At 42.7% G+C, this 1,153,433-nt stretch overlaps 4 protein-coding genes, 1 non-coding gene and 1 pseudogene across 6 annotated transcripts; 2 read left to right on the top strand and 4 right to left on the bottom strand.

Annotated features, from left to right (window-relative positions):
* Positions 1-134,407: 134,407 nt before the first annotated feature.
* MAGI2 (membrane associated guanylate kinase, WW and PDZ domain containing 2) lies at positions 134,408-857,555 on the top strand. 2 transcript variants are annotated; one of them, XM_056845940.1, is made up of 25 exons: positions 134,416-134,708; positions 216,040-216,093; positions 318,542-318,658; positions 550,582-550,701; positions 596,583-596,798; positions 615,077-615,287; positions 626,043-626,122; positions 689,263-689,320; positions 704,410-704,531; positions 705,625-705,753; positions 706,492-706,674; positions 728,700-729,335; positions 749,930-749,961; positions 753,038-753,227; positions 773,790-773,881; positions 776,401-776,593; positions 777,887-777,973; positions 783,983-784,231; positions 797,670-797,855; positions 801,865-802,039; positions 809,464-809,704; positions 813,167-813,310; positions 830,739-830,877; positions 856,002-857,485; positions 857,537-857,555. In XM_056845940.1, exons 4-24 carry the CDS (start codon positions 550,653-550,655, stop codon positions 856,802-856,804), a joined length of 4,215 nt encoding a protein of 1,404 aa, XP_056701918.1. In that variant the 5' UTR covers positions 134,416-134,708; positions 216,040-216,093; positions 318,542-318,658; positions 550,582-550,652; the 3' UTR covers positions 856,805-857,485; positions 857,537-857,555. The 2 variants fall into 2 exon arrangements, with proteins under 2 accessions (XP_056701919.1, XP_056701918.1); XM_056845941.1 differs by lacking the exons at positions 216,040-216,093; positions 705,625-705,753; positions 857,537-857,555 and adding an exon at positions 835,547-835,635 and having other exon boundaries at positions 134,408-134,708; positions 856,002-856,191.
* Positions 139,311-139,385, top strand: TRNAR-GCG (transfer RNA arginine (anticodon GCG)). The gene has a single exon. It is a non-coding gene; the product is annotated as a tRNA-Arg (tRNA).
* Positions 857,556-862,114: 4,559 nt separating the features above from the next.
* Positions 862,115-862,206, bottom strand: LOC130475877 (U2 spliceosomal RNA; annotated as a pseudogene).
* A 29,689-nt stretch (positions 862,207-891,895) lies between these two features.
* PHTF2 (putative homeodomain transcription factor 2) lies at positions 891,896-1,000,524 on the bottom strand. Its single transcript, XM_056845948.1, has 18 exons — positions 1,000,502-1,000,524; positions 973,355-973,434; positions 948,491-948,547; positions 931,007-931,076; positions 928,091-928,249; positions 926,816-926,981; positions 926,049-926,213; positions 920,595-920,796; positions 907,491-907,649; positions 906,014-906,232; positions 905,706-905,834; positions 903,380-903,652; positions 902,981-903,112; positions 899,372-899,458; positions 898,213-898,368; positions 895,248-895,343; positions 894,191-894,316; positions 891,896-892,008 (listed from the first exon to the last, which is right to left on the bottom strand). The coding sequence occupies exons 2-18, from the start codon at positions 973,397-973,399 to the stop codon at positions 891,988-891,990; spliced, it is 2,262 nt and encodes a 753-aa protein (XP_056701926.1). The 5' UTR covers positions 973,400-973,434; positions 1,000,502-1,000,524; the 3' UTR covers positions 891,896-891,987.
* A 16,988-nt stretch (positions 1,000,525-1,017,512) lies between these two features.
* On the bottom strand, positions 1,017,513-1,058,956 carry RSBN1L (round spermatid basic protein 1 like). Its single transcript, XM_056846711.1, has 8 exons — positions 1,058,281-1,058,956; positions 1,044,345-1,044,464; positions 1,037,497-1,038,140; positions 1,022,002-1,022,139; positions 1,021,281-1,021,423; positions 1,020,281-1,020,448; positions 1,018,863-1,018,971; positions 1,017,513-1,018,775 (listed from the first exon to the last, which is right to left on the bottom strand). The coding sequence occupies exons 1-8, from the start codon at positions 1,058,897-1,058,899 to the stop codon at positions 1,018,143-1,018,145; spliced, it is 2,574 nt and encodes an 857-aa protein (XP_056702689.1). The 5' UTR covers positions 1,058,900-1,058,956; the 3' UTR covers positions 1,017,513-1,018,142.
* A 7,679-nt stretch (positions 1,058,957-1,066,635) lies between these two features.
* PTPN12 (protein tyrosine phosphatase non-receptor type 12) lies at positions 1,066,636-1,124,591 on the bottom strand. Its single transcript, XM_056846291.1, has 18 exons — positions 1,124,390-1,124,591; positions 1,096,319-1,096,427; positions 1,092,900-1,092,976; positions 1,091,658-1,091,753; positions 1,090,344-1,090,382; positions 1,088,714-1,088,785; positions 1,086,515-1,086,574; positions 1,084,276-1,084,418; positions 1,082,626-1,082,692; positions 1,082,221-1,082,298; positions 1,082,008-1,082,106; positions 1,076,048-1,076,136; positions 1,071,972-1,072,951; positions 1,070,835-1,070,912; positions 1,070,036-1,070,127; positions 1,069,054-1,069,084; positions 1,067,966-1,068,082; positions 1,066,636-1,067,256 (listed from the first exon to the last, which is right to left on the bottom strand). Exons 1-18 carry the CDS (start codon positions 1,124,486-1,124,488, stop codon positions 1,067,195-1,067,197), a joined length of 2,388 nt encoding a protein of 795 aa, XP_056702269.1. The 5' UTR covers positions 1,124,489-1,124,591; the 3' UTR covers positions 1,066,636-1,067,194.
* Between the last annotated feature and the right edge of the window lie 28,842 nt (positions 1,124,592-1,153,433).

A 1,153,433-nucleotide genomic window follows, 5' to 3' on the forward strand; every position in this document is an offset into this window, starting at 1 on the left:
GTCAATGCTGTACTTGAATGTTATTTGCGTTGTTATGTTAACTACCACCAGGATAACTGGGTGGAACTGTTGCCTTTAGCAGAATATGCCTACAATAATGCCATGCATCAATCCACAGGTTTTAGCCCGTTTTTTGCTGTGTATGGACAAGATTTCAGTCCCATCGCTCCTCCAGATGATATAGAGGGGGAGGGGAACCCCGACATTGCCTCCTGGGCACACGCCCTCCGTACCACTTGGCCCTGGCTCGTTAGCAACCTCGACCGGGCCAAACGTAAATACAAAGCGCAAGCTGACAAACATCGCTCCCCCGGGGGTGATCTGCAAGTAGGCGCTTTGGTTTACCTTTCCACCAAAAATCTCCGTTCAACCCAACCGTGCCATAAGCTCAGCGCCAAATTCATTGGCCCTTTCCCCATTACTCGGGTCATAAACCCTGTCACAGTGGAACTGGCTCTCCCCAAATCCTTGAGGCGTGTGCATCCTGTTTTCCACATAAGCCTCCTCAAACCCCATGTTGCTTCTCCACGGTGGCATCCGGACCCACCGCCTGCGCAACCCATCATGGTGGGGGGGGAAGAACACTTCGAAGTCTCCAAGATTCTTGACTCCCGTATTCACCATGGCAATCTGCAATATCTAATTCGTTGGAAACATTTCCCCCCTGCCTATGACGAATGGGTGCGCGCACGGGATGTCTCCGCCCCCGACCTCGTCGATGCCTTTCACATTGCTTACCCGGACAGGCCAGCCCCCTTGCGGACTGGGAGGGGGCCTTGAGGGGAGCAGAATGTCAGGCTGCTATCTCGGTTTCGTTATTGCCTCTGTCTCTGTGCTGTATTGTCTGCTCCCCAAGGCCACATACCTAGGCCTGGGAATTCAGCTCCTGGGAAACTGTATTCATGCGTGTAATCTCCCGCCTTTCCTGCCTTATAATATCTCCCAGCTAGTGAGCCTTTCATAGCTGTCATTTTATTCGTTTGCGCTGTATGCCTATTTGATCAGTAAAAGCCATCTGTTTGGACTCTATATGACTTTGTGGTGATTTCTGGTTCTGTGGGCCAAGGGCTGACATTATGTCTGTATTACCCAATTATCTCCCACACTCCCCTCCCCAGGCTGACGAAGCCTTCCAGCGAAACGTGATTATAATCTAGAGAACACATTCCATTCATCTTGCTCTCCATACCGAGGCATCAATTCGAATTTCCAGACAGCTATCAAGTTATTATCATCAATTAAAAAGCTGCGCTACTCCTATTTCCGGCTAACTTGTCCACTGCGCATGTCCATTTTTTCCAGCTTCCTTTTGCCTTCAATCGTGCAACTGCGCATGACCAACTTTACCTAGGCAACCATCGTTCTGTGCATTTCCATCAGCTTCCATTTTTTATTTTTCCCAGCAGGATCAACCATCGCACTTACCAACTTTGGGGATGAACTTTACAGCTTACTTACCTTGTTTAATTCCTTTTATTTAGCTGTACTTATGCATTGTTTTTGCCTGTATGCCTTCGGTATAGTTTTCATTTTGTGTTTATGGTACTGTGTTGTATTATACTCATTGCCTTTGAATATAGCATTTGTCTTTTGCTAATTATTGAGCTTGCGCTGTTTTTTTGGAATTGACTAGTACCTGGAGTTTGGCAACCCTAGGGTGGCTCCTACCTCTATCATACTACTCCACTGAGCAAAATTTGACTCCTTCCTCCAAAATGTCACTAGTTGGAGGAAAGCTCCTTTGTAGGGTTGCCAATTCCAATGTGAGAAATTCTTGGAGATTTAGGGGCAGGGCCAAGTATGTGGAAAGAAGGAAGCTCAGCAGAAATATGATTGCATAGATACTACACTCCAGGCTGGCATTTCCTCCAGGAGAACTGATCTCTGAAGTCTGTACATGAGTTGTAATTCTGGGGCCCTTCCAGACCCCACCTGGAGGATGACAACCTTACTGTTTGTGCTGGGGGATGGCTCCTTGGGGGGTGTTCAGATCCCCCCCCCCACTGTTTATTTTTAGGATACATTCATGGAGAAAAATTAACTAGAAGTTGCTAGGTTTGAAATTAATTAACAAACCCTTTCAAGTATGCAGCCTTAAAAAAAAAGCATACTGGCAATACTGAATATGCAAAGTTATTACTAGCCAGTGTATAACCACTCTGATGTACAACATCATTAAAATGTCAACAAAAGTCCACATCTGCCACAAGAGTACAACCCCCCATGCTATCAAATTATATTATTTGGGGGGGACCTCTATTTACTGCAGTTGAAAAGAAATGCAGGCTATTTTCTAAATAGCGTTTGAAGCACCATTAGCTTTGCTGTTAGCTAACAAATGCTTCTTGTTGTTATAAAGCAGCCTTTCACATCTGAATTAAATTCAGGGCCATCTCTATGCTGGTTTCAGAAAATATTTGGGAACGGTGCACACGCACTGCGGCTGCTTTGGTTTGCTGTGTTGGAACATTAGCCTATCCCACTGGGAGATATCCTGGGTAGCCACAGTAGCAATATAGGATTTTTATTCTACTTTTCACATATTGTGTTGGTTGCTGGTTATTGGCGTAATTTATTGTGAATGTGATTCTAAACTGCTCTTTAAATATAATTGGAAATGTATTCCAAAGATTATAAAAACCGTCTCCATGCAAATATGAAATTACCTGCCCAACAACCATGTTTTTCTAGAAATTCCCTGAGATGTCCCTCTACATGTGCTTAGGACTGAGAGGGAGATTTAAGACTAGATTCATGCCATTTTCACCCTGAAGAGACTCAGTATCTGAACCCTGAGCAGTTCTGTAGCACCTTAGAGTCTAAAGATTCATAGAGGTGAGAATTTTGGTAGGCTTTCATACATACACTAGCTTACAAAAAGCAATGCCTCTTTGTTCATGCCTGGAATAGAATGCAGAATCTGTTCAGGAGGGCATTTTTTATACAGGGAAGAGGGTTGTAGTCTAATGTCTGTGAACATTTTAAGTAGTTTGATTGCATCATCTATTGTATTCTACTGTTTTCTTGCATTGTTTTCCATTTTGTAATCTGCCTTGAGTATCAGCAAGAGAGGTGAACTACAAATGAAATAAATAAGTAAATGAATAAACAGAATTACAACTTTGGAACTACTACTTTCTGTATCCCATTCATCTGAATGGTCTGGGGGAACATCTAGGATGTATAAGAATTATCTGTTCAGAAAAACAAGTATACCCCTCAGGAGCTTTCCAGTAGCAGATTCCTGGGAAAGGGTATTACTGATATAATGACATCATTTCCAGGTGAAAATCCAAAAATGACATCAAACTCACCCCACAATACTCTAGGAATCCCTCAGTTCTCTATGGTAAGGACCATAGATATCTTAGACTGTTGCAGAAGCCAGTGACATCACTTCCTGGGTTTCACCCGGAAAACATGCCATGACATTAGTGATATAATTTTTTCCCATCTTGCCATTGAATTGACTGGGTGCAGTGGTAGGGGATTGCCCATCACCTAGAAGCTGGCAAGCCTAGCCCCTTTACATAGGGAACCTCTGCAGGCATCAGTCTGTTGCGTTGATAGGAATGCAATGCCCCGAGACTGCATTCTTCCTAGATACTAACAGTGCCATCCTAAGCAGAGTTGATGCTTCTAAGAGTGTAACTGTACTTAGGATGGCATTGTGTGCAATATATCATAATTGTCAACTATCTTGCTACTAGATAGTGTCACTGACTACTCCACTAGTTTGACATATGTACACCTGGTACTAGGAAGAGAAACCCCAGAGACAGCATTTAGTTTTGCATCACTAATATTCTAGAAAGTGGAGGGGAAAGCCTATGCCTCCTGCTGTCATACCATTGACAAGAAGAGTTGGTTTTTATATACCAACTTTTTCTACCACTTAAGGAAGATTCAAACTAGCTTACAATCACCTTCGCCTCCCCACAACAGACACCCTCTGAGGTAGGTGGGGCTGAGAGAGCTCTAAGAGCTGTGACTAGCCCAAGGTTACCCAGCAAGCTTCAAGTGTAGGAGTGGGAAAACCAACCCGGTTCACCAGATTAGCATCTGCCGCCACTCATGTGGAGGAGTGGGGAATCAAGCCTGGTTCTCCAGATTAGAGTCCACTGCTCCAAACCACCACTCTTAACCACTACACCATGCTGGCTCTCCATGACAACAGTAGGCTGAAGCAGGGCAGCATATTTCTCATGCGCTTGGCATCTTTCTACCAGAAGACTTGCATCTGGTAATAATCCCAGTCCCATACAACAAATTATTCACTAAAGTGCTCGTTAAAAAAAATGCAGTAGATTTTGTGGAACGACCTAATTATGGGCTCATAATCAAGTATATCTAGCTGTAAAAAAACCTTTTATTTAAGAGTTGTCATGTATCTTTCACAGATAAAATTTACTTAATAGAACTATTACAGATGCTTGAACGGTTTCTGGATCAGTTCACGTTTTGTCCACGGGTCACAAGCAGGGAGCTCATTTTTTGTCAAACAGTTCAACTGTTTGCAAATTTTTTAACATATCCAAACAATACAGTACAGTACAATCAACTGTGTTCTGACACAGTCCAATGTCAGTTCTAGTTTCCCCTTCTCCACACACCTGTCATTGTTACTGTGTGCCACTGATCAGCCAATCGTATAAATAAATAGTGGTCAATCAGTGATGATAAATAAACAGCCATCTGTTAGGAATGCTCTAGCTTTGGATTTGCTGCACTGATCAGGGGATTCAGTAGATGGTCCATAAGGTCCTTTCCAACTCTGTGACTCTATCGTATATTGCACCTTCTTTCTCAGGGTCTTTCAAAGTACATTTCCACCAAACCATTAGGATGAAAGAAAATCACATGCAAACATCCCATTGTGTCTCATGAAGATACACAATAATCCTTTTCAATCCAACTTTACCAGTGTGTGTGTGTGTGTACATCACTCTTCTTACTGTGGATATATGATGCTATTCCTGTCATCATGGTGAGGTTTTCCAATGTAAATGTGATATACATTTCTTGAATGCATAATCTTGGTGCACTGTAATAATGTGTCTTTTTAAAAAAAAAAAAAAAGGTAATATATCCTTTGGGCCGAATAGCTGTCACTGAAGTCAATGAGAACTGCAATCATCTTTGGTGGAATTAGAATGCATCCCCTAGAGCCAGATTTTTAGATTAGCTCTGCTTCTGTACAAGTACTAAACAAAGTGCTAGAGTCCATATAGTTTATTCAGCAATAAACTATGTGCTATATTGGCTTTAAACTGAGGCTGCTGATTTAGAGCAGGTTTTTGTGAACGGCATGAAAACAGTGTTGTATTTAGTGATGTAGCTGTGGTATGAAACAGGAACTGACTCTTTCAGAGTCAGATGAATTCCACCTAAAGCAAACTTTGAGTTGGATCTAAAAGCATTAGTGCCCTGCTCTTCTTTAATTGTCCTGAAATAAAATAACTCTAATTCACTGGTTCCCAACCGGGGGTCCATGGACCCCCAGGGGTCTGCGAGAACTAAATTAAGGTCCACGAAACAAAGTTATAAACCCATAATAAATTAATATTTTTAATTAAAAGTTCTCTATTATAAAAACACATATTCAAATATTATTCTAAGTTTAATGTTTAACTAACAGTTATGATTAAAGTTTATTTTCAAATTCTCTGAATTTTTATTTTGAACCTTGGGGTCCCTGCACCGAACCAAAAAGTCCTAGTGGTCCCTGGTCAAAAAAAGGTTGGGAACCACTGCTCTAATTAAACAACACCAGCAATCAAAAAGAAAAATAATTAAAAATATTTTTTTGCCGCCTGTGTGGGAGGTGAAACATGGGGCTGTCATTGGGCTGGTGGTTGGTAGTTTCACATCCCAACAAACAGCTTCTCTGCAGGAGCAACTAATGATATTCTCGTCAGAAAGGGTTGGCGGAGTTGTTTGAACTCTGCTGTTTCAGTAACACACAACAATTAAAGCATAACAGCCTGTGTGAGAGTGCTACATTTTGTCAATGCAGTGTTGCTAAGGGGGGGGGGGGGACAAAATCAATACAATAACTGATGCTGTTTTCCAGGAGTCAAAGGACGTCATTTGGCTGTTATATCTAGGATGTCAAATAATTGCACAAAGGAACGGCAATGAGGGAGAGAGAAAAGGGACTTTCTGAAAAGGATTTCATTCATCTCTCCCCTACTGGTTACACAATTATAGTCACCCCACAATCCACAGAACACTCTGCTTCATTGATTTAAGCTATTTTGTCACTAGTTATGGTATGGTGGTGGTTCCAGTTATTCAACATAACACCTTTTTAAAAATTGGGATGGGAAGCTCTTGATCTTCTGAATATGCTTGACCAGCTAATGACAGTGGTAATAATCTTCTTACATAGACATCCCATTTCTGTGCAGCAAACTGCTTCTGAAACTGAGGGGAGAAATTCCAAAATGGGGGATGATGCTGCAGCTGCTTCTGTAAGGTCAAATTTCAGAAGAAGAAGGAACTACCTAGGGGCTGAAGTGGTAGATCCCAGAGAAAACTTTTCCACTGGATTCTGCTCGATGGGTCTTAAAGCCCAGAAGAATATGATGTCTGCATAGTGCATGCTTGTTCAAAATGCCTTATTCTTACATGATGTCAGCCATAAATAAAGAGAAATCAGGGAAATGGAGACCGCAGTGTACAGAGTGTTCATATGGCAGAACTCTGCAGGGGAGAGGTGTTTTGATTGTGAAAACCTCCTAAAAACCTTAAAGCTAATCTGTTATATCACTAATAAGGATAAATTCTTCCTCAATTACTACATGTTCTAAACATGAGGAAACAGCAGAGGAGTTAAAGCAAGTTACAGATTACCTAACCCACATTAAACAATCTTGAGACAGTCAATGAATGCGTGTGAAGGATATGAGCTATGCTGCAGGTGCGATTCCCTTAACTGACCTTGATGGGTTTATTAGTCCCATCAACAACTCACCACTTGGAAAGTGGAGGGTCTTTGGTTGTGTGCATGGGAATCCATGTGCAGTTAGCTGTAGGCTCATGGGATCCATAGAAACTGACCCTTGAATTCATGGCGCTCAGAATCAAGAACCCAGAGCATCTTCAAAGAATTCAGGGAATCTTACATGGTTCTCCCCTCATGTTTTTCTCCCTCTCCTTACAGTATGTCAGTGAGGTAGATTAGGCTGAGAGAGTGTGGCTGGCCTAAGCTTACCATGGGAGCTTCACAGCAGGGTAGTGGTTTGGACCCAAGCCAGGAGTTCCAGCCCTAGTCCAACACCCTTTCCAGTACACCACATGGGTTTCATTTGTGCTCACATGAATTCCTGAACATGTTATGTCTAAAAAATTTAGAACGAGTTCTTCGTTAGAGTTAGTGACTTTGAGTTGTGCCACCACTATGCTTTGTTGAGTGTGGTGGTAGGATACAAGCCCCATCCTCATGACTGAGGAGCCTCTTGCATCAAGATGGTTCACCTCATTCTGACAGAATGCACCATCCTTAAATGAGGGGAGTGAACACATGAACACATGAAGCTGCCTTATACTGAATCAGACCCTTAGTCCATCAAAGTCAGTATTGTCTTCTCAGACTGGCAGTGACTCTCCAGGGTCTCAGGTAGGGGTCTTTCACATCACCTACTTTCCTAGTCCCTTTAACTGGAGATGGTGGGGATTGAACCTGGGACCTTCTGCATGCCAAGCAGACTACCACTGAACCACAGCTCCGCCCCCTCCCCAGATAGGACCCAGGGCATTATACCAAATGTATCTGAAATGTTAAGCGTGATCTTCTAAGCAACCTTTAGAATATACTGGATTCCTTAGAAATCCAAGGCATTGTCCAATTCCTTCCACCGTCCTCCTGTGGGAAAGGATCTCTTCCAGATGTCTACTGATCCTTTTATCTTTCTCCCTACTGCCTTTTCCCAGACAGTCACTGTGTTGGATGCCCTAGGGGCAGTCCTTCTTAGATACTGGTGCTTTTTCTGAAGAATCCCTTGTGCACAGGGCCCTGGAAAGGAGAGGCATCAAGGTACCTCTGATGATGCACAGAAAGGCTGTTCCATTCAGAGTAATGGTGACATTCCAGAGAAATGTGTTCTTGGCTTAGGATGAAGGGAGAAGGGTAAAGGCTCAGCTCATATGTCCAGTTGGGATGCTTTTTCCAGTGTTCCAATAAAGCTTTTTTGTTGTGATTGCAGACTGTAGATGAAGAGATAGGTCATATGGAGGGCCTTCTTTCCTTCTTGTCTCTTCTTTTTCATAGGTTTTACTGAACATTTGGGTTGTGTGAGCCTGTCAAGGTTAATGGGTAGTGATATTTCAGAGGTTTCCAATCTTCCATTCCTGAAAACATAAATAATGCATTATTTGAACCCTCTCTGTCTTTGTGGAGCAATCTCTGTCTTTGTGGAGTCTTTAATTATAGCACGATCTCCACTATAATGCAGGGGCAGACCACTCTTTGGCGAGTGCTTTCAATGGGGCTGTCATAAAGTTCAATTTCCAAGCCAGAGAAAATGCTGGGAATCCATTTATTTTGTTCACTGGAAAGAAATCCCCCAGGGTTTAATTAAAGAGTGGTAATTAGATGAAGTATATGTTTGTGTCTTGAATTCTGATCACAGCAATATGCTTTCTCCTAGTGTGTTTGATCTCTCCCTTCTCTGTTCTCAGCAAGATTTACTAATTTACCCAAGGAGAGGGGGAAAGTCTTTTTCTCCAGTGATTTAATGCACAATTTCCAAATTATGTAGGGAGGCTGAGTCAAATCAAGGGAAAGCAATAAAGGAAGGGGGGAAAGTTAAGAGATTTACCTATCCACTTGCTGAATGGCCTGGGTAAATCAGATCATTCTTTTTGGTTGAGTTTAGTCGTAAGCATTATGATTCTCACAGAGTTCTTTCAGTCCAGAAATGTGTCTGGTAACAGGAAAGAATGAATGATGAGATGGAGCATTGAAAGTCTTTCTGTAGTTCTTCAGATATGTTATCTCAGCAGTCCTAACAATTACACTATAAAGTAAGTCAGTATTATCTCCATATTTCAGATGTAACCCAGGGGTCCCCAGCCTATCTGAGCCTGTGGACACCTTTGGAATTCTCATACAAACACTGAGCTTTCAGGACAACTCTTCCTCATTTTCCAGGCCTTTCAAATAGGGATGCTCAAGCATCCACCGGCTTGGTTCACTCCCTGCTCATCAATCAAGAAGAGCCCAAGATTGTTCATCAGACCACTCCTCACATGTAGTAAGGGTTCTCCATCTTGCCCTGCACCATACCATGCAACATAGGACAAGTAACCCCACAGTGCCCCAACCATCTTAGCTGTTAGTGAAAAAGGAAGCAGTGGTCCTCTTGGATTATCAAAAAGGCTATTCCGGAGGTCCTGAGAATTGCATGGACAAAAGCCATCTGAGATGGGCAAGTTTGCATTAAAAAGTTGACTGGATCCAACCCAACACTTGTCCCTCCCCATTTTTTGTGGGAGGGACTATGAATCATTTAGGATTTTCTGCTCATCAGAGGACTTCTCTTCCATGTGCAAGAGCCCACATTCCACACACTCAGCTACACTTTTCTAAATTGAGGCAGTGATAATAGCATGGTGTGTTCATGCAGGGCCGTAGCTGGGTGGGGGGAGAGCAGCCGCCACCCCTGTGGCATGCAGAGAGGGTGGCATACCTGCCTCTCCTACAAGAGGAGTGGGCTGGGTAGGAGAGGCAGTTCTGCCACCCTCTCTGCATGCCACAGGGGCAGCGGTTGCCCTCCTCCCACCCCCCTAGTTATGGCCCTGTGTTCATGTGGTGCATAATTAGCACTGGTTACATTACTTGTTTCCCCCTCTGAATGTTTGAGAGCTAAAGATAATTGCAACACACCTGGCTCTGTTATTGCTGTAGTATCTTTTCCTCCAAGATCCTATTGTGCATAAATCCAGTTAAACTCAAATTGTGCTGTGAAAACAACAACTGGAAATTGTGCTCTTAAAGAAAATGACCATAGTCCTCCAGCAGACCAATCAATGGACTTACTGTGATGGAAGCCACTTCCTGTGAATGTTCTGTATTGACGAAAGTGGGTACATGCTTGGATTCTAAGGGGTTGTACTGCTTGCTGGTCAGTGTTGGGTAAGCCATTGATGTCTGAAACAGCACAGTCACTTGATTTTGCATCCTAGAAGAAAGCTGTGTTTGTGCAACCAGTAGCAGGAGGGCCACTTATGAACCAACCATCCAAGCACAATGATTGCTATGCTCTATGACATGATCATACCACATTAGCACTTGTGGAATGCTACCACTTGCACAAGCGATTCCTCTAATGCAAGGCAGTGTGCTGAAATTTGGGGAGGGGCTGTGGCTCAGTGGTAGAGCATCTGCTTGGCATGCAGAAGGTCCCAGGTTCAATCCCCAGCATCTCCAGTTAAAGGGACTAGGCAAGTAGGTGATGTGAAAGACCCCTGCCTGAGACCCTGGAGAGCTGCTGCCAGTCTGAGTAGACAATACTAACTTTGTTGGCCAAGGGTCTGATTCAGTATAAGGTAGCTTCATGTGTGTTCATGAGTTCAGCTCCAGAAATGGTCCACACAGACTGCATAAGATCCAAGAGGGAGGCTAGAGGAATCTAATTTCCCCCCATGATGTCAATATGTAGCCAGTCTTATTCTTCTAAATGGATAACAGGTGTTAATTGCAAAGATGAACAACATTTAATTCTGTATCAGCTTTCGTGAGTCAGAGCTCAATTCCTCAGGTGCCACTGGATTTTTGTTTCATTTAACAGGTGTAAACCCACAATATGTGGCAAGCAATAGACGGATTTAGATTCAAGTACTATTTAAAAGATGATTGCTGAGCAATACAATACATTACTTGTCCATCATGTAATCACAACAAACTATTACCTATTAATGAATTACTCTCAAAGCAGAAGTTAAATTCCTGTTAGCCAGGGGGCAGCCCCACAGGTCCCAAGTGGTAGCCAGGTGCTCCAGCATGCCGCCTGATGACATTCCTTTTATGGTCCCGTAGGAAAGTACTGCTTTGTGCAACACACAAATTATGGAACACAAATTATGGTATGAGAGCTACCAGAGTAGAATGCTTTTAAAAGGATTAGAGAGGTTGGCTCTGGCCATTAGCTATGTCTGCTAGGGTGAACTTCCACGCTCAGAGGTAGTATAGCTCTGAGTACCATTTTTGAGGATCAACAATGGGAAAGTTGTTTTTGAAGCTCTGGAGTGTTTTAAGACATTTTTCTGGCTGTTGTTGGACAAGGAAATGGACCTTGATCTGATGTAGAAAGGCAGTTCTTGGATTTTTAGTACTAGTGATGCTCCTTTATACATTCCATGTCACAATGACCCATCTGTCTTTGGCAATCAAACATATACCACTGTATCATATGATACTTCTGTCCAAGTGTTACATAACTCAACCCACCCACCGTTTGGCTGATGACATGTTTGGAAAACAACCTCTTCATTCCATCTTTACAGCTGGTACGAAATTTCTATGAAATGTTGGCAGATGATAACAGATTGTACTTAGAATTCCCAAAGTTTTCCATGTGTCTTTGAATCTGATGTTTAGTAAACACAGAGCTTTCAGAGAATACTCCTGAGTGGTTGTTCTATTTGCAATGTCATCGGAAAATTGTATGGGAGAGCCCAGATATTAGGACCCACATCTGCATGGTGTATTCATTTTAAAAGGTCTCAGGAAGCACAAGGAAAAGACTCTGCCTGGGACCTGCAAGATTTGCAGCCATCAAAGCTGATGACGCTGGACAGATAGTCTGATTCTGTACGTGGCTGCTTCAGAAAATCATCAGAGTTAGCATTGCTCAACATTTTGACAGACAATTATCAAAGAAGGTTCATCCATCATGAAATGCTACACATTTTTATTTCTAATGCTCATTGCTTCTCTTTTCCAGCAAGCTCTCAGAAGCAATGAATGCAAAATCCTGAATGCCATTCACATAATGTGAATTGAATAGACTTTGATTCTGATGAATAACTTACAAGAGGAAACCCACGCAAGCTTCCAGGATCTGCAAATGCTTTCTCAAGCACTTTGTGATATCCTTTCCCAGCTATCCAACAGCAAATTAGGCTCAATCAAGAATCACAGTGCACCAAACACCCTTCCTTTATTTGCCAACAGTCAGTGTGAATCATCCCTAATCACTTGCTTTGGCAGAACACAAAGAACCAAACTCCTAAGACAACATGCAAGCCCATATTAAGGAGACATAACTCATTACTTAGTAGTGCCAAACTGAAGTGTCTTTTCCCGGTTCCACACCTGCCCTCCCTTATGGTCAGTTGTTGGACTCGAGAAGGGCTTTAGTCAGAGCAAAACAGTAAAGTAGGACATGTCACATGTGGAAGATACTGGTCCACTGAATCTGGCAAAGGCAGAAGACTAAGGGAGTACTCCTAAGCAGGTCTACTTGGAAGCAAGTCCAAGTCTATTCAATGGGGCTTACTTGCAGGAAAGTGCTCTTAAGATTGCAGTCTCCACTGCTCATACTTATAGCAGGCTTGACCAATTCAGAGATTTCTCAGTGCCTGCCAAGCACAGTTGTCAATGTTCAACTTGTTCCCTTCTGTGCCTGAAGAGGACTCTAAGCCCAGAGCATACATGCGTCTAAAACAGGCCTGACCACAATCATCGATCTCTATCCTTCTGCAAAAAAAGTAAATTGCACAGACACACAGCTGTGATTCAGATCAGGGTTATGCAGGAAAGGGGGAAGAGATTGAACCCTTCAGCCCCACTCAGTCTGGCTAACAAAAACATGACTGCATGTGCTTTATTACCATTTAATGGGGAAAACATGGTCATTTAAAGAACTTTAAAAAAAATTAAATTTAAAGAAGCCTGATTTCAATGAAGAACAACAGATATTCCTTAAGATTCATGGTAGTTCTATTTTTAAAAAATCTTTATTAACAGAAACGAACAATGAAAGGAAATATAAAATACAAATATACATAAAATACATTACCATCCCTTTCCCAGAGCCCCAACCTCTAGGTTTTTCCCTTTGGTCAATATGCATTGTTTATTTGGACAAACCCTGGTTCCCCTACAGTTCCACAGAGAAAGAAGTGCTAGGATCAAGTAGTAACTTAGCAGTGTTTGCACAGAGTCTCCTGATTAACAGGCCATGTGTGTCTTCCACTCACATGAAGAACAGAGCCTGTAACCCCTCACTTGACTGTGCATGCATTTGATCAGGGCAGATAAAATGGCCCACATGCCACTGGATTAACTTTGTTTCTTAAGTGGGCACTATCATGCATAGAGTCAAATATATACTCAACAGCCAAAGAACAGTGCGCTGATTCCATATGGCCTCTATGATTGTGGGCTGGTTCACCCGTGTACGTTTATGATGTGATGACAGTACAACCCAATGGTGACTTGAATTTCTGAATCCATTTGTTACATATTTATTGCTCCTTTCCTCAGAGGCCCTCAGAAATGTGACGGTTGTTGACACTCCTTCCAGCTTCCTTACTTTAGGTTCTAGAGACAATGATTTACCTACGAGCTAGTTCCCCACTGGACACCCCACTTTGCAAGGTAAGAGCAGAGGAGCTCCCACAACACTGAGGTAACTTCAGGAGGAGCCTTGAAATATGGCTGCCTCACACAGTGCTTCATTAACCTCCAAGCAGCAGCCTCTTCTCCTTCCCTCGCAACATCTGCCGCAGTTCTGCCTAAGTACATGAATTAAACTCTTGTGATTGCTCTAATTGCCAAAACGCAACCGTGTGTTTACTCAGCAGTGTCACTAATGTGGCAAGAATAGCATTTCTTTCTTGCAACATATGCTGCAACTGCTAATATTTACAAGCTTATCAGGGGTGGAGGGAGGAATCCATTTTTGTTGCTGTTGTTGCTGAGTGGATTCTTCATTGCCTGAAGAAAATGTCACCGTGATGTTCTCCACCAGCACCTGATTAGGCTGACTGGGCTGGCTGCCAACTCCCATGCGCATCGCGTTTATCAATAATGGATAAGTAAGTCAAATGCTGCTGGTCTCCCTGATTTGTACACATCTGAACCAGGGGCAGAGTTACGAACCTGATTATTCATGCAGCAGAGTGCAGCAAGACAGAAACAAGAAAGCATCGTGAAACTCCCTGACAAGAACAACAAGGTGCTAATAAATTAGTTGAGTCTTGTCTGAATCGTAATTGTTTCAGCGGTGGCGTTCCTGAAGCGTTCAGATCTCGTTGATACTCTAGCAATGCAGTCTGCTCTTCTTCTCAATGCCTGCAAATTAAAGTATTCTCTGCCTGACCTTGTCAGACAGTAAAGACCTGCCTTTCATTGTTTTCTGTGGCTATTCACTTTTAATTTGCCCTGCATGCTCCGGGATAACTGCTCTGCATCTGAAATTGAAGGAGGATGATCTAACCAAAGGTACACACATTTAAGGACCATTGAATCTCTGGATAGATCATGCCCGGGGTGACTCCACCCAATTGTTTTCTGGCCTCATTCTTCTCCATGTGTTGTTCCTCATCACATAGAAAATTGCATGGTAGAATCAATTAACCCACCTATTTATAGTCAAATATATACACGCCAGCAAAAAAACAGTGCCCTGATTCCATATGGCCTCTATGATTGTGGGCTGGGCTGATTCACACATGTACGTTTATCATGTGATGACAGTACAACCAAATGGTGACTTGAATTTCTTAATTTATTTGTTACATATTTATAGCTCCTTTCCTCAAAGGCCCTCAGAAATGTGGCAGTTGTTAACACTCCTTCCAGCCTCCTTACTTTAGCTTCTAGAGACAACTATTTCCCGATGACCTAGTTCCCCACTGGACACACTGTCTGACATGATGGAGAAGCTTTTGGACTTAGGAGACACCCAGATCAATTGTTTGGGGTGATTTCAACATTTATGCTGATGGAACTTGTCTGGGTGGTTTAGGATTTTGTAGCCTCACTGGGCCCTGTGGGTCTTTCTCTGGTCATGACAGGCCCCGTGCATACCAAAGGACATCACTTAGCTTTAACTTGTTTGCAATGAATCTCCGAGGGAAGGCCTGGTTTGGGGACCATCACCTTGCCTTTAACCCACTTTCTGCATTATAGTATGTCATGCCTTAGGCAGGTTTTTCTTTGTGCTTGTGTGTTTATCTGCACTGTTTCCAGTTTTTCAATCCTAGTCCTACCACATTATTAATTGGATGTTGTACGCGGTCTGATTTAATGGTTTTTTAAAAAATCTTTCTTGAGGGCTCTTTTGCATGTATTATTTTTGCTGGAAATATTGCCATGTAAGCTTGCACCTTTTTTCATTTTCTGCTTGTGCTTGGGTCCATCCCGAACCTAGATTGGGCTCTATTTGTGATTTCCAAGGTTCTTCCTCAAGCGCTTAAATTGCAATCTTTCCTTTTAAAGTGGAACCTAATTGGTTTGATTCTCTGTGTCAAATACCTTTCCTGAATTTTTTGTCAGTCGAAATTCACACACCCCTGCTATCCGCCATTTAAGAAGAAGAAGAAGAGTTGGTTTTTATATGCAGACTTTCTCTGCCACTTAAGGAAGAATCAAACGAGTTTACAATCACCTTCCCTTCCCCTCCCCACAACAGACACCCTGTGAGGTAGGTGGGGCTGAGAGAGCTTTAACAGAGCTGTAACTTGCCAAAGGTCACCCAGCTGGCTTTGTGTGCAGGAGTGGGGAAACCAAGCCGGTTCACCAGATTAGCATCCGCTGCTCATGTGGAGTGGGGAATCAAACCCGGTTCCCCAGATTAGAGTCCACTGCTCCAAACCACCCCCCTTAACCACTATTCTGCATGTACCCTCCCCCTGTACCCTCCTCCCCTTCCTCCTCCCCTCTTTTTGATCAGTGGTTTTGGGGTTTTTTGCCTTCTACATAATGCACTAGCATTGGTCTGAGCATAGATGACATGTGATCAGTTCTTGCAATCATGACAGTCACATGGCTCGTGCCTGCACAGTTGGCAGCACAAAGCAGGCAAGGCATCCACAGTCATTTAAAAGAGGCACTCAGCTATGACGATGCAGCGAGAGGCCAACCGTATGTGATTCTGAGCTTGACAAATAGGTCATTTTAATGACATGATGATGACCCTGGGGGATACATGCCTCTTCTTGGGTGTTTGAGAAGATTTTGTTTTCAGCTTGGACAAGGACCATAGCCACCTCGAGCTGCAATACAAGAGCAAGTTATTTACCATGACCAGGCATTCAAACATCAAACATCAAACATCAATACTGAGGTGATCTGGCAAGGGGACTGACTCTTTTAAACTAGGGATTTGATCAAGGTACATCTGACTGATTTTCACTTTGGCACTGACGTTCTCGGCATCCCTTATCATCAACAGCAACCACTCTGGAAAATATCTATTCTCTTCGATTACAGGGTCATATGTATACTGCCAAATGTACATGTCTTCTAGAACAATCTGTGTTTTCATACAGCTTTCATACAAACATACCAGCTAGTCAGACCAAGAGTAAGGAAAGGTCTCTGGTTGGAATGGATTCTCAAGAATCAATTTACTCAAAAGATCTAATTTTATTGCAGAACACCATTTCTGTTTTTTTTTTTATTGCTGTGTATAATATATCGTTGGAAGATATAGGTACAGCCCATTCCTGAGGGGGAGGGGTGAAGCTCCATAGGAACTGGCATGACCCTGTGCCGGCGTAAGTACCCACTTAACCTGGAATAATGGGCACTTACATCATCCCGGGTGGCACACAAGCTGGGGCCTGGGGCAACCCGGAGCAGTGTGGGCCTCTGCCACCACACCAGGACCTACATCCCAGAAGTGGCAGGCAAGAGAGGGCGTTCCCAGGGCATTCCAAGGGGCAGAGCTGACGTTAGCTTTCTAACCCCTTTTGCTCTTGGAATGTCCCCTTGAGCTGCGGCGTGGCTGCGCTACCTTTTCCAGTGGGGCAGCCTTGCTGTTTGGAATGGGGCATTTCCCCCTTTTATTCTTTTTATTATTTCTAAAACAGCTTTCCCCGCCCCCCTCTGCAGTGGCTAGGGAGCCTCTGAGGAGGCGGCGTGGCTGCACCACTCCCGGCTGCTGCAGATCTAACCCCGTCCCCTCAGGAATGGGCTGCCTGTGTTTTCTTTCAACAGCCTAAATCCTAGAAAAAAAATAAGCAGATGTTTATAATGTAAACTGTTACCTCTCTTCCTCCCAGAATCCCTTTCTCTTAGCCGAGTTTGAAGCCCAAATAACAAGAATAAAATACAAAGAAGAATATTAATTCCCTATGTCGCATTCTGGAAGGACGTTGAAATACCAGATCTTATCTTGCAGTTCTTCCTGCTGCGAAATCTTCATACTGTTTTCAGTTGTTTCTCGATTGGTTGTTTCTTCCTGGGGGGAAGAAATTAATCTGCAAAGATTGCTTTTGTTTTGCAATGTAAATTTAAAACAATGATAAATACACAATCAACCATGTAATGCTAGTCTGTTTCCGCTTGGGAGTCTCAGTGCATTATGAATTACATTTGACATTGCTCTTTAACTGCTGACTAAAAGCTCCAGATCTGCTGTCCCTTGCATTTTTGCTATTGCTTGGTTCCATTTCTTATTTAGACAAGAGTGTGAATATTTCAAAGGGGCTGCTAAATATTACAATATTTTAATTTTTGCAGGACTATTATAGTATTGGACTTCCATAAGTATGTTCCTATTAATGCTGCATATCAATTGCTGCAGAGAGCTGTTGCATTCATTGCCTGCTTGTAGACTTCCCAGAAATATCTACCTGGCCAATGTGGGAAAAGAGTAAGCTGGGCTAGATAAACCTTGATGCTCCAGCATGACCTAAATGGATGATGTACAGGGGCAAACAGGGAGGCCAAAACAGCCTTGGAAAGGTTAAATTGGAAATAATGGTTTTAAATTATATGTTTTAATCAGTTATTTATATTGTAATTTATTACTGTTGGAAGCTGCCCTGAACCTGGCTTGGCTGGGAAAGGGTGGGATATACATGGAATAAAATAAAATAAATGATATCTGATGATAAAAACAGCATTCTGTTTGACCCCATGTGTTCTAGGACATCCACAACTCCTTGCTAAGGAATGTTGATCTTAAACTACATTTCCCTTCTGCTTTTCATCGCAATTATCACTGCAGAAAAAAAATTGGGGTTTTTTTTTTACACAGATTTTCCTAAGGATATGAAAAGCACAGATGATAGCCCAAAAGAAAAGGGGGGGCACTGTATTGTGGGTCAATATTCCAAAGGACTTTTTTTCTTCTTTGAAAAATTAACATTGACAGCAATTTGACTACAGAGGCAAATAAGTCAAATAAGCAACATAGAAAATCCAAGTTATGTTTATACTTTGTTTTGGCAGACTATAGAAATCAAGGAGTGGCTGGAATTGTACATTCAAAAAAATAATACCTCTGGAAAACCTTGATTTTGGTACATTTACAGAATGTTGCATCATCCAAAAAAAGATGGTAAATGAGATCAAGTCTAAACAGTTTTCAAAGAAAGGATGAAGGATCACTGCAAAACACATGGTACATAGCCTATACACACTGCCTATGTGTATATGCGTTGTATGTGGATAGATTCGATTTAGAATTTCTGATATGTAGTAGTTGGTGCCGGGAACACTGGGTGCAATCCAGCCACTTATCTTTATACAATAATTTTCCAGAGATACACTGACTGATTGGGAGAGCATCTTGGCCATCTTCTGGGCATGGAGTAGGGGCTACTGGTGGTGTGTGGGGGGAGGTAGTTGTGAATTTCCTGCATTGTGCAGGGGGCTGGACTAGATGACCCTGGTGGTCCCTTCCAACTCTATGATTCTATGTCATTGTGGCAGTGCTTTATCCAGCTCCAGAAAGACACCTTCTGAGTTGATATAGCTGTGGCGTAATTTAAAAGTGTGTAAAAATTGTCACCCTGCCTGCAGCTGTGGATCCCAACAGAGCGGTGGTCTTCAAAGCCACCTTCAAGTGGTCTGCAGAGCACAATGTGATATGTCACCAGCCTCTGTAGGGCTGCCATTTTGAGGAGGTTGTTTTTTTTCTGCGAAGGGTACAATGCTAGTGCACATGCACAGAGAGAGAAAGGACAGTGTGCCTCCTGCCTGTATTTGCATGAGAGGAACAGGAGAAGGGCAAAATGAGGTCACTCACAGATGAAGAGCAATCCGTTTTAAGTTTCAGAGATCTCCCTCGTTGCAAAAGCTTTTGTCCTCTTTTACCCCCACCCCTCTCCAGACAGCTTCCCCCCTCCACAATTGTTCCTCCAGTGTTCTGAACACCAAGCATGCACCTTCTGAGTGCTCAGAAGCTTTTCTCTGTCCCCAGCACCTGACACTCAGAGATACACTCTCTTCCTACATGGATATCCATGCTGACAACTGTTGACAGACACATCATCTCTGCATTTGAGATCTATGTATTCCTCTCCCATCTCTCTTTTCTGCTAGACTGAATGCTCTCTCTCGCTCTCTCATACACACACACACACACACATTCTGGTGCTGGAGAACAGAAACCTGCCACATCAGCCAACAGCTGCAAATGTGCTGCTACTGCAGATTGCTGTACACATTTATAGTGTCCTACAAGAATAAGGCTGACTCTTCTAAAAGACTTCCACTTTTTAAAAAAGTATAGATTTCTTTAGCAATAATTTGCAATTTGTTCATCAAGGAGCCGTTTTCATTGTACACTATATATATAGGAGCCCCGTGGCGCAGAGTGATAAAGCTGCAGTACTGCAGTCGAAGCTCTGCTCACAACCTGAGTTCGATCCCAACGGAAGTTGGTTTCAGGTAGCCGGCTCAAGGTTGACTCAGCCTTCCATCCTTCCGAGGTCGGTGAAATGAGTACCCAGCTTGCTGGGAGTAAAGGGAAGATGACTGGGGAAGGCACTGGCAAACCACCCCGCAAACAAAGTCTGCCTTGGAAACGTCGGGATGTGATGTCACCCCATGGGTCAGGAATGACCCGGTGCTTGCACAGGGGACCTTTACCTTTATATATACCTTTATATTAACAAGGTAATATCATAATTCACTGATGCATTTGTGCATGTGGCTGTTAATTGCTGGTATAGTTTTTTATATATATCTATATATAATATATATCTCTATATAACAAATGCATCAGTGAATTATGATATTACCTTGTTAATTTACAAGATAGGTTTAAATGAAAATAGACAGGATCTTGGAGTCCATCTTGTCTTTCTGTTTTAAAATACTGCATAAGGGAGTTGTTTTTTACTTACATTCAGGTGACTTTTCCTGAAACTGTGGTTTCTGTAGTCCTTTTGAGGCCAAATGCACAATGATACCTAATGTATAACTTAGTAATGAATCTCAGCATTTGTCATAATCTCCATCTTAATTAAAGGCCGTCCAAAATTAGACTGAGAAACAGATTTCTGAGTCAAAGCTGCCCTAATATGTCCTGAAAAACTGGACTCAACTGCCAGAACTCCCTTGTTCCTTATTAGTCTCTTGAGGCTGCTGTTGGCAAATGTTTGAACATTACATTTAAAAAAAACCTTTGCAAAGAAAATCCATGCATAAAAGCAGTCCTCAGAGCTTTGACATCTCTATTGCCAATGTAAAAGTCTCAACTCTTTTTAAAGACTTTGGTACCCCCTTTGGTAACATTTGCAAATTTCTTAATAAAATCAGTGGTCCTGGTTTGGGGTCAATTCCATTTACTTTGGTCAATGTACTTACAAGGTAGAAAATTGCACCTCTAATGAACAGAAGTTTTTCTTTTTAAAAACTGCTGGCGACACAGACACCCAGAAATTCAGTGATAACCCACCTTCCATAATATATTCAAATTCACTCCCTGATTTATTCTTTGGGGAGTAAGGCAGCTAGCTATTGCTAATATTTTGAGCTAGTCTGATTCCAGCTGGCATTAACTCACTGTAAGCAGTAAATTGAATCTTTCAGAACCAAAATCAGAATCTAGCCTTACAGGTATCTGAGTCAAGAGCTCGATTATAACAGCACTACTTTTCGTGCTCGTCGCGTCTGTTCATCTCAGTTCTTCGGAATACCCCCTCCACGTGGTCTGCCTGCCTATACATATTATCTGACAACTCCTCGTCTCTGTAGAGCTTTTTGCTTGGCTAGATTGAATGCTAACCCTTCTATGGTAATGCAGGGCAGAATTCTGAATATACCATACTCAGACAGGATCTGCCCTTGCTCTTCTGGCTCTATTGACTCATTAGCCCCTGCCCTTTTGGAATGCCGCTTTTACGACGAACTTCGATCGCACTATATTTCCCCCCTTTTAATATACAAATCCAATGCCTCTGTGACTGACATAATGCCTTTTTTACTAAGCGATAGGGACCCCAAGGCTACATTGTCATTGGCAAGATTTGTTTTAATCCTTATATCCCTCCAACACTAGATATATGATGCTCAAGATCAATTGATCAAGGAGCTTCTAAGGGATAAAAGGAAAGGAAAGGTATCTGAGTCATTTTACTGTGGTTCATGATACACACAGGGGAAAGTATGATTTTACACAGTTTCACTTAAACATTTTTGTAGGGTAGGGTTTATAGTGATAGTGCATATATGGAAGGATATCTCTCCCGCCCTTCCCTCTCAGTGACTAACCTTGTTATAATGTTGGGTAGTTATGTAGTATAGCAGAAAGCGCTAAAGCAGGATTACAGCTGAACATCAAGAAAAGTAATGACTAATGGGGAATTACAGAACTTCAAGGTTGATGATGAAGAAATTGAAATTGTTCAGCATTGTCTATTCCTTGGCTCAATCATCAACCAAAAGGGAGACTGCAACCAGGAAATCAGAAGGAGGCTGAGACTGGGAAGGGCAGCCATGAAGGAGCTAGAACAGATTCTTAAGTGTAAGGATGTGTCACAGGCAACCAAGATCAAGATACTTCATACCATAATGTTGCCTATTACTATGTATGGGTGTGAGAGTTGGACAATGAAGAAAGCTGACAGGAAGAAAGTTGATTCCTTTGAAATGTGGTGCTGGAGGAGAGTTTTATGAATACCATAGACCACCAGAAAGACAAATAAGTGGGCTCTAGATCAAATCAAGCATGAACACTCACTAGAAGCGAAAATGACTAAACTGAGTCTATTGTACTTTGGGCACATTATGAGAAGACAAGAGTCACTGGAAAAGATAATAATGCTAGGAAAATTTGAGGACAGCGGGAAAAGATAAAGCTCCAACATGAGATGGATTGATTCAGTCAAAGAAGCCACAGCCCTCGGTCTGCAAGACCTGAGCTAAGCTGTTAACGATAGGACATTTTGGAGATCAGAGATTCACAGGGTTGTCATAAGTAAAAAGTGATTTGATGGTACTTAATATGCACACACACAGAGTATATATCATCCGTGTTGCCCAACGGAGTGCCCAAACTCCCAGACTGGTCATGGCAACCATAGGTATACATGCACACGCTGTTACAAGCCGAGCGCCTAGCCCCAAACGCTACAGGGAAAGGCTCACACGCGCCAGCCCATATGCATCCCACGGAGCCGGCAGCTGAGAAACAGAGGCCAGGTCAACCTCTCCAGTGAACCAGAGAGACTCCATTTCCTGTGTGCCTCCGTTCCAGCAGAAGCCATGTTGCAGCAAGCGGGCAAGCACGTAGCCTTCACCAACACCCCCCTCCCATTGCTTCATCAGCAGCAATTAATGGGCCATCAGCAGACATCCTGATATCAGCGATGAGTCGTCCCTCCAGCAATGCGAAGTGACGATCCCTGGATGGAGCAAGATTGCGCCTATTGTTTTAGATCATTAATCCAATCTGCAGAGACTCCTGGTTTCTCCTGGTGTTGCACAAGTCACTGGAATTGTCATCACCCCACCCGGCAGCCGATCGTTAGAGTCTTTTGTCACCTTTTGTTTTAGCTTGGGAACCCCGAGGGTAATCCAATCACCCCACCTCCAGAAAATAGTATATCTGAGGTCTCCTGAAAGTCCTCACCTCACCTTAGGTCTTCCCCTTCATACTGACTGTCTCTCTGTCAGTGTGGGCACCCATGCTTGAACATGCAGGGGACCCCCCCTGCCCCCTGTTTATTCCCCCTCCCCTGCCCCCTTTTTTATTCCTCTTAGCCTACTGGAACTCAGGACTACTTCTCTACAGGAAAGGTATCGTATAACCTGTCAATGAATTCCTGCCCACAGTGGCAATTGTCTCTCTACTCCTCTCTTTGATTCCTAGATTCTCTGTATGTTTGTGTTGCACCATTTGAATGCTTGAAAAACATAAACTCTCTTAATTCGGAATCCCTTGCCTCTGTCGTTATTCTAAGGTCACAGTTACGGGCTCTGGTATAGTTGGTTGTATCCCTCTTTATAAATATTATAGTTACCATATGCGCAGCTAATTTCCCCATTTAAAGCGCATTTCGGCTAACATCCGTCACCTTTCTTGATCAAATCTGTAACTATCAGGCACTGCTAATCATCTGTGAAGGTATATGAGATATGGTAGCCCCTAGTCAAACTTTTTCTCACACCTGGCCCAAATGTACCTGGGGATCTCCACAAGATACCACAAGATACCTGGGGATCTCCACAAGATACCACAAGATACCCAGTATCACCTCATGGTAAGGGTACCTGGGGATCTCCACAATATACCCAGGCACAAAACATGGGGAAGCCCCAAGAATGACTCACGTACCATAAACAAGAGCTAAGCCAATTAATTGCCCTTTGAGTTATTAAGTGCCTAGGAGAGAGATAGTTCTCAGGCCAAATCAGGCCTCCTGAAAGATTTTGCCTCCTCCTGGCAGCTAGTCAGAAGTAAAATAAGCCCCAGGAGTCACCAGGGTCATGAGATGATTTGCTTGCAGGCTTACCTAGTTGCAACCATAGATTGAAAAGTGGGAGCCCTAAAGATGTGTGGAAAATTAACAAAACTTTATTTTCAGTCTTTCATACCATCATACTCATATGTTCCTCAACCTTAATGAGGTCAGTTACCATGTGGTATTTCATGCCCCCTCCCATTTGTAACTGTTTGCAGATTGCAGTGTATAAACCAATGGTGTCGGAGTCATTTCTACTCCAGCTTGTTATAAATGGGAAAGAGAAATGAACCTCTAGAGTGAAATTATATTTTCTTAATTTTCTTATATTTTCCCACTGGTCTCTTTGTTGCTGTTGTGTCCCTGTTCTGCCAAAGAGAAATATTTAATCAAGTTTGTTGGTTTGTTTTCTTCTGTGCAGTTGACCTCATGCTCGATGAAACCCCAAAGGCTTTTTACTGTATATTACAGTATTCCTTTGGGGTCTATTCAATCCCAGTACAAGATTAATAAAGCCCTTTTTTGCACAGGCAAGGGACTTGAGAGCAAGCTCAGAAAGAGAGTGGTCAGATGCGGTAAAGATGCTGTAAAGCATCCAATGCACCCGAACAAGGTGAAAACAGACTGTAGCACTACAGATTACATATATTTTGCACTTGATAAAGCAAATTTACATGTGGGGTGTTTTTTTTAAAGGGGGGCTCGCGCCATGACACTGAAAACCCTGTAATTTTGCCTTGCTGGTGTCCTTATTATTCCATTCTGTGTGATGAGTCACAGATACTTCAAAAACGGGCAGTCCTTTGTCCATATAAAAAGGGTGCACATATAAGAACATGAATTCATCTTGGAAAAATGACAGTGAGCCCTCACCTCATGGTAAGGGTCCTCTGCAACAAATAAACATATTTTAACCTGACAAGTCCTGGTATGTAGAGGCGCGTACCAAGTACATTCTCCCTTTGTTGAAGAGCCCTAGGGAGCCCTCAGAATCAGAAATATTGCAGACTCTTCTGGAGGGGGGGAAAGAACAGGTTACCTTAGCCACCACTAGGTTCTGCACAATAGTACTTAAAGTTCACCTCTCAAAGGTTTCCTCATAGATAGGTTTAATTTTAACTTAGGGGGATAAGTAAAACCTAATCTGATGGATTTGCATTTTGTATTTTAAATTAATGTATAAACGTGAACTGTGGATAGTTTTATTAAGTATAATGTATTTTTAGAATGGCAACACCATAATAAAAATCATTTTAACCTGACAAGTCTGGCTTCTTTTTTGCACTGATATCCAACTCCTGGGTTAATTTAATACTTGCTTACCTGGATGGACACATAGAAACCACAAAAAGTTCCCACAAATCTCACATTAACAGTGCTGTCTCGTGGGTGCTGTACCACCATTATATCTGGTTTAGGGCAGACACTGGAAGATATATGATTGACGCATACCATTATCAAACCATCAATAACTAGACTCGTTACTTCCAAATGCTACGCATGTTTATTTGAAGTATGCCCACTGAATTCAGTGGCACTTACTCCCCAGTAAATTTAGGATTGCAGCTTTGCAGTGCAATCCTAAACAGCGCCACCCTCTTTTGAGCACTGTTCATCTTGTTGCCACTGTAATATGAGCAAGCCGACCCCTGGAAGCTCATTGCTTATCTTAAGGAATTATGAAATTGTTGATCATAGGGGTTTGGTCTATGTACCCTTTGCAAAATGACAGGGCAATAATGAATGTTCCTTTTAATCATAATGGTGTCTGCCACTGTCTCTCTGGCCACTTTCCCAGGGCAAGGTCAAGAATTTGATCTGAACTTTCTGAGTTTCTACGAACACTGAAATGCCTTTGATATTATCATCATCTCTCAAAGTAATAATTATAATTAGGTCTTTCTAATGGCCACTTTTAGTTTTAGTACAATGAAGGCTATTTAAGATAGCCTTGAACTCCATCCAGAGAGCTATTGGGAACCCCTTTGGTCTTTCTAAATAAGATCATTTCATTTTCTTTTTTTAATATGCATTTAAAAAGAGGACTGAATTCAAAGAGCTTTTTATGATCTTCTTCTGAGGTGTTAGAACTTTGTTGCCATGAAACAACCTTAACTGAGGTTAAAAGAAAAGTACTACTGATGCTTGCCGCAACTTTGAGTGCTACAGTTGGGAAATGTAAAATGCCACATGAGTGGATGTCATGGGCCCTGCCTTCGGAGCTGAGGACCCAGAGGACTCTGAAGCTGAAGTGGAGGAACAGGTTGCCTCTGGGCCTTCAGTACCTCCATTGCAGTCAGTAGTACAGGAGCCTGAAACAACTCAGCAGGAACCACAGCTAGGCAGAGAGATGGAACAACGGCAGACAGAAGCTACTCATCCCCCAACTCCTGCAGTGGAAGCTGAGAATGGCAGCCCTCCAAGCTCACCTGAACCTGATAGGCATATCAGGACTCGCCAGCGTATAGTTTTGCAGGGTAGGCGAAGGAGTGCTCGCCTGGAAAGCCTAAGCAGACAGAGAACTGGTGCTGAGTCGTTGCAGGATGAAGCCTAGCTTGGAAGTGTACTGACTGATAAAGGCAGTGCAGGCACACTTTCACTTTGCGGAAGCAACCGTGCAATTTCCCTGTCTTCTTGCTACTGCTATGATTGATCTTTCCGGCCGTTGACTCCTGCCTGTTTTGACGACGCCTCTGAATACTAACCTTGAGAGATAACAGAATCTTTGTTGCCTGCTCCGAAAGGGGCTAGATACCCCCCCGCACGTCTGAGGACTGCGGGCACCGCCCAGCCCTTGGCCTACGCCGGCACAGTGGACTTCTTTTTCAGCACTCAATCGCTTGTTGAAGATAAGAGTGTGAAACGACCTTGTACAGAGTCAGCTGCTAGTCCATCTAGCTCAGTATGGTCTACTTCGGACTAGCAGTAGCTTTCCTGAGTAAGAAACAGAGGAAGCTCCCAATATATGTTGCAAGACCTCCATTTAGCTGGATACACCAGAAATTAAAATGAGACCTTCTTCATGCAAAGCATGGATTCCGCTATAAAACCATGGCCCTTTTTCAAGTGGTGGTGGAAAGTGCCGTCAAATTGCGGCTGACTTAACCCCGTAGGGGTTTCAAGGCGAGATGAACAGTGGTGGTTTGCTATTGCCTGCCTCTGTGGTGCAACCCTGGACTTGCTGGTCTCTCATTCAAACACTAACCAGAGCTGACCCTCCTTAGCTTCCAAGATCTAACAAGATTGGGCTAGCCAGGTCAGGGCTCACAATTATCATGTGCAGTCTAAAAATTCAGGATCTCAATGTAGTGGTGTAAATTTGAAATTGATTGATATAATCAGCTCAGATTTGTCTTTCTTACCAGTCTGCTGATGAACAATTTTACTCGGAGTAAGCACCATTTTCCTGGGAGTAAGCACCATTGAATAAATCTTAGTAGGGGTCTAAGTAGACTGGTTGAGGATTGCTTTCTTAGTGACTTGGCAAGGTCCATACATTTGTATCCCTCTTTCTTTATCCTTTAGTGTGTTTATCCTTACTGTGTTTTATAACAGTTAAAAACACCCTGTTTCTTTTAAGAGGTTTCCGAATTACGGGAGGTTTTAAAATTATTAAAATTGTTATGCTTGCAAAAACTGTAATATTTGACATTTTTAACTTTGAAGGGGAAAAAATAAAACACACCTAACTGAATAACTGGAAGAAGAGTAGAAAAAGTGAGGAAAAAAAGAAGGAACTTCTGCATGATTTCTTCCCATTTGTTAATTTCTGCTCAAAGTTCCATGTGGCTTCACTCGTAACTGGTACAGGCTTCCTACTCAGGTCAGTTAAGTCATATGTTAAACATCTATGGTCCATTCCTGTGCTATGTCTCCAGTATCATTAGGACATCAGGAAGGCATGGGTTATATGCAGACAAATCCAGCTTCAGTGAGGAACTTTCCGTAACTAAACATCCCAACCCACAACCAGCCAACTGAGCTCTGTTCAGTGGGTATCAGTCCATTGTGCTCCCAAATACAGTGCCTGGGGATGTTTAAGAGCATGGGCAGTGCAGTTATATGGAGAGGAAGGATCTTGGACTGTCTACTGAGAAAGCTGAAGCATAGACAGTTTGAATACTCACCTCGCTGGCCCACTGTCCTCCATTCCTGACCCAAACGCCAAGATGAATACTGAGCATTCAGAAAATTACAATCGCCAGGCAATTATAAGCATCTTTGATTACATGCAACACACGCTCCCGAATGGATTGCCTCAATAGCTGGGATGGTGCAAATTTGGCTACAAATGTTCAAATTTATCAGTCAGAAGTGAGGTGATGACCTAACCTGTTCAGTGTGTGCCCAACTGCCACAAATACCTACCAAACAGGTTTGCACTGATGTTTTGCAAAACTCAGAGTGCTCAAAGACGCTGCTAATTCAGATTGATCAGCAGCAGCCATTAGTGTCAACTTAGACTAACACCAAAGGGTAGGATTCTATTAAACACAACATTTATTTATGACTGATTTATTTGATTTCTGTCTGATTTCATTGTCTATTTAACAATTGCCTCCTGAGTAGTGTAATTGCACAGCAAGGACAGGGGGTAGTATAAACCAGTTGGGCTGAGTGAGAACACACATGTGCAAAAAGCCAATTGTGCTGATCTGCACAGTTAGGAAGGAACACAGCAGAACAACCTGCCAAATAGCCATGAATGGGTCAATGAACAGTCAAACTGATTAGTTTACTGTTCATTACCAGCAAACAGGATGCGAACCAAACAGGCAGGTGTTTGAATATCCCTATGCAATGGTTTTTGTCAACCTTCATCTTGATTACCTTGCTGAGCAGCTTTGTGCTTGCACAGTAGCCATTTGTGCTAAAGACTGGAGTAACTCTGCATAGGATTGCACAGGTAATCTTCTCAATTAACAGACTAGAGGCATGTATCTCTTGGGGTCATGGTCAGGTCAGTAAAATGACCTACTTGTCAAGCATCGAATCTCTTGCAGTTAGTCCCCCCTTTGCTCCTGCAAAGTTGAATTCATACTTTACATGATTGCTATTGGATACATTGTATTGCTTTCTTTTTTGTGCCTCAGTCATTAGTAGCATTTGCTGGTGAGGTAATGGAAAGAACTGATTGCAAGATTAGCTAAATTATTGGGCACCAAAAGCACACAGAGGCATCTAGGTAATAAATCTCAACTCAAAAATAGCAAATCCCTTTCAACTATATGCCTTTTACCAGTTGGAGGCAAAGGTGGTAGACAGAAGAGAAGCTGCTACACAGCCATGTAACAATACTACAAAGCAATCTTATCATACAGACAGATACAACTGATTTTATTCCAGTGCATACATACAAACACCTCAGTGAGCGATGAGTTCCCTGATAGCAAGCAGTGTGTAAGACATGAGCTGAATTGGCAAACTGTTCCAGCACAAATGAAATTGCTTCTCTTGTGTTCAGTAACAATTGGTTCCCAGCATTCTAATCCCCAAATGTTCCCGGCATTCTAATCCCCCAAATTTTAAAATTACTTTTAAAATTATTCCAGAAGGGGCATTTTTGGAGGTAGAGTCCCCAAATTTTCAAGGTAGCTTCAAGGGACTCTCCTTACATGGGCCCCAAAGTTTGGTAAAGTTTGGGACAGGGGGCCCAATTGTATGGGGGTCTTGAAGGGGTCGACACCCTCCTCCATAGAGAAGCATTGTAAAGTTTGGGAACTCTGAGCAGAAAGCCCACGGGGTTTCCCTGAGCACAAAGCCCATGGAGTTAAACAAAACGAGAAATGAACTTTTATCTATGGTATGAACATAACACTGAAGAAAGTAAGGTAGAAGTTACAATGTTTCACTTCCATGAAAACTTTTGAACTGTTCTCCTGTTCCTTCAATTGGGATCCTTTGTTACAAACTGACTCTTTTCAGCCAGCTCTAAGCAGCTGGGTAAACTTAGGCCAGTCACAGATCTCTCAGAACTATCTCAGCCCCACCTACCTCACACGGTGCCTGTTGGGGGGGGGGGAAGGCGATTGTAAGCCGCTTTGAGACTCCTTACAGTAGGGAAAAGCAGGGAATAAAAACCAACTCTTCTTCTTTTAGAGGGTGGTAGGCACTCTGTATGAGTGGAAAGAGCATCACATACCTCATCACAGAGATGTTCCCAGAACAATTACCTTCCTACATGGTGTGATCAGAGTAGAGTATATAATCAAGTAAGAGTTTGGGAGTTTGTTAAGATAACGTCTTTGCAGTGCTAAATTATTTATATGGCCAGTACATTGAAATAAGATGTAAGGGGAAATTAATTCCAGTGGAAATTTTCTATTATTCTCCAGACTGTAACCAGTCATCCTTGGTGTGAGTCAACTGCCAAATTACATCTGAAATCCTGCTCTGCTAATTAAGTCCTTTAGTCAAGCTAATTTCACAGTTAAACTTAATAGTTTTTAATTTTACCGGTTTTATTACTAGGCCTGAAGTCTACAGCCAGTGCATACTTTACTATTTTGTTTGAATCCCCCAACCGCAAGCTTTGTAACTATGAAAGGTTGTGCACCTTATACACAAGGCTTGCATATAATGGAATAAAAAGTGGTTACAATTCAGGTATTGCTAAATTGTGCATGTGCAAAAACCCTCCCAATCCAAACAAACTGGCAGCCATTACTCTTCCTAAGGAATACAGAAAAAAAGAGAGCAAATGGTAGGATTTTTAAGGAGGAAGTATTGATTTTCCCACAACTTATTACCTTGGTGATTAAATTAATTCTGTGTTTTAGCTGCGGTGTGATGTAGTCCACAGCCATGATTAAAAAGTTGAGGAAGAGAGCTCTCTCAGCCTGTGAAACAATGTGCATGCATGGAAATCAATCATGCTGGGGAAGGTTGGGGAAGGAGTACAGCAACTTTTCCAACAGCCATGAATGGGCCACATGCAGTTGAACAGATCACTGAAAAACTAGCTGCCTAAATATGACCAGTGATCTGGTGGACCTGGTGTTTGCGCATCGCTAATCAGGTCTGCACACTCTTCTAAGAATCAATCATGAATTACAGTGATATCGATTTAGTATTGGCACAACACAATATCATGGCTGGAGTGGAGGGATTTGTGAGAGATTCCGTTCCTAAGGACCAACAGAAGAATCTGTAAATGATCAGTGTGAGAATTATTACGCATGAATACAATCATGCCTGGGTTTTTTGAGTCAGGCAGAGAGGCAAAATGAACAAGGCTAGAGAGGTAAACCACAGCAGCTTACTCTACCTTCGCCCCAGGGTAGGGTTGCCAGGATCCTCTTCGCAACTGGCGGGAGGTTTTTGGGGAGGAGCCTGAGGAGGGTGAGGTTTGGGGAGGGGAGGGACTTCAATGCCATAGAGTCCAATTGCCAAAGCGGCCATTTTCTCTGGGTGAACTGATCTCTATTGGCTGGAGATCACTCGTAATAGCAGATCTCCAGCTAGTACCTGGAGGTTGGCAACCCTACCCCAGGGGGATTGTGAGACAACCAAGGAAATCACCTCTGGAAATTATTATTTTTCTGCCAAGAGTATTGGGCAAATGAATGGAAAGGAAAAGGGAGCAGCCATGGAAGAGAAGGGCCAGAACATGCATACACAAAGTATTTATTTCATTTACCATACATACACACAGAGGAATCCCAACTACAGGGGATGAAAGGTGTAATTTAAAAAAAATATATCCCGAGAGAGTAGAGTGTGTGAGAGAATAAAACCAACACCATGGTGGCAGCTGCTGCCAAAGCAACACGATTTTAATTTGCACAGCCAATCAGATCTCCAATGGCCAATCAGAAGCCCTAAACACACACAAAGATGATAGGTGGGTGGTGAGGGAAACAGTGTGAGACTGAAAATGCTGGAAGAATTTGTGAATGTCTGTGGGGAGGAAATGAACATTATTTTTAGCATTTGAGTACACTGCTAGCAGTTTCGCAGTCCGAACAAAAGGGTGATCAAACGTCTCTCCAACAAACAACTCCAAGGATTCAGTCAGGGAAGCCACAATAATTAAACTGGAGTTAACTAATTGAACTTTGTAATATGATGTTGATGTACCTTAATAGTCTGCAGAATTCTATGGCTATCTTACATCTTCATACCTATTGGAGACAGTTTGAGGGACCTGAAGAACATGTAAACATAAGAACTTAGCTCTGTATCTCTGAATGACCTTGTCAGAGGAGGAGATCACAGATGTGTGCAGACTTGGTGCTTATATTCCCCTGGTATATCCTGCAAATGTAAAGAAATTGCAGCAAAAATGTATGTATTTGTAAAAGAATCATGTTTTTCCAGTTAAGATAATCATTGCTTAGCAACAAAAGAAAAGCCTTGCGTATATGGGAGCACCAATGAGAACAAGGAGAATTCTATCAGGTTTTTGTCTTTTTTTTAAAGACTGTTTGTTTGGTCCTGGTGACATATTTCTTTGTGTAACATTTCCACTGCAATGGTCTCCATTGCTCTTCAAGAAGAAAAGATAAATGTTCTCCTATCAACAGCTATGAAAATGACTACTATAATAGGACTTACCCCACCAAATCTGGTGATTTGTAGTGCTAGCTATTTGCATGCATTTCCTTTAATTTATTTGCATTTGATTTTAATGGAATAATTTAAAAACAAATAATCTAGTAAAAATATAATTCCACATGAACAGGGGGAAAAGAACAGAAAAGTATCAATACAACCCCCACCCAAGCAAATAAACACAGCAAACGCTCAGTATTAAACATGAAGACATTTTTCAAATTGTAGCAGTAAAAATGACCAGTACATCTGCATCCTTATTTAGCTTACCCTCGCACAATCACAACTTACTTCATATACCAAATATAAACAGTATTTGCTCTTTGTATGTTCTATTCTAAGCAAAGGGTTTTAACTAATCATCCATCCATCCATCCTTCCATCCGAAGGTTTTACCTCACCTTTCTACCCTCACAGGCTAACAAATTGCAAATTAAAATCTCATTTTAAAAGCCATTAAAACCAACACACAAATAATTCATTAAAACAAGTTAAAACCAGAGCTAGATGTAACCAGGGCATGCAGAACAGTGGCCAGATCGTTCCCACCCAGGAAAGGCTGAAGCTGGCTAACCAACTGATGCCGGCCAAAGTTACCACTTGTTTATTCAGTTTATTCTGGGTCCAAGAGCACCCCCAGAATATGGAACTATTCTTTCAAGGAGAGTGCATGTGAGGGCCATGTGTCTCTGACTCCCCTTCCCCTTTGTTGCTTCCTCTATCTCTGTTCCTTTGAACTCGTAAAAGCAGTTCACACCTCCCTTGCCTGGACCCCGGCGCCTCATCTGTCCTTCCCAGGTGCCGCTCTTGCCCTCCCCTGCTGCGCTTCCTGCATGCACTCCCTCGGGCCGAATATGGCCTTGGGGATCTGATAGTCCTAACAGTCTCTCTGGGACCTGTTTGATGTTTTGTATTGCACCAATCTATCTTGTAGCTTCCCACGACTAAAGAGCCTTGTAGTAGATATATACTGTAACCCCGATAAGCTAGCTCACTTGCAACTTCAAACCCGTGTCTGTCTTGTACTATCTGAAGTCTTCAATAAATCCTTTGTTTCTGCATCCAAGTCTGAGCAAGTGATTTTGTGAAGTTAGCACAGCTAGGTTGAGACTCTCACAGTGCAGCTCCATCTAGGATGAGTGATACCATAAATCCTGGGTCAGACCTTCTGCTCACCAGTAGCAGAATCTTGTGATTCAGCTTCAGTTTATTAGCTTCAGTTTATTAGCTCACCTGCACTCCTAAACTGCCTCTAGGCACCGGTTCAGGATCTGAGTGTCTTCTGCATCTTGGTGACTACCCAGTCCAAATCTCTGGGTGACCTCACCCAGTGGTTTCATGTATATGTTAAAACGCATAGGGGATAAGGTGGTACCTTGCGGGACACACAGGTTAGAGGTCAAGGGGTTGAACAGCAGTCCCTCAGCATGGTTTCAGCTAGATTCAAGTCCACTAGAACATTAGAGACCAACAAGATTTTGGGGGCATACGCTTTTGAGAGTCAAAGATCCATTTGTCAGATACCTTTTTGTGAGGTTGACTGATTTCCACTCCATACAGCTGAATGTGGTGCCTTCCATGAAGATAGTTTCAGAGGATAGCCATGTTGGTCTTCAGTAGAACAGCTAGATTGGTGTCCAGTAGCATCTTCAAGACTATCTGATGAAGGATTCTCAAAGCTTATACCTCCAAAATGTTGATGGTATCTAAGGTGCTACTACCCTGACCTGGATAGCCCAGGCTAGCCCAATCTCATCAGAACTTGGAAGCTAAGCAGGGTCAGCCCTGGCTAGTATTTGGAAGGGAGTACCAGGGTTATGACGTGGAGGTAGGCAATGACAAACCACCTCTGAACATCTCTTGCCTTGAAAACCATATTGGGTCTCCATAAGTCCGCTGTAATATAAGTCAGCTCCATAAATCAGCTGTATGGAGACCGTACAGGGTCTCCATAAGTCGGCTGCACTCCCCCTGAAAGAACAGTTCCATAGTCTGGGGGTGCTCTTAGGCCCAAGCCTACTGCTGGATCAGCAAGTGGTAGCTTTAGCCAGGAGTGCCGTTTACCAGCTTCAATTGGTTAGCCAGCTTGACAACAACAACAAAAATAGCTATTGGGTTCAAATCTAGCTGTTCTACTGTAGACCAATACAGCTACCCTCTGAAACTATCTTGCATGATTTCAGTCACACATTACAGATGTTGTCCTCTGACACTGTACAAAATAATCCAGGAAGGCAACCTTCCATTTGCTCCTGGCCACCAGCAGGCCACTAGGAACTTCCTAAGTCCATTTCAGTTAGGGAATCACATACACCTCTAAATTGGGTTTCCTGCCCCCTTCACTGATGGGATTTCTATAATGCTTCATTTGCTGCTTGTGTGTGTGTTAAGTGCCGTCAAGTCGCTTCCGACTCATGGTGACCCTATGAATGAAAGTCCTCCAAAATGTCCTATCTTTGACAGCCTTGTTCAGATCTTGCAAATTGAAGGCTGTGGCTTCCTTTATTGAGTCAATCCATCTCTTGTTGGGTCTTCCTCTTTTCCTGCTGTCTCAACGTTTCCTAGCATGACTGTCTTTTCCAGTGACTCTTGTCGTCTCATGATGTGACTAAAATACGATAACCTCAGTTTAGTCATTTTAGCTTCTAGGGTCAAATCAGGCTGCTTAGATTGCTGATATTGGGAGGGGACCTGAAAATCTATGTGTATAGAAATGATGACAGCTTTGAAATGTTTAAGCAAGGTCCAAATCAGCATGCTCCAAAGAGGAGGGGAATCAATAAATACTGTATCATACTGTTAGCACAGCTGATCTATGAGCAATCCTTGCATCTGCTATGTGGGATAACTAATATAGTCTGTGTGAGCCCTCAGAGGTCCTCTTTAAATACTGTTCCAGGGTGCTTTCACACAGGCCGAATAATGCACTTTCAATCCACTTTCAGCGCACTTTAATGATGGTTTGCAAGTGGATTTTGCCATTTCACACAGTAAAATCCGGCTACGAAGTGCATTGAAAGTGGATCGAAAGTGCATTATTTGGCATGTGGGAAAGAACCCCCAGTCTTTCTTAAACTGAGTGTTCCCAAAGATTTCTATTTGTCATAATTCAGAGATTAGGGAGCCTGGTGGATTGAGACCATCTTCAGCCACCACTCAGTGGGGAAGTCACAGGAAGAACTGGATACCTCCGGGGCCAATAATGAACTTTGTGCCACTAATTAGCACCCTAATGAGCCACGATGCTAATGCTGCTAAGAATTGTTTTGCCTACAAAGGGTAAAGGGTTACTCACAAATGGTGAGTTCTTTTCAGTGAGTCATCCAGAGTATAAAATAGGGGTATGCCTGTTCAAATTAGCAATGAACTGTAAGAAGTCGAACAAAGCAAAACACAGAACCGGGTGGTGATTAAATTAGACGATGTCATTTTTCTCTCAGTATTGTAGCCTGACTGAGCGATAATCATTCCATCTTTGTTCTTCAAGAAAAGGGACAAACTGTGTTGCCTTTGCAAAAAAGAGTGAATTAGAGATCAATTTACAGTTGCTGAAGTCAAGAAAGCACTAGGCATACTTCCATGGAAACCTGTTCCTGCCCAGTACATAGGGTTATCAGGCCATCCCTGGCAACTGGTGGGAGGTTTGGGGGCAAGGACATGGGAGGCCTCAATGTCCTGTGCACTGCTGCTTTGTCACTTCCAGTAGTTCTAGGAATTGCCAGAAACTTTTTAGTAAAACTAGTGTTTCCAGCAATTCCTAGAGCTACTCTACGTCATCCCCAGATTTTAACCAGAAGTGATGTAGTGGAACACAAAACACTGCCTTTAAAAAAAATTATTATCCTGCCACTACTCAGAGTGGTACCGGGCAATGGGAACAAGGAGCAGAGGATCCCCCTGTCCTCACAAGGGGAATGGTAAGCCTACCAGTATGACAGTAAATAAAGCGATGCAACAAATAATCAGCGCATAACTTGAGTTATCCCATGCTTGAATATGAGCTCTTGAAGAGGCCATTACTAGAATCAAATCAAATAAATGCAAAATAAAAGATATTTTGAAAGTTGGCATGGGTTGCATAATTTGTATAGATTGCAGAATTTGACTCAGCATATGAACACACGAAGCTGCCTTGTACTGAATCAGACCCTTGGTCCATCAAGGTCAGTATTGTCTACTCAGACTGGCAGCAGCTCTTCGGGGTCTCAGGCCAGGTCTTTCACATCACCTACTTGCCTAGTCCCTTTAACTGGAGATGCCAGGGATCAAACCTGGGACCTTCTGCATGCAAAGCAGAGGCTCTTCCTCTGAGCCACAGCCCCGTTCTTTTGTTCAGAACCTGGATTGCCTTTGTAACTAATTCCGAATTTTGTGTACATACATGTATCCATGTGCAGAATTGTTAAGAGCCAAACCCAGAGAGGAATGAGGAATTCAGTGGAGAATTCTTCCATTGGCCTCATTGCAAGTAATATGACACTGCAATAATGCAAACCGTGATCAACAGGATCAGGATGCCCAAGTATCCCTTAGATATTTAATACAGTTAATGCCACATAAAAGGCATTATTTTACCTTTGAGACTATGGTATAATCACTACAATTACGATTCCTATCAAACCAGTATTCAAGCGCAGTACTGAATTTTAAGGGAATCCAGGCCCCTACTGGCTTACATTAGAAACACATGTCAATGCCTTTTACATCTAATAGACTGCCATTATGTGAATTGAATTCTAAGGGAAAATACCATTTCTATCCCTCCAGCCTGAGGGTTATGAAAAGGAAATGTGCTTTGTGTATGACCCAGAAGATTAACATCGTGCCATTATCACCGGAGGTTGCAACTTAGAAAAGAGCTGGGTAAATGTTTCAAATGGGAAAGTCATGTCAAACCAACACTACAGGCTTTGAGCAAATACAACCTTCTTGTTAACAAAATGCATGTAATAGTATTCCAAAGGTTAACTGATAAAACAGTACCACTCTAAAACTCACGAGGAAAGATAATCTCTCTGGGGAGAAGGTGACCTTTTCCAAAGGAAGGACTATCAAAGCTGATAAAAATCAGTCACCCCCCCCCCCAAAAAAAAATTATCTGGCGAATTAGTAAGTGGACTGATAAGCAGAGCCATCAAGAGTCGCGGTGTCAGTTCTTTGTTATGTTCACACTCGTGTTATTTTTCATGGCGGTACTTTAGTGAAGCAGAAGGGTCTTGACAGTGGAGATTTCCTTCTGAAGATGTTCATTTTTCCTAAAATACACAGACTATTGAATTGTTGTCTAATGTACAAAGTACAATCAAAACAATATCTCAAAAATGCTAGAGACGATCCTTAAAGGTAATGTAATGATCATTAAAGAACATGACACTCAACCAAATTACACAAACACAGTACTTTATATGAAGGTAAATTACAATAAAGATCCCCGTGGCGCAGAGTGGTAAACTGCAGTACTGCAGTCCAAGCTCTGCTCACGACATGAGTTCGATCTCAACGGAAGTTGGTTGCAGGTAGCCGGCTCAAGGTTGACTCAGCCTTCCATCCTTCCGAGGTCAGTAAAATGAGTACCCAGCTTGCTGGGGGAAAAGGGAAGATGACTGGGGAAGGCACTGGCAAATCACCCTGTAAACAAAGTCTGCCTAGTAAACATCGGGATGTGACGTCACCCCGTGGGTCAGGAATGACCCGGTGTTTGCACAGGGGACCTTTACCTTTAAATTACAATAACAACTGGCTATGATGAATAATAATATAAAATAGAAAGAGGTGTGATAACTGGGAGAGGCAGTGGGGAAGCTTGCCATCCCTGGAGCACAATGGCTCGAAATTGTGAAGTTGCGACAGAAGTCTCCATGCTAGCGTGTAGGAGCAAAGTGGGAGGGGTGACAACTAGGCAGATCAGCAGTGCAGGTCCAGAGTGCAACTCCATCTAGCAGATGCCATTGGGATTATCCCTGTGACTGGTGATGCTATACATAACAACTCTGGCATGGCACCAAATGGCAACAGCCATTGCACTGATAAAGCAACAATTCTGCCAGCCTTTTACCCTTCACACCCTTTTCACCACAATATTTTGCCACAGCAATTACATTTCTGGTAGTAATTTCCCATGCACTTCCTGTAGCTCCATGTACATACCATTACCCACTAACTGAATGGCCATATTAAAGTATAAGTGTATTGTGCAAATGCCTAATAAAGGTTTTTTTTTTCCAATTTGATTTGAAAGTGCATTGTGTGGAAATCTTTCAGGCAGTTTTACTGGTCACATTAAACAATTACAGTGCAATCCTAAGGAAAGTTACTCCGGTGTAAGCTCATTCATTTCAGTGAGGTTAGACTGGAGTAACTCTGTATAGGATCGCACTGTTAGCAGTATCAGCTGTTAAAAATCTTTCTGAACTGTTACCACTGACTGCATAGTAAAATTACTTTTGAAACATCGACCTGGTTTGATCATGAATGTTTAACTCAAAAAAGGAATTTGCGATCGGTTTTTGGGAAATCTAGGAAATTAGGCCAAACAATCGATATGGAGCAATATTTATCGTCCAAAAAAGCTTATCAGGAATTAGTGGTTAATAAAAAGAAAGCCTATTATCAAAAAAGATGGGACCAGCTCTTTTTATCTCTGAAATCAAGTGACAGTAAAATCTTTTGGAGAACAATTTCTTGTCTATTAAACAACAAACCCTCTCCTGACTCAGGTATTATGCCTCAAGTATGGGTTGATTATTTTTCTAACGTCTTTGGCCATGCTGTGGTCCCTCCATTTGATAATGACGAAATTATTCCCGCAAATATCCCTCCATGGCATGCAGTAAGTAGGGAAGAAATTATGACCCTAATTTCTAAACTAAAAAGCGGTCGAGCACCAGGTCCTGATGGGCTCCCTGTCGAACTTTTTAAGAAATATGCTGACTGGTGGGCTCCACTACTAGCCAGTCTTTTTACATCAATTGATCATTATGGTATCCTTCCTGATTCATGGCTGAACTCAATATTAATGCCAATCTATAAAAAGGGAGACCCCAATCTACCGGGAAATTATCGTCCTATTAGCTTGCTATCAGTACTGGGCAAGTTATATGCTAGACACCTTGAGACCCGCCTTTCGGAGTGGTCTCAAGCTAAATCCATTATTGGCCCAGAGCAAATAGGATTCACTAAGAACAAATCATCTTTAGATCACTGTATCGTTTTATCCTTTCTTGTGGAAAAATACATGAAGATAGGTGGGGGGAAATTGTTTGCAGCTTTCATAGACCTAAAAAGTGCTTTTGACTCTATTCCTAGAGAGAAACTGTGGGACAAATTGTCAAATCTAGGAATTGACCCCAGGCTGCTAATACTTTTAAAGAAATTACACTTAAATACCACCTGCCAAGTTAAATACTCACCTAATGGTGGACTGACTAAGAAAATCTTAATTCAAAGAGGCGTTAAACAAGGGTGTGTTTTAGCTCCCCTACTTTTTAATATTTTTCTTTCTGATCTAGCGCAGTCATTGGGTTCAGTTAATGGTCATCCACCTAAATTAGGGTCCCAGTCTTTACCTCTACTTCTTTATGCGAACGACACCGTCATTCTTTCTTTCACTAAAGTAGGCCTCCAACGATATTTAGATGCTTTTAATATTTATTGCCATTTTAATTTACTTTCTATTAACTCCTCCAAATCAAAAGTAGTGGTATTTTCCAAAAAATGGTCCTCATACAAATGGCACATTGGGAAGGATTCAATTGAACAAGTTAAAAGCTATAAGTATTTGGGAATTACTTATAACTATAATCTCAATTGGTCTATACATCGACAAAATACTATTAAAGCCACCAGGATTTCCCTAAATCAACTCAAGCAGTTTTTCTACGCGAAGGGGAATCAGTGTGTTCCTGCAGTGATAAAAATCCTGAATTTAAAAATATTCCCCCAACTTCTGTTTGGAGTTCCCTTATGGCTTGGAACTCTTAATCAAGAAGTGGAGAACATCCAAGCCATATTTCTTAGACAAATATTGGGGATTCCTAAATGTGTCTCATATTTCACAATTTGTTATGAAACTGGGCAAAACTTGATTGCCACCAAAGCCTGGATTCAAACAATAAGATATTGGCTCAAATTATATTTTCAAACTGAGCCAAGTTCCCTTTTATATTTCTTGAAAAGTGAACTTCATTATTTCTCATGGGACATATTGATTAGATCTAGACTCTGTCAAATTGGAATTGATTTAGATAATCTTGCTCTGGCCAATGAATCTTACATCTTTAAAAGAATCAAGCAACGTCTCCTTGATGTAGAATTGCAGAATTTTAACCCAGCTCTTCCCCCCATCTGCTCTCCGGCGGCCCTAGGCCTTAATAATGGATCGGGTAAAATGGCTAGGTATCTAGATAACCTAGAGCCGTGTTGGCGAACCTATGGCACGCGTGCCACTTCCGGCACGCGTCGCACTTTCCGCCGGCACGCCCGGCTTGCCGCTGCTCAGCTGTTCCTCACCCCTCCCTCTCAGCTTCCTCCCAGTCGCTGGCCTTTCCGGCTTTGCCCCGCCCACCTCCCGGGTGCCTCGTGGTTCCCAGCAGTCCGAGGCAGGAGCTGCCTGCCTGCCTGCTGCCCCCAGAGGCCCTCCCACGCCCGGCAGCAGCAGCTCGGCTGAACTTTCAACTGGGCGCTCACCGGCTCTCTCTCCAACCCCGGCTTCTACTGCAGCTTCGTGGAGTGCTGCCCCGGCGAGCAGGACCGGCCCAACTGAACAGGTAGTGCTTCGAGGGAGCTTGCTTCCTTGTTTGCTGGGGGCAGGGGGCAGGGAGGGGGGGGGCAGGGGGCAGGGAGGGGGGGCGCAGAGGCAACTTCCCAGTTGTGCCCGGCTGCTCGTGCAGCCAGTTTCTTGCTTGCTTGCTTCCCTGCTTGCTTCCTTGTTTGCTGGGGGCAGGGGGCAGGGAGGGGGGGGGCGCAGAGGCAACTTCCCAGTTGTGCCCGGCTGCTCGTGCAGCCGGTTTCTTGCTTGCTTGCTTCCCCTGCTTGCTTCCTTGTTTGCTGGGGGCAGGGGGCAGGGAGGGGGGGGCGCAGAGGCAACTTCCCAGTTGTGCCCGGCTGCTCGTGCAGCCAGTTTCTTGCTTGCTTGCTTCCCCTGCTTGCTTCCTTGTTTGCTGGGGGCAGGGGGCAGGGAGGGGGGGGGCGCAGAGGCAACTTCCCAGTTGTGCCCGGCTGCTCGTGCAGCCGGTTTCTTGCTTGCTTGCTTCCCCTGCTTGCTTCCTTGTTTGCTGGGGGCAGGGGGCAGGGAGGGGGGGGCGCAGAGGCAACTTCCCAGTTGTGCCCGGCTGCTCGTGCAGCCAGTTTCTTGCTTGCTTGCTTCCCTGCTTGCTTCCTTGTTTGCTGGGGGCAGGGAGGGGGGCCCCCCGCAGAGGCGACTTCCCAGTTGTGCCCGGCTGCTCGTGCAGCCGGATTCTTGCTTGCTTCCTTGCTTGCTGGGGTGGGGGAGAAGCTGTGGAGGCGACTTCCCAGTCGCTCCTGGTTGCTAGTTCAGCCAGGTGCTTGCTTGCTAGGAGGGGCAGGGGAGAAGCTACGGAGGTTTCTCCCCATTGTGCTTGCATGAGTGAGTGTGTGTGTGTGTGGGGGAGACGCTGGGGAGGTTTGCACATGTGTGTGAGGGGGAGAAGCTGGGAACCCCTCTCTTTCATTCCTTCCTTTCCCTCGTCCCTCCCCTTCCTTCTACACAGCCTCTGCTAGGGTTGCCAACCTCCAGGTGGTGGCTGGAGACCTGGCAACCCTAGCCTCCCCCCCCCACAGGAGATCTATGCCTGGTATGGCCCTCGAATAATGTTATAAGTATACAAATGGCCCTTGGCAGGAAAAAGGTTCCCCACCCCTGAGTTAAAGGGACCATGCTGGCTGCTTGGGGGCAGCGGACGGAGGAGCGGTGGGGGGAAGGAGGATGAAGTCGGCTCCCTACTCGTGAGTCGCCTGCCCCCGTGGAGCGTGCATGCATCTCCCCAGCCCTCCCACCAGGGTGTCCGCCCACCGCGCACGCGAGAGCTGCCAGGTTGGTGGGCGAGTGGAGAGCAGCGGCTCAAGTTTCAGTAGTAAAGCTCAAATGGCTTGTGGGGGGGGGGAATCAGCCTCCATTTACAGAGTCTGGATTTTTTTTGGGGGGGGTGTCGTTTGCCAGTGGAGTTTGCAGGTGGGAGAGGGAAGGGGTTGGGGTGGGGAGCAGGCGTCGCTAGGGTGGGAGCTGCCCCCTGGGGCAGGGGGTCGGGTGAAGTGGTTGGATTTTGGTCCCCCTCCTTGCTGTCCTGGAAATAGGGAGCAAGGGGGAGGGGTGGGTTCAGAAGGTACAGGGAGAATTGTATTGGAAGTAGCAAGAAGGGCAGGAGGTCCTGCGGGGGTTAGCCATGTTCTGGGCGTGGAGCGGGGGTCACTGGGGGGGGGGGGCTTACCATTTGTTACATTGGAGCTCCGTATTATAGTTATTGGCCTGGGGAGGGGCCGTGGTAGAGCATCTGCTTGGCATGCAGAAGGTCCCAGGTTCAATCCCAGCATCTCTGGCTAAAGGGACTAGGCAAGGAGGTGAAAGACCCCTGCCTGAGACCCTGGAGAGCCGCTGCCAGTCTGAGTAGAGTAGACAATTCTGACTTGGATGGACCAAGGGTCTGGTTCAGTATAAGGCAGCTTCATGTGCTTTAAGCCTCTTATTTATGCAAATTCCCCAAGAAGGGAATATCAATGTCTTTAGTGTTAACTAATAAATGTTTGCTATTTTTAGAGATAGATTTGTATTGGGTGCTTCATTTTTTTTTTTTAAATGTCTTTTTGTAGACTTCAAGTCTTGGACACCCAAAAATGAGTACTGCAAAAAAAGCAAAAACAGATAGTGGAAGATTATTCCAAGAGGCCTGGACAGAGTCATTTGGAGTGATTGAACGCAGTGGGAAAGCGTTATGTATTCTGTGTAATGAAAGAGTTGTGTGTCGCACATCAAGTGTCAGACGGCACTTTGACACCAACCACAAAAGTGTTGCTGAACTTGGTGAAGCTGAAAGAAAAGAGTTTCTTGAGGGAAAATTGAGGAATTATCATTCCCAGTCTCTCAGTTTTTCAAACTACCTTTCTAGAACAAATCATCTGACAGCTGCCAGTTTTCAAATTTCACTGTGCATAGCAAAACATGGTAAGCCCCTCTCTGATGGGGATATGATCAAAACAGCCATGTTGACTGGGAGTAATTCCCTTTTTCAAGATTTCCCAAACAAGGATAAAATTATTCAACGCATCTCTGAGATGCCACTTAGCAGAAATACTGTTAAAGATCGAGTCCAGCGCATGGCAAATGATGTTAGTCAGCAGCTCACCACTGACTTACAAAAGGCAGCCTGTTACTCCATGTGCTTGGATGAAAGCACAGATATAAATAATCATGCAAGGCTAGCAGTAATTTTGCGTTATGCTGTTGGTGACATCATGAGAGAAGAGCTGGTGAAATTGGTGTCTTTGCCTACAAGAACACAAGGGATAGATATCTTCAATGCTGTGAAGGAGGCTTTTTTGTCCCAAGACATAAGACTAGAAAAAGTGGTTTCAATAACTAGTGATGGGGCACCTTCTATGGTGGGGGCAACCTCTGGTTTCATACAATTCTTTGTTAAAGAAACAAAACATCAAGTCATTCAGTTCCACTGTATTATACATCAAGAAGCTCTTTGTGCCAGGGACAGCAGCAAAAAATTGGACAATGTCCTCAAAGATGTCACAAAAATGGTGAATTACATCACGGCTCGAGCTCTGAATTGTCGACAGTTTCAAGCACTTCTTGAGGAGGTTCAGGCACAGTATAATTGTCTACTTATGTACAATAATGTCCGGTGGCTGAGCAGAGGACGAGTCCTGGAGAGATTTGTAGCCTGCTTGGATGAAATTAGGCTGTTTATGAATGAAAAAGGGCAGGAATATCCACAGCTCACTGATATGGCCTGGCTTACCAACCTCATGTTTTTTACAGATTTTACACAACACTTCAATGTATTGAACAAACAACTACAAGGCGTAGGGAAAACAGCAGAAAGGATGTTTTGTGATATCAAAGCATTTGAGAGAAAACTGCAGGTTTTTGAAAGAGACCTTGAAAGTGGGCAGCTGAAATATTTTCCAAAACTAAAAATGCATTTAGAAAATTCTACAACATTTGCAGACAATCCTACAAGCCATCAGGAAATCTACAAGGAATTTTCTAGCATTGTAGCAGCTGCACAGGTGAATTTTAGCAACAGATTTTTACAGTTCCGTAAGATGGAGACAACCCTGTGTTTTCTTACTTCTCCAGATAAAGCCAAATTTGAAGAGCTTGATCTTTCCTGCCTACACTGGTTAGATTTAGAAAATCTGGAAATGGAGCTAATAGAATTTCAAGAAAGCTCTATCTGGAAAAATAAATTCTGTGACCTGCGTGAAACACTTGAGAAGATAGAAGGGATGCCAAAGGATAGCACAGTTAGTTCTGAAAACGAAATCCTTAAAGTGTGGAATTCTCTGCCAAATAATTTTAAGTCAATGAAAGCACTTGGGATTGCTTTCCTTACTTTGTTTGGATCGTCTTATGCTTGTGAGCAGCTGTTTTCAGCTTTGAATTATATCAAATCTGACACCAGAAACAGACTAACAGATGACCTGAGTGCTGCATGTGTTGCTCTCAAACTTACAAAGTATGAGCCAAGGGTGGACAAATTATCAGCAAGCACACAACAGCAAAAATCACATTAATTGTTCAAAAGCATGCCAAATGCAAACTTTTACCTTTCAATAAAAAGTTGTTTGTATCATTGAAAGCTCTGTTATTGTGTTTTTCTTTTAAGGCAAAAGATGTTAATAATGTATGTGTTGTTTTTTCTAAACTAAAACCTCAGTATTCAGATTAAATTTCCGCATTGGCACTCGGCGATAAATAAGTGGGTTTTGGGTTGCAGTTTGGGCACTCGGTCTCTAAAAGGTTCGCCATCACTGACCTAGAGATACCTTCTCAACGCTGCGCTTTTCCATTAGCTAGGGTTAATGCATTCCCATCTAGGATGCTCTTAGGCCGATACCTCCAGATCCCTAGACATGAACGCCTATGCACATGCGGTTTAAACTTGTTAGATACAATTGACCACATCCTTTTAGATTGCCCCTTCTATGTGACTCTGCGGGATAAACTGCTATCTACTTTGCTCCAGTACAAGACATACAGGAGTAATGAAGTGAAATGCAAATTTCTTTTGAGTGACCATGATCCCAAAATTACTGCTACCGTGGCTGAATTTCTTACAGGAGTTCTTAAAGAACAAGAAAAGTTTTATTAACCCGACTGTAACTTATATGTATTGCCCTTTGGAGGTATTTTGTTGTTGTTTTTTCTATCTCTGTCTTTGGTATGCCAATAAAGGTTAATGAAATGAAAATGAAATGACTGCATAGCAGATACATTTGTTCAAAAGTATTTCCATCTTGTTCTTCCACAGTACAGGGTGTCAGGCAAGTAATATAAACATCTAAGATACCATTCAGCTACAAAATTAAAATATATTAAACTATGTTCAGCCTACCATTTTCCCTGAAATGCTATTTTTCTACATGCAGGGAGATTAGTTGGTGTGATAATAATCAAGTATGCTCTCTGAAAATGACTTCATATAATTTTATATGTGTTTAAATCGAAGTTTCAGCTTTTTCAGATGTATATTCATTTATTTATTGTGTATATTTATAATGAATACTGAGTTCTGTTACCTGAAGTTATAAAACAAGAGTTTATTGGTTAGAAAAGAACTGGGTTGTAATTGGTTAAATAGGTATGTCTGCAGCCAAGTAGGGAGACCTCATTTAAAATGTAGGGGAGGAGAAGTAGAAGAAACAGTTAATGCAGTGATCCTAGGGTTGCCAACTCCAGGTTGAGAAATTCCCGGACGTTTGTGGGGTGAAGCTTGGGGAGGGCAGGTTTTAGGGAGAGGACCAGTGCATAATACCATAGAGCCCACCCTCCAAAGAGACCATTTATCCAGAGAACTGACCTCTGGAGATCCGTTGTAATTTTAGGAGCTCTCCAGGCTCCACCTGGAGGTTGGCAACCCTAAGTGATCCCCAGTGTGGTGCAAATGAGCAACAAAGTGACTTCTAATGTGTTTCCTAGCACCTACTTCTTCATCAAAGCAAAGATCAAATCCTGGCTATCCTCTACATCATTGGAGTATGGTGTGCATTGGAAGATGCTAGGAGGCACCACCTTTGGTCTGTGTGGAACACTCCTTCAGAAACAGCTACTCCCATCATAGGAGGATGCTTGCCGAAAAAAACTGTTTCCCCATGGCAGCCGTTTGTGATTGGTGTCATGTTCCATTCTGTGTCGGCGACTATTATCCTTCCTCAAAGTTCCAAAAAGCACCCACAGGCCTAACAAGGATTTGATAGCTAAAGAATTTCATTTGGGAAAATGGCTAGAAAGAATGTGTATGGGCCAAGGCTAAAGAGTATAAAGTTATGAAGTCTAGGGAGAGAAAGAAATTTGCTGTTAAAATATAGTACAGGGCAGAAAAGGTTACAGTTAGTAATTTAGATTAAAATTTTCTTGCTAATCTCTTGTGCCTATTACCCAAGTGCCAAGGAACTGTGCATAAAGTGATTTGTTCTTAAACTGGGGCTTCAAATAAACTTACGTAAAGTGGATACTGCATACTAAGAAGTGCAGTTTCAAGGAAAGTCTTGAGTGGTGGCAGCAGAAGCAGAGGTTGGTGGTCAGGGCCAATGAAGTGTTCTACCTGGAGCCTCTACCTGGGCAAAGAGGGCAGGAGCACGGTGATGTGCAGCCGGTCTCTTTCACCACACATGCAACCCACCCTTAATGCCTGAGGAAATTTAGGAAAAGCTTTGCCATTCAAGTCTAATAATTGTTTAACTGGTTCCCAAAATACAGGTAATTCCAAATTTCTCATCTCTTCATTCTTGACCTGAAAATCTCAATTCTCTTGAGCAAGTTAAACATGTGTTCCCTTACTTTCATGCTGTTTTCTTCTTCCTCTCCTTTAATTTCTCCCATAAACATGCATGCATTATTCAACACAATGAAAGAATCCAAGCATGCAAGCAGAAGCATGGCAGCCCACCATTTCCTCATCATGCTGCTGTTAAAGCCCCCCCCCCCCATCTTCCAGGAACAGCATTTCAGGGGGCATTTTGGGCTGCAGAGGGAGGGGAGAGGCAGGGAAGCTCTACTTCCATGCACTGAGGTCCTAGGTGGGATCCAACCCCATGCATAAATAGATCAGCCTAATACATATATGAGTACCCAGCTTGCTGGGGGTAAGGGGAAGATGACTGGGGAAGGCACTGGCAAACCACCCCATAAACAAAGTCTGCCTAGTAAACGTTGGGATGTGACATCACCCCATGGGTCAGGAATGACCTGGTGCTTGCACAGGGGACCTTTACCTTTTTAATACAAATATGTGTTAAATGATATTCATTGCATGTATAAATACAATTTTAATTTACTTTTGATAACCATACGACATGTTTACCCAATACAAATATAGAAAACCAACAGTATAAAACAGATAACCAAAGGAGCCAGCAAAAATATAAATGAATATAAAAAGAAGCAAAATTGGCACCATTTGCTCCTCCCTATCAGTGGAATTGTAGTGCTATTTCTAACTCAGACAGAAATACTTTTGCTTAAAGACAAGAAATCCTGATGGGATGACAGACAGCCAATATTAGGGGCAGTTTAAAATTAATTGCACATAAGCAACAAAATAATAAATTAAAAAACCAGCAACAACTCTCCATTGCTGAATTGTGAATTCACACAGAAATGAGCTGATAGATGGGTAACAGACAGCAAGCATTTCCAATAATAGCATGAGAATCCAACTAGATCTGAATTCAAAACAGAAGCTGAGAATTAAAAGCCAAATCTGTTGAATAAACTGTTTATTAGGAGTTATGCTCTCTCCTTTAAATGGCCATCTGTAACGTACCAGACTTGTGCTGTTCTCTCCCCTCTGTTGTCAAGTACGTCGGCGAAATCTGAGCAAATGACAACAAGGAATTTCTAGGAGCAAATCAGCAAAATGATAGTGCAAACATTACTTGGATTTGATAATGAATTCCAAATTGGCTTTATACATGGGAAGGGAAATGAAAGCAATTATTTAGCTCACTTTTATTGGGACAATTCTGCAAAATTAGCTGGGAAGTATTGCTCAATGGACATGGGATTTTGCCATTTTTTAAAATATTTCATATGAATCTTGTAGTGTTGTATAGAACAAGCATTGAGTGGGAAAGTTTGTATTTACTGAGATCTGACTAAGTATGCTTATTTTACTAAGACATTTTCTTGAGTATGTTTTACTTGTCATCACAAAAACAAACCAATTTGAATTTGAATCTTTTAATGTGCAGTACCCAAAATATTTAAGACGTAGATTATCATTTGTGGCTTTCTTATCTTTGTAGTACCATCAATGGTTTATTGACAGAGAAACGGACGGACAGATACATAGATAGAATGCCATTTATACACATGCACATGGTATAGAAGACAAATTTATATATGACCATGAAAGGCCCTTGACCAACCCAGGAAGAGCCTTCAGGAAGGGGAAGAAAAGAACTGGAGCAGTATATTTCTGACGTATTGAATCAGGGCTTAGTTAGAGGAAAATCTGGAACTCCACATTGGTAGGCAATTATGTCTGTGCATTTTTCTTATGTATGCACACATGCCTTGTTGCTTAGAGTCATTTTCCACCATGGCATTTAGAAGCCTGCATGGAATGGGGAGAAAGCTGCAGAACTGGGAAGCGTACAGCACTAAGCATACATGCAAGTGTTATGCAAAAGGCATTGTGAACTCCAACAAAGATTTATTTGGGGTGAGGGACCAAAGAAAAACCAAGAATGAAAGGGATACAACCCAGCAAGTGCAATATACCCAGCTTGCAGGACTCAGCTCACATCTTTGTTCATATACAGATTGTACCTGAGCCTGCTAGAACAACCAGGAAGCCAGTTCTTAAAGAACCCATAGCAAGGCTTCTGAAGAGGACCAAATTTGATGGATAGATTTGGATGGGAGAAGGCAGTCCTTGAGGTATGCTACCCCAAATCTGTATAAAGCTTTAAAGGTCAATACTAGCACCTTGAATTAGGCCTAGAAGCTATTTGGGAGCCAGTGTAGATGGGCCAAGACTAGAGAGATATGGTCACTATGACCCACACCAGTCAACGTTCTGACTGCAGCATTCTGTACCAATTGCTGTTTCTGGACAGTCTTCGAGGGCAGCTTCACATAGAGTGCACTGCAATGATCTTGCAGCGCCAAGATCTTACCCACTCTGGAAGGGGCGCAGCTGGCTGAGCAGCTGGAGCTGATCAAAGATGTACCTGGCCACCGCTGACTCCTGTTTATCCAACAGGAGGCCCGGGTCCAGTAGTACCCCCAAGTTATGGACCTGCTCCTTTTGAGGGAGTGCAACCCCATCCAGAACAGGATATATCGCCATTCCTGCAGCTTTCTGCAGCCTCACTCTGCTGGAGTAATTATCCAAATGGGACATCAGGCTTTGCTTTGTTTCCTTTCTAGAAGGTCATGGAAAATACTCTCCCAGCCTAAAGGAGAGTGAAGGGACTGTTTCTTGGAATTGCACAGCTGGCCTGTGGTTGCACATTCTTAAAAAGCCCTCTCATTGCATCCCCACCCCACCCCTAGGCACACACACACACAAAAACTCTCCTGCCTAAAGCCAGTTCTTGAAGGGAGATAGGGCATTGTCCAGCACGTTGCTCCCCTTCTCTAAGATCTAGCATGACAGTGCTAGGTTGTAACAATGAGATCCGATGTTAGGAATGTACCTTAATTGCTATAAAAACATAAGAACATAAGAAAAGCCATGCTGGATCAGACTAACGCCCATCAAGTCCAGCAGTCTGTTCACACAGTGGCCAACCGGTATGAAGCATCCAGTCTCACTGAAGAAGGGACAAAATGCCACTGTCACAATTCTGATGACAAGAAGAACATTAGGAAGCAGAGTATTGATCCCAGAGTAGTATTAGGGGAAAGGCTTGAAAACCGTCAGGGATGATGCATCTAGAGATGCGAATGTTTGTCGAACAAGAGTGATCTGTGGTGTGTGTGTGGCAGGAGATAACCTGCTGCTGGAAAGAGGACTCTGTGTTCAGTTCAGGGGCTGTGGGTTTTTACCACCAAGATGAAGGTGAGTAATTAGAGCCACTGATGTGTCTCCTGCTGCTCGTTGGCTCTCTTTGATATGCTCTGCAAGCACTTGTGGCAAACATCCAATTAAGATACTTTTGCTGCGTCCAACAAGTTTTTAATAAGTCTCCCATGGAATTTCCCTACATGGGATGAAGAACGCAAGACACAAATTAAGAGGACAACTCAATAAGCAGTGTTGATTTTGCAGCTGAAAAATGCAGCCCACTTTATTAGGTGTCAGTTTAAAATGGTGTGTACCTCCAGACCTCTTTTTTCATGTTCCTGGGTTTTCTGAGACACAGAGAATTTAATTTCAAGTTATTCAAGAATTGTTTCTGGTTCTACCGGCAACTTTTCAGTTATTTACATAGTACTTCATACATAAGAGACTTGTATTAGAGACTGGACAAGGACTTTTAGAAAGGCGTGGCCTGAAATGGGGCTACTGTTTACAAACTTCTTTGCTCACTGCAAAAAATTCCTGACTCTTTCTAGGGATTTCTTCAGGTGGGGGCTAAAAAACAAGAACAACAGCAGAATGCATCCTTCCTCTACACCTTTCAGAGTAAAGCCAATGTCATGCAGAGAACTTTGCCCTCACTCTGAACTGACAATGAAACTATTTTTTTTTATTTATTTCATTTATACCCCACCTTTATCTCCAATAGGGACCAAAAGCCACTTACATCATTTTCTGCCTTTCCATTTTATTCACCACAACACTGTGAGGTAGGTTAGGCTGAGTGTGTGACTAGCCCTGCAGCACCCCAGATGCCTATATGGTGTCCTCATTTTGGTCACATGCCGGCTGACATCACATAGCCAGCAAGAAGTTGCTGTTTGAAAAAAAACTGTGGCAGAGAAGTTGGTAAGATGAGCTAGGAACTGGCATGGACAAGGGTAGCCAAGGTAAGCTTTTGAAGAATTTAGCAAAACACTTAAACCCTCTTTTCAAACAGAAAATATTTGATCATAAAGATTCATCCTGAGTGGATTTGATCATAAAGATTCATCCTGAGTGGATGCTGCACCTCTTCCAGGGCTCTTCCCAAATTGTTCATTTTTGATGTGAGTTATCTAGTCATCTCCCATGTTCAGTTTTGAAGTGGTACAGTCCAGCACATGCTGCATCGCTTGAGGCTCCCGACTGAGTGTGGAGCTTCTCCCAAAATCAAATATTCCAACCATTACTACCACGTTTTAAGAATAAAAGTAATCTGTGCTGGAAACAGGGGGTGTGGAATGCCATGCTATAGCCTGATCTTGTCCGATCTTGGAAGCTAAGCAGGGTCGGTACTTGGATTAGGGGCCACTAAGGAAGATTCTGCAGTGGAAGCCAATGGTAAACCACCTCTGCTTCTCACTTGCCTTTAAAACCCCTTGCAGGGGGTCACTGTAAGTCGGTTGTGACTTGATGGCACACACATACATATATACATACATACATACATACATACATACATACATATGCAGGAAGTGATATGCTGTCAAAATGGATGGGTTCTGAAAGACATTATAGCAACAAACATCATTAACAATTGTCAGAATCAGTAATTCATGTGCAATCAGTGTACATTTGTATTGACACTAAATGCTCATGTATACAACACAGGTTTTTTTAAAATTTGGAAACAACCTGAAATATTTTACGTAAAGTCTGGGCATGACTAGATTTCTGTGTCTGTTTCAACAGTATAAGATTTATCATTTGAAATTCTAATTCTGCACTCTCATCTACATTTTCAAAGACATCTGTCCTAGTGCAATGTAAATTAGACGCTATGCCTTCTTGATCAGTGGGTGGAGCAGCTTAGTCAGAAAAGCCAAATACAAATGGCATTTCCTCAGGGCCACTAGTCAGACTGGAGTAGGGTTGCCCCACCTCTAAGTGGGGCCTGGGGTTCTAATGGAACTACATCAGACATCAGTTTCCATGGAGGAAATAACAGCTTTGGAGGGTGAAGACTATGGCAACGTATCTCCAATCAGCTCCCACCTCTTCCCAAACTCCACCCTCCCCAGGCACCACCCCCAAAACTTCAGGAATTTCCCCAGCAAGAGTTGGCAACTATTGACTGAAAAATCTTGCCAGGAAGCTCTCAGGGGTCCATATTTTAGCCCTGAAGAACATTTGAAAGTGACAGTTCAAGTAACAAATAATTGTCAAGTTGCACAACTGATTACTGCTCTGTCTACAAACAAAATGCTCTTTAATGATAATAGTGCTGAAATACATCCCTCAAGTGTTGAAACAAAACACTTGTGAGAAGGTACCTTCAAGTGCTTGGCAATGCCACCAGGTCTTTGGTAAAAGTTCAGGAAGGCCAGGCAAGTGTTTTAGTTTTCTTCCTTCTCTATGTTTTCAGGAAAATGGCATAAAGCTGAATATGCCTTACAAAAGCCGTTCTTCCACAAGCTTGAGACAAGAAACCAGAAAAGACAACTTTGAGAGCCAACACAGAGAAGTGATGGCATCAGAAACCAAGATTTCTTTTTTTTTAATAATTTTTTTATTATTTTTCTTCAATTAATACAAAAGGGAAAAAGCAAAACAAAAAGATAATAATAATCATGACTTCCCCTCACTTCTCTTCCATCCAGTAACTAATTGTATATACTTTTGATTACATATTTTAATCCCTAAATTATATTGAATAATATAAAATTATCTTATCTTGGCTATAGATAACATTACTAAAATCTCAATAAAACCAGTCTACCAAATCAATAATAGGGATTAAATCAAAGAATATTCTTTAAATGATCCCATTGAAAAATAATTTTCACAATAGCTTCTCCACGCCTCCCATTCCCCCCAAAATTGCACATTATCAGTCTGATTTATCAAAGCTGTAAGTTTCGCCATCTCTGCCAGTTCCATCATCTTGTTTATCCAATAATTTATTGTCGGTAACTCGTCAGTCTTCCATTTAGCTGCATATATCACACATGCAGCTGTGGTGGCATATATCAGGAAAGTTCGATGAGTAAAAACAGTATCTGGAATCATACTTAATAGCATCATTTCAGGTGTTTTAGAAATATTTTGTTGTAAAATCCTTCGTTATAAATCATATCCCAAAACTTCTTTGCTTTTTCACAGGTCCACCAAACATGATGAAAAGAACCTATATCTTTGTTGCACTTTCAACAGTTTGGTGACATTGAAGGGGACGATTTTGCAAGTTTTTTCGGTGTTAAATACCATTTGTACATCATTTTATATACATTTTCTTTCAATATATGCGAAGATATAAGTTTCAAATCTTTTGTCCATAACCTTTCCCAATTCCGCAGCATTATATCATGTCCCAGCATTTGCGCCCAACTAATCATAGTAGGTTTTATCCATTCTTGTTCACAATAAAGTTCCAACAGTAGTTTATATATTTTAGAAATGAGATGGTCATTTGTATCCAGTAAAAGTTTTTGTAAAGATGATTTTGTTCTAAGAAATCCAGTTTTCAAATCCTATAAATAAACTGAATGTATTTGATAATACTGGAACCAAGATAATAAGTCTTTAACTTCATCATAATCTTTAAGTGAACATATTGTACCGTCCCATTTCAAAAGATCCTGTGTTGAAATCCAAAGTGGTGTTTTTACTTCTAAGAATTGTTTATATCTGATCCATATCCTGTAAAGAGATGATTTAACCATATGTTGCTGAAACGATGCATGCATTTTAACTTTGTTATACCACAAATAACCATACCATCCACTTCTATAGTCATATCCTTCTAAATCCAATAAACGAGTATTTTTTAAGTCCATCCAGTCTTTCAGCCATACTAAAGCAGCCGCTTCAGCATATAATTTAAAATTTGGAAGTGCAAGTCCGCCTCTCTCTTTTGAGTCAATCAAGTACTTATATGCAATCCTTGGTTTCTTGCCTTGCCAGATAAAATTCAGTAAGTCCTTTCTCCATGTGTCAAAGTACTTAACTTGGGATATAATAGGAAGATTTTGAAATAAAAACAGTAGTCTTGGCAATATATTCATCTGTACAGTCGAAATACGTCCTAATAAAGATAAATTCTTATTAGTCCAAATCGTCATGACTTTTTATTTCTCCCCACAGTTTAGTATAATTGTTAAACAACATATCCACATTTTTAGTAGAGATCCATATTCCCAAGTATTTCACTTTAATTGCTTTCTGCCAATTTGTCAAAGTAGTAAAATGTTGTTGTTCTGAACCAGAAACATTCTTAAAAATTGTCTGTGTTTTCTCCTGATTAACTTTAAAACCTAAAACTTTACTGTAAAAATCCAATATCTCTTTCAATTTAATTGCAGAACGATTAGGGTCATCCAAAATCAATAGTAGGTCATCAGCAAACGCTCTCAATTTATACTCCTGTTTACTTATTTTCAGCCCATTTATATCTTTAGAGTCTCGAATCATACAACAAAGAGACTCCAAAACCAAAATAAACAATAAAGGTGAAAGTGGACACCCTTGTCTCGTCCCTTTTTGTATTATACAATATCCTGACATTGATTCATTAACCAATATTTTCGCTTGCTGTTTAGTATATATGGCATCAATAGCTCTTCTAAATTTTCCTCCAAAGTTCATTGTTTCCAAGGTCTTTTTCATATAGTCCCAAGATACCATATCAAAAGCTTTCTCCGCATCTAGGAAGACAAAAGCTGCTTTCTGTTGAGGATTCTGTTCATAATACTCCAAAGCATCTAAAAGTATCCTTACATTGTCCTTGATTTGTCTTCCTGGAACAAAACCTGCTTGGTCCTCATGTATCAATTCCTTAATCATTTTTTTGATTCTGGATGATAAAACTGAAGCATAAATTTGTAATCCACATTGAGTAACGAAATAGGTCTATAATTGGTTACTTTTTCAGGATCTCTACCAGACTTGTGAATTAATGAAATGAAAGCTTGTGACCATGTTTCTGGTGCTATTCCCGTCTCCATTATTGTATTGCATAACATCAAAAACGGATTCAGTAGTTGATGCTTAAAAGTACGATAAAATAAAGCAGTTATACCATCTGGTCCTGGGGATTTATCTGTTTTTTGTTTGTTAAAAGCATCTTCTAATTCCTCTAAGGAGATTGGTTCGTCAAGGTGATTCTTTTGGGCTAATTATAATTTTTTAATATTTGTAGAATTTAATTTTTTTCCATCTTTTTTGTTGATATTTCATCTTTTTGATATAGCTTAGTTTAAAATGAAACAAATTATTTTTGAATGTCCGTAGTGGTGCACACCGGTCCATGTGCTGATTGTATTTTAGCTATTATCCTTTTTTGAAAAGAGTCTCGAAGTTGAGTTGCCAGAAGTTTGCCAGGTTTATTAGCCTGTCTTCTGTCACTGCATCCATTTTTTGAGTCATAGTCTGAGCCAAAGTGTTCATCATGGTAGTCAGGTGGTCCATTTGTTTGGATATCTGCTCCTGTTATTGTTTCAATAGCTGTTCATGCTGTTTAGCGATAGTCTCATTTTGTTTAGTAAACATGTCTTGTATTTTTTTATCCATAATTGCTTCTTGAAGAGATTCTTTAGTTTTAGATAGTGCAGGTGATACTTTATGTAAAGATCCAGACCTTTGGCGAGTTGATGACATCTAAGATAGCTGGTATATTATATACCAATTTCGGCAAATCCACTAATTGTGGGTAGAGTATTAGGGAATATCAACCAAATTCGCTGAAGAGTTTTCCAAAAAAACTTTTAAAAATAAGTAGAAATTGAGATTTAAAAATTTAAATACCAATGAGTTTTTTTGGACGCTCTAGGTCGGCAAGTAGCAGGAAGTAGGAAGTTGACCGGATGTAGTTAAGCCGTGGACCGTCTGTCGTCCTCTTTTTGTAGTTCGTATCTATTTAGATGGTACACAGGGACTCACTTCCAGCCCTACGGACTTCTGGTCTTCCTTTCTCCCGTCGGCAGCGAGCTCAGTCCTAGAGGTCTTCCGGAGCTCCAAAAGTAATTTTAACAGATGTAGCCGGCGGACCTTTCCAAGCCCGGAAGAGGTATGTGACCAAGGGGGAGGAGGGTTTTATTTCTCCTTTCCCCCTCAAACGTCACGGTATCTCATTGGTACTTGAAGTGTCCATCTGCAAGCCCGATGTTGTGTCTACCCACAGATCAATTTGATAAGGTCCTTGCCGTTTTATCTGATGGGTTATCTTAACTATGAAGTTTTCATTCAATGGGGGGGGGGAGCGGCGAGGTTCCCAGTTATTTTCAATCAGCCAGGTTAAGCTTAGTGCCCAGTAAAATCAAAAGCATTCTCGTTACTCACAGAGACTTTGGAGAGTAAGGTACTTCTTATTAAATAGTTCTTAAAGTGGTGATAGGTAAAGGAGGTCCAGGCTGGTAGTCAAAGAGGCGCTCATGGCGCTGCTTTCTCCCCTCAAAAAGACGAGCGGGACAGCATCCACACCTCCTGGGGACTTAAAAAAGCTCCCTCGGATAGTCACACCACTATCTTCAGGCAGCAGAGGAATTACTGCATCCCAATCCACTGATTAGGATCAGGTTGGAGTGTTTTTGACACCCCAAAAAGAGCAGATCTTGGATTCCCTTTGGGAGCTCTCCCAAGGGACTTGTGCCGGGACCAACTCAATCACCGGAAGTCACAGAAACCAAGATTTCTAATCCTGGTGATGATGAGCCAGCAGAAGTTCTGCAATCAAGGTGGGCTAACCAGTCTTGTTCTGCATTTACAATACATATTAGATCTGCTCCACTCAAATAGTGAGTGGTGAGCTGGATGAAGGAGAGGTTAAGAGATGAAAGAGATAAGTGGATGTGTCAAAACTCCAGAAACCAGTTCTAGAAAACACAAGTCGGGCTGTACTTGGTAGCATCAAGCATCGAGGCCAGACTTCAGTGGTGAAGGGGCCACAGTTCAATGGTAGTGCATTTGCTTTGCATGCATTAGGTTACAGTTTCAGTTCAATCCCCCAGCATCTTGAGGTGAAAAGGGATCGGGGAGTAGGTGATATGAAAGACCACGACCCGAGACGCCGGTGAGCCACTGCCAGTCTGAAAAGACGAATAGTTTGATTCGGTATAAAGCAGCTTCATGTGTGTTCATGTCTTCCTCATCCTCGGGTTCTTTCCCCCCACCTTTGTTCTTAGATTTTCAAATATTACAAGCAATTAAGAAAAAAGCCAATGTAAAAAAAATTAATAGCACTCTCGGTTTATTAATATCTTAAACTAAATTGGCTGGGAAATAGAATATGAAAGAAAAACTCAAGATCATGTTTAAAAATAGACCCTTCCCTTCCCCATTTTCTTTACATGTGAAAAGGAGAGATTGCCTGATTTACAATGCTATCCTCTGCAGAGTTAGGCCAGTTTATAGCAATTGTGTGTAAGGGGTTTGCTGGATTGGTATTTACATGCCATTACAGACATTGAGAGCTCTCCAGTCCGAAGTCAGGCATTCTCTTACACATAGAGAGGGAATATGATCCTTCTACATCTTGTCCTGTTTGGTCTGTGTGTGCTTGTACTGTCAAAGGAGTGAAGCCTTAGCCCCTGCCTCTAAAAAAAATGTCCCGAACTTTGTTGACTATTTAGCCATGCAATTTTAAACTGAGTTATACCCTTCTAAATCCATTGGAGTCAGTGAGGTTTAGAACTCTGTTTAGGATTTAAGATTGCAACCCTATGCACATTTTCCTGGAAGTAGGCTCAGTTGAATACAATGGAACTTAAGTCTGAGTAAACATGCATAGGATTGTGTTGCAAATGCCCTAAATAAATAACACACCCATGTCTGTCTTCAGGGCAGGGAGTTTGCCATCACTGGGGAAGGAGATAATATGGGTGTCTTCTATTCTCCTGTTTTCCTAACCCTCCTAAAAAAAAAAAAATCTCAAAAAGACATTGCAGAGCTGGGGAAAGTGGAGAAGAAGGCAACCAGTATGATTAATGGGTTGGACTACCTTCCCTATATTGAAAGGCTAAATAGTTTGGGCCATTTTAGTTTTTTTTAAAAGATGACTAAAGGGGGTACATGACAGAATTTTATAACATTATATATGGGGTGGAGAAAATGGATAGAGAGAGCATTTTCTTCCTCTCCCATAGTACTAGAATTTGGGAGAACTCAATAAATTCTGGAGAGAGGTTCTATTTTACTAACCAAGTAATTGAATTATAGGATTTAGTGCCAGTGGACAAAGTGATAGCCATGAGCGTAGAAGGGGATCAGATAGTTCCATGGAGGAGAGGCCCATCACTGGCTACCAGCCATGGTGACCTAGGGGATCTTCCAAACCTCTGAATACCAGCAATAAAAGGTGAAAACCTTGTCCTCTGTGATTTGCTTGTTGGCCCTCCAAGGCAAATGGTTGGTGGACCACTGTGTGAAACAGGATACTAGACTAAATGTACTACTAGTCTAATCCAACAGTGCTGTTCTTATATTCTCAGTTCGGGAAGTGGCCAAGTCTTCTAATGGAAGAAAAAAGGAGGGGAATAAAACCCAACCTAAAAACAAAAGTTGGGTACCCAAGGTTGGGTGAAAGGAAAATATATATAAGTCTATGTATAATACTAAAGTTATAATTTATTAGAAGCACTATATAAAAGTTAAAATTATTTAAAAGCATTAAAATAGCATAATGGCATTTCCTGAGGTTGATAACTATAACCACATACCAAACGCATTTCGGCCTATGGGGCCTTCATCAGTGGTTAATTAAACCCCTTTGTAAACCTGCACACATTTACAGAAATACATTAATGAATACAAATACTCTCTCAAATACTATGTGTGCGGGTATCAACCTAGTAAAGCAGTAGCATTTGAGAGACTTCTACTAACCAGTATTACAACAATAACCTATTATACCAGATGTGTGTGAGTAATTGAGAATAGAATTTACAACATATACACATGCCTGGTTGGGTTTGAACTGTTTGTATTTGTATTTGTATTCATTAATGTATTTCTGTAAATGTATGCAGGTTTACAAAGGGTTTTAATTAACCACTGATGAAGGCCCCATAGGCCAAAACGCGTTTAGTATGTGGTTATAGTTATCAACCTCAGGAAATGCCATTGTGCTATTTTAATGCTTTTAAATAATTTTAACTTTTATATAGTGCTTCTAATAAATTATACTTTCAGTATTATACATAGACATATATATTTTCCTTTCACCCAACCTTGGGTACCCAACCAAGTCTTCTAATGGTCCATGAGTCATCTTCTGGGCCTGATTCTATGGAAAGCTACAAGTGACCCTTTACTCAAAATGGAATGTGCCAGCACAAGCATCAGGGTGGCTGCAGCCGCCCCTGGAGCCAGTTCCATGGAGCTAAGATCAGGAACAGCCCCTGGAATTAAGCCCAGGAAACTGAGGCCAGAGAAAACTGGTCCCTTCCTTGCTTGAGCAGAGAGGCTACTGAGGTTTCAGTTGCCCCTACAGCCAGATCCATTGAACCAGCAGTGGTGGCCTGCAGCAGCCCATCTATGGCACTATCCTATTCCCAATTATGGTTTCTGACGCTGAGAAGATTTTGTGTGACCCTTGGGTGAACTGGTTCCTTCCCTCTTTGGTCCTGTAGTCAGTGCAGAGCCTTGTCTTGGCTGGGCTCTAGGCATTATGAAGCATCCCTAGGCTTCCCCACTGCCCAAGTCCAGCAAGAAATTTCCCTGCCCCCAGCCCCAATCGCCCACCTTCAAGAAATTGAGGAATGGAGGGAAAGGGTCTCCATAGTAATACTCGGGGAATTTCCCTTTGTCTCAATGGTCTTTACCATAGATGCTAAGTGCCTCCTTATTCCTAGAGTGCCCCCTTGAAGTGACACCAGGGTTTTATGCATGGCTGTTTCACTCACTGTCACCCCTCCAATGACTTTGGGTCTTTGTTTGGATTATGCATGCCATATCCAATCATCAGAGGTCGCCTCGCTCTCCTCTTTTATTTCCTTGTGTTTTGCCCATGTTTTGCCTGTGTTTTGAGGGACCTGCTTTATCTCAAATTTGAAAACACGGGCAAAACGTAGGGGAATGCAGGGGGGGGGGAGTGAGGCGACCTGTGACGATCAGAACCGGCATGCATAATCAACACAAAGACCTGAAGTCATTGGAGGGGTGAATGAAATGGCCATGCATAAAAGGCCAGTATATCTTCAAATGCCATCCTCAGGTCTCCTAGTATTTGCTTAGGCAGTGTTGGGAACTCTAAACATCCCATAAGCTCAAGGATGTCAATCACCAGCAGTAGAATTTCAGCCCAAGAGATTGTTGGCATTCTCTTTAGCCCCCGAAGACATTATGGGGGCATGTGCTAAGTTGACAGTGTTGTGACCCAAAATAAGGGGAGGAATTTGGCCTCTAAGTTCATGGGCTCTGAAGCAAACTCCCTACTCACCCCTAAACGCTTGCGTAAGTGGTAAGAGCTCCTTCCCTGGAGGTTTTTAAGCAGAGGCTGGATGGCCATCTGTCAGCAATGCTGATTCTATGACCTTAGACAGATCATGAGAGGGAGGGCACCTTGGCCATCTCTTGGGCATGTAGGGGTCACTGGGGTGTGTGTGTGGGGGGAGGTAGTTGTGAATTTCCTGCATTGTGCAGGGGGTTGGACTAGATGACCCTGGCGGTCCCTTCCAACTCTATGATTCTATGAAGTGCACTGTTCTCTGCTACCCGTGATCACTTGTTTTGCACATATATATCTCTGCATAGGGCTGGTTGCTACCCCATTCGATTCAAAGGCATAACTGATGCTGTTAATGAAACATTCATCCTGTTACACTCTAGTAAGCTGGCATGTGGCAGCCATATCAAGAATTTTACACAGTGGCTATTAGTATCAATTACTGCTCAGTCTCAACCCCATAAAACACAAACTGTGAATTTTGCGCAAATATCAAGTGAAGTCTGTTACTTAAGCTACCATGCCTCTTTTTTCTTAAATTAAACTTCTCTGCCAAAGACATAATCATACTGTTAAGTGATCAAAGCTATATTATTAGCCAAGTGCCTTCAATTCCATGGGCATTCAACAACAAATACGAGAAATCTTTTTTCCCCCAGTGATGTTAGTGAGATCTTGTGAATCTCCGGCCGTGACCCCAGGCTGAGGACAAGAACAATTGCTGCCAGTGAATAATAATTCTTCCCTCTCGGCATTTCCGCAGTGCAAATGTAAACCCCTTACCAAAAAGCTTTCCCTGGGTGTGAACTGCTTATTGATTGATTTAAGCATTTATACTCCACCTGTCTTCAAAAAGATGCCCAAAGTGGCTTATAACAAATAAAAGACCTAAATAAACAAGAGTACAACACACACAACAGAAAAGCGGAACAAGGGCATCTTCAGTCTGATCCCGGACTCAGTGGCTGGCTTGACTGAAGACTGCAAGCCGCAGACTTCAGACTCCAAGGGCTCGTGCCCCTGGCCATGCCGAACTCTGTAAGTTTCGTGCCCAAGACAGAAAGAAACTAGGATGTTGAACAGTTAATCTCATTAACTCTGTTCAGAGCTTGCTACTGCAATTTTTTTAAAATCATTTTGCCATTATTTGGAACCAACGAAATTACAAACAAAATACTATGCATGATAAACGGAGTGGGGGGTCATGAAAATCAGGCACTTGGAAATGGCTCCAGTAATGTCTGAGCAAAACAGAGCTCAGCTGCAGTGGCAAACAGGTTAAGCTCACGCAAACACTTACATAAAAAAACAGAATCGGAGCTGCTACATGGGCTGCTTGCCTTATTGGCCAATTTGCATAATTTGATTTACATAATTAAACTTCATTATTCTTTGCCATCTGTATATCTTGGATTCGATCAGGAGAGTTTACGGGTTGTTTTTTTTTTTTTTTAAACACAATCTTTCTAAAACACAATATTCTGCAAATATGTCTGCACAGAGCAACCAAGATCTAACAGTTAGGAATAAATAGTAAGGGATTTGTATGGCAAATAATAGTCAGTGGGGGGGCCTGGCTACCTCCATTTCTTATTTCAGCACTGAGATGCAGGGAGCACATTCAATACCGCTATGATTGCTTTGTGCCTCTCTAGTCTTTTCTGTTTTATTTCCACAAGGGTGTGTTGGGGGCTATGAGCAGGTACCAAAAATGCCAAGCCAAAAACGTCTACCAAGATGGCTGTGATTGCTGAATTTATTATCAAATAACAGACTAAGATACAATGGGGAGGGGCCGTGGCTCAGTAGTAGAGCAACTGCTTGGCATGCAGAAGGTCCCAGGTTCAGTCCCCTGCATCTCCAGTTAAAGGGACTAGGCAAGTAGGTGATGTGAAAGACCTCTACCTGAGACCCTGGAGAGCCGCTGCCAGTCTGAGTAGACAATGCTGACTTTGATGGACCCAAGGGTCTGATTCAGTATAAGGCAGCTTCATATGTTCATGTGTTCAATGGGGGGGGGGGAATGCTACTGTGGCTGCAGACTTGGGGGAGGCATGCCACACATTATGTGTCAGTGGGTTACCCATATGCTTGAGAAGGAGCAGCAATTAAAAAGGAATCTCTGCAGAATCTCTAGGTCACACATGGATTTCCTAACACATATCCGATTAAAAAAATAGTGTGTAAAATGACCTTGCATGTTCATTTTTCCCATGTTTTTCAATTGAATGTATACCTGCATACAGTCAGGACTGGCTCCAGGTTATTGGGGTGGGTCCGGGCAAGACAGCGCTCTGATCCCACAAAGAGCAGGACTATTGCCTCATTTACCTGCACTTCCCCTTCTCTTTCTTTCTCAGACATCTCCTACCTACCTACCACTTTAGGGTCCGGCAGGACTAAAGGGAGTCAGGGAGAGATGCTGCTCTGCTCCCTCTAGCATCTCTCAGACCAGGAAACAGGAGATTGCTCCAGAGGCCACTAAGACAAAGGTCATTTATGCAGGGGAAGTTTGTGTTTGGTTTGCTGCAGTTTTCTGATCCGAATTTTCAAATATCATATGCCTGAGGGCTCCCCACCCCCAGAAATTCCAGGAGTACCTTGAGATTAATTATGCATCCCCAGTGAATCATGGAGCTTCTGAGTTCCTAACCTTGAAAACGCTGCCTTGTTGCAATTTACTGGGAGGGGGCGAGTCAGCTCTTAAAGGGGCTGCTCCCAGTCTGTGCATGTGCTTTTGCAAAGCTGGGTATTATTCCCCTCCTTTCGTCAACAGCTCCCTGTTAGGAGCTGCCTTCCAGCCTCTCTTCAGTTGATGTCTTCCTGCACATTTCATGAAGGTTTCCCTCTTTCTTTTGGGCTTCGCTTTGAGGGAAGGGGTTGGATGGGAGGGACAGGCATAGGCATGTGGAGAAGCCAGAAGGGGCATGGGGAGAGAAACCCGAAGTCAGGACTTTGCATGGAAATGGCAAGGATTTGCCTCCCTCTTGCCTCAAAGCAGAATTTAAATTCGTTATAAAACAGCATCCTAGAACTGCAGGAGAAAACGAGGTGGGAAGGAAGTGACTTCTAAAGGTTGGTAAAATCATGAATAATGCAAAGGATACATTGAAGCAGTCCAGCAGGAATCCTGAGCTAAATACCCTTGCATAAATGGCCCTAGATGTCCACTTCTAGGTGTGTTTCCAGATGTACCCTGGAGGAGGGGAGACACAGTGGCTACCTTTTCTCTTGACAGAACTTCCACTTTCTACCTTATTCAGGTTTAACAGCCCATAAGCCATACACCAAGAAAATGTTTAAGAATTAAAAACAGCAGCAATGAAACATGTTGCCACATCAGCCATACATGCTTTATAAAAGCCACTCAGAAACAATCTTAATTTATGGGTATCAGAAGTGGCCGAATGTTTTAACAGCCATTTTGCAGGAAATTTCTCCCTGGCAACAGTGTGTTTGGAACAATAAAAGAAAACATGCAATAACCACACAAATAACATGATGTCCTGCTTGACATTCTGTTTTAATGCTGAAAACCACTTGCATCACCTGCTGCATAGAACAGTGTCATTCATACCACATGGATGATCATAAAACTCTATTTTAATTGATTAATTCATTCTCCCCTTTCATTCAAATAGCCATCTTGCAACAATAAAACCCACTGAGGCCTTTTCTGTACAGATACTGGTATGCAAATTCTCTCATCAATGCAGTTCAATTTCACTTTTTCCTTTTTCCTTCATCACAATGGATTTCTTTTTTTTCCAGTCTCATAAACACTGTCCTACAGTAACAAAGCTACAGAGAGCATTTCATGTGTAGCTCCAGCTACACATTACAAAGTCCTCATTTTTGTTGGGGAACAACACAAGGACTTAGTATCCCACAGGCAATGGGAGTTTTGTGGGTCCCAGACAAACACCATCTCTTTTCTGTTTGTGACCAAAGGAGGTCAGGATCAAGTGGCTTTATCCTCCCACTCCCCCATTTTCGCATTGATTCCATTGTGAAACTTACATCTAACCATGCAGGTAAAATGATTTTTACAAGGGATCCAATAGAGGCTGTGTAGATCTCTATGAGGACACCAAAATGGTGGTGGGGGAGGGGCCTGCTGAAGCTGCTTCTCCCTGCCTGATGTGGCTGTAAACAGAAAAGAACCAGTGTGCGTTTGGGAGGCACAAAACCCCCATGTGTGATGAAAAATCCTCGTGTTGTTCCCTAGCAAACATGGAGATTTGTAATATGTACATGGAGCCTAAGAAAAGATTCTGGCACTTAGAGAGCCCTTTCTCTGGGCCATAATCCCATCCTAGAGTGACATTCTGGATAAAACTCTATTTTGGCATGGAGCCAAACTTTCTAAGCACTCTGGGAGCAGACCTCTGGGCTCTTGCCGTTTGCAGGACCTTGACAATACAGGGACATTGGCACAAGAGAAGAGAGATATAATAGTTGCATATTATCAGCAACATTGTGATGTCTTATTGCATGTTGGATCATGGCATTTCCAAAGGTCAGTATCTATACAGTGATTCAAAAGTCTCAAGTATGTCTGGGTTCACAAGCAAGCATCCATCATCACCAGCTGAGTCCAGATTTGTAGGCATAATTGTCCAGTGACTCTTGTCACACGGGCAGCATCTCTCAGCAGTCCAAGGAACTGCTGTAAGGTCCAGGCTCAGCAACTGTCTTCTTGTCAAATGTCTTTGGCAGGCAATTTATAACCCTGTAGGGAGTCCACTCTTTAGGAAAGTCGCAGTCCAGACTGGATCCCCTGGAATTACAGCTCATCTCCAGACTGCAGAGATCAGTTCCCCTGGAGAAAACGGATGCTTTGGAAGGATGGGCTCTATGGCATTGTACCCCACTGAGGTCTCTGTCCTACCCAAGTTCCACTCCCAAACCTCCAGCAGTTTCCCAACCTGGAGATAGCAACCCTACCCCCCCCCCACACACACACACACTGATGGCCGAGGGGACCTAGCAACCCTAACTGGAATTTCCTTCATATTGTACAATTTCAAATACTACTGTGTTAGTTCTCTCACACAGCAGTGTTTTGCATGCCTGGCTTCTTCAAATGGTAAGAAGTTCCAGGAGGTGTTGTGAGGCCTGGGGGTTTGAGATTTTTAAAAATCTGTCTAATTATAAACACACAAGCTGAGCAGGAAGACACAGTGACAGGGATAGTCAAGGCAAGATCTGGAAAGCTGCTTCTGCCAGACAAAAACTACTTAGCAATTTTTTTCCTATTTGAGTTTCAAATTCAGACTGATTTTTCTTTCTTCTGCCCACATTCAGATTATAGTCTTCAGGCAGGCTCGATGCAAGATGTTCATAATCAAACCAGATGAATGAAAGATAAGCCTTCCCAACAAAGTATGGTTTTAGTATAATACCGTTGATACAAACCAAACAACATGGGGTGAGGCTTATCAGAAGCTGATAAGGTTCAGCTTGAGGGGAGGGGAGGAGAGAAAGAAAGCAACTAAGCCACAAATAAGTCCAGGGACAAAATATTACAGACTGGTATATACAAATTACTAGAAGAGTAAGATCTGAGTCTAGTAGCACCATAACGACCAACATGATTTCCAGAATATAAGTCAGGGATGGGGAACGTCCGGCCCGGGGGCCGTATGCGGCCCCCAAGGACATTTTCAGTGGCCCTCGGGAGCTCCAGGGCCCAGCCGCAGAGGCGCAGCACGGCGCGGCCCTCCCCGAGGGTGTTCCTGGGGCCGTGGCGCCCTTTGGACCTCCTCTCGTCGACTGTTGGTCAGCGAGAGGAGGAGGAGGAGGAGGAGGGACTCTTCCCCCAGGGCTGCCCCCTACAGTCACAGCATGCAGAAACACCGCAGCACACTGTAAGCCCCTCTCGCCGCCTATCAAGAGGCGAGGGGGGGGAGAGGCCGGTGGCTCCCAGGGGCGGAACATGTGCACAGGAGCTGATCGGGCTTGGAGGGCCTTTTGTGGACTCGGGTGGGGGAGTGGGAGAGCATGGAGGCTGGGGCCTGGTCGCACGGGGCTGCGTGTGATTCCGTGTGTGTGTTGGGGGAGGTGGGGAGCCTGGGGCCCAGTTGCGTGGGGCCAGCATGTGCGGGTGTGTGTGTGTGGGGGGAAGGCTTTTCTCCCTTCCTCTTTTTCTGTCACTCTTTCTCCTTTCTCCCCCTTTCTCCCTCGCCTCTTTCTTTGTCTGTCTCCTTCCATCCTTTTCTCCCCCTCCATTTCTCTGTTTTCCTTCCTTCCTCCCTTCCTTCCCTGAGGATCGGCTGCGGGCTGTGCCCCCCTGGTGCCTTGTTTGCTCAGGGCCCATCGCTGGCTGCCCTCCCTCCTAGCAGGGGGGAGGGAGGGGGAGTGGGGGTGCCATCCAGGCCTTCTCTGTGTGGCCTCCCCTGTGGTTGCCAACCTCCAGGTGGTCCTGGAGAGAATAAAGGCTCAGTGCTGTATAGATAATGGAAAAGATCCAAACAGCACTACAAAATAATTTTAACCAGAAATAAGTTTATCTAAGTGCAGAAGTGCAAAAAAGTGAAACTATATACAAAGGAAACACAAACAACAATATCTATACAGTATGCAAAACAGTCCAGCAAAATATGCAATATGACAGAAAATGTGTTCAATGAGTCATTTAGGAACAATGTCACTGTCCATGGGAGACTTTCCTGTGCTTCAAAGTAGCTGGACACGAGATGTCAAAAAGAGGACCACAACAAGGAGGTGCCAAGAGGAGGTGTCCGGACGTGTTGTCTAGATCCTACACACGTTTCACACGTGGCTTCATCAGCTAAGCATATCTGCATATCATAATATATAAGAAATACCCTGCTAGTACAAAAAACTTTTTCCAATGAATAACAATGTAATAATATTATTAAAAATTAAGCACTTATTTCACAATAATTCTTTATATTAAAACAACTATACCATCAAGAATATAAATATATAATGATATAAAATATCTTACCAGAAAGATTTGTAATAATCATATCAATTTCAAAAAGGACCGAAGGAATTTCTATCAAGGTCTCCAAAGCTTGTAATGAAACTTGCCAAATTGCAGGTTAAAATAGGAAACAACATGAGGAAATGAACTGCAGCTGTTAGAACAGTCAGAAATACTTAAAGGAGAAAACTCCTTTAAAAAACAAGAGTAATCTAGTTCATTATTTAAGCCATTAGCGGATAAGGATCCCATGAAAAAAATGAGTTTCGTTTCCATTTGTTGTAAAATTCTTATCCCATGACTCCACCTTATTCATCAAACCGTTTACCAAGCCGTCGTCCAGGCATGCGGGGCTAGATTTTTCTTCCTGTCATCCGCCCCACCTTCTTAAGAATCTTCCCTATAGTCATTTTTTGCGTTTAAAACGGAATTCTAGCCTTGACAGTGATTATCAACAATCTGCCCGCGAGTTGCAGATAGCATTGCGGAACAAGGGTTATCCTGACCACGTCTTACATTCTGCCAGAATGAGAGCCGATTCTCTAGACAGAAGGGCACTTCTTACCCCCAAGCAAACTCGCACTTCTCACACTGGGATCACTTGGTCTCTACAATTTAGTTCTAAGTCCAACATGATTAATAAAATAGTCAAGAAACATTGGCACCTCATACAGAGCTTACCGGGTTGCCTAACTCCGCCTTTGTGTGGACTTCGTCGTCCTCGGACTATTCGTGATCTCCTAGTGCATACAGACACCTCTTTACATGAGCCTTCTCCAACACTTCATTTTTTACCACCTGTCTTGGGTCATTACCCGTGTGGCTCCTGCTCAGTGTGCGATTTGTGTCTCACCGTGAAAGAAGTTATCTCCCCGGTTACTGGTTTTAGGTTTACTTTGAGACAGTTTTTTAACTGTTCCTCAAAACAGGTCGTTTACTATATTTTATGTAAATGTGGATTTTCTTATATTGGCAGTACAATTAGACCTATTAGGACAAGAATCTCTGAGCATCGGTCACGGATCCGTTCTGGTAATCTTGAGGCTCCACTCACCCCGCACTTTATTGATAAAGGACACCGAGATACTGACATGTCCTTCTGCGTTTTGTGGCAGTATCAAGGTCGCCCCTACGATTCCCAAAATGTACAAATTTTTTTACATCAAATGGAAACGAAACTCATTTTTTTCATGGGATCCTTATCCGCTAATGGCTTAAATAATGAACTAGATTACTCTTGTTTTTTATAAGGAGTTTTCTCCTTTAAGTATTTCTGACTGTTCTAACAGCTGCAGTTCATTTCCTCATGTTGTTTCCTATTTTAACCTGCAATTTGGCAAGTTTCATTACAAGCTTTGGAGACCTTGATAGAAATTCCTTCGGTCCTTTTTGAAATTGATATGATTATTACAAATCTTTCTGGTAAGATATTTTATATAATTATATATTTATATTCTTGATGGTATAGTTGTTTTAATATAAAGAATTATTGTGAAATAAGTGCTTAATTTTTAATAATATTATTACATTGTTATTCATTGGAAAAAGTTTTTTGTACTAGCAGGGTATTTCTTATATATTATGATATGCAGATATGCTTAGCTGATGAAGCCACGTGCGAAACGTGTGTAGGATCTAGACAACACGTCCGGACACCTCCTCTTGGCACCTCCTTGTTGTGGTCCTCTTTTTGACATCTCGTGTCCAGCTACTTTGAAGCACAGGAAAGTCTCCCATGGACAGTGACATTGTTCCTAAATGACTCATTGAACACATTTTCTGTCATATTGCATATTTTGCTGGACTGTTTTGCATACTGTATAGATATTGTTGTTTGTGTTTCCTTTGTATATAGTTTCACTTTTTTGCACTTCTGCACTTAGATAAACTTATTTCTGGTTAAAATTATTTTGTAGTGCTGTTTGGATCTTTTCCAACCTCCAGGTGGTGGCTGGAGACCTGGCAACCCTAGCCTCTCCCCCACACACACCGGGAGATCTACACCTGGTTATGGTCCCCGAATGATGTTATAAATGAGCAAATGGCCCTTGGCAGGAAAATGTTCCCCACCCCTGATATAAGTGTTTGGGGGTCAAAGGTATCTGACAAAGAGGGCTTTAACTGTAGAAAACTTATACCCTGGAAATCATGTTGGTCTTTAAGGTGCTACTGGACTCAAATCTTGCTCTTCTACTGCAGACCAACACAAATACCCACCTGAAACTAGAAAATGTGAAATGGATCTCTAAACAAGGAGGGCCTGTGGCTCAGTGGTAGAGTATCTGCTTGGCATGCAGAAGGTCCCAGGTTCAATCCCCAGCATCTCCAGTTAAAGGGACTAGGCAAGTAGGTGATGTGAAAGACCTCCACCTGAGACCCTGGAGAGCCACTGCCCGTCTGAGTGGACAATACTGATTTTGATGGACCAAGGATCTGATTCAGTATAAGGCAACTTCATGTGTTCATGTGTACAGGGTTTGATATAATCCAGTGGCTAGCCCACACCCACAGAGCTTGCCCACAGAGAACCAGTGTGGTGTAGTGGTTAGGAGCGGTGGACTCTAATCTGGAGAACCAGGTTTGATTCCCCACTCCTGCACATGAAACCTGCTGGGTGACCTTGGGCCAGTCTCAGAACTTTCTCAGCCCACGCAGAGGCAGGCAATGGCAAACCACCTCAGAGCGTCTCTTGCCTTGAAAACCCTTCAGGGTTGCCATGTCAGCTGTGACTTGACGGAAAAATTACACAGACACACACTGCCCGCACAAATAAAATATATTAATACATTAACCAACACTACTGAATGCATGGGAAACTACCAAAAGCACTTGTGTGTGCGTTATGTGCCATCAAGGTGCTTCCAACTTATGGCAACCCTATGAATTAATGACCTCCAGAAAGTCCTATCATTAACAACCTTGCTCAGGTCTTGCAAAATGAAGGCCATGGCTTTTTTTATTGAGTCAAGCCATCACATGTTGGGTCTTCCTGTTTTCCTGCAGCCTTACACACTTTGAAAGAAGGTTGCATTTTCCATGACAAACCATGTTTCCAGTGGTGTATAATATTAAAATTTCCTCTTCATTTATCGTTATCTTCCTGATGCACCATCCATCAAGTAACATATCAGACTGGTAGAAGGAGCTCAAAAGCAAGCTGTCTATAGTTCATTTTCACAGTGGGTAGCCGTGTTAGTCTGTTTGCAGTAGTCAAAAAGGGCAAGAGTCCAGTAGCACCTTAAAGACTAACAAAAATATTTTCTGGTAGGGTATGAGCTTTCGTGAGCCACAGCTCACTTCTTCAGATACAGCTAGAATGTGAATCCATCGGTCTTTAAGTAGAGGAACAGTATGTAAATGTGAATAGCAGGCTTGATGGGATTAGGTGTGATATGCAGAAGAGTCCAGGGGAGAGATGGGTGTGGAGAAATCAGCATTGGTAATGGGCCATGAATGCAAGGTCTTTATTCAGCCCAGGTAAATGCATTGACTTTAGTTTGAATATCAACTGTAATTCAGCAGTTTCTCTTTCCAATCTCCCTCTTCTGCATATCACACCTAATCCCATCAAGCCTGCTATTCACATTTACATACTGTTCCTCTACTTAAAGACCGATGGATTCACATTCTAGCTGTATCTGAAGAAGTGAGCTGTGGCTCACGAAAGCTCATACCCTACCAGAAAATATTTTTGTTAGTCTTTAAGGTGCTACTGGACTCTTGCCCTTTTTGACTATAGTTCATTTTGTTAATTTTCCCACTGTAACTGGGTTTTAACATTAGCTGATTTTCTCTGTTATGTGGGTCAATCTGATATGGATTTTTAGATGAGGTGGATTTGGACAGTGTAAAGCACTGTACTGTGTTATATTTAAGATCCCCTCTTGCCTCTATAATTCACTTTCTATTTTATTCTATTCGCTATAGCTTGGTCTGTACCATACATGGTTCATATGTCCTGATTTACTACTGATGAACATGAGATTTGAAAGGTCACTTTTAAATTGCCAAAAGGGAAAGTAATGTAGAATGCAATCCTAACCACAGTTACACCTTTGTAAGTCCATTAACTTCAATAGACTTAGAAGGTTGAAAGTCTGCTTAGGATGCACAATTAGAAAGTTTGATATGAATTAAGGCACATATGAAGTTTTATGCATTCTTGTAAATACAGGAGCACCCTAAATAATAAAAGGTGGTGCTCAGATGTAAGGTGTGTCTCTCTTTCTCCCAGAAGAAGCAGACGGCCAGAAGACCCTTTTTTCCCACAGTATGGTAGGCATATGGTGGCAACCTAGTTCCTGGTAATAAAAGCCACATAGGGGCTGCCAAAGTGACCATTTCACAGGGAGAAATCATTCATTGGAATGAACCCCATGCTTTCACAACCTGATGAATCTATTGATAATCATTTCAAATCTACACAGTGCACAAGCCTTTAAATGCTAAGGCTATAGGCTAGTTGGGATTGTATGTGTGTATTTATGTATATGGTATGGGAACGCTGCTCAAAGTCATTCAGCATTGGAGTCTTCTTCAAAGTGATTTTTGTTAAGTTCTCTTCTCACCTCAGACTTCTTATAATGTAATTTCCTCAACAGAATTCACAAAAATGCTAATATCACCCATGAATGTCATTCATAGTATTTATTATTCCTTTTGTTCTGACTCCATCAATGCATGTTTTTGCAACAGATCCCATCTTTGACTCTGACATTTCATCCCACCCACCTTGGTCCATTCATTATTATCCTTTACTTTAGAAGTTCTGTGCTCAATTTCTAATCCATGAATAAAACCCAAAATATATTGAAATAACATATTCTGAATGTAAACCTGCTCCCATCACTCAATGGCAAAAGTAATATCAAACACATCATTCCAATTACAAATATTCTCCAATACTTGAGGGCAAAAGGTACCATTACAATATTAATCCAGTCCTCCTGCATTAATGTTGTGTGAATTTATTACATCTATTGTTTCTCCTTCAGCAAGGAATTCAGTTATATGGTTTTCTGCAAGCTTCATAAATTCACAATGCTTGTAGTCATGTTTGCAATATTAAGATTATGATCTTGAGGGCTTATGTGATAACCATCAATCTGCTTACCATTGCAGACTTCACAATTTAAGATTTTACCTTCTTTTCTATTACATCTGTAACAAATTTATATTATTGTATTAATTTCTTGGAATAAAATGGGATCATTTTTCATTATTTATGTATTTATTCATTGATTCGCTTTGTATTCCATGTTTTTGCCCATTTGGGAGCTCCAAGCATATCACAAAGGAACATCACAAATGTTAAAATGATTACAGCAATTTAAAACTATATATAGTTTTAAACTATACATATATGTAACTATATATATATAGTTAAAATTAAAATAGAGCTCATTAATAATAATGCTGCAGAAGAAGAATCCACCCTATGCTAAAGGAACATAGAGGACTTACAGTGCAATTCTAAACAGACATCTGAAGACAATGGGTCTAGTACAGGGGTCTCAAAACTGCGGCTCCAGAGCCGCATGCGGCTCTTTGGCCCGTTGAGTGCGGCTCTCCGAACTTGGTTCAGAGCCCCTGCTCTTGCGCCCGCTTGTGCCGGCAGCCGGGTTGCAGAGCCGGCGCGCCTGAGAGAGCGAGAGCAGGCGCGCTGTCTTACCCCCCACCACCACCATGGAGAATGGCCGGGTCCCCCTTTCCCTTGCCCTCAATGGTTGGGAGGCTAAAGCCTCCCCTCCCCTCTAGCGGCGCGATTGCTGGGCGGGCAGCTCGGCGGTTCCTGCCCCCCGCCTATCAGCTGTTGGGCGGGGTGGGCTTCCTTTGGTAGACCTGGCCTCCAGCTGAGTCCCATTGGGAGGCCATGTCTACCCACTGGCTTTCTTGGCAGTAGACCTGGACTCCGAGGAGGGGAAAAAGTTCCCCTTCAGAGGCCAGGTCTACCAATTGGCTTCTAAAGGCCTCCGGAGGCCAGGTCTACTGCCAAGAAAGCCAATGGGTAGACCTGGCCTCCCAATGGGACTCAGCCGGAGGCCAGGTCTACCAATAGGCTTTTATGGCGGTAGGCCAGGCCTCCAGACGAGGACTCCAGACGGGGAGGGGGAAATGGCAGGGACTTACAATTTAATTTTTATCAATAAATAAGATCACTATTAAGTATGATATCAAGTTTTATTCAGTGTACCTATAGTTTAATTAAGACTTAAAACTTTAATTAAAGTTTATTAAGTTAATAAACAGTGTACCTACCTATATAGTTTAAGTTTAAGAAATTTGGCTCTCAAAAAAAATCTCAATCGTTGTACTGTTGATATTTGGCTCTTTTGACTAATGAGTTTGCCGACCCCTGGTCTAGTAGGATGTAACTGCTTAGGATGGCACTGTGGGCTGGGTAGACATCCCCAGGGAGATGATTAAGAGCAATTCCATAGCAAAGCACTACTCTGTTTAACCCAGATTCTGGTTCTGTGGTGGTGCACTTACTTTGGCATTTTCCATAGGCACCTTCCCCTGACAACTTTGTCTCCATATTCAGAAGCTAAGCGAAGTCGGTCCTTCTGATTTTAATGGTGTTATAGCAGAACTCAGGAGCTGGATTTTAGAGTTCAAGACACAAAGACTTTTCTTAGGAAAAACAAGGTTTATTTAGCAATTGCTAGTCCCAGCTTTCGCTCTCTGAGTGATAAAAAAAGAAAGCTTGGCCCTGAACAGAGGCATTCAAGACCCTTTATAATCTTTGGTTAGTTCATTATAATATTCTATCTATGCATATTACATAACAACTTTTCATTGGCTCAGAGTTCTAGGGGATGATTCATTGGTTTATAATAAAAATCAGAATAATCCTATTGGGTTACAACATACGGAAAAATCATAGGTTTACAGAAATACAGCAATATTTTCATTGGTCTAGATCAGTGGTTCCCAACCTTTTTTTGACCAGGGACCACTAGGACTTTTTTGTTCGGTTCAGGGACCCCAAGGTTCAAAATAAAAATTCAGAGAATTTGAAAATAAACTTTAATCGTAACTGTTAGTTAAACATTAAACTTAGAATAATATTTGAATATATTTTTTATAATAGAGAACTTTTAATTGTAAATCAATGTGATTTTTGAGCTTGCATCCTTTTTACAAGCTGGGCAATTCTGGGGCTAATACTGTTGCTCAGAGCTACACGAATATCATCACTTGCTTCCAATCGATTTCTTGTCGTGTTCTTAATTATAAGCAAAGCAGAAAACCCTTGTTCTCATAAATAAGTTGTGGAGAAGAGCATAAGATATCGCAAGGCGAATCCCCGAACTGTAGGATATGAAATTGCTTTTTTTACACCAGAACTCTTCAAGAGAAACTGATTCAAACGCATCCTTACAGTGCCTATCATTTTGGAATTCAATGAGCTCTTCCTGGATTTCTTCTGAAACCTCTTCAACAGCAATACCAAAAGGATTGTGAATCAGTTTTGGGTATCTTTTGATTCTGTCTGGTTATATTCCGAGAAGTAACGGTGGAATTCCTTGACCAGCATTTGCAGATGACTTCTGATGTTGTCTTGTATATTTGCGGTGATCATGTCATCTTTACTATCATCCACCAGTGCTTTTAATGTCACATACGCAGAATAATTGTTTTTGCCTACCCATAATTGAAGTCTGCAAATAAAGGCACACAGTTTATCTTCAAACATAAAAATGTTTCCCACACCTGCTAAATTTATGTTTCCAGAACCTTGCAACTGTAAGTTTAGTTTATTCAAATGTGAGATACTTTAATTTTATAGTGTTTTTCTATCATATATTTGTTCTTATGGTTGTATTCTTCTTGCATTTTCTATTTTGTGAGCATCTTCACGTCAAAGGGTATAAAAACTCTAAATCAGTGATCTCTAATGTGGCATTTGTGGAAGGTATGGCACCTGCCCATGTGTTTCCTGGTGCCCAGGTCCTCCTTTTCTAAAGCAAAGAGCCAATCCTGGCTTTCCTCCTCTTTCTTTGAACATGACTTACTTCAAAAGAGCCCAGGAAGCACCACCTTTGTCTCTGCAGGAAACACCCATTTGGAAACAGCAGACTCCATCATAGGATGATGCTTGGCTTGGACCTTCCCAACATTTTGTGATTGGGTTGTACTCACATGGCAACCATTATATTGTGGGTCATGCCTCACCATAACAGGCAGTTTTTGATGGTGCTCTCAAAATTCCAAAAGCACCCATAGGCTCAACAAAGTTGGGGACTCCTGCTGTTAATAAATAAATACATCAGGATTGTTTCTTATTTTTTTTAAAGGCATTGGTATCTAGAAGTGTCATTCATTGTATAATACAATACAATAAAGTGCATCTGGGAGCAGAGCATCAAAGTACAGAATGCATGTTATGTGTAAAAAGGAGAGTTTTTGTCTCATTAATTAGGAAAACGAACTGGGAATTTGATTGTAGCCTAAATAAAAATGTATTTTATACAGCTTCAAAGTTTCTCAAGAGAATTCAAGCTGCATTGCTATAGAGAGAATTTTAAATGAAAGTCAAAATTTATCACACGGACATGAGAAAATTTCTCCAATTGAAGTGCCAGAGACTGGCTGCCAAAGTTCTGCCCACACACCATGCTTTGTTGGTAGCTTGTGTCTGTACCCTCCCCCACAAGGACCTTTGAGATTGTGTGGAGCGTGAGGAAGATTTATAAGATATTTAGACTGTATCTGGATTGGAGATTTGCCATCAAAAGAGCTGGGGGAACAAGCAACACTAACACTGGATATAACTACCTCACCAGTCCTGTCCATGTGACCTCCGTATTCCAAATATCACCATCAATGGCACTAGAACAAAGGCAGATAACATGAAGTAGTCTTATACCAAGTCATATCAATGGTTCCTCCAGCTCAGTATTGTCTGATTTGATTGTCAACAACTAACTTTAATTTTTATTCAGAGCTGATATTGTATCGAAATAAAACTTGATTGATTGTCAACAGTTCTCCGGCCTTCCAACCTGCTAGGTGATATACTTGAACTTGGAGATGCCAGGGACTGAACCTTGAAACTTCTACATCTAAAGCAGGTGCTCTGTCTCTGAACACACCCATTCCCTGTACTCTCTTACTCCATATGTACAAAGTTCAAAAACTTCCTTTTTGTCAGTGAATTACTGATGCTTTGCTTCAGTGGACAGACCAGCCACACGGAGAGATGGTTTCTTTCTTTGTTATTCATTCTTCCTAGCTAGTGTGTTTAACTACCGGTACAACCCAGTCCTACCTATATTTACTTGGAAATTAGTATTACTTCCAAGTAAATTTGAGACTCTAGCCTTGTAGCCAATTCTATGCTTGTTTACTCAGAAGCAAGTCTCACAGGGACTTACACCAAATAAGCGTGCATAAGACTGTAGCCTAATTTTTTTTAAAAAAAATCAGAGACTGGTTCCATTGGAGTAATTCACAAAACATTCATTGTGTACTCTACATGAATTATAACATGCATTAATAAGGTAGCACAGGATGTCAGCTCCAGCTGATTCTGGATCCAGATTCTGTTTTTAATGACTACATTATGTGCCTGAGAATGTAAACTAACTCCCACTTGCTGTAAGCCAAGATGTGCCTCCAATTTGATTACTTAATACTACTAAACAGTGATGAGATTCTAAAAGCAGGGCAGCTACTTTTCAGTACTAATATTTCTGGAAGTACGATCAACTGTATGTCAAACCTTCGCAAGGATAAGAATGGCACTACCAAATATCGCTTCATACCACTAGGCTGCCTGTTAACAGCAACAAAGGTGATGCTGGGACTTGCGTGAACAAAAGCCATCTGGAATGGGGACTGCAGAAGAGAGGAGAGCTGTGTGAGACTGAGAGGGGGAAACTGGCTGGATCTAACCCAACGTGTAATTGGAAAGACTGGATGAGGCAGAGTTTGTTTTTTAACATGGCCTTCCACTGGCAGAAAGCATCTCCACTAGCAGAATGTATCTTCACTTGATTCAATTATTAATGCTACAAAGGATTAATGTTTCTTAAATCAACCAAATATCTTAATAAAGATGAGAAATCTATACTGCCATCCAGAAATAATTATAATACTAACCCTTAGAACGATAACTTCATAAGTTCAAAGGACTTATGAACTTTATTTCAGTTGTTCAGTTATGTACTTTATTTCAGTACTATTATCACCTATTGGAGATGGAGGTCTGACTAAGGACTAGTGGCTTGCCTAAAGCAACCTACCAGATTGTGGCCAAGAAGAAATCTGAAGTACTTCATATCCTGGTTTTCTGCTCATTTTCACTATCTTATAAAACTTCCCTATTCAGATATGTGGCAGTTTCCCCCCAAACTACTGATCAAGTGAGCAATTTACATGAATTAGTGTGATTTAAGCAGCTTGATTAGCCATAAATTCATTGGAGCTCAGAAGCGAAAGAGAGTCAGCCCTGGTTAGTACTTGGATGGGAGGCCACTAAGGAAGACCAGGGTTGCTATGGAAAGGAAAGCAATGGCCAACCACCTCTGTACATCTGTTGTCTTAAAAACCCCATAGAGGTTGCCACAAGTCAGTTGCAACTTGAGGGCACTTAATTGTAACAGTGTGATTTATGTCCAAGATAATCACTGAGATGAATGATATGAGCTGAAATCCATATCCTATCTAAATGGTGCCAATGAATCAGTGTAAACTTACACCTGGTTGGATAGAAATGTGATCAAGAGATCCTAAGCCCCACAAAGGGAGCAGAGTTTGGGGAAAGAATCTTTGCAGCTTCCCACGGTGCCCCCCTCCAGCCCCTTCCCCAAGCTGCTGCTTCTTCCTGGGGAGAACAGCACAGGCAACTGCAGTGGGAAGTGGAAATGGGCAGAAATCAATCCTCCTTCCCCCCCCCACACACAAACACATACATCGAGACATTTGCACAAGCCCTTGCTCCCTTCACAGATAAGTAGTAGCTCAGGAGTGATGGGGGGTGATTTCTACTGACTCTTCCTTCTTACTACAACCTCCTCCTGCTCCTCGCTATGTCCCACATTCTTTCCGAGTCCAATAAACCTTTAATGGCATATCCATTATTACAAAGAGGGGGAAAAACAGTATAAATACAACTATCAGCTAAAAAAGCTAAAACAAACATAAAATCATAACACAGAGTTTCCCAAATTTTTCATTGTTAACACATCGACTAAGAAATTGGCCACTGCCACAGTGATCCTTACTGCTGTATCATTCAATAAAATTTGACATTTTATTTTATTAGGAAGATAATATTTAGAATGTATCCAAGTAGTTAACCATTTCTTCCTAGCGGACGCGTATAGTGAGCAATCTAGCAATATGTACTCGATTGAGTCCAAAGAGTTAGAGCCACATTCACATTTCCGTTCATGTTGAGGAATATTTTGAAACCTTCCATATAACAACTTCGATGGGAAGGCATTTACTCGCGCAAGAGAAAAAACTCTGCGATGGCTAGAACTATCAAGATTGTATAGATAATGGGGGATACATCCCGCAACATTCTTAAGTTTTAGTATGGCTGATGAACAGACAGGGGGTTGAGACGGCTGTATTTTTTGAAGTTCAATATCTAAAAGCCTCTGTTTAATCTTCTTAAAAATATAAACTTCCGAAGAGAAAGTTAACTCCTCCAGGGAAATGCCAATGGATCTTATTTTAGATCAAATTTTATGATCCCAAGAGTTATTATAAATTTCCTTTAATAAAAAAAACAGAAGCGAGCCATCATCAGTATTAAAATACAGCTTAAGCCTATAACGAATAATTAACACCAATGCCTTAGTTTCAATTAAATTTAATCCTAATTCAGAACACAATGCATAATAAGAAACACAGTTTGGGAAGCCCATAATTTGTCTAAAAAAGGATGCTTGAATCGCCTCCACTTCACGATTAAAAGCGTTAAACCATATAGGAACCCCATAAAGAACCTGAGGTAAAATTTTACAGTTAAAAACTTTAACAGCGGCAGGAACAAATTGATTTCCTTTGGAAAAAAAGAAGGCTTTTAATTGATTGGAAGACAATTTCCCCAAATTAATAGACCTTCTCCTATGAGTTGCCCGTTGAAGGTTAAAATTAAATGTAACACCCAAATATTTATAACACTTAACTTGTTGGATCTTATTCTTACCAATATGCCATCTATAGGAGACCCATTTTCTATTAAAAACCATAACATTGGACTTGGAATAATTAATTTTGAGCTCATTAAGATTGCAGTATTTCTCAAAGGCCATCAAATAACGCTGAAGGCCAACTTTGGTAAAAGATAGAATTGCCGTATCATCTGCGTATAGGAGGCAAGGCATTGCTCTGCCACCTAATCTGGGAGGATAGGCGTCCACAGACTCCAACACTCCAGGCAGATCAGAAAGAAATAAATTAAAAAGAAGGGGGGAAAGAACACACCCTTGTTCTTCCCGAGTCTTGAACCCGCTAGAAACAGCTTGGAACAAAGGGGTCAGCTATGGAAAGGAGGATATGGCAAAGATCTCTTCACTGAACGGAGTTTAGGACATCTCCACTTCCACCCCGACTATTGAAAGACTTGGCCTGGTCATTTTAGTAAAGCATCCCCTAGCAATAGTAGAAGTGACTGAAGAGTTAATGAAGATCCTTATTTCAGTGCATGGCCTCAGTCCATTTTCAAAGGATGCGGGTTTTGGAGTATGGGAAACACAAACCATCACTTTAATTCAGTTAATAAAATTAAAGAGCCACCATAAATTATATGCATATAAATCTGTGGTGTGGTTTTCTCTAATAGCAAAATGCTATAAAATCTGGGTTACGTGTATCAAAGGCTGACATTGCTTTGTCTGGTGTGTGATTTATTACAAGTTACACTTTCTCCCCTTTCACTGAGCATGTTGTAGACAAAGTTCGGGCTTTAACCCAACACATAACAAATGCACTTGAGGACCATCTGAAAGACTTCCAGCAATATAATGCAAGTAGTCAAATGCCTTTCTGGATCTATAGTCCTGGAAGCTTCTGTAAACAAGCTTGAGGTTGGGGGGGAAGGGGAGGGAAACAGGACTATAAATCATTCTGTTCAAGGAAGAAAAGCCATGAAGAGAATCTATTAAGGAATGCAAAGACAGAGTAAAACCATTACATGGATCACAGAATTGTAGAGCTTGTGACAGTTTTTTTTTTTTTTAAATCCCCTTATCAATTATCTTCTAATGTTGGTGCCTCTTCATGATTTGGAAAAAAAGTTCCATGGTTAAAAAACAAACACGTAGAAGAAGGTGACCCCGGACCTCGATAGCACAGGCTAGCCCAATCTCATCAGATCTCGGAGGCTAAGCAGGGTCTGCTCCCACAAGTATTTGGATGGGAAACCTCCAAGGAGTACCAGTGGGCATGACGTGGAAGCCGGCAATGGCGTACCACCTCTGAACGTCTCTTGCCTTGAAAACCCTACAGGGTTGCCATAAATCAGCTGTGACTTGATGGTAGGGCTGTCGATTCGGTTCCATCCAACAAGAAAAACAGCTGAATTTTCCCAGATTTGGCGGTTTCTACTTCAGATAGAACTGAAGTTTAAAAAGGCAGGAAAACGACAAACCAAACTCGGCGAGTTCAGGCGGACGCTGGATAAATTCGTACAAGTTCGGCGCCCCCAAAGCAGCATTCTCCCGCAGCCAATCGTTGGCTAAGCTGGGTCTTCTTCTGGCCAATCAGTCATGGATGAGTGCGTGACCCCGGCCGCTGTGCGGCCCGGGGAGAGAAAGAGAGACTGGGAGTGTCTGTTTGTGTGAGAGAGAGATCCCTGTGGGTGGGTGGGGGTTCGTGTGCACATTTGCGGCTTTCCACGGCTCTGGGGGGGGCATTTTTGGAGATAGAGGTCCCAAACTTTCAGTGTAACTTTAGGGGACCTTTCTTGCGAGAACCCCCAAGTTTTGTAAAGATTGGGTTGGGGGGTCCCGAGATATGGGGCCCAGAATGGGTCCCCCCCAAAATCGCTCATTGTAATAATGCCATGAAAAACACATTTGCGGCTTTCCATGGCTCCCGGGGGGGGCATTTTTGGAGGTAGAGGTCCCAAACTTTCAGTGTAGCTTGAGGGGACCCTTCTTGCAAGAACTCCCAAGTTTTGTAAAGATTGGGTCAGGGGGTCCCGAGATATGGGGCCCGGAAGGGGTCCCCCCAAAATCACCCATTGTAATAAAGCCATGAAACACACATTTGCCGCTTTCCACGGCTCTGGGGGGGGGGGCATTTGTGGAAGTAGAGGTCCCAAACTTTCAGTGTTGCTTGAGAGGACCCTTCTTCTGAGAATTCCCACGTTTTGTAAAGATTGGGTCAGGGGGTCCCGAGATATGGGGCCCGGAAGGGGTCCCCCCCAAAATCGCCCATTGTAATAAAGCCATGAAAAACACATTTGTGGCTTTCCATGGCTCGGGGGGGGGGGCATTTTTGGAGGTAGAGGTCCCAAACTTTCACTGTAGCTTGAGGGGACTTTTCTTGCGAGAAATCCCAAGTTTTATAAAGATTGGGTCAGGGGGTCCCGATATATGGGGCCGGGAAGGGGTCCCCCCCAAAATTGCCCATTGTAATAAAGCCATGAAAAACACATTTGTGGCTTTCCACGGCTCAGGGGGGGCATTTTTGGAGGTAGAGGTCCCAAACTTTCAGTGTAGCTTGAGGGGACCCTTCTTGCAAGAACCCTCAAGTTTTGTGAAGTTTGGGTCAGGGGGTCCTGAGTTATGCGCCCCCCCCATCTGCCCATTGGAATGAATGGGAGCAGGCGATCCTTAATGTGCATCTAGAGAGCGGCAAATCCAAGGCAAAACCTCCCGTGCATAAATGGCCAGAGAGAATCTCTGTGTGTGAGTCTGCTAGAATCGTATTGGATTACTCCTGAGTCCTGACTCCCAGTCCCTGCTTCTGATGGAAGAGAAGAAGACATCCACAGTATGACCCATTTTGGGGCTTTTCTCTATAACTTTTTCCTGTGTGTGTGTATGTGGGGGGGGGATTCTGTATGTGTGTGTGGGGGGGGGAAGCCAAAGGGGGTGGGTTTACCTGTTCTGCTGGGTGGTGGGCTTGATTGCCTCTGTGTGGGACTGTGCTTTCTGCTGTTGTCACCGGTTGCCAACTTTGTCTGGAGTAAACTGTGGGTTAACAGAGTCTCTCTCTGGCTGGCTCCTATTGTTTCCAATGGGCTGTGCAGCCGCTCCTGTTGTTTATAATGGGCTAGCCTGTCATTCATTTTAGTACATCCCATGTCAGTGAGTCTGTCTCTCTCTGTCTGGCCCGTTCTTCTCCTTCGTTTGGAATTTGCATCTTCTGGTTTGGGGGGGGGGCTGTTCTGCTTGGGGGGCTTGATTGCATCTGTGGAGTCTGATTTGGGGGGGTTACCTATCCTGGGGGGGCTTGATCTCTTTGCAAGTGTGATTGTTGCTGTGGAAGATTTGAATCCAGCAGCATGAAATCTATCAATACTGAAGATACGCAATATGAGCAGGTCGCACTTACGCAAGTAGCGTTATAAGATGCACTTTGGCTGTGTTGAAATGAAAAGATATGTATGTTACCCATGATACTTACGCTGTTTACTTATGCTTTGAGCGGGATGCACTTTCAGCGTAGTTACATCGGCTCTTAGAAGCCACGGACTGGCTTCTATTGTGTGTGTGTGTGGGGGGAAGCCAAAGGGGGGGTGACCTGTCCTGGTGGGGAGAGCTTGATCTCTTTGCGAGTGTGATTGTTGCTGTTTTCACTGGTTGCCACCTTCACCTGGAGGTCAGTGTGGGTCAGTGGTGAGTCTCTCTCTGGCTGCCCCAGAAACAATGGGAGGTTTTGCCTTGGATTTGCTGCTCTCTAGATGCACATTACGGTAGGGCTGTTGAATTAAAAAAAATTCGGTGTAGTTCGGATTCGGCTGAATTCAGCCAGTTTAGATTCGGGATATGCCGAAGTCCGAACTCCCCCGCTTTGGGTCCGTGCAATTTGGCGGGAATTCAAAGTTCGGGAAAAAAATTCGGCCGAATAAAGGCATTAAAAACACAACCGTGCCTTTCCGCGGCTCTGGGGGGGCATTTTTGGGGGTAGAGGTCCCAAACTTTCAGAGGAGCTTCAAAGGACCCTTCTTGCCAGACCCCCCAGGTTTTGTAAAGATTGGGTCGGGGGGGGGCTGAGATATGGGCCCCGAAAGGGGTCCCCCCAACCCTTAATGTGCATCTCTGGGCAGAGCTTGCCGCCCACGCACAAAGCTCCCAGCCCCGACAAAATTTCTCCTTTTGCATTGTACTTGGGACCAGGCAGATGAATTCTTTAAGTCACCATTTGAAAACCAGTTTTGAGCAAGCATCAAAATAACCTAACTAATCTTATGAATGAGGGAAAACCTGAAGACATAAAAATGAATTCCCCCCCCCTCATACCAGGGAGAGAGAGACTGGAGGGGGAACAAACACCCCAGGCAGAACCGGCAAAAGCCCCCTTTGGCTTCCCCCCCCACCCACAGAAACTGCTCCCTCCCCACACACACACAGACTCTGCTTTCCCCCCCACACACACACACAGAAAAGAAAAATTACAGATTAAAGCCCCCAAAGGGGTCTTACTGTGGCTGTCTTCTGTTCCATCAGGAGGGGCTGGGAGGCTGGGTAATCCAATATGATTTTATTTGTATCCAATATGAGATCCATATGTATGCATCTCTCGAGGGTGATCCATTCATCCCAATAGGGAAAAGGGGAAAGCCCATATCTCGGGGGGCCCTGACCCAATGTTTACAAAACTTGGGTGGTCTCTTAAGAAGCCTTGTCTGAAGCTCCGCTGAAAGTTTGGGGTCGGCACACCCAAAAATGCGCCCCCTGTAGCCACGGAAAGAGAAAAGGGGGGAGCCGATATTTCTGCCCCCACTGAACCCATCTTTACAAAACATGGGTGGTCTCTTAAGAATGATTGTCTGAAGCTATGATAAAAGTTTGGGGGCTGCACCCCCAAAAAAGTGCCCCCTGCAGCCACGGAAATGTAAAAGGGGGAGAGGAAAAAGGGGTGGAGCCCATATCTCGGGACCCCCTTGGGGGGTCTCTTAAGAACTTGGGGGGTCTCTTAAGAAGCCTTGTCTGATGCTCCGCTGAAAGTTTGGGGTCGGCACACCCAAAAATGCGCCCCCTGCAGCCATGGAAAGAAAAAAGGGGGGAGCCCATATCTCGGGACCCCCTGACCCAATGTTTACAAAACTTGGGTGGTCTCTTAAGAAGGCTTGTCTGAATATCCCCTGAAAGTTTGGGGTTTGTACCCCAAAAAATGCGCTCCCTGCAGCCACGGAAAGGAGCGAATGTGCACAAGCACCCCCGCACACACACACAAGGATTTCCCTCTCTCTCTCTCTCTCTCCGGCAAGGCCGCACATCAGCTGATTCCTCCAGTACTCAATCCTGACTGATTGGCTAGAAGAAGACCCAGCTTGGCCACCGATTGGCTGGGGGAGGAGAATGCTGCTTACTGAAGGTTATGCTGCTTACTGACGGTCCCGAATTGGCTGGATTTATTCGTGAACTCCCGAACTCGCTGAATTCGGCCCCCCCTTTTCCTGCCATTTTTGAGTTCGGTTCGTCCCGAACTAAAAACCACCGAATCAAGGGAAATTCGGCTGATTTTCAGTTCGGGCCGAACCGAATCAACAGCCCTACATTACGGATCGCCTGCTCCCATTCATTCCAATGGGCAGATGGGGGGGACCGCATATCTCGGGACCCCCTGACCCAATCTTCACAAAACTTGGGGGTTCTTGCAGGAAGGGTCCCCTCAAGCTACACTGAAAGTTTGGGACCTCTACCTCCAAACATGCCCCCCCAGAGTTGCGGAACGGCGCAAATGTGTTTTTAATGGCTTTAAATGGCCGAATTTATTCACGAACTCCGAATTGCATGCCGAATTCCATGGATCCGAATCAGGGGAGTTTGGACTTTGGCATTTCCTGAATAAAAACGGGCCAAATTTTGCTGGATCCGAATTTTTCTGAATTTTTTTTCCCAACAGCCCTGCTTGATGTCACTTTCTGTCACCAGAAGAAGGTGACATCAGTCTTCAGTAGGCTTTCTGGCTTTGTTGGTAATTTCTACATCCTAGCAAAAAAAGAAAAGAACAGCAGTTGTACATCCAAGAACATACTACTGCCCAGACTGCATCACAGCAATTAATACACTTGTGCTGCCATCCTAAGACCTTTGTACGTCCACTGAAATCAATGGACTTAGAAGAATGTAACTTTGCTTAGGATTGTTCTGTTGGACAACATGACTTGGACCCTGGAGAAAATCTCTGCTGATGGAAGAGATTTCCATCAGTGGAGAAAGACTTCCTCACATCCCCCTCTTTCTGGTGCCCAAAATACCCCCTGAAATGCTGTTACAGGAGGACAGGGAACCCATGAAACAGCATGGGGAGGGGGTCCTCAGCAGGAGGGTGGACCTGGCAAAAATCCCCTCTCTGTGTCAGCAGAAAATGTATGCTGGATTCAACTATACACACACACACATCTGTTTCTGTACAATTTTGATATACTAACCTATACTACTCAATGAAGAGCCAAAGTCTCAAATTATCCATAATGGTATCTCACATCCATGTACATAAATGCAAGCGACATATCAAAGGCAGGGACTGTGAAGACACGCTTGTTTGCTCAGCTGCTGTGGAAAAGATGGACTCGGCTGGCAAGAGCTGGCGAAAGGTTTGTTCGCTGGGGCACGACACCATAAGAAATTAAATTTGATGTTTTGATTGGAGTACAAATATTCTCTTCCACTCCCTTTCTGGTGATCAGTTGCAAAATCATATTATATGCTTGATTTAAGGAGTAATTCAGTATGTGATTTGGGTGGTGCTGAGATACGACTGAAAAGATCCAGGCTGACAGAAACTGATCCTCTTTATTTATTTTTTATTTTATTTCAAACATTTATTACCCGCCTTCCTCCCCTTGTGGAACTTAAGGGAGCTCCTGTGCAGAACTCAAGATGACTACTTAAAAGTCTTAAGAAAACTCCAGAGTCATCAATGCAATTCATGAGCACTTGGGCTTAAAATATTGATTGAAGTTTAACTGCAGCTGATGAAGTTGTATTTCTTTGATTAAGATTTAATGGCGGATTTCTGTCTGGGTAATCCTGGTTGATGCTTTTATTTAAAAGGAAGTGATGGCAGAAGAAATGTCTGGAAGAAGAGAGCTTTTGTATCATTGTGGGAAGACTAAACCACATTCATAAATGGGATTTGTATATGGAATTTGTATGCATTTCAAATTTGTAATTGACTTTTGCTTCCCCCCCACAATTCTAATCAAAGCCAGCTGTTGCTATGACTTCAGTAGAATCATACTTGGTATGTTGTTTTCAGGGAGATGTGGAATGTTATAGTATAGCCCAATCTCATCAGAAGCTAAGCTGGGTCTGTACTTGGATGGGAGACAACCAAACTTTGCTAGAGGAAGGCAATGGCAAACCACTTCAGGTGAATGGTCCAAAAGGTTTCTGCTGGGAGACAGCTCACCAATCACCACCCAGGTCGCAAAATACTGTGCAGTAGCAATGAAGCTACGTCACCTTAATGTACTTCCTTAATCTGTGGAAATGTAAAATTGGGTGATTCCTAATAATGTTGGCCTTGGTTGTAAATATCTACTCTGTATGGTCAGTTTCTGTTTTACCTGTTTTATCTGGCATACTAGCCGCAAATAAAATTTATTTATTATTATTCACCTCTGCTAGAGGAAGGCAATGGCAAACCACTCGCCTTAAAAATCCTATGGAGCTGCCATTAGTCACTTTATACATACACACGTAGTTTTCAAATCCAAATGCCTGCCAAAATAGGGTCATGAGTAATAACAAGTGAGTCTTGTTAATAAAAAGCATCTAAAGATGAGCTGAAAAATAAGCCCAAAATGTATCTCCATATACTTTTTAAAAGAAAGATACTGCCAAGAAAATGGCCTTTAAAAAACGCAGCATCAGCAAATGGCATGAATAACCCACGTGCCCCCATGTGGTGAAATCAAGATGTAACCATGGGAAATTCAATGTTATGTTTCAATGGTTGTATTTTCCATGCTTGATTTCAATGGACTTAGAGAGGTATAACTCTGCTTAGGATTTTACTGCAAAATGGCCTCTGTGCTGCTGCAAGCAGATGCCATCTCATGGATACGTGAGTCTGCTGAAGTAGAGTTCACAGCCACTTTGAGGATCTCTCAGTGGAAAGGTGGTCTAAAATATGCTAAATAAATGAACACCTATACCATCGCAAGTGCTGTGCCACCACAAAGCACCCAAAATAGATTAAATGGTTGTGTGATCATGAGAACTGGAGCACTAAAGCATCAAGCTATGCTGAAGGGAAAGCACCCCGAAAGTGCCTTGGGGAAAGCATGCACGGTGCTTTGAGGGAAGACGCATACAGTGTCTTGAGTTCCCGAGATCAATCTGAATTGCCCCAGTGATCTCTCAGTTTTATTAAGGAATATTACAATGGAATAGCAAAGGTCAGTCAGTGATTACACAATGGAACTAAAACAAGGCATACCACGATTAATGATTAACAAGATCAAGGCATAGAGAAGACAATGACACATTCCTTTGAGCAAACATACATAGAATGATGAGATTAAAAGAAGCTAACCCTTTAAGGCTGCTACACTGAGGTCATTAGGACACTATACAGTCAGTAGACTTTGGCCAGGAGCATCTCAGAGACCTAGAGCTTGTTGTGAACCAATATTTCAAGAATCAGGGTTCAGTGGAACCAATATTAAAATGGCGAGGGTGTGGAAAACGGTTTTATGCAATGCCTTTTGTGCCAAGGGCCTGCCCTGCTGGTCACGCAAAATACTATGCTCAAGGATTAAGGAAAGAGGAGAACTGCCATCGTGAAAAGGATTCACCATTGGGAGAAGATACTGTATTGACCAGCCTTTAATCTCATAGGTAGATGATATGCGGAAATTGTTTTGACTTGAAACTGTGCAATCAAAACTGCTGATGGGTCTAAATGAGTAATTTCCAATCTGTGTGCTGGGATATATAACAGCATGATAGGATATGCAAGCTACATGTGTGTGTAAAGTGCCATCAAGTTGCAGCTTACTTATGGAGACCCTGTAGGGTTTTCAAGGCAAGAAAGGAACAGAGGTGGTGTGCCATTGCCTTCGTCTGCAAAGCAACCAAGCACTGCCTTTGTGGTCTTCCATCTCACTACTAACCAGCGTCGACCCCACTTAGCTTCCAAGATCTGACAAGATTCAGGCCAGCTGGGGCATCTACGTGAAGGCATGCAAGATATATATGGTTTAAAAGTTCCTGTGAACTCAAAGCACTCCTTCCCATCCACAGAGGAGAATGCCCATTGTTCTTTCCCCCTGTGATTCACTGTTCTGGCCTTACCTTTTTTCCAATCACTTCTCATGGTCTGGGTCATTCAATCACCCTTAATGCAGAGAAGCTGCAGACTTATATGCTCTTTGGGAAAGTTATGTTTTCTCTCATTGATTTGCACTTGCTTCTCTCCAGTCCAAATCCATGCCCAGATCAGAACGCTTTCCAAGTTTCTAGGCTCTCTGATGCAAAGGTCATGCTAAAAATAAAATATTTTGGGGTGTAAATGTGTGTAAATGAGTCCCCCTATTTTATTTTTTTAATGAAACCCAGGTATTGGAAGTCTACAAAGCACTTATCTAAAGGGGATAGTCCTTTAGTAGGAACCTTGATGTTAAACACTGCAACTGATGATGATATAATCCTTAGATATTCACTTTTGATTTGTATAATATAATCTTTTCTTTGTGGTGATTTGATTAATATTACATTTTAATATCAAAATCTTTATTACATTTTAATCACAAAAATGCATACTATCTTTTTAGTTGATTCTAATTGTTACTTTTTGTTTAGTGATATATGGTTCATAAGATTTTTTTTCTCTTGGTTGTAGACGTTGTGGGGGCAACTTGTGCTGTTACATTAAGAAAAATTGCTGAATCTATTGAAAGAAACACCAAGTGAAATTATCATGGGAATCAGACGCTGTAAAGTTATTTGCTCATTGCTGGTATGAACTGAGTGATTATATTTGTTGGGATTAAGATCAAACTCCTTTAGGTAATGCCCACATTGATGCTTTTCCATAGTGGAGTTATGGCAGGCATTGGTTAAAAGCACACAAGACAGATACAAATTTTAAAAGATATGTTTACAAGCTAGTTTTTATGTGTATTTTCATCCCATGATGACTGTAACATTAACTGGTGGAATGTTAAAAAGGGTCACCACTTCCATATCATGTCACACCCAACACTGTTAATACACTGAGTCCCTCCCTTCACACATTCAGTGGACTATCATCATGTACAGTCAGAGCTGGCATTGGCATTCACTGAGATGGGACAGCTGCCAGGGCCCAGGGTTTCTGGGAGGGCCCATTGATACTGACTTCCCCCCCCCCCACTCACTTCCTTAGCACTCTACCACCCATGGTCAAGGCTGAACACACTTCCCAGTGCCACCAAGGGTAGAGTTGCAGGCGGGGCAGGTGGCTGTGAGCATGGGTGGTGGAAGGTCTCACAAGCAGGCAGGAGAAGGACACACAGGCACGTGGGAGACATGAGGACAGGTGGGAGCGAATGAGAGTGTAAGCAGCGCTGCTGGTGGGCAGAGGATGGGAGGAGGGCCCTGGGAACACTCTGCCTGGGGATTTCCAAACTCTGGAACCAGCCCTTTGTAGTCAAGTATAGAGAAATTAATACGGCAATTCTAAGCATAGCCACACCCTTCTAAATCCATTAGCTTCACTGGATTTAGAAAGGTGTTACTCTGCTTAGGATGGCACTGTAAATGATGTAAGTGCATATGTGAACCAGCTCTAAGTGTTTGCCACCATTTAGGCCTGTATATTGGAAACTAACTTCAAAAGACTTTCATAATCTCAGTTGGTCAGGCCATCATTGAAAGCTTGCCAAGACTGAAAGCCAGATACTTCCAAAACAGAAATAAGAGCCATACTTAGGGTTGCCAGGTCCCTCTTTGCCACCTGCGAGACGTTTTTGGGGCGGAGCCTGAGGAGGGCGGGGTTTGGGGAGGGGAGGAACTTCAATGCCATAGAGTCCAATTGCCAAAGCCGCCATTTTCTCCTGGTGATCTGATCTCTATCGGCTGGAGATCAGTTGTAATAGCAGGAGATCTCCAGCTAGTACCTGGTGTTTAACCGAAACTAGGACTAGTGCCCAAAAAGTGGCTATTGGAATTCTCAGGCACTTATGGCAAAGAATGCAAACACATAAATATACTGCTAACAATATATTGTACCGAGGCACAACACAAACAAATATAGGAATACAAATGATGCACTAACATGCTAATACATGTGTAAGCTACATCTGAGCCTGCATCAATCGTCCGTATAACTTTAAGTCCTGGAAGCTTGATAATACAAGTCAAACTTAAAGTCCTTGAAGCCGTGTGTTGGAAGCCAAAATAAGTCTCCGGTAAGTTCCTTATTTCGCATTAGCTTCTTCCAGTTGGCAATCCACGCTTACAATATCCTCAGAGCTTATGTTCTGTAAAAGTGTACAAGTGCTCGTGTATCAATAAAAGATTTTAACAAATAGGAGTGCAAAGCATACATCAATAAATATAAAAGTTATAATCATGTATACATACCCAAATGGATAAGCTCATAGCTCCCTCGTAATGGTGGATGACGAATCTGCATCATCTAACCTATTACTACATGTGTTCTGAATATAAAGAGAGTATTTCTAATTGCAAACAGGTGATGCTGACTTGCCAATTAGGAACAAGCACAACCACATGATTATAACTTTTATATTTATTGATGTATTGTACATTGGATATTGTAAGCGTGGATTGCCAACTGGAAGAAGCTAATGCGAAATAAGGAACTTACCGGAGACTTATTTTGGCTTCCAACACACGGCTTCAAGGACTTTAAGTTTGACTTGTATTATCAAGCTTCCAGGACTTAAAGTTATACGGACGATTGATGCAGGCTCAGATGTAGCTTACACATGTATTAGCATGTTAGTGCATCATTTGTATTCCTATATTTGTTTTTGTTGTGCCTCGGTACAATATATTGTTAGCAGCATATTTATGTGTTTGCATTCTTTGCCATAAGTGCCTGAGAATTCCAATAGTACCTGGTGTTTGGCAACCCTAGCCATACTGCTCCACTATGGAGACAGATCACGATAGGGAGCCGTGTTAGTCTGTCACTAGCAATAGAAAAGAGCAAGAGTCCAGTAGCACCTTAAAGACTAACAAAATTTTTGGCAGGGTAGGAGCTTTCGTGAGCCACAGCTCACTCCTTCTAGCTGTCGGAAGAAGTGTGCTGTGGCTCATGAAAGCTCATATACCCTGCCAGAAATTTTGTTAGTCTTTAAGGTGCTACTGGACTCTTGCTCTTTTCTATTGCTCCACTATTCTCTGACTCCAGGTTCAGGAACCACAACTGCTTTCAGCTACAAAGAGATCACCTGATCGGAATGGAAAGCATGTCTGAGTTACGGAGGCAAGTATCTGTCACTCAACTAGTAGTATAAAACATATGTGTACACACTAGCTTGTTCATAAGCTATAATTACTTGAAGAACCTCTTTGACATGTTGTCCTCCTATCTACCTCATCCTCAGCAAACCTAGAAAGATTCTTATGTAAACAGGCTTGGATTTGAACTTGCATATCTTCTCCTGCAATGTATTTGCTATTGTCTTCCATTTTACATTTTATTTGGGCCAATTTTAGCCATTATCCTAAAACAGGTTGCATGGTGGGTATAGCAAACTTGCAATATTTCACAAACAGCAAACCCATTAAGTAAACTCTGGGTATAGTGTATGGTACTCACCAATTTAGAATGTGGAATTGGCAGGATGTGAGCTGTACACAGCAATAGCAGGCTGCTTTCTTTCTTATTCAAGGTCCTTTCTTATTCAAAAGAAGCAAATAGCTTATGGATGTCAGCTAAACACTCACATGAAAATCAATGCACTTGAATCTGAGGATAGATTTCTTCAAAAGCTGAAATGTTGTAGCTTTAATCCATAATTCCCTTTTATACATTTCTTCTAAACAACAGCATCCAAGAAGCTCTGCGACTCCAGCCACAATCCTGAATGCCATCTATCTAGCTGAATTTCAATAATGAAACTCAAGACAATGATATAGTCGAAGGCTTTCACGGTCAGAGTTCATTGGTTCTTGTAGGTTATCTGGGCTGTGTGACCGGATAAAAAAAATACCAAGACCACGGTCACACAGCCCGGATAACCTACAAGAATCAAGACAATGAATTCTCCTGGGTTAAACAGAGATGTGGGATTCCTGTCTCATTACCAATGCTAATTTCTCCACGCCTACTACCCTCTCCATATCACACCTAATCCAATTATGCCTGCTAATGTTATTTACTTGCTTTGTGTGTCTAATTCACTCTTCTACACTTTAGGATAGATGGACTCACATTCTAGCTGTATCTGAAAAAGTGAGCTGCGGCTCACGAAAGCCCATACCCCGCCAGAAATTTTGTTAGTCTTTAAGGTGCTACTGCTGCTCTTTTCTACTGCTGTTGACAGACTAACAGGGCTACCAATCGTCATCTATTCACCATGTCTATTTAACAGTTACAGTGGATCACACTCACTTCTTGTAAGAAGGAGCTAGAGCACATGTTAGAAGATGCCTTCGGATTGGGGAGAGCGGGGTAGAAATGTAATAAATAATAATGCCCCCAAAACCCCTCAGGTGAATAATTCATCTCTAACCTTTAGGATGTATTTATCACACAGATGGCCACCGGTTTTCCACACCCCCTCACTGTTGTGAGGAATGTGGCTCAGTACAGTAGAGATTCTCCACATGATGGTGGTCTTCTGCACAGGAACCCAAAAAAACTCCACCCTAACCCAGAAGAACTGCAAGGGGCAATGCCAACAAGGCACAGAGTTATTTGGTAGAAAATTCCAAGTTCCCAATAGATTTCATTGATCTTCTTCAGGGGGGTATCTAAAATATATAAGACAAAGTTATATTGTCATATGTGAGACAGTTTTGAGTGAGTATGGAGTTTTATGCACTTTTGTTATTACCATTATCGTGCCACTAAAGGTGACTGAAACTGAAACTATAAGACAAAAACTGAGAATAGATCTTCTTTATCTGAACTAAAAGTGAGTTTCTTCTTTGGCTTAAAATACAAAAAAACAAAAAAGGTCTTTGTCCTGTGGCAATTAGACCTGGTAAAGAAGATAAATAGAAAACTCATCATTTCCCCATTGAGATAAGGGTTGTTGGGGGGGGGGTGTAATGGCAAAATGTTAATGCTCTCCATTCCCCAACACTACAGCTCTGATCCAAATCAGCCCCTCACCCCAAGTGACCATATTAAAAAGAATAAACTGGGATATCCACTGGAATGGACCCTATGGCAAATCTCCACTGATGAAAGTGATTTCTATGGCCTTTTATGCATGGCTGTTATCCTCGTGGTCACCCCTCCAACAACTTCAGGTCTTTGTTTTGATTCTGCATGCCATTTCCAACCATCAGAGGTCACCTTACTCTCCCCCTGCATTTCCCTGCATTTTGCCCAGGTTTTTAAATTTGCCCTGAAAACCTGGGCAAAATGTGCGGAAATACAGGGGGAAAGCGAGGCAACCTCTGATGGTCAGAATCAGCACACATAAGTCATTGGAGGGGTGACCGCGAGGTAAACAGCCATGCATAAAAGGAAGGGGACTTCCTGGTACAGCCCAAAATGATGCCAGAAAGTTGCCTTTGGGAACAGGGGACCTCCAGGACCAGCAAGAGGGGATCTACAAAAAACCCATTAGCAGAAATGTTCTGTGGGATCCAACCCTCAGATTTTTGGTATCTCATTTAGATACAAAAGTCTCACAGTCCAAGTGCTGTCTTGCCGGAGAAGAAGACACCCACCCACACACACACACTTGCCACTTCCTCCCCAGTTCAAGATAGCTCCGCTTGCAACTGGGCTATTGGAGCCAGGGAGGCAGGAGAGGAAGGAGTGGGTACCCCCAATCTCCAGCACCAACAGGGACCCTGCATCCTGCCTTGGATCCATCACATCATGCCCTCTACCAGCTTGGTGCCCCTTAGTAACTGCCTGGGTCTCTTGGATGGTCCCTTCTCTCTTCTGTACACCTATTATTGCTGCTACTGTAATTCTGGCTGCAATGGGTGCCCTTTCCCCCTTCAAATCTGGCTTTTCCTTAACACCAGAAAAAAATTAAATTATTTTCCCTGACTCTCCCTATGGTCTTTGTATAATTGCAGCCACTTCAGAGTTCTGTCACACAGCAGGGAGATTTTTTTCCCTTCTGAACATGAAAAAAATAGTTCGCAGGCAGGGGTTCTTCTTGTCTTTCATGACACACTTGATATACAATAAGAACTAACATCCAGCCCTCCAGGATTCATAGAGGCCATGAGCCAAGTTGCAATTTTTCTTTAAGGAAGTGCTAGTCATTCCCATGACATTCACAAAAGCAATCCCACAACTAAAAAGTCATAGCTGAGATAGTTGCTTCATTACATTAACTTACATGTGACATTCACAAGGTAACTCCGCCTGCCGACCTGGACTATGAAGCTGCTTTTAACAAGATATCTTGTACTAGTAAGGATATGCTAATGCAGAATATGTATATCATCATCACAAGAGACTCACAAGGGAGAGACAGCCAGGGTGACAGAGTAAAGGATGGAAGTAGGACTAGGACCTTGGATGACCCTGGACAAATCACCTTTGTTCAGCCTCATCTACCTCACAGGAGGATAAAATGGAGAAGCCCTCCCACAACAACCCTGTGAGAGTGACTGGCCAGAAATCAGCCCACTGAGTTTCATGACACGTGGGGATTTGAACCGGGGTCTCCCAGATCTTAATCTGATTCCCTAACTACTGCACCACAATGACAAGACTGTATGGTTGAGTGTCCAAAATGAACAAAAGAAGAAAATATTCTGCTTGCAGTAGAGTATACAATAAAAATCCAGACATTTTAGGTCCTGCATATTTTGCTATCTTCCTTAGTATTCTTACTATATCTGTAGTAGTATTTTTCTGCTACAGTAGTGGAAGACTATAGAAATTCTACCCCTGATGAAGAGCTCTGTGGCTTTTGTCATTCTGTGCCACAGTTAAGTGTCCACCATTTCAAAAATGCACCCAAATGCCTGGCCCTAGTTCTTCCAAAAAGAGATACTTGGCTTCAAAAGAGATAACACGGTTTTCAACAGCTTGTAGTCCTCTACTCAAGAGGGAATCCAGCAGCCTTAACTTCCTCTGTTTCACATACCAATAGACTGAGCAGATGTTTTTTCTTTCATGTCTGTCTTCCCACTGCCAATAAACGGGTGCCTCCAGGTGACTCCTTGCTTGCCAAAAATTTCTCGTTTGTTTGCAGTAATATCCTTCCTTGCATTCCTGCACTGAGATGCACACACACATATCAACTGGGTAAACAAGTAAACTGTCTACTTGGCACTTTCTAAAACATCTTGCAGCCCTCCAAAGAGGAGACTCCTCTGCATCTTTCCTCCTTATGAGCCTCTAAAAAATGTGTGGTGTTGGCTTTTCTGACCTTAGCAACCGAGATGTTAAAAATCAGATGTAGAAAAAGGAGTTGGTGAGGAACAAAGTTGCCATCTTTGTCAGAAACTCTGGACCTTTATCAGCTGTAAATGAGGTAGAACTGCAACAGATATAATTTTCTCCTGTCTCCCTGGCAAGAGAAACTGGCTTGTTGAATTAATGTCTGTTAACACAGTTAAAATCTCAGAATGTCTGTCAAGAGAAAAGTAGAGTATAGAAAGAAACCGACTAGATTACTTTCTGGATTCTTCCAATTATACAGATGTTTATTCACAGTGGGTAGCCGTCTTAGTCTGTCTTCAGTAGTAGAAAAGGGCAAGAGTCATACCCTACCAGAAAGCTCATACCCTACCAGAAAATATTTTTGTTAGTCTTTATGGTGCTACTGGACTCTTGCCCTTTTCTACTACTACAGATGTTTATAAAAGATTTGTTTTAGCAATCTTCATGATCTTCAGGGAACCTCTAGAGTATGTATAGAAACAAGAAGATGATGTGCATGTAAGTTTGGGAATAAAGCTTTCTCGGATCTGTGGGGTACCATTCTCGTGTTGCACATAGCAGTTTCTTTTCTATATTGCTGTTCCTGTTTAAATTTTGATTTTGTTACATCTCATATATGTGAGGAAGAATGCATAAACAGTGGGGTCCCAGGTCTGTTGGGTAGGGACTGAGCCAGTAAGGTCAGCAGAAAAAGGTGACCCCCCCAAAAAAAAATACCTTTGAACTCTGCCCTTCTAATACAAGGGCTCTATTAATGTTAAATTGCTTGAACCCCACAGAGTTGCTGTGCATTTTGGGATGCCTGCTGTAGTTTAATAGGTAAAAGTCTGTACTGTACAAGTTGGACCTATCCTTTTGTATTTAACTTCTGAAAAACTAGGATTAGGATCAGTGTGGTACTGAATAGGATCTAAAGCCAACTACTAATGTACTGGAATTAGAGTACTTTCCAGAAAGTTGGAGACTCAAAAGAGGAGTTATATTTGAAGTCCAATCTTTATGGCCATATGGCTGAAAGCAATGACTCCTCACATACAAAGTAATTGATCTGGGGCTGGGAAGATTACAACAAAAGATTACTGAATTTGAATTCATTCATAAATTCAGAACAATGGGCCCCCCAGAGCTGAATAACGACATAGGATTCTTATGTGCTAAGAATGTGCTAAGAATCTCACTACATGTGCTAATTTTCTGTCCCTAAGCTTTCCTCTCTGCTCTACCCAAGCTGATTACAATGTGTGTAGTACCTTTGCATCCTGGGTTCCTTCTCTGAAACACCCTTCCAACCTTTTGAGTGGGATATAAGGACTCAGAGATCTCCATTCCTACTTGTATTCGATGAAGGGAGTTTCAACACTCAAAAGCTCTACCTGAGAATCTCGTTGACCTCTAAGGTGTTAGCAGACTCAAATCTAGCCATTTCCTGAACTGGCAGTGATAATAATGGGTGGTTAGTTTCCAGCGATTAGAGCACATCCTTATAAGACGGGGGGATAACATCTAGATATAAATTGCAAGGATTCTTAAATTAGAAATATTGTTTTTTGGGGGAAATAAAGCATCCATTCAGAAAAGCAAATTAAGCACACTGAAATCTAAATCCACTTTAGTCAATTGACGTAGAAAAGTGTACCTCTGCTTAGGATGGTGCTGCAAATTTCTTCTGTGGCTTGTATATTGAAGGGACCCTAGAAAGGATATTGACAGCAATCATAAGCAGGTCTCAGAATCCTACTAAGATCTGTTCAGGGGGGCTTACTCTCAGGAAAGGGTTCTTAGGATTGCAGTCAGGAATCTTATACACATAGTTCACACAGAGAGACATTATGCCACTCTAAATGGGATTCTTGCCAGTGAGGGCTGCATCATTTTGTGTTAAGAACGAAGGGCCATTTTTCCTACTTTATTTTATTTACTTCATTTATACCCTCCCTTTCTCACCAAAGGGGATCCACAGCAGCTGACATTATTCTCCTCTCCTCCATTTTATCCTTACAACAACCCTATGAGGTAGGTTAGGCCAAGACAGTGTGACTGGCCCAAGGTCACCCATAGGATTGCCAACCTCCAGGTACTAGCTGGAGATCTCCTGCTATTACAACTGATCTCCAGTTGATAAAGATCAGTTCCCCTGGAGAAAATGGCCACTATGGACATTGGACTCTATGGCATTGAAGTCCCTCCCCTCCCCAAACCCCGCCCTCCTCAGGCTCTGCCCCCAAAACCTCCCGCTGGTGGCGAAGAGGGACCTGCCAACCCTAGTCACCCAGCAAGCTTCTGTAACAGAATTAGGATTAAAACCTGGGTCTCCCAGATCCTAATCCAACTCTGTAACCACTACGATCCTGACCTTTTGGTTCATAATGCAGGTCCTACATATGATGGAACACCAGAGAAAGCAGCAAGCTTGCCTGATCTACCCAGCTTTGCAGAAAGACTTCAATATGAACTTGGGCCTACCTACCCATTAAGCACCTATGCAGGAAGGCACAGCTCATGACAGGCCTTTTAAGCCCAAGATCATATGTCCTACTTTGCACTGATGGTTCCATGCATGGCAGTAAGAAGATAGCTTTGCCAACTGCCTGGGGACAGAACGTCCTGTCCTTTTAATATGGAACTGGAATGTGTGGCTTAATGTGTAGCCTTAATGTGTAGAAATGAGCAGCTTAAAGCTCTTCCTGGCATGGAGGTCAATAACATCATCTGGTAAACAACATTCCATCAGGCCTCTGTTCTAGAGACCAGAGATTTTTTTCTCTCTAGGCTGTTGGCAACCCTATCCTATAATTTAGAGGCCCTAAGATTATAACAAGGTTTAGGGACTTCTGTACAAACTGTTTTAGCTGCTGTAAAGTTGTTTTAAGCCATATCTCATTCTGTGGACCCAAAAATATCAGTGAACAATGAGCTGATCTACACACAAGGACCATCGAACAAATGGAATCAGAGGGGGTATTTATATGGAAAATCTACACCCCACCAAAGAGATTCTGAGGACATCTCTTTGCAAAAAGAAAAAGAAAAAAAGAACACTTCCATTCTGGTTCTCTATCCAGAAGCTTCACCTAGCCCACTTTCTCCCACACTCTTTCAAGAAAGTGCCCTCACAATCCAGGTAAGTTTGACTCAGACTTATTCCTGTTCTTGCAGAATAATGTTTGAGGGCAGCAATGCCAGACAATAAATTATTTGATGTTCTCTTAAATCTTTCTAGTTTACTTATCTCTGTTCTTTGCAAACCTGAAGGACCGCCTACTCTCTTATGAACATACCCGACCACTACAGTCATCTTTGAGGCCCTGCTGCGGGTGCTCCCACCTTCTGAGATAAGGCAGATAGCAACTGGGAAGAGAGCCTTCTTGGTAATGGCACCAAACTTCTGGAACTTTCTTCCCAGGGAGATTCATCTATCCTGGGGTTGCAGGCTTCCTAGAGGCACCTGGTTGGCCACTGTGTGAACAGACTGCTGGACTTGATGGACCTTGGTCTGATCCAGCATGGCCTTTCTTATGTTCTAACCTCCAGGTGGTAGCTGGAGATCTCCTGCTATTACAACTGATCTCCAGGCTACAGAGATCAGTTCCCCTGGAGAAAATGGCCCCTTTGGCAATTGAACACTATGGCACTGAAGTCCCCCCCTCTCCAAACCATGCCTTTCTCAGGCTCCACCCCAAAATATCGAGGTATTTCCCAACCTAGAGCTGGCAACCCTAATCTATCCCCATCTGTTGTCATCTTCCGCCACTGGGTAAAGACGTCTTTGGTTTCATCTGGTGTTTCCTCAGTGATCCCTCCTTCCTGCCCAATGTTTTTAATTGTTGTTTTTGTTTTGTATGTGTTTTAACTGTGGTTTTAACTGTTTTAATGATGGTTTTCTTGGGTGATTTAATGATGGCCCTAGTGAGGGCAGAAAGATGGGATATGAAATAAACACACATGCACACCCTTGCACTTTTGTCTTTGGTCTTTGCTTGACCAGGCATAAGTGCGTACCCCCTCTTTTGCCCTATATTCCCAAATAAGACAAGGTATCCTCATTCCAGTCTAAATCTAATATGTTCCTTTTGTACAGAATCTACAAGACGAAGCAATTTAATCATCTTTTGTCTATGGATTTCACATTTAAAGAACGCTGAAAAACTTTGTTTTAAATAGAGGTCTATAGGGTTCACACAAGCATCTGGGAGTCCCTTATCAGCAGAATAATGTCTTTGGTGACGATTACAAAATGTGCATTTCATAAATGATGCCCGGGGATTCTTGCATCATTGTTTCAGTAGAAGGCAAAGAATAAGAAAAGCTTAGAAGAGCTAACGTGCCCTTCTTAATGCATATATTTTCTTCTTTTCCTGAAGTATAAAAAAATACTAAAGTACACTTTAAGAAACTGAAATATATCATCTGGCCTGTTTTTCTATCACTTTGCTTATTACTTTCAAAGCAACAAGGTGACTTCTCTTTGCTTTGAAGTAAACAAAAATGCTTTCTTCAGAAAAAAATTGAAAGTATTTTAATATCATGCATTAAAACCCAATAGAACAGCTGCCCTTCATATCTTGCTGCAGACTGCACATGCCTTGAATTAAAAAGCTGATTATCCTCCGATGATTCAATTTCTTAATTAATATTCTAGAGGTTCTGCAAAGGTAAGAGTCAGATGATAGTAAGGTGCAATAAATGTACACTTTGGGAATGGGGCAGGATTTTCCAAAATGCTCACAAATGGCTCCTCTCTGAATTGAAACTATTCACATCCCTATCTCTATTTCAAAGGGATGAAAAGGTTTGGAAAGTCTACCCCTTTCAACAGTATCATCTTCTACAAGGTTAGCACAACTGTAACAAGCTCGTATCTCCCCTGTATTTAACATTTAACCTTCCATAGCGAAAAGAGCTACTCTTCTACCATTACTTTTCCACTGCAAGCTTCTAGCACCTGACAGTTTCTTTTTATAGCCCTGACAGAGATGCTGCTAACAAGACCCCTCTATTTAAACCCGAACGCCAGTACAATGCATCCACCGAATTTTCCTGCAAAATCTTTTCCTGTAATGGTTGCTTGGGATTCTTGGAGACACATTAATCTAGCATTAAAAAACCAACAAAGGGGGAAAAAAAGAAAAGAATACTTTCAATTCAGCTATCAAGTCTTGCCAACCTATCAACAAAGCAACCTTTAAATGTCATGCAGATCAAAAGAATCGAAGGCTACCCATGCCAACATGGCATGGCTAGTTGGCATCCTATGGCCATTACAGAGACTGGAACAAACACACCTCACCAAGACTGAGAGTGCACAGTGATCACACCAGAGCCCATAGCATCTGCTAAAATCCACCAATCACGGAGCAGCATATTAGCCAAATTGCCCTTTAACTTGGGGAATTAGCAAGCAAGATGGCAAACTACAATATATGTATTTATAGCGGTATCGCAACCTTTGTATACCAGAGCCGGTAACTGTGACCTTTAAATAAAGACAGAAGCAATGGATTCCAAATTAAAAGAGTTTATGTCGTTTTCAATCAAATCAGTGTTGCATACACACATACAGAGAAATCTAAGAAATTCAAAGAGAGGAGTACAAGCACAGATGCCAACATGGCAGGGATCGTTGATGGGGTGATATTTACCTTCTTTGAAGAGGTGTTGTCCAAGTTCAGGTAGACTAAGACAGAAGAAATTAATAGCAACGGTGGGGGCAAGGGGTTCCCGTAGACTTGGCCAGCAAGGCGGGAAGGAGCGTGGTCAGGCTGCGCAAAACCCAAACCAACAGAGTAACGGCAAAGGTGCCAGGAAAGACCTAAGGTGAAGTTATGGGATGGGGGCACCCCAGCTATACTGTTTTTCTGGGGGCGGGGAGAGGGGGTTTATCCCTCCTAGGTTCCCAGGTGACAAAAGGATTAATCTGTGGTTACTGGGGTGGGGACGGTGAGAATTTGGAAATCTATTCTGATTCCAATGGCTTTTGCACCCCGGGAGGAACCGGGAGATCTCTGCTGAAGTTATTAATGTTCTGGAACAATGGGTGCGTTCTTTGCTAACGTCTGGGGATCGCTGCTGCATAACTGGAAGAATGACTCATCGCTGATATCAGGATTGCTACTGATTGCCCATTAAGCTGCTGATGTTGCAATGGGAAAGGGGGGTGTTGGCACTGACTATGTGACTGACTGCTTTCCACGACATGGCTGCGGCTGGAACAGAGTCTGCACAGGAACATGGAGTCTCTCAGGTTCGCTGGAGGTTGCCCTTGCTTCTGTTTCCTGGCTGCTGGCTGCACGGAGCTCGCAGAAGCGGCCGTGTCAGTTTCAACGGAGCACGCAGCGGCCGTCCAGTAGCGTTTGGGGCGGGCACGCGGCTGGAACAGTAGTCGTGTGCATGCATATCGGGTTGCCAGGTCCAGTCCGGGAGTTTAGGCTGCCCGTATGCTTTCAAGCATGAGACCAACGCTCCTGCAACTCAGCGGTTCATTACTAGTGTTATTGGAGAGAGAAAATTCTTTTTTCCAGAGTTCATTTATTTAAGATATAGTAATTGATTCCTCTCCCCCCGCCCCATTTTTACCTTTTAAAAGAGGGATTTCTCCTTCATATCTCTTTAAAGAGCAACCAATACACCCTTCTGTAAATTCAGCACTTGTAGTTGTTTTATGTTACCCACCACAGGGTGGTGGTCTAGCAGGAGAACAGAAGGTTAGGGAAGACATTGCCTGCCTCTGAGCATCTACGGAGTGAAATTCTGACATTTTGCAGAACCTCCATTCCTGCCCCCTCCTCTCTTCAAATTTCTCTTGGATCAAAACAGAACTGATTCAAAACTGACTCCAAATTCCTAAAAAGAGGGGAAGAGACAGGTTGTTGGGTAAAAATGAGAATTTCTCTTGACAACTCTACTCATTACTGCTACCTGCTCCATCCATCCCTGGCCTCTTATGCAAGACACATTGCTTATCAGACATCACCAGTGATATGGAGGATTGTGTGGGCTAGAGACTTCCCCCCTCCTTCTTGCAAGAGCAGCCTCTGTGCCCCGAGAGGGAGGCTGGAACGAGAGAGCAGGCAATCCTACCACATAGCAGTGCTGCAGGCATTGTCAATGCTGTAAGCTTGGCAGACAGCTGGCATCATACTAGGAATGCAGTTCTTCCTGGCCCCTGGCCCAGTTGGATGGCTTCCTGCACAGAGTCCAAACAGACACAAGGATCATAGTGGGTAATATTCCACACTGACACCAGTTTTCCCCTCTGCCTTGGAGAAGGTAACTGCCCAGTTGGGGAATGTAGGGTAACTGACATATCTTGTGCCATAGTATACTCATCTCTTTTAAGAAGTTGCTGTAGAGTTATTTCTGCAGTCTTTGCTGGGGTTGCGTCATAGTGCTATGGTCCTGCAAGGCAGTAGATATCATAGATGTTTGTTCAGTAGTAGTGCAGATTAAGGTGGACTGGAACAAAAGCCCCAGCTTTAAGTACATGCTGATGGAATCTGAACTTGCTATGATTGAGAGAGAAAGAGACCTTGGGGTCCTAATGGATAGCGCAATGAAAATGTCAATCGAGTGTGCTGCAGCAGTGAAAAGGCAAATTCTGTGCTGGGGTTTATCAGGAAAGGGACTGAAAATAACAACCACCAGTATTATAATGCTCCTGTGTTGTTCTATGGTGTGGCCTTATTTGGAATAGTGCATGCAGTTCTAGTCATCTGATCTCAAAAAGGACATTGCAGATCTGGAAGACGTAGCAAAGAGGGCAATCAAGATGATTATGGGGTTGGAGCACCCTGCCTATGGGGAAAGGGTGAAGAGTCTGAGACTTTTTAGTTTAGAAAAGAGATGACTGAGGGGGCATGATTTAGGTTTATAAAGTTATGCAGGCCCAGAGAGTGTGGTCAAAGATCATTTTTTCGCCCTCGCCCAAAATACTAGAATTTGAGTGTGTCCAATGAAGTTGCTGGGCAGTAGATTCATGTTGGACAAAAGGAAACACTTCTTTATATGATGAATAATTAAAATGTGGAATTCTCTGCCAGAGGATGTAGTGATGGCCACAGGCACAGACAGCTTTAAAAGGGGATTAGACAGATTCATGGAGGATAGAACTATCAGTGGCTACTAGCCATGGGGAATAAAGAGCTCCACGTTCAGAGGCACTAAACCTCTGAATACCAGTGCCACAGGGCAATCTCAGGGGAACATCTTGCCCTCTATGCCCTGTTGTTGACTGTCAAAAGTAACTGGTTGTCCATTGTGTGAGACAGGATACTAGACCAGATGGACCTCTGGTTTGATCCAGCAGGCTCTTTTTATATTTGTATAAATGACTTGCCATTAGGGTTGCCAACCTCCAGGTACTAGCTGGAGATCTCCTGGGATTAAAACTGATATCCAGCTGATAGAGATCAGTTCCCCTGGAGAAAATGGCCGCTTTGGCAACTGGACTCTAGGGCATTGAAATCCCTCCCCTCCCCAAACCACACCATCCTCAGGTTCCACCCCAAAAAGCTCCTGCTGATGGTGAAGAGGGACCTGGCAACCCTAGGGTCACCTGGGGCCAGTCACTCTCTCTCAGCCTAACCTACCTCATGGGGTTGCTGTTATGTACGGTTGCCAGCTCCCAGCTGGGAAATACCTTGAGATTTTGGGGGTGGAGTCTGAGGAGGGTGGGGATTGAGGAGGGGAGGGACTTCAATGGGGTATAATGCCACAGAGTCTACTTTCCAAAGTGGCTGTTTTCTCCAGGTGAACGGATCTCTGTCACTTGGAGATCAGTTGTAATGGCAGGAGATCTCTAGCTACTCCCTGGAGGTTGGCAACTGTATTGTTATGAGAATAAAATAGAGGAGGGGAGAACAATAGTGTTAAGTCACTTTGCATCCCCATTGGAGAGAAAAGCACCTACATAAGCAAATAAATAAAGTGCATGTCTCCGTGCTCTAAATGCATGATGTGTGTCAGAGACATATCGCCTTGTGTCCTGTCATCTGAGCACTGTATGTCTTGGCTGTAGTTTATATACTACCTGGCAGGACTGTGGTTGGCTGCTACCAGGGGTGGTGGTGGGGGGTGCCTAGTTGTAGACTTAGCATCCTATGCTAGATTCTCTTGGAGGTGGGGGGGAGCGTCTCCTCCCCAATACATGGACCTGCAGGGACGTTTTTGAGTAGCTCCAGGACTTCTGGCAGTGTAACATTGCACCCACATCTGAGAAGTATCTGGTGCTGGAGGGGCTTGAAAGCTAAGAGAGCAGTCCTAATCGGGTCTACTCAGATTTTACTCTGGTCTATTCAATGAGGCTTACTCACAAGAAAGTGTTTTTAGGATTGCACTGTAAATCCTGCTCTGCCCATGGCATGCCCTGATGATGCCCAACTCACCAGCACAGTGGTGACATCGGCACAGTGTAAGAGGGTTGCCAGGTCTCTCTTTGCCACCGGCAGGAGGTTTTAGGTAACATTCTTCATCTAAGCAGTAGGTTTACAAAGATTTTTCAAACAGGAAATGATTTCTGTATTATTTACACCAAAACAAATTCCTGGCCACATTAAATATATTCAAAATAGCAATACTATTGAGACATTTGCATATTCTGTCTCAATCCATGTCATCAATCTGGACTTTGGAAAGCCGAAGGGACGAGTTTCGGCGCAGTCCCTATTCTCACCCCTCTGAGCCGCCCCCCCCCCAGTTGCTGAATCGGGGCCAGGAGAGGTCCTATCGCAAGGTGGGACACTCCCCTCTCCACTGGAGAGCCTGGTTTGCTGGCAGCTGTGGCCAAAACCAAGCCCGGCGAGGCGTTTCAGCTCGGAGGACTGCGGATCGCTCCATCAAGACCTGCCTCCACCATCTTGGATGAATGTGTGAGTGAATGGGTGAGTTAGCTAACTTAGCCTACCTCACAGGGTTGTTGTGCGGATAAAATGGAAGTGAGAGGGGACAACAAAGTAAGCTGTTTTGGGCCCCCATTAGGGAGAAAGGCAAGGCATACATGGATTACATACATACATCAATAACATGTTAGACAAAAAGTAGAAACAAAACATGAGTCATTTGTGCTTGGTGTTTTGCTGCTGCTTAAACTCTTTGAACCAACTCTGGAAGTGCCCATACAGTCAAAGGAAACATACTACCTCAACTTACTCCATATCATATACATAACATATACTGGATCCAGTATTATTGCTGGAGGAGCAAGTTAATGCAGCTGCTAAAAAACACTTTGTTCCAACTTAGTTTAGGCTGGATGATGACCCCTATATTCACATGCCTCATCTCCTGGATCCACGTCATGGTAACTTTAGACTAAACTATTATTATGCACTCAACATGGGTCTGTCCTTGAAGTCAACTCAGAGATTCCAGTTGGTGCAGAATGCGGCAGGTCAGTTATTAGAAGGCATCTATATTATACCCATTGTACATTCACTAGGCTGCCCATCAGTTACCAGGTTCAATTCAAGGTACACTTTATCACTTACAAAGACCTTCATGGCCTACAACCCTAATATCTACAGGACCACCACTCCTGCTATGCTCCATCACAGTGAAGGAGACTGAAGTCAGCTATGCAAAGTTGTTGTTTTTTTCCCACCACCAAATTTTCCCTCGGGACCTTAATGCTGGGAGCCCAAGTGGGCCCACCTTTCCTGCCCTTCTATTGATCTGCCAACTCCTCCACCGGCAGTGAAAGTGACTTTCATTATCTAGATGCTACGTTCCTGTATGGTGCCAAACGAATCAGACCCAGCAGACAGGAATTTGACAACTCTCAGGATCCTTCAGGGCTACCCGTTATCATTGTGTTCATGGGTAAAAGAGAAGGCTGTATATTACTGCTATTAGAAGAAACTGCAGGAGCCCAGACACAGCTGTATTAACAAATTATATTGTTTTTCCTTGAAACCATGCCATAGATCTTGTTAAGCCATTCAGGGGATATTTACAAAAGCCCCCAGTGTGTTTGCTTAGGCAGTCTATGCCTTTGTGTTTGTATCTCTATTGCCAGCCAGCACTGGATGGTGATATAATATTCAACACTTTTTTGAATTAGACATGGCTAGTCCTTCTTTTGTTTCCAGCTATTGTATAACAAGGCAATGATAAAGCCACTTTCCCCACATTTGTATGTATATATTTATTCCTTGCAAACCCCAAACACAATTCTATGTTGAAATCCATTCCTCAGTGATAAATCTCCAAGAAATAGACACTAGAGCCCCTGTTGTTGAAACAAGACCTACTTTAATAAAGTATCCATCCTGGGTGGGCATGTAGTCAGGATTTACTGTTCAGGGGGAAACAGGTCAATAATTGGTCCATAGTTACTTCTTCAGAATATTCTTCCTCACAGAGAGAAACAAGTAGATGTCCACAAATGGGAGTCACACGTCACAATTGGATACATAGATTAGCTTAAAATATCAACAGTTTTGCAATACTTAGAATTTCAGAAATAACACATACATGTTGTACAACTTGGTGATTTGAAATGAGAGTTGTTCCTTACATTGGACAGAAGAGTGGTCTCCTTTTTGTTAGCTGATATTTGCCAGAGAACTACAACATCAGTATCTAAATGTATGTCTGCAGCAATATCTTTAAAGTGGTCTCATGCTCAGAATTAAGAAACAATGCTAGCTTTTGCTATTATGTTTTTCATTTTGATATTTTTAGAATGGTTTATTAACACTGTGTAATTAATTTTAATGCTATTGTATGGCTCAAGATCTCAGGTCGAAGGAGTTTTGTTAATAAAAGTAAAAGTAAAGGTCCAGAAGACTACACCTGAAATTAACAGTGTGCAATCCTAAACAGAGTTTACGTTCTGTTGAAGTCAATGGGTTTAGAAGGGCGTGACTCTGTTTAGGATGGCACTGAAAATGTGATGCTTAAGAAAAACAATGTGCTATTAATTCTTGGATTAATTTAAACTGCACCAAACCAGATGTGGCACTATGACTGAATCTTTCCAACATTTTTAAAAGGCAAATTGCAGCCGCAGGGAGGGGATTGATTAGGATCAGGGAGTGTCCTAGAAAAAAGAGGGCTTAACACTTCTCATGCAGTCTTGCAGATCAAAACCACACAAGCACCAGGCGATCATCATCCATGGAAGGGGAAAAGCAAAGACATTCTCTCTTTGCAATTTTTTCTTACTTCCAGGGCTGAAAACAGACTGATGGGCGAGTTCTGACTGGCAAAACCATGCTAGTGGGGAGAAATTAAAATCTCTTCTCCCCACATCGCAGTCTGGATTCAATTAACCCTTTCCCCTGCAGATTCAATATAGTAAATGCTGGATAGATCCAGTTGTGGATCTTTCAGCAATTCAAATGCCCCTTACTTCTTTTTGACTAACAATAGCTGCATTTATTTCAAGGTTTTCCATGAAAAACAAGAGGAAAATCTGAGATGTCAAATGGGCAACAAAACCTGGTGCATATGCAGAGCACAAGGTCATGTGATTATTGCTGCACCAACAATGGGCATGGTTAGGGTTGCCAGGTCCCTCTTCACAACTGCGAGAGGTTTTTGGGGTAGAGCTTGAGGAGGGCCGGGCTTGGGAAGGGGAGGGACTTCAATGCCATAGAGTCCAATTGCCAAAGGCAGCCATTTTCTCCAGGTGAACTGATCTCTATCGGTTGGAGATTAGTTGTAATAGCAGGAGATCTCCTGCTACTACCTGGAGGTTGTCAAAAGTCTGACTCAGTAACAACTCCAATAGTTATCAAAATATAAACTTAACACTTTTCCAATAAATTTAACTTTTTCTTTTCTTTTCCAGGTCTGGATCATAGGTGAGTACTTTCCTTTTTAATCAGCCAAAGCTTTTCTGAATAGAAGAAGGAGACGGCCGTTTCACATGTCTTTCATCAGTCCCTCTTCACAGCCTGCTCGTGCTGCTTGTTTCTTATCCATAATGCCATAATTCATGCATCTTGCAAAGGTTCCCTCCAGGATACAGTGATGTGTTACACTGTGTTTTGTACTTGACTTCTTGCACAATATATGTTAAGTTTATATTTTGATAACTATTGGAGTTGTTACTGTGTCAGACTTTTGACAACCTGAACTTGTACACAGTGGTGTTCTTTTGTTAACTACCTGGAGGTTGGCAACCCTAGGCATGGTGCTTCATGGAGTAACATCAGCAAAAAATAAAAATGTCTGTGCCCAGAGGCACTCATAATCTGATAGAGAGGAAAGAAGATTTACCATGGCTCTCCATTCCCCTGTTGTATCCTCACAACAGCCCTGTGAGTTGGGCTCAACTGAGGAAGAATGCTTGATCCCAGGTCACATTCAGTTTCACGATGGGCAGGGATTTGAACGAGACTAGCTCAACATGCTAACTACTACACCATGCTGGGCTGGGACCACCACACTGACTGAAAGGATTAAGCACAAGCTCAGTCATATGAATTAGGTTTAGTTTCAGTAGGGCTCAGGAGTTAACAGGTTTCCTATTCTAAACTGTGCACCTCCTTCAAGGAAACAGGAAGGTAGAAAGACTGTTGCATCTGATAAAATGAGCTGAGACTCAAGACATTTATGCTGTATAAATGTTGTTAGTCTGTAAACTGTCTGCTGGATCCAGGAAAAATAATTGGAGCAAATCCCCAACAGCCAAATACAATACCATTGAAAGTCTTCAAAGCACCACGTGAAAAATGAGTTAACTCTTAACTATAATTTGCTCCCCAAATGGAAATGCACATAGATCTTCAGCAAAGCCTTACTGTGAATTCCTCGTTCTGAAATTGTGAGAACCAAACCAGATTGATTGCATGGTCATCCAATTATATCGCTTTCTGATATGACAACCAGCATAGTGTTGCTATGGGCTTTGGTTGTTGTTGATGATGGAGATCATTTGTGGGGTGGGGGAGAGCTTTTGTTTAGTCAATTGTACCATTTGAAAACAGTAACTTGCTTGACTGTAGTTCACAGAATACCATTCTGTGTACGAAGCTCAGCCTGCACAACAGTGCAATTGAACCCTCTTGAATGCTTAATTTATTGTTTCATTGCCACAAATGAGCATATCACATGTTTCAGAGCATGTGAGTGCAAAGCAAACAATGCACAGACACCGGGATAAATGGTACCAATCAGCTGAGCTTACAAGAGCAGTCACTGAAGATGTTGGTCTCCTGGTTCTTGAGGTCATATGAATGGCGGTGGTGCTAGTGAAACAAAACTAGGAACATAAAAGACGTCTTTGCAGTGCACAGTTCAATCGAAGCTTAAGGGAATGAATGACTTTACACCCCCATTATGTCCCATACTGGCAGGCAACATCAACACAAGGGGGGAGCCAGCTGAAAGAGAGGTTTAAAACTTCATGCCCTTCATTGGGTAATAACCATCACATCTCAAAGTTCCAGAGAATGGCAGAAGTGGAGTTTCAAGCTGCTATGAGTCCAGTTGATTCAGCAACGAGATGGAGTAATGAAAGGAATTGTAGGAGCCAGTGAGAAGGGACTTGTGCAGGAACTGAGCAGATGGATGAAACCACACAGGGGAGATGTAAGAATTAGGATTCTTGATTTGGGATCAGAGTGGGTAGAGGGCAGAGAAACCTGAGAGAGCAGAGCTAACTGCGAATACATGAACACACATAGAATCATAGAGTTGGAAGGGACCATCAGGTTCATCTAGTCCACCCCCCTGTATAATGCAGGAAATTCCGAACTACCTCCCCCCCCACACACACACAGTGACCCCTACTCCATGCCCAGATGGCAATGGTGCCCTCCCTCTCATGATCTGCCCAAGGTAATAGAAGCAGCATTGCTGACAGATGGCCATCTAACCTCTTCTTAAAAAGAGGCAACATGAAGTTGCCTTATACTGAATTGGACCATCGGTCCACCAGTGTATGGCAGAAGACTTTCACATTACCTCCTACCTAAGTCTTTTAAATGGAGATGCTCGAATCTTTCTGCATGCAAACAGATGCTCTACAACTGAGCTATGATCCCTCCCCCTAACCTTGATATGGATTCAAACCATTGATTAATGATAATAAACTGTAAAGTTTTGAGGTAAATGCATGGTGATTTTACTTCTGTAAAGGAAGCAAAGCTACAAAGGAAGTAAGCCTCTGGGGCAGCCTACCAGATAGCAGTGACTAGTCATTATTGCCAAGGGAGTGGTTTTCTCTTCAAGGTTTTCAGTGAGTCCCTCTCATATTTGTATGACACAGGTTTCAGTATGCATAACTTCTGATTGGTCTGTTACTGGGTGACTTGACCACTTTTATTGGCCTTCAGTTTACAATCAACAAGGACATGGGACATAGTAAACTTTCAATAGTTGAAAGGTCTGGTGGGAGAGAATAAAAATAAGCCTCAACCAGATTAAGGGTGGTGGGTAGCAATCTCTGGTAGAGGCATGAAAATCATGGAAGAAGAGGACAGTAAAAGAAGAGCAGCATGAAGGAAAACACCAGTTCTCTGGAAGTGGGAACTGAGGAGAACATGGATGCTGGAGACAGCAAAACCTGACACTGTAAGGTGAAATTCTTCCAGGTGTGGTTTCTAGGTGTTGTTATTGCAGTGTCTTCATTAAGTAGCCATAACCAGGAGGAAATCACTAGCATTATGTGAGCAAGCTAGGGCAGAGCTTGAGTGGAAAGGAGACTGGAGCAATACAAGGAAGACTTTGTGAATTGCTAGCTTGAGGTGGAGGCTAAATAAAAGGGCACGTGCTATTTTGACTGTATTATGAGGAAGAATTAGCAAAGGGATTGTCGCCTTCCTTAGTAACGTTAAAGAAAACAATAAGGCATATCTAAACAACAACTACCTAGTCATGCCATCCTTTTACAGACTTTAGTAAGTATCACACATGGTTCTTCTTACTCGTTGCTCATGCCATCCTTTTAAATACTTTAGTAAGTATTTTCACACTGGGTTCTCCTTACTCCTTGCTCTCAATGTCTGTCCTATGCCTAGTAGGTGGGCCTGGCCCTCTCACTCTTGATCTTTAGGAAGCAACTGAAGACAGCTTCATTCATGGTGGCATTTCATTCATTTCCGTTCTTCTGCCTTTTTAAATTATTTATTTTAAACTAGTGGTTTTCTGTATTTTATTGTGTTTTTATTGTTTACATTGCAAGCTGCCTTGAGTTCCTGTAAGGTAGAAAGGTGGCTAATAAATGTTTTAAATAAATAGTATAAACCTAGCTACCCAAGTTATAAAGGGTTTTTACCTTTAAGTGTAAGTACTGGCAGTGGAAAACATGTCAATATATAGAAATATATAATCCCCCATTCTCCTTATATTGGTGGAATACCCAAGGGGTAGGACTAGCAAAACTAAAGAAATCTGGGGGTTATCTATTTGTAATGTTTATTTATATCATGCTTGTAATAATGGTGCAAAACATTTATTACTTGTATTCTGCATCAAAATGCAGCTGTCCCCAAAGTTCAAAACTCAAAAGATAAAAATCTATACAAATATAGTACTGGAAAGGAAATTGGTTGAGGTTGGCAAAGGACACTCATGGCGTGAAAGCACTTGTTAAACTGATTGTCCTAAATTATCCTAAAACATTTCAATCTGATCTTATTTGTCTCGGGAAAAGCAAACAAAATTCACTGCCAAGTTAATAACAATATAAATTTAAAAGTAGATTTAGCAGAAATTACAATACCCTGTTGCTGGAAATTTTTTTTTTAATCAAAGGTATATTAATATTTGTTAATCTGAACAGCAACCACACAATTCTGTCACTTTCCCAAGAATATGTTGGGGACTGGTTGATAACTTGTTCTTTTTGGAACCAAGCATAGATGGGGGTGGTGCTGCAGTGCTTATGACTCAGTGGCAGAGTACAAACCTGACTGGCACACATAAGAACCCAGCTTCAATCTCCAGCATTTCCACTTAAAGAAATTTGGATGATAAGTTTTGAAAAAGCTCTTATTTGCATGAGCCCTTGGACAGCAATTGATGGAAGAGGCAATGCTAAGAATAGAAGGGCCAATGTTTCTGTGTTGGCTGCTTCACATGAAGAGCCAGGATTGTGCTATTGTTAGAATGTGGTTCTAGGATCTGGGAGTCCCATGTTTGAATCCCCACTCTTCCATGAAGGCTTGCCGGGTGACCTTAGGCCAGTCACACACACAGCCAAACCTACCGGGGCCCCAGGGAGAAAGGCAAGATATAAATCAAGTAAGTACCTAAATGTGCTTATCCACCTTTTTAAATAGGAGGTCTCATTACTGTCTTCTGGCCCAAAGAGGCGCTTACAGCTACATTCCAATACAACAGTGTCTCTTCTCCTAACACTACTTCATACCTGAAAAAGGTCCTGAACGAGGGTCGCCAGGTCCCTCATCGCTAAGGAGGGCAGGGTTTGGGGAGGGACTCCAATGCCATAGAGTCCAATTACCAAAGCGGGCATTTTCTCCAGGGGAAATGATCTCTATTGGCTGGAGACCAGTTGGAATAGCAGATCTCCAGCTAGTACCTGGAGGTTGGCAACCCTATCCTGACCATAGGGGGTTGCATGAACCACTTTAAGCAACCAATCCATACCATTGGACAAGAGGAGGAGAAGGCTGCTTCTGCCTGGGAATCTGTTATTTAACTATGATACACAAGACAGACCAAGAGTAAGCTACTTTATTTGTCAGGCACCAAAGCAAACAGGTTACCCAAGGTCGCAAAGCATCCATGTGCAAGCAAGGGTATGAAAAGCCTTTGCAACAACCAGCAACAGCCAGCTCTTGCTCAAATAAAAATAGCTACAGCCCGGCCTCCTTTGACGTTAGTTAATTTAATTCTGCATAAAATTAGTCTAATACGTGTAATCTTACATGTAAATTGATGGAATCCATTTCCTTCGTGCATTTTTATCCCACCCTTCCTCCAGTGAGCTCAGGGCACTGGATATGATTTTCCCCTCCTCCATTTTTTCCTCACAGTAACCTTGTGAGTTAGGTTAGGGTGAGAGAGAATGACTGGCCCAAAGTCACCCAGCAAGCAGTGATTGGAACCTAGGTCCCCTTCTATCCCAGCCCTCTAAACCAGGGGTGTCGAACTCATTTGTTACAAAGGCCGGATATGACATAAATATCACTTCATTGGGTCAGGCCATGTGCACCATATAATTTGATGCCAGGTACTGGAGATACAAACTTTATAGAAGTCATAGGCAAAGCCGATTAATGATATTATTATTTTTTACTTGAAATACAAACATACTTAACATAACAACACTCCTACAGCTTTTTAAAATTTTTTAACAGGCTTTGATCATTGACATGTCGGGACTTTTTTAAAAAAAATTTTTATTTTCTACTTAAATCACATTCAGTTCCATCATTCAATTTAACATAATTGTACAACATAAACAATATTTATCTAAACAATATAAATTCTAACTTGTTGACTTCCCCTCTCCCCTCTTCTATCTATTTGATATCTCTGTTCTCCCCTTTGTATTTAAATTCTAATTCATTATAGCATTTCATTTGTAAATTTAATTACATATCTTTTTGACTTAAAGTCTGAATTTTAACATTAATATTATTTCTAGTTTAATCAGTTGAATTAGATCAAAACATAACCTTTTATATTTCCCAAGTTAAATTCATTTACACAGTATGTTGTCCATGCCTCCCATTCTCCCACAAATTCCATATTTTCCTTTTGATTTACTAATGCAGTAAGTTTAGCCATTTCTGCTAGTTCCAACATTTTATTAATCCAGTCCGTCTTATCCGGTGTCTCAGACATTTTCCATTTTGCTGCATAAACCAATCTTGCAGCTGTGGTGGCATATATCAAAAAATATCTCTGAGTCAGTATAGATTCCGTTATGATACTTAACAACATTTCCCGAGTTTTAGGGATGTTTTGTTGTATTATCAGTCTTAATTCATTATAAATCATATCCCAAAAGGTCTTGGCTTTTTCACATAACCACCATACATGATGAAAAGAACCAACCTCATCTTGACATTTCCAACAATTTGGTGACATTGTTCTATACATTTTAGCTAATTTTTTTTGGTGTCAAATACCACCTGTCATCTTGTAAATATTCTCTCTTAACGATTGTGAAAGTATATATTTCATATCTCTTGACCAAAGTCTTTCCCATCTATTCAAAGGAATGTTATAACCCAGTGTCTGTGCCCAAGTTATCATCATAGGTTTGATTTGATCTTGTTCTGTATATATTATCAACATCTTGTACATCTTCGAAATTAGATGATCTTTATTATCCAATAACATTTGTTGTAAAGTTGATTTATCTTTAGGAAAACCTATTTTCATATCCTGTATATATACAGATTTTATCTGATGATATTGAAACCAAGTCAGATGTTCTTTTAGGTCTTCATGATCCTTTAGGGCACATTTATTGCTCTCCCATAACAATAGGTCCTGGTACGTTACAAATTGAGATGGTCTCAGTGGTCGTAATGTTAACATTTCTTGTGTAGAGATCCATAAAGGTGTTCTGGTTTCTAAAAGATGTTTATATCTTAACCAAGTTTTTATTACGGAAGATTTTACAATATGATGTTGAAAAGCCGTATGGTTTTTAAGTTTATCATACCATAAGTAACCACGCCACCCAAATCTGTTGTCAAAACCTTCTAAATCCAATAACGGTGTATTTTTAAATTATATCCAGTCCTTTAGCCATACCAAAGCCGATGCTTCCGCATATAATTTAAATTTGGAAGAGCAAATCCTCCTCTTTCTTTAGAGTCGACCAAGTATTTATAGGCAATTCTAGATTTTTTTCCTTGCCAAAGAAAATTCAGCAAGTCCTTCCTCCACACATCAAAGTATTTTGTTTGTGTAATTATTGGCAAATTCTGAAACAAAAACAACAGTTTGGTAAAATATTCATTTGTATTACTGAAATACGACCCAAGAAAGAAATATTTTTATTGGACCACGATATCATGTCTTTTTTAACTAATTCCCATAGTTTAACATAGTTGTTAACTATTAAGTCTTTACTTTTGTTTGTAATCCAAATGCCTAAATACTTTACTTTGTTTGTTTTCTCCCATCTTGAAGTATTTATAAGGTCTTTTTGTTCTTCTTTTGAGAGATTCTTAAACAATATCTGAGTCTTATCTTGGTTGATCCTAAATCCAGAGACTTCACCATATTGCTTCAGTACATCCAACAAATTGTTTATAGATTGATTCAGGTCACTCAGGGTGAGTAGTAAGTCATCTGCAAAAGCTTTCATTTTGAATTTTTGTTTGTTTACTTTAAGACCATGGATTGCATCTGTATCACGTATCTTACAACATAATGTTTCCAAAGTCAAAATAAAAAGCAGAGGAGAAAGAGGACATCCTTGTCTAGTTCCTTTTTGTATTTCACAATTATCTGATATGGATTCATTCACTACTATTTTGGCTTTTTGCATATTGTAAATAACATCAATCCCCATGCGAAATCTTATACCAAAATTCATTTTTTCCAAAACCTTTTTCATATATTCCCATGAAACCATGTCAAAGGCCTTCTCAGCATCCAAAAAAATAAAAGCAGCTTTAAGTTGATTATTTTGTTCATAATATTTCATTGCATCTAATAAAATTCTCAGATTGTCTTTTATCGGTCTTCCAGGGACAAAGCCCGCTTGGTCTTCATAAATCAAGGTTGTAATAAATTGTTTTAGGCGATTCGATAATATAGAAGCATATATTTTGTAATCCACATTTAATAGAGAGATTGGTCTATAATTAGTTACTCTTTCCGGGTCTTTTCCAGCTTTATGGATTAACGATATAAAAGCATGAGACCATGTCTCAGGAGAAAGTCCTGTATCTAATATCGTGTTACATACCTTTAAAAACGGATTCTTCAGATCATCTTTAAACAACTTAAAAACAAAGCTGTAATTCCATCTGGGCCAGGTGTTTTGTCTATCTTCTGTTTAGATATTGCTTCTTCTATTTCTGTTGTTGTAATTGGAGCATCCATAGCTTTATGTTGTTTGGAGGATAACTTGTTGACATTTACTGTTCTCAAATATTTATCCATTTTTTTCTGAAATAAGATCTTTTTGGTATAGTCTGGTATAAAATGATACAATTTTTTTCTGTACATCAGTTGTAGTGTAAACCGGTCCCTTTTCAGTCTGTGTTTTACTAATTATCTTCTTCTGCATAGAGTCTCTTAATTGACTGGCCAAACGTTTGCCTGGACGGTTTGCATGTTCAAAGTATCTTTGCTTCGCATACTTCATATTTTTATTCATTTCTTCCATAACCACCAGATTGAGTTGATGTTTGACAACCTTAATCTTTAACAGAATATTTTTCCTCTGGTCTTCTTTAGATTCCATTATAAGTTGTTGTTCTAAATTTTGTAATTCCCAGAGTATATCATTTGTTTGTTGCAGTTGTTTTTTCCTCCATGCAGTGTTCTTCTGAATCATAAATCCTCTCAACACAGCTTTAAAGGCATCCCAAATTATATTTAAACTGGTTTCTCCATTCATATTGATCTCAAACAAATCCTTAATAAGAGTATGTATTTCTTTTCTTATTTGTCCTCTTGTAAAAGTCTATCATTCAACCTCCATCTGAATGCTTGTCTATTATTCCATTCGAAAGAAACAGGATTATAGTCTGAAAAGTTCTAGGTATTACTTGTACCTTACGTAATTGCGTAAATATAGATTTACTTGCCCATATCATGTCGATACGGGAGTGTGAGTCATGTCTTTAGGAATAGAAGATGTATTCTTTCGATGTCATATTCATTGTTCTCCAAATGTCTTGTATTTTAAATTCCTCAATAAGTTGGAAAAAAGTCTTAGGAAGGCAGCCTTCCTTATCATCCTTGGCCTTTGATTTTTTATCAATTGCACAATCTATAACTCCATTGAAGTCACCCATTAACAGTATTTGTTCTTCAGCATGTTGCAATAGAATGTCGTGAAGCTGCTTATAGAATTGTGCTTTACCCTCATTAGGTGCATAGATCCCTACCACCAACGTTTTTTGGCCTAATATCTTGGCTTTGATTATAAGTATTCTGCCCTCTTCATCTTTATATACTAGTTCTGGAGCAAATGAGCCATGTGCATAGATAACTACTCCTTTAGTTTTTGTATCTGATGAAGAGATGAAGACTTGCCCCAAAGAGTTTCTTACTAGGTACTTTTTGTCTTTCCTAGAAATGTGAGTTTCCTGCAAACATATTAAAGAGTATTTTTGTTTTTGTAAAAATTTGAAAATCCGTCCTTTTTTCACCTTTTCATTTAGACCATTTACATTCCACGAAATAACTTTAGCCATATTGTCAGAGTGTTAATATATAGATTTTATAGTCCACCCACTGCTCCTTTCGCTATGTCATCATCTTCTTCTTGACTAGAATCTTGCTTCTGGGCTGGTGTAAGGCCTGTGAGTTCCTTTCTGTATTTTCTCAAAAATTTCCCAACATCTTCCATTGTAGTGATAGTGTATTTCACTTCTTTGTAAGTAAATATTAGTCCTTGTGGTAACAACCATCTGTATCTTATTCCACTTTTCCTCAGAGTTGCTGTGAAGTCTTTAAAAATATTCATTTTTGTCATCAGATGTCTTGGTATATCCTTAAGGAGTATTAATGCATTACCTTCCAGGACTATTGGGTATTTGTAGTGCTGTTGCATTATTATATCTTTCATCCTGACATCATAGAAAGATATCATAACATCTCTTGCCTTTGCTCTCTTCAATTTAGGGGGCAAAGGCATCCTGAAGATTTTATTTATTGCATGGTCTAATTCTTGTTCTTCTATGTGGAATAAGGCAGCCAATGTTTTCACCAGTGATTCTCTTGTACCACCACAGTCTTCAGGTAGATTTCTCAGGCATAGATTATATTCTCTGACTTTCAAGTCCATCATAGCAAGTTGATCATTCGTGGTTTCCTCTTGTGTTTGTAGTTTTTCCAGTTGTTTTTCATGGCCTTCCACTTTCCTCACTTCTTTGTGTTCTTTAGTCATTTTCTTGACAGAGGCATCCATTGTCTTCATATCAGATTGCAGTGAAGTAACCTGAGTCTTCACCTCCATCACTTCTTTTGTTACAGTGTCCAGTTTAGACATTTGTTCCATTTGTTTGGTAAAAATATCAGTTTGTTTGGCTAAAAGGTCTTGCATCTTTTTGTCTTGTTTCTCCATTGTTATATCTGTAGAAGGTTTAACTATTGCAGGGCTATGCAGTGATCCAGAACATTGCCATGGAGCAGACATATAATCTAGCTGCAATCTCAATATAAAGGCAGGTCTCCAATCTTTTAGTCCTGAGGTATACTGATTCTAGTATAGCCTCCCAGCTAATTCGCCGTAATTTCTTGTAATTTGGCCTCCAAATCAAAGTAAAAATCAAATTTAAAATATCAAGGCACCATAGAGTATGAGGACGCTCTAGGTCGGCTTCTTGGACAGGAAATAGGAAGTGCCGTGGACCTTCTGTCATTTCCTTTCTATGATCAGAGAGGTAGGATGAGTTTACCTGTTGCACAGGAAACGCACTTCCGGTCCTACGATGTCGCTTTGCAGCCAGTTTTCTCTGCCCGCACCGAATACAGGGTGCCTCTATCTTGCAACGTGGCCGAGGATCTCTACCGTGGAGGCCATTAACTGGAGGAGGGACTTCTTAAACTTCCTCCTTCTCTCCCAGATATCCCTGTTGGCATATGCAAGGCTGTCATATTAGCTGTGACAGGCAGAGTTAGATGGAAGGGATCCGTCAACCATGGGCTGATGTAATGGCCTGGAAAGCCCCTAGGAGGCCTGATTATACTGGCCAGATCCAGTTGAGGCCAGAGGCTAAGGTATTGTGCTGCACCTGGATGGTGACTCAGCGTGTACTACTAATTGATGCCTGGTGGTGGCATTATGTATATAAGTGTAAGACTCCGTGAGTCTGTGTCGGGAGTTATGGTGGAGAGTGTGTGTTTAGCTCTGTAAATAAACAACTGCATTTCTATAAGCTCTAGTGGTTCTGGTGGTCATTCCTGGACGTTGGCAAAATCCGCCAGCTCTCGCGTCAGGGTTATGGGCCCAGTCTGCTACACCCCATGGGACTAGTGGGAGTAGCCCAGCAGCATCCAGGATTCCAGAAGCCATAGAAGCTAAGGAAGCAGTGGGAGGTTGAGTGGAGAGATGGCTCAGTCTCAGATACCCGTGGAGAAGCTGACCTCAGACAACTATGCTACATGGTCGTGAGATTGGAACATTATCTCAAGTGGGAGGCTCAGTGGGCAGCTGTAGAGTGGGTGCCTGTAACTGCGGTAGAGCGGGAATGGGACAGCAAGGCTCTAGCACTGTTTATGAATCGGGGGGCGCAGGGGCATCCCTATTTTAGACATTTCTTGGTTCTACGCCGGGAGCTCCCGGGAAGACACAGTGCTTCGGTCAGCAACCCTACCGGAAGTTATTGACACGTCGGGACTGAGGGAGGGTAGCTGCTTCAGCTGGCGATGCTGTAGCGAGCTCGCCAGCACACATCAGGAGTGGGGTGGGGGTGGCTGCCTCGTGGGCCAGATAAGAGCTCTCAAGGGGCCAAATCTGCCCCCCAGGCCTTATATTTGACACCCCTGCTCTAAACACTACAGTACAATTGCTCGATAGAAACCAACATGAATTTTCAAAAGGTATAGTAGTCAGAGTGTCCAATGAGGATTAGGGCAACCCATGTTCAAATCCCTGCTTTGTAGGGTTGCCAGGTCCCTCTTTGCCACCAGCGGGAAGGTTTTAAGGCGGAGCCTGAGGAGGGTGGGGTTTGGGGAGGGGAGGGACTTCAATGCCATAGAGCCCAATTGCCAAAGTGGCCATTTTCTCCAGGTGAACTGATCTCTATTGGCTGGAGATCAGTTGTAATAGCAGGAGATCGCCAACCCTATTTGCCATGGAAGCTTGCTGGGTGTGCTTGGGCCAGTAGTACACTCTCCACCTAACCTACCCCACAGGAGTACTGTGGGGACAAAATGGAGGAGAGGAGAATGATGCAAGCTGCTTTGGGCTCCCAACGCAGAGAAAGGTGGGGTATAAATGAAGTAAAATAAAATAACAGCACCGATGAAAAGTCTGCTTAATTTAGTCATACTTTCCTAGTGTTCTACAGGGCAAAGAAAGCCAAAAATTTTCGCTGGAGAGGAGAAATTTGTATAAATTGGGCTATTTTTTATTTACTAGGGTTATAACAATGCAGACAATTAGTTAAATGCTTTAGGAACAAACTATACAAAGTGCTAAGTAACTTGAATACTTTTCCCCTGAGGGCTGTACCCAAGTGTGTGCACAAGTATAAAACGTGTGTATAGCAAAATATAGCTGCAAAATCTACAATGTGTCTAAGACCTGTTTTAGGGGGAGAGGAGAAAGTAGAGTTTTAACCCATTCCATTCTGGCAATTTTTTAACTGAAATGTCCTCCCACCCCCAAGTGTTTTTCCCCTTTGCGATTCACCATCACACACAATTTAGCTTTTCTTGTCAAGTGTGTAGGAATTCCAGTTCCAGACATCATGCACTAGGCGGGGCCTAAGTGCCTTCCCTCAGCCTCAGACAGGGAGTGGTGGGGGGTACCACCTAATCCACCTCCTCTTTTATTTTTATTTATTTATATTTTGATTTATAAACTGCCTTCAATCCCCAGCCAAGGTTGGGCTCAGGGCGGCTAACATCATCGATAGTATACAATATAATATAACCATACATAACTTTAAAATGTGTTAGAACTAATTATAATATTAATCCATTTGATAATTAAAATTATAGGACAAGTAAAACCGATGGAGCCCATGATAAAGCAGTAAGCCATAGTGGCTTGAGGAAGCAGTCAGGGGCCCCAAATATAAATTAATAACAGCATAAAAGATGGGGGGTAGGGAGGTCAGTTCTGATGATAAACCGTTGCTGTCCTCAACTATAGCCCTGGTAGAATATCTCCATTTTACAGACCCTGCGGAAATCTTTAAGATCCCGTAGGGCCTGGTCTTTGTAGAAAGGGAGTTCCACCAAGCCGGAGCCAGGGCAGAGAAAGCCCTGGCCCTAGCCGAGGACGGCCAGACACTCTTTGGGCCAGGAACCCAAAATTCAACTGCTGAACACTCTGTGGTCTAGATGTAGACTATGCGTTAAATAAGGCTGATGAAGCTATGCTTTGGCGAAAACGTGGAACCTAAAACTGGAAGGTGCGTTTCCGGTTTTGCCCTTCTTTTTCGTCTGCCAGAAGATATATCGGCTGCGCTGTACTTGAAAGCTCTTGAACTCTGCGAAAGAACGTTGGTTTATATGTACAGCTGTCTATTAAATGGGCTATCTATTGCTAGTTCACTCTCATGTCTTGCATCATTGCAGGAATGGCGTGTTATTATAGAAATTTGTATGTACATTAGATAAGATATTGTTATATTGTATTGTATTGCTTTGCCATATAACAGTTAAATGATTAAGAGATTAAGTATTGAGCTTTCGTGCTGTTTTTATTACACTCGCCATTGCGATTTACAGCCTAGGTTTCTGTTTGATTAGGCCTAGTTGAGGTGAGCCAGACACTCTTTGGGCCAGGAACCACTAGCACGTTATTAGAGGAGCATAAAGCTCTCTGGGGGGAGTATCAGGAGAGACGGTCCTGCAGATATGATGGTCCCGGACCATGTAAGGCATTAAAGGTTAAAACCAGCACCTTGAACCTGAGCCGGTATTCCACCTGGAGCCAATGCAATTAGTGGAGCACTAGCTAAATATGAGCCCTCAGTGGGGTCCCCTTGAGGACCCTCACCATGGCATTTTGTACCAGTTGGAAGCCACCAGACCAGTCTCGAGGGCAGCTCTATGTAGAGCGAGTTACAGTAGTCTTCCCTTCCTCTACTCCCTTCTGAGCTGGGAACAAGATTAGGTCTGGTCTGTCTGCCCGTCCCAGTCACTGCCTCCTCCCTCAAGTCTTTTGGAGGCCCTAGATAGGCTTGGGGGCATGCCCAGTGGCTTCCCTCTATCCAGAAGCTTTATGGGGGTGTGGCCAAACCTGTGAGGAACCAATAGCACTTCCTGAGCAATTTCTGCCACTTTATTTTCCTTCGTTATTTCCCCAGGGTGGAGCTTCCCAACAGCTGATTGCCAGACAGCCGGCTGTCAAAGGTCCAGCTGTCAGTGGGTACCTGACTCTTAAAGGGCCAGCTGCCTTTGGTCAGCTGCTGTTTATAAGGTGCATCTATCACTTCACTGGGCCTGGTGGATGCTGGGCGGTGGACCCTGTGCGGGGCCAAGAAGGTGTTGTCTCCAACGACATTGACCATGTGGAAATGTGTGCATAGGCTATTGTTCCATGAACAGCTTTCTCTTTACACCCTTTTTTTCCAATTCAAAATACCACGTTTGAAATAAGCAAACCAAAGTCACCTTTGCTCAACAACTCAGTCCTAGGAGACAGCACGCAAGCGAGCAGATGAGGAAAATCACAGATGGGTAAATTGCATGTTACACGGCAGCTGCGCGTTACCAGGTCCCAAAGGCCCTTGCAAGGCACCCTCAGGAGGGGGCAGCTTAGAGCAGAGGAAATTCATTTCTCTCTTGGAGTGCTCCCTCCCCTTCTGTGCTTACCCCTGTGGAGTTCCAGAACAATGTTTGCGAGGTAATTGTGAGTCCAGAACATTGCCATGTATAAAAGCAGTGAGTGGGGAGGAAAGTGATTGGCAAGATCTTCCCTTCCCTTCTATCTTCATTCCAAATTGTCCCTTCCTGTAGGGGCTTTGAAAGGGAAAAGGGGAAGTTGGGGCTTTGTGACATGAGTGCAGTGTAATGTGCAGGTATTACTTCTCTCAAATAGTTCCTCTGAACTCTTGAAAATACCAAGATTTGACCCTGCTGTGCCCAGTGCTGCCTATTCCATACTTCCTGCAAGAGGCACAGAGACCTTGTCTCTCTGTTCCATGTTTCTCCTTAGAGGTTTATTTTAAACTGCTTCCTAACAATCCAGCTCCAATGAAGCTGTGCTGCAAAGGTGGTGAAAGGTCTGGTCTGGGGTCTGTCTTCAAAGCAGGTACCCATATTGACAGATGGAGGCTCCAGAACGATGACACAGTTCTCTATTGCCTTCCCGTTTTCCCCTAAGGAACCTGTTGTGCAGGTGTAGTGCCCAGTTATAAGGGCTGGTATAAAACAGTATGTACTCATATGCACACACACATAGATATGTTTGGGAACGTTGACATCCACAACTGTAAGTTGCCAACAGCTTATACTTGCTTACCTGGTACTGCCTCACACCGGTAAAGAGAAAGCTATCTCTGAATTACCTCTATCCTTAGGAATGTGTTTTCTACTTCCTAACTCACGAGATCAAGCATTCGCTCAGTGAACACCTTTGGGCAATAACTATAGGCTATGCTAATTAACGTGGAGTAGACACCTAACGTGTATTGGTGCTTTTGTGTATCAATCTGCTTGTCAGCAGCTATGGGCCTGCCCCATTCGAATGCATAAATGATACTGAGTTTTCTTTGTTCGTTGGTGAGTAACCCTGCATCTTATCTGTGGTTATTTCACCCCAGGTCTGTGTTTAGCTAAATAAAGAACTGTTGCTTTTAACTTAACCTCCTCCTTGTTGTCTATCATTGGACTCTATAAGACAACCAGGCACTTCACAGGGATGATGAAGATATTCTTTAGGGGAATTTAATCATCTTGCAAAATTTTCTATTAGGATAGAAAACCAGGCCAGTCTCACTCCAGAACTGTCTTTCCTAGCCAAAAAGAAGCGAAAGGATCCTAGATCAGTATCAGGGCTTAATCTCAGACTCATAAACAGCAACTGCCAAAATTCAGGACAAGTCTGTCGAAATTCTAGCTGTATCATAAATGGTTAGCAAAAGGGGGAGAGGTTTGACAAGATATGAGGTAAACTGATCAGGGAGGGATGCTTACAAATAGCCTTTCCACATTTTTATTAGTAATATATTACCCATACTTCCGTGAAAGGAAGACAACTCTGAATGTAAGGTATGGTAATGATCCCCTGTGCAAGCACCAGGTCATTCCTGACCCATGGGGTGACATCACACCCCGAAGGTTCCTAGGCAGACTTTGTTTATGGGGTGGTTTGCCAGTGCCTTCCCCAGTCATCTTCCCTTTACCCCCAGCAAGCTGGGTACTCATTTTACTGACCTCGGAAGGATGGAAGGCTGAGTCAACCTTGAGCCGGCTACCTGCAATCGATTTCCGTTGGGATCGAACTCAGGTCGTGAGCAGAGCTTTTGACTGCAGTACTGCAGCTTACCACTCTGCGCCACGGGGCTCTTAGACTGAATGTAAGACAACCCCCTTAATGTTATACACAAAATATTTTATTATGGGACATAACTGTAACTTGTATGCTGTAAGGCAGCCTTTTCTTTTTCTTTGATATAAAAATGCCAGTCTTGCTTTTGAGTAAATACTGTAGTTATGTAAGGTGTTGTTTACCATTACCATGGAGACAGGTTCATGTTAGGGTATATCTACCCTACACACTTGTATCTTTTTTATATCAAGGCTTCTCTCAAATAATCCTGGGAATTGCAAAGTGGGGAGGGTGTTGAAAAAAAGTTTGAGATTAGTAGCAGCCCTTGCAGGATTGATTTTTCTAGTTATTCCTGGGAGGAAAGAATTAGTTAAGCCAGCAGTATATATTGATTCAGTATTATGATATAGACAAAACTGGGGCTGCATCCTCACCCACATCACTGGATACTGCACTATTGTTGTACTAGAGCAATAATTTGCTTTGTCTCCACAGGAAAATCCAGTAGCAAATTATTACTGTAGCTCAATTACTGATATTGCAATGTACAATGGCATGTGGATTGCAAGCCCAGGTATGACCCTGGTTTGGGGTGCAAAATATAATTTCTCAATTTGAATGTAATGACGAACTATGGTTTGTGCTTAAGTGAGTCATCCATTGACTCCTGTGGCCCAATTCACACATTAAAGACCTCATGTCCCCCCGTATGCTGTCAGACATAAGCTCGGAGTATTGTGTTCACAGCTAGGAATTAAGTTCTGTTCAGGCTTGATTTGGATCAGGACCATGCTTTCCCCTGAGAAGGGGCTTACACGTATTAGCTGGAGATCTCCTGCTATTACAACTGATCTCCAGCCGATAGAGATCAGGTCACCTGGAGAAAATGGCTGCTTTGGCAATTGGACTCTATGGCATTGAAGTCCCTCCCCTCCCCAAACCCCACCCTCCCCAGGCTCCACCCCAAAAACCTCCCACTGGTGGCAAAGAAGGACCTGGCAACCCTACTTTTTACCCATGCAATTTTCCAAACCCGAAACAGCCTTGGGGAGCTGCTATTTGCCCTTTTGTGGAAACTGATATGTACTGATAGATTACTGAATGGGACAAATAGCGGCTCCCCAATGTCATTTCAGGTTAGGAAAGGGGCTTGGTTTTTAGACATATGCTCCCAAGCCCCCTCCCCACAGGCTATTGTCTGAACCTGAATCATAGCCTGGAATACTTGGGAATTATATTCCAAGAATGGAACTTTGAGTCCATGTCTGTTGACCAGATGCATGTGGGATACAAGGACTTTGTAATGTGTGAACTGGCCTAGACCCAATTGCATGACACAAGGAAGCAAGGACCATGCGAAGGGATTGTTCATATCGTGATGAGCCATGGTTTGGTATCATGTCTGATCCATGCAAATATCAAAGGTTTCATTATTTGACAAAGAAAGCTAAGGTGGAGGTCCCTCAATTGAAGTTCTCTTCCACTATTATAACATTGCCCTTCTGAACTAATCTTTAAAAAGAAAGGCTATAGGAGCCAGCTTTTGAACACATGAAGCTGCCTTACTCATACTGAATCAAATCACTGGCCTATCAAAGTCATTCTGGTCCACTCAGATTGGCAGAAGCTCTCTAGGGTCTCAGGCTGAGGACTTTCCCATTAACCAGTGATGCCAGGAACTGAACCTGGGAACCTACCACAGCTTCTAATGCATGGTCTTTGAACCAAAATAGATGTGGCAATCAGATCTTCACTGGTTTTCAAAAAGTAAATTGTGCAGCATACAACCACAATTAAGATTGGGCCAGATGAGAAGGGGAGAGGATATTGTAGGATCCCAGGCCCCACCTGTCATGCCCCAGGACCTGATTTGGCTGAAGCCCCTTCCCTTTGTCTCAGAGGGACAGGAGCTGAGTGCCACTCTATTTTTCCTTTCCCTTCTGAGATGTGAACTAGAGTTGGTCTGCCCTCCCTGGACTCTTCCCTCAAGCCTTTTAAAGGCCCTAGCCAGGCCTGAAGCATACCCAGCGGCCTCCCACTACCCATTAGCCCTATGGGGGCATGGCCACTCTGTGAGGGACCAATAGTACCTTCTGAGCAATTTTTGCCTCATCACTCCCCTTTCTAGGGTTGCCAACCTCCAGGTGGTGGCTGGAGATCTCCCGCTATTATAATTGATTCCCAGGCAACAGAGATCAGCTCACCTGGAGAAAATGGTCACTTTGGAAGGTGGACTCTATGGCATTATGCCCCATTGAAGCCCCTCCCCATCCTCAAACCCCACCCTCCTCAGGCTCTATCCCCAAAATCTCCAGGTATTTCCCAACCCAGCGCTGGCAGCCCTACCCCTTCCCCAACCGCAGAGTGGACCCCCTGTCAGTGGCTGCCTTACTCTTGAAGGGCCAACTGCCGTTGATCATTTGGCTGGTGAAACAGAGCTTAGGCTGAAAGATTAACTCTCCTTTCCCAGTGCAGCTCCAGTCTGAATGGGGCCAATCTCTCACACACAATTTACCTTTAGCAGAAGGATTTATTGAGATGAAAGACATTTAAACAGCAATATTGTTTGGTGTTGTTTCTACCTGAACTTTCTCTCTGAGAAAAGTCCTGCCTGGATTATGGAGTAGGAGCATGCCTATCTCTTTGTGTGGATCATGGCCCTGATGTACATGTACAATTTTCCTCCATTCTGTGAAGCTATTATTTTTCAATGATCCTACCCAGTGTAATAGTTACATATCCAACACTCATTTGACAATGGTATCAAAGAACTGTAATTATCTTGAACACTGTACCTATTACAAATTAATATCTTAAGCAGGCTCATACAGTAAGTGATAGGTTTCAAAATGGAAACACTTTAAGCAGCAGAGATGTTGAAGTGGGAGTGTGTGTACCATTTAAGAGACAGGATATTGAGCATAATAGCTTCCTATAATCAGCAGCAGTCAAATTTTAACAAACCTCAAAAGATCCTGATGAACTGAGGTTCCTTAAGGTGATATGAAGCTTATACTGCAGGGAAATAAAAGGAAGGCATCCTCTTCTTAGTATTAAAGTGATTCATAAAACAGAAAACATGCAATTTTCCCCCGGTGAGTGTTTTTTCCCCATAAGCTGACATAGAGGTCGGGTCTCATAGGAATTTTTTGTATGGGGGAGAAGCCAAATTATCTGTTTAATTCTTTAATTAATTGGCTTGATCAATGGACAATATACGTGGTGCTTTGTGGAAGAGATGGGTTTTTAGGAGGTATTGAGAGAGATGCCCTGACCTAGATAGCCCGTGCTAGCACAATCTTGTCAGATCGTGGAAGCAAAGCAGGGTCAGCCCTGACTAGCATTTGGATGGGAGACCACCAAGGAATACCAAGGTTGCTACGCAGATCCAGGTAATGGCAAACCACCTTTGAATGTCTCTTGCCTTGAAAACCCTACAGGGTTGCCATAAGTCAACTGCAACTCAATAGCAAAAAACATTTTTTAAAGAGAGATGGAATTATATATACATGTTGTGGTATGGAAAGGGAGGATAGTTTCAGACATGGTGGGGGAAAGAGAGTGGACCTGCTGAAATATATACTGTTGGATAGCTACTGGTGGTAAGCTGGCACAGAAAAGAACTGGAGTAGGATCCCATTTATCTACTTTGCTAGTGGAGGTATTGTCCTCTGGAGGAAGGAGTTTGCTCCTGACATATGAAGCTTTTGACTCAGAAAATGCCTTCATTAGTAGAATAGACCTGGGGGATCCAAGCCCACAGACAGAAGATGGAGTAAAACCATGGAATGCATTAAAGAAGAACATCTGTACCTATAAGGTGCACAAGTTCATGTACTGAAGATGGAAGAACACTTTCTGAGACTGAGAGAGTTGACATCTTGAAGTGATGCAGGGGATAGACTTGCCATGGAGAAAGGCGACGTTGATTTCCCCTCTTTCCCCTCACTATTTGCAGCAGATGTGATTAGATGTGAGAACAGAGCATCTGTGTTTTTGAGTATTGGTTTTGCCAAACAGGTGTAAAACAGGGGAGGGACAATTTCAGCTGGATATGCAGTCCATGGGAGGATAATGCAAGACCTGCTACTTTTTCTCTTCCACATATGCCAAGCAAAACCACCACCACCCACAATGGAAACTGTGTAAGGAAATAAGCTCATCTAAGAAGAAAATAAAACTGGAGTAGAGATTGTAGGAGATGGAAATGCAGGGTGGAGGAGGAGTCCAGCACCCAACTCCTGCCCTCTGTTTGAAATAAACTGCATGATCCATGCTTTATGGCAGCATTGGAATGCTGCTGTCATAGCTAGTTCTACCATTAACGCTGGCTACGGGGGGGGGGGGAGGAATGATCTAAGATAGCATTAAAATTTCTCCCCATGGTTAGTGGGATGCTTGGAATCACTCCTGCTTTGTAGCTTTCAACTACCTACATTTGAAGCCAGAGGTCTGCCACTGTCACTTCTTGTTCCACCTTAAGAAAGGAATAGATTCCACACCGGACATTAATTAAGTGCTTACATCAACTGTACTGCAGAAAGGAATTTGGCAAATACTGCCAGTCCTATCACTCCACACTGCAATGTGACAAACAGCACTCAGGGGAATTTCTCCCCATCAGAGAACAATTTTTTGGATGCAATATTTGATGCAGACGAAAGAGGATAAACTCACCAGTCTTTCACATCTTTCTCATCCTGAATTTTGTTATTTGCCATTTTCACTCTTTTGTTCCGCTCTTCCAATAGCCTGTCAATATGATGAACAAATTGAACTTTGGAATCTTCACTTCAGATGAGGGGATGGGAATGTGAGAGGAGAGATCACAAAGGGCAGGGAACAGGGTTGGCTCCCCCACATCAAATGTGACTCCAAGCTCCTAGCTTTTCAGAGGGTCAGGAACACGCCGCATTATTTTGGCCCATATAAATGAATGGCTGCCATTAGCTCATTTGGGGGAGTAATTCGCTACACTTGTGGATGTTATCATGGTGAGGGCATTTTGTTCCCCACAGGAGCTGATTCCCGACCTTATGTTTCACTCACATCAATGTGACTAAGAAACACAACCCAGAATAGGTCAACAGAGATAATAGAACAACACATTTTATCACCAGGATTCTCTATGGAGAAACAGACATGTACGCAAGTGCTGCCAAGTCACAACTGACTTACAGCAACCCCGGCAAGGAACACTCCCCCATCAAACGTGAGTGGCTTTTCTCTAATAGCAGAGCTTTTCAACATCTTCCTTATTCAGGAGATGCATAGTCTTCCCATGTGACAAGCTTTTGCCCACGTCCCAGTAGGAAAAAATGTGAATTTTCTTATCAGACATCCAGCATTGTGTAGTGGGTAGAGTGTCACTAAGAACTGGGAGACCCGACTTTGAATCTCCACTCTGCAGTGGAAGCTTGTTGGGTGACATAATTGGCCCAGACACTCAGCCTACTCTACCTCATAAGGTTGCTGAGAAATTAAAATGAAAAGGAGGAGAATGAAGAGAAGCCAGTTTGGGTCCCGGTTGTGGGAAAAGGTAGAGTGTAAATGAAGGAAATAAACAAATATCAGCTGCTGCTTTAAGTGAATTTAACATGGAAGCAAGATATAAAATAAATAAACAAATTTCCTGCTTCCAGTTATTTGATGTGTATCTTTCATAAAATTATACAACTGAAAGGGCTTTTCTGTGTAATAGTGTTAATTATATATAAACAGATAATGAATGATGACTACCCAGTAGAAAAATTATGTATTATGACTGATAAAACAAATGGTATAACATAACAATAAGATAGCACAATATAACAAGAAGACAAATGTATGTTATGTAGAATTAAGGGTAAGGGAGTTAACTACAATTCTTAACTGTAGTGGATTGGGAAATTGAATACAATTAGTAATGTTAGTGAACTAATGGGTGAATGCTTTACTTAAGAAAAGGGTCAATGTTTTATTCAAGAAAAGGAAGAGGGTAGCGGTTGTGCTGGACGAGGATTAAGATGTGATGTATATTTTCCTATTCTTTCCCCCCTTTCCCTTTTCCCCCCCTTTTTGTACCCTGGAAAATTTAATAATTTTTTTAAAGGGCTTTTCTGTGTAATTCTATAGGACTAGCCTACACAGAACCTATGGGTGAGCAGTGTAGAGAAGCCAGAGGTTTGCTCCTGCAATCCACTGCAATGTACATTGTACATACTAGAAGCCCTGCATGATCTGGCCATTACATGAAAGTAAATTACATTGGAATAAATGGGTTTACAGAATGCACCCCCAGCAAACATGGTTGTGGCCCCCATCTCTCTCCCCCCCTTGCACCTACAAAACAGATCATTAATTTCCCATTATGGATTGAGAGGGAATCCTTGCTGCAAACAAGGACAGAGAATACACAAAGGAAGGGTATTAAGCAGGGTGAAGTTCAAATGGAGTGCTGAAAACTGTTCAGTGAGGCTCTGCAATGTTATTTTTGAATTATCACTTGAATTTCAAATTATGGCTTGTGTTTTGATTGCATTCCCAGAAAGTTGTAGAAATGAGTAAGATGGGTGTGTTTGTAGAGGGGGAAAATAATGATGGAGATAACTAGAGAACAAAGATTGTGCAGAATGTCGTATGTAGGTAGGATTGGAATCTACTTGTGTGAATTTGCTTGCAAATTCGGGGCTGGGGGCAAGCGAACACAAATAGAAAAAAACTGCAGAAATGATCAAGAGGATGGAGAAGTGGATCGGATGAAGGGATAACCACAGAGAGGACAAAACAGGAATATTTAATTTCCACTGGCTTCAACCGCACACAGATTAATTCAAACTAATTGGACCAGCAGGAACACGCCTCTACCCCTTCTCCGGGGAGAAGGTACCCGATGGCGTTTACCCGGCAAGAGCATCACTTCTGAAGGTACGTTAATGAAACCAGGATGAGATCTCCATGACCGACTGACAGCTGCGTTGTAAAGGATGAAAATGCTGCGTCATCAAGAGTTCAGCACCCTGGCGCAAGACTATTTAAAGTCGCCCCTGCGTTTTTCTTCCACACGTGCACGCCAACAGAGGGGAGAAAAAGAATAAAGCCGCCAAGGGGCACGTGCGAATTGGTTCCAAGCGATCAGGCAGGCGCTTCAAAGGACGACCTCCCCGCGTGTTTTCGCCTGCGTTCCAACCAGGGTTGCCAACCTCCGGGCGCTAGCTGGAGAGCTCCTGCTATTCCAACAGATCTCCAGCTGATAGAGAGCAGTTCCTCTGGAGAAAACGGCGGCTTTGGCCATTGGACTCGAAGGCATTGAAGTGCCCCCAAACCCCGCCCCCCTCAGGCTCCGCCCCTAAAACCTCCCGCCGGTGGCGAAGAGGGACCTGGCAACCCTAGTTCCGACAGCCCCGATCTTGGGAGCCGCCCGCCGAGCCGGCCTCTTCCCCTACCCCTGCCTCTTCGCCCCTGCTCCGCAGCGCCCCCTGCAGGACTTCTCCAGGCGTGTTTTTGAACAGCGGGAGCTGGGGGAATCCGCGAGGCCAGCGTAGGGTTGCCCGCTCCCCGTCCACAACCGGCGGGAGGCTTTGGGGGCGGAGCCTGAGGGGGGCGGGACTTCAGTGCCCGAGAGAACCCAACGGCCAAAGCGGCCACGGTCTCCAGGTGAACCGACCTCTATCGGCGGGAGATCAGTCATCAGAGCAGGAGATCTCCCGCGACTACCTGGAGGTTATGTGAAAAAATAGTATTCAGCTCACGCTAATTATGCAAAAGTGCGATCGCACTTTTGCATAATTAGCGTGAGCTGAATACTATTTTTTTCACATCGCTAGTCTGTTTGGTATTAGGAGCTTCTTTTTGCTAAACTACCTGGAGGTTGGCAACCCTAGGCGAGCCCCTGGGTGGGTGGGGGGGAAGGACACCAGAGCGGCCAGCCAGGGCGAGGCCACGCGGCCCCCCAGCGCGGGAGAGCCCGAGGGGGGCAACAAACCGGAGGCGGCCGGCGGGGCGGCGCGCCCTTCCCCTCCCCCCACCCCCCGCCGCCGCCGCCGCCGCCGCCGTTTCCAGCCTCTCTCTCGGTCTTCACTACCGGGTCAGGCTCTGAGGGAAGCGAGTGTGTGCGCGAGGCAGCCAGCCAGCCAGCCAGCCCCGCTCCCCGCCTCCCACAGCCCCCGCCCGCCCTTCTCCCTCTCCCCTCCCCTCCCCTACTGTACAACTAGTACCCAGAGGCACACAGACACACACGCCGCGCGCTCCCGGCCTCCTGGCGGCTGCCGCAGCTGCCCCGGCCAACGGCTCCCGTGAGGGGAAAGCGGGCGCCTCCCCCTCCCCTCCCCTCAGACGACCGGGAAGGGAAGAGGCGAGGCGGCCGTCCCCCCTCCCTCCGCCCGCGGCGGCCAAGTGCAAGGACAGCCCGAGGCGGCGGGCCGGGCCCCCCCGCGCCCACGGCGATGTCCAAGGGCTTGAAGAAGAAAAGCCACTGGACGAGCCGGGTCCACGAGTGCGCCGTAGCCCGCGACGCCGAGGGCCAGCTGGGCTTCGAGCTCCAGGGGGGAGCCGAGAACGGGCAGTTCCCCTACCTGGGCGAGGTGCGGGCCGGCCAGGTGCTCTACGAGGGCGGCGGCAGGCTGGCGGCCGACGAGCTGCTGCTGGAGGTGAACGAGACCCCCGTGGCCGGCCTCACCATCCGCGACGTGCTGGCCGTCATCAAGCACTGCAAGGACCCCGTCCGGCTCAAGTGCGTCAAGCAAGGTAAGCGGGGGGGGGGGGGGCGGCGGCGGGAGAGGCGGCCAACTTTCCGCCCCTGCCCGCCCGCTCGGCTCGGCCCTCCTGCCCCTCTCGGGGAGGGGGACGGCGGCGCCGCATCCTCGCCCCGGCCTCCCGGGCCAGGGGGATGGCCCTGCCGAGGGGAGCGCCGGAAACTGCGGCGGGGCCCTGCTGGGACGGCTCGCTGATGGGGACCGGGCAGGGCTTCAGTCCGGGTCTCCCCCCCCCCCCCAGAAGCCCGGGTTGCCCCGGGCCGTTGACGCACGGGACGTTTTGCCTTGGGTTGACTGCTCTCCGGATGCGCCTTTCCCCCATCCGAATTCGAAACTCGGCACGGGGGCTTCTTTTGGGCTATTTATTCATGGGTGGCTTTGCCTGGGATTTGCCACTCTCTAAAAGTGCATTTCCTCCCATCCAAATGATCAAAACTCAAAAATAACACCACCCCCCCGCAGAGTTTTGAGATTTCGGATGGGGGAAATGTGCATCTATTGAGCTGCAAATCCAAGGCGAAACCTCCCATGCGTGAATGGCCCTGGTGGAGGTGAAGCAATAGGGAAAGTAGCCTGCCTCTTCACATCTACCCTCTCGCTCTGCCGGCAACTGCAGGTTCCTCGCTGGATCTAAGATTGAGGCTGCAGCCCCTGTGCTTACTTAGGATCATAGAGTTGGAAGGGACCACCAGGGTTATCTAGTCCAACCGCCTGTGCAATGCGGGAAATTTACAACTACCTCCCCACACACACACCCAGTGACCCCTACTCCATGCCCAGAAGATGGCCAAGATGCCCTCCCCTCTCATCATCTGCTTAAGGTCATAGAATCAGCATTTCTGGCCGATGGTCATCTAGCCTCTGCTTAAAAACCTCCAGTGAAGGAGAGTTTACCACCTCCTGAGGAAACCTGTTCCACTGAGGAACCGCTCTGTTAGAATTTTAAATGGGGGTAAACCAGCATGGCTACATAAGCAGACTCCCACAACCCTGATTCCTGAGAGAAAGTGCCAGTTGCTCACAACCAACGTACATGGGATTATGGCTGTTTGCCTGCAGTCCCATTCCCAGATTACCACCAAGTAAATCTCTTTGAGTTCAAGAGGACTTGCTTGGGGAGGCATTCATGCCTAGAATCAAGCTGCATGAATTCCAGGGCAGATGGCAGGCTTGATCCTGGTGCCAGCGTGATTCTTTTATTTGGAAACCGAGCCCTGGATGTGGAGGTGGTGGTGGGGATACAGTTCCAACCAGGAAAGCGGTGGCTCAAACGCATGGCTCGCAAAGGAAGGAAGTAGGGAGAAGTGTGGTTAAATATTATGCTTCAGCTCAAATAAATAGTGTTCCCTGGAAAGCATCATCAGTGACTAACTCTCCAGAGTAGTAGTTGTAGGTATGGCAGGGACCAGCCACTGCTGAGAACCTGCACCATGCACCAGAGAGCTCTTTCCAATCACTTGGAACAACCATAATGGCTGTGAGTTGGATCATCAGCCTTTGGGGAGGTGGGGTGAGGGTGAGAGGGGCAGTATTGAATTTAGGAGATGGGTTTTCCCCTGGATCTGCATGACAGGCTGACTGCCTTGTGGTGAAGGCATTGGTTTCTAGGCGATGCAGAGCTCCTTCCTAAGGTAAGGAGGATTTGCAGCATACTTGAAAGACTAACAGACTTATTTAAAGCATAAGCTTTCATGGGCTGGGGGCCACTTCATCAGATGCATGAAGTGAGGCCTCTGTCAGCAGATATATCAGTAGGAGAGGATGGTGAATAGGGTGTTTAAAAGGCTATGAAATGCAATCTGAGACACTGCAGTGCAAAAGGATACGAGATAAGTATAGTGACCATTCACAGTGGCTGTAAATGGTGTCTATGAATGCTAATCTTAAAGGTGCTACAAGAGTTATTGTTGTTTCTCCAATGCAGTAATACCTGAATTTGTTCCTGCCCTAAGAATCAGTGGAGATTCCTCCTCCCCCCCCCACCTTTGACTGAAAATAACTCTCTTAACTTATTGAAACAGGATCATTTGCAGGAGTGCTAGAAAGTCCTGTTTAATCATAAGGAGAAATTGGTTCTTGTAGGTTATCTGGGCTGTGTGACCGTGGTCTTGGTATTTTCTTTCCTGACGTTTCGCCAGAAGCTGTGGCAGGCATCTTCAGAGGAGTAACACTGAAGGACAGTGTCTCTCAGTGTCAAGTGTGTAGGAAGAGTAATATATAGTCAGAAAGGGGTTGGGTTTGAGCTGAATCATTGTCCTGCAAAAAGTATCAAAGGTAATGTGCTAATCATTGTCCTGTAAGTATCAAGATCATGTGCTAATGAGGGTGTGGTATGTTAATATGCACATTATCATTAGCACATGATCTTGATACTTACAGGACAATGATTAGCACATTACCTTTGATACTTTTTGCAGGACAATGATTCAGCTCAAACCCAACCCCTTTCTGACTATATGTTACTCTTCCTACACACTTGACACTGAGAGACACTGTCCTTCAGTGTTACTCCTCTGAAGATGCCTGCCACAGCTGCTGGCGAAACGTCAGGAAAGAAAATACCAAGACCACGGTCACACAGCCCGGATAACCTACAAGAACCAATGAACTCTGACTGTGAAAGCCTTCGACAATATAAGGAGAAATGTTGGTGAATTTTTGTTTTGTAAATGTTTGTGAATGTTTGTTTTGTTTGTACTTTTGTGTTCTTATCTGCAAGGGATAAGTGAAAGTAATGTTGCCATTGAAGGTTTGCAGTGGAAGTTTCTCTTACTCAGCAAAGCTCATTTGAGGAATCCAGCTGCTTCAAGGGAGGTTGTTAAGAACTGAAAATCAATATATCTCTGGTGTATAATTGGAAAACTGGCCTCAGGCCTTGGAGCCTAGACAAAGAGCAAATAGAAACTAATAAAAGTTCTTGTGTATTGGAACAAGCGTATACAGTGATAAAACTGTAAAGTCTGACAGTTGTTGAATGGAGACCTTAAGCACATGTCTGCACTATAAGCATAACTAGTCTGTATCCTGATGGACTTGATGACTTTATCTGTAGATCCCTGGTACCTGTAGTGTTGTGAGGTTGCTGAGAAGCCTCTTAAAGAGATCCTAATTGCCTGGGATCATGGTGAGGTTAATTATAATCTGTAAGAATTTATTTTCATGCTGTGTGGATACTTGCCACCAAGACGGAGCGGTAAAGAAACACCTTACCTGAGAAGCAGAATGTGAACAAGTTCTCTAATCTAGCCCCTCTCATTCAACTTCAAGTTAGATTCACTTTTGTTGTTGTGTTCTCTTGTAGATATTTCTGTGTTGTTATTTTGCATGCCTGAAAGGATGGATGTGTTCCAAAATTTGAACTAGGCATATAAGTACCTAATTTTGTCTTATAGTAGAGTTGTGTCTTTAAAACTTTCTTTGTTTTGACTGTTTTGAGTAAACTGGCGCCTGAGTATGTGGCAGAGAATATGTGTCAGACTTCTGTACAAGGTTAAGGTAGTCCCCTGTGCTACTGGTAGAAAAGCAATGGTGCATGAATAATTCTCAATGGGAGATCATTGGAAACCGCTGATTTTGTTGAACTAAGAATATGGGAACTTGGATCTGTCATGCCTTACTGCTGTTCTGCGTGTTATTCCTGACTTTGGTTGGATTTATGTGTGTCTGATTCTACGCAGCATAAATGGAAGCTATTATCTTAGCTTTTCGTAATAAATTTCAATGAATTTAAATGACAGATGACAGCCTTAGAAAATAAGACGTCTGTTGCTGCTATTCTTTTTGTCTTTGCATAAAAAACAAAAGTGTACAACTTACTTTGATGCTTTGTTGTAAACATACTTTAAATATGTATGTACACCATAGTCAATGTCTTCCATTGGATCACCTGTTCCCCGTGGTAACTGATGCTGTTATATCCTGCCATTTGGCGGGATGAATGACATGACTCAGTTTCCTTGTGGGGGAAAAGGCAAGTCCAGTTCATTTACATTGTATTCTGCTTCATTCCTGCTCTCATTAATGTTTATGTATTTTGGAGTTGCAGTACTTTTTAGCAATTCATTACCATCTGTAACATTATAAAAATGCATGCGTCAGTGACATTGCATGGGGCTTGTTGACATCACTTGCAGTTTTTCTCATTGCTCATGTGGCTGAAGAATACTAGGATTGATGTAAACTACAACCACAAGGAATTTCAATGCAAATGCACATTTTTCTTCATCTGAGTCAGAAAGTCAAAAAAGCTAATCACCTGCCTTTTGATGTTTCGGTCATTGGCAGATACCCTTCAGTTAGAGCAGTGGCCCCAATCACCCACGGATTGCGACCGTCGGGTGAGTCACAGGGCTGCCAGACTTATTTATTTATTTATTTTGCTGCTGTTTGGAAAGGGCCTGCTGCTAACATGCATAAATAGGAGCAAAATACCGCCTGTCTCTGTTGGCACACATGTTAAGAAGAACAGCAGTGGTCACTCAGCAGTGGAAAGGACGTGTGCTTATCATAGGCGCTTCCAAAGATTGCCATCCATGCAAAACCGATTCCTTGTCTGTCCACTTTCCTATCAGTCAGTCCTTCAGAGTTCTGCCCTGGAGAGGCTGTGGCTCAGTGGTAGAGCATCTGCTTGCGGTGCAGAAGGTCCCAGGTTCAATCCCTGGCATCTCCAGTTAAAGGGACTAAGCAAGTAGGCGATGGGAAAGACCTCTGCCTAAGACCCTGGAGAGCCGCTGCCTGTCTGAGTAGACAATACTGACTTTGATGAACCAAGGGTCTGAGTCAGTATAAGGCAGCTTCATGTGTACTCACGTGCTTGCAGTGTGGGGAGTGCTTTGTACCATAAATGCAGCCAGGGAGCATTGGCCATTTTGGGTGGGTGGGCAGGCCAGGCAAGGAGGGGGAGGCCTCTGCATTAGCTTGTTCCTTGCTAAAGTCCACCTCTGATTGTATTTCCTTTTCCTGGTTCTTTTGGTCCGCTGGCCTTGACACTGATGAGGTCATAACTTTGCCATTTTTTCTTCCTGTCACATGACACTGGAGTAAGTTATTACAGATCAGTGGGCCTCATGTTGCTGGCGGGGTGGGGGGTAAATGTTGAAAGGTTTAAGGTTCTGGAGAGGTTGAAGAACAATGCATTATAGCCTATATTTCCCACGATATCTGGCTCTGTTCTGTTCTGTCCATTAGCTGGTGACTCCCCCAAAGGGAGTGAGTTTCAGGACTCTGCTCCCGGACTTGCATGGTTTATATATGGTCAAATCAGCCTTTCAAAAATGCAATCCAATTTAGCCTTTATACTCCTCCTTATTTAGCATATGCAAGCTTTCTATGTAAAGTTTGTTTCCAGTTGAAAATTATTTTTCTAAGCAGTGTGCCTCACAAAGAAGGGTAGTCAATAAAGTTCTCTGTTTTTGTAGCTTTGTTATTGTGTTTTTTTTTAAGTTTAAGACATGCTTGGTCAAGGTTAATATAGTCACAATAATTTCTTCATAAATTTATCAGTGATCTTCTTTCACTGCACATAGTTAATTAAAGCCGCATGACCTTGAATTAGCCATGTGACTATTTTGGCTGGTCTTATGGAGTTAAGTGCTATCAGAGGGTTGTTACAGATGTGCAGGTAGAACATTGCCATTTATAATGTGGTTATTAAAGATCTTTTAATGTTCTTGATTAAATCATCAAGTTCACTATTGAAATTACTCTTGTGTTTTCATTCTGTTTCTTAGGGACTTGAACCCTTTCTGAAGTACCATGAAGAAAATCAAAATGTTTTAATAATTATTCTTCAGCAGATGCAGCTTTGGAAATAATAAAAAGTTTGCCTATTCACAAAATGTTCGTGCTTTGTAATTAATTAAATCTTGTGTCTTATGCAAGAACTGATCTTCTTGCTGCACAGTGCTGTGAATGTCATCCCTTGTTGCACTATATGGACATTTACTTGTATTCAGTTCAGTCTTCCCCAAATTTGCTTCTTTTTGATCTTCTGGGGAAACGGAGTTCAAACATGTTATCAGGCAGTCTGGATTGGAAGGTGCCCATTATCCAAAGTCCCACCCATACCAGTGTAATTTTCCTTGTAGTGCTTTTCAAGGGCTATTTTCAGGCTTAAAACAACAATAGTCATTGCTAGATTACTATAGTATTAAAATGGTGTACTGACAATCTACTAGTTCCTCTAAATTCCAAGCTTTCATTAAAAAATAGAGCAATCCTAGTCAGGTCTGCTCAGAAGATTGGCCATTTTATTCTGTGGTTCTTATGCCCGTAAAAGCATCACAACCTAGGTATCTAGCTCTTCCCATTACTGAGGGATACATTTCCCTTTATATCTCTGCAATGAAAAGGACTGGAGATGTCCTTTTCTTAGAAACTGAAAGCTAGAAGTTAGTAGATTGTGACAATGGATAGTTTTAATGCTATATATCTGCCTTTTTAAAAAAAAAAAAAGGAAAAAGCCTTCTGGCAGCACAGGGAAATGACTGCCATAAGAAAGATGCGGCAAAACTGTTGTGTGGAGGCTCTCTTGCTACAGTGAATTCCTCTGTTTTCAAAGCAGCAATGAGACTACATGGAGAATCATCATGTGAAAGCAATTGTGATCCATGCACACATTTGTTAGTATTTCTACATGTTCTTGAACTCTTTATTGCCAGTGGATTCTTAGAGAGTTTATAGCCTGCTCTGCAGAGCATTGCCTTTGCCAGATAGTTTTGCGAGAATTTGTGTGTTGCTGTGATGGGACATTTTTATTTATTTACTTAATTTATACCCCACCTTTCTCCCCAATGGGGATCCAGATTTCCTTACATCGTTCTCCTCTACCTCATAGCAATCCTGTGAGGTAGGATATGCCAAGAGGGTGTGGCTGGCCCAAGGTCACCCAACAAGCTTCCATGGCAGGGGGGGGGAATTCAAACTTGAGTATCCCAGATCCTAGTCCAGCACTCTAACCACTGCACCTGACTGACATACATAAGAAGAAGAAGAGTTGGTTTTTATATCCTGCTTTTCTCTACGTTAAGGAATCTCAAAGTGGCTTACAATCGCAATCCCTTCCTTTCCCCACAACAGGCACCTTGTGAGGCAGGTGGGACTGAAAGGGTTCTGAGGGAACTGTGAGTGGCCCAAGGTCACCCAGCAGGCTTCTTGTGGAGGTGTGGGGAATCAAACCCATTTCTGCAGATTAGAGTCCGCCCCCTCACTGGCGGTCTTTAAGTAGTGGTTGGACAAACCCATGTCAAGGATGGTTAGTGCTGATCCAGGATTGGGCAGGGGGTTGTACTAGATGGCCTTTATGGTCCCTTCCAACTCTGATTCTTAAAAGCTACTCCACACAGTTACGATCTTCTCTTAAAGTGTGTTTTGATGGCCTGTTTCTCGCTTCCATAACATGTTGGCAACTGAGTTCTGAACATGTCTGCTACTTCTGCGAATACTTATTTTAATTGTAAAGAAGCTTCCTTCAACTTTAAACATACTTTTTCATTAGTAATAAATATGTTTGCCTTATTTTGCCAATGCCCACTGAAGTAGCTTTTCATTCACAGAGGTAAAATCCAAAAATTCTTTGTGTGAATTGTAGCACCAGCAAATGGGAAGGACTTGCCTTTTCATAAAAAATTGGGGGGGGGCAACTACATGTGTACTCTCCCCCCTCCATGCATATGTGTTGCTGCTCTTGACAGTGCCCTGAATAGGAAAGGCCTTTTTGAGTGGCAGCTCTGTCAGGGTGCTCACATGCTCTGAACTGGCTGGTAATTTTCTTCTTAGAGACTGACAGTCTGAGCCTTGGAATCCACACTATAGATAGGAAGTTAAGTTTTTCATGGGAAAGACAGGTTTGATGTAAGGATTTTTTTTTCATTGTCCACTGGAATTAAATGCATTTGGATTTTACACCTACAGTTTCTTGCTGTTGGTAATTTGGTTTGTTTGAGATAGTTACAGGTGTTAAGCTGTTTGATGGGGTAGCTTTTTTCATTATGTCAGTTTCCTGTATGCCCCCTTCAAAAGCTTTGAGGTTATCAACAGTTTTTTTTAATTCGTGGGCATAAAATATTTAAACCAAACTTTGAACAGAACATATATTAGAAGGTTTCCACTGTACTGTACTGGCATCAGTCTGGCCACCAGAGCCAAACCAAACAAAGATGTTAAAGCATTTTCAAAAGATACTGAAGCTTGTTCTTTGGCAAATCTCCAGGAAAAGGAAATCCACAACTGAAAGCCAGTCACCATTCATACTTCATGCACTGTTGTAGAGAGACGTGTCACTGAGTAAATGTTCTTGATATGATCTCATCTCAAACCACATGTAGGCACACAGTTGTAACCCACTCATTCTGGCATGTGCATTTCAACAAAGATTAAAATTATATCTGATGTTAATCCATAGTACAGAAGAGTCATTTAGCCTGTTCTTGAAATCTGTTGGGGATAAATGGCTCTTAAAAATTATATAAGACTGGATTGGCAGTTGCACATGGGCTTACAGGATGGCATGAAGTAAAACTGACAAACTAGCACAGACATGGGCCTGCAGGATGTCATAGAGGTAAAACTGAGAAAGTAGCATTTTGGGGCATCTCTTTATTGCACAGTGACATTCAGATCTTTATGACCAGTTTAGGAATTATAAGGGATGTGATGGTGCCTCTGTTCCCTGGCGATGTATTATCTCTTTCTAATGCAAACAGCGTAAAGTGAGACATCATTATTATTTGCATCTCCCAGCCTTGCCACATTCAGTTGCCAAGCGGGTAAGAAAGAAAGATGCACACCACAATGACATCACATCATGTGTTGTTCGCATTAGGTGTTATAAGAAAGAAGAGGATAGAGAAGAAAATATAGCAGGGGCAGCTTTGTGACTTTTATAGTGTCTTATCTTGTGAGGTATCATGGTTCATATCTTGAGACAGACAAAAAATAGTGGAGAGTTCTGTTTTGTTCCAGCAGTCGTAAACACTGATTTGAGACTTATGGTTATTTCTAGTTCTTCTTAAAGTTCCAAGTGAGGTCAAGTTCATCTCCTTTTTTCAAACTATAATCAGACAAATGGGGATCCGCAACAAAATGTTGTGGGATCTTTTATGGTTTTCTGCCCCCTACCCATCACTCTTTCTTTCTCTTTCTGCCTCCCTAAACCCATGACTCTCTCTTTCTCCATCCTACCACTGCTTCTCTTAATCTTGCTGCTCCCCACCTCATTCCATCTTCCCCCCATCCCCCTCTTCCCCATCACATTCCATCTTCCCCCATCTTCCCATCTTCCTCCCCACCACATCCCATCTTCCCAACCCCTCATCCTAGCTTCCCTCCCAAAGCCCAATGCAATTCACTTTAGACCCTGGCTGCAGCAATGGCAGTGTCTGGGAGCTGCAGCAGGCTGGAGCGGCTCTTAGCGACATGTGACGTCTTCTGGGCTCTACCACGGTTGTGGCCAGACCTGGCATGAATCCCAGCAACGGCTGCCGCTCTGGCCAGGCTTGCAGCGTTTTCCGGGCTCCACTGCACCTGCAGCCGGGCCCAGAGCAGCTCCCAGCGACTGCTGCTGCCGCCAGTGTCCAGGGCTCTGCTGCAGCAGCAGCCACAACCCTCTCCAGCTTCACAAATAGTAAGTGCATTGTCTTTGCATGCGCAGGCAACACTTTTTTAAAATATTGAGGGAATTTAACCCCCGTTGTTTGTTTTTATTTTTACTTTTCAGTTTTTTTCTGCAGACCTAGGTGGTCCTCCAAGTCTGCAGAAACATCTGTTTGGGGTAAATGTGCCCACAGTCCGCAGATTCAGGTAACCGCAGATAGGGGCAGACTTGGGAATTAGATATATAGATGCTCTTATGTGGACAGTTAAAGCTGAAGGTTTGGGGAGGGTACAATCCACAAGCTATTTTCTGTGGACCACATCTTGGAGACTGCCAGGATTCTCATAAAGAATGCTGGACTAGCTGATGGTTGGTTAGAGTCTTTGAGTTGGAAGGAGCTTTAGAGGCCATCTAATCCAACCCCATGCTTTTAATGCAAGAAATCCAAAGCTTGAGCATTCCCTACAGATGGTGTCCAGCTCTTGTTGAGGAGTCCACATCCTTCCTCCCGGTAATTGGTTCCACTACTGAACCTCTCTCACCATTAGAAAGTTTCTTCTATTAATGACCAATGTCTGTCCAGGTACAACTGAATTAGATGTAGTGTTCCCTTCTGGATGTGACAGCCTTTCAGATATTTGAAAATCATAATCATGTCTTCCTCAGTCTTCTTTTCTCCAAGCTTAAGTATGCCCAGTTCCTCCAACCTTTCTTTAAAGGACTTGTTTTCCAGATCTCTGGTCATTTCCATTGCCTTTCTTGAAGTGGTTCCAAATTGTCTGCGTCATTCTTAAAATGGAGTACTCAGAACTGGGCACAGTACTCCCACTGAGGTTTAGCTAGTATACAGTAGAGTTAAATTGTTTAATACTATGCCTTTCTAAATGCAGCCTTAAGATTGTGTTGGCCTATTTTGGCCCTTAAAATGTATGCTGCCTGGAGTTCAACTTGTGATTAGCTGCAAGTTTTGAAGTCCTTTTCACAAGTAATTTGTCCTCTACTCTGTGCCTGTACATTTGATTCTTTTTGCCTGCAAATATATTTGTGAGGTATCATGGCTCATATCTTAAGCTAGAGAGCATAATTGGGATCACTTAAGTCAGACTAATTATGCCTTCATTGACATACATTTTAAGGGCCAAAATGCACAGACACAAATGGTCCATTATTAGGAAAGTAAATAGTTTCATACACACACAAAAATTAGCCCCAGATAGAATTTAAATCTTTCCTTCCAAGGTTCTACCTCCATTTAAATAACCCTACTAGGCTGCAAGTGGCTCCATGTGGGGAGGGGGGAAAGGAAGTTTAACCTGTAATTAGCTTTGTGGATGGGAAATGGCAGTGCTTGAACCTATCTTTTCCATCAACAGAGGTATTTGTCGCTTTGGAGGAGCTATTTAAGTCATGGGCGAAGCATGGATGAAAGAGTTAAACACTCTTTTCCTCAACAACTGTTTCTGGATCTTCAACCCCTCTGCCTGAAGCTGCTAATTAAACTTTAAAAAATGTTGAAGAACCTACTGATGGATCTTTTCCATTTCTTCTCTTTGGCCCCTAATTTTGTAAACGTAAAATGTACTGGTGGACCATGGGAATTCTAATAAAAACAAAAAAAGAAAGTAAATTATGCATGACTGAAGGCAGCCCACCCATTTTTTTTAGGGATTCTTTTTCTTTAAAGAGGTTAGCAAACATAACGTTGCAGATGTTAGACATTTAGTGATAATTATGGTGCAAATATAATATAATGGAATTCAGTGAGTTCCTATGTATCTGCAAGTTATTTTCCATATGAATATAGTAATTATATAAAAATGCATATGTAATGATAACTTTCCTTTAAAATTAGAGGGAAGGTCCCAGAATAATAATAATAATTACTGGTGTGCTTTTATATTACAAAACACTGTTTTAAGCAGGAGTGGTTTTATGGCTTTATTAAAGCAAACTTCCTTATAAAAATAGGTTGCAAATGCTTGACAATATGGGAGGGCTGTTGGAGAATAACGATAGTCCTAGGGTTGCCTGCTCTGGGTTAGGAAATTCCTGTAGATCTTGGGGGTGGAGCCTGGGGAGGGTAGGAGGAGGGGCCTCAGCAGGATTTAATTACACACACTCCACCTTCCAAAGCAGCCATTCCTCCAGGGAAATTGATCACCGTCATCTAGAGATCAGCTGTATCTCCAGGCCCCACCTGTAGGTTGGCAAACATAGGTAGTCACTAGGAGATATAAACTGGATATTATTGGTAAGCCAGAGAAGCCATATTTGATTTCTAGAAGAAAGGAAATGTTATGCATTACCAGAATGCTAACATCGTGTTAGGATCTTCATGTATAGACATCTCTGTCTGACATTTTAATAAAACTGTTTTCTGTATCTGGTAAGTGTGCATTCTGCATGCGTAGATATTTCTGTGTGTGTTGTGTTAAGTGCCGTCAAGTCGCTTCCGACTCATGGCGACCCTATGAATGAAAGTCCTCCAAAATGTCCTATCTTTGACAGCCTTGCTCAGATCTTGCAAATTGAAGGCTGTGGCTTCCTTTATTGAGTCAATCCATCTCTTGTTGGGTCTTCCTCTTTTCCTGCTGCCCTCAACTTTTCCTATCATGACGGTCTTTTCCAGTGACTCTTGTCGTCTCATGACGTGACCAAAATACGACAGCCTCAGTTTAGTCATTTTAGCTTCTAGGGTCAGTTCAAGCTTGATTTGATCTATAACCCACTGATTTGTTTTTTTGGCAGTCCACGGAATCTGCAACACTCTCCTCCAACACCACATTTCAAAGGAATCTATTTTTTTCCTATCAGCTTTCTTCATTGTCCAGCTTTCACACCCATACATAGTAATAGGGAATATGATGGCATGAATTAATCTAGTCTTGGTGGCCAGAGTCACATCCTTACACTTCAAAATCTTTTCTAGCTCCTTCATGGCTGCCCTTCCCAGTCTCAATCTCCTTCTAATTTCTTGGCTGCAGTCTCCCTTTTGGTTGATGGTGGAGCCAAGGAATAGAAAGTCTTGAACAATTTCAATTTCCTCATTGTCAACCTTAAAGTTGTGTAATTCTCCTGTAGTCATTACTTTTGTTTTCTTGATGTTCAGCTGCAGTCCTGCTTTGGCACTTTCTCTTTTAACTTTCAGCAGTAGTTGTTTCAAATCTTCACTATTTTCTGCCAATAATGTAGTGTCATCAGCATATCTCAAATTATTAATGTTCCTCCCTCCAATTTTCACTCCACCTTCATCTAAATCTAATCCTGCTTTCCTAAAAATTCTAGATGCCGCTAAAGAGGCCCTTCCCCATACTGAAGCTTGAATTGGGATCCCTTTCATAGAAGGACTCCCCCCCCCTTGTGCTGGAGCATTGGGCTGTGCAGACTGGTTGTGAACTTCTTGAACAATTGCAAGCCTAAGAGCTAGTATTAAATCTACATACTAGAACACTTTGTGAACACTTATACATACTAGTGGCTCTTTCCCTTCCAGTTAAGGATTTTTTGGATCGAAGTTGTTGGGATCTTTGGAGAAGTTAACAGGGTTTATGTATTTTTTTAGGCATGGCTTATTGATGTATTTATCATAGATTCCTTTTTTGAGAGTATGTTCCAGAAGAGTTGCAAAAAATAATGCACCCAGTAACCACTGGCTACTAAAAATTGGGCCTGGCACCTGGATTGATGACAGCAAGAAATAAGTTGTTCCTCCTCCCATGCATGGCTGACCAGTGCTGCTACTTAGTCCTGACTTAACAGTAGGGCATGATTTTCTTTCATTGCTAGGGTTGCCAGCTCTGGGTTGGAAAATGCCTGGAGATTTTTGGGGTGAATCCTGAGGAGAGTGGGGTTTGAAAAGGGGAGGGACTTAAGTGGAGTACAATGCCATAGAGTCCACCGAGCAGCCATTTTTTCTAGGTGAACTGATATATGTTGCCTGGAGATCAGTTGTAATCCCTGGAGATCTCCAGCCAGCACCTGGAGCTTGGCAACCCTGTTCATTGCATCTGAGGAAGTGAACTCTAACTCATGAAAGCTCATACTAGAATAAATGCTGTTAGTCTTTAAGGTGCCACTATACTTCTCTCCCTCTCCCTCTCTTTTTGGATATCCTCTCTACTAACTCAGCTAATCTCTCCATCATCCATTAGCAGTTTGTGGTAGCCCAGGGGCTGGATGAGGACAGCACTGCATTTTATTCAAGTTTCCTCTTTCCATTCAGTTTACCACTCAATATTTTCCCATAGTTCTCCACCCTAGAATCATAGGGTTGGAAGGTACAACCAGGGTCATCTAGTCCAACCCCCTGCACAATGCAGGAAATTCTAAACTACCTCCCCCTTACACCCCCAGTGACCCATACTTCATGCCCAGAAGATGCCCAAGATGTCCTCCCTTTCATCATCTGTCTAAGGTCATAGAATCAGCATTGCTGACAGATGGCCATCTAGCCTCTGCTTAAAAACCTCAAGGGAAGGAGAGCTTACCACCTCCCAAGGAAGCCTGTTCCACTGAGGAACCGCTGTAACTGTTAGAAAATTCTTCCTAATGTCTAGACAGAAACTCTTTTGATTTAACTTCAACCCGTTGGTTCTGGTCCGACCTTCTGGAACAACATTACCATTCTTTGTCTCCACAGGATTTTGGGTCTTTCTTTCATATGCCCTTCCTTCACAGACCCGAGTTTCTCTTTCCCTGCATTATTTTATACACTCAGTGTTCATTCCTTCCTTTTTGGGGGTTCATCTTCTCAGACATGTTCTCTTTATATTTGCCCTTTTCCTCCAATAGCTGGAAGAGCTTAACTTGAGCTGGGGATTTCCACAGTACAAGTCCAGGCTTTGAGTGGCAGGGCTCGGCTTTGGAAGATATGGAGAAAATTGTAGTAAGAGAAGTTGATATGAGTTTGCCCCTCACTGCTGAGTAATTGCAACTAGCAGCCAGTCATTGACACCAGAGTTCTCAAGTCAAGGAAAACTACATGTTGTGTGAGGCTTTTTTACCTCTGCATTTTTATAAAGCCAAAAGTAGCCTTGACAGGCTGCAAACAGAAGCAGGTGGAAAGGTATCTAGTGGCTCCAAAAGGGTTTAGACAAATTCATGGCAGATAGGTCCATTAATGGCTATTTTATCAATGAATATTAGCCATGATGGTTATATGGGAAGAAACCACAGAATTTTGTGTGAGATGTACCGTAGTTGGAACCTCAAATTCTAGGTAGGATAGATCCCTAACACTTCATTAAACAAAAGGGAGTGCCGGGATTTGGAGTAGCTGCGGTCTGGCCTTGAGAAAAAAACTGTTGCACCTCTAGTCCGTAACATCCTACGGTACTTTGTTTCTAGTGTGTAGGATCATGCTGGCAAAACTGGCTTAGTACCAGCTGAAGTTGTATAGTTGTAATTTTTCTTATGCTTCTGTGGCCCCTTCCTACCTATCTGTGCTATGTAAATGCTGTGCCTTTTAGCTAGCCAGGTTGTCAGACATTAACTTATTATTGACCATAACCATTTTAACAACACAACGCCAGAAGTAACACACAGTCACTGTGCATAAAGCCCACAATGTTACACAGTTACGGTATGTAATAGCAGCAAATTAGATAAAGGTCCTAATCAAATCAGCCTACCGCTGATACTGGCATGATGTTGTGGGTCTGCCTGCTAATGCCTCCTTGGATGAAGAAGAGACAGAGGAAGCTGGCCTCAGCCCTTGGGTGCAGCAGGAAGACCCGCTGGACAAGATAGAGACTCCATCAGGAACAGATGGTGAGTCTCAGGCCGAAGTCAGAGCACCACACCCTCAGTCTCCCAGCGCGAGAGTCGAAACTGAAATAGAAGTGCTGCAGCCACCAGTCTCACCCCCGAGGTTGCCAGAGCCCTTGCAATGCTTGAGAAGGGGGAGTATACCTCTTGGTAGAAAATTCCTCTCCAGCCACACGATAAGGAAGCAATCACCAATTTACATTTTATATCACACACAGTGTGGTATGATATTGGAGCATATTCTGAGGGTAATACCAAGCTAATCATGTTGTCTAAGAGCATGTCTGCTTGAGAATTGCCTATTACCTTCTTAGGTTGTATGTCTAATCTGTGAGCTGCAGTTTTTCCCAGTGACCTTCTGTGTGTACTTCAAAATATTCATGAAAAGCATGGTGCGCACAGGGTTCTTCCTATAAGTCTGCCAAGTATTTACTCTGAACAATGTGTAAATGAATCACAAGCTCATTCATTCTAAAATATAACTTAATAAAGGGTAAAGGCAGTTTTGGATCTAAGCAGACATCTTAGAGAAAGTGTATTGCCAAAATAGCACTTCATTATAGTAATTTATTCATGTGTACTTTTTTTGATAACATGAGGTGAAAAATAATTTGCAATCAGCTTTTTGGAATCAAATACATATTCCTCTGCTTTTTTGTATCAGCAGTAGAACATATCAATAGAACGTACGTTGAATGTAGAACAGATCAGTGGGCAGTTGTCAGGAAATTCCCAGGGTCACTGGTTCCACAGTGATCTCTGGTTACCTGCAATGATAAATTAATACATTGCTTACAGAGCCCCAGCACCTAAGGGTTGCACAAAAAGAATTTTAAGACAGCCTTACCTGTGGACTCATGTTAGTAGCATGGAACTGCCCAGCCACCAAATGATGGCTTGGCAGTCAGGAATGCCCAGTGATTCACAGGCTGTGTTAAAAAAAATGTATCTACCTGGTAAAGGTGAATAGTTGCTCAGGAGCAGGGGCACTGTTGTTGAGGTAATAGCACTGGCAAAAGAGTTTTTAAAAACAGTATTATATCTTACATCCAACCATCTTTCCACTGACTCCTTTTAGCCTTTTGTAAAATTGTGGGAGATTCTGATCATGGATCTCTGGAGTCATGATGCTTTGGGCCTGGAGTGGTATCAGTTGATTCTTTGAAGAAAGAAAGAAAGAAAGACAGACAGACAGACCTGGATGGACAAAAGGAAACAAAACCGATGTTCATACAAAACTGTATTTATAAGGACTAGATACCTCTGTTAGTCTCTTGCCTTGAAAACCCCATAAGGGGTCGCCATAAGTCGCTTGCGACTTGACGTCACTTTACACATGCACACACACACACACATATGTTGAGGCTGACAGTGCAATCTTGCACTTTTCTAAACCCATGATTTAGGATCAGGATTGCTCTGTTAGATTCTAATCCCTGGAAGGAAAGTCAAATTCCATAAGGTCTCTTAAGGCACCCTTAGGCCTGACTTAAAGGTGATGCTGAGGAAGCAAAGAGCTTTCCTGTGTGGCTTTGCATAGTTTCAGGGTCTCCTTTAAACTATGCTGCTACCTGTGCAAAGCACCTAACTTGCTTAGTTTGCATGCCAGAGATCCGTAGCAGTTGCAAGTGCTATGCTGGGGTGCTAACTTTGCACACACAGCAGCTCAGTTTAACAAGACACTGTGCAAGGTCAAACTCCCATTGGGCAGTGCTTTTTCCCTCAGCCAGCGTCATGTTTAAATCAAGCCTTAGTGTCTTAGTTTGGAGGACTGTAGCTCCCAAGTCCATGGTTTTCTTAACCACAGATGTATGCACCTTCTGGAAATGTAGGATAATAATAAAATTAATAAAGGAAAGGAAGGGTCCAGGCTAATGAGAACACCACATGGGGAGGAGATGAAGCCACCAACAACTGCTCACGTGTCAAAGCAGCACATATAACCAAAAGTAGCAGTTCTTAAAAGAGATATCCCATGGTGACCTTGGCATACTTATCAAGCATGTGTGATCAGCAGCTACTGGCCAGCTGCTTTACCAAATGTAGCTGCTGCACAGATGCAAAACTGCTTGCAAGACTGCTTGATTTGAATTGTGAACAAATAATCAAGGCTATTAAATGAGAGGTAGACCCTGGGAAAAAAATGAGTCTCGTACAAGGATAGTGGAAGTGTTGATTACCTGGATTTTAGGGTTTGTTTCTGAATTACCTTTCTAAGCGTAGGGAAAGCATCAACAGTCATGCACAGAATACAACTGCCCTGGTCAACGGGGTGTTTTAAATTTGCTCCTTATTACTGCAGTTATGCACCATCTTGCCACAAAGATCAATTGATTTCTACCCCCATGCCTTTCTGGTCCCCCCCATCAAGTTAGGCAAGCATTAGCATAGGGCAGATTTATCAGTGTAGTGAACTGGAGGCAGCATCTGACACTTAGTTCTCCAAGTATATTTTCTATTTGGCCAAGTGGAAATGTAACATCCCTAATTTCTATGCCATAGGCTCCCCTTCATTTCTCCTACCTCTCACATGAAATTAATATCGGAACCAAAGTTTGCACTAACTATGGATAAATTTAAACTAGGTTTCAAACCCACTTTTAAATATGCTTTCAAAATTTGGTTTGAATCTAACTTGTATCATTAACATTGTATAGCATTAACTGGGGACACTGAGAACTTTTCATTGAGCATACCATTTTTGACAGCTGTGGCCACTCATACACTGATCCCAGACATATTTGCTTTGCCCAGTCTGACTGGACAGCATGTCAAACAGCTTTGGGAACTGCATAGTAACTGTGGTGGTGGAGTTTCATTTCCTTTTGCCTTATTTCTGTTTTTTACTTCTCCCCTATCATTACAGATAGTTAACTGAGGTTATTAAATGACTTGGTGTGTGTACAGGGAAATATGACTCCCATAAGGCTGTGTGAAAATGCACACACATGAAATAATGCCAGAAACAGACTTACACAAAAACCAAATAGTGAATCTTAAAATAACAGAACAAAACAACAACAGGGTTTTGTAAAATAAATAACTGACTGATTTGTCAACTCTAATTGTCTGCAGAGTCGCAGGCAGTAATGACAGGTCTGTTGTGGGAGAGGGTACCAGGTCTTCAGTCAGGCTGTGTGAGAACATGCATTAGTGAAATAATGTCAATTGAACTGTATGTCTATAATAGGAAGTAACCTGCTGGAAAGTAACTGCAGGTTTGCAAACAACCAAACTACTTGATGAAAAATTCCTACATGCTTGAATCACTGAGTTCTTTTGCATCCCTAATATTAGCACTGGTGCTGATATGATTTTGTACTCTGGTTAACTCTAAAAAGGCAAGGGTGGTGGAAATTGTAAATGATGGAGTGTGTGTGTGTGTGTAACGTGTGTTTGTAAAATGTTGTGACTTAGGGGACAGCAAACGCTGTGTCTGCTGCAGACTTCTGTCTGGTAGGTTCTCCTGTATACTATGATCATTATAGAATGCTTTCGTAGAGGAAAGGTGCCTCACAATAAGGAATAAGTTGTATTTATTCTGACATTATTATTTAGGGCTAAGTACCTAATGTATAATACAGTAATTGTGTTTTTGGAGAGATTTTATTTCTTTTTCATGTCAAGCCACTCTGGGTGGTTTTGCTGTGGGTGAACAGAAGACCAGTGGAGAGGAGAGAATGTTTAGTCTCTCCTTCCCAGTTGTGTTTCAAATAATTCCGAACTAGTTTTCTTCCCAAGATGTTAAACATACGAAGACCTGTTTCTTTTACACTTTGGGGGAAAGAATGTTAGGGAAATGTGAGGTGGACAGACATCTGTGCAGGAGAGTTGAGTAACCCAATTCACCTCCCACATCTGAAGTAACCTGCACCTACTCTTGATAAAAGAAAACTGATAGTGCATTCCTAAGATGAGTTACTCCAGTCTAAGCCCATCCATTTCAATGGACATAGACCGGAGTAACTGTCCTTAGGAATGCACTATGTCCATTGAAATGGATGGGCTTAGACTGGAGTAACTCATCTTAGGAATGCACTGTGAGTGTTAGGGGAATCACAGAACTACATGCCCCATATTATTCATCGGGGAAAGAATGTCAGCAGTCCATGAACGCCTAATGAATAATTCTCATCGATAGGAAGATCTTCAGTACTTCTTGTTTCATAGTAATTGCATGTTACAAGTGTAGTTTCTTGAGCAAAATCTTACACCTGGGTGCCACCTAAGAGTGCAGTTATTTCTAGAGAAGAAATACACAGCAGCTGCTTAACAGTACATAGCCGAGCAACCTAAAAGTTCAGGACCAAGAAGCAAAGAACACCCTTTCCATTTAAAACTACCAGGGGATTTGGGGTAGGCAGAGTGTAATTATCCAGCTAATTATCTGCAAAGCCACTACATTAGCCCTCCTTAAATCCTCCTTTAAATTCATCTCTGCTGTGTCCTGCCTAGTTAACAGCTTGTCAGATGAGGTGCTGTGACTTCTGCAGCATTAAGCAGAATTACATCACTGTTTCCTCTTCTGCCATGTAACCCACAGCTATTTTGCTTACCTGTTGTGGGTCATAATATATGAGATTTTAAAGTGTTATTAAACTAAACTGAAAGTGGCTGTTCAACCGCAAATGGCAATCCAAGTACACTGCAGCTTGCTTTATGCTGGCCAGAGTGGTTGCCAGCTCTATGTTGGGAAATACCTGGAGATTTTTGGGGCGGAGCCTGAGGAGGGCAGGGTCTGGGGAGGGGAGGGACTTCAATGCCATAGAACCCAATTGCCAAAGTGGCCATTTTCTCCAGGTGAACTGATCTCTGTCAGCTAGAAATCAGTTGTAATAGCAGGAGATCTCCAGCTAGTACCTGGAGGTTGGCAACCCTATCCTATAGAAAGAATGCACGATCCTGTGAGACGGAGATTTTCCTCCAGGCCTATAATTGGGGACAGCAATGGTTCCATCAAAGCTGGCCTCCCTAAACGCCCCCCCCCATTTCCCCTTTAGATTCTATGAAATTGAATTAGGGGCCCTGACTATATTGCTGGACTTGGTGCAGCCCTCTTTCTCTTATATTGCACCACTTGTTTTCCTTTGGAATTGTTTATCTGTATGAGAATGTAATTTTAATGATAGATGTTATGGTTTTATTGCGATATGGATTACGTTTGATGATGTAAGTTGCCCTGAGTTTAGCTTCAGCCGGGGATGGAGGGCAGGGTAGAAATTAAAAAAGAAGAAATTATCTTGGATTGCTGTGTTCTGGCTGTAATCATATCACTGTGCTCTCAGAAGAAAAAATTATGATTTCTTGAAAGCCTAGTATTGGGGTAGAAATAGGTAATCATGTACTGCATGATTGCTGCTTTTAAAAAAAATCCAGCGTGGTCCAGGTCCTGTGGAGTGCTTTGGTGAGTTGAAAATAAGCCTGTCATTTTATCATCTCCACACACAGAAGTGTGAGAGTTGCTTCCTGTCTTGGGCTACTGGGGAGTATATGTAGATCAAGAAATCATGTGGGCAGGGTGAATCAGATGGGTGTTTTTTTCTCACCAGGTTGGCACTCTGTACCTCAATGGGGGAGCTGATCAGAAGGGAAAGATTCATAGGATTATCTTTTTCCCACTAGTGGTGAAATTCACACCATGCCGTGCATAGCACCGAAGGCTCTCCCTAGAACAGGGGTGGGGAACCTTTTTTCTGCCAAGGGCCATTTGCATATTTATAACATCGGGGGCCATACCGGGCGTAGATCTCCTAGTGGGTGGGGGAGAAGCTAGGGTTGCCAGGTCCTCTTCACCACTGGCGGGAGGTTTTGGGGGTGAAGCCTGAGGAGGGTGGCATAGCCATAGACCCCAGTGGCCAAAGTGGCCATTTTCTCCAGGGGAACTGATCTCTATTGGCTGGAGATCAGTTGTAATAGCAGGAGATCTCCAGCCACCACCTGGAGGTTGGCAACCCTAGGGGAGGCTATGCAGAGAAGGCTTGGAGGGTGCCTCTGCTCCCCCAGGTCTTCCCCCTCCTCCCAGGTGGGAGGGCAGCTAGCTGTGGGCCCAGGCAACCGAGGTGCCAGGGGGGCGCAGCTTGCGGTCTGAGGTCGATCTGCAAGGAAGGAAGGAAAGACGGAAGGAAGGAAGCAGGGAGAAGGAAGGAAAGAAAGAAAGAGAAAGAAAGAAAGAAAGGAAAGGGAGGGAGAAAAAATAGAGAAGGGGGGAGAAAGAAAGAGATAGAAAAAGAGGAGAGAAAGAATAGGAGAGAGAGTGACAGAAAAAGGAAGAAAAGAGAGAAAAGCCTTCACACACACACAGCTGGCTCCATGCGACCGGGCTTCAGCCTTCCCACCTCCCGCACTCCCCGGCCACAAAAATCCTCCACCTGATTGGCTCCCACGCGCATGCTCCGCCACCGGGAGCGCCTTCAGCCTTCCCACCTCCCCCACTCCCCGGCCACAAAAGTCCTCTACCTGATAGGCTCCCACGCGCATGCTCCGCCACCAGGAGCGGCTGGCTTTTTCCTCTTCTTCCCCCCTCCCTCAGCGGCAAGAGAGGTTGTTGTGCCGTGGCGTGCAGGAACACTTCGCCTTCCCTTGGGGGAAGCATCTTTCTCCCTCCTCCTCCTTTCGCTGATTAACAGCTGACAGTCGGCGAGAGGGGGTTTAAAGGGACCATAGCATTCCTGCACGCTGAGGCTTCAGGGAAGGTCATGCTGCGCTGTGTTTCTCTGGCAGGGCCCTGGAGCTCCCGAGGGCCACCAAAAATGGCCTCGGGGGCCGTAAATGGCCCGGGGGCCGGACGTTCCCCATCCCTGCCCTTGAAGATGTGTATGCCACCTTAGCAATATAGGAAGGAGGGGTGGTGGTGGGAAGTGCCATTAGGTTACAGCTGATTTATGGTGACCCTGTAGGGTTTTCAAAGCAAGAGATGAACAGAGGTGGTTTGCCATTGCCTGCCTGTGTGTACCTACCCTGGATTCCTTAATGTTTTCCTGTCCAAGTACTAACCAGGGCTGATACTGCTTAGCTTCTGAGATCTGACAAGATCGAGCTAGCATGGGCCATTCAGGTCAGGTCAGTAGGAGTGCTGAAGTATGCCTTGTACTATATCATTCACATACATAAATGCAGGATGGGACAAAGTCGAGTTGATTTAGTGCAAGGGCATTTGTGATGACTTTCTTGAGTTTCTGCTTAAGCCACTTCTCTTGTACAAGCGGAACTGTTATGTGGGATCCAACCCTTTGTTTTTAAATCAAATACTGTGAGTGGAATATCACCGTGCTTTGAAAAACCATTTTTCCTGGAACATTTCTGACCAATGATACTACAGTACTGTGTTCCTTTCCACATAGTTTCTGTCTGCTGTTTGCTGACCTGCATCCATGGCTACCGCTCTAAAGATAGTAGTGTAGCTTTACCTTGTTTTAGAAATTCCCGTTCCATGTTGTAACATTTATGCGGTATATATTTCCTGAAGAATTTTGTTTTAATCCATTGCTCTTTTCCCTCCTTGCTTACTTATGGAAAACCTTTTCCCACCCCCTTCTCTTGTTAACCATATGTGAGTTCTTCTAATAAGCAAGTGCAAACAGGCACTTTATTGGAACCATGTTTAAGTACCATTTGTCTGGTACTGAAATTTTTTAAGACATCTCTCGGGTGGAGTGGAATTAGGGTTACCAACTTTCAGGTGGCATCTGGAGTTCTTCCAGAATTACAGCTGATGTCCAGTCTACAGAGATAGTTCCCCTGGAGGAAATGACAGTTTCAGAGGGCAGACTCTATGGTTATGCCATAGATTCTAGGTGAAATCTCTCTCCAAATTCTGCCCACCACAGGCACCACCCCCAAATCTTCAAAAATTTCCCAGGGTTGATATCCCAAGGTGGCTCCCTTTTTTATTTTTGGCCGTCAAGCCACAGCTGACTTATTGCAACCCCATAGAGTTTTCAAGGCAAGAGAAGTTTGGAGGTGGTTTGCCATTTCCTGCATCCGTGACATGACCCTGGTTTTCCTTGGAAGTCTCCCCCCTAAATACTAGCCAGAATCAGAGCTGAGAGTGTGTGACTGGGCCAAGGTCACGCAGCAAGCTTCCATGGTGCCAGTAGGGATTTCAACCTAGGTTTGCCGAGTCCTAGTCCGACACCTTAACCACCTTAACCATGGTGTAGTTATTACAAATGGCAGACTCTAATCTGGAGAATTGGTTTTTTTCCCCCACTTCTCCACATTGGAGCCTGCTGGGTGATCTTGGGCTAGTCACAGTTCTCTCAGAACTCTCTCAGCCCCACCTACCTCATAAGGTAGGTGTCTGTTGTAGGGAGAGGAAGGGAAGACAGTTGTAAGCCTCTTTAAGACTCCTTAAAGGGAGATAAAAGCGGGGTATAAAAACCAATTCTTTTCCTCCACCACCACCATCACCCCATCATCATCATCATCACCACCACCCTCTTCTCTGGGGTTTACAAAGACTTTATCACAGTATATAGTTTCTTATAGCATCAGGCCTCAGAAAAAAATTATTGTTGTTGTAGGTTGCCTTCTAGGAATTAGACCTCAGTGGTACAACACATGCATCCCAGGTTCGGTCCCAGATATATGTGTACATATATGCCATCAAGTCGCAACCAACGTATGGCAACCCCAGCAAGGGACTTCCAAGGCAAGTGAGAAGCAGAGGTGATTTGCCATTGCATTTCTCTGCAGAGTCTTCCTTGGTGGTCTCCCATCCAGGTACCAGCCCTCCTGGTGAGATTTCTGGTGAGAAATCAGTCTCAAATATCTTCAGTTAAGAGGCTCTTGGGGACTAGGGAGGACCTTTTCCTGAAAATTTGGAGAGGAGCTGTCCATCATAGTACTGAGCTAATGAACAGTGGTATAAGGCTGCTGCTTCCTATGTACTAGTTATTTTGACATAGACTTTTAGTAGTATATTGTTGGCGTATGCTTCTTAGCTAAGAAAACAGGACGGGCAGTGTTTGAAGAAAACCAGTAGTAGAAAAGCAGTAGCATTGGAGCAAAGCAGCCAACATGCATTGCTGTGCATTATGTATGTGGCAGGGCTGCTATGAGAACCCTGTAATTGCTGAATTTTTTTTTTTTAATGGTATGATTGAGAAATGTTTTGTTACCTGCTGCATCACTGGATTTGGTATTTAGCTGTTGCAAAAGTAAAGTACTCATTAGAAACAGCACATATTAATATGCTAATATAGCATGCCCAAATTGCATGTTGATAATTTACATACCAATATATACTTTGCATAATATGCAAACTATGCTGATTAGTTTTATGACACTTAAACAACTAATGGATTTATTATTGCGGCATAAAATTTTATGAGCCAGAGCTTACTTCATCAGATGCAGAGGAGTTGGGCTAGAATTTAAGTCTCTGAGCATTATTTAGATTTTCCTTCTTCAGTCTAGTTATGTTTAGAAGTTTAAGGAAAGCATAGGGCTAGCTTTGAGCAACTTGCTGTTCTAGGCCCCCTGAGCAGATGTGTTCTGACCTTCTTATCTTGTAAGGCCTGGTGGATCCCAGGACCCACACATGATTTCTCTGTGTCAAAGTTTGCGGCACGTTTACTAGGGACTTGCATTTGACAAGTCAGGCATGTTGGTAGGAACACATGTTAAGAAAAACAAGAAGATGAGATTGTATTACTTAGGAGAGCAGTGATTTTATTACATATATTTTCTACAATTTAGAAAAAAAGATCCTTGATAATTTAAATATTGAATAATTATTGAAACTAAATATTTCTATGGACAGAGTAACGGCATATCTTTTGCAGAGGAGGACCATAGTCAGATCAAATTTATGCACACAGTTAAAAATACAGTAATGTCTCTTACTCATTATGGGAATGCATAATAAAGGTTGAGTAGCCCTTTTTCAGAATTCTTGGGACCAAAAGTGTTTTGGTTTTTGGATTTTTTCAGGTTTTGGAATATTTGCATATACACAATGAGATATCTTAGGAATGGGACCCAAGTATAAACACAAAATTCATTTATGTTTTATATACACCTTATACACATAGCCTGAAGGTAATTTTATACAATATCTTTACTAATTTTGTGCATGAAACAGAGTTTGTGTGCATTGAACCATCAGAAAGCAAAGGTGTTACTATCTCAGCCACCCATGTGGACAGTCTGTAGTTTGGCATCATCATCATTCCTGACTCTGAATTTATATGCTACTGAAAGGCAATTTTCCCTTGGGAACACTGAATAAACTGTCTGTTGTTCACCTGAGTTTTAACTGCAACCCATCACATGAGGTCAGGTGGCGTCATGTAAGCATCATGTCGGTGCTTAAAAAGTTTTAGATTTTGGATCATTTCAGATTTCCGGATAAGGGATTCTCAACCTGTATAAAGTCATAAACCTGCTTATTTCCATATTGTTTGATGCAGTCTTACTTCACCAAATGGATGTAGTGATGGCCACAAGCTTTAGACAGATTCCTTCAGGATAGGTCCATCAATGGCTACTAGCCATGATGACTATTCGGAGCCTCCACATTCAGAGGCACTAAACCTCTGAAAACCAGTGCTGGGAGGCAACATTAGGGGAAAGTCTTGGCCTTTGGTGTCCTGTTTGTGGCGATCCAGAGCAACTGGTTGGCCACTGTGTGGAACAGCATTCTGGACTTGATGGTCTGATCAAGCGGGACACCTATGAAGTTCTTTGTGGTCTCATGACCTCAGTGGTGAAAGTATAATTTCAGCTGTTAACTGTGAGAGGATTTCCTTCTAATAGCCGTTGCAACTTATATTTTAAATGCCATGCCTTGAGTCTCAATGATACAGGTGGACTATATTGAAAGTAAATAAGTATGATATATCATATTAACATAATAATTTTACAATGTCAGTGTTCTATCAGTGGAGATTTAAGTTCTGCATTTGATCACTGTGTGATTAATATGTACATTTTCAGTGTGAAGGATACTTCATAAGCTTCTTCATCCTCACACCAGTCTGAAATTTGTAACTTCTAGACTAAAAACAGAAGCTTAGAGAGAACAATTTTCTCAGAGGCTGCACTGGTTTCCTTTAGGCTCAAGTTTAACATCGTAACAGACTGGATTTCAGAACTGAGATTGGCTTAGTCTACTATTTTTTTTTTAGTATTGATAGCTGGGCAGCTGAAATCCCCATGATTTAGCAAAGTCTTGGCAAAATGTGCTAATTATAAAACCAGGCTCAATTAGCAAGAGAAGGTGGTAGAAAAAGAGGGGGAGGAAAACATAGAACTGAGTGTGAAACAGGTTTGAATAATTTCTTCCCGTTGCCAGAGGGATATATTACATTTACCAGTAGATCTTAGTGATATGTTGCTGTAGTAGTGTTACTATATCAGTGCTTAAACCTTATTTATTTTCAAGCCTCACATCCTCAAACCTTGTGAAAAGCTGTTGGTTGCTATGCATCACATTCAAGAAGAACTGCACTGGAAATAAATCTGGAAGGTGCTCCAAGAGCATTACATGTATCTCCCAGTTTTTATTAACCTGAAGAAGCGATAGTGTGAAGTCACAATTGCATTGAGGTATTTGATTTAAGCAGGACATAAAAAACCTGAAGTGTACAGATGTTCTCCTCTGAGGCTCCAGGCGTCTTGAGCAATGGGTTATTTTCCTTGATCCATCCGGGGAAGGCAGGACTAAAATCAAACTTCCTGTCTTCCTGGTGGGAAAATAGCCTGGAGCAACCCATTTCCTCCTGCCTTCGTAAAGTAGGGGAAAGTAGGTTTCTGACGCAGCTCTGTGCTTAGTCAGTGTAGGTTAGTTTTAGCTCCTTTCCTTCCTGTCCTAAAATTTCTAATTCTATCCTATCTAGGTCCCCTGTGTTTCTTTACCCTCCCAACCTTCCCCGTGTGTGTCACTGGGTGTTTTTTCTGTTAGTTGAGGGGATCGGGAGGACGATCCAAGATGGCGGACACCATTAATTCTCAGGAGGACGATTTGCTATCGGTCAAAGATTACCAGTTAGGACTGGTACAATCGACCAAAAACCTCCCCGATTCTCCTAACAGCCGCAATAGCAAGCCCTTAGGGAACGAAATAGAGGACGCGCTGGAAAGCGCGGAGGCTGAGCCGCAGCAGTCAGCGCCAAAAAAGGCGCGAAAGACCGCATCGGTAAGACATGGAACCGGGAGGAAGAAGCGCGGTTCCAAGTCTGCAGGCAGTTCAAAAGTGACCGGCCATAAAGTGAAAGGGGGAAAAAAGCCTCATACTTCCTCTGCAACCGCAGCTGAAAGAGCACCCGCGACTAGTCAAGCGGCTGTCTCCCCGTTTCCAGTGGACGCTTTTTCCCGGCCTGGAGTTGGTAACGTACCCCCCTCTCTTGAAGAGGCGGGAATCCACCATTTTACTCAACAGGAGACCGATGACATGATAAACTATGCACTGCAAAGACAAGGGCAAGCCTTCCATGCTTACCAATGCAGGGTCCCCCCACTTTCCGTGGGCGGGTCCCCCTCTCCTCCCCCCATTGGCTCCCCTTCCAATTCATTTTCTCAATGTTCTAGAGACAATTCAGGGGGAGAACCCGGCCCGAGTCAAATGAATCTGGTCCAGGTACAGCCTCAGGCCCCTGCTCCAACACAATGGCCCACCAAGGCCGAGTTAAAATCCAAGGGCATTGAAACCCATTCTAGACAATTGGAATCTTCCTTATCCATTGAGTCAGATCCAGAACCTAGAGGAGGGCGAATTTGACTCCGACGATGAGTCCTCGCAATCAGATGAACAACCCAATAGGCTCTTTAATGGGGAAGACTACCAGGCTTTATTAGCCAAAGCAATCCTGGCCTTAGAATTAAATGAAGAGGACCTTCCCTCTGAGGAAAATGTTTCTAAACTAAAACAAGGGGTTAAGGAATGCTTCCCACGAAAGAAAGCCTCAAACAATCTAGTCCCTTTTCCCGACCTGTTTTCCAGAACGGTCAGGGAGGAATGGGATAACCCTGCAGGCGCAAAACAAGTGCCTCCGGCAATTAAAAAGCTATACTCGTTGGCACCGCATGCCATGTCATTGCTTAAAGTACCGCTCGTGGACGCTCCGGTAGCTGATTTACAAAATCCAGGTTTAGTACCAGAGGATGGTATGGGTACGCTGAGGGACCAGCTTGACAGAAAGTCTGACTCCCTAGCCAGAAAAGCCCATGAGGCTGCTGCCTTATCCATTCAGGCAAACACTACCATGTCTATATTTGCGAGGGCCTCCTTCCTATGGGTCAGGAAATTAATCCAATTGGTTCCAGATGACAATATCAGGGTTATTGGTGGCCTAGAGAGAGTACTAAGCGCAGTCAGTCTAATGGCTGATGCCTCATTAGACTCTATTTTTTTCACGGCTCACTCTATGGCCTCAGTTACTTCTCTCAGACGGGCCCTCTGGTTAAGAGCGTGGCCAGCGGATTTTAGGGCCAAAACCACCCTTATGGCATATCCTATTCAAGGAGAAAAGCTCTTCGGAGAAAAGTTAGAAAAAATCCTAATCGAGACAAAAGATAAAAAGCACATCATGCCTAGGCAGTTATGTAAGGAACAGAGGTCCTTTAATTACCAGCCCTTTCGTTCCTTTCGCCCCTCTAATAGGGGCGGACCAGAATACAGGAGAGGATCATGGAACACTAACTTTCGATCCTTCCACAGAGGCTGCAGGTTCCAAAGACCTCAAAGCAATAACAGAGCCGACAAAGGAGACAAGTTCTCCAAAACCAACACCCAGTGACGCCCAGATTACGGGCATAGGGGGGAGGCTTCAATTCTTCAAGAATGTGTGGTTGGTCTCCAACCCCGACAACTGGGTTTCCAGAATAATAACGAAGGGTTACCTTCTGGAATTTACAACCAAACCACGAGACCGATTCATCACCTCCCCAATCTCCTTCACGAGGGAGAAACGAGACAGAACATTCAGGGCCATACAGCACCTTCAACATATCAGGGCCATAGAGTAAGTACCCATGCAGGAGAGACATCAAGGGGTCTACTCCATATTTTTCACCGTCCTGAAAAAAAACGGGGACTGGAGAGCCATTTTGGATCTCAAGTATGTAAACAGGAGAATCATATGCAAACATTTCAGAATGGAGACGCTTTGCTCTATAGTGGAATCCCTATGCCCAAACACCTTTATGAAAGCAGTAGATTTAACAGAAGCGTACCTGCATGTACCAATCCATCCACAACACAGGCACTTTCTCAGGTTTGCAATTGACCATCTCCATTTACAATTCAGAGCCCTCCCATTTGGTTTGGCTTCCGCCCCGAGGGTCTTTACGAAGATCCTCGTCACCGTTGTAGCGGCCATCAGACAGGAGGGAATCCAGGTACATCCGTACCTGGACGACATCCTGATCTGTGCCCAATCCAGACCTCAGTCTCTCCAACATACATCCATGGTAGTACAATCGCTCCAACAGCATGGATACTTGATCAATTTCAAAAAGAGCTCTCTCACACCCTCTCGCTCTCTGATTCACTTAGGGGTCCGAATAGACTCTCAGGCAAATACCTTATCCTATCCCCCAGAGCGAATTTCCAAGATCATCACCTTGACATCAACAGTCATAAAAGCACAGTCAGCCCGCCTAATGCGGCTGGCGAGATTCCTGGGGCTAATGATCTCCTGTATAGCAGTGGTCCCATGGGCACGATTTCATTCAAGACCTCTGCAATGGCTTCTGAGACCCTTCCAGAAAGACATAGCCAGGAAAAGGGACAAGCTTGTCCCTCTTACCCAGAAAACAAAACAGGGATTACGATGGTGGACACACAAGTCAAACCTACAGAGAGCCAGTCGATACATTCACGATGAGCCATTACAGGTATTCACAGACGCCAGTCTGGAGGGATGGGGTGCCACCCTCAACAGACACATAGCCCAGGGGCGCTGGTCACCACACGAGACAAAACTCATCAATATTCTGGAGTTGAGAGCAGTCAGATTGGCCCTGATGGAATTCTCCGATACCCTCTGAGGTCATCATGTCCTCGTGAGGACCGACAACACCACTACAAAGGCACACATCAACAAACAGGGAGGGACCAGATCATCCTCCCTGCATCTGGAAGCAGTGGCACTCTTCACCTATGGCACAAATAATAGTGGTGACCTTTCGCCCGAAAGTAAACTCTTCCTTCCACTCCTCTCAAGAAATCAATTTGCCTTCCTTTTGTCCAAAGCCCTCCTGCACCAAGGAACGCGCCTGGCATTCCCTAGATCTTAGGAGAACGCTTAGAATATCCGTAGGACAGCAGAATTCAGGGAATCGGACTATTTGTTCATAGGCATTTCCAACTCCACTAGAGATAAACGCATGTCAGCAGCGGCAATCAGCTACACTCTCAGACACTGCATCGTTGAGGCCTATAGGCCATTGGCACACCTGTTCCAGAGGGCATAACCGCTCACTCCCTTCGTAGCGCGGCAACCACAGCCACCTTTAACAAACAGGCTCCACTAGAAGAGATTTGTAGGGCAGCAACCTGGTCCACGGTCTCTACCTTTATTAAGCATTACAAGATCAATACATGGTCTTCCGCACAAGCATCCTTCGGCCGAAGGGTGTTACAACAGGTTGGCTAGGAAGTTTCTTATCCCACCCTTTTGGGAGCTCCTGAAGGTCCCATTGCTCAAGACGCCTGGAGCCTCAGAGGAGAACAGAGCCTTGGATACTTACTGTGAAGGCTCCTTCTCTCCTGAGGCGAAGGGCGTCTTGCCCACCCGTAGAACTAAAAGGACATTAAGGGAAACTTCACTCAACATAGGGTACATGCCTAAAGAAGTAACAGTAATACCTATACTAACTAGGATTGTTAGGCTTATATATCCTCCTCGTAGGATGGCGGGTCTCTTCGCCTTTCTATCCCTCATATACTGTTGGCGTTATCAGTACGTTCTGTTCAGGTTGATTGTGTTATCAGTTTTCAGTTATACATTATTGTATACATTATTGAAACAATTAAAACGGACTTAAAAAACAAAGATGACAGTGGTGGTTGGGTAACTTTGTAAGGGAGTAGGTGGTCCTTCAGGTATGTTTGTCCCAAGCCAAATAAGGAAGGTCATCAGCAGCACCTTGAATTGTGTGTGGAAGCAAATTGGTAGCCAGTATAGACAGGCCAATACTGGAGCGATATGGTCCCTATGATCCACTCCAGTGAACATCCTGGCTGCAGCATTCTGTGCCAATTGAAGTTTCTGAACACTTTTCAAGAGCATCCCCACATAGAGTGCATTATAATAATCTAATTTAGATGTAACCACATTGACCAGATGTTTTCTGCCCAGGAAAGGCTGTAACTGGCTAACCAGTCGAAGCTGGTAAAAGGCACTCTTGGCCACAGCTGCCATCTCCTTATCCAGCAGTAGGACTAGGTCCAAGAGCACTTACAGACTATGGGCCTGTTTCTTCAAGGGGCTGCCACCCCATCCAAAACAGGTAACACCTTAAGTCTCGGGTCAGACCTGCCCTCTAGTAGCACTTACATTTCGTTGGGATTAAGCTTCAGTTCACATCTACTCCAAAACTGCCTCCAGGCACTGGTTCAGGGTTTCTTCATTGCAAGAACGGGTCGACGTGCAAGATAGAGTTGAGTGTCATCTGCATATTACAGATACCTAGCCCAAGTCTCTAGATGACCTCACCCAGACGTTTCATGTAGACATTAAAGAGTATAGGCGACAGGTGGAACCTTGCTAGACCCCATCAGTCAAAGGGTTGAGCAGCAGTCCCCCAGCACTACTTTCTGAAACCTACTCTCCAGGTAAAACCAGAACCACTGCAGAACAGTGCCTCCCAGTCCCAGTCCAGATTGGTGGTCCAGAAGGATACAATGATCAATCAAAAGATGCTGAGAGGTTCAGGAGAATCAACAGAGTTGCACTCCCTCTGACCATCTCCTGGCACAAGTCATCCACCAGGGGGATCAAGGCTGTTTCAGTTTAGCTACGCCTAAACCCAGACTAGAAGGGGTCTAAGCAATTTCCCTCATCCAGGAAAGCTTGGAGTTGTCCAGCCACCACCTGTTCAATCATCCTGCTCAAGAATGGAACATTTGAGACTGTTCTACAGTTATTGAGATCTCCTGAGTCCAGGGTAAGTTTGTTTAGAAGTGGCTTCACCACAGCCTGTTTCAAGGCTAGGGCAACCATCCCCTCTCTCAAGGAAGCATTAACTATCTCTCAGACCAAGTCGGCTTGCCCCCCCTAACATATTTAAATGACCAGGAAGAGCAAGGGTCATGCAAGCAGATGATAGGCCTCAAATTTCCAAAGATCCTTTCCACACCCTCAGACTGAATAAACTGAAAAGTATCTCAAACAATTGGACAAGAAGAAGAAGAGTTGGTTTTTATATGCTGACTTTCTCTACCACTTAAGGCAGAATCAAACTGGCTTACAATTGCCTTCCCTTCCCCTCCCCACAACAGACACCCTGTGAGGTAGGTGAGGCTGAGAGAGTGTGACTAGCCCAAGGTCACCCAGCTGGCTTCATGTGTAGCAGTAGGGAAACAAATCCAGTTCACCAGATTAGCCTCCCTAGCTTATGTGGAGGAGTGGGGAATCAAATCCCATTCTCCAGATTAGAGTCCACCGCTCCAAACCACCGCTGTTAACCACTACACCATGCTGATGGTGTAGTCAGCACCCTTGCATCATCTTGACCTTGTTGGTACCTCATATTTCCCCCTACTCCACAAACTATGAATTGTGGCACCCTCTCTCACTGCATTCCATCCCCCCAAGCACTACTCTCCCACCAACAGGCAAAGACACCAATAAGCAGCAAAAATAAAGACACATCCACACTTAATATTAACTATACAAAAGTACAGAACCATTTCTCCTGGGTCTTAGAAAACATAAAACAGATACAAGTCCAGACCCATTTTTACCTGAATCTGAATAAAATACACACAAAACCCAGCTCTCCCCTGGTTACAAATAATCACCCCCTCAAAGTGGCATACCCTCACCCTCCTTCCTCCCAGAACAACAAGCCAGAGATCCCAGTAATCTCTTTGGGTAGCTCTCCCTGCCTTTGTACATCAGATGGGGGCCAAGTTGGTGCTGCTTCAGTGCTTCTTCTTGTAAACATCCAAGGTTCTGGATCCTCCAGACAGCTGAGCCACAGACTGCTAGACCAGCAGGGTAAGAGCCTCATGCCAAGAGCCCTTTGGCTTTTGCCCTTCAGCTCATGCCAAGGGCTCATACCCCAGGCACCAGCCCCAGTCTAAACAGAGTACCTGCCCAGTGACTCAAGAGTAATGGTTGGTGAGCAGCAGGTGTCTTCACTCTGGCTAACAAGTTCCAAGGCTGCTCCATGCTGGCAGCCAGTCCTTCTCTCCTTTCACTCAGTCTTGCCCAACTCCCCTCCTTCTTTCAACACATCTCACGTGGCTTTTGTCCCATGATCACCTTTATAGGTGGTCAGAAGGGACCCTTCCTCCCTTTTTCATCAGTAGACAGCTGGTTAGGTCCACCCAGTATATACAATTAAGTAAGTAAATAAATTATTGATGGATAGTTTTACCAGATGGATAAAACAGTATACCTTCCATTTCAACAGGAATTATTTTAAGAGGCAGCAGGGAATGGTTGCAGATCATGTAGGGCTCATCATAGAATTCCCTCACCATATCAATGGTGATTTGAAATATTATTTCCTTGCTTAAAAAGACTATTGTCCATCAATTGTTTGTTTCAAACAGTAGCAAATGAGATATTCCTCGTTGTTCACAAGGAGAGCATGAAAATGGACGCTTTCTTTTCTTCTAGATGTCACTAGCATCAGTATTCAAAATAATATTTCCTCTGTACATGGAGGTTCCATTAAGCTATCATGGCGTTGTTTTTCTTTTGCTATTGTATTTCTATTTCTGTTTGAGTTCTAAGTACATACTCATTGCTCAGTATGTGTATGTATCTGTACTTCTGTTTGTGCTGTCTTTTTGTGAACTTTAGTATACGTTTATCTACGTATTCTTTGAGAATTCTAGAGTGGAAGTGGAATTGTCCTTGAATGTAATTATGAAAATGGGAGTGAGGTTCTGGCTCCCTGGACTAAGATAATCTAAATTTTACCCAGGTCTTTGTTGGTGAAAGCATTTGGGTACCTTCCTCAATTCTGAAACAGATTAAGTAGTCATTTTATTTTCATCCCACTTGACTTGTAGAAATGGAAATGATGCCAGAGGCAAAGTCAGGGATGTTGGAAATATAAGTAGATAAGTTATGACACTTGACTAAATGTTTCTTTTATGTGTTGTCAAAATAAGTTGTGTTTCTTAAATAGGAATTTATAATATTGGTTTTTCTCTTTAACTTTGAAAGGTTTTTTCCCCTCTCTGTGTTTGTGATTCCTTTGTTCAATATTTTTAACTCAGTATAACTTGTATGATAATTTTCTAGATTCCAATTTTGTATGTAGTTTAATATTAATAGTAAAATCAGTGAAAATAAACAGCCACCACTTTTTAAAAGTCACTAATTTTATTTTTACATGCAAGCTGCAGGAAAAAAAATGCGTCATCTCAGATTGTGAGCTATACCAGGGTCAGAATAACAAGTGCAGAACTATTTTTTAAAGGATCTCATATTAATAGGCATAGCTGTGTTCTTTTTGAAAGGGGTACTGTCAAACAGTTGCCTCCAGATTACAAGTATATACTAGCAGTTGTAATAAACGATTGTTCATGGAACTCTTAGCCTAAGGCTGATGGTTTTTTTAATAATGTGCTCTGGGAACAAGACAGTGTAATTATTTAGCTTTCCAAACAAAATAAAGTCTGCACTCGCTTCCTAGTTTCTTTAAACAACCTTTGTCTGTTGAGGTACTACTTCTGTTGGAGTGAAGGCTTTGTGCATAATGGATTTGCCAGTTATGAGCAAGTTGGCTTGTTTGTTTTATCTACTGAACAAATGCAAGGGCTAACCCACATGATCTGCAGTGTTCAGACGAATTCAGCTAGGTAGAAATTCTAACTTCCAGTATGGAAATGCATCTCTGCAGTTCAGTTTTGACCCAGTTTACCAAAGGCATTGTCATTATACATACCTTCCACATTTCACAAATAAATGGATATTCTGGGTTGGTAGAGGGGGGTTCAGATGTAATGCAAAAGCATGGGTTAATGAAACTAACCATAGTTAACTGATAATCTGAATACAAGCCATTCTGCTGTGGTTAATTAGGGACTTTAAGGCTAGGATCTGAAGCTGTTCGACTAACCACTGTTAGTCTTAACCATGGTTTTGCATTATGTATGTACATGGTATCCTGGTTTTTTTCCCCCTGGCTTGTTTTGACTGCTGATGCAACATGCCTGCTTTGCCTACAGAATCGCCTGGCAAGAGTGGCTCAGAAGTGAACCAGTTCTTGCTCACAGCCACCTCTGCCTAGCAGGCTGCCTCTCTGTACCCTTGGCTCTTTGTGTAATGATATGCTCCTTTCTTCACCCCCACCTTTGCCCTCTCAAAGACCCCACAATGTAACAGGCTCCTTCTATGCCTAGCTAGGATAAAAAAGTGAAACCATTGGATCTCTGGCAATCTTAACCGCCTGTGCTCCAGCAAGAAAGTGATTTACACAGACAACCTGTATATACTTACTGTGCTGATAAAGTGAACTGAGGTGGAGGTATAGCAAACAAGCTGCTTCTCTGCATTCACCCCCTCTCAATACCTCCTACTGGAATTGAGCTCTATTGTATCTGTGCTCGCATGACCTCTGTTGGAAGTGAAGGACTGTGCAATGTCTCCTTGCACCAAGCACAACAATAACCAGAGGGAGGGGGCAATAGAGCTAGTAAGGTGGACAAGTCTGATTCCTCTGTGTCCTTCCTCTCTTTTGTTCTGCTGCTGTCTCTTAAACAGGATAGCTTTAGTTGGGTTTTAATTCTGATGTCTCAAGCTTTGAATACAGAGTGAGTTACAACAATAATGTTGTGATTTACACATATCCACACACTTGGATGGTAATAGGAAAGTTTTCTGAAAATTCTGAAGGAATGGGGAAGTAAGAGGGAAATGCTAAGGATGAAATTTTGAGGTATGGAAAGAGCAGAGGCCAGATAAAGTCTTTAGAGAGTAAAAGAGGGCAAACCCTGGGTGGTTAATACCTGGGAAAGGGAATTGAAGCTTAAAAGTACTTAAGGGCTGTAGATTCTTAACTGCTAATTCACACAGAAAACAAGATAACTTCCCCAACACGATCCTAAGAATGGTAAACTTTTTTGCTGGTTTTTTTCTACACTATAGCAGAGAGACATGGTCACATGTGGAATCCTTTTGGGAGTGCTTCCTATGTAACTGTGGCTCTTACCATGCAAGTGGAAGATGGTGTGAGGATGAGTAAAGGTCCTTTAGTATATATTGTATGTTAGTTTTCTAGCATATTTTCCCCATTATCTTTGAATACAAGTTAGTTAAAGTGAGTGCTATAAATAAATTGATCTGATACTAGCATGTAACTGCCCAGTAGGGTTGTTCATATGTATGTACCCGAACTGAAAATAAACCAGAAATTAGTCGTTCTCGCTCTAGGTAAGAAGGGCGTCTTCAATCTGGGTTATTTTCCTTTATTTGCTAGGGAAGGCAGGATTCAACAAAAATGTAGGCCTTCCGGTTCTCCGAGGGAAATGACCCCCTCCCATCGGAATGCCTCAGTTTTGTTTCCTGCCTTTGTCAGGGAAGGAGGTTTGTGGCGGTGCTCCGCCATTTTTTCGATTGAATTCTTTATAATTAGAGCAGTAGATTATACCCCCCTTTTCTCCCCCCATCCGGTTACCCTTTCTAATTACCTCTGTATTGTTTGCCTTTGTTCCCCTGTCGCGTCTGGTGTTTGGGGCCCGGAGGGTTGGAGTCCTTTCCCGCCTAAAAAAGATGGCGGCGTCCCACCAGGACGAGTTTATCTCCCCAGGGGATTTAGACCCAGGTCTCCTTGTCGCGGCAGCGCCAAGCCGCGGGGATTCCTCGGACCCCTCTAAGGGGGACAATCCTAAAAGGAAAAGGAAGCGAGACCCTCAAGAAGAGGGAAAAAGAAAAATTCACCCCCCGGGGAAGAAGAAGGAGGGGGCAGGCGCGGCTGCTGGCCGGACGCCTTCTACACCCGCCGCTACGTCTGTGGCGGAGCGGGTGAAGTTAGGAGCGGCCGCTGGGCGGACGCCGGGCGCGGCTTCTAGCCGGACGCCAAAAGACCTGGAGGCTGGCGCGGCTGCGGGCCGGGCGCCGGGCGCGGCTGCTAGCCGGACGCCAGAAGATTTAGAGGCCTCAGAATGCTCAGCGGGCTCATTGGAAGCGGCGGGGCCTCTCGCGGCCGCCGAAGCCGCTAGCCAAGTCCCACAAACGCCAACGCTGCTTCCCTCAGACCGATGACGGCTCACGGTAAGGTACCAACGCTCGCGGGGGCTTCGGATGGCGGGGGACTGGCGGCCTTAAGAGCAGAGCTTACCGAGCTCATTAGGAGCGTTTTCGTGGACGGCCTGCAGGCGGCCCAAGCTTCTCCTACTCCCTCAATTAGAGGCTCAGAGGAGTATCAGGACCCCCTAGAGGGTCCCAGCACTCTCCATAGACACAAGGGGCCGGGGAGTGAAAAGGTTATTGTTGGCCAGTCCTCTGGACAGTCTAGAAGGTCAATTGTCGTGCAGTCCCAATCCTCCCCAGGTCCTTCTGAGGACGAGGAGGAGGAGGAGGAGGACTCCTCCACTGAGGAGGATCTTCCAAAACCAGAGGAGAAACAGCTTAGACTTTTTCCTCAAGAAGATTTCCCTTCCCTCCTGGCTAAGACCCTAGAGGGTTTGGACTTGTCTGAGTCACAGGAACCCCAAGCCTCTGACAAACTCAAGGGCTCAAAAGAATTCTTCCACAGACATACTAACCCTTCTAGAGCCATCCCAGTCCCGGACTATTTTACGTCATTGATTACAGCTGAATGGGAAAAACCGTTGGCAGGTAGACAGGTACCGGCTATAGCTAAAAAATTCTATGACTTAACTCCTGCTTCGGCTCAGTTGCTTCAACCCCCAGTGGTAGAAGCTCCTGTCTGTGCATTACATTCTAACGATGTAGTGGCAAGGGATGGCACGGGATCTATTAGAGATCCTCTAGACAGGAAGGCGGATGTCACCCTCAAACGGGCCCATGAAGCCTCCGCCTTAGCTATCAGTGCCTCTATTACATCGGCATTGGTGTCAAGGGCTGCCATAGTCTGGACACGTAAGCTACGTCAACTTATTCCTGATAAGAATAAGAAAGCCCAGGAGGGAGTGTCTAGAATCCTAAGGGCGGTCACCTTTTTGGCCGACTCTTCTTTAGATTCCCTTTCCTTTTCAGCCAGAGCCATCGCCACTCAACTGGCTTCGAGGAGGGCTCTTTGGATTAGACCTTGGCAAGTGGACCACCATTCTAAGGCAGATCTAATGGGATTTCCATACCAAGGAAGGAAACTCTTCGGCGATCATCTTGACCCTATCTTAGTTGAGACTAGGGACAAGAAAAAGGCGCTTCCAAAGAGCTACAAGCGGGATCAGAAATCCTATTCGCGTCCCATTCGCTCATCCCACACTCTCCAGAGATTTCGTGGCGACCAGCGGAGAGGTTCTTGGAACACCTTCAAGGGTTCCTTTCGAAGAGGAGGCCGTTATTCAAGACCCCCACGTTCCAACCAGCCCTCGGACAGAGCTGGTTATGGACCTCAACAGTTCAAGCAATGACGCCTCCATAGGCCCAGTGGGGGGCTGTCTCTCCCGCTTCGCGGCAGCGTGGCAGTTATCCCAGACGGATCACTGGGTGTCCTCCATCATCGATCGGGGATACCTGATAGAATTTCGAAAAACCCCACCTTCAAGATTCATCTCCAAAACACAACCTCTAGGCAAAGAAAAGTTACTCCGCACTCAAGAGGCTATACGACATCTTCTAGACATACAAGCCATAGAGCCCGTCGAGTTCTCAGAGCGATGCTTGGGAGTGTATTCCGTGTTTTTCACGGTCCCAAAGAAAAACGGGGACTGGAGAGCCATCCTGAACCTCAAGTGGGTGAACAAATTTGTCATCTACAAAAGGTTCAGGATGGAGACCCTGAAGTCCATCTCAGAATCATTAACACCTCAAGCCTTCCTGACCTCGGTGGACCTCACCGAGGCGTATCTCCATGTCCCCATCCACCGGAGTCACAGGAGGTTCCTGCGATTTGCATTTCAGAACGAACATTATCAGTTCCGGGCCCTGCCATTCGGCTTGACATCTGCGCCGAGGGTCTTCACCAAGATTCTAGTGACCCTCATGGTAGAGGCCCGCAAGCAAGGGGTCCAGATACACCCGTACCTGGACGACATCCTCATATGTTCTCCCACACAGGAACTCAGCCGGATTCACACCAACATCGTGCTCAAAATTTTGCAGGATCATGGCTTCATGATAAATTGGAGCAAAAGTCAACTGACACCTTCACAGAGACTGACTCATCTGGGTGTAGTCATCGACACCACGACCAACTCCCTCATTCTCACATCGGAGAAGGTGGAATCTATATCCTCTCTCGCCAAACAGGCAGCATCCGTTCCAACTTTCCACCTTATGGCATTGGCCAAGCTCCAGGGACACATGATCTCGTGCATCCCGTCGGTGCCATGGGCTCGTTTTCGGGCAAGGCCATTACAATGGTTCCTCCGCCCATTCCAGAAGGACATTGCCAAGAAACGACACAGACTCCTCAGCCTATCAGCCTCTGCCCGAGTGAGCCTATCCTGGTGGACGGTTCACGAGAATCTAGCTCGGGGACTACAATACATTCACGAGGCGCCGGTCCAATTATTCAGAGACGCCAGCCTGGCGGGATGGGGTGCGACCTTATTCGATCAACCAGCTCAAGGTCTCTGGGAACCCGAACATCTCAAGAAAAGCATCAACTTCCTAGAGATTACTGCCATATGGAATGCCCTCCTGCATTTTGGTCCTCAGTTGGTGGGGATGCACCTTCTCATCAGGACGGACAACATATCCGCGAAGGCTCACATAAACAAGCAGGGGGGCTCCAAGTCGTCCTCACTGCACAAGCAGGCCTCCAAGATCTTAGAGTGGGCGGAGACCCACTTAGCTTCGATTTCTGCCGAGGACATCCAGGGAGTTCAGAATATTCAGGCCGACTGGCTCAGCAGACAACACCTCGACGAGGCCGAGTGGTCCCTGCACCCGGAGGTCTTCCATCAAATCACCATCAGGTTCGGGACTCCTCAGGTGGACTTGTTTGCCACGCCGGCCAACTCCCAACTCAACAGGTTCTACTCCAGGTATCACCAAGCCGGAGCGGAAAGAACAGATGCCCTCTTGTCCCCGTGGCCGAACGGCCTGCTATACGCGTTTCCTCCTCTACCTCTTATTCCCAGGGTGATCAGACGGATACGGACTCTCCAAGCCACGGTGCTGCTGGTAGCTCCGGATTGGCCAAGACGGCCTTGGTATCCGGCCTTACAACAGATGTCCGTACAACCTCCCTGGTGACTTCCATCCAGACAAGACCTCTTAATTCAAGGACCGATTTGCCACCCGGACCCCGGGTGGTATCGGCTAACCGTATGGCACTTGAGAGGAGAGACTTATTAGATCAGGGATACGATGCTGGCATTGTCGATACCATCTTGGCCTCTAGAAAACCAGCCACTCAACGTATATACGGGGCTACTTGGAAGGTTTTTGCCACATGGTGTCACCGTAACTCCAAAAATCCCCTGAAACCAAGGGTTGCGGATATTTTAGCCTTTCTTCAAGAGGGAAGAAAGCTTGGCCTTAAAGTTTCCACCATGAGACGTCAATTGGCCGCTATAGCCACCTTGGTACCTCGAGTAGCCAAGTACCCCTTGTCAAAACACCCTCACATCAAGGCATTTCTTAGAGGGGTTAAACTGTCATCGCCAGCAGTGGTTCATAGATTTCCCTCCTGGAATTTGCGCACTGTATTACTAGCCTTGACAAAGTCACCATTCGAGCCTCTCAGAACGGTCGACCTCAAGTGGGTCCGCATGAAGGCTCTTTTCCTCACCGCGGTTACCTCAGCCAGGAGGGTGTCAGAGCTAGGAGCTCTCTCAGTTAGACCGGAGCTTTGCGTCTTTCATAAAAACAGAGTGGTTCTTCGGACAGATCCCTCTTTTATTCCAAAGGTCCACACACGTTTTCACCTTGAACAAGAGATCATTCTCCCTACCTTTTTTCCACACCCTTCCAACCAAAGGGAAAGGGATTGGCACTCGCTAGATGTTAAAAGAGCACTACGCATGTACATCAGAAGGACACAGCAGATTAGGAAATCAGAGCGACTCTTTATTTCTTTGACAGCCCCCAACAAGGGTGGGGCTATGTCACGGGCGGCTATTAGCAATGCCATAAAGACCTGCATTTCCCTAGCCTATAAAAATTCTGGCATAGGGATTCCGTCCAGCATTACGGCACATTCTGTGAGGAGTGCAGCCACTACTGCGGCCTTTAAACATAGAGTGTCACTGGAACAGATTTGTAATGCCGCTACTTGGTCTTCCTTGTCGACCTTTACTAGACATTACAAGATGGATACTTTCTCCAGAGATTCCTCTGCATTTGGCCTGGGAGTGCTTCAGGCAGTGCATGAGGACTAGCTCCCCACCCTAATTCATTAGCAGCTCTGGTAAGTCCCAGATTGAAGACGCCCTTCTTACCTAGAGCGAGAAAGAGCCTTGGTTCACTTACCGTGAAGGCTTCTTCTGCTCGTAGGTAAGAAGGGCGTCTTCCCCTCCCTAGTTCCTGCCAGAAGCACACACACACACAAAAAAAAAAAAAAAAAAAAGGGAGGGTGTTTTTCACATGAAGTTGTTCCTGTTATCTTCATGGTGTTTTTAATACCATTTGTTTGTCCCTTTGTTGCCTTTTCTATCAAGGGGAAAAAAGTTCTGTTTTCAAATTTAAATTATAAGAGTTTTTTCTACAAATAATATCTAAGCTTTTCAACTACTGAGGCATTCCGATGGGAGGGGGTCATTTCCCCCGGAGAACCGGAAGGCCTACATTTTTGTTGAATCCTGCCTTCCCTAGCAAATAAAGGAAAATAACCCAGATTGAAGACGCCCTTCTTACCTACGAGCAGAAGAAGCCTTCACGGTAAGTGAACCAAGGCTCTTTTCGGCAATATTCAGGTAGACCAAATACCAAAACCTGGGAATCTGCCTGAAGCCAAATGGGCAATTCCTGAAAAAGCATATTCGGCTTTTTCGGGTTCGGCTATTCGTCTTTACTCAGATGCACAGCTCTATGCTTTCTCCCATTTTTCTATCTTTGACTAGTTTTGTTAGGGCCCCATAGTTGGGGCCCTTTTGAGGTAGGGATCATGTAATCGGAGTCAGCTTGGTCAGACCAAACTAGTCTGGAAGGGTCATTTGAAAAGATGGGGCTCAGCTGGTCCCCTCCAGAGGGATATGCCCTCCAACTAAAAAATGGCTTCTTCTACAGCTACTTATTGGGCTTTTGAAGAAGACTCCTCACCCACACGGACGAGCAATCTCCTTCACAAGAGCTGCCTTGGTCATTTCACATATACATAAAATACCTCTGATGCACTAAATATAATGGTTTGTGTGGTTTCTTGCATAGATTGTTGCAACTTATATAAATTATTTTGTTGCATAACTTGAATCATTTGTTGGAAATCATGATTTCAAAACCACACAAACCATTATATTTAGTGCATCAGTGGTACTTTATGTATATATGTGTTCCAGGTACCACTCCCCTTCTGGTATTGTGTACTTGGTCATGACTTCAGCTGGCTCTGATATCACCATCACCACCCTGAAAACCTGCTCTCAAACTGAAGGTCACCCTGAGTGGAGGCTTTGTTTCCCTGCACCGTGACCATCTCTTGAAGGCTTTTGACGACTACATTAAAGGACTGTTCACAGGATGTCATTTGCCACCAAAAGAAATATTTTCCGTGCCTTATTTTTCTTGCATTTAAGCCTTTTTCCTCAGTTTGGAAGCTAATTTGCATGGGCATCATGCTATGCACCCCAGATACGAAGGGAGCCCCCAGACTTTGAAGCACCAGTCTGCCAATAGGCTCTTTCTGCCAGTCCTTGGCAACGCTGAACTTCTGAACCTGAAAACCGATGGACAGCTCAGCTTGCAAATGCCTGGAGGATGGGGTGGCTCCTTTGCTGGCCCATAAAATTGGACCCCCTGTCCCAAAGTTCACCAACCTTCAGTGATCATCTAAGTTGAGTTCCTTGCAGCCACGCTGAAAATTTGGGGACTTTTCCTCCAAAAATGCCCCCACAGGAGCTTGGAAAAAAATCCCTATATGTTATAATGGGCCCATATTTTTTGGTAAGCCCTGAAATAAAGCCGAAATACCCCTTTACTGGTATGGATATTCAGCTTATTCCGGGTTTACCAAAAAAATCGGGCCCAATAAACCCAAACCCAAATTTACTGAATATTGTCAAAACGGCTAATTTTGGGTATTTTCAGTTCGGGTATATATGCACAACCCTAGCAGACAATACTAACCTTGGTAGACCAATGGCCTGATCCAGTATAAGGCTGCTTCATGTGTTCATGTACATGAGTTTAAGATGGCCCTGAGGTTGGTAAGATGTTTACAAGAATTGTGTTAAGAGTGCATTTGGAGTGTCCTCTTCATTTTGCAATTTCCTGTATATTGTTGGTATGAAGAGATTTTAGATTGATAGATAGGCCTGTTTGTGAATAATAAGATTTTGGAAACAAAAACAGGGAAGCAAATGGAAATATAATAATTTTTCAAAAACCAATAAAATACATTGGCACTGTTGTCTACCATATGAAAAAATAATAGTGTTTTTATTTGAGCACAAGTTATAGGGAGTTTGTGATTTACTATCTGCCTGGCTCTTTTGTGTCTGCAGTTGTGTCTGTAAACTAGTTGACCAAATGCTTGATTTGTGGATATGATTCAAGCTTTTGATGCTCATGCAACACGAAGAAAAAGAACAGACAACTTTGACTCCCATCTTCTTGAATACTTGATTTTCTTGTATGGTACTTCAATGGGACATAATTTGTGCCCCAGGACTAAATAGGGTTCTTTTTCTTCTCCATGTTTTGATATCAGATAGTGACATATTTTTCAAGAATTAAAATTCACTTTAAAAAATTTAAAAGGCAAAAAGCAAGGGAAGAAAGTAAATGTATCTTGTTAAGTATATTAAAGAAATAGCGGGGCGATAGCATTCTAGAATAATATAGGAAAATAATTCAAAGACTCTGCAAGTTCCTGCATTATAAACTCCATTAAAACAATTCAGCTTCAGGCTAAAATTTCATCTTCCATGTTTCTGCTCAGGAGAATTCGGTTTAAGTGGTTTGGTTAGATTAAAAATACATGAGTTTAAAATAAAATCCTAGACATGCTGGTTGCAGATAGTTTTGTGTTTGTACTAAAGAAAATTGTAGTTCAGAGGTAGTTTAGAGGTATGGATAACTTTGATAGGGTACCTGGTACCACTGTAGTCAGTCTGATCACCAGGAAGAAGTCTGCAAGAAGATTTCCCAGTGTACATGCCTGGTGTTCTGTCTCCAAATCAGAGGACTCACTCAGCCAGCAAGTCCAACATTTTCAGAGTCAGTGATAACCTTTAACTACAACTTGAAATGTGGGACCTCTCGTTCATTAGCCATATATGTTCATCTTCCTGCTGTTGTCTCTAGAGTGACTAAATGTAATTACCAGGAAGAGAGCATTTTGAAAGATGCAGTTTCTTATTGTGAGTTGTATTTATTTCTGTGATACAAATCACTGCCATTGATATCTAATGCATTGTTTGTTCTACATGTCAGCCAGTAACTCTTGCATATATGTCAGTAAACAAAGATAATGCCTTGGACCTACTTGACAACGATGGCTATGGTCTTGTTACTGATGTTTGTTCAGTGGGGATTTGAAGATATATCGTTAGAAGATTTATCTCTTTTCTCTTCAGGTTGATTAAAATTATTTTCATGGTTGGGATTAAGTAGCAGATTTGTGCTCCATACACAGTGTGTTACAATGTTTTCTCTTCATATTTATTTACAAAGTAAGAAAGTACCTTAATTTAAAAAAAAAACCTGATACCCAGCACATCTCATCATTCAGTATTTCTGTAAGAACTAATGTGGAACCAAATTTAGATTCCTGAAATCAAATATTAGGTAAGGCGACACCTCTAGGAAAAGATATTCTATTTTGTGGTTTACATCTTTTTCATAGTTTATTTTGCTGGAATGTCTTCTAAAGTTTCCATGTTAGGCTATGACTGTTTTGATATTTGAGGCTGAGTTAGGATGTGCTTAGTAATGTTAAAAGGTGAAACAGCTGCACACAATACAACTCTAAGTCCTTGCCCTTTGTTTTCTCCTCCAGTATCAGAGGAGCTGAGCCCCGTGGCGCAGAGTGGTAAGCTGCAGTACTGCAGTCAAAAGCTCTGCTCACAACCTGAGTTCGATCCCGACGGAAGCCGGCTCAAGGTTGACTCAGCCTTCCATCCTTCCGAGGTCGGTAAAATGAGTACCCAGCTTGCTGGGGGTAAAGGGAAGATGACTGGGGAAGGTACTGGCAAACCACCCCGCGAACAAAGTCTGCCTAGAAAATGTCGGGATGTGACATCACCCCATGGGTCAGGAATGACCCGGTGCTTGCACAGGGGACCTTTACCTTTTTATCAGAAGAGCATGCCTATTATATTAGGTGCTATGGAACACAGGCAGGATGGTGCTGCTGCAGTTGTCTTGTTTGTGGCTTCCTAGAGACACCTGGTTGGCCACTGTGTGAACAGACTGCTGGACTTGATGGGCCTTGGTCTGCTCCAGTAGGGCCTTTCTTATGTTCTTAAGGTCAGCGCTAAAAATGTGCATGGACAAACTTTATATTTAAAAAAAATATATTACAACAGAGGCTAAAGAGTCTTTTGGTAAGCGAGGTTGCTGTGTAATTAGGGTGAATGTTTTGTATGTTGCTTCTCATTTCCATTATTATTATTATCATCATCATTATTATCATTATTATTATTGTGGCAAGAACAATACCTTTTGGGCACCTTATTTATTTATTTTCTACACAGAATTGTGCTGAGGTTCACCAACATCCCCTCCCATGTACTGTACACTGCTGCCCAGCACCAACTGAGTGCCCACCCCATGCTCCTTGCAGCCACACCAGCCAATAAATGACAGGGGTAAATGCATCAAGATCTTTGCCATGTTTTCTTGCCCATATCATTCATTCATTCATTCATTCATTCATTCATTCATCAGTTTTTCAAGGTTTTTTAAAAAGTAAACAAGCTTTTTCTTATTTATTTATTTTCAAATAAACAATTCTAACTCTGGTGTGAACTGTTGACAAAATTATATCCTGACATGCATTATTTGTATGAAAAATACTAATGAGGTTGATTAAATTCTTTATATTTACTCTTGAAAACAGTTGTGCATTTTGCTGTTGACATGAGAACTGCCCCAGTTATTTCCAGAGTGAAATGACAGAATAGTAAATGGCTTCATGGCCATTGTGAAGCTAATGCATGATCTAAGATCACACCTGCAGTTTCTATTGCAGTGTGCTCTGTAGTTTTAAGCAAGCATAAAATTAGCATTGGGAGGAAAACATGCTGCTCTTTCACAATCCTCAGATCATCTTCGTATCTAATTCCCACATCTGCCCCCTGCCTGCAGACACTTAAGTTGGCAGATAGGGGGCACATGTACCCCAAACAAATGTTTCTGCAGATTTGGGGTCCCGTTGAGTCTGCAGAAAATTCTGACATTTTAAAAAATACCCCCCCCCCCAAGAGGGAGGGTATAGGGGGAAGGCTTGGCATGCCTGCTCAGATTACTCCAGGCAAGCTGTCGACGGTGGGGGAAGAGAGAAATTGAGTGCATGAGACTCGGCAAGCTGTTCAGAGAGAGAGAGAACCTTGGTGTATTGTTGAGAGAGGGAGAGAGAGGGAAAAGGAAGCCTGGTGTACCACTGATGTGGATGGAGGGAGGGTGTGGGGGGAGCCTCTGCTATCACCGCACATTTCTTGCAGGTCTCCACTTGTATATCATAAACCTGTTTCCTAAGCTGGAGACAAATGATGGTTTGGAGTTTTTTAAAGATAAGAACACACATTAAGCTGCTTTATACTGAATCAGACCATTGGCCCATCAAATCAGTACTGTCTATTCAGTTGGGCAATGGCTCTCCCAGGTCTCAGTCAGAGGTACATCACCCACTATTTGATTCTTTTAACTGAAGATGCCATGGATTGAACCTTCTGTTTGCCAGGCATATGCTGATTCGCTGAGCTATGGTCCCTCTCCACAGATCAGTGTATGCAATTTATGGGCTTTAAAAATAATGGTAATAAAAATGATATGATACAGGTATTAATAATTATATGATTGTTCCTCTAAAAGCATTCATTGTATTTTTGCACAGTTTTCTCAGCATGTCATGCTTATGTAAATAATTAAGTTATGGATGGTAGTTGAGATTTTGCTCTACGAATTTAATTACTGTTAATGAAGCAAAATTATTCCCAAGTAGAAGAAAAGTGTGGGCTATGATGAGCCTTTGGGAAGGATCTCCTTCTCCATAACAGTGGGTTTTGCCACACACAGTGGGTTTTCTATGTGCCTTAGAAATTACTGTGTCACATTAACAGAATTTGAGTTCTGTAAGAAACGGAAGTAGTCATAAATTTTCTTTGATATTAGATTTTTTTTGTTAGAATAAACAATTCTTCAAAAATATCTAAGTATGATGTCCATAGTGTTGATATTTTTTTCAATGAGTCATGAATGGAGATTTCAATATTGTATGTCGTATATCTGCTTGCAAGTGAAGGCTATGTTTTGCTCAGTAATAGGATTGGATTAAGAGAATTTATTATTTTATTTAGTGAATTTTATCTACTGTCTATTTAGAGGCCTGTTCAGTTCATAGCACTGATGATTATGCCAAGGGTGATAGAAACTGAATGACAGAAAAAGGCTTTATTCTACATTTCTGTCATTGATACTTGTTAGCATTTGGCATGGGTAGACTGGTACAGGTATAATGCGGAACACCTCAAGGTCTGCATCCTGATTGGTAAGAATAACTACAATAAACAGTTGGCCCATGTAGCAGCTGTACATGTGCTTCTATCTTTGAATGCATCAGAGTAATGCCAGGAAAGCATTTTCTTATACCAAAGTAGACAGAGAGTCTTCATATACTGTGTGCCTGCAGTGTTTGTCCTGGGAGGAGGTGTAAGTTCTGACATGAGACATATCCATTGTGTTCTACAGAATGGAGAAGCTCTGGAAGGAGGAACAAGGCTTTTATTTCTCAGCAAATCTGTGCATGTTCTTTTAAACATCAAACCCTCAAAGCATTAACAAAATCTTTCAAAAGTGTAACTCACAGGTTTATTTTCCTTTAAAAAAAACCAACCCTCTACAACCAACATTGTGGAATTTATTTTGGGGGGGTTGAGTTTCACATTTTAACACCTCCTGTAGTGTTCTTGCTTTACATTACTTTGAGAAATATTATTTTAAAACATTTAAAATCTCCAGTCCATTGAGGATACATTGTGTGATAGAAAATGCAAATAAACCCTCAAATCAGTACAAATGCTTATGACTTGACCTCGTTGCTTCTTCCTCTTACATCACTGGATTTAGCATTTTACTCTTCTGTCTTATGCATCTCTCATTTTTGCAAGAGGCCCAGCTTTGTCATGTGTTCTGACTGCTTTAACATTCTATTGGCTTCAGATACTGAGCATAGGAGGCTCAGTGCTTCTTAGGGTCAGGCAGCGGATATTGAGGTCAGTCTGCAGTGATTTGAGCCATATGTACTGCTGTATTTGTAGCACAGGGAACAGCTAGGAATGCTGATTCTGGGAAACTATAGTGAAGAATGCCCTAGAAATATCCTAATGCAGAGGGAGTGTTAATATATGCTGCTGGGTATATTGCGTGGGATTAACTTTAAAGTCCCTGTGGTATTTAATTGCTGTGGAACTGATCAACATAGCAAAATGTGTTTGTTTTCAGCTGTGTTCCCAAATGGGGAAAAACAACTCCTAAATTAGTTACCCCAAGACAGGATGGGCAAACATTTTGGCACACTGGATCACTTTTCTTCCTGCATTCAGTTTATGGGATGATACTGTCATGGTTTGTGCACCCACGGTGAACTCCATACTTTGTATGATTCAGTAACATGCTATGACTGAGTCATGCAAGATAGGAGAATGTTTGAATGGTAAAAGACCAGAGTGCCAAAGAAGTGAGATTGGTAAGGGCAAACAAGGTAGGCTACATATACTATGTTTGTACAATCTTCTACCCCAAAGCCCCCAAAACACAATTGGCAGGTGACAAAAAGTGCTATCGTATGCCCACTTTGTGCTAGAAATCAGGCATGTCCCTCAATTCCTGGTTTGCTAGTATTGCTAACCCAGACTGACAACTGTCAGGCATAGGTTCTTACAGAGTCAGGCGTACAGGTTTAGATCAAAGACACTGAGTTATGCTGCGTTGGTTACATGGTACTTGGGAGATTAATTGTTAGGGTTGCCAGCTCTGGGTTAGGAAATACCTGGAGATTTTTGGGACGGAGCCTGAGGAGGGCAGGGTTTGGGGAGGGGAGGGACTTCAATGCCATAGAATCCAATTGCCAAAGCGGCCATTTTCTCCAGGTGAACTGATCTCTATCAGCTGGAGATCAGTTGTAATAGCGGGAGATCTCCAGCTACTACCTGGAGGTTGGCAACCCTATTAATTGCACCACTATGGAATGTTGGACTAGGACCTGGGAGGATCAAGTTTGATTCCCTAATAAGCTATCTCTTCAGCCGTTTGGTGGAGAAAATCAGAACAACTGTAGTAGTGTTAAGGAAATTGCTGTGCAGCACCTTTCCACCCCACTCTCAGTGAAAATGATGCCCATTTAGATTTGTACTTCCAATGATTGTTCAGTCAGCAGCTGGAAGTTGTAGGATGCCAAAACAGAAAGCAAATTATCTTTTCAAGGAATATTTCAGTTTGTAAATGTATGTGCATTGTTTAGACATTTTTAGTAGACATTAATTAGATGACAAAAGAAATGCTTTTGAAAACATTTGCCACTATCATTATGTGCAGTACAGTTTGGAAAGACTGGAAGTTATTAGTTCTTAGCTGGTTGAATCCAGTGCATATTTACTGTGAGAAAGTCCCATTATCTGTGTGGGCCTCATGTATATGCATGCATGTTTTTCTGTAAATAATGTTCAAAGACGCTTGTCTTTACCTCTAAATAATCATTCCTTCAATTGGGCCATTGGTTTCTCTCTTTGAATGGATCATTTCTTTGCCCATAGGCTTGTAATTGTCTTTGTCCATATGCAATAAACATTTACTACAACTATTTGAACGTAGGCAAATGTGGAAATATGGTAAGATGAGCAGTGTATTACTGAGTGTGTCATCATGGTTGCATCCATACATGATTGGATACCACACTGTCATTGCACCATACTACTCAATTGTACCTGGGCCAGTTGTGAATGATTATTATAGGGCCACGAGAGCCCAGTATCCAATAATGTTTGGCTGCAACTGTTTAACCATATTTTTTAAAAATGCTGTGGAATGGAAATTGTGTAAATCCATAGAGATCTTGACACATCAGTAAAACAGAGCAATTAGATATGAATCCTATTTAAAATGACAACTCTGTGCATTACAGATTTTGCTCAGAATACGTTCTAGAAATGGGTACAAATCTGTATCTGCTTTTACAGTTAGGTTCTGTTTTGACATTCTTGATTTGACACCTGATGGTTGAGTTGCTAAAATAAAGATTTGTTAAAAAATATGGCAGGGTGTTTTGTTTGGCAAGGAGCACTATCATGGGAAGAATGGAGATACTGAGAAACTGGAGACCGTGGAGAAAGGGCATCAACGTTTTCAACTGTATTCAACGTTTCACAGCATTGACAATGATAAATTCTACATATATCAGGTCCACTCTTAAGTTATATTCCAAAAGAACAGAATACTTGGTTTACTTAAAAAAACCAACTTTTCCATCTCCGCCGGGCTAGGCAGCTGGTGCCTTATCTCTCCTGCCCTGACCTAGCCATGGTGTTCCATGCGACGGTCACCTCTAGGCTGGATTACTGTAACTTGCTCTATGTAGGGCTGCCCTCAAGACTGATCTGGAGGCTCCAGCTGGTACAGAATGCCGCAGCGAGGCTTCTTACACGGACCCTGCCGTGGGAACATATACAGCCAGTGCTCCATCAACTACACTGGCTCCAGCTGGAATATCAGATCAGGTTCAAGGTGCTGGTTTTGACCTTTAATGCCTTACACAGTCTGTGCCATCTGTTGTATTAATATTACTGTATATTTTAAAAGTTTAATGGTTAAATTATTAAATGTTTTAAAAGTTTTAATGGTTAAATTATGATTTTATTGTATTATCATAATAGATAGTTCATCTGCGTGGCTTCTATGCAGTCCCACATTGGGACTGCGCAGGCACAGGCCAGCCACGGATAAGATTTGTCAGCTTCTAGCAAAATCTAAAAGAGAGTGCTCCCCCTCCCCTTGGGGCATGCAATCTCCCTGCCCACGGTCACATGACCCAAGGAGGAGGGAGCACTCTTCCCTCCAGTTCTCTTTCTGCCGCCACGGAGAGAGAACGTGTCAGCACCTCTCTCTAGCCATGGAGCCCAAAAAAGCTCCACTTTTCAAGAAATGCACTGTGTGTGGTACTAAAATGGCGAAGAATGATACCCACACTGAATGCCTCCTTTGTCTGGGGGAAGGCCACATTCCGGCAGCTTGTAAAAGTTGTTCCAAACTCACCAGCAAGGCCTTGAGGGTTCGGTCGACTCGGTTACTTTCTCATCTTTACAAAGAGTCGCTTCGACCACGAGGTCGTTCTGCTGAACCGGGTACTTCTACCGGTAAGTCCCAACTCGATGTGGGACCCACTACAAAAAAGTCCCAAAAAAGTTGGCCCTTCTAAGAAGCCTTCCTCCATCGTTATTCGGCCAGCAAAGTTTATTGCTCCGGTTTCGCAAGATGGCCGCAGATCATCGCACCATGCTTCCCGCTCCACATCGCCTCAGCTTCGATCACCTTCGAGGTCGCTGAAGTCCCTTCGACATCGATCGCCTTCGGCATCCCCTCGACGCCGATCCCAAGCCAAGTCGCCTCGCTCGCCTCGTCTGTCTGGGTCGTGAGCTCCCGACGAAGCTGCACAGCAGCCCATTACTATTGAGGATTTGCCTCCTCATTCCCTGGCTACCCCCTCAGTACCGTGTCCGAGCAGGGCCCAGGAAGACTCGGCTGAGTTCAAACAGCACCTCCTTCACCTCTATAAAGTTGTGCCTCCGGTGCTTAACAAGTCCCCATGGCCTGATGATAAAGGGCCTCGGGCAGAACCTTCAGAGCTCCAGGTCGGTGCCGATCAACCACCCCCTCCTGTGAGTGCTCATCAAGACTCCCAACGTTCGGTTGAAAGGAACCAAGCGGAGTCTCTGAAGGGTTTGTCCCATCTCAAGCCCGGCCAACGGCCTCAGCGTCGATCGACTTCTCAACGCCAGTCTCGATCCCCGGCTTCATCCGGATCCACTTGGCGTCGGTCAAACTCGCGCTATCGCCGATCTACCCGTCGGAGTCAATCTTCTTCTTGACATCGAGCCGATCGTCGGAGTCAATCTGCTTCCTGCAGACGCCGGTCATCTTCTCGTCAGAGTCGATCCCATCGTCAGAGTCGATCCCGTCGTCAGAGCCGTTTGTCCCGTCGGAGCCGTCAGGGCCGATCCAGTCGTCGGCGCCGATCCATTGCTCGCCGCTCCTACTCTCATCGGTCTTCATCTAGACAGTCTTCTTCTGGTCATAGCCATTCATCCCGCTCATGTACCCCAGCCGTTCAACAACACCAGTCATCATCTAAACAGTCAGTTACCGGATATTGCTGTTCACTTCATCCACTTGGTACAGATGTTCAACCTCGCCGTTCTTCAGCCAAACAGCCAAACAACAGACATAGCCGTTCACTTCGTTCATGCAGTCCGATCAGTCAGAGGCTCCGCTACTCCTCTAGGAGCAGGTCTCCCTCTTGTCGGCATCGAGAGGCTTCTCGAGGCCGATATCCTACTCTTTCCATCTATTTGGGCTCTTCGGTCGACCGTCGTCGTCGTCAACAACGCTCCCGGTCACGCTTTCCTTCTGCAGGCTCTCGTCAGCATCAACACACGCCGTCTCGTCATCCTGATGATCTTTCCAAGGATTCCATTCGTCCAAGGCAAGAGTCGCTTCGCAAGCCTCCCCTCTCCAGGTCTCCTTCTATGTCAAGGGACACTGATCCATCCGAGTATGACGCCTCCTACTCCCCTGATGAGGATGAGGAATCCCGCACTTCAGCTCCCTCACCCGAGGACACTGTTGGGGACTCTAAGCCGCTCTCTCCTATGGGAGATGTCCGTTTATATGCGGAGCAGCTCATTCGCATGGCGAAAGCTCTCAAAATTGAGTTTAAGCCGGAGGACTTCGGCCCTATAAATGATATTATGGATATCCTCCATAACCCTGACGTAGGCCCCGTGGCCCTTTTTATGATAAAGAGCATTCTGGAGGTGATCCGTAATAACTGGGCTAAGCCTGCTTCGGTCCCTTCTTCCACCAAACGAGTAGAGAATCTCTACAAGATTCGCAGGGAAGGTGGAGAATTTCTTTACCAGCATCCCCCTCCTAATTCCGTAATAGTGGAGGCTTTTCCTGGTAAATATAGGTCTGGAGCACACTCCTCCCCACACGATAAGGAAGGCCGTAAACTAGATACCCTTGCCAGAAAAATTTACACTTCCTCTGTGGTGGGCCTCCGCATTTCCAATTTCCTTGCCATCATGGCCAGGTACCAATACTCCCTCTGGGATCGTATATCCCCTCAAATCTCCATCCTGCCTGACAATCAACGTTCCTCGGCAGTAGCCATTCAGTCCGAAGGCATGTCCCTCGCAAGGCAACAGCTTACAGCTGCACGCCTCATGGCGGATTCCTCTAGTAAAGCCATTGCTTCTACCATTGTCATTCATAGGCATGCCTGGCTGCGCCATTCTGCTCTCCCCTATGACACTTGAGCCCGTATTGAGGACCTTCCTTTTGAAGGGGCGTCCTTGTTCAGTGACCAAACTGATACTTTCCTGGATCACTTGAAAAAGAACAAAATGAATGCCAAATCCCTAGGGATTGCTCCCCAAGATCCCGACTTTAAGCGGCGTTATTTTGGCCGTCAAGCCAACCAATCTTCCCGCCCATATCGTTTTCAGGGTTCCTTCCAACAGCCCTCCTTCCGTCCGTCCTTTCCCCACCCGCAGCAGGACAGTAAGTTCCCACCCAAACCAAGGGTCCGTAAAGGCCCCAGAGGGTCTCCTGGTCATTTCAACAAACCGAAGCAGGCACGACTAGACGTGTCTGCTAGTTTTTCTGATCGCCTGTCGGCTTTCTACCATTCATGGTCTGCTATTACCACTGATGTTTGGGTTCTCAAAATAATAAGTGTTGGTTACTTCATAGAATTTGATATGTTACCTCCATACAGGCCCACGGGCCGCTCCTTTTCACCGGCCCCAGACCTACTCGTACCGGAGGTCGCCACTCTTCTGTCTAAGGGAGCCATTTCAGAGGTTGCTCCTGCAGACCAAAGTCGCAGGTTTTACTCCCGCTTTTTTCTTGTGGATAAAAAGGGGGGAGCGCCCTATCCGGGATCTCCAGGACCTTAACGCCTTTATTAGGACCAGGAAGTTCCGTATGCTCACGCTCCCAGAAGTGCTTCCCCTCCTGGATAAACATATGTGGTTCGTGGTGCTAGATCTCCACGATGCTTATTTCCACATCGCAATTCATACTGAGTGTCGCCAGTACCTAAGGTTTGAATGCAATGGAAAATGTTACCAAAACAATGTGTTGCCCTTCGGGTTGTCCACAGCCCCCAGGACATTTACAAAGTGCCTTGCAATGGTGGTAGCCCACCTTGCTCTGAAGGGTTGCGTAATGTTTCCCTACCTTGATGATTGGTTGGTAGTGGGTCCTTCACAATCGGAATTGGCCACACAGGTGGACTTAATCCTCTCGGTCCTTAACAATCTGGGTCTTTTGGCTAATTTTTCCAAGTCTAAGCTCGTACCTGCGCAAATACAAACCTTCATTGGGGCACAGTTGGATGCTGTCCAAGCCAGAGCCTTCCTCCCTGTACAGAGGGCTCGCGCCATCCAAAAGATGATGGCTAAATTCACAAAAAAACAGTTTCAAACGGCCCATCATATACAGAAATTGTTAGGCCTCATGGCCTCTACTACGGCCGTGGTGGAGTTTGCGAGGCTCCGTAAGCGCCCGCTCCAAAACTGGTTCCTCCGGGTGTTCAGGCTCAATGTTGATCCCCAATACAAACACCTTTCCATCCCTAGATATGCTGTTTCTTCCTTGCAATGGTGGGCACACGATGCCAACATCCTCTCAGGTGTCGCCCTTCTCCTCAGAGGTACCTGTTCACAGACACTTCCCTGTCAGGCTGGGGAGCTCATTGTGGTGACCTTACAGCCCGGGGTACTTGGTCTTCCCTAGAATCCCGGTTGCACATCAATTTGTTGGAGCTGCGTGCTATCCATCTTGCTCTGTCTTCATTCACAGGGCACCTGGACGGACAGCACATTCAGATCGCCGCAGACAGCTCCACTACCCAGTTCTATATAAACAAGCAGGGCGGCACAGGGTCTGTTTCGCTCTCCAAGGAAGCTAGCGACATCTGGGAATGGGCTCACCGCACTACTCTCGTAGCGATTCACATTGCGGGCAAGAGCAATACACTAGCAGACACTCTAAGTCACCTTCCCAATCAAGCGCACGAGCTCACCCTGAGCAGTGATTGTCTCCACCAAATATTCTGCCATTGGGGTTATCCGCAAATAGACCTTTTTGCCACACACCTCAACTCAGTGTGTCCCAGGTTCTATTCGAGGGTGGGAGCCAGCCCGGGCTCAATGGGAGATGTCTTTCAGGCAGTTTGGAATGGGGCTCTGTTTTATCTCTTTCCCCCATTCCCTCTACTTCACAAGGCCCTAGCCAAGGTGAACCACTGCAAGACAGATGCCATCATTGTCACTCCGTTTTGGCCCAGGAGGTCGTGGTTCGTAGTGCTCATGTCACTTGCACAAGGGAATTACATTCTTCCGAGGAATCCCTCCCACTCCCCCCCGGACCTGCAGCTTGCGGCCTGGAGGGTGCTACCCCGGGGCAGTGGTCCGACAGGGTAGCTAAGATTCTGCTGCATTTGTTAAAGTCTTCCACACAGCGGTCCTACGACGCTAAATGGAGACATTTTTCTGATTGGGCTAAGGTTATAAATGTTTTACCAATCAATTGCCCACTGTCTGTTGTGTTTGATTACCTTCTATCTCTCAAAGATTATGGTTTATCTAATTCTTCAATTAAAGTTTATTTAGCCGCAATATCGGCTTTTCACCCGGACATTGACTCCTCAGTTTTTTCTCACCCCCTTTCCAAAAAGTTTTTGAAGGGTCTCAATAACTTGTACCCTCCTGTCACTCCACCAGTTCCCCAGTGGAGGCTCTCCTTAGTCCTTTCACAGCTCATGAGACCTCCGTTTGAGCCGTTAGCCACTTGTGAGTTAGCCCTATTATCCTTCAAGGCGTCCTTTTTAGTCGCCATTACCTCGGCAAGGAGGGTGAGCGACATCTCAGCACTGTCACATTCCCCTCCTTATACTAAGTTCCACTCGGATAGAGTAGTATTGAAGCCTAAGATTTCCTTTTTACCTAAGGTCGTTTCAGCCTTCCACCTTACACAGGACATTGTCCTTCCCGTTTTTTCCCCTCACCCATCCTTCGATGCTGATAGGGCATTACATTCCCTAGATGTCCGCAGAGCTCTCTTTTTTACATTAAAAAGTCTCAAAACTTCCATAAAGATGACAACCTTTTAGTTTGCTTCGGTGGGCATCGCAAAGGTCGTCGTGCTTCTCCTCAGACCCTCTCGAGGTGGATCACGTCAACCATCAAGATGGCATATGAGTTTGCTCACCAGGAGTGCCCTCCTATGATCAAAGCGCATTCTATCAGAGCATATGCGGCTTCCATCGCCTTCTCCTCTACGATAGATCTCCGGGACATCTGTAAGGCTGCTACCTGGTCCACACCCTCTACGTTTATGAAACACTGCGCTATGGATGTGGACTCGGCAAGAGATGCAGCCGTGGGACGTGCCGTATTGCAGTCTTTATTTTGGTGACTGTCCCACACCCACCGTCCTGGTAAGCGAGCTCGCTACTCTCCCAATGTGGGACTGCATAGAAGCCACGCAGATGAAAAACAGGGTTTCACTTACCTGTAACTGTTGTTCATCTGGTGGATCTTCTATGCAGGCACACATCCCTCCCTCCTTCCCCACTGTGGGACCTCTCCGCTAGACCAGTGGTTCGTTCCGTGGCGGCAGGTTGGAGAACTGGAGAGAAGAGTGCTCCCTCCTCCTTGGGTCATGTGACCGTGGGCGGGGAGATTGCATGCTTCAAGGGGAGGGGGAGCACTCTCTTTTAGATTTTGCTAGAAGCTGACAAATCTTATCCGTGGCTGGCCTGCGCAGTCCCATATGTGTGCCTGCATAGAAGATCCACCAGATGAACAACAGTTTCAGGTAAGTGAAACTCTGTTTTTGTCACCCACCCTGAGCCCGGCCTTGGCCAGGGATTGAGGGTGGGATAGAAATCTCAATAAATAAATAATAAATATTTGTCTAGTATTTAAAGTTTTTTAAAAAGTTTTTAACAATAGAAACTTTTCTTTATTCTCCTTCCTTGAAATTTTATAGTCTCTGTATCTATGTGACAAATGTTTCCTACCACTGTTTTATTCATATCCTGCCTTTCTTCCATCATGGAATGCAAAGCAGCATACAGAAGGATCCCCAGAAAAATATTTATTTTCATGCAAGGCATAGCTTGTCCCATCTTCTCCCTTCCACAGAAATAGTTATATTTGTTCCTGCCTAAAATTTTAAAAAACAGTGATTAGATGAGAAACCTTTTGAAGTAGATAAAAATATATGCATTGATTTCATTCAAGCCCCTTTGAAACAGTATGTGTGGGTCTGGTCTGAGGCAATTTAGAGCCTGAAGTTGATGTCAAAAAATCAGCCTGCCTTTGGGGAGGAACTTGATAGCCATATTTACCCAATAAACTAGCTCTGGTGCCTGTGGCAAACAGACTCCTCAGGCATCCTTTTTTTACTATGGGAAATGAGGGATTTACTTCGATATCCCAGAGCTCAATCTGCTGATGGCCCTAACTGAGGGTGTCACCTCTTCATTGTATTGTAAACATTCCCTTGTAGGAATAGGATTTACTCTCTTTTGCTACCAGCAGGTCAGTTGAGGTATTTCTGTTTAGTGTCCTGCAGCCAGCCTCACTTTTCCAGATCAAAATTCTCCTCTACTCCCTGTCCAGCCTGGGAGCAAGGAAACATTCAGAATCTCACAACTGAGATATTATCAGAGCTGAGCAGGCTTTCCTTGCCTGCTATTTGAACCATTGAAAGTGTGTGCCAAGTTTAGCCTTTGTATGCAGTTGCAAAGACCAAATGACTCTCATTTCAAAAAAAGAAAATTTTGTCTTTAGTTGTGTAAACAATAATTGAATATGGAAAATAAAAGCATACAGCTGAACAACATTGTATTGCAAAAGAAAGTCAAACATGCATACCGTTGTTCTAAATATATGATAAAATGTATATGACTTGGGACCAACCTACCTTAAGGACAGCCTACCCCCATATGAACCTAGCTGATCACTGTGGTCATCTTCAGGGGGCCCTTCTTTGGGTATCCTTGCTGTCTGAAGTGATGTGCTCCAAAATTGTCCATAGAGTCCAATGAAAGACAATTAAGAGGAGGTTGGATGATTACAGCTTGCTTTATTGGCCAAGAAGTCATAACCGGGTGAGTCAGGATACAGACGAACAGCTCTGCAATCCTGTCACACTGAGGGAGGGGTAATGCAAGAGGTTTTATAGACATTTGACATTCCAATAACATCCGATGTTAGCTTGTCAATGCAACGTCATTAGTTTCTACAGCGCCTGCGTGAGCAATGCTACATGAATGAATACAGCCTATCTTATTCAGCAGTTCAGAGTGTTCTGAAGTGAAAGTTACTTTTCTAGCCCTTGGAATGTGTGTGTGCCTAGTGCTATGCAAGAGAAAGGAAAGGAGGGGCCATTGGGAAGCTGCTTCTTTGGCTTTTCTTGGAAGCAGTTAATGCGTGTAGCTTGCGTGTCTGAATGTGATTACTCAGGCACAACAGAAGCTAGATAAGTAGTAACCAAGAAAGGAGCTTCTTGGTTGTGGAATTCCCCAAGGAGATTAGTCTCCCTCAATCATTCTCTTACACCAGCAGGTGAAAATGTATCTGTTTAATTTGGCATTCCACCACTGTCACTCCTTCCTGTTTATGTGTTTTGTTTTGCTTAATTGCTGTTTTAAATTGTTTTTCTAACATGTATTTTTTAAAGCATGCTTTAATAGTTTTGATTGTCCATTGCCTTGTGTACTCCATCTGCTCAAAGGACAAACCTCCTTTTTGTTTCCCCAAAAAGCTCCCTAGTCCCTGCCTTCCAGGGACAAAAGGGGGAAAACCCATACCTTCCTGGGCTGCATCCATTAACATAAAATGGATATTCTGCCAATCCCGGTATCTTGGAATTTAGAAGGAACCAAGAAAGGTGGGAAAACTCTGGTTCTTCAACCTTTTAACCAAACTATTTGCCCCTACAGTTTTAGCTGAACTCCTAAGCATTCACTGAGTGACTCAAACATTCACACTGCAAAGTGGAAATTGTGTACACAGATATTTTGGATGAAATGTCATATCTCCACAGGACCTAACAGCATAACTGCCTCATCTCTGATGGCCTGTTGTGAGCACATCTCAGTCTGAAGTGGTACAGCCCACCTCTGAACTCTGTTGGTTTATTCTCTCACATGTGCACACCTGTCTTGAAAAACTTCTTACAATCCATGAAAAGACCTCAGTATAATTGGCCTCAATTGATATAAAAGGACTTGGGAAAGAGTTAAGTTTTTATATTTTGCCAGCACTATGGAGCAACACCACCTCTGATTTTATTTATTTAAAACACTTCTGCTCTACCTTTCAATTCCAAAATGTCAAAGTACCATCCAATAATAATACAAAAATATCTTTCTTGGAATATAGATTTGTTTAATGAAGATATTGTTTAAAACATTCAAAATTATGTTATTTTTTTAAAATATTAGCCTTATTTAAGTTTAAGAATGAATAAGGCTTGTCTTCCTGTCTCGAAAACCTCCAGACTAACAAAGACTACAGTCAACAATAGCCATGCAGATTAGCTTTGGATTTCACACATTAACAGATCACTTCAGGATACAATGGTTCCATATTAACATACCACAACCTCATTAGCACATTATCTTGATATTTACAGGACAATGGTTAGCACATTACCTTTGTTACTTTTTGCAGGACAATGATTCAGCTCAAACCCAACCCCTTTCTGACTATATGTTACTCTTCCTACACACTTGACACTGAGAGACACTGTCCTTCAGTGTTACTCCTCTGAAGATGCCGGCCACAGCTGCTGGCGAAACGTCAGAAAAGAAAATACCAAGACCACGGTTACACAGCCCGGATAACCTACGAGAACCAGTAGAAAAAGACTTTCAAGTCCATAGATTTTCTATCCAAGTTTTCCCTCAGATCTTCCTTTAGTAATGAATAAGATACTAACATATGTAGAACAAAGGGACCATCTTGAACTATGTGGTGATGCCAAAAGGAAATGCACACCCTCCTTCTGGGGACAGAGCACCCCATCTTTTTCCAGTGCTCCCAGATTATCTTGATTTTTAACCATTCCATCCTTTTGAAGAGTTTTCTTCTTGCCTTACCCTTCAATGAATTATTTGGCAGATTCCTAGATAGCCCAATCGAACAGAGAGTCTGCCTGTGTGGAAAGGCAAAGACAGAAACACCCATTTTTTATTCAGTTGTTATTTATATTCTTCTATAAGATCTTCTTTTATTACTCCATTGATTTCACACTTTCCTGCCACACTTTTCCTACCACTTAATCTATCTACTGTCTGGTAAAGATAAGGCTGTTACTCTATCTGTAGTTATTATTTAATGGCTGCTTTGAAGATACGCCGAATGTTATAATCAAGTTACACCTAAATGCTTATTTGCATACAGGTGCTCTTTTTGCACTGGAACTGGCTTTCTAGTTCATCATCAATTGTGTGTGTGTGTGTGTGGGGGGGGGGGGTTAAATAAAAAGAAATCCCACAGTTCAAAGAGGATATTTTCAATGCAGTATTTAATACCTGCTGATTAACGTTTATAAAGTTACCCACAGGGTAAAGAGAGTGGACACTTTCTCTCCCCTTTAAAAAAATATTAGAACAGACTTCCTCTAGGGCAGCGGAGTGGAGCAGTCGCCTCCCCGGAGCTCCGGGAAGGGGAACCAACGACGTCGTAAATAAGGGAGCTATCGTGCCCCCCCATTCCTAAACAGTGGAACAGGTGTCAGGAAATCTCCTGCAGCCTCGTTGAGCGGTTAACTCCTGGAATCTCTGAGATTTACGACTTGGAGAACCAGTAGCAGTGTCGCCCGCTAAGGAGTACTACATCGCCGAAGACGCTTCTTGGAATTTTGATTGGCTTCACTCCCCCCTACCTATCTACATCTGGCAACTATATAAGTAATTATACCTGCTCTTCTGACATCTGAGTAAGTTTGAAAGACCTCTTTTGTTCTACCTGGATCTGGAAGTCCCAGGAAATTCTTAAGCTTTTCTGTTGAATCTGTCTCTCCCCACTCAACCTTTAAATGACTTTTTAAAACCAAGAAAGCATCAATAACTTGCCAGGAGCTTTATCAACTTGATCAGTGGGAAGACATAACAGCTAAGATTTTTGAAAGACGCTTTAATTGTCAATCAGGAACTATTGCGTATTAAGGGGAGGGAGGAGTGGAGATCCCCCCCAACTCAAGGGCAGTCTTTTTAATTAATTAAATAAATTTTATTTTAAAAAATATATTAGAACATAGGGGCATCCATTGAATTTTAGGGCAGTAGATTCAGGATGGACAAAAGAAAATGCTTCTTTACACAAGCAATTAAAATGTGGAATTTGTTGTCAGGATGTAGTGACAGCTACAGCTATAGATCGCTTTAAAAGGGGATTATGCAGATTCATGGAGGTAAGTCTGTCAGTGGCTACTAGTCTGGTGACTAAAGGGAATCTCTGCATTCAGAGGCAATAAAACTCTGAATACTAGTGCCAGGAGGGCAATATCAGGAGAAGTCCTTGGCCTATGTTGTTGGCTCTCCAGAGTAACTAGTTGGCCAGTGTGTGAGACAGGATGCTGGACTAGATGGACCACTAGTCTGATCCAGCAGGGATCTTCTTCTTTTGTTAAACATCTACACAAATAGCTCCTGCAAAGCCAGCACATCATGTATTTGATACTGCATTGGAATAAGCCAGGTACATCCAAGTTTTTTAGTAGTGGGCCACATCATCTATGACTCGCTGCATTGTGTGTCCCTCCTCAATCTTAACCACTCAGTAACTCTGATGTGGCAACATCATAACTGAATGTCAAAGTCTAAGGTCCACACTTAGCCTACGAGTATTGGACGTGAGTTAAATGCATTAGAGGCTTTATTCATACCTATTTTCCTTTTGTCAGTAATTCTTTATTATACTTCAGTTTCATGATGTAATTGTAGTGGAATTAAATCTGAACATCTCAAAAATGTTTTGCTATGATTCTGAGACGGGCCACTCCCTGGGGGTTGTATTTGGCCCATGTGCTAGATGTTGGAGGCATGTGGCATAGATATCCAGCCATCCTAAGTACTAGCATGGTACCACAGCAAGCCATAGCATTAGATCATGAGCATGGTGAGCACATTTATATTTTACAGAATATACATAGATGGGCATAATGTTTTCCATTGTTGCATTTCATTTTTTAAAGTAATCTTTACGTCTAATTTGTCTTTACAAGAAAATTTATACTTTGCATTACATTTGCCGTGTTGTTTATTTGTGGAGCACTGAATGTCATGTTGTGATAAGTCTACACCTAGTTAAATGTCAGTTGTTTCTAGAAGATGAGATTCTAACCAAACACCCAAAGTCAACATTACTTAAGGTTGCATTGACATTGTTGTTGCTTGTCCCATTAGCATTGTGATTGAGGATAAGGGAAGGACCTGCTGGAGGGTTTTCAAAAAGTCTTGTACTTGTAGTTCATTATTCATTATTCACTTAGACAGTTTTTCTTGAATAATCGAGTCTGATTGTAAGTTTCTGTGTGTGTTGCCTAGGCTTCTGTTTGGTATCTCAACAGACTGCTGCCACCACTCAAGGACTCTTCTTCATTTACCCAATGTATCATCAGCTGTACTTGACACGTCTATTATTTGATAGTAAATTTAATGGCAACATGAACCATGTGGCAATATTTTCCTTTATTTGTTATGTAGACTAGTTTTATAAGGCTTAAATAAATTTGAACTGGAAAAATAAGAAACATTATCAGTAAGTAAAAAATAAACTCTTGGCAACCACTGTCAGGTTGCTTTTAGAACTATCGTACCTCTGATTATTTTTGTATCTGTCCCACAAATATTATACCTGGCTGCCTTACTCAGCTAGGCCTAAGCTTCAGCTGTCTTAAACTATTCCTGTCTGAATGGGTGTGGTCTAGGTGTGGTTGGCATAAGACATTGACTTCAGTTGCCACTAATTTCCTACTCTTATTGCTGTCATCTTTCAAGCTTTGAAGGCTGTGCTGGTGTTTACTAGTGTTATAGATTGATCCTATGAAAAGAGGTTCCAGGGGGACCCAGGAAAGTACAGGACAGTTAGCTTAACATCTGTTCCAGGTAAATTGATGGAAAGCATTATTAAAGATAGAATTGTGAAGCGTATAGAAGGGCAAGCCCTGCTGAGCAAAACTCAACATGGCTTCTGAAAAGGTAGATCCTGTCTCACTAACCTTTTAGAGTTTTTTGAAAGTGTCGGTAAGCATGTGGACAGAAATGAGCCTGTGGACATTGTGTGTTTGGATTTCCAAAAGGCTTCTGACAAAGTCCTCCACCAAAATCTTCTAAGCAAACTTCATACTCATGGGATAGGAGGACAAGTTCTCTTATGGACTGAGGGCTGGCTGAAAAATAGGAAGCGAAGAGTAGGAATAAATGGTCAGCTGTCACAATGGAGTGAGGTGAGCAGCGGGGTCCCTCAGGGATAGGGTTGCCAGGTACCTGCTGGTGGTGGGCAAAACCCCGGTAATGCGCCCCTCTGCCCGCCAACCAGCTGAGGGCTGGCATGCAATTGTGCACATGTGCGCTGATGCAGCACTTCCGGTTTACAACCAGAAGTGCCGCCTTGCGAGGACCTTTAGAGTTTGAGTGGTAAAGGGTCGCTGCGGGGATCTGTGTTGGGACCAGTGCTTTTCAACCTGTACATCAATGACCTGGAGTTGGGGGTGAACAGCGAGGTGGCCAAGTTTGCAGATGACACCAAATTATTTAGAGTGGTTAAAACAAAATTGGACTGTGAAGAGCTCCAAAAGGATCTCTTCAAACTGGAGGAATGGACATTAAAATGGCAAATGAGATTCAGTGTGAGCAAGTGTAAAGTGATGCATATTGGGGCAAAAAATCCCAACTTCACATGTCCTCTGATGGAATCGGTGCTGGCAGCGACAGACCTAGAAAGGGATCTTGGGGTGGTAGTGGATCATGGGGCTATAGCAACTGCCCTAAGAGAAGCGGTTAAAGCACTTAAGGCTGTTTAGCTTCCTAGAGGTACCTAGTTGGCCATTGTGTGAACACACTGCTGGACTTGATGGGCCTTGGTCTGATCTAGCATGGCTTTTCTTATGTTCTTATGAAGTTTGGTGAGACCTGCTCTCAAATAAATGTGTAGGATTGTAGCTACAGACCATTTTCAAACATGATACTAAAAAGCACTAAAAAGTGAATGTGTATGTGTGAATTTGGAAAATAACAGGGTACATACAGATACACAGACCACATAGTGAGCACAGGTTTACAGTTCAAGAAGGGGTTGCATTATTTTAATCCCACTGATAGCAGTGGCCTTAGAAGGGTGTAACTTTGCTTAAGATTTCCTAAATCTAGCTCTTAACATTCTATCCACTCCCCATTGACCAACATTTAATTTTAATATCTCTTGCAGTGTCTCTGTACAATTTCAAGGTAGATATAGTTGGTGACAAAACTGACATTTTTCACTATTGGACAGAATATAGGAAGAGGGAATATATACACCTACCTTTAAAGGACCTTCTCTGCCACCATGAGCTTCCATCTTCTGGCTGTTTTTCTGTCCAAGCCAATGAGACCAGCCATACCCTTCCCAGAGGCTTTCCTGACAATGGCACGATCCCTATGGAACAGCTTTCCAGAGGACGTTAGGTAGTCCATCTTGGTAGTTTTCAGGAAGGACTGCAATGCAGTTCTGTTTAAGACAGCTTTTGATGAAGTCCTTACTTTAGAGGTTTGTGTGTGTAGTGCTGTCAAGTCGCAGCCAACTTCTAGCGACCCCAGCAGGAGGCAAGTGCAAAGCAGTGGTGGTTTACCATTGCCTTCCTCTGCAGAGTCTTCCTTGGAGGTCTCCCTTCCAAGTACTGACCCTGCTTTGCTCCCGAGATCTGGCGAAATGGGGTTATACTATGCTGCCTTCCCTCCTTGACAGGCAGGATAGAAACATTTAAATAAATAGACTTTAGAAGCAGGTGGCTATGTTAAAGCAAGTGATCCCCACATGCCAGCTTATTTTGCTATTATTATATAAAACTTTAGATATTTCTTGGAAATAACATAAGGGGAAATGTAGTGGGAAAGGATTTTAGAAATACAAAACATTTCAATACAATTTAAAAATGCAAAGCAAAATATTTCTTAAAACAAAAATGATGGTGCACATGCAGTCTTCTCAAGCATTTACATGGGAAGAAAGTGGAGTGTCAGCTGCCAGAAGGTGGTGTGTAGCTTGACTTCATTTACAGTGCAGTCCTAAGAACACTTTTCAAGAAGTAAGCCCCATTGGCTAGATTTGAATAGGATTGTGAGTAGACAGGTTTAGGATTGCTCTCTTGGTCTTTCATCTATCCTTACTTTGATTTACTTGTAAAAACAATAAAAAAAACATTTTGGGACCTCTAGCAGTGAGTAGAGAATTGTACATATTGGGCCTGATTAATCATGAGTGTAAACTAGTTGAATTTAGCAGAATTTGGCCATGAATCACTTTGATGCACATTGTAATTAGTTATTCGTAAAGATGTCTCCTTTGATAGAAGGCAGAAAAGATACACTCGAAAGATATTGTCTTCAGAGGCTTGGCGTAATAATTCTGCTGGTTTTCAAAATGTATTTTGACATTGGTAGCATAACTACAACCGTGAAACTGCTGTCTCAGTGAGCAAAACTCTGGCTCTTTGGTGTCACTTTGAAGATAAAATAGTCTCTCTCAGGATGTACTGTCAAAAGTCTGTAGCTTTGACTGTTTCCATCTTTGTGCTTTGACTTCATAGTCCTTTGGGTTATACTTTATTAATCTAGGAAAAACCATATCTTCAGGCTACTTTACGGTGTTTGAATCGTTAAGCTAGCTTGACTCCTCAAGTTTCCAATTCCAAAGATGTACTTTGAATAGCACAAATGACCACAGGTGCTATTTTTATTGCCCAATAATATCCTTTGCATTTAAATGTGTTATGCATGGTTTGCTGGAACTTCTGGTGGAAACTTCCAAACGTTGTCTTACATCTCAGTGTGCCTAGTTCCCATTTGATCTATTAATTTTTTTAAAAAGAAATTGCTGTGGTCAAATTTCTGTTCCCTTCTTAAGTCCATGATTGATCTCGGGCAACCATATATAAGGTGGAAAAGTCATCACAAGGCAGACATTCTTTTCTATCTTTCAGGACATGTGGTAATTTGTACATTGCCCAGAAACATTCGTGCGGAAGCAATTTTACCATGAAGGTACTTTCAAATCACTGCTACACTGCAAGAATGTTGATGGGAGAAAAGTGACCCAGAGTTTTCATAAACGACATAACTGGCCATAAAGAGATTGTACATGAATCTGGCCCATAATTCTTGGCCATAATTATGTGTTGTGTCCCGTACAGATGTTGACAAGGGTGGACAATGAAGCAATTGATGACTTATCCTATGGAGTGCAGAAAGCTGCTGTAGAAACTGCCCCATCATTCTAGCACAGTGATATTGGTGTTTTTCAACCAGGAATGGACTAGTGTGGTTTCCTATTGCATATGCTGATATAGCGCAGTAGCAGTGAAGCTTCCACATGATAGGTTTGCACCTGGGGGTAGCCTCAACAACCCTGTACTTACTAGAGATGAAGAGGAGAGGACCAGCAGAAGTAGCCTGCCTGGCTATGGCCCACATACAGCAGAATTCGACCCTATCAGTCGACACAGCAGGGCAGTCTGTCCTCCAGGTGGTAGGCTGTTGAAGCCACGCCTGCCCAGGAGGCCAATGGCACACCCAACCCAGAAGGATCAAGTGATGGAGGAACAGCTACTGTGTGGGGTAACAGTGTGCCTTAATGTACCAGCACTAGCTGGATGGGGGGAGGCAGCACAGCCATATAAAAGAAGTGGAGAGTGAAGCTGGAGGCCGGCCTGGCCCAGTCACACCCAATTAGCAATAGTTCCTGCCAATCAACCCAGGAGGATGGGGCAGCCTGAGGGAGACAGGGAGAGGAAGGGGCAGGCATACCACAGGGAGTTTCCTTCATAAGGGCCAGAGACTCAGGTGTGGGAGGACAGGTTAGCCTTCCTCCCAGCTTACTGGCTACAAGGAAGGGCAGTTGAAAAAGTGGAGGAAGACTTGGGTGCTGTGAACCCCGTCTTCTCTCTACTCTGAGGCCTGTTGAGGCCTCCAAAAGAGACTTTGAAGTGCGTGTTGGCTCCCCAACCCTGACAATGCAGCAGACACTCATAGTTTCCCTGAGGTTCCGCTGCCCCAGTCCCCTGAGATTTCCATCCGCCTCAAGCCACCGAGGAGTTTCCCCTTTTCTATTGGCAACTAATATATCATAGTGTTATAACATTATAAAAATGTATCTGGTCCTCTGAATTCCAAGTTTTCGTTTTTTTCAAAATTAAGAGTCTAGGCTCTTCTGTTGCAGAGTTATAAGGGTTATAAGTTGTTGTTGTTCTTATTATTATTTCAAAAATGGAAGCTGCCAAAAAAAGCCTTCTTTCCAATAGTATCCAAGCTGGGGCAAACTCACTGTATGTAATTGACTGTTATCATGCAGCTATTCAGAACTGGCTGGGTAGTAACTCTGAGGGTAACATGAGCTAATTCAGAGTGAGGGCAGTGTCTGTGCAGGAAGTATTTATTGCCCTTACTCTGGTCTAGCTTCAGTTGCCCACAGTAATGTTAAAGGTGAGTCCCCTGTGCAAGCACCAGGTCATTACTGACCCATGGAGTGCCGCCACATCACAAAGTTTACTAGGCAGACTATGTTTACAGGGTGGTTTGCCATTGCCTTCCCCAGTCGTCTACACTTTACCCTAAGCAAGCTGGGTACTCATTTTACCCACCTTGGAAGGATGGAAGGCTGAGTCAACCTTGAGCCGGCTACCTGAAACTGAGTTCTGTCAGGATCAAACTCAGGTTGTGAGCAGAGCTTTGACTGCAATACTGCAGCTTACCATTCTGCTCCACGTGCTCTTCCTTACTTAGACGAATATGATTGGCTGTAAGATAACATCTAACTCGGAATTGCTTCCATTAAGGGGACCTGTTTCTTTAAGTGCATGCAAGAATTTATTACTTTAAGCACTTTTAAAGCCCCAAAGCAAATGTTCAAAGCAAATCGCAGGCTTGTGATTTGAATAGATTTGACTCTGAAAACTATTTGCAGTCTTTAATCTATTTTTATTGTAATGTTGAAATTGTACTGAGAAACTTTCCTATGATAATGGCTTCCCTAGAAAAAAGATGTTTCTCCTGGTTGTCTTCATTAGTGATGACTGCTTATATAGATTTTTGGGAAGGATAAGAGATCTGTGATGCTCTTCCAGTATGAGAATCTGACATAAAATCATTCCGATGCAACAATTATTTTATATTCTAAATAAAATGAGTTTGGTGCTTCAAAATCTAACTTGTTTGCCATATATTCTAAAATTGTACAAATCTATTATTTTAGCAATTTTCTTATTGGGTTTTATACCTCTACCCTACAATCTACGTTTATTTCTTCTTTATTTTTGCCCCCTCTTCTTTCGTACCAGTGGGGAGGGAACATGTGCCTCTCTTCCCATGATATTCCAAGACAGGTGACAGATGGACTCTGTAGCATGCCTCGTCAGGGCCATCTTAACCCATGGGCATGCTAGGCAGTTGCTCGGGGCCCCCATGAGCATAGGGCCCGCATGCTAATCTATGTATGTTGTGACTTGCTGTCAATGAATAAATAAATACTATACCAAACTATAAATATTAGTTATTGGAAAATGCATATTTAGCATGTGTTTTACTAAAGATAATGAGCAATATTAATGTTAATTTGGGTTTGGATTAAGAATAAATTCTGAAGTATAATGTACAAACGGACTTGTTCATTATGGAAGCACCAATAAATATATCTTTAATTTTATCGATCATTTAAATTTTTATTCCTGTGTGTGGTTGTGTAGGTAGGGGCCCCAGTGCACTGCTTTGCCCGGGGGCCTATAATGCTGTTAAGACCAGTCGGGGTGGCCAGATGGCACTGCCTGCCAATTTGGAGCACAAAACAACTTCTTGAGTCACTTGGGTAGAGAATTAGCCCTGGAGTGAATCCACACAGATAGCCAAACTAACCCAAGATAAACTGTCTCATTTCAGGGTAGTTTGGTTCTCTATTATCTTATGAACTGCTAAGAAAACAAACTTCCGTTGCTATTTATTTACCTCTTTTCCTATTCCTCTCCCTCCTTTTTTGATTTTATATTGAAAATCCAGCCTGAAGAAAAACAATTATGAAGAACTTGAAAGCTTGCTTACTACTTTGAGATATTTTTAATTGATCCAGTTTTGCTGCATTAGTAATGTGTAGGGACTCTTTTACATGATAAAAGTGAATACTGCAAGAAATTGAGAGAGAGGCTTCATTTTCCCACTTGGTTTTCCTTGTGTCTATTGATTACACGGGATAAATTAAACGGCTGAGCAAATTTATTTAACTAAATTTAATTACAAGTTTCTAGTCTTATTTGCTAGATGAGAGTATAATTCCATGTTGATGTAGATGGACAAAAGATTACGTTAGTATTGACAGTTCAAGAGTTTTTTCTGAAAGGCTGCAGAATTCATAACGAAGTGAAATTGACTTTAGCCAGAACCTTTACAACGCTTACTTACAACTCAAAAGTGATTCAGCTCCATATGAGACGTGTGTGTGTGTAACATAAACGGCATGGGTAACTGGAAGTGGGTGACAAATAAGGTTGCCAGATCCCTCTTTGCCACCGGCAGGAGGTTTTTGGGGAGGAGGCTGAGGTAGGCAGGATTTGGGGAGGGGAAGGACTTCAGTGCCATAAAGTCGAGTTGCCAAAGTGGCCATTTTCTCCAGGTGAACTGATCTCTATCGGCTGGAGATTAGTTGTATTAGCAGAAGATCTCCAGCTAATACCTGGAAGTTGCCAACCCTAGTGACAAAGGAGCATAGTGAGCATATGAGCAGAGCAGCAAGACAGGCTTGTGTGCATGTTGGCTTGATGTGACATTTGAATGTAATGTTACTTATCAAGAAGTTCCACTGAACTCAGCAGGATTTGCTTCCAAATAAAGGCTAGGATAACAACAGTCCTCTGTGTGTTCTGAGGACAAGTTACATTCATTTTCATTTCAAATATTTATTATTTAATTTATGTTTCAAAATGTATATCCTACCTTTGAATTTTACCCTGCTTGGGATATTTTGATATTGCAATACTTGGCAACCTTACCCTAAGGGGATTGTGCAACATGGATGATAACATAGGAATTTATGAGACTTCTGTTATGAAGGACTGATGAAGATTTGAATTTTGAGACTTCGAAACGATCGTATCCTCTTGATGAACTTGTGTCCATTGACATCCTTTCGTCCATACAAACCTGCTCCTGTGGAAAAAGAAACATAGAAAGATTATTGACTGAAGTGTACTCACCCTATTTATTACCCACCTTTTGTGTCTGATGCATGTTGCGTTTTGTATGTTGATGGTCAACGCGACTATTTTTGTAATATATATGTGTGTAGTCACAATAAGAATTTGTTGATTTCCAATAATATTCGCTCCTGTACTGATTTTCTTATCCCCCGGATATTTGTACAGAGGTGTCTTTTTTCCTCCTCCAATGGAGGTTGGCAACCCTAGTGACAAAGGAGCATAGTGAGCATATGAGCAGAGCAGCAAGACAGCTTGTGTGCATGTTGCCTTGATGTGACATTTGAATGTAATGTTACTTATCAATAAGTTCCACTGAACTCAGCAAGATTTACTTCCAAATAAAGGCTAGGATAACAACAGTCCTCTGTGTGTTCTGAGGACAAGTTACATTCATTTTCATTTCAAATATTTATTATTTAATTTATGTTTCAAAATGTATATCCTACCTTTCTGTCCTTACAAGGGCCACCAAGGTGTCTAAATTAAAATGTACATAATAAAATCACATTTTAAAACCACTAAAACCCACCATTATAGCACTATTATTACTTTAATTAAACCAGATTGTGAGCTTCTGAGAAAGCCTAGAAGGGAGCTGATGTAGCTGTTTGCCTGATCCACAAATCCATTAAATTGCAATGGAAGGATATATGTGGATTTATATCCTCTATATTGAAACAATTGAAGTCAAAGGGATTTCTATAAGCCACAAATATTTCTGATTCAGTGTCTTGCCAATTGGTCTTTCCTTAAAAAAAAAAAAAGTCAGTTACTTGTTCAGGTTTGTGATATTATAGTAAGGACAATCTTGGATAAGATAGCACACACTTTTCCAGAAATATTTTCTTGTCCAGGAGTAGAAATTCACCAAGGAATTAAGTTTTGTCTTAATTTATGATTTCCAAGCTTTTTGGAGCCCAGGTTAAGTAAGTGGCTTAACTCTTTCTTAAAATCAATATTTTTTTAATGCTAGAATTTGATCCTACCCTTTCTGTATGCTATTTATGAGCCTGGAAATATAAACTTTGAAACTTAGAAGTTTCCCCAAAGTTTAATATGAGATATCTTGGGGCAGCTTAGCACATTCATTTTGTATGCATTGCTGTTCGCCTTTCTGTGCAATGAACGCACCATACAGACAAAATTAGCACAAAAGTAAAAGTGTAGACCAGCTTTAGTGCTGGCTACATGAAATATTCATTTTGGACAGAGCTATGGATACAGAAATGTATTTCCCCAAGAGAGTAGAGAAGACTTTATTCTACATCAAGAAAGAACTCATTATTCATGTTATATTGGCCATTTTTATTGTATCTTTGGATCACAATAGAGTCTACATCCAAGAAACTTGGCAGCCATTCTAAGCCACATTTCTATTTAAGAATAACCTTTATTCTTGTAAAGATCAAGAGGCTATAATTTTATTCTCCCTAGTTCTTCTTGGTACTGTGAGCTCTTCATTCATATTGTAGAATACTTCGGATGTGTACAGGATATGCTGTAGAGTATGACTTTTTCACCTGTAAAAATAATTATACAAATTGAGCAGGAAACATTTGTATTCTCAGCAATGCTAAGGGGGGGTGGGTTCCCCTGCTCAGGTAATAAGAGATACCACCCAATCCAAAAATAACACAGAAGAATTCTGGCTTGTGACACTTATCAGTATTGTGCACATATGTGGGAGATGGAGTAGTGTAGTGGTTAGAGTGTTGGACTAGGATCCAGGAAACCCAGATTTGAATCCCCACACACACACTCCGCCTAACCTGCCTTACAGGGTTGCTGTGAGGATAAAATGGAGGAGAGGAGAATGATGTAAGAGGCTTTGGGTTCCCACTGGGGAGAAAGGCAGGGTATAAATGAAGTAATAAATCACTGAATTCTATTTAGCTTGCTGCCTTTCAGGAAAAATATGTGAAGGCCTAGAGGGGGAACAAACGGGGGGAAATGCTTCTTAAGACAAGCTTTTTCTCACTCAAAACAAATAGCATGAAGAAGTCTGAGAACTCTTCATTTTTTTCTAAAACTGAGAAATAAAAATTAAATAACAGAGGAGTGAGGATACATCCTGGCTTCACTCCTTTGTTCAGTACAATAGCTCTAGTGAGTTGGACCACATCTTACTTGAGCTGTAGACCAATCATATTAAATCAAAAATAGGAGACTCTAGTCAATAGATGATTTCTTCAGTTTATACCATAATCTCTGCCTAGGCACTGAGTTAAAGGCAGCTCTAAGGTCCATAAAGGCTACAGCCAACTTGCCATCCTTTGAGCTGATATATATATCTATAATAAACTCAAGAGTATGGAAGTGATCAAATGTACTAACACCTCTATGAAATCCAGCTTCCTTTCGTCCCAAATAATTTTGTCCTCTACCCATGATAATAATTTCTTATAAAGCTGGGAAGCTGTTTATGGCTTTTGTTGCAAAAACAATAATTAGGAAGAAGAAAACAGGGTGATAGTTGGCAGTACTGGAAAAAAAACCAAGTATTTTTTTCCTTTTGGAATGCATGAAAGGCAAGGTTTTAGCTAAGATGTATTATGAATTTTTTTTTATATAAAACAATCCACAGCTTTGTCTGTGTTAAGTACCATCAAGTCGCTTCTGATGTACGGAATGAATGACCTCCAAAACGTCCTATAATTAGCAACTTTGCTAAGGTCTTGCAAACTGAGGGTCATGACTTCCTTGACTGAGTCAATCCATCTCATCTTGGAGCTTACTCTTTTCCTGCTGCATTCAACTTTTCCTAATAGTATTGGCTTTTCCAGTGAATCTTGTCTTCTCATAATGTGCCAATAGCCTCAGCTTAGTCATTTTAGCTTCTAGGAAGAGTTCAGGCTTGATTTGATCTAGAACCCATTTATGTGTCTTTTTTGGCAGTCCATGATATCCATAAAACTCTCCTTCAACACCACATTCCTGTCAGCCTTCTTCATTGTCCAACTTCCACATACGTAAATAGTAATGGGGAATACCATGGTATGAATTGACTTGATCTTGGTTGCCAGTGACACATCCTTACGCTTAACAGAACAAAAATCTTCACTGTGTGACTGAAAGTGATCTGTGTGTATGCAAGATAATATTTTAAAACAATATGTTCAATTAAAAGTCATCTTGTTAATCAGAGTTTCTGCCTAAAATGCTGAAGAGTAGCTATTGGAGTTAACTTGATCTCAGTCCCCGGTGACCCATCCTTACACTTTTCTAACTTTTTTAAGGTTACCCTTCCCAGTCTCACAGTGCATTCCCGAGGTGTCGGGGCTGAAAGTTCTCTGGAGGTGGCGTAAAACCACCGCCAGCGTAAGTGGCTTCTTATCATGGAATATTTGTTGGCATATTCTTGTTAGGATTTTGATGGACTCCATTTCTGTGGCTTGGAATAGCTCTGTTGATATCCCATTTACTCCTGGTGATGTGTTTCTCCCAGTTGCTCTCAGTGCAGCTTTCACTTCACTTGCTAAAACTGCAGGTTCCTCTTCAAAATATTCTTCTTGGAAGTAATCTGTCATCCTTTCATCTCTTCTGTATAATTCTTCAGTGTATTTGTTCCACCTTTTCTTTAGTTTGTCCTGTTCAGTTAATATATTTCCATATTGAGCTTTCAGCATGCCTAACAGCGCTTTAAATTTCCCTTTTGATTTCTTGGATCTTGTGGAACAGATCTCTTGTTCTTCCTTTTTTGTTGTTCTCTTCTGTTTCTTTACACTGGTTATTATAATAGTTATCTTTGTCTCTATGTGTGAGTCACTAGAATGCTGCATTTAGACTTTTGATTATGTTTCTGTCACCTTTTACTTTCGCTTCTCGTCTATCTTTAGCAATTGAAAGAGTTTCCTCAGTCTTCCAGGGAGGCTTTTCATTTCTTTTGGCTACAGGAATGGTCTTTGCGCATTCTTCCTTGATAATATCTCTAGTTTCAACCCATAGTTCCTATGGTTTACATTCCATTGAATTTAGTAATGCAAATCTGTTCTTTACATAGTCTTTAAATTTTTCAGGAATGTTGCTTAGATTGTATTTTGGCACAATTAATATTCTGGTGTTTTTCTTCAGCTTTATTCTAATTTTCCATGTTAACAATTCAGGGAATGTATTAGAGTTATAAAATTAATAAGAAAAAGATGAATACAATTATACTTTTTTTTATCAAGACAAAAAGAAGCTGTCAGATAAATTACAGGATGCACAGTGACTAAGGATACTGTCAGATATTTGGGATTAAAAATAATAGGACAGAATAAAACCCTATTTAAAAATAACTATAAAGTAATGTGGGAAAAACTGAAAAAGATTTAAAATATTTATTGAGATGGTCAAAATTAAAGATCTCATGGCTTGGAAGAATTTCAACGATAAAAATGAACGTGTTACCCAAACTTTTTATTTCAGATGCTTCCAGTTTATCTCAAGAACAAGACCTTGAAAAGTTGGTAACAACAGATAAATCAATTTGTATGGAATGGCAAGAAACCAAGAAATAGATTCAGAGTATTACAAGACAAGAAGAAAAGAAGATTGGCACTGCCGAATATAAAACCATGCTATCAAGTGGCTGGATTAGTCTGGATAGCAGATTGGATTAAAAATCCTGAATCAAGTTTAATGAAATTAGAGAAATTAGACATGGAAGAAGGAGTACACAACCATTTTGGATTAAAAAAAGCATTGGGGATGAAAACGTGACAAAACGTGGGTCATATAATTAGAGTGGCTTACTCAATCGAAGAAGAGTAATTCCGATGCCCTCACCATTAATGTCTCCCATAGAAGCATACTATGACAGATTTGCAGTGAAATACAGTGACTATATAATATATCAGGAGATGATCAATTCTCAAGGAGAAGTCAAAACATGTCAAGAGATGAAGGAGAGGGGAAAAACTTGCAATGGCTCTTATATTTTCAATTATGCTCAAGACTAAGGAAAGATTGCCAATTTTCGAATGAAGGGTTAAGAGACTTAACTGATTTTGAAATTTTGATTATTCAATCATTCATTGGGAATAATTTATTTATTGAGAAAAATCTGATAATATAATCATTTATTGGGGGGAAATTTACAAACTATTATTGAAATATGACACAGAAACTTAACAAGTTAAGCTGTGTATAGTGAAATGGATGCAAAACCTAGGAGAAGAAATTCCAATCAACAATTGGTATGAGATGTTTTATCAGTGATATATAACTCCTAAAGATATTCAGAAAATGAACAGGAAGTGTAAAGGACGATGCTGGAAATGCAAGGAGAATGAAGGGACTTTTTATCATATGTAGGGGTCCTGCAAAAGAATAAAGAAGTATTGGATAGAAATACATGCGGAAATGCAGAGAAAAGATTCAAGTTTCCAGTGAAATCAAAAAACATGTTGCAGGGAATCATATAACAGGCATCACTAAAACTCTAAAAGAGCTGTTTTCCTAGAGTCACAGTAGCAGCAAAATGGAAATCAGACGAATGCTTAGATATAGAGGAGAGGAAGAGTAAATAAACAGACTATGAGGTGATGGCAAAACTGACAAACTTCAGCCCATTCCTGAGCCTTTTGGCAGCCAGGGATGGCATGGCCAAGGTGCCACCACAGCACCTCCAAAAAGGTTCCCTGGCCATCAAAAGGCTTTAAAAAGCCTTTTTAAATTTTAAAACTAAAAAATGGGGCATTTCCCCCCATTGAGAACAGCGAGGCTTCTCCAGGAAAAACCTGGTGCACCAGTGCTTTGCAGGAGGGGGCATTCTCAGCCTCAAAAGTGTCAGGAAGTTGCCTACTGGCAGCTCTGCCCCCAAACGCCCCCCTGGGATGACAGCACGGGGACTTGTGCTGGCAGGACGCTGGCAGGAAGCCGAGCTGGCATCCCAGGGTTGCTTTACCACGCCAGCACAGGGAGGCCAGCCTGAGTGCGCCAACACTGGCTTCCGTGCCACTCTCGGCGGTGCAAGTGACCTGGGCCCAAATGCCAGCATGGCCACTTGTGTGCCTCCTGAGCTCTTTCGGCCTCAGAACTCAGGAATGGGCTGTTTGTGAACAGAAAACCAATTAAAGAACTTCAGGATAAATGGAAACTATACTATATATATTCTTCTCAAGAGTTGAGAGAGAAGATGAGATTTGAGAAATGTGTGATCTGAGAGATAAAATTTCTAGATTAAGTAAGATTTTTTTGTATGATGTTAAGATATTATAAATAAGAAAATTAAATAAGAGGCGGTTTGTTATTATATAGTAGGCATAAACTAATAATAAATTTGTGTAGCAATAGTTTATTAAGAAATTAACAGATAATAATGGGTTTATTAATGACGCTAAAGATGGTAACAAGTATTTTGATTTAAATGTGAGATCAATTTAAGGGTAGTAGTAATCTCATTGTAATTCACTTTATTTGACTCTTTTCCTATATTCTGTATTTTATATTCTTGTTGTATTCATGATTTTGTATTTGGTGTGTTTTTTGTACCTTTTTTATTGACTATTATATTATAAAATTAAAAAAGAAGTTTGCTTACTGGACAATTTTTATTTTATCTCTCAGAAGGCCAAAATTAACATACATGTGGTAAGGTAGCAAAGAGTGCAGCATTTTGCAATTATCTGTCACATAAGGGGTACATTTGCAAACTTTGCAATTTTTCTTATAGAAAAATAAAACATTTCTACTTTTATATTTCATAAATATGCCAAATATTACAATTTTATATGCTAGCTACGTAATAAATGATGCAGTTTGTGTTGTTAAATCAATACAATAAATTTGGGCTTTATAAGAAAGTGGTGTATATTATATCCCCCCCCCCCAACATTTCTGGGTATTTTATACAAAAAACTGATACCCCTACGCCGGCGTCCGTGCCACTTGTGCCAAGCAAACTGGCACAGATGCTGGCGTGGTGCCACTTACACCGCCCCCCCTGGATCGTGGTGGCAGTGTGGCCCTTGGATGCTGGCTCAGCCTTCTGCTGGCATCCTCACTGCGCCAACGTTCCGGGAGGTGTTCCCAGGGTGTTCCAGGGGGCAGAGCTGCCCTTAGGCAGCTTCCAAACCCCTTTTGGCCTGGGAATGCCCCCTGAAGCAAAGGTGGTGCCGCACCACCTTTTTGTTGGTGCACCATCGCTGTTTTCAATGGGGCTTTCTCCCCCTTTTTTATTTTTTATTTTTAAAATACCCTTTCCCTTGCTGCAGCGGCCAAACCTCTTTGGAGGCGGTGCCTCAGCCATGCTGTCCCTGGCCGCTGCAGCTCTCAGGAATGGGCCGTGTGTCATCAATTCAGCCTCAATACAGCTGTTCAGCTGTGGCCATGTGGTGCTTCATTTTGTCTGGGCAGTTGTCCTGGGAAAGGCTATTAACATAGTTAGTGTCTTGGCTGTTCACAGGTATCCCTCAGTTTGAGCAAAGCATTTTCTTTTAAAACTGAAGTTGCATATGAGGCTACAGTGTGTGTGTTTTGCATTAATTTTTGGACAAACTTCACATTTGTGAATATTCTTACACAAAACCAGAGGCCAGAATTGGGCCGGTGGACCAGAATGTAGCAATAAGGACAGTTGACAGTAGATAAATAGAGCCATCGCTGGCCATGTGTACAATCCTCATAAATCAGGGATGATAGTGGGTCTGAGCAACAGCTCTATAAAAACACAGAAGGTGGTTTTGGATGGACTTTGGCTGGTTTGTTTATTTCACTTTATTTCACTGAAATTACAAAGAAGGGAAGCTGACTGAGGAAAACTTCCCAGACAACATGATTTAATCCTTCACTGCAGCAGTAAAGTTAATCTGACAGCCTGCTGCTGTCTCACCAAGGAAGCCAGCAAGATCATACCTTTACACTGTGCCTGAGAGAGCTGGTTTCCTGTCTACGCTTCTGTATTTTCAAATTGCGTAACAACTAGACTGACGAAGAGCCCTAATGGGCTCAAATGCTTGTACAATGTTTTTGTGCTTGTTTGCTTAATCCAGTAAAACGTATTACTACATGAATTTTGTTCTGTTCTCTCTCAGGCTGTGTTCCACGTTGCTTATAATTCAGGTGTTGGCATTTCTCAAAACCATCATTTTTTGTGCTTCAAATTACCATATTTGGGGGGGGGGGGTTTACACGCATGATGTAAACAAAGTTAAATACTTTTAAATCTCTCCCACTGCGCTCAGTAGACCCAAGAAGAGCTTAATTTGGCTTGTATTGTGCCATGTATATTCTCCAATATGTTATCCACCTATTCCAGAAGTTTGGCAGATATCTTTCTCTCTGTGGACTGAGAAAGTTACTTGAGATTCTGAATTCTCATTACTTGGAACATCAGAAAGATGCCCTAATGAAGTGGGAGGATGCCACATCAACATCACCACCACCACCACCATAATTTTAGATTTCTACCCTGCTCTCTTCCTAGCCAAAGCTGGGCTCAGAGCAGCTAACAATCATTGGAGAAAATCCAATGTCACAGCATAGAAATTCAATATTATACAAGACAGATTAAAATCATTACAATTTGAACAATAAACCAATAAGGCCTAATAAAACCATGAGTCGGGGAAAATCAATCAGGACCCCAGCAAGGAATCAATTAGATGGAACAGAAATGTTAAAAAAAAACACCCAGAAATAGTGGTAGGCAGGGAGGCCAGCTATGATATTATATCAACCGTTGGTGTCCTCAACAGTAGTCCTGGTGGAACTGCTCTGTCTGCATTAGGTCCCGCAGGGCCCTGGTCTCATTGGACAGAGAGTTCCACCAGGCCGAGGCCGAAAAGGCCCCAGCCCTAGTTAAGGAAGCCGGACACTCTTTGGGCCAGGGACCATCAGTAAATTGTTGCTTGGGGAGTGTAGCGCTCTCTTGGGGGGGGGGGTCCTACCAATGGCCTTGTTTCACTGAAATGTATTATTAAGATATCACAAAGGAGTTTTCTTTTTGAATGTTTGCTCGGCATGTTTGTTAATTAAAGAAAAATGGAAGTAACCACAGATATAACTAGAGACAGTGGAATCATATGGTCTTTCTTGATTTAACCTACCAAATGAATTGCATATCATGCTTATTAGATCCAGTGATCACTGGTTGCTTGAGTAACATTATTTTGAGTCTGTAAGGGTCTTTAGAGAGAAAAGCCACATTTGCCCTTATTGTTTTTGGTGAGAATTAAAAATAACATTTAAATTAATCACAATTATCTCCTTTCATGGGTTTCATTTGGACCTAGTAACAAATTGAGCTCTATCAGAGCCATTATTTATCTCTTTGGGAAACTAATGAATGCTTAAGTCTCAGAACAAGCCTAAATACTTATCCCATGATTTCTGCTTTCCATAATTGTATCTTTCCAAAATCCTGGTGAAATTTCCTTTGAAGTCCTAAAGTTTTAATTATAATACATGCAGAGAGAGACTTACGGCACCGCAAGTTTTAGCAAACTTTGCCTTGGGCTGTATATGAGCAGTCCTGTATTGATTACCATCCTGGGTGGCTGGTTTGGGTCTCTGTTGGCCTTCTAGCCACTTAAGTAGGTTCATAGACTTGTGGGCATTGGTCCTTTCCAATATTTTTTTTCCCAGTCTTGTCTGTATTTTTCCAGGTGGAAAGCCCAGGATAGCTGCATTCTTCCAGCCCTGGGGAGCCGTGAGCAGTGGTAAGGCCCTGTGGCATAGCTCTCTGATTATGTATTTGTCTCGAATGAGTCAGCTGAGTATAGAATGTTGGGGAAGAATGGCTGATGCTGAAAAGAAGTGAATGAAACTCTGAGCATGCTAAGGGAAATGATGTGGTATAGTAGCCACTTGGTGTGTGACAGAAGTAAGTTATCCACTTGTGTGGAAGCAGTGCTCTGAAAGTCATATCATGGTTTCACAGAACTCCTTGGCCAGCTCATCTCATTTTTAGCTGGTTCATCACTGAACTGATATCAAAACTGCAGTCAGTATTGGTGCTGAAATAGAGCAATCATTTCTTCTACTTATGTCCAAGAGGGGAAGAAGAAACTTTTGTCAGAGATTTTAAAAAAAGCTCAACTAACTACAGTGCCTTTAGATGGCTTAGGACATATTTCTCAAACAGCAGCCCCACCACCTTTGCATAGCAAACCTCTGTTGAAACAGAGGAGATGCTCAAAAACAGTTTTTGATAGGGCATAAAGGAATTTGCTGGGTTTTTAAAAAGTAAACATATCCCACTGGGAATGAGTGTACCTGAAGTAGCATTTTGGATCCTGGTCCCTAAAAATGCAAATAAAAGTAGGATTCATGTGTTTGAACCCAAGAGACATTTGCAGCGTTTAGATGCATTTTAAATTGTGGAAGAGGCTTGGCAGAAAAGAATTAAACACCCCCACCCCACCTGGTACTGTTATCTGTACGTCTAAGCATCTGGAGCTGCAAATTAACATTATGAAACAAACAAGCAGGATAACATGGGTCTTCTGTGTCAAGTCTTGTTTGCCCCTGAGTGTGTAGCACAGGTAGAGTGGGGGGGATGTTTTTTCCACCCTCTGGCCTGTCAGTTGAGCAAGAATCAGAACTGCATGCTTCAGCATTGAAGTGAAGTGTACTTTGTATCTTTTTAAACCATAACAACAAACTACAGATGAACAACTTACAGTCTTGATAGGTAGTGTATAACTTCAAAGGTAATATGGTCTTTTTACTCTACCTGTTTTCGACATCTGAAACAGCTGGTTATGGCTTTGATCCTTAAACTGCAACAGAAACAAAACAGAATAAATATTTGCAGGTGACACCTCTGGGTCTAACATAGAGATACCTATTAATCTACTTAGCTTTTCTATAGGCACTTAAATTAATAATAGTAACAACAACAATAACCACCATTCTGTAGAATAGGATACCGTATATACTCATGTATAAGCCGAGTTTTTCAGCCCCCCAAAAAGGCTGAAAAATCCCAACTCGGCTTATACACGGGTCAATACGGTAATTGGGCGGTTTCTCCTTCGGAGCCGCCTGAATCGCGCTCCCGCCGGCCAGCTGATTCCCCCCACCCCCCAGCACGCTCCCCCGGGCCAGCTGATTCCCCCCACCCCCCCAGCGCGCTCCCCCCGGGCAGCTGATTCCCCCCCAGCGCGCTCCCCCCCGGCCAGCTGATGGCGGCCGCCATTTTAGAGTGCCGATTTGCCGCCTCTCCCGGTGAGTAGGGGGTTCAGGGGCTCTTCCCCCTCCCCCCCTTGGATGGCACTGGGGTTGGGGTGGGTCGGGAGGGCCCGGGAGGCCGGCGGGAGGGCAACCTGGGTCAAGGGCAAGATCATCCCTGCGCTCTAAAATGGCAGCCGCCATTTTAGAGCGCAGCATTACCGGTAAAGGGAATTTCTTATTGACCCTCAGCTTATACGCGGGTCAATAAGAAATTCCCTTTTCCTACCTCAAATTTGGGGGGGCGGCTTATACTCGGCTCGGCTTATACCCGAGTATATACGGTAATTATATCTAGGGAAATGTGTATGTTTATTAAAAGTTATTACATGTATTAAAACATTTATGTCCCACTTTTTCTTGTAGTTCAAGGCAGCTAACAACAACACACATTTCTTATGAGTAAATGCAAATTTCCTTTGTCTGTAAATTCTGTTTTTTCTCCATTTATGTGTGATATAATAGAAGTGTGCAAAAATGACTTTCCTATATTGCATGAGAAAAATAGAGGTAATTTTATTAGGCTGAAAGGGAGTTGTAGAATTGCTGCATAGCAGAAGATGTCTCTGCGAAGAATAGTGCCTGTATTTCTGTGTAAGTTTCTATAGCTTATTCAGGGCCAAAATAAATGCTGTGACATGAGTTTCATCAGGGATTCCCACCTCATTCCAGGCCATGTGGAGCCTGAGGAAGGAACAAATGACCATTTCCAGTGGTAAAAACAGTGTGGAAGCCTGAAGCCCTTCCTTTCTCCTTGCAGAGTTTGGTGCTGCACGGAGTGACAAAGAGGGTTTTAAAAATTAGTCCGCACATAATCACATATAGTGTATATTTTAGCACTCTGTTGTCAGCTTAAACAATAGAGGCGAAACTTATATGACAGGAATGATTGGTCCTGCACTTAGTCCCACTCAAGGAGTTGTTCCCAAATGATAAATTAATAATGTGATGAGCTTTGCTCCATGGGTGGGTATAGTGTGTCATGACAACTGAATCAGTAATGCTTCAGTTATCACTAGGTAGCTTCAGTTATATAAGTTGTCTTTTACATTGCAACACATGGTGGCAAGACCATAGAGGCTACAACTGAGTGGTACAGCACATACATTTGTGCGCACAAGACTCTAGTCTTAACTTAAAAAAATTAACCTATTAAACCTATTAACCTATTAAAAATTCTTGAATGGCAAGGTCCAAGATCAGGGAGAGCTTCTGCCTATTGGAGCGAGATGGGTTTGATTCAAGTTAATGCAGATCCTTTTACCTTACACATTTCTTCAACCCTCCCCAAGAGCATAGATGTTATTGTATTTTAGCTCTGGACATACAGAAGTCATGGTGCAGAATCTGCAAATCAGGTGTAATGGTTAAGAGCGGTGGTTTGGAGCAGTGGACTCTGATCTGGAATATTGGGTTCGAGTGGCAGAGGCTAATCTGGTGAACCGGGTTGGTTTCCCCACTCCTACACATGAAGCCAGCTGGGTGACCCTGGGCTAGTCACAGTTCTCTTAGAGCTCTCTCAGCCCCACCTACCTCACAGGGTGTCTGTTGTGGGGAGGGGAAGGGAAGGAGATTGGTTATCCCTTAAGTGGATATCCCTTAAGTGGTCAGCATATAAAAACCAACTCTTCTTCTTCCTTCTTGTAGAAAAGTGGAGGTACAGACACAACCTATCTCTTAGGAAGAATTTGGTTTCTTTTTTGCCTTTTGCTTACATACATCATCTTCTAAATTAACAGAATCTGAGTCTTTTTCCCCATAGCATTCCCACAATTGCATCCTGCATAACTAGCTGTGGCAGTAGCGTATCTCATCTCCATTTCTAGTGATAGCAACAAATGCTGAAGTCATAGAGTATGTGTCCAGAAGCATGTTTTCAGATATATATTTTTCTTTCTTTGTATGTTTATATTTAATGGCTGAGCTGGAGGGCATAACCGGACATCTATTGTAATGGGATATTTTTGTGCCTCTGAAGTGTGGAGATACAGAGACTGAATTTCTTAAGTTAAACAAGAAGAGGCAGCGTAACTAGTACGTTAAGCCCCAGGATATCCAACTTGAGTCCCAGTATTTTGGATAGCAGAAGATAAAGTGCCTTTGAAGATACAACATAAAAGTACAGAATAGCATAACATTCATAAGGAACTCACTGGATTTCCTTAGACGGCACTGATACAGGATACAATCACAGGCACTGGAGAAACCTGACCAGGTAGTGGACCCCCCAAACCAGGTTGGAGGAGGATGGGGAGGCCAGCAATGTTAGTAATGGAGATGAACTTGTGGCTGCACTCAGTTGTAGGCCTGGCGAAACAGCTCCATTTTACAGGCCCTGCGGAACTCATGTAGGTCCCACAGGGCCCTGATGTTACTTGGGAGACTGTTCCACCAGGCCAGGGCCGAAAAAGCTCTGGCCCTAGTCAAAGACACAGCCGCACACTCTGTGGGCCGTGGACCACCAGTAAGTTGTTCATTGAGCATAAAGCTCTCTGGGGGGTGTAATGAGGGAACCCACTTAATTCCAAGCGAATATTCTGGGGAGGAAATCTCTTAACATTCTTGGAATGCTAAAATGATGCATATTGTTCCTTGCATATTTAGATAATGAAAGAATGAATCCTCATTGAAAAAGCTGTAGCCTTGTGGAGAAATAAAGTGGTTAAGAGAACGGGTTCATATCCTGGGTCCCTTTCACCACCTTTAGTCTTCTATGCACAAATTCTCACTCTCAGAACTATCCATGGTGCTGCTTGACATTAATGCTAACTACAGACTTGGCAATTTATAGTTAAACTAACTAGGGCAGTGGTCGGCAAACTCATTAGTCAAGAGAGCCAAATATCAACAGTACAATGATTGAGATTTATTTTGAGAGCCAAATTCCTTAAACTTAAACTATATAGGTAGGTACACTGTTTATTAACTTAATAAACTTTAATTAAAGTTTTAAGTCTTAATTAAACTATAGGTACACTGAATAAAACTTGATATCATACTTAATAATGATCTTATTTATTGATAAAAATTAAATTGTAAGTAAGGTATCCATAAAATTAAATCATGACAATGGCTGACAAACAATGTGAACAATGGCCTTGCATCTCCTTGGAAAGTTTGGGTAAATCAGGTTTGTATGTTGTTGTTTTTAATTTTAGGCATGATTCCAGGTTCTCATCAATAAGACGACTTCTTAATTTACTCTTGATAAGGTTCATGCTTGAAAAAGATTGTTTGCATGAATATGTAGAACCGAAAAGGGAAAGAACAGCAAACGCTAGTAGAGGAAGGGAGGGGGGAGGAATGGAAAAAGGAAGGAAGGAACTGGGAAAGGAAAGAAGGAAGAAAGAAAGGGGGGAGGGATGGAGAAAGAAGAAGGAAGGAAGGAACTGGGAAAGGAAAGAGAAGGAAGGAACTGGGGAAGAAAGGATGAAAGGGAGGAAGGATGGATGGAAGGAAGAGTGGGGGAGGGACAGAAAGAAAGGAAGGAACTGGGAAAGGAAAGAGAAGGAAGGAACTGGGGAACAAAGGATGAAAGGGAGGAAGGATTGAAGGAAGGAAGGAAGGAAGAGTGGGGGGAGGGACAGAGAGAAAGAAAGAGGAAGGAAGGAACTGGGAAAGGAAAGAAGAAAGGAACTGGGGAAGAAAGGGAGGAAGGATGGAAGGAAGGAAGAGTGGGGGAGGGACAGAAAGAAAAGAAGAACTGGGAAAGGAAAGAGAAGGAAGGAACTGGGGAAGAAAGGCAGCCTGGAGCTGGACTTTTGGGAGCCGCCTGAGGGGGACGAGGAAGAGGAAGGCAGCGAGGAGGAGAGTTTACCCCTTCCAAGTGGGCCGGTGATTAAGGCGCGAAATCCGCCCCCTGCCCTGGAAGTTCCCCCGCAAGATCCCGGCCGGGCAAGACACGGCCTGCACGGGGGGGTGGGAAGGCGATGCGCTGGACCTGCTCCAAACTCTCAGTCTGAGGCGCGGGGAGGGCAAAGCGAGCTCGGTCCTGGCCCAGGAAGCATCGTCGCCTTCTCCGCCCGGGGCCAGGCGGAGCCAACAGGAGGAGGAGGAGATGGGGGGATGAGAGGTCACCCAACTCCGGTCGCCCATAGAGACAGAGGAGGGAAGGCGGCGGCCGAAACGAGGACCAGACAGCCATGCCTCACTCCTCACGGTGGAGAGAAGGAAGGGAGGAGGGAGGGAGGAGCCCCCTCTCTGCCAAACCAAGGCGCGCAGCCTGGCGGCAAGAAAAGACGGGGAGGTGGCAGCTGAGGGGCTCTTGTCGTTCTCCGGCCGCCGCCGCCATGGTGGGAGGCGGGGATGGCTCTGGGGCTAGAAGGAGGAAGGGCCACTCCTTCCTCTCTCGGAGACCCTCCCGCTGCTTCGGCCGGCCTAGGGCGCTGCTTCCGCATGTGGGAAGAGCCGCACTCAGGGGCCCAAAGAGCCACTTGTGGCTCGGGAGCCGCACTTTGGCGACCCCTGAACTAGGGTAAGTATTTATATCAGCGCAGAAATAACCATGCAAATTATTATATCTAAAAATGGTACCTATTTGAGGCAAGAGGCAGGAGGGAAAATGTATGTCCATAGCTCATTCCCCACTTTGAGTCATGGTTAATTATGTCTGTCGTATGCCTTAAATTAATATGAAATTCCATGCATCCTCCATTAAAAAAAAACTATGTTGAATGTATGTGACATAAGTTCATCACTACTTCAGATTTAACTAGATTACTTTTCCGCATCAACCCTGTGGAAGTAGGTTGATTGACATGGCTCAGTGTGATCCTTGGAGATGAGAGCCAGTATGGTGTAGTGGTTAAGAGTAGAGGACAAGTATCTGGGAGACCTGGGTTTGAATCTCCAGTTGTGCCATTGAAGCTTTCTGGGTGACCTTGGGTCAGTCACACACTCTCAGCCTATTCTACCTCACAAGGCAGGGCACAAATTATATATATTTACCTGTAATCAAACTTGTCAAGTATGTAAATGAAAAGCTCTCTTTCTGTAATTGCTTTTCAAGCTTGGGGAAGGAGTCAGCTGAACTGGAATTGTTGAGGTTTCTCTTACTCTCTTGCTCTCCAGTGGCTTGAACCCTGGACTTATGTTTTCTCACTCACTATAGGTGTTAACTACCTTAACAAAGCCTAGACCTTCCTAATAATTACAGGTGTTAACTAGCTTCCCATAACCAGTCTTTGCATTTTTCTTTACCAGATCTATGTTTTACATAATGACATTTCACCCTGGACTTCTTCCAATTTATGGCTCCTCATGTTGTTGTTTTTTAAACCTCCTACTTTGATGGCAGGAGCTCTGTGGCGCAGAATGGTAAGCTGCAGTACTGCAGTCCAAGCTCTGCTCACGACTTGAGTTCGATCCCGACAGAAGTTGGTTTCAGGTAGCTGGCTCAAGGTTGACTCAGGCTTCCATCCTTCTGAGGTTGTTAAAATGAGTACCGAGCTTGCTGGGGGTAAAGGGAAGATGACTGGGGAAGGCACTGGCAAACCACCCCGTAAACACAGTCTGCCTAGTAAACGACGGGATGTGACGTCACTCCATGGGTCAGGAATGACCTTTTGCTTGCACAGGGGACCTTTACCTTTTTTACATCAATGGCATAATAAGGATCCACTCACAGAATCTGAAATCATCTACAAAAGCTTCTGTTATAATTCATTTTTGTTAGTATTAAAGGAACCACAAGATTCCTTTTATACTTTTATATCTCTCCAGTGTATGAAATTAGGCCTGTGTTTTCAAGGTGTTATAGGTCAGAGATGTTACATTACATCACATATATCTCACATAGGAAAGTATTTTTAAAAACTATTTTTAAAAAAACTTATTTAAAAAAATTCTTTAGCTCATTTAAGGACACTGTACTTCATTTTTCTTTTGTATTTTTAGGTACTGTCCAAGCTCCACATGCAAATTCTAGTGGGGCAGGGAAGCTGTTCTTTGCCACTTAAGGATTACTTTAGCGAAGACATAAAGGCTGGCACATACTTGGACAATTTTCTGTTCTGAGAGTAAAACTCTTTTACAGGGCAAATATTAAGGAATCTTGGACACATTTAAACAGACCTGATGTTGCCTTTCTTTCCTCATACATTACTCTGGTAATAAATATGGTCTTTCTGGCAATACATAGACATAGGGCTGTTGAATTAAAAAAAATTCGGTATAGTCCGGATTCGGCTGAATTCAGCCCGTTTAGATTCGGGATATGCCGAAGTCTGAACTCCCCCACTTCGGGTCCGTGCAATTCGGCGGGAATTCAAAGTTCGGGAAATAAATTTGGCCGAATAAAGCCATTAAAAACACAACCGCGCCTTTCCGCGGCTCTGGGGGGCATTTTTGGGGGTAGAGGTTCCAAACTTTCAGCAGAGCTTCAAAGGACCCTTCTTGCCAGACCCCCCAAGTTTTGTAAAGATTGGGTCGGGGGGGTGACATATGGGCCCCGGAAGTGGTCCCCCCACCCTTAATGTGCATCTCTGAGCAGAGCTTGCCGCCCACGCACAAAGCTCCCAGCCCCGACAAACAGCTGTTGAGAGCAAGGGTGGGGCAGGTGCAAAGAAGTTTGCAAAGCAACACAACTGCAAAGCAACACTGCAAAGCAACACAATTGCAAAGCAACACCTTTGCAAACATGCAAAGCAACACCTGACACCTGGGAGTTTGCAAACCATGGAAAAGAACAGAGGCAGCTAGCTATGCATAATGAGCAGGAGGGGGTAGAATTTCCCCTTTTGCATGGGACTCGGGACCAGGCAAATGCATTCTTTAAGTCACCATTTGAAAACCAGTTTTAGCAAGCATCAAAATAGACCTAACCGTCGTATGAATGAGAGAAAACCTGAGGACATACAACTGAAGCCCCCCCTCAAACCAGGGAGAGAGAGACTCGAGGGGGCACACCCTCCCAGGCAGAATGGGCGAAAGCCCCCTTTGGCTTCCCCCCCCCACATAAACTGCTTTCCCCCCACACACACACACACAGGAGAAAAAGTATAGATTAAAGCCCCCAAAGGGGTCTTACTGTGGCTATCTTCTGTTTCATCAAGAGGGGCTGGGAGGAGGACTGGGTAATCCAAGACGATTCCATTTAAGCACTGGACGTTTTGCTCTGTAGATGCATAGAGGATCGGGTGATCCATTCATCCCAATAGGGAAAAGAGGAAAGCCCATATCTCGGGGTCCCCTGACCCAATGTTTACAAAACTTGGGGGTCTCTTAAGAAGGCTTGTCTGAAGCTCCACTGAAAGTTTGGGGTCTGTACCCCCAAAAATGCGCCCCCTGCAGCCACGGAAAGAGAAAAGGGGGGGAGCCGATATTTCTGCCCCCACTGAACCCATCTTTACAAATCTTGGGGGGTCTCTTAAGAAGGCTTGTCTGAAGATATCCTGAAGGTTTGGGGGCTGCACCCCCAAAAAAGCGCCCCCTGCAGCCACGGAAATGGAAAAGGGAGGGAAAAGGGGTGGAGCCCATATCTCGGGACCCCCTGACCCAAAGTCTACAAAACTTGGGGGGTCTCTTAACAAGGCTCGTCTAAAGCTCCGCTGAAAGTTTGGGGTCTGTACCCCCAAAAATGCGCCCCCTGCAGCCACGGAAAGAGAAAAGGGGGAGCCCATATCTCGGGACCCCCTGACCCAATGTTTACAAAACTTCGGGGGTCTCTTAAGAAGGCTTGTCTGAAGCTCCACTGAAAGTCGGGTCTGTACCCCCAAAATGCGCCCCCTGCTGCCACGGAAAGGAGCAAATGTGCACAAGCACCCCCCACACACACACACACACAAGGATTTCTCTCACTCTCTCTCCCGGGGCCAGCCGCGCAGCAGTTGATTCCTCCAGTACTCAATCCTGACTGATTGGCCAGAAGAAGACCCAGCTTGGCCACCGATTGTCCGGGGGAGGAGAATGCTGCTTACTGACGCCCCAAATTTGCCGGATTTATTTGTGAACTCCCAAACTCGCTGAATTGGGCTACCCCGGTTTCACGCCATTTTTGAGTTCGGTTTGTCCCGAACTAAAAACTGCTGAATCAGGGGAAATTCGGCTGTTTTTCAGTTCGGGCCGAACCGAATCGACAGCCCTACATAGACAAATACCAAATTTGAAATATCTGAACTAGTCCTCCCTTGCTGATTGAAAAATGTTTGTTACCAAAAGTCCACATGGTGGTTTAGCACATTCTCACAAAGGAAGTAGATACGATTCCAGTTCTCTTTGTGCAGATCAGTGGTTTTGTATACATAAATTGGCTTTTTAGATTATGACACCAGCAATCCTTCCCTTCCCTTCCCTTTCTTTTGTGTGGCAGATTTCTACCTGAGAATAGCAATGCAAAACTTGTTCAGTGTGTGTATTAATTGGGGATGGCTGATCTGGGTGTGTTTTTTTTTTTTTTTTTTTTTTGGTGCAGTCAAGTGACAGCTGACTTATGGGGACCCTGTCAGGTTTTCAAGGCAAGAGACATTCAGAGGTAGTTTGCCATTGCCTGTCTCCGCGTGGTGACTCTGGTATTCCTTGGAGATTGCCCATTCAAATACTAACCAGGGCCAACCCAGTTTAGCTTCTGAGATCTGATGGGATCAGGCAACCTTGGGCTATCCAGGTCAGGACGCATCTGAAGTGGGTCAGTGCGTTTCAGATGACTATACTCTTAGAATCGACCACTTCCTGAGAAGTATGTTATCTTATTCAGTTAGTCACCCACTAAGCAGAACTCAACTACTTTACTCACATAAAAATGAGTCTTTTTATCGATGTGCTCCAATGAAATTATTTGTATATATGTGTATATGCAAGTATTACAAAGTCTTACAATTCAGTAAGAATGTATACTATAAAGCAAGTAAGTTCTACCGTATATACTCACGTATAAGCAGACCCGCGTATAAGCCAAGGTGCCTAATTTCACCCCCAAAATGAGGAAAAATTAGGCACCCGCGTATAAGCCGAGGGTCGACTTATACAACCCCGGGTCGCCCTCCCGCCCGGCCTCCTTGGCCCTCCAGACCCACCCCGACCCCAGCGCCACCCTAGGGGGGAGGGGGAAGAGCCCCTGAACCCCCTACTTACCGGGAGAGGCGGTGATCAGCTGGCTGTGGCGGCGGCCCCCCCCCCGGCGCGCAGGAGGCTGCGCAGGCCACTCCTGGCCCGGGAAAAGGCGCGCTGGAGGCGGCGGCGGTGGGGGCCCCCGGCGCGCAGGAGGCTGCGCAGGCCGCTCCTGGCCCTGGGGAAGGCGCGCTGGAGGCGGCGGGGGGGCCCCCCGGCGCGCAAGAGGCCCAGCAGGCTGCTCCTGGCCCTGGGGAAGGCGCACTGGAGGCGGCGGCGGGGGGCCCCCGGCGTGCAGGAGGCTCAGCAGGCTGCTCCTGGCCCGGGGGAAGGCGTGCTAGAGGCTGCGACGGCGGTAAGTTTCCCCCCTCCCTCCACCTACCGTATTGACCTGCGTATAGGCCGAGTTGGGATTTTTCAGCCCTTTTTTTGGGCTTAAAAACTCGGCCTATACGCGAGTATATACGGTACATACTATTCAGTTTTAAAATCCCAAACTTATAATATAACAGTTAAAAGTCTGATTTAGTTCAAAAATTCTGATTCACAATATCTAGAATAATATATTTAAATCCATACATACCCAATAGCCAATGTTCTGATACCCTCTGAGAGAGGTCTGATATTCTAGCACTTCTGTGCCTTTATTTATACTGCTTAAGTCACCTTCAATGGGCTTGAACCTTGAGCTCAAGCAGGATACAGTTGTACTGCACATGCTCTGTGGCTTCCCTTTAGACTACCATATAGGGACTTCCTCTTCCACCAGGCTATTTTGCTAAACTTTAAGCAGTCAGTTTTGAGTCATGTTATCTCTCTATATTTTTAATTTTACCGTCATTTTCATCTCTTGGATAATACGAATAAAATGAACCTACCTATTTATAAGTTTCTACCTTCATTTTATCATATTAAAACCCAATATAATGTTACAGTACATTAGTCAGCAAAATACAAGGTTGTAGGACAGATGTTTGTGAAGGAGATGGATGTCCTTTTAGTACAGGAATACAAGTGGAATTCCTGCATGACACTTCAAGGATCGAACGCTAACAGTATTCTAGGTCCTTCAAGGGTAAAGGACAAGCATTGATCTTGGTGACATTTAAGTCTTTCGAGGATAAAGTACAAGCATAGTTCTGGCTTGTCACATTTGTCCTTGGTCAAGAATGCTCAGGCTTGTATCTTTTAAATGGGCTGTTATGAGCTGTTAGGGTTTTACATTGAACAATTCTGCACATGTACAACATTAATACAGTAGTTTATATGCCCTAATATGTCAAAGCCTGTAACACATCTTTCCTAGGCACGTAAAAAGCAAGACCATGTTGACTTTTTGTGACATTAATGAATGTTCAATTAGCTGTGTATATTCAGTTCATTTAAATATTAATTATATTGCTCTTTATGCCCATGTAGCAACTTTTTATTTTAAAATCTATCATTTTGTTTTAATATTACGTCTTATTCTTATTCCAAGCTCTGCTCACAACCTGAGTTCGATCCCAACGGAAGTTGGTTTCAAGTAGCCGGCTCAAGGTTAATTCAGCCTTCCATCCTTCCGAGGTTGGTAAAATGAGTACCCAGCTTGCTGGGGGTAAAGGGAAGATGACTGGGGAAGGCACTGGCAAACCACCCCGTAAACAAAGTCTGCCTAGTAAGTGTCAGAATGTGACGTCACCCCATGGGTCAGGAATGACCCGGTGCGTGCACAGGGGACCTTTACCTTTTACTTATTCTGTAGTTTTGCACTGGGTTGTATTTTATTGTGGTAGGGGTTTCCTTGGTCAACTTTTGTTTAATATTAAATAGCATTATGGCTTCTGGCCAAATAGTAAATTATGACAGGTTGACTGCTGTTGTTCCACCTGCTATGTTTGCATAGTATAAAGGCACTTTTCCAGCCTGCATGTTAGCCTCCATGGAATGCTGGACTGTGGCCAATATTTGTGCGGAGGGGGGGTGGGGGCTTGAACATATGAATAAATATTGCTTTACAAACATTCTTCAATTTTCTCTTCTTCCAGAGGACAGCCGTTTTAGTTTACACTAAAGAAGCAAAACTATTTCAACAGGTCAAATTATTGAATGTGAACTGTTGTAACAGAAAATTAGAAATTTAGAAAACAAATCTGCTAAACAGGATTGAATTCGTTGTAGAAAAGATGTACTTCAGAGAGTGCTTGGGATGGCTGGCATCCCATGTGTTGAAACTGTGTGATGGCACAAGGGTGCCCTCCTTTATGGACATCTAAATGCCTCTCAGTCTAAAGGCACTGATTGATGTGGTCTCATCTCAGGTCTTCCCAGTCTTCCTTGTCTTCATAGAATCACAGAGTTGGAAGGGACCACCAGGGTCATCTAGTCCAACCCCCTGCACAATGCAGGAAATTAACAACTACCTCCCCCCCACATCCCCAGTGACCCTAACCCTCCCCCCGCCATGCAGGATCCCACAATCAAAGCACTCCCGACAGATGGCCATGCAGCCTCTGCTTAAAGACCTCCAAAGACGGGGACTTCATCACCCTCCGAGGCAGCACATTCCACTGTCGAACAGCCCTCACCATCCGAAAGTTCTTCCTAATGTTCAGGTGGAATCGCTTTTCTATTAGTTTAAATCCATTACTCCGTGTCCTAGTCTCTGGAGCAACAGAGAACAAGCTAGTTCCCTCATCAACATGACATCCCTTCAAATATTTAAACATGCCTATCATGTCTCCCCTCAACCTTCTCTTCTCCAAACTAAACAAACCTATCTCCCTAAGTCTCTCTTCATAGGGCATGGATTCCAGACCTTTGACCATTCTGGTCGCCCTCTGGAGATGCTCCAACTTGTCAACAACCTTCTTAAATTGTGGAGCCCAAAACTGGACACAGTATTCCGAGTATCGCGAGTTCAGCAGATTTAATCAGATGTTCCAAGAAACTTCACCAGACGGTTGCTTCTACAAAAGTGCTAGTTTATTCACAGTGCAGTTCAAATGCTCTATATACAATTTTAGCATAGCCCCTGGCTTAGTCAGTATATCCAGCCCAACACTAAACCCTAGAGGCTGTGCTCTTATATACATATCTCATGCATAGTTAATTATCTGGCCACCTGGTGTATTGCATCATACCACCGGTTCCATCCAGTTCTCTCCAGTCCACTCTGCTGGGGCAAGTCATTACTACACCTTGCATCAGCAAGATTAAGTGGATCTATTCTCTTACTGACAGCTCCTTCTCAGCTGTCCTGTCACAATAATACAGCATGCTTGTATATTCTTGACAGTGAGGTCTGACCAATGCAGAATACAGTGGTAGTATTACTTCCCTTGATCTAGACCCAATACTTTTTTTGATGCAGCCCAGAATTGCATTGGCCTTCTTAGTCACCATATCACACTGTTGACTCATGTTCAGTTTGTGGTCCACTAAGACTCCCAGATCTCTTTCCCATGTACTGTTGTCAAGCCAACTATCTCCCATCCTGTACCTGTGCCTTATGTTGTTTCTGACTAGGTGAGGTACTTTACACTTCTCCCTATTGAAATCAGACTGTTCTTGTGATAGTTAAGAGTAGGGCTGTTGATTCGGTTCGGCCTGAACTGAAAAACAGCCGAATTTCCCCTGATTCGGCGGTTTTTAGTTCGGGACGAACCGAACTCAAAAATGGCGGGAAACCGGGGTAGCCCAATTCAGCGAGTTCAGGAGTTCACGAATAAATCCGGCAAATTCGGGGCCGTCAGTAAGCAGCATTCTCCTCCCCCGGACAATCGGTGGCGAAGCTGGGTCTTCTTCTGGCCAATCAGTCAGGATTGAGTACTGGAGGAATCAGCTGCTGCACGGCCGGGCCAGGGGGAGAGAAAGAGAGAGTGAGAGAAATCCTCGTGTGTGTGTGTGGGGGGGTGCTTGTGTACATTCGCTCCTTTCCGTGGCTGCAGGGGGCACATTTTTGGGGGTACAGACCCCAAACTTTCAGTGGAGCTTCAGACAAGCCTTCTTAGAGACCCCCGAAGTTTTGTAAACATTGGGTCAGGGGGTCCCGAGATATGGGCTCCCCCTTTTCTTTTTCTGTGGCTGCAGGGGGTGCATTTTTGGGGGTACAGACCCCAAACTTTCAGTGGAGCTTTAGAAGAGCCTTGTTAAGAGACCCCCCAAGTGTTGTAGACTTTGGGTCAGGGGGTCCCAAGATATGGGCTCCACCCCTTTTCCCTCCCCCCCTTTTCCATTTCCATGGCTGCAGGGGGTGCTTTTTTGGGGGTGCAGCCCCCAAACCTTCAGGATATCTTCAGATGAGCCTTCTTAAGAGACCCCCCAAGTTTTGTAAAGATGGGTTCAGTGAGGGCAGAAATATCGGCTCCCCCTTTTTCTCCTTCCATGGCTGCAGGGGGCGCATTTTTGGGGGTACAGACCCCAAACCTTCAGCGGAGCTTCAGACAAGCCTTCTTAAGAGACCCCCCAAGTTTTGTAAACATTGGGTCAGGGGACCCCGAGATATGGGCTTTCCCCTTTTCCCTTTTCCCTATTGGGATGAATGGATCACCCAATCCTGTATGCATCTCCAGAGCAAAACGTCCCGTGCTTAAATGGAATCGTCTTGGATTACCCGGTCCTCCTCCCAGCCCCTCTTGATGGAACAGAAGACAGCCACAGTAAGACCCCTTTGGGGGCTTTAATCTATACTTTTTCTCCTGTGTGTGTGTGTGGGGGGAAGCAGAGTGTGTGTGTGTGTGGGGAGGGAGCAGTTTCTGTGGGTGGGGGGGAAGCCAAAGGGGGCTTCGCCCGTTCTGCCTTGGGGGGGTGTGCCCCCTCGAGTCTCTCTCTCCCTGGTTTGAAGGGGGGCTTCAGTTGTATGTCCTCAGGTTTTCCCTCATTCATACGACGGTTAGGTCTATTTTTGACGCGGAAGCCAAGCGGATTAGCAGTCTTGTCCAGGATACCCATCAGAAAGTCCACGGCCACATAGAAAAAGTGTAGTTTATTTTACAGTGCAGAAATATATACAGATACTCCTTTCACACTCTCCGCTCATAACATCCCGCATAGAACTGCGGTTTCACTTCAAAATATACACCTGGTGTTTGCAGCCACCAATCACAGTAGATATCCAATTATCATGGCATTGCTACTGCATTGCATCAGCCACCTGGCTCTAGCTGGATCAGTCCAGCTTTCTCTAGCTCCCCAGGTACTTTCCAGGCTGATTACATCATCCTTAGATCTCACTGATCTATCCTGCCCTGTCAAACTAACTGACAGACTTGTAATCTTGACACTCCTTCTCAAGGATTACAGATTAGTTTGATTAGTTTCATGAATCTATTACATTCCACAATTTTTGTAAATAGATCTGCCACATTACCAGCACTGGCACACTTTACAATACATACCAAGCCTTTGTTCACAGCTTCAATTACATTGACATATCTGATTCTTATATGCTTACTTCTGCCTTTAAAGTTTTGCTAGGTCGCAAGTTGTAGCGCTGATTGACTGTCAGTATACACCTTTACTGGTAATTGTACAGACACATTGAGTTCCTTCATGAGATAGACAAACCATTCCACCTGGTTTATACATTCACTCACAGCACTATATTCTGCTTCACATGAACTCATGGCTACAAATGACTGTTTTACAGATTTCTGTTTGAGACAAGTAAAAAACACCTTTACTGTCTCTGTTTATTTTTACCCCTGGAATCACATCCAGGTGCAGCCAATTTACAAACTGCCACCTGTTAGATTAGAGTGAGAAACCTTGAGCTATTGGCATTCTTCCATTTCAGCCTTCCTTGCTCTGAACCACAATAGCTTTTCTCTTTCATTGTCAGCTACTATTCTTTCATAGCTGTCAGGTTCACCATCATCCATACTGTAAACATGATCACAATCTTCAAAACCATATCTTTGTGGAGGTACTCCTTTATTACTTCTGTCTGATCGTCTGACCACCGTGCCACTAGATTCCCCTCCTTCTGGAGTCTCAACCTTTACTGTTTCCCTGCTTGCAACAACTTCAGGAAAAACACTTTCATCTGCCTCTGGCTGTCCATTAGCCGGCAATAAAACTTCTTCAGAAACCTTCTTAGTGCCATGTAATCTTGGCCAATTAAAAGATTCTCCGAAGTTCGCAGATTTGCTAAAAGACAGCTGGTTCTGATCATTAGCAAAGCGATAAGATTTTGCTGCATTCTGATATCCCAGAAAAATCAGCGGTTTGGATTTCTTGCCACCTGCTCTGTGGTTCTTTAAAGGTATATTCACCCAAGCCTTTGTACCAAACACTCTTAAATGCTTTAAAGAGGGTTTTCTATTGTACAATGCCTTGTAGGGAATATTGTTAATGCTGGAGGTCCAAAGTCTATTAATCAAATAACAAGCCACCTTGATGCCTTCCCCCCAGAACCTGGGTTTTAGATTAGCATCCTCTATCAAAGCTTGCAACATTGACTTTAGATAACCAATCCTCCTCTCAGCCACACCATTCTCCTGAGGAACACAGGGATTAGCCAATCTGTGCTCAATTCCCTTGCTTTCTAACCACTGGGTAAATGCACTAGAGACAAATTCTCCGCCTCTGTCAGATTGTATACTAGATACCTTGAGGTCTAGCTGCCTTTCCACCCTTTTAATCCAATACTTGATGGTTTGACATGCCTCACTTTTCTGCTTCAGCAGATACACCCAGCCATAATGAGTAAAATCATCCACAACGCATAAAGCGTACCGGTTCTTAGACACACTCTCAGGAAATGGACCACAGAGATCTAAATGAGCAATTTCCAGTGGTCTGGTTGCCACCCTTTGGCTTACCTTAGCCACTGGACTACGTCTGCTTTTAACAGATTTGCAGACAGTGCAATCTAGGAAAGAATTACACCCATTCAACTTAATGTCATCCTTCCCTAACACATTCAGGGTCTTCTTTAGAATGGAAAAGGAGGCGTGCCCAAAGCGCCTATGTAGAAGGTGTATGCACTCATTAAGTGGATTTTTATTCACAGACTCCACTACCATAGAAGTTTCTCCTGTTCTTCTATGCACCACATAGACATCCTTTTGCAAGTGCCCTTCTAACATTACAACCTCCCCTTGGCTTCTCTGGCAGGTGTTTCCTTCAAACTGCACCTTAAAGCCAGTCTTAGCCAGCACAGAAACACTTAGCAAACTATGCTGTAACTCAGGCACACAAAGTACATTTTGAATCTTATGATTTAACTCTGGGAAAAACACCTCCCCTTCAGAGTGTACCTTTAAGTGTCTCCCTTCTGCCAGACTTATATTAGACTTAGCAGACTGCTTTTGGTTAACCAACATGGAAGCTTTGTTAACAAAACCTTTACTTGCCCCACTGTCCAAGAGCCAAATGTCCTCTTTGCTCCCAGTCTCTGCCAACACAACAGCAGTGTAAGATCCATTCACTGACTGTCTCTTTGGTTGCTTTTTCCTGGCCAACTGGGGACAATTTCTTTTCAAATGTTGTGAGGACCCACAGAGAAAACACTTTCTGACAAACATCACGCATTCCTCCTCTTGTAGCTCTTACTCTTCCGGTCTCCCTCACGTGCTGGCGTCTGAGCCATCTGCGCAGAGTAGAACGCTGCCCTTCTTCCTGGGTTGTATCCCTCCTGGTGGGCTGATGTCATCGGTGTTGACTGTGAATTGCCTCTCTGCCTGGGTTGATTTATACCGAACTGCATGGCACTTGACTCCCGTGACGACTCCGACGTTCCTCTCGGGTGAACTATAAACTCCTGGGCTGCAGTCATCTGCTTACGTCCTTCCTCCCGTCGTTCCTCATCCTCCAGAATCCATCCCGTCATGTATTCATAGGATAGTTGCCCTGCTGCCAGGCTCTCCAGCTAGGTTACTAAAACATCAAAGCTCGCATCCAGAGAACTCAAAAGCAAATGCACCCGGTCCTCCGCAGATATAGCCTTTCCCCTCAACTCCAGCTGTCTAAACAACTCTGCCAGAGTCTTCAAGTGGGCTGCGGCCGGCGTGTGCAGTGATTTATGGCATCTATAAAGCCACCTCATTAGCGCTAGCAGCGTGCCTGCTGAGTCCCGGAGATACACTGCTCGCAAACTATCCCATGCCAACTTTGCATGCTCTTTGCCTACAACAAAGATAAACTGGTCATCTCCCACCGTCAAGGTGATATTGGCAAGGGCTTTTATGTCCTTGGCAATCTCGGCTGCTGTAGTAGGGAGTCTTTCCACCGCGTCCCATAAATCTTCCCTTTTCAGATATTGCTCCAACCTCACAGACCAAACATGGTAATTCTCTGAGGTGAGTTTATCCACCAGGATAAAAGATTGTTGTGCCATTACACAGCCGTCACTTCTCTAGTAGCTTCTGAAAAATCCTGGACTCTGCTTAACTACCACCACACATAAACCTGCGCAGTGTAGCAGAAACACTCCTGTAACGTAGAGGAGCTGGGCCCAGAGCCCTGACGTGGAAGCCAAGCGGATTAGCAGTCTTGTCCAGGATACCCATCAGAAAGTCCACGGCCACATAGAAAAAGTGTAGTTTATTTTACAGTGCAGAAATATACACAGATACTCCTTTCACACTCTCCGCTCATAACATCCCGCATAGAACTGCGGTTTCACTTCAAAATATACACCTGGTGTTTGCAGCCACCAATCACAGTAGATATCCAATTATCCTGGCATTGCTACTGCATTGCATCAGCCACCTGGCTCTAGCTGGATCAGGCCAGCTTTCTCTAGCTCCCCAGGTACTTTCCAGGCTGATTACATCATCCTTAGATCTCACTGATCTATCCTGCCCTGTCAAACTAACTGACAGACTTGTAATCTTGACAATTTTGATGCTTGCTAAAACTGGTTTTCAAATGGTGACTTAAAGAATGCATTTGCCTGGTTCCGAGTCCCATGCAAAAGGGGAAATTCCACCCCCTCCTGCTCATTATGCATAGCTAGCTGCCTCTGTCCCTTTCCATCGTTTGCAAACTCCCAGGTGTCAGGTGTTGCTTTGCATGTTTGCAAAGGTGTAGCTTTGCAATTGTGTTGCTTTGCAGTGTTGCTTTGCAAACTTCTTAGCACCTGCCCCGCCCTTTGCATGTTTGCAAAGGTGTTGCTTTGCAGTTATGTTGCTTTGCAGTGTTGCTTTGCAGTTGTGTTGCTTTGCAAACTTCTTAGCACCTTGTGTTGCTTTGCAGTGTTGCTTTGCAGTTGTGTTGCTTTGCAAACTTCTTTGCACCTGCCCCGCCCTTGCTCTCATCAGCTGTTTGTCGGGGCTGGGAGCTTTGTGCGTGGGTGGCAAGCTCTGCTCAGAGATGCACATTAAGGGTGGGGGGACCCCTTTCGGGGCCCATATCTCAGCCCCCCCGACCCAATCTTTACAAAACTTGGGGGGTCTGGCAAGAAGCGTCCTTTGAAGCTCCGCTGAAAGTTTGGGACTTCTACCCCAAAAAATGACCCCCCAGAGCCGCGGAAAGGCGCGGTTGTGTTTTTAATGGCTTTATTCAGCCGAATTTATTTCCCGAACTTTGAATTCCCGCCGAATTGCACGGACCCGAAGTGGGGGAGTTCGGACTTCAGCATATCCCGAATCTAAACGGGCCGAATTCAGCCGAATCCGAACTATACCGAATTTTTTTTAATTCAACAGCCCTAGTTAAGAGTCCTGGCCCATGATGCGTGTGCAACTTCTTTTTGTATAGGTCCTGTGGAGTCAAGGGCACTGCTTGAGGTAAGGGTGCCAACCTCCAGGTGGGGCCTGGAGTTCTGGAATTATCTCCAGACTGCAGAGATTAGTTTCTCTAGAGGAAATGGCAGCTTTATGGGATGGACATCACATCCATGCTGAGTTTCTTCCTGTCCCAGCACTCTAACCTCCCCAAGGCAATGCCCCCAAATCTCCAGGAATTTCTAATTGCTCTTCATTGTTGAAACTATGTGAATTGGAGAACAGCTATGGAACACTAAGTGGTCTCTACATTCTCAAAGGCATTGTTATGTGCTCGTTACCTGAGGCAATACATGGTGGTTCTTGGCTAGCTGTCTGAAGACTGTTTTAAAGGACTGGTAAAGAGTTTTGAGAAAATGGAGTCTCCACTTTATTTAGGAACTAGAGCATGATTAAAGTATATGAATTTGGAACTCTCATGATAAGAAAAGCTGAGTACAGGTTTTCTTAAAACAAAAATCCCTTGAGCAACACTTTAAAACTACCACATGAACTGATGTATGCTGTCTGGTTTTTGTAGTGTACTTCTTGGAATAGAAAAAAGTGTAAGCTGTTACTTTGCAAGTGATGGTTATTTGGTACAAAGGCATTAATAGTGAAAAATTTCAAGTGAGGGGGGGTCTTCCTGTCTATATTTACAAATGTGATAACCAAAGAATAGTCCATGACAAAGTCTGAATTTGTATTTGCTCAGTAGGAAGCTGTTAAATATTCTGTAAATGTTTTGATCTAGAAGAAAATGTATGCCAGCAATGAAATGGTGGGAAATCATGCCTTGTACCAAGCTCAGCCATCTGTGTTTCATTGAAAACACCCAAAGAAACCAAAGGATTGAGTATTGCTGTACATTAGATGGTTTTTATGACCTATTATTTAGTCATAATCGTGACAGCATCCAACCATTTTTGTCTCAATTCCTAAATGTTTTGGTGTCACAAGGATGAGAAGGACATGTATAGCTGATCTGTTACTAAGTTCAAAGAGCTTCCCTCTCCTCTGGTGAAGATACATATATTCTAAGCATGACAAAAGTGGTTTGAACATTTGCAGGATTATAAGGCACTTGCTTCCATAACAAACACTACATGTTTAGTCGACTTTCCTCATACTTTTAGGCAAGAGTTTTAGCTTCCATTGGATACTTACCACAGTTAGAAATCAGACCAGTCCTTGAGGTCTGAGTAGCCAAAGGGGATTTCCCACACATACAGAGCAACATAGATGCAAAGGTGTGTTCCAGCCCTTTCCTTATCCCCTGCCTCTCAGAAAACAATAGGTCCTACTGTCTTCCCATTCCCCTTTCACAAGGGTAACCCCAAGGCTTTGGGGGGAGGGCTCATATGCACAATTTGCTCCTCCTCTTTCCCTTCTCATACTGAGAAACATGGTTAATTTCTAAATCCAGTCATCCTTGATATATGAATGCAGGTGTGCAGGTTTACTGGTGTTAACCCCCCCTGCTCACTTAGGATCCCCCTCATTTAGGATCCCATTTTGTTGGGGGGGGGGGGAGACACCGTAATTCTGGTTAATCCAAGCACCTTTATTTTTTGTGCCACAAACAACCAGAATGAGTGGTTAACCATGATTCTTGACATGAGATAGGTGGGAAGGGCAAGAAAAGCTGGGTTTGTGTGTGGGTTCCTTAACTGTGGTTATACATGGTGTCTGAATGTAGCCAATGAGACCTCCTGCTCCTAATCCATTTCTGCTTTCTATTGCTGCTTTGCTATTCACTTGGGGGGGGGGCTTTTCCCATCACAACATAATACCATTCAATCCCGCACATTCATGGAATGTCATTCACTTGTAACCGATACCCCTGTACCATCTTTTTCAAACCTATATTTCCCCATTTCATACCCTTAAAGACCAATACAAATCACAAACTGCAGTCCCCAATATCTCAAACAACAATTGAAATGGCTAGTATCTTTATGGCATTGTAATTGTTATATAACCATCTCTACCAGTGAGTGATGTTGGTTCTGGATTAGTTCTAGTCATTGTTCTGTGTTCTGAGTTGACTGTGTTCTGAGTTGACTGTTTTAACTCTTTGAGATCTGTGCTGGAAATCACTTGGAAACATTTTATTAAAGCTGGTTCCTTAAACAAGTGTGTTAGAGTATCCTTACTAATATCATACCTTCTATTGTTATGCATTAAGTTTAAGAATAACTTTGGCTAGAGATGGTTTCTGGAGCCTGGCTGGGACATCCTAAGGAGAATTATGTCATTCTCAGTCTAATGCAGAGGTTCTCAAACTTTTTGAGTCATGGAGAACTTTTGAGGAGAAAAATTCTTCATGGAATACTAATTTTCACCTAGCACCTGTATACTAAACCGAATTACAGTAGTATTTTTCATTCTAATCTCTTCACGAAGCACTAGGAGATGTTTCACGGAGCACCAAGTGCTCCTCGGAGCACAGTTTGGGAACCTCTGGTCTAATGAAATCACTGGGCTTAGAAGATGGTAACGAAGCTTAGCATGACATTGTGAAGTTACCTTTATGTGATAATTCAGGAGTGGTTCCAATTGCTGAATATCCAAACATTTTCTGTAGTAGAATGGAGCATACTAGAATTTTCCTTCCTCTTATGCTAGTTCTCTATATTTAGATTATATGTGCCAACATTAAATGTAATATGATTCAGGCAGTAGGAAGTCTCAGTTGGTAAATCTGGAACAGACTGTACCATGTGTACTTCTTCACAACATAAAGTCTAGCTCTTGTATAGCTTTGAAGAGTATTAGCCAAATGAAGGAAGTGGTGATAACTAAATGGAGCCTCCATGTTCTTCTCAGTGGTGATAACTAAATGGAGCCTCCATGTTCAGATGCAAGGTACTTCAGAAAAGCAAAGCTAAGGACCATCTGGCGGGGCGCACAAAGCCGCCCCGACGGCCAGCTGGGAGGTGGGCGGGGCGCACAGAGCCGGCTGGGCGTGTGTGCCAGCTCGCTCTGTGCGGGCCCGCCCGCCTCCCAGCTGGCCGTCAGGGCGGGGAACTCTGGCTCACGCCGTCCCAACGAGCACGCGCCCAGCCGGCATTCGCTCCATAAGACACACAGACATTTCCCCTCACTTTTGAGGAGGAAAAAAGTGTGTCTTATGGAGCGAAAAATACGGTATTTTTCATAATTAATAAAGTGTTAGCAAACTGAGACTTTAATTGCATCTGACTCCTATTACATAGATGTGTGGGTTTTTATACCCCATAAAGAGATAAAGAAATAAATATTTGCTTTTGAAAAGCTCATCATGTGCTTTGTTCTTAAACTTTGAAGGGTGAAAAACCAGCTGGCCTCTTACTTTCCTGAAGCATTGGTTCGGGTTTAGATGGGAGTAACTGCATTGCAGTGTGAATAAGTGAGAGGAAGGAGTGGCATCTTGTGGGCAGACTCCCCTAGCCAATGTGCATTCACTGAACATTGTGTGTATCCGTTTATGTAAAGGAGCCTCTCTGTCTGATCAGGAACCCTGGTCTCACTAGAAAGGGAGTTCCAGGCCAATAGTTGAGCCAGTGTGGTGTAGTGCTTAAGAGCGGTGTAGTGGTTAAGAGCAATGGTTTGGAGCGGCGGAGTCTGATCTGGAGAACCGGGTTTGATTCCCCAGTCCTCCACATGAGCGGCGGAGGCTAATCTGGTGAACTGGATTTGTTTCCCCATTCCTACACACGAAGCCAGCTGGGTGACCTTGGGCAAGTCACAGCTCTGTTAGTGCTGTCTCAGCCCCACCTACCTCACAGGCTGTCTGTTATGGGGAGGGGAAGGGAAGGTGATTGTAAGCAGGTTTGAATCTCCCTTAAGGGGTAGAGAAAGTCAGCATATAAAAACCAACTCTTCTACTTCTTCTTCTGCTTCTTCCTCCTCTTCCTCCTCCTCCACCCCACCCTCTCTGTCTATGTTTGCCATCAGTTCACATTGGGGGCCCCTGACTGTTTCTTCAGGCCACTATAGCTTTAGACATTTATGATGAGCGACACTTGTTTTTAATTGTTTAATTGATTAGATATTGGGAACTGTTTTTAACTATTTTAAAGTTATATTTATGGTTTTATTATTGTATGCTTTGTTGATGTTAGCTGCCATGGGCCCGGCCTCGGCTGGGGATTGAGGGTGGGGTATGAATTGAAATATAACTATAAATAAATAAATGATTGTTGTGAAAGCTCCAAATTAGCATGTATGAAAGTTACCACGCTGAAGCCTTAAATATGTTATCTCTTTATGGTGAAACTGAGTTTTGAGCTAAGATGTAAACCATGTTCGCTCCTCGAGGAGTGCAAGTGCTGTTTCATCTTTGGCAACCGGCTGTCGCCAGCTAAATCTAGTCATTGCTATTAAGTAAGTGCAAATTCAAGGAAGTAATTAAGGATTAAAGCAGAAAATCTTTATTGTGGCATTAAATCAATCTATAGTTCTGAAAAGTATTATCCCAAGCACCTTAGTAATTAAAGGACACTTAAATGAAACATATGCTGATAAATTAAATGATTTTCACAAGCTGATTTTGGAAATGGTGTCTTATTAAAATACTCATAAAATACCTTGTATAAAATTATAGTCTGGATTTTTAAAGTATTATAATGGAACAAATACAGTTGCAATTAAAGATGGGGAACTGTAGCAAAATATGATTTATAAGTTTTGGGTTTTTTAATTGTTAGCATATTGTACGTTACTAAACACATTTAAGCATAATCCAAATACCTATGTAGCAAATCTCAAGGCTTCAATCTGCGTAATCGGTAAATGAATCACATAAAAGCTTAGTTGATTCATTCATAAAAGTAGATTTTAATTACAGAGATTGAGAATTAAGGCTACAATTTTGTGGGTGCTACAAATATTTGGGCCCTGGCAATTCTGGAAAACTGGAAAGTTTACTCATTTGGAGCAAATTTACAAACATACTCATCTCCATAAGCAGTATTTCATGAAAGGGATGGCTCTGTTTGATGGGTTTGCAGACTTTAATTGGTAGATCACAGTAAGTTTCAGCTAGTACACAGTGCCAAATTTAATCAAGAAAGATGTAAGTTAAGGGCAGATTTGGTTTTTTTGGGGTGGGGAGGCTCTTTTGATTCTAGTTTGTTCTGGTAATAGGGAATAGAAAATGTTGGATGATTCTTCATTTGAACAACGTGCTAGGTTTTGTTTATTAAAGTACAAGTCATTTCACACTATCTCACAAAAACCCAGTCTTTTTTGAGTGGTTTAAGATAGCCAGATTGTTTAAGCAAGTGATAAGCTGAAAGGAAAATGATCACCTAGTGCAGGGGTCTCAAAACTGCGGCTCTAGAGCCGCATGCGGCTCTTTGGCCCACTGAGTGCGGCTCTCCGAACTTAGTTCAGAGCCCCTGCTCTTGCGCCCGCATTCATGGGGCGGTTCTGGGGGTGGAGCTACTGTACGGCAGCTTCCTAGCCCCTTTCAGGCCGGGAACACCCCCTTTGCCCTTACTGTGGTTCCACGGAGCTTGCAAGTAAGCATTCTGTCTTCATTGGAGGAGCTGGATCCTGCTGTGGAGGCAGCATGGCAGTGCTGCCCCTGACTGCCGCCTAACCACCCCCCCCAAAATGGGCTGATTGTCTCCTAAGTAGCCACCGTGAGGGACGAAAGGCCAGATATAAATTTTGTAAAATAAATAAAAATAAAATCTCCATTACTAAAAACATTACAGGAGACAGACTTCAAAGTGGACGCCATATTCCTATTCTTAGGCATCTTAAATGCTGAACAACATGCAAAAGAATGCAAGCCATAAAAGTGTTAATAAATAGCAAGAAATGTGATGTTGTACAGGGGGTTACTGTATTAACCTGCTTACATTGATTATCTGAGCAAAAAAAAATTAACTTAGTCATGACCTTCAGCCACTTTCATAGCTATATACCACCAACATATCTATAGAATGTGGGTCATAAGTAGTGAAATACTGAATCACTTCCAAATGATAAAGATGATGGGCTCAGATTTAAAAAAATTTTTTAATAAAGGTTTCATTAATTTTTTTATAGTCCGTGATGATAAAATTTCATGTAATATTACTCATAGTTTTCCTGTTGCATTAATGGGACTGATTTCATCTTTTATTTCAGTTTCTTGCCCACCCCTGAAACAGGACAGGTGCTTAAATAAAAATTACAATGAAAATAGACCTATACGTCAGAATGTAAAATAATCTTGTTTTTTGTCGAAGACTTTCACGGTCAGAGTTCATTGGTTCTCGTTGGTTATCTGGGCTGTGTAACCGTGGTCTTGGTATTTCCTGACATTTCGCCAGCAGCTGTGGCCGGCATCTTCAGAGGAGTAACACTGAAGGACAGTGTCTCTCAGTGTCAAGTGTGTAGGCATCTTAAGTACACACTTGACACTGAGAGACACTGTCCTTCAGTGTTACTCCTCTGAAGATGCCGGCCACAGCTGCTGGCGAAATGTCAGGAAAGAAAATACCAAGACCACGGTTACACAGCCCGGATAACCTACGAGAACCAATCTTGTGTTTGTCTGACTTTTGAATGATAATTCAGACAGGGAAAATCATATGGCTGTTCTGGAAAGTAGTGTGTTATTTTATGCAAAGAGGAGAAATGGCTTGACTTCCTATTGGCCATTCCTTGAAAGAGGAGAACAGAGGCTGGTGGGAAGTTAGCAGAACGGGGTGTGTGCAGTGCAGAGAGCTTGTTAATAGAAAGCAGAATGCACTCTTTTGGGCTGAACTTGGCACTTAGGATTAAACAGGTATTCTGGCATTGTTGTTACTGGTACTGTGCTTATTCCTATACTCTTATAATGGCCGTTTTGTTTAGTAAGTAATTACAAAGATGTTTTAAAGTTGTATTGAAATACTGCCTGAATCTTTCATCTGATTTTGGATTTATAGTTTCAACAAACCTGAAATGGAACCTAAATCTCCCTGGCCTTGTGTGTAGCACTCTACATCTGCTATCATAGCCATAAACATATGTAAAGGACAAACATTTGGCATACCAAACCCTACATAATTTTAAAAGGTTAGTTAGTATGTGTCACTTTCCTCAGTGTTTCTAGTTTTACAGGATTTCTTTCAAAGATGTTTGGAATGCTAGATGAATTCCTGTTGAAATTTACAGTGGAAATTTAAGAACTTATCACATTGCTTTCTAGGTCTATAAAATAACTCAGGCTCTTAATAGGAAGCTCTGAAAATCTCTTAATAGAAAATCAGCACATTTGGATCGATGTCTTCACTTTACGTCCCAGTCAACTATAACTAGTCAAGGTTCCATCCTCTGCTTGGCTAATAAACCCAAGCCATTATTACGAAGAGCTTTCTTAACCCAACATTTTACAGGCCCCTAAATCTCTGAACTGTGGAGATTTTTTAAACCAAATTTAAGTCATGTTACCTTTTTAATGCTCGTGATCTGTGCACAGTATTATGCACCCACTTAATAATCTTGCTTCTTGCTGAAGACAGCCATTAGTTTGTCTGGATTAGATTTTGTTAGTAGACTTGAAGGTCAGATATATGCAGCACTTTTAGTGTAAGAGGGAACATATTGGCATACCTTGAATGAGTTCAGGAAGCAATCAATCATTTGACCATTAAGGAAGAAAAGTCATCTCTCTGGTTAACATTCGTGATCAAATTCTGCTCCTTCATTCATACAGGAGCCACAGACAAATCAATGAGTGAAACCCTTTACAGGGCAGATTCTTGACCCATAAATAATACCTTGCTAAATAATTTTCATCTATTATTGAAAATACTCCTTAGCTGCTGACAAAGAATAATGTAAATTTGTAAACTTACAAAGTACTTCAACTAATTTTAGTAACTCAGTGCGTGTTTCACTTTGGTGTGCTTTCCATATGCCCACTCCCTGACAGTTTTTTTCCTGAGCTTCTCTCCAAGATTAACTCTTTGTTTATCACACATGGCTACACTTTGATTAGATGATATGTTAAATGTGAGTTGGGTGAGGCAGCAGGAGTAGCTTTCTCATTTCTTCCCTCCTACCCTGTGCACTTTTGCTAGCAGAAGAGACTTTTTGGGTAGGCTGTTTGTTTTACTGTCATTTCCATTTGGAACCCATTCCAACTCACGTTTAATGTATTGTCCAATCTGACCCCTATTCTGATTGTGTCTTTTACTCTGGCAGCAAAGCTAACCTATTCTGATTGTGACTGTTACTCTTGTGGCAGCAAAGCTAATTCCATAAGTTAACCAAGCACTATATGAAGAAGTACTTTATTTTGTATATCCGGAATCTCCTACCAGTGAATTTCATTGGATGACCCTGACTTCTAGTGTTAGGAGAATCTACTTTCTCCAACCAATGTATAATTTTATAAAGCTCTGTCACATCCCCTTTTAGTAATGGTATTTTCTTAACTTCCTTGTGTTCCTTATCATTCTGATTTTCCTTTTCTGCACCTTTTCCATCTTTTTGATATCCATTTTAGAGTGTAGCAACCAGAATGGTAAAAACTGCCACACCATAGATTTTTTTTAATGAAAGCATTATGATATCAGCAGCTTTATTTCCATTCTCTGGATTTCAGGGTGTTGCTTTGCTTAATTTTGTTTTTCTTGACAAAGAAGACTCTCTGCTCTCTTTGTAATTACCTAGGAGACAGTCAGTCAGCCAGTGTGTTGCAGAGGACACAACTGCTGAGGTCACACCTATGCCATACAAAAATATTCTAAGAAATGTACATAGGGGTTCAGCTATGAGTTTGGTGCCTGATCCACTGTAACCAGTGTAGCAAGAAAAAAAAATCCTTCTTTCTCCAGCAGGTCTTGCAACAGACTGCTTGAAATTACATTGTATAGCTTTTGTGTGTGTGTGCTTTGTCTGGGCTGTTTTGCCAAAGTAATCTTAGATCTGATGGTTATCTGCTTAGAATGTATATCTTCATTTCCCCAAGGCATTATCTTCCTCTGTGTGTGTGTGTTTGTCCATGCTGCTAAATCACCAACAGCACTTTTAGGTGCTGTATTTAGGGGATCACATTCGTTTCTAGAGCACATGGAGAGATTTTTTTTCCCTAATCTAATTTTAATAATGGGAGGAAGATTTTGAAAAGTACTATAAGAGGTTCAGTACATAAAATTTTATTTTTAACATGTAGAGCACACACTGTTAGAATAATTTCATTCATGCTCATCTATCTAGATAAGGAGTTGTTTTCTAGCCTACTGCTCAGAAAGCATTATCACTTAAGGATTTAGAAGTGCTCTAAACATTCTGCGGTGTTTACATTTATGTCACAATATGGTCATTACTCTTAATATTTCTCAAAAGCCATGGGAAATGTAGCCCTTTAATCTAGTATATTCGTAGATATTTTGTGTGTAAAGTTATATATCCTCTTCATTTAAATATGTAGCAGAAATACTGATACCCACAAAATACAGTTGCTATCAGCCTAGAATCATTCTAGCCCCTCAAAATTAGGGGCTAATCAACAGTTATTCTTGATTTCACCCATGACATCAGAAGTCTGTGCCACCCCTATCTCTACTCCACCACTTTGGCTGGTTTGCGCATAATGCCAAACCACATTTAACATGACAGAAACTGAGGTTTGTGCACTGAACATACCAGGATAGGATTCAGAATAGACCTGATTAAGATGGTACTGTCTGCTCCATCTGATTTCAATCTTTTCCTTTGGATGTTTGATTATAAGTTGATCTGTATATCATATATTCCATTAAAATAATTTTGCTTATTTTAACTTCCACAAATTGTGCATTTAAAAGAGAGGGAATCATGTTGTGTTGTTATATCACCATCCCTGGGGTGGGGCACTGATAATCTTCCCTTCTTCCAGGGAACTGAAGGTGACATGCATGCTTTGATACATAATTATAGGTTTGGATGAATACGAATAACATTTATATAAAAGTGTAAATATATTTGGGATTACACAAGAGGGTATAGTGGTAATTCATAAAAAGTAGAGTAGCATAACCAGGTGGATTATTTTCAGATTTAAGATGAAGGAAAGGTTAAACATTCAACATACCACTCCTGGATATAATCAAGGTTAAACTGCAAAAGACAGTAGTTAATTATAACAGTATTTGTTCTGGCTTTTATACATCTCACAATAGATACAGGAGTATTATCATGACAGGACAGACACATGTTTCTATTGAAGCAAAGGTATTTGTGCAGTTGGTGTGCATACCTGGACTATAATTTAGTAGGAGAGTTCATACTTTGCATATATAAAAATTTCAGTTTAATTCTTGGTATCTCCAGTTCTAGAGACACAAGACAGATGGAAAGACCTCTGTCTGAAGCTTTGAAGAGCCACAAACAGTCAAAACAAACAATGCTGTACCAGATGGATCAGTGGGCTGATCCAAATGTGTGTAAAGTGCTGTAAAATCGCAGCCGATTTATGGTGACCCCAGCATGTGGTTTTCAAGGCCAGCGAGAAGCATTGCCTTACTCAGCAGAGTTTTCTTTGGTGGTCCTCCATCCATGTACTGACTCTGCTTGGCTTCTGAGATCTGACGAATTCAGGCTAACCATGCCACCTTAGTCTCGTTAGACTCGAGGAAGGCTTCAAACCAGAGCCAAAAGGAAAAGGGGGTATAAATATTTTAATTTTAAAAAATTAACTTTGCTGAATGGGGTGGTAGGATGCAGGTAGGAACCCTACCTCACATCTAGCCCTGAGATCCTATATGCACTATGGCCATCTAGATTGATTACTGTTATTTTGGATACAGGCTTTTTTGGATTGGTGGCACTTTGGATATGTGCATGCAACTGTTATTGTTGCTGGGTAAACATTAATTCTACAGCTTTCTTTTAAATGGAACTTGAAATTATCCTTTTTACAACATACTTCACTAATTATCAATAGATGGCAGTTTATATTATACAGTGAAATAGTATATCTAGGTTTTTCAAACCAAGACCTCTAAAGAGTTATTGAAGGTGCTGGCAATATATAGTGATTATATTCTTGATAATTACTATATATGTGTATGTACTTTTAAGAAACATGCCATCTTTTAGAGACCAATAAAGAAGACATGTTTGGGCTATATGATTTTTATATATGTATCTCCTTACTTTGGTCTATAGGATATTTCATGTGCTTAACTTATATATGTCTTATGTATTCATTAAAGCAGAATTGTAATAGATCTATTCCTCAACCTTTTTTGGATCATAATTTTGTTAGTGCAACTATTCAATGCTGTAATTGCTGTGGCTGCAGCTGCTTTTATTCTGTGTCTCTTGCATCAATATGGTGTTTTTTAAAGTTTGGAGAATTCGTTGATTCTTTTAAAACTGTGCATCATAGCATCGGGAACCCTCTTGGGCCTAGTTCTGATTAGGCGTCTCAGAATCATCAGGATTGTATTGAACCCAGCTCATGTGGAAGCATTAAAAATGTGAGAAAATTACTGTTAAAATTCTGCCATACACTAATAAATTATTTAGATGCAGTAACCTACATAAAGAAACAATGGTCTGCTGTTCACCACACATTTAAGCCAGAGTAGATATACTAACTAGGACCTATTAAAGTCAATGGTTTACTGTAGAATCAGTGGCTTAAAGATTGCAGTATATGCCATAGACAAGTAGGGCTCATGATTTAATACCTACAATCAATTTCCCTGCCTGCATCATTCCTTCCTTCCTTTTATTTTTCATCAAGAGGGACCAAATCAATTATTTTGCCCTTGATGTTTCCCAACAGATATATTTTCCTGTCATGTATCATTTATTTCATTAGAGAGGGTATACAAATCAGCACAGAGTTCCAAAACTGAGACCTGGAAGTATACAAGAAATAGAAAAACGAGCACGAATTCTGAATCCCAATGCCCGCCTTAGGTTTGCTCAGTTCATTTGCAGTTTTATTTGTTGCAGTCTTTGTCCTCTGCAAAGTCATTCTTATTTTATATAAGGTAGGTCTTGAGACTTGCTCAAGACTATGGGAGACTTTCAAAGTAGGATAGGGGACAGAACTCAGGAATTCAATTTCTAAACATGGTACCATATTAATAGGACCTTACTTATGCATGGTCTGTCTTTTCATTCAGTTTGGCTTGTTTTCCCATAACTGCAACACATCAATATTGTGCCTGGACACTGTATGGACAAATGTGTAGGTCTCTGCCCCCACAGAGTCCCATTTAGGGGGCAAAGAAATGGTGAAACGGCTTAGAGGCAAGCTTTGGAAATATGTAAGTGCATGTAAAGAATACACTGATAATTATTTAAATATTCATGTGTGTTCTTTTCTCCCAAAAGAAGAAAACAAAAAAGTGTGCTCTCCAAAAATGTTTTCAGGCTTCGACCATACCATGTATATAACAGTCACTAGCCCAGGCTAGCCTGATCTTACTAGATCTCAGAAGCTAAGCTGGGTCTGTCCTGGTTAGTACTTGGATGGGAGACCACCAAGGAAGTCTAGGGTTGCTCCACAGAGGCATGCAATGGCAACCTCTGAACATCTCATGATTTGAAAACCCCATAGAGTAACCATAAATCAGATGAGGCTTGACAGCCAAAAAGAAAAGAAAAAGGCAAAGTATTATATCATTGAAACAAAGTTCAATTAATTGTTTGGTATTCACAAAACTAATCTAAAAACATCATGGATAGCAATGTTCAACTCCTGCTGGTCTTTGCATTTGACTTCTTTTTACACATTTATGTGGGCACTGAATAATCTATATTTGCAAAGTAACAAGCAGAGTACCCCGTAGCAATTCTCTACGAGCAGCAGGATTAAAAGGCTTCCTTAAGGATATCTCAACTCAGAGATTCATTACTGCTTTTGCCTTTAGATTTAAATTCTTGTAAACCATTATGATAGATCTGATGAGGAGATAGGACTTTATAATCACTTGAGCAGACTTTCAAGAGATAGTAATCAGTGTAGCGGAAACATAGAGTCTTGAGCTGATCTTAGTTTAGAGTGTACCTCTAGAACAATCTGACTGTATCGCTGCATATTTTAAAGTAGATCTGAAAGCTTTATTGACAGTGTTCATGGATGGATTTCTGTGTGCCAAACTGTATAAAATGTACCTGCCCTGGCATCTACTATAACATGTGTCAACAGAGGCCATCTCCTTGAACCAAGCCCCCACAGATGTTTTTACATTCTTTTTTTAATTCATGCCTCCAGGAGATTTTGAACACATTTTACATTTTCCTTACAGTCAGACATGTGTTTGCAGTTTCTATGCTGGGGACTTTAATCCCAAGCATGCATGGGCCAGTTTGGGTACTGATGCCTGCTCCCTGACCCTGGTCCTGACCTGAAACTGATGTCCTTATAGGCTGCATGTATAGGGATGCCAACCTTCAGGTGGTGGCTGGAGATCTCCTGGGATTACAACTGATCACCAGGTGACAGATTAATTCACCTGGAGAAATGGCTGCTTTGGAAGGTGGACTATGGCATTGTACTCCACTGAAGTCCTTCCTTCCCCAAACCCTGTCCTCCACAGGCTACACCTCCAAAATCTCCAGGTATTTCCCAACCTGGAGCTGGCAACCCTATGCATGTAAGTTTTCCCAAAAGACCAAATACAGGTTGAGTATCCCTTATCCAGACATCCAATATCCAGACTGATCCAAAAACTAGACTTTTTGAGCCAGCATGCACACATTATTCCCAGGCCCTCAGCAGCACGCCAGTGTGCTTTCTGATGGTTCAGAGTACATGAAATTATTAAAAATATTGTTTAAATTATATTCAGACTATGTGTATAAAGTGTATATAAAACATAAATGAATTTCATGTTTTAGACTTGGGTCCCATCCCCAAGATATCTCATTATGTATATGCAAATATTCCAAAATACAGAAAGATCCGAAATATGCACCACTTCTGGTCCCAAGCAGTCCAGATAAGGGATACCCAACCTGTAGCAGCACCCTGGGGCCAGTTCAGGTTGGGAAAACAAATAGAAAATTAACTTCTGGTCAGACTGATCCACCAACATCAGTATTGTCTACTCTGACTGGCAGCAGCTCTCCAGGGTCTGAGGTCGAGGTGTTTCATATTATCTACTACCTGATCTTTTAAACTAGGGATGTCATGGATTGAACCTGGGACCTCCTTCATGCAAAGCAGATGCTCTATTACTGAGCCCTGGATCCTCCCTCTCCCCCTTTGAAACTGAAAGGAAAGAAACTAAAGGATCCGAAATTTGGGACCATTACAAGGAAACTGTCTGGGTTTGTGTAGATGTAACTCTGTACTAAAAACAATAACCTTTAATAAAAAATGGTCGCATTATTGTATTAGTCGTTTTCAAATACATTTTTAACAAAGATAACTTAATTCTTTTTCTTCTTATTTACTGCCGGGATATTAGAAATGAACAACACTGTTGATTTTAATGTATGTTATATTGTATTGGTTTATAACTGTATTGTTGTGATTTTGGTTAAGCTGCAAGATCATCCAATGAGCTCCATAATGAATGGGAATTTCAACTCAGGTCTCCCTGTTCCAAGTTTAGTGTTCTAACCACTGTGCCACATTGGGTTTTACAAGCACAGTAGAGTTAAATTTACAAGGCTGCTGTATCCAAAGGTTGTGTGTCACAAATAGAACTATGATCCAAATGAACTACTTGCATAGTAACTTGAGCAAGTGGTTATCTATGAAAAGCGATTTTTGACATATTGGAATATAACAAGAACTTTTTGGGAAATAATATATAACTATTAATAATCCAGCCCTGACCTGGATAACCCAGGCTAGACTGATCTCGTCAGATCTAAGGCTGTTGAAAAAACAATTCGGTAAAATTCGGATTCGGCAAAATTTGGCCCGTTTTGATTCAGGAAATGCCAAAGTCTGAACTCCCCTGATTCGGATCAAAGTTCAGGGAAAAATTCAGCTGAATAAAGCCATTAAAAACACATTTGCGCCTTTCTGCGGCTCCGGGGGGCATGTTTGGAGGTAGAGGTCCCAAACTTTCAGCGTAGCTTCAGGGGGTCCTTCTTGCAAGAACCCCCATGTTTTGTGACGATTGGGTCAGGGGCCCCGAGATATGGGGCCCGGAAGGGGTCCCCCCATGATCTGCCCATTGCAATAACGCCATTACAAACACATTTGTGGCTTTCTGCGGCTCCGGGGGGGGGGCATTTTTGGAGGCAGAGCTCCCAAACCTTCAGCGTAGCTTGAGGGGACCCTTCTTGCAAGAACCCCCAGGTTTGGTGATGATTGGGGCAGGGGCCCCCGAGTTATGGGGCCCGGAAGGGGTTCCCCCCTCTGCCCATTGGAATGGATAGAATAAATAGACCATTTAGACTCGGAGTTTGCAAAACCATGCAAAGCAACATGTGATGCGACCTTGGGAGTTTGCAAACCATGGAAAGGGACAGAGGCGTGTTAGCTATGCATAAGGAGCAGGTGTGGGTTGAATTTCCCCTTTTGCATCGAACTCGGGAGTGGAGTCTCGGCATTGGGCAAATGCATTGTTTAAGTCACAATTTGAAAACCAGTTTTGAGCGAGCATCAAAATAGACCTAACCGATCTTATGAATGAGGGAAAACCTGAGGACACACATCTGAAACCCCCCACCTTCAAACCAGGGAGAGAGCGACACGAGCGGGCACACACACTCCCAGGCAGAACTGGCGACACCCCCCCTCTCAAACCAGTACAGCGCGGCTCAACCCCAAACAGGAAAAAAACCAAGGAGGAGAAGGCGCAGCCCGTGTGCCGAGCGGAGAGAGACTCGCTAGCCACCGCACAGACTCAGCTTTGCACTTTAAAACGTTAAAAACAGAGCACACACTCCCGCAGAGGCGAGCGGACACACACCCCTCAGCAGAATGGGCGAAAGCCCCCTTTGGCTCCCCCCCACAGAAACTGCTCCCACACACACACACACACACTCAGACTCTGCTCCCCCCCCCCACACACACACACAGGAAAAAAGGTATAGAGAAAAAACTCCAAAATCAAACTAAAGTAAATCTTTAGGCACACCCCCCTCGGCAGAATGGACGAAAGCCCCCTTTGGTTCCCCACCCACCCACAGAAACTGCTCCCCCCCACACACAGAGAGACTCTGCTTCCCCCCTCCCACAGACACACACACAGGAAAAAAATTATAGAGAAAAGCCCCAAAATGGGTCTTACTGTGAATGCCTTCTCAGGAGTAATCCAATACGATTCCATTTATGCACGGGAGGTTTTGCCTTGGAATTGCCGCTCTCTAGATGCACAGGATTGCACCTGCTCGCAATCATTCCAGTGGGTGGATGGGGGGGACCACATATCTCGGGGGGCCCTGACCCAATCTTAACAAAAATTGGGGGTTCTTGCAAGAAGGGTCTCCTCAAGCTACACTGAAATTTTGGGACCTCTACCTCCAAATATGCCCCCCCCGAGCTGTGGAAAGCCTCGAGTGTGCTGTAAATGGAATAAAAATGCACATTAAGGAGGGGGGACCCCTTCCGGGCCCCATATCTCGGGGGGCCCTGACCCAATCATCACAAAACTTGGGGGTTCTTGCAAGAAGGGTCACCTAAAGCTACACTGAAATTGTGGGACCTCTACCTCCAAAAATGCCCCTTGTAGCTGTGGAAAGCCGTGAATGTGTTCTTAATTGCTTTATTCCAATGGGCAGATTGGGGGTACCCCTTCCGGGCCCCATATCTCGGGGGGCCCTGACTCAATCATCACAAAACTTGGGGGTTCTTGCAAGAAGGGCCCCCTGAAGCTACACTTAAATTTTGGGACCTCTACCTCCAAACAGGCCCCCCCCAGAGCCACGGAAAGGCGCAAATGTGCACACGCAACCCCCCCCCCCACGGGGATCTCTCTCTCACACACAAACTCGTTCTCTCCCCGGGCCACGCAACAGCTGGGCTCACACACTCAACCGCAACTGATTGGCCAGGAGAAGACCCAGCTTGGCCACCATTGGCCGCAGGAGAATGCTGCTTACTAACTGACAATTATGCTGCTGCTTCGGAGCCCCCGAATTTGCCGAATTTATTTGGCGATTGCCCCAAACTCGCTGAATTTGGCTCGTCATTTTCCCGCCTTTTTTTGAATTCGCTTCCATCCGAACTGAAAACCATCGAATCGGGGGAAATTTGGCTGTTTTTCAGTTCAGGACAAACCGAATCGACAGCCCTAGTCAGATCTCAGAAACTAAGCAGGGTCGGCCCTGGCTAGTATTTGGATGGGAGACCACCAAGGAATACCAGGTTGTCGTGGTCAGCAGGACCAGGACACTGAACAGACAGAGCTCCCGGATATGTTGGCAGCAGAGGCAGAGGCTGGGCTCTCTACCTCCTCGGAAGTTAGCAAATGTTCTCTATCAAAGGCTGAAGCCCCCGCTCCTAGCATGAGTAATGAGGAGGAGAGACAGCTGCAGCTGGTAGAATCACCCGCCTGTAGCTAGGCTGAGGGAAAGAGTACGCAAAGATTTAGACACCCGCTGCAGGAATGCACGGGAGTATAGGCGAACACAATGCCCTGAATACTGACAGGAGCCAGGCTAGGTAATTAGTGGGGCAAAGGAGTGCACCACCAGAGAACCATATATTCCAGGTTGTTGGGAGGTTTCTCTGTGGAAGCAACGATTCAGTTTCCGGACTTCTTCGCATCCACTTCGGCTCCTGACCCTTTCTCTGACCGGCTTGAATTCCTGGAACTCCGACCCTCGGCTTGATTCACGACTCTTCTTCTGGACACGTTTGGACTCCTGTTTTGATCTCCACTCACTTGACCTTGGACCGCACGACTACCCAGCCTCCTAGCCCCACCCGGGACCTGACACAGGGTTGCTGTGCAGAGGAAGGCACTGGCAAACCACCTCTGTTAGTCTCTTGCCATGAAAACCCTAAAAGGGGTCGCCATAAGTCGGCTGCGACTTGACGGCACTTTACACGCACATATTAATAATCCAAGAGATCTTAAAATAGTCTACATAGACAATCTCACCTGGTTTATTGTACTAGGCTGCTGTCTGTTCAGCTCCTTTTTCTTTCCCCCTCCCCTTTTGTAATTTTCTGTAAAAATGAGGGAAATTATTTTCTTTCTTCACTCTGTATCTGAGGTAGTGAGCTCTGACTCTTAAAGTTCATACTGGAATAAATGTAAGATGCCACTGGACTTCTCCTTTGAATTAATATTTGCCCAGATAATTTCTAATGACCTTTGCCATTGTGTATAACTGACAAAGGAGCCCCGTGGCACAGAGAGGTAAGCTGCAGTCCAAGCTCTGCTCATGACCTGAGTTTCGATCCCAATGGAAGTTGGTTTCAGGTAGTCGGTTCAAGGTTGACTCAGTCTTCCATTCTTCCGAAGTCGGTAAAATCAGCACCCAGCTTGCTTGGGGGTAAAGGGAAGATGACTGGGGAAGGCACGGGCAAACCACCCCGTAAACAAATTCTGCCTAGTAAACGTCGGGATGTGACGTCACCCTATGGGTCAGGAATGACCTGGTGCTTGCACAGGGGACCTTTACCTTTTTACCTTTATAACTGGAATAGCCCTGCTGTACTGGACTGTGATGGAATCTCCTTGTGCAGTGTTCTTAAATGCTATGCCTTAGATACAAAGGACTACATTCTTTCAGATTTTGCCTCCATCTATTATTAAGGTTGTGTATTAACTAAGTAATGGCCTCTGTTGACCACAGGCATTAACAGTGAAATTAATAAATAATAGAGGTGGAAATGGTGCACAATCTATACAAAGGATTTCCTTTGGTATTTGTCTTCTGAAATAACTTACATACAATTGTCTCATCTCCTTGACAGCCTTTTAAGCTGTATGGACAAATTAATTAATTTCACTCACAAAGATATATACTAACCATCTGCTGGATGAGTGCATGGGGAATTTTCTTATTATGCTTGCACAAAGTAGAATAACTCTAGTATTTTTTTAAAGCTAGGCACTGAAAAAGCTATGTAAATACACACTGTAGGTATCTTGTGCCTCAGTCTTTCTTTTTCCTGGCAGGCTTTTAAAAAATAAAAATCTATTGATCCACTAATTAAGTCCTTTTTATGCTCAGCCAAGAAACCCAGAGTTCTCATGGTTTGAAAAATTCTGTATTCCATCTTGCCTTATGTTTTCTAATTCTATAATCCTCTGTTGTATCTCTTGGGTTATCTCTTTTTGCCTCTTACAGATAGCCAAAGAAATTTAGCCTCTTAGGGAAAAATTAGCATTTTATGCTTGCTTTGTGCTAGCTTTGTGACACATCCTGGCTCCTCTCCATTAATAATTCCCTGTAAGTGGAAAACTAGCTCAATGTGCAAAGGTCTAGGCCAGAACTTTTCTCTCCTGTGTGCTAGCTTGTATTTACAGGAAGTATTAAAAATGGGTAACATATTAAAAAAAAACTGACTTCATCTACAGAACAAAGTGATACAGCCCACTTTATCTTTTCGTTCCTCCTCATGTGTAGACAAGGTTTTAGTTCATAGCAGTACTGATCTATAGTTCCATATGTGCTGATGTAGCTGAGAGTTCCTTGTGGAATGTCATGGGTGTATTCCTAAGAAGGTGTTTTACTCACTTTTCATTGGAGAACTGTGTTATAGTTGGAATCAGTAGCAGATATGAAAGAAACTCTGAGGCAGCAGCAAGAGGAAAATAAAATAGAAGAAGCCTGAGCGGTGCAATTCAGCAGCCAAAAAATGGTTCATGCTTTTGTAACATCTGGAACATAAGAAATGTCTTGTTGGATCAGACCCCAAGAACAGCCAAGCAGAATCCTATAGGCAGGGCATGGAGTTAGTCTCCCCCTACCTACTATTTGCATCAGAGGCAGACTGCCTAAATATAGCTCTTCTCCCCCCGCCACAATTCATTAGCCTTTCTATTATATGGAACATGTTCTAGCCCTTTTTAATTTTCCTGTTCTGTATCATTTTTAGCTCGAAGACACAGTTTTTGAGATTTATATAACAGCAATACGATACTGGCAGTTACTTTTTCAGTCCTTAATAATTCTACTAAGGAATTTTTTTGTTCACCGTGCTACTGACAGAGGTGATATTTTCAGTGAGTTATCCACCTTGACTCCAAGATCTCTTTCCTGTGTAGTCTGTTCAGACCCCATAGTATATATGTGAATTCAGGACTTAAGGAAAGGTAGTTTTGCTGAATCTGAAAGCTGACCTTTATACTCTAAGGTAGGTACCATATTTGCATGAAAGTAAAAAATTATCTGAGGAGGAATATAAAGTGGATGCATTTTTTATATTATGTTCAGTTAGGATTTAAATATTAATAATCCAAGTAATTGTGCAAGCAAATACTGAGTAAATGTTTGATCAGCAGCAGTGTGACAGAGTAGTAGTTGAAGCAGTAACAACTGGGTCATTTTCAAATACAGCTATCAACTACTGATGGTATTTTCCTGATAGATAATAATAACTTCAAGTGTATAGTATTTATAGCTTCAAGGTGCAGAGTACCAATTGAAATCGATTTTTATAATCTATATTTTCTGCCTCTAATTAAATTACCAGTTTAATTGTAGGAATCAATTGACCTATCTTAAATATATTTTTTGATTGCAAGTGGGAAATATACCATTACTGGCTAAAAAAAAACCCCTCTCACATTTTGTAAAGAACTTTAGAAATGGAAAACAAAGCAAACAATCACTGCAACCATCTGCAAAAGCCTGTTTAAATTCCACAGTAAGACCTAGGATACATGAACTAGAAATTTTACATTGTTCCCCATCAGGAAAAACAGAGGGACTCTAAGTACACACAGACATTTTGTGTCTCTGTGTGTGTTTTTTAAAAGGAAGCAACTTAAATTCCATGGCAGGTTTTTCTTCTTCTGGACCATCAGTGTAGGCATTATCATCTGGGAACTCAGTACAGACAGATGCTGTAGTTTTTGTAGAAAGCCTCAGCAGATGTTGCAATGGCAGGGAGGCTAACAGCTGCTGTATCAGCACTGTGTTTTCTCCCTCGCCTCCTGATGGGAGCCCAGCCTTGGAAGAGCTATTGCTCTCGCCATTGCTTCTTATTATAGCAGTTGATCAATCCCTAATTGCCACAGCATTTCCTCATAGCCGGCAGTATTTGGGGTAGTAGAATATGAAATCTCTGTACAGCTCAGCATTCTGTATGTGCATAATTGCAGTCACAAGTGATCACTACAGATGTACCTGTGGGTATTTTTTTAATACTACTGTTATTACTTAATCTGCAATTATAGAGAAGCCCCACAATTATATGAATTAAACCTCATAGTCAAGACAGCAGGCTGAATTTGCCGGAATGCAGAACCTGCCTGTTGTTTCTGGGCCGCAGTATATTTTTGGAATGCAAGGATGCAGTGAACGATCTGAGAGGCGCACAATGCTGCACAGAATGCTGGGTTTTTACAACTGTCACATTGTCTATAACCATGTGCAATCCAAGAATTGTATCCTGGGATACACCCAGGGTACACCTCTGCAAGTGTGCACAGGGAGGTATTTGGAGCAACAGATTGTCTTGGGAATAGCCCTTCAGAAATGGTCTGGAACTACCGGTACTAGGGAGTATTAACTTATATAGGTCCTGAACGCACTTGGATGGCTGTAAAAGTAGTTGTGAAAAGTCTGTACACCTAATATTTGATAGTAAGAGTGAGATGGCAGTACATGTTCAGCACAGTGAAAGAGAGCATTGGTGCTTGGTGTGCATTCTTACGTGTGCAGCCACACATGTCTCTGGGCCATGGCACCCACACTGAGGACCTCTTAGGACCTCTAATGTCTTACAGACACAGATAATGTTGGCAACAAATTTAATATTTACATTGTTGCTTCTGAGTATTGGAAGTATTTAATGTACATGATCTTTATAGTCCTTATAACTACCCTTTCCAGTAGGTCTTACACAGAGTTCCTCCAGAGCATTGAAATCAATGGACTTAGAATGGGGTAACTCTTTATAGGATTGCACTGCTATAGATGGGAGGCTGAGAGATGGTGGCTTGTTCCTGGTAGAGGTGAGAATTGTACTCAAGACAGTGTCATGGACAGCTCAGCCATGGTGGTATAGTGGTTAGGGTGTTAAAGTTCAAGTCCCCATTCTACTATGAAGCTCACAAGGTGGTTAACACACAGGATCAATTAAAAGAAAAGAATAATATTATTTAACAGTAAAAAAAAAAGCCCTTTAAAAAGTTTCCTTTCATTTTGGAAAAAAGCAACACACTAGGAGTTTGATTGTTTGATGGAGGTTGCCTACAAACTCTGAAGTGTAAATTGCAAAGCATTGAGTAGAAAGAAATAATAATGGTGTTCAAATGGTTTAAAAATAGATGGATAGAGGTTGCTCACAATCTGATAAATGCATTGAAAAATTGTTACTCTTCTCAGCTACTGAAAGTCTTCATATTGCTAGACCTACTTCAGAAGATTAATTTCTTTAAATCAGATTCTGTCACTAGATAATTAAAATTGCCCAATGCTTTAAAGTCCCCCCTTATTTTAAGTTTTGATACTGACTTATGTCCTTAGTATTATATTTTATATGAATGACTTAGCAATACTTCAATATGCTGGTGATAATCTGTTCTAATTATTCATTTTTTTGCTTGTTTTAATATTTAACAAACACACACATTCACAAGCCAAAATTATAGCCTACAATGAGCCTGCTGTACTGTGGCTATTGGGATTTAGTGTAAGAATCTAAACAGTAAGGGAACATTTCAGCTTCGGAGATGTACTAGGAGTGGGCATGACCTTGTGCAGAAGCTTTATTTGAAAACGCTGCACTCACATTTACTCCTTAACCATCACACTGCTCCTGTTGGGCAAGACGGATTCTTTCATAGCTCCTTGGGTACCACTGTGGAAACGGCTAAAAACAAGGGAGGAGACAGAAGACTCCCTATGCATAGCATCTCTGTTTCGCTATGCAGAATGATCAAAGAATACCTGATCCTACAGCGCTGGTGAAGGTAGGAATTAGGTCTCATCAGTGCCTCAATGGGGCAACAACCCTCTGGGAGGTTCACGTGAACCATTCGGAGGTTTCTAAATGAAAAATGGAATCAAAGTATAATTCATGAATAAACTACACTCCCAACAGCTTTGGCTAATTCCTAATGCATATATTTACTTTCTACAGCTCTAACATGTAGTTAATTACTAAAACATTGCATTCTGTTAAACCCGTCTATTTGACTAGTAGTCCCCCTTCCACAACATAATCAGAATTTGTTTACTTTGTGAACTTTAAAACAAGTCCTTTTGAAAATTCCTTATGTCAGTGGTACAAAAAGATATTATTCTGTGAAGGCCAAAAAAGCCTTCTGCCCTACTTCTTTGTTTCAACGAAAATGTCATGGAAAATGCAGAGTCTCCGTAATGATTCAGGACCACATGAAATGCATAAAAGATGACTGCTGGGGAAATAGGGAGTAGAGGAGGACGTAACTGAACTGATTTACATCTCGTGTCATGTATTATATTGTATCAACAGATGTTTAAGAGAAAAACAATTGATAACAGGTAGATTACAATTATATATGACCCTTTTTTTAATACTCGGAAATTATTTTTAGATATCTTTGTTTAGATTTATTGTAATATTTACCACCACTTAATGGTTTCTTTTGTGAGGGAAATGGTGCTCAGCATGGCAAAAACAGGACACATGATGAGGGAGGTGAGTTGCGGTTTAGGATTGGCATAGGGGTAGTATATGAACACCTACTTTCTTTAAATGAAACAAAGTCCTCAGGGCCAGATGAATTTCATCTCAGGGTACTAAAAGAATATGCAGATGTAATTTCTGAGGCTCTGTCCATTATTTTTGAGAATTCCTGGAGAACAGATGAGGTGCCAGAAGATTGGAGGCAGGCAAATGTTGTCCCCATCTTCGAGAAGGGAAAAAGGAGGGTCCAGGTAACTACTGACCCATCAGCTTGGCATCTATACCTGGAAAAGTCTTAGAACATATCATCAAACAGCCAGTCCTTGAGCATTTAAAAAGGATGGATCTGATTACTAAGAGCCAGCATGGGTTTTTCAAGAACAAGTCATGTCAGACTAATCTTATCTCCTTTTATGAGAAAGTTACTACCTTGCTTGATCAGTAGAATGCTGTAGACATAGTTTATCTTGATTTCAGTAAGGCTTTTGAAAAGGTTCCACATAATATTCTTGTTGACAAATCGGGAAAATGTGGTTTAGATCTTATTACTGTTAGGTGGATCTGTAATTGGTTGACAGATCTCACCCAAAGAGTGCTTGTTAATGGTTCCTCATCCACTTGGAGAGAAGTGACTAGTGGAGTGCCTCAGGGATCTGTCCTGGGCCCTGTATTGTTCAACACTTTTATAAATGATTTGGATGAAGGAATAAAGGGCATGCTTATTAAATTTGCAGATGATACTAAATTGGAAGGGGTAGCAAATACGGTAGAAGACAGAGCCAGGATACAGGATGATCCTGACAGGCTGGAGAATTGGGCTAAAACTAATAAAATGAATTTCAACAGAGATAAATGTTAAGTTCTGCATTTAGGTAGGAAAAATCAAATGCATAATTATAGAACGGGGGAGACATGTCTGAGCAGTAGTGTGTGCGAAAAGGATCTAGGGGTCTTAGTAGACCAAACACGGAACATGAGCCAGCAGTGTGATGTGGTAGCTAAAAAGGCAAATGCAATCTTGGACTGCATCAACAGAAGTATAGTGTCCAGATCATGCGAAGTGATGGTATCACTTTACTCTGCTCTGGTTAGACCTCACCTAGAGTATTGTGTTCAGTTTTGGGCACCGCAATTTAAGAAGGATGTAGACAAGCTGGAATGTATCCAGAGGAGGGCAATGAAGATGGTGAGGGGACTGGAGACCAATCCCTATGAGGAAAGGTTGGAGCTGGGTATGCTTAGCTTGGTGAGGAGACAACTGAGAGGTGATATGATAACCATCTTCAAGTATTTGAAGGGTTATCATATAGAGGATGGTGCTGAATTGTTTTCTGTTGCCCCAGAAGGTTGGACCAGAACCAACCAGTTAAAATTTAATCAAAAGAGTTTCCGGCTAACATTAGGAAGAACTTTCTGACAGAGCAGTTCCTCAGAGGAACAGGCTTCCTCAGGAAGTGGTGGGCTCTCCCTCCCTGGAGGTTTTTAAGCAGGTTTGGAGAGAGAGAGTCATTGGTCCTGAGTCACCCATAGAGCTACCACGGCAGAGTGGGTGTTTGAACATGGGTCTCCAGATCCTAGTCTATCACTCTAACAAGTACACAATGTTGGCTGGCTTCCTAATATCTACCTTTCTATATGCAAGGACTTGTTTTAATCCTTTGTTTTCCTCTGTGTGATGAATTGCATCTGCCTGGAGACAATTTAAATAAGCATGTTGATCTAGAAACACAGGAGAATATACATACACCTTCTCAACATCATTCATTTTCTGATCTGATTTTGGGGGCAGTCCCCTTTTGGTAGTGTACCATAGATAAACATTCACTTATTGAGAACTAGACCTCAGTCCAAGCTGAACACTTTTTTTTTGGCAAGTCTAATTATGTCACCATGAGTCGCCATGAGTCGGAAGCGACTTGACGGCACTTAACACACACAATAATGTCATAATAGCCCGATGTCAAAAGGATAGCTTCATAATACGTCCCCACTCCCAGCATTTGTGTTCTATTGCTGTGGACAGGAGACACACAAAAGAGAACATTTCAGAAGTTAGTGGTTGTACCTTGTGGAACAAAAATAGGAGTCTTGTAGCATCTAACTTATGCCACAAGACTGCTGTTTTTATGGAATCTTTGATGATTACAGTGGGCTGATTCAGGAAGGTAACACTGGTTTAATGTATTGAGATAACTTTATTCAAATTAGGAGTGCTTTAATCAGTATAATTTTATGTGACTACAGTAAAAGTAAAACAGATGAATCTGAAGTGAAAGGTTAAGCCATTCTTGTCTTCAGCTTTTAGAGAAAAGTCTTGTAAAGTTGACTCTGTTAAAGTTTTCGACCTGCTATTTATCAACATAGACTGCCATGATTATAATAATTATGTGCTTCACAGTTTTGAATCTCAAGATTTATGAATGATCACCTAAGAGCTTTGTTTAACACATTTAACACCCCCAGAACCAAGAATGCTGTTATTTTCATGTTTTATTCATTCACATGCTCCTTTTTGCATCATTTATTCACTTGCCCCTTTTTTCATCCTTTTCCATCTTTTACAGAACTCATGGGAAGAGGCTTCTGTGCCACAAAATTCAGTGAATATGTGAAAGAGTCCATAATGGCTTGCCCAAAGACATCTGCCGAGTTCTGTGGTTAAACAGAATTTTGTCCCTTGGTCTCTGTTATCAAAAGCATATGTTCCCTGATTGTACATGCTATAGAACAGCTAAAGAAACATGCAAAGTTATTGCACTACTAGTTTGAACAGAATTTTAACGTGAAATTCTAAACAGAGTTAAACCCTCGTACGTCTGTTGAAATTTGAATAGGATTGCACTGTGAGTGAGTTGCCAACCTCCAGGTGGTGGCTAGAGATCTCCTACTATTACAACTGATCTCCATGCGATAGAAATCAGTTCCCCTGGAGAAAATGGCTGCTTTGGCCATTGCACTCTATGGCATTTAAGTCCCTCCCCTCTCCAAACCTCGCCCTTTTCAGACTCCACCCCCAAAGTCTCCAGGTATTTCCCAACCTGGAACTGACAACCATAACTGTGAGTTATGAGTATGTTGGTGTATTTTATGTATTGGTAAGAGGTTTATAAGGTTTGGGCTCAACCAAGTACAAGTCTACACACAAAAAGTGGCAAAACTGCTCATGTACATATTGAATGCTAGCTGTACTATAACTGAGCCCAAAGTCTGCCTTTTAAAATAATAAGAATGCTTTGTTGTCAGAACATGTGTGCATAAAGAGGATGCCTTTTCTGTAAGGAAAAGCAAGATTTTTGTTGCATTCTTAGATCTCAAAGGGGCATTTGATTCTGTTTCGAGAACTCTACTATGGAAGAAACTTGATCAGTTGATCCTGGATAAGAGATTAATATTTCTTATAAAGAGCTAATATTCAGATACATCTTGTCAGGTCAGATACTCTTCCTCTCAAAGACTTATCCCAATGATTCCAACCATTAAAGGAGTTAAACAGGGATGTATATTGGCGCCTTTTCTGTAGTGCTATCAGAAATCTTAAGCTAAGCATTAATTTTATATTTGCAGGTCATTCTGAGTTTACCATTATCATGTAACTAAATTAAAGCCAGGAGTTAGGTGTGTGATCAGAGTTCTTTCTTAAACGTGCAAGACCTGCTCTGTGCCAGCGGGTGGTAAATTAGTTTTTGGCAGTTTTGCCTGTTGATATTATAATTACATCTATCTGGATTTTTTATATACCTTTAAATGGTATTTCTGCCCTGACCTGGATGGCCCAGGCTAGCCTGATCTCATCAGATCTCAGAAGCTAAGCAGGGTCAGCCCTGGTTAGTATTTGGATGGGAGACCACCAAGGAAGACCAGGGTTGCTGTGCAGAGGAAGGCACTGGCAAACCACCTCTGTTAGTCTCTTGCCATGAAAACCCCAAAAAGGGGTCGCCATAAGTCGGCTGCGACTTGACGGCACTTTACACACACACAAATGGTATTTCTAATTGTCAGCTTTTCTCCTAATTATGCTTTCCCCTTCCATATAGCTTCTTTGTATTAAGTCGGAATGTATTAAACTGGTATTAACAGCTGAAGCAAACAAAAAGATGGAGGGAGTAAAATTTCAACCCAGAACAAAATGGGTAACACAAGAGGTTAAAAAAAGAAAAGAAAAACCTTATGTATGTAAATATCAAGGTCAGTTCAAAAAGGGCTAAACATATATTAAATCACAGACTCTTTAATCAGATTGTAAATATTAAAAACTGTGCATCAAAATCCATCAACTTTGGTTACATATATAGGTACCTTCTAGGATTGTCAGGTACCCCATGGCAACTAGCAGGGGGGATCTTTCCATCAGTAAACTCAGGCCTAGGCCTCTGCTGCTGGTGAGGTGTTGACGTCACATCCAGCACGCACCAGTAGTGATGTAATCATGTCACTGGTGATGTGGGATTGCTCTGGTATTTGGGCAAAAGCTCTATGGCAGAAGCTGTTTTTACCATATAATTTTTGCCCAAATACACTTGCATGCACACACATGTAAAGATTCATGTTTTGTCTATTCAAAATACAGCCTTGAGTGAAGATTGATTTAAAGCTTAGAATAATTTTTGCAATCATTTTTATATCACACAAAATGAACCGAGAACCCTGTAAAAATTGCTATTGAATAGGTGAACTGTTTCTGTTGCTAAAGCATTTAAGAAGTTCTATCTAGCTCATTTGATTTGGTATGGCTATTTTGACAAATGCACGGCCATCAAGTGATGAATGTGCATGTTTAAACTCAAGGGTACTTCCATCACCATATGGCATACCGACCAGATACAAAGGCTTTCTAGAAAATGTGTTTCCAGGGTTCTACACATGAAGCTGTTAAAAATCTTATAGCAGCAGATAGGCTTTGAAAGCTAATGTAATGTTGAAAGAGAACCAGAAAACACATCAACCACAATCCTTTCACATGGAGATAAAATATTTTCCTAAAGTAGCAAAGAGGTTTGCTCGAGTATTTATAATTTATGGAATGTATTCTGTGCGCAAGAGCAAATTCTCTGCTTGCTGTAAATTTCAGAACTCTCTTTGCTTGTGAATGAATGTCTGTGTCCTTGCTCTGTTATGCAAAATAGGCTGTACTTAAATCTTTTTCAAAAAGCTGGAGAAGGTCTTGTGGGTATAAAATGAAAAAAAGCAGTTTGGAAGGTAGAAAGGCAGGAGGAAGTATGACAAGAGCTGGGACTCTGTTCAAGGTAGATGGCAGTAGGAAACAGGGCCCTGGCAAGCGGGGAGGAGGGAGAACTCTTAGAAGTCAATCAAGGAGGAGGCATAGGATTGTAAATGGATTACTAACTTTCAGGTAGGGCCTGGAGTACTCCTGAAATTACAATTTATCTCTAGACTATCTATTTCCCTGGAAGAAAAGGCCACCCCCCAAAGCTTGCAAATCATCCCACCCCAATTCTACTCTATGCTGACGATGCAGTTCTCCTGTCCCGCACAAGAATTGGTTTGAAAAGGTCTTTGCAAACTTTCTGAGTACTGCTCTAGGGAAGGTCTTAAAATAAACCATCATAAATCTAAGATTATGATCTTCGCTAAGAGGGGAAAAATGCCTCTTTTTCGCTGGGTATTAGATGGCTTTGAGGTTGACCAAGTCAAGGAGTTTGTTTACCTTGGCATTCTGTTTTCCCATAACCTAAATCGGAATGCCCATCAAAAAGCAGTGTCCAACAAAATTAAACCTGGGGTTGGTGCTATTGTCAACTTTTTTCACACCAAAGGTGGCAAATATATTCCAGGGGCTATTCAGGTTTTTAACCTGAAAATTACCCCAATTATCCTCTTTGGTGTTGCCATCTGGATAACAGTCATCAATGAATCTATAGATCATCCACTGCTTCAGTTCTTATGAAAACTCCTAAATGCCCCTTGATGTGCTGCTGGCGTTACTCTTCGTTCTGAGTTTGACCAAATGTCACTTGAAGCTAGGGCGTGGTTGGCTGCCTTTAAACTACACCTTAAACTGTGCTTTAGCACTGAGGGATTCCTAGCTTCTCTGAAGCATGACCCTTTTAAATCCTCATGGCAAAAAATCTTAGATGAGAAACTGCCGTTGTTGGGCTTCTCGCAGGATATGTTATTAGATCTTGGGAAAACTGTAGCTTTTACCAAAATTAAAAAGCGCATTAAAGAGCTCGATTATAACAGCACTACTTTTCGTGCTCGTCATGTCTGTTCATCCCAGTTCTTCGGAATACCCCCTCCACGTGGTCTGCCTGCCTATACATATTATCTGACAACTCCTCGTCTCTGTAGAGCTTTTTGCTTGGCTAGATTGAATGCTAACCCTTCTATGGTAATGCAGGGCAGAATTCTGAATATACCATACTCGGACAGGATCTGCCCTTGCTCTTCTGGCTCTATTGACTCATTAGCCCGTGCCCTTTTGGAATGCCGCTTTTACGAGGAACTTCAATCGCACTATATTTCCCCCCTTTTAACATACAAATCCAATGCCTCTGTGACTGACATAATGCCTTTTTTACTAAGCGATAGGGACCCCAAGGCTACATTGTCAGTAGCAAGATTTGTTTCAATCCTTATATCCCTCCAACACTAGATATATGCTGCTCAAGATCAATTGATCAAGGAGCTTCTAAGGGATAAAAGGAAAAAGAAAGAAAAGGCAGCTTTGGTGGGTGGACTCTGACACTGCATCCCAATAGGGCTCTCCTCTCCCCAAACTCTTCCTTCTCAGTGCACCACCCCCATTTCCAGGAATTTCCAAGCCAAAGTTGGCAACCCTAATGGCGAATGAGATTTTTGTTTTGCTGTCAAGTTCCACCCAACTTAGGACGACCCTGTAGGGCAGGGGTGTCCAAACATTTTTCAAAGAGGGCCAGATTTGATGAAGTGAACATGCGTGAGGGCCGACCATTTTGCCTGACATTCTTTGAACCATTAAAATTAAATGCAAATTAACTATTTTATGCAAAGTTTATTGCAAACGGCATACTTTTCTTTCGTCACATGGATGACAAATCTAAACAGGTGTTAAATCACTCTGCCTTTCATATCTGAAGGCCAGATGAAAAAAAAATTCAGGAAGCTGAAATATATGTCAGGAAAATTGTAAAGTACATTACATATTATTGGTAATAAAGGTTGTCTGTCAACTTTTAAGTTCAAAAAATATGACCAGGAGCATAACACCAGGTATACATGTTGTGTCCAAATATATTTATACCTGATTTAGACCAACTGACATTAACTGAGATTTTACAATGTATTCATCTCAATTGAAAAAAAAAACTTGCCTGCGCTAATATGAAGGGTGAAACTGAGATCTGGACTGCAGCACATAGGCTAGGTCTGGTTCAAAGGCAGTAGTTTTGATTTGCAAAATGTCACGCAGGTGAGAGTCACTTAGTCTTGTCCTTACGCGGTTCTTGTTAAAGTTCATAGCAGAGAATGTCTTCTCACACAAATACGTTGAGCCAAACAAGCTCAGCATTTTCTTAGCCAATGGGTAGGGTCACAAACTATTGGAGTAGCACACCCATGTGCCCCTGCTCCCCCCACCGGGTGTAGCCTCCTCCATAGCCAGAAGAGTGCATCTGCACACAGGCAGGAAGATCCACTCCCAGCTTACCCCCCTCCGTCCCCTTGCCCGTGGCCCAGCTGCCAGCGACCCACCCCCGGCTCCTGCCTCCCACATTCTTCTCTTCGCCGCCTTCCTGCCCTCGGAGCATCTTTCCTCGCTGAGGCATCTTCCTACCTCGCTCGCCTTGTCACTCCAGGCTTTTTTCTCCCAACAGAAAACGGACCTCCACAAATCCAATGGTGGAAAAGACGCGGGAACCCTCTTCGTGCTCGACAACCACAGCAAGGAATTGACTGGGGGTGCATCACAGAGGTGCCGGAGAGAACGGCTTCCTACTGGAAACTGGAGTAAGGCGAGGGCCCGGCTCCTAAAATAGTGAAGGAGTGCTGGGGGCCCGTGGGCGGTGGCGGGGAGGGGCCTCCAGCCCTCCCGCCCACCAGCTGGCTGGCGGCGTCCCAGCCTTCTGCCGGGGCGGCCTGGCTCTGCGCCCTGCTGCTGCTGCGCTGGGTGGCTGGGAGGGGCCTCCCGCCCACAGCTGGCTGTGGAGATAGTTCTTCTTTTGACACTGAATCCAGGAAGGGTGTTCAATTGCTGTTCCTGATAGCTCCAGTGAGTGACAAGACAGGCATTCTGGCAGACTGGGGGTTTCTCCTCTTAAAGTGAATCAATATCTGGTCATTTTTATTTGCTTAAGGAGTCCATAATAGTTGTTCTGGACTGGCCAAGAAGGAGACTGTACTATATCAGTGCTTTTTAGGTCTCAAAGATCTAGCCTTGGGCCTATACTGCCTGAATTAATGTGGCGCTTCTGTACTGTCTGCACTTCCATCTCAATGGGGAGTAAAATTCAGCAGTTTCTTTTTGTTTTTTCCCCCCATAGCTTAGAAGAAAAGCAGTGGCCACCCAGTATTATCACTACAAAGAAAGTAAGGCAGCAAGGCTGAGGTTTTTTTGCAATGCACTTTCTAACCAATGATTTCCACCTGGTCACATTCCACTTGTAAATAATCAGCCCAAGACAACAGCAATAAAATAATGTTTGTAAAGTGCGAACCTTATAGTGGTAAGAGCAAATCCATCAGTAAATTAGAAAATGCTCATACAAACTGACCGGGGTGGGGGGAAGAGACCTTCTTAAGGAGACACATTACAGGATTAAATGGGTTGATCCTGCCAATTGTTGTTTCTTGTACGGATGTCTTTTTTACTTCCTTAACAGGTCATTTTGCATCAGCTAGTCATTGGCTGTTAAAGATGACAATAAATGACACATGAAGGAAGCAGTTAATTGTTTTTAAAAGCTGTGCTGTCAAAAATACATCGTAGATCTCTGCAGTCATTCTCATTTATGCCAAGGTCACTCATGCTCCTTGGATTCCTGTGTAATAATTGTAGAAGGAATATGTAGCTTGAAACTGAAATTCTCAACAACTGGTTGTGATTTTAAAAAAAGCATTGATGTCCATAGCAGTGTAGCTCAGCACTTGATTTAGGAAATTATTTTCATACAATTGAAGATCATACTTTGCATCTTTGAAGACTCAATCCATCCTTTGGTAATATTATCACTGGGACTCATTTTTCCATTCAATTCAAATTTGGGAATTGGCCCGGGATTTAGCTGCCTTCCTTATCTGCTCATATCCTACAATGGAGAGTTACCAGATTGGGAAGTTTTTTTGTTTTGGTTTTGATTCAAATCTGAGGAAGGTCCAAAACAAGTACATAATTAGTTGTGTCATTATGTTTTACTATCTTTCTGTAGATGGTATTTGGGGAGGGAAGACGGCATGGTATAGCCTGATCTCATCAGATCTTGGAAGCTAAGCAGGGTCAGTACTTGGATGGGAGACCACCAAGGAAGACTCTGCAGAGAAAGGCAATGGCAAACCACCTCTGCTTCTCACTTGCCTTGAAAGCCCTTTGCTGGAGACATCAGAAGTCAGCTGTGACTTGATGGCACTTTACACACACAGAGAGAGATGTTATTCACCAAATAAATTTATATCTCCCTGCAGTATATGTCTGTATCTTTCCTTGGTCCTTTTTTTTTTGTCTCTGTCATGTGACCAATATCACACGATCATCTACTCTGACTAGCAGCAGCTCTCCAGGAGGTCTTTCATGTCATTAGCTATCTCATCCCTTGAACTGAATTTACTGGAATTTGAACCTGGGACCTTCTATATGCAAAGCTAGTGCTCTACTACTGAGCGATGGCCTCTCCCCTCAACAGTTCACCATGTTCCATGGATTTTATGGTGACCTCCATTGTTGTATTGCTCCCCTGCTGGGTGTAATGACCTTTAGTGGTTTGGCATGGGTCGCAAATGATTATTTTAATCTGTTGGCCTTTTTAATGTGAGTCTGTATTTATTGTGTTTCAAGTACTGCATTTTCTAAAACAAAAATTGGAAGTTGTCTTGATAGCATCCATTGATGAGGCAAGATATTCATTTTTCAATAAAGTAAATAGAGAATAATTGTTGGCTGGGTCTGGGGGCGTTAGGATTTGACATCTGTACGAAGCTGGGAAATAGAAGATACCTGCAAAAAAGCCTTGAGAGTTTTAACAATTGACAGTTTTCAAATATATCCATAGAGGGCAGCAAAGAGCTTCTTTTGCAAAAACTGGAATAAAGTAATGTGCCATTATTGCTTTTGCTTTCCTGACACCATTTATGTTTTATCAGAAAATTGAACCATTGTAAAATCACACAAAGACCTTTGTGGATTCTTCAGTGTTACACAGGCAAGGAATATTGTTTGCTTTGTGTAGGCTGGGGTTCCAGATAGAGCAACAGGAATTAAACCTGACCTTAGGCAAAGAATGGTAACAAATCAATATAGAGACCTTTCTGATAGTGAGGAGTCAAACATGGTCCACCGCTCTTCTTGCTTCCGGGCAGTTTAAGATATTAGAAAGCAGGGTTTTAATAGACCTTCAGAGGCTGACTGAAGCATCCCAGGCAGAGACTGAGATTCTAAACTCAAGATAGAGAACAGGGTCTGCTATACATGGTCTCTGTTAAAAAAAGAAAGAAATATACTTCCGACCTTTAGCATGAATAGACCCTCCTGTTTAATGGCTTGCAAGCAAATAAAATTGTTTGCTAAAAATGTATGGCAATGCCATGAAGTCAATGGACTTAGGAGGGCGTCGTTCTGCTTAGGATGGCACTGTAAGATATGAAGTGTCATCAGTATACTTAATAGTCAACATGATTCCATCATAGGATGCATGCATTGGGAACATGTATGGACTAGGAACACTTTTCTACAAATTTGGGGGGGGGCAAGATGTACAGAAAACTCAGAAACCTGAGGGGAAATATCTTCCTTTTATTTCAAGCTCATCTGACCAAAGATCTTGAGCGCAACATACATAAGATACAAACAAAATTTTCAACATTATAGAATGTTAAAATATTATAAACAATATAGCTTTAAAATCTTAGGATTCGTAAATCATTTTAAAATTACAAATATAATAATAAATAAATAGCTTTATTTATAATAAATAAATAGATAGATAGATAGATAGATAGATAGATAGATAGATAGATAGATAGATAGATAGATAGATAGATAGATAGATAGATAGATAGTGGTATTGAGGGAAAATATAGGTGTGTGGGTGAAATAATCCAGAGTAGAGGAGTGCAGACGATTAATCTCTGTCAGAGTCTGCCTTATGGTGGAGCGGACAGCATTACAGGTGGGTTGGGGAAGGAGGAGTGGCCAGCAGAGCGGTCAGGAGGGTGGATGGGCTGATGGGCAGAGCAGCCGGGATGGGGTGGGAGGAGGAGCTGCCACCACTGCTGTCCTTCCGACATATGAGCTGGGTGGGTGGGAAGAGAAGCTGCCACCCGCTCACCTCTTGAAGTGGGTGGGAGGGGGGGAGCCTCTGCGTTCCTATCAGCATGTGAACTAGCTACATAGCAGTCCATGTTGATTCCTGACGAAGATCCACTGGAATTGAAACAGGAGAATACCAGATCCCTGTCTCAGTTAAAGGGCTCACAGGAACCACAATGTCCAAGCGGAAGGACAGTACACCTCATATGTTGGGCTTTGCACTGTCTGTTTGTACTCCAGGGAGACCAATATAGACTTTATTATCACGATCTCAAGGAGTTTTGGCATAGTGAACTCTGAACTTGGACTTTTGTCTCATTTTGATATTTTGGCTACTCTGTTGCATGAAGGTTGTTTAACTATCCATTTAATCCACCTATTGATTGTATACAGCACCTTGAATGAAGTTTATCTGAGCAGTGGTTCCCAACCTTTTTCGAGTCGCGACCCCCTTTTACAATTGCCAAGTAACCTGCGACCCCCGCCACATTTGCATAAAGCCATAAAATGACATTTTCAATAGGATAAAGAAAACACATTAAAAATAGATTTTTCAGAATATGATTAGGCAGTTCATGAGAGGGAGGGCATCGTGGCCCTCTTCTGGGCATGGAGTAGGGGTCATTGGGTATGTGTGGGGGGGAGGTAGTTGTGAATTTCCTGCATTGTGCAGGGGGTTGGACTAGATGACCCTGATGGTACCTTCCAACTCTGTGATTCTATGAAAGGCTGCAGGTAAACAAACGACAAACAGATAAATGGGATGGATAAAGAAAGGAAGGGGATTGCAAACCAGGCAGGGGCTGCCACCTGTTGTTGGTCCTCTGCACAATCCCTGAGTGCATGGGGGGGCAGCTGGAGTCTCCAGATGGGGACTACACCAGTTTCTCCCAGATGTTATACTTACTTGGTGTAGGGGATGGGGTGGCTGCGGGAGGGGGCGCGCTGGCGGCGGTGCCCTTACCTACCTCTGGAGGTAGCTGTAGGGCTGGCGTCGCTGGAAGTCGGCGCGGGCCTCCTGGCTGGCGGGATGCAGGGAGTCGGGGCCGAGGCGGGCGCGGCGTCGGCAGGCACACAGGCAGCGCGCCCGGTGGAGGATGGCGGCGAAGGGCAGGTCCCCAGGGGGGGGCCCTCCCGCCGGCAGCGCCACTCGCACTCCAGGCGCACCTCCCGCAGGCAGAGTCCCCCCACCCGTGCGCCTCCACGCCGGCCGCGTAGAGCGCGTTGAAGGGCTGCTGGGGGCCTGAGGGGCAGGACGCCCCCTCCCCGCCCTCTCCTGACACCCCCAGCAGCTGCAGCAGCAGCAGACCGCCCAGGCCCGGCAAGGGGAGCATTCTCGGGGCAGGACGGGACGGGGGGCGCAGGTGGCCCCGGGCGGGGGGAGGAAGCGGCCCTGGCTTTTTCTCACGTGGAGAAAAATGGCCACTTTGGCAATTGGACTCTATGGCATTGAAGTCCTTCTCCTCCCCAAACCCTCCCTCCTCAGGCTCCGCCCCTAAAACCTCCCGCTGGTAGCAAAGAGGGACCTGGCAACCCTAAGTAGCACTGCCAGTGGGCAGGCTGCATGGCAGAAAGAACACCCCCCCCCAATCTCACGGGTCCCTGCTTGTTTTGTTATAATTGTTAATTTTGTGGTATTTCTAACAGGTACTATTTTTGTAGTTCTTGTTCAGACTCTGGGACAAGCTCAAAGCCTCAAATGTAGATAAAAAGCTCCTGTTCTTGCTGCGAGCCCTACATGAACGGACAGCACTGAGAGTTAGGTGCAATAGAAGAGGACATCTTACCGTCCCCATAAACACCTATAGAGGAGTTAGGCAGGGCTGTTTACTCGCCCCCCCTGCTATTTGCCTATTATATAAATAACATAGTTCCTTGAACGCACCAGATTTACATCCACCTAAACTAGCTGACAGGCATATTCATATTCTGCTCTATGCCGATGACGCGGTACTTCTTTCAAGAACCCCAGTTGGCCTAAGGAGGGCACTAGTGAGAGTGGGAACGTTCTGTGAGAAGGAACGCCTGACTATTAATTATGACAAAACAAAAGTAATGACTCTTGTTATATGGAACACAACTTGACTCTCCACCCTCTTGTCTTATTCCCATGGAACGAGTGCAATCCAAGTTTCTTAGAGCTGCCCTGCAATTGCCAAGATGTGTTTCAAATGATATGATCCGTTTAGAAACTGGCATGATGAAGGGGGAGGCAAGGGTTGTCTTGTCCTCGCTTTATCTCTGGCTGAAAATTAATTTCAACCCCAAGGGTCTTCTTTCACTGATTCTTTGTGATACATTTAGGTCAAAGTGGATAATAGCCATTGAAAACAAACTAAATAACTTGGGTTTTACCCCCCCCCCAGCACTACTTCAGTTAGGGTGAGATCAAGCTAAGTCAACTATAAACCAAAGGGTTAAAGATATCGAGCGACAAGTAGATTTAGCAAGAGTGCCCCTATTTGTGGCTCCCCCCCCCCACTCCAAATTTATCCTTGCACCGGCAGCCTATCTCCGTTACTTAGAGATAAACAAATATAGGAGGGCTTTTACCTTGGCTAGGTGCGCAGCCTTACCTTCTGCTATGTTAGAGGGGAAATTCAAGAAGATACCCAGGGCAGAGAGACTATGCCCCTGCAAATCCGGGGATTTAGAAACCACTGAACATGTTCTCCTGAACTGTAATTTTTACACTATACCCCTTTCTAAGTTTATTGAGTCCCTCATACTGAGAATGGGACCCAACAGGGAACGAGAAAAGGTAGAAAACCTCCTACAAGGAGATAATCCCTCAGTCACCTCTCAGGTAGCAAACCTTTGTACGGCTGCAATGAAAATTCATTGCCACAGAGTAGTCTCTTAGTCCAAATGGCAGGTGTAACTTGGATGTTATTTATTTTATTTTTTTTATTTTTTTTAAGTGACTTAAGACTCGGACTGTAAACCTTTGTCGGTAAGACCATTTTAGTCCATGTATCTTGTTTTATCTGGCCAAAGGCCACAAATAAACTATCTATCTTGTAGTTCTTGTAACGAGCTCCAGATAATGCACTTTAAAATCATTTCTGAGATATAGTCGTCGTATGCCATGTTCTTGACCTTATTTGAAGGACTGTCGTCTTCCATATGTCCCTGTGTGCCAACTACCCTACCTAGGGTGCCTGTCTGGCATCGACCAGAGCCCCTTTCCATGGTGGCTCTCGCTCTGTGAAATGAGCTCCCTGAAGAGGCAAGGAGGTGCCGCAAGGCCTGCCTGTTTGCCAAAGCTTTTTTTTTTTTTGAAAATTTTTATTGGTTTTTATAATATAAATTTTCCATGTTGACAAACAACAATAAAAGTAATATAAGAAACTAGATCATAAGTAATGTTGTTATAACTATTTAAGTACTTAATAAAATAAAAAATAAAGGAAAATTTGTTGACTTCCCCATCACCTCCGTCCGCCTCTTAATAAAGTATTCTATCCCATCGTGATATGATCTGATCTTAATTATTCTTATATCTCAGTTAAATTTCAATCACAATATTCTATTAATATAATTAATTACACGTCTTTATGTTAGCAATATCATGTAGATCAGATTAAAAGATCCTGTTTGCCAAAGCCTTTGAGGGAATCTGAATAGGCAGGCATCTTTTAAGGGGGGAGGGGGAGAGATTTGGGGTTGTTTTATTTTTGCTTTTAAACTGAAAATATTTAAACTATTATTGTAAGCAGCCTTGAATCAAGAGGAAAGGCAGGATATAAATGTTTTGATAAATAAGTATAAATAAATAAGCTGACCATTTCTCAACAAGTGACTGTAGCCTGGTGTTCCTTTAAAAAAAAAAAATCCAAGCCTACATTTAATACCTTGTGCAATGTCTGTGCGAGGGTACTCTCATGGCAATTGTTAATGCTTGCAGCTTTTTTTAACTGTTCTTTGTTATACCCTTGAACAACCCTGTGGGGTTATTTCATACCCTAGTTGTACTGTTTTTTGTAGAATTCAGCAAAAAGGACTTTGTCGCCTATAGAATAGTAAGCGACGACCCTGAAGTACAGCCACTTACCACTTAACAGTTTACTTCCTTACGGGGAAAAAAGCCTTTAGGTAGAAAATGAACCCCAGTTAATTTACACATTGGGGTATTTTTTATACCATGGAGTACTAAAAATGCAGTGGATTTTTTTCCTCTCCCATGAGTTTATTAAGAAAGTGGTGATCCGTTTTTAAGTGCTCTGGAGAGATACATCCCTTCAAGTCAACCACGAACAAACACAAACCTTTGTGGGACATTTTCACCCTTAGAAACGTGGAATTTGCTTTGGGGTAGACATATACTCCAAATGGACAATATGTACATTTTTTTCAGAGGATGGCTTGAGGGCTAAAACGCCCCTGCTACCTGGTGTTACAGCAGCAGAAGCAGCATGGGCAATCAGGACAGATCACTAAAGCAGAAGCCCAATCGGTAGCAAAGATCAGGCTTAAAGTCCGCATAATTGCACCCAGGTTTGCAGCCCAAGTGCATAACGGATCCATTTCCAAAGGGGGAAGGAGCTGAACTCTAAAGATACCAATGAAATTTCAAATGAGTGTGTAAGGCAGAGAGGAGGCAGCCTTCAAAGCTTTTGTAATGACTAATATTGTGTAAATGATGTCATGGTGGTGTAGGATTTATTTTTAATTATCGGAGCAGCCTGGGGAAATACTGTCAGAGTTCAATGATAGCCTGTCCATTGCTTATTTGAGCAGAACGCAGAAATAACAAAGGGCTTTGCTTGGAGCTAGTTAGAGTGCAGAAAAAAGCATTGTTTGAGCTTTTCCTCTTTCTTTTTTTTTGGCCTTTTGACTGCTCAAACAGCAGAAACATAATTGAGTGCTGCAATGAAACAGGATGTTAGGACAGCTCTCTGTGTTGCAGCAAATAATTTAAAGACAAATTTCTCAAATTAATCATGAGCTACTGAAAAATTTCCTCTCTGTGTTTTTCTTTTTTTATGAAGTTTGTTTTTATTGTGAGGTAGAGAGTATGATTCAAGATAAGCTTGAACTTGTAAAACACTTAGACGTTTCAATCCTGTGGGGTAGAGAGTATGTGGGGTAGAGAGTAGGTGAATTACTTGAGTGTGTGTGTGTGTTTAATGCCAACATGCAGTATTTGGAGTCATAGTCTCTCACTGTGCTAATCTCCCATTTATCATAGTATTATACTGGATCTATTCATGGCATTAATCTTGATTCACTACTGCATGAGTCACATCAGATTAACAAGGATCTTTGTGTGTGATACACATTTTTTTTTCATTTTTAAAAAAATCATCCTGTGGCTGCACTGAGTAATGCTGGCAATTTAGCACCTCCATTCTTTCATGAAGATGCATCAGTAACCCCACCCCATCCCATTTCCACGGTCACCAGGCAGTTCCTATGGTTAAAAGAATGAGGCCCCTCACTTCCTCAATTGCTGCTCCATTAAACGTACTCATATAAGACTGTTTCTAAGCAAACATCTGCCCAGTGCATCACTGGGTTTGTTTATTAGAATTTTGAAAGAACAAAATCTCACCAGCAAGGAAAAAGAGAATATGGCACGCTACAAATGAGGCGTATCGATCAAGGAAGCAAAATCTCTGAATTAATATTAATTTATTAAATGACAGTTATAAGCATGGCTTATTTACAGAACACCACCACAGATTTTGCTTTAACTAGAATTCAGTCTCTTTAATGCTGCTATCTATCTAGTCATACATTGTGGTTATCCCCTTGACTTGAAAACCTATAAAATTTCTTAATCTGAACAGTTTATCATCTGGGACATGAACATATAAATTTTGACCTGCATGACATATTATTTATTTAAATAGGCAACTCCTTATTAACTGCTCAGGACCCATGGGTCATGGGAGCTTGAAAAGGAAAGGAAAGGATTTAAATAGGCATACCCACCAATAACTACTTTTTAGCTTGTGGTAGTGTTAAGATCACATCTTTTGATATGTTTTAATTTAAATATCAAGTCTGTGGCATAGGCGTTTATTTTTTCCTTTTTATTCATTGAAAGTGCTGCACAAATTATCCACTGTATTAAAGTTCTGAAATATCATAAAACATATGTCAGGAATTTAGGAAGTATGCGTTTCCGTAGTATAAAAGTCAGCAACAGACTCTTAGGCCAAATCCAGACTCCTGGCAACTGAGGGGGAAGAGAAAATTGTGTCTACTAAATGCTGGCCATGAGATTTCTTGCATTCGTACCATTACAGTTTCAGATAGGATTGCCAGGACCCCTGCTATGGCAACCCAACATTACTGGCATTGTGTGCAGCATAACATCACTTCCAGGGAAATCCCAGAAGTGACGTCACATCTCTGGAAGAGACATCATACCATGTGCGATGCTGGTGTCCCCAAATCTCTGCTCCCCCCGTCTCCTGCCAGTTGCCAGTCATCAGTTTCAGATAAAATCTGTTCCAAGTTGGTAAATTATTTGCTGAGAACTGTCAAAATGTTCCGAGGGGGGCTACCTTTCCCAGAGTATACACGAGCTCAAAGCACCTGATCAGAAAGAGATCAAGGAGCTCTAATTAGCCTTTTCTTGCCTAGTTCAGAGGTGAAAATCCACTGGGTGAACTGGGTACCCTCCAAATATCCTTATCCTTTAACTGCCTTATTTTGTTCTCAATCAAGTTACAGTAAGCATTTTTCAATCTGTAGCACATGCTTATGGAAGACTACGGGATTCCAGTCTGATTCAGTGGATAAAAGTGAAGCACAGAGAAAAGATGATGCTGAATTAATTAATCTATATAAATAAAAATGTAAATGTTCGTTCGTTCAAAATCTTAAATCTCCGAAAGTTCTTCAGCGATTGCTTTGAAATTGTGACACAACGTTGCATTCGAATACGCACGTGTTTTTATATACCTGTGACAGGTAAAAACCTGCTTATTTTACCTGTGACAGGTAAAAACATGCTTTTTTGAAAAACAGCGCCATCTGTTAGCCGTTAAAGCAACACACACTATACTAAATAGCCTCCCCTTTTGGTGTACTCATCTTCCTTTACCATAACATTCCTGGCTACAGGCCTGCATCTCCATAATATAATTAAATAGCAGAAATATATTGGAAGAATTCAATGTTGTTTCATCCATCATACACAGGATCAAGGCTGGAGATGGGCAAGCTCCCTGTCTCTCCTTGGATTCAAGTCAGCCTCATGCAGATCATGAATCTAAGAGCCAAATTATGAATGTCCTTTCCTCCCAGTTCAATGGTGCTCACTCTCTGAAGAACATTCACTGGTTTTGCACTTTCACTTACTTTTATATTTAGGAGAAACTAAGGCAGATCAAGGAAGGGGAAACATTTGGGTTTCCTATCAAAGTCAAGCCTTGATTATATTTTCCTCCATATTCCTCCCTTGCCCATATTACAACAGGATCTCTCTACTATTCATGCATTAAAGGGCAAGCAAAGGAAAGGGAGGCTATCAGATTTCTTGCCAGAAAGAAAAGCTCCCATCTCCTGTGCATAATGTGCACACATGAAAAGGACTGCTTTAGCGTTATTTATCAGAAGAGCTCTTAAGTAAGTGTTAGCTGTCCTTGTAATACTCGTGTGTGGCACAGCTGAGTTTCAGGCTAGAATGTCATATGATCAGTGGCATCTCTATTTGTTGGACCTGCATATAAAATTCGCTGCCATGAACCTGTATTTAATTATTTGATTCTAATACACTCCATCTCACCATGAGCTTTCATGGACTTCAGAAAAACAGTTTGCAGAATCACAGAGTTGGAAGGTACCACAAGGGTCATCGTCCAACCCCCTGCACAATGCAGGAAATTCACAACTACCTCCCCCCCCCCCCGCATCCCCAGTGACCCCTACTCCAAGCCCAGAAGATGGCAACAAATAGAAATCAGCTTCTTAACTTTTCATATCAGTTCTTAGTGCTATTACTTTTCTTCACTTTATGTAGAAATCTGAGGCAAGCAAAAGGAGTGGTTCAAAAGAGGTTGTGTACAAAGGTCTTGCCATCTTGTTGCGGGGGCAAATGTGGTTGGGATGCTCTCAGACGGGACCAAAAATCCACAAACATTATGCTTGACATCAAGTCCTAGCTAGCTAGCTAGATTTTATTCCTCGGTTTACTTGCATGAGACCAGAGAAGTGGCAAACTGCAACTAGGAAATCTTGACAGGACCTTTCAAAGGTGAAGATGTCCTCATTCCTCGCATTCCTATGATTCCAACGGATATGCCATTTCAATTTAAGAGATTGCAATTCCCAGTTCAATTGGCGTTTGCAATCACCATCAACAAAGCTCAGAGCCAATCTTTAGAATTGTGTGGTTTAGATCTAGACACGGATTGCTTCTCACATGGATAATTATATGTTGCGTGTTCTAGAGTCGACAAACCAGACAATCTCTATATCTGCACAGACAATGGAACCACAAAAAATATTGTATACCCACAAGCATTGTGAAATTAAACATATTAGAAACGTGCACTTTCTCTTTTCTTTCTTTTCCATTTAACCAGACTGGGCCACAGCAATGCGTGGCCGGGTACAGCTAGGTAAAAGGTAAAGGTCCCCTGTGCAAGCACCGGGTCATTCCTGACCCATGGGGTGACGTCACATCCCGACGTTTCCAAGGCAGACTTTGTTTGCGGGGTGGTTTGCCAGTGCCTTCCCCAGTCATCTTCCCTTTACCCCCAGCAAGCTGGGTACTCATTTCACCGACCTCGGAAGGATGGAAGGCTGAGTCAACCTTGAGCCGGCTACCTGAAACCAACTTCCGTTGGGATCGAACTCAGGTCGTGAGCAGAGCTTTTGACTGCAGTACTGCAGCTTAACACTCTGCGCCACGGGGCTCCTTCGGGTACAGCTAGTATTGAATAAATAATAATGTTTGTGGTGAGTGTATGAGGTGTCCTTTAGTTCATGGTTTTTAAAAGACCAATGACTAACATTTCAATCCTATCAAGAGTTACTCCAGTCTAATCCCATTGATTTCAATAGATTTTTAAAAAAAGGTAAAGGTCCCCTGTGCAAGCACCGGGTCATTCCTGACCCATGGGGTGATGTCACATCCCGATGTTTACTAGGCAGACTTTGTTTACGGGGTGGTTTGCCAGTGCCTTCCCCAGTCATCTTCCCTTTACCCCCAGCAAGCTGGGTACTCATGTTATCGACCTCAGAAGGATGGAAGGCACTCCATGTCTGCTCACGACCTGAGTTCGATCCCAACGGAAGTACTCATGTTTCGACCTCGGAAGGATGGAAGGCAGAGTCAACCTTGAGCCGGCTACCTGAAATCGACTTCTGTCGGGATCGAACTGAGGTCGTGAGCAGAGCTTTTGACTGCAATACTGCAGCTTACTCTGCATAGGGGATTCAGTTATATCCCACTTTTCTCCCCAATGGAGACCCACAGTGGTTTAGAACATTCTCCGCCTTTCCATTTTATCCTCAAGACAACTTTGCAAAGTAGTTTAGGATGAGATGGTATGTCTGCCCCAAGGTCACTCCTTAAGTTTCCATGGCAGAGTGAGGATTCGACCTGGGTCTCCCAAATTGTAATCTGACACTTAACCACTACATCACGCTGGCTGAACTGCAACTCTGTTTTTAGGTTGTCTGAGATACTGATATTTAGGGAATATATAAATAATGGGAGTGTAAAAAATCATTATCCTTCTATGGCTCAGCACCTGTTACTGCAGTGTAATTATTTCATTTTCCAACCCAGCTCTGGTGTGTTCCAAATTGTGCTTTTTGGAAACTGTAAGGATTGTTTGAGAAACAAGAGCTAGTAATAATAAGAGTGGAAAATATTTCTACATTAACATGAAACCCGATGTTAATGAAAAACTGAAAGATCAAAACAAGTAATTAGGTTTATGAGAATATGCAAATTATTCCCCAAGAGTCAAGATTGTCTTGCATATAATCAGTTTCACAAGAGCAAATCTTAAAATTGACATAAAAATGTCAGGCATCAAGTTAATGCCACAGGTCTTCAAGGTGTTTTTTTTTTGGGTAGGTATAAGTTTATAGATAGGAAATTACACTGCTGTGAATACCTGCAGGACCAGTCATCATACCCTGAGGTGGGGCAGCTGCCGGGGCCCAAGGTTTCTCACAGGGCCCACAACTCCCAGTACCCCATGCCCACTCACTTGTTACCATTCCGCCACCCGTGCTCCCTGCTGCATGTACTGCAGTGCCCAGTGCCACTGGGGGAAAGGTCTGCAGGCAGCTGTGAGCATGGGCAGTGGAAATGCTTGTGAGGAGACAAGGGAAGGACACACAAGCAAGTGGGTGGGATGGAAGGAGGGCATGAATTCCTGGTAGTGGGCAGAGGAGGGGAGTGGGGCACTGGGCTCTGCCTGCCCTCCCCCCAAAAAAAACCTGGAACTGGCCTGGAATACCTATGTACCTTTTTAACAAGCAATGATGTTTTGAAACCATAAAGCAAAAGCGTGCTTTCGATTAGCCTATAAAACAAAGGGTCAAGTCCTCTTGACGTTCAAACCTGCTCTGCCCACCTTTTCTTTCTTAGTGATTGTTGAGTTGAGACTGTCTGTCCAGAAGGAATGCAGTGGTATAAACTGAGGATGCATGTGCTTTCTGATTTCACTTTAAAACCTCAAGTGGGTTAGTGAGCAGCTGGACACAGATTCATTATTACCATCTTGTGAGGGGCAATTGCTACGTTATCTGGTTGGAAGTGGAGGAAGAGTCACTCAAGTCTTCAAATGTTGCTCAGTAGGATGGTAGGATGGGGGAGGATCAGCCCTAGTAAATAAAGTATTGCCTAATAAGTGGCATAAAGAGCACCATGGTGCAGAGTGGTAAGCTGCAGTACTGCAGTCCAAGCTCTGCTCACGACCTGAGTTCGATCCCAACTGAAGTTGGTTTCAGGTAGCCGGCTCAAAGTTGACTCAGCCTTCCATAGTTCCAAGGTCGGTCAAATGAGTACCCAGCTTGCTGGGGGTAAAGGGAAGATGACTGGGGAAGGCACTGGCAAACCACCCCGTAAACACAGTCTGCCTAGGAAACATTGGGATGTGACGTCACCCCATGGGTCAGGAATGACCCGGTGCTTGCACAGGGGACCTTTACCTTTACTTAATAAGTGGCATGCTCCTAAATATAGGAAAAGAAAGATTTGATCTGCTGAATAAACAGAAAATATAAATATAGGCACCTAAGAAACCTGCCAGTTTCCTAATCGTTGGCCTCTGCACAGACCAATTCCAAGGCTGGATGGCCATATTTCCTAAAATGAGTGTGGTTAGCCAAATCAATGTGTCATTTGAAATGTTTTCTGGTTACTTTTTTGATTTTTAGGATTTGCCAATATGAGATTGCATTTTGCTGCTGTATCATTGAAACTGTTAAGAAAGGGGGAGAAAAACCTCATGTCATAAATTTTGGGTTTTCTATATAAAATCCTCTAATTTTTGCCTAAGATTGATTGGAATGTCATTTTAGGTGAGATTCAGTGAGTAGAACCCCCTTGAGAAGCGAAAAGATTTCTTTTGCTGCCTTTAAAATGTCTCAAATAATTAACTAGTTCAAACTGAAGATAACTTACATCTAATATACAGAAGTTGATTGTTCATTGTCAGAAGGAAAATGCATCTTGATTTTTTTGATTTTATGTCGATACTGAAGATTTCTGCCTTTACTTGCACCCTCACAATTTCTGATTGGCCTGCTTGACAACTAAAACTTTTGATTGGTCAATATATCTGTTAAATCTTGCAGGTATATCTCATATACTTACTTGTGATTTGCTCTTCAATGAGGAGCTAATTCTGGCAGTGTCAATGTGCTGTACAGCACGCATATCAGGGAAATGTCCATTTCCCAAAATTGCCGTTTTCCGTACGTTTGTAGCTTTGACTAGTCAAGTTGAGCTGGCTGGAATAGCTAGAGTTGCACAGAAAGAAACCCAAGACAGCAACTAAAGCCTGGCTGCATCAGAACTGTTGTGTGTGAACCAATTCTTCTGAATTCTGAATGGGACTTTCATGAAGTCTACCATGCATACTAGTGGGGAGCAAGAGAGTTGAGCAAAATACTGCCAAAGGAGGGACTGGATATTGGTTAAAATGTAGGCCGCAGCATAGTCTTAGAGTCCCTGAGGCTGAATGTTTTTTTAAAAAAATTTAAAATCATTTCTTACTTATATCCTACTTTTCTTTCCAATCTGGTCCCAAAGTAACTTACCACATTGTTCTCCCCTCTCCACCCTATCCTCACAATAGCTACCCTATGAGTTAGGTTAGGCTGTGTGAGTGTAACAGGTCCAAGGTTACCCAGTGAGTTTCCATGGCAGAGAGGAGATTTGAATGCAGTTGTTCCAGGCCCTGATCTGACACTCTTCTATACCACACTGAGTCTCAAGTCTAGCTCATAGTCTAACCTCCTGATCAGTGTAGGAAATCTAAAGCTAAAACAGTTCCGGTGGATGGTGTACCAGCCATTGCTTGAAGACCTCCAGGGAGGGAAAAGCTCGCCCCACCCTTCCTGTAACTTAACCACATTAGATCTATCCACACATTGATTTCTATATCACCACTCTCTCCACCTACTTGACACTCTACAAACAGAGGATGTAGTGGTAGCAAAACAACAATTTCAGGCATAACTTTTTTTTTTGCCATCAAGTTGCAGCTGAAAAACCATAGGGTTTTCGAGGCAAGAGACATTCAGAGGTGGTTGGCCATTGTCTACCTCTGCATAGCAACCCTGAACTTCCTTGATGGTTTCCCATCCAAATACTAACTAGGGACAACTCTGCTTAGCTTCCTAGGTCTGACAAGATCAGGCTAGCCTTGGGTTATCAAGGTCAGGTTAAAGATAACATTAACCATGGATAACTTAGGCTATCTTTTGCAACTTTACTTCATATGCTGATTTGTGGCCAATCTTTAACTGTATTCAAAAGCAGCTCTTCATCATATTTAAGGAAACACTCAAGCAACATTTAATCTTTATACTTTCATAAGGTATTTGTCTAAGGCTTTATCACCCTTTCCACCTCTGGCAAAATATTAAACTTATAATTTTGAAATATAAATGTCTAGCTACAGTAAGGCACTTGTCATTCATTACTAAGGGAAGCAAGGTCACTGTCCCTAAAAATAAGAGAAGCCAAGATCTCAATTTCACGTATTGTGCTTCTCTTATATGGGTGTGTGTGAATAAGAAGGAAAGTCAATCATGAAAGTGGTATAGCTGCAATGCTGAGGCTATTCTCTTGCATATCATGTTGGAAGAGTACTGGGAGTGATTTTATTAAAGCAAGAAGTGGTATAATGCTATTAATGCCAAGTACCATTTAAAACGAAATGTCTATTTTGGTATAAGGGTTTTTGAGACAAGGATGTACTTCAAGATGGGAGTAGGTTTCAGCCATAAAAAAATGTACCACTCTATTTCAGAGAGAAAAGAATGGCAAGCTATTAATGCAAAAAAAAAAATGTCAGAAATAAAGGCAGAAAAGAAGATTCACTGAAGCATAAATGGTTCCACTGTGGAATCAGCTCTTCTGTGAAATCAAATGATCACAATAAAGGTTTGTTAAAATAACCTTCATTCTTCCCTCACTTGCTTAATAGATTTTTTTTTTCCAAAGAAGGGGAAAGAAGGTAATGTAGAGCAAAATGAAAATCCCTTTCCATAGCTCTTGTTTTTCTTACATACAGTTCAGTCTGGTAAAGAGTTTCTCTACTTGGTTTTTTTTTTTTAAACTGTTTACTAATATTCCCAAAGTTATGAAGCCATTAAAGAATGTTTCCCTGGAGCAGTTCAAGGGGTATCTGTCTACGTTAATCTGTCTCTTTGGCATAAAAGCGATTCTTTAATGAATGACCTGAAAGCTTTCCTGTCTTTGGACAGAGGGGAGACTGAGACTGCACCACCGTTCCCACCATTCTGTACATATCACTTCCATTCACTGTGCATTCTCTCATCTAACCTGGGGAGCAACCTGTGCAGCTATCCCAGGCCCCGCTGGAGGCCAGCATCCAACCACTTTACAGCCCTTCCATCCCTCACTGTCTTTGCTTCTGGAGTTGCAACAGTGGCAGTGTCATTCAGCAGCCAGCTACTGCCCTGAAGCCGCCACCACTGCTACTCCAGAGATGATGACAATATCACTCAGGCAGCTGACGGAAATTTGCTGTAGGGCGGTTGAGGGGAGCTGCCTGCCCTACAGCTGATTGCTGGCTGCTTCCTGGAAGCTGCCACTGTTGCAACTCTAGATGTGACAATAGCAAGGGACGAAGCCTCTGTCTCTCATCATTGTTGCCTTCTGGAGTCATGACAATGGCAGCAGTGCTTAGGCAGCTGCTGGCAATCAGCTGTAGGGCAGTCACCCCTCCAAGCACCCTGCAGCTGACTGCTGACTGCTGCCCTGAATGATGGCGAGGGATATCTTGGCAGCGTCACTGAGGCAGTGGCCTTCAGTCTGCTGTATAGTGGTCAGTGGGCCCTGCCCTGATTGCCATCCCACCTGCTTCACCCAGTGATTCTGGGGTACCATCCTCGATTTTTGCCCAGGACCCCAGAGTCACTAAGACTGCTCCTGAAATCTGTTTTTCCAATATACTCATACAGTTTCCACTTGGAAACAATGGACACTACGCGCATATTTGATTAAGGCATCAAAGGTAGATGTGTAGAAGGATCAGGACCAACTTCTGCAATTGCAGTTCCTGCCACCTTCTGGCATACAGTGATAGGCTGCTTTACAGTGCAATCCTAAGGCTTTCCTGCGCTGCAGCAGCCACCTGCCAGTGTAACTGTAGAACAGCTAGTCTGCTCCCTGAAGGGTTTGGTTAGTGAGTGGACAGCAGGAAAAAGAATTCGCAGCTGGGTTTTTGAGGCCGCAGCCACGTCAACATCCCCAACAATCGTGCTGTAGCTTCCTAACCAGGTGTTGTGTTGCACTGTGATGGACAGGGCAGGCAGAACCAATCAGAGGTCATCAGGGCTGGGGGTCTGCCCCTGCTCTCATCACAGGTGAGGAATGGAAGGGGCACGGACAGGGATGCTGGCTGTGTGTTTGGGGCACACACGTCCCTTAAAAGGGCCAAGCCCTGTCACAAGTTCCTGAGCAGTGGACAGAGTTGGCAAGGGTCCCAACAATCCCCCTCCTGCGGAGGCCCCAAGCAGGCCCTCAGCCCATACTGCAATGGGTGCCTCACCTTGGAAGGGGCATGAGGACATATTGAGGAGAGTCTGTGCAGTCGTGGGTATCCTCCACTCAACAGTAGCCCTGCCGGTGGCACCTGCAAACCATTCACAGCCACCCAAGAGCCCTCCCTCTTGGACATGTCATCAGGAGCCCTCAGGGGAAGTCACAGATGGGGTGGGGAGGGAGTGGGGCAGGGAAGGGCGTGGAGCTCCTGTCATGCTCACCCAGTAGAGCTAAGTGCCCTTTCTGTGCTTTTCCCACCACCAAAGTGCCTCACCGCTTGCTATAATTCTGCATGGCAGGGAGCTCTGAGTCCCTTGCTGTGCGCCCTATCTTGTGAGTTGTAGATCGTCCTAGCTTGGGGTTTTGTAGGGCTGGGGGTGCACGATTGGGTGTTGGGGAGGAGGATTGGCTGCCACAGGGGATGGAGACAATTGGTCCTTCCCGTCGTTGACATCCTGAACTGCTTCGAGCCACATGGCCGTGGCTGCAGCAGTGGGTGGGGCTTGATTTTCGAATATAATGGGCGCCTATTGGCTACAACATGTTTTTTGTTGGTGTATCTTTCCCCCATTGATGGGGCATTCCCAGGCTGAAAGGGATTAGGGAGCCAAGTAACTATCCATGCCCCCAGAACCGCCCACAACCATGCCGGTGCAGGAGCTTATGCTTCGGTTGCACTGATGGGCAGCAGCTACAGGGCTGTGCTGGTGCCTGAGAGCAGCAGAGCGGCATTGAGGGCCTGCGCTGGTGTAACGGGTTCTGACACCAACCTATCTCAGAGATATGCCCACTTAAAGGTCATTAGGCTCCCTGAGCACATTCATCCCCCACCCTCACCCCAGGATTTCATCGTTAGACAGAAGGTGTACACAAAATGCTTCTCTGTTGCTGTCCATTTTGTAGTTTGTTGTCCTTCTCTTCATCGTGACTTGTCTTGAGCTGCATATTTATGAAGGTTGCCATGCAAATTTACCTTCTTTCCATTTTCAAAAGTAAATTTAAACAAATAAGCAGATATAGTCCTGAAGCATCCGTGATGCATTACACACATCAGTAAGACTGTATGGTATGCTAAACCGAAGAACATTTCTGGATTTCAAACTGAAATCTTCCACCTTCACGAAGGAACACTGAATCATTGCCATTACGTTTTCTACAAACACGTCCTTGTGGCAGATAATATATATGATGAGGTAATCTATTAGAGAGTGTGTTGTGTATAGAGAGTGGAATGTGTGATTGTGTCTGGCAAATGCTGCAGACAATCGCCTTTTGCAGCCTCCTCTGCAGAATTTGATGAACCACTCAGTCTCTGTGTGTGTGTGTGTTTTTTAATCTGCCCATACTGTACAATTCTGTGCAGAGATACTCCAGGCCATACCTGTTGACATCAAATGAGGTTAGACTGGAGTAACTCTTCACAGGGTTGCACAGATTGTTTGCGAAATGTGGTTTGCAGCATATGATTTTTTTTAATGGAGGTTCCCTTCCCCCTTTCATTCTCTCTTCCTTTTGTATAATTGTAATGTTTCACTTTATATTCTGTTTAGATGCTGTTAATTAATCATGGTGATGTATTTTATGCATGACAGATAATTAGAATTTTTAAGCAATTGGTGGTCCCAAGCTTGGTGAGAAATACTCCCAAGAGAGATGAAACCTGCTCTATGGGTGATTATATATAAGACAAATTAATTTGATTCCAGAAGAAGTATACCAAAGAACAACAGGGAATCAGTTCTTATATCCTAGGTCTTTTATATATATATATATATATATATATATATATATATATATATATATATATATATAATCCTTATATTTTTAAAAATCTGTATGCAGAATGGTTTATAGTCTTCTACTCTGTTATACTGCAAATGCAAGCTTTCATTTTTTTGGGGGGGGGGGAAACCTGTGATCTGAGCACACTCCCAAGTCCTACTATACCAGTTCTCCATCACAACCCCTGTGTAACTTTGCCAAGTTGAATAAAGTGGTACGTGTGTGTCGGTACAAAGAAGGAGACTTACAGTGCAGTCCTATACATGGTCAGACCCTTCTAAGATCGTTGATTTTAGGGAATGTAAAAGTGTGTAACTGTTCAGGATTGTACTGTTAGTGGCAATTGGTGACTTTTTTCTGTCAAAGGCCTGCTGAAGATGAATGGCTTCCCTGTGCCAGCACGTTATTATACTTGGGGGAGGGAGGGAAGTAATATGGAGCATTCAAAAGTTTGTAAAGACAAACAAAGCAGAGTTCCAGGGGACATTATTATTATTTATTTATAATGTTTTATTTAAATTTAAGCCTCCAGGGGGAGAGATTGCTAGCTCCTGCCAAGGACCAAGAGGGGCTATAAAGTTGCTAAATTGCATAAGTGCTTGGAGAGGTTTGGGGCTCTGGTGGTGAGACAGAAGAAAAGGGAAGCTGGAGAAGGATGATGCTATGGGATGATGTTTGCAGAGATCTGGTAGGAGGCTCTTGGGCTGGATGCAACAGCAGAGAAAGGTGGGAGAGTGCAGGGAAAGAGAGATATCATACTTGGATCCTATTGTCCCTGTGCTGAGGGAAGGCGGCATGATACAGCCTTATCTCGTCAGATCTCAGAAGCTAAGTAGGGTCAGTACTTGGAAGGGAGACCTCCAAGGAAGACTCTGCAGAGGAAGGCAATGGCCAACCACCTCTGCTTCTCACTTGCCTTAAAAGCCCCTTGCTGGGGTCCCCATAAGTCAACTGCAACTTTGCGGTACTTTATAAACATACATTGTCTCTGTACTAGAGTGGCATCTTGGCCATCTTCTGGGCATGGAGTAGAGGTCACTGGGGTGGGGGGGAGGTAGTTGTGAATTTCCTGCATTGTGCAGGGGGTTGGACTAGATGACCCTGGTGGTCCCTTCCAACTCTATGATTCTATGAAGTGATAACATTGATATGCCAGCTTCAGCATAAACCTTGCACATGGCTCATTTTAAAAATAAATTAATAAATGAATGAATAACTGGGAGGCTCTTCCCATACAGGCCAGTTGTCTGTGCTTCTGCCGTTGTGACACCTTGTTATGGAGAGTCCTATCCCACCTCAAAATGGGTTGAGGAGGGGTTTCAGGCACCTGGGTCCTTCCTCTCCCTGGCTGGCCTGCGCCTGAAGAAGGAGCATCCCAGCTCATTTCCCCCCTGGCCAGTGGGTGAATCTCTCTTTTAAAGGGCTGTGATCCCTCCCCATCTCCCCCCCCCCCGTGTGCCTCCAGGCTTCTCAACATCCTTCTTCCCTGGGACTGGCCAGCTACCCAGCCATCTCAGGGAAGCGTCTTTGTGGGCAGAGCCCTTCCCAGGTGTCCCACCTCTGACTGGGGTAAGCCTGCCCTTGGGCCAGCTACTCCAGCCACTACCATAACCACCGGCCATGCCTTCCACTAGAGTGGAGGCAGCGGTAGTTGCACCCCCAGAGACACCCGAAATTGACTGGCTGGTGTCTCCATCTGGATGAGAACTTGAAGGGTCAGTCTCTACTTCCCCTGGCCCTCTCCTGCTGCTGCAGGGGTTCTCGCACAGGTGCGGCTGTTTCCCCAGCCCTCACGAACAACGTCTCTCCAAGTGGAGGCCACCCTGATTGGTGGCAACGCTCCTTAGCCACCGCCTGAGTAAGTTCCTGCCCTGCTCTCCTTGTGGGCCGGCGTCTCCTTGTCTGTCTTATGCACATCAGTGAGGGGTGGGATGGACACCAAAGAGTCCAGGGCTAGCTGGGCCTGTACAATAACAAAGGCAGGAAGCAGCACCACACAAATGAGCTATGTAAAACATGCTTTGAGCCTTTGTGCATTTTTTGTTCTGGGCTGGATTATTGTCTCTTTCATGAGAGGCACCATCCTAAAAGCAGAAAGCTCTCTTGGCAGGTTATGAATCGAGCTGCTACATAACTGTCTGTGAATGTCATCCCCAGACTGGACAACTTTGAGCTCAAAATTCTATTCCTGTTTGGCCCACGTGTGTGAAGCTTCTAGATAATTTATCTTTTGCATAAATCCTTGTCTTGCAATAACTGACATGAAGACATTAACAACCATGGAATAATAAACAGGAGTTTGAATTCATTTAGGCTTTTTAAAAAAGATGCTGGCTGCTAATTTACTCATAACAGCATGCTGAGATTAAGTTCGTTTTTGCTAAAGAGGAACAAAAGACACCCACAGAATTAGAAGTTCTCTCACTCTCTCTTCAAAAGCTTACCATTTCTCACCGATTATACTTAATAGGCTCTTGTATTTTCTCTCCTGATAAGTACTGAGGTCTTTCTCATAATTCCAAGCCAGTCTCTGCAAGACACTTCCTAGCTGCAGAGTAAAATATGTTGATTGGTGATTGAATCTCACTATTGAAACCATTGTAAATTGACTATGCTGCCCTGAATGGCATTTTGACATATAGCGGCAATTTAGCCTGCACTAAAAATATACACCTGGCATTTGCAAGGCAACGTGTCCTATGTTACATGGTTTTATGAAGTCGCAAGGCAGTCGATTGATTTTGCACAATTAAGGACTGTGTTATAGAATTGTAGGATGCTGAATATAACCCATGACCACACTTGGACAAGTAATTCTTATTCTTTTGTGAAATTTGAAATGGCTGATCCCTCCCTATTGCACTTGAGCAGCTACCAGCTTGGTCAGCTGGGAGGGGGGAGACTTGCGCAACTTTCAGAAGCATCTTTGGAATCACATTCTTAATTGGCTTATACGGGCCACAGTATCAATGTTCTAGTTTATTATAAAGTAGTCTATGAACATTTGAAAGGGAGGGAGAGTAACCATGTGTGACCCTTGATATGACCATGAACAGCAATGGGTCTGATACCATCTTGTAGCACCTGCTGCTTCACTCAGGCTGATCTGCTTGCCTCCATGTATGCAAGTGTGCATTAGGAAGTGAGATTTTGTTATTTTAATGTACTTACTCACTTGTCTTATGTTTATGCCTGAACCTTCTTATAATCCTTTTAATTAAGCCTAGTGCTTTTATTGGTGTTGTCTGCTGCATGTGTAAGAGTCCAAACCCGGCCTCGGTCAAGCTACCAGAAGAGGATTTATTCCAGGTTCCCAGGTCCTGGACATTATATCACCCAGGTGGGTTGGAAAACCCAGTTTCTTTACACAAGGTCTACCACATGGTTTTGTAATATCTCATAATGTATGAGTTGGCCCTGAGGAGCCTGCATTCAGACATGATGGCAAACTGGAGCTGAGTTAAACTGGGAAGTGTTAAATCAAGCTCCATGGTGCTGGAGGAGTGGTGGAAATACGCAAGAACAGCACACCAGGCATTGTGCTTACTGTTGATAAATCTCTTTTTAATTTTTAGGGATGTATGAATGTAGCCTTACGGTGCCATCCTAAGCAGCGCTATTAAAGTCAGTGGGCTTAGAAGGTTGTAACTCTGCTTAGGACAGCACTGTTAGTGTCCTTATGTGCATTGCAGTGTCTTCCTCTACTGTATGTACGAACTGCAGCCCATCTATTGAAGTGGCAAAAATAATTTCAGCTTCAAAAACAATTTGCATAAAAGAAACATACATCACAACATTTGCTATCTCTCCTTTGAACTGAATGGCACACTTAGCTGTCTTCACTTGCAATTATCCCATTCATAATAGGTTTTACATTAGTGATTGCGCAGAAGCACTCTTTTTCTTTCTCTAACCTAATGTACATACTGTCAGCCTTGATTTTTGTGAGATGCCAAGTTAAATATCAGGTGTGCACAGCTACATTTAACGATGAAATGGGGTGTCATTATATCCTTCATATTTGAGAGAACTCTAGTCTGCACAATAGCACCTGAAGCACAGACTATTCAAGACCCCCAAAAGAGTCTTATTGGCCTGTGGTTTGTCTTTGCAATAACCTTCTCACATGAACATACATGAAGCTGCCTTATACTGAATCAGACCCTCGTTCCATCCAGGTCAGTACTGTCCACTCAGACCGGCAGCGGCTCTCCAGGGTCTCAGGCAGAGGTCTTTCACATCACCTACTTGCCTAGTCCCTTTAACTGGAGGTGCCAGGGATTGACCTGGGACCTTCTGCATGCCAAGCAGATGCTCTACCACTGAGCCACGGACCCTTTCTGAACAGAATCTTTCAGATACCACCATAGCTAAACATCAGGGTATATTTAAGAAGAAAATTCAGAGATGACTAATTTTAATATGATTGTTCATCAAAGATCCTCTTCTTTTGTCATTATGATCAAAAGTGGGACACCCCTGTTTTTCCCCTCTTTCATTTTATGAGTACTCTGCCAATTGCTTTAAACTCTATAAAGTGTATTGCCAGTGAGTAGATCAGTTGGTCTATTGATCTGTTTATTGATCTGGGTGAGCCTGAAGTAAATTCCTGTGACCACTGTACAAAGATACTTTGCATGGCATAAGAAAGCTCTTAAGATCCATTGGAGACATTGTTCTTTGAAAAGAGAAATGCTTTATTATTGTGTTTCAATAGGCAGTATACTGAGAACAATCTCACAGGGGTTGGGGGGACTCTGTCAGAAGAAGCTAACATAGTCAAGAAATTCCAGGAACTAAAAGTAGCATCTTTTTTTAAAAAAAATGTAAGTAAAGCAAAGGGCTTACCCAGTCTCTGGTCTTTATCAAACTGTTTCAGCAGCATATGCTTTCATCATATGGGGAGGGGCCATGGTTCAGTGGTAGAGTATCTGCTTGGCATGCAGAAGGTCCCAGGTTCAATCCCCAGCATCTCCAGTTAAAAGGAACAGGCAAGTAGGTGATGTAAAAGGGTCTGCCTGAGACCCTGGAGGGTTTGCGTGGGACCCTGGAAAGCTGCTGCTGGTCTGAGTAGACAATACTGACATTGATGTACCAAGGGTCTGATTCAGTATAAGGCAGCTTCATGTGTTCATCACAAAAAGATATAGCGTTCTGTGTGGAGGTAGCATTTGCTCGTGCCTCTGTGATGCAACTAAGTGGACTCTCAGTCCAAGTACTGGAACAGATTGCTGATGATTTCTTAGTATGGTAAGTGAAGGATGAAAGGGTTCAGCTGTGATGAAGTTCTCTATTATCATAACCCTTGCAAGACAGGTTGAATGGGTGTCTCTGGGCTAATCCTCTGTAAAATCTGATTTTCTCATTTCCTATGATTTCTATAATTAAAATAATGTTCCAAATTACATCTAATCTTAACAGAGTTTGTAGTTGTTTTCATACACACACACACACACACACACACACACTAAACTAATTTCGTGTGTTTTTAGATTGTGATTTTAGCTGTGTTGGAAAATCCCCAATGGGTGACTAACAGATGTGGTTATTCATAACAATAACGACATTTTCCCATTTCACCTGCCTCTCCTCTATCATACTGTCATGACAGTCACTTGTACCCTTTTTTTCCAAGTGTCCTCCCCACACACACCCCTTGCTGGTCAGTGCACCTTTATTTGAATTCCAGAAACTTTTAAAATGCTTTTTATTAAGTGATATTTACTTCTGCAGTCAAGGTTTCTCTGGTGCTGAGCTGAACCAAGCCGACTTTGCCACCCTGGTCACAGGATGTGAAAGGGAGGGAGTATTAGGTGACATTTTGTGAGGGCTGAAAACAGGGTGAAATGTGGCTTTTGTAAGACTGACTAATGCAGCATCAGACAGGGTAATGACTGCTGCTGTCAGAAAGAAGGTGAATGGGGTATAGGGCTTTATAAAAACTTTTGTGCTCCCAGTCCACCCACATTTAGAGTTCAAAAGTTTAACAAGGAATATTTGATTCTGCCCTATTACATATCTGTGATGTGGCCACCTTTCCATAGCAAACAGTTCTGTATTAACTGACAAGCCTGCATGTTTCTGCACTTTTATGTCTGTCACCATCTGAAGATCATTTACCAGCCCACAAACAGGACACATTGCTGTCATGGTAAACTTTAGTGAGGGAAAGTGTTGTCAACTCACAGCTGACTTACGGTGACCACATGGAGTTTTCAAGGTAAGAGATGGACAGAGGTGGTTTGCCATTGCCTGCCTAGCAATGCTGGACTTCCTTGGTCCTCTCCCATCCAAGTACTAATCCAGCCCAACCCTGCTTAGCTTCCAGTATCTGATGAAATAGGGCTACCCTGGGCCATCCAGGTCAGGGGGCAGTAAACTTTACTAACTAACTTTTCTGATTCCTAAAGGTAAAGGTAAGTCCCCTGTGCAAGCGCTAGGTCATTACTGACCCATGGGGTGACATCACAACGTGTACTAGGCAGACTATGTTTACAGGGAGTTTGTAATTGCTTTCCCCAGTCATCAACACTTCACCCCCAGCAAGATGGGTACTCATTTTATTGACCTTGGAAGGATGGAAGGGTGAGTCAACCTTGAGCCGGCTACCTGAAACCAACTTCCGTCGGGATTGAAAGGTTGTGAGCAGAGCTTTGACTGCAGTACTGCAGCTTAGCACTCTGTGTCACAGGCTCTCTTTTCCAATTCCTAATTTTGTATTAATAGCCAGCCAGAAACCACATTCTCACTGGCTATTACACAAATAGAGGAATTGGAAAAAGCTACTCGCTGACTACCCACAGAAATCTCTTTTCGGGAAACTTACGTATTATTGTGTCTTACAGATGGAAATGACAGCTATGAGAGAGAGTGTGCTCACTGTTGTAATTAAAAGACTAAGATATAGTAGATCACACACACTGATGTTTTCAAAGTACAAATCACAGTCTTCATAGAAGCAATCAATTTAAGACTGCCAAAACAATTCCGTTTCTTTCTCGTTTAGGAAAAAAGAAGGCAGGATAATTGATTACGCGTCTGCAGTTTCATGGAATTTTGTTGTGTGGGTTGGATAATAGCCAGTAATGGAAAATATCATCATTAACAGAAAGGGCTGAACTAGGAAACAGACTAATGAGATGAATCACATGGCATGATGTTCCTATTAGTACAATATGACTGTAAATATTGATGTAGGGATTGACTTGGACAAAGCTCTTCCTTTTAATTAACCTCTGTATAACATAAAACGTTTGGCTGCTGCAAACTGTTTTTATTGTGGAAATAAATAGCAACTGTAAAGGATCAGTCAGGAGTCTCATTGGAGACATTGGGGGGGTTATATATTGAAATGCAAGGTGTGAAATAAATCCAAGTAGCCAGAGTTGTGTGGATTTGTGCAGAAAACAGAGCTGTGCTTTTCCTCCCTCCAAATGTTTTTTTTTAAGTTGAGATTTGTGAGTCCCATTTTTTTCATTGGGGGAACTGAGGCAGGTTGGATTAAATACAAAGCACACCTGGGAGCTGACTATTGTGCTTTCCCATTTTTGCTGAGCCACCATTTTGTGACTGGTAGCTGCTAAGTCTCTGGGGGGGAAATAAGTTGCTCCCAGAAACATAAAGTCTGTATTGCCCTGGTGATAGGTTGCCATTTGCACATTTCTGGTTGGAGATCCCCCACTAGTGCTCCCTTCTGCTGGTGTAAAGTGGGTGCAAGGGGAAAATAGGGGGAGAAATGATGTTGTGCATCATCATTACATTATTTCTGGCAAGAAAACCTGAAATAACATCACCATGCTGCATGATGTTCTAGGAATCCTCCCAATCTCTTTGGTTAAAACCATAGAGATTGGGGGGATTCCTAGAGAATCATATGATGTGGGAACAGCACATCCCATTTTTGGGTCAGAAATGATATTTCACATTGCCATTCCCACATGTTCCCCTTCCCCCTCTCCAACCCTCTTGCCAATTGCTAGTCAAGGGCTAGAAATGCTACTTAGTGTAGAGAGGAGGGAATGGATAACAGAAGGAAAGGAATTGGCAAATGAGCAAAAGTGTTAGATCTTATGGCCTCGTCCTGGAGGATAATCTGCCCTCACTGAAATTTCCTCTTCTGTACGATTATTTAAATGACAGGACCCATCCTATTTTTCACGAGGCCATCTTGTTGGTGTAGGTAGGCAGTTAAGTTCCACAGACACTATAATCACACACCCCGGCTTTTTATTTCAGGTCACAGGAAGTGTTGTTTGTAAAACAACATTGCTGAGCTACTTTTCTGTTTGTTAATAGTTTCTATACTGCTTCTCTATGTGCAAAGTATTTTATGATTCTTACTTGAATTGATGAGACTCAGAAACAGCTAGATTGGCTCCTCCCCTGCAGATTTTCAGAATCCCTGCAGGCTCAAACAAACAGAAGAGGTCAAAGCTGTGACTCCCAAATAACTGGAAAAGGCAAAGCTATCAAGAGCAGGTGTTTTTTTCTTTCTTTTTTGGATTCCAGCTATAAAGCTTCCACTTAACTTTCTGTTTGTCTTTTGTCTCAAGTGCAAGACAATTTCTTATGATCTCTTTCTCCAAAGTCTTCAGCTTGTTGAGTTCAACAAGAGCTTAAAAACTGACATTAGTGGTATAAAGAACAAAGCTGCCAATTGATTTGTAAGCTCCAAGAGCCAAAGGCAAAGTTCTTGACAACACTCAAGCGCTGAGCCAAAGGGTTCTGCATCTGAAATGCTGTCGTAGATCATTTCCATTTGTAGTGCAAAACATATAGGACTAATGCAGATCTGTGTGAGTGCCTTACTTACAATCCCTGCAGCGCAAATACATTAAAGTCTTTTATACTTCTTTGGAGAAGCATAATCCAAGGAAAACGTCCTAACGGGAATTAATCATTAACTGTACCATAGCAGGAATGTATATGTCAGTTTAATGCTTCAGCAAACACAGCATATGAAAGAAAGAGCAGCTGCCGAGCATGTATGCCACTGGTTTGTCATAAGGTAAACTAGAATGGTTTGGTTCTGAAGGTTTTTGCAACCTGCTCTTCCTCTATGGACCTACAGTTTGAGCTCAATTTAGGCTGAGAAAGAGGATTTGCTGAAGGCTCTACAGCTGGGCAGAGATTTGAACCCAAGGTTTCTTATCTCCAAGTCCAGAGTAATTGCAGTATCACATAAGCTGTCTAAGGGTGGATTCATGTTCACCCTGCAGTAATGTAGGAGCTGCTTTTCTATGGTCTGTGATCCTGTCCTACCCCAGGAACACGTGCATGAATGAACCATGCGTACAGTATCAGTGAGATAACTTCCTACCAGTGAATGTCACCTTGCTGGGAAGAAGACAGTTCTTGCATAGGAAGGAACTGACTGCATTAATGGTCCTGTCCACATGATTGCTTTCTACATAGATGGAGGTTTCTCAAAGAAAAAAGTGCCACGCCTAGCTACTTTCCCATTAAATGACTGTTTGGGGCTTCATCCAGATATTCAAAAAGAGAAAAGAAGAAAAACAAAGTAGTGAGAAATAGACTGAAGAGATCTGGAGATAAGTAATTTCACTTGCTCAAATGGTGTGCAGAGTGCTTTATTACTGACGGGATGGGAAAGCTCTCACAAGCCCGAGTTGCAATTACAGCTGATTTAGAGTCATGCATTACTTTCCTTTTGCGCATTAAAATAATGACAAGTAAATAGATACAAGAGAACAAAGTATTATCAGCTTAACCTTATCTTTAATGCAGGTGGTTCAAGTAGGGCTGTTGAAAAAAAATCGGTAAAATTCGGATTCGGCAAAATTCGGACCGTTTTAATTTGGGAAATGCCGAAGTCCGAACTCCCCTGATTCAGATCCGTGGAATTCGGCATCAAGTTCCGAGTTCGGGGGAAAATTCGGCCGAATAAAGCCATTAAAAACGCATTCTTGCCTTTCCACGGCTCCAGGGGGGCATTTTTTGGGGTAGAGGCCCCAAACTTTCAGGGTAGCTTGAGGGGACCCTTGAGGGGTCCCGAGATATGGGGCCCCCCAAATCGCCTACAGGAATAAAGCCACTTAAAGCACATTGGCGCCATTCCGCGGCTCTGGGGGGCATTTTTGGGGGTAGAGGTCCCAAACTTTCAGGGTAGCTTGAGGGGACCCTTCTTGCAAGAATCCTCAAGTTTTGTGAAGATTGGATCTGAGGGTCCTGATATATGGGGTCCCCCCAACTGCCCATTGGGATGGACCCTTGCAAGAAGGGTCCCCTCAAGCTACCCTGAAAGTTTGGGACCTCTACCCCCAAAAATGCCCACCCGGAGCCGCAGAATGCCACCAATGTGCTTTAAGTGGCTTTATTCCTCTGGGCGATTGGGGGGGCGACCCCTTCCGGGCCCCATATCTCGGGACCCCCTGACCCAATCTTTACACACACGGGGATCTCTCTCACACACAAACAGACGCTCTCTCTTTCTCTCCCTGGGCCTGCACAGCAGCTGGGCTCATACACTCAACCGCGACTGATTGGCCAGAAGAAGACCCAGCTTGGCCACCGATTGGCAGCGGGAGAATGCTGCTAGTTGCTTACTAACTGACGGTTATGCTGCTGATTCGGAGACCCCAAATTTGCTGAATTTATTCGGTGATCGCCCCGAAGTCGCCGAATTCGGTGCGTCGTTTTCCCGCCTTTTTTGAGTTCAGTACCACCCGAACTGAAAACTGCTGAATCGGGGGAAATTCGGCTGTTTATTCAGTTCGGACGAACCGAATCGACAGCCCTAGGTTCAAGTACAGAATTATTCAAGAATATGGCAGTCCAGTAAGTCAGTTATATCACCAAAAGATTCATTAATCTTTAAATATGAGATTGTTTGCTCTGTATTCCATTATGGATTATTTCGTGCTTTTCATGTACTACATCTGAGAAGTGCTTTACCAAGCAATGAATTATTTTTTTGCTATACCTGCTGAATGCAAGCTAAAACTTGCAGGCAAAACAGTTGCACGCTAAAGAGTTATTTCTTAAACTAGCAGGCTGTGGCCCTCCACCTGCTTGTGATTATAGAAAAGGATTAGCCATGCATAAGGCTGATGTTTGTTTTCTTTAATGGTATCTCCAGTGAGCATGAGCTGAACAGTAATATGAACAGACAGAAGACTGATCCTGGTAGTGAGAGATTGAGAAGGTGTTTGCTATGCCAGTGGAATAGCTTGTGAGAAGTTCAGAAGGGTAGAAGAAAAGATTAGCCTTGTTTGTGTTTCATGATGATGTTGGGTTATAGCCCTTTTAAATTAGAGGTTTGATTAAATGATTCTCTCTGTTTTGGCAGCCTCTTTTCCCCTATTTCTCATTTATTGGGAACTGGAATGACTGCTAGCACATGGAACTGAAGCCTTGGCGAATTGAGTTGTATTTCTAATAACCATGGTTCCTTTTTTATCATGTAAATGCCATTTCATTTTTCTAGATTTCACTGCTTCATTGCACCATGTAAAATACAGCAGTATATGGAAGAGAAGCTTTGCAGTATTTCACAGCACAGCCTCCTTCTTTGTTTCCAGCACGGACTGAAAGTCTCACGTGGCTTAAATAAAGGAAATTCAAAAGGCCTTTGGATTGCGGGGACCTAGATATGTGATATGTTTCTTGAGGATGACTGATTTGTTTGTTTTAGGAAACAAAGTGTATTTATCAACCAAATTTTTAGTGGACAGCTATAACTTATATGTGAATGAAAGACGACCCCTGCCTTTTTCCAGGCATACCTAGTCTTGCATTGGAGTAAATGCTGTATTTGTGAACAAAATCGTTTCTACTTTCCTCCTCTTCTTTTGCTGTTTTCTTGATTTGGTACTCACTGCAACATAAAGACCATTTAACTGTGTTTAAAAAAATCTTACATAAATTGCAGAACAGTATTTCCTGAAAAATATGCAGATATTGAAAAGAGGATGTACAGATTGGAGAGAGCCCTCCCCCCCTAAAGAGCATATCCTTCCTGGTTCACGGGGCCTGTCTGCAGCTGCCGGGGGTGGGGGGTGTCTCTCATGGCCCACTTTCCCTGGCCTGCCATTCCACCAGATCTGTCCCAGCTTTCTGGCCAGGGCACCTCTGGACCATCCGTTCACCCCCATCTCAACCCTGTCTACCCAGCTCCCTCACCAGGGCCTTCACCAGCCTCTTGTGGCACAGCAGTGGGAGAAGGTTGCCTGGTGTCAGCAACAGCCACAAATGACCACCGGGCTTTTATAGCACTTGCAGGAGGCCACTTGACAATGAGGCCACTGTGTAGGGTTGCCAACCTCCAGGTGGTGGCTGGAGATCTCCTGCTGATAGACATCAGTTCCCCTGGAGAAAATGGCCGCTTTGGCCATTGGACTCTATGGCATTGAAGTCCTTCTGCTCTCCAAACCCTGCCTTCCTCAGTCTCCACCCCCAAAATTTCCCAGTAATTCCCAACCCAGAGCTGGCAACCCTACCACTGTGGCTGGCTCTGTGAGACCTGCCAGAGTGGGGAAGGACAGAGAAGCAGTGACTTTGCCCCTAGACTGCCCGGTCATCACTTTCTAATAAGGGCTCATATCTAAAAGACTAAATCTCTTGTTAAATTCAAGGTCATGTGACTGGAGGGGGGTTGATTTGAAAATAATTTTTTCTTAAAGCCTCAAACACAGCAGGCAACTTGCCTTCAAGTCTCTGATCAATTGTTAAAGAGCTGATATTTACAATGAAATTATTGTAGGGCAGAGCAAGAGAGAAGCTGTATATTGGTTGTGATGGCACTTTTTATTGTATCTTGTAGGCCTGTACATCTTTTTGTGCAGAGTGAAAAATCTATGCTTGGAACAGTGCTAGTGTTGTAAATTATAAGCTCAGAATTTAAAAAGTATTAGAATGGAACACTTTTATTTTTCTGTAGATGGTGCAGTTTAAAATAGTAGCTACAGATTTTTAAAATTTCTCCATCTCCATTAATTTTTTTTAAAAAAGTGGTTGCTCTTTACATCTTTGCCTCACATAAAATCTAGACATATCTAGACATATTGAGTTATGAAAAAGCAGGAAATAGCGTTGTCTAGGGTGCATACTTTATAAGAGAGATGCAGAATAGGGAGCCCAAGAGAAATAAAAATGGGAGCCTTCCTTTTACTGAGTCTTCCAGCGGTGCTGCAGGATTATAAATAATAGGAATTAAGAATATTGTAAAGAAGCATCCTTAAATCTTAAAGCAGTGCTTTGAGGAAGATGAGTCAGTTGTTCGGTTTATGCAGTATTACTGCAGAAAATAGAATGTGTTTACATCAAAGGAAGCATTAATTATTCCTTTCCTAAGGGCTTGTTGTCATGTTCCTTTTCGATTTATGGTTATCTGCAACATAGCATGAACCATCAGTGTTTCATCTTGGGAAAATAAGTTGTTTCTCTTGCAAAGACCCCAAAGTAATATTAAAATGCACAGAATAATCTTGAGATTCTCTTAAAAACAATGAAAAAAAAGTAATTTCCATCTATGCAATTAGTGTTTGAAGGCAGTAGGAAAAGAGGACCCACATGAGATGGATTAACTCAATAAAGGAAGCCACAGACTTCAGTTTGCAAGACCTGTTAATGAAAGGACATTTGGGAGGTCATTAATTCATAGGGTCACCACAAGTCAGAAGCAACTATTAGAGGTATTTTTATAGCTAAAAAGGAAAGCAATAAAACTAATATCAATATGCAATGACATTAATGTGAATACTTCCTCTCTGACATAGTTAACATAGTAGGCAGATGTAGCCTACAATCTGGAGGAACAATTCCAGTAATACACATATGCTATCCCCCCCCCCCCCCCATCATGCAGTTTCTCTTTCATCAGCTCTCATCTAACCATCCCCACCTTTTAAAGAAAGACTGTTCAAATGGTCTCTGGGAGTAGTTTATAATAGACGTCTATAAAATTATGCATGGTTTGGAGAGAGTGACAGGGAGAGGTTTTTCTCCCTCTCCCATAATACTAGAACACGGGGTCATCTGCTAAAGCTGGAAGGCGAGAGATAAAAGTATTTTTTCACACAACACATAGTTAAATTGTGGAACTCCCTGCCCCAGGATGTGGTGATGGCTGCCAGCTTGGAGGACTTTAAGAGGGGAGTGGACATATTCATGGAGGAGAGCGGTATTCATGGCTATTAGTTAGAATGGATACTAGTCATGCTGCATCTCTCTAGTATCAGAGGAGCATGCCTATTATTTTGGGTGCGGTGGAACACAGGCAGGATGGTGCTGCTGCAGTTGTCTTGTTTGTGGCTTCCTACAGGCACCAGGGCCATGTCCGCACTGTGCGTTTGCGGCTCTGAATTCTGCGGGCTTTCCTTGCGTGTTCCCACTTCAACTTACCCAAAGGATTCCGAGGACGTCTCCAGAGCGCAATTTTGCCGCGTTAAGCGCATCTGCTTATACGGCGAATTAAAAAAATAACACGTCCTCCACACCCGGTGCCTGAAAGTGGGAACATGCAATGCGTGTTCGATCCACTTCCTGCTGCCAGCCAACCCCCGCACTCCCCCCACCTCCCTTACTAACGCTGGACCAATCGCCGTCCTTGCTTGGAGCGCCGACTGGGCATGCGTGGGGGCGTGCCGGTCTGGGCTTTTCAAATGCAGCGGAGAAAGGCAGCGCAGTGGGAACAGAAATTTAAAGTCGTATTGGATTCTTTTGTACTGGACGCGTGTAAATCGCGAGGTAAGTTTCTAGTGCGTTCACAGGGCTGGTTGGCCACTGTGTGAACTGACTGCTGGACTTGATGGGCCTTGGTCTGATCCAGCAGGGCCTTTCTTATGTTCTTAATAGGAGGACATTCAAAACATTCTGGCATATATGCAGTGGAGGAGAGAAAAATAGATGTTACATAAAATGTGCAGCTTCCACTAAAATGGCATTTTTAGTGGAATGATATGCATTTCAGTGGAACGATGTGTATTTTCATAGCTTTTAAAAAGGATTTACCGATCTTGTGAAATCAGTGTTCTGCATTTCCCACTTTGCTACTGAGATGGGTATGTTGTAATAGTTATTACAGAAAGGTTTGAGAACTGAGATGCTTGGAAGTTGTTTTTGGTGGCAGCCACGTGTTCAGTGTAGTTTGATCCTGGGTCACAGCCAGTGTTTGTCAGATTTCAGGATGTCCTGGATACCTTGGTTGGTAAGGGAAGCTCTTTTGTCACTCGACTATTCGAGTCGAATAGGCTTGACTATTCATTATTATCTTGTAACATCTGTTAATCCTCATTTGTATTCAAATCAGGATGCCTCAAAATTCTGTGCATATTTGTGGAGACTGGATTCCCCATTCCTGTCTATTCTGACTAAAAACCAAGCAATTATGTTTGTGATCAATGAACAAGTCTAAAGGAGTCTGGTCTTGTCAAATGGTGTTGGGAATTGGTCAGCACAGAATTCCCCGCAATCCAGTTTACTTTGTGGAGCAAACTAACGCAGCATCTTTGGCAAGGGCTGTTATCACAGGTTACTTCTAATACATGCAGACCATTTTCCTCAAGCTATGTACTTGCAGGACTCAAATTGTGATTGATTCACTGTGTTTCCATGAGATAGGATTCACTCCCGTACTGACATTGTAACCAATACAAAAATGCTGTAGCGCATACAGCGTGAACTCACTTGCTGGCGTAGTACAGTTTCAGTGTCATTCCAAGGATGTACTGCATCATCCCTGATCAACCTTAATCTGTGTCACACCATTTAGACAAGTCGCTGCTTATATGATTTCTGCAAAGCAAGCCCAGTTCAAGAGTATAAATCATTTTCCTTTGGGTGTTAAATAATCCAACAGCAGTACTGATGTTGCATGGAAAAATTAAAAACAGTTCTGTAGGTATTTTCCTACCTTTTTAATGTTTAGTGTTAATAACCTGTGCTTAATATTGGGGTTTTGTACAGGGTGGCATATGGAAAAAACACAGCGTTTTTTAGTTCAGTTTTGATTGCTCATCTTGTTGTGTGTTCAGATCCAGTCATCTTTGAATTCTCGGAGGCATCCATAGCCCTAAGAGAGCCAGCGTGGTGTAGTGGTTAAAAGCCGTGGTTTGGAGCGGTGGAGTCTGATCTGGAGAACTGGGTTTGAATCCCCACTCCTCCACATGAGCTGCGGAGGCTAATCTGGTGAACTGGATTTGTTTCCCCACTCCTACACATGAAACCAGCTGGGTGATCTTGGGCTAGTCATACTCTCTCAGCCCCACCTACCTCACAGGGTGTCTGTCATGGGGAGGGGAAAGGAAGGTGATTGTAAGCCGGTTTGATTCTCCCTTAAGTGGTAGAGAAAGTCGTCATATAAAAACCAACTCTTCTTCGTCTTCTAAGTGCCTTTATTATGCATTGGATTTTTTTGGAATTATTGTGCATTGGAATTTTTTCATATATTTTATGTATTTTAATTGAAGTAATATTGGGCAAAAAAGAAAAAAATCACCAATCCAGAGATGGCACCTGGAGATGTTTCACATCCTGTAGCAGCACACTGATCATAGATGCTGGTACCCATCAGTATTTGATTTTGCAAGACTGTTACACACTGAAACATCCAGACGAAGGAATGGGAATAATTCTGCCTTTGCGTTTTAAGGTTTTTGACTTTTCACATGCGGAAAAAAATGTGTTTTATGGCAGTTAAAGCAAAACCAATTTGGCAACATCTATGACAAGTTTTGGCCCTGGACCAGAGCGAATTGCATGTCTGGAGGTTTTCTGAGCAGCTGCTGTGGCTGCAGTAATTATATACTTGGATATAACAATGATTTCCTCACCGTGTGCCAGAAAGAAGACAATCTAAATAGGTCTGTCAAACCTGTAATGGCTGTTTCAGAGCTCCAATGGCTTATTCTTTATGCACCTTCCATTGGTATACAATCATGTCTTGTTAACTGAATGTTTAAAAACTCCTGGCTTTCATTGCAGCAGGAAAGGTGTGTTTCACTTACATGCATACAAGAACAGCTTTCACTGCTAGCAGCTTTCTGAATGGATCAACTTCTCTAAAAAATAAGCGTGCAGGGTGGGGTGCAATGCAGCTGATCATCCAAAATTGCCCTGGTGACAACTTTACAATTATCAGCATGATGCTTTGTTTATTTTGTAGCTGGTGTGCACTTTTGCTAAGTAGACAGTAGGATTTTGTAGGATGACTCCTTTACAACTCGCTAGAACAGGGGTCGGCAAACTCATTAGTCAAAAGAGCCAAATATCAACAGTACAACAATTGAGATTTCTTTTGAGAGCCAAATTTCTTAAACTTAAACTATATAGGTAGGTACACTGTTTATTAACTTAATAAACTTTAATTAAAGTTTTAAATCTTAATTAAACTATAGGTACACTGAATAAAACTTGATATCATACTTAATAGTGATCTTATTTATTGATAAAAATTAAATTGTAAGTCCCTGCCATTTCCCCCTCCCCGTCCGGAGTCCTTGTCCGGAGGCCTGGTCTACCGCCATAAAAGCCTATTGGTAGACCTGGCCTCCGGCTGAGTCCCATTGGGAGGCCAGGTTTACCCATTGGCTTTCTTGGCAGTAGTCCTGGCCTCCAGAGGCCCATAGAAGCCAATTGGTAGACCTGGCCTCTGAAGGGGGACTTTTTCCCCTCCTCGGAGTCCAGGTCTACCGCCAAGAAAGCCGGTGGGTAGACATGGCCTCTGAGGAGAGAAAAAAGTAAGTAAGGTATCCATAAAATTAAATCATGACAATGACTGACAAACAATGTGAACAATGTGAGCAAACTTTTCTCTAGATTCACAGATGCAGTAAACACATGAGAACATAAGAAAGGCCGTGCTGGATCAGCCCAAGGCCCTTCAAGTCCAGCAGTCTGTTCCCACAGTGGCCAACCAGGTGCCTCCAGGAAGCCCACAAATAAGACCACTGCAGCATCATTGTCCTGCCTGCGTTCCATAGCACCTGATATAATAGGCCTGCTCCTCTGATCCTGGAGAGAATAGGCATGCATCATGACTAGTATCCATTTTGATTAGTAGCCATGGATAGCCCTCTCCTCCATGAACAGGTCCACTCCCTTCTTAAAGCCCTCCAAGTTGGCAGCCATCACCACCTCCTGGGGCAGGGAGTCCCACCATTTAACCATGCGTTGTGTGAAGAAATACTTCCTTTTATCAGTTTTGAATCTCCCACCCTCCAGCTTCAGCAGACGACCCCGAGTTGTACCATTACGTGTGTCCCGGGTCGGGGGCCCCACCCTGCACCCTGGGGCTTTCCCGCCACCCTCCACTTACCAGACAAGCCCCTGCTGGCTCCACAGTTGGCGCCGCAGAAGACGGGGCGCCGCGGCCCAGCGCCGCTGCCAGGGACGCACCGCCAAAGGAAGCCCGCCCCACCCAACAGCTGATAGGCAGGCGGGGCGGGCCAGGAACCGCCGAGCCGCCCGCCCAGCAATCCTGCGGCTAGAGGGAAGGGGAGGCTTTAGCCTCCCAACCATTGAGGGCAATGGAAAGGGGGACCCGGCCATTCTCCACGGCGGGGGGGAGACAGCGCGCCCGCTCGCCTGCTCCCGCTCTCTCTCTCTCTCAGGGGCGCTGGCTCTGCAGCCCGGCTGCCTGCGTGAGCAGCCGTGAGAGCAGGGGCTCCGAACCAAGCTTGGAGAGCCGCACTCAACGGGCCAAAGAGCCGCATGTGGCTCACGAGCCGCAGTTTGCCGACCCCTGCGCAAGAAGAATGAAACTACATGTTTTGAATGTCCTCCAAAAAAGAATTATTTCACAAATCACAAATCTGCCATGAAATTTGCTGTGTGACCTTGGACCAGTTACACACTCTCATCCTCACCTTTCTCACAGGGTTGTGAGACTCAGACAGAAGAAGGGAGGGCCATGTATGATCCCCTGGAGGAAGAGCAGGATAAACATTCACAAAATAGTTGTTCAAGCCTTTTTGACGAAGTAAAAGCAACATGCAGTGCAATCCTAAGGGCTGCGCTTGCCACATTGGCCGGGTGCCAGTCTAATAATGGAACTGCTAGTCTGCTCCCTAAAGGTTCTGGAGACTTGGAGACAGGCAAAAGACCACGAAGCAGGGTCTCAGAGGCTGCAACCATGTCAGCATACCCAACAAACACATCTTCGCATCGCTGTGACCATATACACTGCTCTGTGACTGGATTGACAGTCCCCAGATCACTGATTCCAGTCCTATGGCCCTTCATTCCACTCTGGGGATGGTCATTCCAATTGCAGAACACTCATTCTACTCCAAGGGGGCTATCCTTCTACTTTGCAGGCCATAATTCCAATCCCAGAACAGTCTCTTAGACCAGAGACCTTCATTCGAAATCCATTCCACATTTTCTTTCCAACTTGTTTGTGCTGTAATGTATTGCAACGGGCCAATGCAAGTCAACTGACACTCCTGGCTCCCATTATATCCCATGGGCCTTCAAGCCAGACCCATTGTTTCCTGTGGGCTATCCCGTCCTTTGTACATCCAATGTATTTCCAATGGACCTTCAAGCCTGTCCCATTGTTTCCTGTGAGTAATCCTGTCCTTTGTACATCCAGTCACAGAGTGGGTGGTGAGGGAGTGGGGCAGGGATGGGTATGGAGCTCCTGTCATGCAGTTGGAACCAAGCAGACGGAGACACATTTGTGGCAAAACTTGGACTTTAGTGAACTGCAAGTCAGGGGAAGTCTGATGACTCCCATTGCCACCTTGCTAGGGCCATGGGGAGACAGACTGAGACTTCCCTGGCATGGCATGCGTCTAAGTGGGGCAGAGTCACAGGTGGAAGAGCTTGCTGGGTGCAACACTCCACTTCAGGAAGTAGGCTGGAACAGCAGACAGAGCAGAGTGAAGGTAGGGGGGAAAGGTACTGGTTACACCTGTTGAATCATCACCTGTAGGAAAGCAAAACAGAGACATGTGCAGTGATGGCAACCAGGCAGAAGCTCCATGCTGGCCTTAGTCATGGATGTGGCACCCCAGCAGTGATGTGATGACATCACTTCCGGTGCACACCAGAAATAATGTTGTTGTGTTCTGATGCCAGAAGCTACGGCCTAAGTTTACTGCTGGTGAGTTCCCCACTGGCTGGCAGAATAGCACTGGGAGGGGGGCAGGGCACCAAAGTGGGGAATCCCTTCTTGCCAGCGGGAGTCTGGCAACCCTACTCCTGCCCCCCCTGCACTTTCAAAGACTGCAGGCTTGGTAGAGCTGGGGAAGGACAGGGCATTTCCTTCCATGCTTTGACCCTCCAACCAGCCTCCTCCAGGTCTCTGACCTGGCAACCAGTTTATCACCCGTTGGGCCATGCCTGCCTCCTGCTGACTCCCATTTGCCTCCACGTCCTTCCCCCCAGGTGTGTCTCTCGCTATCCTCATGCTGGGCGGCTGGGATTTGGGTTGTGCCTGCATTGGTGTTGGCTGTGGTGCCTTCTTGCACTGCAGCTCTGGCCTGCCTGTTCTCCTTTCCTCTCCAGCATCTACTTGCTCCTCCTCACCTTCCCATTCTGCAGCTGCTCGCTAGAGTCGGTAGCTGGGGAAAGGACTGTTGTGTTGTCCTCCAGCCTTGGTAAGGGGGGAGCAGAGCTACCCCTGGACAGTATGTATGTGCTATCAAATCATAACCAACTTATCGCAATCTCAGCAAGGGGCTTTCAAGGCAAGTGAGAAGGTTCTCACGAGCTTCCTTGGTGGTCTCCCATCCGAGTACTGACCCTGCTTAGCTTCCGAGGTCTGTTTGGGCTATACCATACCATTCTACATCCCACTTGTGGGAATATCAAAATATTTTTATGTTTTCATGAGTTAAAGTCTGAATACATGCACTTTGGTTATAGTCATTTACTGCTAACAGTGCTAATTAGATGAACACTAGGAACATAACATAATCAGAACACACTTTTTTAAAAACATTAAGCATCTGGTTCAGAACCACGTGAGTCTGCAAGATGTGATTTCTGACTGAGTTGCTGTGTGCTACATTTTTATTATGGCTAGGTAAAAGTCACCCCTCAGCAGCACATAGAGTGAAGCGTTTGGGATAGATAACAGTGCTTAGATGATTAATAGATAAAGAAAGCTCAGTTTGGGTTGGTTTTTTGTTTGTTTGTTTGTTTTTGCATCCAGACCATTGTCAGTACTTTTTGGGAGTTTTAAATGTGTGTTCATTTTTACTTCTTGACCCTCCACTGGATAGAAATCTACCTAATATTTTGTTTTGCAAGTTAAGTTGTTACAAGAGTTAGGGCTGTCGATTCGGTTTGTCCTGAACCGAAAAACAGCTGAATTTCCCCTGATTTGGCGGTTTTTAGTTCAGGATGAACCGAACTCAAAAATGGCGGGACACCGGGGGAGCCGAATTCAGCGAGTTTGGGAGTTCACGAATAAATTCGGCAAATTCGGGGCATCAGTAAGCAGCATAACCGTCAGTAAGCAGCATTCTCCTCCCCCGGCCAATCGGTGGCCAAGCTGGGTCTTCTTCTGGCCAATCAGTCAGGATTGAGTACTGGAGGAATCAGCTGCTGCGCGGCCCGGCCGGGGAGAGAGAGAGAGAAATCCTTGTGGGGGGTGCTTGTGCACATTCGCTCCTTTCCGTGGCTGCAGGGGGTGCATTTTTGGGGGTAGAGACCCCAAACTTTCAGCGGAGCTTCAGACAAGCCTTCTTAAGAGACCCTCCAAGTTTTGTAAACATTGGGTCAGGGGGTCCCGAGATATGGGCTCCCCCCCTTTTCCCTCCCCCCTTTCCCATTTCCATGGCTGCTGGGGGTACCTTTTGGGGGTGCAGCCCCCAAACTTTCAGCATAGCTTCAGACGAGCCTTCTTAAGAAACCCCCCAAGTTTTGTAAAGATGGGTTCAGTGGGGGCAGAAATATGGGCTCCCCCCTTTTCTCTTTCCGCGGCCGCAGGGGGTGCATTTTTGGGGGTGCAGCCACCAAACATTCAGCATAGCTTCAGATGAGCCTTCGTAAGAGACCCCCCAAGTTTTGTAAATATTGGGTCAGGGGGTCCCGAGATATGGGCTTTCCCCTTTTCCCTATTGGGATGAATGGATCACCCGATACTGTATGCATCTCCAGAGCGGCAAATCCTTCCGTGCTTAAATAGAATCGTATTGGATTACATAGTCCTCCTCCCAGCCCCTCCTGATGGAACAGAAGTCAGCCACAGTAAGACCCCTTTGGGGGCTTTAATCTATAATTTTTCTCCTGTGTGTGGGGGGGGGAAGCAGAGTCTGTGTGTGTGTGGGGAGGGAGCAATTTCTGTGGGTGGGGGGAAGCCAAAGGGGGCTTTTGCCGGTTCTGCCTGGGGGTGTGTTCCCCCTCGAGTCTCTCTCTCCCTGGTTTGAGGGGGGGGTTTCAGTTGTGTGTCTTCAGGTTTTCCCTCATTCATAAGAGCGGTTAGTTCTATTTGGATGCTTGCTCAAAACTGGTTTTCAAATGGTGACTTAAAGAATGCATTTGGAGTCCCATGCAAAAGGGGAAATTCCACCCCTCCTGCTCATTATGCATAGCTAGCTACCTCTGTCCCTTTCCATGGTTTGCAAACTCCCAGGTGTCAGGTGTTGCTTTGCATGGTTGCAAAGGTGTTACTTTGCAGTTGTGGGTGTTGCTTTGCAGTTGTGTTGCTTTGCAGTGTTGCTTTGCAGTTGTGTTGCTTTGCAAACTTGTTAGCACCTGCCCCGCACTTGCTCTCAGCTGTTTGTCGGGGCTGGGAGCTTTGTGCGTGGCGGCAAGCTCTGCTCAGAGATGCACATTAAGGGTGGGGGGACCACTTTCCGGGCCCATATCTCAGCCCCCCCTGACCCAATCTTTACAAAACTTGGGGGGTCTGGCAAGAAGGGTCCTTTGAAGCTCCGCTGAAAGTTTGGGACCTCTACCCCCAAAAATGCCCCCCCCCGGAGCCGCAGAAAGGCGCGGTTTTGTTTTTAATGGCTTTATTCGACCGAATTTTTTTCCCAAACTTTGAATTCGCGCCGAATTGCACGGACCCCAAGTGGGGGAGTTCAGACATCGGCATATCCCGAATCCAAACGGGCCGAATTCGGCCGAATCTGAACTATACCGATTTTTTTTTTCAACAGCCCTAACAAGAGTGCTATGGTAGTGGCAAGTGCCATCAAACTGCAGCTGACTTATGGCAATCCTCTTGGCAAGAGACAAACAGAGGTGGTTTTCTATTGCTTGCCTTTGTGTAGCAGCCCTGAACAGGTGGTGGTCTCCCATCCAAGTACTAACCAGTACTTAGCTTCCAAGATCTGTGAGATCAGGCTAGCCTGGGCCACCCAAGTCAGGGCACAAGGCTATACAACAAATCAATAAAAATATTATGCATGAACATGGTGTAATATTAGATTGGTGTACTCAGATTGACTTAGGTATAAATACAGCTGTGTATGTGATGACTGGATTATCCCCAAAGGTTCTGCTTTCTTGTTGCTTAGTTACTTTTTCAAGTCTTTTACCTTACCAATTAGATTTAACTCCAGTAGCACCTTAGAGACCAACAAGAGTTTCGGCATATTAGCTTTCAAGAGTCAAAGCTCCCTTGTCAGACACAGGTAGAAATGGAAACCTCTGAGTCCTTTAATGTTATGGGAGAGATATTGTAAAGAATGCTTGCAAAGGATGCAAAGGTACCATGCCTATTGTAATCAGTTTGATTGGAGCAGAGAGGAAATGCTTGGGGGAAGAAAATTAGCATCTGCAGTGAGATAAGAATCCTATGTCCCTATTCAGCCCTGGGGGGGAGATGTCCATTGTTCTAAACTTGTGAATTTCCTGTTTGAGGACTGCCACTCTTAGGTCAGTGACCTGGAAGATTAAAGTGTTCTCCCTCAGTTTTTTGAGTATTGCATTTTTTAATGTCAGATTCATGTCCATTTATTCTTTCTCACTGTTTGTCCAATGTAGAGAGTGGAAGGGCATTGCTGACATTTGATGGTATATATAACATTGGAAGACATGTTCATTTTCATCTTTGTGGCTTCTGTGCAGTCCCTAATTTGACTGCATAATCCATGAGCAAGCTGGGTGAATGGTAAAACTACAATGTTTATGGAAATTCCTAGAGTGACGTGACATCACTTCTGGTTTTTTTCAGAAGTGATGTCATGGCACATGGAATACTGGCACTCCTGATGGCCCCACTTCCAAAGCATGGCCAGACAACCCTAGGTTGGAGGAGCTATGTTTAGTTAGCCATGTTCTGCAGCTCAAAATGAGGTTTTTGCATGATAGATTCATCTTTGCGGCTACTGTTCACGTGGTACTGAACTTCTGGCCTGTCACCATTTTACAGAATCATCTTTGCAAAAGTATATATGCTATTGCAAAATTATATATGCTAAGTGAGTTATCATGACCACAAGAATCTACATTAAGGAAATGAAAGTGTTGTGAGGCATATAGCTTGAGTTACTGAACTCATGATTTGTGTTTACAAAGAGGATTTTTAGAGCCTCATTGCAAAAGTAATGGTTTTATTTCTAATCTTGGGATCTCCAAGGCCAATTTTTCATGTCTGAGGTATTGTGTTAAAGTAAAAATAACAGGTACTCTACCAAGTTCTGTTCACAGAACAGATATGATGTAAGATGTATAAGTAGAAATGCATGTTCTTAAATATATTTTATATGGAAACAAAATTGTTTCTGTGCTAAGAAATATTTCAGTTACAGTGTGAGAATAGCAATAGAAAGAGAAATGCTTGTTTTATAACCATCCCTGCAATAAGAAATAAAACTCAGTGATAATGCTTCATCTGTATCATCTGTGGGTTGCAAAAGTCTACTTTTATAACATCCTGGACTGGAGAAAATTACAAACCTCCTTATGTTTATCTTTGTCATTTTTTTCCAGAAATGAAAATTATCCTCTCTAGGTTTGGATCTTTTAATGAGTTGCGGATTGTTCAATGTCCTTCATGCTTGGCTTTTATTGTATATCTCAGCAATTGATATTGTCAGTAGCTTTGGAGAAGGGGACAAAGCTGGAGGATATTTTTTAAAATACTATAGACTAATATACATTATTGCTAAATACAAAGCTGAAACATGCAAAGTGGAGTTCTGACTATGTCCAAGTGTACCTAGTCTGTGGAATTGCCCTCAACCATAGTTAAGAGTCTGCCATCATTGCTGGTTGCCCTACTTAAAACAGGCATGCATTATGGACAAGAATATTATGGGAACCACTTAATTCACACTCTCCATAACCTTGCTAAGAAGGCCCACACTTATGAAATAAAACTGAAATGCAGCAGTGGCCCTACACCAGTCTTCACAAGACTCTTATCCTGTAGCTAATGCAAAGATACTCAACAGCAAATTGCCCAACCCTGGGGGCTGGACTCACCCATGCGAAGATGGCTGGGAGAAGAAGGCTGCCGGGAGCCAGGCAGAGAGGGTTGTAGTCAGAAGGCAAGACCAAGCCCGAACTTGAGGAAGGCCAGGATAGGAGAAGCTAAGAGGGAACCCCGAGTAGCCGGGGAAGGAGCAGGACACAGAGGCAGGCAGCAGGGGGGAAAGGCAGGGAAGGCTTCCCTTTCCTTTTATAGCCTCCCAGATGGAGCAAGTGGAAGGTGACTGGATACAGGCCAGGTGTGGGGAGGGCCAGGGAATCCCATAAAAGGGAAGATACCATGCCCAGGGAGGGACTGAGCTCGTAGAACCAGCATGGTGTAGTGGTTAAGAGTGGTGGTTTGGAGCAGTGAACTCTGATCTGGAGAACTGAGTTTGATTCCCCACTCCTCTACATGTATGACGGGGCCTGATAGTGTGCAGAAGCCCCATAAACTGGCTGCCCAGGAGCCTCATAAACCTTGGACCAGTGCTGATTGTGGTAAAATGAGAGATCTTCCTGCCTATCCTTAAAGGCCTGGTGATCTCCGCTCTGCCCAACCTCACCATACGTCTATTTACTCCATCCTTAGCTGGCTGTTTTCTTCTGTGTGTTAAATGATAGCAAAAACAAAAAACCACGGACATAAGACTGATAAATAGTGCAGTCCTATTTATATATTTAAAATATGCCACTCTTCAGAGCCCTGCTTGAGGTTACAATTAAAAACACAGGCAGCATAAAAACACAGGCAGCATAAAACAATCCATAAAACAGAAGCAGACCATTGAAAAGTTGATAAGCTAAAACCCTAATTAAAAGCCTAGGTAAAAAGATGTAAAGTAAAAAAAAACCCAGTAAAGTAGGTGCTAGGCTAGCCTTAAGGGGGAAGGTGTACCAAGGGCATGGTGACACCACCTAAGATGCCCTGTATTCACCCCCCTCACCTCTGAAAGCAGAGGCACAGAGAACAGTGCTTCAGGCAGAGTGGATAGTACAGGAGGAGATCCCTGTTTAGGGCCTTAAAGGTAAGAACCAGCACTTTGAATTGTGCCCAGAATCAGATGGATAGCCAGTGCAGATCTTTCAGATCCCTGCAACCAACCCCTGACAGTAGCCTGGCTGCCACACTTTTAATCAGTTGAAGTTTCTGAACCGTTTTCAAAGTTGCTCTGGTCTGATTTCAGTGGGCTTAGACAGTAGTAATACTGCATAGGAGTGCCCTGTAATGGTATATATTTCTTTGAGACAACCCATGGTGCAGTGCAAGTGTGTGCTAAGCACATAGTGTGCAAATATCTGAGCCTTTAACTGAAGTCAGCAACACCAATATATTCAGCGTATGTAGGGAATGTATTTGTAAATAGCACTGGCCAAATTTGAAAAAATGTTGATGGATATTCTGTTTCCTCGGGGTTAGGAAAGCAGGGTTTAAAATTTACTGCCAAGTATTAAATATAACATGCTTAGTCATGTCCTTTCTACAAGGTGAATGGTACATGTTTATTATTCCAAACTACATATAACAGGCATTTTTCAATGTCTGGAGGCATCCGTATCACTCTGCATATTTTTGTGTTGCGAGGAGTCACAAGACTTTTACTCTTTTCAGCCAGTCAGAAAGGAAGGACTGCTAATTGCTGAGCATTTTCCTGCCGTTGTCTCTCAAGTTAATTTATCTGTAATAAATGAGCAATCACAGAAGTGCTGGGTTTATGAAGTCCTGAAGTTGGTGGGGGGGAGTCACAAGGTCTGGTTGGAGGAACTTGGTTTGGATATTTGTGGTTGCCGCAGGAGGTGGAGCCAACCACAAAATGTCAGGCAGTGAGGTCATGCATAATTCTGATAGTAACTCTTAAGCATGCCTTCCAGAATTATTATATTGTTTTTTTAAAAATGTCTTGCATACAAACAACTTACCTTCAGTCACACAGTGGAGATCTTTATCCTATGGTGGCAGCTGCTGCTGAAGAATTTTTTAAAAATCTGCACAGCCAATCAGAAGCCCTGCTGGGCAACTCCACCTGACCCTGCCCACTTTCTGAAAACCCTTGGTGGGCACCGGGAAAAGTCTTGGTGGGCACTATGGTGCCCATGGGCTCCATGTTGGGGACCCCTGATCTAGATTGTATTGGCAATGGAACTGTGTACATAAAACCCACTTGCATTTGCAGCTGATCATTGTTCACTCAGGTTTGGAATGTCTTTAGGTATGGAATGTCCTTAACTACATGAAGGTTCTGTATACATGATACCTATTCCAATCAAGGTGCTGGAGTTGTACCTGCACAACCATGTTAGAAAAATGGGAGTGGGCTAGACTCGTTCACCTTAATTTTCCCATCACTATCAAGCATAGGGTTGCCAACCTCCAGGTACTCCCTGCAAATATAAAGGCTCAGTGCTGTAAGGATGATGGAGTTTCCATGGGGCGGCATGCGCTCCCTCCATAGCTAATATCTTTATGATTCATTTTGAAAACCGGTTCATTTTCCATAATAATCCCTTTTTGAATGATATTTTGATTTACAGGTGTTTTGTTTTATTTTTTAATTTTTAGACAATCACTGTTTATAAACAGTTCTTAGAATGGATTAACACTTGTCACACCCATTTAGCCTTCACTGGCTTATATAGTGATACTTCCATTCCCTTTTTAGATCTGGAGGTTTTCTTGACTACAGAGTCAACTTTAGCTGTTAAATCTTATGCCAAACCCCTATCAAAGCATGCCGGTCTGGACTTTTCTTCTTTTCATCCCCCGCATTTAATTAAAAATCTACCCTACAGTCATTTTTTAAGGACAAAGCGGAACTCCACGTTTCATTCAGATTATTCACGTACAGCTACTAATTTGAGTAATGCCTTGGTGGCTAAAGGATATCCTGCCCAGGTTTTACAGTCAGCTCGAGTTAGAGCCGACCTGACAGATAGGAAAGTTTTACTGGAATCAAAACAATCCCCTATATCCACCAATATTACCTGGTCTTTACAGTTTAGCCCTAAATCTTTCATGATTAATAACATAGTCAAAAAGCATTGGCATCTAGTACAAACGTTAGCTGGTTGCCAAGGTCCACCTGTGTGTGGCTTACGTCGTCCGCGATCCATACGAGACTTCCTGATCCACACAGATACTTCTATTCAGCCATCTTCTTCCACTTCTTTACTTTTGCCTCCAGCCACAGGTCACCACCGTTGTGGCAATTGTTCGGTATGTAATTTATGTCATTTAGTAAAGGAACTTTCATCTACCACCACTGGGTTTCGATTTTTTCTTAGACATGTTTTAAATTGTGCCTCAAAAAACGTGGTATATTGCGTAATATGCAAATGTGGTTTGAAATATATTGGTAGCACTATTCAACCAGCGAGGACTAGAATTGCTGAATGTTGTTCTAGAATTCGTTTGAAAAATTTAGAAGCGCCCCTCACTGCGCACTTTCTAGAGAAAGGACATAGCGACAGAGATTTATCATTTTGCGTTTTATGGCAATTTCGCGGCAGACTTCATGATACGCAAAATATACAAAAAATATTGCATCAAATGGAGACCAAATTGATTTTTCTCATGGGCACATTATCCCCAGATGGATTAAACAACGAAGTTGATTATTCTTGCTTTTTAGGCTAAGTTCCCTTTAAGAGCTTTCTTTCATCATGCTCAGTCTTGCAGCTGCAATTGATTTACCACGAACCTCCTTACCTTTAACTGCCATGGTTTCTTTCTTACATTCACTCTGTCCTTTTGAGACCCATATACAACTATTGGTGGTCCTCTTGAAACGTTATCTATTAGGGTTTTAATACTTTTATTACTGGTAAGATTCTTTATATTCTTTTTAATGTTGGCATAGTCATAAATTATTGCATTTTTGTGAGTAGCTCTGATGTTTTTGTATATTGTTTGCTGTGATACACAGATACAGGTCACTGATGAAGCCATAGGCGAAACGTGGTCCTGATCTAGACGACACGTCTGGCATCTTCCCTTTGTGGCTTTCTTCCATTTTCTTGCATATAGTTGCTTGACAACTGGACTTAATTACTGCATTAATCAGAGACTTCTTATCAAAAGACACCTAAGTGGGTCGTATATTGTGACTTACCTGTTTAATTAGGATCCGTGATATCCTTGCTATAGTCTTTTTTGGATTGCTTATTGTACATTTGTATCTTGTTGTATCTTTATTTGTATATAATTGTATATATTTTGCACTTTTTCACTATAAAATAAACTTTTTGCATAAGAAATTTGTTTATAGTGCTGTCTTGGGTTGCTCCTAACCTCCAGGTACTAGCTGTAGATCTCCAGCTATTACAACTCTAGCCGATAGAGAACAGTTCACCTGGAGAAAATGGCCGCTTTGGCAATTGGACTTTATGGCATTGAAGTCCCTCCCCTCCCCAAACCCTTCCCTCCTCAGGCTTCTCCCCAAAAACCTCCTGCCATTGGCAAAGAGGGACCTGGCAACCCTAATCAAGCAGCTGATCAGTGGCTTATTGTCTTTAACAAGGCTAGACAATTGATGATTATTTGCACACTCAGTGAAATTGTGGCCTACTTTGGAGGGTTGTGTTGGGTTGGGAAAGTCTCTTTTCTGGTAGTACAAAGCCATGTGAGGTTGTAGAGCTTGGGAGTTACTAATTTATGCAATTATAAATAAAGACAGAAATTTAATTTTAAGAGGAAATTATGCATTGGTTCCTCTTTTCCTGCTGACCAATATGTACTTTGTGGCTTTACCAGGAGGCGTTGTGGATAAGGATCTTCGTCACTACCTCAATTTACGGTTCCAGAAGGGCTCAGTGGACCACGAGCTGCAGCAGATCATCCGAGACAACCTCTACCTCCGAACCGTGCCATGTGAGTTTGAGAAATGTCACTCATGTGTGATGTGTTATATGGCTCATCAGACTATTAATACTTAGCAAAGCAGCAATGCTATGGTGCTAGCAGAATCCTTTGAAAACTGTGGTCTCCATTCAGATTGATAGAGTATTGAATTATTTTGACTTGACTGGAAACCATCCTACAAGACTAATATGTGTTTTGTGTTAAACCTTGTTTCAAGCTGCTGCTTCAGAGAATAGTATTTCCAAGTTCAACTTGCTTTTTTCAGTTTTGAGAGCCAGTGTTTTTGCAAACGTTAGGAAGCACGAAGGCAAGGAAAAGGGTACATGGAAAGACATTTGATTTAGTGTAAGCTTCCTTAAGTTTTGATAGCAAGATGTTAACTCTGTTGGAGCTTGAAGCTTCCTTGAAACTTTTGCCCATAAACATTTGTTTGGCTTTTTGTATTACAGTACTGAGCACTGAGAAAAAGAGGTAATATAAGAAATGACACCCAGAAAGCATGCACTGTTTTCAATGTCTTTCCTTAGCAAATACAAATGAGGCTTGGTACTCTTAAAGCAGCACTGGAAATGAGTTCTCTGTCAGAGATGTTGGTTTTACATTAAAGGAAGATGGATTAAAATGTGTGACTGCTACTGCTCATCCATTTTGAAATCTGCAGTATTGTCAGTTTTCCTCCAGGAACTTCTATGTCCTGTAAAAAAATATCGATGCTTGACAGTGTGTTTGTCTAAAATGAAAATATATATAAGACTTACGGTTGCCAGGTGCCTTCTGGCAACCAACAGGGTGGACGGGGACTTACTGGCAGCAGGAGGAGGCCTAGGCCAGCATTATGGCAACATCACTTCTGGTGCATTGCTTGTGACATGGGGATGCTCTGGTATTTAGGCAAAAGCTCTATGATAGAAGCCATGTGTACCACAAAGATTTCGCCCAAATACCAGAACGTCCTGCATTGCCAGTGACATGATGATAACACTTCTAGTGTGCTCCAGAAGTGACATCGGCATGTTCCCAGCAGCATCGCTGCGATGCCAACTGAAGCTTCCCCCCACTGCTGGTAAATCTCCCAGCTGCCCAGCTGATTGGTATGTGGGGGGCAGGACCCGGGTGTACAGGAGTTCCCAGTCCTTGGTGGAGGCCTGTCAACTGTCATAAGACTGGCATGTAAGGTATACTGTTTTGTCTGTGTATTATCAGGACATGTTGTCTGAATGATCAGAAATATTATTTGTTGGATGTTTTCTAGCCCATTGTTCTATTTTGGATAAGTACTTGGCTTTCCAATGTTGTGATTTTTATTTATTTATCTATTGCTGGTAGGGCTGCTCTAGCATCCATTTTTCCCTTGCCATTTGGAAAGTTCCCACATATCTGGAATGTAGCCTAGGGTTAAACTATTAAAGGTAAATTGCTGTATCATAATATCAAATGGCACAGGAAAGTACTTCGTTTTTACACAATTCTTTCTTTAAAATGAAATGTGTGCCCCCCAAAAGGGACTGGTTTATCAGTTGAGTTCTTGCAGAGAAACTCTGTAAAAGAAGTAAGTACATTAATTATCAAGCAAGCTCACACTTTAGATGGCATTTAAATTGAGTAGAAATGTGCTTCTGTAAAGAAGGGAAAGGGCTGAAGAACAAATCTTGAAAAGATGTTGTAGACCTACTTGGATAGGCTAGGAAGGCTGACCAGGAAATGGTTTGCCAGCCTAGTGGCTAGTTGCATCGGGCGCTCCCTGGGCCAGACCTGGCCCCGTTGCCCAGCGGCACCGCCGCCTCCCAACAACCCATGCAAAGAAGTTTGGATGGAAATGGCCACAACTTTATTGATTGCAGCACTAAGGCATTGACATGGCATGGGGGCATTATCCTTCCATCGACCTGCCACCTCTGCAGGCCGATGCACAACTCCCAGCACCCCTGCTGGGACCAGTTTGAGATGGTAGTTCCTGGGACTCACGAGGAAGGCAGCCAGCTGTGTGGTCCCCTGCCACTTGGAGGGAGGCCATCCTGACAGCCCCGAGCTGGGATTGTCCCTGGCAGGCCCCCGTCTTGACATCTCCCCCTCCGGGCTCCCCCAAAATCCCTTAATGGGATCCTCCATGCAGGGAAAAGGGGCATGCAGGCCAGCTTTCCCCCCAAACTGGATCTGGCCCTGATGCCAAACTGCCAAAGTTGTGACAAACATAACGCCCAACAAACCAAACATTTTATAGAGGTGGGCAGGTGGGTCAAACGGAAGCCGAATGAGGGCAGAAGCAGGCGAGGCCTCCGTGTGTGCAGGGAAGCCAGCACTGAGTGGAACACCCAGGTCCGGCTTCCAGGAGGCCCGCCCCCTGGGAGCCTCGAGCCTGATTGGCTCATTCAAAGCGAGGCTCCCAGCACCTGGGTGAACACGCTGCAAAGCACATGGCATCAGGCTGAGACGCCACCCTTGCTTCAATGCCAGCCGCTCGAACAGACATGGGAGAGCCCATCTCTGGCCGTCAGCCCTTGGCTCCCCACGCTCCAGCGGCCACCAGCCTCCCCACAAACTCCGGCTTGCTCTCGCCCTCCCCAGCACCGGCAGGCAAACTGGGGCTCTGCAAGGTTAGTTGGAGCCGCGCTTATACTGATAAGGAAACTTTGCAAAGCCTATAGCATCGATCATATTTGATTAGGAGCCCCATGGCGCAGAGTGGTAAGCTGCAGTACTGCAGTCAAAAGCTCTGCTCACGACCTGAGTTCGATCCCGACGGAAGTCGGTTTCAGGTAGCCTGCTCAAAATTGACTCAGCCTTCCATCCTTCCGAGGTCGGTGAAATGAAGTGCCCAGCTTGCTGGGGGTAAAGGGAAGATGACTGGGGAAGGCACTGGCAAACCACCCCGTAAACAAAGTCTGCCTTGGAAACGTCGGGATGTGACGTCACCCCATGCTTGCACAGGGGACCTTTACCTTTTTTTAAAAATTGTAGTGACTGCACAGGGAGAGGCATATACTCCTAGGGTGTTTTGTAACCGAGGGGTAAATTTTAGTATGTAGCACCCCAAGGAAACCTGCACTGAACTGATAATGTCACTTTTTCTTTATACAGAGTATACTCTTGTGATTATACATGTCCTACTTGTATAATTGGCCAAGAAAAGTGGGACCTGGTGTAATCTGCCTGTTCAATATCTGCTTTAAACATTAAGGTGAAACAATAACACTTGGTGTGCATAGCCATAAAGTATATTTATGTTTTGTTGGGAAACTAACCTGATACACTCATCTGATTTTGCATGTGTGTACAACTTCAAGATGTTTTGACCATTGATCAACATTTTGTGTAGCATGCACTAAAGCTGTGCATGCCTAGAAGATCCTGTTTCTTTCTTTGAATGAAATGGTGACCACACATATTAGGAACATCATGCTTACACATGCTCCTGGTACATGTGGATCAAATGTCTGAAAAGGGCTAAGATGCCTTATTTATGCCGTATTTATGTGATACTTCAGTCTCTTGTAGAGTAGGAAGATCATAGCTACACTGAAACTTAAGCCATGTAAAGATGGGAGAAGCTGTGGCTCAGGAGTAGAGCATCTGCTTTGTATGCAAAAGTTCCCACATTCAATCCCTGGCATCTCCAGTTTTTTAAAAAAATATCAAGGAGTAGGAAGTCTGAAAGACCTCAGCCTGAAACCTTGGAGAGCTGCTGTCAGGCTGAGTAGACAGTACTTACTTTGATAGACCAATTGTCAGTATAAATCATCTTCATGTGATGTATCAACCTTTGTGGTTCTATGCAGATTATGCCCAGGTATCAGCTCTCCAGTTCAGTCCCTATAACAAGATGGCAACTGATCCACATTCAATAATCAAGGGTTGCAAAACACACACATCTTTTGTTTTGTTGTTTTGTTTTGTTTGGCTAACACGTCTATATAAAACTATTAACATTGTACTTATTGTACTGTGACTAATTAGACTTCCATCTGTGTCAGTTAGTCAAAATACTAACCAATAGTGCAACAGGATTTTAGAATTAATATTTACATTAACCTCTCATTCATAAGATGGTGGGGACAAGAGAACTGAAAACTTCCATCTGACTTCTCTCAGATCATGAAGCAGTGAGGAGAAGGTAGAAATGGATCAGAACTTTTTCACTTATGTGCAAAAGCTTATAACAGAAATTTAGTAACGCAAATCCAAATCAACAAGGTCAAACCTTCTGGAACACGAGAGAGAAAGTGGCCTGAGGGTGGGAGATTTAGGAAAAACATAAGATGTGGCAAAGGTGACTGCATCTGAATTGGGAAATCCGCAGAAACCCTTTGCACAAGCCTAAGACATTTCTCATTGTGCATGTGCATTTTTGGATCCAACCCACTGTCTGTGTTTTTACAGCATCATGTTGCATTATTGAAAAAGCAGAGTTTTGTAATATATTAGTTTCTTATGCACACTAAACAGCGAATAACCAATCACTGATTTGCCTTTTGTTAAATTTGATGGCAAAATTAATTTAGGATATTTTTTCTGCCCAATTTTTTAAACATTTATAATATGATGTAGAAGTTTGCCCTGTTTGGAATGTTTGTTTATGAACATCTGAGAGAAAGTGGTAATTTAAGCCTAAATGTGTTAAATTCTCTCCATTTTGCCCTGCAGCTTTAGTAATTCGCAGAAGTGGCTTTTAAAGTCAGGACAGCGAGGATTTTAAAGGAACTTTGATGAGGTTGCTAATGTTATCGATTACTTGAAATTCAGTCCAGAGATGCTGAAGACAGGTAACACAGAACTCTAATAAGGTTCCTGCATTTGACAAGATGAGAAACAACATTGAGAGCAGCACACAAATAGCTTATTAAACTGGCTAGACAGAAATGTACACTCTCATGTAAGAATTCATTGTGTTAGTTTCAAGATATAAATCCCCAAGTGGTATGGATTTTACCCTTTCCATGGCCTCCTGCCAAAGATGATGTGAATAATTTTGATTCAGTGTGATCAACATTGGTGAAGAGGAAGAAATTAGCCTCATCCTATCCTGAGAGGAGGACAGATGAGGACAGCTTCACATAAAAGGTTTCTCTGAAAGTGACCTCATCAATGTCTTGCCTTTGTTTTTGTTTTGAAAGAAAGCAATACTGTTGATGGTCAGTCTGCTCCTTACTTGACAGATCCAGAATTTGGTATGTCAGATACCAATGCAGGGAGGCTGTTCAGATAAAGTAGAGATGTCCAAGTCAGGTCAGAGTTAAGATGAAGCAAGGATCGGAGGCAGATGACAGGTCGGTAGGGTAGCAATGCTGGGTCAGGCCAGAAGTCAGGATCTGTGAGGCAGACTGGGATTAAGCAGAAGTATGCACAGGACCAAGAAATGAATCAGAACTAGTAAGGCAATCAGAGAAGAAGGTGAAATGTGAGGTCAAACATAGGCAGAGGTCAAATTCCCAGAGATAGTGTAGTCTTTATTCTACCAGAATGTTGGTCAGATGGAAGTGCCTGGAATCAGGCTAGATCTTGTTGGATCCTTCAGCTGATTTGCTTTGTGTCACAACCCCCATTAGAGCTCCTGACAACAGTTGGGGTTGCAAATTTTACCTGGGATGCCTCTATCTGACTTCACTGACCATGAGCTCCTGAATATCTTTGCATGACCTCTAGAAATAATCATACTTGGGGAAAAATAGAGGAAAACGTACTCTCTTCCATAGATGCTTTAAGTACACAGAACAAAATTAAGTCCTATCCTTGTGAAGGAGTCATACAGAAGCACCCAACTCTTTTCCAGATGAGAGCCACCAGTTACTGGAATGCATAATAAGCAGACTTTTATTTATCTATTTTCTAAAGTGAATACTGCCTTTCCAAAAAATGTTTTTTCGGGTTTTCCGGTTTGGCATATCCGAATACAAACCCCTAGTTGTTATTGGAGACGCGGAGTCATATTCTGCGACCTATTATGTCTTGTGCCAGTTGGGTTCAGTACTGTCGCTGATGCTATTTAATATATGTGTGTGAAGCTGCTGGATGAGATTATCCATGGTTTTCGGTTAGCTCATCCAGCTCTGTATTTCATTATCTGAACAGCATGACTTTCTCGGTTACAAATCAGTGTCCAGACATGGTAGTCATATGGAAGAAGCTGTACAACTGAGTTCATCTTTGGTCTTCTGTGAAGTCCCACATTGAGCAGGCCTGCTGTGGATTCTTTTCCTAGCTTAAAAGCTATACATATTGCTGGTGTGCTCAATGTGCAAGCTGACTTAATCATGTCAAAAATCGTGATTACATGTCAAAAATCGTGAGTGGTGTTTGAAGGCCCAATACTTAGACTATATTTTTCACACATGGGGTTTTCTGGAGATAGACCTATTTGCAACCAAAGGCAATCCCAAAGCACCCAGTTTTGTTCAATAGCTGGCAGGGACCCCTTTTCTCTGGAGAATGGATCTTAGATGAAATAGAGAGAGATGCACTCTTTCATGCATTTCCCCCAGTCCCATTAACGGGGAAAACCTTGGCCAAGATAATGCACAAAGGTACAGATTGCATCTTGATTACCCTTTTCTGGCCCTACAAGTTTTGGTTTCCCATCGTCATGGCTCTATCAGTCGAGGGAAAGACCTTTGTCATCTCTCGACTTCCGGACTCCTGGACCCATCTGACAGAGCACCAGATGTGGATGGGGTAGGGGAATAGATAGAATAGTAGAGGTGGAATAGTAGCAGGAATATGGAGAACACAGAATGGGATAGGGGGAAAATCTGATGGCAAGATAAGGTAAGGCTAGGATGATTCTAGCACTAGCAGCCTGAATAGCCCAGACTAGCCCACTCTCATCCAAGCTTGGAAGCTAAGCAGAGTCGGCCATGTTTAGTAATTGGATAGGAAACCACCAAGAAAGATAGGGACTGCTATGCAGAGGAAGGCAGTGAATACATGAAGCTGCCTTATACTGAATCAGACCCTTGGTCCATCCAAGTCAGTATTGTTTACTCAGACCGGCAGAGGCTCTCCAGGGTCTCAGTCAGGGTTCTTTCACATCACCTACTTGCCTAGTCTCTTTAACTGGAGATGCCAGGGATTGAACCTAGGACCTTCTGCATGCCAAGCAGATGCTCTACCACTGAGCCACAGCCCCTCCCCCAAACCATCTTTGCTCATTTCTTGCCTTGAACGCCCCGTTTCCTAGGGTTGCCATGAGTACATTGCAACTTGATGGCAACACAACTATTATTAGGATGATTCTGTAAATGCTTTGCTAATGCAGCAGGTTTTGAGGGCTTAAAGGGGATAAAGGAAGTGGCTTTGCAAATAGCTGAGACAGGAATCCCTGTAAAGATCCAGCATCCTATCTATTAGATTATTGTGGCTGAAAGAAAAACTGAAAAGGAGCTGTGTGCCATACATAATGGCTTATGTAATGCACTGTAAGCCAGTTTAGCCTCTTCCAATTATTTTAAGGCTTTTGGCAAAGGTTTAGAGTTGCATTAATTGCACTCTTGTTGATTGTGCTAGGGCAGTGAATGAGCACGTTTATCTTTTTAATTTTTATTAAACAGGGCACCTACATGTTATCAACAGCCATACCCAATAATTCTTGCTTTCTTACTAGGAATAACTGAAAAGGATTTAAAGGTTAGTTACCTTTCCCTTTATTAATTTTAGCTCACAGTTTTATTGTGCATAAGTACATGGCTTCTAATTACCGGTTTCTGTTTTGTACTGTGAAAAAATGTATATAGAGGGAATTTTCTTTCCAAAATATCATAGAATCATAAAGTTGGAAGGGGCCATAGAGACCATCTACTTCAACTCAGTCTACTCATCTACTACTGCTCAGTGCAGGATCAGCCTAAAGCATCCCTGACAAGTGTTTGTCCAGCCGCTGCTTGACGACTGCCAGTGAGGGGGAGCTCAACACCTCCCTAGGCAGCTGATTCCAATGCTGAACACAGGCCCCAGGCCCTATCCCCAGGCTAAGAGCCAAAGGCCAAGAGCCCTTTGGTTCTCACCCTTTGGCTCACACCTCTGAGGAGGAGGAATCTATAGAGTTCAAAGGTTCACAGACCCTGCCTCTCAACAGCAACAAAAGACGGCGGGGCCAGCAATTAACCGGAGTCAAACAGCAACAACCAGTAACAAACCAGACAAAAGAAACAGAATCAAATAGAAACAACTCTCCAGCGGGCTGCAAGCACCCACTCACCCTCAAACACTGTTCTTTCACATAGCAGCCTCAGTTGATTCTCCCCAGCAGTCTGGGAAAGGCAAAAAAACACTCCTTCCCCCACCCCAGCTGACTCAGTTCTGTTTATGTTTCAGCTTGGAGCAACAAAGGGGATCCTAATTAAAGAAAATTATCAGACTGTGCAATTATGGCTGGGAAATTACCGTTAGATATTAATAATGGGCTGAAAATTGTAAGATTAAGTTAGCACATAGTAAATGTGGCCAACTTTGGTAGGATATGATTATGCAGAAACTGACAGCATTGATGCAGTTATTAACATTGGTCCCTTGGCTAGGTCTCCAGGTCTGCAAAACCACATTCATTGTACCAGGGGTGCAAAACTCGAAGTACCTGAAGGTCCCCAGCAAGTGAAATGTTGTGCCTAATGACAGTTGTCTTCTATGTTGCCAGAAGCAAGCTTCTTTCTGTGAGACTTTTTCTTACTTCCTTTTACCATTTGAACCAGGGCTTCTTGTAACACAGTACCAGAAGTTCTTTCTTGGCTAAGAGCAAGTTCTTTTGATAAACTATACAAGCAACTGGTTGGGGGAGGGACAAGGACAAAGGGCTTTTGTGCATTCTCAGTTTCCTCACATCTAACTTCCTGTTTCTTGGGGAGGGGCAGAGGTTTCAGTTCTGCACATGTTTTGTTCCCTCTGATGGTCAATTTGACACCACACAGCTCTAAATTAAGTGTTTCTCCCTGCAGTTTAAATGAGCAGCTTTTTGCACTTGATAAAAATTGGTGTTGTATCAAATTGACCACTAGAGGTGCAGAACTGAACCCCCCCCCCCCGAAACAACAGGAAGTTAGATGCGAGGAAACTGAGAATGGGTAAAACCCCATAGGTGTCAATGCACTGCAGAGGATGAGCTTGCTCCTGGCCATTAGCAGCCTGGGAGGTAGCTGGCATCCCTTCCTGGGCCCATACTTGTGTTGGTTGGACAAGTGGGCAGCGTGGACCCAGAAGGTAATGGGTATACTTTAATGGGTATACTTTGTCTGAGGTGACAAAATTCCTTGACCCAGATCATCTATGCAGCATGGTCAGCTTTTGGTATATCCCTTCAGGCTATGCCCTGCAAAAAATAATCAGTTTTCTAGGGGTTGCCAAAAGGTTTTGCCTCCACATTGTTCAACATATTTGTATCATGCTTTTAAGCTATGGCTTTCAAGACAAATTATGAATTTGAATGCCTCCACTGGGCAATTGGCAAGCCTAATAATATCCTTCAAGATTTCACTGATGAACAGTGCTGCCAAGAGCCACCATTGGTTCCCAGACAAAGATTCCACCTGCCTCCCCATATGACCCTGATCCAAACCATGTGTCTAGTTTTGTAATTTTATATTTGTGCACACATATATGTGTGCACCAATATAGGATACATGTCTTAGATCTGATGAAGTGGGCTCTAGTTCACAAAAAACTTTATGTCACAATAAATCTTTAGTAAATATATCATTAAGAAATCTATTTCCGTTTTACCCTCGTACCTCTACCTTGCACAATAACGAAAGCAAATTGATTATGTAGTTGTTCTGGAGGAGAAGTACTGCGATCATTGAGATGATTATGCTGAAATACTTCTAAAACGATGATGTCATTTGTCATATAACATGGAGCTTAATATCTACAGGAGCAAAGTAGCATATTAGATGTCCCACCAATACAATAATAACAACAACTCACTGCCTGAGTAGTGCTTTAAATGTAATTACATCTAATTAAGGGGGAAGAAGCTCTAACTTCTGTTCCACATGTGTAACCACTAAGACAGATCAACATCCTATTACCATGCATGTAAATGGTGGAAGCAGGGGCATCCTGTTACTACTTTGCTAGAACATAGGGAAGTATTTACTCCCCAATTCTGTTCATAATATTAACAAGGGTTTGCTGCTATACTACTATTAAGGTGATAACCAGAGTAGGGATGAAACAAGACTGACAAAGGGGGGAATTAGAAGGAGGAGAGAAATGAAAGTAGATCATGAACGAAAATAGCAAAACAGAGGAGAAAAGTGTGGAAAAGACGAAGAGAGGTTAAGAAAAGAGAAAATGTTGTTTTATTTTCTACAACACATTAACAGGGCTACCCCTTTGCAAGATCTGGCTGAGCAGACAAAACTATGGAGTTGGGTGGAGGGAAAGGAAGAGGTAAACAGAGTGCTGGAAAAAGCAACTTAGTTAAGAGGTTTTATCTTGGCAATGGCTGTAGCAACCATGAGCTGTGCTGGCTGGTCTTGCCTTGCTCCACTGCTGGCTTGGTTGGTGGGCTTGGCGGGATGTGCAAGTTTTTGCCTCCTTGTAATAAACTGTGCAGAAAGGCACAGGGAGCAGGTAGTCACAGCTACTGATTTTTACTGTGCTCTGCCTTCCCTGTGCTCCCAGTGGATGCAGTGCAGGATTGCATTAGAAATAAAATAAATGGAGGTGCATTTGATGAATGCAGCATGATACTGGCTTCAGGAGCCCGCCAGCTGACTTGGGCACCAGAAATTTTGTTTTCCCGCCCCCCTGGCAGCCCTGCTGATGAAAGTTGGGATGCTTCTGTGGATGAGTATCTGGTGAGGGCCAGGATATATACTGGGCCAGTTCTAAGGCTAATACATATTAAGGATGAGCAGATCCCTCTCAAGGTAAGGCAGATCCTCTTGGACCTTCTGACCTTGGCCAAGAACGCCCCATCCCTTCCCCCAATGCCTGATCCCCAACAGCGCCAACATACCATTTTATCAATGCAAACTTTAACAGAACCCCAGGAGTAGAACTTCCTCTCCACTTGTCAGGCTCTGTCAGCGCCGGTACAGAGTCTCGGGCAGTAGCACCCTCCAATGTTTCCTTTTAATGGTTCTTACCCCAGGAAGACCTTCAGAATAGGTTGAAGACGGGGGGTTTTGCCTTCACACTGATACCTCTCTTTAATTGTAAAAGGTTGTAGTCTCCTGCTGTAGACACTGGGGGAAAGTCTGATCCCGGTACTTGGAGGTGGGTCTGAATCATGAATGCTTTATTCTGACATACATGAAGTCATGCTTGGTGCAGCTACTTATCCTTTTCAGTAAAATAAATTTTCTACTCTTGCAACCAGGTCTTTCAAAACCTTTCCTCTAATATTCAGGGCATCGCAGAACACCACACTAATCATGTTTCTCCATTTTGTACCCTAGTACATGGGCATCTTGAGTTTTATCATCTATAATTATTACCCAAAAGTAGCAGATGGTGAAATTAATGTGATGTTTTTTGCTCCTGTTGGATTTGGTTAAAGTAATGTACCAACCTTTTTAGTGCCCCCTGGACACTGTTGTAATGTTTGTAACATCCTAATTTCTTTTCACTGTGTAAATTCCTTATGGTGCTTTTAAGGATGTGCTGTCTACAGAAGCAGTGATACTTCAAAGATGAAACGGCCACAGATCAATTTAGTCAGGTCAGTAAAAAAAGAGAACGCAAAGAGCTCGGAGCTGCCGGCCAAGAGATTAATAAAAATACAATATTGTACTGAAGAGGAAGCACGAATAATTTTTTAGAAAATGACTCCTAGCCTTCATGATTCAAGAAGCTAATTTTCAGAGCCCTGTTGGTTTTGATTTTATCCTCCTGAATTGCTGATCTCATTGCTCTGAAATGGATGTTCTGCCATTTACTTAACTTAAGGGTTGACCCTGACTTTTGATTGCTTACAATACATATTCACTTGGAGAATAATTGTGGCTTGCTTTGGATATGGTGAGCCCAGTTCAAATACCCAGTTTTTAAGTCCACTTGGCTTTAGAAAACTAACAATCTGTCAAGTCTGCTTGGAGGACACTTTGGAGAACTAGATTCTACCCATTGTCCCATTACAAGGATCACAAGAGAGAATTTATTGTATAGTTTTATTTGCCTAAATTCTTTTTTTTGTTTTTTGTTTTTTTTTTTTTTTGTGCTCCTTTGTAAGCAACTTTAGAGTTCTCGTCTGGGATCAAAGCAAATTAGAAATACTCAAATAAATAAATTATTATGAATTTATTCATACCTGTAAATTTTATGGGGGCTATGAGAACACAAATGGAGAACCAGAGTTGCCAGGTCCCATCATTGCAAAACATGAGATTAATTGGATGCGGCCTGATGATGTCACTCTGAAGAACAGTATTGACAATAATACTTCCGCCCACCACTAGATAAGAACAATGTGGTATCTGTGTATATTCACAATCATGTTGGTTTGAAGAAATAGGCTGTTTGCCAGAATTAAAAGATAATCATACCATGGAAATCAAGTGTGGGCTAAATGCAAAATGCTGTTGTGCTAATTACTGTCCCTTGTTTCCAATTTACTTGTGCAGTAGTTATCCCAAGTAAGCGTGTGTAGAGGAAGCCATATGTCTGTGATATGCCGCTTCATGAGCTATCAAGGAAAAAGAGATTTGCTTATGATCTTGTTATGATTCTTGGTTGATTAACCTGCATTCTACTCTCAAGAGATGTTCCTGGTCATATAAGACAGTGGAATAGGATTCAAAACCATGTTGGAAAAGCGGAGATGATGGTGGGGGGGGTGTCACTTCTTTAATATGAATGGGAGGTTCCTAAGTCACACTTCCTGTGCAATCTCTTCCTCCCACTAAAATTTATTCCCTAATACCAGGTAGATGGATCTGGATGGTTACTGTACAGAGTGTTTGTACTCTTAGCAGTCAATGGCTTTTTCCGCATGCTCAATTTACTCCTGATTTTTTTGGCAGTCAATCGCAAGCATGGAAATTGGTTTGGGCACAGTTCTTCTGCATGTCTGCCCTCCCTCTGCATTCTCACAGTTGTGGAGTCTATTTATTTTCTTCCGCATATGCCTTCAATAATGAGAATTGCTAATGAAATACTTCATTAGTCAAACGAGTCACATTCCAAACATGTTTTAACACAAACATGTTTTTGGTTATAAAATAGTTTGCCAGCCATAGCCTCTACTGACGTCATGACATGTTTTCTTACTGCTATCTCCATAGTAGGCAAATATGTTTTTTTCTGAGTAGGGTTTGCTCTAGAAAATTAATTTTGGGACAAAGATACTATGCAGTATGTCTACTATAATTGCTGTTCAGGGAGAAATAACTCTACCCAAGGTCAGTGCTGTGTCACTTGCTTATTTTCAAAATCTTACAGCTAGAAAATGCTGTAATCAGGTACTTATGAGTCCGTGATACATTTTGCTCCATGTTTGAGCAGTATGTTTGAGAAGCTTTTAATAACATTTATGTTAGTATTTTAATCTTTTTTACTTTCTTCTGGTGTAATTCTTTTAAAAAATCTTTAAAACAATTCTTTAATTTTAAAAAAATATGTAGCCCTGGCCAGTGTATGTACAATCAGCACTTCCCATTGTATCTTTATCATTGGTCAGGAATTTGTCAATAGAAGTCTGCAATATGAAGTCAGTATCCAGAAAATTTGTGATTATTCAGTGCAAGAAAACAGGCTGACTTATAATTCAAAATTTTTCCACGTGAGTGAACTTGTCCTCATGTAGCTGCCACACATTCTATCACCATGTTTTGCCACACGGGCAGCAGATGTTTGTTAAAAATTTTGCATACTATGTGAGCTGTATTAACTTTGTGCTCAACAAATAGGATATTGCCCAAGGGGGCATAGTTTTTCAGGACAGAACTTGTTAATGTCTTGATTGCTATGGTATTAATTTGTTCTTCATTGCAATTGCAATTTCTCCAATTGACACAATGTGTTCGTTTTACCTTAGGGGTGTGCTTGGAGTGCGTCTGATGGCTGGTTAAGAGTCCATGTAGAATCCTACAAATCTACAGTGAAGCACCTTCAGATGCCTCAGATTGCCCCCCCTTCTAGCGAGGCAAAAATGGTTAGGAAATGTACTCCTTTGAAGAACATTGCTTTACAAGCCCATAAATATCCTTTGCTCTATAAAAGCCCTATTGAACAGATGGTAACAAAGGTGAACTCCTCAAGCTCTTCAGGAGATTACTTCCATCTGGCACACAGACCCACATTTCTCTATAAAAGCATTGCTTCATTTCATTTTTATAGCAAGTCTTTAAGTCAAGGTATAATGCTCCTGATTGTCCATCATCCAGATCGGTGGTGTCACTCATTTTAAAATCCAGGGATGGAAAGTCACCTTTCCACATATAGTATAATGTACATAGCTTTAGGCTGGTCTAGTGCATTGGCCACTCTAACTGTGGTTTGGTTTTTTTTTCTTTTAATGCAGCAAAGCAGTGATTAGGGATCAATGTTAATTTGGTTCCACAATCCATCCATGAGGTGGCTACCATCTTCTCAAGATTACATACATAACAAACTATGTTAACTATAATGTCTGAAATTGTGATTGGGGCCCTTGATTGCACTGTAAATGTGTACAGTGACTCAGCTGTGCTATATTGATACAGCAGTTAAGACCAGGAAAGGTTATTTTTCCAGTGTGTGTGTTTTTTTTTTAATTTGGAGAACAGGTGCTTCCAAGACCCCATATGGAAATTAACAAAAGTCCTTAGAGATCCCACATACCATCTCTGTAGTTTTATCTCTGTATTATCAACATTACTCCCTGATTTAAAAAAACACACATGTTTATATTACTTTGAACCATTTTCACATATATTTTTATTTGAATTGTGATTTTAATTTGGGTGTCAGCTACTGCCCCATATCAGATTGGTTAGGTGGCTTTACTCAGCAGCATGCTGGGAAGGAGGGTGAAAGTTTTACTTGCATAAAGGCATTATGGGAAGGAGGAAGTGTGTGCTAGGAAAGAGCTAGCAGAGAACTAAAAATATATGGATAAAAAGAGGGCTTTTCGAGAGAGCGAAGCTACCATATGTTTGAAGCTGTTCCAGTTCCACTTAAAGTTGCAGAAGATGCTTTCAGGTTAGATTCTGATGGTGCTGTGCCTGTTAACGAAGAATAAAGGGGATGCAGTGAAGGAACTGGCAGAATCCCAGTTCTGTGGCTGGGTGTCTGAACGAGGCGGTGTTTCTGCTGCAGTGCTGTTCAACAGAAGGCAGGCAAGACACCTTGATGTAGGGCTGAAAGAGAAATCAATGTTACTTCATGGAATGCCTGACTAGTTATTTGCCCTGAGGCAGACAATTACACAGTGCTAGTGCACAGAAAATATTTTCTGGTCTGTTCTGTGTTGGAAGAGTAGGAACCATTTGGAGCCAGCTGAAGCTTTAATTTTGTTACCTTTTCTCCTGTTACACATTTCATTTTTTCTCATATGCATGTAATAGAAATCACATAGCAAAGTGCTTCCTATGGCTTAATTTTCTTTTCTAACCACAGCACCCTTGGAAAGCATTCCCTGTGTTCATCCAATCCACAAAGCTTTAAATATCATGGAGTATTATGTATTCCCCATAGATGAAAGGCGAAACCCATATCTATCGAAGAATTTCATCAATTTTATATAGTTAGATCAGGGAATTATTATTTTACTGTATTCATAATATTAGACAGCTTTAACACATTTTTTTGTTATTGTATTAGATTCTGCTGGTCTTTCACTGTAAATAAATTTGAATTTGAAATTTTATATATATATAATTTCAATTTCAAATTTATTTACAGTGAAAGACCAGCAGAATCTGATACAATAACAAAAAATGTGCTAAAACTGTCTAATATTATGAATACAGTAAAATTATTAATACAGAATATATGTACCAGGCACAATACCGTTTAATAATCACTCTTCCAGTTTTGCAGTAATTGTGCATGGAACATAAGAACCTAAAAGCAGCAGTTCTGGATCAGACCAGTGGTCCATCAGTATCCTATTTCACAAAGAATCCAACAAGACACCCCTGGAAGGCTACAAGCAGAATATCAATGCCCATGTCCTCTTGTTGTTGTTCCTCAGTATGGAAAGGGTTGCTGTTTCTGAACATAAAGATTACATTTGGATATGCATACAGATTACATTTGGATACCATGGATGGATCATGCATGCCTCCTGCTTATGCCTGTTGCAGGATCTTCTCCTCGCCTGGAAATGTAAGCCACTCCTGCGAAACCAATCCACAGCTTGAGAACCGCTGAATTAACATACTCTTTGTTCTTAACAAGGGAAATTGGAACTAATTAATTGAATGCACATTTTGACAATAATTGAGGGGCATAATCTCCAATTAATGCATCAGTGTATTTCAGACTACAATAATTTTTGCAATATGTCATAATACCTTTTTTCTCAGATAGTTACACATTAATTCTAAACATTAACAGAGCCATCCATAACTCTGCATAGGGTGGCAGTGTAGGTCTCTTGAATACCCGGCTTTGATACTTTGTTTCCTTGAATAATTAATATCATCAACTGATACCTGCCTTAATATTGGCTTGTTTGTTAGAATCGCACGTGGTAACAATTTCCTGTTGTCTACTAAAAAAGTTCTTTCTGTGTTCGTATGTATAAGGCTCTACGGCTACTAAGAAATTTGGGAGGTGGACAGCAGCTGGATGCTACCTGTGGACATGGGGCCCAGATCAAGTTCCCTGTTCTGTTATGGCAGGGCAGTCTTGGCTGTTTAGAAAGCATTGCTTATAACACTTCATTGGAAGTGGAGTCATTAAAATTACTGCTTGTCATCAAGAATATTGATTGGGAGATTGCAGCCTTCAGGTGCAGTGACAGTTTGACTTACTCAAACCTGTAAAGCTGTCAGGAGACAAGCCAAGAAGTAGGCCGAGGAAGCTAATGGGAAACAGGGAAGGAATAGGTAAGGCAGGAGTAAGGACAGAGCAAGCTGTGATAGGAGCTGTTGACCATCCTGTCAGCAGCTTCTCCCTGTGTCCTTTATCAAGGGCTGTTGGCAGACTGGAGGCAATGAAAGCAGGAAAGCTTGACTGGTCCTGGGTAAGTTTGATTCCGAGGCAGGCAGGAGGAGTGATTCTTGACACAAAGCCTAAGCAGAGGCCAACTGGAAGCCTGCTGACCATGTGCAGCGAAAGCACACTGTCCCCCATGATGCACCTAATAGGAGTGATGGCCATACCAATCAGCAACATGTGGCGTTTCCATTAGGGTTGCCAACCTCCAGGTGGTAGCTGGAGATCTCCAGCTATTACAACTGATCTCCAGGCGATAGAGATCAGTTCCCCTGGAGAAAATGGTCACTTTGACTATGGTATTGAAGTTCCTCCCCTCTCCAAACCCTGCCCTCCTCAGGCTCCACCCCCAAAATCTCTGGTAATTCCCAACCCAGAGCTGGCAACCCTAGTTTCCATCTGCATACGCCTCCATACATGCAGTAGAAAAGTGTCCAATAGCACCTTAAATGCTAACAATATTTCTGGCAGGGCATGAGCTTTCCACACTTGCAAATCTGCAATCTTACATATTGGGTGGATCACAGGGACCGTGCATGCCTGATCGTGGCTGGTTGATCCCAATTCTCATGAAAGTAATGTCTGCAGAGGTCAAGAGACATGACTGAATGAAGGAATCTGGTTGTGCCCCTCCAAGTGAGAGAGGTCTATTAAAAAAATTCTCAACAGCAATGATAATAGTCAGTGCTTATTTCTCATTATCTGTTCCATTAGCATTTTTTTATTTAACACTTGGCTATATAAATATGTAACAGTAACGTTTAACAGGTCAGGTGGTAACATGAGAGCTCAAATATTTCTGTCATTTAAAAGGTTAAAAATTTAGAGTGGATTATTTTTTAAAAATATTTTCCACCTTAATAGTAGTATACACTGCTTGTGAAGATCACAATAACATTGTCAAGGAATGCATATTTTATTATTATAGGAGACTGAAACATTAGAAAACAGTATTTGTAGTGTAACAATATGCCCTGAGAAATTCCATAATTAAATGTTCTGTCACCTTCTTGGCAAAGGATTTTAGCAGTGTAGAAAAGTGTAGCATTGTTGCTGTTCAGAATACAATTTCATGTACAATACAAGGCCACAGGGATCAAATATTGTGTTGTGTCATATTTACTACTTTGGCCTTGAAAGTACTACAAGCTTGGGGGGGGAAACAGTGTGAGGTTCTTGAGGCAGTACCATTAAGTTCTTGTTTTGATGCTTGCTCACTTGTTCCCCTGAGAATTAATAGTCTTTGGAAAATAAGCTAAAGGTTCTATACAATGGAACCCAGAGAAAGGTTTCAGAAGGAATTACATTTTACTACCCTGATGAAACAAAGCTAAAACATTCCAATGATTTTAAAAATATATATAATCTGAAAGTTTACAAAACCTTGTATTGTATAGTATACCTATGTGAGCTTGTAAATGAGAAACATTTTTCATCTTGAGAGAGCATTCTGAGGTTTTCCAATGACAAGTTCAGGCTGGGGTTCAAGGGAAAGTACTTCTGTATAACATAATTGTGCATAATAACAGTCGGGGTGGGGTGGGGATGCTTTTTCTGCCTTATGTGTGAAATCCAGTCCTGATGCCTGGTTCTCCCGGCATCTCAGAAGCTGCCTATCTTAACTTGGTTGGCAAAGTTCATATTCCAGGTGACAAACCAATTTCTGGACTCATTCAGCTTAATCCACAGATTCTCCCAAAGCCATTGAAACAATCTCCCAAAAAAAAGATAAAAATTCAGCAATCCATTCTTCTCACTCTATAGTATCGTGTACAGTTGAAGACAATTGAGGTCCTCTTGTAGGGGGGACCTCTGTTGTAAAACTCCATTTGGACAAGCTTTAGGCAAGTTGCCGCCCCCTAATGAAAGTTTTCTCTCAGTACTGTGAGATGCGGTTTGATGTTCTTCATGGAATGCACAACAATCACGTGATGCTGTATTGTTGTAGTCTCAGCAAAAGTCACAATTTCTGATGGCAAAGTACAGAGAGTCAGGATCTGAAATCTATTATGTTCAAAGATGGAGGCTGTAACTGGGCCAGTCCAGGGTCAAAAAAGTCCTGGAAGTCAGCAAAGAGACACTTCAGGTGCTATGTAAAGTCTTTCCCAGGCACAACCCCCCAAATTAGTCACATTGTTGTTCAAGGAAAACAACTGAAGAAAAAAGAAGAAAATATCTTTAGCTATCTGTGGAAAGCATTTATATGGTTTTAGAAGTGAATTGTTTGTTTTGCAGTTGCTTAGAGTGCTTCACGACTTGCATTTGAATTAAACATTTGATTGTTTCAGTCTCGCCAGTTACATCTTTAAAAAGTCCTGCTACTTGTCACAAGCAAAATGTCTCTGCCAATTGTCTCAGTTTTTCAATGAATTTATAGTCAAATTGATTGGTTTGTTCCAGCAAGCCCCTTTTTGTATCACTGCATGCTTTACCACCTGGTTATTGGCCATGATGTGAGTCATGGATCAAGAACTCCAAGAGAAGAACTATGGAGAGAGCTAAAGAGAGTGCACAGAACTGAGATCAGGTATTGCCGGCAGCCCAGACCAAACCAGTTGGTGAGCACCATTAGGAGCACTTTTTTTCCCTGCACTTGCAACAAACTAATGCTGCCTGATACCAAAATCAGGAAGTCATTTCTGAAAATGGGGCGCAAAAGAGAGAAAGAGAGAAATCCTTGAAAGCAGTTGCCATGGCAAAGAAGTCTGTTGAGGATACATTTAGCACAGGAATGTTTACATTTTTAAAAGAAAATAAGTTGGAGTCTGTTGGAGTTCGTGTTCAAACTAAGTTGCAGCCTGTGGTTCTTAACTTGCCTTGGTGTTTGGTCACATGATTTCTCCCAAGAATATCCAACAGTAGTTTTTGTTTTTCCCCCTAGAAGACAGGTATAACACACTACACGAGATCAAAAATCCAGCAATCCATGCTTCTCCTCACCACATAATATCATGTAGAGTCGAACACAATTGAAGGCCTCTTGTGGAGGGGTCCTCTGATGTAATAATCCATTTGGACAAGCTGTAGACAAGTTGCCCCCTCTCTTAACTAAAGTTTTCTCTCAGTATTGAGAGGGTTTCATTCCCCAGCACCCATGAAAAACAAGGGGATCAATTTATTGCAACCTTCTAGGACTACATAATGCATAGTTTGGAGCCTGAGTGTAGCAGATATTTTCTGTTCTACACATATATTTTAAATAAAGAAATGGAGAATATTAGGCATGACCATAGTGTGGCACAGCTCTTTATGTCACTGATAGTGCCATCCTAACCAAAGTTATATCCTTTTAGTCCATTGAAGTCAGTGGGCTTAGAAACGCTGCTTAGGACAGCTCTGTGAATGTCCACTATATGCTGTTGATTTGCCAGATCACAGATTCAGCTGGTCCCAAGTTGATCGACTTGTGTACTAAAAATAAAAAACCCTTCAATTTATGGATTAATTTCAGGATATGTACCTGTCTCTCTGTTTGGGAGGCAAACAGGTTGACAGGATGCAGGTAAGTTCAACCACATCTGCTGCCTCCACTGAAAAGAATGGGGAATATCTCTGGAAGTGATAGTCCAAGGCTGAGGAACAATTTCAAGAAATGACAAAGTGCTGTTTAATAACAGAAAGGATAAGAGGCCAAGAAATAACAGACCAGGGAAGTGATTCATAGACAGAATTCATTGACATACCGTATGTACTCGCGTATAAGCCGAGTTTTTCAGCCCAAAAAAAGGGCTGAAAAAGCCCAACTCGGCTTATACACGGGTCAATACAATAGGAGGAGTATAGGGAGGGGGGAGGGGGGAAACTTGCCGCCGCCAGCCTGCACGCGCGCCTTCTCTTCAGGCCAGGAACGGCCCGCGCGGCCTCCTGGGCGCAGGGAGGGGGCCGCCACCCCCTGCCCGCGCGCCTTCTCTGTGGGTCAGGAGCGGCCCACGCGGCCTCCTGGGCGCAGGGAGGGGGCCGCCGCCTGCTCGCGCGCCTTCTCTGCTGGCCAGGAGTGGCCCGCGCGGCCTCCTGGGCACAGGGAGGGGGCCGCCGCCGCCTGCCCGCGTGTCTTCTCTGCGGGCCAGGAGGGGGCCGCCGCCGCCAGCCTACCCGCGTGCCTTCCCTGGCGGCGGCCCCCTCCCTGCGCGCAGGAGGCCCGGCAGGCCGCTCCTGGCCCGCAGGGAAGGCGTGCGGGCAGGCGGCAGCGGCAAACCCCCCCCCCTGCGCGCAGGAGGCCCCGTGGGCCGCTCCTAATCCACTTGCTTCCACATCAGAGCCCACATATAGGTCAGGGGTGGGGGGGACTTACGAGGAGCAAAGAGAAGCCTAGGCTGGGCATGCGGTGATGTCACTTCTGGTGCACACTGGAGATGACATCATCATGTCGCTGGCAGTACAGGGACACTCTGTTATTTGGGCAAAAACCCTATGGTAGAAGTCATTTTTACCATAATTGTTGCCCAAATACCAGAGCATCCCTGCATTGCCAGCGATGTAACGATGTTACTACTTACTACTCCAATATGTCCTGGAAGTGATGTTACTGTGTTGCCGGCAGGGCAGACCTAGACCTTCTTTTGTGGCCTGTGGGGTGGCGCCTGGGGAAGGTGGGATTTGGGCAGGGACCTCAGAAGGGTATAATGCCATTATAAGTCCGCTCTCCAAAGCAGCAGTTTTCTACAGGGGAACCGATCTTGGTCATCTGGAGATCAAATGTAATAGTGGGAGATGTCCTGATGTCACCTTGAGGCATGCATGTAAGTTTCCTGACCTGGAGGGACTGATCTCAAGAGATCTCGGAAGCTAAGCAGGGTCAGCCTTGGTAAGTTGTTGGATAGGTGGTCACCAAGGAAGTACCACCAAGGAAGTACGCAGTTGCTATGTAGAGGAACCTGTTTGTCTCTTGCCTTGTAAACCCTACAGGGTTGCCACAGGTTGGCTGTAACAGCACTTTCCTCCTGGCAGTGAGCTTAATTGCCTTAAATTGGTCGTGGTTCTGGGTGAGCGTACCAAAGCCAAGTTAGAGAGTTCACACATGAAAGGGCATGTTTAAAGTTATTTTATAGCTCAGTAACACCTTATGTCTACATTCCCACATTACCCCTGGGTCAGCAAGCAGTGTTTGCTACCAAAGATGGAGATATGGCTCCATAAACTGAGGTTCATGGTTAAGATCCTGACCCTGAAACAATAATGTTCTAAGAAGATATATACACAGAATTTGTTTGTCCAGTGGTGGTCTCTTTTTGTGGAATATTGGAACAGGAATTATCAAGAGATTACAAGGAAAGAAGTTTTGAATTGGATATAAGAAGAGATAATTTTGAATTTTATAATTTTACTTCATTAAGGTGAGTTGTTTCCTGATGTATCTGTGTCCATATTTGAGTTGTGTGCTGTTATTTATGTATTTGTGTGTTTTTCCTGTTATATAAAAATACAATTAAAATATACCATGGGCCTGTTGGTGCAAGTTTTTATTTTTAAAAACTTTTTTTTTTTAAATGATGGAGCAATGCATGCCTTGTTGTTTTTGTAGTCTTTCAGAAATCCTTCTATCTTCTTGATTCCTACAGGCTCCTGTATGCAAGCTCTAAGAACTGCATTATTTCACAGTTCAGGAAAACAGGAAGTGGGGGAGAAAGTTTCTTAGTACACAGGAATGATTCAAAAGGTCTAATGTGTGCTGGTGACTCAGCCCCTGGATCACAGATCAGCCAGGCTACTGACACTGTATGGTAGAGAGTAATCAAAAGAGCCAGCTTAATTAGAAAGACACTGTGAAGCCGCCACAACGCAGTTACTGTAAAAAGGGCACAAGTCTTTGTGGTGTGCGTTGATGAAAGACTCTTTAAAAAAATTCTGAAGGAATAGAAGTTGGGACGCTTTGTCAAAATGTTTTTTCAACTATTCTTTTTGGGCCTGAGCTGCAATCTATGCTTAAAAAGGGCAACTCTTCCAAATCTGTCAAAACATATCATACAGAAACTTGAAAGAATCAGAATATTTACTTTAGAGCAAATGGCCTCCAGAACAGATATTAATTTTGATTAATTGTTTGCATAGCTGATTTTTTCCCCCAGCTGGGTTTCTGTTGTAGCTTCCTCCTGGTATGTTGCTTCCCTATAACAGAGGTTTTTCTGAAGCGCTCTCCTTATGTAATTCTAGAGAGGTTTGCCGGCAATGCTCACTTAGATACCTGATCAAAACATACTGTATTAAAAGTAGGACTACAGTGGAGGGGGGTGTTGTGGTTAGATAGACGAGGGCCTGGAAGATCCATGTTCAAATCTCCACTCTGCCATGAAACTGATTGAGTGACTTTGGGCCAGTCGCTCTCTCTCAGCCTACACCAAGTTATTGTGGGGGTAGAATGAAGAAAGGAGAATCTTGTACACTACCCTGCTCTAATTTTCTAAATGGGGGAACCTGCTTTTCAAGTAACTGGAGCTCGAGGCTCCACTGGTCTCCTGCAGTTAGCTTCACAATCCTTTGGATTTCTGTTATTATACATTACTTTGTTTCATGTGAAGAATGGAGTATTTTTAACCTCAGATTTTCTGCTCATAGCTGGGGAAATGAAAGGATAATACTTATTATCTTGTCTTTCACAAAATAGTCTTGCCTACACTTAAGGGCTTGAAATCACATGTCATTATAATTATAACCTCAGAAATGTATCATGGAATATACCTGCCCTTGTGAGGAGTGTAAAATATTTAAATTTAGTAGGCTTTAATGTTAGTAATATTTCTGCAAATCACTGGCTTTCAAACTATGCTGTGGAAACACCTACCACACTTTCCTCCAGTGAGAATTTTTGTAACAGCAGACCATTTCTTGTGCCTGACAGCTTTGTTACTGTTGGATCTTTCCCTGCAGAGGTCAACAGCAGGGAAGTTCTCAGAGTCTTCTTAGGAGTATGCTTGGTTCACATGAGGCCATGGTGAGATTCAAGAAGATAGTACCTGTCAAGAGAGAAGCCATCTGAAATGAATGATCCAGCTTACCTTATATACTCACGTATAAGCCGAGTTTTTCAGCCCAAAAAAAGGGCTGAAAAATCCGGCCTTGGCTTATACGTGGGTCAATATGGGAGGGGAGGGGAGGGGGGAGGAGGGAGGGGGAAACTTACCGCCACTGCCATCGCCGCCGCCACCGCTGCCGGGCCCATGCGGCTTCCCCTGGCCAGGAGCGCCCTGTGAGGGCCTCCTGCGGCCGCTGCTGCTGGGCGCGCCTGGCTCCTCCCACCCTGGAAGGGCCGGGGGAAGCCTGTTGCCGGGCGCGCCTGGCTCCCCCCGCCCTGGAAGGGCTGGGGGAAGCCTGCTGCGGCCGCTGCAAGGCCGCGTCTGGCTCCCCCCGCCCTAGAAGGGCCGGGGGAAGCCTGCTGCCGGGCGCGCCTGGCTCCCCCCGCCCTGGAAGCCTCCTGCGGGGGGCCCGCCGCCGCCACCACCGCCTTCGCCGGGAGCCCTGTCAGGTAAGCCTGCGGGGGGGGGGGTTATAAGCCGACCCTCGGCTTATACTCGGGTGCCTAATTTTTCCCCTTTTTTGGGGAGAAATTAGGCACCTCGGCTTATACGCGGGTCGGCTTATACATGGGTATATACGGTAGTTCACTGTTTCCTGACTTTGTGCAGCTGTTAGCCACATCCACATTGGCGGCTACTTCCCAAGGGCATCTTCTCAGGCCTGTTAATTAGCTCACACGATTCAGGTCAATGCCAGGTGCAAACCTCACACAATAGGAAAGATATTACCTTCTTTGCATTTGTGTTCATGCTCTCATTGCAATAGATATGCTAATCACACCAGAGTTCGAGGTCAATCAGACTTCCTTAAGGCTCCCGGAACCTTCATCCTCAAGGCCGGAGGGCTGGGTAATATTAGAACTTGGAAGTCAACAAGTCCATGACTCACCCTCTGTCTTTCCTGGGGACAGGTCTCAGAATAGCTTTCTCCATCTAAAACTCTATGGCAGATACTTAACCACACATAATCATAACCATCATACTTAACCATAACCACTAGGGTATTGCTGCACAGCTTCCCCCCTCTCCTGTCTTTTCTTACTCAAATGACTAATCCAATCAAGAAGCGATCAGCCTTTGTCCACTCCCGATGACCACCATTGCCGGTGTAGTTGCCCTGCTCCAGGGCAGACATTTGATATAAATGTAGCCACGATTTGCTATGGCTCCTTGTACTTCATTTTGGATCCAAACGTTGTGCTCTGTACAAAGGATTCTTTGTAATATCAGCAGATAACTTAATGTGGACAGAGTTTCCTGAAGACAGAAGTTTAAAAACCATTCTTGGAAATGGTTCCTTACTTTGTAACATCACAGCAGTTCTCCAGAAAAGAAGTCTTTCCCTTTCCCTAGATGGCAGCATGCCTAAATCTGTCATAAGAACATAAGAAGAGCCATGCTGGATCAGACTGAGGCCCAGAAAGTCCAGCAGTCTGTTCATACAGTGGCCAACTAGGTGCCTCTAGGAAGCCCACAAACAAGATGACTGAAGCAGCATCCTGCCTGTGTTCCACAGCACCTAATATAATAGGCATGCTTCTCTGATACTAGAGAGAGTAGGTGTGCATAATGAGTAGTATTCCTTTTGACTAATAGCCATGGATAGCCCTATTCTCCATGAACATGTCCACTCCCCTCTTAAAGCCTTCCAAGTTGGCAGCCATCACATGTCCTGGGGCAGGGAGTTCCACAATTTAACACTGCGTTGTGTGAAAATATACTTTATTTTCCTCAGTTTTGAATCTCTCACCCTCCAGCTTCAGCAGATGACCCCACTTTCTAGCATTATGAGAGAGGAAGAAAAGTTTCTCCCTGTCCACTCTCTTCATACCATGCATAATTTTATACACCTCTATCATGTCTCCCCTTAGCCTTCTTTCCAAGCTAAACACCCCTAAGCATTTTAACCACTCCTCATAGGGCACTTGCTCTAGCCCCCTGATCATTTTGGTTGCTCTTTTCTGCTCTTTTGTAAAAAGGTTTACATTTTACAGCCCGTTAAACACCTTGACTAAATTTACAATGTATGTAATTCAGCTTATTGTGTTCTTTGTACTTTCCCATTTCTGGATTGCATGGAGGTTTACTAGAGAGTCCGCTAAGCTACACATTATGTAATTAGACTTCTTGTTTGCTATATTTCTGCTGTATAAACCAGACATTGTACGGGTTTAATCTGAGGAACATCCTCTTCACCTTTGATTGGACGTCACAGGATGGTCACTGACCTTAACCCCTCAATTTCAGTATTGAAGCAGTTTAAGTAACTTGGTTTCCTTATTCTGAGAAATATTTGCTTCCTAGTTCAGGTTAGCATGAAAAAGTATCAGCTTAGATCAGCTTTCTGACAATCATTATAGCTGGGTTTCTTGCCAGTGAGTCTCTGGGGCAAAATTAATACTCTTATGATGAATGTGGTGCCATGCAGTATTGATATCTTCAGAGGACTGTCATTTTATTTTTTTTCATAAAGGAGATACTTTATTTAGACAATTTATACAGGTTTTTGACACATAAGTCCTGAATTGCTTATAAACACCTTTGACCAGAGGTAGAACAGGGGACTGGACTTTAATTTTCTGAACATGTATCCGAATAATTTTGCCTTCCTTCTCTTTAATGTCAGGCATTGATGTTTCAGTCCTGTTCAAGAAACTCTTGGGTGGGCGTCTTTGGAAATGAGTCAGCAGTGGCTATTCTAAAAATGGGCAGGCTCAGGAGCTGTGTTCTGAGGTGAGAAAAGGTCATATGTGGGTTGCGTGTGTTAGAGATTGAGAGCCAACCCAGCTCTAAGCTAACAGCTTTACGCTAACTAAAGTTTAGCCATTTTGCCTTGCTAAGTCTTTCTTTGTTGTTCATAGAGCTTCTGTAGCTTCTGTAGCTAAGACCAGGCACTGATGGGAGTTTACCAGAAGCCCACGGATGGCTGTTTATGGGAAAGAGCCATGTTATAGAATCCTTACGTGCAGGTAGTTTTTGCTGATATGGACATACTCAAGACCATGAGGCCTAGATAATGAGACAGGAACATGAAGTTTGATAAACAACCAGATGTGCATCACCCAGCTGTACCCAGCTAATAGATAACGTCAAGTGAAAGTGGGGCCCAGGTTGACATATGCTAGGCAAGCAGGGAGGACACGGGCCCCTCAGGAACTCTCAGGGCATGGTGTCACCCCTACTGATGGGGAGCTCAAACCAATAATCAATTAGGAGGATAGCCAAAATTCAGGGGTGTAAAACTTAGTGTACAAAGATGAATGGGAGATTTGGCAGATCTGCAGCCAATATTGATACCTGCACAAGCTTAAGCCATCAGCAGGGTGAGGCGGGTGTGGCCGAAAACGCACGGGCACTTACTCCAGTTTCTTCCCAGTGTCCTCCCCGTTCCAGCCAGGATCAGTTCAAACCGGGCGGGGGGACAATCTGTGCGCAGAACCTCTCTTGATCCGTGGCGAGTCAGCGTGCTGATCTGCCCGTCAAAACAGAAAACGCCGGAGACACGCACTTCCTGGCCGTTCAGCAAAGCATGCTCCCGGTGGTGATTGACTGACTCACTGACCAATGACAGCCCTGCGCTCCCACTTTTCAAAAAATTTGGAAACGAAAGGGGGTGAGGTTGCGCAGGGAGGGGTTTGGAGGCATGCAGGATGTTGTGACGCCGGAAGAATAGGCTCCTGTTAATCTGAGGCAAGCCAGGGTTAACGGTTGGGGTCTTCATTCGCAAAGCCGGCTTCATTTTCGGTCAAGACAACGCTTAGCCAGCAGCATCTGAGGTGTCGTTCGTTTGCGAGAATTTGGTCCTGGTTGGAACTGGAAATAAAATGGGTGGAGACTAAGCGGAGACCGAAGTAAGTGCCCGTGTGTTTTCGGCCTGTGTCTGTTAAATGTCAGTATGATTGAGCTCCACAGTAAAGTGATGGAGGCTGGGTTGAATGACCTGTGTGCATCTATTTCTTACTCTAAGTTATGGACTCAATAAATCTTACTCGTGGTGGAACCTCTGGATGTGCTCAGTTCATCTGCATGTGGCAAAAGAAGGAATAAGATCCATGCTACCTCTGTAGTGTTGCAGGGTCTGGCCAACCTTGCAGGGCTAACTCAGAGGGTATTAAATAAACCCCCAAAGCCAGGTGTCCTTTAACATCCCAAACCTTGATCTAAAAATCTTTTTTAGCTAACACGTGTTACTTGGGATAGTCATTATATCACCATGGTGTAGTGATTAGAGCATTAGACTAGGATTTGGGAGCTCCAAGTTCAAATCCCCACTCTGCCACAGAAGCTCACTAGGTCAGTTACACTCTGTCATTCCATATTACCTCATAGGGTTGTTGTGAGGATAAAATGGAGGAGCGGAGAGCAATGTAAGCTGCTTTGGATCCTCATTGGAGAGAAAGGCAGGATGTCAATGAAGTAAATAAATAAATAAACACGGATTTTCCTGGCCTGTCACATTTATATGGCAAGACTTTTTCTGTCATTTTTAACAGCTGTTCCATGTGTCACTTGTGTGGTGCCACACTTCACTTTCATCTGTCTGTTGTACCCCTTTTTCCTTTTTCTTCTTTTTGTCTGTATTAAGCATGTACTTCTTTCTTACTACATCCAACTGCTTGTTTATAAAGCCTAATACCTTTTTAGTGGGAGGGCGTGTTGGTCATCTCTACTTTGAGTTGCTTGTTTCTTTTTTCCCCCCTTTCTTTTTTTAATTAGGCCCATAAAATTTTTGCAGCAGCTCAACCAGTAGAGGGAACCGTAACACAAGGCACAACAAGAAGGTCTGCCATTTCAAGAATGGGAAGCAGAGTCAAGGCATGCAGTGAGATCAAAACAGATAAGCCTAAATGGATTGTTTTTCCAAATGTTTTTTTTTTCCCCAAACCACCCAATATGAGTCTTGTTTTGGCAGAAGAATCTCCTCTTTTGACTAATTGTGCAATATGCTTGCCTCAATTTTTTATCTGGCTTTATTTAATAAAACAATTATTTGATCCTGCCATTGGTAAGGTTGCATTGGTCTGTTGCTAGGGTTGCCAACCTCCAGGTGCTAGCTAGAGATCTCCAGCTGATAGAGATCAGTTCCCCTGGAGAAAACGGCTGCTTTGCTCATTGGACTCTATGGCATTGAAGTCCCTCCCTTCCCCAAACCCTGCCCTCCTCAGGGTCCATCTCAAAAAACCTCCCACCGGTGGCAAAGAGGGACCTGGCCACCCTATCTGTTGCCCATAATTTGACATGATAAATTTAGTGTGATGAAATTCTGTAATTGCAAGAGGAAGTAAGTCAGTGCTCATTGGTGTTCATCAGGACAGGAGAGAAGTTCTAGCCCTCAGGATTCTAAACAGCAGTTTAATCCAGGCTTAGAAACCTTGTTTGTGAGGGGGAAATCTAACCCCAGTTAGCCCAGGCACCTGCATTGGTATGTCACAGGTAACTGGTGTTTATTGTAATGGCAAGGATTGGAGAGGAGGTAGTGGAGGTGCACATATGTCTTGCAGGATACAAGTTGTTGGTTGAAGGTAGGGTTCACGTGACATCTGAATGCATCATTATTGTCAATTGAAACTGTTTTGAATATTGGCAAAGGGTGAAGTTGTTAGGGAAGCAAAAACATTTAGGCAACAAGTAGTGTGGTAGCAAAACATTTATGTCTTGAACAAATTATTGTTACTGTTATCAACAACAACAATATATCCCACCTTTCTGGCCTTAAAAGGGCTGACAAGGCAGCTTGCACTTTAAAACATACAAGATAAAATTACATTATAAAACCGTTAAAATCAACCCTTCTCCCAAACACATATCATTAAACAGTGTTTAAAAAAGTTAAAAAATAGAGTTAATATGCAATATGAGAGGGAGGGCATCTTGGCCATCTTTTGGGCATGGAGTAGGGGTCACTGGGGGTGTGGAGGGGGGAGGTAGTTGTGAGTTTCCTGCGTTGTGCAGAGGGTTGGACTAGATGACCCAGCAGGTTAGGTTGTCCATTAGGCAACTTCCAACTTCATTCTTTTGGGTTCTAGGATTAATTGTTGTTTGCCCTGGAAATTTCCCACCTTAGTCCCCTCCCCATCCACCCTCTTTTTTGAGTGTGTGTTCTGTTAAATTAAGTACTTTTAGAAGACAGTGAAAAGGGTGAAGAAAGCCAGTCTATCAAGGCAATTGAATCACTGTTTTAAATAATTCAAATCATGGGAAAATATTTAAATCTAAGTTTTCTATTGTAATTCATATGGTTCTTGTACAAATGTGAATATTAATTTGTTATCATAAAGCACATTGGTATGAAATGTAGGTCAGAACATTTTATTATACATTCCACATGTCATGTACACTACAGAATTATATCTAGTTAGAGGAGAGGACAGGCAATTGTGAAATTTGAATATTTCTTTTGCACTCTCTGTACAGACTGTAAGGAAAATTGCTCCTTTGAAAACTAAATGCACAGAATATTCCAGAATCTAAAATGGTGCTTAAAAAGGTAAAGGTCCCCTGTGCAAGCACCGGGTCATTCCTGACCCATAGGGTGATGTCACATCCCGACGTTTCCTAGGCAGACTTTGTTTGCGGGGTTGTTTGCCAGTGCCTTCACTAGGCAAAATACTTCATGAGTGAAAGTAAATATCTGTGTTTGGTTGGAAGAGTCAGAAATATTTAGAGTTTGAGAACTGAACATACTGCAGAGTTCAGATTAGCTCAGTAGATCATCCTGCTGAGATCCTCCATCTCATAGATCTTAATAACTATGATTGTTGGCAGTCTCTGATTCAAGAAGGAACCCCACAATAATCAGTTTTTTTTTTTAGGCATTTATACCCTGTTTTACTCCCCAGTAAGGACCCTCACATTATGAGACAATAAGACTCGCTGGAAAAGACAATAATGCTAGGAATAGCTTAAGGCAGCAGGAGAAGAGGAAGACCCAACTTGAGGTAGATTGACTCAATCAAGGAAGCCATGGCCCTCAGCTTGCAAAACCTGAGCAAGGCTGTTAATGATAAGACATTTTAGAAGTCAATAATTCATAAGGTTTCCATAAGTTGGAAGCAACTTGTTGGCACTTAACACACACACACAAAGACCCCAAATGGCTTGTATCAACATTAATCATTTTATCCTCAGAGCAACCACATTGTGAAGTAGGTTAAACTAAGGGTGAGTGACCAGGTCAAGTTCATCCAGCATGCCTTCGTAACTAGGGTTGCCAGCCCCAAGTTGGGAAATACCTAGAGATTTTGGGAGCAGAGCCTGAGGAAGGCGGGATTTGGGGAGGGGAGGGACTTCAATGCCATAGAGTCCAATTGCCAAAGCGGCCATTTTCTCCAGGTGAACTATATCAGCTAGAGTTGTAATAGCAGGAGGTTGGCAACCATATTAATAACAAAGTGAGGATTCCGAACCTGAGTCTACCAGATCCCAGACTGACACTCTAACCACTATACACTGGTTCTGCAATATTCAATACAATACATGACACCTTATCTATAGTGCTTGAACTCACCAGTTCATAGTTAGGATTGCCAGGCCTGCAAGTGGGGCCTGAGAATTCCTGGAATCACAATTGATCTCTGGATTACAAATATCCATTCCCCTGGATAAAAGGGCTGCTTTGGAGGGTGGGCTGTATGGCATTATACCCTACTGACATCCTTCCCTGCCTGCCCTCCACCCCCAAATCTCCAAGAATTTCCCAACCTGGAGTTGACAAGCCTATATGGTTCACTCATGTTCCTATACAGGTTCATAGACTAATTTTACAAGGCTTTACTAGTCTGTATTAAATTTAGATTTCATTTTAAATCTTATTTACTGTAACTGAAATATCAAAATATTTTAATATCCAACATTTTAAAAAATCATTTCTAATTTTTGTTTTGTTTTTTATTTTAATTGATTTTTATTCACTATGAGTGCATGCAGAGACATTTCTGTGAACCCCACAGCTATGAACTGCCACTACCAGCCAAGTATTTTTATATATAATTTAGTATATTAGCAGCTGCCCTGACCTGGATGTCCCAGGCTAGCCTGATCTCATCAGATCTCAGAAGCTAAGCAGGGTCAGCTTTGGTTAGTATTTGGATGGGAGACCACCAAGGAATACTAGGGTTGCTGTGCAGAGGCAGGCAATGGCAAACCACCTCTGTTAGTCTCTTGCCTTGAAAACCCTACTGGGTTGCCTTAACTTGGCTGAGATTTGACGGCACTTTACACACGTATTAGCAGCTGATTGGAGATTTTGCTCTTGTTTGATATAAATCATGAAGTGCTTGATGATTAACTTTGGGTTGATGTAAACATAGCATGCCATGCAATATTAAAGTAGATGAGTGAAGTTTTTCATGCACAAAACATGAAGCCATAATTTGATATATGTTAAATTATTCATGGATCATTTCTATTTAAACATGAATGAATGATAAGTAGCCAGAATTGATCAATAGGTTCCCATTAAAGACTTGGTAGAGCTGCTTACTGTATAGCGTGCTTGAAGGTTCCATAATGATCTGTACAGAGAAAACCTCTTACTTTAGATGTGTCAGAGAAAGCGGGTTTGCTTGTGTCAGTTAGTGTGATCCAACATTTCCCAACAGGAGTATATTTGCCTAGTAAGCTATTGCCAGGGATTCACACCCTCCCAGCATTATAGCCACAGATTCCAGGCAAAAGTTCCTATAATGGTTTTTGAGAATCACCAAAAAAAGTCTGTTGAAGAGTTACGGCTCATGTATCTCCAGGGACAGTCAGGACATAGCTCTTGAAGAGACAATGTAGTTCCATACTATAACATTAAATCTGTATGATAACACATTATTGTTTACTCAGCATATCCATCAGTTTATTGGGTGGAGGTGATCAGGACTAAGAGTTATTCTTTGTAATATGACCTGTTGTGGAAGTTGTTTACGGAAGTTGCATTGATGGTCTCCATCATCTAACAATTGTCATGTTGTGAACCATTCGTTTGTCTTGTGCAAGGCAGTTTGCCATAAACATGTTTATGCTTTTAGCCAACTGTCTGGTTAGGTGGGCTCCACATGGTGACTGTAACGTGTAGAACAATCCTACCCAGTATTATTGAAAGCCATTGAAACAAAATAAAAGTTGACTGTGATTACAAGAGTTAACATTGTAGGCTAATATCCATGGTAAACTTGTGCAAATGTTCAGGTGAAGCATTCCCTTTGAAACAGATTGGTTCAATCCATTGTTTCCCTTCCATCAAGTGAAGAACCTGTTGGAGGAAGGCTTGTTCTGTTGCAGAGCCAGTATGATGTAGTGGTTAAGAGCGGTGGTTTGGAGCGGTGGACTCTAATCTGGAGAACCGGGTTTGATTCCCCACTCCTCCACATGAGTGGCGGGCGCTAATCTAGTGAACTGGATTTGTTTCCCCACTCCTACACATGAAGCCAGCTGGGTGACCTTGGGCTAGTCACAGCTCTCTCAGCCCCACCTACCTCACAGGGTGTCTGTTGCGGGGAGGGGAAAGGGAGGTGATTGTAAGCCGTTTTGATTCTTCCTTAAGTGATAAAGTCAGCATATAAAAACCAACTCTTCTTCTTCTTTCCATTGGAGGAAAGACTCTTTTCTGCGAAGGAAGAAGATTCCTCACTTAGAGAAGGGGAACTACTGGATCTAACCCACTGTGTTTAAAAAGAACTGCTTTGTTTGGACAGATATTTTATAAAAAGAATTATGTGAAATTTTAAGGGAAAATGAACTTGCATTATAACCTTTCTAACTATATAAATAAATCCTCAAGGATTTCTTTATCAGACAAATTGAGAGACACTGTCCTTCAGTGTTACTCCTCTGAAGATGCCTGCCACAGCTGCTGGCGAAACGTCAGGAAAGAAAATACCAAGACCACGGTCACACAACCCGGATAACCTACCAGAACCAAATCCTCAAGGATTTCTTTTGAATTATTTATTCTACATCCAATAAGTTTTTCTCTATGAACTTGATTCTGAATTGAAGTATGGGGCTGACATGGTCTCATTGTGAGAGTCTTACAATAAATGTGGAATTAATGTGCTTGGTTGATGATACTAAAAGTGGCAAAATTATGGCTGGTATTATTGATTGAAAAGAATGAGAGCTGATGCATAGCCTGTGTTCAGACTTTACAAACAAACCATGGCTTGTCTGTGATGAGAATGAGACAGAAAGACCTCAGGCACGTGAACTGTCTCCCCTCTCCCTTACTCACTTGCAATCCTGACTGAGACTGAACGACTAACCAGTTTGCAACAAACTTTACTTTGTTGTGACAACTGATCAGATTGGGTGCTTCAACAAATTGCAACTTTTTCAGACTTCTAAACTGTAGTTTAATCCTGGTTTAGAATCCTGGCTGGTATACCAGAAAGAAACCCCACTTTGCTAAAGCACTAGATTCAGATGTCACAATAAATTGTGGATCTATTTTGGTGCAGTGCAGGGGGAGACGGCCGGTACCAATCAGAGGAGTTCTGAAGCTTGTTCTTTGACCAAACAAATCATGGTTTGTTTGCTTGTCACTGAAATTGTGCAAGCAGACACAAAGGCCAGAATTTAAAGAATGATAGGACTACTTGCATGCCTGTATCCAAAATACATCTGAGTTTGTTTGGGGTTGTTCGGACAGAATACTTCATTGTCACCCACCCAAACATGAGGGTCTGTTGGAGCATCACAATTCCATTGGGCCTCCCAGTAGTTCTGTGGATCCCAGCTAAATTATTTGTTTGTGTGAAGAAGGCACACCAATAATTGTGTTAGTGGTGAAGGTGATAATTAAGAAACAGTCACTGAGAATAAGTTCAAGAAATTAATTCCCAAACAAAAACACATTAATGTAAAATTGATGTGCCTTATAAATTGAACCCCTTATTTTACCATTACCATTATTTGATGTGAGCATCATTGGAAGGGTCAATAGCTACTATCACACAAAAATATCTTTCCAGTAATAAAGATGGTTGATGGTATTGGTTCAGAGGTCAGCAGGAATAATTGAGTTTAATTTGCAACTCAAATGTACAAATTTATGAAATATAGAGGTTGGTTACCTTCTGTATGAATATGGCATGCAGTATGTTTCTTTGTTGTTACAGTGAGTGTGAATTCAGTTGTGTGTGGTTTACCACAAATATGATCAAAACTTAAGTAAAAAAAAGAAAATTACAAGTTCAAGATTCCCAAAGGTAAGATGTTCAGTGGCTAAGCATTATTTATTTCCCCCCCTGATGATTTCATTGGGAAACTCCTCTTTGAGCAAGTAGGCAGCTCTCTTGGTTCTGTCAGCCAGAATTGTAACATATACTATTATATTTATAAAGCAGAAAAAATACCCCTTGCTGCCAGGTGAATGGAATGAGTGACACTACAGACACAATCCTGTCTGGAGCAGGTAAGTATCAAAAGCATCAAGCTGAGCTGGCCATAAAATCATTTCACTGTAACAACTGAGCTAAACAAAAGCTGGTCTGATTGGTTTTCTGGTTAAATGGAGTTGAAAAAGAGAAAGTGAAAGGATGTATTAAAATACTACCTGAGAGAATTTTTTGGGAGATTCCAGCCCTTCTGTGTTCCTTACATTGAAACTGTCACATCAGATCAGTGGGAAATACTGTTTCTGGCTCAATGCGGCTACAGGTTTCTGTGTCTAAAACCAGAAGTCTAAAAATGGACACATTAAATGATGCAAAATTACATAGGAGGATCCTAGTTTAAGCAAGAAACTGGGGGGAGGGGTCTCTGTCACACATGCCAGGTCCACTTTATGCACAGCAAGTTAATCCTGCAGCATTGAGGTCTTATTATTTATAGACCTGACATTGAACAACATCAATGTCAGAGAAGGGCTATTTCTAACCTTAACCTTCATGCCTTGGGATTAGAAGGAGATTGAGCATATCCGTATCTCGCTTCCCTTCCCTTATGCAGCCTTCTCCCTCTGCCATAACTCCCAAATCCCCCCAGTCACTGGGATCCCTGACCTTTTATTGACCTCCCATAAAGAAGCTGGACCCGACTCCATCCTGCCCTGCATATCTCCAGTCCTTATCCAATAATGAAGTGTAGCAAGGTTTTCCCTTCCAAAACTTCAACATGATTTTAAGCAGAAGGTGCCTATGATCCTGGCTGTTGCTCTGGGATGGCGCCTTTTGGTGAGAGCAACATTAAATTTCATTCCTTGGTTTTTAAATGTATCCACTGTCTTTCCTGTAAGTGCTAATAATTCCACAGTGAGCTATGAAACACACATGCCTTTCTAAAGGCTAGGGTTGCCAATGTCCAGGTGGTGGCTGGAGATCTCCCGCTATTACAACTGATCTCCAGCCAATAGAAATCAATTCCCCTGCAGAAAATGGCCATTTTGGAAATTGGACTCTATGGCATTGAAGTCCTTCCCCTCTCCAAACCCCGCCCTCCTCAGACTCCACCCCCAAAATCTCCAGATATTTTTCAACCCGGAGCTGGCAACCCTACTAAAGGCCTAGAAAATAAACATAGGCCTAGATGTACTTGTTTTGAGAAGTACTTCCAGACCAGCAGCACTACCACTAAAAAGGCCTAAATTGTAATCAGATTAACTTGTGAATAGGTGGAATCAAGAAATGTAGAAAACAGCTGAGAAAAATGGGTTATAAAATACCTAAATAAATAACAAATATAGCTAAGTTGGTTTCATTTATTTATATGTGGATTTATGAAATTTGAGTTACAGTATCTTCTTCACCAGTGTAGCCTAGAAGAAGAAGAAGAGTTGGTTTTTATATGCCGACTTTTATATGCCTACAGTGTAGCCTACACTTTATACTCCCTACAACTCTGGGAAATTGGGAATGCTGAGAAAAAGTGAGCTAACCAAACCCACCCAGTAGTAAGCAGAGGTTTGAACATGAGTTTCCACTGTAGAAGCTCATCTCTTTATCCTTGACATTTCATAGGAAATTTTTATGTCTGGGGCAATTTTATTCCAGGGTGGTTATGTTCAAATTATTACTAGTTTTTAAAAAAATCAAATTGCCCCTTCTTCCCTTGTAGAGCTATTGGTCACAATGTATCCATTGTCAGTGTATGTACATAAGTGCTGTCAAATAGCAACCGACCTGTGGCATCCACAACAAGGGGCTTTCAAGGCAAGTGAGAAACAGGTGATTTGCCATTGCTTTCCTCTGCAGAGTCTTCCTTGGTGGTCTCCCATCCAAGTACTGTCCAAGTATCCAGGTGCTTAGCTTCCGCGATCTGGTGAGATTGAGCTATTCCATGCTGCCTTCCCTACTGATTGTCAGTATAGCTCTGTATAACAAACTAACAGATTCCAGTAGATTACCCATTAGATACTTAGTACTCTAATGTGGTTAGTACTGTGTATTCAGAACTAGGGTAAGGATCTTTTCCTCATGATGCTTGCTTTCTAGAAAGTTTCTTATTGTTGTGTTGACATTTGTGAAACTTTAACAAATGCCTTGGGGAAAGGTTACCTTGCAGAGAGACATTTTCTTCCTCCTAGAAACTTCTATAGGACAGTGAATGAAGGTTTGTGTGATGACTCTATTCTGATTATATATTTTTTCTTCTGGAAGATGTTTTGGAATGACTGTGTTTCATCATTATTTTAACGGAATGGCTATAGTAGTTCTTCAGAGATGAACGTATTCCAAAGGATTAATACCGACTTCTTCATTAGAGTTGTTAGTATTAATACTGAATGTGGCCTTTAAGTCTCCCAGTGCAGCAGAAGACCAAGCAGCCCTGCCGTCCCCTGTCCTTTCCTCCCGTCTTGTGGCATACCCCCTACTTCATTTCAGGTCAAGCAAATGTCCAGGTGCACTTCATATCATGTGAGGGAGGAGGTGGGTGACAAGAACAGGGAACAAAGTAATGGGAGAATCTGGCTTCTTACCCTTCTGCTGCACTGGAGATTTAAAAGTCTCTGTCCAGTTGTCTCATGCACATCACATTTTCCAGAAGACTTTTAACAAATCTATATTATTTGAAAATGTTTAACTATGATATTCTGATATGAGAGGCTGTATCCTACCACTCTGTTCATCAACGCTGGGGTCATTCCACCAGCCTATGGAGCAATCCTCCAACTTCAAGAGGCTGTTCTGCCAGCAGAGGACTACTACTTCCATCAGAGGAAAGCTTCACATTTGCCAGAGCTGGGTGGGTAGGATGACAATGAGCCCATAAAAAGATCTATAAACACAAGAGTGCCTAATCAACAGTTAGCCAGTAGATAGATTGGCAAACAACACAGCATCAGCAGCAACCTGTTCAACATAAAAAAAATATGGAACTCCAAAAGCACACGAGAAAAGCACAATTTCCCCCTAACACCAGAGATAAAATAATCCAAGCAAGCTTCCTTCAGTTAATTCATAAACCCTGTCCTGTTAGTTTCACTTGTGGAATCACATCCAGCTGTCTCTTGAATCACCAGTAGCTGATCCTGTTCTCCCATGGAGTCCTCCAGCTAACAAAACGTGTTGTGTACTTGGCAAGCAAAGGGAGGGGCTGTGGCTCAGTGGTAGAGCATCTGCTTGGCATGCAGAAGGTCCCAGGTTCAATCCCCGGCATCTCCAGTTAAAGGGACTAGGCAAGTAGGTGATGTGAAAGACCTCAGCCTGAGACACTGGAGAGCTGCTGCTGTTATGAGTAGACAATACTAACTTGGATGGACCAAGGGTCTGATTCAGTATAAGGCAGCTTCATGTGTTCATGTGTTCAAGCACTAAGAAGTTACTGGGGAGCAGTGGTGGTAGGTAGCCTTACCTCCTTCCTTTCAGATGACCCAGCTGCCACCTCTTCTGCTTCTTTGCATGTACCCATTGCAGCCTCAGGAGAAATATCTGTTCACTCTGAAGTGGCTGATGAACAACAGCCCAGCAGTTTAATGGCAGGAGTTCAAGAAGAGGTTCCTGTAATCATCAGAGGCAACATTGCCAAGAGTGGCTGTGGAACTCTCTTCCTAATAGTGGTTGGCTAAGAGCAGCTACTGACGGCCAGTTCTGTTAAGCAATCCTTCTGCCAGTTTTCTAGGTGTGAGCCAATGGGGTGTAGTGGTTAGCATGTTGGATTAGGATCTGGGATTCAAATCAGCACTCTGCTATGTGGTTCACTGGGTGGCCTTGAACCCGTTGCTCTCTTTCTGCCTAATGCTCCTTACAAGGTAGTTGTGAACTTAAAACAGGGGAGGGAGAACCATGTATGCAGCTCTGAGCTCCTCGGAAGAAGGAAGGGATAAAATGTGCTAGACTGATGTATAAGTGACTGCTGCCGCCTCCTCTACTGTAGGACTACCGAAGCTTCAGAATCAGAATTGGTCTCTAGTAAGCAAGAACCACTGGAGTGCAAGACTTCATTGCCCACACATGCAGATAACAACATGGAAGACGGGTCTTAGCCAGTGACTGCACTGGATGTTCCTGGTGTGTCTTCTCATTTGTCAGAGCTAGTCTCCTCAGCTCTGAGTGGGGAAAATGTGGAGAAGGGAAGAAGATGACAAAATCTCTTGCTACTTGCTTCTTCTGTTGCATTAGAAATTCAAGTTGGCACTGGAGGTAGAGCACTGACGAGCACTACCTCTGAATGGAGAGGTTCCAGGGGTTCCGTGCTTAACTATTATTTCCTATTGATGAATTTGTATACTGCCTTTAAAGACAGGCGAGCTTAGATACTCATAGCTAAACCTTGTGGCAATTGATTCTACAAGTTAACGATCTGTTGCAGTAGTACCTTTTCTGTTTACTTTGTCTGGAATCCTTCAGCAAATCAATTTCATTTGATGACTGAGTTCCAGTAGCTATTGCAGGCCTGAGGGTATTGGTTGGTGGGAGCTGTGACCTTTGTTTTGTTTTATAGGTTTTAATGTTGTTATTTTACTGTGAATATTTAATGTTTATTGCCTCTTGGCCTTCTGAAATAGGCAGGATAAAATTAAACATATAGTGTTGAATGATTTCACCACATAGTTCAGCATTTAAATTAACCTTTATCCCTGGTCAACTTTTTCATAAATTAAAAAAAAAAACTTCATGGTTTTTTTTTTAAGTAGAAGATACTGTTCTGCCCTGATTATTCTAGTTGCCCTTTCTTGGTTCTGAATATTTGCAGTGTCAGTTTTCCCAAGGGGCCAAAATCACATGAGCCCTTCTGGATCAGAACTTCATCATTGGTGGTCTTGTTCAAAGGTAGAAAGGTTCTGGGGTAGGTTCAGAAAAAAATAACAACTTATGAAATACCAAATTCTACAACTGCAATAATCTTGAGACGTAGAGGTGACCCTTGTATTTCAAAACCTGAAAGGAATTATTATCTTCCTACCTTTAGCTGCAAAAATGCAAACTGCTAAATCTTACAAAAGCAAATATACACCTGCCATTACTACTTGGCATAATAGAATGTGGGAAATTTTAAAAGCTGATAAAATAACAGCACAAATTAAAGATGTGCAAAATTCCTCTTTTATCAATAATCTTATATAAAAATGGATTCCCTGGCTATCATTTGTTGACTATAAAGATTTGCCACATGCCCAGAGAGATTGAATTTTCATAAATATACATACAGTAAGTAAAAGTTTGTAGTGCAGAACTACCCACTGTATTTACTGTAATGACTGGAAATCCTTTTTCTAGTTGGTTGTGGTCGATAAAACAGAATCCATCAGTGGTGCTGAGATTATTATTTTTTGTAACACTCTGCGCTTAGATTTAAATCTCCAGTATATTACTTTCATAGGAACTTTAGAAGCCATAGAATTGGAGAATCTAGGTCTTTTAAAATGAAAGAATATCAAGAAATATCCATCTTTCAAAAAATACAGCAACATAGAATGCTCACACAAAATGCTTCCTTGTCTCAGACTTTAAAAACCCCACGCAGAGAGAAGTAACATTGAGATTGCGATACTATGCCTAACTCATTACAAACTGTCAGATTACCTGAGCACCACTAGAAAAAGATAATATGGTAGGAAAACAGCTGTTTGTGTGACTTAAACTGCTGAAGTCAAATAAACCAAATAAGGAAATGGCACAATGAGTGGAGAGACATCTAAATGACATTATTTATTCCAACATTATATCCTCTGCTAAGAGAGAGATGTAATTAGACATCCAGGGTGAATGTAATGTATGAAGAAGAGGCCTTAAGCAACTTGCTCCATTTCTTAGAAGTCAGCATTTGTTTGAATGTTCTGAGCCCCCGCCCCCAATTGCAATTGATGGAGGAACAAAGAGTAATTGTCTTCTCTGAGTTTGAAGCACAAATAGGCAAATCGACACCTACAGACTCAGCAAAAAGAGTCAGAAAGAGGCTTTGGGAATAATTTGCTCTTGAGTGTCACAGGAACCCTTCAAACACATGTTGACATAAATTGTACATCATGTTTGATCTTGGTATAGACTCCATAACTTCCCTTGCTTCTGCCTCCAAACCAGCCACTCCCTTACCTGCTCTACAAAAGACTTTTTTTTTAGTTATTGCTGTTGCTAAGTCAGCTTCACAGCACATCCAGAGCCTGCCCACACTTGATTTCCTCACTAAAAATTTAATTTTACCATAATTATGTATCTTGCTAGGAGGGACTGACATCTAAATGAAAGCCTGGATTGGGGGGTGGGGGCGTGCATAAGGAAGCGTCCTCTGGTGAATGGGTTAAACTGCCGCTGTGTGCTTCAGTATAATCAGCAGCGCTGTAACACAAAGAATTGCTCTGTCAGGAAATGTCACTGTCATTAAGCATCGTTTCCAGTCTGCATTCAATTTCCTGCCTGGCTCAGAAAAATTTAATCACTGGTCACAATCCCCATGTAAAATTTCAACCAACGCGCATTTTTAAAGACATCCACACTCTCAACTTAAATGGCAATTTTCCTTGCAGTATGAGTTGTATTATTCATTAGTGCTAAACACGATGTATTATTTCACCCCCATCTTTTCTCTGCTCCATCAAAACCTTTCAAGGTGATTTTTTTAGTACTGTCATATTCATGGGGGCTGGGAAGGAGAAGAGTTGCTGTGTTCATTCTGGGCAGTGTTAGCCACACATCTAATAGTTGGGGCTCTGGAAATGGGTAATTCTGCTACATCTTTACATCAAGAGAGACTGAATGACTCACAGTGCAATCCTAAACAGAGTTACACTCTTCTAAACTCACCTACTTCAGTGAATGCAGAAGGGTAATCTCTGTTTGGGATTGTACTGTCAATCATGTCCAAGGCAGAGATTCAGTTGAATTATATTTTTTCAATGCAGACTGGTTGGGAAAAAGCAAAGCCAATGTTATGAATCATGCAGAGACACACTGGGCACAGCTTCATCTACTGGGCTACTTCAGGCCCATGCCTGTATTTATTTTATTGATGTTTATCCCAGGATGTTAGTGGCATGCTGGCAAACTTGGCATTCTGGGTAATTAATTCCCCATCTTGTGTTTAACGTGTCCTCCCTAATGTTGTTACTCCTCTCCATTTCACAGTGGTAAAGTTTTCCAGCTGTGGAAGTCAGAGGGATGAGCAGGGAGACTAGTTAGTGGTCAGGAGGTAGAAGGGAGCCTGATTTCAAGTGAGGCTCAGATTAAAAGTGACTGACCCTGATTCAAAAGGAGGTGAGGATTTTTAAAACTTTGTTAGGATCACTGATAATTACAAGCATACCTTGGAGATACTGCGGGTTCGGTTCCAGACTGCTTCAATAAAGCGAATATCACAATAAAGCGCTACAAACATGACTGGGATTTCATTTGTTATTCCATCATGAATGACTCACAGGGTGTTCCTATCCCAGGTTTTACCATGCGGGATTGGGTATTCAGTTGCGATGCCGCATCTGACGGCCAGATGATCTCCCAGTCTAAATTTTCACCCCAGTTTAAACTGTTTAATAGGATCCATGAAAGAGCCCCCTACCTATCCAATATTTCTGCATTCAAGCTCAGAGCTGCTTTTACGTCAGTAAGATTACAGACCATGCCAACAGCCATGTTAGCTGGACGCTATGTCCAAATCCTGATGGCCTCTCACATATGTATTTGTGGATCCTCAGAACTCGAGGACCTCTCCCATTACGTGTTGTATTGTTCTTTGTACCATGAACCCAGATCTAAATTTCTTGTCTCCTTTTTATCCAAGATTAGCTGTTTTAGTGACCAGGAGAAGCTTTCTTTTCTCCTGTCCGATACTGACTCTGCTGTTACTTACAATATGTCTCTTTTTGCCCTAGCGGCTAGGAAAATTTGAGCCAGCATTGGCGTTAAACCGGACAACACTTGTATTTGACTTAAATTTATTTTTTTACTTGATTTTAACTGTTTTCTTGTTGATTCTGATCTGATTGTGTCTACCTGATTGTAATGGTTTTTGGCTAAATACAATAAATCTGTACCTACCTACAATAAAGCGAGTTACACAAACTTTTTTTGGTTTACAGTGCATAGAAAAGGTATCTTTATACTATATTGTAGTCTATTAAGTGTGCAATAGCATTATGTCTAAAGAAATGTATTGTAATAATAATGAAAAAGTTTGAAATATTGTGAGAATTACCAAAATGTGACACAGAGACACAAAGTGAGCACATCCTGTTGGAAAAATGGCACTGATAGACTTGCTTGGAAACGCAATATCTGAGAAGTGCAATAAAGCGAATCGCAATAAAATGAGGTATACCTGTATAGGTCTGTTGCAAAATGATGCAATTCACATAACATTTATTTATTTAACACATCTGTAAACCCACCTTTCTTCAAGATAGGACTCGAGGTGGGTAACATCAGTAAAAGCAGTATAAAAATACAGTTCTTAAAAACAACAAAACAACAATAGCCATCAGGGAGGGGAAAAATCTTGTCCAATTCCCTCTGTATTTCAGCCTGAGTCCCAGTCCCACAAGGCTTTGATCCCTTGAACCTCAGCATAGCCATTCTGATTGGTCAAAAGGAACTCTTCTTTTGCTCTTTCACCAGCAGAAAAACTGGTTGGATCCAACCTTATGTTTTCTCCTAGCTAGCACCATATGAGTCAGGGACATTGTATATGAAAAGCAATATTCTTATTCCCCTGTAGACTTTATCTATTGTAGGTATACAAAATAGCTAAGGCTGATTTATAAACAGACTTGCTAACTTGCAAAAGCCTTATGACATTAATGTCACTGCAGCATATTGAAAACTGTGAAGTGTGATAGAAGTGCTAAATATTATGCAAACATCTACCTATTCCAGTCAAATGCCCTCACCCATACGTGCAAAGTCATTCCCGGGCTTTACCAATGTCATCCTGGAGAAAAACAAAGTCTGCATTTTTAAAATTGAGTGATATTTCTTTTCCAGTGACTTTTCCAGTGATTCTTGACTTTTCATAAGTCAATAAGAAATAATTGCTAGGAAAAGTTAAAGGCAGCAGGAAAAGAGGAAGACCCAACATGACATGGATTGACTCCATCAAGGAATCCATTGCCCTCAGTTTACAAGACCTGAGCAAGGCTGTTTTTATTAAAACATTAAAAAATACCAAAGTAGTATTACATTCAGCATTGCTGCTGGTGTGATTGACATATCTAAATTCAGTTAGGGGGGATTTTTTTTTAAAGTCTGGATAGTGGCTTGTCCTAGTATACAGCTAATGCCCCAGCAAGTCTCCCAGAGACAGGATTGGGTATATCTTTTCTTTGGTGGGAGGTACTGTTAATAATTGTAAAAATTGAAAATGATTGGAAAGAAAGAAAGAAAGAAAGAAAGAAAGAAAGAAAGAAAGAAAGAAAAAGAAAGAAAGAAAGAAAGAAAAGGAACTGGAAGCATAAAGATGGTTCACTCCCTCCCCCTACTAATGTACAACTGGAAAATTAAGATTTGCGGTGGTAACATTTACCAAAAAATGTTCTGGTGCCAATCTTCCATCAATATATTGCTGTAAGCATTACGTTTTTTAAAAAGTACTGTCTGGTGCAGATCTTCCATCATCATCACTATAAGGGTTAAGTTTAAAAGGGGAGGAGAGAATAGAGGGAGGGTGTAGTTGCCAATAGGTAGACCAAAAAAACCTGACTGAAGCATTATGCACGAGGAATAAAGACCCAAAGTGGTGCCAAAAAATCTGGGGGGGAAATATGCAGAAAAATTGAACTGAGTGCTATAGGCATCTGAACATGTGTGGAAGTCAACTAAAAACATGTATGGGGCCAGAGCTGATAAAAATCACACACGTGGAAACAGAGAAAATTACGGTCAGTCTCATCTGATCTGTCTAGGCTTGCCAGTCATGAATGGCATCCAGTGGAGGATGAAGTGGAACTGGACTGGCATCTAGCAGAGGAGGAGGTGGGGACGTAAGTCCCTGGCATCATCCCCAGCATGATGATATCATTTCCAGCACAACCAAGATGTGACATCATCATACAGGAGGAGGTGATGCTTTAGCATTTGTCCAAAACTCTATGGTTTAGTCATTGAGTTTGGGGTGAATGCTAGAGAACTGCCTGATGCAATGATGTCACATTACTCAAGTGACATCATTCTGTCAGGCAACACCAATTGCCCCCTCCCATTTTGCCCAGAATTTCCCCCCGCTGGCCAGCTGAGTGGGAAGAGGCAGTGGGGGCAGGGAGGGAAGTCTCCTGCCAAAGTGGGAGACCAAATAATCTTGACCAACGTCACCTACTACCTGATCCTTTTAATGAAAGGGGGTGTTGAAGTTGAGGCCTTTGGCATACAAAATAGATACTCTACTATTGAGCCACAGCCCCACAGGTAGAAGAGCTACTTAAGTGGAAGCTTTTATACTTATGTCAGCAGGCTCAAGCTGCCAGAGAGGCTACGGGTAAAGAGGCTGTAAGTAAAAAAATTTGAACATGTTTTAAATGAGACATTAAACCACTTCCATTTGAATGAGCGGGGGATGAATCACATTGTTCAATCTGTATATTTTGTCTCTAGTTGCAAACATGCCTAATATGGTCTGGCATTGTATGGTAATTCCTTGCTTGACAATTGAAACCATGCCGATCAATTCCATACAAATGCAAACCCCACACGCCAGTGGAAGAGAAAAATAGAAATATGATTGCCTTAAACTCCTACATGCAGCCCCCACCTGGGACCAGAAGACATATGAGGAGTCAATGAAACACATGTATCAACAGACTGCCCAAAGCAATTTTCCTGCCTGCCCTCCCTTCCCTTAGGGCATATTTTAACTTCACCTTCACTATGTAAATAACATGATTTCCATAGAAATGAGAAGTGACAGGAGCTAAATAATTAGGAAGGCTCTAGCCTGGTGCACATTTTAGACTGCAATTCTGGAATAAATAAGGCAGTCCCCTTCCTCATTTTCTTCTTAATTAGAAAGCTCAATTAATTCACTTTTTAATAATTTCAGTGTATACTTTCCATTGGAAAGGGGAAAATTGGAATTGTAAAGGGGGGAAAATTACATAATCATTCCTTGGCACATGGCTGCTCAGCCTCACCTCTGTTCAACTTTTTTATCATCAGCTGTTAGGCAGTGATAGAAGATGATGTGTTCCAATAAAGACTTGGTATTTTCAAGGTCCGCCTACATTTAACACGTTTGTACTGGGAAAACCAACTGAGCAACAGCCCAAAAGCGCACACTGCACATATACAAAGTCAGGGCCAGCAAAATGTTATAGTGGTCCAGAAAAATGGACTCCCCGACTGCATCACTTAGGGAGTAACAAAACTAAAAACAAACAAACAAAAAACAAGAGAGTTCTGTGAAACATATTTTCTACATGTAACCAGCTGAGAGCAGTTTTGATCATAGAACCTAAAAGTGGGGGCCCGCGAACCTCGCAGGAGGGAATCCCTACCCCCATTGCTGAGCCCATTGAGGCCGCCTCCCCACAGTCCCGATCTTGACTGGTAAGCCTGTTGCGGGCTCACCAGCCAAGGCAGCAACATTGCCTTGCTGGCAGCTGCCAATATTAGGTGTGTTCTCTGTGCATGAGAATGCTTTCTTTTGTTTTGGGGGGACTGATCCAGGTTTTTTAAAATTTCAGATTTTTCTGCAGATCCAGGGGGTCCCCTGAGTCTGCAGAAAAACCTGTTGGGGGTCATTCTGCCCCCATATGAGGTTTTCAGAATCCACAGGCAGAAGACAGACTCAGGAATTAGATATACAGATTACTGAGGAGGTGGGGCTGCTTCTTGATTGAGGTCTTCAAGCAGAGGTTGGACAGGCACCTGTCAATGACGCTCTAGCTCTGGATTTCCTGCACCGAGCAGGGGGTTGAACAAGATGGCTTCTAAGGCTCCTTTCAACTTTAGGATTATTACTCTATTTTTAGCATTGTGATGGGCAGGAACCTTTTAGGGGAGCCTTGCTAACTGATTTTCATGAATTCACACCAGGCTGCTTTAGCACCCTATATATACCAAGAATGACAAATTATGTTTGTAGACTAGGTACTCAATGAACCCCTTCACATGGACCGATTCTACAGGGCATTCCAACTATCACTCTGTAATCAGAAGAAGATGGTTGCTGCACCGGTGGGACTTCTGAGAAGACATTTTTCAGGATTGGGCTATTGATAAAGTTTATTTCTGCCCATTAAAGAACCAAAAATTGGAATCTAAGTGAATTTAGAGGGTGAGAGAACAGGATATGATAAAAGGCTGTGGATTCTTGTTCAGAACAACAAAAAGCTGAGTGGAATGCAGATGCTTAACTTTTAAAATTTTATTTTACTATAAAAGGATGCCATCGACATGATCTCCTCTGCTTCCTAACGGAACAGAAAACAGCTGGGATTCTGAACAGGCAGGCTTTTTCAGTTAGCACTGAATTTAGCAGCTATGTTTATCATGTTCTTATACTCCCCACAACTGTTTGCAAAGAGCTGCCTTCTACAAAAGCTGAAATGGCTCATAGTAAAAGGGCTTTAGAAGCAGCTTAAGTTAATAAGTAGTCTAAGGGAAGGTGGATTTATTTTGCATCTCTGAAGAAGCATTTCTATACATTAACCCCAAGGCCTGCATCTCAGAATTCAGTTGACAGTTTACCAGTCCTGAAAATAAATGCAAAATTTCAATGAAGGATGAAGGCAGAACCTTCACAGCTCTGCAAAGAAAAACACGTTTCCTTGATTGAGCTTATGCTAAAGGGAAGTAGACCTCAAAAATCCGTTTTTGCCTGGCACTTTTTTGGGGGCCATCAAATCACATCTGGCTTATGGTAACCCTTTAGGGTTTTCAAGGCAAGAGATGTTCAGAGGTGGTTTGCCATTGCCTGCCTCCACATCACGACCCTGGTATTCCTAGGAGGTTGACCATCCAAATACTAGCCAGGACTGATTCCACTTACGTAGCTTCTGAGATCTGGCTAGCCTGGGGCACTATTGGTGTAAAAATCTGTGCGGATGTCTGCCCAAGACATGGCATCTGATGGGCAAGACATACATACTATCAGAAGGAAATTGGAACAAAGCATTATTTTCTTAAATTTGGGGAAAGGAGTGTGCATCTTATATAGCCTTACCAAACATTCAATGGCACAAAAATGCATGATGCTCATGTGCATATACACACACATGCCTGTAAGCAAATACACTGTGCCATCATTGTGATTTATCATTTATTTATACCTCACTTTCTCCTCAGTGGGGACCCACAGCAGTTTACGTCATTCTCCACTCCTCCATTTTATCTTCACAATTACCCTATGAGATAGGTTAGGCTGTACAACTGGCTCAAGGTCACCCAGCAAGCTTCCATGGCCTAGTGGGGATTTGAACCTGGGTCTTTCAGATCCTCATTTGACTTTCTAAGCACTATACCACACTAGCTGTCTAGATTACATGATATTAGTGATTACTTGATATTATCATACTTAATTTTCTTCGTAATCAGAAAGCATATACTTTAGCAAAACAGAACTGGACTGAGAAGCAAATTTTTTGAAAGATTCACAATCAGCACCTAACAGATCATTCATGAAAGGGGTGACAGTCGGTGTTTCTGTCTTTATTAGAGAAATAGGACAAAAGAGTGCAGTACTAAAATAGCTTTAGTTTCCAATTGCTTTTCAGAAATCTCTAGTGAGGAAAACTGCAGGGACAAGGGATTTAGCTTAAGCTGCCCTTTGACATTGGTTTTCTTTGTGCAATAAGTTGGAGAAAGGAGGGGCAGAGCTCTCAGCCGTTTGAAGTTTTACAGTCCTGAGAGGGTGTTGCCCTTGGAATTTTTCAGAACATGGCTGTTAGCTTTTAAGGACTTTAAAAAAAAAAAAAAAAACACCCTTCTGATAAGCAAACTATGACAGAACTAGAGGAGTATATTTTAGCTCTAGCAAAATATTACTGCCCCGACCTTGATGGTTCAGGTTAGCCCAATCTCACCCAATCGCATCAGATCTCTCAGAAGCTAAGCATGGTCAGCCCTGGTTAGTACTTGGACAGCAAACCATCAAGAAAATCCAATGTTGCAACACGGAGGCAGGCAATGCCTTGAAAACCCCACGGTGCCACAAGTCAGCTGCGACTTGATAGCACTTTCCACCAAAAGAATGCCAACACACAGAAGCATGTGTTTCTGAAACCAATGTATGCAATTGGAGGTTTAAGTACCATGATAATTTATCTTACACCCATTCACATTGTTCTGTAAAAAAGATAAAAAAGGAATGCGCATATTACAACCCTGTTGCCAATCTGACTAGAATCATTTAGGAAAGGAGAAGAAACTCCTATACATTATCTTAAAGTCTGCCAGAAATCTTGTACATGCACTGAGGGCAACAGAAAAATAAGTGCTTGGAGGAAGTACCGAATTTCTATCACTAACATTGGTTATAGAAGTGAGGGCAGAGGCACTTGGCTATTTGGTGAGTCAAGCGTTTCCAACCTCACTGTAAGTGATCAGACTGAATAACTCTGCTGGTTCCTTTCAGCCTTGTTTCTGTGATTCTTCTGTGATCATGTTAAAATGCAATCCAGCAAAATTACCTACTTCGAATCATAATATGCAAATCTGTTTCAGAAGAGAGCCGTTAATGAATAACAGAGCTGAAAGGCCATTATGTCCTTGGGCTGAATAACCTGTCTGGACATTATTTCCCCCCCCCCTTTATTTGGTGCTCCCCTTTGGAGAGACTCGGACTCTGGAAATCATAGGTGACCATCCCTTGAGCATTCCAGTTCACAGCCATATTTGAACTCTCGTCTCAGCCACTTTCATCCAACACGTGACATGAATAAAAGTGGGTTTCATGTACATTACAACAAATGTATGTCGTGCTGTTTCTGGAGATGCCCTTGTGTCTGACAATTAGTCAAAGTAGGTCAGCAAAACCTAAAATAAACACTGGCTTCCTTTGATGCCTTCTGTCACTTCACAGAGCCAAAGAAAATGTTCATAATTTGGGGAAAAAAATAAAACTGGCAATATGAAAACACCACTATCTAAAATAAGGGAGGTTATTGGAAACAGAAAACAGCTGGGATTCTGAACAGGCAGGCTTTTTCAGTTAGCACTGAATTTAGCAGCTATGTTTATCATGTTCTTATACTCCCCACAACTGTTTGCAAAGAGCTGCCTTCTACAAAAGCTGAAATGGCTCATAGTAAAAGGGCTTTAGAAGCAGCTTAAGTTAATAAGTAGTCTAAGGGAAGGTGGATTTATTTTGCATCTCTGAAGAAGCATTTCTATACATTAACCCCAAGGCCTGCATCTCAGAATTCAGTTGACAGTTTACCAGTCCTGAAAATAAATGCAAAATTTCAATGAAGGATGAAGGCAGAACCTTCACAGCTCTGCAAAGAAAAACACGTTTCCTTGATTGAGCTTATGCTAAAGGGAAGTAGACCTCAAAAATCCGTTTTTGCCTGGCACTTTTTTGGGGGCCATCAAATCACATCTGGCTTATGGTAACCCTTTAGGGTTTTCAAGGCAAGAGATGTTCAGAGGTGGTTTGCCATTGCCTGCCTCCACATCACGACCCTGGTATTCCTAGGAGGTTGACCATCCAAATACTAGCCAGGACTGATTCCACTTACGTAGCTTCTGAGATCTGGCTAGCCTGGGGCATATTGGTGTAAAAATCTGTGCGGATGTCTGCCCAAGACATGGCATCTGATGGGCAAGACATACATACTATCAGAAGGAAATTGGAACAAAGCATTATTTTCTTAAATTTGGGGAAAGGAGTGTGCATCTATATAGCCTTACCAAAAGATCTCTCAGAAGCTAAGCATGGTCAGCCCTGGTTAGTACTTGGACAGCAAACCATCAAGAAAATCCAATGTTGCAACACGGAGGCAGGCAATGCCTTGAAAACCCCACGGTGCCACAAGTCAGCTGCGACTTGATAGCACTTTCCACCAAAAGAATGCCAACACACAGAAGCATGTGTTTCTGAAACCAATGTATGCAATTGGAGGTTTAAGTACCATGATAATTTATCTTACACCCATTCACATTGTTCTGTAAAAAAGATAAAAAAGGAATGCGCATATTACAACCCTGTTGCCAATCTGACTAGAATCATTTATATAGGAAAGGAGAAGAAACTCCTTTACAAATGCTTTGGACTCTTGTTTATTTATTTTTGGCTAAAATGTTCTCTGCTCATCCTTATCAATGCTTGTTGGTTCTCCTGCATCACAAGAAAGGTCCCTAAACATTCAACATATTTATAACTTCTTTTCTCTTTCGTATCAGCTGTTTTTAAAGGCAGCTGGACCTTGTATGTGTGTGTGGGGGGGTCTTAATAGGTCCATATGCTATTCACTACAGGAGGATGCTATATTTTGACTTAGATAAAACCTAAATAACTAAAAAACTAATAATCACCGAGAATGGTATGTGGGGTAAACTAGTATGGAAGACGCAGCTGGGAAGCGATTGGTTCTCCATACCCTTTGCTAAGAAGAGAGTCGGTCTAAATGCACAAAGACCAGACTGCATAATTCTCTTGCCTGCCCAGGGCTGCAGAGATGGGGGGTGGGGGGCGGTTGTCCTCCTCCTGTCTAGCCATAATTCACAGCCAGATACAGCTGCATCGAACATAAAGTGGCAAAACTGTACGTCTGATGAATGCATTCTGAGGTTTACACAAAATGCATGCGTTTTAAACTGGGTTATTTGTGTCCAAGCACAAAATGTAAAGTCAGCTGGTGGCATAGAGGGGTGGTGGCTCAAATAATAATGGTGGAAACAGCCAGTGCAGCTTGCAAATGAACATCAAAGCTTTGTTCAAGAACCGAGGCCAAGAGTCATAAGTGTGTTCAGATATTTCCTTCCTCCCTCAAAGGAAAGAAGCTGTATAATAATACAGTTTTACTGCATAGCAGTACATCTGTTCAGTTGTTTTGAAAGATGTTTTGCATGCAGAACAGTGCAGAAGGCAGCTGCTCATCTGTTATACAATCTCTGTAATCCAACCATATGGTCTTTACAGGGACCAGTGCCTGAAGCAGCTTCCCAATTCATTTCAGTGGAGGCCTCACATCTCCAGGGTCATTGCTTTGTCTTAGGCACCACATTGGGCTCTAGACCGAGGTGAATGGACTTTAAATAAAACTTATACAGAGCTCTTGCATTAGCCACTCTAGGCTCTTCCTTGATTATAGGATACATTTGACCAGTTTTGGAGGTTGTAGGAATGAGCCATAGATTTCAAATCAGAATTCTTCAAGACAATCTTTTTTTGAAAAGTAGTAACACATTATCTTTAGGAATATTTGCAAAATGTTATAATTGCTTTTTTCCCTTTAATCCAACATACTCATTATGTTGCTAGACTGTGTCTGTGATTATGCTTTTCGAATTGCAGAAAAAACATAGATTCATTTCTTAGGAGTACAACTCCAAAACATTATGGACACCAAAACATTATATAAATATGCAGTGAATATAAATAACTGTGCTGTTGGCAGCCATCTTGTCCAACCACAGGTGTGAGAGAAACAGAGTACAATTTTTTCCAGCGTCTTTTCTGCCATCACCAACATCAACAACTTCCAAACCAAATTTTCTCACAAGTTGTCAATTCAGTTGAGACTGGGGCTGAGTTTACAACAGATTGTACCAAAAGAACTTGCCATCAACTGCGTATGTCATTATGAATATCAGCCTAAAACATAACTTTTTTTTTTTGCAATGATTTCAATATAATGGCTAAAAAAAGGTTAGCTTGGAAACGCACCAGAGTTCCCAGAGGCAAAAGGCCATCATGTAATCCAGTGAACCTTTAGACCATAAAAAGATTTTGTGTGTAAGATTAATTTCTGGTAAACTTGATATTGCTTACAGCTGACTGAACAACAGATGGAACTTCAACTGTCAGATGTACATGTCAAAATGATTACAGAAAACTACCAGTGGAGACATAGCTAAACTGTATTTTAGTATGCTGAATCTCAATTGGACAATCTTTTGTACATTGCACAGAACAGCACTATTTTTGTTAAAACAAATTTATTGAAATCATCCGTCGCTGGTTTGTCCTTCTCTTTCTTGGGTTCTGGTAGCAATATATTGAGTATGACAATTTAGTGGGGTTCCCTTTACCTCAGGAAGTGGTCGATAGAAAATTTAAAAAGATTGCAAATGAGAAGGAGTTAAGGTAAGCAAACAAATGTTTGTACTTGTTCTTATTTAGGTATTCAGAAAGTAAGTTAACTGATATTTTTTACTGGGGGTAAACAGTAAACCCCCCACTCACCCACCCACAAAAGCTCAGAATGGGATCCAGCTTCTGTGTTTCTGTCAGGACTTCCAATAGAGATATTTTTCACAATGAACATCTTGAATTATTAAAATATCTGCTGGGTAAATTGTTCAAACATGTATCAAAGAGAGTTATTCTAAACCACTGAGGCCCTATTGATGGGAGAAGACCACTGGAGTGGACATTTTGAAGTAACAACTATAATTCACAAAAAATCTCTTCATGTCATAGCGCCTATCTATTCACGTGGTAAATGGCAGTTGCCACTTGATGTCTTGTATCTGAAAAGCTCTTGTCAAAGCATCAGCACCCTTTGAACTGTACAGATCATTCCTATTATGTTCTAGCCAGCCTTTCTTAGCAGAGTGATGAGCAGATCTTGAGGGGGGGAAGCACAGTTCAAGACTCAGAAAGGGGGATGTATCTTTCATACCAATCAAGGAATGTGATAATTGAAATTTTAGCTCATTGTGTCAAGCCTTGAAGCATAGAAAACTGCACATGATGTCATGTAAACTGAATTAGCCTTGAGTTACACTATATACTGAATGGGAACGTGTACACAATCAGGAAGGTTCACGGAGGTCACCATGAAGTAATTGCAGTATACAACTGGTCCAAAACAACATTTAAAAAAACCAAAAACTCATCATATTTCATATTTATGTTTCAGTGTTTTAAGTGTTCAAGGACTTCATTGTCTCATTAAATTTTTCAACAATCCTAATATTATAGATAGGAGAACTGAGGCTGAGAACTGGAAGAAGCTTGTGTAAGGTCCACCAGGGAGATTGGGGCAGAAGTGAATTGAAGCCGGGCTTTTCCAGTTCCTATAATAAGTAAGACGTTTCCATGTATATATTAAACATATGCATGCAGAGCCTCTTGTTGACTTTTCAAATGTAGGTTTCCTTACATTTTGTACTTCTTCCAAAATTCTAAGGGAATTTAAAAATATATATAAACGAGGCATAGAAATGTGTAGCAAGAGCAAGCATGGTATAGTATTGGAGACCCAGGACTGAATCCACACACTGCCACAGGAGCTTGCTGGGTGCCCTAGTGCCAGTCACTCTCCCTCAGCCTAATTTACCTCTCCCAGTTGTTGGTAGGATATAGCTGAGGATAAACCCCACTCCGCACCTATCCATTCTCCTGTTAAATCATTCTTGCCTCCCATCAACCAATCATATTTTTCTCAGCTAGGTTTTCTTCCAGCTTCAGAGCTTGACTGGATTAAAAAACATTAAAACTGGCCCTGAGCCAAACCTGACCTATAAACTTCCCCGCCTTCTTTTCAGGATGTAAGTTGGATCCCTTGACATCTCCATTTGTTGATGCTTTGGAGAGCTTTCCCATTGCATAGGGGCTCTGACTTCCAGTGCTCAGTACCAGATTACTGGACTACCTGGTTGCTAGGTAACTGGAGTGTTAAGATACATTTGGAATCCAGAGAGGGGATGCTTTGCACCCCGCTTCTACCCTCCATTTCTCCCTGAATGGTCTGTTGGAGAATATTTCAGTTAAATAAAATGGTCTTACAGCAGAAGAGAATTGGTGAGCGTGGTGGCAAAGCATCCCTTCTCACCAAGCTGTTTTCCCTTGTCCCCAGACTCGACATTTACTTTGTGAAGAAAATGTAGGATGGAGAAACTACAGGTTTTCCACAGGTCCTTGTGGGATACTTGAAGCCTTCAGAATAAGGAATATTGTTCTGGAAAAAGTAAATAGTCTTCTTCTTTTCCAGTTTGTAAAACAAGCCTCTAGATTTTGGCCCTTGTAGTTATAGAAACCCCACTATGCAGATACTAAAACTGGATTGGATCAGTTATCAATGAATGAACTCAGAATTTCTTGGGCAGCTTTTAAATGGATTTGGGGTCTACGGTATTTGTATTTTTAGAAGTGGCAGACACTGTATTTTTTGTGTGTGATTTCCATATCTTAGAATCCAACACTTTTGTTACTCGTTGGGTAAAATTATATCAGCAATACCAACAGAAAAGAAAAAGAGACGTTTCTTTTACTGTGAGCAAGGAATATGTGTTTATTAACAAAATATATGTTCTTACTGCTTAAAATTAATGATCTCTTTCTTGCTACAGTTTAAAAAGCACTACATTTTCCAAGCAGAGAATTAGTGCTAGATTAAAATTTACTAACACAATAGAAAGTTGATAAAAAATTAACTTCTCATTATCATGCTAATTAATGAACTCATGGAGACTGGCCCTTTTGCCAGTATGGGAGCCACTGAGGAAAACATTACAGATTTCCCTTACATTATATATGACAGGCATCAACATGTTACAATTTTTAAAAATTTAAAGTAGTTTGGAAATGGATCCGTCCATTTTTGGCATCCTTTTTATGGCAAAATGCTACAATCCAAAATTATGAAAGAACTTTCAAGATTAATGTTGTAGATATGTTCCTGGAAACAAATGCTGCATAATAGCACTAAAGAAAGTATTTATATCACTTTTAATGAAGACACGTTCACAGTACTGCTTTTTCTTCTCTCTGGCTGCTCATAGAGTCAGTTGAGGAGTCCTACTTGGCCTTGGGCCATGAGGGCTTATATACCCTGTCCCACCAAGTCCCACTCCTTTCATGGAAGTTTACTGAGGCTGCTCCATTCTCTGTTGCCCTGCCAGCCATCCTGACCCAACTGGCTCTTTCCAGATCTTTGTCTGCTGTTGGGGCAGTGTTGAGGGAAACCACCACAAACAAATATGAACAGCTGTTAGGTGCCACCTTTCCAAGCCTCCACATGCTTCATCTCAGCACACCCAACGAGTGCTGGGAGATTTTGGAAGTTGTGTGTGTGTGTAGTTTCAGATGATGTGACCTCATCTTCTCCTTGACTACTTGGGAAGTCACTACTGTTGCTTCTTTTGTCTTTTCCCCAGCTGCACCCATGCATAGATATGCACATGCATCAACTTTCTGGACACTTGAACATATGAACCCACTTTATGACAGACTATTGTTCTATCTAGCCAGTGACTGTTTCCTTGGACTAGCAGTAGCTCTCTCCCAGTCTTGTTAAGCAGGCATGCTGGTGCATGAGTTGTGAATGCGCATATGAAGCATGTACTTTACTTCTAAAATGTGGTCCTTACCCAAGTTCTTTTCCACCCCTTTAAGCAAAGTGAGCTGTAACCCAGAAAGGTTCATGCCACAGCAGATTTCAAATATTTAAAAGAGCCAATGACGGATAGAAAGAATAGAAATGGGGAGACCTGGGTTCAAATCATCAACCATAAAGTTCACTGGTTGACCTTTGGCTCACTGCTGCTCTTAGCCTAGCCATACCATGCAGGGTTGTAGTGAAGATGAAATGGAGGAGGGAAGAATAATCTGTTTTCCCAGCCTTCTTGGAGGAAGGGCAGAATAAAAATGCTACAGATTTAAGGTGCAAATATTTTAATGATTTCGGGTATAATGTAGCATAACCAACAAATATCTAGTGGTGCAAAAAGTGCCTAAATGGGGAGTTTTGTGCATCACAGGGATTACAGAGGGATTCTTCATACAAGTAGAATGATATCACATAAAAATAAAAGCTTCGTAGTACATTAGTTCCTGTCCTCACCTCTCTGGAAATCTGGGATTTAGAGTCAAGGACTTGAAGAGGCATAATGGGCAAGCAGGTTTAAACACCCAAACCCTCTAATTAAAAAAAAAAAGGAAGTACTTCACTGCAGAAAGTCAAAGGGGCATAATATCCAGGCACACAAGCCCCACCACCTCTCAAGACAGAAAAAGTAAGGTCTTTGTGAGGATCTAAATAATAATTATTTTCCCTGCACATTGCAAAGAAGTGTTGTTGTTTGGTTGTTTATAGCCCGTCTTTATCACTGAGACTCAAAGCGGATTAGATAGTGTAAATCATGTTTAATCAGCAGGGTGAGGCATCCAGTGAACAGTACAATTGGGTTTGGACTACAGAAATCTGAAAACAGAAATCTCGTAAAGCTGGAACAAAAGCTGGAACAGTACAATTGGGTTTGGACTACAGAAATCGGAAAACAGAAATCTCAAAAAGCTGGAACAAAATATGATACTTTTTAAGTGGTGCGGAACTATCTAGTTTGGAGCATACTTACAGTGATAAATAACAATTCAGTAGTATAGGCCACAGTCCTTATCCCTTTACCTATGCAACATTTTGACCGTTTCATTACCATACCATCCTATTTAACCTGTGTAAAAAGTCATCTTGAATAATTCCATTTTGCGTTGTTTGCAGGAAGGCAGGAGAGTGACAACCTTCCTAATATTGTCAGGTTGGCCATTCCATTGGGAGGACACAACAGAAAATGCATGAGAACAGGCTGCTATCAACTTTGCTCATTTGCAGGATAGTATCTGCAGTAAGGCCCTGCTGGGATGAGTGAAACTGTAGGATGCATGTGTCTAATAGGTTTCACAGAATGTTTCTACCACAATTTTCCCCCCATTGATGGACCCCCAGGAAATAATTTGAAAACCACTGAGTTATAATTTACCTAACGATCCAGCCCTGGATGATATTAGTTGTTCAGGCTTTGGGGGAAATAAACCACTGAAATGATACAGCAATCTGCTTTTTAAGTTTATTTGTAGATACTCTTAACACTGATTAATTAAGGATGATTAAGGCATTGTTTATGTCCACTAGATTGACAGTAAAGATAAAAAATAGACCTAATTGTCTTTCAGAAGCTGCTTTCTTATGTGAACACAGTAATTAAGTCATCTTAGCAAAACATCAATGGTATCATTTTGATTGCATGGCAACAGTTTCTTTAGGTTTTGTTCTTTAAGGCAAGTCCTTCTGCTAGTTTAGCTTTCCTCATTGCACAGTCCCTCTGGTTTTCCCATCTACGGACTATGTCTTTGGGCCCAACTGCGTGGGTTTCCTTCATAGGTTTTGCCTTGTTTCCATTCACTTTCTTCACTTAGGGCCAGTTCAGACATTACCTGATAGAGCTAGTCTGCTTCTTATGCTGTCCCAATGACACATAATAGAAGAGCACATGGGTAGAGGACATTGTGAGTTTCTTTGCTGTGCTGTCACTTCTGCATGGCCCTCTGTTCGATCATTCCATTCATATGTTACTGGAGAAGTGTGGGAAGCAGCCATGAAGCCACTATACTACTTAAGTAACTTGAGAACTGGTCCTCAGGTTTTGGCACTCTCACTGCCCTGTAGCTGTGTATAAGGCAGAGCAACAGCTCAGTGGTGGAGAATCTCCTTTTCATGCAGACAACCTGTAGCTACTCATGTCAAAGTGAGCATGTGCAGCTTGTGACCTACCATGCTGGAACATCGCCACCAACCCTACATGGCATCCACTAAGGGCTGGGTAGAAACCATTATTTTTGCTGCCTGCCTGGAACTGTGAAAACAGACACATTTCTGGGCCACAAGGTAAGCCGTGTTCAGTATTCCAGCCCTGGTCTCTTGCTTTTCACACCCACCCTTTCTCCTAAGCCTCTATAGCTTCCCTTCCCATGTGTGTGTGTTAAGTGCTTAACCCTTTTTAGTTATTATGATTTTGGTGCTTCTACCTTGTGTACCAGGAAAGAACACCGTGCGTGATCCTGTCAATAATGTGCATTCGCCATTTTCTGTGACTAGGCAACACATGCATTTTCTAGCATCAATACATGCAAATATGTACCCTAAGAAATCTGGGTTTCCAACCAAACATACCAAAGCTGGAAGATGTGGGCATTGCCTTTTTTCACACAAAAGGGCAAACATGCATAGAGTGTTTTGGGACGCAAAGCAGGAACACCAAAACTTTAAGAACTGAAAAGAGGTTTGCATTATTTTTTTAAAACTGCAGCCTTCTACCTTCATTGGTGTATTTGCATCCATGGCTTTCTACTTCCTTCTCAAATGCTAATTCCTTTCCTTACCTCACTGGTTTATGTGTGTATGGAGGATTAAAGCAACAAAAAAGCATATGAGATTTCTGCTGAGAGGTTACCCAGCAAGCCTGCTTCTGGCTCAGCCTGTGAGCACGTAAGTTTTTACCTTCTTCCCTCTCAGTCTTTTCTAATGCTGTTTCAAACTAGCCTCACCTGTTGAGTGCAATTTTGTGCTTTTCTGAAACTGCCAGCAATTTTTGTGTGCCTTTCCATCACGGTTCTGAAACGTTCAGCTCTCTAGGGTTAGCATTCCCTTAATGCATCCTGGTGTTATTTCCCCCACATGATGTGCATTGAATGTAATGGCTTCTACAGTCCATCCAACTGAGGCAAGCAGCAGCAGAAACCCTTTGAAATTCCAGAACCAAGCCAGGGAAAGAGAAAGTGCTCGACCCTTCAGTTCGTCATATGTATCATGCTGAACTACTCTGATGGACCTTCCAAAGTGCTGATGAATCAGCTGACAATGTTTGCTATCTCTGTAGGTCATACATTTGACTCTAAATTGAAAGTACAATGTGACTCTAAAGCAGAAACTGAAATAATATTTTGAAGAAGCTGGAGGTTCTTTAATAAAGAGGATTTAATGTTTTATTGCTATGTCTTATTTGATAATACTGGAGCAGCAACATTCACAAGTTCCGGAACTAGAATGCTACTAAAACAGAAGGGAATTGTACAGCTTACCAATTCACAAGCAAATATATAATGCGGAACCTGATTTTTGTTTAACTGTGAGGTTTCTTATAAAAGCATTAATAACTGATCCTCACAGTGCCAGGTTTGTGAATGGTGTGTGTGTAGGGTTGCCAGGCTGGAGGTTTTTGGGGCGGAGCCTAAGGAGGGCGGGGTTTGGGGACAGGATGAATTTCAATGCCATAGAGTCCAATTGCCAAAGCAGCCATTTTCTCCAGGTGAACTGATCTCTGTCAGCTGGAGATCAGTTGTAATAGCAGGAGATCTCCAGCTAGTACCTGGAGGTTGGCTACCTATGTGTGTGAGAGCAAGAGAGAGAGAATGAAATGGCAATACTTCCTTACCAAAATTACATCTCTACATAAGGCTGATTCTGTTCCTTGTAGCACAAAATGTTATGTAAATTGAGAAATTGAGACAGCCAAACATTGCAGGGTGATGCATTTTATTTAGGTTATCTGTGGTTTTTTGTTCTAACTAGCTTAACAACAGTTTCTCAAAAAAGCTCTTAGGCCAATAACACTTTTTGGGGGGATTTATAGATTAACAGTAGTCTGTCTATTGCAAAAATGCCTTTCTTCTGTTCCGGGAAATTTCATTCAAGCCAGGTTGAAATGTACAGTGTTAAGAAATTTCCTTTCATGAAGCAAACCCAGAATAATCCATAAAACATTATGAGACTGGAAAAGATGAGAAAGATGGTAACAATTAATGGGGAGAGGCAAGGAGATATCTCATTAATCTTAAATTATGGCAAAATCAGTTGCAAATCCAAACTCATACACATAGGATGGAGCTACAGTTGCAAAAGCGAAAAACATTTTGTGACATTGGATCTTTTCAACATTCCCCTTCCCTTATCTATGAGCTCCAAAAAGATAATTCTGGCCTCTTCCGCATGTTCAGTTTACTCCTGATATTCTCAGCTGTCGATGCACAAGTATCAATTCAGCTTTGTCGAATCATTCCATATATTTGCATGTTCTCTGTATTATTTCTGCTGTATAGTCAGTTTCTTTGTTCCACATATGGCCAAATAATCGGGTTTCCTGGGAGGTTGCTCACCATCAATTATGTTGTAGTCAGTGGTGTCACAGCACCATCCCACCCACTCACTTTTTTTTTTTTGCACATGGACCATAGTGATACTGCTCTAAAACGCTAAAAAGACAGTCCTCCATTCCCTCCTGCAAGCAATGACTGGTGACTTTAGTGACATCAGTGAACTAATTTTTTACAGAATTTTCTTTGGGCACGCCTGCACTGTAGTGAAGCATTCCCGTTAGCTTCCTATCACTAGGCTCAATGCCTAATTTTTTTAAAAAAAATTTGGTGGTGTGGGATGGATGGGGGTCAGAAAGGGGAGAAGTGGGAAGATGGGGGGGAAACAGGCGATGTGTCCCCATTAGCGTTCTATCACTAGGCTCATTCCCTAAAAATAAAAAAGGAGATAGCGCAGGGTAGAGGGGGATCAGAAGGGGGAGGGGGGAAGTAGTTGGCAGAAGGTTGTCTGTGGGCATGGGCATTGAGGGGCAGCAGTGGGCAGGGGGGGAAACGAAGGGTGCATTTCGCACGAGGAGTTACATCGACTCAAAATCGACTTGGGAAAAAATATTGGCATAAAGGTGCTGTCAAAAAACTGGAAAAAGGCAACAAGAAATTGAAGTGACCCCTAAAGGGAGGAAAACGTGTGGAAAGGGAAAAAAACAACAATGCAGTTGGAGGCTGGAACTGACAAAAACGACACATGCAGAAGAAGCCTCTCTCTGTTGGGGGACCTGGGAGGAGTGGGTGGACAAATATGCCTCTCTTCCTTCTCACACCAGTGGAGCCTCTTCTACTAGCACAAGGACCAAAGATATAGGATAAGCCTCACTGAACACAGGCTAGATCAGAACTACCCAACGTCTTACCTGGCAAGCTGAATGCAGCCCACCAGCTATGTATTGTGGCTTCTTAGGTGCCCCTTTCACACATACAGAACAAGCAGGAAGATAGCAAATCTTGGAGGTTTTCCCTGGGGACTGTATTTGGCTTGGAAGGCCACAGTTTAAGCAATTCTAATTGAGGGCAATTTGAATCTACACGAACATATAAAACTACCTTATGCAAAGTCAGACCATTTGCCTATCTAACTCACTGTTGTCTATTCTAACTTAAATTATCTCACCAAGCTATTAGAGAGAGGGTTCCCCCACCCCCCACTGAACTGCTACCAAAGCTCTCCTAGATAGGCTTGAGCCTGGAGCCTTCTGCATGTAGAAGTCCACAACTGAGCCACAGCCCCTCCCAAGTTATCCATATGTAATTACCATTGACCATGGGGGTGGGGAATGTAGAACCAGTGTAGTCCACAACTGAGTATTAGAAGGGGAGGTGGTTCAACAAGTTGTCCCTAACGTACTTGGGTCTTCAAACTAATAGAGTGTGATGTATGGAAGAAGTTGATCCAGGCACAGTCACTATTCTGTCACCTGGAGCCAGCTGGCACTGGTCAAAACAGAACTTCAGGAGACAAATATATGAAAGGGTGGCCTGCATGCTTGCCCACATCAATAAGACCCCACATGTGGAAAGTTAGCACATCAGGAAATCCTAGAAATAGTATAACATAGAATAATAGTATAAAGCCTAGATCCTAGAAATTGTATAACATTTTGGGGTGGGAGTTTACATTTAATTGGCTCTCAATTGACCTAGCTTTTAAGAGATAAATGCATCAGAAAGGAATACATGCTTTTTGAACCAGGGTATTTTTGCTGCCATTATTTATCAATTAATTACACAGTGGGAAGCAGTAAAGAAGAGGCAACCAGTAAATCAGAGAGATGAGAATGGGGCAGAGAAAATATGCATTCCCATTATCTGGATAACAGTGGGGCTTAGGGTTGCCAACCTCTAGGTGGTGGCTGGAGATATTCCACAATCATAACTGATCTCCAGGCGACAGAGATCAGTTCACTCGGAGAAAAATGGCTGCTTGGCAATAGGATTCTATGACATTTAAGTCCCTCCCCTCTCCAAACCCAGCCCTCCTCAGGCTCCACCCCCAAAATCTCCAGGTGTTTCCCAACCCAGAGCTGGCAACCCTAGTGGGGCTCCATTGTTTGAAGATGGAGGGAAGAGAAAGGGAGAAAGAGAGAAAAGGTGTTCTCCCAGTTACGTTCCTCTATAGCTCCATGCAGGAGGGGGGGAAGGTGTGTTGGTGAAGGAGGCGGGGGAGGTGTGTTCCATGATTCCCAGCAACACATTTACTGATTACATTTATGATTGACTTTACACAAATTCAACCATCAGATGCTGAAACCTTTAGCTGCTTCAATTCTATTTATAAATGGGGAGAATGAAGAGCTAATGAATCAAGTTGGCATAGTCACTCATTCTCTTAAATTTTGAGTACACAGCAATTTATCTTGCAGTGCAATTCAAGTTCCTGGCAAATAAAATTACGGCTGTAATAAAAGAAAATCATCCCAGTGTACAAAGTTAATGATATCTCTAGTAATTAAGATACCCACCAGTCTGATCACTGCTGTTTCTCATGTACAGTGTAAGTGCTGGATGCTTTTGTCTCTTCTCTTTTTTCCCCTTTGTGATTGAACAGATAATGGCATCATGATTTAAACTGCAAAATAAACTGGATTACAACATTAAGTTCTTAATTATTTGACCATTTAGAGTACAATTAAACGTCTCTTTAAAAGTGGTTGTTAGGTTAGCTAGCGTTCCCAAGTTTTAAATGAAAATCCAAATGATCTTTTAAAAGTAATTTGCCTGCATTCTTTGTGGCAGTGTTGCAAATACCGAAAAACCATGTCCTAGAATGGGGTTGTTTACAAATTGGAAAAAGCCAGCTGGTGTCCACTGCTGATTTTAGTCTATTGCTAGAGCATTTGTTGGGCGTTGTGATACACTAATGTAGACTGTTGTTTATCGTATCCAGTAACGTTCTGGAGATAATTGAATGGCAAAGGTAGCTTGATTTTTACCAAAAGTACAATTAGTTTTTTGTAAGTACCTAATTGCATGGGAATACGGTTAATTCTCTTGCTGTTGAGTAGTCCTACAGAAATTCTGTTTGATCATTTTTGAATTGAAGTCTTTAAAATTGGCACATTTTACAGCCTGATCTTATGCTTGGAATGAAGTCCCACAGTGTTCACTTGTTCAATGGAACGCCCTTCCAGTGGCTGCATTAGCAGCAGATCCAGATAGACAGAAAGAAGCCCTCCCATTTGATGTAGCCAGCTAGACAGGAACACCTGAGTGACAGGACTCTTCAGAGGTGGGACTACAGCAGGACTTTCACAGAAGTGCTTTGAGTCAGAAAAGTGGTATGTAAATATTTTAAATAAACAGATCAAACAGACTGTTCAAATGCATCTCTATACTTGGTTGAGAGAGAGAGAACCACCCAAAGAGCTTCTGGCGCCTCAGTGGAGCTTTTAAGCTAGCCAGAGCCCTGATCGTGGAAGGCCTGTGGAAGGGCGTTGCATTTCATTTATGTACTGCTGCATAACCATGATTTTAGGAACTTCTTAATGCACAGATCTTTAGATACTGGAAGTCAGTTGTCATGTTCCTCAGCAAAGCTGTGGCCATTTAATCCCAGTTTTGACCTACCATTCCCTTTAGTATACAGTATCAACCCAAACAATAAGAAGGGAAGATTCTGTTATTAACTCATTCAGAAGTTCCTGTGTTCTGGGGAATCTGCCCAATGCCTATGTTTATTTTAGGGCTCAGTCCTCCCATTATGGCAGGAGGCCTCCTGCTGGCAGCTCTGGTTGGCTGTAGCCAGTTGGAATTGTGGCAGGAGAATTTAAAAAAAAAGAATGTCGGCAGCATCTACACTGCAACATTACTTCCAGGGAAAATCTGGAAGTGATGCTGGGCAGCTCTAAGAATTCCTACAGCTCCACAGTGCTACTTCTGGGTTTTCCTGTAAGTGATGTCATGGCTCAGATGACGCTGTGCCCCCATGTCCCTTCCCCCAAAACTTCCACCTGTTGCTAACCCTAGTTTATTTGGTAGTGCATCATTAAAATTGACACTAATTGTATTGCAGTGCCAAATCATTAATGAACATGTCAGAAAGATGGGGACTAGGCTTGAAATCATATAACTCACAGGAGGAAGGAGATTAGCTGCACAATCCTTATCCACAATTTGTTCAGACTTTGGCAGAATGCAAAGATAATCCTCATCTCCAGAGTCTAAGACGAATGGTGCCATTCCACACTTTGTATCACTTTCCTGGGAATGCTCACAGATGCCCACAAATGAAAATATGGTTGGTAAGCACGGAAGACCAAGCCTATAAAATTGTAATAGATTTTAGGCTTGCATTCTTATTCTTTAAGTGTGCATGTTACCTTGAAGTTTTAAAAAAGTTGGCCTGAATATTTTATAAAAACTCAAAAAGTATTTACTCAGATGTACTAAACAATTCAGGCAGAACAGATTTTACAAACTTGTAATGCTACAGGAGCTACAGACATAGTTTGGTTTAGACAGTTAAAGAAACACTATTATTTTCTCAATAATTTTGGGAGAACCTGGTGGTTGTAAAAGTGAAAGGAAGATCTAGATATCCTATTAACAGACCCTGGGTTGGATCCTGACTAAATCTGCAATTTTCACCCATTCCCTCTTGCTGCTGTAGACACCCTTCATATCATTTCTCATGCCCCCCCCCCGAGCAACATTTCATACAGATTAGTGCACTCCAGTGGGAGTGGAGAGACAAGACAGTTCCATTTTGCCATTGGAAAATATGGAGCTTTTTCACATTCTCTTTTACCTCATCACCAAGTTCCTGTTTTGTCGGTGTTTTCTTAAAGTTCTGAATGTGTTTTTCTCCCTTTAGGGGTCGATTCAATATCACACACAATTTTATCACGAGTAAAAAGCTGCTCCTTAAATCAGCAGGGAAATAAACTTGATTTAATCTTCTGCTATATCGACTCGACCAACAGAGGGAGTAAAATGTGTTCATAACTTTTAAAAAAACACCAAAGAAATAAGAACTTCAAGATGAGGAAAAAGAGAATGTGGAAAAGGCCGTAGACTGGAGGCAATGTTTTGCCTCAACATGATTAGTCCGGCTGCTTTGGGTGTGGAGTTTCATTCTCTTGGAAAGACACAGTTTCAATTGACTTTTGAGAATGTGTCTTATGTTCAGGCAAGTATGCTTGAAGTCTGTTCTTGTCTCATAGACCAGGGATCTGACAAAAAGGTTTTTTTTGTTTTTTTTTTAATCCGCCTCCCATGCAAAAAACTGGGGAATGTAGTTCTCAGACACTAAGACAGAAGAAACAAAATCAAAGCAGTGTGGTAGCAATGCCCTCTTCAAGAACAGAAGCTCTGCAAGCTCCCCCCATCCAGTCTTCAAAATTTTCGGGATGTAAATAACACCTCAGATCTACTTTATTCCACAGTATAGCAGTCATGTGGGAGCTGTTGATAAACTTTCATGTGTGTCTATATGCAGAGTGTCTGGGCCGGGAGGGATCTGAATCCAGATCTGGCCTGTGTGTTCCCTGACCTGGAGTGCCCGAATTCAGTTGTTGGAAGCTGAGTGAGGCAGGCACTGCTCTGATCTGGCAAGTTAAAAGAGTATTCCCAAGTATTCATCCCAAGGCTGGACAATAAAAGCTTCCTGCTGCTGGCAGTCACAGGAGACTATGTTACACATGTCTGTTGTCTCCTGTGCTTAAAGAGGGCCATGAGGTTTGAACATGCCTGGTCCCAGGTAGTTCACTAGATAAGTACTGGCCCCAAGCATTCTGTTTCCTGACTGGCTGGTTGGTTTTCATGATTTATATACCACATTTCTACCATTTAAGTTTTCAAGACGGTTTGCAAATAGGGTTGAACGGATAAGAATAAACCAGAAGACTTGCCCTCCTTCTTCACCAGTGGTTGTGGCTTTCTTTACCCAGTATCTGTGTTTGGGGGCTCAGAGCTGCTCCTGCCACACAGCTCTTCTTGAGAAATTTGGTTTGATGGTTCAAACATCAGAGTTACTGACACAAAGCCTGTAGGGTCTGAAATATTACTCAGCAAGGCTGCACTCAGATGTTACCACAAATCAACATTAAGCCAGCGTGTGTCTGATCCTGATTTGCTGGGCATGTGTCTCTCTTCTCTGCTGTTTTCTTATGTGGAATATCCCCATTAGAAACTATCTCTGCCGGCATGGCTCATTAATGGCACCCTGCCTGTTTGTCAAGCTGGGCTTTGGGAGCAGCCAGCTCTGGAAGGTGAGCTGCCTTTAACCACCACTGGCTGCCTGGCATTCTTCCCACCCCATGCATTCAGAGCTCAAGCCTGGAGGGTAACAGTGCCATGACTTAGAATTGGTGGGTGCAACCAAAGCCTGCTGAGTATGCATGTAGATCCTGTAGAGTGCGGGAGAAGGGCTTCCGACCCTGGACAGCTTTTAGATTTACTTTCAAACAATACATACCATACATTATGTTTTGTAGGAGAGGCAACTAGAATTGTTTCAGAAGTCAGGCTGTTGCCTCCATTTTTAAAGTTTGGATAGCTTACAGTGCATTCCTAAGGAGAGTTACTCCAGTCTAAGCTTATTCATTTCAGTATGCTTAGACTGGAGTAACTCTCCTTAGGAATTCACTGTTAGTTTTCCTAATTGGGAGTCAATTTTCGGTTTCATTGCAGTATGTTTCAGCTCTGCCTTAACCCACTCTGTCTCTGTTCATACCAATTAAATCATCATATTTAGGGCATCATCCCAACTCAACCAATTAGAGGACAATCATCTAAGTGCTAAAGTCTTGTCTGCTCCCAGTAAGGCCACAGGAATTGACAGGTAACCTTTGAGAAAGATTACATTACATTTAAAGTGCTATGATAAACTAAAAATTCTAATTACTCACATATAGAAAGAAGTCTAGCAAAAATTACAGGTTGTCTCTTATTTATTAATTTAAGAAGAGAGCCACATCCTTCCATAAGCACTAAAGAATTCCCTGCCCTTGGTAAAAAAGAAAGAAAGAAAAACATAGCAGGAAGAAGCAGGTGGGGGGTCCTCTTATACATCCTCTTAAACATCCTTATATATCCTTTTTACATTAAATGGCACTTGACCATATATCATACTCTTTTTTTCTGTCACTCATATGGAGGAGCTGGAAATCAAACCCAGTTCTCCAGTTTAGAGTCCGCCGTTCATGTGGAGGAGCGGGGAATCAAACCCTGTTCCTCAGATTAGAGTCTGCCACTCATGTGGAGGAGTGGGGAATCAAACCTGGTTCTCTAGGTTAAAAGTCTGCCTCTCTTAACCACAGCACCTTGCAGGCTCTCAGGCAGCAGGTTGGCAGCTGTGTGGAACTTGACACTGGCCTAAAAAGAGCCCTGGTGGCCATAGTTCTGAGAGAAATTCAGACTTGGTGCAACTTACTTGACAAAATAACTCATCCCTGCAGAAAGTAAATATGAAGCTCCAGTGCACATTTGAGGAGGTTAAACAGGCTTCAGATAACTGTAATAGATGTTTCTTCATGTTTAGCTGTATGTTGCTTGAACATTATCCAGTACGCAAAGAAATCAAATGCAAATAGTATTGTTTTGTAGAAGATGGAAAGAGTGAATATTGTTACCCTTATATAAAGAAGGGCATAGTAGCACAATGGGCATAGCTGAATTTTTTTTTCTTTTGAACAGCATTGCTGCTTGAAAAATATAATCATCCATCATGTTTTCCCTGTTTTATTATCAAACAAACTAGGAATAAGTTGATTTTTCATGAGTTATAGCATTCATTTCAGAAATAAGAATGCAGGAAATACATTTCTCTATGGGAAAAGATAAAAAATCATTAGGGAAATATGTAGGCCATTCAATCAAAATGATTATATTATATGAAGGGAAAACAAGCTTTGACAGAAAGCCATTTTGATTTATGGTTTAAATGTGCTTGATAAATAAACGCAGTTACGTATGTATGTTAAAACTACTATTTTGTAGGTGGAAAAAAGCATAACAACAAACTTCTATAAGGAAGCCAATAATTACTCGTTTTGAATTTCAACGGGGAAAAGGAGATATGTTTATTGAAATTTTAAATAGAATTTGTGGAAATGGTTGGATCAATAAAACATATCGAACACCAGTTTGACTCTGCTGAGCTCAATGGTGAATTAACCATTACTGTAAAAGAACCAAGAATGTACTCACCATGAGTCTTACTACATAGGATGATCCGGCATGCAGGTTAAATGTAAGTAGGTGATTGTTGAGAAGCATAAATATATGCAGACTTATGCACAAGATAGCAATAAACTGTGTGCAATTCTGGTCACCATATCTCAAAAAGCTGGACAAAGTACAGAAAAGGGTAACCAAGAATGCTGGGGGTTGGAACACCTTGCCTATGAGGAAAGGCTGAAGACTCTGGGGATTTTCAGTTTAGAAAAGAGATGACTAAGGGGAAGACATGATAGAGGTCATCTGGTAAAGATTTGAGCCTGAGTCTCCCAGCTCCTAGTCCAGCACTTTAACTACTACATCTCGTTGGTTCGCTTCATCTTCATCCTCTCTGTAGATGACACTGTTCTAGGAAAAGGGTTCACAGCTGCTGAACATACAATGTACATTGACTCCATGATCAGTGTACCTGATTAATACACATGCAATACTAAGAACACTATCCTGTAGTAAGGCTCATTGAATAAATTGCTACTTACTTATGAGTCGACCTACTTTAGGATTGTTCCCATGTTTGTCTGTACACACTTCACAGTTTGTAGTGTACACTTCAAACATCTTAGATGTACACTTGTAAATATCATGGCCCTTAATCATCCCCCCCAATTCCTGCTTTTTTTGTGTGAATGTGACAGTGGGGAGCTATCACTCGCCAGCCTCCACTCCCCTTTCCACAGCTGAGGGCCTCAGACCTTCTCCAGCCTAGCAGGTCACATATCATACTTGACTTTTCTGACTGAAGCAGCCCTTGTACTCGTTGTATTGTAAGTGTTTGGTGGCATGATAAGACCAAAATGTGCCACAGGAAACAGCTGCATCTGCAGCCAGAGAATGGTGCGTCTGGATTGTCATCATAGGATATAGTGACACATATAGTAGGAAAGCTAAAGCCTTTGAAGTATTAAGGAGGTAACTGGTAGTGAGATCATTCAAGATCATTCCAAATCCCTGGCTGACATTTCCTAATTCATTTATGAAAATGATGGGAAATGCAGAAAGGGCTTACCTGTGAACAACATTACTCTGGTGGTTAACCCAATGAATACCTGTCTGTGCTTTTTTAAACTATTGCAGAACAAAATTTGATAAAAATAAATCAGGAGTTGGGTATTAATAGTCGAAAAAGTGATTCTTGGAAGGAATGAGGATAACAAAAGTATAATATGTTTAAGATATAGAAGATCCTGGCTAATTAAAGGTCAAGGGTAGGTGTTTTTGTCAGTTTGGTTTGAGCTTAATAGCTACCCTTTGTTTCTAGCAAATTAATTAGCTAATTAAACAACCAGAGCTAATGCTGTAGAGGTCTGAGCGTATGTATACATGTATTGCTTATCTTGACTGCATATTATTAATAGCAGGGAATATATTTTTATTTTATTTCCTGGGTAGGCCTTACACAGCATCACTGGCTGCAAAAGGCACAATTTTTCCTCCATCCAGCTTCAAATTCAAATCTCATCCAGTCTTGGTACTTAAAAAGAAAACATTTAATAATTAGCTTTGTAAAGAGTAAGCACTGTGCCTCTGTATCAGACAACTTTCATGGAATCTTTTTTAAAAAATGCCGCTGATTTTCTGTAGCACTGTACCCCCCCATAGGATGGAATAATACTTAAATACAATTAAATCAGCATAAATAAGACCAGAATAAAAACAAGTACACTTTAACCACAGTTCTACTCAGAACTGCACACAGCAAAATACTTGAAGACAGAGCAGTTGATAATATCCATGACAATTGACAAAATCTCCACTGCTTTTAATGTAGTTGCTTTTGCACCTTGGACTTTAATGCTCATGTTCTGCTCTATTTTGGCCTTTACACACACACACACACACACACACATACCCAAATTCATCTGCTTTACACTAGGACAGTTTGTCATTGGAAAGCTGATCTTTGCCAAATCTATCAATAGATCACTTAAGCACAATATTAGTGGTGTCTGGCCTTATGTTACTTTTAACATTTAGAAGCATAAATAAACAAAACCATCATAAGAAGGTCATTTTTAAAAAAATCCCCAATACCAATGTGATTTTTCTCTTGACTTCAAGAATAGAGCACCTTGCCTCAGGTTTGCCTCAGGTTCATCTGACACAAACTTCTTGAAGTGCAACAGAACTCATTAGACTAACAGCTGGATCACGAAACCTGAAGCCAACTGATGCAGTTGAGGAGTCTCTCCCTTGATGCAGGTAACAAGAAATAGTTCTCTTGCACTGCAGAAGTGGCATCCGTCACTGTTGTTGTCCAGCACACTTGGGAAGCTCCTGTATGGCTCATGGTTTTTCAGGGCAGAGAGAAGGCGGGGAAGTGCCTGGAGTCCCCTCCACTGATACCTTGGGGAAACATCCTGTCCTTGTGTGTATGAACTCCAGAAAGTTGCTGGCAAAAAGTTTTAGAAGCCAGTGGAAGCCAAATGCTCATTTGGGACAGGATGCTGCTTTATCTGTCGTAAGCCTCATCATGCACAGCAGCAGCTGAAGCCGAGGATATCACCGGTCTATAAAATCCTAAACAAACATCTCTCTGAATATCTCCAGTGGAGGACAGCTGATGAAAGCAGTTGGCTACTTTACAGGTACCCGGAATCTCTCTTCCATAAACTCCATTTGAGGAGTAGCAGCACAGAGCAACCCTGGGAAGAATCATTCCAGTTTAAGCCACTGAAATCAGTGAGCTTACCCTAGAGTAACTTTGCACAGGGTCGCACCGCCAGTTGTTTCTGAGTGCAAGCCCATATATTCAGATTATTTTATGTTGACAATGTGCAGCCAAAATCTAGAGTTCTGAGCATGGGACCCAAATAAGTGAAATCCAGGGCAAGAAAGAAAAGATGTTCCAGTTCGACCCATGTAATGCTGGTCTTTTAAAGAGGAAATGACATCATATTTATAAGTATAGCTCTATTCTTGTTAGTATGGTGTTTTAGGCAGCCTTTCCAAGCTCAATTTTGGCAGGTGTAAATAAAGACAGAATGAAAATGAAGTGCGATTTTGCCATCTCGTGTTTGCTGTTCTTGCTGGGATAAACTACGTGCATTACTCATATGTGAAATGTTTAAGTGTTATTAATGCTTTGCTGAGAGCTTCTGCAGGACATTAATCACAGAAGGGAGGCAGAATGTGACTTCTTCGTCCTCCCAGGTCTCATAGACACAACCAGCAATTTATTTCACTGAGCAACATTGCTACTTTTGAAGTGTGTCTGCCTCTGGATCCTTGGCAAGTGGAGGTTTTCCTGACCTGTGTTTCCTGTTTGGAGTTTCATATCATTGCTGTTGCTTCCTGTAGCTTCTCTGTGAGTATCTAGCACAGTGTGTTCTTCTTCACAGTCATTCCCTGTCCTAATCACAGCATTATCACTGGCATCTGTCTGAAGGGATAGCCTGTAAGGAGATGGATAGGAAGTTAGGGAAAAGATCAGCACTTAGAGTGCTGGGAGTGTCCCTTGGAACAGGACTTTTTAAAGGAAAATTTGGTACAGTGGCATGGTATAAAAGTTGGTACAGTGGTATGGAATTGTGCTTCATGTGTATAGCATGCACCACTACAGCATACCTATGCATATTCCATGTGTGTGAGTGTGTCTGTTTGTGTGTATAGCATTACAAATATATACTTTTTAATAAGGTGCACATATAGATTAAAAGCATAAAACTCTTAGTACAGACAAAAACTTACACATTCAATAAATACAAACATGAACAACTGCGATGTACATTCTTTCATTGACCAGCAATGGAATGTTCTTGTAACACCCCCCCCCCCACACACACACACACACCTTCTGACCTGATGGATTTCCATTCTTGTTTGTATCTGACAAAGTGAGCTTTAACTCATGAAAGTTTATACCCTGGAAAATGTTGTTGGTCTTTAAGGTGCCTCTGGATTCGAATGTTGGTCTTCAGCATAACTAGCAAAGTTTTTTTTTTTTTGAGAAATTTGGAGGCCATTTGATTTGTGTCCTGTAGAAATTCACAAATGGTGTTTTCTTTTTGTCCCTCTTTTCCCCTCACTTAATAACATCTACTAGAATCTTTTGGCCTTATCTGTCAAAGTGTGGACAAATTTAGCAGTTTGTTCTCTTTCTTCTCTTTCATTTTATACCTGTAACTTACATATGATTCAGTTTGAACTTTTTTCCTTGACAAGGCCTTCACACATGACTGAAATATCTAGAACAGTGAGAATTATTTCCAGTGTGTCTCTGTCAGTCTCTGGATTTTAAATGTGGACCATTCGCTAAATGCGAAGGTGGAATATTACGTCTGCAAGTGAACTTCAGAGAAGTCGCAAATGATCAAAAAGACTCTCTCAATTTCCAGTTGCTTTACAGAAACTGTGGTATATTTGCAAAATCACCAAATGACATAGATTTTGTTTTGGAGACATATATTGAGGCCAGCTATAGTAGTGTGGGTGTCCCAGAAAGGCAAGCAGGAGAACTCCCCCCCCCCACTCCCATTAAGTACTTACACAATGCTTTGTAGCATTATTTTAACTCTCAGGGCTGGAGGAAGTGGTTTTAGGGTAATAATCCCGACTCTTCTGGCATGTCCCTAGTATTGTCCCTTTCTGGCCCCTAGATTAGCACAGCCATACTAGTAAGTGGTTTGTGGCAATGCAATGTTGTCACTGTAGCAGCCCTAATATATCCCAGACTAACCTGATCTTGTCAGGGCTCAGAAACTAAGCAGGGTGGGTACCTGGATGGGAGACCACCAAGGAAAACTGGGGCTGCTATGCCAAGGAAGGCAATGGAAAACCACCTCTGCTCATCTCTTGGTGGACCTTCATAGGGTTGCCATGAGTCAGTTGTGACTCAGTGGCACACTTGATTGACTTAAAAATGTTGTCAAGATGCTGCACCAGCATATCTCCAACTTGTGCCATCACAGGGATCTCGTTTCTGTCCCTAAGCAGGTAACAGCTTCTAAACCTGTCCAACATTGGCTGACCTTTAATTTATGAATGACTTCATTCTGTTGCTAAATGAAAGTAATGTATTTTTATGAAGACCAGCAAGATGTTCTTTCATTGGTTGAAACAGTTTATCCTGCTTCCCAAGAAGATGACTTTCTCGAATTGTACATTCTTATGTGTTATTTAAGCAAGAGAAATGAGGAAAAAGGGAAATGTCCATCCTACACTACAAAAAGGGTGATTTTCTGTGTTCTCTATATCTTAATTACTACAAAGGAATACTGTCTTATCCATTATTCTTTCTATAATGGCTCTTGAAACGGATGCTTTGTGCTCATTTTCTGCCAGGACTCATTTTCCTTCTCAGACATCCATCTGTACATCATTTGTATTCTTGAAGGAGACACATATATATTTGCATTTCAATTCAATTTAGCAATTTGCTAAAATAAAGTATTTCACAACCTTCCATTAAAAATTTCTTCAGATAAATTCAGATACTTAAATTTCTTTTTAAGCCCCCTCCCCCCGGTTCCCTGATTGAATTGTTTCCTAGTCGTAAGCATATTTTGAGTACATAAATACATATTGAATTTTTTTTTGTAAACTTAATAACAAGGTCTGACAGCAGTGTCCTTCCAAACAAGAAAATTCGAGATAGTACACCCTCTGCATCCAATTTGGAAATTATCCATTATATTTAATGTTGTGGATGCTTGCCAAAAGAGAGAATTGATCCATTTTTTACAAATAGATCTTTATCAAATTGTCAAAGCTTCCAAGTTCTCTCATGTCCATGACATCATCCAGAGTAGGCTAATGTCTAGAAACCTCTAACCTTGTTCCAACCCATCCCCCCAACATGAACATCTCCCTACTGTTTTCCGCACAGATAGGTGAGTGGTGTGGAGGGTGAAAATCTAATATATGAGGACTATAGCAATCTCTGAGCCCTATAGCGGGCTTGCCAAGCATGCCAGGAGTCCGAAAGGCCTAGACATTTTCAGCCCTTTAGGTATAATTGTTTATTTTATTTCATAGAAGGACAATTCCATGAGTTTACTGCATTAGTGTATAAAAGTGGGAACCCACAAGACTTGCGGGAGGCATCTCATTTCTCCCTCCCCCACTATTTCATCTTTCCCTTTCCTGAAAGCCCTCATAGCTTCTCCCCTTTTCCTGCTTCCTTTTCTTCTTATAGGTTTGCCAACCACCAGGTGGGGCCTGGGGATCTCCTGGAATCACAAGAGATCTCCCAACTACAGAGATCAGTTCCCTCTTATGGTTGCCAGATCCAGATTAGAAAATGTCTGGAGATTTGGGGGTGAAGCCTTGAGAGGGTGAGCTTTGGGGAGCAGAACAGCCTCAGCATGGTATAATGCCATAGAGGCCATCCTCCACAGCAGCCATTTTCTCCAGGGGAACTGATCTCTGTCATCTGGAGAGCAGTTGTAATTCCAGGTGATCTCCAGCCCCCACCTGGAGGTTACAACCTAGAAAATAAACCAAATTGCTGTAATACAGTAGTTAGAAAACAAACAGCAGACAAGCTCAAATTTTTACAAACAAATCACTTATCTTTTATAAAGTGAATTCCTATAATGTAATACACACTTTCTATACTTTATACACAAATTTTACAAACATCAAATGAAGCTATTGGGGATGTTCATGAAATAGAAGAGACCACAAAGATCACAAAAATCAATTCCCAAGGTGAGTTGGTAAGTATGAGTTCAAGCAGGACGCTGAGGTGCAAGAGCGATCACATCAGTGAAGATTTCAGCGGCGTCCCGAGAGTGCTCTAAGGCTATCCAAGAAGTCTTCACCTCTGGAGCGGAGGCGAGACCGAGAGACCGGGAGGTCCGGGCGCGGCTGTGGGGAGCCGCAGTCCAAAGGTAAACAAGGGTACGTTCTATCCGGAAACGCTTTCGCCAAACGGCTTCATCAGCCAAGCTTTCCAATAAACAATGGAAATTCATAATGCTACCAAACAGAATAAATAAGTACTAATAAATTAATAAATTTCATAGCTATGTACATACCATCAATGTCACTTTCAGTAGACCTATAATTAGGTTTCTATAGCAGGATTCACGAAGAATTCTCCAGCATACAAAACAGAACTTACATGAGCCACTTAAATTACCAATAAGAACAGGTGAAACGAATACGGGCAAACGCCTCCTCTCTTAAAGAGATATAGACCTATATAGTGTCTTATTCCAAGGTGCATGAATCCATTCCAGATTACAAGGCCTGTGCCCCAGCGATAGCAAATCTTTTCATGATACAATTTGAGCCTTAGAGCACTCTCGGGACGCCGCTGAAATCTTCACTGACGTGATCGCTCTTGCACCTCGGCGTCCTGCTTGAACTCATACTTACCAACTCGCCTTGGGAATTGATTTTTGTGATCTTTGTGGTCTCTTCTATTTCATGAACATCCCCAATAGCTTCATTTGATGTTTGTAAAATTTGTGTATAAAGTATAGAAAGTATTTATTACATTATAGGAATTCACTTTATAAAAGATAAGTGATTTGTTTGTAAAAATTTGAGCTTGTCTGCTGTTTGTTTTCTAACCCACCTGGAGGTTGGCAACCCTAGTTCCCATGGAGGAAATGGCTGCTGTGGAGTGTATGGCATTATACCCTTCTGAGGTCCCTCCCTTCCTCAATCCGACCCTCCCCAGCCTCTACCCCCCAATTATCCAGGTATTTCCTAACCTGGAGTTGGCAACCCATTCTCCTTCCTACCCAACAACCAACCTAACTTTATTTGCCCCTGTGCCTTCAGCTTTCCCTCTCCCCACCCCCCTCCAGCAGCACTACCTAGGAAAACTCTGGTCTAGCTGTATGGTGCTGGCTGATGGGCCAGGCCCACTTTCATGGAAGGGAACCCTCAAGGTTGGTCAAAGGCTAGAATGCAATCCCTGTATGCTAGTGGCCCCCAGCATTGTGCCCATAGGTGCCATGGCATCTGCTGACACCTTTCCTGATACTTACCAAGTGTTCTTAGATAGTGGTCAGGACAAGGTAGGGCTTTTGTCCAGTGAGGCTTTTGATTGGCTATTGGAGATTTGATTCACTGTGTAGATTTTTAAAAATGTTTCTTTGGCATCACATGGCTCCACCTCCTATAAAAGCCATTTTGTGGCAGCCATTTTGTGACTGTGCCCACCACACTGTGTCTGAATTCCGAGGGTGCCCTCAGGCTCAAAAAAGTTGGGGACCCCTGCTATATGCAAAGATCATGTACTCCATAATGCCACTGGCTTGGGGTTCATAGTAGGTGCAGCTGCGCCCTTTGTGCAGTGTTTGTTGGTTTCTCATAAACATCTGATTGGCTGCTGTAGAAATTGAATGATGAACTAGATCGGAGCCAAGTTTGCCCAAGGTGCCAAAAACCTCGGAGCGGCCATGGATGAGTCACCATGCCAAGTAAATTTGGACGTGTGTCACCATAGCAAAAATGTTGGGAAGAATTGCTCTAGTCCATCCTAGTAACATATTGGCTGAAGCCTTAACCATTAAGCCCCATTTATCTGAACCTTGACAGCCTTTCAAAATCTTAATCAAGGAACAATTAAACATTTGCTCACAAGCTTCACTCTTAAGGAAAAGAAAATAATGTTTCGAGTTGTGAGAACTAGAAAATATTCCCTGCTCTCTGATTTGTGCATATGTAAATATACATATTCATATATACCGGTAATGCTATTCCTGAGCATTGCCAAAATTTTACAGCTACATGGTGCCCACTTATAAAAATAAAGCATTTATTGTACTTATGTTGTTACATGGGTCTCTTGGTTTTCTCCCATTGGATCAATTCTACACCAACTTAAGGAGCAATACTGCAGGATCAGGTGCTCCCAACATAGTAGACATTGTCAACATGCTAACTGTTCACCAAGGGGATTCTTTAGCAAAATAAACCTCTGGGTTCTTAACTCAATCATGAGCGGAAGAAGGGAGACAGGCTGTTTGGAAGCCACTGGCTAATGTCCAGTGGTTGTTGAGATGCTTGCAAAGAATGCTGTTCCAGAAGGACGTTGGTCAGATACAACAAAGTATGTCTTATGCTCTGAAGCAAGAGTTCAGACTCAGGAATCAGATGCCTGGACTCAAATACCTATGTCTTAACCAGGAAGAGCCCCTGAACATGTTCTGCAAATCTAACACATGTTGGAGGATAACAGGAATTCTATTAAATAAATAGTGAAGCCAGTCCATCCCTGCTATATGCTTCAACAATTTAAGTAATAATGCAAATGTTACGATGAATGACTTCTGACAAAACTGAAACAAGTACATCATAGTATCTCATGTCTTTTTTTGTACTTATGATCAGCTTTGTGGTTTGTAGTAGTCTGACACATGGGCATCAATTTAACCTTTTCTGCTTGGGAACATATCCTTGACTTTTTGCCAGCCAAACTGTCTAGCCATACCAAATGTCCTTAAGCAAACTACACTTGATTACCTTGGAGAGACTACCGCTGTTAAATTTACACGGACGTTTACTACAAAACTCTTACAGACTGATATCCTCCTGTGTTCTACATCAACTCTCCTCTTTTGTTTTCTCTTATTGAATTGAAAACACTTGAGATCTGTGGAGGAAACAAGTAGATTTTTACAGGGCAGGGTTATGAAATAGACGTACAAAGGTCATTTATGTTCATTTAATGAGCATAGGAGCTTGGAAATCCTTGATGTCATGGTTTGAACTGGGCACTAATATATATTTTGGCGGGAAACATCCCCACTCAGTAGAATGCCCCTGTCCTCTTGATTGTCGCATGTATTGGTATCAGTGGAGCACTGCTGCCCACACCACGCTTCCCTGTCACACTGCCAAGCACTGCTGTGAAAGAGGCCAAAGAAATATTTATTTACTGGGCTGCCAGTGCTTGGCACTATTTACTGTTAGCCACTCTGAGGTAAACTGTGATGGTGTTCCTGAGGTATGTTGTCCCCCTGCCTTGGTAAAGGCTGGTTATAAATGGTTATAATGTTGTCTGCCCTTAATGCTAAGGAGCAGGACAGATATTTAATACAACGATAAAAAGGGTTGTTTTAGTGAGGGGAAAGTAAACTGTGGATGTTCAGAACCAGCTTAGTACTAATGTAACCATTGCCAGACTACTTTGTTTACGTTCTTCCACGGGTTTCCTAACGTCTAAATTTTTCACTTAAGACTTTTTAAACCACAGACCCATAGCTTCCAAATAAACCTGAAAGACTATGAATTAGAACCATCGACCAGTGCAGGCCCCACTAGGCCACAACACTGAACAGTCCACTTCCAGCTAAAGTGACTGGAGACTGGAGATCCTTATCCTGCCCATGGAACCTCTAAACCCTATCTCACCCATACTGAATAATCCACTTTCAATGAACGTTAGCAATAATTTTCAAATGGATTTTGCCATTCCACACAGTAAAATCCAGTTGCAAAGTGCATTGAAAGTGCATTGAAAGTGCATTGAAAGAGCACTATTCAGCATGTGTGAAAGTGCCTTAAGTCCTCTGTTAAGTGACTTTTTCTCTCTGCTCCTCCCCCTCCCTTCTCCTTCCAAATGTTCTGTGGGCTCTGATTGGTTGTTGCCCGCTTTCTCTACCAGACCGCCCGGGTACAAAGGGAATTAGCAGGTACTGGAAGAGGGGACGGACTTGGCTATGTCCGTCATACTTAGCTATGGCTGTTTATGTTTTTATTGATTTGTATTTTAACTTTTAATGTGTTCAAGCCATCAACCTCAAAGTATTTTGTAAATAACAACAGTGTCCTCTTGGCATATGGCATATTTACATTCGGGGAAATTGGCACCCCAGTTGAATAGATTATAAATAGTTTTGAAGGAATGCACAGCAGCATTCCCTGACCCTAGCTACTGCCAATTATGTTTGCTAAGGCTGGCGAAGTTCTGGTTTCTGCTAGCGGCAATCCAATTATGAAAAGTTACTGCCTAGTACTGAGTGCACAGAAACACGGATCTGGTGCTGGGGAAATTCACTGCTTCACAGTATGGCTGGGTAGGATAGGAGGACATCCACTAAAAATGCTGATCCTTGTAGTGAAATTAATGCCAACACCTTATTTCTATTCTATTTCTATTGGAAAAATCAGCTCATATGTATGCAGTGGGTGGGTCCTTCTCATCAAGTATATGCTGGGGGGGGGGGGGTGATGAAAAGTGCCAGAGGCCTGGAGAAAATCTCTGGGCTTCCGGATAGCCACCCTGATTAGATGGTGTGCAATTAATTTCCTATCACAATTATGCACACTTTTATGATGCTGTAATTCATGTTGGCAGTTTATTACTGGTAAAGTACCTGAAATGCTATCAGCAGAGAGTTTCAGATGGGTAGCCACATTGGTCTGCAGTAGAACAGCAAGATTCAAGACCAGTAGTACCTTAAAGAGCAACAAGATTTCCAGGGTATCTTGGATACCCTGGGAATCCTGTTGCTCTTTAGGGTGCTACTGGACTCCAATCTCAGTCTACCAGTAGAGAGTTTTGCATTGCTCATTCAAATTACTGCTCACATATTTATCTAGAAGACTCCCAAGGATTTGTTCCATTACAGATGGATTTTTGCACACTTCTGTAGTACATAAGTGCATGACCTTCGTACTCTAATTTTTAACGTCACTTTCCTGATGATTTGTTTTGTGAGTGACATTCTTCAAATCAAATTTATTTAATCCAGTGTTTGAGTCTGCGAACAGGAAACTGGTTCAGTGAACATGAATTTATATAACAAAAGAAAGTGCTCGCTTAGGGACTACTCATAATTCTTTGCTCCTAAAAAAAATGCTAACCTCCAGACTTCCCCCCCCCCCCCAATGCTTTGGTGTTTCAGTTTGGATTTATCTGCAGATGAAAGACTCTGAAAAACTAATGCACCAATCTTTATTTGCAGAAGCACGGGGTTCATGGTGCCTCAAAGTTTGCTCTGTTTGTTGTGATTTTTATTACTTCCTTTAGTTCTAACTGTTGAAAATAATAACGCTGAGACGGTAATTATTAATCAAAGTAACAAACTTGAAATTCCTGATAAAATAATAAACTCCTAAACTCTACATAGTCAGCTTACTAAAACATTAGGTTACATACCAACAACCAATTAGGCATGGCCGGCAAGTGGCTATACGACTGATTTACAAATTAGCCATTTTACTAAAATCTCTACAGGTGTCAGGCTGCTATCTCGGTTTCGTTATTGCCTCTGTCTCTGCGTTGTACTGTCTGGCCCTCAAGGTCGCATACCTAGGCCTGGGAACTCAGCTCCTGGGAAACTGTATTCAGCCTATGCTTGTAATCTCCCGCCTTTTCTGCCTTATATTATCTCCCAGCTAGTGAGTCTCTCATAGCTGTCATTTTATTCGTTTGCACTGTATGCCTATTTGACCAGTAAAAGCCATCTGTTTGGACTCTATATGACTTTGTGGTGATTTCTGGTTCTGTGGGCCAAGGGCTGACATTATGACAGCTATCTCTTCACCATTCTACTAGCCAGGCTGGAGCCCAGGGGGGTTCGCCTGCCACTTGGGTGGGAGCTGTGCAGCTCTCCAGGTGATCTACTACCCTGGAGCCCTTCTCTGAGGATCCTACTCTGTTACAAGACTTAATCGCTGAACTTTTCCGGACTACCCGAGAGGTTTGCCGCTTGAGGGGACTGGTACAGGAACAGTGGCAATCTCTTAAAGGAACTCTCTGGATGTTGACTTCGGAGGATACTGATACTCGTTTAGATCTTCAAGACTTGGATCAATTACTGGACGATGCCCGGTTGGCAACTGAGGATTTACAAATATTAACTGGACTTTTGGATAATCTTATTTCTCGAGAAACTCTTTCTACCATGGCGGGAGCCCCGCCGGAGGGTTTTTCCCTGATCCCGGACGCAGCCAGCTGTCAGGCTGAGGCCAAGCGAGTCGCTATTAGCACCGCTCTTCTCCTTGTGGAATGTACAAAGGACACCCCGGTAGCCACCTTGGCTCAAGTTTTGACCTCGACTTTTGGAGCCGAGGCACCCGCACTGGCGGTTCGAGTACAACCTCTGCTGGGCGGGGAACCCGACCCCATACTCTCACTCCTGGAGACAGAACTTTTGCCGCGCATTACGGCAGAGGCTGCCCTAAGACTTGAGAACGCCAAAGTTCTTGCGGATCAGCAAGCCGCCGAAGCGGCTAAGGTCGCAAGAGAGAGAGAAGCTGCGGAAGCAGCCAGGGCGGCTGCAGCAAGGATTAGGGATCGGGCGAACGTGGACACGCGCCCCAAGGACAATGTACAAGGGCTATCAGGTCTGTCTTTTTCCCCGGCATTTGTCCCGTCGCGCGCGACCCAACGCGCACGCCGTTTGGCTGACCGACGTCGAGACTCAGGAGAGTCTGAAGACGAGGATCTATATGGGGATAGCTCTCAATGGGCCACAAGCTTCCGGACCAGTAAACCTCATCTTACTGGTGGCCCAAGTGAGGAGGTTCATCTCTTACGAGCCCAGAATCGGGAGCTCTCCGACCGTGTTGATCAACTCCAGGAACTAATGGAACGTATGCTTCAGGAGAACAGGCAATTACAACAAACCCTGATAGCTCAGAGACAGCCCGTTCCGATACCGGGTCAGGGGGTACCCGTACAGCCACCCCAACCACCCGCTAATGTGCCTGCTCCACCCTTGCCTCCTGGAGCTCCTGTTGTTCCTCCACCCGGACCACCCGTGCAACCGGGCCAACCTGCGCCCGGCCCTTGGAAGCAACTCAAATTGAGGACTACGTACGACGGATCTCTCGAGACTTTGCCTTGTTTCTTGCATCAAGTGGACAGTTATATGCGAGAACAAGGACAACTTTTCCCCACGGAAGATAGCCGGGTGCATTACGTAGCTTCCCTTCTGACAGGTAAAGCGGCTGACTGGATGGTCCTCCAGTTTGACACCCGCTCTCGTGCTATTCGTTCCCTCAACAACTTCATGACTGCCCTGAGAAGGAGGTTTGAGGACCCCTTCCTGGGGGAAAGAGCCAAAACGGAACTCTTACAATTAAAACAAGGCTCTGCTACAGTTCGAGAATTTGCCGATGAATTTCAACGACTGGCAAGTAAAATTGTAGGTTGGCCCGAGACCACCCTGATCCATCATTTCAGGGAAGCCTTGCATCCTGACATTCTGAACTGGTCTTACATGCGGGGCGATCCCGATACCCTCGAAGACTGGATCCTATTAGCCGAGGAAGTGGAAAGCCGCCGACGCTTTATTTCTCTCGTCCGTCAAAAGCACAAGGAAAAAGGCACCCAAAAGCCTCAACCCAAGGCACCACTGCTCGTCCCACGAAATCCCCCACGTCCGCCCCAGGAACGTGAAGCCCGATTTCAGAGGGGTGCCTGTCTTACTTGCGGAGAAATGGGCCACTTTGCAGCCGTTTGCCCGCGCCGCCAGGAATTATTTCGTCCCAGCACGACAACCCGCGCCCGAGGTCGTCCACCACGCAGAGGCACCGCGGCCACCCGCAGCGCAGCTCCGGGAAGACCCACACCCTCTGCACTCCATGCCGGGGACCCAGCCTCCCTGCCTACTACCAACGACCCCGCCGGGTCTCGGATTACAAGTGCCCCATTGGGGGACAACTTTCCCTCTTCGGATGAGGAAAATCCTTGGATTTCTCCAGCCTTAAACCTGGAATCTCCCCTCGACTTGTCAAAAAACGGCTCCGGTCTGTGGTGAATGGAGCGTCTCCACAGACCTCTCAGGATCTTCCTATCAAACCGAATGCTCCTACCAAAATCAAAGAAGTGGACTCCACCGTCTACGTGGATGCAGTTTTACAACACCTTAACGGTGGCCCACAACTCCCCGTCAAAGCACTAATTGACTCCGGTTGCTGTCGCACTCTCATAAGCGAAGCCACTTTTGCTGCACTCAGAGCCGACTCTGAGGCTTTACCAGCCCCCGTCCAATTTGCCCAAATGGACGGAAGCCATTTCCAGGGAGGTCCAGTTGATCACCGCACCATAGGGGTGGCAATGGGAATTGGTTCCCACTGGGAACAAATAGACTTCACTATAGCCCCTATCCGATTTGAAGTGGTCTTGGGAATTAACTGGATTAAAGGACATAGTCCCAGTATTGATTGGGAAACAAACACTATCTCCTTCGCTAGTCCCACCTGCGACCAGCATCGGCAGAACTTTGCTCTGCTATATCCGCCCGTTCCAGCATTAACCTCTACTGCCCCAGCACCACCGGTTCTACCTGCTGTATACCGGGACTTTGAAGATGTCTTCGACCTTAGGGAATGTGATGCCTTACCCCCCCCCCACCGGGCCTCAGACTGTGCGATTGAAGTGGTAAAGGACTGCACATTAACCAAGAGTAAGATTTACCCTATGAGCGCTTCCGAGCGCACTGTCCTCCGGGACTTTTTGGACAAAAACCTCGCCAGAGGGTTCATTCGCCCTTCGAATGCCCCAAACTCGGCCCCCGCGTTTTTCGTCCGGAAAAAAGAGGGCGACCTTCGCCTGTGCATTGACTTCAGAAAGCTCAATGCGGTTACCCAGACCAACGCCTATCCTATCCCATTAATATCGGATATTTTGGGACAATTACAGGAAGGCCGTGTGTTCTCTAAATTAGACTTGGTGGAAGCTTACTACCGAGTCCGTATCCGCGAAGGGGATGAGCACCTCACTGCCTTCTCTAGCTGTTTCGGAATGTATGAATTCCTTGTGATGCCGTTCGGATTAAAAGGGGCCCCGGGGGTCTTCATGCAACTCATCAATGAAATCCTACATGACCTTCTATATCGTGGGGTGGTGGTCTATTTAGATGACATTCTCATTTATTCGAAAACTATGAACGAGCATGTGGCTCTGGTCCGGGAAGTTCTGCAACGCCTGCGTGACCATCAACTTTTCGCAAAACTAGCTAAATGCGAATTTCATCAAAGCAAACTCACGTTTTTGGGATACATCATCTCCCACCAAGGTCTTCGCATGGACCCCGCCAAAGTCCAAGCCGTCCTCGATTGGACTCCCCCCACCAACCGTAAGCAAGTACAACAATTTCTGGGATTTGCAAACTTCTATCGGGGATTCATCCCTAACTTCGCCCAGGTGGCTCTACCCATTACGGACCTACTGAAAACTAAGGGAAAAGTAAGCTCGGCTGCCTTGCCCTCCGCAAAAATCCTATGGACTGAGCAATGCCAAGCCGCTTTTCTGGCCCTCAAACGCCTCTTCACTTCGGAGCCGGTGCTACGGCACCCAGACCCAAATCAAATGTTCATTGTGCAAGTCGATGCTTCCGATGTAGCCATGGGAGGGGCTCTCCTCCAGCAAGGACCGGATGGTCTTCTTCACCCTTGCGCTTACTTTTCAAAAAAATTTGCGCACGCTCAATTAAACTGGCCCATCTGGGAGAAAGAGGCCTCAGCAGTTCATCATGCACTGACTCTATGGCGACAATTCTTGGAAGGGTCTAAAGTCCCCTTTGAGGTTTGGACCGATCACAAAAATCTAGCTGCCCTCACGGGGTCCCATAAGCTATCGGCGAAACAACAACGGTGGGCGGAGTTCTTTGCTCAGTTCCGTTTCACCCTGAAGCACGTCCCTGGGAAGCAGAACGTTCTCGCGGATGTCCTCTCCCGTTTACCACAATATCCGGTAAAACTCGAGAGACCCACCAACTCTCTGTTCACCCCTATGCAACGTGGGGCCCTACCTATGCTGGCTGTGCAAACTCGATCCCAGCATCAGCACGCCTTACCCAACTTACAAGCTCCGCCAGCCCAACCGGCTGCCCAGCCGCCACCGCAACAGACCGGCGTTCCCGCCCTTCCTACCCCTCCGGCCGCCCAGCCGCCTGCAGTCTGCGCGCCGCCGCACGTAAGCACTAGCCCCATAACTGTTTCTAAGATCTCCATGGCCGACGGGGGGGGCCCCCTCCAAAATCCCCATCTCCGAGTCCTTTTTAAATGTCCTTCGGGACCAGTGCCTTTTAGAACGCTCCGCTCATACCCTACCTCCTGGTGTTTTGGAACAGGGAGGGTCCTGGTACAAGGACTCGAAATTGTATGTACCCAAAGCTCTCCGGAAGGACGTTTTACATTTAGCTCATGGAGCCAAAACAGCTGGGCACTTTGGGTTTCTGAAAACCCTTCACTTATTGCGCAGACAGTTCTGGTGGGGGGGAATGCGTTCCGACATTGACTCCTTCATCCGCAGCTGTCCCGTTTGTGCCGCTGCGAAACGATCGCAGGGCAAACCCCCGGGACTGCTACAACCTCTTGAAACGCCCAGCAAACCTTGGGAAGTGATTGCTATGGACTTTATGACTGATCTCCCTCTCAGTGGGGGTAAAACTGTGTTGTGGGTTGTTACTGATTTGTTTTCTAAACAAATACATTTGATTCCATGCGCAGGGATCCCCTCTGCTCAGAAACTGGCCCGCCTCTTCGTGACGCATATCTTTCGTTTACATTCGTTTCCGCGTAAGATAATTTGTGACCGCGGAAGTGGTTTCGTTTCTAAGTTTTGGAAAGCTTTCCTCAAGTTGGTGGGAGTGGAACAAGGGTTGTCTAGTGCATACCATCCTCAAACTGATGGTCAAACTGAACGTGTCAATGCTGTACTTGAATGTTATTTACGCTGTTATGTTAACTACCACCAGGATGACTGGGTGGAACTGTTACCTTTAGCAGAATATGCCTACAATAATGCCATGCATCAATCCACAGGTTTTAGCCCATTTTTTGCTGTGTATGGACAAGATTTCAGTCCTATTGCTCCTGCAGATGATGTAGAGGGGGAGGGGAACCCCGACATTGCCTCCTGGGCACACGCCCTCCGTACCACTTGGCCCTGGCTCGTTAGCAACCTCGACCGGGCCAAGCGTAAATACAAAGCGCAAGCTGACAAACATCGCTCCCCCGGGGGTGATCTGCAAGTGGGTGCTTTGGTTTACCTTTCCACCAAAAATCTCCGTTCCACCCGTCCGTGCCATAAGCTCAGTGCTAAATTCATTGGCCCTTTCCCCATCACCCGGGTCATAAACCCTGTCACGGTGGAACTGGCTCTCCCCAAATCCTTGAGGCGTGTGCACCCTGTTTTCCACATTAGCCTCCTCAAACCCCATGTTGCTTCTCCACAGTGGCATCCGGATCCACCTCCTGCGCAACCCATCATGGTGGGGGGGGAGGAACACTTCGAAGTCTCCAAGATCCTTGACTCCCGTGTTCACCATGGCAACCTGCAGTATTTAGTCCGTTGGAAACATTTCCCCCCTGCCTATGACGAATGGGTGCGCGCACGGGATGTCTCCGCCCCCGACCTCGTCAACGCCTTTCACATTGCTTACCCGGATAAGCCAGCCCCCTTGCGAACTGGGAGGGGGCCTTGAGGGGAGCAGAATGTCAGGCTGCTATCTCGGTTTCGTTATTGCCTCTGTCTCTGCGTTGTACTGTCTGGCCCTCAAGGTCGCATACCTAGGCCTGGGAACTCAGCTCCTGGGAAACTGTATTCAGCCTATGCTTGTAATCTCCCGCCTTTTCTGCCTTATATTATCTCCCAGCTAGTGAGTCTCTCATAGCTGTCATTTTATTCGTTTGCACTGTATGCCTATTTGACCAGTAAAAGCCATCTGTTTGGACTCTATATGACTTTGTGGTGATTTCTGGTTCTGTGGGCCAAGGGCTGACAACAGGAAACCAATTGAGCTTGTTAACCAACTCAAACAATGACGTAATTCAAATTGGCAAATCAGTTTGTCAAACACACCAAATAATACATAGGATTGGCTAAAAGCCAGATTATACTTCGAGGTCAGGTCTATGATGTTGCTAAACAAATACATTAACTCCATAATGACTAAATTTAGATCTTGACTATTGCAACACTAACTGCAGCATTACTCATAGGTACGCTGCATTTAATTTTATTGTCTGTTCCATCATTCTTAAATGATTAGTAGTACTTATTTAATATTTACTGTGTAATGAAAACTATGATCCCCGTGGCACAGAGTGGTAAGCTGCAGTACTGCAGTCCAAACTCTGCTCACGACCTCAGTTCGATCCCAACGGAAGTTGGTTTCAGGTAGCCGGCTCAAGGTTGTCTCAGCCTTCCATCCTTCCGAGGTCGGTAAAATGAGTACCCAGCTTGCTGGGGGTAAAGGGAAGATGACTGGGGAAGACACTGGCAAACCACCCCGTAAACAAAGTCTGCCTAGGAAACGTTGGGATGTGACATTACCCCATGGTTCAGGAATGACCCGGTGCTTGCACAGGGGACCTTTACCTTTAAAAAAAAAAATGAAAACTGTACATGGAAGCTATCTTTTCAGTTTAAGAATTTCAAGCATATGCCCAATCTCTACACATTTTCTCATAATGTTAATACTACCATATGGCTGAGTGTTTAGCTTCTCCAAAATTTTATCTATCTATCTGTCTGTCTGTCTGTCTGTCTGTCTGTCTTGCCAGCCAGCCAGCCAGCCATATCACTGACACTCAAGGGAGGTTACATAGTATAGTACATTATTCTGAAATGTGTAATATGAGATATTCTGAAATCTGAATATGCAGTAATCCTTCTGTGTCTACTTTTAATTACTTCGTTTTTTCTCAAAATCTACTATTCACCATATTCCACCTTTCATCTGTTGACCAGTGCGGAAACTACTAAGACATTCTTTTCTGCCTAATCAGAGGCTGCATCCAACATCATTTATATTGGTGGGAGGGCATTCGTGGTTATTTTCATGGATTAACAAGGAGCTGAATTAGGGGGGCTTTCTTAGACTCAATCAACCTGACTGCGCTAATCCAAGCTTTTGTAACCTCAAAGTTAGACTACTGTAATATTCTCTGTATTAGACTGCCCTTGAAGACAACCTGAAAATTCAACTGGTTCAGCATGGCAGCTTGATAGGAACTAGCTGACAGGAACACGTCTCTCCTCCTTTAAAACAGCTACATTATCTGTGTTTATTTCAGAGGTTTGAAGTGGTAGTTATAACATTTTTTTGCCTTGGTTTTTAACCTTTTATCTTTTTTTTCCAGAAAATGGGAGTGGCATGAAGAACATTTTTAGCCCTTAAAATATTGTCGAAGGCTTTCACGGTCAGAGTTCATTGGTTCTTGTAGGTTATCCGGGCTGTGTAACCGTGGTCTTGGAATTTTCTTTCCTGATGTTTCGCCAGCAACTGTGGCAGGCATCTTCAGAGTAGTAACACTGAAGGACAGTGTCCTTCAGTGTTACTACTCTGAAGATGCCTGCCACAGTTGCTGGCGAAACGTCAGGAAAGAAAATTCCAAGACCACGGTTACACAGCCCGGATAACCTACAAGAACCAATTTTTAGCCCTTATTTATTTCCTGCACAGAATTGTACTGAATGGTGCTGAGCCTCACCAACACCCACACACAGTACAGCAGCAGTAAAAAAGGGCCCTCTCATAGCCAGGCAGAGACTGTCCTCCAAAAATTCCTGCTCAACTCCAAAGTGACCAGTTAAGCCCATACTGATTACAACCCAATACTACCACATATGTTAATAGCCAAATAAATCCACAAATTCAAACTAAACGCGATGATTGGTTCTTGAAGGTTATCCGGGCTGTGTAACCGTGGTCTTGGTATTTTCTTTCCTGACGTTTCGCCAGCAGCTGTGGCAGGCACCTTCAGAGGAGTAACACTGAAGGACAGTGTCACTGTCCTTCAGTGTTACTCCTCTGAAGAGCCCGGATAACCTACAAGAACCAATGAACTCTGACCTACAAGAAGAGCCCGGATAACCTACAAGAACCAATACAGCCCGGATAGCCTACAAGAACCAATGAACTCTGATCGTGAAAGCCTTCGACAATATTTTAAACGCCATGATATTTGTTCCTAATTTATTAAAATCAACTCTATCTTTGACCACAACTGATCTAACATTGCTTAAGTGCACATTTCACTATGTGGCATATTGCTTTCCACTTTTCAAGAATTATTCATTTAGCTATTACTAAAGCTTGTAAGAGCCGAGGTCTTTGTTTTTTTGAGAGGGTCCAGGAACAAGAAATGTGCCCTAGTAGTCCAGTGAGTGGGTTTATATCCAGTGAACATTCTTGTGTAAAATTAATTTTGTTGTTCCACCAAAATTATGGAATTCCCTCCCCAGGGACAGTGGAGAGGAATTTTCTGTTTTGTCTGGTACACTCTTACTGACTATCCTTCCTGTTTGTTTTAAATTGTTGGATATTGTGTGTGTGTGTGTGTGTGTGTGTGTGTGATACAGAAACCACCTGATATAATGGGTGTCTTTCTTACCCTGGTTCCCAGTCTTTGCACATTTGGAGAACAGCCTTTTATACAGCCTCTATGATGAAGGGTGACTTCAGGGAGAGCAGAAATGGCTGCATCTCTTTCCCTAAAGAGGGATGCATATTCTTCTTACCTGTGCATTACAGAGTCTAGGAAAGAGTTACCTCTTTCCTTGTTGACTTCTGGGTCTTCTTTGTATTACTGGAAGCATATGTGTGCAAATGCTCAGTCGTACCTTTCGACAGATCTTTTCTTGAATAGTGTACTGTCTTCCCAGCCCTGCTGATGGTGGGAGTGGTACTGTGCCCTCATGGATATACATTTCTAGAGATGGAGATAATTCCTGATCAAGTGAAAAGTGATGTCATTCTTGTTCAATGTGAAGTTGCTTGTGCTGAGCATGATGCCAAATAATTTTTTGCTCAGCCATTGAGTGAAATAACAAGGCACTTGCCTAGTTTTCCTGCCAGGCTGGAGTGAACTGCCAATTTCTTTATTTAAGGCACACAGCTTTATGCAGCCCAGTAATCATAAATGAATCCATTCAAGTTTCAGTTTGTTCAACTGTGAAAGAATGGGGGGGGGGGGGAGAGAGAGAGCCTTCATGAGGCTTGCATTCATTATACGAAACGGTTCCATGGCAGCTTAATGGCCATTTGTCTCAAGGGCCTGGGGTTTTCAAAGGTGTCTAAAGGAAACAGGCAGCCCAAGACCTAAGTAAGGTGATTCAGAACTCCCATTGATTTAAGTGGTGCTTAGGCTGTGTGGGAAAGACTTACCTGTGTATTGGTTTTCCACTCAGCTGCTGTCTTGCTTAAAGGGCGGTGTTTTTTTTCAAGTGCCAGATCATTTGCATAAAGCATTAGCATGCCAAATGTCTGTGGCCTAGTGGGCTGCCCTGCTGGCTTCCTGCTTGCACTCTAGTAGCCCAAAGGTGCCCACCACAATGGCTGTCCCTTGCAATTTGGCAGAAGATAGAAGAGTCTGACTTGGGGCTTACACTTGGGTTGCAGCCACAACAATGGAGTTTTAACCCTTTCCCCTCATGCCATTTCACTGATTAACATCCTCCCCACCCCCGCTGCCATTAGCATGGGGGAAAGGCCAGCCCCCATACCTGTTTATCTGTTCCACTTACCATTGACTTACAGCAGCTCCAAAAAGAGGAAATCGTGCAGGCGAAATGGGGGGGGCAAATCTCAGTGCCATCACCCCAGTCCTAATTGCACCTCCCTCCCTGGCTGCTTTTTAATGTCAAAGAAAATGTTAAGAGATCGGCAGTGCCATTCTAGACAGAGTTACACTCTTCTAAGCCCATTGACTTCTGTGAGTTTAGAAGGATGTAAGGGGTTGGCCCTGGCAGTCACAGGCCTCTTGCATAATATGTGGTTTTGCTTTATGTGACTGTAAATTTTAAAAAAACAGAACTCTAACAACTCTAATTATTACAATATAAGCTGTGTATAACTTGAGGACCAAACATGTGGTTTATCACATAAGGTTTATCATAACTCTCTTTAATACATTGACCCAGTAAGCTTGATGAAGTCATCTTATAATAATAATAGGGCACTTCAAGTTTGGGTACTCCAGAAGTTCACATAAATTTAACACCTTAAGTTTGTTTTAACTTTTTGTCTTTAACCAGGAAGCCATTCTCCACAGTAAGGGATATTTAGCTTTAGTAGTTACAGTGTCAGAGTAGGATCTGGGAGACCCAGCTTCAAACACCCAGTTTCCCATGAAAGACTGCTGGGTGACCTGGATCATTCACACGCTCTCAGCTTAACAGCACATTCCTGACTTGCACTGGTGGCTACGCCCAAAGGCCTTTGGAGGTCAGCGATGGCCCACGCTGGCACAAGGGCCCACACTGCTGGTGTCCGGGAGGCGCATGCCAGCGTTTGTAGCCCCAGCGCCGGCATGCAGGGCCGGACACTGGCAAAGGCCACGGCGGCAACCCGGGAAGTGTTCCCGGGGTGTAACGGCGTCCCGTGAGGCATTCCCGGGGTGTTACAGCGCCTGCCAGGGAGCCGTTTCAGCTTGGGAACGCCCCCTTTATTTTTGCTGAAATACGCCACCTTTTAGGGGTTACATGGATTTTTGAGGGTTGCATGGATTTTTGGTGCCGGGCGGAGGTTTCGGCTGGGCTGAAACCTCCTTAGGAGCAGCGCTGCTGCGTTGTCTCCTAAGCCCGGCGCAGACATTCCGGTCAGGAATGCACTGTAACCTAACTCACAAGGTTGTTGTGAGAATAAAATGGAGGATATAATGATGTAAGCCATTTTTGTTCCCATCAAGAACAAAGGCAGGGTAAATGAAGAAATATTGCTAAATAAAGATATTCTTATTTAAGTCTTTCACTAATATTTGTTCATCCAGAGTCTATGTGTGACTGGAGTGGGCAGTTTTTGCTGTCGACCATCGGATGGGTCATACAATAATTAATTACCACATTAAAAAAACTGCACCTGAGATAGTAAACACAAGGGTACTAAGCTTTATAAGAAAGTAACCTTATTGCATAAAAGATCTATTTTCCAGTCATCAGAATAAACTTTCATTTTTAAAGCACTTGGTGTTGCTGTCCAAGGTCCTGAACAGAAACAAAAATCATGCTGGCGTGCTAGTAAAAAACAGCCTCTTAGGTTGAGCATGGTCACTTCAATAGTGCATGTCCAGTAGCAGCTACTGAAGCCCTTTGCCTTTTCATTGTCCACAAATGATATCAGCTTTAACTACGCTAAAGAAAATATGGTCAAGAAAATATCTTCAAATTAGGTGAAAGAAGTCTTAGAGACTGCTGTTTCACAGCCATAGGAAGCAAAAACATGTAGATAAATAGACCACATTTTTTCTTATTATGGAAAATCGGCTGTGCTGCCAGACATGGGAAGTGTAGCATGCTCTGCCTGTCCCATTGTAGCCTCCATCCTTACATGCCCCTACCAACTTTCAAGATACAGACTTGTCCCAGGAACCATGCATGGCACTGAAGATCCTAGTACAATGAGAAAATGTTGGTGCTACAGTGAAGGAGATCAAAAGGCAAGCAAATGCTTTATGGTCCCGTTGACTGAAAAAAGAGCAGCAAAAGATAACAGGCCCAGTGGGGCCTGCTCCATTTCTCAACAGAGTGATCATAAGCAGCGATACCTCGATATTTGCCTGTGTCACTGCTGCCAACATAGAGCCAGTGAGGTGTAATAGTTAACAGTGTCAGACTAGGATCTGAGAGAACCAGGTTCAAATCCCCAATCTGCCATGGAAACTCATTGGGTAACCTTAGGCCAGTCACACATTCTCAGATTAACCTACCTCACGGGGATGTTGCGAGGATAAAATGGAGGAAAGGGGAATTATGGTGTAAGCTGGGGAGAAAGGCAAAGTATAAATGAAGTAAAGCAAATAAGTAAATAGAGACTGAATTCCCTGTTTCCAGATAATACACTGGAACAGTAGTGGGCACTTTATATCTTAAGCATTTACTAGTTGGCATTTGGCACAGCAAACCTGAGTTAAAAGGCACAGCATAAAGATTTTAGTATTTGTTTAAATTTTAAAAAAAACTAACCTTCTAACCATATGCACTCAGAAGGATACAACTCTGCTTAGGATTGCAGTATGTGTCCCCTTTGACAACAGTGTGAGCCTATATAAACAGAAACTGCTGGAGGTGCCTGTGTATATGTGTGTGTTTTGGGGAGGGGTCATATTGTATTATAAATATTCAGGTTTTCAGTGTGGCACAACGCACTGTATGCTTTTTTATTATTATTATGACCTCACGGTCTCAGAGACAAAGCACACAGCATCAGTGTAATGTTTCCATTCCATTGCTAATGTTCAGTTAATAACTGTTTCTGTGAGGCAGACGCGCTGAGGAGTGCTCGGCTTGTTTGCCAGAGGGAAAGCAAAACAGATTAGTGTTAATTATTACAATTTCAAATCCCAGATCACCTGCCTGCATATTAGAGAGAGATTTCTGAGCAAGCACTCATTTACTATCCATCCTCTTGATTGGACAGCATCCAGACTTGCACAGGAGGCGTTAGACCAAAAATTTCCAGAAAAGTGCTTCCTGAATTATTGTTTTAGCATTATGACCAGAAATTTCATCTGTGTTATTTAGCAGTGTAATACTATTGGCATTGATTTTTTTTTTAAATTCATCTAAGGACCAAAGTATCTCATTTGTAAGTCTGCTGTTTTAAACTGAAGGAATTTCAATACAGATTTCCAGAATGTAGGATCAGTGCGTCCACAGCCAAAACAGAAAATGCTCCTAATTTAAGATTTGTTTGCTTTATCAACAAAGGAACTGTGTGTAGACAGATGTAACCACAACAGGCAATACATGTCATCTTAAAAAGGGAGAGAAAGGGAAATGTGTTGACCAAACAATAATATGATGTGTTGACCAAGCCATGAAAATCAAAATGCTTACCCAACCTTTGCCATAGCTCAGTCATTGAGCACCTGTTTTGCATGCTGAATGTGTCAGACTGAATCCCTGGCATTTCCAGGTAAAGCAGATCACATAGTAGATCCTGGAGAGCTGATGTCAGTCAGAGTAGACAATCCTGGACCAGTTGGACCCTAGCATGTCTCAGTGTGATACAGCTTAATATTTTCAGTGTTAATGCATAAATCAAAGTTTCAGTGCATTGTCTTTTGTAAAAACTGTGTGGCTGTATCCCCAATATTAAACTGTCCTATTCTGTTTGGCTTTTCCTGAGATGGTGTCATGCAGTTCACTTGCATGAGCTGCTTGGGTTTGTGTGACTTACACTGGAGTCCTGTGCAGAGTTATACCAGTCTAAGCCCATTGAAATGAATGGGCTTAGACTGGAGTAACTCTCCTTAGGATTGTACCGTCAATGTACTCCTTGGCCTCCCATCACAGCAGATCATTTGCTTGTGGCATGTTACAGTCTGGATAGTTTGAGGATAGTCTGTTAGAGGTCATTAGAAATGCATGCTTTCCACATTGTTTCCATTTCTATACGTTTGTGGAAATTGTGTTGGATTTCATTCTTGAATTAATGAAACATCAGCTGGTTGATCATGCATAAAAATATGACTCAGTGCACAATATTACAATTTTTACCATACTACAAACAGATGGTCCGGTGCCTCTTTTGTTGGTCACAGATAGAAAAGGAGATTCCAACAATAGCTTTAAATGAAGTCTATGGGTATGCTAAAAACATGTTTCAAATGGAGGTCACCTACTGTGGACAACTGTGAGATGAAAGTTTCATTTGTTATACAGTACCAGTATCAATTTCTAGTTTTAGTAAAGCGATTGCATTGCTGCTTACTAAATGCAATTGCCATCTGTTCTGTCCTAATTCAGAAAGTTTGACTGTGTTCGTTTGTTGCAGCAAAATAAAACATAAGCCAAGCAGCCCCTTAAAGACAAACAAAGGTTATGCCTTATGCTGGAATAAATGTTGTTAGTCTTTAAGGTGCCACTTATTCCTTCCTGCCTTCCTGCCTTCCTTCATAGTCTGCCTTTCTCACTAGGACTCAAGGTGGATTCCACAGAGTGAGTCGATACAATCAACAAGACAGGGCAATCAATAAACAATGAAGTAGCATTTGGGTTGTAGAACCAACTAAAAATCTAAAAAAACAAAACTGAAGCAAAGCATAATTGTTAGCATGACACATTAAATGATGTATTGAAGGATCCAATTTACAGCAAACTATACACAATAGTCCCTAATAATTTGTCCAAATAACTTTGAGAATCATTTTGTACGGTACTTATTGCCTGCATAGAAAAAGTCCTCTTGAATAAGTTTTGCATCGTTTGTGGAAAGCCATGACCATTCCACAAGTGACAAGAGAAGTAACTTGTATAGGCATTTGTTGATTTTGCCCATTTGCAGGTTGGCACTAGCAGAACTGATGTTACGGTGAAGGTGGCAGAGTTTTTGGCAGAAGTTGTTAAGGTTAAGATTCAAACTCAATTTTAATCTAGATATGTTTTATTTGTTTATTTCTGACTTTGTGACCATCAATATTATTATGCCATAAAGGTTATCTGATTCTGATTCACTAGCAGAAACCCCTGCTCAGATGAGTGAAGCTGTTGTGGCACAGCATAGGGGGAGAGATATGAAAGCCCAAGGCCTTGAAGGGCTGTGTATGTGATAGCCAATACAGGTTTGAGTATCCCTTATCCAGACGGCTTGAGACAATAAGTGTTCCGTATTTCGGATCTTTCCATATTTTGGAATATTCTGGAATATTTCTAGCTTCTAGCAGGCATGCTAGTGGTAGTCTTCTCCTCTGATGGGCCTTGGCCTGATCCAGCATGGCTTTTGTTATGTTCTTAAGAATCATCAAGTTTAGCAGTCTGTTCATGCAGTGGACGACCAAGTGTCTCTAATATGCATATCGGCATATGAACAAGGGTTGTTCATGTCCTTGTCTGAAATACTAACTACTACACCATGCTGGCTCTTTGTTATATTAAGAGTATAATACAGCTCCTCTTGTATAGTCAATAGATGATTTCCGGACACCAGCTTTTATGAGAAGAGGAACTCAGCTGAATTTAGAAATGGATATATATAGAAATATTATTAACTGGAAAGAAGGGATATGGATTCTAAAAAGTAGAGAAGAACTGGATATAAAGGATTGGTTTCTATACTACAAAATAAGAGATATATTTAATAAAGATAACCAAATTGGATTCAATAGAAATAAATCAGAATTAGAGAAAATATTAATAAAAGGAAATAAAGGACTGATAGGTAGAATGTATAAATTGTTAATGGAAATTAATTTGGAACAAGAAAGGGTTAAACCAATTATGATTAAATGGATGAAGGAGCTAGGTTTTAACATAGATTTGGAACTATGGGGAAAATTATGGAAAAAAGAATTTAAATTTACAATAACCAATGAAATTAGAGAAAATCTATATAAAATGTTTTATAGATGGCATATAACACCAGTGATGATTTCTAAAATAAACAGAGAAGACAGGGGTCTGTGTTGGAAATGTGGTAAGGAAAGAGGAACATATATGCATGTATGGTGGTTTTGTAAAAAAATAAAAAAATTCTGGAAGAAAGTTTTGAAGGAAACGAATAATTTGATTAATGGTAGTGTGAAAAGAAAACCATTATTTTGCTTATTGGGAATACCACCAAAAAATATCAATGATGAAGACAGAATTGTCTGCCAGTATAGCTTTCTTCTGCAAGAATTGTGATAGCTAAAGTTTGGAAGCAAGTGAATAAACCCTCAATTAATATCTGGAGAGAGAAGATATGGATATATATGAGGATGGCCAAATTAACAGATTTCCTACATGGGAAAGATATGGAAAAGTTTAAACAAACTTGGTCAAAGGCCGCCTCATATTGGGATAAGATGGCAAAAATGGATTTTATGGTTATAATTAACGAGTTGTAGAAACTAGAGTAATTTTATACCTTTGTATTTTTAATAGTAAAATCTGATTAGACACCTGCTGCGGAAGTCGGGTGAAGGGTCACTCTTAATGGTGGGTGGTGGGGGAAGGGGTATCTTTTTCTCTTTTTTTTGAATATAAGAACTTTGATATTTGAGATTGTAATAAATGAGATATATGGATACTCCTCCAAGTTTGTATTATGTATTTTGTAATTTTTGTTACTTATTTTTTTTGTTATTGTTGTTACATGTATTGTTTTTTTGTTTGATATTTTTTATTGTTAAAAAAATCTTAATAAAAATTTATAAAAAAAATAAAAAATAGATGATTTCCATTCTTCTCCAGGCTTCATTCTCCTCCAAGGAAGTGCTGAAATGACTTTTTTATACGTCTGTTTCCATACGCTCTCATGGGTCTGAGGCACAAATGTGTGTGTGTGTGTGTGTGTGTGCGTGTAAAGTGTCATCAAGTCTCAGCCAGCCTATGGCAAACCAGAAGGGTTTTTCAAGGCAAGAGACTAACTAATAAAGGTGGTTTGCCAGTGCCTGCCTCTGCATAATGACCCTGGGATTCCTTGGTGGTCTCCCATCCAAGTAATAGCCAGGACCAATCCTGCTTAGCTTCTGAGATCTGCTTAGCTTCTGAGATCTGACGAGATCAGCCTAGCCTGGGCCATCTGCGTCAGTGTGTGTGTGTGTAAATTTCCTAGGGTTTAGCATCCCTTTTTTCTGCTCATATCCATCACTTATTTTCTCAATTGCGCAAGTGATTGAAATCTGGTTCACACACAGCCTCAGTGTTCAGAGTTTGCATTTGAAGGGTTTTAGTGGTAGCCCTTTGTCTCATATCAATCTGCCTGGTACATTTTTAGGCTGTGTGTCCTTCAAGAAGATTAGGTGCTATGCATGGTTCTCCCTTCCCCCATTTTATCCTCACAACAACTCTGTGAGGTAGATTAGGCTATGGTAGAGTGACTTGGTCAACTTTTGTAAACATTGGGTCTGGGGGTCCCGAGATATGGGCTCCACCCCTTTTCCCTCCCTCCATTTCCATGGCTGAAGGGGGCGCTTTTGGGGGGTGCAGCCCCCAAACTTTCAGCATAGCTTCAGATGAGCCTTCTTAAGAGACCCCCCAAGTTTTGTAAAGATGGGTTCGGTGGGGGCAGAAATATGGGCTCTCACCCCCTTTTCTCTTTCCGTGGCTACAGACGAGCCTTCTTAAGAGACCCCCCAAGTTTTGTAAACATTGGGTCAGGGGATCCTGAGATATGGGCTTTCCCCTTTTCCCTATTGGGATGAATGGATCACCCGATCCTGTATGCATCTCCAGAACAGCAAATCCAAGGCAAAACCTCCCGTGCTTAAATAGTAACGTATTGGATTACCCAGTCCTCCCAGCCCCTCCTGATGGAACAGAAGACAGCCACAGTAAGACCCCTTTGGGGGCTTTAATCTATAATTTTTCTCCTCTGTGTGTGTGTGGGGGGGGGAAGCAGAGTCTGTGTGTGTGGGGAGGGAGCAGTTTCTGTGGGGGGGGGAGCCAAAGGGGCCTTTCGCCCCTTCTGCCTGGGGTGTGTGTGCCCCCTCGAGTCTCTCTCTCCCTGGTTTGAGGGGGGGCTTCAGTTGTGTGTCCTCAGGTTTTCCCTCATTCATAAGATCGGTTAGGTCTATTTTGATGCTTGCTCAAAACTGGTTTTCAAATGGTGACTTAAAGAATGCATTTGCCTGGTCCCGAGTCAGATGCAAAAGGGGAAATTCCACCCCTCCTGCTCATTATGCATAGTTAGCTGCCTCTGTCCCTTTCCATGGTCTGCAAACTCCCAAGTGTCAGGTGTTGCTTTGCCTGGTTGCAAACGTGTTGCTTTGCATGGTTGTGTTGCTTTGCAGTTGTGTTGCTTTGCAGTTGTGTTGCTTTGCAAACTTCTTCGCACCTGCCCCGCCCTTGCTCCCTGCAGCTCAGCTGTTTGTCGAGGCTGAGAGCTTTGTGCGTGGGCGGCAAGCTCTGCTCAGAGATGCACATTAAGGGTGGGGGGACCCCTTTCAGGGCCCATATCTCAGCCCCCCTGACCCAATCTTTACAAAACTTGGGGGGTCTTGCAAGAAGGGTCCTTTGAAGCTCCGATGAAAGTTTGGGACCTCTACCCCCAAAAATGCCCCCACCGGAGCCGCAGAAAAGCACGGTTGTGTTTTTAATGGCTTTATTCGGCCGAATTTTTTTCCCGAACTTTGAATTCGCGCCAAATTGCACGGACCCGAAGCGGGGGAGTTCGGACTTCGGCATATCCCGAATCCAGATGGGCTGAATCCGGCCAAATCCAAACTATACCGAATTTTTTTTATTTCAACAGCCCTAAAGGTCACAGAATCAGCATTGCTGACAGATGGCCATCTAACCTCTTCTTAAAAACCTCCAGGGAAGGAGCACTTACCACCTCCCGAGGAAGCCTGTTCCACTGAGGAACCACTCTAACTGTTAAAAAATTCTTCCTAATGTCTCAACGGAAACTCTTTTGATTTAATTTCACCACGTTGGTTCTGGTCCGACCTCCATGGGCAACAGAAAACAACTCGGCACCATCCTCAATATGACAGCCCCTCAAGTACTTGAACATGGTTATCATATCCCCTCTCAGTCTTATCCTCTTCAGGCTAAACATCCCCAGCTCCTTCAACCTTTCCTCATAGGACTTGGTCTCCAGACCCCTCACCATCTTTGTTGCCCTCCTCTGGACACTTTCCAGCTTGTCTACATCTATTTTAAATTGTGGTGCCCAAAACTGAACACAGTACTCTAGTTGAGGTCTAACCAGAGCGGAGTAAAGCAATACCATCACTTCGCGTGATCTGAACACTATACTTCTGTTGATGCAGCCCAAGACTGCATTTGCCTTTTTAGTTACAGCATCACACTGCTGACTCATGTTCAGTGTTTGGTCTACTAAGACCCCAAGATCCTTTTCACACACACTACTGCTCAGACAAGTCTCCTCCATCCTATAATTATGCATTTGATTTTTCCCACCTAAATGCAGAACTTTACATTTGTCTTTGTTGAAGTGCATTTTATTAGTTCTAGCCCACTTCTCCTGCCTGTCAAGATCATTCTGCATCTTGGCTCTGTCTTCTACCGTATTTGCTACCCCTCCCAATTTAGTATCATCTGCAAATTTAATAGGCATCCCCTCTATTCCTTCATCCAAATAATTTATAAAGATGTTGAACAACACAGGGCCCAGCACAAATCCCTGAGGAACTCCACTAGTCACTTCTCTCCAAGTGGATGAGGAACCATTAACTAGCACTCTTTGGGTACGATCTTTCAACCAGTTGCAGATCCACCTAACAATAATAGGATCTAAACCACATTTTCCCAATTTGTCAACTAGAATACTGTGTGAAACCTTATGAAAAGCCTTACTGAAATCTAGATAAACTATGTCTACAGCATTCCCCTGATCCAGTAAGGTAGTAACTTTCTCAAAAAAGGAGATAAGATTAGTCTGACATGACTTATTCTTGAGAAACCCATACTGGCTCTTAGTGATCAGATCCATCCTTTCTAAATGCTCAAGGACTGACTGTTTGATGATTTGTTTGAACACTTTTCCTGGTATAGAAGTCAAGCTGATGGGTCGGTAGTTACCCGGATCCTCCTTTTTCCCCTTCTTGAAGATGGGGACAACATTTGCCCGCCTCCAATCTTCTGGTACCTCACCTGTTTGCCAAGACTTTTCAAAAATAATGGACAGAGGTTCAGAAATTACATCTGCAAGTTCTTTGAGTACCCTTGGGTGCAATTCATCTGGCCCAGAGGATTTTGTTTCATTTAAAGAAACCAGGCGTTTGTGCACTATCCCAATGCCAAACATAGCTGACTACAATTTTTGTCTTTTTAGAGGGGTAACAAATTTAACATCCAAGAAAGAGATTCTGCAACTGTAGAGAGATGATGATCTTTAGTTGAGAGAGGTACATGCCCTTTAGGTTATCTACCTAGTGGCTTACCTTGACTTTTTACATAATACATCACTTAAAATTAATCTCCTGCTCTCTTCCTTGCAAGAAGGTTCCAATTAGTGCCAGAAAGGTATCTGAATAACAGCCCATTCCTGAGCCTTTGGCAGCCAGGGACATAGTGATCGAGGTGCCACCGCGGTGCCTCCAAAGCCATTCCCTGGCCACCAAAAGGCTTTAAAAAGCCTTTAAAAAACCTTTTGGGGTTTTAAAAATTTTTTAATGGGGCATTTTTCCCCATTGAGAACAGCGAGGCTGCGCCAGCAAAAAAGCTGGCACAGCACAGCCTCACTGTTCTCGCCATCGGCATACCTGTACAAATGGGGACAGGAAACTGCGTACTGGCAGCTCCACCCCCTGGCACGCCTCAGGAATGCCCCTCGGGATGCTGGCATGGGGCTTTGTGCTGGTGGAACACCGGTGGAAGGTCCCTGGGTGGCGCTGCTGCGGCAGGGCTGGGAGAATGGTGTCCGGATCCCCCTGCTGGCATCCATGCCACCCTGGATAGCATAAGTGGCATGGGTCCCTGCACAGGGGGCACGAACGCTAGCGCAGCCCCTTCCTGGCCTCCTAAGGACTTTCATCCTGGAGGCTCAGGAATGGGCTGTGAGTGCTGTTTGTAAAAAAAAATATATCAAAGAGAGGGAGTGGCCATTTTTGCTTCTCCAGCCCAGCAGCTTCTGGTGCATCTAGAAATGTGGTTTGCATCCAGCACCATTTAATCTAATTAAACTTTAAACACCTCTTAGCCTCTCCATTTAGAGAAGAATACAAATTGCAGACTTTGAGCTTTTCCATTCTGTCTTGAAACTTTCTTTCCTCGTTGGGGTGTTGTTGGTATTAAAAGCCTTCCATTGACTTTAAAAGCTTGCATACAACTTTCTCACAATTATACTGGCCCTATTAAAGGTAGGAAAAGTTGAGGGCAGCAGGAAAAGAGGAAGACCCAGCAAGAGATGGATTGACTCAATAAAGGAAGCCACAGCCCTCAATTTGCAAGATCTGTGCAAGGCTGTCAAAGATAGGATATTTTGGAGGACTTTGATTCATAGGGTCGCCATGAGTCGGAATTGACTTGACAGCACTTCACACACACACACACACATTAAAAGTAAAGTGTGTGTGGGAGAAGGGAGAAATCTGTCTTCCTTATATGAAAAGATCTTACTTGCATAAGGAAGGATGAAACTGAGCTTTTTAGCCAACCACAGAAGACTGACCCATCATGGTAGACCACCAGAAGGAGACCTATGGATTCTTACAAATCCATGAATGAAAATGAGGGTCTTGAAAGGATGTAGTACAATCATTATACTGTACGATACAGATAATAAGTTAGGTTGGGGCTGAACAAAAGGTTTTTCATTGAGTTTGACAGATGTCTTGGATTTTCTTTGTTTATAATAGTGTATAATTGCACAAAGCAACAGGCACTTTTAATATAAATCAAGTTAAAGAAATAATGCCTTCTGACAGTTTCACTTTTTAAAATTGTAATTCATAACCACTGAGATGTCTTCCACACATCAGTATGTTACCTGTTTGTTTTGTACTATTAATAAAATATAATGATAGGCCGCCAAACCCATGCTCATGGAGGTTTCCTTCTGAATTTTATCATGAATACTGTCACGGAGCTTTGTGAACAATATGTACTTTTCACTACCCCTCATCAGCTCAACAGCTTCGAAAGACCAGGGGAAATGGGTGAACTAGGTAGGGTAATATTCAAATGAGCACAAGAGTAATATTATACATGCTTACATTATTGTGGCTTCATAGATACCATAGATCTTAATCTCAGTCCTAGTAGCACTTTCTCAGCAGTGGTGGTCACAAACTAGTAGAATCAGATATCTTGAAGTCTCTTGATTCCTGTAGGCCCGTGTTGGCAAACCTATGGCAAACCAAGTCCGGCACGCCGAGCCCTCTCTGTGGGCACGCGTGGGGGCGGCGGGGGCTTTGAAGGGAGCGCGGAGCCGTTCAAAGCCCCTCCTTCCCTGGACTCCTCGTGGCCCCTCCCCTTGCCGAGCTGGGAGGAAACCTCAGTATTCAGGTTAAATTGCCATGTTGTCACTTTGCGATAAATAAGTGGGTTTTGGATTGCAGTTTGGGCACTCGGTCTCTAAAAGGTTCGCCATCACTGCTGTAGGCCAACAAATATTGCACAATACCTCTTCTGTTTTTGCCATCAGGCATCGTTCTACTTGTGTATGGAAATCCAAAATGATTAAAATGAATATAAACATTTTTAATTCTTGAAAATAAAATATTTTAAAAGACTATTACGATCATCTTATAATACTGTGCTTTGGTTATTAATGCTCCAGCATGCAAATGTTGAGAGCTGTTGCATAGGGAAGATGCCTGCAAAGAGGATTAATGTACACTAATTTGGTAAAATTTAGATGCTGTTGTTCCAATCAGAGCTTTTAAAAATACTGCTTTGTCTGGAATATCATCATGTTACTCCTGAGCACAGCCTGAGTGTCATAATAATAACAGAATACTGTTAAGCGTTTCATGATTATCTGAGTGCTAGTTAGGAAAGGCTCTCAATCTGATCAGCATGGCTTCACAGCATTCGGCAAATATATAGAACAGTAGAACCTCCATGATCCAAGCTCCCTCCTGCTTAGCAAAAGCTACTGTTTCTTGTTCAGGAAGTCTGTCATCTATTTGGCCTAGTACAGAAATTATGTACACATGGCTAGAAAATCAAGAGCTCAGCATATGAGCTTGGGCTCCCCCTTCTTCCCTCTCCTGTGAATTGTCTCCTCCCTTTCCCCCTCTTGCCATTGATCGTAGTATATAATTATTTATCCACCAGGGCTAACATTATCCCTGCTTTGTTGACCAGGGTTTCCCAACCAGCTTCAAGCCCTAGTTTCAAACACTAGCATTAAAACTAGCTAAAGTTAATACCAGTTTTGCTGGTCAGAAGGGAAGAGGAGGAAGAGAGAAATCCCTGAGGTTGTTCTAAGACCTTAATTCAAGGTAAGTAATGATACCCTTTGATTCAAACATGGATTTATTCAGCAATTAACTCTGATCCTACTATGTAATTTTTGCATAATGTTGATACTTATGCTTTGCTTCAGTCCTGTTTTCAGATTTCTGATTAATCTCTGGTTAGGTTCCAGATTTCTACAATCCAAATCACATTGTTTATTGTATATCCCATCCTCTTGATTGTATTAATGTACACTGTGTAATCTACCTTGAGTCCCAGTGAAAAAGGCAGACTATAAATAAATAAATAATGTCTGGAGAGCAAACTAAATTGGTGTGATGGCTTTTACCTTAACCCCGTCCCACTATACCTGAATTTGAATATCAAATAATTCAAAAAGAACCAGACCAGCTGTGCTCTGTCCTCAAGATCCCACCACCCCTACAAAGCTGGGGATAATCTCATCAATGGGGGGGGGGGATAATCTCATTAATACCATATGTAGTAAAACTGAATTAAAGGCCTACCCATCTCAAAAGCTTCCCTGTTGGGTCCCATACCTTTATGGATGTGCCTCGTATCTAGATATCTAGGTATTTTTATGTCTCTATTTCTATTGAAAATGCTCTAATACAGATTTCTGATGATAGGGTCGATTACATACCAAGCAATGTCCCCCTTCTAACAGAGATACACATAAAACAGAAATACAATAGATTTTGACAGTGATAACCAGTTCCAGTTTCCCAGACCTGTACTTATTTTCTTTGGCACTGTTGCTGCCTGGAGTATCAGTTCAGATTGGATTGGATGGCTGATAATTGGGTTTCTTGATAAGATGTCTCGTAATGGGAGTGAGCCTCAATTCCACAGCAAGATAGTGATTTACTAAGAGAGCAATCCTAAAGAGATCTACTAAGAAGTCCCATTTTATTCAATAGTACTTACTCCCAGGAATGTGTTTTTAGGATTGCAGCCTAAGTATTTCTAACCCATGTAGAAAAGGTTGGTAGCATCATATTTCCCCTCCAGTAGCAGACTAATAGGGAACGGGGATAATGCTCATGGACTGTGTACAAATAAGTTATTGATCCTATGTAAGTTGTTGTGGTTGAGGCTTCAAACCAAACAGCAATCATGACTCAAAATGTTAGGGCAACTACCAACATTAAACGTATCAGATGCAAGCCGTAGTAAAGATGTCTAATATATAAGGACTGTCTATTATAGGGATTTCTTTTGATGCAGGGTGGGCAGAATGGCAAACCTACACTGATTATTGCTTGTCCTCGTATTTCCCCTGTTGCTAATTTGGCTCACGTGCAAGGGCATACCATATGTTAGTATAATTAGCTCTGCTCCGAATTCAAAGATTGCTTACATAGCATAGCAACAGAAGAGCTCTTCATTAACAAGAGGTTATCTAAGAACTTTTTCTTTGCCTTGGGCTACCCGTGATTGAGTGATTTGATCCCCATCTTGAGAGTGGAGCTCTCTATTCTTTTTCATTTGAGAGTTGGGCCCCAACATCCTTGTCGTTTTCTTTAAACGTATAGAGGAAGGTACTGGTAGGCATACCATTTTCACAAAATGGAAGTTGTCCAGATGATGAGTAATGTGGAAGGCTAGAAAATGAAAGTTCTTGTATTGCACCAGCAAGAAATGAAAATCATGCTGGGTCACTTGAGGCCATAGGTGGGCCATGAAACCCTCTGCACCAGACACAATAGGGCATCAAAGCCAGACATCTATAAAATGTCATGATTGATGCTGTCAGTTCTTGGGACCATACAGGTAATGGATGATGATGGTATTCAGAAGACATATTGGGCACCTTTCCCAGTGGGAAAGCCCTGGTATTGATTGGGTAGAAAACCAGGTTCAGAAATGAAAGGAACAATTTTTAAATCATTTTTCCTAGTTTAATTTTAGAGACCTCTGATTAAAAGCTTAAGACGGACTTAAGGTTATTAACCTGATTTCCATTAAAATGTATTCTGTGATCTTGTTGGTGTGTATGCCTTCCCTGTCTTATGGTATTTACACATGGTAGAAACTTGTGAGAGGGTTTCTATGACTGTAACATACAGAATATGGGGTGCAAAGAGCTCTAAGTCTTTTATGCAGGTTAATCCTTGTGCACATTTGCCCATCGCTTATATAGTAAGCTGCTTATGTACTACCTGCTTATGTAGTATGTATGGTCCAGTCAAGCATTGCACAAGTAACATCTGTGAAGAAAAGACTGTTTGATCCAGGTGGGCCATGTGGTTTCCTTTCCACTCATGTTGTACCCCTCTTCATGGGCCAACAGAGCTGCCACAGGAAGTGATAACATAAATGCACTCAGGCCATGTCGGTCACCCTTCTTTATTAGTGTTTCCCAAACTGCTGAATTGCTCTCGTGACCGAGTGTGGTGTAGTGGTTAAAGTTTTAGACTAGGATCTAGCCGACCCAGGTTCAAATCCCCACTCTGCCATGGAAGCTTGCTAGGTGACCTTGGGCCAGCCACTTTGTCTCAGCCTAACCTACCTCACAGGTGTTGTTGTGAGGATAAAAGGAGAAGTAGGGAAGGTGTAATCTACTTCGTGGTCCCCATTGGGGAGAAAAGTGGGGCATAAATGAAGTAAGTAAATAAACAATACATTTTATTCTGAATTAAAATTTATAGTACACTTCACTCTAAAGAGTGAATCGGTTTACTTTTAGTGCATAAGAGGAGGAGCCACACCTTGGAGTCACTGATGTAGGCATATCTCTGCATTGCAAAGAGGCAAACCCATTAGAGGGTCTCATGCAGGGGAAGAAAGCAGGGGCTTCTCTGAGGATAGGTGATTCTGCAGCATCTCTTCCTTGGAAGTGACTGATTGGATCACATCCTGTGCATAGACCAAGCAGGAATCACCTGTCTCCCTTGGTAGGTTATGAAAAGGAAGCGAGGCCAGAACAATAAATCATCCAGAAACACAACTCCTTTATGGGAAGGTACTCTGGACTCACAGATGCTTTTTCCATTCATGTATTTTCTCTGACAGGCTACAAGCAACCTATACAGTCTGATCATGTCTGTGGTATACAAATGTTATTGGTGCAGCATGCATTGCAACCATGACCTCTGCCCAGAAGAAACAGAGGAACAAATACCATTCTTTCTTTCTGAGTTGTCCATGTGCCTAAACCCCAGATTTGCCTTAGTGAGAAAATTCAGATAGGGGTAAAATTAGATTCAATGTTTATCTGTGTTTGCGCCGGTATGGTGGAGATGCATGACATACCATCCCTGCCTGGCTCTTAATTTAAAATTTAATTATATTTTCTTCCCATCTTTTTATTGATATGTTAGGTGGGGAATTGAGATTGGGGGGGGCAGAATGGGGGAAAAACACTAATTATCTCCCCCTGGAGCTACATTTCCCTCTCTTGCTTTGTAATGCAAATGACTATTTCTTTTTTTAAAGAACACACACAGGAAGGCAGCTCAAAGGATCCATCAGCCTGTCTCTTGCTCTTAAGGGTCACCTGACTGCCACCTAGGCATGCTCTTTTATCAAGAGTAATAGGTAGAGATGGGCAAAGAATAGGTCATCGCCGCGTCAAGGACCTTGCCTGCACGGGAGCAGAGTTAGTGGGGGCTGGGGAGAGAGACAGCGAGCGAGAGACTCGGGGAGCTGCTGCTGCTGCTGCTGCTGGGGCTCTCTCTGCCTTTGGAGAGGAGGCAAGACAAAAGCCCTCAGCTGCAGTTTGGTGTTGCTGTGTCTGGCTTAAGCAGAAAATTCTAGACCTCCTTGCTGAACTGCTCCCCAGCGGAGCTGACGCTTCTTCTGTCTCCCGAAGCTCCTCTTCTTCCCTTCACAATGGGTTGGATCAGTACAGGTGGCTCGAATGGCAGGAGGAGGCTGACGGGCTGAGCGAGGACCATGGAAAGGTAAGGGGAAGGCTGTGCTTGGGCAGCTGCCCTGCTTATTTCCCCCTCTCTCGCTCTCTCCTGCCTACCCATCCCGGCATTCTTGCCTGGATTCAGTGAGCTGGAGGGTGGGTGGGGAAGGTCACCGGTGGGCATTTAAATCCCACACGATTTACAAAGCTACCTTTCCTTGGACAGATAAGGAACCCAAACTTGATCCTGCATCTCGCTTGGCTGTAGGGAGAGTGCTGAGGATTTGCTGTGAGGCGCTGTTAGAGTGACCAAAAACATACACACACACACACACACACACACACACACACACACACACACGGTTCTTGCTTTTGGAAAGTGTAAAATGATTGACTGCTGTAACACAGGAAACAAAGCAGCAGGCAAAATAATATTTTTTAAAAAACACACACACACACTACAATGCTGGGCGGCTGCACAGGGGGCCTGGGTGCTCGATTTCTAGCAAGGACGAGAAGGGTAGACTTTTTTTGGTGGTGTTGGGGTGTCATGGGGTGGTGTCATGGTCAGGAATTGAGGGGCCAGTGTGTTGGGGGCTGTTCATTCATTGTCTGAATAATGAGAAGAAAAGGAACTTCTCCAGTCATGCCCAAAGAACCTGATTCTCCCCGAGACACTTTCTGGATGCAATTAAAAGCAGAGAAATCTTTTCTTTTTAATTGCACAGCCTCCCAAGGAGTTAACAGCAAGTGAAGAGAAAGAGACAGGATTTTGCATTTCAGAGTTCTGTATCAGCTTGAGTGTGACTGTTGTCAGGTCAGATGAAAGCCAGCTAGATCAAGCCCAAACTCCAATGCATTTTTCTTTTGCTTTCTTTCCTGATGAATGGGGGGATTTCCTTTTGTTCTTGCACATGCCTTTTGCCTCTGCCTTTTGGAACAGCAACAACAACAAAAAAGCATGCAGAATTATTTTCGTGTTAGCAAGATAGCCACGCACACAAATCAGCTATTGTGTGCTAGTGTATGCTCCGCTTGATTTTGAGCTAAACTGCCTGTGTTGGGGGAGTGGTAATAGAATCGGGGCTGGGCAAGAGATGAGCCGGTCTCTTGGGCATTTTTAAATCCCTGGTATCTGAAATGCATGCAGAAACATATACTCAGTCATCGCTGACATTCCATTCCATGTGCTATCAAAATCTGCAGAGTAAAGCAGAGAGCGCCTGAGGACTACACCAATAAATCAGATTTGTAATGGTCCCTTTAATTTTTTCTCCACAAAGGGTGACTGGCTGGGTCCCCCTCCCCTTGGGCAAAATGTGATGCAGTCAGGCAGGGCCACAGAGCAGCTGTGTGCTGACATATTCTCCTGAACCTGGTGAAATGCTTCCTGCTTTTTCCTCTGGTTCAAGAAGATGGTCTCCAAGTAGCCATGTGAATCCCCAGCACGGTTGTTTGTGCTTCTGATGAGGCTGCCTGCCTAGTTCAGTTCAGTGGTTTGAAATCTCTGCTCTGCATTATTGGGGACATGAGCAGTGGGGGAGGAAAGGTGAGTGGATGTTTCTTTCCCTGGAGTGGGAACCCAGGGCAGTACAACTGCCTCAGTAGACAGGAAATGTTTATTACAGATGGTCTATATGGATGTTGGCAACAGCCACTGCTTTTGACAGCATTAATGGGGAAGAGAAGTGTGTTTAAAATGTGCTGGCTTAGATAATTTACCACCCACTGGAAAGGTTGGGAGAGATACGCAAAACAGCCCTTGCTGAAAACAAAGGTGTAACCACCCTTCTATAGAAGACGGTCCTTTCCTAAATGAAAGAATTTGCTTTTCACAATGACAAGATCTCTGCTGTGAATTTCAAAGGGAGCCTCCTGATGCTATTGCACCAAGCAATGAAGAAGAGACTTTTTTTGTTCGTATTCATTGTGATGTGATACCAGAGTGGTTTCTAGGAGAAATCGGCAAACCAGGGGGCAACAGAGGTTTGGCAAAGCAATGAGGTTTGGGTGAATATCTTGAAGCTTCTGGACAACAGAAGCAGTGGAATTACTATTTTTTGGCAGGGGAGAACTCTAGATATGAAGAAAAAGGAGGCAAGGGGGTGGCTGTTTTCCTGTTCCTCCGTAACAACATGTGTTTGCTGAGCCCTATTGTGGTTGGCTTGAGAGGAAATGGAATTTCCCCCCACAGTGCTATGCAAAAGAGTCACATATGAGCACTAGCATAAGTGTGGGCTACTGAAAAGGAATGAGTAGTATTGGTATAATATATATAAAGATTGATATATGAATGTGAAATTAGCATTAAAAAAACACTACCAGACACTCAGCAAATGCCATCATTTCGGTTCACTTCTAGATATGTCTGGTTGCAGGCAGGTAGTAATTTCCAAAGCTTCTATTTTTATGGCACAAATGTGGTGCCACTTACTCAGTATAAAAGGCACAGCACTTGAGATGGCATTTAGAAATAGTGTAATGTATCAAGCACACTTCCCCCTCCATGCGTGTTTCAGTTCGTTTTCATAAAACTGAAAGCCTAGAGGTGCCCATGTAATTCCAGTTCAACAGAGAAAATGGTAGAAATGGACCTTTAAGTGCGCACATGTGGCCTGATTAATGCTTTTATAAATGTAGATTCCACCACCGCAAATGGCCTGCTCAGAGGAAAGCGATGCAATTTACATGGTTAGGGATATTTGAAAAGAGAACATGATGCCCACAAAAAAGCCTTGTGTGATGCCAGCAGAGAAACAAAAATGTCCTGTAAACATTATGTATCCTCCATAAAAAGACTTGGAATGGTGAAGACATTCCAGATGTCTAATTTCAACTGGCCATATTTATTTATTTTTTAAAAGGGAAGGAAGAAGCAGTTGCAGCTGCAGCCTTGGATGCTAGACAATCCAGATGATTTCCAAGTCTATATGTTCATAAACTATCAACAATGAAAAGCAACTGCTGAACAGGAAGAAATTAGTTTTCACATTCACCCTGCCCTATTTAGGCTCTTTGTATGGAAGGATTCAGCAAAGCTGAAGAAAAGCTCACAAAGAAAAAAAAGGGAGGGGGAAAAAAACCTAAGCAACCAAGAACAAATCCAATCTGAATAAAACAGACAAGGGTAAATTGTTGGCTACCAGAACACTCTGTTCACCACTGATGTGCTTGTAATGAGGAATTGTTTAGAGCAGAATTTGCAATTAAAGTCTGCATTTTCCCCCAAAATGGAAATCTTGCATAATTTCTCTTCCCCTAGAAAAAATATGCAAATTAGGCATATTAAGTAGTACTAGTAATTGTGGCACAGCAGATGTTCACTTTGTAACCCATACCTTCTCTAGAAGCAAAGTCAGCAGAAAATCCCCCATCCTTATTTCACTTTTGTGCACAAGGATGGTACAGGGGAGAGTTAGGACATGTGAAAGGCAAGTTAGAATGAAAGGCCCTCTTTAATAACAGAATTTCCCTTTTCCTCACTGGTGAAACATTTTTTGCCTTGCTGAGACAAAAATTGGGTAGGGCCAGACAAAACAGCTTCAGGGGCTGCCACCACCGGTTCATCTGTGAACAACAACTTAGGTTTAGTTCTGAGGCGTAAACCAACTAAAGCTTGTGGCCTTAATAATAGGCATATTTAAAAGCTCTTCTTGTGAAAAGTTATGAAGAGATAATGCCTTTTCAGCCACATGAAGCTTAGTTAAAAGGTTCACATAGAGGGGAGCAGAAGGGTCCTGAAAACTCATACAATACACTTCATGTTGCTCTGAAAAATACTCCAGTTAAATACACACGTGGGGCTGATGCCAAATGTGGAATGTTGTTCCTGGCAGAACGCTCATGAACCACTAGAATGAAAGACTCATTATACGACAGGAAACAAAGGCTACTTTCCACTGCAGGGGAAAAAAATGGCTTGGAATAGTATACAAACATGGACATAATTTGCACTTCCACTTTGATGATGGCATGCAACTAGCCATCAGTCAATCAAAACAAGCTGAATATGGGACCATGTTGCTTGCGGTTGACAAGCATTTTATCAGCCTTGTCTTAATGCACTGGAGCTGGGGAACTGCCTTAATTCAAAGCTCTCAGCAAAGTCCTGTGTAATCACTGAAGGCTGTAGTGGGAATGCTTTGCTTTTGTTTCTGTTACTCTACCTGGCAGTTTGGAGACTTCAGAGGTAGTGGTTGGCAAGGGTGAAATCTGAAGGACTTCCATGTTCTTGATAGGTAGCTTTACCATTCATGTTGTTGTCTGTAGTTGAAACACAATGGTCTTCGCATTTTCTGTTATTTTCAATCTTAAAAACAGAGAAGGGCTTCACTCTCTAAAGGTAAACTATCACTAATAATCAACCTTATGGAAATGTGCTACCAGAACACCATGAGATGAGGCCCGTGTAGAGCAGCACTCCTCAACATGGTGCCTGTTAGCACCATGACCCCTGCACATACCTTTCCTGGTGCTCACAAAGTATTTTCAAAAAGTGGGTGGGGCCAGGTGGAGCTGTTTCCCATCAGGGCTTCTGATTGGCTATGCAGATTAAAATAACACTGCTTCAGCAGCAGCTGCCAGCGTGGTGTAGTGGTTAAGAATGGTGGACTTTAATCTGGAGAATCAGGTTTGATTCCCCACTCCTCCACATGAATGGCGGACTCTGATCTGGTGAACTGGATTGGTTTCCCCACTCCTACACATGCAGCCTGCTGGGTGACCTTGGGCTAGTCACAGTTCTCTTTGAATGTTCTCAGCCCCACCTACCTCACAAGGTGTCTGTTTTGGGGAGAGGAAGGAAAGGCAATTGTAAACCAGCTTGAGGCTCCTTAAAGGTAGAGAAAATCGGGGTTTAAAACCAACTCCTCTTCCTCTTCTTCCTATTCCTCTTCTTCTTCTGTGTTAGGATTTATTCTCTCTCAGTCCTCTTTCCCAGTGTATTTTTAATTACCCCTCTTCTCCCTTGCACTTGGGCTTCTTCTGTGTGGTTGGCTCTGCCTCCTGCAGCAGTCATTTTATGGCTGGCTGGTTCTGCCCATCACCCTGTATTAGAACTCGAAAAGGTGCCCACAAGCTCGAAAACGCCGGAGAACCCCTTATGTAGAGTGGTCTTTGCTGTGGTGCAACCTGACTGAAACCACGCTCAGCATTTGCGGCTTAATTTAGAAACTGGGGAGTGATCCTAAATAGGTCTGATCAGAACTAAGTTCCATGATATTCAATGGGACTCACTCCCCATAATTGACCCCATAATTGAATAGGTGGTTTTCTTTTAGATGTCTCTCTGTTCAACATGCACACAGTGCAATCTAGAACAGATGGTGGCATAAAGGGGCTAAGTGGGTGAACCTGGAATAACTTTCCACCGTGCAGAAATATAGTTTAATACTCATATTCTTAGGTCTTACTGATAGCATTTGCCCATCAATGTGGGGATGGGGTAGCCCTGTTGATGATGTTTTGCTGATACAAGACAGGCCAATAACATCCGACTCATTTTGCATAGATAATTTTCTGAGGCTAATGTGGCCAGATATCCCGAAAACTTTGCCTGGATCCCTTCAAGACATCTTATGCCATTCAGACTCTTTCTGCATTGTTCAACTACACACTGTAGCAGAGTAAGTGGATATTTCTAATACTGTGTTTAAATTTTCTTCCTTGAGCTTTGGAACAAAATGTTGGTAATTCACATGGACAGGTTTTAGGAACGGTATACCCACAACTGAACCTTCATCCCTCCTTTCTGCCCATAAGGGCAGTGTTAGCCAAATTGCCCTTTAACTTGGGGAATTAGCAAGCAAGATGGCAAAACTACAATATTTATTTTTATAGTGGTATTGCAACCTTTGTATACCAGAGCCGGTAACTGTGACCTTTAAATAAAGACAGAAGCAATGGATTCCAAATTAAAAGAGTTTATGTCGTTTTTCAATCAAATCAGTGTTGCATACACACATACAGAGAAATCTAGGAAATTCAAAGAGAGTAGTACAAGCACAGATGCCAACGTGGCAGGGATCGTTGATGGGGTGATATTTACCTTCCTTGAAGAGGTGTTGTCCAAGTTCACGTAGACTAAGACAGAAGAAATTAATAGCAAAGGCTGAGGCAAGGGGCTCCCGTAGACTTGGCCAGCAAGGCGGGAGGGAGCGTGGTCAGGCTGCGCAAAACCCAAACCAACAGAGTAACGGCAAAGGTGCCAGGAAAGACCTAAGGTGACATAATGGGCTGGGGGCACCCCAGATATACTGTTTTTCTGGGGGCGGGGAGAGGGGGTTTACCCCTCCTAGGTTCCCAGGTGACAAAAGGTGACCAAAGGATTAATCTGTGGCTACTCGGGTGGGGTAGTGAGAATTTGGAAATCTATTCTGATTCCAATGGCTTTTGCAACCCGGGAGGAACCGGGAGATCTCTGCTGAAGTGATTAGCGTTCTGGAACAATGGGTGCGTTCTCCGCAAATGTCCGGGGATCGCTGCTGCATAACTGGAGGAACGACTCATAGCTGATATCAGGATCGCTGCTGATTGCCCATTAAGCTGCTGATGTTGCAATGGGAAAGGGGGGGTGCTGGCACTGACTACGTGACTGTCTGCTTTCCACGACATGGCTGCTGCTGGAACAGAGTTTGCACAGGAACATGGAGTCTCTCAGGTTCGCTGGAGGTTGCCCTTGCTTCTTTTTCCTAGCTGCTGGCTGCACGGAGCTCGCAGGAGCGGCCGTGTCAGTTTCAACAGAGCGCGCAGCGGCTGTCCCGTAGCGTTTGGGGTGGGCACGTGGCTGGAACAGTAGTCGTGTGCCTGCATATCGGGTTGCCAGGTCCAGTCCGGGAGTTTAGGCAGCCCGTATGCTTTCAGCAGCCATGCTTTATATGTGCAAATAAAAGTCATCCCAACCATGAGTAAATCTATCCATTCCTCTCCCATTCACTGCAGGTTTAACTGATTCATTCACAAACACACACAGAGAGAACATGTTTGTTTTATATACATTTCTGTACTGATGACCATTTATAGTGAACTATCTTAGTTACCAGGTAGGGCATTTATCTTCAGAGAGGACATTATCTAAAGTAGACATCTGTGACATTACATGATTAGTTACTTGTGAATTAATGTTTTGGAAGTCAAGGCATCACAGTTTGGTTTCAGATCTAGGGAGGGGAGGGGAGGATGATGCCTTTGGGAAGCTGTATAGTTTGTTTTTGCAGATTCAGCAGCCCGGTAGTTAGTCGTAGTTATAACCTTGAGCTGCTGGGAGTAAGGACATTTGGTATTTATACTTCCCAACTGTGGAAGTTACTGCCTGTTACATATAGAATTGCCCACTCAGTTCTTTTCCTTTAAAACTGAATAGATTTGTTTCTTCTACCAGGTGTCCTTGGCAAGGGGGAAGGAAGACAAGAGACTATTGACAATTTTAATTGACCTAATATAAAATCCTAATTCCTATGTTGTTAAATACGCTAGAAAGAAATTATTTGGTCTTGCCTTGTTTGAAATCTATCAGTGTGATCAGTCCCCCTGGCAGTTCTTCATTTATACACATTTGTGCACAAAAGTGAGAGGTGCAGAGAATGAGAAGCATTCTGTTTCTCTGCAGATATTGTGGTGGGATCCACCTAGTTGTAATGGTTTCCTGTGTAATCTAGGGACACAACTAGATGTGATGGCATCCACAGGTCCGACTGGATCCTCCACCAACATTTGAGAATCCCTCCTCGGACTGTTTCAGTGCTTGAAAAGGCATGGGGGGGGGGAACACACAGCACTTTAAAGTTGCTTGCATTGGGCTCTAAAATAGAGGTGGCATCTTTGGGTTGGACCCAAAGACACCATCATGTCTCATTTGGCCCTCAGAGTGCTCTCTTCTCTCGTCACATGAACACAAATCAAGTTGAGTCAGACCTTTGGTCTGTCACAGTCACCTGTCTACTCAGGGTCTCAAACAGAAGTCTTTTACATCACCTTCTACCTGATCTTTTTCAACTGGAGATGCTGGGGATTGAACTTGGGATCTTCCACATGCAAAGCAGATGCTTTTACCCCTTCCCACAGTCTGCGTGTGCTGAGGAAAAACATTTCTAACTCATTCAAGATACCAGGATGCCTGGTAGTAAGTTGAACACTGAAGGTGCAGTTCTACTCAGGAGCTTGGCTATTTAACTCCATTAATATCAGTGGGAATAGAGCAGATTAATGACATGTAGGAGTGTAGCCTTAGGCTGATTTGGTTTTTTTGCTTTGAAAACATACGCTTCATCTATAAACCTATCTGGGGTGCATAATCCTATGAAAGCATAGAGGTAATCTATAAAGCTATATTTTATTTTATTTTATTTGTACCCCCCCTTTCCCAGCAAAATCCTTGCTCAGTGCAGCTTCCAAAGAGTAATTCGTACAATCGATATCATCATAGATTATAGAAATTAAAACAAAATTTCACACATTTACAGTAAAATCATATATTCCTAATAAAATGCTTCCAAACATTGCCTATAAAAAGTGGCGCTCTGAAAGCAACGTAAACCTCTGTGAAGGATATTGTGGATATCTAGATACTTAATTTGAGTATTCACCTCTACATTTATCTTTGACACCTGCACATTTAAGTTTTAGACATCAGGTAAAATATTTTCTAATTCCTCAAGCTTTTATTATTTGATCAATGATTGGTGTTTGGGTTTTGTCACTGCATTTCTAAGAACAGTTATACCCTTCTAAACCCATTGACCAAAGTAATTGAAGGTATAATTGTGTTTGGGATTGCATCGTGTTTTTGCTGTCCTCAGCCACTGGATCAGCTCCTTCTTTTTGTTTTAATACATTTTTTATAGTTGTTGTCAGCCAGTTCGAAGGACTAGATTTGGTAGAACAGCAGGCTAAAAATATTTTTTGAAATAAATGTGTATAGAATAGGTGAAGCAATGTCTGAAAAGGGTGTCAGCAGGAGGTGTTGGGGAAGAAAACAGGATAAACACATGATCTGGACTTTGTGAAGATGATTCAACTGGGAATTCTGTTTAAAGTCCACAAGTATACACTTCCTGTCACAGCTCAAATGCAGTGTTGTTTTATCCAAAATTTTATTTTTAACAGCTGTGATCACATTTGGGTTATAAAAAACCAGTGTGATATTCAAATGATTGCTCACTGACTTGGAATTAGCAGGTAGAACCTCAGGTGTCCAACAGTGCTTCAGTAAATGAGAACCTTCATCAATATTACAAAGCTTTTAAAAACAGGAATCGATGTAAGATACAAGAAAGTAGAGCTCCATTGTTAAGAAGTATTATTTTACTAAGAATATATTTCCAAGACATTTGTCTTCTGCCTGTATGATTGGCAGATTCTACCTCATAAACCAAAATTGAGCTAAAGGAAGAATTTTAAGGCTAGATATTTGTGTGTGCGAAAGTGTGTGTGTTTGAATTCACCATTCAGACTGTAGAACCTCAGATATTTCAGTTGCCTGCGGCTTAAACAAATGACAAACATGGGGAAATTTATTTATTTGTTAGTTTGTTTCCCTCCCCAACATTTATTAGGCTGTGCTAAATATATTGCTTTAGCCAAAAAGTGTGTGAAAAGAAGCAGTGTTGTGAAACAGCTCGGTGAATACATGGCACATTTCCTTGTCACTCAAGCTGTAATATTGTACTATTCAAAAGTCCATTTCATTTTTTGTATTAGTTCTAAGGCGAAAATGCATGGTCGCTTTAGCCTCCTTTATTCCCTGTTTCAGCCAGGATTCAGCCAGGATCGAACGCATGTTCGGCGAAACGCATGCGTTCAATCCTGGCTGAATCCTGGCTGAAACAGGGAATAAAGGAGGCTAAAGCGACCATGCATTTTCACCCCTAGTATACTAGAATCTGGAGCGGTTCCAGTCTAGGTTTTACTTATGGCTTTGGGTAAGCTAGTCTTGCAAGCTGCTATGAAGGATATCTGAGGCCTTGGGTATCTTTCTTTGCTTGTTTTGAACAAAGCTATACTTTGTTTACGCAACACAACCTTCAGCATATTCCTGGCTGGTTGCAGCATCCTACAGTGGGGTTTATCTTGGGGCTTTAAAGGAAGCCAGAAGGTGAGGCTACTTCCCCAAAGACAAAGTTGTTGCCTGAAGGAAAAAGGAAGAGGATCTGAGGATTGCCTCGAGGAGGGAAAGATGAAAAGTGTGGGGAGGAGGATACAGGTGAAAGTAATGTTCCCCTCCCAGTTCCTTGAGGGTTCCTTACCATGCAAGTGGGCCTGGCCCAGTAGCCAGCATGACTGGGCCACAGTTTTCCAAGGTAGAAATTTTCCAGTAATGCAACAAACTTTTAAAAGTTCTTGCCTCCCTACCGTACTGCAGCCCACTGATCTTCCTGAAATGCTGCCCTTTCACGAACAGCATGAGAGGCGATGTGCGTGTGTGTGTGTGTGTATGTATGTATGTAGCAGGAAGAGAGAACTGATGGAAATTCCTCCTTCCATTAGTGGAAAATTTAGCCTGGATCTCACCCACAGACTCTTAAATAAACCAGATAGCTTCTGAGATTAGTAAGACCTTTATTCTGAATTATTTGCTTTGCAAACAGTTCATAATATAGCCATTGTGCCTACTTTGATCTATATTATTAAAATTCATTATTTCAGGGGGGATTTTTTCATGAAACAACTAAAAAAATAAGCTCAAGCTGCACTTTCAATCTTCTATCGTCTTGTCACAATCAAGATAAATAATACTGGAAATGATTACTGCTCATTAAGGCTAAGTATTAAAACAGCGCTGCTAGTCCCCAGTGGTACAGGCAGAGCAACCAAACTGCCCCAGGACCCCACGTGGCTGAAGTCCCCCAGTGTTGTTTGGTCCATATCATTGTCTTTCAGGGTAATGGCTGACAGAGTCTAATAAGAAGCCCATTTGCATACCTAGTGGATTCATGGTTATTAATTAATTTATCATCATTAAGTATGTGTTATTACGTATGTATTATGTTGCTGTTCCACATACTTATGTATGCTACGTCAAGGGTCCCCAACCTTTTTGAGCCTGTGGGCACCTTTGTAATTTTGACACAGGGTGAAGGGTGCAACTACAAAATGGCTGCCAACGGAGGTGGTGTCACATGCAGAAGAAGCCCAAGTTTAGGGGAGAAGAGGGGTTGATTCAGATTCAGACACCTTTATTGGCATAGTAAAAGAGGGGTAATTTTAAAAATACTCTGGGAAAGAGGGAGTGAGAAAGAATAAAACAAACACTGTGGTGGCAGCTTCTGCTGAAACAATGTTGGTATAATCTACCTGGTCAATCAGATCTTCAGTGGCCAATCAGAAGTTGTACTGGGCAAGAGCCCTACATGGCCTCACCCACTTTCTAAAAACACTTGGTGGGCACCAGGTGGGCCCAGAGGCACAATGTTGAGGACCCATGAGCTCTGTTATCTACTTTGACAGCATTTGGGGGCATAACATCCAAGACCTGGGTTGCCTCCCTCTGGTCCAGCCAGCCACCTACTTCTTTTGTTATTTGAAATTTAAGCCCCTCTCCTTGTCTGGGCCCAGAATTTCCGAGAACTGGCTGTTGTTTAAATGAAAGCATTCGTTTAGAAACAACACTTCCAGGCACAAAAAGAACAATGGCTTTCTCTATAAAGAGGAAAGGCAATGGCAAACCACCTCTGCTCAATCACTTGCCTTGAAAACCCCACCAGGGTGGCTATAAGTCGGCTGCAACTTGACGGCGTTTTACACAAGCACAACATATTTCACAACATTTACTGCACTTCTAGATGTGATAATGAGGGCAAGACAAAAATCTGTATAGAGTAGAACAACATGGAACTGGCACCAGAAATATCCCCAAACTCCCAGTTAAATTATTTGAAAAAAAGAAAGAATTTCTCCATGTTAATTTCATATCATGATTCTAAAATATGCCTTGAACAGAACTCTGGAGAAACAGCATAAAGATCTCCAGAATTAATAAATAAAATGTAAAATCTACTATACCTTTATTGTACTCTCTCTCTCTTTACATTGTTCATTGTTAAATATACCTACTTAAGTACTTTGTTTTATGCTTTTCTGCATGATGAAGACCAGCCACAGATCAGGCCAATTCTCTGATGTAAACACATGACAATTGTGTAGCACAACTACAATGGGTGATGAGATCTGAAATCAGTCTCAGAGCAGTCGTACCTTGGGAAGAAAGCCACAAGAGGCTTTAATGGTGCTGAAGCACTCACATCTATTATGAGTAACAGAAGTTGACAAGAAGTGCACACAGCAATCAACACTTTCACTAAAACAGCCAGGGAGATCTAATATATTATAACCATAATATGTATTTCATATATCAACCATTTATATGTCTCACATTTCTATCCTGCCTTTCCTCCAAGGAGCTCAGGGTAATGTACATTGCTCCTCCTCCATTTTATCCTCACAACAGGGCATGGTGACAGACAGTCAGGCCAGGCATGGTGGGAAACAGGGACCGGCCCAAGGTCACCCAGTGAACTTCCATGCAGAGTGAGGACTTGAACTTGGTTCTTCCTTGTGTTAATCTGACATGCTAACCACAACTTGATGTTTGCATCCAACTTCTAGCAGTGGAACTCTAGAGTGATAAAAGGGGGAAGGGATGTTGTTGTCACTCTGCTCCACTTCTCAAAACCAATTCTAGGATTGAACACAGGTGCCATTCACACACATGGACCTTCCAACAGAGGTGTGCTTGCAACACAGGTCAGATGATAAGGTCAGGGGTCAAAGATATTTGGAACAATGGCTTTTCAGTATCCTTCAGTAACCAGGCACAAATGGCCAATGTTCATGTATGGAAAAAAATTAGACTCTTGGTTATGCTAATTCTACATTGTGTAAAATCAACCTAAACTAAAGTTCACTATGAAAAAATCTATGAAGCTAAAATCAAACCAGATCACCTAGCCTTCAAATATGACATTACAGCCAGAAAAGCATCGGGAGATGTATGGAACTGTTCGGGGCGGACAGATCTGAGGCTGAGACATAATGAAAGCTCATGGCTTTACAATGTTAGTATCCCATACTAATGCAAGTTAATGCTCTTGCTAGTTTCCTACAAGACTGAAGAGATGTCTGCACCACATTACCATGGCAACACATGTATGCATATTCATTTAATCTAAGGCTGCAACTGTTCCTTAAGCAGCTATTTTGAATGCCTCACAGGAAAAGGCTTAAAAATTAAAAGGTGGAGAGACGGGAATTATTCTTTTTAAAATAGGAGCAAAAGCCAGGTCCTCTTCAGAAGCACAGAAAAACTCTATCACCTAATGGTGCATTTCATCTGAACCCTCTGAAAGCACTTTAGCTATTTTCCTCCCAGAATCCAACTGAAAGGATAGCGCCTCTGAGACTGCCACGGTGTGTAGGTAGCATTCCATGCCCTTCTCATGATGGTTTTATTGTCCTATGACAATGATTTGCAAACTGTGGGTCAGGACTTAAATGTGGGTTGTGACTCTCTAGCAGGTGGTTCATGGTAAGGCCAGTGGGAACGGAGGCTTGTGGAGAGAGGGATTTGGTGGCAACCTGAGTTTGCTGGGATGTATAGCTAACTACGTGTCAGCAGCCCCGGCAGATCTTGGACTGCTGGATGCATGCATCATATGGAAAGCTGACACTCGTCCAGCTTCCTTACAATGTCAGCTTGTGCTGTTCCCAACCTGTAAGTTTACAAATCGTAATATGAAAAGTGGTCCCAGGAGGCTTCGTGCTCTTCTTTCAAAATCACATGCAGCCTGCTTCATGCATTGGGTTGCCAACCTCCAGGTGGCGGCTGGAGATCTCCTGCTATTACAGCTGATCTCCAGCCGGTAGAGATCAGTTCACCTGGAGAAAATGGCCGCTTTGGCAATTAGACTCTATGGCATTGGAGTCCCTTCCCTCCCCAAACCCCGCCTTCCTCAGGCCCCGCCCCCAAAACCTCCTGCCAATGGCGAAGAGGGACTTGGAAACCCTATTCATGCAAGTTACCTCGATTGTGGGGTCCGCAGCCACATGTGCACTACCAGTTGAGCACCTGTCTTCGTGAAATGAATTTAAATGCTCAAGAAAATTCCAATGCATGTATAGCATGTTCTGCTGGTGCTCTGTTATGCGTATGCAGCTTCACATGAATAAAGGTGGCCCTGTTCCCCTGAATGTCAAGGAATGTCTGCCTGGGAATGTGCAATGCATTTCTCCACACCATAGAGAATGAGTCAGTTCCCACTGACATGGGAATCCTGTGGACCTTTGGCCTATAAAAATAGGCTTTGATGGGAAATGGGGGGTGGGAATAATAACATAAAGCAACAAGAAAATGCCTGAAGCCTGGGCAGAAAATGGCCGTTCTTTGCAGGAGAAGCTTGTGTTCTTGCAGAGGCAGTTGCCAATATTTTGGCTGGCTTTATTCTTTTTAAAAAGGTCGTGGGGGAAGGCTTTCTACCACCAAGCCTTACAAAGGAGACAAAGAATCGTTACAGCTCTGTACAACAAAGCCTGAAAACCTAGACTTCTCTCAGTTTATAATCCTTTGTGAGAGTGATGCTCCAAAACTGCTATTTTAATCTAGATTTCTGATCTCAAATTGAAAATCTTCAGTGAATGCTTCCCTTTAGGTGCTCTAAAAATGACAGCTCTCCTAACACTTTTTAAGCCAAGTCAAGAAATCTTATATATCTTTCTCCTTTTTTTTATCTCCAAGATAGGAATTTTGCTGGGGGATCCCAGCACTTATGAAGCTCTAACTGTTTTATGCTACAAGACCAGCTCTCAAAAGAAAAATACAAGTCTTTTGAGACAATAAATGTCTTTTCCAGCCAAAATTAGGAAAATGACTCTTCTTACTTCAGTAATGTTAGGTTCAGCAGAAGCTGCCACCACAGTGTTTGTTCTAGTCTTTCTCACTCTTTTCCAGTGTATTTTTAAAATTGCCCCTGTTCTCCCCTATACTTGAGTTTTCCTTGGAGGTCTCCCTTCCAAGTACTGACCAGATTGAGCTATACCATGCCACCTTCCTGCCTATGAAACATTTTACATATGGCTTAATCTTTTCTTCTGTCAGTCTTCTGACAATTATTTTCTTAATTAAGAAATGTACATTCTCCCGAAAGCAGAGAATTAATTAATTAGTTTTCATTAATTGCATGACAAAAATCAACTCTGGAGTTTTTGATACATGCAATACGCTGCTGACAGGTTTTTTTTCTGAAAGAGACACATCATTTTTATATCATAGAAAATTTAGAATGGAGAATTATTCTTTGCTTTTTTGTGTGTGATTACATATATGTGAGATAATAATCCAACTATACCTAAATACAATGCTCTGAAAAATATCCCAAAGAAATGCTAACTCTAGCTGATTTTTATGTTAAAAGAAATTACTTGATGCATGTTTAAAATACACTCTGCCATTGTTCCCTTTCTTGTCAACTGTTTGTTTCTTTTCTGTTAAAGAGCCAGTCTGATTTTTGTCATTAAAACGCTTATTTCTGACTGGTGATCCAGATTTTAAAGACATTTGCTTTGCAGAGGACAAGATGAAGTATGACTAATTATAAGCTTTCTTTGGAAACAATGAAAAATATTATGTATAAAAGGAGAGCTGCATAACATTAAACCCTTAGCTTTGTAAACTTTTCCCATTTTTATATTATAACCCTATCGAATCTAAGATTGTAGCCCACATGAAGAGCTTGTTGAATGGGATAGTATTTGCTCTTCATAAGAGCCTAAGACTGGGATCTGGCTGGTGTCTTGGGACACTGATAGATCTAATTCCGCTCAGGACTATATGCACACATGCAGCTTGAAGCATTGACTAGGTGTGGTCTTCTGTTTTACCACGCAATACCTCCTGATGGCTGCACTGAGGACCTGCTAGAGCATGGGGTCAGCAATCTGCAACACAAGTGAGACAGGAAGTGGGAATCTGTGGCACAACCAAACAGAAGCAGCAAGTCTCACGATAGCACTCCCGCCTGTTCCATCTGTTCTGTGCAAACAAATCACAGCAAGCTTCCAGATTAGCTGAGAACATCATGAGGGACAAGATGAAGAAAACCCATTCGCAACTCAGAAAAGCTAGATTGCTTAGAAGTCATCTCCACCGGCACACAGGAATGGAAACTTGCTCCACTCTGTGTTTGTTGGATTCATTTTGCTAAGGGGTGCCCTTCACTAGTAGTCTTCCAGTTTGATAATTTGTTGCCTCTGACTCCTTAGTAAACCAGGAGCCAGTGTGGTTAGAATATTGAACTGGACCTGGGAGACTGACATCCAAATTGTTACTCTCTGCCATGGAAGCTTTCTGGGCAACTTTGGCCCAGTCATGTTCTCTCAGCCTAACCTGCCTCACATAAAATGGAGGAGAGAACAATGCTGTAAACCATCTTTAGTCCCTATTGCAGAGAAAAGTGGGGTATAAATATCTATGTAAGAAATAAATAAGGAAGAGAATGATTTCTGTCAGCTAAAAGAGTGTACCTAGTAGTGATCATGGCCACTTCCCAAGACATGGTCAAGTTGCAAATAACAACCAGTTTGGAGAGGCAATCAAGACTTTGGATGTGTTGGGATACAGGCCAGAGGTGATGTAAGGCACCCAAGGGAAGAAGACAGTAAGAACAATGACAGCTTCTTTTGTGGTTAATTTTACTGTCTTCCCACCAGGATAAGTGCAGTTGACACCAACTCCTTCCTGTAGCCTTAAGTCTGCATAGCTCTCATAACAGGAGCAGACAAAAAGCATGAAGATCATAGGTTGAAAGTACTTTTTTTAATTCCCTTTTTCCCATCCATTCTGATGAAGAGTTTTATAGAACTTGAAAACAATCAAGCTGTTTTTTGTAAAAAAAAAAAAAAAAATTCTTAATGAAGTGTATCTAGGGTTGCCAAGTGGGTGGTTTCGGCGGGCAATTGCCCACCTATCTACCCAGCTGCTCTGGAGTGGCGATCGTGTGCATGCATGGCCATGCGCATGCAATGACATCACTTCCAAGATTACCCCCAGAAGAACTGGATCGCCGCAGCTGCATTAGCACTCAAACCCCTAAAATTTGCTAAGGCGACTGCAGATATGCGTTGCTTCCGGAAGTAAACCCGGAAGTGACATCATTGTGTGCATGCAGCCATACTTCATCTTGTCCTCTGCAAAGCAAATGTCTTTAAAATCTGGATCACCAATCAGAAATGTTTTAATGACAACAGAAAGGGGGTTCCTGTCAACCCTAAGTGTATCCCTCCTTCCTGCCCAATGTTTTACTTGTTGTTTTTGTATGTTTATTTTAGCTCTGGATTTAATTGTTTGAATGATTTTGGTTTTTTAATGGTTTTTAAAGTGTAATTTTATTGTGTGTGTTTTTAATTTGTTAACCACCATGATGGCCTTTATGAGGGCAGAAAGGTGGGTTATAAATTTTGTAAATAAATATTTAATGTTACATGGATTTTATTTTTGGATTTATTTATTTTTTACTAATGTGGCTACCTGGAACATCTACAGACCAGCCTAGTGATGTAAAAGTACAAGTCATTAATACTAAAGCAAAGCCTCATTTGTTCCTTGATGCTGTTCTGTGAATAGGTGTTATATTAGTTTAGTGGTTATTTTATTTAGCTTAAACTTTTCTGACTGTTGCTGTTTTAATCTTCTGCTAGATAGAGTGTTAATGCTGTATCTAAAAATGCAAACACCAGTAATGGGGATGCAACTTCTGAATAATGAGTTTACAATCCCCCCTCCCTCTGAGAAGGCCAAATCTATAAACTACTGTGAAATGTGGCCTGATGTGAGAAAGGAACCATTCTCGCTTTCCTGGAGTTTAAGAATCAGCTGCTTGCTATCTATATGGGAAGAAAGACGATAGCCTATAACAGCAATGCTTTCTTGTCTACTAGGCCATCATAATTTACCTTTTGATCCTGTATAGTCAGACAGAAATGCAAAAAAAGAAATCAAAGATAACTCCCTCCCCCGACTTTTTTTTTTTTTTTTGCATACAACTTCCACATAACAGAAGATTGGTGATGGGGACTGGCAAGTGAAATAAAGCACTTGAGGAAAGAAGGAATCTTGGGCACAGTTCATAAATGCCATCAATTCTAAACTGACAGATGCACATGGAAAAACAGATGTCAAACACAGTTAAATAAAATTGGCTTCCCAAATGTGGACGCTTTCAAAAATTATGAGCAATATCTCCTGACCTAACTTTTTAAATTATGGTTTCCTGTAAATTAGATGTTTCCTGTTTTCCTGGGCCTGTAAATGACTTGTCTACTTGAGGGCAAGTAGGGAAAGCGGATTCTAACCCCTTCCCTGGAGGCATAGAATAAGTTTCTCCTTTCCTAGAAAATTGAGAGAGCTCTGTTTCCATGTTTGTTGGATGATCACAAAAAGGGTTTGCCTTCTGCCTCTTACGAAGAAATTGCAGAACCCCCCCCCCCATTGTTGTCATGGATGCTGGTTTGAGAAAGGCTCCAGTGGAGAGTCAGGATAAAAAATCAAGAATGAGATTTTAATTGTGCTGGAATTCATAGGCTTTTAATCATAATGAGCTGTATGTTCATACATAAAATAGTGTTGTATGTTTTCCTTAACATTTGGAATTAGGTGCAGAAAATCAGACTTAGTTGTGTGGTGGGAAGGTGACTAGGTTTGGCATCAAACCCTATTTTGTCAAAGAACATTTTATAGATCATGTCCATCTTTTCATACTTAGAATGTAGGTGAGCTGAGGGCAGAATGTAATTATGAAGAATTAACGTTTATCTCATATATAAATAAACTCAGCTCTTTCCCTCACCCCACCCCTCTTTCATTATAACTGCTCTTCTCAATTATGCTTGACACATTGTTTGGATATCATATTTGCAAACTACAAGGTGACACTTTTGCCATTTCAGCTTTTTCGAATATGAATGGCTAAATATGTATATATATAGTCTGTGACAGACTTCATATGAAGGACAGTGAAATGGCACTTTCATTATTGTCTCCTGATGCCCTGTTCAAACACTGGTAGGAACCTTGGTAATGCTAAAAGAAATAAAAAATTCAAAAACATGCAAAAATCTAAACCAATCAAAAGTTGACATATTGACCTTTTAAGCATATGACTAAACCAGATGCCAGCTTGGCTTTACCAGAGTCACTTTGGAGGTTGATTTCCTGATTTTGTATGTGCCAAGCATTCAAGAATACATGTCAGTCTTTTCAAATAAGCAATTTTCACTGCAAAACTAAGCAAAGTTGGAAGGGTACAACTCTAGGATTGCACTTTTGGGTAGCCACTTAGGATGGATTTTTCAGTGGCAGCAACTGCACTTCTCCTGTAGCACTACATGTTGATTGACAGTGTCCCCAACAATAAAGTGGAAGCACCCCGCCTCATGGAGGTTCAAGCCCCACATCTGGGCGAAGTTAAGGTGGTCCATTCTGGCCTCCATTCCAAGTTTGTAGATGCATGCCATGGCTGAGATTCAGTTGAGAAACATTCTGTTTGAAAAGACCAAAGACAAGACATGAAGATTAGGCCAAATTTTAGGAGGGAAGGAAAGCAGAAGCAAGTTGCATAGGGGAGCATAAAAGGAGTTCTGTGGCAAAACCAACAAGGTGTACGAAGGACTGAAGGCTGCTCAGAGAGAGAGAGTTTTTGTAAAGCTTTCAGCCACTTTGCAAGGATCCACAGATGACACGTAACTATACCTGAAACAGCAAAAAAGTTCTATTCTGTTGGTAGGCCCAGAGGTAGACACTTCTGCCTTTTGGTTTGAAAGATCTTGGTTCTGTTTTCAGCCATGACAAGTCAATGCTCACAACAACAGGGGCCTGTAAAATGTTTGAAACAGGGCACCAGGAATGGAGGGTCAATAAACAAAGCATCACAGCGCAGTGGCTCAAGGGAGGGTCTGATGTTTAGCGACAGTTCGCATGTCCTGGCCTCAGCTGAGACATTTGTAGTTGAGTAGTAATCGTGTTGCCCTGACCTGGATGGCCCAGGCTAGCCTGATCTCGTCAGATCTCAGAAGCTAAGCAGGGTCAGCCCTGGTTAGTATTTGGATGGGAGACCACCAAGGAATACCAGGGTTGCTGTGCAGAGGAAGGCACTGGCAAACCACCTCTGTTAGTCTCTTGCCATGAAAACCCCAAAAGGGGTCGCCATAAGTCGGCTGCGACTTGACGGCACTTTACACACACAGTAATTGTGTTATGGCTGCTTTGAACCTTCGGTTGGCCCAGGGTGACCTGGGACCTAAGTGACCCACAGTGTAGCTTCAAGTTGCTCGGTTGGTGCACTGACTGCAACAACAGAAGGGTCTTACTTTGTTCGTTGTACTGATCTATCCCTTTGTTTAACTCTCATGCTTCCTGCTTTGCTGGCACCATATTTGCCAAATCAGAAGGGAGCACTGCAACACAATTCTTTCACAACATATACACGGCACATTTTATTTTAAAAATTGAATAGCAAGGGCTTTAATCTTTCCTTTTGCCAGTTAGGTCATCACAGTGCCCCTTCCAACTTTTTTTTCTAGTGGCATAAATCCCATTTAGACCTTTCGAAATGGCTCTATGTAGGCATGTAGTTTTGTCCCAAAATAGCAGGAGGCTTTTTTCCCCGTTCCTTTCCAGCATGGTGTAATGGTTAAGAGCGGTGGTTTGGAGCGGTGGACTCCGATCTGGAGAACCGGTTTTGATTCCCCACTCCTCCACTTGAGTGGCGGAGACTAATCTGGTGAACTGGTTTTGTTTCCCTACTCCTACACACAAAGCCAGCTGGGTGACCTTGGGCTAGTCACACTCTCAGCCCCACCTACCTTGCAAGCTGCCTCTTGTGGGGAGGGGAAGGGAAGGTGTTTGTAAGCCAGTTTGAGTCTCCCTTAAGTGGTAGAGAAAGTCAGCATATGAAAACCAACCTTTCTTCTTCTTCCTCCCTCTTCCTGTGGTTTTCAAAAGCAGATTTCTAGCAAGCTTCCACCTGCAACAGCTTTGCCAGAGCCAAGTCTCCCAAAGAGAAGCCCAATATTAGCATTAAGATCCAGGCTGCCTCTGGTATATGCGTGCTGGGCTTTTACTCACAGAAAATCAAGGTGGCCTTAAGGCATTTGTCCGCTTTCCCATTGGCACGCTGGAGCATCCTCAAAGAGAACAGAAGGCAGCCTAAAATTGACAAAATACTTTTGGGAGAGAAACTGTTAGAACTGCAAAATGGAAATAACAGAATATATTACTTAAGCATGTTGAATTGCTGGTTTCTCATAAGAGGGTATTACTGACAAAGGCAAAAAATGGTTTGCAAAGTATTTCTAATGCATGACTTGTTGGAAATGATGTCTGTAAAAATTTCTACCACCTAATTGTTCGATTTGATTCGACAAAGCAACTGCCTGACCTTAAGTTCCACCATGTATTCCAACTATTTACCTGGTGCTGTGCCAGGAAGATATAAATATAAAGGGGGAAAATGATGGGCCGCCCATTTCTGAGCTCTGGGGCCAAAAGAGCTCAGGAGGCAAGCAAGTGGCCATGCTGGTGTCCAGGCTGCTTGCGCCAGCGCCTGGGCCACTTGCGCTGCTGAGAGAGGCAGGGATGCCAGGGCTGGAGCACTCACACCGGCCTCCCTGTGCTGGTGCAGCAGAGAGGCCCTGGAACACCGGCTTGGCATTCCACCAGCGTCTCACCAGCACGGATCCCTGCACAGTCGTCCCAGGGGGCATTCCCGGGGCGGAGCTGCCAGTGGGCAGCTTCCTGACCCCTTTCAGGCTGGAAACGCCCCCTCCAACAATAGCGTTGCTGCACCAGGTTTTTCGCTGTTTTCAATGGGGGAAATGCCCCATTTTCAGAAAAAAAAATTAAAAGGATTTTTTAAAACTTTTGGCGGCACCTCAGCAACACTGTCCCCAGCCGCCGAAAGGTTCAGAATGAGCTGTTAGTTGCTTAACATATTATTTATTTACAGAATTTTTATCCCACCTTTCATCAGGGCCACCAAGGCAGCTGGTGAAAAGTGCTGACAAGTTGCCACTGACCCCATAGGGTTTTTAAAGCAAGAGATGTTCAGAAGTAGTTTGCCATTGCCTGACTCTGTATAGCAAACCTGGACTTGGTGGTCTCCAATCTAAGAACTAAACAGGGGCTGACCTGTTTATCTTCTGACATCTGACAAGATCAGGCTAGCCTGGGCCATCCAAGTCAGAGCACCAAAACATGTCTTAAAAACCATTAGAACAAAAAAAGACCTTTAAAACATTTAAACCAAACTAAAATACAATATAAAACAATTAAAACACTATGCAAGAAGGAGGGATCACTAAGAAAACTGCAGAGGAACAGAATTCTAAACTTCTGTCAAAGTAATAGCCAGATCTGAAAGTGACCACTTACCACTACTCACTAAGTTAGCTTTTCACCGCCCCACCTGTTTACCTGCTGACAAAGCAACTGAGTATCTGAGCCATTCATTGCATTTGAAAATGAATCCTGGGATGTAGGGTTGCCAGCCTCCAGGTGGTGGGTGGAGATTTCCTGCTATTACAAATGATCTCCAGGTGACAGAGATCAGTTCACCTGGAGAAAATGGCCGCTTTGGAAGGTGGACTCCATGGCATAATACCCTAATGGAAGTCCATCCCCTACCCAAAAACCACCCTCCTCAGGCTCCACCCCCAAAATCTCCAGGTATTTCCCAACCTGAAGCTGGCCACCCTACTGGGATGCCATGACTGTGTTAAAGGAGAAGACTTCAGTGCCCAAAGTAATGTGTGCATGTATGGAGCAGGCTTCCAATCTGATGCCCTTGCCCAGACCAGGCTTTAAGGTGAGCATAGTTGCAGACCTTTAAGAGTACCGACGTTGACATTCCACTCTGTTCTGATTGTCACAGCTCAGCTGCTTCTCTGTATTGCACGTGACTCTCATTTTCTCCCCCATTCCCTGGGTGAACCTCAGCCAATCACACATTCTCAGCCTAAACTGCCTGACAGGGTTGTTGTGAGGATAAAATGGAGGAGGGAGAAGCACATCTGCGGCTCTGAGCTTCTTGGAAGAAGGGTGAGATAAAAAAAGAAATTGATAACATTCAGCGCCTTTACTGTGTTAGGCAACAGGCCAATGTGACGCTGTACATGTGCTGTTCTGCCTGGTCTGCTGCCCTCACTAAGCCACTGGGCATGCTGCTATTTTGAAAACATGTCTTTCCCCCAAAATTCAAAGATAATATTACAAGAAATAGAAGGTGAATGATGACTGACTTATCAGTGCAATACTGACCATGTCATGTCTATCAGAAGGAATTCACATGGAGTTCAGTAAGACTTACTCCCTAGCAAGTGTGCTGAGGATCGCAGCATTGGATACGGAGAAACTATAAATATAGTTTATGCTTGCTGGAAACAAAGTGTTTATTTTTGTGATGTGTTGGAAGGGAGCATGTTGCCCAAAGATTATTTTTGTTGTTTTGATCAGATTCTGTTGTGGTTTTTAATCAAAGTTGTTGTTGTTGTTTTTAAGGAATAGAGGGGAAAGTAGGAAGTAATAGTAACAGGTACCAGGCTGAGAACCCTGACCTGGATTGACTCAGGCTAACCCGATCTTATCAGATCTCGGAAGTGAAGCAGGATTGGTCCTGGTTAGTATTTGGATGGGAGACCACCAAGGAAGTTCAGGGTCGCCATACAGAGGCAAGCAATGGTGAACCACCTCTGAACATCTCTTGCCTTGAAAAGCTTATGGGATTTCTGTAAGTCTGTTGCAATATGATGGCACTTTCTTGCACCACCAGACTGATCAGAGTTACTGGCCTCAGAGAGCTTAGCTATGAGGACCTTTCAGCAATGGGGATGCTACTAATGATTGATAAAACGTGCATAAAACCAGGTATCAAATAAGTTGTTTTTCTAGAATGGATGGATGGGGCACAGAAACTCAAGATATGCAGAAGCCTTTGCTGTAGGTTGGAGAGAAAGCCCCAAGGCCTACTGCAAATACTAAATTGCCTGTTTCCTGTCTGTTCTAACACAGCTTGATAACCATTGCACAGAACCAGAGTAAGATACTGCATTTTTCCACAGCAATTCAAACAACTTGAATGGTACACTGTTAGCAGTGTCTATGACAGATCGAACACACAGGCTGTTTATGCTTGGTAATGAGCAGCGCATTCCAGGCTGAAGTGCCCCACATATTTTTTTTATTTCTTCACATTGAACCATCATTCCAGAAGTCACTGTGAAGCCAGCGCATACCTGCTTGGCATTTCTTAAGAGCTCCTTTAACACAACCTTTTGTATTTGCTCCGCCCCCGCCTCGAAGCATTCACATGAAGAATCACAGCCCTGGTTTAGCTATGCAAACATGGATTGCTAATGGCTATGCAAATGAAGGAGCTAGTGAGTGTGTGTGTGTGGGGGGGGTGGAATTTGTTTGACTTTCTCCTCTTGCATCGGGACCGGATTTAAAAAAGGAGCTTTGAGCGAGCATCAAAATCGACCCTGCATAAATGACCACAGAGTCCATTGTTGTTGCTCATCCTATTCGAAGACTTGCAGTTGACATCACATTTCAGCCTGTGGAAGGGTCCTTCTGAGCAACAAAGTACTGGGAAAGGTGAAAACAGCTCAGTACCAGCTAGGGTTGCCAGCTCCGCATTGGGAAATACCTGGAGATTTTGGGAATGGAGCCTGAGGAGGGGAGGGGAGGGACTTCAATGGGTCATAATGCCATCAATGACCTGGTGCTTGCACAGGGGGCTATCTTTACCTTTACACCTTCCAAAGCAAGCCATTTTCTCCAGGTGAACTGATCTATGTCACCTGAAGATCGATCTATCATCTATCTATCTATCTATCATCTATCTATCGCTTTCTCATCATAGAAAATACCTTGAAGCCCATGTGCCCATTCAAATTGGGTTAATTTGAATTGCATTGAGGAGGTAATGAATTTATTAACATGCTTTGCGAGGCTGAAATAAAATTCATGTAAATTTCTGGTTCTAATTTCGGCACATGGGATACCTTTCCGTACTGCTAAAGAGGCCCAGTGGATTGTGGCCAATGAGAGCACGTTTTGCAAAAAAGATGATGGCTGGAAAAGAAGAGGGGTGAACATCTCTCAAGTATCATTTAAATGTAGGGAATTTTGCTGTCACCCCCACATAACTGGCAGTTTGTGTCAGCTCTTCCATCTCTGTGCTATCATTGCAAGCAGGGGCAGTCTTAGTGATTCTGGGGTGCTGGGCAAAAATTCAGGAGGGCACCCCAGAATCACTGCTGCCGCCACTGCCCACCAGGGCCAGTCAAGGGGTGGCCCCTGTCCTACGTGAGATAGGCAGGAGCCGCCGCTACCAATGGAAGCAAGCTTCCCAAGCCCCAGATGGAGCAGGCACAGGCAGCTGCCATTCCACGGCTATTGCCTGAGCCATAGACAGGGCAGGCATGAGTGGTGGCAGTAGCCTGCTCTTCTTCTCCCACCTCTTTCAGTGGGTGAGGCCGAAGATGGCCAGGGCCCCTCCCGGTGGACAGCCCAGGGAAGCTGTCCCCATTGCTCATTGGCTAAGACTGCCCCTGAGTGAAAGTGTTTCCTGTTTGAATGGTCCAGCTTTACGTATTATTTTGCCAAAGGAAATCACTATCTTGTAGCAATTGCTTTAAGAGCTGGAGTTTTGGGGGTGCTTGGCTGTTCCTGCCAAGCTATATGTGCCCTTCAGCTGTCTGTACGTGAACTGTGCGAATCTTAATTGTTGCCCTTTGCATGAACTTCAGTGTGCACTCTTGTCCATTTGTCATTTGTATTTTCTGAACTGTCAGAAGATTGAATGTGACATGGGTTTTTTTATTTTAAAAAAGAGCTGAATTACTGGCATTTTTCCTTATTAATTTTGGCGAGATGCTGTGATTTAAACATACTAGTACAGAAGCTTACTCAGGCATGGGAACAGGAATAACTGGAGTCTTGTTTCCCATAATACTCAGGGGTCTCTCCCAGGGTGCCATTTAGGTGCAACCACAGGGGCAACCCACCTCCCAATGTGGTTTATACACCCCATAATTATTCCTCAGGGCAAATTCTCTTAAGGAACGTTGCTTTGTTGCAAATACATAAGAGTGGACCTCTCAACTGTCCTACAAGGTAGTGACCTACTGTTGTTTGGGTTTGTTTGGGTTTTTTTTTTACCTCACAGTCTTGTTTAAAAATATAGGGAAATTATGGTACATAGATAAGGTGACCTTTTTAGGGGGGGATCTAATTCTTGTTGGTTTTAAGGGCTGAGGAGAGGGTAGCCATTTTAAAGAGCCAACTTTGTACAATAAAGCAACTGAAGTTACAGGAAAGCATATTACGTTATATTAACAGACAAGTAAAAGTGATTGGTTAGAGAGAGTGTGCAATTCTTTTTTAAAAGCATATATATTATAAACAGTTATTAATTTATTAAGAACAGTTATTAAGAACTGCAGGAAAAATGAGTTACTATACAGGTGGCCAAATATTTGACAGTGGTCATAGCACAACATATTTAAGTATTGAGCCAGCGTGGTATAGTGGTTAAGAGCAGTGGTTTGGAGCAGTGGACTCTGATCTGGAGAACCGGGTTTGATTCCCCACTCTACATGAGCGGCAGAGGCTAATCTGGTGGACTTGATTTTGTGCTTCTGGTCATGACAATGGTTGAAGGAACCAGTTGAGTGTTTGGCTGTTGTTCCAGAATGGGCACTGCCAATCATGCGAATCTTTCATTCAGATGGACTTTAGAAAACCTCTTGAGCATCAAGATCTAGGACCAAGGAAAACCATTGGGGTAGATAACAGGTGAAGTTAACTGTTCTAACAGTTGTCAAGATGAACAGTGACACTTCTATTGTGAGGATAAAGCTCTCTGTCGAAAAACTGTCCTTCACATATGACATCTCCCCTCTTACTAATGGAATACTCTTATAGAAATTCCAATTTAAAAAAATCCAGCTTTAAAAAAAGTTACTTCCAATAATCCCTTTGTGTTCTCCAGGGCTTTTCTCAAAAATTTACTTTGGGTTAACAGCTACCTCTATAACTTTATCTTCTTTGTTGTTTTTATAAGAAGATAGACACAGTCCCCATTGTCTCCAGGGCACAATGAACCTGGAAATAAGGAACATTGCCTGTAATCATGGCAGTGCCACTAAGGCAGTCCTATGAGAGTGTGCACTATATAGGAGATCCACAAGCAGATCAGAGCATGTAGTACAGACTTTTCTACAATTTCCTTTGGTTGCAGCCCATTGTCCCACATATTTTGTTTAGGTGAATGGATTCTCATAAATAGCAGAAAACAAAGTAGGGATTGCAACGGGAAAGGAGAGTTGATGGAAATCACCCCCCCAAGTAAAAGAAGTTCCCTTCTGTTATCAGAAGCAAAGATAGGGTACAAGCCAAGAGTGAGCACAAAATTCTGCTTCCTAAAAATCTCAGAGGTTTTTTTAACAGTAAGTCTCTAATGCTTATGTTTGCAAAGGTAGACTTACAAGTGTATTGGCAAGGTGGCTGTCAGGGGTTACTAGCAGGATTCCAGTATCCTTCCTCCTAGCATAACTATCAATACCTAAATATATTGTTCAAAATTCCAAAACCAAAATAAATCATGCAAAAAATGTAGACAGGCTACAGACTGCCACTTCCTTGGCACAGCATTTGAGCTAACACAGTGCAGAGTTTTATATTTTTAAAATATCGACTGTCTATTCACACTATTTTCTCTCTGTTTTGTCATACAAACCTCCATTCAATGTACTGAGAATTCATCATGGTGAACACATGAGGCTGCCTTTATACTAAATCAGGCAATCAGTCCATCAAGGTCAGTATTGTCTACTCAGAATGAGAGCAGCTCTCCAGGGTCTCGGTGGGAGGTCTTTCACATCAACTCCTACCTGATCATTTTAACTGGAGCCCAGACTACACAAGAGAGGGCCTTTTCAGTGGCAGCACCACAATTATGGAACAGCCTCCCCAGTAGAGTTGCCAGCTCTGGCTTAGGAAATTCCTGAAGGTCTGAGGGCAGAGCCTGGAGAAGATGAAATTTGGGGAGGGGATTGACCTAGCTGGGATATAATTCCATAGAGTCCATCCTCCAAAGCTGCCATTTTCCCCAGGTGAACTACTCTCCATTGCCTGGAGATCAGCTGTAATTCCAGGATATCTCCAGCAACCACCTGGTGGCTGACAACCCTACTCCCCAAGGAGATGTGCCTCCCCCCCACCTTGATCTTTAGGAGGCAGCTGATAACAGTTTTATTCACAGCAGTATTTGATTAGTTCTTCTGCCTACCGGCAGTTTTAAATTATTCATTTTAACTTGTGTTTTTTATGTATTTTATGTATTGTATTATTTACAATGTAAGCTGTCTTAAGTTCCTATAAGGTAGAAAGACAGCTAATGAATGTTTTAAATAAATACATAAATATTCCCCTTTCAGTTACTATTCCCCATTCAGTTAATTTAACTCTCCAAACTAATATCCCACCAACATTCTCCCTTCAGTTAATTATGCCCTAAACCCCTTCTGCCCCACTAAAAGAAAGAACATTTCTTTTTTACCTCCTGTCATCCATGCTCACCAAAAACATTCTTTAGCACTGCCTGATCCTATACCAGTGATGGCGAACCTTTTAGAGACCGAGTGCCCAAACTGCAACCCAAAACCCACTTATTTATCGCCGAGTGCCAATGCGCACCACGGCAACACGGCACAGCCCTAGGCCAGTGGTTGGCAAACTCATTAGTCAATAGAGCCAAATATCAACAGTACAATGATTGAGATTTCTTTTGAGAGCCAAATTTCTTAAACTTAAACTATATAGGTAGGTACACTGAATAAAACTTGATATCATACTTAATAATGATCTTATTTATTGATAAAAATTAAATTGTAAGTCCCTGCCATTTCCCCCTCCGCGTCCGGAGTCATCTGGAGGCCTGGTCTACCTCCATAAAAGCCTATTGGTAGACCTGGCCTCCGGCTGAGTCCCATTGGGAGGCCAGGTCTACCCAATGGCTTTCTTGACAGTAGACCTGGCCTCCGGAGGCCCATAGAAGCCAATTGGTAGACCTGGCCTGTGAAGGGGGACTCCCCTCCTTGGAGTCCAGGTCTACTGCCAAGAAAGCCAGTGGGTAGACATGGCCTCTGAGGAGGGAAAAAAGTAAGTAAGGTATCTATAAAATTAAATCATGACAATGACTGACAAACACTGTACATTTTCCCCATCTGCATTCTCAAAACTCTGCAGGGGGGCTTATTGTTGAGTTGTGCATCTGAGTGGCAAATCCAAGGCAAAACGTCCCATTCATAAATGGCCAATAACCCCCCATGCAGAGTTCTGAGAATCTGGATGGGGAAAATGTGCATCTGAGTGGCAAATCCAAGGGAAAATCCCCCATTCACAAATGGCCAATAACCCCCCATGCAGAATTTTGAGAATCTGGATGGGGAAAATGTGCATCTGAGTGGCAAATCCAAGGCAAAACCTCCCATTCACAAATTGCCATTACGCCCCCCCCCCCATGCAGAGTTTTGAGAATCTGGATGGGGAAAAATGTGCATCTGAGCGGCAAATCCAAGGCAAAACCTTTTTGGTGGGGGGAGGTCCATGATCCTTGTGCCCTGCGATTCCTGTGGCTCTCGCCTCAGTCAAATCCTGTCGAGGTTATTCAAGGTGGGGAGGGGGAAAATATATTTGGAATAAAGGGTGTCGTTTAAGCCACCCTAAGCAGTTTCCCAGCGTATTCATAAGAAACAAAGGATGCTCTGTATACAGATCCCTGCATTGTGCAGAGGGGGTTGGACTAGACTAGAGGACCCTGGTGGTCCCTTTCAACTCTATTATTCTACGACTGGGGGATCCCCCCCCCCGTTTCCTCCTTGCATCGATCTGTGCTCCCTCCAGGGAAAGCCTCGCCTGGCGCGTTTTAATGCAGAAGCAGGTTTTTCAAAGGTCCTTTTTAAAAATCTCCCCCCACCCCAAAAAAATTTGTTCTCCTCCTTGGAAGAGAGATGATCGATTGGCCGCCTCTGATTTCCTCTCTGCCTCTGCAGGAAGTTGGGGGGTGGGGGGAAGCGAGAGGCCGGGGTCGCCTTTGGGCAGCTGTGCAGCTCTGGGAGGGAGGGAGGCTGCCGGAGGCCCCCCCCCCAAGCCGAGGCGGGGCCAGCGGCGGCCGCGGTCTTCCCTGCTCTGCTCCCCTACCCTCACCGGGCTTGAAATTGACGCGGAGGCGCAGGTGGAGGCGCAGGTGGGGGCGCCGGGCCGGCCAGCAAAAGAGCTGCCCCGCCGCGAGCCATATGCCCCCCGCCCGCCGCTCCACTCTGCCTCAGCAGCAGCAGCAGCGCCGCCCCACCCAGGCGCCGCTCCAGACCGCTCATGCTTGGCCCCGAGCAGTGGCGTAGCGTGGGGGGTGCAGGGGGGGCCGGCCGCACCGGGCGCAACATCTGGGGGGGCGCACTCGCAGCTCTCTGCCCCTGCCTGGCTCACTCACTCACTCTCTCTCACTGCAGTGAAGACGTCTTCCAACCATTCATAAGCCGCGGTATCCAAAAAACCCTTTCAAAGCGGTGTTTTTTGTATAACATTTTCAAACTCTCAGCAGGCCTCCAGGGGGCGGGAAAGCCGCGGCCCCGCTCCCCAACTCACGGCAGGGCCGCCTCAGGCATTAATCTCCCTCCCCCTCGCCGCTGAGGCAGGGCCGCACGGCGGAGCCCACAGCGTCGGCCTCACCCGGCCCAGCCCACCTTGGGGGTGGGACTCAGCAGCTCCTCCCTGCCGGGCCAGCGGAAGGGGGGGGGGAGTTTCAGAGGAGGCTGGAGGGCGGCGGCCGTCTTGTTTGTGGCGAGCAGAGGCGGCGGGGAAGGAGGGGTGGGGGGCGAAGGCGAGACAAAGCTGAAGGGCGCGGGGCGGCGCTGGGCCCTGAGAGAGGCGCCGGTCCCGCGAGGGCCGTCCCACCGGCCCGGGAGCGCCGCCTGCAACAGGTTCCTGGGCACGCGAGGCCGCCGCACTCCTCCAGGCCTCGGCCGTTGGTCTCCGCCTCGGTCCCGGGTGGTGGGAGCCGGCGCCACCCGCCTCAATGCGGTTCGGGGCGAAGATGATGCCGGTAAGTGGCCTCTGGGTTGCCATAAGTCGGCTGCGACTTGACGGCACTTTACACACACACACACACATTGTTAGAGAAACCACTTGTGGATTAGAATTTGATGCTTAGTGAGAATTGCCTCCTGGACTTTTCTTTTTCAAACTCATCTTCCACTTATTACTAATTGGTGAATTTGAATTGTATACAGTTAATTTAGTTTTGCAGCATGGGCCAATTTACTATACATCTTTGCCTCCTGTGGCCAGGATGTGCACAGAGGTGTATAGCAAGCATCATATCAGTAAACAGTAAATATATGTTTTGGGCATATGAAAATGAATGGGGGGGGGGTACATGAAGTCCCAAAAGGAAGCCAGTGGCTGCTTTCCACCTAAACAACACAGGAGGAGTATGGCCCAAAGACAAGCAGGCATAAGGTTTGTATTGCATCTTCCAAACACCTCTTAAACACAAATTATTAAGTACAGAGGTATTTGCAAGTCCCACAGCTGCTTGGTATACCGAAGGCCCCAGGTTCAGTCATTTTACTTTAATTACATCAGCACAAACAATACATGTGCTTAGGGGGTAAGGGTTTCTTTAACTAATCTAGTGGAAGAGACTCGAGTGCTAAAATCCACGGGTTAGGGGGCGCAAATTACTTGCCTTGCCCCGGGTGCTGACAACCCACGCTACGCCACTGGCCCCGAGGCTGCCCGGCCGGCTGCACCGCTATGCCCGCCACAAAGTTGGCTGCGGCACGGCGGAAACTTGAGTCGAGGCCGCGAGGAGGGGTGGAGGAGGGGGCAGGCGCGACGGCTCCGCACATGCCCACAGAGAGGGCTCGGCGTGCCGCTTGCGGCACGCATGCCAGACGTTCACCAACACGGTCCTATACAATAGAAACGGAGTGTTCTATTCCACTGCCTGCCACTTGCCGTGATGGGACTTGGGAGGGCAGATGATGTCTAGTCAGCAGTTCCCTGATGTACCAGCCATTCTCCACAAGACTCTTCATTGGGTTCAATGCGCCATCTTCTGCTATATGAATTCAAGAGGGGGGGGGACAAAGAGAGCTTATTGAGTACATACTTGAATTGCATTAACCATTGTGTTTGTATTCTGTTAATGTTATTTCTGTTACTATCATAAAGAAGAATAGGTGTTCAGTGAGAGATTATGTTGGTTTTATAATGCCCCCGAAAAGATTGTTTTTAGGCCAAAAATGTCCTTCTTTACTGAGTTAAGTTTAAGTATGCTTGGGGTGTGTATATGTTATTCAGGAAGGACCATTGTTCTAATGTCTGTACACAAGTAGCTAATTCTGAGGTTTAAAAACACCCCAGCTGTCAATTTTTTAAAAAGGCATATACCATTCAGCCTGTTGTTGTACAGGTCTCCTAGCAGCGGGGACCTGCAAAGCCGCATCAAATCCAGATCATTTTTGAGAGTCCTGCTGAGTATTTATAAATCCTATCTGGATCCCAGCCAGATGCTTCTAAATCCCTAGCCCTTGTTCCAATCCTTCCAAAGAACAGCTACTGTTGGCTTTTCCAGTAGCATCTCTACACATATTTGTCTTTCCCAGGCTTGCTGGTCTATGTTTGACTTATTTCTATATCAGGCCCCTGCAATATCTTTGCTAGCTGTAAAATCTATGGGTCATGCAAAATTCTGAGATTTTCCCAAGGTTTGCCACATCTCCCAGTGTTGTTTTGTAAAGAGCTTATTTGACATGTTTGGATGGCATACCTGAACCAAGGTGTTACATCAAAGCTAAGGACTCAGGGCAGGTAAAGTTTCCACTTCTCCCTTCTCCATTCCTGAGCATATGCAGGGCATCAACAGCCAAGAGTACTGTGAATGAGATGCACAGTCCCCTGTCGAGATACTGGAAATTTGGTTATTATTGTTCATAAGCAAAAGAGCCTCTGAGTGTCTCCTTCTTTATTATTACTGCAAAATGGTTTCCCCTTTTTTAATTGTATAATACATCTGAGATGGAAGCAGGGCTGGAGATCCTGGAAATTAACTCGGGGCTAGGTTCCACAAGGCTCATTTTTAATTACCGAGCAAACCAAGAGCAAGAAGACACTTCTGTTCCTCAACAGTAATTCTATATCGGCATGTGGTCTGCTATTGATATTTGCAGGATCTGTCCTTGTTTGCACTCCGGTTTTGTATGCAACATTTTGAATATTATTAACAAGTTCACATTGTTTTGTTCAACTGGCCCCAGCAGTAGTCTCATGTTCCCTCTTGCATGCCTGTCTAACCTGAAAACCAGAATGCTGGACTAGGTGACTCTTAAGTCTTAGCCACATAAGAACATAAGAAAGGCCCTGCTGGATCAGACCAAGGCCCATCAAGTCCAACAGTCTGTTCACACAGTGGCCAACCAGGTGCCTTTAGGAAGCCACAAACAAGACAAGTGCAGCAGCACCATCCTGCCTGTGTTCCACCGCACCCAAAATAATAGGCATGCTCCTCTGATACTAGAGAGAATAGGTATGCAGCATGACCAGTATCCATTCTAACTAATAACCATGAATACCCCTCTCCTCCATGAATATGTCCACTGTCCTCTTAAAGCTCTCCAAGCTAGCAGCCATCACCACATCCTGGGGCAGGAAGTTCCACAATTTAACTATGCGTTGTGTGAAAAAATATTTCCTTTTATCTGTTTTGAATCTCTCGCTCTCCAGCTTTAGCAGATGACCCCACAGTTCTAGTATTATGGGAGAGGGAGAAAAACATTTCCCTGTCCACTCTCTCCAAACCATGCATAATTTTATAGACCTCTATCATGTCTCCCCTTAGCCACCTTCTTTCCAAGCTAAACAGCCCTAAGCGTCCTAACCGCTCCCCATAGGACAGTTGCTCTAGTCCCTTAATCATTTTGGTTGCTCTTTTCTGCACCTTCTCAAGCTCTGTAATATCCTTTTTTAGGTGTGGTGACCAGAACTGTACATAGTATTCCAAGTGTGGTCTCACCATAGATTTGTACAAAGGCTCTTGTTATGTATCCTCTGCTTCTAACCATTATCCCATCCATTCTTCATTATGATGGAAACCGCATGTTGGAAACAGAATGTTGGACTAAGTCAACTAATTCTGATCCAGCAGGACAGCTCTTATATCTTCTCCCAGTCATTGCCCCATCTGTCCACCTTTATCACAAAGGCTTTATTTTATCTTTTATTATGTGACTCTGTCCCACTGCACTGGTACAACGCATTCACCTGGTTGCCCTGGCCTAATCCATAATGACTCTTTGCCACCGATCACAATAACCCCCTGTCAGCCCCAACAAATCTCAGTTGTTCTTGGGATCCGAAACAAGGCTCAGACAGAAAGTAGGGAGTCCAGTGTTGGACAGAGTTCACCCTAAGAACCAGTTCATACAACACCTTCATAATGAAGGAATGCATGAGCTCCATAGCTCTGTGCAGTGGACAGTTGGGCTAATGTTGTAGAAAAGTGGTATCTGCTGTTAGCCCAAAAAAACAACAACACCCAAGACAGCAGTTTTTGAACTGGCAAAAGTGACATGTTCTGAAAGCTGCTTCTAGAATAGGGACAAATCATTTATAGGTGTGAACGTTTTATAGGGATGCCTCCAGGTGGGACCTGGGGAACCCCCGGAATTACAACTGATCTCCAGACTGCAGAGATCAGGTCCTCTGGAGAAAATGGATGCTTTGGAGGGTGGGCTCTGTGGCATTGTACCCCACTGAGGTCCCTCTCAGCTCCAGGCTCCACCCCAAAACTCCAGGAGTTTCTCAACCTGGATCTGGCTACTCTACCCCCCACCCCCCACATGTAGCCAAAAGGAACCTGGCAACCCTAATGTTACAGCTCTGTCCATGATTACACACTTCCCACAGATATAAAAGAATTCTTTTGCTTTTCCCCTTGTGTACAGTAGTGACATATGATATTTGTTTCTTTAGGGTGTTAAGGAGTTAAACTGATACTTTAGCCACAGATTTTCAAGGAGCTACGCAAACTCCTGGGAGTAACCGTTCTAGTGGCCCTGGGGGACTTGATGTATTTACAAACACATGGAATCAAAGGAGGACCATCAGTCCCATCCACGGGGACCTAGCTTGTTCCTGTCGTGGTTTTATACAATTGCCTTCTCCCTTGTTTATCCATTCCAAGAAGATACACTCCATTCCCAGAAGACCGAGTATAGCTTACCTCATGTACACATTTCCAGTGACAGAAAAATCCATATTCCTGTAGTAGGGCGTTGGCACACTACATATTTAAAATCCAACAGCTGCTTCGGGAGGGAAAGATCGTCAGGGGAGATGGGGATGTGCGTTGCTTAACTCTTCCCTTGCCCCACACATTTTCACTGAAAATAAAGTCTCCACTGCAAATAGCCTTTAGACCCGAGATTCAGGTTTGGGGTCTTATTCTTGGGGCAACAGATCAAAATCCCAGGGCCATCAGCCAGGCCAGACACTTAGGGTTGCCAGGTCCCTCTTCTCCAGACGGGAGGTTTTTGGGATGGAGCCTGAGGAAGGCAGGGTTTGGGGAGGGGAGGGACTTCAGTGCCATAGAGTCAAATTGCCAAAGCAGCCATTTTCTCCAGGTGAACTGACCTATATCTGCTGGAGATCAGTTGTAATAGCAGGAGATCTCCAGCTGCCACCTGGAGGTTGGCAACCCTACAAACACTTGATGTTCATTTATTTAAAATATTTATAAGTCCTTCTAAGGACCAGGGCAAGTAATGACAGAGCCAGGAGGGTAGCAGCCCCCTAACTTCTTCCAGGAGCATAGGGGTGGGCCCTTCTAAGCATGTCTGCTTGTGGTCACTACTACACATATCAGATGGATACAGAAGGCAGTATTCTGGCCCTAACAGCTATACTATGAATGACAATTTCCTTGGGGGTACTTCCCCTCCCCCGGCAAAGCCTTTCCTCAGAACTGTTTAGTTCCAGACTTAGAGACAATGTAGTATCATCAACCTTAATTTTTTTCCTCGCCCTGCCCAACACACTAGTACTTTTAACCATCAATATTCTACCTTGCAAGCATCTTACCGTAGACATTGCTAGCTTTTCAAGCGGGCATATTTTGGACTGGACAGATTTGTTTCAATAAAGAGAGACTAAAACAATGGCAATTATGGCTGTAGTGAGGAACGTTTGCTGTTTTGCAGACTGTAGAGGCAGGTTTTAATCAGTTCTCAATTCTCAGCAAAACGACCATGCCTGCAGTAGCATTTTGGATCCGAACCAAGACAGTGTAAGCCTCGTTGGTGTGTAAATATTCAGCAGCAGTTTGGTGTTTTCTGAATATAAATATGCAGGTCCGTTTGAAAATACCTTTACATTGTAGCTAAAGAATAGCATATAAAGCAACTCTACACAGCTTCTCACATGAGGGGTTTCTTAAATTTAAACATATAGGCGCATAAGGTGCTTTTCATTTTGTTAACGTAGGCTGGCTTCCCACCATTATGTAGAGTCACTGTGGTTGAATGGATTAAGTGTAGAGATTTGGGATCAGGTCTCTGCTCAGCAATGAAGCTCCCCGACTGGCCTTAGGCGAGTCTCTGTCTCTGAGTCTAACATCTCCCATTGGGCTGCTACAAGGATAAAATGCATTTATTCATTTAGTTTAAAAATCATACCCTGTACTCTCCAAATTCTGCCCAAGGGGGCTAACAGCATAAAATAAAACCAGGACAGGATGAGGAAGGTTGAAATGATAATAAACAATGCCTTCTACTCAATATTTAATTGAGAAATGGTACAAAAAGAGGAAGACCCAACAAGAGATGGACTGACTCAATAAAGGAAGCCACAGCCCTCAATTTGCAAGATCTGAGCAAGGCTGTCAAAGATAGGACATTTTGGAGGACTTTCATTCATAGGGCCACCATGAGTCGGAAGCGACTTGACAGCACTTAACACACACACACACACGTATCTATAATGGCAAGGAAGCCACCGGTCATATTGTTGCCCTGTGTTAGGGGTCTACCTGTTTCCTGTCAGCCATATTTGTAGCTGTATGAAGAGATGCAAATGATATCTGGAGCCTTCTAAAGCCATAGATGCCCCATGTATAAAGACACAAGATGAAAAGAAAACATCTGCACCAAGTGATTACAATACGATTCCTAACTGACCTTTCAGTCTTCACCAGCATTGGGGTCATTTTGAAGGGAGGAGTTCTTCTCCATCTGCCTGACTGGTCAGAGGAGGACTCCCTCATTTGGTTGGTAGGTACTTTCCCCAAGCTAGTTCTGAGTTTTTAGCAAATATCTCTGAAAGCTAAATAGGTGATGAGGTCCTGATATTGGCTCAAATGGATGGATGTCTTGTGAGGCATTTGTTTCTGATTTGTCACTGAGCTGTGTATGACAGTAACATACTTTATGATATAATGGTTTAATCCAATTAGGGTACTTCATGCAGCTCGATTCAGGCCGAGCCAATTGGTCCCTCAGTGAGCAACATGAGCCAGCCCCTTTAATGAACTCCGGGCAAGCCATAAGTCAGTCTCAGTAACCCTATTCTGTATTACTTCTGGTTGGGTCAAGTGGAAGATGGGATGGGCCTCTTCCATCTCCAGTCCATCTTATATCATTACCTGGATTTTAATGGCAAGAACTTGGCCAAAACGTTTCCTTGGTAAACTGTGTGTGTGTTAAGTGCCGTCAAGTCGCTTCCGACTCATGGCGAACCTATGAATGAAAGTCCTCCAAAATGTCCTATCTTTGACAGCCCTGCTCAGATCCTGCAAATTGAGGGCTGTGGCTTCCTTTATTGAGTCAATCCATCACTTGTTGGGTCTTCCTCTTTTCCTGCTGCCCTCAACTTTTCCTAGCATGACTGTCTTTTCCAGTGACTCTTGTCGTCTTATGACGTGACCAAAATACGACAGCCTCAGTTTAGTCATTTTAGCTTCTAGGGTCAGTTCAAGCTTGATTTGATCTATAACCCACTGATTTGTTTTTTTGGCAGTCCACGGAATCTGTAACACTCTCCTCCAACACCACATTTCAAAGGAATCTATTTTCTTCCTATCAGCTTTCTTCACTGTCCAGCTTTCACACCCATACATAGTAATAGGGAATATGATGGCATGAATTAATCTAGTCTTGGTGGCCAGTGACACATCCTTACACTTCAAAATCTTTTCTAGCTCCTTCATGGCTGCCCTTCCCAGTCTCAATCTCCTTCTGATTTCTTGGCTGCAGTCTCCCTTTTGGTTGATGGTGGAGCCAAGGAATAGAAAGTCTTGAACAATTTCAGTTTCCTCATTGTCAACCTTAAAGTTGTGTAATTCTCCTGTAGTCATTACTTTTGTTTTCTTGATGTTCAGCTATAGTCCTGCTTTGGCATTTTCTCTTTTAACTTTTAGCAGTAGTCGTTTCAAATCTTCACTATTTTCTGCCAATAATGTAGTGTCATCAGCATATCTCAAATTATTAATGTTCCTCCCTCCAATTTTCACCCCACCTTCATCTAAATCTTTTTTTTATAATAATTTTATTGGTTTTTATAATACAAATTTTCCATGATAATAAACAACAATAAAGGTAATATGAAATTCAAAATTCTAACTCAATGTTGTTATAATTTCTTAAATTCATAACAAAAAATCAATTAAAGGAAAATTTATGACTTCCCCATCACCTCTGTCCGCCTCTTAATAAAGTATTCATCCCATCGTAATTGGTCTGATCTTAACTATCGTAAACTCATTTAACTTTCATAAAACATCTTCTATTAATATAAATGATTATAACTCTTAATATTAATTGTGTCCTCTAGATCAGATTAATAAGTATTCTTCCATTTTCCCCAGTTTTAATTCATATTCACAATATTTCATCCAATCCTCCCTCCCACCTTCATCTAAATCTAATCCTGCTTTCCTAATTATATGTTCTGAATATAGATTGAAGAGATAGGGAGATAAAATACATCCTTGTCTGACACCTTTGCCAATTGGAAACCATTCTGTTTCTCCATATTCTGTTTTAACTGTGGCCTCTTGTCCAGAGTACAGGTTGCGCATTAAAACGATCAGATGTAGTGGCACACCCATTTCCTTTAAAACCAGACATAGCTTTTCATGATCCACACAGTCAAAAGCTTTGCTGTAATCTATGAAACACAAGCTGATTTTCTTCTGAAATTCTCTCGTATGCTCCAGTAACCAGCGTATATTTGCAATATGATCTCTAGTGCCTCTTCCTTTTCTGAAACCAGCTTGAACATCAGGCATTTCTCGTTCCATATATGGTAACAGCCTTTGCTGTAAGATTTTGAGCATCACTTTACTTGCATGAGAAATTAATGCGATGGTCTGATAGTTGCTGCAATCTTTGATGTCTCCTTTCTTGGGAATTGGAATGTAAATGGATCGTTTCCAGTCTGTGGGCCATTGTTTTGTTTTCCATATCGGTTGGCATATTCTTGTCAAGATTTTGATGGACTCTGTTTCTGTGGCTTGGAATAGCTCTATTGATATCCCATCTGCTCCTGGTGATTAGTTTCTCCCGATTGCTCTCAATGCAGCTTTCACTTCACTTTCTAAAACTGTAGGTTCTTCTTCAAAAGATTCTTCTTGGAAAGAATCTTTTATCCTTTCATCTCTTTTGTATAGTTCTTCAGTGTATTGTTCCCACCTTTTCTTTATTTTGTCCTGTTCAGTTAATGTATTTCCATGCTGATCTTTCAGCATCCCTAACCTTGCTTTAAATTTCCCTTTGATTTCTTGGATCTTGTGGAACAGATCTCTTGTTCTTCCTTTTTTGTTGTTCTCTTCTATTTCTTTACACTGGTTATTGTAATAGGTCTCTTTGTCTCTACGTGCGAGTCGCTGGAACGTTGCACTTAGACTTTGGATTCTATTTCGGTCACCTTCTACTTTTGCTTCTCGTCTATCTCTGGCAATTTTAAGAGTTTCCTCAGACATCCATCAAGGTTTTTCTTTTCTTTTGGCTACAGGAATAGTCTTTGCACATTCTTCTGTGATAATATCTCTAGTTACCACCCATAGTTCTTCAGGTTTACATTCAATTGAACTCAGTAATGCAAATCTGTTCCTTACATGGTCTTTAAACTCTTCCGGAATATTGCTTAGATTGTATTTCGGTGCTATGAATGTTTTGGTATTTTTCTTAAGCTTTATCTGGATTTTCGATATTAACAATTCATGATCTGTACCGCAGTCAGCTCCTGGTCTTGTTTTGGCTGAGAGAATAGAGCTTCTCCATCTTCTGCTTCCAATTATATAGTCTATTTGATTTCTATACTGGCCGTCTGGTGATGTCCATGTATACAATCGTCTATTTGGTTGCCTGAAACATGTGTTTGCAATGAACGGATTGTTGTCTTCACAGAATTCTACGAGGCGTTCTCCTGCTTCATTCCGTGCTCCTAGCCCAAATCTGCCAACAACATTTGATTCTGCTTTGTTTCCTACTTTTGCATTCTAATCACCTATGATTATCAGCATATCTTGTTTAGGTGTCTGATCAATTTCTTCCTGAACACTGGCATAAAAACTTTCAATTTCTTCCTCATCAGCATCTGTAGTTGGGGCATAAACTTGAATGATACTTATGTTGAAAGGCTTTCCCTGAAGTCTGATTGATATTATTCGGTCAGACTTTGCATTATAGCTCCTGACTGCCTTTGCTGCATCTTGCCTCACTATTAAAGCAACTCAGTTTCTTCTCTTTTTGTCATTCCCTGAATAAAACACTTTGTAATTTTCTGATTGAAAATGTCCTAATCCAGTCCACTTTAATTCACTTACTCCCAGGACTGAAATGTCCATACGTTCCATTTCTTGTTTAACAATTTCAAGCCTACCCTGACTCATGCTCCTTACATTCCATGTTCCTATTATATGTGTCAAACAGCTTTGGACTTTCCTTTTGCATCTATTCATGTCATCCACTGAACGTCCTTTCGGCTTTAGTCCAATCGCATCATTAAGAACAGCGCTACTCGTACTTGTCCTCTGCTCTACCCCAGTAGCAGATTGAGTGCCATCCGACCTGGGGGTCCCATCTTCCAGCACTATATCTTTTTTCATTTTGGATTGTCTCATCATAGGGTTTTCATGGTAAAGGTTGGTCAGAAGTGGTTTACCAGTGCCGCCTTCTGCGCAGTACTAACCAGAGTTAGCCATAGTGGCACTGCCGTTGTCTACGAAAGATCTTCCGCCAGTGTCACCTTCCACTACTGCTGCTGCCCAGTAGTTAACCTTCAGGGATTCCTCTGCCCCCATCCCCATTGGAACTGCCTGTTCTCTTCTGCGGATGTGGCCACTGATCCCTTAAAGGGGTGGATGCATCTTCGTCTGGTGTCTCAGCTGTGACCATTCCGTCTTGAGTGACTCTGCTAGGAGTTTAGTCTCTTGATAGAGTCTAGACCCCTTACGGTATTGCTCTCAGCTTCCCTGACACACACAAACCCCCTCACCACGTTAAGGTGTGCATCCAGAAGGGGCCCCCTTAAATCTAATACAAAGGCTCATTTGGCTTGGGATTTGTTCTAATGATGGTTGCATCTAGTGATGTGATGCATAACATTCATGTATTGATAAAAGAGTGAGCCTGTATATAGGCAGTTCTTTTCAATCAAGAATGACTTAGAGGCTGCCTGAGATATTTTCTTGGCTGCTTCCCAAGGAGTGGCCTTTGGGGGATGGAGACGTATGAAGGAAGCGATACCTCTCTCAGCATTTCCGTGGATGTGATTGCCCTTCCTGGCAGTGCTTCACATGAGTGCCACAGACAACCACACGGATGCTGCCTCTCTCAAGGTAATTTCTTCTAGGCGATGGCAACCATTGCTGGGTGACCTTGGGCCCATCACAAACTCTCAGCCTGGCCTGCCTCACAAGGTTGTTGTGAGAAAATGGAGGCAGGGAGAATGAGGTTCTAAGCCACTTTGATTCCCAACTAGAGAGAAAAGTGGGATATAAATAAATCCAAATGCATACTAGCTGAAGGCTCTCTTTTTTTTAGAATTTCCAGCCATTAGCTTCTACGCTTTTTATCTGTGGCCTAATTGCTTATGTTCAATAAGAACCGATGCATACAGTGCCTATCTTGATGTTCTTTTTCAGGCAGGAAACATTGCGGAGCTAAAAAATAAGCCCTTGATAGCCTTGTGCCTGAGCCTGAGAAATGTCTTCCCCAAGTTCTTCAGTGTCCATTTGAGACACTTTATTTATTTGATCGACTGCTTGATGGTATGCCAATAAAGGTATTGAAATTTAATTTGAGACACTTTATTGGAAATCACTACTGCAGAATTAAAAAAAAAGATGCTTAAAACTAGACTGGTAAAGTCAAGTTATTTTACAGAATGTAAAGGGGAAGTTAGGAATAATGGACTTTTTAGAAAGCCCTTAAAATTTAACATAATCCAGAATATATAATTCACAAATTCTACATCACTATATCTAATAGTAAACTAACAGTAAAACTAAGCACCCCCTCGAGCAAGTTGTGGGGACGACTAAGTTTTCAGGTGACTCTCCAAGTATGGTTTTGTAAATATTAATCAAAACAGGAAGGAAATAAACCCTCAGAAGACAACCTAATGAGTAACAGAACAGGCCTAACCTTGTCTACTAGAAGTAATTCCATTTTATTCGAGGGAATTTACTCCCAGGAAAGCTGCACACATTCAGCTCTGTTTGTAGCAGTCTCTTAAGGACATGGGTGGTCCAACATTCATACACATATCTACGGATATTCAGTAGATTGCTTGGACATTGGAAGCAGGACCAGTAGGTGTAGTCACATTCCTTTCTGTGCATGCACACTGTATGCATTTTACAAGATCTGATGTGCTTCCCATACTCACACTGAAAGGCAGCACTAGTTAATGTAACTACAGTGAAAATACTCCTTGCTTACCAGCAGAAGCAAAGGTAGTAGAACAACCTGATTTGATGAGACACCATCTCTACTAAGCACCAGGCCATCTTGCTACTAGCCTTGACTTGCTATCTCCAGTGGAGGAATGAGGAATGGCCCAGTTAGAAGGGTTGACAGTTCCCTCCTGGCAATCGGCAGGAGCTTTTGGGAGGTGGGTACAGGGGGTAGCAATCATCATCCCCACACAATGGTTTCCATAGAATTTTGGGGAGAGTGATACATCATTCCCCTGGTGCAATGCCAGTGCTTCCACATTGTGTCAGAAGTGACATCATTGCACGGTGACACAGATTGCTCCCTCCTTTTCACAGGCTGCTTCCCACCAACCAACAGAGTGTCAACAGGCAGCAGGAATCGGTGGGCAATTGCCTGCCATTAGCGGGCACCTGGAAACCCTACCCAGTAGGCTTCCACTCTTGCCACAGACATAAACATGGAGGGAACAGAAATTGCTCTTCCTCTTCTTCAGTATATGTTATTCAAGCCAAAAATTGCTGTTTTAGAACAGTGAATGGATATCCCTGGCATTTGCACAACATGTGGAGTAACAAACTCTATTCAGTAGTGTAGTGGTGACAGATGGAAGAATAGATTCACTACCTTCTTCTTGGTTCACAGAGCGGCCACATGACTTTGTGAGTGCCTTGTCCCATCCTGAAGTGACCCACCCAGTTGGCTTAAGCCCTGCTCAAGTTTCTAAAAGAAAGCATTGACTAATGAAAAATATTGTCATATTAAAATGTTATTTTCCCATCTAGACTCTTTCAGCCGAAGACATTGATGAGAGCTTTTAAGACTGCGCAGTGCTCTGAGCGCAAATGCTACATTGCTGGCTTTATCTAATATTATGAGTATGTATGTTTTAATTTCAGTATTCATCATCTGTTGTAGCCACATGCCTAGGAGGTCTTTTTCTTATTGCAGTTCTGAAAACAAACACAGTAAAAGCAACTTTCTATCCCAGTTACGCAGGGAGGAAGTTCTTCTGCTTGACTGTTTAAGGCGGCCAGGGGGGGGTGGGAATCTTTCCAGAAATTACAGCAAATTGGGTAATACTTCTCTTGAAGATGACTAGGGTAAAAAGACAAATCAGTCCGCCATGTAGGTTGCTAAATCCCCAACTAAATACCTAAGTAACGTCTGATTTTCAGTTGTTTTTTGTTGGCTATGTTGAGAAACAGGAGGAGTGGGATGTTCAAGACAGTGTAAAACAGTTCTATTGATGCATAATTGACCATGCCTAACATTGAGAGATCTCATTATTGGAAATCGTTGCTGTTAGAAACCTAGCAAATCCATGAAACTCTTTTGCTGTCACAGTGTCGGTCATTAGTCATGGACTTCCTTGTTCAGACTGACAGCAGATAATTTGAAGATTACAATTAGAATCATGCGTAAGTAGTGTCAGGTACTAGAGATTATGCCAAGGACAGCAATGAGACCTTCAGTGGCTTCTGATAACCAAGTCTGTCCAGTTTCAAGCCCGCCGTCAAAAAGCAAAAGGCTTTGTTGTCTGTGATCACTTCCCCTGAGCCTCTGCAGCTTACAATTACCAATATATATGCCTTGATTTATGTACTACATCAGTCTCGTGAAAGAAATGACAATTCCACTAGAGTGCAAAAGAGGACTGTTGGCTCTGAGTATATCTGGGTCTTGTGGCAGCTTTGTACTTTCTAAAAAAAAGTGTCCAGAATGATAGGTCATAATGCATAAGATGCACATCAGTTACTTCACTTTGGAATTGTGTATAAGTTCTGATATTTCCAGTGTTTTTGCCCAAATCCCTTTCTTATTGTGATGTGCGTGTGTGTGTTAAGTCAATTCTGACTTCTGGCAACCCTATGACCCCATTGTGATAGAAGATGGCAGTTGATCAGATAGTTTTATCTGGCTTCACTCACAGGGGTAAATAGTCATCAGTGCCAAGAACAAACTATGTGATAAGTGGGTGACAGGGAACTGTGTGGAGCAGGGGTGTGAAACATATGGCCCGTGGGCTGGATCTGGCCCCTTGAGAGCTCTTATCCAGCCCACAAGCCAGCTGAGGCAGCCACCCCTCCCCAGTCCCAATATGGGCTGGTGAGGTATGGCCCAGCCCAACTAAATGACTTTTATGTCATATCCAGCCCAGCCCTGGTAACAAATGAGTTTGACGCCTTTGGTATGGAGTTTTTATGCTCCATAGCCAGTGTTTAGAGTGGGAATGGATGAATAATTGTAGAGAGCATTGTGCATATAAATTGGACTATGTTAATGTCATTTAAAAAAAATACTATTCCTTTTAGTTCTAACTGATGGGGATTAACTTGATAAAGAATATTGTTTGTACGTTTGTTTGTTTGTTTGTAGCTTGTCCACTGTGCTGAGGCCTAATAAATAGTGAAATAGGACTAGGTTTGCAGAATTAGAAAACAACAAACACTTGTTAGACAAGCACAAAAACAACAAGCACAGAATTAGAAAACAACAAGCACTTGTGGGGGCCACTTCATTTCCCCCTGTATTCCTCACACTATTTCCTCTTTCATTCTTCATGGCTGCCCCCATATCTTCTCCCCTTTCCGTGATTCCTTCTCTCCTTCCACCCACCTTCCCTGCCCCCTAGTCATTAGCTTTATTTATTATTTATTTAATTCATTTATATCCTACCTTTCTCCCCAAAGCAGCTTATATTGTTCCTCTTTCCTCCATTTTATCCTCACAACAACCCAGTGAGGTAGTTTATGCTGTAAGTGAGTGACTGGCCCAAAGTCACCCATTCACGGCAGAGTGGGGATTTGAACCTGGGTCTCCTAGATTTTAGTCTGATACTCTTATATTACTATACCACACTGACTTTCATGCAGTGGCTGCTGTCAAATAGTACTGAGTTTCCAGGTGGCCACCATTGGGTCTGGATGATTCATGCAAGTTGTGTGGTAGTGAGTCACATTGTGATTGCTACTGGGCCTGGCCCAGTAGCCTTTAAAGTTAAAAATGGCCCTGGAAAGGCACTGCTCTCTCCCCCACCTTTTACTGACAGAAACCAAGGTTTGAAAGCTTATGTTTTTGTTTTGGTTGCCTAGCAACCCCCACAAAAGTCACTGAGATCTCAGAGGGCATCCATTTCTTCAAGCTACAGGTGTGGCTTCTGTCATTTGAAGGTTTAACAACCCCCCCCCCCCCCCATGGTTGTTTTTTCCAGATTTCAGATTTTTCTGCAAACCTGGGGCTTTTCTCAGGTTGCAAAACGATCTGGCTTCTCTGTTTGTGGTCCCAGTCTCTGGATTTAAGAATCCACAGGTGGAGCCATATTAAGAATTAGATATATAGATTATGCGAACTGAGGAAAAAAATACTGTAAATAATGCAGAAAGTGGATTACAAAGGTAGAAAACAATGCAGTAAAAGCAAGATGATACCTAAAATAAACACTGCAGTAGACTACAATTGTATTTCTTTATAAAAACGCCCCGTTGAACCGTTCCATTATATTAAACTTCTAATCCCATTATAAAAATGCTTTCCTGAACATTTCTGTTTTGCACATTTTGTGAAATGATAAAACTGTAGGGGCTTTCCTGACCGGGTAGATTGCTTTGCAAGGTGGAAGCCACAACTGAGAATGCACACATATGGTCCTTTGCCGATAATACCCATTTGCAGGTTAGCACCTTTAGAAGGATTTCATCAGATGAGCAAAGCCGTTCGTTGCAGCAGAGCACAGCAGGAGAGGTGGTCTCTCAGATATGTGGGTCCAAAGCCATTAAGGGCTTTGTAAGTGATAACCAGAACCTTGAATTGAACCCAATAACTGATTGGTAACCAGTGGAGTAACTGCAGAATAGATTTGAGGGTGGCTATAGGTGTGAAAGGAGAAAATGCAAACAAATAATGCCTCATTTCTTGCGCTCAAGAATTGTTGCCAGAGTAGAATTCACAATGATTTAGTGTTTGGGGATGTTCTATAAGCTGTTTCAAAACAATCTCATGATATAATATCAACATCAGGTGCTCTGCTCTGTTCAAACACCCACCTGAACATGTTTGGAAAGAGGCTGAGACTGATGCAATGTTAGAGCCCTGTCACTAAAGCACCCACTGAGCCATGCTGGAGAAAACATTGCTGATACGTTTCTAGATGCGCAACACTCTGGTACGTGCTATGTTTCTAGATGTGCAACACTCTACTTAGCAAATCATCTGTCCCAAACCTACTGTTAGGCTGGCCCTAAAATTGCATGAGATGTAGGCTTTTTAAACCATCACAGTTGACACCACACATTCTCTCATGGAACAACAGCATTCAATACCTTTAAAGCGAATGAAAATGGCCACCCTCCAGTTTCTTATCTCAATTTCTTACTGTTAGGACAGTGGTTCTCAACCTTTTTTGCTCCATTCCCCCCTTTCACCATTGTTCAGAATATAATTCCCCCCTTCCCAAGATAGTCTAACTAAAAACAAACAAACTACAATTGTACAGATTGCACATAATCTACGGGACATCACACTTTGCTGAATAGTGGTCTAAATCCCCCCCCGAACCCTAAAATTCCCCCCTGGGGGGGAATTCACCCCTTGTTGAGAACTCCTGTGCTAGGAAATATTTTAGATGACAGTTACAACCAGGGATTGTGCATTGCTAAAGTTAACACCGTTCATTAATAAGGAAGGGAGGAAAATATCTTCCTATTCATTTTTAGCTGGCTGCTCTTTGGGCTGTTTCGTTTAGGAAATACATGGGCATAGGGTGACTGCTTATGTTGGTAATGTACCGAGGATTTCATTGTGGCTGAAAAACAAAACATCTGGGATAAGTCATTCCTTCAGGGGATGTGCCAGTGGGTATGCCTACTGACTTGGCTACCACCAATGAGAGGCTGCTTTCAAGTGAGGGGAGGGGTTGGATGCAGAGTGTGGGAAAGAGCATACAGAAGGAAATGCTAGACTAACACGTGCCCTTTGGCTTTCTGTTTGATTTGGGAAGTCCATCTATCTGTGTCTCTCTGGGCAAGGCAGCAAAAAGAAACAATGGTGTGAGGTGGTGGGTGGGGCTGTCCTGCTTCCCCTATGAGAAAATATTATGTGTCTGTTGATTGGCTAAGTGCCGCAAATAAATTATCTATCTATCTATTAAGTGTCTGAGATATTGGGGAAAGTGATCGGCAGAATGACATCTGAAGCCCCAACTCTTTAAACACCTCTTTAACGAAGGGAAACAGCTGATATCCAGATGTGGTTCGGTAGTCTAGAGTTTTCTACTAGACATTTTGCTCGCTATCCGATCTATACCACAGCAAATTCCAAAGATGAAACATGTTCCTTAATACATTCCAAAATTACATTTACAGTGGAGAAATACTAAAAATACTAACATGAAAAAGGAAGAAAAGAAACTTCATTTGCAATCATGTGTCATCAGTCATGAATCAATAAGACTGAGCTGCAGTATTGATTCACTGCATTTAGTGTGTAAAATAGGTCTCTTCAAGCTGACTTAATCTCTGACCGTTGTTTTTGTCAGCTAAATGACTTCTTATTAAGGTTCTATATGTTGTTTGTTCCTAGTTACATCTGACAATTAACTCTTGGGTGGGGTGGTTGGCCTCATCTTTGAGGCTAGGCATCCCAAGGAACATGAGACTTGGAAGAGTTATGATCATGTGCTAATGAAGTTTTTTTATATGCAAAGACACCAACCATTTTTGCTTGTATTTACACCGAAGGAATCTAAGAAGGTATCTGTCTCATTGTCTGTGTATTAATCTTTGAGTCTTAAAAAAAAAACCTGTGAGTGTAGGAGAGGAAGAGCCACTGACGCCCTGTGGAAAATTAGAAAAATGTTCTCATTAGGAACAATCCTGGCTTTTTCCTCAGTCAATTACTAGATCTACCTGCTTTATTTTTAGGAAAGGGAATTTTTCCACAGGGTGGAAAGTCAGAATATGCTGTGCAAGGTGGAGAAAGTGAGCCTTGGTAGGGTTGCCAGCCTCCAGGTAGGGCCAAGAGATCACCTGGAACTGCAATTGATCTCCAGACTACAGAGTAGGGTTGCCAACCTCCAGGTGGCACCTGGAGAGCTCTCGGTATTACAGTTGATCTCCAGACAACCAAGATCAGTTCCCCTGGAGAAAATGGCAGCTTTGGAGAGTAGATTCTATGGCATTATACCCTGCTGAGGTCCCTGCCTCACTGTCCCCACGCTCCACCCCCAAACCTTCAGGTATTTCCCAAGCAGGAGTTGGCAACCCTACCACAGAAATCAGTTCCCCTGGAGAAAATGGCTGATTTTGAGGGTGGATTCTATGGCATTATAGCTCAGTGACATCTCCCCTCCTTAAACCCACCTCCATTATGAAATTTCCAGTAATTTCTCAACCCAGAGTTGGCAATCCTATGAGGATTGGTACTGTCGTTGCTATTAGTTATCATGAGAGTCTGTCCAAAAGAGTCTTGCTTTGCCTTCTGAAGATATGCAATGTAGGGCCCGGACAGACTTCCTTCAGAAGAGAATGCCATAAGGGGAAAATATTACTGTATAGCTCCATGGGTTGGATCCTGTGGAAGATTTCCACAGAGCAAAGACGGGGCAATTTCAGCCAGTTCCCCCTTCTACTGCAGACTTCCCCTCAATCAGGGATGCCAGCTCTCAGCTGGCAATCCCCAGGAGTATTGCGGGGGGGGGGGGGCAAAGTGACACAATGATACCCTAGGGATTTCAGAAGTCTCTGTAGTAAAACAGGAAGTGACATGACACTCTAAGAATTTCAAAATCTCTATGGACTTGTTTTTTAAAAGTAATAGGAATCTGAAAAATTGTACAATTTTTGGGAAGCAAAAAATATCCTTTGTGCCAAGTCCTGATTGTTATTCACATGATATCAGCCTGGAGAATTAGGCAAAATTGCTTGGATGCCCTCTTGCAAGGGATTCAATTTCATTTTCCAGTTCTAAGTAGATCCTTTTGTGTTTCTGTGTCTTTTATAAAGATGCCCACTCTGCTGCTCAGCCCACCAAGTGTTTAAACTCAGATAAACAGAGACCCAGAGATTGCTGAATTCCTATTTAACCTCCATAAATATAAATAGAAAAGTTATCCTTATCTTATCTTACAGTGCTTTGTCCGGAATATTGCCTATTATTGCCCTGCCTCTCCAAAAGACGGTAACCTGCCTGCTTCCAGACAGATAATTTTGTTACATTATATATATGCCTGTATTTTCATAGGTCTATTAAAATGCATATTGAAGCTGGATCAGCAATTTATGCTGTGTTGGATGTAGAGGTGAATTTTGTAGCTGGTTTCATTACCCAAGAAAATATTTTTCTTGAATATCATTTAAAGTATAAAATATTTGAACATCTACATAAATATTTCACCTACCCTGATGTCAAGGAAAGAAAAAGGAAAGGCAGGCTTTGCTTCTTACATGAAGGGAGAGAACTAGGGGGAAATGTCTGTGGTTCATATTAATGCCTTCTCTAGTCATAAAGATTTATCACTGCTTTAAGGAGGGTGAGTAGAGAAAATGTTTATAAGTAAATTGGGGGTGGCTGTATTTATATCTCCTCAGTTCTAATGAAGGATTAAGATACATCATAAATCATCTCTAGTTTCGGTTACCACTTAATTTCTTAAAACCAATCAAACTCTTTTTAAAAAAAGTAAAAATGGATCAACAAGGTCCACCCCCACCCACCCCGTTCCTGGTGCCAAAAGAAATTGAATGTGAGTGGTCTCATCAAGGCTTAATGGGAAAAAATGAAATACAGTTGAAATATCATTGGCACAAGTGAGTCAATGAGACACACGTTAAATTATTTTTCACTGCTATTTTTCCCATTTAGAGTAATATAACGTAATATACAAACCACAAAGAATTAAAGATACTTAGCACGTTGTCGAAGGCTTTCACGGTCAGAGTTCATTGATTCTTGTAGGTTATCCGGGCTGTGTGACCGTGGTCTTGGTATTAAAGGAGTCACTGATAGGATGGAGAAACTTTTGAAAAAACATAACCTACAAACAGTGTTTAAACCCACCAAGAAAATACAACAGATGCTACGATCAGCAAAAGACAAAAGAGACCCCCTCACCTCTGCAGGAGTATATAGTATACCTTGCAGTTGTGGACAAGTTTACATCGGGACCACAAAACGCAGCATAAAAACAAGGATAAAAGAACATGAAAGATACTGCAGACTTGGCCAACCTGAGAAATCAGCAGTGGCTGAACATGGACTGACACAAACAGGACACAGGGTCTTATTCCAAGACACTGAAAGACTGGACAATTCTACCAACTATTTTGTCAGATTGCACAGAGAAGCCATTGAAATTCATAAACATCAGCACAACTTTAACAGAAAAGAGAGTTTAAGAACGAATAAGGCTTGGCTTCCTGTCTTGAAAACCTCCAGACTAACAAAGACTACAGTCCACAATAGCCATGCAGATTAGCTTTGGATTTCACACATTAACAGATCACTTCAGGATACAATGGTTCCATATTAACATACCACACCCTCATTAGCACATTATCTTGAAACTTACAGGACAATGACTAGCACATTACCTTTGATACTTTTTGCAGGACAATGATTCAGCTCAAACCCAACCCCTTTCTGACTATATATTACTCTTCCTACACACTTGACACTGAGAGACACTGTCCTTTAGTGTTACTCCTCTGAAGATGCCTGCCACAGCTGCTGGCGAAACGTCAGGAAAGCAAATACCAAGACCACGGTCACACAGGCCGGATAACCTACAAGAACCAATACTTAGCACGTCTTTCAGACCAGAGATTGACATGCACCTTCTTTAAATGTTCATGTTTACATGAGCACTTGTGAAACTATACATTGTTGCTTGTGACTTCTTCAAATTGCAGTTAAAGGCCACCAATGGATTTTAGCAGTGCCATCCTAAGCAGAGCTAATGCTCTTCTAAGCCCATTGACCTCAATAGAAGGGTGTAACTCTGTTTAGGATGGTATTGTATGTTGTGTGTGTATTAAGTGCCGTCAAGTCGCTTCCGACTCATGGCTACCCTATGAATGAAAGTCCTCCAAAATGTCCTATCTTTGACAGCCTTGCTCAGATCTTGCAAATTGAAGGCTGTGGCTTCCTTTATTGAGTCAATCCATCTCTTGTTGGGTCTTCCTCTTTTCCTGCTGCCCTCAACTTTTCCTATCATGACGGTCTTTTCCAGTGACTTTTGTCACCTCATGACGTGACCAAAATACGACAGCCTCAGTTTAGTCATTTTAGCTTCTAGGGTCAGTTCAGGCTTGATTTGATCTATAACCCACTGATTTGTTTTTTTGGCAGTCCACGGAATCTGTAACACTCTCCTCCAACACCACATTTCAAAGAAATCTATTGTATGTTAGACTGAACTAATTTGTTGTAGTTTAATTAATTTAGTAACTTTCTCCATACAAATTTTCAATCTTTCTTTAACCTGACTTCTGAATCTGGAACACTTCCTTCTAAACATGTAAACAGAATTTTAACTTATAAAGAACTGCTGAAAACCTCAGTGAAATTAACTTACATCTTGCAATTGCCACCAATGAGCTCAAAACCTGACATTGGCAGATGTATTCTTGAAGCCACAGTGACATAAATCATTCTTTTCCTAGAATATCTGTAAAGTTTCATGAGGAATATTCTGACAGATAACTGACAATAGAGCCCAGCAAGGATGAGCGTGAATATAGCTCAGTAGCTGACATTATTTGGACGGAATATGGATGTTGAATTCATGATAGGCAATTAATTTCATTTCCAAAAATATGTTCTGCAAACCGTTCCCCTCTTCCAGTTGCCAGAGAACATTTTTTGAAATTAGTATGGAATTAAATTATGTCTGATTAATAGTAACTCCTGAAAGCATCCTCTTTGACAGACAGAGGCTCCATGCCTTGAACAGTTTCACCAGAAGTGAATCCTGTCATGGAGATACAATTGGATAAGCCTTCTCTGTTGCTTTTTAGCTAGCAATGCTTCCATTCATCTAATATGTGGCATCCTTTTGCCACACTCCATTCGGCAAGAAAATAAGATCGGAAAAAAGTATGTGAAACTTTTCCAGGATATTCCTTGACCTTGGGACCCGAAGCTTCACCTCCTTTCTTATCAGCGGTTCTGGAAATGATGTCAGAGACTGCCTGCCAACTTCCCACTCTTGGTCTGGTTCAAGTGTAAGGTCCTCAGTGACGACAGGAAGTCCTCCCTCCTCCCCAAAAAAATTCACAAATGGCCTCTTTTATGTCCGCTATTCAACCCCACCTCCTGACTGCATCTGTATGGTCAGCTGACAGTGTGGCTGAGTCACATGAGTCTCGTGCCCATATGGCTGCATCACAACTCCCCCCCCCCCATATTGGACAAAACAGAAGAAAGGAGAAGAAAATTCATCCTATCTATTAAGGGTAGTGAAAGAATCATCTGGCCTAAGGTGGAGAAAGATAACTTTTGATTAAAATATTTTTTAGAAAAACATTGTAATTACAAAAATCATGTGAGCAATGTAATATATCTAGTACATTTTCCCCCACCCTCCCTACAAGGAAATCACAGTGGCAAACATGGTCCTCCCTTTTATATTTTATATTCACAACAACCCTGTGAGGTAGTTAGGTAGACAGCGTGTGACTGTCCCCAGGTCACCCAGCAAGCCTCCATGGCAGAATGGCGATGTGGATTTGGCAGTGCAAAGTCAATTGGAGTCAATGGGCTTGGAAGGATGTAATTCTGCTTACAAATGAAAATGGGGACTAGTACCTGAATAAATCTGGGGTTTGTATCATCCGAGGTATGTTCAGCTGTATATGCGTTGAGTGTAATATGAGAATTACTTAACACACATACAAAGAAGAATTAAGTATACACTATATGTGGATTATATGTGCATTCACTGTAACTTATGAACAGGGCTACTGTAACCAACCCTACACGTTGTTAGCTCCCTGCTTTGGAAGGTTGCATAGCTATCTGCTAACAATACTTTTGCTTACTTGATATGCAGTCTTTTTAGGCTGAAATCCCAAGCATACTTACTAACGAATAAGTCCACTGAACTTAGTGGAATTTACTTCTGAGTATACACGATTAGCATTGTATTATTAGTGCATCGGGTGACAACAATGGATAAGAATTCTTCCTGGTGCGGTGTAATAGGATAAGCCTTACCCTTTTGAACTAGATGACCTATTACATCCCTTCAAAATCTTCTTTGGGATGCTACACACAAAATGGCTGGCACGTAAAGCCTGCTTTATACATTCCCCCCCCCCCATGCTGCTCATCTCCATGCGTCAAGTCATTCATGTGCAGCGGCTTAGCAGACAGATAGGGAAATTTTCTCCAAGTGTCCACAAATCTGGCACACAAGAGGTTAATTTTGAAAGAAGATTATTTAATAAGAGGAAACAAGTAGAAATGCAGTAGTCTTGCAGTGAAGCAAAATGCGTCTGGTAGGATGCTGCAATAATTGTGTTACTGTGTCTAGTCTCCAATTTCATTGCAAAGTGAGGAAAAATATTATACGTTTTTTTCCCGTTAAGTGGTGGGCTTTATAGCTCAGTGAATAATAATATAAGCCTGCTGAACTGCATTAATGGTTTCAGCAAGGTGGTATGCAAGCAATTTGGGCTTGAAACAGCATTTATAAATAGGGGGGAGTAGAAATCCCTCTGCACTTTTAACACAAGGGCTGGCTTAACAGTATTAGAGATGTTAAAGGATTACAACTTGAAAATGCACACAGGACCTTACAAAGTTGTGTTTGCCCTGATAGAGATCAACACCGATGGAGGTTAGCTGTTACAGAAATGGTATCATGTAGGAAGCTCAGCATCTTTTGCAGAAGCTACATCTCTGAGAACAGGTGTGCTTGATGACTAGCAAGAGTTTGAGTTGAAGCTGTGGTTTTTTTTAATGTGCTTTTCCCCCAACAGCTATCAAAAGCCTTGACAATCATTGTTATAGAGGTCATCATGATATCCATGGACTGCATCATGGGTTAATGTTGTTATTCCGAACATTACAAGTGAGCAACAGAGACTGCTGCAAAGGAAGATGTTGAAGCTCAGCGAATTCACCTACAGCTATTGGTGTTTTCAGTGGTTGTATCTCTGGTCTCATTGCACTGGGCTAGTTCAACACGAAGATTCCAGAAATAAATTTTATCGTGTGTATGATCTATAGGGATAGGACTGAATCTTATCAATGTGGGGCTCCAACAGTGGATTTCTGCCACCCAGCACTTAGTTTGGAGCTGACCCAGGCCCTTCCAGAGCCTGGGCTCTCTCCTACTCAGATCCATTTTGGTCTCACTGCAATGTAACTCCCATCTGGTAGCTCGCTCTGCTGCTGGCTATTTTGCCTGGGTAGTGGATCTAGGCATGGCATTTCATTGATTCTTTTCCTACCAGCTACTTCTACCTCCTTCCCTCTGCAGCGATTCTGTGTTTTTCTTTAAATTGCGTGGAGTATGTCGCATCAGCTTTACCAAAGCTTACTGAGAAGCCCTGCTTTAAGGGCAAATAATTTTCTGCACTAATCCTAGTAAGTGGGTAATGGGCAAAATACTCTGAACAAGATATTCTGATTGACACAATATTCTAAACAAGATGTTTCAGGAGACTCAAAAGCATTTTTAAACAAGTGTCCAGATCCAGCAGAGCATCTGTAAATACTGTCCAAAATTGTGCATGTCTCATGTGCCAGCAAGTCACTTCTAACTTATGGTGACCCTATGAATTAATGACCTAAAAAATGTCCTGCTGTTAAAAGCATTGCTCAGGACTTGCAAACTGAAGATCGTGACTGCCTTGATTGAGTCAACCCACCTCATGTTGGGCCTTCCTCTTTTCCTACTTCCTTCAACTTTTCCTAGTGTTATTGTCTTTTCCAGTGAGTCTTGCAATCTCACAATGTGACCAAAGTATGATTTTCCAAAATTTCACAAGTGTAATTCAGAACATCTAAACTGAATTGATTTTTATTCATTTGCTTATTTAAGTGCTAGGCATAGAGTTGCCAAGTCTCCAGGTGATGGCTGGAAATCTCCCAGAATTACAACTGGTCCCCAGGTTACAGAGGTCAGTTCCCCTGATGAAAGTGGCTGCTTTGGAAAGTGGAACCCAGAGCTGGCAACCCTAGCTAGACAACACGCTGCACTTTCCTGGGCGTAAGCCCCAATGAATAGACCTGGGTTGGATTCTGAGTAGGAGGGCAGTATACATCACTTTGGACTGATGAAAGGACCCGTTTTTTTAAAGTTCTGACTGTGACAGACAGGAGGCTGTCCTTCCCCTGAAAGGAAAAACAGCCACTGAGCTGCTTCATCCCTGAGCCTTTGGGGGTGCTGCTCCAGCATCCAATCCCCTTTCAGAAGGGGGGTCGGAAGGTTGGAGGGAAGCACAGCAGGAGTTAGTTCAGGTCTCACTCAGTCAAAGAGCAGTTTGATAGCTCTTCCTGGTTGCATGGTAGAGTGGGTTAGCTCTACCTCTGGGAGTCGGTAGAGTATCTGGTTGTGCGGGCTGTCTCTCGTGATGACAGACCTTGTACCATTTAGCCTGAATCTTGGGAAAGGGCAGGCTGGTGTGGGTGGAATCCTGTGTGTGTGAAAGGAACCATGAAAGCCTGCCAGACTTAAGGAGAATTTAAACCATACTCTGAAGCTGTAACAAGCTTAAATTTATGTGCCTCAGCCAGGTTTCTCCCTTGACTGTCTGGAGACCTGTACTGCTGATTTCGTGTTTAAAACCAGCGTGTAAATAAATAAATCTTGTTTGTTATTTACATACGACTCCTGCTCAGTGATCTCATTGTTCCCCTTGCTCACCACAAAACGAACTTCTCTGCAGTGAACCCAAAGCCTTTACACTTGGCTACACTAAGAACATCTTGTAATTGAGGGGAAGGTTTAAATTTCAAAAGAAACCTGGTCCCCCAAAATCATGGTAGGCTGTGTGGGTCTCCTCAGTTGGTATAAAGGGCCCTGTCACACTGACCAAATAGAATTTACATTTTGACTCCAAATGTTTTTCTGCCTCTTTTTAAACAGACAATCTCTTTAATTTCAGTAAAGAAATAAGGTAATAGTAGCCTACAAGCAGTTCTTTTTTTTTTCTAATTTGTTAGCTTATCCCTGGAAATACCGTTCTGTGGGATGGACACACATCATCCTTATATCATAGAAGTCCTTCATTTCATACCACCAGCAATATTATTAACTAACCTCCAAATGAATTTCAAGGTTAGTCATTGCTATTCATATGAATAAAGATAAATCATTTCCCCAGATGTTAACTGAGTCCAGATCAAAGCATCAGCATCGAAATCTCTATTGCTTGGATGGTACTTGTTGCTAAAACTGGAGACTCCCCCTGCACCAAATGGTGCAAGGGCCCCAGCTAGTGAGGGTGTGTAAACAGGAAGAAGAAGAGTTGGTTTTTATATGCCAACTTTCTCTACCACTTAAGGGAGACTCAAACCACCTTCCCTTCCCCTCCCCACACCCTGTGAGGTAGGTGAGGCTGAGAGAGCTCTAAAAGAACTGTAACTTGCCCAAGGGCACCCAGCTGGCTTTGTGTGTACGAGTGGGGAAACAAATCCAGTTCACCAGATTAGCCTCTGGCACTCATGTGGATGGGTGGGGATTAAAGATACTCTAGGGCTGTGGAGGTAGGTGCTAGTCCGCTGTAGTGCTATGCTAAGTACAGTTACACTCTTCTAAAATCATTGACTTCAATAGACTCTGATGTAGCACGTAAAGAGGTTTTCTAGGTAGATTTACAATCTTAAATTTAGAAAGGGGTCCCACTTCATAAAAGTTTGAAAAATGCTTAATTAATCTGCAGTATGTGTAGTGTTGGGATGGCAATATTATTTGTACTGCTTATGAAATGACACCTGGTTAACTTCGCTGCACATTCATGTTACTCTATCGTAGCAAAAGTCCAGTGGCACCTTTGAGACTAACAGCATTTATTCCAGCATGAGCTTTTGTGGGTCACAGCATCTGAAGAGGTGAGCTCTGACTCATGAAAGCTCATGCTGGAATAAATGTCGTTAGTCTGTAAGGTGCCACTGGACTTCTGTTTGATTAGGCTTCCTTGCAGCCACATTCTGCACCAGTTCTCCAAGGACTTGACCTAGACCACTAAGATATTTTTGCTGATCTTTTCCCTGTTCTTGTTTCTTTGCCACAATGTATTACCACGGTTTCCTGTCTTGCAAATATTGAAGTAGTTAGGTATCTGCATTTCAGCAGGGTTTTTAAAAATTGGATTGTAAAAAAATGCAGTTGTGTGCTGGAATCGTCGGGGATGCTTCCCTAACATTTGCGGATGCCAACAATTTGCTGCCTCAACCATTTAACCAAATTAACAGCACAAATATGCAAAAGCAACAGTCATCAGTGGACCAGATAATGTTTACTGTGAGTTGAGCCTTAATTATAACACTTTGAAATTGGGAAGCTGCAAATTCCCTGTCTGTTTATGCATGTCCTTCTTCATCATTTCATCACACAGACCCCTAACAAATCGAATGACCTACCCTTAACTCTGCAAATAAACACTGTGGCGGAAGCGGCACAGGCGACTCGTAGAAAAAGAGTCCACTTTGGCTGCCCTTTTTCATTCACGTCCTGGATTGAAAGTTTATGTGATCTCGGGACAGACCATGTGACTTGTCACGATGGCCCATCTCCGCAATTTATTAGGAGTCAGACAAATGACACTGCAGTTATCGCCACAGGGAGAACCTGTTATTGCAGGTAACCGCTTCAAATTTTCCTGACTTGGTTGGTGCCTTATTCATTGCAAACAGAAAAGGATATTTTCATTTTATCTACAAGATGTTTGGGAGGGGAGGGGCATGATATAGTCCAATCTCATCAGATCTTGGAAGATAAGCAGGGTCAGTACTTTGATGGGAGACCACCAAAGAAGACTACAGAGGAAGGCAATGGCACACCACCTCCGCTTGTAATTTGCCTTGCAAGCCCTTGCTGGGGTTGCCATAAGTTTGTTGTGACTTTACGGTACTTTCATACCTACAAGGTGTTTCTTTTGCCTTTTCCACATCTGTAATTTGAATGTTAAGATCACAACTGGCTAAAATATACATTCAATTTTAAAAAAGGCTTTTGCTTCTCTTTCTATCCTGCATTAGCCTCATGCACACAAATAATGCAAAGTCCAATCAACAGATTTTATGTTAAGATTTCAGTACAAAAGATTTGTAACATGAACATTGCTTTCTGTTCCAAAATATTTTATTTGAACCTATTTCCTAAAATTATTTCAAGCTGTTATCCACCTTCCTGAAAAGACAGTGTGTTAGATTTCATAACAGAAAGTACAGATCAGTTTAATCTAATCTTCTTTAGGGTCATGCAACCGACATTATCCATTTATGCACCTTTGTCTGGTCTGGCAGTATGGATTGAAGGGTGCTAGACAAAAGAGATATGGCTGACTTTAAAATAAAATCAAAAACTTCCACTTTTGCAGTCTTTCTGCAATCACCTAGTTAGTCTGAATATTGTTCAAAAACGTCTGGCCTTCTGCAATTTTCAAAATTAATGCAACTCTCTTGGGCTTTAATTAGGCAGTAGCTACTGCCACTAGATAACACAAAAATGAAGAGAAATTGTTTGGATAAAATTCTTTTACATGTACCAACTGTGATGGGCACAGAGTTGCCAACTCCAGGTTGGAAAGTTCCTAGAGATTTGGGGGTGGAGCCTGGCGAGGCAAGATTTGGGGAAAGGAAGGTCCTCAGCGGAATATAATGCCATAGAGTCCATCCTCCAAAGCAGCCATTTTCACTAGAGGAACTGATCTCTGTAGTCTGGAGATAAGTTGTAATTCTCCAGACCCCACCTAGAGGTTGAAAGCCTACATGGGTACTAGAAGCCAAGTACAGGGCCAGATATGTCAAATGCTTGCTTGAGTGGTGCAAAGAAAAGTCCACTGAAGTCACATTCAGTTTCATGCTTCTGGACATAACCTTTGGAGTGTGAATAGCTGTGAATAGCTGCTGCAATTTTAGTTTTATTGTCTTACTGTCATCTTGCTGATCGGACCTCTGTACCTGCAGAATGTAGGAAAGCAATGATGTTTAACTCATTATTTCTCTCCTGCCAGTATTATCCTTTTACCCTCTTCCTTTTACCCTTACACAATAGGAACTGATGAAGAGACCAGCATTTGGGGGAACTTTAAAAGATGCTTTTATCAGGGATGGCTATGCTGCACTTTGGTTAACTTGAAATCTTTCATAGATCATGGTTAATCCCCCACCCCCACCTTTCCTTTCTGGAGAGTTTGTGAAAGCTATTCTCGAAGTACAAGGTTATTACTCAGGGTAAAATGCAGTCATGGGACCAATAAACCAGTGACTGAAAGGCTTTTCCTTCTATTATTTAAAGAGTGACAGCTTTTTACTCTTATCAGATTTGTAAACTGCATTTGTATTGAGGTAATAAGAATATTAAGTTGTTTGGTTTGTAAAATTCAAATTAAATATAGTAGTGAAGTTTGGATGTAGTGATAGTCATGAACATAGACAGCTTTAAAAGGGAATTAGACAGATACAAGGAGGAAAGGTCTATCAGTGGCTACCAGCCATGGTGACCAAAAGGAGCCTCCATATACAGAGGCAGCAAATCTCTGAATACCAGTGCAAGGAGGCAACATCAGGGGAAGGCCTCAGCCTCTATGCCCTGTTGTTGGCCCTCCAGAGTAACTGGCTGGACACTGTGTGAGATAGGATGCTGGACTGGATGGACCACCCGTCTGATCCAGCAGTGCTGTTCTTATGTTCTTATGGATCAAGCAGTACATTGTCACCACAGATGTGAATTATTATCCCATGATTGGAGCAGCGAGGGAGAGTAATTCCCTTTGGCCAATCCCACTCTGCTCCACTAACATCAGAGAAAATGGAGGGATTTCCTGAATGACACCGCCCTTTCCTGCACAACTTACACAGTCCTCATATTGTAATCCATTTGAATGAATATTCTGCCTTCTCTCTCAGGGGCTAACATGGAGTTAGAACCTGAGCTGACTCCATAGAGAAGTTGCAGTTCTTCATCTGACTGTGTGGATGTTGAATAAGACTTTTGCAAGCTTTTCAGCTACTCCTCCCAGCGTCCTTTTGTTTGTGACTAGATGGGGCTCGAAAAAGAAGCCAAAGACACTTTCAGTCAAGGTCATGCAAACATCCATGTACATTTTCTCTTGAGGCACAGTATTTATAGGGCTGGCACTATATAAACCACCAAGGAATCCCTGGGCCGTTATGCAGAGAAAACAATGCAATGGCAAGCCACCTGGTTTAGTCGCTTGCCTTGAAAACCCTGTGGGGTTGCCATAAGTTGGCTGTGACTTGAACTCCCTGCCCCAGGATGTGGTGACAGCTGCAAACTTGGAAGGCTTTAAGAGGGGAATGGTCATGTTCATGAAGGAGAGGGCTATTCATGGCTACTAGTCAAAATGGATACTAGTCATGAATGATGCATACCTATTCTCTCTAGGATCAGAGGAGCATGCCTATTATATTAGGTGCTGTGAAACACTGGCAGGATAATATTGCTGCAGTTGTCTTGTTTGTGGGCTTCCTAGAGGCACCTGGTTGGCCACTGTGTGAAGAGACTGCTGGACTTGATGGACCTTGGTCTGATCCAGCATGGCCTTTCTTATGTTCTTACACTTTACATACACTATACTAAAGCATTGCTTCAGGTGGAAGATTTTGGCGAAGGGGCGGCCTTCCCTTTGCTAGCCGCCTGATGCCTACCACCCATCTGCCACCCCTGCGCAGGCCCTAGAGGAGATTCCCCCCCCTCTTTACTACCTTAGCAATAACAGGGCCAGCTGAGCATGCCTCTCCCTGATCTCTCACAAGAGTCCTTCTCTCAAGAGGATTCCTTCACAAAATTTCATTACTTAAGTTCAAGCAGGAACAGCAAAGAGTGAAAGAGGTTAATTTTGTCTGGAGGGTGGCATCTGCAGCAGCAAAGGCATAGAGGTGGGTGGTGGCAGCAGATATTGCTACAGTGGTGAGCAGGTGTGTGGCTGGTGTGGTGGTAGCAGCAGCTGTGAGATGGAGGGATGGTGACTACTGCTACCACTGCCTCAGGTGGCAAAAGATCTTTATCTATCACAGAATATCACACAATAGAGGGGAGCTGTGGCTCTGTGGAAGAGCCTCTGCTGTGCATGCAGAAGGTCCCAGGTTCAGTCCCCAGCAGCTCCAGATAAAAGGACCAAGCAATAGATGCTGTGAAAGACCTTTGCCTGAGACCCTGGAGAGCTGCTTTCTGTCTGCGTAGACAAGACTGACCTTGATGGACTAATGGTCTGATTTAGTATAAGGCAGATTCATGAGTAATACTGGCATTCAGTGTGGCACTCTCCCAGGGTTCTGTGCAGATATTTCTTCACTGTCATACCCCAGTCTGTGGAATCCCAAGGACTGAGTCAGCCAGTTAAAACATAACATGGAAGTAAGAAAAGGGAAAAAAAGAATTTAAGTTGTACTCCTGCTATCCTACAGAATTGCAATGGTAGGAGACACGGCTCTCACCCGTGCTGAGATCTGTAATCTTCATGCAGGGACTTTTAATTCAAAACCGGTGGTAGCCACACACTGAGCCCCTGAGAAAGACGACAGAATATTCATTCAAATAGATTAACAATGGTGTTGATTATTAAATCCAACATCAAGCCTGGTGCTGTGTGTTGAATTCAGTCGGCCTTTGCTTCCAGGTAAATGTGCAAAGGATCACAACCTTTGACAGAATTCAAGTGATGATGAATTAATGTGATTAAATAGTTTGCATCAAACGTAGCACTGCAGAGTGAAATGTTAAGAATGAATTAAGTGAAAGATGACAGAAGTGTATTTTGCTTCTTCTCCTACAGCCCAGAGAAACATATCTTGGTTGAAAGAAAATAACAAAACTCAGGGAAGTGACGAGAATTAAACAAATGGTTGCAGATGCGTTATCTTTTCAAAAATCAGTCTGGTGGGCTGTATCTTTTGCTTTTTCTGAGCTCCAGATATCCTCTGGGTTTTAATCTGGATTTGGTTACTTCTGCTTCAACGTTTAAAGGTAAACTGAATGGATCTCTCGAGGACATGAGGTTTCTACATCTCCATCACTACAGATGCCAACTGGAGGTGATAATAATAATACATTACACTGTAGGACTGAGCATGTATGAGAAAAAGAAATCATTGCAAGTAAGCTTCTTTGTATCCCAGTATATTGATCGCTATGCTGGCTCCACCAGTTTTCAGTGGCAGAAATTTCCTTGACCCCATTTGCAAGCACATCACTCTAAGATGCAGTTAAGATATCTTGGCTTGCAGAAAGGTGTGTAGGTACTGCCATAGTCTTCCAAGGAAGGAAATGTCAAATGTGAAATCCAAACTATCTGGAGACTTAAAAATACCCATGGGGTGACGTCACATCCCGACGTTTACTAGGCAGACTTTGTTTATGGGGTGGTTTGCCGTTGCCTTCTCCAGTCATCTACACTTCACCCCCAGCAAGCTGGGTACTGATTTTACCAACCTTGGAAGGATGGAATGCTGAGTCAACCTTGAGCTGGCTACCTGAACCCAACTTCTGTCGGGATCGAACTCAGGTCGTGAGTAGAGCTTTTGACTGCAGTACTGCAGCTTACCACTCTGTGCCACGGGGCTTTAAAATATTTGTAGCAACTGATATATTCAGTTGCAAGACTAGCTTTGTTCACGTGTATGCCATTAAAAGAAAAGAGGGGTTGTCTTACATTTGCATACAAGCTACAGCTATGCCCAATAATATTTTTGCATATATAACATTTTAAGGGGGTCATCTTACATTCAGGGTCATTTTTCTTTCAAGTAAGTACAATAGTCATTTCTGTGTGACACATGAATATTTACTTAATGGGCTGATGAAGAGATGAGACATCCATTTTACCTAACTGTAGTACTTAGGATGGGGGGAAAGAGTGATGAGAGAGAGGAGAGTTCAAAGAAACAACCTAGACAAACGCAGCATTTTTTAAAGGCTACAATGACATTCTCTCCGTTGAAAGGGACTTGGCAGGGTTTATTAGCTGGCCTGGTTTGTGATATGCTTTGAGGGCTGCGGCAACAGCAACATGGCTCATCACATCCTGTGCTCCAGGTATTTAGTGTGAATGGAAGAATTCAGCTGCAAAGAAATACTTTGATAATTCCAATTAAAAGCCATTTTCTGAGAACTTTCACAGCATCAGAGAACAGGAGAACTGAAAACCCCACCTAACTTCCTGTTGGGCCTGTCAATAGTGCTCTCGAGACTGTGTGATTCCTTGGAAACTTGCCAGGAGTTCCTCCGTGAGATCATTAGTGGTGGACAGTAATGCTTCCTTGAAAGGTAGTCTGCCTGCCGTTACTTGTTTCCCTGTAGTGTGCATCCACAGAGGGAGGATCAGAGGCACAAGGGCACCCTCTGCATTACAAAGAAACCCTCTGAACACACAGCTGGTCTTGAGGGAAAGAGGGGGATTGTAGTAGATATTTAACGTTCCACAATACTGGTAATGACCCTGGTCCATCCCAAGGTGGTTTTCATCCATTGAAAAAGTAGTAGGGTGGTATCCCACCTCACTCCACTTTCAGCACTGATTAGCATACATGAAGTTCACAGAATTGAAATCTTGAGAAGTAAAAGCCAAAACATTGTTTCTAGCTCAATGTATGTTCCTAGTTGAGATAATACACAGGCATCCACAGCTTATTCTGCAGCTGGATGCCCCTGCATTGCAAGGGGGGGTGTATTTATTTATTTGTAGTCCACCTTTCTCACTGAGACTCAAGGTGAATTACACAATGTAAGTCAATGCAATCAATAGGATGTGACATCTAATAAGCAATGTAAATAGGAGCATCCACATGACATTGTGCTCTATATGAGATTAACTCGGGGGTGCTGCTGGGGCTTTCTCCTTTGAGCCATCTAAAAGAGGAAGTCTAAGGTAGCTTCACAGGGAGTATTTGCACAGATGCCCCACTCTCAGCCAATCCAGGGAAGCGGCAGACCCAAGCTTTGCCCTTGAAAGGTCAGAGCTAAGCTCTACATTCCTCATCCTGTTTTAGCTTTTTAACAGCCCTTTTTGTCTTGTCGTTAGATGAGCAGCAGCATCCCTTTAAGCTCAGCTGTGAAGGGAGAAGGGGAGGTATGCCAGGCAGTGGGAGGGGGCAGTGTGGCTGTCAGCATGTTGCGCCAGTGTGGCAGAGGGACATCAGTGAGTGACACAGTTTCAGAACATCCGGGTGCTACCCCTGCCAGCTTCCACCCTGCTCACTGCTACTTCCTCATGGGGGCACCTTTTCTCACCCCCTTGTGGAAGCAGCCTTGGCATCAGTGGAAAGTGCCATAGGAGGGGCTATGGCTCAGTTTGTGGAGCATTTGCTTGGCATGCAGAAGGTCCCAGGTTCAATCCCTGGCATCTCCAGTTAAAGGGACTAGGCAAGTTGGTGATGTGAAAGACCTCTATCTAAGACCCTGGAGAGCCGCTGCTGGTCTGAGTAGACAATACTGACTTTGATGGACCAAGAGTCTGATTCAGTATAAGGCAGCTTCATGTGTTCATGGGTTCATCAAGTCGCATCCAACTTATGGATACCCCTCATGGGGCTTTCAAGGCAAGAGATGTTCAGAGGTGGTTTGCCATTGCCGGCCTCTTGGTGTATGACATAAGCAGGGTGGACTGGCCCTTTAACATCCTGGGAAAGGTCCCAGTTGGCCACTGCCCTGGTGGGCCACTGGCAGTCAAGAGCAAGCTGAGTCAAATGGTCCCTGTGGTGCTAGGGGCAGCACGGAGGCCATTTGGCTCAGGTTGCTCAAGTGTTGTTTAAACATCCCAGCCCACCCTGGATATTAGGCAGGGCATGCCTGGATGTGGTCTAGCCTCTGAATACTTTTGAGATCATCAGAAAGGAAGGCTAGTGGCTTGCTAGCAGTAGCTAATGGAAATGGAAGCAATGCTGAAAAATACAGGCACAGGCAGAGGATGATATGTAACTCACACAATTTAATAAAATATATTCCTAACTCAGTGTGACATGTGCACTTAAAGGGAAAGGACACCATGCAATCAAATTGTCAATTTCTCCCTGCTATGGAATTTTCACACAAATAAAAAAAAAAGTATGGTGAGATACTTACTTCTAAATATACTTTGGGGACTTGCAGTCAGCTCTGCAGCATACTCGTGTAGTATGGCTGTAGAATTTGTAGATTCTTCTCAAATGTTCTCTAAATGATAAACTCAATGTATGTTAATAAGTGCTAGGCCCATATACTAAATAGGTTTTCTGTGATCTGAATTTATAGAGTTTTTAGGAAGAAAATAATTTTTAATAGTGCCTGGTATTTTACAAAAAAATGCAAAAGCATAGTCATCATTCTGCTTATGATTGCTCATTGGAAAGTGTTAATGGAAAATGAATTTGATGAGCTGGTAAATGGAGTTCGATAGGTTAAGGTGACACACAGTTTCCTAAGAGAAGAAATTAAAACATGAGCAACCAAGAGTTAGTAATGTTGCAGGCCAGGCGTATAGTGGCTGATACAATATTCAGGAAAATTGTCTATATAGAAGGCACTGTCATATGGAGACAAAAACATCCATAATTCCAGTTTATGCCATAATGATTTAAGAAGGATATATGCCAGCTTCTTTGTCCTACAGCCTGTGCCTAAGTGTAGCATCAATGTGTACCACCAATCACAACTGGCATCAGCCACTAAAGTGTTTGACTTTTTCTCCTAGAAGCAGGTCCAGTCTCACTCAACAGGCTGATCAGGCAGTGATCGATGGATTTCCCAAATCAAAGTGGGTTGTTTATTACTCTGCTATTTCTTTATTGTCATTCCCATGCTCTGCATCCAACCCCACCATGAACCTCAAAGCCACTTCTCATTGGTGGTAGCCAACTCCAGGAGGCATCCCATTTTTATTTTTAGCCACAGTGCAACATATTATTATTTTTTTGCAAATGCAGAGGCTTTATACTGCTTATCGGTCTCAGGGACAGATGTTGCAAATCCCTACTGCCTTTTGTGCTTGAAGAAAGGCTTTGGTCCCTGAGCACAGACCCTCCGAAGAGTCTCATTGGACTAGCATGAGATTTAAAGACCAAGTGCTGAAGCCTTTTGCAATCTGGCCCAGCTATTCACTTGATCTAAACATGTATTAGATCAGCATTCCTGGTTTGAATTCTTGGACAGTACACATCCACCCTCATAGTCTGTCCAGGTTAAAAACCACGACAATCAGCACAGATCATTTTGCAATGAGGTTTCTTTACAACCGATCGTACACACCTAAAAAAGGAATGGTGTGTGTGCTGTTCTTTTGTGACTGCAACATTGTCAACAGAAGTGCAAGAAAAACCTTTATGTGTAGCAGTAGAGTTATAGAAGAGAGAATTGTACATGCCATGTGTAGGCTAGTTTGCTCACAGCGCATTCCTGAGAGGAATGCCTGCCCTGGGCTTAGGAGGCAACCCAACGGCATTGCCTCCTAAGGAGGTTTCGGCACTGCCGAAACCTCTACCTGGCGCAAAAAAAAAACATGCAACCCTCATAGGGTTGCACAGGAGATATGCCAGCAAAAAGCTGGCGTATCAACAAAAAAAGGGGGCGTTCCTGAGCCGTTTCAGCTCAGGAGGCCGACTGATCTCAGTCCCACCCCCCGGCCGGCGCCGTTACACCCCGGGAACGCTTCCTGGGGCTCCAGAACATCTCCCGGCTTGCCGCCGCAGCCTGTGCCCGCAGCTGGAGGCCGGCGGGAGGCTGCAGCGGCGGCCAGGCCCAGTGCTGCCGCGTTGTCATCCGGGGACCAGCTTCCTGGCCTGCACGCCGATCATTCACGGCGGTGTGGGCCCCTGCGCCAACAGAGGCCTTTGTCGGCCTCCTAAGGGCTTTCGCCGTGGCCGCCAGCGCAGCTCAGGAATGGGCGGTAGGTGTGCTGGAACAGTTCTCTGCTCAGGCCTGGTCCCCCATTTCATTCATAAAGCAAATGCATGTTTGCTGTTTCTTACAAACAGCTGTACACATGTACCTGCGTAATGTATGTGCGGTCACTCTAACATGAGAACAGGGATAAAAGTGAAGATGATGGACGTGACTTAGAGCCACCAACACCCCCCCCCCCAGACCTGCTTGTTTCTAGGATTTCTAGCCTAGTATGACTCTTATGTCCCCCTGCCCCTTTGTTTTGTTTTGTTTTCTGGCACAGCAAGATCTTAACTGTTCTGGTTTTTCTGGCATTTGGTCCAGAAAGGTTGCCTACCCATAAACTGCATCATATCAAATAATAGTATCAGACTCACAAATATTCCCTGAGACAAAAGATGTTTTAAGCATCACTTGTGTGAGTCATTAACTCCCTTCCTGTAATTGCAGTGCACTTACCAGTATTAATTGGCTATTCTACACAGAAAAAGTAAATGCAGACCTTGAATTTTACAGATAAATCCTCCTTTTTTTAACCTTTTGATATTCACACAAAGCTGCTGCTCTAGCATGAAGCAAATATACAATGCCTAATTGTTTACAAGCGGTATAGCCATTTAAAGCAATCTGTCCTGCAATGATTTATCCTGATAAATTTTAATTACACGCTAAAGGTCCAGCGCCTCATTGTTGCTTATTTGTGAACAGCTAAAAGTGCAGAGAAATAGGAAGGGAGGAGGGTACAAACAGATTTCACATAATTGCTGTTGCCTGAGAAACCATTTTCTTGTTGTCTGGGCATGTTCCGAGAAGCTAGATCAATTGGAGTCACAACACTAATCTTGATGTAGGGTTTTTTGTTTTGTTTTATGTCAGGGAAAAAAACAAGCTAGAGAAAAAATACTTGGAAAAAACGAATGGGGGCATTAAAGTATCCAAGCCCCCTTTCCTTCTGTCAGCCTTCAATGGGTCATTTTTTGATGCTGATTCCTTTATATGCAATTAATGTATTGATAATATGAACTTGAAATCTGTTATTTTATTTCTCTTTAATGCAGATCCTAATTTATTCAAGTGTATTTTGTGAAAATTCGTATAGAATGAAGGGAAAAGAGCTCACACTGTTAACATTTTAAGGATACAGTAAGCCTTTAAAATTCAAGCCATAAGACTGAACTTGAAGTCTGCTAGAACTGTATATTCTTCTTAGGGTTCATTTAAGTAATCTTCATCATAAAATAACAACCACCTCTTCAAGCTCTGAGTTGTTTACTGAGTTGGAACTAGGTAGACTAGACTCCCAATCAGGACTTCTAAAAAGTCCAGAAGTAGATTTCTAATTAATATTAAGTGCCTTAAGCAGTTCAATTAATTAGGAAAAAAACCTCACATTCCAGTGTTTTCAAAGGATGTAGATTAGCTGGAGAAGTAACCCTTCCCCATCAAGTCTTCCCACTGTTCCCATGAGTGAGTCCCAGGGGTGCCCAGAGTAGGAATATTTCTGCCAGACTGCCTGGTGGCCATAAACCCCAACGGGGCCGCTCATGGTGGTGGGTTTATGCCTTGAGCAGATCTGAATTTATAAAGCAGATGTCTCCTTGGGTATAGTTCCATCTCTGAGCAAAGGTTCCTTGTACAAAGTCAGAGTCCCAAACTGCTTAACGGGGACCCAGCCAAATTTCACCATAGCCCTATACAAATTCTTTCTCCCACCCTTCTAGGTTCTTGGCTGCTAGGCTCTTACCAATCCCAGAGGTTTGTCTTAATCTCAATTTCTGCCTTCCTGTCATGTGACAAGGAAAGTGGAAGAAGCTTCTAATAGCAACCAAAAGCCTATAAAAATCCAGCATAAGTAAGGCTGTCAACCTCCAAGAAGTGGCTGGAAATCGCCTGGAATTACTAGTCTCCAGACAACAGAGATCAGTCCCCCTGGAGGAAATAGCTGCTTTGGAAGGTGGACTATATGGCATTTTACCTTGCTCAGGTCCCTTCCCTCCCCAAACCCTTCCTCCCCAGGGTCCCTGCCCAAAATCTCTAGGTATTTCCCAACCCAGAGCTGGCAAGCATAAGCTTTCATAAGTCAACTAAAGCTCTCTTCCTCAGATGCATGGAATGAGGAAATCAGCCTATTATACCCCATTTAGCTCCTCCCCTTTACCTATCTTTTCCTCTTTATGTGACTCCTCCCCTTCCTCTTAGTGTGTCCCTGTCTCCTGTTTGTTTTCTCTTATCTGTTCCTCTTCTGGAGTTCTTCAGGCTGCCCCCCCCCCCCAGGTAAGGAGCTGTTTCCAGGGGTGGGGCAGCCCCAGATGCTGCACCCAGCCTTTGTTTTACCTGTCTCATTCAATGTATGAGTCCATACAAAAAGCTACCATACTTTACTGCTTTCCATGATATGTGGGGGAAATCCTCCTTACAGTTAGCAGTGGAGTATAGATGAACAAACAAACCGCAGGTGAGAGAGTTCTCATTTCAGGTCATGTAGTTGATTTATATGGATTTCAAGTTGGGGAGCATGTTCAGAAATTGACCCATGTCTGTCGATTTTTCCTGCTTTTCATCAGACTGTCTGCCAACGGTGATGGAGACATTGTAAAAGAGTGCTGCTAGCAAAGTTGTTTTCATATCATTTATGTTTGCTTATATTATTTGGTATTTTAATCAGGTAGACTTTTCATGGCTTTGGGAAGGGCTGTGGCTCAGTGACAGAGCAGCTGCTATGCATGCAGAAGGTCCTAGGCTCAGTCCTTGTTGTGTGTGAGTGTTAAGTGCCATCAAGTCGCTTCCGACTCATAGCGACCCTATGAATCAGTGTCCTCCAGAACATCCTATCCTTAACAGCCTTGCTCTGATCTTGCAAATTGAGGGCTGTGGCTTCCTTTATAAAGTCAATCCATCTCGTGTTGGGCCTTCCTCTTTTCCTGCTGCCTTCAACTTTTCCTAGTACGATTGTCTTTTCCAGTAACTTTTGTCTTCTTGTCTTCTCATTCCTTGGTACTTCTGGTTAGCTTAGGCCAAAGGTGTTGGGAAAGACTGACATACACAAGAGAGCAGATGCCAGGCAGAGTAGACAGGCAGTACTGATGTACTGGCTATACTAATGGGATGATGGTCTGCATTGGTAGGGGTCTCTGGTTCACCGAAGCTTCTGCCCCAAGCCCATTTGTTATTTTGATTGCAGCTAATGAACCCTTGGGAATTTATGTAGCGAGATGTTCATATGGAAACTGTGGTGGATAATATAACCTGAAAGATTCTGTTAGCCAGGCCTGTCTTCCAGTATTTTCCCTTACCTAATGAGCTTAGCCTATGAAGCATGGAAGAAGCTCACAGAATGGATCCCCCCGCCACAAAGCCTGCAGCCTCCAGCACCTTCCTCAGATGCTATTCCTAAGTGTTGGGGGACCTTCATTAATGGAGTTGAAGAAGAAGAGTTGGTTTTTATATGTCCACTTTCTCTACCACTTAAGGAAGAATCAAATCGGCTTACAATCACCTTCCCTTCCCCTCCCACAACAGACACCCTGTGAGGTAGGTGGGGCTGAGAGAACATGACTTGCCCAAGGTCACCCAGCTAGCTTCATGTGGAGGAGTGGGGAAAGTTACCCAGTTTACCAATAATGGGAAACTTTAATTAATAATGGGAGACTTTAATTACCCTCATATTGACTAGATAGATGCATGCTCCAGTCAAGCCAAAGAGATAAAAATTGTAGACATCCTCAATGACTATGCCCTCGAACAGTTTGTCACAGACCCAACCAGAGGGGAGGCGATCCTGGACTTAATATTCTGTGGTGCTGCCAGCAACTTAGTGCAGGATGTGGATGTAGTTGAGCCAGTTGGCAATAGTGACCACAATGGCATCAAATTTAATTTGTATATATGTGGGAGAGTGCCTGGCAAATCTCACACAATTACCTTTGATTTTAAAAGAGGGAACTTTTCTAAAATGAGAAACCTGGTAAAGAGGAAGTTGAAAAGAACAGTTAGGAGGGTTAAATCTCTGGGAAAGGCTTGGGGGTTACTCAACTCCACATCACTAGAGGCTCAGCTAGATTGTATACCGCAGGTCAGGAAAGGTGGTAATAAGTCCAAGAGGTCACCACCATGGCTACGTGATAAGGTGAAGGAAGCTATTAGAGAAAAAAAGAGTCTTTTTTTCAGAAACTGGAAGGATTGCCCAAACAAGGCAAATAAAAGCAAACACAAACTTGCACAAAGGAAATGCAAGCAAACAATTAGAGATGCAAAAAAAAAAAAAAAAAAGATTTTGAGGGACATATCGGTAAACACATCAAAACAAACAATAAGAAATTCTTTAAGTACATTAGGAGTAGGAAACCAGCTAGGGAAGCAGTTGGACCATTAGATGACAATGGGAGTAAAGGGAGGATAAAGCAATTGCTGAGAAACTAAATGAATTCTTCTAATCTATCTTCACTGTTGAAGATATAGGGCAGATTCCTTCTCCTGAACAGAGGTTTTGGGGAGGGGAGAATGAGGAACTGGGGCAAATATTGGTAACAAGACAGGAAGTCCAGAACATCTAGACAAACTGCAAACTAAGAAGTCACAAGGTCCAAACGGTATTCATCCTAGAGTTCTTCAAGAACTCAAATGGGAAATTGCGGAACTCCTAACAAGGATATGTAACATGTCCCTTAGATCAGCCTCTGTACCAGAGGACTGGAGAATGACCAAGGTAACGCCCATTTATTAAAAAGGTTCCAGGGAGGACCCAGGAAATTACAGGCTGGTTAGCTTAACGTCTGTTCCAGGTAAATTAATGGAAAGTATTATTAAAGATAGAGTTGTCAAGTATAAAGAAAGGCAAGCCTTGCTGAGCAAAACCCAACATGGCTTCTGTAAAGGTAGCTCCTGTCTAACTAACCTTTTAGAGTTTTTTGAAAGCGTCAATAAGCATGTGGACAGGAATGAGCCTGTGGACATTGTGTATTTGGATGTCCAAAAGGCTTTTAACAAAGTCCCCCACCAAAGACTGCTAAGCAAACTTCGTAGCCATGGGATATAGGGTTGCCAGGTCCCTCTTCTCCACCAGCGGGAGGTTTTTGGGGTGGAGCCTGAGGAGGGTGGGGTTTGGGGAGGGGAGAGTCTTCAATTCCATAGTGTCCAATTGCCAAAGCGGCCATTTTCTCCAGGTGAACTGATCTCTCTTGGCTGTAATAGCAGGAGATCTCAGCTAGTACCTGGAGGTTGTCAATCCTAATGGGATAAGAGGACAAGTCCTCTTATGGATTGAGAGCTGGCTGAAAAATAGGAAGCAGAGAGTAGGAATCAATGGTCAGTTCTCCCAGTGGAGGGATGTGAGCAGTGGGGTCCCTCAGGGATTTGTGTTGGGACCGGTGCTTTTCAACCTGTACATCAATGACCTGAAGTTGGGGGTGAACAGCGAGGTGGCCAAGTTTGCAGATGACACCAAATTATTTAGGGTGGTTAAAACAAAATCGGAGTGTGAAGAGCTCCAAAATGATCTCTACAAACTAAAAGGATGGGCATTAAAATGGCAAATGGGATTCAGTGTGAGCAAGTGTAAAGTGATGCATATAGGGACAAAAAATCCCAACTTCACATATGCACTGATGGGATCTGTGCTGGCAGCGACAGACCAAGAAACTGATCTTGGGGTGGTAGTGGATCGCTTGATGAAGATGTCAACCCAGTGAGCGGCTGCTGTGAAAAAGGCAAATTCCATGATGGCCGTAATTAGACAAAGAATAGAGAATAAAATGACGGATATCATACTGCCCTTGTACAAATCTATGGTGAGACCTTACTTGGAATACTGTGTACAGTTCTGGTCACCACACCTAAAAAAGGATATTGCAGAGCTTGAGAAGGTGCAGAAAAGAGCAACCAAAATGATCAGGGGACTAGATCAGCTGCCCTATGGGGAGCAGTCAAAACGTTTAGGGCTGTTTAGCTTGGAAAGAAGGAGTTAAGGGGAGACGTGATAGAGGTCTATAAAATTATGCATGGTATGGAGAGAGTGGACAGGGAGAAGGTTTTCTCCTTCTCTCATAATACTAGAACATTGGGTCATCTGCTGAAGCTGAAGGGTGAGAGATTCAAAACTCATAAAAGGAAGTACTTCTTCACACAACGCATAGTTAAATTGTGGAACTCCCTGTCCCATGATGTGGTGACAGCTGCCAACTTGGAAGGCTTTAAGAGGGGAGTGGACATGTTCATGGAGGAGAGGGGTATTCATGGATACTAGTAAAAATGGATATTAGTCATGATGCATACCCATTCTCTCCAGGATCAGAGGAGCATGCCTAATATATTAGGTGCTGTGGAACACAGGCAGGATAATGCTGCTGCAGTTGTCTAGTTTGTGGGCTTCCTAGAGGCATCTAGTTGGCCACTGTGTGAACAGACTGCTGGACTTGATGGGCCTTGGTCTGATCCAGCATGATTATTCTTATGTTCTTATGTACCAGATTAGCATCCACCGCTCATGTGAAGGAGTGGGGAATCAAACTTGGTTCTCCAGATTAGAGTCCACCACTCTTAACCACTACACCCATTCTGTTTCTGAGAGCACTCTCCACTCAAGAGTAGCTGTGAGGGGCGGGAGCTGCAGCAGGAAGAAAAAAGAGGGAGAGATAATTTCCAGTAACTATTCCAACCCATTTGTATACCCATTTTTGATAAACTAAGCATGTCAATGGATGAAGACAGCTTTAAACATTTATTTTTAAAAAATCTTTCTGAACTATTGGTGAAAAGGAATATACGGCAGAACTGTTTATGTATCTTGTGCTGTGAGCAAACAGTTCTTGTTGGATTTCAGAGAGTAATGTTTAATTCTCGATAAACTACATGTGGCCTAAGGGAAGGCACTATCTCTGGTTTCAGCTCTTCAAGCATTAAGCAGTAATACAGTCAGATAGGAGATAAACATCATAAAACACTCTGCACGTTGAACACATGAAGGAAATTATAGGTGGCTCAATCTGATAGTGGCCTTGTTCAGCTGCATCAGCGCAAGGAGACATCTTATCCACAGCATAGTGGACCAAGAAATTAAGCTCTAACCACTTCCCATTCTGCATCACTCAAATCCCCCTAACTTCTTGCTACTTAGCCGTGCTGATGCAGCATTTTGTCGAACTCTGAGCATGGTGAGAGCAATGACACAGTCACAAGTGATGGCCACTGGATCAGAGTATGTATTATAGCAGGGACAAAGGATCAGAAGAAAGAGGGAAATTGCCCCTGTCCACAAGAAAAGAAAGGATGCCCGCCTGTCCTCAGTGACCTCTAGAATCAAGCCATATCAGAACACGATATGAATGCATACAAGGGCCTAGATACTGAGCCAAGAAGCATCTGCAAAATTATATGTATACAAATGCAGATCTGTTTTACAGAAGTAAAATTATTTTATTTATTTGTTTGTTTGATTGATTTATATCCCGTCCCTCCCTGGCAATGCCAGGCTTGGGGCGGCTCACAACATAGTGTACAATTTAAAACATACATATTCCAATTAAAATAATTTAACATCTTAGAACTTTAATGGTGCATGTGGGGATTAAGGTTAGGGTAGGCAGAACTAATAATATAACTAGGAAGGCCGAGTAAGAGAGAAGAGGAAGAGAAGGGAAAATGGGGGGAGGGGAGGCCAGCTAAGATGGAAATCCGTCGCTGCCCTCGTGGATATAGTACCACGAGTTCTTTCTTAAAATCCCTATCCTTCCTCAGAAAATTACATTTCTCTAAGTTCCCGAGGTAGAAAGAAAGCAAGATTTGAGTCCAGTAGCATCTTAATGACCCACAAGACTTCCAGAGTATAAGCTTTTGAGAGTCAAAGTTCCATTTGTCAGAGACATTCCTACTTATATCTAATGAAGGGAGCTTTGATTCTTGAAAGGTTACACTCTGGAAATCTTGTTGGTCTTTTAAGTTGCTGTGTGTGTGTGTAAAGTGCTGTCAAGTCACAGCTGATTTATGGCGACCCCTTTTTGGGGTTTTCATGGCAAGAGACTAACAGAGATGGTTTGCCAGTGCCTTCCTCCACACAGCAACCCTAGTATTCCTTGGTGGTCTCCCATCCAAATACTATCAAGGGCTGACCCTGCTTACCTTCTGAGATCAGACGAGATCAGGCTAGCCTGGGCTATCCAGGTCAGGGCTACTCAACTTGAATCTTGCTTTTCTACTGCAGACCCACTTGAAACTTGGTGGAAGGAACAACTGTTCAACTGGTTAAAGCCAAGATTGTAGACATGCCTTTTTGGGGGGTTGGGAGGGGGGAGGTCTATGTTTCCCTTTGCTGTTATACTGGTGCTGCCATTCTCTAATAGCTCTTCTGCTTGCAGAATGTGTGACAGTTCATACATTCAGAGTTCCTGCACTCAGAAGCTCTTATCCATCATTTCAGAGGCTGTAAAAGACACTCATTTTGTTCATTTTAGCTGCTATTACTTGCATCTGAGAGGGCTAAAAAAGGGGGTATGTGTTGTTTTCAAATAAGAGGATTTGGATGGTGGAGGGAAGACTTATGGCTTTCTGAATTTTTTGCTAGAAGCAGACTTCTGTAGTTCCCAAAATCCTTGTGGTCATCACACAATAGCCTCATGTCTCTGTGTTATTGGTTATTATTATTGTTCTTCTTCAAAATAACAGCTATGTGCAATCAACTGGCTCCTATTTTCAAAAGAGAGAAGGAAAGTAACAATTGTCTTGTAGAGGATGAAAGTATAAATAGTAAGGACAGGGCAGGTAGCTCTCCTGCTGTCATAGAAACAGCATCTATGATTTAATTTTAGCCCGTTTGTCCTATTTCATCAATCTTTCCTTGACCACCTCTCTTTTTAATCTAATCCAAGCAGTGAGTCATTCTGTTTCTTTGAATTATTTCTTTTTCTTCCAGGGAGCCATTCTTTTCTGCTCTGCTGGTACAGGGGAAAATAACTTATGCTGTCAACAATTTTGTATCCTTAAATGAAATAGTAGTAACTAAATTTTGCTTACTAGGGCAGCCTCAGGAAAGGTATGTCTCATTCATCTAATCGATGAGCAACAACATCCCCACGCACTCGCTGCCAAGAATATGTGAATCACTCATGAATCGCTCTCATTGAGTTCCTTTTCCTTTCAGAATCCTTGCAATCTCTGCACATTTTAATGGCCTTGTTCATCTGCTCAGAGCTGTGGGCCTGTGCACGTTGTTTTCCAGCTGGAATAGTTGCACTTCAATAGAGTTGCCATGTCGCCCAGGTGTCTATGTTTTGTTCCGGTACTGGGCTTGCACCTGGTACCTGTAGGATTGTTTTCTGGCCCAAATTGCAAGCTCTTTGTTTAAACAACCAGGTCTTTGCCTTCATAGGTCTAGACATAAAAGGCAAAATGTGTAGATGGTATTCTGCTCAGTTGTTCATTGAGAAATAGGCCCACGCCCACCTTCCATTGTTCTAGCCAATGAGATTAGTCACAGCTATGACTGACATGTTTACTACATCTCCCCATGTCAAGCTTCTGGTGTGGGTTGAAAAGAAACACAGCAAATCCTCACTTGAGCAAATGGTAATTGCCAGGAGCAGGCACAAAGCAACTGTTAGACAATGCAATAATGAATGTACTTGATTTGCATAATTAACAAACAATTTGCATGCCATACAAATTAGACTGCTGGGATTTGAACAACTGCACAATGGCAACCGTGTCCATTTCCCAATATTAGGTCATCCTAATCACTGTTAATCTAAGCAGGCCTGGTTCCTGTCTATATTGGAATAACTACGGGATTTGGTGTTACTGAAGGTCCTGGCAGTTACCGACTGATCTGTTTTCGTCTCATAGGATGATAAACAGGCAGAGGGCCTCTGCCACCAGTAGAGTGGCTTTGAGCTGAGAAGGGGGCAGGGTAGACAGAAGGGATTAGTAAATCTGAAGTGGAGAGGCCCAGAGTGAGGATTCTCCACCCCAGAGTCCCACACGCCATTTAGTTGCAAGAATGCCGCATTGGGGGGGGGGGGGACATCACTCCGCAGATCAATCTCCTTCTAGTTTTTCTGTCTGGTCAGGACTATCTGATGGTTTTTAAATGGCCTGTCAATTAAAGAGGCTGACAGTCCACTACCCTCTTCCCTTTCCTTGGCTGAAGGTGGTCCTGGAAATGATGTGCACTCAGGGGGGCTGTGTTAGGGATTCTGGAGCCCTGGGCGAAGGTCCAAGATGGCCCACACACTCCTCTTTATTCCTGCCTAACCCACTCTGCACAAGAATAAAGCACCCAACTTATGACTGTCACTTAAGAAGTGTCATACTGATTTTTTTTAATCACATTTTAGTTTTTACTACTTTTACTGATGTATGACTCTAGTGTGCTCGCTTAATTCTCCTAAATTGTATGTCCACAGGCATAAATCTGACCTGGTTGATAAGCTACTCTGTCAGATTTTCTGAAATTATATTCCACTGGTTTATTTAGTCTGAAGAAACCAGAGGCATTACATTAATCTAATTCGCTGTTTGATATTACGTAATATTGAATGTGCAATGCTCAGATGCTCAAAGTGAATATACTTAAATTATTTTCAACACAAAGTAGCGTCACCGTGTTAACAAAAAATACCAGTTTCAAAGAATCTCTTGAGAATCAAAAATTGAATGATAATGGGACATTAATCATTCAGGGTCAGCTGCCTATCAGCATGTCGATATGTCATAATGCCAAACCATGGTTTTCACTGACCATAATTTACAACCTGAGCTATGGTTTGAGGTTCCGAATGAACATGCAGTCCTTGGGTTAGAGGTATTCTGCTTTCATTTTCTTAAAACCAGTGTGCAGAGCAGCAGCTTCCAGAGAAAGAACAGCCAAAAGCATGGTCTGTCAATCATTTGTCAAACATACATTCAGACATAATTCTTAAAGAGCCAGCATGGTGTAGTGGTTAAGAGCGCTTGTTTGGAGTGGTGGACTCTAATCTGGAGAACCGGCTTTGATTCCCCACTCCTCCACATGAGCGGCCAATGCTAACCTGGTGAATCGGGTTGGTTTCCCCACTCCTACACGTGAGGCCACCTGGGTGACCTTGGGCTAGTCGCAGCTCTCTTAGAGCTCTCTCAGCCTCACCTACCTCTGTTGTGGGGAGGGGAAGGGAAGGTGATTGTAAACTGATTTGATTCTTCCTTAAGTGGTAGAGAAAGACAGCATATAAAAACCAACTCTTCTTCTTCTTCTTCCAATCTGAACCACTGTTAGGACAAACCATAGTTTTTAAACCCACCTGAGACCATGATCTCTGAGGGGTTGCCACCTAAGTACTTGTTAAGTTTCCTTAACCATCTTTTGATCTGGTGTCTGAATTAAGACACAGTCTCAAACTTGAAACCAAGAAATGTCATTCCTGTGGCACGAAAACTTTTTTCCTTGTGTGGGATGCCTTATGTCAGTGATGGCGAACCTTTTAGAGACCGAGTGCCCAAACTGCAACCCAAAACCCACTTATTTATTGTGAAGTGCCAACACGGCAATTTAACCTGAATACTGAGGTTTTCGTTTAGAAAAAACAACTTCCCTGGACTCCCAGCTGGGCAGCGGGGAGTCCAGGGAAGGGGGCAGGGCCTTTGAACTGCTCCTCGCTGCCTGCAAAAACTGCATTAGAACAAAAACTGCATTAGACCTAATATAGCTGGGAACCAGACATCCATAGTGGTACCTTCACATTCAGAGGCAGTCTACCAGTTGTGGAAGGGCTGTATTCTCCATTCTTGAGGAAGTCCTGGAGAGACCTAGCAGGCATTTGCTGGAATCAGGAAAGTTTTCAGGGAGGGACGGAGGGAGGAAAAGGAAAGGAAGGAAGAGCTTTCTGGCTAGGGAAGGAAGGGGGCTTCTGGGCTGGTGAGTAGGGCGGCAGCCATCTCGTGCGCCAAGGAAAGGGGGTTTTGGTGGGGAAGGGGGCTTCTGGGCCAGCATGAGAGGCAGCTGCAGCCTCGCAAGCTGAGGAAAGGGGCTTCTGGCAGGGGGGGGGGAGAATGAGGCTTCTGGGCCAGCGCGCTGCCACCTTGTGCGCCCAGGAAAGGGGTTTTGGAGGGAGAGGGGAAAGGGGGCTGCAGGGCAGCTGCCTTGCGACCCAGGAAAGGGTTTTTGCCCATGGAAGGCACCGAGGGAGAAAGGGGCTGGAGGGCCGGCTCGCGAGGCGGCAGCCGCCTCGTGCGCCCTGCAAAGAGTTTTTTGGCCAGGGAGGGGGGGAGGGAAAGGGAGAAGGGGGCTGGAAGACGGCAGCCGCCTCGTGCGCCCTGCAAAGGGTTTTTGGCTGGGAGAGGGAGAAGGGGGCTGGAAGACGGCAGCCGCCTCGTGCGCCCTGCAAAGGGGTTTTTGGCTGGGAGAGCGAGAAGGGGGCTGGAGGGCGGCAGCCGCCTCCTGCGCCCTGCAAAGGGGTTTTTGGCCAGGGAGGGAGGGGGGAGAGAAGGGGGCTGGAGGGCGGCAGCTGCCTCGTGCGCTCTGCAAAGCGGTTTTTGGCTGGGGAGGAGGGGAGGGAAAGGGAGAACGGGGCTGGATGGCGGCAGCTGCCTCGTGCGCCCGCAAAGGGGTTCTGGCCGGGGAGGGAGAGAAGGGGGCTGGAGGGCGGCAGCCGCCTCGTGCGCCCTGCAAAGGGGTTTTTGGCCAGGGAGGGGGAGAGGGAGAAGGGGGCTGGATGGCGGCAGCCGCCTCGTGCCCTCTGCAAATGGTTTTTTGGCTGGGGAGGAGGGGAGGGAAAGGGAGAAGGGGGCTGGAGGGCAGCAGCTGCCTCGTGCACCCCGCAAACGTTTTTTTGGCCGGGGAGGGGGGGAGAGGGGAAAGGCTGGGCGGCGGAGAGTCCAGGGAGGGGGGGTGGGGCCTTTGAACTACTCCGCGCTGCCTGCAGGCAGCGCAGAGCAGTTCAAAGCTGGCGGTGGGGAGTCCAGGGGCAGGGGCCCCGCCGCCCAGCTGAGCCGTGCGTGCCAGCAGAGAGGGCGACGCGTGCCGGAGTCGGCACGCGTGCCATAGGTTCGCCAACACGGCCTTATGTCATGAAAAGATCTAAATGATAGTCTGTTCAAGTGTTCACTGCTAAATATTCCTTGTTAGGAGAAACATAACTTGTATATGTTATTTTTAAAATTTAGATTCATGCTTTTATTACATTATCTTATTTCCAGTGGAAAAATTGATATAATTGCCCACCATTACTCCTAGTAGAGAAGGGGGAGAGGGAGTGTGTGTGTGCATGTGCACCCACCATGGCTCAGTGGCAAGGCATCTGCTTGGCATGCAGAAGGTCCCAGGTTCAATCCCTGGCGTCTCCAGTTCAAAGGATCAGGCAGGAGGTGATGTGATGTGAAATACCACTTCCTTAGTCCCTGGAGAGCCATTGCCAGTCTGAGTAGACAATACTGACTTCTGTGGACCAAGGGTCTGATTCAGTATAAGGCAGCGTCATGTGTGTCTGTGCAAATAAAGCAGGGAGGGGAGATACTTGTGTTAAGCTCTGATTGGTCTGTCCATTTGCCAGACACTCAACTGAGTCATAGTATATATTGCAATAAAAGGAACTAAGCAGTGGAATCCTAAACAGAATTACACCTAAGTCCATCAAATTCAATAGGGTTAGATGGGTGTAACTGTGTTTTGGATTGTCCTGTAAATCACTTAACTGTGGTAGAATCCACATGTTGTTGAATATTGTGCTATAATCATTCGCATCCTGGATTTTTTCCTGTGTGACAGGTGAATATTTATGATGGTGCAGAGTATGCAATGGTCTGTGGCTCCAATCTTGTGTCTAGGTCCATGATGTAGTCTATGTCATTGGACTCAAAGGTGCTGCTAATTTGAAAATAGTAAGGAAAGTGCAAATGTTCCAGCTAGAGATGATGTCATTAATATGAAATCAAGAAAAAATGGAATTTTGGATTGAAATAAGAAAATGTATAATGTGTTGTAACAATGCAGATTACACAGAGAAAACTTTTTCCCATGGGTGGGACTCCTTATGTCATGAAAAGATATAAACTGCAAGCTGTTCAAGTGTTTACATTTTGGAGCCACAACATTTTCCAAGTATAGGAACTTGGAATGTGCTAAGCAGCCATGAATATGTATATGTTTGCTACCTTTCCTGTGAAGATTCAAAATTAAGTGTCAGCTCCAATTTGGTGTAAGAGCTAACGTTTTCATTTCGAATATATTTGTCAGGAATTTTATATTGAGATATTTATATAGGCTCAAAATAAAGTGCTAACTGTCATCATATGCAGCATTAAAATGTCTGAAGACTTAACACCCACACCCAAAAGCATGAAACCTCAGCCTTCCCTTAATTATAGACTTGGTTGAGATTCAGGAGACATGGTGGAATGCTTTCTTCTTCTTGACTGCAGAGGAAAGCCCATATGTTGGCAGATCTTTCCCTGCTCTGTGTATGCAGGGCTCCAGATATTGGATTTGTATCTCTGTCATGAATCTAGGGCCAGTTTTCTTAGAGCCAGTAATCTTTTCATCCTCACACCCGGCTCTACATTGACTTTTAATGCCTAAGATAAAATATAAGATATTGATGGTTCCTGTATTTGCTTTCACCATACAAATTTACCCCAGGTCTTCTGTCTTAGATGCCATGTAATTCTGGGCAACATAAGTACATGGCACATTTTGCCCTGGTTACAGCAGCAGGGTTCAGGTAAACAAAAGGGAATGTCGTTCTGTAGAATTAGGAAGGTATAATAATTAACCTGTGTGGAACCTTTTGCTGAGGGTGTTGCAGTGGCACCTTGCATAAACACTTTCTGAACTGGATTAAAGAAAGTCAAGAAATGAAAACTATTTGTGCCTGCTTTGAGTGTCCCTCTATCAGATGCTGGGGATTAACCACAGAAGATGCCCTGTTTGTAAACATCGCTGGGGCATCTGTCTGGATACAAGATATCGAGTACATTTCTAATACATTTGTAACCCATCTTCCCTGCAAATTACTCTAGTCTAGATGATGTACATGGTTCTCTCCCTCATTTTAACCTCATGATAATCTTGTGAGGCAGGTTAGGATAAAAAAGCAACTTGCCCAATGTGGATTTAAACTGAGTTTCCAGATCCTAGCCTGACACTCTAACCACTACACTACACTGCACTGAGTTAGATGGCCTATTAAAAGCAAATGGCCCGCACCTGATATATTTGTTCCAATCATGCCAGACTAAAGGAAGAAGATACAAAGTTAGCAAGTTTTCCTACATTTTTGAAATTGAAGCATTCTAATTGTTGCATTTATACGTGGTGTTTATAAAGTGCCATTTCCTAATTATCAAAGTGCTTCACATACTGCAATAAATATAGACCGTATTGGTCAGATTTCTGAAATCTGATCGTGTCTGTCTCTTTTAGGGTTTCACCCTAACCCCCTGCATACAATGGCTTACCATACGAGAACGTGTTTGAAGCTGCCTTACATTGAATCAGACCATTGATCCATCAAGGTCACTGTTCTCTTCTCTTGACTGGCAGCGGTCCTGAGGGTAGAAGTCTTTCACATCACCTACTGTAAGATGCTGTAATACTGCAATCTGTAAACACAGTATAATCCTTTATTCACAACAAACAAAGACAAGAACACAAGGCCTAACAGAGTACTTCATAGCAGCTTGTCTAGCTAGCTTAACCTAAGTCCTAGGGTTGCCAGGTCCCTCTTCGCCACCTGCGGGAGGTTTTTAGGGCGGAGCCTGAGGAGGGGAGGGTTTGGGGAGGGGAGGGAATTAAATGCCATAGAGTCCAATTACCAAAGCGGCCATTTTCTCCAGGTGAACTGATCTCTCTTGGCTGTAATAGCATCGGGTGGAGATCAGTTGTAATAGCAGATCTCCAGCTAGTACCTGAAGGATGGCAAACCTACAAAGCCCTGAAGTGAAACTTGGTTTGGAACTACCGGTACTCCAGATTCTGGTACCCTGGAACATAATAAGATGTGAAATGGGTTTTTGAATATTACACCTACTACGTGATCTTTTTAGAGAAGCTGGGGACTTTACACATGCAAAGCAGCTCCACATGAGACCAAGGAGCCTTCCTTTGTTGGAAGGGATTCTTCCTCTATTGGAAGGGGGTTTTCTGTTGAAGGAAGAACAAAATTGGAGCCCAGAAGCACCTAAAGGCCAGCAAAATTTTCCAGGGTATAATAAGCGTCCATGAGTCAAAACTCACTACGGCTGCCAGATGCTTTCAACAAAAATACTGGCCTACATAAGATTGCTTCCTGAGTAAGGTAGGTTAGGCTGAGAATATGTAGCCCAAGGTCGCCCAATGAGCTTTCATGGCAGAGTGGGCATTGGAATTGGATCTCCCAGATCCTAGTCTGATATTTGAACCACTACACAACACAGGCTCTCCATTTAACTGCTCTTGGTAATTGTACTCTAAAAAGAGGATCTTGCAAAGTTACTATTGCCAGGATTCCTTGGAAATGCCAGTATAATGAAGCTGGTGTAAATTGGAGTGTAGACTTGCCTTTAAGCTTCTATTTTTTCAGGCTCCAGAAATTTACCAGCTATCTCTGAATTGTCCACATTTTTTAAAGCATCCAATTTTATGGGGCCCCGTTGGAAGAAAAATGAGGGCCCATAAAATTGGACCCCCTGACTCAATCTTTACCAAACTTGGGGGGGGGGGGAAGGTTGTAAGGTAAATCACCAGCAGCTATGCTGAAAATGTGGTGCCTCTACCTTAAAAAACAGCATCCCAGAGCCCCAGAAAGTTTCCCCATAGACGATAATGGAGAAGAAGGGAAGGGGGATTTAAACTTTAAAGTGCTTCCAATGTGCCAAAGTGTTTTTGAGGCTTATTGCACCAACAATTTACAGCATATTATCATCGTGCTCGGTGTGTGTGTTTTGGATGCGTATTCTTCATTTTTGATCGCACCGTGCCTGTTAAGACTGCTCCCAAGATGGTTTATCGTCATATCGCAAGGAGGAGCGTGGGGGAGCACTGTGTCATGTCTACGTTGCTGATGCTTCCCCTCCCCTTTTTTTTCCACGCATGCACAATATCATTGATATGAAGGAGCGCTGTACACCATTAAGAATTGCCTCATTTGCACGGCAGGGAAACCCTAATCACAACCTATGCAGGCATTCCCCCCCCCCAAAAAAATGAGCAGTTCCTTGCACAGTGCTAATCACAGAGCTGCCATCTTTTTGGGTGCTGGTCCAACGATCTTGCACTTTTTCATTGAGACGAGCACATTAAAAAATGTTTTTTGAGAGCTCAACCCCGGCAGCGGGAGAAAGGGAGGAACAGGCGGGGAGAAACTTTGTGCTGGCAGGAGAGCCCTGACTTGTGTGTGTGTGTGTGTGTGTGTGTGTGTGTGTGTGTGTGTGTGCATGCGGGCGCTTTCTCTATCCCTCAGTCTCTCTCCCTTCCTCCTCCTTCCCCCTCCCCCATCTGACACTCTCAGCAATTTCGCTACTTTTCCAGCCCTCGCCCTCTTCTGCATTCCTTCCCCCTCAAGCCCACGAACCGTTTACAAAATCCACTTCAAGGACATTCCATATGAGGGAAATGTTTGATTGGGACCCTGCACAAATAAAAATGGTTGATCTAATGTTCCAACGTTCCCGTGTTCCTTTGTAAGACCACAAGCACTTGGGGGGGCGGGTTAAGTAACAATGATTGGTGGATGCAAATGGAAGGGGAGGGGGAAGGTGGGATGGGAGGAGAAAGGCTTTTCATTGGGTGTTGCAAAAAGAGGGGAGGAGAACTGAATAGCGTATGTAACTGAACGCACCCCTTGGACTGCCGGTTTTGAAACGACATAACAAAATACATCGTGGTATAGGCGTTTTGGGAAAAAACAGATGTCTGGCGCTTCCAAAGCATTTCCAAGCCGAAATGGGAGTTCTGAGGTGCGATCTAACCTGGATAACACGTTTTTTTAAACGTAGTATATACTGAGTGCGTTAGGCCCCTTTGTTCCAATCTTTTAAAAGGGGTTTCTACTGCTGTAGCCAGCAATCCTGAAACGATCTCAGAAAAAAGCTGAATTATTATTTTTTTGGCTTTTTCATCATACTAGCTAGTTTAAAAAGCCATTTTTTTCCAGCTGGAAAAAAAGGTGGAAAACACCGGTAAGGTTTTTTCCCGCTTTTCCCGCTTTTTTTGTTGTTGTTTGATATGATAGCTTTCTTCCCTGGATAGGGCACATTCTCAGCCTAATATTGAGTCTCAGATTTTGCAAAACCTGCTTAGCCAGAGACAATAGCACAAGAAATGAAGGTGTATGTGGACAACAGTGCTACCACCCACCTTAATTCTTTTGAAAACTATTTCCCGCCTTGAGCTCCCTGATATACATTGTCTGAAAAAATACTAAGACTGTTCGGTCTTACCATGCATGTGGCTGTCTTTAAATAGTTGTTCCCATGTGGACACAAAGACTTGATGATCAGCTTATTTCAGCAGACTTTTATATCCCAAATCAATTCTCTAATGACCAGGTAACACTTTTAATAAGCATGGATGTTGAAACTTCCTGTCGTTGGCACTGATATGGTAAACAAGGGTTCGTGGGGGGGGGGAGAGAGACCTGCGATCGTTATTCAAGAAAACAGTTTATTTGCAGCTGCTGACTCAGAGGCCCTAGTGGGCAGAAATCTCTGAGCCCCGATCATACTGAGGAAGGGATATTTATCCAAATTCAAGATATGACAACCCATCAACATTCAGGGTAGGCTGATAACACTCTAGACATAGAGGCGGCGCAGTACAGTTCAGTTCTATCCAGTTTCTCCTATCAATGTTTATAGTTCACTCTGACTCTCCATGACTCTTAACCCACTTCCTTAGCACACAGACATACAGGGATATTCTGCCCAGCAACAAGCTATTCCCTGGCTGTCCTAATACATTTTACAGAAAGGAAAAGAGATTACAAATGGCTAAATCAGTGGATCTTCCATAGTCAGGGGAAGTCTACCTGCTGTCACAGCACTATGAATCTCATCTAGTAGTCACTTAATCTATTATTTCACATGGAAATCCTGGTAGATCTGTTTTTGCATTTAAATGGGGTGGCTCTGGTATTAGCTTGTTTTATGTTAGGATTATAAGCCTAGGAATAGCTGTGAAGGGTTGTTGTACGAGGGCATAAACTCCATGTATGGATCCATTCAAACAGGAAAGGCAGGTGCTATTTTTATAAATGAATTAGCATGAAAGAATAAAAGGGAAGTCATTGTACAATTGATCCCAGGGCTGGATCTCCAGGCAAGCCAACAGAGTTACTGCTTGGTGGGCCATGATGCAGCACAGAGCTCCCAGCTGGCTTCCAGCCATCAATGAATCAGGTGACTAGCATCCCCTCCTGCTGTACCTGTACCCTCACTTGCCAGGTCCAAGTCAAACCCTGCAGCACTGTTCCAGGTCTTGGCCAGGAAGGTATAGGATCTCCTGCCATTACAACTGATCTCCAGCTGATAGAGATCAGTTCACCTGGAGAAAATGGCCGCTTTGGCAATTGGATTCTATGGCATTGAATTCCCTCCCCTCCCAAAACCCCGCCCCCTCAGGCTCTGCCCCCAAAACCTCCCGCTGGTGGCAAAGAAGGGCCTGGCATCCCTAGGAAGGGATGGCATACCTTGCTTGGTCTGGTGAAATACCTACAATAGACCCTGGTCCATCCCTTGTTGCTTTCTGACTTGCTTCCTCCTCAGTCAATTCTGCACTGTTCTGCAGTTGGTTGATGGAGTGTGTTTGGTGTGTGCATGTAGCAGCATCATTTTCAGTCTCCCTGTTCATGAGCTCTGTGTTGTGTTTGCTTTCTCTCTCCCATTCCTGTTTGAAGCTGCTTCTTCCAGGCAAGTTTCTTTGTCCCTGGCAGCAGCTGTTTTGGAGCAGAGCCTCTGCAGTGTATGATGTTTCCTCTTGCCATTTGTACAACTTCTTCTCACAAAGCTGGTAAATAGCTTAACTGCAACAACACCAAGCTGCTTTGCAATCTGAGTGCAAAAACAAAGGAAGGTTGGGAAAGGTGTAGGTTTCTTGTGCAGAGCAAGTACTGGGGATGAGTTCTACGGCCAAAAGCAGATTCCCTGGTTGCACATATGCTCAAAGGCACCCTGTTCTTCAGCTCCAAGTGTCTGTGTGTTCCACATGGGAAATGCCTAGAGCGTATGTATATGAAAAGAGAACCATTTTTTTGTAAATATCTCCTAGAAGAATGAAGGAAGGGGCTTTTGCATAGTGGAGACATAGTATGCCTAATATTGATGGGTTAGACTAGCCTGATTTCATCAGATCTCAGAAGCAAAGCAGGGTCAGCCTTGGTCAGTACTGGGATGGGAGACCACCAAGGAAGCCCAGGGTTGCTATTCAAAGACAGGCAATGGCAAACCACTTCTGAACATCTCTTGCCTTGAAAACCCTGTAGGGTCACTATAAGTTGGCTGTGACTTGATGGCCCTTTCTACCACCAGACAGAGCAGATTGTTAGTAGTAAGAGTGGTGTAGGAGAGTAATACTTGTATGAGAACTGTGGAAAGTTAAGTTCTGCTCCTTGATCTTAAGTGTGTAGAGAGCAATTGTCAATTAATATTCTGGGGGAAATGCATATTACTCTTTCTATTGGTGGGGTGGGAACAGAAACTTGTAGCAGACATTCAGATCCATTCTCACGCACAAGAAGCCGCTTTATACTGGGCCAGACCATTGGTCCATCAAAGGTCAGTATTGTCTACTCAGACTGGCAGCAGCTCTCCAGGTTCTCAGGCTGAGGTCTTTCACATCACCTCCTACCTATCCTTTTAACTGGAGGTGCTGGGGATGGAAACCAGGACCTTCTGCATGTAAAGCAGAGGCTCTTCCACTGAGCCACAATCCCTACCCTGTCAATGTCAGTTTCAGTTTCCTTACAAGTAAGCTTTACTTACTAGTTGTGATTTGTGTTGTGTTGTGTATTTACTTCATTTATGCCCTGCCTTTCATTTAGTGGAGACCCCAAGTGGTTTACTGGCCCATAGTCACCCAGCCAGCTTCCATGGCAGACCTGGGTCTCCTAGATCCTAATCCAGTGGTGGCGAACCTCTGGTACGCGTGCCAGAGGGGGCACTCCGAGCCCTCTCTGTGGGCACAAGCGCCGCCCTAGCACAGAGTTCGCCTGAGTTCGTTACTAGAAAGCCAAAGGGATGCGGGGTTGGGCTGCTCCCCTCCCCCTCTCCACGTGCGCCTGAGGGCATTTCTCACATCACCCGCCCCTCTGCCCAGCAGCCCAATGGGAGCACTTCCTCCCTCCCCTGTCACATGCGGCAGAGTGGCTCACATGCCAGGTGGCTCACATGTGGCGTGAGGGTGCAAAAATCACATTAATTGTTCAAAAGCATGCCAACTCTTTTACCTTTCAATAAAAAGTTGTTTGTATCATTGAAAGCTCTGTTATTGTGTTTTCTTTTAAGACAAAAGATGTTAATGTAAGAATATTGTCGAAGGCTTTCACGGTCAGAGTTCATTGGTTCTTGTAGGTTATCCGGGCTGTGTAACCGTGGTCTTGGAATTTTCTTTCCTGACGTTTCGCCAGCAACTGTGGCAGGCATCTTCAGAGTAGTAACACTGAAGGACAGTGTCTCTCAGTGTCAAGGGTGTAGAAAGAGTAATATATAGTCAGAAAGGGGTTGGGTTTGAGCTGAGTATTGTCCTGCAAAAGTATTGTCCTGTAAGTATCAAGATAATGTGCTAATGAGGATATGGTATGTTAATATGGAACCATTAACAATGGTTCCATATTAACATACCATATCCTCATTAGCACATTATCTTGATACTTACAGGACAATACTTTTGCAGGACAATACTCAGCTCAAACCCAACCCCTTTCTGACTATATATTACTCTTTCTACACCCTTGACACTGAGAGACACTGTCCTTCAGTGTTACTACTCTGAAGATGCCTGCCACAGTTGCTGGCGAAACGTCAGGAAAGAAAATTCCAAGACCACGGTTACACAGCCCAGATAACCTACAAGAGTTAATGTAAGAGTTGTTTTTTTCTAAACTAAAACCTCAGTATTCAGGTTAAATTGCCGTATTGGCACTTTGCGATAAATAAGAGGGTTTTGGGTTGCAGTTTGGGCACTCGGTCTCTAAAAGGTTCGCCATCACTGTCCTAGTCTGACATTCTAACCACTCCACCACACTGGGTGAGTCCCCAGGCCTGCCCCCTTCACTCTTGCCCCACACAGGTACAGCAGTGCTCCTAATTTCATCTCGTGAAATGTTGAAGGTGATGCTGTGTCTTCAGTTCTCATCCCGTCACTCCCAAGTGCACTTTTGATCCTGTGGATCTGCTGCTCTGTTCTCTTCTGTTTCCGCTGCAACCACATTTGGGAGGGTTATTGTTTGTTTGTTTGTTTGTTTTGCTTTTTGTCCAAGCTGTCTGACCAATCTTTATTGCTGTGACTAAACCCCAGGCCCTTTCAGAGGCCCAGAGGGTGGTCCAGGTCACTTCTGTCTTTTCAGGCTCCTATCTAGGTTTGCCAGGCTCCTGAGGGAGGGTTGCAATCATGATGGGGGATGGTGTAGTGAGTGTGATGATACCTTCCTCCAGGGAAAACATGGAAGTGATGGCAGTAGCTCTAGGAATTGCTGGAAACTTTGTCAGCTATCTGACAAAGGGAGCTTTGACTCTCACAAGCCTATACCCTGGAAACCTTGCTGTTCTTTAAGGTGGTAGGAAACTCAAATATAGTATTATGACTCATCTTCCAGTATCGATAGCAAATACTCTACTGTCCATAGTTATACAATATATATTTATAATATGTTGATAATAAAATAGAAAGGTAGAATAACAGGAATGAAAGTAGTAATGGGGGCCAATGGGGCTTGTGCCAGGAGACAGTTCCAGTGAATTATATTAAGTAAGAATATATATATATAAAATAATGTGTGTGTGTGTTTATAAAATATTGTTATCTGAAGATGCCACTGACCAAAGATTGGTTAATCAGATGATGTTAGCAAATGAACTGGGGAGCCATTTGCTTTTTCAGTTCCTGGCTTCCAAATAAGGTTGCCAGTCCTTGACTAGCAATCCCTGGGAGACTGGTGGGGGATGCAAAGACTCACTGGAATGGTGCCCAGGATGTCATGACCTTATTGCTGATCATATAACTAGAAGTAATGTCTCTACTTTACAGGTTGTTTTGTGATTTCCCTGGCACTCTCGGGTAAAAACAATAGAGTTTTGGAAAATTGCCATTCTGGCCGCCACATTTTCCCTATGCTCACCCTATGCACTCGCCAGAGCAAAGGTGGGCATCAGGAGCAGGGACTAGGTGTTCCTCTGCCCCTAGAAGGTAAATAGCAATCCTGCTAACAAAGTCTCTGAAGTTGAATGTGGATAAACACCCAGACTTGGGAATGGGGAGGGAATCATCTGATTTGTGCAAGTGGTCAGTAGCTTTCATCCCACACTAAAGAGAGAACCTGCGGGAAACTGATTATTCAATCTCACTTGAGAAATGAATTCATGGCTCACAATGATCTAACTTGTTTTACTGTCTTGTCTCATGTACATTGAAATATTCAAGGTGTCTGACTGTACAAGAAAATTATCTTATTAGAGTCTTATGACAGCCAAACCAATAAAGCTGTATATCACCGGTATACAGGCACTTGAACTATCTGTATTTTGCGTTAATTATGAAATTCATTTTTCTCTGATTTATTTCTGACTAGGGCTAGAAAGATATCTGCTTTCACTCTGCTTGTACTTAAAACTGTCTCAAAATGAGCCTGATAAATCATTGATATGATTTTAAACAGAACAGAGGGAGACCAAATTTGAGAGTACATGAGAAAAATTATATCCTTCAGAAGTACAAGAAGGATAATGGATGACAGTAGTAGGCCCAAGAATAAACCATCTGTAATGAATAACTTGTCTAACTATTTTAACTTAATTCGCTCGACTAAGAATATGCTTATATTGAATACAGGTAAATGAAGGGGTTTTTATTCCCACAGGGCTATCCTGCTTTGCTTTATGTTAAAACACAATAAAAACAAAATTGGTTCTCAAGATATACTAAAGAATAGACAGGTGATTTACAGCCGTGACATTATATATAGTTTGCCTTTCTATCTAACAGTAGATCCTCAAGGTAGATTGTAATGTTTTCACTCTTTCTCTGTGAGACCCCTATATGTAACCTCTGTAAAGGGATCTCTGTGTAGTACTCTGAGGTGACTGTGTTATGTTGCCTCCATGCCTTCTTTAGCGCTCCCTACTGATTTTCGCTGCCAGCAAAGGCTCTTGACTCAGATTTCTTAGTTGGACCTGTATGGCTTAGTTATAATTGATAGAATAACAGAATGGTGGTGGTGGTTCTGAGGCCAAAGGGGATCCTTTAAATAAAACAGTTGTTTCTTTTAAACATAATTTATTTATAACAGCATAATGGTAAGCGCCCCCCCCCCGAGCGCCAACTGGCTGAATGGTGCCAGGGGGATCAGAGCGGGGAATCCCCCACCCCAGGTGGGGGGATGGCAACCCTAGTATGAGATCTGGAATCTTTATAGCCATGGGGAACCAGATAGTTCAAGGGATAGGGCTACAGGCCTTCCTCGCTGGCAGTAGGGCAGGAAAGGACCATAGGCAGCTCCAGAGGAGAAAAAGGAGGTGGAGCTATCTGAGGGCCCAAAAGTGCTCCCTCAGTGCCCTTGTTCCTCTGTAGGGTGTTTGGCTTCTCTTTCAAAGAAACAGCATAGCCCCTCCCGATCTTGACCTGCGAGGATGTGGGGCATCCAATGTATGCATTGAGTGAAGATGTAGACTCTTTTCCAGTTGAAACATCTGCCTAGAGCTTTCCAGCACTGAAGTGAACAATGGCATTCCTTTTCACAACAATTTCCAAACAGGCATCAGAAGTCTTCAGAACTTTGGACTGCAGCAACTGATTGGAAGCCTGGTGCCGAGCCACTGATGCAGAGGGAAGTTCTCAAATTATGTCTGCAATAGCAGAGCTTTGCCTGATAGAAGATCTTAGTAAATCTGCATTTTTTTTCTTCAAATAATACTTATATTTAAAATATTTTTCTGCTTAAATATTTTCAACAGGAGTATTATTTGAAAATCAATTTACCATAAATTGTTTTTAGTTTCAAAATGGGAAAGTCTGCATTTGCAGTCTAAGATGCAAGAGATCTTGAATTACACATGAAGTCCTGTGTAGGAAACAGAAGTGTTACCAATCCCAAAGGCAATAAGGGAGCACTGGCCAACAATATAGGAGACCCTGTCTACTCTTTAGATGCTGAAGCCAATACTCTGCTTGACAGATCTCTAATCCATTCTGTTTAATGCAAAAAAACAAGCCAAGCTCTGACGGTGTATTGAGCAAAGACTTAGCTACCGGAGTGAAAGATTAATGATCTGGAGCCAACCTAGACTCAGCCAGAAGCTTTCCCTGTGCAATTCTTAAGACGTAATTGAATGTTAAGAGCATGAGGTGGGAATTCATTTCTTCCCAGGGAGGAATGGTCACAACCCAGCCAGGACAATTCATTGTTGCTCAAAATACCAAACAATTTACTTGTTTTATTGGTAAGAATGCTATGACTGAAGTGGCCACTGAATCAAAGCTCATATGAGGATTCCTCCTCAAATAAAACACCAAAAATCTTTCATGGGAAGCTAAAAGAGTTTTGACGAGACCAGAGAAATTTCTATTAAGGTAGTTACCAGATTCTGTCCAAAGTGAGTTGGTTCAAAATAAATCTGGAGGCTTTTTTCTCTGGTGAAAACAAGTTAGGAATTTCAAGGGAAATGAAAGGTTTTTGAAAAGACTAATATACTTCCAGCCCATTCCTGAATGTGCAGGGGGGACTCCTTTGGAGCTGGCATGACCCTGTGCCGGCATAGGTGCCACCTTATCATGGAATAAGGTGGCATCTACGCCTGCATGGGGGCAAACACGCCAGCGTCTGGGTGCAGTGCAGCAACACTAGCAGGGCTTTCCAAGAAGGCATGGGGGGGCATTCCTAGGGCATTCCCGGGGGGTGAAACTGCCTTTAGGCAGCTTCCACAGCCCTTTCACCCCGGGAACGTCCCCTTGAGCAGTGACAGGGCTGCACTACCTTTTTTGATGGCGTAGCCTTGCTGTTTTCAATGGGGCATTTCCCTCATTTTTCCCTTTTTTAATTTTAGAAAATGCTTTTTTATCTCCTCTTGTTTCTTCATTAGAGCAGTGGTATTCACCCTTTCCAGACCCAGGCCAGGACTCATCTTTGACCCCAGATAACAGCATGGGATCTACTGAGTTGCAAGCATGTGGCAGGAAGTCATAAATCATCACAGTCATGCTCTAGGAACTTGCTTGTTTTAAAAGAGAGTCCTCTTCTCTTCTCAGTGATGTCATCTCTTTGCCTGCTGCTCCTCTCAGTTTGCATGCAAATCAGCAGTCATTTTGGGGGAGGGATTCCACACACACACCCCGTGAGTATTGCAGGTACCCACTTGTACCTATATAATATGCAGTTTGAAAGGCGGGTTGGATGAGATAGACTTCAGTCCCCTCCCCTTCCCTAACCTAGTTATCTTTGGAAAGTGTTAGGCTGCTTTATTGTACCATAGGAGGAATTTATTTGTGTGTGCGTGTAGCGCCGTCAAGTCGCAGCCAACTTATGGCGACCCCTAATGGGGTTTTCAAGGCAAGAGACTAACAGAGGTGGTTTGCCAGTGCCTTCCTCTGCACAGCAACCCTGGTATTCCTTGGTGGTCTCCCATCCAAATACTAACCAGGGCTGACCCTGCTTAGCTTCTGAGAGCTGACGAGATCAGGCTAGCCTGGCCCATCCAGGTCAGGGCGGAATTTATTTACACGCTGCCTATTAATTGACCCAGATTCCATATAAAAATATCAGTATGATGACTGAGGAAGTCAGTTCACCTACGTTTTGAAGCTGCCAGACATTTGGATGAATGCCAAAGCAACTGTGCCACAAAATCTGCCTCATGGTTTCATGCTGTCTTTGTCCATTTCAAGAACAAGAGAAAATGAATGAATGATAAAATTCTTCATCTCCTGGATAAGCATTTTTTTAAAAAACCCATAGTGCGTGATCCTGGCAAAACACAGTGCTTCCACTGATATCAGTGAGAGGATTAAACACAAGCATTTAAGTGTCTTCAGCTGAGATCAGTGGGGCTTTAAAGAAGAAGTGTACATAACTTTCAGCTCACCACCAAAACTGACTGAATGTTTGAGACATTTATGTGCAAAAAGATATGTGTACTTTTCACAAGGCTACAGCTGTCAGAATATTGAATATGCCTGTTAGTTCAAAACATGGCTTGTGTGTGAATCACACCTACCAGCTTGCCTAGGCCTGGATTATTGCTTGTCATTGCTCACCACAATTATTGCTTGTCATTTCTCACCACAATGTACCACTACAATTTACCACTACTTGCACATATTTGGGCTATATGCTCTCTCAGTCCATCAAGGATAGCTGTTTAGACCTGCTATCATTTTCGGGATGCTTATCCATAACAATGAATATCTAATTGGTGTTTCAGGAACTGAGAATCAGAAATAATAATTGCTCAACTTTGACTGAATTGTAAAAGGAAATATCTCTTCTTCTGTACAATTAGGCACTATTAAGCACAGTTTCCATAATAATCTTTTTGGGCATGACTAGCCTTTAATTCCATTAAGAGAGGTTAAGCATCCCACATGGAAGACAGATGATTGTAGATTGCAATGATGTCATCGGAGTTCAGTTTTACCAGGCTTGGTATTCACCTTTGTCGATCTCATAATGCTCTGTCATGAATCAGCTGCCTTGTTTCTAAGAGTGCTTCTCCGGTTCAGATTGCCATTTCTGAGCCAGTCCACCTCCTCTCAACCTCCCCTCCATTCCTCACAACAGAATCCTAGGGCACGGAGTTTTCCCAAGACACCTGAATTCTTCAGAGTCAGGTAGCCTGGAAACTTCTTTTGCCAGGACTCCTTGTGTTTCAGACCATGTTTATGATGGCATCCCAGGCTTGAGGAGTTCTGAGACTTGCAGATTCTAAAGTGTGACTTCATGCTCTTAGAAACTCTGGTAAAAAAAATATTCAAGCATGGAGAAGGGAGGGGAGGTCTCACAGGGGAAGCAACAGAGTCAGCAGGGCAGGATTCAAAATAGTCTTGGGTAGAGTAAAGAAGGCATTTAAATCCCATCATACTTTTGACATAGAAAAGTGAAGTCATTTTCCAGTTCAATGAGGAAAAAGCTCAGTTATGAATTGAGTAGGTGGGGGAGGTCACTTATTTCTACTCAAGTACAGTTACCAATCTCCAGGTGGGGCCTGGAGGTCCCCTGGAATTACAGTTGATCTCCAGACCACAGAGATCAGTTCCCCTGGAGGAAATGTCAGTTTTGGAGAGTAGGTTCTATGGCAGTGATGGCGAACCTTTTAGAGACCGAGTGCCCAAACTGCAACCCAAAACCCACTTATTTATCACTAAGTGCCAATACGGCAATTTAACCTGAATACTGAGGTTTTAGTTTAGAAAAAACAACTCATACATTCACATATTTTGAGTTAAAAGAAAAACACAATAACAGAGCTTTCAATGATGCAAACTTTTACCTTTCAATGAAAAGTTGTTTGTATTTGGCATGCATCTCTCCAGGACTCGTCCTCTGCTCAGCCACCAGACATTATTGCTAGGGTTGCAAGGTCTCCAGCCACCACCTGGAGGTTGGCAGCCCTAGTAGAGGAAGGGAACGGGGAGGGATGGAGAAAGGAAGGAACTGGGAAAGGAAAGAGAATGAAGGAACTGGGGAAGGAAGGAAGGAAGGAAGAAAGGGGGAGGACGGAGAAAGGAATGAAGGAAGGAAGGACGGAAGGAAGGAACTGGGAAAGGAAAGAGAAGGAAGGAACTGGGGAAGAAAGGATGAAAGGGAGGAAGGATGGAAGGAAGGATGGAAGGAAGAAAGAAAGTGTCCTGGGTCGGGCCTCAAGCCCCACCCAGGACTTGCTCCAGGGCGCACACCCGAAGTTCTCCCCCCCCCCCATTACCGGCAGCTGTGGGGAGGCGGCGAGGCGACGGCACGGGACGGCAAAGACGTTGGGCCCCGGCGTGGTGGCATCGGGCACCTCCCAGCTGGCTGTTGGGGGCAGGGGAGGAGTGGGCGGCGAGGGTGAGCGTGCCAACACTCGCGACCCTGTCAGCCTGCGGGCGACCTTAGGGGGCAGGGAGGGAGAAGGCAGAGGCCACGCAGCCACGCCCAAGCCAGAGGACTTGAGGGTGGCTCCAGCTACCCCACAAGCTTACCGCAGGAGTCAGGGACGAGCGCGAGCAGGGGAGAGGGGGAGGACAGCGGGAGACAGCAGGCCTTTCTCTGGCGGACACGCAGCTGTTGAGGAGCCCCCTGGCCCTCCGCGAGCGCCCTGAGAAAGAGGAGGCGACCGTATGTCAACAATCCAAATGAACATTTTACCAAGGATGCTTTTCTTATTCCAAAATTTGCCTATAATATCACATGTTAAATACTTTGATACCTGGAGGAAAGACGTATTAAATTTCATCTGGCAAGGGAAAAAACCGAGGATTGCTTATAAACATCTGGTGGACTCTAAAGTTAGAGGAGGTTTAGCACTACCTAACTTTCAACTTTATGCTGAAGCGGCCGCTTTAGTATGGCTAAAGGACTGGATGAACTTATCCAATTCGCGTTTGTTAGATCTTGAAGGTTTTAACAATATAAGTGGATGGCATGGCTATTTATGGTATGGTAAAATTAAGATACAAGCATCATTCCGTAACCATATAATCAGGTCCTCCTTATTTCATATACTGATGAGATATAAACATATTCTTGAACCAGTAACACCGATGTGGATATCACCTCAAGAAATGTTGACATTACGCCCACTTAGATTGGACAAATTTATCACCTACCAAGAGTTAATTAACTGGGAAGGAAAGAAAAGCTCACTAAAAGACTTTCAGTTACTTAAAGATGATTTACAATGGCTTCAATATCATCAAATTAAATCAGTATTTACACAAGATATGAAGAATGGATTCTCTAAAGAAAAATCATCTTTTCACAGGATGCTATTAGATCTGATTTCTAAAATGTATAATCTTCTTTTAACAATTTATTGTGAGCAGGAAATAATCAAACCAACAATGATTAATTGGGCTCAAACTGTGGGACATGATATTGCCCTAAACAAATGGGAAAGACTATGGGCGAAAGACCTGAAAGGAATAAATGCGCAATCAATTTGAGAAAATATTTATAAAATGATGTATAGATGGCATTTAACGCCTAAGAAGATTGCAAAGATCTACAAAGTGACATCCCCTAAATGTTGGAAATGTAATAAAGAAGTTGGTTCTTTTTATCATATGTGGTGGACTTGTGACAAAGCTAAGGATTTTTGGGATATGATTTATAACGAATTAAGACTAATAGTACAAAAAAACATACCCAAAACACCAGAAATGATGCTATTAAGTATGATACCTGATGATTTGTTAAAACACAGGACTTTTTTGATTTACGCGACTACAGCTGCAAGACTGCTTTATGCAGCAAAATGGAAAGGGGCAGACACTCCTGGGAAAAAAGACTGGACTATTAAAATGTTTGAACTGGTGGAAATGGCAAAACTTACAGCTATTTTAAATCAAAAAGACAATGCTCAATTTATGGGGGAATGGGAGGCGTGGATGAAATATTGTGAATATGAATTAGGACTGGGGAAAATGGAAGAATACCTTTTAATCTGATCTAGATGACATTGTTAACATAAAGAAATGTAATCAATTATATTGATAGTATAATGTGATTGAAACCTAATTGAGATATAAGAATAATTAAGATCAGACCATATCACGATGGGATAGAATACTTTATTAAGAGGCAGACGGAGGTGATGGGGAAGTCAATAAATTTTCCTTTATTTTTTATTTTTATTTAGCACTTAAACAATTATAACAACATTACCTATGATTTAGTTTTTAATACTACGTATATTGTTGTTTGTTAACATGGAAAATTTATATTATAAAAAACTAATAAAAATTTTCTTAAAAAAAAAAAAGAGAAAGAGGAGGCGGCGGGCAAAAACGGCAGGTGGAGAGGCACCTGAGGAGGAGGACGATGGCTGCGGCAGCCTGGAGCTGGACTTTTGGGAGCCACCTGAGGGGGACGAGGAGGAGGAAGGCGGCGAGGAGGAGCTGCTGCTGGAGCCTGGAGGAGGAGGCCTGGCCTCGTTGCTGCTGGCCTCCCCACCGCCTAACAGCTGTTGTGGGGCAAAAGTGGGGGAAGAGGAAGAAGCCGGCCGTGTGCGTGCGAGGCAGGAAGCTGACACGCCCACGCACGCATGGTGGGGGGGAGCTCAGCTGAGAGAGGGAGGGGCACAGATGACCCGGGAGGCCTTTTGGAGCCCACCTGCGCGTGTCGGCAGAGAGGGCTACGCGTGTCGGAAGTGGCATGTGTGCCATAGGTTCGCCAACACAGTTCTATGGCATCACAGCTACAATGAGCTCCATCCCCTTCCCAAACTTTGTCCTCCCCAGGTAGCACCCCTAAATGTCCAGAAATTTCCCAAGCTGGAGCTCGCAACCCTATTCTAAAGACCAAGCCCTTAACACAGAGTTACATGTATTCCATGCCACACTCATTCTGATAGACTCAAGCCCCTATATTGGATTGTTGCATAGATGTTAGATCCTGTTGTGCTTTGAAAATTACATGGTGAATTGTAACAGTATGAAGTATGGGCACACTGGGTATACTTAACACAGTACCAAATGCTGCTGGGTCTTGTTCCCACAAGCAGCATCACCTTCTGCTTAGCTGATTTCAGAATTACAGTCGTGGGACTAAATAATAAGACAACAGAGAAAAATGTTAAAGAACATAAGGAGGGGGGGCATATCCCCTTGGGCTTTGAAATGAAAACCTGATGAAGCAGAGTGCTGGAGGACATTTGGCTGATGGACACATGCAGACCTGGTGCCTGTTCTCCTACGTTTTTGTACCAAATGCTTCACTCTTAAGCCCTTTTCCAAAAAGCCCAGTCTCTCTTCTGCATGGGGACTGGCTGCAGAGCCAGCCAATCAGCTCAGTGAAGGGTTTTCCAGTGGCACACTTCAGCGCCTTAGGGATTGTTTTAAAACTCTGTGGGATGGAGATGAAAAGAGTTTTTGAAACGAGGATTTGGAAGAATGGGTTGCTTTGTCCGCTGAGGAGTTTGGGACAAGAATTTCTAGTTATATCAAACGGGGCAGAACCTCCAGCATGCCTAATGGCTCTCCAAATCCATTTAAGATTAGTTGGAATGGGGTTTCTGATACTTCAGCATAGAAAAAAGCCCCAGGACTTGGGAAAAACTTAGCAGAATGAAAGCTGGAGAGACAAATGCCTGTGAGTGATAGACACGGGGCTTGTTTTCTCTGAAATCAGGATGGAAGTAAAATCTTACTTCTTTACCTTGTCACGATTTTAGAAACAGTGATTTTTCTCGGTGTATTAGGGACTTTTTGTATGCCTAAAACGGCCAACCTCCAGGTGAGGCCTGGAGATCTCCCAGAATAACAACCAGTCTCCAGACTAGAGGTCAGTTCTCCTGGAGAAAAAGGCTGATATGGAGGGTGCAATCTGTGGTGGACTTTGGAGGGAGGACTCTCCTCCCTACACCCCATCCTCCCCAGGGTCCACCCCAAAATCTTGCGGAATTTCCCCACCCAGAGTTGGCAACCCTATGCAGCCCTGAGTTCCTTGGAGGAAGTGCAGGATAAAAATGTGACTGATAGAAAGATTCACCAGGGTGTAATCGGGAACGCTGTCAAGGGTCAGGGTGAAAGATGCCATCTGCTGCAGACTCTCATGTCACTGTGCCTTTATTGGTATCTCTGAATCCCTTTTACTTTTCCCCACAAAAGTCAAAGAAAACTATTCATTTTGACAGGAGAAGAAAATTGGTTGTCATACGGATGAAAAAATCAATAACAAGGATCTCTGATATTTTCTCCTTCCTCATCAAGTGAGGGAAATCCATGCATTTAAGATGCAATATGTGTGCTTTTTTTTAGCAATGCATATGCTCTACATATTGCCATATAACTGCTCGCTGCCTGGTAGTTTCCAGAGAGTTGCCCAGTGTGGCTTCTGCAAATATTTTCAGATTGACTCACTTGAAGAAAAAGTTGCACTTATTAAGGAGGATAATTTTTGGGTAAGAAAGGCAGCAGCAGGAATCCTAGCTCGTTGAAGGGGTATTTGTAAGTTGCAGAGAAGTCTTCACTTGAAACTTCTTTATATCTGGTCCATAGCCAACATCTCTTGTAATATGTCAGCAAATCATACACTTAGACCTTGAATTCTGTCAATAAAGATGCATTATCAATTTACCCGGTAGCTGTGACTCAGCAACAGACCTGTTCTGCATGATCTAAGTTAGTGACCTGATAAATGTAATAGCTTGAAATTAGGCTAAAAGTGTCTATCTTGCTTCTTATAGATTACAAATTCACACTTGGAAATGGCTCTAAATGGTGTTCTTTGTTTGACAGTGTCGACTGAAAAGGTCATATACAGGGAAGCCACTGAGCTTCAATTGTTGCCTCAATTAGTCGAGGTCTCTTCAAAAAGGAAGTATGCGTACTAGAGCTTCCTTGTAAAGTACAATTTTCATTCAGTTTTGCCTGAGGTGAAATCCAAGGCAAATTCTTAGTCTGCTTGGCAAAACATCTGAAGAATTTCAAGGGAAGCTAGAAAAGATTTGAAACTAGTGAAATCCCACTGGTTAGTTTCCTAGACCTTGAAGGGTGTTTCTCTAAGTAAAATCAGTAGCAGACAGATCTGACAGATTTAAGTGTAGTCTTGTTTGTTTTCACTTTCCCATCCCTAGCAGCAAAATTACACATACACACGAAGCTGCCTTATACTGAATCAGACTGCCTGTCCATCAAGGTCCATATTGTCTACTCAGACTGGCAGCAGCAGCTGTTCAGGGTCTCAGGCAGAGGTCTTTCACATCACCTCCCACCTGGTCTCTTTAACTGGAGAGGCTGGGATTGATCCTGGGACTTCTGCACACCAAGCAAATACTCTACCACTGAGCCACAGCCCCTCCCCTAATTGGACTAATACAAATCTGTTTTATAAGAGCATACTATAGTATGTAAAGCATTGTGCAATTCTGGCATTCTGAATGTAAAGATTTGTACAGCTTCAACTGTACAGCATAACAGCTTTGCATCTCATATTTTGATGGAGGAGGTTGCTGGCATGGTATAGCTGACCCACTCCATAGCACCTGCATATCTCTTGAAACTGGCACAACCCAGGAATCCTGACTGAATGATTCATTCAAGGACTGAAGTCCCATTATAAACATTTATATTTGCTAATGAAGAAGCTCAGGTGCTGGACAATAAAAAGCCCTAAACCAGTTTTCTTTAAAGTGGTATCTATAGGCATCATTGCACTTGTCAATGGGTTTTCTGGTAGCCATTTGCTTCTTCCCCCAAACATCTTGTCTCTTCAAAGCCGGTCCTGGCTTTCCTCCCTGGAGCAGGAGATGCTTCAGAAGAACTCAGGAAGCGTTGCCTTTGTTTCTGCAGGCCACCATCTTAAGAGGATGCTTGGGTACCAGCCCCCTAGAATTCTGTGATTGGCCCCCATATCGCATGAAAGCAATTTTGTGGTGGTTCCCACACCTCATTCTCAAAATTCTAAAAATGCCCACAAGCTTAACAAGATTCAGGACCACTGTCCTGAATAGGAAACACTTTTTTCAGTCTTGCGAGTTTTCAGTCCTGGCAATCGTCACAGTATTGTTTGTGAAATTCAAGTGCAGTGTGAAATGTATGCCATGTTTTAAGAATTGCTGAACCACTGTTAGTTTACTTGCTGACCAAACACCTACTTCAGTGTTGTAAACAGTAGTGTTCAGAAATCATATCCATGCATTGAAGGCACACTTTAACTGTCCTGAAGTCAAGGTCTTTATCTCACAAATTGGTTAATAAGTAGTTTTTATTGGTGCAATTTTCACATCAGCAACCAATTTAAAACCTTGAATACATTTTGTTGCTTATCGAACTACATTCTGAAATGATATAATAGTAAATTTGAATCCTCCACGGTGAAATTGCTTTGTGTATGACACAAACATACAAGTTCATATTGCAAATGGAGTAGACAATTTGTACAAATAGGTTTTCTTTTGATGCAAGAGAATCTAAGGGGGAGGAAATGTGAATTTGAAGGTGTGGAGAAAGCATGTCAAGAAACAGCATCTTCATATCTGATGTACAGCCCATTATGATAGGGGAAATGGAATGTTTCTTAAAATACTTCATGCATAAACGGGGACACTTACTCTGTTCACCTTTAAAGATTGAAAAAGTCTCCCATATCTTAACCAACTTCTCATGAATACTAGAACAGATTTTCAGATGAATGATATAGTAAGTTCAAAAGGGAGTATTCAGTTTTGCTACAGCAAATGTGATGCCCCTAAGCAAGAAATCACCATGGCAATGCTGTACATGCACCTCATATAAATGGGTGTTTTCATTCTGTGTCTTTTGTAGTTTGGTTTTTTTCCCTACTCATTTTTCTCCTGCTTCCCTGTAGCCAAACCAAAATGAAATGTATTTGATTGTGTTTCTGCTTAGGTTTGTAATGTGTATGTGTCTCTTTTGTATTTCTGTTCCTCCAATATGGTTAAGGCTCTTCCTTGAACTACACGAGGCAGGCATTTATAATCCTACCAATTTTGAGTCTACTTCATAGATGCCATTTTCCCTACACAGAGGTTACTTCACTGTTTTGTGAAGTGTGGTATGAAGATTTAGCAATGCACTTCAGCTCTCATGCTGTCTTCAATACTTTACAATGTTTTATCCTAACAGGGTCTCATCTCCACTTAGAAAATGTGCAGTGCTCATTGTTTCCAGTGGTTTAATGTCACTTGGGATGTGACAGGCAGAGCAATATCCAAGAGCCCACAGTTTAAACTTGCACGTATACCACATGGAATTGCAAAACTTCCGAAGTGAGTAATAAAACATTACCAGGAGAAGGAAGTACATCACATCTGCTGTCTCATTCCTTCCGTGAAGCCCTCACAAACTCTTGTCTGACCTGGCTGCATTGCTGCCCATTAGCAACAAAACCGAAATAAGCGGTTGGAACTTGCTTCCAAGTAAACACATTTAGCAGAGGTCTTCACACCTTGTGACCCATCACGCATAGCAAATTGCCCCCCCCCAATCCATGTATGGCAATCTGTCAGGTGTTGATCTGCTTTCTGTTTTTGCAGTCCCATGCAAACAGCTAAACCAGGGTCATGTCCACACTTGCCATTTGCGGCGCCGACTTCCGCGGGCTTTCCTTGCATGTTCGCACTTCAACTCACCCGAAGGATGCCGGACACGGCTTCAGTACACAGTTTCTCCGCGGTAAGAGGATCCGCTTATACGGCGAAGTAATAAAATGAAACGTGTTCCTCACGCGGAGCTGTGAAGTGCGATCATGCAACCCCGCTGAAAGTCCACCGCCCCGCCCCCATCCTTCCTAACCGCCCACACTCGTTTCCCCCCCCTTTTCGGCTTTGCAGTGCTTAGATGCGAGAGGGTGAGATGGCGGCAAGTCACTTTCGCTTTCCCCTCGAACTCCCTCCAAGCAGTACAATTCTCGGGGGTTTTTTCCCCCTTTTTTCCCTTTTTTGCCCCCATTTTTTAAACAGCCTTCCCCTTCCTTCGACCTCAGTACAGCGGAGAAAGGCGGTGCAGTGGGGACAGAAATATTATTTCGCTTTGGATCCTTTGGTACTCGACGAGTAAAAATAGCGAGGTAAGTTGCTGGTGCGTTCACAGGCCAGGAGATGTATCCGTTTGATGGTTTTTATTTTGCCTTGGATGCAGGTCTGATTTAAGATCACAGTGTTAACCAAAAAAAGATTTATAGAAATTGCAGACAACTAAGTACTCCTAGACTGATTGGACTGTGGTAGAATGGAAAATATGGAACAGTTTACATGGTGTGATTAAGTCATCATTGTTATTGAGATACCATCTTGAGATTAGATCCTCCCCTTTATTCTCTCTTTTTGCTTTGGCTGTGGCAGGCCAATTAGAATTAAATAAGCTTATACAACCAACTTGTATATTCATGTTTTGTGTTTTCATCATTTTCCAGGTGATCAACCTTACCAAGAAAAAAGTAATAGAGCATTATAAAATAAGGTTATAACCATTTTAATACCTTCTGCAGCAATATAGTGCTTTTCAGTTGGAGTTTTCCTCTCAAGTAGCAGTGCAGAGGAAACAATTGGTAACTGATAAAATATGTCTGATATATTACGATACTCATAAGAACATTAAAAAAGCCATGCTGGATCAGACCAAGACTCATCAAGTCCAGCAGTCTGTTTACACAGTAGCCAACCAGGTGCCTCTAGGAAACCCACAAACAAGACGACTGCAGCAGAATTATCTTGCCTGTGTTCCAAAGCACCTAATATAATGGGCATGCTCCTCTGATCCTGGAGAGAATAGGTATGCATCATGACTAGTATCCATTTTTACTAGTAGCCATGAATAGCCCTCTCCTCCATGATCATGTCCACTCCCCTCTTAAAGCCTTCCATGTTGGCTGCTATCACCACATCCTGGGGCAAGGAGTTCAAGTCACAGCTGACCCCACAGGGTTTTCAAGGCACCCGTCACAAACCCAGATGTCTACACTTCTAAGGATTTATTCTCCCACAGTGTTGTTTTTTATATGCCCACTTTCTCTACCTTTTAAGGAGAATCAAACCAGCTTACAATCTCCTTTCCTTCCTCTTCCCATCACAGACACCCTGTGAGATAGGTAGGGCTGAGAGAGTTCAACGAACTGTGACTAGTCCGAGGTCACGCAGCTGGCTTCATATGGAGGAGTGGGGAATCAAACCCAGTTCTCCAGATTAGAGTCCATCAGCTCCTAACCATGCTGGCTCTCATACCATATAACCTTACCTCAGAGAGATTACCTCCTTCACCAAGGGCTCCATCATCCTTGACTGGCAGGGAGCTATCACCCTGGGACTGGGATACAACTATTGCATCTACAGAGTACTTGACCACCATTCTCTCTGCCTGTCTCAGCTCCTCCAGTTGAGCTACCTTTGTCTCAAGGAAATGAACTCGCTCCTTGAGAGCCAAGCACTCTTTGCACCAAGCATACAACCCAGACCTGTCCAGCAGGCAGACAGTCATACATGTGGCACTCCCTGCAGCACACTGGATAGCCCCCCAACCTCTGCGGGCTTTCTGCCTTAATAACTGGTATTTTATTTATTTTTGGTGTGCTTATCCGGGAGATGAAAAGGGATAAGTGCCTTACTTTTCCTGTATTGAGTATAGACCTAGTGCCTTGGCCTCCTTGCCCTGCTGCTAAACTTACACAGATGCTTAACTTGCTAGGCTGCTTCTCTTTATGGTCTCTTCATCACTGTGGCTCTCCGCTCGCAGAGCTGGCTTGCTCGCAACGTCCCAAATATATAGCTCCATCTATCCCTTCCTCTATAGCCAATCACCCTGATGGGGCCTACCTACTAAAGCAGGGTGCGTGAGTCATCTATTCACCAACCTGAACAGTGGATGTTAATTACAGGTGGGTGGGTGGAGAGCACATCTGCCGGGCACAGAGATCTACTCTGCCCTGACAACCTCTAATAACCCTGTTAATTTACAACCCTTAAAATCTAGCTTTGTTTAGGTGTTCCTGTGTTACCTTAATAACTACGGGACTGCTAATAAGATGTAAATTGCTCTAATCACTTAGTGCTTTTATTGAATTCTCAGAGCATAATCCCTACAACAACCCTGCAAATTGGGTCAATGGAGTTTGGAAACTGTAGGATGAAGCTGGTGGAACAGTGGCTAGGCCAAGGTAAAAAATGAATTGGTGGCTCAGATGAAGTTTGAACTGTGGACCCTAGTTTTCCATATGGACTCTTATAGTGCAGTCCTAGGCATCTTTACTTTGAAGTAAGTCCTACTTTATTCAATATGGCTTACTCCCAGGTAAGTGTGGATAGGATTCTGGCCTTAGTGTCTCACACCTGCTCACAGTGAGGTATTTTTTTTTAACAATCCCCAGTTCTGATGAGAGCACAATATTTGAAGACTTAACTGTGCAGAAACTGTTAGAAATGCATCAGTTCCAAAGTTCTAATCTAAGAGATACTGTTTAAATACTGTGGCGTTTGTGTGGACAGAGCCACACTCATTCCTAAAAGCAGAGTGCTCACATCTTCTGACCCTTTTAATGAGGAGGTCAGCTGCTCAATTTGAGGGGCAAATTCAGGTCAAAAGATGTTATTAAAACAAACCCATAATCCCAGGAAGCGTATTACTTATAATGACAGGCTTGGCCATCAATGCTCCTAATCATACTAGACTTGATTTGGCCTTGACAATGGTCACAACAGTCTCTTGCTGACATGAAAAGCACATTCCTGCCACAATCCTAGCTTGCCTTCCCTCCCTTCCTGTGTCTTATTCCCAGCTGGCTTTTGCACATTCCAAAGATCACCAGCATTAATTGCTCTTTAGGACCGAAAACCTTCTCTAATTCTAGCTGACTTCTCTATGCGTACCATTAACACACTGGACAATTTCCATTAGTATTCTGTAATGCCAGCAGGTTAGAAACATTCATGGTGACTTTGTAGTTTCTTCCCCTCTCTTTTTTCTAAGTTTATTAAAGCAGATTCATCTCATGTTGGCTATCTATGCCTTGATTTGCTCTCTTCCTTTGGGCACTCTGCAGATGTTCCTCTGGGATCTCTTAATGTCATCAACTGTCTCATTATCTTCTACTGAGAAAAGTAGGCTAATGTTAGCCTGTTATGCCTCCATAGTGGGGAGCCCTGTGATTCTGGAACAAATTCCCTACTTTCTGTGCCACAGACCAATGAAGTGGAGACAGACCAGAATCCTCCTGATCCTGGGAACTGCATGATCCCCTAGAGCCAGGTGTAGAGGTTGTATGTCACCGGTACTCTGCATGGACACCTTGCAGAAGTTTATTGTGTAACAGAAGCAAACTGTAGAAGAAGAAGAAGAGTTGGTTTTTATATGCTGACTTTCTCTACCACTTAAGGGAGAATCAAACCGGCTTACAATCACCTTCCCTTCCCCTCCCCATAACTGACAGCCTGTGAGGTAGGTGGGGCTGAGAGAGAGCTTTAACAGAGCTGTGACTTGCCCAAGGTCACCCAGCTGGCTTTGTGTGTAGGAATGGGAAAACAAATACAGTTCACCAGATTAGCTTCTATCACTCGTGGAGGAGTGGGGAATCAAACCCGGTTCTCCAGATCAGAGTCCACCGTTCCAAACCACCGCTCTTAACCACTACACCATGCTGACAGGCTTCTAAGCTACACTGAATTATTTATCTCCACCACCCCCCCCCCAGGTGTCCACATATCATTTTTATGTTGCTTATTCTCCGGAACCAACAATCTCTTATCACTTACTTTTAACAATATTTCTGCCATCACTGGCTCACCACCTTGACCTCTCCTATTCCATGTGGCTTTTTGTGTTGTTTAGGTAGAAGTAACACTGAGTTGGGCCCTATTAATCCATTTTGCTATGATGGAAACTTCATCTGGCACAATGAATCTTCCTCTGCTATGTCCCACATTGAAGCAAGACTCCTTGTGCCAAAGGAAGAGTCCTTGTGCAGGGAGAACATCTCCTTTATTAATGGACTGGCAGCTTGTGATCTCCCACAGGCACCTGTGTAGCCAGTGGGTAGCAAAAGGAGATTGGGTTAGATGGACACTTGGCATGATCTGGTGGTGGTGGAAAGCGCTGTCAAGTCACAGCTGACTTATGGCAACCCTGTGAGGTCTTCAAGGCAAGAGGTGTTTAGAGGTGGTTTGCCATTGCCTGCCTCTCTGAGGGCTGAGAGAGTTTGGAGAGAACTGTGACTGGCCCAAGGTCACCCAGGAGGCTTCATGTGGAGGAGTGGGGAATAGAACCTAGTTCTCCAGGTTAGAATCCTCCGCTGGTCTTAACCACCACACCACACTGGCCTGATCTAGCAAAACATTAAACAGGAAGTAGCAGTAGCCAGGGGCACCTTTCACCAGCTTCATCCATTCCTGGACAAGAAAGATCTTGCCGCTGTGGATTGCTGCAATATATTCTATATGAGGCTGCCCCTGACGACTGTCTGGAAGCTACAGATGGTATAGAGTGCTGCAGCCGGAATTAGGGTTGCCAGGTGCCCACTGATGGCTGGCAAACCCCAGGCAATTGCCCCCTCTGACCGCCGACCACCTGAGGGTTGGGGGGCAAACGTGCATGCGCGTGTGCATACCGCCTGCATTACTTCTGGTTTAGAACCGGAAGTTTCGCCTTGCGAGGGACCTTTACCTCTTATTTCGAGTGGTAAAGGGCCGCTTTACCACTCAAACTAAGAGGTAAAGGCCCTTTGCGAGACGGCACTTCTGGTGCTAGACCGGAAGTGCTGTGTGTGCGTCTGAGCGCACGCGCACACACTTAAACACAAAAGCCTCCCACCGGAGGAAAAGAGGGACCTGGCAACCCTAGCCAGAATGCTGACTGGAGTAGGTCGTAGGTCATATCACTCCAGTTTTGTTCCACCTACATTGGCTCCAAATTTGCTTCTGGGCCCAATTGAAGGTGCTGGTATTGACCTTTAAAGCTTATTCATTTTATTTACACAGTTTTTTTTCAGCAACTGCAGGCAACATAATTGAATTTAGTTGACAAAGTTATACGTGGCAAAGTTGTAGTGTGTGTGTGTGTGTGTGTGTGTGTTTCAGCATCCTGAGAAATATCCTTATTGCCGCAACCATTATCCCTATTACTTTCGCCAGATGCATTTAAGCTCATTGGAGATCATCCATACTTAAAGCAGAACAGACACTTTCACTGTCTTTTTATGTTAGAACTGGCAGTTCCAGCTGGGTGCAAATTGGTCTGAAACACACTAAAAAAAAGTACAGGAGGATCAATGAAGATTTAACACATGATTGAACAGAGCCTTGGGATGTTTGTGGCGCTTGTTTGGGATGCTTGCTAGTTTTAGTGAAACAGACAATAGATGTCCCAACAGCCAGTTCTATTCTCAGGTGCTTCAAGGAAGCTATTGCAATTAGTAATAATTTTGCCATCAGGAATCTTCTTACCTGAGGTAGCTTAATCACTGTTTTAAGTAACTGAGTTTTACTGTTAATTCAATTACTATTGGCTATCCCAGCCCAAAAGAGGAGTCACACTTGGAGAAACTACTTGGTGTGAAGCTTCTCCCACACCAGCCTGGTTGGGGTTGGGCAGAGTTCCCAACAGGCCTCAGAATGGGATGGAGAGGAGGTCCCAGCACCCTGGTCATCTTTCTTCCACAGACTGGCTCACTCCTGCTCTCCTGACCCTAGTGGGGGGGGTCTTGTAACCCTAGTTTTTAATATTTCAGTCCTGCCATGCACAATGCTGACTTTATGACTGCAGATCTTTTGGCTGAAGAGGATATGTATACAAGAGGCTCAGTCTGAAATTGATTCTGAGTAAAAATGACTGACTTGGCAAAATGAGGATCTGGCAGAAATCTTCCCCCAAGTTTGTTAATGAAGCTTTTGAGGTTTACAGTGAGAATTATTTCTTGCCTTTTGCAGGCTGTGAATTGGATTCGAGACAGAGCCCTTGGGCTAAAATTAGCTGGGTTTTTTCCTCCCTGAATGATTCAACTACATCTGATTGCTGATGATTAGAACCTAATTGATCCAAAACTGGGTTAGCCAAATGACGTGCTACTTATTTAGCTGCAGCCATGGCTTCAGATAAGCTACTTTGGGTGGGGGGTGTTGAGATAACTAGGGAAACTGATTTCCTGATTATATTTTTGGGAGAGGATGTGAGCAAACTAGGACAGCAATAATTTTGCCTTAAGAACCTCAACTATGTTAATCTAACTAAAAGCACCTGAGCTGTAGCCCTGTGCTAAAGAGCTTTAGCTAAAGTATATCAATTCATGTTTAAAGAGCTCTAGTGAAATCACTCTTTTCCTTGGCTTCTGGCACTCAGAACGCTCCCATTCCTCAGTGCTTGCCAAAGCCAGGAGAGTTGAGGAGAGACCAAGCCAAGATTCATGCAGGGAGGTTTAGCGATTCTCCAAAGAATGATTAGGTTTCTGCTTGACTGTCACACTGGATAATAACAGACAGGATTTACTTTAAATGTATTCAGCCAGGTAAGTCAGAGTGAGCATAGCAAATTTGAAACCAGATTTGCAACCTCTGCAATATAGAGTGAACTGTTGCACTTGAGCATGTGCTAGTTTCAGAAAGATTAGTATAATCATCTGCTGACACATTGTTGGACTTATATTACAGGTTTTTCTATGAGTGCTCTGTGTGCATGTGAACATCTTGTGCAATGTCACTCATTACCGTCACACACTTGTTTATTTACATTACCTATAGTCTACCTTTCTTACTTGACCACAAGGCAGATTACACAGTCAATACAATTGATGGATGGGACATTCAGTAGACAACGCAATAGGATTAAGGTTATCAAATCAACTAGAAGTTTAAGAACAGAACTGAAGCAAAGCATAAGTATTAACATGACACATTAAATGATGTAAAATTCCATGGTGGGATCCTAGTTTCAACAAGGTATACACAGTAGTATACACAACAGTCCCTAATAATTTATCCAAGTAACTTTGTGAATTGTTTTGTACAGTGTAACTCTATTGCCTGTGTAGAAAAGCCCTCTTGAATAATTCAGTTTTGCATAGTTTGCAGAAAGCCATGACAGATGTGGGGGGAACGGGATAGCTGCTCCCACAAGTTTCTTGCAGGTCCCCATTTGTAACAGTGATCATTACAAACAGAACCCTTGTGACGAAAATGGGATGTGGTGTGAAAGGAATAAAATGAGAACGATTGAATTTCTTTTTAACGACAGCTCACTTAACAACTAACCACCACAGTTTGATTTAGACTTATTCGACACTAAGTTTAATCTATGGCTTAAAATGAATCAAGCTTCTTAAACTCTAATTTGAGATACTTTGAATCAAGTAATTCTGAGGAGCTAGAAAGCAGGTATTAAGTGTAGCTGTATTTCATCTACCATTTCAGTAAAGCCAAGAGTCTGTGCCTTAATTAAACTGGTTTTCAAGCAGCATTTAATTTCTGGGTGCCACTTTCAAGTATCCAGCAGGCCACTGATGTCTGGCAGGACCCCAAACAATTATGAGTACTTCCTAGTATTATAGAACAAAATAATCACAGGGGAATAACAGGTGTCTGCCATTTTTTAACAATGTTTGTTTCCAATGCAGGCTGATATCATCACATGACCCAGAAAATTATTTGTATTCTCCTTCATCATTAGTAATGTTGTTTGTACAGAAATGTCTGCAGCTATGTACAAGAATGCTGCAAAAGTCAGGTCCGAGGCATGCATGGAGAACTTACTAACATATGCTTGTACATTGTATGTTGTTCTCTACAGACATTTGGCGGTATGCACAGACCTTTGGAGGAGAGGACCACTAAGTAACATCCTGCGACCCTGTATAGTGTACAGACTTTTGAACATTGGCATAGCTAATATCAGTTTTGTTGAGGTGTTTTAACTAAATCACATTTTCTTTTGGTATTTTCCTAACACCAGCCATGGATGCTCAATTGTACCTGTGTGACTGGTCTGCAAATTATAGTAATCACAGTCTGCTAGAGATCTCCATGTCTGTTGCTAACTTATTGGGAGGTTGGTTGGATTTTGTAAGTTGATTTAAGGGCCATGTATGCTAGAAAGGGAGGAGGGAATAACAAAAATCTTTAAACAAATAAAAAGCTTAAAATGTGAATACTCTTATTGTTCTTTTGTTGCTGTGTGGGGTATAGATACCAGAAGCAAGAATCTGTATGGAAATGCTTCTTCTACACATGGCTATTTATGACTGTTTAATCTGCCAGAAGATTGTATGGGTTTACATAGTTGTTCTAGCAATAGGCATGATTTTACATGTAAATTAATTTGATTGTTCCAAAGCATTCTTACCACGCACCAACAACTTAATTAATCTGTGCCTTTTAACCTAAGTGCACCTATAGCATATGGGAAGGAACCCATAGTAATAAAAGCAGCAGTCAAACTAGAAATACGTAAGATCTTTAAGTCCATTGATTTCAGTTGGGGTGATTTAAACATGTAGCTCAGCTTTTCCATTAAAATCACTGGAACATAAATGTTTCATTTTGATTTGATCAAGGCCTTGGCATTTTATAAAAACACGTCATAAAAATACTCCCAGCCAGAAGGGAGTAAATACAGGAAAAGTGGCTGATACAAAACACTTTAAAACATTGCCAACTGCCTGGAGAAAAATCCCCTGTCCCTTTAATAGAGGCTTAATGGAATGTTATTTACCAGGTGGTATTGTTGACCTCCATGCCATGAAATGCTTCAGCTGTCCATTTCCACACACCGAGCTTCCATTAAAGGGTCAAGATATTTTTCTCCAGGCCTTTTGGCAACCCTAACAATCATCCATGTCCTGCGGTCTACTTTCCCCTCATCAATACTCCACAGTTTTTAAAGAAATCACCACCATGCACTCTGTGCCATGTGTCTTTCTGTTCTATTTGTTTTGCTGGGGGGGGGGGGCTAAAGAGAACAAAGAAACCTCCTACCTGGCTGTCAATGTTGATTTCCAAAATCTTGCATTGCATTTGCATCATCATGCTTGAGCTTTTTTTTTTTTTAATATGGCTGAGAAAAGGACTCTCAAGTGGAGATTTTTTGAAAGGGTTTTCCAGAACACCAGTGAGCTTCTTGAAAGGAAGCTCAGAATCTTTCAGGGGGTTCTTACTTAGCTTTCTAAATCACATACATTACAGATCCTTTTGAGCAACAGTTTGGAGTTTAGTAAAATTCAAAGGTAACTTCTCTTATCTTTCACTGGGAAGTCCTTTAAGCAGTTAAACTTCTAACCTTTCTATTCCTCTTAAATTCTGCTATGCCCGGGATTTTCCATCTGTTATGTAGAACACACTTTCTACTGTTCGTCCTTAACACACACATACAAAACTGTGCTCACAACAGCATTCATACATCTTTTTACAACTGTGACGGCAACATTATATGCTTGATTTAACTCAAGGTATTCACACCTCTGCTATTAAGTTGGTTTGAGTTTTTTTCCTAATCCTGTGAATATTATTATTAGCATCTTGAAAGGCACTCTTGGAAAAGACAATGAAAACAATTACCGGGGGAGGGGGAGAGAAAGATGTTTTATGGGTTAGGACCAGTACTAAGAATAAGCTCCTTTGTAGCAAGGTTTAATCTTCGGTCAGAGCCAGTCTTAAAAATAGATGCATTGTAGATGGAATTGGGAGTTTGCCAACATGACAAGGCTTAATTCACTCTTCGATTGCTAATCTGTGAGCTGCAGGGTTAAGTCTGAAGAACCTTGGGTGTAAAGAAAATCATCAGTTCCGCAAATGCGTGTGTAAGCTTTAATTTAGGAGTTTACAAACAGTGCTCTAATAGTTGGTTCTGTACCACTGGAACAATGGCTTTGTACATGTTAGCACTTTTCCCATGCACAGAAGATGCTGTTGGCTTGGGGTCTTGACTGTGGTTTAAATGACTAAGGCTGAACAAGTTGAAGTTTAATCCAGACAAGACAGAGATGATACTGGTTGTTAAGGTTGATTTTCTTCCGAGGAGTGATCTGATAATCATAGATGGAGTTAAACTGTTACCGGTACTTGTAGACCAGGGTTGAATTTGAGTATGCTTTTGGACCAGTCTTTTTATTGGAGAGACAGGATGGTGCTGTTACTAGAAGCATCTTCTAGCACTTATCTTTGGTGCATCAGCTGTCTTCTAGATTCTGTCAATCTGGTCGCACTTATCCCTGGCTTTCAGTGACACCCTAAGCAGAGCAGCACACTTCAAAGTTCATTGAGGTCAATGAGCTTAGAATGGTATACCGCTGGTTAGGCTGGCACTGTTTGTGTCCTCAGGACTGGACTATTGTAACTTACTTTACATGGATCTTCCCTTAAAGACAGCTCAGAAACCACAATTAGTGCAAAATGCAACGTCCCATTTGTTGTCAGGGACTAGGCAAAGAGAACATGTTACAACTGCATTTGAAAAACTAGCTTGGTTACTAGAGTGTTTCCATGTTCAGGTGAAGGTGCTGGTTCTCTTCTTTATATCCCTTCATGATTTGTGGCGCTTGTATCTGAAGGACCATCTCTTCCCATGCAAACCCATATGCCAGTTACAGTAATCCAGCCAGTTATTACTGGCCGTTCCCCCCCTCCAGGGCTTCCCCCCCTTCATCAAAACACGTACTTTTTTGTTAATGGCATCCAACCTATAGAATGGATTACTCCATCCTTACAGACTTTCAGAAAGGGTTTGGCTTTTCTGCACTGGGTTTTTGCTCCAGTTTAGCTTCTTAACTGCATAATTTCCCCTCTCTTTTACACACAGTATCATTTGGGCTGGTTGCTGCCCTTCTGTCCTCTTCATGTTTTTTTTTCCAGACCACCATTAATGTGGACTGAAAAAATATGGGAAAACTTGAAGAAAAACCAGCTTAACAATGTCCAGGAAATGATAACTGTATACAGCAAAATCCCAGTGTGAAAAAGCCCAATGTGAGATGGTGTGTTCTAGGTCTTTTCACTGATGTTTGAATTTTGTTGCATTACACTACTATGTATATTAATCTGAAAGTAGCTTTCTGGTAATACTGGTGTCTGACTTGCTGATGATGTCTTTTATGGAGTCCATTGCTCTTCATTGCTGTAAGTGTCCTTGAGTCCACCTTGGAGAAACACTTTTTTAAAATAGACATAGTGGTAGGTGGTAGTTTTAAATTGAGTTAGTGGTAGTTTTAAATGGGTTAGATTCTGAGGTTGTAAATTATTGCCATTTTAGTACCAAAGAAGAGGTAACTGATGATTAATGTTAAAATTAATGATTATGCAGTACTTGCGGAACAAATAGACCTAACGGCCAAGACAATAGCGATATTGCTTCAAAAACTACATTGTATGGATATTAAAATACAAGGTTTATCTAATTTAGTTCATAGGAGCAATCTGGGCAAACAGATGTAATAATATAACTATGACCCTCCTGTGATTTCAAGTTACAGAAGGGGATAGGCTGGCAAACATTTAGAACTGTTAAACAACATCTCAGTTATTTATTGTTTTTGCCCTCTACAAGTGTAGTTTTGGTTGACATGGAGAGCTCCCAGCAAAACCTTCCCCCCCTCATTTTAACACAGGGCTAGAGAAGGTTTCCTAACTTTTTGATGATGTTCTGTTCTGCTGCTCTGAACAAACATAATAAACACTTGACGTTTCATACCTTGTAATATATGCATCTGGCAAAGGGAGCTTTGACTCTCGAAAGCTTATACCCCAAAAATCTTATTGGTCTCTAAGGTACTGCTGGACTCAAATCTAGATGTAGATAAAATCAGTTTCCTTGAAAATGATGTTCACTGTTTCTCGCCATCTGGGAATTAAGGAGAACAAGACGCATAGAATTTCTGTGTTTTATAGAAGAAGGTAGAATTTTTTAAACAAATCTTTTCTTTTTGGCAGTAGTATCCCTATTTGTTGAATAGCACAACAAACAAAAAGCTCATTAAAAAAAAATTCAGAGATGATGTGGCAAGGTATATGCGAGGTCATATTAAGGTCTCAGCAGATGTTTATCAAAGATTATCAGTCCAATGAAGATAATTCACAGTGGGTAGCCGTGTTAGTCTGTCTGCAGTAGTAGAAAAGGGCAAGAGTCCAGTAGCACCTTAAAGACTAACAAGAATATTTTCTGGTAGGGTATGAGCTTTCGTGAGCCACAGCCACGCTCATACCCTACCAGAAAATATTTTTGTTAGTCTTTAAGGTGCTACTGGACTCTTGCCCTTTTCTACTATCAGTCCAATGCTATGGGAGTAAGTCCTGCGGCTATATTAAGGTGTGATAAGCCTTGCATACATCTTTCAGTAACAAGCCGTTTCATGTACAACATTCTCTCATTGTATATATGTATCAAGCAAAACCAAAGAGCATCCTATGCTTGGGAGGCTTTATTGCAGTTTCTGTACAAACATCCTGGCTATAACTTGAACAAAATCAAAGAGGTAACTTTCCAGGGAAAAACAATTGAAAAAATAAACCTTGTAGTGGCAGAACACTTTCTTGTAAGAACTTCATTCCTCTGCCCCTTTCTAAGTGCCTTGGAAATCACTAAGAAATAGCCAGCATTAAAAAAAAAAAATTAAACAGCCCACCCATGGGGATGGCTGTCCACTCCCCATATGCTTCACAGAGAGCCCTGAAGATAGTGTGCTGTCAGCAAATGAAGCATGTAATTCAAGTCACTTAGGTCCTCATCCCAAAGCAAGAAAATTCCGAGTGGCTAAAAGGGTATCTTCTAAAGTCAGAGCACCCCTTGGGCTTGAGAATTTCTGATGGCAGCCATGCCCTAGCTGAACTCACATTAACTGTTGGACCTGGGCCAGGAAACTGTGGTCCAAAGTAGACATAACTTCTAACATGTGATCACCACAGGTAATGGCAGTCCCAGTGCAGCCATAATTCCTTATGGGCAACTCAGGGACTTGATTCAGATTGGGACCATGGTGCAGAGGAGTAGAGGCTGTGTAGTTTTCCATATCCCAAATGGCCGCAGGGGTGTTGTTTGCCCCTTTGGAAAACTGCATGTGCAGTATTCTGTACCCATGTAGGCCCCCAGTGGGTAGGGTTGCCCGGTCCCCCCTTGCCACTGGCAGGAGCTTTATGGAGGTGGGGCTGGCAGTCCACACATGCAATGTGATCATTTCTGGGTTTATCCCATAAGCACCGGCATCACACTGGATGCTTTAACACTGTCCTCTAAAAAAAACTATAGAAACCATAGAGTTTTGGGGGGAGTATACTAGAGCAACCCTGTCACGATGCTAGCACTTCTGGGGTAAACCTGGAAGTGATGTCATTGCTCCAAGTACACGGATAGCTTTAGGGCTGCCCTCCTCCGGCAGGAGCTTTTGGGGCAAAAGAGTGGCACGCGTGCCGCCTCGCGAGGAGCCCTATGCCACTCAAACTCTTAGTTTGAGTGGCATAAGGCTCCTCGCGAGGCGACACTTCTGGTTGCAAACCTGAAGTGCTGTGCTGGCGTGTCGGCGCGCGCATATTTGCCCGCCAACCCTCAGGTGGTTGGCGGGCAGAGGGGCAAATTACCGGGGATTTGCCCTCCACCAGTGGGCATCTGGCAACCCTAGATAGCTTCCCCCTCCCCAGCTGGCCTGCTTCCACCCGCCAACCAGCTGAGGGGTGGGAGGCAGCCCAGTTAATTGGCAGACAATTGCCCCCTGTTACCGGGCAAATGGAAAGCCTACCAGTGGGGCACATAATTTACACACTAGGGAAGGGGAGAAACAAGATGTTTCAAACCATGATGTAAAAGCCTTTTCTCTACAAGGAGATCCTTACTTCACAGAATGCAGAAAGGGGCCTTAATATCATGGCTGAAAACTTCTCTTCCTCTCCCCCTTTGTGTATGTGTGTGTTTAAATCCTGCCTGATGAAGAGTTCTGGAGAAGCTGAAAGCTTGCTCAATGTTTTGTGTTATTTCTGTAGATTTTAATAAAAGGTACTGTGTGCCTTCCATTCAAGGATTGTTTCCCTTTGGACCAGCATGGCTGCCTGGAACCTCTCTCTGTCTTAGTAGATGTGTTGTTGCCTGTTCTAAGTATACTGCTTCCTTCCAATAGGCACTGTTTGCACGTTTGTAAATAAAGCAAGTCTTACAAAGACACCATTCATAATATTTTAAAAGATTTTATTTTTATAAATATAAACAGAACAGAAAATAAAATAAAAAATAAAAAACGTATCATTGACAACAATTACATAAAAGAGAAAGAAAAAAATTACGTATGACGTAATAAAATAATATAATAAACAATATATGTCGATAGCAACAAATTATGAGCAGTAGTGATAATAATTTGTATTAAATGGTGATTATCATCATAATATATGTTGACATAAGTCATAAGATACCCTATACAATACTTTATAAGGATAGATAACAAAGCTTGCAATAGTACTATTATAAATTTCTAAAAAATACTTCCTGAATAATAAAAATTGAGTTCTCATATTATTATCATCTATCCATGATATATTTAAATGTTTTCCTCCCTTTTAACACCTTTTCAATACAATATATCCATAGGGTTTTTAAAAGTTCAAATGTATCATTTCAACACTCTCCTTCTCTGCTTCCCATTTTTAAAATAATAATCTGAGTAGTATACTTTCTACTTATCTTGAAATTCTTTAATTGGTCTTTTATTCACATGGTTCGTTAATTTTGCCTTTACTAGTTAGCTTTCCCACCATTCATCACTGACACTCCCTCATTCAAAGGAAACTAAGCTGAGCAGTGCTGCCTTTGTAACTTGTCACTGCTTGAAGAACTGGTGAGGACACAACACTATTTAAGAGCCATTGTATAACCACTCCTAGCAATTCGCAGCAATTTTCATTGTAAGGTGGCCTACCTGGAAACGGAGTGCCCTTTAATTGCTTTCAGTAGCTGCAGTAGCATCAGGAATACAAAGCGTTTTGTCAAAAGATGCAAATTATGGAGAGAGATTGTTTTAATTTTGAATCGTGGCTGCTTTTCCGGCAGCGTTATAAATAGTACCATGCTATTTAGGACAGAATAATAAAGACAGTATGTTGCATTATTTGTCAGAATTTGTTTGTGCATTTTCTGGGATGTAGCATCAGATTATCAAGGAGTGGAGTTCAGTCGTTGGTCAAATCATGTCACAACCAGAAAACAGTCCAAGCAGCCCCTGAAATGCTTGTTAGCATAACGACAGAAAATTGTTTCACTAGTCACAGTGAGAGAGGGGAGTAGTGAAGGTCTTCCAGCCCCACAAGGACCATCTGTAAGCCTGATGCTTAACTAGATCTGATGGTATGGGCTCTGCTCAAATGAATGGGGCTTTAGCTGGGTGTCCCAGATCACTTTGAGTAGTTTTGACATCCATGGTAATGGCTACAAATGAGCACTGGCATTCAAAGGCAAAGTGGCGCTCCCTACAACTCCCAGGAGGCAGCTCCAGTTCTTAGACATCCTGCTACTAGCAGATGGCCAAAAGACCCAGCAAAGGCCAGGAGGAGAAGAGCTGAAAATGGCTGTAGACATCAGTGGGAGACATTCATGGGAGCAGGAAGCAAGATGACAAAGCTTGCTCCAGGATATCATAAGCTCTTGGGGGCAGGGCATTTTCGTTTGCTTGCTATTCAGTAAAGCTACATGGACTGGGGTGATGTTAATATAAATCACAAGGAGGGACCCACAAAGCCTTGTGGGAGGCATCTCATTTCTCCCTCTCCCACTATTTCCTCTTTCCCCTTCATGAAAGCCCCAATAGACTCTTCCCTTTTCCTGCTTCCTTAGGGTTGCCAGCTTCAGGTTGGGAAATTCCTGGAAATTTGGGAGTGGAGTGAAATACAAGCCAGAGATAGCCTCATTCATCACTCACAGTTCATTTATATGAATTTCTGTGATTTTGATTTTGTTTGTGAATATTGAATGTGTGAAGTATCTGTTAAGCATGTATGATACATTTAATTTTAAAACATATTTGACATTGATAGAGGAGAACATTATGCTTTGTATAATGTCTGGCTCTATCAACATCAAATATGTTTTAGAGAGCCAGTTGGTGGTGTGGTTAAGAGCGGTGGTTTGGAGTGGTGGACTCTGATCTGGAGAACCGGGTTCGATTCCCCACTCCGAGTGGCGGACACTAATCTGGTGAACCGGATTGGTTTCCCCACTTCTACACACGAAGCCAGCCCGGGAAAATGAGGTTTGGGGAGAGAAGCAACCTCAGCAAGATATAATGCCATAGAGTCCACCCTCCAAAGCAGCCATTTTCTCCAGGGGAACTGATCACGTGAAGTGATGATATCGTTTTACTCCACTCTGGTTAGACCTCAACTGGAGTACTGTGTTCAGTTTTGGGCACCACAATTTAAGAAAGATGTAGACAAGTTGGAACGTGTCCAGAGGAGGGCAACAAAGATGGTGAGGGGTCTAGAGACCAAGTTCTATGAGGAAAGGTTGAAGGAGCTGGGTATGTTTAGCCTGAAGAGGAGAAGACTGAGAGGGGATATGATAACCATGTTCAAGTACTTGAGGGGCTGTCATATAGAGGATGGTGCCGAGGTGTTTTCTGTTGCCCAAGAAGGTCGGACCAGAACCAACAGGTTGAAATTAAATCAGAAGAGTTTCTGTCTAGACATTAGGAAGAATTTTCTACCAGTTAGAGCGGTTCCTCAGTGGAACAGGCTTCCTCGGGAGGTGGTAAGTGCTCCTTCCCTGGAGGTTTTTAAGAAGAGGTTAGATGGCCATCTATCAGCAATGCTGATTCTGTGGCCTTAGGCAGATGATGAGAGGGAGGGCATCTTGGCCATCTTCTGGTCACTAGGGGTGTGTGGGGGAGGTAGTTGTGAATTTCCTGCATTGTGCAGGAGATTGGACTTGATGACCCTGGTGGTCCCTTCCAACTATATGATTCTATGATCTCTGGCATCTGGAAATCAGTTGTAATTCCAGGTGATTTACAGCACCCACCTAGAGGTAGGCAACCCTAGTTTCCACAGAGGAAATGGCTACTATGGAGGATGCAAGCTATGGCATTACACTTTCTAAGATTCCTCTCCTCCTCCAACCTCATCCTCCACAGGCTCCACCCCAAAATCCTAACCTGGAGTTGGTAACTATCTCCTTCCCACCTAGTAGCCAACCTACCTCTTATGTTTTCCCTCCCCCCCCCTGCCCGCCGGCCGGCCGGCCGGCAGCCTCTACCTAAGAAAACTGTTTTGTGGTGCCAGGCACTGGGCCAAGCCCACTTGCATGGTAGGTTACCCTTAAGGACTTGTGGGGTGGCACCTCACTTTCTCCTGTATCCTCCTCCCCTGGCAACCCCCATATCCTCTCCCCATTCCCTGCCTCATTCTCTCCTCCTCAGCTACTCACCAACCTACCTTCTATCTGCCTCTCAACTTCAGCTATATTTAGTATTTATTAACTTCATTCATACCTCAGCTTTGTCCACAATGGGGGCCAAACCAGCTTACATTATTCTCCTCTCCTTCTTTTTTATCCTCACAACAAACCCCTGAGGTAGGTTAGGCTGAAAATATGTGACTAATCTAAAATCACCTAGTGAGCTTCCACAGCAAGATGGAGATTTGAATCTGGGTCTCCAAGACATTACTCTAAAGTTGTAACTGCTACACCACACTGGCTTTCATAGGGTGGCTGCTGTTGAACAGTAGCAAGCTGCTAGGCCTAGTTGAGCCATGCAAATCGTTTGGTATTATGTCACCCAGGGCTTGCTGCCAGGCCTAGGGATGCCAACCTCCAGGTGAGACCTGGAGATCTTCCGGAATGACAACTGATCCCCAAACGACAGAGATCCATCCCCCTGGAGAAAATGGCTGCAAGATATTTTCAGCTAAACAATGCCCATTAAAATGCTTAATTTGTTCTTTCTTTCAAATTAGGCACTACAAGGCCTCATAAGGAGGGGGAAGTCCCTGGTGTGGATTATATTTTCATCACTGTTGAAGACTTTATGGAACTGGAGAAAAGTGGTGCTCTTTTGGAAAGTGGAACATATGAAGGTAAGTGTTTTTCTAGTAAACCTGCTTTATGTTTTCACTGTGTTCTCTCCCCCAACCCCATTTTCTCAGATTGCATTAGTATATCCTATTAGAAACATGATGGTAACCATTAACTTAGATTTACAAGGAGCCAGATGGCAGTTTTAGGAGTGCATTCTCCCCCTCTATAACAAAAGCAAAGTGCAAATGAGCCCAGTGTCATTGGGATGTATCACTGCACTGGCTGAGGAGAAGAGAGAATGACAAGTGAAAGGTAGAGGAGACATCAGGCTGCAAAGTTAAGTTGTCATTCAGCCGAACAGCCTAATTCCCCGTAATTAGCTTGAGGGAAGTTTAGTTCATTGTATTAGTTCATTGTACCAAGCACCTGAGCCGATTTATGTATTTTTCAAACCAAAGTATTGCTCACTCAGCTCATTTGCCGGGGCAGAGATCATGAATGGAAATGCTGGAGGAGAGTAGAGGGTCTTCTCTTCCCCCCTCGCTCAGCTCTCTCTGCACCTCCTTACAAATTATTGATGGCCCTGCAGATGTTGGGTGTATGTTCTGGAAGCTGAATCAGCACTTTTAAAGTTAGGAAAGGAAGCTTTGCAATGTTGTGTAGGTTTCTGAAGGGGGGGGGAAGACCTTTGAAAAGGAATTGTGGCACCTCTAATTTCCTGGCAAGTAGCTGGGAGATTTGAGTTGTACGTTGATTTCAAAATATCATCTTGAGCAGGTGAAGAGCTGGCAGGTTAAAAGATGCCCCAAGGGTTCGTGTTGTTTCACCTGATGTCAGACTTGTTCAAGATCATAAAAAAAAAAAAAGCATGTAAAATGGAAGCTGGTTGTACTCCTGTGGAATCTGATTAGAATTACAGTATGGAGGGGAGGTCATGAGAGATGCTTCTTCAACAAGTTAGTGTTTAGAAATTAACATTTGGAAATGTGATTACAATATACAGAAGATCAGTTTCCAATACAGATGCCTCTTAAGAAGCACGTTGGCAGGATGCAGATGTCCATTTGAATTTTATCATTAGGTTTGTTTCATGCAAGAAAGAAAATCCAAAAGCAAATTAGAAACATCTTTGCCAAAAAATTTATAGCATAAATTATAAAGAGCCAGCATGGAAAAGTTCTACTTTATTACCTCATCAGCACACACTAAAAAATAAACAGTTTTTTCATGTCAACACACAAATTGTAGAAAGGAGTCCTCGGTAAGGCGTTCCTGATAATGAAGAAATAAAAGTCTGTTTTCTTACTGTCTCTTTGTGATTGCATCTTAGAGAAAAGTCTGGAAGAGTAGCTATAAAGGCAGTTTGACAGGTTATGATGTCTTAGGCCTTTAAGTGTGTTGTTACAGGTCTGTGAACCATGTAAACTTTGCACAAGTCCAGGGTGATGTTATTCCTGTTGGAGAGAGCACTCGAGTCTCCGAATGGTTTCTTTATGTCAGGTTGTTTTTGCTGTCCTCTAGGGGTGTAAAGAGGAAAATATTTTATGAACAGCTTCTCTGAGCTAAGATGGCAACAGAACAAAATTGCCTGAATTTGCCATCCGGGGGATGCAGTGTGAGGTTGCCAGTATGCTGGAGAGCAGACAAGAGAGGCCGCAGTGGCAACCACACATTAAAGATGCACAAGCAATAATCCAGCAAACAGATTACAGTAATTTACTGTACTGTCACCATACATTTACAAATATATGTAGACGCAGCAGAGAAAATCAGGGTTGTGAACTACACAATGCTAGACATTATTTCTGTCCCGCCGACTGACTTACAATTGAAATGGTGGCTTGTAGCATTTTCCAGAAAATGATTTTGAAGCAAAGGAGGTCTGGCCGTGAGCAGTACTTGAATGAGAAGCCTCCTGGGAATGTGGTCTGAATGGCTTTTCCTGACATCTTGCTATGCCACTGCATGTATCAGTAGCCTCATGGCTTCCCTGCTACTCCCCAAAGCATCTGTAGGAAGGAACCATTAGCAGGAGGCAGTCCTGGAGATACGTTATCAGGAGGCAGTCCAAGTTATGGCTGACGGCTTGGCACCTTACTCTCCATTCTCTGGACTCGTTGCAAAGTTCCTCTTCAGTTCATCAGTGTTTTTTTCGTGTGACAGCCACAATCAGTTGCATACGTTTCCTACAATGCTGCCATGTTTGTGCCATCAAAATCTGCCCAAAAAAACAACAACAGCATCTGTTTTGTTTAATTTGTCAGGTGATCTCTAAACCTTACTAGCCTGTTTCTTGGATTCTTCTTAGATCATGCTTGAGATTCATTTTAGGGTGCATTTCTGGTGGGAAGAACAAAGCTTGTAATTTAGCAGTGCAGTTGATATCACACTTTGCAGAAGGCAGGCCTGATAGAGCATCCGTGTCGATACGCCCTTAAATAACCAAGAAATGTGTTGTTCTGTCTTGCAGAATCTAACAGTATTGACAACCACTGGAGAATGTTACTAAAGCTCTGTTTCTTCTCCCCCCACCCCAAAGGATCTGCTAAGTTTAAGTTACTTTCTCATAAGATATCCGTTATCATTTCCAACTGAATTCTTAAACCCTTTCAGGATGTGACCCTCCCCCTGGTCTAGGCCACTTTGCCCTTGCTCAGCTATGACTTTCTCTGTAGTGGAAGACTTGCAAGGCCTCAGATTGGAGAGGGGAGGTGGCTACACCACCTTGTTCCTCCACCTTTCTGCATTCTCTGCTCTTCCATACTGCCTGAGCAGGGATACTTCATCCTCCCTGACCTGCTGCAGATCCTCCTTAAATAGGTCACCCTTTGAATCCCTTCCCCTGGCTTTCTCCTCCCCTCTACCTCTTCACCCAACCAGAAGTGTCATGAAGTCCTCTGTCTGCTGCAGCTGCCTTCCAGGTTGCCCTCTTTCCCAAGCTGGGCTTGAGGATGTTACTGGTTCCATTGGTTCAGGCCGGCTATCATCTGTGAACAAAATCCCGTTCTCTCGCACTAAACCACAGTTAAAATAAACCATTGCTTATTGTTATACCTACACTAGGTCTATGTAAGCATGTACAGAACTGAAAAGCAAACATTAACATTTAATTATCCTTCCCTCTATTTCTCCCACCCCCCATCAGCCCATTGAGAGAGAAAACATTGTCAGTCTTATTTGTATGATCAAACTAAGAAGGTGACTTTTGCCAGTATCTTGCCTGTATTTTTAAAGTTCTGCAGTGTAGAGATTATTTGACAGATGGTTTCAGACTTGCCTGAGGTGAATTTTACCTGCTGTATAAATATTGATTTGCTTTCATAATTGGCATTCTCTATCTCTACATCTTAACAAAATATTTTCCCCCTCTAACTAGTTTTGCAGCAGGAAGAGAGCTTAATTTGATTTGAGTGATATTGACATATTACCTAAAATCACATGGTAGTGTTGTCACTGCTATAAGTGAATTGCCACTGAGGTTTGACACGATTCATGGAGAAGATGTTCTACACAAACCCCGTTGGAATTAATGGGAGCTTAATAAGAGCAATACAACAGCTCCCATCCATCTCAGTGGGGCTTCATCATGGAAGCTTCAGGATATGCCCCAGTGCAGCAATTGCTTTGAGGGAAAATCATTATTGAAGATGTTGATAGGGGAAACAGAATTTATCAATATGCGTCCGTTGAGGAGGAGCTCATGACATTGCCCCTCAGTTCAATCACAAATTGTGCAATTGGATTATAAATGCTCAGTCTGCATGTCACCAGTGCATCTCACTTTCTTGCTGTAGTGTTTTTGTTGAAAAAGAAATTTTTTTTCTAGTTGTCTTAAATTACTGGGTTTTAATTGGATCAGGTGTGGCTGCATCTCTTTGTAAAATTGATCATCAGATATGCAGAGGAAGTGAAATGACATATTTTATCGGATCAGCTAGTCATTTGAATAGCTGTAAGGAAGCTTGCAGTAACACAGTCTTCATTAGGCATTGATGTTCAGAGCAAAAATAGAACGTAGTAGCCAATTTTAAAGATTATTCTCCTTAGAGGCTGCTACCCTGAGGAGTATTTCTTGTTATTCCCATAATTCTGGTCTGCAGTCCAGAGATGTATGTGAACCAGATGGTTCAGGATGGGAGCAGTGGAGCATAAAAGTGATCCCCAAGGGCCCTTCAGGTACTAGAACAATAGTAGGTTTTGCCTAGGTGAATTTATGTTAGGGAAAAGATTGAGTTCAAAATTTAGGGGAGTCAATATAATTTTCTTAGAGAGCTATTGTAAGAAAAAAGTGAGGTTATTGGGCCCCTGGCCAGATTCTGCCCGCTAAAGTGGCCTGCCAGCAAGTTCTGTGTCCTTCCTGAAAGCAAAGTGGTGATCGGCATTACCCTGGGCATATAAGAAAGGGCCACAAGAGCTGAGCACTGGCTCATCCCTTCCTGCTCTCCCTCTCACAATCTGCCTAATGTATAGTGAGTCATAGAATCAGGATTGCTGACAGATGGTCATTTAGCCTCTCTTTAAGAAACCTCCAAAGGAGAGCCCAGCACCTCCACCTCTCACATTTCTTTTAATGCTTCCAGGTCACAGCTGACTTATGGCAACCCCTTAGGGGTTTCAAAGCAAGAGACGTTTGGAGGTGGTTTGCCATTGCCTGCTTCCATGTCATGACCCTGGGGTTCTTTGGGGGTTGACCATCCAAAAGCCGACCCTGCTTAGCTTTTGAGATCTGACAAGATCATCCTAGCCTGGGGGTATCCAGGTCAGGGTTATAGAGTACATTGCAGTGATCTAATCTAGATGTAACCAGGGCATGTATCACAGTGGCCAGATCCTTTCTGCCCATGAAAGGCCGCAGCTAGCTTACCAGTCAAAGCTGGTAGAAGGTACTTCTGGCCACAGCTGCCACCTACTTATCCAGCAGTTAGGGTTGCCAGGTCCCTCTTCGCCACTGGCGGGAGATTTTGGGGGTGGAGCCTGAGGAGGGCGGGGTTTGGGGAGGGGAGGGACTTTAATGCCATAGAGTTCAATTGCCAAAATGGCCATTTTTCTCCAGGTGATCTGATTTCTATCGGCTGGAGATCAGTTGAACTGCAAGAGATCTCCTGCTACTACCTAGCAGTTGGTAACCCTACCAGCAGTAGACCTGGGTCCGAGAGCACCCCCAGACTACAGACCTGTTCCTTGAGGGGAGTACAACCCCATCCAGAATGGGTGACACCTTAAATCCCAGGACAGACCTTCTGCCCACCAGGAGCACTGTTCTGTTTTAATAGTTCATCTGCCTAAAGTAGCTGCTATCAAGAGCTTAATTTTAACCTAGATTTTAAAAAAATCTTCTACTGCCAGCTTTGCATCTCTAAAAAAAGCCTTCATGAATTATGAAGGAGGAGCTTTGTTTAACCTTAGTAATGTTTTATTTAATCAGTTTCTACTACAGTGTCTTCTGGTTGTCGTCCTTATATGGTTCCTTCTAAGCATTTAGAGATGTTTCGAAATGTTTTCAGTAGCGTAGAAATTGAAATGTCCCTTGAAAGATAAACAGATGGGGTTCTTCTCTTGTGATTTAGGGTTGACAAAACACTGGATTTTCTCTTTATAGGAGATCAAGCAGACAAGAGATTCTGGATACTATAAATAAAGCTTGGCTGCTTTTATTCAGAGGACATTCTTTGTAGAACAGGACATTCTTTGTACAACAGGAAATGCTGTAAGGATTTCTTACAGGCACCTATATCTCATGTCACCAAATCATACTAGCGGTTTGTTCAGGTTACACAGCTGTTTGCTTCATGCAACATAAAATGTGTAGCAAGTATCTTGGGATCACACAAAGTGTATGTGTGTATATATATGTATAAAACACCTCTTCACTAGTAACTACAGCCACATTGCCTACATCTAAATTTGAGATTCCTAGAGTACCACGAAAAAGATTTAGCAGCCCTAATAGCCCAGACTAGCCTGATCTCATGAGAGCCTGGAAGCAGGGTTGGTACATCGACAGGAAACCACCAAGGAAGACAGGGGCTGCTATGCAGAGAAAGGCAATGGCAAACCATCTCTGCTCATCTCTTGCCTTGAAAACTCCATAAGGTGGAACTTCATGGGGTCACCATGAGTTGGTTGTGACTTGACAGCACACTTTACCATAATGAAGAAGATGGTTGCATCTGATACAGAGTCAGCTACTGGTGAAGTCAAACTAAGGACACCGTGGCAATAGATCAGCGTTCTATTGTACAATGAGAGGCTTATATTAAACATAGATCCTGATAAGTACCATTATTCTCCCAGAGTTTAGAGATTAGATATTTCCCTCTTTCTTTTTAATTATTGGATTGTTTTTCATAAACTTGTCAGAAGAAGAAGAGTTGGTTTTTATACCCTGATCTTCTCTACCTTTTAAGGAGTCTCAAACTGCCTTACAATTATCTTCCCTTCCACTCCCCACAACAGACACCTTGTGAGGTAGGTGAGGCTGAGAGAGCTCTAAGAGAGCTGTGACTAGCCCAAGGTCATCCAGCAGGCTTCATGTGTAGGAGTGGGGAAACAAAACCAATTCATCAGATTAGAGTTCACCACTGTTAACCACTACACCATACTGGCTCTCAGTAGAAAGACAAAATATTCAGTCTTTTGGAACCACAACCTCTCGCATCCAAAGTGAATAAGGAGGGAAATACGACATCTATACTCCCATTATTGTTACATTTTCTAGTAGAAAGCTGTATAGCTGAAGCACACAACAATCAATGATAAATGGGTACCAACCATAGTGCAGAACAGTACGTTATCCAAATGGTCTTGGTACCGGGGGCTGCTTTACTATTCTAGCAGCAGATTATTTTTCTGCTGTCAAATTACAGCTGATTTATGGTGATGTCATGGGTCAGCCAGTTGAAGCTTCTGCCAGGGATCAGTCTGCTGGGACTTCCTCGGGAGTAGAAGATCTGGAAACTGCTGCCAGTGACAGGGAGGAACCACATCAGGCAGAGCAGGCGCAGGCAGATGACTGTGCTCCAGGCCTACAGCCACCCAGGGCAGAGGACTCACCTGGGCCCGGCAGCAGTCCCCCGCCACCGCTACAGTAGCGATGCCAAAGGGGTAGAACCCTCCTCTTCCAGCATAGGAGAAATGCCAGATTACAAACACTACAAGAATGTTGACAGCTGACAGCAATGAGGATGATGAGCTCCCTCTGGCAAGGACCGCTGAGACAGAGGAACCAGCAACTTTGACGATTCTTTTGCACTGCGTTTACCTGCTTCTGACCCACAGCTTTGAACTCGGACTGCTCTTGACCATGTTCCTCTGCCTCTGGCCCTGGAACCTGACAAGAGACCCCATAGGGTTTTCAAGGCAAGAGATGTTCAGAGGTGATTTGCAATTGCCTGTTTCTGCTTCACAACCCTAGTATTCCTTGGAGGCCTCCCATCCAAATACTAGCCAGGGTCAAGGGCTGAGATTACAAAATCCATCAGCTGCTTCTGAGGATTCACAGCATCTCTGCATTAAAACAAACACTGGAGACTGATTAATCAGGGAATGCATCAGGTTGGTTAGTTCTTTGTGTGGATTTTGTTTTGTTGATGATGAATTAAACCACCTGAAGAAAAGTCTGTTCAGTCAGAGGGAAATCACATGCAGCAACATGTGATTCTTCCCTTACCCCCACTTAGGTTGGATGCCAGGAGAGAATACCTTACTGTGTTCTGAAATCTTATCTGTCTGGACAATAGAGCAGCAGTTAAATTACAGCTTCACCATCCTGCCAGATGTAATGTAGGGTTGAGAATAACAAAATTGCCAAGCTGAACATATACATGGCAATTGCTGGTTTGGGTTGGTTCAGCGATTTTCTGGAATGGCAATACAAATCTTTGTTGTTGGTATAACGAAGCTCCCCTCCCCCCCAAAAAATCTTTCTTTTGTTTCCGTTTGCTTACCAGCAATGCAGCATGCACTCATATTTTTCTTTGATCCCACTAATTTCTTGGGCAATGGCATTTCTCCATTCCAATCAGATCCTTGCAAGGGAGGAGCGCAGAGCACTTCCAGCCAATCACTTTTGGAGATAAACTGCAGAGAGCTGCTGCTCTCTTTCACTCCCTCCTGTGTAGGGGCAAAGACTTTTTTCCCCTCTGAAAGTAGAATGCCTGAAGTTACCCTGTTCAGGGTCTTGTAAAATTGGAACCCTTGGTCCAGTTTGCTTGAAACTCAGATGGTCTTTAATGGACATGTAGAATTAACTCCCCTGCAAATTGGGTGTCATTTGGTTAAAAACAGCCATGCCATCCCACCACCCACCACCCCTCATAGGGCGTAATAGCAGAATGGCCATTCTAGCTTTTTATTCTTTCCCACTCCGTTTGGGGGCAGTGGAGACTCTTTCCTTTCTGAAAGTAGAAAGCCTGGGGTCCAGTGGCCCATAGAGTTAGAACCCTTGGTCTAATTTTCTTGAAACTTTGGAGGTCTTTAGCAGTCAGGCATCACTCCTTTGCACTTTTGGTGTCATTTAGTTGAAAAACAGTCACTCCAGCCCCCCTGAAAAGTCCCCCGTAGGGAATAATGAAAGAACTGCCATTTTCTTTCTCATAAATAATGATAGAGTTCTAAGGTCCTCAGTCGATTGATTTACCAGAGGTAGGTTTTTTTTTTTATCTTTCCAGTGTTGTAATACAAGTCTTTTAGCTGTAGTAAGGGCACAGAGGGTCCGTTTTTGTTAGCCGTTAGTAGGGTTGCCAACTGCCAGGTAGTAGCAGGAGATCTCCTGCTAACTCAACTGATCTCCAGCCGATAGAGATCAGATCACCTGGAGAAAAATGGCCGCTTTGGCAATTGAACTCTATGGCATTGAAGTCCCTCCCCTCCCCAAACCCCGCCTTCTTCAGGCTCTGCCCCCAAAATCTCCCACTGTTTGAGAGGAGGGATCTGGCAACCCTATCAGTTAGCCTCCAGGAAATGGGCATAGAGTTTAAAAATACATAAGAATCCTCAAAAATCAATGAACATTCTAATACAAAATTGCTTTGAGTAATAACTTCTTCCCAGAAAAACCGAATGACTGGACATGCCCAAAGCATATGTTTAAGGGACACTTCCAGTGAGTTACAACACCAACAATTAGACACTTTACTCAGTCCTTTGCTAAAGAGTCGTGATGTCCAGTATATCCTAAACATATTTTTTTCTGAATAAGTCTCAAGTTAACATTTATGGAGAGAGCAGGCATAAACTTTAAGGCCATTGCATTGGCAAAATGGAGCAATCTAGCTGCTTATTCAATTTATTTCTGAGACTCCACATATCATAATTATTAATTGACATCAAATATTTATAAACAATTCTTGTAGGTTTTGTTTTCTGCCTTGATTCAATTAGAATTTCCAAGAGCAAAGGAGACTCTGAGACACTTAATGCCACAGAGGCATATTTAGATACCAACAAATGTTACTATTCTACAGAAGGTGACAACATATCTAGACCTCAGCTGAGAAAAGGATAAAAACTTATCTTCATAATCTATTAAATTGGTCCAATATAAAAATCCCCTTATTGGCCCAAACCTTCCATTAAAAAAAAGATTTATTACCAATTTTTAAATCTGGATTGGCCCATAATAGGGTTGCCAGCTTCCAGGTAATAGGTAGAGATCTCCTGCTATTACAACTGATCTGGCAACCCTAGCCCATAATGATAATTTAGCATGTGAAAATGGCGGTTCCAGTTCCGGCTGAGCTCAGGGAGAGACCGTCAGTCCTTGTCAGCAACCAAGATAAGTTTATCAAAATATTATTATCACGCATGTGAAAATGGATCAAATTGATATTGTTGGGCCATTATACACCATTGTTCTCTAGTTGTAGAAACTGCAGAAGGAATGGGATCAACTCTAGCAAAGTAGATCCTAACACATTCCACTTAGAGAGGGGCACCAGACAAGAGGCCTCCAAAAGAGTCCAAGATGGATAGTCCAACTGCAAGGAATGATCCCAGTAATTGGTACATTAACAAGTATGCCTGATGATATAAACTAAGATCAGGGAAACCAAATCTTCCTTCATTAAATGGAAGTTGCACCCTCTTTAATGAAACCCAAGGTGGTGAGGAACCTCACATAAATTTCTGAAACAATTATTAATTCTCCTTCCCATTTTGTGAAGAAAAAAACAGACCATGACAAGGAACCATGGCAAAAGCAGAGTTGTCAGCAGAAAGGTTAAAAAATATTGTCAGCCAGCCAGTAGGAAAGTGACATGAAAGCAGACAGGGGTTGTGTGTTTTTTTAATGCTGGTGGGGTGGTTCAATCCCCCCCATAGGAATCAGTGGAGTGAACTGTACACTGAGAGGCATCTATCTACCTTGGGGGTCTGTAAAATCAAACCTCTTGGTCCAATTCACTTGAAACTTGAAGGGGGGCACTTTAGAATAAAGGAGGGACCATATTTTTGTGTAGATTTGGTGTCACTGTCTTTATAAACAGCTGCTGCAGACCCTTTAATAGATTTCCCCATTGAAGGTAATGATCCAAAACCAGGAACCCAAAAAACCCACATGAGTTTGAATTGCAAACCAGCAATGTCCTACATGAACATAAGAAACTATGGGGGGGGGGTAACCTTCCCCCTGAGCCCCGGATATGAAATCATAATGAATTTTTTCTTGGTGCATACTCCCAACGTAACGCTCATTGAAATTGCTGCTGAGTTTTGATTTTGTGAACCCATTCAGAGGCAAAATCCAGTAACGTAGGAAGTAATAACAGATTGAGTTAAAACATTGATCACACCCCAAGAAGAAAAAATATACATAGGTCCAAGTTGGTTGCTTTTTTCTTTGTTCATTTTAACATACTTTATTAATTGAAAAAAGTAACGAAGACACGTTTTTAAAAGCAAAGGATGCCATATTGCAACCAAGAGAGTAAACATATCGGTGTCTTAGTTAACTGCATGCTGTGTGCCATCATTCACTTGCCATTTGCCAAGATGTGGCACTTCCTTGGTTTCTTCTGTTTCACAGAGATGGGTAATGTGCAAAGCAGACCCAGATCAGTTTTACTATTCTCCAGATGGGTGGAGCTGTAATTGTTATGGGAAGTTCGGGGTTCTGCCATAGGCTTCATTAAGAATGGGCCAATTTGCAGAGGAAGGTCTTTTAGGAAGAGCTCCCTGCTATCTGGTAATTGTGTGTGTTCTTTTTTTTTTTCCTTTGAAGACTTTCTCACAAGGAATGCTGTCAGTTCCATGCCACCATCGATTTTTGTCAGTGAGTCTCATATGGGGCAGAAAATGACTCCCGGCATGAAAAGATTAAAGGCTAATATCTTAGGGGAATCATTCATGTTGCAGAGTTTTACCTTACATATATAGAATTTTTGTTAGCAACATTTACTTTAACAGAGAAGTACTTGTACGGGGTCTTTTTAAAAATATATATACTATTTACTAGCGTGACAGCTTATAACCGCTCAAGAGACATCTCTTTTGAAGTGTGGCGCTCTGATTAGATAAGGCAGACCAGGGAAGGAAACAATGTCATACAGTACACTTTGCCGAAACTGTTTTGCTGTTCACAGAGCAGCCTCGTTTTTACTGTGGTTGCTAACTTGTTAATTTGTACGATATAGAGGTTTTTTAATATATATATATATATATATATTTGTTTCTGTTTGCCAGTTCCCATCTGTACTGTTGTGTTTGCAATAATGTGCTTTTAATACCCTGAGTTGCATTTAAAGCAAGTGAATCAAATTGTATTTTCTTTTACTATTGGCTGAAGGCATAGACACTGAGAGCAGGGCTTGAGTTATGAGATGGTTCTAGTTTTCCCCTTCTCTCCCTGATGAATTCAACAAGGGAGTGGTTTGGGGGACTTGAGAGACGGAGAAGCTCTCGCTTGAGGAAAGGGGCAGACTGCGCCTGGAAATCTCACCCAGACGCTAGGACCTCGCTACACGCTAAAGGGCATGTACGGTACTCACAGGGGGAGCCAAGGTAGTTGGAAGCCCTGCCCTTTGCACGTACTCAGAGGTAGCCTTACCAGGGTTCCCCAAGGCACTGACTTACTGAGAGGCTGGGTTTTATATCTTGGGGTGGAGGCAGGAAAAGGAAACAAGCTTTTGAATTGCAATGCAACACACAAAATGCATGTTTGAACATACAGACCCAGTGTGGAAATGTGACACCATAGGATGGCTGGTGCCATGGCTATTGATTTGTCTACCACCAATGAGAAAAAAACAAAAGGGGGAAGGAAAGACCCAACCTAAAACCAAAGCTGGGTACCCAAAAGGTCACTGTTTATCTGGTTGATATTGGTATGCACACCTTGTATGGAAGGCTAACACAGCCCAAAAAAGAACAAGCAGAACGTATTCCACAGCAGTGGGCTCTTTAATTTTATAAATTTTATAAAATATATTTTGCACAGAGTCAAATTGGAATACATCCCTACATACATACCTGGGTTGTAGTTATTATTCTGCTATAATACTGTTATACATGTTGTATTATGTATTGGTGTGCATTATAAGTGTTGTTATTAGACCCCTGGTGAAGGCCAGGGGGCTGAAATGCTTTTGGATTGTGGTTTTAGTTTATCAACCTGTATTAGTTGCCATTTGTGCTTTCATTTAATATAATTTTAATGTTTTTAATGTAGATATCAGCGCCTTAAATATATTTCTATACATAATTGAGTCTTTTCCCTCCCAACCTTCTTTACCACCAAATGAGAAACAGCTTTAAGGTTCAGAAAAGAGTATGGATACAGAGAGTGGAAAGGAGTTTAGAGATGAAAATACCAAAAATAACATTTAGATTTGGGGATTCCATTGATCTCTCTCTCTCTCTCTGTATGGGGCTGGTTCTTGATCACGCAGGGGGAAAACAGATGGTGGCTTGATATAGTGGATCAGACTGACAGTAATTGGGGGGGGGTGTTATAAACTTTGCCGCACTATGGGTATTGTTGCCAACTGCCAGGGAGTAGCAGGAGATCTGCTAATTCAACTGATCTCCAGCTGATCGAGATCAGTTCACTTGGAGAAAAATGGCCGCTTTGGCAATTGAACTCTATAGCATTAAAGTCCCTCCCCTCCCCAAACCCCGCCCTCCTCAGGCTCTACCTCCAAAATCTCCCGCCGGTGGCGAAGAGAGACCTGGCAACCCCTAACTATGGGCCCTCCGAGTGGAAGGGCTCTGGAGGAAGAAGCTGAGCTCTTGTGGCCCACTCTGTTAACTAAGGTGTTTAAAAAAAAAAGCTTGCTTGATGTAATACAGTCAGTGTTGGTGGGTATTTTGCCTAAGCTGCGTTGGGATTCTTATTTTACTTTGCTGTTGCTGTGGCAGTTAATTTCAAGCATCATTTGTGTAAATGATGTGCAGAACTGAATACATAATTGTATTAATTTGGAAATGAATATTCTGAGTCTGATGCTGTTTAGTGATTGCCACAGAAATATACCTTATGGAGGGAAAACGAAAGAGGTATTGCTTGCAAGAACTAGAAGGCATAAGGAAAATAACCACAGACACTTGGATGCTGTTCAGGCTGTTGCCATTCAGGGAAGTTGCCCGTCTCAGGGGCCGTCAGCAAAATCAGTTTCATTGAGCCACCAGCCATCGTTGACTGGCGATCAGTACGGTGGATCACAGGTTATACACACATGCTCTTGGGCCTCTATCAAATCACTAACAGTGTATAAAGGAGTGAGTTTAGGCTTCCCATTCTCAAGCTGAGGCACAGAGTTCTCCAGGAATTACAACTGATCTCCCGACTAGAGATCAGTTCCCCTAGAAGAAATGGCAGCTTCAGACAGAGGACTGTATTGCATCATACCTTTGGTTGCCAACCTCCAGGTGGGCCCTGGAGAGCTCCTGGAATTCCAACTGATCTCCTGATGACAGAAATCGCTCCCCCTGGAGAAAACAGCTGCTGTGGAGGGTGGGCTCTGTGCCATTATAACTGACTGAGGTACCCACCTACTCCACACTGCACCCCCAAATCTCCAAGAATTTCCCAACCCAGAATTGGCAACCCTAAGTCCCCGCTGAGTTATGCCCTGTCCCCAAACTCCACCTTCCCCAGTCACCCACAATTTGGCAATAGGTTGGAAAAAAAGAACTGAAAATGATTTCTCCTTCCAGCCTTCCCCCATGTCCCTCACAAAAGTATTCTTTGGGGACCTTTGGGCATGCCATAAGATATGGGCATGCCATAAGATATGGGAAGCTGCAGCTAGAAGAGTGAGTCCACAGAAATCGTGGACCCATGTGTGCATGAAGGGAGCACCTTTCCCTCATATAAGCATGGCTTTAGCTCCAAAACATTTTGAAGCAAAATGCCAAGCATGTTTGGAACAGAGGGCATCTCTGATGGTTTTCTACTACATGGAACTGTGTTGAAAGCAAGCTGTGTTCCAGACATTCTGAACTGGTCAGGTGGTGAAATCGATTTGTACTGACATCTTTCAAGTTTTATTTTCATTCATCTAATTCTGGACATCTCGTTCCAAATAACTGAAATTATGAACTCACTGTGTCATCTGACATATAACAAGAGGAAGGCACCAGGTTTGACTCTTAAGACTGCAGCAGTTCTGTGGGTGTTTGGCTGCCTTCCTGAAATACCCTTGTATTCCAGTACCTCTAACCCCTCCCCCACATTATTGCTCATCCAGGATACTCAAAGCTAATATTAAATAGAGACATTAAGGAGGAATTGTCAATTGACTTTAATTGAAATACAAATGCTGTATCAGGGCTAATAATTGACTGACTGTTTTCTTTTGTAGCCATTGCCTTTGCTTCCCAGAATATCAAAACTGTGTTGCCAGGTTCTGCTTATCAAGATTCTTGTAAACATTGCTATAAAGTGATTTTTTTAATTAAAATGGAATTGGGAAGCATATCGATCAGACCCATTGAGCATATGCAAAGCGAGAGGGGAAATCCTATGGAGAGCCACAAAGCCTTTTGGAAAGTTAAATTAGCCAATCTGTTATGTATTATTCCTCTAAGAATTGGTCCTTCTCGGTATCTTTTTTCCCAAGACAGTGTTCTTTAATAACTTGGTTATTGACCTTGGCACTGGCTGAAGTGCATTGTGAAAACAGTATTTGCTATTTTGCAATGCCGACTTAAACGACTCCTTGAGATTCAAACATGAACTTAAGGCATCGGGGCTTAGAAATCTCCGTTTAATAAACACTCACCCCTCCCTTCTCTTTCTCACTGTCTGTCTCCATTGCAGTACATTCAGATCAAATGCTTATTATTATTCTTCTGTACTGTTTGGATTACTCAAGCCCTGCCTGAGCGGGAGAGAAAATTCTGAGAGCTTTTGTGCTATTATTGTTGCCAGGGAAACCACTTCCTTTTTTTCTTCCCATGCATGGGACAGCTGTGTCACTTGGAGGCTGGTTAGCAAAAAGGCAACTTCGCAGCAGGGCTTCGGGGGATGAAAGTGGAATTAATGAAATCTCGGTGCTTATTGTAAATAAAGACGGGCTTGTGTAAAGTGTTTCCAAAACTATTGGCTGACCTGTGACTCTGGGCTCTTTAGGATGCTGAATAGCCTGGAGGTGTGCATATTTGTCTTCATTAAAGGCGCAGATAGGAAAGCTTCTGGATGCCATCAGAGGCATCTCGGGGAAGGATTGCCACTCTTCCAGAGACGTGTTTCTGCAGTTACTGAATGAGCAGCTTGATACTCCCCACACACCCCACCGTGGCTGGGGGGACCTGGCAACCCTAGAGCTTCTCAGCCTCTTCTGTTTCTTTGCTTGCTGTTGTTTTTTCATTGCATGCAGCCTTTGTCTTGATTGGATCTTCCCCACAATTTTTAAAGGCAAAGAGCAGCTGAGCAGATTGGGGCTATGGCACCAGGAAGGGGGTTTCTTCCTTCTGCTCCTTTTGGGATTTGCCCATACGTATTGACTTATTCCTCTTATGAGGGTAGGAAGACAAGCATTCTTTCTTAACTGTCTTATACTTTTGCTTTCCACAGAGTTAGGCGGGCCCAGTTTTAATTGATCGTACTGTGTGGGAGAATTAAATCTGTGCTGATCCAAACAGGGGCCTTGCATTATTGCTATTGATCTTTAAGAAATAACTGGTAGGGTCCAATCACTCATCTGCAAGGGTATCATCTAACTAGGTCCTACAGTTTTGATTTTCAAATTCCAGTTTGTCCCTCCACTAGTCTTGTGAAATGCTTTCAGGACAGCAACAAATACTATTGTTTTACAGAGCGCAAAGGAATACAAAGGCTGGCATAAGTAAATGGGCAGAAGCAGGCCACAGCAAGATTCTTTCAATTGGCTTTCCAAGCCCTGTTGTCACCTGGTCCCTCCATGAATGGTCAGCCACTCTGTAGACACCAGGAGAGGGAGAGAGAATGAGGGCCTTTCCTTTTCTTCTTGCCACAGCAGAACCCAATGCTACAGGTGAGTGGGTAGGGCAACAGAGCTGGTTACCTCCCCTCCACTTCTACTGCCCAAGGCAATCACTCTGGTGGCCCAGTGGACAGGCCTGGCTTAGTTCTAAGCTAACAATGCTAAGATTTCTGTTAATCAAAAGTCCAATAAAAGTGTACAGTTCAGATATATGGAATACTATGCATAAATTGTATGTCATGTAATAAATAATCCCATAACTGTAAAGCATTTTACTTTGCATCCTTTACATTTTCTGATTGATGAGGCATTGTGGAATAGCTAATATTTCCCCTCAACTTATTAATTTAAATGAGGTCTTCAGAAGTCTCTCTTTTTTCCTAGAATAAATCCAAAAATTTAGAGCAGACATACCCGTGCCATTTCAACAGGGCCATAACTCTGATTTTAATATGCAGGATTCATTGCTTAGTGTGACGGCTCATTTGAATTGTAAATGGCAGTCTCCCAGTTTATGATGATCTGGTAAAAATTATGTTTACCAGCTGTTATAAAAGAAAATATAATTTTGCCTTGAGAGAGCAGGCCGATGCTGACAGACTCATAGGGAGCGCTGAGAAGGTAGGCAAATATTTTGGCATTTTCTTCACACCTGTCTCCTTATGGCCTGTTCTGTGAGGGCATATCACCTTGCTGATGAGCTGTTAGCAGGTAGTTGTGGAATTATGGACAGAGTTTCATCATTTCAAATGTTTACAGCAGCATCCTTTCTCAGGAGGCTGGAAATTCCCATCAACTGCTGCCTGATGGGTGCTTTTGGCCACATGAAAACATGCATAAATGTAGAAGCTCCATGGAAATGGAGGCCTGGCTGCTTAGCAACGGTGTAACAGGCAATTCCCCAGAAGGAACAAGCTGACTGGTCTTAAAATGCAAAATGCCTATTTTAAAAGCAGAATATTGTAATTCCAGAAATCACTGCATCACAGAGATATGCTTCCGGTTCAAGTAATAATGTGTCAGTAGTAGTACACTGAGAAATGAGTAGGGGGCTTCAGTCTTGGACACCCGCAGGGGAGAGGGGAAGGATAGGATACCCCAAGGAAAAGGCAGCAATGGAGGACACTGAAGAACCTGCAAGAGAACAGTTGGTTGTTAATAAAGACGGAGCAAGCAGTGGCAGGGGGGAAAGTGAAGTCTTGCTTTTATTATGTGTTGTGTTTTGGACACACTCTCCCTCTAAGTCACTCGGGATAGGTATACATTGGTTGTCCCTCAACCAATTATACTCACAACTGCAGCCCTGTTCAGACAACATATCCAGGGAGACTGAATGCATCTAAGACAGAAGCCTGCATTCATTGAGTGAAATGTTCACAATGAGAGTGCACACATACAACTACTCACATAGAGCTTTGTGCCCACAGAGGGATCTATGCAGAAAGAGCTTCACATGTTGGTTCTTGTAGGTTATCCGGGCTGTGTAACCGTGGTCTTGGAATTTTCTTTCCTGACATTTCGCCAGCAGCTGTGGCAGGCATCTTCAGAGTGGTAACACTGAAGGACAGTGTCTCTCAGTGTCAAGTGTGTAGGAAGAGTCAGAGAGGGGTTGGGTTTGAGCTGAGTACTGTCCTGCAGAAGTAATGTGCTAATCATTGTCCTGTAAGTATCAAGATAATGTACTAATGAGGGTGTGGTATGTTAATATGGAACCATTGTATCCCGAAGTGATCAGTTAATGTGTGAAATCCAAAGCTAATCTGCATGGCTATTGTTGACTGTAGCCTTTGTTAGTCTGGAGGTTTTTCAGGGCAGGAAGCCAAGCCTTATTCATTCTTAAACTCTCTTCTTTTCTGTTAAAGTTGTGCTGATGTTTATGAATTTCAATGGCTTCTCTGTGCAATCTGACAAAATAGTTGGTAGAATTGTCCAGTCTTTCAGTGTCTTGGAATAAGACCCTGTGTCCTGTTTGTGTCAGTCCATGTTCAGCCACTGCTGATTTCTCAGGTTGGCCAAGTCTGCAGTATCTTTCATGTTCTTTTATCCTTGTTTTTATGCTGCGTTTTGTGGTCCCGATGTAAACTTCTCCACAGCTGCAAGGTATACGATATACTCCTGCAGAGGTGAGGGGGTCTCTTTTGTCTTTTGCTGATCGTAGCATTTGTTGTATTTTCTTGGTGGGTTTAAACACCGTTTGTAGGTTATGTTTTTTCAAAAGTTTCTCCATCCTATCAGTGACACCTTTAATAAATGGCAAGAATACCTTTCCTATGGGAGACTGTTTTTCCTGAGTTTTCTGATTTTTGTTTGGTTTAATGGCCCTTCTGATTTCATTCTTGGAATAGCTGTTTGCTAGCAGTGCGTGATTTAAATGATTAGTTTCTTCCTTGAGAAACTGTGGTTCACAGATCCGTCTTGTACGGTCCATTAATGTTTTGATTATTCCTCTTTTCTGTTGGGGGTGGTGGTTGGAGTTTTTGTGTAAGTAGCGATCTGTGTGAGTTGGTTTCCGGTAGACCTTGTGACCTAACTGAAAGTTTGTTTTACGAATGACAAATGGGAGTTTACCCTCAATTTCCTTTTCCATGGTAAACTGAATGTTTGGATGGATATTATTAAGATGGTTTAGAAAGTCCACAGACAAGGAGTTGTTTTCCTTACATATCAATACTAGCCACAAAATGAGAAGCCATGATTGGGACAAGATTGATAATCTCACCTACAGAAAAATGGAAGAGGGGTTAACCAGCCATATTTCCAGACAGAAGCAAAAGTTTAACAAATTACAGGAAAGAAGACAGACCAGTCCAAAACTTGACAACAAACGGATTATCTTCAATCTAACAGACCGACAACTCTCACCTGAAGAAACTTCCATCTTAGCCAAGGGAGGAAACTTTGCAGACACTCCCACCCAAATTCCGGTGGAAGACATCATTGCAAATGTAGAATCTGCCATTCGTAATCTACCTGAAGAAGATGCTGAGGAAATAAGAGGAGAGACAGCAAGAATTCTACGAAAAGCAAAGCCCCCTGCTAGCAATATAACACGCAAGGAGAGAAACGCCATCAAGACCCTCAGTGCAGATCCAGAAATCATTATTCTACCAGCTGACAAAGGCAATGCCACAGTGATCATGAAAACAGAAGAATACAAAAAGAAGATTGAGGAACATCTGGACCCTGCCACATACAAAAAACTAAAACGAGATCCAACTTGCAAAATTACCAGGAAAACTAGCATACTGATCAAGAATTCCACTCTTCATCCCGACACACACAGAAAACTATGCAAGACAGAAGCACAACCACCACGATTATATGGACTACCTAAAATTCATAAGGATTCCGTCCCACTCCGACCCATCGTGAGCGCCATTGGTTCCCCAACATATGAATTAGCTAGATATTTGACCACCCTTCTACAGGACCACATTGGAAAAACCACTTCTTACATCAAAGATTCAACTCACTTCATCAACAAAATCAGTCCGTTGAGACTCAGTCCATAGGATATATTAGTCAGTTTTGATGTTGTATCCCTCTTTACCAAGGTTCCAGTAAAAGACACAATCTCATTGATTAACCAGATTTTTCCAGAAGATATAACAGCCTTATTTCACCATTGTTTGACCACAAGTTATTTCCTATGGGATCAAGAATTTTATGAACAGATTGATTTTATGAACAAATTTTATGAACAGTAGGTATGGGAAGTCCACTCAGTCCAGTAATAGCAAATTTTTACATGGAATATTTTGAAAAGACAGCATTAGAATCTGCACCTTACAAACCTACAGTCTGGTTCAGGTTCGTAGATGATACATTTACCATTTGGAGCCATGGTGAAGAAAAATTAATGGACTTTCTAAACCATCTTAATAATATCCATCCAAACATTCAGTTTACCATGGAAAAGGAAATTGAGGGTAAACTCCCATTTGTCATTCGTAAAACAAACTTTCAGTTAGGTCACAAGGTCTACCGGAAACCAACTCACACAGATCGCTACTTACACAAAAACTCCAACCACCACCCCCAACAGAAAAGAGGAATAATCAAAACATTAATGGACCGTACAAGACGGATCTGTGAACCACAGTTTCTCAAGGAAGAAACTAATCATTTAAATCACGCACTGCTAGCAAACAGCTATTCCAAGAATGAAATCAGAAGGGCCATTAAACCAAACAAAAATCAGAAAACTCAGGAAAAACAGTCTCCCATAGGAAAGGTATTCTTGCCATTTATTAAAGGTGTCACTGATAGGATGGAGAAACTTTTGAAAAAACATAACCTACAAACGGTGTTTAAACCCACCAAGAAAATACAACAAATGCTACGATCAGCAAAAGACAAAAGAGACCCCCTCACCTCTGCAGGAGTATATCGTATACCTTGCAGCTGTGGAGAAGTTTACATCGGGACCACAAAACGCAGCATACAAACAAGGATAAAAGAACATGAAAGATACTGCAGACTTGGCCAACCTGAGAAATCAGCAGTGGCTGAACATGGACTGACACAAACAGGACACAGGGTCTTATTCCAAGACACTGAAAGACTGGACAATTCTACTAACTATTTTGTCAGATTGCACAGAGAAGCCATTGAAATTCATAAACATCAGCACAACTTTAACAGAAAAGAAGAGAGTTTAAGAATGAATAAGGCTTGGCTTCCTGCCCTGAAAAACCTCCAGACTAACAAAGGCTACAGTCAACAATAGCCATGCAGATTAGCTTTGGATTTCACACATTAACTGATCACTTCGGGATACAATGGTTCCATATTAACATACCACACCCTCATTAGTACATTATCTTGATACTTACAGGACAATGATTAGCACATTACTTCTGCAGGACAGTACTCAGCTCAAACCCAACCCCTCTCTGACTCTTCCTACACACTTGACACTGAGAGACACTGTCCTTCAGTGTTACCACTCTGAAGATGCCTGCCACAGCTGCTGGCGAAACGTCAGGAAAGAAAATTCCAAGACCACGGTTACACAGCCCGAATAACCTACAAGAACCAATGAACTCTGACTGTGAAAGCCTTCGACAATATTTTAGCTTCACATGTGTTTATGTCTATGCACAAATGCTCCATACAGACATTAAACAGAACATATGAAAGTTCCCCTGCTACATGTCTCCTTTCACACTTGGTTGGTTATCTGAATAGGACTAGTGAGGGGGAGTAGTAATGGCATCACCCAGTAAGTATCATTGTTGACTTGGGATTTGAACCCAGATCTCCCTAATCAACTGTCAACATTATCTGCTATACACAGGTTGTCAGGCAGGTTCGGGGTGGCAATCTGCATCCCCTGTGCAATGACCTCACTTCTGTCTTGACATGGAAGTGCCAGCATCGCACAGGAAGAAGCTCTAGCACTTGCACCAAAACTCTGTGGTTTCCATAGAGTTCTTTGGGAGAGCCCCCGCCCCGGTGTGATGCTGGTGCTTCCACATCAAGCTGGATGTGACATCACGTAGGGGATGCAGATTGCTTCCCCCTCCGCCTGCCTGCTTCTGCCCATCAACCAGATGAGTGCTGGAGGGCAGCAGCATAAATTGGCAGGCGATTACCTGCCACTAGCAGCCAACTGCAAACCCAAGTTATACAGCTCTGAATTGCTTAAATGCCTGTAACTGTTACCATTGTTGCCACAGCTAAGGACAACGGTTCCATATTTGTTTAGTTCATGTTTGACATACTGAGGAATAATGGAGGAATAAACGTAAACAGTGTATTAGATAAATCCCTTGAATTGCACTGACAGAAACCAAGTCTGGAATGGTGGCAGTACTGTTGTTGCCTAGCAATGGCCACTGAGGGCATCCATTTCTTATAGCTAAATCTGGGGCTTTGTAGAAAGATCTTTCTTAACTGTTCATGGTTGCAATATCCAGATTTAGAAATATTTGATTATTGAGCAACAAGCTGTGTTTTGTGGCCAAATTACACCTGAAAAGCAAACCAGATTTTACCATCAAACTTCCTGGAGTAGCCTGTGCCAGCTCACCCCTGGTCTTTCCGCCCCCTGGACTTGCAACACACACACACACCACAACAGATTGATTTCTTCAGTGTCATTCAACTGTGATCTAGCTGGGCTAGCACAGACAAGTTGCTTTAATATGAGTTATGGCAGAGTGAGCGCATAAAACATTATAGCTAGAAGAAGTGAGAAGACAAAAATGTTCTTCCACTTCCACAGAATATGACTAAATAATTTGTGATTTTGTGCAAAACGATTTTCATGCCTTGTTAGCAATGTAATGAGAAGGTTGCTTTGAAAATTAATCAGTTACTTCCTTATTAGGGTCTATAAAATATTGGCCTATAGAGGCCAAAACCATATCAACATATTTAATAGTCACCCCTCTCCCCAGGGAACCATGGGAACTGTAGTATTATGAGAAGAACTAGAGATAGCTAACACAAAATGTTCAGCATGTTCACTAAGCTACAGTTCCCAGAATGCTTATGTTGAAGCCAAGAATCTGAAACTGGAATAACATTGATAGAAATGAGCTGTGTAGGTCTGCCCTAATAGTTGGAAGGATGCAGTAAGCTGCCTTTTTCAACATGTTTTTTAAAAATAGGTATAGGTTCATACGCTGGATATCTGTATATTATTTGAAGCCCCACTGAGTACCTCAAGAACCGGGTGTACATATGGAATGGAAACAAGACTTTGAGTAAAACCAGCTTCTTCCATTTGTGAGTCAGAAAGAGAAAAAAGAAAGTCTTAAATAGCACACCCAGCATAGCCTGTTACATTTGCTTATACTCCAGTTGTTGTTCAGGTATTGTTTTTCTGGTGGTGGGCTTGACACTTTACTGGAAGATTATCATTTCATCTGTGTATGAAACTATCAATTGAATCAATTTTCTCTAACCTCTTGGGAAATAAGTAGGGCTTCCAACCTCCAGGTATGACCTGGAGTTCTCCTGGAATTACAGCTGATCTCCAGACTACAGAGATCAACTCTGCTGGAGAAAATGGCAGCTTTGGAGGGCAGACTCTATGGCATCACATCCCTATTGAGCTGCCGCTCATTCCCAGGCACTACCCCCAAATCTCCAGGAATTTCCCAAGATGGAGTTGGCAATATAGGAAAGAGGAAAAGTGCACCTGACTGACAGGAGTTAAAGTGCCAGAAATTAACCTGTTGCTGGCTGGTTTGGCTTGTGCATGCTTTTTTTTAGAAATGTTCTTCTGTTTCTCATACTCAGTTGCTTTAATAAACTGTTCCAACAATGGCAGCTAACCAGTGCTGGAAGCTGCTTTTTTCTATTTCTTAGTCAGAGGAAAATTACTCTCATTTCCTTGGAGAAAAGTTGGTTAAACCTCAATGTCACTCAAGTTTGCATCTGTATAACATTGAAAATGCAAGTATATGGAGGACAAAGCATGCTGCAGCCTGAGACACGATAGGGAACACATTCCGGTCCATACTGTCCTGGCCTCTTTAAAGTCAAAGAATGAAGTCAGGCATTCTGAAGTGTGGTTGAAGCCAGCATGGCTTGAACATACATTCCTGGCTTTCCAAGGGAGTTGATATCAGAGCAAAAAATGTGAGTTCATGGTGGCCAGGAAGTCCTGAGCCTGACCTGACAAGGGAGCCTTGGTATGTATGTTGAAATCCCCAAGGACAATCATTCTTGGGGTTCTCAGCACCAAGTCTGACACCAGCTCAGTCAGAGATCCTGCTGGTAAGCTAGGAGGACGGTTCACCATCAGGTTCCCTAATCTGGCCCTGGTTGCGTGAGAAACAGGTACAAGCAGTCAAAGCTAGCCTCTGTATGCATCAAAGTAACCACATCAGAGTCATCCAGCCAGATTTCAGTCAAGCAAGCCAGTTTGGCTTGTTCCTCATGCAACAGGTCAGATATTGTTGCAGTCTTATTTTCCACAGACCTGGCATTGCACAACACCAAGGTCAAAGTGGAGCCACCCCTAATAGAGCCTCCCCACCGAAATTTTAAGGGATGGGACGGTGATTAAGCATGCAGTGATCACCATTATGCCTTCCTGCATGTGTTCTGGTACAATTACTCCTCCTATCATCATATTTTCCCTCCCCTTCCATCACCTCAATCTGAGCTAGAACAACAAGCATGCTGGAAGGCAGCCAAATACGAGTTCCCTACCCCAGGCTTTCAGAACCATCACTTGCAATACATCCAACATAGGGTTCCACCAGGCACCAGATTGCCAGATCAGGCCTTTAAAACAGAGACCACTTGCACAACAGCCAAGAATCCTCCTGCTCAGGGTAATCAGGTGATGCTGTTTGATACAAAGTGCCCCTCTCTGCTATGCTTTGTATGCCTAGAAGTGTTGCTGAGAGTTGTCAGCCTCCAGGTGGAGCCTGGAGATCTCTCAAAATCATAACTCATCTCTAGGCTACAAAGATCAGTTTCCCTGAAGAAAAAGGCTGCTTTGGAGGGCAGACTGTATGGCATTATACCATGCTGAGGGCCCCTCCCCTCCCCAAACCCCACCTTCCCCAGACTCCATCCTCAAAACCTCCAGGAATTTCCCAATCCAGAGTTGGCAACTCTACTAAGAAAGCCCACCAAGGTTCCATACATATGACTGCTGTTTGATGCCTACCTACTGCTGCAGGTGTGCCCAAGGCCCTTGCCCACTCTTGAGCATGACATCATCTACAACTAAACATAAGTTGTATTTCTAAAAGTTCCACTGTGGAGGACTCTAATCCAGAGAACCAGGTTGGTTTTGCTACTTCTCCACATGAAGCCTGCTGGGTGACCTTGGGCCAGTCACAGTTCTCTCAGAAGTCTCAGCCCACGCAGAGGCAGGTAATGGCAAACCACTTCCAAATGCCTTGAAATCCCTACTGGGTCACCATAAGTGAGCTGTGACTTTACACACACACACACACACACACACACAAACACACAGAGTATCAATGCTTAACTAGGAGTAGAAGAACAGCTCTGCCAGAATCACACCCAGGAAGGGAGAAGCAGTTTTTACTTGCCAGATCATACCCAGGAAACCAAAAACATGTAATAAATCGATTCAAGTGTTGATGGAAATGCCACACTGATACTCTAAAAGCATTTCTTGCAAGGAAGTCAGTATATTTTGAGGAATGTCCTTTAAAAGGAAATATACCAGCTATGTTTCAGGGATGGGTTATTTATTTATTTAATTCATTTTTATTCTGCCTTTCCCCCAAGGAGCTAAAGGCACTGTACATAATTTCCCCTCCTCCATTTGATCCTCCCAATGCGGGGAGTTAAGTTGGGCTGAGAGAAATTACCCAGCCCAAGATCATCCAGCAAGCTTCGTGACAGAGTGAGGATTTGACCCTGGGCCTCTTGGATCCTAAGCACCATACCACACTGGGTATGCCATGTTGTGACCAACAACACTGGATTGCAATCATTTATTTGAACTGGCCACAGCTTGGTGACAGAAACTGCACTTTGGAAGCAGAAGATACTCTTAAATTCGTGGCATCTCCACTTAGAGTATCTAAGGGGCAGCACTGAGAAAGATCTCTTCTGGAGAACTTGGAGAGCCAGTGCCAGTGAAATTACACAGGATTAGGACCGATTCTAGATAAGGCAGATTCGTAAGCTATGCTTCAAATACGAGGAGGTTTTAATGTCTTGTTCAATAAAAATATGTATAATGTTGATGGAAACAAAAAGGAATCAATTTAGCTAAAAAGCTAAGTGGGAAAATGGATATGAATATTTCTCAAAGATGCACATAATTAAGTTGGTATTTGCAAACATGGGCTATTATATTTTATGCATAATCGGGAGTTAAAGCAGTGATAAAATGCTGTGTTTCTTGCATCATGTCCCTGTAAAGGTAAAAATGTACTCTAATTTTTCAGTGTAATTTTCCATTAGCAGACACTATTCATAGTTGGTAGCATTGTGCAAAAAAAATAAGTAATATTGGATTGCATTAAATGGTATTTTAAATGAGCTTTAATATTACCCTCACACCACTGATAGTTTTACTTGTATTAATTAAAGGTATAGTTCCTTGCATTTAAAATAAAGGGGAATCTTCTCCAAAATTTGGAAATGCAAATTTACCTGTTAATATTTCATAGAATATAATTAATGTTGTTCATATTATTTAAATAAAATAGAGCTTGAATTGTTTCTACAGTTTAATATGTTGCTTGAGAAAATCTGGGATTTACTCATTGGAAGTGATTTGTTGTGTGTGTGTAAAGTGTCATCAAGTCACCTCTGACTCATAGCGACCCTATGAATCAATGTCCTCCAAAGTGTCCTGTCGTTAATGTGAGGGTCTGTCAGCTTTTGCCTTGTGTGCTCCCCCCCTGGGCTCGTAAAAGCAGTCCAGGCCTTTTGCCTTTCTTTGGTTCAGGCGCTGCGTCCAGCAGGCCCCAGGTTGGAATGTCTCTTCCCGCCATCCTCTTCCCTTGCTCTCTCCGACTCCCTCCCACCAGCTATGACCTTGGTGTGTAGATAGCAATAACGAGCTCCCTGAGATCTTTGATGTTCCTGTACCATGCACAATTATCTCATACTTTCCCATAACATGTTCTTGACATCTGCTTCCCTGTAGGGGTTATAATTCTGTCTTTGTGAAATTGCTAGCACTTGCAACTTTACCCTTGTAGGGCCTATACTAACCTGAAGCTTTCAATAAAGTTCCTTGTTTCTGCAAGACCATCTGAGCAAGTGATTTTATGGAGTTTGCACAGGGAGGTTGGGAACCCTCACATTAAGTTGCAAGTCTTTTGCCTCGTTTTCCTGCTCCTGTACCATTCTTGGACAGGTATGGCAGGCAACGGGGATGACAACGACAAGAAGGACAGCACCGTACCCAAGCAGCCCGATCCAGCCCCTTCGGAAGGGAAGTCAACTGGGAAGCCGCCCAGTGGAGCAGACTCAGGATCGGGCCCGGGTACAAAGCCCAAGTCCACTCGCTTGAACACCTGGCTGGAGTCCCCCCGAGGATGGTCGCTCCCGCAGAGCGATGCGCGGTCACTGCAGACTGCAGTTCACGGGTTAGGGTTCGAGGACGACCCGGCCCGAAAGGAAGCCCTGCTGCTTCATCAGATGGATGAGGAGCGGCAGCGCTGGCAGGAGGAGCGCCAAGAATTGTTGGACCGGATGGATGCCATGAACGCAGTGATTCTTGACATGGCCCAAGCTATGGACGACCTGAAGGTCCCGACGCCACCCGTGGCTCCGGCGGACGGAGGGCAGCAACCAGGTCCACCTGTGGCTCCCGCACCTTCCATCCGTCCCGCTCCACCGGCCCGCCGAGACCTGAAAATCACGTATGATGGGTCGAGTGACCAACTAACGTTTTTTATGGTGCAAGTGGACATTTTTATGCGGGAGCAGGCCAGGACCTTTACCTCGGACGAATCCCGGGTCCAATACGTGGCGTCTCTTCTACAGGGCGAGGCGGCCGCCTGGATGGTCCTGCAGTATGAGCTCCGCTCCCCCGTCTTGTGAAGTCTTGATGACTTCATGATCGCCCTTCGACACCGGTTCGAGGACCCGCACCTGGGCGAGCGAGCTAAAACCGCCTTGCTACAGCTGCGTCAAGGGACTAAATCGGTCACGCAGTATGCAAGCGAGTTTCAGTCGCTCTCGAGTAAAATTTTGGATTGGAGTGAAGCTACCAGGGTGCAATATTTCCGCGAAGGTTTGAACCCGGAATTGCAGCACTGGGCTTTCATGCAAGGTAACCCTCCCGATGTTGAAGGGTGGGTTCGACACGCCGCTGACATCGAGAACCGAAAGCAACTACTGCTCCTGTCCAGGCAACGCACCGGACGGGAGACCAAGACCCGTGGAGACAGGCCCGGCGGTCCGAAAGACTCTCGCCCCCCTTCGGGGGGGGGACCATCGGTGGCCGAACGCCGCAAATGCTTTGAGAGCGGGGCCTGTCTCGTTTGCGGGGGAAGGGGACACTTCGCCTCTCAATGCCCTTCCCGGCCCGGACGTCCGGGACCGTCCCATCCGGCAATGACCAAACCTGAGAAACCCCCTCCCGAGGGGCAACCTCGCCGCTGGAGCGGCGCACCGAGCCGACGGGGCGCACCCTCGGCCCTACACGCATGCACCGGGGTTGAAGCCTCGGCAACTTCTGGCCCATCAGGGCCTCGGATTACAAATGAAACCTTTGACTCACCGGAGTCACGGATTACAAATACCGAGTCTGCTTCCTCCAGTGAGGAGGAGGATTGGGACATGCCGGCAAAAAACGCCGTCGTTCTGCTGTAAAAGGGGCTCCTCAGCAGACCGCTCTGAACATTGTGCAGGGAGCTCCACTAATGGTAAGCGATCAAGAAGACAATGTGTATGTAAAAGTCAATCTCTCGTTGCCTAAAGGGGGGCCCACGTTAGAATTTATGGCCCTAGTTGACTCGGGCTGTGCCCGCACCCTGATAAGCGAAGAGGCTGCCCGACAACTGCGGGTTAGGCGAAAGCGACTACCTGAACCCATCCGCTTTTCCCAGATGGATGGCAGTGACTTTAAAAAGGGGCCGGTTACTCACCGCACCGCTGCGGTCGTCATGGCCATAGGGGAGCATTGGGAACGGCTTTATTTTACCATCGCTCCCATTGCCGCGTCCATTGTTTTAGGGATGAACTGGTTGCTGGGGCACAATCCCTCCATAGACTGGATCGAGCGGACGCTCACCTTTCCCCGCAACCTGTGTGAATTCCATGATAAAGACCAAGTGCTCAAAACTCCCGCAGCTGCCCTCATGGGGGCCCCTTCTATCGAGGCTTCCCTGCCCCAGCTCCCCAGCGAGTATTCCCAGTTTGCCGATGTGTTTGACATGCGGGAATGCGACGAATTGCCCCCCCACCGGGAAACGGACTGTGCCATTGAAATAGTGGGGGATGGCAAATTATCCAAAGGGAAGGTCTACCCCATGAGTCCAAATGAAAAGGCGGTGTTGCGGGAATATTTGGACACCAATTTGGCGCGGGGCTTTATCCGCCCGTCAAAAGCACCATACTCGGCCCCCGCCTTCTTTGTCAAGAAAAAAACGGGAGACTTAAGACTGTGTATCGATTACCGTAGACTAAATGCTGTCACTCAGTCTAATGCATACCCCCTCCCTCTCATTCCAGACCTTCTCGCACAATTGAAGGAAGGCCGGATCTTCACCAAATTGGATTTGGTGGAGGCTTACCACCGTGTCCGCATACGAGAAGGGGACGAACCAAAGACTGCCTTCTCAAGTTGTTTTGGAATGTTTGAATATTTAGTAATGCCGTTCGGACTTTCGGGGGCTCCGAGTGTGTTCATGCAATTGATTAATGAAGTCCTTCATGATTTGTTGTTCCGCGGGGTGGTGGTTTTCTTGGACGATATCCTCATTTATACGAAAACCATGAAGGAGCACGTACAACTGGTGCGCGAGGTGCTGCAGCTGCTGCGCGAGCACAAACTGTTTGCTAAGGTTTCTAAATGTGATTTCCATCAACCCTGCATCACTTTTCTGGGGTATGTGATTTCCCACCAGGGCTTAGAGATGGATCCCGAGAAGGTTCGGGCAGTAATGGAGTGGGACCCCCCCACCACACGCAGACATTTGCAACAGTTTTTGGGTTTTGCTAACTTTTACCGAAACTTCATCCCTAACTTTGCCCAGGTAGCGCTCCCTCTCACTTCGCTCCTGCGTACGAAAGGGAAAGGGGCGGGAGCCGCCATGCCCTCTGCTAGGTTGCAATGGACCTCGGACTGCCAGCAGGCTTTCGATACGCTCAAGCGGCTTTTCTCGTCCGAACCCGTTCTCGCTCACCCTGATTGTGAAAAACCTTTTGTGGTCCAGGTCGATGCTTCAGACGTTGCCATGGGGGGGGCCCCCTCTTGCAACGGGACGAGAACGGACAGCTGAAACCTTGTGCCTATTTTTCTAAAAAGTTCTCCCAATCCGAAATCAACTGGGCCATTTGGGAGAAGGAAGCCGCAGCTGTTAAACATGCCCTCACCATTTGGAGGCATTTCCGGGAGGGGGCAGAGATCCCTTTTGAAGTTTGCAGCGATCACAAAAACCTGGAGGCCTTAAAGGGGGCTAGAAAGCTTACCGCGAAACAGGTTCGTTGGGCGCAGTTCTTTGCCAAATTCCGCTTTGTCCTTAAACATGTGCCAGGAAAGGACAATGCGTTAGCGGATGCTCTTTCTAGGCTCCCCCAATATCGCAATGACTTTGACCGGCCGGTAGATTCCCTGTTTACCCCTGAACAGAGAGGGGAAATCTCGGGACTTTCAGTAACCACCCGGTCCCAGTCCCACCGCCAGGATTTACCTCCCCTCAAAGGAGTCCCGGAGGCTTTTCAGCAGCGGCTCTGGGACGCTTCTCTGAGGGAGGCGGATCAGCAGGTCCTCCCCGCAAATCTCGACCGGCAGGGTCCCTTTTGGTTGCAGGGGGGTAGGCTTTATGTCCCTGAAGTACTCCGAAAAGAAGTGCTGGGAATGGTCCACGGGGCCAAACTTGCAGGGCATTTTGGATTTGTAAAGACTTTGCATTTATTGCGGCGTCAATTTTGGTGGCCGGGTATGAGAGCTGATGTGGAGTTATACGTGCGCAGCTGCCCCATTTGCGCCACAGCCAAAAAACGAATGGGAAAACCTCCTGGACTCTTAAAGCCTCTGGAGACCCCGACCATGCCCTGGGAAGTAATCGCCATGGATTTTATCACTGATCTGCCCCCGAGTCGGGGAAAAACTGTACTGTGGGTGATAACAGACTTATTCTCTAAACAGGTTCACTTTGTTCCTTGTGCGGGGCTACCGTCGGCCCAAAAGTTGGCTAAGCTGTTTGTTAATCACGTGGTGAAGCATCATTCGATCCCGAGGAAGGTCCTCTCCAACAGAGGGGCCCAATTCGTTGCCAAGTTCTGGAGGGCCTTCCTAAAAGTCATGGGGGTGGAGGAACAAGGACTCTCTTCAGCCTACCACCCCCAGACCGATGGTCAGACCGAACGTGTCAATGCTGTGGTAGAATGCTATCTAAGGTGTTATGTCAATTACCACCAGGACGACTGGGTAGACCTACTGCCTTTTGCTGAATACGCCTATAATAATGCCCCCCATTCCTCCACAGGTTTCAGTCCGTTTCATGTCGTTTATGAAAAAGACTTTGGGCCCTTTGGTTCTCCTACCATCACTCCTGAACTTGAAGGGGTACAGGAGGTCCAGGATTGGGTGCAGGTGGTGCAGACCACTTGGCCCTGGCTGCAGAAAAACCTGGAAAGAGCCAAGCGCAAGTACAAAGACCAGGCCGATAAACATCGGTCCCCGGGGTGGGAACTCAAGGTGGGAGGGCAGGTTTACCTTTCCACAAAGAACCTACGATCACTTCGACCTTGCAAAAAGCTTAGTGACAAATATGTAGGTCCTTTTCCCATTACCCGGGTTATCAATGACGTCACGGTGGAGTTGGAACTCCCCAAGTCTCTCCGAGGGGTGCATCCGGTGTTCCACATCAGCCTACTTAAACCGTACGTCGCTGCCCCTCACTTCCACCCCCTCCCTAAGTCCGAGATTCCTACGGTTGGGGGGGGGAATCGCATCTCGAAGTTTCTAAAGTGTTGGACTCTAAGCTGAAGAAGGGAAAATTGTTCTATCTGATCTGTTGGAAACACCTGGGGCCCGCCCATGACGAATGGGTAGCTGCTCCCCATGTTGCAGCTTCCCGCCTGGTTCGAGAGTTTCACTCTGCCTATCCTGACAAGCCTCGTCCACCCGGACTCGGGGGAGGGGGGCCTTAAGGGGGGCAGAATGTGAGGGTCTGTCAGCTTTTGCCTTGTGTGCTCCCCCCCTGGGCTCGTAAAAGCAGTCCAGGCCTTTTGCCTTTCTTTGGTTCAGGCGCTGCGTCCAGCAGGCCCCAGGTTGGAATGTCTCTTCCCGCCATCCTCTTCCCTTGCTCTCTCCGACTCCCTCCCACCAGCTATGACCTTGGTGTGTAGATAGCAATAACGAGCTCCCTGAGATCTTTGATGTTCCTGTACCATGCACAATTATCTCGTACTTTCCCATAACATGTTCTTGACATCTGCTTCCCTGTAGGGGTTATAATTCTGTCTTTGTGAAATTGCTAGCACTTGCAACTTTACCCTTGTAGGGCCTATACTAACCTGAAGCTTTCAATAAAGTTCCTTGTTTCTGCAAGACCATCTGAGCAAGTGATTTTATGGAGTTTGCACAGGGAGGTTGGGAACCCTCACAGTTAACAGCCTTGCTCAGGTTGAAGTTTTCTGTAGTGAAGGGCCGACTTAGGGCATTCTACACTATCAAATAGAAACAATTCTCTACCTGACCACAACCCTGTATATAGTAAGTAAGTAATTTATTGATACGGTCTGTTTGACCAGCCAAAGGTTAATACATAAAGTTATCTGACTTAATAAAACTGCAAAACTAGTATAAATTACAAAATTAGATAAAAGACTAATGATATTAAAATGTAAGATATTAAAACAAATCACAAGATTTAACTTAGCATCTTAATATTTCTAAAAGTATAGCCCGGTTTAGTAAATTTTTCCATTCTATTTTTGTGAGTTTTAATTGCGTGGCACAAAATTTGACAGTTGGGAGCTTAAAGTGTGGAGTTTCACCCATCAGAAGCCTCTTAGTCAGGAATTCTACTGGCTTATCGGGGAATTCACTGATCAGTGGAGCAATGAATTTAATATGGACCTCATGACAGAATGAACAGCTGAACAATACATGTTCGGCGGTTTTGATGTCTCCTGACCTGCAAGGGCATAAACCCTGTATATAGGATCCTATGGAGAAAGGTATTTGGTGCATTTACAATGTACACTTTCACTCAGTGGCAACTCCCACAGTTGCAATGTGTCGGATCCAGTCTAAATTTCCAATGGCAGAATGCCTCCCCTCTTTCCTCCCCTCTGCCGCTGCAGCCCACTGATCTCCACAATCAGTGCAGCGCCTGGAGGATAGGGGTCCTAAGGAATGAAGGGATTTCTGCAGCAAGAGGGGAAAGTTAGTCTGGATCCAGTCCGATGGCTCTGAAATGTGCCACTGTGATTGTGGCCATTGCATGTTAGAGTTACCAACCTCTAGGTGGGGCCTGGAGTTCTTCCAGAGTTAACAACTGATTTCCAGGCTACAGAGAAAAATCCCCCTAGAGGAAACAGCAGGTTTGGAGGGCAGACTCTACAGCATTCCATCTCCACTGAGCTGTCTCCTCTTCTCAAGCTCTGCCCTCCCCAGGTACCGTCCCCAAATCTGCAGGAAATTCCCAAGCCAGAATTTGCTACCCTAGAATATAGTGCCTCTCTAATAGTGTATTAGAGAGCCACGTGGTGCAGAGTGGTAAACTGCAATCCTGCAGTCAAAGCTCTGTTCACAACCTGAGTTTGATCCCGAAGGAAGCAGGTTTCAGCTAGCCGGCTCAAGGTTGACTCAGCCTTCCATCCTTCCGAGGTGAGTACCCAGCTTGCTGGGGGTACAGTGTAGATGACTGGAGAAGGCAATAGCAAACTACCTCATAAATATAATCTGTGTAATAAATGTCATGATGTGATGTCACCCCATGGGTCAGTAATGACCTGGTGCTTGCACAGGGGACTACCTTTACCTTTAATAGTGTATTGGGACAAGATTGTGCAGAAAAACAAGCAGTTGTTGCATTATGTTAACCAGCTCTAAGACCATTGTTGTCAAAGATGCTTATTACCAGAAAGTGAAAGTATAATCAGTATTTGGTTTGCTCTGAGAATTTCTCTTCAGATATTATTTTCTCTAGCAGTTAACTTGTTCAGAAGTTTTGGTTTGGTTGTTCTTACAGAGCAACATTAGCCACAGTGTGGCTTTCAAGTCTGCCTATTTAGCTACAATGCATGTTTGTATGCAACTAAAAAAAATGCTGGTGCAAGCCTACAAATCTAAGCAGTTTTTGTAATGCTGGTAAAATGATGGTATTACCCAAAATGCTTTTTCTATTTCAAAATTTACCAATTATAAAAGAGGTTAAAATATTTAAAATTTGGAAAAAAGATGTTGTGGACTTTTTATGGGGTAAAGAAAGACACAGAATAGCATATAATAATCTAATTGAGTTAAAAGAAACAGGTGGTTTGGGGTTACCAGATTTAAGAATGTATTATGAGGCATCTTGTTTTGTTTGGTTAAAAACTTGGATACTGTTAGAGAATCCCGAACTATTGGAATTAGAAGGTTTCAATTTACGTTTTGGATGGCATGCATATTTGTGGTATGATAAGGAAAAGGTAAACAAAGATTTTAATATTCATATTATTAGATTTGGTTTACTTCAAATTTGGAAAAAATATAAAAGGACTTTGGAAAACAGAACACCGGGATGGATTAATCCAGTAGAAGCGTTTATCAAAAGAGGGATATGATTAAATTTAGATATGGAAAACTATAGGGAAATTATAAATTTTAAAGAAGGTGATTGGATTCTAAGAAGTAGAGAAGAACTTAATATTAAAGATTGGTTTATGTATTATAAATTAAAAGATATATTTAATAAAGATAAACAAATTGGATTTAATAAAAACAAATCTAAATTAGAAAATATATTAATGAAGGGAAATAAAGGATTGATAGCAAGGATATATAGATTATTAATTGAAGTAAACCTAGAACAAGAAAGAATTAAACCAGTAATGGTGAAATGGATGAAGGAATTAGGATATAATATTGATTTGGAAATATGGGAAAATTTATGGGAAAAAGAATTTAAATTTACAATAACTAATAAAATTAGAGAGAATTTGTATAAAATGTTTTATAGATGGTATATAACTCCCGTGATGATAAGTAAAATGAAAAAAGAAGATAAGGGCTTATGTTGGAAATGTGGAAAGGAAAGAGGAACTTTTATGCATGCATGGTGGATATGTAAAAAAATTAAAAGTTTTTGGAAAAAAGTTATAAGAGAAACTAATAATTTGATTAATACGAGAGTAAAAAGAAATCCTGCATTTTGTTTATTGGGGATTCCTCAAGAAAAAATGGATAGAAATGATAGGATTATATGCCAATATAGTTTTGCTGCTGCAAGAATTGTAATAGCTAAAATTTGGAAGCAAGTAAACAAACCTTCAATTAGGGACTGGAGAGAGAAACTGTGGATGTATATGAGGATGGCCAAATTAACAGAATCCCTACACGGAAAAGATATGGAAGAATTCAAAAAAACATGGATGAAGGCCATCACATATTGGGATACACTGGCAAAAATGGATATTACTAATTTAGTTAGTGAATTATAGAAATTAGTTTTTACTTTTTTATATATTATTGTTAATAGAGTAATTTTTAAACTGTTTAGACACTTCTCCGGATGTCTGGTGATGGGTCACTTTTTTATGGTGGGTGGAGGGTCAAAAGGGTATTTTGAAATCTATAATCTTGTAATGTAGATCATATTAAGTAGATTATATAATTGATACTCTTTTTATTTTTTGTTATTTTTATTTTTATTATTGCAATTGTTTGAGTTTTTTGTTGAGCTATGCTATAAAAATATAAATAAAAAAATTATAAAATAAAAAAAAACTACAGGCACCTCCAATCTCTACTTATAAGCAGGTTTAGAGAAAATGTCAGCAAAATAAACAGTGTAGAGGGATCCCTTGAAGTTGGCATAGGGCACATGACCCAAGCTACAGCTCACCCAAATGATGAAGTTGGGTAGCTCAGCAGTAAAATCTTTCTAGATAGGAGAGACATAATGAGTTTGCCTAGTCGTTCTGTTCTTCCAAGCAGTGTTTGTGTTGGAACCTAACATAATTTCGCATTTACGGGAGCTGCAAGTGCACAAAATAACCCTGGATCTTAAACTGTGCTTTACATTTAGGGGCAAGGCTGATGGAAACTATTAGAGTTGCTTTTTCTAACATTGCTAATGAGGACTGGATCACACTTGCAAGGAAATGAAAAGCATTAATTTGAAGAATAATGTATACCAGCATCTTCACTGAATATTCAAATGATATGCCAAGCCATTGAGAAATAGTACAAAACTCTGCTTTTATCTTACAAGGGAAGACCTGTAAGCAGAGTATTTTCCAGTACCCTGAGTAACATCTGCACCAAAGTAATAAGGATTTTGTGATTTAGCTTTGTGGGCTACAGCCTATGATACTATTTATTATTGGCAAGAACCATTGAGGACATTTAAGGCTTAAGCCCCAGTGAACTGCCTAGCAGAACAATTGTGGGGGACATTCTCAGTGGTCTTGGTCTCAAGGCTGCAATCTTGTCCCCAGTTATGGCCCCCTGTGTTCACCTGGACTTAGTTGCAAATGTCAAAAGACCATTTGAATTCTGAGCAAAATTGGTTAAAGCGAATTAAACACGATTAAAGTTCATGTTGGCATTGAGGAGCTGATGAAATGTTTGTTGTCATGAAGAAATCCTCCTGCTTCACTTTGATGCAGGAATAACTGTTGAGTTAGGGCACATTTTTTAAAGTATTTTGGACTCTGATAATTGCCTTGATTGTATTTTTAGCCTGATTCTAACCAAATCAGAAAAGAACATAAGAGCAGCCATGCTATGTCAGATGCAGAGGCCAAAGCTACTCCCTGATGCTCCATTCCAGTAAATATTATTCAGAGATAAAATTCATCTGAGCATGGAGGTTATGTGGAGCTTCCCTAGCTAACAGCCACTGATGAACCTCTCCTCCAGGAATTTGTCTAATCCTTTATAAAAAACCACTCACATTTGCAACTATTACCAAGCCTGTGGCAGTTGGCTCCCAAAGCAGATTTCTACAATTAAAAACAAAAAACAAACAAAGATTTCAAAAAGTGCTAAAGTGGGCCTTACATAGATTTCCAGGTGAGGATTACTTTTCAGGTGAGAGTAGAGATGGCAGGAAAGGCACAAGTGGCTTTGACTTTAGATCACAATTTTTAAAATTTAAAAACCCTGGATTCTGTATTTCTACTACATGGTCTTCAAGGTAGAATTAAAGTCCTGCTTATATTTAATGCATGCTAGTAAATACACACTACTTTTCTCTTAAGTGTCTCGGACTACTGACTACAAACTCCAGGCTTGGAGAGTGGCAGACCTTATGAACCATTTCAAACTTGAAATGAGGGGAAATCCATATTATATTGAATGAAAACTTTCATTTATTGTTGAGGGACACAACAATATTTTTCAACAGTCCCCTTTCTCCAACTCCAGAAAAACAGTCAATGGAAACCAAAATATGACCACACTTTTCAAATATGAGTATTGATTTGGTACTAAGTCAGTTTGAGAATCTTTGGCAGCAATTCAAAGCACTTTTATTCCTGAGGAATCATGTTGTAGTAATGTGGATCATTTCAGTAAGTGCAAAAAGCACAATTTGAGCTACCGTATTTTACAAAACTGTGCCCTTAGCACTTTCTGATAATGGCCTTTGAGGTAGCTGTGGTTGAATATCCACAATTTAGGAACTGTTTATAGCTAACCATCAATAAAAAGCTTGGGCAGCCTATGTGACCTACGAAGTTCAACATTTTGACAGCTATGGAAAAAAACAGAACAACATCTATTAAGCTAAATAGAAGGGGGGATAGCAGACCAATGGGCGCACTAAGGAACAGGATTTGGTCCACTGTGGACTATTCAGAATATTCAGAATATTTTTTACAAATGTCCCAAATTCTGAATCCAAGTTCCATCAGGTGACATAAGAATCCAACTGAATCTACCTGCTCCAGTACCCTGTGACTCTGGCCTGACTCATTAGTATGGCCAATTTGTTGATCAGGTCCATTCTAAGTGGATCTCAGATTGCCCTGTGGATCTAAGTGGTTGCCTTCTTGATAATCCACTTGCTCGATTGTCTGTGTGCTTCCCACCAAAAATGTCCCAAATTCTGAGGTCTTATTGACCTCAGTGCCATGAGGTGCTTCATCTACACATTTCCACACATTAAGCCTCTATTAAAGGGACAGACCTTTTTTTGTTCTCCAGGATTGTTGGCAACCTATCACTTCCCAATTCAACTATCTGACTTGCCTGTGATTTTCTCTGACCATCTCACCAGCCCTGACATTTCTCATAGTCCAAATCTTAGGTCTTGGCCCTGTGTTCTGTCCTTAGATTACGTCAGTACGTGCAAAACATGTGGAGACCATTTAAAATTGCTCCTTGTAGTAGCTGTATTAAGGGCCATTGAAGTGCATGAAGACTTTCTCCACATCACCACAGCCTTCAAAAAAGTAAAGTTACAGCAACAGAATGTTTGCTGCTTTTGCCCAGGACCTCATTCCATTACAACCATGCCATGGATTTTGTCATCTTTAAAGTAAAATTTGATCTGAGAGCCAGCGTGGTAGGGGTTAAGAGCGGTGGTTTGAAGCAGTGGACTCTAAACTGAAGATCCAGGCCCGGGAACACACTAGCAACTTACCTCGCAATTTAAACGTGTCCAGTACACAAGCATCCAACACGACTTAAAATTTCTGTTCCCACCACGACGCCTTCCTCCACTGTATTAGATAAAATTTGTATGTTTTCCCCTCGCACTCCCCAATTTAGAGCGTATATTTTGGAAGAGAAACGGGGGCGGCATTCACACGCCAGCTCGAAGGAGCATTGTGATTGGCTGAGGTGGTAGCCTGCCGCACATGCCCACCCGGTGCTCGAAACAAGGACAGCGATTGGTCCAGTGTCAGTGCCAGGGGAAATTAAGGAAAATATGCGGGGCACTTCATAATGGTTGTGGGAAAGCCAGTTTAAAAAATGGCGGCGAAAAACAAAACCTGTGATTGTAATGCAGGGAAGGAGTTTTACTTTGTCAAAGCGAAACTTGCTGCCATCCCACCCCTCACATCTGCCTTTGCCTAAGCAGTCAAAAATAAAGAGATGTTGCACATCGCCCCCAACAAACCCTCCCGATCAAACGACATGAAGGGGGCATAAGCGCAAACTGCAGACGTTCCATTTATTTTGAGCAGAGGAAATATGACACAACTTTATGGCGTTTCGTGCAAGCAAGCATGAATACTCTTTGCAATTGATGAGGCGGTAGCAAACTTGCGGCTGCTCGCGCAAACAGTCGCGCTTTTCTGCAAAGCGGAAAAAAGGGGGGACGAGTGTGGGCAGTTAGGGTGGTGGGGGAAGAGTGGGGGGTGGACTGGCAGCAGGAAGTGGAGTGAAGACAGATTTTCTGTTCGCACTTTAATGCTCCGGGCGAGGAAAACGTTTCATTTCTATTAATTCACCGTATAAGCGGATGCTCTTAACACGGAGAAATTGTGCTCTGGAGACGACTCCGGAATCCTTCGGTTGAGATGAAGTGCGAACATGCAAGGAAAGCCTGCAGAAAGTGGAGCTGCAAACGCACAGTGCGGACATGGCCCTGGTTTGATTCCCCACTCCTCCACATGAGCAGCGGGTGCCAATCTGGTGAACCACGTTGGTTTCCCTACTCCTACTCACAAAGCCAGCTGGGTGGCCTTGGGCTAGTCACAGCTTTCTTAGAGCTCTCTCAGCTCCACCTACCTCACAAGGTGTCTGTTGTGGGGATGAGAAGGGAAGGTGATTGTAAGTCGGTTTGATTCTTCCTTAATTGGTAGAGAACGTTGGCATATAAAAACCAACTCTTCTTCTTCTTCTATATGTAACTTTTTACTTATTTATTTTAATGTCTCTATTTAAGTTTTTTTGTTTTAGCCTTTTAAATAGTTCTCAATAAAAATGTTTTTAATTAAAAAATATAATCTCAAATCATACTCAGAGCCCCTTTATTTTATGTAGTTGTTTTTATTTATTTAAATGGTGGGATGCAATGTTACTTCAGTGAAATTATTTCCGCAAGTTGTTCTTTTGACCAGCTAATAATTCCCGCCTTTCTCTCAGGCTAGGTTGTACTTGCTTCTACTTTTTTTTATTTGCCAGACAATAAGGAAGAGTTTTTGTTCAGTCCCTCAGCTGCTGTTCCATCTGCAGCCACCGCATCTTATTTTGTTAACACTCAAAAAGCCCATGCTTGAATGTGCCAAAAAATACAAGTGTATGCTCACAAGGAAGCATTTCAGATATGTTTCCTGACTTTTCCCAAATACCAGACACTCTCTAGGGAGTGCAAGTGGCAAACCGCCTCATTAAAACGTACACTTTGCTCTGTTCGCTGAGAGGGCTCTCAAAGCTTATTTTAATTTTAAAGAAGCAGATCTCCATTTGTGCTCCTTAGAGAGGCTGGGATCTGGTTTCTAAGGGGAAGGGGAGACAGGAAGCATATCTGAAATGTTCAGCTACTCAGTTGTGTCCAGGCCAGTTGGAAAGAAGGGATGTGCCCAAAGTTGCACTAAGCTCTTGTTTATCAGGGCTCTCCAGACTGTGCAGAAAGCTGCTTTATGCTGGCAAAATCCCAACATGCCTGGAGAACTCTCCTTCAGCGCATCTCCTTCCACTACCAGTATAAGCAAAATAATAGTTCGCTGCATTGTCAGATGTAAAGAAGGTTTGGAAATTGAAAGGAGAAATGTATAGCTGGCTGACTCGAGGATGGAAACGGGCCTTTAGAATTGCTGACATCCTCTGCTCTATGCAGAATTCACCAAGCGAAATTAATCGCCTTGGAGTGCCTCAATTCCTATTGCTCCACAAACAATTATTTATGCTCTTGTAATAGTTTTATTTATACCCCATGATTCATGCTTCAGTTTTGCTGAAGCTCCTAACTAAATATGGGGCGATTTCAGTCAATGACAGAGACTCTTCAACAATATCTGGCTGTGATAAAGCAGAAGACAACCTGGGTCCTAATCAGAGAAAGGCAGTTTAAAAATATCAAAACAGATAAATATGTTGTAAGTAAATATGTTATAAACACTTCGCACAGCAGATAGTAGTACTATGTTAATTTTTCAGTTTCCTATCTCACTTTTGCATCATTTTGGCCAGGAATGCTTTTTAAATCCAAATGTAATATTTTCCCCCAAATGTAAGCCATGAGTACATCAACATAGAAATACATCAACATAGAAATAATATTCCACAGAGAAATAAAGAGCATCCTGTAGAGTGACTCCTACTGTCTGGTTTAAGGACGGAAGGAAGGAAAGGAAAGAAACAAGGCAGAACACATTTCTGTGGCTTACTTTCCTTCACCTTTTCCATATTTCTAAAACACCAACTAAACATTTAACCTTTTTTTTGCCACTCTGGAACTACATATGACTTTAAAAAAATGGCATACTGTACGTTAGGGTTGGGATTTAAATGGGTATTAAAGGCCCTCTTTCTACAGAAAGCTGGCTATAAACTAAACCCTCCAGCTCAGAGTGAATTTTAAAGACTATGTAGGGAAAGACTTGACCTGGATGGCCCAGGCTGGCCTGATCTCATCAGATCAGGGAAGCTAAGCAGGGTCAGCCCTGCTTAGTACTTGGAGAGGAGAACACCAAGGAAGTCCAGGGTTACTATGCAGAGGCAGGCAATGGCAAACCACCTCTGTTTGTCTCTTGCCTTAAAAACCCTACGGGGACACCATAAGTCAGCTGCGACTTGATGGCACTTTTCACTGACCTGTAGGGCAAGAGCCAGAGAACTGATACTGGAGAGTTTGGATTGTGAGGTGGAGTTTTCCTGCCTCCTCCTTCCTTTGAAAGCCTCCTGAGCTGCCTGAGGTCAAGAGACTCTTGAAAACAGCAGGTGTTGGGTAAAGATTAGCAATGGCTGAAAGGGAGAAATAACAGAAATCCCAGATGCCCCAGAGTGCCAGCAGAACACTCAGACAAGGGGAGATTGGATCCAACCTGGGCCATGTCCGCACTGGGCATTTGCGGCGCCGACTTCTGCGGGCTTTCCTTGCATGTTCCCACTTACTCTCAACGGAAGGATTTCCGAAGCGTCATCAGAGCACTATTTCTCCGCAGTAAGAGGATCCGCTTATACAGCGAAGTAAAAAAATGAAGCGTCTTTCTCATCCGGAGCTTAAAGTGGGAACATGCAATCAGTGTTGAATCCACTTCCTGCTGCCAGCCCACTTCCTGCTGCCAGCCAACCCCCCCACTCCTCCCGCCTCCCTAATGGGCTCTGGACCAATCGCCGTCCTCTTGCTTCGAGCGCTGACTGGGCATGCGTGGGAGCTCGTTGATCCCGGCTTATCACATGCAGCAAATAAAGGCAGCGTGGTGGGAACAGGAATTTAAACTCTTGGATGCTTTCATACTGGACGCGTGTGAATAGCGAGGTAAGTTGCTGGTGCGTTCACAGGCCGGTATTGATTTTAGAGATGGCCATTTGCAAGGGGCTGGAGCATCTCAATCAGCTAGCTACAAATTTCACTGTGTTTTGTTAAACATCTAAAACATGTCTGCATTATTTTCCTTCAGAAATAGAATACATAACATTTTAAAAAATAAAACAAATACGATGCATCAAAATTATACGCATAACTCACAGCACACAGGCAAAGGAACCCAATTCTAAAGGAGACATAACAAGCCAACCCCATAAATAGGGTTGCCAACCTCCAGGTACTCACAACTGATCTCTAGCCGATAGAGATCAGATTACCTGGAGAAAATGGCTGCTTTGGCAATTGGACTCTATGGCATTGAAGTCCCTCCCTTCCCCAACCCCCACCCTCCTCAGGCTCCATTCCAAAACTCCCCCACTGGTGGCGAAGGTGAACTTGGCAACTCTACCCATAAATACTTCAAAAAACAAAGAAAAAGATGCAGAGAACATCAACCAGACCAATTGAAGGAAGTTATTCCATACTGTGGTGCCACAGATGAGTAAGTTCTCTCTGATTTCACTGATGTAAGAGAAGGATCTTAAAGTAAAGCAGGCAGAAACGTATTCCCTGAGAGCCCAAGCCATTTAGCACCTTGAAGATAGAAAACGGCAACTTGAATGGAGCCCAGAAACAAACTGGGAGCCGGTGCAGTTACTCTAAACACTCAGCTATGTTCTGTGCTAGTTGAAGTTTCTAAGCCATCTACAAGGGTAGCCTAATGCAGAGCATATTACAGTAATCTATTGAAGGTATTACTGTTGTGTGGATGATAGAGGAGTAGTTACAGATAACTGTATTTTTTAGAACTTCGCTTATCCATTAAAAACATCTCTAATTCTGACATTATTTTAGTATTAAATAAATGCCAGTCTGATGGAGTGGTTAAAGTGTTGGACAACGACTTGGGAGACCCAAGTTCAAATCCCTGCTCACTTACTGGGTGACTTTGGGCCAGTCTTCCTCTCTTGACCTACATCACAGGGTTGTTGTGAAACTAAAATGAAGCAGAAAGCCATGTATGCTGCCCTGAACTCCTTGGAGGAAGGGGGAGATACAAGTTTACAGATAGGTAGAAATGACGCAGGGGTTTAAGTAAACAGTATTCCTATATCGTGTGTGTATATATGTTTCTGTGTTTAGTTATGCCAGATAAAACCTGTGTGAAGTTTAATGCTGCTAGTCACAGTTTGTTTTCTTACTGCATCGGTTTTATAAGAACACATGTTCTCTGTAACTTTATTGCAGTGTCTAGAACTTGGTGTTCTTAAAAATATCTGTTACTTCTTTATAGTAGGGTCAAAGTACGTTTTTGCTGACTGCATATATATTTATGTGTACGTAGCAAAGATATAGCATATTGACCCAGCATTTACTACATTTGATGGCTATCTAGATGGTGCCTCTATTGATGTTTTCATGAACCCTTGAAATGCTGATTAATTTAAGGAATGTGTGTCAGTTGGGAACATCGTGCTCCTTGGGATTATGGAGGGGAAGGAAAAATCATTCATGCTGTTCTAGGCTCTTTGGAAAAGGGTAGAATAAAATGGACAACAAAAATAAAGGCTAGTTATTCAGTGTTCTTGTACATGAGGACTGATACAGTATGTGCTTCTTTTGGTTTATGCTGGAGCTGTGCTTCATTCTGCATCTTGGATGAAGTCATTTTTTTCAACCTGTTGAAAGCAGGAGGTGGTACCACAGACTTCCAGATGCCTTACACAGATAGTTGGGTTGATGGGGAGGGGCCATGGCTCAGTGGCAGAGCATCTGCTTGGCATGCAGAAGGTCCCAGGTTCAATCCCCGGCATCTCCAGTTAAAGGAACTAGGCAAGTAGGTGATGTGAAAGACCTCAGCCTGAGACCCTGGAGAGCAGCTGCTGGTCTGAGTAGACAATACCGACTTAGTTGGACCAAGGGTCTGATTCAGCATAGGGCAGCTTCATGTGTTCATGGTGTTTTGTCCCCCATTGATTTCTAGAGATCTGAGATAGCCCTTGAGCTGTAGACCTAATGCCATTATCCAGTTGAGAGACACTCATTCCATTGGCTTGCAGGGTTGGTTGGGAGGCAAAAGCCAGATCGCTTCATGCCCCTTCCCTCCCCAGAAAGATCATCATATTTCCTGGAGACTATCCAGGTACACCGGTTGGGTATTATCAAAGCAGCCAATTGGGCTTAGTGATCTTTCACTGCATAAATGTTCCAAGAATTTAACTATGAATTCATGAGACTGTGCAGCTGCAATCTCTCCAAAGGCTGTGCATTTCATGACATAGTCTGTTTGAATTAATTTGAACCATCTCTCCAACAAATCAATTATAATTTCAATTAAAATTAATTTTTTTAAGTTCACCAAAGATTTTTCAGTGACTTGGAAGAGCAGCAGTGAAACTGCTCTGTGTTTACAAACATCATCTTCAGCTCCTCAGGGACGAAAGGCAAAGGGAAGGAACAGATGTGTTTGTACAACTAAAATATTGTAGTAGTTATGGATATACCACAGTAGTCGTCAAGGTCTAATTTCCAACACAAATATTTTGTGCTCCTAGTGCAGGCAACTTTCCCAGACTTTTATTCTGTCTAATATTATCTGCTTATTTAGTTTTTGCTGAAGAACAAGGAAAAAAACGGTCTGAATGTTCAAACTCTTTTGTGAGTTAGGGAGAGAGGAAGTAGAAACAGGCTGAGTGTGCTGTAGAGCGAATATTGGAATGTGCATCTGAGTGCAAATGTTTGATGGCACCGTTTTGCTGTCAGTGGGATGCACATCCAAAATACCCATTTCCATCCAAAACCTGAGCAAAACAAGAGTAAACAGCCAACCAGCATGCACCATCCTGCTGCTACAATGTGGAAGAGTTTGTGCAATTGGTATTTTCAGTCAAGAGCTCCGCATGTTCAGGAGATGTTTGGGAAAGGAATGATGTGTCTGGTAATGTGCAGATTTCCCATGTGGGGAAAAGCAAAGGCTCCAAGGAAATAAAGGCACAGATTTTGCCCAGCTGTGGTTCTCATCTCGGGGATGTGAAATGGCATGGTGAAGCCTAATCTCGTCAGATCTTGGAAGCTAAGCAGGGTTGGTACTTGAACGGGAGACCACCAAGGAAGACTGCAGAGTAGGACAATAGCAAACCACCTCTGTTTCTTATTTGCCTTGAAAGCCCCTTGTCAGGAGTTGGCATATGTCGGTTGCAACTTGATGCATGCGTATGTAGTTCTAATCTCTGGTTGATTGGTTTGCTTTGTCCTGTTTTTGCCTAGACAACTACTATGGTACTCCAAAGCCTCCAGCAGAGCCTGCCCCATTGTTGTTAAATGTGACCGACCAGATACTCCCAGGTGCAACACCCAGCGCTGAAGGCAAACGCAAAAGAAATAAGTCTGTGAGCAATATGGAGAAGACGGGAATAGAGCCACCAGAGGAAGAGGAGGAGGAAAGGCCTGTGGTCAATGGGAATGGCATGGCAGTCACACCAGGTCAGTGCATTTATCCTCACTTTTATAATGCAGGTGAAGTCTTATTTGCAATGGAACCCTCTTTACTTTTTAAAGTGTCATGAGTGTTTTAATGGGTTTTGTGTTACATTGGAAAAATTGAAAAAGTCTGAGGATTTTTTGTGCATTTTGGGTGAGAAAAAGATAGTCTTATGAAGCATTTCATTCATTCTAAAAGACAGAATATAGTTTCTTTCAGTGCTCTCCCAAATTTCCCAGTTTCCCCATTGGAAAAATTAAGAAACTCCTCAGACTTTTTCATGCAATACATGTGGAATGAGTGGAATTATTTATAAAAATGAGTTCTCTTACACACACACAAAAGAAAATATTTCATAGGAGTTGGTTCTTGTAGGTTATCCGGGCTGTGTGACCGTGGTCTTGGTATTTTCTTTCCTGACGTTTCGCCAGGAGCTGTGGCAGGCATCTTCAGAGGAGTAACACTGAAGGACAGTGTCTCTCAGTGTCAAGTGTGTAGGAAGAGTAATATATAGTCAGAAAGGGGTGGGTTTGAGCTGAATCATTGTCCTGCAAAAAGTAACAAAGGTAATGTGCTAATCATTGTCTTGTAAGTATCAAGATAATGTGCTAATGAGGGTGTGGTATGTTAATATGGAACCATTGTAACCTGAAGTGATCTGTTAATGTGTGAAATCCAAAGCTAATTTGCATGGCTATTGTGGACTGTAGTCTTTGTTAGTCTGGAGGTTTTCAGGACAGGAAGCCAAGCCTTATTCATTCTTAAACTCTCTTCTTTTCTGTTAAAGTTGTGCAGATGTTTATGAATTTCAATGGCTTCTCTGTGCAATCTGACAAAATAGTTGGTAGAATTGTCCAGTCTTTCAGTGTCTAGGAGTAAGACCCTGTGTCCTGTTTGTGTCAGTCCATGTTCAGCCACTGCTGATTTCTCAGGTTGGCCAAGTCTGCAGTATCTTTCATGTTCTTTTATCCTTGTTTGTATGCTGCGTTTTGTGGTCCTGATGTAAACTTGTCCACAACTGCAAGGTATACGATATACTCCTGCAGAGGTGAGGGGGTCTTTTTTGTCTTTTGCTGATCGTAGCATCTGTTGTATTTTCTTGGTGGGTTTAAACACTGTTTGTAGGTTATGTTTTTTCAAAAGTTTCTCCATCCTATCAGTGACTCCTTTAATAAATGGCAAGAATACCTTTCCTATGGGAGACTGTTTTTCCTGAGTTTTCTGATTTTTGTTTGGTTTAATGGCCCTTCTGATTTCATTTCTGGAATAGCCGTTTGCTAGCAGTGCATGATTTAGATGATTAATTTCTTCCTTGAGAAACTGTGGTTCACAGATCCGTCTTGCACGGTCCATTAATGTTTTGATTATTCCTTTTTTCTGTCGGGGGTGGTGGTTGGAGTTTTTGTGTAAGTAGCGATCTGTGTGAGAGACCCCCTCGCCTCTGCAGGACCAATGAACTCTGACCGTGAAAGCCTTCGACAATATTTCATAGGAGGTTTTTTCCAGTTCTCCCCCAAATTTTCCTTGAAAAAATGGAAAAGTCCCCAAAGCATTCTTATATGACAAACCTTGCCTTAAGAAGCATTTCACTTATTCTTAATGAGAAAATATTTAATGGAAGGTTATTTTTCAGTGTTCTTCAGAATTACCACAGTGGCTCTCATACTTACCTGGCAAGAATGGTTCTCCTGTGATCAGCAAAGCTTGGCTCCCAGTGTAAGGCTTGTCCATTGCACTTTGGGCGTGTTGCCTTATACAGTTTCCCCATCTGTGGGAAAACTCAACTGCATTATATACAGTACTTACATTACATTTCTTGTCTTAGCAGCAGTATGTGCGAAAAGGATCTTGGGGTCTTAGTAGACCAAACACTGAACATGAGTCAGCAGTGTGATGCGGTAGCTATAAAGCCAAATGGGATCTTGGGCTGTATCAACAGAAGTATAGTGTCCAGATCACGCAAAGTGATGGTATCGCTTTACTCTGCTCTGGTTAGACATCACCTAGAGTATTGTGTTCAGTATTGGGCACCCCAATTTTCAAAGGATATAGACAAGCTGGAACGTGTCCAGAGGAGGACAACAAAGATGGTGAGGGGTCTGGAGACCAAGTCCTATGAAGAAAGGTTGTAGGAGCTGGGTATGTTTAGCCTCAAGAGGAGAAGACTGAGAGGTGATATGATAACCATCTTCAAGTACTTGAAGGGCTGTCATATAGAGGATGGTGCCAAGTTGTTTTCTGTTGCCCCAGAACCAATGGGTTGAAATTAAGTCTAAAGAGTTTCTGTCTAGACATTAGGAAGAATTTTCTAACAGTTAGAGTGGTTCCTCAGTGGAATAGGCTTCCTCGGGAGGTGGCAAGCTCTCCTTCCCTGGAGATTTTAAAGAAGAGGTTGGGTGGCCATCTGTCAGCAGTGCTGATTCTATGACCTTAAGCAGATGATGAGAGGGAGGGCATCTTGGCCATCTTTTGGGCATGGAGTAGGGCTCACTGGGGGGGGGAGGTAGTTGTGAATTTGCTGCATTGTGCAGGGGGTTGGACTTGATGACCCTTGTGGTCCCTTCCAACTCTATGATTCTATGATTCTACAATCAAACCTAAATTAATTTTACTGACTAAGGCTGCATTCCTGAAAGGTGGGGCTGAAGCTCTTTAGTGTGACCCCATGCCAGCGTAGGTGTCACCTTATCATTGAATAAAGTGGCACCTATGCCAGCAAGGGGGCAAGCATGGCAGTTGGAGTTCTGCTGCTATTACATCTGATCTCCAGCAGAGAGAGAGATCAGTTCACCTGGAGTAAATGGCCGTCTTGGCAATTGGACTCTTAAGTCCCTCCCCCAAACCCTGCCCTCCTCAGGCTCTGCCCAAAAAACCTCCCACCAGTGGCGAAGAGGGACTTGGCAACCCTACACCTTACACCTAGGGAGGGTGGGTGAGTGAACTCACAACAAAAGTCTGCTGTGGAGAGCAGGGCAGAGCCCAACAGCTTTTCGAGCACCCTGCTGATGGGCTACTCTACACAAGACAGGAAATGGCTCATTGAGAGCCAGTAGCACTCTTGTGCCTTATTTAAAATTGGGACTGCCACAGATCAGTACCTCAGCCCCAGAGGCTGGGAAAAACATTCTCATGGCTGTTTTAGCTCACTTACATTGAGGCTAAGTTATGCAGAAAGTAACTTACTATCTGAAATATCATATGTGGTTACTCTGTAGGCGCTGCTGCTAAGAAACTTTGAGGCAAAGTTATATCTGATTAGGTAGTAAATCACACTAGTTTGTTGTAGTTTTATTTTGTTTTATGGGAATTTTTTCATGAGATTATTTTCCCCCCAGCAAGCCTGAAAGGAAACAACCAAGCTGTTTCATTCAATCCACTTTTTAACTCAAAAAATTATTAACATGGGGGAATATAATTGAAGTATGTATCCAGCATAGTCTTTAGTTTATATGTAGTGGGTTCTATATATATATGTTTCATTTTGCTTCCCTAGGAACAGATGACATGTGAAAAGTGAATATTAGGGCCTGATAATCCTGTTGAATTTGAAGCGCCAAAGAAAACGATGAAATCTAAATACTGAAGTATAGATTCGTAGATAAAGAAATGCACAGAAAGCTTCCTGAGTTGACAGCCTAACAGAACAAAAGAATCTATTAATTTTTAAGAACTGTACAAATTATATTCAAATTGCTTTTTAACCCAAGGTTTCTGTTTTCTGTTTGAATAAAATAATTGGCTGTTTTTTAAAAAGCATATTATTAAGATTGCAAAATTCAGTACAAGGTAGAACGTTTTTATCTTTATTGCAGAATTTATGCATTTGCAGTTTCTCTCATCGGAGTGTTAGAACATGGGGGGGGGGTGGAAATCTCCCTATGAGCCATTAAATTGTTTGAAGGAAATTGCCAAAGATATTTTATTTATGTACTTGTTTAGATATTTATATCCCACTCCCCCCCCCCAACGGGGACACCAATGCAGCTTGCATCATTCGCTTCACCTCCATTGTATCTTCACAACAACCCTGTGAGGTAGGTTAGGTTGAGTGTATGTGACTTGCCCACGGTCACCCAGCAAGCTTCCATGGCAGACTGAGGATTCAAACCTGGGTCTCCCAGATCCTAGTCTGAATGGTGTAACTGCTGCACCACACTGCCTATTCACATTAGGAGAGAGAGGGATCATCCAGCATGGCCTTGCTGTTTTTAGTAGGGATGATCTTGAAGTCTGAAATTTCATCGCTGAATCAGATTTTCATCACCTTCAGACTGCCCATTGGATTGAGTCCTAGTTCATGGGAATTTTGACAAGTATTCTGAAGAAACTGGTATTATTTTTTTGTTTCAAATACACTGCGTGCTCACAGTCAGTTTCCTTTTCAGTATATTTGGGAGAGAACTCACAACACAAGCCTGTGCAGAGGTCTGGGGTGAGGAGAAAAATGGGATGTGCACACCATCAGTATACCACCACGCAACAGCACTTGTGGGGAAAACTAGGGCTGTCAATTCGGTTCGGTCCGAACTGAAAATCAACCGAATTTCCCCTGATTCTGTGATTTTCTGTTCGGACGGATCCGAACACAAAACTGGCGGGCAACGGGGGGGGGGGCGAATTCAGCGAGTTCGGGAGTTCGCGAATAAATTCGGCCAATTCGGGCCCCCTTCAGGGGAGCCCGCTGAAAGGCGTGGGCTGCCCTTTAAACTGATCTGAGCCTCCCAGCTGGAAGGCGCAGGTCAGTTTAAAGGGCAGCCCGCCCCCCTTCAGCGGGCTCCGCTGGAGAGGCACGGGCTGCCCTTTAAACTGACCTGCGCCTCCCAGCTGGGAGGCTCGGCTGTCATTTAAACTCATCTGCGCCTCCCGGCCGGGAGCCCACTGGATATGCGCGGCTGCCCTTTAAACTCATGTGCGCCTCACGGCCGGGAGCCCGCTGGAGAGCCTCCCAGCTGGGAGGCGCAGATGAGTTTAAATGACAGCCCGCGCCTCTCCAGCGGAGCCCGCTGAAGGGGGGCGGGCTGCCCTTTAAACTGATCTGCGCCTCCCAGCTGGGAGGCTCAGATCAGTTTAAAGGGCCCCCGCGCGCCTTCAGGGAATCCCTGAAGGCGCGCTTCAGCCGAATTTTCCCCCGAACTCCGGATCCCCCCGAATTACCGGGGATCCGAAGCGGGGGAGTTCGGACTTCGGCACGTACCGAACCCACAAGGGTCAAATTCGGCCGAATCCGAACTGTACCGAATTTTGTTTTTTTTGACAGCCCTAGGGAAAACCATAGAGTTGTGGGTGATGCGTAGAACATCCCCCGAACATCATGATATCACTTCCAGCTTTTGTCAGAAGTGACGTGGTGTGTTGGCACAGTGCTGCCCCACATTTCTCCCCCTTTTCTCCTGTCAGCCTTTGAGGTGCTGGATGAAAGAGGGGGGTTTCACCAAGAAGTCTTATTCTCCCCTCCCCCCCAATCTGAAACCAAAGGCTTTCCTAACTGCGGAACAAGGCTTCCTGGTGAAACTAAAGGAAAATAAGAACTAAAGGAAAAAATGAGAAAAGGCTCCTGGCTGTGGAGAGCAAGAGAAGGTGAGGAAAGAGAAAGTATTTCTCTCCCCTTGCCCATCCTTCTTTACTCCAAGGGTTCCATTGGAAATGTGAGGATTTTAAAAGAAGATCTTGGGAACAAATCCTCTGGAGTAGAAAAGAATGAACTTGTCAGGGAGATCTATCTTTAGGAATTCCGTCAACTCTGTCATCAAGTCTAGCTCTGCTCAGAGTTGCTCAGACTCAAATCCCAGCATGGACATTAATTTGTAAGCAATAAAATGATGCTTTGTCATTTTATGTTTTCATGAAGCTAACTTGGAGATGACACAGTAGTCAAACGGCATGAACAGGCTGCACCTTTTGTCTTTGGTAGCTATAAAATTCTTATTGCAAATATTTGATATTATTCCCTTTTTTCTGTTGTTTTTGCTTTGGGCATTTAGAATAAATCTTTACAAAGTTATATTCCTTACTACTATATTAATAACCTGCTGTGTTTGAAACAGTGAAGAATTATGCTATTCTCATTTCAGTTGACTGTACAAAGCTTCAGGATGTTAAATGGAACAAGCTACCATTTTTTTTCTCGCGGAAATATATTGAACCCACAGGAAAGTAGCAAAACGGAGTCCTCAGTTTTCCCAAGCTTACCCATGATTATGTAACTTGGCAATTCCTCTACAACTCATTCAGCTTACTTCTGCATCTTATCTTGTACTCATTCCCAGGGTCATTGCAACCAGCCCGCCTTGGCTTTTCTCAGCCCAGCTTTGCAAATCAGACATTGCTGTTCTGTGTCGTGAGTGAATACGCTTACTTGTTTGAAGTCTTTCTGTAGTGGTAACCACAAATAGCATGGATGTTGAATGGTACAGTATAGTCCAACCTTGGAAGCAAAGCAGGGTTGACATTTGGGTGTGGGAACCACTGAGGAAGACTCAGCAGAAGAGGGCAACGTCAAACCAGCTTTGCTTCTCACTTGCTTTGAAAGCCCCTTTCTGGGGTTGCCATAAGTCATTTGCAACTTGACGGCACACCTGTATATATGCACAAATAGCTTACTTACCCTCTGGCAGTATCACACTGTGATCTGGATTACTTCCTGGAGCTCTTAGCCCTGGTCTGCCAATGGTCCTGTCTGTCGGTCTTGTTTTTTTTATTCTTCCTCCAAGTTGCTCAGGGTACAGGGTCTCTTTCCCTTAATTTTATCCTCACAACAGCCATGTGAGACAGATGAGACAGAGAGAGAATGACTGGCCTAAAGCCGCATAGTAGCTTCCGTGGCAGAAGAGAGACTAATCACTGGTTTCCCAGATCCAAGTCTAACCACTGCCTCTCTCTCCCTTAAGAGAGGTAGTTAGGCAAGACGTGGTTCCTTCCAGGTTTGTAGTTCTGAAGTAATGATGTTATATGAAATACTGTTTTATTCTCATATGGATTTTCAAAATCAGTTGCAGGGAGATGGAGAGACAGTTTACACACAGCTTGTTAATACTGCTAGCAAAAATATATTTCCTAGTGACTAGACTTGTTTTTTCCTGAGAATCTATTACTTTCACACATCAGCGTTTCCACATGTAAGCTGTGAATCTTTCGTTTCCTGCAGCTCTTGGGGGCAGCCATGCCTTTCTATTGCCTGCTCTAGCATAAATGTAAAGTACAACAGCTAGTAATTTGACTCATGCCCAAGAGAACTCACTTTCCCATCTCCAAGCTAAAGAGTAAAAAAATAATGTATGGTAGTCACAGTGGGAAACAGATGTATTTCTAGGAGACCCGCAGAGAGCATTTCCATCAGGCTATGGATATGACCCTTATTTCTGTAAAAAGTGAGTAGGAAGGGGCTTTTCCTAAGTAGTTACTATTTGGGTTAAGATTTGTGGAGCAGTTCTGATACATCCTCTTCTAAGGTGAAACTGATTTTACTTCTGACCACACTACATTTCTCCAGAGCTTTCTTCCTGTAATTAAGATTACAATACTGAGCACTTCTGTGTCAAAAAAGGGCTGAACCAGCATGTTACAAAGAAAATTGGATGTTTGCTGAAAATAGCAGCTCTGATTTGAATTACTCCTCCCCCTCTATAATGTCTATTTCAATTTCACATCATGTTCTTACGTCCTTACAATGTGCATTTCCCCATTCCCACTTTTATTTTTCATTTATTTTTGATGTACTTATTCCCCAGTTTTCAGCCATATTAGATACCAAAATGGTTTATTATTAATATCTAATACATTTAAAATATCAAAAAATGCTATTTTTGTTTCTTAGTTCAAAACTACCTGAGTAATAAATACTGAATAGTAAAAAACAATACAAAACAAAAATGATAAATGCAAAGATTCTCCAGTGGTTCCTGAGGAAGGGACAGTATTGCTTTATACAAAAATCTTCTTCCTCTGGTTTGTTGACAGTGTCCACTTGCATAAGAGCAGGCAGAAAAGGGACTTCCCTTTAAGTCCCAGACCGCCTCTGCCTAGGTAGCAAGCAACAAGGTATCTGGCATAGTCTTCCTGCTTCCTCTTTTCTCTCCTTGGTCTTCCTCATGTTAGTTAGTAGGGTTGCCAGCTCTGGGTTGGGAAATACCTGGAGATTTTGGGGACGAAGCCTAAGTAAGGGGGGGTTAGGGAGAGACTACAATGGGGTATAATGCCATAGAATCCATCTTCCAAAGCAGCCATTTTCTCCAGGTGAACTGATCTGTATCGGTTGGAGATCAGTTGTAATCCAAGGAGATCTCCAGCTAGTACCTGGAGGTTGGCAACCCTATTAGTTATTTCTTCTACTGTTGGACGCTTACTCCCACCTCCAGATGCTGCAGCCCTCATCCAAGCTGAGAACAGGATGAACAGGTGCTCTTTCTCCGGGCTCTCAGGATGGGAGATGGTAGTAACTAGGCCTCAGCCCTGCGCTGCTCAGTGTCTACAAAGCAGAGCTTGCTAGATGCTATTTTCCAAGAAAAACAGGAAGATGAGCCTTCTACAGCAGCTGGCAAAAGTAGCCATACTTCTTCACTGCTGGAGGCTGAGTTCCTGTGGGTCCTGAGGGGATAATTCTCCCTCTGAACCAGTCTTTCTGGGGGTGGATGAACACAAACCCTTGCTGCATTGATTAATGAACAAACTACATGGTTTCCAGTCTTCCTGAGGTGGTCAAGTTGTTAGTTCCAGAGAGACCTGCTATCCCAGCTCTTGTACTGCACCCTCAGCTGGAATTCTTCAAGCCCACTGTCTGAAGGATGAGCAGCAAATCTTAACCAAGTTGGACTACTCCGCCAATGTCATAGCCACGCTGCTAGCCCCTCACGAATCCATGACAAACAGAATTTACAATATCACCTTGTCTACATTTTCACAGTAATGCAAGGTAAGATGTACAGATTCCAACAAGCCTGACAAGTGCTTTCTCCTTGATTTCCTCCAACAGGGATTGGATAAGGGACCCATAATTAGCTTCTTCAAATGACAAGCAGGTGTTATTTCCAGCATTCTAGGACAGAACAGAGAAAAATGCATTTTGTGCCATCACCACATGTGTAGGTTCTCAAAGGGGCATCCTTGGTAAACCTCTGTACAATGCAAATTGGAAGCTTGATTCCATCTTCAGTGGGCTCATAAGACTGCTCCTCCTTGTACTTCAGTACTGTTCACTGAAGCAGATGTTCCTCAAGATGGCATTCTTCATAGGTGTTACTTCAGCACACAGAGTTTCAGGATCCAATGCATTGTACATAAATGAGGGGCCTTGCTTATTTCATCAGGATAGTTCTTTATTCCCAAAATCATCTTCATATTCCATACAGCAGAGGAAATCATCTTACTTTACCTTCATTTTGCCTGACACCAATCCACAAGAGAGTACTTAGTTTTTCTGTCTCTAGGGCTAAGAAATTCAGGAAGTCCTCTTCATGTAATTTGGAACTACCATCTTGGGGGCCTACAGCTGGTCCCATACATTGACAAGATATTTATCTACAAGAATCTGAACAGGCATCAAATAAACAACCCCCAGAAAGGCCAACTGTTCATTCGGGGCAGGGGGCTGCACCTTTGCGGTTTATAGAGGGTCTTCATCTCTAGGAACAACATGCAATTCCGTAATGTGGAAAATCACAGACTTTCATACAGTCTTAAATGCATTTCCCTCTGTGAAAAGAGATTTGGGCAGAAGAGTGATTCAAAAAGCCGTGGTAGTAGTAGAAGAAAGTGCCATCAATGCACAGTCAACTGATGGCGAGACTGTAGGGTTTTCAAGGCCAGAAATGAACAGAGGTGGTTAACCTTTTCCTGCCTCTGAGTCGCAACCCTGAACTTCTTTGGTGGTTTCCCATCCAAGTACTAACCAGGGCCAATCCTGCTTAGCTTCCAAGGTTGGGCTAGCCTGGGCCATCTAGCCCAGAGCCAAAAGGTAGAAAAGGTGTAAATCCCATCCTCTGGATAAGCTGTTCCTATACATCCCATATAACAAGACAACCCACTCCAGGAATCACTGGAGAAGGCAAAGAAGTCCAGTGAGAAATCTTTCTGTCAATCACTGTTATCTGTATGTTCTCAGTCCTCTCTCTCTCTCTCTCTCTCTCTCTCTCTCTCTCTCTCTCTCTCTCTCTCTCTCTCTCTCTCTCTCTCTCTCTCTCTCTCTCTCTCTCTGTCTCTCCACACAGAGAGAGAAATAGACATTCCCATGTAGCAAGACTGAGCATGTCACTAGTTTCCAATTTACTTTGCGCATAGCATAATGATGTTTAATGTTAAAAGCAGCGCAGTGACAGAATTCTTTATGTTTAGGCTTCGACAAAACAGGATCCTTTAATCTAACCAGCCTGAAGCAAAAGAGTACTTTCCAGTTTTTAAAGGAAATGTTTTATTAATCTGTCTTTGTGACATCAGTGAGAGTGAACTGAAATGCTTTGCACTGGTGCCTTTTGATTCACTGCGGTAGGAATTTATTTTAACTGTTGTTCTCAAAACGAGGAAAGGGAGTAGTTATTCCTTCTTGTTACAGATTTGTTAGGCATCTGTGTATGGTACTTTATTTGAAACAATGTTGCATTATACATAAGTGACATTTCTGAAATGTGGAATGCTGTAAAAAGGGAGTCAAGTTTTGTTGGTTGTCTCAGGAAGCATGATTTATTTTACAATGTTAAATATCATAAGAACTATTGAAAGAACAGGTGAGGAAAGATTACTGGTCTTGGTATTAATAACTTTATTTACATACGCACGTGCCGGCAGTCACAACCAACTTGCAGTGACTCCAGCAGGGGACTTTCATGGCAAGTGAGAAGCAGAGATGGTTTGCCATTGCCTTCCTCTGCAGAGTATTCTTTGGTGGTCTCCCCTTCAAGTACTGACCATGCTTCACTTCTGAGATCTGATTAGATCAGCCTATATCATGCCACCATCCCTCCCATAATAACTTCATTTGCCAGGGTTAAAAAAACAGCAGGCTCTCCTGCTAACACTTGTTAGACTGACCATTGCTGGGGCTCAGGTTTTGTTCCCTGTCCTGCAGGGTATAATGGCTTAGGAGCTAATGGATGCCGTCCATGGCACTGAGCCACACAGAAGCTATTCAAGGTTGTTGGAAGGCTGGATGGAGGTCAGGATTTTGCAGAGCAGGTTACAGAACAGCAAAAGAACTGTTAAGGGAAGTCACTAGAACTTGTTTAAAGAACACAAAGAAGAGCTGTGCTGGATGAGACTAGTGATCACATAGGGGCCAACGAACTGGGCACAGAGACCAAGGCCTTTGCCTGATCCTGCCTCCTACTACTAGTATTCAGAGGTTTGCTGCCTCCATTTATGGAGGAGCTGTGGTGCCAGTAATGGCCAGGACTAAACTAAGGACCCTTACAGTGACCCGTCTCTTCCTGTTGTCTGTACCTGATCTTGGCAATTCTCAGTGAACAGCTTCTTCCAAGTAGCAAGTGCTGTAAATCTTGTCCAGGCTTTCACACAGGTTTGTTACTTTTGCGGTTCATGAGATTTCCGACAAGCATTGGGATCCAGAGGCAGACAGATTCAGAATGGGATTCTTCTGCAGCCCTGGATGGAAATTCCTCTTGGGTTGTCTTACGGTTTCCTGCTGGAGTTCTTGACTACCCCACTTTACAGCCTACGAGGTAGTGGAGTTTTGGGGGGATCCCTCCCTCTTTGGAGATCTTATCCCATTCTAGGGCTGCACCTGGATAGATTTTGACAGGTTTTATGTGTTTCCTACAGTGCTTTGTGAATGATGTCCTGCTTTCTGTTTTACAACATCCATGTTCATCTACGTTAAGAACACAGTCGGCCTTTGTATAATGTTTAGTTGGATTGTGTTTCTGTGTGTTGCTTGAGAGAAGAAAAAGAGTTGGTGGTGAAGAAAAGCCAGCGTGGTGTAGTGGTTAAGAGCTGTGGTTTGGAGCAAATGGACTCTGATCTGGAGAACCAGGTTTGATTCCTCACTCCTCCACATGAGCGGTAGAGGCTAATCTGGTGAGCAAGTCGGGATATAAAAACTAACACTTTTTCTTTTTCTTCTTCTTCTATATGCCGACTTTCTTTACCACTTAAGGAAGAATCAAACCAGCTTACAATCACCTTCCCTTTCCCTCCCCGCAACAGACACCTTGTGAGGTAGGTAGGGCTGAGAGAGTTTTGAGTGAACTATGACTAGCCCAAGGTCACCCAGTTGGCTTCAGGGGGAGGAGTGGGGAATCGAAACCAGTTCTCCAGATTAGAGTCCACCGCTCTTAACCACTACACCACACTGGCTTGGTTGTTAGGGTTCACAGTCCCCTCCCCAGACTTAACATTACACAACTGTACCTGGTATAAATTTTCCAGAACTTTTGAAGGCCAGGAAGGGTTTCATTTCCTGGAAAAGAGAACATTTAGGAGAAATTTTATCTATATTTGTTTACTTAATTTTTATACATGCCTAGTGTAATGCTTTTTGTGATATATTTTGTGGATAAAATCATTCGCATCCTCTGTGACTTAAATTCCACTGGTATAATCTCAGGATTACATTGGAATGCTGTCTGGTCCTAGCTGTATGAATCATTTTCAGTTTGTGAGGCCTAATGAAATGCACAAGCTGCTTAGACGTGGGTGGCCCACCATGTCTACACTTGCCCCTTGCCCTTTGTGGCTGTTGGTATCAAGCCAGGTTGGGTTGATTGAGTGAGTCCAGGAGGTAATACCTCAATGCAGTCATGAGATCTCTCCTGAAGAAGGCATCCATGGACCCAGCTGACCTGAACAACTACCACCCTGTAACCAATATTACATTTTCGGGCAAGATGCTTGAGTGGGTTGTAGCATCAAAATCAGGCAGTATTGGAGGAGATGGATTATCTAGTCCCATTTCAATCCAGATTCAGACCTTGGGTTTGGGAAGGGAACAACCATGATAACCATCATAGATTATCTTTGCCAGGAGAGTGACAGGGGAAGGGTTCCCCTATTGATTATCCTGGACCTCTTTGTGGCATTCAGTAACATTGACCATGGTATCCCCCTGGAGCCACCAGCTGAGTTGGGAGTAAGTGGTTCCACTCTTACTTCATTGGCCAATTCCAGAAGGGACTGCTGCTCGGTCCTGAGGCATTTATTCTAAGGTTCCATCTTGTCCTTCATGCTGCTAAACATCATGCTGAGATTAAGGGATTTGGAGTAAGGTGCCACCAATATGTGGATGGCAACCAGTTCTACTTATCCTTAACTGTTGTGTCAGTTGGGTCTGAGGAAGTCCTTAACAGGTGCCTGGAGATAGTAATAGCACAACATTGAGGTACTGTTGATTAATAACAAAGATACTTGAGGGCTGAGTATTTAGCCTATCTTGGAGGTGGTTGCTTTCCTCCTGAAGGAGAAGGTTTGTAGCTCAATCCTGGAGGCCCAGGTCTCCTCTGCAGCATGTAGTGCTTTGTATCAGCTTCAGAATGGTACAGGGATTTCATCACCCGTGTGCTGAAAGATCTGCGCTGGTTGTCAATTTCTTTGTGGGCACAATGCAAAGTGTTGATTCTCAGTGGCTTGGGGCCAGGGTACTGGAAGTACCACCTCCTCCCATATTTTCCAGCCTGTCAGTTAAGATTAGCCTCACAAACCCTGTTCTCTGTGTCCTTGACTTCAGCAGTGAGGCGGGTGGCAACCATCGACAGGGCTTTTTCAGTAATGGCACCTCACTTCTGGAATTTCCTTCCCCTTGAGGCTTGCCTAATGCCTACACTGCTGTCTTTCAGGCACCAGGCCAAAAACATTTCTGTTGACCGTCCTAGGCTTTTAATTAAGAGGTCTTTTAACACCATTTTAGTGTGCTTTTAGTCTGAAAACTGTTATTTTAAGCTGTTCAGTGGTCTATGGTTTTATGTTGTGGCTGGGTTTTGAATGCTGGATTTTAATTACAGTAATAGCCCATAATGCTTTGTTTTTATTGTGTTTTATTTTGTAAGCTGCCTTAGGCAGGTTCACTGGAGAGGCAACATTAAAAAAACTATGAATAAATAAAACAAATTATAGCCCCACCTTTCTCCACAATGGGGACCCAAAGCAGCTTGCATCATTCATCTGTCCTCCATGGGTTATAAAAATTGGGGTTATAAAATTATTAAAGGATTTGTTTCCCTCTGCACAATTTATTTCCTTGCCTTTGTTTTCTCCATTTTATACTCATAACAACCATAGGAGATAAGTGAGGATGAGACTGTATGACTGGTGTAAGTTTCCTTGGCTGGATGAGGATTTGAACCTAGGTCCCCCAGATGCTGGTCTGATACTCTAAACACTATACCACATTGGCTCTCTGAATGAAATATATGCAGTACTTATTTTCCTAGCTTTTCCGTTTTTTACTTACTTAATTTAAGAATATCAAATGCATTATATGCAACTTAATTTCCACATAGCTTTTAATAATTTGGTATATTTATGAATTTTTAAAGTGTAATTGCTTTATCTAAACAATACTTACAAATACACCCAGTGCTGAAGATGGAGTAGCAAGCTACTGCATCCTGATATATCTTCACACATTTTAGTTTTTTTGCTAGCTGAGACAATAGGAAAGTAAGTAAACAAAAGAAACCATCTATAATGTAGTAAACAAGAGCCAGGTTTTATTATCTGGACTTAGACAGTCTCTTCTTCATTGAACAAGCTTTATCCAGAAACACTATAAAAATGGAGCACCTGTTTATGAGAGACAATGGTGGGATTTGTGTTCATATGGCAACAGTGATCGCTCTTCCAAACTCTTTCCAACTTGGCGGGGGGGGAAGGGATATCTGCCATCAGCCTAAGAGAGCATCACAGTACTGTGGACTGTTAACAACACTGGGTATTGAATCGAAGTTAGACATATCACTGAACTGCTCATTGATGTATCCTCAGCAAGTGTCATAGAGAGCAACCTTAAGCTGGTCTACTCAAAAGTAAATCCAGTTTTATTCAATGGGGCTTATTCCCAGGGAAGTGTTGTTGGAATTGCAGCCATATTGAGTGCGGACAAAACAAGCCATGTACAATTTCTGGCATGTGTGAAGGTCGGGGTCTTAAATTATGTTGAAACAGAGATAGTGTAATATAAAACTCAACCAGTGTGGTCTCTACCCCAACCTTGTATTTGATAGACTAACCCAAGTGGCTTCTGAATGTAATAAGTTCAGCACCCATGAAGGAAACAGAAAAAGAACAAGTAACTGTTATCTACTCCCAGGGATAGGGGAATAAGGCGGTTCAGAAAAGATGATAGAAACTATTTATAGGTGTAACATTTTCTTGCTTGGTCCATTCATTTATAAGGTTGCTGTTGGTAATTTAGCAGCCATGTTTCCCTCAGAAATTAAATGCAAAGACACCACAGTCTCCTAGCAAAGGATTTCGTTCAGCCCCTTCCTCTACAACCACCATCCTCTCCACACCTTTACTATTGTTCACCCATCCGTTCCCTGAGATTTCTGAATTCTCCTGAGACAAGACCTCTCCAACCTAACACTCGGGGGATGCAAACCCTGTCTAACTAAAAACTGAGAGAAACTAGGTGTGTGCAAAAAACAATACCAGTAAAATTCGGACTAGGATATAATGGAGCTGAAATTTTTCGGGAATCCCGGATATTCTCAAACCCCCACATTGGGGATATCCAGGATTCCGTAAAAAAAATTATCTCCATCTCCCCCTACCCTCATTTACCATGAGTCCAGTGGCAGCAGTGGCCATCTCTGATTCCCACGTGGAGGGCAAAGGGGGCGGCAGTGGCCAGCGCAGGGCTGTACTCTGGGCTTGGTGGGGCCAAGCTGTGAATGCAGCTCTACACCAGCCGCCGCCTCCAAGTCCCACATGGAGCCCGGAGATAGTGGCTGTCTGGGAAGTGAGGAGGTGAGGGAGGGAGAAGGGAGTGGGAGAGGGCATTCCCTCTCCCCCCTTGGTCTTTTTTTTATGGTGGTGGGGCCAAACTGGCCCAGATCATGCCAGAAACATTTGGCACGATTTGGAACCCAATTTTCAGTGGCTTTTAAATGGCACCATTGGGGGGGGGTGTGAAAAAACCCAAAAAATACCTATAAGGTATTTGAAGGGGTGTTCAGTTCAGCTTTGCCGAACACACCTCTCTAAGAGAGACTCCTTTTTTTATCTCATTCGCCCCGTCCCATTGGGCTCTCCAGCCCTTCTGTAGATCCTGATTGTCTGCTAGCTTCTTGGCTCGCACACCGAACAGGACTAAAGATGTATTTCAGAAAAGGACAGGACTTTTGCTGTCTGTCATAGCATGTCATTTAAACAATGAATAATAACTCATTGAAAATACTATTATCTCAAGTTTCTTCCTCTAACCAGTTTGTTTCCGAATGAGGTCAAGATTTTCGCAGGCTAAAACAAGCCTTGGAGGTCTTTCATATGTTAGTTGGTTTGGTGTGTAAGTTCCCCAAAACACTTTCTTTTGCACATTGTACAACATAAAAGGAAGCTGAAGCAGAGAAGATTTGGGGGTTACATATGTATAGAGCATAAAGGAATTGTAATTGCCTAAAACATCGTTATCAAAAAGCTCTTTGAAGGAATAAAAGAAATAAATGCTTTAAAACTATTTCACTTAAACTTACAAGGAGAATTTTTCCCCATAATATTGTTTCAGCAATTGTTCCATAAATCCCTGGACAACTAAATAGTGGCCTAACAGTGTCAGACACTAACTAATTCTTGAACAAGAGGACTAGCACCACTTTGTTCAGGTAGGTTTGGTGCTGGGCCAGAATTTTCCACCTGCTGGCCTTCTCCCACTGTGAATCTTTTGATGTGTGAAGTTTTGCATTTTGTTTGTCTACTTTTTTGAAGCAGTATTATTTTGGAAAGTAGGTCACCTGCAGTGCAATCCTGTATAGAGCCCGAGTCCAATTAAATCATTGACTTTAGACCAGAGTAACTCAGCATAGGATAGTACTGGAAAGGATTCAAGAACATTAGGCCTGATTGCAGGAAGGATGCCCTTAATTAGAAGCCCATTTGTCATCTTATATTGCCCTAAATAGGAGGGGCTTTGTCGAAGGCTTTCACGGTCAGAGTTCATTGGTTCTTGTAGGTTATCCGGGCTGTGTAACCGTGGTCTTCCAAGACCACGGTTACACAGCCCGGATAACCTACAAGAACCAGGAGGGGCTTTGTTTCGTTTTGATTAAAAGAACCCAGTGCTCTATGAATAAAAAAATGATCTACTTTTGTTTTTGTTTTGTTTGCTTTAGTAAAAGTGTAGGTTGTCTCTGTCACACTACACTACACTTGATCTTAGCCAAAAGGCTGAGAAGCTATTGTCTCCGTCAAGGTACACAGCTTGAGGTGGTAAGGAGCTGGATCAAAAACAGCCTTCATTTCATGATAGCTGCTGACTAGGCTAAAATCCAAGGGAAATCCCTTAGGAGTTTAGGCGAATCGTGATGTGTAGGGATAAACGTGGCAGTACCCCCGAGAGGATTTGAATCGGATGAAAATACTTAAGAGTCCCTGCCCTGTTTCTCTTCTCGCTTTTCTCCAGGGGTTTCTTCCTTTGGAACTGGGAAAGAAAGAAAAGCAAAAGTACTGCTTTTTCCAAAACTCAGTGAAATTTCATTGATCTTTACAAAGACTTATTCTTCCTAAAGCACACAAACAATGGCTCCCTTTTATAAATGGATCCAATCTGTGCACTGATGCACTTGGGTGTTTTTTTTTCTTAGCGATTTAGCGCTTAGTCCTCCACCATGAGACCTTAAAAGTGGCTGATTAGCAGCAAGCAGAGTCTTATGGTAGCACCCTAAACAGGTCTGCTCAGAATCTGCTAAAGGTCTGCTAAAGTCGACTCAGTGGGGTTTACTCCCAGAAAAGCATCCTTAGGATCAAGCTGTTAGGGATCCTTAGCACAGTTATGCACAGCTGGCCCAGGTCTGTTTTGAGCATCTCCAAGTACAGTAGGTCTTGTGTCTACTAAGACTGGGAAAAACCATAATAAAGCTACCAGTAGGCTGTACCGGATCAAACCCAGGGTACAGGGTGGCTTTCTTGATCATGTGGCCACTGGCTTGTGGCATGCATGTAGAAGCAGAAAGTTTTATGCACCTTTGCAAACGGAAAGGCTACCATGTGGCTAAATGTCACTGGCTTGCTCCTGGATTGTTTTCAAGGTAACAGAATACTTCTCTGGCAGTAGAGCCTCCAGACTTTTCAATATTTATTGCATCTATAACATGTCCTGACACACGTGTTTTCTTTTGTACAGAATCAAGTGAACATGAAGAGAAAAGTGCAGGTACCTCAGGTGAACCTTCATCTCAGCCTTATCCTGCACCTGTATACAGCCAACCGGAAGAAGTAAAGGAAGATATGGATGTAACAAAGCCACTGAAACCAGAAGAAAATGATGAATTAGGCCCTTTGCCTGACAATTGGGAAATGGCTTACACAGAGAAGGGGGAAGTCTACTTTATTGAGTAAGTACTACACATTTGAAATAGCAAGTGTCTTGTTTCAATATGAGCTAAGGATGGTTCGTATGGATTCTGAGCTAATTTGGTGAATTCATTAATAATGGAAAACTGGTTCACTCTTGAAACCCTCCCCTCGCTCCACTCCCCAAATCTCCCAGAGTTTCCCAACCCGGAGTTGGCTACCCTAAGCACTTCTGCGCAGTGGAGCTTTTTCTGAAGAATTCCTGTATGTACTTGTCAGGATAAAACTGGGCATGCAGAAAAGCCCTCAGTTACATGCATGTTATTCTTCCTAGTGCAAATTCATGATAACATCTAACAATCCTCAACTAAGATCACAAAGAAAATACGTGCCCCCAAAACATTCATTCCAATCTATCACTAACTAGCTACTCTTTCTGAAAGTATACCATTCACATGCATTATTTGCTGGTTGCTGTCATAGTATTGCAATGCAACAGTTCAGAAGTACCTTTCTTCTACCTATCCCAGCTTGGAGCCAGACTAGAGGACACATTTCATAACTTAAAATTCCATCAAAGGAACTAGAGATGCTTTTGTCTTGGACTAGCACCTATTTTGTTTGTTTCCGTTTTGATGTACATATTGAGCAGCCTGTTGGGGAATGAGAATTCCTTATTTCATACATGAATAAAATAAATTCCCTCCTATTGTGTGTTACAGCTGGATTTCTCATTAGAAACCTTTCTTGAGGCTGGTGTGAATATCTCCTGATGCTTATTTTGATGCAAAACACCTGCTCATCAGAACATGCATTATTGCTGAAGAGGTGCACCAAAATTGCCCAAACTCTACACTCTCACCATTCATTTTTTATTTGGTTTTATTTAAACATTTTGTAAGTTGCATTTCTGTAAGATGGCTTAAAAGAAATAGAGTTGCAACAATTATCACTACTAATTAAAACAGCAGTATGCATAAAATCCCAGGAACATAAAGTAATGTCATAACCAACCAAGCTCACAGAGAGAAAAGCTAAAGAGGGAGGAAATGTATCTGCCAAAAGCTCAGGCAAGCAACGAAGAGTTTAGCCAGGGTTCCTAAATCATGGCCAAAGAAATACATTTAATCCTATAGGAATATGTCTTAAAATCTGGTTTGTCTTTGGCGGTGCCAATACTGCAGAAGGGCCTTCCTGAAGATAGGAGGACGGCCCCATTCTGACAGCTTTTCAGCATTTTTAATTATTTGTGTGTGTGTGTGTCTGTGTGTGTGATTTGAATTTGTCTGTACATAATTTTTGCTTTTGTTGTAATCTCAGGTCATTTGGGAGAGAAGTGGGATAGAAATGTTTCAAATAATCAAGTATTTGACTCTCCCCAAGAAATCTGCTAACTGTATGGACAAGAAGAGGGAAAATATTGGAGGTGTGGTCCTTTACCAGCAGACTTGGTGCACGTTTTGGGGAATTGTTCCATGATCTGGATGTATTTGCAACAAGTATTAGATCTGATTTTTTATATGTTAGGATACTAGCTAATGTGGAACTTTGTAGTTATGGAAAACATAGCTGATAGCATGGGTTTAGGATCAATTGGTTATTTTATTAGCAGCAATATGATCATGCATAGCAGCACATTGGTTAAAAACAGAAGAGCTAAGCATTATAGATTGATTTATTAGGATTTGACAGTTGGCTTCATTAAGAAAATTGGCATATTATTGTAGATCTTTTGGGAGCACAAAGATTGGAGTAGACAGATGTATGGGGAAATGATCACTATTTATAATGTTTTGGACTGACAGATTTTCAGATAGTGTATTTCTGTATATATTTTTGAACAAGCTATAATCCGTTATTTCTTTCTAATCTGTTTACAGTAGACCCTGTCAAAGAGCTCCAACCAGCCTCCACCAGCTGGAGCTGCTTTGGTTTAGTCAATAGTTTTCCAAAAAGACAAAACATTAAACTCCGGGTCTCCACCCCCAGTTTAATCAGTAGCTGCCACCAACTCTGGACCAAAGGTTAAGCCTCCAGGCACAGGGTCCAGAGTAACCCCTGCCAAGCTTCAAATTCAGTGTGACACTTTTCCTGCCAGCGTGAGACCTAGCTAGGACTGTTCACACTTCCCAAAACTCTGAGGTTTTTGGTAGGTGGTTTTACACTCACACAAGGCACTTAGAATTTAGGCTTGGAATCCCAAAATCAAAAGACACAATCCATTTAAAGGCTAACAATTTATTTATAAGATTTATGCTGGTTTACAGGAAAGAAAAGAGGTTTCATAAAGTGATAGGCAATAAAATAAAAAAACCCATTTAGCATAGCTAACTAATACATTCAAAAGCCTTTTTGATTCAAAAGGATTGGGAAAGGTTTCTTGTATCAGATTTATAGTTATCAAGTTCCAAAGATGCTTCCAGAATTCAAGAGTTTCGAAAGATTGTCCAAAGGTTTCTCCAAGCAGGTCAGCTTGACCAGAGTTTCCCCCTCAAGGGCCAAAATCAAATGGGTTCTGATGCCGCCAGCACAGCTCTCCTGCTGTACCCCAAAGCGTGCATGATTTGCTCAGAACTGGTCTGTCCTTATATTCGCTTTCTCAAAGGGATGAGCTCATAGAAGCCAGTTGCGAAAACGAAAGCAATTAGCTGGTAATTAATCGCTTGGTCAGAAATGCTGACTCCTTAATTGATGTGTTCAGGTGAGGAAGCTTACAGAACTACCTGCACCTGGACATTGTCATGATGGCTGACCGATTAGTTACTATGACAATGCACGGCCTTGCATTCCAAAAAGGGGAAAGGTTCAGCGAGAAGCAGCTGGTTGCCTATCTTGTTCTCTCCACAAAAGCAGTTTTCAAAAGGAAACTTATTTTGCTGGTCTAAAATCCCAACAACACAGAATTCATAGGCCTCTGGGCCTGAACCAAAAGAAATCCTGCAATCCAAGAAATTGAGGGACATCAACTTCTTGACAGACCCTGGTAAACATCCTTTTGGAGATAGTTTTAGAAATGGGGTACAGCCACAGATAAAGCCCTCTCTCCTGCATTCCTTCAGAGGGCAAAGGAACCCACTTGTGGGACCTTCAGTGATGAGGACGTCTGTCAATGGCTTCTAGCCATGGTGGCTAAAGGGAACCTCCACGTTTAGAAGCAGTAAACCTCTGAATACCAGTGCCAGGAGGCAACATCAGGGGAAGGCCTTAGCCTCTATGCCCTGTTGTTGAACCTCCAGAGGAACTGGTTGGCCACTGTGTGAGACAGGATGCTGGACTAGACGGACCGCTGGTCTGATCTAGCAGGGCTCCTGTGTTATTATGATTGCAACTGCTAAGCAGGTTTGCTGGGAAGATTCTTTCCTTTAGATCAGGGGTGGGGAACGTCAGGCCCGGGGGCCGTTTAAGGACCGCAAAATCATTTGATCTGGCCCTCTGTGGGCCCTGGCAGATCTCTAGCTCAGAAGGATCTAAGACTGGTGATCTGCCCCCTCCCACGGACAGGAATAGCCCCTATTCAAGGCAAATGTGAGTTTGTTTTGGGGAGAAAAGGTAAATTTTCCCCCCTTGCAGAAGAGTCGTTAGCTATGGAGCTGCTAGGACCGCCCAAGAAACTGTGTTAACCCTTTCCCACCCAGCCCCTGGAGAAATGTATTCCCTCTGTACTACAAGAGGGCTGGGGGCAGAAGTGGCGACAATGGAAGGGCTAAAGGGGGCAGGGCCAGAATGTGCGGGTGGGGGGGAGTTCTTAGCCAGTGTGTCCTCATTTCACCCCTGCAGGTGGAGATAGCAGGAGCCAGCTGTAGAATCCAGCCCCGACCATGCAGAACAGGAGCAACTCCGGCATGTGGCGCCGCTGGACAACTACGCTCGGCTGGTGTAACAGATCATCCTGTGCCACCAGGTGGGCAAGTGCTCCACTGGTTGGATGCCTGCCTGCTTGCCCATGCCGGGGGGGGGGGTCATCTGGGGCAGCTGCCTGCTTGGGGCTTGGTCAGTTAATTTTTAAGTTGATAATTTTGTATGGCCAGCGAATAATATTATAAATATCCAAATGGCCCTTGGCGGAAAAAAGGTTCCCCACCCTTGCTTTAGATTCTCTGCTCTCAGACCATTTACAGTGCCATCCTAAGCAGCATTACGTATTAACGAATCTCTTCTTTGGCTGCCACAGTTAGAGCTTTAGAGGTCAGCATCTGTAGTTTGAATTGGAAACAAGCCAGAAACTGACATATTTGAGAACTGGCAAAATGTGTACATTTTTGCACATTTTTGTTAACACGGCAGCTGCCATATCTTGGACTGACTGAAATGTCTTAATACTTTTCAAAAGCTGCCCAGTATACAATGCATGACTCTGATCTAGCCTGAATGTTACTAAGGCATAGGGGCAGGATCATCCTGTTCTAGGAGGGGCTGCAGACTATGGATCAGCTGAAGGTAGTGAAAGGCGCTCTAAGGTTTGGATACAACTTATGAGTCCATATTATGTGGGAATTAGTAGCACTTCAAGTCCGCCAACTTGCTCTTTTGGGAAGAGTGCTGCCCCATCCAGTGTTGACAGCATACGAGTTTCATGATCTGGCAAGTTAGTTTATTTACTCACAACATTTATATCCTGAACTCTTAGCTGGAATCTCTCCCAAGGCAGCATACAAGTTGCTTATTAATGGTACACTTGATGCATCTGGATTCAGTTTCACTTAATTAGCCCCATTTGTCCCATTGCTGATTTCAGGCACTGTTTCAGAATCTCCATTACCTTAGTTAGATAAAAATTAGCAATGGAACGACATCTGTCCCCAAATCTTCTGAGGACTTCTGTCAAGATGCCTAAATCACATGAGGGGCAAAACAGAGACCTGCTGTAAATGCCATGGTGCAGAGCAACTGCCTTCTGGAATTAACCCAGTCAATAGGGTTGGAACCATGGCATGGAATAGGGTGCCCCCAATTCACAATCCTGTAAGATGATGCATCTGGATACCATGGTTGAGTGTACTGAGTCATTGAAAAATCTGGGGGAATCAAAAGAGTTGCATTCCCCACGTATTTCTCAAATATGGTAGTTCACTGGGACAACCAAAGTTGCTCCATTTGAAAACCGCATTGAAAGAGCCGCCACCACCCACACAAGCACCTTGTGCAAAAAAGTAATGTAAACAACCAACTGAAAGTTTGAGATGTCATTAGGATACATGGAGGGTTTTTTCTTTTTAGGAATTTGTATTGCAACTACTACCTTCAAAGCAGTTAGGGACTTTCCTTTCTCCTCAAGAAATTCATGATGCTCCAGACCCAAGCACCCACTCCTGGCTATATGGTATTCACTAAAACAGACAAGAGTTGAATATGCAAGTGGAAGTGTTTAGCAACCATGGTAATGTACTCAAACAAGAGTTCTAGGTACTTGTGTTGAGTCTAAGTATTCAAAAGACTCTAGTAAAAAAGTGGAAGCTCTTCTGAAAAGCCTATCACTCAGAAGTACCATTGCTTTGCCATCATCCCCACCACAGAATAGACTTCAAATAGGCTCTAGTTTGTGCTTGGGTGGATCTTCTCGGAGTTCTTCCTCCTCTGTGTTGTAGTAGAGGTCTCAGTCAGCTCTCTAGTTCACCAAGGAGTCAATTTCAGAGGGTAGCTTTGTTGGTTTGTGGTTGAGTCCAGTAATACCTTAGAGACCAAAAAGATTTTAGGGGTATAAGCTTTTAAGCTCCCTTTGTCAGATCCCGGAGTCAGTAAAGCTTTTGTCTTTAAGAGGATGCCTATGAGCAACTGTGTTTCCAACTTGAGACATCTCTACATTTCAGAGATTAGTCAATGAGTCCATGTGGCCACCAGCAATATCAACTAGAAATTCCTCAGAAGCTAATTAGATCCATTAGTCTCTGTGAGCCAGCATGGTGTAGTGGTTAAAAGCAGCAGACTGTAATCTGGAGAACCAGGTTTGTTTCCCCACTCCTCCACATGAAGTCAGCTGGGTGACCTTGGGTCAGTCACAGTTCTCTCAGAACTCTCTCAGCCCCACCTACCTCACAAGGTGCCTGTTGTGGGGGGGAGGGGAGAGGCCGCTTTGAGAATCCTTACGGTAGAGAAAAGCAGGATATAAAAACTAACTCTTCTTCTTCAGGATAGACCATCTGACCTGAATAGTCAATGAAGAGGGGTTAAAAGTCAGCAATAGCCTAACTCTCATTTAGTGGTGATCTGGCCATCACAAAGGCTTTGTTAGTACTCCCTATCTCCGCCTATCCATTTATCCATTGTAGAATACCTAATTCAGAGTGGACACTTAAAATCCAATTAGCCATTTTAATAGGAGGAGGAGGACTGAGCAAGGATGTATGGGAGAAGGGGCAATCCAGACAGGCAAACTGTGATTTACTTGCAGGAAATGTAGGACTCAAGATTACAAGGCCTGTCCAGGTCTCTGAACCAATCAGGAACCAAATTGGGAGCCTGTGGAGTGTGGGAGAGCTGTCAGCACCAAACATCCACACACTTGTTAATCTGAATACTTGAAGCTGATATTTTAAGGACTATAGATCCTATCCTCATTGGTCCAAAACCTTAAGATTATCTTAAGACAGTCATGTTATCATTTCCAGTAAAGACATGTGGACAAGGCACCTGTTTCTACCACATTTTGTTGCAGTGGGAAGGTGGAGGCTTTAGCTTCCTTTGTGCCCTCAAGGAGTCCAAATGCAACAGGGGTCTCTAAACCATTTTGTTTCCTTCATCTGCCTTACTTGGTGAAATCAGTTGCGATCTAGTTTATGTTGTTATGTACTTATGAGTGTGATGTGAGAGGTTGCCATGCTGAAGTTCTCCTGGAATTACAACATCTCCAGCCTAAAGAAATCAGTTCTCTGGAAGAAAATAAGAGCTTTGGAGGACAGGCACTATGGTTTAATATAGATTCTGAGTGAAATCCCTCTGCCAATTACCGCTTCCACAGGCACACACACACCCAAAATCTCCAGGAATTTCCCTGGCTGAGTTGGCAACCTGCAGGGGCTGTACTTTCACTAATTTCCTCTTGCTTTTTGAACACTCACTATAGCAAAATTTTAGGATGCCTGCTTTATAATAAAGACTTAACTTTTAAATGGCTCCAAAAAGCACAGTATTTTTTTTCCAACCCAGCATCACAGTGGGCAAATCTTTTTTTTTTTTTTGGTGAGGGGAGCCATGTCAATTAAAATGGTATCCACACAATACAAGCGTGGAAGGCAGACAAGGCCTTTGACACTTAGGGTGGGCAGTCTGGAGGAAACTACTTCTGACTTCAAACTGAAGCTCCCTTATGCTCTGCAGGGATCTTTTTCACAAATGAATGAGGGAATTTAGTAATTGGGCACTTGGAGATGATGTCGAGACTTGCTGAGTGTTTTCCTAATGGTGAGGTCAGCTGGATTCTTGGCTGACCGAACAGTAGCCAGCAAGGAAATAACAAGTTAATGGCACTGTAATCATAATTCTTTTTCTGGGTCCTCTTTTGGTACACTTCCAGTCTTTCCTCTCTGCCAGTGATCATTTGCCTTTACTGAAAGCCGGGGATGAGTGGCACAAATGCCTTGAATGAGTGGGGGCTGAGCAGAAGGTGACATTTAGCAAACAACTCTTGGTTTTCCTAGTTTAGAAGGTTGCTGTAATTTAAGCTCCAGGACTGTTAAAGTTTAAAAAGTGCAGTCTGGAAGGTGGGTGCTATGAGTTCAGTGGGGCAGGGGGGAAGCTTAAGGGTCATAATTGCTCACACATCTCCTTACTGCAGACTTTAGCCAAGGCAAAACTATTCACCAGTACTGTGAAATTTTTGTGGCCCGGAACTATTAGTAACTATGGCTGTTAACATATGGCCAGGTTCCCATTTGTTTGTCCCTGTTCTATCTCACATTTTGTAATCCCACGTTCATAAAATTGAACGCATGGGAACAGGGATAAACAAAACCTGACGAAGGGGTGCCTTCCCCGCCAGGAGAAACTACTGCCCAGCCCTGGTGGCAGCAGCAGCAGCTCCTTTCCCCTCCCCGACCATGCGCCCCTCTCTCCCTCTCCCCCTGCTCCCGTGCCTCCCTCCAGCACCAGCCGGGGATTTCAGCCCACCTTACAGAAGCCTGCTGCCCGGAGCCCCACCATCAGAGGTGGAGATGCTGTGGCAGCTTCTTCCGGTGCCAGTGATACACACTTCCAGCCACCTCCACCTGTTGCCTTTGACTTACAACCACCAATGGGTGGTTAGCGGTGGCTGGAGGTGTGCATCGTTGGCACCAGAAGAAGCTGCTGCCACACCTCCACCTCTGATGGTGGGGCTCCGAGCAGCAGGCTTCTGTAAGGTGGGCTAAAAACCCCGGCTGGTGCTGGGGGGAGGTGGAGGAGGGTGTGGGAGCAGGGGGAGAGGGAGAGAGGGGCAGGGGGAGAGGAAAGGAGCTGCTGCTGCTGCTGCCACTGCCAGGGCCAGCCAGTGGCTTCTTCCCATGGGGAGTTGACCCGGATGCCTAAACGGTCTGGGAAGCTCTCGCGGTTGCTGCATGAATTACATTAAAGTTGCAACAAAACAGGAATGGAAAGGCACGGGGAAGTCCTAGAAGTGGGAGAGTCGATCACGCAGGCCGGAGACAGCCATGCATGTTGACTTTGGAAATTCGCTAAATGCCCGGGAGATTCGCCGGACAAAACGGCCATGCATTTTCAGCCTATGTCTTTATTTTTTTATTGAAAATTCCACTTACTTTAAGGCCTCTGTCTGTCTAGTAAACGTTGGGATGTGACGTCACCCCATGGGTCAGGAATGACCCGGTGCTTGCACAGGAGACTACCTTTACCTTTTTAAAGTAGAAATATAGCACAATGAGATAAACTAAACACAAAATCCCAATGAAGCCACAGTATCTAAAACACGAATAAACACTTCATAAAACAGCCATATATATGATATAAGTAAATATATTAACTGTAGGTCTATATGGCCATTTAACAAAATAGATGATAATGTCAGGTTCCCAGGCTTTGTGGACATTGAAACTCTCAAGGGCTTATAAAGTGCCCAGAGAATTATAGAAACCTCAAGGCCACTGACCTAAGCAAGCCCCTGATGCAAGAAAGGTCCGTCTACACACGAGCTTCTCTGACATCAGAACACATAATTCACTCTGCGGGATGTCCCAAACCAAGAATGGAAACATCACAGAAATTGTGCCAGGCAACTGATGCAAGCAAGCCACATTACATGCTACTAAGGGAAATAAACCCCAAAGTCATACTGCCTCTAGAACAAAAGTTCTTTCCAAGCCCAAAGAAACATGCAGCCATTTCTCACTCTGTTCTTTGTGCTCAGCTACACATACATAAATGCAGAATTCACACATGCCGGATAATGCACTTTCAATCCACTTTCAATGCACTTTGCAACTAGATTTTATTGTGTGAAACAGCAAAATCCACTTGCAAACGGCTGTTAAAGTACATTGAAAGTGAATTGAAAGTGCATTATTCAGTATGTGTGAAAGTGCCCCATCTAAACTGTTTCAAATATGAGTGGCCCATTTGTGTATTATTTGCCATTTTCCAATAGATGGATGGCAGAAGGAAAAGAAATTTTGGGATGCGGAATGTGATGGGTAGTACATACACGGACCAGCCATCCACATATAAGGAAAGAAAGACTCCGTGATGGCACAGGCCACCCTTCTCCTCACCAGCACAGTCTTTCCCTCGGCCCCCATACCCACCCCAGCATAGCTGCAAATCAGTAGGAGCGAGAATGCCTTTGCTCTTCTTCTTGATCCTTTACCATCTATGCTGTCGTTTATAACAAATGGCTTACATGCATTTTTTAAATTACTCAGCAAATGTTACATAAATAAAAAGCTTAATAATTCAGCAATAGGACAAAGAAAGCAGCCTCAGAGGGTGTGTTTAATGAATAAAGCATGCATTATATAAGACTGTCATTCTGTATGTGTGTGTGAATGAACAAGGAAGAGTGAGAAAGTATGTGTGTTAGAAAAGCATATATATGGTATGTGTGCATGCGTGGCTAAAAATTTAATTGGCTGTGGGAAAGTGCATGCATTTTTAGAAAGCCTGGTATATATCCATTTCTTTGGGCAACTGTTCTCTTACTGAACAGTTTTGTAGCAGCTCAGAGGCTGTTTCATTGTTGATGCCCGAAAAAGCTATTCTGGGCTTAGCAGAATGGCCACATGATTCATTCAGCTCCAGCAAAATCTACTTTTATCCCAGGAGCTGAATTAGATATGGAATAGATAACAGTTGGTTAATCAAAGTGCCATTAATCATCCTGTTAGGAAACACACGCTGCACTGAGGCACACCACCATTTGCATCCCTTTTCTATAGCGTTTGTCAGCATGGCTGTTCAGGAATAATATCTGTATATTTATATATCATATAAGATTAAAAATAATTTGGCGCTGAAATGCCAGCAAACGGGCAAGGAAGGCTGCTGGCTGTACCCGTTCAGTTGGAGAAGGCTGTAAATTCCTTTTGCTCTGGATGAGTTCTGCATTTTCAATGAGGTTAACTTGGCAACCTTCAAGTTGATTTTAATAAAAATAGCGGCTTTGAGGACAGGGAGCGGAGGCTGCCAAATTTAGAGCTGCCGCACACAATCCTTCTTATACCTCCTTCAGGTCTACTTAGAACCAGTAAGCAAATTAAGTGTATCGATTGCAATTTTGTTTGCTAACCTCCTTTCCCCCCCTCCTCCTCTTCAGGGAAAAAAACTTGATTCTGTGCAGTTATGTGTCTGATGGGGGTGATCTCTTTCCTTTTCAGCCATAACACAAAGACAACATCATGGCTGGATCCACGACTTGCGAAAAAGGCTAAACCTCCCGAAGAGTGCAAAGAAAATGGTAGGCTATTAAGTTTTCGTTACTAATGATGAAAAGCAGGGTGGGGCGGGGGGAAAGCATTTTCTTTGTCTGGTGATTGTTAGGAAAAGAGAATATTTAGAGAACTGGTGTTTAATTGCTACTGTAGTATATTACTTCATCCTTGGCATACGATGGCGAAACAGGAAGATAGCTGCAATATCTTTTTGTATGATTTTCGAAGTTGAGAATAACAAGTGTGCGTCCAGGAGGTAGATGGGGCTCATTTGCAGTGTTTTGATTCTACGACAATCCTCTTTTCCCACCTTGGTCGGCAATGATTTGAAGCTGGTCAGTCTATATAAAATGCAGTGCCTGAGGCAGATGTTACCAGGGCTGGAGTATGAATATTCCAAAGTGCTTTTGTTTTGTAAAGGGACAGTGCTGTGCCAATGAAGCAGTAGCCAATTTAGACAAGTCGATGTTTGAGCAAAAAAGAAAGAAAAGAGGAGGGAAGAGATCACAGAACAGTTACTTGCTTGGTTAAAGGACATTTGTATCATAGTAGATAAATTTACAACAGTAAGCATCTTTTGAAATATTTATCATCTTTCTGATCTGTATATGTGTTGGTATTACCACTGTTAACATACGAATCATACAACCCTGTATATCTTCAGAGGTAATTGTTATTTCTAGAGTTTGCAATAAATATATACATGCAAAATTGGGATACACCAGATCCTTTTCTGAACTGTTACATATGGTTATTGAGATACTTCTGCAGCTGTCTTCTAGAGTTTAGGCTACTGTAAACAGCGTTTTTTCCCTGAGTAATGTTTTTCAATATATATCAGTTTCAATATATGTATCAGTAGTTGTGCTGCATAGTGAATGTACTGTGACCTCAGAATTATACAATCCGTAGGAACCTGAAGATCTAGTGTTACATCCCCCACTCAGCAATTACTCTGGGCTAGAAGAATTCCCAGAAGCCACTCATTCATTCATTCATTCATTCATCCATTCAATCTCTACTTAGTAACATTGGGGAAAGACATTTTCTTGGACAAATATTGTCCAAGACTGAGGATATATTTTTGGCTCTACCTTGTATCCACTGTATTGGGCCCTACCATCTGTAGCTGTAATTGCATATCTGCTCTGTCTTCTTTATGACATTATCTCCTGAGTTTTTTGTACCTTAAGTGGAAAGTTCATTATTATGTGAAATAGTCAATGAATATTAATACTGATGTTGTAGATTTTTTTTTTAAAGGATCTTATAAATCATCTTATACTCTAATAGAAAAGTCGCCAAATCTGAGGATACTTAAATCCAGTGATTGGAGCTGTGAACAGGCAAGACAGATCTTTCAACAAACGTGAAAAGGGACCCAGGTTTGCAGAAAAATGTGAAATCTAAAAACAAACAAACATGGGGGGGAGTGTTAAAAAAACCCCAAAATGATAAACGAAGAGCCCGTAGCTTTAAGCAACAGATTTCCTCAGTGGCTGTTGCTAGGCAACCCTAGTATTCCAGGCTGGGTTTCTGTGAGTAAAAAAGGCAAGAAAAGAGGATGAGGTCCTTTTGAGGCCCTGGTGACTAGGCCTGAGCTAGGTTGCCAGCTCCAGGTTGAAAAATTCCTGGAGATTTTGTGGTGGTGTCTGATGAGGGCAGGGTTTGGTGAGGGAAGATGCCTCAGTTGAATATAATGCCATAGAATCCACCCTCCAAAGCAGTAATTTTCTGTAGGGGGACAGATCTAGGTCATCTGGGAGACCTCCAGGTCCCACCTGGAGCTTGGCAACTCAACGCCTGGCAGTAACCACTAGATGACTTGATATCACCTGAATTGCATGACTAGGCCTGGCTGCTTGCTATTGTTTAACAGCAGCCATGCTATGAAAGGCCCAAGAGGAAGACACAACAAGAGATGAATAGACTCTATAAAGGAAGCCACAGCCCTCAATTTGCAAGGCCAGAGCAAGGCTGTTAAACATAGGACATTTTGAATGACATTTTGAACTAGGGTTGCCAACATCCAAGTGGGGGCTGGGTATCATCTGGAATTAGAACTGCTCTCCAGCTGACCGAGTGCAGTTCCCCTGAAGAAAATGGTTGCTTTGGAGGGTGGAGACTATGGCATTATACCCTGCTAAGGTCACTTCCCTCCTGAAACCTTGCCCTCCCAAGGCTCCCTACCTGGAGCTAGCATACCTAAGGGGAAACTGATATCTGTAGTTTTGAGATCTGTTGCGATTTCAGGAGATCTGCAGGCCCCACCTGGAGATTGGCAATCCTAGAAGGAGGGAAGGAAGCAGGAAAATGGGAGAGGCTATGAATGCTTTCAGGAAAGGGAAGGAGGAAATAGTGGGGAAGGGGGGAATTAGATTAGAAGTCCTTGTGAGTTGTCAGTTGTCATGTATATACAAATAGCGAAGTTGGACAAATCTGAGAATCCTGTAAACCAGTGACTGGAACTGTGAATGGTGAAGATAGATCTTTTTACAAACCTGAAAAGGGCCCTAGGTTTGCAGGAAAAAAATGTGAAATCTAAACAAAAATGCATTGGGGGTTTACATCGGGGCCTATTTTACATCTCGCTTTGACACTACCTTGAGCATAGTAGATGCCACCGACTCTGACTCTGGGAATGTGTAAATCTTCTGCCCAAATGTTGGAAGCAGATTGCATGGTTATATGCAGACTGAAAAGCATTGGCTCATTGACGATCCACTCTGAAAAATACATTTGCCGTGCTCCTTAATGTCCTGTGGGGCAGTGCTGACATAATTAATGTGCTGTGATGGTACATACAGTATGAAGAATAATTTGCGATGTATGACCTTCTGCAGTATACTTCAGGCCACACTTCTGCATAAAGACTGAATATATTTTGAATCCCTGAAGCGATATTTTTCTTAATCAGAAGGAGAGCACAAAGTAGGTACTCTCTAATTCCATTGTTGCTATCCTTAATCCTCCAAAACTTGACTTCTAAATGCCAGGGGTGCCTGATAGGTTTCACAAAGAAGACTTTTATGTTGATGTTCCTGACAGTGTTTCCTACCATCTTGTGGTTTAGTATTCCTTTTTTCCCTGGGATATTTCTTGAAAACCCACTAATGGAACAAGACTGGCATGCTTTATAATGGAATGAACAGATCAAGCTCATAAAATTCATCCAAGACGGGGGGGTGGGGGCGGTTGTCTGTGTATTTTTTTTTTCAAATTTATACTAGAGCATTGTTTGCTATTCATGTGTGTGGTTGTGGATGTGGATGGTAATAATTTCATCTTTGTATATGTATCAATGTTGAGAAAAAAGCCATGAAACAATTTACCAAAGACTATAGAGCACAGTAAATTTCATAAATAGCATTTCTTTAATACTGTGTGGCCATGTTGTCATGGCCAAATATTTTCAAGGGGAAAACTTGCCAACTCTGCGCATAAATATAATACCTGAAAAATAGATTTACATGAACCTATAACTTGTTTCAGATTCTGTGGACTGCCAAAAAAACAAATCAATTATTAGATCAAATCAAGCCTGAACTGACCCTAGAAGCTAAAATGACTAAACTGAGGCTATGGTATTTTGGTCATGTCATGAGACGACAAGAGTCACTGGAAAAGATAGTCATGCTAGGAAAAGTTGAGGGCAGCAGGAAAAGAGGAAGACCCAACAAGAGATGGATTGATTCAATAAAGGAAGCCACAGCCTTCAATTTGCAAGATCTGAGCAAGGCTGTCAAAGTTAGGACATTTTGGAGGACTTTAATTCATAGGGTCACCATGAGTTGGAAGTGACTTGACGGCACTTAACACACACACACACATAACTTGTTTGGGTATGTGGGAGCCTTTAACATTCCAAAAGGCCTTGGAATACTGTGTACAGTTCTGGTCACCACACCTAAAAAAGGATATTACAGAGCTTGAGAAGGTGCAGAAAAGAGCAACCAAAATGATTAGGGGACTAGAGCAACTGTGCTATGGGGAACGGTTAAGACTCTTAGGGCTGTTTAGCTTGGAAAGAAGACGGCTAAAGGGAGACATGATAGAGGTCTGTAAAATTATGCATGGTTTGGACAGAGTGGACAGGGAGATGTTTTTCTCCCTCTCCCATAATACTAGAACACGGGGTCATCTGCTGAAACTGGAGGGTGAGAGATTCAAAACAGATAAAAGGAAGTATTTTTTCACGCAACACATAGTTAAATTGTGGAACTCCCTGCCCCAGGATGTGGTGATGGCTGCCAGCTTGGAGGGCTTTAAGAGGGGAGTGGACATATTCATGGAGGAGAGGGGTGTTCATGGCTATTAGTTAGAATGGATACTGGTCATGCTGCATACCTATTCTCTCTAGTATCAGAGGAGCATGCCTATTATTTTGGGTGCGGTGGAACACAGGCAGGATGGTGCTGCTGCACTCGTCTTGTTAGTGGCTTCCTAGAGGCACCTGGTTGGCCACTGTGTGAACAGACTGCTGGACTTGATGGGCCTTGGTCTGATCCAGCAGGCCTTTCTTATGTTCTTATGTCCCTCCTTCAGTTGTTTTTCTAAAAACCCAGCTTCTATACTAAATGATGTTTGCTTTGTGCTTGTTTTTTTAACATCAATTTTTTTTTGCAATCTGATTTAAGACATCTGGTTTTATAATCAGTTAATATACATTTTGTGAAGTATATAAAAATCTTTTCTGTTTCCCAGAGGTGTGAATTGACTGGCATTATCCTGTATTGTTTTGGTTTCCCCTTCCTATGGCAAACTAGAAGAAAAAAATGTGAATTGTTCCTTTGGAAATTAATGGAACTGAAAAGGATCTTTCCTTTCCTCTATTCTAGATGACAGTAGATAATTCTTCAAACTGAATCTCTCTTCCACACCCAGGATGAATATTTCCCTGACATGACCTGAATAACTTGGTTTTAATCAGCTTACAGCTGTTGATTTTTGTTTGTACACATACAGATATCCATTATCTGTCATTTCAGGCCAACCCCTCCAAGCTCCAACAGATACTCAACAAAACTACTGGGGAGCCTTTCTCTGAACAATTAGCAACAGTGGAGAAATCATCAGTCAACTATTTCAATCTGTTAACAGGATAAAGGAATGACCAAAGAGCATTCCTACCAATAGCATTACAGATCTCAGTAGGATTCTTGATATGAGCCCCTGAAGGGAACAATGGGTAGCAGCAGTACATTATCACTTCCTTCATCCCTTTCTTACCAGGTCCCCTGTACTGGCCCATACTGACTTATTGTCACCCCTTATTAAATTTCATACTTTTGTGTCTGTGGTTATCTGATCTGGATTCATGGTTGGGGCCAGATCTCTAATTCACAAACATTAGAGAGTCTGGCTTCCCAACAAAATCATAGTGCAGGTACTGGCAGATTTCCCTGCTAGTAGAGCCTTTGCTCATAGCTGTTAAACCAGCTACTGAGCTTGTTCTTTGACAGCAGTGGCCCCTTTGGAATCCTGTCCCAAAAGATGTCAAAAAGGCTTCTACTGGGAGCAGATTGGCCATTTAACTTACAAGGAAATTTTCCGATGGGCCAGTGCCCTAGAAGGCCATTGATGGCCAAGCCCCAGCAACTGTGCCAGCGCCTCAGAGGCCACTTGGCTTGGACCCTTCTGTGGTAATATGTCTGCTCACCAATTGTCTCCACTTGCACTGCTGCCATTTTGTGGGATGAAGATAAAGGTGAACCAATGTCCATTGTAGGTGCCATGAGTTCAGAAGCCCCAGAAGTGCTGGCTTCTAGGGCATGCTCAGCTGGGCTTGTTCCAAGGTCATTCTTACTCTCCAGTCTGCTTCTGGCCCTGACAGAAGCCCAATGTCAAAGCCAATGTTAGGGGGTGTTATTCAGATAGGGACTTAATGTACTGACAGTGTAGAGAGTATTATTGACTGATAATACTGTCTGTTGAATTTAAGTTATTTGTCATATTAAGTGTTTATTTACCATTTGGGCAGGCCTTTGTACACTGCCTTGAGTCACTGTGATCGGTGGGAATGGAGGGATATAAATATTTTAATAAATTCCACACATTAGATTGTTCATCACAGACCCCCTTAGTGAGCAATTAGGAATTTGTCTGTGAAGAAGCCCCAGGGTATACTTTTTAAGTAACCCCAAGTAAACTGGGAATGTAATCGATGCTTTCTAACCCTGCAGTTCCAGCAAAACAATCTTTAGCAACCCCTGTTAACAGTTTATTTGGTTTGGTGTAAGCACTTTAATGTCTAATGTTGCATCAGTTGGGTGTTGTTGTTTTACACAATAATTCTGCAGAATAAACTTTCAGACCTTTGTAGTAAAACAAAGAAGTAGAACTTTGCCTCTACGGGCCATCCTAAGCAAAGATGCTAATCTCTTTAAATACAACTCAGTGACCCATGAGTCTGTACATGAGTTCTTTTAGCTAATTGGGATTGTATGGCATTCACAAATTCACGTTTGTTTTGTGATGTGAAAGGCTCACATTTTTGTCAAACCCAGGCGGGAGTTTAGTGAACTGTAGGACATTGCATCTGGGAGTTTCTGAATAATTTATCTGAAGGAATGAGGAACATCATGTGATGCTGTATCAAAGGCAACTGCCAGAGTGAAAGCCAGCTGGGTACAGCAGTTGTATATCAAATAGTTACTGGATTTTGTCTCTCTGGAAAAATCAGAGAACATAATGAGCAAAATTAGAAAACCTAGGCAGTAGCCTGCATGGATAACCATTAGGAAAAGAAAAAAATAATAATTATTAGAGTGAAATTCATTCCCTGTTCTTTCTAAGGCTCCTTCAGTTACTTCACATTTGGTGAGCCAACCAAGCTAGAGAGGCACCCTAGGCAACGTCTTGGGAAGACCAAAAGTCCAGGAACACCTACCTCAGCTAAATATGGTACAAATAAAACTTGAAAGTTTAGCAGCTGCACTGCAGCACCCAGGAAATGTGATTAAGAGCTTCTAATGGTTCTCCCATAGTATAGGATAGGCCTACTGCTGGAGAAAAGTAGTTTAGAAGTTGGCTACCCTCTTCGCACAGGCGGGAAGTTTTGGGGGCGGAGCCTGAGGAGGGCAGGGTTTGGGGAGGGGTGGAACTTCAATGCCATAGAGTCCAATTGCCAAAGTGGCCATTTTCTCCAGGTGAACTGATCTCTATCTGCTGGAGTTCAGTTGTAATAGCAGGAGATCTCCAGCTAGCACCTGAAGGTTGGCAACCCTACTTTGCCACCAGTCACCCAGTCCAGGGTTTGCATACGGAAAGGAGAAGGCCAAACCAGTTCCTCTAATTTTCTCCTGCCGGTTGGTTGTGAATGGGGCAAAGAAGCCTGTCTAGCCAAGTTCTGGCCCAGTGATGACTCTAATGTCAATAGACTATATGAACTTAAATTGCTGGGCTGGGATTCTTTCTGTCAAAAATACTACTCCAGCAGACTACAGACAATAATAAGCAGTACATCCATCTCCTCGCAACTATCCGGTATGACAAATCTGCTCCATTATTTACTTTCCACTCTATCAAACATTTTATGTTGACCAAAACTGAAAACTATATTTGTTTTCCATAGGCAAGCAGCAGGAGAATAGAAATTTGGAAGGATAAACATGTTCTTGCTGTTTATGTCTTAAGCACTGAAAAGGGTCCCTCCTGGTCACAGACAGAAGAGAGGGAAAGTACTTAATATGTTTCTCTCATTCCAGAATAATGGGTGCTATATTTAGCTTTTGACAAACAAATACTATTTTTAAACCAATTCAGCTAAGCTTTTCACAGTATTTCTAGATGAAGGAAAGTGTTCTTTTTCTTTCTCCTGTCATGTTTGAGCTGCACATTTCTGTAAAAGCTGTGGTTGAAAGCTATCTTTTAAAACAGAGTTCTATCTTGGACTGCTTTTATAGACTTTTTGTCAATGATGTATGTCAGACAGGAATCAAGCATGCAGGAGAGGAGAAGGGGTACATTTCACTGAGGTTCAGAGGAACCCGGAATACACTGCAAGATCATTACCATGGCATGGTCTATTTATGACATTTCAGAAGTAACACTTTCTTGTTTTTCTTTCACGCCTGTTGGGATTACATGTGTGATATCTTGACATTTGTTTTCTGCCTAGCTTGTGTTGCTAAATAACTTCAAGTTGTACCATTTTATGACCTCATCCTTTGAGTCTGTCCACCAGCATATGAGAACAGGGATGAGCTGGGAAGGGAGTTACGTGGTGGTGGTTAGGTGGATATCCATGCAAACCAATGGCTAAAAGCTTGCTCTGTAAAAGCCGAGACTTTGTATGCAGTTCTTCTAAAACTGCAGCCGTTTCATGAAAGATTCTGTTTTCTAAGCAATTGCAGCCATATAGATAGCTAGAGCCCATGATCATATTGTTGAAAAGTTCCATGGTCCTAGATCTAGGGGCATCACTACATAGATCCTGACCAGCTCAGCGCTGATGCAAATCAGGGGATATCTGTAAACCTTATAGGATCTGAAAAGTCACTCATCGCCTCCCCCACAAAGATAAAGCTCCTGCTCCAGGTATTTGCAAATGTTCAAATTGTAATATGTTAGTCTGTCATAACAAAATAAAACAAAAATCCAGTGGCACCTCTGATACCAACGTTTATTTTGATATGGGCTTTTGTGATCACAGCCCACTTTGTCAGACAGGGGTGTGTGTGTGTGTGGGGGGGGGATTCCTTTCAGCACAACTATTAAAAATATTTTTCCACGTATTGTCTCCAGGTTACATTTTCATGAAGCATTTTGAACTGTTGGTCTTTTTTCAATGGTGCAATGAAAGCAGGAGGAAAATGGAGTAAAATATATTGCTAGAGTTTTAGTTTTCTGATGTAGGGAACATCTTGCAAGTCATTCCTAGGTCATGCATGGAAAGGGATTGGAAATTATGCACAAAACTGTACACCATGGGTTTTTTTTTTAATCTGCCGATGCATGCATAATAATCACTGGGTGGCTACGTGCAATATATACACAACACTGCATTTTTTAAAATTAATTTACAAAGCATGCATCCTCTGTTGTTTAGGTGATGCATGTATGTCTCACAGTAGAATAATTCCTTCCTCTCAGAGAGATAAGAGGGAATGAGTCTTGTATGGAATCAAATATACAGTACCCAAACTGCAAATCTCATTCTGTCCATAAAAGTGAAAAGGGCAGGGGCCCCAGACTTACCTGGGCCCTGTTGGCAGGCCTGTGGGGGCGAAGATAAAGGTGAAGCTACTAGGGCTGCGCTGCCTCCGATTGCCATCTAACCACTCCCCCCTTCTGGAATGGGCTGTTACTCTTCTTTATTTTTGTAGTCATAGCACATCCCACCTAGCCTACATGACTTCACCACAGTAAGCCTTGCATAGTTTCTAATATGTCTCCCACTCTAGTTTATTTTTACTTCCACAGTCTCCCCCCCCCCCGTGAATTGTTATTCACACTATATTTTACACATTCTAGTTCATCTGCATCAGTCTTTTCCTTTGCTTTCAACATGCGCAAAACATGCTAGCTTCTTCTTTGGTCATTAATTGGATAGTCTTAATCATGGCACATTTACAGCAACACAGCAACAAGTTAACCAGCATGCATGCAACAATACATAGGAATATGAAGCCATGTTTCATTACAGTCTTAAGCAAAATTCTAAGCAATTCCTATATCAGGAAGCCATCCCTACCAGTCAAGGGGCTCTTTTTCTGCAACTTTAGGGGAAATCTTTATTGCATTTTTAGCAGATGGTATTTACTACATGTAAACTCTTCCTTGGACAGCCAACAAGTTATGTAAGGCCATATGGTTCTGTAATGTGATTTGGGATAAACTTTTAATTTATTTTTGCAAAGCTTGCAAAGCATCTACAGGGACCATGTCAAGAGTTTCCATGGCTGATGATATATTAGCGATAGTTAGGGTTGCCAACTTCCAGGTGTGGCCTGGATAGCTCCCAGAATTACAATAGATCTCCTGACTACAGACATCGGTTCCCCTGGAGGAAATGACTGCTTTGCCAGGTGGACTCCTTGGCATTATACCCCGCTGAGGTCCCTCCCTTCCCCAAACCCTGCCCTCCCAAGATCCACCCGCAAAAGCTCCAGGAATTTCCCAACTCAGAGTTGGCATCTGTAGCAACAGGAGCAATTCTGAAAGTCGTAGCCCTGGCAGTAACACACACACAGTGATTTATAGAACCCAGTATTTCTGCCTTGGGTAGGATTCCTTTTTAGGTGGGTAGGAAGCCTGGTGGTGGTAAACAGCATCATGCCAGGTAACACCAGGGGCCAAATATTCTATAGTCCAAGTTCCAATTCAATCATAAGGTAATATTTTGTAAGCCCATTTCCCTCATAGTCAATATATCCAGGAGTCGTTATTTTAGGATACAAATTTGTGGTTCCATTTCAGGTGGATTTCATAATCTGTATCAAGCAATGAAGACTGTTACATATATCGGTAGTATCATCAACTGGTATTGCTAAATCTTAGAAATCTACCTGATTATTCTTCAAGGTGAAATGTTAAAATATGTAGCTCTGTGTCACAGTAAATATATTTTTCTGAGTAAGTGAACTGGAAATAGTTAGAGCTTAGGGTTGCCAGTTCTGGGTTGGGAAATACCTGGAGATTTGGGGAGTGGAGCCTGAGGAGAGTGAAGTTTGGGGAGGGGAGGGACTTGAGTAGGGTATAATGCCATAGAGTTCACTTCCCAAAGAGGCCATTTTCTCCAGGTGAACCGATCTCTGTTGCCTGGAGATCAGTTGTAAGAGTGGTAGATCTCCAGCCACCATCCGGAGGTTGGCAACCCTAATAGAGCTAGATAAATGTTTCACAATGAGAAATACATGCAGTAGGGTTGTCAACCTCCAGGTGGGGCCTGGAGATCTTCCAGAATTACCATTGATGTCCAGATGACAGAGATCAGTTCCTCTGGATAAAATATCTGCCTTGGAGGGTGAATTCTGTGGCATTATACCCCTCTGAGGTCCCTCCCCAAACCCAACCTTCCCAGGCCCCACCCCCAAATCTCCAGGAATTTCCTAACCCAGAGTTGGCAACACTACCATGTTGACATTTTAGGCATAGCTGTAGCTTTTTCTACTAAAGGCATTGCTCTTAAAATATGTTTTCACACACATTCATAATGCAGTCTTGATGCACTATAGGAATCATTTGTGGCTGGATTTCCCACAAGAAAATCCAGTTGCAAACAATTGCTATAGTTCCTCAAGAGTGCGTTATCCAATGTGTGTAAAAGCAGTCACAATTGCATTGTCCAGGTGTGTAATCTTTGTATATGTCATCCTTGTGAAAAAAATGTTTGATGTGTGGCATCTTTGAAATCTAATAGTAAAATACATAACATTCATGTAATAAAAATCAATGAGGTCCCTCCCCAAACCCCACCCTCCCAAGATCTACCCGCAAAAGCTCCAGGAATTTATTTATTGCATTAATAAAAATTTGCAGAGGAACATCTATCAAGTTATACATCATTTCAGTTCAATTTCCATATAAGAACATAAGAAAGGCCACGCTGGATCAGACCAAGGTCCATCAAGTCTAGCAGTCTGTTCACACAGTGGCCAACTAGGTGCCTCTAGGAAGCCCACAAACAAGACAACTGCAGCAGCATTATCCTGCCTGTGTTCCACAGCACCTACTATAACAGGCATGCTCCTCTGATCCCAGAGAGAATATATATCACATTAAAATTAAAGTGAGCAAAAAAAAAAAAACCTCTTTCCATTACACAAAAAAATTAACCTAGGAGGGTTTATAGTAGGATACAACCAGCGTGGCCAGAAGTACGCACAGTAGATGCAGCTTGCTCTGCATCTACCCACAAATCAAGGTGGCTTCTAAGCTACTCTCTAGTCCACTCCAGGCATTCGATTTCTGGCGCTTCTGTCCCACCTACTGGGAAAAATAATCATCTCAGTATGCGCAGCTGGCATTTGATCTGAAAAGGGCAACATATGTATTTTGCACACACTGAAGCCGCAAAATATGCATGTTGCCCTTTTCAGGCCCTATGGTGGCTACATGTAGCACACTTTCATGGTATGCAGAACAGAAACCTGACACTGGGAAAGGGCATCTCTGTTCTTAAAGCTGCACCATTTAGAAGAAAAAGAAGAGTTGGTTTTTATACCCCGATTTTCTCTACATTTAAAGAGTCTCAAAGCAGCTTACAATCTCCTTCTCTTCCTCTCCCCACAACAGACTCCTTGTGAGGTAAGTGGGGCTAAGAGAGTTCAGAGAGAACTGTGATTAGCCCAAGGCCACCCAGCAGGCTTCATGTGTAGGAGTGAGGAAACAAACCAGTTCTCCAGATGAGAGTCCACCACTCTTAACCATTAACACCACTCTGGCTCTCTTTACAATGCCATTGTATGCAGAGGTACTCCATTCTAAGTTTGATTAAATCAACGGGCTTAGACTAGAGTAACTCTGCACAGGATTGCATTGATAGTTGAGTAATCAGTTAGGGCAGTGGTTTGCAGTCACAGAGAGCCACTTTCACAATTACCATCTACCCAAAGAGCCACATTCACTTCCATACATGGCCTGCACATCAGGGAGGCTCATTGCTCTAGGATTGCCAACCACCAGGTGGAGCCTGGAGATCTCCCAGAATTATAACTGATCCCCAGACTACAGAGATCTTTTCCCCTGGAGAAAAAGGCTGCTTTGGAGGGTGGCCCCTATGCATTATATCCTGCTGAGGTTGCTCCTCTCCCCAGGCTTCACCTGCAAATCTCTAGGAATTTTCAGTCCTGAACCCGGTAACCCTACCCATTCCTCTGACTGCAGATGGGAACCACTTGCCAACCACAATCCCCACTGAGTAATGGCTTTGCCTAATTTCCTGACACATGGTGCAGGTGCCACATTGGGGAACAGTGCTCAGAAGATCCACAGGTGGCAATCAAAGAGCGACATTTACTCCTCAGCCACTGAGTATCACTGAATTAGAGAAATGAATTAAACAGGTGCCTCGTTCAATAGGCAGAAGATATTTAAAAGATTTTTAGTGATTTATAAGATAAGCAGCGCCCCCCCCCCCCCCGAAAAGTGGCTGGTTCCATTATAGGCGTTAACCAGATATGATGATCACCCCATCGTATTCTAGCCATAAAATGCAGAGACCACGCAAGCAAGGCAGAGGGGACTTATCCCTCAACATTAATTTGGCTTTGCTATTCAAGATGGGTCTCCCTGCTTTATTAATATTTTACAGGGGAAAATACACATGTTTGAAAGACATGTCTCTGAAATGCTAATGGTGGAACTGGTTTCAAATATCCTGTGGTGGCTGAAGGGTTACACTCTTCTCCATGCCCTGCACAGTCCTGAGGCCAATTGAAGCTGCATTATGAAACCTCTTGTAGTCTGTTTAATAGCATTATAATCTATTTGCTTCATTTATACCCCACCTGACATTTATTATTTTTTTAATATTTATATTATTTCCTGTCAACCAATAACAAATGAAAGGTTAAACGGGTACCAAGGTAAATTAGTCCTGCCCTGCTTTGGGTAGAAACCAAGGTGCCAACTAACAACTGAACAGACGTGCAGGTTTAATGCCTTAAATTACTGCTGACAGTGGTCATTATATTGGAAAATACTAACACTGGCCGTCAATAAATCATTTTTATTTTGGAGACATGAAGGACAGCAGCTTTGTCATGCTGAAACCAAGAAGTTAGACAATTATGTCAATGCACTGATAGCAAGATACTTTTCACACTTTCATTTATTTATATTTTATTTTACTTCATGCATACCCCGCCTTTTTCCCCAGTAAGGACCCAAAACAGCTTACAACAGTCTCTTCTTCATTTTATCCTTACAGGTTAGATAGGGTAGGTTGATAGGTTGTGACTGGCCCAAGGTCACCCAGAAAGCCTCCATGGCACAGTGGGGTCTCAAATCTGGGTCTCTCAGATCCTAATCTAACAACTATATCACACTGGCTCACATCTACCCTGTTGGTATGAAAACAAATGTGATAATATTGTAAAGCCCACAAGTTCCGTTTATGCTGGAGCCAAAAATGGGAAATGAATTCTAGTACTGTTGAGGTCGCTTCAGTTGTTCTGTTTTTCTGCTATGAGCACATCCAGAGTGACAGGGATTAGACAACGACATTATTTAATTATACTAGCAAAGATGGAGCAGTAGTTCTTGCCATTTGGACTGTCTTTCTGAAGCATTTAAATGGTGTAGCCATATGGCAGTTGTGGTGAATTGTCAGATTGGAAGGAAGCCAAATCTGCTTATTAAGCCATCAAGAGGAAGAGATGCTAATGTTCGCTTTCAGAGCATGTGGGAGAGACAGAGTGAAGAGTGGAACCAGAATAAAATGTTTTAGACTCTTCTTTTATGGATTTCTAGCACTATTGCACAAAAACTACTGAGATGTTTGCTGTTTCATCGCCTAGGACTTTAGATCTTGTCCAGCACCACAAGACTTTTTTCAGTGGGGTAATGCATTCCATCCTTGGGAGACTGAAAAGAAATGAATAGGTGCAACATGGATTCAGTGAACTAGAATTAGGCCTGCCAAACACTCAGGTGGAATAAATTAAAAATTAAAAAACTCACTGGCATCATGAGCATGATCTGATGTCACTTCCAGGTTGTACTCGGGGTGGGGGTGGGGGGTGCTGTCAAGTCACAGCTGACCTATGGCAACTCTAGGTGGTGTTTTCAAGGCAAGAGATGTTCAGAGATGGCTTGCCATTGCCTGCCTCCAGATCATTACCCTGGTAGTCCTTGGAGATAGCCCACCCCAATTCTAATCAGGGCCGTCCCTGCTTAGCTTCTGAGATCTGACAAGATCAGGCTATCCTGGGACTATCTGGGTCAGGGCACTGAATAAATACTCTGTGGTAAAACCATGCCAGGCTCAGCCTGGCAACATTAACTAGAATAGACTCTTCATCACGGGGAAATTTATTTCAGAAGACTCTCTCATAGAGGAACTTTTTTGAAGGAGATATGATACAGGTACACTGGTCTTTGATTCTGACTGCCTTTGGAGCCAAGAGGGTTTTCAGAATAATGTTTGTTTTTTTCCCCTTTGGGTCAAGAGACCTTTGTGTTATGCAAAGACTTCAGGTGCATATTTTGTGGCACACTGTCAATTCACAGGCCTCTTGGTAGGGTTGCCAACCTCCAGGTACTAGCTGAAGATCTGCTATTACAACTGATCTCCAGCCGATAGAGATCTGTTCACCTGGAGAAAATGGCCGTTTTGGCAATTGGACTCCCTATGGCACTGAAGTCCCTCCCCTCCCCAAACCCATTAACATATTGTAAGCCAACTTGAACCACAAGGAATGACAGGGTATAATTTCTTAAAGAAAATAATGTATTTAGTTCATATATATATATATATATATATATATATATATATATATATATATATATATATTCCACTTTTGTCCCTTGTGGGGACCCAAAACAGCTTAAATTATTCTCCTTTCTACCACTTTATCCTGAGAACAACAACCTTGTGAGGTTAGGCTGAGAGATTGTTGCACAGCCAGCTTCAAAGTGGAGACCAGTTGCCCTTGTTCTTAGTACAATACTCTAACCACTATACCACACCAGATCTCACTTGTACAACTCAGAGATTTTGTGAGGAGTAACTGATAGGCTTAGTAATTTATGAGCATTCCACCACCATCACTTACATGGTTAAATTTTCTAATTGTTTGAAATGTTTGTGTTGAAAAGTGTTGATAGATTGTAGCTCTCCCTGTTGGACAGGAGGGCAATCTAGACTTTATCATGATCTGCCTTGTATAGGGAGCTGGTGATGCAGCTCCAGCTTATAGATTCAAGAGCCAAGGGAGGGGCCAGAAGATCATTCAAAGTTTCGCTAGCTTTACCAGTGAACTCTAGATCTCTGGGGGATGGCAGCCATAAGTGGCATCCTATTAAGCCACAATTGAAGGGATCCCAGACATCCCTATAACTAGGGTTGCCAACCTTCAAGGGGCACGTGGAGATCTCCCGCTATTGCAAATGATCTCCAGGTGATCAAGATCAGTTCCCCTGGCAAAAATGGCTTCTTTGGAAGGTGGACTTCATGGCATTGTACCCTGCTGAGGTCCCTCCCCTCTCCAAACCCCACCCTTCCAGGCTCCACCCCCCAAATCTCCAGGTATTTCCCAGCCCAAAGCTGGCAACTCTAGCTATAATACAGATCACATCCCCTCTGGCTTCTCCTTTGCTGGAGATGCTCTCAAGTCCCCGGGGGCAGGGACATGGGGGCACTGTCAGGTGATGGCGGTACATCACTTCTTGAGAAAACCCAGAAGTGACATCCTATGGCTCTAGGAATAGCCAGAAACTCTGTGGTAAAAACCATCGATTTTCCAGCAAGTCCTAGAGTGATGAGACATCACTTATGGGTTTTCTCCAGAAGTAACATAACACCCCAATGGGGGCAGCGGACTCCCTGCCCCCAGATCCCATTGCCCACTGCCATTGTAAGCAGTGGCAGGAGAAAAATTAAATAAAGTCTTGGCTACTTACAAGAAGTTTTACCATAGAGTTCCTGTTGATTCATAAAGTAAACGGAAGTGATAAAGGAAGCTGTAGGAATTGTTGGAAGTTCTATGATAAGAACTTCCTGTTTTACCATAGTGTTTCTGGTAATTCCTAGAGGTAATGTTTGTCACTTCTAGATGATGCTGCCTCCCCCCTTGCTTGTTGTCTGGCACTGCCTGGTAACCATATACAATGGCAATTTTTGATTTTTTTTCTCACTTACTGCTGGAGTGCCAGCGGGCAATAGGAGTTGGGGGCAGGAAATCTCCACCTCTAGCAGACATATGGCAAGCCTATTTTTCTATCTATTTCTATTTTTCTATTTCTGTTATTTCTATTTCTATTACCTATTTTTCTACCCATTTTTTACTTGCTCCTAAATACTTTCAAAGCATGCATTTAACAGAGGAACACAAGTTATATGGTGAAGTGTTTTGGGTTTTTTTAAACACATTTCTTAAGAAAAAAAGGTAGGGGAAAGACTGCATGTCGTTTTTCACCGAATTTACTCTTTCACTGAAATGAAATCAGATGAGCAGCTTCACTGAACAAAGGGAAATATATCTTCTCAGGCCTAAGTATACAAATAATACATTGATGACCAGTGATTTATCAAGAAAATGTACTTTGTCACAGGAGCTGCATCTAACAACCTAGTTGAGATACAAAAGAAAGGCAGCATTTGTCACAGACTCTGAAGACAGGCTCATTTGAGCATTAAGCAACAAAACACTAAATAAAGCTCAAACGTTGCTCGGGCCTGTCAAATGCAGTGGCATAGCAGTATGCTGTGTGTTTGATTCAGAAATAGTACTGGAAACATACATTGGGCTCTTCTGCAAACATCAAGCAACCTCCTTCTCCATAATTGGTTTAACTGGATCAAAACTTTGTTCTGTGTTGCATTAACATACTTCTGTGTTGTGCATGGCTATTCGACTTTTGAAACAATGACATGGCAAGTCAAATACCTCTAATGCTCAGTTATGTTTAATAGTTCAATTTGGATACTTCACCTTATAAATATGAACCAAAAGTAAACATGGATAAGAGCATAACAATAATGGAGTTAGCCACACTTGTTATTTAGGGCATTAAAATTGTAGCTCAGTGAGAAAATTAATAATGCATGTTTCCTTGAACTGTTATTTGCCAGACTTCTGCAGTTATTGGCAGTCCCGAAAGATAAATGCTCCAGAAGACCTAAGTGCCAGTTATGAAAGTTTCACACTTATTGCTGACAAAGGTATAGGGACACAGGCAGAGAATATTTCACTGATTTCCTAAAGAATGACAAATTAATTTTGTTCTGCTCGGAGAACATCAAGATGGCTCTAATTTAGGGGATCAGACAGTGCCCATTCTTCACCATTTGTTCTTTCTAGAAACTAGGAATGAGAGCATAGTAGCGCACAGCAAACTAAGGAACTGAGGCTCATTCCCAGTCCTTCAGGAAGAAGGACCATAAATCATGGCATGATGTAAGCTTTAGAGAGCAGTATGAAACAGCCATATATTACAATGCTGTGTACCTGGGAGTGATTCATGTTTGTTTTGAACAAGTCCAATAAGTCTGGAACATCAGCTTCAATAGTAAGAATTAAGAGTGTGTTGAAGAGAGAGAGCAAACTGGATAGAGTTCATGAAGGACTTTTTTTTTACTTTCAACCTAATGCACCAGTTTTGGCTCACTGGAAGTATAGTGGGATTGTATAATATCTTGGGTACTCTTCTCCCTCCCTCCTCTGGTCCATTAGGGATGTGATTTGCATTTATATTGATATATATTCCTTCCTAACGAGAGAGTTCAGAATGGCATGCTGCAGATGTTAACTGCATTTATCAGTTCATGTCCTTTAAAGATCTCACAATTTAAAAAACTCACCAGGTACCCAGGCAAAGGTAAGAGCAGGAAAATAAAAAGAGGAAAGGAAGAAGAGCAAACTTTTAAAAATACTGATAGTACCACAACTGAGTACCCAGTCTCATACGTGAGGAATAATTAGTTCCTGTGAACATGGAGAAAGGGAGGGCTCTTGAGAGAGTGCAAATCCCAACTGTTCCAGGAACAAGAATGTCAACTGTGTCTTCTCCTTAGGGAGCCTCTAGAATTGTTATTAGATTCATGCTCATGCTTGAATAATTTCAAAGCAAGTAGAAATTTTCCCATGGGTCAGACGAGCTGCTGGCCCCAAGGGGCTGCCTTTGCATGTAGCACACAGTTTGCCTGACTTCTGAAAGTCTTTTGGAAATTCTTGTGTGTGTGCAAAATACTGTAAAGTCACAGCAGACGTATGGTGACTCCAAAGGGTTTTTAAGGCAAGTGATTAAGCAGAGGTGGTTTGCCATTGCCTTCCTCTGCAAAGTCTTCCTTGGTGGTCTCCCAAACAAGTACCGACCCTGCTTAGTTTCCGAGATCTGAGGAGATTAGGCTATACTATACCATTCCACACCCCAAACACCCTCTTACCATGCATCAACTTTTTCATTTGATGCAATTAAATTCTTAAAGCATTAACTGGTCTTTAAAGGGATTGAGTGCATCTAGGCAAACAAGAAGTCTGTGGGATTCAAACTTCTGCTTCCTGTGACCTTTTGCAAGCTGCTGTGACTAGAAGAGGAGCTTTGTACAGCCTCTCTGCAGTTACCCAGTTCCCTGTTGCTGGTCCTAATTTCCTTGGGAAATGGGAATCAACCTCTAGGTCTCAAACCACAAGGCAGGTCCTCTTCAGACACTGGCTAGAGGTGACTAACAACATCATAGGCTCTGAGAGCCATTGGGAAAGCAGTAGGTTTGCCAACTTCCAGGTGGAGCCTGGATAAGGTTGCCAACCTCCAGGTGGGACCTAGAAATCTCCCAGAATTGCAATTGATCTCCAGTCTTCAGATATCAGTTATGGCTGCTTCAGAGATTTGGCTGTATGGCATTACAACCTGAGCCCGGCTTTGGCTGGGGAGGGTAGGATAAAAATTTAAAGTAATAAAATAAAATAAATTATACCCTGCTGAGATCTCCCCCTCCCCCCCAAAAAAATCCACCCTCCCGAGACTCCACCCCCAAATCTCTAGGAATTTCCCAGCCTGGAGTTGTGAAGCCTATGCCTGGAGTTTTCTAGAGATTACACCTTATCTCCCAAATACAGAGATCATTTCCCCCTGGAGGAAATGGCAGCTTTGAAGGATGGACTCTACAACAATTGTTTGGATACAAACAATGATAGGTGCTGACCTAGCTGAACACTTGTTTCCAGGTTCAATTCAAGATGATGGTGCTTACCTTTAAAGCTATCACAGCCTGGGATCCACATACTCAAAGGACAGTCTCTGTTTGTATGAACCTGGGTGCCACCTCTATTATTTTATGTTTTTCATCCCTTCCTGCAGGCAGCTGCAACTTCTTTTAGAATTGCAGTTCCCATTTTACATAATCACCTTCCCAAACTGTGCAGAGGGCTCAGGCAAAGCTACAAAAAATGAACTTGATAAAAGGTCCCATGGCACTGCTTGATTGGTTGGGGCACAATAGCAGGCAGAGGCGAATGCAAGCACTATTATTGTATTTAATGTGTTATGATTTTATGTTGTTACCCTACTTGGGGTCCCTGTATTAGGAAGAAAGGCAAGCAAATACATTTCTTAAATAAATATACTTAAGGCTAATGAAACTTAAAATCTTTTATAAATAGGCTTCGTTTCTACTTCTCCTATAGGGAATCCGAAAAAGGTTTGGGGTATTCTGGTTGTAAATCAGTGTGATTAACATGATTGGAATAGTGGAAACCATGTGGTTGTTCAGAACTTGATATTTTCACATGAGCCATTACAAATATAAAAAATATAAATGTTTCACAGCAAGTTAATGATGCCTGATGGAACAATGAGCAGCAGGTGGTTACCTAGCCAGCTAGTTTCAAATCTGAAAGGATGTCATCTTTTAAGGCTGCCAAATCTGGGTTGGAAAATTTCTGGAGATTTGGGGGTAGAGCCTTGGAATGATGGGGTTTAGGGAAGGGAGAGTCCTCAGCAGGGTATAATGCCAGAGAGTCTACCTCCAAGCAGCCATTTGTGCAGAAAAACTGATCGAAGTTGTGTGGAGATATGTTGTAATTCTGGGAGATCTGCAGGACCCACCTGGTGGTTTTATTCAAAAATCACAGATGTAGGCTAATGATTCACTTATATCAATATTTATAAATATAATTTCCTCAGATTGCACTATTGCTTCATAGTTCCTTTTCAATCAACAAAATTAAATGTACAGTATTATACATACAACAAGGCAAAATTCATAAAAAATCAAATTCAACAGAAATTAGCAATTGACTTGTGGTGTCTTTCTTTCATGAATTATGCATACATTGTCCATAAATGTCCTTGAGTCCAGTTGGGTAGAACAGGATTCCGGTATCTTTGCCTGTTTCAATATTTCTTCAGCTACCCTGAAGGACATATATTTATGACGTCTGGATCCTCTCTCAGAACGTCCCTTGTATCCTCAGCATTTGTCTGTAATATCAGAATGCTGGTCTGTTGATAAATTATTTAAATAGAACTATACATTAACATTCTAAGCATTGTAATATTAATTATTTTACACATATATAATATAATTATAATTATACTTACAATCATAAATGAATTTTCATACACAGTGACTTGTGTGGTGTCAACCTGACAAGAATCCTTTCTTTTTTCCAGTCAATTAATTCCATACAGGCAGTATACTTAAATGCTTACTGCATTACTCATTAGGATCGATCCCAGGTGCAGGTGTTAATTTACAAGAAGGAGGTAAGATCATTGGCCATATTTAACCCCTTAGGGGATATGCAGTCAAAGAGTTGCACAAAGCGTGCTTCCTGCTGACTTAAAATTCGTTCTATGTTAGATCTCTGGAACTTCTTAGGTGTTGCTTGCCAAACCGCAAAGAACTGAAAGTCACTATCTGTATGTTTGCACTTCAACCAATGCTCCACTAGGGGCACTTCTAATACTTGATTTTTTATTCTGGATCTGTGCTCCCCAATTCTTAATTTAAGGGGGCGTGTGGTTTTTCCAACATAAATTAATTTGCACGTACAAATGACTAAATAAATAACATTTGCAGAGGAGCAATTTGTAAATTGACGCAGTACATATGTGAAGCCAGTGTCTTCCCTTGTGAAACTCTTTACTGGGAGGGAGAACCGGCAGACTGCGCATGATCCACAGCGATGATGTCCAACAGCCCCTGTGGTGGGAGGTGCTACATTGAGATCTGTATGTATTAGCGCGTCTCTTAAAGAGCCCGTTCTTTTAAAACCAATCAAGGGTGGTATTGTACATCCTGCAATGCTCTGTACTATGTGCCAGTGTTTATAAATGATTTGTTTTATCTTAGTTGCCAAATGTGTAAATTGTAAAGAAGCTGTTAAATTCTGTTTATCACGTTTCTTGCAAGTAAAAAGAGTAGACCTATCTATCCCATCAGCTCGAAGGCGTGCACTATTGATGATATGTGGTGGATAACCTCTGCTCAAAAGGGTGTCTTCCAATTCTGATGCTGCTTTTATATAGTCCTCTGTGCGTGTTGCATTCCTTTTTAACCTTAAAAACTGGCCATAAGGTAAATTGTTCCTCATAAAGGAGGGGTGATGAGACTTATAATGTAACAGAGCTCCCTTATCTGTGGGTTTTTTATAGGGAGCTACCCAAAACATTAACAATTACATCAAGAAATGGTAGACTGTCATGATCAGTCTGAAAATCAAACTGAATATGCTCATTGTATTGGTTAAGCTGTTCCAAAAACACATTACAATTCTCTTGATTGTCAAATAACATGATCAGATCATCCACAAAACGGCGAAAGAATAGAACATGTTTTTTAAATACCTCATTACAAAAAATAAACCTCTTTTCAAAAGAAATCATAAAGATATTTGCCACCGATGGAGCCGCTGCTGACCCCATCGCTACTCCCTTGATCTGCTGATACATCTCTTCACCAAACCTAAAATAATTGTTCTCCAGGAGTAGGTCCAATAGATCCATTAAATAATGGGTCGGAGGTGTTTGGTCTGCTCTACTCGCGAGTAGTCTTTCTATAATTTCACGGGTCTCTTCTAAGGGAACATTAGTATAAAGAGCCCTTACATCCATGGTGGCTATTATTATATTAGGCATATTAGGGAGATTTTCAATATCCTTAATAAAATGCGTGGAATCCAAAATATAAGATGGTGTATCTGTAGAAAATTTATGCAAATGACTTTCCAGATATTTGGAGATGTGGTCAAGTGGTCCATTTATGCCTGAAACTATGGGGCATCCTGGAGGGGGTATTCTCCCTTTATATATCTTTGGCAAAACATAGAATATAGGAATTCTAACAAACTTATTAACCTGGTGGTTGGCAACCCTACATCTTTATTATTTCTTGGTTAGCAACACTGATCACATCCCTCCTTCTAACCTCTCTGGTTGGTTAAAGTGTATTCCAAGTTAAATGCTGCTGGGATTTTGTCCTAAAATCAATGTAACCATTGATGAGATAAAGAACTAAATCCAACATAATATTTTGCCAGGGGCTTGCTGAAGCAATTTCTGTGGGTGGTGTTTCTGTGAAAAAAAATTGTTTGAGTCGATCATGGCCCTGGAGTGATTACTTAAAGGTACCTCGGGCCAAGAAGCCATCACCCTTCATAAAGGATGATGGGATCCTAAATGCATCATAAAAATTATGCAATTGCATCATAATTTATCCTAAATTGTTGTGAGAGCGATGTTAAAGGCTAGTATGCATTCTGCATTGATTTATTAAAAAAGCAGGTAAAGGTAAAGGTCCCCTGTGCAAGCACCGGGTCATTCCTGACCCATGGGGTGACGTCACATCCCGACATTTCCTAGGCAGACTTTGCTTACGGGGTGGTTTGCCAGTGCCTTCCCCAGTCATCTTCCCTTTACCCCCAGCAAGCTGGGTACTCATTTTACCAACCTTGGAAGGAATGATGGAAGGCTGAGTCAACCTTGAGCCGGCTACCTGAAACTGACACCCGTCGGGATCGAACTCAGGTCGTGAGCAGAGCTAGTACTGCAGCTTACCACTCTGCGCCACGGGGCTCATGATTTATAGGATATATATAAATATATATCCTGTAGGACTAGAGGGAAGGGGTCTCTCAGACACCTTATTCCTCCTCCTCTTCCTCAGCTCTCTTTGGCGCAGCCAGTGGAGAAAATCCAACAGCATCCTCCTTGGTCTTATGGCCTCTTATGGCCTCTTATGGCAACCTAGCCAGCTGGACCTGATTCCTGGTCATTCCTGAGCTCTTATGAGTGCCTCCCTCTCTTGCAAGCGGTTGGAAGCAGTGTCAGGCAGCACCACTTATAGCTTGCAAGCTCTCCTCCCCTTTAAGCCATTCCAGGACATCCCCAATCATCTGTTGGGGTAGCAGTGTCCCTTTAAAGGGAGGTGGCCCCCAGTTAGTCTTCCTGTTTCCCAGCCAGCCCCCAGGTAAGACTGAGAATTCCCCCACCCCGGGACAGTGAGCCCCAGAATTTGTCCTTAGAATATTTTATTCTGTGATGTATAATAACTAAGCACTGAAATTGACCTTTTCACTTTTTTTTATTTATCCTGAAACTGATGTTATTACAATTGATCCTACAGTTATAGATTATTTTGCAAAACTGTTCTCGTTCTGGTTGGAGGTCATCTTGAAACTCGTGGGTATTACCATCACGTGCCCAGGGTAGGCAGGACCAAAAAATCTTTATTCTACTTCCTGCCGCCTGGGCGGGAACTTCCAGTTTCCGTCCTGCCTTGATCAGGGTAGCAGCTTCGTTCTTGAACTCCGACTCGTTTTCAAAGACTTTTCCTTCGTGTGTACTCCATTCGTTTTAACCTTTGTCTGGTTTTCAGTGAGTCTGTTTTCCTTCCCTCACCTCCTTTACCGTTCGTCGGCTTTAGCCGCAAACGTCCCTTCCCCCCGCTACTTTCGATTTCCCCCTCCTCCCGCTCCCCACTTCGCCCCGTTGGAAAAGATGGCGGGCGCTAAGAGAGACTCTGACTCAGACCTCCTGTCTGAGGGGGTCCATGACTCAGCCCTCGTCGCTTCGACAGGGCGATGTCACAGAGAGCATTCTAACAGCCGCGGCGGCGACGCCGTGAAAGGCGCGGAAGGGCCGACTGCCCCCAAAGAGGCGCGCTCTGTTGAGCCGCCTCAAAATGGCGCGAATCACAGCGAGAGGAGAGAGACTGCAGTGACAGCCACTCCAGCTAGGTGCGCCTTAGAAGAAAGCTCTCAACTCATTCCGAAGTCTCCACCAGGGGGTAATGTAATGCGTACCGAGGCAGAGACTTCTCTAACTCGGCGGGAAATTGTGGATTTGTTTAACGGGGTGTTTGGATACGCAGGCTCAAATGATGATGGCCCTCAAGGAATCCCTTTCCCCTCTCATGCAGGGCACGGGTTCAGATCCTGCTCTAATCACCTCACAATGCTCCCATCAGGGACAGGGAGACCAATCTAACCCGCAGTGGCGCACTAAAGCGGCACTCAAGGCCCCTTCCCCCACTCTCAATCCCTTCAAGCCCTGGAGGATACCTCTTCAGTGGCCCCACATTTAGAAGGCAGAGAAAAAGGGGGATTGATTCCGATGAGGACACTCTCATTCTCCTTAAAGAACAACATCCCCGTCTATTTTCAGCGGAGGATTTTCAGGGACTCTTAAGCAAGGCTCTGGTAGCCCTAAACCTCAATGAGAATCCAAACCCTGTAGCCGACTCCATTCCTAAACCCAGGAAAAAGGGAGCCAAGGAGTTCTTACCAAGTACCAAACCTCGCATCTGGGAGATCCCATTCCCAGAATTTTTTGAAACCCAGGTACAAGCTGAATTTGACAAACCCTTGGCCAATAGACAGTCCCCTACCAATTCAAGAGACTGTACACCATGGTTCCACAGGCCATGTCTCTTTCAACTTCCCCTGATTGACGCCCCGGTAGCGGCAGTTCTCTCACCTGATTTACCATCTGAAGATGGAATGGGGTCAGTTAGAGACCCACTAGATAGGAAAGCGGAGATTATTTCCAAAAAGGTTTATGAGGCCTCCGCCCTGGCAATCCAAGCCTCGGCAGCAGCCTCCGTTATGACCAGAGCCTCCGTCGTGTGGCTCAGGTAAATTATCAGCTCTATGCAGGAGAAAATAGTTAGATTGCGGAAGACCTTAAGAGACTTCTGAAGGCATCCGCATTCATGGCAGACGCTTCTCTTGATGCCATGTCCCTCACAGCTCAAGCCACTTCTTCCAACATTGCTATCGGAGGAGCACTGTGGGTTCGTCCCTGGCAAATGAAAAAAAAAAAAAAAACCCAAAACACTGACCATGTCATACCCCTACACTGGGGAAGACTCTTTGGGGAAAGACTAGATAAAATCCTTGTGGAGAACAAGGATAAGAAAAAGGTTCTTCCAATATCCTACAGCAAGGAGGGAAGACATTTCTCTGCCTACTCCAGTTTCAGAACTTTCCACTCTCTGTTCCCCTTCAGGCCAGAACAATGCAGGGGTTCCTGGAATAATAATAATAAGGGCTCCTTTCGCAGAAGGGGAAACAAATTTTGACGTTTCCCCCAGAAACAACATCAATTCTCGGGCAACAAGGGAGACAAGTTCTCCAAAGCCCCTAAACAGTGACGCCAAGTCACAGCCGGTGGGGGGGGGGGAAGACCCCTACGATTCCGCCACAAGTGGGAAAGGTCTTACACAGTTGCATGGGTTTCTCAGGTGTTATCAACAGGTCATCTCATAGAATTCACGTCTCTCCCAAGAGACAAATTTGTGAACTCCCCAAAATCTCTCCGCAGGGACAAAGCATCAACGAACCCTGAACGACATATCCCACCTACACCAAATTCAAGCCATAGAACCAGTTCCTCACCCCGAAATTGGCAACGGGGTATATTCCATCTTCTCTACAGTCCCCAAGAAAATGGGGACTGGAGGGCTATCTTGGACCTGAATCATCTAAACAAAGGGTCAGATACAGGAAATTCCATATGGAGACCCTCCGTTCCACTATGGAAGCCCTACAGGTGGGCCAGGTCCTAACCTCCTTGGACCTGAAGAAGGCATACCTTCACGTCTCTATTCCCCCTTCCACAGGAGGTTCTCAGATTTTGCTATGCCAGGAGACACTACCAATTCAGGGCACTTCCCTTCTGTCTGGCTTCTGCTCCCCACTTCCTCACCAAAATACTGGTGATGCTGGTGGCGTTACTCCGACAGGAGTGATTTACAATATTCCCACATCTAGACGACCATGGGTCTCTTGTCAATCTAGAAAAGAATCTACTGAAGCCAACACAGAGATTAGAACACCTGGGGGTCATCATAGACACTCACAGGAACCTGATATGTCTTCCACAGGACAAGATCATCAAAATCCATTCCATGACTCAGTCAGTAATCAGCTTCAGCCACGGCAGGATCATGTTCCTTGCCAAAATTGCTGGGGAAGACGGTAGCCTGTCTCACCTCGGTCCCGTGGGCCAGGTTCCACTCGAGACCGCTCCAGGGAATCCTACAACCCTATCAAAATTTGATCACACACAGCGGGGTCAAGTCCTTCCCCCTACCCTGGAATTGTGCCAATCCCTCCTGTGGTGGTACCAAAACAGCAATTTCAACAGAGGGGTACATTTCGTCATAGGGGTCCAGATACAGGTATACACAGACACCAGTCTAGAGGGTTGGGGAGCTACCTGCCAGGGCCAAATGGCTCAGGGCCAGTGGTCTCTAAGAGAAAGAGATTACACATAAGCATACTACAACTAAGAGCCACTCAACTGCCTCTACAGCACTTTAGGAGCCTCCTACGTCGCAGACACATTCTGATCCGCACGGACAATGTGTCCGCGAAAACGTACCTTAACAAACAGGAGGGGTCAAAGTCTCCCAGGCTCCATCAGGAAGCCGAGATCATTCTCTCCTGTGCAGAAATGTATCTTCTGTCCCTTTCAACGGAACATGCCAGGGGTGTTATCAATCTCCAGGCCGACTGGCTGAGCCGTCAGGTTCTGGACGAAGGGGAATGGTCTCTCAACTGGATAGTTTTCAATCAGATCGCGGGGAGATTCGGCCAGCCCAAGGTGTACCTGTTTGCCTCGGCGGGCATGCACCTTCTCCCGTGATTCTTTACGCGTTATTTCCACCAAGAGGCGGAGAACATGGATGCCCTCCTGTCCCCATGGCCGAAGGAACTACTGTTCGCCTTTCCGCCCATTCCCATTCTACCAAGGGTAATAAGATCAGGAAGGAGGGTGCAAACGTCATTCTCTTTGCTCCTTGTTGGCCGGGAAGACCCAGGTTTCCCAGCCTGAAGGAGTTATCCGTCCAGATCCCAGACCTGCTTCATCAGGGTCTCTTATTTCACCCAGAACCCCAATGGCTTCACTTAACCACCTGGAAAATGAAAGGAAGTCCCTCTCAGAGGAGGGATACAGCAAGGTGGTGGTTGCTAACATGATAGAAGCGAGGAGACTCTCCACTAGAAGGATTTTTAACACGTCCTGGAGAGTCTTTGTTCTGTGGTGTAGGCGCAAGCACATCGATCCACTGTTACCAGGGATTCCCAAGATCCTAGAGCTCTTCCATTATGGAGTTGAACAGGGTCTCAAGGCTTCCACATTGCGCAGACAGGGGGCAGCCATATCCACCGTTCTTACGGTCTCCGAAGGTTTTCCCTCCTTCCAGGCATCCCCACATTCTGACATTTCTAAAGGGAGTGGTTCAAATGAAGCCTCCAGTAGTCCATCGCTTCCCCACGTGGTGCCTCAATGTGGTTCCCACAGCATTGAAGCGCACTCCCTTTGATCCCATTAAGGGTATTCCCTAAGGATGCTGAGGATGAAAACCAGCTTACTCATAGCAGTGTCTTCAGCCTGGCGTATCTCCGAGCTTAGGGCGCTCTCAGCGCGTGAAGGACTCTATCTTTCACAGTGACAAGGTGGTCCTCAGACCGGACCCCACCTTCATGCCAAAGGTGAATTCCATCTTTCACCGTTCACAGAGGATTCTTTTGCCGTCATTCTGCCCCCAATCCGGTTCATCCCAGGGAAAAAGAGTGGCATCATTTAGACGTGAGACGACTACTCAAGGTTTACCTTAGTCGTACAGAACCTAACAGACATTCAGATGCCTTATTTATCTCATTAACCAATCCATCTAAAGGTCAGAAAATGTCTAACGTCGCCATCAGTTGCGCGGTGAGACAGTACATTACTGAGGCATATAAGGCCGGTAAGATGCCTCCTCCTGCCGGCATCACCACACATTTGGTACACAGTGCAGCCGCCTAGGTGACCTTGATAGACACGCCTCCTCAGACGAGATACGTAGGGCGGCCACTTGGTCTACGGCATCTACATTCATAAAACATTACAAGATTGATGCCAGGGCCTCTGCTGATGCAGCCATCGGTAGAAGGGTCCTGCAGCACGTCTTGGATACACCATAGTCCCACCCGGTCAAACAGCTCTTGGATATCCCACGAGTTTCAAGATGACCTCCAACCAGAACAAGAACGGAGCCTTGTTTACTCACCGTGAAGGCTCCTTCTGTTCTGGATTGGAGGTCATCTTGCCCGCCCAAAATCATAAGGGTATCAAGTTATCCAAGACTTAGCTCCTATTGTTCATTGCAGTACCTAAGGGGTGTTGTTGCCTAATGTTAGAGGCCTAATAAAGAGTGGTCTTTATGTTCACCATCTTACCTGAATCAAGTATATTCTACTTACCTGTTTTCCCCCCCGGTATGTTAGTGTTTATAGGAGTTCATGTTCTTTGTTTATAAGGTTGCCTGGTTGGCCTTTTGTACTTACCTGTCTCCTTAGCTCGGCGAGTCCGTAAACTGGAAGTTCCCGCCCAGGCGGCAGGAAGTAGAATAAAGATTTTTTGGTCCTGCCTACCCTGGGCACGTGATGGTAATACCCACGAGTTTCAAGATGACCTCCAATCCAGAACAGAAGGAGCCTTCACGGTGAGTAAACAAGGCTCCGTTTTGCCTGCACTTTACAGCCATAAATATTAAACTGGGCACTTGAGACAAAAATGAAGACCTGCTGGCAATAAAATAAGAAACGTGTTGCAGGAATTGATACCTTATTGAAAGCATTGGAATTTAGCAAGATGCTATTCCACTGTTACTTCTTACATCACAAGTCTAGTTGATGTCTTTGTATTCAGGGTTCAGCAGGAACCCTGTGGGTTATGTGATAAGCGCATAGCACATAAGTAATTTCATAGTATAGTGCATTAAGTTTTAATGTTGTTTTTGATTCTTTGCTAGGGCTTGGTTTAATGACATAATTTTAGTGGCCAATTTTACCTTGAATTTTTAAGGCAGAATATGTGTGTCTGGGTAAAGTGCCATCAAATTGCAGAATATAAAAGGTAAAGGTCCCCTGTGCAAGCACCGGGTCGTTCCTGACCCATGGGGTGACATCACATCCCGACGTTTACTAGGCAGACTTTGTTTATGGGGTGGTTTGCCAGTGCCTTCCCCAGTCATTTTCCCTTTACCCCCAGCAAGCTGGGTACTCATTTTACCGACCTCAGAAGGATGGAAGGCTGAGTCAACCTTGAACTGGCTACCTGAAACCAACTTCCGTCAGGATCGAACTCAGGTCGTGAGCAGAGCTTGGACTGCAGTACTGCAGCTTACCACTCTGTGCCACGGGGCTCCTCCATTTTTAATGCAACCACAAAGTAGTCAGGAATCCTTTATTCTTTAGCTAGAACATTCTGCTTCTGTATGGCGGGTAGGGCTGTCGATTCAATTCGTCCCGAACCGAAAAACCGCCGAATTTCCCCCGATTCAGCGGTTTCTGGTTCGGGACGAACCGAATTTTAAAAAGGCGGGAAACAGGGGAGCCGAATTCCCCTACTTCGGGGTGTTCGGCAAATAAATTCGGGGTTCAGCGCAGCCGTCAGGCTCCCCCCCCCAGCTGTAGGCGCAGATCTGTTTAAAGGCCCCCCCGCATGCCTTCAAGGAAGCCCCTTGAAGGCGCGCGGGGGGGGGAAGATCTGCGGGAAGGTGGGCGATGGGTTGTCAAGCCCGTCTGCGCAGGCAGTGCAGAGGGGTTTAAAGACCCCCCTCTTCTTCCCTGGAGTCCCGGGAAGGCAGGCGGTGGGTTGTCAAGCCCCTCTGTGCTGCCTGCTCAGACAGCAGACAGCACAGACAGCGCAGAGGGGCTTGACAACCCACCGCCCGCCTTCCCGGGACTCCTGGAAAGAGGGGCGGGGGGTCTTTAAACCCCTCTGCCCCCCGCGCCTTCACGGGGCTTCCCGGAAGGCACGCAGGGGGCCCAGCTGGAAGGCGCAGATCTATTTAAAGAGCCCCCCGCGCGCCTTCATGGAAGCCTATGGCCCTATGATCTATAACTCCTCTCCCCTTGTCACCTATTGTAATGCTGGCACCTTCTAGCCCTAGTCCACCCGCCCTTTAAAGAATCTGAAAATTTTATCAGAGGTTTACTTACTAACTCCTATCTGCTCCTATTGGAGCGGTGGACTCTGATCTGGAGAACTGGATTTGATTCCCCACTCCTCCACATGAGCAGCAGAGGCTAATCTGGTGAACTGGATGTGTTTCCCCACTCCTCCACATGAAGCCCGCTGGGTGACCTTGGGCTAGTCACACTCTCTCAAACCCACCTACCTCACAGGGTGTCTGTTGTGGAGAGGGGAAGGGAAGGTGATTGTAAGCAGGTTTGATTCTTCCTTAAGTGGTAGAGAAAGTCGGCATATAAAACCAACTCTTCTTCTTCATAGTGTTGCCACCTTACATTGATCTCCGGCCAATCAAGATCAGTTCCCTTGGAGAAAATTGCTGCTTTGGAGGGTGGAATCTATGGCATTATACCCTGCTGAACTCCCTCCCCTCCCCAAACCCCAACCTTCCCCAAAATCTCCAGGTATTTCCCAAGCCAGAGCTGGCAACGCTATACCTCCATAAGATACTCCTATCAGTCAGAGCCTTTAGCAGCCACCAGCGTTTTGTTGCCGTGGCCTCCCAGCCTTAGAAAATGTCGTTCGGGGCCCTTTGAGGACACAAGAAGACCAACGACTTATCTGAGGACCTTTCAGGATGGTTTTACTAAAGCAATCTGACAATAAATAATTGGAGGCCACTATGAGATCATTTGAATACATTCTAACAAAATACTGAACTTAGAGGTATTTATTAAGTATTGAAAATCCCTTATACATGTGGGGACCTACTAGAGGGCATTCTCATATCAATGTGAATGATTACCAGAACTGCCCTAACCCAGTTTAATACCACTTCCCTGATTTGCACTATGTAGAGAAGTGGGTCACTGGATGATGGATGGCCCCTCTTTGCTAGGCGCAATTCCACTACTCAGGCAAAGAAGCCTCTGGCAGGTCTTTTGCTCTCTTGAGAGTTGTATAGTATTTGTATACCTTCTTACTACTTGCAGAGAAAGAAAGGGCCTGTGTTGATTCAAATACTAACACCAACACTAATTGAAAGATTATTGTAGTAGGACTTGAAGACTTGTCAAAATTTCAAACAGAAGGATTTTATTGTGGTTTGGATAGACTCATATATGTTTTCATAACTGAAGGGAACTTATATATGAATTTTGAGCCTACAATTGTAGTTCTGTTGTATGAGAAAAGAAACCACTTATGAGTTTTGGAGCCTGTAATATAAAGCCACATGAGGCTTTGGTACGTACAGGGAAATTCACATGAAGCATAACTGCCCCATTCTCTCAATTGAAAGGAAAGCTTTCCATGTTCCAGTAGTGCTTTAGTGGTGGCGGCAGCATTCCCATCCAGTTTCCTGGCTAATGTCCTTTGAAGGTGCACATAACAGTGTCCAGAAATAGCAGCATTCTATCCCTTCTGGAATTAATTACCATTTTCGCTGTAACAATCAGGCTTATTCACATTATACACAGTGAAAATTATTTTTTGTGTGAGCTTTATAATAACTTTCTGACTCTGGTGGACTGTATCTAATAGTGCTGTTAAATCAAAGGTGTAGCGTCTCACAACTCCCTTTAATGCCTCCTGTGTTGGTGTCTAATGCTTGCATTTAACCACTGTTGTTCAAACTAAACCCTAGCAGATGTAGGCAAACTCTAGCTGTCTCTAAATTCAGATTATATTTTCTTGATGATCCAGTTAGATCCCATGCAAATTCCTGCTTTGGGTCCCAATCAGGGGGGAAAGCGGGATATAGATAACATCTAAAAATAATAAGCACAACATCCAGTTGCGGTGGATCTCTTAAAAGCTGCATTGCCAGCTTGAGCTACTAGAAGTGTACTACCAGCTAGGAAGAGGATGTAGCTCAATGACAGAGCATCACCTCAGCATGCAGAAGGTCCCAGGTTCAATCCTTGGCATCTCCAGTTAAAAGGACCAGATATTAGGTGAAGTGAAAGACTTCTGCCTGAGACCCTGGAAAGCTGCTGCTAGTTAGACAATACTGGCCTTGATGTACTGAGGTTCTGATTCAATATAACACAGATTCATGTGTTCATATGTACAAATCCATTCCTTGCTTCATATTGCAGCCTCACCATTAGCAATATTGAACCATAACAGGTAGTCTGCCATAGTTATCTACGTTCCTCAGCAGAGGAGAGAGAGGTTTGTTCAAACAGCAACGCTCTGGCTATAGAATATACAGGCACTTGGCATGAGATGGTCTTAATTAAATAGCAGCACAAACATTAGAGATTTAATACAGCTAACCCACCTCAGTGAGTTCTGGCTCTCTTACCAATACAGTCGGAAGCTTTGAATCCACAATTTATGTGCAGTATTTTGAATGCCAATAAATGTGTTTCCCACAACAAGAATAAAATGAGACTACTGCTATAAAACTGAACAAATCCACATGGGTTATTCATAGCAAAGAATCTGGAATGGTAGCAAGTATTAAAATAATTAACAGCTAGGACAACTTTATGACATCTATTTATACTTTTGATTACTTAGATCATTATAGGAAAATCATATCTATGCAATTTTCCTTTTCAGTGCATAGGTCACATTGGCTTATGCAGACCTCAGATAATAGCATTAGTTAAACTTTATTATTTGAACATCTGATTTAATTATCAGTTGGAATCTCTGAAGAAGCTTTGTACTACCAAATGTTCTTCACAGTCAACCTGTTTCAGCTACTTTTCTGTATTTTAAAACGATTTAAGGCCACTAATTTTTTTCAACCTTTCATTTATCCTAGCATGCTTTGTTATTTTTCCCTTTTAAAAGACTATTGGGTGCACTGGTGATAACTAGACATTTTATTTGGATTCCTTAATCATTTTCTCTGGACTCTTTAATGTTGTAATGAGACATTTTTAGATTTATCAGTTCAGTCATAGTTTCTATGGGGAAAATGTTTCTTCTACCTGTAGCTTTCTCCCCTTCTGCCCTATTGCAATGAAGTTTGTTCCAGCATGCCTAGGGTAGTCTACTCCGGTTTGGGAAATTCCTGGAGATTTTGTGGATGGAGTCAGGGGAAGGGAGGGGAGGGACTTCAGTGGGGTATAATGCCATAAAGTCTACCTTCCAAAAAAACAAGGTATTTTCTCCAGGGGAACTGATCTCTGTCACCTGGTGATCCATTGTAATCCCACGAGATCTCAAGCCACCATGTGGAAGTTGGCAACCCTAAGCAAGCCTGATGTATTTAACAAATATATAGGCCCGGAGGCCCACAGAACTAAAATTAAGATTTCAGGCCAGGTGAGATTTTTTCCTCTTCATTTGGAAAATGATGACATAGTTTGTATCAATTTGAGGCCTTCAAATCTCGGTGTTTGCTCTCACCTGGGCAAAGCTTGTTCTGTTTGTAGTAACTCTGGGCAGGGATCCCAGAATATTTTTGGCAGTGGTACTGAAGAAGGTCAGAAGTCAGAGCAGTCAAGAACAGTTTAGGCAAATGCACCAAGTTTGAGAGACGGATAGACAAAGCATGGATGAAACATAAAGCATTATGGTTATGATTCTTAGGAGGAATGAAGCATCCTGACTGTCAAATGGAAAATCTCACTTGTATTAATATTGGGTCTGAGGGTTTAAAATTAAAATACACTGATGGAAGTAAGTCAATTCTAGTTGGGGAGTTAGAGGACTTACAGCGCAATCTTAATGGAGGGGGCAAAAGGGGTTTGAAACCAGTGCTGGGATACTTATGTTGGTTAAGGGGAGCCGCACGGCAGTGTGAACTTCAGGCACTCAGCACAGCCTCACCAGCAGCGTTTTCCCAGTGCAGAGGCTCGCGCCGAGGTCAAAGGGGGCATTCCCTGGGGCGGAGCTGACATTAATCAGCTCCCAAAGTCCTTTCAGCCCTGGAACCCCCCTTTTTGCAGGTGCTAAGTTATGCCTGCAAAAAGGCAGGAGTAGCCCCGTGGAACTCTATGGAGAATTCCACGAGGTTTTCTCAGAAAAAAACATTTTTGGCTTGATGAGGTTGTTGAGAAGTTTGGCCACCTTGGGTTTTAAATAGTCAGATGATTCTATAGGGCTGTTACAGGCTTTGTGGATTAACTTAATTTCCTAAAGGATAACCTGGAATGTCAAAAGTCGCACATTACCCTCTCCTTATGCATTTAAATCCTCTTGCTATGTGGTCACACTACCCATAGAGAAACATGTCTAGCCTAAAGTAAATCTATTCCCTATACATCTATTGAATCTTCATGTTATCAGTCAAGGGACCATAGAGAACACTTTTGGGGAGCTGTGTGTGCATAACTTTTGACCCAGGTTCAGGCTTGGACCAGGTTCAAGAGCCAGCACCCCCATATGGTCTGATTGGAGTTAGGAACAGTAGTTAGGCAACTTCCTAATGTTCTGAAATAAGATCTGGCGAAGGTGACCCTGAACTTATTCAGGAGTTGAATTCCTGATATTTTAAGAAGTAACAGAGAAAGCCAAAAAGGGTGACAGGACCCACCCTCATTAAAAAGAATGCACATGGATGTCAAAATGACCAAGCAAAAAGTTCTTACCAACTTCCACATGTCTTCAGTTGGGAAACCCTCAAACTGGAAAAATCCGGAACAGGTTGTGTAACAGATTTGGCTAGGAGGATGTCAGTTTATGGTACAAGAGGGAGAATACCCTGCAAACAGTATAAATGTAGCAGCAGAACTTCAGAATAGTAGGGAATGAAGAGGCCTATACCTCCCCCGCTCTTTTTCAGGTTATTCTCTACCTCTTCTGAGTGAATCTAAAAAATGCTGATGCAAAATCTCTCAGCTAGACTGCTCCAATTAAATGCGGTGGCCAACACATTTTATTGTCATGTAGCTCTTGGAAACTGGGAATTTATCCTCTTAGGTTGAGAGGAACAGTGGAGAATTTAACTTTTAGAATTCTGTTGTTCTTTGAAGAATTTATCCTCTTGGGTCGAGGAATTTGTGATAAGATGAAATGAAGAAATGAAACTTGTTGCCTTAAAATCTTCATTGTTGAATAGCTAAAATAAAGTAGTTAACTAATATTTAGATTGTGTCTGGTTTCCTTTACATGGGATTTTGCTTTGTTTATGCTAAGGATGAAAGATCTCTTGTAATTCAAAGTTAGTCTGGGAGCTGACAGGTTAACACCTGTGAGTGTCATTTTAATATATTCACCACTCAAACTTATCAACAAACAGTTTTTTGGCCTCTGCACAGTTTCCTATGAGGCAGCTGTATGATAAAGGTACTTTGATGTTTACCGTTGTTCACATTTTGAAGTCCCTGATAAAGCCACAACTAATGGATTTGCTGTAGAAGTATTAACCTATGTATTTATGACAGATATTTATGTGCAATCATTGCTCTCAGATAACAAACACCTGTGTTCAAATCTAAAGCACAGAAAATTACTACTGACATTAAATACTGCAGCAAACATAATGCATCCAGTGTTAACAAAAATCTGTGCAGGTGGGTTAGTGCAGTTTTGGGCTATGATCTACCAAATGGTGGCTGCCAGCATGCTTGCCTTTAAGCCTTTTTAGTCCAATTAAGTTCAGTGAGTGGAGCCATCTGAAAAGTGTGTGTGCCATCCATCACTGGCTGAAAACGATTTGTGGAACATAGCCTAAAAATTAATCCTGTTAGTTCCAACAGAGCCGTGTGGTACTTGCAGAGAGGCAGGAGAAGGGGTGAGCCAGTTGAATGGTAGACAAGATAGGACAAAAAACTCCAGTTCTCGTTATTTGTTTAGAGTTAAGCAGAGTAACATGCACAGTGCAAACTCTTTGGGGCACCCATCTATGGGTGTGTGAAATGTTCAAATGCTAACATGACAGCACAACTAGCTTGGGATGCTGCTATGCTTGTGGTGCCAGATATTTGAAGCACACACTTGCTTTTTAAATTTTCCTTTTCAGAAAGCACAGATTAGCTGCCTATTGAACAGAAATATTAGATTGTCAGTGAAGGAATGCTTTCTGTTGGTCAGAGTATGAGCACAATTCCTTCCGGGTCGGGGGGGGGAACGTCGCGGGCAGCGCGTTTGGATCACGCTCCGGCTCTAAGCTGCTGGGGGCAGGGAGAACCACCCCCTACCATCAGGCAAGCGGCACCCCTTGGGACAAGAGGGGATGCTGAAATGGATGCCGGTGGGCGGCCCGCCCTAGAAGCGATCACTGCCGAGGAATCGGCGGTGGTTGCTCGGACGGGTCCAGCTGAGAAACGGGCGCCATTGTTCTTTAAAGAGCCGGGAGAAGCGGCGGAGAAACCCCGATGCAAAATATTAAAATCGCAAGTTTTTTTCTTTCTCTATACTAAGTAATACCACAACTGAGGTGTCTGACAGTATTTTCATCTTAAAGAAAGCACTCTTGACTATACCTATAACTTCATTAACAAGAACTAAAGTGAAACTGGGCTTTTTGCCAGCTGTGGCGCAGCAATAATTCAATCCTGCCAGCTTTGCCAGCTTTGCCAGTCAGTGCTTAAGTTATACAAAGTCCGTGGGCTGAAAAATAGCTGGCAGGAGATAATAAATTGAAGAAGATGAGATGCTAAGACTACTCTCTGAGTCTCGACTATGAACTAAGTTTGATTTCCAGCTCTTTATGTGATTGTTAAACTGATGGTTTAAACAACAAGTGACACCCCCCTTCTTTGGATTATAAATTGCAGCCAAACTAGGCTTTTTGGAATGGGAGATAAAGAAAAAAAAGATACAGAAAAACATCCTAAAGGACTCCTTAAAGATACTAAGCAGCTCCAGATTCAGCAAGCTCCACTACCACAGAGAAGAGCCTCTGTATCTAATATAATTGTTCCATTAACCACTTCACCAGCTCAAACAAGGACATCTGTGGCTGTAAGGATGACACCCAAACCAAAACCTGAAGTCACCCTGAACTCTTTACATGAACTGATGACTAAAACATTTCAGGAGGTGGCATCAGTAAAGCAGGAGGTGGAATCAGTAAAAAAAGAACGGTCTCAAAAGACAGTGGTTATTGGACAAAAAGCAAATATAGTTTTAATACCAAAACCAAACTTGGATTTATTGGATGTCAAAAATTATAGACCAATCTCATTATTGAACGACGATTATAATTTTTTTGTAGCTATTTTAGCAAATAGACTTAAAACAGTATTAAATCAGGTTATACATGAGGACCAAGCTGGATTTCTCCCAGGTAGACTGATTAGTCAAAATGTTTGAATAGTAATAGATCTTTTAGAATACGCAGAGTCAGTTACTACTCCTATAGCAATGATATTTTTAGATGCAGAAAAAGCATTCGATAATGTAAATTGGAAATTTATGGAAAAAATATTAGAATATATGGGCTTGGGGAAAAATTTTAAGTCAGCTATAGGAAATATTTATACTTATCAATCAGCTAGACTGCTGATTAATGGTAATTTAATATCACAATTTGAAATTCAAAAAGATACTAGACAGGGTTGCCCTCTTTCACTATTGTTTATTTTAGTGTTAGAAGTTTTATTGAGAAAGATTAGAAATATCCCAGATACAACAGGATGTCAGTTGGGGAGAAATCATTTTAAGGTTAAAGCTTAAAGGATATATAGGTTATTAATTGAAGTAAATTTAGAACAAGAAATTTAGAACAAGAAATTTAGAACAAGAAAAAATTAAGCCAGTAATGTTGAAATGGATGAAGGAGTTAGGATATAATATAATATTGATTTGGAAACATGGGGAAATTTATGGAAGAAAGAATTCAAATTTACAATAACCAATGAAATTAGAGAGAACCTATATAAAATGTTTTATAGATGGTATATAACTCCCGTGATGATAAGTAAAATGAAAAAATGAGATATGGATTTATGTTGGAAAGAGGAACTTTTATGCATGCATGGTGGATATGTAAAAAAATTAGAAAATTTTGGAAAAAAGTAATAAAAGAAACAAATAATTTGGTTAATACGAGAGTAAAAAGAAATCCTGCATTTTTTTTAATTGAGGATTCCTCAAGAAAAAATGGATAAAAAAGACAGGGTCATTTGCCAATATAGTTTTGCTGCTGCAAGAATTATAATAGCCAAAGTTTGGAAGCAAGTAAATAAACCTTCAATTAGAGACTGGAGAGAGAAATTATGGATTTATATGAGGATGGCCAAATTAACAGAATTCCTACATGGAAAAGATATGGAAGAATTTAAAAAAACATGGGCGAAGGCCGTCACATATGGGATAAACTGGCAAAAATGCATTTTACTATTTTAGTTAATGAGTTATAGAAATAAGTTTAACTTTTTTATTTTATTGTTAATAATGTAATCTTTAAACTGTTTAGACACTTCTCCAGAAGCCTGGTGACGGGTCCCTTTTTTGGTGGGTGGTGGGTCAAAAGGATATTTTGAATTTTGTAATTTTGCAATTTTATTTTATTAAGTAGATCATATAAGTGATATTCTTTTGTATTTTCTTTTTATTATTGTATTTGTTTGTTTTGTTTTATGTGTTTATGTTATAAAAATAATATATATCTATATATATTAAAAAAAAGAGTATGAGCACAATTCAGGCCTGTGCTGAACTGTGCCAAAACACTCATCCAAACACGCTGGAAAATTTCTTGTCCTCCAGTTTTTAATTAGAGGAACACAGTTTAGTTCAGATAGGTACCAATGCTGCAAGAAACATATGAGTATGTTTTACATGCTTCTGAATGGAATTTATATTTATTTATATTATATTTCCTGAGTATCCCAGGGGAAACAAATGCCAGCTATTTCTCTCTGGCAATGACCATTGCTTTTACCCTCAACTGTTCCTGAAGCAAGATGAAATATTAAAATATAATCTCATATCCAGCTTTAGGTTCTAAAGTTGAGCTAGGGTTGTCAACCTTCAGGTGGTAGCTGGAGATCTCTTGCTATTACACCTGATCTCCAGCTGATAGAGATCAGTTAACCTGCAGAAAATAGCCGCTTTGGCAATTGAACTCTATGGCATTGAAGTCCCTCCCTTCTCCAAACCCTGCCCTCCTCAGGCTCTGCCCCCAAAATCATTAGGTATTTCCCAACCCAGAGCTGGCAACCCTAAGTTGAGTAGGCCTGGCACTCAAGAACTAGGCAGTTCCCATCAGAAGGTCCTCTACAGTTGCACGGACAAGCAGCCTCTTCTGGGAGCCTCAGCCTTTAATCTCCTTTCCTATTATTAGTTATTCTGGGATTCCTTCCCTCATGCGTCATTTCTGCAACTGTTAGGCCTTATTCAGCCCCTCTCATTGCTCTTATGAACACATGAAGCTGCCTTATACTGAATCAAACCACTCGTCCATCAAGGTCATTAATTGTCTACTCAGACTGGCAAAGGCTCTCCAGCATCTCAAGTGAAGGTCTTTCTCATCTAGGGTTGCCAGGTCCCTCTTTGCCACTGGCGGGAGGTTTTTGGGGCGGAGCATGAGGAGGGCAGGGTTTGGGAAGGGGTGGGACTTCAATGCCATAAAGTCCACATGGCCATTTTCTCCAGGTGAACTGATCTCTATCGACTGGAGATCAGTTGTAATAGCAGGAGACAGCCAGCTAGTACCTGGAGGTTGGCAACCCTATTCTCATCACCTGCCACCTAATCCTTTTAGCTGGAGATGCTAGAGATTGGACCTGGGACCTTCTGCATGCCATCCAGATGCTCTGCACTGAGCCACAGCGCCTCCCCTGTATGTGAACAAGGGTTCGGTCTTTGAACGTTCACTCTACCTAGCAAGTGACACAAAGAACAGTTGTAGAATTTATCTGCAGCAGCCAAAGTAATTCATATTAATTATTTAATATTTCCTGCTCTCCTGCAATCAGCATCGCTAGCCAGACTAGAACTGAATAAAAGAGTTGTCAAGAATGTATCTCAGAAAACAGAATCTGCAACCAACATTATCTAGCTTGTGTTAGGAAACAAAACTCTGTGAAATGTACATCGTCTGGATATCTCAATCTGCACCAATGCTGGTCTTGATAAGAAAACTGAATTGTTTTCCTGTTGGCTGGTGCTAAAGATCCCTCCAGCCTCAGATAACACCCTTTTATCACACCCTTTTAACTTTCTTTGCTGGCTTGGTATTTGCCTAGCAGATGTCAAGGATAGAACTGTTTCTGGCAGCGAGGAGTACATTTGGGCCAGATTTCCTAGTTGTTGTATTGTGTAAATACAATGTAAGGACATGCATGCCATGGTTCAAACAAAATTAAAATATATGCTAGCCTTCGAAAAACCTCTAGAATTGTTCATTTATTCGATGCCATTGTATGCCCAGCATTCAAACTGCATCCTCCTTTCCATCGACCTATATGCTGTGGTTTTAGCTGCCACACACCTCAATCCTAAAATCTCAACTGTGGCCCTGTCTAGCACATTTTTAATCCTGCTACTAAGCTCAGGATTATGAACATAATTCTCTTTCCCCATTTTATCATCACAATGACCCTGTGAGGTGTTAGGCCAAAGGTGTAAACTTCAGGAGGGCATCAGAACTCAATCCCTCTCTAGGGTTTTTCGCAGGGGCAGTGCCCCCCCTCAGCTGTCAGGTAGGAGCAATAACTAAGCTAAGTAGCTAAATCCAGTCAATCCTGTTTATCTTTGTAGCACCTTAGCAAGTTCATAAGAACAGGGCTGGTTTTGTTTTTGTAAAGATAAAAGGGGAAGGTTTTTAGGGTGGAGCCCGAGGAGGGCGGGGTTTGGGGAGGGGAAGGACTTCAGTGCCATAGAGTCCAATTGCCAACGCAGCCATTTTCTCCAGGTGAACTGACCTCTGTCGGCTGGAGATCAGTTGTAATGGCAGGAGATCTCCAGCTACTACTTGAAGGTTGGAAACCCTACTAAACCACTGTTTCTATTGGGTCAGCTTAGTCTAGCTGTTCCTTCAAAACTGTACAGGCTATGGCTTTAACTACAGAGATTAGGGGGAATTCCTAGAGCATCACCTGGAAGTGGCATCACATTCTCACCAAGAGCCTCCCCAAGCACCACCCTCAAAATCTCCTGCCGTTTGCTGAGGAAGTGCTAGAAATCTGAGTAGAAGTCTGGTCTTTGCCTGGCTGGATTTACCATCTGTCTAAATCCCTGGTATACTTCATGTGCTGAAGTTTGTTCTCAGCTACTTGGCTGGAATACGTGCCATTTCATTGCAGCTTTGGGTATAAATCAAAAATGTTGTAATTAGAGCATTTAGGCTAATGGAAGCTGGGTATACTTAACCCAGGTCATGGAATAATAAATATGACTGCTTGGCAGTGGTAAAAAAAAAAACTTTGGTGTTTAAACTAGCAGTTATGCTGGGCTTCGGTGTGTTTTGTCCAACAAGGTTTATCTTCCTGTTTGGTTTTTATCCTATTTTCCCCTAATCATTGAAGACAGCTGTGTTTAATGAGATGGAACTCTAATAAGTGGATTTGATGTTACCTGCATAATTAGAAGGGGACCTACCACATATATGAGTGCAATTAACCGTTCAATGCGATATAGACTTGAACTACATGGGATGTATGGCTGAAGGTAATTTCAAAAGCCGAGGAACAGGAGAGCTAATTTATTGTTTAGTGCATAACAAATTGGTCAGAAAATGATACTTAGCAGGAAATAGACGAGATCTAGATTAGACCTTTGAGTTTAGTTCTGCCCCTGAAATAAAAGTTTGTCGCATAGGTTCACGGAGAAGAGCTGCTCAGTGGGAACTGACAGCTCCACAATTAACACTGCTGGATTATGAGGCTTGCTAAGGCTGTGTTCCGGGTTAGCTTTTTAAAGCACTGCAGCGTACCTTGCAGCCTTCACAAACGAGGTTCACTCCATCTGTGACTGTGTGTTAAAGAATGCCTCAGCTGCTTACAGAAATGCTGCGAAACAGCCAAAAACAGTGTCTGCTTGCCACCCCTTAAAGACTGATCGTGTAATCCTAAAGAGAATTACACCCTTCTAAGACTTAGAAGCATACAACTGGGACCTCACAGGGACTTACAGAGGGCATCTCATTTCTCCCTCCCCCACTATTTCTTTTTTCCCTTCCCTGAAAGCTCCCCCATAGTTGCTCCCCTTTTCTGCTTTCTTCTCTCTTTTTCACCAAATGGCAAACCTACTTTTATCTGCCCCTCTGTCTTCAGCTTTTCCTCCCCCCACCCCGGCAGCCTTTACTTAGGAAAACTATGGCACAGTTGTATGGTGCCAGTCATTGAGTTAGGGAATCTTCAAGGACTTGTGGGGGTGCATCACTTTCCCCTATATCCCCCTTCCCACATTATTTCCTTTTCCCCTCCTTCTGGCAACCTCCATATTCCTTTCCCTGTGCTATTCTCTCCTCAGCCATTCCCCAACCTGTCTTTTACCTGCCTCCCATCTTCAGCTATATTTATTTACTTCATTTATACCCCACCTTTCTCCACAGTGGGACCAAAGCAGCTTATATCATTCTCCTCTAATCCATTTTTTATCATCACAAAAATCCTGTGAGGAAGGTTAGGCTGAAAGAGTGTGATGGGCACAGCATCACCTAGTGAGCTTCCATGGCAGACAGGTGATTTAAACCCAGGTCTCCCAGACCCTACTCTGAAGCTCTAACTGCTACACAACACTGGCTTTAATAGAGCGACTGCTGTTGAACAGTACCAAGCAGCCAGGCCTGGGTGAGTCATGCGAGTCAGGTAGTAGCAGGTAGTCTGGTGGTTGCTGCCAGGCCTGGCTCCAATGAGTCCTCCCTCAAAGGCCAAAACAGCCCTGGAAAAGATCCTGCACTCTCCCCCTGCTTTTTTGCTCACAGAAATCCAGCCTGGAAAGCTGTGGTTTCCTAGCAACAGCCACCGAGGGCTTTTGTTTCTTAATGATACAGTTACTCCTTTTATCATTTTGGTTTTTAAAAACCGAAAAAAACCTTAGGGTTGCCAGCTCCAACTTGGGAAATTCCTAGAGATTTGGGGGTGGAGCCTTGAGAGGCCAAGGTTTGGGGAGGGAAGTGACCTTAGCAGGGTATAATGCCATAGAGTCCACCCTACAAAGCAGCCATTCTTAGTTGCTTTCCTGCAATCACCTTCTCTATTCTTAGACCCTATTTTTTCCTATGCTGTGTGCTATTCTAGTATCAAACTTCCTACCCACTCTGTCTATCTGTCTGTCCAGTTTTTAAATCTGCCTTAAATCCCTATCATCCACCAATCCTTTCTCCCAAACAAGACCCCTACAAGCTAGTGACAGCTCAACATGTTTTCCTACCTGAGATGGCAACATCTCACACAACACCCCAAGGCTCATTCCTGCTGCCACCCCCAACTCTGGAGTATATTGAGTTCCTTGCCTGTTCACTGACTCAACCTTCTTTTAAAATAGCATGAAAAGCAATACACATTTTACAGAAGATTCTGAACCTTCATGAGGTTCCTTCCTCTTGCAAGAGTTCAGCTGCCATTTTAGTATCCCTGACAACAGGCAACCAGAAATCGTGGCCCAGTTCCCATGAGAAGAAGAAATCTCATAATAGTTTAAGATCCAGCATGCACCATCGGCGGCTGTTTTAAAGAGGCCGGAGGGGAGGTGGGGAGTAAGGAGGAGTCTCTCCTATGGCACCCAGTTGGGGACAGCAATTGGGTGGATGGACAGGCAGGCAGGAGGTGGCTGGGAAGGGAGATTGACAATGCCAAACTCTCCTGCCTGAGACAACTGCCTCATTACAGATGCATCCTTGCTTACTAGCTTTCCTTCATCAGTTATTAACCATCTAATTCCATCGCCATTCCAATAAATATTCCATCACATTATTCCTTTATCCTAATCTCTAACAATTTCTTAGACATTACACCTGCTGGGGAGGAACCATATTTTTTTAATATACCACCCTGTACTATATTAGCTGTAAACCATCTGATTGCAGGAGGGCAACTGATGTGGCTCACAACAATTCTGCAGCAGAAAACAAGGAAATATACAACTTTCTCACCATAAAAATAAAAAATGCTTTGAATTCAAGCATGCTTCACTCCAGCAAGCCACCCAAAGACATATTGCATGCTGTCAGTGTTCTTCTTACATTGTTTTTCACCTCTAAAACCAAAAATACCTTACATAAGCCCATTTGTATGCATCAGATGTTAGACTGAAATGCTCAGTGACAAAAGCAGCCTGGGTGGCCATATGTTCCTGCACAGTATTATGTCCGTTAGCACTCTTTCACCACCGCCCTAAAAAAAGCTGTAAAGATAAACGTTATCTAAAAACATCCCACTAAGGGAGTAGAATAAGGATTAAAAAGAGGGTTTTTTTAACTAAATATGAGCAGGATACACTGTTCTCTGCTGGATTTAATTCTTCTCTTCAACTCTTCCACCATCGAAGATACTCAGGTCATACTGATTCAGGGATGGTTTTTCATAGCCCACTGGACAACATGTTGCAAAGAATTCTCCCACCATGAGTAAACATAGGGTTGCCAGGTCCCTCTTTGCCACTGGCGGGAGGTTTTTGGGGTGGAGCCTAAGGAGGGTGGGGTTTGGTGAGGGGAGGGACTTCAATGCCATAGAGTCCAATTGTCAAAACAGCCATTTTCTCCGGGTGAACTGTTCTCTATTGGCTGGAGATCACTTGTAATAGCAGGAGATCTCCAGTTAGTACCTGGATGTTGGCAACCCTAAGTAAACATGATGCTTTAGGAGTAAGCCACTTAATTAAGACCTTGCAGCCTCTTCTCTGAGGTGAATTTCTACCTTGGTTGTACATTTTTAGGCAGAATGTGTGACCTTTTTTCTAATGCCTGTTGGTTTGTGATCACTCCTTTTACCCCATTTCAAATACTTACACACGTCACATTTTCCACCTTAAATTATTTGGCCACCAGCTTTTTAGAAAAGCCCAGGGATAGGAATTGGTGAAGGTGTGAAATAGGAGGTATATGCTTAGGCCTGTATAGGAGATAGTACAAATACATCTGTGAGAATGAGATGACTCTTTCCTTGAAAATCTGGATTTGCTTTTTAGACATGACAGTTGGTTTGTAAAACCAGGATTAAGCTCACAGACAATTACCCAAATCTTAGTGTGCCATGGCAAATGCTGGTTTGATCATCTCCCCTCTATTTAATTTATTTGTATTTATTTATTTACTTCATTTATATCCTGTTGTTCTGCTCAATGGGGACTCAAAGTAAATTACATTGTTTTCCTGAACTCTATTGTATCCTTACAATAATCCTGTGAGCTAGCTTAGACTAACAGTCCGTTCCTGAGCTTGGGGGCTGAGTGGGTTTAGGAGGCGCCATGACCCCTACGCCGGCATCCATGTGCCACTTGTGCCGGCCGGCCCCCCATGGCTGCCGCAGCAGAGCAGCCCTTGAATGCCAGCTCGGCTTCCCACCGGTGTCTCGGTAGGCGTTCCCAGGGCATTCCAGGGGACAGCTCCCTAACACCTTTCAGCGCGGGAATGCCCCGTTTAGCAACATCGGTGCTGCGCCAGCTTTTTGTTGGCACAGCATCGCTGTTTCCAATGGGGCTTTCCCCTGCTTTTCTTATTTTTCTTTTTTTTTAACACCTTTATTTCCCCCTGCTGCAGCAGCTGAACCAGATTTGTGGATGTAGTCTGGTCTCTTTTTTTCTTCTTTGATGTGTAATTTGGTTTCCTCACACTTTGAAACACTAAAATTATACCATGAGACCAGTGAAATTCTCACAGGTGGAGAAATATATGTGCTGCATTTATTAAATATCTTCTATATTTTTCATATGTGCTAACTGTTGTTGTGCCTTCCTTTTGCGTGATTTATCGTCTGCCGCAATTTGTGGTCTACTTCAGCTGTCATTTTTATAGGCAGAATTGAGCACTCGCAGCACCTGTTCCGTTGGCATCGAACAATATATTTTTTCTCTGAATTTATATTTTGACTAATACAACTTTCCTTACTCAATTTCATGGTCCTTCTGCCATGTTAGGGAAAAATGCTCTCATGGGCAGCTCAACTGGAATAAATTCCACTCACCATATCATAGAAGCAAAGATCACAGTGAGCAAAAATGGCAGTCTTGCACATTCTGGTAAATGGGGGACATTGCTTTGCCACTCATCTGATGACATTGATTTCTAAGACCCGAAGACAGTCCTTATGCAGAGAGGGACAAGATAATGCCTGTTTTGTTTGTTTGTTTGTTTGTTTTATTACACTTTTACCCCGCCCTCCCCAGCCTGACGGCCGGCTCAGGGCAGCTCACAAGCCAAAATATGATAAAACTCTCTAAGTTTTATCTAAGCGGCTCTCTAACCCCATCCCTACTCAATGTACAGATTAAACACAACTTGTGAATAAATATACACATAAACAAAATGTATGTGTAATAGGTTCTGAATCTGGCCATATGTTTGGGGACCCTGCAGGATCAGACTCAAAGTACTGGCTCTAAAGCCAGCCAATTATACTGTTTAGGCCCATATAATAACATGGGTTCTTTTCAGGAAACAAAAGCTTGCAACAGAAGATAAAGGAATACTTGAGAATTGGGCAATTTATCAGGTGAAAACTGATTAAAGCACCAGGGAAGGACATCAGGAAGGGAAGTTTTTGATTGAATTACAATTCAGCATCACAAAACTGGAGACATGAATATAGTTGCCAGGTCCCACCTCAAATTGGCAGGAGTTTTTTGAGGGTGGAGGCAGCGATCCCGCATGCAGGCACGCAGCCACTGCAATGTCACTTCCAGGGTCCTGAAGAAGTGAGCTGTGGCTCACGAAAGCTCATACCCTGCCAGAAAATATTTTTGTTAGTCTTTAAGGTGCTACTGGACTCTTGCTCTTTTCTACTACTGCAGACAGACTAACACGGCTACCCACTGTGAATTAACTTCCAGGGTCCGAGTGCAAGAGTGTCCTGAGTGATGCTGCAGTTCTGAATCACCACTGGAGGGGAATCTTCCGCATGCAACCTGGTTAATTGGCAGGCAACTCTAGACATATTAATGACCCATAAGATCTTTTTATAGCTATTTTATTTTTATCTTTTTCAGAATGAGAAAATGTGATACAGTTAAAGTACAAACTGGCATATTAATTAGACCCTAAATTTGCAAAATGCCTCTGTGTCATGGTGAATGCAAACAAGATGTGTCACTTTTAGATTAAGACCAGATGCCTCTTTGAAGCGCAGGCTTCCTTTTTTGATGATGCTGTCAGAAGAAAAGCATTTAGAGACAGAAAGAATGCGTTAGTTTTGGCAGACAGCATTACAATTCAAATGAAGGAAAATAAGCTTCCAAATGCATGCATGTTCTGTTGTCATTCAAATGCATGTGAATTCTACTACATAATTTTTAAACTTGGAATGACCCAACTGGAGTGCCTTCAGAAAAATAACTATTGCTCTTGTACAATGGTGATGAATAAGTTATGACTGTTAGTTCTTGCCGGAAAGCAATAATACACAACTGAAATGACTCTGGTCTATTTTGAAACAAACAGAGCACTTTTCTTAGTTCTCCCCCTAAAAACTATCTGCAGTAAAATAATGATCTGTTGATGAAAATATTGTTTCCTACACAAACTATACAGGGTGAAGCGTAGGGGGGAGCAAGCATGCCAGACTCCATAGGTGGGAAGGAAAGGATTTTGGAGTCTTTTGTGGGAAGCACATAGATATGGTGGGGATAGCCAAAGTCTTTTAAGGTTCAGCTCCCTCCATTCTCAAAAAAAAGTCTGTGTTAAGTGACATCCACCTGTCCTTTGCTTAAAGGAACCAATGATTTAAAAAAAAACAAAAAACCAAGGAGTCCAAAGAGATAGAAATGTGTTTTGTAGCATAATGTAGTCAAGGAGACAACACAAGTCCATATTCTTAACATCAGGTTTTATTCTTCTGTTCCTCTTACAGCCTCTGCTCTACTTTCTCTTCCATTTTAAGGGGTTGCCAACCTCTAGGTGTGTCCTGGAAATCTCCCAGAATTATAACTGATTTCCAAACTACAGAGATCAGTTTCCCTTAGCATTGCCATCTCCATCCTGGGAAATTCCTGGAGATTATGGGGACAGTACCTGTGAAGGGGAAATTTGGGGAGGGATTTCACCTAGAATCTACAGTATACCAGAGAGTTTGACCTCTGAAGCTGCCATTTCCTCCCGCAGAACTGATTTCTTTAGGCTAGAGATCATTTATAATTCTGGGAGAATTCCACTTGAGAGCTGGCAACCTTAATTCCCCTGGAGAAAATGGCTGCTTTGGATGGTGGATTCTATGACTTTTTACTCTGCTGATGTCCCTCCCTAGACTAGGCAACCCTACTTCTAATTCTGCTTTCTCTTTCAGTATAAAAGAGCCTAGACTGCTCAACAACCGATTACAGTCTCCTTCATGGGGTACACTTCTAAGCATCAACAATGAAATAACTCAGAAAACAGCTATTAAAAACACAACAATATTTTACATAAATAAATAACCAGAGCTATAATGAAGATTTATTTTTCATCTGGTTCCTTTTGTTTCTGAACCCTACTCAGTTTTGGTCCAAATCTCACTAAAAGAGAAGAATCCTATTTACAAAAGAGTGCTGTACTTTACTGATATTTATTTATTTACTAGCTGTACCCGGCCACGCGTTGCTGTGGCTCAGTCTGGTTAAATGGAAAAGAAAGAAAAGAGAAAGCGCACATTTCTAATATGTTTGATTTCACAATGCTTGTGGGTATACAATATTTTTTGTTGTTCCATTGTCTGTGCAGATATAGAGATTGTCTGGTTTGCCGACTCTAGAACACGCAACATATAATTGTCCATGTGAGAAGCAATCCGTGTCTAGATCTAAACCGCACAATTATAAAGATGGGTCCTGAGCTTTGTTGATGGTGATTGCAAACGCCAATCGAATTGGGAATTGCAATCTCTTAAATTGAAATGGCATATCCGTAGGAATCATAGGAATGCGAGGAATGAGGACATCTTCACCTTTGAAAGGTCCTGTCAAGATTGTTGCTTCTACGACATTGCTCATGAATTTTTTTACTGCAAGCTGCGTGCCGTTGCAAAGCTTTGGCTGGTTGATATTTGGCAACATGATAATTGGCACGCCGATTTTCAATTGCAGTATGTGCGGGGGCATCCCTGGCAGATCAAGTGAATTCAAAAATTCTGTTGGATAATTAACCGCTTCATCTGCTTCCACAACAGCGTCGACGGACTTGTATGTGACTGCCTCGCTTTGAATGTGAGACTGAATAATATTGTTAAGTTCGTAGACGTCTGTGTTCCTGGCCGCAAGAATAGCTCATTCACTCAGCCAATCGTGATTCTTATAATTGGTTTGAATATTGGGAAATACTTTTTCAACCAATTCTTCTTTTGAGTCACTAAATTGCAGAAGTTATGAGGCAATGAAATTCGTCCTGAGGTCAGATCAACCAGCACCTTTCCGTTCCCAATTTCCAGCAATTGATGTGAGAATATCTCAGCTGATCGATCGTTTTGCTGCTGGACACGCATATTTGTAGTTAATTTTAACGTCTTGATGTGTCGCCACAAAGTAGAGTATTTCAGGCAAGCATTTATTTCGTCCGCTGGTGTCGATCGAGGAATTACAGGTAATGTTTGCCTGAAATCTCCTGCAAGCAATATTAATGCGTTCCCAAATGGTCTGATGTTTCCACGCAAATCTTGCAATGATCGATCAAGAGCCTCGAGCGATTTCTTGTGCGCCATTGTGCATTCATCCCAAACAATAAGTTTGCATTTCTGCAATACTTTTCCCATGCCGGATGCTTTGGAAATGTTGCACGTGGGAGTTTCAATGAATTGCATGTTCAGTGGCAATTCCAAAGCAGAATGAGCAGTTCTTCCACCTGGTAGCAATGTCGCAGCTATTCCGGACGACGCAAGAGCTAAGGCTATGTCATTTTGGGATCGAATTGCTGCCAGAATCAATCTAATTAGGAACGTTTTACCAGTTCCTCCTGGCGCATCTAAGAAGAAGATTTCTCCAGCCCCGTTATTGACAGTTTGCATTATTTGATCGTAAATGCCTTTTTGCTCAAGCGTTAGCTTAGGAATATTTGATTGCACATACGACAAAAGATCGTAAATCGGAAACATTGAAATGGAATTGTAAAATATTTAGTATAGCGTGTGTTGCTTTGACGTCCAACAGATGGTGCTGTTTTTCAAAAAAACCCATGTTTTTACCTATCACAGGTGTGACATCTATATAATAGTAGGTATATAAAAACACGCGCGTATTCGAATGCAACGTTGTGTCAAAATTTCAAAGCAATCGGTGAAGAACTTTAGGAGATTTAAGATTTTGAACAAACAAACATTTACATTTTTATTTATATATAATAATAGAAGATTGCTTTTAACTTTTCAAGACGTAGGAACTCAATGTGCTTCCTAACATAATTTTAAACTGAGGGGGTTAAAGGCTTTGACATCGGTACAAAGAAGGAGTAGGGCCCTCAAATTAATCTTCAATCTTCTCAGAGCCCTAGAAAAGTATTGTGCGGGGCATATTGCAAATTTCTTTTGAACATCGCTGAGTTTCAGAACCAGTTTTCCTTGTGGAGTGGAGCATTCCTTGTCCAAGAAACACAAGCTCAAAGTGTGTTTAGTCACATGGAATCATTTGTATAGTTCTTGAATACCAGCTGTGGCAAACCTACTTCATTTATTTCATTGGCTGGTGCTGTCTGCATTTGATGATCATATTGGAAGATTCATCTGATGCAGAATGCAGAAACTCTAATAAGCCACACTTGAATAAGTCTAACAGGATGACTTGCCTGAGCTTTTTACAGGTCTTCAGCCCATGGGTTGGGACCCACCAGTTGGTCATGAAGCCCTACCTGGTAAGAGCTGCTATTTTGTGTGCAGCTTTTTGGAAAGTCTAGTATGCATTCATACAGTGGAATCATGCCAGGTCTCTTGCCTCTTTGTGCACATACAGTCAGAGGAGCAGCAGGAAGGTGAAGAGGATTCCTCCACAGCACCTGGCTAGTTGCTCACTATAGTATACCTCCTAGTGCTCAGCTTCTGCTTCCTGTCCCCAACTCTCTTGGGCTACTGCTCATGGTCCTGGCCTTGAGTTTGTCATAAATCTGCATTCTGTCATGTCATATGACTCCAATATCACATCTTCCTTTGCTTGCTGTTCAGGGCAACAGAACAGAAACATTTATTGCGGCATTATGCCAATAAAAATTTAGAACATAATAACAATGTTACCGCGGGTACATTGATATTGTTTAAAAGTTGTGTCATGTTAATTTAAAGTATTATATATAGTTAAAATGTTTTACAGATTAGACAAGAAATAAACATTTTGCCACCAATTCAGAAAAAAAAATTAACTTCGTTTTTCATTGTTTCTTTGAACTTTATTTTACTAAACTTTGATGAAGTTTATAAATTGCTGCGCAGAATTTGGCGACCTCACTAATTTGTTGGGGAATTTCATCCGAGAGGAGCCTCCTAATCTGAAGTTTTTCAGAATAGCCCGAGATTTTCTCAAACAAGCACCAGGTCAACTTAGAGTGGGCAGCCTTGTAGAATGAGCATCTGAAAAACATGTGTTCCAGTGTTTCTATTTCCCCAGAATTGCATGGACAGAGTCTCTCTGCTCTTGGGATCTTGTTATAACTCCCCTGTAAAACCGCGTAGGGTAGAGCTGAACACTTAGTTAAAGTGAAAGATCTTCTGTGGGTGTGGATTTCAAGGAAAGGTAGGCAGCTGGGGCTGGGATGTATCTGGTCGTAGGGGCAGACATAAATGCGGGTACCCTCATCAAGTCAGACTGCTGTTCAATATCATTAACTCTCTGGATTATAATTTTCTTTGCTTGATCTCTACCCACCTTCAGCAAAGCCCGGGGGGGGTGGGGAAGACCCAAACTCTCCAACTTACTTTTCACGGCCTTCTGCCATTTGGATTCAAAGTTGTCAATTAAAGTCAGGGGAAGAAGACTATGTGTATTGAGTTTAGTGTTTAGCCATAGAAGGAAAGATGATATGCTCACTCTTGCTTCTACTCTTAACATACTTGTTTCTAGACGTGCCAAGGGGTTTGATACACATCTGGGGACCTGGAGGGCCAGTCTAAGAAACTTAGGCAGGACTCATTCCAGTGGTGCAAAGCAGGAAGAGGGAGGTCCAAGATGTGTTCCGTAAAGCATTTGTGCCAATGTTTTGGCCAGAGCTTCTGGGATGAAGTCCGCCCCCTTTGTGCGGAGGAATTTGGTTATACTATAGGCTGATCTAACCCCCAGGCTGGCCACGTATTTACTATGGGCCAGCTTAGACCCTGAGGCCTGTAGGACTACACCCAAATACTTAAAGCTGTTCACCTGCTCCAGTCTATGCTCTTTTAGGTTCCAGACTCTGTTTTGGGCGTTTGCCAAAAGCCATTATCTTTGTTTTCTGAAAATTGATGGTTAATTTTTCATTATCGCAATATAAGGCAAATCTACCAAGAGCTCTTTTAAGTCCTATAGGGGTTCTGGATAATATAACGGTGTCATCTGCATACAATAGGACTGAAATATGCCGATGTGCCAGTTTTGGGGGATGCAGATCAGCTCCGTTTAGGCAATTGGGGATGCTGTTAATGTAATAGATAAATAATGCAGGGGCTAAAAGGCAACCCTGCCTGACTCTCTTATAGGTGTTGACTGGGTCTGTGAGGTGTCCTTCTCTACTGCATTTTACTCTTAGAGTGGTCTGATTATGTAAGGCACGTATGAGGAAGAGAAGCCTCCTGTCGATGGAGGAAGATTCCAATTTAGCCCATAGAAGGGGTCTGGAAATAGAATTGAAAGCCACCTTGAGATCCATAAAGTGAGGATTTCCCCGTCTAAGAGTACTTTTCTATAAGATGTTGAAGGGTGAGACAGTGATCTATTGTGGATCTGCCTTCCCTAAAACCAGCCTGTTCCTGTTCTATAATGTCATCTTGGTCAAGCCAGCTGGCAAATTTTTCTAACAGGTGTCTTGCGTATATTTTGCTAATGATGTTCAGAAGGCTAATGGGCCTATAATTTGAGGGGTTATCTCTCCTCCATTTCTTAAAGAATGGGACCACTACTGCCATCCCCCAATCCTTTGGGATGCTGTTCAGGGGTCCTGGGTCTGCAAAGATTGATGATCACCAATTTACTGTACAAGCAGATTGATTCAGGTATACCTTTCTGTTCCAATGTGGATATGCAGCCTGTTTGTATGTAGCATTGCCTTGTAGTTGGGGTTGGGTTCTTCCTCCTCCTCCTTCTTCCTCTTCTTCTTCTATAGTATGGCTTTATTGGACATAACCTTAAGCTTAACTATATTAATCTAAAGAGAGGGAGGAAACTCCTTTTTTCCCTTCTAAATCCATTCTAATTATAAAAGTTTTTAAATTTTTATTTTATGCTGAATTATTAAAAGATAAGAGGCCAAGAACTTAGTAATATTCAGATCCTTATCCCACAGAAGAAAGGAAAAACTTTGATCATTATTCATAAACTCATCCTTCTCTAACAACGGGGTTATCCATCTCTCTCTATCTTAACTAAATAAAGGGCATTCAGGGACAAAGGGATCAATACTAAACAGGACTACTCAGAAGAAAGCCCCATGTTATTCAGTGGGGCGGACTCCCAGGAAATGGTCTGTAGGATTGCAGCCTAAGTGAGCCAAGGTGCCTATCTTCCCCATGTTATAAAAGCACCAACATTCCAAAAAAGAGACTCCTGCAAATCAGCCTTTTAATTCAGGTGATGGTACAGCATTTCATCTGGCAGCCAAAAAAATTACAGTATGTGGGAATGCCCTAGTAATATCATATTTATTGTGTCTGACTTCAGTACCAGGCCCATTCCAAATAACTGATTCACTAGCGAATCACACAGTTAATTTGTCAAACATGCTGTCATATTGCTGGGAACTCACTGTTTTGAAATAAACTGATGTTGCTCTGCATAAAATCATAAAAGTTACTTTTTCACTGCACAGTATGCAAATCTTCAGGACCCCCAGGTTGGATAGCATTCAATCAGATACTGGAGAAGAGCAGAGGATAAGTATGAGAAGCGCTATTCTTTAATGACGCAACTGGATTAATGCTGAAAGGACGTTCACTTGTTGACATAATAGATGCAAAAGGAAAGTCCAGAGCTGTTCAATACATGTAGTAGGAACATGGAACATGGGAAGTATGAAGCAAGGCAAATGCAAAATTGTAAAATGAGAAATGGAACATTTAAACATTGCAATTCTGGGAGTAAGTGAACTAAAGTGGACAGGATTAGAACATTTTCATTCAGAAAATTCCGAAGTGTTTTACTCTGGAAATGACAAATACAGAAGAAATGGCATTGCTGTAATAGTGAGGTGATCTGTAGCTAAACCAGTCAGGGGCTATAATGCAAACTCTGACAGAATAATATCAATCAGACTTCAACATAAGCATATCAACATAACCATCATTCAAGTTTACATCCCAACTACAGGAAAGGAAAAATGGAAAGCTATTATGCGAGTGTCCAGGAAAAGATTGATCACACACTTAAACAAGATGTGCCAATAATAATAGGAAACTAGAATGCAAAAGTAGGAAACAAAGCAGGATCAAATATTGTTGGAATATTTGGGCTGGGAGCACAAAATGAAGCACCAGAGCAACTCCAAGAACTCTGTGAAAACCATAATTTGTCCATTGTGAACACGTTTCAAGCAACCAAAAAGACTATTGTATACATGAACATCACCAGATGGCCAATATAGAATTCAATTAGGATATGTATTTGGGAGCAGAAGAGGGATAAGCTATATTGTCTCTGCTACAACAAGACTAGGGGCTGATTATGGTACAAACCATGAATTGTTAATATCAAAAATGAGAATAAAGCTGACGAAAAACACCAACCATTCATAGTGCCAAAATACATTCTAAAGAACATTCTTGAAGAGTTTAAAGACCATATAAACAACAGATTTGCATTACTAAGTTCAAGTGAATGTGAACTGGAAGAACTATGGGTTGAAACCAGAGATATCATCAAGGAAAATGCATAAAGAAAAATGCATGAAGACTATTCCTGTTGCCCCCAAAATGAAAAGGCTTGATGGATGATACATGAAACTGTTCACATTGCTAAAGATAGATCAGAAGCAAAAAGTGACAGAAACAGAATCAGAAATCTAAATGCAGTGTTCCAGGAACTGGCACGTAGAGACAAAGAGAACTATTATAATAACCAGTGCAAAGAAATAGAATGAAGAACAAGAGATCTGTTCCACAAGATCCAAGAAATCAAAGAAAAATTTAAAGCACAGCTGGGCATGCTGAAAGCACAATACATAAACTGAACAGGACAAAATAAAGGAAAGATGGGAATAATACAGTGAAAAACTATACAGAAGAGGTAAGAGGATGACGGATTCTTTCAAAGAAGAATCTTTTGAGGAAAAACCTGCAATTAGCTGCACTCAAAGCATTTGGGCAAAACAAATCACTAGGAATAAATAGATAGGATATCTACAGAGCTATTTCAAGCCACAGAAACAGAGTCCATCAAAATCTTAACAAGGATAAGCCAACAAGTGTGGAAACCAAACAATGGCCCAAAGACTAGAAATGCTCAGTCTACATTCCAATTCCAATAAAAGAAGATGTCAAAGACTGCAGCAACTATCGGACCATCACATTAATTTCTCATGTGATTACAGCAATGTTCAAAATCTTACAACAAAGACTGTTCGTATACATGGAATGAGAAATGTCAAATATTCAAGCCAGATTCAGAAAACGAAAAGGTAATATGACACAATTTAGCAAATTTACATTAGTTACTGGAATATGCAAAAGATTTTCAAAAGAAAATCACCTTGTGTTTCATAGATGACAGCAAAACTTTTGACTGTATGGCTCATGAAAAACTATGGTTGGTTTTATAAGAAAATGGTGTTCTACAATGGATATTGTTGTGATGCGCAACCTATACTCTGGATAATAAGCTATAGTTATTTTTATTTACATTATTTATCGTCCACCTTTCTCACTTGAATTTGAGAGATGGGACATTCAATAAGCAATGCAATAGGAATATCAAGAAGACAAAAGTAATGACTACCGAGGAATTACACAACTTTAAGACTGACAATGAAGAAATTGAAATTGTTAAAGATTTTCTATTCCTTGGCTCCATCATCAACCAAAAGGGAGAATGCAACCAAGAAATCGGAAGGAAATTTAGACTGAGAAGGGCAGCCATGAAGAAGCTAGAAAAGATTCTTAAGCGTGAGGATGTGTTGCTGTCAACCAAGATCAAGATAATTCATATAATAGTATTCCCCATTACTGTGGATGAGTGTTAAAGTTGGGCAATGAAGAAAGGTGACAGGAAGAAAGTTGATTCCTTTGTTGGAGGAGAGTTTTATGGATATCTTGGACAGCCAAAACAACAAATAATTGGTTTCTTGATCAAATCAAGCTTGAACTCTCCCTAGAAGCTAAAATGTCTAAACTGAGGCTATTGTACTTTTGTCACATAAGACAAGACTCACTGGAAAAGACAGTAATGCTAGGAAAAGTTGAAATCAGCAGAAAAAGAGGAAGACCCAGCATGAGATGGATTGACACTATAAAGGAAGCCATGGCCCTCAGAATGAGGCTCTTAATGATAGGACATTTTGGAGTTAATTAATTCATAGGGTTGCCATAAGTCAGAAGTGAATTGATGGCACTTCACAAACACACACACACACACACACACAATATGCAGATCTTCAGGCCTCTGTTTCACTGAGAATAATTGCAATGAAAACTAAGATACTGAGGAAAGCAGTGCCCACTGTGTAAATCCTTTTTCCATTTCATTTGAGGAGAAGATAAAAAAAATTAATCTCAAACTAATAGCAATATATTTTTAGTCAAGCCTAATTTGGAAGTAATATATAGTTATCAAACCAAATAAATCCCACATGTCGCCACTGCGTTTATTACAACTGAAAGTCATTTATAGGGTAAGTATGCTTCACTCAGAAGTGTTTTGTTACCATTACACAGAGGGGGAAATGAGGATATGAATGAAATGAAATAAATTTATGGCAGACAGTATATTTCAGGCCTGGAAGGCTTTGACTGACTTCAGAACCCTGTGGAGAGAATTGGCATCTATTTGATCAGTTCTGAAATGTGGAACTAGTATTATTCTATACAAGACATTTACAGTTCCCTAAAAAGCATAGATATTTGTTGAATACTTGTTTCTCTGCGCAAACTGATTTAGGAGCTGCTGTTTAGAAAAGTGTAGATGCCAGAGATGTTCATGGGTTTCCCAATTCCCTAAGGTCCATCATATAGGTTTCATCCTACAGTATCCATGATACCTCTCTTTATCTTTTCACTTCTTCCATGCCCTAGGTCAAGTGCGAGCAATATAGGCCAGAGATTCTTATCTTGTTTATTTCAGTTACATTTGAAAAGATTCAAATATTGTCCATTTCTGTCATGAGAAGACTCAAGGGAGGATTTATATGGGGGGGGGGTCAAAATGTAGCAGTATTTACTTTCCTATCAAACTAAACTCTGTTTTATTGCTTTAATAACCTAAAATGTATAATTTTATCTTACTATATAAAACTGTATTATTTGGCATATTTAAAAGGAAATTGTCTGGCAAACTGTGTATACGCCATCAGAGCTCTTGTCTTATTGGGAAGGATAGAGTCTTTGAGGAAACTCAGAAGTCCAGGGGCTGCCCTAGCAATTCTCCAGGCATACACATCTTCTGGTTTGCCAGAGAACCACCACCCGCTTCTTATGCTAGTGTTCTGTGTAGGTGGTCCCTGACCATTCAGGAATGTGGAGTCTGGTCTGGCAATCCCAGACCTTAATTTTGCAGGGGTGAGCAGCTAGCTCTTTCTAACTTGGGCCTCTTTGGAACTGAATTTGACAGCTGTATTGAATGCAGACTATTAGTAGCATCAACTGCAGAAGAGTTCTGAGATTACGACTGAACCAAGGAAGGAGGGTATAGGAAAGGGAAGAAGGTCTTTTCTGCTTCCAGTTCAGTTTGGTCATGATCAGAAGGACCTCTTTGGCAAGGCTTTTCATATTCTTTCAGTGGTCCAAGGGTGGCAGCATAGGCTTCTTTGGGTATCTCATGCTCTGTCACTTCTTTTCTTCTCTTGGACTCACCCCGTTTATCTAAGGCCTCTTGGGATGTCAGAAATGCAGGTCCTGATTGGAAGGGTGCAGATGTGATGACTGGGCCAACAACCAGCAATGTACAACCAACACTGTTGTCTCCAAGGGCACATTTCTGCCCACACCAAGGTTACCACCCCATAAAGATAGCCATAAACTAAAACTGGATGAAGGAAGTAAGAACTGTCAGGCTAAGACACAGATGAGAGAAAGAAGAACCAAGCCTTTTTCGTAACGGGTGTTCTGTATAACCTAGGCTAACTTTTCTTACTGTGGTTTGCCTAAAAATTAAATCACATCGGGACCTGCAAGGACTCATTGGGGAGGGACAATCCCATTCACCTTTGCTCACCTCTGTCTTCTGACTCTGTTTCCCCTTACCCTGCTGCTTCCAGCTCTGTAGGCAACATCACTGCCTTAATGTTGTTGTTTTGGGTTGCTATAGCAACCAATTTTACTATAGAAATTGCTTCATCCAGTTTTAGTTTATGACTTTTCCCAGTCACATGCTGTCCAAATAGTTCCTGTATGTTGTGGGACTAGAAGACGTTCTGCCACTCATCTTAAATTGTAAATAATTTTTGAAGAGTCATTCATTCCTGCAATAGGAACAGGGGCTATAGCAACCCAAAATGCTGCTCAAACTTAACTTCCCCCAAAGAAGCTACACTGAATATTTGCAGAGGAGCAGGAAGTCACACACCCTTCCTACTTTTTAACAACAAATTGGATTTTTCTGCAAATGCTACATTTTTGATGTAGGTGGCTCCATTGTGTGGAGTTTTCTAATCTGCAGAGGCGTCCTTCACCCCACAGTCTGGCCCAGTCAGGACTCCTTGAGAGCAGAAGGAATTAGGAAACTGCCTACAGACAGCTCCACTCCCAGGAAAACCCAGGGAATGCTCCCCCATTCCGGCGCAGGCTTTACCTTCTGGGAATTCCCTGCTGGTGTGGCTGTGCTGGGGGTGGGGGTCGTCGCAGCTCCCTGACACCAGCATGTTTGCCCCCAGGTCACACCAGCTCCTAAGGAGCTTCCCCCCTTTAAGATTGCACACAAAATGGCTCAGGTGTTTTATGCATGGCTGTTTCAGTCCCCGTCACCCTTTCAACGACTTCAGGTCTTTGTGTTGATTATGCATGCCATTTCCGACCCTCAGAGGTCGCCTTTCTCTCCCCCTGCATTTCTCCGCATTTTGCCCACGTTTCAGAAACCTGTTTTATCTTCAATTTGAAAACACGGACAAAACGCGGGGAAACACGGGGAGAGTGAGGCGACCTCTGACGGTTAGAAACAGCATGCATAATCAACACAAAGACCCAAAGGCGTCAGAGGGTTGACGGTGAGTGAAACAGCCATACATAACAGCCCTCAGTTTTGTTACTGACCATGGTCTCTGTTTAGAGAGGTGGGAGTTCATTGGTGTGTACATATCCTGTTTGATGCTGACTCCTGTACACCAAATGAAGACCAGAAAATACAGTGCCTACACGCCTGATTTAGAAAATGCCTACCTTGCTTTTTCTCAAAACATAAACGTGATAGTCCTTTTGTGATCTTTGGATTCCGTTGCAGAGACAGAAATGGTACCATTATTTAGTGTGATATGGAAAATCACAAACCAATTTAAAGCAAAGATACCAAGCAGCTCTTCCAACAGTAACTCTGCAGTAAACTGTGTTCTGCAAGGTGTATCTGGCCACTTTCAGCTAGCAGCCCAGAGTATGAGCGCTGGTAATTCTGTTTTACTGGTCTGCGTAGAATGTTAATTAAATATAGCTCACAGTGTGCATCGTGGATGGAAAAATAAAATTAACACATACCCTTATGAGGAATTTATATGGCTTTTTATGACCCACAAAGGTAAAGCCGAAATTTAATTTTTTTTCAACGGAGGTAATATAGTTAGCAGTTCTGCTCATGAACTTCAGAAACTGGGTCCTTCATAATACTCCCAACTCATTAAATTTTTACAGACTTTTACACTCGAAAATGGGATTTGCCATCTGAACTCTCAACAATTTGGCCAGCTCATACATACCATTCTGCATCATTAAACTAGAAAAAAACATAGACTAATGTCAAATCATGAATTTATGCCAATTTTTTTCTTCTGCATAATCGTAGAAAATATGATACTTCTTGAGGAGCTTGTGAAAGAAGTGATGTTTCCATTTCAGCTGAAGAATTGGGCTGTATTTTATTTGAAATCCTTCTACCTTGCTTTTTCTCCTGACAAGGACTCAAGGTGACTTCAGATTACGTTACCGAGCTCTGACAGTATATTTCTGCTACCGGCTACATATCTGTCCTCTTGTTAAATGTAAAGGGAACTATGAAAGATAAAATTTGGATAATACTACCCACTTAAGGGAACTTTATAGTATTATTATACCCATTCTGGCGTCCCTGGTCACCCTGGGGGCCCATGGAGCTGAACAAGTCATGTGATTTGTTTTCCTACAATGTTTGGGTTAGGTCAGGGTAGTGTGGTAGGGGCATGGAGTACATCTTTGGAGTCACTTTCTGTGGCACTGCTCTTTGTGTGTGTGCACGTGTTAATATGATGCAAGTATGGATTAATGTATTATTTCTTCCCAAATACACATTTTCGTTAAGTGTCAATGGAAATACTGCCCATGTTCAGTCAGCCACATTCGTGTGACAGAATCTATGTATAATTAATTGATTTGTAGGTGGGGGGAGGGGGAATAAAAATACAAATACGTATTGTTATTCAAATAAAAGATCAAGTTACAAATATACCTTATTGCCTTTGCAGGTCCAATGAAAAACCAAAGCTAAAATTCTCACTCATAATGCCCCTTTTCACACAATGGAATATTGTAATCACTTAACCTGATACAGAATTAATACAAATGATGCTACAGAGAGTGAGGGGATGCTAACTCCACGGCATATCGTGAACAGTTCTTTGAGTATGCAAAAATTAGTGTGTGAACTGTTTGCAGTGCCAATTCATCCCCCCCCCGCCGCCCAGAAAACCCACATCACTGATTTGAATGAAGTGCCTCATTTGACAGGAATAGCACAGCTTCCAATGCACAGCTACCATCCTGGCTGCTATGTCCACAGTAGTCTTCATGCGGCTTTTGCATTGTGCATAATGCATTTAGCTTTTCTGAGTGTAGAAGTTTGCAGCAGTTATAATTGACACTCCCGCTGTCTGTATTGAGCGAAGCTAAATAAGGAATTAAGCAATACAAGTTGTAGGTTACTGCTGACGGTATCATTGTAATATTTAAAACCCTAATCTACAGTTCAGAAACCACTTACTCCGGTTCAACCCAGCGGTTGTTGTTCTCCTTCAGTAAATAGCTGTCTACTACAGCCCTGTTCAGCTACATACATTATCTGAATGAGGGAAACTTCTCTTATAGCAGTCAAAGTGCTTTGCATTTGTACATTAAATTGTGTTCTTTTATGTGTTTTTTATCATCGTTTTATTTATATTGTAAACCTCCTTGAGTTCTGCAAGGTAGAAAGGCAGCTAATAAACGTTTTAAATAAATAAATACATTTGTACCATGTTTAAAGTGTAGAATATAGCGTCATTTTTTTTCCTTTTTACTGTCTCTGGTCATTGGCATTTCTTGGAGGGATGAGGATGCTCCCTAATTTCCCTGCACAATTGTATCACTATCTGTGATACTCTACTATTTCTGGCAAAGACACCTGTTTGCACAGCAAGAGGGGAGCTAGGCTGTATTCTTCATAGACAGTTTTTTCATGCCAGCTTTCGAGCCAAAAAGTACTTTCAACAACTGCCATGGAATACATCTAGAATTTGGCATTGCTTTTGAGCACTTTATTTAACTGTGTTACGCAGTTACCGTGCTTGACAGCAATATTCTTTCATTATTATTAGATATCTTGGCATCTGTGCTGTGTTTACTGAGAGGGATTACTCTTTGTTTTGCAGAGCTACCATATGGCTGGGAGAAGATTGATGATCCCATTTATGGCACTTATTATGTTGAGTAAGTTTCCAAGTCTGATATTAATTTCCTATCAATATTGTATAAACTGTTATTGATGTCCCACACTGTGCTTGCTTGAAGAGGTCTGTGCTCCATTGTTTTTCATCTACACCTTGAAATCTGGTGGGACCAGGAGCTTAATGTGAGATCCAAAAATATGGAAATCCTCATGGGAACATAAGAATGTAAACAGAGCCTGCTGGATCAGACCACTGGCATATCTAGTCAAGCATTCTGTTTCACACAGTGGCCAACCAGTGGCCCTGGAGGGCCAACAAACAGGTCATAGAGGCTGAGGCATTATCCTGCTGCTGCCTTCCCTTTCTGCTGTTCAGGGGTTTGCTGCCTCTGTAGATGGAGGCTCCCTTCAGTCACCATGATTAGTAGCCATTGATGGACTTCTCCGTGAATCTGGCTAACCCCCTTTTAAACCTGTCTGTGCTTGTGGCTATCACTACTTCAACCAGCAGCGAATTCCACAGTTTGATTACTCATTTCCTTTTTGTCTTTCTTGAACCTATTTCTCAACAACTACATAGAGTATTCACAAGATTTAATATTACAGGAGAGAGAGAAGGAGCTCCTTCTATCCACTTTCTCCACCCCATGCATAATTTCATAAATCTCTCATGACTTCCCTTAGCTGTCCTTTTTCTAGACTGAAAAGTCCCGGACTCTCTAGCCTTTTCTCATTGGAAACGTGATCCAACCCCCAATTGTCTTTGTTGCCTTCCTTTGCACATTTTTCAGCCCTGAGGTATCCTTTTTTGAGATACAGCAACCAGAACTGCACACAGTATTTCACATAAGGCTGCATCGTAGCTTTATACAAGAGCATTACAACATTGGCTGTTGTATTTTCCGCACAGTGAATCAACATTTTCATCAAGATCTCTTTCAGTCTCAGTCTCAGCCTGTTCAGACCAAATCAGTATATATTTAAAATTAGGAAATTGTTCCAGTGTGCATCACCTTACACTTACCCATGATTAACTTCATTTGCTATATTGTTGCCCACTCCCCCAATTTAGAGAGATCCTCCTTGTAGCTCTTTACAGTAGCTCTTTTTTGGTTTTCACAAGGGTGGATTTAGGGTTGCCAAGTGCAAAACCCCACCAATCCACCCAGCTGCCTGCAGACCAGCTGAGGGTCGGCGGGCAAGCATGCACGCATGCCTGCACGCTGCGCCATGTCACTTCCGGTTTACACTTGGAAGCGCCGCATTGCAAGGGGCCTTTTACCATTCAAACTAGGATTTTGTGTAGTAAAAGGCCCGCTGCGATGCGGCACTTACGGGTGTAAACACATCGCAAGGGGACTTTTATCACTCAAACTGGGAGTTTGAGTGGTAAAAGGCCTCTTACATTGTGGCGCTTCCGGGTGTAAACCAGAAGTGACATGTTCATGGCCGCGTGCATGCAATCCCTGCCTCAGCTCCACCCCAAAAACCTCCCGCTGGAGGAGAGGGGGGACCTGGCAACCCTAGGTGGATTTGACTTAAATCAAATCGATTGAAATCATGTTTTAAATCACTAGTCAGTAAGACTATATTTAAATCATGGTTTTCTACATTAACTTCACTTCTCATGATGTTGTTTCATTCAGGCCACCAGGCCTTGCATTTCTTTGTTGCAGTGTTTGCACTTTGCACACATGCCAGAAATTACACTGTTTGCCTTGCATGTTCTTCCATACTCACTTGATGCGTGGAAGGGGGAGAAAGAGAAAGTCCTTATTTACAGTTTTTGAATGGGGCTGCACTGCACATTCAAATGGGGTTGCTGAAGCTCTGCACGAGCAGTCTACTTCAAGCTTGCCCAGTAATGAGATGTGTACAGCAAAGTTCCATCAATCACACCTTTTACACTGCAATCCTAAGTAGAGTTACACCCCTCTAAGCCCATTGACTTCCATGGATTTAGAAGGGTGTAACTCTGTTTAAGATTGCACTATTAGCAGTGTTTTTTCTCATCTATTTTCTTTATCTGTTCATCTCTTTTATCCAGATCCTCCTCCATTTAACACCACCATGACAAGTCAGGGTACCTTGCAGGCAATCCATAGCTCTGGGGCCCATAGCAAGCTGGGAAAAGGTCTAGGCTCCATTGGTCATGTTTCCCCCCAGGCAAATGCCAGATTCACAAGCCAGTTCTGCAAAAGCCGTTTATTCTGGTCTTCATACAAGCAGGGTGAGAAAGTGGTTCACAGCACCCTTCCTGTCTCATTGCTCAGAAATATCCCCTTGCTACTCCATCCTTTTTACAAGCAACTGCCTGCTGCTTTTAAGGCTTGCCTTAACAAGCACCTAGGCTTAGCCAACCTGCGGCCCCATGCACTCCCAGGTGCTGCTAATTGTTGCTGGTTGGGGGGGCAGGGTTGTCAACCCACACCATCTCCACTTGAGCATGCCTTGCTCTCCTGGGCAGGCTTCTCAGAGATGCTTGTCCAGCCTTTCACTTCCAGCAGCAGATGTGGGCTTTCCTTAGGCTGTGTACCTCCTGGCCCCAGGTAAGCGAATTCCCTCATCAGTCTGCCTCTGTCACATACATAAATAATTTAGTAATACTGATTAGGGAAGGGGGAGAAGCTTTGATGTAGTCATTTTGAGTTTAGTGGGGTGGAGGATTGATATGAGATTTGTCACTTGGAGAGGTTCCTTGGCTTAGTGGTGGAGCATCTGCTTTGCATGCACTGGGTCCCAGGTTCAACCCATGGCATCTCAAAGTTTAAAAATATCAAGTAGCTGGTGATGTGAAAGGCCTCTGGAGAGCTGTTGCCAGTCTGAGTAGACAATGTAGACATAGATGGACTAGTGATTTGATTCACTTTAAGGTGTTCACTTCAGCTGGTGAAATAAAAATTTGTCACTTTTTCATGATCTGGCTAATTACCTGGACAGCAAAGGATAATCATTATTTCCAGTATATGGTTCCACTTCTGAATTGTTTGACCTTCCTGATAAGTGAAAATGTTTTAATTGCACGAGGTGAGATTTTGACAGCACTCATTCACATAGCATTTACAAAAGAAAATGCCATTTTAAATATTTTCTTGACAGAATTCATGTTTTTAGAAAACTTTGTACACATTTGCCATCTACCATGTTCTTTGTGCACATAAGGGCACTTAAAATTAATGAATGTATTCCAAAGAGACTATATTTCAAATATGCAACCAGTGAATTAGAAGGCAATATAATGTGATTCTTTGCACTTCACATAGTCACATAGCTAAGTAATTTGGGAGCTTATGTACATGTAGGATGAGCATTAACCAGGCTATTCAGAAATGCGCAAGGAAAGGAGGAAATTGAGGAGCAAATCTCATCTATAGATGGATTTGCAACACAATGTCCTCTGTAAGGTGAAGATACAGAAACAACAACTATAGAATGGAGGAGGCTTGAATGTGCCTCCTTGTAGGTTCCAAATGTACCCTTTTTCTCCCCAGTAGGCACTCCCCCCTTCTTACTTGGCCTTTGTGCTATGAAAGACTTCAGAACAGGAGTTCAGTTACTTTGCTGGATTCAACCTACCCACCTGAATCTATACTCAAGCCCAGGAGCCAGAGTTGGAACTTGACCAAGAAAAAATTATATCTCTTCAGCCATGTTGTTTAACCATGCCTAAAACATGTCCACTTGATGATTATGTGGGGCAGCTAACTAGATCAGGTCTGTTCAGATCCTGTAGGTCATATGATACATCAGCAGGTGGTCTTGAGCAAATCAGCATCCCCCAGCCTCATATTTTAAAACATGGGTGACTTAGCGGTGTGTTATTAGGGCATACACAAGGAAGACGGTAAAACACTTTACAAATCAGAAATCAGACCAGTACCAGAAGTACCTGAAATCCTTGATACTGCAGCTTCTATGAAATTTGTATCTTATTTTATAATCCACAGTAGTGTTTTTGACCTCTTCATCTTTGCCTTTTATGTCTTATCAGCTTAAGAAAATAAACGTTACAAATGGAAAGAAAGATAAGATCTACAAGTATCTGCTTAACTAGAATCTAGGAAACAGAACTCAGAGGATTCAGAATTTTACCTATAGCACAGAAAGTGGCAAACAAACAATTGCATCCTCCTCTTAATTAAGTTACAAATTACTCCTTGAAAGGATTGTGAATCTTGCTAGGTAAATTACATCCCAGTCTCCTCATGAGAACAGATCCCCTTTGTTGTTCTTAACAGATCAGACTGATTAAAGGCAGTTTGGTTTCTATTAGCAGCTTCCCATTTTGCTGTCAAATTTATTTTGTCACAAGAGCTTACATACCACTTAATTGCTTCTGACATTGTGACTAACTACAGTTTACATGCAAAGATGTATAAAGGGGCTGAGATGCTCTTTTCAATAAAAGCTGTTTTGGGGGGACTTAGAGGGGAGAAGTGGCGTTGGCAGGAGAGGTGCTTAATCCTCTCCTCACTGGCAAATAATTTCAGCAAACTCTGTTTTGGAAGCAGGGGGCGGGCAGAGGCTGCTTGGAGTGGAGAAATATTTGCTGATAAGAGCCACCTCCACCACTACCTCCCCACAAATTATTTCCAGTAGCATTACTGTGCAGAAAGCCAAAATATGTACAGCTGCATTTGCCACTGGCAGGAATTTGGAATGTTCATTTGGCTCTTTTAATGTTTAGGAAGATGGTAAATCTATTTTCTTTTCTAGCAAGCATTTGGCTAGCTAGGTGGAAAAGACTGGTGACTGGGACTGAGCTTTTTACAAAGTTTATTTTAATGGATTCCCCTGTGGTTTTAATTGCTTGCAGGCTCACAGGGCTTTGTTTCTAGATTGTTGTTATATTTGAGCCCTAGTTTTTTATTTGTTTGGTGCCATGGTTTTATAAGCCATTTTGGTATTGAAAAGCAGAGTCTAAATGTTTTAATACATAAAAACATTCACACAGCACTCTAAGGAAACTGGGCCAGTAAGGCCTAACTGAACAGACTAAGCATCAACAGGATAAAATCAAAAGATTAGTCTCCGTTATAAAGCCTGGCAGAATAAGAATATCCTTGCCTGTTGCTGGAAGGATGCAAGCATTGAGACTGCACAAAACTATTATTGAGGCATAAATTATGATACCTTGATGGTACCTTAACGCATTGTCACATCTTAAAAGTGCTGGGGTGGGAATAAGATACTCTTGAGACCCAGAGCATTTAGGGTTGTATAGATAAAAAGATTTATCTTGAATTGGGTCGAGAAGTGCCCTGGTAATTGGTATAAATGTTGTAGAAAAGGCATGCAATGGTTGTGTTGGTTTATACCTGTCATAAGGCCAAGTCAAGTGACAACATTTTAAACTAAATGAACTTTGTAGACTTTGTAGACCATCTTCAAGGACAACCCCCTGTAGAGCACATTACGATTGTCTAATCTGATGACATAATGGAGACAGTAATGTAGATTCCAAACTAACTGAAAAGGGCAACCCAAACCATAGATGCCATCTGGGGCTCCAGAAGCCAAGCTAGGTCCAGATGGCTCCAGAAGCCAAGCTAGGTCCAGGAGGACCCCAGCTACCAACCTTGTCCTTCAGGAGAGTGCAGTCCCATCCAAAAATGGATATTTTTTTCATTTGTCTTACCAAGCTGTTGCTAAAACATCCTATACTTCCCGATTTAGGTGTCCTCTTTTACAGCCCATGTTTAGGTTCTACCCATCTAAGCCTAATTTCACAGTGCCACAACACAAGTAGCACCCTATGCTAGGCAAGCCACTATATCTCTCATCACTGAAGATGCACGATCTTCTAATGCTAGATTCGTACATGTACAGCAGAGAGCTATAGGCATGAGGCAGTGGAAGCGGCTTCTGTCCATTCACCTGATAAAGAGATGGCTGCCAGGCTCACGGTGGGGGGTCCTTGGGAAGAATAACCTTAGAAGAGAAAGTTGAGTTCCAAAAAGTTGAGAAACGTTGGTGTGATGTACAGGAAAAGGTTCCACCCTCTTTCTCCTTGTTCTGGACTGAACAATTGGATTCAAACAGGCTGAATGGAATGCTGAAGGGAAAAAACTAAGGGGAGTTTAACTGTCAGCAACCAGGAAAAACTGAAGAGTGGGGTTTTGGAGGGAGACAGGGTAGGAGGTAACCTGGCTAGGTAGGGAGTCTAGTAGGGATGATAGTGTATGATTTAGGCAGGCAGGGTTTGTATGCTGTTCCTAGTTAATAACTGAGAATTATTAAAGCTGAACTGCTGAAGGAGCCAATATTGTAACCATCACATATAACGCACCTCCCAACTCCAGTAACTATGTCAGCTAGATTAAGAAGGCCTTAGAAGGCACACTTATAATCTAAATAAACGTATGTGTTTTCTTATATGTAAATCCCGCATTATCCTCAACCCAGATAACCACTGCACATTCTGTAGGATACAGGGAAAAGGAGTTCTGGATTGAAAAGTGATGTGTTTTCTGGTTCATGATTAAGGATTCCTGTGTATGTGTGAAAGAAAACACACAAACGTATTGAAAATCCACTTTACCTTGCACACCCAAGGTTGGCAGTTGACCTGATATAGTAAACATAGCAGGAGGGTATGGGTGATCATGTGGTATGCAACTCTTTAGCCTGAAGGACTTGTTATTGGTAAGGTATACAAAAAATAACAAGAGAAAGGTCTGGATCAGGGTTGTGACAATTGCACTGTGTGATTTAAGCTGGGCCTGAAAGGTTTGTCCTCCTGGTGATGACACCAATGATTTTATTTAAATCATCCCCTCATATATATAATATTTTGGAATGTTCAGGAAAATACTGCTACAAAGAACAACATTTATTGTTTTTAGAAAACAGCTGTAAAGGAGTCTCTTACCTGGAAAGCCCCAGGCTAGCCTGATCTCATCAGATCTCAGAAGCTAAGCAGGGTTGGCCCTAGTTAGTATTTGGATGAGCAATCTCCAAGAAACACCAGGGGTGTGACGCAGAGACAGGTAAATGGCAAACCACCTCTGAATGTCTCTTGCCTTGGAAATCCCACCGGGGGTTGCCTTAAGTCGGCTGTGACTTGATGGTACCAAGAGAAGAGAAGAGAAGAGAAGAGAAGAGAAGAGAAGAGAAGAGAAGAGAAGAGAAGAGAAGAGAAGAGAAGAGAAGAGAAGAGAAGAGAAGAGAAGAGAAGAAGTCCTAATCAAAGTTTGCAATAAGATGGTGAAAGCCCAGAAGTATTAAAAGTGAAGCAGGAGCATATTCATAACAACGTTTATAGTCAGCATAAAGATCTCTGTGTTAATCTGCTGTCTAAGCTCAATAGGTTTGAAGTGAAAATTGCTTCCAGTTTTTCATTATAAAAAGTGACAGTGTTACACTTTCCTTTATTACCAGTGTTTAACAGATGACTTTGTTTTTAAGAAGGTAATATCACATTATAATATAGTGTCTTAATTATGTCATTAAAGTGGATAAATCATTTAAAAAGTTATATGGTGCACCTTGATTGTGGCAAATTTAGTCACAGGAAAAACTGCTAACCTCTAGCTACCATCTGTCCCTTTTGGAGGGCCCAATTCACACAGCTCTCTCAACTTGTAGCGCTGTCATTCACAGCGACTCTGTTGCCCTGCCATTGGTGAGACCGCTTGTTATTCCCAAGCAGTATGATTGGGGTTTTGGTGCACCATTACAGCCACAGATTCTTGATCTTCCACAGCAGAGGGTCAAAACTTGACCTGAACCCAGTTCAGCACCTAGTAGTGGCAGACAACACACCTCACCAGAGGCGGACATGGTTGGAGCTCACTTTAGACTCACTGGAAACCATGTCTGTCTGTCATGGACTGAGATATTTGTCTATGTAAATAGCACCCAAACCACAAGGAATAGTTAGTTCATAAGGATATAAGCATCATTTCTCTGGGTTCTGTACAAATTAGTAAACCCCTCATTCTCTCCCGATTTCATACCTACAATCATATGAAATACAATGTCATCAATATGTATTTATGTAATTTAAATATATATATACATTGTCTTTCCCTCATGGTTCAAGGCAGTTTACAATTCCAAATTAAGACCATATGTAAAACAATAAAAAAATTAACCCCCGCCTATAAGAAAACACCTACAGCTCAAACCCCATTAAAAGAACTAGCAAATATCAGCACCTTCTAAAAAGGAGCCTGTTCCACAAGGTGGGAGCTACTACTGCAAAGCAACTGACTCTGGAAAATGCCAAGTGGGCAACCTTAAGTGGGAGGACAACCAGAAAGTGGAAGCTAGAGGATTGTAATTGGTGCACAGGAGCATAATGGAACAGACCATATTATGGTAATGGGCTTCCAGCACAGATGACCCACACACACATTCAGAACATATACACAATTCCCCCTCCTGCTAGGGTTGCCATTTGCCCAGGAGTGGTGGACAAACTCCCATCCCAAGACCTATTAGAGCTCTTTGCTCCAGTGGAAGAAAAATAGGGGGACGAGAAGAAACATTGTACAACATTGCAATGTCTCCTCCAGCTGTACCTAGGAGTGACAAATCTCTATGGTTTTTACTATAGAGATCAGAGAATTCAAGGATGTCATAATGTCACTTCCTGAGTACAACTGGAAGTGATATCACACAATGTCACTCCCCCCCCCATTTTTGGTCCTGCTGGTGCAAAGACCACACCTGGCAACCCTACCTCCTGGCTCCCACAAAAATAACATGTTGAAATGATCACAATTACCAAGCTTACACTTTGTACTTTGTCACTTTGCTACTGCAGAATAATAATTGCTGTAAAATATAATGTGCCAAAAATTATCCTTTCCCTTTAAAGAATATGCCTTGTGGTTGCAAATAATAACTTAGAATGATCACTTGGTCATATGTTGCAACTGCACAATATATCAGAGTTTTCATTGGCTCATCAGCATCCTATCCCTAGGTTTTATTCCCTCCTCTCCTGGTTTTACTACCTACCTCTGCATAGCTTCCTCATCCTGCATTAATTATAGAGTTCCCTCCCAAGAAGAATATTTGTTGTTGCCTGCAGCTCCTTACTGGAAGGAGTCCTTGAATCTCTCTAAGAGGGAGGGATGAGATATGACTGACCTTAAGCAACCAGTTTTATATATAGCCACTCTGAGCCCGGCCTTCGGCTGGGGAGGGCAGGGTATAAATTAAATAAATAAATAAAATAATAAGGTTACAAAATCTTCACTGGAATCAGAGTTCGAACAAGGTGTAACAGATTTCACAGAGGGGAGATGTAGCCAGGATCTGATCTTAACCAGGTGAGTGGGAATGGGATGCAGAACGCCAACTGACCACAGGTGGAGAAGCAAAACCAGTGTTAGGAATTTAGGAAATCACAACAGGAACCAGGAATCCAGCAAAAAGCAAGAAGCAGTTATGAACTAAGCCTGAGAACTGATACTAAGCCAGACTTGGACTATAAGGCAAAGATGATACCCAGACTGGCCATTTAATTTGCAGGAAAATTGCCTGGTGGGCCTTTGCCATAGCAGCCCACTGATGTCTAGAAGCAAACCAAGCTAAGACCAGCAACTCTGTCAGAGCCTCAGGAGCCACTTGGAAGTGGCAACGCCTCAGAGACACACTGAGCTTAGCTTCTTTCAGGGCTGTTTTTACTTCACAGTCCACTCCGGTTGGGACCAGAGGTACAGACATCAGGACCAGGGCTTGAACTCCAATGTGGAGACCTTCTGCCCCTGCAGAATAGACAGGACTGGAAGTGAGGTTTCAAGCCTGGAAACAGAGTAAGCATCACAAACAAAGGAAGATACAACATAACCAAACTGCCAATCCTTTCTTTGTCAGAATGAAGCCTCAGGAAACTAAACTGGATTTTGCAGCACAAGCTCCATCTAGCTAAACATGCTCCATCTAACATTCTCTAAAATTGTGCTCCAGCTGCACTTTCTGAATGTTGAAAAGAAAAAGTATCCATGGATAATTTGCTTTTGCTCTTTGATAACATCAGTATTATGAGGCCAAGAGGGGCCATGGAAAGAGCCACTATCAGATGGTAAAAAAGAGGTAAAAAAATAACCCGACACGGTTTAAATCAAGATTGAGGTCACAGTGGCTGCTAATATTTGACTGTTAATACTCTGTGCTAACACTCTATCCTGTGAAAAAAATAAGAAAGACAAGAATGTTTACAACCATTAAACATGGGGCCGTTTCCTCTTCACAGTGGAACCATCCTTGAAACTGAGGCAGATTCCAGAAAGGCTGGAGCTGAGGCATTTCCTCATTTAAACAATGTAAATACTGAACAGGAGACAACATTTCCAAGTCAGGCTCAACAGCCATCCTTAAAACCACTGGGCAAAATGTAATCCCAAATTTGGGTCCCACAAATAGAGAGCTACTGCTGTATCACTTGATGCACTGTTGCTTACTGTTAGGATTCTCTCTCTCCCTGTCTCTGTCTCTCTCTGTCTCTCTCTCATATTCTCAAATGTGCTCAGGCTGTCGATCTAGTTTCCTGCTTTTACTGACCCTTCAAAATTCCCTGCAGGGCTGGCCCGAGGGCTTTGGCCATCTTACAAGGGCCAGCCTAGGTGTGCCCCCCTCCAGTTTTGGCACATCCCAACCTCCAGCCAGCTTGATAACCCAGGTGGTGGCACTGTGGTGGCTACCCCCTGGCACCTTCCTGCCATTGCCTAGGTCTACTTAGTTGGCGGGCTGCCCCTGGTTCTCTGAGGAATTTAAACTTTGGCTGTGAACAACTATGAAGTTTGGATATGATCCAGAAAAAAATAGACATACCTAAATCCATATTGGAAACAGTGGAAGTAAAGCACACAATTTGGTCTTCAAAAAAAGTGGCCAGTATCCTACCACTTCACTCAGCAAAGTTTGCAACCTTCTTCCAGCCTAAGGAGCCTTTCTCCAATGGAAAGACTCTGGAAGAACTGTCAGAGGAAAGCTCCTTAGGCTCATAGAAGATCTCAGACTTTGCTGAGCAGAACAATAGAATCCCAGCCCCTGATTTCAATGGCCTTTTTGAAGGCACAACCATATTTTACATTGTGCCTGTAGACCTTAAACTGATTATTTCGTTGGATTGCCTTCTAGCTTCCTCTCCTTGTACCTGTCTGACCATAGTCACTACCTCACTGGAGCAGAGCATGACAGGTATATGTTTAATAATGATGCTATGATGGAGGAGCATTCATTATGTTCTACACAGTGGTGATATTCTGGTAGAGAGGAAAATCTGTTATGTCTTTCTAAAATAAGGGGTATCTAGCAAATGGTTGTAATATATATGGTAATTATATCACTACTTGTATATCTAATGAAATTCTCATTCATCTGTATATTTAATAGCTGTATCGTTTGCTGCACCATTTTTAATGATCCTACAGTGCCACATTATACTATATTAATACCAAAACTATGAACATAAGAAGAGCCCTCCTGAAAGAGTCCTAAAGTCCTGTTTCCTTTCATGACTAACAATCAGAGGCCTCCAGAAAGCCTCGAATGAGGACATGAGGGCAAAACTCCCTTAGTGCTACTGTACTGAAAGGTATCTCGTCATTTCCTTCTGCATCACCACTTTGTCGTGGGCCTAAACCATGTGGTGACATTGGGTGCAGGCTGTCCAGTCAGCTCCTGCCATGCCAGCCACTGGCCAGACCAAGCCAAGTGGCCCTGGATCCAGCCAATGGAGGTGTCTGAGAAGGCAGTGGCTGAGTCTTTGCCAGCCATTGCTGTTTCTGGCTGTGCTAGAACAGTTCCACCAGGAAATTAAATGGCCAACTGTCCCTGTGCCTCACTATTATCCCTGTTAGCAACTGGTATTCAGAGTGTTCAGGTGGGCAGCCATGTTGGTCAGTGGTAGAAGAGCAAGTTTCTGGCCCAGGAGTACCTTAAAGACCGACATGATTTCCAGGGTATAAGCTTTCAAGAATCACTCTCTTTTCAGAGGTACACCATCTCTGAGCATGGTAGATTTATATAGTCATCAGGACTAATAATCATTAATAGACCTATCCTCCATGAATTTTCTGTTCCCCTTTGTATTATTTATTTAGATATTTATATCCTGCTTCTCTCTTCAGTGGGGCCATTTTAAAGCCATCTGGGCAGTGGAATGAAGTACTGATGAAGTGGCAGACTGGACTGTACCACTGCAGACTGCAGTGGAGGGATTACTTTTTTGACAATTTCCCTAAATCACTGTAAATGGAAAAACAGGACAGCATGTAAAGGGCTAGGGTCTTTATCCCTGATGTGCTGATTTTTAATTTGAAGGAAGCTTTTCTACTTGGGGGCGGGTAACATTAAAAATATGGTTTTCCTCACCTAAAGTCTGATGTGGTACAACCCATACTGTGTGTGTGTGAGTGTGTTAATTGCTGTCAAGTTACTCCCAACTTATGGCAGCCCTATGAAAATTAGAACCCTTGATCAGGTCTTGCAAACTGAGATCTATGGCTTCCCTTTTTGAGTCAATCCATCTCATGTTGAGTCTTTCTCTTTTCCTACTGCATTCAACTTTTCCAAGCATTATTATTCTTTCCAATGAGTCTTGTCTTCTCATAATATGACCAAAGTAAGATAGCCTCAGTTTGGTCATTTTAGCTTCTAGGTAGAATTCAGGCTTGATTTGAACTAGAACCCACTTATTTGCCTTTTTGGCGGTCCAAGGTATCCATAAAACTCTCTTCTAACATCACATTTTAAATGGATCAACTTTCTTCCTATCAGCTTTCTTAATTGTCCAACTTTTCACACCCATACATAATAAATGGAAATACTGTGGTATGAATGATCTTGATTGCCAGTGACATGTTCTTCTAGATCTTTATGGCTGCTGTTTAACAATTTCAGTTTCTTCAACATCAACCTTAAAGTTGAGTAATTCCCCAGTACTCTACTTTTGTCTTCTTGATGTTCAGCTGTAATCCTGCTTTGGCACTTTCTGCTTTAATCTTCATCAGTAGTTGTTTCAGATCTTCACTATTTTCTGCTAGTAATGTGGTGTCATCTGCATATCTCAAATTGTTAATGTTCCTTCCACCATTTTTTAGTCCACCTTCATCTAAATCTAATTCAGTTTTCCTTATGATGTGTTCTGCATACAGATTGAACAGATAGGGAGATAAAATACATCCTTGTCTGACACCTTTGCCAATTGGAAACCATTCTGTTTCTCCATATTCTGTCCTAACAGTAGCCTCTTGTCCAGAGTACAAGCTGCACATCAAAACAATCAGATGTTATGGCTCACCCATTTCTTTTAAAACCAGCCATAACTTTTCATGATCCACACAGTCAAAAGCTTTGCTATAATCTATTAAACTCACACTGATTTTCTTTTGAAAATCTCTTGCATGCTCCAGTAACCAACATAAATTTGCCATATGATCTGTAGTGCCTCTTCTTTATCTGAATCCAGCTTGAACATGTGGCATTTCTCATTCCATATACCATAACAGTCTTTGTTGTAAGATCTTGAGAATCACTTTACTTGCATTAGAAATTAATGCAATGATCCAATAGTTGCTGCAGTCTTCAACGTCTCATTTTTATGGAACTGGGATGTAGAGTGAGCATTTCCAGTCTTTAGGTCTTAGTTTTGTTTTCCACATTTGTTGGCATATCCTTGTTAAGATTTTGATGGACTTCTTTTCTGTGGCTTGAAATAGCTCTATTGATATCCCATGATATGTTTCTCCCAACTTCTTTCAGTGCCGCTTTCACTTCACTTTCTAAAACTGCACGTTCTTCTTCAAAAGATTCTTCTTTGAAGGAATCTGTCATCCTTTCATCTCTTCAATATATTTTCTCAGTGTATTGTTCCCATCTTTTCATTATTTTGTCCTGTTCAGTTAATGTATTTCTGTGTTGATCTTTCAGCATTCCTAACCTTGCTTTAAATTTCCCCTTGATTTTGTCGAAGGCTTTCATGGTCAGAGTTCATTGGTTCTTGTAGGTTATCCGAGCTGTGTAACCGTGGTCTTGGAATTTTCTTTCCTGACGTTTCGCCAGCAGCTGTGGCAGGCATCTTCTGAAGATGCCTGCCACAGCTGCTGGTGAAACGTCAGGAAAGAAAATTCCAAGACCACGGTTACACAGCCCGGATAACCTACAAGAACCAATTCCCCTTGATTTCTTGGATTTTGTGGAATGGATCTCTTGTTCTTCCTTTTTTGTTCTTCTATTTCTTTACACTGGTTATTATAATAATTCTCTTTGTCTCTGTGCAAGTCGCTGGAACACTGCATTTAGATTCCTGGTTCTATTTCTGTCACCTTCTACTTTTGCTTACCCATGCTACCACCTCAGAAATCTGCCACCTCATTCTGCTTGCAAGTGTAGACCAGCTCTCTGCTAATTACCATTACCACATTTTGTGGTATTGAACTCTATCAATAAACTATGCATTGTGTAAAGAATTTTTATAGTACTTCTATACAGTAATGTACCATTGTTTGTTTGTTTTTGAAAATTTTGTTTATGTGTAACCTGCCTTTTTGTCAAGGAACACAGAGAGCCATTTTAGTTCCATCATGAAGCAGGTTAGGCTGGAAGACAGTGACTTAACCAATACTTCCTAGCATTCAGACTCTGGTTCCCAATATCTTAGTATTCTGCCTTTTATACCACATGGGTGGTCAAAATATCCATTGACAATACATTGCATTGTTGAGGGATTCTCCTTCCCTTCCTCCTTTGAAAAATTACTTCAGCAGACACTAGGGTTGCCATTCTTCAGATGGGGGGTAAAAATGGAATTAGAAGTGATTTCCAGACTACAGAGATTAGTTCCCCTGGAGAACTGGCAGCTTTAGCAGATGGACTCACATTCCTGCTGTGCTCCCTCCCCTTCCCAAAGTCCACCTTTCCCAGGCTCTGCCCCAAAAACTCCATGTATTTCCTATCCCAGAGCTGACAGCCCTAGCAGACACATACCTGTTTTCCTCCTCCACTGGGAGAAGACTTCTCACATGAACACATTCCAGCAAATGGAGTGGCTGATCTCTATAGACAACATATAGGACTTCTTGCATGACAGATAGTGACCATGTAAACGACCATCATTCACAGTGTTGGCCTTGAAGAGGATTACCTTTGATTGACAGATTATTTCTTTTTTCAGCCACATAAATAGAAGGACACAATTTGAAAATCCTGTTCTGGAAGCTAAAAGGAAGCTTCAACAGCGTACCATGCCCAACGCAGAACTTGGAACAAAGCCTATGCCTGCCCAAGGTTTCCGAGGTACAGTAATGTGCCAGTGCAGCATATTTAAAACTGAAACCATTCCATTAAGTTTTGTGTTCTTTTTGATTACAACATTGTTAATATCGAAATATGAAGATGAAATGTATTTTTCCCTAATAAGTATTTAAATAAGTATTTAAACAAACGTTACTTTTGGTGACGGGTTTAGATGTAAATCAGAAAGTTTCTAAGCTTTTAAATATAGTAAGGCTATATTATTTGAAATCGTGATGATTTGAAATCATGTGATGATTTCATTAATGGTCAAACAAAATGTGAACCTGGGAAATGGGAATGGATCTTCCCAACATTTTTGAAGGGAGACAGAAGTTGCTCAGAGCCTTCATTTGGATCCAGGTTGCAGTGCAGGAAGGGTTTGAGATGATGGGCGGTTATTAGGTCTGGAAGGGGAAAATGGACATATACTTTCCCTTCACCTGTCTCCCAGTATCTCAACTGGCTGAGGATAGGAGATTTTGAGAGAAGAACCCAGTGAAAAAGGCTCATTGTTCCTCTGTGTTATCTCAACTGTTCATAACTTATAGGGGATTGTGTGTTTGGGATAGGCTTCTAGACACAGGATGTTGTCCTAGGCACAAGGAGATTGTCTCCTAAGCAACATCCAAACTGGGCTGCAACTCCTGTTGAAATTGCCTAAACTTCTTTAGGGAGCTGCTTTTTTCATTTTGAGAACAATGGCTATGTATTGCTGTTTAGTGGGGAATTACGAAAGTAAGAATAATAATTTGGGTGGTGGGAGCTATGGGGGTGGGGACGTGGGGACCACGGCAGCAAGTACTTTGCGATTTCACTCTGGGGAAAACCCAGAGAGCTTCTGGACATTGCTAGAGCTACCCAATGTCACTTCTGGGTTTTCCCTGGTACTAATGTATGGGGGGGGGAGTGTTTCTCCTGCTGCCGCTCTGCATGCAACAAGGGCTGCCATAGCAAGAGCAGCCCTGCTCATAATTTAGTGCAAAAGTGAATGCTCACAGGGGGAAAAAATGGTTAACAGTCTATATTGGGTGTAGAGTTAAGCTTTTACATAAGGTTGTAGCCAAAGAATGAGGCTTGTTCTCCTTTGCAACAGTAGAAAGCACCCCAGCAACATTACCTAGGCCCAATCATGTTCACCCGCGCCCTGCTCCTCAGAGGTCTCGCAGTGTGAGTGACCTGTTTCAGTGTCGGCGGGACAGTGCCGGAGTTTACAGGCTGTATGGTATGTCTGAGTGCTGCTGCTTACCCGGGCTGCACTTTTGTCAAAAAAAGTAGTGAGCTAAGTTGAAAACAAAAACAAAAAACCCCACCAACCTTCTCACCTTTCTCCATGCCTTTTCTCACACAATCAAGCACAGAACAGAGGCACTGGATGTCAGGTGAGGCCTTTCTTTTGCCTGCTGGTCTTTGTCACACTTCCCACAGAATTGCTCAGGAAGCAGATGCTGAGGCCACTGAACTGTCTCACATGTTATAAATGTTACCTGTCATGTTCTTAAATTCTGCTTGTTGAAAGAAAGAACAAAGAAAGAAAGAGAATGTTGTGGCGGGGGGGAACTAAAGAAGAAGTAAAATGTATTACTATTATTTCACGGTGCTTCTTCAACAAACAAAAGATTTTTCTAGTGCGACTGATTATTACAAGTATAACATTTTGTTTTCGAACAGCTGCTTTCATACCCCAAAAGTACAGCTCACAAGTTAGCAGAGAATTCACTGTTAGGAACACCAGTACAGATCAGCAAATCCTTCCCCTATTGGTTTTTCCTTTAAGAGAGGATAGCTCACTAATGCTTTTATTTATTTATTTTGTGGGAATGCTTGCACTTTCGTTTTGCTTTTTATGTTTCCTAAATGCCTGCCCTGCTGCTGCTGTTGCTGCTGCACTATAAGAAGCCAGGAATTTTTTACTGTGTAACCCAAATGTGGTTTGTTTTTCTGTTTATGTTGACTGATGTAGAAAAACCACTCTTCACCCGGGATGCCTCGCAGCTGAAGGGGACTTTCCTCAGCACAACTCTTAAAAAAAGCAATATGGGCTTTGGATTTACCATCATTGGTGGGGATGAACCTGATGAGTTTCTGCAGGTGAAGAGTGTCATTCCCGACGGGCCTGCAGCCCAGGATGGCAAAATGGAAACTGGTAAGTCAGACACTTTTACTTTACCTTTAAGAATAGGAGGAAGTTCGGCCAGAGGGAACTGAGCGTTGGCACTGATACAGAGAATGTTTTAATAAGTAAGCTTGTCATTTCCCAGTTACCTATCACTAGCTTTGTATATATTTTAGGCCTCTCGGGCAGATTTCTGTCCCCCCTGCTGAAGCAGTGCCCTAGTTAGAGAGTTTGTTCCCTCCACAGTTTACCTAGTTGTGAGACCAGTGAGGAATTTGTGCAGGTAATTTGAAAACATCCTCTCTGCCACAGATTGAAAGATGACGAGTTTATACCTGTCAACGTCAAAGCCCCTGGCCGAATGCAAGTTGGAAATGGCGACATTTTGTAATGTGCATATGGATTCACAAATATCAGTTGCAATAGCTGGAGGCCGCAGATCACCAAGCCTCGAGAGCATCAGATTTCATATCTTTGCAACTGCGCATTTGTTGTTTGCTGGCAAAGTGCTCCATACAGTCCCATCCAGTTTTATAGCTGGGAGGAAATAAAGCTGAAGGCTGCAACACAGTGTCTGTCTTGCAGAAGGACACCTGGTCAGGAATTCTAGCCCTCTTTCCCCACCAGCCTCCATTTTAATCATTCTCTTGATTTAACAGGGAACAAACACCTGCAACATAGTGGGAAGGGGTACCTCTAGGTTGATGTGTTTTATTTGTGTGTATGTGAGTGAAGGGACCATAATGTGAGAGTTCCTTTATATAATTCAGAATGATTGTGCATTCTGTGAGCAATGTCATGTGGATAGAAATTTGGACGATACTCAGAAGTGTTAGAATATTTTCAGCATGTTGGTTTTAAAAGGCTGGCTGTAAGATTTTCAGGATCTGGATAATTAAGTTCCTCCATGGTAGCTCTTAACCTACTTTGTTCAGCTTTCTTTTTGTTGTTCTTCTTGACCTTAAAATGAAAATTGGCACAAAATGAGAAAATTCATAAGATCATAAGAAAGGCCCTAAGCGTCCTAACCGCTCCCCATAGGAGAGTTGCTCTAGTCCCCTAATCATTTTGTTGCTCTTTTCTGCACCTTCTCAAGCTCTGTAATATCCTTTTTTAGGTGTGGTGACCAGAACTGTACACAGTATTCAAAGTGTGGTCTCACCATAGATTTGTATAAGGGCAGTATGATAGCAGCAGTTTTATTCTCTATTCCTCATTTAATTATGGCCAGCATGGAATTTGCCTTTTTTACAGCAGCCACACACTGGGTTGACATCTTCATTGAACTATCCAATACCACCCCAAGATCTCTTTCTTGGTCTGCGCTGCCAGCACAGATCCCATCAGTGTATATGTGAAGTTGGGATTTTTTGCCCCAATATGCATCACTTTACACTTACTCACATTGAAATTCATTTGCCATTTTAATGCCCATTCTTCCAGTATGTAGAGATCCTTCTGGAACTCTTCACAGTCCGATTCCAAATGGTTGGTTAGTCAAAGCAATGGTGCGCCAGAGATTTTCTGGAATCTAGACTAGACTCCTGAGGACCGTTAAAAGTAGAACCACTTAATCGCCTTTGAAATGGATCATGACCTGCATATCTTATTTCCATCGGGGGCTTTCTCAGGGTGCTTTGGCTCAGCATACAGCAACAAGGCATCTTACTGATGCTAAAGGAACCTTGTCGTGCCCTTGAAATTAAACTTAAGATACATAAAAAAAGTCAGCACTTTTGCAGCAATAGGCCTGTAATTGTATGTTGTCACTAGTGGAAATCACTTTGTTTTTCCATTGGTAACAGAATAGATTTCTCATCAATGCAAGGCAATAAAGGTGAAAGGCAATCTTAAATAACACTTTAATTTTATTCCATAACAGTACCATAGTTAGAGAGCTTGTTCCCTCCACCATTTACCTAGTTGTGAGACCAGGAAGGAATTTGAGCAGGTGCTTACCTAAGAAACAGGGGAAATTAGGTCAGCTTCTACCATCATTTGAACTTTTCAAATGCCAAAAATGGTAAGATGCCACAAAGTATTTAGTTTAAAAACTCACCAAGCCTAGCAATCTGCAAAACAGTATTGGGTTATGCTAAAATTATACTACCCCAGCCATTTTTAATATATTATATTCACATCCCCCTCTTTGTCATCATGGAAATCAAGGCAGTGTACACAGGGTTCCCAGGTGGCTTCCCATCCAACCATGACAGGGATAACTCTCTTTTGAGAAGGAGACTCCAGATGCAGAGGGAGTCAGCTGACAGTAAGGGAGAACAGTCGAAAATGAGAGATAAAGACAAATGGAGAGAGAATGGTGAGAAACAAAACCCCTAATAGCGGAACTGTGTTGGGCTAATTGAACTGTCTGTTCCATGGCTGGTGATGACTAAGGGAGGGGGGACGTGGTGGAGATCTATAAAAGTATGCACAGTGCAGAGCGAGTGGACAGAGAACATTTTTTCTCCTTCTTCCAAAATATAAGAACTCAGAGGTATTCAATATAGTTGATAGGCAGTAGATTCAGGATGGACAAAGGGAAATACTTCTTTACTCAATGAGTGATTAAAATGTGGACTTCACTGCTAGAGGATATAGTGATGGTCACATACACAGATGGCTTTAAAGGGGATTAGGCAGATTCATGGAAGATAGCTCTATCAGTGGCTACCAGCCAGGGTGACTGGAGAGAACCTCCACATTCAGAGACAGTAAACCTCTGAATACCAGTTCAAGGAGCAAAAATGAACAAAAAAAGGCGGGAAGATTTCAACCCAGAACAGACATGGGGCGAAAACGCATGGTCGCTTTAGCCTCCAACGCCCTAGGTAACCAAAACTGTTGAAAAAAAGGAGGGGGAATTTATATATGGAATTATCACTGTAAATTTTAAAAAGCTAAAATTATATTCCCAAAATTTTAATCCCAGAAAATTATGAATATTAATGTGCCTCAATATACAACAATCTTTGGTTACATATAGAGGTACCTTTCCCTAGTGTAAAAAACCTTTAGTAAAATTGCACTTGTACACATGGGGATGTCACACACTTACAAGCATCTTCCCAATGACCAGGTACAATTATAAATCACATAAAATACATGTAAACCAAACCAAAAACCTAAGTTTTTTTCTTTTTTTCTCAACCTTTTTAGTTACCTTACCAGTGCAAGGAGGCAACATCAGGGGAAGGCCTCAGCCTCTACACCCTGTTGTTGGCCCTCCAAAATAACGGGTTAGCCACTGTGTAAAACAGAATGCTGGCTTAGATGGACCGCTGGTCTGACCAAGCAGGGCTTTTCTTATGTTCTTAGGTTTTCCTCTTCACTACCTTCCACCACCACCACATCCCATGGTGCCCAGAAAAGGCAATCACACACAATTCCCTCAATTCCTGCTCATTTTTCTTCTTCTGTTTGCCATTGGCAGCAACTATAGTAGCATCCGTCATACAGCTCAGCAATCCAAGCCACATTTGGGCTCCTTCTTTTTCACTTCATCCTGGGCACCCTTCTCTCCCTGCTTCTCATCTGGGTCAGGTCTTCGCCAGTGGCATCATGGAAAACATCACCATTTATAGCCTTCTGAAACTCTTCAGCTAACAGGATATATAATACCACATGGCAAATATTGTCTTAAATCACAAAGTTCCTAAAAAGTAGATGTAGGCTCGATCCTTGACTTTCTTCAAAAGCAGTGGTTTAAGATTGATCACAAATATGTTAACCTGCCAGGCTGCACCTGTCACTAGCGTCTTAGGACTCAGAAGGGAGAAACACATTTCACATCATCCACATATATGTTGTAAGTCTGACATCTCTCTAATTAAACCCCCCAGAGTTCACAGGCTTTTCTCCTAGAATCTCCTTGTTGGTGTCCTTTCCAGCCTATGGCCACTTGCTTGCTTAAAGACCTCTCCCTTTAAACATATTTCCTCATAGATATCACATCACTCAGGGAGTATCAGAGCTGTGCATGCTGCCTAACGAACTCTGTATAATGACAAGGTTGTAATTAGGTCAGACCCACTCCCTTACACACACACTTTTCAATACTCCAGCTAGGTCTCAGAGCTAGGGGACACACCTCTGCAACAAAGAGGAAGACCTTTCTCATCTTCAAGACTGTCCCACCCTAGTATGAAACTTCTCAGTAAGAATTCCTCTTTCATTCTAGATGAAGAATTAGCATCATCAGCATTCTTTCCTGCTTTCCTCCTGCCTCCTCTAATTTATGCATGCACTTTCATAGAGAGCTCCATACAACAAATGTGTGAAGATTTTTTGCAGAGAAATTCAGATCCTTAAGTTTCTCATTGGAAATTATTAACTAAATCCTGATGTTGAAACAAACTTGGAGGGTCAGAACTTCATAAACATTACATCCATCATTAAAAAAAAATTCTATTTGGCTCATAGTAATTCTATCGCTTTGATTCAATTTAAGCTCTCACCGGTATAAAAATAATACCTGTGTATTCCCATTTATGTTAAGCAAAATCTGTGGCAGAAGTCTTTGCTTGTATTTCAGAGTTATTGGATTCAAATCCTCTTGTGATTTCACTTTTATTGCATTTTCTTTAGTTTTTCTCTCCCTTTCTGTACCAGGCAGATCTTTATGTTTTTTGTATGCTGCTGAAAACCCAAAATATGTCAGAATTTCCAATAAGCTTTCAGATATTACAGAGCTCAGGACTTCCTTGGTTTATGATGAGAAATAATTTGATATGGTTCAGGAGTAAAATAACATAGGCATTGTTTCTGGGTCGATCCGAAAGAGTTTAAATTTCTGGAAGAAAAAGTAACCTTAACATAAAACCTTCACCACGCCTTCAGTGCAGTGCATCTGCTTCTGTGATCAAGAATGACTTATATTCACTAAATTATTAATTTTATCATATATTTCCTGACCATTGCCGTTTTTCCTTTTATCACGTTTATCCTTTTGCCTGAGATTATCGAAAAGTGACAAAGGGTAGCTCTAGGAATCACCAGAAACTCTATGGGAAGAACTTCCTGTAAATAGATGAGACCTTATTTTCCTTTGTTATTTTTCTCCCACCGCTGCTTCCAGCAGAAGCAGGCAATAGGACATGCGGGCAGCCCTGTGTAAATACAAATGCAAAATGGCTGCTGCAAGAGGCAGAGCCTATCACTAGGGTTGCCAACTGCCAGGTAGTAGCAGGATATCTCCTGCTAATACAACTGATCTCCAGCCGATAGAGATCAGATCACCTGGAGAAAAATGGCCGCTTTGGCAATTGAACTCTATGGCATTGAAGTCCCTCCCCAAACCCTGCCCTCCTCAGGCTCTGCCCCAAAAATCTCCCGCCAGTGGCAAAGAGGGACCTGGCAACCCTACCTATCACAAAATGTCAAATGGTGAGATTATGTGTAACACTGATAGTAACTCTTCAACATTTCAGGCAGAAGCTCTGTTTAATTGGGGAATTGCTGTCTCTCTTTCTATCCCTGTCTGTCTCTCATACAAACACAAGAAGCTCAAGTGCTGGGGAGAAGGGTAATTTTAAAAATACACTGGGAAAGGGGGAGGCAGCTGACACTGAAATGGCACAGCCAATCAGACCTCTTATGGCCAATCAGAAACCCTGCTGGGCAAGAGCCCCACTTGGCCCCGCCCACTTTCTAAAAACAGTTTGAAGATACCAGGAAAGGTGTCAGTGGGCACGATGGTGCCCATGGGCATCATTGTTGAGGACATTTGACCTAGACGATTGCTGTAAGTTTCTTAATGCAACTCTACGATCCTAAAAAGACATAACCTTGTTATGACAGTCATGATGTTGCTGGTGTAACATACAAGGAAATAATACCTTTAATCATCAAAACTGTTTTATTGGAATAACTTCTCTTGAAATAATAGAATTGGACGAAAAAGTTCTTTTTATTTATCGTCTTAAATAACTATTTTCAAATGTGCTAAGCTTAAAGCTCTGAGAATAGCCCTAAGCATGTTTTATGCATTCTTACACCTTGTTTCAATGAATGTACAAAATATTCATTTTGGAGATAAGGTATAATAATATAAATTATTCAGCTTCTGTCTTGTACTTGCTGAGGATTCATGTTTCTTACAATAATTTCATTTTGCTTTCTTTACTTTTCTCTCTTAACAACATATTCTGGAGGAGCAGGACAACCCCTTATCTGACTACATGAGATAAAAGTGAAGTTTGTAAATATAAGACAATCCAGAGCAGGAATGGAGTGTGACACTGTCACAGCCTGACGTAGAAAATTAGAAGTTTTTAATTGGCATATATGTGATGGCTATGAATGTCTATTAACTGGAATGGAATAGCAGTGTTTTATTGATTAAAAAAAGAACTTGTACATGATTGGTGGGATTTGTAGCCCTTTGCCCAGAGAGGAAGAGAGCCCTTTTAGTACCTTGAAGAGTAGAAGCAGGAGTGGACAGTTGAGGAATTAATGGTTAGGGGATGACAGTTGGGAAGAGTACTGGTTATGGCACTGTTCACTGTATGACTCATTCTGTTGCTCTTGTATTGGTCATGCCTACACAAGAAATGTTGATTTGCAAGTAAAGAAAATCCCCAGTATATGTGAGACTTTGGATTCCCCCCCTCCAAAGCCTCCCTGCAGGAAGGCCTAAAAGACCTTTCAGTAATGAGGAAACCATAATACAAAACAGAGTTTTCATGTCTAGCGTAACAAAAACCTCTATGACTTTCTGTGCATACAAAGTGACAGAAATCTAAGCTGGAAATGGTAGCTTACGTCATCTAATTTCCTATTTCATTTACAAATGGCAAATTGTGTGTATTGTTTCACTCTAAGAGCTCTCAGGATGGTGAAAGAAACTGGTGGTGTTGCATAAAGAAATGATGTGCAAGTGAGACTTTATAATGATACATAAAGATTAATAACCCAGAACTGTCTTTTGAAATTCCATCACTTCAGCATTTCTTCATGGGCTTCAGCTTTAATAGCACTATATTTTTATATCATCTTTCCATTTTATCATGATATAATTTTCCTAACAATCATCCAGCATTTATAGATTTTGTAGCCTTAAAACAATATAAGTTTGCAGGTTGCAAGACAATTGATCCATACTAAGTTTCCCAATGACAGAATGGAACTTTTCTGCCACTCCGTTCCCAATGCAGCCTGCTGATCTCCATGTAACACTGCTCCTGGGGACCGGTAGGGTTGCCAGCTCTGGGTTGGGAAATACCTTGAGATTCTGGGGGTGGAGCCTGGGTTGGGGAGGGTTTGGGGAGCGGAGGGACCTCAGCAGGGTATAATGTCATCCAGTCCTCCCTCCAAAGCAGCCATTTTCTGGTGAACTGGGTTGGTTTCCCCACTCCTACAGATGAAGCCAGCTGCGTGACCTTGGGCCAGTCACAGCTCTCTTAGAGCTCTCTCAGCCCAACCCACCTCACAGGATGTCTGTTGTGGGGAGGGGAAGGGGAGGTGATTGTAAGCCGGTTTGATTCTCCCTTAAGTGGTAGAGAAATTCAGCAGATAAAAAACAACTCTTCTTCTTTTCTTCTTCTTCTTAGGGTTGCCAGGTCCCTCTTCGCCACCGGTGGGAGGTTTTTGGGGCTGAGCTTGAGGAGGACGGGGTTTGGGGAGGGGAGGGACTTCAATGCTATAGAGTCCAATTGCCAAAGCGGCCATATTCTCCCAGTGAACTGATCTCTATCTGCTGGAGATCAGTTGTAATAGCAGGAGATCTCCAGCTAGTACTTGGAGGTTGGCAACCCTACTTCTAATGAATACTCCAAATTAGGGCCTCAGTTTAATCCTGATTTGCATTCAGCATCTGTGACTTGTAGCTCGTTCCTTCTTGTTTATCTGAAACAAAACAGGCAATGTGAAAACTGTATCAAGTTAACCTCTGCTATCAAGATGTGTGAATTCTGTGAGATATCTCCAACTGAATTTGTGATGCAGCAAGTTTTCCATTCTTTCTTTTTCTAATCATCACAAGGATGTCAGTTTCTTCAGTGAAGCAACGATTGCCATTGTATTTCACTCATAATTTCAATTGCATTGTTCAGTAACGAAGTGGTTTGCCATTCTTACCTCAGAATTACCAAGCTGTGATGCTGTGTGCTTTTGGAATGAATGGGATGGTCACACACACAAAAAAACAACCCCACCCTTAGACCTTTGCAAGCATGCATGCATGTGACTTCCTAGAATTGGGTAGTCTTCAGACTTCACCACATTAGCTATACCAGAGGTTGCTCTTCAAGCAGTATGATGGTGGGAATACTTTTCTGAAGGAGACTCCAGACCCTAACTGTAAGTCTTGAAAAGCTCCAAGAGTTGAGATTTTAGAACCATTGGAGGCCAAACAGGAGAACTTTAAAAGTAGAAGAGAGATTCAAAAAATCAGACTGGAAGATATGGTCAATATATATAAATCAGTATTTTAGGGATAGAAAATGACCTTAGGTTTTAGAACCTGAGCTTATTAAATTGTAGACTAAGATGAAAATAACTAAATAATAATTAAAGTAAAAACAGATAAAATCAAAGTTATTCACAAAAGAAATAATATAAATAATATTCTGTTCTGTATTTTATATTTCACTTTTTCTTTTCTTTTTTTTCTTCACTTTCTTTTTTGTGTACTATGTTCTTTTGAATATTTTGGCATATTCTGTAATATTTTGTATACTTCAATTTTTTAAAAAAGTAGCAGTAAGAAACCAGAAATCTGCATGATTGTAATTGTATTTCCCAATATTAACTTCACAATCTAAGATGAATGCACAGTTCTTATAAACTCATCTCTAATTTTCAAAAGGAATTATGTTTGTGGGCCTCTTGGTTGTGGTGGAAAAAATAATGTAGTCATGGCATTTTTAGGCCCAGGATGATGAGTGGCCACACTAGGAATAGGCCTCCAGCCCAGATTTACTACAAAAAAAAATTAGTAAAGCTTAGGCTAGAGGGAGGTATACATGTATAGACAAAAAAAGAGGCTGTACTCTGTGGTTCATCGCCAGACCACAGAAAAAAAAAAAAAAAAGGAAACTGCACAATTTCGTGATTTCATAAATTCTGTGTACATCGCCACTTTGGCCATTGGACTCTATGGCATTGAAGTGCCTCCCCTCCCCAAACCCCACTGTACTCAGGCTCAGCCCCAAAAACCTCCTGCCGGTGGCAAAGACCTGGCAACCCTAAAATATGGAGATGAGAATGGGGCACAGCTGGTTTTCAATCCCAGGATGCTGGCCAGCTGTTTTGGACAAGTCTAGGAGCAGAGCTGTTTTTAATCATACCAGCAACTTAGAAGGAAAAGAAAAACTTATGTGGGGCTTTCTCCTGTTCTGTTGTGTTTTGTTCTATTTTTCTTCTTCTTTTTTTGGCAATCCTAACTGTGACATGGGAGAATGACTGTATATCATAATGTTAAATAGCTTTTCAAAATTTACTTACCAGTTTCTTTGATGTGCAACTAATCTGTGCTATTAAACGAATTTCCTGCATTTTTATCTCTATTACTAGTGTTTGAAGTATTATGCCCATCTCAAACTATCATGCTATGAGTCTGCTGAGTTATATTTTATGTATATTTGAACAAGCTATTGTGTGAATTCTACAGTGACTTCCAGGAGGTTCCAGATTTCTCAAATAAAAGAGCACTAAAAAGCATTGTAAATACATCTCAATATACTCAAATGCAGTTTGCTAATACCCTTTGCCTACATGATATATTCTATTCAATGTGATAGACGGAGAGAGAGAAAGAGAGAGAAATTGTACTATATTATAAATAGCCTGAGAAATAGTATTATCAGTCCCTTTCCTAATTTATTTTGCCTTTGATTTCTCAGTAGATACCTAAACAGTTTGTGCAGTAAATTAAATGGCAAGGGTGAATATCAACATATTAGATTACATGTCTCTTCCAATTTGTCAAAACTTACATAGGTTCTGATGGAGGAAAAGGAATTTTCCCATAAGAGTTTTAAGTTTATTTGGCTTGTGGTCTTGTGAAAAGAACTTCTTAAATCTATAATGTAGCTCAGCATGTACGTAGAGACTGGAGACATCTAACATATTTATTTTCTTTCTCATGGTGGAATCTGCAGATGTACCTAGATCAACATTTAATTTCCTTTCATTGTTGTGTCCTGCTGTCCCAGCACAAATGTCCATTTATACATTCATCCTTGTGAAATTATGTGGTGTTTTCCCCCCATAAACTTGTCCAGTTGCACCTCCATATTCTAGTACTCCAAGCAAATTTAATTTACTATGGCAAAACGAAAAGGGAGGAGATGGAGACAGAATTGTGAAGTAATCCAATTTAGTTTCTTTTAAGCAAAATAAGCACAGTATTTTAGGGAAGCTGAGTGCTTGGGCCTGAATGATGCTTTGGCTTGGAAAGTTTCCTCTGACTGAAGGCATTTCCATCAGCAGAGTATATCTTCCTTTCCTCTCTGCTCCCAGAGTAGCCCCAAATACCCCTCCCATACTGCCTCTGGGAGACTGGACTGTCCAGGAACAGTGAGGGGGGACACTTGGGGGTCTGCTACAGCAGGGAGAATTGATGACAATTGCTCACCCTCAACTCGTGGAAATTTTTCACAGGCTCCACTAATGGAGGAAGGCAACAGCGACTAGGTAGAGCAGGGTTGCTAGCTCCAGATTGGGAAATACCGGGAGATTTTGAGAGTGGAGCCAGAGGAGGGTGGGGTTTGGGGAGGGGACTTCAAATACTGTATAATCCCACAGAGTTCACCTTCCAAAGCTGCCATTTTCTCCAGATGAACTGATCTCTGTCACCTGGAGATCAGTTATAATCCCAGGAGATCTCTAGCCCTCACGCAGAGGTTGGCAACCCTAGGGAAGAGCGTCAGCTTGAAATTTGTGTCTAGAACAGTTATAGGAAGAATTGTTCTTGTTTTAAAAAGGTTTGAAGTGAAAAGAAACCAGAAGCAGAATACAAAATAGGAAGCTTTTCTCTCAGTAATGTCCTCTGGTTCCATATAAAGTAATCTCTTTTCAGGAAAGTGAAAGGAGTTGAAGGTAGTAGGTAAAAAAGATCAGAGTTCTGGTTTGGAAATAAGGGGAGGCTTAGCTTCTGGAAAACAGTCAAAGGAAGGGACAGAGAGAACAGAGGCATACTTTATACATTCATGTGCAATCTGTATGTGGATTACATATGACACCCATCCTGGCAGCTTTTTTGTTTCTCAGTTTTTGTGCATATGGTTTCAAAGCAAAGACCAAATCCTGCCTTTCCTCCACTTCATGGCCTACCTTCATCCTTTCCCCCTCCCCACGAGGAAGTCTCCCCTAATCACTCTGCCCTCATGGGCCAGGGCTGTGATTTGCCGCAGTGCCATGCCTCTGAAAGGGGACAGATTGGGAGAAAAAAGAGCCCCCCCCCCCGCAGGGCTAGATCTAGGGGAAGCCAGGAGAAACAGTTGCCCTGGGTACGGGCAGAGAGGGGACGCCAGCATCCAGGTCAGAGGCTGCAGCTGTGTGACCAGCTGCTGCATACGCCACACCCCAGGGTGTGCAGTGGGGTGTGCTCACCAGACAAGGCATGCAGTGCAACCCTCGGGCATAGCGGAGTATGTAGATGATGCCCAGCTTGACCACCTACCCACCCCGCAGTGGCACCACAGCCCTTCTGGCTGCAGGGCGCCTTGTGCCTTGGGAGAGTCGAGCAAGCCAGGGAAAGGCAGCCACGGTCTCCTTGGGGTCCCAGCGCGTTTGCATTGCTCGCCGTCGCCAGCCAGAGCTGCAAGAGCATTGGGGTGCCTTGCACTTCCCCCCCCCACCCCGCAATAGTTACTGTGCAGGCTCATGCACATTTTTATTGGGTAGAATCGTGTTCCATTGAGCCCAGTGGTGAAGCCAATGGGAGGAGGGTTGGAGTGCAAAGCCGCAATGCTTTCTGAGAAGTCCCACTGTGTTCAAAGGGCTCTCAAGGAAGGAGCCCAAGGAATGACAAAACATGAAAGTTGCAAGGTAGTTACCCCAAGTGATCACTACTTTGACAGCAAAAAACCTCCTCCTACCCCCCATGATGTTTCCCCAATTCATCTTGTTTCAATGGAAAGCAAACCAGAGATGCTGTGGGTCAGAGGCAGAGCTTTGCATGCAGAAGGCCCCAGGTTCAATCCCCTGCATTTCCAGTTTAAAAAAGGATCAGATAGTAGGTGATGGGTAGGCCTTCCACCAGAGCCCCTGGAGAGCCCCTACTGGTCAGCCCCGACAATATTGACTTTGATAGACTAACAGTCTGATTCAGTATAAGGCAGCTTCGTGTGTTCAGAAGCCCAAACCTAGACCGCTAAACTCAGTGCTAAAATATTAATTAGTGTAACGACTGTGCACAGTTCCAGAGAAATAGCTGTGTTAGCCCATTGCAGCCAAAACATTAGAGAGCACCTTAAAGAGCATCCCTAGACCAAAGCCTATTAAGTCAGATTCTCTACTTCTCACTCACCTTTCACAACAGCCTGGTGATGCAGACTTGCTACTATTCTCACACTTCACAGGTGGGAAAAGAAGAGGCTGCAAAATCCTGAGTGTAGCTGAGATTTCACATCTCCACGGTTAAAATATAGCAATAAGCCACTGAACAACACTGGCTTTTACCAACTTGCAAAAAAATATTATTGTTAATAAGAATGATCTATTTTCTCTGTCACTGGAAACTCTGACCAATTTTAACTCTGGTTTGTTTTTAAAGGAATGCCTGACTTTTTAGGAATTAGATGCTTCAGAAAAAAAATGTTAGGCTATTATATATTTTGATTATATATGTATATATAAAGAAAAAATACGTATATAATATATGAGGGGCATCATTTTTTACTTTTGCCCACCCTTCCAAAAAATGTAGATCTGTCTTCCCACTCCATTTTTTTCAGTTTATTTCTGGGCATTCATATCTCCATATGAAGGCATGGGACATTTTGTTTGCCCTTTGTATCTGCCCACATCATACCTTAATTGTTAGACCCACCTCATCTTTTACTACTGTCAACTCATACAAAATTATGGAAACTTCATTCACACAGAAAACAAAGTCCAGTGTCTTGCTAGTTCTTGGGAAATTAACAGTGCCATCCCAAGAATGCTTTCCTGGGAGTAAACCCCATCGAAAAGACCTGAGGTAGGTTTCTGGGTAGACCTGCTTATAATTGCTTTCTTACTGGAGTAGTTAGCGTAGACCTGAATTCTGAATATTTTCCCATGTTTGTATCAGCATTTCAGTTACAGACAATTTCTTTTATTTGACATTAGAAGAATACACACCTTATGTATATATTGTGTTTGAATTACATAGCCCTTCTGTTCCTTAATTTAGGAGGACAGAAGATTAGAGGAAATCATAGAATGTTCATGTAGACAATTTTCTTTTTTTAATGGAGACAGCTTTTAATCTTCTGCATGTTTTGCCGGTGTGTGAGAACATATGCACCTGACTTAGCCAATTTAATTTGTTCCTTGCTACGCCTTTTGAGCAGGCTCTTAAAAGCCATGAGGCAGACATGTTTGCTGTCAAAATGATGGAACTCATGGCTCCTTGTTTCTTCTGTTTTTTTCCCCTCACAGTGTTTCATGAAACGAACTTTGAAATGAACTGAGGATTACTCAGCAGCACCTTTTTAAAATTCTCTCCCATTTTTGAAAGGTGATAGTGGAAAATTACAAGGCTTGATTAAAAGGAGCTATTTAGTGACTAAAACCTCACCTGTAACATTTTCTTTTTAAAGGGTGAATTTAATTCAGTCTATAACTAGATATTCTAAAAAAACCTGAAGTAATAAAGAGTGGTTGTTAGAGGATGTTCTTACTTGCTATGTCTAGTGATGAACTGAGTTTTTTTGTACATGGTTTGCTATAGCCGGAGTGACATAGTGGATGGAGTGTGGGATGAGGATCCTGGAAGACCCAGTTTTGAAGCCCCACTTCTACCATGGATGCTTGTTGGGTGATGTTGGGCTTGCCTCACAGGGTTGTTGTTGCGAGAGAATGGAGGAGGAGAGAACGATGCTCTAAGCTGCTTTGAGTCCCAGCTTGTGGGGTGGAGGGAGGACGCAGGATATAAATAAATGAATGCAAAATGCATGCCTTAACAAGAATTTCTGTTGCCTAAATTTTCATATGGATTGGTTTGCTAGATTAGACTAAGGAATGTATATTACAGTATTCTGTTTCCCCATGGAAGTCAGTCAGCTGCCTCTGGGAGCTTACAAGTGAGACATGACATGAGGTCTTTCTCTGTTTTGTCTCCCATATCTGTTATCTATAGGTATATTGCCTCTGTACAGGAAGGTTCCATTTATTTATTATAGCTAACAGAAAAGGATGTGATGGATTCAAGAAGACAGGTCTCTCAATAGCCAACTTCAGGTTACCCTGTTCCTACCTGAACAGACAATTCCACATGAACTACTACAAATCCAGCGTGGGGAGGAGCTGTGGCTCAATGGAAGAGCTTTGATGCTTATGTTCAATTCTTGGAATTGAGAAAGACCTTTCTCTACCCTTCAGAAGCTGCAGTCCATCAATACTGAGCCAGGTGGACTCAGTATGTGGTCACTTCATATGTTAACATGTGATTGTTTTACATGAATTTGAAACACTGTATGTACACCAAACTTGCATTCAGTGAATTAATGCACACATAGGATTGTTTCATTCGGGATTCATCAGTTTTATACCGAAAATGTCTTTTCTACGAAAGTAATTGCATTGCATGTGATTTTGTAAGATTTATTGTATTTATTGGGCAGCTATAACTACAGTGCTGGTCAGCAAAGTACAGATTATGGCTTGAAACCTGCAGTAAGAATTTGCTAATAGAGGGGGGGATTTTCCCCCAATTCCCTCCTCCAACAGCAGACCTCCATTTTACCCATCAAGCTATACCTAAGAGTCCTCTGTCCCCCAAGCAAGGGGGAGAGAAGTGGCAAGGAAATCCCATTGCACTGATGGAAATTCCTTCCATTATCAGAGATTTACCTCTGCAGCCAGTCCCTCATAAAGCAATAGCTGAAGTCACTGAACTTTGAACTAACTGTCCATTGAACTACCGGTAAGTGAAATGAGTGACATAGAGGCCTCCTGATGCTATATGCCAGCTAGCTGTCACCCAGCTGTCACCCAGTAACTTGCATATCTAGTGCTTGGATAAGTCTTGCTTGTCAGAGAAACTTGAATGACTAGTTATTCCCTCAGAGTAGGGAAATATGTATTTCATCCAGATTAGTAGCCATTGACCAGTTCCTTATTGAGATGATACATTTTTCAGTTCACGTCCAATATGATTACAGTCAAAGGCTGTGCCTCCCAGCCATTAAAAGGGCCTTTACCTTTGGCTCATTAGGAATATAAATCTTTGATGTCAGTATCTCAGGGTAACGCATCTTTGTAATGAAGCAATGATAACATGTCTCCTGGTTTAAAAATAATAATTCCCCTATTATCCCTTGAGGCACAGAGGCAGCAGCAGAGGCCGGAGGTAGGGTTGCCAGGTCCCTCTTCACCACCGGCAGGAGGGTTTGGGGGCAGAGCCTGAGGAGGGTGGGGTTTGGGGAGGGGAGGGACTTCAATGCCATAGAGTCCAATTGCCAAAGCAGCCATTTTGTCCAGGTGAACTGATTTCTATCGGCTGGAGTTCAGTTGTAATAGCAGGAGATCTCCAGCTACTACCTGGAGGTTGGCAACCCTAGCTGGAGGAGGCCCCACCTACTGGGCGAAAAGCAGTGGCTGGTCCAGGACAAGGCGGGGCACCGTGAAAGAAGGCAGTAGCAGCCTGATGGGCCCAGCAGGAGTGGGGATTCAACACCAGCAGGGCAGTCTCCCTCCCACTGGGCAGCAGCTGAGCATAGCAGCTGGGGCAGGAGGTTTGCGAGCCCAGGGCATTAGCTGGGGTCATGGGGGACACCAAGGGCCTCTGGCTAGCCCTATGCAAACCCAGATGGGTGGGGCAAGGCAAGGGATGGGTTAAGAGAGGAACATGGCTCAGAGAAGGCAGGGGTGGTGCTGGGCTTGGCCAGCATGGGTGGAGCCCCAGGGATCAAAAGGGAGATGTCAGGAGAGATAGGGGAGAAGGGAGGCCAGCTGGCTGGGAAAGGCTGAGAGGGTGCAGAGAAGAGAGGAAGAGGAACCTAAGAAAGGAGTTGGGCCCATGGAAGTCACTTAGGATGTCCCACTTGCCCCTTGGTGGGCCCACACTCTGGCTTGTTTTTCCTTTCTCCGGAGCCATCTTTGAGAGGGATCCAATGTGGCCGAAGGCCATCAAATGACATCGTGGCTCCTTGCCAGGCTTCCTGGGTACTTACAGTAGTTGCTTTGTAATTACCTCATGCTCTGCCATACAGTGAAGGCTTTAGGCTGGGCAGAGGCGAGCTGAGTGATTTCCCTGCTCCTGAGAGCCATTACCTGGACAAGTGGGAGCTTCATGTGGAGAAATAAAATACAGCATCTTCAAATGCGTTAAAATTTTTGACCTCTTTACATTAAAAAGAAAACACCACAGTTTTTGTGTGTGCACACACAAGGTTTTCTCCACATGCAGTAATACATTTCAGAATCTTCTGAAACAGCAGAGTAAGTATAAAAGACAGGGGGGTTGATGAGTTCTTCAGAACCACTGTTGTCCTGTCAGGCAGTTCACCTGCACCAGGTTTTTTATGATGATAAAGGACTTCATAAGCCAAGTCCAGAACAGCAAACCTTATTTACTTACTTAGAAACCTTCCACTGCAAGTAAGGCTGCTCTTATTCGTTATGGTCTCTCACCTCAAAGGGATCCATTATATTTAGAACCTATTACTTTTCAATGCAGGGCAATTTTGACTGTTTTCTAAGCTGAGTTCCATGCAAAGTATCGGTGCCTGCTCTTTGCACTCTGCATTCATCTACATCTTTCTTCTTCGACGTATTCCTTGCAGTTTTAATCTGTACTGTTTCATATTTACCATAGTCAGCAAATAATCAGTGTCTTTCGATTCTCATATTCTTCCATGTCTCAGAAATTAAAAAGTTAAATGCTTTCATTTAAATAGATCTTACCACTGTATGCAGCACACAATAGAAAATGTAAATAGCTGCTTCTGCTAATCCACATCTGCCTGTGTGTAATTACCGGATGCATGCTGATTAAGCACAAAAATTTTGAAAAGCCAGCTTTTTAATTAAAACATGTACACTGGGTGAAAGTAGAATCAAACCAGGCTGCTCTTTAAAAAAAAAAAAAAAAAGGTATAAGATGGCAGGTCTTTACAGAACAGATCATTTTCCTGTTCTTTCTCATTCTTGAGAGTTATCTTTAAAACTGAAACAACCCCAAGTGCCATTTTATCTTATTATAACCTCACTGTGATCTCTCTGGGCTTGGATTATGGCCAAAGCACGTGTGCAAAGGAGATGCAAGGATGAAGCATGAAAGCAGAGGTTTGCTCACTTTTGCAGAATGGATGCGGGGGGGGGGCCTCCAACTGGTTAGGGTTGCCAGCCTCCAAATGGGTCCTGGAGATCACCTGGAATTACAACTGACCACCAGACTACAGAGAGGAGTTCGCCTGGGGAAAATGGCAGCTTGGGAGGGCAGACTCTATGGCATTATACCCCACTGAGGTCCCTTCCCCCCCAAACTCTGCGTTCTCCAGGCTTCACCCCCAAATCTCCAAGAATTTCCCAACCTGGAGTTGGCAACCGTACAATTGGCAGAGACATGCATGGGCTTATGGTCTATTTTTGCTATTTTTGGCCTTCTATCACAAGAGTATGCAAGGGGTGGCAACCTAACTCATTTTGAACTTTACAGTGCTTTTCAAAGTCATTACATCTTTTAAAAATGTGCATTAAAATGGCATTGATTAATCCCACTGCTGTGCTTCCCAATGCGTTTTGAAATATGAATAGATGGAGAGCCTGTGATGTGAAGTAGTTAGAAGTAGTTATTAGAATGTCACACTAGGATCTGGAAGATCCAGGTTTAAATCCTGACTCTGCAGTGGAAACTTGCCAGGTGACTTGAGCCAGTCACACACCCTTAGCCTAACCGGTGGTGATGGAAAGTGCCGTCAAGTCACAGCTGACTTATGGCAACCCCATCAGGTTTTCAAGGCAAGAGACTTGGTTTGCCATTTCCTGCCTCCGTGTGGGCTGGGAGAGTTCTGAGAGGACTGTCACTGGCCCAACGTCACCCAGCAGACTTCATATGGAGGAGTGGGGGAATAAACCTGGTTCACCAGATTAGAGTCCGCCACTCTTAACCACTACACCACGCTGGCTCCCTAGCCAAAGCTACCTCACAAGATTGTTGTGAGGACAAAATGGAAGAGAAGCGAACAATATAAGCTGCTTTCGGTCCTCCATTGAGAAGCCAGTGTTTGCTACAGCACTCTGGGACATTTTCTTCTGATTTCCCTCATGAATGGTTCATTTTGTATCTCTCAGTTTCCCTAGTGAATACTGTCCACCTTTTCATGGCCATCTACTTGAACTGTCATTTAACTCCATGCATATGTGTATTCTCTGTGTCAGGAATCCATTTCGAGATTAGTCATGTCATAAAGTACCCTCACTTGACTGGAGTGACATGCTGGGACCTTTCTCTCATTTATGGCTTTTATAGGCAAACAGAGGTAGAACACAGACATACCCCACTGGATCAGCGCACAGTACCTGCAATAATGCCAAAATTTCCTACTTTTTGCAACTCGTCCTGTCACCACCCTGTTCCTTTATTTTGTTGTAATTGTTTCACAGTTGTGCAAAATGAACAGAACACAGCCAGTCCATGGGGTGGGATGTCTCATAGCAAAAATTCTGGGAAGATTTCGTTTTTAATAAGTGTTCCCTGTTGAGAGATGTGAACACAGAAATCAGGTGCGTTGTCCCTGTTACAAGCACCTCGGACAGAACACAGTCTTGTTACTTGAGCAGGATATAGCCTGCAAAGAGATTCTATCTACAGCTTGCCCTACTATCACTGTGCTGGAGACTTGGAAACCCACATGGGCTCCTTCAGTTTGCAGAATTAAATCCTAGATTTTTTCCCCCTTTTTTAGCACAGTGGCTGGTTCCCCAATGGCATTTTGTGACTTCTCTTCCATGTCTAAAAATGTAGCATAAAAATAGTTTGTGCTTGCTTCCAAAAAAGAAAAGAAAAATAAAGTTCTGAATGCTGGCTGACCAGTGTGTAAATCTTTCCTCCATAAATGTATTTTAGCCACAAGAATGACTTGGAAGAATACTTCAGAGTGCTGAAGTTGTTGTAACATGGTTTCAATCTCAATAATCTCACCATGACACATTCATTAGCTTTATTGGAGTTCCACAGGCACAAATGAGGATAGACACTAGAAATAATTGCACATTTGTTGTCATAACTAAGCATGTAGGATAGTGATTACTTGTGTCAGCTTTATAAACAGCTTTGTCTTCTTCCATAATCTCCTCCCAAGTTGGAGGATTGATGGCTTGAGAAAATCTATCTGGTAAAGATCTCTAATCCTCATAGAAGACACAACGTTTAGGCCAGGGATGTCGAACTCATTTGTTACGAGGGCCGGATATGAAATAAATGTCACTTGGTTGGTCCGGGCCATCCTTTGCCAGCCCAGATCGAGAGTGGGGGTGCTGCAGTTATTCAAGGAGGATTTGTGGGGGGGGGTGATCCATGGGCATGCCCACAAAGTCCCAGCTATTGGATTCTAGGTCAGTATCTTTGTTGGGACCTGTGACCAACTCCTGTGCAGCTCAGGTTACAGGAACAGAGTTCCCGCAGCTCAGTACTGTAGGGCATCTCATCTCAGTTGCTGCTTGAGGCCAGACCCATAACCCCTGTCTTCACACATGCCATAAACTCAATGAAAAATGACAGGAGTTTTTACTGTTTCTGATGCAATGTAAAGTTTGATAGATGGATTAATCACCTTCAGTTTATCTGCAGCTTCTCCTGAAAAGAGTTCAAAACCGATGTGTCATAATTCTTCATTGTAGAAAAAGCTGAGGCCCTCCCATTCTTTGCAAGGCAGCCCAGAGTTTCATTTTAGGGCTATAAACAAAGCTTGATGGCGAGATGTTTTAGATAGCACAAGAAGTCTGGAAGCAAAAAAAAAAAAAAGCAATAAATGGTTTTTATGGATTTCTCAGTTGTCCTTTCTTTTCCAGTAGGCGTGTTTTAATTCTGTGGATGGCTGCAAAATATCGTTCATTTAGCTCTGTTTGAAAGCTAATAGCAGAGTGGCAAGGTCTAACATGTTAAGTGTACAGCTCTCTCCCAGTCCATAGCTGCTGCTTTGATAGATATGAAATCTTGGGAGATTATGACTGGCACATTCTGGCAATTGAATCAGTCTTGGTCTGTAAAGGAATAGTTTGCCTGTTCTTGACAAGTACTTTAAACAGGCTAACATGCGCTTGAGGGGGGTGTCTTAACATAAGATCTGTAGACTGAATTCCTTGTATCCTCCTCTGGTCATATACTAGTTCACTACCTGCACAGAGTTGTTTATAAAGAGATGCCTTCAGAAATATTGCTTCCTGCCTGTGCTCTGGAGCAATGTTCCTCCATTTCATACAGTGAAGCCCTTATTGGATGCTCCGTATACACACACATTGCTTCGGAGTGACTTTGGAGCTCCATTATTATCTTCTTTTGGAAACAAGGTTAATGATGACACCAAATGGGGATTTCACTGTCATGATGCTAAAGATATGAAACTCCTACTTGATGGCAGTTTGCCAGGCTCAGTCCTTGGGAACTTCCAGAATAATGGCCAAAGCATGTTTTAGAGAAAGCTGATTGCAATTCTCACGGATGAAATTTCTTGATCTTTATATTGTTTTAATTGGTGTTTAAATGCAATTGGAAGATGGCTGCTGTTTGCTTTGAGTTCTTATGCTTTGAAGTATGGTGTATGAATACGTACATGAGTATGTATACTCACTATTCAAGTTCATCCTGCTTTGCTAATTCATCAATTGGCAGTGATCTGCACCAACTCAGAGTTGATCGTTTGACTGGATGTTGTTTTCATGTGTGCCCTGAAAAATAATGAAACACACCTATGTACTGGGGAACTGGGTCTGAGCTCTGTTTGTATTAGTTCTCCCTTCTTGTCCTTCCGCTGTTTGTGTAATATTGGATGTGTGTATCTCTTCCAAATGAAAGTATGAGACAAAGTGTCTCTGGCTCACAAAAGCTTATGTCAAAAATAGATCTGCTAATCTTTAACGTGCTAGACTTTTGCCTTTTTGGCAGCAGCAAACTAAGATTACAACCTCGGTGGAATTTAACTTTGGTTCTCAGCCCATATTAAATGGAGATGGGTCTAGCAACCCCACCCAGCACATTTATGCCCCACTGATTTCAATAGGAGACTTAACAGCCTATTTCTAGTTCAGAAGAAATTCCTACCAAGTTCCTAATAATGATTGAAGTCTTATGTGCAGGGCTTCCCCCCTTCCGCCCCCCCCCCAACTTGTGCCGAGTAGCAGCACCTTTTTTCAGGGATTGAACCCAGGGCCTTCTGCATGCTAAGCAGATGCTCTACTACTGAGCCACAGCCCCTCCCAACATTCTGACTAAAATGATGCAAACTTGTAATGACTTCCTTTGTGACTACACATAATGTTGTCAGAATATGTGTGTGACTACGCATATATTGAAAAAAAGCAAATCCTGTTTCATGCATGTCTTTAGAAGACCATTCAGATTTAGGTTTCAGATAAATTTAGAATTTGGATTTAAATATCCATAAGAAACTTGGAGTAAAGGGAGTACTTTAATTTGTGGTTATGGAGAAGCAAAAACTGCCAACCTATTAGAGATTGAAGGTCTCAGTGCCTTAATTTGGATATATTTCTTTTGAAAAAAAGTGAAGTGCCTATTCATCTGCAAAAATTATTTTTTGCTGGCAGATATGTTACCTCATTTTAAGCTAATTGTATCAGTAGCCATTGCAGAATGGCTGTCCTTTCTGGAGATCCCAAATTCGTTCACTCTTGAAACACAAGCATAGTTGAAGTTATCTCATGTCATTATTTTTTTCTCTTTCTAGGTGATGTCATTGTCTATATTAATGAAGTTTGTGTCCTTGGGCATACTCACGCAGATGTAGTCAAACTCTTCCAGTCTGTTCCCATTGGTCAGAGTGTCAACCTGGTGCTATGTCGTGGATACCCTCTGCCCTTTGATCCCGAAGATCCTGCCAACAGCTTGGTGCCACCACTTGCAGTCATGGAAAGGCCTCCTGTAGTAGTCAACGGAAGACATAACTATGAAACTTATTTGGAATACATTTCTAGAACTTCTCAGTCTGTTCCAGATGTAACAGATCGGCCACCACATTCCTTGCACTCCATTCCAACAGATAGTCAGCTTGATAGTACATTCCCACCACCCGTTCATGATGATAATGTATCCATGGCTTCTTCTGGGGCCACACAAGCTGAACTCATGACCTTAACCATTGTGAAAGGGCCCCAGGGCTTTGGCTTCACTATAGCAGACAGTCCCACAGGACAGAGAGTGAAGCAAATTCTAGACATTCAGGGATGCCCTGGTTTATGTGAAGGTGACCTCATTGTTGAGATCAACCAGCAGAATGTACAGAACCTGAGCCATGCAGAAGTAGTGGATATACTTAAGGAATGTCCAGTTGGAAGTGAGACTTCTTTGATTATCCATAGAGGAGGTAAGTCTAGAAAGTCTGCACCATTACATTAATATGTCTGAAAGCATCTAAAATATGCTTGCTATATCACTGTGTCCTGTGTGGAAGACTATTCTCTTCCTAAGTCTGAAAAAGACAAGATATAAAAGTGATGAGGCATGTAGGCAAAATGTAATATTTTACTGTAAACCCCACCATCGCTTATGGTATGTTTTGAGAAATTAACACCTATGTGTATTTTATGTTTCTGTAGGAAAATCACAGGTGTCACTGGCTGTCTCAGATCCCATTTTTGCATTACATTTGTACTTACTGGTGTTGCAAGATTGATAGTATTTTGGTATTTAATCATAACTTTCATATATGGTCAAGGAAATCTAACAGTATTCAATAACAAGTTAATACAGATGTAGGTTGCTAGTGTGATAAATTTATACATTCAGATATCAAGACATAGTAGCTGGTTCTGAGAATGATCTCTGGTTAGAAAAATGCAATCTCTGAGTTAGCCCATCCATATCAAGAGATTAAATTACAGATTTGATAATTATCCTGTGGCATGAATATGTGATCGCTTATATCTACAAGGCTTTTATGAACAATTACTACCGATTAGATTCTACAAAAGGTTACCCCATGGAATTAAGATTGATAGAACAATTCCCAAAGAATAGATGTAGCAATATATAACTCCAAGGAAAGACTATGTTTATTGAAATTGTGAAGTGATAAGTTTTTTCAGCGCCACTTAAGCAAACAGTGATAGTGCAGAGAATGTACAGGTATGCGCCTAGTGTTTCATTTGTCAGGCGCAAGGTCTATTCTTACATTTCATCATGCCTTTCCTCTAAGGAGCTCAGGCTAGCACTCCCAGATCTCCATTCCCAGTTTTATCATTCCGACCACCCTGCGAAGTAGGTTTTGTGAGAGGGAGTGACTGCTCCAAGGCTGCCCAGTAAGCTCTGTGCCTGAGTAGGGATTTGAACCTGAGTCTTTCAATCCTAGTCATACACTAGTCAATACAATTCCCTCCACAATTGTGTGCAGAGCAGCATCATTTCGTATGAGTGTAGCAGGACCCTTCCCTTTTTCTTTATACCATCACTATGTCAAGTAAGCCAGCACTATGCTGGGCTCTCTCCAATACTGCCAAGCAATTTACTTCAAACTGTGGCCCTCCTGTACTTCCCAAAGGATCATCTGGAAGCTTTTACTTTCTCATGCTTGTAAGCAGCTCCAGTTTGGCTTCTGCTAAGAATAGTCTACATGCTGGGCAGAAGGATCATGTACAAATTTCCTTCCTTCATGCTAGGAAGAAGTGGGTTTCTAGATGGTCCTGGGTGAAAAATGGGAGAATCCTGTTTGGGAAAGGGTGTCTGTCTGGTTTCCTTATGGTGGCTCCTTGATGAGCAGTTGGACAGCCTGCTGTGAGAGGGAGAAAGGAGGCCAGGTTGCAGCCTGAAACTTAAGAAATTAATAAACTGGAAGAACAACCAAACCTGCAAGAAACAGTAGTGGATTAAGATCAAAGCCAAATTAGATTTGGGGGTAGTATGTATTAACATTCAGTTGTAACAAAGAAAGCACAAATCAGTAACTTTTGAGTAATTAAGTCAATGGAAATCAGAGTAGTTTTTTGCCCAGAAGTGGATTTTGAAGTAATATTTTATGAATTAGGGATTTTTTTTAAATTACTCATACAAACAGTGTTTCTTATTTGAGGTTGAACATGATTGCCATTTCAAAGAGTTATTGGTTAATATCAATAGTGGATTGCGATCTGACCTACGTTTTGATTGTAAGGTAACACAATTCACAAGTTGTAATGCAACACAGTAAGTTGATGTCTTGCAAGAATTTATTGGGTTATGCAAGCATGGCTAGCTAATGGAGGTCAGGATCAATTTAATATGGGAAATTAACCCTTAAAACATTTTAACCAGCCCTTTGTACACATAGTAGGGTGGAATTTATGCATTGGTCCAATATTTCTGAGGTATGATGATTTTTATAGATGTGTGTAACTGGATACAGATCCCAGACTTTGGTAGTTTCTCTGGATAAATAAATTTAGAATAAAAATGTGGGCTCTCGAGTATGTGAAAACAGAAACAAATATTGGAATTCACTTATAAGAGAGGATTGTATTCAGTGCTGTAATCAAAGAATGACAATGGAAATGAATAACTGCTTGATTCATTGCTTAATTTAATTTTAATAATTAAAAGGATAAGATCTTAAAGGGGAGAGATACATAGTATATTGAAGTCATTTCCTGTTTTCTGAATTGAAATTATTTTTCCTCCAACTCTCGTCATAATTGAGGTCACTGGTATTGATAACCAGTCACTGAAAACTTTAGCTAAGTTTTCTTTGTTACTAAAATACTAAACCACCACCCACCCCAAGTGAAGCTAATTACTGATATTTCATATATCAGTAAAAACATTGGTGCCGCATAAGATTATTCTTTTGTGTTAGTTCTTTGTTTCTTTTTTCATTTAATGTGGAATGACCATAGCAAACTGAGAGTGCAAATAGCCTTTTTTCATTTCCCTATCTTTCGTGTCTTGTTTTTCATAAGATGGAGTAATGGTCGCTGCCATGCTGAATTCCAGTTTAGCTTTCTTAGCTGTATTGAGTGCTGTAATTAAGGAAACAGCGCATCACACCAGGTTTGTCCACATGTCTTAGTGAGAAGTCTGCCTCACTGTAGTTGTAGCATTTGTGAGTGGTGTAGCATAGAAAATGCGATCGCTGGAATGGTGGGGAAATCTTGTATTGTCTGGCATGTGATCTTCTTGTTATCAGAATTGGGGGTGGGGGTGGAGTTAGGTGTGAGTGAAGGGAACTGAGGAGAAAGCAGAGATTGCCTGATGAGTAGATGATTTCAACAAAAATACTGGACACCCTTGCTTTCTTTCCCTGTGCTGGGGCATTAGAGATAAAGTTAATATGTAGGTAACAGTGACCCTTGAAACAACCCTGTGATAATATTCTACAGCCTTTGCTGACAGGCTTCGCTGTTGCAGCAGGGTGCTGACGAACCAAAGGGCTTAATTAAAAACACTTGCTTTGATTTGATAGCTTTTTTTTTACTTGTGCAAGCTCCTTTTCCCATTAAACAATTCTTCAGTAAACAGCTTGGAGTGCATTTCCCATCTCTTCCAGTTTTAAAAAAAATTGCAGCTGCTGAAACTAGTATTGGGGAAACTGTGTTCAAAGTTCAGCTTGCCGAAGGCCGCCCTTTCTCTGGGACAGGGGTCACATGTGCTGGATGATGTTCCTGCACAGCAGGGTGGGGGTCCTCCTATGCTTTTGATGGGGTGTGGTTCTCCTTGCCCCCCCTCCTGGCCTTCCTGCTGGGCTGGTGTTGCTACAGGCTGGGAGGCAGGAAGTCTGGGTTGTTGAGAGAGAAGGGCAGGGAGGTACCCCCTGAAGAACTGGCGCTGCCCTGCTCAAGTAGTGTTGAGGGTCGACCTGGTGTGAGATCCAGGGTGCGGCAGGCGGCATGTGCCTCAGCCTGGCCTGACCTTTGCCCCCCTTTTGCCAGAGGCATTGCCGCCCGGGTAGGTTCTTAGCCTCCGTTGCTGGAGCCTCTAGGGGGAGGCACAGGCTGGAAGTGGATGGGTGGGTGGATAGGCAGGTGGGCCCTGCCTATCCTCAGCCGCACAAAAGTCCACCTCACTGGAGGTGCACCCACTGCCATTTCATCCTAACTGTTGTAAGAACAAACTTGGCAGGCGAGACTCGGGGCTGGTGAGGGAGGTCAGTGTCATACTGTCATTCAGCTGCTGCGCTCAGCAAATTGGAGGCAATGGTGAGAAAGCGAAGAGACACAGGGACAGAGGAAGGGCAATCCATCCTTGCATTATCATCATAGAGTTAAGGGTCCCTAACCCTTTACCATAGAGTTTTTGTAAACCCTGGTTTTCACTGGAAGTGACATCAGCATACCAGCATGATGCTGGCACACCGGTTCCCACACCCTAATAGTCCCTGAGCATTGCTGGCTGCAGCTTAGCAACCCTAAGCAATAAAGTGATTCAGCTGCTGAAAAATGCAGTAAGACACGCAGCAGTGGAGACTGAAAGGACAGTTGTTCTAGGTGGAGAGTTTCTGACCATTTAATCCTGAAAGTCAAACGATCTTCTGGAATAGCCACTTATGAGTATAAGGAACAGCACTTATAAGAGGAAATGGGAAACCCAAATGAATACATAGAAATACTTGTTTATACCTATGGATGTTTTGGATCCAGCCACCATGGAGAACTCCACAAAATAAAGCAATACATCCATGAGTAATTTTTTATATTCATATGAATCTGATAAGCAGAAGTTTAGTAGGCACAATCAAAATGGCACATCAAAAATTGTGGTTAAATGGATCTGTGCAGAGTTTGGCATGTAAATGTGGTTGCTTCGACTTTCCAAGTTAATCCACACCTGTTACACCATGGTAAATTTCAGCACATTTCCAATAGTGCAGTACATCTGAATTGAATTGCAAGTTTTTAGTATACTGGAGCCGTATTATTATTGCTTTAGCACATGCTGATCTCTGTACAGATCCTCTCAACCCCACATCGTCAGCACACCAATTTAGAGATGTGAATTGGCTCTGGGAAGAGGCTGCCTAACCATATCCTACTGTCTTTGCTACTTTTTTCGTTCACATTTTGTTCCCTACTCATTCTTCCTGCTTTCTCTGTCTTTTGTTTCTGACGTCCAGATCCATGAACATTTCTTTCCTCTCTCCTTGGTAACAAGGCATGCCTTGTTACCACCCCTCAGTTTATCCCTAATCCTCTAGTTAACCTTTCCAAGGATTAAATTTTAAGATGGCACCAATGAATGCTCACATTCCCCCTTTCTTTTTTTACAAAACTTTGCATCTTGGGATTCTGTCAGAATGTCAGTAAACTCAGCATGAAACATATTTTGCTCTTATAGAATGTTTTGTTTGCTTGCTTATTTATTTATTTTTGCATTCTTGATGCAGTATTTATACCAATCACTCTGAAAAGTAAAGTCTTATTTTGGAATACTATTTTGTGAATGCCTCTTAATATATAGCAACAAATACACACATATGGGAAGAGATATGCATATATTTCCTATATATTCAAACCTAAGCACCCTAAAATTTGCATTAATACCCTCCATATATCTTCTCTGTGACTAGCAGTGGAGTGTGCAATTGCCTTCATATTTCTGAATTAGAGATAGGAAACATCATAACGAGGCTGTTAATTTTTTAAGACATAAGTATGGATAGTGGTAAGTAGGCATTAAAGTTATGTTAATTGCATTCAAAAAGGAGGGATAAGAAACTATCTCTTGTTAATATTTCTCGGAGTATGCTCTTGTTTATAATATTGCTGTTGTGTTATCAATGCAATTTTCTTATGTATTTCATGGAGAGCTTTAGTGTTTGTGGATTTTTTTTCTTCCAATTTATAGTTGGTGGTATTGCTAGAACAGTCTCCAAACATATGTTTACGAAGTATGCGTTAAACTTTAGTGGTGATTTTGTTAATAAATTAAAGGGACTGCTTTCTGGGGAGACGTGCCTGAGTTAAATGGCATTAGCATTAAAGAGAATTGCATTGTACACAGAAGAGAAAAGAAGAATGATTTTTATTAAAGAGACATATTCATTTATGCATATATGGACGTTGGCACTACGGTGTCATAAATATGGGAATTACATGTTGAATCCTCCATATGCAACTTAGGCAATATTCTGGTGTTTTAATTCTGGTTGCTATTATAATACTGCCTAGAATAGCTACCAAACAGCTGTTGAACCATTCTTTCCATGTGAAGAAGCAGAACTATTTAGTCAGGCAGAGAGCAATTCCTTATACTGAAATTTGCACAGAACAGAAGGGCCTAAGTGCTTGTGGATAGCACTGTGTGGTGCCTGGAGCTTCCTTGTTATGAAACAGTGGGAGGAAATGACATATTTTGATGGCATCTGCAAGAATGATGGAAAGTCACTGGTGTCAGACTATTTGGAGAAGGAGACAGGCTCAAAGAAAACAGGATACTGTTGAATTTTTGACTTGAAATAACTTGCTCAAAAGCCAACTTGGATCCCATGGATTTGTCCACAAGTGGAGACCCTTTCCTCTGGTAGAAGAAGCTTTCCCCTGATACAGACACTCTTCTGAGCATCTTACAGCAAGGGAAAGATCCTTCTACCAGAGGATAGAGCCTCCACTAGCAGAGTAGCATTGTGGAATCCAGCCTACAGTCTTTCGTGTCTGATGAACATGGACAAGAGTGTACCTGATAGTGGAATGTTACCAGAGCCACCTGGCTCTGATGACGCTCTGTGCTTGTGTATGTTATTAGGGTGTATGTAAGATTCTCCTAAATGTGTTGAGTGTCTTTTCTCTTACTGGTGTGGCATGTGTAATGTTCTTATTAATCTCACTGTTCGACTTCCCAAGCTGTTGTTGAAGTACATTGTATAGATGACATGATTTGTAACTCCAGTGCAATGCTTTGTTGAAATAACAGAAATAAAACAAGATAATATTATGTGAAACCAGTCCTATCATTATTGTGATAAAGATATTAGATCTAGCGATAAAACACTGGATTGAGTTCCTTGTTTAAGACAAAAAAGAATCAAAACATTCTCCTTTTTGCCTGTTATGTAGATCCAAGAAGCTGTGCAAGATGTAGAGAATGATTCATGCTGAGCCGATGATAGAAGGTGGAGCTAGTCCATCCTACATCAGCTAAAATCACATCGCAACCAATTATTAGGATTTGCGGGAGTGTAGAGTTGCACTGACATTGGATCATATGGCAGCCAAAAGGCCAGCAGAGGTGATCATAAGTAAGGCATGTTGCGTCGTGCCTCTGCCATGCTTATATCACTACTTTATACTGCCAAGAGGCAACCTGCACAGTAACACTGGCAAACACGGTAGCAATATGACATCTTTTTGTCAGTGTTAATGTACAATGACAATTTGTGGTGTCACACAAGCACAGTAATTCTCACACCCATAACATTCCCTGCTGGTGCAACCAACATATAGGTATTGCAAATGATATCCTTATTAAAGTTAACTGAATCCAATGCAGGAAGTTATTTTTGGACAACAATGTGCCATGTACCCATTTTAATGATGGTTCCTTTCCGATAAGGTTGTGGGCTTGGTTCTCTTTATTAACAGAGGTAGTTCAAAGAGTGTTTCTAGTTAGGCCTGGCTTTCCAGGGTACATTGTTAGGCATTGCCATTCACAAGAAATAGCTTCTTGAGTACAAATTAGTCATATTTGGAAAGAAACACTAGTCCAGTTTTCCATATATCTGTACAGCCCCATACTTATCCTTCCCAGAGCTCACAAACATATCTCACAATCTTAAATATATGGTTTGAAGCCCTTTTTGCAGGAACAGTAGATCACTAGAATAAGATTGTTATAATAAGGGGTGGGGTGAATGATAGATAGGTGGATAATAGGTAGTGTGTAATTTCCTTTAATGTTCAGAAAATGTGACCTCTGATAAGGCAACCCTTCTGGGACCGTGCTACCGTCAGTTGGTGCCTCAGGGCCTCGGCTTGGATCAGATCCTGCCACTGCAACCACAGGCCCAAGAAAAGATGCCAGTCATCTCTGCTGGTGAGGGCCGGGAGCCAGCAAAGTCCCTGTGGTGTATCAGCATCCTCCTAATAGTGCTGCACCAAGCCATTGGTTGGGTGTTTTGGTCGGAGAACTTGCCTTGGTTCAAAAGACTTCATATATGTTGTCTAACTAATCCTTGCAACAGCTCTGTCAGTTAAGCTAATGTAGTAGCTTGTCTAAAGATCTAGTGGATTCCTCCCACCTGAGGTGAAATTTGAACCGAAGGACTTTCTGGCTCATGGCTTCAGTTTTACACCCACACACCCCCACACACACTGTACCAACTGATTGTGGCTCTATTATTATATTCTCTCTATTTCATGTTTCTCCCACCCTACTTCCAAGGATCTCATGGCAGCAAACATGGCTTTTCCCCTCCCCATTACATCGATGTCTGATGCACAGTTTATCTGTTTTATGAGGAAGAGGAAACTCCACTTGAAACTCCACATTGCCTTAAGCTTATCCAGAATAGCTGTTTTATATAGACAAGGAGGACATTTCTGTTTATATAACAGTGTTACTGTGTGAATTTAACTTCCATATTATGAATACGTTCAAAAATAAGAGAGAGAGAGAGAGAGAGAGAGAGAGAGAGAGAGAGAGAGAGAGAGAGAGAGAGAGAGAGAGAGAGAGAGAGAGATGGAGAAATCAAAGACTCCATGTGGAAGTCTTAAAGTACAGCCTTTTGTCATTTTCTTTGGGACTAGAAATAATTTACATTTCAGCTTTTCTTCCACAGCAGTCTGCAAATGTCTAGGGAAAATAAATCAATGCCACTTCTTTTATAAAATAAGAATGAAAGTAGCTTATGTTAAATATTTCATCTGGAATTAGTTATCCTAAGGAAAAAAAACGTTATTCAGATAGTTTTTCTACTTCAGTATTATGTGTGTGTGTGTTTTAAATTGCAAACATTACAATGTTATAAATCCTTTATTTTTTTCTGGTGTCGTTGTAAAATTCCTTCGGAAATGAAATGTCCAATGAAGTCAAGCTGGAAAAAGTAACCATTGCTCTGATATTGTTTGCTATGTTGACGTAGACCATAATCTACTAGTAGATCCCAGACTGGGTCACAATAGATCTCCTAAAGCTCAGGAGCCACAGGGAGTGCTATCCTTATAACGCGTTCCGGGGAGTGAACTCCACTGAATAGACCTGAGTAGGATTCTTAGTAGACCTGTATAGGATTTATCTCTACATGACTCAGTGCTCTGTGTCTTAAATATGCACTCTCTTCCTATTATTTCCAGAAACAGTAGCCATTCCTCTCTGACACAAACCTCTATTGCTTGAAAAATCACAAATAAGATGGGTGAATTCGCTAATTTCTCAGCCCAGTGTTCCCTACCTGTAAAATAGTAATATTAATTGGCTACTGTGAGCAGGTCTTTGGGCAGCATGTTTGGGGGCTGGTGTTGGAATCTCTGGTATGTAGTCCCAGAGGTGGATTTGTACTTCTGTATGGAGATATCCTGTATGTGGCTTATGTGATACAGCAGGTAATTTTGAACAGCTCTGCCCCATTATTTCCTTGCTCAGTTCTGTTTCCAGAACATTCTTGAGTGCAATCTTCTAGGTGTATTGTTGTGTGCCATCTTTTCCAGGTTAGGGTTGCCAGGTCTTCCATTCCGGCAGGGGATATCCCACTGGCAAGCCTCTTTTCCCACCACTGCTCTGAGCAGCAGTGGGAGGGAAAATAATCACTGTCAGGCCAATGGCATGGCATCACTTCTGAGTTTCTGGTGATTGCTGGAGAGGACTGACATCGCTTTCAGGTTTTCCACAATTGGTGCAACAACGATTTTTTGTGTATTGGACTTAGGCATGACATCACAGTTTTTCCCTGGAAATGATGTCACACCATCAGCTCAACAGCACTCCCCCTCCCAGACTCGCACCATTTGCCAGGCCGTATTTGGAAACCCTGTTTCAAGTGCAGCATCTTCCTTTGCATTGCTGTGATTCTGGATCAATTCAGTAGCTGAATATGAGTCCCAGTGTTGCTTGCATAATTCTTAATTAGAGTCTATTGTTGAATATTCAAACCTGTCCCAAACACATGTCTTCTCTTGAGTTCTGAAAATACATATATATTTGACCTTTCCTATCAATAGAAGCCAGTGTGATATTGGATGGTCATATCATTGGATAAGAACTGGGGAGATGTAGATTCAAATGCCCAGTGAAGCTCACAAGAAAACTGTGGATGTTGCTTTGAGGAACAGTGGAATAAAAATGTTACAGATAGATATCCTGATTTCTATTGTGTGCCGATCCTGACCGCTGGACATTGCTCATCTATAGAGGTGTACTTTTGTGTACTTACTTCTGTGCCCATATTTTGGCTGTTTTGCTTTCATAGTCATGCGTTCTAGAACAACCCCAGTTCCTGGAGATTTTCCACCCTTTTCCATGTAATTAGAGTTACTTGCCTCCTGGTTTCTGGCAGGGCTCCTGTGGTTTTAAGAGCTAGCAACAGGCAGAAATGAAATAGATGCTGCTTTCCCCTGTGTTGAAACATAATGCCAGGGAAGCCGATTGGTTATGATTGGAATGTGTGTTTGAGTGTGTGTGTGTTTGTGTTTTTTCTGTAGGCAGGGGAAACAAATGCTGGATTTATCAGGCTACCAAACTCCATATTCAATATTCTCTTTCAGTGTTCACTTTTGCAGAAAATCAGGATGCTACTAATCATAAAAGTGAAAATTCAGATTCAAAAAGTTCCTGTTCACTTATCTCATTCCTTCATTTCTATTAATGTAAGATCTGAAGAGAAACCAGAGTATGTCTATTAATGTATATATCTAGGCTCAAATGAAATTTTTCTACTTAAAATACATCGCAAATTGGAGTGGGCAGTAGAATTATGCCCAATCTAATTAAAACGGATAGTAGATTGATCAGTCACAACATAATTCTCTGACCTTTACAGCTGCAACAGAAAATATATATAGCAATTTCCACCAGTATACACTTGCCCCCGGGAGCACCCCCTTTGATGCTGGCGTGAATCTCTGTGATGGGGAAACACTGCCAACTAGGATGCGCCAGCACCCGAGCATGGAGCTGTCACAGGCTCCCCAGAGACGGTTTAAGTGTCCTTGAACCGGCATTCATGCCACTTGGCATAAGTGGCATGAACGCCAGCACAGAGTTTATGCCGGCTTCTATCCCCTTTCGCCCTTCCCTCGTTAGGATTGGGCCACTAATGTACCTTTGAGTGCAGGAGCTCAGATTTAGTATAATGTAATTTTATGATAAATGTAAACACCAGTGAATTACTAATGGGGCATCTCACTAGTCCCTTTGCCAACATTTTGGGTGATATTTTTCCTTCCTGCTTTGGCTGTTGACCTCGCAGTGACACAGACTTACCATTTCGGGTATACGATGTTTGAAGATGTCCTTGAAGATGTCACCTGCTCTTTTAAAGAAGCACAATTAAAGGTTGCGAACTCCTTATGGTGACAGGCGGCTCCTGCTGGGAGCTGTTTTTTTCCTCTCTCTCCAGTTCTGGGGGAGGGGGGATCTAATCTATTTGCTGCCGGTACTCACTAAATCTCTCAAGCAGCATGGGTGATTTAAGCCTGATTATGCATGCCAGGTGCTTAGTCACCCACAGCCTTTGATTTCTATACTTCGAAGGCCTTTCTCAGCAGACTCCTTTAGTGCTCCTAAAAAAAAAAAATTCTACAGATCCCTTTTTCTAACTGTCCAAGACCCTTCTGTAGCCGCATCTCAGAGGAAAATCTAAATGGATAACAAAAAAATGTAAAGTGTGCCTGGCATACGGAAAAAATCTGGAAGCTGAAAATCATGGATAAATGGGATTATATGTAGAGAGGTAATGATAATAGATTGATTCATTAAGCTAATATGTCAGTGGCATGCGTACAAATTAAAAGTGCCAGAATAACACTGTGGCTGCCTGCATTGGTGGCTCCTTCTGAGGAGTCAGTTAATATTAATCACCAGATAAGAAAATGTCTGATAACAGACCCTTTGTAAAATCACTGTGTGATGGAACAGAGTTCCCACACTTGAATGTCTCCTTGTAAATCAGCAGGATGCCACTTGTATCTTGCTCAGTCACCGCTCTGTGTATTCCCATCCTCCCTCCGGTGCTGCAGATTACCTTGCACCATTAATTCTCAGGGCTTTATGATGTAGTGTCAGACTTTAATGCAAACAGGTATACACAGTCCAGTCATAGTCAACAACCTTCTAGCCCCTGGGATTCAGTGGGTTTTGAAGGGTGCAGCTGTCAGGAGCCCTGACTTGGGTGGCAATCGGCTAACCTTGCTTAGCTTCTGAGATCTGATGAGACTGAGCTACTTGGATGTAGATTGGATAGTACTTGGATGAGAGATCACCAAGGACGTCTAGGGCTGCTATGCAGAGGCAGGCAAAGCAAACCACCTCTGTTTATCTCTTGCCCTAAGTCAGTGGTGACTTGACGGCACTTTCCACCACTGACTGTCAGGACCCCTCCTGGGCTGGACTCAGACTCAAGAACAGTCTCCTCAGAGGATGAACAAAAGGAGCTAGGAACTACTCATAGGGAGATGAGGGCTCAGGTGATGCCAATCTCCTGCTATTCCAACTGATCTCCAGCCGATAGAGATCAGTTCACCTGGAGAAAATGGCTGCAGAGTAGGCAATCCTACTTACACATTAACACCAGGACAAGCTTTATCGAAAAATATTATCAGTGACTCTTAATTAATAGCTCACACAGCAATGTATACAGAAGAAGAAAGCATTAGAAAAGTTGCATCATTGGGCTGCTTCTTCCCGGGCCTAGTGTCTCCACTGCACCCACCAAGTAGGAGTAGAACTGGGGCGGGGGCTGGTGGTCTGGGGTCTAGACCTACAGTAAAGAGTGACAGCTGCCCAAGGGTCTGGCAAGTTGGCAGCTTCTTCAGGAGCTGTGGCTTCAGGAGCAGGCTCCTCTGCCCAAGCTTTGGGGTCCCATTGTTCTGAGTCCAGTCTGGTGGTGTATGTAAGGTCACCAGGTCCCTCTTCACCACCGATGGGAGGTTTTGGGGGCGGAGCCTGAGGAGGGTGGGGTTTGGGGAGGTGAGGTACTTCAGTGCCATAGAGTCCAATTGCCAAAGCAGCCATTTTCTCCAGGTTCACTGATCTCTATTGGCTGGAGATCAGTTGTAATAGCACGAGATCTCCAGCTAGTACCTGGAGGTTGGCAACTCTATGCGGAACACTTTAAGGTCCAGCAAGGCCCTGATGTTACCAGGCAGAGCATTCCACCAGGCCGGAGCCAGGGTAAAAAAAGCCCTGGCTCTTGTCAAGGACAGCCGCACATTCTTAAAGCTGGGGACCACTAGCAAATTATGGTCTGCAGAACATAACGTCCTTCCAGGGGTATAGAACAGCCTTTGACATAAAAACTGTCCTTAATTCCATGGTTTGTCTTCTGTGATGTGATTGTGCTATCTAGGCATTGTAGCCTACATTTAATTTTAACCTGATCTAACAAACACATCTACAGGATTCAAGTTTAATATTGGCCTACAAGACCGTTCCCCCTTCTTTTTATGATCAAAAGATGTATAATGCCAAGTCTTATGCTGGGACAATGACTGAAGCCTAGGGCCATGGGACAAGGCGTTTGGGCCTGGAGGACTGTTTGACGAGCTAGAGACCAGTCCATAAATGCTATTGGATCAGAAAATGCCTTGTTGAGAGCAGAAAGGGGGCAATTGGTTATAGGGTTGTGCATATCGATAAACCCAAACCAAAAATTAACCCGAAATTAGCCATTTCGGTAAATTTCAGGTTGACCGAGCACCAAACCTGGGGATAAAGCCGAAGCCAAATAGGCGATTCATGAAAAAGCCAAATAGATATTAGGCTTTTCGGATTTGGCTATTCGCCTATGATAAATCTAAACAGCAGCATGGCTCTGTGCTTTCTCCCCTTTTTCTTTCTTTTTCTTTTTTTGACTGGTTTTGTTAGGGGCCCATAGCTGGGGCACTTTTGAGATAGGGTTATTTAAAAGACGGGGCTCACCCAGTCCCGTCCGGAGGGATATAGCCTCCAACTTAAAGAGCTGGCTTCAACAGCCACCCACCAGGCTTCCGAAGGCGATTTCTTCACCAACATGGATGAGCAAACTCCTTCAGACAGCACCTGTGGTTATGACTTCAGCCGGCTCTGGTATCACCACCACCACCCCATGAAAACCTGCTTTCCAAAAGAAGATTGCCCTGAGTAGAGGCTTTGTTTCCCTGCACTGTGACCATGTCTTGGATTCAGATTTTTCATGACCACAATAAAGGACTGTTCAAAGGATGTCATTTGCCACCAAACAGAATGTTTTCCGTGCCTTATTTCTCTTGTATTTAAGCCTTTTTCCTCCGTTTGTATGCTAATTTGCATGGACATCATGCAAAGTGACCCAGAAATGAAGGTAGCCCCCAGGCTTTGAGGTGACCCTGTCCCAAAGTTCACCAGACTTTGGTGACCATCTAAGGAGAGTCCCTTGCAGCCACACTGCAAATTTGGGGACTCTACCTCCCAGTAGCTTCGGAAAATAATCCTCATAGGCTATAATAGGGCCAAATTTTCGGTAAACCCCAAAATAAGCCAAATACCAAAATTTACTGTTATGCATATTTGGCTTATTCTGGGTTTACCGGAAAAAAATGGGCCCAATAAACACAAACCTGAAATTAATCAATTTTTTTTTTTGCACAACCCTACTTGGTTAGTTTTTAATCAGCATTTCCTTGCATCCCCAATTGGTTTTACTATTCAGTATCACAAATCAAAATGCATAATTTTGGCTCAAATGAGTAAAACTTCAGAGTGGCAGGCTCTGTGGCTATCTGTGAAGTACTTCTGCTGAACTGGTACCTGAAATGATGCAAATTATTGTACCTTTTTTTGTATCCCATGGTCTAAGACGTTCTGGTGTGTGCTATGTGGATTCTCTGTTCCTCATTTTTTTCCCGTCCATTCTCCATATATAGTTCGTGTCCTTGGGCGCAATTTGAGCAGTGGGACATACCCGTGTCAATTAAGGTCATTTGTTTGCCATAACATTATTCTGCATGGAAATGTTTCATTCTATACACTTTTAGTTAATGAGTCTTGAGTTGCTTCCTGGAGACTTCTGACACACATGTGCATTTTGCAAAGTGAACTGTGAGAAGATTGGATTGTCACAGATAATTATCTAGCATCTGCTTCCAAATCTCTGCCTTTGCTTTCAGAATAGTTTAAACTTAGAATCTCTTGTGTAGAAACTAAATACCCAGAGACTGATCCATTTTCCATGAGAAGCAACGGAAGTTGCTGAAGCATCAGTGCTGATAGCAGATGGAGACAAAGGGGGGGGGGAAGTCTGATGGGCGAGTTCCGTTCCTTTCAAGAATCTCTTAAAACTTTGCCTGTTCATTTCTATCACCCATAAACGCTGAGTTCCCATCTGATGACACCTGTCACACTCTTACAGTGGGGACTGAGATTAAAGAGGGAAGGGAAAGGCTGCAAGGAAAAGGTGGGTTTTAAGCAGGATTACAAGAAAGAGAGAGGGGTGGCATACAGCTGTGTGATTCAGAGAGGTAACCTGGGGTCCAGAGCAAAACATAGTCTTTGGGGCCCTTCTGAACCTCCAGAATGCTGACAGTAGACAATATAAGCCATCATCCTTAGGGTCAAAGGTGAAATGGATGCAAGCTTCTTTATCTATTAACCTTAGGCAATGTGAACCAGGTATCTTGGGGACTTTCAGCCTTGTGGGGCTTCAGTGCAGTTACTCCAGTGACTACGTAATGGTGCAAACTTTATTCTGTTCTACTCTGAACACAAATCTGTTAAAAAAGTACCAGTTTCACACTCACTTTCCATCGAGGTAGTCGATCTTTTAAAAGCTACAGGACATTTCTTGAACATCTCATTGATAGGCCATTCAGAGAGCCATGAGAAGACCCTTAAAGTTGATAACAGTCTGTTGATTTCATTGGAAATGAGCACATCATTTCCATGTCAGCATCTGACCTTTTCTGACAGCCAAATCCCTGCTGGGAGATATAAAGCCCCTGGGTTTCCTTGATAACAACTATTTTCTGCATGGTGATGGCCGTGCCTCAGTGTACGCAAATGCACTAACTGGTTCCTAGTGCAGATGCTTAGAGGAAAGGAGTTTGATTGATGACTGATGGACTGAATGATTGAAAATATTAATATCTAGTCTTTTCATATACACCGACAAAGGGCTATCAAGTAAACAATTGCTGATGATAAAACCATACAGCAGCACAATTCAGTAAGACCATGGTATCTGCAGTAGCCACAGCAAAAACATCAACTCCTTGGGTAGTTTTGCCTCCAAGATCCCTGGGGAAGTAATTCCACAGTGGGGCCACCACAAAAAAAGAGCTTATCTCAGTTAGCCACATACCTAACTTCTGTAGGTGAAGGCACCCAAAGTAAGTATCTTAGAGGACTATCTCCAAGAACAGACAAGTTTAAATGAGCGCCAACCATCTTTCAGAATAGTCCTCCTATCAGCCCCTCATTTTGTATGCACAGTTCTGATCCTTTCAGAAAACACTGTAGTCCTGTGAACACAAATAATGCCTTGTTTAGCAAGGGCAGGATGCAAGAAAACATCACATGAATATACAATTAGGACTCTTAAAAACAAAGCAGCTACCTTCATGTCTCCAATCAGCTTGTCTAGGGGGAAGAAGGTTGTTGAGCAGTTCAGCACCCTCCAGCTGCAGACACAACTTGATTCCACCATCAGTTTGTGGATGCCTCCAAGTAATTTCTTTTTTAAATCTGGGCATTGCACTGTTACTGTGCTCATAGCTCTGACCTGGCCACCTTGACCCATGCCTCAGTAACTTTGAGGCTGGACTGTTACAGTATGGTATTCATGAAGCTTCTCTTGAAAACCGCTACAAAATTCAGTGTGCACCTAAGATGAAAGCCATAACATTTCTGGAAAGGTGGGTGGTTTGTTTTGTTGCCGTTGTTGTTTTTGCCTTGATTAACACAAGTTGCGTCACAAAAGACCCTGAAAATACATGCTAAGTGATGTTATGATGTGGGGGCATGCTCTAGGATTTGCACATCCTAGACCACCCCACAATGTCATGACATTACTTGTAGTTCTTGCCAGAATTGACATTGCATGCCAGTGCGATATCTGCATGCCTGTCTCCACCCCCTAAAAACTCCCAGGGATGCCAGATTTGGCACCCCTAGGGATTAGTATTCTTGGGAGATGCCAGTTATATGACTGAACATCTAATGCAGGTTGTGAAAGAATGTACCCATGAGACTGGGATGTGTGTGTGTGTACTCTCCATGGATACCTTAGAAATGGAAAGCAAGAATCTGTCTTTACTCCTTCATTTCTACTCTTTGGAATTACATAAAATTCAACAGAAGATTGTTGAAGCAAAAAGTAAAGAAAGAGCAAATCCCTCTGGGGATGGAGCTGGGGGAATTTACTCCTTCCTCTAAACTGTGTTAATAGTACAGTTAGCTGGGTGGGGAACTCATATTACATTGTTGAAGGATGTTTACTAAAAATTCTATTGTGTAAATGTATTCCTAAATTATGCAAAAAGAGAATTGGAAATGACAAACACAGAAGAAATGGAGTTGCTCTAATAGTGAGGCAAGATGTAGTACAAGCAGTCAAAGACTATAATACAAAGTCTGACTGAAAAATATCAATCAGACTTCATGGAAAGCCTATCAACATAACCATCATTCAAGTTTATGCCCCAACTACCAATGGTGATGAGGAAGAAACTGATCACACACCTAAACAAGATGTGCTGATAATCTTAGCTGAGTGGAATGCAAAGGGAGGAAACAAAGCAGAATCAAATATTGTTCGAAGATTTGAGCTAGGAGCATTAAATGAAGCGGGAGAGCAACTCATACATTTCTATGAAGACAACAATTTGTTCATTGTGAACACATGTTTCAGGCAACTGAACATATGATTGTATGCATGGATATCACCAGATGGCCAATACAGAAATCAAATAGATTACATAATCAAAAGCAGAAGTTAGAGGAACTCTATTCTGTCTCCTAAAACAAGACCAGAAGCCAATTGTGGTACAGGCCATGAATTGTTAATATCAAAAAACACCAAAACATTCATAGTGTCAAAATACAATCTAAAAGCATCCCTGAAATGTTTAACATCCATGTAAAGAACAGATTTGCATTACTAAGTTCAAGTGAACATGAATTGGAAGAACTATGGGTTGAAACCAGAGATATTATCAAAGAATGGGCAAAAACTATTCCTATAGACAAAAGAAATGCAAAGCCTTGATGGATGAAATTCTTAACATTGCTAAAGTTAGATGAAAATAAAAGGTGGCAGAAATAGAACTGGAAGTCTAAATGCAGTGTTCCAGCAACTGGTATGTATAGACAAAGAGAACCATTATAATAACCAGTGCAAAGAAATAGAAACAAAAAAGGAAGAACAAGATATTTTTTCCCACAAGATCCAAGAAATCAAGGGGAAATTTAAAGCACTGTTAGGCATGCTGAAAGATCAACATGGAAATACGTAAACAGAACAGAACAGATGCCTTCCAAAAAGAATTTTTTAAAGAAGAACCTGCTGTTTTAGAAAGTGAAGTGAAAGCTGCACTGAAAGCAGTTGGGAGAAACAAGTAGTTGGGAGGCATCGATGGATTTCCCAAATCAAACTGAAAAGCAAGGGATGTGTGTTACTGTAGTATTTCTACCACTGTGATCCATCCCACATTCGGAAGCCAAACCTTGCCCCTAGCCTCAAAGCCGTCTCTCATTGATGATAGCCAGGTCAGTAGACATGGACCCTGGCGCCTTTTCCCAAAGAACTACACCCCATTTTTTATTGTTTCTAAGGCACAATGCAGCAGAATTGTTTCTGGCACACCACCAACATAAGCAGTCACTTTGTGCCTGAGCATCCCCTACTAGTAGGGGGATGGAGACTAGGGATAGCATGTTCTTCCATTGGTTCTAGACTTTTTTTCTTAAAGTAGTTTTTTTGCTCCCTCTCTTCTTTCTTTCAGGTGTCTGGGAACATGGTTTTATGTAGTTGTGCATGCAGAGAAGGAGAGGAATAATCTCTGTTTGAAAAGCTGGGTGCTGCTCATTAATTGTAGTGGATTTTGTATTGATTTGTTGGCATCAAATTGAATATTATTATTTGTTGTTGTTTTTCATTGTTTAACTTCTTCATTAACTAACTGCCAGGTACTTTTTTGTGGAAAGACAGTATATAGATCTTAAATGAAATAAAAACATTCAGTGCAGTTAAGCAAATAGTTCTGTTCTACGTATCTGTAACATTGCTGATTGTGATAAGTAAGTGAGCAGGCTTCGGTCAAAGACTGGAATGTTAGGAGGATCTGAGAAATAAAATGTATCTCTGAGAATATTTTATGCTGGAAATAAAAGTGAGAGTAGAAAGATCGTGATTTTACTTTCATATTTCAGGTAACATGTGGGAAAGAGGAAAATTGTATGCTTGTCTTGTTTTTTCTTTAAAATAGAGATGCATATTAGGGCTTAATACATAGAGGAGAAGTCTTTGTGATATGATCCCATACCATTTCAGCAATGGCTGCAGAGTAGAACCATAAAGCTTGGGCATCTTTTTCATGGAAGTATATCCTGCCTCCAAAAGAAAGGTCACTGGAAGGAATCAGATCCTTTGACCAGCACTCCTGCTCCTGGGACACCAATGTTATTGTAGGAGGTGTAAGAAGGCAGGTAACATGGATCGGACCTCACTATCATTTTCTGAATTCTGCCTTTTCAGTATAAGTTAAAATTACTTTCATTGACCAAATAATATTTGTTGGATAATCATTGACTTTCAAATTATTTGAACTCTGCTTCAAGTATTGTAAAGAGTGATGAATATAAAAAAACAACTGTTTTCACTCAATTAAATATCGACTTTAGTTGCATGATTTTGATTTTATTTAATACTGTTCTTTTGAACTAGAAAGAACTAGAATGAATGAATGAATTTGTTTTTACGGCATTAGCCAGAACATATCAACAAGAACTAGAAAGAAACAAAATCAAGGCAGTATTTCATTGGAAAAAAATTAATGGGTAGGGGGGAAATGCAGAAGAGGCCAACCCGGCTGCCAACCTCTAGGTGGGGCCTAGAGATCTCTTGGTATTACAACTGATCTCCAGATGACAGAAATGACTTCCCCTGGAGGAAATGGCTACTTCGGGAGGTGGCCTTTATGGCATTGTAACCTGCTGTGGTCCCACCTGTCCCCAAACTCCACCCTCCCCAGGCTCTACCCCAAATCTCCAGGAATTTCCCAACCCAGGGTTGGCAACCCTAACCCTTGCCAACTCATTCAGTCATAATACCAAAGCATATTTTAGTGCAAGATGAAAATGCCTAGTAGGAGCTTGAGAAGCATTCGTATACTCCTTGTATCTCTTTCCTCTTCAACTTTTAACTATGGTGAAATAATTAGCCAGTGTGCCTTTAATTTAATGCAGCCATTCATGATATGGTGCAGTTCCTCTCTGTGTTAAGTGCTATTTTGGAAGATTCTTTAAATTAATTATACGGAAGCCCAGTAGAAATACCTGTGAATCATTCTGGTAACTTTCATTGTCTGATCATCTATCAGAGTCAACAACTGGACAATACGTGCCTGACCCCACGGTTGTGAAAGATAATGGCAAATGAATTTGTGAATTCACTAAGCAAAAATTCTGGCAACCAACAATGTTATGTTTTTGTTCAGCAGCACTCAGGTTCTTCTAGGTGCCATCATCATTCCTTATATGTGTGCAATTCTCGTCTAAATATAACAAAAATTACACATTTGCACTAACAGGGGAAAAAAAGATTTATGTTGGCCAATCTGGAACATATCAATACAACACAGATGCACTGATAAGCTTTTTCCCCTTTTGTTTTAGGATTCTTTTCACCGTGGAAGACTCCAAAGCCTGTAAGTTTTTTAAAAAAATTCCTCATTAGAATGTGAGGGCATGATAGGGCTGCCAGCCAGTGGCTGGCAACTGGTGGGAGTCAGGGGGGCAGGGAGAGGGGCCCCTGGTGGACAGAGTTCCATCACTTCCATAGAGTTTCCATTGATTCCTTGAGCAGAGTGACGCCACTTCCGGGTTTTCTTCAGAAGTGACCTAACACTGTTATGCCAATGGCCTTTTTTTTTTCCTGCCAGCCACAGAGTGGCAGCAGGTAACAAGAGCTGGGGGGTAGGAGGACTCCCACCCTAGGAGATAAGTGGCATCTCTAGGGCATGATCCAGCTAAAGCTAAGCACTTTTATGTTTCCTTGATTTCCATGGATGAGAATTAATTGCATGCTTAACTCTTTCCTATTGAAATGAATGGAATTGAAATGGAACCTTGCCCTGTATTTGTAAGTATATGTATGATCAAACAGTAACTTTTACTTTTATAGGATATTCATTTCTTCGTTGAATCTTCATTTCAAGCAAGGGTGCACCAAACTCCAGCCTAAAACATACTTCCCAAAAAGTAAATGCTGTTGAACTCAACAGGACTTATTTGTTTTAAAACATTAATATCCTGCCTTTCCACCTAACCCAGGTCTCTAAAGCAGTTTATAACCACAATTTAAAAGTTTTAAAAATTCATAACTGCCAGCAAAATTCGTCCTAAAAATTGATGCTGCCAAAGATGGAGTGGGGAAAATCTGTTAACAGAAAAACAAAGCTGGTACCTGATGAACGTGTCTGGAGGAAGTATTGCAAAGTCTTAGTGCCATCATGAAAAAGGCCCTGTTTACAGCAGCCAGTTGCCTCACTTCTGAAGAGATCAAGGCATGTTCTTAAGTCTTGCCTCCAGACTAACATGTCTAGTATTGTGCTGTAAACTTTGGTTCCATTATTTGTTCTTGGCCTGGCAATACAGTGGGTTTGAATGCTTCAAAATTCAGTCTAATAACAGTTCACTAATTAATATTTCTTCATGACATATAATCCTCCTGGTGTCCTTCAGTCAGCTCAGCTCATTTCTCTATAGAATTAGCCAAAGGCAAATGGATTATAATAGAACCTGATTGCCTTGGGCAAAGCCACAAGCACAGATATTCATTATCTAGCTAGATAAAAGGCAGACTTGTGGAAGAATTATAACCAATGAAATTCAGAAGCACCTAAACAGTGCACCTGATCAGCCAATCTTGTTCCTTCCTCAAGAGAATGGGAAAGCTAAAATGCATCCCTCTCTTTTTGCCTGATTAATGAGGTACACCTCTGTGCCCATCTTCTGTTAATATATCCTCCTAGTAGATAAATTTTTAATTTATGCTTGGATTGCTGTTTGGAAGAATTCTTGTTTTCTCCATAAGAGAGAAAGCGTAACATTCCCCATTTGGCTTAGCCAGGCTACGACCTGAAAATTCTGACAGTGCCCTTCATACAGTCCTTTGCTGACAAAAGCTTGGAGGTGTTTTTCCTTCACATCAAGCTGGAAAAGAGAACTGCTCCCAGCCTATAGGCTTTTATGTCTCGTTATCTCGTGTAGCTAATTTTGCCGAGCAATTGCAAAGCAAGGAAAATTAGCCAAGTGAGTTAATGTGAGATGAAAATTCCTTGGCAAGCAGAGATGCCTTTTCTCTCAGTGCAGTGCCAAGGTAAATGCCTGCAAGGTTTTCTCAAGTTTTGAATAACCAGGAATCACCTACATAATTCTGAGCACTCAAAGCCTAGCTGTCTTTCTCCTGGTAGATGTATGACTTCTGATACTCTTGAAAGTCATAAAAATAGCACAGGGAATGAAATGAGTAAGTTACCTTCAAGAGACCCTAAACACATTTGTGTTTCAGACTATTAGTGGGCATGGTGTGCTAGCTGGTTTTTAGTAAAAACGAGTTTAATGGTGCAGAGAGGCAAAATTATTAAAATAAACAAATCCTCAAACTGGCAATTCTAGGAATGGTAAACAAAGATGTGTCCGGGACAATTTGAGATGAAACGCAAATAAAAGAAAAGGTAAAAGGAGTGCTCATTCTTTTGCTTTACATCTTGGATAAGGTGTACTTTCTTGCCAAAGGCTGGGCCCAACAGTAGATTAACTGCCACTGATCAGTTCTCAAGAGAGGAAGATTAAAATAAACCTTGATCCTCTTCCTCAAGTCTGGTATGCCCCATCCATAAAAGCATCATCTTTGGCACTAGGCAGCAGAATTTTTAATACCTAACAACTGGCTACTTCCTGTTTTGGCCCTTCTCCTTCCTATGAAGCATCTGGGGCTGCTAAACACTAGCTACCCATTCTCCTTGTTGGCTTGTGCAAACTCCATGTGCCCTGACAACCATGGCTTCTCCTGTCTCTCCACCAGCCACGTTACTGCCACTGTTCTTTCTGGCTTCCCCTGCCATATGGCCTGGGCTGAATGTGGACCCCTAATCAGTCTCTCTGCTAACCATCCAAGCAGCTGGCTGCCTCTCCATCACAGAGTGTTTTGGGTCATGGCACCAATCTGGAACCCCTAAACCACAGATTCTTCTAAATCAGACTGTTTTAATTTTAGCAGTTGACCTTCCAAATTAGAGCATAGAGAGGTCTTTATTTTATTAGAACATAAAGACGTCTTTTTATATACTTTATTGGTGCAGCTGCCACACATATATGGAAAATACAAAACTTTGGGCTGTTGCAATTGTTCTCGTGTATAGAAAAAGAGGCAATAGCAAATACTAAAATACAAAATATACTTCTTGTATTGGTTATTTATATATTTAATTCATTTATACACCACCTTTCTCCCCAGTATGGACCCAAAGTGGCTTAAATCATTCTCCTTTCCTCCGTTTTATTTTGTCAACATCCTTGTGAGGTAGAGTAGGTTGAGAGTAACTGGCCCAAGGTCACCCAGCAATCTTCCATGCAGAATAGGGATTTGAAGCTGGATCTCCCAGATCCTAGTTTGTCTCTATAACCGTGTTAATATTTACTATTCACTTCTAAAACAGCAGTAAAAACATGATACAGATATTGCCTAATGTTTCCTTGTTTGTGTTTTTTTTACCATAGATGATGGAACGATGGGAGAATCAAGGCAGTCCTCAGACAAGTTTATCTGCTCCAGCTATACCACAGAATATCCCCTTCCCTCCCACCCTGCACAGGAGTTCTTTTCCTGATTCCACAGAGGCCTTTGACCCAAGAAAACCTGACCCGTACGAGCTGTATGAGAAGTCACGCGCTATTTATGAAAGTAGGCGTAAGTGAAAACGATGGTCCCTTTGCTGAGCACTACACTTTAGACGTCCCGATAAATGTACCAACAGTGCCATCCTAAATGGAATTATATCCTCCTAAACCCATTGAAGTCAATGGATTTAACAGAGTGTAGCTCTGTTCAGGATTGCACTATAAATCTGGCACAGCTGTAACTCAAATTAAAGAGAACAATGAATGCAATTATTGTGGATAACAGGAAAAAACACAACTAGGAACAAAACTTTGGTGCATTTATCTTAAATCCCCTTGCATTAGAGAACGCAATCTATCACATGCTTCAACCAATTAAATTCAACAGGAATTAATTTCAAGAGACATGCTGAATGGTGTGTGCCTCCTTTACTTATTTGTTTGGATGTATGGATAAGCAGTTTGTTTAGGGCTCCTGCTCTCAATCCCAGTCCCACAGAACAAGGAATGTCCAATTAATGTTACAGAGCAACTTGTCTTTACCTTTCGCTAGCAATGTGATTTTTATATGGTATATTTTGGGGTATTACGGGTATTTAAAATCTTATCACAAAGCTGAGTTAAAATCAAACCAATAGTTTTATGCGTATCATAAGTATCTTTTGACTTGTTTCATTAGAGTGTCATGCTGCCAACCTCAGGTCTTCAGGAATCTGAAATAAAAACTTAGAGAATGCAAAGTCTGAAGTCCATGGATGTTCTCATATGCACACACAATTTGGATCCACCAGAGCGTTTCTGCAGACAGAAGTATTTCTGCCCATGGTTCATGACATTCTTACATCCCTCCTTTCCCTGCCTCTGAAAATGCTGCTTCTGGGGGATTGGGAACTCCAAGGAACAGCATCTTGGGTGCATTTGGAGCTGCAGCAGGAGGGGAAGGCAAGAAAGTCATGCTCTGTGGGCAGAAATCCTTCCATCTGCAGAAGTGCTCCAGTGGATCCAATACACACAAGGACTCCCTGCTCACTTCAGTGCAGGGACCTTCCGTAGAAAGAGATGTGCATGTGGGGCTGCTTGTCCCTTGAAGTAAATAGTGAAATCATTGTTCACAGGAATGTTCTATGGATGTGTTAAAGGTGTCATGTGCCTTGAAGCCACTGATAGAAGCAGAGTTTTATGTTCTTTGAATCCACATATATTTTAAAAACTTGGCTTGTACTTCATCATGGATTTGCTTTCATAAAGAAATAGCTGAGAGTTCAACATCAAGGCCCAATAGCAAACTTTCTCATTGTGTTTCATGGATCAAAATGTTTGTCTTCGATCTTCTGTGCGGTCCCACATTTGGGCCTGCTCATATGCAGGCCTGCCTTCAGAGAGAACTTTCTAAGTGTAAAGTCTTGAAAAGGCGTCCCTCCCTCTCAGAGCATGTCCTTGCATTTTCCTGCCAAAAAAGAGGGAGCAGCGCCATTTCCCCTCAGTTCTTCCTTAGCCGCCAAGCTGAGAGGATGTACCTAGATCTGCTCTTAGTTTTACTGTATTTCACTACTGTACCTTTCTTCTTCAAAATGGCTCAAAAATCACTGTTTAAGAAATGTCTGCAGTGAGGTACAAAGATGCTCCAAACATCTGCCTCTGTCAGTCGCACAATGTAGGGTCCTGTTGGCGCTGCCAACGGTTTACCCCCCAGGCCAGAAGTGACAGGCCTTCCCAACTTAAGGCCGCTCCCTGCCCTTTCTGGCTCTGAAAAACTGGCTGCAAAGTCATCAGCCACAAGAGAGTTTTCGTCCCAACTCGTGTCGCTGTCGTCTGTGCCATCCATGAAGAGTAGTTATTCTGGGCTGCAAGGTGTACCGTATTTTTCGCTCCATAAGACACACTTTTTTCCTCCTCAAAAGTGAGGGGAAATGTCTGTGCGTCTTATGGAGTGAATGTGTGTGTGTTACAGTAACCTGCCCCCCTTCCGCCCGGGTCTGCAGACGCTCGACGGCCGCGCGGCCACGCTCCCAGGCTTCTGCTTTTACCTGCTCTCCTGTCCTTGCCCGCGTCTCTCTCCCCAGATTGTAAACCCCAGGCGAGAAGCCAGATTGCTGAAGAGGGAGGAGGAGGAGGCTCTCCGTTGCAAAAAGGAGGCAGCTGCCCGGACCGCTGAGCCGCGCCCCCCCCCAGGGGCTTCCCTCCGCACATTGAATGAAACTCTCCCACGGCCGAGCTGCCGCTATGCCCCGCAGCCGCTAGCGGCGCGCGGCGCCAACCTTCCCACCACCCGGCCGACGCGCAGGGGAGGCGGGGGGCGCCGTCTCCTTCCCCCGGGACGGCCCTTCCCCCAGAGGCAGCCCTCGAGGGTACCCAGGAGCCGAGGAGGGGCCGCCCGTCGCGCTGCAGCCTCGACCCGGGGGATCCCGCACCTCGCCGCCGTCCGCTTTCCGTTCCCTTTGCCCCCGTCAATCTTTCATGGTTTAGTCCGCGCTGAAATGGGGAAGGGGGCGGAGATACTTCTCCCACACATAATAGGCTTGATTCGGTGTAACGGAGCAGATGCGGTGGGAGAAACTGGGAGAAACTGGTGCCTTTCTGGGCTTCCTCCTTTATTAATTGAGGGGGGGATGTAGTTGAGTCGGCTCGAGAGGTATGAGAGGTATGAGGAGTGTGTCGCCAGCCTGTGCGAGCGGCCAAAGTTGAAAATGGCTCTCTTCTGCACCCTCCTGCTGTATTGATAACATTGGCCATTTATGCACAGAAGGTTTTGACTCTTGTTTCCTCCTCTAAAAACTAGGTGCGTCTTATGGTCAGGTGCGTCTTATGGAGCGAAAAATACGGTACTGTGCAGCAGCACTTAACTTTAGAATTGCAAACTATCATGCCATTATGGCTGCATACCCTCTGCTCTTGTGGCATCTTATGACATCCTACATAGATCTCATTCCTGAGGATTAGTGATCTTTGGCCAACCTGCTACAAGCAGAAGCCAACAGCAAAGGAATGCTAGTCGACATGCATCTGATTGCTCTGCCTGCTCAATGGCTTCAGCCATTACCATGAGGTTATTTGCCTGGTTATAATCAGTAGCATTCCCACCAAAGACTAGTGCCAAGATAGAGGATCTTCCCTTTGAAGGAGACCAGCTCTTCTCTGCAAGGACGGATGACACCCTGGCACAGATAAAAAAAAGAACTAACAGACTGCCAGGTCTTTGGGTGTCACTCCAGTTCTACCTCAATTTGTAAAACAGCATTTCCAACCCAGGAAACATTTTGCACATCAGAGGTATCATAAAGGAACCTCTTCTTTCTCCTCCTTTTATGCACTGCAGCCCCACTACTCTGCACTTCGATCCCAGTGGTAAATGAGGGAGCCCAGATCTCATTGCAAGCCTTCACAACCCCAGTCACCCAAGGACCCTCACCAGGGCCAGAAATGTCTGTTCTGACGAGACAGTAGTTTTTCTGACTCTCCACCTTTCTTCTTGGACAAGCTGGCTCCTTTTCTACCTGCCTGCAATGAAATCACCACAGACTCCTGGGTGCTTGCTATTGTGGGCAGGTTACAAGTTCCAGTTTCACTCTAGACCACCATTGGGTGTCCCTATGTCCAGGAGCCCTACTCCTACTAAACATTTAACATCAGCAGTCCTACTTTCTAAGGATGCAATAGAAGTTGCTCTCTATTCTGATTTGCAGAGGGACATAACTTCTGCCAGGAGGGTAGGTGAAATGGCTGCATTGAGGGATTAGCCCCCTTTATCCATTTTTTCCTAATAAGATGTTACTCTGACCCAGCTTTCAGTTTTTACCTAAATTTCATCTGGCCCAATTTGTTTCCTTAGCTGTATTTTTTCTGGACTCCTCATCCCCAGCGGAAAGAGCCTTACCCGGTTTAGATGTTAAGAGGTCTTTATTATATTATTTACAAGGCACAAGTTTTTTTCCGGAAGGACCACACTCTATTTGTTTTTTGTTTTTTAATGGACCACACAAAGGTTGCTCAGCATCTTCACAGACTTTGGCATGCTGGATAGTTCAGACAATTAAATTATGTTATGAACATGCTGGTGTCTCTTCCCCTCTCGATTCAACCTTATTCCACCAGATCCCAGGTGTCATCTGTGCTCCTTTGTAAGATCCCCTTGGTTGACATTTGTAAAGCTGCGACCTGTTCTTCCTTGGACACATTTATCCAACATTATGCTGTGATCACATATGCCGGACGAGATTCAGCTGTCAGAAGGCTGTGTTACACTTTGTCTTTCACTAACAGACTCACACCCACCACCACATAGCTTGTTAGTCTCCCAAATGTGGGACTTCACAGAAGACTGAAGACGAGAACAAGGTTGCACTTACCTGTAACTGTTGTTCGTCGAGTTGTTTTCTGTGTAGGCGCACATTCCCTCCCTCCTTCCTTTCTGTGAGCTTTCTGCTTTTACTCTTGAGAGCTCTGACAGCATAGGAGAACTGAGGGGGAAATGGCGCCAGTGCGCCACTCCGTCTCGGCGCCTGTCGTTTTCAGCAGAAAAATATGAGTGCGTGCCAAGAGGGAGGAGCGCCTTTTCAGGGCTTTAGAGCTAGAAAGTTCTCTCCAATGGGAGGCCTGCTCATGTGCAGTCCCAAATGTGTGCCTGCACAAGTCGAAAAACAACAGTTACAGGTAAGTGCAGCCCTTTTTTTACCTTATAGGGCATGTTGTGCTCTCAATCAAAATTCCAAAAACAAAATGAATGCTGTTTGTTATTATTAAACTAGAGGTCTGTGGCTTGTTACTGCAGCTGTTTCATACCTGGCCCATCCATGTTCACCCCAAGCTAACCACAACCTCCAGGTCCTGAGAAAGAGATAAAAAATGATCATCGTCACACCTAGAAGCATAAGAGGTTCTCTGAAAGTATAGAAAGATACATGCACTGGGCTTCATTGAAGTCTCCTTTGCACATACAACTTGGTCTTCTCCATGGGCTAATGTGGAAGAGGCCTGCTTGACTGCAAATTGAGTTCAGCCTTGTGTTACCAATTCTGTGTTGAAAAATTCCTTGAGATTTGGGGGTACAATCTTGGTAGGGCGGGGTCTGTGGAAGGGAGAGGCCTCAGCAGGATATAATGCCATAGACTCCACCCTCCACAGCAGCCATTTTCTCCAGTGAAACTGATCGATGTCATCTGGAGATCAGTTGTAATTCCAGGAGATCTCCAGGCCCCACCTGGAAGTCAGCAACCCTAGTTCAACCAGAAAGGAAATTCTGTGTGCACATAGAGGACTCTGGATTTCAATCATGGGACTTCTAAAGTTCTCTTAGTCTGAGCCTCGATATGAGTTGACCAAAAGGCTTGCAGCGGAAATAGGAAAACCTCTCAAGCACTGACTGACTTTTAACTCCTTTTTAAAAATCTCTTCATTGCTTTAGTGGCAAAATAATGATGTAGTTCTGAAAGATTATTCCCCAGTGATCCCTCTCTTGTGAACATCTGTCAGGAGAGAAGACAGGACCTGCAATTACCCAGCTTAAAAAAAATAAAAAATAACTCAGCATCTTTGTTTAAAAGACACTTGATTTGATCTTACACTTGAAAGACCAGGAGAGTCCTTTGCCAATAATTGCTGGTCAAATGGGACTTACTCTGTAGTTGATGATATGCTTTCACTTGCTATTTGATAGGAAGCCTCCAGAGTAGACAAAGCAGGGAAGTGCTGACTCAGTACTGGTTCTCTGGCCAAGCCGCTCAAGGGAGGTGACTGACACACACAGAAGCCCAACTATCAGACTGGGAGGTGACTGGCATCTGGAGTTGCCAATCTGGTTAAGAAATTCTTAGAGATTTAGGGGTGGAGCCTGGAGAGAATGGGGTTGATGCGAGAATTTTTCCTGCTTCTCCCCTGTCTCGGTTCTTTTTATAATTGGAAATTCTCTGGGTGCTTTACTCACCAGAAGCAAGGACCAGAGGACGTGATAGGAAAGACAGACCTTGTACTCTTACACTATTCACACATATAACAGTAAAGCATATAGGTTTATTTGAACTTACAAAGAGTTATAAGGCAAAGAGAAAAATAATACTTGACTAAATATATAAGACATAAATTAGAAAGCGAGCTTTGTTACATGTCAGACAGTTAAAGGGTTAATATTGCAACTGACCAAATGGCCAGTTTGTGGTGGCCATTGCAATCGTGCCCGAGGGCATTTTGCATGTTCAACTGCTTTCGATTTCTTTGTTAGAAGAGAAAGTAGTTGTACACTTTTTGCTTGACTGCCAAACAGGCAGGATGGAGAGAGGCTCTCCTTTTGCTAAGGGTGCCTACTCATAAGTAAGCTTAGTGCCTTGCCAAAGGCGTTTGGCAAGTATAGGAAACATAGAATGTAGACAGAATTATTTGTTTTGTATCCCAGTGATATTTTTCCCTACCCTGAGTTAGAGTAAAGATTGTTTTACTTCAAGGCAAATGCATCTTGCCTCTTTTGTGCGTGTGTGTGATCTCAATTCTCATAGTTCAAGAGGACGATCCAATCCCTCTGATTTGGTAGCAGAAAATTAAGTATCAGGGTTTCCTTTACAGGAACTGGGGCCCCGATCATATCCCCAATAACATGCAAGTTGACGTACAGACAAACAGTTACACAGGCCTCTGGGACACTTCCAGAGAGAGAGACAGAGATGGCAACCATTCAATGGGTCTGTGGTCTCTCTGTGGAAGGACGACGGGCTGGCATCTTGGAGGCTCTTTTATAGGCTAAACCGTGAGAGAAAGAGTTTTACAACAGCCCTCCTTACAAGCTCTTCCGGAGATGAGCTTGCCATATCTTGCATTGAAGTTTCTGTTCCCAGTATGTTACTTAGTTAACAGAGTCTCTGACAATTGTTTGTCTGTGAAGTCTGTGTACCTTAACAATTTCCCCCAGTTCAAAAGGGTCTCTGTCAACTGTTTGTTTGTGAAGCCTGTGTACCTAAGCAAATCCCCCCAATATAACAGATAGCTTCTTACCGGCCTAAATGCTCTTCTTCCCCCTAAAACATAATTGCAAGCAACTAGTGTGCTTTGTTTTAATCAGCTCCTACCAAATGCCATCTCCGGTGCCCTTTAAGGCAGAGGTCAGTCACAGGCTTCTTAAGCTATAGATTGTAATATAAAAATGGTTCTTCTTAACCCAAATCATTCTTTATAAAATTCTCACCACAGGGGTTTGGGTGGGGACCTCAGTTGGGTATAATGCCTTTGAGTCCACCCTCTAAAGCAGCAATTTTCTTCAGGGGAGTTGATCTCTGTCAGGTAAATTGAACAAAATCCCATGAAACTCTGTTGAGTTTCACAGGGCTACGCCAAAATGTTTGCAGGCTCAAGTTCATGCCTGCAAAGGGGGGCATTTCCGGGGTGATAGGGCTTAGGGATGATAGGGCTCTGCCCCCAGGAATGCCCTGGGAATGCCCCTAATGGTGCCAGCACAAGCCCCTTGCACTAGAGGAATGCTGCCAGGGAGGCTGCACTGGCACCCAAGCCTCCCTCTTTCTCCCACCTGCAACCCCTTTTTTACTGTCTCTCTACTCTATGCCTGTCACTTTGTATCTCTTTCTCCCCCCTACCCCATCATTCTCTCTGCCCCATCACCCTCCCAGCCACCCACCTGCTTTCTCCACCCTCACAGCATTTCCCAACCTGGAGTTGGCAACCCTAGGCCTAGCTCCAGTGAGTCCTCCCTCAAAGGCCAAAATAGGCCTGGAAAGGGTTGTTTCTGTGTGGCTGTGTCTGGGCCTTGGGCACAGCTGAGTACCCAGAGCCAGGAAGCTGGGAACATGGTGAGGTCTCTGTTGCTTGCAGTTGTTCTTCTGCTGCTCCTCAGAGCCAGCATAAGTTGCCCTGCACCAACGTTAGTGTCCACTTAGCCAGCGCAAGTGACACTAATGCCAGCATAGGGATCAAGTTGGCTGCAAAGGTCTCCCCCTTCAGGATTGCTCTGCCCATCTGGATCTAACCAAACAGCCTTAGAAGTAGGGTTTCCTGGAGGAAAAAAGCTATTTAGTGGGATGTTATTTACACGATGTTATTTACACAAGATATTCTTTATCTTTATGCCATAAAAAGTTTCAGTTGCCCATTTCCATACACGGGGAGGGGCCATGGCTTAATGTTAGGTCATCAGTTGGCATGCAAAAGGTCCCAAGTTCAATCCCCAGCATTTCCAGGTAAAAGATTTGGTGGTAGGTGATGTGAAAGACCTCTGTTTGAAACCCTGGAGATCCACTGCAAGTCTGAGTAAGACAGTACTGACTGTGATGGCCTGATTCAATATAAGTCACCTTCAAATGCTTATATGAAGCATTTGTCTGTTAAAGGAACAGGACACTCCAAGCCTGTTGGCAGCCCTACTTGGAAAGATGTAACTCTGCTTAGGATGGTGCTATAACTCTGGTTAACTTATGCTGCTGCTCTTGGGTGTCATGGATAGCTGGAGTTGGTTTCTGGCTGGGATTCTGTCAGACCTCAGTACCTCGTCGCGTTTTTTGCATAGGGAACTTCACTCGAGGTGTGGTCGCGAGTTTAAAGTTTTATTAAGAAAGCCAGCAAGTTCAGCAAGTCATAGAAACTTAAGGCTAGAATACAGACATGGGGAAATACTGGTACATTTATAAGGTACATACAATGGGGTTGATTATGTTCAGGGTACAATACAAAAGGACGAGGAGCGGCAGAGTTGTCTTGATAGTTCAGATACAAGGAAACAATACGGAAGTAAACTGCCGGTAACTACTTAAGCAAATGCATACAAGAATTTAACGCGTGCAATAGCTAGACCATCTCCCAGGCTCCCAGGCATTGTTCTGCGGGACCTGGTATCATACTAGCGATAACTCGGGCGGGTCTCCATTGTGGTGCAGATGCAGGGCGGGGGGGGGCAGAGTGCAAACGGGGAAGGACGGAGCGAACTAAACCTCCATTTTGTTTATGTGGGGAACCATCTTGTTTTATCCGGGGTCGACGGAAAGCCTTAGCTGACAGATTTCTCCATCACCCAGTGCACAAGTAGGGGAGGGGAAAGGATAGAAGAGGGAGGCACACACAGGAGCCCTGCAACAAGATGAGGTTATATATATTTGAATTGAACCATGTCCAGTTTGCTGCCACAGCGTTCTTTTGTTCTGTTGCTTCAGTATAGCTTCCAAGGAGGCAAAGTGTGTGCCTTCATTGTGAAATGAGCAGTACTGCCAAAGTGTGAGAAAAACAATGGTAAAAAATGAAATGAACGTAGCTAGGCTGGGGGTGGGGGGGAATGACAGGTTATTTTTCAATCTGTGTTGCATAAAATAAGCCTGAAATACTGCGCAAATTCTCCCCATCTCTTCTCAGTTATTTTGATGCTTTTATAGCTGGCTTCTGTATGTTAGAGGAGAGATTCCCAGAGCCTTCCCCATTAACACATCAGTCAGGCACTGAAGGGTAAAATGTTGATGTAATTCCACACAGTTCTTAAATTCAGATGTATACAATAGAATATCATTTGTGCTTTCTTACCATGAACCCAGCATAAAACAGCTTTTTGTTGTAGAGATTAGAATGTGTATAAATTTCCAGTCTGAGGCTCAAACTGCTGGTATTGCAATGAAAGGCTGATGAACGGCACAGAAGTGCCATTAAATAGGAACACAATGAAATAGAGAGATCTGATTAGACTGAAATGTACACCCCATCACCTTCAGCTTTAACCTGAAAAAACTGATGTTATCCAAAGTGTAACCCAAATATGTTTATTATTGCAAACTCTTGTAATGTTAATCTTTTTCATAAAGTGAGCAACACTTATTCTTGAACTCCTAGATGGTTTTAAAGTTCACGGTGCAATCCTATTCATAGTTTCTCCAGTCAAAGCCCATTGAAATTAATGGGCTGGGACTGAAATATTTCAGCATTGGATTTCTCTTTCGGTTGGAACACAGTCTTGATTTGTGATTTATGCCAAGACATTACCTGTATTAGACCCAGTTGGACTTCTTCAGTAATAAGAAACAAAGGTTCCAAAATTACATGTATTAAAACTGCACTAGGCTATTTTAACTTCTCAATTCACCTATGATTAAAAGCTTTTCCCATTAACCTAACAAACTGTTTAGAAACTGAGCCTCCTAACTGCCTCCGTCTATTTTCCCCCGACCCAACTGGCTTTTTTCAACTACCATACTGTGTTCCATGTAACTCTGATCTGATTGACTCATGCAGATACAAATTAATATCAGAGATGCCTGTTACTTTGGACAAGTTTTTAATGCATACTTCACACTTTATACCTTCATCTGTAGAAATGCAGGTGGTGATTTGCGGGTTCTCTAAGTGATATGCAATCAAGCAAATTGGTTGAAGAGCACAGCTCTGACATATGAATCGCAAGTTACCGTACTGGAGGGCTTCACCGCCTTTATCCTGAGTGGGTGGACACAGTGCAGGTTCCAGTTAGTACTCCAAGTCAGTCATTCCAGCATGGTGGTGGCAGAAGGTACTGATATACATGGTTGTTTGGAAGTCAATTGACTTTCAGTATATTGGATATCCACTAGTGTTGGAATTTAAGTACATTTGGGATGTAGGATTGTGATATACAAGAACTGTAAGATCTTTGCTTTGCTCCCACCATTGCCTTCCCAAGAAGTTGGGGGGGGGGGAATTGTCCAGTGCCCAATCAGACCGCATTGGAAGCCCTGCATGAAACCAGATTTGAGATATTTCTTTAGCTTGACCCTGAAAGCTACGTCTTCTTTCCCCCCCACGCAAGACAAATGTAATGCCTTTTCCAAGTGAATTGGCCATTGATTCTGTTAGAGAAATATGACACAATTTTCAAAGGGATATTAATCTAATATGATACAAGCATTTGTACGAAGCATATTTGTTTACAATACAGTTTTGGAAAATATAAAGAGACTGGGGATCTGAGTAATTTAAAAAAAAAGCAACAAAGTGTACTGCTTGAGAAATCTCATAGATTTGGGACACTTTCCAAGCTCATCCCTTTCCCTTGCACCTGCATTATGACATAGATGTGTTTGTTGGTTTAACCCAGACTTGCAGCTGTAGGGGTTAGGCCCCAGGCGTTTTCCATGGAAGATTCCTCCCCCACATTATTGAAATGAGGGAGGAAAACTAGAGTCTGTAGCGAAGTTAGAATTGATTCCAGGCACTTCGTTCCCCCAAAAAATATTAATAAGGGCTTTGATGCCTCTGTAACAAAGTACAAGCTACAGAGTACAAGCTTTTTCCATCCCGGAGGTTGTTAAAAGAAAGCACCCACTTCGTAACATTCTAGTGGCTGTATGGGCATCTTCTTTGTTTTGCCTAGCTTCAGTGAGCCACAATGGTGGTGCGCCAGTGTGTGGACCTCTAAGGTGGGGGGTGGGAATAGCATGGTAGAAATGATGGTTTGAAACTGCTTGTTTGGGGCCATTAAGAAAAACTGTAAATTGAGCCCATTTCTTGCCCGTATTTTAAAAGTGCTTTTAGGGCTTCCATAAATACAAAGCAAGATGCTTCTTTTTAAATAAGTTTGAGATGATGATAGGGTTGCTGTAAAATCTGGCCTCCTAAAAGCATAAGCTTTGTGCATGTCTTCTCTGTACAGACAGAAGGTACTTTTTTCAGCCAGAGCAATGATAGCAAAGAGTTTTTACTTTTTGTGCATACAAAATAAGAATCAACCCTCCTGGCATCACAAAGAATTCATATCAAATGGAGAAGAAAATGGAAGGGGCAGAGACTAAACTTTTCCCTGTTACGTTCATCTTGGCAGAAAGAGTTACTCATCGTGACAAAACATTTTTGTTGCTTATAAGGGCTGACAATATATCCAAAAGCATTTTCTGATGACATTATGACAATATCCACACTAGAGAAAGTGGGGCAGAGGAGAAGTGGTTGTGCTGACTGGCAAGGCGGTCCCAGAGGAATTGTGCTCATCAGAAGTGTCCGTTTGACAACTGACGGCTGTATTAAAGATGTAGCAGTCCCCTTCCCGTAAATTCGGCACAGTTTCCAAAAACCAGCAGGAGTTCATTTAGAAAATCTGAAGACTGTTTGCAATGGGATTTTCACTGTACAAACTGGGTGAATGGAAACGTAAACTTGAAATCATAGGGTTGGACCAAGTGTAAAATTTTACTTGTGCTAGAGCTCTTGCACAAGCAGAAATGCAAGAAAAAGACCGCCTGTGCTAAGTCAAACTTGCAGTTCCACTTGTGCAAGATCTTGTGAAACAAATTAAGGTTTTGTGCCAAGTCCGCTTATGTTTCCACTTGATCATCACTGGATCCAAGCCATATTTCTGTGGTTCTTAGTGATCTCCCATCCAAATTGCTGATCAAGTCAACCTATTCGTATTAAGATTAAGTAACAGTGAAGTATCTGTTGGCCATAGATCATTCACTGAGCTTCTTTTCCCCCAACTTCTTCCTTGGTTTATTTTCCTTGGTCAGAATCCACATAATGAGAACAGATTCCTGGAGACTTCACAAGACATGTTTGCCAGAGAAAGAACCATTTTTTAAGCCCGAACTAGTCCCGGGAAGTACTGTTAGGGAAAAGACCCTTTGACACATGCATTATGGTCCTGATCCTAAACAAGCATCTCATAAATGAGAACTGAGAAGAACCCACTACTTACATGGGATTGTCTCATGTCTGACACATGGTGGGGACCCCAGGCCCAACCAGTGCGCTCTGTAATATGTGAAAAGGCGTGTTATCTTGGACAGTAACATTTATAGCTAAGACTATATAGCCTCAGAGTTGCATTCATCCTCCCTGATTGTAGGAGCTTTATAAAGAGAGAATAATAAATCATATAATATACTTTTCAAGTTGCATAACAAAAAATAGGTGGATATATAGTGCAGAAATGTTTATTATCATATATGTGAGTCATACTTTAAAATTGCAAAAATAATATCCTGGGAACAATTTTTTTATTTCTTTTAATGTATTTATAGTCTCCCTCTTTGCAATTTTTGCAGTAGAAATTCAAGAGAATGTATAACAAAAGAGTACATCATTGTTCTGCAGCAGGCACTCCTATGCCTGTTTCCAGATCCATCTTCATTGTGTGAATTTCTACTCAGACATCAGAGTTCATTCTGTCCATGCACAGGCAGTTCCTCAGGCAGGCAAACTTCCAAACTGCCCTCGTAAATGTTTTCAAAATATTGGATTCAGTACAAGAGCCTGTCCAAGTCCAGGTGTGGCTGTTAATACATACATCTATCAAAAGCTTTCTCCCATAGAAGTGCTCTTGGAAGGGTAGTTGTTTTTCACCCACAGTGTTTAATTAAGCTTTAAGGTTGTCATTTGTAAATAAAATATGGTCATTTAAAAAAAAAATGACCATAATTACCAGACTCCACTAATAGTGATGAAAAGCAGCTATCACTGTCCCTATCTAAAGTGGCTTCTTTCTTCAAAGCATTTATCTAGATCTGTATGAACACATCCTGCTACGCTAGCAGTGCAATCCTAAGTATAGTCACACCTTTAATGTCCATTGACTTCATTGGGCTTAGAGGTGTGTAATTCTGCTTAGGGATCACACTATGAGACACATAGTATGAGATGGAAAATGATCTTTTATGAAAGCTAGAAATTAGAGTTTGATATTTCAGACCAAAACAAGTACTGTGTATTGGAATGTCTGGAGAAATTTGTTTCACCTGAAATTCCACATTTTCCTATTCAGAGCAAGGCCCACCCAGGTGTGGTTTTCAAATTAGGTTCTGATGGCAAGTCTACTTCAGCTTTCATTGTGCAGTGAAAGAACTTATGTCTAAGTGACACTTCTGCTTTTAATCATGCCTCAGTGGTGTGACCAATCCCCGGTGTGTATAATGGGGCCCTTTCTCTTTGTGCTTTATTAGACAGAGTTTTCATTTACACACCCAACCTGAGAAGGAGCAGATGTTCCTTTTATTTTTATCCCTCACAGGAACATATAATTGAATATGTTTAACCACTTTACCCTACATTTTCATTACACTAGTAACATTAAAAGCATAAGTCATAGCCTCTAAGGCCCACCTTCACTCATGAAAAACCTCCTGGACAAGGATGCAAGCCATCCTTTGGAGGAATGCACTTTAGAGGAAGGGCAATGGTTCAGTAATAGAGTGCATGCTCTGCATGCGGAAAGCTTGTGATGATAAAAACACAAGCTTTGCATGGAATCCCAGGCATTTTCATTTAAATGTGTTAGGAAATGCCTTTTTCTGCTTATCATCCTGGAGACCTGTTGCCAACCAGAATATACAGTATTGAGCTAGATAGGCCAATGAACTAACTCAACATAAAGAAGGGGGGTAGGGTTGCCAAAATCAAGTTGGGAAACTCCTGGAGATTTGGGGATGGAGTCTGGGGAGGACAGGGATGTCAGTGGGGTACAATGCCATAGAGTCTACCTCCAAAGCATCTGGTTTCTCCAGGGGAACTGATCTCTGTAGTCTGGATATGAGATGTAATTCCGGGGGATCCCTATAAGGCAGGGTTGGGAAAACTTTTTCCCACCAAGGGCCATTTGGATATTTATAACATCATTTGCGGGCCATACAAAATTATCAACTTACAAATTAGCCAACCAAGCCCCAAGCAGGCAGCTGCCCCAGATGACCCCCCCCCGGCGTGGGCAAGCAGGCAGGCATCCTACAGGTGGTGCACTTGCCCACCTGGTGGCACAGGATGGTCTGTTGTACCGGCCGGGCGTAGCCATCCAGCCACACGCCGGAGATTCTCTTGCTCTGCATGGTCGGGGCCGGATTCTACAGCCGGCTCCTGCTACCTCTGCCTGCAGGGATGAAATGAGGACATACTGGCTAAGAACTCCACCCCCCCAGCGCATTCTGGCCCTGCCCCCTTTAACCCTCCATTGTCGCCACTTCCGCTCCCAGCTCTCTTGTAGTACAGAGAGAATACATTTCTCCATGGCCCAGGTGGGAAAGGGTTAGCACAGTTTCTTGGACGGTCCTAGCAGCTCCATAGCTAACGACTGTTCTGCAAGGGGGACAAAAGGTTCCTTTTCTCGGCAAAACAAACTCACATCTGCCTTGAATAGAGTCTATTCCTGTCTGCGGGAGGGGGCAGATTGTCAGTGTTAGTTCCTTCTGAGCTGGAGATCTGCCAGGACCCACAAAGGGCCAGACCAAATCATTTCGCGGGCCTTAAATGGCCCCCAGTCCTGATGTTCCCCACCGCTGCTATAAGGCATGTTCATAAACCTGTGCTACTAAAAATAGTTTTTTCAATCCACTTTGGATTCAAAAAGATGAGATGAATGTTCCACATCTCCTTCCATAAAATGTAAATGGCAAGCTTATGCAGCCTCAGTTTGCCTTTGGGTCATGGTTTTTGAATCTGGACTCTCTGCTTTGTTATTAACATTTGAAGGGTAAAAAGACCCAGAGTTGAACAGGTAAATTAAGTGGAAGTTGAATGGTTAATCACCTGCAGCCATTTGTGATCAAAAATTCTCCACCAGAGTGTTTAAAATAATTCCTATGAAAGTGAAAATACGGAAGATTGGTGATTCAGGGACTGTATTCCTTTACTGAAATATTTCCTGAAAAATCTATGTGGGTTTTCGTTGTGACTGTTTTTGTGGGGAAAGCACAGGTACGCTAACAACAATACTATACTGGTTCATTCTGTCTGTCTGTCTGTCTGTCTGTCTGTCTGTCTGCTGGTTCATTTGCTAGTTCCAAAGGATAAGGATGTTCCAAAGATGAGGCTTTTCACATTTTACATTTGTGGGATGTGATGTAGTCTGCAGGAAGTCAAGAAGAACCAACTTGGAAAATTGTTAAGTAGTAGTGAATAGGCAGGATTGAGGTGTATGTGGAATATCAGCATCTTGAACTTATTGTGCCAACACTGAGTTGATCCACACATTTGGCAATATTCCATAGTACAGTTGTTCGGGGAGTGAATCACTTCCAACTGCAGCTTTTTAAACATAATATGGCATCTTGACATTAGATAAAAGCTCTCAATGAGAGGAAAACTAGTACACCAGAGAGAAGACCAAGAGGGGGCATTTTTAGCATCAGGTAGCACTCAGAAATGTAATTTTCCACCTGCCATCTGATATGGAATATTGTCTCTGCTACAGAATGCTGATGGAGTAATTAATCTGCCAAGGTTGTTAGTTAGTTGAAAATTACATATCTGTGAATCTTAAGATCAGTCTTGAAGAAATCTCCTCAGTAGCTTAGGTGGCTCTCAGTTTTTCTTCTCAGAAGTCCATTTGATTGAAAACTCGTAGGCCACTCTGCAATATTACACATATTAGCCAACGGCTCTACTCATATGTATGACCAACTCAGTATTTATACAAACTGCTCACATGTTTGAGCACATCCAGTGCATCCAGGGCAACTTTCAGACCCAACAAAACAGGAAGGTAGCAGGGTCACTCTGTTTGAAGCTGCATTGGCCATAATCACAGAGAAGTTGTGCGGCAGCAATCTGCTGTTAACTATATGCACAGATAAGGGGCACTAAAGCCTTCTGCTGTCCACAGTGCTTGTCCCCAAAGATGTTTCACTCCAGCTAGGTTCCTGTTATCAAAACCAAAACTGAGGGGGAATTTCTGTGAAGAAACATAAGTCATCACCCTCCAGCCACACTCCCCTTTGACAGTTAAAATCAGACTTCGATCTTGCCCCCTGCTTCCTTAGTGGTAAGTTCAGACCCAGGTTTAGTCATGTGAATCAGCTGCCCTCACATCTACAGTTGGCCCTTGCCTGTAGTTTTTAAGCAGCAATAATAATATTTATTTTTATTATTTTGTTGCAAATTCTGCCCTCACAAGGGCCACCAAGGCAGCTAACAAATTAAAACATACATGATAAAATCACATTTTAAAACCAACCCCCATACAAAAAACATACATAATTAAAACAATTAAAAACATAGATGAAATACATACAAAGACATAAAAACAACAATTAAAACATTGGTCAGGATCACCGAGGGAATGCTAAACTAAACAAAAAAGTCTTCACCCTCTGGTGGAAGTTGGCAACAAAAGGGGACAGATGACTCTCCCTGGGGAGAGAGTTCCAGAGTTTTGGTACCATGACTAAGAAGGCCCTCTCCCAGGTTACCTCTGAAGGGGGAGCACCTGAAGCAGGGACTCCAAAGTAGTGGTTCATAAGGGAGTAGGTCAGGGGTGTCAAACTCAATTGTTATGAGGGCTGAATATGACATAAATGTTACTTGGTCGGGCCGGAGCATGCCTCACCAACCCAGATTGAGAGTGTGGGGGGAGGAGTTCCGCTAGAGACGCTGGACTGAGCGCCATGTTCTTCGGGAGCTCCCGAAGAACCCAAGAAACATTCAAATTTGGGATGCACTCTGCATCCCTACCCGGTTCCTAAATAGTGGACCGGGGAACAGGAACTCTCCTGCAGCCTTGAAGAGCGGTCTGACCCCCATTTTTCTGAGAGAGGACAACTTTCAGGGAACTGGGCGAGGTCCCGCCGGCATTGAGGGGAAAATACAACGCCGCAAACGTCTCTTTGGAATCAGGCTCAGCCTCCTCTACCTATTACCACCTAAGCAACTACACGGAAGCAAGAATACCTACTCTTCTAAAATCTGAGTAAGTTACCTTGATCTGGAGGATCTGAAGAATTGGCAAATACATCTATCAAATCCGTGCCTCCCCACCTGATGTATAAATGACTCTTACAAAATAAAAAAAACATCAGATAAATCGGCAAGAATCCTATCAATTTGATCAGTGGGTAGACATAACAAACAGGAGCTTTTGAAAGATGTTACAACCACCAATCAGATACTTCGACGTTGAAAGGGGAGGGAGGAAGAATCCCCCCCTCCTTAGTTGACGTCTTTCCGTCTTCATTGTTTAATGCCACCACGAGACTGTAACAGACTGTGAGACCGGAAGTGTGTCTCCCTTGTGTAACTGGAAAATTACTCCCAAGTTCCTGGACAAGAGGAAAGGTCCACAGTTCTGCATCCTTTTGGGTATATCCTGTTCTCTGCCACAGTCTATACTAGAGTGTTTTCAACTTGATGGTATTTTAACATCAAAATACTACCCACAATACAGGAATCCTGTTGAATTACCTACAAATTTTTCTATTTTTTGGTTTATTTGCCCGGACTTCACCAACTAAGTTTTAACTAAATTTTTAAAAGCAGCAAGCATGGAACATGTGATTAAACAGATGGATCAACTAATTGCCATGACAAACACCCTATATCAATCTATCGACCAAAAACTGGATTCTATTTTGGATGTACTTCAAGACATAAAGGACCAAGCTATTACAACTAAGTCAGATGTGACAGCAGTGGATTCTCCAATTGAGAAGATGGCTCAAGATCAGGAAAATCCCATAAAGGAAGAGGAGAGCCAGGATAAACAACAAGACAGAACATTCCTTCAACAGGAGACTGCAACAGACCAGCTGCTTACGAAGGATATGAACGTGAGAGACTTTGACTTTTGTCTTTATAAATTGCCTGAAGAATTCTTTGATATTAGCTTGGAGGACTTGAAGGGTGGTAAGCCTGGAGCTACCAGGATTTCTTTTTATTAACTTGGAATTGAAGAAACTACAATGCAGGTGTACTATGAGAACTCTATGCTTGCAGAGGGAGTTTTACCAGCCATATCCAAGGATGCTCTCCGGTGTTTGGAGTTAATGAAGAAAAGTGGAAGACACTGGAAATTCCGGACAAAGGGACCGGCTAAAAGAGTCTAGTTTTGTTTTTTGGAAATAGACAAGGGACTGGTTAAAAGGCTTGATTTTGGCAATAATTGTAGAATTTACTATATTAATACATTATAAAGACAATTTACAATGAATAGGTATAGGGAGACATGGAGGGTTTACGGAGGAATTGTTTTATAAAGGAGATGATAATTTTTACTTATTGATCTAATCCTTTTATTATTAGTGAGATTTATTAACTTCCCTTTTTCTGAGTTAATATTAACCACTTTTTAATGATTATATTCAATGTTATATCTTTAAAACTGTATGAGATTTAGTTCAATGAGTGTAATTAGAAATATTAGGATTAGAATTGTAGATACCAAAGAGTATACAGGTTTATTAATGGATGGAGGAAGATGTAGGGGAAGTCCTGTTATATTTTTACTCTTTTTCTCTTTATATGTTAACTTGTTTCAGAAAAATAATAAAAAATATTTTAAAAAAGAGAGAGAGTGGGAGGGAGGTGACTGCCTCGGCTGGCTTGCGGGCTGGATATGAGCTCTCAAGGGGCCGGATCTGGCCTGTGGGCCTTATGTTTGACACCCTTGGAGTAGGTAGTCCTTCAGGTATGCTGGTCCCAAACCATTTAGGGCTTTGAAGGTCAACACCAGGACCTTGATTTGTGCCCAGAAGCGTATTGGTAGCCAGTGTAGATGGACCAAGGCTAGAATAGGGTTGCCAACCACCTAGTATTGTCTGGAGATCTGCTGGGATAACACCTGATCTCTAGGCGACAGAGATCCATTCCCCTGGAGAAAATGGCTGCTTTGAAAGGTGAAATATATGGCATTATATCCTGCTGAAATCCCTCCCTTCCCCCAAACCATGACATCTCTGGGATCCCCCCCACCCAAATCTCCAGGTATTTCCCAACTCAGAGCGGGCAACCCTAAATTGGGGTGATATGGTCTCTACTACCCACTCCAGTCAACATTCTGACTGCAGCATTCCGTACCAATTGAGGTTTTCAAACACTTTTCAAGGGCAGCTCTATTCAAAGCTATGCAGTAATCTAACCTGATGTAACCAGGGCATGCACCACAGTGGCCAGAACTTCCCTGCCCAGGAAAGGCCGCAGCTGGCGAACCATTTTGAAGCTGGTAAAAGGCACTCTTAGCCACAGCTGCCACCTGCTTAAGTGGCAGTAGGACTGGGTCCACAAGCAGCCCCAGACTATGGTGATAATGATCATGATCCTTAACAGAGGTCATACCAAACTGAGATGTTTATGTATTGTCTTTCTAGTTCAACTGTCCTGCAGTAAATCTGGTTATTTTTTATGAAGTTTGTTTATTCCAATGCATTCGGTTCTGTCCGCAGTCAAAAGGCTACAGACCTTTTCTCAAGGCTGAGGAGTTGGCAGTGAGGACCGGAAGTTCATCATGCTTTTATTTGTATTTTATTCTAACAAGATCAAATGTTTGCAACCAAATTCATGAGCCACAAAATCTCCTTGTCTTATAGAACAAATACCATTCATTATGATGGAATATTATGTAAAAGCAGTGCCAAGAAAAGTCTATGGGTTGGGTCCAACCAGCTTTTCTACCAGCGATGTGGAGAAGAGTTGGTCCACTTTGACCATCAAAAAGGCTTTGTTTTGGCTCATGACACCCACATGGTTTGATGGGTGCTCGAGTAACAAGGGGAATTAGGTGAGGCTGAGTGAAAAATGTGGCCATACAACCCTATATGTTCTTCTAACTAACTGTGATGTACTAAGTCCATTGATGTCAGTGGGTTTAGAAGAGTATAACTCTGCTTAGGTCTGCTCTGTCAGTGAACTATGCATTAAGAATATGTTTTGTTTTGTTTTCTGTGTGAAAAAGCTTCAAACATATTAGAACTCAACAAGAACTCTTATTTTATGCCAGGTCCAGACTATAAGGATTTGGATGTTCATCTTCGGAGAATGGAATCTGGATTTGGCTTCAGAATTCTTGGAGGAGATGAACCTGGACAGCCCGTGAGTTGTTTCTTCATGACTTTCCACTTCATAACTTCAGTCTCTTTTGAACTGTCAGAAAAATATCACTTCATATCAGGATCATGTTGGAAAGGCGCTTTTTCTTGTTCAGACATTGAAAAAGACTGGTCTCCCAAGCTATCAGCATCTCTATCTCAAAACTGTCATTGTGCATCAGTCTGGATTAAGTCTTCAAAAGTCTATTTTTTTTACAGAGCTCAATTTTTTTCCTGGCATGTTTCAGTTATTGACTTACAGGACATGATTGGCTATGGTGGAAGATCAATGCCTATTTGTAATGGCAAAAAAAATCACATTCAAACTCTGTGCAAGCAAATTATCACTGTTTTGGCATGCAGCGCTAAGTAATACTTGCATGCTAAATATAGCAGCGTTGTGGTTTGAAACTACTGTTAATATTATTCATTTGTGGAAAACAGTCAAAGTATATCCTAAAATGATTGTGTTGCATTCTGAAATGTACAACATAAATAATTTCATTAGTCATACACTGAAAGAGCATGACATCAAAATAGAATTATTATGCTTTTCATTCCCTTCTCTGGATAATTCTGCAGAATAAGTGTAAAATTTGACATGCATTTTATGGTACATTACACCTAGAAGAAACTGTTATTAATATTTTTACAATGGCATAATCAACATGCATAGCTCTTTAAGGACTCAAGATAGAACCGGGACACTTAGAATAAGGTTTCAGATGTTATTCAACACAGAGGGGAAATGAAGCAAACCTGTTTTGTGCTTTCTGGTTTTATTTTGTTTTGTTGCATTTCTTTGTTCTACAGACCCCACACATCTTCTTTCCCCTCCTTCCATGGTGAGATGCATGGGCAGTCTCTGCATTTGAAGCTTGTACATCTGACTGTGGAAGGAAGAAATCATAATCATTGGTTAGAGTTACATTACATGAAACATGACTGCCACTCAAAATGGCAAGTGTGCGTTTAATTCCCACTTTCTCCTCTGTTTGCTCCTCTTCTGAAATCACAGCATTGTACATTTTCAGGCCTCCCATCATTGGCTGCTGATGGGTGGGAGGAGATTCACATCATGATATTAGGGTAAAGTTGTCAGGGTTAAAGCCTGTGCTATCTCCTGACAGCATGTGGTGGGGCTCCTGAGACTGCAGTTGTCTTGGCCTCAGGTTACCTCTCTGTGGTCCTGGTGTCCAGTTGGGACCAGTGATAACACCACCTAACGCTGCTCCAGAAGTCGCTACCCATTCAGCAGCCTTGCGTCTACACAATGCTGCAACATCAGGCCAAATCCCACCACTACATCCTTATGACCACCTCCAGATGGGATGCTGGATCTCCCTCCCCTTCGACAATATTTTACAGCCATTGTCAATATCCCTTCCATGAACTGTTGAGAGAATAAACACCACATCTAGCTCACCTCACATCACCACAAACATGACGTTTTTCAGTAGAGCCAGTTGACACATCCAGCTGTGACTGTCTACAAGTAACTGCTCATGCAGGTAATAGTGACAAATTGCCAAAGGGCAGCTATTTGAATCAAAACAACAGCCAAAGCTACAGAGATAAATATATTAGTCTTCAAAGTGCCACAGGATTCTTTGTTGACTTGACAATACATGGTGATTATCAGCACTAGGGGGTGATTTATACCTTACATACTGCTGTTTGTACTGTTCATATGAGTAGACCAGTTGTGTGAGGGGGGGGGGAGGAACAATGTGGGAGCCAGAAACTGCATCAACTTCCATGCTCCTCTTACATTTAGTAAATGTAGTTGACCGCACAGGATGCTGCTTTTGAACACGTTTGAATTCCGAAGCTGCACATGATAATGATCACTCAGTAATACATAACTTGTCTGAGTGGAAAGGTACAGAAATAAGAGGCAGCCACTTCTTTAATAGTATGTATCTCTAATCAGCATTGTAAAACAACAAATCTGTTATTTCGTATTAATATTACATTTAATTAAAAAAAAGAAATCTGTTATTTCAGTAAAACTGCAAGGGATGTGTCAAATGGGCCATCATTAAGTGTCTTCTCACAGACTGTAAAACTCCACTTGGTAGTTTCTACAATGATGCTCCCACACCTACAGTGATCATTAATGCTATTGTTCCAGTGTGGGAGAAATAATGGTGTCGTTCTGTATAGATCCCCTTAAAAGCGCTCTAATAATCCTAGATTTCTTCATTTCATGATCATTCATATTTTAAAATGTCTCCTCCAAGAAGAATGTAACCCTCAATATAATTTTTTTTCATTGCTGTTTGGATTATTAATCTCATTACTCTTGAGGGGAAAAATTATAACTTTACCGATTACAAATTGCTACAATTACTAAAAATGATTATGGATTTTTCTATTTGTCTTATCTGAAGGTTGGCATTGTAGCAGGGACTGGAGCATTAATCTAGAGTACAGAAATCTCTGCCTACTCATCTGAAAAAGTATATTGGTATTTCTTTGATGGATATATGTTTGTAGCTCTCCTTTCATGTTATTACTCAGATCCTAATTGGAGCAGTGATTTCTATGGGCTCAGCAGACAGAGATGGCCGTCTACATCCTGGTGATGAGTTGGTGTATGTCGATGGAATTCCAGTGGCTGGCAAAACTCACCGATACGTGATTGATCTCATGCATAATGCAGCTCGAAATGGGCAAGTTAATCTAACTGTGAGAAGAAAGGTGCTACCCACAGGTATGTAATTTAAGAAAGGGGGAAACCAAATATTGTTTACATTACACTGCCAAGACAAGTAATGCGAAAAAGCTAAAAGGAAATTGTTCATTTAAAAGAATACATGCAAAACATTTGTGTTTCAGCTTCCCTTTACTATGACTGTGATGCTAAAGTGACAGCATTGTACCTCTTGTAGAAGAACATAGAACTGCCACAGTCATGAGTCACTCCATGTATGTTCCATTTTATGCTCCACCATGACCACAACATGGTCTTGGAGGCTCTTGCACACTATCTCCATGGTGTAACCAACAAAGTGCAGGGCAGATAACATAGGCATCAAAGGCATTAGGTCTTCAGGGCAAGAAGTCATTTGATGTCCATTCAGTGGGAAGTCATATAAAACCTTTTTAACAATACTCAAATGACAATTCAAAATGGAGGCGACATAGATCAGCATCACTATGCCCAGTAATGAACTGGCTGGTCCCATGAGGAAATGAAAGCCACAATACAATGGTCCCATGAGGAAATGGGGCCACCTACAGACATGAACACTCTGACCTGGATGGCCCGGGTAGCCTGATCTCATCAGATCCCAGAAGCTAAGCAGGGTTGGCCCTGATTAGTAATTGGATGGGAGACCACCAAGGAATACCAGGGTTTATCTGCAGAGGAAGGCAATGGCAAACCACCTCTGTAAGTATCTTGCCTTGAAAACCCTATGGGTCAGGGTCTCACATGGACAAAATGGCATGTGACATGGGGGTGGGGTTGTAGTGAAGAAGGGGAAAGCTTCCCCCTCCATCTTGTACAAGGGGAGAGCTTGATTTGCTAAGATTCCTCCACTGGGGGAAGGAGTGGTTTTGCCCTATTCCTCTCTTTAATACAACCACCCATTTTGTCTGGTAGGGTCCCGTGACCCAAGGCATCAGTTTTACAGTTTTGCAGGAGACTGCAGGGTGACAGGGATAGTGGGGGAGAGAACCTTGCACTCACAATTCATGGAATGTGTGAAGAGACACAATGCAAGACGCATTTAGCATTTGTTGACTTTAGTGAACAATTGGAGCAAGCAGTCCTCGTGTCTACTCCTTGCCAGGAATAAGAAGCCTCTCCTACCCCACTGTTCAAACCCTTATCCTTTGCCTTGGCTCCTTATGCCTTTTAACATGCCCAAACCTTTATATTCCCAATCCCATCTCATTGTTCACAGTGCCCTTCCTCCTTAGCACAGCCCCATGTCCTGTTGTCAACTGGATTGCAGTCTTCCAAGTTTGGGGACTGATGTTCTTGTATTGCCCATTTTAGACTCCTGGAATCAGAAAAATTCTCTCCAACCTGGTGCAACGCCCCCTAGCAGCTCCCCAAACCCTAGGAAAATGGCCAGTAACCAAGGTAATACACACAGCACTGGATGATTAATCTCATGAGGAAACTAATTATGATTCCGCTTGTGAGATTCTTTCTGTCCAGACGTCTTCTAGAAGATTCTCTTTTCTTGTTATTTATTATAGTATCATCATCATCATCATCATTGTAGCATGATGATCTGTGCCTGTCAGTAGGACCGCAAAATATGGCTGCCCACAGACAAGGAGGTTTCTGCATAATTTTCCAGACATGCAAAACAAATATTAATTTCATTTCATTTATACAGAAGAAACAGTACTTTCACTTCCCATCCCAGTGGTCTGGTAAGAACTGAGCATGCTCACTGCTTTCCAGGAGTCATGACATGCTGAAAGCTGTGGTGTATAAAAAATAAACTGGGGGGAGGGCACTGGCCTGCTGAAGTCCCTCCATGTTTAATCTGGAGATTGTCACATGTTCATTCCCAGCTTTCACACACAGACGCACAAAACTTTCCCATGCATCACAGGTAGGGTAAATTGAACACTTTCCTTTGTGTTATATTACTGAGTTTGAGTTCAGAGTATCAGTTCCTTATCACCTAGTCCCAGAGTTCAGTAATTAACTCTGTAGTGTTAGACTGCTGCAATTCAAGGATAGGTAAGTGGGAAACGTCAGCCCCCCCTTAGTCTTGCACTGTTGTGCTACAGAGCTGGAAGAATCTCCCCCGTTTATATCACACACACACAGGAATGAGGGATTCTACCAATAATTGCAAAGTAGATGAACTCCACTGCTGTGCTGACCATTTCACAGCCATTCTGATAATTTGAGCCATTCCTTTCTGGTAGGTTTCTGCATGGTAGAGTGGTTAGCATATTGGTCTAGGTTCTGAGAGATCCAGGTTTGAATCCCCAATCTGCATGGAAGCATGCTGGGTGACCTTGGGCCAGTTACACAGTCTCAACCTAAACTACCTCACAGGGTTGTTGTGAGGATATAGTAGCGGCAAGGCAACTGATGTAAACTTCTTTGGGTTCCCAGTGGGAAGAAAGGTGGGGTATAAATAAAGTAAATGAATGATTAAATAAATAAATGCTGGGGCTGCTTCCACGAAAAGGTAGCAGAGGAAAGGGCCAAGAGAAGCTACATGTATTATCGGAAGTGGTCCTTTGCAGTGTTTGTGAAGACAGAGAGAATATAAAATAATTAAGTCACAATCTCATTTTGGTATCCATTATTTATTTCCTCATGCAAGCCTAAACCAGTCAGATCCCAGGTTCCATAGTTATGCTACTTAGTTGAACCGGGAATAAGCCCTAAAGTGATTATTTGCTTATTTTGTGTGTTTTAGATTTTTTTAAAATGACATTCCCTCCAGAATGACTCAGGACAGTTTCCAAACACATTCAGTAATAAAGTGTCAATCAGAAAAATAATTCTCAGTTATATATTTAAACAAATGGTAATGGCCTGAATGCCGCTTACAGAGCAATCTTAATGGGGGGGGGGGTGAAAGGGGATAGGAGCCGCCGTGACCCCTGCAACAACGTTAGTGCCACTTGCACCAGCTAAACTGGCTCTAACGCCGGCACAGGGCTAATGCTGGCTCCAGGAAACAGTGCAGCAGTGCGAGCCGTGGGTGCCGGCGCAGCCTCACCAGCAGCATTTTCCCAGCACAAGGGTTCATGCCTGCATCAAAGGAAGTGTTCCCAGGGCTGAGCTGGCTTTAGTCAGCTCCCAAAGCCCTTTTGGCTCGAGAACACCCCCTTTAGCCGAATCCAAGTTACGCCTGCAAAAAGCCAGGCGTAGCCCTGTGAAACCCCGTGGAGGAGTTGCACAGGGTTTTGTTAATATTACCTTTTTGCCTTCCTTTTTCGGTCCAGGAAGCTGCTCAGGAGTATTCCAGCACTCACAAACAAACAAACAAACATAAAATGGCTTCGAGGGGAGAGGTTGGATGAGGGGGAAAGACAAGTGGGAAGGAGAAGCGAGAATAGGCATGGGGCTAAAACAGCATCCAGAAAATGCATGGGAAACGGAAGAGGAGAGCAAGATGACTTCTAAAGGTCGGCGAAAATGTGCATGATGAAAACAAAGCCCCAAAGTAATTAGGGGAAGATGGCTTCAGCAACAGCCTGTGCATAAAAGTCCCAAGCTAGCTCACTCTGGATTTGAAGAATCATAGCATTTTCAGAACTCCCCCCAAAAAGAAAAGAAATACAAATGAGAATTGTTGACAACTGAAGCCTCAATGGACAAGGAAGAGAGACATTTCAAGGGAAGGAGGAATTAGAACACTCCCCTTTGCAGAAAACATAACCATATTTCAACTTTTTTGAATACATCTTTCAGAATAGATGGAAATCCAATAGCAATATAAAGTCTGCTCTTCCTGCTTTATCATTCTTTCCAGCACTTAATGGCAGTCTGTAGCATTCATTTATAGGAGAGGCAGCATTCGGTAATGCAGAGGGGTAAGATCGTTTTCTTTCAGTTGCGCTCACACTGACTTAAGCAATATACAGCCTTCTAAAACATGACAGCCCGCAAATGAGATCTTTCTTATCACTGACTATGGCATTTAGTTGCAGCTCTGGTTCAGTAACTTCTAAAGATTTTCAGTTCTAATGTAGCAGCATAATGATTGTTTGTTTTTCTTCCCTCTTCCTTGCACTAATCATTTTATTTCTAAGTTGCACAAGGGCTACTAGAGGACACACTTACCAACTCAAAAAAAATGTTTTATCTTTATTCACATTTTGCTTCATTCCAAGAAAAAAAGCTTATCCAAAAAAAGATTCTTCACCTTGAAGGTATTTTTAATATATTGCAGCACATATTTCAGGGAAGAAAACTAGCCATCTATTTTGTAAAATTCCACTCTGTTATTAGAAATCAATGGTTTTGGTTTTAACTGAATATATGCTCAACAATGAGAAGTATTTCAAAGATAGCTGACAACTGCCTTCCCTACTGGAGGCCAGATTTAGTTTCACCTACTAGAAACAAAAGGGAGGGTGCAGTGGAGGCAGAGTTGCTTCCTGATGTCTTGAGAGGTAGAGGTCCAGGAAGCACATAGCTAGAAAATGTAATAAGACACAACAGAAGAACAAGAATATAATGCTTAATTCTGAGGTTTATAATAGAGCTTAGAGCCAGTGTGATGTAGTGGTTAAGAATGGCAGACTCTAATCTGGAGAACCGGGTTTGTTTCCCCTCTCCTTCATATAAGCCTGCTGGGTGACCTTGGGCTAGTCACAGTTTTCTCAGAAATCTCTCAGCCCTACCTACCTCACAAGGGGCGAAAACGCACAGTCGCTTTAGCCTCCTTTATTCCCTGTTTCAGCCAGGATTCAGCCAGGATCGAACGCATGCATTTCACCGAACGTGCGTTCGATCCTGGCTAAATCCTGGCTGAAACGGAATAAAGGAGGCTAAAGCGGCCATGCGTTTTCACCCAAGGTGTCTTTTTTGGGGAGGGGAAGGGAAGGCGATTGTAAGCCACTTTGAGTCTCCTCAAAGGTGGAGAAAAGCAGGTTATAAAAACCAACTCTTCTTCTGAGTGTGAAGGGCCTTGGCTTCCTCTCATTCGGCTTTTTTCCTTGCCAGACTGCCTCAAAATGTTTTGTTCCCCCAAGCAAGCAATGCCCAACCCTTTCTGGCCCGATGCTGCCACCGGCCAGATCCAGACCATACTTCTGTGGACACAGGATGCCACTGGTCTCCCTGCAGTTCATTGTTCCCCTAATTGTGGCTCCCCAAGTATCCATTTGGGTGGTTGGACTGGAGGCTTTGTTCCTTCTGACTTGTGGGACAAACTATTGGACGTTGCTTTCTTAGTATTGCTTTGGTCTCAGACCAAAGCATCTGCCAGAGAAAAAGGGTTGTATGTTCTCTGAAATGCAAATTTCCTTTTTGTATTTGTGAGTCCCAAACAAACTTAAATTACTCTGCTCTCCTTCTGTAGAACTCATGAGTATATTAAAATATACAGATGCACCATGTAAATATACCTGATTCTCTCAGAGCCAGGTGGATATAGTATTTTATTTATTTATAAAATGAGTAGCGTGTTGCACTAATATGGGGAAAACCTTAATTCAAATCCCTACACTGCTGTCAACTCACTGGGTGATTTGGGCCAGTCACTCTTTCTCAGTCTAACCTACCTCATAGGGTTATTGTGAGGTTAAAATAGAGAAAGGAGAACCATGTATTGAACTCTTTTGAGGAAGGACAGTATAAAAATATACCTGATAGATAACACTGATGCAGGTGCCAGCGGATTATGCAGTTGGTCCAGGAAAACACCACCAGAACTCCTTGCTACTAGAAAAGCAGTGCTCGTTTATTTTACAGTGCACAGATATAATATAAATCCTTACATACTCCTCCTCCGCTTATAGCATCCCAACACATGGGCTCAAGTTGCATTCAGTTATATACACAGTGCCGTCTCAGGCACCAATCACAGTAGTTTGCCTAGTCATACAGATGTTTCAATACATTGCATCAATCTTCTGGCCATAACCAGTTCTGGCCAGCTCCCTCAGGCTCTCCAGGGAGTTTCCAGACCTGTTGCATCATTACAGATCCACTTGATCTAAATGCTGTCTGTCAAACTAATCTGACAGCCTTGCAACTCCGACAAACATTTCATATGCAAGGGCATCTTCCCTTTTCTCCAACAACAAACCTATCTGCAACAATAGAATAATTATTCTGAATTAGCCTTTCCTGAGTTGTACCTCCAGTCCACAGATATCTTTTGAATATATAGCTCTCTTCTTTAAAAAAGGATGTCATGCAGCTAGTCCTAATGACCCTGTTGGTTGCCCATTTAAATTCTTCCAGTTTGAAGGCAAATACCTTAATATTGCATTATACTTTGAATGAGAGATACTAATGTGACAGAGACAATAGACAAGGAAAACATTTGAACTAATTTCTTGAGATATTACTGCCCAAGTAGTAATACTCATATTTATCTACCTTTATTAGCATTTTATTATATTGTAACTGTTATTAGATACCATGTTGTCAGTGCTTACATCATAAGAAAGAAAACATAGGGTAGCGGTTTGGCCTTGCTTCATAACAGGTGTCCAATAACCCACATTTACAGGATTTTATGTCTCTTTCTTTATCTTAGCAGTCATTTTGCTCCTGTTCCTCTGATTCTTAAGAGGTCTGGCATAAGGAGTAAGATAGTTCAAGATCCATGTAGTGCTGGAGGAAGAACTCATGTTTTATAGAGAGCCAATGTTGTGTAGTGGTTATAGTATCAGACTAGGATCTGGAAGACCCAGGTTCAAATCCCTGCTCCGCCATGAAACCTTATTGGGTGACCAGTCACACCCTCTAATCTACCACATAGAGTTGTTGTGAGGAAAAAATGGAGAAGAAAGCTTTGTAAGCTGCTTTGGGTCCCCATTAGAGAGAAATGTGTGGTATAACTGAAGTAAGTAAAATAAATAATAATAAATATGAATAAATCATTAATAAATAATAAATAATAAATCATTTTTGAGCTGGGCCCAGCAAAAGAAGTTCGTTCTGATTTTCCATAAAGCCAGAGATGGTTTCATTTGACTCTAGGTTCCCCTAGGGTTGGATTGAAAAGAGGGCCAATTTTGAAGGATAAGGGTTTACTTTGGAAGACACGGTCGTAATAAGGAGGATGACATTCTGCTTCATCAGATTACTGTATTTATTTAAAGCATTTTATCCCACTTTTCTCCCTAATGGGGATCCAAAGTGGCTTGCAACATTGTTCTTCCCTCCTCCATTTTATCCACATGAAAACAACCCTGTGAGGATGGTTAGGCTAAGACTGCAATCTTCCATGGCACAGTGGGGATTCAAACCAGGGTTTCCCAGATTCTAATTCAAAACCTTAACTACATCTCACTGCCTGTATTTCCCTTTTAGCTGCAGTTCATGTAGTATCCCCATTAGTCTCTAGAAAGCCTCATGAATTTCTCTATGGTTAGCAACGTCTTTATCAGGCAACAAGTGGGAATTGTAATCTTCATGTGTTTTCGGGTTTAGGGGAATCGTGTCCGGAAAATGGCAGAAGTCCAGGCTCTGTGTCTACGCATCACAGTTCTCCGAGAAGTGACTATGCCACATATGCTAACAGCAATCACGCTGGATCGAGTAGCAATGCTACACCCCCAGAGGGCTTTGCTTCACACAGCTTGCAAACAAGTGATGTCATTATCCATCGCAAGGAGAACGAAGGGTTTGGCTTTGTTATCATAAGCTCCTTGAACAGGCCTGAATCAGGATCAACAATAAGTAAGTCAAATCTTATCAATTGTTCCTTTGCTAACATTCTACAAAACTTCCTTTCCTGTCACATATGGTTGTTACGTATCCATAAAGTTCAATACTGATAACAATGCCTCATGTCCCATTTGTTTATTCCATTTGAGTGCCCAATTCAAATGCTCTCTGCTCAACAACCAGGATTTAAAGAGTTCTTCTGTCTGGAGCATTCTACCTTCCCATTCTCTAGTTTTTGATAGCAAAGATAAAGTGATCAGTAAGTACTAAGCATTATATACATTAAACAGCAGGGAAAAACAATAGTGGATTTAATATGCAGGAAACTTTAGATCCAGAAGCATGTAAAATATTGGGGAATTGGTATTTGCTTGTTCTTACATTCCACCTCCTCAATATTTACAGCAAAGAAGTCATTGCTTGAGTATATTATGCATTCCTGCATTACAAATATTGATGCAGAGCTCCTGCATGTAATTACTGACAAAAATCAAAATCTATGAGGGATTTTTAACCATGTCTAGTCCTGAATCAGTCACAAGTCTATATAATTCCCCATTATGATGTTTGCCATGGAAGGATCGTGCAGGATCAGGATCATAAACTGTAACAAGAGTGGTAAGGTAAAGGTAAAGGTCCCCTGTGCAAGCACCGGGTCATTCCTGACCCATGGGGTAACATCACATTCCGACGTTTCCAAGGCAGACTTTGTGTGCAGGGTTGTTTGCCAGTGCCTTCCCCAGTCATCTTTCCTTTACCCTCAGCAAGCTGGGTACTCATTTCACCGACCTCGGAAGGATGGAAGGCTGAGTCAACCTTGAGCCTGCTACCTGAAACCGACTTCCGTAGGGATCGAACTTAGGTCGTGAGCAGAGCTTTTGACTCTGCGCCACGGGGCTCCTAACAGGAGTGGTAGCCTTCAGAAAAGGCTGAAGAAAGATCCCATGAATACAGCAGCCATGTTGCCATTCAGTATCATTAAAGGGGATTGAACTAAATGAATCCCCCAAGCCTTTCTGGCAATTATTTACATAATGTTACATGATAGCTGTGGTTTCAGGTGTAGAAATTTCATTGTAGAAACTTGCTTTGGGTATTGCTTGTTTCTGCAATTCCCTTGATGGAGACAGGAGGCGTGGGGAAGGGATGCAGTGGAGCTGTGGATGCACCCAGAGCCATTCAGTGCCTCAGAAACTCCTTGGTGCACAAGAGGACCAGGCTGGAGGGTGCTACTGGATGCAGTCAAGAGACAGTTAAATGAGCTTTCGTGACATTGGAATACTTGGGAATTAAGTTCACATAGTTGTGCACACGTCCCTTTGATTTCATGGTTAACTTTCTCTGGGTTGTGCCCATTGTAGTTCCTTCCATCTTTGGGCAGAGTCTCTGTGCAGAAGCTTCTCACACTGTTGTTGTTGTTGTTTTAAATTGAACTCTTCCACTTTCCAGTGGAGCCCTGAAGACCAGATCATGACTTTTTGGGGGGTTAACTGGGCACAAGCTGCAAAAATGCAGCATCCAGTTTTCCACTCACTGGAACGTTTGAATATTCGGCTTGACTCCTGGAGAACAATCTGAAGGGAGTTACTTATGAAAATATAAAGATGGGGAATCTAAGTGACAATCGTGAAGCTGATTGGGTCTCAGTCAGAGACTCCAAATGGCTAATATGGGTAGCTAGTTAGATATACAGATTTTCAGCGTTTCAGTTAATTTTTGATGTGAGAGGGAAAAGGTAATTCAGTCATAAGAGGTATATAATTAATATTCTTTTATTTATATTTTTGTGTTTTAAAAATGCTTTAGTTTTTGAGGAAAGTGGAATAAAATTAATCTGTATGCCATTTAGATATCTATTAATCATTTTCTTTGTAAGGAGTTTTTACATTTATATCTGACAGTGTGTGTGTATAATTAAGGAAACAGAGTATGTGTGTTTAAATGCACTGGTGATTCCTTCCCTTTCTTGTATAAATTAAACCTTTCTAGGTTTGTGTTGTGAAACAAAATGATTAATGGTTGCAAAAAATTGGTTCATGCTGAAAATTCCTTTAAAGTCAACTCTGCTTGTTTAAGATAAGATTGTGCTGTGAGAATATTTATTAATTTTAATGTATTAAGATGTATGAATTATTTTCACAGTGAACTGATTTAGAAGAATGCTGTTTCTATGGAAAGGAATGTAGATTGATTAACGTATTCTTTTATGCTGAAGGAGTACCAATTTATACATCAAAAATCCACACGTGAAGAAACATTCTTGCCTCCATATTAACACATGGAAAATTTTTGCATCCTAGGGGATAGACTGCAATAGGGTTAGAATTCTAGTGCCTCAAATCCTTATAATAAGCATGGGCATAATGCATTATTTAATTTATCCGTGATGAAAACTCTCCAAGTGAGATGTGATGGCTTATTAGCTAAGGGTTGCTAAAATAATATTATCGTATCTTTTTAATAGTTGTGAGAGCCCAGTCCCTAAACCACTGATTGGTCCTTAGAGAGATACACACCATTGCTTGCCCTGTCCCTTCTGTACCTCTGATTTGTAGCCATTAGAGCAGCTTGCACAAAGCAATATTTCCATGCTCATGGCTGCCACATTAGAGCTGGAGTAAATGCCACATAGGAGATCTTTCTGTGTGAATTGCACCTTAGTCTGTGATAAAGACAGGTTCTTGTCCTTATAAGGCCTTTAATACAATATTCAGTACCCTTCTCAAGGAGCTACCAGATTCTGTAGATGTATCAAGCTTCCATATACTGTTAACCAAACTGGACCTAGAGAGGGGAGAATTAGCTGTTAAAGGGATCCAGAAGGGTAAACAAGGGATATTTTGTATGTGGAGGTTTTATTCCAGAATAATATTCCCAAAGGAAAAGGGACAGAGACCAACCAATTCAATGAACAATGTATTTACTAACAATCGAACACACACCACTTGAAGCAAACCTAAACAACAAAACCATGAAAATAAACCACCCTCTCCCTCCCAATGCACATTCACCCACACACTACTGGAATAAGGTAAGGATGAGAGAAGAGACAAGGAGAGGGAAGGGAGGATGTTCAATACAACCTGACTCCAGGTGAGTGAGAAGTGGAGGGCCATGGGGAGTCTGTGCAGCAGATATCCAAGGCAGCAGAGTATTGAGGAGAGAAGAGGAGCCCACAAAGCAGTTGCAGGGGTATCCAGGAAGTGGGAGGACCTGACACACTTTCCCCTGACTTGAGACGGTCTTTTTATGGGGAAGGGTCCCATAGCTAGACATGAGACCCCACTTTCCCAGGGTCGGGATTGGACCAAAATACAAAGTTTGAATTTGACTGGACAGTGTGAAGGTAACTGCTGTCAAAATCTGTCGGGAAGACATTCCAAGGTGGGGCGATTGCTGGACCGTTTTAGCATATTGATAAAAGGCCAGACATGAATAATGGGTTTGATGGCTCATCCTGGGTAGATCGGATATTAGGCTGTGTTTATCAATGGCTGGATTGGCTTAGTGACACTTAAGGGTTGCCCAACTGTCAATAGCTGGAAATGGTGCATATTGCCTTGATTAAGTATTCCTTTGAGCTGGGGGGAATGTAAATGCTTTATGCATTCCAGTGACACCCTGCCTCCGTGATAGAATTTATCTTGATCATGGCAGACCGGATATGTTATTTAGACTCACTCTCAGGATCCCCACTGTGCTTAGCCTTTCAAGGGGGTGCCCTTCATAACAACTAAGAGGAGACTAGGGATCAGATTTGAGGGGTCTCAGCCAGGAGGAGGGAATGGGAGCCTTACAATACTGAATTCAAACCATTACTCCATCAAAGTCAGTATGGTCTATTCAGATTGGCAGTGGCTAGGGTCTCAGGCTGAGGTCTCTCTCATCATCTACTGCCTGATCCATAACTGGAGATGCCAAGGATTGAAACTGAGATCTTCTGCATGCCAAACAGATGTTGGACCACTGAGCCTTTTTGACTTTACCATTCTACATCGGTTGTGCCTGTCCATTTCTTGGACCAGGTTTCCTTCATCATCTTCCACCTGTTTAGGTTGCTGCTCCTTGTCCACTTAGAAGTTACACCCAGGGATATTTTCCTCCTGTAGTGTGGAAGAACCATTTTTGTCCACATTGTTAGGAAGCACATCCCTGCTTTGCTGCATTTCTTTTTGTAAAAGCAACTAAACCTCTCCTAGTTTCCCATTTTGTCTGGAGATCCCTGGCTTGAGCTGCTTATAGACTACAGGACGACAAAATGGTAGACATTTTCACGAGCCATTTAGACACTGCTTGCACAGAAGAGTTAAGCCTCTGCTAACTACCTAGTGTGAAATGGCATTAAACAAAGAAAGGGTCAAGTCAATATTTAAATGTGTGCAGTAAAAATGTTAATGTATTCATTGCAATCCAGCCAAGAGAGAATGAAAACTCTACAGAGATACAGGTATAGAAAGAGAATAGTCTTCAATGCCTGGTAGACTTTGTCCTTGTTTTATGCTCTCAGATAGAGTCTTGAAGTTCTATTTACAATCGGTAAGGCCATCATAGAAAAAGTCCAGCTTGTCCCATAGGACATAACCTTTGGGATGCAGGAGTAAGCAAGTATGTTTTTTGCCTTTTAAAAAGGTTTTTCTTGCACTCACTTTATCATTCCTTTTTCCTTATATTAGTAAATTGGTTTGTAAGGCCCTAAGAGCAGGCTGATTAACTAAGCAGGTCTTAAATGAGGATTCTGGCATCAAGATCCAGATTTTCTGGACCCTCATAGCTGCTTGCCAGATGAAGGAACTCTCTGATGAATTTTGGGGCCAACCCTTCAGTCAAAGAATGGAATTACAGTTTATGAGGCTGATGGGTGAGGCAGATTGAGCACGATGCAACTGGAAGCTAAGTGCAGTGGGGCAACATCTCGTTTAGTGGTGGAATCATCACCATGGCCAGCTCCATCTCAGCACACAACCACTGACTGGCACACTAAACAGCAGTCAGGCTTGATAGTAAAAAGCTGCCACCATTTGAATCAGTGCTCAACTTACCTTTAGTGGCTTTGACAGCTAACACTGATTGTTTTTCAAAAAGGTTTAGACAAGATTTTTGGATAGCAGTTAGCTATCATAGCTCAATGGAACCTCTGTGTACAGAGGCAGTATACTTCTGAGTACCATATCCCAGAGATAAAAACAGGGGTCTATCTATCTGTACTTTTTTATAATGCCCTTGCTTAGGGCAGAGCTTAGTGTACTGTACATGATTCTCCCCCCACCCTATTTTGTCATGTGAGTTAGGTTAGACTGAGAGAGAATGATGGGACCAAGGTCACCCAGGTGTAAGAAAGTGGTCACCTTAGCCCCAGGCCCTTGCAGATAAAGAACCAAGTGATAGGGAGTGTGTGTAAATTCTTTCAGGATAAATTGTCTGGGCCGAAAAATGTCCTCACTGAAGTTAATTGGGACGCATGTGCTGACTCAGAAGGGCAATTTGGCCTTGGGATTTGCGTACAGGGCGGCCCATGTTCACCCTAGAGTTTCACAGCTGAAACACTTTAGTTAACAGCTGAACTGGATGGATCATTTGTGTCTCTAAGGTCTGCCCCATGAGGTTAAAAGGGGGTAGGCATTGCTGGGGGGGGGCTTTTTTGTTTTCCTTGGTCACTCTGCAGGAGAAGAGTGGGAGTCAGCTGTGGGTGTAAGTTGGCCCTTCTTAGCAAATTGGCTGACAGTCTAGTCAGTCGGGATAGTTGTTTAGCATTTAGAAGTTTGTTATTTTGTATAAGCCTGTTATTTGATTGAGAGTCCATCCTTTGCTCTCTCCAATTAATAAACTTATTTGTTTTATTAAACAGCAGTGCGGAACTCGAGTTTGTACGTGGTCTTACCAGATAAACGAACCCCAAGGTTTGGGTAGTGTGGCCTGTTAGTCAGGGAGCCTTTAAACTACACCTTAAACTGTGCTTTAGCACTGAGGGGTTCCTAGCTTCTCTGAAGCATGGCCCTTTTAAATCCTCATGGCAAAAAATCTTAGATGAGAAACTGGTGTTGTTGGGCTTCTCGCAGGATATGTTATCAGATCTTGGGAAAACTGAAGCTTTTGCCAAAATTAAAAAGTGCATTAAAGAGCTCGATTATAACAGCACTACTTTTCGTGCTCGTCGTGTCTGTTCATCCCAGTTCTTCGGAATACCCCCTCCACGTGGTCTGCCTGCCTATACATATTATCTGACAACTCCTCGTCTCTGTAGAGCTTTTTGTTTGGCTAGATTGAATGCTAACCCTTCTATGGTAATGCAGGGCAGAATTCTGAATATACCATACTCAGACAGGATCTTGCTCTTCTGGCTCTATTGACTCATTAGCCCATGCCCTTTTGGAATGCCGCTTTTACGAGGAACTTCGCTCACATTATATCTCGCACTATATTTCCCCCCTTTTAATATACAAATCCAATGCCTCTGTGACTGACATAATGCCTTTTTTACTAAGTGATAGGGACCCCAAGGCTACATTGTCAGTGGCAAGATTTGTTTCAGTCCTTATATCCCTCCAACACTAGATATATGCTGCTCAAGATCAATTGATCAAGGAGCTTCTAAGGGATAAAAGGTTAGTCAGGGAAGCTACCGGCCTTAAACAAATAAACCAACGCCTCTCTGGCTTGCCTGTTTCTGCGGCGGCTGTGATCAGCACTCAGAACGGAGGCTTGAACCATACAGCAGGGAGTTGATTCAGTTCCCCCAAGTCTTGGTCTGACCACTGCACCGCATTGGCTCCGTTTTGCTGTGCTTCGGAAATTTAGAGAGGCATCAGCCTGGCCACTCTTAAAAATGACAGGCTAAGTTAGTTGGACTGATTCAGCAACACAATCCTTATGGACATGGGACAGGTCTGGCGTTCCATGAAAGTGTATTTAAGGAAGGGAGACACCAATAGCCCCAGCAAACATAAAATCGCCCTTGCAGATGGGGAAAAAACCTTGATACAAATAATTGTTTAAGTTACAACTTCCTTTTTCATTTCCAGCCTTGCACATCTCACATGGCTTTGACTAAGAAGTTTGCATGAAACTGTGCTATGAAACTTTTATTACAAGGAATATGCTACACAGGAAGGAGACTTAAGGCAGTATTTCCTTCCATCTTGTACAGAAGGTAGTATACGGCTTTTTTTACTGCCTCCATATTCAGAGAATTTTCCTAGCATGTGGATGTAGGGAAAAGACTACAGGTGAAATTGCTTATTGATGTAGGATGGTGAGCAAGCGCTGAAACAGAATGAGCGACCCAACTGGGGTTGTGTATTAGTTCTTCCAATTAAAATCTGGCGTTTTGGGATTTAAAGCTAAATTAAAACCCTTGTACCTATGGAGAATTTAGGTTGCTGTAAATATTAATGTGATTGGTCCATGTAACATATTGAAAAAGACTGCTGGCTCTGGAGGATTCATTTGCTTGGTTTAGTATCCATTTCTGTTTACATTTTTTTCTAAATTGCAAGAATTGTAGTATTTGCCAGAGGGTATTGTCAATGCAAGAGAGGTTTGGCATTCCCACCACCACCCTTTCACCTAATCACTTCTGACATTTACCCACTATATGAGAAGAAATGTGAGAAAACAGGCGAGTGACTTTTTACAAAATACAATCTCAGCTGTTAAGGGAAATGCATACTGAACACATGAAAAAGACATGCTGTACTCGTAAAACTGAGAAGCCTTGTTTGGCAGTGACACCAGCTTGTAGCGATCAGCTCTTTCTAGGGGGCATGCTGTGATATTAGCTGGAGCTCGGAAGGGGCCCAGTGATTTTCCGTCAAGAGAAGTGTTTTTGTTTGTTTGTTTGTTTGCTTATGTAAGAGCAAGAAACAGAGAAAGGTGCTGTGTTAGACTCAGCACCCACTGTTTTGTCTGGCTTTGTATGTGTAAATGTTGAAGGAAACAAGAATGTCATCTTAATAATCAAGCAATTTTAAAAATTTCACTGCAGTTGTATTCAGTTAAAACTTGTAGGCATGAGTGGAGGGAAAGGTTAAGAATGGCATCTGAAAAAGCCTGGGATATTTTCATCAGGCTCATATTGTGCTGTGATACATGCTTGGAGCTCCATACCTCAAGGTATTCCTTTGTGCACGTGGAGCTCCTTGTGGTGAATGGGGGATGCCCTCACAGAGGTTGATTGATGCATGAAGAGGTTCCTTCACCCTCACAACAGATCATGGGACAGATGTTTGGCGTTGAACACATACCTTGGTTATAGAATTGCAGTCTTTGTAGCCATTTAGCTTTTTCAACCATTGAAAATTAATGAATATCCTTTTGCCTGATTTTCCACTTTTGAAAGCAGCTCGCAAAATACTTGAGACCTTTTGGAATGCAGAAGGCCATAGCTATGCCTTGCCGAGGGGACTTTTTCCTAGTAATGTCCTCTAGACACATCACCAGCTGTTTTCGAAGTTGCTCTAGACTTAAGAAGCAGCAGTGGAGCGGTAGAAAGGAACAGATGCTGCCAGAAAGTAAAAGGATGAGGGTCCACAGGGCTTGCAGAATTAACTGCACACTTTTTGGGGATTGCAGTGCACACAGGCTATTCTTTACCTGTAAAATTGCCTAGATGGATCCAATCATGCATCTGAAAGCCTCAAATTCATTTTGTTTTGTAGAGTTTATTTGCATGACCTATTGAGCTGCTTTTTTGGTAAGCCCAGGCTGATGTGAAAATCTCTGATAAAACTCAGCTGGTCCTGCTGGCCTGAGTCATGCTTGTGCTTAATCAAAACTGCATCTTCTAGGAGAGTTTATTCTCAAACACACATAACTGGTCTAGGCTGTACATGTGGGAGAGGTCAGGTCTTTCTCAGGGCCAATTCTTCAGCCAATGCACTGAAGCATTGCTTCAGCTCATTCCTGCCTATGTCCAGCACAGGAAGTGACTGGCATCCTCCTCCATGCCAACACCAACCAGGTCCAAGATGATGCTCCATGGCATTGCCACAGGGACTTGGCTTAGAGCTGAACAGCAACAGTACAGGTCCAGGAGAGGGTGGGTGTGTGGTGATAGCACATTTCACCCCAGGTTTACCACTCTGTGAGATGTGTAGGGAAATTGCACTCTGTGAATACTCAGAGGCTGTCCAGTCAGAAGGCTGCATAACATTTTTTTCATTTACCCTTTTGAGTTTGTCCACCAAAACAACAGGATATCTAGTATGATGTTTGTGGATGCAGCCAGAAGGACAAAAGACAGGCAATGTATACCAGAGGCTGCAAATAAGAAATGAAGCTAACAGACCTTCTAGTTTCTACTTTGTAATTTTCCACTAAGAACAGGTTAGTGGCCTTTTACAGAGACACAGCCTTGATAGGCCTACTGATAGCCCATTGACAGGGTTGCCATCATCAAGGCAGGGCCTGGAGTTCTCCCAGAATTACAAATGATTTCTAGACTACAAAGATCAGTTCCCCTAGAGAAAATGGCAGCTTTGGAGGCCAAATTCTATTATACACTCTGTGGTATACCATAGGGTATACCATAAATGGAGGTCCTAGAGGGGCTACAGAGGGTAGATGCTCTAGGGCTTCTACTTCTCCTGTGGTATACCATCGAGACGCTGAAGTATTCCATATAAACTAGGAGAAACTTGTTGTTTCTTGTAAAGACCTTAAAGGCCAGAGGCCAGTTGGAGATGGCAGAGCATTGTGGGGAACCCTAAGTTACAAAGGATGAGATCAGAACACATGGTCTAAAAGGAGAAACCATCAAAATGTCAGAAAAAGGTAAAAATATATGAACTGGGCCTGAGCCAAGGAATTTGGAAACATTAAGGCAATTTTGTCTACCCCCTTTATTTACCATCTTAACTGAGGTAAGTTTAGGTCCAGGAAGAGAGGATGGCATTAAATTCTTTTTTCTTTTCCTTTGCTCAGGTGTTGTTAGTTTGTTGTTTCTCAAGTATATTCTTGTGCTTTTTGTCAACAATAGCTGTTTATACAACTAAAGATTTTATTTTTATTTTTCTGGAATTGGTGTTCTGTGGTTGGTATCTGTACCCCCATAAAGTCTACACTTGGTCTGTACTTGCCAAGGTCCAGGGGAAGGCAGCGAGTTGCCTGCTTAGGTCTGATTTCCTCTCAGCCGTGAAATTTCATAGAGCTTCCTATTTCCAAGTTGTATATGAAGTGGCAGAAATGATTTTTGTTTGGAAAGAAGTCTCTTAAGAGACTGGAAGAGAGGGTCTAGTTGCAGGTCACCAGACAGACACTCCTCTAACATTTGGGCTGCTGGCAGCAGCAAAGAGTAATCTCAGGTGTATTGGAATAAAACTGAAGAGGTGAACTCCTCCTTGTGGTCTAGCAGTTTCAAACCTGGGCCCAAGGGTGGGCTGGCCATTGAACGTACAGGGGAATTTCCTGGTGAGCCACTGCCCTAGAGGGCCTCTGGTGGTCAGGACAAACCAGAGCCAAGCCCCAGCAGTTCTGCCCAAGCCTCGGGGGTGCTTGGCCCAGATCCCTCATCAACCGTGGCAGTTCGTGTCTTGTCCTGCACTGCTTCCAGTTTGGGGGACGATGCTGTTTTCGCCTGAGAGGTAAAACAGCCACTCAGCTGTTTCCCACCTGAGCCTATGGGAGAGCTGCTTCAGCATCCAGTCAGTTTTCAGAGGCAGGGTGGAATGATGGCGGGAAACACAGTAGGGATCCGTTTTGGGGTCTGCCTCAGCAAGACAGCAAACAGTTTGAAGGGTAGCTCTGCCTGGTAGCATTTTAGAGTGGTTTAACTCTGCCTCCGGGAGAGGACAGAGTTCCTGGCTGTGAGGTCTGTCTCTGGTGATGAGCAGACTTTGTCCCATTTAGTCTGACTCTTGGGAGAGGGCAGCTGGGTGTGGGTGGAATCCTGTGCTTGTGTCTCTAAGGAGTGAAAGGATCCAACCTGGTGGCTAGTCAGTGAAAGCCTGTTTGTAACCATAAGCATGAAAGAGAATTCACCACATAACCTGTACATAAATAAATCTTCTTTTGTTGTTTTGTTGAACCTCTTGGGTCAGTGATCTCTACACTCTTCACGCTCAATACAAAACTTACCTCGTAGCAGTGACCCAAAGCCTTCATACTTACAACCATAAGAACATCTTGTAACTGAAGGGAAAGTTCATATCTCCAAACCAACCTGGTTCTTCCTTTCTTTCTTTCTTTCTTTCTTTCTTTCTTTCTTTCTTTCTTTCTTTCTTTCTTTCTTTCTTTCTTTCTTTCTTTCTTTCTTTCTTTCTTTCTCTCTCTCTCTCTCTCTCTTTCTTTCTTTCTCTCTTTCTTTCTTTCTTTCTTTCTTTCTTTCTTTTTTTCTTTCTCCCTCCCTCCCTCCCTCCCTGATATTTTGCAAATAGCCAGACTCTGCCGCTTCCTTATATGTATTTTGTGGTTGTAACTGCACAATAAAGTGGCTTATTGGAAACCAGAACATTAAATTAAATTACAATTAGGTTAATTAAAAGTGCTTGTAATACTAAAGCATTAAAATTAATGAGAAGTTAATTCTGTGCTAAAAGCCGTGCATGCATCCTTATCTTGTTTCTTGAAGAAAATCCTGTGAAAGCACTTTTTGTTTCAAAAAATAAAGTTCGTAAGCAAGTTCAAGAAGATTGCATTTGATATTGTTTCAGGAACCTTTTTTGGAAGGGGGGGTTACACTGAAAAGCCAGAGATGGTTTCAACTTTAGCACTTTCATTTTTAAGTTAACATTTTGTATCAACAGTTACCACACTCTGTAGATTAAAAAAAAATCTGGATAACCATAATTCTGAAGTGCAAACTTATTTTTACTAGCTTCTAGTGAAAGAGTTGTTGAAATACTCTTTGACCATTGTGTGAAGCTGCTTTGTAAGGAACAGGATCATAGTCTGTGGCAGTGTCTAGCGTAAGTCTCAGCTTCCCCTTTACTCCTTTGTTCTACTTCTTTTGTAACCTGCTTTCTGCAGTATGGCATATCATTCCAAGACAGCTCCCCCCACCCATTGTTCTTGTTGCTGTTTGTACTGCTTCCCAATTTTATAATTCTAATCCCACTGCATTGTTCATTGGAGGTCCTTGCTGTCTGATCGAACTGTTTTTAAAATATTGCAATCCATCTGGAGTCTCAGTGAGAAATTAAGATGGTCTTACTTGCCCTGGTCATGGAAGCCAGTGTGCCTTCTCTTCCTTGCTAGACTGCCCAGGCCTGCTGCACCTTGGCGGGTGCACAGCATTACATCCTTCCCTGGAAACCACCAGCAGCTCATTCCACCCAGGGCCCCCGACATAGAGACCTCCCTTGATCTGTCATTTGGGCTAAGGCTGAATTTGAATGTATTGCAGCAGACAAAGAAGGATTAGTACACGTGTGCTCTTGGAAAAGGCCCAATGTCTCATAAAAACTAGGCTACTTGTGCCATGCCAGTACTTCAGTGAAGCTCCTGTCCAGGCTCCTTGGCATGCTAATGCTTCCTGGACAGGTGAGGTGACCTGATTTCCATGAGACCCTGGCCTTGTGCAATTCCAGACAGGATATAGTGTCACATTTAAATCAAGCCTGAGTCCACTGTTTCTATGCACTCTGCCAAACTTTCTTCATATGTTTTTTTCTATCAACACAGGTTTTAAGACCCAAAGCATGGGATATAACTGCAGTGTTTAGTCACAGTGTCCTCTGCTTGCTTTTTCTTTCAAATTGATTCATTAGTGGGACATGGCATGGTGTGGTATAGCCCAATCTCATCAGATCTTGGAAGCTAAGCAGGGTCAGTTCTTGTCTGGGAGACCACTGAGGAAGACTCTGCAGAAGCAGGCAATGGCAAACCACCTCTGCTTCTCACTTGCCTTGAAAGCCCCTTGCTGGGGTCACCATAAGTCAGTTGTAACTTAATGGCACATACAGACCTAATTCATTAGCGCCATCATGGAAGGGGCAATTTTTCACTACATATTAAAAGTTTGGTCTATCCTGTTTCCTGCTTTGCGTCACCTGCATGTATCATGAAGAAACCAGCAGAGGGGATTTACTGGGGGTTTTTTCCTGTGGCCAACTTTGTATTATAGTCAGGACCTTCAATCAGCTAAATTAACAACATAGATATAAATGTAGGGGAAAGAATGATACGTTTTCCAGGTTCATCTTAAATAGGACAGATAATTAATAATGAATTTCATGGCCTCCAAAGTGGTGCTTCACTTTGTTATCAGCCTTAGCTCCAAAAACACTGATTTACCAAGCTAGATTTTGGACAGAAACACAAGTATGGTGAAGATGGACAGTATGTTTGTGTGAAGTTGAATGGAGGAACTGCTTACTGAACAAACCGGGAAGGTCAAGACACATTCCTAGTGGCAGCCATTGTTGGGTATATACAAATTTTTGATTGCTTCCTGGTACTTGCCTGATCACATTGACTGCAGCGTTGTATTGATTATCTTTCCCCCCTCCTTTTCCAGCTGTACCCCATAAAATAGGCCGTATAATTGATGGAAGTCCTGCTGATCGCTGTGCGAAACTTAAAGTCGGAGACCGGATCTTAGCTGTGAATGGCCAGTCTATAATTAACATGCCTCATGCAGATATTGTGAAGCTAATTAAAGATGCTGGTCTTAGTGTAACTCTTCGCATCATTCCTCAGGAGGGTAAGTAATTGACCCTTAAAGCCCAGGAGGAAAATAGAAGTAGCAACCAATTAATCTGAACTGCACCACTGGGGAGGTTGGGAGGTTTTTGTATGTGACGCCTGTGTGTGGTATTATATAAATGTTACCACTGGATCCTTGCTGAACATGCTTGAACAAGAATCTGAACCCTTCAAAAACACTTCAGATGGCAAAAGCCTATGAACGACAATAAGAGGCCTTGATGAAGCACTGCAGGGCCTGTTCCCTTGGCTTGCGGGAGAACAAACATTACACATCAGTTGGAAATAATCATTCATTGCCCTTCTTCCATCCTCACCGCCTATTTTTAAAAATTGCAAATATATTGATGTCAGCTAATTTGATTGCTTCCCCCCCCTCCCCAATTACACAGTTGACATCCGACTGAGAACTACAGGAGTTCTCACAGAATGACTCACGAACATTGGAAACTTGTTTCTCCACTGGCTTTGTATTTTGTGTACTCGTTTGTAGTTCTATACCAAATGGTGGTGAAATTCTGCCCACAGTGTTTGGAGGGAATCCTGAGTGGGGCTTTGATGGTGGAGAGTCATGAAAGGGAATAATTTTTTCCTCCCTCTGTACTAAAAGCAAGAAAAACTGTAGATTTTCCCAATAGTTGTTTTTTAATGAGTAGAAGTTTTGAAATGTATTGTCATTCCATCTTCTGATTAGTTAAATATTAAGAATAATCAACAAGACTAGCACTACTCAGGTCGAATGAAAGATTTTGATGTGCCATTTATTTATTTTTTACCATTGTGAGGATTATATCTTCTTCCTTAGACAAAAAATGGTTTTGGGCCACCTCTGCTGATAAATCACAACCATCTCTCTATTTTTAATGTGAGAAAAATAATTTATAAAAAAAAATCTCCCATTTTAAATGAGGTCACTTTACTTAGCAACAAAATTTGTATCTAATATCACCTTAAAGGCAACAAGTTATCCAGGATATAAGCTTTCATGAGTCAAAGCTCACTTCATCAAACACAAATAAGAATGAAGATCCATCAGCCGTTATGTAACAGTGATATAATGGCTTGTGGATCTTCATTCTCATTTGTATCTGATGGAGTGAGTTTTGACTCCCAAAAGCTTATAAATGTGTCGTCTTTAAGGTGCCATTGGACACAAATTTTGTTTTACTGCTGTAGACCAACATGTCTAGCCACCTGATACTTAATAACACTACATGCCAAATTCTCCTTTCTAGTGATCCAAAGGTGGTGCCCATGGGTACCCTTGATGCCCACCAGTGTGTGTCTTGGTGCCTACTTGTAATTCCCCAAAGCATCTATCCCCATGAGCAAAGAGCCAATCCTGGCTTTCCTCCACTTCATAGGAGTATGAGATGAGGAAGTGAGACCCCATTTGGAAAACAGCTGCTCCACTGTAGGCAGAATGCTTGGCTTGGAACTACCCAACATTTTTCATGGGATCCAGCCCCAGTGGCAGCCATGTTGTGATGGGTTCCATCTCCCCATGGCAGCCATTTGTTATGGCACCCACTGCCTGTTCCCAAAATTTCAAAAGTTCTCACCATTTTGAAAACAGTGGAACCCTTGTCCTATACCAGTCCATTGTTGATGGTGGATTCTTGGATGTTGCTGCAATACATATTCTCACTACCACCACTAAATCCTTAACAAATTCTGTATCATCAATGCCAAACTATGTGTAACATAATGAAGAGAAACTGACTCCTCTTTGACCATCTACCCTCAAAGCCATCAGTCGGTTGCATCCTGTGGATATATTTCATTTGCAGAACTGCTTTCCTCTGGCAGAGGGAGCTCTCCTCTGGAGAATCTAGGAGCATCTTGCATCAGGAAAAGGCTCTTCCAGCAGATGGAGTAGAATGGATCTGCAGGATCCAACCCAACATGTGTTGTGAACTATCAGGTCTTAGAACTACAGGATTAGTATATTAAATCTGCTGCATTAGTAGTTAAGTCCCAGTGGGACAAGGTTAACAGACTAGAGATGTTGAACACAAAAATAATGCACGTTTTTACCAAGCAGTATTGCTAGGCAGATAATTCTCTTTTTCCAGCCAAAAATTCTTCACCGTTTTTTAAAATTGAGTTGGTATCATATGCCTGCTTAGAGATACTTTATAAAGAGAGAGTTGGTGGTTTCCTGTGGTCCTCCTGCATGGGACTCACCTTTAAAAATTTGCTGTAATTTGGCAATGTCAATAAACACGACTGTAAGGACAATGGTAATCTAAGTCTCTATACTATCTCTCTGTTAGGGCTGTTGGGAAAAAAAATTCGGTATAGTTCGGCTTCGGCAAAATTCGGCCCGTTTTTATTCGGGCCGTGCCAAAGTCCGAACTCCCCCGCTTCAGCTCCCCAGAAATTCAGGGGGATCCGGAGTTCGGGGGAAAATTCAGCCCCCGCGCGCCTTCAGGGGGATTCCCTGAAGGCGCGCGGGGGGCCCTTTAAACAGATCTGCGCCTCCCAGCTGGGAGGTGCAGATCTGTTTGAAGGCTCAGATCTATTTACAGGGCCTGCCGCGCGCCTCCAGGGAAGCTCCCTGGAGGCACGCGGGTGGGGGGTGGGGAAACAGATCTGCACCTTCCAGGTGGAAGGCGCAGATCTGTTTAAAGGGGCCGAATTTGCTGAATTTATTCGGGAACACCCCGAACTCGGCGAATTCGGCTCCCCGGTTCCCCCCCCCTTTTTGAGTTCGGTTCGTCTGAACCGAAAAACCGCCGAATTTGGGAAATTCGGCTGTTTTTTCAGTTCTGACCGAACCGAATCAACAGCCCTACTCTCTGTATCTGTCTAGGTACACAACAGATTCAGAGTGAGTTAACAGCAGTTGAGCATCAGTAGCTATGTAGACCTTTGTCCCAAAGTGGCTCACAATCTAAATTAGCTAGACAGGGAAATTGAAGAAGGAAGGCATAGGAAAGGGTCATCAAATGAGACACAACAGTGATCATGAACCTCCATGGGATTTTTTTAGCTGAATGATAGCTGGGAGGTGGGTCAGAACTGTAAAGGGATGGGGGGGGGTTAACCTCCTATGGTTTCTCAAACTGAAACCAGTTCCCCTTCCCCTATGCTGCAATTAGCTGTTTAAGGGTAGACAAAACAAAATGCGTATTTTCCTGTCTTTTCTTTAAAGAGCTATAACAATATGGAAGAGGCTGGTTTTGGTTTGCAAAACCATGAGGTTAAAAGAGTTTAAACCACTCTTTCCCCTCTCTACACCATCCCCATAAAAACCAGTCCCAAACAGCTGTTATTTGGCTTAGAAAGATGCTGAGAAGATCCAATCAGGTATTTCTCAGTACTTTATCTGTTTCATTCATTCAGATCAGAGTGGCTTACAACAGTTTTTCAAAATGCAGTTCTGTGCCCAAGGGGCTCACAAGCTGAATAATTTATAATGATTTAATATCACATAAATCTGGGAACCAGAGATCAATCCTCATCATGGTAGGAATAATGTCTTTGGAGCTCTGTTCAGGGGAGATGGGTCTTCAAGAGCCTGGAAATAGGCCTTTAGAATATATTTCTATGAAGGAGAGCAGCCTGCTCATTCGTGTTCTCTTATAGCACACTCATTCTTTTCTGCTCAGCGAGAGAGGTTGCAATGTTATGCATACTTAGATGTAAGTATTGTTGAAGCCAGTAGGATGTCTGATTAGCATGCCCAGGATCAATCCGTTTGCCCATTTAGACCAGCTTTTCAACATCCACTTCTGCTTTTAAAAGCAACCGAGAAAGGTGGAAGTTTTCAATTGGATTTTTAAGAATGCACATATCCGCCAGAATTGTAGGTGACTTCAAAGCACAGCCAGTGAAGCCTACTAAGTCCGGGTGTCTTGAAATCTAACTATAAGCCTGGATAAGCAACTCAGCACAAACATTCTTGGGCAGAGTGACACATCTGCGACTGGCTTGCTTTGCCCTTTGCTAAATGCCACATGGTGACAGCTCCCTCTTGTATCTCTGGTGTTCCCGTCATGCAGAGCTGAACAGCCCAGCTTCCGCACCCAGCTCAGAGAAGCAGAGCCCCATGGCCCAACAGCACAGCCCCATGGCTCAGCAAAGTCCTCTCTCGCAACAGAGCCCAGTAGCACAGCAGAGCCCCGTAGCACAGCCAGCACCTCCGCAGCCGCTCCAGTCTCAAGGGCACGAAAACAGGTAAGGAGAACGGTGGCTCCAGTTCTTGGGGACCATATACCATACAAGACCTCAAGTTCTTAATGAAGCGGTGGGGCACCATGTCAGAAGTAGGGAGGGCATTTGGCATTTTCTTCTGTTATTTAACAAATTATGATTTGACATTTCCTTATCCGTCTTGGTGATGTGGTTAAAAGAGCAGAGGGGGAGTATTTCTGTGTCCTTATAATAGTGCCAATGTTGGGGTGTCGAGAACATATCAAAATGAATGGGCCAGGCTCAACAATACCCGCATCCTACAAAAATTTCCTTAATGTGGCAAGCAGAAAACATTTGAACAGAGAGCTAGCATGATGCGCAGATTACAGAAAGGTGGCTATGTTAGTCTGTTGCTGCAAAAAGAGGATTTTGCAACACCTTGAAGACTAATTAGGCTTAAGCTTCTGTGGGCTTGGGTTCACTTTGTCAGCTGGGATGAAGAAAGCTCATATGTCACAATAAATCCATTAGTCTTTATTTTTGTTGTGGTGTTGTGGATACAGTGATGTCATTGAACCAGGAAGACCTACTTTCAAATCCTACTCAGACCTGAAGCACGATGGGTGAGACAGTCTTGTCTCAGCCTAACCTGCTTTATAGGGTTTGTTGTGAGGATAAAATAGTATCTTCAGATAACATCCAAGTGTTGTGCTGAGGAGAAGGTGGAGTGAGTCAGTCTCTCTCCTCCTTCTCCTCCTCAACATCATCATCTAAAGAGGGGTCAGTAGGCTGGCCCACGACACCATGTGTGCAATAGGAAATATCACACATACAATATTATTATTTGTATTAATGAGTATACAGTTATTGCCATTTGTTATTCTAGTTGCAGCAGCAGCAGTTGTTGTAATAGTGGTGGTGGTGCTCGTGAAACAATGGAGAGACTATTTTTTTAAAAATATGTTATTTTATTTTTCAATTTATAGCCTGCCCTCAATCCAAGACCTATTCAATCTGTTTCCTTAAGTAGCACCTTACGGACCTTTCTAGTGTGTGAAGTTTCGAGTTTTGTTTTGTTTTGGTTCTTATAATGGATACTAAAATAGGAAAAAGAAATCAGGAGAGAAATAATTGGACTAGTAACAATTTGGAAAATAGACTAGCCATCGGACTTCATCACCCTTGATCGCTGATTGCTTTTTTCAGACCTTCTCAAGTTTGTAAGCAGTTGCATATCCTGCTAACCCACTGACCAAACTAGCATTGGAGCAAGGCAAGACTAGCCACACCGCTCTTTGCTGCTACAGTCATTTCCAGGCTGCTAGGAATGTGCCCCTCAAAAAAATCAGCATTTTAAAGATCCAGGAGCTGGAAAATATAGGCATTCCCATTTATACGAGTTCCAGTTGGTATTCAGATATGTTTTTGTTTTTTCTTATCATTTTTTCAGGATTACGATATATTTTGGCTCCATTATTCCCTATGGCGAATCTTTTCAGATGGCTGAAGCGGCTGGGTTTTTGTTGTTGTTTGTTTTTGTTTTTTGAGAAAATGGCACCAAAATGGCAGCATAGCTGCTGGTGCCTCTCTATTAAATCGTAGCCAAATTTCAAGTAAATTGGGCCAAGAGATCCAATTCTACTAGCCCCTAAACAAAGTGCCTCTAGCCATCCTCCATTGTTTCCTATGGCGGGGGGGGGAATGCCATGCTTTCTTCAGGGCAAGGAATAGCCAAAGACACAAGAACAAGTGAAGTAACTACTGGTCAAAAGTCTCTCAAAGCAGACAGGACCAACAAGTCCAAAGAACCAATGCAGAACCAGGGAATCCCAACAGAAGCTCAGGTCAATGTGTCAAGCCTAAACCAATGTGTCAAGCGTAAACCAACAAATGTACAACTCAAGAATCCAAGTCAATCTCAAACCAGAGAATCCTCTAAGACAAACCAATAGGAACACCGTTACAAGCCAACAAATATAAAATCTGAATTCAAGGCAATGTCAAAACTATTTCCCATGATCTATGAAAGTAGTAAAAGAATGCTTCCCACACACACACCTTTAACATGCATGATAATGGTATGTTGATCTGTCTTAGTGGAATATGAAACACATGTGGAACAGTGGCTAGACCTCCTCCCCCTTAATTAGATTTAATTACATTTTAAACACTGTTAAGGCAGTGGGTTGTTGTTATAATTATTGTATTGATGGGACATGTAATGTGTGTGTGTGTAAAGTGCCGTCAAGTCGCAGCCGACTTATGGCGACCCCTTTTGGGGTTTTCATGGCAAGAGACTAACAGAGGTGGTTTGCCAGTGCCTTCCTCTGCACAGCAACCCTTGTATTCCTTGGTGGTCTCCCATCCAAATACTAACCAGGGCTGACCCTGCTTAGCTTCTGAGATCTGACAAGATCAGGCTAGTCTGGGCCATCCAGGTCAGGGCAGGACATGTAATACCCCTTTGTAAATGTTACTTTGCTACTGTAGACATTAAGCTTCATGTTATATGACAAATGACTAATCTTTTTTAGAAAGTAGGTCAGCAAAATCAATCCCAGTGATCTCAGAACTTCTCATCCAGCACTACTACATAATCAATTTGCCCCAGCTTCTGTGCTAAATTAAGGTACAAGGGTAAACTGAAATAGATTTCTTACTAATTTACTTACTAAAGATCTATTGTGACATGACGTTTTTTCTGAAAAAGAGCCCACTTCATCAAATATAAGAAATGTACACACTTATGTGTATGTATGTAAAGTGCCAACAAGTCACAGCCAACCTTTGGAGACCCCAGCAAGGGACTTTCAAGGCAAGTGATTAAGCAGAAGTGGTTTGCCATTGCCTTCCTCTGCAGCATCTTCCTTGGTGGTCTCCCTTTCAAGTACCAACCCTGTATAGCTTCCAAGATCTAACAAGATCAGGCTAGACCATTCTGCCTTCCCTAGTCATACGGGGAGCCAGTGGAATCTTTATCTGGGGGTCTATGGTAGCTCTTGGCTGCCCTGGCTACAACCTGATCTTTACAGAACAGGGAAGCTAAGAACCTCACGGACTTGCATAATATACTGGATTATAAAAGGCATATATCCCCAACCCCACCAACCAGTTCCTCAAATAACTGCCCTTATAAAATCATCAAAGATGGATTGTTATCAAAACTCAAATTCTTGGTAATCTCTGAAAGGGATTGTGGCTGTATAGTACATTTGTTCACCTCTAATAAAACAATCAAAGATCCAGTTTTTCAATTACTTGAGCAAATAATATTTGCAAATCACAAATTAATCATTCTAGATAATGAGACTAAAATGACTGTCAGAGAAGTTATAGCTTATGCAGTAAATGCCAACATTTTCTCATGTCTACTTTTGATATATTACCTGCTCTGTTTTCATGATAAGCATTTTTGTAGAACTGCAGTAAATTCACAAGTTAAAATACCTTGAAAATTAACAGTTTGGGGACAATGTAACTGGCATTTTTGCTGAAGTATTCCAAGAACATCTTCCCTCATGGATAATTCTTCAGGGGTATTAGCTGTTACAGCCCTAGTTTCAGGGGGGGCTTCCCCCTGGAACTTCACTGGATGAAACTAGCCCATCTCTTTTTGATATCTGCCCCTTGATAATAATGCCATTCTTTATCTCATTTGAAGTAGTATGTGCCTATAGGCTTAGTATGATTATTATGCCTAGTAATATTAAGGCATTTCGTTATAGCAAAAGCCCAGTAATATTGGTTCTTGTAGGTTATCCGGGCTGTGTAACCGTGGTCTTGGAATTTTGAATGCCCAGTAATATCTTGGATTTCCAGAAGGAAGCGTGTGTAATACACTTCTGAAAATTCTGGTATGACCCCTTCACAGCGCCCCTGTTAACATATTCTGCAACCTACTGTAGCCATGTTTACCTTTGAGTATCAGATCATTATCTTGCTTTGGGGTGTGCATTGTGTATACGAGGAAAGAGAGCACGGATCTGTGTCACCCTTAAGCAAAAACACAGAGACTGTAGAGCCTGCCTGTGGCATCAGCTCTGTTCTGTGTTCTTCTTCCACACTGGACAGTTTCCTGTTCCTCACATCACTGGCCATTGTGCTACCATAACTGTGCACCTCCTGGTGTGGTGTTTGTCCTATGTGGACAAAATAATCACGAAATATTCTGAATATAAATTGAATAAAAAGAAGACAAAGATTATGTTATTAACAGCAACCAAAGCAGAGGAAGAGGAGGTAATAACAGATTGTGTTGTTACCAAAAAAAACTAATAAAGTATCTCGGTGTAAATGTAACAGGACAAAATGACAACCTATTCAAAGACAACTGTCAAAAAGTTTGGACAAGCATTAATGATATACAAACATGGGAAAAATTAAGAATTCTGTAGTTGGGAAGAATGTCTACAGTCAAAATGAATAGATTATCAAGATTGATTTTTCTATTCCAAATGTTGCCAAATTATATAAAGGGGAAAGCTTTTTAAAAATGGCTAAAAACAATAAATAACTTCATATGCAGTGGAAGAGGCCAAGAGTAAGATTTAAAGTACTATAAGATGAGAAGATGAGAGGAGGGATAGCTGTACCAAATATCGAATTGTATTGTCAAGTGGAAGCACTAGTTTGGATAACAGATTGGATTAATGATCCAAAATGGAGGAATGTAAAACTGGAAATCATTGACATTAAAGAAGGAATACATAATTATTTGTGGAGTAAAAAATCATTAAAACAATTCTAACACAAGACGGAAGACATCTCGAGAGACAGGTTGCTTGAAATATGGTTCCAATGCTGAAGCAGAATAAGATCCCCAATTTCACCACTGACATATCCAGTCGAAGTATATTGTGATAATAGTACATGGAAGAAAACGGTTTATATAACTTTTGAGAATATGATGGATAACCAAGGGAAAATAAAAATTTGGCAATCAAAGATGAAGGAAGGGATATTCAATGGCTATTATATCATCATATGGCTTCAATAATGAAAAAACAAATAACAAAAGAAGATATTTATGTAAGAGAGAAGACAACTTATGAATGATTAATCACTACTTAAGACATTTACTAAGGAACATTCACAATTTGTTATCGCAATATGAAACTAAAACAGAACAAGTAAAAACTGTATGATAAAATGGATTCAAAACTTTTAGTGGAAGTATAAACATGAGACTGTGGGAGAATTTATGGACTAAAGAAGTCAACTTCACTGAATGCCAAATATTGAGAGAGTATTTTTAGATAGTATATTATACCTAAAGATATAGCAAAGGCCAACAAATGGGAAATGGTGGAAATGTCAGAACAAAGATGCAACATTTTATCATATGTGGTGGACTTGTAGGAAGGCAAGAAAATATTGGATAATGATACATGATGAAATGCAAAAAGTGCTGAAACAAGTTTGCGTTGGATCCAAAAAACATGTTATTAAATATCATGCCAAGAAACATGACAAAAATATACAATGAATAATTTAATTATATGGTGACAGCAGCGAGAATGATATATGCAGCAAAGTGGGAAGCAAAGGAACATCCAGATAAATAAATTAACAGAATATGCAACAATGGCAAAATTAACTTCTTTAAATACCTAATAGATCAACCTCTGAATTTTATGAAAAATGGAATGTATTCTTTAACTATATAGCCAAGAATAGAAATAGAATATAAAAATCTAAGTAAAAAATGTTTATGAATAAATGCATTTGTAGATATGAAAATATTATGAGAATATAGAGAAGTGTAAGTCAAAGATGTTAATAACCGAAATGCAATTTCAAAGTGAGCTCCAATATAATGTAATAACTCTATTGGATATGTGTTAAGGTTTATATTTTTGTATGTGTTTGTGTTGAAAAATAAAACTTATTAATAAAAAATGCAAAAAAAGATGAAATGAATAAGATATCACAATAATAATGCAATAAACAAAGATGTGTGAATTCACCCCTTCTTAGCAGAGACAATACAACACCAGGCCATGGGGGTCCAGCAGGGGGCAGTGGTGGGAAGTGCATTCTTATGGGCAGCTGTTGATGACCAGTGGTGGAGGCAGGAGGTGGCTCAGTCAGCACCATGCAAACATGCTACTGCTGCTGCCCAGTTGCTTCTGGGGGCCCTGATGGCAGTGGTGGATACTAGCCAGTCAGTGGCCATCCAGTTCCATAGCACTCTCCATTCCCTCCCTGGGGTGGCCAGCCCTGACAAGCTTTTCTGTACCCCCTCAATTAGCATCAAACCACAACTTCACTGTCTGCTGCTGATGCAGGGAGGATGATGCAGAACATGGGAAAGAATGGACATTAGAATAACATTGTCTTGTTGGACTTGACTTGTGGCAAATGAACACATAAAGCTGCCTTATGCTGAGTCAGACAATTGGTCTATTAAAGTCAATATTTTTGGCTCTGACTGGCAGTGGCTCTTCAGGGTCTCAGGGAGAGGTCTTTCATATCACCAACTAGTAAATCCTTTTTTAAACTGGAAAGACCTGGGATTGAATTTAGGACCTTTTGCACACCAAACAGATACTCTGCTACTAACAGCCCATTCCTGAGGTGGGGGGCTGAAAGTGGTCTGGAGGCGACGTGACCCTGCTGCCAGCGTACGTGGCCTCTTATCACGGAATAAGAGGCACTTACACTGGCAGTGAGGGCAGTTCCGTCAGCACCTGGGCGCCATGGAGCTGCACTCCGCTCCTCCAATGCCGCAGTCTCTCCAGGACCTAAATCCCGGAAGAGAAATGTGGCGCTGGTGTGGGGGCAGAGCTGATGGTAGTCAGCTTTCAAAGCCCCTCCAGTCTGGGAAAAATCCCTTGACCAGCGTGGTGTAGTGGTTAAGAGTGGTGGTTTGGAGCGGTGGAGTATGATCTGGAGAATAGGGTTTGATTCCCCACTCTTCCACATGAGTGGCAAAGGCTAATCTGGTGAAATGGATTTGTTTCCCCACTCCTCCACATGAAGCCAGCTGATGACCTTGAGCAAGTTACAGCTCTGTTAGAGCTCTCTCAGCCCCACCTACCTCAAAGGGTGTCTGTTGTGGGGAGGGGGAGGGAAGGTAAGCTGTTTTGAGTCTCCCTTAACTGGTAGAGAAATTCGGCATATAAAAACCAACTCTTCTTCTTCTTCTTCTCCTCCTCCTCCTTTGGGGGGGAAGCCCCATTTTCTTTTTTAAACTTAAAAAAAGACTTTATTAAGCCTTGCAGCAGCCGGGAAATCTCTTTGGAGGCACCATGGCAGCGCCTCAGCTATGCTGTAAGTCATCATCCTAGTCTTGCCCAAAAGGTTGACCACCATAACTTTCAGACCACGTCCCGTGTTTTCACAAATGGCCAAGCCGCATATCAGCTCAGTTTTACAACCCAACGGCATGCTTTTCATTTCATGAAATGTATTTAAGAGTAGTTAACACCTCTGGCCTTAAAATCTAACCGTTTCTTATTACTCAGTTACAGGTCAGAGGTGAAAGCAAGGCAGGATGTGAAACCCGACATCCGGCAACCCCCATTTACAGACTATCGGCAGCCTTCGACGGACTACAGGCAGCCTCCATTAGACTACAGGCACCCTCCAGTATTGGATTACCAGCAACCACCTCCTCTGGACTACAGGCAACCCCCTTTGATGGATTACAGGCAACATTCTCCTGACACCAGGCAATACCCCTTATCAGATTACAGGCAGCCCCAGGTATTTCTTTATTTTCATCTATAATTTTATATCACTTTTCCATGAAATTGCAGCCAAGCCAGTTCACAATAGATTGTGTGCTATTATTAAGTCAAAAGCACAAGCCTAATGCTATTCAGTGTTTGCAACAGAAGCTAATTTTGAATGTATCAGTGTATTTGCATAAGTATTTGTGCTAATAAAATAATTATCCGACAGCAAATCGATCCAGGCAAGCATGAAGTTTCTCTGTGCAGTGGGGCTTTCTTTTCTAAATGGAAACGACTTGTGTCTGTCTTGTGAAAGGGCTATATAAACCATATTTAGCAGAGAGTGTCAAGGGATGCAAGCTAAGGACCCGTTGCACACGCATAATCACTTTTGGCACATAAAGTGACTCAGCAGAAAAGCCATTAATTTGCAGACCATTATTAGGAAACCATTTCTCTAATACAGAATCTGAGTCATTATGAGCAACCACTGCCCCATCCCGTCGCTGCCTCTCTGCCGAAATACTAAGCAGATGGAACTGCTGCATAAATACTGCCCTTTCTATCACTGTCATAGACAGAGACTGCTTGTAATTAGGAAATCATAAAATTCCCTACAAAGGCACTCAAGGGAAACTATTACTTGATCAGAAGACCGTACCTGTGCATGGCCTTGCATTGTGATGTGAATTATGCAAATAGAAACTATCTGTGCAGAAATTGAACAGGTGCCTCATTTCACAGAGATACTGATGATTTCATGGTCCCAAGCCTAATAACCTGGAGCTGCATCCAGCAGAAATTTCCCATGAGAGAAGGGGAGGCAATTTTTGCTGATTCCCCCTCCCAGGGCAGACCTCCAGCTCCTTCTGGTGGCGCTCCTGAGGGTTTCTTGTCCCCCAGTAGTGTTTTGGGGGAGAAAGAGGCAGGGAGAGGCAAAAAAAAAAAATCGCTTCTGTCAGTGGAGATTTTGTGCAGGGTCTAACCATCCTCATTATAAAAACTGTTCCATCAGTGTGTAAATGCTGAGAATGCAATAAATGCAACAAAATAAATGCCTTTTCAAAAGTTTACTTTTTTGTAGAAAGACAGTATGTATGGTGGTTAGGGCCTAAAAACAAGGCCAGGACGACCCATGTTCAGATCCCTGCTCAACCATGAAACTTGGTGGATGAAAGACAGTATGTATAGTGGTTAGGGCCTCAGAACAAGGCCAGGATGACCCATGTTCAGATCCCTGCTCAACCATGAAACTTGGTGGGTGAGCCGGGACTTTTGTGAGGCATGGAGGAAAGAACTACATATGCCATTGTGAGCTCCTTGGAGGGATGGTGAAATAACAATGTAACAATGTGGAAACAGAGATGTACGTTATACAAGTATTATCTATATGGCCATTTTTGTGTGTATGAGAGAGAGGCTATTTCCATGGCCTTCAATGAAAGAAAGCCCTCCAAAGGACAAACAAGACTATGTTTATATTATCAGCAAAATGAAATGGAAATCTATGGGCGAAAACGCACATTCGGCAAAATGCATGTGTTCAATCCTGGCTGAATCCTGGCTGAAACAGGGAATAAAGGAGGCTAAAGCGACCATGGATTTTCGCCCTACAAGTTATATTTGAATGTTCCTCTATGGGTAGTGTATACTATTTATCGAAATGCAGAAGGATTTTTTTAGAAGCATTCAAAACCTGCAGGGATGTGGAAGTGTATGGTATAGCCTGATTTCATCCAATCTCAGAAGCTAAGCAAAGTCAGTTCTTGGATGGGAGACCATCCAAGTACTGACCCTGCAGAGGAAGGCAATGGTAAACCAGCTCTGTTTCTCACTTGCCTTGAAAGCTCCTTGTTGGTGTCACCATGAATTGATTGTGAGTTGACAGCACATACATACATACATATTCAAACCTGCAATCTCTGCCCCTACTTTACATATGTTGACCATATACAGATCCTGCATACCCACACAGCCCATTGGTCCATGTACCTGAGTATTGTCAACTCTAACTGGTTTTCCAGGATCTCAGGCAAAGAAATGCCTTTCTTGCTACGTTGTGTATTTTAGCTTGAGATGGCAGCAAGTGAACTTGGGACTTTATGCATGTGAACCAGATGCTGTACCACTAAGCCACAGGCCCTCCCCTAACTTTAGGAATCTGTCCTAGAAAAACCTTTAATGCTTGATTATGTTGATCGTATAAACTGTCCTTGAATTGTTTGTGAGTTGCATCATGCATGCATATTTTAGATATAATACATTTACAGACATCATGCATGCATCATGTATAATTCAGAATGACTGTGCCCTAGAGACTCACAAAATGTGAAAACATCAGGTACGGAAGTTTTTCATAAACCAAGTTTTTACCAGAAAACATTTTAATATTCTCAAAATCTCCTGTATGTCTTATTCATAATCTAAAATTGAAATACTGTGATTTAAGCAGATCTACTTTCCAATCCTGTATCAGTTTTCTTGAAAGTACACTCGTTTATCTCAAATTACTTCCATGTAAACATGCTTGTCTCCACTGTTTTTGTAGAAAAAAGCAAGTCCAGTAGCATCTTAAACACTAACAAAATTTCTTGCAGGGTATGAGCTTTCATGAGTCACAGCTCACTTCTTCAGATACCATTGTTTCTATTACACTTACATATCTGCCTGTGAAGTTATGGTCATGATCTCTGAATCGGGAATAATATTTTCTGAGACTTGCAATAGCTGTTGGTTCATTCTAACTCCTTCCATGCTGATACAGTAAACCCTAGGCCTGGTTCACACACTTACCAGTCGTCTGATGGTGGAGCAGTGACGTACTCCTTACTACCACCCATGTAGGCATGGTGGATAGAACTGATCTCACCTATCCTGCTTTCAGTTTACCCTTCAGTCCTGCTCTGTAGCTAACTCAGAGGAGATTCTGATAGCTTCAACAACAGGTCTCTTTATTGCTTCTAGCTGGGAGAGAACACTTGCTGATGGAGAACACTAATACACTCTGAGAGACTCCAACCAACAACCAGCACAAGTCCCAAGTGGAGCCCATCCTATACAGGCCACAAGGGAGAAACAAGTCCTTAAGAAACTAGTTCTTAAGGCTCACTCAAAGCTGTGCTCATAGGCACATCACAACTCACCTAAAGTAATGTTTGGCAATGGTTTATCACACAGAATCCAGAATACGTGACCACCAGATTCCCTTGATTCTTCTACCACAAAAAAGGGAGGCAAAGATCTTGGGAACCAGAATTTTATGCATATGGGCTTCTGTTTGGAGTGTATACATCACACGTAGTTTAGCTGCATGTTGGAAATGATGGGTGTCTGCCATTACATGAAGACTGATGGCACTTGGCAAGAATGGGAACTGGACCATTGTATCAAGTGATAAATCTGCTTGTATCTCACGATTTCCACTTAAATGAGGAATAGAAATGCTACAATTTATTGAAATAATTTATTTTTTGTATTTCCTTTAACTGTACAGGATTTTGATTATTTTACTGTTGACATGGAGAAAGGAACCAAAGGGTTTGGATTCAGTATTCGAGGAGGAAGAGAATACAAAATGGATCTCTATGTGTTGAGGTTGGCAGAAGATGGGCCAGCAATAAGAAATGGAAGGATGAAGGTAAGATGGAATAAAAGGGGAAGGGGGCAATTGGCTAAGGCTATGATCCTGGGCTCACTAACTTGAATGGAACAGTGTGGGACTGACAGAACAATCCTATGCAGAGTTATTCTAGTGAGTTGCTCCAGAGTTACTCCCATTGGGCTTAGACTGGACTAAGTCTGCATAGGATTGCCTTGAATCATAGGCTACAACCCTCAGAACGCTCATTGAATAAAACAGGGCTTACTTCTAAGTAGCCCAACTTAGGAGTGCTTCTATAGAGTTTTAAGAGTTGGCAGGGCAGGGGGCTTCTAGATCCTCTGAGTAAATATGCTTTGACAAAGCCTGCAGTCCTACAATTTTTCCTGTGTCTCCTTCTGAAGTAATATCACTAGATTGGAGACTGGAAGTCTAAGAAAAGAAACTGGATGCCAGCTTGTTCCTCATACATAATTGTCAATGGAACTTATTCAAGTGTTCAGCAGCAGCCCTTTTTTCTGAAGCAGAAAACTAACTCTTTATAATGTTAACATATTTGGAGCACTGGAAATCATAATTTCACAGTATCTCTTGGCAACAAAGAGTTTTGATTGGAAACTAATATATCCGTTAACACTGATGGACTTCAGAGGAGCAATATGTAAATATTAACCATCCACCTGAGGTACTGATTATTTTAAAGGTTTTTTAAAAAAAAATTGCCAGTATGTCTCTGCATTTTCTGGGTGGTTTTTTTTGTTTTGTTTTGTTTGGTGTTTTGTTGTTTTTTGTTAGGTTGTATCAAGCCCTGGGTAGCCTGATCTTGTGAGATCTTGGGAGGGAGGGAGGGAGGGAAGATGGAGAGATGGGGGGGGGGGAGAGAGAGAGAGAGAGAGAGAGAGAGAACGAGAACAGCTGGGATGCTGAAATCCATTGAGCAAACTCATGCAAGGGAAAGAAAAGGATGACAACAATGAAAAAGCAATACTATATGTAACAGGATATGCAATAGCCGCTTCATTGTGGATCACTGGATGGGTCAATAGACGGTGCAAACAAATGAATGAAGAGTGATAGATATAGAGGCTGAACTCATCAGAGATTAGAGGAGTGGTGTTGGTTTATAGAGGAAACACTGGGGGCATGGAAGGGAGGAACAATTTAAAGTTCTGGCTGAAAAGAGAAGCAAATATAATTTTATTTGAATTCAACAAGGGCCATAGATTAAAGTCCCGAGTTCCAGGGATAAGAGTACAGTGCAGTTTCATTTTCCAGTTATCCTTGGGAAAATCCCAGCATTTGGATAATGAGATATTTGACTAAAGAAGAGAGTTTTGCCTAGGGCTACATGTCTATGGAGATTCTCAGGGGACAAAAAGAATTCAGACTTCATAGAAGTGTTTCTTTTCCGCAACAGTGTTTCCAGCGCATCAAGGTTGCAATCTATACAGTTCCCACTGCATTCTCAGTGTAATACCATCTATGGTGAATATTTGTTAAAGTTGGAAAATTGAAAGAATGGAAATTAAGGGTCCTCCATCTCACCTTGAAGTCTCCCAGTTTCCACTACTGGTGAAAGTTAAGTTTAAAAAAGAAACCACAGCTCATGCTTTCAGGGATCTAGCTAACATTCCTGATAAATACAAAAAACATGACAATGCATTGTTTTGCCATAATGGAACAGTTTCACAGCTTGGAGATGCTGTTAAATGCAAGCCTACAAATGGATGCTCGAATGTCATCTGTGGCATGTAACATATTTAACCAGTTGAGCTTCTACTTTAAAAGTGATTCTTAATAGGGGTAATGGGAGCCAGTGTGGTTTAGTGGTTAAGAGTGGCAGACTCTGATCCAGAGAACCAGGTTTGATTCCCCACTCCTCTACATGAAGTCTGCTGGGTGACCCTGGGCAAGTCACAGTTCTCTCAGAACATTCTCAGCCCATGCAGTGATAGGCAACGGCACCGAACGTCTCTTGCCTTGGAAACCCTATGGCGTCATCATAAGTCAGCTGTGACTTGACGGCACTTTCCACCACCAGTGGGGGTCATATGCTGCTCCAGTGGCCAATTTACAAAATGGGAGGTGAGGACATTCAGGATTTTAGGCAGCCCTTCTCCCCACTTGCAATGGCTTCTGGCAAGAAGTGCAGGAAAGTTGTTTTATGCTTTTCAGCCCACACAAAGGATGTGATCCCAGATCCTAGATAACTCCCCAGGCCCTTAAAAATGGCACAGAGCAAATCAAAGCCATCATTAAGTGTTTGGCTAATGGCCACTAGACAGAAAAACCTTATTGAACGCATGTATGAGATGTGTGACTTGTTTTCTTTTACCTCACTGAGAAACTGCATTTTGCTTTCCTTGGATTTTGCGAGCTCATCCCTTTAAAAGGTTTTCTTCATTGCCAGTTGGTGTGGTAGACAGTCTTGGAGAACTCAGTTTCCAAATTCATTCTTAGTCATGAAGCTCATGGGGTAGTGTTGAGCAAGTCCCTTATTATATTATTTTATGTACTTACTTTGTTTATGTCCAGCCTTTCTCCCCAGTGGGGACCCAAAACGTAGTTTTGTTTTCATTTTTATCATTACAGCAACCCTGTGAAGTAGGTTATACTGAGAGTGTGTGACTGAACCAAGGTCATCCAGCAAAGCTTTCAAGGCAGTGTGGGGATTCAAACCTGGGTCTCCCAGATCTTAGTCAGACCCTCTGATCACTACAGTATACTGGCATTGTTATTAGCCCTGGAAGAGTAAACAGATAGATGTCCTCTTTTTGCCTAACGTTTTGCCTTCCAGGGCTAATAACAGTGTGGCTTGTGGTAGTTAGTGGTGGTGGTTTTGGTAAGTGAAACCACTAGTGAGTTTAAATAACCCCTAGTGGGTCTACTCGGCATGAATCATTATAGTCTCTATAATTCTTAGGTTCTTTAACTATCTCCATGAAAGAAAGTTTAGTTGATAATCTCCGTTTAAAAAGGTTTAACATGTTTTTTTCCCTCAAAAACAAAAGATATTGAAATGTCAAAAGATATTATTTCTAAACCTGCATTGTCTGTTAGAATATCCACTTTTTTTGCTCTGAAAAGTAGGTTAGCGTTAACATTGGGAAATTATGCATAAAGTTTTCAGAATGCATCCTTAAATAAAACGATAGCTCCAATCTAAGATAACAAATGACAGGCAGGATTTAGGATCTTTGTCAGCAGACGTTTTTGAGCAAAGAACACATTATTTTAACCTTTTTAATAATATTCCACATTTACAGTATTTTTCGCTCCATAACACGCACCTGACCATAACATGCACCTAGTTTTTAGAGGAGGAAAACAAGAAAAAATCTTGTTTTCCTCCTATAAAAACTTGTCTTATGGAGTGAATGCCCCAGGGAGGCCAGGTCCACCCATTGGTTTGCATGGCAGTAGACCTGGCCTCCTGTCTCAGTCAGGAGGCCAGGTCTACTGCCGTGCAAACTAATGGGAGACCCCCCTTCACAGAGACCAGGTCTCCCCATTGGTTTGCATGGCAGTAGACCTGGCCTCCTGTCTCAGTCAGGAGGCCAGGTCTACTGCCATGCAAACCAATGGGCAGCCTGACTGTGCCTGGGAGAGGGGGGGGCAGCGGGAAAGCGAGGGGAGGGGGCTGTGAGCTCAGTGGCAGAGCTTCTGCTGGGCATGCAGGAGGTCCCAGGTTCAGTCCCCAGCGCCTCCGCTCCCACCCGCCCCTGGCCCAGGCAAGCCCAGATCCGGCCCGTGTGCGCCCGGGGAGGGAGGAGGGAAGGCTTCAGCTGGCGCGCGGGGCCGGATCCGGCCCGTGTGCGCCCGGGGAGGGAGGAGGGAAGGTTTCAGCTGGCGCGCGGGGCCGGATCCGGCCCGTGTGCACCCGGGGAGGGAGGAGGGAAGGCTGCAGGCTGGCGCCGGCTCTGTGCACCCCGCCTGCCTCCCAGCTGGGAGGCGGGCGGGGTGCAAGGCTCGCATCGTTCCAGCTCGCCTAGAGCAAATGTGCACAGAGCCGTCTGGGCGCGCCGTTCCAGCAGGCCCAGCCGGCTCTGTGCACATTCGCTCCATAACACGCACAGACATTTTCCTCCTCAAATGCGAGGGGGGAAAGTGCGTGTTATGGAGCGAAAAATACGGTATATAATGCTGGGGGGGGGCTGCTCTAGAAGACCCTCGACACAACTAGTTTAGAACACTTATGTCAGTGGCTGACTGGTAGGAACATAACCTTGCCTGTCTTAAAGTATTTACATTTGTTATCGGTGCTCACTAGCACAGATACGGATCAAAAACAGTCAGGATTTCATTTCAAGAAACTGTATTTACCCCTGCGGTATGGGGAAGTTTTGTATCGCTTCATATATATCTTTTTTACATTTCACATTCTTCTGCAGCAGCTTTGTTTCCTACATTTCTTTGTTTGTTTTGCCAGAGGGAAATGGGCTTTTTCATTATAATTGGCCTTACAAACCTAATTTTCTTAAAAAGCAGTGTTGCATCTGGAGAGATCTGGAATTCCATTCCATCTAATGATAAGATAAATCTTCTTTCATATTATGAATGTTCTGCATGAGACAATTCCAAATCCATAAAGTGCTTATATGCAAGAACAATGTTGATTGTTGTTGGAAGGCCTACAAGGAGGATATGAAGGGGAAGGCCACTCCCTGTTGTTGCCCTTCCAGCACTGATATTCATAGGGTCACTTCCTCTGAATCAGGAGGTTCCATTTGCTCATCATAGTTAATAGCCTTCATAAATTTGTCATATCCCCAACTCTGATGATCACAATGTGTGAATAGGCCACGAGTCAGACCAGCAGGGTGTCAAGCATTCCTAATTCAGTCCTTCATAGTAGAAAAGAGCAAGAGTCTAGTAACTAGGGTTGCCAGGTCCCCCCTCTTCACTGGCAGGAGGTTGTGGGGGGTGGGGGTGGGCGGGTGCACACGACGTGCTTACATAACTTCCAGGTTTAGTCCCAAAAGCATCGCACCCGATGGGATTATGTCACTTCCAGGGGAGTTGAGTGGTAAAGGGCCCCTTTGCAATGTGGCGCTTCCGGGACTAAACCCGGAAGTGACGTAAGCATGTCACATATGGCCGCTGCTCCAAGCAGGCTGCTGGATTGGCAGGTAATTGCCTGCCGGTTCCAGCAAACTGGCAACCCTACTGGTAGCACCTTAAAGTCTAACAAAATTTCTGGCAGGGTATGAGCTTTCGTGAGTCACAGATACCAGAAGAAGTGAGCCGTGACAGACAAAAGCTCATACCCTGCCAGAAATTGTGTTCGTCTTTAAGGTGCTACTGGACTCTTGCTCTTTTCTGCTGCTGCAGACAGACTAACACAGCTACCCATCATGATCAGTCCTTCATGGTAATTGACTAAATCAGTGAATTCAAAAATAAAACCAGTTCGCACTCAGAAAGGGTGTAGTGATATATAATTGAAATGTGAGTTTGATCGGATGTTCGGTTTCTTGATTCTGATCGTATAATGTATTGATAATTTGCTTGTTTGATATCTTGATTGCACTGGTCTATTATGTAGGGAATTTATGTTAGACTAATCTTTGGAGAAGTCAATAGAATAAAAATTGAGGCTGTGATATCTGTTTTTCGTTAAGTAGTATTCATTTTTCTTCCCATCTGTTTGGTGGTAAACTGCCTTTAACCACATTACATGTATTATTTAACACTAAGTTGTCAGATGATGACAGGTATTTGTGTTAGCTAGAGCTAAATCTGTAGGCCAAATATCATGCTGTTCATCATTTCATTTCTTATCACTTCATTGCTTAACATTCAGTGAATCACCGTTTGAATTGATTCGCTTGAAAAACATTGCAGACATAATCCAGTCAAATTTAAGCACCTTTCAGTCTCATTGATTGCAGAAGGAAAAGTTCAGTGTTTGATCTGTGATGGCTTATTCACACATGCAAGTCAAAGCACCTATATTAATTATGTGTTATAGATTCGTCTTAGTTCTTTTGGTTTTTGGAATAAATTCAGTGGGTTGGATCCATTCAGTCTTATCCAGTTCCCCTTCCTGGTGTAGGCTCTGTCCTACATGACTTTTGTACATGTAGGTCCCATATTCCCTGGCATAGCCTTTTTGAGTGATCAAAGAGGGCCCATCCTTCCTTTTTCAGCAGCAGAACAGCTGGTTGAATCCAAGCCAATGTCAAAGTTAACTTTATTTCATAGATAAGGGAATTATAACACTATATTCCATTGTATGTGTGATGCTTGGATGGTGTTGTGTGTGTTTTTTGGGGTTTTGTTTTTGCCATCAAGTCACTTATGGTGACTCCCAGTGGGGTTTTCAAGGCAAAAGATGTTCAGAGGTGGTTTGTCATTGCCTAGCTCTGTATCACAACCCAAGTTATTCCTTGGCGGTCTCCCATCCAGTTGCTTGCCAGGGCTTCTCCTGCTTAGCTTCTGGAATCTGATGAGATCAGGCTAGCCTGGGCTATCCAGGTCAGGGCAGTTGGAAGGCTACAAAAATAGATATTTTCCAAAATCGGAAAGCTAGTTATGATCTGACCATGAAAAATCAATATTAGGCAGTGGTCCCCTTTCAAGATGAAATAATTTAAGTTTTATACTAAAGAATTGGGATGTTCTGGGGAAAACAGTATGTTTTGAAAAACATATTTTTTTTTATTATGCTTTTGTCCAATGTGTCTGATTCCATTTTTCTTAATGAATAACTTTACAAAAATCAGAGAGGAAATGTGAGCGACCTCCGCAACTCTGTCACAGAGTGAGAACTACTAGGCTAAAAGGGATTGACTAGTCTGACAGTACTCTTTGGTTTATTTGGGGTGCTGCCCCAGCCTCCTAATTCACTGGATACATCATGAACATAGCAGACCCCTCTGGCAGAAGCCTCCTCCATCTTGTTCAGTCTTGGGAGGGATGATATAGTCAGGGAGGCAGTGCAGTGACCGACCCCAATTCCATTGTCCCTGCTGATGGCAGGCTAACTGGAGAAGATCCATGATCCGTTTTTTTGTCTCTTTGTTTCTCTGAACAGCAGACACCATGGATTTGGATCAGGGCCATGGTGCCAGGAGATTTGATCGGGATTGCTTACACTGTGCAAGAGGAGTTTTAACCCTTTCCCCCATGGAAGTCTTCTGTGTTTTCCTTCCTGGAACAAATAACACCTCACCAGTGTGGGGGAGGCAATTTACATCAGGAAATGTTTGTATAGGGGAAGGGATAATATCCTTCTCCCCTAGTGTAGCAATCACAGTCCAACTTGGGGCCCAGTGCAGGTGGTATTTAGAAGGACCTACTATTATGCCAGTAAAGGTATTTGTACTTGTACTTGTAAGAAGGACCTACAACATCTTGTCTAGTTCTGCCCAAGACAATAACTTTTGATATTCTTAGACACAGTAGCAATGACTTGTTGCTTTCTCATTCTGCACTTTCACTGTAATAGCTGTAGGGAGCTCATGTGGGAGAGATGTACCAGTTTCAACTGCACATATGCACTACCAGATTTTTTTCTTAGGGTGTCCCCCAACATAAAAGTAGCCATAGATATACTTTAAGAAGCTTCTTTCTGCATCCTTAACTTCCCTGTTGTGTTCTACAAATGTTACATGAAGTACCACTAGCCCATTCAGCCAGTGGTAAGTAATATGCAAAGCCACTCCAATATTGCGATCCTAAGCAGACTTACATGCCGCTAAGGCTTGGCAGCTTTGATTAGGAGGGCATTGTAAGCCTGTATTATGGCAGGCCCACTGTGGTGTGGTAGCGTAACCAAGCTCACATGGCTTTTGCACCAGTAAACTCACACTAATATATGCAAAACTAAGCATTATTGGAGAAAATTAGAAAAAGATATTAAAACAAGGTTTACAGTTAAACGAGGACAGGATGCATAGAAAATAACAAAGCTGACTGTCTAAATACTTACTGAAGTCCTAAGCACAGCATAGTTGTTCCTAAAGGCATAAAATTTCTAGAGCTTAATATGAATGTCTTCCTGGTAGCATGGAGGGGGAAGGGGAAAAGAATGCAAAAGGGGAATGACTGTTCTACACACTGGGTACTCTTATGGAAAACGCTGGCCATAACCTGCTGACTCCTTACAACCAGTCATAGGACCATCTTCATGGAACCTCCCAGGGGATGAGCGAACTGCCCCCTCCCAACAGAGTTTCTCAGCTGTGGCTTGTAATCTGATCAAGCCTGCCAGGGAACTTGTCCTTGAGTGAAACTGCAAAAAAGGAGTGACATTCCACACCTGTGAAAGGCCAAATTAAATGAGACTGGAAATTTCCTTCAGGATGGATACTCTCTTGACAGCCTGTATAGAAGAAGAAATCACTGATGATGATGATGATGATGGTGATGGTGTTGATGATGATATAAAGTTATAGTGTTCTGTGTTTATTATCTTCTAACAACTGCCCTATAAGGTAGGCCAATATCATTGGCACATGCCCAACCCTGGAGTACCAAAGCTTTAATAGCACTTAAATCTTTGGAAGAGGAGGCAGTGATTTCCACTGATTCCCCCTCCTGCTTTGCTCTGGTTGTTTCTGGCTCCCAGAAACAAAATTGGGCTGAGGATCAGTTGACTGCAGTGGAGGAGGAGTAAAATAAATGTAAGTCCTACTCTGCAAACTCTCTGGATGGTTAGATAACAACCCACCCACCCCATGTAGCCATGTTGCTGACAGTGAGATAGTGCTTTGTTGAAGCCCCCTCCTTCAGTCCATTGCTTGGGGGACTTCCTGCTCACAGTTGCTATATCATTACATGCGAAGGCATCCTAATCTCTGCATCCACTTGCTGCTGGGAGGGGCACTATCATTAGTTAAGTTTCCCCAAGATGAGAGGGGTCATTCAGAGGAAGAGGCAGCCTCATGCTGTAAGGCCTTTTCACAATGCCGCACCTTCTCTTCCTGTCAACAGGAAGGGTGGGGTGTAGTGGGGGGGATGGAAGAAGATAGCGAACATTTAATTTGGCAACTACAGTGCACACATAAACAAGAGATGTCACTTTCCATAGAGTAATTAGTCTCTTTCAAGAGGTTTAATTATAAAATGCATTAAGCAGCCGGCAGATAGAGGTGTCTTTTATGCACAATCATGGTGGGCTGTTTTTGCCTTTAAATTTCCTCACTTAACATAGCCCCGCATATGCAATTACGTTCATTTCTGGTGCAGCCGGAAAGCGGTGTGCCTGTAATGAGTTTTTTGTTGGCAGAGGCATGCTCATTCAAGAATGGCACAGCAGGCACCGGGCTGCAAGTTAGGCTACCGTAATTGCTTTGAAACTTCATAAACCAGCCATGCACGTAAACAGAAAAATATTTACTAATCCTCTAAACCCATCTAGAAACCAACATTTATTGCAAGACATTGCATGCTCCAGTTAATCATCTGCCCTTTCTGCTGACCTCATTCCAAATCCATCTTTTCTTGCACATTTGTTCCCATCCCAATTTACTGATGTTGTCTCTGTTCCCAGCTTTCTACCCTAGCCTCCCCTAGGATGACTTATTGCATTTTTCCCTACTTAGGATGAGCACAAAAGCTGCATGAAAGAACGTGTGCACGTTTGCTGCGTGTACACAAAGCAAAATATACCATACACAGGGGTCTCCTTATTTGTTTTTACCTTCTTCTCTGTTTTTGCAAGCATGTGTGTGCATGCAAGCAGGACTGCCAAAAGGGGGGACTGGGGGAACAAAGTTTGAGGCCCCAAGTCAGCTGGAGGGCACCTGAAGCTAACATGATGCTGCATCCAACCGAATGCCTTTCCAATGATTTTCCTTTTGATGCAGTTCTGGCTGTAGCCACTAGGGATACTATGAACATAGTAAAGTTGTATTTCAGCTGTCTGAAGATCACATGAAGCTGCCTTATACTGAATCAGACTCTTGGTCCATCAGAGTCAGTATTGTCTACTCAGACCAGCAGCAGCTCTTCGGGGTCTCAGGCAAGGGTCTTTCACATCACCTACCTGCCTAGTCCCTTTAAATGGAGATGCCGGGGATTGAACCAGGGACCTTCTGCATGCCAAGCAGATGCTGTACCACTGAGCCACGGCCCCACCCACCCCCCAAAAAAGTAAAAGGCGCTCTATCTGCTACTCACCTTTCTAAAAGAAAGCAGTAGTTAGTGTGTTGCAGCAAGATAAAACAACCTTTCCCTCTCTTTTCCTTAAGTCCTCTCCATCTTTTCTGCTCTTTCATTTATCTCTCATTCATTTATCTCTCCCTCCACCTACCGGGGGCCCCAATTTATTTTCAAGTCTTGGTCACACCTCCTTCTCATTCCTATCCTACTTGACAACTGAATGTACTTAATAGCAGTATAGTAGCAAAACTTTGTTAATATTATGAACGGAAGGGTGGTGGTAATATTTCCCATGGTCGAATAAAGTAGTAAAAAGTTATTCCCCCACTTCTCCACTCATTACGTGCATTATTGATGGAACACTAATCTGTTTTAGTGGTTATACATGTGGAACAGAAGTTAGAATTCCCAGTCTAGGCACTGGGTTGTAATCATTGTTATTGTGTTAGTCGACAATTTAATAGCCCTTTGGAAAGACTACTTTGCACAGTGGTGGCGAACCTATGGCACGGGTGCCAAAGGTGGCACTCAGAGTCCTCTCTGTGGGCACACACGCCGTTACCCCAGCACAGAGTTCGCCTGAGTTCGTTCCCCCGGCTGAAGAGGCTGGGGACCAGCGGTGCCTTCCCGGCTCCTCCGGGAAGCACCAGGCTCCTCCCCAGCACCTTCTCCGCAGTTGCTGGCTGCACACTCTGGAAGTGAAGACAACGACGAGCCTTCTGCCGAAGACTGGAAGAGGTGGAGCCGGGACAGGGCTGGACCGGGAGTAGGATGCCTGGGCAGCCGTCTGCGGCAGGCTGGTTGGTGACTGCAGCGCAGGGGGTTGGCAGTGAGGGCCGAACGGGGGCCCGCCTGGCGTTTGTGCTGGAGCCGAGCCCTTTGCTTAGCTCGGGTTTCCACTCTGCTCGTTCATGCAACCGAAGGTGCCTCTGAGTGTGTGCAGAGGGCTGTCCCCACCATCAGCCCCCCCGCATAACAGTCTTTTTAAATTCGTATGAAGATAACAGTTGGAAAAAGAACCAAACTGAAGGGGTGGGGGCTATGCTCCAGCTGCTTTCCTTCCCCAGCTCAGCCGCCCATGCAGGGTTGCCAAGCTCCAGGTAGTAGCAGGAAATCTGCTATTTCAGTTCACCTGGAGAACATGGCCGCTTTGGCAATTGGACTCTATGGCATTGAAGTCCTCCCCAAACCCCACCCTCCTCAGGCTCCACCCCAAAAACCTCCCACAGGTGGCAAAGAGGGACCTGGCAACCCCTAGCACCATGTGGACTTCTAGCTGTGTTGGCACTTTGCAATAAATAAGTGGGTTTTGGGTTGCAGTTTGGGCAATCGGTCTCTAAAAGGTTCGCCATCACTGCTATATAACTAATGACATAATGTTATTAAAAATTAGATTTATAACAAATGTCATCTCCAGACTTTTCCCCCAATGGGGACCCACAGCTGCATTGTTTGCATTCCTCCATTTTATCCTCACAACAACCCTGTGAGGTAGGTCTGTCTGACAGTTTGTCACCCAGCAACCTTCTATGGCAGATTGGGGATTTGAATATTAGAGACACATGACAGGTTGCTTAAAAGCTCTCTTATAACATGTTGCCTATTGCGAAGATAACCTGGTTCAGGGTGTTCTAATTCCCTTCATTTTTGGCACTGCAATTTCTGTCATCATTCTAGAGTTGGTGGCCAATTTTCAAACATAGTATTATTTTCTGATGAGTTACGCCTGCCACAAGCAGAGAGCCTTAGCTTCCACTGCAAATAGCATGGAGCCAGGATATTCCCATTTCTTTCAGTTTTGGCCCTGGAACACCCACAAACTTCCTGAAGCTGGTGGCCAATTTTGAACCCCCTAGGTTTATTCTCTGATGAGTTATGTCTGCCATAAATGGACAGATGTAGATTCATGGTAACAACAAGCCAAGTGATTTGTTTTGTTATGATATGTGGTTTAGGTCAGGGTCATATGGGGGGGGGGCATGTGGAATCTTTGTCCGAGGACCCATATGGTGGCTCTCACACTTGCACTTAATGCAAGTGTGTGTTTCAGCATCAAGCTGAGGGTCAAACTAGATGTGATGCCAGGAAATCCATGAACAGCACATCCTCTGTGTTTTTAATTAATAAATAGCATTCATGGATTACTCAAATCATATTGGGGCCTGGTTGCAGCAGGGCACCTTTTCCTTCCATGTTGCTTTGCCATCCCCAGGGCCAAACCAGCCAAGAAACTGTGAGTTCTGTGTCGGGACCTCCCTCTCATTTTTTGAATTCTGTGATTCAGGCACGCTTATTGGGAGCAAAGCATGAGGGTGTGCATGTGTGTTAAGTCCCATCAAGTCGCTTCCAACTTATGATCCTATGAATTTACATAATCCAAAACATCCTAACGTTAACAGCCTTGCTCAGGTCTTGCAAACTGAGGGCTGTGGCTTCCTTAATTGAATCAATCTATCTCATGTTTTCCTACTTTCAACTTTTCTTAGCATTATTGTCTTTTCCAGTAAGTCTTGTTTTCTCATAATGTGACCAAAGTATGATAGCCTCAGTGTTGTCATTTTATCTTCTAGGGAGAATTCAGGCTTGGCTTGATCTAGAACCCACTTGCCTTTTCAGCAGTCCATGTAAGGGGGAATTAAGCCTCCCCTTGTATCAGTTTTCTGACTGAAAATGCCTTAGGGGATGCTGTTCTGGGGCAAACAGCTCCTTGGGGCTATTTTAGGTCTTGGCCCCAATTCGATTCAGGCCCTTGAGTTTCTGATAAGTAAAGCAGGTGAAGAGTTTTTTTGTTCTGTCTGGCGTTCCTTCAATTACCTTGCCTTATGTTTTAATTTCTGGGTCTGTGTTTTTATAGATGTACTTTACCTTTGGTTTTTTTTAATTGGTTTTTGATTGTATTATAATGTTCTGCATTTAATTGTGGCCCTAATTGGCCAGAAAGGCAGAATATCAATTCAATAAATAAATAAATAAATAAAATTTCATAATCCCTTGGAGCTCCAGACAGAATTTCCAGTATTTCATTTTGTTTGTGCCTCTTTTAGTTCCTGTAACACCTTATTTGCCCTGCAGGGGGAAACCTACAGCCAGTGGGCTCAATCCCCACCCCAGTTTGCTGCTGCCATTTATGCTCCATAAAAGAATACTATTTATCATAAGAATCCTTTCCAGACTTCTTATGAAGTTCTGCAGCACCAAAACTTTGGAAAGCTTGTGTGTAGAATTGCCTTTGGGGAAGCCAGGAATGTAAGCATTTGCAGGATCAATAGGAACTTGTTGGGGAAGACAAGATATGTCACAAGAAATCAATAGACATTTCCTGGTCTTATTGGGAGGAGTATGATAAGAGGGGCATTCATGACTTGCCAGTTAAACAGAAGTAATTCAAAAAGGTGTGTGTATACATCAGAGTCTCATTATTTTACTAGGTTTTAAAAGCTTTACACTTTTATTTGTAATTAACCTATCAACGATAATGCCCCTTAAATGTTCCTCGGGAATATTATCTCCTCATTATTGTCACAAAGCGGGCCACCCAATTTCATAGCTCACTTGCTTGAGTGCATGGCTGGAGAATCTGAATTAATCTGAGTTGAAATGACACTTCTTCTGTAGAGACACGCTCCACCACTTTCCTAAGTGTAATAAGAGAATAATTAAAATATAACTTACAATTGCTATGCCTGTTTGTTTATTGTTGTTGTTGTTGTTGGTTTTGTTAATTTGCATATTATTCAATGCCCATTTTGTGCATAAAAAGAAATTGAACTCTCTGGAGCTTCTTTTTCTCCAGCATCCAGATAATTTTCAAAGCCACTCTACCAGTCTGCTAAGGTTCTTGGCTCCCACAGTCCCCAAACCTCTTGTTATTATTTAGACATTTGGGGATCCAAAGCGGTTTAACAACTTTGTTCTCCCTCCATTTTATCCTCAACAATCCTGTGTGGTAGATCAGGGTGAGAGTCACTGGCTCAAGGTTATCCAGCAAGCTTCCTGACAGAGTGAGAATTCAAATTTGGGTCTCCCAGATCCTAGTCTGACAGTCATCACACCTATACCATATGGCCTCTGTTGAGCATTCAGTCTGTGGTGTAGTTGTTAGAATATTGGACTAAGATATACGGTAAGAGACCCAGGCTCAAATCCCTGTTCAGCGCTACGCTTGCAATGTGGGCATTTTCAGTGGCTTCAATAGTGTTGGCCACTTGGGACCCTCATAATTGAAGGAGCATCTCTTCTGGAACAGACTGCGGTACCTGCTCAGCACTCTCCTCTGACTGTGGTGAAGGAAAGTGCCATCAAATTGCAGCCAACTTACGGAGACACCATAGGGTTTTCAAGGCAAGAGGCATTCAGGGGTGGTTTGCCATTGCCTGCCTCTGCATAGCAACCCTGGGCTTCCTTGATTGTCTCCCATCCAAGTACTAACCAGAGCTTACCTGGCTTAGCTCCTGAGCAGACACAGAGCTGGGGGAAGGAGCGCCTGTGGCGGGGGGAAGGGAAGGGGTGTGCCGCACATGTGTGCGCATGGGTGTCAGGCGCTGGTGGCCAGGGGCAGAGACAAAGAGAGGGAGAACAGCAGCCAGTGGGCATGGATGCAGCTGCCCACCCACAGCATGGCTGGTGCACACGCTGCCCTCCCGCCTGCCATCAGCTCATGCTGTTCAGTCCCGGCGTGAGGAGAGGAGGGGGGCACCAGCAGGCATCTAGAACAGATGAGTGCTACCGTGGCCCACGGTGCATGCACCGCCCACCTTCAGCTCAGGTGTGTGCTGTTCAGGGGCCTGTCCTCTCATCACGCCTGGGACCAGTACAAGCTGAGGGTGAGCAGACGGCATGCGCACCAGCCAGGCCATGGGCAGGCAGCTGCGCCCGTGCCACGGTGGCGCTCCTCCCCATGCCCACGCTCCCTGTGCTCATGCTGGCGCCCCCTCCTTGTGCCTGGGGCAAGTGCCCCCTCCAGACCCTCCCCCCCCCAAGATCCATCCCTGCGCCCGAGATCTGACAGGCTAGCCTGTCAGGGCCCTCTGATTGTACCATCCCTTAAATCTGAATCTGCTGTAGTTTGAAACCAGTATTTTTTCCATTGTAGATCCAGCTCTCTAAAACAGCCTCCTCGAGGAGCATAGGAGGGTTCCTTCACTAGCACAGTTTTGCAGGCATTGTACAGTCTTTTCTTCAAAAGGGCTTTAAATGGAGGATGGTGCAGGAACCATTACTACTGGTGGTGTGTGTGGGGGACTAGCTTGCTTGTCTGTCTTCGAATAGTTATTATGTTTGAATTGTTTTGTTCAGTATGGTTAGCACTGTTTTGTGAGTGGCGCTGAGCCACAGTGAGCAAGGCAGGTTAGGAATATTCACTAAGTAAATACATAGGAGAGTAGGGCTTGGTGTCCAGTTGTTCAGCAAAAAAGAGCACAGGTTACGCAAAAGCAGTTTCTGTTGAAGGAGAACATAGGGTGCAGGATCAGGGAAGCAAAGTATTTGTGTGGCTTTTGTGTTGCTGTTGTAAACTTTTCAGTAACTGCACCTCCCTAGACTCTATTTCACAATTTTACTATAAAAAGTGTGCCTCTGATCAACAGCCAGATGCCTTCCATGGTGACGGTGCTGATCTTGCAGTGAGGATAAGAAGATGTACTTATAGCATAATAAGAGGATTTTTGTGACCTTCTGGGTATAAAAGACGTTGTGATCCATAAAGAAGGAGAGCCAGAGAAGGAGATATGCTCAGTTCAAATGGCATATTTCTTTCTTAGATGATATATCTGCCTTTGTAAAAAAAAAAAAAAACACACAGTATGGTTGGAGAACACAGGATAGCAGGGGCATGGGGGGATTAAGAGAAGAAAATTCTGGGGGCCCTGCCAACCCATGCAGCTAAGGATATCGTGTGATTTGCTTTCATGTGGTGTTTGGGATAGGTCTGGGTGGTCCAGGGGGAACAAGATAATTCTTGGCAGCCCTGCAAGGTAAAACTATTTTGCTGAAGCTGAGTAGGTCTAGATCTGATCAGTACCTTGATGGGAGGGAGACCTCTGGGGAACCCAGTCTATGCTGATTTGAGTTTCCTGCTGGAAGAAAGGTGGGATAAACAAGCGATAAATAAATAACCAAATCTCAGTTTCCTGAATTCCATTACACCCAGAAATGGAACTTGCAGTGGAGAGGCGGACTGTCTCATTTCCAAGAGGCAAATTGACACAGTTGAGAGGGAACATGTTTCCCCTCCTCCTTTTTATGGAGCCAGCGTGGTGTAGGGAGCCAGCATGGTGTGGTGGTTAAGAGCGGTGGTTTGGAGTGGTGGAATCTGATCTGGAAAACCGGGTTTGATTCCCCACTCCTCCTCATGAGCGGTGGAGGTTAATCTGGTGAACTGGATTTGTTTCCCCACTCCTACACACAAAGCTAGCTGGGTGACCTTGGGCTAGTCACACTCAGCTCCACCTACTTCAAAGGGTGTCTGTCGTGGGGAGGGGAAGGGAAGGTGATTGTAAGCCGGTTTGATTCTCCCTTAAGTGGTAGAGAAAGTCTGCATATAAAAACCAACTCTTCGGCTTCTTCTTCTTCTTTATCCTCACAATGACTCTGTGAGATAGGTGAAACTGAGATAAAATGATGTGACTAAGGTCACTTGGTAAGTTTCATGGCAAATAGAGATCTGAACCCTGATGTCCCTGGTTCTAGCCCAGCACTCTAACCACTACAACACTTCCTCTCCCCTCGCTCTGGACACACAAGCCTATTTCTTCTAAAACAAAACAGGAATTCGTATTTATAAAAATAGCCAGGACACAGCACAATCCATCCAGGTAAAGTTAAGCAGTTTTGATGCTCACTGATTTCATTAGGAGAAAGTTTCCTTCACTGAAAACAAATGACTTAATAACATTGACTGATTGGGGGTTAATTGAATTAAATGTCTTGTCTATGTCAATGTGAAGGAAGAACTGAAAAGTATGGACATAAATGCCATTAACAGCCCTACGATCAGGTCTGGGTTGGCCAAGTTCCAGTACTGGGCTCTGTACAATTGTACAAGAGCACCACTAAATAGACATGGGTCAATGTGTTGAGTGCCTTTATAAATGTCTCCATCTGTTCCCTGTGTGAGTGTTTGTACAAGTAATGCAGCCAGGGCTGAGAGGGTGGTTTTAGGCTCAGATGGGGTGCAGAGAGGACCCTAGAATGACCATCTGTACCCCAGGGAGAAAGAAATTTTATGTTGGTATGTACAGTGCAATCGAGGACCATCAGAAAGTATATTGTATGTACTTGCATGTTTGTGTGTGCGTCTATGAGTGACATTACATGCTCCATTCAGCTGTGACTAATATGGCATCTTTTTTCTCTCTGGCAGGTGGGGGATCAAATAATTGAAATTAATGGGGAAAGCACAAGAGACATGACACATGCCAGAGCAATAGAGCTAATAAAATCTGGTGGCAGGAGAGTGCGGCTGCTATTGAAACGTGGAACTGGACAAGTCCCAGAATATGGTGGGTTTTCACTTTTTTAATTATCCATCTGTGATGCTTTTATGTTTGAGATTTCATTTTATTTGATGCTATCTATCAGTGGTGCACTGAAGTCCCAAAGCCAGTTGTTATCCAGCTACCACACTGTTAGGTTTAACTAAGTAATTGTATGTGACTTACTTATAAATATGCTTCTGCATCATAGGTATGGTTATATTACTTCCACCTATGCTAGCCCCACTGTCCCATTAGATACGAACCTTAAGGTTGAAATATGTGGCTTGGGGTATGGAAGCCGTCTGTCAGCTCTTGAGGAGCATGTTATGAAAGCTGACTTTCGAGATGGTTCATTTTCATGTATTAAGTGTGTAAGTGTGCAGTTAAAACTATTGTCCTAAATTGAGTTATACACTTCTAAGTCCATTGAAGTTAAAGGGCTTAGAAGGGAGTAACATCTTAGGGTGGCACAGTTAGTTGCTAATAAAAACAGCACCTTCTAGTAATAAATTAATGTTTCCATCAAGAATTATTTCTTCTCTATGTGTGTATGTGTTGTGTGTGTATTTAGTGAATACTTTTGGTTTCTGATCTTTCTGTGTGGGTATATGTTAATTTTCTACAGGGGATTTGATTGAGTATACACGAACATTTATTTATTTATTTATTTATGGTTCTGATTTTGAAAAAGCGAGGGAGAGGCAATGAGAGGGAGAGAGCCATCCTGGATTCTAATTAGATGGGAAGGTAGGATATTAAATAGAAAAATAAACAACCAATAATCTATAAACTAATAGCAATGTGTGCCCCCCATCTGCAGATACCTAAGTCCAAGGATCAAGGTCACACAGACAATAAGCAGACTTTTCTGAAAACTTCAGGGACTCCCCAGGTTTGCAGAAAATCTGAAATTTCCCCCCAATTAAAATAAAAAATGTGTGACTGGGAGCTGCAGCGGAGCTCGGCAGCAGCTGCAGCAGTACCCTCGAGTCTGGCTGTGGCGGCAGCAGATGCCGGGAGCCACTCTGGGCCTGGCCATGGTGGTGGAGGACACTGGGAGATGCTCAGGGCCCAGCCACAGCAGTAGCAGGTACCGGGAGCCGTTCTAGGCTCAGAGCAGCTCCCAGACATCACTTCCGCCAGACTCCTAGGTGAGTAGTTGAGCCTGGACTCATACCAGCTTAGCAGTGGGGGGAGGGGAGATGGGATTTCCCTCACATACATGTTTTGCAGGAGGGGCTTGTATTATTTAAGAATAGTCATAGGAGTGTATTTTTCCCCAGTATACGTATCAGGAAGTCATTGTCTTAGCTTTTAAGCAAGCACATGAGGACAAAAATATTCATTCAAGAACCCATTGTCTCACATGGTGCATAGTCCATTCCTGACTGATACATATCCAGACTCTTCTAAATAAAGTTTCCAGGGAAAGAGATTTCATACTTTCCTTGAATTCTGATCCTCTTCAGAGTTAGGTGAAATCCCCATTGCAATCAATAACTTCAAGCATGCCAAACTCTGCATGGGATCAGGCTGTTAATAAGCTTGTTGCAAAAGATGACTGTTTAGGGTAAGAGCATAATGTAACTGCTATGTTGTGGGCTATCCTGATTTTGTCAAAAAAGCTAAGCAGGGTCGGCCCTGGTTAGTACTCAGATGGGGAACCACAAAGGAATACCACGGTTGCGATTGCAAAGAGATGTTGGTTGGGCTCAGCACCTCTCGGTACAATTCTGCGGAGAAAATAGGTCAGGTGCCAAAGACGTTCTTTCCGATCTCAACAAGTGGGAACTCACGAGGCTCACTGTGGGGAATCCCATCCCCCCCCCCTTTGCTCACTTGCCTACCCACCTGCAGCACGGCCACCTCCACAGGCCTGGCTCCAACTTCTCCCTACCTGGCAAATTTATGGGGGAGGGGAATCTTGTTCGCCCTCCCCCTCTTCAGTTCTGCCCACCCTCCCTCTTCCCCAAAGTTCTGCGTGCCTGCCCATCTGTTTTTCCTCCTCGCCACTGTGCCTGCCTGCTGTCCACAACCTGCCCTCCCCACTACTGCCAGCTGTCTGTTCTCCTTTACATTGCTCTGCAGAGAGCAGGAGCAGGGTGGGTGCGGCTGTGTCTCCTGCCTTTCCCTCCACCCCTCACCTGCCTGCCTGCAGCTCCACAGCCTATCTGGCTCAGTGGTGGTGGCAGCTCCTCCTCTGTTTCTCACACTACATGAGGCAGACAGATGCCACCAAGCCAACAGAGGCCTGTTGTCTGTATAGACAATATGCCTCTGTTTGTGGGGGATTTCACATACCTTCCATTTTTTAAACTTTTCACATTTTTCAACAAACCCAGGAGTTCCCCTAGGTCTGTAAAAAAAAAAAAAAACTGTTCTTTCTACATGATTCTTAGTTTTAAGGATCTGCAGATGGGGACATGTTGAGAATTAGATCTAGTGATGATGTAAAAAAATGTTTTAAAAAGACATAAGAAGCCACACCCAAAATGTTCACCCTATTTAAACAACAACCTTGGTAACAAAAAGAATCTGTAGGCATAGTTGCAATATCTGCAGATATTTTCCAACCATTGCAAAGAGTTTTCCACACAAAAAAGATATTAATGATATATTTTACCACCACTGCAGAGCATTTTAGCTTGCATCTTATTGAATGTTTGCACATGCACCACCCCTAAGGCAAATAACACCCTCTAGAGCCATTTTGGGTTTGGAAAATGGCTCGGGGGGGGAGCAGGATTCCTTCCCTGCCCCCAGCAACATGGTCCCAATCCATATCATGTCCCTGCAGCACTTCTAAACACAGGGAGTGTGGTTATATAGGATTGTACTGCATGATGCTCATCCATGCATAGCATATTCCCAGTTCAGTGTATAACCTGATCTGTACCCAAAAAACTGTCATTTCATTTATGTGGGATAAGTTCTACATTTAGTAGAAGCATAGCCAGGTTGGTTATATTACTGTTTAATTTTTGAATAGCTGGCTCAAAAGTTGCATAAATGCACTAAGAATTCCATATGGCATCTTGAATGTTTAATTTCTAACTCCTAACATTTCATCTCATTTCATTTCAGTAGCTGCCTTCCCTGCCTGAGAGTCTCTTATCTTGTTTCTCAGACGGGAGTTCAATTTTCAACAATCTGGCAGCTTCTGAGAAAACGTGCAGTGCAATATATCTGAATTAAAATTTCCTAGCGGTCAGGGATTAAGAATGTAGTCCTAGCCAAATTTTGCTACTGTCCAGCAATATACAAGGAGATAAAAGCAATATTAAGAACAAACACATGCTTAAAAAAAAAAAGAAACCAACTGGGCCAGAAACCTACCTCTAAGGTAATTTGCTTATATGAAGATGACTCTCTCTCTCTCTCTCTCTTTATATATAAATATATACACACACCAAAAAAACCCCAGCAACACTATAAACCAATGATAAAAGTTACATTTTAGTAACAAATTAAAACTCAAGAGGTGTATTACTCTAACCCACCGGAACTTATAAAAAAAAATGAACAAAGAACATTGTTAAAAGATTAACATTCAGAGTAAATCTGTCATTTAAATAACATAAAATAAACATTGAAACCACTCCGAGCTTAGTGTCGAAGCTGTGAAATAAAGGAAACCCTAGTACTGATATCTTGAGCCCATTATGAATTTGGTACCAATCTTTAAGCGACTGCCTAAATAAAGCTCACATTTGTGTTCAAATTTCACATCAACCTCTTGTGAATAAAGTATTTCTGAAAGACAAGTAAATCTTGAGTCTACCTGAGGACATTATGTTCCCTCCTAATGTGAATGCCGCTGCAGTCCCACCACAGGAACTAGCATGGCCTCTTGAATGACCCCTCTGTCTCCTCAGCACATGAAAGGCATGAGCACTTGAATTGCAGGGGATGGAACAAGAGGCCTGGTCACTTTCAGCCTCCCTGTTCCACCCTCCCTCTCCTCCTTAGGCTCCTGATTCTCACATTATGCCTACTCCAGGGAACAGAAGGAGTGCTAAGCACAAAAATGCCAGTCATGAGAATCAATTAATTTGTCTCTAAAGAAGTGGTCTTTAATGTCTGGAATAAAGCCTTGTTAGAAATGTGCCACCAGACTCCTGTTTCTTATTTCTTCCCATTCTGGTTATATCCGGCACATTTACTCATGAGAGGGTGGGACAAGGAATTGGGCCCATGGAAGTTGCTCTGCCTGTGTGGCAGGGGAAGGAAACACGCCCAGTGTTAACAGATCCTGGAAGCATATCACCAACAGCGCAATCTCAAGCAAGGCAATCCATCCTGGTTTGCTTTTATAAAGGACAGAATGGAGACCTTCTCCCATGAACCAATCAGACAATGTAGTAAAATGTTTCCATGTTTTCAGTCATAAAGCCTTTTCTATGCACCTTTTCAAGGTTTATCCCACATTTCTCCAGAAGCTTCTTCTCAAATATGTTTTTAGAGTAGTTGTTCTCTCACTAATATTAATTGACTGCATGCATCTTTGTCTTACCTGTATTAGAAAAAGTTGCCTGTCGCTTATAAACATCTTGCTCAGCTGTTCTAATAATCTAAGAATTCTTTGCTATTATAATAATAATTTATTATTAATAATTATTAATAATGTGTCTTGATGTCTCTGGTTCTGTTAATTCTAATGATTGGTCCTAGGCTGTTCCTCCCCTTCCTTTAGGAATGGTACCTTCAAGCCTCTCCATGTGCATGAAAAGTGACAAGCATGGCTCCCCCTATTTCTACTTATTGGGCCACCCTAAAGACACGGTGTGTAAAACTCTGGATGTATATTTCTCATTCTCTAATATGCTTTCATTGTACAGAACTGTTCCAACTGAGTGTTTTTCTTACATCCTAACTTGTTTGTTGCCTTCTTCAGCACTAGACTCTTCTTTGATAGTTGAAAATCTGGCATATTCAATAAATTAAAAAGCACAGAAAAATCCTTGAATTCTATTTATTACTTTATTTCTACTCTGTCTTTCTCAAGGCAGAAAATACAACTTAATTTCATAGATGGGCTTTAATCCCAGTATTTTCCACTGCTGCTGCATCCCTAGAGTTCTGGCTAGATATTTCAGTTATTTCCATATAATCTATGATGAATATTAAAAAAAAAAAGCCTAAAAGACATTTATTGCAGCGTAAACCTCTGTGAACCAGAACCTGTGCTCATGCACACTTCACACATCTAAGAAAGTGGAGTTCTGCCTCACATACCACAATAAAGCAGTGAGCCTTTAAGGTGTCATAAGACTCTGTGTTGCTTCTGTTGGAACCAGGGCTGGTTCTTTGGCCAATCTACCCAAGCAATTGCCTTAGGCAGCACAGTGAAGAGGGAGCCGGAATGCTGCAGTGGCTCACTGCAGTGAGAGCCAGCGTGGTGCAGTGGTTTGGAACGGTGGAATCTAATCTGGAGAACTAGGTTTGATTCCCCACTCCTCCACATGAGTGGCGGGAGCTAATCTGGTGAACCAGGTTGGTTTCCCCACCAGAAATGTTGCTTGGCGGGGTGGGGGTGTCCTGTTTGCCTTCCTCTAACACCACATTTCCATCCCAGGGCACATGTAACATGACTCAGGTTGGGAACCCATATCCTGACACATGGATTTTGTATCATGTATTTTCACCCTCAGCGGCCTTGTCACAAGGATTCTGCTTGCACCTGACTAATAGCAGCACAGGAGGAGGAAACAAGTAGACCTTGCTTGGGACACCGAAATCCCTTGAACTAGCTCTGACTGCAACAGACTAGCACAGCAACCCCTCTAGAATTTGTAGTGTAACAGTATTGCTCAAATAAGAACTGTTAGCCAGATAGGTTATAACCTGTACACTAGTACTTAAGAGTAGGTCCCACTGGACTCCACAAGATCAACTCCCCAATAGATGAGCAACACTACTATACAGTAGCAAGTCTCGGAGAGCTGGTTCCATAGAACATGGATATGTAGAAAATCAAACCTCTTGTGCCATATTGCAAAGTCTCTGACCACCCCTATGCCTGTTTAGCCAAAAGCTATGTTCGATGGGGCTGTCTGCTTCCTTGGCAAAGGTTTCCTCCATTTCCCTCTTCCACATTTTGCTATATTTCTTACCTGGGGTACAACCCTAATTTTGCATCCAAAAAAGATCAATCAATTTCTGGGCCTTCCTATAAAGGATGCAAAAATGGAAACAGTTTTTTTAAATGATATCATTTGCTTTTACTTTTGTCTTCTTTCACTGGTCATGCAGTTCTCATTGTTGAGTTCACATCTTTCACAGTATCATTATCGATACACACACAAATGAAAGTCCAGAAGCATTCAGTCTTGACAATAAGAAATAAAAATTTAAAGTATGACCAAGCAAAAATTAAGCATACTTTCATCCTATTGGTGTCTATGGGATAGCACATGCTGAACTCTCTGATTTGTAATCAGTGGGAGGAACACTTAACAACTTAATGTTGGCTGAGTGTTCCTCTGAAGTTTGCCCATCAAAGGCACAAATCCTGCAGAACATACAAAATGTGATGGTTCATGGTATTTAGTCCAAGGGCTATTTGTACATTCTAGTACGGTAGTTCGGTTAATTGAGAATGAAACTTGACAGGGTGTTGGCAGAACAATATATTAGCATGTGAGTGAGTTCAGCTTCATGCTTTAATTAAGTGGTCAAAATAAACTTCATGCTTTAATTAAGTGGTCAAGCACTTTATGCTTGAACGAATTTTTCAGTCACTATATTTTTTCAGAATGAAATTTTCAAGGTTGTTAATACCCAACATCGCCGAACTTCAAATGTGCCTGGTTTAGGATGCATCCAGAGAAGAGCCATAGAGCCTCATTGTATCCCATGAAGAAATGATTTATTAGGCTTACCTGTTCACTAGCCAAAAATAACTTTTGGAAATGGACCAAAGAAAACGACATTGTTATTGCAATTTATTTTTCAAGACTTGGTATTTTAATTGGACCATTTTCAAGCTCCAGCTGTTGATTCAGCACAGAGGAAACAAGCAAATCAGTCCATAATATTTGTTCAAGTCAGCAGTAGTAGCTGCACCAAAGTGTAAATTAGTACAAATAAAGTGTTGTACAGCGGAGTCCATGTAAACAAGTAAATCTCATTGTATCCAGTACTGTTTACTTCCAAGGAAATGTACATAGCATCATATCCCAATTCCCTTTCAACAACAATGCAGCTAACTTTCCCTGGATTATATGAAGTCACCTTGCACAGGGTCAGACCATTGTTTCATCTAGCCCAGCATTCAGAGGCAGCTCAAGGCATTTTGCTGTCTGAATACCTTCTTCCAAGCTTCAGAGGAAGTGCCTTTGCAGCCCACCTTCAACCTAGGCCAGGCAGAGAGGCATACATCTCCATTTCTGTGCCACTACCACTTGGCATGGATTCAAGGTGGAAGTGGCAGGAGCCAGTCAAGGGCAGCATAGAAAGAGGGTAGCTTGGGAAGTGAACTGCCCAGCAGCAGTATCATCTCCTCTGTCTACCAGCATTTCTCCAGAGTCTCAAGCAGGGATCTTTCCTACTCTGCTACACTTAGGTGCCTTTAACTGGTGTTGCTAGGGATCAAACAGGGACATTCTGCATCAAAGCACGTGGCCTACCACTGGGCAATGGTCCCTTCCTTATGGTACCTCATTACATGCAAAAAGGATCTAGGAGTCTTAGTAGACCATAAAGTGAATATGAGTCAGGAATGTGATTAGACTTCACATGGAGTACTGTGCTCAGTTTTGGGCACCACAATTTAAGAAGGATGTTGACAAGCTGGAACATGTCCAGAGGAGGGCAATGTGGATGGTGAGGGGTGTGGAGACCAAGCCCTATGAGGAAAGGTTGAAGGAGCTGGGTATGTTTAGCCTGGAAAGGAGATGACTGAGAGGTGATATGATAGCCATCGTCAAGTATATGAAGGGCTGTCATATAGAGGATGGAGCAAATTTGTTTTCTGTTGCCCCAGAAGGTCAGACCAGAACCAACGGGTCAAAACTGACTTTTAAAAGTTTTCAGCTAAACTTCCTGACAGAGCGGTTCCTCAGTGGAACAAGCTTCCTCGGGAGGTGGTAGGCTCTCCTTCTTTGGAGGTTTTTAAGCAGAGACTAGATGGCCATCTGACTGAAATGCTGATTCTGTGAACTTAGGCAGATCCTGAGAGAGATGACCCTTTCTTTCATGCCCAGTGTAATGTCGATCATCACTTTGGGTCAGGAAGCAATTTTCTGTCTTTCTCTGGGCATAGACCAGGGGTCACAAGGTGAGTGGGGGGGGGAGTTGTGAATTTCATGCATTGTGTAGGGGGTTGTACTAGATGACCCTTGAGGTCCCTTCCAGCTCTATGTTCAACAGCTTCACATTCACTATGTAAAGAATTTATTTCAAACTTATTGACTCCCCTGTCAATAGACAGTATTCTTAACTTTTTAATAACAAGTCATTTCCATTTTTAAAAAAAATATTAATTAGAAAAAGACAGATATAAAATTTCAATGTCATTTCCAATAGCAAAATACATTTCAGTGTCACTTATTTTGGACTGCAGCCTAATCTGTTTTAAGTATTTTAAGCAGTATAACAAATGAAAATCACTGTCTTTGAGATGTAGAAATAGTTCAAATTTTTAAAAACAATTAAAAAGGGTAAAACAGGTCAGTAAAGCTATCATCAGTGTATGTATCTAAACAGCAACAGAACCAGGAGAGTAAACCAACCGCACCCATAAAAATAGGCCATAAAAGCATAAACAATGGGGAAATTGAGTCATGTCACAATCAGCCAGGTAATTTGATGGTGGCCCTTCAGGTAACCCTTAGTTCCTGAGTTGTTCATGACACATGAACACATGAAGCTGCCTTATACTGAATCAGACCCTTGGTCCATCAAAGTCAGTATTGTCTACTCAGGCCAGCATTTATTGTCTACTGTCTGCCTAGTCTGGAAAAGCGTTATTCAAATGTTCTAAATAAATACCCTACCTTATAAGCACTTTTCTTTAGCTGGGATTGGAAATGGTGCTGTAGGTGAGCAAGGCAGCTGCTGTTGCAGTTCTGCCAGAGAAGAAGCAGACACACTTCTGTAAGTGGAGAAAGCAAGAATTTGGAATGAAGGCACTTTGCAATATGAACATTATACCAGCATACCTGGTAATGCTTCATTTCTAAAGCAAAGCATGTTTGAGCCCATTGAGTACTTTTACATGAGGCTGCTGGGGAACCTCTTGACCTTTGGGGGGAGGATGAGATATCGATGAATAAATAATAAATACTTCATCTTCGTAAATATTTATCAGGTGCCTCTGCACTACAAATTACAGGAGTCGGGAAACACAGAGGGAGTGACAGTGCACCTAATTTCCATTGCAGCCCTGCTAGGGAGGGTATGTTTGTTGAAAAAGCAGTGAATTTTGATGTAGCCAAACAATGAAGAGCGGAGAAATGTACAGTTTTGTCAGGAGATCAGTTTTAAACAGGGACGCATTCAGCGGTAGGGCATAACTCTCAGTGCGGAGAGCACAGCCTATTCTGCCTAGCTAAAAAAAGCACTCAGAAAGTAAATTGATGTTAATGAAAACTAATGGCGGTGTGCACCAGAAGTGCAAAACTTCAGCGTTTAAGCAAGCCTCTTTCCCGTCTTCGTACAGGAAAAAGGCACAATGGTGTGAAACTCTCAATGAATAACAGAGACAGGGAATTTGGTCAAAAGCAAATTGACTTCCCTGTCAGAGCCCCCCCCCATTTTTCAGGGGGGCACCTTTGTGTAATTGATACAGCATGAAGTGGTTGTGGAGAAACTGTTCTTTTCCTTGTAGTGCTCATGTGTTTTAACAGGAAGTCCCTATCATGGCTATTGCAGTAACATAATCTTCTGGCTAAGATGGATTTCTCATTGTGGCGGACTTTGACCCAGCACCCAAAGCTTATATTCAATGGCAATTTTTGGTTTTAGAAAATAGTTAAACATTTCTCTGATACAGTTGTGCAGGAGGGAAACAGAAGGGCCCGAGAGAACAGATGAGACAGGCTTCTGGGTTTCCTCTCTGCCATCATTCCAGTCCCACGAGTGCATTGTACTCCACTGACGAAGCAGGAGACAGGCTGTGGTTGATTGAAGCCTGCAGCGGTTCCCCATATGAGAAACCCAGCTCATCCTAACATGACTCAGCAGTGCAGCTTAGCTACATGCTACATTCATTGGGTCAAAACAAACCACAATGTAAGTGAGTCTCTGAGTGCATAAAATTCTGAAGAGACAGGCGAAGGACATGGAAGGAAATCATTCTCAAGGAAGCTAGAGCGGCAGGCTGCTTTTCTACTTCCATTGTATCCCTCTCCTCTATCAGTAAATTGTCCCAAAGGCAGAAGGGATGGTTGGTAGCAAATGTTTGCTGGTGCTCCCCCTTTCAATCCCTAGGTAATAATACTAGGTAGCTAATAAAGGCTGACCTGGATAGCCCATGCTAGCCCAGTCTCATTAGATCTTGGAAGCTAAGCAGGGTCAACCCTGGTTAGTACTTGGATGGGAGACCACTAAGGATGTCTAGTGTTGCTATGAAGAGGCAGGCAATGGCAAACCATCTCTGTTTGTCTCTTGCCTTGAACACCCTACAGGGTCGCCATAAGTCGGTTTTGACTTGATGGCACTTTACACCGTTGAGTAATAAAGGAGGTGATAAAACGAGAGAAACAATGACCAGAGAAGAGAGCCAGCAGCTCCTCCTTTCCCATCTTCTCCAGCTTTCTTTGCCTATCTCTGGGAGAGCTCCAGAAAGCTCAGCCTGGCCTACATACCACAGCTACTTTTTAATATGACAAATACTGTGTATAGCTCTCAGTCAGGAACACCATACTGTGAGTAGGTAGAGAATGTTTTTAAGGAATCTATACCCCTATTTTTCAGGTGTGCCCCCACCACTCCACCCCCCTCAATGGATAACTAATCCAGTTTACTCTAGGCACATGACAAAATTAAACACTGTATTGCTACAATGAGCACCCAATTTATATGCACAACCACACCCCTTCTTCTGTGATGCTGCAACAAGAGATCCCGAAACCTACATGGCAAGGGCTCTTGGTATGTCCAAAAATATTGTTGGCCCAAACAGGTGTTATGATTGCTTTTGCAACTCGCAGTCTTGGCTTATGTTCATTGCCAGGTATATTCAACCAGCTGAGGCATGCAGGTGACCCATTCTTTCAACTGTGAAATACTTGATTAATTTCCCATAATGACTAATTTCTAAATTACAGATGAAGAGCCCCGTGGCGCAGAGTGGTAAGCTGCAGTACTGCAGTCTAAGCTCTGCTCACAACCTGAGTTCGATCCCAACGGAAGTTGGTTTCAGGTAGCCGGCTGAAGGTTGACTCAGCCTTCCATCTTTCCGAGGTCGGTAAAATGAGTGCCCAGCTTTCTGGGGGTAAAGGGAAGACGACTGGGGAAGGCAGTGGCAAACCACCCCGTAAACAAAGTCTGCCTAGTAAACGTCGGGATGTGACGTCACCCCATGGGTCAGGAATGACCTGGTGCTTGCACAGGGGACTACCTTTACCTTTTACCTTTTAAAGATACAGGCTGTTTGATGTAAAGAATTCTTCAGTAAAACCTTGTTTTACAAATCTTTGGACACTGCTATTGCGTGCTAGAAATGCAAACCAGGCATAAGATCCTATCAGAGGTAGCAGCTGAGATGGTTTGCTGGGAGATAAGGAACAGGAGCACTGCTTATGCTGTGTATCTGACTATATGCCAATAAAGGTTGGTTGATTGATTGATTGATTGATTGATTGGTTGATTGATAAGAGACAGGAAGAGGCTACCACCATTGAGTGATGATTGGGATGGGGACAGTTCAACACCTTTATAGGTGAGAGGTTTAAGGGTAGCGTTGGCTGGGATCAGAAGTGCATAGCTAACGACTGGTTGGGCTAGAAGCACACAGTATGGGCTTCTGACACAGCACCCTCCCTGAAACTTCCTCCAGGGTGCCACCTTCCCCATCTCCCTATGGTCTCAACATCTCCATGCTAGACATTCTTCCCACCTCTTAGCCCCCAGCACACCCTCACTGGCTGCCACTCGGTGCTATAAAAAGCAAGCATTAATATTGTCATTTGCTTCTATGACAATCTTTACTGACCAAAGAATATTCATTAATGCTTTATTCCCAAGAGCCGCACTCTTATTTCTGCCAATACCAATTTCAGAAACCAGTGGGGTGAAAAAGAAGTGATTAATTAAATGGATTAAAGACTAACAGCATTGTTCTGGAAGCCTCCGTTCAAATAAGATATCCAAAATACAGACAGAGAAGAATATGGATGAATCCACAGGCACTGTGCTGACTTTTTCCCCAGTGAACAGTGGTGGTTTCCCTTTCAGCTTAGAGCATCTAACAGGTTGCTTTTATCCAGATCCCTACATAGAGTTCCAGTTACAATAGAACTCAGAATTGAAATTGTTCAGAAATAGGTTCAGGACAGACAAAAGGAAATTCTTCTTTATTCAACAAATAATTAAATTCTGCAATTCACTGCCAGTGGAGGTAGTGATGACCACAAGCATAGTTAGCCTAAAAAGTGGGAGGTAAACAGATTCATGGAGGAGAGGTCCATCAATGGCTAGTAGCCATGGTAACATAGGGGATCCCCCATCTACAGAGGCAGCAAACTTCTGAATACCAATGCTAGGAGGCAGTATAAGGGAAGGCCTTGGCCACTGTGCACTGTTCATTTGGCTCTCCAGGGCAACTGGTTTGGCTGATGTATGATGCTGGACTAGATGGGCCTTTGATCTGATCCAGCAGAGCTCTTCTTATGTTCTTATATCAAAAAAGTAGAATAATGGTTTGGATCCAGAGCTCCTCTAGCAGAGTAAAGCTGGCAGAGCAGCACTTCTCTGCCTCCCCCTCCTGCCACAGCACACTGAGCCCCCTGAAATTCTGGTCCTTGAGGGTCAGTGGATCCTTAGGGACAGTGGAGGGGCAAAGTGGGAGGGAAGAAGGAATTGTAGACATTTGCCCATTCTTCCTCTGCCAACAGAAGTGCCAGTACACCACAAGAAGGGCACCTTTGGATCTAACCCAATATAACCTAATTTCCCAACCCCTGCCTGGCGTCTTAGATCCCTTAACAGGAGATACCAGGGACTGAATCTGTGACTGTCTCCATGAAACACTCTACTGAACCATAGCCCCTCCCCCCAAAAAACCCCTCCAAAACCTCAATCCCACAAATTGCTTATTTTCTAGTATCACTATTCTGAGAAAACTTTATTATTGTGCTATTTGTGGTCATCAAAAGAAGTCTTTGTAGCTGGCTATTTTTGGAAAGAGGCTGTGTCCCTTCATTTAACTAAAGCACTTACAACAGAACAAATAGAAATAGAAAAGTGAAAGCATTCGATCTGGCAGACCAGTAGGAATAAGAAGGAAATGTGAAGCGCTGTCTGAGCATTCAAAAAGGGTGAGGAGGAATGACAGGCCTTCAAGCTGGCCTTGTTAAAATCTTCAACAGGAAATTATAGAATAAGAAGGACCGGCGAAAAGAGAAAGAAAGAGACCTCTCAGAAAGGCATAGTTGAAAAAGCCATAACAATGAGGAAAGTTACATTAAATAATGTTACTTTCATAAAAATGAAAAGTATTGCAGAGGATTACATAAAATACAGACTCATACATAATTTCTATTTTTGCCCATTAAGTGATGTACTTTCCTTTAGCTAGTCACTTCAGCAATGTTATGATCTATGGAATTCTAAAAATGACAGCTGCATATTGGCTGTTAATAAATATGAATAATTATTACATTTAATGGTCACTATTAAAATCAATGGACTTCAACATCCATTGAACATTAAACTCTGCTGGGTTGTGGCTAGGAAACTGTGTACATCCTAACTCCAAATTTATTCAATCTATCTAATATATAGTTCATTTTATTGATTTACTGTTGTTACCCATGCTATTAATGTATTTATGAATAACTTTTATGATGGAATATAACTTAGTTACATTAATAAAAACTAATCTAAAACTCATTATAATTTCTAATTATACAGCAACTTGTGATATAGATTTTCCAGCTTTCTTTGTTCGCTGCATGAGATATAAGCTGGTAGCTTGCTCTCATACAGAAAAGTAAAAGAATGTATTAATATGAAAGTAATCTCTTTAGTTATGTTGAACATGCTAAAGCGTTAATGTGAAAAATTTGGGTGGCAAAACCATAAATGAGTGATCCGCTGGAGAATCAAAATACAATATTTTCAGATTGATACTCCATGTGTAGTAATTACACACAGAGAGACATAATCTCTGCTAGAACATTGCATATATAGGAATATATAGGCAAATCTAAGAAGCTGCTTTAGACCATTTGTCCAACTAGTTCACTGGAGTGGGATGAATCCAAAATAATAGATGACATTTCAGCCCAAGACCTCTCATTCTGAAACTGAGAATCACACCCTCTGAACCAGAGCTCCCCAACATGGCACCTGTGGACATCATGGCACCTGCCAATTGTTTTTAGAAAGTGGGCTTTTGCCCAGCAGGACTTCTGATTGGCCACTAGAGATCTGACTGGCTGTGCAGATTTTTTAAAAGTTGCTTCAGCAGCAGCTGCACAAGTATCTTCACTGCATGACTCAAGGTAAGCTGTTGTCGCGGTTCGGGCCGTTAAGTGCCTACGCTCTTAGAAAGGACCCCTTCCTGAGAAGGAATATGTTATCTTATTCAGCGGGACACCAGTAGACCGGAATCAACGGTTCCTAGAAACTTGTTACAGTTCCTAGGACATCTCTTGAACATGACAATACATTTATAATACTGGACAAGAGTATAAGTATAATAAAAACACATTTATTTACATTATATAAAATATGCTTTTGGTTGCAAAGTCTTAACATATTATATAAGGCTAGACATCATTAGTCTTAAACATTTTATGTAACAAGAAGTAGCAAGTAATCATTCACACTCTGTATGCCTCCATAAAGGAGTATCTAAGTCAGAATATACCTTAGTAGTGCAATGCACCTTCATTCAGGATATAAAGTTACAGAAATCCTGTCAAAATATGGTTAATTCTTTGGAAAAAGATTAGGTTAGAAGCATCCTAACTTAAATCATTCAAAATATCATACAGAAGACAATATATCTTGCTATGTCATCTGCAAACCTCTAAGTAGCTAAGTTCTATAAGAACATATGAATTTATCCCAAAGTATCTGTATTTTCTAAGTCTTGAATCCTTAAAGACTTCTATCAGTATTCTTAGCTATAAAGAAGACCTCTGATCACCATTAAGATCAGGCATTGTCTATGTACATGCTATGCATGTTCCTTTTAGTATTAGACAGCAATGCTGAATATATAAATACTATGTGTTAGCTTAAAGCTGTTTAAAGTCTCTCTGGCAGTGTCAATTGTAGAGAGTTTTGTATGTGAACTTATGGTTCAAATCTGTGTATGCGCTGTACAGTGTATCGGCATTGTGCATATCTCACAGAGTACAGAGAGTCTCCTTTTCTGTCAGGAATATCTCTGGTCTCTACTCTGAGGAGTTTCAGAAGTCCCTCTGTTAGGTAGAGGACTTTCTGACACTATCTCAGAGGTCTATCTATTAGTCCTGTGTTCAGGATGTTCTTTAGCATTGGTAAGCCAAATAGGTTTAATTTGTAAGAATCCATTAATCCAATGGACTCTCAATGTTCCAATTTATGGAAAGATCACTGCGCTTAGATTTTTATTCAAAGGATAAGAATTCTAAGGGTCTCCATCCTCTTCTAGTAATAGAGCAGTCTCACAAGAAGACTGTGAATATTATAAGATATGTTGAAATTAGGGCTGTCAAAAAAAAAATTCGGTACAGTTCGGATTCGGCCGAATTTGGCCCTTGTGGGTTCGGTACGTGCCGAAGTCCGAACTCCCCCACTTCGGATCCGTTCAATTCGGCGGGAATTCAAAGTTCGGAAAAAAAATTCGGCCGAATAAAGCCATTAAAAACACAATCGCGCCTTTCCGCGGCTCTGGGGGGGACATTTTTGGGCTTAGAGGTCCCAAACTTTCAGCAGAGCTTCAAAGGATGTATATTGAAAGACTCCCCAAGTTTTGTAAAGATTGGGTCAGGGGGGGCTGAGATATGGGCCCTGAAAGGGGTCCCCCCACCCTTAATGTGTATCTCTCAGCAGAGCTTGCCGCCCACGCACAAAGCTCCCAGCCCGACAAACAGCTGATGAGAGCAAGGGCGGGGCAGGTGCTAAGAACTTTGCAAAGCAACACAACTGAAAAGCAACACCTTTGCAAACATGCAAAGGGCGGGGCAGGTGTGAAGAATTTTGCAAAACAATACAACTGCAAAGCAACACAAGCACGCAATGCAACACCTTTGCAACAGTGCAAAGCAACACCTGACACCTGGGAGTTTGCATACCATGGAAAGGGACAGAGGCAGCTAGCTATGCATAATGAGCAGGAGGGGGTGGAATTTCTCCTTTTGCATTGGACTTGGGACCAGGCAGATGCATTCTTTAAGTCACCATTTGAAAACCAGTTTTGAGCAAGCATCAAAATAACCTAACTGATCTTATGAATGAGGAAAAACCTGAAGAATAAAAATGAAGCCCCCCCTCAAACCAGGGAGAGAGAGACTGGAGGGGGAACACACACCCCAGGCAGAACCGGCAAAAGCCCCCTTTGGCTTCCCCCCCCACCCACAGAAACTGCTCCCTCCCCACACACACACACAGACTCTGCTTTCCCCCACACCCACACACAGAAAAGAAAAATTATAGATTAAAGCCCCCAAAGGGGTCTTACTGTGGCTGTCTTCTGCTCCAGCAGGAGAGGCTGGGTAATCCAATATGATTCCATTTGTATCCAATATAAGATCCATATGTATGCATCTCTCGAGGGTGATCCATTCATCCCAATAGGGGAAAGGGGAAAGCCCACATCTCAGGGGGCCCTGACCCAATGTTTACAAAACTTGGGTGGTCTCTTAAAAAGCCTTGACTGAAGCTCCGCTGAAAGTTTGGGGTCGGCACACCCAAAAATGCGCCCCCTGCAGCCACGGAAAGAGAAAAGGGGGGAGCCGATATTTCAGCCCCCACTGAACCCATCTTTACAAAACTTGGGTGGTCTCTTAAGAGGGATTCTCTGAAGCTATGATAAAAGTTTGGGGGCTGCACCCCCAAAAAAGCGCCCCCTGCAGCCACGAAAATGGAAAAGGGGGGAGAGGAAAAAGGGGTGGAGCCCATATCTCGGGACCCCCTGACCCAATGTTTACAAAACTTGGGGGGTATCTTAAGAAGCCTTGTCTGATGCTCCGCTGAAAGTTTGGGGTCGGCACACCCAAAAATGCGCCCTCTGCAGCCATGGAAAGAAAAAGGGGGGAGCCCATATCTCGGGACCCCCTGACCCAATGTTTACAAAACTTGGGTGGTCTCTTAAGAAAACTTGTCTGAATATCCCCTGAAAGTTTGGGGTCTGTACCCCAAAAAATGCGCCCCCTGCAGCCACGGAAAGGAGCGAATGTGCACAAGCACCCCCTCACACACACATGAGGATTTCCCTCTCTCTATCTCTTTTCCCGGCCGGCCGCACATCAGCTGATTCCTCCAGTACTCAATCCTGACTGATTGGCCAGAAGAAAACCCAGCTTGGCCACCGATTGGCCGGGGGAGGAGAATGCTGCTTACTGAAGGTTATGCTGCTTACTGACGGCCCCAAATTGGCCGAATTTATTCGCGAACTCCCGAACTCGCTGAATTCGGGCCCCCCGGTTGCCCGCCAGTTTTGAGTTCGGTTCCTCCCGAACTAAAAACCGCCGAATCAAGGGAAATTCGGCTGATTTTCAGTTCGGGCCGAACCGAATTGACAGCCCTAGTTGAAATATCCAGATCTTGATACTTCAAGATACCTCAGAGAACTTCTGTCCACGCAAGGATCAGAGTCTCAATGTTTTACATCTCAGGCCTCTGAGATGGAGAGATGCTGTGTCTGTGCAGCTGCAGTCTGCCCAGCAACAACATTCTGAAGTACTGGCTATCCTGCTCCGCCTTATATACACTTCAGATCTATGTTATCAACACATCTGCATTATGTGTTGTTGCCCCTTCTACATCTGATAATGTAGATAATCTGATTATTCTTCATGCATCAGCATATTTTTGGGGAAAATTGTATTCCACATTGCAACCACACCATTGTCCTTTCTCAGATATGTAACCATATCTGATGCTTGCCTCTTATCTCTATTAGAAAAGGTTTTCCAATACTACAATACTACTTTTCCCTTCTGGAGCAGGTGTTGTTCTATCTATTCCTCTGGCAATGTTCCCAGAGTACTGTGGAATACACTTCTGTATTCTTCTAAGGCAAGTTTCTTCTCAACCTTCTAAGGCAGGAAACCTTCTCAACACATGTCATGCTTAGTCTTTTATAAGGTTTCTAAGGGGTTTTTATAGATTTTCAATGGCAAAACTATCAAAGGCCGTCACACTGTGTGTAAGCAGGAAAAGACCTTTAAACACTATATGTATTTAAAAAGGCATCCTGTTCAGCAGAACATTTTCTTGAGCGATTGAAGAATTACAATTAATGTTATGTGCACGATCTCACTCCCTGACATTTTGTGGTTGGCTGCACCTCCTGCGGCAGCCATTTTGTAGCTGTGCTTAGCACCCTGTGTCAGAATTCCAGAGGTGCCCGCAGGCTCAAAAAGGCTGAGGAACCCTGCTGTATATCACAAGCCTGAATATGTGAAGCCTCAACACAAAAGAATAGAAAGTGGGGAATGATGTTCAAATGGTAAGGCATCCTAGAAAGACTTTTTTTTAACCACTACTGAGCTTGCTACATTGACACAACACTATAAGCCATTTCAAACTTTTGATGATTTTAATTACTAGTTATTTTTAACTGACAGCCAGCGTGGTGTAGTGGTTAAGAGCAGTGGTTTGGAGTGATGGACTCAGATCTGGAGAACCGGGTTTGATTCTCCACTCTTCCACATGAGCGGCGGAGGCTAATCTGGTGAACTGGATTTATTTCCCCACTCCTCCACATGAAGCCAGCTGGGTGATTTTGGGCTAGTCATGCTCTCTCAGCCCCACCTACCTCACAGGGTATTTGTTGTGGGGAGGGGAAGGGAAGGTGATTGTAAGCCAGTTTGATTCTTCCTTAAGTGGTAGAGAAAGTCGGCATATAAAAACCAACTCTTCTTCTCTTCTTCTTTTATATAGGACCTTCATTGTGCATTTGAGCTTTATTTGTTTGTTTTATTAGATTTTTTTATACATACGTACATGATAATCCATAAAATTAACACCATAAATATGCAATTAAAATCTATAATATAATCTAAGAATTACAATACATGCAACACACTGCTCTCACACTCCTGCAGAAGGATAAATGATTCTGGAATTAGGGCTATAGTGATGACCATTTACAGTTCATTCTCTGTTTGGTTATAATGTATAAATTAGAAAATAATGTGGTATGCAGAGTGGATGCAAAAGTCCAGTAGTGAGCTATGCATAGGGATGACTCTCATCTAATGAGATTGGTATTCTGTAATTATCTATGATCATCTAAGATAACCTAAAGCCAAGTCCTATAAAGGAACCATTCAATAAAAATCAGGGCAGAAAACAAGTCCCACTACATTTCAGAACCTTATTTCCTTACAATGATTTTTCCTCTTCAGTTGAGAGGGTTTCATAGCCAAAATAGTAGGTGTATTCATTTATTTGATATGATGTTAGTCTCCATGTCTTCATTCTGTTCAGATCATATAAACCATCTGCCCCACTTTCCTACTCTGAGATCATATTCTGCAGAATATTTATTTTCATTACTTGTGAAGCTAGCCTCTCTTCTTCCACCATAATGATTCTGTCTTGAAGCATCAGTGATTTGCCAGGGAAAAGAGGAAATCAATGGCCTTCCTTGAATAAAGACAGCTCAAGGACAAGAAAGCAAGCTCTCAGCAAGAACTGTTGGATCTCTTGTTATAGCTCACTTCCTTCATAAATTAGAAGACTATTTTAAATACATGAGAAAGAAAATCCAAATAAGAAACAGGCTTTGGTGTTGACTAAACCAGGTCTTGTACCCATTCCACAAAAGTAATATAAAGGATCCTTAAGCCTGCACAGTGGTGTGACACTGATCTCCCTGGATCATCATGCCATTGATATGAAGTAGCTTTCCCCGGATCATCACTGACTTTCCCAGAACTATTGTGCATTTCCCTAGAGATCAGGGCATGGGAAAATTAGAGGAGCTTGATGCTTTAATGCAGTGGTTTCAGCCCATGAGTTGGTATCCTCGGGTGGGTCATGGAGCCCCACCTGCTAGGTGATGAGTCCTGATTTTTACAAAAAACTAGCACACTTGTTCAGAGAACAAAGAAACCTTACTTCCCGCTTCTGTTTGCCTGCGTGCTGAGAGGAGCTGCAGACAAGGTCACTCAGTGGTGAGGATTCCCCCATGGCTGTGACCTTTGGTTTGCTCCTCACTTTGGATACCTCCTATTGTTCAGCTTACACTTCATTTTTCTAGCTCTCTTGGTCTGCTCCCTATGGACCTAGCACTGACACGGGTGTGGTCATAATTGCCCACACCCTTCCTGTCATGCGACGCTGATGTCACATGACTTCCTATCATATTCTTGCAGCTCTGGAAAAGTTGAAAAAACACTGCACTAATGCATTTCTAACTTCCCTCCTATGACACAGAATAACAGATTAAAGGCATTTCTCTTTCCTGAAGAAACACACAAAAGTATATGGAATCTGACACAAGAGAGAAGGCCTTTTCCCAATCCTCATCTCCAGTCGTTGGCCTCATGTGTAAGCTTCCTCATGTGTAAAACATGCCACTATCAGCTTCTCCAAAGAAGGGAATGTATAAGTATAATACCAAATGAATATCACTTATTGATTTCTTTAAAATTTCTTTAAAATACTTGTGATTCTGCCTTTCCACAAAGGTGACCAGCATGGTACACAATAATAAGCAATAATTCAAATCCAACCCATAACCAAAGTTCAAAACAAGCAAGGACAGCCAAAGACAAAAAGTCAATAGAATACACAAGCAACTACTAAAACAGGAAACATAATAAAAACAAAAAGTGACAAAAAGGGGGGGAAAGGAGCAATAGAGGGGTATTATTTGTCCCATTGTGGGGCTACATGGGTGCTGAATAGTCCACATGCAGCCCTCCAACAGGACAAATAACACCCCTGGCCTGGGGCCATTTCAGGTTGGGGAAACAGCATAGGGGGAGGCTGAAGCCCTTCATCTCCCCACATCATGGTCCCAGTTCGAATCACGTCCCTGCAGCTCTGTGGAATGGAATACCCACAGGGAGCTCACTCATGCAGGAACCCCATAATGGTCCAATGGTAGATGAAATGTCTAATTCAGACCTTCTAAAAATAATTTGCAGTGTGTTGCACCAATATTTGGCTAACTGGGAAGCGACATGTGGCAGTACTCATGATATAGGCTGCAATCCTAAGAACACTCCCCTGGGAGTAAGCCTCCTTGAATAAAATGAGCCTTACTTCTGAGTACACCAGCTTTGGTTTGCTTGCATACTGACACAAGCATTTTTGGCAATTGAAGGGTGTGTTTTTCTGCACAATTACTTATGCTACAGTTAAACACACACACACACCATGATGGACTGCTCAGTATCTATCCATCTCTGAAGGAGGCACTCACATCTCATACCACTGGTTCATGTGCACATACACACAGCCCACAAGAGGTTCCAGGTAGCTGTGCAAACTGCATTTGATCCCAATGCTACCTTGCTACCCTCATCTACCTGGTCCCTCCCCTCCCCCTGTTCCTTTCCCATTGTAAAACTTTGGATTACAGGGTCTCTGGGGTAAGAGCTGTCTCTCTGCTTGGAGTGAATTTGCCATGTATTTGTGGTAGAGCTTCTGCCTGGCATGCAGAAGGTCCCAGGTTCATTCCCCGGCATGTCCAGTTCAATGGACTAGGCAAGTAGGTGATGAGAAAGACCCCTGCCTGAGACCCTGGAGAGCCACTGCCAATCTGAGTAGACAGTACTGACTTTGATGGACCAAGGGTCTGGTTCAGTATAAGGCAGCATGTGTCTGATTCAATATAAGGCAGTATAAGGCAGCAGGTGTTCATGTGTTAATTTATTTACAGTGATATCAGTGCAATAACATTCATGATACAAAATACATCTGCCTTTAATTGATAAGGTCCAGTCCCTGGCATTTCCAGTTAAATGATCCAAGAAACAGGAGTTGGATGAGCTGTTTCTCTGCCTTAGGCCCTGGAAAATGGCTACCAGTCTGAGTTGCCAATACTGAGCAAGATGAACAAATAGTCTGTTTGGGAAGAGCATAACAGTTTAATAGATCTAACTCTAGGCCTGGTATGGAAAACTGGAGAAGTGGTGCGAATAATTACTTATGGTCTTGAGTCACCACTGGATCATTAGTTGAATGCATGTCTGAGAACTGGCACAAATGCTGAAATAAAATCTACTAACTGCAGGACACCAGACATGTATTTTAACTTTAACTCTCGTGTATCTGGCAACAGTCAGGTCTCAGCTGGAGTTCTGTGCTCATGATCCATAAAGATATGAGCACATTATACCATGTGCATTAGAAAGCCAAAACAAGAAACCTACAAGAAATCATTTTCCCGAGCATTCCCCAAGAAGATGGTGAAATGGTTGCATAACAAATGTTCTGTCAAATGTCCCTATAATTAGACAAGTGACAAACTATTCTAATTATGAGAGTCAATCAACAGATCAAATATAAGAACTTATCCCTTTCGATATTTTGAGAGGGCCTTTGTCGGTATGTAAAGTTGTGTAATTTGTAGGGAAACACAGTAGATGGGGTTCTGGCTGATTCAGCACCCTTACAGACTAGACAGGCATAAGGTGTGTAATTGTCAACATTTCAATCAAGAGTAGAATTTGGAACCAAACTGCGAAAATGTATCTTTTGCACAATAGAAGTTCAACTTGTTTAAAATGGAGATTGTGTATTCAAACAGTAATTTAAATAATTAAAATGTGTTTCATATAAGCAAAAATGAATACAATTTGTGAAATTAGCACTGAATTGCTGGCTAATTATTTATAGGGGAATTATTTTATCCTGCCCTGTTAATAACCTTTTCTGAAAAATGTGACTCAGTAACTCTTGTGAGGCTAGGAATTTCTTTGTGTTTCTTCTTCCTTCACTAACTGCTCCCAGCCAATCAGAGATTGCATAAGGAACATGTTGATGGCACGGAGTCAATAGATTTGGCTATGAGGCAGCATCAGAGGGTGGATGAAGCACACTGCCATCCCTCTGCATTTGTGACAGAATGAGAATCGGCGTGCACATTCAAGCACGTAATCCATTAAGAGCTTTCTGGTGTGTGCCCAAATGTGCATTTTGGTAGAGATCTGCATTCCATTGGCATGCACCTCTAGAGCAGTTCTCTGTTTTGCTACACTCCTGTGGTTTCCTTGTCGCAACACAGTATGGCAAAATAGTGTGTCATTCAGTTACCATGGCAACAAGGATGCATTCGCCCCCGCCCCCCTCCCATCACCACAGATACTCTTGTCTTTTTGAGTCTGGAAAAAAACTCCTTTCTGGAAAAGAAAGTATCTCCAGAAATTGGGGAGGGAAAACTGTTCACAAAATTCAGCCCCCAATTGAATTATTTTTAGATCTTTCTACAGTGACCTACTAATGTCCCACTTTGGCCATTTATGCAGGATCAATTTTGAAGCTCACTCAAAGCTCTTTTTTTAAATGCAAATTTTAAAATGACTATTCAGTCTCGACGCAAAAGGAGAAATTCCACCCCCACACACACTCGCCTGCTCCTTTGATCTTTCCATTAGCCAACCTCTGTTTGCATAGCTAACGCGCAGCTGTCGTTTTGCATGGTTCCCTCAGGGGATTCTTTGGTGTGGGGGTGGAGCAAACACAAAAGGTCGCGTTAAAGGGGCTCTTAAGAAATGCAAAGAAGGTGAGCGCCAGCTTCACAGTCACTTCCTGAACTACGGTTCACTGTGAAAAACTCAAAAAAAATATGCAGGGCAATTCAGCCTAAAACGCGCTGCTAATTACAAGCATAAATGGCTATTGTCTTGCACCTGTGCAAAAAAGGAGTCTTGTTCTGAGATGTGGTACATTAGGGGAAAAAATCCCTTTTAAGCTGTACATAAGAAGATTTTTATGTCCTTCATATACAAGGGTCTGAGGCAATCCAGGAGGTACTTCAAACCTCTTTTTTTCCCCTTAATGGAATGCTCTGTGTGTGTATGTATAAAGTGCCGTCAAGTCGCAGCCGACTTATGGCGACCCCTTTTGGGGTTTTCATGGCAAGAGACTAACAGAGGTGGTTTGCCAGTGCCTTCCTCCGCACAGCAACCCTGATATTCCTTGGTGGTCTCCCATCCAAGTACTAACCAGGGCTGACCCTGCTTAGCTTCTGAGATCTGACGAGATCAGGCTAGTCTGGGCCATCCAACGTCAGGGCATGGAATGCTCTATCATAGATGAAAAAGCAAGTAGAGCATTAAAAAAGTAAAGGTAGCCACCTGAGTGAGCACTGGGTCAATACTGACACATGGGGTAATGCCATATCACGGTGTTTACTAGGCAGACCATGTTTACTGGTGGTTTGCCATTGCCTTCCCCAGTCATCCACACTTTACCCCCAGCAAGCCTCTTCATGCTTTTTTCCAGGAATACAACATACATAGAGGCCAGTATGAATTTGACCTTATGCTTTAGTCATGAAGCCCAATGGTGAATCTGGCATGTGTTTAACCAGGATAAAATATGTTACTATTTGTAGCAAAGTTGAGCCTGCATTTAAGGATCTGGCATTTTAAAAGTTGCGTATAGAGTTCCAAATTCAACAGTCATTACTTGGATTGGCATTATTTCTCTTATTTCCCTGCGCTTCTCTCTTAGCTAAGACTTCTGCCTTTAAAAAAAAAAACCAGAGTTTAATCTCTGTTCAGCTTTTAGGAACTGGATTTTTTTTAGGAAAAAATATTGCGCAAAACACCTGCGGAAATAACTGTGTTGTTTTTTTGTCACCACAGACGAACCAAACTCCTGGAGTTCTCCCTCTGCCACCTCCCCAGGTCTGCCGGAAGTAACTATTTCCCTCGATGACATTGTCTCACCATTTTCTTCATCACATCTAGTCCAACCCTCTGACCCTTCCCACCAGATGCACCCAGAATCAACATGGGATATCAAGAGGGAACCTGATGTCAGAAAACCAAAGGAGCTTTCAGTGAACAGCCACAAAAAGAAAAGGTTAGGGGAGCAAACAGAGAAGTCTGCAAGCCCTAAAAAAGCAGACCGGTCAAAGCATGAAGAGGCTTCCAGGAAAGGAAGCACAGAAAGCCAGAGTAAGTCCAGTGAAAGCGGCAGGCCGGCATCGGAAAATAAGGCAGTGGAAGGGAACACAACAGCCGAGGCTGGAGAACGAGATCCTGGGTATGCTGGAACCAATGCCGAACTGGCTGGGAGAGCCAAGTGGCAGGAAAGCAGCAAAAGAGGAGGCTCTCTCAGCACAAAAGACCACAGTGCCACAGTTGCTACAGAAAAGAAATCGGCTGCAGCTCCTGAACACGTCAAGCTCGATTCCACTGGTGCTACAAAGACGTACAGTAGCAATAGCTGCAGCTCTCATGGGACTGACATGGACCATGGTCAGAAGGAACCAGACAGGAGACCCAGCGAGTTCCCACGGAAGGGACACCCCCACTCCACTCACACGCGCAGCACCAACACAACATCCCGGAAGGCAACTGTCTCGCCGGGTCCATGGAAGATTCCTGGCTCCAATAAGCTACCTGGCGTCCTAAAATCTAGCACATCTGCTATGAGCAGATAGATCTGTGACTGTTGCCCTCTGTTTCTCAGTGATGCAGAACATCCTCCTTCGCTTCTGTCTCACGTTGGTTTACTTTAATTTATTTTAACTACCACACACATCCATTGCTCAAAACACTGAGAAACGGAAACAATAATGTGTAATTCCATGACAACGTGCATAGCGTCTAATCAGTTGAAGCAACGTGTAGTCACGCAGTATTTAAATGTGACCTTCAAGTCCCCAGTTTCATTTTAGAGACTTTGGCAGCTATGGAAGAAACCAAAATAATATGAAGGACAGACAAACCACAAAGATGGTGCAGTGTAGCTTTAGTAGGTTGTTTGTCATTGCATGAAGGACTTGGGATTTTCATTCAAACTTTATATCAAGAAACTGGAAGAAGTTTTAGCAATCACAAACTGGAACATCGCCTTAAATAAAAAATAAAAAACTGCACGGAGCAAAGCGGAAAGAGGAAGAGAATCTTTTATCTGAGTTAAATGTTGTAAATAAAATTATTCTCAACATATCCAGACAGGGGTTTGATGCGTTTGAAATTGTACACCCATGACCATGTCTCCACTGTTAACACTTTGGAATGGGCCACCCCCAAGCCAGTAGCAGAAGTCATGACACAAGGCAAGGAATCCTAGTGGATTAGCTGGTGCGATTCCATTTCTACTTCCTTTGTGTGTGTGTGTGTGTGTGTGTGTGTGTGTGTGTGTGTGTGTGTGTGTGTGTGTGTGTGAGAACAAAACCATATTTCTGTATGTTGGGGAAAGGGAGTGGAAGTGTATTTGCAAACCTAGCTTCAAAAGCAATTTTCCGCAGGTGTCTCCCGTTCCCACACAGGGAATCCCACAAACTACACAAAGTGTCAACTACTCACGTGGAGAACCGTAACGTGTCGTTGCCACTATGAGGAAGGGACAATGATTGAAAAACGCAGTCCTTTCAGAACAGTCTCTGTCTCTTGCAGGCATTAAAAAGTGTCTAAGCGTTAGTCCAATCTTCCTTTAATAAGACCATACCTTTGAGTTCTCCTTCTTGATCATGTTCTAAGAATTTCAAGATACAGGTCCCTTTAAAAACTCTCATGTATTCATCCAGCTGTCTTCCTGACATATTTCTATTTATATCTTAACTAGCGTTTAATGTCCAAATCTTAAGTGCCATGAGACCGTTTCATTCCATGCTGATGAGGTACAGTTTCTCCAATGAGCTCCATTATTCATTTCCTAGTCCCTGAGAGGTTGTGCTATTTTTCTAGCCACGTCATCCAAAAATAAAGTAATAATTAAAAATTCCTCCTCAATAATCATTGTTTCAAATTAACAAACTGTGACACTTGCAAAAAAAATGTATTTGGGCAACCTCTCGTGAGACCTGGACATACATTACTCAGTGACTGGCCAAAATCCAGTTGCCGCTGAAGACCGGTGGAAGTTTTGATTTGGAGAAGAGTGTGAGGAGGTGGTGGAATGTTAGCCATTAATATGGGATTTGGTATAAGAAGTCTGCATTCTCGTTAGTCCTCACCATTTATTAGAGAGCTACTAGAATTTATTTTTCCTCCAGGAGATACGGAGAATTCCTTCAATCAAAGTTAGTTGGAAAAGACTACAAGAAAGGGTTTTGCACCTTTGAAACAAAATACTTATTTTAAGAGGTAGTCCCATTATAATTTTTTAAGAAAGCACAAAGATACGTAGCTGTTTACAAGATACATTATATATATAGTTTTTAATTAAAAAATTATAGATATATCTTTATCCCCCGGCCTAGACATTTGGCATAATTTGCTGTTAATTTATTAAATCTCAGTTTTTTGGGACACTACTCCCCTACTATAAATGCACGTCCAACTACGTTATTTCATGGATATAAAGAACAGAAAACAATTGAGATTATGCTTGCATAAACTCCAATTTGCACAGTTCCCAGCAACTCCTTGTGCCGTAATTGCTTTCTGCGGCTGTAATTGATAACCCGTGAAGATGGCACATCATCTAAACCCCATTCCAGATAATATTTCTGTGTAGTGTTAGCTGTGAATTTACCTTGTACAGCTCTATTGCTATAAATATAATTCCATGTATTAATAGTCACAGAAAGGCTGTAAGTGAGCAACTATTTTTATGAAACGCACCACTATGGATAAATTAACTTTTACAGAAATCTTGTTTACTGTATGATATTCTAAACCACTCAAATAAAATATATATCCAAGAATCTTTTTTCCCAACTGTTTATACTGTGTAATTAATTGTGGAGAGGGGGGAGGGGATGTCTACCAGAAAAATATTCGTTTCATTCACGGTGGTGAAAGAGGGATGCATAATTTCATTGCAGAAAGAATGTTATTTTTGCCCAAAATTCACAGCTAACAAAAAGCAGGCAGCTGAAACACGCTAACCAAAAGGCTAGAAACAAGCTGCCATCTCATCTGTTCACTCCTCCTCCTGGTCACAACTTGAAGATTTCCCCTAGATAGAAAGACAGCTTTGTTTTCAGTTGCAGTTTGCCAAAAGGTTCAGACTGGTAAACGATGGTGTGCACCTACCAGGACTGAAGGCCTGCAGGAAGGCACACAGGGGCAATGCCCCCCTGAAATATACCCTGCCCCCACCTGAATTCCCAGCTTTCATTTTTAAAAAAGTCTCTAGCCCTTCACAAAGGGAAATGTACAAGCACCCCCCTCCAAATCATCCGGGAAAGAATGGGGGATGGGAAGCAGCAAGACAGAGCTAAACCTTTAGAGACCAAATTCATTTTCATCTGCTGTGTTCCAGCCCCTTTTCTCCCTGGGGACTTTGCTTCTTTTCGTGTGTTTCTCTCCTCTTTAGCAGGCAGAGTAAAATGTATATACTATTTCGTGGTTCCTCAGAAGTAGGTGGGGCCATGGGGAAGTGTCAGGGGGGAAATGAAGGCCCCCTTTCACTCAGCCTGTCTGTTTCTAATAATTAACTGCCACCCACCTGGTGGTAATTTGCTTAAGTGAAAGAATGTATGCTTCTACACATGTAGAATGCCTTTTACTCATCTGTAAATAACCAATGTCAAGCTGCTGTCCTCCTCTCCCCGCAAATCTGGCATTATGGCAAAAGGACTTGAAAAGTCATAGTGCTCGGGCATGTTCAAACTCCAGACTTTTCACTGCTGAAAAAGAAGTACTTCACAGGAGGCCAAATGTCCTGATAAGATCTAATATTCAGGCAGTCTTCAACCTCTCACTGCAGGAAAATAAGGTTTGGGGGAGCATCTAAACCAATTTGAGCAAAGAATCATAATCCTTTCTTTGAATGCCAAGGTCATTTATGCATGGGAGTTTTACCTGAGGTTCATTGCTCACTGGACCCACAATTTCCTGTTGGGAGTCTATGCATCAGCAGTCTCCAAGTTCAAAACAGGAAGTATTCAAATCCCCGTCCCTTAAAATGCTGCTTCGTAATTGGCTGTAGTGAGAGAAAAGTTCCCTCCCCCTCAAAACCAATTGCTGCATACAAAAGTATTTTAAGAAGAAAAAGACAAAAAAAGACGAAATCTGAAAAGGGGGGGGATCCAAGCCCAGCGTTCCTCAAAATGTCCAATTCGTCCACTTAAAAAACTGAAAAACTTCCTCAGGGGAAAACATGAAACAGGAACACATGCACATTTCTGGGTCTTCACACTTCTGTCCATGTGATGTACAACAAAGCAATATGCAATGGCTCCAACACCACCATGTTACCATGATAAAGGGCTGGGACTTCTTCAAAGTATTGTTTCCTCCCTACCATGAAGTGCAGCATTACAAAGAGGTATTATTTCACACAGTAGTCCTTCCCACATGTGGTTTAAGGGTATTTAAATAGCTTCTGGTCATTTATGCATGGGAGTTTTACCTGAGGTTTGTTGCTCACTGGACTCACACTTTCCTAATTGGGAATCTATGCACCAGCAGTCTCCAAGCTCAAATCAAGTCCTGCCCCTTTAAATGGTGCTTTGTAATTGGCTTACTTGTAGTGCTTACTGAGAGAGAGAATTCTCCCCCCCAAAGCCAATTACCACATAAAAAGCATTTTAAGAACAACAATATAAAAAATGGAGCAATCTGAAGGGGGGGGGGAGAAATCCAAGACTCAGTTTTAAAAAGATTTTCTTTTGCTCAGAAAAAGCTCTGAGGAAGCAGGAAGTATTTCATTCCCCGCCTCTGGACATGCTGCTTTGTAATTGACTGTGAGCAAAACCAAGCTTGAGTGCCCCGCACTTTGCCTTCTGCATGGGAATTTCACCCAGGCTTTGCTCAGGGAAGATGGGAGAGTTGGGTTAACAGAGGAATAAGAAGACCCGGACATTGCAAGGGCTGGCAGCAAGGTCATCTCTAATGAACGGGAAACTCATGCGTAACTCCAAGGAACAACCGAGACAGACCGGGGGTGAACGTGAGTGAAAGTACCCTTGCATAAACGACCTCTGACTGTTTAAGCTAAGATGCAAAGTCTTGAAAGTCACTCCAGTGGACCAATGACTACATAATGTGGAAAGTTTATTCCTAACCTGCAAAGCGCTCCAGAAAACTCTATATGGTTGACTGCCTGCAATTGTATTTTAGTTACCTGCAGTCTGGTGAATTTTCATAACACACACACAGGTATGTAACCAAATAACAACAAAAAGGCTTGCTGTGTGTGCCCATAAGCTTACTTTCATGTAACTCATCGCAACTGCACAGATTGCCAGTCCCAGCTTTCACATAATGAAGAGATACTGCTCCAAATGGTTGTGAGGATAAGGTAAGCATTTAGGGGGCTGCTCCTGCTACTTGTAACTCCTCAAAAGTGGCCATAAGAGTTGGTGCACAGCTGGCTTCTGCTCTGCTGCTCTTCATAGGGTTGCCAACCAGGTATTAGCTGGAGATCTCCTGCTATTACAACTGATCTCCAGCCAATAGAGATCAGTTCACCTGGAGAAAATGGTCACTTTGGCAATTGGACTCTATGGCATTGAAGTCCCTTCCCTTCCCAAACCCCGGTCTCCTCAGGCTCTGCCCCAGAAACCTCCTGCTGGTGGCGAAGAGAGACCAGGCAACCCTAACTCTCCAGCATACTAGACCTTGTTCACATTGGCCTGTGCCAGCCCCCCCCCCTCCACCTCTAATACCTATTTCTGTAAATCAACTGCACATAACTCTGGGAATCCTACAGGCTGTGCACAAGTGACCCTTCATTCTAACGTCCAAGTGTACAAAGCAAGTTTTTAAGAATGAATTTGAAAAATGAATCTTGCCCTTTAGCCGTAATTTCCCCCTCCCACATACAACTTTTTATATTACTTTCTTCATACTTGACTGGGTGTAAAGCAGATCCATTTAGCTTTATTAAAAAAACTGATAAGAACAGATACTACACTTGATCTTAGCCGATAGGCCGAAAAGCGATATTTAGCTTTATATTTCCCCAGTACTTGGTATTGGCTACATGTGTCGTTTCACAAAAACCTCCAGATATTTCCAACAAAGATCATGTTTTCTAAGTATGCCTTCGTACTGCAGTAAGCCTGTTTTTAAGCAATGGGGATGGGAAATAATGCAATATGAAGATTGACTGTCACAGCTTAACCTTTATCTGTAGCTTTCCCCCAGCCCTCCCTAACCAAACCCCCGTGTTCTCCTTCTTGCTAGGCCAAAGCTGCAGCCAGAGGTGATATACTGGATACCTTCCTGTGGGCGAAGGGGCTCTGTGGGATTTGCTTGGTTTGTGGGCCAAACACCAAGGTCACTGGGTGGTACTTTATAATGCCAAACATTGTGCAATTAGAGTAGCCAACTCCAAGCTGGGAAATTTCTGGAGCGTTGGGAGTTTACCTGGGGAGGGCAGGGGTTGGGGGAGGGGAAGGAGCTCAGCAGAACATAATGCCATAGAGTCCACCTTCCAAAGCAGCCATTTTCTCCAGAGGAACCTGATCTCTGCAGTCTGGAGATCAGTTGTCATTCTAGGCGATCTCCAAGCCCCACCTGGAGGGTGGCAAGCCTAGCCACTATAGATACTTGTAATACATGAATCGTATGACCACTGACAAGAAATATGCCAAAGTTTGTTTTACCTTGTTGTCCCTTAAGCAACAATAGTCAGTGGTTGTGTTAAAGGGAACACATTGATTGTATTAGGTTATCTTTGCTGCACTCAGCTGGTATAATAAAACTGGTGTCGCCATCTGTCTTATCCACCTTCTGAGTATATGAAGAGACTTCTCCAGGTGACCCTTGAACACCTGTTGTAAAAATCCTTTAATTAAAGGAGTGTGCGAAATTTGTTTACTCAGATGCTAACATTTCCTCAGCCAAACTGTAATTAAGATAAATTGGCTGCCTGGATTGGGAGTGGGGCACCAAGCACTGAGATACCTTTCCTAGTTTTTCCACTGAGCTAAGGAAAGCGAATTACATGAAAGGAAATTAGAGAGTTTGGCTGATTTCCTCATAGCATCATGGACTTTCGTCTTGGTCTTCTTTTAGGGTTGAATTCGATATCCAGCAGCAGACCTGGGTCTAGAAAGCCCTCGGATAGATGTAAAAGAGCAGGGAAGAGAAGTGGTTTGAAGCTGAGAAGCAGCAGGCACAGGAAAGGGATGCTTCAGTCTTTCCTACCACCACCCCTTCTCAGCTGGGCGTTCCAAATAAATAAGAAAATCCGCTGGCCCAGTAAGTATAAAGGAAGGGAAAGGTTAAGCACCTCTGCCCCACCCATGTTTTCTTCCTTGTCTATTGCACCCCTCCCAGTTTTATGGCTGCTCAGCAGTGACCGTGGCTCCCAGAACTTGTTCTGCTGTAAAATGGTATGAAACTGAGTCAGGTACAGCCTGGAGCTTCAGTGCCGATTCTAAGCATTTAGCCACTTTCTAAAGCCGAACTCTCCTGGAAGGATGAATGAATGAATTTTATTTGCGTTCAAAGACCAATAAATACACACTACATGTAACAATCCTACAGCATTTCAAATAAAATAGGATATAAAAACTTATCAAAATCAAATTACCGCATAGTAATTTAACTATGGAAGGGCTACAAGGAAATCTCCAACTCCTCCTCACTGATGTATGATCTTGATGAAACCTCCTAATTTAAAAACCTGAAGCTACACGGCTATTTTATGTAACATGTAAGTAAGAGCTACAAAGTTTATGGTTTCATTCTGGAATGCCTGCTGAATAAGGAGACCTAGCCGATACCCCTTCTTTGCAAATAAAGTGTTTGTGTGTATGGGGGGTGGGGGTGTTTGGATGCTTACAGTCAACATTTTAAAATGTGGGGTGCAATTGCAAATTACTTTGGATTTTTTGGCTACTTGGAATTGTAAGTTTTTGGGTTGCTTGGGAGGTCAGAGGTGAAAAAGAGGCACACGTGGAAGTCCTCTGCATTCTCATCTTCATTGAAAGATGCAACCCATCCAAACTGCACATTTTAGACAGAGATCATATTGGATGCCTCCCATCCAGGAACATATTACCGTGCAATGCCGATAGATGCTCATCTAGCCCTAGTTTGCTACCGAATTCCCAACCCATCAAAGATAGGGTGTGCACAAACTTACTACTGAGCACAAAATATTCTTTACTGGAAGGCTATGGTGCCAATATAATTTTAACGATAGTTGTATTTACTTCATTTATTTATACTCTGACTTTCTCCCCAATGGGGACCCAAAGAAGCATACAACATTCTCCTCTCCTTCTCTTCATCCTCACAACAACCCTGTGAGGTAGTTTAGGCCAAGCGTGGAACTGGCTTAGAAAGCTTCCATAGCAAACGGAGGATTTGAACATTGTGAAACTGTGGCGGTATAAAACTAGAATTTGGTTAAATTTTTATTAAAATATACAGAAACAAATAAATAGTAGTGATAACTTTCAGTCAAATAAAACAACATTTTCTTGTGAATGCATGATAAAGAAAGCGACCCAATGTAGACTTTTGCTGGGTCATAGTGCCATCTTCTGGTATGAGAAGGAAAGTGTAGGCAGCCTAAGGTTTTATTAGACCAATCAGACAAACTGAGAAATTCACAGACTTCAAAACCCTGATTATTTCCATCAAAACAAAGAATGATAGGTACATATTATTTACATGCCAGACAAGCTGCCCCACTCTTCAATTTGAAAGTATTGTCCCTTAGTTTAATCTGTAAGTGAACTGGCTGTTGTTTGTGATGGAGAGGAAAAGCACTCAGTGCACACTCATAAAGATTGGGTTTGTTCCCATAGATGCGTTCTGATACTGCTTTTGCAGCAGAACCCATCTTAAGGCCCCCAACCCCATGTTTTCATCACTTTCATCACCACCACCAGCACTTGAACCCTGTTTTGAACTATACTGGTTCTTCTCTTTTTCTGATTATAAAACTGGCCTTCCTACGTAAAACAGAGAGAATATTTACTTGGGCAGGATTTTTAGAGGTATGGGAATTCCCCACTAGCTGCTCCTAAATGATTTGCGTGTAACATCTCCTTCTCCTCCTTCCTGTGTTAGTTGGTTTCCTGAGGCACTTGGCGAGGGAGCCCTAGAGGAGAAAAAAGCTGGTGCCTTATGAGGACTTCTGAGGACCATTTTCACTGCTGAAAAATTGTGTGTGCGTTAAGTGCCGTCAAGTCGCTTCTGACTCATGGTGACCCTATGAATCAAAGTCCTCCAAAATTTCCTATCTTTGACAGCCTTGCTCTTGCAAACTGAGGGCTGTGGCTTCCTTTATTGAGTCAATCCATCTCTTATTGGGTCTTCCTCTTTTCCTGCTGTCCTCAACTTTTCCTAGCATGACGGTCTTTTTCAGTGACTCTTGTCTTCTCATAATGTGACCAAAATACGATAGCCTCAGTTTAGTCATTTTAGCTTCTAGGGTCAGTTCAGGCTTGATTTGATCTACAACCCACTGATTTGTTTTGGGTTTTTTGGGCAGTCTATGGCTGAAAAATTACCCTTCCACAATCCCCTGGAAGTGAATGTATACCTCACGTAATATAGTGCTATATCCTCAGTAAAATCTTTCAATATTGTATCCACACACACAGTAGGGAGCATGTGCATGTTTACTCAAAAATAAATCTCATTTAGTAAAGTGGAACTGTTTGGGCAGTTCCACTTTCCTCATGGAGGAGAGGGGTATTCATGGCTACTAGTTAAAATGGATACTAGTCATGATACATGCCTATTCTCTCCAGGATCAGAGGAGCATGCCTATTATCTTGGGTGCTGTGGAACACAGGCAGGATGGTGCTGCTGTAGTCATCTTGTTTGGGGGCTTCCTAGAGGCACCTGGTTGGCCACTGTGTGAACAGACTGCTGGACTTGATCGACCTTGGTCTGATCCAGCAGGGCTTTCCTTTTTTTCTTTTTCCTCTCCTTTTTTTATGTTCTTATGGGCATAAATGTCTTTTTAAAAGCCCTGCCTGCTTTTGTGCCTATAAGAGAATGGCTACAGTGCTCAACCTCTGGGGGGGAATTCACAAGAGGTGGCCCTAAACTGTAGTCTTTCCCATTGATCCTCTTAAACCACACCCCCAGCTTTTTCTGCAAGGTGCTGTACAAATTATTCAGATTTGTTTGGGGGGGCATTGTGAGCCATTTGTAAATTGTCACTCCCTGGCTATGGAACAGGCTCTTTGAGGAGGTGCTGAAATGCTATTCTGTGGGCCAGGGCTTTTAAGGAGGTGACTGCAGGTTTATTTGGGGAGAAGGGGCTATTTGGAGTTTTGTTCTGTATGATTTAAATTGTGGTTTGAAAACTACCTTGAGCCACCAAGAAGAGTAGGATATATTTTATTTAATAAATGAAAAGGTAGTGTGGCATAGAACAGTATGTACCCTTTCCAGAAATTATAATATATACAAGAATTTATCTCATTATTTGGGCAGAAAGTCTCCAGCTGGACCCTTCCCCAGATAATAATTGGAGAACACAGAAATACACTATTAAGGTCTTCTACCAGTAGCTCTCCAGTTTCGTGGTCTGTGCATAGCAAGTGAGGTATGTGGTGACCCTATTGGCTGGGGTGTAATAGCAGGACTGTGTGCATGCTGAAACTGTGCATAACTTGTAATGGAACACATCCTGAGAATCTAAGCACTAATATTTTTAAAAACAAGTTTCTTACCTTTAATTTAATTAGAGGAACTCTAACTGGACTTTCCATTGAAAATAAGTTCTCAAGGAGGCATACAGGCAAAAGTTTTAAAAGGTAATATAAAACATGAAAAAATAGCAGCAATTTATCGTAACACAGCAATAAAATCCCAATACAACAATAAAAGCAATAAAACAATAAAAGCAATAAAACAATAAAAGCAATAAACCCCAGCAGTGAATAAAAAGTTAACAGTATTGCAATGCAGCCATCAAATACTTCTGGAATAACTGTTTCCAGAAGGCCAAGCGTGAGGAGCCAAACAGGCTTCCTAGGGAAATCGTGTGTGTGTGTGTGGGGGGGGTTTACCAAGGAAGTTGGAAAATGTGACAAAAACACAGAAGCGCTAACTCATCCATGATACTCTGATCATTACTGTAGGGTACGTGGCCTATAGGTGGCCTATAGGTGGGCTGGCACACCACCACCTAGCCACAAGGCCTTGTTCCTGACGGGCTGGCAGACCACCGTCAGGGCATTGCCATAGCATACCCAAGGCCTTGCTCCCGACGGGTTGGCATACCACCGTACCACACAAGGCCTTGGGCTAGTCAGGCGTACTGCGTCAGTTAGGCTGCCCCTCAGCAGAGGGGTTTAGAACAATAGACAAAGGCTTCTAGTTCCTGCTATCTCTACCGCTGCCATGGTTACTTACAACAGTTGCAAGTTACAAGCAGATTATTTACTACTTCCTATAAATAAAGCGCAGCTCTGTGACCAGAGGTCTGTTTCCTTGACACCGAGTCTTTGTCTTCACTCTCTCAATTCCCACATCTGGTGACCCCGACGTGATTCACTGGATCCCGCCCGCTTACCACGACTGGAAAAGGTTTACGAGTACTCTCAGCTCTTTGGCTCCCTCAGCTCATCGGCTCCCACAGCTTCGGCTCCCATTGGTAAGTATGGGTGAAACATTATCTTCAGAGCAGGTAAAGCATGCTGAAGAACTTCATCAATTGGTGAGACATAGCGGGGACTCAGTGTCGACAGCAGACCTTAAGGATCTCCTTCGGGAGATTGATTGTCAGTGTCCCTGGTACCCCCAGGACGGCACTCTCAAACCAGGGGACTGGGAAAAAATAGGAAGGGACTTGAAGGGTGAGCCCCGTGCACCAGTGCACTATATTCTTGCCTGGCAAAAGGTTTATCGAGCTGTCTGCGCGTTGACCGCTGTGGACACCTCGCTCGTGAGATCTGCTACGGAGGTGATACCGCCCCCCTATCCAGCTCTCCTCCCTGCAGCCTCATCTTTGGCTCTCGTAGCCGCTTCGGCTCCCGTCCCTCCTTCGCCCATACCTCCTTCTCTCTTGCCCCTTGCTCCTGCTTGTCCACCGCCTCGATCACAAGTGGCGCTGGCAGTCCAGGCAGCCCGTTGCAAAGGGGACCTGGATCTTTCCGAAGAGTGGGAGGGGGAACCCCCTGCATTTTTTCCATTGACGCGTGAGCAGGATGCTCAGGGGAACGTCACGCTGCAATGGGCTCCTTTGCCTTATTCACTTCTTCGGGGATTGAATAAAGCAATAAAGGAGAATGGCCTTCAGTCGACTTACTTTCAAGGAATGATTGAGGGGCTTTGTTCTGGTTATCATATGTTGCCTAGAGACTGGAAAGATCTGATGCGAATGATTCTTAGTCCTTCACAGTATGTGGTCTGGGATAGTGAGTACCGTGCTGCCGCCCAGCTCGGTGCCACTGCTGAGGTCACTGCTGACCAGGCTTATGGGTCGGGGCCGTTTGAGGACCTGCAAGCGCAGGCACAGCTGACAGATGCTCACCTTGCAGCTGCTAGTGCTTGCGTTCGTCGTGCCCTTCGACGGGTTCCGACTACTGGGACGCCTAGTAAATCTTTTTCGGCCGTTAAACAGGGTCCCAATGAGTCCTATGCGGGTTTTGTAGATCGGCTCAAAACTGCCATCTCCCGTCAGTTGGACAATCCCACAGCACAAACTGAACTACTTGTAAAACTTGCCTTTGAAAATGCCAATGGAGATTGCAAAAAGATTCTGCAACAAGTCATTCATAGACCTGGTTATACCCTTGCTGAGATGCTTCAAGCCTGCGCTGAAGTGGGAACCAAAACGTATGAAATGAATCTTCTGGCCGCCGCTCTTCGTGGGAAGGGTGGAGGCGGAGGGTCTGGTGGAGCGCGCCCCCGCCCAACCGGGAACTGTTTTAATTGCCAAAAGCCCGGTCACTTTCGCAGTGAGTGCCGCGCCCCCGGTGGGGGAGCCTACCGAGGGGGCGATGCTACTGCTCCTGCTGCTGTTAGGAAACGCAAACCCTCACAAAAATGCCCAAAATGCAACAAAGGCTACCATTGGGCCAATCAATGTCGCTACACTGCTGGCCCTGCTGCGGTTCAGGGAAACTGAATCCCGGGCGTCACTCCAGCCCTGGTCCAAAGGAGTCGCCTGGTTTTCGCCTCTATGTTGCACAAGCACTTCAACAAACCCTCCCTGGAGAGGTTGCCCTCGTTTCCATGCGTGCTGAGGCTCCTCCTGGCACATACCTGGCCCTACCTACCTGTGCAGCCCAGCAACAGGGGATCAATGTGCAGCCGGACAAGGTTGTGGTCTGGTTGCAGAGCAGCTACAACAGGGCCATTTGGTTCCTTCCACTAGTCCCTACAATACTCCAGTGTTCGTCATCAAAAAGAAATCTGGCAAATGGCGTTTACTGCATGATTTGCGCGCCATCAATAAAATTATTGAACCAATGGGTGCCTTACAGTGTGGCTTGCCCAACCCAAACATGATCCCTCGTAATTGGGAAATGGCTATCATTGACCTTGCAGATTGCTTCTTTTCGATTCCATTACAGCCTCAGGATCAAAAATACTTTGCCTTCACGGTCCCAACTCTGAACTGTGACCAACCCACTTTCGTGCCTTTTCGGTTATGGGTGTTCCCTCTACTCTAAAAACGGACAATGGCCCTGCCTATTGTTCTTCCGCCTTTGCTGCCTTTTGTGACCGGTGGCAAGTGTGCCATACCTTTGGCATCCCATATAATTCCACGGGCCAAGCCATCGTGGAACGTGCCAATGGCACTCTCAAACGAATGCTTGAAAAATTGAAAAAACAAGGGGGAGTTGGCCTCTCCCTCTTGGACAAAGAGGGCCTACTAGCTTTCTTTACCCTCAACCATCTTAACCTTCTCTCTTTTAATTCAAAATTTGTTACTAGGACTCAGCGGCACTTCCAGGCTGACGTGCCGCTGCCACAGCCCCTGGTGCGCTACCGCCGTCTCCCCGACCCCCACTGGCACGGGCCGGTGCCTCTCATCACGTGGGGCCGGGGCTATGCTGCAGTCCAAACGTCTACCGGACCGTTGTGGGTGCCTGCCCGGTGTGTTCGACCTGATCTCCATGGCGTGGCATCAGAGTCTCCCCAACCCGAGTCCACAAGCCAACCCGATTCCTCACTTCCGCCTTCAGTTGGTGGACCCTGAGCCTATGGCCGAAAGGCGTCGTGGTCGTCGCAGATCGAGCCCTCCAGTAACTTGGGGGGCCCTCAAAGGCTTGTCTGAGCAAGCCCAACAGGAGTTGGCTAAGCAGCACCTGCCTATGACCCCAGAGAACTTCCTGGCTGCTGTTTTTGCTCAGCTGACTGTGAACTCAGTTATGATCGTCTTGTGTTTTTGCCTCCTGAGCTCTGGGGTGCAGGGGGTCAAGCATGAGTCCTCTGCCCCGAACTTATGGGTTCGTCATGCTGCTTACATGTTTGCTTTTCATGGCAAGAACGTTTCTCTGATTTATGAGCCTCCTCTCTCTGCCTCTGCTATGTCCTTTTTGCCCACTCCCTTTAACTCTCCTGAACTGGTTCTGTCTGAACTACAATATTTGAACCACTCCATGCTGTTTGCGTCCACCACTGACCCTCACTGGAACAGTACTCCCTTCCAAAAGTTTCGCTTTCATCGTTACTTACCTGGGTTGTGTTTCTGTTGTTATGCTAGCAATCCTCTGTTTTCCCACTGGACATATAAGACTGCTGCTGATCAGATGTGGGGAAATAATGCAGCCAATTATACTGCTTGTTCTGACCGCTTTTACCTTTGGGGTACCTTTAACTCTTCCTTTCAACCCAATCTCCATCTCATGAACACTACCACACAACAGTTGTATCACCGTTTACCGATGTTTTCCCCAAATGCTTCCCTGCTCACCTCCGGAAGCATTTGTGGCAATTGGCTCATCCGGGATCCCAACCTTTGGTTCTTTTGGGGGTCAGGGTGGGCTACCAACTATCATCCTGGAAAATATCAGTGTGCAGCTCTTGGGTATCTTACCTTGCCAGTCCAAGTCCTGGATGCTTCTGGGACACCTTTAGCCAATCACAAAGTGAGGCATGCCGCAGCGGCCCCCCTTGGCCCCGGGTGTTCAGATGAGGTTATTGTGGACACCCAACTCAGTGGGGGTAGCGACTGGGGTCGCGCCATAGGGGCTGGTCTTACTGGGATTTTTACTCTGGGGAGCTACCCGGGGATCATTGCCCAGGAGAACCGCCGTTCCATCTTAGGCCTCACTTGTAGGTTAGAAATGACTGTCAATGCTACAAGCCGCCTGATTCAAGACTTGCAGCAGGAAATTTCTGAATTGCACCAAATCGCCTTACAGCATCGCTTTGCCTTAGATTTTCTCCTGGCTCGACAAGGTGGGTTTTGTAAAATTGTTGGTCAGGCAGGTTGCAAAGTCACATTCCATGACCTCAACAAAACCATTGAGGATGAGCTGGAGAAATTGCGTCATATGCTCACTAACAATGTTATTACTTCCGGAGCTCCTGGTCTTTTTGATTGGTTGACCAGCTGGCTGCCTGACTTTGGGTGGCTGCGAGCAACTTTTTTAGCGTTACTTGGAATCATTGCTGGTTTTATTGCATTGGGGTGCTTTGTCCAATGTCTTCCTGGTCTTTACAATATGTGTGCTTTCTCTAAGGAGCATGTTCAACGTCGTGTTATGTACTACGCATATCATCAGCTTAAAACAAAAAAGGGGGAGCTGTAGGGTACGTGGCCTATAGGTGGCCTATAGGTGGGCTGGCACACCACCACCTAGCCACAAGGCCTTGTTCCTGACGGGCTGGCAGACCACCGTCAGGGCATTGCCATAGCATACCCAAGGCCTTGCTCCCGACGGGTTGGCATACCACCGTACCACACAAGGCCTTGGGCTAGTCAGGCGTACTGTGTCAGTTAGGCTGCCCCTCAGCAGAGGGGTTTAGAACAATAGACAAAGGCTTCTAGTTCCTGCTATCTCTACCGCTGCCATGGTTACTTACAACAGTTGCAAGTTACAAGCAGATTATTTACTACTTCCTATAAATAAAGCGCAGCTCTGTGACCAGAGGTCTGTTTCCTTGACATCGAGTCTTTGTCTTCACTCTCTCAATTCCCACACATTACTGTTCAACACGGCTGATGTGGCAGTCAAGAGAGGGAAGCCTTATCTCCTTCCCTCCTGTGCACGTGTATTGGTGCACAAACTCAAAATGGCGGATGTAATGTGAAAATGCTTAGCTCTAGAAAAGTGATACTCTCTCTGTGGTTTGGGAACCCCATGGGGCGCTTCTAAGCACAATTCCCTAATATGGCATTGTGACGGATACAGGGTTAAACTCTGAGTCTTGGTAACTGTCAGCCAAGGCCAGCAAGCAGTAGGTGGAGTCTGGAAAGCTGACAGGCTTCTTTTGGGAGGGAGAGAAGAGATCTAAAGGAGATAGCTCTGAGCTCCTGAACTGTGTGGTGGTGTGGAGAGACTCTGAGAACACTTGTTCACATACTACCTAGCTTATTTAGAACCAAACCTGAGTAGTGACGAGGGGAAGATTGTGGCTGTGTGCAAGAGCCCTTTCTTCAGTCACTTGGTGGGAGGTGGCTTCTCAAACAGGGAGACTCCTGGCTCAGTGTTTTGGGGAAGAGAGATTTGTTTCCACAGGAGGTGGGCAAATCTAAGGAGTGGGAAAGGTTGTGGATGAACCTCCACTCACTGATATTTTGTGTGTGCTAAGTTAGTTTGAGTCTACACCAAGTATTTTGAGTCTATAAATAGTCTGAATAACATCTGAGTATATTACTGAGTGTCTTGAAGTAACTGAACTGAGAACTAAGAACTGTGCCAGAAACCATCTAATATTTTGAACTGCCTGTAACCATTTAAGCTTTGTGCCTCTCTTGAAGAATAACCAACAATCTAAAAACCTTTCTGTAAATAATAAACATAATTTTTATTAATCCTTTTACATTCAGCTTCAGACTCTAAGCTTTTCTATTTCTACTGGGGGGAAGGAAAAGGAAACTCTCCTCACTTAAGCAAGGGTGACAGACTGTGGGGTATAAAGAGTATTAAATTCTCCTCTCAGCTACTGGTAACAGGGAGAAATTTGTGAGGGTCCATAATGGTAGGGAAACAAGTACAGAAACTCCTTCCCCCCTTCCTCACAGGCATCTGCCCCATGTTTCAGGAAAGTGACATAGGCCATCGCACATATGGTTCTCACCTTGAAACAGCTGCTGCTGTAGGGACTGGATGAGTAAGCTGTGAGCCCCCTTGAGGTGCAAACTTCTTGGCACGGGGTAGAAGGGCCCATTCTCTCCAACACAACCTCCCCTCCTCTTTCTTACTTGTTCATGTGGGAACAAATGATATTGCCCGGCACAGCCCAGAACGTATTAAAAGAGACTACATGGCTCTGGGTGAGAAGGTGAAGGACTTGGGGGCGCAGGTTGTGTTTTCGTCAGTTCTGCCTGTTAACGGTCGTGGCTTAGGAAGGGAAAGATGAATACTCCAAATTAATGACTGGCTGCGTAGGTGGTGTCGTCAAGAAAGGTTTGGATTTCTGGACCATGGCTTATGCTTTCGAGAAGAAGCTCTTCTGTCGGGGGATGGTTTACACCTCACGAGGGTAGGAAAAAATGTGTTTGGTGAGAGCCTTGCAAACCTGATCAAGAGGGCTTTAAACTAAATCCTATGGGGGAGCGAGACAACAATTTAAAGCAGGGGTCCTCAAACTACGGCCCGTGGGCCGGATCCGGCCCCTCAGGGTCCTGAACCCGGCCCCTCAGGCCGGGCCCAAAACCAGCGCTGTGCCTCCCCACCGGGAACTACGAGCCCCATGATGCAGCGTGGCCCGCCTCTGGATGGAAACAGGAGGGGGAGAAAGCCCGTTCCCCCTCCCACGGCATGCCGGGAGCGGTAGTTCGAAGCTGCCCTCCGCATGGGGATGGCCTCCGACCGGCTCCACTTGGGCGATATCGTGTGACCTGAGGCAGCCGTGACCGTCTCCTCCTCCTTTCCCCCTCCCTACCTGCCTGCCTGCCTGCCTTCATACAGCCCTCCAAAAAAGGGAGCTAAGGAGGCTGCCGCCAATTGCAGCCGCCGGTGGTTTGGGAAGAAACCGGAGGCAGCCGACCTGGACCTCAAGCCTCTAAGGGGGGCAACGGCTCGCCTCTGGGGCAACCCTCCTTCCTCTCTTCCCCCCACCCCTTCCCCTCCGTCTAGCCTCCTCCCTCCTTCGCCTGGTCCCGAATGCGCCTACTCAGGAGTAAACCGCATTGACTCCCGGTAGAGCTTAGCCCTCCGCCTCCTGTCCAGAGTTGCTCCTGTCTAAGCCGAATTCGGCCAATTATGCACGGGAGGTTTTGCCTTGGATTTGCCGCTCTCTAGAAGCACATTTTCCCCATCTTGCATTCTCAAAACTCTGCATTTGGGGGGGGGGGTTATTGTTGAGCTTTGAGCATTCAGGTGAGAAAAATGAGCCTCTAGAGAGGGGCAAATCCAAGGCAAAACCTCCTGTGCATAAATGGCCAAAAATAAGCCCCCATGCAGAGTTTTGAGAATTCAGGTAGGGGAAATGTGCATCTAGAGAGCGGCAAATCCAAGGCAAAACCTTCCACGTATAAACATTTTCCCCCATCTCAATTCGCAAAAACTCTGCATAGGGGATTATTTTTGACTTTTGAGGATTTGGCTGGGGAAAATGTGCATTTAGAGAGCGGCCCTAGGATCGCACTGAGATAGATTTTTTTTTTAAATAAATAAGCCCCATATAGCAGCATGCCCAGGAAGCATCAAGCCGACCTCCTGCAAGACTAGTGACCCGCACTGCAGCCCTCTCCTTCAAACTGACCTTTCCCACTTCCCCTCCTAAATTTACCTCTTTTTTATCCTTATTTTCCCTCTCCCTTTTTAAATCGGTCCTAATTTTACCTCTCTTCCCTCCCCACCCCCCCCCCCCGTCCTCCTTTCTTGGCGTCTCGCTGAAAACTGCACAGCATCTTTTGCAGAAACGAAGATTTTGCAGAAAGCCTAAGTGGGGGGACTAAGCCTAAGCAGGCAGCTGGCCCCTTCCCTGGGCATCGGTAGTGTGCCCGATGAGAGGTAGGCATATATGCCACATCTGGTGGCACAGGGTGGCCAGTTGCCCACTTTTCTTCTGTAGGAAAAGAATAGCCGATTTCTCTTTGCTGGGTGACATCAGTGGGGTTTTGTAGCCAGATGATGACCATGAGAGATTTTGTGTGCCCTTTCAGTTCCGGCGGTTCCTGTAACAGTGCAATCCTGGCGCTATAAAACCCAGTCAGAGCAAAATACGAACTATATCTTTGTTACGCTGCAGAGGTGAGCGTGGTGTAGGGGAAACCTTCACCTTTAATAGTATAAATGCCTGTTAATTAAAGAGCTTGTGTGTGTGCCTGCTAGTGAGTGGGCTTGTGTGTGTGTGTGTTTGCTAGTGAGTGAGCTTGTGTGTGTGTTTGCTAGTGAGTGAGCTTGTGCGTTACTGCTGAGCAGTATGTGCAGTGTGAATAGGAATTTGTTCATATTTTTGTTCAAACTATAGTCCGGCCCCCAACAGTGTTTGAGGGACAGTGAACTGGCCCTATTTAAAAAGTTTGAGGACCCCTGATTTAAAGCCATGTATGCAGACAATACCTAGAGACGAGAACAATAAAGATTTGCAGGAAGTGGCATGTATGCAAGGAAACATAAACTCACAAGTAAGTACAAAAACAAAAACCATGGGGCACATAAACCACGGATTCTGATGTCTGTACACTAATGCGCAGAGTATGGGAAAACAAGCAGGAAGAACTCGAAGCCCTCATACAGGAAGGGGATTTTGACCTAATAGGCATTTCTGAAACTTGGTGGGATGTCACTCATGTTTGGAATATTAAGATTGAGGGGTACAACTTGTTTAAAAGGGATAGATTGATAAGGAAGGGGGGAGGACTAGCACTGTATGTCAAAGATGTGTACACTTGTGAAGAAGTACATGAATCTGAGCATGGTAGCGCAGTCGAGACTCTATGGGTAAACATAAAAGGAATAAGAAATAATCGTGATATTCTCGTGGGGGTCTGCTATCGACCGCCAAACCAGGCAGAGGACTTGGATGGGACGCTCCTAGACTAGATCACAAAGTTCTCAAAGAGACGGGACATGGTGGTCATGGGAGATTTTAATTACCCAGATATCCGTTGGAAGTCCAACGCTGCTAAAAACGCAAGATCCAATAAATTCCTGACTTGTCTTGCTGACAACTTCCTATACCAGAAGGTGGACAGGGAAACAAGGGGGTCTGCTATCTTAGACTTGATTCTCACCAACAGAGAAGAACTGGTCGATGAGGCACCCTGGGTAGTAGTGACCACGTACTCTTGGAATTTACAATCTTGGGGAGAGGAAAACCTGTACGTAGTCAGACATGTAGGTTGGACTTCAAAAGAGCAAATTTTAACAAACTTAAACTTATGCTAGGTAGAATCACATGGTCAAAAATACTTAAGGAGAAGGGAGTTCAAGAAGGGTGGGCATTTCTTAAAAATAAAACACTGAAGGCTCAATCCCAAACCATTCCTATGAGAAGGAAAAATGGGAGGAGCCTAAAGAGGCCAGGGTGGCTCCATAAACAGTTTTTTAAAGAGTTGAGAAATAAAAAAGACTCATTTAGGAAGTGGAAGGAGGGCCTTATAACCAAAGAGGAATATAAGCAAATAAAACAGAGTTACCTGTAACTGGTGTTCATTGAAGTCTTCGTGCAGACACACATATGGGACTGCGCAGGCGCAGGCCAGCCTGTCGGTGGAAGATTTTTCTAGCCTCCTAGTAACAGAGGGGGTGCCCCTCCCCTCTTGGGTGAGCGTGGCGGTTCCTTCCCGCCCAAACCACCACGTGACCCAATGGGAGGGGCGCCCCCTCCTCCCTCAGTTCTTGTGCGCCGCCGTGTACTCCTAAAGTGAAAGAAAAAACAATAGTGAGCCACAGCGGGGATGGAGGGAGGGATGTGTGTCTGCACGAAGACTTCAATGAACACCAGTTACAGGTAACTCTGTTTTCATTGTCAGTCTTCAGTGCAGCCCCACATATGGGATTTTAGCGAGCTACTCACGATACTGGAGGTGGGAGGCGCACTATTGGAATAGTGACTGCAGCACTGCCTTTCCAACATCAGCCTCTCTTCTCGCTTGCAGGTCCAGTGCATAGTGGCGGACGAAGGTATCAGCATCCGACCATGTTGCTGCTTTGCAGATGTCTAGGAGGGGGACTCTCCTGTGGAAAGCAGCTGATGCACCTGTGGCCCTTGTGGAGTGTGCTCTAACGACCAGTGGACATTCAGCACCCGAAGCTTCATACGCCGAACGGATAGCAGCCACGACCCACCTAGATAATGTCTGGGAAGAAGCAGCCTTTCCCTTTTTAGGACCCGCATAACAGATAAACAATGACTTATCTATTCTGAAATGCTTAGTTCTCTCCAAATAATAAAGAAGAGCCCTCTTAACATCTAACGTATGCAAGGTTTTTTCCGCAACTGATGAGGGATTAGGAAAAAACACAGGTAAGGTAACTGGTTGTGCCAAATGAAACTTGGAAACCACCTTAGGCAAAAACTCCAAACTGGGGTGAAGGACGACCCTCTCCTGGAAAACCTTCAGGAAGGGTGGGTCTGACCTCAAAGCAGCCAATTCACTTACACGTCTGGTTGATGTAACTGCCACTAGGAAGGCCACTTTCCTAGATAAGAGGGAAATAGGACACCTACTCATAGGTTCAAAGGGGGGTCTTGTCATTCTAACAAGAACCAACTGGAGGGACCACTGGGGAACTAAAACCGGAACCGGGGGGAAAACATGTAACAAACCCTTCATAAACCTTTTTGATAAGGGGTGAGAAAAAACAGTAGAACCTTCGATAGGGTCATGGTAAGCGGATATCGCGGCCAGAAACACCTTCACCGAAGATACCGCTAAACCTTTATGTGCTAACATAAGCAAAAATTCAAGAATTAATGTCAAAGGGCAGTGAAAGGGTAGAGCGCCTCTTTCTAACACCCAGTTCTGAAACTGCGCCCACTTCTTAGCGTAAGAATCCCTAGTGGAGGGTTTCCTTGCTTGTAACAGGATCTCCTGAACTCCACTACTTAAGGTATGATTTGTGCCCCGATCAGCCATGCTGTTAGGTGAAGTCTGGGTATGTCTGGATGCTGTATACCCTCCCACACCAGAAGATCCGGGACCTGCGGGAGGGAAATGACATTGGGACCGGCCAGTCTGACTAGTTCCGGGTACCAGATTTGTCTGGGCCAACTGGGGGCAATAAGAACACAACGGGTGTTGTCTGTCACAAACTTGTTCAACACCCTGGGTAATAGCGGGAAGGGGGGGAAGGCATAAAAGAACCGGTGGGACCAGCTGATCTGGAATGCATCTCCTAGGGAGATATCGTCGTTCCCTGCTAGAGAACAGAAAAGAGTTGCCTTTGTAGATTCCCGGGTCGCGAACAGGTCCACCTCTGGGAATCCCCACCTTGCGAATATTGGCACAAGGTATTTGTCCTGGATAGACCATTCGTGATTGGTCACATAGTCCCTGCTGAGACTGTCCGCCCACGTATTTGCTACCCCTGCGATATGGATCGCCCTGATGGTGACTCCCATAGAAATGGCCACATTCCACACTCTGATGGCTTCTTCGCAAAGGGATCTGGAACCAGTGCCCCCTTGCTTGTTGATGTAAAAGACGGTACTCATATTGTCCGACTGGAGGAGCACTCTGCGACCGTAGATCACATCTGAAAAAGAGGTAAGGGCCAGACGCACAGTGACCAATTCTAACATGTTAATATGGAGGGAGGATTGTGGCCCCGTCCACAACCCCTGAACAGCATGACCTTCGCAATGGGCCCCCCACCCCTGTAGGGAAGCATCAGTGGTTAGGGTCATTTCATGAGACCAGTATCCAAAGGGAATACCACTGAACAGGTGATCATCAACTAACCACCAATCCAGAGACTTAAGTATAACCCGGGGAACCGAAAAATGGTGGAAAGGGGTATGCAGCATGGGTCGGAACACACTGAGAAACCACAACTGCAGTGGTCTCATATGGAGTCTAGCATTCAGGACCACAGCGGTAGTAGAGGCCATTAGCCCTAGTAACCTCTGGATAGACCTGACGGTCCGCCAACGCACCCTTTGGAAGGAACGAACCAGTTTCTTGATAGAGGTAGCTCTCTCTACTGGGAGGATGCCCAGGGCTCGGCGGGAGTCCAAGAGCCCCCCAATGAAAGAGACTCTCTGGGTAGGGATGAGGCGGGACTTTTTCCAATTTATGGCAAGGCCCAACCTGAAACAGGTGGATAAGACCAATGCGACCTGACGTTCTAGGACGTCGGGAGACGCAGCTACGATCAGCCAATCGTCTAGATAGGGAAAAATTGTAAAACCCAGCGTCCTAAGATGAGCCATCACCACTGCTATAGTCTTAGTGAAGACTCGGGGAGCAGTGGCCAACCCGAAAGGGAGGGCAGTGTATTCGTAAATATTGGGCCCTTTTCTGAATCTCAGGTACTTTCTGTGGCTAGGATGGATGGAAATATGGAAATAAGCGTCTCTTAAGTCCATCACCACAAACCACGCCTCTCGGGCTAACAATTCCATAACATTTGGAAGCGACACCATTCGGAAACGTGAAACAAAGAGGAATTTATTCAAATCTCTGAGATCCAAAATAGGCCTGCGGCCTCCATCCTTTTTATCTATAAGAAAAAACCTAGAGTAAAAACCCCATTCTTGGGAAGAGGGGGAAACACATTGAACCGCTCCTTTGGCGAGCAACTCATCTAACTGAGAGGCAACTTCTGCCATTGGGTTATCACTGGCCTCGGAAGGAGGTCGCAGTGGGGGCAAACTTCTAAACTCCAACATGTAACCCAACATAACAATTTGGAGGACCCACTCATCTTGGCAAATAGCCTGCCACTGTGGTAGGTACTTATGTAATCTGTCCAGGAAAAATAGGTCTTCTTCCTGGACATGTGAGAGTCAGAACTTGCGTCCTTGGTGGTGCATATCCTTCTGAGGGGGAGGTGCAGAGGCAGCTCGGCTTTTATTGCCTCCGAAAGAGTTGGGTCTCCTCCCAGTTCCTCGGGGTTGGTACTGCTGCCGAGGATACAGTTGCTGCTGCTGCTGTTGCTGCTGTGGAGGCCTGTAGTACGATGGGTAGTAATTCTGCCTCCTCTGAGGTTGGAAGCGATCCCTGGTAGTAGTTGAAGCAGGGAGGACTCCATATGATCTGGCCGTCTGCCGGTCTGTCTTCTTTTCTTTCAGGAAATCGTTGGTAGATGAAGAAAAAAGAGTCTCACCCTCGAAGGGCAAATCCTCAACTCTAGCCCTGGTGTCAATCGGGAGAGCAGTGTTCCTGAGCCATGAATGTCTTCGAATCGTGATGGCTGACGCTAACGTACGTGTCGAAGTGTCAGCAGCATGCTTTCCCGCTGCAATTTCCTGTAGCGAGACCCGCATGGCTTCGGCCTGTACTTGCTGAATGGCTTTCCTGGGCTCTTCTGGAATATCATCCAGATGCAAAGATATCTTTTCCCACATGAACAACTGGTAGCCACCCAGGATGGTCTGGAAATTGGCTATCCGAAAATTAAGTGCTGCTGAGGAGTACACTTTCCTCCCCAGAGTATCAAGCCGTTTACTTTCTTTATCAGAGGGCGAGGCTTGGTGGCCGATTTTATGCTTCGCCTGCATCTCCTCGGTAACAATGGAAGATGGAGGAGGATGGTTAGATAAAAATGAGCATGAATCAGGCTTCACTCTGTAGGAGTTATCCACCCTTCTAGTAGTAGGAGGGGCAGAGGCAGGTTTAGAAAAGATGGGGGCTTGGATATCTTGAAGGCCCTCTAATACAGGAAAAAGTACCATATCCACAGATCCAGCATGGAGTCTACTTAGGATTTTATCCTTTGGCTTGTTATCCACAGCAGTTACATCAAGGTCCAGGGCTGCAGCAATCCTTAACATTTGGTCTGCCCTAATTCTAGAATCTTCAGTAAGAGGGACATTATCGTGGTCACCAGACATATCATCTGGGGATAAATCAAGAGTGGCATCCGATGCTGTATTCATAGCCGAGGTTCCCTCCATAGGATCGTATGGATCTAAAGGAGCAACATACTGCTGGAACTCAGGTGTAAGGATTGGAGGGTCCAGGTGGGCTGGCAGTGCCCGTTGGACAGGCTGACCACAAATATCCAGGTTTCTGGTCCTGCAGAACTCGATCCAACTGGGGATGTCAGCAGGAGAGATAAGCATTTGTTGTGGCTGCTGGTAACACTGCCAATGCAGGTTAGGCGCAGGAGAGACTGAACGGGATTCAAAACCCTCAGGGGAGGGATAAATTAAATCCTGACCAAAAATAGAATGAGCAGGTGACCCCACTGACGGGGTTTTAGGAGGAGGGGGGGTAATAGCCCGTGTCACCTTAGCAGCAGAGCTTTTCTTTTTCTTATCAGATTTATCCTTATGTTTCAGCCTCTTAGGGGAGGAAGGCTCTAGCGGAGCAGAAGAGCTCTTTCTCTTTCCCACAGACGACGAGCCCGCGGTAGGGGGCCTCTGGTCTGCAGCCGTCAGGCGTGAGCTCGAGCCCGAGGGCGGAGGGACTGCAAAAGCTGGAACCGAGCCAGGGGGCGGAGCGCCGGTCGGGACCGAGGCAACTGCAGGCGTCGAGCTAGCTGAGCAGGGGAGTGTGCTTTGAACCGAGGAGCCCTCCGGTTCGACAGTTGGGGCCTGAACGACTGCCCCTGTAGCGGGCGCAGCGCTTTTTGCTGGGGCTGAGGCTGTGCTCTTCGCAGAATGGACAGACGCTGCCCCCGATAAATCAGCTGATGGTCGGGTCGGGGTGGAGCGCACAGAAGCGGTTTGCTTTGCCGTTGCCTCCAAAGACTTTTCCCATAGGGCAGCCTTAAGCCGAAACGCCCTGTCCTTCCTGGCTGCGCTGGTAAACTTCTTGCAGACGGCGCAAGTCTGCACAGAATGCCCCTCCCCCAGACAAAGAAGGCACAGCTCGTGCTCATCAGAGCAGGGCATTTTTAAGCCACAAGAGGAACACTTTTTAAACGGCGGCTTAGCTGCCATGGCGGCACTAAGAAGCGATTCAGTCTAGGCCAGATGGACTGCCTCAGACTGGGTAAGTATCTGATGAAAACTCACGAAAAGCAGGAGGTTTATTGAACACTTCTACACCACACGGCGGCGAAAAAGGAACTGAGGGAGGAGGGGGCGCCCCTCCCATTGGGTCACGTGGTGGTTTGGGCGGGAAGGAACCGCCACGCTCACCCAAGAGGGGAGGGGCACCCCCTCTGTTACTAGGAGGCTAGAAAAATCTTCCACCGACAGGCTGGCCTGCGCCTGCGCAGTCCCATATGTGGGGCTGCACTGAAGACTGACAATGAACTAGTGCTTGTAGGGAAAGTGTTAGGAAAGCTAAAGCTCAGTATGAACTTAGGCTAGCGAGAGATGCTAAACGCAACAAAAAAGGGTTCTTTTCCTATGTACAGAGTAAGAACAAGGACAAGATAAGCCCATTGCTTGGACTGGAAAGTGAAATTGTAACAGGAGATGAAGAGAGGGCAGAACTCCTCAATTCCAACTTTTCCTCAGTTTTTTCTCATGAGGGAAGTGGTGCTCAACATGGCATACACAGAACATGTGATGAGGGAAGGGATTTGCAGCCTAGAATTGGCATTGGGGTAGTGCACAAACACCTGGTTTCTTTACATGAAACAAAATCCTCTGGGCCAGATGAATTGCACCCAAGGGTACTCAAAGAACTTGCAGGTGTAATTTCGGAACCTCTGTCCATTATTTTTGAAAAGTCTTGGCAAACAGGTGAGGTGCCAGAAGATTGGAGGCGGGCAAATGTTGTCCCCATCTTCAAGAAGGGGAAAAAGGAGGATCCAGGTAACTACCGACCCATCAGCTTGACTTCTATACCAGGAAAAGTGTTCAAACAAATCATCAAACAGTCCGTCCTTGAGCATTTAGAAAGGATGGATCTGATCACTAAGAGCCAGCATGGGTTTCTCAAGAATAAATCATGTCAGACTAATCTTATCTCCTTTTTTGAGAAAGTTACTACTTTGCTGGATCAGGGGAATGCTGTAGACATAGTTTATCTAGATTTCAGTAAGGCTTTTGATAAGGTTCCACATAGTATTCTAGTTGACAAATTGGGAAAATGTGGGTTAGATCCTATTATTGTTAGGTGGATCTGCAACTGGTTGACAGATTGTCCCCAAGGAGTGCTAGTTAATGGTTCCTCATCCACTTGGAGAGAAGCGACTAGTGGAGTTCCTCAGGGATCTGTGCTGGGCCCTGTGTTGTTCAACCTCTTTATAAATAATTTGGATTAAGGAATAGAGGGGCTGCTTATTAAATTTGCAGATGATACTAAATTGGGATGGGTAGCAAATACGGTAGAAGACAGAGCCAAGATGCAGGATGATCTTGACAGGCAGGAGAAATGGGCTAGAACTAATAAAATGCACTTCAACAAAGACAAATGTAAAGTTCTGCATTTAGGTAGGAAAAATCAAATGCATAATTTTAGGATGGGGGAGACTTGTTTGAGCAGTAGTGTGTGTCAAAAGGATCTTGGGGTCTTAGTAGACCAAATACTGAACATGAGTCAGCAGTGTGATGCTGTAACTAAAAAGGCAAATGCAGTCTTGGGCTGCATCAACAGAAATATAGTGTCCAGATCACGCGAAGTGATGGTATCGCTTTACTCTGCTCTGGTTAGACCTCAGCTAGAGTAGTGTGTTCAGTTTTGGGCACCACAATTTAAGAAAGATGTAGACAAGTTGGAACGTGTCCAGAGAAGGGCAACAAAGATGGTGAGGGGTCTGGAGACCAAGTCCTATGAGGAAAGGTTGAAGGAGCTGGGTATGTTTAGCCTGAAGAGGAGAAGACTGAGAGGGGATATGATAACCATCTTCAAGTACTTGAAGGGCTGTCATATAGAGGAGGGTGCCGAGTTGTTTTCTGTTGCTCAAGAAGGTCGGACCAGAACCAATGGGTTGAAATTAAATCAAAAGAGTTTCCGTCTAGACATTAGGAAGAATTTTCTACCAGTTAGAGCGGTTCCTCAGTGGAACAGGCTTCCTCGGGAGGTGGTAAGCTCTCCTTCCCTGGAGGTTTTAAAGAAGAGGTTAGATGGCCATCTGTCAGCAATGCTGATTCTCTGACCTTAGGCAGATGATGAGAGGGAGGGTATCTTGGCCATCTTCTGGTCACTAGGGGTGTGGAGGGGGAGGTAGTTGTGAATTTCCTGCATTATGCAGGGGGTTGGACTTGATGGCCCTGGTGGTCCCTTCCAACTCTATGATTCTATGATTCAGCCTCTGTACACTCAACCCAGCACCGAGGCAGCTGCCAGGAGAGCAAGATGGCAGCATAGAAGAGAGTAGAACCACCACCACAAAAGCACCCCAGAAAAAGAGCAAGCGGGCCACAACAGGGTGCTGTTTTACTCCCCTTTCCCCATAAGCAGCTTACTCACCTTCAGGAACTTTGGCAACCTTAGGCTCTCTCCCGAGCACCTTTCCTCATGCTGGGAGAAAGTGAGAAAGCAGAGAGGAAAGCCCTTCCCCTTACTCCAAACATACAATGGCTGGCTAGGGTTGGGGAGAGACAACTCTACATTCTCAGAAGTAATCTTAATCTGGCTCTTTAAAAGGTTATCGTTATATATTTAATATTAATAGTTACATTTATTATTGTATGTGTGTGTTTGCTGGTGAGGCACACAGGGCATTCAGTAGTGGCTCTGGAGTGATGGTAATAGCAAATGTGGCTCTCTGTGAACCACGAAGTACTACCACTGCTCTAGAACATTCCAAATCGAAGCTTTGCAGGCATGCAGCCCATTTGTGGAACGCACAGAAACCACGAAGAAGAGATAATGGTAGACAGTGATTTCTTTGCAACACTCAGTCCTCATCTCCTCAGTAATAAAACAGGGATTAAAAAAAAAAAAAACCGGTGTCATGCCTGTTCCCCACAGCAGTTGAGCAGATACCCAGTACTGCCATCTTATGCCTTCATAAAAAAATTGGCTAATAAACTGAACTGCATCCTTTGGGCTGTATTTCCTGAAATGGGACAGAAATACTCATTTAATTCACTATCATGCCTCTAGGGCAGAGGTGGGGAACGTCAGGGCCGGGGGCCATTTAAGGCCCGCAAAATCATTTGGTTTGGCCCTTTGTGGGTCCTGGCAGATCTCTATCTCAGAAGGATCTAAGACTGGCGATCCGCCCCCTCCCATGGACAGGAGCAGCCTCTATTCAAGGCATATGTGAGTTTGTTTTGCCAAGAAAAGGAAGCTTCTTGCAGAAGAGTCATTAGCTATGGAGCTGCTTGGACCGCCCAAGAAACTGTGTTAACCCTTTCCCACCCAGGCCATGGAGAAACGTATTCCCTCTGTACTATAAGCGGGCTGGGGGCGGAAGTGGCAACAATGGAGGGGTTAAAGGGGCAGGGCCAGAATGCGCGGGGGTGTGTGGAGTTCTTAGCCAGCGTGTCCTCATTTCATCCTTGCAGGTGGAAGTAGCAGAAGCTGGCTGTAGAATCCGGCCCCGACCATGCAGAACAGGAGCAACTCCGGCGTGCGGCTGGACGGCTACGCCTGGATGGTGCAACAGACCATCCTGTGCCACCAGGTGGGCGAGTACCCTACCGGTTGTATGCCTGCCTGCCCACAAGGGGGGGTCATAAGAACATAAAAACATAAGAAAGGCCCTGCTGGATCAGACCAAGGCCCATCAAGTCCAGCAGTCTGTTCACACAGTGGCCAACCAGGTGCCTCTAGGAAGCCCCCAAACAAGACGAGTGCAGCAGCACCATCCTGCCTGCTCCTCTGATACTAGAGAGAATAGGTATGCAGCATGACTAGTATCCATTCTAACTAATAGCCATGAATACCCCTTTCCTCCATGAATATGTCCACTCCCCTCTTAAAGCCCTCCAAGCTGGCAGTCATCACCACATCCTGGGGCAGGGAGTTCCACAATTTAACTATGAGTTGTGAAAAAACATTTCCTTTTATCTGTTTTGAATCTCTCGCTCTCCAGCTTTAGCAGATGACCCCGTGTTCTAGTATTATGGGAGAAGGAGAAAAACGTCTCCCTGTCCACTCTCTCCAAACCATGCATAATTTTATAGACCTCTATCATGTCTCCCCTTAGCCGCCTTCTTTCCAAGCTAAACAGCCCTAAGTGTCCTAACTGCTCCCCATAGGACAGTTGCTCTAGTCCCTTAATCATTTTGGTTGCTCTTTTCTGCACCTTCTCAAACTCTGTAATATCCTTTTTTAGGTGTGGTGACCAGAACTGTACACAGTATTCCAAGTGTGGTCTCGCCATAGATTTGTACAAGGGCAGTATGATATCAGCAGTTTTATTCTCTATTCCTCGTCTAATTATGGCCAGCATGGAATTTGCCTTTTTTACAGCAGCCGCACACTGGGTTGACATCTTCATTGAGCTATCCACTACCATCCCAAGATCCCTTTCTTGGTCTGTCGCTGCCAGCACAGATCCCATCAGTGTATATGTGAAGTTGGGATTTTTTGCCCCAACATGCATCACTTTACACTTGCTCATATTGAATCTCATTTGCCATTTTAATGCCCATTCTTCCAGTACGCAGAGATCCTTCTGGAGCTCTTCACAGTCCGATTTTGTTTTAACCACCCTAAATAATTTGGTGTCATCTGCAAACCTGGCTACTTCACTGTTTAACCCCAACTCCAGGTCATTGATGAACAGGTTGAAAAGCACCGGTCCCAACACAGATCCCTAAGGCACCCCACTGCTCACATCCCGCCATTGTGAGAACTGACCATTGATTCCTACTCTCTGCTTCCTATTTTTCAGCCAGCTCTCAATCCATAAGAGGACTTGTCCTCTTATCCCATGACTATGAAGTTTGCTTAGCAATCTTTGGTGGGGGACTTTGTCAAAAGCTTTTTGGAAATCCAAATACACAATATCCAGAGGCTCATTCCTGTCCACATGCTTATTGACGCTATCAAAAAACTCTAATAGTTATCTGGGCAGCTGCCTGCTTGGGGCTTGGTCGGTACCCCCTCTCCCTTCTGGTTCTTTCCCCTCTAAGTCCTGCAAAAGATGCCTAGAGCGGGAAAGTGCCAGATCAGGGCGTTACTGGATCAGGCTCGTTCGCCTACAAGCCCCCAGCGGCTTGTAGCTCACTCCATCTTGTGTTTGCTGCCCTGCCTGAATATCTTGGGCCCAGCTGGGGACAGCAGAGCTCAAAAGTGAGTCACTCTACGTGGCAGACACTCGGAGCCAACTCTGGTCATGCCTCTTGGCTATATGTTTGACCAAATATAGCAGGCTAATTTTTAAGTTGATAATTTTGTATGGCCCACGAATGATGTTATAAATATCCAAATGGCCCTTGGCAGAAAAAAGGTTCCCCACTCCTGCTCTAGGGCATTGGACTTTGGGCTGAATTGTGTTAGAAAGGAGACAAACTAATCCCTCATAAATAATTTTCCATTAAATGTCAGATTAAGTTTATTTGGGAACTGTTAGTAAAGAATGACTTCTAAGGACTGAACAAGTATAAAACAGGACTACTGCTACTGCATAGAAAAAAGTTTATATTAGGTCAAACAAGATGCAATATGGGAACTGTTCAGCCGTGTTTGTTAACAGACAAAATGTTCTAATATGTAGCATATTAGGACTAACAGTAGTTAGTAACATCTGCTTCATCGCTATACAAATAGCTAGGAAAAACTTTGCTTGATGAATACCATTCATGGTATCATGCATGGAACTGAACACTTATTTAGGAAATTTCTATGTCACCTTTCCAGAGAACTTGCTTGAGGCCACTTACCATAAAAATTAACAATAAAAAATTAACAACTTATGTGTTGGATATGCAAATGTGCATCCAGTTATTGGAAGCAAGTGGTGAAGATTATATCACCAGGTTTGGAAAACCAAATTCTTTATAAACTAAAGATATCACCGAAAAATAATGTACCTGATATCCCTAAAGATCAGTAGCCTTACATATTATTACTGCTGCCAGACTGTTCTTTGCCAGGAACTGGAAGCAAAATATATTTCCATGATTCAAGGGCTGTTGAATGTAGAAAAGACCCACGTCATGGTGAAATTAATGACATACCTCCCCTTCAAAAAACCAGTGATGTATCCAGACTGGATTCATTAGGATCTTGCAACAGAACTGCAAGAAATAGAATCATGTTTGCTCAAAGCTGGTATTTTTGTTTTTATGCTTATGTGGCTAGTATTAAATGGCTATATATATATATATATATATATATATATATATATATATATATATATATATATATATATATATATATATATATATATATATATATATTTAACAATATCCTTACTTGGTAGGTTTTTGTTCCTTTCCTCTTTGTTGTTGTTGTTGTAGTTTAATAAACTTTAATTAAAAAAATACTGGTATTTACTGGTCTTGTGCTGGTTTGGGGCAAGTACCAATTGCACCCCCCAAACTCATAACTGCCCTGCACAAAGTATCTTTTCCAACCCATTGGAAAAGAACTGCTCAGGCAACTGAACTACATGGACTGCACACTTTCCCCTGTCATTCTATTGCAGACCCAGCTCCAAGTGAAGGTGGGGACTTGGTGGCAGCCCTGCTAAGTAATGAAGGGGTGGGCCAGGGTGGAGCCCTGCACTCCCCGACTATGTGGCCCTCCGCCCACCCGCCCCGCCCCCAATATCACAGGTAAGTGCTGGCAGACCATGCTCTCCTCCCTACTCACTCCCAGCCCCTACCAGTTGCTGCAAATTCTGTTATAGTAAAAACAGAGGAGCACTTGGTTTATACCATCAGTCAAAGAATGTTTTATTCCAAGCCTGATCACACTTTGTTACAAACGTGTCAAAAACAGTTAACACACAAGATCTGCCACAATTCTGCTTATCTCTATTTTTCCACACAAGGGATGTAAAACACTCTTAGCCTTTCACTTACATGATTTATGTACACAATGGCAAGAATTTCAACATACCAGTCTTTATTATGAGGTACTTTACTATTTGTGATCCCTCATTTTAAATTTGCCCATGCTGCCACAAAGTACAACAATCTAGCATATTGCTAGTTGCTGAAGAATATAGATAAACCTATCTTCTATCTCCAACGCAAATTGCTACTCCTCCTTAATAAGACCATCACCTAGTCATCATTTAAGCAGCTAAAATATTTTCGTTTTGAAAACCGTTGAACATGTTTTTAAAATGAAGACTCGTTTTTTACCATTATATAACTCATGCTGTACTTTTTTCCTTAAAATATATTCTGTGCAAAATTTAGTTCTGTGTAGGTCTGTACCGTATTCAGAAAAAAATTATAAAATATACTTTATTCCTAAATACAACCCTATCAATCAGACAATAGAGGAAGAAGGACAGACCACAGAGCCAAAAGTTTCTATATGATAAACTAGACATCGCATGTTCTTAAAGCTCAGGTAATACATTCCTTGGAGGAAAAAATAGAATGCACTTTGGTCATTATTAAACATTAGTACAGCAACAAATAAAATACAAAATGTTTGTGTTGCTTTATATAAAAAATACCTTATACCACACAATTAAGGATCTCTCTCAGTAATTCTGAAAGTCTGATGATAATTCTGAGTTTGTTCTTTTAATCAGCACGCTGCTTTCTGCTGTTACAGTCCACAAAACAAGAGATTTGGGGAATGGTAAACACAGTGCAGGTTCTCCAACAAAGAATATTCTGTATGATAATATTGTCCCTTTTAACATAATTTCCTCTTATGATTTTTCAGGGTAGCATGAACTAATGAGAAAGAAAGGATTTGCAGCTTGGCCATATTAAAAATCAATTGATCCTGCTTCACAGGACAGTGATACAACAACCTGCCTAAACCAGATCTGCCTATGCAGATGCAGTGACCCTAATCAAGACCCCCTTGTGCAGTGCAAAGCACATACAAGAGCTACTGCGCATGTGGGCTACCCAGCTCATACCAATGGAAAGGCAGCTTGGTGTCTACATATCTTTATGCATGCAAAGCTGACCACACTGTTGAAGTAAATGAGACAAACTCAAGGATGCTCTGAATGTACACAGTGAGCACTTGATGAATCACAACACCACATCTCTACATCCAGGCGATTCCCTACAGGCATAATTGGAGTTCAAACTGAGCAATTAACTACAGAACTAAAAATCAATTACTTATTGGAAAGGACAGCCCTAACTATTGTTATCTCTAATTGCTAAAAAAAATAAAACAAAACTACTATTAAATGGCATCTGGGTATAACTGGGGCTCGTTCCTTGAAAGCCTCTTCTCCCATCCCACTGAAATCAACAAGACTAAACTACAAAGTTAGGATCACAATGTAGCAGCCGGAACCTGTGTTTATTCAGAAGTAAGTCCCACAAGCTCAATACGTTTATTTTAAAGTGTAGATAGGACTGTAACTTGGAAATCCAAGAATGTCTGCTTCTACTGATACCAACAGCACTTATTCCTGAACAGGTTTAGGACGTAATCTTTAAAAAGAGCTATAATTTCATACACCTAATTGTTATTTTCCATGTGTGGTATAAGTCACATATACTACAATGTACTATGGACAGCAACTATCTTGAGCATACATAATCTCTCTCTCTGTAACTCTAAATATCCATCTTTCAGAGGTAACACTATTGCACCACAGTTCATCATAATATATTTCATTTAGTATATATAAAGATCATTATTAAAATTAACAATAAAAGTGCAGATGTTGAGCGTCACAGTCAAACCTGTGCAAACAGCCCAGTGTTTCAAATAAATACTATAGCTATTTTTTTATCAAAATATCTTACAGCATGGTAACAGTTTACAGTTATTGCTCTAATCAAAATGTTATCAAAGAGCACTTGTTGACCTGCTATGCAATACCTTACTAATATTCAGTGAAGTTTAAACTTCAGCTCAGTATGTTTAGAATCCAGGAATCACGTCAGTAACACTTGCTGGCTCTAGGATACATACATACATACATACATAAATACATATATATCTATATCTATATCTATAGATATATAGATATATATAGATATATAGATACATAAAAATAAATTTCAGCTACCTGGCCTACTGCATTGTCTTTACAGTAAATGTCACTTTCTACTGTAACCAACAATATGCTGGTGCTCTGATTCTACCCTGAAAGGGTGGTTCACAATGAAATGTTCTAAACATTTTACAGTATGTATTCAGTATAATGACTGCAGCGTGACACTGTAACGAGAACGTCAGAAGTATAAAAGCCTAGCATTGGGCTCCATTTTTAAGAAAAAAAAATAAAAAATAAAAAGAAGCACATTTGATCAAATTTGAATGACCAATTACCAGGCTCTCAAGTACCTGGATACCCATTTTGACCCTTTCGAAGCATATCAATGTTTCAAAATAAAATACAATGTCAGCTAAAACAGTTTACAAAATTTAAAAGGTAAAATAAATACAGAGATTGCACAAGATAGCCAGATGTAAACACCTCAATTTTTCAAACAAATCCTTAAAGATATCATAACATCTGAACACTCAATCAGCAACTGCATTGAGGCAGCTGAGTCAATCAGTTCTCTTTTGCCGAGGATTGTGTTTGGTTCCTTTTTTTGCAAAATGTCAGGATTTGATCTTCCAGAGCTGAAAGTTAAGAAAGCACAAAAACAAGTTCAGGTCTTAAGTTTAACTGTAGCTTTGCTATTTTCATTTTATTTGCAGAACTATCTCCTCCATGCTATGATAGTGCACAAGCAGGTAATTTCATGGCCATAAACCCAACAAAAGCTAAGTTTTAACTGCTTTAAACAGAGATCAAAAACAACAAAGGGTCTGAAAACCACAAACACTGTTGTGTAACCACAACTATTTTGCCATAATGGTCAGAACCAAAGCAGCCATAATCCATCTCTCTCCTTTTCTTGTATCACTGGCTGCTTCTCTCTGCTTGGTGAAACACGGCTTCTAGCTGTGCTTGCGCACTCCCTCCCTCTGTCCCTTGTGCAAAGTCTTCTCTTGATTTGAGGGGGATGGGAACCCAAATTTTTGTCCAGGAGGCCATACCAGGACATCACTGCAAACTGGATTCAGGGCTTCTGAAGCCTGGGTCTCTTTACTCCTGCTCAGCTTGTTGAGGAGAGGAGGCAGGTGGTGCATAAGCACATCAACAAATGATATTGATGTTGAGGTTTGTTCACAACATCTGAATGCGGCCACAGAAAAGCTGACATTGAGTAAGGCTGAGCAGTGCAACCATACACAGTCTGACCTGCAACCATACACAGTCGAACCCAGAATTACCAAACTGACAATAAGAAGAGATTGCACTGCCACCAAATGAAGGGGTTTCTTCCTCTGTCGGAATGGTGCTCTGCCTCTGTCTGACTTGAGAAAGACTAAATGATTCAAGTCAGCCAGAGATAATGAAATTTTGCCTTCTTGGCCATGGCTATACGAGCTGAGATTCCTTGAAAATATCCCAAATAAATTAGTGTCTTTGTCTTAATACTCCCTGTACTGCAAACAAATTGAAGGCCAGAATGATACCCAGGCACAACTTACTACAAGATAAGCCCAGAGAGAATGACAACAGAACACCTCTGGTTGTCACTTATAGCTCCCAACTAAAACCAGTCCAACGTATTATTAAGGACCTACAACCAATGCTGGATTGTGACACTTCCCTCGCTGAGGCACTGGGGGGGCGTCCCTTTCTTGCTTACAGACAGCCGGCTAACCTAAAACAACTTCTCACCCATGATGATAAACTACTTAACAGGAACATGGACTCTGGCACCAAGGCCTGCAACAAACCAAGGTGCCAACTTTGCCCTCATATAGATTCTAGGAACATCATCTCTGGACCCACCAATGTCAGCCATACTATCTCAGGTTCATTCATACTCCTGCTTATCTTCTAATGTGATTTATGCCATCACATGCCAGCAATGCCCTTCCACAATCTACATTGGACAAACAGGTCAGTCTCTTAGACAAAGATTAAACGGACATAAGTCTGACATCAGAAACCACAATATTCAAAAACCAGTGGGAGAACATTTCAACCTTCCAGGACATTCTGTTGCAGATTTAAGAGTAGCAGTTCTCTTACAAAGGAATTTCAAAGGGAGATTGGAAAGAGAAACTGCTGAATTACAGTTGATATTCAAACTAAAGACAATGCATTTACCTGGGCTGAATAAAGACCTTGCATTCATGGCTCATTACCAAGGCTGATTTCTCCACAGCCATCTCTCCCCTGGACATCACAGGCTCTTCTGCATACCACACCTAATCCCATCACGCATGCTATTCACATTTACATACTGTTAACATTTACATACTAATGCTTGTCTGAATTCACTCTCCTCTACTTAAAGACAGATGGATTCATATTCTAGCTGTATCTGAAGAAGTGAGCTGTGGCTCATGAAAGCTCATACCCTGCCAGAAAATATTTGTGTTAGTCTTTAAGGTGCTACTGGACTCTTGCTCTTTTCTACTACTGCAAACAAATGGTTGCATTAGGACTGCTGAACTGATATCATGCCACAAACCATGACAGTATGGCAGCGTTCCAGCCATATTATTTGAAGGTTCTGAGCAAACACCCGAATGCAAATTATTTAGGATTGCAGTTCAAGTGAGATCCTAAACTAGTGTAAGGCTTGCCTCTTCATAATATTATTCTTCAAAATGAAAGCCAGTAGTATTGATGGAAATTAATTTATTAAATAATATGCATAAAGGAATACTGAAATGGAAATAGTGTGGTCTTTTAACATAACCACTTAAGAAAATAAAAACAGTGGTGCACAGTTAGTACCTTTAGATTAAATCCAAGTAAATCACTGATAACACCGGAAACAGCAGACAGAATGACAACTTGAGTAATGTTATAAAGCAGAGGATTCATTGTCAATCCATATAACCTGAAGGGACTGTCCAGCTCCTAGCAATGAGAAAAAGATTTACAGAGTTACATTTGTAAGTCACTGAGTTCAGGGTTTAGGACAAATTCTGACCAGATTCTCTCCCTAAGCCTCTGCCATGGCAATCATTTCTTTTATGTGAAGCCTCTGGTCACCCATCTAGCATGCACAGCAGAGTTATATCTGATGAATATGCCACAATAAAGACAAATCCCAGTTTACTTATTAATGGGCCCCAGACTTGACAGTTCCATCTGGGCTATGTGAGCGAGTACTTGCTTCACATCCATACAGGAAGTTCCGACTTTTAAAAAATGTCATTACACTTTTAGAGGTAGATGGTATCCTAAAGACTATGTGTAAGAGAAAATGGCTACCATCAATATTAAATTTGGAAACATTCACATAGCACTCATGGTAGTGGCTAGCCCTGACTTCTTTCCTGTCTTTTGGAAGTGTCAAGGAGGAAATACCAGTACTGCGTGAAGGAAAAGCAATAAAAAGGTGATCTTGCATTTTGTTACCAGATCTATGTCAATCAGCTAAGCACCTTGAGCTACAGAATACAGGACATAAACTATAAAACTGTATTACCAATGTGAACAGCATTACAATGCACAAAGCAGACACAATATAAACAATATTAAACCACATTAACAATTAAGAACTGGAGCAATACAAACTCCAAACCATTACCAGGGATATTAAAGACAAAAAAAACCCTTCTAATCACCAAAAGCTCGGGTAGACACGAAAGAATTTACATAGTATCTAAAAGATGAAACAAGCTGGGGGGGGGGTACTGCTGAAAAGGCTCTATTTCTAGGTGACACCTGCATCACTTCTGAAGGAGGGATTCTGATGGAGGTCTCAACTGATGGGCAGGCTCATATGGGAAAAGCAAGATCAATGTACAGGCATGCATGCTTAACACTCCTTTTTTCTTCTTACCTTGAGTAATTTTGTAGCCAGTTTTAAAACATTATTCACTAATGTCAGTTCTTCCTTCTTGTTTGGCTTCTTTTCCATTTTCAAGTACAGATTTATCTGTGGAAAAAAATATTACTTTCCTAAACAGAACTTTATAACATGGATTAACTCAAAGAGGTCAATGGCTTGCTCCTAAAACGTTAAGCTGCTTTTCCCTCACTATTAACTGCAATGTGTCTTTCATTTTAAAAATTAAGTCTTGCTCTAGGCCAAGTGGTTCAAGAACTAAAAAACACCACCCATGACCCTGGGAAAAGAGTTCAGGCCCCTTGTTTTGGATTCAGACTACGCTCAACAAATAATAACCTTCTGGTAATCCCAGGCCCAGAAAGCATCCGGTTGTCCTCAACCAAGGCCAGAGCATTTTCGGCCCTGGCCCCGGCCTGGTGAGATCAGGGATCTCTACCTAGTGAGATCAGAGCCCTGCAGGACCTAATGCTGTTCCGCAGGGCCTGCAAGACTGAGATGTTCCACAAGGCCTATGGTTGAGGGCAGCAACCATTTCCACCATACCTGGCCTCCCTTCCCCCTCCCCTTTCCCTCATTCCATCTGGGTTCTTTAACTTGGGGGTCCTGACCATTCCTTCCTGGGTTGACTTCTACCCTTTGTGCCATGAACCATTTGCCAGCTGGATTTTAGATTTAGGAATATATGGTTTTAATGTAAACTTATATGTTAATTTATCAATGATTGTTTTATTTTACCTGTTTTAATGAGGTGAACTGCTCTGAGCCTGGCCTGACTGGGAAAGAGCGGTATACCCATTTAAAAATAAATAAATTTTCCATCAGTGAAACTGAACTTTCCTGCCCCCTACCACACATACACAATGGCCCACTGAAAGTCTGCTCTTAAGAGACAGGCGACCCTGAGGAATGACATGAATTGGTGTCTGAAGTGGGAAACAGAAAGTGAAAATTGCCAATTTAGTCTGGATCCAACCCCTTACGAACAAGTTGGGAAGAAAAAAATCCTTTCACCTGGCTTAGCTAATCCCCCATGGTGCTTTTATTTATTAAAAGCTGCTAACACACTGGAAACAATTCTTGGGACATTACTCTTTGTCTATACCAACACAGTCACAATGGTGGCAGGACCCAATGTGAGTCCTGCTAATTCCAAGAAGGAGAAGGAAAAGGAGAAGAAGGAGAAGGAGGAGGAAGAGAAGGAGGAGTTGGTTTTTATATGCGGATTTTCTCTACCACTTAAGGAAGAACCAAACCAGCTTACAATCACCGTCCCTTCCCCTCCCCACAACAGACATGCTGTTAGGTAGGTGGGGCTGAGAGAGAGCTCTAAGAGAACTGTGACTAGCCCCAGGTCACCTAGCTGGCTTCATGTGTAGGAGTGGGGAATCAAACCCAGTTCTCCAGATTAGAGTCCACCGCTCCAAACCACTGCACCATGCTGGCTCTCAATTTAAACTCCATATAGGTGGGAGAAGGAAGTTGAATCCTTTTTCTGCCCGCATTTGTCTGCCTGAAGCCACTTCTTCAGGGATGTTTTACTCCTTTCTAGGGCTAGAGCTAAAAATATGCTTTGGATGGAAGTGCATTATGCAGGAGGGAATATTCAGCTCCTCCTAGCACTATATAGAGATTTAACAGCAAATACCACTCAGCACAAAGATCTGCAGCTGTCACTTCTAGTAACTGCCTTGGTAACTCTGCTGAAAGGCAGGATATACCCACAGCTTGGCTGCTGGAGTTTCTGCAGATAAAGGGAAGTGGGCTGATCCATCGGTTTATGCTATGTGGAGAGTGAAAAGTGCAGGAAGGTCTTTTTTCCTCCTTCTGTCTTAAAGGGACAGAAACGTCACTGCATAATGAAGCTGACAGTCCTATTCTACTTGTGGCACTGAAAGGGTTACAAATTTAATTTATACAGGTTAAAGGGGCTCCTTCCTTTCCCCCTTCTCCCTTTATTCAACATTATAAAAATACAGCATTAATTATTGAGGGTGTCACTAAGCATACAAGAGCGTTCTCTCCAGATCTGTCACAGAGCATCTAAAGAAACATCTAGGTTTGCTTTTAACGCTTTATCTAAAATAGCAGAATTATGATTAGTGGGCAAAGATTCCAATATACAGGAACAATGAGGACAAGGATTCAGTTAAGACATGATGTGGTTGTAAAGGCTGTAGATAGCATTGAATTCTTCAAAAGTCACAAAGAGCATTGTCATCATTCACTAAATGTTGCAGGTATAAAATTTCAACTTTTGTCCAAGATTTCCACATGAATGCCTTTGTAATCCATAAAATGGGACTGCTCTATATGGAAAATAGTGATGATAAGGATCAAAACTTAAACTCCTCAATCAACTCTAGCAATGCTGTGCTGTAAATTCTGTAAGTGGTAAAGCAGACAAATGTAAAATAGTCAGGAATTAAGAGACCATTCAAGAAAAATATACTAGGAGACTAATGTGGTATGTTATATTTTACACCATGCAATCTATTAGTTTCCACTTCTGTATAGGTAGTTATAATTCTGACTGCATATGGCATTGCTTTGGGAATACCTTGACAAAATTCCCACACTTGTACAACTGTTGCCCCTTTATATCGGAGAAAGAAAAGCCATTTTAATGATATTAAGATAGATCTGTATGATTGGTCTTTTTTTGGAGATCAGTGAACTTTGAGATGATTATGACTTCAGACAACTGCATGCAGTGTCCACTGAAACTTCAAGCAATAATGTCCATGCTCCTTTTGAACATTTTCAGATGTGTTCCTCAGCAGCTAAAGAAGTCTGTATTTTAATCTTACAGTTTTGTAATTTGTACATACTATATTATGGGCTTCAGTTTTATGAAGCCAGTGTGACTATACATATAGCAATAAACCTGTGGTTTGTATAGAACTGAACTAATCTCTCTGCATGTGATCAATGACAGTTCACAATTTCTTGTACTCACCTGTTCAGTAAGTAATATTGAGGTATTGCTATATTTTTTGCTTGTTTCAGATCCAAGTGTAACAAATCTTAGAAGAAACAGAGTTAATGAAATACACCAGATTACTAGTTCCCAGTTGTAGTGACAATCTAGGAAGATCTCGTGCACATGAAGCAGCTGAAAGAAACAAAGGCGTAGCAAAATTGAATGGGTTAACATTAAAAAAAAAGGTTAGCATATCAAATCCTACATTTCACAAGGCTTCAATTAATAAGGTATAGGGGACAATTCACAACAAATTTCTCCTGCAGATGTCCCGCAGAAATGTACAAAGCTGGGTAAGAATACCTGCTCTTAGGCCCCTGAGGTTTTGTGTGGCTCAGGGGTCCCCAAAGATGCCCATAAGCGCCATGGCACCCGCTGACACCTTTTCTGGCTCCTGTGAGTGTTTTTAGGAAGTGAGTGGGGCCAGGTAGGGCTTTTGCTCAGCAAGGCTTCTGACTGGTTGTGCAGATTTTTTTAAAATGTTGCTTTCACAGAAGTTGCCACCACAACACAAGAATCTACACTGTGTTACTGAAGTTAAGCTGTGGCAATCATTTTGTGTGTGGCTCCGCATCCTGCGGCAGCCATTTTGTGGCAGCCATTTTGTTGCTGTGCCCACCGAGCCATGTCAGAATTCCAAATGTGCCCGTGGGCTCAAAAAGGTTAGGGACCCCTCATGTGGCTCATTCAGGCCCTCCTTCTGGTAAATGGTTCACTAAGAGCAGAACAAACATGAGTGGGAAGAATTAAATATGACTTGATTTCTCACTGGTTCCTGATTCTAGATATAAAATGGTGCGCAATGCTAGATGCCAAGCCCCCACTGCCTTCTTGGCTTGGCAGCTGCCTCTCCTTTAGGGTACCACTCTCCTCATTTGCTGTGAAGCATAATACTAGAGAAAGGAAAGCAGGCAGTTTAGGAGCCTGCAGCTGGTCATGTGAAAAGCTCCATCAGTCTCCCACTACCCTTCCTCACCTGTTCCCATTTCAAGATTATCTATGGAATTAAAATTGTGCTGGCCATGTGGAGGGAGGGAGCTGCATACACAGTTTCCGGTGGCATGCTTGTAGCCTAACTTGTTTCAAAGTAAGTTTTAAAGATTTTAAATCGTGATGCAAATCAAATTTTCCTTACCTGTGCACAGCAGATAAATACAACAGAAATTGTCAACAAAAAAGCAGATGAGACTATTACATCAACTGATCGTTGAGGACCTCGCCGCTGAAAACAAAACAAAGGGAAGCAATAATTCAGCCATAAAACTTATGAAATATGTCCTGATGGTTTAATGTGCATTAAAGGACAATTTTAAAAACAAGATATTAAAATGTACAAGTGAAAATATAATGGAATTGGTTTTAATTTGTACGGACATTTGTCACCAGCAAGTAGGGAGAAATTTTGGCTCAAGAAAATATTTATAGGACATTCCCATCTCTTACCACACACTGTCTGGATTGCTACATCCCAAACTGTGCTCCCTTCTCCTGAAAACCTCTCTCAAAGTTCTATGGCTTACAGAACTACACATCTCCCACAACAAACAGATAGAATTGAGCGGGGAGGGGAGATGCCTTTGCTGTAAATTTAACAAAGAAGCTACTGTAGAGAATATAATTATCCCTGTTTGAAGGCCAGGGGAAAATACAATAAGAGCATGTAAAAAAGCACTATAAAACAAGGCAGCTGGACTAACGAGGAAATGGCTTATTTTGGGAGTACAAGGGACACAGCTGACATGGTTTCATTTGCTTAGAAAGATACTGAGAGACCTTGACCCCAAATCTCACAACAGTTTTTGCATTAGAGAATGACAGTTCTTGGCTGGATTACTAAAATATTCCATCATAAATAAGACCAGTAAATATTCCGCAATTCTGATTAAGGGAGAACAAAAGACACATTATGCCAGAGAAAGGTTAGCATGACAGTTTGGAGTGATAGGATTCATGAGCTTAAAATTCAAATGCCAGGTTCTCAAAAGAATATTTTTTTAGATATTTTCATCCTTTGAGAATTTTGCTGCCTGTGTTGGAACACAAAGTATTCAGTGCTTTAAGAATCAATGGACACAACATTTTGACATGAAAATAGCAACTTCAGAAACCCATAGGACATTTCCACATTCTGTTGCTGACCTGAGAGTCTCCATTCTTTAAAAGAGGAACTTCAAAGTGAACCTCCAGTGTGAAATTAATGAATTAAAATTTATAGACAGGTTTAGTTGCATAAACATAGATAACACTTTTCTTAGCCTCTACAGCTGTTGGTAAAATTGGATAACTAGGTTATCACCAATCACAGCTGTTGTGAATGATCACTGTCTTATCGTGTATACTTTTGAATTCTGTCTAGAAATATAATTTCTTGAATTTCACGGACTCAACTTCCCTGTTCACAGTCCTCCCCCATGAAAGCTTATGCTGCAACAAGTCTGTTGTTTTAGGCATTCCAAAAATTCTTTTTTTAGCTTTATTGCAACAGACTAGCATGACTACCCAACCAGACTTGGTAATCACTGCTTTCAGTGTTCGCAGCTTTTTTTCAGGGGTGTAACCCTCAAGAGTGCCTGTCCTAGAACATCTGCATAACTGGCCAATATATGAAATGACATGCATAGCTGAAAATTATGTTGTGAATTATGACCACAGCTTAGATTTAATGCAAGGTGACAGGAAACCTCAAAAAACCCAATGCACACAGTGATTAGCAAATATTTGCCACAGTATCATTTCAGGACCCCTTGCAATAGTAGGGCTGTCCCAGTAAAAAAAGATAATTCATTTGAAAAAATAAGAGGATGAAAGGGCATACTACTCATTAACAGACTTCCACAATAAGGGCTTTTTTCAGTTGGGAGGTCTTCTCCCGTGGAAGCATCTTTGCAGATAGCAAGCACTGAACTAGCACAAGACACCTGCAGCAGTATCTCCTTACATATTATGGAAGGGGAAGACACTTGCCTTGAAGTCTAAGAGCATTCCCCTGGGCGGGAAACATTTAAAATGTACATTATATGAGGCATGTGTTCCACTGCAGAGACACAGAAAGAGAGAGAGAGAGGCAGAGCAAAGCGCACAGAGCAAAATTGGGATGGGGGAGGATAAGCAAAATAACATGGGGAAAGACTTTTGGCAGCTTAGACCATACCAACAGGTTTCAATAATACTAACATAGACATTTTCCCTGCAATGGTACAAGGTTGGTATGACACTAATGCTTTGCAGGAACATCTCTGTAACGACTCTATTGGGACACTGCTTCCTGATTGTATAGTCACAGGCCAGCAATTTTCTTACAACTGTTGGACATGGAAGAAGCCTAGAATTAATTGTCATGAAGGGTGATTTTTAGGTTATGTAGATATATGATATTTTTAAGTCTGTAATTCATTTAAAATGCTACCATTTGTTCTGTTAATTTTTCATTTACTGCTTAAATAATGAAAAGTACCAAAAAGCTGGCTTTAACCCAAAATCAGACTGAGTCCAGAATTTCTCAAACTCTTCTAACTGCACATGTTGACAATATGTCTTCAGTTGGCACTCAAAGATTCAGTGACAACCTTTTCAGCTCTGCCTGTTTTGTGTTCTGCCAGACAGCAGCATTCCTGATCTCGTCAGATCTCAGAAGCTAAGCAGGGTCGACCCTGGCTAGTATTTGGAAGGGAGACCTCCAGGGAATACCAGGGCCATGACATGGAGGCAGGCAAAGGCAAACCACCTCTAAACGTTTCTTGCCTTGAAAACCCTACAGGGTTACCATAAGTCACCTGTGACTTGACAGCAATAAAAAAGTAAGCACTAATATCCTGAGGGTTATTACCTCTTAACATGAAGAATTGTTATTCATCATGGTTAACAGATATTAATGGACTTTCCCTCAATGATTTTTTTAATCTAATGTCAATTTAAATCCATGTAAGCTATCATCACTAAAACCTGCGGCAGTAATTTCCACAGGCTAATTCCTCACGGAGTGAAGTAATAAAATGAAAGTTGTGTTATCTGGCACTTGAAATCCAGAACGCTCAAATAACTGACACATCCCATAGGGCAAGCTCCTCTCCCATATGCCACCATCTCCACATTTCCAGGCACGTGCGCCTCCTACTCCCGCCTCTCCAGTAGACCACCTTGATGTCTTTGGCTGTTGATCAGCTTGTGAGTGCCAGCTCTTCCAGCTGATGTCATCCTTGGGTGCCCCCTTCCCCAACCAAACTGCCTCACGCTATCAGGAGTTAGCTCTGCTGGCAGGCCCCCAAGCATCCGACCTGCTTGTCTGTCAGCTGCATAGGACAGCTCAGTGGGTCAGGACTGCGTATATCCCCCAAAGAAACTTTAGTAATTGCCACTTGGTAATCAATGGTTATATTTTGAACTGCCAAACCCTCCACTTCATCTTTCCTCTTAATTATTCTTCTTTCTCTTATTTTTACCCCAGATAAACTGGTAAATCATTTTTACTGATTTCCAGATTTCTTATTAGAAATTTCAGTTGGGGGTATCCACAGAAACAGTATTTTGGAAGGTCCATCATTTTAACCAAAATTATTCTCCCACACACAGAGAAAGCAAATATTTAAAACAAATAGCAACATGAAACTAAAAGTAAGAAAAATCCAGATTCAAGACAATATTGAATACAGCAATGTAACCAGTATACTATACAACAAAGTATATCTACCAGTTTACTAATTAAGTAGGTTAACTATGTTAAAAGGTTCAAGGAGAAAGTACAAACCTTTAGGTATGAGCGGAGGGAAAGCCACATTTTAATATTTTGTACCTTCTTCAACCGGAAGTGAGGAACTTCTGATTTTCGTGCCCTTCTTGCTGATGTTAAATGGCCAAAGAGTTTGGCAAAAAGCAGCCGCTGCCAACAAAATTTAAAGGCATTAAACAATGCAAAAAAAACCAAACCCTGTTTATTTAGACAGACTGATCACCTTATACTATTTTAATAGAGTGAAAATCACTACTCCGAGCTCAATGAGAGGACATCATATATATGAAATAAATAATACCAAATACGGATGGCACAACCATTATACCTCATACTTCAACATCACTGAAAATATAGTAAGGTATCTGTATTCCAATCAGAGGCATGTAAAAGAACATGAGAAGCTTGTACACTTACCTGTTTGTAGGTTCTCTCAGCCACGCACAGGAGGAAAAAGAAAATCCACACAAGGGAGACACGGACTATAAAGCATATTATAACCATGGAAAGAACCATTCTGTCTCCATTTGACCCAAATGCTATAGCATAAAGTTCGGTAGCTGAATGTGTAGATAGATGCTCCAGATCCTTAGCTTGAGAAAGTCGAAATACAAATGGAGTCAACCCCAGGATTAAAGAGACAACATTTCCAAAAATCTGATAGCCTATTCCTGGTATATAGCTGTTCACCTAAAGATGAGAAATTTTAAACACACACAAGTTAATGCAGTGCACACTACAAATAATTTTTATTATCATTTCTCCATTTGAATGATGGCTTTCAAAATACACTGGAAAGGTAAGCTATACCACCTCATAGTAATTAGCCATTTTCAAGATTCACTGGGGTAGATTATTTCAGCTTTTCCACAGGTGCAAGTGGGAGGAAGGGCCCCCTTCTCTCCCACCAAGGTTATGCTGCAGACTGCGGGACTTGTGTTGACAAAAAAGCCACGCAGGACAAGGGCTGCAGTGAGGAGGAGAGGAATAAGGTGAGATCATTTCTCCTTTCTCTTGTCACAGCAGAAAAGCTGGTAAGATTCAACCCAGTATCTACTTGATGCTCAAAAATTCTTGAAGCTGAAATATAACTTTCTGATTTTTTTTTAAATGGTTCCAATTAAGTATTCAACTTGTCTTTTTAAAAAAACAAAAAACTTCAAAACCCAGTTTTTGGTGCTGATATGTATCCTCCTGACCCCAATGCAAACCTGGGTCAAGGACCAGATGCTGAAAGAAATCTCTGGCCTGCAAAAGCACAAAGGTAGAAGATGGAGGGACACTGGGCCACACACCAATCAGAGCAGATTAGCTGAAGGAGAACAGGTCATCGCTGGGAAAGGCCAAAGGAAGTACAAGGCAAATTTCACCAGAAGAGAAGAACCCAGAAGTGATCAAATCATAATTTAGCAACTCCAATAGTTACACCAGTGTGTCTCTTGCCACAAAAGATTATTCCCTGTCACTATTAGCATATTCTTTGCATTCATAAAAGTTACTATTAAGAGCAATCTAGCACTCCACTGTCAGATTTACTTGTGGACCCAAGATTCTGCCAGCTTTTTTTCTATCCTTTTAAATCTATTTATAAATCAAAAAGAAAAAACCATACTATGGCCCAGTCAACTCTTTTCTTTCAGAACCCCACCTGCCTGCTTTATAACTGTGGGAAGAATCCTTCCCCAAAGGTGTGCTTATGAACTCTTGGATGCCTTTTATGTCTCAAGACCTGCTCAGGACTCTGAGCCCTCCCTTTCCTTCCGCTGGGGATTTACTAGCTGCCAAGATGCAACCACTATTACATTCTCTGCTGGACTGCAATATCAGATTCTCCAGTTCTCTCTCCCTTTCACCTATCCCCTCAAGCTCACTCCTCACTAATCATATGTGTAAGTAGGGCTACTTGCTCACCTTCTCAGTGCTCTCTTGTCCTAGTCAGCTCATTTCTCCATTTTAACACTTCATAGGCTCTCTCCCCAATAAATCTTCGTTCCAATTTACATCCTATATATTCTTGGTGCATCCGTATAAACCTTCCAACCCTATGATAGCCTTACCACATAGTCTAACATCCTGATTACTGCCATGTGGATCAGTGCTCTGAATGGGTGTTGAGTTGCTGTTAGGAGACACTTGAGAGTAATGATCCCATTTTGCTTTGGATAGTGTTAAAATCTGAGCCAGCGTATCTACTTAAGACTGGAGTCAGAGGACAGGAAGTATGTCTACACTGAGTCTGAGACTAGCTTTGTGATGTCAACTCTGCTTAGAAAACTGAGTCATATTCATTGATGGCAGCATCTAGTTTCACTGACACAAGCAAATAAACTTGCTCAAAACAACTACTTCTGACTGATAAAAACCAAAGCGATGCTTTAACTTTTTATACTGACCAGTAATAGTTATCTGTTATGATTTAAGTGAGGCAATGCTGGGCAGATCTGCCCAACTTGGTGTGAGGAAGTGTTTTCTTGTCTTCTGCATTTATCCAGATTTATGACTGCATAAGGAACAAGACAAAACTTAAAGAACTGGTACAAGGTACAGCCATACACTTAAGAGGGCAATCCTAAGCAGGTCTACTCAGAAGTAAGTCCCATTTTATTCAATGGGGCTTACTCCCAGGTAAATGTCTGTAGGATTGCAAGCTTTAATCTGTGAACTATTCAGAGAAACAAAAAGCATATCTACCTTGAGATAAAGATTGTTTTAAATCCAGACTATTGAATTAAAATATACTCACCCTGTTCATTATCATGCCACTGATTTCAAGCACCGACATATCAGCTTTTTTGCAGTCATTACCTTCCCAAACGATTGCACTCACTTTTTCCAGCCCAGGGTTAGAACTGTGGAACCAGGGCAAATGACTCTGCCAACAAAATAAAAGGTATTCGGTGATATAGTGAGTTCTATATATATGACAAACAATAAATCAGCTGTACTTCATCATGAGAACTTGTGCCCGTGTCATAACTGTATTTAATTCAATTTTCTGCCACAGTTCTGGCAGATTTGGCAAATTGCAAAATGACATCTCATTGCACCAACCTGATGAAATGGATCATCTCTATACTCTTTCTTCATACATGAATTAACTTGAGAGTTTTCAACATCTGTTTCACTGGTACAGGATGAACGGCACTCTGCACAATGTAACAAGTCTTCCCACAATACGTCTTCTGTCTCAGACTCTGGCCTTGTGCTCTCTGAATCTTGTCGGGAACTTGAACACCGTGAACTACAACTAGTGCCTGATTTAGGGATATCCTGGAAGACATATGTTACATATTCACTAAATGCTGAAGACCATCTTGTTCTAATTATGTAATCAGTAACCAACGCAAATAACCATCAGGAACATACTTAGAGGCCCTTTTGTAAAAGTAAAAATTTTCCTTCATTAAAGGAAACATTTAGAATTTGAATTAGGAGAAACATTGTTTTAATTATACGTAAAAAAGAAGTAAACCCACAACAGGATGAAAGTAATGACTATTCATATGAATAGTAGAGTACATGGTTATATACTACCCCCCCAAGGATACTGCTAACTCACAAATTTTTTATCCCCTGGTAATAAGATGATGGGAAGAAAGTAGAAAGGATCCCCTGGACTGGGTGTTTCTCTGAATGGCCAGGAAGCCTCTAGCTACTATGAGGCAAAAAAAGGGGTGCTACCACCAGAAATTTTCTAGATGTCGAGGCTTAACTTAAGGCCTACCCCTCCCCACAGTTTAAGATGGCAACAAATGGTCACAGTCCTACCTATAACCTGAGAAGGGCCTAGCTGAGGCTCATTGCAAAAGGGGGGAAAAGAGTGGAGGGGAAATAAAAAGTAAAAGAAGAAAGGCCTGGATAATGGCAAGGTTGAACTCACTGGAGCTCATCTAGAATGAGCTGCTACACTGCAAGAAAAGACAAGTCTGGAAGTAGGAAGGGATTCCTCCATTCTGAGAAAAGAGATCATGATAGCCCTGCCCCCTAACTGGACCAGACATGTCAACTGAAGGATAACAAGCATGAGCAACTCGCAGGACATGAGATATATTTAAAAAGGAAAGAAAGAGGTGCTCTGAAAAGAATACCTCTAATTTATTCACTTCAAATATTTATATCCTGCCTTTCCACCATACAGTGCGCAAAACAGAGAACAAATATTTAGTACACAAGACAAAAATATAGAAACACATCAAAGTAAGAAAATTCCAAACAAAACAGCAGTGAAATAAGATATAAAGCAGCAGAACTAACATCAAGGTATCACTGACATCTCTTACAAATAAAAGAATCCAAATAGAATTATAAAAAGGTGATGCCAAAATGAACTATGAGAATGTGCCAAGTGAATGCTCCTAGGGAGGCTATGCTCAGTGCCACCACTGACAAGGTCCTATTCTTGGTAGCTATCAGCATTACCTCCATGTACAACCTCCATGTACAACAGGCAGTCATATATGGACAAGGGCAGTAATATACATATTACTGCTTCCATAAAACCTGGTTTGGAACCAGGGCAGGAGCTTACCTCTACGGGATAATGTTTCTTATAATGATGGGACTTTCTGTTTCGAAATGCACAATCGTTGGAAGCACGTTCCGCATTACGACGCAAGTGATAGCCAGCTTCCGGTCCCTCCTCGCTTGAAACTTCATCAGACATGTTTGCAACTGTTCTGTGAGGGTCCTAGGGCAATTAAGAGTCAGCTGCTAGTAAAAGTTACGTTGCTTTTATTCTAACCATAGATTTGCAAGTACTGCAATTAATTTCTGGATATTTTAAAATTATAAAATGATATAAACAATATTTTCCCTCCAGCAGGCAACGAGTCTCACAGAAATGGATCGTTTGTGCACTATTTAAAAACTTCAATGTACAACTATTTAAAAACTTCAGTGCACAATTCGTCAACTCAACAAGTATCTTTTGGTACTGCAATGTTTGTACAGCACTCTAGAATGTCCATCTGTACACACTAACAGTGAACTGCACAATGAGAAGAAAAAAGCAGTAGGAAAAACAGTGTTGCTCTTACCTGTAACTGTTGTTCGTTGAATGGTCTTCTGTGCGGGCACACATGGGACTGCGCTTGCGCAGGCCAGCCACGGAGAAGATTTCCAAGCTTCCAGAAGAGTTAGCTCCCTAGGAGCGCTCCCCTCCCCCCGTCCACAACCAAGCCTTAACGGCTTTTCCCGCCCAGCGGTCACGTGACGGGGGTGGGGAGTACTCTTCCCTCAGTTCTCCGTTCGCCGCCACGGGGAGTGTACACTCTTTTAAGGTGACAGCCCACTGAGGGGAAGGAGGGAGGGATGTGTGCCTGCACAGAAGACCATTCAACAAACAACAGTTACAGGTAAGAGCGACACTGTTTTTCGTTTTCATGGCTTCTGTGCAGTCCCACATGGGAGAATAGCAAGCTTACCAGTAAAGGAGGCGGGGGTGAGCTGTTCAACAAAATAACTTGTTTAATACTGCTCTTCCCACAGCTGCCTTGGATCTGGAATCGACATCGACAGCGTAGTGCCAGATGAAGGTGACCGGTGTAGACCATGTCGCTGCTCTGCAGATCTCCTAAATACTGAGGATAGAGGAGAATGCCGCCGAAGCAGCTATTGCACTAGTGGAGGGAGCATGGACCTGAAGCAGACACTCTACTCCAGCAGAGGCATAAGCCAGTCTGATCGCTGAGACCACCCAATGGGACAGTGACTGCGTAGAGACCACTTTCCCCTTGTTGGGACCTTTAAAACAAATAAAGAGGTTATTATCAGTTCTAAATGATTTCGTTCTTCCCAAATAAAACAATAGAGCCCTGCGGATATCCAGAGTGTGTAGCTGTTTATCAGCAGGTGACTCCGGGTTAGGGAAAAATATTGGTAACACTATATCCTGAGATAAATGACACTTAGAGACAACTTTAGGTAAATAGGACAAACTGGGTTTTAGCACCACCCTGTTCGGGAAAAATCTGGTGAATGGAGGATCACACCAGAGGGCCCTGAGGTCACTCACCCTCCTTGCCGATGTTATGGCAACTAGGAATGCCGTCTTATAACACAAGAAGGCTGGGTCACATGAAGCCATTGGCTCAAAAGGCTTAGACATTAAATGAGCCAGTACTAGTGAAAGGCTTCACTGATGTAAAGGGACTCGCACAGGTGGATACATATTGGCTAGGCCCTTCAAGAACTTCTTACAAAGTTTATTTGAAAAAAAGGAAGAATTTATTCCGTCATGGAATGCAGATATTGCTGCCAGGTGTACCTTGACAGAAGAATTGGAAAGATTGCCATCCTTTAGGGATAGCAAATATTCAAAAATCACAGGTAAGGGACATTGCTGGGATACCACTCCCTTGGGTAATGCCCACTTAACGAACCTATCCCATTTGAGGATGTAGATGGTTTTCGTGATTCCAACAAAACCTGCACTACTCTATCAGGCCACTTAGTCACCATGTGACCCTCCAAGCTGCTAGATGGAGTGCTTGAGGGTTGTGATGGAGGACGGGTCCCCTGTGGAGAAGGGATTGTGACTCTGGGAGGCTGATGTAATGCCCCAGCGACATCTTCCAAAGAACCGGGAACCATGGTCTCTTTGTCCAAAAAGGTGCTACTATTATTATGTTTGCTCTGTCTAATAACACCTTTCCCAACGCTCTGGTGATGAGAGGGACGTACAGCAGTGGACCTGACCAAGTCAGTTGGAAGGCGACTCCTAGAGACGCTGCATCGACCCCCGCCCTGGAGCAGAATTGGGCACACTTTGTGTTGTGAGCTGAGGCGAATAGATCCACACTCGGCCACCCCCAAAGATTGAAAATGGGGTGGATAAATGAGTTGTGGAGGGACCATTCGTGGTCTGTTGAAGTGTCCCTGCTGAGGGCGTCTGCTGCACAATTTGCTAGGCCAGCCACATGGATAGCCGTAATGGAGACTCGGTGCTCGATAGCCCATTTCCAGATGCGAACAGCCTCGTCGCATAGAGCAAGGGAGTTGGTGCCCCCTTGCTTGTTGATGTAATACTTCGCCGTCATATTGTCTGTTGCAATCAGAACTGACTTGTTCTCGAGGATATCTGCAAAGGAAACAAGTGCGTTTCTAATTGCCTTCATCTCTAGGACATTGATATGGAGGGACGATTGAGCCTGTGACCACCTGCCCTTTGATTCCAAAGGGCCACAGTGCGTCCCCCAACCCCCCAGCGAAGCATCAGTATAGATTTGCAGATCTTGGGAGCGAACCCCAAAGGGGACTCCTGCCAGGAGATTGGGTTCATGAGCCCACCATCCCAGAGACCTAATAACGATTCTCAGGATATAAATTCTTTTCCATTGGGGGTCTACATTCATGCGAAAGGCTCTAAGGAACCAGTTTTGTAAAGGCTTCATCCAAAGCCTAGCATAGGGGACCACCACCGTGGTGGAAGACATGAGCCCTAGCAGCTTCTGTATAGTGACTGCTCTCTGAAAACGTTGCGCTGTAAACATCTTAGTGAATTTCTGAATGGCTCTAACCCTAGTGATGGGCAAGAAAGCAGCACCTCTGTCAGCATCCAGCACCGCACCAATGAAGTCAACAGATCTAGCTGAGGATAACCTGGATTTTACATAGTTAACCACAAGGCCCAACTCCTCCAGGGTACGTGTGACCAGATTTATAGTGTGTGCAAGGTCCTGTTCCGATAGGCCCACTAATAACCAGTCATCCAAGTAGGGGAAAATGGTACAGCCTTCTAAGGCCAAAAACCACACGACCTCAGAGACCACCTTGGTGAAGATTCTAGGTGCTGTAGCCAGACCGAAGAGCAACACATTGAATTCGTATACTGTGTTAAGACACGTGAAATGTAAAAACTTCCTGCAGTCTTTGTGGATTGCCACATGGAAGTAAGCGTCCTTCAGGTCCAAGACCGAGAACCACATGTGCTCCGTCAAGAGTGGTAGGAGGTCCTGCAGAGACAACATCCTAAATTTTCTCACATGAATAAATCAGGTCTCGCAGGTCTAGTATAGGCCGTACCCCACCACCCTTCTTGTCTACAAGGAAGTACTTAGAATAAAAACCTAATTGAGAGTTGCTGGGCGAAACAACCAATATAGCCCCCTTCTGTAGCAAATTCTGAATTTCTGAGACAAGCTCAGCAGGTTCAGGTGTCCTTCGTAAAGGGGGAGGAAAGCAATTAGGAACTGAGAGGAATACGATATAATAACCCTCACAAACTATATTCAAGACCCATGAGTCGGAAGAAATGTAAAGCCATTTACTGAAAAAAGAACACAGTCTATCCAGGAACATGTGAACAACATTAACAGAACTCAGTCATGCGAAACCCTTCTTGGTCCCCTGATCATTAGGGGAATATCCTCCTCTCTTCCCCTTACCCCTTGGGGTGAATCTTTTCCCTGGTTGGGGTAGGAATACGGGCGGGACTGGGCCTGTTGTCCCATGACTGGGCCCATGAATTCCCCCTATAGGGCCTGTACTGGTGATATCCCTGCCTCTGGTAGGGCCTGGATTTGAAGGACGGTGCAGACTGTTGAATTACCCCCAGGGATTTAGCCGTAGCCTTTTGTTTCCTCAGATTATGCAGGGTTTCATCAGTCTGTTCAAAGAACAGTGCCTTGCTGTCAAAGGGGAGATCTTCCACCCTTTCTTTAACATCAGCTGGGAGTGAGGAGGAGCGAAGCCACGAATGCCTCCTAAGAGCAATACTGGTATTCATGGCTCTTCCTGAGCAATCCGCCATGGGGCGAGATGCTGCAAGCTGGTGTTTCCCTAGCCTTTGGCCCTCTAACTGAAGGACCTTGAGAAGGATCTTCTTTTCCTCTGGGAGGAACTCCAATAACTCAGAAGTTCTATCCCACAAGGCCATTTGGTAGCAGCCCATTAGGGCCCCAAAATTAGAGATGTGTACCTCCAGGGCAGCCGAAGAGTACACCTTTCTCCCCAGACCATCTAGTTTACGTCCTTCCTTGTCTAAAGGAGACGAGTGTACCCCTGATTTGTACTTGGCCGCCATCACTTCAGTGATAATTGAGTTAGCCTGAGGATGCTTGAAAAGAAAATCGCAGCCGTCCTCCGCTACCTTATATAAATTTTCTATTTTTTTAATAGAGGCCACGACCGAAGCTGGCCTCTGGCAGCTCACCATGATGACATCTCTGATGCCCTGAAGGAGCAGGAGTTTAGGGAGACCAGAATCAGGGCTATATAAAACACCCATGATAGGGTCAGCAGGCCTCAGATCTGACTGGACCACCTCAATATTAAGTGACTTAGCCATCCGGATAAGCTGCTCAGAGAACAGTTTCAGGTCCTCTGTGGGTGACACTGGCATGGGATCCCCCACGGCGTCATCTGCCGAGGGAAGGGAGGTGTCCTCTGAACCCAGCTCCAAAGGTCAGCTCGCCCTCTTCTTCAGTGTCCAGCGACACTTGCCTAGAAAGAGGTGTTGACGCCATGGCTACCATCGGCGCCGACATCGACGTCGATGGTAGGGGCCGAGCCAGACAAGGTTGTGCTTCAACATCCCCATGGTGTCGAGGAACCGGCTTCGAAGGTAACGCGGACTCTTCATGGCGCCGAACTTGGTCGACGTCGGACCGTTTAGATTGGGCTCTCGGCATCACGTATGGAGTCGATTGGCCAGGCCAGCTCTGGCAGCGGGGATCGACGTCATGGGGACTGTAGTCACCAAAGCCATACCCCAAGTAGAATGGAGGAGGATAGTACCCGTAAGGCATCCAAGGCTGCTGGAGACACTGGGGTCTGCGGGATAGCAGAGGTCCTGCAGAGGTCCCTTCGTCTCCGGACGAAATGATCTCAGGGATGTCTATTTCTTCCTCATCCGAGGATGAAAATTCTACCTCGACCCCAGATGGAGAAGACTCGAAGACTCCCCTCGAGATCTCAGGGATGATAAGGACCTCTTGGACTTTTGTTTGTTTCTTTGAGGGGGGTTCAGACGCAGCCCTCTGGCCCTTCAGAGGCTCCTGCAATCCCCTTAGTGTTGGAGGAGAGAGAGGTTTGGGGACCTTCAGGGGTTGTCTTATCTCCTGCCTTCTCAGGACGAAGAGATACTGCGTAAAAAGCTGCCTTAAGTTTTTTAGCCCTGTCCTTATGACATTTACAAGTGAAGCAGGCACAAGCTCTGCAGGAAGCAACAATATGCCCCTCACCCAAGCAGAGCAGGCAATCGGCATGCTCATCTGTTGTGGCCATCTTCGTACCGCAGCTATGGCATTTTTTAAACAGGGCCATAACTAGCTCTCTCTCTCTTTTTACGTAAAGAATAAGGAACTGACTGTGAAAATAAGCGCCGACCTGAAGAGATCGATGTGGAAAAATCACGGTAAGTGTGGAAGTTGTGTGTTCTCTCAGCGGCGGCAGAACGAGAACTGAGGGAAGAGTGCTCCTCACCCCCCGTCACGTGACCGCTGCGCGGGAAAAGCCGTTAAGGCTTGGTCGCGGACAGGGGGAGGGGAGCGCTCCTAGGGAGCTAACTCTTCTGGAAGCTTGGAAATCTTCTCTGTGGCTGGCCTGCGCAAGCGCAGTCCCATGTGTGCCTGAAACAAACATAACCACATTAGTTCCTCTGGGTTGCTTGCCAACTCTCTTCCAAGTCGAGGACTTGCATGTGCTCAGTTTTGTTTTTGAGGGGAGCTAGCATTTTTATGTGCCACAGAAAGAGAGAGCTGAAAATGGGAATATTCCTGTTCATATGGTTACTAGTTGTTCACTTTTTTTTTTTTTTACAAAGGTTAGTAAAGACACTATGCTAAACATATCCAACAGCAAAACTGAATACATGCAGGAGATTCTTGGCTTGGATAATAACAGTTGTTGAAACAAGCCAAGATGGCAACAGCAGCTCTCTTTCAGAACATCAGGAGCAGTAGTGTTTCCTATAAGAATTAGAGCAGACCACAAACTATAACATAGTTGCTAAATCAAAAATTTTAAATGATACTACTGCATTACTGTTGTTTCTACTATTTTTAATATTAGAAAGCTGAAACATTTTGAATCAAGTAGAACCCATACTGCTCCATACGTTTCCAGTATTCTGAAGTGAAGGGTAAACCTTGCAAATGAACGTTATAAAATTATTAGCTGTCTAGCTCGCCTTTCCTCAAAGGAACTCAGAGCAATGGTACCAAATTGTTCCCAATTCAAAATGGCTTCAGAAAATGGCCTTTACACATTCCATGCTGTAAATAGAAGCCATAGTGTAAATCAGACAAAAAAAACAGCATTTGTTATGCATACCCCATTATCTGCCACAGAAAGAATCCCTGGGTTGGAGCAGAACAGCAGTCACTGAAACAAATTTTATGAATTCCCACCACCAGCAGCTGTGGACGATCCCTGAGGTGGTGTTGGGGTCTGCACTGGGAGAGGTGAATTTTCCACTGGCGAAAAATAAATATGATCCACAAGATATTTATGAAATGCAAAAGGAGAAGAGGTCTCTTAGTCTATGCTGATTTATTATGCCCCTCAAAATTCTGTTGTTCCAAAAACTGGGGATGGCGATCCAAAGGAAGTTGACAATTTAAAATTGTGGCAGGGCAATATTACTAACTTGTTATAGAAACCAATTTCTCCTGGTTTCATTTTAGTTAGAATGTTTATAACGAATGCACTTTTTAATCCTGCCTTCTCTCTTATGAACTCAGAGTAAAAGCATGGCTTTTCCTTCATTTTTTTTTTTAAATCATCAGAATAACATAGTTAAATAGTTTAGGCTGGTAGAAGATAACTGGACAAAGATCTCCAAGTGAGCTTCCTGGTAGTGTGGGGGTTTGAATCTAGATCTCTCCAGCCCCAGCTCAACACTGTCGTCATGACACACTACACTGCAGGAAAGCACTCAAAGAGGAAGAATTCAACCCTATGGTTACAATATGCATCCAATAGCTAATTCTGAACATGGTTCCATTAGTAAATCTACATTATGACATGGATCCAGACTTAATTTTCTGTTAATTGGGGTGGGGTGGGGTAATTTCCTCCAAAGCCCTTTTCCAACTTTTTTTTTGCCATCAAGTAGGGTTTTTGAGGCAAGAGAGATTCAGAGGTAGCTTCCCATTTCCTGCCTCCACGTCACAGCCCTGGTATTCCTTGGAGGTCTTCCTTCCAAATATTAGCCAGGTCGACCCTGCTTAGATTCTGAGATCTGGCGAGTTCAGGCTAGCCTGGGCTATCCAGGTCAGGGCAGTGCTTACTTAGGGCAGGGGGGGGGAAACACACACTTAATGGAGGATGTTCCATCCATTTCGGACTGATTATTTTTTTAGTGAGCTGCCCTGTTTATATAATTGCTACTGTTTATTTTTATTTATTCCAGAGGCAGAGAGAGAACTGAGCGAAGGAGCACGCTCCAAAATTCTCAAGCTTCTAAGTCCCTCCATGGCAGGCCTGCACAATAACCCATGTGTGACTGAAGAAGTACCATGACAATGAACAGTGTAAAGAGAAGATCCAAATCTCCCTCCCCTGCTTGGAGCCTTTAAATTCAAAAATTTGAACTATGATCAGCTGCCATTTTGGGGATTGCACAGCAAGCCCAGTAAGCATTACTTGCAGGCAGTGAAGACAGGTGCCAGTGGAAAGAAATTGGGTAGCAGATAGGACTGGATGACAAGTTGGATGGCTACAGAAGCCACTGCCAGTCACAGAAAAAGGAGGCTATGAACAGCACTGCTACATCTTTCTCCATTCCCCAACCATTGCTGCTATGCCCTGCCTCCCCCAAGGACAGAAGGGGGCCAGGAGACATCCGGCCGCCTAACGCACAGGTAGATACCCTGCCGGATTTGTTAGAGCCTGTGGCAGGCTGGGCCTTGGAGTTTCCCTGGCTAATAGTTTTGGGGGACTTCATGCCAATGCCACACCTTCATCACAGGCCCTGGACCTGGTGTCATCCATGGCGGCACTAGGGCTCTCCCAACTTGCTTCGAGTCCCACACACCAAGCAGGATCTTTGGGTCTGGGTTTGGCATGGGTCTGATGCCAAAATAGGAAGTTCCATGGTCAGACCTGCCTGGTGGAATAGTCTCCCTAATGAAATCAGGGCCCCGCGGGATCTTCCAAGAATTCCGCAGGGCCTGCAAGACCGAGCTATGGTTAAGGCCAGCGACGGTTCTCCCTACAAATACTGGCCTCCCTAATCCCTCCTCCTCCCCCGCTGCTGAGCACCTTCCCCCATTTTGGGGGGCGGTCAGATCCATCAGCCCAGCTGCAGACGTCTATTTTGTGATTTTAGCGTCATTGGGGGGATATTATTATCCCTTATTTATTAGAATTAATTTGGGATATTTTTAAAGGGTATTTAAAATTATATTTAATGTTTTATTGGTTTTTATTATATTCTGGATTTTGTAAGCCGCCCTGAGCCTGGCCTTCAGGTCTGGGAGGGTGGGGTAAAAATGCGATGAAATAAAATAAAAAAATCTTCCCTTTATCCCCTACCTGCAAGTTTCTTCCAGACCCCTGCTTGTGCAGTTCTAATTCATTTGGTTTACACAGAAAACTTGAAACTTCAGGTAAGATTTCCCCCTATGCTATTCTGTGAAAAAACACAATACCATAGAGGAAAATCTTACCTGAAGTTTCAAGTTGTCTTGATTGGCTGACATAATGTTTTAAACCAGAGCTTAGATGTTCAAAACCAACAGATTGTAGAGCACCATTATAAAGGATGCCGTGGTACTTACCGTGAAGGCTCTTTCTCTTCCGAGGCGAAGGGCATCTTATGATTGGGTGTTTTCCCGCTGCTTCCAGGAGGCAGGACCAAAGGAAACTTCCTGTCTCCTTGGCGGGAAGACCGCCCACTATCCTCAGTTACTGGCTTGCCTAGCTCCTAGAGAAGTGCTAAACAAAACTGAGAACAGAACACATGTAAGGGAGGAAACAGGAGTGTTTAAAACATTGAACAGTGAATGACCCCGGAGGGTTAAATGGTAACTGGGCCGCCAAACGGGCGGAAAAAACTTGAGAACTATAGGCCCATCGGAAGGTCATCTGGTCTAAGGACCACTCTCCCTCTTCCACTGTCTGTCGACTTAGCCAGTCCGCTTGTGTGTTCAGGACTCCGCTGATGTGCTCCGCCTTTAAGGATTGCACGTTGGCCTGTGCCCACTTGAAAATCAAGGACGTCTCCTGGTGAAGGGCCGAGGACCTGGTCCCTCCCTGCTTGTTGATATATGCCTTCGTGGTCATGTTGTCCGAGCGCACGAGGACGTGATAGTGTTGAATGTCCCTTGAGAACGCCCGCAAGGCTAGCCGAACCGCCCGCAGCTCCAGAAGGTTGATGTGGAGCTTCTTCTCCTGTGGTGACCAACGACCTTGCGCTACCTTGGAGTTGAGGGTCGCTCTCCAACCTTCTAGACTGGCGTCCGTGAACACTTGAAGCGGATCCTCGTGGAGGTATTTCAGAGCCTTTCCCAGATTGGATGGGTTGGTCCACCACTGGAGGCTGTGTTTCACAGAGAATGGCAGTTGGATTAGTTTGTGTGTCTTGCGGATTATGTGGCTTTGAAAAGGCCAGAGCAGCCACTGGAGTGGGCGGAGGTGGAACCTTGCCCATGGAACGATGTTTATGCATGAGACCATGTGACCCATGAGTTTTGCTAGCGCCTTTAGACTGGATCTTTTGTTCAGTATAGTGGCTCTGGCTAAGGTGATTATCTTGTGGATTCTTTTCGGTGGCAGGGAAAGGCTGTTCGTGGTTGAGTTTATATGGACTCCGAGGTGGATGATGTTCTGGGAGGGTTCCAGTGAGCTCTTCTCCAAGTTGAGGACGTATCCATGCTCCTGAAGGATTTGTGCCACTCTCGCGGTATCCACCAGGGACTGGTGGCGAGATTGTGCGCATATCAGGATATCGTCCAAGTAAGGGTGGACTTGGATAGACTCCTGCCTGAGGGTTGCCATGATGGTGATAAGGATCTTGGAGAAGACTCGGGGCGCTGAGGAAAGACCAAAGGGAAGTGCCCTGAACTGATAGTGTTCCTGGGCATAGGTAAAGCGGAGGAATCGTCTGTGAATGGGATGGATGAGGATATGAAGGTATGCTTCTTTCAGGTCCAGCGCCGTCATGTAAGTTCCTGGTAGAAGGGATTCCACAATGGAACGCATTGTTTCCATCCGAAAACGCTTCTTCAGGATCCTGCGGTTGACAAACTTCAAATCCAAAATTGCCCTCCAGTCCCCATTTGCCTTGGGAACTGTAAAAAAGATGGAATACACTCCCTGAAACCTTTCTTGGGTTGGGACCATCTCTATGGCTGCCAGCTGTTGGAGATGGAGAATGGCCTGAAGAGTTCTTTGATGTTTCTTCCTTTTCGATGGTAGAGGAGAAGGAATGAAGCGATCCGGAGGTGGGGTAGAAAATTCCAGGAGGTAGCCCCTGGAAACAATTGGCATAGTCCAGTTGTCGGGGTTTGATTGTTGCCACCTTGTTGCGAACGCTTGCAGCCTTCCTCCGATGGGAAGGGAGCTGGAGTCATTGGGTGTTAGGTTTGGCAAACTTGTCGGACTTATCCGACCGGGTTTGCTGGCCTTGCCTAAGGAATCTGCCGCCCTTACGAAAGGCTCGGGAGTTGGAGTTATTGTTGCTCCAGGACCCTTTCCGGGACTCTGACCTGTATCTGAAGGGAGCTCTGGGGGCACGAAAGGACTGATAACCGGATGGGCGATTGTCCTTTCTCAATTGCTTAGGCATCACGTGTCTTTTATCCCTAGTTTCTACTAGGATTTTGTCTAGCTTCTCGCCAAATAACCTCCCCTCTTGGATCGGATAGGCCATTAAGGTAGACCTGGCCTTAAAATCGGTGGGCCAGGCTCTGAGCCATAGTGCTCTCCTGACTGAGGTGACCGAAGCCATGGATTTTGTTGAGAAGGAGATAGCATCCAGAGAAGCATCACCCATTAAGGACCCTATCCAGGCCAGCAACCACACGTTGGTTCTCCTGAGGGACCAGCTGGATAAGTTTCTTTATCCAGAGGTAAGAAGCTCTGGCAAAGATGGAAGTAGTTGCGTTTGCTTGGATTGCCATTGCTGCAGCCTCATGGGCCTTCCTGGTCAATGATTCTGCTTTCCTGTCTAGCTGGTCTTTGATAGAACCAGCACCATCCTCAGGAACCAGGCCGGGGTTTTGAAGGTCAATAACGGAGCCTCCACCAGGGGGACCTTGAGAAGGCTCATTGCATGAGGTGCTAGGATGTAATTCTTTTTAACAGTACTGGGAATTTGTTTCCCTGATGTGGGGTTATCCCATTCATCAGTAACCGCTTGCAGAAAAAATTCTGGAAATGGTACCATGTTAGTCTGGGGCCATTTCCTGGGAAAGCACTCCTGCACTCCCCGCTTGCATTTTGGGGAAGGATCCTCTAAGGCTTCCTGATCCTCAATGAGGTCCAGTGCCAGAAGGGCCTTAGCTAATAGACTCTGAAAGTCCTCCCCAGAAAACAGCCTTGGCTGTTGCTCATCTGGAGGGAGGATGTCTTCGTCTGAGTCGTATTCACCTTCTTCGCGCTCCCCTAGATCCGAGGACTGATCCTCCTCTGAGGAAGGGTCCTCGTCTTGAAGCACTGTGGTCTGAACTGTAACCTTCTTATATCCTCTCTATCTGTGCTAGCAGGTAGGAGGAGGAAGAGTGTGGGGAAGCCTGCTGGACTACTCAGGGGAAGGAGGGGGGAAGTCTCATCTGAAAGGCTTGGAAGGCTCTGCCATTGCCTCTGTAAGGCTAGGTTGACCAGGTCACTAACCTCCTCACTGGAAAAAGTCCGCCCCTCACCCCCAGCTCGAAGGGGGGGTTGCCACCTCCCGCCTGGAGCCCTCCTACCGGTAATCCGACGATGTTCAAAGGCTGCATCAAGGTTGCAGGCTGAACTGGAGCCGTTTTGCTGGCGGACGCAGGAGCGAGCCTGGGGGAGCCAAACTTCGGCTTGTTGGAGCGCCTCTTCCTTCTCTGAGCGCCCGGGAGCGGCGCCTTCTTCGGCGCGGTTTTTCGCGCCTTTTTCTTTGAAGGCGCGGGCTCCCCTTCCTCTCCCAAAAGCGCTGCCGCGGCTCCCTCCCTTTCCAATGATCCGCCGGTGCAGTCATTGGAGGGGGCTTGGGTGGAGTGGACCAGCCCGCCAGCTTGAAAATCTTCGACGGAGAGGAGATCGTCCTCCCTCTCCGTTGTAGCGTCGGCCATGTTGGATGTGCGGCAGGCTTGTTCAGTCCCTCACTAACCCGCACTAGCAGACAGGAGGGGAGACGAAACGGGGGGGGGGGGACAAACAAGGAAGAACAGGCACGAAGGGAAAGGTTTTTTTTTTTTCTTCAAAGAAATAAGCTAGAGCTAAAGAAGGTCGCTGCTCTCCGGAACAAGGCAGGACAAAAACTGAGGATAGTGGGCGGTCTTCCCGCCAAGGAGACAGGAAGTTTCCTTTGGTCCTGCCTCCTGGAAGCAGCGGGAAAACACCCAATCATAAGATGCCCTTGCCTCGGAGGAGAATGACTGAATACTGGGCTAGATGGACTTTTGGTCTGGTCCAGCACGACAAATCTTGCATCCTTATCTGCAGATGGTGACAATAAGCCATCAAAAGTATTCTAGAAAAAAATTCAGACACTCACTTTATGATGACTAGAATTATTATAGGTATTTCTGACTGTTCCTGTGCTCCAGCATGTCTCTTCTGATCTAAAAACTTCAGAGTGAGCCTCATGAAACTGTAAGACGTCTTCACTGTTTTTATTGGTCTTCTTTCCATCAAGGGAGACGTACCCATTGTCAGTCTCTGTTGACTTATCTATTGAATTCTTTGCTTTCTTTGATCTAGAGTTAACATACACATGAAGTTACTAGTTGTTTAATCCCTCCCCCTCAAATTGCTACACCACAGAAACACAATATGCATACGAAATTTAACATTTGCCACAAACCGTTCATACATTTCAGTCTATAAAACATCCTGAAAACAATTTCTATTTGATTGACTCAGGATACATTAAAAAAACTATTTTCTATCAGTTGCATGTTCTGAAAGCATAATTTTGGTCATGGCCATATATACTTGGCACTTCTTTCATTCTGCCCTCTCAGGAAATCTAACAACAAATACATGGTTCCCTTCAAATAGAATTTTTAAAATCCTGTGATCACGCTTGTCTTGCTTCTGGTCAATATTATTTAGCAACACATTTTAACAGTACCAAGGTAATAAGGCCTTTGATTACAAAAGCCCAACATATAGACAGAATTAACATTTGGCTGTAAAATTAAAGAAACTAAGCAGAAGAAACCCAGGAAGGGCATTAATTATTTTTTTAAAAAATAGGATGAACAAAATATTGAAATGCTGCCATTTATGCACAGAGTCTCACAATTTTGCTGCCTTAATAGATAATTTACATGCAGTGGCTGTGCAAAACAAATATGTAATAATTCTATATAGTTAACAGGACCTAATGCTTAGTGAATAGGACATAATGCTCGTGGAGCATATTACTTTAATCTGTTTGAATTCTATCTTTTGCCTTGATTTTGTTGTAGGATGGATCCTGTATATTTAATAATGAATAAACTGCCACAAGAGCCCCAATATGGGCTAAGGACAGAAATCTTAGAAGAGTGCGTGCCTGTTGTGGGTTATATTAGGAAGAGGACCCACCCTCCTCCCCTCAGTTTCTGATGGTTGCAGCAGCAGCATTACTACCCAGGAGGTTCTTAGAAAGGGAAGCAATGCCTCTTGCTTCCACTATCCTTTGACCACTCTGCTGTGTATGTGCTGCTAAAGAGCTAGAGAGTTCAGCCCCCAAGGATGGAAAGTAGAGGTGGTTTTGGAACTTTTCCTTCAGAAGCCTTGACTGCTGATTTTCTTTTGTCATGCAGCTAAAAGAAACCAAGAGGAAAGAGAACAGGAAGAATGAGCCTAGTTTATGTTAAATAAGACCTTTCACAAGAGAGGACCAAAATGAGCTTCCAACCCTGCCTGTCTTCTACAGGAAGCCAACCAGCTGGGAGTTGAGGACAGTCTCCTGCCCAAGTCCTAATGGTCTGTCAACCAATTTTCTAATACTGCCTCTATGACCCAGAATAGAGAACTCTATCCTGCATAGATTACATCCCTAGATAGAACATGATATATGAGAATCCATTTTTTAAAAGCATGCTAACTTAGCTGCTTGAAATCCCTGGATGCTTTTTGCAAAAAGAAAGCAAATCTGGAAGAAACTGAGGTTCCTCCAGACAAAGCTTCTTTAGGACATGCGCTCTCCATCCCAGACTATCCCCAACCCAGTGATAAACTCAAAACTGACAACAAATGAAGCCAATGCAACGAATGTGTATCAACTGGTCACCTGTTGATCAGTGAATTATACAAAGCAGATGCACCAACAAATGGAAAAGCAAAGACAACAAGTTTATCCAACTAATTATGGATAACTCCTAAACAGGAAGTGTGGAAAGTTATACATCTTCTTGGACACAATGCAAAGAGCTCCCCATAAGGTACAGCCATAATTGTATGCACGCTGGTATGACTTGGCTTTCTTTTGAATAGCAGCCTCCCCATACTACTGTGCAAAATGTATTAAAAACTCCCTTACTAACTGTGGACTTGACTGCTGTCAGAACTATACTACAGAGGTTCTAGTACGGACTCAAGAGCTGCAGTGTATGCTACAGAGGTTCTCTGTATTTCATCCTTCCTTATGAACCAAGAATGCTCCACATACATTTCCAATCATTCAAATAGAATGGCAGGTTTCTCTATATGATCTCAAGTTGTACAAGGGGTGTTTTTAATATTATTAACTGTCCTGGAAAACACATAATACTGAACTCTAGTACATGGCTAGTACTGTTCCAGCTACCAAAGCTTGGTATATGTATTTATTATAATTGTTAGTAATTTTGAAGAAAATGATGTACTATCCTTTAATATTTTGTTCAATACCAGTGAAGTATAACCATGAGCTGATTATCAAAAGCATTGACAAGCACCAAGTATGCTCATATCTACGTATTTATGATTTAAGATGTGTACATGAAAATGGTGCTTAATTTTGTATAGGGCCCAAATTTTAAAAAATCATTGAAAATAATTCCTGTGCCATGAATCACTAAGGCAAATATCTGGAGACTGCAGAGAGCACTTCCACTGATGCAGAAGGGGAGGAAATATATCGAAATTCTAATTTGGTTCACACCTACAGCAAAGCCAGAAGCAGTACTTGAAGCTGCTTAACAATTGTACTAGAAAAGCAATAGAGCAACTGCATGATGCTTCCCAACAGCCAGTTTCTACCACCACAGACCTTTCTGATGAAGGAAGAGAAAAATAATCAACTCACTGCCCTATTTGACATTGAAACAGGGCATTCAGTTAAAGTGGGAACAGTTAACTTCAAGTCACCATTGCTTAGCTGATAACTTAAGAAGTGTTCAGTCGTGATACAAAACTGCATGCTGAATTACTGTTGCTTGCAAACATTTTTCATCAGGACATTCCAGAAAATGCTAAACGAAATCTTCTGAGAGGTTTTTTCAGAGCTGACTTAAATTTACTATATGAAATACAGAGGAATGTGTAAATACAAGTAACACTAGTATAGTGGTAGTTATGATATCATTTCTCTTTTCTTGTGGAATTTTGGAGTTAACCAAAAGTTCACACACTTTTCAAGTATCAATCAACTCTGTTGCTTAGAGCTACTTTCATCTTGGACAGTTGAACAGTTACAGAAAACTTAGATTAACTGCTTTTTCATAGAGGTTAAGAGTTGAGATTGGCCTTTTTATCTTGCTACATCAGATATAACTCATGCACATGCTGATTGGCTTATTAGCCCTTACGTTGATTATCTCATATTTAGTTATGAACCAATCAGTTATCTAGAGATGATCACATGACTATAGTAGATCAGATCTGGAGAAAGATAAGATTGGTATTTTTCTATAAATATGTACTCCTGTGGCAAGCAAATTAGGTCTCTCTGGATGGAAGTCTCAGAAGATTAGGTGAGAATTCTTGATGAGATATCTTGGGCTTTATGATACCTAAAAGCAGTGAGACAAGAGCTGAAACTTGATTTGCTTTTAAAACTAGATTTGCTTTTAAAACTACTACTTGCTATAATATGATTAAGGAATACTAGGGACTTTGATAATTTTAGCATTTATCTTCACAACACTACAGTAATTGTAGGATTGACTTTTTCATGCCTGTACATTTTTCTGTCTTGCTCAATAAAAAGAATATTTTATTTTCTCAATAAAAAATAAAAGCTTCTACAGGTGTTCTGTCTGGTCTGTTGGTTAATAGTTCAGAGAACTGAACTCTACCCCTTACTCTTTTTTATTAGCAGAATTAAAGGTTGTAAATCATCTTTAATTGATAAATCCTGGAGAACTTTGCTACTAAACAGTTTTGCCCAGGCAGAGCCTTTAAAACTGTTTAGTTCAGATTCTCTAACAGGATGCAGGAGGGAATCTCTTGGTACACTAGGTGTGCCATGTATAAAGTTTAATCAAAGGCGGGTAGTATTTTGTAAGACACCTGACAAAAGCAAAGGTTAAGTTTTTGCTTTGCATTTTCTTCACTGAGGTGTACAACAAACTCAACAAGCTCAACAAAAATCCCTCAGGTTGGTTCAGATTATACTGTAAAGACTTCAGCTGTGTCTCTGGGCCTTGGGGAAGAATTGAAAAATAGTTTTCAAAAAGTTTTGTATGTTACATAATTGTACATTTTTTTTTGCATGGAAGTCATCCACAATTAAAAATGGAACAGATTCCCATTGTTCTGAATGTGCTCCATAATCAAAAAGGTCTTCAATATAAAATTTCCTGAGCCTTTCGTAGTTTTTATAAGGCCAAATACCTAACTCATTTATGTAGACTAAAAACAGAGAGGACCATTGAGACCCTGAGGTATGCTCTTAAAATGCTTGCCAGAACCCTTAAAATGCTTGCCAGAAGCAACACATCATGATTACAAAACAGTTTGGGTTTTTAGCAAACAGCATCACCAAAAGAGCACAGATATGACATATTAGTATAATAATGCTAAACATACAAAATGTACACATAGTAAATGGCACTATCCTTTTCCTGATTTTTTTTTATCCAAGGAGAGTAAGAGTTTTAGATCTTGCCTGAAATTTTTTAATTAAAAATGTAAGCAATTAATCCTCATTGTTTAGCCAGATTTGTAATTCAAAATGTAAAGTGCACAATGATTTTCCTTGGCAAACTGGGTTTTAAAGCTATTAATATTAACTTAAACCAAGACTCGCATGGCTTTGAAGCAACCATCTCTCTCCTTCTCAAGCTGTTCATCAATTAAGTTTTAACAGGGATATTTTATTTCATTACAGCATAGGTCTTCAATGGATGGGAGAGGACCCATAATCCCATCAACCAACCAACCAACCTGCTAGGTTGCACAAGTAATATAGTTCATCATTTTTTTTAATTCACTGAAATCTCTGTGGGCAATTAACAGTTTGAAAAGAAGGTCTACTACTCTTCCTAGGGTAGGAAGGATTATTTATAAGCGAGATGACAAACATAAAACAATACTGAGCATCTCTCACTCAAAACTGAGGAACTGCAAACAACCAGCACACATTTAGAAACAGACTGAGATTAAAAGTGACTTTTGAATCAGTAAGGGTTGAAGACCACTGGAGTAATGAACTGCAAATATCATAACATCAAAAGTAGACTTTGGAAAACCTACACTACATGGCAAAAAGAAACTTCAAAAGTACAGATTTATAGATTGTGTCTAAGCTTTGGCATTTGTTGTCCAAAATTTCTCTCAGACATCAGTTTTTATTGATCTACTACTTGGGTTGTTTTTGTTCTTTTTAAAGAAAGCTGCAGTTACATATTTGTATAAGGAAAACAAATGCCACAGACTGTATTTCGATAATGCTACATTAAAACAGAGTTATAAATCACAGAGATTAGGTGTGTTTAGATGGATGCACAAAAGAGGTTGAAAGTATAAATGTTTACTTGGTCAGAAAAGGGATAGTGCTTCTTTAAGACAAACATAGCCTTGAATAAATACAAACCCTGATAAAAAGAAAGCGGCATGCCAGATATCTCTGAAGAAAACGCCAATACTGTAAGAGGTGCTTGTACCGTAGGTCTGCACTGTTCCTTCCTGTGTGTTATCTGTGGTACTAGAGCCATCTCCTTCCCTATGTACTTCCAAATGTGCTGCTTTCCTTAATTTCCTTCATCAGAAGAGATTAAAAGTGGAAGATATCTTGTAAGTGTTATTCACTAGCATAACAACATGGTCAGTGTTCTTAAAATCATGCAAAAAAAAGTGTTTTCAATCCAACCACCACTTTTGGCTTAACAAATATTTTGTTATTCTACACACAAGAGAAGTTAAAAAATTATGTCATTCATACAAACACAGGTATTTTCTTTACTGATTAGATATCATTGGCCCAGAAGAACAAAAATACAAGCACAAGGTACATTCCTTCCCTGTTATGCAGTTTGTGCTTCTGACTAACCATTTAAACCCTGGTAGGATTCGGTTCAGTTTGTTGTGGCACCCTAAAAGATACTGATCTGCACTGGGTGCAGTTCAGTCACATCTCACAACAGTATTTACAACATACCTGTTCAACTGCTTAGGGACTACAGTTAAATCTTGTCAACAACAAAGGCAAAGAAAAAGCTTCAAAGTAAAAATATCACCCCATTCAATCTTTTAAAATGAATTCATTCCAGATTGTAATTTATTCCTTAAAAATAATAAAGATGTTTAGATTCTGAAATAAACACAAGGATTAAAGCCCCATAATCTGAAGATAACCTGTACCTTCGCCTTCTTCCTCCTGTACTTGGAGTTGGCTTGGGTGTTCTTGTTGAAACAATCTGGCAATGCACAGTTCCAAGAAGCAACATGAGCCACACTGGCCCTATCACTTCAGTCAGAGGTATACTATGTGGGCCTTCTATAGTATAGAACAATACCACTGCAGCAACTTTGGAAAGGTATAAAAAGAAAAAATAAAGAACGAGAAGTATTCGATCCACACAAATATTCATAATTTTTAAAATGACAAAGATTGTCCATTTAAAGAGCATTCCTATTGGAAATCATTACTTCTTCGTCAATATGGGCATGATCCAGCCAAAGTTAAGCATTTTTTTACTTCTATGACATTGATTTACAGCGCAGAGTTACTACATTGTACAGGATGGCACTGTTTAAGCACTTAATACTATCAATGGAATCAATGGACCTTAAAGTACTTAATTTTGATTGGTTCCTGACCAATTTGCCTAAATAAACAACTTCCTTTTAGAGATGTGCTTTAAACCCCATCGAATATAAATAGCGTTTATATAATATGAATTAACATTGTATCATAATGAAATTTAGGTGCCTTCTTACAATTCACATTGTGTAGCAGCAGCCTTCAAATTCTCTGATCTCAAAAGACAGCCGAAGATCATTTTTTAAAAAATCATTACAGTAATCACTTCAAAATATGACTGAAAACCTGGGCTGTCTCTGTCCGACACATGAATGAATTTGTGAATAGAGTATCTCTAGGCAAACTATCACTTTAAAGGAACTGTAATAATGTATACTGTAATTAACTTATTCCAGCGCTTAATATAATTATTAATTTTAAAGCAAACACTGTTGCAGATATTATGGTATTCTTTAAGAATGAATATTAGGCAGCCATGAGTAGAGCTATGGCAGTACTTACTACCCTACCACAAACAACATTGTTCATATTATATTTTTAGATACTGCACTATATTTTACTAAGCTGCCTTAAACTTTAGAAAGGAAGTATAAAAAATACCTAAAACAACCAACCATCAGATTCCAAACTATAACCCTTTCTTGCATTAATCCCCACTCCCATTTTCTTTTCAACTTTTCTCATACTTTTTTCATTTGTGGGGTCACCATAATTTATCTTCTTTGCCCTTATTACATCTTCAGTGCCTGCTCTTTTGGGTAGACATTTTAAAGAAATAATGAAAATTCTTTATTTGAACTCAGGAAAATGAGCTGTTGTTTTGTTTTGCTATTTAATTATGATATTTGACTGACTTTGTCATCTAGTTGTACCTTGAAGAAGATAAAGGACGAGGAGCCAGAAAAAAATAACCTGTGATGTCACTTGTAGCCACCACCTGAAGAAGAATGGGAAAAAAACTACTCTAACAATTCCCTTTCGAGTCAGAGAGGTCCAAGGACTTTCAGGTTTAGCTTTAGCAAAGGCAGAACCTAAAGGAAAAACAAATTATTTAGCTGTAAAATATGAGAATTTTCCATGTCCACTTGCATAAAATACAATCCCTTTCAACATTTAAGAACAAATTAGATTTGTTCCAACAAAATATTCACATGGAATTCCATAATGACACACTTTTGGCAAAACACTTGCCCTTCATATATGACAGCATATTTTTCCCTTCAGGAAGAAAGCATACCATGTGGAAATTGTCTCCAAGTAATAGCCACTGTAGTATGAAGTCCACAAATTATTTCTCTTGCTATAAATAGAACTCACATCTATTTAGACCATGAAAAGAATGCAAATATTTTTCCTTTGATTGGTATGGAATCCCAAAGGACCTGCATAATTATCTGGCTGCATAATTATCTGGCTACAGAGATACATGCAAAAATTCCTGTACAAGAACATTCTTATCTGAACAGAATACCCATACATATGAGGCCTACCACTTGCTTGTATGACCCTAACCTTTCCTGCCTACTTAAATCTGCTGGGGGGAGCCTGGCCGACTAAGTCCAATAGATAGTTAATGCTTCCTTGAGACAGGGTGGTTACGCCAGCCTTGAAAAAGGCTGTGGTGTAGCCACTTCTAAAGAAGCCTACCCTGGACCCAGGAGATGTCAATAACTATCAACCAGTCTCAGATGTTCCATTCTTGAGCAAGATGATTGAACAGGTGGTAGCTGGACAACTTTCAGCTTTCCTGGATTAAGTGAACTGTTTAGATCCTTTCCAATCTAGTTTTAATCCAGGTTATGGGACTTGGTCGTCCTGGTGGATAATGTGCACCAGGAGATGGACAGAGGGAGTGTGACTATATTGATTCTCTTGGGCTTTTCAGCAGCTTTCGATATCATCAATCGTGGTATTCTTCTGGACAGCCTTTTTGGGTTGGGATTGGGAGGCACTTTCTTGCAGTGGTTCTAGTCCCACCTGGAGGACAGGTTTCAGAAGGTGGTGCTGGGGGACTGCTACTCAGCCCCTTGGCCCTTGCGGGGTGCTGCAAGGTTCCATCTGGTCCCCTTATGTGCTTCAACATCTACGTGAAACCTCTGGGTGAGGTCATCTGGAGACCTAACATGAAATGGATTGACTCAACAAAGAAAGCCATGCTCCTCAGTTCACAAGACCTAAGCAAGGCTGTTAACGTTAAAGTGTTTTGGAGGTCATTAATTTGTAGGGTCACCATAAGTCAGAAGCGACTTGATAGCACTTAACACGTACATATATAAATTTTGTTAAATAAAAATACTTTAAAAATCTGAGAATAGGAAAACAGTCTGGATGTGATCTTATGTTGAGATTCCCCAGGCCACACATACACTCCCCAATTGCTCTTTGACAAGATCTATAGTACTTATACAAAAGAACAAAAAACTAGGGCCCAGTTTAGAACAAAAAACTAAAAGGGAAATTTGTGTTTAGTTCTCTCAGGATCTCAACAGGCCTCATCTGAAAAAGCACTCTAGCAAATTTTCCCCTTTCCCACAAGTGACCATCTGATATGGGCTCATGCATCTTTGCTCACTTCTGATTTGCATCAATGGAGAAAGAGAAGGAATTGGTATACTGGTGTATCTTGTTAAACTGAGTACACAATTTTATACTCATCTGTTCATAGTATTACTGTGTTATCATTTACAGCATACTAAATACGACTAAAGGCAGCATTTCTAGGATGTTACATCAACTCAATGTTGGCAGGGCTAACAGTGCTCCAGGATTTGACTGTGGCTATAATTTTCAGTGCTACTGAAACCATAATCATAAAACCATAATCATGACAAGACTTATCTCACCTGTAGTCATAACCCAGAACAAATGCCTAGTCAGCACAATCTATTCCAACAGCTATTTGTGCTTTGGCTACTGTTTCTGTATTTACTTACAATAAACTGACTTTCAAGAGAAATACTAATGGAGAAAGAATTAGATAGTATCACAGATTATAATGGTGTAAGATCAGGACTGTAGCAAAGTTTACAATCCATGACTTTTAAATTTATACATACAACATAAATATGACATACATTTGAGCAGTATCCAGGATCTGACTATGGAGCTTATCCAGTTTTAACCACCATTACATAAAACGTTTTTTGTGCCAGCCCTGATTCAATACATTTTCCATCACATAAAAATGCTGTGAGAAATTAAAATAGGAGTCTCTTGAAGGACCTAGGGAGTTCTTTGTGAAGGCAGTTAGTTCTTGAGAACTACCTAGGTGACCTATGGTTGCGCGGCACGACACAGAATCCAATGTGAAGCAGACTAAATGTTGAAATTAACTGAGAACAAAGGACTTTCTGATAACCATGTAAGTATGATACCTTGCTCCGACAAACAGAAAAGACTTTTTGCCTCAGGAAACTTTTTTTTAAACTTTTTACCAGCATTCTATTCTATTTGTGTTTTTTATCAGAGTCATGCAGATTACTGTTTTTTTTTTCACAGTAAAGTGAAAAATTCTATACCCAACTTGGGTCTTTCATACTCTGCCTACCAACGTGTCTGCTATGACACATGCATACCAAGATTATATCCCACTGAAACGGAGGTTCTTTTTATAGGACGTTTTCACAAGTCATATACAGCAGGTAGATCGTGGTAGCCTACTAAGATTTTCAAAAGTTCTGATCCCTTTGCATAAGAGGAACGCAGAATGGCTGGGGGGGGGAACCTACACATTTCTGGGCCTCTCACAGATAGATATGGCATTCCATATTTAAGAAATCTGTCCTTACCTCTTACAAGATCAACATCTATGAGATCTGGCTTGACATGCCCAGTTTTCTTTGGCTTGTTCCTCAAACCCTGCAATATGTAAAGATTATTAGACCGTCATCATTTCATTTAAACAAGAATAAAGCTTAAACTGGAAATAAGGGTCAGTAACTGTATTGAACTTTTATAATTTGCAATCTGTTGCAAGAAATTTCTGATTTATACCTTTACAAATTAAAAGTACTTTTTAACAAAATAATATAATAAACATTACTGCCCCTTTTATTATGAGAACTCACCTATATAAGTAATTCAGTTCAATTATGCAGCCACATACTACATACACATGCTTGCCGGAGTTAGTAAATTACTTGCTTTGATATCTGATTGGCTTTGTCTTTTTAGTTTTCAAAGACGCATCAGCCATTAGACTTTGAAATTCAAATTTTTGTGCAGTAATAGATGCCAATTAATTACAGACTTCTTTTAGAGTGTGATGCGCCTGAACTTCTGTGTGCCTTTGACCTAGGTCTAGACATGCAGCAGACTGAAGTGGTAATAAGATGGCAGAGCACAGACAGGATTAGAATGGAATGCATCACCTCAGACTGCAGGTAAGGGATTACATATTTCAAAGATCATGAATTCTGTATAAGTGGGAAACTAGTACAGCACATCAAGGGCTAACCTGGGAACATGTCTGTGAAGTGCTAATTTTTAATATGAGGCTTTATATGAGAAAGCACTAAAAAATGCAACTTTCCTCACCAGTAGTCTGAAGTGGTGCAACCCATTCTACAACTTTAATCTGCTGCATGCGTAGACCAGGCCTAAATTAACAATAGGGCCAAGAATGAAAGTCTTGTAGTGGGGGCCTAGTTTTAAATCAGAAATCAAATCTTTAACTTCTGAGGCATAATAAATGAAAATTTACACAACTTCAGAAACAGTTCATTGTGTAAATATGCTACACAGCAGTTTGAAGTTATATGTACAAAGGAGAAGAAAATATCAGAACACACCAAGAGGCCAACTTCAGGAAAAACAAAATTAGTTTAGCTACCATTCCTCTGGACTAAAGCAACAGTCATTCCTTTCCATATGCATCCCTGGTGCCGCCTGCCTAACCTAGACCACTCGGCTCTTCCAAACCATACAACAGTCCTTGGCCATCTCAAGACTCTATGACAACCTTATAACAACTTTTTTTCAGACCACTTTACAGTCCTATCTTCTTTGGTATAAGAAGAGGACATTTGACAGTATACCACAGCAAATGGTTTTCTGTCCCATGCCATTTTTCAGTTTTTTTACAATGCTATGAGCGAAGTAGGTAGGTTCATGCCACCATAATCCCATGGCCAGGTCTCAGAAGCCAATTTTGTTTCCTTTTGGTAATGCATGGTGCTGTGTTTCTATTATGCTTGTAGAATGAAGAGAGACCAAGGCAGAACTCCCATTTCATTTATACCTTCATGCCACAAATTCTGAAAGCAAGTAAATACAATGGAAGCTTCTACAATCCAAATCATTATGCTGTGGGAGCCAACACCCAAAATCATTATGCTGTGGGAGCTGCGTAAACAGAATTTTAAAATGTCATGTATCATCTGTTGCCCACTCTAGTCCAAAAAACCCCCTACATTTAAAAATACCTGCAGTGTTTATGAACTTGGATGCTAAAGACTGCTGCAATTAATTTCACTAAATAAATGGATGGCTTCAGGAAGTATCTAAGAGTGACTAGTTTAAAACATTTATATTGAAATATTTCAAAAATGTTTTGAGGACTATTTTAACCATTTTAAGTGGTATATGCAATAGCACAATGTGCCCACTCAGTGTTTTTTTTAGTTTTTTAAAAAAGCGCCAGTACTCATATATACGATTGCACTGATTTCTATCAATTCCCCCCCTCAATACCAAAAGGTGGTGGTACTCTGTACTGGTGAGTGTGCGTGTAAAGTGCCGTCAAGTCGCATTCGACTTATGGCTACCCCATTTTGGGGTTTTCATGGCAAGAGACTAACAGAGGTGGTTTGCCAGTGCCTTCCTCTGCACAGCAACCCTGGTATTCCTTGGTGTTCTCCCATCCAAATACTAACCAAATACTAACCCTTCTTAGTTTCTGAGAACTGACGAGATCAGGCTAGCCTGGGCCATCCAGGTCAGGGCGTACTGGTGAGTACCACCACAAAAAAGGTGCCCACCAATAAAATGAAGCGTACATTTCAAATGTATTTTCAGCTATAGGCACCTTACAGGCAAACCTAACAAGGAGCTGAGACCAGCTTTGGCTGCTGGGCTTGTGTGATGGATGCAACATCTTACCAATTCTCCTACAGTTGTGCACATTTTCAGAAAAGCTCTCAAGCAATCTTCCAAACATTAATGTGCAAATTCCTCAATGACAATAAGTAGTGAAAGTCTTGATTACATTACATCGGAGTTGCAGGCGTACACAGGAAGAAAGCCTTTCCTTTTGATCTGCGGCAAATAGTTCTTTTGCATGCTCTTTTGTCAGTGCACTGCATGTCTAATCAAACTGTGCCTTTCGAAACATTCAAAGAAAAACCTGAAGTAATATTTTTATGTGGCACCTCCAGTGATATGTTGCTTTAAAGAATGGCATGGTTTAAAAGAAGTAATTGCCTCCAAATGGTTTATAAAATAGATAGCCACTGAGAAGGGAACAAACGTCTTGGGGCCGTGGCTGCCCATGGAACTGAGCAAGTCAGGAAAAAGTCCATAGAGTCTTTGTTTGGGATCCAGATATGGCTTTTGACAGTCCTCACTGTAAATTTCAACTGTGAGTAAAACAACAGACATAAATGAAGGAAAAGAGTAATAAGCAACAAGAGAGGAATGTCAGCGAAAAAGTTATACATTTTTAAGGTTTCATTTTGATTGGGAACATGGACAAAGGAATTATATTTTAAAAGCTACTCTTAGGAAAGATGTGGGGGGAAAGGGAAGAAGTATCTCACAATTTTCAGTGAGGGAGTCACAAAAACATGGGACAGGAACAACAAATGAGTGCAGAACTTTGAGAAAACAGGAGACCTCTGTACGGCTGAGGTTAACAGGGTTGGAAGAGCTGTCAGGGACCGCAAAGACTTCAATGATTTACAAGCCCAACATAGTTTCAGAGGGTAGCTGTGTTGGCCAGCAGCAGAAGAGCTAGATTTGAGTCCAGTAGTACCTTACAGACCAACAAGATTTTCGAAGTATAAGCTTCTGAGAGTCAAAGATCTCTTCATAAGATACAAGATGGATCGGAGATCTTTAAGTCCTTATATCCCACTCAGAAGGTGGGAGGGGTATTGCAAAGAAGGAACTCAGGGCGCAAAGGTACTACACACATTGTAATCAGCTTGATTAGAGCAGAGTGGAAATGCTTGGGGCGGGGAATTAGCATCTATAGTGTGATAAAAATCCTATTTGGTCCTAGTATATTTATGCTACTCTGACTCCCTGGCACACAGTCAACTGCCTACGAAACTTTCCTTGCTTGCCCTCTTCCTCCTGACAATGAACCATAAACAGGAAACCACAGACAGGGCTTTTTCAGTAGTGGCTCCTTGTTTATGGAATGCCCTTCTCCTTGAGACTCACCTAGCGCCTACGTTGCTTCTTTTAGGCTCCAAGCCAAAACATTTCTGTTCACCCAGTCTTTTAATTGAAGGGGTTGGTTTTCTGAAATGCTATTTAATAATGGAAACATTTTAAGATGTCAATGGTCTTTTTTTATGGTCAGTTTTTTTATGCTGGGCTGGGTTTTTAATGCTGGGTTTTATATCTTTTAATGTTTTGTTTTTATTGGGATTTTTTAAGTTACCTTGGGTTTTTGGAGAGGCAGCATAAACATTTTCTAAAATAAATAAATAATTGGAGCTCAGTGGTGGCTACCCCCAGGCTCCATGTGAAGTTTTGCAACAGGACTACTATCTTCTTGGCTTCTCATTTCTCTAACTTTTTTGTATCTAGTGCCTGCTTTTTCTCACTCAATTTAACTTGTCTCTTGGCCTTCTGCCCCTAGTAGACAGCCCTACTTGACCTTGTGCATTATAACGTTTATTCACAGTACCTCTCTCATTAACCTTTTCTTGCCTCATTTTCCTATTTCCTCTGCTGCTTTTAAATCAAGCATTCTCCTTCCTCTGTCCTTTCCTTTGGTTCTAATTTTTCAGTTCATTCAATTGCACACCGAACTTGTATCTGGACTCCCTAATACTTATTCCTTCTCTCTGCAACCTCTTCCCCTTACTCCACCTACCCCACAAAGCCACTTAAAAATTGTAGTGTCTGCAATATTCAGTGCCATCACACCAGCTCAACCAAAGTCTTCGCTGTCATTAAGTGTACTACAATTCAATTTGAAAAGGAAGAATACCTTAAAAATGAGAGACTTACAATAGAACCACATGTCACAAGAAAAAAACATAAGTTCTTTAAGTCTGTGGCTGCATTCTGACATTACTTCAAGCCAACATTAAAAGCCTGAACGTAAGTTTGGCTTACTTGCATGCATCTCACTCATCTCTTCTTCTGCAAAGCTAGGTTCATGCACATTCACGCTTAGTGTGATGTCTCAATGCAGACACTAGACAAACACAGGTGTGGAGCTTCGCTTGTTCCTGCTTACCAGTTCTCCCCCGCAAATGCCCTCCTGGTCTTTTTTAATATTCTGCCCCCCCCCCCATGAAACCCCTAAAACCAGTCTGTCTTGGGAGTATGAGGAAGAAAGGGGGCGCTGCTGGAGAAATTCAGCAGGCCTCCTTCTTGCCCACCAACTCCCTTGTCCATATAATCTTTTCACACCTGAACAGATTACCTTGGCAATTATGGATTTAAGAGTAAGGGTTTGCTGAAATATACATATTTCTGTCCTTCCTTAACCTTCCTTATTTGAAATTATAATAAAGGATTGAGCAAAACATATAGCACTGAAGATACCAATGTTACAAAAGTGACACAAAGGAAAACAGCAAAACAGTAGAGGAACAATATTATTTCTTTACATTAGCCCTCATGGATACAGATGGAGAAATACTAACAACTGAGCCATTATTTTCCAACAGAACACCTGAATATATATGTTAAAAAAACAACAGTAGCACAGGCTGAAAACAGGGCTGCACTTACCTGTAATGGTTGTTCATCAAGTGGTATTCTGTCCAGCTACACATTGGGGACTGCCTGTGTGCAAGCCAGTCACAGAAAAGATTTCCAACACTCTCTAGTAGACTAGGAGACACTCTCCTCCCTCTGGCGCTTTCCCACCAAAACTATCACAAGCCTGAGGAAGGGCTGCTACTTTCTCAGTTCTCTTCATGCCACCGCCAGAGACCCCAAGAAGCTAAAGTTCCAGAGAGTTCACAGCGAGGCAGGAGGGAAGGATGTGTGTCTGTACAGAAGACCCCTTGATGAACAACTGTTACAGGTCAATACAATCCTGTTTTCATCAACGTGTCTTCTGTGCGGTCCCACATTGGAAGACAAGCAAGCTCACTGAGTGAAAGGAGTGGATATGAAGCTCTCAAAGGAAGAGACGATGGAGGACCACCTTCTCAATGGTTGTTTCCCATACTGACATTCACCCAGAGCTACTTTATAAACAAGCAGGGAGCTCTCTTCAAGTATCCCAACTGAAATACATGCAGGAATGTGGCAAAGAAAAATAGTGCTCTTTTGGAGAGAGCCGTGATGTGTAAAGTAGCATTGAACTGTCATGCTCTCAAGAGAGCGTGTTAGCCTCTACCAACACACAAGGACAAGTTGTGTGAGGATGCTGACCTGTTCCTTCTTGGAGCCTGAGAGACTAATACAAAGTATTTTATGGCTTATGCTAAGAATATTAGGATAATTACTGTTTAATTGTAATTATTATTGTGCTATATACTGCTCATAACTGCTATTGTCTTCTATTGCACATTGTTATTGTATCACTATTACATTTTTGCTTTTGCATTTTTTCCTAGTGTAATCAATTTGATTGTAACTGCTGTCATGATATAACTTTTAATCTCTCTTTTCTTTTATGTTTTGTTTATATCTATTAAAAAATAAAAATCTTTATAAGAAACCAATCCCATCAAAAACCTCTTTGACATTTTACAGGAAAACAGTGAACAACAATCAATAGTCTCATGACAGGTGGAAATAGTCACCAGATATATCTTTATGGATGATACTGACAATGGTATTGTTTTACTCTGTTCTGGATAGACCTCGCTTAGAGTATTGTGTTCAGTTTTGGGCAACATGGTTTAAGAAGGATATAGACAAGCTAGAACATGTCTAGAGGAGGGCAATGAAGATGGTGAGGGGTATGGAGATCAAGTCCTATAAAGAAAGGTTGAAGGAACTGAGTATGTTTAGCCTGGAGAGGAGATGACTGAGAGGTGATATGATAACCATCTTCAAGTACTTGAAGGGCTGTCATATAAAGGATGGAGCGAAGTTGTTTTCTGTTGCCGCAGATGTCAGACCAGAACCAACGGGTTGAAATTAAATTAAAAGAGTTTTTTGGCTAAACATTAGGAAGAACTTCCTGACACAGTGGTTCCTCAGTGGAACAGGCTTCCTTGGGAGCTGGTGGGTTCTCCTTCTTTGGAGGTTGTTAAGCAAAGGCTAGATGGCCATCTGACAGCAATGCTGATTCTGTGAACTTAGGCAGATCATGAGGGGGACGGCAGGAAGGGTTGCATCAGTGCTTGGCTCTCGGGGCCCTTTCTTACATGCCCAGGGTAATGCCGATCACCACTTTGGGATCAGGAAGCAATTTTCCTCCAGGCCAGATTGGCCAGGGATCCTGGAGGGTTCCTACCATCTTCTGGGCATGGAACAGGGGTCTCTGGGGGGGAGGTAGCTGTCAATTTTCTGCATAGTGCAGGGGTGTGGACTAGATGACCCCAGAGACCCCTTCCATCTCTATGTTTCTATGAACCCTCTATCCTTTAGAGACAGCACTAAAACACCACGTGTAAGGGGCACCTCTCTGGTTTGATCCCTTCAGCAGACACCCAGAGATGGAATTTCTCCCACATATTAGAATAAGACTTGCATGTGGAAGGTCTGTGTACTGAGGAAAGGACCTCCACAACTCTGAGAACACCACACGTCCCCAGATTGACTTCACATTGTGGTGCAGGGGAGAACCTATGTGGAGCAAGTCCTCTGCGACTGGAAAGGGGATACACTTTTCTTTTACCAGGCTGAGAAGCACCAGGATCTAGACCCTCTTGGCCCAAAAAGGCACTACAAGAATATAGTTGGACACCTCCATCCTGAGCCTGGAAATAACCCTGTCCAAAATGTGGATGGGAGGAGAGAACAAAACAAGCCCCCTTGCCAGGGGATCTGAAAAGTATTCCCTAGAGTCCAAATCTACCCCAGATAGGGAGCAGAAATGGGTACACTTTGTGTTCACTCTGGATGTACACCATCAAGACCCTCAACACCCCAAAAATGGGGAACAGGTACCGTATATACTCGGGTATAAGCCGACCCGAGTATAAGCCGACCCCCCAAATTTGAGGCCAGAAAAGGGAATTTCTTATTGACCCGCGTATAAGCCGAGGGTCAATAAGAAATTCCCTTTACCGGCAATGCTGCGCTCTAAAATGCCGGCCGTCATTTTAGAGCGCAGAGCCCCTGCCCCAGGTCGCCCTCCCGCCGCCTCCCAGGCCCTCCCGCCCCACCCCACCCCACCCCACCCCCAGTGCCATCCAAGGGGGGAGGGGGAAGAGCCCCTGAACCCCCTACTTACCGGGAGACGCGGCAAATCGGCGGCGTGGCCTTCCTGGGCCGGCAGGAGGCCTTTCCAGGCCCCTGCCGGCCGGAGGAAGGCGCTTGGGCGCGTGGGTGGCGGCGGCGCAGCCGGCAGGGGCCTCCTGCCGGCCCAGGAAGGTCCCTGCCGGCAGAAGAAAGGCGCCCGGGCGCCTGGGCGGCGGCGGAGCATCCGGCAGGGACCTCCTGCCGGCCCCTCCAGGACCCTGCCGGCAGGAGAAAGGCTCCCGGGCGCCTGGGCGGCGGCGGAGCAGCCAACAGGGACCTTCTGCCGGCCAAGGAAGGACCCTGCCAGCAGGAGAAAGGCGCCCGGGCGCCTGGGCAGCGGCGGAGCGGCCAGCAGGGACCTCCTGCCGGCCCCTCCCGGCAGGAGAAAGGCTCCCGGGCGAGGCAGCGATGGCAGCGGTAAGTTCCTCCCTCCTCCCTCCTCCCCTCTCCTACCGTATTGACCCTTTTTTTGGGCTGAAAAACTCGGCTTATACACGAGTATATACGGTAAGTCTCTGTTAGGGACCATTTGTGAGTATAGGTAGCCAGTCTGCTGAGGGAGTCTGCCGCCCAACTGGATGTTCCCATGACCTGGATAGCTTCAGAGATATGTTCTTCGGGATGGCCCAGTTCCAGATTCAAGACACCTCTGCCACCAGAGCTAGGGAGACAGTGCTCCGTGCTTGTTTAGACAGAACTGGTATATTGTCTGTAGCAACAACAACTCTCTTGCCCTCCAGCAGTGCTGCAAAAGAGAGCAAAGCATTTCAAATAGCTCTAAGCTCTAGCAAATTAATTTGTAGGAGTGACTCACCCACTGATAACAGGCCACTAACAGAATGAAAATTAAATCACTGTAGGAGCCAATTTTGAAGGCTCCTCATATACAGCCATTCAAATGGCACCACTGATGTAACAGAAGCCATGAAGCCCAACAACTCTGGTATGACCTTGGTGGATTGGAATCTATTGGCTGTAAACCTGAACACCAAATTGCAAATGACCAAAGATCTGTCCTCCAGAAGGAAGTCTTTCCCTACCCTGAAATCCAAGAGACCAATACATGAAATAGATTGAGGAGGGTTTGGCCTGGACTTCTCCTGATTAACTGTAAGTCCTAAATTCCACTACGTGGCTAGAGCCACAGCTACATGGTCTGCAAACATTGCACTCAAGGGGGCTATAAAAACCAGTCATCCAGATATAGGCAGAAGAAGACCTGGGTAGGTGGGCCAGTAATGCCTAGAGTCATTGCAGTAAGCTTATTTTTGCAAACTTTACCCAACACCTCATCCATTTGGGCACTGATCAGCTGTTTCTCCTCAAACGGTAAATCTTCAATTTTTGCCCTGGTGTCATTAGGCACAGCATAACCAGGAGGATCATCATAGTACAGTAGCAAATATCACATCTACTAGCCAAATCCGCCACATGCCAGGCAGCATTAATCTGCTGTTTCCCTAATTGGACACCCTCCACCCCTTTTCCATGGGGAGTGTGAGGGCATTAAAAAACAAACCTTTCACCCCAAGGTATCCAACTTCCTCTTTTCCTTATCAAATAGTGAAGTATGGGCCCCAGAATGATGCCTTGAAGGGATGACCTCAACGACTAGCGAATTAGCCACAGGGTGGGGGAAGAGAAATTTGCATGCTTCTTCCCTTACTTTATACATGGTCTCTAGTTTCCTAGTAGAGAGGGACACACAGGCAGATTTGGCCCACACCTCTTTAGCAATATCCAGCAGCCCCTAAAACATAGAGAATGCTACTGGACTCGAGGAAGCAGAGTAGAGAACTTTGAGGATCTGATCTAGTGGTTGCAGATCCAAGCACACAATATCCAATTCCAGGGAGTTCGTCGAACAAATTAATTACTCCATGTAGTTCTTCAGTGGGAGAAATGGAGCCTGAATCACTGACTGCCTGATCTGGAGATGGTTCCTATGGGGAATCAGAGCCCAGTTCAGAGGATCCTCTGAATCCAAAGCCTCTGCCTCCAGTTCTGATGGATAATGAAGAAATGATATTGGTAGCTGAGACAAGAATGACTTTGGTGCAGGAGGAGCTCAGTTGGAACTGACCAACGGTGCAGATGCTGAAGAGGAAAACTGGAAGCATGTAGTGCATTCTTCCCAAGTTGGGTGGCCAATATATGGGCGATGGGACCATGGGATAGGAAAACTATGGAAGAAGCCAATTGGAACTGATGGGGCAGATGGATCCAACACAGCCGGCTTCTTCTCTGCTGGATGTTGAGTGGGTTCATGTGACAGTGGATGGATCTCTACCACCTCATCATTAGAAGACTCCAGACTAGCCACCAGTGTAAGAGGAGGCAATGGAGTATGAAGCTGAATAGGTCAAGGAATACCAACCTTCAACGCTGAGGACTGCTTCAGAGCAACATCCTTAGGCTTAAATTCAGCTTTGCGCTTGGAATTCTTAGATGGTGGATCCATCTAAGAACTCCTCAGAACTGGTAGCAGCCTCACAGCCAATAAGCTTCCTAGTTCCAAGATAGATCCTGAGGGTGCTGACCCCCACCAAGTGGGTACGGACCCGAGTCTCCAGTTCCTTAACCATCCAAATAGGTTGGTCTTTCTCTTGGGCTCCAACTGCTTAATCCCACCAGAAAGCTTTTAGGCAAGATGCTCTTTTTTGCTGAGCTTTGGGTGTGAACTGGCAGCAGATGGAACAGGCCACAACATTTTGGGACTCACCAAGGCATTTAAGACTGAGCTTGTGATCTTCAGACTGCACAATCTGCTTAAAAAGAGCCATTTTAACTTAAAACAAGCAACTCACTCACTGGCAAAACTGAGGTAACTCGAAGAGCTAGACTTGAGAATGCCCTTTCTCCACAGAGGCAAAGAGAGGACTGAGGGACAAGCACTCCCCCCACCTCCACCATGTGCCAGTTTGGGCAGGAAAAGGCCGGAGCACAGTGGTGAGGAAAGCTTGAGAAAGAGCCTTGGTTCACTTACCGTGAAGGCTTCTTCTGCTCGTAGGTAAGAAGGGCGTCTTCATTCTGGGTTATTTTCCTTTATTTGCTAGGGAAGGCAGGATTCAACAAAAATGTAGGCCTTCCGGTTCCCCAGGGGAAATGACCCCCTCCCATCGGAATGCCTCAGTAGTTGAAAAGCTTAAACATTATACATTGAAAAAACTAGTACAATTTAATACTGGAAAAAACGTCTTTTCCCCTTCGATAAACTAGGTAACAAGGAAGTTAACAACAGGTGACGACAAAACACCTTAAGGTTAAAATGAACGACTTCACTCAAGACACCCTCCCAAAATTTCTCTCTCTCTCTTTTTTTTTTAATGTGCTTCTGGCAGGAATTAGGGAGGGGAAGACGCCCTTCTTACCTACGAGCAGAAGAAGCCTTCACGGTAAGTGAACCAAGGCTCTTTCTCGCTCTAGGTAACAAGGGCGTCTTCATTCTGGGACCTACCAGAGCTGTTACAGAATTAGGGTGGGAAGTTAGACCTCCTGTACTGCCTGAAGCACTCCCAGGCCAAATGCGGAGGAATCTCTAGAGAAAGTGTCTACGTTGTAGTGTCTAGAAAAGGTGGACAAGGAAGACCAAGTAGCGGCATTGCATATTTGTTCCAGCGACACCCTATGCCTAAAGGCCATGGTGGTGGCTGCACTCCTTACAGAGTGTGCCGTAATGGTGGATGGAGTTAGCATGCCAGAGTTTTTATAGGCTTGGAAAATGAAGGCCTTTATGGTACTGCTAATAGCCGCCCGGGACATAGCTCCGCCTTTATTAGGCGCTGTCAAGGAAATAAAGAGGCGCTCTGATTTTCTAATCTGTTGAGTTCTTCTTATGTAGATGAATAAGGCTCTTTTAACATCTAAAGAGTGCCACTCTTTTTCCCTTTGGTTGGAAGGGTTTGGGAAAAAGGTAGGGAGAACTACCTCCTGCTCGAGATGAAAACGTGTGTGAACCTTTGGTATAAAAGAGGGATCTGTCCGAAGGACCACCCTGTTCTTATGGAACACACACAACTCTGGCCTTACAGAGAGAGCCCCGAGCTCTGATACCCGTCTTGCCGATGTGACGGCGGTAAGGAAAAGAGCCTTCATGCGGACCCACTTGAGGTCGACAGCTCTGAGAGGCTCAAAAGGTGACTTAGTCAGGGCTTGTAATACCGTGCGCAAACTCCAGGAGGGGAACCTGTGAACCACCGCCGGAGAAGACAGTTTAACCCCTCTAAGAAAGGCACAGATATGAGGGTGTTTTGACAAAGGATAACCGGCCACTCGAGGAACTAGGGTGGCTATTGTGGCCAGCTGGCGTCTCATGGTGGAAACTTTAAGGCCAAGCTTTCTTCCGTCTTGAAGAAAGGCCAAAATGTCCGCCACCCTTGGTTTCAGAGGATCTTTGGCATTACGGTGGCACCACGTAGCGAAAACCTTCCAGGTAGCCCCGTATATTCGTAGAGTGGCTGGTTTCCTAGAAGCCAAGATGGTATCTACAATGCCTGAATTGTAGCCTTGACCTAAGAGTTCTATCCTTTCAAGTGCCATACGGTTAGTCGATACCACCCGGGGTCCGGGTGGCAAATCGGTCCTTGGGTTAAGAGATCTTGTCTGAATGGGAGTCGCCAAGGAGGTTGGACGGACATCTGTTGTAATGCCGGATACCAAGGCCGTCTTGACCAGTCCGGAACTACTAGTAGTACCGTGGCTTGAAGAGTCCGAATGCGTCTGATCACCCTGGGAATGAGAGGCAGAGGTGGAAACGCATACAGCAGTCCTGTCGGCCACGGGGACAGGAGGGCATCTGTTTTCTCCGCTCCGACCTGGTGATACCTGGAGTAAAACCTCTTGAGCTGGGAGTTGGCTGGAGATGCAAACAAATCCACCTGTGGGATCCCGAATCTGATGGTGATCTGATGGAAGATTTCTGGGTGCAGGGACCATTCGGCCTCGTCGAGGTGTTGCCTGCTGAGCCAGTCGGCTTGAACGTTCTGGACTCCCTGTATGTGCTCGGCAGATATTGAAGCCAAGTGGGACTCCGCCCACTCTAAGATCTTGGAGGCCTGCTTGTGTAGGGAGGATGACTTGGAGCCCCCCTGCTTGTTTATATGGGCTTTCACGGCTATGTTGTCCGTCCTGATGAGAAGGTGTGTTCCCACTAGTTGAGGACCAAAGTGTAAGATGGCTTTCCAAATAGCTGTGATCTCTAGGAAGTTGATGCTTTTCTTGAGATGACTGGGCTCCCAGAGACCTTGAGCTGGCTGACCGTGTAGAGTCGCTCCCCATCCCGCCAGACTGGCATCCGTGAACAGCTGGACGGGAGCTTCGTGAATGTATTGTAGTCCCCGAGATAGATTGTCGGGAACCGTCCACCAGGACAGGCTCTCTCGGACAGAGGCTGAGAGGCTGAGGAGCTGGTGTCTTTTCTTGGCAATGTCCTTCTGGAAAGGGCAGAGGAACCACTGCAACGGTCTCGCCCGAAATCGAGCCCATGGTACCGAAGGGATGCATGAGATCATGTGCCCTTGAAGCTTGGCCATTGCCATGAGCCGAAAAGTTGGGGCAGATGCTGCTTGTTTGGCCAGTGAAGAGATGGATTCCACCTTCTCTGTTGTGAGGATGAAGGAGCTGGACGTGGTGTCGATGACTACACCTAGATGAGTCAGCCTCTGTGAAGGTATCAGTTGACTTTTGCTCCAATTGATCAGGAATCCGTGTTTCTGCAAAATCGTGATCACGATGTTGGTGTGAGTCCGACTCAGCTCCTGCGTAGGGGAACAAATGAGGATGTCGTCCAGGTACGGATGTACCTGGACTCCCAGTTTGCGGGCCTCCACCATGAGGGTCACTAGGATCTTTGTGAACACCCTCGGGGCAGATGTTAAGCCGAATGGTAGGGCCCGAAACTGGTAGTGGTCGTCCTGGCAGGAGAAGCGTAGAAACTTCCTGTGTTCCCGGTGAATGGGGACGTGGAGATATGCCTCGGTGAGGTCCACCGAGGTCAGGAAGGCTCGAGGAGTCAGCGACTCTGAGATGGACTTTAGGGTTTCCATCCTGAACCTTTTGTAGATGACGAACTTGTTCACCCACTTGAGGTTCAGGATGGCTCTCCAGTCCCCGTTTTTCTTTGGCACCGTGAAAAACACGGAATACACCCCCGAGTAGCGCTCTGAGTACTCGACGGGCTCTATTGCCTGAATGTCTAAGAGGTGGCGAATAGCTTCTTGTGTTCGAAGAAGTTTGTCTTGGCCTAGTGGTTTTGTCTTGGATATGAATCTTGGAGGTGGGGTCGTGCGGAACTCTATCAGGTATCCCTGAGAGATGATGGAGGATACCCAGTGATCCGTCTGGGATGACTGCCAGGCCGCCATAAAGCGGGTGAGACGGCCCCCCACCGGACCGATGGGGACGTCATTGCTTGGATTGTTGAGTTCCATACCCAGCTCTGTCAGTGGGCTGGGCGGAACGAGGGGATCTGGAATAACGTCCTCCCCTACGAAAGGAACCCTTGTAAGAGTTCCAAGAACCTCTCCGCTGTTCACCACGAAATCTCTGTAGGGTGTGGGAGGAACGAAAGGGACGAGAAAAGGTTTTTTGATCTCTCCTATAGCTCTTGGGAAGAGCTTTCTTTTTATCCCTAGTCTCGACTAAGATAGGGTCAAGCTGGTCACCAAAGAGCTTCTTACCTTGGTATGGAAAACCCATTAGATCGGATTTGGAATGATGGTCCACCTGCCAAGGCCTAAGCCAAAGGGCCCTCCTAGAAGCCAGTTGAGTGGCGATGGCTCTGGCTGAGAAGGAAAGGGTATCTAAGGAAGAGTGTGCCAGAAAGGAGACTGCCCGTAGGATCCTGGACACTCCCTCCTGGGCTTTCTTATTCCTTTCTGGAATGAGTTGACGTAGTTTGCGTGTCCAGACTATAGCTGCTCTGGACACTAAGGCCGATGTGATAGAGGCGCTGATGGCTAAGGCAGAGGCTTCGTGTGCCCTCTTGAGGGAGATCTCTGCCTTCCTATCAAGAGGATCTCTGATAGAACCCATGCCATCCCTGGCCACTACGTCGTTGGAATGCAAGGCACAGATAGGAGCTTCCACCACCGGAGGCTTAAGCAATTGAGCCGAGGTGGGTGCTAGATCATAGAACTTCTTAGCTATAGCCGGTGCCTGTCTATTTGCTAATGGTTTTTCCCATTCTGCAGTGATTAGGGATGTGAAGTAGTCTGGAACCGGGATCACACGAGAAGGGTTGTTATGTCTGTGAAAGAATTCTTTTGATCCTTTCAGAGAATCAGAGGCTTGGGGTTCCTGTGTCTCAGACAGGTCCAAAGCTTCTAGAGTCTTTACTAAGAGGGAGGGGAAATCCTCCTGAGGAAAGAGCCTCAGCTGCTTTTCTTCTGGTTTTGGAGGGTCCCCCTCTGGGGAGGAATCCTCCTCCTCCTCCTCCCCATTGTCCTCCTCTGAGGAATCTGGGGGAGACTGGGGCTGAACGACTACTCTCCCTCTGGTCTGGCCATAGGCTTGGGCAGTAGTTTTCTCATTCCCATGCCCCTTATGCCTGTGAAGGGAACTGGGTCCCTCTAGAGGGTCCTGGTAGTCCTCCGCACCTCTAACAGAGGGGGTGGGGGTAGCCTGAGCCGCCTGCAGCCCATCTACAAAGACACTTCTAATGAGCTCCGTGAGCTCCGCTCTTAAGGCAGCTAGCCCCCCTCTGCTGGAAGCCCCCGCGAACGCTGGTACATTACCAGAAGCAGTCCCTTGCTGTGCAGCCATCGATCCATGGGAAGCCTCACTGCCGCTGGAAGGGACCTGGCTAGCAGCCGTGGTGGACATGGAGGGCCCGGCCGGCTCCAACGGGTCCGCGGAGCGGACGGCATCCTCCGAGTTAATTGGCGTCCGGCTAGCAGCCGCGCCTGGCGTCCGGCTAGCAGCCGCGCCTAGCTTCACGCGCTCCGCCACGGACGTAGCGGCAGGAGCGGAAGGCGGCCGGCTAGCAGCCGCGCCCGAGTCTCTCTTCTTCTTCTTCTTTGTCTCCTCTTTTGGGTCTGTCTTCCTCTTTCGCTTGGGATTCGTCCCTTTAGGGGGACTAGAGGAATCCCGGCAGCTTGGGGCTGCTGCGACAAGGAGACCCGGGTCCAAGTCAGTGGGAGAAATATATTCGTCCTGGCTAGAAGCCGCCATTTTGTTTTGGCGGGAAAGGACGACTCCAACCCTCCGGGCCCCACACAAGACGCGACAAGGAGACAGATAATGGACAAAGACAGAATGCAACAAAGGTAAGAAGAGAAGAAGGGGGGGAAACACGAAGGGGAAAGACTTTAGAGATAGGAGTATTTTAAAAGATTTTAGAAAAAATGGCGGAGCACCGCCACAAACCTGCTTCCCTGACAAAGGCAGGAAACAAAACTGAGGCATTCCGATGGGAGGGGGTCATTTCCCCCGGGGAACCGGAAGGCCTACATTTTTGTTGAATCCTGCCTTCCCTAGCAAATAAAGGAAAATAACCCAGAATGAAGACGCCCTTCTTACCTAGAGCGAGAAAAATCCTTTCCGCAACTAGCCTGTGCATATGCGGTCCCATATGGGACTGCACAGAAGCCACGAAGATGAACCTAAGTGACTGAGGGAGGAATGGTTTGGCAAATTTTGCCACTTGCTTCCCTGCATGGGTACAACTGTAACAAAGGCGAGCAGCAAATTGCTTATTGTCTGTTAAGTAAGGACTCCAGCTAGTTCAAGTGCTTTGTTAAACAAGTCATTAGGCTCCCAACCATCTGTTCATAACGCTGTACTAGCAGAAACCACATTAAGTGAATAGATTTTGTGCCATTGTGGTACCTAGAGAGCTAAAATCTAAGCACTGCTTCCTATTTTATGCCAGAAAAACTAAAAGAAGACATTTTGAAGCTGAATTTAAAGACAATGATCTTTGAAAATAACATGGCAACTCCAGGTTTCATACTTTCTCTTCAAGAACACCTGTACTGTAGTGCCAACATTACATTTTCATGTGTTTTTAGAAAGGTGCAGCTCCCATACCTAAGCCTTTGAAGCCGAACACAAAAGTAATGCTGGGGCATTTAGAAAATAGTACCCACTTTATCAGAAACTGATGGGATTTTGTTAGTCACACTAAAATGCAGACATAGTTAATCTACAAAAGCTATTTTGCTTAACACAAATTGCCATTACGTACTTACCAATTTAATAAACTGTTTAAAACAATGACAAGATGAAAAAGGAGGAAAAGTAAACTAGAACTATAAAGGTAGCCATGTAAAAGTCAAAATATTTGGCAAACTATTCTACAATACTGGTATATGACAAGCATAGTTTCATGTAATGCTAACTAAAAACAAAACCATATATTATAGATGGGACCCCAAAACTAAAACAGCTTCCTGATCTAAGGCAAGTGCCTCTACATTCAACCCTACATCCATGCTAAACTGGCAATCCGTTTAGACTCAAGTAACACACAAAATACTTCCCAGCTTTCCCAAGAGAAAGATTTTCTGGTCCTGAAATAAAGTCTTCATGCCTCACCCTGCCCTCATCCCACTTACTCTTGAGCCAATTCTAGTAGAAGAGCTGAATTTAAATTATGAAAATACTAATGATCATTAAATATAATAAGTAGTATTATTGTACATTTTATCACTACTGCGAGATAAATGACAAAAAACTTAAGAATTTTAAAAAAGTTCTTCATACAGGTTTGCTATAATAAGATTTACCTTGATTTCTTTTTGTTCTACAGATTTTTCCCATATTTGCTGATCATATGCCCCAATCTAAATAGGAAACATGAAAGTCTGCATTAAAATGAGATTATTCAGCACAATTATGTAGTGTAGCTTTTTTCACAATAAAATATGATATGTTGAAACAATAAACTTAAAGATATTTACATCAGCCTTGCAAAAATAAAAAACCCTTTACCAACCAATAAAATTAACGGATTGGCTGATTAATGTTTGGTTGATCCATTTCTAAACATTTAGCAACCACCACATTTGAAGTAATTTTGTAACTATCATGTTTTGTCCATTGTTTCCACAGAATCATATACTTTAGACTCTATTGTACAATAGCATTTGGGTGCATCGGTGGTACAAAAATTCATAATACTGAGTATTAAAATAAAATAGGAAAATCTACCAAACTTACTTTTTCAACAATGAGACATGTAAAGAAATAAGAATAAACAATTCTAGAACAATATTAAAATGTTCTTGTCAAATCTGAAATCCTAAGCATGCATACTGTAAGTCTTGCTAAAATCAGTGGAACATACTTCTGAGTAAACATTAATAGGATTGGGCTAGAGATCAACTACTAAATACTACATGTAGCCGTACCCAAAAGTAGGTAGGTCTGTCACAAATACAGTATTTATATTACGCAGGACTTTTAGGTCTGAGACAAATATTTTAGTTATGTTATAACACCTGATCAAACAAATACTGTATGGGTAGGGCTGTCAATTCGGTTCGGCCCGAACTGAAAATCAGCCGAATTTCCCTTGATTCGGCGGTTTTTAGTTCGGACGGATCCGAACTCAAAACTGGCGGGCAACCGGGGGGGCCGAATTCAGCGAGTTCGGGAGTTCGGCGAATAAATTCGGCCAATTCGGCCGTCAGTAAGCAGCATAACCGTCAGTAAGCAGCATTCTCCTCCCCCGGCCAATCGGTGGCCAAGCTGGGTCTTCTTCTGGCCAATCAGTCAGGATTGAGTGCTGGAGGAATCAGCTGATGTGCGGCCGGCCGGGGAAAGAGAGAGAGAGAGGGAAATCCTCATGTGTGTGTGAGGGGGTGCTTGTGCACATTCGCTCCTTTCCGTGGCTGCAGGGGGCGCATTTTTTGGGGTACCGACCCCAAACTTTCAGGGGATATTCAGACAGGTTTTTTTAAGAGACCACCCAAGTTTTGTAAACATTGGGTCAGGGGGTCCCGAGATATGGGCTCCCCCCCTTTTTTCTTTCCATGGCTGCAGAGGGTGCATTTTTGGGTGTGCCGACCCCAAACTTTCAGCGGAGCATCAGACTAGGCTTCTTAAGATACCCCCCAAGTTTTGTAAACATTGGGTCAGGGCCCCCCGAGATATGGGCTCCACCCCTTTTTCCTCTCCCCCCTTTTCCATTTTCGTGGCTGCAGGGGCGCTTTTTTGGGGGTTCAGCCCCCAAACTTTTGTCATAGCTTCAGAGAATCCCTCTTAAGAGACCACCCAAGTTTTGTAAAGATGGGTTCAGTGGGGGCTGAAATATTGGCTCCCCCCCTTTTCTCTTTCCATGGCTGCAGGGGGCGCATTTTTGGGTGTGCCGATCCCAGACTTTCGGCGGAGCTTCAGTCAAGGCTTTTTAAGAGACCACCCAAGTTTTGTAAACATTGGGTCAGGGCCCCCCGAGATATGGGCTTTCCCCTTTCCCCTATTGGGATGAATGGATCACCCTCGAGAGATGCATACATATGGATCTTATATTGGATACAAATGGAATCATATTGGATTACCCAGCCTCCCAGCCCCTCCTGCTGGAACAGAAGACAGCCACAGTAAGACCCCTTTGGGGGCTTTAATCTATATTTTTTCTTTTCTGTGTGTGTGTGTGGGGAGGGAGCAGTTTCTGTGGGTGGGGGGGGGGAAGCCAAAGGGGGCTTTTGCCGGTTCTGCCTGGGGTGTGTGTTCCCCCTCCAGTCTCTCTCTCCCTGGTTTGAGGGGGGGGCTTCATTTTTATTCTTTAGGTTTTTCCTCATTCATAAGATCAGTTAGGTTATTGATGCTTGCTCAAAACTGGTTTTCAAATGGTGACTTAAAGAATGCATCTGCCTGGTCCCAAGTCCAATGCAAAAGGAGACATTCCACCCCCTCCTGCTCATTATGCATAGCTAGCTGCCTCTGTCCCTTTCCATGGTATGCAAACTCCCAGGTGTCAGGTGTTGCTATGCACTGTTGCAAAGGTTTTGCATTGCGTGCTTGTGTTGCTTTGCAGTTGTATTGTTTTGCAAAATTCTTCACACCTGCCCCGCCCTTTGCATATTTGCAAAGGGGTTGCTCTGCAGTTGTGTTGCTTTGCAAAGTTCTTAGCACCTGCCCCGCCCTTGCTCTCATCAGCTGTTTGTCGGGCCGGGAGCTTTGTGCGTGGGCGGCAAGCTCTGTGGAGAGATCCACATTAAGGGTGGGGGGACCCCTTTCAGGGCCCATATCTCAGCCCCCCCTGACCCAATCTTTACAAAACTTGGGGGGTCTTTCAATATACGTCCTTTGAAGCTCTGCTGAAAGTTTGGGACCTCTAAGCCCAAAAATGCCCCCCCCAGAGCCGCGGAAAGGCGCGGTTGTGTTTTTAATGGCTTTATTCGGCCGAATTTTTTTCCCGAACTTTGAATTCCCGCCGAATTGAACGGATCCGAAGTGGGGGAGTTCGGACTTCGGCACGTACCGAACCCACAAGGGCCAAATTCGGCCGAATCCGAACTGTACCGAATTTTTTTTTTTTGACAGCCCTATGTATGGGCCCAAGATTTCAGAGATTTCTGTAACAAATTAATTGTAGAATGCTCTTGAGATGAAATATTTAATGCTTAGAACACTTTTTGGAGTGCTCCTACTGATACAAGCATGTTAAAAGTTTCAAGCCAGGAGCTAAATAACATTCTAGAAATTGCTCTATTAGTAGACCATACTCCATTTGTTATACAGATAAACTATTGTAACAGTGATATTTTGATCTGTATGTTCTCATAGGACCTCTTATCAAAGAAATGGGGTCCCCTAAGTGCCAAATATTAGATGAAAAGAAGCGCCGAGCTTTTAAATGAATTGATCCTATTAAAGTAAAAGCTAAATGATTAGAATGCATTGAGAATTTCACTGGCAACATTAAGAGAAACATAGTTTCATCCTAACCTACCTTACAAGATTTCTATAATGATGACCCAAGGTATGCTGCCCAGAAGAAGGCAGAATACAGATGTTACATAAAGAAGGAAATATTTTCAATAGTCAGACTCTTACATGCCAAATGAAAATCATACCACCCAAACAGATAAAAGGAAGTATTTTTTCACAGAACGCACAGTTGAATTGTGGAACTCCCTGCCCCAAAATGTGGTGATGGCTGCCAATTTGGAAGGCTTTAAGAGGGGAGTGGACATGTTCATGGAGGAAAGGGGTATTCATGGCTACTAGTTAAAATGGATACTAGTCATGATGCATGCCTATTATCTCCAGGATCAGAGGAGCATGCCTGTTATCTTAGGTGCTGTGGAACATAGGCAGGACAATGCTGCTGCAGTCGTCTTGTTTGGGGGCTTCCTAGAGGCACCTGGTTGGCCACTGTGTGAACAGATTGCTGAACTTGATGGGCCTTGGTCTGATCCAGCAGGGCTTTTCTTATGTTCTTATGTTTTTAAATGTGTAACACAAACACGCTTGGTTATTTTCTGAACAATGTTATTCATGACTTAGGTTTTATGCTCTGTGTGATTGATTGTAATGGCCTTTGGCCATATAAACAGGGTTGCACTTACCTCAAACTTTATTATTATTATTATTAATTAAATTTATACCCCGCCCTCCCCAGCACCACCAGGCTCAACTATTGGTCTTCTGTGCAGGCGCACATGGGACTGTGCACATGCAGGCCAGCTGTGGAGAGGAGTTCTTCAGCTTTCTACAGCTTTTCAAACTGCTGGAGTGCTCCTCTCCCTTCTGTCCGGAGCAAGTGTTTCCCGCCCAAATTGACACGTGACAGGAGAAGAAAGAGAGCCACTCCCTCAGTCCTCCCTTCGCTGCCGTGAGAGAGACTAGCTCTTGAGGCAGAGCAGCCCACAGTGGGGATAGGAGGGAGGGATGTGTGCCTGCACAGAAGACCACTCAATGAACAAAGGTTACAGCTAAGCGCAACTCTGTTTTCACTGTTGTGTCTTTTGTGCAGTCCCACATGGGAGAACAGCAAGCTCACTTACCATGGAGGAGGGTGTGGGCTGATCATCAGAAAAGTGACTGAAGCACAGCTCTTCCCACAGCTGCCTCTTTCCTGAAATCCACATCGATAGCACAGTGCTTTATGAACATGAATGGCGTTGACCATAATGCAGCCTTGCAGATGTCACCTAGGGAGGCCCTGTTGATGAAAGCTGCTGAAGAAGCCTGAGCCCTGGTTGAGTGAGCTTTGATCAGAAATGGACACAGAACGTCTGTCATGTTATACGCCAACTTGATTGCAGCTACGCCAACTTGATTGTAGACATAGTGACTGAGAGGATGCCGTTCTCCCCTTATTTCATCCCAGAAAACAGACAAAATAAAGTCTTGCCTTTACAGAAGTCTTTTGGGACTGTTTGACATTGTGTTTCAAAATTACTTCATGGAGAATAGGTGTGTGTGTGTGGGGGAAGCACAGAAAAACTCCCCCTGCCACAGAGCTGGAATGCATTCCCAATGTAACCAGGGTCTGATGCTGCCCGCAAGCAAAGAGATGGCATCTGGCATTCAACCGGGATGCGAACAGATCTAAAGTAGGTTCCATTCTCGGAAAACTGGTCTTAGGTAGCAGTTGTTTAGTGACCACTCATGGTCTGACACAATCTCCCTGCTCAGATTATTGGTTCTCACATTGTGAATCCCTGACACAAGGATGGCTTGAAGAGAAGCACCCATTTGAATGACCCCTTGCCATATATGGGAAGCTTCCTTGCAGAGGGAGAGCAGCCCTGTGCCTCCCTGCTTGTTTATACAGAATTTGGCAGTGGTGTTGTCTGTTGCCACAAGGATTATTTTGCCCATGCAGAAGAGCTGCAAAAGATGTGAGCTTTTGGGGCTGCATTTGTGAGGTCCCCAGCGCTTTCTCACAGAGGGTGGCTTTTTAGCGTGCTGCCCTTTTGTTCCTAGCTTCGGGGGTGAACTGATGGCAGATCTCACAAGCCACAGTGTTGTGCAACTCTCCCAGGCAAAAAGGAAGGGACATGTGGTCATCAGACTGTGCCATTTTAGTTCCATGGTCTACGCACTTTTTGAAAAGAGCTATCCTGCCTTTGTGAAATTTGAAGAAATATTTGAAGAACTCACAAAGAATGAAGAAGAAAACACTTGGAGAAAACACCCTCTCTTCACGGCAATGAAGAAAAGACTGAGGGAGGAGTGCTCCCCCCTCTCCTGTCACATGCCAGTTTGGGCAGGAAACACTGGCTCTGGAAGGGAGGGGGAGGAGGGCTCCAACAGCTCAGAAAGCTCTAGAAAGCTGGAGAACTCCTCTCCACAGCTGGCCTGCATGTGTGCAGCCCCATGTGTGCCTGCACAGAAACCACACAACAATTAACAATAAATGGTACCTGTGCCAACACAAACACACACATTAACAGCCTAACATTAGTGGGAAATTGGTACACTTAGAGTCATTTCCACCATAAAAGGACAGTCATAACTACTTTTCCTTAAAATCCTACAGAATTTTATGTCTCAGATTGCCAACTAAATCTAGTTTGGGCAAATAGATTCTGTCTGCTTAAATTCCATTTGCAGATTTGGTTACAGACGCTAACCATAACTCCATCACTTCAAGAAGCAATTTCTGTCTGCCAAGCCTGTAAATAGAACTGGAGGTTTTTTATAGTAGGACCTGATTTACCCTCAAGTTTAGAACAACCCTCCAGAAATCCAGCTGTCGTGTAGTTGCACAATACAACAAGAATGAATATATTTAAGCAGATCATTATTTTACTTGTATCCACAATAAGTAAGTGTTCCTGAGTAGTTTTAAAGGAAGACTGCTACAAAACATTGAAATACTAAGTTCTTCGTTTGCATTTCACTCTCTTTGTCCAGATGCATTGGTTATAAGCTGACTTACAACCGCCCCGAGTTTTCTGCTATAATTCAAACTCAGCTGTCAAATAATTAGACCAGGATTTATTGTACAAACAAAAACAAGACTATAAATATTTAATTATTGTTGCTAGGAGACTCTGGAGGTCAAAGATTTATTTTAAGATTTCTATTACTTTCCATTACAGGCAGGGAAACTAAAAAAATCCAACCTAAAACAAAACCACACATGAACACACATGAAGCTGCCTTTATACTGAATCACAGTATCAGTCCATCAAGGTCAGTATTGTTTATTCAGACTGGCAGCAGCTCGCCAGTCTCAGGTAGAGGTCTTTCACATCACTTACTGCCTGGTCCTTTCTAACTGAAGATGCCAGGGATTGAACCTGAAACATTCTGCATGCAAAGCAGAGGTTCTTCCACTGAGCCACAGCCCCTCTCCTGACAGCACCATGTTCATCCCATTGTATATAATAACAAAACAAATAAACAAACCAGGAACCTAGTACACAGTTGGGTTATTTAAATCATGGAGAGGGCCACAATATAAAAGAAAATAATCAAGGGCTGGTCAAACAGTACAAGGACACTACCACCACAGCCACTCCTTTTCCCTCATCTTGAGTGAAGCAAAAGCCCAAATCAAGAAAATTTTGCATTTATTTAAACATTCAAGTTGGATCCACCCAGTTTTTCAGCTGGTGAAGAACGATGGAATTATTTTCTCTGACCACCCAAAAACACGGTCTCCAACACTGAAAGATAGTGAGACCCTAATTTCAGCTTTTCACCGCTACCAATAATAAGTGGAAGTGACAAGAATGCAGAAACCCTAGGCCCACTCATGGTTTTTTTTAAATATTGTGGCCCTCTCTGCCATGATGTAAATAAACCACCTATGTGCCCTGTACTACTCCTGATCTTCCCAGGTAGAATTCCAAAGAAAATATTGCCTAAGCACACCCTGTCATAGGTTCTACAAGTGGCCGGGCTCCTTCATCCAGGTAACTAAAGATAGAGGAAAGGAGAGAACGAATGTCCTCAGAAAAATACTGAGAAAATTATAATATAAAGACAGGGCTAAAAATACTTTCATGTGGCTTAGGGGAGTAACTGGAGGATAGACACTAGTCCTCATTTAGGACTTGCATAACAAGTTTCAGCTTTCATTTCAAAATATAAAAATGGAAAACGTGACAGCAATTCTAAAGAGCATGCTGCAGAGCCAGAGCAACAAATTCTTCTGACAGAATGATTAAGTCTATTTTCCGGGCCCAGTTCCAGGACTTTGTATCAGGCATGAGACACCCTCAAACTATCTGACTCAGCCTCTCTTTTTTGGCTTCAATATACGGTGTGACTGCATGGACTCCAATACTCTTGGTCACCATCTTTAATCCTTCTCAGGAGTCATTCAAAACATTAACAGCACCAAGAGTATAGACAGGAGCAAGCTTTAATGCATCTGGCATAATATGGGACATTTTCTTGGTGTGAGGAAACTGATGGAGACTTTGGTAGCCATAGCCAGCTACTGCATTCTTGTTAGAGCCAGAACTTATGCTTTGTAAAGATTTAACAGTTTGTTCTCCCCTCCCCCTAGGGAGGCTAAAGAGAGTCAGGAATTAAATCATAAATGAAAAGTGAGGGTACAAAAAGTTCATTTTAGAGAAAGTTGGTCTTATCAATGCCTTTTTGATACAGCGAAATATGACAGATTTCACACACTAAGGAATGCAGGTGAGGGAACTTGCCACTCACCTCCCCAACGCTTCTCTCTCCGTTTCTGGCCAAATCAAGCGTATTTCCAGTGTTTGGAGTGCGACTGAAGACAAAAATGTCCAGAAGATTCTTCCCTCTGCACCTGTGCACCCATTTTGCTTTTAACAGTATAGGCCTATGCCTTTGGGCCAGATTTGTATATGAAAACATACTAGCCTGCTACCATTGTGTAGCTGGTGCTACAAAGAATGGCTATAAAAATTGATATAAAATCTGAGCAACTACAAAAAATATTTACCATTTGTTGACATTTTCTCCATGGAATGTTTTGAGAAACTATGGTACGCTCATCCTTCCCATTCAGACTACATTGCTACTGTCACCACCCATTTCAGTTTGGCTCCCTGTTAACCTCAAGACTCAGATGCAACTTTTTAAACAACATTTTAGGGTTGCCCACAGCCGTTTCACTCCTCTATGCTAGTTTTATAAGCAAGTCTGGAATGGAATTCAATCCTATCTCCAATCAGCATTAGAAACTTTAAATCTAGCCATGATAATACAAAAGACTGTGAATAAGGGGAGATGACAAGGAAAAGGGAATGATGGGGATTGCAAATCCTGAATATATAGGGATGATTACTGGTGAACTAACAGGAAATCTTACTACCCCATTAGAAATATAACTCTTGACAGTGTTAATAATGCATAGTATACTCATATGTCATAGTAATTATGGATTAACTGCCATTGAAATTGATAACCTGAACAAGCAAAACCACTATAATGGTTTGATCATCATAAAAATACCTTGTAGCACACAAGGAAATTAACTCTTGTAGGTTATAAACTGTTATTTCAACGAGTTTTTTTTTAAATTAAATGTATGCTGCTAACCTAGTATATGAATGGACTGACAAGTTATTTTGGAACAGCTTGTTACTTATTTTTTTCAGTTAAATTGATACTATTCCCCCCCCTTGAATGTAAATCTTCCTTAAAAGGTCAGTGAAAAATTAATCAACTGACAAGTTTGTAGAAAAAATTGATTAACTATTGGAATGAGAGATTTCAGAATAAATGGCCCTGGTCTAGACATTTATTGGAATAGCAAAAATCTTTGCATAGTGGTGGGATGTGTCCTTCTCCCCTTCCCTTTGTGATATGGATACTCCACATAGCTACTGACCATGTATATAGAGGGGAAATCATTCTACTCTGCCAATGAGGAAAATATGATTTACCATCTCCTGCTGAAGATAAGCCAATTTTGCTGTTGACTCAATCTGCTTAGAGCTTTCCTTGCAACAGCTAACACCACAATGCAGAGAGAAAAATAGATCTGTTCTTATCCTTTCTTTCGCTACGTAAAAACACATTGTTTTTATATACAGGTCGAACAATCCCAGTAAAGGGTAACAATTTCTGAATGTCCTGATAATGATTAAATTCAGAAACTGTTACACTTTACTGGGATTGTTCGACCTGTATACAAAAACAATTTGTTTTTACATAGTGAAGGACAAATGCTCTTATTCTTTTCTTTTTGTGGTCTCTGGTACTCACTACCTTTTGTGTTTTCTTACAGAAGTGTTTCTCCTCTTTTTTGCACTTATCCTTTTTTTTAACCAAGAACTTTGCCCTGTCAAAAATGTCTATTTCTGCTTCCCAATTTAAGTAAAAAAAGCTGTTTAAAAAGCACCTTTCCTATAGAATGGATGTAATGTAATGGATGCTACCACCATGTAGAGGCTCAAGGGCACTATGTCCCCAGACTTCCCCTTGCTGACATGCAGCCCTGTTAGGAAGCTGGGGTCAGAAAAGTGCTTCTTGCCCTCTCCTGTCTCTAGAAGCACACCACCACTTCTGGTTCCCTTAAATTGCCACTCTTACCTGATGCTGCCCAGAGGCACAACACTAAACGGGGATCTTCCAGCAGTGCTGTCAAGCAGCCCAGGCCATGGGCAAGGAAGTTTGCAAGGCTCCTTAATTAAACAACTTTACTAACTACAGGGCACAGACTCACTGGTAATCACAAGAAAGATCTAGGTACAGCTAAACAAAATAAAAAGAACATGGAAGAAAGGTTTCTCTCTAGTTAACTTACAAGCCTTGAACATCTGGTCCAGCCTTGAAGGGAAGCTGGCTGCTGCATGCAGAGTACACCCCCAGGGCCGCACTTGTAAGTAACATTCTCCAACTCCAATTTGTCTCTTTCACACACACATAACCCCAAACAAAGGAACAGCTCCCTTTTTCAGATACCCTCTCACATGGGCTCCTAGGTCATTAGCCTATCTGGGTGCCAGGTCCTTGACCTCAAGCCCACCAGAACCAGGGCAGCGTGGTAAAACATGTTACACATCAAAAAGATGGCTTGCTTTCCTTTTTGGTTTTAAACAACCCTCTCTATCTAATGAAGTATCATTCTCATACTCTGCCAGTCTTTGGGAAGCCATCTCCCCCTTGCCATAACTGTCACAGCATCCCTACCATCTACCTCTCATCCACAATATGTGCTATTTCATTTTTCTAGCCAGACTGCAACTGACTCAATTCCAGGGTGCTAAATCCATCACCAACCCTATATTGACATGAACCAGAACAATTTTAATCACAGATGAAAACAAAATGGGAAAAAACAGCAAAATAAAATGGTTTAACTTCTTGATCAAAAGAAAAAAATATTTTATCAACCTACCGGTAGTTATAAAACATCGTGTTTGACTGGGATAAACACACAGAGGGATGAAGCTAAGATACAAGAGTGCATTAGTTTAATAAATCAACTATTGAAGGAGTGACAATTTGACAAACCCATGCTCTCCAAACCTGTTTATTCTCCTGTTTTGCAATACATCCCTAAATAAATCACCTGATCAACCAAACCTGTGCCAAACAGGAAAAAACACTTAACGAATCAGATTTAAATGATTTGTTTGAAGAAGATAGCAACAAAGACAACTGAATTTTCTCTTCAGACTCTTGTATTTATTTATTTGCCATCAAGCCAGAGTTGACGTATGATGACCCTGTGGGGTTTTCAAGGCAAGAGACATTCAGAGGTGGTTTGCCATTGCCTGCCTCTCCAGTCATGACCCTGGACTTCCCTGGGGGTCTCCCATCCAAATAATAACCAGGGTTGACTTATAACAACAGGGTTGTGCTTATCTTCCAAAATTGGGCTAGCCTTGACTGTCCAGGTCAGGATAACTAACTCACTTCAGAATCTGGTATTTAGCAAATTTGTATTTTTCTTTAATGAAGAGAACAGAGTATCTCTGTGGGCTCGAAAAACTTAAAACAGAGAGTGTACATACTGGAAACAGGCAGAAGACCTCTTCAGGTGTTCTGCTCAAATTAGAATATTATGTAATCATGGGGCTCAGTATCATGTCTTAGTCCAACAGCTTGAGCAAAGCACTATTGCTGAAATATTTTTTTTATAACATAATAAAACAAAACAGAAATTAACTATAGCAGAATGGTAGCTTGTGATGACAAGACAGATCGTTTCCAAGCAACTCTACATGAATGATAAATATACTGCCAAAATCCATGTTTTCTTGTTTTTTCCAGTACCTCAAGTTGTAGACAGGAAATCTGTGGATGTATATTTGTGCAAAATATCTCAGCCACTATAATATGTCCATTTGTGAAATTCAGGGATTGCAACTACAAAATTCCACCTTTATTAAAAGCGTATTGCTAATTATTATGACTGACACCGCCCCGCCCCCCATTTTCCTGTTCTGAAGGAGGAAGGCCTAATGTGAAACTGTTATATTGCTCTGGTCATTTGTACAAAGTGTTTATGATCACAGAATGTCTCATTCTCAAACAAATACAGTGGGCCCAACCATCTATGGATTTTATCTGAAGACAACAAAAACTAAGCATGAAAGTGGATGGCATCTAACACAAAGATCACTGCCATGTTGAGAAAATATGGGGACATCCCTTTGTCTAATATAATATAGCAATTTAAGAATATCAAAAACTGGTAACATAAAAAGTTAGGGGAAACCCTGTTCTAAATTGTTTATTCTTTATTGGTAAATTCTTTGCAGTGACTCCCTGTAGAAAGCAATAGTAATGGGCATTCTTTCCAAGACTAAACTTGAGCTTTGTGATAGACACCGATATACACTTTAAGCACCAGCAATGATGGTATCAACATGTAGTCCAATACTCACTAAGCCTGGTGTTTCTAATAGAAACAATAAATATTTCAGAAGACATTTATAATTCATGTCCAAGAGAACTGCCATTCTCCAAGATTATAATCCGGAGAATAAAAATGTTTTCTCTCTTAGCAGTTCTGCAAAGATGTGAAATAAATATTTTAAAGCAAGATATAAGAAAGTATAAATTCTACAGATGTGTACAGCTTTGTAACTAGAAGGAAACTACATGCAGATCTACATACAGTGACTGTATATCCACTTCTGGATTAACTTCAGCTAAAACTTAAAAAAGAATTATGGAGCAACCTGGAAGTGATTCCAGAGCAGCTTTGAAAGCCAGTCACACTTTTGCACTTGCATAACTTGAAGATACACCAACATAACTGCGCCGGCACAGGGGTCAAAAAGATGTGCTGCTGTTCGCAAATCAGGGAAGCAGTATGACTAACAGGCAACCTTAATTTAATGCTATAATACTAACAAAAACAAAAGAACCCAGGCAATTCTAATGAAACTCTACACACTGTTGAATTTGCCTAAGTTGCTTTGTTTTTGTTAGTATTATACATTAAGCAGTTGAAGTTCCAGTCCCTTTTTTTGGGTGTTAACGTTATCCCAGCAAAACAAGTAATATAAGTAGAAAAACAATTCCCACACACACACACGCATAGCTTAACAGCCACAGGTCAGATTTAGATGCCAACTAAATAATATATAAAACCCCAGCCAGTGATAATAGGGTGTGCAGCACAGGGGTGTGCTACCCTGGCCACACGTTGGGCACACTTAGGGCAACATCCAGCTATTTTTACACTAAATCTCATTTAATGTGCCTCCTGTCAGAGTAACAAGTTGCCCATAATAATCTGACAGAGACAGCTGACAGGTAGCTGTCAGATCAGAGGCATCTAGGATGATGCAAGAGGCAGCAATAGCCTTGCAGATTCTAGGGTGAACTGCAACTAACCGGTTTGAAGCAGTAACGATGATGTAATACTGTGGCCAGGTCTGCAGGTGGCCTTACTGGTTTCAGGTGGAGTTCTGTATATAAGCCTATGTAACTGTAACTCTGTGTTGGGAAGTTTGGTGGAGAGAAGTGTACGTGACGGTTTGTCTTTTATCTGTGCACTGTAAATTAAACAACACTGTTTTCTATAAAGCAAGGAGTTCTGGTGGTGTGTCCTGGATAACTGCTAATCCGCCTGCTTCCATGTCACCTCCTTACTACTGTCCCCATTCTAGATGATAGCTGCCCATGTAGGTCCCATGATGCCCAGGACAGCTTTTTTTTGTAAGTCAGAAGTGGACCCCTTCCTCCCAGCTAAAAAGCTGGTTGGATCCAAACTTTTGGAAAGAAACAACTGGAAACACTGATTATGGAATCTCTACAAAGAGGGAGCATTTTGCATAAACATTCAAACACACAAAGATAATCCTGGGTTGGATCCGGACTAAATTTTGCAACAGTAAAACAGAAACTTCCTGCCCACTCCCTTCTCCTACAGCCCTCTAATCTCTATGAAATGCTGCTCCTGAGGGATGTGCTCCCCCGCCCCAAGAAATTACCGGGGAATACAATGGGAAGGAGGATTTGGTAGAAACTGCCAGCTTAGTCTGAATCTAACACATTGTTAACATTTGCCTCTTCAGAATCCTTACAGGTACTTCACCTCAGGGCACAAACACCCAACAGTAATCTCCACTCTACTCCTCAGCTGGGGAGCCATGGACAATGCATACCTAAGAAGAGGAGGGGAATTTCATGCTTTGATTAGGATCATGTAGTGGTTTTTTATCTATAATATTGTTTGCAAATGTTATGTAAAAATGTTCTTGTTGACAATTTTCTTTTGTAATAGATTAATAATTAACCAATCAGTAAATAAAAATTTTAAAAAGTAGGGAGGGGTGATTTCCTCCCTCAAAGGTTGATACCTGCCAATTTTTTTCATGTCTCCTCCTCTCACCTGCAATATGTAGCTACTGTGTTTTGGCTTAGCAAGCCTTCTTTCCCTCAACATTTGTTAACATTGCCTTCCACACGTGGGCACAGCACTATGCTACAGATATGCCAGCATGACATGGACCTTCCCCTAGGCCAAGGGTTCCCAATATTGTGCCCACCAACACCTTTCTGGGCACCCGCCAAGTGTCTTTAGGAAGTGGGTGGGGCTAGGTAGGGCATTTGCCCAGCAAGGCTTGATTGGCTGTGCAGATTTTAAAAAAAATGTTGCTTTGGCAGCAGCTGCCACCACAGCACACAGATCTACACCATGTTAATGAAGTTAAGCTGTAGCATAGATTGAGGGACCCTGAAGTCAGATCCTATCATTTAGGTTTCCAGATTATTCTGATCCAGGAAACATGGGCCAAGGAAGATATTAGCTTACCAGGTTTTATTGTTCACACAGTAAATTCTCATTTTAGTTCTTATAAGGGCCGCCCAAAGTCAGGTTTAGCTTGTCTGATTTCGTCGGCTCTAAACTGTGCTAGTATAACTTTAGTTGCTTCGTCATATTTTGTGTTAGCAGTGTTAGTCCAGCTCCAATCAATTTCTCTTATTAATATCTATCTTCCCCCATTGGCAACCCAAAAGGAAACTGCAGTAATGTGGAACAAACTAGGGGCTTTTCTGGATAGGATTATAGAACAGCATCCTAGAGCCTTGCTACTTTTAGCAGGTGATTTCAATGCTCACATTGGTCATAACGATGGTGCCCAATTAGCACCAGGTCCGGGGGATCTGTCAATCAAGTCATCATATCAAAACTTACATGATAGGACATTCAAAGATGCAAGGGTAAATTCTGCTGGTAAACAAATGCTTAGCTTTGTATTGAATCAGGGCCTAATTGTACTAAACAGGAAAGGAAATTAGATCTTGCAGGTGATTTTACTTGTGGGACATCCAATGGTTCCATTGTAATAGACTACGTGCTGGTCTCGCCAGGTTTATTCCCCCAGATTAGCTATTTTAGGGTGGGCGATTATTTTGGAGGCGATCACCTTCTTTTGCAGTTTTTTTAAATATGCTTACAACAGACTGCCTCCTGCCAGCTGGCATGCAGATTGAGCTGCTACAAGGGAAAAAAGCCTTGAGGCCTCTGAGATGGTCATTGGAGCTAATCCCTGTAGCAAACAATATCATGCATTCTAGAGATGCTAATCTCCTGCTTAAGGAATTTATGAGACAGAGGAATGCTGTTGGAATGATAGAAATATTGACATCTATTTTAGACCTTTTTTAATCAGTCTGTACGAAACCGATAGTCTCATCAAGAGCCATGCGAAAGAATGACTGGTTTGATGACGAATGTAGAGGATTTATTAGAAAAATTAGAGCTAAACTTCATTTGTTCAAGTATAGCAATGCACAAGTATAGCAATGCACATATATACTTATTAGAAGTAATAGCATTAAAGTGTGCTTTCAGACGTTTGGTAAAACAAAAAAAAATGGCTTGCTCTACGTAAAAATTGGAAGATTCTTATTACCGCTATTAATAATAATGAGCAACGGACCTTCTAGAATATGGTCAACAATAACCTAATCCTTAGCGACTACTATACCGCCATGCATTTCATCTGTAATGTGGGAACAGCACTTTATCTCTATCTTTGCAAGGCCTATTGGGTTTGATCTTGATAGGGAGGTTGGTGAGCCCCCACAGTCTGCTTTCTGGCAGCCAATTCTTTCCAGAGGTAGTGGTGATTTTGTTTTAATCAAACAAATGTGATCAGGTAAGGCCCCTGGGCCCAATTTGATACCAAAAGACCTTTTGAAAGCTTATGTGAGGTGGTGGAGTAGTTGATTTGAGTAAAAAGGTGGCCCTTTTTACTCAAATCAATGCTTTAGGAACTATTCCTACAGCTTGGAAACACACAATAATAGTTTCTATATACAAAAAAGGAGCCAAAAATGATCCCACAAATTATCGGCCCATTAGTTTGCTGTCATCTATTGGTAAAGTCTATTCAGCCTGTTTGCATTCTAAGCTCCGGAACTGGATTGATACTGAATCTATACTGTATCCTGAACAAGCAGGATTTAGGAAGGGCGTTTCAGTTTTGGATCACTGCCTTACGCTTTATATTTCTCAACCAGGAGGACGGCTCTATGTAGCATTTATGGATCTTAGGGCTGCCTTTGATTCTGTCCCAAGATCCCATCTCTGGCTCAAACTTGCTGGCAGATCAATAGACAAAAGGCTCCTGTGGTTGATCTCTACACTATATGACAATCCAACAGCACAAGTCCAATGTGGATTGGAAGGCCAACTACCTAAACCTATTTCCTTGTTAAAATGAGTCAAACAAGGCTGCCTATTAACCCCATTAGTTTTCAACCTTTATCTGAATGATATGATCCCCTATTTACAAAAATCATCTCTCCACGCACCTATATTGGCTTGTAGTAGCACTAGTCATATTTAGCCTTAAAGAATATATATTCATGCAACGTATGTTAATTAAAGTTAGATCTCCTGCCAAAGAGACTTGCTAGTAAGAAAAAACTCCATGCTTTAACTCCATTGCTAGCTAGCAGTAAGAGATTCTAAGTGCGCCGACAAAAGCCTCTGTTATAATGTTAACAAAGATAACAAAGAAAGTGGTCCCTTTGAATATTGCTGCCTTTACAAGATGCCTTAAGCATCCATCCTGTAACTTTCTCACCATATCATAATTAATGGGCTTGACATCGAAGATCTGATTATCTATCTGTGCATATCTATATCAGAAAACCTTGCCCAGGGCCATGCAAAGAAATCTTGTGAGGTGTTAAGGATAAAGTTTGTTATGAGAAAGTTTTTGGACCCTTGAGAAGATGTCATGGAAAGATTGTGATGTATAACCACAGATTAAGATCCCCATGGTAAAAGGTATATAAGGGGCTAAAAATTGTTAAACATTGGAGGTCTCTCTTAGACCTTCCATGCAGTGTGTTGGTACGTATAGAATTGTATTCTGTGCATGTTATGATCTGTGTACTCTGTGCAAATTTGTGAAATAGCCTGTTGTGACTTGGCAAATATTCTGTTATGCTTTATCTTATGCTCCATATATTGTGCAATTCTGTCCCATAGGAACATTTGGTAACAAATCATGATCGCAGTGAAATTTGCACCTTGAGGCCTAGTGGCCCAGGTGAGTTGATCTTCCCGCCTAGGGTATCCAATTTTCTGCCTTCCTTGTCCATGGTAGAAGAATGTGCTCCCAGCTCTATGCCTGTAAGGGATGACCTCCGTGACAAGGCAGCATCCTGTGGATGCTGGAAGAGATATTTACAGCCATCCCTCTTTGATTCTGTATACATTTTCTAGCTTTTTGGCCGATGTGAGTCTCACCAACATGTTGCTTGCTACATCCCAAATTCCCTGGATCATAGACAGGGCCACTGGACCAGAGTCTGGTGTGTAAAGCACCTTCTTAATAGGATCGGAACGCTTGGGCTCAGTGGTAAGGTAGTTTAATTCCAGTGCCTTAGCCATTCTAATGAGCTGCTCTGAGTAGGGCTGTAAATCTTCCATGGAAGACATTGGAGCGAATTCTCCCACCGCATCCTCTGGTGAAGGGTCTGAGGTTTCCTTAGAACTGACCTCAGAGCCATAATCAAAAGCCTCCTCTGATTCTGATGGCTGATCTGACTGCTGATGTGCCTTGTACATCCTCGAGCATCCTTTGCAGTGTTCAGAGTTAATATGAGGTTATGGCAAGAATACATACAGAGGGTACATTGTCTGATATTCCCAGGAGCCTCACTATGGTGCATACATTGGTGGACAAGGGAACCAGGGACCTTGAGGTGGGTACCAAGAAAAAAGGAGTGCTTGATTTTTCTGCTTGGTGCTCCTGCTGCTTAAGTAGATATGGCGTTGGTGCTGGTAGAACTGGCACCTCAACAACATCATCCTCTGAGGATTGTGGGGAGTCAGGTGTTTGTTGGGGACAGGCATCGTACTAGAGGAGTCGGTTCTGTGGGGACAATGACTGTCGAACTCAGGGGATTCTCTCCATCAGCGTCAAAGAGATTACCCTTCTCAGCATCGAGGGGATGGTGATAATGTTAAAATGTCAAAGGCATATGCTTTGCCTTTGTTTTGTTTTTGCTTTTTTTGACAATGGTTCCAACACCGCCCTTTGAGCCAATGAGGATTTTTCTACTGAATCCGATGGAGTGGCGGTAGGGGCAGAAATTACAGTCAGAGCTCCAGCCCTTTTTTCTAGATGGGTCTGTCGCTTCTCTGAGCGAGTATCTGAGGACCCCAAGGCTTTCTCCCATACAGATGCCTTTAGACCAGGGATGGGGAACGTCCGGCCCGGGGGCCGTATGCAGCCCCCGAGGACATTTTCAGTGGCCCTCGGGAGCTCCAGGGCCCAGAACCTCCATTTCTCTGTTTTCCTTCCTTCCTTCCCTGAGGATCAGCTGTGGGCTGCGCCCCCCTGGTGCCTCGTTTGCTCGGGGCCCACTGCTGGCTGCCCGCTCACCTGGGAGGGAGGGGGAGCGGGGGTGCCCTCCAGGCCTTCTCTGTGTGGCCTCCCCTGTGGTTGCCAACCTCCAGGTGGTGGCTGGAGACCTGGCAATCCTAGCCTCTCCCCCCACCCGCGCTGGGAGACCTACACCTGGTTATGGCCCCCGACGTTATAAATGAGCAAATGGCCCTTGGCAGGAAAAAGGTTCCCCACCCCTGCTTTAGATGCACCGCTCTCTCATTGAGGGCTTTGGAGATGAACAACGGCTACAGGCCGCAGTATTGTGCTCCTCTCCTAGGCAGAACAGACATGACTTGTGCTCATTGTTCTGAGCTATCTTAATACCACACTATTTTTTTAAAATAAAGCCATTGTACATACATATTGGAAAGATCTGAGACAACGATCCTGTCTCTGAGGTGATGTAGAAAGCTTTACAGAAAAATTGTCCTCTTCTCACTGTGGCATAGAGAGAACTGAAGAATAGTCGCTCTCCCCTCCTCCATCATGTGCCCATTTGGGCAAGTAACTAAGGCACGAGACAGAGGGGAGGGTGCTCTTCTAGAAAGCTTTGGAAAATTGTTCTCCCTTGGCTGGCCTGAGCATGTGCAGTCCCATGTGGGACTGCACAGAAGCCACAATACTGAACTCCACCTTCTCTGAGGGACATCATTCCCACAGTGGGGCTGAAACCCTTGTCAGGGAGAGGTCGTACTTTTCCCTTAATGGCTGGGAGATATGCTTTGATCGCCCATGCTTTCTTCCAAAGCTTTTCAAAGGGGTACCTGTTTGCAGAACAGGATTCAAACCTTCACCAGCAGGGATCATCACACTATGGTAGTCACAGGGCTGTTATCAGAAAGACTATGCATGGTCCTTCACACACTAGAGCACTGTATTATCTTTTTTCTTTCTTTGATCTGCAGGTGGGTGATTAGGCCATCATCACATCACAGAGGTTTGTGGCACTGTTGTGAACAGGTACAGGTATCATGCATAGTGCTCTATGGACTCGTGGGTGAGGTTGGTATCACTATGGACTCCACTGTTGTGGCTATGCTCTCACTTCCTTAAGGTTAATTTTATTTTAAAATTGATTTTCTGTGTTGGGAGAACACACTGGAATCAGCAACACAGTATGGCCAGCCTTAGGATCTTAATTTATCTATAGCCTACTGTTAGAATCTATTTCTGCTTTTTAAATTCTACATCTCTCAACAAAACTGTGACCAATACACTAAAATTTTAGCTGAGCTCTTCCGATAGGTACTGAATAACACCACCATCCGTGTTGACACATTCCTGAAGAATTAGTCTGCTGCAACCAAAGCAACAGTGGCTTGTGTCACCTTAGAGACTAACAAATTTGTTGTGGAATGAGTTTTTATGAATCAGAGCCCAAGTTTCAGGAGCATGAAGTATTATACTCAGTGGGCAGAGGTATGTGCATACAAGGATACAAACAAAATAAAGGTGGGGTCTCAGATTTATTACAAAGAGTTCAGAAGGCCATGAAATTCCAAAACACAGATGTGTTACATTATGCTGCTGCACACAGATGAAGACAAGATCCTGTCAAAACAGTAAATGATCCAGGCAGAGTGGGTGTGGACCACTCCCAACTGTTGATGAATTGGCAAAGTAAGACGAAACTGTGTAAGGAATTACAATACTTTCTGAGCTAGAAGAGAGTTGGTTTTTATAACCCACTTTTCTCTACTTTTCTAAGGAGTACCAAAGCGGCTTACAATAACCTTCCCTTCTTCTCTCCACAACAGACACCTTGGGAGATAGGTGAGGCTGAGAGAGTTCAGAGAGAACTGTGACTAGCCCAAGGTTACCCAGCAGGCTTCCTGTGTAGGAGTGGGGAATCAAACCCGGTTCTCCAGATTAGAGTCCACCCCTCTTAACCACTACACCACGCTGGCTGTCACGAATCACTCCCAGTTCCTACTGAGCCCAAATCTGATAGTCAAATTTGTATTCCCAGGCTACTCTTTGTAATAACTCCCTCTTACCTCCTCTTCCTGTGTCTTCATGTATCTATATTTCTGCCCACTGAATATAACTCTACACGCATCTGAAAAAGTGGGCTCTGGTTCATAAAAGCCTAGACCACAATAAATTCGTTAGGCTTTAAAAAACCACAAGATTCTACAGAAGAGATGGGTGGTCAAAACAACAATTATTTGCAGTAAGTTGTTGCTTGTTCTGACATAGCAAAGCTTGTATTCAAGAGCAATACATTCAATATAGCATTTAGATTAGGGTAAGGGATAGAATTTCAAAAGATGAACATTTTTTAAGTCATAATGAATGGGATTCCTAAAGGAAGTCTAAAAAATACTAGGTGTATCCATAAAATGCAATCATCTGTCCTTACCTTACCTAACATCTAACATCTGCTCACCTGAAGTTATGTTCGATAACCTGAACACTAAGTCAACCTTACGTAACACTTAAAGATGACAAAGAAATTGCTCAGCAATTGAAAAAACAGTGGCTTCTGTGCTTGCTCATGTGGGAACCTGCAAGGACTTGCAGGAGGCCTCTCATTTCCCCCCTCCTCCACTATTTTTTCTTTCCCTTTCCAGAAAGCCCCCATAACCTCTTCCCTTTTCCACCTTTGTTCTCTCCTTCCAGTGTTGCCAACTTCCAGGTGGGGCCTGGAGATCTGCTGGAATTACAATTGATCTCCCAACTATAGAGATCAGTTACCTTTAGGGTTGCCAGCTTCACATTGGAAAATTCCTGGAGAGTAGTGACTTGGAAGGGTGAGGTTTGGGGAGAGAAATGACCTCAAGCTGGTTATAATGCTATACAGTCCACCCTCCAAAGCAGCCATTTTCTCCAGGGAAACTGATCTCTGTCATCTGGAGAGCAGTTATAATTCCAGATGATCTCCAGCCCCCACCTGGAGGTTGGCAATCCTAGTTCCCCTGGAGGAAAGGGCTACTTTGGAGGGTTGAGTCTAAGGCCTTATACCCTTCTGAGTTCCCTCCTCTCCTCAAACCCGACCCTTCCCAGGCGCCACCCCCCAAACCTCCACAAATTTCCTAACCTGGAACAGGCAACCCATCTCCTTCTGGGAGACTTCAGTACCTCGTTGCATTTCTCTCCTAAGGAACTTTACTCCAGACATAATCGTGAGTTAAAAAGTTTTATTAGACAAAGCCAGCGGGTTCAGTAGGTCCGTTGAGGCATAAGGCTAGAATGCAGACATGGGGAAACACCAGTACATTTAAAGGATTCATATAATAGGATTGATTAGTTTCAGGACATAATACAAAAGGGACGCGTTGAGGCAGAGTTGCCTTGATGGTTTAGGTATAAGGAAACAATACAGAAGGTAACAGCCGGTAACTATTCACAGGAGAAATCATACATGAAACCAATGTGTGAAATAGCTAGGTGATTGCCAGGGCTCCCAGGCATTGTAACGATTAGCCAGGCAAGTCTCCATTGAGGTGTAGATGCGGGGGGGGGGGGATGGGCAGAGGCCGAAAGCCAGGAAGCCTTAGCTGACACCTTCCCACCCAACAGCCAATCTACCTTTATCTGCCCTTCTGTCTTGATCTTTTCCTCTCACCCTCCTCAGTAGCCTCTACCCAGGAAAACTGTGGCCCAGTTGTGTGGTGCCAGCCACTCCAAAACAGTCCTGGAAAGGGTTCTTATGCCTCCTCTGGAGGGGCCTTTTACTCACAGAAACTTAAGGCTGGAATGCTGTGGTTGCCTAGCAAATCCATTTTTTTAAGCTACAGGCACTCCTTTTATCATTTTTCAGGTTTTTTCAAAAACCCCAATGTATTTTTTTTAAGGTTTCACATTTTCCTGCAAACTTAGGGTCCTTTACAGGTTTGTAGAAAGAGCTGTCTTGCCCATTCACAGCTCCAGTCACCGAATTTAAGCATCCAAAGATTTGGCCGGCTTTACTATTTGAATATAAGATTATATCAAGTAACTCAAAAAAAAAACAGTTTTGTGGGACCTTAAACTAACAGATTTATTATGCCATAAGATTCATGAGCCAGAATCCACTGAAATACACACAAAGGCTACAAATAGAGCAACAATTGGAAGTACAGAGGTCTTGGAATGCTGGGCCTTCTGGCCTCCCTCTGTAATAACTCCTCCCTGTTGTTTTTCATAAGTGCATAATTGTGTGTATGCATGCATGTAACTGCCAACTGAACGTAGCACTTCATGCATGTGACAAAGTGAACTCTAACTCGAAAAAGCCAATGTATAAGTATTTTAGATGCTACAAAACACTTCATTGTTTTGGCTATAAACGCTAACAGGGATAACCTTCTGGACAATATTAAGTAGGCTGAATTAATAAAGAAGATGGAACAATAGCCTTATTCATACATTAGCAGCAGCAGCCAAGGCACTTAAGGACCAGCTGCTCATCTCTTTTCAGCAGAACTTGAAGGACAAAGATCATGTGAGTGAGGCCAGCAATACAGTTGCTTCTCCTGGAAGCATGGACCTACCCTTGAAAGAAAGCATACTGCTGGTCTCCTACCCCATGATCTGCTGCCTATTGCAGCAACCATTTTGGTGTCCTTTTTTTAAAAAGTCACTTGACCTGTTAATGTAATGCTAAGTATTACCAACTTTCATGAGAAAGACTGCTGGTACCTATGACAATCCATAGTAAAATCCTCCCCCCACCAAAAAAAAAAACCCAGTATCAAAAAGGTATTACAGTAGTGTTGTTTGGGGCGATTTTAATGACCAATTCAGCTCTCCAATGGAGAGAAATGCTTTTTAGAACAAATGAAAAGTAGTGACAAACAAACTGAACTGTGAATTAGGAAAAATCCACCCCTTGCAAAGTACAGTGTTTTCAGTGTAATTGACACAGTGTAATTGTTAAGGCTCAAACTGTTGCTACATTTTGCTGGCTTTGTGTCTCCCCATGGTCTTTTTCAATTTAAAAACAAAATGTTGGGGATGCAAGTCCCATCATGCTCATTTTGGCCTGCCCTCCTCATCGCCTAAGGCAAAAGCACATTTTCAAGTATTCTGTGTTAAGAGTTTTCTTGACTATGACATACAAGGTATGAAGATACAAAGTAAAGATTTATAACCAGAAAAATACATTTGAAAGTTTGGTATGTTTATTTCAAATTCCCAGGATGATGACAATAATACCATCCTCTACAGTTACAGCATGAAATCAGTCATGTTTGTTGGTTTGCATGGTAGCCTTCCTTTGGGCAACAATATTTATCAAAATGATAAACACAACTATTTGATACTTTTACTTCCCACTTTTCCTTGCAAGCTTCCAAAGCTAATATCTCCTTGATTAATACTTAGACATCTCATATGATAAATTACAATATTTTGCAAATGCCATATAGTGTCAAGGAAAAATTAAATTTCATTTCCCCCTTCTTTAAAGTGTGAAATGATAGATGAATAGCCAACAGCTGTTAAATCTAGGGAAAGGTAATGCCATATAACAAAACATAACTAAGAAAAGCTTAGTTTGTAAGTGATTAATAATTAACCATTTTTCCTTAATATTTAATAAGATTATAAATAAAACTAATGATATGAGATAGTTTGCTGCCCAATTACTATAAATGAGCCTATCACCATGGCTTGCGTGAAGATGTCACTTCCTGAATCTGACAAAATACTTTTTAATATTTCTTTTAAGGCTGCAGATTGTCCTGCCCTGGCAGGAGCTGGATATGACAGGAGTGCTTATCAGATTGTGTGAAACAGTAGCTTTGAATCTGGAGTCAAGAAAGGGAAACAGGGCAGCCAAGAAAGTTGGCTGAAGATGAAGCATTTTAGCTTATGGTCTCACAGGGGACATCATATGGAGTAGAGGAGCCACTGCCTTATAAGAGTGCCTCTTTGCCTTCACTTACCCTATGCTTGTACATTTGTAAAAAAAAAAAAAACACCAAAAAAAAAACACCACCATCCATAAATCTCTGGTACTCTCAACAATCCAAAGGAAACTAAGCCTCTGGATTGTCTTATCCATCAGAAGAGCAGGGAGTACATTACTGCTAACACACAAGAGCAAAAAATTCCCTTCTGTAATTCTTATCAGTACCGCCTATTAAACTATAAGAACAAATTTACCAGAAACAGTTTTTGTATTGATTCCTCCTCATATTTGACACTTTACTATAGCTGTTCCCACCTTTAAAGTATCACTAGTAGAAAGCTTTTTTCCCAAAATCTAGCAATGATCACCTGATAGTTGGAGATTCCTTTCTCAGAAGTTGCAAGAAGAAATACAACTCACATAGGTGCAAGTGAGAAGTAAAAACACAGGAGATGGGGGAGAACCAGCAAATAGTAGGCAAGCTAGTAACAATGCCAACCTGAAACATGCTTTTTTTACCTTTAAAAAAACATCCTTACCTTTTTCTGGTACCAGACTATAGCATCTGTTACTTTGGACGCCATTTATGCTATGACATTTATACAGTAGTCATTTTAGGCTGCAAAGAAAAAGAGGCACAACTTTACTATCACATCCTAAGGTAAAATATAAATAAGTAGGTATGCATAACTTTATAGTTTTAGGATCAGGATAGCAGTCACTTATCTGTCAAACTGTCACTTGAACATTATTATCTATGATCAAATATTGTTAAATACTCCACAAATTCAAGAATGCCAGTGAGTAAACAGCAGTCTATCTTTTGCAATGACAGGAGAGCTTTGATTCTCAGCCCTGCAAAGGTTCGCTCACGATACTTACCATACTCTTCTTTAGACACTATTCCAATTTTTTTTAATCCAGGTTTTTATCCAGATTTTTAATTGTTAGGTTTTTATGGTCTGTGTCTAGCCTGAGGAGTGTTTGAAGACAGACTATCACAGCCACGGCTAGGAGCAGGAGAGATTTTAGGGAGGAGGGAAGGTGAACGTCCATAAGAGTAGAAAAAGGAGATCTGCCAAGCTAATGCTTACAGGGAACAGTTTGGGTACAAATGGAAATAGAAAAGGCAAAGAAAAGAAACAGCCAAAGTTGAATTCCTCACTGAGAAATGAAGGAATGGGGAATGCCACTGAGAACAAAGCTATGGAAAGGCTTGGCTAAAAGGGCAAACAAGTATGGATAGCTGTTGGAAGTCAGCCAGGAATGAAGGAGTATGTTTGAGACTGGGTAGGAGCAGAGGTCCTGGTAAGAGGTGGGATGAGAAAGAGAGAGTGAGGATTATTGCAAGCAACCTTACAAACAAAACCTGATTTACAGATCAATCCTGAGGTGCTTCTGTGCTGCAGAAGCCAGGCATGGCGCAACTATGGTGTCACTAATCCGGTCCCTATAAGGTTTAGTTACCCAGCAACCGGTAGGAAAATAGTGGGTTTTCAAGGCTTTCTTTGGGTGCAACCACATTAGCATCCCCAGCAACCACACCACTGCATTCCACTGAGGTGTTGTTACGAGGCGGCGGGGCTCAGATGGTACGGGCAGCTAGAACCAGAGGTCACTAGGCACGGGGGCCAAGTCAAGCGCTCTTCACAGTCCAGGGGCAGAGAGGGGCAGTGCCAGAGAGGCTTGCTCGCTATCAGCAGCACCCCTCCCCCTTAAAGGGACCAAGTTCAGTCTCAAGACCCTGAGCACCTGAGAGTGAGTGGTGCAGGGTCCCAAGCATTCCCCTCCCGGGCAACCCTCCTGGGCAACCCATACAATAGTGAGTACCCTCCTCTAACTGGCAGCCACACTGTACAGCTGATCGCCCACGCTGCCAACCCCACACCTTCCCTCTGATGGCTGAGCAGAGGGGCCATCAAGGCATAGAGTGGGGGCCCAAAGTACCTCTGACAGGTCCCCAGCAGCCTCTCAACAGGCACCTGTCCCTCCCCCACATCCCCCCCAACAATAAGCAGCCCCACCAGGTGTCCAGCAGCTACCATCACAGATGCTGCCAGCCCTTTCATCCACTATTGGCCCCTGGTGAAGTCTTCCCTCAATTCTCACCGGCTCACCAGCCGCTTCCACTCAATTGCTGCCCACATGGCTTACCACTGGGGGACGCTGGCCTGGATTCTTAGCCCCTGCAATCTCAGAGGACCACCCTGGTTGGGGAGAAGGGGGCTCCATGTTGGCAGAGTCCCCCCCCCCGTCCCTGGGCATTGAGGTGGGCAACGGCTGCCCTGGCTAATAGCTGCCCTGGTGCCCCCCTCAGTAATCTCTGAAGATGGTCGTGTGATGACATCAGCAAATCCAGGGAGTGCGGGAAGGATTGGGGCAGCAGAGGGAGGGCCCCCACACATGCCAGGTGGCTGCAGAAACAGTCACTCACTACACAACAACATGACGCCGCGTCCACCCACTACCACAGGTGGTATCACCACCCACAGGATGGCCTCAGTTCCAGGCAGACCGTTCTCCACTGCCTGCTCATAAGGGACACCCTGGGCTATGAGGCTATGTTTGTAAATCAGAGAAGGACAAAAGAATCATTGCAGTGCTTCAGGGCAGACAACTCTGTCTGGGTGGCATGTCCCAGGGTAGAGACTTGCTCTGTCGTCATGCACCAGAAGGCACAGCAGCGCCTTCTCAACCTCAGTCCACTTTGGCTGGTAGTGGCCATTGCTGCTGCCAGATGTTGCAGCGGCCATGCCACCCACACATAGGGGAATGCAAAGGCAGGCCAAGGCACCGTGGGAAGCCACAGAATCTCTGGTCTCACCCCACCTCCCCCTGTGCCCACGATAGAGACCAGGCATAAGGAGGAGGCCACGCAGATGGGGGAGCCACCTGTGGGGACAGGGGGTAGGTAAAGGGGGTGGGGCATGAGGGCAGATGGAGCACAGGGACCTAAAACCATTAGACTGTTTAGAACTAAGCATTATCTCTCTGTGGGCCTTGGCCAGCCTGCCCTAGCATAGAACACACACATACACCCGCCACTCCAGCCTCAGCTAGGCATGCAACATATCCACCTACTGCCAGAGTTCTATGTTTCAGTGGCACTGCTACGGTGGATATTGGGCATGCATCAGCACCTTCCATCTGTCAGACAGCACCTACTTGGATTACCTCCACCTGGACAGGAAGCCATCCGAGCCCTGTGTTAGGAGCTCGGGACAGCTGTCCAGGGCCAAGTTCCCCCCCCCATACAAGACCTGTCCTACCAAAGATCCTGCTCTCCCTCATGTTCCTGGCCACCAAATCCTTCCAAGGGGTTGTGGCTGAGGTCTTGGAGGTTCCCCAGTCCTCAGCCAGCCACTTCTGCACCGTTTCTTGGATGCCATGTTGACCAATCTACAGGAGCATGTGAGCTTCCCCACACAAAATACAAAGCTGGCACCCATCTGGCCAGGGTTAGCTGAAATCTGAGGCTTCAGCAACATAGTGGGCACTGTGGACTGTACTCACGTTGCCCTCATAGCCCCCTGGAGGAGCCACCATCACTTCTACAACCTGAATGTTCAGGCATCCTGCAATCACCAGGGCATCTCCTCAGACTTTGTGGCCAAGTTACCAGGCAGGGTCCATGATGCTCAGATATTTGTGGCATCTGGCCTAAACCGCCTGTTGGCCACATGGCCAGAGGGAAAAGGATGGCTGTTGGGTTATCAGTTGGAGAACGGGGGGGCAGGCCAGCAGGCAGGATTCCTCAATCCTAATGGGTGTCATTCCATCTACACTAGGTGACTGCAGATACTCCCACCTCCCATGATTGCTGACACCATGGATGACCTGCCAAACCATGCAGCCTACAACCAAGTCCACTGCCACACATGCCTGGTAATTGAGCAGGCATTTGACCAGCTGAAGATGCGGTTCTGTTGACTGGCCCAAGGTCACCCAGCAAGTTTTAATGGCAGATGGGGGATCTGTTCTTCCAGACCAATACTCTACTCCAGAGGTTCCCAAACTTTCTGAGTTATGGAGCACTTTTCAGGAGAGAAATTCACGGAGCACTAATTTTCACCTAGCACCTATATACTAAACTGAATTACAGTAGTATTTTTCTTTCCAATCTCTTCATGGAGCACTAGGAGATGTTTCGTGGAGCACAGTTTGGGAACCTCTGTTCTACTCTAACCACACTACAGTGGTTCTTATAAACATTGGATAAAAATTATGGCATTTTAACACTAGCAAATGTTCACGCCAGATGTTTTTTTTTATTATTTTTATTATTTTCTACAATTCAACAAAAATAAACATATCTCAACAATATATTCAGTTGTAACTACTTGTAACAAAAAAGCTCATTGCTATTACTGAGAATATGTTATCTATAGTATTCAATGCTATCTGCTATATATGACTTCCCCGCATCTTCTTCAGTCACTAATTCTACTGGTTAACACTTTTGCATTTCAAATTAATTTCTAATCCTTATTTTCTCTCATACAGACTTGCTTTAAGCTATCTATACTACTTCTATAAGCAATTTCAAGTCCTACCTAGTTATAATATTATCATCATTGTCTCTATATAACATTCTATTATTCTATAATAAAGGGATTAGATCAATACATAAACAAATTTTCCCATTAGAAATTCATCAAAGTAAATCCACTGTGCCTCCCTTACACCCCAAAAATAAGCATCATCTTAGCCATTATCTTGCTTTGGGAGGGGATCTGCCAGTCCTTCTTTATTTCCCAATCCCCACCCCCCGTTTTTCAGTATAGTAGCTGCAATTCTGGCCTCTGAAAATGTAAAAGAAGATCCCAGTGATTGTATCCATTGGCTTCTTGTTAAAATTTCCAGCAGCTTCTTGGTAAAATCCTTCGTCATGTCTCCCTCCATCGCTGGCTGCCAGGAAGTGTTTTCTTGGGATAATAATGTTCCTCCTGTCAGCAGTAGAGGTATTAAATTCTCTCATGTTGCTCTCTCTCATTGCCAGCTGGTCACTTGCAGCTACCTCTTTAAAAATAAATTGTTCTAATTCATTGTCATTTTTTCCAGATTTTATCACCATTTCCACATAGCATTCAATCGTCATCTCCTTAGTAAAATCTTTTTTTTTCCATTGACATATTTGTTGTCGTATCTTGGGTCTTCATATCGTGGATCTCCTCAATAATTGTGTCCAGTTTTCCATTAATTGATTTAAATAAGATATTCATCACCTCAGCTAGTTGAAATACTTGATGTGAGAGCGCTTGTTGTTTTTCAAAGACTAAATCTTGTTGCACTGCAAACATGTCCATTTGTTTGAGTAACATCTCTTCCATCCTCTTGTTTGACATATCTGCTTGTATTCTTATATAAAAGCAGGCTTTGTAATTTTCAAGATATCCTCAATTACGCTTCAAAGCGGCACAGATAAAGAAAAGAAAGTAGACAGGAAACTGCAGTATCATAGACAATGCGTCGTCTCCTCTCGGTGGTTAAGTGGTAGGAACGATTTGATGGTTACACCGGGGAGATTCACTTCAAGTCTTCCAATCTGCCCTGTCTTTTCGATGGTAACAAAGCCCTTCTTATTATCTTCCGGTCTTAAGAGGCGACGTGGCTGGACTGATTGAATCAGAGAGAGCCGGAAGTGGGGGGGGGAGGTTTTCGTCTCCCTCCCTCCCCTCAAAGCATTTAATTGGTAGTTGTAAAGTCATTCAAAAGTCCCTTTTATTGCATCTACTCACTGATCAAGTTGATAAGGTCTTAGTCGGTTCATTTAATGGCATTTGTTTATTTAAAAAGTCTCGTTACGCTGGGCAGGGAGTCGCCGGTTTTCGTAGGTGTTTTTATCGTCATTCAGGTCTTCTCAATCAAGATAAAGGCAAAAAGTGTCTTTTTACTCACTCTGACTTCCAAAGGTGAGGCTTCTTGTTCTTTTCATAGATTCTTTGATGTTAATGTATAGAGGAGGTCAAAGCCTAAATCCAAAGAGTCGTCCGTGGCAATGGTAGCCCCTATGTGCCGGCGGGGACAGCTTCCAAATCTCCGAGAGGCTTAATAAAAGCTCTCTCAGAGAATATGGGAGTCCAAACCGCTCTTGAAGGCTGCAGGGGAATTTCCTGCTTCCCGATCCACTATTTAGGACCAAGTTGGGGTGCTTTTTGCACTCCAAATCTAAACGACTCTTGGTGTCTCCTGGGAGCCCCCAGGAAACAATGGCGCTCGGACCAAACGCTCTACAGGAAGTCTCGCCAGATATATGTTTTTGAGGTTATAAGTGAAGACTCATTATGCCCATAGAACAGTTATTACTCAACATCTTTTAAGCCTCTGCTAGCAAAGAAACCTTGAGGTTAGAACTACCAGAATTCTAGATTGTTGCTGAAGAGCTACTACATATCCTAAGTATGCCCACTTGATGCACATCTGTAAAGTTTCAAGGTAAAGAAGGCACACAATATTTGTTTATTTAGAAAATAAGTCATCTCTCCAGAGACTTGCATATGTTTTTATGATGACACTTGGGGACAGAGACTTGGCTGTCCTTTCTCTAGATTCTTCTTAAGAGAAAGCTTCAGAGTAACTATAAAGAGGGAAAGCTGTTCATTATGAGGTACATAGCTTCATAACACAGCTGACAAAAGCAACATTAGCCAGTACTGTCCCAACTGAAATCAGGATCATTAGTATCAGAGGAGGAAGGCACACTCAAGGTTCTAGCACGTTAAAAAAAATTGTAACATGTCCACCCAAACTATCAGAAAGGCCCAGGAGGACTCACTCCCCACTGCATTCTTTCACAGGGATCTACTTGTTAAGATACAAAACTTAAGTACTGAAAGACAAAAATAGTAATACAGAAATACTGATTGCATACTGTAATACATATGGAATAAACCAGTAAAATATACGCATGTACTGATCAGATCAAAGTTGCATCTAGTCCAGCATCTTCTTTCCCACAATGGCCAGGCAAAAGCTTCTGGAAGCTAACAGGCAGGACAATGAAGGAAATCACCTACCTGCACTGTTGCATCCTAGTAGCTAGCATTCAGTAGCAAATAGCTAAAATTCAGGGGATTTTGTTCAGTTGACATAGCTAATGGCAATGATATCTTTAGTACAAGTCTGTTTCTATTATGTAGTGCTGCGTAGCAGATTTATTTAATGTATTTATTTAAAACACTTCTATCCATCCTCATCTCCTTGAGCCCAAAATGGCTTTCATGTATCTGTTGGGAAGATAGCCACCATTAACAGCAGGCTAAATTTCCACATGTTGTGCAAGTGGCAGTCATTCTCTGCTTTCTGTTCTTAAGAACAAGATAGACTAGTGGCAACCTGAGAAAGGGCCTTCTCAGTCGTAGTGCAAAACTTTGGAACTTCCTCTCCAGGGAGATTCATAGGTCTGCCTCCAGTGGGTGAAGACTCTTGTTTTGTTTGGCATACCCCCAATAACTGTTTGTCCACCTTGTTATATTGTATCTGATTTTAGCAGGATAAGATACCACCAGTACAGGAAGTGATCGCAATCTTCTCAATTGTACAAATAAACAAGACTGTTTGGCTCCCCCATCCCCAATTTAACATGAGTGATTTGCTTAACAGTAGCACTTCACGATTTCCAGAGAACCCCTTCCCCATTTTTTTCATGTTTCTGCTAGAACCTGGGGTATTCTGGAGATGAATGGGAGAGGGGGAATCTCAGTTTAGGTCAGTGGTCGGCAAACTCATTAGTCAAAAGAGCCAAATATCAACAGTACGATTGAGATTTCTTTTGAGAGCCAAATTTCTTAAACTATATAGGTAGGTACACTGTTTATTAACTTAATAAACTTTAATTAAAGTTTTAAGTCTTAATTAAACTATAGGTACACTGAATAAAACTTGATATCTGTTGTGGGGAGAGGAAGGGAAGGTGATTGTAAGCTGGTTTGGTTTTCCTTAAAAGGTAGAGAAAGTCAGCATATAAAAACCAACTCTTCTTCTTCTTGTGTTCACCTGAAATTTATACTCTCCAGTCCTTACTTCCTGATATGAGTGGACCGCTTGTGCTTGCTAAGCAGGGTGGAAAAGGCAATTTGTGCATGATCAAAGGCATCTTTTTCTTATTTTCTCATTTAATATTCCTGGACATTTTCTGGGCCTAAGTCCTTGTGAGCCTTATTGGCAACTGACTAATTAACAAATCACATTTGCACCTGACAGAGTTGCCAACTGGTCAGAATTTTACCAGTCCAGCCAGGAAGGTCCTTGTTTTGTGTGCTCTGCTACATATAGGGTCAGAGACCCTAAACACGTAGATCTGTGGCTCAGGGGTAGAGCATCTGCTCTGCAGGCACAAAGTTTTGGGTTCAATTTCCTGCTCCTCCTTTAAAAGCAATAGGTGAGGGGAAGCCAGCATGGTGGAGTAATGGGTAAGAGCAGTGGTTTGGAGCACTCCTCCACATGAGAAGCAGAGGCTGATTTGGTGAACTGGATTTGTTTCCCCACCCCTACACACGGAGCCAGCTGGGTGACCTTGGGCAAGTCACAGCTCTCTCAGCCCCACCTACCTCACAGGGTGTCTATTGCAGGGAAGGGACGGCGATTGTAAGCCGGTTTGATTCTTCCTTAAGTGGCAGAGAAAGTCAGCGTATAAAAACCAATTCTTCCCTTCACCTCCTTTATGCACGCTTTAAAGTGGGGCCCAATCCACACACACCCCCAACCTTTGTGCCCAAGCGAACAGGAGCTACGCTCACACGTGCTAATCCCGCCAGAGGAAGCCTGGCCGCGTCGAGCTCCCCCCCCCCCCGCTCCCCGGGAAGAGGCGGGCAACGACCCCCCCTCCCCTCTGCCCCTCTCCCACCACCCCTGAGACTATTTCGCATGCATAACGGCGCTTCCAGGAGGACAATGTGAGGGGGGGGGAGACGGAGACATCCTCACAAAAAGCAGCCCAGTGTGGCCTTTCCTGGCGGCCCGGAGCCCCACACGCCCCCCTGCCCCTGACTCCCGCACTCCGCCACCGCCGCTTCCCAAGAGGGAAGGAGCAGCCAGGAGCAGCCCCCCTCCCCAAGCAGCGCGGCCGTGAGAGCAGCGGCCGGCCCCGGCTCGGTGGGGCTGGGCGTGTCGCCGGAGCGCCGGCTCTGTTTCACCACCTGCCCCCAACGACCCCGGCCCGGCCCCTGCTAGGCACAGCGCCCAGGCGCAGCGGAGAGCTGCCGGCACCGGGCCGGCCCCACTCGCCCTCGGCCAGACTTCCCTCTGCCCCGTTTCCCGGCCGGACGCTGCGGCGTGGCCCGGGCTCGAGGAGCGGCCTCCCTGGAGCGAGGGGGGCGGCTCCGCACCGGCGCGCCCTGGGCGCATAGGCGAGGGGGAGCGGCTGCCGGGGAGGGAAGGCCAGGGCCGGCCGGCGAGCGCCTCGGAGCGCCGCCACTGCTGCAGCGAGGGTGTGTCCTTGAGCCCCCACCCCCTCGGTGCTGGTGGGGGGTGGAGACCGGCAGCAGGAGGAGGAGGCGGAGCAAGTGGAGGCAGCGGAGAATAGAGGGCCAATGGAGCCCTGAAAGGCTGCAGGAGCTGCGGTGGCGGGGGCTCCGTCCTTTCTCCCCCCCCTCCACCGTACCCCACCCCGGGCCGGGCGGGTACCTTGCAGGCAGAGTAGACGCCCAGCTTCTCAAGCTTCTTGGCATGGGGCGCGGAGCGGAGCTGCGCCTTCTTGCCCGAGATGCGAGCCGAGCCGGGGGCCTCCTCCTCCGCTGCGCGAGCTGCACTCAAGGGGCCAAAGAGCCACATGCGGCTCACGAGCCGCGGTTTGCCAACCCCTGGTTTAGGTAATGGGAAATTTCAATACCTCTTGTTCTGGATTTTTTTTAAATGTATCATCTGTAAAACACTTATCCAAATATTAAGATGCCAAACACTTTTGCAGATATCAATTTATCTACTGCTCTATTAGGGTTAAACCAATATTACTTGTCCAACAACAGTGATGAGCACAGCCTTAATTTCTAACAGATGCTGCACTCATAGAAGGCCTATTATAAAGATTTCGGCATGGAGCACCAGAGTATTACTTTGCCTCAGAATTAGGGGCAATTAAACTGATTGACATCATGCCAGTTCTACTCATATGCCTAACCAATTATGGCTTGACATTATCTAGTATAACAAGTTTCTTTTTTGATATGCTTGTAGCAATACTTACCGTATATACTCGATCGAGTATAAGCCGAGTTTTTTAGCCATGATTTTTGGCTTTAAAAACTCACCTCAGCTTATACTCGGGTCAATACGGTAATTCACCTGCCGGGCCCTCTCCCAGCGCGCTCCCGCCGGCCAGCTGATGGGCGGGCTGTCCCGCCTTCTACCCCCACCCCACCCGATCGAGCCTTCTGCGCGGCGGCGGCTTCTTCCCCCCCCACCCCACCTGATCGCACCTTTTGCGCAACCGCAACCGCGCCTTTTGTGCGATCGTCGCACCTTTTGCGTGATCGCGCCTTCTGCGCGGCGGCGGCTTCTTTAGTTAGGGGAGGAAGGGATTTGCCTCTGAAATCCTCTAAAGCTAAGCACAAAAGAGATTACATATACAGTGGCATACATCGTATTATTGATGTATATTAGTATCAAATTTATTAACATACTTCATAAAGTTAAGCATAACATTTATATAACATACTCAAGTATCACTCAGATTTCTTTTCCATAGAACTGCAAACTTCTGCTGCTGTGCACAAAAGGCAGCTTAAAACTGTTTCCTTTTCCAGTTAATGATTTATTTTGAGACATTCTGAAGTACTGTGAAATTTAAGTCACCCTGATATAGAACTTGAGTCAGATATTTTGGAAGCAAGCATCATTCCCTCAAGAGAAGAAATGTTCCTACATAAAATAGTATAATTTAATACATAGCCATTAATCGAATTGTAGTATAATGAGTAAATCTTCTAGATTTTGAAGTTGTTTAGGCTGACAGCACGCTACATCAGAAAATGATGTAAATCTAATAGTAGATTTTCTGCTCTACACCTCTGAGCTCAACAGCAACATTTCACGTTTTCAAGGACTTTTCGCACCGACAATTGTTTCTTTTATACATAGGGTTGCCAGGTCCCTCTTCACCACCGGTGGAAGGTTTTTGGGGCCGGAGCCTGAAGAGGGTAGGGACTTCAATGCCATAGAGTCCAATTGCCAAAGTGGCCATTTTCTCCAGGTGAACTAATCTCTGTCGGCTGGAGATCAGCTGTAATAGTGGGAGATCTCTAGCCAGTACCTGGAGGTTGGCAACCCTATTTAAAAAGCTGAAAATATATAAAATAAAGGTATAAAAGCAATAATCCTTAATAAAATGTTACTTAATTGACTTTATTCTAAAAATCTTGCATGCTTTAAAAAAAACTAATTTAAAACAAAATCACAATATAGTACAAACATGTAAGAACACAGCCTTAATGCTGAAAATCCATGCTTCTCTATCAAACACGTTTCATTATCAAACACACTGGGTTAGAAGGCTTTTCTATCTATAGCAAGAACTGTGGGGAAATCTATCTGCCTTCTGAGGTCAAGCACTGTAAGTATAGCACAACAGATCATGTACTATATTTATTATTATAGTCTTGATACTCTTCACCAGAGACAAACAAGTAATCACAGGAGTTGGGATCTAGATCCTTCCTTCCTGGACAATTCACTGAGCTCAGCTCTATTATTTTTGTCCTGAACTCTCCAATTCGTTGTGCTTTCAGAATATGAATACATTGCTTCCTACTTAACAAACATGAACATTAGTATCCACTCTATGAAATGCAGGCACCCCCTTCTGCGAGGTCGCTCTCCTGCCTCTACTGTCGTGCCTTTCACATTGGAGCTCCTTAGGCCTCAGAACTGCGGAAGGCACAATGCTGACTGACCACTGCAGGTCCCTCCTTTTCTCCCTGGAACAGCACTCTGCCTCCTACTCCAGCATTGTGCTACTTCCTTCTTCCTTGGCCTGTCTGGGAAGTCTGCCGTTTATTTCCCTTTTTGGTCTTTCTCCTGCCTCCTCTATCCTTGAAGAGCCCCTCCATTCACCCAATAGCCCCTGGCCCAGCCTCGCCTGTTTCCCTGGTCCAATTGTTCCTCTTCATTCATCTGCTGGCTGGCTCCTGTAGATTTCCTTGTCTGCCTTATGCAGGCAGCCTGTTACCTGGTGCCTTTCCCTCCCTCTGAAAGCAGTGGACCAGGTAAGTATCCCAGCTCTGGGGCCTCAGTGGGAGGAGCTGAGTCATCCAACTTGTATAAACTATACTTCAACTTTTAGCAGCTTAGGGCCTTTGCAGTGGACAAACTGCACACCACTGAATTAAGAACCTCTGGAGATACTAATGGACCCAATGTTTATGCATCTTGTTTTATTTATTTATATTTTAAAAATATTTTATGCTGCCTTTCCATCTGAATAACATTCCCAAGGGGGTGAACATTAAAACATTTCAACGTTAGTACAGCATTTAAAGTAATTCAGTAAAAAAACAGTGTTGCACTTACCTGTGACTATTGTTCGTAGAGTGGTCTTCTGTGCAGGCACACAAGGGACTGCGCTTGCGCAGGCCAGCCAACGGAAGATTAAAAAGCTTCTTGAAGAGTTTCGCTCCCTTGGAGCGCTCCCCTCCCCCGTCAGTGATCAAGCCTCAACGGCTTTTCCCGCCCAGAGATCACTTGACAGGGGGGCGGGGGAGCACTCTTCCCTCAGTTCTCCATTTGCCGCCGCGGGTCTGAACACACAGCAGTGACAGCCCACAGCGGGGACAGGAGGGAGGGATGTGTGCCTGCACAGAAGACCACTCTACGAACAACGGTCACAGGTAAGTGCAACACTGTTTTTCGTAGTCGTGGCTTCTGTGCAGTCTTACATGGGAGAATAGCAAGCTTACCATCATAGGTGGTGGGTGTGTGCTGTCACAGAAACAACGATGTCAACACTGCCTGTCCTATAGATGCCTCCGCTCGGGAATTGATATCAATGGTGTAGTGTCTGATGAACGTCATCGGAGAGGACCATGTCGCTGCTTTGCAGACCTCCTGTATATTGTGGATATAGGAGAATGCTGCGGATGCAGCCATTGCTTTAGTGGAGTGTGCACGTAACTGTAAGGGGCACTCCACTCCTGCTGCTTCATACGCTAGTTTAATCACGGATACCACCCATCTGGATAACGTCTGGGTGGTAACTGATTTACCTTTGTTAGGGCCTTGAAAACAAATAAAAAGATTATTCTCCAGTCTGAATTGTTTGGTTCTCTGTAAATAAAAAAGCAACGCTTTGCGCACATCAAGCGTATGCAACCTTTTATCCGCATTTGACTAAGATCCTGGAAGAAAACAGGTAATGTGATGTCTTGGGACAGATGGAATTTGGACACCACCTTTGGCAGGTAAGTTATGCTAGGTCGTAAGACCACTCTGTTAGGAATTTTTTTTGTGAATGGTGGATCATACCTCAGAGCCCTGAGATCACCAACCCTTCTTGCTGATGTAATTGCCACCAGGAACACTGTTTTAAATGACAGCTTTGCAAGGTCACAAGTGGCCATGGGTTCGAACGGTGCTGACATCAGCCGTGTCAAAACTAATGATAAACTCCACTGGTGCAGAGGTTTTTTAACCGGTGAAAATAGGTTATTCAGACCCTTTAGAAATTTTTTACACATTTTATTTGAGAAAAGTGACGATGTACCCACCCCCTCATGAAAAGCTGAAATGGCTGCCAAATGAGTCTTGATCGATGAGTTAGAGAGGTCTCTATCTTTAAGAGATAGAAGATATTCAAAAACTAGTGGTAGAGGGCAATTCTGAGGTGATACTCCTTTACCCGAAGTCCATGTAACAAAATTATTCCATTTTAACCCATAAGCCTGTCTTGTGGACGGTTTTCTAGAGGCTGTCAGTACCTCTGCTACTCTATCCGACCAGTCTCCTACAATCTTATTCTCCAAGCCGTCAGGTGGAGCATCTGGGGATTGTGGTGTAACACCTGCCCTAAGTGCAGGAGGTAATCTGAACTCGGGAGCTTGATGTGTTTGCCCCGAGCTAGTTCCCACAACACTGGAAACCACAACGTCTTTGGCCAGAACGGGGTGATGATGACATTTGCACTGTCTGCCCTGATCTTCCCTAATACCTTCGGGATGAGGGGGATTGGCGGAAACGCTTACATGAGCTGTTCGTTCCATTGAAATTGGAATGCGTCTCCCATAGATTCCCTGTCCACCCCTGCTCTGGAGCAGAACCTTTGGCATTTTGTGTTTACCGATGTGGCAAATAGGTCTATCCCAGGCCACCCGCATGTGTGGAAGATGGGGTATATAAAATCCCTGTGGATGGACCACTCGTGGTCTATAGATGAATCTCTGCTCAGAGCATCTGCTTCGCAGTTGGATGTGCCTGCCACATGAATAGCCGTGATGTCCACGTGGTGTTTTATAGCCCAGTCCCATATTCGGGATGCTTCTTGACACAACGCTAGGGAGTTTGTGCCCCCTTGCTTGTTGATGTAAAGTTTTGCGGTCATGTTGTCCGTGGCAATGAGGACCGCCTTGTGTCGAAGAATGTCTGAAAAAGAAATAAGTGCATTCCTAATCGCCTCCATTTCCAGCAAGTTAATGTGTTTTGACAATTGTCTATGAGTCCATCTACCTTTAGCCACTAGGCCTCAACAGAGTGCCCCCCAACCCCCTAGGGAGGCATCAGTAAATAATTGCACATCGTGTGTGCCAACTCCAAATTTGATTCCCTGTAGTAGGGTATCTTCCTGACCCCACAAGGAAAGTGACCTAATGACCACTCTTGGTATGGACAGTCTTTTCCACTGCGGATCTATATTGATGCGGAATGCCCTAATGAACCAGTTTTGGAGTGGTCTCATGTGTAACCTAGCGTGTGGTACTACCGCTGTGGTGGAGGCCATCAGGCCCAAAAGTTTTTGAATAGATACCGCTCTCTGGAAACGGTTGTTTGAGCACATGCGCACCATCTTTTGTAATGCCCTTACTCTTGTCATGGGAAGGAATGCCGAACCCCTCTCAGCATCCATGACTGCAGCTATGAAGTCAGTAACCTTAGTCAGATTCAATCTAGACTTTTCCTGATTAATGATTAACCCCAATTCTAGTAGGGTATCCTTAACCAAGTCTACAGACTGACGTAGATGACATTCCGAATGGCCCACTATGAGCCAATCATCCAGATACGGAAAAATGGTGCACCCTTTGGTCGCCAAGAATCCTATGACCTCCGACACCACCTTGGTAAATACTCGAGGGGCTGTTGCAAGTCCAAAAGGGAGTACAGTGAACTCATATGTCACCACCCTGCATATGAATCTCAGAAAAGTTCTACAATCCCTATGTATCGCTACGTGAAAATATGCCTAGAGTCCATAAATCCATACCCCGGATAAAAAGGGGGTGGGTAATACCCATAAGGCATCCATCCGTGTGGTTGATTAAGGTGCCATGGTACCGACATCCCCTCCCATGGCTCCTCTTCTCCCGAGATCAGCTGTGAATGTCTTCCTCAACAGGATGTGAATGTCTTCCTCATCCGAGGATGACAGCTGAATCTCAGCCCCCGACAGTGATGGGGTCTTCTGCTTTGCAGGCGTTTTACTGGGCTTCTTCCCCGTTCCCTCGGGGAGCCCACTTCAAACTCCCTCGGCGCCCTCCTCGGAGAGGCAGACTTGCTTCTCAGAGCCGAGGACTTCCTGGAAGGAGACCTGTGTCTTGGCGACGGGGCCTTCCTCGGCTCCAACATCGTAGTCTCCGTACTCTCTCCCTCCCCTTTTGAGGGCGGGGACTCATCCCAACCTCCCCTTCTCGCTGTCTGCGCCGCTCTAGCGTCCTTCGTCTTGGGCTCTTTAACTCTGTCAGCACCGAGCGACCCTTCCTTAATCATTTCCGAAGGGGGGGATAAGTGGAGTTTCTTAGATTTATGTTTCTTTGGAGGAGGCTCAGATGCAGCCCTAACCCCCTTCAGGGGTTTCTGCAGGGATCTTTTAATTACAGAGCCTGATGAATTTGGTCATCCCACCGACCTTTCTCTGTCTCCCCGCTCTGGGCATAGTGATTTCTTGTATAGAGCTGTCATAAGTTTTCTGGCTCTCTCCTGTCTGGACTTTTGCGTGAAGAGCGCACATTCCTTACATTTAGACACAATATGCCCTTCCCCCAAGCATATGAGGCAATCTAAGTGACCGTCAATTGTGGCCATCTTCGTGCCGCAAGTGCGGCATTTTTTAAACAAAGCCATCCTGGTCTAAAGGAATCAGACCGCTGTTTAAAATTTGTCAAAATTCACTTTCTTTAACAAGACTTATCGCAGTAATTGAAGCTCCGTGTTCGTTCCGCGGCAGCAGAATAAGAACTGAGGGAAGAGTGCTCCCCCGCCCCCCTGTCAAGTGATCTCTGGGCGGGAAAAGCCGTTGAGGCTTGATCACTGACGGGGGAGGGGAGCGCTCCAAGGGAGCGAAACTCTTCAAGAAGCTTTTTAATCTTCCGTTGGCTGGCCTGCGCAAGCGCAGTCCCATGTGTGCCTGCACAGAAGCCACGACTACGAAACATATGAACACACATAACACCACAACCAAGGAGGAGGGCCAACAACAGTTATTGAGAGTATGGGGGTTACCGCACTTGTATTCCCAGCGATGTATTAAGTGTTTGAAAACGTTATAAAAAATACTGTTCGCACTTTGTTTGGCCCCTTTAGCTGTGAAGACGTCTTCCAACCATGTATAAGCCGTGGTATCCAAAAACCCTTTTAAAGCGATGTTTTTTACAACATTTTCAAACTCTTAATACATCACTGGGAATGCAAAGTGCGGTAACCCTTTTAGTCAAACAAAACAAAAATAAAGTCTTCACCCACTGGTGGAAAACAATAGCAAGATTTAGATTAATCTCTCTGGGGATGGAGTTCCAAAGTTTTGTCACCACAACCAAGGTTGCCATCTGTCTAGCCCCAAGTGGCGGGGGCACTCGAAAGATTACTTTAGTGGATGCCTAGGTTCATATATGAAAAGGCAGTTTCCGATTCAGATAAGCACAGATAGTTGTTCTGGTCTGGATTCACTCTAGGGAAAGAGTACCAGGCTCTTGGTCAGAGAATACTGGAAGCATGATCACATGTGGTGACAGCCAGCAAGTCTCACTTTAGTCAGCCCAAACTCGTGCATCCAAAAATAATATGTGCCTATCTTTAATCTATTGGAATGACCATCAGTAGTGCAGAACTATAAACAAGTCTGCAAACGCTTACCAGCACAGAAGTGTTCCTACCAAAAACAATGTATATTATACCACTACTGGTATATGTTTTAGTGACCAGTTTTTAATAGGCTTGTCGTATTTATTGACTTACTTTACTGACTTGCTGTGTTTTATTGATTTTAAATGTGAGCCACTTCAATCAGGTTCTGGAGAGGTGGCATACACATTTCCTAAATAAATAAAAATAATAAATATTGGCCACAGTGTGCTTAAGCTGAAGGCAACTAAAACAATATAACGTTTTACTGAAATTATCACTATGTTGATTGCTTTAATAAATTGCTCCACCAAGAAAAAAACATCCAGAAATACATACAACTTGCATTCAACTAAATGCAGATTTGGATAACCATAGCATAAATTTGTAATTATATAGTTACATAGACGTAGTCTCTAGCTACTTCTCTGTACCAATTATTCTAGGTAAAACCTAGTTATCACTAACATGATAAGTAATGATGCAATGTATTTGCAATACTGCAGAATCTAGAGCTACATTTTCAGAACATCCTACCATATAAAAGTGCCCTGTTTGCTGCTGCCAAAAGGCTACATGACTGCTCAACTGAACTGAACTAATAAGCCTGTGGAATAAGTAAGAATACTCCACCACCATTTAAATTAGTCAGCTGCCTGGCTCAGAGGCCCTCTGTGACATCAGAGGAGCTGAGGAAATGCACGAGAAAAAGAGGCCATAAAATCTGAGGGCACGCTTTTGGCTGCTGCAAAGGGTCAGGGAGTTTACTCGTTCACAAGAGTACAAGGAGCTCACCATGACCTAAGAGCAAATCAGCCAGCGGCATCAAGAGAGGAGAAAATAATTTGGTAATTTGAATGCAGAGACGCCAAATATTATCTTAGATATTCTGAATCCTCACAATATTTGTTTTTATTATTTTCTTTTTGGTGTTGTTTTTCTTAGCTGCCATCTATAAAAACACCCTTAGAGAAGGCAGTTTCCACACTGACACAACTTACTTGGGCTACAATTTTAGTTTAGCTTTATTTTCCTATTTGTATTTTAAATTTTTGTAAGCCATTTCAGAGATTCTGTTAAACTTAAGAGAGTAAGGCAAAATGTTCTACGTACATAAACATTGAGGATTGATATGTAACTGCGCTAAAAACAGACAGCATATTTAAAAGCATTCCAACTAGTATAAGCAGCAGTCTTTTTAAGCTACTCTCAATATGGAAAACCCATAGTTTTCCTCTTGGTAGAACTTCTTTAGTATAATTTTTAAGACTCTGAAATTGTGTCAATGTACATAAAGTTGATACAATGGATTACCCATCATTAAACTAAAGCATGTCTTTCTTGTGCATTCATGCCATGTGACAATTCTTTAACATAATAAACAGCCAAGGAAAATCCAGAAAGAGTGGTTTCTCTCCAGTATAACTGCATTCTTCTAGTGCCACTGTCTACTGTACAATAGACAGCACTGCAAAATGTTTATGAAACACAAGAAAGCTGTTCTATTTTTGTGATTGCCTGCAGGAAGTGGAAAACCCAACCAACCCTTCACAAGTGTTTTTCATTCTGGAAAATAATTTACATTACACAGTTTGCTCTAACGTATTATGTTTTACTTCACAATTCATACAGCACAGCTCCATCAGCTCCATCAGAAAACAGAACTTCTAAAAAGGTTATGAAGAGTGTTTAGGGTGCTAAAGGTATGGTTGAAAGAAGTACTGCTAACAGTTTGATAAACATCTATACTAACTCCACTACAACGCAAAGTTTGTCATTTAAACAGCAATCCTGGTAAATTAAAGAGAATATAAGGAAATCTGTATTTAAAACATCTGGCAACGGATTGTAACAGATCCTTTGAAGCTCCACAAAAACTGGGTTTGGAAAAAAGCCCTCATAATTCAGTCTCCCATACTCTGCAGTTCTGCAACAATTTTTTATCAGCAGAATTATACTATATAACTGAATTTTATATGGGGTAATTTGTGTGGTATTTTGCTATTTTTATTTTGTTTTTTCTACGAAGTTTATGCTCCCAAAAAAGAACAGGGCAGCAATTCTGTTAGTTGTTAAGTTAGTTGTTAAATGTGGACGTTGTTCTGTTTGTCCGTTAAGCCTACCCGTCAAGGAGTTCAGTTCCACCACATCTAACTTTAAATTGCGCCATTTTTCGAATTGCGCAATGAGCCTCGTGGTTTACGCCATCACATGTAAATGTTCAAAACTTTACATTGGAAGCACAGTCCGCCAAATCAGATTACGCATAGGGGAACACAGATCCCGCATACGTGCGCGGAATTTAAATGCCCCATTAACAAGTCACTTTTTGGAACCGAAGCACTCAGAGAATGACCTGAGATTTTTTGTATTGTGGACATTCAGAGACCACCCTCACGATACAACAGACGTACAGACGACCCTTCTCCAACACGAGATGCGTTTCATCCATCTCTTTAATACCATGGCCCCCTATGGTTTAAATAACGAAACAGATCTCTTGTTTTTTATAGTGCTTTTTTCCTTATAAGTGAAACGGACCATGAATTGGACAGGTCCCCTTTAAATTCTTGAGATCTATGCACACACCATCACGTGACCTGAGACAGGAAATATATTTTACACGACGCTACACTTAACAACTAACAGAATTGCAGCCCTGTTCTTTTTTGGGGAGCATAAACTTCGTAGAAAAAACAAAATAAAAATAGCAAAATGAAACAGAAGATGTTTATTCTGATGGACTAGTAGAATTATGATGATTCTCCCAGGCAAACTTTGAACACATACTCTTAATTGAGGTAAGAAAGGTTATCATATGTAAGCTTGCAATTTATGCTTGTACAAATTTATTTAGTATCCATAGATAAGATGTTACTTGATTTTTAGGCTGATGAAGCTTGATAAGGTGAAAGCGCTATAATTATTTGGGAAAGCGTTTCCTCCTCCCCGTCCTGCCCCATTCCCGTCCGGCTGCGGCAGGGCTGTGGACTCCACCCTTGGAAGTTTACATCAAGATCACCTACCTCTTGGACTTGCTTCACGTCTTCTTTCGGAGACTGCCAATGTGCTTATTATTGTATCTGCTGTTACCCTTTTAACAGCTGCTGTACATTGTTGTACATATATGTATGTTACACCAACTTGTTGAAGTCTTGCACCATTTAGATCGTTTAATATAGTTTTTTGATACTATATTACTTCGAGCCTGCCCTGTTTTCTTTTCTACAGTACCTGGAGGTTGGCAAGCCTACTTGTCAATGACAGGTGGGCAACCTTTAATGAGGGAACAACTGAAGGTGGCAGACAGAAGATAGGATGAAGTGCATACCCATCCTTTCTCCTACTCTCATTTCTGCTGCAGATATCCATACCACACAAATTACCCCATATAAAATTCAGTCATATAGTATAATTCTGCTGATAAAAAATTGTTGCAGAACTGCAGAGTATGGAAGACTGAATTATGAGGGCTTTTTTCCAAACCCAGTTTTTGTGGAGCTTCAAAGGATCTGTTACAATCCGTTGCCAGATGTTTTAAATACAGATTTCCTTATATTCTCTTTAATTTACCAGGATTGCTGTTTAAATGACAAACTTTGCGTTGTAGTGGAGTTAGTATAGATGTTTATCAAACTGTTAGCAGTACTTCTTATACCCACTGGCAATGAATTCCATAGTTTAATTACTTAATGAGTAAAGTAGTTTTTCCTTTTGTCTGCCCTAATCCTATTTCCCAAAAACTTAGTGGTGTGCCCCGAGTTTCAGTATTATGGGAGAGGAATAAAAACCTTTATCTACTTTCTCTATCCCAGGTATAATTTTACAAACCTCCATCATGTCCCCACTTAGCCACCATTTTCTAGAATAAAAAGCCCAAGACTCTCCAGCTTTCCTCATACTCTAACTCCTGAATCATCTTGGTTGGTCTCTTCTGTACTTTTCCCAACTGTGCAAAATCATTTTTGCAAACAGATTTTTGCAAAAGGCAGCAGAAATCAAGACCATCAGACATCAGTGGCATGCTGCAGTCTTTCATCTGCCAAGAAGTGATTTTTAAAGATGAGAGTTAAAACTGCACAGTATCTGAGATGGAAGAAGCCAGGTACTATGGGAAACAAAGCAGTATCTGGATGCAAGATCACCTTGTCCTGATGAAACTGGAGGTAAGGCTGATCACAGAGTCTGCTTGTTTAACAGGCATAAGATAGGGCTTCAAGGAAGGCTGTCCTTAATGACAGCAAATGGAGGTTGCAGAAGGCCATAGTTTCAAAAAGACAAAGTCTCGTCAAACCTTTGAAAAACTGTTTAAGAACTGGCTAAGAGTAAATGGAAGAAGATGCAATGACAGGGTGGTGTACAGAAATAGCCACACAATGTATAAGTAATGAGAATATTGTGAGACCATGGTCATGCAAGAATAGTAGGTACTCTAAAATGGAATGAATTGAACAGTTCAGAGGGTCCCAATGGGAGGTGAAAGCATAAAACAGAACAATGGACTTACCACGAAGGTTCTTTTTGTTTGAGAACAAGGAGGACATTCTGGCATGTTTGGGCACTCCTCTCCCATCATACTAGGAGGCAGGACCTAGATTGTTCTTTCCGCCCCAATGGGAAGGGGAAGTGCCCACCTTCTTCATTTTGGAGGCTTCCACAGCTCCTAAAGAGACTACTTCATGTGCCTTGAGCCTTCCTCCATTCTGACCTTCTGAAACAACTTGGTCAGCAGAACAAAACTTAAAGCTTTTAACAGGAACAAGTAAAACTGTAGAAAACAGGGAGAAATAGTTTCACAACTACTTCCCTGTTGGCAAATGGTTCCTCCACCATTGGAGACAAAAAAATCCAAAACAAAATTGGGTGGATCCAGGATGTCCTCCTCATTCTCAAACAAAATGAACCTTCATGGTAAGTCCAATGTTCCATTTTCGTTTGAGATGAGGACGACGTTCTGGCATGTTTGGGATATTGTAAAGCCACATGTCCAATGGGAAGGTCCCAACTGCCAACCACAAACACAGGCTTGTCTATACCACCTGCTGCAGCACCCTTAAGCCAAAGGATGCATCTGCTGCTGCCATAGTGTCCATTTTGTAATGCCTGGCCCACGTTGAATTGGATGCCCAAGTTACTGCTTTATATATGTCTTCCATTGAGGCATTTGTATGGAAGGCTGCCGTGGTAGATGCACTTCTAGTAGAATGCGCTGTGATTCCTTCAGGCGGGACAAAGCCTTGAAATGAGCAGGCTATTGATGTGCACTCTTTCAGCTACCTGTTAATAGTAGTTCTAGATGGTAAGAATAATTCCTGGGCCCTGTGAAAGACTGAATTCACTTTAGATACAAATATAGGATCTGGACATAAGACCACCATGTCTTTAAGGAAGACGCATAGAGAGAATGACTGGTCCAAGGTATCCCAATAATTTTTATGGCAAGCAGAAACTTGAACCTGGGTCTTCATGGTCCTAGTCTAACACTCCTAACCACTATACCCTTTTGACTCCCATCACAAAATGATTATTTTCACAAGCACCTTACATTATATCAACCTTCAAGATGACCAGGTCTGTGATAGGCTATTTTTCAGATAATTATATGTTTAAAAGTTTTGCTGATGAACTTAACTGAGAACTGACCCATACACAGTTCGAGAACAGTTCTCCAAATTTTGTTTTACTCATCAGCACTTCTTACTTCTTTAAGAATTCACAGAACAGCAGGGTCATTTTTCAGAGGGCTGCTTGTCTCCATGCAAGACATGTACATTTATAGCCCCATAGCTTCAGCCTTCAGGTTACGAAACTTTCTCAAACTTGATTATGATTGTCTCCTAAAGCTTGGCTTTGGACATCTTGCCATCAACTGAAACTGTCTGAAAGAGCTTTTCCATTCCAGGTCTTCACAGGAACAATGCTGGCCAAGATATTGTGCTTACAATAGTCTAGCAGAGAGAACTACAATCTACTTCATTTGGCCAAAACAAGTCAAAGATTAAAAGATTCAGTTCCTTCTCACTTTGTGTTTGCTACATGAGAGCTGCTGAAAAGCTATATGAAGTAATGTGAAAATGCCCAGGCCACATTGGAAAAGCTCACATGGTAACATAAGGACAGCAAACGCATGGGAAGGAAACACAATATTGTGTCCTCCACATGGCATGGGGTTTTTCCACCACCCAAGCAATGTGGGCTGAGCTGCAGTGGCTCCCATATTGCAAGTATATTGAAAAGACTCTTGCAGTGGGCCCCCCAAGAGGTTTCTCCTCCCCTTCCACCCTCTCCCCATCATCTTACATTGTGGGGTGATATACGAGGTTGCTATATAACCCAAAATGCCACCCAAAGTTCTTTGTGGGGGCGCTAACATCTTCTTATGCATTGGTTTCTTTATTTATTTTCATATTTTACCGGAAACTTGGACCTATGCTTTAGGCCTTCTCTAAACCTAAACCTATGCTTTAGGATTCTCTAATCCTCACGGAGAAGGGCTATACTTGGCTATTTGATAGCTGTTTGAGGAAGCTGGCATTTTTATTATGTTTTAAATAGAAGACTGCTAATTTTAACTATAAATTTGAAGCCCCCCTGGGAACTTACTGAGTATACAGAGTATAACCTTTTAATAAACACCTTCTGCAATGTGGCATGTTATACAGCAAAAATGTTTAAAATGACATTCAATATTTCTATCAGTGACCTATCAGTACTGTTGGACTAGTTAGAAGTATGCATATCACTAAGCTATGCATTAAGCAAAAGATTTATTCCTCAAAGCAAATTCCAAAGAGGTGGCTGTATTAGTGTGACACTGCAAAAACAAACCTTAAAGATTCATGGCACCTTAAAGACTCATGCCACAACAAATCTTTTAGTTTTCCAGGTGCCACGGGACTCTGGTGTGATTTTACAAAGTAATTACTCTGTTTAGCAGTTCAAGAATCACAGCAAAAACAAATGAGGCTGCAGCTGTGTGCATATTACTTCTCTGAATATGTATAACGTAATATAAGATTTGAGATCATATGAACTGTGCAACTAGTTCCACACACTCCGAGCGTGCTAGTGTTTTTTCCAACAGCAGCCACCCACGCTACACGGCAAATTGCATTTGAAGCTTTAGTGCTTCCAAAACAGTTTGGAATGTGCCATGCTGGTCCACAACTCCATGTTAAAAAATTTCATTGGTCTTGCCCAAAATTGTTCTTTGGATATGATCCAAGGAATGTAATGGACTGATTCCTGCACTGGGATTTTCCTAACCCACAAATTAGATTTAATCAAGGCCAATACTCCAGTGAACTCCATGGGACTTAATTTCAAACAAACATTCATATAATTGAGCTGCAAGTATGGAAACTCTGTTCAGAAGGGTGAAAATTAAAGGACCAATGTGGTTGAAGAATACCAGCTATTAAAAGGATATCTAAAATGATGGATTTCTTTAATGTTGAATTCAACTGCAATTGATCCAACAAATAAGTCAGGTATGTATTTGAGGCTAGATGCACTGAAAACACTATTAATTATGAGAACTGATGGAACTTTAACAGTTTTTTTTATTAAGTGGAGTTTCTGGTTAGATTAGCTATCCTAAATTAGCTATTTTATCATATAAACCACCAAAGCTGCAGATAGACATAATTCTATAATGAAATCCCAATATTGCCATGCGTTATTAATATTTTTCACTGGTAATAAGTCTAAAAGCTTTGATGTTTGGTATGATTTCATAACATTGACGACCATATAGAAATTTCACTTCAAATCTCAATCAGAATTATTAAGATTCCACTCTCAGAAAATAAAAATACTTTGCAATAAATATAGCCATGTATAAATCTAAAATATTTTTAATTTATTGTACACATATCGAGCTTTAGAATATTTTATAAGACCAATACAGTAAAAATGATAATCTTTAGGGGGGAGAAATTAAAAAACAATCTGTCAACAGTGATCAGTGAACTGGAAACAATAATAAAGCTTGTTGTAAAGAAAGCAAATGTTTGCAAGAGTCCATACATACCATTCTACATTAAACGAATGTGAAAAATATTATATAGCCAAGCTATTTCAACAGTACGTATAACAAACATGTAATTTGACCTGACACAGCATTTAAAACTCAGTTATTAGTACCCAGATACAAAAGTTAGCCTGAAAAGATGGCCTCGTTCTAAGGAAAATGAGGGTCCAAATGGAGATCCTATGGTCAATTTGTTTTCCATTACTCTACAGCAATTTTTGAAGGTGCTTATCACATATACAATCCCATCAGATTCAAACAAAATTGACATACACTGTAAAGCTGCAAAACATCACAATGAGTTACCTGAAGTCATCCAGCAAATCGCTGGCTGGGCAGAGAATAAGCCCCTAATTTTTAGGTCTTAAAAAGGTAAAGGTAGCCCCTGTGCAAACACTGGGTTATTACTGACCCATGGGGTGACGTCCCATCATGACGTTTACCTGGCAGACGAAGTTTACGGGGTTGTTTGCCATTGCTATCCCCAGTCATCTACACTTTACCCCCAGCAAGCAGGGTACTCATTTGACCAACCTCCGAAGGATAGAAGACTGAATCAATCAGGAGTTGGCTACCTGAAACCAACTTCCGTTGGGATTGAACTCAGGTCGTGAGCAGAGCTTTGACTGCAGTACTGCAGCTTACCATTCTGCGCCACGGGACTTACTTGTCAATAAATAAAACAATTCAACACACTGGCTATAAAATCACCTACACAATAATTGATGTGATTTTCTAGGAACTAGTGGGGTGAAGGGGGAGAAACATACAGTGTTTGTACACAAGCAGGCATTTTTGCCCTTTCCTTCAAATCTCTCCTTCACAAAGAGAAGATCCAAAATGATATATTAGATGGAATTTTAACATATTGGTTAAGCATATATTTTTAATGAAACTGTTCCAAGCTTATGAGATAAAAATGGAATGCTTATGGAATAAAGAAATGATAGATGCTAACATTCTTGGTACTGGAAAAGATGCACGATGCAACAGGGCAAAAAGTGAAACACCAACAGGTTTGGCAATATAGTGCTCTGAATGCAGGGAGGAATATGAATTATGCTCTGCACGTGCTCCAGCCATTAAAAGTCTTGTTCCCTTTGAGAAAGATGGCCAAGTCATACTCATGTCTAAGGAGCTTAAGCCCCAGGGCCTAACATTTGGCACATGGGCAGTGAGCTATACCTGCACTAAAAAGCATCACCCTATCTTAACAGACAACAGATAAAACTCGTCACACTATTGTGTGACAAGAGATTGTGAGACACCTATGCAAATAAGAGAAAAATAGAGACGTCACTGAATTCTTGTTCACAGAAATTAACCTGGTTTTGTTTTTTAAATCCTCATTTCTCTCTACTGTTTCTAGGGGAAACTGCAACCATGAGAAAACTCAGCAAGCCACAATCACCACACTAACCTGCCACTAGTTACCCTTGTTTCAAACATATGAGCCCGCATGCCTGCCCACTAGATAATTAAAAGAAAGAGTGAAGATCTGGGCCCTTTGCATTCCCCTTAAAAGCTACCTGGTGCTGAACAATAACTTATTCTGCAAAACCTCGTTTTTAGAAGTCACACGCCCTGTACAAAATAAGTGATGACCAAAAGAAACCATTCTTGGGAAAGGAGTATTTAAAAAGAGGAGAAGAGAGAAAAGAGGACCCCAGAGATGGAAGGCTTAAGATGAAGAAGCCCCCCAGCTTTAACAAGCCCAGCTACACCCCCTCGGGCTGGTTGACCTCGCCCTCCCTCCGCACGCTGACAGCTCTTCACATCCTCCCCCTTCGCCTTCCAATAACAGCCGCTCGTTTTTTTCCTGACCCAACACGAAGTCCCTGGACTCCACGAAATGGTCGTCCCTCCCTCCCACCCACGGCATGCAGCCGCCGTCTCGTCCACACACGCATCGCAGCCCTGTTTACCCCCCATCACCCCCACATACACACGTGCAGTCCACCCTTCCCACCACGACCCTCCTCTTTTCTCTTCCAAAGAAGCCATACCCTCCCCATTCTTCCCTTGGCTTCGCCCCCTCGCTCTCTCTTCCTCTCCTCACCACAAGTGGCAGCGGCTGCCTCCCAGCACCCACCGCCAGCCAGCCAGCCCCCTCCCGGCCCTTCCTCTTTTCACCGAAGCCTCGGATCCACCCTCCCTCAAGAACGACCCCTCTCCCCCTCCCCCAGTAAGGGCTCTCCAAGCTCTCCTTCACCCCCCCCCCAAGGCTGTCTCGCCCCCACTCCTAATCCCCCTCCCCAGTCCTCATTTCCTTCCTCCTGCCTCTGGAGACCTTTCCCGCTCTCGTCGCCCCCCCCCCTTCCTTCAATTGCCCAGGCTCGAGCGACCGTTACAGGGAAAGGGACGGTCAGGAGGAGGAGGGACGTCCGAATCTTACCGGTTATCCAGAACCGCCGCCTCCTCGCGCGCGCGATGCGGAGTGAAGCTGCGCGAAGAACGCGACCGTGCTGGACCAAGGGCACAAAACGGCGCGAGAGGCAACAGCTCGCTGCCGGGCGCGCGCACAGCGCGCATCTGAGGCAGCAGCAACAGCGCGCCGCCGAGAAAGGGGGTGTGGCGATCATGGCCCCGCCTCTTCTCTCTAAGACATCGTTGCGAAGGGAGAGGAGGGGGCGGTGCCGAGAGGGACGGCGATGGGCGCCTTTACCAGTCAATGAGAGAAAGAGGGGCGGGCTTAAGAAGAACTCCGGCTTCCCCGGCGAATGCTTTAGAGCGAGGGTGGTCTCTCGGTTACAGCGGCAGGAGGCGGGATGTAGTGCGGCAAAGCCCAATGGGGTAAGAGTAGTGGAGTGATGGACAGGCGCTAGAACCGGTGGGCAGCGTTGTAGAAAGAGTGACGTATATACCGGTCGTCGGTCTGGCTTGGGCCTGTTTGGAAGACCTGGACGCTGTCTTCTCTCCTCCAGTCGCGCGACAGCGTCCGTTGGTTGGCCTCGAGCATCGGGCTGTGATGAGCTGGGTCTCGGAGGATCCTTCCTAAGGCAGCCGTAGCTGCGAGGGCCGCCCGAAGCCTGCCTGGTGGGTAGATCGTACTCTTGGTGGGCGAAGGCTGGGGACTGTGGGCCCCTCTCACTTATTGTTTCCCCCTTCCTTTTATTGGCACGTCCACAAGGAATTTCCTCCTTTCACTCAGGGGGCTGAGGGGACGTAATCCCTATAAGTGCAAAGGAAGAATTGTTTTCATGTAAAAATGCCCACTGAGAGAAGGTTTTGGGCAGATGGGCTGCCCTCATCGAGGAGGCGTCCCCCAAACATATTTATCATTTCAAATTCTGAAAATATGCAAAATAGTACATTTTTATATGCTGACTAAGTTATAAATTATATATTTTATATTAAGGTTAGGTTGATAGAAAAGTATTTCATGTATTTCAATTTTTTTCATAATTGCAGTTTTTTGCTGAAATGGGTTCTCCCCCCCCCCCATTGCTTCAAATTTCTAGAAATTTTACATCTCTATCAAGTTCTAGGTGTTTTCTTCTACTAGGAATTGGCCATTTATCTCTTCTTCCCACCAGTGTTTCTTGATCTACCTTTTCTACCCCCACAGTCTAATTTATTCACTGGCAGTTAATCTCATATTATTTTTTATGTATCATCCTAAATTGGTAGCATGGGATAGTAGTCTACATACAAATGGAATTTGTCAACCCTGATCAATCACTCTGACATGCGTGCAATCTTAAATCAATTAGGAGTTCATTATTTCTGTTGTGAGCAATGCATTCCAAATTTTTCCCCAGCCACTAACATAGAAAAGACAGGAAATTGTACTGGGATAAGAGCTCACATGATAGAAAGCCAGGTGCCCTTAATGTGTGTCTTGACTACCCTGCATATGCTTATGTTTCAAATATCAAATCACTCAAGTGGAATATTATGATATAAGCAATTTTAATGTTGTGGTTTACAGTGCATGGATGCTACGGCATTGTCAAAAAAACTTTACTGTTTCATTTATGAAGAATCTTTCTTTCTTTAGAGCAAGTGAGATAGCCCTTTGGATATTAGGTGCCTGTGAAATCACTTTAGCTTGCCAATAAATTTTATCAGAATACAAATCTGGAGGAAAGAGGATGGAATAGGAAAAATGTTGAGCATTAAAAGCAACATGAAATATATATTCACCTGTACCACTGCAGCTAATTTAGATGTGGTCTTGCCATACAATAAATAATTTGATTACTTTAATTCTGGTGGGTACAAAAATTAAAACAGAGAGAGGTACAATAATGTTAGACTGCAGTTTTAAATTTATTTTTCTTCTGAGCAGCAAGATCAAGATCAGCCTATTATTTGAAATTGTTCATCCCAAATATGTAGTATCAATTATTGTCAAATATTGAAACTTGTATCCAATGAAACATGTTTGGAGAGCATATAGGGACAATAAGGAGGAAGTGCAGTTTTATCCCCTTCCTTACTGTTGCTCCCAGCCTACATGACTGTTGCTCTACATGAGCTCCCCGGCCCCAGGAATGTGAGAAACTACAGGCCTTTTGAGCACACCCATTTATGTTTTCCAACTACACTATAATAAGAGTTACAGACTCTTAAAAAAAATCCTCAGATTCATCCATCCTGGGACAATATATTGAACAGTTCTGAAGAGAAAGGCAACAAACAGATGATGAAACAAGTTATAGGGGCAAAGTAGGCTGTAAGAACTACCTAGCAGAGATAGCTCTTCCATCATTCATTCCTACAGGAGGGTCAAAACTGTCAAGAGGCTGGGAGAGCAGTGATTAGATTTTCTAATGTTTCCAGCTGTTTGGTGGCCTGGTTTAGACTGGGAACAGGTGAGTTAATCCTCCTGTATGGTTTTGCCTCTTGAAACTGTCCCCCTTTCCTTTAATAGTTCTTAGCCATGGCATAAGAGAGACAATTGCCCATTTTTCCCACGGCTAACATCAATGGTTCAGTTAGGCCAAGCCATGCAGTGGCGGAAAGATTAACTTCACCCATCCCTGTCTACACAGCTCTAGTCTGAAGCATTTTGAAAAGAAGGCAAGATTCTGTCAAAGATATCCCAGAATCTCATTAGTTTTGATCCTTTAACTGGAGATACCACAAACTGAACCTGGGACAGTCTGTCAGTGAGCTACAGCCCTTGCCAGTTAGCAGGTAACCTTTTTATTGCAATAATAGAGAGGTAGCAGAGCACACGTAAGGAAAGCATGCTAGAATGTCTACTGACAAAAGCTGCAATTCAGGTGATAATATGAGTGCAAATTTTATGCAAGCAGCACAGAATTCCACTAGATGCAATAGCATGGGTCACATAATGCTTTCCAAGCATCTTGATAAACAAGACATTTTACTTGCAATCCTGAATACCAACATTTGTTCCTATAAATCTCTCCACAGGGGAGAAACTAGTCGTTAGTTCCAGGACCTTCAAAGGACGCTCTGTTTGTAAAGCCTCTGAAGACTTGTTTCTGGAGTTTGTCTGATGTCCCCCTCCCTCCCTCTCTTTTTCTAGGGACTGTCTTTTCTACTATTACCAACCACCTACTAAAGCTGTTTAAATGAGAATGTCCTTGGCGCAGAGAGTGCTCCTCACGTGGCTCTTCACATTACTGTTCCTGATTATGTTGGTGTTAAAGCTGGATGAAAAGGCCCCCTGGAACTGGTTCCTAATATTTATTCCCATTTGGATCTTTGATACCATCCTACTAGTTATGATCATTGTGAAAATGGCTGGCCGTTGCAAGTCCGGCTATGACCCTCGCAATGGCTCCCAGAACCTCAAAAAGAAAGCCTGGTACCTTGCTGCAATGCTGCTTAAACTGGCCTTCTGCCTTGCCCTGTGTGCTAAATTGGAACAGTTCACTGTCATGAAACTCACCTATGTCTTCATTCCCCTTTGGGCCTTGCTTATTGGGGGAATGGTAGAACTTGGATACAATATATTCTATGTCCGAAGGGACTAACTGCCTTCAGCCTTTCATCAGTCCGCATCGCATTCCTGAGCCATGTTGGCTTGCTGCAAGCATACTGCTCATAAAAAAACTACAGATGCAGCCATATGTTCAAACTCACGCTGATGGACTTGGCTCTTTGGAACACAGATTCTCATGTACATATTGTAAATAAAAAGTCCCATAATTTTCTAAGTGTACTCTCTTATCTTTACTTTTAAGTGTTTTTAATTGTCAGCTACACAGAGCAAGTCACAGGAATAAGACTTGCCGTTGTACAATAGCAAATCAGAACTGTTAGAATTATGCCTACACCATCTGATTAACAGATTCAATTTCAGCAGTTATTTTTATTCTCTAGACAGCAATTGGGGGCAGTATGTCATGCTACACATATTTATCTCTTCATAGATAATCAGGTTCTACAGTGTGTGCTACATAGCAGTTAAACTTTAACAGATATGGAACATGGGTTCATGACAGTGGATAAAAACCCATGCTTTTTTTAATGAAAAAATTTGGAATTTTAATGTATAAATTAGATTTTTAAAATAAAATGTTTTTGAGGAAAAATCTAGAGAGATTTCTATTTAAGGTACATTATAGTCCAAAGGTGAAATAAGGATTAGTTTTTAATTATGTAGCATGTGGCTGTATATTCATGCAATGTTTAATTTTTTTGGTAAATTAATTCACAAATGACATGCTGTTCCAGAGGTTTCTGTGAGATTATTTTGGCCATTTTTTCTGTCTAGAAGATATTATCACAGATGCTTGTTTTTGCAGTTCTCAGAACTGTGAATATGTGTCTGGGGAGATAACATGCCTCTTCACAGCAAAAATGCTATAAAATAAACATACAGAGTTGAGAAAAAAACCTTAATCCCATTGTCCCTTTGCAAATGCATGTACACAGAATCAACCCTATTACTCCTTAAGTTTCAAGAAGTTCAACGAATAGAAGGTTGTTTGGAGTGGAATAGATCTGCACAAGAAGCTAAGTGTGAGGAGGAAGGGGCAAGCAGTAAAAATGACAGTGAAACCTTTTGAGCAGAATACTCCACAAGTCTTGGGATCTTTGTGTGTATAGCCTGAGGTTTATCATATTATTCTCTCCCTGGAGGAGAAAACCTATAATAGCAAAGAGGCCCCAAAAGAGTGTAGAAAACTCATTTAAATCAAATCCATCCTGGTTCGTGAACAGCTGGAGCATTACATAGACAATCCAAAAGAAATATTAGTTCAGAAAGTTTCTTTCACAACTGAAATATTGTGTGTGTGTGTTTAGCAAGTGAAACTAGGCATACGATTAAAAGTAGGGCTAGATCTGTCTGTATGCTACTAGTTGGGACCCTCTTATTGGCACAAGCAACTGAAATAAGCTTTTCTATTACATATGAAAGTTGGGGAATTGAATACAGAGAAATTGGTTACAGTAGTTGCAGAGACAACTTTGACCTGTTGCCCAAATTAACACAGTAGTTATCAGCCTGTGGGTCATGTCCTAAATGTCAGTTGCAATTCTCTTGTAAGTGGATTGTTAGGCTGAGCAGGGGGCCCCTCCTCCCCTGCTCCCAGTGGTAGGAAAAGACACAAGAAGATGGAACCTCCACATTCCATCCTCCCCTCTGCAACCCCATTTATTTCCAGGGGCCTGGTTAACCCCAAGCAGTGCATGAAGCAATGAGTGTAGCCTAGGCCCACTGCCAGCATCCTGCAGTGCTGGATCCCAAAAAGTAGGGTAAGATGTGAAGTAGTTCCCACTTAGTTTAAGAACCATTGAGTTCTTATATTCAGACACTAAAAAAAAAAGGCTAAGTGGTCCTTGCCGCACAACCAAAACAGCTATTTCCATTGGAAGAATTCTAGAAGTGCTTGTAAGTAGGTGCTTTCCTTCTCCAACTGGTTACTTAAGTTGAGCATTTATTTGAGCTTTTATTTGTATGAATGTAATGATGTGGTAATAGAATTGTTTCTAATAACATGGTTTCTGTTTCAGGAAGTATTTTACAAGTGCTTCTGGCCATTGCCATCAGGATAGGCTAGGAACACTTTTTATGTTGAATTTGTGGCATAACAGCCAACATAACCTGACTGCAGTCCATGTTTTGGCATGTTTTATAGGAATGTGCAATTAGAAATTTATTAATCCCGATCCAATCTGAATACTCATTAATAAATGTCATTAATTCTCACAATCTGAACACAATTATTTGCAACATTCAGGAGCAGGTGGGAACCTAATCAGACCACTAATTCTGATCTTTCAGTCTTATTTCATTTCACTAGGCAACAAGAGGAGAAAATGGTTTAGCACACATGTATCTGACAGGAATGCCTTACAATCAGCATAGTTACCTATCTTCGCTCCAACCTTGATCATTCCAGCAATGTTTCTGTGCACAGCATTTTTATTCTCTGCTTATCTGAACCATCTCACCAGCTTTGAGAGGGCTTTCAGAGCCTGTATAAGCATAAGCCTTGCATGTATGAGCTGTTTCATTTTCCATAATTGCAGCCTCCACATGCCAAACAGGGGCAATAGAGACTCTGCCTCAGATTACACCCCTCCCCATGGTAGGAAGTGCATCTGCAGGGGGAAAGAGGCTTAATTTGCCCAGGCTGACAGGGCTGCCAAGTTAGGAGGGGGATACAGTGCCCCAGGTCTCTCCCCTCCCCAGCAACTGGCAACCTACCTGCCTTATGGACCAGGGCATGAATAAATTCTGCACCCTGAAAAAGCAAACACATTTCAGAGATGCCTACCAGATTATTTAAGACTTTTGTAAAAGTATGTTAAAAGATTCAGAAAACCAGGAGCAGAACAGGTTTCCCTGCTGCTTTCTCGCTGCACCTGTTTACACTCTGTCCAAGTTGCTAAATGGGATGGGTTGTGACACAAAGGGATACAGGGGGAGGAGAATTTGGCAAGAATTGCAGTTCCCTTCCCTCACTGTATAGCAGCCTGAATAGCCCATCTTAGTCCCAGAGCATGGAAGCTAAGTAGGGTCAGTCATAGTCAGTATTTGGATGGGGGACCACCAAGGAAGACTGAAGTTGCTGTGCAGAGGCAAGGCAATGGCAAACCACCTCTGCTCTTCTTTTGTCTGGTATGCCCCATGGATGGGGTCGCCATGACTTGACAGCACGTTCTTCTTCCCCCACCTTGCAAGAGTAGAAGTACACAGAGGAGCTTTATCATTCTTTTTAAAAAATAGTATGCAAACCCTTGTAATTATTTAAAATAAATTCTCAGTAAAGGAAAGGAGCCAGCATTATTACTATCTCTCTCTAGCTAAGACTAATTAATTTTCAGTGCTTTTAACCATGGATGTAGTGAGTTACAGGCTGTTCATTCACTCTCTTGCTTCTACCTTCTATGCCACCGGCTGGTCAATGCTGGAATTAGCATACTGGATTAGATTAGTATACAGAATTAGCATACTGAATTAGACCTTTGAAGAAGAAGACCTTTGCTCTAATTCAACAAGGCTCTTATTCTTAATCAATTATGACTGTACATTCTCATATTAAACATGATTGAACATACCTGTGACTGATGTTCAACTGATCAACTGTGCAGTCTCACATGGGTATGGCATATGAACAGACCTGCCACAGATACTCCTAAAGCCCTCAGATATGTATGAGGCATTCCCCACCCCCTCACACTGTTTTCCTGCCTTTTTTGGCAAGGTGGGGAGGGGAGTGCCTGTCCACCAGTTGCTGAAAGCTGCTGCTGGAGATCAGGAAAATGTACAGAGCTCCCAGCAGGGCTGAAGGGAAGTGTATGACTGCACTGATGATCACTCAGTTAAGGTAAGTGCAATCCTGGTTGCATCGTCTTGGTCACTGTGCAGAGTCTCATATGGGAGAACAGCAAGCTGATTTACCACATGTGAATGGTGGGTGAGGAGCTCTAAGTTGAAGAAATTCTGAAGGACAGCTTTCCCAACTTCTCCTTTGCAGTATCAGTATCCATGGAGTAATGATGAGAACTATGTTGCTACTTTGCAGATTGTCAGTCTATCAATTTTATTATGATCCTAGATCAGCCAACAAAAATGTAGTAAACAGAGGCAACAACACATAAAAGAAAATATACAAATACAGTAAAAAATTAATAGCCTCATTCATCTAACTTCGAGGTGACAGGCATAGTTAATACCAAGATTTAATCTTTCTTTCTTGTTAAATAGGCCGAATCACAGAATTTAGCTACCTTAGGAATGGTTTCACTGGAATGATCTGACAGGAGAAAGGATTTATACAATTTGTTGGATCTGCCTGGAAAATTGGTTAAGATTGGGGTGATTTACAGGACCACCAAGAGGGGGAGGCTGGGGAACAAAAATCCTGGGGCACAAGTCAGCTGGTGGGCCCCTGAAACTAGTGTCATGCTGCAGTCACTGAATGTCTGAGGGAACTTCGCTTTTCCGATCCTGCTCAACCCATCAACCAATCTAGCATTAGAGCAAAGCGAGATCAGCCAGGACAAGCTACAGTCCTTGTCAGGATACAGCCTTCTAGTAAGGTTATCTTCAGCAATCTATGGTTTCCTTCTTCCTTTAGTTCTACCTAGCTCCATAGTTTGTCTGCACAGCCAGATCTCGCAAAGGGGCAGCCCTGTTGGTGTGTGGTAGCAAAAAATTTTAAAAGATGTCTGTTCCTTAATTTTTATCTTTTCCACACTTTTCTCCTTTTTTCATGATCTGCCATTCCTTTATCCTCACTTCTAATTTTTCTCCCTCCCACCCCCCTTGTTTTTCAATCTTAGTCTAAACTCCCCATCCATCCTAGTTGGCAACAAAGAACATATTTAATAGTATAGCAGGAAACCTTTGTTAACCAAGAGCCAGAGTGGTGTAGTGGTTAAAAGTGGTGGTTTGGAGCGGCAGACTCTTATTTGGACAACCAGGTTTGATTCCCCACTCCTCCACATGAGTGGCAGACGCTAACCTGGTGAACCAGGTTGGTTTCCCCACTCCTCCACATGAAGCCAGCTGGGTGACCTTGGGCTAGTCACAGCTCTCTTAAGAAAGCTACCTCACAGGGTGTCTGTTTTGGGGAGGAGAAGGGAAGGTGATTGTAAGTTGGTTTGATTCTGCCTTAAGTGGTAGAGAGAGTCGGCATATAAAAACCAACTCTTCTTCTTCTTCCTAATGTTATGAACAAAAGGAGGGAGTTAATATTTCCCCATAGTCTATAAAAGTAACAAAAGGATGCTTGCTTCCTACACTTTACATGCATGATAACAGAATGTTATTCTGCCTTAATGGTAATAAATGACGAACAGAAGTTAGAACTTAGCTTCCATTGCAAATAGCATGTGGGTGGGGTCTGGAGATAACCTGGGCCAGGATATTCCAATTCCTTTCATTTTTGGTCCTGGAATTCCCATGATCATCTAATTTTGAGATTCCTAGTTTTATTTTTTGATGAGTTATCCCTGCCACAAATGGACAGATGGATATGCAGACCCTTTTATTACTACAGATGCATGGTAATAACCAAGTGATTTGTTATATTTGCTTTGGATCAGGGTCATATAAGGAGGCAGATGGAACCTTTGTCTAGGGGCCCATGGTGGCTCCCAGCAGCCCTGGTGATGTATAATGCATGAATGTCCTTATAAAATAAATAGTATAATAACTCATGTTTAGCTGTTTCAACTGCATTTGATTGGCAAGCACAAACAAACTGAGCATAGGACATACATGAGTATCTTCCTACCAAAAGAGCAGAAGGTCAAACATTAAATCAGGCCCAAGTGAAGGTTGTTCAATATTTGGGGAATTCTAAGACATAAAGATATTTTGCCAGGACAAATTTTGTTGCCAATTTCACCTCAAGAGCTTTCCTCTATCTAAAACAAAAATTGTAAGAATCCAAGAAGGTTGAAATTTAGTTTAAGCCAAAAGCATACGGCTTGAAACCAACCATGTGCTTCAACCATCCCCAACTCTACTCTGAGAAGGGCACTGGCCTCGCAAAATGGAACACCAAATATGGATCTAGGAAATTTAGTTTGTATTGCTTCTCGGGAATTAAAATCTTTGTATAGACATTTCTGTGAGCCTTACATGAGTTGAAGTATCACCATGCCCTGAAAGACTTTAATAATGCATGGTATGTGAGGACCCCCTTTTTGGGGGGAACTCCCCCTTTTTTGGACATTTTCAATAACAGGCCAATCCAAGTTCTCTGTGAGCTGGTCAGTTAGAAAACTACATCTAGATATTTAAAAATCTTCACCTTATCAATATCACAGCTATCAAGCTGCCATCTATGCTTGACAAATTTTTTAAGACAAGAATTTTAGTTTTTTGAAAGTTAATTGCCAGCTGCTCCGCTTTGCAATATGCAGTGAGAGCCCAAACGGCATCATCTTGGTCACTGTGCTGTTCCTGTGCTAGGCCAGGTCGTCTCGGGTTACTACAGGCTACTGGTCTTGAGAACAGGCTGTTATCTCAGGAATGCAGGAATCCGGGGGAGTCCCGCCAGGAGCTGGAAACCAAAATAAAGTCGGCATGCAGAGGCGAAGTCAAAAGTCCGGTCCAAGGGTCAGAAGTCTGTTAATCAAAGTCTAGGAGCGTCAGCAACAAAAGTCAGAGATCCTTTTGCAACAATTGCTTTCGCAACGTCTGTCTGTTCCAAACCTGGGTTTAAGCTGTTTCTCTTTGCCTTAGTTCTCATCCTCAGACAACTCACAGTCTTGGAGCCGTCTCCTTAGTGCCTGTAGACGCACACTTCTCCTTTTACTTTGCAACTCCATTCTTCCTTTTTGCCTGTGCTGTTGTTGAATGGCTTCAGGTGAGCTGGGTGGGTCCTGCTTCTGTGGAGTTACAGCTGCATCTGGTTGTGCTGAAGGAGGTGATTCTGCGTTTACTTCCAAATCCTCAGCAGGGCTGGTGTTTACTCCTACCTGTTGTCCTTCACCCTGCCCTGCATTCTCAGCTGCCTGAGGTGCAATGCCCGTTATTTCTCCCTGCTCGGGCTCTTCCTCTGATGATGCTTCGCCTGTTGAAGCCTGGGCCATGACAGTTCCACACAGGAGAATAGGAAATAGACTTACCACATGTGGATGGTGGGTAAAGAGCTCTCAGTTGAAGAAACTCTGAAGGACAGATTTTCCAGCTTCTGCTCTTTTGCAATATCATGGAGTAAAGGTGCAAACTATGGAGTAAAGGTGCAAACTATATTGCCACTTTGCAGATTGTGTCAACAGAAAGACCATTTTGGAAGGATGTGGAGGATGCTTGTGCTCTGGTAGAGTAAGCATACAACTGTAAAGAAAATCAATCCTGGTCAATTTAGAGGAACAAATCAAGGAAACTACCCTCCTGGAAATAGTCCGGGGATAAATTTTCTGACTTTTTAGCACCACCACATGCAATAAAAAGTTGTTAAGATGGAAGGATGAGACCACCTTGAGTAGAAACTCAAGGAAAGCGTGGAGGACCTTGGTGTTATAAACCTTCAAAAAGGGAGGGTCATGTCAGAGTTTGCAGTTCATTGATTCTCTGTGCAGATGTGAAGGCTACTAAAAATCTGTTTTAATATTAAGTCAAAAGGCAGAACAAACAGGTGGCCAGAGCCTCAACAGGTTTAGATATGAGTTTAGCCAGTAGAAGGAAGAGAACTGGGTGTGAACTTACTGAAGGGATCCTTAAAAAAATGTTTAAACTTGCCTACAATGTGAACATGTAAGGCTGCAACAGCTGCTGAGCTAACTTATAAAGGTAGAGGTTAAGCCTTACTGAACCAGGTGTAAGAGGTAATCAAATAGTGACCCAAGGGGACAAGTTACAGGGTTGAGGTTGTTCCAAGAAGCCCAGGAAGAAAACATTTTCTGCTTGAAGTGGTAAGACTTCCAGGTGGAAAGTTTCCTGGCACTCAGTAAAACCTCTTTCCTGAGACATAGAAAGTAGGGTTGCAAATCAACTCTGTCTGGGCCAAAAAGGTGCTATCAAAATGGTGTGTTATTTCATCTTGTAGAGGACATGAGGTATCAGAAGGACTGGGGGGAAGGCATACAACATGGTCCCAGACCATATAATTAGAAAAGCACTCCCTAATGAATCAGGATAAGAAGCCATTAATGATTTTGTATGCATTTATGGTGAACAGGTGTATAGAAGGGAAACCTAATCTGGGGGAGGGGTAGAATTTCCCATTTGTGAGGTCATCTTGAGGCGGGAGCCAATGGCCATGAACACAGTGCTCTTGATTTCAATACCTTAATTAAAAAAATGACTTGAAGATTCAAGTCCTTTAATGTTTAATGTTTTCTTAGATGGGCCACAACTACAGATATTACTTTTATTTAAAGAAACCTGGGGCCAGTCACCAGCCTAAGAGGTAGGCACCTTGTACGGAGGGGTGGGGGGGACATGCCATGCTAAAACTGGAGGAATTTTCTGAAAGTGTGTTTTAATATGAAAATAACCATCAAGGAGGTCCAGCATCACAAACCATACTTCAGGAGACAGGCAAGGCATCCAACATGGAGACAATCCTGAACTTTCTGACCCGCAGAAACTCATTTAGCTTTGTTATGTCCCGAACAGGTCCTTTTTCTCTCTTGCTTTTTAAATTAGGAAAAACCTTTAGAAACCCTGATGCTATTCTCTCACAGGCACATTTTCTACACACCTGTAGCTGCACACCTTCAAAACTAAGATGGAATGGGAGGGTTGGATAGAGGAGATGGTTGTATGGGCAGCCCTTGAATTCTTCTTGTAGAACTGGGACAACTTCCAGCATAATTTCCAATGAAACACAATCACCTTACATAGGATGAGACAGAGACAATGTATATAGCCCTTCTTAAATAATTAAAGAGATGGCCAGAAGGGGCACCTAAACTCAACATGGCAAAGATTTCCCTTTCATATTAATTTAGATTCACTTGGTTAATCTATCTCAGTAGCAGTTCCAACATCCTTCTCTTGTCCCACATAATAATCTTGAAAGGTTCTGCTAGAGACCAGCGTACCTACTTCCAAGAAACAATGCATCTTGAACAGCTTATCTCCAATGTGACCTGATTGTGCAATGTCAGCATTTTAACCCTTGATGCTGCACTGACAATTCAGATGTCTTTCTGTGCAAAACATTTATTCACTGGAAGAAATGTTAAGTATGCTCTTGCCAAAATCTCCAAAGATTTACAATTTTACTCTTCAGTGCCAGTTGTAATTCTCTTTGGACAACATTCCCCACCATGTAAGGACTAAGGCCTATGAAAATAAAAGACTGTAACAAGGGTAGAACATGTTCTGTAAGAACAAGTGCACTTTCAATGGAACCGGAATGATACTCAAAATTATTGTCTTCTATCTATGGCTTACCAAAAGGTGTGAAGTTTAAAAAAAATACTGAAGTATTTGAAGGACTCTTATTTAAAGACAGCCAGAGGAGGAGTATATTTACCAGCCAGACAGATGATTGGAACTAGCCTTGATGCAGCTGATTAGAGAAAGACAGTGGGGCAGAATAAACCTTATCTCTGAATGCAATTTTTTAAAATCTCTGTTCTATAACTGTTCAGGCTGAGACACAAGATTTATTTACAGGCATAAAACCACCTATGTAAATCCTCTTTGGTTAAATAGAAATATTTTTTCTGGCATAGCTAAACATTTCAGAAATATTTAGATAACTCTTTGGGAAGTAGTTGTCAAATACCGGCTCACAGTCCATCACCACTACAATGATAACAACTGCAGTAAAGAAGCTACATCTGGTACATGTACAATAGCTAAACATTTGTGCTTTCTGACCAAAGATTTTAATACAACTGGAAACTAGGACACTGGTTACAATGAAAATGAGAACATGTGATTTTAATAAAGACACTAATGTACTTTATCTACCACCACAATACACGTGCCAAATTGTAATGATCTGGCAACTGGTCGGGCAGATCTAGCCTCTGGAGAGATATCATTCTCACCCCCTCCCCCGCAAACTCCAGTCCCCATCCTGCTTACTCTGAGGGGCAGTGGACTACATAGACATGAGGGGGTAGGGTGTTAGGTCTCAATGTGTCTGAGTTCTTTGGGCCATCACAGAAGGTTTTAGAATTCAGCTGTGCCAGACAGCTGCTTTCTTACATGCTGCTTTTGGCCAACATTTGATGCCACTCCAAAAAGGAAAAGAGAAGAATTTAAGTTGTTTAAGACAGATCCATTGTTATTTCTGAGAAATTAATAAATCCAGATTTTTAAAAGGGCCCTAGAAGAAGAAAAACAACTAAGAACTATTTGCAAGTATTAAACAATGGAATGAGAGTCTTCATGCACCTTTAAGACAAATTTATTTTTTGGCAAGAGTTTTGTAAGCCAGACACTACTTCAATAGATACACAGATTGTCATATACAATTGGCAGACATAAGTAGTCTAAAGCTACAAACAGCAGAACAGCAAGGGAATTAATAAGAGGGTCAGTTTACCAGGTTTCAGCTGTGTCACACTATTGTATGACAGATGAAAGCAAGATCTAGCCAGAAGACCCACCAAATCCCCCCCACACCCACCCACACCCTCTTCTGCTTTTGTAACTTGGGGTTTAATCTGCCGACTGATTATAACATTTCATGTATCTGACGAAGTGGTTTATGGCACAAAAAAGCTTATATCATAATAAAGTGGTACGGGTTTTAGAATGCTGCAAAACTTCACTGTTTTGGCTGCAGCAGGCTGACATGCCTACCTGCTGGAATTAGTTTTTATTAAAGAAAACAGAAGGTGGAAGAGCAGCAAGCAAGATTGTGATAACAAACTTGACAAAAGTAAACAAAGCAAGCTGAGTTATAGCATTTGCTATTTATTTTTATTTGCTCTGATGTGCCAACTAGATTTACCAATTGTAGGCACTAAAGAAATATAGCTAAAAAGTGAGTTAAATAGTAATGCTCATATTAGTAAAGACCTTCCCATGAAATATGCTAGTATGTACCCATGTCTCCATCCTATCCCAAAACACAAGTAGCATTTTCATTTCATAAAAAACTTCCCAAGTCTGGGAACTTGTGTGAGTACCAGATCAGATACCAAGTTTCATGAGATATATCTTGAATTTCAGAGCCTTATATTTGTAAATTATTTGCTTAGAAAACTTTCTAGGGCAAGATGCGGATGAAATACCACTATACACAGATATCAAAACTGCAAGGTTCTAAGTGGAGGCAATACTAGCACTTACTGAAGGGTCACAGACTGTTCAAGCCTGGACACGGTAGATTTTTGTTGTTTAGAAGAATAGATTGAAAACAGTTTGTTTACCTGTAACAGGTATTGTTCAAGGGGTCATCTGTGCAGTCAAACTGGTGGGATTAGCTTTTATAGGTTCCAAAGGTGGACACTAGAATGTGCTTGAGATCTCATCAGTGTGATGCACCAATACCATGAAGAAGAACCACTATGACAATTCTAGCTTCACCTTACTGAAGCGAGCATGTGCAAGTTCTAAGAATGCTCACTTGAGGCCAATCTTAGAGTTCTAAAGTGTGGCAGAAACCATATGGTATCGAATGCAAATGGTTGAGGGTATTATTTGCTTTTTACCAAGCTGGGAAGATTGGAACTGGTTTCTCCCTATGCCATGGTGATTTGGAAGGGGTTAGTGGGAGAGTATAGAAGTTCAAGCATCCGTTAGAAAAAAGCACTCTATACTCAGTCACCTACTGACTATTTTCACAACACAGTTAATTGGAGAAGAACAGTGAAAAGGGACCAGTGCTAGGTCAACTGAAACTGAAAATCGCAGTGTCCAGTGGCAACCCTGTGGGTGAAGATGACTTTGGGGAACTTGAAAGCAGAGGATGCTCCAGGCTTCAGAACAGCCCTTCAATTAATTGTTAGGACTCATCCTTTCAAGCCCGATTTTTCAGCTCCGATGAATTTGAAAAAGGTACAAGCTCCTCAAGAATTCAGCAAGGTACCTGATAAGTTTTAGCAGGATAGATCTATGAATCCTTACATTAAAAAAACTCAAAGTGTGCAGGCTTTATCAACTTTCACATCATAATCACTCCCTTCAGTCACTTCTCCTTCCCCACAATGTTGTAAAGCCTTTTTAAGATTATTCCATTTCAAAATGGAAGTGCAAGCTACATGATTTAATGCTGTCCTCATGTCAAGAACGCTTCTGATACAGAAAACCAGGACCTCAAGGAAAATGTCAAACCTAAACTTTCTGGTCATACCACTTTTCTCAGATGAGAGTTCCTGAGGTTGGGGGCCCACTTCCCCAACAAATTCTGTGTCAATACATGGATGGCTTGGACCCTGTCCCAAGATTTTTCTATGAGTCTCCTGAATGAGAAAATTGTCCTAAATTCTAGTTCACCTTGTTAAAGAGGCAATTTGTTACAAGACAGGAGCTTCTTTTTTTGCCTTAGCACACTAAGTGACAGAATGCTGCCAGTATTCCTTACATGACAGTATATCCAATACAGCAGTGCAAGAGATGGTGATTGTTTGTATTGAGTTATGGACTAACATGGAATAGATTGTTTCTACCAAAATGTTGTAGTAGTAAATACTATTAAGACTACCACCAGTGCTGCTGCTGCTGCATTATGTGACTCACTGTTCGATGTCAGGTTAACTCTTTTTCAAACTATGATCTGACTTAGCAGGAGTAGATATCATCTTCTCATAGAGTAGGCAAACTAGACAAACATGCAGCCACTAACCCCCCCCCCCCCACAAGCTGTTCATGATTGAAAACACACTGAACTCTCCAACACAGCCCTAACGCCCGATTGCACTTCAATACATAACTAGGATCCGTATCCCTGCATTCAAAAGGCCTTCTAGCAGCAGTTATACACAAGAGCTGAAAAATATGCTTAGTGATGATCATATCTGATTTTGTACTAAGATCCCAAAGAGCCACTTTTGGATATCATAGAAAACTTGAAAACAGGCATGTGGTTTTAGCAAAAAGTTAAGAAAAATAAAGCTTGACTGGGTTTGTCCACTGGGGGAGTTCACAATGAAGTGGTCTTCCTTCTATTCTTGGAGCACTTTCTCGACACCTCAGCAGTTCTCTCATCTGTCTAGTTTTCTAGTTGCAAAACATAAGATGTCCAGAACTACTCCCAGCGTTTGCAAGGAGCCCTCTCCATTATACAAAAACATTCCAACTGTTGTAATTTTTTTTTCAAATTTCCTTCGACCAGTTGCCAATGTTTCTTATATGCAGAAGAGCAAGAAAAAAGGAACTCAGAAGCAAGGCTGTGGTGCACTTTCTGGGCTTAGCACAACACTTAGCCTGATAGGTTTGCAAAAGATTGTTGTAAGTAATGATTGGCTCAAAAACATATAGCAATTAAAAGATTATGCAACTGTCAATGGAAGATATGACAAAATAATTGTTTCCCATTTGTTTAACCACTTCATGAACTGTTCATCCAAATTAATATTCAAATACTCAAGTACTCATAATGGGATTCTGTGAAAATTTATCAGTATGACTACTTGTGTGCAAAGATTAACTTTATGCTTGTATCTAAGTATTTTGTTATTTCACGCAAGAATGTTCATGTTTGTGCAAGAGTGGGCATTAAGCAAAAAAGAAAACCTGGGTTGTTGTTTTTTAGGGACCCAAAAATAAAACCATTACTGTTATTATGAACCTTTATTAAGCGGCTCACATTTCAATATAAATCACACTAAAAAGATTTTCTTTAAAAAAAAGCTATTTACACTACAGTGCTGACACATTAAAAAGAAAAAAAATGGTATAAATAAGCTCTATGGAAAAGCCTGGAATTGTCAAAAAGAATTCTGGCTCATCATACAAAAAATATATGTTAAATGTCAGCTCTACTCTAAAACCTACAACTCATATTTAAAGACTTCTTTATGTTACACCTGCAGTGTTTACAGTGCATCTGGCCCTAAGTGCTTTGATACTTTCACAGTTATGGACAGGCACTGAGGAATGTTACAAAGCTACATAAACTATTTTCTGTAACAGATGTGAGGGCAAGTAACAAACTTACCTCACAGAATTTAAGCATCTTTACATTATTATGTCATTAGGTTTTAAAAGGAATTTAAAAATGTATATACAAACAATTTCAACACAAAAAGTCCTCTTCTCTCTTGCCATGCAGACTTGAATATGCTGGACTGCTCTGTCTTGTGTCCTCCAGATTCACACGATCCTCCAGGCACAAGCTGTCCTGCAAGTCTTTGTCATCAGGTTCAAATTCTGAGTCAGTTTCAGACTGAACATGATCCAGCTTTGCATTAACATTCTGATATTCCATGGCATTTGAGGCCATTGTCTTTTCAGGAAGGTTAACTTTAATTGGTTCCTCTTTAATCCAGTGAGACGCAGCAGGATCAGGCTGTGTGCGTGAAAATTCCTGTTTTACATATTTAGTGTGCAGATTGCCTAAAAATTTGGTGTCTTCAGAGGAATTTTTGATTTCTGCATGGATTACACTGTCAGTCTGAAGTCCTGTAATCAAAGATGTGGGCTCTGTTGGTGGGCCTTTCTCATGGATGGTTTTATGGTCTCCTTCTGAGTGGTACAGCTTGAGCCGAACGTGCCAAGCCAAACTGCACACAGCTGAAACTGTCTTAAACTGATGCACAACATTCCTTGGAATAAAATAAATATCATTATCATACAACTGAATTCTGGCATACCTAATGCCTTCCCTTCGTAATTGGTTAAGTTTTGCATCATCCACCCATTGGACACACTAGGGAGAAAGAAAAGAAAAATTAAGAACTGTTGTGAATTAAAAAATAATTGTAGTCAAAGATGGTTAATCTATCAGGAAAGGTACCTGTGAGAGTGGAGGTTCATGCAAGTCTAACTGCATTCGTTGCACTACTTCTAAGAAATCTTCCGCATGAAAACAAATTACGTCTTTGGTTATTCGAGGTTGTTCCACCCTGAGCAAGGGGGAAAAAATGGAGCCATCAGGCTAACTTGTTTACAAATATTTTTAACACAAATACTTTGAAAGTAGAAGAAGGGTGCTCTTCCATTCACAGCAGCCTTGTGCAGAAGTCCAAGACCAGCTTAAACGACTGATATTTCTATACATGTAGTAGCAACAATGACTAACATCTATCAGTTCACCTCAGCCAAGTTTGCTAGAGAAAGCATAACAAAGCAACGCCCCCACTAAGAACACCCTTCCTCATTTTTTCCAGTGTGCCTGAAAACCAAGAGGTACAGTAAACATATGGGGTTGAATCTAATGGTACATTCTGTGAATTCAACTCAGAGGCTCAGTGGTAGAGCCTCTGCTTGGCGTGCAGAAGGTCCCAGGTTCAATCCCTGGCATCTCCAGTTAAAGGGACTAGGCAGGTAGGTGATGTGAAAGACCCCTGCCTGAGACTCTGGAGAGCTGCTGTCGGTCTGAGTAGTCAATACTGACTTTGATGGACCAAGGGCCTGACTCAGTATAAGGCAGCTTCATGTGTTCATGAGTATTCAACTCATGGCCAACACAGATTTTTTAAAAATTCTAGCTTTCTACTTAAATAAAACATACAATTAACTTTTTCGACACGCCAATTAACAATTCATTATAACTGCAAAGAAGCTCACATAACTGCTTTTAAGAAACAAAAACTCATATTAAAAAGCAGCATATTAATCAGAGGGAGAATTTGACAACTGATTCTCATCTATGACACTTCTGTTCTAAGGCACTGTGATCATTTGCTATAGAGGTCTAGACATTTTACTTAACATAGCAACTTAAACTAATTCTGACAACGGAAGAAAACTATGAAGGGGGTAAAGTATGCATTTTGAGTGTACAACACATGTATTATCTTCTCAACTGTCATTGCAACACTTCAATTCCAGAACTCTATTACCCCAGTCTGATTACCAATTAAATGAAACACCAGTGTGGATCATTTCCAAAAAATTGATACGTAACTGGAACTCACTAATACCAAAGATACTGCCTATCTGTTGCTGCTACATCAAGGTAAGAATACAAACATCAAGTATATGAACATGTACACAGTTCTGAAATATAAAGATAGCAACATGGAGCCCCCAGGTCAAATCTGACCTCTCCACTTGCCAGTCTAGAGGCAAGAGTCATCTATGGATGGAGCACTGATGGAGCAGTATTCTATTATGTTCCAGCCCTCCCTAAAGTGGTCTCTAGTGTAGCTATTAGGAAACTCATGCAGGTACGATCTGATGTTTTCCCAGAATAAGCTGGCAAATACATACCACTCTCCACAATGCACTGCCTTTAATACTCCAACAGCAGCTGTTGTCTGTCGTTCAAACCCTTGTCCTATGTGATCTGCATGGGCTCGTGTCCTGTCTTCAAAAAGCATTTCACGAGGCTCACTAGTACGAGGTAGGTACTGCAGGTTTTTTATTTCATTGGTAGTTCTGTTTTAAAAAAGTACAGATGTAAGCCCAATTTCTCCTTATAGCTTAGTTTCCTTCATAAGCCATTTTGTTAGCATGCAATTACAGTATGTAGAAGAAAAGGAATGCTAAATTTAATTCCTTTTATTTAGATTTATAGGTTTCATAAATTAGACCTCTGCCCCACGGCTATTACATAAACAAGGCAGCAGGATTCAAACTCTGTGACAGTGTCTGTCCCATCTTTAAAGACAGATCAAGGATATAATGATAGCTTTATCATTCCAAATTCAGCTTATGGATGATGTTTTAGATATGAATGAAACTAAAAAGCTCAGATGTACCCTAACAAAATTTGCCAAACATGTCACAGGAATTTAAAAAGATACACAAAACATAGGATAATCTTAGGTATCCCCTAATGATTGCCTGAGCTGCTGGCATATAATGGAATGTTCAGAAACACTTTAATTATGCAACTGTTCATCACCACCACAGAAGAACTATGGACAGGAAGGGCTGCATGCTGTTGATGAAAAAGGCTGCAGAACCTAAATTGCTAGACTGCAGAAGGGAAGAGAGCAAACCTCTAATTTCATCTCTTGGTAGGGGAAAAAAGACATCACCCAGGTTCATGCCAGAGACATCTCACAAGAAAGGATAAAGTGTCCACACAGCAGGATAAAATCAGACCCTCCTCATCAAAGACATCTTTTGCTCTTAATTTTTATGTCTAGTCACTCTGTATTTCCATCTGAATATCTTATTTCTGTTTTGAAATCTGTTCTAATAGATTTTGTTGATATATTTTGAAGGCCTATTACAATAAACAATGAACTTGAATTTAACATACCTTTTCCTTTTGAAAGGTGACTTTGGCATGTCTGCCACAGGTATCATCTGTTCTCCTGGACGCACCCACATGATGGGACCATCATCACTATCTTTACGACTCTCTAGTTTCAGACTAGAAAGTGTCCCCCATGGCAAAGTACACTAAAAAGTTATTTTAAAAAAGAACCTGAGATTATTTTCAAGCACCATTATATTCCACATTTTAATTATTTACAAGAATTAAAATACTTCATTACATTTGGAACCAAAACAGATGTCCATACATGTTTGGCCTTGTTACAAAAGAGAGATAGGCAACTTCATCAGTATAGAAGCTCACAATTTTACTGGAATGTAATCCTGTTATATTCATGAGAACCTCAAACTATTCCTAAGCCTAATAATTCCAATGTTTTTGTGTGCTAGACTGCAGTCTCATTATGAAATTAGCAGCCTCACATATGAAATACTTGATTCAGCTCTTGAACAAGAAAATCAAAGGAAAAACGAACAGATGTGTGTGAAATTACTTATTTGCTTCCACATTTGATTTTTTTTTCACTGTCAAATTTTTGCCATAATAATTTGGAACTCATCTCTGCAACCCTGAGTAAATGAAATGTGCTTCTGTTTAAATAAAAGTCAGGCACTTCAAATTTAACAAGAGGCTAGGGATGACGCAGTATCATATCAGGGGCATTCCAGCTTCAGAATAGCTTCTTTCCCCATTTCTTTCTTACTTTTAAGAAAGGTGAATTTTCCAGCTTATCAAGGAACTCTGGAAAGTAGTCTCCTACTTCCTCGTCCACTGCTCCAACCAAACTGATTTGTCTCATTGGGCCAGCTCTATATGTACCGTGGGAATATGTTCTTTTTACCTGAAATAAAGTCATTGAAGTAAAAAAGGATCAATTAGTTTGTACTCAGATTTATTTACCAAACCACTTTCATTCAAATACTAAATCTTTTTGTGAAATATCAACACAGTTCTCTGTTAACAAATCAATTTTTTCGCATACTACATTTATATCTCTGGGAAATCATTATCGCTTGTGTAAGCAAAAGTGAACATAATCCTATTTTGCCATTTAAATACAAAGCCATATTCAGCACAAAAATACACCATACATAAGAAGATGGCAATTCAGTGAAAAGTAAAGGGAAGAGCAGGTTGCTTACCTGTAACTGGTGCTTGAGTAGTGATCTATGCAGTCGTACTAATGGGATTTTGCACCTGGGCAGAGCAACACCCTGAACTTTCTATTGGAGCTAAACTAAAAAGGACTTTGGAGACCAGAGCCATTCAGCTGTATGAGGAGGATGCTAATGCAAATGCCTTAAGATGCTCAGTTGATCCATAGAATGATGTAGAAGGCCAAGAACATACATAGGTTGTGGGGAAGGACAGATTGTGTAACTGCACGGGCGACTAAAAGTTTTCATCCTCATGGTTTCTGTGCAGGCAAACTAACTGGAGAATGACAAGTAGACTTACCTGGAAAAGGGAATAAGTGATATCAGGAGAATAAAGAGTTCAGCACTGCCCAATAAAAGATAGTGTCAGTTCTGGCCTGAACATCTAAGACACAGTGCTACACAAAGGAAGATGGACTACCGAATTGCTCCCCAATGTATGTCTGGCAGGGAAACACCTCCATCAGAAAGCTCTGGATGTAGAAGCAACCTTTAATGCACATGGTCAATCAGTGGTAGGGAGTGAACTGTGCACCCGTTCATAACAGATACCACCAAAAACCAGTGGCTCAAGCACTGAGGACATTCTTTGCATGCCCCAACAGAGAGCACATGAATAAGTGAGGGTCCTCATGAAAGGAAGCAGTCCTATTAGCATAGAAGGCTACTCTCTATAGCCATCTACAGAGTTCTTTCTGTATCCCTAGATGGGTTGGTTGGCAGAGAGGTAAGACAAGGTCCTGGTTCAACTGAAAGTTAAAAATTACCTCTGGAGTGAACCAATGCCAGGAAGAATGGCCTCATCCCAAAGAAGTAAAGATATGGGGCTACGTAAAGTTCTCTTGCTCCCCTTGGAAAATTTTTGCAACAAAAAGCTAACATTTTCAATGTCGCAAGCTGTAAGGGAAAATTGTTATAAGATGTTTTACAGATGGTATTTCGCCCCAAAAGATTAGCAAAAGATGTATAAATCTAATCAAGCAAACTGCTGGAAATGCTCAGAAGCAGAAGGAACTTTCTTTCATCAATGGTGGATGTGCAAAAAAGCCCCCAAAGTTTGGAAGTTAATACATAAAGAAATCCAGGGCATGCTGCATACAAATTTTTGACTTAAATGCTAAGTACATGCTGCTTGGGATAATTCCAACCCAGATTCAACCCATTCATAAAGAACTTTTTCAATAGGCAACAACAACCGCGAGAATTTTGTTTGCGATGCATTGGAAAGATAAGAAAACACCAGAGCTATCAGAGTGGATCATAAAGATGCACGAGTTCACAGCAATGTTGAATCTAACAAGCTTGCTTCGAAGAAAGTCAATTGATGATTACAAGATGAGGTGGAAATTGTTTTTTGAAAGATTTGCATGACAAAATGTATTTATAAAGTGAATGACTATGTTAGATGCAAATAAGAGTTGAAAAGTGAATGATTATGTCAGTTGCAAATAACAGTTGAAAAGTTATATAATTCAGAATTGATGACTATGTGTCATCTGGGGTTGATTTTAGAACATAGATTTCAGCTAAAGTTTAAATATATCAAACATATAATAGTTTTTAAGTATATATTAGTCCTTAAGTAAAGTAGGCTGATCTGTGATATGTCTGGAATAGCAACGAAGTATTGTGAGTTAAGTCTTCTCCCCTTTTACTCATGCTTTGTACTTCCGAGGGTGATAATATTTGGGGGTAACAATGTGAAAGTGGGCTATTATGGGTACGGACACAGATTGGAATATTATTTTTCCCTATATGCTTTTCCTTCCATTTCCTTTCTGTACCCTTCAAAAATGAATTAAAAAAATGATGATCTTTAAAGACTGAGACTGATTGGTTTGAAGGGGCATCTCATAAATTGGGACCGGATCAGATGGAGACAAGCAGTGTAGTTGCGGGGAGGACTAAAAGCTGAGAAAGCCTTTAAAGAATTGTTTAATCAGAGAATGAAGGGGGGAAAGTACCAAACTTGTAAACTGTGAAAGAGCTGCCACATTAATTTAGGGATTATATGCTGAGTCTCAGGGAATATATGTGGGAAAGGTACTGCAAAACGGGGGGGGGGGGAGGTTAAGAGGATCCCAGGCCCAGGATCTAGCAAAGATGCAGAACTGATTCCATTTAGAGGTGTAGGAATAGTATGCTCTTAATGCGATGAAGCCCTGCTGAGAATATAAGAACTGGGACAAGTTATTCTCCAAGCCATTAGTGCAAATGATGCAACATCTGGGTACAGTATCTTGCCATGGTATTATCCGTCCTGCAGAAGATGGCCAAAGGTTGCCCAGAGAAGTGTAAGAGAGCCATGAACTATGACTCACACGATCATATGGGGTAATCAAGATGCAGTATGAGTTTTCCTGAACGATATTGTTGAAAAAGTCCTTGACGAAGGATAGAAGGGAAATGCATAGAGAAGCCTCCCTGACCAGAGTGCCAAAAAGACGTTCCTGAGGGATTATCAATGTCATCCTGCCTTGCTGTAGTACCTGGGGCATGATGTTGGTGATCAAGGCAAAAGCATCTTCTGATGGCCAATTCCATACAGCAAGGACTAGATACACATAAGTCAATGAAAGAGACCACTTGAGGGCTACTTCTCCTTACTTGCTGAGATATTTGAATGGCTATTGGGGTGATCTGATGATATATGCAACTCTCTCAAAGGTGGAGAGAGGGACAGCAGCCTCCCTGGTTTACATAGTATCTTGACAGTGTTGCCATGTAATACTGAGAACATCAAAGGGCCTTGTGGATTGCTGAAAGCTCCAGAAAGTTGGTGTGTGGATCCAATCCAAAACAAAATGGCATCTTGGTGATCTTCAGCGCCATGGTCGTAAAGATGTGCAGTGCTCCAAAAGGCATATATTACTGGACAATGTGTCCCCACACTGTAGATACTTTTTGAAGCGGGACTGCTGTGCCATAGAAGAAAAAGAGAAAACTGGAGGCCAGATATAAATGGGAAAAGGTAGATCCACGAGTAAGCCTGGCTCAAAATTACCAAAAAAATACAGTAGAAAAATCCCAATGACACATCCATATCAGCTGATAAGAAATGAACAGAAAGAGGCAGCTCTGCCTGTTCAGGCGCATGCATTAGTGCTCTCTCCCTTGAGTTTGGCAGGGCTAGCCTCCACATTTCCTTCTAGCTTAGTTCTAGAAGGTTCACAGCTTTGCTCTGTGCGGGTGCAAAATCCCATTTGGACATCTGCACAGAGACCAGAAGAAAGAAGCACAGAAAATTTTAGAAGCAACTTATGTGCAACAAATAGCTATATTTTAACAATGCTACAACTCAGTTGGAAGAGAGAAGATATCTGACCTAGGCCAAAATCCAACAGGTGGAGAGTTTTAAATATCTCAACATTACTTTTAATTATAACCTTAAATGGGCAGTTCATAGATCCAGGATTACCAAACTAGGGAGAATCTCTTCAAACCAACTGATGTCCTTCTTTCTTTATAAGGGTAACCAGTATGTCACCGCCGCAGTTAAGGCATTCCACTCCAAAATCTTACCCCAGATTCTGTACGGTGTACCTATCTGGGCCAATGCGTTCAATCAGGACTTAGAATCCATTCAAGCTAACTTTTTTTAGAAAAATTCTTGGTCTCCCTCGCTGCGTCTCTTATTATGCTATTACCTCTGAACTTGGTCAAAGCTTGTGTGAAACCAAGGCATGGCTGCTAACCATTCGTTATTGGCTTAAACTGTTTTTTAGAACAGAGCGTGGTTCTCTGATGTCTCTGCTGCTAAAAGAACTTCATAATACCTTCTGGGATTGTCTAATTCTGTCTAAAATAAGATCATCTGGAGTCTCTGTGGAAGACCTGGCTTTGACTACTGAGGCCCATATTTTTTAAATTGTTAAACAGCGTTTCTTGGATATGGAGCGTCAGACGTTACTCCCCACTCAACCCTTGGTCTGCTCCCCAGCAATGTTGGGTCTCAAGAATTTAACCAACAATATTCCCCATTATTTTCACACTTTGGACATCCCACCCCTCCGCAGAGCCTTCTCTCTTGCTAGGGTTAATGCCTTTCCTTCAAGGATGCTATATGGAAGGTATCAACAAATACCAATCCAGGAAAGGACTTGTCCCTGTGATACCTATTCCCTGGACTCAATTGATCATATTCTGTTGGTCTGCCCTCTATATGAAACACCCCATGGGAAATGGTTAAAAAATTGGCTTCTTTCCAAATATCACCTATCTACACAAGCAAAACGTCAATTTTTATTAAATGATTCCGATCCGGAGGTTACTGTAGATGTTGCCAATTTTCTAGTGGATGTGATGAAAGTTCAAAAAGCCCAAAGTTTGTAATTTCTATTTTAGGAATTTACTGGCCTATATTTTAATTTTAATTACTGCATATTTTATGTACCTTCTGTAACAATTGTAATTTTACTTATGCCATTAAAGGTTTTTCATTCATTCATTCATTCATTCAGATATCTGACCTTTAATCATCTCTTCAGGGAGATACATAAAAAGAGAAGCAGAAGGACAGAGTGCTCCTTTCATGTTAGAACAATTTATGGAAAATGTCACAATTTGTTCAATAAAAACTGAATAAAATAAAAAAGCTACACCTTACTTGAAAAGCAAGTCTGTTCCATATATCCTAGAACAGCAAAAAAATTGAAATAAAACAGCAAAAAAATTGATTACAATGCTTGAGCTAAGTGCAGCAAGGAATTAAGAGAAACTGATTGATGTTTATGCACTAAAGCTTAATCCTTTTCCTATTAGGAGAAAAAAGGTAGCGTCCGGTATTTATATGAACTCTGTATGTACATCATAGACTCTTTGATTTTTCAAGTCACACATCAAATGGCAGGATCGGCTTCACAGTACACAAACATACACTAGTGGCCAATCTATTCAATGGTTCTCTCAATTTACCAACCAGTAAATGCTTCACTTAGGACAGGGGTCGGCAAACTCATTAGTCAAAAGAGCCAAATATCAACAGTACAACGATTGCGATTTCTTTTGAGAGCCAAATTTCTTAAACTTAAACTATATAGGTAGGTACACTGTTTATTAACTTAATAAACTTTAATTAAAGTTTTAAGTCTTAAACTATAGGTACACTGAATAAAACTTGATATCATACTTAATAATGATCTTTTTTATTGATAAAAATTAAATTGTAAGTCCCTGCCATTTTCCCCTCCCCGTCCGGAGTCCTTGTCCGGAGGCCTGGTCTACAGCCATAAAAGCCTATTGATAGACCTGGCCTCCGGCTGAGTCCTATTGGGAGGCCAGGTCTACCCATTGGCTTTCCTGGCAGTAGACCTGGCCTCCGGAGGCCCATAGAAACCAATGGATAGACCTGGCCTCTGAAGGGGGACTTTTTCCCCCTCCTCAGAGTCCAGGTCTACCGCCAAGAAAGCCAGTGGGTAGACATGGCCTCTGAGGAGGGAAAAAAGTAAGTAAGGCATCCATAAAATTAAATCATGGCAATGACTGAAAAACACTGTACATTTTCCCCATCTGCATTCTCAAAACTCTGCAGGGGGGCTTATTGTTGAGTTGTGCATCTGAGTGGCAAATCCGAGGCAAAACCTCCCATTCATAAATGGCCAATAACCCCCCATGCAGAGTTTTGAGAATCTGGATGGGGAAAATATGCATCTGAGTGGCAAATCCAATGCAAAACCTCCCATTCATAAATGGCCAATAACCCCCCATGCAGAGTTTTGAGAATCTGGATGGGGAAAATGTGCATCTGAGTGGCAAATCCAACGCAAAACCTCCCATTCATAAATGGCCAATAACCCCCATGCAGAGTTTTGAGAATCTGGATGGGGAAAATGTGCATCTGAGTGGCAAATCCAAGACCACCTCCTCCTCGCCGCCGCCTGGGCTCCTTCCTACCTTCCCTCAAGACCCGACCCAGGACTGCCCCGGGCGGGCACTGACGGGCCCCGCACCCCACTTACCTCCGCGCCCGGGGAACAGGCGGCGCAGCGTGGCGGAAGCACGGCGCCGTGGATGGAGCCAAGCCACGGTGCCAGGCCGAGCAGGGAGGGGCGAGCGACTGGGGCCCCGACAGCCATCCCCGACGGGAGGGTGGGCCGGAAAGGCATTCTCCCAGCCAGCATGCTGGGGCTGAGAGGCGAGACCAGGAGCGACCCGGGGCAGGGCAACGCCCCTGCGGGCCGGCATGCAGACGCTGACGGCTCCAGCACCAGGCGGCCCTTACAACAAGGGAGAGGGGAGCCAAAGCGGGGCGGCCTAGAGGAGGCCCCGGGGGGAGGTAGCTCTCGGGCCGGCCAGCCGGCGGAAAGACGGGCCCGGATGGACACCAGACAGCCCCCCGACCAGACCACCCGCTGGAGAGGAAAGGGGCGGGGCTGGAAACCGGGAGGGCCCTTGGAAGTTCGGGGAAGGTGGAAGGGGCGGGAAGCGCTTCAAACCCCCGCCGGCCAGCTGGGTGGGACTGGAAAGAGCCGCACTCAAGGGCTCAAAGAGCCGCATGCGGCTCGGGAGCCGTGCTTTTGCGACCCGTGACTTAGGATATTGTACATTTATTTTCTTTCTTGTGCCTCCCCCCAAAAATCACAACGGTAGCAGCAACAACCACCTAAATTCACACATGACCAGAAGTGGTCACTTTTGGTTGTGAGGTACCACCCCTCCTTCCTTTTTTTTAAAAAAAAAACATGAACATCAAGTGTCCAGGCAAAACCACTGAGTTGTGTACATGCTGGCATCATATTCTAGATGCCTAGAATTTTCCAACATTATACTTATATTCAAGTTAATATTTCCCTCATTTTAATTTTGATTACATTCTACTAAATGTAAACATTCAGTACCATCTCGCAAGTATCTATCACCATCAGATGTTTTAAAAGGAGTGATCCTTAACCAGTAGTCATATAAATACTGGCACCCCAACACACCCCTCAAACTTATAAACAGGGATTTAAGTATGCCTTGATTTAGGTATTTATTATGACTTATATTACGCAAAAATAATCAGAAGTACACAATGATAATTTTAGCAATATATACATGAAAGCAATATATACATGAAAGTAAAAATCTGATCAGGAAAAATAAATAAATATTATTGAATTATGTTGTTAAAAAATCAAAACACTACATGGAAATTATTTTATTGGAACAATATTTGTAATAACTTAAGGAACAAATAGCATGTTCTTCCTTTGCATACCTTAAATTTTAGAAAAAAAGCCAAGGGCTCTGAAAACTGTAGGTACACTCATTTTAATACTCCAGAAGAACCATGCGTGATATGCCATGGGTGTGGACATTATTAATAGAAAATTTAAGCTTTGGTTTTGATTTGTCTAATACTGCCTTGGCAATGGAATCCATTCAATTGTATTTATTTTATGAAACTACAGATCTTTAGAAATGGAAACTCTTCCACACAAAAATAAGACACTGAACATTTTCCCCAGGAGGTTTCTGCTCCACATCTCTGCCTACAAAAATATGTTGTTACAGAAATACTACCATTGTCTATTTTCCCTGTGCCAGGCAAAAACTATATTTTAAATCCCTGGGGAAAGTATGGTTTCATTCCTCTAAAGCCTTCTATTATTTTGTTGTGGCTGGGGCCTTTTAATCATTGTCTTTTTTAAACCTAATTTTTACCCTGTTACTGTTTTAGTCTGTGCCTAAGATATTTATGGCAGTTTCCATTTTTACTGTCTGTGTTTTATTGTATTTATTGTTCATATTGGAAACTGCCTTAAGCAAACTGAAGGTCTTCCAGCACACTATTTCCTTGGATGCAATAACCTTAAAGTGGGGGTATTTTCCTGAAATTACCAGTTTTAAATATTGAAGACTGTCAGTTTAACTTACTAGTTTAACAACATAAAACACATAACTTATAACTTAGCTAACATAGCAAATTGTATTATTTATGGAAATTAAAAGTATAAATGTCTTATGTTTTCTATAACTACACTGGATCCAGCAAATTAAAGTAACTGCAAAAAAAACTCCGCTTTCTTCCATTTAGCCTGGAAGATGGCACAAATCCACATACCTTGACTTGGCTGATCTGGCCACACGGGCTTGGTTGATCTGGCCTTGAGACTAGAGTACTGTAACACACTCTACATGGGTCTGTCCTTGAAGTCAATTTGGTAACTCCAGTTGATACAGAATTCTACAGCTAGGATACTATCACAAGCTAGGCTGAGTATGCATATAATAGGCATTCTGCAATCACTCAATTGGTTATCTATCAGCTACCAGGTTCAATTCAAGGTACTAGTTATTACATACAAAATCCCTTGGACCCCTGTATGTGCAGGACCGCTTCTCCTGCTAAGCTCTGCTGCAACACCATCAGTCATCTGAGCAAAGAGTTCTAAAGGTGGCACACTGCAAATGGGTAAGATCAACAGCAGCTTGTACATGTGCATTCTCTATTCTGGCTTCCAGGTTGTGGAATACCCTGCCTGAGGAGGACAGAAAGGCTCCCACATTTCTTTTGTTCCGCAGATTGTGTAAAACAGAATTGTTCAGAAGGCCATTTTCATAAAGGGAACGGAGCTGTAGTACAATGGAATGCTTCAGAAGAGTGCTTTTTACAAAAATAACAGGATTGTAGTCTATTCCAGTTTAGTCTATGTATTATTCTTGTTCTCATTGCACTGTCTTCTACTTTTGTAATTCCATCTTCCATATTTAGATCTCTGCTTTCCTAGCACTCAAGTTTATTCTATGCAAAAAACTGCTTCAGAAAAGCAATGGTTTCCTTTCCTGCTAACAGCTCCCACCACCCCAAGCCACATTACCCAAGAAAACCATTTTTAGTGTCTCACATCCTTCACTCTTATTTTAATCCACTAGTTGGGGATATATTATCTGCATTTTCATTTTCTAAATACAGTAGAAGTTTACCTTGAGACCCATACAGTTAACATTTTTAGCCATTTCCAATGGTACCTGCTGACATCCACATAGCACACCTACAAATGAGATCTGTAAACAGATGTTTCACATTCTTAAGATTTTAGATCACATTCTTGGTTTATTCTTCAAGTTATGATTTTTCATAGTGTCAATTTTAAACAATGAGAGCTAAGATTACTAGCAAAGTTATTCAGCATAAATCACTTATATATTCTGAAAGGAGGATGTGAATGGGAATGACAACTGCATGAGCAACACTGGCTTGATGGACTGGTGGGCATGTACAGTACATTCCTCCTTCAGCTAGACTCAGCATTTGTGACCACTCCTATGAGAGCAAACAGAGGAAGTACACAAGGCTTGACTTATGCAGCTCTCCATCTTGTTCATGTATCTGGGTTTCTTTTTGTTGAGAAGGATTTTAAGATATCATTTATTTTCCTTTAACATGACAAAAACTAAATTTTAAAAAGGAACTAAATTTCAAAAAGGAAAAATTAATACACATAACACATTAATTTATGGCATTACTAACTAGGTATGGGCTTTGTTTCTAATTCTTGACCATCCCCATTTTTAAACTGATGTTTCATACATTTCAAGAGTTGTTTGTAGTCACTTTTTAATGACGACAGCCCTGACTGAACTTTCTGCTGTGACTGCTTCATTCTCCAAGCTGCCTACTTGACCCCCCCTCCCTTTCCTGCTACCCAAACCATCTAGCACTTGCAGTTATGTCTGAGGGTGGGGAAGGTTATAGGAAGCCACCAAAACAGGCTTTAGTTTTGCTTTTAGTTCTTGAAGTACTTGGAAACAATTCCAGGTAAAGTGTCATTTACAAATAATGCTTCTCTCGCTTTTAAGAATTCCATGGAATGTGACTGGGCAAGATTCTGCCAATCCATTTTGCACTTTCCTCAGACAAAAACCACACTTTAGCAGAACAGCCTCTTGCATCAGGAGAAGGCACATTGTACTAGGAAAAGGAGCTGCTGTTGGAAGAATGAATCACCAGCATCCAGCCCCATATGCTCGCTAGTAAAATTCCTATTTCACTCTAATTCAGACTAAATCACTTTTATCAGTTAAAAAATGGCATTTACCAAACAAACAAGCTTTATGGACTGACGAAACCAAACTTTCAAAAATTCACTGAGTGCTGCCCTTTGAATACAAGCACAACCCACAACACCCCATTTGCAGATCTACTGTGTTTATTCAAAAGGGAAAGTACTGTGTTAAAAAAACACAGAAGGCCATACATAAAAACCGATGACCCCCACACAAAAAAGAGGCGAGTCAGGAAGCCAGGGGCATCCTCTTTCAACCAATCTTTATTTTCCCAGTTCCCCCTCAAAGCTGCAAGCTCTCAAGGACTCCATTCTCACAGCAACCATGGTCTCTCGTGTTGCCTCTGTGTCTCTTACCAGTCCAGGTGATCTGCAGCTAAAAAGCATGAAGGAAGGGAGTGCATCTCATAACTTGGTTGCAAAGGCTGTTTCCAGCCCCCCCCCCCCCCCCGGGACACTCCTGGACCCTTCTCTGATGCTGAAGAAAGCAGCTTAGCACCATGGTAAAAATGTATTTTACCATCAACACATGATTCATGACCCCGTTCTCGTGGTCTCTGCTGACCTCACCACACTAATACACACATCTGTAACCTCTTGGTTGAATGCTACAATGAACTCTATGTGGAACTGTTCTATTAAGAGTAGGTTTCTTTTTTCATACCCCGCTTTTCTCTACCCTAAGGAGTCTCAAACACATTCACTTCCTCTCCCCACAACAGGCACCTTGTGAGGTAGGTGGGACTGAGAGAGTTCTGAGAAAACTGTGACTGGTCCAAGGTCACCCAGCAGGCTTCATTTGGAGGAGTTGGGAATCAAACTCGATTCTTTAGATTAGAGTTGGACACTCTTCGCCACTACACCACACTGGCATTTGATTAGAAATGGGGCATTTGATTAGAAATAGGCATTGACCTTTTAGTTTTAAAGGTTGTTTTCCCTTGAAATGTACTTGAAAGATAATTTTTATTGGGTTGCTTCATGCTCATTTTTATTCACTATATTTTTATTATTTATCTGTACTAATGGCCTCCAAACATCAGAAAGGATATAGATGCATAAAGTAAATCATATTGCTCTTGCAACATAGTAAGAAGGTTTCTGCACAAGCTTCTCACTTGCCTCCAATTCCTCCAACTTGTAAAATTCAGTTCAAAAAATGGGGAAATGTTTGAAAAAATCACATAATCAAGGAACTCTCTAGCATGAGAAAAAGATGAAAAGCTTGTTTCACTTTATGCCACTTCCATTTTCTGAAGTCCACAGATCTCATTGTGGAAATTCAAAATAAGCAGATGTGGATTTTTCAAATAATGATTCTGATTAAATAAGTCCTTGAAAATAATAGCATCTCAAGCTTATTACTTACTGAAATTTGGCCTTACATAAACCAAATATGAACAGCTAATCTGTGTTTATAGATAGTATAACATGTTAACAGTCCTATGTTTCTTTGAAGCAAGACCAGGGTTTAAGGCAGGGGTGGGGAACCTTTTTCCTGCCAAGGGCCATTTGCACATTTATAACATCATTCGGGGGCCATACCAGGTGTAGATCTCCGAGTGGGGGGGGGGGAAAGGCTAGGGTTGCCAGGTCTCCGGCCACCACCTGGAGGTTGGTAACCCCAGGGGAGGCCTGGAGGGCGTCGCCGCTCCCCCGGCCCTCCCCCCTCCCAGGCGGGAGGGCAGCCAGCGGTGGGCCCGAGCAAACGAGGCGCCAGGGGGGCGCAGTCCGTGGTCAATTGTCAAGGGAGGAAGGAAGGAAAACAGAGAAAGAGGAAAAGGGAGAGAGGGAGAAAGAAATGGAAAGAGGGGGAGAAAGAAAATGACCGAGGGAGACAGACAAAGAAAGAGACAGAAAAAGGGAGAGAGAAAAGCCTCCCCGCCCCTACACACCCACACGCCGGCCCCACACGACCTGGCCCCAGGCTCCATGCCCTCCCCCCCCCCAAGTCCACAAAAGGCCCCCCGAAACCCGATCGGCTCCTGCGCACATGCTGTGGCGCCAGGAGTTGTGGGCCTCTTTCCCCCCTCCCTCTCGCTGCTCAACAGCCGACAGGCAGCGAGAGGGGCTTAAAGTGTGCCCTGGCGGCTACAGGGGGCAGCCTTGGGGGAAGCATCCCTTCTTCTCCTCTCGACGACTAACAGCCGTCAGTTGGTGAGAGGAGGTCCAAAGGGCGCCGGAGCGCACCTGCAAGCCGTGGCCCCAGGAACACCCTCAGGGAGGGCTGCCCTGCCTTGCCCCTCCGCGGCAGGGCCCTGGAGCTCCCGAGGGCCACAAAAAATGTCCTCGGGGCGGCATACGGCCCCTGGGCCTGAGGTTCCCCGTCCCTGGTTTAAGGTGAGTGTGGACATGACTGTGAGCTTTCCATGTAGAGAATGATGAAGCAATAATCAACTTCCTAATACTTTTGTGAAGTGTTAACTGCTTATATAAATATATTGCTGTTTCTGAATTACATGACAGAGAATTATCTTGAGTGTGTGCTCTCTCTCAAATTAATACATTTATTCTGTTCCTATGAAGTCTGTTTACCTTTTCTAAGCTCTGCTGGATGGCTAATGGTCAATATCTTGTTTCCTACATCGGCCCACTAGAAAACACACAGAAGACATACAGGCCACAAGCTCCTCCTTGCTGCTGCCCCCATGCAACTGGCACTCAGAGGTATTCTGCCTCTAAACACTGAGGTCCCATTCAGTCATCATGGCCAACAGTCACTGAGAGACTTCTGAATTTATCTAGTCCCCTTCTAAAGCCATCTAAGATAGCAGCTATTGCTACATCACATGGCAGAGAGTACCACAAGTTAATTTCACATTCTAAGTAGTACTTTCTTTTATCTGCCTTAACCTAGCACCCATCAATTTCTCTGGTCCTTTAAAAAACTGATGTTATGCTTGCTATTTTTCTGTCCTGATGGTGTGTGTGTGTGTGTGGGGGGTGATTTTATTGGTAAGTTGCTAATTATTGTTCAGAGATTTCACATTGGGGTACCTTTGGAACCTTCAGGAATCTACGCCCATCTACACCCAGTGACTTGTTAGTCTCTCATTTGACAACTGGCTGTAGAACTGGTCTCTCCCCAACTCTATCTGATTCAGTTCTTCAGACATTCTCCATTAAAAAGCTGTTCTAATGTAGAAAACCAGCCTACAGTGAGCACAGATGCTAAGAATTCACTCATCTTCTATGTAATCTCCCTGTCTTCCATTAGCAATTCCTTTCCTAAGAGTTATCTAGGGGTCCAATAACCTCCCTGCTTCTGATATATTTGAAGAAATATTATTGTTGTAATTATTCGTAGCAAAATGCTCTTTATCATCTCATTTGCCTGTCAGCTTACATTGGTTTGCCACAGCCTGGGCACCTTCTTGCTTTTCTTGTTTAAACAAGACTGGCACTTTGTAAAAAAAAAAAATCATCCTTGCCTTTTATGGTTTCCTCAACTCTGCTGGTTAACCGAGGTGGTGCTATCTTAGTGTGATTTACCTTTTCTAATCTGGGGCATACATTCAATCTAAGCTTCAATTGCTGTAGGTTTAAATAGCTTCCCAAGCAGCCCAAGTGGTGACTTGGAGAGCAGAGCCATGACAAGATAATGCTTCTACAGAACTGGGGAAATGTGCCTTTCACCAAAAGTGGAAGGAAGCTTCCAGCTCAAGCCCTGACCGAGCAGCAGGTGGAAGGACTAGTCCGCACAAGGCTACCTGCCACTGCTGATGGAAAACTGGTCTTCTTTACCTTTCAACTAATCCTCTTGTTTTTGAGATGTCGTTTCTTCAGGAATCCAGTGTCAAAACTGAGTTCTTCTATTTACATAACTGTTTAATTGCACTGAGGCCACAACTGTTTCAACAATGACTACCTCACTACCAGGTTCTGAGCATCATCTGCCCTCTAGCCAGTCCCATGAGTGTTACAATGCAGGAGAAATTCACTCTCTTTGTCATGACTAGAACTACTCAGTCAGAATGAAGGTAGCTAAAGCCACCTGTTATTCAAACACAAATAGTAAAGCTGTTTTTGTTTACTACAGTTGATGGCTTCCATTTTCAACCTTTTATTTTTTTCTCTTTTACCCAACATACAGAAATTAAGATATAATCAGCAGCTTACAGCTCCATCTCTAATATGGCATAGGGCAATATCAGTAATAAAATAAAAGCACTTTAAAATTTAATGAACAGAGAACAGTGAAACTTGCTACACAAACGGCTTTACATAATATATTCCATGTAGTTAAAGGAGTAAAGTTTAGGTTTGTCTGTCTCTCTGCATGGCTTCAAGATTTCCAGAAATGTTACATATCTAGTGGTGCTGGGCTATATACAAAATGACATTTCCTACACATCTGAAAACCAAGGCACATAGTTTTTTCTGAATTAAAATTTTACTCGTATACGCAAAAGATTTACCTTTAGTGTGTGTAAGAACAAGTATTGCCCATGGAGGAACCCACCTAGTTTCCCTGAGAGTTACTGTTCTAGGCGAGCTGCCTCAAGAGTGGATAATTCTGTTTCTTCTTTGCATCAAGAATGGTTGGAATGCTCAGTAATGTCCAATGTAATGGACCCCACAAAATTTTGTACCCACAGTGGAGGCTAACTGAACTTTCATGCCAACTCTATGCAGTATTATTACAGTGTCCAAAGAAATCAATGGGCTCAGACTGGAGTTACTCTGCATGGGATTGTACCGATTGTCTCCTTCCAAACAGTAAATCACGCAGAGATTCAGCATGCAACTGCATGGATGAATAATCTGGGTTTACAGGAGCCTTTCACTATTTTATTTCTTGCCGCACAGTATCATACCTGTTCACACACACAACTAGGGAATTATCGCTGTAAAACTGTAAATAAGTAAAGACAGCTTCTATTACTCAACAGCACTGTACACAAGTGCACAGTAACATCTGATGTTTAAATAAGCTACTGTTCTTCTGTTTAAGAGATATCACTTATATAGAAGAAACTGATGATAACTGCACACACAGTTTTTGGAGAGTAAAAATATTAAATACTTTGAGAGTAAAAGATAACCTCTTACCTGAGCGTGAAAATTTGAAATAGTTGTCGTCTCTATATCTTTCTTTCCCAAAATCTCCATTTTCACTGGTGAATTGGGAAAATTAATCGAAAAGTAGTCTAAAAAGTCAGGTAAGTAAGTAGCTGCCCCATGAACAATACCCATTACATAGTAAGCTGCGCAGTTTTCATTTTCACTAAAAACCAGACCCACAAACTCTTCTGCAAATCTCTCCATCTCCACAGGAGACAAGTGGGAGAGTTCATTACTGTAGGCATGGATAACTGAAGCACCTCCATTAGGCTGGTGCTCAACATGAATGAACTGTTTGAACTCCAACGTGTCCAACCTTTTGAGTGTATTCTGAACCCGTGGCTCCTTTAACGAGACAAATGGAAACTCACTGTTCTCTGGTATCTTGTAATCAGAGTCCTTCTTGGGATCCATATTTTTTCCACTGAAATCTTTAAGATGATTATCAACAATGCCTTTGGAGTCTTGATCTTCAACATCAGAAAGCAATCCTGAGCAGATGGTCTGAATAGATTTACTATACATTTTTGGACGCTTCCTTTTCTCGCACTCTTTGTGTTTCTTTTTCTTTTTCTTCTTCACTTTTTTAATCTGTAGATCTTCTGCACTGCTTTTTGGTTTCTCCTTCACACCTGTTAAAAAGGAAGAAAGATATTTTTAATTTTTTAAGACTACAAAGGCACTCTAAGAAAAAAGATGCAGCATTGACCATACTCCTGGTATGAGATAAGACTGAACAAGTACTGTCACACAATACACCCCAATTCCTAGTAGCAGCATGTGCTGCAGTGCTAGCTGTTTTATGCATGATCACTTATTAAGACTAGCCACATTCAGAAGTTTGTCTGTTATGAGCAAGAATGCCATCTGTTCTTGTGCTCATGCAGCTTTGCTACGTCCTACCCCCATGAGTAGAGCAAGACTGAAGTCTTCCCATGGTTTAGAAAGCCTTGAATCAAGCTCCAATTTGTCACAACATCCAAATGCATGTACCTGGACAAATGACATATTATTTCCTTGGTTTAATCTCAATTAAAAATTCCAATTTCTGTGTGTGTGTGTGGGGGGGGGGATGGAATCAAGTTTCAGTTTGTCGAAGCACCTATATTTGGACAGCATGGTAAACTGGGGCTTGATTCAAGGCTTTTCAAATTGGGAAGCCTCCAATCATGAGAGGAGGAGGGCACATGAGCACAAGCCTTGTTAGAGTCCATCACAAGAAGAGGTTTGTTATGACATGTGAATACATCAAGTATAGCACAGCTAGAATTCAAGCTTGGCTACAGTATTAGACAATGGATTGTATATTGGAGATAAAATGAAAGAGGAAGCAGATGCAAGAACAAAATTTATCTTCCAGTTAATATTTTATCATCTTGACTTACTGAGGAGTTAAAGAAGTTCACAGAAAAAATAGACATCTACCTTTCATTATTTGCAAGCAGCACAAATGCATTAAATCAAAAAGGGTGGCTACATGAGCAGAAGACACTTCAGCTTGGACAAAGGAGAATCTGCAATTTCCAACAAATTCCCCTTCCTGCTGCAGTGGTCCATGACACATTCCACATCAAACTGGAGGGGCCCCTGAACCTCTGGAAAGCCAAAGGGGGTTGTTAATAGGAAACAGAACTGTGCTCATGGTTTATCAAATCCCACCTACCACAGCATAGCTAATAGGGGTGCAGCTCATTAATTTGAGAGAAACATCAGAAGCCAATATGTCACAAAGATCACCCATTGGAGCTCAGATTTTCCATCAAATGACGCCACTGTACACTTTCCCCCTCTCCGGGCAAAAGAGCTTCTCAGCTTCAGGTTTCTAGAAATTTGAAGAGTCCTAATCCACTTGCTTGTTTCTCAAATAATTTTCTCCCTACTGACCACATCATGCATACTGATTTGATGCACAAGAACCTCTTACCATAGGTCATCACCATCTGGAACTGCCTCAACCACCAACAAGACACTGCTTGACAAATTACTCCTCTCTATCTTATTTCTGATCTGGACTAAATAAGACTCAAATTCTACCTTGGGTGCAAATTTAAGATTCACAGGCTTACATCCTCACTTCTTAACAAGATCCCCATAAACCCAAACATCCTATATTACAATCCAGGCTTTTACACTGAAATCAATCAAAATATAACTGAATTTGCAAACTATATTGTCTTGAGCTTTGCTAAGAGTCAACTCACAGAGCCAGAGCCAATCCTGATTCCTCTATGTGGACCAACATGACAACTGCATGTGCATATTTTTAGTTCTTCTCAATTTATATTGTACTTGTCTTATATTTTATTGCTACTAATGCTGTGCATTGCTTTAGGTACCACTATCAACTCAAGGAATAAAAGGGGAAAAAATTCTCAGGATACAAGGAATCCATGTCAAGAGGGATGACAATGTCTTCTTGTTCTATAAGAAATCCATTAACAAAACATACATCTACAGCTAACTATTTGAGGAGGATCTGTGGGATTAGTGATAAGATAAAGGAATCAAAACATCTCTAAAAATACTAGCTTATCTGTAGCTATGCTTGTACAGTCTTCAAAGGATATTAATGACAGAAGGGAACGCCTTTCAAGAAGCTACACTCCTGTTCCAAACTCTGATGTAGGGAAAGATAACCAACACACGAGCGAGTGTTCCAGTTCTTCTGTGGAGAGGAGATGGGGTCAAATCCAGCCTATCTGTACAGATTCTTATAAAACAACATAGCTCTCTGTTGAACAGATACATGCAGCCAAAGGGGGAAGCCTAAGAAAGTAAGAAGCTTCAAGTACATAAGAAGCTAAGAACATGTTGGATCAGACCAAGGCCCATCAAGTCAAGCAGTCTGTTTAAACAGTGGCCAACCAGGTGCCCACAAACAAGACAACTGCAGAAGCATTCTACAGCACCTAATATAATAGGCATGCTCCTCTGATATTGGAGAGAATAGGTATGCAGAAACATTTCTTCCCAAATCTCAGGGAAAATATCTAACAACATTACAACTGAGGTTGTGTCTAATTGTAAATCAGTTATGCTCTTCTTTTAAACTAATTATGAAGTGACTCAACAGATATTTCTGGGAAACAAAATTCAAACAGAAGAATGGCCCAATATCAACTGATCATGTTAATATCAGGATAGAGCACTTCCAAAGCTCAGTGTGAACTCTCCTCATCCAAGTTAAAAAAGAGTTAGAACCATGGCAACTACAATTTCTGGTAAGCCAACATTTGTGAACATTAGTTCTCCCAAGTGGAAAATTTAGGAGGAAAATAAAACTAGTGGATAACTGGCAAATTCAGACCGCGAGTCTTGAAGTAAAAACAGATGGAGGGGAGAAAGGAGCAAAACAAAAGACCTCTATATAAACAAAATGGAAATTCTCTTAACTGTGCAACAGCTTACAATTAAAATACAAAGCAACTTCTTGGTATATGCATCTTAGCCCTGGAAATATGACAAGAAAGATGATTCGTTTCTGAGCTTGCTCGGTGAGACCCTGGGTACTACCTGCCCAGTTCTCACATTGTGAGACACCCCTCAAATCGCTCACTCCTTTGATCCAGCCATTGTGCTCACTTACAGCCCATTCCTGAGGGGGGGTGGTTCTGGGGCGGCCAGGAGAGATGCAGCTCAGAGGCTTTCCAGCTGCACCGGAGAATAAAAAAGCCTTGTTTAAAATAAAAAAGGTGAAAATGGGTGAAACACCCCCATTGAAAACAGCATGGCTGCAACACCAAAAAAGGTGTTGTAGACCCACTGCAGCAGCAAGGGCGTTCCCAGGCTGGAAGGGGTTACGAAGCTGACTAAAGCCAGCTCCATCTCTGAGAATGCTCCGGGAATGCCCCCCCCCCCATGCTGGCACCACCGTTCTCTTCTGGGATTTAGTTCATGGAAAGGCTGCGTCAGCAGGGGAACCTTGCACAGCTCCACAGCACCCACGCGCCAACGGGAATGCCTCCCACGCCAACATAAAGCTCCTTATGCTGTGATAAGTGGCCATTTATGCTGGCGCATGGTCATACCATCTCCAAACAACTTTCACCCTCCCCCAGAATCCACACTTAGAGAGCTACTAACATAGTAAGTAGAATACTGTAGTAAATTAATGTATGAGCAATTCTAAAACCACACACACACACCAACTACAGGGCCACAAAAGTGGGCCACAAAAGTGCCACAGTGGACTTTCTTCCTCTTTCCCTCATTTTCATAAGTAAGATTTTCAAATCTGTCTGCCTCTCTACCCACTCACATGATCTACCAAGACTTAGCAAAATCTCTACGTTACAACTTTAATTCTCTCTGCTCTAAACAAGAATTCTTAAATTTGAAATTCCATTAATGTAGCCCCTTAAATATTATCTTCAGAAAGGACACAATTAGTAACATGAGCAGCATTCTAATATCATGAACAAGCTGTTTGTTCAGGGAAGTCCTTGGGCTCATATGCTCGTTCCCCATTACATGCAAGAGGGAAGCTGCAGTTAATTCCAAACCCAGAATTCTTTCATTTGTTGTGACATCCAAATCGAACAAGATGACACACAGTGGTCTGTTTTCTTGCCTGGAAACAAGGATTTTGAGCCACATTCAGGCTTAGAATCCATCCTTGTAAGCAAAAACAAACAAACCACTCCACGGCTTCATCATCACAGTGCAGCAGGTTTTACTCCTAGAGTTCTATTTCTGTAAGCATTAAGCACAGAAATAAAAGTTGTTTAACACAAGCCGGAAATTAATTGAGTCAGGGTCATAATTTTAAAATACAAGATTGAGATAGAATCTAAAAAAACAACAAATGAAAAATGTACTTCATGACCAAATAGTAACACCAAGAATTCAGATTTTCAGGTATATATATCATGTCTGGTTCACTTTGATTCTCTAGTGTATTACTGATTTGAAATTAGTTAACTTTGCTGCTGTTTTGCATTTATTAATTTGTTCTAGGATTGCAGTAAACAATGTATTCATTTATTTAAGCATTTATACCCCGCCTCTCCTCATGATTCAAGGCGGCTTACTATATTTCTAGTAAAACCAGAATAAAACAACAAACCCCCCAATCGCTCCCTCCCTCCTTCAAAGGACACCTGCCATTCAACACCCCCTCAAAAGTACTGGCAAACAAGCAATCCTTGCAGTGCCTCCTGAAGCTCTCCAAAGAACTCCCCCCACACACACTTTCAAGAAGCCTATCCACAGAGCAGGAGCCATAATAGAAATGGCCTGGGCACTGGCTGATGTCAAACAGACCACTCTAAGTGGTGTGATACCGAACAAATGGCTGCCTGAAACCTCTAAATGGCGCACAAAGACATAGGGAAAGTGACGATCCTTCAAATATTTACATCACAAAACAGAGATTATACTGGTGTTGTGGTTAGTCTAGGATCTGGAAGACCCCTGGTTCAAATCCCCACTCTGCCATGGAAACTTTCGGTCGTTCACACACTCTGCCTGACCTACCTTGCAGGGGTGATGTGAGGATTAAATGGAGGAGAGAACGATATAAGCTACTTTGGATCCTGACTGGGGAGAAAGGCAAAGTATAAAGAAAGTACTTTTTTTTAATCAGTCTGCGTTTATAAGAAATCAGACACGATTTTTGTTGCCTGAGCAACCTAATCAGATGCCCCAATAACTGCCACAGGACCCCAATGGAGACAGGAGGGAATGGGGGGGGGGGTGGATCAAGGGCTAGCCAGGGAAGCAAGGAGGAGAGAAGGAATTATTATTATTATTATTATTAAGACTTTTCGGCTGCTCTGTCTCGGTGAGCTGGGCTCAGAGTGGTCTACAACATAATTATGCAATTATACAGTTAAAACCAATACAACAAAACCAATGTAATATATAACATCAAAATCAACAGCACCCTTCATTTCTAATATCCCAGCAGTAGATAAAAGGAGGGGGAGAAGGAAGAGAAGGGAGGCCAACAAGATAGAAACTGTTGCTGTCCTCAATCATATGCCCAGTGAAACAACTCCGTTATGCAGGCCCTTCGGAATTGATTTAAGGGCCCGGATCTCACTTGGGAGAGTGTTCCATCGGGTTGGGGCCAGAGCCAAAAAGGCCCTGGTTGAGGACAGCCAGACATCTTTCAGGCCAGGGATCACCAGCAGATTTTCTCCAGCACTGCACAAAGCTTTTGGGGGGATATAACAGGAGAGGCAGTCCCACAGATACAATGGTCTCAGACCATTAAGGGCTTTAAAAGTCATCACTAAAACCTGATTCGGAGGAGGAGGAATTTATATAAGTGCTGCAGAAGGAGTTAAAAGAAAAAAGAGGCAGGAAGGAAGAGTAGAAAGGATGTAAGGCATGAGGAGGGTAAAGCAGTCAAGGAGGATGGAAGAGAATGGAAAGCTCTGAGGTAAAGGGAACAAGGAAAGAATCAGAAAGGTGGAGGGGCTACTATGGATGAGGGGAAAAGAAAGGTTGGTTGTAGGGGGCAGAATTAATGACAGGGAAGGTAAAAGAAATTTAAGGAGATTCAGTGGGAGCAGAAATATAGAACAAACAGCAAAGGATTATTTTTAACTTGCTCCCTATCAGCTCCATCAGTCATGCTCTATATTGTAGTTTACAGATAGGGCTGAATTCAAGGGGTACATAAAGAGCAACCTAAAAACAACCCCCCTGACCTTGACTAGCATTTGGATAGGAGACCTCCAAGGAATACCAAGGTCATGATGTGGAGTCAGGCAATGGCAAACCACCTCCAAACATCTCTTGCCTTGAAAACCCTACAGGATCACCGTAAATAAGCTGACTTGATAACAAAAAAAAGCACAACTTTTTGTTGTGGGCTCATGCAAACTTACCTTTCTGAAATAATTTCATCTCTCCATTTTCTTTCTTGATTTCAGATATTAATCTGTGTTTCTTCTTTTCTTTCTGCTTTTCCTTGTCCCTTTCTGTAATTTTATCTCTGGCAATTTGATCTAAAAAGAACCGGTACAGTAAAAGTAAAGTAGTTATATTTTATATGTTAGTTAAATATAAAGTTCTACGGCAAAAAATATTAGGTTGTCAAGAGAAGGAATTTTATTCAAAATTACATGTTGTGTGGTTTATTCAAAAAATCGAAACCAGTATATATTACTACCAAATCCAAGAAGCAAGCCTAAGGAGGTCTATTCAGACGTAAGCCCAATATTATTCAGTGTGGCTTACACCCAGGAATGTATTCTTATGATTGCAGCTGTAATATACTATCAAAAATCATACTGACTGAGCTTCAACATGCATGACAAAGCTTGCTTTCCTTCTGAAAACAGGAACTGAACTGCAAATTGCTTGGCATGTGACTGGAGGCTGGCCCACATTAATTTGGTATTTTCAGATTAACCAAGCAACACATTAGTTATTAGCAAACGTTTAAAAACACATCTAAATGGCTTTACCCTTGAACAGAAATGGCAGTCAGATTATAGTTCAGTGTGAAGTGGGGCAAAGGAGCCAGTTGATCAGATCAGTTCATTTCAGACATTGATGATGAATCATGATTAAACTGTTTTTCTTATAGCTTTGGTATATAAGCAAAAAGGTGCTTAGAAGGAAGCAATGGCACACTGTCATTACTAGCTTTACATACTCATTTATCTCACCTCAGGGGACCTAAAAATATAAAACAAAAAATACTACAAGATACTATTTTAACTCCATACAATGTAGTTTATTACAACTACTTACCACTAATATCCACTGATACATATCTAGTATCATTTGCATTTTACAGCTGGCTAACTGAATCAATAAGCATCATGCCAAAGATTAAGAACAAGTCCACGCTACAGGTTGGATTCTGATCTTGGAAATAGGGACCAACATCCAATGAAAAACTTCAAGCATGTCCAAGTGCCTGGATGTAAAGGGGACTTCTGACTTTTTCTCTGAACAGTAATCCTCATGCTGTAGCACTTTAAACAAGTGCATACATTATTTTAAAATTAAAAACAAGTAAGCTGCTACTCAGCAATCTACTACCAGGTTTATTAATTTAGCTCTAAGACCTGAATTCTATGTATTATATTGGTTTTCTAAAGCATACTGCTAGAAAATAAAAAGTTCATTAAAATAAGGACATCAATCAACAAACTGCTCCAAGTAACAAAGGAAATAGTAACTGACCAAGTGTATAGCATTTCATAAACTACAAGAGAATAGTAGCATTTCCAGTCTCTTTCTGTAACAGAAGCTACAAGCTTCAGAATGATGCTGGATGCCAAAATCTGCAGCTGCTTTGCTTCAGCTTCCAGAAGGCAGCTCACACCAGCAGTCAATCACAGATTATGCAAGAACCACATGGAGATTAAAACACAGCTAAGGCAAAAATTCACACTATAAGCATTGTCATCTCAGAAGGAGGACAGAATTACTGCATTATTGCAGCAGTGCCTGCTCTGTCTAATCACAGATCATTGTACCAGGTGCTTTGAAAACAATCTTCATGATTCTAAAAAGCAAAACACTCAAAACATAAGCATAAAACGGCAACAATATGAAGAAACAAGATAAATAATCACTTTACTAAATCCACCAGAGATAACATGACAAGGTAGGACCTGAAAGGCGGTAAACTGTTTATCCTAGATTGCAATGAAAGAAGCTTAAGACATTTTTCTGCAGCAACAGAAAAATATACAATGTAAATTCTTTTTATGAACTCAAATCCTTTTGTTAATTTCAAGGAATAAAAGTCAGGGAAGATGGTACACTGAAGTAACAACATGTGGGCACGTGTAGGGCCACGAATGCATTGGAAAAGTTTTCCCACAGTCCCCTCACCCCAACCTGAAATGGAAAAACTGGAAAATGGGGGAGAGGGGGATTGAAAGCTTCTCCCCAAATGTTCATTTACTAGGCAAAATCTATAAATTATTGGTGACATATGATACAGAAGATGAGCAAGTGAAAACATGCCAAATTAAATGGATGGAGAATCTAAATGAGACCATAACAATCGATGAGTGGGAACAGTTATTTTGTAGAAATCTCAAATTTACTTTATGCCAAGGGATTCAGGAAAATTGGCTTAAAATGTTACATAGATAGTACCTTACGCCAAGTGACATACAAAATATGAATAGCTCGACTTCAGGCCTATGTTGGAAATGTCATAAAACCAGAGGCACCTTCTTTCACTGCTGGTGGACATGTAAATCAATCCAAAAATTTTGGAAAAAAATACATAAGAATTTGGAAGGCATTATCGGTCATACCATAACATATGATCCCAAATTATTTCTCCTGAGTAAAACACCAGATAATATCGATAAGGACCAACAAGATATATTAAAATATTTAATTACAGCTGCAAGAGTAGTTTTAGCATCATTGTGGAAAACAAGCAAAATACCAAAAATTACGATCTGGACTGATAAATCTTACGAATACATAACGATGGCACAATTAACTGAACATTACATAAGGACACTCAAAGACAAAACAGAGACAAATGGAAATCCTTTTATGAATACATTAAAACCAAAATACAATAAGTAAAACTTATGCGTCACAACAGGATTAAGTTTGAGCTCAAATTCATTCTGCTAGTAAGTTAATGTTCTTTTTAAATATCTTATAAAGGGGTAGAACCATGCATGTTAATGACAAGCAACATTTAAGCAATGCTTTTCCCCTTTCCTTTTTTTAATCCCTATTTATCACTGAAAAAAAATAATAAAAAATATTTATTTAAAAAAAAAAAGCTTCTCCCCAAATGATGAGTTAAATTGCTATGAGGTAACTAAGCAACCTTAGAACTTATAAATACAATTAGAACTTAGTGCTGGGAAAAGTACTTTCAAGTTTTGCAGAATACACAGTATCTTCAGATATTTAGCCTAGGAAAGCATTCTGAGAGTCTGCCAAAGGTTGCTCCTGCAACATGCCTGCAAGACTTTTGCCCAATGCATCCCACAACTCATGTTGCTTCTTATTCATACCAAACAGTACACAAATTGAATAGGGCTTGAAGGAAAACGTGCGTAGGATTACAGCCTGTATAGGATGATGAAACAATGCTAAACTCTTTAGTATTATGAAGAGTAACTATCTTCAAAACAACTTGCAAACATTCAGGTTCTCCAGAACACTTGGGTATTAAAACACACACACAGAAAGCCCTCCAATACGTTTCAGACCATGATCTTGAGGCATTTTTTCTGCACCCTGTGGCAAAAGAGCGGCAAAAAGGTAAATATTTGCAGAAGGGGATTCAAACCCTCTTTCTACAGGAATCCCAAGAGTCTACTGGACAAAGGGATAGATATGTAAAATTTCCAGAAATTATGAAGCCATGAAGAAAAAAAATTCCATGGAAAAATACAGAAATGTCCAAGGAACTTGAAACATGTGCAGTGCTTTCCTATCAAACCTAAACTTCTTTTACTGATTTACCAACATAAAAGGCATTGTTAACTTAGCAGATAACACTGTTTGGCCCATTTATGGAATTTAAAAGCTTAAAAACCTCCATTTTTAATAACAAAAACTGCAAGTATACCCAAGACAGACTTGAAAATCGCAGCTATGCTACCATAGTATTGCAACTTTAATTTTTGCCATCTGGGAGAGAGGGGGAAGGGGGAATTGAAAGTAGAAAACTAATTCTGTAATAAACAAGAGAAAGTGTATTGTTTGGACAGAAACACTTTCATACAGTCACAATATTTGAATATTGTTAAACTTTATAACAGTGGTAACACTCAACTCTGTATTACCATTTATGCCCATTATTTAAAAAAATGCTAAAGCTGTTAGAAATTACTATAACTGGGTACATTCTCTTCCATAATTTGTTTTTAATTTGTGAACTAGACCGTATACTAGCTCTGTATACTGATTCTGTTTATGTGTTATTGTATTTTAATATGTTAATTTATGCCAAAATTATTTACATTTAAACAAAAAATCTTGAAAATGTTGTATATGTCTGATGGAATTATTACTGAATGCTTTAGATGTCATAAAAATTTTCATACTACACATTTTAAGTAAAACCTTGATTTTCATTTCACTCTTTCCCAAAGAGGGGAAAATAAGCTGTGAGGAAAAATATTTGCCTTCTAAGGTTAAGTGCAATGGCTTGGATCCTAAACCTTGCCTCCACTTTTACTGTACCCTTCTCCATAGTGGATTGCCTCCACAACAGAGCATATCCCTCAGGTTCTAAGAACTTCCATTCATGCAAGACCAGCATCATTCAATAAGCTGAAAAGGACCAGGGCCAGAGAAAAGCAATGCATTGTGGAGGACCACCTCAGAAACAGACAAATCCAAGGCTTAATATCCAAGCCTACAAAATGATGAAACTTATTATTGCGGATTTCATACAGTATCTAGGCACTAGGATTTCAAATATGAGGATCTAAGAAATTCTATCTTCCCTAAGCCTATCCAGGTGATCTTGTACTATGTTATGGCCCCCAGCTATCAAAGCTCTGCAATTTGTTCACTTAAATTATGAATATTTATTACTACCAACCAACATCATAAACATTATCTCAACCTCATCAAGCATATTTAAGATTAGGGTGTAAAACCCAACCTTATTTGATAGAATTTTCATACAAGTGTGCAACAGAATTAAAACAACTGAATATCTTTGCATCTGCACAGAAAGCCAAACAAAAATCTAACTCTTACCAGATATAATTCTGCACTGCAGAAGACATATGAGCCTTAATGACCAAAGATCTGGGACTCTGCTAAAAGGCTGTGTATGGCTCTATGTAGTGGCAAACCAACGCATTTGCAATGTTGTAGCAAATTGTTTGTATCCATGCTTATTTATAAAATATATGAATTTCAAAATGGGAAATGATTTAAAAAACCAATCCAAGATGCTCAAGTCTTCCACACTGCTACTTGAACAACTAGTCCAACAGTTAGGCCAACACAGCTACCCTCTGAAACACATTGCTACTTGTATATCCCATTTCTTTCTTCGGCTTTGAACTTGAATCTGGAAGACAGGGGACAATTAGCACAAGAAATAGCTTCTACTTGAGCACTCATCTACAAAACTAAAATAGATGAATTTCAAGTTTTGCAACTATCTATACAAGCCGTATCATAGCCCTGAAATACAAATTCAACTTACTTGTTCAGCCAAATTTAAAGAAGCTGATATGCAGACGATCATTTGCTCTATGGCAAGTAGCAATTCTGCCCAAATAACAGGTCTCCTTTCTGTTTGCATCTTCATTGCTTTGAGTCTCAGAAGCAAGCATTTTGCTCATCAACACCCCTATTTTGTTTTGCACTATCTATACTGGGTCATATTTCTTAACAATCTAGCAACCAATCGTTGCAGTCTACAATGTGTCTGCTTGAGCAAAGGTTGTATGAAAGCACAGCACACAAATTCAGGCTCCACTACTTTTACCAGTTCTTTGATTTCCACAAAAAATAATATTTTTATGCTGGAGATCATTCAAACATGTACTTCCCCTCCCTCACACACAGCTACACTATTCCTTGCTCAATGACTTGCAAAGACTCTTGCTAACTCTTAATGAACCTGACTAATTAAAAATCCAGTAGGAATTAAGATGCCAACTATTGGTATAGTAGTGTGAGCTAGAAGTAGTTAGAAGGCAGAATTGATGTTTTCAACTTCGTTTTTTAAAAATGCATTACTAAAACTAGTAATGACTAGATTGCCTAAATAAAAGGGCAGGATTGCAAAGCAATTTTGACTCTACACCCGAAAACATTTCATCACCAATACACTACCTAGAACATCCTAAACCCATGGCCTCAGTGGCAAATGCTGATCGAACACATGTAGTTTTTAGTGTTAAAACTATTCCATCAATTGTCTCAGAGAATTTAAACAAAATGAGACTTGTGTTCCAAAACTATTACATATATAAATTCAGGCTTACTGTCAGTAAAAAACAATCTGCACTAGGTTCAAAGTAGCCATTGGTTTTCTTGTTTCCTAGGGAACAGCACGGCCACTCCTCAAGCTTGGGACACTTCTCCTCCCCCATAATTTTCTAGTTCAATTTGGGGATATTTTGGGAGTTTAAGAAGTAGACATTAGAATAGAGTTATTTACTTTCAACATATTAATCCCAGCCCTAACAGTCTATGTCTATGCTATCTGTACCTTTCCATCAGGTCCAGGCAAACTCAGAATCCTCCAGATGCAAAACAGGAAACCACTGGTATAATTGTTAACTGCTCCACTAATCTAGAGGTTTTTAGTCCAACACAAATATACAGTGACAACAGAATTAATGCAGAGTTAAGCTGCTCTCAAAGCAACAGAATACGGGATTGTTCAATTCAGCTAATCCTAATATTCTTAAACCACAACACCTTACATTTTAGCCTACAGAAATTGCTACTTATTTTAGTATAACTTTGTCACAATTTATATTAGTGGAACTAACTGTAACATTTAGTAGGCAAAGATACAGTAATTTAACTTGACACATGATAGATCTAAACTATGCTCTAATCTCCCTGCACCTGAGGGGGGGAAATAAGATTGTATAGCTGTAGTTTATGCTAACTATGTAGCTAATGCTATACGTGTGTATATGTATATATTTATATACTTATTTAGAACTTTTATTTGCTTCTATGTTAGTAAGACTATACCCCCCATTTTTTTTTCAGAATACTTTTCAAGGAAGCCCATGTAACCAGCAGCTAACTATTTAGGTTTCAGAAGAACATTTTCTTCTGTAGTCATGGTTAAACACAAGAATATGGGAGGGGAGATTTCTGTGTACCACAGACTTGGCAGGAAGTAAAACAGTAAAAGACTGATGGAAGAGGACCGCAAACCGCTCCCTCTTTCCCTCTTGTCCACCTCCCAGCTACAGGAACCTTTGTCGGGACAGAAACGCTAAACTGAAGGTTCTGCTATAGCAGCCCAGCTCTTGCACTATGCCAGGAGAAAGGGTTAATGACGCAGCGTACTCAAGCAGGCAGCACTGGGAAGAAGATGGTTACTGAAGCACAAAGACTTCTACTTTCAGTGATCTTCTGTATTTCCATCTGAAAGTGCATCAAGTGCTACAACACCAAAAGAGCCTGTTATGAACAAATTAGTTGGGAAAGTATTAATTGTATAGAATGTGTTTCTCATCTAGAAAACAGCAACACTGTTGGGACTTTTAAAAGACTGTCTGCACTAGAACTGGGAGGAATTAATATATTTCAGGAAGTTGAAGCTACTAAGAATACCAATACATTTTCATATCGTGCCCTTCCTCCATGCAACTCAGTACACTGTGGGATATACAACACACTTTTCAAGTACTTGAAGGGCTGTCATATGGAGAATGTTGCTGAGTTGTTTTCTATTGCCCCAGAAAGTCGGACCAGAAACAACAGGTTAAAATTAAATCAAAAGAGTTTCCGTCTTGACATTAGGAAGAAATTTCTAACAGAGTGGTTCCTCAAGAGGTGCTAAGTGCTCCTTCCCTGGAGGTTTTTAAGCAGAGGTTAGATGGCCTTCTGTCAGCAATGCTAATTCTATGACCTTGGGCAGTTCATGGGAGGGAGGGCATCTTGGCCATCTTCTGGGCACCGAGTAGGGGTCACTGGGGGTGTGTGGAGGTAGTTGTGAGTTTCCTGCATTGTGCAGGGGGTTAGACTAGATGACCCTGGTAGTCCCTTCCAACTATATGATTCTATGAAAAACCTTCAAAACTGCTTTATGAGTCAAGTTAGGCTGAGAAATAATGAATGGCCCAAACTCACCAAATGAACTTTTTTATAGAGATCTGAACCCACTCTTTTCAGATCCATGTTCAGCATCATCTACTGTATCATTTAACTGCTATAAAATCAATAGGAAAACTATGTTTGAGAATGGTGCGTTGGTCAGAAATTTTGTTCCTACTTAGGGTGCCATGTTTCCTAACAGAATGGACAAAAATCAATAAAAAAAATTTAAATCAGATTTCTAAAAATTTAAATCGGGGTGTTTTAAAAAAATTTAAATCAGATTTTTTAATTAAATGCTTTTTGAGGAAAAATCTTTCTAAATGCAGTTTTCTATTTAAGATACATTACAGGCCAAATGTTATTCATCAGGATTAGTTTTTTTAATTATGTAGCATTAGGCTGTATATTCATGCAATGTTTAAATTTTTTGGTAAATAATTCCATTAATCCATTTGCAATGTCATGCTCTTCCAGAGGTTTCTGTAAGATTATTTGGGCAGTTCTCAAAACTGCTTGGTTGTGCAGTTCTCAAAACTGTGAATTTGTGTCTGCAGAGATAACATGCTTCTTTTTCACAGCAAAAATGTTATAAAATAAACATACAGAGTTGAGAAAAATACCTTAATCCCATTGTTCCTTTGCAAATCTATGTACACAGAATCAACCCCTTACCTCTTAAGTGCTAAGTTTCAGGAAGTTCAATTAATAGAAAATTGGAGTGGAATAGATCTGCACAAGGAGCAAAGTATGAGGAGGGCAAGCATTAAAAATGAAAGTGAAACCTTTTGAGCAGAATATGCCACCAATTCTTGGGATCTTTATGTCTATAGCATGAGGTTTATCATATTCTCTCCCCAGAGGAGAAAATCTATAATGGCAGCAGGCCATTAAAAAAGACCCAGTTTGGGAATATTTTAATGACATTCCTCTTCCTAGGGGTAAGGCAGGCATGCATGCAAAATGCAAACACTGCACCAAAGAAATGCAAGGCCTGGTGGAATGAAATTGGAGATAGATAATTATGAAATTACTGCAAGGTGAACTACCTGTGTATTTCTAATAGTATAACCAAATCAGTAATTTTTGATATAACGGTAAAACTAATCTGAAAAGTTATTATTCTTAAAATGAAACCTTCATCTGGTTGTAAATATTATTATACCAGCAAGAATTAGTCTTTATGTTGAAAACCATGGTTTAAATCTAGTCTTACTGACTAGTGATTTAAATCAGCATAATTTTTATTTAGTTAAAATATTCAAGTTAACATGTCCCACCTTTCAATAAAAATATCTATTCACATCATGTTAAAGTTATATGCGTAATTGCGACAAAGTTATAGTACATATTAGTTCAAGTATTAACAAGATCGACTACTCTAACTGTTATAAGTGTTAATATTTCCAATGGTTACAAATGTATTAAGTATACTTGGTCACAGAAACCAACTTTTTACTTTTTTTCCAATTCCCTTCCCACTTTCCCTTTTATTCTGTACCCTAAAAACTTAATAAAAATCATTTAAAAAAATCTAGAACAAGGATAAAAAAAACGGCAGCAGAAAGAGAGAAAATGCAACAGATTTGGACTTATGAAGGCTCTTAAGACCCTAGAACGGCCAACAAACAACCAGGAAAAGCCTACTAGAGACAGCACAGCTGGATAAAATTCCACAGATGAAGAGGATCTAAAGAGCATGGGAGAAGAAAAAACTTTGTCTTTGTCTGGAAACTAAAAGCCTACAAATTTGATACCAGCTGAGCTTCCTGAGGTTCCTCAGGACAACAAGGAGTTCCACAGCTTGGGTGCCATTATCGGTGCTCACCAAGCTTGTGAAAAATGCAGGCACACAAGCAAGGCCTCTGATGGAAGAGCTTAATTGTTGGACAGGCTCAGCTCATTATTTTCTTCTGGGCCCAGAACCTGATGAGCTTTATCTGGAACAACCAGCGCTTTGAGCTGGTTCAGCAACCAAAGCAGAACTTTTAAAACTGACACAATATGATCCTGTAACTTATGCCTGCAAGCAACCTAGTTAGTCCGCATTTTGAGTCAACTGAATCTTCCAAACTTTTGTAACATAAATTACTCTTTTACTAAACTGCATAACCACATTAGTCATTTTTGCACGAACACCCTAAGGTGGGGGAGAGCACAATACAAAGCCAACTTTGCTGCTTAGTCCCCTAGATATCAAGGGAGTTGGTGGTTACACAGTAGCGATTAGGTTGTCTGACTGGGATCTGGGAGAACCAGGTACAAATGCACACTCCCCAACAGTAGCTTGCTGCATGACCTTGGGCCTGTCACTTTCTCTCAGCCCTACTTACCTGGATGGCTCAGGCTGGCTCGATCTTGTCAGATCTGCAAAGCTAAGCAGGGCTGGCCCTGGTTAGTTCTTGAATGGGAGATCATCAAGGAAGCCCAGGATTGCTATGCAGAGGCAGGCAATAGCAAACTGCCTCTGTTAGTCGCTTGCCTTGAAAACCCTATGGGGTTGCAACTTCACGGCACCTTAAGTTGGCTGCGACTTCACGGCACCTTCCACCATCACTTACCTCACAGAGTGGTTGCTGTGAGGATAAAATGGAAGTGGGTAAAACAATGCTGTATGCTACTTTGGGTCCCCATTGTGGAGGAAAGCAGAGTATAAACATTTCAATAAAAAATACTTATCGCACAGTTCTCTTATAGCATATACCCGTGCCTACATTATATATCTTTAAAATGTCCTAGTCCAGGTGATAGGAGAAAGGAACAAAATTTTGTTTCATGTTCTCAGGTTCTTGTAATATTTTAGTTGTCTTTAAGCTTACTTAAAGCTAATATTGCTGAAAGATTTCTGAAATCTAGCAAAAGAAACACTGTGGACTCAGAGGAAACAACCTTTTACATAAAATTCACATTTGGCATCCGATACGTTACAAAATATAAATATATTAGCATTTCAGATAGATTGGGGGGATGATATGTTTGCTGCATTTGTAAGCTGTGTGTACATAAACAGCTAGAATATGAAATAAATGTGAAGTCAAGTAGTAGTTGAAAAAAGACAAGTATTATTCCTTCAAACAGCAAACTTGGTCCCGTGCCCATCAGATGAACTACAAAACAAGACCACCATCAGACAAAGTCAAAGACTCTTTAAAACCAGGAGACATTACACAAATGCATAAAAAATATCTTGTAAATTTAAAAGGAAACTCCTAAGTATTCTGGAGTGGGGGGTTAGGGTTGGAGGATGTATACAATGAGGCATCCTAATTCACTAGCTCCAAAGATGTATTATGGTTTTAATGGCTCTGACCACACTGAAGTTAAGAAAACATCCCGAAATTTATTAGGACTGAAGGGAAAGTATTTTATCCTAATTCATTAACATAAGTTCAGCTGTAAAAGGGGAAAACCCATTAGAAAACTAATTCAGGCTTTGGGAAATTTCCTTTAGCTCTAGTAGCCAGCCCAAAATTTAGAACCCAGACTCACTTTTCAGAATTCTGTATTCTAATGACCATATTTTCTAGTTATTGGATCACAAAATCTAACGCTAAACTCTTCATAGTTTCTCATAATTTTATTAAACCTTAGACAAAAGTGTTGTAGTATATAAATATAGGATAACCCTGGCTGTCATCACAAGAAAAAACTAACCTCTCACCCTAACATACCTTTTCCCGTCTCTCATAATTTCATTAGTGCTTTAAAAAGCTCCTTTTATTTGAGTATTGGAGCCAGTACAGAAAGCAGCTGATTAAGAAACGAATCCATCTACAACAGAATGGTATAAAGTTAACACATAAACAAGTAATGACAAGAACTTCATGCATTTTATGTCATTCTGATGTAAAATGATAACTAAGCTTCATACCTTCTACTAAGGATCACCAACATACTACAGTAGTACTGCAGTTGAAATTACTAAACACTACAATGAAATTTCTAGGTGCCATGGCTACTTGGCGCCTGGGATTTGTCAAACCCCACCTTAATGTTTCTTGGAATGGTATGTGTGTAAAAATAGTGCTAAGAATGCACATCATGAAATGTGGGTTGCCCAATTCCCTCCCACAAATTCTGCCATACCCACCCCCATGCACTGCTCACGTTTAGGGCAAAATGAGATGCTTTCTGCTCACCTAGCAAGAAACCTCAGCTGTCAACAGTACAGGTAAATTGCACTAAACCACTATGGCTCAAGAATATTCACCCAGCCCCTAACATAATCAGACTTGCACCCATCCGATCCAACTCCTCACAGACCTTCATCTGATCTCTGTGGTTTTCAACTAAACTCTCAAATACTTATTCCAGTCTGTCTGTGATGAAGGGCCCCCAAATACACTGTTGCTAAGGAGCAAATAAAAATATCAGACAATATTTAGAATAAGACCTTGGTAGAAACACCTCATTTGATATTATTTCCCCCAGGGTCTAAAGCATTATACAAACATTTGTAATGGAATGGAAGTATGCATCACTTCATCATTAATTTTCGGTGAAGTATATTTCTCTTTTCTATATATTCCACAGCCCACATAGCCCAATACACTCTCCTCTGAATTAATGGGTTGCACTGGTATAAGGCCAGATATAAAACGTTAATGACCACAGCTTATTCACCTCTGAAATTATCCCGTATTAAATTAACACTCTTCTGGAACTATGTAGGCAGATTACTTGAAATACCCCAATAAACACTAACACTTTTGAAAATCTATTGCTTGTATTTTTGGAACTGAAGGAAAAGTGCAAGACCTGGATAGGTAAAGTTTCTGGAAGGCAACCTGGGAGACTCTATTTGTATGTCTGAGTGGAATGGACCATGAGGTGTATTTGGTGTTCTTGGTTTCCCTGCTACCCATGTACATAGGGGGCAGAGTGATTGCTTCCTCTCTCCCACTATTATGATTTTGAGTATACCTTTGATGGCAGTCATGTGTACAAAGTACTTCAATGAACTATTTCCATAATCATTTCACAACCGCATGCAGGTTTTAAGTGTACAAAATAGGAAGTACAATTCCATCATCTCTGAGCCAGTGCAGTACTGTGGTTAGAGTATCAAACTAGAATCTGGGAGACACAGGTTCAAATCACCACTCTGCCATGGAAAACTGGTGGGTGACCTAGAGCCACACTCAGTCGTACACTCTCTACCTCAAAAGGCTGTTCTGAGGATAAAGTGGAGGAGAGAAGAATGATGCAAGTCTCTTTGGCTTCCCATTGGGGAGAAAGACAGGGTATAAATAAAGTAAATAAAATAAACAGTTAACAAGAACAAAACAATTCATGAAAATAAGTACATCCTTAACTGTTCAGTTAGTTTATATGGCTATACGTATGCTTGGAATGCCCATCGGTACCAGCCTTGTTGATGTCTACCAGTACTGTGATCTATAAAATATATCACTTTCCTTCTCTCCCCCCCCCTTTATAATTTGTGCCTTTTAGAGGTTTAATCTCCACTATAACAGGAGAACGTGTTTCCTTTTCAGATCCTCTCCCTTTTACCAAAGTCAGCTCTATTCCCTAATAGGTCTGAAAGCCTCAGGCCCGTTGCTGCTTCCACCTAAGGCAATAAGGGCCGTTTCCACACCCCCTTTTTTGACAGGAACTGCCAGACTGCGCTGCTGTGGCTGCCTTCCCTGCCTTCAATTACACCACTCGCGCATACACCCACACCCACTTCCCCGAGGGTTGCCCTCTTTGAGACGGCACCCTCCTCCTCATGTGCGTGCAGGGGGCAGACTGAGGGTCCAGAGACCGCCAGGCAGGCCAACGTGCCTCTCCCATGTGCGGGCGGACAACCAAGCAGCCATTCCGAGAGACCGACTTTGCTGGGGAGAGAGCGACCATTTCCTGCTCCCTTCCTTACCCGGGGCGCCCCCCATGCCTGGAGAGGACGTCCGACCCCCCCCCTCCCCCAATTGGCCACATCCCCTTTTCCTCCTTCGGCTTCGCATGATTTCCTCCCTACCCGAAACCCCTTTTGACCTCCCCACCACCACCGCCACGGTGGGCCCATCCCCGCCCTCCCACCCATGCGGGCGTCCAGCAGCTCACCTTCCTGGCGGTGGGTCTGGTGGTGGTGCTGAAGCAGCAGCTTCACCTCGCCGTTCTCCTCCCGGCCGGCCGCGCTCAGGCCGCCGCCCGCCGCCGCCGCCGCCGCCCCCAAGAGGGGCAGCGCGGCCAGTTTCTTCTTCTCCTTGTCCCTTTTTTCTTTGGGCCGCTTGGTCTTGCCGCCGCCTCCGTCCACGCCCGCGGCCAAGCAGTGGTGGGAGTGCGAAGAGGGCGGCGGCAAGAGCAACTTGTGGGGCAGCTGAGGCGGGAAAACCAAGGAGGAGCCGCCGCCGCCGCCTGCGCTGCTGCTGCTGGTGCCACCGGCGGCCGCCGCCGGGGAAAACGCCGCGAAGCTCCACACGGCCGGGTTGCCGTGAGCGACCGCGGTCGGCGCCACCGGGATGTGAGGCGGCGGCCGCCTATGGCTACCGCCGCCCTCGCCGTTGACGCGCCTCGGGCCCTTGAGGCCCCGCTCCTCGGCTCCCTTCATGCGCTTGGCGGCCGGCTGGAAGCCGCGCGAAGAGGCCCGCACTTCCGCCACCAGGTTGGAAACGAAGGGCTCCGGCGGCTGGGGCGGCGGCGCCACCATCGCGCCTCGGAGGGGACTCGGCGGCTCCGCCATTTTGAGATCCTGCTTGTATTTACCTCTCAACGCGAGTCGCTCGAGAGAGCCGGGATGGTCGAGGGAGGGAGCGAGAAGGGAGGCGGGACGCGGGCTGCCACCAGCGCCGCTTTCGCTCCCCTTTCCCGCCTCCCAATAGAAACGGCGGCAGAGTCGGAGTGACAACGCAAGCCGCCAATGGCTGAGCGGAGATCGGGAAAGGGCACGGGCTTGCCGCGGCTCGGTTGTGAGTGGCGCAGTTGGGAAGGGGAAGCGAGAGGCTGTAATGGATGCCCCTGAGGCGCTCCGGGAGCAGCGGGAGGACAGTCCCAAAAGGGGGTTCCTAAAGCTTCAGGCGGGGAGAGAAAGGACGGAGCTGCCGGAGGAGGAACAAAAGAGGTTGCGCGTATCCGTTTCCTTTGAAAAGAGAGAAAACTGCGTCGGATTTGATGGCTGGAGTCAGCGACTTCAGGATCGGGTCTATGCAACGCGAGGGTCAACGTAGATACAGGGAAGCAGCCCTGAGCAGAAGAGAGAAGCGCTTTCCCTTCAAAAGTTTTGTTAGGCTCGTCGATTTTTTTTTTAAAGGTCTTTTTTGTTTACTTAAAAAAGGTGGCAACACACTGGTTAAAAAGTAGTTGTTTTCTATTATAAGAGCTTGTCTTTGGCAGCCATCTTACAAGAGGCACCCCCTCCACGTACACACACACACGCAGATGGGAATTCCTCTTCTAAGGCAGAGTCTTAAAGGGCCTTTTGATTGACTAAAAAGGCATTGGAGTGGTTAAATATTATTTTAAATATATTTTATATTACATATTTTAAATACACAACTGGTGGCAGCCATCTTAAAAGTCATCCCTCCACACAGATGGGAATGCCTCTTCTAAGATGGTGACTTGGGTATGGAAAGGTTTAGAAGCCTTTTGATTTGCTAAAAAAATGGCGGCAGACAATTTTTAAGAAGTTAAATACAAGAATTTACAAAACTGGCATTACTCTATTCTCTCACACACAAATGGGAATGCCTCTTCTAAATCTGCTGTGACGTGAATAATCGGAAATCAAAGTATTCATAGGCGAATATAGTAAGGTTTAATTCATTATCATATTAACCAGCAAGAGATTTTAAAATTAATATAATTCAACCTGTTATTTCTGGTTTTATTAGTGTGTTTGGTTTTTATTGTTGACCAGGGCTGGAGACAGTATACAAATTTTCTAAATAGTGTATATTTTGTATAACAATATTGTCTTCCTCCCTTAGAGGGGAATCACAGTAGGGTGTCCAAAAAGCAGGATTGTGAGCAGTAGAGTGGGTGTGGAGTTGCCAGTGCATGTTGTTGTAAAGAGAAACTTTGTTTTTTGATGTCTCCACTCTTGTCAAGAGGAAGAAAAATCTATTGGAGATAGAAGCATTGCTAGACTTGCTAGCCGTAAAACAGCCGTAAAACGCATAATAGGTAACAAAGGACTAAGAAGTAATGTTTAGATTCTTGATATGTTGTTGTATAACGTGTGGTTTGCTGCTTGCTTTTAAATATTTTTCCAGCCATGGACCTAAATAAGCAGTGCATTCTAAGAGAGGAAGGAGGACCTGTCCTTGCCCAGACCTTATTTTTCATCTGCCTCCACAATTCCAGGTGACTGAGGAATCAGCTTGGCTTAGCAATTTAAATTTAAGCATGTTACCATAAATGAGTAGAAGCATGTACTTTGGATATGCATTTTTATGCATGAGAGCATGCACCATACATACAAGACTTTTGGCATAATGGCTGTACAGAAAAGCTGCTCTGGGTTTATGCACAAATCATATTGGCCTTGTTCAACTTTGTGGCATCCACAGCTGAGATAAAGGACCGCAGATAGACTGGGATGTGTCATCCTCAAAGCTACTAATTCCTATGGCATGGATTCAGGTAAACATCTTCCTTAATCTGTAAACTACCGAAATGGAAATGTTCAGCTTTGATTGAGAGGTGGGAAACCTGGATTTATAAAATGTAATGGTTGACTAAAAGGCCAAATAACTCACAGTGTCACATTAACACTAACCTTGCCTATTATACTGGTTATTTTGATTTACAATGTCATTTATTTATTTAACCTATTAAACTTTCATATAAAGCTAGAAGTTCAACATTGTAACTGGATTTAGAGTATAATTACTAAAACAGTAGAACACTAAGCTTTTTACAATGATGGATGGCGTAGAAGAAGCAGGACATTATATAATCATGTATTTTAAAGAGTTTGAATAGTTGGAAGATCAGCAAGACAATCAGCTCATTCCTGATCCTTGCGGAGGCAAGGGACAACATTGCCGAGGCACCGCTGCAGTGCTTCCAAAGAGGTTTCCCTAGCTGCCGCAAGGCTTCAAAAAGCCTTTTAAAAAGTTGTTAAACGAAAATGGGGCATTTTTCCACATAGCAAACAGCAATGCTGCGCCAGGTAAAACCTGGCACATCAACGCTGTTGCTGGAGGGGGCGTTCCCAAGAATGCCCACACACACACCAGTGCCACATATCACTTCTGCGATTTAGGTCCCAGAGAGACTGTGGCGTCAGAGGGGCGGCGTGCAGCTCCACGGCACCCAGGCGCCAACAGAACTGCCCTCACCACCAGCATAAGTGCCTCTTATTCTGTGATAAGTGGTCACTTATGCTGGTGGCGGGGTCACACCGCCTCCAGAGAACTTTTGGGGGCCCCCACCTCAGGAATGCACTGAATGAAGCTGGGCTGAATTTGACTATCAGCCTTCCCACTGGTAGAAAGATTTCTATAAGGCAGAGGAAATTTTAGTAGGTTTCACACTGATTTGCCAAACCTAGCTGCCAAAGGTGAGCTCTCAGCTAGCTATTCACACCTATATCAGGAAAGATTGAACAAGATGAAATTAAAACTGCATTTTCAGTCCTGATCCAAATAAATAGGGAAGCAAGCTGATATAGATTGATGGTTAAGGACACAGTGGCTTTTTGCCACAAGCTTTCTTTTGTAAGCTGTCTCAGGCAGGTTCCCTGGAGAGGCGATACAAATTTTTTCTAAACAAATCTTTGTTGAGAACCACTGCTGCTGTTCTATGAAATGGAGACTTCAGTTTTCAATGATGGCTGCAATCCTATTCGCACTTCCAAGTAAGTCTCAATGTACTCTAGGATTTTTAAAATAAAGGGGCAGCCTGTCCACATATCATTAAATTTTTATTCAGAGTCTTTGGGACACAGTCATAAGTATTCTTAGGAAGTTCTTTTAAATGATAATTGGTCTTTGATCCAGTTCTTACATGTGTATTGACTTGTGATTGCAGCATTAACTGAGTACTTCGATATATTAATAAATCACCAGTCTTAACTTCTGTCATACCTCTCAATGAAAACTGTCCACTCATTTGGCTGAGAATAATGAAGTACCAGCCCCATATAATGAAGATGTTGATACTAAGTTCTCTGGTTGGAACATACCAAGTATCTTTACAAATTAACTCTATTTAAAATGTTTTGCCTTTGTTTATCTCAATTCAAAGATTCTCAAGGCAAGATACAAAAATTAAAACAATAAAATACAATCCAAACGCCTAGAAAAGTTTTAAGCTGTCTAGGCTTGGTTTAGATATAACAGTTTGCTGTCACATAAACAAACCTGGGGAGAGTAGAAGGCTTGGCCCTGCTAGTTCTGTTTTTCCTACAAACCAGGATTTGAAACTAGGAATAAACTCCTGTATAGAATCCTGATTTGCAGGGAGAGTTCAAACCATAATTTGTTGTTTTGAGCAAAATGGAAAACTGGTTTATTGCAAAAAGCAATAAGTTGTTCATTAGTTTATTGCACAGGAGGGAGGGAAATAAAAGCCTGAGGATTTACTATTATGTCTGAACTGAGCCATAGGTACTCTTTCACTCACAGCTCAGATCAAGAAAATTGAACCTCTGAACTAGCTTTCAGTGCCCAAAGCAGAAACATTCATTTTCTAATTTATTGTAGAACCACCATAATAAAACCAATTCACAATTCTTTCTGTGCTCCAGACATTCAGGCTCTCCTGCCAAAAAAATTTCTTGTTGGCAGTTGTAGGCTTGAGGGTTTTCAAAAAGATGTCCACTGGATTTGAGTATTTGCATAAATGAGAAGCTTTTGCCTAATACTATATTTAAAGCAGAATCAGTACAGTTTAGCATACGCAGAAACATTTAAAAGCTAAAGTGTGCTAAGAAATATTAAACCCCGAGGTGCAACTACAGTAGGGATGCATCACATTAATAGTGAACTTGTTCAACAAATTTTCCAAGACGTTAATGGGAATAAGCACAGCAGTGATACACAGATACTGGGTTGAACGTTTTACACTGTGTTCTTGTATTTAATATTGTATTCTTGTATTTAATATTGAGCCTGATTTTACTAGTTGTCTCATTCCTATCAAATGCCAGTAAAGCTTTCTGTTGGAAAAAAACAATAGGCTATTGCAGAGAAAACCTAATGACCATGTGGCATTTATGGATGTGACATGCACATAGGTCCCATATTGTATGAAAGCAAATCATGAGACGATTGTACCTATTTCTGGAGTTAATACTTTATCCATGGGGATAAACGCTAATTTTCATAGATCTTCAAATTTTGCCGTAATTTGAAAGAGTATCTACATTATTAATTAAAAAAGTAACCCTATGCAACAAGTTCTTTGCTTCAGGTAGCTTAATTCCTCCAATAAACAGAACCTAGCCTCATGATTATTGACCCTAGTTTTCATTATTTTCCAGGGTATGCCTTTCTCAGCTATTTAAAAATTTTGTGACTGGAATGTGCCCCTTAATATTTGGGATTGTCTTACCCAGAGGCACCCTTACCATATTTTTTTTTAACTGTTCCTTGATACAGAAGATCATCACAAGATTAAACTCTGTCCCTTCCCAAGTAATGCAAGGTTGCATTCAAATGATCCCATACTTGCTTCTGGACAAAATATGGAGCACTGTTTTCTGCAGTGTGGTACATTATGCAGCAGTAGGGATTTGTGGATTACTCCTCTTTGTGATAATGAAGGGTTGCTAACAAGTTGAGAAACTCTTGGCAGGCATGGACTGAGGAGTTACATTGTAACCACAGTTTTTACTTGTGATTAAATCTAAAGGATTTAAAGTGCAGTAACTGGTTATTGTGACATTGCTCAAGGCTGGTGGGCTAAATGAGCAGTATCATTAAAATAATGAATGTTTTTCTCCTTGATATCATTTTCCTCACACTTTTGTAAAAATGAGTCAAATAATAAAATTAACGCACATGTACCATATTTTTCGCTCCATAAGACGCACCTGACCATAAGACGCACCTAGTTTTTAGAGGAGGAAAACAAGAAAAAATATACCAGTATTCTGAATCAAATTGTGTACTGCCCCTGCATCTCTGCCCTGGGAAGCAGCTGGGGACCCTGGGGTCTGAAAGGGGTTGGCCGGACTCCCTGTCCCCCAAGAGGGGCACCGGTGGAGACCCGCCCTGGGGACTTGTGCGGCGGCTGGTGCCTGAATGCCCCGTCTGCACGAGTGGGGGGACGTTACGCCTGGGGAAGCGCCCTGATTCCCGAGCACTCTCCGTGCCCCTCTGCCGCTGCGCGGCTGGGAGGGGCCTCCCGCCCCCCCAGCTGGCTGGCGGCTTCCTAGTCAGCTCCCGGGGTGCGTGGGCTTTGCCCCGGGCTCCCGCAGCGGTGGCGGGTAGGGGCCTCCCGCCCCCCAGCTGGCTGGCGGCATCCCAGCCGGCGGCTGCTGGGAGGGGCCTCCCGCCCCCCAGCTGGCTGGCGGCTAGTTATGAACAATGATTCAAAGTCAGAAATGTACTGTTTTTTAAAGTTGCAGCTGCTTGTGTGTTGCTGTGAGCAACAAGCAATTGATAGCTACAACAATTTCTTCCACCCCTCTGGAACTACATTAAGACAATGGATATCAGTTATACAAGTGAAAATGAAAGCCCTTTAATCTCTAAGAAAAGCAAGGAGCTTCTACCCTTTACGATGTTCACAAATAATCTTTTCCTAGCAATACTGTGAGGCACAATCTGACCACAGTTATCCATGATCCAATTGTATCCAGGTTAGATTACTTTCTAGGGGGGAATGCTTCTGAAGACTAAGTGAAAAACAACGGCAGGTTGTCAACATGGTTACAAGGAACACATTTTGGTCTTAAGACCTATATTGGCTATCCAATCACTTCCAGGCATTACTCAAAATGATAGTTATTATCCATAAAGCCCTAAACAGAACCAGCATATTTCAGGGGCAACAAACATCCATTTGAGTAGGTCTGTTCATTAGGATCTGGGTCTTAAGCCCCAATGTGTGTGCCCCATCTGGGTGAGTACTAGATACAGGGACTTCTTGAATGTGGTGCTTTGTGGAACTCCCTACAGCAATTCAACCTGGCACCAAGCTTCTTGAACATTAGGCATTGAATACATTTGTTCTCCCAGGCCTTATGTTGATTTCCCCCACCCCCAATCTGTTTGACAATTTTAATGGTAGGTAGGTCTGAATAATTTTTTTCAGCTGCTTAAAGTATGTCAGCAATTTTGGGTTTTATGCTTGGTAACTGGTCTTGCAGTATTTGTTGCTGCTTATGTTTTAACTGTTTGGTATTTGTATTTTTTACCGCTTCTATATTTGATCATCAGCAGGCCCTTTAGAAGCAAAAGCAGAAGGCAAGATGCAAGTGCTTTTAATAAAATTCAAGATTTAAAAAAATATCCCAGGTGGGTCATTGAGAATGGTCAGTGCTCTCAAAAACCACTCATGGCCTATAATGACAGCAAAAAGCTGTGAAGTCATGCATGATCCTATTTAGGATTACAAATCTGTAGTGATCATGGGATGAGTATTGGCTAGTTTTGAAATAAGCCAATACTAGTTTTAAGCCTTGTCAGTTCTCAGATGGCACTGAATGCCAGAGAGATGAAACGTGTTTTAGATGGTTTGAGTTCTAGTTATGCCAGATTTTAGAGAGCAAAAATATTTCAGAAAGCTCTGTATGTGGTCTATTTTTACCCTGCATGTATAACATTGTTCCATCGCCACTGTGTTATCTTCTGTGTGCTATATATGAAACACCACTAAAGAAATAGTTCTCTCTTTACTTTAAAGATTCTCTATTATAGAAACAAAAGCACAGATGTAGTAGAGCCTTATGAGACTCAACCCTAACCCTGTATAAGGCCAAGAGATGGTGTTGCCTCAAGAGTTCTACAAGAACCTTTAGTTTTATGGACACACCTGACAAATGAGTAAAACAATTTTTTTTCACTAGAACAATGGAGTGTGCCTCAATGGTTCCTTCAGCAGCGTGGTCTCAGTGGGCTTGGACAACTACAAACCATTACTATACTGTAGCAATAAACCTGGTGTCAGCTAGAAATGCTCTTTTCTAGAAATTGTACATTTCTACACCCTGTAGTTGAAATATACTACGAACAATAATTGAAGAGTGAGTTTAAGTGTTCTCGTTTACTGGCACAGTTTGAATATTTGATGATATGCTGCCGCAATCAGAAACATATTTAGGCTAAAAATCTGGTATTTCAAGGCACTTACGGACTCTCCATAACTAGATGAAAACCAGGACAAATCAGAAGTGACAGTTAAACAGCATATAATATAAAAATAACCTTTTGTTTACAATTTACAAAATGTATTACAATTGTCATCTCTGCTATCTTGTAGTTCTGGATGCGCTTCCAGCTCTTTTTTTAACTTTTTTTTTTTTAATAACGGAGCTATTTACTAACACTAGGGCAAATAATTTACAAATAAAGGTACACAAAAATTTAGATCATGCAGAGACTTCTTACACCTTCTGTTAATACTTTATGATTGCAGCTTTATCAAATTATATACCTGTTTGCCCTGTACATATACAAAATAAAGTGTACACGGTAATCAAACATTGGCAAAAAAGTTTTCCATAAACTCAATTTGTCAAAAGTTTCACTATATTAACATGTCTATAAACAGTGTGTAACAGGGTTAAAAGGACATTAAGGCAATAATACTTGAAGTAATAAAATAAACCTTATGTAATACTTGCTATTAAGTGTAATAAGGCAGGTTGATGGCCCCAAAGTTAGATTGCAATACTAGACCCCACTGTTAGGAATATTTAAGATTTGTGTGGATGTACAGCTACAGATTACCATTGTGTAGTTGTGTCTACACTGTTAGTCCTCCCCACCCACCCCGCAAATAACGAATGGGATACTACTGATCTAGTTCAGTGGCACTTGAGTAGTCCAGTATAAAATTTAATAAGTGTCTTTTAATTCTTGCATCATGTCCATTCTGAAGGTGGCTCTCTTGGTCCTTTCGGTTTTCCACAGCGGTTTCCAAAACCTAAAAAGGTTAAAAGAATATTTTTAAAAAGCACATTCAGAGGAGAATTCAAAATACTTTCTTAAAGTCCCTCAAATAAGCTTATTAAACACAGAATGACTCTTGAGTAGCTGACGTGTCACGGACCCAAGCACCTTTTGAGAGTGGTAGTTAGCATTAGACTGTTCTCGAAACAGAAAAAGATGTTGTGATCTTGGGTCCATGATGCTTCAATGACAAACAAAACCAAGCAAAACAAGAAGGCGTCAAAGAAATAGGAGAAGCCTGAGAGATGTACATGTAGGAACTCAGGAACATCTCTCACACAGCCATGGAAACAGGACATTCTACCTTCTTTACATTTCATTTATCCTTTACAATTAGGGTGATGTCATTTTAAAAAATGGCAAACTGTTTGCTAAAAATGTCTATTCAGTATTTATTTGTTTGTTCACGGTGTATATACGGCCAGGCAAATTTTTGGCAATACTTATGCTAACAAAGTTCCCACAATAATGCCATTTATACCAACTCTCTGCTGCATTTACCACCAGTATATTCTTGCTCATGCCCGGCTATTGTGAGAAGCAGATTTTGCAGCTAGCTGCAAAAGTTAAATTGTATTTTTTCCTAGTGCATTTACCAAGGGGGTAAAAAAGTATATAATAGTTTTTTTAAATCGTGCTGTAGATCAAGTGATTAAATACAGGCAATAAGGATGACAATTTACCAATAGCTGTCGTTTCAGCTGGAACTCCTGAAGCAGGATCTCTTCTAACTACAGGACTGGAGAGATGAGGCTGAGGTATTCTGTCAGTCTGTGATGAGTCTCCCACTTCAGGATGATCTGCAAAAGGGACTCATTGATGCAAAAAATCAAGAGCTTTGACACTTGTAGGGTTGGATCCAGACTAAAATTTTAATAAACTGAATGGGAACATTACTCCCCCTGCCCAACAGCAGGCCACGGATCTCCATGAAATGCTGCTCCTGAGGGTAGACGACCTTCAAGAAAGATATGGGGGAATCTGCAGAATCTGGTCTAGTGGTAATTGGTGGAAACTGCAGATTTCATTTGGATCCAATCCTTTGTCTCCCAAGTATTCAAAACGATATTCTGTAATACCTGGATTTATCCTAATTGTTTCCATTAGTAAAAAAAAATCTTGCATTCCAACAGAAGTACAACGCAACAAAGACTTGCTCTACTGTAAACAAAAAGCAACCATACTTGTTCCACTAACAACCTGATATAATATCCTCTGTTGTCAAATCATATCATTTGTCCTAAGATATAGTGCTCCTTAACACATGAATCTCTCCCTTTTGATGACTGGCACATGCATTTTAAATATGCTATGAAGTCTCATGTTAGGAAATGAAACAGCCAGCAAGGATGTCATTCCTTACACTGTTGTAGACACCTTTTCACACACTATATTTTACTGAAAAGGAACACACTTGTGGTATGAGGATGTAGCATGCAGAGAGGTGCATGCTGACACTCCAGTGTGCACAAGAAGCTTCTGGATCAAGGTGTCTATTTTAAAAGCCTCAACATTTAGCTTTCATTGCAGTACAGAGGCATCCAAGTTCTGCAGCTCTTGGTTTAGTAACCAAGCACCTGGTGCAAAAAAACTGCTCCCTTCTGCCATCTGACCCTACAATGACCTACTTTGTACCACCTCTACGCACTGGCCAGAGACCTAGCCATTATGATATGGGTCTAAAAGCTTTTGCTACAGCCAACTCACTAAAAAGCATCCTATTCTACTAATTAAATACTTTGTCTCTTTAGAAGAAAGATGAATCACTTACCAGGCTGTGCAGGCGCAGCCATTTTCAATGCCTATTAATAAAGAATATTTAAGAGGTTGGCTCAAGATAAATTTGTACTACAAATTACCCTAAGAATTGACACCTAAGGATAATGACACAAGTACTGAAATAAATGTAAATATACTTTCCTGCCCATTTCCTGCCAGTGACTCTAGTCCAGGGCTCCCCAATGTGGTACCCATGGGCACCATGGTGCCAGCCAACACCTTTCCCAATGCCTACCAAGTGTTTTTAGAAAGTGGATGGGGCCAGATGGGCTATTGCCCAGCTTGGCTTCTGACTGGCCACTACAGAACTGATTGGCTGTGCAGATTTTTTAAAATGTTGCTTTGGCCACAGCCATCACCGATCTTCTCTGCATGACTGAGGGATTATGCTGTGTGTATGCAAGAAAATAATTTAAAATAATCTCATATTAAAAGGCAGGCTATTAAACAGCTTCTGCCTGAAATGTTGAAGGGTTACTAGAGTGATACATAACCTGACATTTATGCATGAGTTATGCATAACCTGACATTTTGTGGTTGGCTCCACCGCTGTGTCAGCCAGCCCACCACCCTTGTGTCAGAATTTCAAATGTGCCCACAGGCTCAAAAAAGTTGGGCTCCCCTGCTCTAATCCAAAGTTAGGCAATATACGAAGCACCATCATCCATACCCAGCATTAACACAAAGAGGCTATTTCAATCATCTAGATATTTTCATCTACACATCAGATGCCAAATTACATCTGATGATAATGTTGTATTCAAGCTTTACTCCCACCAAATGGGGGGAAAATGTCAGCTTCTCAAAACACTGTTGACTACTTTCTAATCACGCAATACATTTTGGTTTTACTTGTGGCATTTTTGCAAACACATTTCCAAACTTCTGTGCAACCATGATGTCTAGGAACCAACGGAATCTTACTAGTATTTTCTGAACACCGTGCTCCCCCCATTGAACCTGCCCATACTTACAGTACATTGTGTTTGTTCAGAAGTTTTCTGGTCTTGTATTGAATTCCATTCAGCAGCTCGTGGAAGGATAACAGCTTTAGGCAAGGTTGTGACTAGGAAAACAATTTACAAATATTTTCAGTAAACATGCTGCTGTACCCAACATGATATAAATACAGGAAATACTTTTCTGGAAGACCACCACATTAGCAGTTTAATTTTAAAAATATATATGCCTATATATAGATACCAGGCTTTTCATTTTCCCATCTAAGCAATGAAAGACCAGTAAGTTTAGGACTGGAAGAAGTGGACAACTCGGCATGCACCTGGAGCATTGCCTCAAGGACGGCAGAAATATTGTGGCTACTCTGATTCTATGGGGACTTTAGCTGTGATCAGTAACTGGTAACAAGGAAAATGACAAGGCTGATATTTGCATTTTATTTTATTTAAAGTATTTATAGGCCACTTCTTTTAAAGACAGCTGGGACCCCAAGGGAGTAGGTACATGGTTGCTGTTTTGGCTTACGAAAGAATGTCTAAACAAGCCTTGTTGCATGAACTACACAAATTACAAAATACTGGCCAGCACTACACTATACACATTAAGATTCCAATATATCCAATGAAAGTCTCAAAGACAAATATACAAGTTGCAAGTGATACATATTTTACTCAAGTAAAAATAATTATATATATGGTATTTATAAAATATGCTGTTTACACATCTATACAAATCCCTTACACAACAGAGAACCACTCACAGGAATCCAGTATTATATCCTGTTTTTGGATTAACAAAAAATATTAAACTCACTCTGCTCACTTGCAAGCACAAGGGACTCTGGCGTTCTTTCTGGAAGAGGAGGAGAGGAGTCTTCACTAGCACCAGTATCTAAAGCCATATAAAATTATCATTTTATACATCATGTTAAACCACTATCAAAACTCCTAAACACAACAAAATGATAAGGCATTGTATCACATGTGCCTGGAATAAAATCAAAATTACAATTTATAACAAATGTGTAATTTAATATTTTCACAGTACAATAAAAACAATGATATATTATTTTACTCTTGGTTTTAAGTTGGTTTATTAGACTTTTAAAATGCTGTGCTTTTAATCAGTCGCCTTGGTGGCCCTGATTGCGCAGAAAGGTGGAATATAAATTCTGCAAATAAATTAATAAACATTCTGACTGTAAAATGATGTTTTGCACAGCAGCAATATGGCTAGCTGCCCACAACAAATTACATATTAAAGGCTGCTATTTCTAGAGTACCTTCACATAGTTAGAGATTAGTAATAAGTGACTGTTGAGAGAGAGAAAAGAGAACCTTCATTTTTATATTTAAAATGTGTCTGTGTTTTCCACAAGCACATTTCCTGTGGATGGAAGAGAAAAAGAGGGGTGATTTCATCCCCTTCTTTTTCCTCCTCGCAGTGCCTCAGCCCTCAGTTATTCCTTCATGTGCGTCCCCATGACTCTGGAATAGTCTTTCTAGAGAATGGAAGAGACTGCAAGAATGGAGAAGAACATGGGAAGACTCAGCACATCTTGCATGGACACATGGTTGAATTACAGGCCACCATGCTACATCCTTGGAAGAACAGGCATTACAATGCAGTTACCCTTAAATCTTCACCTATACTGCATTCATACTATCTTAACTGCCCTGAACAGCTGATCATTCTTACTCCAATTCTACAGCTGGAGATTTGATGCAAGAGGTAAGACTTCTGCAAACCCTTTAAATGATCCCATGACAGACAGGCAATTAAAATGAGACCTCCCAGGTAGTAATGCAACATTTTATCCACCAAGCCATGCTGGACCTTGCTTTAATATACGCAACTTAGCTTTAAATATTTTTCCAAAACAGGAAAAATAAAATCAACGTAATATAGATAAATACGGTAATAATATAGGTAAAATTTAGTACAGCTTACCTTTGTGGGCTCTAGAATGCATTATAATCACAGCATCTTGCCTTGCAATGGACATTGGCAATACTTTTCTAGCCGAAATGTTTTCTGTACTAACAGCTGCAGAAACTGTGGCACTTGCCGTTGAAATACTAGACATGCTTTGAGACCTGGTTCCACCAGAGTTCCTTTCATCTGTATCAGAATCATCGGAATGCAGAGGATTTGTAAAACAAAGGGGGGCTCTAACTGAAACCACAGCGGTATGATGGAGATCTGGCAATTCATTGGAAGAGGGATCCATTGGAGATGGTGAGTTTGGTACTACTGACAGATTTTTAACACCAGCACATAAAACAGCTGACTGTGTTTCTTCCGGTGTTGATGCAGGCTGTACATTTTCAGCCCCTTGTAGCGACCACCTACCACATCCCTTCTCTTTGAGAGGCAAACAGTCTGGTCTCTGCACAGCATCAGAACCTATAAGGCACTGATGTCCTTCCAGTGAAGATATTACAGCTGTATTCAGTGGCTGCACACTGCATTCCATACAAGAGTTCTGCAAGGTCTCAAAAGATGCATCTCCTGAGCCTTGCTCTTGAGGCTTCAATGTTTTGTCCAGTGCACAAGGCGAGCTACTTTTAATTTTAATTGCGTGTCCCCTGTTCAAGAGAGAGTTGCCATCAAAGCTCCTTGGCCCCTCCTGAAGAGGTACTTTTTTAATTTCAAAACTCAAGTTGCGCTCCAGCTTCTTCTCTACACATTCAGACAGTTCATTCTTCCCTGAATGGTCTGTTGCTTTACTGTAGTTTTCATTCATGTCTGCCGGATGTTCCGAAGAAACAATGTGCAAGACGGGCTTTGGGTGGTATCGATCATTGTCCTGCCACACAGTTGTGACAGTTGGGTAGGCAGAAGGAGGTGATGGAGTTAAAATGGGTGGGACCGGATGAGGCTCGGGAGGCTGCAGAATTTCTTCTTTAACGTCTCCTTCTACAAGGCAGCTAAAACAGAATGTTGTGTAAGCTCCCAATAATTCGCGTTTATGCATGCTTATTATTTAGCCACAGTTAACAGGAGCTAGAGAAGCATTTCTACAGATTACAATCACTATTAAAGAGTATTTGACCCTTACAACAGTGGTAATGTTCAAGAAGATTCATAATGCAATAAATATGAAGCAAAGGCCGGATATAGTTTTGTATATAGCACCAGGAACATCTATCTTGTGCAAATATTTAAACAAGAGATTTGACCAAAAAACACATTAAGGACCTAAAAGATACTTCACACATGAATAAAAAGAGATATGCACACACACACAAGGAAAGGTTTTCAGAGGCTAAACAGAAAGCAAATGCCCCAATATTCTTGCAGTTTATATTCTACAATGAAACATATGGAAATGTTAATTTTAGAAACACTCAGAGGAATATTGTACACTCTTGTGGCAATGTGTGGGAAAATGTGTGGGAGGGGCATAGGTTTTATTTCAGGTCAGTTTCTGGAAGGCAGGGAGGGGGAGGGGAGATGGTTAATGAAAAACTGTGTTGGCAGACATTATTATTTACAATACTGCCTTTCTGCCCTCAACTGGGCGACCAAGGCAGCTAACAGAATAAAAACATTCATAAATACTTATCTTCAAAAACATTCAAACCAAACCAAACATCTAATTAAACCAATTAAAACCAAAGCTAAAATACACATACATAAACATAAAAACAAAACATTGGGCAGAATGGAGGAATCACTAAAAGAACAACAAATGAAACAAAAAATTCTTCACCCGCTGGCAGAAAATGGCAACGGAAGGGGACTGATGAAACTCTGGGCAGAGAGTTTCAGAATTTTGGTGCCATGACTGAGAAACCCTTTCCCAGGTTGCCACCCACCTAATCTCAGAAGGCTGGAGCACCCGAAGCAGGGCCTCTGAAGATGTGTGTGGTGGCTGGATGGGGTCATAAGGAGGTAGGTGATCCTTCAGGTATGTTGGTCCCAAACCATATAGGGCTTTAAAGGTCAGCACCATCACCGTTACTTGTGCCCAGAAACACTAGGATTGTATGTAGATGCACCAAAAGTGGAGTGATATGGTCCCTACAATCCACTCTAACATCCTGGCAGCAGCATTCTGCACCAATTAACGCTTCCAAACGCTTTTCAGCAACTACACTTTTCAACAAATATGCACAACTGAGCAAACTACAAGCCAACAAGCTGGATCTGACCAGCTGGACACTAAAAAGGCGTTTGCCTTTTTAGTTACAGCATCACACTGCTGACTCATGTTCAGTGTTTGGTCTACTAAGACCCCAAGATCCTTTTCACACACACTACTGCTCAAACAAGTCTCCCCCATACTATAATTATGCATTTGATTTTTCCTACCTAAATGCAGAACTTTACATTTGTCTTTGTTAGTTCTAGCCCATTCCTCCAGCCTGTCAAGATCATCCTGCATCTTGGCTCTGTCTTCTACCGTATTTGCTACCCCTCCCAATTTAGTATCATCTGCAAATTTAATAAGCATCCCCTCTATTCCTTCATCCAAATCATTTATAAAGAGGTTGAACAACACAGGGCCCAGCACAGATCCTGAGGAACTCCACTAGTCACTTCTCTCCAAGTGGACAAGGAACCATTTACTAGCACTCTTTGGGTACGATCTGTCAACCAGTTGCAGATCCATCTAACAATAATAGGATCTAACCCACATTTTCCCAATTTGTCAACTAGAATGCTATGTGGAACCTTATCAAAACCCTTACTGAAATCTAGATAAACTATGTCTACAGTATTCCCCTGATCCAGCAAGGTAGTAACTTTCTCAAAAAAGGAGATAAGATTAGTCTGACATGACTTATTCTTGAAAAAGCCATCCTGGCTCTTGGTGATCAGATCCATCCTTTCTAAATGCTCAAGGACGGACTGTTTGATGATTTGTTCGAACACTGTTCCTGGTATAGAAGTCAAGCTGATGGGTCGGTAGTTACCCGGATCCTCCTTTTTCCCCTTCTTGAAGATGGGGACAACATTTGCCCACCTCCAATCTTCTGGCACCTCAGCTGTGCCAGAATAGGTGCCACATGACTTGCCCAAAGCCATCATACTGCTTCATGGCAAGGCATGAACCCGGTTTTCTGCCACATCTCTCAGTCCCAAGTACCACAAAATTCACTAGAAATGGCAACAGGAAGGACTGATACAAGGCAACAAAGAGCTACCACAAATTTATCTTCCACTAAAACCATCTCAAAAGATTGAATTTTCTGTGTTTAGTAGGGGAATATAGGAAACAAATACTTCAGCTTTGAGAGGATTACTAGTAGCCAAGTCAAGAGAGACAGCAGTCTAAGGCCATTCTATAAGGCATTATTGTCAGATTCATTCTGCCTCCAAATTTCAGGAATCCAGGGGAATTTGGGATTGTCTCATATAATCAGTGTGACATCACACTAAACAAACAGATTGAAGTTTAGCATCCACATTATTCAGTATCAGACCTAATTCAGCCATCCCGATCCCAGCTCTGCCGGGGGAGGTCAGGGTACAAATTGAATAAAATAAAAATAAAACAGAGAAATCTAAAGCATGCTTTCCTAGACGTCTGACAGCAATCAAACTGAAGTCTAATAAATAATAATAACCCTTTATAAAAGCAGTTTTAAGGTTCAACATCCCATGAAATGTTGCCAGGATGAAAATGGAATAATACGGTAATATACCAATTTTATTGCCTCATGCCAACTACATAGGTAATATTTTTACTTCTGTTTGCCGAACACCAATAGAAATTTAGTGGGTCCCTATTCAACTGCTTCTTGTAAGTGACAAAACAGGCTCCACAGGAACCTTCTTCTACCCTCAGGGGATGTGGAATTTACCCAGCTGGTCCCAAACCACAGGCTTCTCTAACTTTATTCCACACACAGAAACAAGATTCCTTTTATCACTGCCACAGCCAGAATTTTTACAACTTAACCTGTGGTAGTCAACCAAGGGTAGCACACATTTACCTCCCAAAGTTGTTATTCTTTACAGATACCTGTGGATGAAGTGTCATTTCACCACACCTTGCTCCAACTAAGTTTCAATACCTGCTGCGTGTCCGAGGTGGCTTTGGTGGAGGAGAATCCTGTTTCTCGACGTCTCCAGAACTAACAGTGTTCTCTGTGCTAACTTCATTCTGCCAAGAAAATTAATTCCAAAAACTTTTATTCAAAGATAGCCACATCTACTGAAAAACACAACCAAAACCAGAGTTCTAAGAATGGGATACAATGAAAAAAGCTGCAATAACAAAGCCTTTTCACATGTAACAGAAATACCAAGTTTTAGTTTTGATCTATAACTGAATGAAGAAATTTTTAATATGCCTACAACCCAATTTAATACAATCCCCCCCCCCCCGGCTTGATTATATGTAGAAATCCACGTAACTGCAGAAGTTACAGTGCACAATTTGAGTATTTCTCCTGTGTGAGATTAAAGCTGACGGCCTTTTTGCTAAGGACATTCAATGAAGTCACTAGGCCTGGATGACATATAGCAGAGGGTTAATGAATTCATGCATGTCTCTCTCCTAAAATAATGCACAACTTATCACTAAAATCAAGACTGGAAAAGTAGCAAACTCCACACCAATTTTAAAAAAGGGATCTAGAAAGAATCAATGGTAGTATAAACTAACCTGATGTCAGTTCTGGGTAAACTAAAAGAAGCATTAAAGACAGAATTTCTAAGTATGTAGAAGGGCAAGCCCTACTGAGGAAGTGTGCATGGCTTCCAGAAAATGAAGTCCGATGTCTTTGTGAGAGTTCATAAGCATGTGGATATGGATTAAATAGCAGACATGATATTGTTGCACTCTCCACCACTCTAAATAAACTTCCCATAAAGCCCTTCAGGGGAAGGTAACTCTCCAGGTTACCAGGTAAGAGAAAGAGATCCTTGCCTGTATTGGTAATTAAAAACAGGAAGCAAAGGATAGACATAAGTGGAGAAGTCTCACAACGGAAGGAATTAAGCAGTAAGGTCTTCCAGATCTGCATTGGGACAGGAACTGATTATTAAATAATTTTTTAAAAATTAAATATTATTCCAGGTGGTAAAAATCAAAAGTGAGCACTTAAGAACAGCCTGCTGGATCAGACCAGTGGTCCATCGAGCCCATCGTAGCAAACCAGTTAGCCTGAAGCATTTCTTTAAATTGAATGTATAGGTGACACAGCAAATGATGTTCAGTGTAAATGTAAAGGGGTGCATATTTGGGCAAAATTCCAAACTGATGTAATCTGAGCTGGCAGCAATTTGCAAGGAAAGATCTTGGGGTATTTCACTGTGTGTACAGCACAATGAAATCGTTGCCTTATTGTGTAACTGCAGCGAAGGCAGCAAATTCTATACCAGAGATTGTTAGGAAGGAGACTGAATGTAAAATGAACAGTACTCTAATGCACTTGTATACATGTAAGAAAGGGATTCATTTGAAATACTATAAATAGTTCTGGTTGACTCATCTCAAAAAGATATTAGAGCCAGAATATGTATAGAAAAGAGAAAACAAAATTATCAAGCAGATAGAACACCTTTTCTATGAGAAAAAGCAAAGGATTGAGGGCTTTTTACTTTAAAAAAAAAACATCAGGTGGGAGACCTGGTAGAAGTTTATAAATATAGGCACAGAGTAGAGAAAGGAGACAGAACTTTTCTCCTTATCCCAAAATATTAGAACACAGGTCCTCCAAAGAAATTGAAAGGCAACAGAGTCATAAAATCTGAAGGCAGGAATTAAAAATCAGTACTGAATCGAACTATTCTGAGAAGTTGGCAATAGGAGTGTGTAAAAACAAATCCTGCTTTTTCAGATTCGGGTATATTGAACCCAAAAATATTGGTATTCTCAATATTCCCAAATTCCAATATAGTATTCAGATTCGGGGGTTTTCTAGGAATCCGGATTTTTTTCTCGGGTCCATTATTCCCTATGGGGCAACTTTCCGGGTGGCTGGGGGTGTTTTCAGAGGTACAGGCACCAAAACTGCACTTTAAATAACCCCCAAATTTCAAGTAGATTGGACCAAAAGGTCCAATTCTATGGGCCCCTGAATAGGGTGCCCCTAGTCATCCTCCATTATTTCCTAGGTGGGGACTTCAAAGCTGCTTCCAGGCAAAATCCATACATACAGGTAGCATCACTGGTCAAACCATGCCTCCTATGGAAGAACTGACACAACAAATCCAACAGAACCACTGCAGAAACCAGTAATCCCAGTAGAACCACAAGCCAACGTGCCAAGCCAAACAGAACCAAAATCAAACCAGAGAATCTCTGAAGTGGAAAGCGAAGGGTAGGGGGTTTTGCAAGCCCAGCAGAACCAATGACAATGTACAGAATGTCCAGAACACCTGTGCCAGTCTGTCAGTGCAAGTTCCACAAGAGGACTAATGTGTATCCAACACAGAGAAGAAGAAATACAAGCACTGAGTGAGCAACAGTGTAACAGCAAAGGGGGGGGGACACAAAGCATTGCAACACTTGCAAAGAAACAACCCCCTGAAAGAAACTGGAAACTGACAGGAGCCACCCATTTAAACTCCCCCCCCCTTGCCCCGAGCCGCAAAAACAAAGGCAAGGCAAGCCCCTCCACAAAAAAAAAAAAAAAAAAAAAAAAAAAAATTCCTTGGGGACTGCAAATGCTGGCTCTCGATCTTCCCAAAATTGCTGAATATTTTTTAGATTTCTAGGACCTTTTTTTTAGTTTTTGGAAAAATCCCAGAAATATTTGGGAACTGAAAACACCTGGGGGGGGGGGAGTATTTTTCAGGTATATTTTTGGCTTGGTTTCAGCTGAATGCACACCCCTAGCTGGCAATTTGCCAGGGTCTAAAGGTAGAAAATTTTCACCGTACCTCAGCATTTCATGCGAACTTTTTATTAATGCTTGTGACAAAACATCATATAATGTCACTTATAAGACTGACTCATGCATGTTCTTGGTAAGGTATTAATTTCTACAACACTCTCTGAACATCACCTTTTAAAATTCCTCATCTTGGTTTAATAATAGGAGGCCCATCCAGGCAGCTACTGTACTTCTAAATAATTTCTGCTTTACATTTCCTTCACAGCTGCAAATGATGCTCATGTCTACAAGCAATGCCTACACTGTCCATTCTGCACCAAGCTTTGAAACCAAACAATGACTGAATAATTTCAAATAATGATAGGATCAAGACCTGGGCTTTGAGGCTGTTTTACAGCTTGAAAGCTAAAAGTGACGCCAGAAAGTACCATTTAAGTAGGAGAACACACATTTTTGTTTTACTTATTAGCAGCTGTAATTTGTGATTACTACTGGTCTCTCCTTCACAAGTTCTCAGTAAGCAGCAGAAAATGTAAATGAGTTCAAGAGGTCAACTTCCCTCTACAGAAGGCCAACATAGCACAAGAGATTCATGCTTCCACTACCTCCTCACAGCCCCACCCCAGAAAAGAAAGTAGACCAAGTCCCTCCTTCCTCTCTCACATACCCCCTCTACATCTAGAGGCGTACACAGAAGATTTGAGGAAGTCGGTAGGTCTTGCTTTAGAGGTGGTAATGTGGTGCAAGTCACTCTTACCGCCTTCTCCTTTCCCAACATCTCCAAAGCATTAGGAAAGGGGAGGAAAACTGCAAGACCATTTCTTGCATTTTCCAAAGCCTCACTTATGAAACAAGACCCTGTCCCCTTTCTCTAGATACTTTGCATATGCCAGAGGGCATGGTTCTGTTTCATTCCAGCAGAAAAGAATGAAGCAGCATAACCCTCTTGCACTGTTTCTACACAGTCAGCGCCTTCGTCTAGTTTTATACACTTCATAGATACCATGGGGAAGGGTACTTGCCAGAGAGCAAGGGGCACTAGCCATTGCTAAGTTGGTGAGAGGATGTGGGTTTAGAATTAAACTGCATCTGTTAGCATTGGCATGGAATCAACATGCCCATTATTAAAGAACAAGAAGATTCCTTAGCCAAAAGGAAAACATGTCCACCTCTCAAGCTGCAGACTCTCAAGCTAAGAAGCCTCTTGGAGCTCTTTAATGTGGCAATTATGTTTCAGATACTTTCAGAGTGAAGATTAATGCTTTTTTCTGCTTGTGGTTAGTTTGCTTGGATTAGCAAGCCACTTAAATGGGGTATTGGGCAATATCCTTCTAAACTGTGATGGTCTAGCAATGAATGTAGCTAAGAAATTTGAGGAAGCACTGGTAGAACAGAACAAGCATGTACTGAGGTATTTCACAGGATCACTTCCATTCAGCCATACTTGGACAACTGCAACTTGTTAAACAGTTTACTGTACACAGCCATTTGTAACACCACATACACCCAAGCCTATGCATTATACAACTGAAAGTCTGTTTCAGAGTAAACCCACCAAAAAAAGCCAAGTCCAAACATTATGTTATCTCAACACTGTTTTCAACAAATTCTATGAGTTTCCCATTGGTGAAAGGCGATAAACTGTCTTCACCAGATAAGGAACTGATCAATTCCTTTTGTCAATTGCCTAGGGAAGATCAAGATAACATCATCAAGCATTTGGTGCCACTTAATAACCTCATTTCCAGTGGCTTTTAACTGGTTTTTAGTGGGGTGACCACCTCCTTTTGCTGATGGGTATACTGGTGCTTATATCCCACTTGCACCTCCTGTCCCTCTACAGCTGGGGTGTCGAACTCAATTGTTACGAGGGCCGGATATGACATAAATGTCACTTGGTTGGGCCAGGCCATGCCTCACCAGCCTAGATTAAGAGTGGGGGAGGGTGGCTGCTTCTGCTGGCTCGCGGGCCGGATAAGAGCTCTCAAGGGACCAGATCTGGCCTGCGGGCCTTATATTTGACACTCCTGCTCTACAGCTTAGAGTAGTTGCCCTTCCCTCAAATTCATCAGCCCCTTTGGTTTCTTTGGAATCTAATGTGGTTTTTTGGCAGATTTAACTGTTTTCTTCTTATAAATTGTTTGTTGGAATGTAGCTGGTTGGTCTACCAGACTTAGATGTAAGGAATTTCAAACTTCCTTGAGGTCCTTTGATATATATAACCTTAGTTTAAGAGACTTGGGCCTTGTAGGATGTTTTCTCCTGGATATACTGCTTTTTGTTGGCATGCTATAAGAGGCAATTGGTCACCCTAAATGAGGCATAGCTTGCCTAATTTCTACAACCATGAATGTTAAAAGAATCAAACTGGTCACTTCTCATGATCTTTTATTAGGAGTTAACACTGAAATTACTAAAATTTCTCTATTACCCTTTTCTGCGTATTTGTCACCTGTGTCTTGGACTCTAAACAAAACTGAGTTCAGTTACAAAACTTGGTATACAAATTCATTTTCCATTCACTTTATTCATTTTGGCTACTGATTATAATGCTGATTATATTTATCACAGAGGGTATATGACTACTCAAGACAGCTGATCAAAATAACCTTAATCAAATGAAAGAAAAGTTATCTCAGTATTGCTAATCATACCAATATCAAAGTTATCATGTCAGAAAAAAATTGTTTCATACCAAGACTAACTGGCCCAAAGCAGGATCTGAAAGCCCATTCCCAGCATGCAATGCACCAGGACTTTCTACTATCCCTTTCCCACAGCAGCTCTTCATAGAACTGAAAAGAGATACTTCTGAAGGCACCCACACACACACACACGCACAGATTGACATTCAATGAGGCACAAGGAGACATGCGAACAGACATGACACATTCTATCTACCCTGATGCATGTGTAAAACACCTTCTGCTGGTATTCCTGGGAGGGATGAAGGGATTGGATTCTGGCTATGATAACTGCAAGTATTCAATAACCAAGTCTCTAAATTCTTTGCTTCAAAGATTTCTCCAAATGGGTAGAAATTAACTGATTCTGCTGAGTCATAGAGCCTACGTGGGAACATGTTTCCTTTTCACAACAAAAGAAAAGTGGAGACAAACACATTAAAGGAAATGTAATACTAGAGAAATTCTACAACTTTGATCTGTTTTAAATAAAATAAAATGACGTACCAGCCCATCTGCAATTTCCCAATTGGCACAGCTCTCATATTTTTGCAGTTGCTTTTCAAACAACTGTGCTATGGCTCGATGAACGAGTTCATACTGCTCCTGTGTGTACATGACAAAGACTAAGATTAACGTAAAAGATACACATACTGTTTTAGAGACAGCTTTGCCACAAACAGCTGAGCACAGCCATATACTAGAACTGTGCAGTAATACCTTAGTTTGTACCGCAGAATGTCTTTGCGTCCTCATTTCTTGTATTAAGCTAAACACATTGAACTCCTCTGGTATTTTCTGTAAAGAAGAAGGGAAAAAAGGACTTTTCCAGAAGGACTCGGGTTTCAAATGCCATCTAAAAAGCCCCAAGAACCCTTTAATTTTTAATATCAGCAGGTGCTGAAAGTTTAGTATTGCCACTGTGTGCTAACCATCCAAAGAGTCACTGTACAGTCATAAAATGAATATAAATAAGGCAGTGCCTAGCTTAAAGCTCATTTCCAAATTATTCTCAGTTTTGTACATGTTGTACAACTCCATTACTCCCCTATAAAACTCTCCTTTAATCATAGGCATAAGATGACCTAGTTTTGCAGCATTTAGATTGCTATAAATCCGCCTTACCCCAGCTTTCAACAAATTCCATGTGTAATCTATGGCACAGATGGCTCCTGTTCTTCCACACCCTGCGCTATAGGGGAAAACCAAACACAATTCAGTGAAGTTTTAAATCTGCTTTTCAGTAATTTTTATATATACTGAGCACCTGAAAGTAGAAAGTCTTTACTCTTTTGAAGGTATTATAGCACTGACCATCTTGAACCACTTAACAAAAGGATATGGGTAAACAAGTCCATGTTTTCACAGCAAAAGAGCATACATTTCCAGTCAACAAAATTGTTTCCTGACACAGTCAAGCTTTTGTCTATTGTGCGTACAGTACAGAAAACAATGGTACATTAAATCCCAATGAGTCCATTTAATTGGCAGCTTGTAACCACATGCACTTTATTTCACCAACTGATAAGCATAAAGGGTAGTTAAAGATGAAAACCATTTGTGAGAAGTAGTTTAAATATACAGCATCCCATAAGATTTCAAGACATTACTCACATAAACTTGGTTAATTACATTTATACTACAACTTAATGAAAGAGGTTTCATTCCCAATTTCACAATCAATGTCTCTCTCCTACCTGACCACCCTCACTACAACGGGATGGAAGTTGAAGCATGACAAGATGCATCTTATAGTACAAGTTTAAAGTACAATAGGCCAAGAGAGCCACTAGAATCAAAGGGACTATCCCTGACCTGTTAAAACAGAGACTGCATATAGTGACTATGTTTTGATTTGTATCTCATAATAATTTCATGAAGGCGTTCTAAGTACTCAGGTGGGATAGCAGCACATATTGTTTTACACTCTTCAGAACAGAAGTAGTATTTTTCTTTGTTTTACACTAACGTTACAGTTGTTGCATTTTGCTTGTCCCTCATTACCAGCCTCTCTGGTCACACATATTTAGTTCTCTCAAAAGTCAGTTTATGTTTCTATTCTCTTCTGCCCACCCCCAACTACAAATCTGTGTGACTGCATACAGTTTAGGAGCTTTCACTGCAATGTGCAAAAGGAGAAGAGGAGAAAGAAGTACCAGAGAGGGGACCCATGAAGTCATTAGCAAGTCAACAGTGAATAAGCAAAAATTAACCATAAATATGTCACTTCAAGGATAAAGCAGTTCTAGCACTACAGGCAGAGTAGGTCAACGGGCCAGGAAGAGGGATAGCCAAGACCAATCACAAGAAACTTTGTTCACTTTACTGAGGTTCTGGCTTTTATGCTAAGAATCCCAAGTACAGCACAGACTACATGAAAAGCTACTGAATGGATATTCCCTATTATCACAGGGTTCATATGATTCACTGAACATAGTATGTGACAAGACATGCACCTTGATGCTATGCAGAGTATAGTGTTGCAGTAATGAAAGTCTAACCCTCTGATTTTTATAAATGTATGTACACATGTTAAATTCATCTGGCAAGATATATTGCTGCTTTATTCACCATTCTTTATGCATTATCTAACTTTAGGATTTCTCAAACTATATCAGGTGCATGAAGGTGCAGTAGTAAAATAACGTATGCAAAAAAAGCTCAAAAAGCCATCAACTCTCAAATCAAATGGGGAGGGAGGGAGGGAAGGAGAGGGGGAGAGAGAGAGAGAGAAATAGGCTTCAATCATAACTGACATAAAAATTTACTTTGTACCTGCAGTGTATACAAATAGGAACATCTTCATGCTCCTGGTATTCTCTCATTAAGCTGATCATGTCCAGAATAGAATCAAAAGATGAAGGAACATCATGATCAGGCCAATTCACATAATGAAACTGATATACCCTACGCGTTTCCTAAAGGAAAAGGAATGGGAGGTAATATTACATATTTGTACATATTAAAAATGTCACTTTCTGTAACCAGACTAAATGTGACTAAAGACATCTTCAGAAAGATAAATAAACTAACAGCATCCCACAAATGGCACACTATGTGGAACTGAAACCACATGATGACATTTCAAGTGCCCACCACTACTATTTTTTTTGTTTTTGTTTTTTATGTCAAGTCACAGCCAACTTGTGGCGACCCCATAGGGTTTTCAAGAGAAGAGAGGTTCAGAGGTGCTCTGCTATTGCCTGTCTCTAGTAACCCTTGACTTCCCTGGTAGCTTCCCAACCAAGTACTAATCAGGGCTGACCATGTTTAGCTTCTGAGATCTAACAAAATTGGGGTAGCCTGGGCTATCACGATCAGGGCCCACTACTAGTAGCAGATAACCAAGAATATATTAAGAAATTAGCGCCCAATTGAAGGTTATTTATGAATACTGTGATCGCTGAATTTGCCTCGAAACCTGAGGCAGAGTGGTCAGAGTCCTCCTGGGATTAATCCAATAAGAAAGATGTGCATACACAGCTTTGAGTCTCTACAGATGTATATCAGCTCACACATACCAATTCTTACCAGTTCCCAGCCACCACTTTCCTTTTTGTTAATCAGATTATATGGATTAGGCACTGTTATGTTTAGAGATGCATAGGTTTTGTTTATATCTAATATATACTTGTTATTGGTTTTATAAATTACTGTTGAGAACTGCCCTGAGCTCTGCCTTCACAGGGGGAGGGTGGGATATAAATAATAATAATTATTATTATCAATACAATTCCAAGATAGTGGTGCAAAAAAAAAGAATCATAACCTAAGAGCACTGATTATGTGTGTGAAATTTACTACTGGGATTTAAAAACATAGCTTTAATTTTAAAAGAGCTAGAAACTTGCTTATTACACTATGCAATATGAAACAACTCTATCCTATTAACAAAAGCTACTTCAGTTGAGCCCTGATCACAAAGCACAAATAATTCATTTTTAGAAGAAGCTGAAAACCTTAATCTTACCTTTCTTTTGCAAGTTCCTGCCTCATACAGCTTGTTCACTAGTTCCTACAGACTGGCAAAGCTTCATACACCAGTATACACTTTAAGTAAGGCTGCTTCTGAAGCCTGTTCAGAAACTTCTAATTGTCCAAAATGCAGGCTGCTGGCAGGAAGAATAGGGGCCATACTATGTCAGTTTACATCAGCTGCTGGTTTGTTTCAGGCACCAAGACTATGGCACTCCCCTACCCGCACAAGCTTACCTGGCACAACGTGTACTATCTTCCAGGTACCAGGCAAAGATGTTTGTATTCACCCAAGCTTTTTAGATGCATATTTTTCTTTTTACTTGTGACCTTAGAGAGTTGGGGGGGTTGTTTTTAGAACTATTGTTTTCGCTGTTGTTGCTACTTAATGCAATAATAAAAGAAGCAGGTAAAAACTGACAGTTTTCAGGGTTATTTCATTTATTCCTATACCGCTGTCTCTTGTATTGATTCTCTTTTAAGTTTTGTTGTTCTATGGAAGCCGGCCAATCATCACAAAGAAAAAGTGTGGAAGATAAATGTTTTAAAGAAATACTCCCTCCCTCACTTGCCACAGGGCAGGCAGTTGCTACGCACCTTTGCATTATCCCCTTTTAATTTATTTTAAGGCAGGTTTCCACAAATTAAAAAAAACACTGCTATACACCATTTAGGATCTGGAAAACCCAGGTTCGAATTCACACACTGCCATGGAAACATGTTGGGTGACCTTGAGTGGGTCACACAATCTCAGCCTCAACCCTGGCAAGTATTTAAATGGGAGACCTCCAAGGAATACAAGGGGTGTGATGCAGAGGCAGGCAATGGTAAACCACCTCTTGCCTTGAAAACCCTAAGGGGTCACCATAAGTCAGCTGTGACTTGACGGCAACAAAAAAAATTCTGAAAATTTTCAAAAATTAAAAAACACTGCTATACACCAATCAATATGCTACCCAAAAGTTTAGTACATAGAAGAAATCACGGATGCAAATCATTCATTCATTTGGCTAACAGTACACAGCTTGGATCTACTTACATTTTGAAATTCAAGTAGCAGAGTTCTAATATAGTAGTCTGTTCTTGCTTGCTCAGCTTCCTAAACAAACATGGAAATATCTGAGTAGATGGAATTTAACAAGATACTAGTAGAATACCAACAGAAGAAGAAGAGGAAGAGTTGGTTTTTATACCCCCCTTTTTCTCTACCATAAGGAGTCTTAAAGCAACTTATAATTGCCTTCCCCACCCCCACAATAGGCCCCTTGAGAGGTAGGTGGGGCTGAGAGAGAACTGTCACCAGCCCAAGGTCACCCCGCAGGCTTCACATGGAGGAGTGGGGAATCAAACCTGGTTCTCCAGATTATAGTCCGCCACTCTTAACCACTACACCACGCAGGCTCTCATGCTAGTAGTACTAAATTAATTTATTCAAATACATTCTAAAGCAGAAATCAAACACTCTTGTTTATAGGAATGTGGAAAAATTAGCACAGATATCCCTCAAGTTGCTGTACAAGTCAAAAATAAATGAAACTGTTTTATGCCATACATTATTTTTGAAACAAGCCGGTGTGGTCTGCCCCATAGGATACAGTTGCTTAAAACTATGTCTTCTATGATCAGACTGTTATCAGTTATACCAGTTTTTTAGTGCTCTTCATAGATGCATGTACATTTCTGATTTATCCAGTTTACTTCCTTTTTGCTCTGCCTCTATACCTATTTCAGAGGTTCCTTATAATGCACTAACCACTGTATAAGGGTCCAGCTTTGTTCTACATATAATCCTATCCCAATTCATTCAAGTCTTTCAGCACCTAAAATCTTAACTCTCCACTGATTTGCCTTCACTTTCTTCCTAAAAATGTACCATGGAGACCAACTGCTAGCACATTCCTTTAATTTGTCCCATCAGAATCAACTTATCACTGTAGGATTAATCAATATATGCTTCACTAGTTTTAAGATGTTCAGCATCTTAAGGAAAAACTGGTCTGACCAACTGTCATATACTATAAAACTGTCTCATTTAGAAAAAGAACACCAGTGTTTAATCAGTGTTAAACCCCTTTAGCCAATTTCCATGTCTGTACAGACTTTAGTGAATTGTAGTATTTATTTATTTATTGCGGTCAATAGACCAACACCAAAACTTTTGTGAATTGGTTCAACCTACCACTCTACAAGTAAAGTAGATAATGACACAGACTGAAGACACATAAAGCATCAACTTTGCTATAAATAAGAAGACTGGTCACTGCCTGGCTAGATGACCTCTATACACAAGGCAAAGTGTAAGTGAAATAAGAGAACTAGTTTAGGCAAACACAATGGCTCATCGAGTACATACAAATACGACAAGGAAAAAAACTACAGAAAATTTCACTATTCGAAAGATGATGTGAAGCCATCATAGGAGCAAACAAAGACTTATCACTATGTAACCTTCCACATAGCAAATACAGGACTCAAAACAACACTAGAAATAGTGACTTGGCCCAAAAATAGTTTTTACCTAAAGTAGTCCTGAAGTAGCTTTACAGAATACACAATCTGACAGTGGGCTCCAACTGTAGACTATGTGCTGTTACCACTGAATACTGTTTGGAGTAGTCAACAGATCAAATAGTTTACACAGCAGTTTCTTTATCAGAGTCATTTATTATTAGGAATCATGTGACTGATTAAGATATTGAAGACCTGTATTTTATTTCACCCACTTCTCAGCCAAAACTCAGCTTTTTTGAAGTGTCACTCTCCAAGTGGCTTAAAACACTAAAAGCAGTTACATGAAACTGAATGAAGTTTACAATACTTTGTTAATTATTCTCTCCACTGCCAATTCTGTGCACTGGTTTGTTCAGTCATAAGCTACCAGTAAGCCATTTTTCATATTCAACTTGTACAGTACCTAGTGGAATATTGGGAGTATTAACATACACACAGGCTTTATGTCTGGAGCACTATACCACACCATAGAACTTGCTGGCTATTTCTAAACTTTAGACCTTGATTGTCTTGAATTTGTCAGCCATGCAATTCTTTGATTTCTTTTTCACTAAAACAGTGAGCCTGGCAAATTTGTGGTGCCTCCCAGATTTCAACAACTTTGTTGGAAATAAAAAAAACTGCAAGTGATAAATACAAGCATTTATTTAAGGTGGATTTTCAATTTTTAATGCAATTATAAACCCTTGGTGTTTATAAAGTATTACAAACTTCATAAAATACTTACACAAGAAATATGAAATGGTCCAAAAGACACACTTTCCTCTCCATTCAGAGGCCAGTAACGCTCACATTTTTTCTGTTACCAAAAATACACAATTTTAATCAACGTAACTGCATATATAGTTATAGATACATAAGACACACAGCTGGATTTAAATGAGAGCAAGACTATCTTTTCTAAACCATTAAAAACTAAGTATTGGAAATTTTAAATCTACCTCTAAAGGTCTCTGTGCATAGCACATAAAAGCTATGGCTGGTTTTAAAGGAAATGGGTGTGCCACTACATCTGATCGTTTTGATGTGCAACCTGTACTCTGGACAAGAGGCCACAGTTAGAACAGAATATGGAGAAACGGAATGGTTTCCAATTGGCAAAGGTGTCAGACAAGGATGTATTTTATCTCCCTATCTCCTCAATCTATATGCAGAACATATAATTAGGAAAGCTGGATTAGATTTGGATGAAGGGGGAGTGAAAATTGGAGGGAGGAACATTAATAATTTGAGATATGCTGATGACACTACATTATTGGCAGAAAATAGTGAAGATTTGAAACGACTACTGCTGAAAGTTAAAAGAGAAAGTGCCAAAGCAGGACTACAGCTGAACATCAAGAAAACAAAAGTAATGACTACAGGAGAATTACACAACTTTAAGGTTGGCAATGAGGAAATTGAAATTGTTCAAGATTTTCTATTCCTTGGTTCCACCATCAACCAAAAGGGAGACTGCAGCCAAGAAATTAGAAGGAGATTGAGACTGGGAAGGGCAGCCATGAAGGAGCTAGGAAAGATTTTGAAGTGTAAGGATATGTCACCAGCCACCAAGAGTAGATTAATTCATGCCATTGTATTCCCTATTACTATGTATGGGTGTGAAAGCTGAACAGTGAAGAAAGCTGATAGGAAGAAAATAGATTCCTTTGAAATGTGGTGTTGGAGGAGAGTGTTACGGATTCCGTGGACTGCCAAAAAAACAAATCAGTGGGTTATAGATCAAATCAAGCCTGAACTGACCCTAGAAGCTAAAATGACTAAACTGAGGCTATCGTATTTTGGTCACGTCATGAGACAACAAGAGTCACTGGAAAAGACAGTCATGCTAGGAAAAGTTGAGGGCAGCAGCAAAAGAGGAAGACCCAACAAGAGATGGATTGACTCAATAAAGGAAGCCACAGCCTTCAATTTGCAAGATCTGAGCAAGGCTGTCAAAGATAGGACATTTTGGAGGACTTTCATTCATAGGGTCGCCATGAGTCGGAAGTGACTTGATGGCACTTCACACACACACACACACACACACACACACAGGTCTCTATTTGCTTTCTGAATATTTTTTGTTTTTAATTTTACACCCGCAAGGTTGTGTTGCAAATATTGCACTTAGCCCTTGTGTCATCTTGTTTAAGTGTTCATTCTCAACTGTTCTCATACCATTAATACGTTTCATCAGACCTACCACACTGAATTTTATAAAATCTGATATCAGAGAACTTTGCAATTTGTGAAAAAAACATAGTATGGAAAAACATTATTTGTGGTCCTCCACTGTGAGAAGCCAATACAGAAAATTGTTTAAGTAGCATATTTGCCAAAGGCTGCAAACACACCCTCAAACCATGTATACATACCCTTCCCATTTCAAATTCTCGACAAGCCATTACAATAATCTGGAAAGGAGAAATATAAATAAATATAAGACTTTTAAAATGCTATTAAATCTTGCTCATGCATTCTCCAACGTAAGAGCCAGCGTGATTTGAGTGGTTCAGATGTCTGACCAAGATACAGAAGACCCAAGTTCAAATTCCCATTCAGCCACGAAGTTTATTAGGTGACCCTGGGCCACTCACCATCTCTGAACCTAAGCTATCTCATAGATAGATAAACTTTATTATGTTCAATGACCAGCACAGCTATCTCACAGGACTTTCTCATGGGGAAGATTGGGGGGGGGGCAGAAACCATGTATGCCACCCTGAGCTTCTTGGATCAAGGATAGGATAAAAATGTTCAGATACAGCAATTCACAATTACTAAAGTAGAGAAATACTCAAGAACATCAGCACATAAATAGCATGTAAAAAGGTACTAATTTTACAAGTGTCAATATCTAACATATAAATATGATTCACAAAACATACACACTCATATCGCACTTACACTATGTACCATAACAGAAGCCCACACTTTGAAAAGCTGCTGAAACCCACGTGCATGTTATACATAGTAATTACAAATGCAATCCAGCAATACTCCCTAAAATGGTTAAATGGAAAAGTTACATGATTTGTAATGCTAGAGTCACAAGATATCAAATTCGACAGCCTGCTATCAGCTCATTCCACTGGGCAGACTAACACTTTTCCTTGTGATAGTCTTGCATGCAGGGCAGGGCTCTCTGTTATATTTATAGTTAGCAGTGCATGTGGCTTGCCAAAGGGAGGCAAAAATGTACCATAAGCCACTGAAGTCAGACCTCTCATAACATTACACTACAAGGGGAGGTTAACAGTTGGAGAATAATAACCTACAACTGTTACATTGGTTCTTCCTCCTCTTTCTTTCCTTGACTCGAGCTAGACAGCGTATTCTGCCACAGAACTTGAGTCCACATGTGGTATAATTTCCATAAGTTCCAACATCCTTCAGGATAATCAAAGCAAAGGTGTGAGCCTGTGGCTCAAAGGCACACACGACGATGCCACCATTTTGAGGAGTACCAACTAACAATTTATTCTTGGATGACAATTCACTTCAATGGAAAACTTTCATAGCAGAGATAACACAAGTCAAGTGCTGAGAGATAGCAACATCTGTCAGGAAATATATGGGTACATCAAGTGATGCTGGCACACAGACGATTGGTAAGTATGTTAAATTGCAAGGCACCTGTTACAAAAATGTTCACATGACAGAACTGAATAGCGAGGCAGGATACTTACTGCAACATTGTACTCCCATATCATCCTCCAGAAATCTATTACTGTATTTGCTAGCGGTCCCTGGGTTGCTACATATGCTTTTGGCCCATAGACACCCTGAAATTTTAACACACACTTGAATGTAGTTAACAGTTATAGATGTGCTGTGAGAATGAACACATTTTATAACATAAGCCAGTCACCTAAGACATGAAAATTCAAAGGCTGATTCTGCTTAAGGATGGACGTCCAAAATGTCAACATGTTAATCTTCAAACCAAGGAGGACCAAAAGTGGAAGAATGCACCATTCAGACTGATAATACAAGAAAAATACTCCAGAGTATATGTATAAAGAAGAGAGTGAGACCATCTAATTTTATCATATACTACCTTTTAATACAGAAGGGCAGGATACAAGCCTCATGAAAATAAGACCAGCAAATTCAAACAGAAATATAAAAATCACTACTACAGCCAATTCACTGAATGAGCTGGTAAGCTTAGCTCTCCTACCCAATGGAATACATGAGATTTTTTCCTGGCCCCCTAGGTTCCTTATATCTACCTACAATCAGTAGAGTTGATTGTTCTGGTTTTTCCAAATCCAGATCTCTCTACCACTTTTTTCATAAACCTGAAACTTGCAGAAGTTACCGTACAACATCAGAGTTTTTTGTTTATTGTCAAATGGTATTTGGCAGCCTCATATGGAGAAAATGATTACATATATCCATTACTATTTTTATTTTACAAAATTTATATCCCACCTTTCCACCCTCAAGGGCCACCAAGGCAGCTATCAAATTAAAACAAATAAAATTGCATTTTTAAAAAACATTAAAAAACAACAAAAAATCCCCACATCATTAAGACAAACTATAGCATCATCTGTTGAGAGAGTATTAATACATTACAAATGCTGAAGTAAGTGTATCTGAGCTGTGACCCTTACTTATTGGGACACAATCAAACCTTCTTGTGTGAGTGTGTGTGTATTTGGTGATACAATGTGTTGATATTTACATTATTATTGTATGTTACTGTTATCAGATGTATTGTCTCTAAGGCATCAAGTTCTGCGGTTCAAGGATTTTGGTACAAGTCTAGTGATTTCTTATTCATGTACCAATGACTTTGAGAATCCCCTTTTCTCCTTTTTTGGGGGGTTCAGGTTTAACAAACATCAGTTTTGTTTCTCCACCAAGGAAAGTGCGGTAAGATTTTAAAAATTTCATTATGAAACAGTTATATAAATACATACCTTAATAAAATTTGCATTGATGTAGTCTGAATCTTGTGGGGGAGTTTTTAAAGTCAGTTTAACTCTGCTGTGGTCAACTAAAAGATAATATATTTATGAAGAATTATTTTGCATGTTATATTTTGCAGGCACTCTCCATAATATTACACAAAACAAATGTGATACTGATCAGAAATGATTTACAGCACCATTTTAAAAGGTAAACAAATTTTCAGTATTAGGAATCAATCACTGCTATACTAAACTCAAGCCATTCACAGACTTGTTTCAGGAACAGGATTCATATTTATTACAGTGATAGGACTAACGTCATGTTTCTAGAGATTATTTTTATTATTGACTATAAGATTAAAGGTAGCTGTTCACTACATTCCTTAGAAGCAAACCCAATGTTTATATAAAACTTACTGTTTTATTTTAAAACACTTATATCCAAGCTCAGACCAGATAACAAGAGTTTAAACTAAAATTTACAGGTAAAATGCAACACCAAATCCTTCTAATCCAGAATTCTTACAACTAGGACACAGTAAGGCAATTCCAAGTCAGCACAGTAAGGATGGTGCTGTGCTCCACTAACAGTGCAATTCTAAAGGGGAGAAGGGTCATAGGGTTGGACTGACCCATATGCCAGCATATCTGAGCTAGGGCTCTACACCGGCATAAATGGCGACAATTCAGGGGCAGAGACGAAACTAGTCCACTCCCTGTGCCCAGGAATGCCCCCTTTTTCAGGCACAAAGTCATGCCGTTAAAAACGGCATAATTGCCCATTGGGCTACATGGGGCAAAAGTGCTTAGGATGCCGACGAAGTGAGCAACCAACGGGAAGGCTCCAGGATGGACAAGCCCCCCACAGGAACCAATGGCGGCCCCCATTCCCTTTGTCAACCCTTGCCAGGATGCTCCACACCTCAGCAGGTAGGGCTCGCTGCATGGAACACTGTCTGACAGCTACCTGCCATTGGGACTTAGAGAAAGCAGCATGGCACTTTGATGGTCGGGAAAGCACAGAGAGAGCACTTTGCACAAAAGGGCGAACTCTTTGCACCTACAAACAACTGGGAGAGCAAGGTCCACACACTCTGTGGCTGACCTCTTCCAGTTCAGGGCCCCATCTGCTCAGGGCAGACGCACACTGCTAGGGAAGCCAGGGACCGTTCCCCAAAAACTTTCTTTTCCCCCTTCCTTTTCCATAGGCAGGAGCCCCAGAACAAATGCCCCCTTGCCCCAGGGCACAAGGGTATGTTTTGTGGGGGCTGACACAGAACAGCTGCCGGGCTGGGGGCAGCTCTGCCCTATTCTGTCTGCCCTGACAGCTGCCAGGCACCACCATGGATAGGGAGCGATGGGGTGGGAGTTTTGACCTCAGGCCCACCATGCACAGCGCAGTGGGTGGCAGAGGTCTCCCAGCACTCATTCCCTTGCAGGAAACCCCCCCCCCCATGGAGCACATGCCAAGGAGGACCCATCAGTTACTGCTGGCATTGACAGAAGGTGCAGATAGGTGACAGAGACTTGGACATTGGGGAGTCTGAAGCCAAGGGAGGGGGGCCTACGGCATTGTCACAGACCCCCAAGGGCTGCTGACTGGGCCATCTGGAGACCACAAAGGGAGCCTTCTGCACCCAACAATAAGCCCTTGGCCCTTATGCTGGTATGTGTTTCTTTTCTGCTTCAGGTTATGATCCAATCGGGAATGCTCTGGCTCCAACCATTGACCAGCTGTTTCACCCAGAGCTTTGCCCACAGAACAAGCCCACCGTTGGAACACAGCTAGTGCATGCAGAAGCCTGACCCTGTTGGTCATCCGCCTTATTGGAAAGCTGCGCTGAGAGAGTCACACCTGTTTTCTCTCAGGAGACACAGAGGTGGAGACAGAGGCTAAAAGCTCCATTGCCCCTGCAGCTCCCCCCAAGTGTTCTTGGACTCTGTCTGGGGGGTGTTATTTTTGGAGGGGAGATGGACCCTTATTGGCACCAGACACACAGAAAGTTGCCGGTGGAGTGGATGGAACTCTTCATCCAAATGATGGTGGCCCTTCTGTGTGGACAGACCTTGGGATTCCAGGCTCTCAGCCACAGAACTGAGGGACCTCAGGCTTAAGTGCAAACAGTGCCTAGAGCTCATGCAGGGTGTTTTCCATGCAGACAAACCAGTGGTATAGGGCCTGGGCCACTGAGCAGAGGGACAAGAAGGCTCAGATCAAGGGTGGGCAGACATGTCCAGCAGATTTGGGGCATACTGAGAACGGCTTCTATGGGTGCTGGGTGGGAAACTCCTGTTAAAATTCTCAATTCTTTATAAATGTTATGAAAATTAGCCTTCTGTAGTTTGAAACTAAAGGTTGCCTCAACTGTCACTAATAATTCTTGTTCCAGGTCGCTTTTCAAATATATAACCTTATTAAAGTAACATTTGGTTATTATCACTATTGTCATTATGCTGAAAAAAAGTCTTTTCCGGGAGGCAGGTTTCCCATAAAGATTCATCTTCAAAGAGATAGACACTCTGATTATGCCAAGTCAACCCACACCACAAAGAAGGTGCCAAGCAGAACTATTCTGTTCCAAGCACAAAAGTAAACGGTGAAACAACTGAGACAAATAGATTACACACATTTGGTAAGACAGGCTATCACTGCTTTCATCATGTGATAAAGTGCCATCCCTATAGACTAATTATATAATTTTATTTTTGGTGTTTTTCTGGCACCAGGAAGGAACTTGCAGTTAGCTGTTGGTGCTACAGTCCAGATTACCCAGGTGATCTGCTTAACTTCTGGTTAAAATAACCTTCATAGCCAGAAGTACATCCAGAGTAGAAGCAGATCTAGAAGGTCTGAACAGAAGATTTTTTGCATTATTAAAAAGAGCTAAGTCCAATATTTGTACAGACAGTAACCAATCTTTTGCCCACTAAAATATTATCTTGAAAAATAGGTTGTCAGTCAGACCATATATTCAGAATTCCAATATCTATGCTGATGGATATTTAGTGGTTCTTAACTGAATTAATCAAACACTGTAGAGCTGTTGGTTATTAAAAATTCACAGAACTATTTCATCTCTCCATCCCAAGATCTGCCCTTTTCCAGGTAAGATTCAGAACACAGATCCTTTAAGAAAACTGTGTTTTATATATCAGATTAATTACAAAAGGGTTTTGCTACACTGGTTCAGAGATCAAAGTCATTAACAGATTTTAAGCCTTGAAAACGGTTTTTAAATAGAAACTAGGAGGCCGACACTTATACAAAGAAACATTCACTTTGGCAGATGAAGACGCTTTTAAAAAATACTACTTCCAGCAAATAATTACCATCTAATTTACTTATTCAAGATATTGTAAATGTTAACTGGCAAGATACCTTATTAAATGTTATTAAACTGTCTATTTAAAAGAAGAGTTGGGCTTACATGGCAGTATATCCTTGTATCTGTTCTTTTTCACATTTTCTTCTTTTTCTCCTGTGACTGTAGGGTAGATCTTTTCTGTTCTATACTTGGTTGATAGCCTCCTTAGCCTCTGTAATTAAAATGTTCTGGTTTAAGTTATTTTTTTTCAGCTGCTTCAAAATACTTTTTCAACAAAGAAGTTGCTGTATAGGAATAAGTTTAGTTGCTCTTTTCAACCACCATGACCCCGCACAGTTCTCTTTAACCTGAAGCTAATACTGAGCAATAGTCATATCATGGAGCGGTTACTCACAACATGGAATACTTTTCCCTTGTGCAATGTTGGATTTGTATGCTGATAGTTAAGAGCACATTTTGATAACCTATCACCAACACTGCTTTGAGGACATCAAGAAAAAAATGAGTCGTCTGTAAAGCAGCCTGGCCTGTCCCACTTCTCAGCCCTGGAGAATCCTCAGAGATATCACTGGAAATAGTATGGAAGTTTGCAGTTGTTGGGGGGTTGGGCTTTCCTTCTTTTTTAAAAAAACGTATGCCCTTACAGCCTAAAGGAGAAAGCATACACTCTTAATTTAAAACAAAACATCCATTCTATTACACAATAAAACAATTGTAGCAATAAAATAGCCCAGCAAAACTGCTAGCACACCCACACCAGGTGGGGTAGGGTGGGAAGAGGAAGGATAAAACTACAAATATAAAAATATAAGGAGATCAACATTTACAGTGTGGTCAAAAGTATCCAGCCAAAACCCCCCACTAAACTGCTGTACACACATTCACAAGACAAACATGGACTCTCACAAGACAAACATGGACTCCTTAAGAGTATGGGAAAATGACACTCTGATTTCCACTTTGTTAATGGATAGTATAAGAGGCAGCATGGAGTTTATATAGAATACTTCTGTCTACATTTAGTCCAAGAAGTGCCCTATCTTATTCAGTTTTAAGACCTACACTGTCCATGCATATTTACTCAGGACATTGTTTTCTACAAAGAAGTCAATATTTCAAGTTCTGCTTATTCACTGTTTTACAGAAGCGGTTTGAAAGATAGTGACTGTTGCTGCATAAGGCAGAAGAGATATATTTTTAACAGGAATAATATATTTCCTGTTTCAAAGCGGTGACACGACAACGTGGTAGGTTATAGAAACACTGCACTGCATAAGACAAAAGGCTTCAAAAGCAAGACTTTATTTTATAGGTTATAATGTGTCAGTCATGTAGGAATCAGATAAACTTTCACAGAGATACACTTCTACCAATTCCTTGATTCCTCATCAACTGCACACAACATGCACCAGGGGAAAGGCAGGCAAAAAGACCACCCCATGACGGCTTCTGGATCAGCAGGACTGACTCCTTCTCACCGCAGTGGCCATGTAAGACCAACTGCTTTGAAACAGCTAGCAAGGAAAAAGCTGAAGGAAGGTAAAGACACCAACACATGCCTGCTGCTGGATCACGTAGGGTTGCTAGCTCTGGGTTGGTAAATACCTGGAGATATGGGAGGTGGGGCCTGTAGAGGGCAGAGACATCAGCAGAAAATATATAATATGGCATCCTCCAATGCAGTCGTTTTCTCCAGGGGGAACTGACTGATCTTGGTCGCCTGGAGATCAACTGTAACAGTGGGAGATCTACAGGTGCCACCTGGAGGTTGGCAACCCTATGAGCAGCTCAGAGTTAATTCTCTCTTCCATGTTCAGAGAAGGTAGATGTTCTCCTCTAGCCAAAAATGTTCCATAATTTTTCAAATGCTTTATTTATTGCAAAAAATGTTCCATTTCGAAAGATTCAATGTTAGGCAAGTGTGGCTTGTTTGAAGGCTGTTATTAATGTTTACAGGAAATTATTCTTAGAAACAGAGAAAATACATGTTCAACTGATTTCTGGGTGGGAGTGGGAAATAAAGCCAAAAATGCATATAATAATCCGGATTTTTAAAAATCACTGTATGAATTCACCTGGTTGACTGGGAAAGGGCAAAACTAAAATTCTTTCTTTGTATAGCTTCTCTCACATGGTGGAAGGTATATTATAATGCACAACGTGAAATGGAACAAATACATAATGCAAGTGAAGAGAGAGTAACCCTACAACTGAGGTTCCACAATGACATCTGTGGAACAGTTAAATTCTATTGAAAAAGAAGACAAGCCACATATGCACTGTTCCTTAGGCACAGTAAAATTTGTGTGCCAGTTTTCAGTGTCTTCAGGGGGGGTTCCCCTCTTCAATTTAAATCCGTAAGGGAAAAATACACGATGTTGCCTTTAAATCTTTACAGCTAATATTCCAATAAAAATAATTTCCACATAAAGCTTTAAATTTGTTTGAGCTTAACATTTAATCCACATTTGATTGAATTAAGTAAGAAATTTCAGTTCAAGCATCTATTGTTATTGGGACAAATCTAGCATGGAATACTTTTTACATTGTCTCTGTTAAGTACAAGTCAAAGTAAACATGCTAAACTCTCTATTTACAGCACTAGAAAATTTTGCAAATAACCAACATCACTGCCTTTATCAGTTTCAGGTCAGCAAAGATCCAAACTCCAGCACTGTGATTTGTGCAAAGTACTTACGTCTGCTAACTGAGGGCTACTAATTTACTTCCCAATCCAAACATGAAATTCAGAATTGTCTTCTGCGTCCTGGTGCCTTGCAACATCACTGCCATTCCAAGAGCCTATTTTTAAAAACTGCTCCCCTAGATGTTTATTTGCTTGTTTAATATTTCAATTATTTAGCAACTATTTTGTGAGCTCTAGGGCACTTCTCAAATACCTCAGTTCTTTTCCATCATTTCTCACCATATATTCTTACTTATCAGAGTGCATCCAAACTCCCACTAACTGAACAAATTCAGAGAGGTCAATATTTCCTGCTAAACAGAAGTCCCATTTCACCCATAAAGCTGCTTCTTTCATAGAACCCGCTCCACTTGTGAGAGAGTGAGTGGGGTGGGTATGTGTGGTTTCCAAATTTTGATTCCGCTAGCAGCCCCCAACTCACTGTGAAGTTTAGCAAACATTCTTAGAGATGTAGCTAGGCCAAAAGGCAAGACAGTATATTGGTAATGTGTTGTCCCACACTGGAAACATACCTACTTCCTGCAGTTCTGGTGAATAGGTATGCGGAAATCAGCATCCATAAAGTCAATTACTGAAAACCAAGAATTTGCCTCTAAGGAGGACAAAACATCAGTTAAAGTTAATATGGAATCTGGAAACCTTTAGAAACTTAAGATCTCTGAGGTCCAAATGGGCCTCTTGCCCCCATCTTTCTTGTCTATTAAGAAGTACTTTGAATAGAAACCATACAAAATGTCAGTTTCAGGCACATATTCAGTGGCCCCTTTATTAAGGAACAGAGCAACCTCCTGCTGTAATGCAGGGGGAGAACAAAATGGCATGCAACAGGCCAATGGACAACGAAAAAAACTGCAGGTAATAACCATTTTCAACAACAGAAAGTATCAGAGAGTCCTGGGTCATCGCATTCAATGCAGCTGCACATGGCACTAACCTATTAAGAAATTGGGGAGAGGGGACTGTGTGCAGTAGAACAAGAGTTGGTTTTTATATACCAATTTTCTCTATCTTTTAAGGAGAATCAAACCATCTTATAATCTCCTTCTCTTCCCACAACAGACACCTTGTGAGGTAGGTGAGGCTGAGAGAGCTCTAAGAGAACTGTGACGCAGCAGGTCACGCAGCAGGATTCATGTGTAGGAGTGGGGAATCAAACCTGGTTCTCCAGATTAGAATCTACTGCTCTTAACCACTACACCATGCTGGCTCTAGTCACAGGAAAGATTCTCCATGACCATAGTGATCCTTGGAGATTAGGGGGTTTGCTTATTCCTCTTTTTGCCCTGATGCTCCTTCTCCTGTTGGTGTAGATTGTAATGGGGATGGTAAGGCATCTCCTGTGAAGACAGCTGATATCTATACAGCCTGTGATACTGTGGCTGAACAGCATGTCCAAGGCAGTACAAGAGTATATGAATCTGAACAGGAGGACCTGTAATTCCCAAAGTTTCTGTGGTCACTTAGTTCTTACACATCCTATCTAGAGCATCATCAGTCTGCAATCTAAAAATTTCCTTGCCCTTGAAAAGGAAGTCCTCTACTTTAGCCCATGTCTCATTTGGAAGGGCCATTGAACGCAGCCATGAACAGTGCCTCAGAAGATGGCAGAAGCCATGGTCCTATTGGCACAGTCTGCTGCATGTCTTGCAGCATTTAAGTGATGCTTACCCAACTTCACCCCTTGGCCCAAGTAAGTTTAGCCAGTGTCTTCTTGTCATCAGGTAGGGCTGAGAAATTAGATTCCACAAAGTCATCTGATTTCGCCCCATGATGGCACTGAAGTTGGCCATTCTTAAGGTCAGAGCCTCAGACAAATAAAGTTTCGACCTATTCTATCTAATTTCTGGCCATCCCTATCGAAAGGTGAGATGTGGGAGCCTGAGTGGCACTTAGGTGGCATAACCTCCCTCATTAACGAACTAGACAAGGGATGCGTAAATAAAAATTCCTAACCTTCCTCTCATACCCTATACCTGTTTTCTAATTTCTCTGTGAAAGAGAATAGAGTCTGGTTTAGCCCAAATGCCTGTGGCAATGTCCGGAAAACCCTGTAACATTGGGAAAGCAACTAAACCAGTATTATTGGAATACAGGACTTTCAATATCAGATCCGAGGACTTCAGATCCAAACACAGGACACTGAGTTCTAATGATTTTGCCATCCTTAAAAACTATTCTGCATAAAGCTGGAAGTCTTTGGTAGGTGAAACGGGGCTGAGTTTCCTACTATCTCATCCAGTTAAGGGGCCAACAGCACACCAGTACCAAGCTCTGTGGGAGGTGAGAAGCCAGCTTCTGAGTCAGAACCCTGCAAGATCCATGACCAGAGCCAGCTGAAAAAAGGCAGATGATATCAAAGGTTCCAGCTGGGGTTTGGTGTCAAGGATAGCAGTCATCGGAGCTGACAGGGGATAAAATATCCCCTGATGGCCCCACAGCCCCCCCCCCATCAGGGTCAGAAGTGGCAAGTAAGAGAACCAGGGGTTTGATGTGGCCCCCAAAAGTCTGGAGCTGGTGGTGTTGGCCCTTGGTTGGAAGTCAACTTATACTTGTTCACTCCATGAGGTGGCAACAAGTCGAGGGATGAAGGTGCTAGAACAAAGGCTGCAGCTGCCTCAGAGCCAATCAAGGAGTCAATTCCGAAGCCAATACATATAGCATGGATCCCTTTTCTCGAGATCTGAAACCCTCTTCATGAGTTGATCTTTTTCTGGCACTCAGAGTGCCTTGTCCCATAGAAAAGCCTTCAAATGCGAAGCCCTCTCTTGGTGGGCTTTTGGTATGAACTGGTGGCAAACGGTACAGGCCCCAATGTTATGGGACTCTCTCAAACACATGAGGCACAAAATATTGTCGAAGGCTTTCACGGTCAGAGTTCATTGGTTCTCGTGGGTTATTCGGGCTGTGTAACCGTGGTCTTGGTATTTTCTTTCCTGACGTTACTCCTCTGAAGATGTTACTCCTCTGAAGATGCCGGCCACAGCTGCTGGCGAAACGTCAGGAAAGAAAATACCAAGACCACGGTTACACAGCCCGGATAACCTACGAGAACCACATGAGGCACAACTCATGGTCATCTGACTGAGCCATTTTAGTGCAGCACTCTGACAATTTTTTGAAAAGCACCATTTCCTCATGAAGAAGGAATTCTGAGGTAAAAACTAAGAAAGTGAGAAAAACTATCCTACCTCCATGGCAGCAAAGGATGGACTGATGGAGAAGTGTTCTCCTCACCTTCATCACATGCTAGTTTGAGTGGGAAGTGCTGGTGACACCGGAGGAACACTCTGAGCACCTTGGAAAGTGCTAGAAAGCTTTGGAGCACTCATCTCTGTGTCTGGCCTACACATGCATAGTCCCATGTGAGACTACACAGAAGCCACAAAGATAAAATACGTCGCAAGTCCTTTACAATTATGCAGATAAATTGCCCAAAATATACACACAAACACCACTTGATATATGTTTAGTGCTGGCATAATTTATTTGCTCTTGATTTTCTACACTAGAAAAAATTGGAAGAGCTTCATCTATAAACTCAACACAACAGAAAACAAGAAGAAGCCCAATTAAATTCTAGTATTTGTTTTGTCAACTGTTATATGAAAGAAAAGTTTCCCTTTGGATTGCTAACTGCAAACATTAGCTAACAAAAATACACAATCATGATTGAAGAGTTTATTTCATGTAATCTCCGGCAATTTGTTTGAGTAGGCAAACTATAAAGAGAAGCTTTTGACCTGTAGTGCTCTGGCAGACAAGTGTGGGTTGTTCTAAAAACAGCAGATGCCTCATGAAAAAGTCTATATATTTGTTTATAAACATCTTTCTATTTTTATTGATATGGGAGCTTTTAATGCAGCTACAACTAAATTCAAAGATTAAATGTTCAGGTTACCGGGAGGAGGAGCTAAAAAGCTGAATCAGAACTGGAAGCTTTCTTTTCCCATTGAGAGAAGCCTAGAAGGATCATACAGTAGTTGCTTCATCTCTACAATTTAGCAGTTCTAAACATCAGCAGTATACAGCTGGAAATAGATATCTTGGAGAAATAGCAGAACACAAAAGTAAGTACATACAGTTTTGGATTGAGTGTTCTGATCACCCACAGCCTCTCCTGTATGCTCCTCAGAGTGCACTACGCTCCTCTAATAACAAATTGTTGGTGGTCCCTGGCCAAAGAGTGTCCAGCTGTCCTCAACTAGGGCCAGGGCTTTTTCAGCCCCGGCACCAGCCTGGTGGAACTCCCTTTCAAATGAGACCAGGGCCCTGCAGGTCCTTCAAAGAGTTCCGGAGGGCCTGCAAAACAGAAATATTCCACCAGGCCTAAAGTTGAAGGCAGCTACGGTTTCCTTTACTACCCCCCTCCTTCTTTTTGTCTGTTACCAACTAGCCTGTGGGGGGGGGGGCAATGGTCTTGTTGTACCACACTGTGGTTATTATGCTCTAGGACGAAAGCTATCGGTCTGTAATTTTAAACTGTTGATGTTATTAGGATTATTTTTATGTTTATGTATCAATTATGTATTAATGGTTTGTTGTATTTGTTATACTGATATTTGTTGGTAGCCGCCCAGCTTCGGCCAGGGATGAGGGTGGGATAAAAATCATCATCATCATCGTAGTACAACCCTTTATACCAATAGCTCTTAATCTTTAGCCTACTATTGCCTTCCAAACCCACAACACCATCACAAAATGCCCTCCAAGCCTCAAGTTTTAAAAAAGGACATAAAAATGGCACTACAGACAAGTCAACTGTATTTATATGAATATATTTATAGTTCCAGGGTCGCTATGTAGAGGAAGGCAATGACAAATCATCTCCTAACATCTCTTGCCTTGAAAACTCTACAAGATCACCATAAGTCAGCTGCAACCTGACAGTACTTTTACACACAAACAAGCATACAAGGGATAGAAAACAGAGGACAGACAGGCTCTTTCAGCTAGGAACAGAATGTCCTATACAACATTTGTGGCCGCACCAAAGGTGACCCTACCCTTTAACCTTCTCCTTTGCTTCTGGTTGGAAGGCACAATGTCATATCTAAAAACTAATGGATAAGAGGATGAAAGCCACTGTAAGAAAACATGGAACCAAAGGATACCACCAACAGTAAAACAGGATATGCTCTGGAAGAATGGGCCTGACTCACAATTATTTGCATCTAAAAATCAAATGGTCCTAGCTGGATAAAAACACACACAACGGGACCAACTAGGATATAGATTTCTGCAAACCCCAGAAAACCATCAGATTTTCTGAGAAATTTCTAGAAAACAAAGAAGGGCTTTAAAAATCCCAAAGGGAGAACAAGGAGAGCCATTAAAAGGCAAGCAGGGGAACAAATGGCAACCAACAAGAAGCTGGACCTGGGACACAGAAAAACTCAAGCAAGTACAGGGAGTGGAGCCTGGCATTTCTCTTCCCCTTCAAGTCCTTGGAGAGCCCCATTTATTCTAATACAAATTCCTAATTCTGACTGACCACTGTCCAAAACATTTACCTGGGTGGAGAAGGAGAATCCCTAAAATTGCAGAATATTGCTCTAGCCAGTGGTTCCCAAACTTTTCGGGCCACTGCCCCCTTGGTTCCACAAACTCAACCCCAGCGCCCCCTACCCTATCCAACAACACAGTTGAAGGGTCCCACCTCTAGTGCCCACCCTGCTGCCCCCTTGCCTCTTAGAGCCCCCCTAGGTAATCCTACCGCCCACAGGGCTCTAGACTAATAGCATAAGCCAATGGAAATGCCCCCCTGCACATCCTCCCTCTTCTCCTCTTGCTTAGCTCCTATAGACCTCTAAGAACCACAAAAGATGCTCACCCTTTTGCTTTTGTGACACACTAAGAACATCTGATCTTCCAAAATAGCAAACTTCATTCTTCAGCGACAAACTAAATGGATCAGTACAATACGGTTATACTGAGGTCATAATAGCTTGACCTCAATAGCATGAGTAATTAGAGAAAACCTTTGCCCAAACCCACAATTCTCTTTTAACTGGACAAAACATGATAAAAATGTTCACCCTTCCTGTTTAGCCCATTACTATGAGCCAAGGAATGTACTTTCTACAAGAGGGCTATTTGTAATAGAGCTCAATAGTATTTGAGCAAGTTACCAGAAAAGACTTTTACTAATAATCATCACAGCGTGTTTAATACTAAACATTAAAGAGGAACATTGTGCTGAAATGGCTCACATTTGGGATTTCTAATTATAGTCAGAGAAGGCTACCCCAGCTAGGTTCAACTTTTACCATTCTCTTTACTAGCTGCAAGCGTAGCTCCAAAATGTTCAGTTCAGTTTATTGCTCATTAACAAGGTCATAAGCAAATACATATAAACATATAAAATATCTAAAATACATATTTACATAAATAGAGCAAAAAACTCCCCCAGGGGCTGTTTCGGCTCTGAAAAATGGTAGTGGGGAGGCAAGAGCCCCTTTCCCCCCCACACTGCAGTCTCAAACCAAATCAGGCCACTGTAGACTTCTGAAATGCCGATCCCCATAGTTAGTTTGGCTCCAGAAAAAGTGAGTAGAGTCTGGGAAACCTTAAAAACCCTACAGGATCACCACAAGTCAGCTGCAACCTGAAGGCACTCAGAAATTGTACAGTGTAGCTTGCCTCTCAGTGTGTTTCCAAAAACACAGCATCCACTTATCAATGAAGAATTGATGAAAAATTGTGTTTCCAGATTTTTTCATCAATCTATTCCAAATATTTTGGCCCTGAAAAGTTTCCATGACATGCACATGCACAATCACAAGTTGTGGTGGCTTGGGGGGGGGGGAGACTCTGAAGCAACTGCTCACTGGACTGAAGAATGTCTAATTCCCCCCGCCTCTGATAGATTCTTTAAAACCCAACCACCCACAATCAAATAAAAAGGGGAACACAGGCTTTGATTAAATGATTGGTAGTGTTACAAAAGAGCAAGATTCCAGTAGCACTTTAAAAACTAACAAAATTTCTGGCATGGTATAAGCTTCCGTGAGTTACAGCTCACTTCTTCAGATACAACAAGTATGCAAGTCCATCTATCCTTAAGTACAGAAGAGTGAATTAGAATGGCAATAGCATGTAAATGTCAAAAGGAAGTAAATTACATTAGCAGGCGTGATTGGATTAGGTGTGATATGCAGAGGGTAGTGGGGGTGGAGAAATCAGCATTGGTAATGAGGCAGGAATCCCAGATCTCTATTAAATCCAGGAGAATGCATAGTCTTGAGCTTCATTATTAGAAGTAATTCAACAGTCTCCCTTCCTAATCTCCCTTGGAAATCCCTTTGTAAGAGAACTGCTACTCTTAAAACAGCAACTGAATGTCCTGGAAGGTTAAAATGCTCCCCCACTGGTTTCTGATGTCACACTTATGTCCATTTAATCTTTGTTACAGGGACTGATCTATTTGTCCAATGTAGAGGATGGAAGGGTATTGCTGGCATGTAATGGCATAAATCTAGTTACAAGAGTATGAACCTGAGATAGTATGGCTGACTTTGCTGGGCCTAGAGATGGTGTTGCTAGGATCTATATGAGAGCAAAGTTGGCACCTTGGTTTGTTTCAGGCCTTGGTACCGGAGTCCATGCTACTGTGAAGTAGTTTATCATTGCAGGTGAGAAGTTGTTTTAGGTTGGCAGGCTGTCTGTAAGCAAGAAAGGGTCAGCCCCCCAGTGCCTTAGCGAGGGAACTGTCACAATCCAGCATTGGTTGTAGGTCGTTAATAATACGTTGGACTGGCTTGAGTTGTGACCTGTACGTGACCACCAGAGGTGTTCTAGTGTCATTTTCTTCGAACTTGCCTTATAGCAAGCTGTGCCTGGATATCATTCTGGCCTTTCCAATCATCTTTCTTACCGTATCAGCAGGATATTGTAGTTGCAAAAGTGCTACCAGTGATTGGCAGCGTATAAGCTATGTGCTCCCCTAAAGGTTGCAGTTATTTGTGAGGTAAACAGAAATAACTTTTCCTAGATATTTGACTAAACAGACAAGACATAGATGGAAATGAACACAGGTTTATTTAACAGAAAATAAAGTGTTTAATAGGATAAATGTTCTGTGTGGATGGCTTCAATATATAAAGTAAAACTGGCTGTCAACTTCATCCCCAAAGATTTCAAACTTTCCCCAACAACTTTGCAGATGAGTCTCAGGTAAAATAAATAAATGCTGAAGGGAGATTTGATTCCCCTTTCTTCAGACAGGTTACATCAACAGGTTCAAGGTTGTTCTTTTCCCACACACAGCTCCTTTTCACAGAACCTGTATGCTTAAGTAAGGAATACAGGGCCCTAAACAATATGCTTATTTGCCTCACTGAAACAAGCTTTCTTTCCTAAGCTGACCTCAAACCCTAATTAAAAGCCAAACAGAAACCTGGCTGAGCTGATGCCCTTATCCAGAGTCATGAAATCTCTGTCTGAAGAAAGAAAACCTGATTCACCCTTCTTAAACGAAGGCTGGCCCACCCGCTCCCATCTAGGGGAGTTCCATGGGCTCTGACTGGCTGACAAGCACTTGGATTTGCATGAGGCCTAAATCACAAGGATTGGTTCAGAGCCCTGGAGGAGAGGCAGGACTTTGGGGGGGGGGGGTATGACTATCACACAAGTATCCAGCCAAAGCATATACATGCCAAAGAAGAGTGTTTGTGGCTAAAATCTCACAAGGCACTATAATCTTGAAGAATTTCCCTTTCAGTTGTTCCCCCTTCCCTCTTTTCTTACATTCAAAATTGAAAAAAGTAGTTTGTTAGGAGTTGAGAAAAGCTGCTAGAAGAGCCAAAGTGGTGTAGTGGTTAGAATGTCAGACTAGGATCTGAGAGACTCAGGCTCAAACCTGCATTCTGCCATAGAAGCTTTCTGGACGACCTTGGGCCAGATATACACACCCTGCCTAATATACCTCATATGGTTCCTGTGAAGATAAAGTGGAGGAGACTGACATAAGCAGCTCTGGGTCCCAATTGGGGAGAAAAGCAGGGTATAACTGAAATAAATATATATAATCTGAAAAACCCTTTGTTCCCCTCAAATTATGCCTTCAATACTGGAATACTGTCAACAACTGGTATGAGGAATCCTACAAATTGCACTTCTGGACTCTGATTCCACTCTCGGGGCTTATCACTCTAAAACTTGGCTCTCCATTCAGTATAGTCAATTCTGAATGCTGCATACATTCACATTTCAATGGCCAGATTTACTAAGACAAACATAACGGTAGGGGGAAAATACTTCCCTGATTGCAGCCTCCATATTTATTGTAGACACCGTCCCCATATATTTTAGCAGTTATTCACATATTTTGTACTAGACTTTAAAAACAAAGTCAAATCTAGGCTACACAACTCATAAAGGCTTCAATAGTGAAAACATCTAATCCTCTGAAGGTAAGTGCTACTTCTTTCTTTTCAGTATCCTATTTTAGCATCAAGGCACTGGTAACTTCCACTGGTATTGACAACTGTAAGGTACTTTACATGGGGCTACCTCTGAAGTCTCACCAGAAGCTGCAAGTAGTGAACATGACAGTTCATTTATTAAAGATGGCCTAGTTGCAGGAAACTTACTAGACCTGTCACTGGATGTATCTCTGTGCTACTGAACATAATCCAAGGGTTGAGTAAAACGAAGAACAGCCTGTACCCAGCATGTCTGTGGGACTATTCCCAAATGATTCTTCCTGCTCTTTAGAGTGTCTGAAACTCCCAACTGTTCTCTCTCCATGTGTGCAGAGAAGTTTATTGGATTGGAAACGGAGCACTCTCCACTATGACATCTCAGGTCCCCAGGGAAACACATCAGGCCATTGCTTTACTAGTATTTAGATACAGAGTTAGACCTTTTAACTCTCCCCTTTACTCTGTTTGTTCTCCCCTTTTGCCTTCAGTTTCTATTGATCTGGTATAAGTTACCTAAAGTGTTTAACAGAAGTACTGTTAAAAATCAAGTTTAGATACAAATATGTTTGTAAAACAGTTACATTTGAGTCCAGTAGCACCAACAAGAGTTGGTCTCTTGCTGCTGCTACTAGGCTCAAGGTCTAACTGTTTTACTGCAGACCAACACGGCTACCCACTAAAAACATGTTTGTAACACAGCTGCAGACCTCTGGATAAAATAATTTAAATTCTGCGTCAATGGAGTGAATCATTGCCATGGAATTATGTTCAGTACATTTAGTAAACTGAAGCCGGAAAAAAACTGGTGGCTTTGTCATCCCAAAGTTTAACAGTGGTGTCATAAATAATCATGTGGAGCAATAATTGGATGGTCGCAATAGAAAGAGAACAGAGATGGTTCCCTGAAATTGCTTCCCTTTAACTGGTCTTCCACAGGATCATTTTAATCAGAAATAGCCTTTAAAAATATTGTATTACTATCTGACATCAGTCCATTCCGATTTGCAGAACCAGTAGTTTCTTGTCTAAATATTTAAGGAATACTGGGACTCCAACATAGTGAGGGGTCTCCACAGTCTGATGTCACTGACATTTCAAACACAAGCTATAGATTACAATTCAGTGTTTCATTTTTTTTGCTAATAAATACAAGGTGGGGGCCTGCATGGAATCACATGTGGAATAGAAAATTGGAAAATTCCCCCTCAACCCAAATCCCCCTTTCCAGGATGCTATAAGTAAATTCTATTTCTTTTCATTTTGTTCAAAATTAGCAGAATCTACCTAGCCAGAATTATAGTAGGTCAACTGTTTGCAGTCACACTGCTTTATCCTCTTATCCAAAATGGATGTTTGCTGTAAGAAGTATTAGTTTCCATCACTGTCCAACCAACACCAGGAGAACTGGAAAGACAGTACATTCTTAAGAAATCTCCAAATGAGAAACAGTGCTTGCTGAAACAATTGAGAACATATTCCAGGCAAAGAGGATTAACAAGAAAAGTAAACTTGTGGCTATAGCTGCATACAACACACCTTTATAGTGGAATATAATGTATGAAAACATTCCTACAGATGTAAAAATTCCACAATCTTTGAAGCCTTGAGAAAAAACAGCTCCTAGAAAAGTTTAGAAAAAAATGAAAGATGTGGTACTCTTTCTTATCAAGCCTAAATTTATGTTACTGCTTTAACATAAAATGAACCAAATGAAAACTCTCATACTGTAGACACATACAACATTTACTATAATTTTTAGTTTAAATGTAAATAATTTTGGCAACAATTAATGCGCTATAGTGAGTTTAAAGATAATCCATTAATAATTTTCAATGTTACAACATTTAGGTTAATACCCAAACATGCTAGCTCTTATACCTACTATCACAGAGTTTCTGTCCAAATAATATGTTGTTTACTACAAAATTTGTTCTGTACCCTCAACTTTTAATTTTTCCCAACACTCAGACAGAAAAAATTAAAGATACATGTGCTATGGTAGCATAGGATGCAACCGTTTGCAACTCTTTCTTACGTACTGGGTGCAGGTTTTCCTACAATAAACAAAGATGCAAAGATGAGAGGCTGAATCACAATTGTGGAGCTAGCACCAAAAACACTTGCTCTCTCAGTCATGTCAAGCACATTTCCTGGTGGAAGGGGTAGACAACAGTGACTCAAATATCTTAGTTTCAAATATCTAAGTTTCAGTTTTCAACTTTTACCATCAACTTTTATGTACAACAATATCAAAGGTTGTATTATTTTTGCTTAGAAACCCAACTTCCACTTTGAGTATTGTGCATTAATAGATGCAGTGTCTATGTGGCCTGAAATAATTTTATCCACTCTCACACATTAGTTTGTTCCCTGACTGTTGTGTGCATTCACCAATTGCATTCTGAAGTTGGAAAAATCTTAGGAAAACGAGAAGCCAGAGGAGTCAGAGGCTGTGTTGAACACAGGGCTTGCCACTGTGCACAGACCACCTACTAGAAGCATTGAATAGGAAACTAAAACAAAACTATTAATTCCGTCAGTTTACACTGTCATTTTTACAATGCAGGTTACAAGCTCAGATTTATCTTTGCAATGAATAGCCTGAACACAGACATTCTACATTTTATTACTGGCTTGCAAATGACTACTCACCTGGTTGCTTAAGTATAACTTATCCTCAGGCAACCAGGAGTCCCTTCTTCAAAACATCAATCCCCAGCACACATTTAACCAAGGCCAACAACAACAAAAATCCTTTACGCATCCTCCATTTAGTATTGGCCAAGTTTTGTGACTGTGCATGAGTCTCCTGCTGTGCTTTACAAATACTGCAACTGCCATTGTACCATCATTCCCACTACAAATTCCTTACTGTGCTCTTTTTACAGTTGCAGCCAACTTTACATTCCTGTATCAATTAATAGAGATCTAGCAGTTCTCAGGAGTCAGCATGATCTCTGAGATTACTAGATACGGGCTTACCTTGCCTTCGTATTAGTGATTCCTTCATGGGTTTGAAGGTTTGAAAAGCAGTTGCTTTGCAAAATGAACCACCATGAAAAGTGCTTTATTCCAAGGCTATTACTATAATGTGTGGGTTGTTACGATGACTCAGCCCTGGCACTAAAAACAGGTTGTAAGGCTGAGCCTCATCACACTGGGCCAACTGAACGGTAGGAACCATTATAGGAATCATTCACCTTTAACTGACAAGCCTTGTGGCAAATAAAGCAGAATGTAAATAAGTGACAGTTTAGGCCAAAAACGGTTTGTTGTTGTTGCTGTTTTGTTTATGGATTAAGCCTTTTCAGGAAATAAAGAGAGAATTTAACTTTTATTTTTTTTTACCAATTTCAGAACATCTGTTTTACCCCCTATGACATCAAAAATGGTTTTATTATTTCAGGTTTGCTGATAGCCAAAGTTTACTGCAATCAAAATATGAGAGTTTTTATTTTAAATCCACATGTGGCCAAATATTAGTAACACAATGCTATGCCTATATCAGTGTGGACTTGTTTTGTTATACTATCTGTTCACTGAAAATATTGGCCACTCTTTCATCTGTCTTGATACCAACCTTCCAGAATAGCAGATATGAACTTTAATTCCAGGTCATTTTCTTTACTGCCATTACCCACACCACAAGGGATTTACCTAATCCTTTAAACAGGGATAAATTATCAAATTTTGTAGCATTTTACCTTGGTCTGCCTGTTATACAAGTACTCTGAAATAATTACTTCTAGTTTGTTCTGGTGACTGTTCGTACTAAAAATTTAAAAAAAATATCATCTGAAAGATGGTCCCCAATAGGAAACAGATATAGCACAGATATTGTGTGTGTGTAAAGTGCCTTCAAGTCGCAGCCGACTTATGGCGACCCCTTTTGGGGTTTTCATGGCAAGAGACTAACAGAGGTGGTTTGCCAGTGCCTTTCTCCGCACAGCAACCCTGATATTCCTTGGTGGTTTCCCATCCAAATAGGGCTGACCCTGCTTAGCTTCTGAGATCTGACGAGATCAGATATTAGGTACAGGAAAACTGACAAATATTTTGTGTCACTTAATCTTCCCATGAAGCAAGAACATTAGATTCATGGTTCAGATTAGAAAGAGTGAATGCTGTGGTACATCAAATGAACAGCAGGACAGTTTATGGACGATGGAACAAGGATGTTTCCAACACAGATATTCTGCTTAATCTTGGCTTCCTTAGTGCAGCAAGTTTCAGGTGCAGCCACTTGACATTGTCCTCTATTCATCCTGTTACATGTACTGCCCCCCTGCTTTGTTACAATTCCCCCCCCCAATGCTGTGTAGACAGGAAAGTGTTTTTTTAAGGGCCATCCCACATTGGTGCCATTTTCCTTATCTCGGTCCCTGCAACATCAATTTTCCCCACCATTGGCTGCACACTGCTCCTTATAATTGTGTAACCAGAAAGCTGGGAACTAGCATGCTGATTTGGGCAGTTTGTTGTTTGCATTGCCTTTTAAATTTGGGCTACTGCATTGGTTGTGCTTTGTTGTTATTCTGCAACTCACTTTGAACCTCATCAAGAAAGATGGGCTACAAGTAAATTATATAACCAAACATTGTTAGATTAGATTGTTATAACATTATAGCAATATATATAACATTATAGCAATATGGTGGATTTTTTTTTAAGCCTGAACATTTTCTCCAGTGGCAGAGAGGCTGGGAGCCACAGATGGCTGAGGCAAGGCGGATGCAGGGAAACTTCCTTGTGGATGCTCTCTTGCCACCACAAAAATCTCTGCATCTGCAGCAACAGTGACAGCTACACGGAGAATAGTCTCTGTGTTGAAGCAACTCAAGAGGGAATAAAGATGTCAGAAAGTGCAAGTGCAAGTCACAGCCAACTGCATGCCACTGTTTAGAGTTTGTCATATAGCAACAGTCTGTGAAGAAGTTAATTCAACATGGCACAAGCACAGAATTTCTAGGACAACATATTTTTGCTGTTAATCCAAACTACTTTCAGCTAAGAACAACACACAAGGAAACTTGAAAGAATATATATATATTTCAGCACTACATTTGGAGCAACAATATTCTGAACAGCTGGGGGGGCAAGCTACATTTTCTATCAATAGCCCCACTCCAAATATCTATTGGAGAGACAACAAGGAAGCTACTTTTACTTTTCAAATGGTATCTGGAGACACAAGGTCAATGAGCACTATGCTCCTACCTGTCTTGCATGCAAATTCCCCCACCCCACCCTAGCTCAGAATAATGTCTCACTATTTTGAACAATGGAATGCTGAATTAGATGAGGGCCAAGGTCATAGTTCACCTAGGGTGCCAAAAAACCTTGGGCAGGCCCTGAAGTAAATTTGGACTTATGGGTCACCATATCAAGAATGATGCTGTTTGTGATAAATCTGCATTGCAAATTGAGGATTCTAGTTCAGTCATATAATCAACATGTGAACTAGACATATATTATGCAGAAATTATCAAAGCAGGTAGCCAACATAGCCTCCTTATTATAAAAGAAAGCATTATCCAGCTGGTTCTTCACCCAGATGCAGAGCTTAAGTTTGAACCAGGAGTCATATGCAGTAACTAAACAATGCCTCCAAAGAAACGGCATACCACACAAGCTCTGTTCAGTTTGAATTAGTATGGCCCATTCCCCTTCATAAAAAAACCACAAGGGGCAGATTCTACTGAGGATTAAGGTTCCAAAACAGAGGGTGAAATGATTTTTTAATTTGGGAATTTTTTTGAAGAACATAAACCAGACCCTCTTAGTCTTTTGGCCAGCTCTGAAATGGGAAGTCAGGCAGGGTGGGGGAGAGGAATGTTTATGACAGCTTGAATCAAAAAGCCAGGTGTGCTTCTGGCTTCCCATCTCTGAGGGAGAAAAGAGGAGTGTGCAGGAGAATACCAGCATAGGTGGTATTGCTAGATTAGGGAACCATTATACAGACATATTAGGATTATCTGTACCATTGCATTTTACTGTACTTATTTAGAGATAGCTGGGAAGCCTGGGACCATTGGTTACATAAGCAGGAAGAAGAAGTCCAAGGAGTCCCCCACTAGCTGAAACCAAATTTAGCAGTGGCAGCAGTAACCTAACTGACCTAGAGCCAGGGGAAGCGACAACTGACAGGAGTGACTGGCCTTTCCTGTCAATGAGTGGCATCCATTCCAAGAGAAGTGCCCTGTGCCCCAGGAGAGGGTTGTTGTTTTTTACAAACCCTTTTAGCAGTCTATGGTTTGCATAATTTTACTGCCAAATGGCAGTAAGTTCCAATTAGACAAAAGGAAAGCCACCAAACAGCCTTACAGGCCATTGTTTGTATCTACATCTTTTACATCAGATTAGAACAGCAACAGCTAAGAGAAAGGCCTTTGAGGTTGTAGGGCTAGCTTTTGTAACACTGTATCCAAAGAAGAAAGAATATGTCCACCATTAATAAAGTATGTAAAACCTTTCTAGTCCCTGCAAGCATTTGGCTGTTCTGATGAGATGTTAGGAAATTGTCAGGGATTATTTTGTTTAATTATATTGTTACTCTTTTTAGAGTGCTCAGCGAACTTTTAAGAGTCTTAACATTTTAAAATCTCAGTATAAAGCAGGCACCCTTACATCAAGCCACATTTGTTTGGATCTGGTGGAAATTTCTGCTGATCAAGAGAAGACGATTTCCATCAGTCTCTCGTGGCAGGCTGAATCCTCCCTGACACTGTTCTTGGGTGTCCCCTAACCTTCAAAGAGCAGCATTTCTAGTGACTTTTGGGGTTACAATGGAAGAGGTGAGGTGGGGGAAATTCTACTCTGCTGGCAAAAATCTCTTCCACCAGGAGAGTTGTTTCCCATTCTGTATTCTTATACTGCCCAATAAGAACAATGGTATTTATACAGATAATGGAGAGCAATAGAATGACATAAAAATGAAGAATTTGCCTTCCCCTGGCCAATAAGATTCTAACAGACAGTTATAGTTGCGGATTAAAGAGTTGTTCAAAAGAGTAATATCTGTGCACTCAAGATTCAGGTGTAATTTTTTAAAATTACTGCTCCATTCTAAGCAGAGTGGTTCAGATCTAATGCTAAATCATGATTTGTTGCTACTCTGTTGATCCTGTTCATGCAGCTCTCTACCTCCTCCTTCACACCCAAATCATTTTAAACAAGTGTTTCCCAACTTGTGTTTCCCAAAAGTGGGCTGCAAAGCCTTTGAAAGTGGGTCGAGGGCCCACCTTCCCTAATGTCCACCCCTGCCCTCTCCATTGCTCTCTCTCTCCTTTTATTTTATTTTTTGTTATTTTGGAAACCAAGATCTGACCCTGGCAACATTATCTTCCAAGTCATAACATCAGTTGTTATTTTTTTCATCAATGCATATACACATTGATGAAGTGAAACATGTCCTGATGGTTACTAGAGTGAGTTTCTTAGACTCTTAGGGGAGAATTAGAGGGAGCAATGGAGAAGGAGAGGGTGGTCAAAGGCTGTGTATGTTGGAGTGCCATTTGCTTGTAGTTCATGGTAGGGGCACCTGCGCCCTTTGTGTGATGCTTGTTGGTTTTCAGAAACAACTGGTTAGCCACTGCAGAAAATGGAATGCTGAATTAGATGTGGGCTAAAGTCATAGTTCACCTAGGGTGCCAAAAAACCATGGGCAGGCCCTGAAGTAAATTTGGACTTGTGGGACACCATACCAAGAAGGTTGGGAGATGCTGAATTAAAAGATGTCTCTATCCAACCACAGATTGTCACTACAATCAACCCACAACTATGATTTGTGCTCCTTCTGCAAACCCAAGATTCAAATCAGGGATTAATCCTGCTTTGGAAGGAAGCAGGCAAAGCACAGATCCTGCAAGCCTGTTCACATGGCAGCAATTCATGGTTTACCCTTAATGTGCTAAATCACGCTTCGATTTGATTTAAATCAAATCCACCCTGCAAGGGATGCTGGCTTCCAACTGACAAAATTACATTAACTGCTTTGGCAAAAACTGGTTGGTCACTAAACAGGAGGACTGGTGGTTCTTCTGACACAGACCTGCTGCAAAAAGAAAGCAAGTTCATATAACAGATTTCCTGGGTTGATATTTACAAAATATAGTGGTAGGGTTGTGGATGCCTCACACGACTGCAGGCTCACTCACAGATTATTCTTCCTTAAGAACCCTTCCTTAAGAACCCTTTGGATGAGGTTTTGCTTGCAACTACAACATCCACAATCCATTAAGCATGTGCTGCTTCAGCACTTTCATGTTCCAACTGTAGTACATTCACAGCCTTTATCTTGATGTTAGAGCCAGGGTGGTGTAGCAGTTAAGAGCGGCAGACGCTAATCTGTACAACTGGGTTTGATTCACCTCTTTTCCACATGAAGCCTGCTGGGTGACCTTGGGCCAATCACAATTCTCTCGCACATTGACAGGCAATGACAAACCACCTCTAAACATCTCTTGCCCTGAAAACCCTACGGGGGTCACCATAAGTCAGCTGTGATTTAAGCGCGTGCACACACACATCTTGATGTTATCTAGAACATATATGACACTTGGATAATACACCTTAACTTTGGGGACCAGAAATTTTGTTCTTCCAAAGCAGATATTGCAGCAGCCATCCTAGGAACAGGGTTCATTGGTATGGATAACATTCCATATTACACACTATATGCTACCTACACATGGAAGGTCCTGTGCCCCTTCATAATATGCACACAGTAGTCTGCAAAGACAAAATGTGGGAATGCTTTCTCTGTGGTAGCTTGAGTTTTCTGAATAACTGATAAACTTCTCTGCTTCCTTGTGTGAGGCACAGATACCGACATTTAAAAGAACCTCTAGCAACATCTTCAAACTGTACATGTACTGTTTAACCCACATTCAGAAGAGACAGGAATCAACAGACACACTGCAGCAGTGGATTGTGCAGTACTCTCTTGTTCTTTATTCTGTTCATATATCTCACAATTGTTTCCCAAGCATTACAATACCATCAAACAGAAGTCTAAGGGCTTCAGAAACTAAGGACAAGTCTCCCAAAGCCCTGTGTTCTGTTACTGGGTACACTTTATACTCATGAATATCAAATCTGTTCTTATATGACACCTATCACTGCCTCTACAGCTCTATCCTTTCTTCGTGATGTTACCTTTTCTGTAACAACCTTGTGCAGCCCAAAGAAATCAGTACCATATCAAGACCTCAAGTCACTGTCATCAATCACTGAACCGCCACAAAATAAGACAACAAAAACTGAAGTGGAGAATTTCCCATGATATTCATATTGCCATAGATCAGCCAACCTTGTGCCATCGCATATCAAATTTTGGGCAAAATGCACAGAACCCAGTGAGCTTATAGACTAATATAATTCCCTGTAGCAACGCACTACCAGTTACTCTCATGCTTCTTCATGCTATGTACTTTAATATACACTGTACCATCAACCTTTTAAAAAAATATTCCAGCACCTAAATTAACCACTGACATTCACTGGGAAATTGCCAGTGGCAATTCATAGTGAACATCCCTTACAGGTTCAAAAAGCAAGCAATTAACTACAGCTCAATGCTCAGACAGCCCAGTATATTAACCAGTGTATGCCTGCCTTAAACAATGCCTACAAGAAAGTTTCAGAATATACTTTCAAATTACATATATTGTACAAATAAAGCAGGGATCCTTCAGAAATGGTTGGGTTAGTATTATACTGGGGCAGTATTATATCACGTGGCTGCCATCATGTGCAGAAAGAGCAAAATGAACATCCTGACAAGGAACTACAACAGGGATCAATTTATCTATTTTGCCACGACAAGAGAGTGGCAATTGCCTGGTTATGCATGATTTGTTACTCCATCCAGGGTTTGCATTAACAGCAATGCTCTGCAAATCCAACAAGTTACCACTGTTTACTTTCACTGATACTTTAAAAGTTCAATGACTATTAATAATTACTTTCAGAGGTCAGTCATGTTGGTCTGCAGCAGAACAGCTAGATTCATGTCCAGAAGCACCTTAAAGACCAACAAGATTTTCTGGATATAAGCTTTTGGGAGTCAAAGCTTATCCAACGAAGGGAGCGTCAACTCTCAAAAGCTTATACCCCGAAAATCATGTTGGTCTCTAAGGCGCCTCTGGTCTTGAATCTAGTTGTTCTAATAATTACTGTACAGTATCATTTCATGGCTTGTTGTATTTCACTGAAGATTTGTTACTGGTGCATAAGTCAAGAATTAAATCTATATGAAGGTGGCAAGCTCACAAGACAGACAGGGTACAAATTATCTTTCTACTCAAGGAACACACTCAAAGCACAGCAGAACAACAATATACCACACAGAGAGTGCTGTAGGTATTTCAGTACACTAGACTCATAACCCACTCCACATGTCTAGCAGGGCATTTGGCTTTTTAGAGTGCACACAAACGTCACTGTAAGCTGCTTTTAAAGCTCAAGGGAGTACTTGTACTTTGGTCAACCAAAAAAGTACCATTTCATCTATTAAAGGATGTGGGAAAAATATTTCAATAACCCCCCTGCCCCAAATCCAGAATAGAATCCTTTCTATTATTAGGCTCCATCCTGGCTAGAGCTAGTATTATGGGAAACGGCAATTCTCTTTTTCCTCCAATATGCCTCAGGCTTAACTGTAGCAGTATATGCTGGCTGTGTAAAGATTACTACCACTCAACATTTATATAACTCCAATGATACGCTGGATAACGTACAGAATCACTAAAACAGCGGTTTTCTGCCATCACAAACTCACAATTTACATTAGACGGAAAAGAGATTTCTACCAAAATCAAGGACAGAAAATCCAGGCTAAGGCTCAACGTAAGATTAATTATAGAAATATGTTTTCAGTGAAGACTTGGAAAGAAAATACAGAAGTCACCCAAGGAGGCAGAGGAAACAGCATTATAGAAAGCACGGCCACTGTCACATAAGGCTTTCAGCTGCTGTTACTTCAGTCAGGTTTGAAAATCTACATTGGCTAGAATGCCCATTCCCATTAAACACTGCTCCTTTGCATGAACTACAATCAAACTGACATGTGAACATGCCCACTAAGACCAGATCGTAATTTTCAGTAACAGGCAGCAAAACAGGTAAGCTTGCGCCAAACAGGTAACACAAAGGGGAGCATGGGAAATTAAGAGAAGTTTCAAAAGCTTACATGAGCCGTTAGAGTTACAGAAGCCAGAAGGAAAGTAGGTGTAACACAGCATTTCCACAGAGACAAGGACTTCTACCCAAGGAAGAAGAATTGGTTTTTATATGCCGACTTTCTCTACCACTTAAGAATCAAATCGGTTTACAATCACCTTCCCTTCCCCTCCCCACAACAGACATCCTGTGAGGTAGGTGGGGCTGAGAGAGCTCTAAGAGAGCTGTAACTAGCCCAAGGTCAACCAGCTGGCTTCATGTGGAGGAGTGGGGAAACCAACCCAGTTCACCAGATTAAAGACCACTGCTCCAAACCACCACTCTTAGCCACTACACCATGCTGGCTCTCCCAACGCAACTTTTTGTCTTGCCCTATCTGTAGAAGCCTGAATCCCCCCCCACAAAAAAAATCCTGCTGCTACAAGAGTGGGGACCCCAGGAACAGGATTTCAGAGGATTTCAACTGCCCTGGGATGGGGGAGCTGAGAAAGTAATGCTCCATAGGCAGAAGTCCTTGCCCCCACAGAAATGCAGCACTGGATCTAACCCAGGGCACTAGCAAGGCATATTTCTATCATGCCAAGATTGGCATAATAAAAAGATATATTTTATATTTGTGAGTCAAATGACTAAGCTGCCTTCAGAAACAATCAATTTGTTTTTGAAAAGCAAATTAAAAATACAGTAAGGAGTTGGGACTAGATGCTCAATATGACATTAAGCTAAATAGAGAATAAGGCCAGACACAGAGGCAAATGATGCAACTGGCTGAAGGACCAGAATTCCAGGGTCGGCTGTAAAGATCTTGGGGAGAAAAAATCCACCACCTGCATTTTAGGATGAGTTACACCAAGGCTGCTTAATGGAGCACTGAATGGGTGATCTCCCATTTACATTGGTAATGAGAGAGAACACTTTCCCAGTCAACTCTTGAGCAATATGATTACACCACTTGGTATATAAGGCAAGTCATAAAGAAAAAGTGGCAAAATTGGAGGGCAGCAAAAATTCAGCTTTGGCTGGTCCTGCAGGTAACAAAAGGTAACAGAGTGACTTGGAGAGGAATAATAACTGCAGGAAAAAAGAAATTTAGTAAAATGACCACAGTGGGGAGCTAAAGCAAGGAGAAGGGTAGAATAATCTAAACAAGATCATGAACAAGAGTCTAAGCAAGTCGTGCAAAGAGGAAAGGGTTAATCCTGGAGATGGTGAAATGGATACAGGAGCAAAATTTAGTAGCTGCAGGGAGGTGAGGGAAGAAAACTCACAAAGTAAATGACAGTCTGAGGCATAAAAGCCTCCGTCTGGGGAAGATGACAGCTTCTCCAAATAGAAATAGTGAGTAGATCTGGATAGAAGTGTTAGGGAGTTAAGAATTCTATCTTCATCATCATGCTCAACTTCTAATGACTTTGAAGGGGGGAAATCTGTATATACAAGGACATAAAATACTTGGTTTTTAGAAAAGTAGCTTTAGAATGTAACAGTGTAAAGGCTGTAAGGATTTGAGAGTGTCCATGAGATTACAGAGGAGAGAAACAGGAAATCAAGAACTATCCCTGTGGGGCCATTATGGAGAACCGGGAGATGATGAAACAGGACACAGAAGGAGGGATCAAGAGACCCCAAGTCAGACAGAAGAGAACAAGATCTTATAAGCAGCAAGTGATTCAATGAGAAATGTTTGATCAGTGGTGTCAAAGGCAACAGAGAGGTCAAAGACAATGAGTACCTGAATTCACAAGAAACCTACGATGGCTCTAAAAAGCATGTTACCTCCATAAAAAGGTAACGGTCCCCCGTGCAAGCACCGGGTCATTCCTGACCCATCGGGTGACATCACATCCCGACGTTTCCAAGGCAGACTTTGTTTGAGGGGTGGTTTGCCAGTGCCTTCCCCAGTCATCTTCCCTTTACCCCCAGCAAGCTGGGTACTCATTTGACCGACCTCGGAAGGATGGAAGGCTGAGTCAATCTTGAGCCGGCTACCTGTAACAGACTTCCGTCGGGATCGAACTCAGGTCGTGAACAGAGCTTTTGACTGCAGTACTGCAGCTTAACACTCTGCGCCACGGGCCTCCATACCTCAAGATAAAGCAACAGTCTCCTCCCCTTTACCATCATCATACCTTAAAGCCCAAAATCTCTGCTGCGTTGATCCAGGCATGATAAGAACATGCTATTTTACATAAAATGCCCATTCACTTAAAGGTTATTAGCCCAGACACTACAACCTGGCTGGAAAAATTGAGCGAATATGCCAATATGGCAAGACTCACTGATCTTCTAAAAGACAGAACATACAAATACCATCAAAAACATTGGGAACCCTTTTATATATTCCTGAAAGGTTGTGGATGATGAAACAATAAACCCTTGATGTATAATATTACATAGAAACCAGAGAGGGTAAGGGAGAACAAGGGAATAAAAAAAGAGTAAGAATAACTCAGAGGAAGGCACTGGCAAACCACCTCTGTTAGTCTCTTGCCATGAAAACCCCAAAAAGGGGTCGCCATAAGTCGGTTGCGACTTGACGGCACTTTACACACACAAGAATAACTCATAACTATAGGGCAGAAAAAAAAGGAAGTTTCTGAACAACACAAAACTGGTTTAATGGGGAATAAATGTTAATTAAACCAATGTTTGATGGAGGGTAACCTTAAACTCAAGCAAATATGTATGCATAAATGTATTTAGATTGACTATGACCAGAAAAAAGTAATATATCTGTAACTCAATTAGGATGATAGAAAAAGTGGGGGTATCCCTTCCCCCTTCCTTTTTTTATTTTTTGTTTTGTTTTTTGTCTTCTTTTCTTTGTATTACCGTTTATATGTAAAATTAATAAAACTTGCTTTTTTAAAAAATATATGTTATTAGTCTTTTTGCAGCCACAGATCTCCAATCCTCCATAACATATATATTACTAAATATTTCAAGTACTTTAACTACAGAGATTGAATAAATATTACATACTGAAAATGAGTTCTCTCACACACATGTACACTGTTGATGTTTGAGTCTTTGTTTCTATGATTCCAGAAAACAACCTACCCTGAGCTTACTAATGGAAAAGCAGGATATTTATCTGGTAAATAAAGGAAAGTGTAACAAAACTCAAATTGAGACTTTAACAACTTTTCTGATGTTTAACTTAACAACACTTACTAGTAATGTTAAACCTAGACAGATGTCTCGGTATTTCAGTTAGCAGGTTCTGAGCATCTTAATAGAATAGCATCAGTGTTATGATTTATAAATTAGTTGCTATTCCCATCTCATCTATGTGCTTCAGAAGATGAAACAATGTTTGCGCTCTTGTGCTTTCTACATGTATAGCAGTATCCATGGCAAGTGTCAGTAGCACAGAGATAATTAAGCCCATTAGCTGAATCTGATCTCCAGCATTCTTAGCATGAAACGGCAGCCTTGGTGAATGTGTTATCAAGATGACCACTTGGAGGTAGCCGAAACATGTAAGCTTTTCCTCAGTTCAAATGCTTTTGTATTCACCTCAGAAACAATACAATTCTTTCAGCCAGAGAGCCATTCCTCTTTCCCATGCCACCTCATCCGGGATGAGGAAACTGTTTCCTGAAGTATACTTCCTCTTCCATGCTTTAGACCTGAAACAACTTTCAACACCCCCTTGGCCTTATGCAACATCCTGTAGCCACCTCCCTCTATTTCAGGCAACCCCCAATGTGACACTTGCCTTAGAGTCTGTGATTCCAACTCATTGTCAACGCACAAGGTTTTTTAATGCCCTGACCTGGGCTAGCCCTATTTCATCAGACCTTGGAAGCTAAGCAGGGTCAGACCATGTTAGTCTTTGGATGGGAGAGCACCAAGTCCAGGGTCGTGACCCAAAGGCAAGCAATGGGAAACACTCTCTGAATGTCTCTTGCCTTAAAAACCCCATGGGGTTGCCATAAATCAGCTATGATGGCAAAAAAAAAAAAAAGGAAGCCACTAGCACAATACAAAGAAACATAGCCAGATCTCCAGTTGGTTAAACCCAAATCCTTTATCTGCTACAAAAAAGCCCCGATGTTTCCATGTGAAGAGCACTGAAACTATTACTGGTCTGTCTGATCATGGCCAGGAATGAAGGATGGGAAAAGCTGTTCTTCACAAAGAGGGAACTACCGTACTATGAGCCATTTGGGCAAACATGGTTACAGACTATTTCTATGTATATTCTGATAATTTACAGCTGTTTTGTAAGGTGAAAGGATGAGAGAACACAGCTGGAGATTTGGGATTGGGGAAAAGAGACGTTGGGAGCATTGACCCCCACCCCCACGGAAACACAAGTGAAGATTTCCAACTAGGAGGGGAAGGAGCCAAAAAGGGAGGAAGACACCAGTATTCAAGTGGCCTTTCTGCAGACAGGAAGATAAATCAGTCAGATAGCTAAGATTATGGCAGGCTAAAGTGGTGTGTGGAGGGGAGATCTTTTGACTTCCTGGGGATGGGAGTGTCCAAGTTTTTTTTTTTTATGATTTCAGGATAAGAAATGAGTACCACACTTAAAAAAAAGGCCCGAAATAGCACATTAAACATTGCGTGGAAACCAGCTAACCCTTTCAATAAAAAAAGAGACATTCATAAGCAGAGGAGAAAAAAGGATGCAGCCCTTCCTTTAACCCCTCCCTTCCTCCCCACACGGGAAAGAGAAAAGACACGCTAAGGCGATCCAGGATGGAGCTACTGAGGTGCGCCTGACAAGGGGACGGCTCTCGCGCACCCCCCCTCCCCACTTGCCCGAAAAAAGGGGCAAGATCCCGTCACACTGAGCAAGATTGTATTGTGTTTATTATCAATATCTGCCCGGAGACAACCACCCGCCCCTACCATGAAGTCGGTGGCGAAGTTGTCCTCCCCGTTGTGGTCCGGGTTCTTCATAGCCTGGACGCGCTGGATGAATTTCCTCAGGATCTCCTCCTGCTCCATCCTCCCTCCTTCCTCCCCTCCGAGGAGCAGGAGAGGCGCAGCTTGAGCAGCCGCCCCGCCAACCGGCTTTCTGGCTGCGGCTTCTCCTCCCGCCGCCGCCGCCGCCGCCCTGGCCCTCTTCCCCGCGCACCTCCCCCGGAGGACGGCGGGGGCCCCTCAGCGCCGCCCGGCCCCCCGCTCCATTCCCTCCCCCTCCCTCTCAAGAGCCGCCGCCGCCACCAGCCCCTCCCGTCTTCCCTTCCTTAACGCCGCCACCGAACACTGGAAAGGCGACGAGGCACCCTCCCCTCTCTTCCGCGCAGGCGCAAGGACATCCTCTCCCTCCTTTCTCCCTCCTATTAACATGTTGATCTGCCGCGCCCGTGCATGCCGCCCCGCCATTGGGTCCACCTATCGTTCCTTCGCTGTGATTGGCTTCTCGACTTGCCAATCCGTTCCCCTCCGTTTTATCATCACTAGCTCCGGATAAACTTCCTTCCCCCCCTCCATTTATATTCCCTAGTGGATTGGACCTTCCCTTAAGGATGATACATAGGACCCTGGGATGTTCCATTCGGAAAGGGGGGGGAGGGAGAAGAGGAGAATTAATCGACGGAGCTTGGTTGGATTGTAAGCAAGTACAATTAGTGGCGACTCCTATTTCAGTGTCCAGGAGCTCCTTTACGACTGGAGGCGTCCCCTCCCCACATACATAGAAACTGTTTGTCAAATGATTGAGAAATATGGGAGTATTAGGATGAAACACCTCCCTTCCTGGAATATTATCCCTTCACTTACAAACACGTGCTCACAGTCTCTTTTTTAGTGATTTATAAGGTTTGCTATGCTTAGGTTAAAGGTTTTTAAGTCATACATACCACTGGATCTGGATTCCCCCCCCCCCCGTTTACAGTACAGTCATACAATAAAAATCGATACTTATAATGTGTTTAGGGTTGCTTTCAGGGGTCAGGTGGGGCCTCCCTGAGTAGTAGTAGTAGTAGTACATTTATTGCGGCATTGCGCCAATAAAAGGGATCTCCCTGAATTAGAGCTGCTCTCCAAACTACAGAGATCACTCCCCCTGGAAGAAAAGGCTGTTTTGGAGGGTGGAATCTATTGCATTAAGTCCCTGCTGAGCCTCCTCCCCTCCCCCAAACGCTACCATCCCCAGGCTCTGCTCCCAAATCTCCAGGAATTTTCTAAGCTGGAGTTGGTAACCTTGTCAGGGGTGGACTGGGAGCAGAGGGTGGGGAAGCCTGGGAAAAGTTCCCTGCCTGCCAAAAAGGAGAAAGAACTTTCCCCATTAGCCCCACATCACACACAGTTTGGCCAGGCGGCCTTAATATTCAATCAGCTCCTGGATGCTTTTATCACATAAAAGAAAGCCAGCATGATATGATCATGAGAATATTAAACTAGGACCTCAGTAGGATCTCCAGGTGACAGAGATCAGTTCACATTGTGGGGGACCCATAGTGGGACCAGGACCCGAGTTGTCATGGCGAGTGGATTGGGCCCCCTGGGGTTGCCTGCAAGCACAAGGTTTTTTTTACAATATAGTTGCTGGAAAGTAAGCCCTCTCCAAGGATGGAAGAGAGGCTGTTGTCCCAATCGGACATCTGGGGGCCAGAGCGCCTCATGCATCATATATGTCCCCATGTGTTCTGCTAATAACCCGTTGGTGGTCCCTGGCCCCAGGAGTGTGCGGCATTCCTCAACAAGAGCCAGGGCTTTTTCACCTGGTGGAATGCTCTGCCTAGTGACATCAGGGCCCTGTGGGACCTGAAAGAGTTCTGCAAGGCCTGTAAGACAGAGCTTTTCCACCAGGCCTGAGGGCAACCACAGGTAGTTCATCAAATACTGGCCTCCCTACCCTCTCCCCTGCCTGCCTGCTTGGTTGTGATATTGGGGTCCCAGAGGGTGCCACAGCAAGCTGTGTGCCATCTATTTTAATGGTTAGATAATTCTGGAATTGTATTTTAATTAAGATGTTTTAACTGGTATTTATATGTATTTTTATTATCCTTGTTATTCCCCACCCTGAGCCTGGCTTTGGCCAGGGAGGGTGGGCTAGAAATATAATAAAATACAATCAATAAATGTCCCGTTCGAGGTAATGGCCACGGGCCTGAATAGGGTCTCCACAGGAGAGGGATTGCTGGGGCCCTTGCCAACTCTGTCAGCTGTCCAGTGGCTGATGGCAGGGCTCAGTCCCTTTAAGGGGGAGGGGAGGTGTGCCTCAAACACAGAGCCTAGATCCCTAGCCACTCCCCTTCCCACCCCTCGGCTGTGAGGTGAGCAAAGCTAGGCTCCCAGCTGACCCCTGATTGGTTCTGCCTGCCAAGTTCGTCATGGCCCAGCCATCACAACAAAACACCTGGTGGAGACGCTCTGGTGCTGACATGGTTGTGGCCTCAGAAACCTAGCTATACAGGTTTTTTCCCACCAGCTGGTCACTGCCAAAACCCTTTAGGAAGCAGACTAGTGGTGCCGTAGTTACACCATTAGCCAGCTGCAGTGGCATGGGCAACCCTTGGGATTGTGCTGCCTGTGTTGTAAGTTGCTACAAGACCCTTTGGGTGAGTGGCGAATAAAAATATATATAATAAAATAAACATAATGTGTGTATGTTAAGTGCCGTCAAGTCGCTTCCGACTCATGGCGACCCTATGAATCAATGTCGTCCAAATAGTCCTATGAGTTAATACATGTTGTTTCCTGTTGATTGTATTCTGTATCCTGAGCACAGAAAGTAGGACTCCTTTGTATATGAAGTGGCAATGTTTTGGACATTTATGTCTAGAGGAGAGGAGAAAGAAGTAAGCCACTCTGGGTTTCCATTGGGGAGAAGGGCAGAGTATAAAGGAAGGAAGGGAATAAATAAAACCTGGAGCACTAATATCCCACCTTTCTGCCAGTATCAGCCAGCACCCAAGGTGCTTTATAATGCTGTACAAAGATTAAAACCGGAAATTTACATTTTTTTAAAAAGAGCCCAAGCTGACCAAAAAAAATTTTTTTTAAGGGAAGTCGCTCGGCATTTAGGCCCCCCTCTTACCAACATCAGCCAATCACCAAGAGGTGACACAAAAGGCAGGGGGCACACACAATGCCGACCACTTCCCAACTAATTCACGTTTAACAGAGGGCACTATGCATGGGAACTTTCCTGCCTGATAACTGCGGGATTCACACAGGGCAGCGATCACCATGCATAAGGTTTTCAGATCTCGGGATAGAATAGCGTGAGGCAAGAGAGGGACGAACCAGGGACATCCTACCCATGCATAAAAGACCTTTGTAAACTTTGTATCACTGCTTGAAACATGGGATGGGGGTATAGGGTTGCCAATTCCAGGTTTGGACATTCCTGGCAATTTGGGAGACGATCCTAGAGAGGGTAGGGGTGAGGGGAGCTCACCAAGGTATAATAACATAGACTCCACCCTCCAACACAGACATTTTCTCCGTTGGAACTGATCTCTGTAGTCTGGAGATCAGTTGTAATTCCGGGATGTTGGCAGAGGTGACGTAAGTCCTCACCCCAGCCCTCAGGTGGTCTGCAGGTATGTATGGTCTCTTTTGTGAAATCCGGCTTCAGACTGGTCTTATACCTGTTCACTTGGAAATATGCTCAACTGAACTGAGTGGGGCTTACTTCCAAGTTAAGTGACCTGCATCCAACCACACAGTTCCTCCAGCTGGAACGGCATTTTCATTTATGGAAGACGGTGCAGTGATTTCTGCTGATTCCCTCCTCCCACTAAGGGTCATCACTTCACCCTCTACGCTGTTCCTGATGATTTGTTAACCCCCAGGAACAAACTGGTGGTGTTGGGGGGGGGGGTCAGTAGACTGCTGCAGGAGAGGGAAAGGAAGCGGGAAAGTCCCTCTCCGTAAAGTGTACTGATAGGAGTATGTATGGGATTGCCAAGGTAATTTCCCTTGTCCAAGTTTCGTTGTCACATGTAACAAGTACTTTGGCATCCAGATTTCTTTGTTGCAAAACACAAACATTTAGCTGTTGTCACAAAATCCATTGGCAAAGTGGAAGGAAGTATACCCTGACTTCCAAAACAGCTGGGTGACATGGTGGTTGTGATGCAAATTTTTTCACATAAACAGGAAATGGAGCCAGGATGTAAACTGGACAGCTTCCACATCCAGAAACTTCAATTAAAAATAAACATGTTAACTAAAAGGTTGGAAGAGATTTTTCCCCCTGTATGAAAAAGAACAAGGTGCCATAATAAAGCCTTATTGGTTACTCTTACAAGAGTAAGAGATAAAATAATTCAAAGGAATGTAGAGTTAGATTATAATGTGACATTTTAATTGCACAAAAGGAATTCTGTTAAGATGAACCACAAAAGTATAGCAAAATAAATGCATAAACGTGCATCAACATAATGGTTATTAACCTAATGCCGTCTCTAACAGCTAAGTACCAATCTCAATGTATCCCTGAACTCCTTTGAGCACTTAACTGCAATCAGGAATGCAACATCATTATTGTTACCAAAACAAACAAACAAAAAGCATTGTTATTGACACATGAAAGATAATCAAAAGGAGAGTATTGTATGGCTCAAATTCACAAGCTGTAGTTATAATACTGCCCTGACGTTGGATGGCCCAGGCTAGCCTGATCTCGTCAGATCTCAGAAGCTAAGCAGGGTCAGCCCTGGTTAGTATTTGGATAGTAGACCACCAAGGAAAACCAGGGTTGCTGTGCAGAGGAGGCACTGGCAAACCACCTCTGGTAGTCTCTTGCCATGAAAACCCCAAAAAGGGGTCGTCATAAGTCGGATGCGACTTGACGGCACTTTACACACACACAGTTATACTAGTGTAACAACACAAGTTGTGCTGGTTATACAACTCTGCACCTTTGACCACTTTTATAGCAAGAACTATCACTGACCAGAAATCAAGCACATAACACAGGGAGTGATTTGTAGGGTTGACAACATCCAGGTGGAGCCTGGAGATCTTCCAGAATTACAACTGGTCTCCAGACCACACCGATCAGTTCTCCTGGAGAAAATGTCTGTTTTGAAGGTTGGACTCCATGGCATTATACCCCACTAAGGTCCCTCTCGTCACCAACCTCTGCCCTCCCCAAACCCTGCCCTCCCCAGGTTCCACCCCTAAACCTCCTGAATTTGCCAACTTAGAGTTGGCAATCATACTGATGCACTCTGCATTTTGTGGATCAGTTACAAAAGAAGGCCCCAGGATAGCTACACACAGGGCACTGCTCTCAACCCCTTGGTATACAAACAGAGTTTGCACTGCTACCTCAAGGTAATTCCCAGTCTTCATAGTTACCTAGAATGTTGGCTTTCCAAGTTCACTTGATAGGTGAATGGAACGTCTAATGGGTTCAGTTCAGTGCAGAGTGTTCACAAGTGTAAGGACTTCCATCTGTGAAGCATGAGTGTCTCAGCTCCAGTGGCAGCCTGAAATACCCCCATCCTATTCCTGGAGATTCCCATTCCCCCCAGGAGCAGGATTTGGGGGAACATTTCAGGCTGCCACAGGAGGGAAAGCTGAGAAAGTCACATTCTATGAGTGGAAGTTATTGCTGTTACAGAAACTGTGTGCTGGATCCAACCCAGTATCTTCTGTCAAAGTTGCAATACATCCAAAGATATGTCCATGTCATGTGACCATATAACAGAGAGCAGCAGGAGAGACTTCTTGGCCTATGCACAGATGCCACCCACATATAACCAATAATGAAAAGCACGGTGCATCCCTATACTGAATGTAGCACAGAGATTGGTTTTTATTTGGTATATTTGACTTGTAATAAGACAAAGGGCCTAATGTCTCCAGATTGTCCCTAGCATGGTGATGCATGTTCATGGTCAGAGCAAGTAAATTGGACAGATGGCATTTTGCTGGCGTAAATAACAGCTGTTGCTTTATCACAGCTCTTCACAATGTTACACCATCAGTGAATGTCAGGGCATTTATGTACAAATAGCAGTGGGAGTTAAAAATTCTGGCATTTATTTGTGTTTGAGTAAGAAGTGTTCTGCTTGAGAAGGCCTATCTTTATTGCTAAAAATATAGCTGTTAATTGGGGTTCAGGACTTCAGCAGGTCTGCCAATGCAGTGATTTCTGAATAATGACCATAATCATGTATATTTAATACCTGTATTTCTCAGATGAATTGAGAAGCCATCGCTGCCAGACCAATCCTCTGCACATTGACAGAGGAGTCAGTCTTGCAGAATTCAATGGGGCTTGTTTCCAAGTAAGTATATATATATGTTTGCACCCTAAAAATGACAATGGTTCCTGACCCTTTGGCTTTTGTTTCAGGGCAATGGTCTTCAATCTGTGGACCAGGACCCTCAGGTGGGTCACATAGCACTTCCAGCTGGGTCATGAGCCCCTATAAAGCTGCCAAAGTTTTACTACCTTCTGGAAGGACCTGTTGTGCTCTTGTGTCTTATTACATGCATGTTGAGAGGCCAGCAGGCGATTAAGGTGAGGTCACTCACCTATGGAAAGGACTCCTCCATGGCTCCAACAATTGAGAGCCAGTGTGGTGTAGTGGTTAAGGGTGACAGACTCTAATCTGGTGAACCGGGTTTGATTCCGCCCTCCTCCACATGAAGCCTGCTGGGTGGGCTAGTTACAGTTCTCTCAGAAGTCTCCCTCTCAAGGTGCCTGTTGTGTGTGGGGGGTGGGGGGTGGGGGGAGGGAAGGCGATTGTAAGCCGCTTGGAGACTCCTTACGGTAGAGGAAAGTGGGATATAAAAACCAACTCTTCTTCTTCCTCTTTTGGTCTGTTGCCTAAGGATTTGATATTGGCTCCCATCTTCCTGTCACATGACTCTGATGCGGCATTACTTCCTGTCATGTGCTTGCAGTTCTGTGGATCACAGATCTGGAAAGTCTGAAGATACCGTTTTTAAGGAAGTTTGCTCAACTCATAATATACTAATCATTACTTCCATTTGTAACCCCCTCTGTCCTATCAAATGCTGAGAATGTTGGCTCTTAGTATCTGATCTTAGTGGAATTACTGTTAGGGCTGTGCCTGGGAATGCCGTGGGAGTAGGACTGCTCTTTGCAGGATTTAGCCCCTTGTTAGTGAGAGATATAATTAGAATGCTGCTCTGGCTCTGAATCATTTCACTTCTGAGGCCAGAAGAAAACAGGTTGAAGATTACATGGAAGAACTGCTATGCTGGAACAGCTTGCCTCAAGGTCAGTTTTGATATAACTCAATGTGGTGCAGCCTTGTGAAAACTTGAAGCATGGACGGAATGTAAAATACTGCACATGCATATTCAGATATATTTTGATATATCTCCTGATCAAGTTGTTTAGTTGAATTCTCCCACATCTGTGTCTCTGGACAGGATTTTGTTTTTCTTCTATAAGGGAAAGCATGCCTAGAATTGCAGCCATGATCATATGGAGATTTTCTGTAACTGAAATGGTCATGTGGAATGTTTGTGATACAGCTGCTGTATGGCACAATGCTGATTAATTTGGCTCCAATTCTACAAGACACGCTTTCACAAGGATCTGTCAGTTTGGGCATCATGAATGATCATATAAATGAAACAACACTGTCATTTATTATAATATCTCAGAAATGGACTTCAAAGGACTAAGCCCCCAAACTCGTTTGCACTATCAGACCTTGGCTAGGAAATATATAAGGGGCTCCTCCAAGTATGTGATGAGTACATTTCCCTATCCTGCTGGTATTCAACCCTAGCCACTCAGGAGTGTAGGCAGAGCAGGACAGATAAGGAGTACATGGCTTCCAGGAAGACCAAAGCTCTTGCTCCTCTCATTATCAAACTTACCCAATAACTATTGCTTTAACCTCCTCTGACCTGTCATAACATGGACAATTACTTATTCATGTATTTATTTAATTCATTTATACCCTACCTTTCTCCCTAATGTGAACCTAAAGTTGCTTACCGTATAACCTTCTCCTCGCCTCCATTTTATCCTCACAACAACCCTGTGAGGTAGATTTGGCTGAGGGACTGTGACTAGCCCCAGGTCAACCAGCAAGATTCCATGGCATGAGTGGGGATTTGAACCTAGGTCTCCCAGATACTAGTCTGACATTCTTAACCATTACACCACATTGGCTGTTATATTCCAGCACCATGTAACATACAACAAACATAGACACCAAAGTGAAACGGAAGGAAAATCTGTCAAATGAGCAGAATGGGCACTTCCAAGGAACAGCTACTACTGCTGATTCCTTTATACAAGGAGGGACCCATGCCAAGACCTTGTGGAGGATGGAAAATCCCATTTCCCCACCAGGTACCAGGTACCCACCCTCAGGATCCAGCCCCCCATGGCTTTGTCCCCCCCATACTTCCTTCCATCTTCTCCCACCCCCAGCTCCCTCTCCTCCTCAGTTCTCCTTTCTTGCTCTGGATCAATTTCTCCTCTTTTGCCCCTCCCCCAGTTCAAGCTCCCCTCTATCTCTGCTTCCCTCCATCCTTCAACTCCTCCTCTGGGCAGTATGGCAACCCCATAGGTCACCCCACTCCCCATTACACCTCACTCCCCATTATGTGTGTTTTTATGCCAACGGGGAGGCTTCCTCGGGTTTGCTGGGCTGCCAATTCATGTGGGCACTGGACCCATTTTGTGGTTTTTTAATTTGCATGGGCACCAGTCCTTAATTCTTTGATACAATATTGCCAGTGTATGGAATAGTCTCTTGCCATGAAAACCCCAAAAGGGGTCGCCATAAGTCGGCTGCGACTTGACGGCACTTTACACACACACATGGAATGCTTTATAGGATAACACGGGGGGTGGGGGGAGCAGGTCCCTTACCTTAGGAACTTACACACTACATTCAATACCAGGAGGCGGAGGACAAGGAAGAGAGAGGATAAAAGGGAGAAACAAAGAATAACAACAAGAACACATGCAATTATCCCTAGTTAAACTTTGTTTCAGTTGAAGGTAGGCAGTGAGGCATTAACAGTGTAGTCCTATGCAAAGTTATTCCAAGCCTATTGGAGTAATTACAGTTGCCAACTCCACCTTGGGACATTCCTGGAGATTGGGGGAGTGCATGGGAGGGTAGAGTTTGGGAAGGGGAGGGAGATCAAAGATGCTGCCATAAGGTCCACCTGCTGAAGCTACCATTTCCTCCAGGGGAACTGGTCTCTATAGTCTGGAGATGAGTTTTAATTCTAGGAGAACTCCAGGTCCCACCTTGAAGTTGGTAACCTTGTCAGCATAGAATGGCACTGTTAGCCAAATTTTTCATGAAAAGGAAGCATTGAAGGAATAAAGCTGGAAATAAGATCTGAAACATGGGATGGGGTGAGGCATCAGAACATATTTTTAAGAATATTTTCTAATGACCCAAGAGATCATGACATTTCCCATAGTACGTGGGGGAATAATTAAAATAACCCACCATCCACAATTTAGCTGAGTTGGAAGAATATATCTAACATTGCAATCAGATTGGAATACAACTTGACCCACCATTCTGAAAGGTCTTCCATGAGGTGGTGGTGGTGGTTGTTTTTAGCAGAATCCAACCATTAACCTAATACACTGTTCAGATTTGGCTCCAGACGTCTCCATTTTGTCCATAGAGTTTTAGTATAAAGTCTGCAAGATACCCAAGAACGTAATTAAGAACTCATTCATATAGTAGCACCAACGTACTCCCTACTACTAAGCCGTGAACTTAGTGGATGACTTTGGGCCAGTCACTTTCTCTTAGCCTACCTGTGAGCCTACCTGTGTGTGTGTAAAGTGCCTCCAAGTCACAGCCAACTTATGGCGACCCCTTTTGGGGTTTTCATGCAAGAGACTAACAGAGGTGGTTTGCCAGTGCCTTCCTCTGCACAGCAACCCTGGTATTCCTTGGTGGTCTCCCATCCAAATACTAACCAGGGCTGACCCTGCTTAGCTTCTGAGATCTGACGAGATCAGGCTAGCCTGGGCCATCCAGGTGAGGGCGTGAGCCTTCCTACCTGAAACTTTTTGGCCATTAAGTAGGCTGGAGTCTACCCAGCCCAACTTGCATTCCCCACAACCAGACAACAGCTGTGGGGAAAGTTTTTTTCCAAGGACGGCAGGGCCTAGTTTGGATTGGGACAGCACAGGAGAAGGAGGGGCTTCCTCTTTTCCTCTCATACTATTTCCCTGACCTGAAATGGCCTGTGGGGGGGCTGCACATGCCCTTGTCCCTGGGAGGCTATTCCCGAATGTCAATCTCTTTGTAGCCCAATTGTACATGTACTGAAAGGTTAGTCCTGCTAAATTCAATGAGACATACTCCCACATAAAAGTACACAGGACTGCAGCCATCAAAGTTTAAAAATCCCTGTCAGATTAAATTTAAGTTTGTTCCTGGTCTTTTACATAACGTATGCTGTTCTATGTTTCCTTTGTGATCAGTTCTCTCCTACTTGTTTACAGCTTAATCTTACTGTAAAACACACAAAAAGGCTCTGACTATTGCAAAGTAGGTCTGCAACCCCAATGAGGAAAAGTGCCGTTGTGGGGAGTTGCAGGAGAAAGCACTGAATGGGTAGGGTTGCCAACCTCCAGGTACTAGCTGGAGATCTCCTGCTATTACAACTGATCTCCAGCCGATAGAGATCAGTTCCCCTGGTGAAAATGGCTGCTTTGGCAATTGGATTTTATGACATGGAAGTCCCTCCCCTCCCCAAACCCTGCCCTCCTTAGGCTCTGCCCCCCAAACCTCCCGCCGGTGGCAAGGAGGGACTTGGCAACCCTATGAATGGGGGAAGAGTTAGACATTGGTGTGACACCAGTTTGCAGCAGAGATGCAGTGGCCAATATCTGAAAATGCAGCGTAACTGGACAATTTGTAGTTTAATTTGTATTTTCTTTAAATAGTGAAATAGAGTGAAATCTTAAAAAAAATATTAAGATACATTGAGTTAGATCTTATTATCCTTTTCACTAGTGCAAGAGAAGGGACCTCTTTTGACCTCGTCTGCATGCCAGCTTGGTGCCTAGCCCAGAGACCCCAGTGTTGCCTTGGGACTGTTCAGGCCATTGGTTGCCATCGCACGCTGTGGCCCAGGCCCAGTGAGCAGCATCTAGGGAGTTTTGGCTGAGTAGGGTAAGTCCAGGGCTGCTGGGATGGGTTCCAGACACATGGTTCCATTTTGCAAACCAGTAGCTCACTGGAATGGGAGAACACCATGTGGGAAACAGGTGGGAGGTTTTGAATACCAAGAAAGGGAAAGCTCACAATAAGGCAAACCTCAACTTTTGGACAACAACAAGCCAACCCACAGCAAAACAGAAGGAAGGAGCAGGACACTAACCCACACTTTATCCAATTTGTAGCAGTTCTCTAGCCACACATTCAGCTAGGTACACAGGAAATAGACACATCACAAGGCAGTCCCTCAGTGGCCATGTTGTCCAAACCGGCCACGTATACCAGAACAAGGAAGACTTCAGGGAAAGGCCTGAGGTCCCCAAGCTCTGCACTTTCTCTAAGTAAATGATGCATCTATTTTTTTTATCATAAACCCTTGCATCTGGAATTATATTTCATGGCTCTGTTTCTGTGTGGTTTGCTGCAGGGGAATATTATCTGATGCACTTCCAGAAACATGATCAATGAGGATCTTTCTCCCTACATGTGACTTCTGTGCCCAACATTCAGTTCAAGGACCAAACTGGAAACTCCATCAGTCAATGTTGTCTTGATACTTGATGTTTTCCAGAGAGCTTTCTGCCTATAGATCAATGAATCAATTATTCTCATCCACAAATGCAACTTGGGCACCCGAGGCAGAGAATACAGAGCGTATTTCGTCTCATACATAAGCATAGCGCAATCCACAGAAGGCACAATAGCACATTCAGTGTATTTTACTGTTTCAGTAGACCATTCTGGCGATGACCTACTTGAAAGGAAATAATTCATGCAAAAGGAGTCAGACAGAGATAGCCTGCGGTGTATTGGTACAAGTTATGCCTCTCAAGGGGGTTGGAAAGTATGCGGCATGCTGTCATGTGTATGTGTGTTTGCATAGTCATGTGACATGAGATGAGTTAGTCCTTTTTGCTCAGCTCCAAATCATGCCACATGACACAAAATGTTGCTTCCTTAACTGGAAATAAATATTCCAGCATGCATTAGCAAATCAAATAGCCAGGTTGACTTCCATCTATATTTATATTTTTGAGCTGAACTATTAATTGTTACCAAAACAAGGGAACTGGAAGAGTGGAGCAAGGTAAAGTCACCCACTATAGAGCCGGGTGATTTATTTTGTTCTAGCAAATGAAGTAATGTGCTGAGCAATACCTCATCTATACCTGATCATTCATCTCAAACTAGAAGAGTATTCACCATGATGGAATACTTATTTACCCTTGACACTGTTTTGCATCACTCCTATGCTCCAGGAATCAGTTCCCAAATATCCAAAAAAAGTAGCCCATTTTCTGTTCTCCTGCCTGGGATTCTCTGTTTTTTACTTTACCAATAGTAACATATATATTTCATATGAAAATCCCTTTTGATGGCTCTGTCGCAAGTTTAATCTAAACTGGTAAGAGGAGAAACTATACTTTGGATGGACAAAATAAAAAAATAATCAGCAAACAAATTAAAACTGCCATCAAACATTTTAAACTACTCCTACTCTACCAATCTTCCTCATTTTTTTAAAATTTGGTGAAATTGTACATGTGAAATTTCATACTCCTGGGAAAACGCTGCTTGATTGTATGAAGAACAGAATTTTCAGGCAGCATGGTGTTGAAAGACTGAAAACATACTTTTGAAACTGGCCACTTTGATTTCCTGTGCATTTATTTATTTGCTTTGTTTGTAATCTGTCTTTTTCATTGTGCCTCAAGACAGATTACAAAATTTTGTTTTTAACAAAATATAATAGTATCATGCATACAATAAACAATGCAACCAAGGCCTAAATTTTTCCACAGCCAGTAAAATGACAACCCTGTTCCTTCAATAAAGATGCCCTTGTGAGGCTCTTCTCCCAGGGAGGCTTTCCACAGCCTCAGAATGGTTAAAAAGGGGGGGGGTAACCTCACCCTTATCCTCTCTTGGCACAGCCAAACTGCTCCACTGACTGGGAGCTCATCCAGCCCACTTCCTCCCTGGCCCTGGGGAAGACTCTTCCATTTTAAAGTTTGTCTCCACCTCCTCCCCCATGCCACAAGCCCAATCCACTGGTGGGGTTGGGGCCCTGACCTAAGCCCCTTTCCCTTACCACCCAAAGCTCCCCAATGACCTGTCCATCTTTGGGCTAGGGCATGCTTTCCCCCAGAAGCCCTGCCCCTTACCCAGCCATGCCCTATCCTTTGCTGGCAGGGTGGGGGGATTTTTTTTGGCCCCACCCTGGCTTCTTGGGTCTGTAGCAGCCTGTGTCAGCCTTCTCCTGGCCTAACCATCCCTGACCAAGCCAGGCTACTTCTCTTTATACATGTTTTAAATAAACAAAAAAAGTTGCCACAAAATCAAGGAAGCAATGACCACATTCTGAGGCTAGATCAGCTTCAGAGTAACGGTAGTTTGGAAGCATGAGTGACAGAATAGATTTCACTGTGGATATAATTTTAGCAACAGAACAAGGGCAGGGATAAGAGACCATCTTTGGGCTGGTGCAGATGTAATGCTCCTGGCAATTTAAGCACTGTTGAGAGGTTGGAACAGGTATCAGAATAACATGCTCCCTCTCTTAATGTTTCCCTCTCTTAGTACAAATTTTCCTCACCATTTCCTTGACATCTTTAACTATGGGTAGGTGTCAAATCAGTGCTTAACTCTGTAACCATGGACATGACTAACCAATGGTTTCCATCTTAAACCAAAGCCTGAAGTAGGTTTGCAGGCTCCTGTTAAAAAGAGAGTATAACTTTAACCATACTTAAGGACATTAAGGTAGAGGTGTCAGGAATTCACACATGAGAGGGGAGGGGTTAGGGAGAGATGCTAGCGTTGCCAGCTCTGGATTGGGAAATTCCTGGAGATTTGGGTGTGTCAAGTCAAGTTTATTGTATAAGGCTGTAGGCCATTACAATCTAATATAGTAGGATTTGGGGGTGGAGCCAGGGGAGAATGGAGTCAGGAGAGGGGAGAGACTTCAATGGGGTATAATACCATAGAGTCCCCCCTCCAAAGCTGCCATTTTTCCCAGGGGAACTGGTCTCTGCAGTATGACAATGAATTGTAACTCCGGGCAATCTCCAGGCCCCACCTGGAAGCTCGCAATCCCAAAAAGTTCTCACAGACTGCTTTCAATCTCTTTACCCTGGTTATTAGACTATGGTGTTAGATTTGCTGAAGCAGAAATGTATGCAAGTGTGGACAGATGAGAAACTGCTGTCTAATTTTTTTATGTATGAGCCATAAACAATTATTCCAAACATTGCCACTACATCCTGTAATCTGGTCTTGAACTAGATTTGTTAGGCTTTTTAAATATACACAATGTTGTTGCATTACTAGGTGCAAATTACAACATTAATTACTCATTTAATGTTTATTTCTGGCTGGTTATATGCAAAGTCAGTTAAAAATGTATTATAAGCATTCACTATATTAACTGGACTTCATACTGAACTGTGGGTGACCTCACAGGGAGTACCCTTTGAAGGTTGAGAAGTAATTCATTGTCTCTGCTAGCCCTTTCTAAGTGTCTCCAGAGGATAAACCATCAGTCATTACATATTATGCCAGCCTCTGATTGCTTGCTAAATTGCTGGATGTACATTTCTGCCCATTACGAGCCAATCTATCCTATTCTTTTCTGAATTAGCATTGAATATGAAATAAGCCTGATCCTAGCTTTAAAAGGTCACAGTGTCTGTTGAAATCTATTTGACATGTTTTTCATCGATCTGTTTTAGACGAGAAACACTACAGATCCCTTTCTATTATCTAAAGTGCTGCTAATCCAATTCTCTGAAATCTTCAACAGTGAATCTGAGATCTAAAAAAACCAACTCTCTTTATGGGTCAGTGCATGCAAATAGAAATTATGTTTCTGTTCCGAAATTCAGAATATCATACTACGGGTTACGATTTTTAAACAAATATAAACATTTCTAATTATGTATAGATTTACACTCAAAGCAGCATACAAAATAATCTCAATGTGATCGGAGGATTGATTTTTATTATTTTTGCAACACTTAGTTAATTTAAATTCTTTGTATTGAAGCTGTTTATATAAAATGTGCAGCCTGATCCAATCAACATTGACCTGGAAATAAATAAAGTGTACTAACCACGACCTGAGTTCGATCCCGACGGAAGTCGGTTTCAGGTAGCCGGCTCAAGGTTGACTCAGCCTTCCATCCTTCCAAGGTCGGTAAAATGAGTACCCAGCTTGCTGGGGGTAAAGGGAAGATGATTGGAGAAGGCACTGGCAAACCACCCGTAAAACAAAGTCTGCCTCATAAACGTCGGGATGTGACATCACCCCATGGGTCAAGAATGACCCAGTATTTGCAATACTTAATAGCAATAGGATTTACTCTCAGGTAGGGCATGATAGTGGTTGTTGGTTGATCTTCTTGAGTGGAATAATAGTATGCAAATTTCCCTTCAGGTCTACTGGACTTTTTCTTCTTTCAGCTACTATTTTGGCACCATTATGAGCTATTTTTAGATTAGTCTAAATACTAGGTGAATAGGTTTTCTTTTATGATGTAGATTTTCTTTTATGATGACACTGCACAGGAGACAGTAGGATAATCAGTGCTGATGTTTCTCCAGGGCAAGCTCAAGACATCTTGCTGCCTGAGGCCACTCATACCACCGATACCACCACTACCTCTAATTCCTCTTCCTTCCCCCTCCCCTCCTTCTCCATCTGGAAGCCACAGTGGCTAATCTTCCTTCCCCTCATTCCCCAGCCTTATTTAAAAATCACATGATAAGAAACACATGCACATACAGTAGGGCTTCCCAAACTCTTAAAAGATTCCTTCTTCTCCCTGACCCAAACCTCAGAAGACTGGAGAACCTTTCAGTGGAGGCATGGAGCGTTACCATCAGGTTATGTGGGCATGCATGCGTGTGTACTGCATACATGTGCTGACACACCCAAGTACCTTCTCTGCAATCCTCCTTTCATTTTCTGATTCACCGCAGAAATATTAATAAACAGAAGAAAGTAAGATTAATTATCAATTTAATACTGTCTGGGGTTGGGTACCTCTGATTCCCACTAGGGACACAGCTGAGCCACTGGTGGCCAGCAGGCTGCCCCTGGCTAGATGGCAGTGTTCTGACCATGGCGTAGAGCTGCCAACATCCAGTTGGGGCCTGGTGAACTCCCAGAATTATAACTGATCTCCAAATGACAGAGATCAGTTCCCCTGAGGAAAAATGGCAACTTCAGAGGGTGGACTCTATGGTATCACAACACTGCCAAGCACCCTCCCCAAGCTCTACCTCCAAATCTCTAGCAATTTCTCCACTGGAATTGGCAACCCTACCATGGCAGGAACCCCAGTGACCATTCAGTCAGAGTGCTGTCAACACAGACATGGCCCAACAGAGTGACTTGGATCAGGAGGGAAATGATGGGGTTAAAAGAAGGAAGGAAGGAAGGAAGGAAGGAAGGAAGGAAGGGGTTGAAACAGGGAAGTATGAAGCGGGAGCTATCAGCCAATCACCAGCCCAGCTCTTGGGCTGGCCCCCTTGCAAGAGCCAGAAAGCTGTTCCTGGACCACCCTCCTCTTTAGGCTGGCTTTTAAGAGCGAGATAAGGAAATGAGGGCCGAACAGCCTTGCCTCCTGGTCACAGAAGAGCCAGCTGAGGCAAAGGAGGAGAACAGGGGTAAACCTTAACAACAACAACACCCCCCCAAACTGAGGTCTTAAGAACAGTAGGCAAGAATTCAAGAGAAATCTACTGAAATACTTGAACATACTTGCCTCATAATTTAAATTTGGTAGAACTGTACTAACAGATATTTACAGCCAACAGATATTTTCTTACTTTCTTTTTGCTAAAATCTGTTGATATTCTGTTGTCTTCCAAGTATTGTTTAAAACTCTTCTCATAACTCTTCCCCTTAACTTTAACATGCATTCGTCCTCAAACTCTTTTTTCTCCCTTCTACTGTTGTTTAAGCGTGGGTGTGGAATGCAAAAAGCTATCCTTAAAACCTGATTACAGTGTTCAAAATGAGCACTCCAGTACATAATTCACAGCAGCTTTGACCATGTTCTGACAGCACGGCAAACTTTAAAATCTATCCCTAGCATCTGGTACAATGCAAAAACTCAAAACCAATATTGTTACTGTAATGTTAATTGTTATCATTGGTGAAGACCAATCTAAACAGATGAGCTGGCATCATGTGGTAACTTCCTAGGCTGGTTTATGGGGATAGGCTATTTTTTTAAAAAAAAATAATGCTTCAAGGGCAATCTATTTTAAGCAGGAAAAAAATAAAACATACATAACTCACCCTATATTTATGTGCTGACACTAATGGCCACATAATTAGCTCTTATTCCCTGTAGTAATTCCTGGTTTCTGTCTTTGTTTTCTTGAACTAGTAGGGTTGCCAACCTCCAGGTACTAGCTGGAGATTTCCTGCTATTACAACTGATCTCCAGCCGATAGAGATCAGTTCCTCTGGAGAAAATGGCCGCTTTGGAAATTGGACTCTATGGCATTGAAGTCCCTCCCCTCCCCAAACCCCGCCCTCCTCAGGCTCTGCCCAAAAAACCTCCTGCCAGTGGTGAAGAGGGACCTGGCAACCCTACAAACTAGGGTTGTAAGGTCCCTCCTAGAAACTGGCGGGTGCTGGTGGGGCCACAGAATTGCCATTTCCAGGTTAGGAAATCCCTGGAGATTTGGGGGTGGAGACTGGGAAGGACAGAGACCTCAGTGGGGTACAATGCCATGGAATCCACCCTCCAAAGTACCCATGCTCCCCAGGGGAACTGATCTTTGTAGTCTGGAGATGAGCTGTAATTCCAGGAGATCTCCAGGTACTACCTGGAGGCTGGCATCTCTATTATCTGCAATTCTGAGCGAAGATGGCAGGTTAGTGGAACCTATCAAGATTCTGTGGTTTGTGCTAGGGGTGTGCATCGGATAAAGCCAAACCAACAACCCCCCCCAAAAAAAATACCTCTTAGGTATTTTTTTTGGGGGGGAGGGGTTGTCCCCAAAAAATGGTGGCAATTGAAGAGAGCCAAAAAGCAGATCCCTAATAATGCTGGATTTATTTGGCATTATTCGGAGCCGCTTTGGTCCCACTTCCTTTTTAACCCCCCTCTCTCCCTCTCTTACCTGCCGGCTCCAAAGTCCATGTGGACTTCGGAGCGAACAGCAACACAGGACTGAAGGCTGGGCTCGCTCCGACCCCAGTCTTCAGCTGTGTCGCATATTTTTCAGCTATGGATTTAATAAACCTGAAAATTTTTGAAAATTCCCAAAAGCCAATATGACAAAAAAATATTATTATTTTTTGCTTTTTCGAAAATTTCCAAGTTTATTTAACCGCCACCCGAAAAATGCCAGGAAAAAAATGGTACACAGCCCTAGTTTGTGCCCATTACCAGCCAGTGTGTGCTAATGGGAATAGCGGTTTCTATGTCAAACAAGGTGTAGGAAGACCCACTATCAAGGTCCCCCACTCACCCATGGAGCTCACTGGGTGACCTTGGGCCAATCAGTTTTGCTTACTTTAACCCACTTTACTAGCTTGCTATGAGAACAAAACAAGAGAGCCATATATTCTCTGCCCAGTGGGAAGAAGAGTGAAGATAAAAAGATAGATGTTGCTAGCTACGTAGATTTAGAATTGCGTATCGAGACTGTGATCCAGTCTGTTATGTATCTGGTCTTTCACAAGAAGTGTGCACCACAACACCTGGGTAACAGAACAACTTATTTATTCATCCATTTTGAACATAATATTTTCCAGAAAGAGTGAGTATTCTATCGCCCCCTCTGGTGTACAAACAAACTGCACTTCTAATATACTCTGTATATAACACAGTTCATGCCTAATCTTACTGGTGCAATCACTTTCCCATCCATTAACTATTAACCAGAGAGGCCGGAAATGTAACTTGTGGTTTCAATTGTATTAGTTGTTGAATTCCTAAGTTTTAACACTGTTTAATTTGTTTAGTTTCGAAAGACTCTTGTAACTTGTCCTGTGTTCTAGGGAAATGCAACATCTAAATTAACAGTAAGCAAAATTATCTAGGATTACACACTGATTAGGAAATAAGTCTGTCAAAGATAGGACATTTTGGAGGACTTTCATTCATAGGGTCGCCATGAGTCAGAAGCGTCTTGATGGCACTTAACACACACACACAGGAAATAAGTGGCCCTGCTTGCACTCACACATTTAACAGGAACTTGGTCTACAGATTGCAGTTGGTGAAGCTTTTCACAGCAGTTGAGTTTTTGTTAAAGGTACAGGGGCTGATTTTATATATATATATATATATATATATATAGAGAGAGAGAGAGAGAGAGAGAGAGAGAGAGAGAGAGAGAGAGAGAGAGAGAGAGAGAGAGAGAGAGAGAGAGAGAGAGAGAGAGAGAGAGGTTGCTGCTTTTATATATAAGCACTAATCTTATAATCAAGAACAGTTTAAAAAAATTAAACTAGCTTTTCATATACACAGTACATGATAGTACACAGACTAGTACAACCTAGATCTTAGTGAGTCAGTCAGATTATAAATAAAATGCATATCATGTCTTGTCTAGACTCAGTGAGATAAGCAGCCTATAAACGATGAATTCACAGAAGGTCATAAAAACCTATATCCAAACAACTATAATATCACAGCTAAATTAAACCCATCTTGTCCACCAAACTAAGACACCTTGCATACATAAAATTATATAAAATTATTTTCTTTTCCCGGTCACCTGCTACTTCACAGTCAATCAGACAATGTCATTAAAAATTGTTCAGTTGAAAATATCAACTTGAATATCTAGTTCCCTATTCCAAGAATCAGTGAAGTAAGTATGTTTAGTTCTCCCATCTATCAATTTAATCAATTCAGTAAATTTGGATAATTTAGATTGCAATCCTGGGGGGGGGGGTGAAGCTCCTTAGGAGATGGTGTGACTCTGCGCCAGCAAAAGTACTGTATTTTCTGGCGTATAAGACTACTTTTTAACCCAGGAAAATCTTCTCAAAAGTCGGGGGTCGTCTTATACGCCGGGTGTCGTCTTATACGCCGGATGCTGAATTCCGAGCCGGACTGGAGAATCTGCCTGGGGAGCCGCCTCCGCTCTGTCCATGTCCGCCGGAGGAGGGAGGGGAGGCGAGCCCGGCGAGGGCGCTCACTGCCCGGCTCGGAGTCGGAGCCAGCTGCAGCGCAAGGCAGGCAGGCGGCTGGCTGGCCGGCTGGCCGGGGCTGGGGTGGCCACTCTCTTCTCCCGGCACAGGGTGTTTTGGCTGCCCCCTAGCACACCCAACATGTCCCCTTTCCTCCCCGGCCTCCGCTTCAGCTTCTGTCTTTATGGGCTTCCCTCCCCTCCAAACCTTCCTTTAGCCCCGCCCTCCGCGGGCCGTTGGCTCAGTCCTCCCCTCGCCTTTAGCCTCGCCCTTCTCGAGGCCCTTACTCTCGCCCCCATCCCCCTCTTCTTCCCCGCTATCTTCTCCCCTTGCCGACTCCCCCCGAGAGCCACGTCCTGCCGCTTCGGGCTCCCACCCTCCCGCCGGAGCCTGGGGCTGAGCCTTGGCTACAGCTGGTGTCTCTGGCTGTGGGGCTCCCGCTGCCCGGGGAGGCTCCCTCCCCGCCTCGCCTCCAGGATTTGCTTTGGCCGGGCCGGGTCGGCACACACTCTTCCATGCCGGGAGGTCGGCCCCAGGCCTCCTCCTGTTCCTCCTGCCAGCCCCGCCTCCCGGCGCGCTGCCAGCTCGTCCGGCCGCCCCCGCCCCCTCTTTCTCCCGCCCCGGTAAGTGGTGTTGTTTCCCCGGGGCTTGAGCCACCCCAGGAGGACCGGGGGTGGCCGCGGGGTTGGGGCGCAGTCCCGAGGGCCGGCCCCAGGCCGCGGACTCGGGTTGGGCCTCTCCAGGAGGTCTGCGGGCGGCCGCGGGGTTGGGGCGCAGTCCCGAGGGCCGGCCATAGGCCGCGGACTTGGGACAATCCCAAACTCTATATTTTAACTGTAAAAATGGGGGGTCGTCTTATACGCCCAGTCGTCTTGTACGCCGGAAAATACGGTACTCATTTAACCCAGGATAAGGGGCACTTATGCTGTCACGGGTGACATCCATGCCACCACCAGAACGTGACGCAGCGGCACAGGGCTCAGGTGCCAGCGCTGCCTCCTGGCATTGTTTCAGCAGTGCAAGTCCCCACGCCGCATCCTAGGAGGCATTCCTGGGGGGTTCCTGGGGGCAGAGCTGCCTTTAGACAGCTTCCTAACCCCTTTTGCTCCAGGAATGCCCCTTCTCACACCTTTTTTGGTGGCTTAGCTCCGTTGATTACAATGGAGGGGGGGTTTCAGGTAAGTTCTTTTTTTTAATTTCTGTTTTGCAGCCAGGAATACTTTGTGGCTGTGGCTATGCCGCTCCCAGCCGCCGTCGAACTACCCTCCCCCTTAGGTTTCAGCTGTCTGCCAACTCCCATACTTTACTTTTCCAAGTCTTAACATTTAAATGTATTGCCTTTTTCAGTTTTTAGCTAATAGCATTTAGCTGGCAAGGTAAAGGTAGTCCCCTGTGCACGCACCAAGTCATTACATACTCATGGGGTGATGTCATATAACGACGTTTACTAGGCAGACTATGTTTACACTGTGGTTTGCCATTGCCTTCCCCAGTTGTCTACACTTTACACCCAGCATGCTGGGTACTCATTTTACCAACCTTGGAAGGATGGAAGGCTGATTCAACCTTGAGCCAGCTATCTGAAACTGACTTCTGTCATGATCAAACTCAGGTCATGAGCAGAGCTTTGACTGCAGTACTACAGTTTACCACTCTGGCAGTCAATAAATCAAAACCATATTTTATGTGTTACAGGTACATCTCTAGGCCAAATTCCCAATAATGAACACTTAGCACTATTTACTAAGGTTATTCCTAACATTTGTTTAATTTCCCTTTATATGTCCCTCCATAAATTCATAACCACCAGACATTTATAAAACATACGTATATAGTTCGCATCTTGCTGTCTGCATTTCCAAAAAATATATTGTTCACATATAAAATATGATTTCATTTCTGAGGGGTCAAATTCCACTGATCAGCAGCTTTATAAACATTTTATGCTTTTTGTCATCTTTTTTAAAATGGTACATTGTGCCGATGGGGGATCAGTTAGTAAACATTGATATATGGCTGGAACTAAGCCTTTTTGAGCAGACAGCCTGTATATTAGTTCTGCAAACTGCAAAAGTTGCAAATGAAATTGATTAGTAACTTTTTTTGGATTGATAAAATCACATAATTGAAAAAAAACTGAAACCATTTAACCCCATCTTTTTCTGTAGCATTTCTGTATAGGGTCAACATTCACCATTTTTATCATATCTATAAACTGTACATCTGTATCTGAAGCTGTGGCTCATGAAAGCTCATACCCTACCAGAAAATATTTTTGTTAGTCTTTAAGGTGCTACTGGACTCTTGCCCTTTTCTACTATAAACTGTACAGTTATTGGTACTCCAACTTGTCCAGGGACGCTTAATCTTAAAACGTTGGTTATATATAGATGAGTGTAATAATTACACCAATGGACTCATTTTTTTCTGTACAAGACCCCAGACTTCTAAGTCTCTATTAATTAAGGGGTGATAATACTTCAGACATTCTTTTTTCACTTCCTTTGTTTTATAGCATTCTGTGGTTACTGAGTACAGCCAGAGTCATCGGTAGGCTTAGGTCGTCACTCACTGATTAATGAGAGCTGCCCCTGGGCGGCTTCTGTGAATTAAAGAGACAGTCTGGAGGAATCAGCTGAAGGTGGGGGGGGGGTGCCTCCTTCTCAGCTCCCCTCTACCCCTCCCTGCCTCCTTCCCTTCTCCCCAGCTTTCCCCTCACAGTCTGCTGCCTGTACATTGCATTCGCTCTTGGGAGGATCTGATGCATTTGCTGCAGTCAGGGATGCTCTAGGCTGTTCCTGCATTGAGCAGGGGGTTGGACTAGATGTCCTGTATGGCCCCTTCCAACTCTATGATTCTACATACTAAAACGAAGGGCAAGATTGTCCATTGGAAACAATGAGAGAGACTTGAAGGCCCATTGGATATAACGGGAACCAGGAATGCCAACTGACTTGCATGGGATCCACTGAAATACATTAAAGCACAAAAAGAGTTGCAATGAAAATACAGAATGGATTTGGGATTAAAGTCTCTGGGCCAGATGAACTGCTCTGAGACTGGAATGATGGCCTGCAGAGTGGAATGGTGTTGCCTTGGAGTAGCGGAAGTGTTCTGAGAGATGATGGCCCTAGCGTTGCCAATTTTGGATTGGGAAATACCTAGAAATATGGGAATAAAGCTTGAGGAGGCTGGGGTTTGGGGAAGGGAGGGGCTTCAATGGGTATAATGCAATAGAGCCCACCTTCCAAAGTAGCCATTTTCTCCAGGTGAACTGATATCTGTTTCCTGGAGATCAGCTGTAATCCCAGGAGATCTCCAGCCACCACGAGTTTGGCAACTGTAGATGGCCCGCAGAGTGGAATGACAGCCCCTGGAAGTAGAAGTGTTCTGGGACTGGAATGACAAGTCCCAGGGTGGAATGAGTAGGAGGAGTAGATGTGATCCGGGACTGGATGACCCCCCCCCCTAGAATGGAATTATGACCCCCCAGGAGTAGCAGAAGTGTTCTGGGACTGGCATGATGGCCCCCACGGTGGAATGATGACCCCCTGGGAGTAGCAGAAGTGTTCTGGGACTGGCATGATGGCCCCCACGGTGGAATGGCAGCCCCTGGAGGTAGCATGAGTGTTCTGGGACTGAATGACAACCCCCACAGTGGAATGACAGCCCTCGTGATTGAAATCAGTGTTAGATATTTCATTCCACTCTACGATTTGTGATTAGAGGTTAGGGATACCAGCCTCCAGATGGGACCTAAGGGTCCCCTGGGATTACAGTTTATCTCCAGACTATAGAGTTCAGTTCTCTTGGAGAAAATGGATGCTTCGGAAGGTGGACTCTATGGCATAGTACCCCACTGAGGTCCCTGCCCTCACCAGGCTCCACCTCCAAATCTCCAGGAGTTTCCCAACCTGGAGCTGGCAACCTTACCCCCACCCCATGCAGGTGGCCAGGGAGGACCTTGCAACCCTATTACAGGTGCAGAGCACTGATTTCAATCACAGGGTTTGTCATTCCACCCTTGTACCTGTCATTCCAGTACCAGAACACTTCTGCTACTCCCAGGGACTGTTACTGTACTCTGGGACCTGGCATATGCAGTCTGCGCTGATAAAGACCAGGAATTCAGGTACCTCTGCCTGTACTTTTGATACTGAAAAGCTGACACAAAATGAGATGGCTCAGTGCTGCTTGGTGAAGCTCCAAGGTTTGTACAGAAAAAATACTGAGATTTTCTGACACATTATACTTCTTATGATTACCAAAATCTGAAATTACATTCTAAGGTAATTTTTAATTGCAGGTCTATGATCAAATTCTGAGTAAATTAATTTTTAAAATAAAATTCAAAATCTATCCGTAACTTTTAGTTCTAGTAAACGGGTGTTTTTTTCCCTGTTGCTTCTGTTTAATTTTTTTAATGAGCTTGCTTGGCCCATGAGATCTAATTTTTACAATCTAAATGTGAACAAAACACCATGCAATCACATTCTTTTCCATGTCGTAACAAAATACTGTCTAGTAATTACTAGCCTTTCCACTGGTTTACCTACAGCATGTGCTATATTGAATTGAAAAGTGATTAGTGAGAACCACTTGATGATAGTGTTAGACATGGATGTTTGAGGCTAGGTTTTAAAAACTGCTCACTCAGCCTTAATCTAGGCTCACTGTGTAATCTTGACCAAGTCACTATAGCTTTTTCTAACCTACCTCTCAGGGTTCTTTTGAGATATTTGTTAATTTGCTTAATTTGAACCCTTTCTTCCCAACAGGAACTTAAAGAGGGGAAAGGGCCCCGTGGTGGGAGCCAGTGTGGTGTAGTGGTTAAGAGCGGTGGACTCTGATCTGGAGAACCGGGTTTGATTCCCCACTCCTCCACATGAGCGGTGGAGGCTAATCTGGTGAACTGGATTTGTTTCCCTGCTCCTACACACAAAGCCAGCTGGGTGAACTTGGGCAAGTTACAGCTCTGTTAGAGCTCTCTCAGTCCACCTACCTCACAGGGTGTCTGTTGTGGGGAGGGGAAGGGAAGGTGATTGTAAGCCGGTTTGAGTCTCCCTTAAGTGGAAGGGAAAGTCAGCATATAAAAACCAACTCTTCATCATCATCATCACCCTAGTATTGCAAGTCCTTCCCTTCTTCTTACTGAGGCCTAGCGGGTCCTTTAGAAGTAAGAGCAGTTGTGATGGAGGGATGACTATGGAGCAGAAGGATCCCCACACCAATCTTGTAATGCTGTTTTAGATAAGGCAACAGGAATATTTTCAGATAGGTAAAGAAGCTTCATGACTACAAACATCTTTACAGCAGCAATCCTACCAAACCAAGTAAGATTTAATAGGGTCCACTGAGCCAGACCCAACTTTATTTGATGCCATACTTTCTGAAAATTTCTGATAAAATGGGAACAGTGTAACCTGTTGGTAATTATTATCATGAACAGTCCTAATATATCTTTTGCAATAAAAGCACAGCAGATGAGAAGTCCTTACAGAAGAAAGACAACTGGCACTCTAAGGGTGCAATCCAAACACACTTACTTGGGAGACAGCACCTCTGAACGTAGTGGGACTTGCTTCTGAGTAAACACACATAAGATTGTAATATAAGGCTAACTTAGATGAGAGGCTGGGGAAACTGTGAGGGGATCTCTTGATTGGTCACTAGATGTACAAAACGTATTTAGGTGAGAGGCATTAGCCTTTTGATGAGATGGCAACCAGGGTTACCCCATATTTATTTATATGTTACAACACTTTTTAAAAATGACAAGGAACTGTGAAGAGTTTATGATTAGGTTTTATGTTAGAAATAGTTAGAAAGCATGGTCATTAAGATATATAGCCCTGGAGGCTGAAAAATAAGTCTGGCTCCTAAATTTTTAGGGTGGCTTGTAAGATCAAATTTGTTTGTCAAGACCTGATTTACCAATAAGAAATGTTTGGGCTAATCCATCCATAGCTCTTTCACTATCTCACCTAGCTTGGCTCTTGCTTTGCAGACAACCAGACTCTCACCATAACTCAATTAATTAAAAATTACATTCAGCGCCAGAATATAGCTTGGATAAATATAAATGAGGAGAGCAGACCATAGTTTTTGTTTTGGATGGAATAACAACTTGGTTTTGCCATGACTGTGGGAATTAGATTGGTGTGAGTGAGAGAGGAAGGAAAACGAAGGACCACACAGATTGTCCAGGGTTGTTCATGTAACAAATCATTTTTGCCCTTTACATCTGTGCTGAGACTGTTGTTGATACATTCGCTTCAGCGCAACTACATCCCATCTTTGATGAGGCACCGCTTCTCTCAAAAAGGCTGTATTGTTACGACTGTTTACCTTGCAGAATTTATTGTGCTGGGTATGCATTCCTGCAACACATCTCAGTTGAGTCCTTACTGCCATGATAAAGCATGGTTAGTGGGCTGGAACTGTGGTTTTGCAGGTCACTGCTTGCCTTTTGATCTCAGGACTATGATGCCTTAACCACATTTGCAGACTGTTTGATGGAGACAACTAAACTGAAGTGCACCTTGAGAAAGGGTGCTGCTAAGTAACTGAGTATGCAGTTTCAAATGCTATTTCATCCCTTATCCTGCCTAGACTTGATCCTGAGCATCAGAAGTAAGTCCTATTTCATTACTGATCTGATCCCATTTTGAATTTAGAGATAATCACAGGGTTTCCACTGGAACTGCATTCTCTCCCAATGATGTTAGGCTATACTGAAGAAGAAAATGCTACTCGCAATTATAAACAATTGATCCTATTCATGTTAATATCTGCTTGTGCCTCTCAGTAGACAATTTTATGATGGATAAATAGTTTCAACAACTAAAAGTCTAGAATCAGAGTCATTTATGTAAGACTGGTGGCCCTTCATCAAATAGTTGGAAAATGAGCGATCTAATGCGATCTAAATATACAGCTTCACTTATATAGGACATTTTATTTACATTTATAACACAGAACAAATGGTTATGGATTAAATATGTGGCATAAGTATTAATATGGAATTATCAGTGCAGGTGTCTGGAAATTTCATAAATGTAAAAAAATATTTTTCAGTAAACAGTATAGAAACCCCAATTTATACAGTAAGTTGTTTGTAGATATAAAATGTATATTGTGCTATTTTGTTTGTCTCATCCACTGTATAAACTTAAATTTCTATGTAAAATGATAAGGGCTTAGAATGACCATGAGGCATTAGTGACTTGTTTTCCAACTTCATATTTGCAAATTAAAACAATGTGCTTAGTTGTTCACATGTGTACTGTGGTCACAATAAAACTTTAAGTGTGCTTACGTTTTGCACTTCCTTCAAGTGACAGGAAGATCCAGGGCAACTTTCTTCTATGTAAAAGTACTGCTTTTTTTTTTTTTTTTTTTACAAAGGTGCAAATTTAGTTGATGGAAGCAGATAGGTAAAATAATCAGACAACCCTAACCAGTGTACATTTCCCCCGAGGCAACAATATCCTGTGCGTTCTTCCAAAGGTTTCTTCTTGTCAGTTCCAGAATTAAATGTGCAATCTTATCCATAATTATTTTAAAATGAGCCCCATGGATTTCAGTGGGGCTTATATTATTTTGGTACGCACTGTATCCTCAAGGACAAGAGGGAGACAACTATAATACATGGAGGCAACTTCATATAAATAGAATTCAGGATATTACGGAGCGAAAGACAATCCAAAGCAAGACCACATTACAACAAAAGCTTTCCCCGCTGGCACTGTCATGGTACCAATTTCTGCAATTGAAACATTTCATCCACATGCCCCACATCCAACAAAGTTTGCATAGGCCACCAACACAATTCAAAATAATGGCACGGAATAGGCAAGGGTATCATAAGAGGATTATTGCCAAATTATATAAGATACTTTTGGAAAGTCTCCCACAGACCCCATTTTATATCAGCAAATAGGAAATAGACAGTGGGGGGGCATCCCCCCCCAAAAAATGGGAAAAATTTTTGAGAGCTTATCCCTTCAGATCAGTTGCAGTCAATATTAAAGAGCAAGCATACAAGTTTATGAGCAGGTGGTACATGACTCCTGACAGGCTACATAAGATAAAACAGACATATCCAAATAAATGTTGGGAAGGGTGAGGGGGGGGGAAAGGCAGACTTTGCTCACTGTTGGTGGATATGTCCTAGAATCAAAGCATTCTGGGGAAAAATTATTTCTGAAATAGAAAAAATTGTTTTGTATAAATTGAACCTGGTACTACCTTATGTATTGTTACATCTACTTGATGATCAACATGAAGACGTATGTAAGAAGGAGCTTACTTCAATCTTGATTTTGGCAGCACAGTCTTTTAGCATTGTTTTGGAAAAAGAAATCCAACCCAACATTGATACAATGATACTCCAAAGTGTGGAAGTTAATGATAAAATATCATCACAGATCAGAGCCTTGGAGGATGTAAAAGCAAATTCAAACTATTTAAAAAGATGGTTTCCCTTTATTATATATGTAACGAACAATGACACTCATCAGAATGTGAGTTACTCCAAGTCGGCATCCAAGTCGGCATCCATACTTCAAATATGGTCCATCTTATAAACTTTAATTTAGGTATAATGTTGCACTAGGTCTGCCTT

This window comes from Euleptes europaea, chromosome 3 (assembly GCF_029931775.1).
Source record: "Euleptes europaea isolate rEulEur1 chromosome 3, rEulEur1.hap1, whole genome shotgun sequence".
In the NCBI taxonomy this organism is placed as follows: domain Eukaryota; kingdom Metazoa; phylum Chordata; class Lepidosauria; order Squamata; family Sphaerodactylidae; genus Euleptes; species Euleptes europaea.

What these genes read in the sequence shown, in the direction of transcription:
- MAGI2 (XM_056845940.1), top strand. Translation starts at nt 550,653, where the DNA reads ATGGAACTGGAGAAAAGTGGTGCTCTTTTGGAAAGTGGAACATATGAA. An exon ending in GGAAAGTGGAACATATGAAG is followed by an intron (nt 550,702 to 596,582) that starts GTAAGTGTTTTT and finishes GTTTTTGCCTAG; the next exon opens with ACAACTACTATGGTACTCCA. An exon ending in CGGAGTTTACAGGCTGTATG is followed by an intron (nt 705,754 to 706,491) that starts GTATGTCTGAGT and finishes TGACTGATGTAG; the next exon opens with AAAAACCACTCTTCACCCGG.
- PHTF2 (XM_056845948.1), bottom strand. Translation starts at nt 973,399, where the DNA reads ATGGCGTCCAAAGTAACAGATGCTATAGTCTGGTACCAGAAAAAG. An exon ending in ACAGGAGGAAGAAGGCGAAG is followed by an intron (nt 926,214 to 926,815) that starts GTACAGGTTATC and finishes CTTCTGATGAAG; the next exon opens with GAAATTAAGGAAAGCAGCAC. An exon ending in GCCGCTTTCTTTTTATCAGG is followed by an intron (nt 920,797 to 926,048) that starts GTTTGTATTTAT and finishes TGTTAACTCTAG; the next exon opens with ATCAAAGAAAGCAAAGAATT.
- RSBN1L (XM_056846711.1), bottom strand. Translation starts at nt 1,058,899, where the DNA reads ATGGCGGAGCCGCCGAGTCCCCTCCGAGGCGCGATGGTGGCGCCGCCG. An exon ending in CCAGACCCACCGCCAGGAAG is followed by an intron (nt 1,044,465 to 1,058,280) that starts GTGAGCTGCTGG and finishes GGTTCTTTTTAG; the next exon opens with ATCAAATTGCCAGAGATAAA. An exon ending in GCAGTGCATTGTGGAGAGTG is followed by an intron (nt 1,018,972 to 1,020,280) that starts GTATGTATTTGC and finishes CCCCTTGCTCAG; the next exon opens with GGTGGAACAACCTCGAATAA.
- PTPN12 (XM_056846291.1), bottom strand. Translation starts at nt 1,124,488, where the DNA reads ATGGAGCAGGAGGAGATCCTGAGGAAATTCATCCAGCGCGTCCAGGCT. An exon ending in ATTCTGCGGTACAAACTAAG is followed by an intron (nt 1,082,107 to 1,082,220) that starts GTATTACTGCAC and finishes ATGTACACACAG; the next exon opens with GAGCAGTATGAACTCGTTCA. An exon ending in AGCTGAAACGACAGCTATTG is followed by an intron (nt 1,067,257 to 1,067,965) that starts GTAAATTGTCAT and finishes TAACCTTTTTAG; the next exon opens with GTTTTGGAAACCGCTGTGGA.